The 1,153,433-nt window shown below is 40.3% G+C and overlaps 16 protein-coding genes across 34 annotated transcripts; 6 read left to right on the top strand and 10 right to left on the bottom strand.

Moving 5' to 3' along the window:
- Positions 1-6,269: 6,269 nt before the first annotated feature.
- Positions 6,270-99,139, top strand: ZMYM2 (zinc finger MYM-type containing 2). Of its 3 annotated transcripts, XM_066175834.1 has the most exons (26): positions 6,270-6,360; positions 23,810-23,869; positions 26,146-26,266; positions 27,380-27,881; positions 28,149-28,242; positions 32,484-32,769; positions 35,593-35,758; positions 36,572-36,784; positions 50,791-50,941; positions 51,704-51,819; positions 57,570-57,686; positions 58,263-58,413; positions 67,718-67,890; positions 73,941-74,106; positions 74,941-74,975; positions 78,151-78,280; positions 78,450-78,565; positions 79,297-79,468; positions 80,967-81,068; positions 83,019-83,113; positions 84,076-84,244; positions 85,165-85,316; positions 89,261-89,375; positions 90,478-90,729; positions 91,100-91,220; positions 93,869-99,138. In XM_066175834.1, the coding sequence occupies exons 4-26, from the start codon at positions 27,390-27,392 to the stop codon at positions 94,059-94,061; spliced, it is 3,777 nt and encodes a 1,258-aa protein (XP_066031931.1). In that variant the 5' UTR covers positions 6,270-6,360; positions 23,810-23,869; positions 26,146-26,266; positions 27,380-27,389; the 3' UTR covers positions 94,062-99,138. The 3 variants fall into 3 exon arrangements, with proteins under 3 accessions (XP_066031931.1, XP_066031930.1, XP_066031932.1); XM_066175833.1 differs by having other exon boundaries at positions 26,146-26,236; positions 27,383-28,242; positions 93,869-99,139; XM_066175835.1 differs by lacking the exons at positions 50,791-50,941; positions 51,704-51,819 and having other exon boundaries at positions 27,380-28,242.
- A 30,381-nt stretch (positions 99,140-129,520) lies between these two features.
- Positions 129,521-131,059, bottom strand: GJA3 (gap junction protein alpha 3). Its single transcript, XM_066177431.1, has one exon. It carries the CDS (start codon positions 131,057-131,059, stop codon positions 129,521-129,523), a length of 1,539 nt encoding a protein of 512 aa, XP_066033528.1.
- A 15,453-nt stretch (positions 131,060-146,512) lies between these two features.
- Positions 146,513-152,141, bottom strand: LOC136285108 (gap junction beta-2 protein-like). Its single transcript, XM_066175836.1, has 2 exons — positions 151,996-152,141; positions 146,513-149,783 (listed from the first exon to the last, which is right to left on the bottom strand). Exon 2 carries the CDS (start codon positions 149,759-149,761, stop codon positions 149,084-149,086), a length of 678 nt encoding a protein of 225 aa, XP_066031933.1. The 5' UTR covers positions 149,762-149,783; positions 151,996-152,141; the 3' UTR covers positions 146,513-149,083.
- Positions 152,142-171,938: 19,797 nt separating this feature from the next.
- On the bottom strand, positions 171,939-183,366 carry LOC136285109 (gap junction beta-6 protein). Of its 3 annotated transcripts, none has more exons than XM_066175839.1 (3): positions 183,244-183,366; positions 182,762-182,838; positions 171,939-173,754 (listed from the first exon to the last, which is right to left on the bottom strand). In XM_066175839.1, the coding sequence occupies exon 3, from the start codon at positions 173,730-173,732 to the stop codon at positions 172,941-172,943; it is 792 nt and encodes a 263-aa protein (XP_066031936.1). In that variant the 5' UTR covers positions 173,733-173,754; positions 182,762-182,838; positions 183,244-183,366; the 3' UTR covers positions 171,939-172,940. The 3 variants fall into 3 exon arrangements, with proteins under 3 accessions (XP_066031936.1, XP_066031935.1, XP_066031937.1); XM_066175838.1 differs by having other exon boundaries at positions 182,762-182,841; XM_066175840.1 differs by lacking the exons at positions 182,762-182,838; positions 183,244-183,366 and adding exons at positions 175,546-175,635; positions 176,889-177,001.
- A 28,021-nt stretch (positions 183,367-211,387) lies between these two features.
- On the bottom strand, positions 211,388-262,306 carry CRYL1 (crystallin lambda 1). Its single transcript, XM_066175841.1, has 8 exons — positions 262,206-262,306; positions 259,472-259,579; positions 252,338-252,464; positions 240,429-240,590; positions 236,276-236,470; positions 227,806-227,911; positions 215,660-215,766; positions 211,388-213,872 (listed from the first exon to the last, which is right to left on the bottom strand). The coding sequence occupies exons 1-8, from the start codon at positions 262,235-262,237 to the stop codon at positions 213,759-213,761; spliced, it is 951 nt and encodes a 316-aa protein (XP_066031938.1). The 5' UTR covers positions 262,238-262,306; the 3' UTR covers positions 211,388-213,758.
- Positions 262,307-267,701: 5,395 nt separating this feature from the next.
- IFT88 (intraflagellar transport 88) lies at positions 267,702-310,729 on the top strand. The gene is made up of 26 exons (XM_066175842.1): positions 267,702-267,940; positions 268,597-268,690; positions 269,668-269,730; positions 269,857-269,913; positions 270,756-270,809; positions 271,173-271,236; positions 271,313-271,382; positions 272,363-272,453; positions 273,527-273,631; positions 274,726-274,828; positions 275,484-275,598; positions 275,697-275,928; positions 277,455-277,525; positions 278,204-278,290; positions 280,814-280,913; positions 285,169-285,255; positions 285,855-286,041; positions 286,638-286,746; positions 288,094-288,244; positions 289,428-289,543; positions 292,390-292,442; positions 292,964-293,029; positions 294,725-294,831; positions 300,433-300,487; positions 308,968-309,063; positions 309,739-310,729. The coding sequence occupies exons 2-26, from the start codon at positions 268,601-268,603 to the stop codon at positions 309,858-309,860; spliced, it is 2,451 nt and encodes an 816-aa protein (XP_066031939.1). The 5' UTR covers positions 267,702-267,940; positions 268,597-268,600; the 3' UTR covers positions 309,861-310,729.
- A 6,766-nt stretch (positions 310,730-317,495) lies between these two features.
- On the top strand, positions 317,496-328,131 carry IL17D (interleukin 17D). Its single transcript, XM_066177432.1, has 3 exons — positions 317,496-317,719; positions 317,809-318,119; positions 326,155-328,131. The coding sequence occupies exons 1-3, from the start codon at positions 317,705-317,707 to the stop codon at positions 326,468-326,470; spliced, it is 642 nt and encodes a 213-aa protein (XP_066033529.1). The 5' UTR covers positions 317,496-317,704; the 3' UTR covers positions 326,471-328,131.
- Positions 328,132-328,518: 387 nt separating this feature from the next.
- On the bottom strand, positions 328,519-346,544 carry EEF1AKMT1 (EEF1A lysine methyltransferase 1). Of its 2 annotated transcripts, none has more exons than XM_066175844.1 (5): positions 343,763-346,544; positions 335,931-336,080; positions 334,956-335,038; positions 334,026-334,306; positions 328,519-332,832 (listed from the first exon to the last, which is right to left on the bottom strand). In XM_066175844.1, the coding sequence occupies exons 1-5, from the start codon at positions 343,790-343,792 to the stop codon at positions 332,705-332,707; spliced, it is 672 nt and encodes a 223-aa protein (XP_066031941.1). In that variant the 5' UTR covers positions 343,793-346,544; the 3' UTR covers positions 328,519-332,704. The 2 variants fall into 2 exon arrangements, with proteins under 2 accessions (XP_066031941.1, XP_066031944.1); XM_066175847.1 differs by lacking the exon at positions 343,763-346,544 and adding an exon at positions 340,182-340,229.
- Positions 346,545-346,645: 101 nt separating this feature from the next.
- On the bottom strand, positions 346,646-425,523 carry XPO4 (exportin 4). The gene is made up of 23 exons (XM_066175843.1): positions 425,443-425,523; positions 404,805-404,910; positions 401,103-401,244; positions 400,722-400,860; positions 388,736-388,852; positions 387,804-387,957; positions 378,506-378,618; positions 375,925-376,082; positions 375,486-375,660; positions 371,230-371,406; positions 369,224-369,366; positions 368,963-369,108; positions 367,473-367,650; positions 365,488-365,647; positions 363,708-363,877; positions 362,585-362,759; positions 361,202-361,495; positions 360,124-360,304; positions 358,542-358,660; positions 357,516-357,646; positions 356,626-356,743; positions 355,298-355,390; positions 346,646-352,147 (listed from the first exon to the last, which is right to left on the bottom strand). Exons 1-23 carry the CDS (start codon positions 425,521-425,523, stop codon positions 351,950-351,952), a joined length of 3,468 nt encoding a protein of 1,155 aa, XP_066031940.1. The 3' UTR covers positions 346,646-351,949.
- Positions 425,524-425,801: 278 nt separating this feature from the next.
- MRPL57 (mitochondrial ribosomal protein L57) lies at positions 425,802-546,769 on the top strand. Of its 5 annotated transcripts, none has more exons than XM_066175863.1 (3): positions 425,802-425,807; positions 545,252-545,277; positions 546,303-546,769. In XM_066175863.1, the coding sequence occupies exon 3, from the start codon at positions 546,308-546,310 to the stop codon at positions 546,617-546,619; it is 312 nt and encodes a 103-aa protein (XP_066031960.1). In that variant the 5' UTR covers positions 425,802-425,807; positions 545,252-545,277; positions 546,303-546,307; the 3' UTR covers positions 546,620-546,769. The 5 variants fall into 5 exon arrangements, with proteins under 5 accessions (XP_066031960.1, XP_066031959.1, XP_066031963.1 ...); XM_066175866.1 differs by lacking the exon at positions 425,802-425,807 and adding an exon at positions 546,112-546,213 and having other exon boundaries at positions 545,260-545,277; XM_066175862.1 differs by lacking the exon at positions 425,802-425,807 and having other exon boundaries at positions 545,211-545,277.
- Positions 450,094-498,471, bottom strand: LATS2 (large tumor suppressor kinase 2). 2 transcript variants are annotated; one of them, XM_066175848.1, is made up of 9 exons: positions 498,327-498,471; positions 497,196-497,258; positions 493,566-494,144; positions 462,305-462,437; positions 458,874-460,411; positions 455,579-456,161; positions 454,769-454,951; positions 453,450-453,556; positions 450,094-452,702 (listed from the first exon to the last, which is right to left on the bottom strand). In XM_066175848.1, the coding sequence occupies exons 3-9, from the start codon at positions 493,902-493,904 to the stop codon at positions 452,208-452,210; spliced, it is 3,378 nt and encodes a 1,125-aa protein (XP_066031945.1). In that variant the 5' UTR covers positions 493,905-494,144; positions 497,196-497,258; positions 498,327-498,471; the 3' UTR covers positions 450,094-452,207. The 2 variants fall into 2 exon arrangements, with proteins under 2 accessions (XP_066031945.1, XP_066031946.1); XM_066175849.1 differs by lacking the exon at positions 497,196-497,258.
- SAP18 (Sin3A associated protein 18) lies at positions 526,235-529,092 on the top strand. Its single transcript, XM_066175850.1, has 4 exons — positions 526,235-526,344; positions 526,552-526,661; positions 527,839-527,961; positions 528,613-529,092. The coding sequence occupies exons 1-4, from the start codon at positions 526,273-526,275 to the stop codon at positions 528,767-528,769; spliced, it is 462 nt and encodes a 153-aa protein (XP_066031947.1). The 5' UTR covers positions 526,235-526,272; the 3' UTR covers positions 528,770-529,092.
- Positions 535,936-545,077, bottom strand: SKA3 (spindle and kinetochore associated complex subunit 3). Of its 8 annotated transcripts, none has more exons than XM_066175852.1 (9): positions 544,892-545,077; positions 543,908-543,972; positions 542,926-543,091; positions 542,071-542,494; positions 540,364-540,467; positions 539,478-539,665; positions 539,065-539,280; positions 538,813-538,931; positions 535,936-536,421 (listed from the first exon to the last, which is right to left on the bottom strand). In XM_066175852.1, exons 1-8 carry the CDS (start codon positions 544,992-544,994, stop codon positions 538,851-538,853), a joined length of 1,347 nt encoding a protein of 448 aa, XP_066031949.1. In that variant the 5' UTR covers positions 544,995-545,077; the 3' UTR covers positions 535,936-536,421; positions 538,813-538,850. The 8 variants fall into 8 exon arrangements, with proteins under 8 accessions (XP_066031949.1, XP_066031950.1, XP_066031956.1 ...); XM_066175853.1 differs by lacking the exon at positions 535,936-536,421 and adding an exon at positions 536,470-537,996 and having other exon boundaries at positions 542,071-542,491; XM_066175859.1 differs by lacking the exon at positions 535,936-536,421 and adding an exon at positions 536,470-537,996 and having other exon boundaries at positions 539,478-539,662; positions 540,382-540,467.
- A 1,015-nt stretch (positions 546,770-547,784) lies between the features above and the next one.
- On the bottom strand, positions 547,785-596,083 carry ZDHHC20 (zinc finger DHHC-type palmitoyltransferase 20). 2 transcript variants are annotated; one of them, XM_066175860.1, is made up of 13 exons: positions 595,917-596,082; positions 578,203-578,229; positions 573,843-573,937; positions 569,701-569,821; positions 568,285-568,354; positions 567,152-567,184; positions 566,234-566,354; positions 559,840-559,972; positions 558,126-558,252; positions 556,786-556,875; positions 555,526-555,641; positions 555,050-555,127; positions 547,785-552,914 (listed from the first exon to the last, which is right to left on the bottom strand). In XM_066175860.1, the coding sequence occupies exons 1-12, from the start codon at positions 596,032-596,034 to the stop codon at positions 555,090-555,092; spliced, it is 1,089 nt and encodes a 362-aa protein (XP_066031957.1). In that variant the 5' UTR covers positions 596,035-596,082; the 3' UTR covers positions 547,785-552,914; positions 555,050-555,089. The 2 variants fall into 2 exon arrangements, with proteins under 2 accessions (XP_066031957.1, XP_066031958.1); XM_066175861.1 differs by lacking the exon at positions 555,050-555,127 and having other exon boundaries at positions 595,917-596,083.
- A 6,913-nt stretch (positions 596,084-602,996) lies between these two features.
- On the bottom strand, positions 602,997-739,455 carry MICU2 (mitochondrial calcium uptake 2). Its single transcript, XM_066175867.1, has 12 exons — positions 739,250-739,455; positions 664,584-664,731; positions 640,051-640,082; positions 639,863-639,938; positions 635,183-635,230; positions 631,199-631,281; positions 625,066-625,128; positions 616,379-616,476; positions 608,296-608,467; positions 607,903-608,011; positions 606,303-606,460; positions 602,997-606,019 (listed from the first exon to the last, which is right to left on the bottom strand). Exons 1-12 carry the CDS (start codon positions 739,451-739,453, stop codon positions 605,915-605,917), a joined length of 1,296 nt encoding a protein of 431 aa, XP_066031964.1. The 5' UTR covers positions 739,454-739,455; the 3' UTR covers positions 602,997-605,914.
- A 24,236-nt stretch (positions 739,456-763,691) lies between these two features.
- FGF9 (fibroblast growth factor 9) lies at positions 763,692-790,695 on the top strand. Its single transcript, XM_066175868.1, has 4 exons — positions 763,692-763,918; positions 764,646-764,909; positions 771,125-771,228; positions 789,597-790,695. The coding sequence occupies exons 1-4, from the start codon at positions 763,777-763,779 to the stop codon at positions 789,840-789,842; spliced, it is 756 nt and encodes a 251-aa protein (XP_066031965.1). The 5' UTR covers positions 763,692-763,776; the 3' UTR covers positions 789,843-790,695.
- Positions 790,696-1,153,433: the final 362,738 nt, after the last annotated feature.

Genomic DNA, 1,153,433 nt, shown 5'->3' on the forward strand with positions numbered 1-1,153,433 from the left:
CAGGATAAAAAAAGGAATATCATAAGCCAGATTTAATGGAAAGAAACAAAGGTGAAGGTACACAGAATTTCTTTCATTCAGCACTGTTGTTATACACCCCACCGGAGATTTTCAACCTCTTAAGTAGAAAGATCTTGTTTAGGAAACTAGAAAAGATTTAACTTACCAAATTCATACTTGATTAATACTTGTGATCAAATAGTTTTTGAGATCCACAAGTGAAAATCTAGAAAGAAATACGATTTAGAAAGAATAGGGCATTTTCTTTATATATAGGAATACATACACAGATGCTGCTCCAAAGATAGGTTATGGTAAGATGAGAAGCTAGGTTCATGCAACAACTCCCTCCTGCTGAAATGGAGTCATTCTCTCCTCCTTCAGGCTGCATACTCTTCTGTGCTATCTTTGTGGGGGCTTTGGTACCTGGCTGACATATAAGACACTTCAACTCACTAAGGTGGCAAAAAGCTATTCGCCTTTTTTTTTTTTTTTTACTTAATTGATTTAGTAGGTTGGAGAACAAATGTTATTAATGGTGGCAGGGCCCCAAAAATAGCTGAATGTCATAGCTGACAGCTTTCCTCAGCAAAATGTCACTAAACCAACATGAAATCATGCTATTTTAGACTTGGACTTACAGTTTGAGGACAGGACAGTATAGAAAAACTGGTTGTAGAAAATGATCTTAAAAGCTGATGTTGTGTAAATTGTATGGAAAGAAAACAAAAGCAGGTCTGTATCTAAATCCCTTGATTTCATAAGGCAAATTTTGGTAAATTATGATTTAGTTAATCAAGTCAACTGAATGGAGGAGCGCAGAAGTTTGAAATGAAAATTATTTGCTCTTTCTTAAAGGGGCAGGTGCTAAGACAGTTCATAAAAAGGATCATGAAGTAGAATGCTTTTGGGGAAAGAGGGACTGAGTAGCAGAAGAGTTTTGCTACACATTGAGAATCACACAGATAAGGTGATATTTTCCAGAGCAGAATGAAGGAAATGGCAGCAGGTAGTATCAAACTGGAGAGTATCAAAATGAATGGTGTCTTCTAGTAGATTTCTTTGGGAGTTATTCTTGAGATTGATCTTATTGTTTGGCAAAGAAGAGAAAATAGATTTATAACAGTGGCTGGTTATAACTAGGCAGCATCATCAACAGAGCTGCAGTGGGATGTCATATGGAAAAACAATGAATGACCTTGATGATTGAACTAATGGAAACAAAACAAACTGCTATAATACAAAATGCAAAGTCATGCACTGGGAAGCTAACAAAAAAAAAATTGCGGTTAATGGAGAACTTTCCCAGTAACTGAGTGGCAGAAAAGAACATAGGTACCAGTAGAATAAACGGTGGTTATCTAATGTACTTATGCAAAAAGGCAACTACACACCCAAGACTGTAATATTTCATGGAAATATTGATATACTATACAACCTAGTAATTTAGCCTAAAATGGATTATTATGGGAATTTGAACTCCCTTTCAGACAGAGGAGTTCAGACTGGGATGTGTAGCAATTAAGCCTAGTAGAATGACCAGTGGACTAGAGATGGGTTGAGCAAGAAGAGACTAAAAAATCTGTATTTAGTCTAGCAAAAGGAAGGCTGAGAGGGAATATGATGGCTATAAATATATCAGGGCTAAACACCAGAGACGGAGAAGAGCTTTTTAAGCCAAAGAATGAATATTGGCACAAAAACAAATGGATTCTTGAATAAATTTAGTCTGAAAATTAGAAGGAGGTTTCTAACCACCAACACAATGAAGTTCTGGAACAGATTTGCAACAGAAGTAGGGGGTAAACATATCAGGCTACCATTAAGATGGGGCTTGAAAAGTTTCTGCAAGGGATTATATGACACAGTTTCCTCTAATAGCAAGATAGTGGACTCAGTGACCTAGGAAATCTCTTTCAGTTTAAAGATCCTATCTTCTGTTTTTTAATACCATTTCTCCATTAAGACAAAAGATTAATCCAACTAAAATCCTCAAATGTTTAAAAATTAATAAAAATTACTTTGCAAGTAAAGATTATGTTGATCATTGTAAACCCTATTAAAATTATTTCAGAAGAACAATTGGGAGGTATTACATTATTATTCTTTCAGTATGGGAATGTCTTCTGTGGGGAAGTTGCCCAGATCAAAACACAAGTTGTTATTTACTGTTCAAAAACTTAAATACGGGAGGTGACATAAAGATCATTTGAAGGCATATTATATTACGCAATGAATGATAATCTTACAGGATAGGCTATATTGTCTCCTTATTTAGCCTTTAATAGATCACTTTTGGTGAAATAAACTGCAACTTGAACAGCTGAATGCAATCTGCTTATAGATACATACTGATTTATTTATAAACCTTACAAAATGTATCTATAGTTCAACAACCATAATGAAAACCACAGGTAACATCTTGTACAAAGCTTTTTTTTTTAATTATTTTTTTTTATTTTTTAAAAAATCAGTGGGTTCTGTTTTGTAGAGTACAAACACACAGATATGGTATCATGGAATCATAGATTGATTTGGGTTGGAAGGAGACCTTGAAGGCCATCTGGTCCCAACCTCCCTGCCATGGACAGGGACACTTTCCAGTGGACCAGGCTGCTCAAAGTCCCATTGAACCTGGCCTTGAACATGGCCAGAGGTGGGGCATCCACAGATTCCCTGGACAACATGTTCCAGAGGCTCACCACCCTCCTACTGAAGAGTTTTTTCCTAAGTATCTTTTCATTAAGAGCTTAGTCTACAAAGAAAAGCTGCTATGCCTGATGAAACTCAAAAATCAGAACACCGACAGAAGTCTTAGATAATAAAACCAAAATGATGTAGTTGTTACTGATCATAGGTGTTTTAAGATTCTGCTTTGTTTTGTTTGTTTTTGTGTTTTTAATTTCTTTTCCATCCACTAGCATTTCCCGAAGTTGTATTGAGCAAACACTAGTAGACCAGGATTCCGTTATGCCGTGACTATGAGAACACATGTTCCATCAACCTAGACAGTTTGTTCACATCTTTCTCCTTTGTGATGGCCAAGAGGGACTGAGGATAAGTAGATAAAGGAGTGAAATTAAGGACAGAAAAGAAAGAGAAATACTGGGGAAAAAATGGTAGGGGAATAAAGAAAAGTTGTTCCAAGTCTGGAACAAATGCTACTATTCTTTATTACAGATAAACAATGCTGGCAGCAGGAGGTAGCTTTAAACTGTGTCTATCCTGTTCATACAATACAATATGCATCACTTGAAGGTTGGCTTGGTAAGTGCTCTTAAGATTTCTGCTCAAACATAAACTTTACAAAATATATCAGATTACTCCTTCTCAGTTCAAATACAGTTGACTGCTTTTTGAGAAAATATTCCTCCGTGACAGAGAGAAGGATGTCACACTTTTTGTTAAGTTGATGAACAAACTGTTGGCTCAGCTTTGTTGAATTTATCTACTCCCAGAAGATATCTGACATTTTCTAGTAAGGTTACTGACATCAGGCCTGTCCATGAAAGCAGTGGTGTGCAGCCTATAAAATACGTATGTTTTAGTTCTCTGGTGTTCATGAAGAGATTTTGCAGCTTAGCATTTGAGCTAATGCTAACTCTTTCAAACCATAAAAAGAATTACTCTATATGAATTATTCTTAAAAGTAATCTGAATTATACGTGTTTCCAGAGGAAGAGGAATTTACATGGGTGCCTGAACTTTTTGTCCATTTTTCTGACATCAGCTGAAAAAAAAAAATCAGGAAAAATCATGATGCATTTAATTATTTTTGGCTATATTTCAACATACGAATTTAAAACTAAGGTCACATGTCTATAGGGGGACAACAGTTCTCTGGAGTTATAAACTTTAATTTATGGAGTTATAAACACATTTCATACTGTTCCAAAAGTGCAAGCAAAACCATTGAATTTTGTTTGAGCTGTATAATCTAAAAAATTAATGAAAATGTTCTATTGCTACATAATAGTCCTAGTAACACTGTTAGGTAATGTCTCTTGCTAGGGCAGTGGTAAGATGAAAAGTATTCTTTTCAAAGAATACTTTTAAAAGTATTAAAAAGTTACTTTTTAAATGACTACTCAGAGTGATAGGTTTCTCTTACTGTGTTCTTGGTTAGAAAAACACTACTTTTCTACCATCCATTGCTAGTGCTTAAGTCCTCTTGAATTTCTTTCTGAACTCCATGACAACTTAAATGCTTATGGATAAGCACTGTTGTAAAACAAAAGACATCTTCCTGAGACATACGACTAGGAACGTTGGCAAATATGTAATATGGAGGACAACTTAAAATGGCTTTGAGTTTTATCAACCTAGAAGATATTCCAGGCTAACGATGAAGACAGGAGCCAACTAACTTGATGGAGTGAATGGGATTCAATGTTGAAATTTCAGGAGCTTTCTGATTATGTAATTAGTGTGACACTGCAGATCAAATATCATTCAATTTATAGGGCAACTTTGAGACCTTCAAAATGGGTGATGAAGTATCTTCATGGCACTTTCCTTCTTGGCAGTGATTGTATTAGAGCTGTTTTGCCATCAGCTCGCATACTTTTTTGCAGGCATGAGCAAGCTGCTACCAGCCCTGAGGGAATTCTGTCCCTCCACACCAAGCAGCCTTTCCAAGCTTCATCTGATGAGTTGTATGTCTTGAAAAAAACCCTTAGAAACCAACCCCACATTAATTCCACTCAACAACATACACTAACAGTGCCAGATAAGCTTTTGGCTTGAGTTGTTGGCTGGAGCCTGAGTCCCTGGGTATTATCATTAGGAAGAAATCAGATGCATTGTTGTGACAAAGGACGATAGAAAATTTCGCGTCTCTTCCACACGTGAAAATTATTAAGCAAACACATCAAAAGTAGTGGAGAGAGCAGACATCCCTCCAATGACCCCTGCGCCGCCGTGAGGAAGGCTCTCCCTCAGGCTAATCCTGCGGGAGGCTCCAGCTCCCGACTGGAAATGGCGCCAGCCGCTGAAAACAGCTCCTTGCGCACACAAGAGGCTCTCTCTGCCCGGGGGACGCTGCTCCGCGTGGTTGACACGGATTGATCCCCGCCAGAGGACGCAGGGCGGGTATTGCGTGCGCTCTCTCTCTCCCTCTTCTGGGCAGAGAAGGATGGGTGGATGGGGCAAAGCGGGATCAGTGCGCCACAAGGGCGGCTGCGCTCCCCTGGTCCTCGAAGGAGCGGGCGCTGGTGCCATGGCCAGCGCGGGGGAAGGAGCCGCGCAAGGGAAGCGCGCATCCTCCATTTTGGCGAAGGGCGGGCGGAGAGTTGGCTCCCGGCGCCTGGCCGGAGCACTCGTCCCCACCCCGCGGGGCACCCGGCTCCTTTTCCCGCGGGGAAGCCGGACGGGGGCTCTTCAAATGGACGCCCCGCTGCGCCTCATGTTGGTTCCAATTGGTACCAAGCTCCCCGCAGCGGCTTCCGACAAAATGGAGGACGCCACCACCACTGCCACCACCACCAGCACCACCACCACCTCCTCCAGGAGCCATGTCGGCGGCTGATATGGCGCCCTCCCCCGCGGCGAGCGGGGGCAGCAAGGCGTCCTCGGCTGAGGAGGCGCTGCTCGGCGGGGCAGGCTGCGGGGACGCGGGCCAGGCGCCCTCCCTAGGAGACGTGAACTCTCTTTTCCCTCTGGGAACGCTCCCATTGCCCATGCTCTGTCCATCATGGGAATGGCCCCAGGTTCAAAGCCCGGGTGAGGGGAGGGAAGGAGCGGAGTGGGACCTCTCGGAGAAGCACTGCCAGCCCCTATGGCTCGGCGGCGGGCGACGGAGCGGGAGAGGCGAGCCCGCGCCCCACGGCCGGAGCGGCGGCGCCCGCAGGGACCGAGCGCACGGCCGGGACGGCCAGCGCACCCTGCCCGCGGCCGGCGGGGCGCAGCCGACTCGGCGGCACCGAGAACTTCTGCAACTTGCCGCTGTCAAAGAGCGGCACGGGGAGCGCCAGCGCAACCCTCGGGCACGGGTAACGAGCCGGTCGGTGGGCAGCTATCCGGGTTCTATCAAACCTGATGGATCAAAGTGGGAAGAACCCCAAGCATGGCCAGGAGGAAGATTGGCAGTTTATAGGGTCAACCGGCTGCGGGCGGCTCTGATGGATGGGCGGCGCACCCACTCGGCTAGCCCAGCGCCAGAGCCCGCCCTCTGGGAAAGCCAATGCCGGGACAGGGAGGCGGATCTCCCTGAGCTCCCTTGGCCCGGTTCCTCCTCCCCTTCGCCAGCAGCTGCGCTTCGCCCGGGACTGGACCGAGTTAGAGTTGAGGCGCCGGAGGAGTAGCGCAGAGTGCGTGCGTCCCCCGCGGGGGGGTCCGTGCCCGCAGGCCGTGGGGAGCCGGGTAAGGCGGGGGCGCGGGGCGCTGCGCCTCACCGGGGCGGGCTGGCGGGGGGCTGGCGGCGCTCAGCTGCCCCCAGGGCGGGGATGGGAGAGCAGCCGCCGTGCCTCCCAGCTACCCGGGCGAAGTACCCCGCGGTGCCGCTGCCGCGCCGCCACCTCTGGCTGCGGGGCTGCGAGCGGCACCGGGGGCAGTCCCGCGCATACCCATCGCGCCGCGGAGGGGGGCGGTGGGGGTAAATGGGGGCCGCCCGGAGGCAACCCCGAAGGGGGGGGGGGGGGCAGGGGCATTTGGGGGAAGGGCCGGGTCTGCTCTAGCGCCTCCTATTTTAACTCTCTCCCTCCCTTCCCCGCCGGGCCCTCGGCTGTTGTTCTGCCCCGGTGCCTCCCCCACCCACCGCCCTCGCCGCCCCCCCTCGGGTGCCTCCCTCCCCTTCTCTCCCCTTCCCTGCCCGGCGGTCCGCGGCTTCTGCCGCCGCCGCCGCTGCTCCCCTCCCGTATTGTTCGACTGGGTCCCTCTAATGGCGGACAGGAGGCGGTAGTGCTGCTGGCCGACTGCAGGGGGGCAAACCCGAGACCTGGGGCAACTGCTGGGCGGGTGGCGCGGGCGCTCTCCCGGCGCCGGGGCGCTGCCGCTGAGGGCCCCGCGGCCCCCCGGGCGCCTTTTCAGGGCTGATAGGGCAAGTTCGCAGGTAACACTCGCTGCTCCCCGCCGTGGGTGCCACCGCCGCCTCTGTCCCCCACACTCGGCGGTAGAAGCCCCGGGTGCGGCGGCGCCCGGGGAGGGCTACTTGTCTCTCCTTCCTCCAGCGGGCACAAGCGGCGTGGGTGTGCCGTGGGGGATTACCCCCACCGCCCCCGGGGAGGGCAGTGAATTTAATTGTTGGTTTATTTATTTATTTATTTGAAAGATTGGGATTAAAGGGAAGTGGTGAGTGATGCAGGCAGTACCTGCCCTGGCCAGGCGATGGAAACGCTCCTTGGGGGCGCTGCCCGATCCTCGCTGCCCCCGTTAACCCCGTGCCTTTTCCTTAGGCTCCAGCCCAGTTTGGTGCAGCCTTGGCAGCGACCAACAAGGAGAGGGAGCTCCATTGTGAGTGCTATTTGTGTATCTGTTTCTGCCTTCGCTAGACCTGCTTACAGCGGCCCTGAACCGTTCTCCCCGCCCCGTATTCTCCGGGGGCAGGGGTGGAATGAGGTCCCTCCAGGGCCGGGTGGGGAAATTCCTGGGTCCAGCAGCTGCTGCCCTGGGGCGAAGCCCCAGTAATGGCTGTGAGGCGGCTCCTCCTCAGGGTGGGCGCTGCTGCTGCAGACATCGCTCCTGCAATACCAACTCCGGCAGGCAGACGACGGGCTGCTGCTGCTGCTGCTCACGTTACCCGGCTCGGGAGGGAGGAGGAGGAGGGCATATTTCGGGTGCCCTCTAGAGTTCTGGAGCGTGCATGAAAATCCGTGACAAGACACCTTCAGCCATCTTGAATTTTTTTTTCTCCCCCCATTGCTCGAATGGTGTGTCCCGCGGGTTATCTCGAGGCTACGAAGAGGCATGGGAGGTTTAAAATCACCCGGCAATTTGCGATGGAGAAGTGCACTCCATCGTCTCTTTGTGCATTCAGACTTATTCTCTACACCTATAGATTTGTTTGGGTGGTTTTGTTGGGTTCCTTGGCTGGGCTCTGAGCCATCCGCTTTGCCCCTTCCCCAAAAAGCTGGAGGACACAGGGGAAACCCACACGTTCTCGAAAGCGAGCATTTTTGGTGTGTGGGATTTTGAGAGCAGATTTTGATCTCTGTTGGGTGCTAGGTTGGCTAAGGTGAGGCTTGTTGCCAATCCCTGTGGGTAGAGCTGGGATGTAACTTGATTAGATTCTGCCCTCGTTAATATTGGGGCTGTTTTTTAGCTGGGATGGATGGATCCCGAAATGGCCAGGCAGCGCAGCGGGGGAGCCGGTGAGGCTGCGGGGCACGGCAGAGGCCGGGGAGCCGCCGCGGCGGGCCGGGCGCGGTGCGCGGGCTGTGCCGCCAGAGGCGCCGGCGGGCGGCGCGGCCGCTCCGCTGGGAGCGTGCAGCCCGAGAACAAAACAAAAAGGCAGCGCCTGTCTTGCCTTCTGGGTGCCTCGCTTGGGTACAGCGCGAATTCAGGTGTTGCGGTCTTCTCCACCACTCGTATCTTGAAATCCCCCCCCCCCCCCCTTTTATTTTCGTCCCTTGCCGCTTTACGTGGTAGATTTTCCAGATTCGCAAAGCTTGCAACTTTCTTTGTCACTTTTTGGTGGCTTATATATACAAAGAATGAGTGCTTCGCTGCAGAACCTCACTGCTTAGGATGAGGACATCAGATCTGGATTTATTCTGAGCATCTAAAATTATGAACCACATCAAAGACTTGTAAGAGTTTGGATGGCATGTTATCATTAATAAAGTGGTCTGTTCCAACCCTTGACTTGCTTCAGCGGTTTAAAATTTTTAATAGTAATTTTTTAACTCTTAACGTATCTTGGATGCAAGGCTGCCATCTAATTTTACTTCTCATTCATTATGCATTCCTGTCTAACAGCTGTTCTGTTTTTTCTGAGGATCCTTAATGTCAAAAAAAGTTAATTCTAGAAGCCGTCAAGGCAAATAATGCTTTGGAAGGAGGGGACTGTTGTGTACTGGAGCTGGTTTGACAAAAATTATTGCAGCTTTGTGTGGTTGCATATGATGAGAATACTGCCAAGAACAGCCGTAGAGCTAAGATTCAGTAAACCTTACTAAGACTCAGTAAAGGTCTTGCACAAAAAACATCCTGGTAGGTGGCACATTGTCCTCCTCCAGCTGTGATGATGGTGGTGCAGCCTTCTTGTGGCATGTGATAGGACCATGCTGTTCTGGGAGGGAATGTATTTGGTGCTTAGTGCTGCAAGGTCATCTTAGGAACCAAACTCATCTGCCGTGTTATTAGGTGGTTAAACTAAGTAACTTGTTTTAATAGAAGACTGTCTTAATTAGAGCAATAAATTCAGGGTATTTTCTACTAAATTTACTTTATATTATTGTTATTAATCCTCTTAGACCTCAAATATATGATGGCATTCTACTGTTGCTTACCCTGTAATAACATGCTAAGAGGGATTTGCATCAGCAAGAATGTCAAAGTGGCAGTGAAAAAGTGAAAGCAAGTTCCTTTGTCTTTTGTAGAACTTGTTCAAGTATACAGAGGGATTTGGTACAAAGCTGGTACAATGTCTTTCAGATTTTTGCTGGGGTTCTTTGGGTTTTGGTTTTTTTGGTCCTGCAGTATCATGAATCGACTTGTGTTGTTTGAGAAATTTTCATTTTGGTTTTGAGGACTAAGGACAGAATGGCTGAAGTTCTGTCAGATTGTTTGACTTTGCACTCAACTGATAACGCCCTGCAACGAAAGCAGTATGGGGAGTTCTGTTAAGAACGTGTAGCAAGAATTGTTACTAATGGAAAATTCACTGTTCATGGAGAAGTATTTATTTTTTCCATCACAGTTAACAGTTAAATCAACTGATGTGTGGAAAGGGATTGAAATTTGGGTTCACAGGAGCTCAAAAGACTACTCATGTGTCCTATCTGAGAAGTCTGAGGTTATATTTGCCTTTTGAGGGCCTTAAAAGCCCCCTGTGTTGCAGTGGTTTTGTGTCCACTGAAACTGTGTTTATCTCCACAGCTCTTTTCAACTTCTTAACTTTGTTTCAGTGATTTAATCTTAGTACTTGAGTGTTCTTGTGCGGCTAACTAGGTTGCTTACTCATTAGAGTTCAGAGGAAGCTTAGCTTGTATTCCATATTTACAGGTTGCGTCTTGCCCTATGTACTGCTGGCAGATATGGCTGGCAGTAGATGCCCACTTGATGTATGAACGATTTAATCAATTTAGATGCTACTATTTACATTCTTCATTTTGGACCAAGATTTGCACGTTTGTCTGATAGCATTTTGTACTTCTAAGAGAAATTTTGGTAGAAGGAAGAAGTGTGAGACTTCTGGAATGCAGTTGGATGTTATGGCCTCTTCAGTTAGGACTTTCACTATATTGATTTTTATATCATGGTTTTCCAGCTGCACAGGGGATTCCAGCTCCTCCTGTTTGTTGCCCATGCTGTGTGTATTGGTGTAAATGCACTTCATTGGGACTGTTCATCCTGCCATCTATTTTGGGAGAGAAGTGCTGATTCATGTGTGACTGTTCTCAGGGGCTTCTGTGGTTTCTAATGCACGAACAAGCTTTGTGTCTTTGCTGTCATGCGAATCTCCATCCCTTACCCCCAGCTCAGATGGTTAAGCAGCGTTCTTTGCTGCTGTGGATGGCCTGGTTGAATACAATCCGGTGTGTGCCCAGGTGGCCAAGAAGGCCGATGGCATCCTGGCCTGGATCAGCCATGGTGTGGCCAGCAGGACCAGGGCAGTGACCGTCCCCCTGTACTGGGCACTGCTGAGGCCACACCTCAAATCCTGTGGTCAGTTCTGGGTCCCTCACTGCAAGAAAGACATTGAGGGGCTGGAGCGTGTCCAGAGAAGGGCAGCGGAGCTGGGGAAGGGTCTGGAGCACAAGTGCAGTGAGGAGCAGCTGAGGGAGCTGGGGGTGTTTGTCCAGGAGAAAAGAAGGCTCAGAGGGACCTCATCACTCTCTGTAATTGCCTGAAAGGAGGCTGTAGCCAGATGGGTGGGAGTTAGCCTCTTCTCCCAGGTAACAAGTGACAGAACAAAAGGGACTTAAGTTGCACCAGGGGAAGTTTAGATTGGATATTTGGGGAAATTTGTTCACTGGAAAGGTTGTCAAGAATAGAAGCATACTGCCCAGGAAAGTGGTGGAGTTGCCATGCTTGAAAGTAATTGAAAGATGTGTAGGTGTGAAACTTAGGGACATCATTTAGTGGTGAGTATGGTGGTGGACTGGTGATGGACATGGTTAATGGTTGGACTTAAGTGTGTTTTCAAACCTAAATGATTCTATTATTTCAATGCCAGTTACTTATACTTAAAAGATTTTGACAATTTACATCTTTTCTTTTCCATGCACTTCCAGAAATTGTCAAATCTGTATGTATTCTGTGAAACTCAGTGCCACTGGAGTTCAATAGGACACACACAGACGAAGAGTTTGATTACATGTATGTGTGTTATTATGAGAACATCAGCAGTTGCAATAGATGAGATCAGGGACAGTCCTTCATGGACAGCGTCCACAGAGGGTTTCTTGTGCCTTCACCTGAAGTATCTCATGGACTGGATATGTCAATGATGAAAGTTGTTTTCTTATTCCAGTTTGCTGTCAGAAGAACATTTTTTCAATCAGTTGTTATAATGTGGATTTTCTTAGTCCAACGTAAGTAAAATCTACAGAGATGGTTAATTTTTGTGTTCAAGTGGCAGTTTGCAGTGATAAGATTGCCACCAACGTATTTTTCATATTGCTCTTGATTTAGAGGACATTTGTCCTCGTGCTTAAATGCTTAATTTTTGTCCAGGTTTCCTAAATTTTTTGAGATTAGCTTTACTGTGACTTCTTTCTCTGCCCCTTTCTCACCATCAGCTGTTAGAGAATAATTTTACAGGGCTAGCAAGGGCTCACCACAGAGGTGGGGTGCAGAAGCCAGTGTTCAGTGATCTGAACAGAGTAGCTGCAATACCATTTTGAAAGGCTCAGGCTTGTCAGTGCTCTAGCCAGCTGTACTGAGTGTCACTAGCACAGGAGGATTTTGATGGGTTTGTTTGCTTTTTTAAGTTTGTTCGAGATGGGGCTGCTTAATGGTGTTTGTGTTGTGCAAAACTATGTGTTTGGGTCTCTAAAAGGTTTGTGAACTTTATTGTACAGCTTCTTTAACCCTTACAAGACAATCAGAATCCTTCAGTTAGCATCACTGCAGCTTCCAAAGGCTGTAATGCAATTTGTGTACCTAGTGCTGTACAGAAATCTGTTGAGGCATAGTCCCTGCACATCAGTTTTACCCCGACACATGCTGAGCAGGAGGTCATCTCAATTCCACCTTTCCCCCATGGAATAGTTGGTACGAAGCAGCCATGTATGCTTGGGCACAAGCTGCCGGTTGGGCACTGGTGGCCAACTTAGATACTTGTGGCTTAGATATTGGAACCAGAGTACTGATGTGACTTTTGCTGGGCCAGATCATTAGGAGAAATCAGTGGCATTATGGAAGAGGTTGTGTTTGTGTTGGTTTCTACATTTAGTTTCCTCTAATATTTTGCTGTGAAAGATGCCATTGTAGAAGACAGAGAATCATATACGAATTAGATGGGTTATGCCAAATTTTACTAATTGAAGGCTGCTTACAGCTCACAGTCGGTCCAAGAAACATGGATGTCTTTATTTTCCTCCTGCAGGTTTTTGTTGGAAGTGTATTGGCAACTTATCTTTAGGCTCTTCTGTGTAACGCAACTATACCTGTGCAATGCAACCATACTGAACATTAAAAGAAGTTATTTCATTTCAGTTAACTCATAGTGCAACTGTGCTCTTTTTTGCTTTTGGTTTTTGTTTTCCCCTCTCCTTGAAAATAACCTTGGTGAAAGTTTTTTCAAGAAAAGAAAAAACTTCTTTTTGGAGTTCCTTTTCCTTAGATCTGTGTAAGATCTTTCCAGCTTGGTATTTACTCCTAGTCATACATCAAATTTCTCCAGAAGTCATTTTGTTCATCTCATTCATAAACTCAGCTGCCATGCCTATGTGGATGACCTTCAAGTCTCTCTCTTCCAGACTTGATGCCCTCTAAACTAGCTAAGTCTGTGTGTGCTTTTGACTTGCCTTTATGGATGTCTGACCTTTAGCTGAGGCTACTATTGCAAAGGAAAACTCTGTGCTGTTGCTAGTAGACAGCAGTGTCATGAGATCTTTGGTTCAAGCCCATAATCTAGCTCTGGTTTTAGGCATGGCACACACTCCTCTAACAAAGACTCTAGATTTCTCCTGCGTAGTAAGTGGTGTCTTAACTGTTAATCAGCAATTAAGTATTTGTTATTTAGTTGTGTTAATAAATCACATGAGTACATCTCATAGTGTGCCTTTGATCTCGGTATCGTGTGGTAACAGTTTTTCTTAACAGCTGTGGTAAGAATGATCCTGTTGATCGGGGTTCAGAATCCTATACCAGAGTGCTTTCCTGCATGTCTCTTTTGATTGTCTGGTGGTCTTGCATTTTATAGTGGCAAAACCAAGAGGTTTTACTTACCTTTAATCTTATGCTGGCATTTAACTGTGAAGGGTACTATCTGTTTTTTGTTGTTAATGAGATTGTAAGTACTATTTAGAAAGTGACATCATGGGCAGTTGAACAATTTCCTTCATTCTACTCTGATGTGCTCCTCATGCTTGGAGAAGTTCTGCATGTGCACCCGTGCAAGGAAAGCCAGTTCATCTTGTTAATACAAAAGAAGCTGGCTTTAGGAAATAAAGCCTACTGAAAACAAACCCAAACCACTACCTTTCCTGTCACCCTGGGACTCAGACACACCATCCTTAGAACAAGAACTAATTGTAACCATTGTTTATGGTGGTGCTGTTTCCTTGTATTCTCATTTTTGTCTCTCTCCATCTGCTGCCCCTTATGTTTAGATTGTTTGCTCTTTGAACAGTTGTACTCTGTGTTTGCACGGTGGCTAGCATGGTGTGGGCTACAGCTTTGGCTCCTGTGAGTCTGTGATAACAGTTGTGACCTATGGGTGTGGTATTGGTGTCTTTTTTCTTTTTTAATGTGTGTGTGTGTGGAATGGGGAAGAAGACTTAGGGTTCTGTTATAACCTAGAATAATGTCACTTTGAGCAACAATTGATTGTTAATATACCAATCTATAAATGTTAAAGAATTATTAATACACTGGCAGAATTTACCAGACATCTTTTGAATTTATAACTACTGTTTGCATGTGTGCGTGTTTGGGATTTTGTTTATCATAATAGTAATTAGTAGTTTTGCTTGTAAGGGTGGTTATGTTTTTTGAAAAAAATTCATCCAGGAAATGATGTTTTGTTCTGGTAGGTGATGCCCTGTTAAGGAAGCCAAGTAGTATCTAGAGAGGCCAGGTAAGAAGTCCTTTGTAATCCAGGTAATAATAAAAAAAAAATCACAATTTAGAAATGAAGGAAAATGGAGAGCACAACAAATATGATTTGTTTTTTACCGGAAGCAAACGTTGGATATTTGCCATCATCACTGTGTTTGACCATTGTTATGTGTGCTTCTATCCGAACAATTAACAAACAGAAATACTGAAATGGTCTGACTAATACTGTGTATAGTGCAGTAATGACCTGAACTAAATTCAGCTTTTTTTAGTAATTTAAAAGAACTTTGAAGTTTGGAGAAGATACACTAGATTTATTTAAGAAGGAGTAGAAAACATACTTTCTATTAACAGACTTCAGAAACTCTGTGTATTCCTCAATTAAAAGAGAATAGATTAGGGTGGGACTTAATCCTGATCTAGGAGAGACTGTGCACTCAATAACATATTAGGTAATAGGATGTGCTCCCTCCATCTCCCTTTCCATCCCCAGTGTTAAAGGCTGAATTTCTGAGTGTCAGTTATTGCCTAAGCAGTACAAAATCAAACAGGGAACAGTGTGTAGCCTTTCAGCAGGTACAGTAACTAGGAGTTGGAGTAGCTTATTGAGGCATCACTTTTTTCTTTTTAGGCAAAAGTTTATGGAGGGTTTGAAAAACTCCCCTGCTAGGAAAGTTAATAGATTTTTTTGTTTGTTTAAGGCTCAGAATATACTTCCAGTTGCATACATGTGTTCAAAAGACAAAATACTGGCTTAAAAAAATACTACCTTGTATATTTTTCATGGGTTTAAATTTAATGTATATTTATTTAATGTGTATATTAATGTATATAGTGGCTGTATTACCATTTAAACCAGACTAACTTAGGTTTGTCATTGTTCTTTCCTGTTTGTACCAACATTAGCCTTTTCTGGCTTTTTTGACTGTTTTATGTTTTTAATTTTGGGAGTCAGTTTAGGTCCATGAATCGTCTCAATTCAAAATTGGGGATGAGGACCTATATAGGTGTATTTGTTCTTGTTTTTTTGTGTTTCAGCTTTCTACCATCTTAGCCCCCATGATGGACTGGCTGTTAGAATCCTTAAACAGCTAGAGAGAAGGGGGAAAGGAGTAGGAATTCAAAATCACAGTAGTCCTGTCTGGGACTGGATGTGGTTTGTAGTTGTGGAACTGTGGCCTTAACGAATACAGTATGGATCTTATTTAAAAATAAGACTACCTTATACATTTTGAACACAGTTGGATAACCTGGAGTCTTGATTGCATAATTGTAACTTGCAGCCAGCCAGCCAGTGCAGCTGTGAAAACCTATCATACTTACCTTGCTGACCAGATCTATTCTTGCCTTGGATCCCATTTCCTGTCAACCTTACCTCATATAGAACTTGAACTATTTTGTGGCTGTTTTTTTCTATTTGTTTTCTCCCACTTCCTTTTCTATCTCATTTTGTTTGTGGTGATAAGTTTTTCTTTCCTTTGTTATACTGTAGCTTCACTGTCTGTGTACTTGGTCTAAGTCTACATGGGTTTCCCTCCAACAAATAGCATGATATTAACTTACTCTTTTAAATTCATTTTCCTTTGTTCTGAGTTACTTGGTGCATTGAATACTAATCACTGCAAGAAAATTTTAAGAAGCTTGTCCATGCCAGGTCCAGAATACTAGGTTGTTAGCCAATATTTGATTATTTCTCAGGGATGAAAAATCTGGTTGAGGCTGGTAGCTGTGGTTAGTTATGCTAAAGGCAGAGAAAATGGTCTGTCTGTAAACTTGGTCATTTATAGACTTTGGCATGACAGTTTTCCTCTTTCTAAGCATATGCAAAAATAAAATATTTTAGATGCATTAGTCAAAAATATATGTGCAGTCAGGCACTGAGAAGTGGTGTGCCATTTGACATGGTGGTTACCAGTTACCCATGCAGAGCTACTTGTTCATAGGTTGTACATATATGAACATTTTTAATTATAAAAATTTAAAAATCTCAACCAGTTAAGAAGAAGCACTAATGAAGGATAATGTTAAAAGTCCGTATTGTTAGTTTGAAAATGTTTTCATTTCCAGAATGTTTGGTAATAGTACAATCTGGGCACTGAAAGGATAGAAGACAGCTTTGGCTAGTCCTGGTGAACAGCAGGTAGAACGTGAATAGTGCACCCTAGCAGGGTGAATGTAAACAGCAATACTGGATTGAAATAAGCAAGGTGGTAGCCAGCAGTGCGAGGAAAAGTGATTGTTCCACACTGTCTGATATGGGAGAACACATCTGCAGTGTTTAGTCTGGTTTTGGTTAGACTCCATCCTAATGATATTCTGGAGTACACCCGTTGTAAGACTGGAGCCCCGTTGTAAGTCTGGAGCGTTTGAACACAACAAAGAAGGAAAAGCTGAAAAAGAGGGGTGTATTCAGTCTAAAGAGAAGGCTGAAGGAACCGGTTACTGCCGTCTTCAACTACTTAATGGGAGAATACAGAGAAGACAAAGCCAATCTCTTCTCCAAGATACCTATTGGTAGAATGGCAGGTGATAGGCATAAGTAGCAACAGGGGAAACAATTGTGAAGAGCTCAGATAATCAAAAACTGGAAAGTTCTTGCTCTTGAGATTTCTTTCCTGTCTCTGGTTGCTTGTTCATGTTTGCTTGGTTTACATATGATTGGCTTCTAACTTGACAATTTCTTATAACTTGATGATTTTGAAAGATTGTGTGCTATTTGTGTATACTATTTTTTTTTAATGCCAGCAAAAGCTAAGGACTTGATAGATTTGAATTCTCTGTTAATCTTCATTGCTCCCTGTGGAGCAAGAGTAAGGCATGTTTTTGAAGTGTGTACTGTGACCCACTGACATCAATGCCCTGTGTTCTATTGCCCAGGCCTGACATTAAATAAATTTACTGTTCCCAGGTCTTTTTCTGATCTAGCCATTCAGTATTTGCTTTTCCTATTAAGTGTTGCATTTTTAAAAGTTAAGATCCATCAAATGACAACTTGGCCTCTTTTCATGTTGTATTAATCCCACTTCCTGTTTATTTTCAGGATTTTGCAAATCCTTTTCCTGTTTTCATATCTTTAGCATAGTGTTTCTCTACTGTTTCTATATTCCCTTTCCACTTAACCATCTTTCAAGTCTATTGCCGTGGTCTAGTGTTGCCTATTTTCTGGAAATAGATACACATTTGGATGTAAGTAATAGATAAGCATTTATTGAAGGCCCTTTGTTTCTTTGTCTTGTCTCACCTTTCTATTCCATTTATAATAAAGGACATCCTTAAGCATCATCTTGCTGTTTGAGTAGTAGATAAAATTTACTGTCTACTGCATTACACATAATGGCTTTTAAGGCTAGAAATGGTGCTGTGTTCTTGCTGCTCAGCGCCTTTCCAAGATTAAACTGCTATGAAATACATAGAAAAAGTGTGTGGATAAGGAGGAGAGACATGTCAGTATGGCTGCCCTGAAACAGTCTTGGTCAACATTATGATTTTGATTTGTCATGAATTCCTATGCCAAGTGCTGCTCATTCTTTGATGAGTAGTCTTGAGAATTACTGGTGCTTGTTTTGGATACCCCTTCATATAATTAAGTTTGAGGTTGGCTCTGTGTTTTGATTCTGTTTGTGCATGCAAGGAAGCATTTCTTTGCATTCATTGAATTGGAAGATTCAAGGAACAGACAGTGTTAAATAAAATTATTCAGATCTTCTTGGAAGCATCAGTTGGAAAACAGATGTCAGTATTCACATGTAACAATGGTGGCTACAGTTCAGTTAAGATGCTCAGAAGATACCAAAGTCTGCATGTTTTTGGTAAGCTTTAGCTGTGTGTAAATAGTTACTCTTGTGAATAAAACCAAAATTTCCTGACTTGGTTCAAAATATTTCACTAAGTAGATCTTGCTCTTCTACTGTTCTTAGTTGCTGTCTCTGCTGGATTACAGGTCTTTTCATATGCTTTTTTTTTTAAACTCTCTGAAATCTGTGTGACAAACACATTTTGAGTCTTACATAATGACTTTTAGTAAGTTAATTTCTTCAATCCATACAACTTCTTCCCAAATCAGAGAAAATAATTATATTTGAAGCAGCCCAAACCTACTGGAAAATAAATTCTTAAGTAGTGTCTCAAAACTGAAATAATGAGATATACCAGGCTTTTGTAATGATGGTATGCAGATAAACAGATAAATTAGATTTGTGAACCTAAACTTAGTATCCTGTTCCTGAAAGCTTTTATCCATGTTCTGAAACACCAGCGATATAAATACATTGATGGGTTTGTGTTAAATATTATTCAGACTATTAAATTAGTGTATATAGTAATTTAAGACCCTTGTTTTACTTTCATGTTGTGAATACTTGAGGTTAGCCCAAAATATGCAAGTATTCCTGTTGAACTCATTAACGTGATTTGTGTGTGAAACTGGCAGATGAATAGTTGAGTCACTGTGGCATTAATGTAATATCTGAGGCTTGCTTAAAGCCTTGCTTGCTTCAGATGCACTCCCCAGTGTGGCCAGTGGATATACATGTTGTAAAATTCAGTCTGACCCATTTTAATATAAGTCTGTCACTGCTTGCTGTGGGGTCAATGGGCCTGTGCATGTTGGGGTGTTTTATGTGGTGATTGCTTTCAGGGTAGAGCATTTCTGTCTCTGGCCATCAGCTTGTCATGGCTGTCCGGTCTGCTGAAATGATCTCTGTGCTGAAGTCCAGAGCTGTGGCACCAATCTTGGTAAGTTCAGGCACAGCTGTAGTGTTCTTGCACAGAAATTTTTTCATTTGGGGAGCTGATGTGGCTGGAAAGGATTCCAGCAGGAAAGTGTCTTTTGTCTGGTTTATGTGTGTGGTTGCAGAAACAGCTGTGCCACATGATAGCATAACAATGAGACTGTGGACCTGGTGACTAGGCAGACCTTCAGAAGTGTTAAAACTTTTGTTAGAGATGAAAAGTTAACAGTAGATCAGAGCTATAATGTATCCAAGGCATATCTGAACATAAAAAAAGCTGAGGCTGCTGACTGAATACCCCTCAGGAAGGATATAAGGAGGAAAAAAACCACAGACCAAAAGAGCTTATGTGGTTGCTGGTGGTTAGAGTTTTATGTGTGGTGACTCAGAAGGGCCCTGCAACTGCTTTGTCTCTAACTTGGAGTTCTGTTCACATAGGTAGTAGTCTCTCTATACACACTATATATCGTTCACTATGCCCAAATTGAGACTGCAGTAGTCAGGCAGACATGCAGATTTCGCTTAAAGCTGGTTTAAATTACAACTCTTTAAAAATGTTGGGCTACTTGTGTTTTGCTAGCACTTTTCACTTGTATGTGGGTATAGTTGGGTTACTAGTTTGCTTCACTTGCAGTAAAAAAGTGCTACTTTTAGGTGATTTTAACTGGAGTGGTTTTCTTTGTTTTTGGGGTGAACTGTGGCATACATTCAGCCAGCCACTGGGTTGATGGTTCATACCCCAAGAAAGCCGTGGTATGTGGGTTGCATCTGGTTGTGTAGGGAATGAGTGTTCCTGAGCTGTAGCAAGACATTAAGCTAAAGAGCTTCTTGATAGCTGCTCTGCAGATAGTCTTTACTGAGCTTGTGATCATCAGACTAAAAGGAAAGTCAAGTGATAACAAGTGATTTTCTGTAAAAAGAGTAGGAACTTTAGAAAGTAGCTGAATTAAGGAATTAAGTGATGTTATGGTCAAATTAATGAATGTCAGGGTCAGGAAGTGATCGTTAGTACTGAATAGCCTCACAGAACATCGGGACTGTTCGGATGGTCTCCAGCCAAAATGTTGGCACCCGTCCCTCAGCTGAAGTCAGCTTGAGAGCCATAGGCTGAAATTTAGATTCTTTGGGTGAATGGGTAGAGCTTCCATGAGGCTAGTGATATTTCTTTTGTACGTAAGGAGATTATTATTACTCCTAGGTTAGTGTCCTAGGGTGACTTTCTGATGCTTGTACCCCCAGTCATGTGTTCTGTGTGTGCTGTATATTGAGTTCTGTGCCTTGAAGATTGGTTCTGAGTGTGAAGCGGGGAAAAAAGTGTGCAGTTTGAGAAAACAGCCTTCACTCCTCTGCATTTTTTGCTCAGGACTCGTGTTGCTTGACTAAAGCACAGACAGCTGCAGGACAGAAATCTTTTTTGCTTTTAGTTAGTTTAGCTAGCTGAGGCAAAGAAGCTTCTTAGACTGTCTTTTTTCCTTTTTCATGAAACTGTTTAAACCTGCTCTGGACTGAAAAACCCAGAGGAGCACTGGGGAGCTGGAACCTGCAGCCCACTGGGGCCTGGACCTCTGGAGGGCAGATAAGAGACTGGCCAAGTCGAACTACTCCCACAGCAAGGACTTTGTCAATTTGCCATCTCACTTCAGAACGAGAGGTTTTATTGTTTCATATTATTCATATCTTTGAGATTGTGGGCACTTTGTTAAATAAATGTTTTTTTCCACTTTTCTCTGAAGAAGTTCTTTTCCCAGACTGGCTGTGGGGAGGGGCTGTTTGGGTCTGCTTCCTGGAGGGACCCTGTTTGGGGATTTTCTCCCAAATTTGCCCTAAACGAAGACAGGGTAATTGCTGTACTAGGCAAATAGATAATTGGGTAACTTGTTTGCAGCAAGGGTGTCTAGGAATAGAAGCTTTTCAGTTATAGCCTGGTTTTTCTGCAGGTGTATTCTAATTTTCAGGTGGCTGGCAAAGAATTTTGTAGATTTCCCTTTGAACCACTGTGTTTAAGTCATCAATGCATTTATTTCATGTTTGCCCAATCCCTGTTTGAACTGACTACGTTTCTAACCTCTGTAGCCTTCTACAGCAGTGGCTCTCTCAATTAAGAGAATCATGTTTTCATGCACGATAGATTATTAAAGCTTCTTAATTATTTAATTTTTCACCTTTTTGTTCTTGTAAGACACTGGGCAACTCTTATTATCTATGCGCTTTTTTTTTTTTTTTAATTCTTTCAGATTTAGGATCTTCCTTGAGTTGTTTTCCTTTCAATGAGAAGTGTTTTCCATGAGTATAAATTGTTCATGTAACTCATGTGTTTTTTCCCTTTCTCTGAAGGGTGAGTGGTCTGAACATCTCATGATAAGCAAGGTTGTGGTGAAGTATGGAGTTTTTTTGTAGTAACAAATGCACTGTTTTATTTGATTTTTTTTTTTCCTCTTTGGTTGTTGATGATTGAGTAGCTTTGATTTGGAAGAGTGAGAGAGTTGCAACTTGGATCTTAAATGATGTGTATTCTTTCTCCCTTCCATTATCTTGCATTTATCACTAGTGATTTTGCCTGCCACACTGCTTTACAATCAGTTTGTGTTTTCAGCTGCTGTGAATAAGTTTTTGTATGATTAGGAAGCACTCACTTTGGGAGTCACTATCTCTTTGGCTGACTTATATATGTTGATCTGTGTTATTTTATTTTGGAACCCCTGTGGTAACTTGTCTTTATTGTGATAACAGCAATTGACACATGATATTTTTCTCTTCAAATAATTACAAATCCCCCACAGAACCTCTTCTCAAAATCTTTGTTATAGATAATTTCCACAGCAGTCTTCACTGAGTGCAGTGTTTGAATGCCTTTTGGAAGACTTTGGTGGGATATACCAGTTTAATCAGGGTTGGTCAAATGTTTGAAGTATGTGAACCCTTCAAAAGATCTCGGCAGTAGTCCTGTGAGATATCACCTTTTCAATGTGAAATTTGTTCTCCCCTCCCCCACTTTTTTGTGTATTTATTCAGCTGTAGTTTCCATCATTTTATTTAGTGATAGAGATAAGACTGTAGTCTGAGTAATTATTCTTGCCTTCTGCTGAAGTAATTGGTTGCAGATACTGAAATAAAAAATTGCTGACTGCCTTTAGAAATCTTAAGTGACTGCCACATGGCCCTAGTGATTTGTTCTCAAATCCTCTTGTGTTAGCACTTTGATGGAACATTTTTCCTCTGACCTGACCCGTAGAAAGAGAGCTTAGATGTGATCTTCCCTGATGTTTTCCTTACTGAACGTCAGTGCAAAGAATTTATTCTGTGTTTTCTGGTTCAGGCTTCCTAGATAGTTTTTTACTTCAGGAAAATTTTACTGATTGTAAAATTGACAGGAGTTGGGATTTTAGACAAACTGTTGCTGTGACATAGGTCAGTAGCCTGTTTCTAACCAAAAGGTATATGAAATGTATATAAAACGTCCCCCCCAGTACAATTCCAGCACCTTTGTAGATAAGAGACTTCCTGATAGTAGTCTTTATGAGTCTTTGGAGTCGTTTTCGGCTGGTTGTATGTATATACAGTGAGTTTTTAAATGGCCTTCATGCTTTCAAGCTTTTTGTTCTAGCTGCTCCATTTCTTTTCCTCCTACCGAGGTTGTTCTTTCTGAAGCCAGATGTTGAAGTAATGAGGTTTTTTGTATTTTTATTTTTTTATTCCCCTGGGAATTTAAATATGCTTTTCTGGAGTGCTATCTGGCTAATTACATCTTGAACTGTGTTGTGTGGCTTGGAGTTAGACTAGGGTTTGCTTTTTCTTCATGGAGTTCTCTAGGTGGTTGAAGTTTGTTGTGTTGTAAAATTTTTTCCCATCATTTGGTGGTGGTCTGGTTTTGCTTTCTCCTCCTAGTTTGCACAACAGTAGTTAAAATCTTCAGTTATTACCCTGTAGTCTCATTCCCATTATCTCACCTGTGTTGTCACTGTTGAGTGGATGTGATTGATAGTATGCCATTAATGGGGTGTTTCTTCTGCTTGGGATGTGGAATTTAAATGTAGCCCAGTACCTCTTGAGGTAAATAATTCAGTTATGCTACTGTGCTTTTCTAGCAGAAAGTAGTATTCTTCTGCTGAGGCAAATAAGCCCCTTTCGTTTTGTTCCTATATTTGTGTCTTAGGTTACTGTCTCCTAAATTTTGTTTATCTGTTCACATTTGAGGATGTCTCAGTTATGCATTATCTCCAAAGTAGTATTTCAAGTTTTTTCTTTTTTGTTGTTGTTGGGCTTACAGCCTTTGTATGGAAGCATCTGTCCATGCTGGTCCTACTTTGGATGTCTGTTTCCAACGCCCCGTTTTGGTGGAACTATAGTTTTAGCCAGATTTCTGTGACTCTTTTTGATTTTTATGTTCTTGCTCCTAGTGTGCATAACTGTACTTTGATCTTTTGTCACATTCATTCCACATGTTATTAATGGCACTTGGTAAAGGCATTTAAATTCCAGTTTCTGCTTTTGTTAAAGCGGAATTGATTTTTTAGTTTTTGAGGTAGTCCTACACCTCACCTGGGTTTCTACAAAACCAGATTTATTTTGTGATAAATTTAACTCTTATCATTTATCAGTGGAGTTGACGCTGCAAGTATTACTTAGCTATCTTAAGAGATGTAGTAGTCATCCTTCTAAAGAAGTGTCTACATTTTGTCTCTTACTTCTTCCAGGAATTAAGCCTTGAACAAAGCAATGGGATCGTAATTTATTTCAGCGTGAAGACTTAATAGGTGAGTGAGTAGCATAAGTTAAGTGGGACACACAGGGCCTGATTCAGGAAGGGCTGTTCAGTATTGGTAGTACTTCTGTTTCCATCCAGCTGGGATTTTTGGTGTCTGTGTACCACCATAAAGCCTTGAGCTTGTTCTTCAGCAGTATTGAACATTGCATTTTCTGCAAACTAGGTCTCACAGTTTGTGGGTTTTTTTTTTTGTTGTTGTTGTTGTTGTTGGTTGAAATTTTTTGTTTGAGGTGAGTTGTATTATTATTATTATTATTATTAGGTGGTGTTGTTGTTGAGTTGGGGTTTGTTGTTAGTTGGTTGGGTTTTTTTCTGTTTCAGTTTGGTTTTCTCACCCCAAATCTCAGCAGTTCATTCAGTGATCAGTCTAATCAATCTCATGGGTTTCTACCAATTGTATTTCTATTGTAAAGCATCTTTTGCTTCACAGTTTTGAGGTGTGAGTTTTTTCCTACTTTTCCATTCTAAACCTATTTTTTTTGCTAAGGCACTTTTTTTTGGTCACTTTTCATGTAGAAATACTGACTGTGACATTGCCTACATGGCTTTTATTTATCCTAGCTGCTCCTACTTCTAGAAAACAAGCTACCTCATTTTGCGCATTTTATGGGTAATTTTGTTGTCGAGAGGTAGGAGCTATTTACAGGGAAATACATGCAGGTTATGCTTATTACTTTGCACTAGTAGTTAAACACAAGTTTTTCTTGTTTTTTTTTTAATACTTAATGGTACAGCTCATTAAAACCTAAGTGCTTTGTGGAAAAAGTAAATAGATTGAGGCAAAAAGATAAGTATTTTGAGTCTTAACTTTGCTACATGTTATGTGCATGTACTGTAATACAGCCCAAGTCTGTCTTTCTACTGAGGATTTGTGAAAAGGGGAATCAAAGTTTTTGAGTCAGGCCTGGGGTGTAGTCTTAGCTTAGTCTCATTTTTTCTCTGCTCGCATCTGTTCAAGTATATTTAAAACTTCATTAAAAGCTTTATGTGCTTGTGATGCTTTCGTTCTTGTAGAGAAAGAAAATACATAGAATAAACCTATGAAACTTTAAAAATTGAATTAATTCTTTTCAGCAAAATCTGAGATGCAGAAAAATCTAACTTTTTCAGCCCTAGAGGAAAAAGTAAAAGAGAATATTGGATTAAATTAATCTTCAGTGTAACTGACTGATTTCCAGGGAGGTACAAGCCAACTACATTGATAATACAATTTTTTTTTGTTAAGAAACCTTCTTTCATTCCAATTCAATGTTACTTTTATTGTGGTTCTAATGCTATTACATAATGGCATTTGACTCTAAGGCTAACATAGGAAAAAGGAATTAAAAGGTGGTTGCTTCTCTTCTAGGATTAATGTGGTTCACAGTTTACTGTTTGGTCCTTGTCCTGCCCTCCCTGCTCCTGCTCAGTTAATGGACAGCAGGCTTGAATAGTATAAATGCGTAGAAGAATATTTAAGCTTTATTTCTCAGGGCGTCTTTACTGTCTGGGGATTTTAAGGGCTGTCCTCAAACCGTAGATAACTACACGAGTTGATGATCTCTCTTAAAAATGCTGCCAAGTCTGGAAAACCTAATGGCTGTTATAAAACCTGAAGAATAAACAGATACTTGAACTTTAAACATTTTCAGTCTCTTGTGAGGGATCACACGTGTTAATACAGGCTCTGGATGCCTGAATCTGTGCTAAGTATCACTGCAGTGCATATATACAAGTGGAAAAGTATTAGCAGTGTAAGGTTTATATTGCATTGTAGGCCTGATTTTGTCCTGTAGTTTTCCTTTTATATTTTCGTTTTAGCGTAGTGTATTCTGCTACAGGCAGCAAGGAGGTTGATGTGATAAAAAAGAAGGAAATGTAGCTGCTAAGATTTTTTTTCCTCAATTGCTCAATTTACTTGAATTATTTATTTCCTTAATATTCTATTCCAGATATACTTCTTAATTCTACTGTTTGATTACTCAATTGCAGTTACGTATGTCTGTTTCTTACCAAACACGGCATATTTTTCCCCTCTGTAAAGCCTTCTGGAAGTGTGATGTGACAGAGCAGGAGATCTCAAACAATACTGTTACTACTTTATTCACAGCAGGGATTGAATAGATTCACATTCTCTCTTACTGTACGATCACAGTGCTGAAAGTCAGGTTTGAACTTAAACTGTAAATTTAGAAAAAGGTTGGTTTAAGAAACATAGCTGGCAGATGATGCTTGAGATGAGGAAATAGTTTTCAGTAGCTAATGCTTGTTTTAACCCTGTTTCAGACCACAGTACTTTTGTGAAAGGCAGCAAGTTGGTACAAGAGCAGTTTCCCCACAGGAAAGAAAATAAAAGTGCTTGGAGCAACTTATTAAGGTAAACAGATTGCAGTGGATTTCTGGATGGGTAAGTATAGATGAGCAGGATATTTCTGCTTCTTGTATTTACCTTCCTGTATGAAGATTTTACAGAAAAACACAGATAGCTACTTTGAACCTTCCACACAAACTCAGTGATGTCCCACATGAGCATATACTCAAGACGTACCCAAATTATAATTATGTCTGTATTTTTCTTGTAGAATTAGATCAGGATCGACCTAACTTACTGATCTTTAGTATGGATGTTTTTTAGAGCCATCTTAGGTCTTTTTGCTTTGATTATATCCAGGTTGACTTTTATAATTTTTAATTCGTGGTTGAATTGACAGTTACGAAGAACAGATTCCCCAAACTGAACAATTACTAAAAGCAAACAGATCTCTCCAGGCAAAGTAGCTGTTGGGAAGTAGCCTGAATAAACACTGCTTGCTCTTAAAAGAAATAAGACAAAGTCACTGAAAGTTGCAGGTGCATGAGGTAATAAGTTAGGACTTCAAATGAGCTGCCAGTCTGTAGTGGTTACAAAGGAGAGGTTGCTGTCCACTTTTTGTTGCTCAATAATGTATCTGTTCCTGTCATGTCTAAGGATTTCCCTAAATATCTTTTCCTTACTTCTTTGTTCCAGTCATCTTGTGGCTACCTAAGAAGCTCTGGCAGTGTGGGGTTGGGGGAGAATCAGTTGACTTTCGAAGTCGTTAATATTCCTAGTAGGGCCAAAATTTAATAGGAATTCAGTTTTTCTTTCTGTGTGCCTAACTCTTGATCTTGCTTTGCAGTCTAACAAAAGCAGTGTTAGAAGATCATTGTGGGGTGGGAAAGGGACTGAGAGATCAGGATCATGTAATAAATAGTACTGAAAATTCGGTTTCCTGTGTGTGTATGTATTGATAAAACATTGTGATGGGTAGTGATTGTATATTTTTTGCTAGTATGGGATTAGAAAGTAAACGGATGTTAAGACATTTAAAGAAGAGCATAGAAAAAACGTAATTTTCTTTCATGTTATCTCAGGAAAAAAATAAAGTAAAAGCTGGAATTATAAATTCTGTAGTTATTTTAAAGAACTGTTACTGAAAAGTTGTGTCTTACTCTGAAGTGGGATGTGGTTTTTTCTTGATTTATGTTTTTCTTCAAACAGCAGATCTGGAATGGACACGAGTCCTCTGGGAGGATTAGACTTGTCTGAACATACTCCTAGTCTGCTAGGGAATACCACCATGGCAGCAGGTCTTGCAAATGTAGGAAATACATTTGGAGGGCCACCAAGTTCTTTAGTTTCTAGACCTAATAAGTTCCAAAACTTGCCTATAGAAGATGATGATGATGTAGTTTTTATCGAACCTATACAACCTCCACAAAATTCTACGTCGCTGGTAGCAGACCAAAGGAACAGTGCATTTACGTCATCTAAAAATGAAGAACTTAAAGGAAATGATTGCAAAATGCTTCCTTCTCCAAAAGACTTAAATTCTCGAAAGGGGAGTATAAGTGAAACTATTATTATTGATGATGAAGAAGACATTGAAACAAATCAAGGGCAAGAGAAGAATGCTTCCAGTTTTAATGAACGAAGACTTCCAGAGTGTAAAAACAGAACCAACGAGATGGAATTCTCACCTTCCAGTTTTTCAAGAAGTAAGGTAAATTCAGGAATAGGTAATAGTGGTATTACCACAGAACCAGACTCTGAAATTCAGATTGCTAATGTTACTACATTAGAAAGAGGTGGTATGAGCTCTGTCAGTGGTGGTCATTTAGAAAATGATGCTGACGGGCGTGACATGAACCTAATGATTACACATGTAACGTCACTGCAGAATGCCGGCTTGGGAGATGTATCTAACGGACTGCAGTCAGATAATTTTGGTGTTAATTTGCAAACATACACCCCATCTTTGACTTCACAGACCAAGACTGGTGTAGGACCTTTCAATCCTGGTAGAATGAACGTGGCTGGAGATGTATTTCAAAATGGAGAATCTGTGACCCATCATAATCCGGGTAAGTTGCAATTTTGAATGTTTCCTTAAAGGCTGAAAGTAAATTGTGAAATAAATTGATTATAGAATTTTTGATTAAAGTGTTTTTGCCAATGGCACTGCTTAGTCTTTTAGCTTAATATGTATGAAAGATCTTGATTCCCTTCATGCCCATCACTACTTTATCTGTGGCTAGAATAAAATACACTCAGTGGCATAATACATTAGGAAACACGTCTTCACCAAAAGGATTATTAAGTGTTGGAACTAGCTGCCCAAGAAAGTGGTCTCCAACCCTGAAGATATTTAAAAGGGTTGTAGATGTGGCAGTCAGGGACATGGTTTAGTGGGAGTACTGGGTTAATTGTTGCATTTGATGATATTAGGCATCTTTTTCAACCTAAATGATTCTGTGGTTATGTATGTGGTTTGGAAGATTTCTTCTGGATCAGCGTTAGTCTGTTCTCTTTGAGTAGGTGCTTCTCTATATGAAGCAGTAGGTGCATAACAGAAACTTCTGTCCAACACATTCATTTACAGTCTGATGTCCCCAGTAAGCATTGGAGTGCCTATGATAGAATGATTTGGATTGGAAAGGGCATTTAAAGATCACCTCATCCAACCACCCTGTCGTGGCAGGGACAGTCGTCCACTGGATGAGGTTGCTCAAAGCCCCATCCAACCTGACCTGGAACACCCACAGCTGGAGCATCCTTAGCTTCTCTGGGTAACTTGTTCCTGTGTCTTGCCACTTTCATTGTAAAAGAATTATGCCTCATGTCCAATGTAAAGCTACCCTCTTTCAATTTAAAGGTACTGTCTCTTGTACTGTTACTGCATGTCTTGTTAACAAATCTCACTGCATCTTTTTCTGTAACCCCCCCTTTATATGTTGAAAGTCTGCAGTATGGTCTTCCCAGCCTTCTCTTCTGCAGGCAGAGCAATTCCCAACTCTCTTTGCTTTTCTTCACAGGAGAGCTGTTCAAGCCTTCGGTCACTTTTTGTAACCCTCTTCTGTGCCTGCTTTAACAGGCCCATATCTGTCTTGTACAGGGGACCTCAGAGTTAGATGCAGTATTCCAGGTGGGATCTCAGCAGAGAATATTGAGGATTGTCCTGAGTGACCTTGTACTTGGCCTTGTTGAGCTCTTGAGTTTTCCGTGGGCTCGTTTGTCCGGGCTGTCAAGGTCCCTGTGGATGGCATACTCTCCTCTTTGGCTTATCAATTGCACCACTCAGCTTGCTGTTACCAGTAAACTTGCTGAGGGTCTGCTTCCTCTCACTCTCTGTTTTGTTGAAAAAAACACTAAATAGCATGAGTCCCCAGTACAGACTCTTGAGGGACACAGCTTGTTGCTAGTTTCCACTTGGACGCTGAGCCATGAACTGTAATTTTTGGGATGCAGTCATCCAGTGAATTCCTTATCCATCAAATATATGTCTCCAGTTCAGCAGCAAGAACATTGTGGGGGGACATATCAAAGGTCTCGGGAGAGGTCCAGGTAGATGAAGTCTATGTTGGTGTGCTTTGGAGTGGAACTTGGGTTTTGTTTCTCTCAATGGAATCTAGTTTTTGTGCTTCAAAAATGCTCTAGAGAAAGAGCCAACACCTAGTAAATTGAGGATGCAGTTTTCTATTGCCCTGATCTGAACCAGGTAATTAATGCAAGCATATGTAGCTCTATGTGTTTCAGGAGCTGCTTACCTCTGTAAAATTTCACTACTGTCTTCCCCACCTGTGCCCCAAGTGGTACTGACACATTTTTTTTTCAGCTTTTTAAAAAAGCTTTAATTTTTGCAAGATGACTCTGCAAATAAATGGTATGAATGACAGGAAAGGATAATTTTATAGCACTTTGGAGCAGGAATGAGCAAGAAAGAAGGGGAGCAACCTGAAAAGGCATAACAGTAAGAAGTAGTTGAACACAAAGCTGTATAGTCTCATAAACTTGGCCATTAGAGAATTGCAGGTAGGAACCTGAAGGATGAAGACGTAAGGTAGTGAGGTATCAAAACTCACCAGGAATTACCTAAGGAAGTGTGATGCACCTCAGTTCAAGGACACGAAAACTGGATTTTACAGATCTTTTGTAGAGAACTTAAAGCAAAGGAGGTTACATGGCTGAGAAGTGAGATGAAATGGCATAATATAAAAGTGGGTATCTATGAAGCTGGGGTATGGAAAAAGTAAAAAAAAAAAGTCAAAATCTTCAGGTGTTCTTCTGGTATGTTTGTGGCAGGAGAAATGCAACAAAATATTGAGGGATGCTGTCTGAGGCCTTAAGAAAATAAGGAATAATTGAAATAACCTTACTGGGATATTATTACCTACCTTAATTATGTATTAGTCCTGCTGAAAGTTTCACACCCAAATAAGTAGCAAGCAAACTCAAGTTTTCATGAGTGGCAGTTAAATGCTGCTGGAATTACAAGCAGGTGTAGCTCTATTGCACATGCTGTGCATTCCTGATAAGAGAGGCAGTGTGCTTTCACTTGAAAGAGAAAAGAGTATCTCACGTGTTTTGAGATGTTGGGGTGTTACCAGGATATTACATATTTGAAGTAGTAGAAGTATAGAAAAGTTTGAAGAGGGCGCTTAAAGTTAATTTTAATTCTAGGCACTCTGATAGCTTCTTAGTTTGTCAGTAAGGATATTCATGCCTTCTAAGGTGAACATTTTCAATGCTTTAAAGAAAAATGTGTTTTGTTTTGTGTCCTTTTCCCTTCACCTCTTCATTCCAGGTCTTCTGTTTACTTTCAAGCACTACAACAGGTAAATTTCTAGCTTGTCTTGAGTAGTAGGATATCCTTCACAGCTAAAGTCACACCAGAAAGTTATCTTTTACCTGCTAAGGAATGTATGTTGTTTCTTGCACTAAAAGGTGTTCTTGGAACTTTGTCCCTAAATGGATTTTAAAGCTATGCATCAGAATATATTGTTAATAAAATCCTTTGGGGAAAGGAAGGAATGCAGAAAATAGGAGGAAAGGGTTCCTTCTATTTAATGAACGATTATGGACCAAAGTAACATTCCTTAAGAATAAGGTATGGGTGGTTGCTCATGTTGTAGTTTAATGTTTTTGTTATCTGAAGTCACAGAGTTTAAAATAATCTTTCTTACATTTGGGTATTAGTTGTAATAATACTTCAGAAATACTCTGAATCACTGCAGTAAGATATTCAAGGCTAGGTGAGTCCCAGGTGCTGTCACAGTATTTGGTATAACTGGCACACTATTGAAAATTTGTGCAGATGTTTTTTAAAAAGCAAAATTGGTTCTCTTAAGTTTTAATTCATGCTTAAGTAATGTATTACTAGTGGCAGCCTTCAGAAGGGAAACATTTCTAAATTCTGATGATAATCACTTTAAATAAAAGCTTAAATTCCAGAGAAAAGCCTAGAAATTACATTTTGTTGGGGGATTTCTTTTCCCCCCTAGACCTGTACCTTCTGCTCCAGATCAAGATATGGGGCATGAGATCTAACATATGATCTTCATAGATGTATTTCTTTCAGAAAAAATATTTTGCTCACATTCTTGTTATGCGAGTTACTCGTATAGCAGGTTATGCTACAGAAGGGCAAAGATTACTTTGTTCCATGGTAGATTATATTCCAAAAATACAGATAGAAAAGTAGTGGAGTCTGAAACATGGGGACATGGATCTGTGTACTGCCAGAACTTAACAAAATACTATTTTCTAGGTTCATTGATTTCTACTGAGGAAGACCTATCTCTCACAACTTTGCAAGTTCACTGCTATACAGTGTAGTTCTCTGGCTGCAGGCTGGACTGGGAACCAGTTCTAGTGTTTATCACCGAGACCGGACACATGGTGCTTGTTAAAGCTTTAGAACAAAATAACTCATAAAAATTTCAGATCTAAATTTGCAGAGTTTGTCTCAAACATTGGTTTAGGATTGCTGTGTTGTCTGTTGGTCTCTTTTTTAATTGCAGTTTTGTTTGTCTGAAGATAAGATTGCCAGCTTGCAAACTCAGTGCAAGTGAATTGAAGTCTGCAAAACCTATCACTAGATATAGGATGGGACCATCAAGAAATTCGTTCATGTTCTGAAGCTTTGTAGCAATGGAGAGTGGTACCATCAAACAGGATTTTTTACATTAAGCCTGAATTTAAAATATCTTTGTTCTGTGATCATTCCCACAGGAAAATAATTTTATGACCATACATCTGTGAAAACTGTTTTGTGCATACGTATGTCTCTTGATTTACTTCTATGTTTGGATTTTTTGTCTTGAAGATTCTTGGATATCCCAGTCAGCTTCCTTTCCTAGGAATCAGAAGCAGCCAGGTGTGGATTCCTTGTCACCTGTAGCATCACTTCCTAAGCAAATATTCCAGCCTTCTGCCCAGCAACAGCCTTCTAAGCAGGTTAAAGTCACATGTGCAAACTGCAAAAAGCCTTTACAAAAGGGACAGACTGCGTATCAGCGGAAAGGATCTGCTCACCTTTTCTGTTCCACTACCTGCCTCTCATCATTTTCACACAAGCCCACTCCAAAGAAACTTTGTGTCATGTGCAGAAAGTGAGTTTTGTATTTTGTTTTACTCTAGCACCTAAATCCGGTACTGCTTAAGATTCTTATGCATGCATGAGAGTTGCTCCATTAATGATAGAAAATCTGATTATAGAAGTGCTTTTTATAGTGTTGCTTTAGTGTTTGGAAATGTTGAATTCACTGTGTCTAACAAAATAATACTAGCTTTTGAATTCAGAGTAGGGGATATTGTTTTATTGAAAGCCAGCACACTAAAAATAAATGATTTTTTTTTAAGACAAGGTGTCCAAGTTGGGGCATACCTTGTGACAAGATATACTTCATTTATAAAGTCCTTTATGGAAAAGTGGACATTGTGTTGTGTGAGAGAGCACTCATTTTTATAGATGAAGATGTAAAATTAAGAGGCTCTAAAAGGATGAGAAAGTCGTACTTGCAAGAAGCTGGAAGAAACTTTGGAGTTCTTCCACTCTTGGTCATATAGGGATAGGAATAGCCTTAGGTTTTCCCCACAAGTGGGGCAACTGGCAGTTTTGTAGCTTAAGATACCTTAAGTGGGCAGTACAGAGGGAGTAAAAAGCATAGCTAGAAGTGGCTTATTCTAAATTACTGGTTAGGTTTGACTTGTAGTTTTTCATGATTTGCCAGACTTGAAATTGCCTAAGAGAAGTCTTCTGTAATTGTGTTCTTGTAATGTAAAGTGTGCAGACTGGCTTTACTGTCTCTTTCTTTCAGTGTATTGTTTACTGAGCTTTTTGCACTTTTTCATATTCTCAGTCTGGTACATGCTGCAGTGACCCTGGGTAAAGGTTGAATTTTTGCTGAACTACAGAAGGCTTGCAATAAAGACTGCCTTTGTTAGTGTGTGCTCCAGAGAGCGTGGTTTTTGCTCAATCACAGATTTAAACTAGTGGGAAAAGTCTTCTACATCACTGTCCAGTGTGCTGGATTAATGGCTAGTATTCAGATGCAAGCCTTTGGTCTTTTTTTTTTCCTTGGCACTCAGTAAAAATAAGCTATGGAAAACATTGATGTCCTGTAAATTCATACCTTGGTACCCTGAAAACCTAGAAAATTTAAGAGATTCTAGCTTTTCTAAAATAGGTTTAAAAGCTCAAATTCTTCCCTCTACAGGGCTAGTTAAAAGTAATCCTTGGTCTTTCTATTGGATTGTTATGTGTTTGTACAGTATTTTTTTTCTTAGACATAATCTGGTGACTACCATATTCAGCTAACTGCATGATCTATAAAGATGAAAATTAGACAAATCTTTCCTGACTGAAATCATGGCTAAATGCATGTTCCCTAGCCACTTTGGAGATACTTAGGCTGTGTGTTGCAAGAGGCTAGCAACAAAACTGCCCTAAATGAAGAGGCTTTATTTTTGAATGATGAGGAAAACACCTTATTTCTAGCTTTTAAGGTTAAAGAGAATCCTTGTGAAGTCACCTTTTGAGGGTTTTTGAGGTGCTGTTAGTCTTTGCTTTTCCACCACTATGATGTTTTTACTCAATCGCAGTAAATGGAAGATAGTATATGCACTTAATTGTTCCTCTGTGGCACTGTTCCTCTGTATAACCCAACAAGAAAACTCAAAATTCTTAGGCATTTTATTATAAATCCCTTTTTTTGCATTCCTCTGAGCTCTTCTTCAACTGCATAAATAGCAAGCTCCTCAGGGCAGGAGCTCTGCTGTTGTTTTGCAGAACAGGAATGATAGCACTCCCTGACACAAATCTTAGTAGTTCTCCAAAAGGTAAGCCAAACTCTGCTGACTTCCCTTGATGGAAGAAGGCAAGCTTGCAGGTGTTTGTAGCGGGGCTGGTACAAGTTTATTTTCAAAGTGTGTCTAGGAAAACATGCATTTTTCCTGTTTTCCCCATGGTTTTTACCCATCTTAAAGCTTACAGGTATGAGTGTGTGAGGCATGTGTTTTCAAGCTGGCGATCCATATGTGCCCAATCAATTTTTTTATATATTCGGCCCATTATAATTTCCCGTGTGTCAGTAATAGGTTTTAGATTTTTGTGGGTTTTTTTGCTTTGAAGGCAAAAGAGGAGGCTTTTATTTCTTCTTACTTCTTCTAATATATGGTGTGTATTAGGCTGGGACAGTGTGAGTTTGTTTGTTTAGAACAAGGTTTATTTGATTTCAGATTACTTTTATTGATGGTTGGGTTTCTGGTTTAAGGTGTTAAGTTGGCACAATTCCATGGGCAACTGCATAAAACTGCTCAGATGCTTTGGAACTTTTAAAGGAATGATGGAATTAACTTGTAAATTTTGAATAATAGAACTTCTAGGTACATTTGTGGTAGAGTTCTAAGCTTTTTGGTTGTTTATAAGTTTGAGAAATGACAAAACTATTTTCTCTCTTCCTCTCATCCTGTCCTGAGGTTAATACTGGAAATGGTGGAGGTACCTACATATGGTCCAATTTAGTGCTTTTTATTATAAATCTGAATTTTTTATATGAAACTTACATATGTCTTTTGTGTAAAAGAAAAAGCTATTATAAAATGGCTAGTTCAAATTTGCTGTGTTAGTTTTTGTATAAAATGAGTTTCCCATAACTGCATTTAATGCTGCATTAGTACTGCCTAGTTTTAGAATAATTTAATGGGAAAAAAAATAACTCAAAGCTAAAGGAAAAAAGGTTTTACACAGTAAAGACTTACTTAGAGTAGTTGTAAAAATATTACCAAACTTAGTATTCATCCTGTGATTAACAACTTCACATCAAAAAACTGTTTTGAAATGTAAGCCTGGAGAGGAAGAATGAATCTTATAATGTGTGAAGTGTTCTTGTATACATAAGTTTTTAAAAAAATATTATTATTTTTTATTTCAGAGATATAACAACAATGAAAGGTACCATTGTTGCTCAAGTAGATTCGAGTGAGTCTTTCCAGGAGTTTTGCAGTACATCATGTTTATCCTTCTATGAAGATAAACAGAATCCCTCAAAAGGAGCCTTGAATAAATCAAGATGCACAATCTGTGGTAAACTAACTGAGGTCTGGTTGACTGTTTTTTGTCTTTCTCAATAATGACATGTTAATAGGTTATATACTGAAATAAGAGAACTGAAAAGAAGAAAATGTAAAATCTTCGGTATTTTGAGATACTAAAACGTGCAGTCTTAATATTCACAAAGAGCAGCTGAAGGAAGAAAGTATTCTAAGAGGTTGATACTTGTTTCAGAAACTTGAAGTGCCTTTTGCTGATAATATGTTCTATGAGGCATAGAATCCCATAATTGTAACCTAGATCTCTCACATAAAAGAATTGGTGATGAAAAAATGTCAAGATCCACTGTATTGCCTATTTTTTTACTATTAGGTTTTTAAAGGTAATGCAGATGGTTTTAGAGAGTGTAGAATATGTGTAGTTTTAAATTCTCGTAAATTTATTTATTCTCGTGTATTTATTTTTGATGCCTTCTTGATTACTGAGCTCAGGCTACAGCTGGTTCAGGCTACTGCTTTACACAGCATATTGTCTGGCCAATCTTCATACGCCAGTTTCTTTACCTGTAGATTTATCATTTTATAAATTTGCATAAATTTCCACTCTACTCTCATATGCAGTTACCACATCCTTCCCTCTGATCTTTCCTTCCAGGCTAAAGGGTAGATGAGTTTAAGAATGTTTTCCTAGAGCTTTGGAGATAACAGAAACATTCCTTTCTGCTTGCATATTTCATGGTCATTTCAGATTTTTAAATAGTGAGATAGTTTTTTGAATGTGAGACTTCTGGTTGATCTGCTAGTTTCAGGCAACTTTGTGCTTGTCTAGTGATAGAATACTTTTTTATTTTTATTTTTTAGATTCGTCACGAAGTTAGCTTTAAAAATATGACTCATAAGCTGTGCAGTGACCATTGCTTCAATAGATACAGGATGGCAAATGGTTTAATAATGAATTGCTGTGAGCATTGTGGGGAGTATTTGCCCAGTAAAGGAGCTGGAAACAATGTCCTTACTATTGATGGTCAGCAGAAAAGATTCTGCTGTCAGAACTGCCTTGGTGAATACAAGCAGGTAACGACTTCTTTACCTATAAATTGAAATTAAATAAACATTAATAGTTCCTAAGTTTATGCTGTTACTAATAGCATGGGTTTACTTCTCCTAAGAACACATAAGTAACAAAAACTTCTAAAAATTGAAATAATGCCGGTGAGAAAAAACTATCTGGAATGGACCTTTTACTACTGTCTCTTTTTGATGTTGCTGTAATAGCGATACCTGTTCATTACTAATGAAAGTGTAATTGAAATTAAATTTTGTTCATTTCTATTTTTTCTGTTGGTTGTATCTGAAGTATAGTAATAGCAAGCACACCACACAGGCTTTACTGGTCCTTAAGTTATGGGGTGTTTTTAATATAAAAGCTCACTTGTATGCAGTTGAAACATTAAAAAATACGCAGAACATGCAGATTGGACATTGCTGTGAGAAGGCTCTAACTGGTGACAGTTTGGCTGTGTACTTGCACTGTGTCTCATCTCCATTGTACAGCACAGGATTCAAAATACTGTTACTTTCATCCTTCCATATGTTAAGTTTTATGCTTTCATTTTATTTACTTGGTTTGTTTTACGTTTATTTTTAAGACTGTTAAGATAGTAGTAATTGTATTTAAAAATACTTCCAAATCAAGAAACTTGATGTTAAAATCTTTTACGTTTTGCAGAGCCAGCTTAGTTCTGAACTGTTGCTAATGCTGGCTAAAAGGTTTAAATGTTAATCACAGGATTTATAGTATAATAGGATAGCTTTGAAATACTAAATATTTCAGGGGAGGATATATAATATGAGGATTTTGGGGAGTTCTGTTATTTGGGTTCTTTTGCTTGGTATGTTCTGCTCTGAGTTTATAGGGGTAGTGTTCTGACAGTGCTGTTTTACTAGCAAGAAATTTGTTTCTGATTTTGAGACGCACACTTGAATATGTGAGTGGCCCCAGCACTGCACATTGCTTGGGGCTCATTCTTCATCTCTTCCCATTTTTAAGAAACCAGTGGTCCAAGAGAAGAGGCATTACAGTGCTGTGTTGTAAAGTTCTTTAACGTACATCATGTGTGCTTGTATTTTCTCACTGGATGCTGAGCTCTGATGCTTCTGGGGATGACTGTTCTGTGTGTGAAGAGCAAAGCTGGAAACGTGCGTATGTAAACAGCCTAACTGGAAACGTAACATGAGCGTTATTTTTTTGCCACAGCTGTACCAAAAGGGACAGGATAGGTTTTCAAGCTACTAAAAATATAGGCATGCCCAGAAGCCATGAAAAGACTTGAAGAAGCGTTGAATACTGACTGTCTCTTGAAGAAGCAAAAGTGCAGGAGATTAACTTTGAAATGAGACATTCCCACACAACCAGTATAACTTACACTGCACATGGAATTGTGAAATGAACATGGAATTTTGAGGTTCAATGACAAAATTTGTACTTTAATCACAGAACATACTGTATTTGTTTACATATTGTTGTATTTTGTGTTTAGATATGTGTTTGAGAATGAGAAGAGTATGGGTAGCAAGTTGCGCGTTCTGGTTTAATTTGGGGAGGTGGAGCAGTTTGCAGTACCAAGAATCTTCACAAGTAGTGTCAAGTTGTTGCATTATTGTGAGAACCTTTAAAATTGAGACACATTGTTTTGGTTCATTCACTTCTAACAGCAGATTTTATGCAAGCAAGTTCTTAATTCCTTTATCAAAAGATGTGTTACTGTGCAACTATAATGGGCTGTGAGAAGCCTAATTTGAGTATTTGTGTGCATCTGTTTTGGAATAGTGTAATTCTTAACTGGTAGGTCTCAGATATTCATGGAGTGTAAGGAGTTCGGGGTATTATTAAGAGAAGCTCTTAAGGGAAAATGCTATGTGACCGACCAAGTACCTTTCTGTTACAGAGTAACGACACCAGCGGATAAGGAAAGGACTATAGATGTTGTTTATCTGGACTTTTGTAAAGCCTTTGGCATGATCCCCCACAATGTTCTTCTCTCCGAATTGGAAAGTGATGGATTCAACAGGTGGACTGTTAGGTTGGATGGTTGCATCTAGAGGGGTGGTGGTCAGTGATTCAGAGTCCCAATAAATGTTGCTGACAAGTGGTGTCCCTCAGGGGTCCATGTTTGGACAGGTGTTATTTCATGTCTTCATTAATTAATAGACAAAGGCACCAAGTGCATCCAGAGCAAGTTTGGAAATGACATCAAGATGATGGTGCACTGACTAACCTGAGCAATGGGATGCCATCCAGAGGGACTGGATAAGCCTAATGTGAGTGCATGGCTGAGATCAGCCATGTCAAAGGCTTCACAGAAGTCCAGATAAAGGACAAAGACTAAGTGCAGGGTGCTGCAGCTGTCTTGGGGCATCCCCCAGTGTCTGTACGCACCGGGAAATTAACAGATGGAGAGCAGCCCTGCTGGCAAGGACTTGGAGGTGCTGGTGGATGAGGCTGGACATGAGGTGTCAGTGTGCACTCACAGCCCAGAAAGCCAAACGTGTCCTGGGCTGCATCCAAAGCAGTGTGGGCAGCAGGGCCAGGGATGCCCCTCTGCTGAGACCCCACCTGCAGTGCTGCATCAGCTCTGGGCTCCCAGCACAGGGAGAACCTGTTGGAGTGGGTCCAGAGGAGGGACACTGAGATGATCAGAGGGCAGGAGAACCTCTCCTGTGAAGGAGAACTGAGGAAGTTGGGGTTCGGTGTGGAAAAGAGAAGGCTTCAGGGTGAACTAACTGTGAGCTTCCAGTAACTGAAGGGAGCTTACAGGAATGATGGGACAAGACTATTTACCAGTACGATAGTACTATTACTATTTAGTGGTGGGAGAAGGGGAAATGGGTTTAGATTTAAAGAGAGTAGGTTTAGATTAGATCTTAGGAAAAAAAAACTACTGTACAGGGTAGTGAGTCACTGGAACAGGTTTTTCAGGGGAGTTGTAGATGCCCTGTCCTTGAAAGTGTTCAAGGCCAGGTTGAACGGGGCCCTGGGCAGCCTGGACTCATGGAAGGTGTCTCTGACCATGGCAGAGGGGATTGGAACTAGGTGACCTTCCAATCCAGACCATTCTCTGAGTATATCAAAGTCAAGCTATAAAAGTGGAAGTTCTTCGAGTGTACGCTGTAGGTGTCCGAAGTTGCTTAGGACACAAATCATTGAGAATACTTAGTTGATAGAATATTTAGGTTTGTAGTTTATTTAGGTTTTTTAAGCTGAGTATGTTCAAGGAGTTCTAGTTTTTTAGAAAAGAAGTTTAGAAATAAAATGTCACTGACAACCCACTGGGCCACAGTTGGTAAATTATGGGTTTTGTTCAGTTGTAACAGTGTTTCCTTGAAAGTTACTAGATCTTGCTTTAAGGGAGAAGTGCTGAAGCAGAGATTTTTGGGGAGAGTCATTATTGCATACTGAAATAAACTTAATTAAAGAAATAATACAGAAAAAGTTAATGTCATTTGATTCCAGGATTGTGTTGTACAACTAATTATTGTGTGTCACCTAAGAGTTTTAGCAAATGTTTTCTTACAAACAGTTGTAAAATAAATAGGTCTTACTGGTATGAGCTTTGTATTAAGCAGTTTATGTTGTACATGTCATACAACTATCAATATTGCTATACATTTGTAGTAGTAATAAATGAAAACTCCGTATTACTTGTACGTATCTATATACTTAATCACAGTTTTAAAAAATAAATATTACACTGATTTGAACCCAATTTTTCAATAAGTCATCATGAACTTCTTTTTCTTATTTTTTTGGAATGAAAAAATTAAACTTGTGGGTAATAAAAATTACAGTGGCTCTCAGAGTGACAAGTAATTGGATTTCTGCAAGTAATCCATCTCCTGCAAAGTGTCTTTCCTCTGCTTCAGACTGTTCCTGGGAGTAAGAAGCAGTGTTGCTCCTGGGATAGAGAGAATACATTTTTTCTCAAATGTCATACGTCACCTTTCAAGGTGATGGATGCACTTAGCTTCCTATGTACCAGTTTTAGAACTTGCTTTAAAAATGACCATACATAATCTTTAATATTGCATTAAGTGTCTTGATTTTCTGCAAGGTCATTGTTGTTTTTTTTTCTTTCCTAAAACTTTAAGTTATTGCCAAGCTTAGGTGTCTTTTAGTATTAAAAAGTTATTAAATAGAAATAAATTTCTGAAATAATTAAAAATAACAAATAGGCATAACATAACTCATGCTCACTGTATATATATGCAAGAGCAAGTTAATTTCTCTATGACACAACAGTCATTTGTCAAGACAGCTGTGCAAGTCAAGCTTTTTAAAAAAGATAAAACTGATAAAATAGTTTCTCAAATAAGATGTGTGACAATTTAGATAAATTGTGAGAACAAAACTAATTGCAAGTGCTTAAATTTTTTAAAACCTGAAGATGATGATTACCGCTAGATTATGCACTCCAGCTGTTGCATTGACGTTCAAACTCTTCACATGTAGAGGGTCAAGAGGAACTTAAAGAATGACCCTAAACAGAATGCAAAAAAACCCAAACAAACCACACTAGAAGAGAATGAAATTAAATCTGAACAGGAGCTGAGTAAAATTGTTACTGTACAAACACTGAAATACCTTATTTCTTTGAGCAGATATTTTGTATAGTTAAAATGAAAATGTAAGCATTTAAAAAATCACTTTAGTGATCCATTGGAAAATTATTTGTGCAGTAAATTGGAAGTAACCTCAAATGTGCCTGTCATAAAGATGTTAACCACACGCAGCACATACCTAGATTTTTTCAGAATTTTTGTTTCTGCTACTATTGCATGTTTTCTGTGTCCACAAAATTAGTTAACTTCCTTTTCAAAGTACTTCCCATGTTTGTGTCTTGGTTTGCTGGATTTTGGTACAGGCTTGACAGCCTTGTTTTAAGAAGCAAGTGGAATATCCTGTGACTTTATGACTTAGCTTGTGTAACCAACCATACCTTTTAATTTTGAGCTTTTCCAACTAAGCTAAAGCAGCAACTGCGTCTGCTTCCTTGCCTGATCACTCCATGGTGTTCTTTATTCTACCAAGAAAGTATTTAATGCCTTGCTCGTTAAAAATGTTCCTTTTTTCACTTTGCTTCTATAACTAAAGTTCTTCTTAAAATGTGACCTGGGATTTACTTGCTTTAGGGGATTCTTGAGGTGATGATCTTCATCTACTGCCATAAAGGAAGTGGGGGGGGAAGGGGTGGTGGGAAAGGAGCTGTAGCTATTTCTTCATAGCCTTTTCGATAGCTCTGGACAGAAGTGATACTGAATGAATGCAAGCCAAACCAGCGTTTTTCTAGTTGGAGAGGATGCTTGCTGTGTCTTTTCATCGAATGGAAAAACTTTCAATACTGAATAAAAGTGCATTTAGTTACTTCTTGATTAGATGAAGACTTACTACTGAACATGCTTCAAGACTAACAAGGCTGTGCCATGTCCCTAAGCTATTCACTTACAAGCAATAGAAAAAAGCACCCTAGTCAGTTGTGTTTCCTTGTTCAGTTTCTGCTCTTTGCCAAGGAACTGCTTTTGTGAAACTCTTGAAACTCATTTGCTATTTTATCCTGTGCTGGGGTTTAAGAGCCTTCACTGTACACGATAATATGCATATCAGTTCTGCAGCTAGCAATTAATTGCTTACACAGACTTTGTACTTAGCCTCATAATATGTATTGTTATCTACTGGTTTAAATATCACCAAATGCTGTGATAGAATGTCCTGTCACTTGGCATTTCAGTGGAAGCATGTAGGGTTTTCAGCTTTGTCTTGTGTCTTGTCCCATGCAGGGTCTGGATTTTTTTCCGTGCTTCTTTGCTGTTAAGACAGGGTGTCCTTTTGGTCTTCCTTTTTATCCTTGATATTACAATGAACTACAAAATCTACCACTTGCCGCTGTTGTTACTGTTTTATAAACTCTCACTTCCGAGTTTCAAGAAAGAGTAAGTACTCTTGACAAAGTCAGTAATTGCTAGAGTTGAACAGCCCACTTACATTAAAATGTGGAAAATTACTGATTTTTTTCTTTTAAAGTTCTGGTCACTTTTCAAGAGAAGTTCTGTGGTTTCAGCCAGATCAAACTGTGGTTTAATAGTGGGGTTTCTTCCTTGTACACTAAACCACTTCTGTTTAGTTCAGGTAATACTCAGTTTGGTATTAAGTAATCTCTGGTAATACTGTTGTCTCATACTACGCACACTTCTGCAAATGGAGATAGCTAGATGTTTTTCATCCCATCTAACATGGTTAAAAGACAGAAATCTTTATTATACCTAGGTTAATAATTTCCTCTTTCTTCCTGCTTAGTGATATGGGGAGGTTTTTTGAGACCTCTTGGTGTTTATGACCCCAAGCTTCTTGCATCTCTGATGCAAATTGAGTCCTAGAAACTATCCTGTTCTACTTTTTCTATTACTGTTTTACTCCTGCTTTCTGGAACCATTTTTTTGGCCATTTCTTTTTCAAATGTCTGTCTCCCAACTGTAGAATTTGCTGCTCTTCGATAAAAACTATGTTACCAGATTCCTTAGACATCTGAATATAGTTCATCATAACTGTTCAGAATACTATTATGTAGATATTTTAGAGGATGAAATCAGATGGGTCCATCAGAAATGTTAAAATGGCTTTGTTGTTCTGAAGAAAACTAGTCATAGGGCAGTCAAGTGTGAGGTGTCAGTTGTGTGGGAGCACAGGAGGTTCTTGGAAAGAGGAAGCAAGGAGGTGGCATGACTAGGTGTCATAGTTATGATAGATGTAACCGCATCCATGCACTGGTGTACCTGGAGTAATTAACTGGGTGGGATTGAGGGCAGGAGAGAAAAGGCAGAACAGAAACAGCTGAAACATTCAGTTCATGTGGAAGTAACTTGCTTTTTGAGGCAGATGTTTTCAGCTCTGCTTTTCTCAGAGACAGGAAGACAAATGTCTTGAGAGTGGGAACAAAATGAGCAAAAAGACAGAATGCTGGCAGTTGGGAGATGCCAAGGAAAAGTACTGGACAAGTTATCAATTTAGCTGTTTGCAGACTTCAACTGATGGAATGTAGACATACATCACTTAGTGTTCAAGGCCCACAAAAGCAATTGCTTTATCTCTTGCTCTTAGGACTTGGGCAAATGCTTTTGTGGAAGAGTTTGCAGTTGTTATTCTTGGGGGAGAAATGATTTGGATGCAGTATTTTAAGAGAAATTAAATTATACAGGTTCTTCTTTCTTTGCTGTTACAGATTCTGCTAATACCTGGTTCTTTTCTTAGACATGCATGTTGCCTCTGGATCCATGAGACCATCCATTAAAATGAATTTGAAGTAGTTTAGCTGCTATTTTGTTGGTCACCTCACCTTTCTGAGGGATCTCTGTTACCATAGAATTCCATGTAGCAAGTGTATCTGCTTTTCTACTTATAGAAAATGTTTTCTTCTTTTCTGTTTGAACACAGGCGTACTATGTTTCTGTCCTGGAATTTCCTGGTGTTTGTCTTAATTCTAATCCAAACCTCTTATTCCATAAAGCTACCAGGGAGGTTTGCCTGGATTGAGAGGTATTTAACAGTCTGTTTTACCATGGAGTTTTAACTTCAAAGCATTTCCTTTAACTGGAAGCAGATCTTGGGGCTGCTGCATAGCACTGTAGCAATCAGCTGCTGTTGTGGTATTTTGTGTTGACTGGCCCTTGCATGGGAGAAGTTGTAGGAAGAATGCTCTCTTACACTGCTGGCATGTCCTTCATTATGCTCTCTTAGCCTTGTCAAGGCCTGTGAAGCAGATGATAATCCTTTCTTTTCAGTTAAGAATAAAAGTGTCTAGCACAGATGTCCAGATTCAAGGCAGTAATAGCTTTATTGAAGTACTGATGCAGTCAGGAGGTTGAAGAGCAGAGGCTTTTGTTAGTTTCAGTTGTGAACAGAAATGAGGCTTCTGATATGCCATGAAGTTATGGTATTGCTCTGACAATTATTTTCAAGTTTGATCTTTATTCTTTGCAGGGTACATGCAACAAGAGCTCTAGACTTCAGCTTACACGATCCTTTCAGTAACTTGTAATGAAAGGTCAAGATTCCTTCTAAAGTCGTAGTTGCTTATAGTGGCAAGAATAAAAATTCCTCAAAAACACTCTAAGTGAATTTTATTTCCAGGAATTAGTATTTATGTTGAAACAATTCCTTTAGTTCTGGAATATGTCACATTCAACTGCTTTGTCTTGCATTTTGATAGCTGCTTTCGTAGTTGCCTATTTGAGTTGAACACTGTCCTAGTGAAGAGATGGAATATTTGAAATATATCTAGAACTAGTGACTTGCAGGAGTTTTCATATCACATTTTTAATATCTGTTACCTGTCATGAGATCCCTATCATGAAACAGACCTTCTAGAATTAAGTCTCTAAGGATGTACAAAGAGTCATGAAAGAAGGAATGAGTTTAGAATTAAATATAATGAGAAGAATATTCAGGCTTTTTCATCCACCATAGACTTTGTGCTTTGGAAGAGGTTGGATTTGCAATATAATCTAGCCAAAATTAGGTCATCTCAATGCAGAATCTAGATGGAGTAGTGAAGGGGAGTTTTAGTCAGACTACTGTGCATCAAGCTTCCCCTCAGAGGGCCTTTATTCTCTTGGAATTTTTCTTCTGGATTAGCTTAGTTTATTTGTATTTGGTTATTGTTACAGTTCAGGAGGGCTCATGTAACAACGCTTAAAACTCGGAGTCGGTTCTTCGGAGGGTTTGTAGCAAAGTTTATTGAGAGACAGATTCTTCTTATACAGTGTTTGGTACAATAGATAGGACTGGTCCTTTAGGGCACCACCTTTTTGTAAACATCTCTACCAGTAAACAAGTTGGAAAAACACCAGATGTCAGGAGCGGGATAGCTACAAGATTGGTTTGGGTTCCTCATTATGATTTCCCAGGCCAGACTGAGAGAGTTCTGTTTTTGGCTTTCCCACAGGCTTCAAGCTTCTTGCCTGGAGCCAAAGAATCCATGTTCTGACCACTGTCAGTTCCCACACTTGGTAATCGATACAGTTTTCTTTACTAATTTGATTGTGTTTTAACTTCAATTTTACTTGAAATTACAGTCTTCAAATGTGCATATTTTTATAGGATGCTGTAGATGTAAATTGGCACTTGGGAAGAAAATGCTTGATACTTTGTCTTGCAGATTGGTTTTGTGTTCATTTCATCTTGGAAGGAAACTTGAAGCTGTAGCTAGTTGACTGTGCAGGTTTTGTCTAGAGGCATTTTTTTCTACTGTTGAAATACCATGGGGAGCACAAGATGAAGGTAATACTTGATCTGAAATGGAAGATAATTGCCAAGAAAACAGCTTTGGAGAAAAAGGCTTGGGTGTCCCGGTGGAGAAGCTGAACTCAGGTTAGGAGTGTGCCCTTGCAGCAAAGATGGCCAGCTGGGTCCTGGATTGTCTCATAAAATGTCTGACCTCTGGAGGTCATCTGGTGCACCCCCAGCTCAAACAGGGTCACCTGGAGCAGGTCCTCCAGGACTACATCTGTTTGAGGTTTTGAGTATCTCCAAGGATGCGGACTCCCTACCTTATGTGGGCAACCTGTTGCTATATAAGCAAGAGTACAGCCAGCAGGACAGGGGAGGTGATTCTTGTGCCCCACACTGTCCCCCATCCTTCTGCTCTTGAGACTGCACCTGGAGTACAATGGCCAGTTTTGGATTTGACAGAATGAAAGGTATTGTCATACTGATGGAAGTTCAGTGGAGAGCTACCAGTTTGCTGAGATGGCTGGAGTACCTGATGTAGTAGGACAGGTTCAGGAGAGGTTACTGTGTTCAACCCTGAGAACCCTACAGCGGGATGAGTTAGCTAATGGGAGGAGACTGAAGAAGACAAACTCTAAGAAGAGTAGAGCAGTGGAAGGAAAAAAGGCGAGAGACAACTTGAAAACAAGGGGAAACTTACGTAGATAAAGAAACAGGTGGTTTGGTTTTTGTTTTTTGTTGCTGTGTGTTGGTTGGTTGATCTTTTTTGTAGGTTTTGTTTTGGTTTTTTTCTCTCCTATAAGGATGGTGAAATCCTCCTGAAGGGTTTTGGAGTGCTTGTCCTTGGGGATGCTCAAATTTGACTGGACAAGATCCTTAGCAAACACCTCTGGACCTGCTTTGAGCAGGCGGCTGCACTTGACCTCAGGAGGTCTCCTCTAGTCCATATGATTCTGTGATTTTGTTCTTCTGAAACAAAGAAGGAAGCAGTGATTTTTAAAATAAAGACTCAAAATTCTGCATTTTGTGTTCCCTCTTAGTCACTAGTGAAGATTTTGGTATTTTGTTCTGGTTTTCCTCTGCCAGTGAAGATCTTTTTGTGTCCTGCCATGAAATATCAATAACATTGACACAGCTTTAATGTTTTCCTTGATTTTTTTTTTTTAAACACCCGCTTTTCCTTGAGGGTGGTTAAAAAATTAAATATGTACTGTAGTAAGAACCTGAGAAAGCTGTCATCACAGTTCTCAAGAGGGATTGAAACTCCTGCAGTGATGTCAGTGGGCGTACATGGAAGAGTAAGGCCAGGGCAGGAACTTAGGATATTTTCCTCTAAGCATTCTCTTAGCTTCTGACTCTTTAGAGGTCAGGGCATCCCTTGAACCTGATGCAATGTTCCTATATGCTATTACTGGCAAATCTCTTCCATTAGTGTTTGTTCAGTCTCCTTATGAATGCATGCAAACAGTGTTTCCACCCATGATTCTCTTTGGTAAGAGGTTCTGCTGACCTGGTGTTTGTTACATGAAGAGCTGTCTCCTGTTTATTTTCAAATTTCCGTTGATACTCATGTGATTTGGCGTAGTTGTTTATATTAGAAAATACACTGAGCAGTTGATCCATAGTGCCCTGCATAATACCATTTTTGGTTCTGTCATTATTTTCCCATTGTTTCCAGGCCAAAAATCCTTACCTCAGAAGAATGCTTTGACCCTCTCTATTACAGTAGCTCTCCTTTATTTTAGTGAATCTTCTGTGTGTTTATGGCAGCTAGAAGGGTACTTCGAGAGAAAGGATTCTCAAATGTTACTTTTTCCACGGAATGAAGTTAATACTGCAGGTTCTTAGAGATGAAGGAGATTATGTTGGGAAGATTTGAGAGTAGAAATATAAGTTAGCTGAGAAACTTGATAGTCTCATCTGGAAATTTCATGCTTATGAACAGAAAAGCACTCTTGGTTTGCATTATGGGTATTCAAAAACATTGGAACTATAGTGAGGCTCTCTGTTGGTGTTGTCAGTGGAGGAAGTTGTTGAGTTAGACCCTTAAAAATAAATTTTTGAGACACGTGTAAGAGTGATTGAATACTTCGAGGTATGCATTAGTCTTTTTTTAACAATACTGTGGTACTCCTTGAGGGTTTTTTTGAATGGTTTTATTATTTGAACTTGGAAGTTCAGGGAGTCCTGGAAAGAGTAATAAAAATTCAAGAAAAAATGTTTAGCGTGAGGGAGATGATGATTACAACATCTTAGGAGCAATACATTTAAGGAAGGTTTGGGCCTTCTAATTTTCTTTTTTTCTCCATGCCCTATCTTCTTCACTCATATAACAATATGTTTAAATTTCTAATAATGCAGAATTGCTCAAATATTCTTTTAAGTTGTTACTACAAGAATAACATGACGGCTTTGTTATTATAGTTTTGCTCCTACCCACAAAATCTTCTGCACTGTTGGCATGTTTTTTGGATATTCTTATTCTTTGTAGTCTTGATAAATTAGATCTAGGTTTGCTAGATTATTACTAGATAGGAATAAAAAATTTTCTTGCTTTAAAATTTGAAAGAGATGGGATGAAGTCAGTAAACAACTCCAGTATTTTGAAGATGTATGAAATTCAAAAGTGATTGACATGCTGTTGCACTGTTCTTGGTGTGCATGATCCTTTCTTGATATCACCTAAATGATGAGATATTTGAGATGCTGGTTAGCAAAAGCTATTTCAAGGAATTTTTGTTGAAACATACAGTTTGCTGACACAATGAATTTTTTTCCCTTTATGCCCTAATCCATTTACTATGAACTTATTTATTAAAACTTATACTTTTGTCATGCTGTTTCTTGAAGTCACTGTAGCCTCTGTTGAATTTCTCTTTTGGATATGGGACTTGTGAAAGTTTCATTTGCCTGTGCATTTTTTGCTGACTATATTGCTGAATGCTCTTCATAAAGTTGTTTGCCAGCATATTTGCATCAATGCTTCTAGATTTACATTTTGGTTTATTCTGGAGCTACCAAGGCTATTTGTGGAAGCTGATCTTTTTATGGTGGTTGTCTGTTAAGCACTTTCCAAGAAATCAAGTCCTTCTTAAATTGTAGCCTCCTGTATTACTAGTAACATAACCCAGAGTTTTCTGGATGCCCTGCTTTTGTTTCTTAGCCTGCCAAAGGAGATGAATGTGTAGCAGCAGAATAGCTCCAACTCACAGAACAACACACCCGATACATTTTGGTCTTGGTACTAAGTGCCAATTTTGTCAATATTGTGGCTGATTAGGAAGATAACCAAGTTGAAAAGATAATGGGTAACAAGTTTAAAGATAAATGGAAAAAAGTTAAAACAGTAAGGAAATAACCTAGAGTCCTGTTTTATACCCTCTCTAGGTAGGAGCTTGATATCTTGAAGGTTTCATCCAAAGGTTTCATCCAAACAGCTTGTAAAAATTGTGAAGTTGTGTGGAAATTTTGCTGGTGTCTGCAAGTTGCTACATCTGATTTGTGTCACAGGCGTGTGGATTTATATGTTTCTATGCGGATGCTCTTAGTTTAGGAAAGATGACGTTATAAACCCATAAATTTCATCTCTAGCTATCTGTAAGACTAGATTTAACTAGTTTTCAAATTTGAGTACTAAAAAATAGGAAGAGCAAAGATATCCTCTGAAGCTTCTCTCACTCTGAGTGAAGTGAAGCACTTACGAAATGTGCTTTGCCTTTCCTTCCCCTTTCCATCCTTGAAAATAGGAAACAGGAGAAAGGGCGCCAGAATAATTTCTTTAGAAGGGAAGAGATCTTAAGTGCCTAAGTGATGATTTTCTAATACTTAATAAGGCAGGAGTCTGTCTAGTAGGAGGCCCATCATTTTTGGTGAGGAATTTTCTCTATCACTGTCAAGACCACAATACTATTTCTATGGGCAGAGAAGGTGTCTAGATACTTTTTTCTGAAACTTGTTTTATCATGGCTTGAGATACTTGCCTGACATTGGCATATGTAATATATGTAGCACATCAGAATTACTGATTTTGGATGTTGACTATGTCATTGGTATTTCTGCTCTGTGCAGCTTTTTCTGCGCTTTTTATAGAACGTTTGTTCCATTCTGTGGAGAACTGTTGATGGACTGACTGCTCTGTTGAGAGATGTCAAAATCGAGTCTGTTATCAGGTTCATGGAGTCACAGTTCAGCATAGAAACTCTGCAGTGTGTTCCTCCTGCCTGAAGGATTGGAGATACAATTTTTTTCCCCCAAAGTTTATTTATTCTTCATAACTTCTTTGCTGTGCAGGTGACTGCACAATGGAACAGATTGCCCAGGGAAGTTTTGGAGTCTCCCTCACTGGAGATATTCATGAACCATCTGGGATGCAATCCTGTGCAATGTGCTCTAGGAAGAAGTAGAGGGAAATAGAGTTGCTTCAAACTCTTCAACTCAGCACAACTTGTTGCATACTCTTACCACAGTTCAGTTTGCAGACGGTGGGGTTTGAGATGGAATTGAGATGTTTTGGTCTGTTTGAGATTTTTGAAGGGGGCTGTGTGTATGTGTGTGTCTTTACACAGAAGGTTAGTTTTAGCTGGCTTTTCCCCAGGAGTAAAAGACCCTAGTTCAGCAACCGTAGTGCTAAAGGCTCTTGAGATGTCGATCAGGAGAGTTAATATAAGAAGGATCTGATGAGGGAGCAGATGACAGAAATAAAATTTCTCCTTTGTGTTTTTTTTTTTTTAAGACCATAATTTAAGTCAAAAGCCAAGCATAGTTTTAACTAACTCATTGTTTTGCTTTTTTTATGTTTTAGAAATGTGGCCAATTAACATCTTGTACTGGCTGCAGAGCTCAGTGCAGGTTTTTTGACATGACTCAGTGCATAGGACCTAATGGATATATGGAGCCATACTGCTCAACTGTATGCATGAACACACACAAATCAAAACATGCAAAATCACAAAGTAAGTGTAAAGGATGATGGGCTTTTATCGCTGCTAAGAGTAGACTTTTTTTAAAGTTTGAACACTGGGGGCGGGTGAGTTTGTTTTGCAGTTAGTCTATGCAGATGTGACTTTATAGTGTTTATCTTCATTAAAATAGAAAAACAAAAAAAAACCAAAACAAATCTTCTGTTGAACACCAGTAAACGGACCCATGAGGATTAATTTTCCTCACTGGCCTTTTTTTGTGATGTTGGAAAGACTTTTCAACTGTCTTAAGGCTTCCTGTGAAAAAAATGCTGAAGCGTAATGTGCTCCGATGTGTGCCAGGATGATAGTGCAGTTTTTTTGCATGTGAATTAATATTCTCTGAATTCTCATATGAATCCCACCCTGGATTTTTTTTTCCAGTCAGGCAGGAGATGGATAAGAAGAGAGGTAGTTATAATGCATATAGATACTCTCTAGGTAAAGTTTTTGATTTGGTAAATAATTCAAAACGTGTGTTCTTCAGTATGCAAAGCAGATCTCAACTTGAAGTTGAACATGCTCCAGTGAATTTTATGGAAGAAGGTCTTTTCATATTTAGTACTGATATTTAGTTGAAAGTATTTATCCAAACATCTGTAATTTCTTTTGTTTTGGGTGACTTGTAGAAGCTGACTGGGAAACAGACTAGTCTTAGTTTTCTACACTGAAAAACTAAAAAGGGCTCACCTATAATACTCCTTTTTTCCTGTTATTTTCTGTTTATTTTGTTTGTAAACTACGTTTTTCTTTTAGGTATGGAAATTATTTGCCACTTTTGTAAGCGAAACTCTTTACCTCAATATCAAGCCACAATGCCTGATGGAAAACTGTGCAACTTTTGCAGTTCCAGTTGTGTAGCTAAATTTCAGGTTAGCTGTTGTGTTAAATCTTTTCCTCCCTAAATATTTGTGTGCCTGTGTTTGTGTTAAGTATTTGAGTATTAAACTGACTTGTTTGTATATATATATATATATATACATGCTTGAGAGTTACAATTAACATAGCAGGTGCTCCTGGCTTATAACAATTTCTTTGGTCAAAGTGCTGTTTCATACGGATAACGCTGCTGTCTTAAACATTTGAAATTGGATAATAAAAACCAATTTGTGCTTTATATTGCTAGAAAACACAAAGCTGTATTGCTGCTCATCTTACTTTTACCATTTTAGCCTCTTCATGGATGTGAGCCTTGCTGTTTTGCATTGAAGATTAACAAATTTAGCCTCTTTTGTACCAAACACAATAACAAAATTCTCATGTTGAATTAGAACTAACAAAGGTCTGCCATGGAGAAAAGTGATTCCTTCTGAAATGAAAGGTTAGAGCCTCAGCCATTTCAATTGTGGACAAAACTAGCAGTTTAAATTGTGGCCAGAAGCTGGGGGGTTGCAAGGCTAAGGACATGCCCTCTGGATGAGGCTGCTCTGCTTGTTGAAAGTATCATATTTTCAGCATGAATTAAGGTTAAAGCTTAAGTGAAATGTGTTATAGCCATTAATCTCTTGGTGATCAAAGGATATCTTTAAAGAATATTTCAATTTTTGTATGTAAAAACATTTTTCCCAGATTCACAATGGATATTTGATAATTGCTTCCTCATGTGTTGTTGAAGAGTTACGCCCACACAGGGTTTTCCCATTTGTCATTGAACTTTGCTGTTTTCTATCAACTGGACAACTGGACTGGTCTTTTAATTGCTTCTTTAATATACTCTGGGTAGGACCTCTGTCATGCAGCCATGTTTCCATCATAACCAGTTTGGTAGGTGTCTGTCAGTGGAACTGATTAACAGAATACCTGTGTACTGTTAGTATGTAAGGACAGACCTGTAATACTTGCAAACTCGTTTAACATCTATTTTATTGTACATGATTTTACAATTAATTGCATCCCCAAGGGCTCTTGTAACAAATACAGCCAGGGAATGATGAATTCAACCTTGGCCTTCTTGGATTTGCACGAGTCAACATTAAGCAACATTATTGAATAGAACTGCCAGATCATTTAATGCTGCTTGTGGGTTTGTGGTCTTACTGAGTCCTTGTGCTCATGCTTCTATTGCAGTCTCAGTGCTGCACGTAGATCTCTTCTCAGTGTTGTAGTGGAGTTTAATTGAAGCAGCCTTGCAGTCTGTGAGTTCTCAGTAAAGACCAAGAATGCGTAGGTTGTCACTTGCTTACAAGTAGTTTGCTCAACAAGCTCTGTTGGATTTTAACTTTTGATACCGTTTGTATAGTCACTGTGTAGAAGAATAAAATGTATTCACCATAAGGCTAGAGTTGAATGTATGAGAACAGCTTCTTTGTTCTGTTCATTTAGTATTTAGGTGGAAAGGATGGTATACCACAATGTGAGCATTGGGCTGTAAGTGTTCCCTTGAGGCTTCTCTTGTACCTAAGTGACATGTAAGGTATTGAACCTAAATTTAAAAAATGGTCAATTTCCTACGGTGCTCCGTATTTTTATAGTATTAGTGTTTACTAATGGAGATAACTCTTGTTTTAATTTTCTAGCCTTTTATTCATCCCTTTTTCCTGCTGTGTCTGTTCTTCCTAGACTTCTTTCTTTAAGGGTTATCCTCAGAACAGAATAATTGCTATTTCAGGCCTGTGTTTCCTCCTTTCTGCAAGTATTTTAGGCCTTTTGGTTTAAAAATGTGTACGTTTGTTTCACAGAACTTCTAGATTGATTATAATTGTGTCTTCCAAGTAACCTTTTATTTCTAGCTAGTTGTTCTTTTAATGTATTGAAATACCGAAAAGATTCAGCTGAGCAACATGTTGTACAGTTTATGTCCATATCTACATTCTCCTTTGAGCAGCCAGTCTGTAAGAGCATTTGATCTTGTAAGAAAGAGAATGAAAGAGAGAGAACAGCCTGCTTTATGTGGTTTCTGTTTGGTAGTTGGTGGTAAAATGGTGGGACTGAGTCTTTTCTTCCACACTCTGTCTTGGAGGATGTTATTGCAGTGTTGAAGATGGAACTGTTTCCAAGGTGTACTGTTTAAAATCAATATCTATACTGATACTTTTAATGGGTCAGTTGAAGATCTTGCTGTTAAGGGAAAAATAAACTACTGATTATTTATTGTGAACACGGAGGCTGTAATACAAGTGTCTTCCTAAATTTAGCAGCTGTATAAGTGTCTGACAGTACAAGCAATCTTGCAAAACACAGATCGGTGCAAAAATTTGTGCTAAAGCTTTAATTGGTTTGGGTTTTGCTTCCAATTTTTGGATGTATCTGGAGAATTGTAGGACCAATTAAGAATTAAAAGTACAATGGTTTTTAGCAGGATACTCTCTCTGGTTATTCACTTATGCTGTTCTCTTTCACCATTGTGATGGTGCCTGGAGGTGTTCTTGGCTATATACATTACATCTCTTTCTTGTACACACGTGTGTGCACACAGACAAATACTCTTCTAAATTTGATAATAATAAAAATATTTAAGGCTTCCAAGCCCAGGCTGTAAGGTCTCTGTGTGCATGAGTGCAAGGGAAGTATTTGTTTCCTTCCCTGTTTAATTTAATGCCCTTGAGTTTGCTTGTGGAACGGTCCTAGTGAATGAGAGCATGTAGAAGGTTCCTCATAAGTGCTTCTCTCATGCGCGTTAAGAACAGTTTGATTCTTTCAAAGGTGGAGTTTGTTTGTTTTTTCTCAGCTGGAAAAAACAACTAGCCTTAGTCTGGCTGCCTACTAGCTCTTCCACATGTACACTTATGTACAGAAATGTTTCCACAATTGATTTCATGTTGCTGTGAGCAAGGGTAACCCTCTGTCACATATGCTGCCATGGCAGGGGCTGGCCAGAAGCTTGTACTGCTGTGGTGGTCTTCTCAGAAGATCCTGGGCTGTGCCTGCCTAGTGTTCATTATTAAACTGGCAACTTAGAGCAGTTCGAGCTGGTTGCATTGAAGGCTGAAAAGGGTTTACAATGGTTTGGTTGTTTTTTTTTTTTGCTTTGCTTACACTTCCCATGCTCTTGTTATTCAAGGCAGGCTCACAGAGGAACAAACATAGGTACATGACTTCAAAGATGTCTTTGATACAACACGGCATAGCTAAAACTTTGTGTTCAGGGTGACTGGTGAGGGATTTTAATGAATATATGATTTTTTTCTTTTATTATTCTTTGTGTGTAATTATGCTCCCAAATAATTCCTAAAGGTACTTTAAGTACCTTTTAAGTTAGAAGCAAAGCAAGATGGTGAAAATACTACATGCATGTCATCCTGAGTCAAAATATTATGCAGAAGCAGTTCTTAATTGTAAGCAGGATAATTGAAACTTTACAGAGACATACAAAATAATGTTGTGATTAACTTGGTTTAAAAACAGTCTTCTGCTTGGTTTAGAACTTTCAGTAATAGGAATTCAGTTCTTTACAGATTTTTCTGGAAAAATACTTAATTAACCAGAGGAGCTCACGATAAAAAACATTACTTTCGGGGTTTTTTTGGAAACAGTAATGCTTAATAGCTTAGATTTGTTTAATCTATAGTTACACATAAATTTCCTTTAAAACAATTTCTCATTTTAAATAATCTCAAACTTTGCTCTTCTCACTTCTCTAGCTTTTTGTTATTTTTTGATTACCAGTGCTCTCGACTTTGTGAGTCTCAATTTCTACCCCAGTAAACAGTAATGGAAAGAAATAAAAGAAGGTAACTGTGGCGTACTTCAGAAAACAATGAAAATTTACATTTTACTTTTAACTTATAGCCCTCACAATAAGTATTTGGGTCCCATATATAAAGGTAACTACAGATTTGAAAGATAAGAGTTACTTTTCATTTGATGACCACTTAGTATATTTCATCTTCATTCCTCCCTCTGTCTTCAGTGTTTCTGTACAAGTTGCCACATCTGCTAGTTCTTTACATCTCTGTTGTTCCTGAACTGGAGGTGCTGGGTATTTTTGATTACTTTTCATTTTCAATGAGAGCTTCTAGGGCTTCCATAAGCCACACAGCAGCATGTGTCTAGCATGGTGTTTGCACCGTGAAGACACCTGCAAAGGCAGAAGTGCACAGGTTGAACCTTCCAGTTAAAAATGCCTTTGTGGCTCTCATGTTTGTGCAAGTCTTCAGCTACTTAGAGCAGCCAAAGTGAAGCAAACCTTGCTCAGCCACAGGGACATTTGCTGGATATCATGGAAGAAATATGATGATATTGTATGTAGGCATCAGAAAAAAGTTGTTGTAGAAGTTTTTTATATAAGATGTTACAGGCCGGTGGGTCACTGAGGTACGGGTGTCATCTTTTTGCTGCCTGGAATTTAGTTCTCAGTTCCTGCCTGAACTGAGATTGTGATTTCCCAATCATAGGATTGAGATTTCCTCAATCCTGTGATTGGGAAATATGCATGACTACTTAATGTCTGCAAACTCTTGATACAGAATTAATGCAGCTGCATAAAATGATACTGTTTGCACTGCCAGCTAGCACTCAACAATACCAGCCCACATAGATCAGGGTTTATATCAGCAATAAGTCTCAACATAGTTTTTAATTTATTTTTTAGTGTAGGTGAACCCTTACTAGTATGAGAGTCTGAAGAAAGGTGTCCTGGAACAGAAATGTTCTGGATTTTCAGTGTTAAACAATGGAGAAGTAGTAACAAATCTGTCTGAAAAGAATTTGTATTTAAATATGTTTGTTTTGTTGCAAATAGTGTGGGAAAGTTTTTTGAGAAGACAGATGTAAGAAGTTGTCCTGGATTCTTCAAGTGTCTGTGATTACTACTTCAGATTTTTGTCTTGAGCATCACATCTGTAATACACCAATAGTTCTTGCTTAATTAGGGAATATGCAAAACCACTTTATTCTGTTGACACATATAAGGCATACTGAAAGATACAGGTGTTGTATAATAGAATTCTCTTACCTACTGATTGCCACAGAAATGCATTAAAGAAATTACTCAGTTACAGAATTAAATTCTCATATCTACATGTGCAATCTATAGTATTTTTCTCAGTTTTAAACTCCTGAATTGTTTAGGGGCTGGCTGTGTGAATAATTGCATCTTCCTGCCATGGGATTGAGTTTACTGTGGACTGTTAGCTAATTTTTTCTTAATCTGAGTAGATGTGAGGTTTCTCACTAAAAGCCTTTTACTTTGGTAGTTGTATTTTCAAGTGGTATACTTACATAAGGTGTTGATAATCTGCCTTGGTGAGGTTTGGCTTTGAAAATATATGTTTGTTGATCTTTCTCTCTGTCAGCAAAATAATGCAAGCTGAGAAGTATATCTGTCTGAAGATACATGTTTTGTGATAAACAAAAGTGTTCCATTTGGGGATACTTTTTGTTCATTTTTACAAAAAATGTGTTTACCCTTAAATAAAAGGCATAAGAAAGGTAAGGTAGAAAAAATAATTTAAAGTAACTATGGTGGAAGTAAGGGTAAAGGGTCAAAATTGAAAAACCTGAGATGGCAAGGGAAAAGGAATTAAAGTAAAGAACCAACCTGCTGTGCTTTTGCCAGAAATGCTCTTGCGTCTAAATAAACTCCTTAATTGTCAAACACTATAAACTTAATTGAAAAAAATCCATGTTTTAAAAGTAACTTATATTTTTTAGTGATATATGTGTATGTATTTATGTTTTTCAGACTCTCAGTGTTCAGTCTTCAACAAATGGTCAGTTCATCTCTCCCAGTGATATTCAATTGAAATGTAATTATTGCAAAAGTTCTTTCTGTTCAAAACCAGAAGTACTGGAATGGGAGGTAAGGGGGGATGTCGGTGTTACTCTTAAATGATAATGTGTTTTAAAGTTTAAACTTAGAACTTTAATACAGTTTTTCCAGCTATAAGGTATTGAAATTTCTTTTAAAAAGTTCAGTAAAATCTGCCAGGTTCTGTAGACTAAAATTTAATTTCAGTACGGATAAAAGCAGAAGTCTTTATTCATAAATAGTTTCTGTGGAATTTTAAAAGAATGTATTTTCTCAGATCAGCTGTAGGTCCAAAATCTGCTTTCATCTTCAGTTATTCTAGATATGATTGACCATTATTACACTTCCTTATGAACTGACAGAAGTATCAAAAGAGGATATGCTGAGATTGAGTGGCATGTTTTCTGTTCATTGTTTTCATGTGAAATTACGATTATTTGTAGCACTGTCAGCTTAATTGGGATCTGTAAATTTTTAGCATTAGAAGTCATAGTCTAATTATGTGTTCGCACTTCAGTTTACTTTGTAAGTTGTCTTAATGGCAACTATTATTTCAAGTTGCACTAGTTAGACCTTAAGATTTTATCCATTAACCTTATTCACGATGCTTTGCAACTTTGCATTTAGAACAAAGTGTATCAGTTCTGCAGCAGAGCATGTTCTGATGATTATAAGAAACTGCACTGCATAGTTACATACTGTGAATACTGTCAGGAAGAGAAAACGCTCCATGAAACAGTGAATTTCTCTGGTATCAAAAGACCCTTTTGCAGTGAAGGTATGTATGCATTTGTTTATTTGTACTGGTCATTGTTCTACTGCAATTGACTTACCTTGTTTTTTATATAATGTTAAAATTTAAGGTTAGCAAGAAGTCTCTTCATTACTATTATTGAAGTGATTGTACCTGTTGTTATTAGTGCAGGTATTTTTAAATTTATCAGAACTGCCTCTAGAGCTTTTCACCACTTAGTCCAGGTTAAAGTTAACACTGTGTGTGTATATAAATACATAAACATATGTATGCAAATTGCATATATACATATGCACAAAAAATTACACATTCTTTTTTTAAAGTGTATGCAGTAGTGCATGAACAACATTAACTGCACTGATGAACACCAAGCTTTCTCTTTGATTAGCATTTTCTAAATTAAGCACAACAGTAGAAGTTCTGTGTTGATTTAGATTGGTTACTTAAGCAATAACTTGAATGATGCCTGTTGCTGTGTGTTGATTACTGGCACTGCAATTTGCTTGAGTAATACTTGAATTTTCAAAAAGAAAACAACTGAAAGGGAACTCTATGGGCCTGGGATTCTTTTAAGTTGCATTGAAGCATGATTTTAATAGAAATAGCAAAATTGTTTTTTAACAAGGACTTATCCTTTCCACTTCTGGTGGGCTCTCCTTTGATACTGATATTTAATCATGATCTTAGAAGTTTACCTACCAGTTTGGATGACCTGTCATTCACAAATAATGCTGAATATTTTTTTCTTTAGTTATAGCAGCAACACTTCCAATGTCATTTGATAAGACCTGTGGAAGATATCTGCCTTCAGGCAGATTAAATAGTAGATATGAGAGTTTACTTGTAGGAGGATCCTTTTAAGCTAGTGAGGGTCTTGGAATGCAGGGCTGAAGGTAGTCTTCCTTCCATGCCATTCCCTTACAGCTCGGGATTCTGGAGTCTTTCATTTCTGAAGAATGGAGTGTGGTGTTCTAGACTGCTAATTGATAGCTAGAGATTAAAAAACAGACAAATTAGGACCCAACCTTACAGTGTATGCATTGCTCAGCAGCCTCTAGCTAGAAATTGTTTCTGTGAATGAAACAGTTCCACAGAATGCATTCAAACAAGAGCAAGATATTTTTCTGGAGATGAAAGTATTTGCTTCTATTACTGTGCATATTTATGATTCCCTCATTTTAAAGCCATGTGACTGTTGCAATTAAATGAGTTGGATTCATAATGCCAGCTACTTCTGTATGAGGAGGCTTGAAGTAAGTGAGGACTTTTGTTTCCTGTTGGAAAATCTGAGGAAGAAAGGAAATCAAATCAGTCTCTCCTGTGTAAATATAGATACTAAGGAGGGGGGGCAAATCTGTTGCCAAATGTCTTAGTGTGGGTCTTGAGTTTGCAGGTGCTGGACTGCCAACTCAGGAACAAATACTATGTTTATGAAGCGTGAATGTGCAAAATCTTACCGTAAAGACAAAGTTTATCAGCTTCCTGTGATGATCTGAACCACTGAGTAGTAGAGAGAGGATAGTCAAAAGCACCATTAAGTAGATCGTAACTTGAATAAGAACAGTGAATACCTGCCAGCTGTAGCTGAGGTCTGCTTTGTGATGCATGTGACAAAGAGCTGTGTTTGTCCCTGTTGCAAATAAGCCAATGACCTAGACAAATTCTAAAGGAACCCTAGACTATTTATTTTGTTGGAAAACCATCAGTTGTCATCGATGGCTGCAGAAATAGTGTAGTCCAAGGATTAGTAGTGCTTAAATCTGATGTGGGAAGGACAGGGCCAGGACTTTGGTGGACTTTTGGAGGCTAACAAATGGAAGTTCCATCATCAGATGTGGCAGATTTTTCTTTCCCCTTTTCCAGGCACCTAAACATCACCAGTTTGTCGTTAATTTCAAAGCCTTATTCCAGAAATATGTTTGTGAAATAACAAAACGAGTACAAGTACCAAATACTTGTTGGATGTGGAGGCCGTCCAGATTTTGATATTGCAGATTCTTCAAGGAACCTCACCAACACAGATTATTTTTTGAGCGTGCTGTTATTCTTCAGGAGAAGAAAATATATCATAGTTTGAGAAGGAATAGCCAGAGGTACTCAGTCACAAAAACGACTGGCATTTTTGGAAGAAACTGAGCTCTCAAGGGGAAATGTGGGGAATTTTCAGGGGAGTTTATAAAAGGCTCCTAGATAAAATCAGAAATTAAACACGTGTTGAAATTTCTGCAAGTATACTTGCTCACTCATCTTCTTGCAGACTGATGGGAAAGCACATGTAAGATCAGCCACAAATATCTCTCAACTGCTTACAGCTGCCCTGCTGGAGCACTGAAGATGTCGTCATTGCTCCCATTCTTCATACCTGGGGGTTTTTTTCCACACATGCATATACATACATATTTACACACAAGCCCCAGCACCCACATTAAAGTCTTTTGGGTTAGTATTTGTGTGTGGTTTTATTCCAGCTCTATTTTTTTATATATTTCTCCTGAGACTATAAACACATGTGCCGGAAGTAGCTGAAACCTCTATTACAATAAGGTGAGATTAGAACTGACCTAGATTTTGTGCTAAAGATGCTTATTTATTGTTTCGTGGAGTATAGGATGCTTTTTCTGTTCTTGTCCAAAAATTGAATGCCACGTGGAGCAGTAGCTGAAAGAGTTTAATCTGTTCTACTGCTGCTGAGGCTGGCCTGGTGTTTTGCCACTAGAATGCTGCATTCAAAAGTATCTGTATCTAAATTAAATAAGATATATGTTATGTATGCTAAAGTAAGAAGTAACTTGTGGATTTTCATGTTTGTGTAGTTACATGAGTGATAATTGAGGATAGGCTGTATAAGTTTTTAATCCTGAGGAAATCTTCAAGTTAACTGGATTTGGGGTACTTCGGGAGTGGGTGTTTTTTTTGGTTTTGTTAATGTACATTCCTTCTGAGAGTCTGGGAGAATGAATCAGTCTTTGGTAATCCAGCAATGAAACTATTTTATGATGAGTATCATCTTAATTTTATTTTATTTGTAGATTTATTTAATTCATCTTTCCAGTAGAGCTAAATTCTATGACTTAAACAACATAGGCTTAATAATTTTATAATGCAAATTTTAGTAACAGTGATGCATATCGGGTAGTCTTTTTCTAGGAAGGAGAAGGTCATTAGGCTGTTGGAGTAACTCAGTTATCTGATGCTTGGGAATTCTTTTCAAATGGTTAATGCAGATAAAAGACAGCTGTCACCCTGATTTCCTGCTAATAAATTTCTGGGAATTATGGTTTCTGCAAATGAAACTCAATGCAGACATTGAGTTTTCTCTGAAAAAGTGTCTGATGTTTCATCTAAGTAGAGATAACCACTTAAAATACTGTAGAATTGACAAATGGAAAAATAAATTTAGGGAATTAAGAAATTGTACCTTCCTCTAGGAAAGGTGTTTATTCAGTTAAAGCATTGTAGATTTTAGAGTGGGATTTTCCTGACCAGCACTGCACTGATGGGGACTGTTTGGTAAAGCATACTATTAAATGAGTAGTTGATTAGTTTTTAATTTACTTGAAAATACTACAGATAATGAGATAGCCTAAACACAGGCGTTAAGTTTTTTACAGGTGCTTACATACCAGTGTTTCACAATCAATTAGGATACTACCTCTTATTTATAGCAATTCCTGTTGTTATTAGAAACGGCAAAAAAATTATTTAAAAACTGATGTGCGATATTAAGTGTTTCTAAAACTTAAGAGTTGTTGAGATGCCGTGGTGGATGGGCCGAGGAGGAGTTGGTGAATTGGCTCTGCCATGCTGAGCTGCTGTGTCCCCCTAGACAAAGGGGGACATCAACCCTGCCATCAACCCTGCATGAATCTCTTAGCTCCTGATGTTTGATCTCATTATTTTTAAAGTGAGAGCTACAGAAAATGTTCAAACACAGCTTTTTTAATAGTTTATATTAGCAACTATCTTTTTGAGATGCACCGATACTGCTTTTAAAAATAAAATGTACAGAATTTGGGCTAGCATGCAGAAATCTCTGAAGACAGTAAGAAATCACCGCTTTACACTTTGGGGTTTGTGCTTCACAAAGCTGTTAGGTCCTTTTCTACAGCTCTTGATAGAGGCCTGCCCTGTGAAATAATGTGGTCTTGCTATGGTGCCTACTTTGGTTTTGCTCATGACCACTTCTTTTGGCAGTGTCCTTCTTGAGATATATTCTAACCTGAAATGTCAGTTTACTTGTCACTTGAATTTGAAGCCTTATTGAGTACCAAGGTGGGACATCCTGGCAAAAGGGGACAAGTGAAAAGCAGAACATGTCTTAAATACTGCAAAATGCATGATCCATAAAAATACTTGTTCACAATTGCAAGAGTCTTGTTGTTAATTCAGGAAGATACTCCTTTCCTACAAACTTGGTTAGTAGAAAAGTAGAAGTGAATGTTGAAGGTATTTAGAGGTGCCTGGGCTATTCTGAGACACTATGAACTCCTTTGACTGCTATAGACAGAGGTTAGAATGGGACGTTCCTGGCATCTCTTTGAGCCATGGCAGTTTTCTTCAGGGAACTCTGTTGGCACAGAGGGACTTGGTCATGGCCATGATTGTTCAGGCCATGTAATCTGATTAAGTAATCTGATTTTAAGTCTTTGAGCCACAGATGCCCATTCCAAACAAATTTTGTTACTGTAAAAGCTAAAATAATACTTTTTTGCTTATAAAAATGTGTTAAGGTAAAAGGGATAGCATATTTAATTCTGACAGGTCACTTAGGAGGTGTTTAACAGGCTCCCTTACTATAGAAGCACCAAGAGAAGGCTCTTGGTTATGCTGAAGGAAAAAAACGCACTCCCAGACAAACGTGCTGGAAGAGCTGGGCAGTTGCTTCTTGTGGTATTCCACTTGTGAAAGAGTCTCATTGTAGATGTAGTTTCCAGCTGGTGCTTCTTGGATGCATCTCTTCCAAAATTATTTGAAAATTATTTGACAGTTTTAGCTTGTTAACCTGGATTTTATAATTCTTACAGTGTTCTTGTAGTGGAGAAATGGAAAGATAGAACTATGCTATGGAAGAGATTGTTTATCTTCCTTTCCCTTTTTTGATGGAGAGCATTGATAGTGTTCAAGTAATATAATTTAAATTTTCTGTACATGTATTGAGTATTGAATTTTTTGTTTTTCTTTGTGGAGAGATAATTTGTAACATGGCAAAGAATATCGAGTGAAAACCTGTGCATTGTTCAACACCAGTGGTCCTTGTTAGATTTTGGTTCTTCAATGTTAATTCCACTGTTGTGTCTTTTAAAGAGGTTTGAGATAGTTCTTTGAGCAGAGGCAGCACTGACTGGTGCAGATAAGGGGTGATGCCATTTAATGTGCTGAGATTGTGAGCACAAGAAGAAGAAAGCTTATAAAGATCCTTCTTGTTAACGTGGAAGAATTATCAACCTGAAAAGATTTAAGAATAAGCAAAACATGAGTAACTGGATTGGAGTAGGAGGGAGGAGAATGGAAGCAAATAGTACCTAATATCAGGAAATAGTAGGATAAAGTGAGGGTGTATGAAGGTTGGATTGAATAATAATGAAAAGATTCTTAAGGTGAGGACAAGGAAGGAAGGGGTATACACAACTTCTCTTTACACAGGAGAGGGTAAGGTCTACTTTAACAGTAGTCCAAGCAGGACCCATAATTTGGATACATTGCGTCTGTTCTCCTAAAAATAATAATGTTTATTATGAATCCAGAGACAGCAGGTGATAGCTGTGTGGGTATGGAAGAGGTTTTGCATGCACATCAGTACAGAGGGAGATAGAGCAGAAAGGTCTGGATGAAACATAGCTCCAGAAAGCTTCCAAGACGTAGCTTGTGATGCTACAGGCCTGTTGTTACTCTTCTCTAGAACAGGTAATAGTTGAAGTTATTACAAGATGAGAGAACAGCATGTCTTGCACGTTACTTGAAAGACAAAGGTACTTTAGTAAGGACAGCCTTTCAGAGGTTAAAAACCAATTCTTTTAGGATGGAACTACTTTCTGTATGAGGCCCTGTGGTAAAAAGGGACTGGTGTTGAGGACTCAGGATTATTTCTGGTTCAGCATGCCTTTTTACACAGCTACTTGCAGATGTAGAAATGTACTGAACTTCTGTAATTCAGGTAGGTGCTCCTGGTAGAGTAAGACCATGTTCTTAGTAGCTCACTTGCACTGAGTCTGCAGTCAGTCAAGTGAAGCAGGTTTTCTGCCATGGGCAACTCTGCAGGGCTGAACCTCGTGATTCTTGGATCTGTAAAGAGAAAGGAATCTCTCCTGGAACTTTCCTGAGGTAGAGGTTTTGAGGAACTGCCTGGGTGTTGTCTTATCAGTAATCTTCTCTTGTATGTGTTCAGATCGTTTTCTTTCTACTATTTATGTGGGGAACCAAAATTCAGAGCTCTTAAGAGATAGGTTTTGTGTTGGGTTTTGCTTGGAAGCCAGAATGCTAATAGTGTAATAAAGGATATGTTGTCAGAATCTCACCTACTTGGTTTTTGTTTGCTTCAGGTTTTGAGTTCAAGATCCTTCTGGAAATGGTCCTTAGTGGTCTTTCTGAGACAGCCAGCTTGTGGGATGGTATTAGAACTTTATTAAAGACCATAATTAATGACTGGTGTAGCTTGAACCAAGTAACCTGTGCTTATAATTCCTTTCTAAGTAAGAGCTGTTTTCTCTCAGCCGCACTTCAAAGCAGTAGCGTTTTCCAGCTAATCACACTGTAACTTGTGGGTCTGATGTTGTAGTAGAAATCTTGAGGAACTTAGATTTTTCTGAGATTTTTTTGTTCAAAATGTTGGAACTGTCAGCTGTCTGTTTTAGGTAGTGTTAATACTCATGAACCCCACATCCCCAGGGGAGTTAGGCTTTGTGATTCTGCTTTACCAGTCTTCAGGGTTGTAAAAATCTACTGTCACCATCAAAAGTTTTGTAAAAATGTTTTTTTTATCTTCTGTAGTGACCTTCAGCAAGAAGCCCTGCAGTCAGTGATCTATAAAAACCCCCATGTGTTCCAGGCACTTAGGTCTTAAGGGCTGGAATTTTTGACTTTTTGTTTCCCCTTACTTAATGTTGACTGATCATTATTTTTATGAGTCACAGAGATGTGGGAGATGTTTGACTGTAGAGTGGAGAACTTTTTACTTTATAACCTTTTTTAAGAAAACAGCAGCATCGTCTTCTACTTTACTTCCTGTAGTTCAGCAGCCAAGAAAAATGTCAGTTTTGTCTATTCCTTTTTGTAAACTATTTAGCCAGGTGGACATAGGTTGCCTGGTTGGTAGTAGAGGAGTATTACTAGTCTATAGTTTTGAAAGGGTTATGAAGCATTGGGTGCTTTTCTAAGAGATAGCTGAAGAGGAGGTTACATTGTGGTGCTAAGGCATCTCTAGAATTTTTAAAAAGTGGAAAGAATATGATGCTCCATGCAATAATGAGAGATGCAGCCAGAAGGAAAAAAACACTGGCAAGAAATTTTGCTTTTAATTGGTATTTTTGACCAGTAGCTTGCACACACTGTTATCTTTAGGATTGTTATTTCCTTCAAAGCAGTGTATTTAAAGTCCAAATCAGTTGCACTGTAAGGATGGTTGCTGGATATGGCACTTTCCATCTGTGCAAGTAATCTTCTTTATTCTGTTGTTAAAGAACTTAAAAGAAAAAGCCCCCAAAAAAACCCAAAAAACAAAACAAACAAAAAACCCCCCCCAAAACCCACTTTAAGCCTACAGTGTCTTATTTGTACAATATTATATAAATGTCTTGTTTTGACATTACTAGCAAATTTAATTTGTTAGCAAAGCTTGTTGCATTGCAGGATAAAGTTTCTCAAGAACCTTTTGTTTTTGGAAGATTCAGTCTGCTGCATCTTCCATTTGCATTCTTTTGCTTTTAGTGATTTAAAAATAGTATCTCAGTTTCACACATATGAATTCTATCCTAATAAACAACAGCAGAAGTCACATAATTGAAATTACTGAATACATTATAGTGTTTTTATATTCTGTATGGCAGAGGAAGTACAGCATGTATGTTACATACTGAGTTTCATAAGGTGTCAGAAGTATAGAAGTCTGCATTTGTTAGATTATATCTGTGTCCTAACAGAGTGGACACTTGGAAGACTTGAATTCTGGTCTTTGGTGGTACTGTGATATTTGGTAGATCATAAAAGTAGGTGCAGTACCTTAGATTAAAGGTCTTTGTAAATGTTATCTTGTCCCTCCAGTGTTCGATATAGACAGTTATTCATCTCATCATTCTGTTCTCTCCTGTAAAAGTAGGACAATTACAGAGTTATACAGTATATGATTTAGGCTTCAGCTGAATAGGCGTGGGATTTGAGGTCATTTAAATGCAATATATTCTGAAAATAGCCTATATAATAGCTACAGTATTCATCTGTCTAATGCATTTAATATATTAGAATCTTTTCTGGTTTGCTTGAGGGAGGATCAGATTACGGAAGAATATAGCTGTCATTATGGCTACCTTGAAATTACAGACTGCATAGTAAATGAAAACAAAACCAAAAAACCCTCACGCTGAAACAAAACAAACAAAAAAAAACCTCCTAAACACAACTCACCAAAAACCCCCCCAAACACAAAACAACAACCGGCCAAAACAATCAACACCTCCACTCCACCCCAGTGTGGAAAAAATTTTAAAATATTAATTACCTACAGACTGTTCATAAATTTCATTTGTAATTTCCTGTCATTGCATAATTCTCACTACTGACCATTGCTTGCTTTACAGTTACATTTTTTAAGAAATCCTTCAGTTCTTAGGTCATCTTGTACATATTAGAGTTCTTCAATATGAATTAATTATCTTAAGTGGTTTGTTTTACTAATATAAATAAAGGTAGTAATAAAATGAAGTTTATCCATGAAGATAGGTATTTTCTGTAGTAGATAGTGTTGTCTGGATCTCTAGCATTTTTGAGGATGTGTAAGTGAGCAATGTAACTCCAAGTCAATGCTTTTGCATGGGTCTGTATTAAAAGAAAATTATGTGATTTTTTTCCTGACTGTTCATTCAGGGATTTGATAAACAAAGATTCAGCACAGGGTTTTGAAAAAGATGCAGGCATCACAGGAAACCATAGAGTTGTGTAGAGAAGATATTTGGGTAAAAATGTCTTGAAATAATAGCCTTACTGTGCAACCTGAATTTGTCTGAAGGCCCAGTTTTTAGCTGTTGCTGTATTCACTTAATTTTCGATATTTAACTCTTAACTGTGATATCTCTTTGTAAAAATTACTTTGTTCCTAATGTTTAAAATCTGTTTCCAGGCTGCAAGCTGCTATATAAACAAGACTTTGCAAGACGGTTAGGACTGAGATGTGTTACTTGTAATTACTGCTCACAGCTGTGCAAAAAGGGAGCAACTAAGGAACTTGATGGTGTAGTGAGAGATTTCTGCAGTGAAGAGTGCTGTAAAAAATTTCAGGACTGGTACTACAAGGCAAGTAACTCAGAATTTTTGACGAGAGCTCCACAGATAAAAAAACCAAAAACGCACATGTGAGGATATCTCAAGGACTGTGCAGCAAATATGGCTTACCTTCAGCGAAGCATTTGCTGTAGAATAAGCAAATGTATTAATTTCATAATTTGAGTTTTCGTAGAACTTAGAGCAGCATTTCTATCATCTGATTTTATTAATTCATTTGGCAAAGAAGTCTTGAGTTACAGAAAAAGAAAAAATTACTATATATATTTGTTACTTTACAATTCCAATTTTTTCTCAGTTAATACCACATTTTTCTTGTCAAAACTTCTTAAATGTGTATTCAGAATGTTAAAAACGCTGTTAGTAGCAACTGGATACCTTGAGTTCACTGACATTAGCAGAGTTTTTCTTGTTCCTGTTTTTGCCTCCTTTTTTGCCTTTTCCCTTCTCCCACAGTTTGAGCTGCAGAGGCTTTGATTGTTCAGTATTTCCCAGTGGAAAGGATGCCAAAGGAAAAAGCAAGACCAAATGGATTTCTAATAAAAGTTTAAATCAAACAGATGGCATCTATTTCTAAGTATCTGGAAGCTTAACTGCCTTGTGAAGCACAACCAGCAGAGACTTCACAATAAGAGGTTTTCTGTTTACATTTTTTGAAAGGAAAAGATGAAATTGGACTGGGTTTAACCTGCGATTAGTGCCATGGATAAAATACTTGATCTCTGGTGTGAACGCCCTGGAAAGCTACACTGATAATTTCAAAACAAGAACTACACTGTGGATGCAGTTGCAAAAAAGACAGTACAAAATTCATCACTATACCAAAACTCTGCACACACCCTGGAAGGCAGTAAAAAACTTGAAATGTTAGAGGGCTAGATACATGTCCTGTAATTCAAGATTACCTACCGTAAAAGAACTGAATAGGAAGACATATCTGATATTTTGGAATGTCTGATTCCAGAAATGTTACAGCCAAACTTTGTAAATTCTTTATTTTGAGCAATGTATGTAGGGTCCTGTTAGTCATTCCTGAAAGAAAACTATTCAAGACTACAATGTGTTTCTTTCGTCTCATATGAAAACAGGGTGACAAAGCTTGGCTGCAAAGTTCTTAACTGAAATATTAAGTTCATACAATAGTATTTAATCTGTCTATATGCCTTAAAACTCGGGGTGTGGGGTGAAATTTATCCCTGTGAAAAAAGTGCCTTCTGATAGAAAACTTGAATCTTTGATGTGCTTTAGAAATCTTTTGGTGATTCCGCAAAGCATATAGTCTGGAGGTGTGCATACCAAAGTACTTTCATGTACCTTAGCTTCTGTGGAAGCTTGTTCTGTGATTCAGCTTTGAGAACCACTTGAAAACTCAGACTTCAGCTTATGCTGATTCATGGGATGAGGTAATAACAGGCCCATGAAGTCTGCTTAAATGTTGTTGGTACTGTGTTGCAAGAATGTTAGATCTGGTGTTATACAAAGGCAATTTAAACAGATTGGCTGGTAATTAGTGACTTCTGATACTTTTGATCGTGTTGACATGTTACGTAATTTTACTTTCTGAATCTTACACTTGCTAGTGGAACTAGGGTTCCGTTATGAAGAACTGTTGGTAATTTTTTTCAAGTGCTTCTTAAAGCCATAATACAATTGAGTTTTGGTTTAAAAAGCTTGAGATTTATTACAGGGGAAAGACATGTAATAGGTTTTGGGGAAATGGTGTCTGTTGCTAAAATTCTCTTTTTTATTTCTTTACATCCTTTCTGGTAACTTCTCCCACTTCATGGAAGTCACTCCAGATACCTTAGATTTGGTAGTGCATTGTTAGCTCGTATTCTTACCTAGCCAAAATAGACAATGATCAAAACATAGGAAGGCAGAATGGCTAAGGACCATTCTCTGAATTTGTACTTCATTAGCTGTTCTGTCTGTTAGCTTCTTAAAAGAATAGTTACATATGTATGAGCTTTGTCTCATTTATGCAATGTTCAGTGTTATTTTTGGAGTTTGAGTGAATGTATACATAAAGAGAAATAAGTAGTAATAATCTAGTAATGTTTTAACACCATCATTGTGTTCATTAAACAAGTGTTTGTCTCCATCTTCTTTGTCTACTTTTTTTTATGGACACATCTTTCACATGTAGTATTACCTGGAAAACATTGTAACCTTTTAAAATAATCAACTATTACGGGAGCACTTCCCCGAATGCCAAAATTCTCTTCTCAGAAAGCCAAGAGCAGTTAGCAATGGTAGAAGAACAGCAGCTTATCTAGAAGTATTAACAGTTCATTAGACTTATGTAGATAAGAGTCCTTTCAACCTAATATGAGGTAGTGAAATATGAAAGAACAGTTCTAGTCCTGATCATCTGTTGGGCAACAGCTGCAGTTACCAGTTGGTGCCAAGTTGTGAGGAAATTTCTACTCTGTGGGTTCTATGCATCTCTGAGACGAGGCAAAATTTTGGGTGTCTTGAGGTTAGCTCTGTAAGTTTTTAGAGCTCCTCCTGTAAACTTGCTTGCAGTGATTTGGATGTAATCCAGGAAACGCCTGGAAATGTCGATATAAATCATTTAGTACCCTGATGTTTGATGATAGTTTCTATCGTTTGGTGTTAAATTAGAGCATTGAAATTACCTTGAAAAAGAGTATACAGTTCTGAGAACAGCACAGAAATCTGTTTCTTTAAATACACACTGAGAAACATTGATGACAGTACTGCAGGCTGAAGTGCACACAGGTCATACGAGGCTACAGTGGAGCATTGATTAGACTCAGCATGTGCAGTGATGACTCTGTATTCAGTGGGGGTCAGGTGTCTGCAGCACAGAGTAAGTAGGAGATAGGGAACTACAGTACAAGGGAAGGAAAAATTATTGTGGCTAGTGAGCTCAGCAATGATTGTCAGCAGTGGTAAAATTTGAAAGTGGAGCCAGCATTAATCAAAGTGGTAAAGACAGCAAGACAGCCTTGTGGAATTTCTCTTGTCGGAATTCAGCCATTCTCTAGCTAGACATCTCAAACTCCAGAAGGTACTGTTTCAGAGCAGTTGATCTCCTTTCTCTTATAATCACTCACTCTCTGGGAATATCTTTTGCTTTCTATTTGCTGCACTTGAAGCCGGAATAGACAGCTGAGATTAGGTCAAGTTAATAGTAGTCCAAACCGCTGGAGAACATTAGGAACAGGTGATGGAAGGATTAAAAATGTAAATAAATGCCCCACATATGAGAATTTTATTCTTTTAACCCAAATTCGGGGCAAATATTAGTGATTTATACTTATCACCGTGCCCATTTGAACATGTTGAAATGATGGGAAAAGAAATGCACCAAAAAGCAGTCGTGGGTGGCAAAGGACTTGTGCAGTGCAAGCACAGCAAGCGGAGATGGGATTTTCGGAACACAAAGATAAGCAGACTCGAATCAGCTATTTTGGAGATTCAGTTAACGTTTAGTGCCGGTATCCCAGGTTAAAACAAATGAAAATGGGGAAGGAAGGAAGGAAGGATCATAAAATGTCTCGAAAATCATTGATTTGTTTTCACTTCCAATAAAATTTGATGGTCAGGGAAGTGGGTGAGCAAGCAGTTAGCAGGGAGCTTCAGTACATGGAACAGTGTATAACATTGACTGGAAGTAGAAGTATGGAAATAGTAGAATTAAAGTATAGCAAATGTAGAGATAGGAAGTGAAGTGTCACTATAAAAGAATCCCAGGTTTCCTGAGGAATGGTAATTTCCATGCAGAAACAAACCAATTTTTTTTTTTTTTTAAACCTAAATAATTTAGTAGAAGCTCAGGAGAGACAACAATATAGTTATTCTAAAGCCTAAATGAAAAAGGAAACCGGGACAGGCTTGAGAATGCAGGAATGAGAGAATCACAGAATAGTTGGGTTGGAAGTGACCTTTAAAAGGCTGCCTAATCCCAACACCTCTGCAATGGGCAGGGACTTCTTCAATGAGATGAGGTTGCTTGGTGTCCCATCCAACTTGACATTAAAAGTTTCCCTGTCTATAACCTCTCTGGGCAACACGTTCCAGTGTTTCACCTTCATTCTAAAAAACTTTTATCTAAGTTGACCTTTCTTATATCTAATCTAAGTTGACCCTCCAATTTAAAACCATTTCTCCTTGTCCTGTCACAACAGGCCTTGCTGTAGGAAGGCTGTAGTTGCTGGATTTGACAAGATTTGATCCCTTTTTCTTTCTTTGAAGGAGAGAAAAATGAGCAGGAAGTGGTGCTTTGATAGTCAAGCAGCGTGCAGCAGGTCAGAATAGATGGGCTTTTCTGTACATGAGTCAGCTGTCATTCTTAATCAGTGTTAGGTGGGTTTGAGATTTAAATTTAGAGTGAATTACACTTTTTTTTTTCCCCCTACTGATATTTCAGTCTTTTGGTGGCTTTGGAATTTGCATTTGCCTTAAAGGTGTGAATTCACAGCTTTCCTGAACTGATTAAATCTACACTATTTTGGCAACACTCTACATCTTTTCTTCTTCCCCACTCCCTTCTAAGAATACAACTTACTTGCTCTTTTGTCCCACTGAGGTGATCTGCTAAAGGAACTGTGGATCAGCATCAGTGGAAAGTCCAATGGACAAATATAACAAAAATTGGGGGAGGATGGGGATAATGCAGTGCTGTAAGGTCTCTGACCTTGTGTGCCCTACAGGTGCATAAGCACTGCTGCTGCTACCTGCACAGAGGAGAGGGAAGAGAAATACCTGCTCTTCCAGGGCCACCTGCTGCTCAGTGTGAGGTGATCTTCAAGCTGCAGCTTTAATTGCTCCCAATTTAAAGCTGGATATACTGTTAGAAACAAGTCTTTCTATGCATCATCTTTAAATACTTGAAAATTACAAGAGAGAGCTTAAGTTCTTACACTGGCAGAGAATGGTGCCAGACTGTTCAAATACAGGGAAGAAACTAAACATTTTCCTATTTTTAAAATTTGAACTAATTGGCCTGTTCATATTTTTTTTGGAGTCACAAAAACTACAGTTGGACTTCATTTTGTTTTGTTTTGTTTTTTTTAGCCATCAGAGCCTTGTGCATAACTGCAGTGTTGTGTATGGTTTTATGTATTAATGTTTTATGTTGCATATATTATAACTTCCCTCTTCCTCTCCTGGTTATATTAATAGGTTGACTTACTTTGGATTCCTGAGCATTTTTAAAGTTTTTCATTTTTAAGACCTGCTTTAGGATGGAGGTTGCTAACAATATCAAGGCGAGCTGTAGTGCAAACAATTATTTGCTTACTTGAAGGTGTGAAATTGAGGCTGCCACTGTTCAGATAATAATTTATAGTGTGGCAGATAAAATGCAGTAGAATGTATTTTGGAGAAAAACATTGTCTGTCTTAGTGATGCCTCATGAAAATAACATGCAGGTTCATGAAAGATATATTATTTAAATGTTTAAGTTTCCAGGTTACATGAGAACTAAATTTTGGGGGAGTCCTGTTTTTTTGAGAGAAATTGTTGTTTATAAATCATAGAGAAACTTGGATGAACTAAAGAATTGGAATCTAAAATTGTTGCCAAACTACTAGAACCATGGAAATATAAAAAAAGGCTGATTTGATATTCCTAGAGAAGTGATACTTTTGGTGACTATTAAAAACTTTTTTAAACTTCTGATTCTTTTTTAAAACAAAAAGCACCTGCGAGTTTGGAGTGAGAAAAAATGACTTGTATTGTCCTCAGTTCAATAATGTCATTAGAAAGTCTGTCACTTTCTGCTGTTATTTTGCAGAATGCTTCAATGAAATTAATTTGAATTGATTCACAAAATTCTTTTTTTTGATGACTGTGTAGAAGAGAGCAATTTTTTTATTTATGTAGTGACAAATTAATAAAGCAGATTTATTCTGGATGCTAACCGTCAGCAAACAATTGAAAAAGAAGGTAGCTTAACTTTTGTACATAAACGAGACTTAACTGTATAGTGGTACTGAATCTTCAGTACTCCTAAAAGTGTAGCCTTTTAAAATGTAGAAATCATTTTTTCCCAAGGCCTACTTAAAAACGTGCCAATCTTCCTTTGCATTAAGGCTGTGCGGTGTGACTGCTGTAAGTCCCAAGGAGCCCTGAAAGAGAAGGTGCAGTGGCGCGGCGAGATGAAGCATTTCTGCGATCAGCACTGTTTGCTCCGCTTCTACTGCCAACAGAACGAGCCCAACCTGGCCACCCAGAAAGGACCCGAGAACCTGCACTATGGTAGGTGCTGCTTCAGGGCTGGAAGTGTCAAGCCAGATGCTTCTTTTAAATGAAAGATTGAAAGCTGCGTGAATTATTTATTTGTCATAACAAACCGCATAAGAGATTATCTTTTTCTGTGTTATCATCAGAGGCAGCATTGAGCTGTTCTGGGTTACGTGTAATTTTAGTGCTGTATCATCATGGGAACAGAAAATGTTTTCCTCTTTCGTTGTGCTCCACTTTGTCATTACTTGCTCTATGGAAACACCTCTCAAAATGCCTTTTGGTGACAGAGAACAGATGCACTAGGAATGAAAAAAAAATACATTAAATGGGATTAAAGGAAATAAGTGAAATGGAAATGAAAATACAATGAAAATATCTAGATAAGGGGAATACATTGCTTTTTTTTCCCTTTCTGTTGGCAATAGGTACCGTGTAATTTTGCTGATGGGCACTGAATATATGTTTGTGGTTTAAATGTCAGGCAAAGTTCAAATAAACCAGCTGTTAAATTAATGCAAGTATGGTAACTCAGCTTCTTTGTATAGCCATTTTCCTACTTGAACGTTTTGGTGTTTACTTTTCTGAAAGAGACTGTATTCACATCTGGCTAAAGCACTGATTTATCATTTGCCTTTGTGTAAGGCTCAATACTTTAGTGTTGAGGGAGATCAGAAGGGAGATGTCCATGAAGGATAAGTCTTGTGTGCAGTTCTCACCTGCAATATGGTACTAATGAGTTCTCTTGTTGTGATGTTATGTTGGTGTTATCTTGAGTTGCTTACTGAAATTTGCTTTGCTTTTGAAAAAGAGAAAACAAATTCTAAAAGTGTTTCCTTATACTTTTAGATCAGGGCTGTCAAACCCCCCGGACAAAAATAACAGTAAGTACATATATTTAACGCACTTATGTATCTAACTCTCTCTCTCTAAAACAGAATTAGATGTACTTAAAATGTGAGGTACCAGTGAATTAAGGGATGCTATTAAAAACCACAAATTAGTGTCTTTGAATGATCCTAAGCTAAATTTATGAAACTTTTTAGTCACTTTTGCATCTATAGGTGAAATAAAAATTTCAAATATTCATCCTTTCTTTTCAGTGTCTTCTGGGAAACTAAATCATCAACCATGGGTTTTACATCCATAGTGCATATAAATGTTGCTTAAAATTAATCACCAAGCCATGTGTCTTATCCACATGTTTAGACTGATTCGGCATATTTATTGAGTATAGAAAGGGAAGAGAATTTCACTGCTGGGATATTAAGGTGGTAGCTCAGCTTTAAAAAGCTGAAAATAAATCTTCAGTTCTTAAATTTTATCCTTCCCAAGAGTAGAATTCTCCAGGTGCTCAAGGTCTGATTGACTTGGTTGCAGAGTAGGGAAGCATAGCCTTTTGCAGAATCACTGTTGGGAAGGGTCGCGATCATCAGTGGAGCAGCAGCCTTCATTGTGAGTTTCAGTTTTTCTCAGCTTGTCAGAAGTACTGTTAATACTGTTTCTAGTTAGCTTAGTGTATTTTGTTTGAAACTGTAATGGTTTCATGTTTGCTGAATTCTGTTTGCCAGATTTAGTGCAGTGATTTGAGTGTTTACTCTTTTTGGGGTTTTTTTTGTAAGTTAGGATTAGGAGAGAAGCAAAAGCAGGTTTAAATCTTAAAGGTATAAAGATGCATTTTATTAACACGCATTAAAAGAAAAAAAATGAGAATTAAACTGAAACTTTTAAAACACTTTTTCTCCTCCCTGGCAGATGTTCACTTTCCCACTATGAACGGTATATGTTCCCAACAGAGAGACAAAACCTGTGATTTTTAGTTAGTTTCACTATTTGAAAGTAATCTTTCATCAGTTCTTTAGGAGAGGAGTCTCCCTTAGAATGTCTATGGAGTTTCTCCACTGACAACATAGAACAGTTCTCTTGTGGGTCTTAACTCTCACAAAATCAGCCGTCTGGGAAACCTGCTTTTGTGAAGCCCCTCCCATTAGCAGCTTTTCTAACACTGCATGTGGGTTATGTTTGTTTATTTTAGGGTACTGTTTAAGGATGCCTTTTTTAGTATAAAATAAATGTTCTCTTTTTCTATTTCTAAAAATCATCTTCATCCTAAGGAACAGAGGCTTCCCTTTTCTTTGGGAGCGAAAGACTTCACATCACTTTCTTTCTATCTTCCTCTGCTCAAAGTTTCCTATTAAATCTCAGTTATATCAGTCTACGACTCTAACTAGATTTCTGCATCCCCCTAGCAGCATTTATATGTTACAGGGAAAGTTAGTCTGGTTTTTATGGTTTTATAAGAGAAGTTCAGCAAAATGAGGCAATTCTTCACTTCTTTATCTTATTTAGGACTTAAGTCTCCCTTTTCACTGACTTGCGTCTCTTGCCATGTTTTCTCTACGCTCACTCTGTCCTTTTCCTCTCACTCAAGAGAAGGGGTTAGGAAGCTTAGGAAGCCTCCATACACAAGGAAAAAAGTACTATCATGCCTAGGCCTGCGGTGGTGGCATGATCTCTGCCTGGCTGCAGGGCTGTGGAAGTTTAAAGCTGTGCTGATGGGGGAGGCTCAGTAACTGCGGCCAAGACCTCAGTAGCCGGGCTGGTGGATGCCTTCACCCCTTCCACCCCTCCGTCTCATGGCGTGCTGCTCCTTGGGGCCTGGGGGATATCTCTTTTGGCCTGGCGGTGGTGGGGGGGTTGGGTAGGCTTTAAAGTTAGCTGGATTTTAAGCTGTAACCTCCCCTTGACCCCGCTGGCAGCTGAGGGGGCCCAGGGGCACGGCCAGGCCAGGGCCGGCCGTGTTACCTGTTCCAAGGCAGGTGGGAAAAGAGCAGTTTCCCGGAATCGTCTGATATTTGACCCTGTGTGTGCACAGAGATGTATAATTCCTCTATTGGCTATAGTAGCTATCACTTTCGAAACCAGTCACTAATTGATTTAACTATAACTTCCTGAAAAAATCACTTCCCCAATGTCAAACTACCACTGAAACTTAGTTTTGTTTTGATTTGTTTGTCACATGGAAGGTCTGAGAGACTTGCCTTTTAAATGCACATAGGCATTAAAGATAAATCTTAGATTTAAGGGAAAGTTTTTGATGACAACATAAATATATTTGTGAAAAACACAGAAAATTGCTTAGGTGACTAGAGACGTTAGACAAGCCTAGCTGTCATGTTCAAAACTTTCAGTATTTTATGTTTAATAATGTTAATTCAGTCCATAAATTTTTAAAGATTGTGTTAAAGCTGTGTGTGACACAGTATTTTTTAATGCATTTTAGGGAGTGTACACCTGTTAGAGCTGTTCTTGAGACTGAGCTTTCTTTCCATATCCAAAGGGACATATGGGGCTAGTCTTCCTACATATGACCAAATAGAACTGAGGGTTTTTTTCTCAAATCAGGTTCTAAAAGAGGTTCTAGGGTGCAAAAAACACATCTGGAACAAGAGGGGTTTTTACCTCTTGACTGTAAGGACATAGTTTGAACATTTTGGGATGTTCCCTGTTATTTGTTGTCACTGTTTTAGAGCCAGCAGGGGGAGCACGAAGTTTATACTTTAGGTACTAAAAAAGTGTTTAGAGAATTTCCATTCAGAAATGCCTTTTTTTTTTTTTAATGATTTTTGAACTATGGCATAACTCAAGAGGGTTAGATCTTGAGCTTAAAGTTTGTTTGTGCTGCTCATAATGAACTCTTTTTACAGCTAAAATTATTTTATATGTTATAAAATTGCTTAAATTATGCTTTTACTTAAACAAGAACATAAAATCTTCAGAGTACCTTCAATTAAAAAAAAAAAAAAGGAAATGAGCCAGATGTGCTAGCCCTGAGTAAAGTACAACTGCTGTTATGATCCTGGCAGTGGCAGCTTAATACTAGGAACGTAGAATAGCTTGCAGTTATAGAATAGTAGTTGGTGCTGTTGTGTTGTGCTTCTGTGAGCTTCCTGTTCACTATCTCATTTATAAAAAGTATCAGCTGATACATTAAGTCAAGAATTTTGTGTTGGAATATGTGTGGTGCAACAGCACCTTCTCTTATTTGCTTGTCTGCAGGGCTCAGCTCCACCACCTTCTCCAACACCTAATAGAGAAATGAAGAACAAGGCAGTTCTTTGCAAGCCTTTGACAATGACAAAAGCCACGTACTGTAAACCTCATATGCAGATGAAATCTTGTCAGACAGGTAACTCCTGAACTGTGCTAGAACTAATTTCTTCATTGCAGCTTTTTCCTAACTATTACTGTCTTTTAACATATTGCAAATATTCTGATTTTTTTTCCCACTAAATGGCAGGTGTAAATTTTATTTAAATACCTGGCAGTATTTTCCTTTTTCCTTTTTCTTTTAACAGAAAATGAGTGGAAAAAAGAGTATGTCCCAGTGCCTATTCCTGTACCAGTCTACGTTCCGGTGCCTATGAACATGTATAGTCAAAATGTTCCTGTTCCTACCGTGGTTCCAGTTCCTGTAAGTGAGACTTCAGCTTCATTTTAAAATTGGCATCCATTCACATGCATGTGTGGGACCACCTTGTGTTGCTGCTTGTTCTCCTTCTGGTGTATCTAAAGGATTGCAGGGTGCAGCAGGACTGTTTATTGAAAAAGCATTAGAATCTGACGGTGGCACTTGATTCCCGGGTTATTCTCTAGGACCTGTTTGCGTACTTCCAGTGTGAAAATCTTGTGCCACTTGAGCTTTTTAGGAACAGTTCTGAATGATGCGTCTGCTTTTGCTGAATATGCTGAATAAGCCTTTAACAGCAAGATTTGTTCTTGTAATAAGGAAGCTGAAAAGGTTGTATTGGGAAAGGATGGCAGAGTGTGGGATAAACAGTAGGAAAAAACAAGCCAGTAAAACAAGATGCTGATTTGTCCAAACTGTTAGTCCAGACAAATTGTTGTTAGTCTGAGGTTATAATCAGGTGGGCTTGAAGTTCCAAAGACCCTTCGGTTCTTTCTTTGACCAGCTATATTTTTTTTTTCCTGTGTCCTTTCCTGCTTTCCCTTTTGTTCATAGCTCCTTCATATTGGGTTTTTAACCTGTCAGCATTTTTTGTTAGCTCACACTAGACTGACTTGTTTCTAATTTGTATCAACTATCTCTTCCAGAAGAAGAGTATAGAATTTTTGTGTGGTTGTTGGTTGCTTTGTTGTGGCATTTTTTCTTTCCTAATTATCTCTGCCTCCCTGTCTGCACAGGTTCCAGTTCCAGTTTTTTTGCCCACTACTCTGGATAGCACTGAGAAAATCCTTGCAGCAATAGAAGAGCTGAGGGGAAAAGTGCCCTCAAATCCTCTGGAAGCTGAACTACTGAACCTGTCAGGGGTGGTGCCTGAACATATTGGAAAAGCTGAAGCTTCTGATGTGACCAGTGAGTTTCCTAATGAGTTTGGAGTGGTGGGGGATGTCTGTGACCAGAAGGATTGGGTTTGGTTTTTTATTTTAGGGAAAGTTTGAGTACAACAGTGCTGTCATTGAGGTTTTATATTAAGTTGCATTGTACTTTAAGGTCAGATGGCAACCAAGTACCACACAGCCACTTGCTTACTCCCCTCCCACCTGGTGGAAAAGAGATTTGGAAAAAAATGTAAACCTTGTGAGTCAAGAATACTTTAATAATTGTAACAAAATAAAATACAATACTAACTATACTGGCAAATACAATTAAAAGAGGGGAGAGAGGAATAAAACAGAAGAAAACTAAGTGATGCACTGTACACGTGCTCAGCACCCGCTGATCCATGCCCAGCCTGTCCCTGAGCAGCAGTTGGTGGTCCCCAGCCAACTTCCCCCAGTTATCTACTGAGCATTGTGGGGTGTGGGATACCCCTGTGCACACTTCAGCTCAACTGTTCTGAACATGCTCCCTCTCAGCTTCTTGTGTGCTCTGGCAAAGCATGGGAAACTGAGAAGTCCATGATTTAGAGTAAACACTACTGGGCAACAACCAACATATTATTCTCATAATAAAAATTTATATCTGAAGATCAAAAAGTCCCACATACTTTGTACTTTCAGTTTCTCAATGCCCGTGTCTCTTTACTCTTCTTTCCTGGCTCTGCTTGCCCAAATCTTCAAGTCTCTTCTGTATCTTTCCAGGAAAATTTGCCTTCACTCAGATGAAATTTTGAAGGTTTTTTTCCAAGGTCTTTCACCAGATATCTGAAAGGTTGTTGACAAATTACATAAACTTACACTTTGTGCCTCATTATACAGGAAGCCAGTGGAGCTGCAGTCCCGGGAGGCTTACTGTATTAAATCTATTGCCATTCTTCTACTAGAACTGCACTTTTCTGGTAGTACTGCAAGGTTGTCATTTTCAGTTTCTTGCTCTCTGTTGTGAAGCACAGCTAGCTAAATGAGCAGATGTATGGATCAGAGCTTGCTCACTTGCAGAGTACTGAATTTGGAGCAATCAGGGTTTGCCAGAAGCTGGAGATAGTTCAAGCTTTGTTTCTCCCTGCCTTCCTGCCTTATTGAGAAACAGATCCTAGAAAATTAGACTTGAAAGTCTGTTCTGTTATGACATGATCAGGTAGGAAAATAGATAGTTAGGTTTGTCAAAATCATTTGAGTTCTGGGATTGGTAGATATGATCTAGGTTCACCAGTATTTGATTTTTCTATATGTGTGCTTGCTGACTCACCTTCATGGAGAAGAACAATGGGCTAGCAAGTGTCTTTTATGTTTGAAGTAAGTCAGGTGGGAGAAGTAAATCTGAGCTCCCAAGAACAAGAAAATGTAGCATGGTAATGAGCAGAACAATCAGTTTTAGAACAACTCAGCTTCTAAAGTTACAGATCTGCACCATTTGGCTAATCCATGTGTTGGTTGAAATAATGAGATTTTCTTCCTTTTCTTTTAAACAGATGTGATAGTTGACTCAAATCTCCTAAACTCAGAGTCACGGACGAGCTTGCCTGATGTTCCGTATGAGCCAGACCTTGATATTGAAATAGATTTTCCAAGAGGTAATTCTTCTGTGATTTTAATAGATACTGTGACACTGTGGGCAGCTGTTGCACCTTGTTTAATCACCTTTCAGAGGAGCTTTATTTGATTGCAGGGTCCACCTGACTGACTGTTAGGCAAAACTTTGCCATGCCTTTGTAAGCTGGGGGACTTCTGAATTAGTTCTTCCATCTTTCTAAATAAAGTAATTGAAACAATGCAAAGAAAAGGGAAAGTTAACTATTTGCAAAGAACTTGGCTGCATCATTTATTTTGAACGTTGATTTAGGAGAGTTATTTTGAAGGCTCGAGGACTCAAATGGCATGTGTCATGTAAAACATAATGAATGTGTTCTTCAATCACCAGGTGTTTTCATGGTTTAGAGAAGAAATTACTAAAGGGTCAACTTCCCACTCAAGTTTGTTAGTAATTTGCAAGTTGGCGTGCTGCACATCACTTGTGTTACTTTTCAGTATCTTGGTAATGTCAGCCTCTGCATTTGAAATGGTAGCGTTATTTGAATTAGCAGGAAAAAACCTACTGCTTTGAGACCTTTCTTGAAAGAGACTCTTGGTGCTGTGTAGTACAGTTTCTACCACTCTACAGAATTCAGGGAACAGTGTCTGTTTCCTTACACCATACCCCAGTCAATCTAAGATCTAAGAAAGCTTCTGGCTGTAGTTACTGTCCCTCTTACCTAACTTCTCTTGGACACATGACTCTCATACCTCGCCTGGGCAGGTTCTGTATGAGCTGACAGGCTTCTTTTGTGCTGTGTTGTAGATGCCTGCAGTAGATGCCCAGTTTGCTCTGTGCCTAATTTAAAGACAAAGCCTGGGGCTTAGTCTGACCTTAATCTTGGGATGTTTATTAGTCAGATGCATACTAGGTTTTTAACCCTCTTCATAAGCGAAGCTGGGTACATGAGCTAGAAAAACCATAAAAGAAAAGAAGTAAGCAAGTTGGAGCAGTAAGTGGCAGCAGTCCATAAGAGCCATTGATTACACTGAAGTGCTTCTGAGATAAGACTCTTTGTGGTATCAGGAGGAGGACTGCTTCGGAGTCTGGGGCAGAGTTCTGAAATCTCTGCATGTAAGTGCTATTTCATCTGCACCCGTTGGAAAGCTGTCGTAAGAAATAAGGTGGTGAAATCAGGCTATCAGAAGAGCATTCAATTTTGAGTGAAAACATTCTTTGATGGCTAAATGAGGGATGAATCATCTTCAGTAAAGTAAATAAAGGTGGGGCTTGCAACAGTAAATCCATTCAAATGTTGTCTCATTCCTCAACATTGCCTGAAATAGAGTCCTCAATAGTACCCCTGAAATGTTAAATCAACAATATTTTGATGTATTGCCATACATTTGCTTATCAAACTTATCTGTAATATCCTTCATGAGCTAGACCTCCACTACTTGTATAGATACAGACTAAAACCAGTTTCACTGAAGGAGTTTGCCTTCTGATCTTAATGTTTTTAGCCAAGTGTAATGTGCTACAAGAAATAACAAAACATGAATAGAAAAAATCTAAATACATGAACAAAGCTGCATGTACTAAGTTAATTAGTATTTCTTCCAGCCATAACTGCTCATTCTCACCATACCTAAGAGTTTTTAATACCAAAGACAGCCTGGGCAGAAAACATTATGTAAGAGTCTACAACAAGGAATTCTGCCTTAGCAACTTAAGATAATACTTGAAACGTTGAGCATTGTGTCCTCTGAAACTTACTTAGAAATGAACTATTTGACAGCTTTGTCTCACAATTTGACAGCTTTGCCTTAGTTTGAATATAAAAACAGGTTTGTTTCTTTTGTGAACAAATTCCAGTGTTTGGTTGTATTTATTTGTGTGCCTTTGTGGACACCTTATGTTAAGGCACACTAATATCGTTAATTGGGGTTTTTTTCAAAGCAGTGTTATTTGAAAGACATTTCGAAATAAGTTTCTGTTAATGTATTTTCAGCAACTGAGGAGCTTGATACAGAAAATGAGTTTTTGTTACCTCCTGTTTTTGGTGAAGAATATGAGGAACAGCCAAGGCCTCGGTCCAAAAAGAAGGTAATTTTTTCATGCTATTAAAAATATCAAGAAAAGCACAAAATTTATGTAGGAAAAAATATGCAGTTGTTGTTTTTTTTTTTTCCTGTTAGTTCTCATGCTGATTTACAGCATATTATTGTCTACTCATACCTAATATCCTATCTTTATGCCATAAATTGATACATTTCAAGTAATAAAATCATTTCAGTGGTATGTCTGTTGCAGATGACTGTTGGATTTGATAGGAGTGTGATTTGTAAATTCTGGTCGTGTTTTTGCTTCACAGTGGCAGGACTATTGATGAAAGATGCCACTGTGTATATAAATACTGTATTCTTAGCAATGCTATTTTACCTTCTACTTTGAACAAAGGTGTCTTGGTTTAATTTGATAGTAAGATGGAAAAACATTAGCATTACCATGGTTTATAATGGGAGCTATAGCATTTCCTTTATAAAAGAGTTTAAAAATAAATTTTTAATTGCTTGTAATTTTCCCAGACTTTATTTTAGTCAACCTTAGTTTAGACATTGGTTACAAATTAACCATAGTCTTTTATTTCGCTGGACACTACCAAGAAATAGTTTCCTATGCCTGGCACAAAGCTGAAATGGTCTTGTTCCAATAACTGCAGTAGATGTTGCAGCTTTAAAAGAGACAGCCAACTTCTAGTAAAGCTTTGTAATATTAAGTAGGTCTTTCTAGTATCAAATCTGGAGTCTGAGCTTTCGCTGTTTTCCACAGGACATTATCCCCATATCCACTGCTGGCATGCTTTAATTTGGAGCCAGTGCTGGCTTTTCCATTGGTGGGTTCATTGGAGCCTGTGACACAGATTTGTCTCATCTTTAGCTCCCTATGCGTTAACACGATGAAATCCTTTGGGTGCCCTGAGGTTCAGCGTGCCCTTCCACCTGCAGTTGGCTGTGCCAGGTTCTGTGTCCCTGCTGGTGGCATTAACCTCTGTGTTCCCGTGGCAGGGCGTGAAGAGGAAAGCCGTGTCGGAGTACCAGTCGCACGATGACAGCTCGGAAAACTCCGAGTGCAGCTTCCCGTTCAAATACGCCTATGGGGTAAACGCGTGGAAGCACTGGGTAAAGTCTCGCTATTTAGACGAGGAGCTTCCAGAGTTAGAGGAGCTGAAGTCAAGTAAGTATTTCCAAAAATCTGGCATCCAGATTCTGACCTGGTAGGGAAAATTGCTGTACTTGTGTGATTCTCAGCTGGAATTTTTGTTAGAATTTTTCTCATGCCCTTAATGTTCCCAGCATGACTTTATTTTACCACAGCGGTGCCAAACTCTTTTTTTTTTTTTTTTTCCTATTTTTTTCTTATTTGGTTCAAAATGCTGAATCTCACACTTCTCCTGGAAGCTAGCACAGCTCCTTCTTGTCTGTTCTGATTTTCTGTGACCATTTTGATCTTTTGTTTGCATCCTATTTTTCCTCGTATTCTAACTCACTTCAGAGTTCACACCATTTCTGGGCTTTCAAATGGCAAGGGAGGGACATCCTCCTAGTCTTTGTCCTGTAACAAGATCTTCCTCTGAGGCTGGCATTACCTGCCTATGGAGCTCTGGCACAAGGTGGCCTTCGATCCCCAGGAGCCATGCTGCACTTTCTGCAGTTCTCCTCTCTGTACACATTTGTTCTGTGAGGGAAAAGGGGAATTGCTGCTACTCCTGCTGCTTTTCAGCTCCCACATGCATCTCAGCACCCTTCTGTTGTGCTCTTGGATCTTTGGAAACTGCCCTTCCCCCTCAAGGTGCCCCTCTACACCACTGGCTTCACATCAGCATCTTGGGCTGCTTCTGTGTCATCCTGAGCTGTGAATGACAGTAAATTTGTTAGCAGGTGTTACTGCATTTGGTTTAGACTTTACTGTGGGAGCCTTGATTGTTTTAATACAGACCTAACATTTTAACTGCTTAGTATATTTTAGTCTCATTCATTGGTTAATGGAGAGGACATCAAGCCAGTTTCCCACTTTCCAGTCAAAAAATACCCCATCCCACATTTGCTATGTGTCAATTCTGTTGTATAATGTAGCATTTCTTCTCTATTTTACAGTAAAGTCTGTGAAATTAAAGGAAGATCTATTATCACATACTTCAGCTGAGTTAAACTATGGGTTGACACATTTTGTCAATGAAATTCGAAGGCCTAATGGAGAGAACTATGCACCTGACAGCATCTATTATCTGTGTCTTGGAATTCAGGAGGTTAGTAGAGGCTGTAGAGATGGGAAATGGAGCTGCTGATTTGACTGTAACCCATTTCAGTAGAAGAGTGGAGATAACATGGATTTACTGGCTAGGAGCTACCCTTAATACATGGCTGTGATCAGGCTGCTATATAATCACATTGTAGAAAGCTGTCTGTGTAGGAAATGAGTTTGCAGACCCATCCTGAAAACTCAAACACAGATTGGTATATTGTAATGCTTTTAAGCTTCTTGCTGGGTTAAAGCAAGTAATTAACCCAGTCAAAAACTACATAGTCTTCTCAAATGCTGTGCTTCATTTTGTTTGCTAAAGATGTCCAGTGTAAAAACGGAATGAAACAAGGCATGATCTCTAAGCATTTTACTAATTCCTTAGCACATAGAGGAAGCAATCTAATTAAATATCTTTTGGGGAGGTTCTACTTTACTGAGTGCTGCAGACTGGACATGCAGGATAGAGTGCAGGAAACTCTGCTACATTGACTCTTACACAGAGTTAAGATAGGAAGGAGTCAGGTTAGATGTAATGTATGTGAAGGCAAAAATCTATCACTAGCTAACTAGAGAAGCTGTTTCACAGCGTATCTTTTAAGCAGGGAGAGCTGTCTTAATTTTTGCTACATAAGGCAAAACATAGGTAAAATAAGCAGTGTTCAGAGCTGAGAGCACAGAAAATTTCATTCAAGTTAAAAGGCAATAGAAGATGTGTATGATGTGGAAAGCAAGCTGCTCACAGGGTTTGCAGTTCTACTTAAACTCTTCCATACTTGAGGCAGTGGACTTGTATCAATTAACAAATTTTTTAATAGAAATATTTTAAAAATAAATAGTACAATAGTAATTTTCCTGTGTTGAAAGTATGCAAAAATGAAAAGTTAGTTGCTACCTTTGCCTCATCGTTGAAACTTGAGAAGCAAACATTGATTTTAGTCGGTGGCTTTTTAGTCAATATTGCTACAAGGCATGTTTCCAATTGAGCCAGCTTTCTGCTTCTGCACTTCCATGATACACTGTCTCTCTGTACCTTTCTGGTGAATTGAAAATACTCATGTTAAGCAGATAAACAGTACACAGAGGAAAGTATGTGTTTATAAAATGGAACTCAAATAATATTTTTAAAATCTTTCTCTTTTTACCTTTGACATAGTCTATTTTGTCAGTCATGAAAGCTAGTTATGTATAAAACACCTTTTTTTTCAGCTCATCAGAACCATAGTGTGTGTGGCAACCACAATTATCATGAGGCTTAAGACGCATACACAATGCTGGAACATTAGTGGAGCAACGTGTGGTCATTTTACTGTAATTTTACTGCTTATACTTAGTGTCCAGTATTTAATTCAGGGAATGTGAACAGCCCTGATGTGTTGGCTGGCCAGACTGGTAGGAAGATGCGCTGTGTTCTGATGAGTTTGCATTTCACAAAGGCAGACAGCAAGTGAGGGACAGAAACATGAGCTGTGAGGGGCTGCATCCATCATCTGTGTGCTACTGGAAAATATTTGGGGGTGTACCACCCTTCTGAAGAAACATGTTTAAGCAAGATAGTGGTATGCTAAATGCAATGTAGTTGTCACAATGTACAATAAAACTCCATGGCCTCATAGAACTTGCTTGGTCCTTTCCATCTGACAACCCCAACCCTGAAAGAGAATAAATTGTCTGCTACTGCATAGAAGGTGTTGGTTTTGTTGAACTTGGAAGGGGCTCAGAGGAGATGAAATTATGCCATTTAAAGTTGGGCCAAAGGTCATTAATATTTTGCTATCTTAGAGTAAGTTTCTCTTCAAAGGAAGAGAATGTAGGAACCATAGGCTAGTAAGAAAGTACATTACCTTTCCACTAGCATTACTGCACTCACTCATTGTGGCTAAATACACAGTTTGGAGCTTTTCCTCATGGATAGAATCTGGTTTGAGCCCAGGAGTCGTCAAGTCCTAAGTTGGTTGTTTTCTTGGTTTTTTTTATTTTGTAAAATAACTTTTTCCTATTGGTGAAGAACTGTAAAATCCATTCCAGGAAACTGGTCCCCGAGTCACATGGTGCAGTTTCTCTGTTCAGGTTCATTTGCAGGTGAAATTGTTCTGCCTTCAGACAGAAGTGGTTCAACAACGGTTTTGATAACTCTGAAGTAGTGATCCTGAAGAGTATCACACTTAGAAATAAAGGCTGCTGCATGATCAGACAGGCATCTAGTGGAGAGGGTTGATCTAGAGGGAGGTGTTAGCCTGTAGTGTTCCTTTGTTGCATCGTGGCCTTCGTTCTTTGTCACTAATTGGAATTATTGGGATTTGGTTTGGGGTTTTTTCCTTGTTTTTTGTATGCCTGGTAATGGGGTTGTTTGGGCAGGCTGATGGAGTTTGGCAGGTGTTTGTTTGAAGGCCAAACAAAATCGCTGTGGACAGCGATTCAGCCTGTTCTCTCCTCTGTTGTGGGATTCAGAGGCACATCCAGTTCCTTCCTGTGCGCTGCAGTTACAGTACTGCTCATCTCAGGTGGGAGTGGCTTGTGCTCATCCTGCCCCTGTAAGGTTTGTAGAGCAGCGGAGCACAGCCTTGTGGTTTGGGAGTGAAGGTTGGCAGGTTTGGGTGATAGGTTGGAGTCTGCCCTGCTACCCAACCTCATCATTCTGTAGACTGTGGTGCTGGTGGTCCGGAGAGATCCAGACTTCTACTGGGGATGCCAGGGTTTAGTCAGCACTTACTGTGAACCAGGAAGAAGTAGTATTTTTGGTTGAGTTCTCACAGGCATGTCTGTGGATTGGTTTTGAACCAGTTTTCAGTTGTCATTTTCACTGCCAGCGTTCAGTGTGAGTGTTCAACGCAAACCAGAGAAAAATACATGGGGGAAAAATGTGCCAGGGAATGGAGGGGTGAACGCCATGAGCTTTATAGTAAGCAGTATTATCTGGCTTAGAATTGCTTTGTAAAATCAAAACTGGTTTATGTAGAAACAAGCACACGTGGGGGAATATTGTGCTTTGAGGAATTAGTTAAACTTATCATATTAAAAGTTATCTAAATGAAAATTTTTCTGAAAACCTGTAGGAAGTGTGTTCATTCCTTTTCCCTTATTATAAAATTAAATGCAAAGATAAGGAAGGCAGGATGTACTGAACCGTGATCACCTATTATAAATAAGTGTTGTGTTTAATGTTATTTCTAGCCTGGGTACAGAAATAGATGCCATTTCCAGAAGCAAATGCATTTTTTGTCTGTCACTTCTATTACATTCGCTAACAGGCATGTTCTTGCAAGGATGATGCTGAAGTGGAAAGTTTAAGGAGCCAATCCTCCCTTTCTTAGAAATGTCTCTAGAGGGGATAATGTCAAATAGTAGTCCTCAGCCATTAATTCTTGGTAAAGGTTCAAAAGAATTTCTGTCTATAAGGTCAAGAGGGGTAAGATAATTAGATTGCAGAATAGGCCAGCGCCTTGCACTATCGTATCATCTTTCTTGCACTGCTGTGTATTATTACTACAAGTATATGGGTTTTGGTGGGGTTTTTTCCCTCCGCTTTTGTATTGAAGGTGGTCTTGTTACTGTCTGGAGTTCACATTTAAAAGGGTAGGCTCTTACTAAATGCGGGTTTGTTTGGGGTTTTTTTTGAAGGCTTAGGTGGAGGAAAAGGTAAATTAGCTGTTTGTGGTTTGTGGGTTTTTTAATGACTGTCTGTTCATTGATACAATGTTGCACACAGGAAATCTTAGGGAAAAATGTTAGTTGTAATTAAACTGTGATTCATATCCAGTTAGAAATTTACAACATGCAATTATATTGAAAGTAACTGTTACCTTTTAGGTACTGGAAAAGTGGCACAGCTTTATTTTTAGATACTGTTTTTCAGTTCAATTCTTGCGCAGTTACAAAAAAAAGAACCCTGTATCACGGGGGTTGTTCTAATCTGGAATTGTAAACACTGTGTCTCTCTCTTTTCTGTAGTATTTGTATAGAAGTAATCGAAAAGACAACATATTTATTGATCCAATCTACCAGACGTTTGAACAGGAATTAAATAAAATCCTTCGAAGCTGGCAACCAAGCATACTTCCAGATGGTAATTTTCTTTTGTATGTTTTTCATCTCTAAATAGTTATGTATTCTTAAGCATGCATATAAAGATATATATATGTATGTTATGTATTGCAGTAGTAGTTGATGAAGAATTACACAGCTGTCTTCTAATGTAAAAACTGTACCTGTTTTTATTTGTCTTGTTTCTGGGTAATCCAGGCTACAAGAGTTGTTTTTGCCACTGACATTAAAATTGACTATACATGTTTAGGAGAGAAAGTGAAAAAAAGCTCTTTGACCTGTAGTTTTTACCTGGGCTGAACTTATTTTTTACCCCATTTTTTTTCCCAGATGGAAGCAAGCAGGCAGGCACTGAACTATATGCAGATAGGGCTAACAAGTGATCTGTTTTAGAATTTCTCACCTGGATTAGGAGGACTCTTTGCTGGGAGTTTTCTGCTCAGAAGGATCAACTGTTCATGGAGAAAGCAAATTTTTCCCAGCAGACCAGTGCTGGTGCTGAACTGCAGAATCAACTGTTCTTCCATCTTTCTTACAATCCTCTCTTGAGTGAGGGTTTGTCCTTGCCAGACCCTTTGCTTTCTCTTCTCAATATTGGCTTCTCTCAGTGCAGCCCAGAGAGCCTCCATGTTGGGCCCTTCCTGTATCCCGTTATGGTCAAGGAGTGCTTTCCAAGTGAGATATCCATTAGTAATAATAATAAGGTACAATGTTTGGAGGCCTTAACCTGAGCAGAATAAAATGAATATGCCTTTTATGACTGAATTAAGGTTACTCCATTGAATATTAATTTCTATGAAACAGCATGAGAGAGCTGCCTGTCAACAATGCTGTTGTAACTTTGTAACTAAACAGTAATGTGTTCTCTCTGAATCAGCCTGTACTGATACTTTCCACTGACTCTCTCAGTGAGTGTCTTTAACAGGTGGGTTTGGGGAGTGTGGACATATAAAGAGATAAGTTTATCAGTGGCTTCTGTCATGGTAATTTTATTACATTTCACAGTTAAAAAAACTCGTAGGGTTTTTTGGTTGGTTGGTTGGTTGGTTGGTTGTTGTTGTTGTTTTACCTTGACACTTCATGGGTTAATCCATTTTATTTTCTCTCCTGTTCTTTTTTCCAAGGATCAATATTCTCTCGAGTTGAAGAAGATTACCTTTGGAGGATTAAGCAGCTAGGATCGCATTCACCTGTTGCTCTTTTGAATACTCTGTTCTACTTTAACACTAAATATTTTGGCCTGAAAACAGTGGAGCAGCACTTAAGACTTTCTTTTGGCACTGTTTTTAGACAGTGGAAGAAAAATCCTCTAACAATGGAAAGCAAAGCTTGTCTTCGATATCAAGTGTCTTCCCTGTGCCGAGCTGATAATGAAGGTAGTATGGCAGTTCAAAATCAGTATTGCAGGAGCATCTGCATGGCACTGCTGAGGGACATCTGGGCACCTGGCCAGGAGCCAGAGCTCTACCTTTGCATACAAACTCTAGCAGCTCTCAGCTCGCAGAACTCTAATTGGAGTGTGTGGTCCATGGGGACCATAGGGTCTCTGAGTTAATTTGAGTCCAGTGGTCTCCATGTGAATGCTGTGACTTTGCTGTGGCTGTGGGTGGCATTTCCAGTTTGCAGAATTGCACAGTTGTGGTGACAGCCTTGTGGTGCTTGGTGAGCTGCTTATGGGGAATTGTATTGAAAAATGTAAAATAACTTCAGATTATGGCTTAGAAGTTGTTGATTTTCTTCCTAAAGATAAAATTGCTACTGGAAAAAGAAAACATGAAGATGATGTGCCAGTATTTGAACAAATTGAAAACACATCTGATCCGGCTAGATGCCCTGTGAAAATGTTTGAGTGCTATCTGTCTAAAAGGTAAGTGTGATACAGGGTGATACAGACAGGGTGTGGAATAAACCAGGTCCAGAAAGGATCATGTTCTGATGCAACATGAAATGTGCTCAGACAAAGGGAATGGGTTGAAATCTTCTGAAAAATACCTGAATGAAAGTATTGAAATCTCCAGTTCTGTATCTGGACAAGATGTGCATAAAGTGTGGAAGCAGTGGAATATTCAGTGTTAATTGTCAAGGGCTCCATCTGGGAATGGCAATACAATTCAATTTTCTTACCTGGGAATATGAAGTATCGCTGCAGACAATTGCTAGCAAGGGATCTGGTGAGTTTTGCCACTGGAGGTTTTGTTTGTGATGTCCCCATCTCTTCACTAAGAACTGCATTAAGGCAATGGATTTGCTTCATTATAAGTTACCAGGCATCTGAAATGCAGATGCTTTTGAGGTACCGAATGTGGAAGCATGTTTAAAATATTTTGTAGTAGGAAAACTACTCCTACTGGTGGTAACTCAGTATTCAGAAATAGCTTGTTTTCTTCCAGTCTCCACAATTAATTGGGCAGGAAAGAAGGAAGTAGAAATTATTACATTAAAAAAAAAAAGCTTAGGCAACTCTTAAAAAAATAATTTACTAGCCAAGTGTTTTGGAAGCTTGAAAACAAGATTTCTTGGAAAGTACTTTTCCTTTATTGTAACAGCCATTCAGGTATCTGATTTTAATGTAGATTTTGTGTGATGCCAAGGAAAATGTGGGCAAGTGAAACCAAAGAAATAAAATCGCCTTGTATATACAACACAATAAATTTGGCATGAGACTCAATGTGTGTTATGAAACAGCATCTTAGTCTTAAAGGTGAAGAAAGAGCTCGCACACAGCATCAGCAGAACCATGAGCACGTGATGTTACAGAGAGAAACAAGTAAAGAGTAGCTTGTGGTCTGTTAATACAACCACCTGTTTTTCATAAACTCAGTTGATCCTGGTTGTTGCAGGGACATTTTGCCTTCACTTTCTCTACTGCCATGATTTGGAAAGGATTTGTTATTAAAAGGTCGAAATTGGATTTTTGGACTGAGTTACACAGTCACTGGGGGAGAGACCGTGTAGTTTTTTTTTTTTTTCTTTAGGAGGAACATCTCTTCTTTGGGGAAAAGTGTGCTCTTAAACCCATTTGGAGCATCAGTTAGGATTGGTTTCAAGCCATGCTGTCCTGCAGATGTTGGTCACCATTGTTAACTAAAGCAGCAGATTGTTTCTTCTTGTTCTGCTTCTAATTTTGTTGAAATAATTTTAGTGGAATACTTAACACTGTAAAAATATTTGTAAAATTTTAGGTAATGCCAGCTGTTTGAAATGTACTTGGCAACCAGCGGACAGCTGTAGCTGAAATTTCAGGATGCTTTCATTCACAGCTATGAAACGCTGTATTATTGTCTCGTTACAGTCTCAAACTGCACGTGAGGGATTTAGATTGGACATTAGGGAAGAATTTCTCCACAGAAAGGGTGATTAGACATGATTAGACATTGGAATGGGCTGCCTGTGGAGGTGGTAGCCTCGGGAGGTGTTTAAGGAAAGACTGGACTTGGCACTCAGTGCCATGGTCTGGTTGACATGGGAGTGTTGGGCCACAGATTGGACTTGATCCCGGAGGTCTCCTAATTGATTCTGTGATTCTGTGATTGATTGCTTCTATAAGAATACTGTTGTTTCAAGGAAGTAGGGAGGAGGTTAAAATACTTAAATTATTAGACTATTTTAAACAACCATATTATACTTCTTATCTGGCCCTTAATCTGATTTCCATGAGAGAAAAACAGTCCAACCACCACCCCAGCAGGTGAAGAGCAACACCTGAAAGCTTATCAAGCAATCTGGGAAAGTGAGCTGGTAAAAATCCTTATTTTTACTGAAGAAACATGAAATAGAGTTGGCTCCTGAAGGCTGCAATATTTGTGAAGGAGAGAGCTTTAGTGATCACTTGCTCATCTGGAATTAAAAATTCTCTTCTAAGACTTGCCTAAATGGATGAATTGCTAGAATTTCCTGTAAGGAGTCTTCTCTAGTGTCTTAGAGGATGTTTCTGAGCTGCATCTAACTCCTTAATATAGCGGGCAAGGAGTTAAGGGATTAAGATTTGTTACAACCAATCTTTTAAATAAAATAGGAGGAGGAGGGATTTTAGCTGCTTAGATTTCTGTGCATCTCAGAGCTACCATCCTTGACTTTTCAAGTCTATAGGCTCTACATTCAGAGGTAGCCACGTCAGCCAACAATTGTGTGAGCAATTATTGATTTAATTGGTGTTATAATTAGTGTTGGACCTCTTTGCAAATCATGAAAGGCACTTCCTGGTTTAGCAAGACCTGGATCTGCAGGTTTTTGAGGAGTCTGTGGTCTCTTGCATGCTTGCTGAGTCCCAGGCCTCTGGGACTCTGAGGATGTGGAACTGGCTGGGTTTGGGCCAGACCTGGCATGGCTCCTTCTATCAACAAGGCTGCATTTCTCCACATTATTCTTTTCACTTTGGTTGGTTTGGGTTTTTTTTTTTTTGTAACTTGCCTAGGTACAGTTAGAATTTTGTTTGTGCAAGATTTCGGAACTGCTGGCAAACTGTTTTGTCCTGTGAGGCTGTGTTTCTAACCCCCTGTGTTTTCCTCGTTGTAGCCCACAGAATCTGAATCAGAGGACAGACATGTTCTACCTGCAGCCGGAGTGCTCCGTGTCGGCGGAGAGTCCCATCTGGTACACTGCCACTTCTCTGGACCGCAACACTTTGGAAAATATGCTCGTACGGGTTCTTTTAGTAAAAGATATTTATGATAAAGACAATTATGAACTGGATGAAGACATAGATTGAAACAAACTTCCAAAAACTGTCAAGGAAAGAAACAGCATTAGATATAGTCATGCTGCTAGACCTTTACTATGGAAAACATTTCAAGTTTACCCTTTGTTTTATGAGTTTTGTAGCAGTGTGTACCCTCACCCGGGTATTACCATGTAAATAGTTCGTGAGTGGAAGTCTCCATTATTCTGCGTAGTGGTTTTAGGATACATAACAAACACATTTCAGATTCTTTTTTTATTATTTATTTGATTAGGTATGTTTGTAACTTTTTACATTGCAAAATATGAATGAGAATGTGCCATGTGTAATTTTTTTCCCCCTGTAGTAAAATACATCCATGTTGCACAACCCTGCTGTTGGAAGCTCCTTTGGAGGAGGCTCTTTTAATGGCTTCTTAAACCGGATGCTTGTGTATGGGTAGCACTACTAAAATTTAGAACTTGCTGTGTCTTTCAGAATTTTTAAATGAATTGTAAACTAATAGGTTTTTTACTTTTTAGTTACTGAAGCCTTATAAGGTTATGTAGAGAGATTCCATCTTATGTACCAAAAATAGACGAAAGAGAATGCTGTCAATATTGGTGTACTGTAATGTGAATCTATTCTGGTGAAAACATTTTTTTGTTGCCCTTATTAAAACCTTAGTGTCCTTTCGTTACTTGTGACTCTCTCTCAATTGCCCCTAAAATAAAATATATCTGTAAAAATAAATGAATATAAGCTTAGAGCATGTGGTCATCCAGACACGTATTTTGTAAAAAAGAAGACTAAAACCAAAAGCCCCTCAAAAAAAAAAAGGGAAAAGAAAAAGGAAAAAAAAGAGGTGTCTGATGACAATGCCGTATAATCCTTTTTTCATATTTACTTTTCCAATCATAAATGCCAGTACCTCATATTAATGTAAATTTCTCCTCTGTAGCCTTATAGAAGAGGGTTCTATGCCATATTACGTGAAGTAATATGGTATGCTAAATTTTTGACTTCTGTTTGTCCTTGCATTGCTGTATTTAAATACAGTCAATACTTGACTATGGGTGGGAAGATTCTTTTAACTAATGCCTCCATTCAAAAGCCATATGAGATGTGAAGTTGCAACGAGTCGAAAGATAATTTTTCTTGAAGAAAAATCCTTTCATTTTCTCTAAATCCTTTCCTTGTGCTTACTTTACTTAAGTAGTCTGATTTCCAGATACATGTTTAATTGCTCAAGTTTTGTTACTTGTTCTTATTTAACTGATGAAACCAATATGGTGGTTCAAGCAATGGTTTTGCTATTGTACTGAAAAAAATGTAGTAGAATATTCTACTATAAAGTACTCATAAGCTTAAATCTCTCCTAAATGGCATTAATTATCTGTTGAGAGGAATCATCTACTAAAGGAGAAATTTTCTATGTATATATATTACCACCTGAGGATTTATTTCTTGCAAGGGCTGCATGGCTTTTTCATTTTTCTTAGCTTAAAAGAATGCACATAAGGATACATCTTTCTATATAGATAAATAAAGCTTCAGTTGCTTTGTTTTGTTAAACAAGTTTATTTAAATTTCTGCTATTCTGGTGTGTCTGTGAGTATGTATTGATTTTAGATATATCGCTATTTCAAATGGAGATGGAAATGTACATGTTTAATTTTTCATTTCTTTTTGGTGGCATTACCCTTCCTGTGAAATCAAGAAATACAACACAGCACCAGTGAGTAGATCACCAACAGCAATGCACCTTTCCCTTTGTGGTGAATATTTAAAAACTTTGTTCATTAACACTTGTTTTTTTCAAACAGCAGCTATAGAATATGCCCATTATACATAAAAGGGATGAAATCAGGAATTGTAGTCATTGTTCTGTTCTGGTCTCTCCAGCTTTTTTAACTCCCAATTTAACCATAAGTTAAATTTACATATGGGGATCATTACTAATTTCGTGCAAAAAATGAAATTTGAAATATTTTGTTTGAACATAACTTTTAAGTATTTTGATAAATAGCAGTAAGGATCACTTGCAGCCCTTTCTCTATAGTTCAGACTTCAACGACTTCAGCAGAGGCTTCAATGGCTCCCTGATTATAAGAGTGTTAAATCATGAACATACTTTTGTAAAACTGCAAACCTTTAATGTGAAACTGAAAGTTAAGTGTATGTGTTGACTGTTTTGTCTTAAGCAAGAGTTTTAAATTCTTGATCTCAAAATCAGATTACAGCTGTTTCTTAAATCATAAGGTCAGTCTTCAGTATGGCATGTTGAACAATCTGTAGGCATTTTCAGCACCAGAAGGAAAGAATGCTTCTTAAATTTTATCAGAAACCACATTATTGTTGTAAATTCTTTCAATTTTTTACTCAAGATTCATCTGCCATCAGTAAAAATATCCAAGTTGGGTTTTGAAAGAAATATTTTTACATATAGATCCATGTTGGAAATACAAAGACAGTTGTCAAGAAAATAACTTATTCCAGAAGATGGAGCTATTCCATCATCAGCAATAATGTTTTTTGAGTGGTTCATGTGTTCAGATTGAACGTTGTAAACTGCAGAGATTGCAGTCAGGTCTGCATCATGGTTCAATGTATGCATTTATTCCTAAATTTGAATGGTGATGCAAAATGCAATAAAATACCTTAGTTCTGAAAAAATAAAGATATGCAATTTTATAATAATTAGGAGTTCAGGGCAAATCGGGTTGGGTTTTTTTTTTTTTTTCCTTTGGCAGAACTGTCAGTAGCTGGAGTCGAATAAGGTTGATGTCAAGGAATTATATGCTGTGCAGGACAAAATATGATCCTCTGTTCTACACAGACACACAGCATTCAGGTAGTGATGCGTCCAAGAAACCTGCCCTCTCTCTCCTTCTTAAGAGGGTGTGTGGTGGCACCCTGGCTGTTGAGGGCATCCCTGTGAGCTCTGGCAGAGATTACCTGAGAAATGTAGTGTGGGGACTACACCACTCTGTCCACACATAGCCGTGCACTCCAGTCCTGGTGGTTTTCTTAACTTCTCCAGTTATGCCAACATGTGCTCTGCATCTCCTTGCTGTCAGATCAAGTTTTGAACAATTCCCAGGTGAAGTTGTGGCCTTAAGACACTAAGAAAGTTAGACAGCAGCAGTAAGAAAATTACATAGAAAATATAGTTCAGTGTGAGAAACAGTGAAAAATTCATGCAATTTTAAGAAAATAAATTTACTTTGTTAGTCATCTTTTTCAGCTGTGACTGTGTTCAGTCAATGAGAATAATGCAGCTTTTTGTAATTAGGGAACTAAGCATCAATTACAACAGTTGATTTTTATTGAACAAAAGGTTGTGGTTGTGAAATAACTTCACTGTGTACAATATTAATTACCTTTAAAGTTCTCACAGTGGGACTCTACAGTGCAGGAAATTTGTTTTCTTAGTATCTATGACTCTGTCCCATGAGAGGCTGTATAAATTGGTGGGGAAAACAGGAGAGGTGGTCCATAAACATTGCAGTCTCACAAGGAGGTGGTGTGTGAGATGGAAGAGAAAAAGGCATGAGTAGTGGTAGGAGATCATCCCATACCCATTTTTGCTGACTTTTTTTTGTTATATCAGAGGATTTTTTCTGTTCCACTTTCCCATTTTGTCTGTTACCGTTAGGAACAGCAGTCAATATTTTAGTTTCCATTTTTTTTTTTACATCCACTTTTCAGTTCATTGCACTCATGTTGTGCATTATATAATACACATTATCTGCAGGACTGAGTGTGTTGTAGAGTAAGTGGAGTGGGAGGTTAGGTTACTGAGATGTAAGAGGGTGTTTGGCCATCATAGGTGAAACGAGTCTCTGGATTATAATGCCAAAGGTTGATGATGTTTTGGAAGCATTGACATTTGAAGTACCCTTTGTTTAGGGTTAGAACTAAACCACAGGGTTTGTGTATCTCATGAGGGTTGTGAGTGTGGCCTGCTGTCCCAGGGGCTGAGTTATGTGTGGCAATTTCCCATTTCTCAAGTGAGAAATAAAGCTTTCCTCTGACAGCTTTTGGATTTGAAGCGTTGAAACCCAGAAGCCTCGGCACATGAGCCACAGCACTTGGGACCACCATGTGATGGGGCATGTGCTTTGAAACTCAGGCTAGTGTTTGTGTCTAACACAGGGAAACAGGACAGAAAAGACTGACTGTGTCCACTCTGAACAACTAGCAGAGTTTAAAAGGGGCAGGTTTAATATGTACTTTCTGATGAGGCCTTCTGAGCTTCTGACACCTGTTACAACTTCCCACATAGCCTGGCTCAAAGCTTTTCACCCAGCAATTCCTGTACTCATGGTGGATGTGGAAGAGGTTTGTATTTAAAAGGGTTTAGTCTGGCGAGTTTTGTTTTCAGGAAATTGGTGTGTTGGTGTTTCCAAATACATATATCTGAAAAATTGTTTCCTCACCCAAGAACTGGTTATCTTTATGGAGTAAAGCTACTGATACAGCAGTCATGCATGACACATTTGCAAGTGCATAATTTGAGTAGGGAATGATGCAGTTAACTCTCTGTATTGTGTCCCAGGTACTGGTGAGGTACTGCAGCACTTCTACTGATTGTTTCATAACATGTTTTTCTATCTCCAGTGTGCTTCCCACTCCCGCCCCGCTTTATTTGTTGTTGTTTTTTTTTTTTTTTTTTGTTTTGTTTTGTTTTGCTTGGTGCGTGAAATTAAAAGAAGAAAATCTTCGAAGATAACAATTCTTGGAAAAATCCTTCAAGGACAGTATCAGCCATTTCCTCTGTTGCTGGCAGGAGGATGTGAAGAGGTGGCTGCTGGCAAGGAGCCATAAAGTAGCCCTCTTGTTTGTCATAGCTAGGAAGAGCTATGGCATGAGTGCCTGGACTCTGCTGCTCCCCTCATGAAGCATGGTTTTACCTGGGCAAACAAGTGTCAGTGCCAGTCCTGGAAACACTTCTGAGCAGAGCAATTTCTGCAGACACTCACAAAAAGCAAATAAAAAATGAGAAGATCAAACTCAGCTTTGGTTTCTTACTCAACTTCTTTGAATTCCAGCAATGTGAGTATGAATGAGACATGAACATGATCTGAGTTTTGCTTTCTCTGAAATGTGGCATTTCCTGGAGAGGTGGTGTGTGGCACTTGGTGAGGGCCATTTCTGACTGCCACCCTGTCTTGGGGCAGGGGACAGTGCTGCTGCTTTCCTTCCTGATGTGAGGGCTGAAAGCTTCCTAGAACTGTAGAAATGTTCAAAGCATTAGTGGGTTGTGTCATGTACAATGTGCTTAGGTACTTGAGAGTACCTACTCTATTTTGTTTTTATACAAAAATTCTGGTTCATAAAACATGAAACCTCTGTGTTCTTTTAGGCAAAGGAATGGGAACATCCTTGTCATCTGTGTAATTTAAACTGCTGGCATTTCATTTGTGCAAAATCATTGGAAGTGCTTTACCAGTTTAAAATACGAAAAATTATTTCTTCGTATGTTAGCTGAGTAAGTTGTGAAGATTGCTTCCAGTCATGAAGGTTATTTTGCTTACTACACATTATGCAAGGCAATATGTGTAGTATTTACATTTCTAGTCTTTAATTAGTATTTTTTAAAATACCCTTCTTGGAACTGAAGAGAGCTTTTCAGTTCAGGGTAAAGCTGTGTCACTAAGACAAAGGAAGGGGCTCACCATCATTGCAAAATCATCAGCCTTGGTACCTCTGGAAAAAACTAATTCCAAAAATCTTCCTTCCTCATTTAATCTTAAAATATTTTCTATTTGTCTGTTCTCCAGCCCTATATGTGACATCCACATTAGTATGTAGTAACTCTGTTGTGGTAATAAAAAGAATAAATGCAGGAAGATTTATAATCTGATTTCTGTTAACTTAAGAAATAAAGCTCTTTTTTTGTCCCTTTTTTCCCCCTCTGATGAATTCTGGCTGTATCAGTGACCAACAGGGATTAAAGGTGAAAGTTGTAAAACCTAAGAAATAAGAAAAGACAAGTTTGAAAGAGAACAGGAGGAAGAGCAGTCTTTGGTCCTAATGTCATCTGATGGAACTGAAAAGGCCTTTGAGTTCTCTACCAGTGTGTCCATTCAGTTCAGGTTGGTTGGAGGATAGGAGCCCAGGCACCTTTAGCAATGGACTTGTTCATCTACATGTTCCTGTATCTTGGACAGCTCCTCCTGAAGCAGTCATTTCTTGAGAACCTTCAGGCAGAAAGTATTCCTTTTAATAAAATTCCACTTCATCCCCAGAGGTGGTGTCCAATGTGTGTTTTGGCATGTTAAAAAAGTGTCCTCACCCTCAAGGGAGAACATTCTAATCTATCTTTGGTGTCTCGTCAAGATACAATGGTTTCTTCTTGAGTTTGAACTGGAGAGTCCCACAAAGTAAGGGGGGAGGAGGTTCAGAGTAACTCCTCACATCAACTGCATCTAGAACCACAGGCCAGTGGTGAGTTAAGTCTCAATATATTGCCAGAACAAGAGAGAATCCTGTGAAATACCATGGATTAGCTCAGTTGGTTAGAGAATGGTGCTAATAATACTGAGGTCGTGTTTGGTCTCTGTATGGGCCATTCACTTAAGAGCGGGACCCGATGATCCTTGTGGGTCCCTTCCAACTCAGAACAGTGTGTGATTCTGAAATTCCTTGGTGGCTCTGCAGTAAGTTTAACAAGGGACCAGATTTAGTGCTGCAGTTACTGAACTTACTAAGGACCTGAGCACAGCAAAGGTGTGAAAAGGATTTTCTGGGAGCAAGGCTGAACAATTTGGACTGGTTGAGCTCAGTAGGGAGGAAGTGAATAGGGATGTTAGAACCAACTGTTGAGCAAAAGAAATAAAAATCAACAAAGCAATGCCTCCTTCACAGTAGTTTGTTACTATGCAGAAATCGATTGGGATGGGATCTCAGAGAGGAGGAACACTGCTAAGTCTTCTGTATAAGGGTGGATGTGTTTTTGCATGAGAAATTGCACCATCACAGAAATACTGTAGAGATTTGTTGGGGTTTTTTTTAATGCAAGAAAGTGACACCTCTTGTTTGTTTGTTTGTTTGTTTGTTTGATTGCTTGTTCGTTTGTTTTAAGCAAGTATTCCTCCTTCTACTCCTTCAGCAGCATCCTGGGACAGATTTTTGCAGGGAAGGGAGAAGCAGGTGAGCAAAAAGACCTCGGGGAAACAAGATCATCTGTGAGTTATTTTGTGCCCTGCCTTCTCAAAGGCACAGTTGTTGCCAGCATAAGGAAGGAGGTTCTCGAGTTAAGGGGGAATTGTGTCTCGCTGCTGTCATCTTCTGAGATGAAGATTACCAGGAGGAAGAAGATTTCTCAGTGCTGTTGTCATTCTCACTGCCACCATGTACTAGAGATGCGCTAATGGGGGGTGCAGTTGGTCTGGGGGAGGAGGCTGGGGGCTGAGGTGCTGCTGCTGATGCCAGATGTGCCTATCCTGGAAAACACCAGCCCAGTTTAGTGTTTGCTCAGGTGTTTGGCTGCTCCTGTTGCTTCTCACTAGCAGAGTAATTCCCATGTCCTGCTGGAGATGTCCCAGTCGCAAGGAGTGAAGCAGTGGCAGTTGCACCGGTCATGCCTGAGAACTCCTGATCATGCCTCTGGCAGAACCCTGCAGCTCCCCTAACTGTGGTGGTCCTGGCAGACCCTAGGAGTGCATGGGAGGGACAGGGAATTTGGCATAAGCTGGCTTATTTGAATGCAGCTCTGGAAGCTCTGGTGCAACCTGTTTTTGTGTGATTCTCAACTTCCCAGGTGGAGTCAGGATTCAGCTTCCCAAACCGTATCTTTCAGAAAATGCAGGTACCAGGGAGAGTTCTAGGAAACCTTTAAGGGCTGGGATTGCCTTTTCTTTGAAGAGGTTTTGAAGATGAGCATTTATCATTTCTAGTTCATGACAGTCGCTGCTGAACTGTTGCTGGAGGAATCAATAGATCCAATCTTCTGTTTCAGGGAGGTAACCAAAACAAGAATGAAGGCCTTTGAAACAGCTTTACTGGCTCTGGAAATTGAGACCATGACTATAGCAAGTTCTGGTTTGGACTCTGTTACAAAGATCCTGTTGTTTCTCTGTCTTTGGTTAAGAAAGGTGAAGAATTGCCAGGGTCAAAGGGAGGACTTAACCCAGTATGCCCAGCAAGGTACCTGGTAATTGGGTCCAATTCAAGAAAACCCAAAGTTTTCATCAAGACAATATTTCAACTAGTGAGAAAAACCTTTTTCAGGTATAGCAGGGAGATCAGGCATGGAAAACCAATCTTTTCATGCATCATTTTCAGCCCATGAGAGGCTGGGTTTGCATCCATCTCTCAGGTCCTCAGCATAGGAAAGGCATGGACCTGTTGAAGCAAGTCCAGAGGTGAATTACAAAGATGCTCTGGGCTGAACCACTTCTCCTTTGAGGAAAAAGTCAGAGAGGAGAGCTGATGTTGTTCAGCCTGGAGAAGAGAAGGCTCTTAAGGAGAGCATAAGGGGGCTTATTAGAAAGATGGGGGGAAAAAAATTTTAGCAGGTCCTGTAGTGTTAGGACAAGGGTGATATTTTTCATTTAAGAGAGAGTAGATTCAGACTAGATATAGGGATGACATTTTTTACAATGAGGGTGGTGAAACACTGGAACAGGTTATCCAGAGAGGAGGTGGCTAGCTCACTGCTGAAAAGATTCAGTCAGGTTAGGTGGGGCTCTGAGCAACCAAACTATTCTATGATTATATGATTCTAAGCAGTTTGTCCCACTGGGATCACGATTGTTAGTGAATTCTGAGCACATATAACACACCTGAGACAAATCAACTTCTTTCTTTTGACAAAAATAGTATTTTCAAACTAAGCATTTTGTATAATAATTACATTTTCCCCCAATGCCAAACAGTATTTCTTAAATACAAAAAATGCTACCTGTCTTTTAGCCTGTTTAAGCTGTATCACCTGCTGCTGAGAGGTCCTGACCCAGTGATGGCTGCAGGAAAGGAGAGCAGTGACCATGACTCCCATGAGCTTTGTACACTGACCTGCAGGCATATTGTGGGGATTCTGTTTCACAGTTGCTGTAAGAATTAAATCAGATTTTTTCCCTGTAAAAGGGAACATTAACACTGCTTGCTCTATACTGCTGTAGTCTCTGCCAGGTTTGACTTCCATATGTCTTGAGTTAGAAGTTTGTCTGTCATCTTCACAGAAGAAACAATGTATGTCAGCAGGCAGGTGGCTTATATAATGCTACTTCATAACTTGTAGTAATTTTCATCCCAATTTTTAGTTGTTCAGTGTTCTGAGTGCTGTAAAAGAATCTCACTGGCAGTGCCAGCCAAATTAGCTGGTGATGCATGAGGGAAGGCAGAGCACAGTGCAGCCATGGCATGTTTCTTCTCACTGAGGCAAAAAAAGCATTAAAAGACAAATGATATATCAGAGCTTTTTGTAAAATATATGCTCTCCCAACAGAAGACAATGGTTTGAAGTTTTTTCCTTTCTCTTTTTTTGACAAATTTGGTGTTGCTGACAAGAGGAGAGCTTTTTTTCTGCCATTGTGTGAGGTGTCTGAGACGGTCACGTGGGCGCGTGCACAGCCAGTGCCCAACAAAGCCCACAGCGCATCCCTGACACCACATACAATGAAAGCTTGGTGTAACCACATTTTTGTTAACTCTCTGAAAACTCAGGAACATAGACAATGCAGGTCCCAGAGGGTTTCATATTAAAGTGAAATGAGATGCAATAATTATGTAGTGCTGTAGTGCTAACAAGCAAAAGATTTTAAGAAAAAAAAAATCCATTTCACTTAAGAATGATGGGGACAATAACTATCTAATTTCAACTCTGTTACTGTTCTGAACTTTATTTTCAGTGCTGCTGGTTTCCAGGCACATCAATGTACTATAATAAAGCAGGGCAAGACAAAGCCAGTGTTAAGCAGATAAATTGAAACAAAAATATATGATTAAAAAGCTGTCAGAGAGGGTGGGAATTTTACACGACACGTTTTTCTTTCTAATTTGACAGACAAGAGAGAAATGAAGTGAAGCAGCAGAGCACTGCAGGAGGCCTGCAGCCACCCCCAGCCACAGGGTGTGTGAGTACCTGGTGTGGAGGAGGACTGAACCAAGCAGCAATGATTTCATCACTGAATCCCTCAGCATGGAAGGAGAGGTGTTGGTAGACAAAGTCCACTTGGAGACCCCTGGGTGCATGAGGGTCGCTCCACCTAACGTGCACACCCAGCAGCCTAACAGACCAGGTTATATTCCTGAAACCAGGACATATTCTCTACATTTCTATTACATATTCATTACATTTCCTGAATACATCCGTGTATGCTAATTTTATCTGTGGACTTATTTGGATATGAGTAGGGGTCCCTTGAGGATCTTTGGTGGTTGTTTGGGAACATGCCATTCCCTAAGTTTCCTTTTCATGGTTCCAGATCTTCAAATGAATCTTTTTCTCCTAAAGAGTGTCTCAAATATGTGGTCAGGTCATGATGCGCTTTTCTTATCATGTTTTGCTTTGGCACACTATCTTTGTTTTCAAAACTAAGTCATCTGCCAGTACATATTAATCACTGATATAGGTAAATAAGGAAGCTCTACCTGGCACAGGACTTATTAGTCACAGAGGTAGGGAGTTAATACACAGCCACATTAATCTCTGGCATTTGTGCTAAACACATATGGTGCAAAAATAAGCATTAACCACGGATATAGGGATCAAACCCTCTTGTGCTAAAGTTAAAAGAGTTTTCCAACATCTTCCCCCACTGCTGCATAGAAAAAGAGAAATCTCCTTTTTAAAGAAATATAACTTGCTTGGTACCACTATCATGGAGGGTTGTTAGAGGATTATTTCTGTGTTGATGGTCATATCTCTTCTGGTTGTTGTCATAGCCCATATGAGCTTGAGTTTCCTGAGCTGGCCACACTGGCTTTCCTGTATGGCTGTGAGCAGACAAAATCAAAACCAGAAAACCAGAAAGTAACAAAATTCCCCTTAGTCACCTGTCTGCTACAGAATATGAGGAGGTTGGATAGTACAGTCAGTACCTCCCTGTAAGTGCTGGAAATGATCATTTAACTATTTAACTATTACTTTTGCTGAATAAATGCTGATTCAGTGGTAAAATAGCACAAGTGGGGGATGAATTCTGGAAGAAACAGCAGATCTTTGTTGTAACCTGCAAAAGGATTTGGGTTTGGTGGGCAGGTTCCTTTCCCATGGGAAGGGAACCTCTGATAGGTGCAGGAATGGACACGCTGATTCCCACACTGGATCCTATTCACGTTACCCTATGCATGCTCCATGGCCCAGGTGTGAGCAAAATGGGACAGCAGCTGACCAGCCAAAGGGACTGGATCTAGGTAGGAAGAGAGCTGAGATGAAAGAGGAGTGTGAAAACTATACAAAGGCAGCATATCATCAGCGATGCTGGAAGATTAGAAGAGATCCACTGTAAGGCAGTCCTGAAAAATGAAGTGTAGAAGATATAATGAAAAATATGTTAAACCATGTGAAAAAAAGTCCCTGGCAGGATAACAAAATGAGCAGAGAAGATTTTGTTTAAATTTGAAAACCTGAGCAATGTCCCCCGCGGGAGATGTAAAAACTTTGGAATGTCTCGTGTGGTTCTTCTGTTCAAGGGAGTTTGTACACAACATTTTTTAAGGGCTATGAGAGATTTGGGAAAGCCTGAGGCTACCTTGCTTTTGCCAAGTGAAAAAGAGGCCACTGGGACAGACTGCCTCTTCATCACGGAAGAAAACACAAGCAATTGAGAGAGGAGCAATAGGCCATGGAGTAGGGTTTTAAAATTAGGGAACTGAGGTCCCAATTCAGATTGATTAGGATTTTTTCCCTCAGGAAGGGGAAATGCCATCGGGTAGGCACTGGCCATCAGTGAGCACCTGAATTTCGGCAAAGCTGGAGAAAATTTGGTTCAGAAGATGAGCGAAATTGGCTGAGCCAGAAGTGTAGCTCAGAAAGGGGCAGATGGACACCCAGAAGCAGGGTATAAGGGCAGGGGGACATTTGCTGGCCCACCACTGTGCCATACCATGTACTCAGCCTTTCATTTGGACCTGTTGCTGTAAGGCTATTCTAAACATGCTAAATAAAAAAAAATCAAGACAAAATCCCCAGCCCCGAGGCACCAGGGAAACTGTGCCCACAGCACCCCACGCCACCCCCATCTCAAGCAGGTTTGCCATGGAGAGGTGGGTGGTAGACCCCATAACAAAGCAGTGTGGACACGACAAATTACGATAACTAAGTGAAAGTAGCAGAAAAGTAGAAATGTCCAAGCTAAACCTCAGGCTGAGGTCTCTTTTGAGCTGGGCTTCTTCATCATATTTCCATTTGGAAGCTCTTGGTGCAACACAAGGCAAACAGGCTGTGGCACCAATCCTGTGGGGTGAAGGTGAAACCCTCCTTCCCTGTCCCACAGCAGGGAGAGCTGCCTGCCCTGCAGTGCCAGCAGCAGCCTCCCTGCCCCTCCCCAGGAGCCCTTGGCACAGACCTGCCCATGGTTCAGCTCTAGCTAAACTGTTTTCTCAGCTTCAGGCAGCGCCTCACTACCTTTTATATTCACGTTGGTTTGATATGGAGATCTCTTTAAAGATAGCAAAAAGAAAAAGCTAAACCAAGAAAGATCTGGTTGAGTTGTTCAGATCACTCAATAAAGACATGAAAATATTTTCATGTTATCATCATACCTTCTGTAACAAAATTGACCCAACTGAAGGCATTTTTACTTTATTACATCTTGATTTGTTTCCTAATCAATGCTGCATTACCTATTACAAACCTAGACAGAAAGATCTAATCAGTAACCTTCAACCTTTTGATATTTATCCTCATCACACTTTACCGCTGTGCCAAGAAAAAAAATAAACACTACTAAACAGTGATAGTGCATAAAGCATGAAGCTGATACTGTATTAAATCAGGTTGTCTTCAGTGGTGTCCTGTAGAAAGAAGGTTCTTGCTCACTGGTTTAGCTGGTCACTATATTTTAAACACATCAGGACATTTTATTTGGAAGATGGAGATTTCTATCGAGCGGCATTGGCCAGACTCCAGATTTCTTCTATTCATTGAGAGCTATAACAGTACTGAACACATAGCTGTGAGTGTGAAAGCAATGTTCACCCCTGCATTTTTGTTTCTGTTCAGTCCTCTTGTCCTTTTAGACAGCATAATAGAAGTGCTGCAGTAAGCAGGGTCAAGTAGGATATGCCAGTGAGAAATGTTAAAATGAGACTATAGGCTGCGATTATGGGCTCTAATGTGTGATGAATCCTTTTTAATCACATGATATGAACTAATGTCACCATTTATTATAAAACAACAAAGTGTTCAGCTACAGGAGGAATAGAATGGATGACAACTGCATTTTTCAATGTTTTGTTTAAGCAAGTACAGTGTGATCTTTTTAGATAACTCGGAAAAACTGAAGTTAAAATAAGTGCAAGTATTTCCAGATGGTTTTGGTTAGAACAAGTGTCTTTTCAGGACATGAAGATTTATCCCCTGAAAAGGGGAAATGCAGTCAGTATCCACCTGCATCTCTGAGCTTATGTGAAAACTAAACTTGGTTATTATACTAAAAAAATTTTTTTGAAGTTCATTCGAGATGTGTTTTTTAAAATGTAAATACAAAAATTAACTGCAGTTCTGTTCTAAAATGATTTCTAGTGGTTATTTAAATATAATTTTCTTAAGTGATAGACTTTGTTTCATGCCAAAATGTCAGAGGAAAAGTCTGAAAATACTGTCAATTTTGACATAATCCTCAACTGTCCATCCAGCATTCTAGGTACATATATTACAAAATATTTCTGGTGTTCAAGACAGTCAAAAAGAATTGTACCTGAAGAGAACATGGTGAGGCATTCCAGGGTCTTATCATCACTCAGAAATCATGGTTACCAAAGTGGAGGCCGGTTTGCCCAGCCACCCAGATCTTTTGCTCCAGATCACAGAGCTGATTTACTGAATATATCCTGCTTTACGTGACTAATTCAGTTCATTTCTTACCTACTTTAATTCGTAGGACTAGGTCAGTAGTTCCTGGCAGAGGGTAGTGGGAGTATCAGTGGGAAGCACTCATTTAATTCAAATACCCAGCAGCCAGGTAAACTTCTTTGATAATGAAATTGGGGGCAGAATTTCTCTGGATGACCTTTCAAACTGTTTGGAAGTCCTGACTGGAAGCACAAAAGCATTACTATAATTTCCTCTGCTTTCTGCCACCCCAAACCACGTTGTCGTGCCTCCCGTCTGCACTGCACAGCCCAGCCCTGGGTCCTCAGCTTTCTGGAGCAGGAATCTGCGCTGCTCATCTCCTCACCCTGCTCCCTAATAATCAGAATTTAAGTAAATGTTGCTATAAAGCTACTGATTGTTCCCAAGACTGACCTCCCATGACCCTGTGTATCACTGGAACCTCAGCACCAGGACACTATTGGTTTCACAGGTTTAAAGTGCATTGATTAAGACAAAAAGTGACAAAAAAAATCTTTGTGACTTGTGCTATAAAATGGTCTTGTAAGAAATGATTTACAAGTATATAATCCAGGAGATCTAAATTTGGAAGAGGTGTACCATGGTGGAGTGTCTTATGGGGAACAACACTGCAGTGACAAAGTGCAAGAGTTTCTTCCATTTCCAGAGCTTCAGATTCATAAATAAAAACATGTCACCATTCCTGCACTAGCCCTTTCTTGCATGTGACTACATTTTTGGTTTTTGAAAGAAAGCTCTGCCTACTATTGTCTGGCTTTGTTGTTACAGGATCTTTGCTGATAGATGATATAAGCATTGTCAGAGATTGTTCTGTTTCACAGCCTTTCACAGAGTCACAGAAAGATTTGAAGTGACCTCCAGAGACCACCTGATTCAACCTCCTCCTCCAGCAGGGCCACCTAGAGCTGACTGCCAAAAACATGCCCAGATGACTGTTGAAAATCTCCACATGATGGGAACCTCATAAACGCTCTCAGCTGCCTGTGTCAGTGCTCAGACACCCTCACAGTAAAAAAATAAAGTGTTTCCCAACGTTTGGAGAAAACCTCCTGTGTTTCAATTTGTGTCTGTTGCCTCTTTTATCCCTGGGAAGACTCTGGCTCCATCTGCTTTGTACTTCCCCTTATGGTATTAATATATCTTGATAAAATCCCTCAGAGCCTTCTCCAGGCTGAGCAGTCCCAGCTTTCAGATGCTTCCATCCCTTCATCATCTTTGTGGCCCCTTGTTGCACTCTCTCTGGTAACTCCATGTCTCTCTTGTACTGGGCTGCCCAGCACTGGACTCAGCACTCCAGGTGTGGCCTCACCAGGACTGAGTGGAGGGAAAGGATCCCCTTCTGTCACCTGCTGACAGTGTGCTGCCCAATGCAGCCCAGGATAACATCAGGTTTCCTTGCTGAGAGGGTTCTCTGCTGGCTCATGTTTAACCTGGTGTCTACCAGCATCCCCAGGCCCTTTTCTCCCAAACTGCTTTCCAGCTATCTGGTCCCCAGCGTATGTTGGTACCTGGAGTTGTCTCTCCCCAGCCGCAGTACTTGGCACTGCTTCTTGTTGCACTTCATGAGGTTCTTGCTGGCCTATTTCTCCAGCCTGCCAAGGTTCCCCTGGATGGCAGAAAACCCAGTGGTTTATCAGCCACTTCTCCCAGTTTGGTGTAATCTGCAAACCTGAGAGTACACTGTGTCCACCATCTAGATCATTCAGGGAAATGTTAGGAAGATATGCCCTGCTGTTATTCTCTGGGTTCCACCGCTGGTCACACCACTAGTTATTTGCCTCCAACTAGATTTTCTCCCACTGGTCACCACCCTTTGGGTCCAGCCAGAGCAGTTCAGGCAATTTTCAATCCACCTCACTGTCTGCAGATCCAGACAGTGTTGGAAACCCTACTGAAGTCTAGGTAGGCAACATCCACTGCTCCGTGCCCCTCCTAAGAAGCCACTCATCTCATCATAGAAGTTTGTCAAATGATCAAGCACAACTTCCCCTTGAAGCTATGATCTTTCTGCTGCAGCAGACAAGGTGGGCAGACATCCTCAGAAAAAGTTTCTTTTTTCTTGCTTACATGTTTCTGCTGACTCTTGCTATTCCAAGCCTGTTGAAGAGCTATAAATAAACCAAATCAAACCAGAGTATAACTGGGTGTTCTGCAGCATTGTCTCACTTGTCAAGTGAAGCATAAGACTGACAAAGTAATTATGAGTAACACAGCTGCACCTCAGTGTCCTCTCACGTTCAATCTTTACAAATGCACATTTAAGAGAATTACAAAGTTGAGACTTTTCTAATATGAGAAATCAGGACAAAACAGGAGAGTGAAAAGGAAAGAAAAACGCAGTAATTCTGCAGTGAAAGACAGTGAATTACTCAGTTCAGGTTGGACAGGGAGCCAGCAGCAAAGCTGGAGCCTAAACCTGTGTCTGAGCCTTTCTCTAGTTCCACAACCATAAAATCATTCTTTTGTTGATTATATACGGAAATTTTCCCTCAAGTTCTTGCTGTCTTTTATGCTAACTAAAATCAAATACTTTTAAGAGTATATTTACAAAGTTTGCACCTAATTAACATTCATGTGTGCCAGAATTCACAGAGGAAATCATTATGTCAAGTTAGCACATGAAATCTCTGAAATCCAAGAGTACTACTATCTTCCCTAGAGACAGGAACATGTAGACAGGATGTCTGTGGTGAAACAGGAATTACAGAGAAGATGAACACGGACCTGGCTGCACATCAGAAAATCTGTAGCTCTGCAGCCAGGAAATAGGATTCACACACCAGCTATGTATTATTTGCCTTTTTCATACAGGCTTTTTCTTGATGGAGACCCCTTTCTACCATTATTTCATGAAAACCTGGCAAGAGCATGGGTATTCTGTGCTTGAGGGACAAGCCTGCAAAAAGCATGGGTGGAATGAAAAATGTGGCTGCTGATTGCTGTGCCCACAGTACTTTCTCTGCTTCATTGATTTCTGCCTCCTTTATAGTGATGACAGCAACAGGAGTTCAAAAGGTGGCTTCAGATCAGAAACATTTTCACACAACTGTGCCAGAAGGAAAGGGAAATTAAGGTCAACAAGAAAGGAATACTACTGTGTGTTACCAGAAATCACATCCACAGTTTCCCACATCCTGGAGTTACATGATTTACTTCTGAAGTAAAGACAATACTGCTAGAACATTGCAATACAGTGCCTCATCTAAATAGTCAACATGGATTTTTTTTTGTGTGTTTAAAAACACAAAATTGGAAAGGCCTAAAGGACCTAAAGGAAAGATCAGTCAAGGACAAAAATTAATTCCATGAATAACTCAAAGTCCATTTATAGTGGAAAAACAGTTAAAATACCTTCCTGGCAGCAGACATCCTGTGTATAGACCATAAAAAAAAAAAAAATTGTGGTGTTGATGTTTAAGTAAATCAGCCCATGCTAATTACCCTAATGATATTGTTTGCTTTGTCTCTAGCAGTTTTAGACATTTATTTTGAAACCTGCCTGAGGCCAATATAGTAGTCACAATAGTGTTAAATGATGTTTAGGTATGAAAATGATGAAATGGTACAACATCCTACTTTTTATCTCATTCGATTTTTTTTTTCTCCAAAAGTAAAGCTGAAAAAACCAGCTTCTTTTCAGGGCAGTAGCCACAATGTAACTTCCAAACCTCATGTGCTGGCTTCCAACTTGACATCTGTTCTGTCTTTATATATCTCTCATCACTGCATCTTTTCAGTGTCTTTGCATCTCTTGGTCTTTGCATTATTCAGCCTTGCATCCCTCAGCCTCTCCTGGTGTTCCAGTTTAACATCAGCTTATGGCTGCAGCACACCAGTCAGATCTGTGCAGCATCTACTAGTTTGATCTGGGACAAATCATCTCCAATCCCTTCTATATGGCACAGCATCAAAGGAAACATATTTTACCATCTCAATCCAATGCTAAAATAACTTCCCAACAAGATACTAAAACATTTCAGCTCTCTCTTTATGTTAATGATTTTCCCTCTAGTGCTCTGTCAAAGCTGAAAGTTGCTGTCTACTAGGAATAGCAATTTGATGATGCTGAAATCGTCTTCTTCCACAGACCAGAAGCCTCCTCTTCCCTCCCCACCAGTTCAGAGTACTTCCTCTCAAGTGCCAGCATAATGAAGGAGAATGAGTGAAGGACTGAGTGTTGCTGCACTTTCAGTGCTTGACCTCATCACTAGCACTGTCAACAAGTTGTTAACATCTGCATAGGATGGGGGAGATGAACAGCTGGGCACCATTTCTGTTGCTGCAGGCTAGACAGAGTCACCTCCCCAGCCCAGACGTGCCAGTCCCCCAGTGCCATCCTGTCCAAGACCTAGTTCTTGTCCAAGACTACTCCAAAGCACTTGCTCTCCACTTTCTGAGATCCTCCAAAAACAGATGACCATCTGCAATTGCTTTCTGAAACCAACCATAGAAAGATATTTCCCACTGAAAGATTCTGGGGCAGTGTTAACAGGATCTAAAGAATCAATTAAACATTAGAAAAATAGTTGTCTTGATCTTGAAATACATTTTCAGCAGTAACCTCCTGAGACATGACCAAAAGCTCCTTTTGCCTGTGTTAGTTGTCCCAGTTTCATGAAGCCATTGTGCTTGAATTTTATGCCAGACATAGGGATTCCTCAAAAATAAGACCTCCCTTCTTGACAGATCCCACCAAATGCAGTCTTTCAAAATATGAGAACTTTCTTGCTGTTTTCTGGTGCGTGAAACAACAGTTAACACAGATAACCAGTAACACACTGAGTTTCCTTCTCAGGATGGACAAAACAAGCCTGGAGGAGCAGAAGTTTGCCTCTCAGCTCCTTTTGCCATGTGGCACTGTCCCCCTCACCCACATTTTGATGCTTTCTTTGTTACATTGAACATCCATTGCTCATGACAGGTCTTCAAATTCTTCCTCAGTTTGGGTCTTGTCTCAAAAATTACCCTGGCTTATGTCTTAGGGACTTGTTGACACATAATTAATATGAAAGATGACTATGTTAATTGTCATAGAATGATATGGCACACTTCAAGATGTCTTTAGCTAGTTAGTGAGGCCATAGACACATGGCAGACATTTTTAGAGTTGTAGTAAGGGATAAAGTGATATACAGAATCAGCAGTGTTATGATTAGAAATAATTTTTTTTCATTGGCTATTTTCTGCAAGACTTGTATTTTGCCCATCATATTCAATTTGCTAAATCACATTTGCTTCATTTGAAATGCTGTTGTACGTTTGCGTATAAAGGAAAGCTTATACTAATTACCCTAGTCCATTCTTACAAGTTCAGCATCCTTTCTCATGACTGGAAAGTATCTCTGAACAACATGAAGCTTCTCATCTACAGATGTGAAAGCACTGCTTAAGGCAGATGGGTGTCATGGGTTCCTTTTGCAGAGGGGGTAAGGGAGGTACTGGGCAGTGACAGGACTTCCTCAGGGTTAGCCTGAAGGCATTGCTAAGAGAAGTGAGGCTTCGTAGCTGTTGGATTAACACTGAGCACAAAGCACTAAAATACTAGGGAATCATTTTGGAGGAAAGTCAATATAAAAGAAAGGTACTACACTTACTTCATAAGAAGGGCAGTGAGCACCAAAGCTTGCCTGCAGCATGTCTTGGCAGGAGGTCATTTCTAGAAAAGGTTAATCCAGCCAGAGCAGTAACCTTCAGAAACCTTGGGCTGACATACACCAGCAGTTTGTAACTCCTTGCCATAGGACGTGAACTCAGACATACACGGAAAAATGTTCAGTCAAGTCAACAATCAGTTGGATTTTTGATACTCAGAATGTGCTTTTCTGGCTTGGTGTCCTGTACTTTGCAGTCTTTTTTTTTAAACAGAGCAGCTGAGCTTGCAGGAGAAAGGGTCATGAGGCTGATTATGCTTCCTGGGCCCACTTCACTGTGTCACTCACGCCTATCTCTGAGCAGCAGTGATAACATAGCACTCCGTGCAGAAGGGAAAATAGCTGCTCAGTGAGCACTCTATGTTTTATATTTAACCCTTTAGCTCTCCTCTTTGGGGTTGTCCATGTTTGATGCACACATAAGGACAGCTGATAAATTGCACTTTCACAGTAATAGACAGAATTTAATTTCTTACAAGTGAAAATTAGACATTTTAGCCTGGAAAGCAGAGCTTGAAAAATTCAATTGACCACTAGTGGCCAAAAGACCATCCCACTAGCCAAATGCTGGATGGAGGGCTCTGTCTGCAACATCAAAGAGGAATAAAATCCTGGTGAGGAGAGCAGCTGGAACTCCCTGTAAGAAAAAGTTTTCATTCTTTTCCTGTAGATGAAAACAGTTAAATATTAGCAAGTTCCCTGTGCATATCACAGGCAGTAGTTTGGTATTTTTCTAGCACAAAATGTTTGCAAGTCAAGCATGGATGTATTCTGTAAGTCTGCCCCTTTTGGTCCACGGAGGTAGTAAGATTGCCACTGATCTGTTCCATGATGAGTGAAGGGGAAAACACAGGAAGACCCAGAGCACAGTTAGAAGAAAATCTGGCCAGAGACTCTGTGGAACAGGGGCTCAGTGCAATGGGGCTCCTAGTGCAGGCAGATAAGCATCCTGAAGTGAGCAGATTCCAGTGTATGGAAATGTGTCAACACTGTTGACTGCAGCAGAACACAGAGATGGCTCAGAGAATTAAATAAAATAACCTAAAGACCAGAACCAGAACAACAGCCAATTCAAGGACTTGGTGTTTAATGAAAGTTTTCATTCAATGAAGAAAAAAATATTTCTGAGCCATGAAGAAAGCAAAATATACTTTCAGTCTGCCATGTCTAGGTGCTACTAGCCAGTCTATCCGGAGAAAATATTTTGTTTTTACAGGCAAAATGCTCTGTTTGTCTTTGGAATCTCTCCCAGAAATAAACAGCTTCCTATGTCTGGATTTCTTCATCACGTGTATTTACCTGTGAGATACTTAATATGCATGGTCCAGCTTCATTTTTCATGACTGACCTTACAGAGTGTGATCCAAGCACCTTTCAAGTTTACACCTTTTAAGACAGTTATCTTTCAAACTATATTTTAAGTGTATTTCAAGAAATTGCCCATGAAATTCTGCTTAAAATTATGCTAAGGGAAGGATCACAGTAGCATTAAACTAAATCAATATGTAAGCACATTTACATAAGGGCTAGTGCTAGAAAAAGGCTGAGTAGCACCTGCTTCTGCATGAAACTGATGTCTCCGTTTTCTAAATCACTCATATTTTCCAATTGATGAGCAGATTTAAAGAAGGGATTTCAAGAAGCTGGAGATAATTTAGAAGCAGAAATTGACATTGATTTTCACCAGAAATGTTGAAGACTTACTAGCAATGTAAGCAGAGGTTAAGGAGAAAACAAGAAAACTTAAGAAAGAAAGAAGACACAATATTTCCAAAACAGGATGGCTCCTGAGGGGCTGAAGAGTGTAAGTGGGAAGGAACAACTTTGGGCTTTGGTCAGGAAGAGGGCATTAAAGGCAGCTTGATGTATGTGGTGAATTTGCAGTAAGGAAAGAAGACAGAGTAGAAGAAGGCAAGCGTGGGACAGAAAAAAAACCAATTACGGGTACAAATTCTGAACTGCAGTGATTGAACTTCAAGATGCAGAAAGGTGGGTGACAGACATCAAAGTAGAGAGCCAAAGGTTTTCATTTTTTTATAGGTTGGAGTGTGCTAAAGCTTGTTCTGTATGGGGAAAGAGCTTGGAGGACAGGCAAACAGCAGAAGAGAATGGGTTGAGAGGGAGCGAGGAAGAATAAGAAATTGGGAATGAGAGGACAGGATGTGCAAATGGAATTACTTGAAGGAGAGAGCCAAAAACAAAATGCATTTTTGATGGCTGTTGAGTAGAGGAAGAAGAAATATGAGCCGGATAATGGGGAAGTTGGGCTATATTCTGCAGGGACTGGTAAGATCCTTCATGAGAAAAAATAAATCTGATGGAAGGATAGTTTGAGAAGTGAGCCAAAAGACTTATGGAAAGGCGAGATGTTTATCTGGAAGAATGAGGAGGTACAAAGAGCATCACAGGGGAGTGTTGCAGCCGACAGTGACTTTTTAGAGATGAACTAGGTATTGCAGAGACAGCAGGAGAAGGTGGGGAAGAGATGGATGCATCACAAAATGGTGAGGATGAGTGTCAGGCAGAAAAGACAGGAATAGGAATGGCTATGGTGCTTACCAGCATACATAGAGAAATATGGGGATGTGGGACTAGCTCTGACCCGTTAAGGTGAAGGTAGAAGAGCATCAGGCAAGGGAAGAATTGTAAAGGGATGAGACTGCAGAGTATGGGTGGACAGGAAAGGGAGGAGAAAGAAGCAAAGAGTTACAACAAGAGTCAAGAAGAATAGCCTAGATAGGTTTCTAAAGAAGTCTGTCAGTGTGACATTTTCAGCTGTTCTTGTGAAGCCAGGACGCAGTGACCTCTGCCTCTGGAGGGACTGAGTGGACTGGGCACATCCATGGATGTGATGACATGATCCTCTAAGGGCTCCTCAGCAGCCTCACCTTCTGAGATTCTTCTCAGTCCAGCCCCAGCACTGGTTGCTTCTCTTAAATGAACCCTTCTTTAAGCTCTTAACACATGACACAATATCAAATTTTAGGAAAACCAAACCAGTAAAAGCCCTTCTACACTGTGGAAAGCAATACTGCAATTAAAACATTCCTTTGCAAATATAGAAATGAGGATCAATTTTACAACATGCGGTTTGGTTAAATTTTAAATTGATGAGTTAGGGGCCAAGACTGAGAAATAAGTTTCCTTTTTCGGAACATTGCATTTAATAATGAATTCTTCAGCAATTATATGGATCCCATAGCTATATCCGTGCTCCAGGGAGTGCCTACAAATTCCCTAACAAGGGGTGAGGTACTTTGTACCAACAAAGGTGGACTCCAGTCCTTATAGAAGTTGGTTCCAACCAATCTTCTACATCTTCCCTCTCTTCCTTAGTGGGGTCTTACTTTCTAATACTTAGCATGGTAGTTCAAACATCACCTTTTCACAATTCACCTCAGGCTTTTCACAAAGGCCTGATGTTGAGCAGAAAGTCTCTGCAGACAATACACCAACAATATACCAACCTCCAGCATCTGGCTCACAGGGCACCTCCAGTCTCATGGCACAGCGCCAGACACAACACATCAGTCTTTGCCCATGCTGTTCAGAACACATGTCCAGATCACTGCCAGTAGATTGTTCACTCCCTACAGTACAGCCTCCCTGCATTACAGCCTCCCCAGCAGATTGTTCACTCCCTGCAGTTCACTCCCTCCCTACTTCTGCTGGCATTTACCTGAGACCCATCATGGAGACAGTGCCTGCCCCCAGGCGTGAGCAGTAAGCAGTCCCTCAGCCACACTGCCCTCAGCGGCTGGTTGAAATGGGGACAGGATTTTACACCTCATTCCAGGACGCCAAGGAGTAAAGACACTAAGGAAAAAAGGTTTAGCAAAGCAAAGGCCACAGTGCTTATCACCCTGGGATCTTTTGCTCTCTTTACAGATCAAGGACACTGTGTTTGCACGATGGCCTCAGTGCCACCACAAGCACCCAGAACCAGCGCCAAGGCTAAAGGATCTCTTGCTTCCCAGGATCTCTGGACAGCCAGAGATCTCTTGGTTTCATTCCTTAATTGATTTCTAAATAACTAGCAATGGCAGTCACTAAAAGCAGCTCCCAAGCTTTATGGCATGTTGTATCTGTCCCTGTCAGTGGGGTCCTTTCCATTGAAGGGAATATTCCCAAAGTATTAATCCTCCTTAGTACACCCTGGTCAATGCCCAGCCAAGCTCTAAATACGTGGAACAATATTGTTGAGAACTCCCAAGAATCATCAGTACTTTAATTCCTGACTAAATTCCACACTGTCACAGTAGCCATGCAGGAGAAAATATGCCAAGGCGCCAATGTGCCAGAGGCTGGAATGCAGCTCAGTCCAAACATGTCAGTGCAGTGAGGCCATTAACCTGACTGCAAGCAGGGTTGCAAACTGCAAGAAAACATTGTCTGGCATTGCAAAGATGAGTCTAACCTTTGAGCAAGATGGTCTCAGGGTGCTGAAAAGTTAATAGTATTAAAAAAAAAAGTAGGCGTGAGCAAGTTGCTTGGACAGATCTGCTAGGCCACAGACACTGCGGGTGCAGCTCTAATCATACAAAAAACATCACAAACAGCAACTTTTAAAACTCTGAAAAAGCTAACTTCCTTTCTGTCTGCCATTGATAGTTGCCCTGAGATCCCTACTTATTTATAGACCACGCTGCTGTAGGAAACCCTATAAATATCCAAAGTGATAAGCACACCCTTATTATTCTTAGAGTAGACAACTGAGTAAAAATGGAACTCACCCCTGGCCTACTGGAACTTCTGCAGCCACATCCTCTGCCCCCACCCCATCAAGCTAAAAGCAGCATTGCCAGCCTGGGACTTGACCTCACCATCATAGTCAGCTCTTTGGTCATACCTCAGTCTCTGTATCTGACACGGTGACAGCTGGGTATCTGACCACCACACACAGTCAATGAACCCAAGAGGAGATGCAGAACATGCGACAGACAATGCAGGAAAATGGACAATGCACAGCATAGAAGATTACATTCTTCAAAGTGCAAAGGTTATTGCTAGGAACAGCACAAATAAGTCCAAATCTGACCCTAGCCATGACACAAAACATCTATAAAAACTCAGTCTTCCACAGGAGTATTTGCTGCCTAGTTCTTCTAGTATTTACTTCTGCAATGCTTTCACTGAACAAAAAAACAAACAAACAAAATTACACTTTTCTGGGCTCACTTGTTTTTGATCTCTTCTTGCTGCTGAAGTTTTTTAAAGGCCTATTTCAAATCTACCTGTGAATGGATGAGAAATCTAACCCTGTTCCAGCAGAGAGCTCACAGCATATTTCTCTGAGTGCTCAATGTCATGCTGCAGCTGCCCTAGGAATGATCATCTCAAGGAGGAAAATGAGGGCAAATTGCTTGATTTTATTTGGGCACCAGTGAGGTCACATCTGGAGCACTGTGTTCAGTTTCACAGCCCTCAGCTCAGGGGGAATGTGGAGAAACTGGAGAATGTGCAGCAAGGGTCAGTAAAGATGATCAGGGGCCTGAAGTCCCAAAAAGAGGTTGTAGGAGAGGGATTTATTTAATTTGGTGAAGGGAAGGCTAAGGGGGGATGCAATAGGAATGTAAAACTGGTTGTAAGGGAGCTACAAACACAAATAAAGCCCAACTCTTCTTAGTCAGGGCAGATGATGGTGTAAAAAGTGGCAAAAACATGAAGAAGCAAAAGGCATTTATGCAACTGTGACAGACAGTGATTGCCTAAAACATTCAGCCCATGTGTTCCTCTAGTGGAGTGTGAACAGACAACAATCTCCAAAAGCACCGTGTTCACTGCTGGCTGAGGGACTCAGCAGCTGTAGGAATCTCTGGTATCATAACCTTTATTACTGAAAACTATACAGAATTCAAGCCTGAAACCAGTGAAAAATTAATGTTACATTAGCTTGTTGAAAGCTGAATTAATACTTTCTGGATCTGATTTGGTTTACTCTTCACACTCTTTGACTACTTCTATTACTTATGAGGTCTCTTCCATAAAAGCATTTCAACCCCTTTTGAATTAAAGGAATAACTCAAAGGATTATACTCAAACAATTCAGAATTGGTGAAACTATTTCTTTCTCTCTATTTGTTATGATATTATTTTTAAGTGCACAAAAGAGTTAAGGCATAAACATCCCAGAATAAAAATCGTGTCTGACAGCTATAATGTCACTTTGTAGCTAGAGGGAACATTCCTGCTGTCACTAAAATACCGCGGATGTAGCCAATTGAACAAAAATGGCACTGTCTAAACAAACTCAGCACACAATGGTTAGTTCCTAACTTCAGAGGTTCAGCAGACCAACTGTGCTCCAGACAATGCTGAGTTAGTTTAAAGTGTAATACATTTAGTTGTGCATGCTTATATATGAGTTATTGTAAAGTTGCTTCAGGCTAAATTCATTTCTGCTGCAACACCACTGAAATGAATGTACTTACAACAGAGATTATTTTGGCCCATTATGTACTGAACTTGCAGATCTTTCTTTCTTTCTTTAAAAAAGAACTATTCTTTTTGCAATTCATCTTATTCACTGCAGTCATTTAAACACAAAGAAAGTCTCATCTGTGTTACCCCGGTGTGGTGGAGTTATACAGGATTTACGTTGTTGCAACTGAGAGAATTCTTTCAGCTGAAAATAAAGACAGCTGCCCAAATTACATGCAGATCACTGCACTTCTCCTATACACCCAAAAACTTGTAATGCACATTTCGGTGTCATGCATGACTTGCTACAGCAGCTGTAGGGAAAAGGAATTCCTGATATACAAAACTTTGTTAGAAAGTTAGGTCATAGCTTTAGCTATAAGAGATTTCAACATCTAAGCAAATATGTGTAAGCTTTTCCATTACTCATGGACAGCAAGCAGTCCACACTCTCTCTCCAACTTATGGGGCAGCAATGGAACTATTTTCCCATCTGGATCATCTACAGAGATGGCACTTCAGCATTCTGGGTATGAAAACTGGGTTTGAACTTAAGGGTGGAGGAATCAGATTCAAAATAACTAGGTGTCTTAAACAAAACTATAAATGTAATTACTGAGGCATTTTATGGTCTTATCTTACACAGGGAGACAAGAATTTCTTCCTAGCCTTAAGGAAGTTCTGAATCTGAATTAAGCCCCACAGCTTGAATCAGTCAGGAGCAATCGGTGCTGCCAGGCTGCTGGGAAGGATGATGCTGCTTGCTGCAAGGAGAATGGCATGGAGGCAGCCCAAAGGCAGGCACTTGCAGCTCCACCTCCAGCCACAGATATGCTGAGAAGAGGCTCCACTCCTGTAAACAATAAAGAGCAGAGATTTTAAAAATCCATCCTGAAAGTTAGACACAGAATTCTCATGTAGGCCACAGCATGAGGCTGGTGCAGACTGCATCCTTCTCCATGCTGCAAAATCCCAAAACAATGCAGTCACTAGTACAGCCCCATTCACAGACAGATGTAAATGCAGGCACTATTTTGTAGATCCCTGGACAAGAATTTTGCTCTCAAATTGGGCTGTACCACTTTAATTGATAACAGAGTTTAAAAGACTACAGGATGTAGAAAATCCAGAGAATCAGCCATGTGTGTTCCTGGTATCCCAGCCAGGCTGGCTTTGCTGCAGGTTTTTCTTTCATAATGAAGACAATTCTTTCCTCTCAGAGTATCCATAATCTAAACACAATGAGTTTGCTTGGGCAAAACCTCCCTAGCTGCTTACTTCTGCATTTTGTGCAGAATTTATATAGCAAACCCCACTACATAAGACGTGCAAAGCAAACAGTAGGTTCCTCTGTGGGGCAGGATAGTTCAACCATAATTATCCCTTAGTCTCTGCTCAGAAGACCACAACATTCCTTAAAGCCAAAATCTTTAGAAAGTTTAATCTTCTCAGACAGGGGAGTGAGGTATATGACAGTTGATAATTGTTTGCTCTTCCTTTTTAGTTTTCATTAAATTGAGTATGGACATGGAATCTATATTCTCACATGGAAAGTAAAGGTTTTATTTCACTTTACTCCATCAATTCACTGACTTTGGTGGATCCTGTGCAAACACAAGAAAAATGTATACCAATGAAAAACATTTTTTTTTTGAGAGTCTGAACTTGTGAAGCCCTTTCTCTTTAAAAACATATTGCCTGGAAACCATAGGAACTCTTTTAAAAACCCATGTCTCATGCTACTCAGAAATGCAAAGGTCAGGACATTTTAATATATTTTATTATATTTTCACAGGACAAATAAATAAGGAGGGTGAGGAACAGCAAGTATTTGATTTTTTTTTTCCCCTCAGGAGGCAACCTCTAAAATTACAGAGATCTGGCTGAAAAAAAAGGTTAGAGTTTGCTACATTAGTGATGCAAACATAGCCTGGGCAGTTCTTTGTGACCTTGATGTCAGTCTGCTCATTGCCACTGACCATGGCACCAGGAACTTCAACTACATCTGTAGCCACTGTCATAAGTGCTGAGGACCACCCTTAAAAGCAAGGTATGGCAAAAGCCCACACAAGGGACTTAAAATAGTTCTGACAGGCATTGCGCTACCACTAGTGACTGAAAGATACACAGACCACATCCTGCCCAAAAAAGAAAAGGAGGTAACTACCCACGAAGGACAGCATTTTGTTGCTATGTGCCATTAATCTCTCTTTAAAAATGAAAAAGCCTTGCACAATGAAGAACAGGCGGTGCAATCCAACTGCCCTACTAATGTATTAACAGTAATTAATGATACCTGTAATTCTGGCCTAATATCACATACCTGTACGTGCCAAAATGTGTACTTCCTCAAACAACCTGTTTTCCTGGACTACGACATTCTAAGAAAAAGTCTTCCTAGATCATCTTTATGAGAAGGCTCTCTTCAATTTTGTGAGTTTGGATAAGCATCTGCTTACTCTATTGTCTGCTGAAAATAGACACAAAGACAATTAGACTTGATGCACTTCTAGTTGCCAAAAGTGATCAAAATGTCAGACCTATTAAGATCTCGCTATCTGACATCTGTTTCGTTGAGAGGCAACATGTATTGCCCCCATTGCTTTCATTCCTTTTCCAGCTACGGTGTGGGGAGACACTGATGAGTTTAATTAAAGCCCATTCTTAGTGCAGTCACAGGGAAAATGCTCACTAAAGCCCAGCTGATTGTTCCTGTGCCAAAGCCCTGGGAACAGCAGCAGCAGTACAGGGGTATGTGGAATGCTCCTCACTTGGCCCTCAGCACAACTGTTCAGACATTTACTGCAGCAGGTTAGAGTTCCCCCCAGTGCACCTCCTTTCATTACTATCAGAATCTTCAGGGCGCTTTGACACAGCTGTGGATGAGGAGTGCACACCTTTCACGCTTTGTCCAGAAGCTCACATGAAGCTACCTCACTCAGTGTGGCAGCAAAAGGTACCCACACCATCATAAAGGCCTTCAGAGATCAAAAGTAGCAACATTTGTATCTCCTACTCCAGCCAGAAATTCTTTAGAGCTAGTGGGTGCAAGGTGACCGCAGTGTGCCTGCATCCCAAGGTCCATGACCAAGCTTTGTCTGCACTGCTGACACACTCAGCTCCCTTGGGAGAACTCTGTTCTTCAAGCGACAAAACTGTGGAATATGCGTTTAAATAGCAAGCTTGCTAGGTGTATTTGTAGCAAAATGCACTCTTGGTCAGAGGCAAGTGAGTTATCAGCTGGTTTTACCATGCCACGTTATGCACTTCCTTAGCTTATTACTGCTAAGCACAATCTTAACACTACGCATATTACACACCTGACAGCTCGCTTTACCCCTGCCCTGTCATCAGAGATAGTGAACAGTCTGGTTTACCATTTGGATACATCATGTAAAGCACAGACAGCACTGCCTGAGCACAAGGAAGCACCAAAAAATATGCTTGACTGTACTCCCATGAGACAGAAGCACCCAGTCCTACAGGGCAGAAACTATCTCGAACTGCCAGGTCCATATAAGTCCTGCAGATAAAGTTTTACAAAGCCTTCATACTTAACTGGAAGAGACACTTAGTCTTGCCCACATTGCTGCTTTCCTCAAGTAAAACTTCTCAGAAATCTGGCCCTGACCTCTTCATGGGACTATACAAAGCTTAGACTGACTTTAGTGCATTGTACATTTTCAGTGCAGAATTGAGTTATGCTTCTGCGTGCTATACTGTGAACATTCCTATAAGGGGCAAATCAGCAAATTTCAAAGGCAGTGGACATGCCACATCATCCCCAGTAAGGACACACTTTCCCTGCACTAAAATCCTTCTTGCATTTATAGGTAACAGTCTCATGGCAGAGCAGCTAGATGGATAAATCAAAGTTAGTGAGTCAGCACTGGGGGGAAAGGTGGGAGTCACTGCCAATGCCACACTGCACAAGATGAACAGGGACTCCTGTGTCAAAGCAGGAGCCAAGAGTGACACCTGGATTTGGTGGAAGGCAGAAGCAGACCTCCCACTGATGTCAAGGTAGTCAGCGCTTCACCTTCATGCATGCTCAAGTGAGTCTTGTTCCCATGTGTCCTCTGGACTGTGAACTTCCTTTGAAGCCACTTGGAGTTCTGCATGGAGACAGGTTTCAGCATCTAGTTTTTCAAGAGATGCAATTCAGTGAGCACTTCACATGATGAAGGGAAGCAGCAGTGTAAGTGAATAAGGGGAGGGAGCTAACTGTTCCCTCACATCAGTATTTTAACAGACCATCTACACAACCATGAAAATTCAATCTAGGATAGACAATGCTGTGGTACAAAAAGTTTATTTAGTCACAATTTTGTAAACATATGAGGTAAATTAACCTTTACATCAACTTGCTTCTTACAGAATTTAATATACAAGGCACTTCTCTGAAGACAGTACTTTTAACTGTTTGCTGGTTTTATTGTTACTACAAGTTCCTGACTGCCCAGAAAACTTGCTGTTTTTTATCAGATTCTGTCATGTAAAAGAAAAACATCCAGAAAGCAACAAGAAAGTTCTGAGCAAACTTTCTTATGCTTTAGAACCCTTTAACTGTGAGAAACAGTGGCAAGACAAATAGCAATGTACTCTCCACCTTAAAATATGCTCACACATCTTGCATAACTCTTCAAGAACTGAAAACTCTAGAATTAGATTGGCATCTTACAGCAAACTTAAAATGCAAATCTACAATTTCTTTATCACATCAGTGTTTTTAATTTATGCAAATAGTCCCATTGCCTTCAATGGTCTTATTTGCAAAAGTTAAAATAACTTGCATGAAATCGTATTTGCAGGCTCAGAACCATATTTTTTACCTAGAAAGCAAAACATTTATTTTTTGTAAAATCTTCTACAGTGTAACAGTGCAGTGTTTATTCACAAGTACTTTGCTTTGAATTTTAAACCAGGCTGTAAATTTAGCTCATAAAGGACATATGTCACAGCTAATTTTTGTCATTGAAGCTCTAAACACACAGGAAGGCATATGAACAATAGTGAACCTTAGTTTATTTGGCAATAATAGAGCTCATGATGAAAAATATTTTTTCCATGGTGTGCTCCCTACATATCCAAAGCCCATATTTTAATTATACAGAGAAAGCTGATACTATGCATCAGTGATCAGTTTAAATTTAATGGTACTGCCTTATGTCTGAAGAGTTTCTGTGTTATAGTAAGACATTTCTCTCATGTTTAACACATTAGTAGAGTCATTTTTTTGCTTCTTATACAAATGTAAACTTAGAAAACAGTTTATTTCATCCAAATGTACAACCTGAAATCAAAAACTGAATGTAAACTTCAGAAAATCAAAATTACAAGAGCACACTTCTCACAAGAAAAACCAAGGGGAAAAAAAAAAAAAAAAAAAAAAAGCCTGTTCAAATCCATGGTGTTAGTGTCTGTATAAAATAAAATGACCTGGGGGCTCAATACTCTGCTCCTGCAGACTGCTGTCACCCACATGAACTCAGCAGAATACAAGTTTGTAGCAGCTCAGGAGCTGGTCTCATGCCTAACCAAAAAAGGATCTAAATAGTGATCTGATTTTTAAAGCTTGCTTTTATCATTTTACTGATTCTACACTTATGTATTCATACCAGAAAATAATCTTAAGAGCTGCAAAATGTCAGACATTTAATTAGCTCTAAGTGCCTTGTTGAACAATAAATATACTGCAAAAAGAGTAGTACATCATACACCTGGTAACTTGTTCAAAGAGTATCTTTTTTCAGTTTTCTTTTCCACAGTTTACCTCAGCATATTTTTTTTAACTTCAAGTAGGAGAGAGAACAACTTTTCCCACAATTATTCAACTCAAAGAGCAAAACTTAGTGGGTTTTTTTTTTCAGTCTGCTTAATATCAGGCATGATTCTGTTATGACTTCTGCTTTTGTGATAACTTACCTACAGGTTTCACCTTAGCTGTGCACCTGAGGTCTTTCGGAACTGTGGCTTGAGCAGCCATATGACCGGGCTAAATCAGGGTATCACTTGCTACCAGCTCCCACGAAACTTTGTAATTAAGTGATGTGAAAGAGTTAACGACTTAGAAATTAGCAGAAAATTTTTGCCAATAGACTCTATTCTGCAAGTCAGTCATACTTTGTAGAATTGTGGAATTCTGCATAAAATTGGGCACTTGACTCACAGGATGCTGAATTCAGTGTTCATTCATGAGTAAAGATTAAAGTCCTCAAAATCAGCCACACCAGTAAGATTTTTCTTTCAACAAATCTGAATCCAGATGTGATGCAGCAACTACAAGCAGTTGTAAGCACTAAGGAGGAGTTCTGCCAAAACAGTTACCTGGGCTTAAATGAAGAAACAGTTACTGGACTCCAAATGAAACTGCAGGCAATGAAGAGGCTTGATGCTGCAGAGTTATGTGATGGAACTTAAGCTGATCTTAAAAGCGCAACCTGTGAGTTGTAGCTTTGCTTTCTCAGGCCAGGACTGCCTGGATGCAGAGGCTGCTCTCTCAGACTTCTCTTGGGGGTTGCAATAGAGTTACATTTCTCCCCCCGAGCTTCACCTAACAGGAAAAATCATCTTTTAGAGCTTTCCAGTAGTTACTCCGGCTGAAAATACTGTATATTCCACAAAAGCATCTGAACTTTCTGCAGGTCGAACCACACACATTCAATTGAAAAGGTCAGCCTAGGTCTCAGTTGATCCTAAGTTAAATCTATCTCTCTTACTATTTTTTATATACAATATGGATGCAATCCTGCAGGACACACTCTGTGAGGGTAGTACTGAAGTAAAGGCTGCAAGATGCAGAGCCCCATCAAACAACGTCAGTTTTGCTCTCAGGAAGTGATATAAAAAAGCACACATTCCAGGTGGTCTGGTTTATATAAAACACTCCAGAAAGACTTTGACTTCAGTCTTCAGAAGCATAGAACAAAGGAAAATGTAGCCCATAAACTCCAATGTACTAAAATACAGAGATGCATATATTGCGTTATTTCAGCAATGTAGTTAACTGGTATTTATCAAAACTTACAAAACTGCTACTATAGATGCTAGTAAATCTAAAAATCTTTAATCTTAGTCTCTGCTTTTGTTCACATCTAGGCAACTTCATCAACTTTAGTCTATGTTCAACATAGTTGCATGGATACAATAGAAAGCAGAACTTGGCTTTTAGTTTTCTTGCAGAAAGGGTTTTTATGGCTTATAACACAGAAAATCCATGAGAGCATGCCTGAAGCTGAATACCTAACAATAAATATCTTTATTGCACTACTATACATCGACTTTTAATGCAGTAGCTGCCCTTAAATCCATGGCAGCAGAAGGACTTCTCCTCACCTGGTTCAACACAAGCAGGACAAGGAAGTCATGAGACAACACGCCCAAAGGTTGCAGAACAGTGCTTCTGATCATGAGAAGCTCTTTGTGACTACTCAGAAAGCAGTAAAAATGTTTAATCTTGAGTGGTAGGAATAAATTTTGACTGTTGAATAAAATAAGCACAGTCAGGAAAACATACAACAGAAAAAATAACTGGTAATGTTAACTGCTTGCTACAGGTTGACTCTGCTTTGCCTGAGTAAGGACTGCACTGCCAGGCCAAACACGTTGAAGATGCAAAGGGCTATCCCAGTGTGTTTGATTGCTCTTTTCCAGTTACAGTACTTTCAATTAATAGCAGCAACAAGACTGACTCTAAGCTTTAGTTCTTTTGGATTTTGCTTAGAACAGAAGTTGGACCTAATTCTGAATTCCTTTTCTACCAAAACTCTCCTGAGCCTATTCAGGCATGCAGAATTCTAACATCTTGTTAAGGAGGGAATAAAGGACAGCCTGTTGAAAGGAAAGCTGCACCCTAGGAAAAAAAAAAAACCAAAACCCAACAGTACTTTCCTTCACCCATTTTTGAGGGACCCACACATTTTGCAAAAGTGGGATTTCAATGTCTTTTCTAAGGCTTAAAATCTAAATTTCTTCTGGCTCCCAAAACTTCATGTGAATGTTAGTCTTGCTTGAATAAGACCTGCAAGATCCACTCCCAAATCTTGCTCCTTGTTAAACTGAATGGAAATTCGGAAAGTGACTTCAGTTGGATCAGGATAGACCCTTAAGCCACCACATTGCCCAGATATTTTAGCCACCTTTTCTGCAATACAATATTATCTAAGTCTGTTTCCACTGACCTGAAGACGCTACAGATTGATGTCAAAGGGTACACAACAGGAAATAATGTTGCTTTGGGAATTTCAGCATTAGTCAGTTTCTCTCCTCTTACACTTTCTTGTAAGATCAAAGATCAAACTAAAATTATTAAGTACACAGTCACGTAACTTTAAACCTACAGATTATTCTCAAAATGTTCAAATACTTAAAAATAAGCACCCGAGTTTACTTCTAAAAAGCATTTTTCCAACAAACTTAAGCTGATATCTAATAGTCTAAAATGCAGAGCTGTACTTTATCCCAATTGTTTGTCCACGGGCAATGTATGGGGCCACAGTGTATTGAAATCATAATCCTTGCTTTCTGAAGAGAAATTGTTCTGTGTAATAATTTCCAAGGTGTGGTTTGAATTCCTGTCCTCCTGTAAGCAATTTTAGAAGTCAGCTAAAATTATAGTCAAACATGCTCAAACATATTTGCAGGCTAATAAACATGGTGTGATCATGGTTGGCAAACACTGGATAGAAGGTCAAACCGAACACTTCCTAACAGGTCAAGAGTTAAAAAAAAAAATATGGAAAGAAGAACCTCAAAACTCTATTCCAGGGGTTCCCTAAACTTTGCCTGGCCGAGGACCACATTGGTGACTTGCCATGAGCACGAAGGCTCCATTAAGTCCTGTAGCATGGAAGAAACTGAGTTACCTTTAATATGGCAAGTTGGTCCGTAGACACAGCAGGTGCCAACAGGCAGTAACACCACACTGTGTTTGCCATAGGGCTACGTAAGATTTAAGAGGAAGAAACTAAGTCATTGCATCTGCTCATGTAGAGCTTCTGGGAAAGAGCTGAAGTGAAGGCAAGGGCAGGAGAGAGATGACAGCCAGGTGCAAGGGCACCAGGGATATTAACACTGCTCTCGGATGACAGTCAGCCTCAGGGCACATGATCAGCTACCATCACCACCTGTTACCTGTGCAGGCCTCCCCTACGGCTGCCCTTGAGAGATCTGCCGTGAACATGAAGGAAAGTGGGACTGGTCCCCCGGCCCACGGGCTGCGCTTCGGTCACCCCTGACCTATTAGAAACTGTTGATCATTTTCCCCACTACAACTCACAGAGTGCAAAAACAGCAAGCGTCTAAGTTTGAAGCCCAGGCCTTTCTCACCCACGCCAGGCCTGGCCTCCCCGGGCAGCTCCCCTGCCCACTCCGCCTTCCAGCACCTGCTCCCCCGAGCAGGGGCCACCGCCTTACACGGCCAGGTCGTCTGACCGGGCTCTGCAGCTGCTCGACTTACTGGCCCTGCTCAAGCGCCGCGTGTCTACGAGCAGCGGGGGCTCGTGCATCTCCACCGTGGTGCAGGCGGCCGAGACGGGCCGTGCCCCCGACAGCTCCACCTCGCCCTCCACATCCCACTTGCTGCCGCTCGCCCCGCTCAGGCTGGTGCTGCTGCCGCTGTTGGCCACGGCGATGGGCAGCACAGCTGGGGGTGGGAGTAGCTGCTCCAGTGGCTCTTCCTGCTCAGGAAGGGGATGCCGGACGCTGCTGGGGGTAGAGGAACCCGCTGAGCTGGAGGAAACCTTCCCCTGGTGCTCAGCTGCCATGTTGACCCAGTTCTGCTCAGATGTCAGGGCACGGCTGCTGCTGTTGAAGTAGTTGATGACGGCTGGCGTGGGTGTGGGGATGGGGGTCGGGATGGTAACAGGAGTGGAGATGGGTGTGGGAGTCACAGCATGGTGCTTCTCCTCAGGAACTTGTGGAGCAGGAGGGTAGCTTGCCATGGATGTCGTGTTGGAGGGGGGCCGTGGTCTCGGAGCAGCCGTAGCGTAGTATGATGCCATGGTCACTGGGGCCAGCAGCGGTGTGACAGCACGGGTGTCAGGCAGAACAGGGGCCGGCGTGGCAGCCGTGACTACCACAGGGGGTGCTGGTGGCGGCAGGGAAACAGGTTTGGACTCCCCTGTTACCATAACTGGTGTCATTGTTGTGACAGGCATCTCCAGGATGTACTGGCTTGTCATGCCCTGCTTAAGCTTCTTCCACCCCAAGTGATATATCTCAAGCATGTTCAGCAGCAGGGAGACTGAGGCTACTACCAGCATGAAGATGATGAAGATGGTCTTCTCAGTGGGCCTCGAGATGAAGCAGTCCACAGTGTGTGGACAAGGTGAGCGGCTGCACTGGTAGACTGGCTTTAGCTCGAAGCCATATAGGAAGTACTGGCCCACAATGAAGCCCACCTCGAACAGTGTCTTGAATATGATATTGAAGACATAGGTACGGAGCAAGGCACCCCCCATTCGGATTCTACCACGTTCATCGCGGATTGGGAGCTTCTCTTTCCCCCTTTTGACAATAGGTTGATCTTTGACATTATTGCTGCCTCCTCCACCACCACTGCCAGATGCTGCTGCTACTGGGTAGTTGCCATCTTTGCTGCTTCCCTTCTTTTTCAGCTCCTCTTTCTCTTTCCTCTTCTCCTCCATGCGTACAATGTGCAGGACATGGCCCAGGTAGATGAGGGTAGGAGTGGAGACAAAAATGATCTGCAGCACCCAGAAGCGGATGTGAGAAATGGGGAAGGCTTTGTCATAGCAAACATTTTCGCAACCAGGTTGCTGAGTGTTGCATGTAAAGTCCGACTGCTCGTCTCCCCAGACCTCCTCAGCAGCAGCCCCCAGCACCAGGATCCTGAAGATAAACAGTACTGTCAGCCAAACTTTGCCAATAACCGTGGAGTGCTCCTGCGCATTCTCTAACAGTCTCCCCAGAAAGCTCCAGTCACCCATTGTTTCAGATTTCTAACCTACAACAAGAACATCAGAGCAATTAGAGCAATGTTAAAACATCTTATAATTACACAACGCTGGGGCAGAACAGATTGCTCTTCGACAAATGATATTTCTTAAGGGCACTTGCTTTTGCAGAATATTGCACACATACATTAAGAACTAGATAACCCTGGACCCACACAACCCAGGGCTTTGGTGAGCACAGAAAGGAGATGTTTAATGTTCTCACAGAGCCCATACAGGCTTAAGTGTGGCAAGCGGACACAGCTGGAAAGACGATTTGTAAGTTAGAATCTCTACAAGATTTAAATATTTTAAAAAGCATTATTTCTGTTTCCTCTGTCTGAGATGGTTCTAACTGCTCCTGCTTATATTCAGAAAAGAACAGGCAGAAATCAGATCAATTAAACAGAATAATCCTACTATTAATGCAACTGCACTGGTATTCAGAGTGTGATGCAAAGTTTGCCTAACTCTAATAATTGTACTGTTATCAGAACTTATTTACTCCAGTGATCAGGAAGTTGGTAATAGGGGTCTGCTATTTTCAAATTGTACAAACACAGAAAAAGTATTACTCAAAACCTATGGAATTTACTGTTGAGTTTTGGAATCTGTACAACTCAGCAAGCATGTTCTCAAAGCCTAATCATGTTCAAATTTGTTTATTTCCAAAAAAACCCAGACATTTTAGTAACTTGAAATATTGGGAAGAATGACAAATTCTGAGAGGAATGGTGAAAAAGTTTCTATGCCATTTGCCCTACTGTCCTGGCAGTTGGTGTTACTGAACCATACCTACTGTACATCATTAAAACAAAACAACAGCAAAAAAAACCCCAAACCAAACCAAACCAAAAAACCCAAACAACAACAACAACAACAACAAAAAACAACACCAAAACAACAAACTCAAGGCCATTTTCAGCAACTATATACAGAGATTTTCTTGGAAAAAAATAGAATTGCATCCTATGACCTTACTTCTGTGACAAACAACTGGCATATATTCTCAGAGGTTTCCACTAATTCAGGTATGATCCCCCCCCCCCCCCCCCCCATGTCCAGTTCTAGGCTGAGACACAATTGCTGATTTGGAAAGGCTTGAAGCGCAAGATTTTTTTAATCTCAAAATTCCTCACAAGCTTCCTCCAATTGAGAAACAAGAGAAAGCTCCTAGTATCACTTCCGTTATCCTTGGCCTGTTCCTAACTGGATTATATGTAAGAATATTGGAATATATGTAAGAAGTACATTTCATTGCCCTAATAAACTCACTTCTATACTTCATACGTCAACTTTCAACTAAAAAGAAAATAAAAAATTTTGCTTTCAGCTAACCTCAATACCTTCAGAAATACTTGTATCATAACTGTAATTCAGATTTAACAATTTGCATACCAAAAAAAACCACTATCAGAAAAGCGATTATCGTCTTGTTTAAAAATCTTAGAATATTTTCATATATAACTTAATTGCATCTTACTATGCATATACTTCTCATCCAAACACCTGGGTGTCTTACAATTCCCAAAGAGAAAAGGTGTTCATCACTACAGCTAGGAATTTACCACTGAAGAAGGGTACTATTCTCATCATTATATGAGTGTAATTTCCAGCAATTATGCCACTGTTTTTCCAAAAGAAGTATTTCCAAAGTCTGTCCTAAAGTTCTTTTAGGCTTTTAGTTAAGGCAACTAAAGAAATTAAATTTATTTAAGGTACTTTTTTATAACTTGATTTTACTGTGAGGAAATGAAATACCTATAACTGCAGAGTAGTGTGCTTTCACACAAAAAGAAGTAACACACCCATTTGTATTTTGCAGTTCTATAAATCCTGGTGTTTTAATTCATTTTTATCACATGAAGTTAATTTAACAACCTCCTCCCCCCCCTCAAAATACATCTTTGATATTTTTCAAAAACTCATTCCCTTTAATATAAGTGAATTCTTTTTCCAGCACAACATGAAAAACTACAATCGATGATACTAACAACGAAATACTGATTTTGTGTATGTATGTTCCCTGTCCTGAAACATTTTTTGAAATACATTCAGATTCTTTTTGAAGAATGTATTTTTTTCTCCTCTTAAGACAGTAGCCCAAAGCTGAATAAATTTTGCTTTAGTATTTTTATAGTCTTAATTTAATATATTTATATTACTTTAAAATTTAATGATCCATCTTAATTTTATAAGGCTTAAAATATTTTGGATGGTTAAGTAATTTTAATCTTGACAAATAATAATTTTTAAGGCAATAATGAATTAATTTTATACTTTTATACTTTTTTTTTTTAAGTCAAAATCACTCACACATATTAAGATATACCCCATTCAGTTCCAGCTTTGAACAGAACTAAATTGTTTGGGCATGTTCTCATTATGAGTGGGAAAATGTAGAAAAAGCAAAATAAATAATGTGATATTTGATGGATTAAAAAAGTTTAGCATAAACCCAGGTTCAGTATTTCTTCTCTCTGCTATTCTTTACGTGATTTTGTGCCTCTCAGTTTAATGCTCTCTGCCTCACTCTTTATTTTCCATCCACATCAAACAAAATAGGCAGCTCAGGTAATGAGCAGGTGATGATGTCTATAATGAAAACAGGACATTTTGTGCTTTTCTGAGGATTTATCTAGAGATTAAGAGAAGAACAATAACAATTTTTAGAACTTAAAGATGACAAATAATAAATCCATCTAACTTAACCATTCTCCAATCTCCAAAGAATTTTTTTTTCTTTTTACTATAGGTCAGCAATGCCCAGGCTGAGTTAATTCAGGACACCAAAGACATGTCACAATGCACTTCTCAGAGGATGCACACAAAAAAGCTATTTTTGTGCTTACATTACTTAAAATATTTATTTCTGTGTATTAGAGTGAGTGTGCAAATTCATCCTGCACACCAAGAGAGTGTTTAAACAGTGAGGAGATACTTCACAGCATCTTAACTGCACAGAGGTGAAAAATCTCAGTGTACGTCTCAGTATGAATTGCAGCAACTGTTGCGTTCACCACAAATGACCATTGTCCATAGTACATAAATACTGGAAGGACACAATTTCCAAGAGCAATGCAAAGTTACATATCTCCACTGGCTGGAGAGTTCCCAGAAATTCAGATCCTGTGTCTTTCTTCAATGCCAATACATTTCTTCAGTGAGCAATTCTTAAGGCCAACATAACTTATTCAAAAATCACACCAACAACTGCAGAGGGATGCCTTGACACAAGTCATTATTAAATTACATTAAACGAAAACAGAAGGTTCACAAAGCTCAGAGGATATTTTATTTTTCCCTATTGAGTTCAACAATATCTATGTCTAAATTTAAACAGTCACAACTCAATATTTTAGCTGAGAATAATCCCAAACTTGCTTTTGTAGTATTACATAAAATTCAACAGTATAGTATTACTTTCAGTGCTACAGAGACAGGCAACTGTTAAGACCTAATCTTCAATATGGATTGTGAAAGGAGACATTTTTTCTTTTTGTGCTTGGAAAAAAAATTCAGATTAAGAAATGAAACATCTTTATCTGCATTTCACGATGTCCACGAATATCCACAAGGGAATGACAGAGAATCTGTCTCAGAAAACAATCTAATTCAATGGTATGAAAAGCAAGGACTTCATGAACCTTTGTATCATTTAATAAGCACTGGGAGTCTTGTATTATTTGGTGTATTTTATTGTATTGTACTTCTTGTTTTAGAAAATCATTCCTTTGAGACCACAGCAAAAAATGGACATTCATAAAAATTGGCATGGAGTTTAAGAATCAATGTTGTGTTATTAATTACTAGTTTAGTAGATGCACAAACACACTTTACATGTTACAAAGAGAACAAGAAAGCGAGAATAAATTTTAGAAGCTGCAATGTCCTATCTATCCCTCTGCAGAAGAAGAAGAAGAATTATAATGTGACATCGACAAACTTTCCAGTTATTTTTAGTTCTGGTGATGAAGAGGTTCATGTGCACTATGTGCACACAGGTGTGCAAAATTTTACATTTTATTCTTTATAAATTTATTCAAACATGTACATATCTATGTATTTATATACACATATGCAGACAAATAAGTACACAGCTGTATTACATACATTACCAGATTATGACATTTGATGTATTTATGACTTCATTATACTGGTACATACAAAAAAAGTCCCATAACAAGTATTTAGAAACTTAACAGATATCCTTATCTGAATACAATTTCTTAAATTCAGCCCACATTTCCTTTAATTTCTCGTGACAGTCTAAAAACTTGGGATTTAGATTTTTTCTTCAAAATTATCTCTATTTAAAAAAGCAGTATGACAAAACCTGTTAAAACAACTTGCAATATTTGTTTTTACACCAAACAATCAGGCATCTCCACCACTATCAGGTTCTTAACTCTGCTAACTGCAGAAAATCTGCAGTGTGACCATGTAATTCCAGGCAAACTGGCATATGTGCAGGCACAGAATGAGCTACTAGAGTTTCCAGTTAAATTTAATGGCATTTGGCCATATGAAACACAATGGTGAGTGTTTCATAAATAACAATAGAGGTTTCACAGTCTATTTTATAAACTTGTTTAGATGAGGATTTGAAAAATACCTTTCTTCATGCTCCCAGTGTCATACTTTCAGACACACGTATCACCACTCTCATTGTATTCTGAACACTTGTTAAAAATTAATTCCTTAACTGATCTTGTTATTACCTTGAACTTACTTTACTACTATGGAGCCTCCTCCTTAAATCCCAGGCAAAACGTCTTTTGACTTCTTCTTGACTCCACTTGACCTCTGAGTGAAAGTTTGGCCTGAGCAAAGGAAAAGCGCGAGGAGTGCAGGGCTGAGCCCAGGAGGAGAGCTACACCCCACCTGTTAAACTCCTCTCTTCCCGGCTGGAACCCCAGCCCTGATTCACTAGCCGCAGGAGGAAAACGGGAACAAAAAGCAACCCCTTTTCTCCCCCAGAATACTCAAACGCCATCTTAGAGCTCTACATGGGAAGGAAAAAACAGTGACTTACCAGCAAAGCTGAGAGGTGTGAAGGGTGTGGAGCTACCGGGAGACTGCGGAACAGCCGTGGAGCATGAGGGCAACAGTCCTACATCCCGAGTGAGTGAAGCATGAATGAGACAGAGCTGTCAGGTGCCCACATACCAACAGCCACACAAATCTAAAAACTGCACCGTGAGGAGTGTCCCGCCCCCCGTCCCAGACATACAAAGGAAAGATGAGCCTTTCCAGCATTCAGAGACTTAAGACCCTTTTTCACTGCAGAGAAGCAGGGACTCCAGTGTTTGAGTATCTGTCTGAGCTACTCAGATACTTCAGGCAAGTTAAAGTCACTGCAAGGGAGACCCTTTCAAACTCCTTAAAATACACTTTTGTACTGTGGAAACAATTTAAATTTTTTTCTAGTTTAATTCTAAAATGTTCCAATAGGATTCTCTCATTTCCCTTTAAATAAAAGAGATAAATAACTTCAGCATCTCTGACTACTCAGTTCAATTCATTTTTCATATCTATGTCAGTGTTTTAAAAGACCTAACACACTACTGATTTCAAGTAGCATGGTAGGCTTTGTGTGATTTCTTCAGTGAACCAGCAATGAACCCAATTTTTTTTTTTTTTTTTTTTTTTTTTTTTTTTTTTTTTGCCTACAGGGGGGAAAAAAAAAGACGCGAATAACATTTTTGCTTATAACACTGGCAAATTTTTACTTCCTCAAGCAAGCTTCGTACCTTCCTAAGAGTACTTATTCATCTCAATACTTTGCAGCACTCGTGAGTCCTAAGTGAACATGCGAGAAACTGGCAAGTTTTGGTAACTCTCAGAACAAACATGTGAACAGAGTGAGGTGACAGTCTGGTCAACGGAGGGAGGCCACCCGGCCGTTTTCCCCACTATCAGCAGAAAGTGTTTGAATGGGCCAGATAACGCAGAGCTCACCTCAAGGAACCCCGGAACCATCCCGGGTAACGCTCGTGAGCTCCATCATTCTGTGCGGCACCACTTACAACGTTGAAAGAAATTCTGGCTCTGCTTTGTATTTAATACTTAACTTTACTCCAAGTACAGACTAGCTTGAAATCCGCAGCAACGTCACGTTAGTGGCAACTTTTAAGGAAGATATTACACGTCCCTACACAACCATCCTGGATACTAATACGCGTTGCTTTGTCCTCCACTGCATCTTCTGAGGTATTTGGTGAGATCTGGACACTTCTCCCTGCCACACCAGGCTCAGTTACTGTCCCATCTGCGAGCGCCGCCGCCTGCAGACGGTTCCCTCGGTGGGGCGGGAACAGAGGGACCCCCGTGCCAGGGTCCCTCAGGAAGGTACCCAGAGCAGTAGGGCCCCTGCCACGACTCCTCCTCAGTAGGACGAGCAGGCTCGGCCCCGCCCTGCCCTTCCCTAGCGCCCATCCCACGGCCGGGGGACACGGCGAGCGGGCAGAGGTCCCGGGCGGACTCCGGTCGTCCGCGCCGACTCCGAGCGCGCCCGCGGCCGCGTCCCCTGTGCCGACGGCACGGCGCGGCCCTGCCTGGAGCCCAGGGCGCTGCCCAGGGGCGCTCTACTTACGCTTGGCGGGAGGAAGGCTTTTTGAAGCAGCAAAGGCGCGACTCCTTCGGAAGAGCCCGGGCGGAGTTGGCGCACAGGTCGTTTAAGCGGGGGGAAGAGGCGCCCCCAAACTTGGCTGGGCTGTGGCCGGAGCGGCGGGGCGGGCCGGGGCGGGCGGCGCCGGGAGCCCAGCGCCGTGCCCTGCGCCCTGCCTGCTGCTGCCCGCGCTCCCTGGCCGCAGCCACCGGCACCCGGCCCTCCCTCTGCCCTCCCCTCCCCTCCCCGCCTCCCGCCGCGGCTTCACACGGGACGGGTCGGCAGCCCTTCTCCTCACCCGGGAGGCTCCAAGCGGATTGTCTCCCCGGATTTTAAAATGTTTGTCACTGTGCAGATGACCCATCCCACCTCCGCGGGATTTCCTGGGAAATAAAAGAGTTTCTTTCCCGCTGAGGACAGAAGCGTGAGAAACCCTTCCCCGCCCCGCCGGGCTCCGGCATCGCGCTCAGAGGGCGCCTCGCCCCGGCCGCCGAACGCGCGGCCCTCCGTCAGGTGTCGGAGATACCTGAGCAAAAAGGGGGAAAACACACCAAAACAACTGAACGCTGCTTCACCAAAACGAGGGTTTTCTCTCTGAGAGCAGATGAGCCTTGCAGGTGGTGCTTGTGTGTCTTGCATGAAGAGCCCCAAAGGGCTGCCAGCGCCTTTTTTCTTTACCTCAGACCCCTCTTCAGTCGGGATCAGCTATCAAGCTGTTGCGTGCAGAACTTTTGGAAAAAGAAAAAGGCCCTCAAAAAAGAGATCAGTTGTCAATGTTCTGAAAGTTATTATTTAAAAGTAGCTCTTGACATTTTCAGCATAAGTACTCAAAAATATTGCTATCACCTATATTTGGGTTAGGCTTTTGTGTGTTCTGTAGTGTTGCCCCAGGGAAAGGAAAACAGCCACACAGCCCGGGCAGCATCTAAAGCAGAGTGGGACGTGGTTCTGCTCAAAGGTCGAGGGAGGTGATTCTCCCCTGCTGTTCTGCTCTCATGAGACCCCTCCTGGAGTGCTGCATCCGGCTGAAGGGGCCCCCACCATAAGAAGGATGTGGATCTGATGGAGTGAGTCCAGAGGAGGGCCATGAAGATGATCAGGAGGCTGGAACACCTCTGCTATGAAGACAGGCTGAGAGAGTTGGGGCTGCTGAGCCTGGAGAAAAGGGTCTAAGGATACCATGCAGCAGCCTTCCAGTTCCTAAAGGAAAGAAAGAAAGCCAGAGGGGGACTAGTTACAAGGGTATGTAGTGACTGGACAAGGGGGAATGGCTCAAAACTGAAAAGGGGTAGATTTAGATTAGATTTTAGGAAGAAAATCTTTAGTGTGAGGGTGGTGAGTCATGGGAACAGGTTGCCCAGGAAAGTTGCAGATGCCCCATCCCCAGAAGTAAGGCCAGGTTGGATGGAGCTTTGAGCAACATGGTGTAGTAGAAGATGTCCCTGCCCTTAGCCAGGGGAGTTGGAACTAGATGATCTTTAAGGTTCCTTCCAACCCAAACTATCCTATGGTTCTATGAAAGAATGACTTAAAGTGGTAGGATGACTCAACAACTCTTCAGCAATAACATAGGAGTTTCTCTTGATAGCTACTCTACAAAGAGCTGGAAACAGAACCACACCAGTCATTCCCAAGGCTTTATTTAGTTTAAAAAAAATTCCGTAAAATTTTTGAGACAAATTTGTGTGTAGCAGAGAACTGTTGAAAATCTGAATCTGACCATGTCCATGTTCTTGTATTCTTGCACTGCTTGATTGGTCCCTATAAATATTTCAGCTGAAAGCACTAGAGAGGAAGATCTCTGTTGGCCCTAAGCACTAGAGGTGGCACAAGGACAAATGACTGATCAGAGATGGGTGATATATCTGAAACACAGTGCTGCCATGATTGTAAGTGGATTACAGGGTTGATCCTGGAGCACTGGGGCATGAGAGACTGTGTTAGGGTACATGATGGAATCCCAGCAGCTGCAGTAACTCCTAACATTAAAACTTTCCTCATGCAGTGAAATCTCTCAGCTCATAAGTTGTAATAGCATGAAGCACTGGGTGTTTCTCTGATGGCTTTTTCACTCTCTGGAAGTGTGAAGTGGTATTTCCCACTATCTGTACAAACAAGTCTTGACATCTTTTTTTTTTTTTTAAGAAAAATATTCTTACTCAGGAGGGCAGTGAGATTCTAGACCATCCTTTTAGTAGTGCCACAGAAGGTTTTTATGATAGAATCATTTACTTTTCAAACTAGGAGAAGCTGATGCAGTGCCTGCCTGTCATGGGACTACAGCGATCAGCTAACAATTTCCTTTCCAAGAATTCCCTTCAGGGTTCATACAAGAAGAGGTTTGGTCTGTCAGCAAAACCCTCTGGATCATTTGTAAAAAACGCGATAGGCAAGGATACAAAATCCATGGGGAAAACTTGAAGGAAGCAGTTTTACAACAGAAGAACAAATTATGTACTGGTGAAAGCCCAAGTATGAAAGCATGTTGAGGACATAAGACTTATTAGTTATATACTAGAACAGGAGGGTCTGTAGCCAAACAAGGGGTAAATAGAAAAAAGTAGGACTTGTCTCTCTGAGGAGTTTATTCAGAAAGAAGATAGGCTCAGATTTAGTTAATGGTGTTCAAAGGTGTCTCTTCATCTGGACTTTCTGACAGAAGAATTCCTTGGGAGAGCCGTCCTGCTGGTTTCCTCACTTATCTTTAAAGAAGCACAGCACTGCTAGTTCTCATTTTGTTTAAAGGGTTGGCACTAACGCTAGACAGCAACACACAAGGTGTGTTTAAATTTTTACATTAAAATGCACACTCACAATTTTTTCAGCCTTCCTTTAATTAACACAGAATCAGAGAATGTTTAAGGTTGGAAGGGGCCTCTGGACATCATCCAGTCCAACATCCTTGCCAAGGCAGGGTCACCTACAGCAGGCTACGCAGGAACGTGTCCAGCTGGGTTTTGAATGTCTCCAGAGAGGGATTAATTATCTCCTTTAGTACAGTCTTTTGTCTTCCATCCAAGCCTCCACACAGGTGACAACCCCTATTCCACATGTAGACAGACATTTAGCAGTACATGATTTGGCTGGCACAGAAACAAAGTGAATTCAGGAAGTGGGGAGACAGAGCAGTCAGGCAGGCATTTTTAAGATTAGATGAATCAGCTTTTCATGACAAGGTACATGGAAAGAAAATAAAAAATAGACACCAAGCTTTATGAAATGATAAAAAGATCTCGTAAGTTAAGGACATATTTCTTGATTGATCTTAGTCTGAACCTGAGCTGCTGCTCAACAAGAAAAATTTACTTTTTCAGATCTGTATTGATCTAAAACAGTGTTTTACTCCTTGCTTTTTCTAATTTAAACATATATTTTGATGTACAGAAGAGGATCACTCTTATGTAACTGTGCATCCAAGCATGGTCTGGTAGAAAGACCCTTAAACTGTGGTGCATGTCTTCAGTCATAAGCCATGCCAAAGTGACACATGGATCAGCAGTGCTGGCAGCAGTTTTGTCCACACAGTCAGCCATAAAAAAAGAGCTACAAATGCCTTCAGTTCAGCTCATTGTGGCACTGTACGGTATGTCAGTAAAGAGAATTGCGCTTGACATGCCACTGCCCTACAGAAGATGGCACTAAAGATATTTAAAATCTGGGAAAGGGCACTGCTACCTCCGGAGGCGCAGCTTGAAGTAAGGAGGTTTAAAATCTCTACTTGTTTTTCACATGGATGAATTGAAGGACTTTAGAATTAATTAAATGATAAATAACATGACAATAAAAAGACTGAAGTTGTTGTTTGATCTCATATTATATACTAATTTTTATTATTGCACCAGTGAGTGATTAGTGTTCTGTACAACGCTACTGCTAGGCACATCAGAGAAGGCAGCATAAGAACTGGTGTCAGGAAGTATTTCTAGTTTTGTAGGATCATGCTGTGAGTTCTAGTTTGTAGGAATGGAGGCACAGGAAGACTAAGTATCTCATCCTAGGTTATATGGTTCTGAGAATAGCACTGAGACTCTGGGCTGGTGTTTCACCCATCAGAACCAGCTTCCTCTGGTCCTTCCTGGTTCTTTCCTTTGGAAACATGGCAGATTTCCTAATATTACAACAAGAACAACAAAAACAACAACAACATAAACCTGAATGTTCTGGGATATGGAACAGCAAGATGCTTTCCATTCATCTTCATGAAATCAAAAGCTCCATGTAAGATATAGCAGAAGAAGAACTATAACTGTACAAGCCAGGCATCTGTTAGGAGGAAGAATCAGAAAGAGAGACACAAGTCATGCAGAATCCTAAAAGGAATTCTTCCTGCTATCATTCTGCCATGATGTGATGCTATGTTTTTTCTGACAATACAGATGAAAATATGAAATAAAAATATTGGTGTTTGAAACACATTGATTCCTGCCACAACAGGAAATCTGGCAGAAATCTGAGCTGAAGATAACAGATTTAAAATGCAGAGTTCAACTAGTTCACTGCTGAGTTAGTTAAATCAACTCATAGGAAAGTTGAGGAAAGATTGTGTTGGAACAAGGAAGAAGATAGCAAGTAGCTGAGAAGCAGGGCCAGCAGAGGGGAATAGGGAGCACAGAAGGATACAGGAGCAAAGGGAGATAAGGCAGTTAAGATTTTTGCCTCTTTAGTAGCAGTCACTCAGGAAAACACAGCCAGAGGCTGTGGTTTGAAATTGCAGCATGTGTAGCAGCAAATAAACTTCATGTTGCCATTCCCTCCACCCCTTCCACTCACTCCCTGCAGCTGTTCTTGCCCAACACTGTGGCCTGCTGCCCCACAGTCTTGTCAGTGTGGAAGTTCATATGGCCTCCCTGTAATGAAGATCAAGGAATTAATCCATCTGAAAAATAATCCAGCAAAGCAAAACATTGGTTTCTTCATCAGCTAAAACAGTGGGCCAGTCCAGTGCTAAGCACAGCTGTGCAAACAACTGTGCTGGCTCAGTGCAGGTCCTGGAGTTGGAAGCACCTTGTTGAATGAGGTGGGAGGGAGATTCAGACAGGATAAGAATGAGCAGGAAGGAATGACATCAGTATTAATGCCCTAAACTAGTATTGCCAGTGGGCAATTCATTGTGCCAAACCACAATCAAGGCTTCCAAACAAGGATGTTCTTTTTGTGTTCAGGATAAGGGCAAATACAGTATGTTTTACCAGGAATATACCTGAGTGTCATGCATGATGAATTTGTAAAGGCCTCAAATAATTACTGCCTCCCACAGAAAGGAACAGCAATAGGCATCTTGCTTTAAAATAGAAAAGACAGTATTATGTATAGGAAAATTCCTCGACAAAATTCAAATTGCTGCCCGATGTGATGGTCTGCCTTTGGAATTAAAGAAATCAGTAGCACTAAATGGCATGCTATTGGTGGGAAATAATGTCCTGGCTGCAGACCAGGCTTCAGTGAACTCCACCAGTGTTTGCACATATAGTGAAATGGGCAGCAAAACTGAACAGTGATCAAAACTCAACAGTGATCTGGGTTTCTGCCTTTCTCCTGTTTGGACGAATGCCTGTTTTGTGAGATGTACAATCAAGGCATAAGGAGCTTTTTACAAACTGCGCTGAGAAAAAAAAATCCATTACCAATTTCACTTACATTAATTGGAATTTTATTTACTCACAATACCACTTCATATACTTAGTTAGGTGGAACATACACATAGCACACCAATGACTTATTACAGTTGCTAAAAGCACAAAGGAACCATGTTGACAGAGTGTCCTAGACAAACCCTGCACTAGCAAATAGACTTTTGGGTGCTAACAAGACTGAAAACATAATTTCAAACATCCTGGTTTTGACAAACCTTGAGTGCATACCAGTATGATGTTTTTTTCAAGTCAATCATGTTATTGTGTAATGTTCCACGGATGATCTTCCACAAACTCCATCACTCCATCTCTTCTTTACAAAACTGTTCTTTGCTTCAGAACAGGTCTCCATCCGACAGTTTTGCAAGTGCTTCATGTTTCACAATAGAAGCACTTAGACCTTCCTATCTTCTAACACTGCTACGGTTAAACTATTTCAGTGACAAAAGATCTTACTAAATCCTAAACTTATCTTCCAATATACCTGCAGCTCCTCCCAGCTGCAGTTTATCCCATTTGGTGAATCCTAATGCTCTCACAATGAGTCATTAATAACTATTTTACTGCAATACACAAAAGCTTCCTTCATGACATAGGCAGAAATTATGCCTGACAAATCCATGTTGCAATGTCTCATTAAGTCTTCTATCCGATAACAGTGAGGGAATTATTTAGTCAGTGTTCAGCTCTGTCTCTGTGCATGTGTGTGTAAAGGAATAGACTGTTTTTTTAATCTGTGCTGGACAGATTGTGGAAGCTGTTTAAAGTGTATATTAAAGCCTCAGTCCTTGGAAAGGATGCAATACCTAGGGCAGGGACATGACAAACTGTAAGCAGACATTACACTAATGATGCAACATAAAATAGGTTTGAAATCCTTACCACAGAATAATTGTATTTTTTCTGGCGTCTGTTCCAATGAATTTAACAAACAGTGCTTGGTTAAACTGTTCTGATACCTGTGAATGTGACGCAGCTGTCACCTTTATCTTTCAACTGGGAAAGGTCAGGAACAATGAGAGTCAGGGTTGACTCTGTGTACCAGGACTGCCATTATATTTTCAAATGAAGTGAAAGAAATCTTGTGACAAAGGAAATATTGATAGTTGGATATCAAACAGAGAGCAAGTTTTCCAATCATCTCAAGAGAAGTGCAGCATTCCTCCTGCTAATGTGTGGATTGCTCAGAGGTGTGGGAGAAGTTTTTATATGTTGTCATAAAGATTGAATCTCCATAGAAAATTATCTGCAGAACAATTTAAAACCCTATTTCATCATCTCAACTTACACAGTTTTAAGCCTGCTACTGTCCTTCCCAGATAATGTGTCTAAATTGCTATAATTGCCAAAACAACACAAAATACACATCTTGCATGAGCAAATAACCTGCCCAGCACAGCTTGTCCATTGAAAAATGCCTTGTGCTTCAGACCACTGTGTCTGCACCACACACTACAGTATTCCTTTTCCTGGGGACTGTGCCAGGCTATGACCGAAGTGCTGGTTTGTAGCAGCACACAGAATATATGCTGCTGTTGAAAATATTCATCTACAACCTGCAGTCATTCATGGCTCAACTCTGCAAGTTCTCTCAGTTCACTGAAAACATACTTCCCTAAACTGTACATCACACTGATACTGTATCATTCCTTTACAACAAAGACTTATGCAAGCATCTGTCAACCTGGTGGTATTCTTGGAGAGGATGTTTTTAGTAGATGCCGAATTCAAATACAATGGATTTGACTATTCAAATACATAGAGCAGATAGATATGAAATAATCTCTGAGTTAGTGGCATTTCTGATTAAACTGTCAGAAAAAGGCAGAAGGTAAGTGCAATGTGACCAAATTTGACATTTAAATCTATGGTAGGATGGGGGCCCAACCATAGCAAGAGCAAGCATCTTCTCAGAGATGGAGAGTCCGATATGTAACTTATTTCCTCATCTGGACCTTCCAAATTAAAGATCAATGCATTTCCAAGCCTAGCTTATAGATTTTCTTTTGGTGGCTGGGAAATTTTGTGTAGAAAATAGCCAAGTCAAAGCTGAGCCAGCTTTATAGAAGAGAAATATAATCCGTAAGAGAAATTGACAATGACAAGCTAGGTTGGTCAGATGGGGACAAAAGTGTAGGTACCTTCTGAACTATCTTGAAAGTCATTACCATTAGTTTTGGCTCATTAAGCTTCAGATAGTTACCATTATTCTTGCCACTGTCTGCAAACAAGTTCAAATGACTGTATAGATAATAAGATGGTGAAAAATCAAATGACCCTGTAATTAACTGTCAGGGTAGTGGCTGTCCTGAATATCAGAACAGGTGAACAAAAATACAGTACAGTTCTTTGAGTGTGATTTTGTTGCGGGGTAAACCCCACCAGCCTAATATTCAGGTGAGGAAATTATAATTACAGAAAAAAAAAAAAAAAAAACCAAAAACGAACAGAATAATTTTCACAAAGTTTAGTTTCTACCAAAGTGCTCTTAGCTGTTCCTTACTAGTGTAGTAGACTTTTTGCAGAATAAAGCAACTTTTAACAGAGTTGCTGTTTTGAATTGAACCTCCATAGTTCAGGAGTGCACTTCTCTGTATGGACCATATAATTTCTTTTATATTTGTCCTATCAGATATAAAATAACTTAGCACATTGGCTTATAATAACTGTGAACAATCAAAGGATATTTTTAATTTTGTCTAAGAAAACCTTTCATAAAGGTGCTTCTATATCCAGAAATCATAAATACAGAAGATCTATACTTCTGATTCCCCTTTAAAACAGTCTTTTTCTCAAGGTAGTTAGGATTTTTTGTCTGGGTCCATGACTTACCAATGAAGTTTGCTTCCCCTCATTTCCTTACTCTTCTGACAAACATGTTTGTAGTTTTGGTTTCAAGGTTTTGGTTGGAAGTTTAACCTGATTTAGTCAATGGTGATTTTTCCTAGCAATTTCAGTCAAACAGTAATTTCAGCCAGTCCCATTCCTACACTTCCCAGTTCTGATACCACATTATTAGACACTTTACTTCCTGGCTACGCTGGACACAGAACAATGAGGAATCAGCCTCTTTTACAGTCATGACCTCAGATTTACTGCTTAAGTTTTCAACATGCTTTGCAATCTTTATTCTGAGGAAAGCCTAGGAACCAAGTACCAGAAATGCAGACAGTACTAGTGCATTTCAGGAAAGAACACACACAATTTCAATACAGCAATATATTTTAATCTGTATGAAATGTAGCACATGTAGAAATAGGTGCAATTCCCATGTTCCTATAAATTATCTGATTTTTTGTCACATACAAAGCAGCTATTCAATTGCCCGATGCTGCAGGTCTGGATCAAAGCCCCCTCTTGGCTACATCCAAACAATTTCCTCAGTTCTATCTTTTTTTCCTGTATGATAATCTGATTGCCAAACTGGTAGTTGAAGATAACTTCACAGTGTTAGTGTTAACAGTTTTGGTGTGTCTCATTCCAAGTTCCAGCTAAATTCAAAGGTCTAAATTCTTTCCCTTTGGAGCTGGTTAAGTTTGTCATTGACCTTTTCCAGCTGCAAGACTGTCTTAAGCAGCATATTTGATTTCAAATAGAGCACATACGTGACCTTCCACTATGAGCTCAGGAAACCTCAGGGTAACAGGCAGTATAACCAATGGTAACACCAACCTGCAGCTGAAGGCTAAAATCCTTACACTAGCCCTTGGGTATTTAGTATTGGTGCATACATTTTCCATGATGGTAAACAGATTTTCATTATACGCATTAGGTAACACACAGCACATACAAGTAACAGAGAAAACAGACACCACAAAAGTGCTTTAATTATAATTTCAGAAAAAAATCTTGTTACAAAAGAAATGTAGTACTAGAGCACTGGGACTAGCTTGCTCTCTTCGTACTTGTACATGGAACAATGCAGGAACTCTATCAAGCACAAACCCGATACGTGCCAAACTTGTGTTCTTTGGAGTTGAATTAAGGATGTTTTCACAGTCCAAGTTTTTCCAGTCCAGCTCATTATAAATGACCTTTTATCTTTTTTTTTTCATTATTCTGAGGATGGTGTTTTTATGATTTTCTTGCTTCCCTCTTAGATAACAGCTTTCCATCTGCAGTCAAGTTGTAACACTGGATGTAGCTCACAAGCAAGGGAAGACTGTTTATGCTCCACTTTCAGTGCACAGTGAAGGGTCATGGGTCTTAATTCACACAGCTTTGTTTACTCCAACAGTGAGAAATTTAAATGTGCAGTAAAAGATGAATGCAAATAGAGAAGCTGAGATAGTTCTCATTCATTTTGGGGAAAACCCAGTTATTAAAGCTAAGGAGGAGAAAGAGACAGCTTTCTAGCAGTGGGTTCAATGGGCAGGCACTTGGAAGATAAACTGTGTTGCCCTAAGTGCCATATGCTGCCCATTACATGCATAAAACATCTTTTGAGAGTACTTTGAGACGAGACCAGACTGATTCATATAGTACTTCAAGTAAGTAATACAGAATTTACAGCACAGCAGTGTAAACTTTAAGAAAAATATCAAGTTCCTCCTCATTTCTGATTGGGTCCCTGTGCTATTTTAGCTCTGCAAGCTGTTTGTTATTCCTGCTAGACCAACTCTAAAAAAAGGAATGGTGATTTAATCTCACAATGTGGAATGTCAGAGAGACTAGGAGTGGTCTGCTCAACTAATTTGAAAGGTACCTCAGATAGGGAGATGGTTTTATGAAGAAAAGCTGTGCAGGCTAGATAGAAAAAAAAAAGGAGCAATAGAAGGAGCACTGGATATCATGCTATAAGTTGAACCACTCCTTTTAGATAACGAACAGAACAAAAAAAGGCGCTTTTTTTCTTGGTTTTTATTGAAAAAAAAAAGTTTTAGAAGTATACAGCTGAGTGAGGAACAGTCAGGTGGTAAAACATCTCTTCATCAGATAAAGTCTACGGTACTGAGATTCTTCACAACATCCTGGGGGAGAACAAGAGAAGGAGGAAGACAGTTGCACTGCCTCCACCCTCCCAGAGGTGACAATCTTTTTTTTCATCTGATCAAGAGAATAAAAAATGAACTTCATTCCTCCCACTGCTATAGTCTCTGTGACTATGGGGAGGCAGCATTGACCTAATGGCATTGACAGGCAGTTGAGACTGGCCACCCCTAACCCTTAAGGAAAGGCAAGAAGATGAGGGGAAAAATAAAAACATGCTGGTGCCCAGCAAAGCTGATAGCATGCACTACCAGAGTATCTGTGTTCCTACAACATTTTCTTGCTCTCCAGATTACTTAGAGAGCACACCTAATATAAACACAATCACCTCCCTGGTCTTCTTCCTTCTCAAAACCTGTGATGTGCCCCAAAAAATCCTTTACCCCAACTTTTAATGAAAAACCTTTGATATTGTTTTGCCTCTGAGCCAACACAGTGTGTTTGTGATTCCTGAATCTCCTCTGGGCACTAGACCCTTCTCTGGTCCTTTCTACTCCCACTCTTTGAAGAGTTAACTGTCCCAACAATAGGATCCCAGAAATAGGCATCCTTGGAGAAGCTGGTTCCAGAAGGCTGCTCTCTCTAAGTGTGGATGCAGGAATACATAATTAGCTTATGATCTTTAAAACCTGCTTCAGCATTAGCTTCCCAGAGAGACTTACCAGTTTTAAAACACAAAAGAACATTCATTTTTTTATCCTTTTCCTTGTGTGTAAAAATATTGTTTTCTTATACCTAAGAAAGTTTAAGGGAAATGGGGAGCCAGTAAATCCTGAAACTGGGGACTTATTTCAAAACTGTTGTTTTCCTGGATTCTTTCATGCAAATTTTTATCACTAGGTAGCACAACTCAGCCAGATTCAACAGCATGCAGATCCCAGATACAGCAAGCATGAAAATAGTAAATGTGGTTTTCTCAGTGGGCCGAGACACAAAACAATCCACAGTGTTGGGGCAGGGCCAGTCGCTGCACTTCACCAGGCGGGGCATCTGGTAGCCGTCGTACATGTAATAGAACACATACATGAAGACGGCTTCAAAGACTATCCTGAAGAAGATGCTGCTGGTGTATGTCCACCACAAGGGGCCCCGAATGTGAATCTTTTCATTTTTTAGCTCTTCAATATCAATCTTCTCACCATTTCTGAACCGCCTTTTCTTCTCATGCCTGGTGTAAGCCACGTGCATGGCCACCAGCAGCGCAGGTGTGGAGACAAAGATCAGCTGCAGGGCCCAGAGTCTGATGTGAGAGATGGGGAAAAAGTGATCATAACAAACATTTTTGCAGCCAGGCTGGAGTGTGTTGCAGACAAAATCTTGTTGTTCATCTCCCCAGACCCTCTCTGCAGCCACAACCAGGATCATGATACGGAAGATGAAGAGGACTGTGAGCCATATCTTCCCGATACTGGTGGAGTGCTTATTTACACCTCCTAAAACAGCCTGCAGAGTTCCCCAGTCCATCTTCTTTTCTGTGTCCTTTTACCTGCAGGATGACACAATACACACAATGGTCACTTTTCAAACTACGAAAAGTCAACTCCAGACCTGTGAAAAAGAGAACTTCCCTAACAATCTCTCCAGAGGCATAGGCAAGTGTAAGTCACTTTCATTTATGTCACCCATATGTTTATGGATTCAAACAACTTATTAAACTCTCTCCTTTCATTAGTTTATGATGGGACAAGCATACCTCAGTGTTTTTCTCAACAAGGCCTTGGGCAGGAAATAAGTACATCTTAATACAGTTCCTCTGTACATCCTCTATGCTCTCCTTCCCTTTCTGTGGTTGACTCTGGTCAGCATTTTGCCTTTCAGTGTACTTCCCAAAGCAACAGAAATTACTATCACTGCATGAGTTAAGCCACATCTAAAAGTAGAGACTTCTCTAGCATTTTTTACAGGATTTCTTTGCCAACATCATAGCCCTAGAAGGCTGAGCTGCTTTCTTTGTCCTGGAGGTATTACTTGGCCTTCTTCAGCAGAAGTCCTTTCTCCACCCAGACACCTCCAGCAGGCCTCCAAGGCTTTCTGTTGCAGTTCAGACAAGGCCCTTAATCTCCAAAGTACAACGTTTGAATTTGCCAACACTGGTGAGAAGCCTCAAGCCAGCGCTGTCAAGGCTGCATGCTTCTATAGCACAAACCAGCAGGCAAAGGCAGATAGAGCAGAGCCTGCTCTTCCACATTCATTGCTATGTCATCCAAAAAAGCAGGCAAGCAGACTCATAGAGTTGAGAAGAAAAAGCCCTCAACTAAAGAGTTTCTGTTGATTTTCTAGATGCTATCACACTCCATCAGAATACAGAAAGTCAAACACCAGAGAAGTTGTATTTCAGCTTTCCTCGTACTCTTAAAAACTAAAATCCACTCTGCCCTTTCGAAAGTAAGTTTTGCTGAAGTTCAGACTTCAGTCTCTGGGCTCAGCTTTCACTGATTGCAGCCATTTGGAAACTATCACTGAAGTGGACAAAACACTTTGAAACCTGAGCTGGGAACTTGCATAGCTGGTCCATCATCTCTCATGGCTAGACTGGGAAGCCACACAGGCCATGGGTAAGAGCTCAATCTCCTCTTGGTGCTGGCAGTGTGCTGTGGGGGGAGCATGGTACCTTGCAAGCAACACTGGCCAAAGTTTACAAAAAAATATCTCTCATTCTCACACAGCAGAGTAGGAAAAAAAGAGAATTTTTTACCCTGGTGTAGCTACATCCCAACCAAAGGACAAACGTGCCCCAACAAATACCCTTGATACGAGGGCCTAGCTAGTACGGACAAGCCTGGAGGCAAGAGGGAGAGGTCAGATTTACTGTGAAGCGGAAAGGTGAAATTGGGTAAGGCAAAAAAAGAAAACAACTTTGAGAAGATGGCTGGAATTCCTGAGACTTCTCACGCTTTGCCTCTGCTGAAACTGGCACCATTTTATGCAACATTTTACACCGACCTACCCTGCAGGCTATGATGAGATAGCTGCATCATTCTGGTAAGAGTTTCCTCATGTCTGTTGCATAGTCACTAAAATGAAGTCAATGAAACCTTCACAAAAGGCTAATCAGAATAGAAGGAAAGTCCGGGAGGTACATATCGCTGAACTGAACAGCCTGGGTTCCAAGGACCGTCTCACACTGCAGTTCTGAAGCAAGGCTGCACGATTGGGGGGGGAACTTTTCTCCCTCTCATCTGCCACTATTTTAACACTGGAATTGGCTGTTGAGGAGCCAATCTACCCGAACGCCCAACTTGCCAACCAAGACACCATTATCGAAAACCACTCCAAATCCCCACTCTGGGGGTTAGTAGCAGTATCCCGGCTTCACCTTCCCTCCGCGCCGACCTTTATCCAGCCGAATTCCCGCGCGGCTGCGAGCCTTCAGCGGAGGGAAGCGGCAGGACTGCCGTCCCCTCCTGTCGGCGGGCACCGTCAGCAAACACCGGGTTTGGCTCGGAGGTCCGACGGCTCCTCTCGGGACAGGCCGCGCGGCCGGCCGCACTCACCGCCCCCGGGCCCGCTGCCCCGCAGGTCCCGGGGCTGGGGGCTCACAGCCTCGGCCCAAGCCCGGTTTGCCCGCCGGGACAGCCGCGACCCGAGCCCCACTCTGGCACACGGACCGCCACCCGCTCGGAGGGGCGCACAGCCTAATCCCAACCTGGATGCCGACCCCACCGGCGCGGCACGCGGGAGCCGCTCCGCACCCTCACCTGGCACGGCTGGGCAGGAACACGAGGAAGCCGCTCCGGACCCTCGGCTGGCACGGCTGGGCAGGACACGCGGGACGCGACAGGCGCCCCGCGCTGCTCCGCTCCCAGGTCCGCTGGCGCCTGTGGAGCGGGTGGCCGCAACCTCTCTGGCCCCAAGTTTTAAAGTCCCTCCCCAGTCACCTGCCGCCGCTTTTAAGCCGCCCGCTCCCGCCCCCCCCCCCCCCCCCCCCCGCCTGCCCCCGCCCGCTCCTCGCTCCTCCGGCCGCCCGCGGAGGCGGTGGCGGGAGCCCGGGACTGGGATGGGCTGTGCCGTGCCCGCGGGGCAGGAGCTGCTGCGAACGGAGCGGGACTGGGGACGGTGCCCCCCCACGGGACGTCCATGAGAACCGGGTCGGGCGGAGCGGACCCAGTACCCTGCAAATTCGGCCCGGCGCCGGGATTGATTCCCGAATGTTGGCAGAAAACATGTCCCGGAGGGAAAGCAGTCCCGCGGGATGCTCCGAAACTGCCCCCCAGCCGTGGCAGCCGGAGGAAATCGTCACCTTGAGAAAGTTCGGATAATAGTCAGATAAAATGCAGCTTCCATAGACTTTCTCAAGGGTGAGGCAGGGCTAGAGACTGAAACCTCAGAGACCTTCTTAGAAGGCCTGAGTTTGGAAGACAAGAAATAGGTAAACTAGCTAATGAATTGATAATAAAAAATTGATCTGGGTAGCCAGATGTAGGGATGACAAGGGCATCAGGCAAGTAAGGGCAGGATGAAGTAAGACGCTTGGCTTTCCTTTGAAAAGGAATTCCTCACTAGGGCGCACAGCCTTCATTTCACTGCTGCTGCGCAAAGCAAGTGGGGGTTAAGGTTGGTTTTGTGAGAGAAAGTAATCTAGCAGGAAGTATATAGAGTGACTCAAATCACAGTTACTTGCCATATGAAGATCTGTCACTAGCTGTTATTTGTCTGGCGATTGAGCTCTGTTGTTCACAATTAAAAAAAAAAAAAGTTTCTTTTTGTTATACTACTCTTTAAGCCCTATCTTTAAAGAGAGGTTTCCTGAACAAAGTCCAAGCCAGGCAGACATGAATTACTTGCATCAGCACTAGAAGCCCTTACCTTGGGCTTTGCTTGTAACATATGGAGTATACCCAGTGTTGCTCTCAGGCACAGGTTAGCCTCACGCAGTCCGCATTTCATCCAAAGCATCCAACCAAGTATGACTTCTATTAAATAATGCTTGATTACAACTTAGTAAAGTCTTGGCTTTTCAAAACACTGACAGAAAATCCTACCACAAATGAATACTGTGTTAAAAAGGATGTGTAGGAAAAAAATTTTTAAAAAATTGTCTGAGTATGTAAAGTACTGCTGAAAATGCTGTGTTTGTTACTGTATATTGAAGTAAAGCTCTGTATGTTAAACTTAGTACTGAGCCTGGTTTTGTGACATGTGTCTGGAAGTAGAAATGCATTCATCAGTAGGGACTTAAATAACATTTAAACTTGATGTAGTAATTTGTATAGATAAGGATTACTAGAAACTCAAACTTGTGTGTGTATCCGCAAAGTTACAAATTAATTCGGCTTTGCTCTCAGAGGTTTAGAAAATTAAGCTGGACTTCATAGAATATTCTGGGTTAGAATGGACCCACAAGGGTGCCCTGCACAGGACACCCCAAGAGTCACACCATATGCCTGAGTGCATTGTCCAAACACTTGAACTCTGTCAGGCTCAGTGCTGTAACCACTCCTCTGGGGAGCCTGTTCCAGTGCCCAACCACCCACTGGGTGAAAAACCTTTTCCTAGTATCCAACCTTAACCTCCCCTGATACAGCTCGAGGCCATTCCCTTGGGTTCTGTCACTGGTCATCAAAGGGGAGAGGTCAATGTCAGCTTCTCTGCTTCCTCTCATGAGGAAGCTGCAGACTGCAATGAGCTGAATACATCAAGTGACCTCAGCCACTCCTCATATGGCTTCCCCTCCAGGCCCTTCACCATCCTCATTGCCCGCCTTTGGACACTCTCCAGTTCAATGTCTTTCTTACATTGTGGCACCCAGAACTGCCCCCAGCACTGGAGGTGAGGCCGCCCCAGCTCAGAGCAAAGGGGACAATCCCTCCCTTGCCTGGCTGGGGATGCTGTCCCTGATGTCCCCCAGGACAGGGTTGGCTCTCCTGGCTGCCAGGGCACTGCTGCCTCATGTTCAACTAGCCACAGACCAGGATCCCCGTGTCCCTTTGTGCAGCACTGCTCTCCTGCATCTCATTCCCCAGGATGTCTGTATATCCAGGGTTGCCCCATCCCAGGTTCAGAATCCAGCACTTTCCCTTCTCAAACTTCATCTGGTTGGTGATTGCCAAGCCTCCCATTTGTCCAGTCTCTCTGCAGGGCCTCTCTGCCCTCAGGGGAGTCAATAGCTTCTCCCAATTTACTATAATTGGTGAACTTAGTATATCTTTGAGTCCTGCATCTAAGTCATTTATGAAGATGTTGAAGAGCACAGGGCAGAGGATGGAGCCCTGTGGGACCTCAGTAGTGACAGGTCACCAGTCTGATGTCACCCCATTCCCTGTAACCCTTTGTGCTCAACCCATGAGACAGTTGCTTTCCATGTTTGCATGATGTCTTTATCCATCAGTGTGCTGGACATTTTGCCCAGAAAGACTAATAATACTGTGAGAGTATTAAAAGCTTTACTGAAATCTAAGATCTTCAAATAATCTAAAAAGAAAGATCTTGAATAGTTAACTATGTGTTATGAAATGATACCGTGGTTTGATACATAGTAATTGTAAATGCTTGGAAGAAATTTGCAGCTGGTGTTGCTCAGTACTGCCACAGTGTTTTTCATTTACAACCAAACAAATTCTATGTTAAAGCTGAGTTCTACTTTTAGTTTCGTTGATTTTTCTTTGCTTGTTCATGTATGTAATGCTTTATTTGGGAAAGAGAGGGAAATTCCAGCAAGGAATTCTGACTGAGTATAAATCCAGGGTTGCAGGCTTGTTGCCTACACTTTTCTTAACACCTGTCTCATTGGCAGGAGGTGCAAGAGACAAGTTTTAACAACTCTGGAATCTACAAAAGTTCATCTGTAAGGAAGGGGTAGCATTGGGGTGAATGATACCTAGTGCTCACGTATATACAAAACATTTTTTCTTGTGGGTCATAAAGTAATGCGGAAATAAAAGCTTTATAAAAATAGGAAAATAAATACTGTTGTAACTTCCTCAACTCAGAAACAGGTTTTCGTTTATCTCAGGATAGCAGAAATCCTGGCATCATCTCCCGGTAATGCCCTATGGCTTTCCAAAGACTGTGTCTTCGTCTCTGCATTCAACAGCCCTTAGGCACCTCCAGAGGCTCTGTCTGGATCTATATTTTTAATATTTTTAATACCACTTGTTTTACTCTCTGCTTTGCCCAACTGTGTTTTGGTGTCAGCTCTATATGGCTTATATAAATATGTAATATTTATCCCATAAATAAATAAATATATGAATCCACATGATCCTGGAGTAATTAACTCAATATCTTAATCATGTGTGGTGAAAGAGAAAAAAAGTTTCATTTCCTGAAAACTTGCTCTTAGATTATTTCATGGGACATTCCTGAGTCCTCACCATTGGGAGTAATAGCTAATTGTCTTTTCCTGTTCATCTCCTGTGCATAAACTTCTGTCATATCCTCTCTCCATCCATTTTATTCTGCACTGAAAGGCCTAATTTGTTGAAGCTCCATGCAGGAGTTGTTATATATCTTTATTATTCTCATCACAACTTGTGATGTATATATTTTTTACAAGAGCAATCCAAGTGCCTGAACAGTTTTTAAAATCACAGAGCAAGGCTTCCTGTGGCATTCACCATGATTTTCTAGTAACTCCTATTTACTTGTTTTCATTTTTCAGATACATTAGCGCAATAAGTTGATCTTTTCACAGTCAGTCCAAGATTCTTTCCCAAGCATTGTTAGAAATTAGAAGAGTACTCCTGCGGTACATATATGCCTGTACACTTGAATAGGTGTATTTTGAACTAATTTTCACACTGTTTGCATCAGCAGATGCCCAGGTTCAGTTGCAATTTTATTATCTTTTCACACTGAATAAGACCTGCTATTCCTCACGGTCAGGTTTAGTTTTGACTACCACAAAGCACCTCTTTTATAATTCACAAAGATTTTGATTTTTGCTGATTCATATGTGTAGCAACCTCCTTATTCACCAGTTTTGCTTCAAATGAGGCTCTTTCAACACCTAGCAACTTACTCACTACTTGTCTTGCACAATTGTCATTAATCAACTGGAAATGAAGCTACAGACTCAGACCACACTTTGGAAATAGTTTTCATTTCTTTGAGGTTGGATTAAATCATCCTAAAACAACATGTTACACCTGGCATTTTTGCACTAACATCAGCAATAAAAGTGCCTTCCCAGTTCAACTCAGCATGTGTAACCAGTTTGCCTCTGCTGTTCAAACACTCAGTTTAGTCATTATACGACCAAAAATACCGTACTTGCTTAGCCCTTGAGCAAATAATTTTGTATCTTTCAATACCTTTACATGTATATTAGTGTCTGAAATAGGTACCCAGTAATTTTTATTATGTTCACTTTAATTGCCCTCCCAGCCTTTTAAAAATTAAGCCGTTTATTTTATAGAAAAGTGCCTGAAGTGCTGTTGGCAAGGTCTGGCTAATGCAACTACATGGTTGTAGGAGCTCAAATCCATAAAACCATATTGAATTCTTAAAGCTTACAGAGCCACCATGTTGGGTACAACTCTGCCTCCTCCCTCCCCACACAGAAGTAATGGGCTCATGTGTCATTTTCAAGGAACATTTTGTTGACAAAGAACAAACTTTTATTGTCTGACATAAATACTTTGTTACTCTGTCTCGTCTTTCAGCTTTTCTTACAGTAAAATGCCAATGTGATAAAAATACTGCTGGGGTTTATGCTGTAGGAGGAGGATGAGAGATTGAGAGAGTGCTCTGTGTGTGAAAGCAGCGCTCAGTGTGATGCAAGCGCTCAACTTGATGTAAGGGCTGCAGAGATGCTGGTTTATATCAATGTTGCTCCAGGTGACTCTCAGTTCTGTGTATCAATCCCATGATCATGACAGTCTCCGCCAGACAAAGCTTATGACCCCTGACAAAAGAAGGCAGCACAGAAGACATCAACTTTCTTTTATGTTTGCTGCCTAGTTCAGACAATTCAGGAGACTTCTGGAGAGGGACACAGCACCTGGTTTACTTCTCTGAGTAAGAGCGGTCTTCTAGAAGTTCCTCAAAATCATCTTCCAAATTTATTTCATAAAGCAGCGTGGGTTCTGACTTTTCTCTTGTCTGTGCAAGATAACAAGGAAGTTAAACAGGTTTCATCATTTCTCCATCTGTAAAAAAGACACTTTAACACAAAACTTAAGTGACACATTTTGAAGCGTCAATAGCTGCCCAATCCTTTGTTTCAACCCCCTGTGGCAACCAGGATTTTCTTTGTAGTAGCTGTTTGCCTTTCCTCCCTAATTAGTGTAGATAAGTATGCTTCCCTCAACTTCTCAGGTCTTTAGTTAGTCCGAGCCCTGCAGCTCCAGAGACATCTTCGCAGGGCCACACCACCTGTCTCCTCGGGGGCGCATCTGGCTGGCTCAGCTCCGCAGCCTCTGGCCCTGCTTGTGCACAAAGGTTCAAACCCCTTCACGGTTAAGGCAGAGTCGGTGGGTAGGACCCCTGTTTCCTACCTGTTGCAAAAAAAAAAAAAAAAAAAAAAAACAAACAAAAAAAACCCAACCAAACAAACAAAACAAAAGAAAAACCAAAAACCCCAAACAAACAAACAAAAAACAACCAAAAATTACACCCTTTCACAGACAGGGCCACAAATATGCACTGTAAAGCCAGGAACGGGCAGAGCAGGGTCTATAAAGGAGCTTTGTGATTTTCTTTACATCTGGGGAGGTGCTTTCCACTGTCTCTCAGAAATAATCTCTCCTCAAAGAAGAGGGGTGGAGGGCACGGCAAGACCTAGGGGCAGACTTTACCTTATGACCAATTCCCACCCTTTGCCATGCATATTCCATGTCTGTAAATGCACTATTAGAGTTCAGGCAAACTTCTCAGGTTTGCCAGGAACACTTTTAATCTTTGATGCTTATCTGAGGAGGTTTTGTCTTCTCTATCTCTTGGAGAACACAGAGAACAGAAGAAACACGCATTAATTTACTTGTTCACAGATAAGGGTGGGGAGAAGACTGTGAGAGATATCAGTGGCAAATACTCCAGGCTGGGGAGAGAAATGGCTAAAATCTGTGATGATGGAGCTTTTATGGACAGCCATAAAAGCTGTTAAATACAAAGGGTAGTGCCATTGAAGACTGAGGAGAGGCTGGATGCCAACAGTGGGAAAATATCTGACTCTGCACACCCCACAAAGAGAAGGTGAATATGTGGGTGGGAAGTGTTGTGATTAAAATTTCTGGTGTGAATTGTGGGACCCACTCACAGGAATTCAGGGGGGATGGTGGGGAAGCAGGCAATATCTGAGAAGGATGTATAATTCCTCCATGGAAATTAGATTGGATTCCCATCTTTTGCATTGTTTTAATTTAATTGGAATGAAGTACATTCTCTTGTTCCTTTTGTCAATATTCAAATCGTTGTCTACGTGACTGATCCAACAGTTTGCCAAGGTTTGAAATTCGTGTCCTGAATCAGAATAAAAACAAGATTAGGATGATTCAGTAACCACCGGTTGCACCTATGTATGCATCATATTAACCAAGTCATTCTTTGCATGCAAGTATATAATGGGAAACATTTCCTCTTGCTAAACTATTCAGAGATAAAGGAGTTGGACTGGGAGTTGAAAGGATTTGGGAAGGAAGAGTCATGAGGAACTAAAGAGATTCAGTTGAAATCTCATGCTCTCAACAAAATCAAGAAAAGCAGTGACTATTAAAAAGAGCTTTCCAGGCAGAAGCTACGTCAAGCCCACACCAACATGTTCCTCCAACGCTCAAAATCTGCTTTCATCAGCCATCTATATTCAGTGCAGGGGATTAAAAAAGAACACAGGGTGATAGAGTAAGATTGTTATGCTGATGAGGCAAAATCTGCAGCACCTGAAGAGCTCTTGGGCACCGAAGCACACAAAGCTGTGTGCAAAACTGGCACTGGTGCCTATGTGCAGAGGCAATATTAGGAGAGCTCCTGTCCTGACAAGAACCAAGCAGGCAGCTGCATGCTCAGGCTTGACTGCTGTTGGGCAATTTGGAGCTGTAAAGTTAACAGAAATTATGCAAGATTGTGAGGCTCTGCTTTGTACAGGAAAAAATAAAGGCAGCTGAAGTAGGCTTCAGGAAAACTTGTTTGGCCAAGGGCCACTAAGTGTGTAACAAAAAAGGATATAAATGCAGGTTATAGACCACCTTGTAGCTAAGAGGGAAATGTTACCAGCACAGTGGGGAGTGGTCAGCTTGCTGGAATGATTCTGCTGACCTGAAACAACCAGACACAAAATCAAACAGCAAAGTACACAAAAATGCTGTTGAGCTGAGGGCAGTTTCCTTTGTCAAAGGAAGGCAGGTCATACTTCTCTGGGGTTTAGGGGATGTGGGGCTGGACTACAGCAGGGCATTGATGCTTAGAAGGACTCCTCTCAGTTCTGTGATATAGCCAAGCTCCAGACTAGCAGCACAAGTCTCAAATAGTGTATTTGGTATGTAAAACCCTAGAAAAAAATGTGTTAAGCCAGAGAAAACATAAGATGCCTTGCTAACATTAAAAAGCAAACAAATAAACAACAAAAAATCCCAACAACTTTTTTACTAGAGTAATTATTCTGCAGCTGAATAAAATGTTCATGGGCCAGTGTGACCCTTCTCTTGCCAAAGTGTTTCTGGTTTGTTATGGTCCTTTCCTGCATTTTCTACAGGTGATAAACAAATGTTAGGTATAAATAGGAGAACTTCTGATTTTTGAGGCTGAGTAATGGTAAATGCTTTTAATTTATGACCCCTACTGATAAATAGGGATGACAGTTGGAAATAACAACGAGGGACTGAACCAGTATTTAATTAAAAGAGTCAATAATTTATGACAACACAAATTATTATGAATAGTTACAGGTGAAATGGTGGTTTTGTGTTCATCAGTTTCATAGCTCTTGTCTGTAAAAAGGTTGGAAAGGAATAAGGGTGTTGGCCCTTCCCCTGCTTTGTGCAATAAGAGGTGGAGAACACTTTGAACCTGACAGTATCCTTGGGGTACAAAGGCTGCTGATGAAGAAATCCCTGGAACTCTTGCCCCAGCAGTCTGAATTATTGGTCTATTTTAGGCTCTCCCTGACAACCTTAAAAACCTTAAATGTGTTCTTCCCAGTCCTGACTTTTCAAATACCCCCTTTTCTTTGCCCAAAGGACAGTGCCTTTTCAGCCCTGTCACTCTCCCCAGTCTTTTTGCCAGCAGCTGCCACAGGCTGGAAAAACTGAGAACTCGTCTCACTTCTGTGTTTGTTTTTTGTTGGGTACCAAGAAATCTCTGGTATGCAGAATAGTCCCATAAAGAAGAAAGGCCTTCCCCTGGATTTGACTGGGTGGTGGAAGGTGACTTTTAAGCTCTTGGAGGAGACTTGTACTGGCAGATCTGAAAACAAGGTTTGCTGCAAACTGCCAGGATGTTCCCTGAAAGATCTCAAGGATTTCTCTGCAGCTGCAGGTGCATTTGAACTACAAAGAACCAGGCAAAGGAACTTAGGTAGTTATTATGTCTACATGTAGACTGAATCACCTGGACTTGGAACAAGCCAAAGGGACCAGATCATTTAGGACTGGATCAGCAATTGTTGCTAAATTAATATGAGGAAAGAATCCTCGGTTTCTGTCTCTAGAGGGTGGTGGAGGCCCAGGAAGATAATGTTCCAGGTACCAGCGTCTCTCTTCCTTGCTTGTCATCATGCTGCTAACCACAAGAGTCCCAGCAGAGCCCACTGCAGAGATCTGTGGGAAGAGATCTTGTAGACATGGAAGGAACGGAGATATTATTCCAAGAAATTGCAAAAAGCCACACAGCATCTCCTCAGAAAAGTCACTGAGTTTATTCCTAAGAAATGTAAGCATTCAGGATTATAAAAACTCCAGGTAAACACAAGAAATATCCCTTTCAACCAGCACCCCAAAAGAAGGCAAACCAAATCCCTTTGGGTCAGGAGTGTTTCTAACTCTGCTCTTCATTTTATTCAAGTGCACCATAAAGGGATTTGCTTCAGGCAGGGAAAGGTGGAAATCCAACAAAACCACTGTCTTTTGCAATGTTTGCATTATCCATGTACTCTCAGTACTTAAAATCTGGGATGAAGTCAAGGGCTCCAGCTGAACATGTCCTTGTTGCTTCCTCGCATAATTCACTGGGTCAGTAGATAATTTCTTTTGCTAAGAAATAAATTTTTTGCCAGGTTGCTGCTCCTCATTTGAGATTCCTTCTCAGCACCATCACATGCCTGCTGCTACGTGGTTCCTGTTTGAACTGACATTTTTATGAGTAAATGGTGGGTGACAGAATAAACTGACCCCGGGGAAAAAAAAAATCTGTTCCTTTGTCATTTGACTACATAAAAGGGTAGCATTTTGAAAAAGAGGTTGGAATTGCTTGAGGCATGCTCAAAGGGAATTGCCCAAACCTCACCATGCCCAAACCCCACACGTTACCTGCATGCTGAGTTGTATTAGCTGTGGCTTCCTTATCAGAGCCCCTTATCTGTGCTAGGATACCCCTCCAAGAGATCCCCAGTATAACTCCTAACACTTTTGGCAGACCAATTCTGCCCCGTGCTGCTGTGTCTGATCTCAGCAGCAGCCACAGGCTTGCCATCTTTCTGCTGCACACACCTCAATTTCTCTCTTCTCTCCAACCTGTGTGTGCAGACCCTTCTCAGTCTGGCACCATGAAGGACTGGGATGTCTTTTGTGATCAAGGCAGCACGGAGGAACTGGGTGTTGGGCTGTATGGGCACATAGTTAAGTGTACAAATGCAAAAAGCAGGAACAAGTTGCTCCCCAAATATGCTGGGGTTTCAGAGAAAATGGACAGGATGGGAAGAGAGGTAAATTTCAGGTCTTGCTGACCCACAGCCTATGAGGTTCCAAACCAAAATGAGACCAGGAGGCATTCACAGTGGGGGTCACCTCTTGGGACTGGTGTGGAGAAGGAACATGGTGCTCCTGCTGGCATTTGGGCTGGCTGATGTCCTGAGTTGTGTAGGGAATGTTGTCTGGACACCAGAAAAAATGGGATTAAAACAACTTTACAGCAACTCTGTACGTGTTTAGTTTGTGGAAAAAGTGTAAAATAAATCAGGTCTAAACCACACCAGGTGTATTACTGCTAGATATTTTATCATTTATGAGCATCAGGCATGGATGCTGATAAATCACTTGCAGTAGTTTCTATTATTTCAAAAGAGATGGAATCTACTGGAAATTATTTGGATTGACAGCATTTATGTGAAGCCACAAGGAAATTCCATTCAAGATCAGAACATGCAGAGTTTTCAGTTCCTGCCAGGGATTGCAATTGATGTTGAGACACTTTATTTTCAAACTGCATCCCACAGCCCCAGGTGAGGTCATTCCTCCTTGTGTCAAGACATGTTGCATTGTTGTGCAGCCCACTGTACCTCCTGGGAACAGGTATTTTGCCTGTAAGTCAGCAAAATTCACATGCCTGTCTATGACTTCAGAGACATGAAATGAAAAACATAAGGGCATAAAAACCAAGATTGTTCATGCCCTTTTAACTATACATAGCTCCAGTTGGCCTGGTTAATTGTATTTGCATCTTGTTTTCTTTTTCTGTTGCACTCAGTACACATCCAGCACTACCCAATAATGCAACAACACTGCCTACTGATGGGAAAATCGCAACATGATCTCTAAAAATAGCTAAATTATTATTTTAGCTTTTGCTTATTTGACATGTGCTATGACAGAGTTGTGGCTTCAGGAATAAAACAGCTTGTGCTCCCTTTGAAATTCCAGAGAGCAAAGGAAGAGATGGGGAAAGTTGTCTAAATACTCTCCAATTAGACCTGCAAGTTGCTGGCCAGATTTCAGAAATCCACCACTTTCTGGAAAGCATTACATTCCTATACCACAGCCCAGGACAGCTAGTGAGGGCTTGTGAGCTGTGCCTGTGGTGGGGGAGGTGTTCTCACCTCTCTCCCCTGAGGTTAGATAGAGATGTGGGTTTGAACCCTGCAGTCTAAAGGAATCACTTCGGCAACATGTTTCAGTCCTCAGTGGTGTCCTCCACCCTCGGAAAATTATAGTTAAACCCCAAAATAACAAATATTCAGGCTTTTGTTGACAGTGTTGCTGGGCTTGGCTAGGGCTGGGAATTTGTTCAAGTTGGTTTTGCAGCACCGACAGCTTACTAAAATAAGATAATAACATAGCCAAGCTTTAGATTAATTGAATTATATATACCACAGGAATTTTCCAGGAATTTATCAAAATAAATATAAAATTAATTTAGTGAATCAAAAAAGCCTTTCTGATATAGAAAATGCTCAAGCAAGATCAGGTAGCCCTTATTCTTCAAGCATTCTTCAAGTCAAATACACCTCAAGTATGATCCAGGTGGATTTGATTCTGCTTCAGATTTGCAGATTGTGACATCTTATCTCTAATATTCAACTTTTTTCATTGGTTAGCAAGTGTGTAAAAAAGTAACATTTCTTCCCATCTTTCTAACAGATCCATCATGAAAAAATGTATTTTCTGGTGGATTTTAATCATGTTTAATAGCTGGTTATTCTTCAGTGGTCGATTGGATAACACCTCCCAGCTCTTTGGTTAATGACGCTGTAAAATACCAGAACTGTTAAAAAAGAAAAAAGATATAAAAGAAAGCTAGAGATAGCTTGCTGAGGAGTAAATTAAGCTGGTGAATTGTGTGTGAACCAGGTGATGTCACAAGGTCATTCGGGCCGAGGACACACAGCTGTTTGTACGGGTCCGTCCTCCAGAGGCTGTGAAGTATTCCCTTTGGTCGGTGATTAGCTGGTAGGATGTCTTTGACTGCCAAAACCTTTGACAGCTAATCAACGTTTCCCTACACAGTGCTAAAGGGGTTAGATAGGTTTTGGGATGAGATCCAAGAGACTATTTAGGTACTTGATAGGATTAAACAGATGTCAGACACCTACTCTGTTCAGAGCTCTAATAAAGGAAACCCCCATCCAACTGCCACCCAGCCCTCCAGGCATTTAAAGTCACTGGGTGGCTGCCACCATCACCTGTAAGTTCATCCACAGCTCCTCTCTGGTGTCACTGGAGGGGCTAGAGGGCTGGACAAGGGGTGTCTCCGTGTAACTCCATCTAAACCCATATAAATTCCATATCAACCCCACCTCGGTGCTGGGAAGAACAGGGGAAATCCCAGAGGGAGGAGGCGTGGGTGGCAGTTTGGCAAGTCAGTCTCTCCCTCCAGAGGAAGCCCCAGCATGACCGACTTTAATCTTTACAATAAGCAGTGGATAAACACAAAAATAAGCTTTGAATCAAGCTTATCCCTCTTGGCTGTGAGGAGGTAAAACTGAGTTATGAAGCAGTCCCCTTTCATCTCCAATTCCTGTGAAATAATACACAGTAAATGCAGTTCCAGGTTATCAGTTTCACGTGTCTGTGAACGAGTGAAGTTACCCTCGCTGTTGTTTTTCCTTACCAAGAAAAAGGAACGTGTTTCTGGTCTTCACTTCTCACCTCTGCTGGGTGTGAACGCACCTTCCAGCTCTGTGCCAGAAATCACGAGTGTCTTTGGGAGCAACCCCCTTAGGTCTCTCATCCCCAAGGACGGCTGAACCTGCCTCCCACCGCCGGCACAACTGGCTGATATAATTATCTATTTCATTAGCAATTTTTTCTTTACACATCTAAATATTTTTGGGTTTGCTTTTTTCTCTTTTTCTTTTTTCTTTTTCTTTTTCCTTTTCTTTTTCTTTTTCTTTTTCTTTTTCTTTTTCTTTTTCTTTTTCTTTTTCTTTTTCTTTTTCTTTTCTTCTTTCTCTTTTTCTTTTCTTCTCTCTCTCTCTCTCTCTTTCACCTCAAGGCACAGAGCAGAGCTGACTGAAGTGCCTGCCTAGACAGTTCTTGCTCCTGAAGCAGTTCAGGCCACTGGAAACCAGGGAGTTGGATGAGGAGTTAAAATCTTTCCTTGAAATTAATTTTATTTTTTACCTACCATAGTGTTACTGCTAAAAAGATCTTTCCCCAATGTGTCTTCTTTTCTGATCCAAATTAATTCTCTCTCATCATCTAATGATCTTCTCTTCTTTCAGTCTCTTCTGCTGAAAATATCCATTTAAACATAAATAATTATAAGGGGTGCCAAAATAAAACTTGAATCCTTAATCCAGCTTTTAAAACATTTGTTGGGAATCCTCCTTTTTGCTACACTTACTTTATGTCAATACAAACTATTATTGTCATTATACCTCCCCTTGGAACTGTGGGATCAGAGCTGGGTTCAGCCCCATTTGGACAGTTGTGGTGTGGGAGACACGAGTATTCTGACTCACTGCACAAGCCTTATCTGCTCTGGGAAACTTTGCAGGGACTGGTGAATTAGTTAAATTTTTACCAGATAAGAAACAAAAAACTGAGTGGGACAATTTTTTCTGACAGCCTCCTTTGGATGCTTTCAAACTTTTTTTATTATCCTCAACTGAACACACACCGTGTGCCTACCTGGGCAATATTTTAATTAAACTCAAGCCATCATCCCTAATAGGAAGATTAAATTTTCCCTCCTGTGTCACCCACATCTGGCTAAAAGCTGCAAGAGCCATTCCAGGTTCACTGTTGTGAACTTTAGCCCCAGGGACTTACAGGGAGTTTCGCCTGGGCCACAGGGTTCACCAGTTGCTTTTCTTTCCAAGTTTTTCACATATCCTAGGTGGCACCAAAGGATTCTTTCTCGAGGCCATTGTCATGCTTTATATGATGTCATCATTGTTTAATACTTGTCTAAATTTCCTGCATGTCCCAAAGACATCACTGAGATGGGTCACTAGCCTGAGAGGTGCATCATGTAAATTATAACAAGGGGATGGTGGCATAAAATACTGGAAGAAATTAGATTAGCCAGGACTCCACTGTGGTTTTGCTAACATAGAAAGGCTGCACCATGTTGCTCTGGGTTGTTAGGAGTGGAACCAGCTCTGCCTCTGGGTCTAAGGGAAGTCAAGTAGCCTGACTGCCATGGACTGAGAGTCCGGTTGGGTTGGGAGTCAGCAGGATGTAAAACCTTCCTGCTTTACTGATCTTGCTGTCCCAAGCTTCCCTGATTCATGGGCTCAGACACAAATAAATGGCTACCCAACATCCAAAACAGCAGGAAAAAAAAAGACTCTTGGATTTGTTAAGCCAGAACATTCTAGGGAGCTCCCCCCTCCTCCTCTAAGTAATAAAGTCTTTTCTGCAGCCACCACTAGAAACTGGAAATGTCTGAAATGGCTGTGACAGCATGACCACACATCAGTGTAGGCTCCTCAGCCTGCACAGTGCTGGGCACCAACACTGCTGGCAGTGGGTGGGCATGGCCTGAACCAGGAATTTGTATCCGATGTGGAGATCTGCTGCCAGGAGGTAATAGCTGCTGTGTGAAATGGGACCTGATGTTGCAAAAGGGGAGTGCAGAAAGCATCTGGGTGGTATTGCAGTGTCTTTAAGGAGTTACGCCCTTCCAAAGGGCCTGGCCCAAGCCTGCTTGGAATCAACAGGGATTTGCTGAGTGACAGTGAGGAGCTTCAGATCTGGCCCTGAAATATCTGCAAGCTTGCAGAAAGGGCCAATGTGATATTCACAGCACTGGTGGGTGTGGGGAGGCTGAAGTGAAATTCCAGCATTGATGGGTGTCCCAGCGGCCTGGGCAGGTGGTAGCCAGTGGTGACAAGGTGCAGGGAGCGGCATTCCTGTCCGTGCACCTCTTGCCAGGGAAGGAACAGGAAGGACTGGGGCCCTTGCTGGGACTTGATGGCTGAGTCAGGGACCTCTCCCTGTCTGTTCCTCCCACGCACCCACCTGTCCATGGCTCTGTGTGTCAGTCACGGTGTTGGGTGCTGCTTTCTGGAGAAGCCCACCCAAGCCACCCAGCTCTGTGTGCCTGCTGGAGAAGCAGTCGTACTCCAGGGGCGCAGGGACAAGCAGGTGGGAAACTGCAGAAGTGTTTTTCGCACCCCCACCCCATCTTTTTTGGTGAAGCAAAGATTTTCAGCTTCTCTGGAATTGAAAATGAGGCCATTCACCTTTACATGCCTAAGCTGAGAAATACAAGCCTGACAATACAGGGCTGTTCGGGGAAATGGGTGTACACCCTGCCTCTGGCAGGGGAAAGCCTGCTACACCAGTCACACTCTCGCTGCAGCCCGATGCCATGTCCCTACGAAGAAGTTTGCTGAGGTGGAGATGGTCTCTGCCCATGGGCCCACCTGAGGGGACAGCAGTGGCCAGTGTGGTGTAGGATCTCATGCGGACAGTCCCTCTGGCTTCAGAGTCCCTGCTCTCTGAGAGCACAGCTATGCTAAGGCACATATAGGACAGGGAGGTGATTCGAAACAGCCAGCACAGCTTCACCAAGGGCAAGTCCTGCCAAACCAACCCAGTGGCCTTCTGTGATGGGGTGACTACAGCAGCGGACAAGAGAAGGGCTACAGGTGTTATTTACCTGCATTTCTGTAAGGCCTTTGGCACACTCCACTCACAACATCCTTTTCTCTGAAATGGAGAGATGGATTTAATGGGTATGCTGTTCAGTAAATGAGGAATAGGTTGGGATGGTCATATCCAAAAAGGAGTGGTCAATGGTTGAATGTCCCAATAGAGATTGGTAAAAAGTGGTGTCCGTCATGGACCACCTCCATATTGGGACCAGACTGTTTAATATCCCCTTTCCTCTGCCATGGCAGGTGATTTAAAACCATATGACTTTTTTTTGAGCCATTGAGATTATCTCAGTTGGTTAGAGCATAGTGCTATTAACACCAAGGTGGTGTGTTTGATCCCCATATGTGCCATTCGCTTAAAAGTTGAACTTCATGGTCCCTGTGGGTGTCTTCCAACTCAGAATATTCTGTAATATCTCCACCAGTGATATCAGACATACACAGTGGGATCAAGTGCACTCTCACCAAGTTTTCAAATGACACACCTGAGGGACCTGGACTAGCTCAAGTGGGCCCATGGGAACCTCACTAGGTTCAACAAAGCCAAATGCAAGCTGCTGCACTTGGGCCAGGGCAACTCTAAGTATCAATAGGATGAAGGGATTGACAGCAGCCCTGCAGAGGACTTGGGGGTGCTGGTGGGTGAGAGGCTGGACATGAGCTGTCAGTGTGCACTCATGGCCCAGAAAGCCAAAGGTGTCTGGGCTGCATCCAGAGCAGTGTGGGCAGCAGGGCCAGGGAGAGGGTTCTGCCCCTCTGCTCTGCTCTGCTGAGACCCCACCTGCAGTGCTGCATGCAGCTCTGAAGTCTTCACAACAGCAAAGGTGTGGACCTGTTGGCTTGGGTCCAGATGAGGGCCACAAAAATGATCAGAGGAGTGGAAGGTCACTCCTGTGAAGATAGGCTGAGAGAATTAAGGTTGTTCAGCCTGGAGAAGGGAAGGTTCCAAGGGGACCTTTTTACAGCCTTTTAGTACTTAAAAGGGGCTTATGAGAAAGATGGTGATGAACTTTTTAGCAGGGCCTGTTACAATAGGACAAGGGTATTTGGTTTTAAACTAAAGGAGGGCAGATTCAGACTAGATACAAGGAAGACATTGTGAAACACGGGAACAGGTTGCTCAGAGAGATGGTTGATGCCCCATCACTAGAAAGATTCAGGGTCACATTGGATGGGACTCTGAGCAACCTGATCTAGATGAAGATACCCCTGCTCATTGCAAGGGGTTTGTACTAGATGACCTCTCAAGGTGTCTTCCAACCCAAACTATTCTATGATTCTATGAAATGGATTTATTTCAGCAGAACGGTAATACAGCTTTGGCTCAGTAAGGGAATACAGATAACAGTGGCAATAGAAGAACATACCAGGCAGCTAGGAGCAGAGATATGCCTCATGTTGGCTGTGGCAGTGCTTCCCAGCATGTTCTCACAGGGCAAGGGTAGGTGAGGCACTGGGCTGACACAACACACACCATGAAAAGGGCTGGGGAGCCAAAGTAACTCTAACGTGGCAGCAAAGAGCTCATGGCTGCAGCACCTGGTGCAGGGGAGGCAGCCTGACTGTGCAAAAGGAGGAGAGCAGGTTCAGATCATCCCACAGCTGGTCTCATTTGCTTTTAGATCTTTGGCGTGCAGGGTTGCAGAGACAGGCCTAGGTCAATGGAAAAACAGAGTCAAAGTTGCAACGGGGCTAGGCTGAGAGGAAGAGAGAAGGTTGGAGGAGGGTGTGCAGTGGAGCTGGAGTCAAGGGCCATGGTGCACAACAGGAACAGAGTCCGGCAGCCAGTGCTGCTGCACTTGGAGGCGGTCAGGGCTCCCGCCTATTTGAAAGGACAGCAAGAGAAGAAGGTGGGAGGGGATGCAGGGAATTTGCAGGAGAGCTTTTCCAGGGGCTCTGATTAATTGTTTGGCATCAAAACCAATTTAAGCAATCTCTGCCCCAGGCATAAAAAAAGAAAAACCACAGGGTGGGGAACTGCAGCAGGGAGGGGCAGAGACAATTGAACCAGCTGCCATCAGAGAAAACTGGCTGAACTACCATGGGAGGATGGTGGTGCCAGTACAGTACAAACCGGGCACCAGTAGGTCAGAAATTTTTTTAGAGGGCTGGGGAAACCCTCTCCTGGAGGGATGGCTGCAGGGCAGGAGCAAGGGCAAGTACAGAGAACACGGGGGCCAGCATACTTTGCAGCCAACCTCAGCTGGTTTGGGAAGGCACAGGAAGCTGGAAACAAAGAAAAGCATCTAGGCTTTTCCCTGCAGAAGGGGTTAACTGTGACCCTAATAGACACAGCTGCCTCCTCTGCTGAGACCACAAAATGCAGCAGGCGGGGGAAGCTGACTTGGAGAAACAAGTCACTAAAGCTGTCATTTTATCATGATGCCATCTACTAGGAATAAAGAGGGCACTGAAGCTGTCACGGACTTTACCTTGGCAGTAACAGAAGTTAGGGATATTTCAGAGGAGAGTGTTCATAATGAGGGTTGTACACAGAATGAGAAGAAATATTTCAGCCAAATGCATTAGCCACAACTGGTCTTGCCTGCTGGGATGATCAATAGCTTAGTGCTAGTGAAGCCTTGGATCAGCTCTGGCTCTTTGATTTACAGCTGCCCTTGGTGCAGATTGGACAGGGACTGGCACATTTGTTCCCAACCCATCTGGCTGCCAGGACACCACAGCAACAGGGCAGTGTTGCCAGCCTGCACCTTACCAGGTCCTGCTACCACGCAGGAAATGTCCAGCCAACCCAAACCCATTTACAGCACGGCCACACACAGAGTTGTGCTGGCCTACAAAGGACCGCAGACAACCAATTTCTTCATTGGAACTTTGCCCACTTACCCAGGATGAAAAGAGTCATGGAACTAATGTTCTAGAAAAAACTAACTGCTGGAATAGAACTTACTGTTTGAAAACTTCTGAGCAGGAAAAGAAAAACCACAGAGAAAGCTATCATCATATCCCCATTGGGATTTTGCAGGCCTGCATTTTATCATAGATAAGAAAAACTACCACCTCCTCCATTTGAGGAAAACATACCTCAAGGTGTTTTACAGGCTTATTGGCATTCAGCATAGGGCTATTTCAAATTGATCACTAAGGAGGTAAGACACAATCAAGCATAATTATTAACTAATCTCCATTCATATTCACAATATGGTATGTGATCCACAGATGTCCCAGATTAAAGTCAAGTCTCAAGTTGTTCCATGAAACACAGTCCTGGAAGAGAGGTAGCAGTATGCTACACCCTGAAACCACCATTCTGCTTGTGCCCCTGGGCAGACTGGGGGGTGATCCAGTGAGGTACAGCCTGAGCACCCACCTTCCTGACCCTAAGGGAACAGCTTCCTTAAATGTGCAGAGAGAATAATACACACTAATATACTATTATTGTGTAAACTTTTTCCTCAAGCTTGCTGGTAGACACATTCAGAAGACTAGCAGCAATTTCTTTTCACAACAGCTATTAAAAAAGAAAATGTGCTGTGAAGGCAGGAAAGATCAGGAGTTTGCTAGTGGAAGAGAATAGATGACAGGGCTCAGCTCAGGCCCTCATACAGGGACAGAGCTGACTCTAGGTATTTTCTCTCCCCTGTTGCTTGTGCCTGCTCCCTGTTAGGGTTTTACTAGCCACAAATTAAACCCACCCATCCAAGCCCTCTTACGGCAAGGACACACACACAGCTGTGCCAGCACCTGTAAGTAGTGTGATACAGTAGCATGAGGAAAAGGGCACTCTGCAATACCTGCTCCTAGGTATACCTGCTCTTTGTTCTGTGCCTTGGAAGAGAAGTTCCATTATACAAAAACAGTGAGGCTAATCCATTTGTAAAAGGATAACCAACAAACAAAAAAACCCCCAAAACTTAGCTCAGCCAGGGTCAGTGTATCCATCGTGGTGAGAAGTGGCCCAAAACAGGAAGCACACAGGACAATATAGCTGCTTTGCATTGCACCCACCTCTGACGTTCAGGTTCCCCTGCTTTCAAAGGCACACCCCTCCCACAGCCAAGTACTGCTCCCTGCACCCAGAGTTACCTGTGTATCTCCCTTAGACTATGGACAAGAGAATTAGGGCATCAGTGCCCTGGATGGGAATGAGGGGTGTCTAGGGGTTCTGTGCACTTTGGATGTAGATTCTCTACTTGAAAAAGTTTTTTGTAAGTTCCTACTTAAAACCTTGCCTAGCATTCACATATAGACTCTCACTTCACTAAGAACAGTTAAAGTGTTTGCCTTTTATTCAGAAGACTTGCTCCATTTCCAGTAATACTTTTCCATGTCCTCAAAACCAGACAGATTCTACTATCATAACAGCACCATCAGTCTACTACAAAAAAAGCAAACAAATCAAAACCAAAGAAGTTCCATGATGTGATACAGTATAAAGAAACAAGTACAGCTAATACATTAGAGAAAAAAACATCTACATAAACTTATGTAAGTTGCTATAAAACTGGCAGTATGCAATTAAGAGATTGGTAAGATTACCAGGTCTGCTAGACGTTTAAACAAGTCTACATAGGCTGTAACTATATTCTTGTGCTGTTTTTAGGAATGAGTTTGCACTCAGAATTTAGCTACCTCAACTGTCCACACTGGTGGGCTTTCATACAATTCCCCTACAGCCAGAAACGTGTATGCAAGCATCTCCAGCTACCTGCCCAGACTCAAGCAGCACTTGCAGAGCTGTGAAGATGTATGTAGCCTATTGCTTTCTCTTCCCTAGGAATATATTACAGGGCTCATCTGCATATGCCTGGTTAAGAAATAAAACACTCAGTTGCGTACTATAACACCTTAAGTAACATGGAATCTTAGATTTTAGAAAAATATTTTAATCATCTGTTCACAAATAAAAACTATCACTATTACAAAACATCTTGTAATACTAGAATACCTAGCTTGGAAAGAGTTTTGTTCTTATTGCTGTTGCATTTAGTTTTCAGGAGCTGTGTCAGCATGAAGGCAGCAGTGGGCTTCCCACTTGTCATAGTCAGCTTGTAAGGGTACTCACAGGAAAGTGTATCTTCCTATTTAATCCTCACACAATTTTCACATGTTTAGGCTGCCCTGACTTTTCCCAGACACGTACATACTCGACATCTGACACTACGCATCAAAATCTCACTCAACTTTGTTTCATACAACAAATTTCATTTGCAGCCTTTAAATAAAACATTCACTCCAAAAAGAGTGAACATCAGCATTGACACCACCTTAGCTACTTGAAAACCCTATAACTGTGTTCTGGCAGCTATCAGATATTAACTCGTTCATTTCATTTTGTTTGGTTTCTTCCTTATTCTCATGGTTGGGTTGCTGTTTCGAATTTCCAGCTTTTTTAGACCTTTTGAGGAAAAACTTTGTCAGTAAATAACACAATTCAGCCACATTTAAAAGAATGCAAATGCTGGACACAGCAATCATGAAAATAGTGAACACGGTCTTTTCAGTAGGTCGGGAGACAAAGCAGTCCACAGTGTTGGGGCAGGGCCAGGCATTACACTTCATTAAGCGAGGCATTCGGAACCCATCGTACATGAAATAAAACGCGTACATGAAGACAGCCTCAAAGATCAGTCTGAAGAAGATGCTGCTGGTGTACGTCCACCACAAGGAGCCCTCAATATGAAACCTCTGTCTCCTGATTTCTTCGATGTCCTTGAAATCACATTTCTGGTCTCCTTTTCTGAACTGCCTTTTCTTCTCGTGCCTCCTGTAAGCCACGTGCATGGCCACCAGCAGCGCAGGTGTGGAGACAAAGATCAGCTGCAGGGCCCAGAGTCTGATGTGAGAGATGGGGAAAAAGTGATCATAGCAAACATTTCTGCAGCCAGGCTGGAGTGTGTTGCAGACAAAGTCATCTTGTTCATCTCCCCAGACTTTCTCTGCAGCCACAACCAGGATCATGATACGGAAGATGAAGAGGACTGTGAGCCATATCTTCCCGATACTGGTGGAGTGCTTATTTACACCTCCCAAAATGGTATGCAGAGCTCCCCAATCCATTGTCTTGTTTCAATCCTCTGACCTATGACAAGACAAATAAACAAAACTAAGATTAATCAAGACAAAAAACAAATACCAGCAAGCGTGTGGTTGAAAATAAAGGCAATACCATAATTGTAGCACATCCACTGGCTCTGGTATCATTTTGTTGACACAGTGGGCTTGCCTACAACTAGTCATAAAGAATAACCTAATCACATATCAGCAGGTAATATTTCATACTGGATTACACACATGGCACCACATTCGTTTGACTCCTAGGTGTATTTGCCAATGGCACATTAAGTAAGAAAGATGGGAAAACCATAAACAAACTTCTAGTAGCTTGAAAACAGTTACAAAATAATAGAAGATATAAGAAGTAAGGTAGATGTTATGTTAAAAACCAACACGTTAGACAGAATTCCTATATAAATCAAGGTCCGTTGGTTTATCCTTATCTTTAGTGCAAATAACGATTTGAGTACATTACAGCAATAAAGACAGACCTTGAATAACTGCTGCTGATGCTCTGCACCTTTCATGAGAAGGTCTGGATAACCTGTGTTCATCAGTTTAAAAAGTGTGACTGCATTCTTAGTCAAAGCAAACTCCACACCTTGCTTGAAGCAATGAAGGTAAAATCTTGGGCATTATCCATCTCAAGCTAGACGTTTAAAATCAATGCTTAAGATTAATACCAAAATTGCTTTTCTTTCCACTAACTGCAAAAAGGGCCAAGGGTAACTGGATAAAGACTCCTTCACTGTGAATGCCTGTCAGGCTGGGTTTTTTTCCCCTCCTAACACAGACTTCATTAATCCTAGATTTGGGGAGAGATTTCAGAGGTTGGGAGAGTGCTATAGTCCACATTTGAAGAGTTCAGACAGGCCATCAGTAGCTCAGAGACTTTTTCAACAGAAGCATATAATTTCCAGCAGGTGAGTTTCAAAGTGCTATGCCTGTAATGAATTAAGGATTTCACCTTTTGCTCTCTTCAGGAACACCAGAACTGTCTGTTCCACAAACAGCTTTTCATGGAGACCATTCAGAGGCACTTCAGCACGTCTCCCCCCACCCCTCCACTTCCACCCCTCCACTTCAGATAGATTTACAAGAAGTTAGTCTGCAAGTTACTGTGTATTCAAGAAACTGGCATTTCTTATGCCTATCAGCCAGGACCCTCTAAGAGTGCTCACAGATCTCTTGGCTCTGAAATTGCTCATGAAGGCTTTTATTTCACAGCTTTGTTAATTTGTTTGTATCTCAGAGCCCTTATTTCTTTGGCATTTACAGCACAAGGCACCAATAAGCAAAATCAAAGTTGCTTTAAAGAGCAGCTACAGGCAAAAAGGTCATCATATAAATCACAAGATTTTCCTGACTGAGCTGGATCACACTGCATGGGGAAGAAAATTATGACACTATTTTTTAGTTGCCCTCCACATCACACTCCCATTCTGAGTAATGTCAAAAACCTTCCTGGTTTACAGTGAGTTGCGTATAATCAATGGGCCACACTGACTGAGTATCAAAGTACATAACAGCTCAGAGAAAATGAGGACACTTAATTGTTACACAACACAATGGTATCTTTTCCTTGATTTACTGGGATTTAAATATAGTCTCCCTTCATTAGTTCCATAAACTACATTTCCCTCAGATCCTGCAGGGTGACTGTGTGGGGTTATACTTCGGGAGGTGAAAACCAAGGCAAAGATCCGAGACCTCCTTCAAATCAGACAGAATTTTTCCTGCGCCTCCTTCAGGATGCACAATCTATATGGGCTATTTCTTTTGTATGTGACTGAAAACAGTCCTGAAACAGACTTACCTTGCCATCCTGCCAGGTTATTTTTTCCAAGAAGAAAGATCCTTTTTTCATTAGCATACAGTTACAGAGAGTCTGTGTAAGTTAACAACCCTATGAGGACACAGGAAAGACCCTGAATACCAGAGATCCTTACTGAAAATATCAGCTGGATTTTTAGCTGTTTTCACCCCTTTTTCTGTCATCTGATTGATGCAAATTCTTTCAGAATTTGCCTCAGCAATTATTGCATTGTTAAACAGAGGGACAGTTACAACTTTTTGGTGTTCTCTGTTACAATTACACACATATGGCAATTACAGTACTTATAAAATGACACTACAACTAAATAGTATGACTAGAAATACTTAGGAGCATTTGAAAATGAATCCTGTAGAAGACTGGCACCATGCAGACTGCTTTTACACACATTATCCACATATCCTGTAACTCCAGAGTCTTTACTTTCTTCTCAGTCATTCCTTCTTCTCACTGCCTGTCAACCATCTTAGAGTGAAAAGGCTGTGAAGTGAAACCTGGGTATCTGCTCCTCATAATTCCTGTTTCTTAGCTTCACATTTCACTGCACACTGATAGTACTGCCATTTTGTTATAACTTCACATGGATTTGTTTCCTCCTCCCTGTGCAGAAGGAGATTCAAAATACAAGCTCCCCAGTGTGCAGTTAGCTCAAGAAGCTCCCCTAGTCCTGTTTTCTCCTAAGGACACACCACAGTGCATCTCCTGCGACTTTGTGAAGATGCATTATAAAGCAGGCAACTCCTCCATAAGTTCTTCCCAGGTCTAGTATGTTTTGGTTGGTTTGGTCTTTTTAAACCTGATCCATTTCACCAATCTGCTTAACAGCACAGATCCACACATCATCTGAAAAGGACAACCTCATTTAAACAGAAAAAAACCCCAAACAAACAAACCCCCCCAAAACCCCCCAAACAAACACCAAAAAATCCAACCCAAAAAAACCACAAACAAACAAAAAACCCACCCACAAACAAACCCCAACAAAAAACCAACAAAAACCCCAGGCTGCAAATTGCAAAGCACGGGTAAGAATGAGCAGCCAGTGGGAAAGAGGGTTTGGCAAAGCTTTAATGCTGAAGATAATACACACTCTTCTTCTGACTTGCTCCATCTTCTCTGAGAGTATATTGTGCTTCTTAAGCCAAAAAACTGCTTCAATTCTAGCAAAGACATGTCTGGATCAAGAAAGAAGAAAAAGCCACCACACTTTGACGAGGCAGTCTTTTGCCCAGAGTCTCCTGGTGACATCTCCTGTCCTCTCCAAAAAAGCCTTTGCCCTTCAAACCTGCCCAAAAACACTCCTCCCTTCAACCCTTCCCACATACCTTACCAAATCTTCCAGTTATCTCTTCAGCTCCTCCTGCCACCATCCACTGCTCTTCCCACTGCTCACTGAGCAAGTCACCAACCTTTGCTCCTTGCTCACAGCCTTTCAGGCTTATTTTGATGTTGGTAGAGAGTCATATGACTACTAGATCACTCCAGTGTGCTACAGGCACTGATCAGACACCAGTGAAGTCTCACTATCTTCTCCCTGAAAGGTGGCACGTCTAAGATTGTAGTGCCATATCCAGGAAGCCTGAATTGGTCACAGTGTTTCCTACCAGCTGGCTTTAAACAGTTCTCAATGCAACTTGGAGGATCCAACGAAAGCAAATCAGACACCGCCAAAGCGTCCACCCCTCTCCAACAGACACAGTGATCCAAGCAGAATTTAAGTTAGCCAAGTACGGCCCTTCACACTATTAAAGCCACCAGTGCAGATCACTCCAGCTAAACACCCCATCAGGGCTATCTGTGCTGATGTGATGGCTCATTTACACTTTACTGACTCAAAAGCAAGAACCTTTATCACAGGTTCTTATATTTCTTCGAAATACTTGCTTTCGTTTTCACTAGCACATAAAATATTAACTGTCTTGCTGACCAAAGGAGAAGAAAGCAGGAAAATTACATCCTTTTAATGGGTTGGTAAGTACTATTTTTATAGAGCCAGTCCAGATACTATCTCTGTGAGCAAATCCTGCCAAATGCTTACAGAAACAATGGCATGTAGACAGCCAAGGACTTACCTAGTTTGCTGGTACAGAACACGACGAGAACACATTAAAGACATGAAAGTTTAGGTGAATTTTGGGGGAAAAAATATAAAGTAGGAATGAGGACAAGGATTGTTTATAAAGGAAGAAAGTGGGAAGAACAGAAGACAGCTGAAGTTATCGAGGTTGAGTACCTAAGCATTTAGAATAATTTCTAACAGGGGAGTGCATTAAGTGTTAAATTCTGCTTCACAAAAATTGCAAGTGGGCATGAAAACAAGCTTTTCCAAGCCTCCACATAGATATTTGTTCTACTACCAGCAGCACCTTCTGTTCAATTTCAACAATTAGAGGACCACTGTACAATATTGTTGTTAAAGTTAAAAACAATCATGAAAGATCACCATGCTTGACTGAAAAGTTAAGTTACAGGGGAAATAGTTCTGTATGATCACATAACACGGCCACATAAACAGGTGGTTCATTTGGGGGTTTTTTTGTTGTTGGTTTGTGGTTTTTTCCCACTAGTAAGCCAGACAGAAGCAAGAGAAGAACTACAGCTTAACTCCTTCTGTAGTTCCACAGCTTATGGGCAGTAATTTGAGCTCTGTGCTGGCATGGCTAGCCTGCCTTCTACTTTAAAGCTAGCTCCTGTAAGCCTACATTAAACCGCAACGACAGCACGGTGCATACACCCAGTGAAAATCCCTGCAATTCACAGCACCGAGGACAATCGTCACTGAGCTCCCCTGTTTACCAGTACAGCTGGCTTGTTAACAGACACCATTTTCCTTTGTTAAAGACTGTTATACTGGAAAATCATTACTCAGTGGCTAAATCCACAGCTGGAATACAGTGAAGGTGTAAAAACAACAGAAGGTACATCTCTATCGCATACATATATAGTGCTTGTGCTATAGAATATTATCAAGCAAAAAGAAAAGTAGTCATAAGCAAGTATTACAAGATCTGCTTATGCTACAGAAACATATAGGAGTCCCATTCATAATTTATGCATAAATTCAGACTAAGATTATACCCTTCTCACCTTCAATTGGGATACCTATTTATTTGCTGTACTCGATTTACACAGAAATTTAATGGATATTTGCAATGACTCCACTTCTATCAGAATTTTAGTGTACTAGGAGTTACCAGTTTGGTGTGACATTCCACCACTTTCAGCAGTGCCTCTGGATACTGATAAAAGATCAGCAGACTGCAAAGACAAAAGTCACTTTATGCCATGTGAGAATGTGTTAACCAAGATAATCTTTAGGCAAAAAAGCACTGGTCTCAAGTGTCTCTGCTTACCCCCCAAGCTGGGGACAAAGGTAACTCACATACCCGAGAGTAGCAGTTTAATGCAGAACTTTTGCCATGGAAAAGCTTCAGAACATCTAAACTAACAGATGCACAATCATTACCAAAATTATTTTAAGACCCAACCTAACACAAGAAATTCTGCTGCACGTTGAGGTCCAACATGCATGCAAACGTACTGCTGAGACAACTTCCCCTTCGGGTATTGATCTCAACAGCTGCATTGGAGCAGTGGCTCAGAGGGGGAGCTGACAATGAGCATGGAGGTGTCCTAGAGCTGCATAATGCTGGGTCATTACTCAGATCTGAAGAACACACTAGTCTGGGTTTCAGCAGTTTTGCATCTGCATGCCTCCACCCTGCCACCCTGGCATCTAGTTTACAGCAAGCACTTAATTTCCAGTGTGTAGATTTTGTTATTTCTATTGCTGAGTTAGTTTTGGTGCTGTACTACAAGACCAACAGCACTGCCAAGGATGAAGCAAAGAAGCTTCTAATAAATACAGATGAACATCTTCCAAAAGACAGCACCCTTTTATTTCACCAAGAAAGGCTGGTACACAGGCTACAGCCATCACTTGCCAACTTGCTCAGACTTCCTACCTAATTTGTCAGTCTGCCCCATGCCTCAGTTTCCCAGACATTAAACTAGAGATAACAAAAAGCTCATCATCTCACAGGGCTGTTCTCCTGTAATGCTCTACTGCAATTACAAGCTTCACAGGCTCAGTGGACCAAGACAGATAAGTAACAGTTCAAAGCTGGAAGTACAGTGCTTGAATTCAATCATCCAAGATATTCCTGACACCTGAAAAAGAATGCAGCTCCCCACATTGCTATTAGCTTTAATGCAGAGTTCAAAATGCAAGAAGACAAAGCTTTGAACTTAGACCTTGGCAACTAAAATACTTTAATAGGTAGCTTCCAGCTATTTTAATTTTGCAGCAGTATATTAAAAACTTCAAGGAGTTTTATGCAGCTGGAAGACTCTGGAATATCAACAACTCTTACTTCTTTCCTCAAAAGCTGAAGAAGATGAAAGGAGCAGCCTAACAATCACAAAAGCCTTTGTAAATCTCTCTAGTAGCTCTTAAACTTTGTTCTGAACACCTATCTTCAGATCAGTGGAAACTGGAGAGGAGAAGAGCCATGACAGAGGGATTACAGTATATCTGATTTGACACAAGAACAGGCAAAGACTAATCGGGAACAGGAAACCTCTGACAATTGCAGGTCTAAACACTACAAGCATTGTTCTTTCCTTCTACTCAAGTTTAGGAAAACAGGAGGCATTCTTTGCTCTAATTAATCCCAGCATGAAATCTAGAAAACCCCGACAGATTAGGACCCAATTTGTACGTAGTTAAATGTTATTAAAAAATTATGCTACGTAAATATCCAGAGCATTTGAGGGCTCAGTTTCTGCCCACAATGACACCCTCATGACTGTCCCATATTCATGCCCTCACATAAGTTTTAAGCCATTTTCCAAGATGCTTGGAAACATCCATACCTATTTCACCAGCCTGCAAGTGTACCCGGAGATTATTATCCTCCAGACCATCTGCACGCAAAATTCATTCCACTCATATAAAACAGGAAATCAGAGGTCACACTTGAAGGCATAAACAGACAGCATAAGTCCTATTAGAGTTTAGCCTGTCTCAGCCATTTTCCCCTGTAAACCTTTCTTTCAAAGTGTGCATAAAGCTTCTTTCTTTGGAAGAAAGCCGAATACCCGAGGACTATGCCTCCGCTGATACAAGTGTCCTATTTCCCGGATCTTAAAGAAAGTTTCAGAGATATTGTGCCCTGCTTCCAGTCATCAAAATAACTTTTTAGTTATGACTCTTTAATGTTACTTTTTCTTTTTTTAAAGCCTGTTACTTAATTCTTATTTTCATCCCGCTGCACCTAGGCAAATGTCTACAACCCCTTTACAAGTCTCTCCTTTTCCTCTAAAATTAACAAGCCACTGTCTTCTTTCACACACAGAACTCACACCCTTTAGGAAACACTAACATTTTACAATTGCACAGCAGCTTTTCCTTGAGCACGTATTTTGTTACTTCATTGATCAAGAGTAAAGTCAAAAGCAACATTTTCCTTTTTAAAACTCTATTACAGGAAGAAATGCAGGTGTGAGATAAGGAATAGAATTAGTTCCAACATTCTTTTATCAACTAATAGGAGATGTGCTTCTCTTTTTCCACATTCCTGCTGTTTTGACAGCATGTTATCTCACCCGATATCATCACTTCAAGCTTTTCCTTACACAAAGTGGTGTTTAGCCAGGCAAGAGTCACAGTTCTCCTTTCAGATACATCATCAGTTATCATTAAGAAACAAATAAAATCAGCAAGGAACAGAACAAGGGAAAACATCAAGAAAAGGAACAACCAGCTTCAACCTATGCTCCTATTTCACGCAGCGTCTGGGACCACGGATTTAACTGGAACTGTTCACAAGAATCAACTTGTAAAAGCATCCTCTTTACTCACAAGTACCCACCGAGGTTATGTAGTGATGGTTATGAACTTGTTATTTTTCCAGCTACTAAGATAGTCTGCTATACATTTTCCAATGCACAACTGCCTTTTTTTTTTTTTTTTTTTTTTTTTTTTTTTGCACAAAATAAGTAAGGCTGCCCAAATAATCTGCCTGGGTTGTGCATCAAGGGATGCTAAACAGCAACACTGTCAGAGGCCCAGCTTCAGCAAATTGAGAGAACTGGCCCTGTCAGGACAGAATCAATTTCTCCAGAGAAGTATGCTAATTCATGGGGGTTTACTGTTCCATTTTTAAGCTCTGAGATATGTAATCCTACCCATTATGAGACTGACAGTTCTGGAAACCATCTGAAGTCTCCTAGAAACCCTGACACATGCTCTACAGATGTAATCTCTCTGGAAATGTGCTGAAAAGTCCACCCGGAAATTTATATTGCAATGCCTAGTTGAAACACGGAGGTACCACCTTCTTCCAGGCTGAGGCGTGTCCCACCATTGCCCTGTTCTCTAAGACATATCTAACCCAACCACACACACATCCTTTTTCCTGCTGTCTTTTCTCTGGGGCTCTTCAAAGGATGTATCTGGCAAGAAGGGTTTCCAGGCTGAGCAGTGGAGGCCAAGAGATGTTAAAAATTACATAACTCTTTTAACAAAATTAAGGATGAAAATATATTTTATTCTGCTTTTGACTCAGTGTACACACATATGGCGTGGTGATCCCAAACCCAATCTGGACCCAACCCCCCACAGTATTTCATACAGGACACAGCCATTGATCATCGAAGTTATAAAAGGTGGGTTTAAAAGAGCATTCTTAAGACAAAAGGCCACTGCCTTCCTGCAATCCTCTGCCTGTCATCTCGAGTATTTCCAGATTACATGGTAAAAACTAATGGGGTACAAGACAAGGAAATAACTGCCTCTGTTGAGAGCAGGGGAGAGATTCTTCAACATGCGAGACTGTGAAAGTAACACCCAATCTAGGAAAGCCTGATGACGGAAAAGCCAGTCATGTCCAGAATATGCCCAGCTACTAGCTAGTGCTAGGAGCTAAGCAAGCACTCCTGCCCTTACTCCAGCACGAGCACGTCCTTCGTGTTTTATTTAAGACCGTAAGTACTCATTCTTTGTGCGATCTTATCCAGCCCCGATACTCAGAAATACATTTATTTCTGACTCACACCTCATTTCCTATTCCCCCTGTAATTCTAAGGAATGTTTCCAGTGTGTGATCAGACACTCACAGGACCTGTCAGTTTTACTGATGCAAGCTGTTTACCTTCCCGCAGCTCTCTTAACATCTGTAGGCGTGTCGCAAATTACCTGTAATTGCAGGAGCCTTGATTTCGCTTGGTGTCGGAGCTGGTCGTACGTACTTCACATAACGCGCTTACAGAGAGCTGCTGAGAGGCAAACAAAGATTTCGCTGTAAGTTAAACGCGCAACCAACAGAGACACGAGCATTCCCAACCAAAACTGCTGGCGGGGTTCGAGCACTCCCCGTGACGCCCAAGCCGGGGACGGGAAGCGGAGGGCGCCCGTGCCGAGCAGGGTAAGTCCTGCCGGGGCAGGGCAAATCCTGCCGGGGCACGGCAGGCAGCGCACACGGCGGCTCCGTGCCCGGCCCCGCTCCCTCCCCGGCGGGCAGCGCCACCAGAGCTCCCGGCTGCGCTGCCCCGGCCCCAGCCCCGCGCCGGAGCGCAACAAGTGCGGCCTCAGCTGTCCGGTGGGACCGGACCTGCCCTGCCCCGCCGCGCCCCTTCTCTCTCTCCCTCCCTTGCTCCCCTGCCCGCCGCGCCCCTCACCTGTCTCGGCGGCGCCCGCTGCTGAGGGGCGCTCACCCCGCCGGGAGCTCCCGGCGCCGCGGCCGGGCTGCGCCGATCAACGTGGCTCCGCGGGTGGCGGCGGAGCGGGCGGCCCCAGCCTGGCCTTCCCGGAGCTTTAAGGTCCCTCCCCGTTCACCTGCCGCCGCTTTTAACCCGCCCCTCGCCCGCCCCCGCCCGCGCCCCGCTCCTGGCGGGAAGCCGGGGCGGGGCCCGGCGCTCATCCCTGCCGCTGTGCCCCGCGGAGGGGGCTGCGGCCGGCGGGGCTGCCGAGGTGAGCGGGAAAGAGCCAAAGCAAAGGGTGGGAAGGGCTTGCGTCCACCCCGGGGCAGCTTCCCGCCGCGAAGGGGCTGGTTTGGGGTTGGAGAAAGAGACCCTGAGGGGAAGGGAGATGAGGGTAACAGCAGATCGGGGAGAGGGGGGGCTTTCAAGGGAAACGCGTATCTATTTGAGAAAACGGCCGTGTTTCCATCTTGAGGAATCCAGGTATTCAGAAGGGGCCTTGGGACAGAGAAAAAGCCAGGTCTTTTCTCCTGGAAATCATTGAAAGAGTTACTGGCCAAACACAGAGGGAAGAGCCAGTAGATTCTGGCTTTTTGAGGTTTGTTTTCCAAGTGCGATTGAAATGCTGCAGCAGTGCCCTGCAGACTCGCAAGCTTTCACGGAGCTGTGCATATTTGCCAGTGCAAAGACCTATTTTGGAAAGTTTTCTGTTTCCAAGGAATACAGTTGCTGAGGAAACAATTCACTTTAGGTTCAAAAATCCCTGCCCGAAACTGTGTACCCTGTCTTGCACGCAGCCACATCAAACTAAATAAGTGATCTGTAAACCTCTTAACTAAATTTCCAAAGAAAACGTAGACCACAACGGGACAAACAGAACATTTGCTCTGACTTGGATGAAAAACTCAAGTGTTTATGCGTGTTTGGAGTATAAGGACTCAAATGGTAAATGATTTCCAACGAAATTCAACTGCCTTGTCTTTCCACCCTCCAGAATACAAATAATCTCTTGGAAAATATTTAGCAAAAATCAGTTACTTAATTTTGATCTCACATTCAGGAAGAAGAGGTAGTAATTTCTAGCACAAACAATCTAATACTTGAAAGATAAGAAATCTTTCAAGAAAATTAAAAAAGGTGGTTTAAACATTAGCCTCTGTCTCTCTGCTGCTCATCTTTCCTCCCACCTTTTCTTACCCTTGCAGTTACATCCATGGAACCTGTCCATTAGGACCATAAGAAAATTTGTGTTGGAAGAGATCTGAGGAGGCTTGTAATCCAACCTATTGGTCAAAGCTCTAGGACCATTCATTAGTTACACCCCATCCAGGGGGAACCCAGGGAAATTGGCTCACTGCAGCAGCTGTAGGACCAGGCCCAGGGTATATGATGTGATGCTGAGCTAAACACGCAATAAATACCTGAGGGCTGAGTTCACCTGTGCTCGCTGACTTCTGTGGGCGTTGCGTGTTCAGGTGATGTTCAAGGTCCGTGTGTATGCCGTGTGTGAGGAAGGGAGGTGGCTCTGGGCCTGGCCATACATCTGCACTTTCCATAAGGGAAAGCCCCATCTCCTAATGGAAGAAAAGACTTAGAAGGGGCATCTGGAACTCACGTGTTGTTCTCTCTCCAGTCACCGTCCAGCTTGATTCAGTGACCTTGGAAAAGTGATATGTATCATTTTAAGGTGTGAAATACTTTAAACATTGGTTATGTTTAGCTGCAGCAAAGGATTTTAGGTTTTGTGCTGTTTTTTCAAGGCTGTGTTTGCCACCAAAAAGAGGTTTGGATTTTTTGGGGTTTTTTTTTGCAATAAGAGAAATATTTTGAAAACAAATCAAAAATTTAAGTCCCATGAGGAACATCTTGAGGGAGATGGGGGTGTTTATCCTGGAGAACAGGAGGCTCAGAGGAGACCTTATCACTCTCTACAACTGCCTGAAAGGAGAGTGTAGTGAGATGGGCCCTCTTCTCCCAGGCAGCCAATGACAGGAGAAGAGGACATAGCCTCAAGCTGCACCAGGGGATATTGAAGTTGGGCATCAGGAAGAATTTATTCACTGGAAGGGTGGCCAGACAGTGGAAGAGGCTGCCCAGGGTGGTGGTGGAGTCACCACCCCTGGAAATGTTGAAAAAAGAACTGGACATGGCACATAATGATATGGTTCAGTTGACATGGTGTTGGTCAAAGGTTGAACTCGATGATCTTGAAGGTCTTTTCCATGAAAAGCTACTGGAAACAAGATGCCATGGGTCTCGTTGCCTAAAAGCAGATAAGCCTAAAGGAGGTAAGCCATGGGCAGAGTGGGGAGCTCTCTGAGCTGCATTGTATCAGGTCTTCATTGCACTGCCTTCAGGAGTGTCACAGTTGGAAGCCAACACCTGGTGTTTCTCCCAAGGCAGAAGCACCCAGTTTTGACAGCAAAGAAAAGTCTTAAATGATATTCTGTGTTTTCAAAATTAAATAGTAGCAAACTATCTATTCCTTAGGTAGTGGGGAGCACCAGGTGAATGAGTGGCAGGGAGAAACAGTCCAGGTTCTCCTCTACTGGGTAATTTTTTCATTTCTCATCTGTTGAATGATATTTCTCTGACCCAGTAGTATCAGCACCCTCTTAGATTATAAATGATGAGTCAATGGACAATAAGAAAAAAAAGAATGTCAGTGGGACATATGTCAGTGCTGGAAATTAAAGGACTGGAAGTCCTACTCTTAATCACAGTGTTTTATCTTTTTTATGAGGGTAAAATGGCATATATTTAGTAATTGACCACTTAATAAACAAAGATAAATTGTACTTATTCCTGTACAGACAAGGAATCTTTTATTTAACTAGCATATAAAAATATAGTGTATTATTTAGCTAGCATATAAAAATAACTGTTATAAAACTGTGAAATGAATACATGTGAATTGTTTACTTTGAATTATGATAGCCCCTTCTCTTGCAGTGCACTACAATACATGTAAGTATGTTTTGTTTATTGACATGATTTTAAGGTAAAAAGTGAGAAGTAAGGGATGGATAAACATAACCCGCCTCCATTACTGATAAACGAAGAAAATTAAACTTACAGAGCTCAGAAATTTTATGTCGCTAGATACCTCACAAGATAATGCAGTTTGAAAATAAATATTTTTTGAAAACAGAGAGAGTTGTCACAACATCCTATTAACCAAAAGTAGCTTTAGATATAAAGCCCAAATTTAAGATAGGGTCAGCCTCTTTGATAGTGCATATCATAATAACAGTCACTTGACTGTCCTGTAGAGCATTTAAATTACGCTTTTTGAAATATTGGCATAGGTCAAGTTTTTCTTCTGAGCACTAATAAACCAGAGTCAGAAACGACTAGAACTGTTGACTGAAATTTTAACCTGAGTTTTATGTACTTCATTAGACTGAAGATTTGCACAAGACCAAGTCCAACTGCTCAGTCTTTCAATATTATTCAGAAGGGATAAAAGAGGAGAAAAAACCGTACCCCAGGAAGTTACTTTTCCATTTTTCCATGGCAGACGGCTGCTCAAACACTGTGATGCAGACTGGAAGCAAGAGGTTTTTCTTCTTGAAAATTTCTGGTTGATTTCCAAACCTTCACATCTCTAATTAGACTCTTTTTGCCTTCTGACTATTTAGCAGTTCAGAGCAGAGCAAAGAAAATTATGTCCAGTCCTTCAGTGTGAAAGTATTGTGCCAGTGTGTCTCAAAGTTCACGCTGTCCTGTGGCACATTTATTAGGGGACAACAGGGATACTCAGGGTACTGATAATATATACTAAGGCTTGGACCAAGCCCATCTTTGTTGTATGCTGCTCAGGAAGCTGTTCTTCTTCAGCTTTTATTTTCAGTTTAATTTACTGGGCAGCATTCCTACAGGGATAGTGTTAGCCCTGATTTACACATGCTGAGCAAATCCCAGGACCTCATCTAGCCAGAAAAAACACCCAAAGAGTCATTTCCTTTTCAGTATAATTACTTTAATGACAATGTGTATTACGATAAAGGTTGCCTGTGTAATATCCCTGTTTATTAACCATTGCAGCATGTCAAGCATTTGTACTGCCTTGAGAAGCAGTACATTTTTTCACCTGCAAGGGCCTTACAGGTGCCTGAGAGAGTGATTATGTTTGCACTTCTCTTAAATAATGGGCAGATGGCTGTTCCCTCATCTTTTTGACCTCAGGTTGTCCTCATCAATGGAACTTTCCCTTTTTTATTTTCAGTTTACTGATATGCATGAAAAGTCCCAAGAGAAACATACTGGCTACTTTCCTGCTAAGGTAACTTGGTGATCTTAGTGATGTCCCCTACTTGTGGAGATAGAAGAAGGAACAGGAGAGAACAGAAAAAAAAACCATCCCAAAAACTAAACCCAAAACCCCTCCCCATCCCAAACGATATGGGGAATCAACAAAAGGGGATGAAAATGGTTCTTAGCATTGCCGGTACATGACGAGCCTGACTCACATCAATCCAATATAATTTACACTTTTTAATGTCAAAATGGCCATGGGCAGCTGTTTTAGTACATAGCCGTGCTCTTCCAGGATGGCCTTGGAAAGTGTAGCTCTCCTGCGTGCTAGTTAGGACAGACTAACCCATTGTCAGGCACCCATCAAAGCCTCTCCATTTCTTAAGCTGACAGCTCTGGATATCCAGCATCAGCCTGATGTGACAGGCAGAGCTTTCTTCATCCTTAGGCAGCCCAATAATTTCTGCAACACTATTGCTAATTTGGAAGCTGACAGTTTCCATCTCCCCACCCCTTTGGTTTATTACAAGCATTTCATCAGACCGGCTGTAAACTGCCGTGTCCTTCTCTGCTCTGGGCAGAGGGGGACAAGCAAGGCTGTCAGCAGCGATGCTCTGTTGCTGTGGTGATGTTTCTCCTGGAGCAGGCGGCTGCAGCAAGTCCCCCACCCTAGTGGCACCTAGCCCAGGCTCTGGATGGACCCGTGGAGGCTTCCAGCTGATTTAATTGGTTCACTGTTCCCTGGTTTGATGTAATAAATTCATTGTTCCCCAGTTCAACTTAATTGAGTCATTGTTACCCGATTTAACTGACTGATTGCTGCCTGACTTGATTTAATTAATTGCTGCCTGACTTGCTGAATAAGCAAGCTCCTGCTGCCAGCTGCCAGCATGGCTCATGGCTGCTAATCCGTGCTGTCTACCTCAGCCCCTTGTCCTATGCCAACCTGCACTTCCGTTCTACTGCCAACCTGCTCTCTGTTCTACTCTAGCCACACGCTCTGTTATCTTCCTGCTTCCCTTTTCTATTCCTATAGCTTGCCCCCTACCCAAAGAGCTCCTCTCACTCACCCTCTAATTCTCCTTTCCATTCTCCTCTGCTTTTTCCAGTCTTTAGCCCTGTGACTACCTCCACTTTTCCTCCTGGAGTTCTCACCACTGTGTCTCACAGTAACCCTCCCTGCTTTGATTCCTCTAAAGCTGCTCTTGAGTTCCCCTGAAGGCTTTGCATTTCACTTGTTTCATGCATGACAGATTGCCCTTCCTACAGTGGGATTTTTTTGTATCCTATTCTGCCCAGGAATCCAGCACAGGCATCAGCACTTGTCCAATGCTCTCTTTCTTTCCTCTGTTTCCACTACTTACCTGTACTCATTTTTTTCCTCCTTTAAGGTATCATCCAGAAGCCCCTCCCTTGTGGCATGTTATCTAGCATCCTCTAGGCTCTTGGCTCTTTTTAATCCATTCCCTGCCTCAGATCCATTCACTCGCTTTGAGATTTCTGTGTCTGCTGTAAGGGTATCTTCCCTGATTGCTCCTTCTCTTTAGCCTGTTGTTTTCACCTAAGATGTTCTGATGGTGATTCAGGTTTCTTGCTGACTCTCCACTTTCTAGACCTTACTTCATTCCCCAATCTCCCCAGATCTCTTTCATTTATCTTTCTGTGTTTCACTGTCTCCATTCAGCAGAAACATGAGATATAGGTAGATCTTGTCCTCTTTTCTCTGCTGTTCTGCTCTACGTTCCATCTGATGTCAATTTGGGAGTAGGCACACACTTGTTCAAGCAGAGAATTATTGTTCTCCAAAGTAATTGTGTCAAAGTGTAAGTCTGAATTTTTATTAATGACCAGCATGAGCCCAGACTTCTCCAAGACCAGTTCAGTACATACAGGTGAGGTCAGCTTTGCCCAAGCTGCCAATCCACTATGCACATGTTGTGTGAGCAGATATCCCTCCTGGCTTTGCATTGTCCAGGCCTTGTTGGCCATGACGTTCTTCCTGTTCATCTGCACTCTCTCTATCCATTTTTCATTCTCATATGTTGGAAGAAGGTCCAGGAATGAGTGTTTGTCTCTCCAGTGCAAGCACCATCATTCAGTTGCCAGCTGACATCTGGCTTCTGTATTCTGGGAACAGAACACAGGGCGTGTTTGCCCTCCTTCCTCTGGCTCTCTCTTTTTCACTGGTGTGTCAATGTTTTCTTGAAGAGAGACTTTCACTGTCTACAAAGACACTCCTCTTCCCCCCCTCAAGTCTGTAGGGAACCTTCACTCACAGTATCACAGAATCATTTAGGTTGGAAAAGACCTCCAAGGTCATGTCCAACCTTTGACTAAACACCACTTTGTCAATTAACCATAGCACTATGTGCCATGTCCTGTTGTTTCTTGAATGCTCCCAGAGATGGTGACTCCACCACCTCCTTGGGCAGCCTGTTCCAGTGCCTGACCACCTTTTCAGTGAATAAACCTACACTGTGTGGCTGGGGGTCTTCCATGTCACTTGCAGTGAGTTAATCTGTCTCTGCCTTTTTTCATGCATGCAAAAGCCACTGTATTCCTAGGGCATTTTTGTTCAAACCCTTCTGGGTTTCATATGGCAGATTCCATTGATTTTAAATACCTAAAAACCTTGGAAGATGCTTTAGGAGAGCTCAGTCTTTGGGTTTTGGGGCTTGTTTTTTTGTTGGTGTGTGACACTGTTTTGCACTACAACGACACAGACCCCAGATTCAGAAGGTTGAAAATGACTCTTCTAGTTTTGGGATGTGTCTTCTTTATATACTATTTTACACAGGCCAGTCTGATTGGCGACAAAAAGACAGACCTCTTCAATCACATTGGTCAGACCAGAGGGACATCAAAAAGAAGTCTCTCCTAGGAAAAGGAATGAAAAACATAGTACAGTTACAAAAACACTTCTCTTGTTTACAGAAAATTCCTTGGGAAAAGAATTTCAGAAAACCAAAACATCTCAGGCATGAACCAGGGCTACAGGTGTGTTATGTGTTCTTTGGTGGGATTTTTTTTTATTTTTTAATTCAGTCACATTTCAGTTTATTTCTTTTTCATATAGTCTTCTAAAACTGAGTCCAGTTCTCTTAAGTTTCTCCCAGCATGGTAGGCAGTATAATCACCTTTTTTGTACCCTAGTTAATGCAACTCAGCCATATTTCTGCTGCTTGAACATACATTTTCTCCCCTCTATAGGCAATTCCCTTTGAATTCATCTTTGCATTTCCTCTCCTGTTGTTGGCTTCTGCCCATTTGCTGATTTACAGAGGCCATCAGACTTTGCAGATGATACTGATACTGGCAATCTCTTTCACATTACTCGGATATGAAGGTGTGACGCCCAGTCCTGTTCCCATGAAAGCTGGTGCCAAACCTCCCATAAAAAGTTATGAGAACAGGACTGGGCCTCAGAATCTTCATTCCATTCTGTGTGATGGCAATTAAAATAACATTGAAATTAGAAACAGAGTTAGTTGGTGCCAGACTCTTCTTGCTGTCTTCCATCTTCTGTGTTTAGTAAGACATTTTTCTGATAGTGATTGCATTCACAGAGCTGATATATACAAAATATTGATGCTCCAGGCTTTTCATAGTGTGGAGCACATGTTAAGAAAAATTGAGGACTGCCCTTCAATGTACAGCCTGCCTTTCCATTTGTAATTGCAAAGCTCCCATGACAAAACCAATGCTGTGTAGATGGTTAAACACTATTTGTGTCCTTTTACCTTTAATTGGTATGAAGCATTTTGTCTTTTTCTAAAATGTTAATGACTGTCTGAAGTTGTTCCCTTTTTCAGCCCTACCCTGCACTTCTGGTAATCCTGCCCCTTGGGAAAACATTGATATCAAGCACACTTCCTTCAGAAATGAAGTTGGATCTGTGCAAGTTGTTTCATCAGAACTTTCAATTGGCATCATTTCAGTGATATAATTATCAATATAGTGGTGTCAGTATGCTCTAATAAATACAAGAGATAAAACACCAAAAGTTTTACGAGATTAGTTATGCAAGTGGTTTTATCTCAAACTGAGAGATAAATACAAAATCAGATGTGTAGCCATTTTGATGCACTTGCATGCAGGGAAGAATTGCAGTGCATTGTGAGATGCTCATCATGATGCAGTCATGAAAGGCAGAACTGGTTATGCACTGGGAAGTAGCTGAGATCTCTTTTCTCCACGTTTGGAAATCTGAAGAATTTTCTGCCTTCCTCTGTTTTAATATCATAGTTCTCCTTCCTGTGCATTTCAAATTACAGAGCTGTGGTGAGGGACAGGATGTTTCTCTGGATTGTCCTGATGGGAGTCAGGATCACTGGATCAGCATGTGACTTGATCCCATGTCTCCAGAGCTGGGGGGGCTCCCCTCATGCTAAGCAGGTTCAGCAACAACAGTTCTCGCCAAGAACTTTCTTTTCTGCTAGAGCATCCTTCTGGCTTTCCTTCCTAATGTCTTTGCCATATGATTTTTATAAACACAGGACAACTTCTAACATGCCAATCCATAGTTAAGATTAGTACAGGGAGCTGAAAACTCCATATCCTACACACATAACCTTAGAGATACATGTTAACAAAAAAGGCCACCGTCCCTCCCATGCATGCTAAGAATACCATCAGCAAATGCCACCAAAGTATGTTCAAGAGCTGAAAATTCTCCAGATAAATCATGTTGGTAATTATGTTCTGTGACTCTGGGCAGGGGTGGTTGAATAGCCCTAATTTGGAAAGTATTTGTTAGACTCTTCTGAAAGAAGGTCAAGTTCCAAGAAGCAAGAGGGGCCTCACAAGGGCCATCTTGTAGAGGCCACATTTCAGGGGCTAGGTCGGGGGTTCTGCATAGGTCATAGAAAATTAATGAGTATGGATAACAGCAGAATTTGGACAAAGGAGTTTAACCATTTGTACCTGCTTCTATTTCAGAACTGGTAAGACACATGAATTTGGGAAAGAATATATAAATTCAAAACTATATAAATACACAAGTTGTCCATTTGCCTTATTGGCTCAGTCAGGCAGAGTAAAAATATAACTCTCTAGTTCAGCCACTTCACTGTCACAGGATCCAGATTCACCACTAGAAACGTAGTCATCCTCTAAGATTTGCTTTTTATTTTCTACTCCAACATTTTTTGCTAAAAAGTGTTTACAATGTTTTATGCAGCTGTGCAAAGAAAACAAACCACATTCTGCAGGACAGAGGCTCTGTAAATTAACCCTTAAATGGGAGCTTGAGAAGTGCCTACAGGATTCAGCCTTAGAAACACAATGTGTGTGGGAACTTAATAAATGCAGGGCAAGGGTCAAAATGAATTTGCTGCCAAGTTCTCAAATGACTTGTCTCCTTCAAATGTTTTGCTCTCTTCCATGATTGTTCAGAACCTGCATAAGTCTACAATGTCACTGCTTTCATATATTCTCTATGGTTTTTTATACACTTCAGCTGTGGAAGGCCATGGTTTCTATTGGGAAAAAGGATGATTATGATGAAAGTGTATTTATGGGCAATTGACTTTGCCCCATCACTTGGTAACTGCAGCTGCATGTTCACTTTCAGAGGTATAATTAGTTATAAGAAAATAGCTTCAAGTATTATTGGTTACATTGACATTTTCACTTTGTAAATGATCATGTCTTAGAAATGCTGTCATTTACCTTCCTCTTGGAAGTGTCACAACTAACGTCAATCTTCAGGGGTTCAGGTGTACATTTTCTTTGATGCCTCTGGGGCTGTGAGGGTCTGACATGGATGTTTCCATAAATCCACAAAATCATTTACGGGGACCATTGAATAAGCAGGTAACCTACCTACGTGTTTGCAGAAACAAGCCTTAATGAGTAAATGGCATCAATCTCAAGCCCATGTGATAGAAATACGTGGTGTCAGTGCTGTCCTCATGTGCCAAATATTCTTTAATATCTTTGGCCAGAGTGGAGAAATGGCTTCCTGCTGGTACAGAATGGAAACCTCAGCAGTAATTCACATTTTTCCTCATGACTTAAAGGAAACATTCTCCATTAATTTGCTGCTCAGTCCCAGACTTCCAAGTGGAAAAAGGAGTAGGCTCTCCCAGAGCTTCCCATGTCTCCCCAGACAGCTGGGCCAAGTATCCTGTGTTGTCTCTGTCTTAGGGAATGCTGGGCTTCCAAAACAGGGCAAGTACTTTTCCCTTACCGGCTATTTAAAAAAACTAATTCTCATTACCTTCCTCCTTACCTCCTTGCACCTTAGCAGTGAAATGAGAGAGCAGGAAAGAGCGTGCCTTGAAAGCATTTTGTTTAACTGTGATGAGGTCCGTGGAACTCCAGAGGGTGTCATGGCTCATACCCTCCGAAGTCCTCTTTCTCTGCTCTCACATATCCTGCTACTTTTCCCTTGGGGTGTGTCACTGCTTTTTGCACCTTCTAGGCCAAGAGCAAGATTTTTTTCCCTCTTCTCACAAGCATTTTGATTATCTAAGCAGTTCAGCAAGCAGTGGCAAAATAATAATGAGTTTCCATGAGTTACTCTGAATGGATTATGACTTTGATTTAATGATTTGCAACAATGGAGTGCAAGATTTTACTATGTCAGCTACTGGATTAGAGCAGGAGTCATTCCCAGCACGTGCCCACAGGAGAATCTCAAATGCGAAATGCTTTAATCACTCCTCATGCAAGCTGAGTAAACTGGACTCTGCAACATGAGCAGAAAGCTAGAGCATTTTCCTGCTCAAGCACCATTGTCCCTAGCCCCAGAACATGCCCAACTTTTGAAAGTATTAAGTTATAGAGACAGAGTGACTAAAGAAGGTCTTGACAAACCTCCCCTCTTTCTTTCAGGAGAGAATCACTTAGGCTGCCAGTCCCTGCAGAAAGAGGAGGAAGGGATCTTTCCAGCTTTCATCCCTCCTGTGGTAACTCTCAGTTCCCATCAATTGAAGCCACTGAGATAATCTTTCCTCTAGTGCCAGGATCCCCAGACGGGTAGGTCAAGGTAGTCAAGACACTTTTGACAGAAAAGTCCCAGTTCAAATCACAGCCTCTCTTTAATTTGGTCAGGTACAACTCATACCTCATGGCCTGTATGAGATCCTACCTGAAGGAGTAAGAAATATATCCTTTGCCCCACAGGACATCGTTACAGTAGTCTCATGGGGTATCCTCTATCCCCTGAAGCATGTGGGCTGCTGTGAGAGACATGGTGCTGAGATCAGCCAGCAACTATTAGCACCCTTCTGGCCTATCTGCTGAGCCCATTAGTATTACCTAAGAGTTTTCATTCAGCCATTGACTTTCAGTGGCCAGTGAGTGCCTCTCATCTAACTCCTGCTCAGCAGAATGGGATGGCCTCTGTTTAGCCAGTGTCTCCTGTCAGACACTGCAGTTAGGATTACACCCAGGGGCAGCCTATCCCATCAGAAACCACCCCAGGCCACAGTTGTCCCTAGGTAACCATGGGCTAACATGCCAACCTGATTCCCCTGTCCAGATGTCCATCCAGCCCTCTCCTCTCTTCTTCACCAGCCTGGCCAGGGAGACACCGGCTGAGTGGGCAGAGGTTGGGCAATGCAGGATGGTCACACCCACTGCTTTGCCTGGTTTGGCATGATGACGTTATTTTCTGGGGCAGCAGGAAGATCTGGGGAGCACCTGTGGTCCATGAGGGACGCAATCTCCAATTTTTTCTGCTGCTTTGGCTGCATGTCTGTGTCGTAATCTGCAATGTGGGGATTACCAAACTGACTCAGGTCATGGGAAGCCTTGTCCCATGACACTTAAAGGTCCCCACTGAGTCTGTGCTAGACAGGCTTACAGAACCTCTTTAGGTTACAGAACTTCTTTCTTCACTATGCAGCAAACCAGTTTTTCTCCTAAGGAAGGACTCTTCCCATTTATCCCAACCTTCTGCCAAGCGATGAATGGACTCCTGCTTACTTTGTCCTGACAGTCATCCCCTTTATTGTGTGCACTGGCTAACATCTCTGAAATTCTGATGCTCAGCAGTTTGGATGTTTTGGATGAGGTAACACAGCCTGGCTATGATCTCCTATGGCTGCCAACCTCCAGCCTTATGGGTGTCCTCCCACTTTGGGATTTTCCTGCCTTGCTGTGTAGAGCAAAGAAGGGGGGTCACCCTTTGGAAACTGTTCTTCCTTCCCTCACCACACGCAGCAAAATTGTTGTCCTTCCACCATGGTCAAGATTGTCCTGTGGCTGCAGGGGAGAAAAGATTTGCCTCTTAGCCATGAAACCAGATTTTCTTTGGTTGTAGATTATTCTCCACCTAGTGAAAACAGCCAGAAAAAATTATTTTGGACTATGGAGTTCAGCTTCTCTGCACGAGATTTTCAGCCACTCATCTTGACTAGGATTGGAGAGATAGGAGAGAGACCATCAACTGAATGGAATCACCGAAGTGCTCCTGACATAAAACACGAGATAAAATCCATATGAAAGCCAAGTGAAAGGCAGACACAAAGATATGTTATACTGTTCTCTGGTTGTCTATGTGGTCTTCTGCCATCAGGATAGAAAGACTAGAAAAAAGGGACAGGCAGGCATGAAATTGGATTGGCAACTGTCAACAGCATAACCAATATGGACTCTTAATAATGTGTAGAAGAGCTGACTCAGATTTTGATGCTGTCTTTTAATTTAGGATCGATGCCTGTGTAGATTACGTGGCCCATTTGCAGGAGGAGTTCTCATAGAATATAGATGTTAATAGAGCAGGACAATTATTTCTATTTTGTGCCGAGCCAAAAGCCACATTATGGATAAGTTTTAAATGCAAGCTTAACAAAATTATTCAAAATTATTCAAAATGCAGAAATGAGAACAGGAAGGTTGATTGGTATGTAAAGGATGATTCACATCTAACTCAGACTGCTTCCTTTTTTATGTGAATTGCCTTAAATTTAAAAAAGAAAATCCTCTAACAGTAGTTTTCAACCTGGGCAGCTGAAGGCTTCAGCTATCACAAAACCAGTGGTCTCCTGCACAGAAAGAATATGTAAATAGTCCCCACTGGGAATTTTGGAGGGCAAGATTTGCTGACACTTAGCAACATCCCTGTTTTGGTGTTTCCTCAGTCTCCCTGCAGAAGATGGGACTGCTGAAAGCAAGCTCTTTTCTGGGCTGTTTCCCTGTGCCACAGGGCTGATGCATTGCCCTGAGGTGCTCAGGATATGAGGGGGAAGCAGGGTGCTTATGAAGCCTTTTAACTCTTCGCAAGCATAAACATTTCTGCTTAACTTCCAGAATCCCTCTTCCCTCAAGGGAAACTGCTACTTGTTTCTCTTTTTCCGGTGGATGTGACAGCTGGCCTGTTATTACTGACACTCCCTTCCCATGGATGCATTTTTCTTGGTTTAAGAGACTTTGAATTTTTAAAAGGGAAACATGATACTTTTTTGTTAAAGTCTTCTGTATTTTATGTGAGCAGGGGAGTTCTCTGCATACATTTTATATCATCAGGACCTTTAACATGAGGGAGTTCTTCTTTACCTAGTACTTCATATACAACTCTGCTCTTTCTTCAGCCATGAAATAACCCCACCAATGAGAAAATAAAGGTCATTGCCTACCTATAAAACTAATAGTAAATCTGCAAAACCAGAGTACAAGGCAGAGCTAAGTAGCTGCTCTTTCCCTGTTTTTATGAGAGATGAGTCTTGCACATAAAATCCACTTCCCAGCGATAAGCAGGAAGCAGAGCTGGAAGGCACAGACATCCAGAGGATTTGGGGTTGTCAGGTATTTCTGTGATGTTTCCCAGTGTGGCCCATACCCTACCAGGACCATCCTTACCCAGCAGCCCAAGACCTGGCTGCTGTAACCTCTTGAGAGTCTCACCTCCAGGACAGACTCTGCCTTCTTCTGGGGTGCAGAGCCATGGCTGACATAGGCAGTTGCTGGCTCAGCAAAAGGATGGAAATTTGTGCCTCCAAAACCTATGCCACAAGCTATGCAGGAGCAGAAAATCTTTTCTCATCTTGATGGTTTACTACCTAGAGTCTTGCTCTGTCAAGTAGTGCCAAGACCTACCTTTCCACTTCTGCTGTTCCCTCAAGGACCCTATTTTATTTTCCTCTATTATATTAAAAAAAAAAAAAAATCCTGAAAACAGCCTTACTGAAGTGGATACAATCCAACTAAAGCCTAAGCTCTGAAAAGTCAGAAATTTCCCCCCATCTTTGAAGGCATTCAGGTCCTCCCTATGCTAAGCACTGGGGCTCTGAGTCCATCTCATCAGCACCTAGTAAAGCTCAGAGAGACCAGCTTTTTTTTCACGTTCCTCTATGGCTTTCTTGTGACACAGATCACCTCCCATGTATCAACCCCATTGGGAATGCAGGGGTCTTCCAAACGCTTTTGGGAATCACACATCCACTTGGCTTCCCTGCTCAGATTCCCAGCCTAACCCCAGAGAACAGGTGTTCCCTGGGACTTTTCCTTGGGGGACCCTGTGGCATGAGGCAGGAAGGAGTTTTGAAAAAGAAAACTTCACATGAGCTACTTATGTGTGACCTTGATCTGTCCTCTTTCCCCTTTCCAAAGTCAGGGTGGTACCTTAAGCTTGGCATTGGCTGGCTGGGGGCTGGTGGTGCCACTCAGCTTATACCCACAGGCTTCCAGACTGCTCTGGAGCACTCCAAGTTCTCATCCACAGCTCTTGTCCTGCAGGTCACAATCTCCCAAGGTAAAACCTTGGCACAGAGCACCCTGATCCCTGTGGGCCTGGTGGAAAGTTTGCACTAATTGAAAGAATAGTGGCACACATCAGACATACGCAGAGTGAGGAGGGAGCAAAGGAACTTACTGAAGAAAACAAATCCTAAGAAGTATGGGATACTAATTTTATGTAGCAATTCACACGTTACTTAGTGCTTAAGGGCAAAATTCATGCTGCCCAAGATACTTTCCTAAGTTTGCAATGCATGGCACTTGCAACAGAATAAATAGGTACATTTTAACACTTTTCATGTCCACAAAGATGTCTCTGTAACCCATACCACATCAGATATTCACAAGACAACAGCATGATATGGGATTACATTTTAGTGTTGTAAAGAAGATCCCAGAGGAGACCCATTCCTGCTCTCCCTCCCTGAGGGGTCCAGGCTGCCATTACAGCCACATTGAGCAAGAAGCAGGAGGAGATGTCCATTAACCCCTTAATTAAGTGCTGAGATGGCAGTCACACGTTAGGGTGTGTCCAGAAGAGCCAGATGAACAACTGCAAAGAGCAGGAATCCCATTTGAACCCCACAGGGCTGTGGACAGTACCTGTGGTAACAGCACTGAGTTTAGATGCAGCTTTCCATTTTTGGAACTTAAAGAAGCTGATGGCGATTAACCAGCTAAATCTGCCATCAGGAGGCAGAAATTTCTGTTTTGGAGCTTGGAGGAGGCAACCTGAGCGCCCTACCATCAAGCAGCTGTCAGCACAGGACAAGGAGACAGGCTTAAGGGCACCTTTGACACAAGACTGTTCTGGTTTTATCACAATTCATTTTCTTTGTTTCCCAGTTACAAGCAAAATGTGATTATATATTCTGCTGCTGTCTGTCCTGCCAGAGCTGTGTGCTGCAAGAGACCACAGTGGGGTTTATCCTACCTAATTTCCTTGCCAATGCTCACATGCAGAGATGGCAGTAGATGGTGATGATATACAAAGCTGTTGTTTTTAGCATCTTCTCCATAGCCTCCCACCAGGACACCAGGGGGACAAATGACATTGTCAGCCATCTCCAAAGAGTTTGGTTGAAGAACACAAGGTCACTGAGCTGTTCTGCCCAGTCATGGCTACGGGAATTGCCATGGTTGTTCTCTTATACAAGGACTGAAGGGTGCCAAGGCAGAGGTGTTCCCTGGCCCAATGGGTTGCTTTGGCAGGTGGATGGTGCTTGGGTTGGTCATCTCCACACAGGTGCCTCAACACATTAGCTAAGCAATCTGTACCCAGATCTCAGTCATCCCCTGTTGATCATAGCCAAGACAGCATCCCATAAGAGGAAACTCTGGGGAAAAAAAAATAATGGATGTACAGAAGAACAGTAGAAATGTAGAAACATTATTTGGAACTGGACTTTCAACATCCCTGGCTCATCACAATCCAAGTTCTCTTGAGATCCTCACCAACAACTTCTCTCAGCATTAGCAGGAGCTAAATGTGTGGGAATGAAAAAACCAAGTATCTCAAAAATCAAATTGCCTTGCAAACTAGAAGGCAAAGAATCTATTGCATGAGATAAATCTCCTTGTATAGAACTGCCAGTGTGAAAAAGTGAAACCAATTCATTTTCTAGCAAACATCAGTGCAAATTTCAAACAACACTGAGTTTTCACCTTTAGTTTTTTCCCCTTTATTCTTTCTTCCCCATTTCCCCATCTAAATTTCATTTTGGTAAATATTTCTCCCTGTTGCTCAGATAAGCGTATCTGATTGCAGAGATTTGAAGCATAACTGATGATGAAAGATGACCTGAGGGATATCGGAGTGCACACACCACAGGGGTGTGGACATAAACCCCTGAAATATGCTGGCAGTATGACCAGAGTTGTTCTACCTGTAGGTTAAGTCAAGATAAGAACTTGCCTGGTGGTTGCACACACAGGATTCGACAAAACCAATCCTTCATGCTTGTTAAAAATCCACCAGGACTGTTGGCTTGAGATGGGGCTGAGCATGGAGGTTGGGGGGTGAATGTGAGGTCTGAGCGTCCCGTGTCTTTTGACATGAAGTTATATGGTGACCCTCTATCCCGATGGTGCACTCCCAGCTGGGAGAGTGGGAACAGAGTGTTAGCCCAGCCAGGACCAGGGGGTTTGCCCCAGGTGGGCTTTTCAGCTCAGGGCTGGCACTGTTGGCAGCAGGTCCCCCTGCACCTGGCTCACAGCCACCTCTGCCTCTTCATGGCAGGCTTCAGTGTCACCCACAGCACAAGGTTGCTGCTGGGCGCTGGTGGCAGTGGGGGTGGTGGCTGCCCGGGGCAGCAGCCAGCCCTCTGGGGGTTACATAAAGGCAGCGGAACACGTCTGCTCCGGGCACAGGCAGTGAGGCATGCAGTGAGTGGATGACTAATGGCCCCACACTGGCCTATTTAGAGCTGGGGCAGCTTTGCTACCTGCTGCTCTCATGGGTCTCCACAGCACCGATGGGCAGGGGAGAAGGATGACCTCTTCCTGGAGTGGAGGGCAGGTGAAAAAGCCTCCTCTCACAAAAAGATGCTGAGCAGGGTTTGCCTATTCATATGTGAGGAGGTCTTAGATTTCACAAGAAAGACATAATCAGAAAATACTGCAGCATGCAACCCAGCACTTCTTGCACTTCTTCCTCAGCACCTTCATACAGAACCTGCTTAAAAATTATTTACAAATACCAAGCAAAGTTAAAGGCACAGCCATGCAATGCTGATCATGGATTTGCAGGATTTTATGAGTGTTGACTGATGATAGATACCGTCTTTGAAAAGTCAGGGCTTCTTGTGTCACCTGGAGAGTGTGAAGATCTCTGCAAACAGCACAGGCAAGCAGAAGAGGTCAAATCAAAACCAGCTCCCACACTGCATTATTAATCCTGCAGATTGTGTATAGTGGAAATTAAAAGTATTCTTAAGTAGCCAAGTGCTGTAACATAAAGAACTAATTAAAAAACCCTCCCAAACTATTTACAACAAATAAAAAGTGTTCTTGAAAGCTGGCATGATTTTTACCCCAGACCTCTGACTCTCAGATGCTGGCAATACTGGAGCAGTGCCAGGTGTGTGCACCTGCTTTCCCATCACATGGCTCCTCCAGCCTAGCCCAGGCAGGGTCTGTCCTGCCCCACCACAGCTGGAGTGTGGACAGGCCCTGATGGAGCGCATCTCTCCGTCAATATCTTGTGAGTTTGAGAGGCTCAGGTGTCAAAGTGAACTCCCAGTGGGAAGCCATGGCCGTAGACATGTTATTTTTAACAGTTGAAAGCTATTTAATGTTTAACCCCTCAGTTCATCTCTCCCTTCGGGTCTATACCTCTGGCATTAATGTAGCTATTGTTCAAGTGTTTAAACTTTCCTTGCTATAAATCAGCTCAAGAACTGTAAACATTCAGATTGTAGATCCATAATATCTCGCTCTCCATCACATGTTAAGATGTCATGGGACAACTGCTGAGTTTTTTCAGGCTTTTGGACCCATTTTTATGCTGAAATTCTTTATGGTGAGGCCATTGATTGGACTATGCAGCAGGACAGCAGCAGGCATCTCCTGCCAGCAGTGACACAGAGGACCGCAGGGCTCGTCCACCAGAGCAAAGGGGAGTGCTGCTCTAAATGGGGCCATGTTTGTGTCACAGCAGTGGATATGCACAGGGAGGAAAGATTTTTTCCTTACAAACCTGGGGCCAGGGCCTTGGCCATAGCTTGCAGCTGGCAGGGAACATGCAGCTTCTGGCTTAGGAAGAAAGAAGGGAGTGGACAGTGACTCACAGCCCAGCCCAGTCCTCCCTTCCTGCCAGCCACAAGTGCTGGGCAGCAGATTTCAGGGAGAAAGAGAAGGACAAAGCCACTCATCATCCACTCCTGTGTTCTCCACTGATTCACTCTTTGCTCATCTAGACAGGGCTGAAAATAGCAATGTGCAAAAGGAAGGGCAAGAGGTGCAGGCAGCCCAGGTGGGAGGTCTGAGCGTGCCATTTTGGATGGGATCACGACTGAGAATGGTGTGGGCTGCTCTGGCATGGCAGCAAATCAGTCTGAGGACTGGGAAAAGACATGCATTATCTTCACTCCTCTTAAAACAGAAGTGAGCATTGATATGGTATGATTTAATAGAGGCTGAAGATGTTTGCATGAATTAACTGGAATGTGGGGTTCTGGTCTGGACACAGTACTTGCAGACCTGGACAAAGTGAGAAGCATTCAAGGAACACAAGAATCAAGAGAATTATACACCAAGGGATTCAAAATGAAAAACATGGTTCATTTAGTCCAAGGAAAGAATATTAGGAGCAGAGAATGGAAACAATCCTCTAACACATAAAGCCTCGAGGAGATGATTGTTTTATATTATCTGTGTAGACAAAGATATGAAGAAATCAATTTTCCTTCTGCAACAAAGAGTGCTTTGACAACCTACTAGGGAACATTTCCAAGATGTACAAGGTGTGGAATCTGGGGAGAGGCTGGAGAATCCCTTTCCAGAAAGATTTTTCAGGAGTCCTTAGACAAACCTTGCTGTGATGTTCCCCTGCACTGAGTGCCTGTGGCAGGGGTCCGGCAGGGCTCCCTGGACACCAGGTGTCTCAGTAGAGAGGGAACCCAGCCATCCTGCCAGGTCTTCTCCTGGTTTACATTTCGTCGCCTCAAACGTGGCATTAAGTATTCTTGGCAGGAGTTGTGACTTGGCTTGAGCAAGCATTTGATAAGATTCATAAAGCTAAACACAGATTACTGCTCTATAAGAAAGTGTTGAACAGCAAATATGCCCCACTTTCTATGATGTAAACCATGTTAATTCTCTAAGCACAATTCATAGCACATCTGGAGCCAACTATTTCCATCTACTTATAAACAGTGTTAAGTGAGCTACTGTTTTAATTTTGCTGAGCCAGACAGAGATAATACCCCCAGGAAACAGTTGAAGTCTGTAAAAAGTAAAAATGACAGTATAGCTTGCTAAGTGATAATGATTTGCAAAACACAAATACTTTCACAAAGGAAGTGATTAATTCAGATCATTCTTAATATATCACTACTTATCACTATATAATCTTTTCAGCTGCAGCCCATTACATGCCTTTATCTCACAGCACACTCACTTTGTTTTACAACCAATCCTTTTAATCTGCCCTTTTTTTTCAAATTTACATCTTTAATTTACCCAGCTTTTTGCCTACTGTAGCCATCTTCACTCGACGGAATGACACCCATGGACCCATCACACACAGGATCAGAGATATTTGCACTTGGACACCAAAGAGAGGTTCAAAGAATGGTTCCAGTAGCAGTGTACTGTCCAACATGGGTGGCTGAGCAAATCTCCATTTGTCATCATCTGTGGAGGAGTTAGTGGTGCAGAGTCCATCTCCTGCAAACATAGCACCTATCTGTCATTTATTAATTCCTGCATGACAACATTCTGCCCTTTGCCTTAGCTGAAAACAATGGAGATTAGAGGCTGTTAATCTAAGGTGGAAGGACTAATGCTTGCAGGACAATGGAGAGTGTTGTCACTTATTTAATTATGTCTGCTATTCATACTGTTTTACATGCAGTGACCAAGGAACAGCATTCAGATCTTGCATGGGAATATCTCTCCCAGCCCCTAAGTGCCAAATTGCTGCTCATGGAAATGAGAAGCACAGGAGCTCCACAACTCCTTGAGTCCATTAGTACTTACCTCAGACAATGGCCTGAAGGTTTGCTAATTCTTGAAGAGCTGCAATCTTGTTGAAACCTTCATTTTGTTTTATGACAATGTTGTCGTTTTAGTGTCTGCGTGACGTTCACTCTGTAAAATGCTGCCACCTGAAGCAGATGCCTCTTGCACAGAATGACCATGACCAGCCCATGGCATCCCCAGCTCCCTGCTCAGCTGTGGGGGTTGACCGGCTCCTCCTTGCTCACTGCTGCCTTTAAAGTGATATGAATCCACTGACAGCAACTTTCACCAAGGCTGCTTTCAATACTGACTCCCATCAAATATCTAAGGAAGCACTGAGGTGACCTTCCATAAAATCAGGAAAGGACAGTAAAACCTGATAGTCGGTACCTATTTACACTCTCCTGATTTTGCACATTTTTTCTGATGCTCCAGCAGCCTTTTCTCACTAGTTTCATGTCCATGTTCTGTTTCCTTCTTCTATTCTATCATCTTCCACTGCCTGAGTGTTAACAGTGATTCATCCTTCCCTGGTTATTTCAACATGCCTGTGTCTTGACTTTATTTCCTATTTCCTTCACAGTTTCCCCTTTCTAAAAGTTGTGAGTGTCTGCTCTTGTGATTTCTTCATTACTTTATGCATTGGGGATGTCCCAGCAGCCCTGGCTTGCTCATACCCTTCTGAAAATTATCGTACTGTGTGTTGTTTGTGTAGCTTTACCATGTTTCCGAAATGCCCACCACCACTCTGTCTTGGATTGCTTCCTTGAATATTTGTCTTGTTGTTTACAGTAAGTTTGGGTTTGGATTTTTTTTGTGATTTTGTTTTGGTTTTTTTTTCTTCTTTGTACAATGACCTAAAATGCTCCCAAAATATCCCTTTGGAAACCACCTTCTCAGAGCTAGTGTCACCCTACCTTTTTTTTTCATCTTCCTCTTGGCCTCTTTTGATAAACTAATTTGTGGCTGCATGAGCATTGGGTGTATGCTTATATTAAGCATTAGGCCACGTTGTACATTTTAATTGTTTCTAATTTGCATGTTCATAGGGATCAAGGATCTCTGATTTGTACTGACTATATCTGCATCATCTCCAAGACATGTGTATCAATCCTTGCCTAAGAGAGCTCAAAGACCTCTGCAACTGCTTTAAATAACTTGTTCAGTTGCTTAACTTAAACTTACAAGGACTTCTTAAAAAAATCTAAGCTGTGGATCAAACTCTCTTGATTCTTGCATTTGCAGCTAGGGCAAGCTTTGTACAACCTTGTAAAATATTACTTAATCTATTTCATAAGCAGTGAGCCCAAGAGTGTAGATAAGTATGTGAAGATGGTCTCCATGCCCACAAAAATGAACAAAGCTCAAGACCAAGCAAAGAGTTAAAATAGCTGTCAGCCAAAATCATGGGTATCAGAAGGAGGAGATGTGGAAGGCTGAGCAGCAGGTGGTAAATCTCCTTGGTCTTGGGCTGACAGGGGATCCGGTCCCAGTCTTGATTTTTTAACTTGCCATGCTCGGGGCTGAGAGCATGGCTTGAGTAAGTGACCTCTGCTGAGGTGCCACCCTCATGTCAGGCTCCTGTGTAGCTCCTGCAGCCATTCCATTTGCCATCACCAATCCTCTTCCCCTGGGAGGGTGCATGACACCCAGAGCACTGCTGGCCTCCACCGAGGGAAAAATGGGAATGCAAAGATGCAGTTGAGCATTAAGTAGGCAACTGGAAAATGAGGGAGACTATAAGGGATGTCCAAACAGGCATGGATTAACAGAATAAGAAATATGGGGTAGTAGGGCGGGAACTGTATAAGGTACAAATTTAAAAAAAAAAAAATTAAAAAAAAAAAAAAAAAGGCAGAAAGCGAAAAGAAACTGAGTGGGCCAGGACCACTGCCTGTCTTCCTGGGCAGTGAAGGGAGATGCTGACACAGAACTGAGGATCCCCCAGTGCAGCCTCCCTTGGTCTGAGCTGTGCTCAGGGTGTTGTGTTGTCAGGCTGTGTTCAGCTCTCTGTTGCGCTGTATATGAGATTATTGCCAAAGGTGAAAATATACTGTCATAAAATTCTCCCCTAATAAATTTTCCTTCATTAAGTCAGCTTGCATTTTAATTGTGGAGACTACACATTCTCCACCCAGTTACTGTGGTTTCACCAGGTATGTAAACAGGGATTTTAGCCAAGGGTGGAATTGTGTGAACTGTAGCTGGTTCCAATCCAAACTTTCACAAAAGCAAAAGTATGCATTGGGCATTTCATAATTTCCACACAAAAGGAATAAAAAAAGAGGAAGAGCTGTTGCAGGTTTGCCATAAGAGCTTTCTCCAAGTAAAATTGTTGGATATACCACTAAAAACCGTGTGAAAGTAATAGTTAAAGTAACAAAAATATTAAGGTCTCCTTGCGAAAACCATGACTGGTTTTCCATGTCCATGGAAGGACAATATTGCCAAACAGGCCTGGAAACAAGCAGAAATGTATCCCACTGCTGGGGAATAGAAAGAAAGAATATGAAGTGACAGCTGGAGGGATTGAGGGCTCAGAAAAGCTACATCAGTGAGCACTGGTACATTCAACACACATAACCTGTGTGGGGTCTCTGCCTCACAGGGAGGATGTAAGGAGTTGAAAAGGCAACAGGCAGGAGCTAGGGGCTGGAAGGGCTGCCCTGTGAGGGTAAAAAAGGAATATAATGTCCCACATTACAGGGACTGTGCTGACCACAAGGGTCCTGCTTCTATTGCCCCGTGCCTTTCAGATCCAAACAAAAAATCCCTGTGGTCTAAAAAGGCCTTCTGTCAATAACTTTGTTTTAAAGCTCACAGAGCAGTTGATCACAAATGATCACAGCAAGCACCAAGTTGACAGATATATACTGAGTCAGACAAAAAAGGGAGCAGCTTCATCTTGGAACCTATCATGAGATTAAATTGGAGAAGTCAAACATTGCTGTCAACAGAGAGGATTAGGAAGAGGTTGTGTTTGGCACTCCTGCACCTGCAGCACACAGCACTGTCCTGGGAGGAATGTGAGTCAGAGGAGTTTTCAGTGGGCAGCTGGGCTGTGCCTGGGGAACTGCCATGGGAAAGACCAAAACACACCCTTGAGACACCAGCCATGATGAAACAGGGTCCAGATGGCCAGATTCAGAGTTTGGATCCAATCTACTGAGTGAAAATAATCAGTATTCACCACAAAGAGTTTGCTTGTAGAGGTTGGGAGGTTGGTACCACATCTGGGTAGCAGTTAATCCCCATGTGTAGCTTTGAAATTAAAGATAATCATCTCATCAGCTGAGAAATTATCAGAATAAAGGGTCACCAGAAGAGAGATGGATGGTGAATGGACAATTCAAAAAAAAGCTAAAAAAAAAAGGAAAAAGAAGTAATACAACAATGTATAGAATATACCCATATGGCTACATGAGGTTAGAAATCATGCAAAGGATCATAAATTTTAAAAAATGGCTGGTTTTGCTTCTATCAGAGAAACTTTTTGAGGAAATGCACACTAAAAGGATGAGAAGCAACCAGAGTAGCACTGCTCCAGTGCCACTACTGAAAATAAGCTCACTGACTGTTGCCAAAAGTAAGGGACAGGTGTGGTGTTAATGCTAAACAAACCGGTCTTCCCATGGTAGCTGGGTTTTATTCAGCTCTGGTCTTTGTGCTTTCCTGCTATAAACAAGGTGATCATGTGTTGTTCTAGAAGTGTCTCAACACTGCTTTAATTAGGCAGCTTACAAATTATCTGGTTTTTAAATTACTCATAAATCATGAGCATGGTCATGTTAAAGCCCTCATTGTAGGCTCTAACATCCAGTGGTGATCACCATTACCTTTTAACACAAATTTCAGAACCTTTGACACAACCAACAGAGGAAGGTCCTGCAACTACACACGTCTTGGTAAAAGAGCCCCCATGCTGCTGACAGATGAAATTTCCCTCATGGAAAGTTCTCCAGCTTTCCTCAGACTGAAGTAATGCCATCAGGTAGATGGCAGCTGGCTGTAACCCACATCAGCGAAAATCAGAAAAGCTGCAGCCGGGATCACAGAAAAGAGCACAGCACCAGGGCAGATGGATATCAACTATCACAGGTAAACTATCTTGGAAGGAAAAAAATTATTTTATCGGTGAGTAGTCATTAAAAATGGGAAATTAGCTTGGAAAATGGGTAAATGAGCGCTGTTTACATAGTGCAACAAACATGCACCTACCTCACTTTTACTGATGATTAAATATGTTTGCATTAATCCCTACCTACTGGTTTTCCCTTATGATAAACTATTAGGACACTAAGAACAGATTGAATCTGATTTTGTCATAATATAAATAATACCTGCATCTGCATAAGAAAAGTTGTATTCTCTATTTTTCTCTGCAGTTGTATCCTTATTTTTAATAGCTTTTGTTTTGTAAACAACACACTGGAGTAGAATGAGATGTCTCAGCAATTGGAGCTGTATTCAGACTTTTGTTATCACCCTTTACTATGCACTGATACAGATACTGATAGAGGGGAGATGATGTTTGTAGTTAACTTTTCTTTCTAAAGAAGGAAAATCAAAAGCAAATGGAAACATTTCTGGTTTGTAGAAGTACAAAATGTGACTTCATGCTACTCCATAAACTTCAGTACAACATGAACAACAGGCATTGCTCATTTAATGAAATCACCTGGCTATGCAATTTGCTGTCTCCAGTAGCCCGTGTGTTTGAAATGGCACAATTACATCTTTCCATTTCTGCACAGCTTTGAAATGGAATTGCTGAGTAATATCAGACAATCTGGTCATGGTTGCAAGGTGCTCTGGAATGTGGAAAACTACACACTTCTGTGACTGCTGCTTTTGTATTATACTGGCAATTCCAGAAATATGTTTTTAACTGCACAGAAATACTTTCTATATTACTACTAAGGACTTAGTATGCAGATTTCACCCCATTGAGTTGGGCTTATAAAAAAACCCAAAACAACAAGCTCCACATCAACTTCGCTTGCAGTAAAGCTGACTCATAAACAACAACCTCATTTTTTCAGTAACATCAGAGTCACAGTGAGGATTTTCCAGCCTCATTACTTTCTCCTTGGGCTGCCAAAAAATGCCTCCACTGTATTCCTTAGGAGCACTACCTGTTTAAGCAGGCCAAGAACAAGCAATCATGGCTTGATGTGGAAAGTAGGTACCGTTATGGTATTGGAAAAATTAGTGCAAGACCTGATGTTAAAGTTTAAATACATTGTGAATGGAAAGACGGGGTTTTATAGTGCTTTAAATTACAGAGCCTTTTTAATGTTTTCTATTGGAAAACATCTCCATTGTGAAGACACAGAGGTGTTGGACCCTTGTGGAGGCCTTGTGCAGTCTGTTAAAAATATAACAGTGTCACCATCTAGGCTTAAGCTAAACTGATCAAACTTCCAATTTAGAGCAAATTTACAGCTCTTGCTGTATGGAATTTTCTAAAAAAAGTAAGTTCAGCATAAAGCTTTCCTGTATCTACATGAAACTATGGATTCTTAAGTTAACTTTGCCATCTTAGACTATATTCTACCCATAGATAAAAGGAAACAATGGATGATTTCTGGATGCTTCTGCTTCTTACACATCTCTGCTTCTTGTGAAAACAGATGTAAAATCCAAGTAGCTGGAAGGAGTGTACCAAGCCGCATGTTAAAATGTCCATTTCACACCCACATTCAAGAAGAAATCTCATGCCCTCTGAGTGCTGTTTTATTCCAAGCATCTCTCCATTTAAATGTCTGGTGAAGAGCAATCCATCCTCACAACCCCATGGGGCATTTCTTTGAATATGTTAAGAAAATACATTATACTGCTCTGTGGAAAACTAGAACATTGCTATTTTCTTATGACCTCCCATTTATAATACAAGCAAGAGGTTGTGTAGCCTTTCTAGAGAAGGTTCTACCCAAAAAATGAACTGTAACAGATACCAGTCCATAGGTAACTTCCTGTAAGTGATGTGCTCTAAGCTGCACTCCTGCTTAGCTCTGAATAACATGCTGAAGGGAGGAATTCCTTTCTCTTTCTGAAATCACAGGAAAGAACAGAAAGAAACCCTTGTCTGTTGGCTTGGTACATACAAAGCCTTACAAATCAAATGTAAGTTTCCCCCTGGGGTCAGTTTTTGTCTTTCCACTCTGCAATAGCACCCACACGTGCATGCACTCACACACTCACACTGAAGCTTGAGGGAACAGAGCAGATGAGCAGGCAGCTAGAGCAAACATATTCATTTACACTTGTTTGCTCTAACTAGATCCAAATTAATTTGTGAAACACTCCCTTTGGGCCTGGTAGGATCCTGAAAGCAGAAGACCACTTGTTTTTCCTCCTGATATTTCCAGTAATTGTTAGGTTTCACATCTTCTGGTCTCCTCTTCTCACGGAGAGCTCCTGTCCTCTGTATCTTCATCCCTGCAAGGGCACTACAGTTACAGGTTCTCAAACACCTTTTTGTAACTCCATACTATGGCAATGCAATCCTGACATGGAACTATATGGGCACTGGCAGCAGATCTCATCTTTCAAGAAACTGAATCTGACAATGACGTCACTTTATCTCAAAATTATTTTTTTCTGGTTTCTACAAGCACCACAAGCACTTCTCCTGCTTCCCTAATGAAGCACAGTTCACTCTTTGCCTAAAAGACGGTATAGATGGGATAACACAGTCGAATACCATTCCAATTAATGCAATCAGAAAAATGCTCACATTTTAACTTTCAAACTTATCATGACCTAACAGAAGAACAGGGAAACAACTAAAGAACAGGGAAAGTAAATTAATATAGCTGCTTTGCAAGTTGTAAACTACTCCATTAGACTCAGAGATTTAGGAAACAGGTATTGGAGACTTCCCTCAGTGAAGAAATTGAGTATTTCCCTGCATCTGTCCTTTCTTCCTATTTCACACATCATAAATGGTTTCTTTTTAATGGCATTAAATCAAAGGCTTTGGTATGAACATATTGGACACTGCTTCCAATAAGCAGCAGTAACTTCCAGTAAAATACATGCAATAAGGAAAACAATAAACATCAAATTGGTGAAACAGAGAAAAACACACTGCAACAAAGATGGTCTTAGAAAATTCTATAGGTGTAACCTGAATAAAAATATACAGGATTTTAAAAAATGCAATTGTGTAAAAAAGAAACCAAAAGATAAATGATTCCAAAATATCTCATATTTTTACCATACAATAGTTACTTGAACATTTAACTACTGCTCATTCTGTTGACAATCAAGCAAAATAAATATTTGACTGTGTCTGGAGCAACATTTCTGATGCAAAATTATCCAGAATCAAATAAAACTTGAAATCAGGAAGTGCAAACCAGGAGGACGCTTAGGAGGTCTCTGCTGTAACCTCTTGCTCACAGCGAGTCAGCTCTGAGGTCAGACCATGCTGCTCAGGGCTTCATCCAGTGAGGATTTGAAAACCGCCAGGTTGGGAGACTACACCAGCTCTGTGGACAACATGTGCCTCTGCCTGCCTGATCCTCATAGGGTAAGAAGTGTCTCCTGGAGGCTGGAACTCCTATGCAAACGTCAGCTAAAATACACTTTTTGTCAAGAACCTTCCCCCTCCCCTTATAGCTGTAAACCTGTGTGGGAACTGATGCTCCGAGGTGAGATCTGCTGTAACCCTGTGGAGCAGCTTCTCACTGTTACAGAAGTGCTCTGGCTCTAAAACATCAATCACACTGGAGCACACAAATTAATATCTTCTTCATTAAAATATTTTATTAATAGGCAAATAATAAAGCAGCAAATATTTCATGGCATGATCGAGTTTTAAAAAATCTCAGAGTAAACAGAAGCACTGCAAGCTAATTAGTTATGACAATGTCTATGCCCACAAGAAAAACAGGTCAAATCTTGAAAGTAATCAGAACCTTCTACAGCCTTGTCTGAAATGCAAAACCATACACAAAATGAGGAAATCAACCTCATAATTAATTTACTATTGCTTAGTAAGGCCTCAGGAGTGAGGACTGACCTCTCAGATATCTAAATGTGGGTTGAGCCAGTCACTGTGGCAATAAAAAACAAGAGAAGAAACATGAAAATTTTAAGTCTGTATTGGGATAAAGTAATAATTTGAGCTTACAAATTTCCTGTTCACTCCACTGGTTATAAAGAAGCACAGGACAACCTCTGCACTATGCCTCCCATCCTATGTTTTACATCCAGAGATGTGTTCTTGGCCCATCACTTGTGTCGAGCCATACAAATTACCTTATGTCTCTTTTACTGTGACCTAAGCACAAATAAGTGGGTTTGGTATGTTCATGCAGACATTTCTGCTAAGCTCAAAATGGTAACTAGTAAAGTTACAGCTTTATTAAACAACAGCTTGTTTGTGTACTGCATCCTCTATAAACATATGAGAATTAGCAGAACAGCCTAAAACTTTTCTATCTGTACTGTGAAGCTACATGACCAGCCAGCACAAATTCAGAACTGCGTAACTCAAGCGGGGTGGGTGCAATGCACTGTTTCGAGTTATTCCTACTATCTGCATTAACAGTAATGCCCCAAGGTTCCAGCTATATTACAGAGTACAGATGTTCACAATAACACTTCGCAGTGGACCAAAACAGGCCACTGCAGCACCTGAGGTTGATCCTACTTCCAGGTGTATCCTGTGTTTTCCTATGTGGAAATGTATCTCCTGAGGGAAGGGCAGCAGTAAAGCATAACTGCTACATCTAAGCCACTGCATCTTTCCCTCTGTAGGGGACCAGAAGAGCAGATAATAGAATCATCAAATGGCTTGGGTTGGAAGGGACCTTAAAGATCATCTTGTTCCAACTCAGATATCTGGGTTCCTTCAGCTACAGCTGTTACATTCACTACAACTGAGTCCTAAAGAAGCAGATCTTGCTTCAACCAATGTATAAAACAGATGTGTCTGCAGAGAGGTGAACTGGTTTCCCAAGATCATTCAGAAGGTCATGGAGAAAGCCTGGACTGATGCACTACACCATAGAGTCTCCCAAACCAGCTACTAAATCCAGATTTCTTATTTCTCACAGACAAGTCATAAAATGGGGCACATACTTATGCAGCAATGCCAACAGCCAGCATTAAACATCAGTGAGCAAAGCCATGGGCTCTCAAATACATGGTTTTGAAAACCAAGTAGGTCTCTGGTAAGCCTTAGAGAACCAGGGGGAGGGGATGAAGGGGGAATTCTGCTCTATTTACTCACATTTAGATCACCGTACAGGTACAGAAGTGCCAAGGGGAGGGAAAGGAGGAGCAGATCTTTCCCCTACATTGTGAAACAGTAACAGATGTGAACTGAAGTGACCCTCAACTGCTGCTGAGGTCTCAGCTCACCCTGGGGTGAATCCACGCTTTGCTCAATACAACCTTCTCCTATCTGCAGTCACTGGTTTACAAATTAACCTCACTGTCACAGTGACTGGCGGGGGGAGGTCTTCTTTTCTCCAGTGACAAACAGCTGATGTTTGCCCATTTCAGATCCCTTTGTTAGCAAATATTGTTCAAGTGCTGAATTCCTAAGCAAGTTGAAAAATGCATTTTTAAAACATGATTCTGTTCCTGCATTGCACAATATTAATGTTGCTAAAGCTACTTAATGCTCACACATCTAATGCATTTGTGTAGTAATTTGATAAATTTTAACTGAACTTCTTAACAACTGTTTCTAGTCATTCATGAATTTGGCAAATTTGGACCAAATGTTTCATTGGTCTCCATGTTCATATATCATTGGTTGCCCATTCAGTCTCCTTTTCTGCATGACCAAAAATTTCCACTTTTTTATGAAGATCCGCTCTTCATTTGGTGTCTCCTGTTAGACAAGGTGCAGCTCAGTCAGATTTCATTTGTGTTTTCAGTTTGGCAAGACCGGTGAGACATTCATCTCTCCATTTTCTCCTGGCATCCAGCACTTTTGGAACAACTGGAATTTTTTCAGACAGTGCCTGGAAGAGAAAATTTAAGATGACTAAATTTCAAGTTCTGAGTGAAAAGTTCTTCACCAGCATTTTTTTTCTGCCTTCCCTGTGTCAGACCAAGTCACCATCTGCACAAACTATCATTTAGGCTATCACAAGAAATAGGTCACTAATTCTTTACATGAGTGATTGGAAAGGAACCAACCTGTAGGGGAATAAAAATGCTCCCACTTGGATAAGGTTATCCTGAATGTGGCAATGAAGATGACTACAGAAACAACAAAGCATCAGCCTCTTCCCTCATTTTGCTCCACACAGTCACTGTCTAGTCTCTTTGATGATAACCTTTTATTAAGCAGAAGGGAGACAACCTGGCCATTTATGTTGCTGAAAATGTGTTCTGAACCAGATCCCTGTGTGTGGTTCCCCATAAATGCAGCGAGGGATATCACGTTTTAAAACATTTTGTCTTAAGAATACCAGTTATAATAAAAATGACAGGGGAAGACACATGGCAAACTCTGGGGAAAAAAGTATTTCTGGTGCACAATCAAAGTTGTCTTAGAAGCGCCAAGGGAAAAAAAAAGTTGTTTTGAGAGTGCAGATAGAGACCACAAGGTCATCTTTGCCAAAACGGACCTGGAGGTCTTAGGCTTAAAAGGCAAGTGCTGAGAAACTGGGTAAAACCTGGACCTGCTACCAATTACTGGCAAGCTGCAGTCACTCCAGAAAAAAATCAGAGGGAGGGACAGAAGAGTAAGATAAGAAATGTTTAATAAATTACTCTAACAGAGCATCCCTGCAAGCCCATCTTTAGCACTGAAGACTGAAGACAATGAAGAGACACAGAAGCAGATGTTGAAGTGGAATCCAGCCTTCTATAAAGAAAGCCAAACTGTTTCATACCAATTAAAAGCTTCTGATTGTGAATGACTCCAAAATTATTACTGATCATTATTATAAGCAGTCTATGTTATTTAAGCATAAAAGAATCTCTTTCCTCAAAATGCGTTAACATATATAGGAACACAAAATGCTATCTTGCAGACAGGCTGCCTCTGTATTTGGAATTAATCTCTGACAGCTGATCAGAAATTACTCAACCCCTACACATGTTCTTTAGTTAATCATTAAAAAAAGGCACCTTTGAAAAGGCAGAGTTAGGAAATGACAATACTTCCCTTGATTCTTGTGGTCATTCAAATTGACTATGTAGTGAGTATAAACAAATTGTGGGCTTAGAAATGTTAATACATAAACTAGATCCCAATCCAGAAAACCACTTAAACACATTTTATCTATAAACATGCAAGTAACCTTACCAGACTGCTCACATGCTTATCTTAAACGTGTTTTTGCACACATTACAAACTGGAACTCTGGTTTGTAAAGTATAAAAAGAAGAAAAAAGGTTACAGGTTTATGCAGGAACATGGAGTAAGAGGAAGACACAGGATGAATATTCATGTAGGAAAGGAGGCTGAGCATAATATAAGAGGAGGGAAATGGTAAAGAACAGCATGGAGGATGAAATGTCAATAAAGCACAGCTGTTACCAGCTGACTCCTCTGTCTAGTAATAATGTTACAGGTAATAATGTGAATGCTAGGTCACTTTCCCATGGTGTATTGTCCAAGTGCTTTCAAAAGGGACTCACAGGCATGCTGTACTCATCACTTCCCTTCAAGTACACATTCACACAATAAATACAGACTACAGATACCTCCAGCAGTAAACTGAAATAGTACAAATGTTAAAATAAAAAAAACATTCCTTGTTCTTAATGTCACTGTTTTTATGAACTCTTTATTTACCTGATTGACTTTCTGCACAGTTTCACCTGAAAATTCTGGAACTGGCCCAAAGGTGTTCAGAACAAGTCTCATTCCTTCAGCATATCTTTCACAATAATTTGAAATACCTGAAAATAAGAGTGAAAAGGTACATTTCAACAGAAATTCCTAGTTAAAGTCAGTAACGCTCCCTGTGCTTAAGCATTGTCTTAAACCAGTGACACAAAAAATAGTCTGCTCTTATGATTGACACCTAATCATCATCAAGGAAAAACAGATTCCATCCACCCCATTTCCATTAAGGTTCATGGAAAAATTACTTAGGACACGGCTGTATTGCAAAACCGATGAATGTCACAGACCAGCAGGCAATGCTGTCTGAGGGTGTAGTGCATGACCACAAATATACCCGTGCTTTGTTGCTTGTGACCAGAAAGCTTCCCTGGCCAGGGTCCATGAGGAGAGTGCTCTCACTTCTCCTCCCAGTCAGTGTGTGTTGTATCTTGAAGCATTCCTGTCATTATATTTATTTATTGACCTGGAGTGTCTCAAGAACAACATGGCTCAGGGGGAAAGCGTCAAAGGCATGGAGACACAGGTGGCCTCCAGTAAAGGAAAAAGGCTAAAGGAGGAACAGATGGATCTTACAGATCAGTATCTTGCAACCCCTAACTGGGGTTAGAGCCAGGGATTTGGCTTTTATAACCCTCTCTGATGTTGAGCACTTCTGGGGGGAGACAGGATTCACCTGACAAAGCAGAGAAAAGGCATCTTTGCCAAAACCCTGGCCCATCTGGTGAGCAAAACTTTATATCAGGAGCAACTGAGGTGTGTGGGGATGGCTCACACAACTGGAGAGATATGCACTGCAGGAAAAGACAGGTAGGGGATGTGCTATCTCTGTAATGGGGCAACTCAGATCTGTGGAGCTATTCCATGGGAAGCGTGACTAGCTGAGTGGAGCCTGTGGACAGGCCAGTAAAGCACAGCATCCTCCAAGGGCAGGAACAGTCCATCCTGATATTCAGGAAGACAACTACATGTATCAAGAGATTTGCTTAGATGAGCTCCTGTGCAGCAAGGCGTCAATACAGCAGGTGGAAGCAGGGACAGGCTGTAAAGAAGAAATTAAAAAACAACACCTAGGTATGTAGGAATGGTGTCAGAAAAGCCAAAGATCAGCTCCAGTTGAAACTTGTAAGGATGTCAAGAACAACAAGAAGGACTTCTACTGTTTGTAATAGCCCTTATTGTTACTAGCATGCCCTTGCAAGTCTGCTTTCTACCGTACTTCAAACACTAAGTCAGTCAATGCACCAATGTCATCACGAGATCTTCAGATGACTGAAGGCAAATATTGCACCCATCTTCAAAAAAGGTCCAAAAAAATCTGGGATACTACAGGCCAATCAATCTCTCTCCTGTGCCTGAGAAAATAAAGGAGGAAGTCCTCTTGAAAGAAACTCCTGGACACAGGAATGAGAGTGTGATTGTGACAATCAGCACATAGTCTTCAATGGGTACACCATGGTGTAAATCATGTCTAACTGATCTTGTTGCCTTTGATGATTAAAAAATTGTGAAAAATAGGAAAGCAGTGGATATAATTTACCTCAGCTTTAAAAAGGCATTTGACATGGTCCTTCATTATATTCTTGTATCCAAGTTTGGACATTAGGGTCTGTCTGTTTGGACAACTAGATGGACAAAAAATGGGTTGGACATGTAGGCTCAGAGGTAATGGTTAATGGATTGCACTCCACCTGCAGGCCAGCAAAAACGGAGTATTGCAGGAACCTGTCCTGAGACCTGTACTGCTTAACAAAATATGTTCATAATGTTTGTGAATAGTATCAAATTGGGTAGGGGTGGGAGCTAGAGGGGTATGGACCAACTGGCACATTGAAGGGCAGGACTGCCCTTAGAAAGGTTGGAGGAATGTGCCAATATAAAACTTTAACTAGGACATACACAAGATCCTGCACCTCAGAAGGAAGAACTCCGTGCAACAACACAGGCTTGTGAACTCCAAGAACTCCTGGTAGTGGCAGGCAGCAAGCTGTACATGAACCAACAGTGTGCCCTGGCAGCAAAGAGGGCAAACAGCCTAGGCTGTGTTAACAGACTGAAATTAATTAACAGTAGACTGAAGGAAGTGATTAACACCCTTTACTCAGCACTCATTAGACTGCATCCAGAATATTGCATTCAGTTTGGGACTCCTAAGTGTAAAAAACCACTGACAAAACAGAGCAACTTCAGCAGAAGCCACCAAAACTGTGAGGCCTGGAACACTTGTCCTGTGAGGAGAGGCTGGGGGATCTGGGTTTGTTCAGCCTGCAAGAGAGATGGCTTTGAGGGAACCTACCAGCAGGTCCCCAGTGCTGCCACAGAGCCTGTGGGGAGATCAGTGAGCACACAGAGCCAAGCTCTTTATGGTTGTTGGACAGCAAAAGGGACAACAGGCAAAATTTTTTAGGAGGGGTTCAGACTGGACACTCAAGCACTGGCACAGGTTGCCCACAGAGGTTGTGCAGTTTCCACCTCTGGGGTTTTTCAAGACTGTATGAAACCATGTGAGCCTAATCTGACCTCAGGACTTTCACACAGGATCTGTGAAGCTCTTAAACACGTGGTCAGAGAACCTGAGAACCAACTAAATGGTAATAACAGGTAAAACGGCAGTCAAGTAGACCTTGGCTGAACTACAGAAAGACCCAGCTTCCATCAGCTCCAGTAGGAAGCTCTAAACAATTATTGTTGAGGCACTAGAGAGTATGAAATAATACATGCACCAAAAAGAGAAATCAGTCACTCAGCCAGACATACATATTTGGTAGACGTTTTAGTGCTATTAACTACCACATAATCAAGAAAGGATAAGGCAGCCTTTCCCAATCAGGACGTCAGGAACTACACCACAACAGTAAATGAGCACTGCTTATCTGGCAGTAAGCAAGCTGACAGTGATAAAATCACAGAATCACAGAATCACAGAATCAACTGGGTTGGAAAAGACTTCGAGATCGAGTCCAACCTATCCCACCTATGTGGATTATCCTGATGATCATCCCAGATCTGAGAAGTTCTGGACATCCACTAAAGGCTTCTGAGAACCATAAAGACTGAAGAATTTGCATATACTTATTTCTATTTTCATCAGCTAGTTATCAAAGCAAAGAGGAGAAACATGCAAAAGACAAAGGCAAGCAGTTACAGTTACCAACTCTTCCAGGAAGACTCAGGACGTTGTAGAGACTGTGAAGTATGAAGAAGAACTGCTCATGGTCTTACCAAACCACAAAATGCAGGAAATAAAAGCCTGACTATCACACAAAAGAATGCAAATCAGGTCAAGAGTCATTAACTGATCTCTTTCCTCAACAGGTCCCTGGAATGCAATACTGTATAATATCAATACCTTAGAAGTCACACCTGTCTAACCCTAAAATGGCTGTGGTTGGAATGAATGAATGGAAACCTCTGACTCCTGCCAACTATGTATCATAAACAACACCACTTAGACTGCTCAACACGCCTGAAATCGCTGAAGTACAGGGTTTCTGAAAGGCCTCTGAGGTCAGTAGGAGGATGGAGGACACTTGTTTCTGGGCCAAAGAAGAACTTTCAAAGGACAAAGCCTCAAGGAAGTATTATATTTACTTCAGACCTCTGAAGTCATGATGATCATCAGCTAAACAACTGAAAGGACAGAACAGGAGAATATGTCCATTGCACACGAGCAAGGTGGGGAGATTTGAGAGTATTCCACTCTTTTAAAAATGGACTAGAAATATTCTCCAGTATCTGATAGAAGGAGAAGGCTCTGAGAAAATCAGCAGGCTTATTAAATAGCTTGAACCTATATTTGGTGCCAAGAGTGTGACAATCAGCATTCAGTTAGTCTGTTTCCTTGTGTTATCTACCCATGGAGCATATGCATTCCTAGAATACAACCTGGCATGTTCTGGCTTTCCCCAACATAAGAAGGAATGCCAGCTAGTCATACAGGTATATTGGTTTTCTAATTATACAAAAAATCAGTATTTTGCTCAATTTTCTTGATTGACATACAGCCAGAAACCTCCAGATTGCCTACTGGGCTTCAGAACATCCCTGGCACGAAGTGAGATTCCGGAAGAGAAGCATTACTGTGGGATGTGGAACAGGCTGTGATATCATCCTATCTCTTCACTGGGGGAAGAAGCAGACACCACCATCCACTTCCATAAACACTCTGGAAAGGACCACTGGTTATCAGGGTTTTCTGACCATACCCTGCCATTAGCATAAGTGTTTGCCTATTACATTTTAACAGCTGGGCTCACAGACTTTGGCACCTGAAGCCAACCCAGACTGACCTACCAGGGGTATGCTATCCACGTGAGCGATCCTGGGAACCCAAGACAATGCTATACAAGACTCATGCACCAGCCACAGGACAAAGATAGTTACATGCAATTTGTTCATGTGAGCTTTGTCTTCTAACAGTGAGAAGGCTGAGCAAAAATGTTCCCACATCATGCAACATCACAGAATGTTCCCAGATGCAGAAGCAGAAATGACCGAGGCAGATTTATTCTGCCAGCAGCTGTTGCCAGTTGGACAATGACAAAATAAAAAAAGGCAACTCAGTCAAATATAGCAATTCAAGCAAATCCCCATGAGCAACTGGCAACAGAAGGAATGGTTAAAGTAGTATCAGTTACCAGTTATTCTGGTGTTTACCCAGCTGACACAGGTCTATGACACTTAGACCAAATAGTTTAGATTTGGTACTTTTCCAAAAGTCAACGGGAACCTTTCAAACATCTGGCAAGCTTGTGCAATAATACCATAGATCTGAGTAGTTTTGATTGTGGTAGTAATGAGAAGGTAGAATAGAAGACTGTACACCAGAAATCTTTTTCACAAGCCTCAAGCACATTAGTATCCTGGGAAAGCTGAATGCTTGGATATGGCTGAACCGTTCACCTGCTGAGTATGAACTCCTGAGCTGGACATGGCCTTTAAAGTTCACTCAGCCAGCTAGACCTGGAAATCAAGCTCCTACTGGCAGTTCACCTACTGCTTGAATGAATCACAACAATTTCTGGGTGGGTGTAGCTCATCAATGCAGCAGAGACGTGCCAAATGCAGACTGGGTAACACAACTCACCCACTGCGTGCAATGCATGAATGAAAAGAAGCCTTATGCAATGTCAGCAAAAGAAGAAAAAGCGAGAAAAAAGTTAGGGGTCTAGAGAAGAGTAGCAGCATTAGCACAGCTGATCACAACATTGTGGCTGACATGGTAACATGCAGGCCCATTTGCTGTATGCCAGCCAGCGGGTGGGCACTGCAAAATCTTTCAAGTCTCAAGTGAAGTCAATAGACCAAAAGTTAGAAAACAAACACGATCTCACTCAAGGTTTTAAAAAAATCAATAGTTCAAAATTAATAACCCAAGATGGTTCTCCCAGTGTGAAATGCAATTTTAATTTTCCAGTAGTCAGGATCAACTGATTGAATGCCTTCTTGAAGCTGAGGACTTGGGCAGTGGGGAATATTGCTGAAAAAATCACTTTGCTTTTTAACTGCAAACTCATAGCAAATATTTGACTCCAGACCTTTAGTCTTAGGAGTCCTTTGGTTCAAAGGTCAGGGCTATTGCAAAGGTGGATGAAAAAAGCATAGGGACAAGAAGGAGAACAAATGCAACAGAATCTCTTTAATCCTTGTTGATACTACCCAGGGAGCAGCTTAAGCTGGAAGGATTAGCATTGGCAAACAGTGTGAAACAGACAGGAGCACCTGGGAGACGGAAAAACAGCAAGATGGTAGATGGTATTGATAAAAACAACCATCTCTCTTTGCATGCCACTGCTGTGCCCATGCTGTGCCTCACTACCTCCAACTGGAGAGCAAGGATGACACGATGCATCTGGGACAGAAGAAGAGGATGATAGCTTCCTGTTTGTGTAGTTTGCTGGCTCCCTGTCTAAACCTTCACCCTTCTTGCACGCACTCACTTTGTCAATGTTGGAGGAAAGTGGCCATGGGAGGAAGCAGATGTTGCAGCAGGCAGCTGAGAACTATGACCACAAAAAGAACACTTCCAGGGAAGGTAGGAGTTTCCTGAATCTTCCCTCCACCACTTAGTCACAGCTGTGGCAGGGAGTGAAAGAAGAGGATGAGTTACAGAAAGTTCTAAGGGGGCAGTATATGCAGGATTATAGAGATGAAAAGGGGAATACTCTATCTTCCTTTAAAATTCCAAACTCTCTCAGCATTTCTGACTTCAACAGTCTAGTTACAAGAACATGTCACCACAAGCTAGACAAAGGCATTGATTCAAGGCTCTTCAGCTGCCCATATGTACCTAGGACACACAAGGCTCCAATAATGGACTAAGATGCTGCTTGTTCAGTTTCGATGAGAGTCCAGGCAGTTTCCAAAATGGCTAATGAACTGCCCCACAAGAATTTGTTCTAAAAACCACACTTACGGTTTGCAGATCCTTACCTGCAAACTTGCACTGGTGTGGTGCAAACATGGTTACTGCTGCAATGCCTCTAGTTGCATCACCAAGATGAACACAGTATTGATGAAGGAAAAGGAACTCAGGACAGATATTTAGTTTAGAAACATGCATAAAACGCTTCTCTGCTCTGAGAGAAGACACAAGTGAAGTTCATAAAGAGGACAATGACTGGAGTAGTAGGAAAAGAGAAGTGAAAACGTAACAGTATAAAATGTAGTATATTCATGCATTCTAGTTTGTAAGCATCTTAAAGGATCAGCTTCTTGTATGCTGTCTCATCCCTTTCTCTTCACAAGAAAGACAACAGGCATGAGGGCTGAAGAATACAAGCAGGCAAACTTGGTAAACCAGCCTGGCAAGGCACTGAGACACTTGTGAGAGAGAATGAGAGTCAGGAGCAAGTGTCACTGGCATGGACAGGGAACATACCAAAGAGAGGGTGCTCCACCATACTGAGTATTAACTTGATGACTTTCAACCTGATGGCAGCATATTAAGATACTGTAATGACTCAAAGAGAGAAGGCACGATGGTCAAGCCACTGCTGCAATAGCGTCAACGATTTGAAAAGACTGGGGTGGGGTTGACTTTAGCACATAAAATCTAAGAAGAGGCTGCAGTGAAAGATGAGTATGGATGACAACAGAAAAAAAAAGCATATTTTAACAGAAAAAAAAAGGAACATCATGGAGGAATCTGACATGGTTAGATTATGTTCAGAGAAACAAAAGTTCCAAACCTTTTTAATGGTAGAGGGATTACACTTCTGGACATTACAGCTCCAAGGGCAACTTTCTAAATGTAATCCTATCTTCATCAAGGGTGTGTCTGATCACAGATGCATGCTCTGAGTTAGGGTGTGAATTCACAGGATGTTTTGTACACTACATTAATTGCCATATGAATTCACTTATGGTTCTAGTCACACAAATACTTAGAACTACACTGAAACAGTGGTAGCATCCAAAAAAGTTTTATTCTCGTGCCTGTGTTACCATCTCAACAGCAATGCACAAGTATTTCTGCAGGCTTGCTGTAAGCTGGATCAAGGAATTAAACTGAGTCATTATGCACTGCTTGTGTTGTTAGATCAGTTTCAAATTTGGGATGAATTCCTCAGTCTGAGCCACTTGATGATCATACACATTCTTTCATTAATGCATCAAGATGTGTTCTTTGGGAACTATCTATAATGACTTGAGGAATAAACCGTGAAGAATTCCTATGCAAAGCCATGTGTTCCTTTCAGAAAGCAGAGGGAACTACTCTACACCTAAGAGCCCACAGAAGGAAACTGGTGCCCAGCACCCAGTATCCTGAAAAATTCACATCTTGACTTACTGCATATAAACTCTTTCATCCAGAAAAGCCCTGCAGCTCCACAGAGGCAAACAGCAGTTCTAGAAGGGCTATAAACTGCTTTCTTCAGCCTATTGGGAAGGGAATTGAATGCATGTAAGCATGTATGAAATATATGGTGGGTTTATGAAAATTTAAAGGGTTTGTATGATTAAATACCACTGTGATACTTCATCTCAGTAGTACCCTCTTACAAGTATCGTAATTGGGTTGAGGTATTTTATTATCCTAAAACATAACACATAGACTGGACAGAAAAGAAGGCAATCTTCCTGTTTTAGATGTTACTATCTTTGAGGTTCTCACACCTACTGACCAGCTTGCAATACAAAAACTGAACTGGGCTGAAGTTTGGTTTGCTCCCTGTACAGCAGCATTGAAGTGGCCATAGCAATGGAAATAATTTCTGCTCTTGAACCAGGCAGCATATCTGCTTGGAGTAATTCTCAGAAACCACACTTGGCTATGTCTTGCCCAACAAAACAAGAAAAATTTCCTCCCTTTGAACTATGATTTATGATTCTCCACTCTTTCCATAATTTGTACTTTTCGCACAGCACAATCATTCTGCTCCTATCATACAAAACTAATTCACCACGCAGGTGCTTCTAAGATGAGCAAGTACTCGCACGTTCTCTAAGAGAAACACCATTTTGATCATGAAGACCAATTTCTAGTTTACTGGATATTTGTACTTACTATATGGGGACCATACATCAGCCCCAATTTCCACAAAACTCCTACAGACACCTGTATGAATACCTCAGTGAGTGACAGGTAGAATGTAATCGTGGAATGGTGTTTATATAAATGTGGGAGAGAAAACAGCAACAAAGATCCTTCAACCTCCCCCCATCCAGCTCTTCTGCTATTATTGGCAATTTAGATCAAGTTCCAGTTATACCTCACTAAATAACCTATTAATAAAATAACTGATCTAAGCCAATTCTGAAATATGTATGAAGAATTTTGCTGCAAACCTGTAAAACACAGGATATGATAGTCTAGCCTCTGCTTCTACAGATGATTGCTTGCAAGGGCTTAAAAATAAGAAGAAATGAGATTTCTCAAGAAACAAGAGATTAGGAGATACAATCTCCCTGAGGCTGGACCATCTTCACTGTACTCATGGATTGCCCAGTACGTGTACAGGTGGGATGCTGTGTCTGCTAACACAATCCCACAACAGTAAACAGGCAGACTGATTGTAGTGAAGTCTACTGATCTTCCTTGTAGAAGACTTACCAGCATTTGTTGTGATGCTAGCATGTGAAATCATAAGAGGACAAACTCAAAATTTGAAACAGATACCAACATTAATTTTATTTGCTGAAATCAACAATCAACTTTATATTATTATGCAATTTGGCTATCCTTTTTTCCTCCCCAGAGCAGTTTCCTTCCTGTCTCTTGCAATTCAGTCCTCAAACTCTTGTTGTCTCTCCTCCTTTTAATGACTTGACACTGTCATTTTATTCCATGTTCAAGGCTATTGGCTCACTGCCATATAGCCAGCATTCCTAATATTTATGCATTGATTAAATGGTAACCTAAAGTGGCCTAGATAACAGCTTTGATAGGATCATTTATGAATATGGAGGAAAGGATGTAAGAACTAACTGAGGCAAAAAGTGACAGTAGCCCATAGGAAGTTCATGGGAGGATCTTGATGTATGCCTCCCACAGGGAAAGAAGAAACACTGATCTCAGAAAAAATAATTGGAATAAATTTATTCAAATCCAAACAACAGCACATCACCAAAACAAAACAAAGGGACTCTACCACAAATAAGACTATTTTCTCTCTCACATGCTTCCTTCTTTCTTCCTCACTGATTAACAAAAGAATTTAAGACTGTGGGCAACTAATATAGCTGTAAAAATAGGCAGCTGCTGTGAAGCTGGTAAAGCTGATAGGCAATGAAAAGGACAGAGGCAGTTTCTTGTATCTACCTCCACTTCCTTCCACTAATAAAAAAAAAAAAGACAGTATTAGTACAATGCATCAGAGAAGGCTGTCATAGAATCATAAAGTCATTTAGGTTGGAAAAGACTTCTAAAATCAAGTCCAACTGTTAACCCAGCACTGCCAAGTTCATCAGCATGTCCCTGACTGGCACATCTACATATCTTTCAATACTTCCAGGGATGGTGACACAACCACTTCCCTGGACAGCCTATTCCAATGCTTAACAACCCTTTCCATGAACAAATTTTCCCTAATATCCAATCTAAACCTTCCTTGGTACAACTTTAAGCCATTTCCTCTTGTTCTATCACTTGTTATCTAGGAGAAGAGACTGATCTCCACCTGGCTGCGCCCTCCTTTCAGGCAGTTACAGAGAGCAGTAAGGTCCCCCTGAGTCTCCTTTTCTCCAGGATAAACACCCTCAGCTCCCTCAGCTGCTCCTCACAGCACTTGTGCTCCAGACCCTTCCCCAGCTCCGTTGCCCTTCTCTGGACACGCTCCAGCCCCTCAATGTCTTTCTTGCAGGGAGGGGCCCAGAACTGACCACAGGATTTGAGGTGTGGCCTCAGCAGTGCCCAGTACAGGGGGACGGTCACTGTCCTGGTCCTGCTGGCCACACCATGGTTGATCCAGGCCAGGATGCCATCGGCCTTCTTGGCCACCTGGGCACACACTGGATCACGTTCAGCTGCTGCTGAGCAGCGCCCCCAGGTCCTTTTCCACCAGGCAGTGCCCAGCCACTGCCCCCAGCCTGTAGTGCTGCCTGGGGTTGTGACCCCAGTGCAGGACCTGGCACTTGGTCTTGTTGAACCTCATACAATTGGTCTTGACCCATCTATCCAGCCTGTCCAGATCTCTCTGCAGAGCCCTCCTGCCCTCCAGCAAATCAACACTCCCACCCAACTTGGTGTCATCCGCAAATTTACTAAGGGCACACTTGATCCCTTCATCCAGATCATCAATGAAGATATTAAACAGGACTGGGCCCAACACTAAACCCTGGGGGACACCACTAGTGACCAGCCCCCAGCTGAATGTAATTCCATTCCCCACCACTCTCTGGGCCCAGCCATCCAGACAGCCTTTTACCTACTGAGCAGCCAGTTTCTCCAGGAGAATGCTGTGGAAAATGGTGTCAAAAGGCTTAAGTAAAATCCAGGTAGACAATATATTTTTCCTCACCCACTAAGCAAATTGTCTTGCTTTAGAAGATGATCAGGTTAGTCAAGCAAATCCTTGGCAATGAAGAGGAGGTCCATATTATTCACATTATGTGAAGCAATACTGGGCGACCAGAAAGAAGATGGCACTGGCACGGAACCATGAACATACGCCATCACAGGTCCTGACATCAGCAACTTTGATTTAAACTATCTCTGATTCAGAGACAATGTATCTGCAAGTGCAGGAGTGAAGCAATACTTCTCCTAATCCAAGTTACTGAACCAGCCGACAAGGTGCTGTTGTGGAAGTGGTTCAGTGCACAAGTGTACTGCAGCATTGCCTAAAAGATCCAGCAGCACAGCAGGAGTCTACCATGTCAGGGACCATACAAAAGCAAAATAAAGACACAGCCCACAATATAAAGAGCTAGTATTTAGTTGATCTTTATTTTTTGAAGTTTTGTGTTTTGTTAAAGTCTTTGCTCAAACCTTTGTTACACTGATCCATAATTTTTATTTCATTTTAAGCAATCTACTCTTTATTTACCTAGGATTCACATATACTCTTCCAAAAGCATCTTAAAATCTGTATTAATTATGAAAGACAAAAGTCAAACTGTTACGTGACTGCCTTGTCAAGTCAGCTTTGTATGCACAGGATTTTGCTGGCAAAAGCAATTTTATTTCAGTCAGGATATAAGCTTAAAGCACAGCAGCTCCAGGGACATTTACACTGTAGCTTTGCTACAAATTCAGCAGCAGGCGGTACTCATCTATGGAAAGTGATTTTCTGTTGACACTGGATTATCAGCTAAACTTTTTCAATAGTTTTTTCACCTGAAACTCAGACAGTTCTGAACTATGGCTACAGCAATGTTATCAAAGTATGATGGGATGAGTTTTGGAAAAAATTCATTACATAGCTAGTGTTTTAATACTTTGTCATCTTTCATCTGATCATTTGTAACAGGATAATCAATATCCATTTCCTTCCATTGACCGCACGTTTTAAATAAGTTTTCCTTACCATTACCTTAAAAAAAGAGACAAGTCATAGTTGCAGCAATCCGAACCTGATTTGTTACATAACATTTCCAGAGTCTTGTGCAAGGCAAGCCTTCCCTTCATACGCATAACATTTTACACTACCTACCTTCTGCATTAAGATGCATGGTTTCCAGAGGTCCAATAAATGCGTATCGCATTCCCAATCCATCGGACATCACAAGGTCTAGATCAGTAGGAGACATTACTCCTTCCTAAGCAGCAAAAATACAACAGGAAGGAAGACTGGTCAATATTTGCTTTTAATGCAAAATTTCCCATTTTTTGTATATAATTAAAAATTTTGGGAAGTAATAAAAACTAAGGCTAGAAATAGCAGTTAAGATTGCAAAGAGAAAATACAACTGTTTTCCAGAAATGTCCATCTATTACGCAAGCCTTCGTATGTTCAGCATAAGCAGTCATTCATATCTCTAAGACTGTACTTCATAGTCCCAGAAACTGAGAATCAGAGAAGAAAGCAAGCATGACACTCTTAATAGCACATGGCCAAAACAGTTTATATCAAATCCAAGTACTATACCAACCCTTTTAAATACACGAATTTTGGCTAAGTGTTACATCTCCCTTCATATTCTCTTAGTTAGGGATTTTTGGGCAGGGTCCCAATTAGCAGAACGGCGGTTCACCAGCGGGAACTGCTCCTGAGGCCACCTGCAAAAAAGGCTGGGTCCAAACATGCAGGCAATGCAGTTGCCACTCCCTCCCACAAAACTCACCGAACATTCAACCTACTCAGCCTCAACCTGCCCAGGGTCCTTGAGTTCCTTGCCAGCCTCTCATCTCAAGAGCTGGCAGGATATGGAGCAAGCAAAATGAAGCCATTTCTCATGTTAAAAGTTGAGCGTTGCTATTCCACCCACATGTAGCACTTACAAGAAAGCCAATGCCTCCATCAGGTTGGGACAAGCACAGAAAGGCTTGTAAAAAAAATGATTCACAGTTCTTTACCTGAACAGATTTACTTTAGAAGAATACTATTTATTACATGAGGTTGTTTTTTACCTACTAGAAAGATTTAATGAAGACTTGTTTCATTAAACTAACCACTTTCATCAGATAAAGCTTGGTTTCCAGAACTCGTCGTCTTTATTCCCAGAGACATGAAAACATTTCCTTCTGGGTAGGAAGGTGGAAGAGATGCTGAACTGCTTCTAATTTATCTTTTCACCCTACTCTGAGGTGCTCGGCCTACTCAGTGCCTGTTCCTTAGCAAGCGCCTTTAAGCTTCAGAATACTCATACTCATAAACTCATCTGCATGGACAAAACCACATCATTTTCTGTTAAACTTCTCTCTTGCAGAGCCCTGTCTGAATGCCCCTTTGTATCACGCAGTCATGGGCTAGAGTTACGGGCACACAGGACAGCTCTTCTGGTCTGTAGCAGACATTGACATCTGAGCTAGACATCTAGACTCTCTTTATAATCACCAGGGAGAAAAAGGAAATCAGCATCCTAAAGCAGGCATCTAGAGTAGGTAAGATGAGTTCTGTCCTAAAAGGGCCTAATTCTCCTCACTTACTGAAAGATGAGTAAGAAGCTTAGATATCACTGTCTACATTTTCGATATCCCATCTTAAATGAGCTGAATCTCATCCACAGTGTCTTCCTGGGTCCATCATTTACATAATCTACTGCTACTTTAAAAGAAACTTAAAAGCTACAAATCAACATAACTTCTACAGCTGGCCACAGACATCAAGTTTCATCATCTCATGCTTAAACCGAGACTTTTATAAGACAACCTCAAGACTCAACCTGTTATAGGCATTGTTCCTACCAAAACCAAGCCTGTCTGAATCCCTGTTGCAGAATTCTACCTTGAAAAGGAAAAACTGACATGATTATTAAGATCAATGTATCATATACGGAACACTCCGAACAATTAGCCATAAAATGGCAGGGATAAGAAAGAATTATGTTTTTCAAATTAAAGGTAAAGTATAGACATAGTAAAATAACTCATTTAGAGGCAGATAGAAAAGTCTGCATAAAGACAGGACTAAACAAAAACCTCAGACAGAATTCAGACTACAGGCCAGCATCAGAGTAACTAACACAGGCACCATACATTCTGTGAAAGCTTTTTCCCCTGACATGGCAACACAACTTCTCTGAACAACATCAGCAAAGTCAACAAAAGTGTTCCTCTGCTGGGAGTGCTTCATCCAAACAATGAGTTGTGCTGGTAAAGCTGTGCTTGATGAGTGGTGCCCCCCTGCCCCCCTGGGTGACATGGATTTGTGGACAAAAGACTAACCACAAATTCCAGACAAGCATTTGAACCACAGCAGCAGTTAAAAACTGTAAACATAATGTTAAAAGATTTAACAGGCTCTTGAAGTACTTGAGAGTCATTGCAAATTAATTTCCAAATTAATAACTTACTTTCTTTGGATACCATAGTCCTCAGCTATTATACTGGTATTTGAAGACCAGGTGCCCTCAGAATCATGAGATGAGTGCTTTGCTCTTGGCCTTTTGACTATAGCTGCAATTTGATGTATACAGCTTCTAAAAGGCGAGAACTATTGCTACCAGAAGGAAACTATGACAGATCCCTTCAGTTGAGGGATAGAGTGTTCTACTCAGATGAGCTCAGCTTCTTCCTGTCAAAAACACCCTCCTAAAGAAAACCTTCTTACTTCTCTTAATGAATTAAGAACACATAAACGATAAACAAGTTAGATCTTCCTACCCTAGGGAATAACCCTACTCCCATTTATGATAAGGAGATCATAAGTTGGTGGGATGATTCACCAGGCTGCAAGTTCAGCAAGGTGTCTTCCACAAGGATTGGTGTTTATGCTAAGAACTAAACAAGAAAGTTACTATCCGGTTTCACTAAGTGTAGGTGTGAATTAATCTTCCCAAGGGGATTTTTCATCCCAGATTACCCTTCTGGTAAGCCTCTGCCTCCAGCACTTGTCAGAGGGAAGAGGAAATATGTTAAGAGTTCAGTAGAAGCTCCGACAGCTACAGAATTAAGATTTAAAATTAATTCCACCAAAATCCTCAGTGATCCCAATAGCCAGTCAAATTTCAAAATCTAGACTATCTCAAAATCCTCCACACTTCTTACAGCAACATTTATATACCACAATCTCATTTTCCTAGAAGTTTTAACCTCCAGTGATACCACAGGATTATCCTAATGAGGCTTTGGTACTTTATTAGTGCTTCTCCCTATGCAGGAACCCTTTTCACCTTTCCAGAAACCTGTGGTGGTTCTGCAGCCTCCAGCATTAGGCTCTGACCCAACCTGCTTGGTTTTAATCAGCAGTCTTTCTTTCCGTTTCTGGGTCACAACCACATCGCAACTTCTGTCACAGACTTGGTTTGTAATCATACCAAATGTAATGGCCAAAAAACATCACAATCTTTCTGATTCCACCAATTCATGTTCTCTTACTCACTCCAGTCTGTTACAGACTTATTTTGGACTTCACTGCCTCCTGGACCACATATTTTCTGTTTCCAAATATTCCACTTCATCCTCTGTATTCCCCAAATCCAGTATTCTTTTTCTCTTCTGACTGCCACTAATATATGCATTCTGTCTCAGCAGTACTTGTTACAACCTCCTCTTCACTATCACTTCAGTCAAGTCCCTTCCATCCACACCCTGATGAGATCTTTTTCCAGTCTTGTCATTTTAAGCATATAACTTTTCTCCTATATCCCTCTACATCTCTCAATTTCATAATGTTTAAACTTGTTGTCCTGCACACTTCACACCTCCTTGCTTTGCTGGCCTTTATCTTCCTTCTTCCATGGCATCCTCACTCACCTCACCCTGTAAAAAACACTTAGAATCAACACTATTTTTCTTCCTGTCCCTTTAAACATCCTTTTTATGATACTCCTCCTTTTATGGGACACTGTAATTAAATGTTTAATCCTAGACCTCATCCTCAATCATTTGGAAAAGTCCTCTGAATAACACTGTAATACAATTAATAGTAAGGAAGCTGGACTTTAAAAGTCTTCCCAGCGTTTAAAGTCTGCTAAGCTAGTCACTTGAGAAAGGAAAGGCAAGTAAATTAATGATTGAAGCCAATGCACCTGATTGCCACAAAACCAAGCTAAAATGGACATATAGCCAAACTATGACTTGATTTTCCAGAAGATTAACAAAAATTGAAAAGCTGCCCATTCTTCTCATGTTTTACAATGACTATAACATAAAAGAAAATCCACTTTTAAAGAAAAACAACCACATTAAGACAGTATTAAAATCTTGTACAGAGGTAAGTAGAGTACTTACACAATCCATCCTGTAACAGTTTTAACACATTCCTAAAAGCAGCTGAAACTCCTAAAGTATATCAAAGTTAAAAAACTGTCATGCTCCACTTGCTATCTCTGTTGCTGTATTTTATGACCTCCTTGCAAATTCCCTGTAATGCTTAGGAAAATATTGCAAAAAGATAAGATTTCACTCAGTGATCCACAGTTAAATGACAATCATAGCTACTCAGAGTAAGGGTTGAGACCTTTGGAGTGTTGATCAAACTGTTTGGTTGTTATTTTCTGGATTGTGTTAACCAAAATTTTACCTTCAGAACAAGATAAAAGTCAAGCTATTTAATTAATACCCTTTGCAACATAATCCTAAACTACTCTAAAACGTACTGGCACTGGTAAAAGTACAAAAGTAATTATGTCTACAGTGCAGTGTGCTTCCCAGGCAAAAAAAGGCAGTAGGCTTTTGTTCCAAGAGTTATGAACAAAATCAGACACACCAGTGACCACTGTCAATGGAGATGTGAGAAAGTAAATAAATGGTAACAGAGAATAACAGAGAAAGCAGTTTGAGGTATTTTTCCTGTTACTGGCTAAAGGTTATTCTAATGGTTCCAAATTGGTAATATAAAAATTTAGGAATGATAAGAGAGGAATAAGGATCTTCAACCTCAACATCTCACAGTACTTCTTTTACTCTCATCATTATCAGCTTTGCAACATTTCTACCAGAGCCCTAACAACTGAATACATAAATAAGAAACCTACATGAATGCCAGTCTCAGATAGCCTATGAGGTCCTGCAGAAAGTCCTCAGATACACCACCTTAAATGAGTTTTCTTTCTTCTACTTTCCTACCAATCGGATCTCAACTTGCAAGCCTAATAATTTATTACCACTTTACCACAATTCCCACTTCTTCAGTCCAGTCCTGTATTCACAGCACTTGTTTTGTGCCCAGCTGTACAATCCCTGCCTCCCTGTGTGTGCAGCTGGGAACTCCAGCACCTTTGGCAAAGACAAACTGTATCCCAATACTCAGGTTTCTCGTGGCTACTTTAATCTCTTTGGACTGAATTATGCTTCTCTCTGTGCTCTGGCATCCATGCCACATGCAATTTGAGCTCCATGTGGAGTCTTGAGCCTGCATCCAGTGTGCTGGCAGAGCCTTACCTCAGATTTCTGCCTGTGTTAAAGGTGTGTTTCCTACTCTTGGACCCACATGGCAGAAGTCAATGAGCCCCACACAACATTCAGCAAGCAGATATCTTTACCATATTTCTTTCTACACAGCTGCATCTTTACTTCCATGCTCTGTATCAGAACCCATCTGCCATCACGTGATCCCTCACCCATGTCTCATCCATCCCAACACAGTGCTGCTAAAGAAAAGAGACTAGTAGGTTATCTGTTTCCCAGATAGATTTGGGAACTCAAATATATTCTGTAAGCTACTCAGCCTATTTATTCTAAAGTTTTCAAGAAAAATGTTGTAAGTACAGCTGTACTGCATGTCTATGACTTTAACAGGACATTGGTAGTTCTACTGGAGAAACTTCAACTAGTTTCTTTATTGAAATAAGCTCAACTGACTGAAAAAAAAAGCAAACAAAAAACCCCAACAAAACAACCTAACAACCCACCAGTGTTTCTCAGAGTAATGAAAACATTTGTTCACAATCTTACCAAATGTGAGTAAAACTTGATTTTTAGGAGTCTCTCAAAGACTGAGAGCTGGGGAGACTGATGTTTTCAACAGTAAGAAGTGGAAAGTGACTTCACAATCAGAAGAATCAGGAACTATGTTTCTCCATTTGGAAAGTGCAGTACACCAAAAGACTTGCAATAAAAATTACTAAGTTGGCAGCACAACAGTAGAAACACACAAACTGCCCCAGGCCTGCAGTTCTCACCTATCTGCAGTGATTCTCCTCCCATCAAAGGCACTGCGCAGCCCAAAGTCACACAGCTGAAACTACACACCTTTGACAGCTGCTATTGTTCAGGCTTCTGGAATGGAAATACGGCCACCAAAGTTGGTACTGTTTAAATGTGTATTTGCCTGAAACGCAATAAAATTATACAAGAACAACTTGGAAACTTTGATTTACAACAAAATCAACTTTCTTTATCTGTCAATCCTTCAAGCACTATTTTATTACTATTTACATAACCACCACTGCCATAAAAGCATCCATACAACAGGTTCATACTAAAGGCTTGCCTCAACTCAGTACTTCCTTTCCAACAGCAGCCCATGAACTGTTCTTAAATTCCTTCCACAGCAAGACCAGAGAATGATACTTTCAGGAATATGTACTGTACTGCCTCAGCTCCCAGCAGTCCAGTCTTTGAGACTTTGAAGCTGGAGGGTGCTTCTGCACAATCCAACATGAAGGTGTCTAAATGGTTCCTGGATCCATTCAATTTTTTAGCATCCTAGGTTACTATGGCAGTGGCTTCCACTGTTGAGTTTATGCTCTCAGAGATGTGAAAGAATCCTGTTAAGATTTTTGAGGCATTACCTGAATGCCGGTGCTGACCAGGGGTGACTGACTGGTCCACAGTTTCCCAACAACTGTTTGTGTTGTTATAAAATAGGTAAGGTGTGCTAACTTCCATTTTTTTCAGTATTATGCTAGACAGCGTATAAAAAGGTGCTTAAATTAGTATTTAATCAACTTCACATTTCAGTTTTGTGATCTTCGGGTAAATTCAATTTCTCCTCCACAGTCTGCCATAGTTCATTTACCCTTTCCTCCTTCAAAAATCTTGTTCTTAGCACGACTTATTTTATATCAGATCTCTTCCTTTCAAGGCAAGGTTACACTGTGAGAACCTCTTTTAATAGTGAATGTTGCAGTTGAGCTAGCTTTTTCCTCACTAACTTAACCTTCCTTGCTCGCAATTTTTAGTAGTTGTTTTTACATTTTTATTCTCAAAGATATTTTTTCACCAGTGTACTTATGGTTTTGAAAATAATTTAGAGGCTAATTTGGATAGGGACAGACTCATCAGTGGTCCTCAGAAACAGGAAAAGGGGCAACAGGCACAAACTATAAACTCAGAAAGTAACATCTGAATAGGAAGAAAAAAATTCTTTATCTTGAGGGTGACAGAGAACTGGAGCAGGCTGCCCAATGAGAATGAATATTCTCCTCTGAAGTTATTCAAAACCTACCTAGACATGATTCTGTGCAACCTGCTGTAGTAGGAGGTTGGGCTAGATGATCTCCAGAGGTCCCTTCCAACCCAAACTATTCTGTGATTGTATGTTGCCTTTTCTATCCTGTGTTTTCCAGCATGACTACAGCTTTCTGAAGGTGTTTCTCTTATCATAAACTTGAGACTTTGTATTAAAAGTTTAACATTTTTAAAATTTAAATAAACATCTCTAGCAGTAGACCAGTTCCTTCCTCACAACACTGTTTAACTTACTGTTATTCACCACCTCCTTTATATTGTATTATGTTGCTAGTGAAAGCCAGCAACAGGTAAGCAGAATCAGTTCAGCAACTATGTTTAAACACTTCTTTGGTAAAAGAGTTGCTTTGTTTATAGCAATGTTACCTTAGTTTTAAGATCTTTACCTGTATTTGTGTGCATGGTTGTTTTAAACAACTTGAAAAATCAAAACACTCCACAACAAGAAAGTAAGTCCTATTAAAGCCTAGTCAAAACTCAAGAGAAGAGCAATAGACTCATAACTCAGCTCCTGCTGATGAAAGATCAGACTTTTCAGCAGAGAACAGCTAACTGTGGGAAAAGCTGAAGCCACACAAACAAATGATTCTCAGCTAGAAGTCTGAATGGGCAGGAGGAGGAGAAATCTGTCCTTACCTACAAGTATCAAGTAACAGTTAAATCTATGAGTGCAGTTCCTGAAAGGCCAAAGAGAAAACCATTTAAAATATCTTCATGACCACTGTACACTAGGCCAAGAACACGAGAAAAAAAACCCAAACAAACAGGAAATGATGAGAAGCCTACAAAAAGAAAAATTGGTATTTTGATTCCTGTGCTTTTAAAATTATTCTTTTGATTGCCCTGAAAATAACAGTATTCTGAAAAAAAGAAAGCAGGAAAAAGAATAATTTTTACCATCGCATATCACCTTGTTTTTGTCAGTCTTTGCTTTTTATAACTGACATCAGTTCTTGCTGGGCTTAATTTACATTGAAATATACATTTTATGTTCATAAGGGATAGCTGAACAAAGATTACACAAATTTAAAGGATGATTAAATATACAATCTTACTTATCACATCTACAGAACTGACCAGATACTGAAAAAAAATGATATACATACACCCACAAGTCTCCAAGCTTCACTTATCACTGCATACTGTAGTCGATTCAGAACAAACCCCTCAATTTCTCTGTTTAGTTTGACAGGAGACTGACCAATCTTCTTCATCAGGGCATATGTTCTCTCTGTCGTAGAAGGATCTGTTTCTGGATGAGGAACAATTTCAACCAACGGCACAAAGTAAGGTGGATTTACCTCAAGAAGAAACAGAAAAGAAGAACATCAGCCACCAACAGGACAAGTTAATATAAAGCATCTTTATAGCTGGCACTAGCTTGCATAACATCCAGTGAACACAGCAAGCCTGACATTCAGACCTTGGAAGACTTCACCAATCATTAATTCTAATTAAAAGAAATAATTAAACTTGCACTAAATCAAACTCTGTTTAACCCCAGCAAAATTCATGGAGCTACACCAGAGATGACAGCACTCAAACAGTACTAGAAGACTTTATTCTGACTTGAGGAACTGTTTGCTCAATATTCGGGTTGCTTGTTGTTGTAAGACATATGGTCACCACCTGTCTTTCCAAATTAAGCAAGGCATTTCCTTTTAAAGAATCAGGAACTTTATAACAAAAGTATTGCTAAACACCACCTGTAAGATGCAACACTTAACAGATAAGCAGGTACTGGCCCAAGCCTGTAAATATATGCTAAATACAGTAACAGATATCACATAAAACATACTTTGAAAATGTTGCAGAACAGGTTACCTTCAAACACTGTACTTAGAAAAAAATAAATTACCTCTCCCTGACTCTTCCCAAATGTAATTTCTCATCAAGTCAAGACCTTTGTGTTATGTATTTTTGAAGTGAAAACCAGAAAATCCTAAAGAACATCCTGGAAACAGCTAAAAGTTCTTCAGGTCATAGCATTACAGACAGCAATGCTACATGCATGCTCTTTCGAAAGTAGCAGTCCTTCAGCTGTATTCTTAAGGTGTTAAATTCAGCTCTCCCTCCAGTTCCAGGCAATAGAAAGAGCTAACATATAATAAATTACTACCAGGAATACCACTGACATTTAAAGGATGGTAATTAAATACTGATTCTTTCATCACGCGCCCTTATAGTCAACTTCTCTTAACTGTGCTCCTGTAAATGCAAGTATGGGGTTTAGTCACAGGAACATGCAAGCAGCCTTTCCTCCAAGCATGTTCCTTCTTCTCAGTATTTACATGGTTCCCTTTCCTGCGGGGTCTGACATTTGCTCTAACTACTGGCATAACACACTTCATTCCTTTTAGAGGGCCTTGTGTTCCAACACAGCCTCTCTCACATCAGTATCTTTGGCAGCGCCACCATCAACACTGAGAAGAACGGTGTGGTGGATGGACACCATCCAGTGGTGCCAGGCAATTGAGCAAGACCCAAAACAGACATTCTCTGAGGCTTTTCTAATCCTTAAGTATACCACAGGTTCCAATCAGAAAGAGGAGAATAAAGGTATTAAAAATTTCTTCAAAGATTAGTGCTGACAATAATCTTGTTGAAGCATTCCATTTCATGAACTTGGTGCACAGGGAACATATGGGTGTGTTCATGAGCACACTGAGGAGACACAGGAAGACAACTTTTCAGGAGTGAGATAATAGATATTGATAAAAACTGACAGTGATAGAACATAGATTAAATAGGGAATGGGGGAAAGTTTCTAAAAACGAGAAGTATTCCAGGGAACAGAAGGTCACCTTAGTCTAACAAAGTGACAGCTAAGAAAGGAGATGACAAAGGAAACACCGAAAATAATTAAGTTACACAAAACCTGTCAACAAACATAAATATTAATTTTAATGGACCAGTAATAAGATGGGAACAAAAATTAGAAGACACAAACAATTTCTAACAGGAGAAGTGGAGTTTAAAAAATAATCTGAGAGTGTTTCATGCAGGTTTTAAGTTATTTGATTGCAGGGCTTCCTGTACAACAGGGGACTTCACTCAACGGCACAGTCTCCTCTAGCTCCAGGTTTCTAGTTGTGTGACTTAGCAGACATACACAGTACATGAGAAAAAAACCACCCTGCAGCAGACCTCTACTGATCCACTGCTTGAAACTGCTTTCAGAGAACAGCTGTACCTGTTTTGTATTGTAACATAAGTATTGTGTGCATTTCTATCATACAGCTGTGCTGTGGGACTTTTTTTTTTTTTTTTAATTAATGAACCATGTTAAGCAAAGGGATGAGCTGCTTCTGCACTTTGGGCATTTCATTTCACCTCAACACCCTCACCACCCATGCCAGAGGCCCTACAAATTTAGCTTTTAATATTTCTGGTATATCAAATTCCACACTTGTTTTCAGTGTCTTGCAGAGCTGCTTGCTTCCTGCAACAACCAAATCCTACTATTTGAGTTCAAGATCTTAATAAAAATTAAAACAAAAAAAACACCCAAAGCAAACAATACTACAAAGCATGCATGTTTCCTGATGCAGATGCAGAAAGGCCCCTGGAAGAGTACACTGGTTTACAGCTTCTTTGGTAGACTCAGAACAGCTGAATAAAGCCGAGATTACAAAGAAAACAGTCTCATTTGGACTGCAAAGCCGTTCTGGAACAATTAGACATTTTAAGGTACCCCAGAGCATTCACTTTGACAAAATACGTATCTTTCAAACAGAAACATTGAAAACGTTTATGCAGAGACCGACTACCTTTCCAGATCTGATAAAAACTGGTTTCAGGAGTGGCTTCTAGGGAGAGTTCAGACTAAACAAAGTCAACAGGTACAGACCAACTTGGGAAAACATTAAGAAAGAGTACAGTAAAATCAAAGACTGACAACAGTCAGGCAGCCATGAACTAGTTAAAAAAAAAGAAATCGTATAGTTACTTAATATAGAAATGTTAAAGAGACATTATCTCTTCTCTTGCACTAGAGAAAATTACACCCCTGGAAATAAGAGATAAGGAACTATTGAATCTTAGACTGGAGAAAGGCTAGATCTAGGCACAGATACCTATTTTGAAATTTAACTTTTTTTAATAATTAAAAGGGATTGAAAACTTATTATACACAAACAAACCAAACCAAGCCTTTTGTTCCCCTTGTCACCCAGGCAACCCAAGGCACAATGGTGGTGGTGGAGAGGTGTCAGGAAGGCACTGGCCAAATGCTTTCACACTACAGCATTAGGCTACAGGTTGCTGTAGAGACTCTACAGCTACTACAGTAAAGTAGTGCTGTATTTCTGTATTCTTGAGCATGCCCAGGGAATTGACATTTACTTTTAAGCCTGAGGGATGCCCTGGAAAGACATCATGTAGTTACCAAACTGCAGAAACCAGGGCAGCACCTTTCTTCATGACAACAGTCCTCTTAACTGATCAGCTGACCACCAGACTAACATTGGGTTAACAAATTCATCAGCTTCTTGACTAGTGGAAAAGAGAAGCAGTAAGAATCCCAGTGATGATCAGGATAAAATGCTCTTCCATGCTGAGAGATGCGATAAACTGCTGTCTGGCAGTTCCAAACAGACCTTTACATAAGCTCACAAGTGCCTTTGACCATTTTGAGGTTCCGCTGCAACCTCTAGTCATTCCATTTTTGCATCACTGCCCTGTCCCAGTTGGTAATGAAGCATGCAAATTCAGCTCCAAGTCCAATTTGTTCCATGTCATCATTCCTTAATTCCTCTTTCAGGAATTAAGGAATACTGCTTCTGCATCACAGGTCTGAAAAAACTGGAGTCTAAATTTCCCATTTTTATCAAATGATAGCCTGACAAGCACATGCAGCTCTGTGTTTGGATTCTTACTGTTACCCAACAGAAGTTAAAAGAGGATAGTAGACAAGACTAACAATGACACAAGAACAAAGTAACAATGCTATGAGTTTGTACCCAAAACATAGAATTCCTACGTTCTGAAAGCCAATAGTTGAGAAACACACAATATGAGCACAACAGCTCACACAGAACATATCTTGAACCAACAGTATGCAACATCCTACATCCTCCCAATTTTGTAGATTAGTGCTGCTGCTCACAGAATAACCAAAATACAGCTTTTTGGAGAAGTTGGCCCTGCACACTAACAATGGGCACACAAGAGCCCCAAATACCCTCCTGACTCTTTCAGTCTGCAGGAAGGAGTTTGAGATGCAGTTTACAAAAAAAGGAAACATGCCATCATACTTACAGGATGTGACACGATGCACTGCTTGACATGTTTAAGGCCAGTGAACAATTTGCTGGGTAAGAGACAAGAGGTCGAACTGCTCAAGATAACATTGTCACCCACAATAAGATCCAGCTGACCAAAAATCTTCTTCTTAAGCTCCAGGTTCTCTGGAGTACATTCCTGGAATAAAACCAAAATCCAGTATTAGATGTCATGTAGTTCAACAGTATCTAGCCATACATCTCAAACTTCACTGATCTCATTCTAGACTGACACCTAGGAATTCAGCACAAACCATCTATTTTGATCAGCCTAGATACACCAGTGAGCCATTAACACAAAAATATCTTCCCACAGTTAAAGGATGGAAAGCCCAAGGGCTTGTGTACAGCAGAATGTGGACCACCACATCCTACATGAGATTTAACACAAAAGAAAATATTCTCCTTTATCTAAAATACAGACTTTAACTTACAGAGAGAGATAACACAATACAGAGGAATAAGACCTGGTTTCCACTTTTTAAAGAGAATCTCACATGATAGAAGTCTGTATTCTCTCTCAGACAAGATGGAAAGGAACAGGTGTATATCAAAAGAAGGCAAACTTACAATCTCCAGAACTATGGCAGGAGGTTCCAAGGTACAGGTCTGCAACCTGTGCTTAAACAATTCCTAGAGTTGAAATTAATGAAGACACTTAAAGCATTTCAAGTGTGAGGGTCACTGAAAAAGACTCATGAAGACCATCTGAAGTAGAATGAATGCTATTAAAACTTCTTCCAAAGCTACTGAGAACATTCAGCTCTACACTACTGTGTGAAATTTCACACGTGTGAGCCAAGAGCCACAACCTACAGTCACTAGATTTCCAAAGTTAGGTCCAGAAGATGCCTCAAGGGGAGTATGCAAAGATCTACTAGTCTGGGAGGAGAAGGACAGGAGATAATAACTACAGTGGATCCCACAAGCAACAGAAAAGTCTTCAGCCTACGAGAAGAAAATGGAGGAAGAAGACCAGCCTGTTTTTGAGGGTTTTTGGAAGAGTTTAAAAAAATCCAAACAGGATCCCAAAGTTTCAAAACCTCAGTCTTACCCTTAAAACACACAGAAAATACCTGCTCTTTTCCAACTCTAACCTTCTCTCACCTGTCAGTACTTCATTCTGTCCCTTCTGTTATGCTGAATTACACATGGCAGGATTAGAGGAAAAGGCTACACTTTCGACATAATCCAAAATTTACATTTAATATCTGTTGCTTCAGAACAGACTCTGTAGCAAGAATGCCCAGAGTCAGAGTTTTTAAATCAAAAAATGTGTTAAAAGTAATTTGAAGTCTTAAAAAATAACCTGCATGGAACAGTACTAAAGGTTCCAAGATGCAGAAGAGATAAACAGGGTCATTTAAGAACTCCAGATAGAGCCCAAAGTATTAGAGGGCCTTATCAAAACAAAATGATACTCTGCTCATAGTTCCAGAATCCCTGCTTGTTGGTTAAGTCTAAATAGTTTCTTTTAGTGAAGCCAAAGATGACGAGAACTCTGCAGATACTGTTCAAGCTAATAAAAGAGCTGCTCTGAATAGGTTTGTGAACTTGAAACTCTAAGCCTGCTCTCACATCAGATGATAATCAAAAAGGCAAACTCAAATCTGCTGGAAACTCAAACCTGCCATGGTTACGTAAGGTTTGTGAATGGACCATTTGCTTAGAGTTTCTTGTATAGTGTCACAATTGTATTCAGGTTGTTGGACGACTGCAATAAAGTTTCTGTTCTCAAGCATGCAATTATTTTCTCAGAGACACCAATTCCCTGAAGAACAGGGGGAAAATTAAGCTCTACACAATCCATTAAACAGGAACCTCATTTGCTGTCAGTTATGTAGCCTGGAGAGGTCTGAAGCTATTCTGTTTACCATGAGAAAGAGAAGATCAAACGGAGAGCAGATAAGATATGGGTTTAAAGCTACCACAGTTTCTCTCAAAGAATCAGTGCAAAAAGGTTAGCATGCACCACTATGCATTTTAAGTGACACTGTATATTTCTGTGCCCTTTTCTTAGGGAAGATCATACTTCTCATTTGCAGTGAACAGTACACCTTTATTCCAAGGCCTGGTCACCAGGCAGCTACAAATCTACAAATAGCTTCCAATTTAAACTTTATTAGACATCTCTTAAGAGCCTGATCAGAACATGACAGCTGTTAATTTTTAAAACCCATCTCCTGGAAGTGTTGTACTGAATTAAAGGCTTAGATGTAATAGGAATAACACTATTCAAATACATGTTCAGAGAACACACAGCAGCTACTTGAACCAGTTTATGAACTCTTAAAGAACTACACAAAGATAAACACATGCGAGACTCCCTCCCTAGCTAACTGATACACCCCATGGTGATTGAGGTCTAGTTGCCCCTAATTAAGAAGCTGCACTCCTATGACACAATCCCTGAAATACCACTACATGGAAAGCCAGTGAGTTTTATCTGTTTAAATCCAGTATTCTCTTGTGGTTTTGTATAGGCCTTTCTCACCATGCCACTCACCATCCGTGCTCCTACATGCATCCATGCTCATCTAAGTGCACAACTTCATTCTCCAATATTTAAATGCTGGCATATCCCCAGGTTCTCCCCATCCATTCTCAAATATGCATAGGTAGCAACTCCTCTGTAAATTCTAGAGAAACACTCCCCAAAACACTACCTTGCAAAATACCTTTTCCTTATACTATCAATGAGAATTGCTGCTGAACAATTTATTAGTACTGGGAGGCAAAAGAAACAAAATATGGCCTGAAGCAAAGCCCTGCAACACAGCAGTATGGTCCTAAAATAAGTAAGCATCCTACACAAGCAGTATAAGATGAAAGCCAGATATTTAAACTAGCATGCAGAAGGTCAAAGATTAGCAACCACTTAGCAATAAGCAAGCCACTTTCTGTAAAATCATCTGGAGATGCTGTCACAGGGAGCAGCATCAAGCCTTCCCAATAACAAGTATAGACTCTGATGGTAGCAACCATGAGGCATTAGGAATTGATGAATTAAGAAGTCTGAAAGCTACAGCTGCACAACAATGAATTCCTACCTCCTTACTAGATGCTGTCTGCTGCAAATTCAAAACATAAACAAACTGTTCCTTTGCCAATCTTAATATGAAGGTTTATGATAATATATACATTCCTCCAAGTAAAGATAGATCTGTCTTGAGCTCTCCTAGACCCATCTTCATTGCAGGAGTTTAACCCATACCACAGGATTCTTCCAAGTAGATTTTGGCCCAACAGGCCAAAGCTGTCCCTCCTAAATCTAGGGCTGTAATCCCAGTTTTTGTCTTCTCCTCTCAGGATCCTCAGCTTCACCATCTCATGGTCAGTATAGCCAAGACTTTTCCCTGACCTCTACATCTCCAATCAGTTCTTCATCGTTTGTGAGGTCCAGCACAACATGTCCTCTCTTCTAATTCTCAACCACCTGTGTTAAAGTTACCATGAATGCATTCCACAATCCTTCTGAATTCTTTGGGCTCTCCTGTGCTGTCCCTCCAGCAGATATTGATGTGGTTGAAGCCCCACCAGGTGGGGCATCCTGTGGACGGGATGCTTCTGAAGAAGGCTTTTTCTTCCTGATCAAGTGATCCGTAGCAGACGTCTACCACAAAGTCTCCCATATTGGTGGTCCTGCTAATCTTTATCCATAAGTTCCCAACTGACTCCTCAAACCAAGGGAAAGCAAGAAACACCCAATTCCCCTCCCACAGCTATTTCCCTCCTACAGCTTTTCATCTTTGTCTTGTACCACCTAACCCCCAAGAGTTGCATTTCACTGCCATGCCACAGCTGCTACAGCAAGGGCATCCTGTGCCCTTGCCCAGCCATAACTAAGCAAGAAAATTATTTTCCAGAGTTTTGCAACTTCCCCTTTCCCAGTAAATTCAGTAAGGTTTTAAGCAGCAGGTAAACTGCTTAGAAGCCATGACCCCCTTTGACTGCAACAAGAATGCTCCTCATCTTCTGCAGTTAAGTGAGGATCTCCAAACATGCCACAAGCCCCTGCTCTGTTTACACACATATAAAACTTACAGCATTTTAAGGAGCCTCAGCTTGTCAGTGCTGTGACTTAGCTGACATTTTTAAGGCACTCCTTTAGAACAGTTCCCAGAGTCAAGGGACAGCAATTCTCTCCTCTCACAGAACGAGGCCATAGCAGCAGCTTTCAAAGCACCAAACTATCCCGCAAGCAGGACCCAGACTGTCAGCACTCCTGCAACAGGAACCACATTATGTCCAGCTTTTTGTGGGAATATAAAGAACTTCACAAGATTAAGAGACAAAGAGTTCTGCATGTCAGAAAAGAAGCTTTTCTGAAAGCTTGGTGCCTAATACATTCCTACAAATACTTCCATTATCTTCTATAGTTATAATCCACTAGAAAAAGAACTTCACAGAAAAGACAGGCATAATTGCTTTACTTTCAATCTAACAAGTCACTTGAGAATGTTTTATTTCTAAAACAAAGCCTGAATAATATAAACCTACACAAAGCTTTGGTCTGTGGATTTTTATACACATAACCTGAATGCTGTTTAAGACAGACATTAGAAACATCTGAAAAGGAGGCCTGCAAATCTAATGAAATGAAATAGAGATTTGAAATCACTATTTATAGATAGCAACTGTACAGTCAAGTACAATTATTCCATAGAATTTTACCACATCTAAATAATATAATAAAGGATTCTTGTAAAAGTCTCTTTGAAAAAAGTACATATGTTGAAATAAGCTCTCTGCAAATTAAACCCTGCCATTTGACAACCAGTTCTGTTTCCCCCAACATCACTGGCAAAGCTAAGGTTACTCAAGTTACCAAAGCACAATTCCATCTATTTGCTCCATCTTGCATATAGACTGCTGTGTTTCAGTCACCATTTTATTGAATCTGCACCAAATTACATTTTAAGCAAAAGAGCATTTAGAATGCTCACTACTTTCATTAGTATTTCAGTCCTAATTATTCTAATTTTTATTTAGGCTTTTGTGCTGACATCGTGGTTTGTTCTGTTCCTGCAGGGTTTAAGGTGTGTATTTCCATTCTGAAAGAGTGAAGATGCACCTTTTATTAAGGAAACTTGAGCTTTTTTCTATTGTATTCCATGTCAGACACTAAAGTGCACTCTAATCAGTAAACAAGAGTCACACACATGAACCAGGGGAACTACCACCCGCAATTAAAAAACATGACATTTTGACTGGAGAGGCTGGGAGTTCAGCTAGTGAAACAAGCAGAGACATAAAATTTTATTTTTAATATCAAAACAAACTATTAAGTCGGAGTATCAATTTTGCTTCTGAAAATATTGTTAACCAATAGAACTTAGCTCAAATATCTGTTTTTTCATACATTGAATAGCTTTGATAATTTCACAAAATTTCAGAATCATTACATATTTCAAATGCAAATACGTGACTTCAAGTATTTTGGACTTTTCCATCATGCTCCCCTCAAAAATAGTTTTAGATGCATATTTTGAGGCACTTTAGAGATGGACAGTATATACATCTAACAGTATACCAAGACAATATTAAGACAAGGTGACAAAAATTCATTATTTCAAAGATGGTAAGGGGAAAACATATTTACTTCAGTCTCTTTTTGTTGTTGTAAAACCACATAAAAACCCTGAAACAGTTGGATGTGAGGCAGAAACCCAACCCAGTGGGATACACACAGGGGAACAGGAGCTGATCAGACTGTCTGCCCCTTTCCCACAGCAGATACTCATTCCACTAGTGGGTACACAACTTCCTCCCAGACGGTTTCAAGCTCATCGACAAAAACCAAATCATTAACAAAACTCTCATTTGCAACACAAGCCCCCTTAGGTGTAAACCAACTCTAGTTAGTCCAAAACAAGCCAGACAACCTTGGCAACCAAGACTTCTATTTTGAACCTGAACTACCTTACTAACTACTGCTATCCTGTAAGCCAAGGGTAAAAAGGCATAATAAGAGCAGCAGCTCCTTTAACTGAAAAGCAGACTGGCCATCTGTTAGGAATGGGAGGGCCACATTATCACCATGTGATACAATTATAAAAAATATAAATAAAGTACAGGCATGCAGGTTTCACATCCCAAGGCTTCAGTTCTAGACTTTCTATGGGTTATGTTTGCGCTGGAGCAAAATGCTAAACATGGGAGGAGAAGGAATCACACCACAAGAGAACTGTAAGAACAGGTTAACACATTTCTGACAGACAGTTGTCTAGGTATGAGTGATCCTGCCTGCCTTTGGTCTCATCACTAGATGAAGAAGCTTATTGTAAAAGCAGTCATAAAAGATCAAGTAAAGCACCAGCACTTTCAGGCTAATTTAATTTTAAAAAACATTTTCAGGCTATAAATCACTTTAGATCTAGAGTGATAATTCCTTATTTGTCTTGAAAATATGAGCTCATAGGAGCATGAAATCTGATGCTTCATAAATCACTACTTCTTGAGTGACATAAGAGACTGTTGACTGCACAATACTATGCAAGTAAACAACACTGAGGTGAAATCCAGCACTTGGATGGAAATATTTTGTACTTTCCTATGTTTCATAAACATACTCTGTTAAAGAATCTGACCAATAAAAATATCAAGTTACTGCCATTTTATACTGTTCTGAATAAATGACTGAATTACAAGTGTCCTTTCAACCTTCAGTAGAAAAACACCAGGATCTGCAGAGGTACTAGTTTTCAGAACTACATTTTCGAAAATAAGACTTGCAAATTTGGGAGGGTTTGAGGGGTTCTGTGAGGGGCTTTTTTGCTGGTTTTTTTTGTTTAAAACAAATACAGCAAATGAAGACAAGTTTGCTTCTTCTGTTAGTATCATGGCATGAAAAGACCCATCACTTTCCATGATGTTCATGTGTCCTACAAAACTTCCAAAAGACAGACAAGTTGATCACCCTGCTTCATCTAAAAAGATGAAGATCCTTTTTGTTCCCTAAGGAAAGGGCAATAAGATCTCAAACCAGCTGACCTCCTCCTTACATCTTCTCTCAAAGTACTAGATTTTCCCTGTTTTCCTCTACCCTGATCTCATCTACCCTGAAAAACAGAGAAGTGATCTAGGAAAGGCAATGGAAACACAATATCACCCAGAAAAGGGACCAGGGAGCAATCAAAGAGAACCTGAAGAGCGAGATTAATTGCCAGGCAGGATGACAGCTTTGGCAATTACAACCTCCTGAATCAGGGACCAAAACCATATTCAAGACTGTAATGGTAGATGACAGCAGCTGTTATATACACAGAATAGATGAGAAATAAATGTTGGAAAATTTGGAAGGACATAAGTCCATCCAGCAGCAGCACCACTGCAGTGACACAGGCAAGCTGTTTACCTAAACATCATCTTTCAGTTCAACTCAGACACTGACTTCATAAAATGTTTTACAGCAAGTCTTTAAAATCTAATCATCTCAATCTTTAAAATTAGAAAGAAATTTCTCAAAACTTCTACAAAGACAGCAAGTCAGGTCACAAGCCTAAAACCTGTTCCCTCAAAAGCCAAAACACAACTTTTGGTGCCTGAGGCCAGTGTTTAAGCTCTGTAGGGTAAAACCAGGCCTAAGGTTATATTTGCCCAGCTGAGAACAAACAGGCCCATGTTTGTCCATCCAGGGCTCAGTTCAGAAGAAGCCATGTTACTGCAATGCTTGCACACACTGCCTGCCAGCAGTTCTGTTTTTACAGAGGTCTGTGACTAACAGAGCCTCCAAAACAGTATGGCCTTCCAGCCTATGAGCTCAGGGTAGCTGAAGATATCTTCACCCACTGTCTGCAGACATTCCCTCATCCCCAGAAGTAAAAGGCCTCTTGAAAGCTGTCAGGAAAGTCAAACAAAAGCTACAAGTAGAAACTGGTAGACAGTCAACACCTAAATTTTATGACCAGATACACAAGATACCTGTTGTCAAAACTCCAAAGTCAGCGCTGGTTTGGCACCCTGAAGGCACCACCAGGCTTTTAACACTATTTTTTAAAAACATGTCTAACTGGAAAAGATGAAAGAGCCAGCAAGATCTGAAAGATACCAGGTTGAAAAATCTTTTAGTGTTGTTATCACCAGCTCAACAGTCTGTGCAGGTGTAATGGGGGGAGGAGGAGAGGGGGCAGAACATCCTCTCTTTTTAAAGGGGTGGGTAGGAAATGAAGATACTCTTCTAAGGCTTTTAGATCAGTCTGCTCTGTTCAATGCCACAGCACAACAGATGGGTTCAGAGATCACCTCTCAGTCACCTTTTGTGTCCGTCTTCAACCAGCCCAGCCGACCCTCACAACTCACCAAAACGCACAGCAGCTCAGGTGTCAAGAGTAAGATCTTAGCAATAGTCAGCCATCTTATCTTCCTCTGACACCTAGTAAACTTTATTGTTCAGTTAGTAAATTGTTGATTTTAAAACCTTTGGTTCTGTTTTACTACTGTTGTGGTAAGGGATCATACAAGTGCTGCACTGACTTCTGTTCAATTTGTATTATTTATGAACTAGACACAAATCCACTAAAGTCTGGTTTTAATATTCAAAGGAGTACTAACTTGTTCAATACACAATAATCACAAAAAGACAGAAGACAAAAGTCATCATATATTTATGCGGGAAAGCTAAGAACACAAAAGTAAGAAACATTTAAGTCACCCATGATAGTCCCATGCCAGAAATATTATAGTACAAAGATATCCATTAATTTATCTCCATGGAGTTTTCAGCTAATGGAAAAGTTATTTCAGAATTAAAGCTTTTAGTGATACAAAAACTTGCAGTGTACATTCACCTACATGCTATAGGTTATGCACTTATTCCAAGTACCACAGGAAAGTTCTGAGAAGAAAACTTGTGTGAATACTCAGCTTGAGAGCAAAACTTGGACTGATTTCCTTCTGAAGTCGATGTAAAGCACACTAATCAAGACAAGTTACTCCATGAAAATGTTCAGGAGAGAGAATATATAACCTTTTAAAAGGTTCAAGACATTACTGTTACAACTTTTCTTCTCAATCCAAATTATCTCTTGCACCTTTTCACCTTTTGTATCTTCACTGATATAACCTAGGAAGTTCCATTTTTTACTACTTTATCCCATCTGTTTTGAGTTATGTCCTATAGAAACTACACAGAAGGCAAATGTCTGAAGAATTTACTCATGAAGGGCAAACATCAAGAAGTTTTTTAAAGCTTTAAGTGGACTTATTCTACAAAGGCCAGATTTGAAAAGAAGTTAAGATTTAACCAACTGAAATCCAGGGTAAAGAAATGCAGGTCTCATGAAAATTTTGAAATAAGCTAATCAGTAGGTTATATCATTAAACATGAAAATTGAGTCATCTATATTCGACTAAGATTAATGCAACCAATATTTTAGTTTTTAAGTAACTGTAAGTCAGAACACTTGTGCTCATAAGTTACAATTAGTACATTTTGTCCTCCCACGTTCAAAGCTGCACTAAGCAGCATTTCTTAAATTTAATAGGGTTCAGTCATAAAGTAGTCCGCGCACTGCTGAAATAAGGCTGTGAGCCTAGGTTGTTTCATTCTATTCGACCACCCTCTTTCAAGAGAAAATTAAAGTCTATTTCAAATAAGTTGCCTGCTCACTTCCACTGTGCATTTGTTAACACTTTGAATCAAACTAAACTTTAATGCTATAGTTGGAGAGCTGATACAAATAGGGCCAACCATGTTTCACACATATGGCTTGTTATCCATGGGCATACCGCAGCTATTTTATTTTTATTGATATACTAAACAACTATATGTTTGGAGACATCAGGAGGGCTAAGGGAACACAAAACAGTGCCAGAAAGCTGGAGCATGATGTTGCTGTTAGGAGACTACCAACACAACACTGCTGTCTTCAGCTACCTGAAAGGAACACACAGGTTCTCTGAGGCGCAGGATGGTAGGACAGGAGGCAAGAGACTGAAGTTGCAAGAGACATCCAATTACATATTAGGGAAAAGTTGCACAAGGACAGTAATCAAACATTTTAACAAGTTACCCAAAGAGACCAGAAGTATTTATCCAAAACGCAACTGCACAAATTCTGTGCAAGTTGATGCGAGTTGGTCCTGCAATGGGTTGGGCCAGATGACTTCCACAGGTTCCTTCTAACAGAAAATTACTTTGATTTTGAAATGTTTGCCCAATGCACATTTTGTAAATGAACTGATAGTGGTGGAGAAGGACGCAGCCCTTGATTTAATCTGACGTGGCATGCCAAAGACCCTCTCTCATGGGACCAACAGCATACCAAAACTCAACATCCCTGCCAGAGCAACAAGACCCAAGAACTCCATCACAGCTTCAAAACAACATGGTAAAATAGAAGTCAGAATGCTAAAAAGATACAAAGTTCGCACTAAGAAGGATCAATCAGATCCTTACAGGTAGCATATGGAGACACTAAGGACACTATGGATATACCAGGTAGTAAGAAATGCTTGAAACAGCAAAAGAAAACAAGAACTACGAGAATACTGGAAACAAGAAGGCAGCCTTCACAAGCAGAAGGTAGAAAGAACAGTCAGTTCTTACACACTAGAATAGGCTGGCCAGTGCTGTTTTACAGATAGCCGTGCCCTTTGTTACATCCATTCACAAATTACCTGAAAGTTAGCTCATGAAATTTAAGCTGGCCATCATTGTAACAGCCACAAACATCTGCAGAAGGACTTTACAAGACACAGTGATTATACAATAAATTTGCAAATTAAACTCAGTAGAATTAGGTAATACATGCATGAACACAATAGTATGAACTAACAAGTTCTGAGCTCATTAGTGATGGAAGAGTAAGATACTGGGGATGACAATATATAGTGTCACGCTATGAAGAAAGGGAGTGAACACAAAACAGTGTACCACTGTAAAAATCTAGAGTACATTCACACCTTGACTTCTGTGTGAGGCTTCACCCTGCCTCCCATTCTGTCCTCCTTAATTCACCAAACTGGGAGGAATAAAAGGTGGTCTTTCAGTGGAATTATTATTAGGAAGTCTGGGCTCTTTCAGTTCAATTTGCTATTAGGGTTGTGTTGCAGCTGATCAGACTGGGAATTTGCAGCCTGGAACAGTGTAAGTTGTAAATTCAAGTGCAGCACAAATATATGTAGAGACAGCTAATGGTACAACACTGGAATAATACTGGGGAGCCATATAGGGTAGAAGATGCCAATCCTAATGAAAACTCATTTATACTTTATCCCAAAAATGGTCCCAGATTAGTCTATTTTCTTCATTTATGTCCAATCCAGTGAGCATATTAATAATTAAGCAGCCACAAACTATCAGGTCTAATAGTTCAGTCTGTTCCCCATTCCAATTTTACTTAGCAACACAGATTTCAAACGTATGTATCAACCCTGGTTTTAATACACCCTAACACTCTGGGACAGCTGTGTTTGGCTACAGCACTGCCTCACAGACAGAACAGTCACCCCATATGTCATATTCCCTGCCTTCATTAGGTACCTGGAGAGGAAATAATACATTTTAGACCCAGTTCTAGAATGTGTGGTGCTCCCTAAGAGATAATCTGTCCTCCAAAAATCTCCTGCCAACCTTCACTTCACATTCATACTTTTAACAGGTACAGTCATTATTATACATGCAGGTCAGCAATTCCCTCTCAGCTTAGCTGCCAGTCTCTCCTCCCATAACTCAGAATAAACTTGCGAGGACTCTAGTGTAGGAAATTCTGTAAAGAGGCATGATCTCCCACGTCAGGATACCAGGCTAGAAAGAACTTTAACAGGCATGACTATATCCTTGTAGGGTCAGGACGTTGAACTTTCCAGTGCCCACTAATGCACAGCACAGATTTTGATCACCTTTCTGAACTGTTTGCTAGGAGCTGGCAAATCTTTGCTTACCTGAATGAAAGTAGCACCCTCTACTGCTGCCTTCAGGTCTGTACAGACGCTAATGAGAGCCAACTGCTGGTCCGCACTCAAAGCTCCTTTCAGGACTCCCGCCTTCTCCATCTCTTTCATTTGTTTGCTGACAGAAACAACATAGAGTCATTTAAACACTTTATCATTGTTAACCCACCATCAATTTCTTTAAAAAACTTCTTAACAAACCATGTACTGTACTATTTGTCGTGCCACTGCACACATCTATATTCAAAAATATAAAAGTTAATTTCAGTTATTTCTCCTTCCTCCCCTATCTTATCAAAGGTTTTTCTTCTCTTCAAGCACAGACAGCTCCAAAATCTACACCTAGATGCAGGATTGTCATCACTTCAAATTTGTTTTAACTGGTGCACAACCAGCAAGAGGGTTTTTTTTTTTGCTCATATTTAATGGGAAGCAAGGTCCCTTTAATACACTTCATCTAGTTTTACTAACAGCTCTTTTGCTACAAAGCCTCACTGTAGGAACACCTCTTTACCAGTATAGAAATAAATAAATACATTCAATACAGGCAAGAGTCCTTCCTAAAAACCATGTCACTATATTTTGGGTTTTTTTAATGACTACAGAAAAAGTGTTGAAAAATTCAAAGAGTTACTAAGCTTGAAATGAATGCTCAAGTACACACCACGGCTGGGACAGGACCTGCCACTTCTCCAGAAAAGTTCCCTGCAGTTCGAAGCCCTCAAACATCCAGAACAAGCAAGCCATTTTTCAAAACCATTATAAGCCACTTAGAGGAACAATGGCCACAGAAGTCAGTTGGGATTAAACTGTCTGATCACAATGAACCTAAAGCTTTTTGATGTAGCCCTTATCATGGTTAAATTGGTTCAGTTTTCATCAGTTTCATCAGTACAGAATTCCTCTGAGCCTTTGGCTATTGTTGGGCAAAAACTGCTCATCCTCATGAAGACATGAGGAAATTGACCTGATGAACAGCAGTAATAAGAAAAAATCCTTTGTTCTTCCTACCAACTTAATTAAGGACACAGCAAATGGATGGCTGAAAAGCACAGACTTCTACTTCTTAAGCAATTTATGGCAAAGAATAGGAAACAGGGATCTTCAGCTCCCTTTTCCAAGGTCACAGCATGCTGGGCAGAAACTTCATCCAACACTTAGGTTTCTAGCACTAAAGGTGCCAGTGCTTCATCTGGAAAGAAACAGGTGCCCTAAGCCAGAGAATCCAAACTTCTGGCTCCCTCACACCTTACGAGGCAAGATGAATAATTCAAAACGTCTTTGATATCCATTCATTAGAAGTTCATTTCCCAAGTGCTCCTGCCCAAATCCAGGATACCCTCGCTCACATGCTTAAAAAAACCCCAAGCCAAACTAAAAACACACACAAAACAAAACAAAAGTTACATTTGAAGAGACCATATCAGAATTACTTCCTTCTTTGAAGAAGAGGGTGAAGTTCTTGTTCACTCTCATTGCAATACTACATTTGTCTCATCCTCCCAGGTTCTCCAAAATTACTGTACCTGAGTGGTGACTGAACAGTTCAACAAAGTTAGAGTAACAGACTAAGAGATCTAGCTTGTATTTTTCCTCCCCAAGCTCTTACAGAAGATTGCAGCACCCATCTCCTGTTTCATATCTTTCCTTCTCTGCCAGTGATAACCATGCCACATTTCTGCTTTTCTGTCATAAACAACTAACAATACACAGTGCACTCCAAATACCATTTCTAAGTAAACCTTCAAAACTACCATCTTCACCTTTGAAATCTGAGGCTGGATGGACTTTTTTTACTCCTTAACAAAAACCATTCTTTTTAGCATAACCAATCTTCATATTAGCCATGCATTTAAGTCAGTTAAAACATGGAGTAGGAAACGTGCATTATTTGAATTTTGACTTTCCCTCCTGGGAAATTTTCTTTCTTTGCACCTATTGCCATTCTGGTTGTTTTTTTCCACAAATTCTAGTCTTTCAAACACTAAGTCATCTTTATATTTCTACGGGGTATTAGATTGCTACAGCACTGTGGGAAACCAGTGTTCCCGGGGACTTACCATAGATTAAGGCATAAAGGTTTTTAGATACAGCAGTGCACCACTGACCTCTACTGGATAACTTTTTAATGAAGACAGCCTAAATTTTTAGGAGATCATCCCTAGGATGATCCCGGACTACGATCATTGCAGCCATGTCCATAGCTTCACTCTGTAGCTATATTGTGTGTGCTGCTCAGAGACTTTCACGCAATACCTGCAAGGTCTTTGAAGAACGAAGAAGTCACACCCATAAGAATATACTACGTCCTTTTTGAGCTTATGCTTCATCTACCTCTGGAGTTTTACTGTTGTACCTGTCTGCCCCTAAGCACTATTCTGAGAACTGGGCTAGTATTTGCTCCAGGATAAGGTATCCAACCTATGGGAACTATCCCAATCACATAAAATGCCTGGAATGCTTCTGGTTACAAATCCTACTCTAAAAGTCTTTACAGAAGGACCCTGAAAGCAATGCTAACACTTAACTCTTGTTCGTCTTGTTCACACCCCACCTGTCTCACTTTATCCACAGCCACTACTGGGAAGTTGTATTCAGCGCACACTGTTGCGATCACCAAATACTTCATAGAATAAAGACTGCTTAATCACAACCATATTGCCCACACTAACAGGAAGGGAAGGAAGAGAAGAAAACACCAGTCCTGCTCTTCACAAGTTCAGCCAATTGCTGTTGCCCAAAGACTAGAACTATTCACCAGTCAAAGCACTACCATCTAGTGCTGTCTGATAAATGATAGTAATTGGCACGGTGAAAACAAACCAACAAACCAAAACATCACCAGTCCCATATATTTAGCCTGACACAGAACAGACCAAGTAGGTTTTGTGTAGCCAAGCTTGAAAACTTTCAGGAAAGGAGATTTCACCGACTCCTGTTGCTCTGCGTACCAGGCAAATGTGAGCACCATCACTGCTCTCAAAACACAACTTTACTAATTACACAAATCATCCTTACTACAGTCATGTGTTCCAGCTGCCCAGGGGACTGGCTACGAAGCAGGAATGAGGTGAAAAGACAACATTTCCTTTTGGAGGTGTTTTCAACACAGTCAGACAGAGCAGTCAGACAGAACCTTTGTGAACGCCTATCAATATGTTCTCTAGTTAGTTCTTCAAGTGAAGCAGTTTTGCCAAGCTAGTCAATTGCACTTTTGGGCATGGTGGGTGGGCAGAGATAAAATCAAAAGGTAGAATCTAGCCTACGATTTAGCACAAGCTTGATGTGCCAGAATCAGGCACTCAATATTAAATTGTGTTCTGAAAAGAATCATCTCGTTGGAAGCTCTCCCCTCAAAGGAGATCTATAAAACTATAAAAGAAGATTTAAGCCAAGCTGCATTTTGCCCTTGATATACACAGTACCAATATGACAAAGCAAGACATAAGACAGACTGGAAGACTAAGCCAGTAAGCCTGGTAATTAATCAATCTTTATCAGCAGAAGAATTATGTCTAGAACAATAGTACAGTAACTACTTGGAAAAGTTTACATATTACAAGAATCATAAATTTATTTTTGGCAGAGGGCCATGCTCTAAAGCATTTCTGCATCCTATATTTTAGGACTACTTTCAGGAATAGGATACTACTTGCTTTTCTAATTCTCATTATTTCAAAGTTTAGCAATCTTGCATTCAAACCAGAGTCACACCAATGCAGAAGAAAACATGCTGGATATGAAAAATTACATTTTCCAAGGCAGGCTACTAGAGCATGTATTCAGTAGTAGGTCCAGTGTGGTATAAAGGTGTTCATTAGTTTGGTTTCTTCAGCAGAACAAAAGGTTGTTCCATTAGAGTAGACCCTGAGATGTTCTGAATTTATATAAAAGGCAATGAGTTATGGGTCAACAGACTAAATGGCAACAACATAAAACAATTAAGTATCACTTCTGCCATCAAAGAAGTATCATCTCCTTTCAAAAGTAAAGTGAGTGTTGCTTACTACTCAAATCCCAGTTTTATTTGGAAAAGGGAAACTACAAATAATCATCTGTACATTTCAGTTTCTCCCTAATAAGTAGTGCCTCCACACACTAGAAGTTTGTGATGATTAGAGTGGAATAAATATATTCCAATACTAAAACAAAATAAACCACAAAACCCCTAAGCCTAAAAGCTTCCCTAAAAGTATTTGCTATTTGGAGGGGAAAGGGAAAGCAAATTACATCGAGTTCAGAGAACCAGTCACCAGCTGGTTCTATCAGACAGACATTCCCTTGCTGCTCTCCTGCGAGCACACATTACCTGCTCAAGCTCCAACTCTTACAGAAGTACCACATCAGTAACTCATTGTGATTTACTGCAGGTTGTGTGCTATGAAATGAGCGCAAAGAAGTTTGACCATATTTTGATAGATACAATCATTAAAACAGTGGTTGAAGAAACCGTGTAGCTTGTATTCTTGTCACAATTGTTTTCATTAAACTAGGCTTTTAAACTAGTTACAATAGCCAAAACACACAAGTTAATAAGTTAAGAACATCTTATGTAAAAGGCAAAACCTGCCTTGAACTCAATTGAACGTGCCTTGAACTTATCATAACTTGGATGAAGGGGCAGGTGCCTCCCCAGCAAGTTCACTCATGACACCAAACTGGGAGGAGTGGCAAGTACCCCAGAGGTCTGTGGAGCCCTTCACAAGGACCTCAGCAGGTTGGAGAGATGGGCAGAGAGGAACCTTCTGAATTTCAGCAAGGGCAAATGAAGGGTTCTGCACCTGGGGAGGAATAACCCCAGCCACCAGCACAGGCTGGAGGCCATCCTGCTGGAGCAAGACCTGAGTGTCCTGGTGGAGAACAAGCTGTCCATGAGCCAGCAGTGCCCTTGTGGCCAAGAAGGCCACTGGGATCCTGGGGTGCATTAGGAAGAGCAGTGCCAGCAGGTTGAGGGAGGAGATCCTGCTCCTCTGCTCTGCCCTGGTGAGGCACATCTGGAGTGCTGTGTCCAGTTCTGGGCTCCTCAGTACATGGACAAAGACACAGAGCTCCTAGAGGGGGTACAGCAGAGGGTTATGAAGATGATTAAGGTGCCAGAGCACCTCTCCTACAAGCAAAGGCTGATGGAGTTTGGCCTGTTTAGCCTTGAGAAGAGACAACACAGGGGACCTCAACAATGTCTAGAAGCATCTGAAAGAGTGGTGTCAAGAAATGGATCCAGACTCTTCTCAGTAGTGCCCAGCAATAGGACAAGACACAACAGGCAGGAAGGAACAGGAAGGAAGAGCTTCTTTACTGTGAGGGTAACTAAACCTGGAACAGCTTGCCCAGAAAGATTGTAGGGTCTCTTTCATGAGCTATTCAAAAGCTGTCTGGATACAGGGAGCTTTAGAAAACCCTGCTTGAGCAGGGAAGTTGGACTAGATGGCCTCCAGAGCTCCCTTCCAACACTATCCATTCAGTGATTCTGTGAACTCCTACAGAACACATGCAGGAACACAACAGTACAGACCCACTGAAATAGCACTCTGTCCTATTACACATGACATTCTGTGCTTCATGTTTTCAAGCTGAAAACCTTGGAAGGCTAACATCTTCATCTTGCTGTCTGAAAAACAAAAAATTTGGGAGAAGTGCTGGCTTTAGTAATGAACACCACAAAACTGCCAGCTAATAATCCAGAACCTCATCGTGGCTACCACTATGACAGTAACTCTGAAAAAACCCAAAAGTTTGTGTCATCTAGGCAATGCAACAGAGATGTTTGGTCTAACATCTACCTGGAAAGAAAAAGAAGAGGGGATAGATTTTCCCATTCTTTTGTTATCAAGCCTTTTTTAGCAGATCTCACTAGACATCACACACTGTTTTAACTTCTGAATGCCAACAACTGATCTGCAAGGTGCTCCTGAAGTCACTCCTGTTTGCTTTAAGGCTTGTTACAGAAAGCAATTAGGATGCAACACATCACAACCTTTTTTAAGGGGCACCTTATACCCCATACGGCTGACACACAAGCTGACATTATGTCACTCCAAGGCATCATGAAGTGAGAGCTGATGCATGTAGGTTGATGCCAACTGTGAAGTCATCTGAAGTCCAGCATTGAATGCTGATACAGCAGCATAAGGTTGTGCACAGAACCACTTCATAAATGTACTTTCACCCAGGCAGATAAAAGCTGCTTTTTCATGCCCAGCAAGAAGAGGGTGCATAGGACCAAGCAGACATGTTCCTTCTAACACAAGAACTAGGGGTCAATTTTAGGTCACTTAGGTGCCAGGTTCAAAACAACACAAGGGAACGGCTCCTCACCCAGCGAGCAGTAAACCTGCAGAACACAAAGTCCTTTGGTAAGGAGGCCACAGAAGGATTTATATCAGTTCAAGGGAAGGTGAGAGAAATACTTGGAAGAAATCCAGTTAAGAGTGACTGAATAGGTAATTAACTTGTTGGCATTGACGGCTGGGGGAGGGGAGCAGACAGGCAAGACTTGAACTTGTAGCTCTTGTAGTAGCAAAAGCAGGAGGCTTTAGCCACAGTGCCATGGGCAACAGAAGATGGCTGGAGGCCTCCTGGACTCAACTCGTGTGAGTGATGTGACGTTCACACCCTCAAACTGGCACTCCTTCTCTATAGATGCTTCCTACTTCAACTATAACTGATCAGTGACACTAGCAACTTGTTCTCCTAGGATGGAAAAACACCAGTTTAAGAGTTTAAAAACCAGTTATAAAATGCTAGTAATTGTAGCAGGGCTTCTCAGCAATCCATCTTCACCTACCTCCACTTTGAAAGGGTCTTTGTGGCCTTTCTGTGTAAAAACTCTTACCTTCACATATTTTAAACATAGCCTATAAATAACCTAATGGTGGTAAACATTATTTTAAAAAGTTGAATTTAAACTTAAAATTTTGAATATTTTAAAAATTAAATTTCTCTTCAGAAGTGTCAGTGACACTTGGAAGCACAGGTCTTCAGATCTTAACATGTACTTCTAAGTTAAAGCCTTCTTCAAAACCTAAAATCTATGCTCCCAGGAATAACAAGATATGGATATTCATTCATAGTTACAAAAATCCCAGTTTCATTCCAACCCCAGTTATTTCAAGTCAGGTTACCTACCGAATATTTTCCAGTGCACTTGTTAGCTGCTGCTGTGCAATATCATAAAGTTTCACTTTGAAGCCTCCAGAAGCAAACACCATGGCCCAGCTGCGACCAATGAGTCCACTGGAAAAAAAAAAAAATCAGCCAATTAATAAAGCAGCATTTAATAGGGGGAAGGAGATCTTGAAAGTGTTGAAAAAAACCCAAACCAGAGCTTGGACTCTTCAATATTTGCTAAAAAGATCAGTTACATACTGATGAGAAACAAATCTCTCTAACAGAGAAATGCCTTTTGCTGGCTGTGTATAGCAGCTTCTCTAAAAGCTGAAACGAAAATAATGGGGAAGAAAAAACCCAAAGCATAACAGAAAAAGGAGAGCAGAATTCAAATAGGAGGAACTACTACTTTGGGATACTGGATTCAATCACCAACAGTTTTGTCAGCCACAATCTAAAACTGGAGTTGCTTAATGCATTTATAGTATAGAGATCTGTTTGGTTTGTAGACTGAAGACAGGCAGCAGTCCACTGATCCCAGAGTGCAGGATCCTGCTTCAGAGGTGATCAGAAAACCCAAAGCCCAGCTACTGAAGTCACAGGTCCTCAGCAATCCAGAAAGTACCACAAGCACATAAAAAGGCGAAAAAAATCTCAACAGAGCATGGGTGTGATACTATTTTTCCAGCTAGGCACCTCTAGCACTACCTTTATTTTTAGACAAAGCACTTAATCATGCTGCATACACACAGGAACAGCCTGCCTACATCTTTTGGTGAAATCATATTACTAAGCAATACACGGAGGAAATCTGTAGTAATTGACAATTTTATTATCTCTCTTAAAGCAATGCAGGTTTTAACTTCATTAGATATGTAGCAGGCAGGAGTCTTTTCAATTTGAAGCACCAAGGCACAGTGTCACAAGCTTAAGTAACCTGAAATCACAAAAAAAAATAGGAAAAAAAATCTATAACAGAGGCAAGATCAGAACTCCATATCCATGACTGTTACAGTGGGGGTTTTGATAATTACATGCATTTCCTCTCACTTCCAAGATCACTGTATTTGCAGCATTAAACTTTAGTGATCCCTGGCAACTGAAAAATCAAGGCCATTAGGGCATCAGTGAAAGATTAAAGGGGAGCAAAAGTCAGAGATAAAGTAATAGGGTATATGAGAAAAGAAGGAAGAAAAAACAGGAACACGCTCAGCCTTTAGTTTAACTATATATATTTTAAAAGGATCAAAACAGGAAGTTTCAGGAAAAAGCAGGAATCACTGGAAATAACTGGGACAAAAAAAAAAAGTGAAGTTTCGCATTTAGTGCTGTTAAGCAGACAGTAAAGTCTCACTCAAAACCTACCACTTAAAACTAAAAATAAACAACTTCTCTGTAGTAAGCCCGGAGTTCATCAATTCTGAGGCAAGCAACAGAACAAACTTACAGAATAGGCATGGTCAAGGTTTGTTCGCTACTGTAGCCTCCTGACTAACCAGTATTTATAAAACAAAAGCATTTGAATCACTTCAACCTGACATAAGTATATCTGAGCTACCAGTATCTTTAGAAAATGGCATAAGCTCTCTAAATTGCACTTTTAAATTAAATTTCCTTAAAACACACAAAAAAATTTCTTTCACTTTAATACAGGTTTTTAGGATTGTGGGTTTTTTCTTTTGAACCACAGAGCACACAAAGCAAGGTGATGGCAGGTATCAGGCCTGCACCATTACTGCATTGTACATGACAGCATCATTACAACCTGATGTTAGCACAGCTGACCCCAAGACAGTGCTTTTCGACACTTCAAGCGCTGTCATTTTGGGCCCAGTGATAGATAAAGTATTAACAACCAGATCTGCTCACACAACTTCTGCAGGTGCTACCAAAAGCTGCAGTAGTGCCACAGGAGCCACAGCAGGCAAGTTTCCGTGAGTGCCAGCACTGGGAGCCAGTTTGGTCAGTGTCCCATCTGAGGCTTCAAGGAGTCTTGCTAATAAGGTTTGCTGCACCCCACACTGGTAGCATCAAGGCACAGTGGTGCACAGGGGACTGTTACTATCTGGCAGGTATTTTCTCTCCCCTCCAGATTCATGTTCAAATAAAGAACTATAGGTTCAGCTCAATGAGAGGATGAAACAATGCATTTCCTCACAAGCCAGAAATATTGCGGACTTTTGTGGCAAGTCAGTATCACTTCAGGAGTGTCTAAGACTAACGTAGGAGTTCCCCGATATAGCTGACAAACAGGACGTTAAGTAGCGCTTGGATTTCTCCTCTCCTCTTGCACTTACGCACACACAAGGCATTGCAATGAAAAGGGACAGCAGCCTTTCGGACCTAAAGGGTGACTTATTTCGGTTAAGATGTCTATTTGCTGTTTGTTTTAAAGCAGCACAGAGCTGTCAGGGGCTTAAACAAAGAACACGCTAAGTAGAGCCAAGCAGGTGCATCCCCCCCACTCCCCGAGATCCAGCAGCAGCGCGCCCCCGCAGCGGGGCAAAACCCACCGCCCGCCCCGAGCCAGCACCTCGCTGACACATCCGACGGCTGCAGCAGCGGGGACAGCTGAGGCACGGCCGTACCCGGCACCGAGCCCCCAAACCCCCTCCCCGCAGGCCGGGCCGAGCCGGGACACGGCGCCCCAGCCCCTCCGCACGCCGCCGGCATCCGTCCTACAGGCTCCGCGCCGGGCCGGCACCTCCTCCCTGGGGCGCTGCCCCCGCCCGCGGGCGACGAGAGGCTTTACCTGCCGATGATGGCAACCTGCGAGGGCTCCATGGCTGCGGGGGCCGCGACCGGCAGATGCGGGATGGGCAGCGCGATCAACCACCTCTGCCCTGTGCGGGCCCGCCCCGCCCGCGGCTCCCGCCATGTCACGGCCGCCCATTGGCTCCGCGGCCGCCACCTCCCCGGGGGCCGAGCCTGCCCGGGGCCGGGGCGGGGCCGGGGCGGGGCCGGGGCGGGGCCCGGGCGGCTCCCACGGCCGCAGCCCCGGGTCCCGCCCCCGCCGCTTCCCGGGCACGGAGAGAAAACATTTTAAATGCTTAATTAATATCAAGGATTATGTTAATGTACTCTTAATATACCCAAGAAATACTTTTAAGCTTTATTGTGTTTCTGAAAAAAACCCAAAAGGTCGTAAAGTAATACATTTGATCCCAGAATAAAGGTTTGGTAGTTACTGATGGAGTTCAGTGAACCTTTGTTTGGCTATCATTTGAAATTTTGTTCAGCTTGTCATTTCTTCTACTCTACAAGAAAAAAAAAATAAAACCAACATAATAATTTGGTAAATCTGCCCTCTCACTGTCACTTTGATAATTCCAATCACATTCAAGAATAAGATGGAGAAGTCAAAATTATATATTCCTAAAGGCTTCATGAAGACTTCTCAACAGATAGCAGGTGGAAAACCAAATTAATTATCTCCCTGGCTTCCTGACCTTAACACCACCGATGTAACCTGAGACACACCAGTAGCTCAGAAGTGTTTGTGGAGCAAAATAGCAATGAACTGAGCCATGAGAAGATTTAAGGCAGTGGGACAGAAGAGTGTAGGGATGCTGTGCCATTTCTGCTGCTCAGGACTTACGTAGGCTGGTGTAGAAAGCAGCATTTTAAGGTTTTACCAATTTTCCTCCTTTGCACACTAATTCAAAATGGCATGACTTGGCACATATTCTAAACACAAAGACCTTTGTATAGCTAAAGCATAACTGAAGCAAACAATGCATATTTATTTCGTGAACTCAGGTTTTTACTTCTGAGGAAAAAAATTGTAAGTTCCTAGAACATAAAAGTAATGTCACCTGGGCTTGAGAAAAATGTCTTCAGAACAACTTTCCCATCACTTCCATTTAGAAGTACTTATTAGTTTTTTTAATATTCTTTGATCTCATGAGATGTGTATTTATACCTTACTTATCATCAGCAATAGACTAAGAGACAAAAGCCATTGCAGATCTACAAATGAATTCAGAGAATCAAAAGCCCCGTTCGGGCGTGTTACTGCAAAGGTTCGAGCGCTAATCACAGCTGTGATAAAATCAATTTCAGGGCCTTTTAGTTCTGGGGCTGAACAAAACAAGTCTATGGCAATGAAATCTGAACTGTATTATTATTGTTGTTGTTGTTATTGTTGTTGTTGATATTATTGTTATCCATTTATTATCCTTATTCGTATATTAGTGGCAAAGCCCCATAGCTCTGCATTACTTAATCAAAATTAGGGTCTGACCGCAGCCATATTCCCCAGCACCTGCAGTGATCAGACACACTACTATGTCCAAACTAGATGTAAAGAGGAGAGAGAAGTTTGCAAGAAGAAAGGAAAATATAGATAATTAAATTCTCAGAAGTGTAAGTCAAGGGAAGAAAATATGATTTAAAAAACAAATTACAAGTTTAATTTTTGTGTAGTAGCATAAGAATTTTAGGCCCAGTTCTTGCAGCCTGTACAAGTTAGGGACAGTGACTCTCCTCCCTCTTCTGCAACTCACATGGGAAGGACAGAACGTGCTGTAAGCCCAGAAACATCAAAAACCATAACCAACTAATAACTTGGTGAAAGCACTTGGGCTCCATTAGGGAATGAAAAGTAGAGCCTGTACTGGCAGCAGGAGAGGCCCAAGTGGAGCAAATATGCACTCACCAGCATATGTATTCTTTCTTCAAAGACAAATAGGCATAGAGGCAGATGTACCTTGTGTTGGGAGCTGCACAGTTGATCCCCCTATGTTTTTAGCCTCTTTCTAAGGAGTATGCTCCTCTGCTGCCTCATGGGCAGAGCTGAAATCTGCTACTGGCCACAGAGGGGTGGATTTACTGCAGGGAAGAAGCAGGATGGTAAAAAAGGGTTGTGTAATAAGCAAGGGGAAATAACTCTCACTAGTTCTAAGGCATGGGGACATGGAATATGAAGGGGATGTGAATTCCCCCTTGGAGAAAATAAAGGAATGTTATGCTTTTAAAATTCAGAGAGTTCTACCCTGAGCTTGTAGTGTGGAATAAAAACAGAGGCAGAGTTCACATTTGTTAAGTATTAGATCTGTTTAATACATCACTTGTTCACCAGAGCAACCAGAAAGTACATTTATTTGGTAATGGACTATGATCTGTTGCTACTACATTCCTAATGGTTCATGAAGTATAATGCCTTAGAAAGATATCTTTAATTAATAACTTTATTGCTGTTCTAACTAATGCTTTTCATACTGTGTTATAACTAGTGGTTATATTGAAATGATGTTACAATTAAAACTATATTTTAATTATTGTTAGTTTGTACTGTTAATTTGGGTGGTCTTTAAAAGTGCAGATGGCCTCATGAAAATACTACCAATGTTGTTAAAATGCTGATTCTCAAAGAAGCAATCTGAAGGAATGAGAAAGTAAATAGTAGTAAAGTAGATACTACTAAAGCACAGTTCAACAAAATTAGATAGAATTATATAGTTCAATAGTAAAAATACCTATTAAGAAGATAATTTTCATGTTGCAAATGCATTTTAAACCCAAACTACAACATATGGTACAACACAGAAAGTCACATGGTGTGATCCTTGGGATGTCCTGTGCAGGGCCAGGAGCTGGACTTTGATGATCCTTGTGGATCCCTTCCAATTCACATATTCTACGGTTTTATATACATTATTTTGTTTTCAAGCTGTATGCTGACTAGATGCATTAGTTCCCCAAGGAGGAGTTAAATTCAGCTTCACTGTTCGTGGCAGTCGAGCTTCTTGAATGGTTTCTGCATGACAGCAGGAAATCCCGAAGACCTGATCAGTCCAGAATTCAGTACTAGAAAATGACTTTTTTAAAGATTTCAGCAGGAGAATTACATTTTCAATCCAGAAAAACACCAATCAGTGTTTGATCAGATGAACAGTTCACCTGGCAGAGCAAGGGTAAGGTACACACTAACAGCGATTACAAAAGGTACACACTAACAGCAATTATAACAGGCAGACCATGGTCAGTAACCCCTGAACCCAAATCAGTAAGTCCTGGAACAGGACTCAGTTTGTCTGAGTCCTTACTTGCAAAGTTACCACTGGGAAAAGGCGGATACACCATGTATTGAAAGGCAACGAAATTCCTGTTTAAGAGTATAGCTTCATGGTCTCTTTAATCTGTTCTAAATTTTCACTGAATTCACTGGATCAGGTACTTGATGTCTTGAATAGTGACTGAAGGAAAACCTCATCAGATCAGCAGTTTGCTTCAGCTGCACAGATATGCAACTTGATGCCAGTCAGAGGACTGATGTGGAGCATTTAGCGACAGTTGTGGTTTAATTGAACTTAAAATGATCTGGACTTTAAAGCATACAATGCTACTTGGACTATGTACTAAATTTACTTTTTTTTTTCTTTTTTTTTCTTTTTTTTCCTTCTTTTTTTTTTTTTTTGCTATTTCACTCTCTAGATTGCCCTCTGGGTTTAGCCAGTAAAGACAATTACATCATCTTACACCATTACAGAGTTTCTTACTGTAGCATCATCTTGTTAGATGATGTCTTATGATCACAACCCATGAGTCCTTACTCATGGACAAGCCCTGTGTTGCCACAAAGGATCCTGAGATATTGAGGGTTTGTGTGAAATCTTCATGTATTAAGGTGTATTTACACTTCATAGCACCAGAAAAAACCCAACCCTGTCGGTTGACACAGCTTTTAGGAACATTAACAAAGTCATTGAGAGTCTCATATTCTTGTGAATATGTCAGAAGTAGCAGCTGGAATGCAAGGTCTCAGGACCTGGGCCAGGGCATGTTCCCAGTATGGTCAGAGTCCATACAGGCCAGGGGCCACTTAAGTCTGAGTGTCTACACCGAATTTTGGAGGGTAAGGATGTTTGACAATAAGAACATGGTCAGATCCCAGGGTTGCCTTGGCACCACCTCATTTATAAGTTAGATGCACTGCCTCCTTGACACAGTGCCTTTTTGCGCTAGATATTTGGGCTGAAATGTCAGAGTAGCACTTGGCACCAGTATGCCCAGCTCCCCAGTATGGACAAGCCAGAGATAGCAGAGCTAGGTCTCTTACCACACAAACTACCACAATTGCTCAGGAATATATTAATGCATTCTGAGGACAACGAGAAAAATCTAAAAACCATACGTTCAATTATATATGAGGAGTCACAGGCAGAGAAAGGGGGGCTATAAATCTATATATATTTCTTATGCTGAAGTTTATGATGAAGATTTCTTATGATGAATATGTGGCAAGTAATGCAGCTGAAAACTTTTCCCACCCTAAGTCTGTTATTCTGCCAACTGCTTGTACTCTAGAAAATTCAGGTATAAAGATTCTCATGTCCAAAGGTCTCAAGTCTCAAGTTTCTGCGTGAAAGTGGTTCATGCATGGAACGTGAACAGAATAATGCAGGAAGTGATAACGTTTTAATAATTCTTTATGTTATCTTTGTTTCTCTCGCTGGGAGCCAGAGTAGAAAGACCTTTCGCTCATATCCTCTGCACTTATCTCTTCACAAAGGACTTTGAGGCTGAAAGGTGAGCAGCAGAAGACCCTGACATTGCATAACGTGCACAAACCCTGACCGTAAAAAGGGTGTTCTTACTGTACTGTATATTGTCATTGCAGCTTTCTTATGTAATTGGGATAAGGCAATGGGCGTCACGATTGGTCTCATAAAATGTTTTCTCTCTCAAAGATACTGTAGGTGTGTTCAGAGATCCCGTCTCTATTCTGTTTTCCATTCAGGCAATAGGAAACTTTCTCCAGAGTAAAATGATTTGCCGTGGGCAAATCAGCTGACACTTGTCAGGGTTTCCAAAATACCAAGACAAAGTAGTAAAGATGGCAGGGAGAATCGTCTTTTTATAAGTCATTCGGGATTTTTTAAAATTTCGTTTCAGAGGTATGGCATATGGGAAACTTGAACAACTTCTACAACTTTTTTTTTTTTTTTTTTTTTTTTAAATAGAGCCTTTCAGTTTTGAGAACAGATTTCTCAGCTCATTGGAAGAAATGGTGACGTTTTGGATTGCGACTGGGTTGCACGTTCAGTTTACGGGAGCTTTGGCGCCGCTCGCCCTGCAGGGGCGAGGCGACGCCACGCGAGCCCCAGGGCCGAGCCCGCCCTCACGGCAGCCCCGCCCGCCCGGGGCCGCGGCTCCGGCAGCGCCCGGCCCCGCCCGCGGCTCGCCCCGCCCGGCCGGGCCGCGGTGCATGCGGGGAGCGCCGCCGTGTCCCGGGCAACGCCGCCCGGCCCCGAGCGCCGAGAGGGCCGCGGCCGCGGGCGAGCCGGGGGCGGGAGTCTCGCCCGTGCCCTGAGCCGGCCCCGCTCCGGGGCGCATCGCCGCGCCCCCGCTGAAGGAACCCGCGCCGGGAGCGGCTCGGCCGCGGAGCGCCGCGCACGGCGGGGAAGCGACGGGGAACATCATCCTGCCGCTGCCGCTGCCGAGGAGCCCTGCGCTGCGTCCTGGCTGAGGCTTGCTTGCAGAAGGGCATGTACTTCATGTTATCGATGAAAGCAAACGTTGCCTTCTTGAGGTTTTTATGAAAACAGGTAGCCAGGCAAAGTGAGACACTTTAGTGTCTGCCCTCCGTGAGGGAGAGGCCGCCAGGTGAACGCACCGTGTTAGACAGGGAAATACTGGTGGAGAAAGACTTTGGAACCGGGGCTTCTATAATGCTAGCTTTTGAAACCCGTTTTAATTGAAATGGCTTCATAACCGTAGCTATGTTGACGTTAGAATGCAGGAGGAAAGGGAAAGGAAAGGCTCAATGCAAGATGTAATGCCTTTCATTAGACTTTCTAGTATCACTATAGTTTGGGCTATAAAGACTAACTTCAGAAAATGAGTTGTCTTAAACTTGAGTTAGCTGACAGTGGAAAGATACTGTTCTAGAAGTAGTAATGTGGTTACTTGTTATTATTATTTAGTTTTAATGATAAATGTCTTTAAAACAATTTAAAATCATAATCATAACTGGTATAAGTATAAACAAACATATCGATCCATGAAATGGTGCCATTTAATATTCTTTATAAACAAGTCCTAGTTTTTTACATCTAATCAAACCAGTGTTTATATTTTGCACATTTAAATGTTTATATAAAACCACTGAGGTAACATTTGGCATGTTAAATGTTCCACAGAAAAATGATGCAAAATGTGCATCTGGCTTCTGAGAATAATGAAGATGACCTCTATTCTGGCTACAATGATTATAATCCTATGTTTGACACGGAGGTAAAATATTTGCTGTTTCCCACCTTTCCCATACATAGAATTTTAACTTAGAAGTACTAAGATATGAATTTATGGGTATAGTACCAGTTATGGGTATATACAAGTTTACGACTGCTTTGAAGTGAAATTTACTTTATTTAGCAAGAAACATTTGAAATTTCTCAGGGATCTTCATGAATAGTTAATTCTTAGATAGCTTTCTATTCCAGCTAAACATTTGTGCAGATCTCAGCAGATCTAAGATGCTGTAACTGGCAGAATTTTTGAAATACAAAATTATAATTATTTGTAGGCACATTTAATGTGTTATTTCCCAGGCTGTGTGCAGCAGCAAGTTTTTGGACAAAAGAGTCTCCTGAGTGGTCAGCACAGACTTCCTCCTGTGCTGCTGCTGGAGGAGCTCACAGTAGAACGGAATCCTGCATGTCTCTGTGCAGTTGGGTAGAGCATCTGCGATATCTTTAAGTAGTCCTGCAGACCACTTTTGGGTAGCTGCTGGTGTGGAGGAGTTGGGACAACAGTGATGTCATTTGGTCCAAACCCACTAGCAAGACTTGTCATCTTGTGTGAAATCCCAGAACCCAATTCATGGGAGTTGCTGCAGACCTGAGAGACATGAGGTGTTTTAATGTCTTGCATTGCAGTTGTTAATGTCAAAATTCAGAAACAGCATACACAGTGAGCATTTGAATGGAAAAAGAAATTTATGTTGTATTTTATGACTTTGGTTCTGTTTCCTCTGTGTTTTTAGAAAATAACCAGTTTTTACATTTCCTAATCTAAAATACCAAAAAAGATAGACAAATAAATAATATAATTGTAATTTATTGTCAGTAAATCCTGTTGTTCAGTTATCTTCAAGTATTTTGTGAAGAATTTTTGATTTTTTACCAATCTGCTTTTGTAGTCTGAAGGTTGTGGAATTGTGAGTTTGTGTACCGTGGTTTTAAAAGGGTTAATGCTTTTATCTTTTCTAGGATTTAGAAAATGATGTTGCTTTTCAACAGGCAGCAAGAACAAGTCATGGAAGAAGACCTCCTGTAAGTACCTTTTGAAGCATTTTGCATTAATGTAGATCTTACTATGTAGAAACACTATTAATTGACACATACAGGTTTTAATTGGAGGGGTTTTTTTTGTTTGGTTCTCTTTTTTTTCCTTCCCAGGTGACAGCCAAAATTCCTGGTACATCAAGTCCAAGACCTCTAGCTACTGGATTTGGGGCAGGTTTTTGTTCTGTTGTATCCTTCATGAAAATGTCATTTACAAAATATAAATGTGCCCTTTAATTCCACACACAAAGTGAACCCTTCTAAATTAAGAATTTCATTCCAGTGAAGCGCATCTATTCATTAGTTTTAATTCACAGTGTTGCATTTGGTTAAGGCATGGTTACTAGTTTTTCTTTTCTCCTTAACCTGAACCATGCTGGAAATCTTCTGTACTGCATAAGGCATTAGAGTCCAAGCTGTTAATTAGGTTCACTTGCAGGGGGAGCTGAAGAGGTTGTTATTTGGGCTTGGAAAAGCTTTCTGGAAGTTAAGGTGAAGTCAAGTCTTGAAAAATATGGGCCCTGAAACATCTCTAATTGAATCAGAAAAAGTTGGTTATGTTCTTTGGTATACTTAGATGTATTGGTTAAATAAATCTGCATGAAAGTATAGCTTAAGAGATTAATACAGTGACAGATTTCACCACCTCTGCACAGAATTTTACTGAAGTATTTTGTGTAAATTACTTGTTCAACTTCAAGGTAGCAATTTCAGTAATTTAATAATGGAAAATATGCTGCCTCAGATAATTTTCTATGTATTTCTTTTTAAAAGAGCTGACAGAAGTATCAAAACCATAAAAAGCCTTTACTGTGAATTTGTGCTAACTGAAGTGTTCAACGTGTTAAATCTGCCAGGCACTGGCAGCGTATTACATATGAGTAATATAAATGGGAACTTTGCTGTGAACTTATGTGAGAGCTCAACTTTTAAAATTTAGTGTTGAGAAGACCGTACATAGGCTTCTTATGCTTTGTGAATGACAATTTCAAACAACTTACTTATTTTTGTAGTCAAAGGCAACTTCAACTTCATCTATGGGAAGACCCATGACAGGAACTATACAGGTAAAAGTTCCAATATTTACATTTTATATTCATTTGGAACAATGAATTTTTCTGGTAAGTGTTAGATACAAGTGTTTAGAAGTTCATTGAATTAATACAAATGACTACGCTTTTAATTTGTCCTTTTTTGAACATAGTACTGTCAGAAAGCATGAGGGTAGTGATGTATGTTTTATTTGAGCACAGATTTGGAAGCAGTAACAGTGCAGTACTTTCTGACACTTGCTGACATGCAATGAGCAATTTTTCATTAAAATTATATATATAATATATAAAATTATATAAAATATGTAATTATGTCTGTATTGTCTACAACATACTTTTTAGTGAGATTATTTTAATATATCTTCTTCTTCATTTGAGGATGGGGTTTCTCGACCAATGACAGCAGTGCAAGCTGCAGGTTACACGAAAGCAGCTGTGAGAGGTATGGTTTGTAGAAATCACCAGCTGCCACAGGGAGATGTTATTTTACAGTTTTCAGTATTCTGTTAATTCTTCAGGTTCTTCATTTGATCCTCTTGGCCAGGCAAGAGGTCCTGCTTCACCTCTGGAAAAGAAAACTTCGGACAGGTTTGTTCAGTTCTGCATTACATCCTTTCAAAGCGTTAACAGCAACAGAAAACCAACCATGCCTAGAGTTTAAAAACATCCAGGCAGTTACAAAAATCTTGAGGGGCCAAACTCTGAACTTGGTGGAATGATGCCCCAAACATTTGTGCATGTGGTTGACTGACTTTCAGGAGCATCTGATTTCAGTGGTCTCTGGTTCTGACTAGCTCAGCAGCCTGCATGTAGCTGTTGCTGTACAAGTGCTGTGATACTTACACAGAATTGTGCAGGACCATGGAAGTGTGTGTGACAGGCAAGGAACACCATGATTCTTGCTGCTCTTTGGGAAGAACTTGGGGGAAGTTGCCTGCTCTTTCTCCCTGTTCACTCTGAGCTTAGCACTTGAGCTGAAACTTTCATGCTGGTGTGAATGTTGGGGAGTTCACTCAGAAAATCATTGAGCTTTCCAGTACCGAAGTTCTGTTCCCCAAATGTAGCTCTATAGGAATAGGGAGTCCTTCTGAAATGTTTGGGTATTTAGCAGCGGAAAAAGTTGAGAAGAACCACAACTTTTTGTTATAGTCTGCATTTGCAAGCAATGCTTTAAAGTTATGTATGCAAATAAAGGTTCAATTAATTGCTTTTAATGTGGTATTTCATTTCATTAGTGTTTGATATGAAATCTCATCTGTTGTTTTGTAGTGACTTCTCCTGAACAAATTTAGTTTGTGAAATTTGCCTGTTGGTACTCTTCTTGTAAGAGAATTTATGTTTTCTTAGGTCTCTGTTCTCAGATTAAGAGTGTGAATGTGATGTCTTTGGACAATCTTCTCTTGGCATAGTTTCACACAATACTTTCTGTGATGGGAAAACCAGTTAGTTGTGACATGCGATATGTCATTGTATTGTTTTATTGAGAATATAACACGTAAAAGCTTAGTGTTTGCAGTTACATTAGTTTAACTTTAGTGTTAATCCTTTTGTTGTTATTTTTATTTTAGTTTAGAAGAGAAGATGAAGCAGTTGGAAAAAAAAGTGAATGAGCTGGTTGAAGAAAGCTGTGTTGCCAATACCTGTGGAGACTTGAAATTGGTAGTTTTTCTGAATTTCACTTCATTTCTGCTGTAATTTATATAGATAGATGTTTCAAAATGACTTGCAGTCAAATGTTTAAAATTAGTAAAATAATTTTATTTCTAAATTTTTTATGACTCTTCTAGTCTACTGATAAGCTTGCTTTGCTAAAAAAAAGTAGGAGCTGTATTTCTGGCATTTATATTTTTTAAGATTTCAGTGTTAGAAAAGTTCCCTTCCCTGTGTCAATTGACCTCTTCAGATGGGTCTGATGAAATAGTTGTACTGGCACAGTTCTGTCCCAGGGTAGCTACCACTTAACAGTTCCTAGGTATGATTAAAGCTTCCCGTGGATAGAGAACTATTTTCAATAGTTTTCAGTTTGAATGTATTTGTTCTGTTATAGAGGATACTAGAGCATTGTTGTGCCACTGAGAAGTGGCTAATTAACTAATCTATTTTGTCAATTTTTCCTGAGCCTCTTGCATGTATGGTCAAGAATGCTCTTGATGTGAAAGGGTTGTTTTTTATGTAGGTTGTATCAGAGGACTCCAAGGGTCCTATAGGATGTTTGTTTTTGACAAGTCCAGCAGACTATCCATTTTCCTGCAAAAGTCATCAAAGTTGTGAACTCGTATGTAAAATAGCCAAGTAAGATTTGCCTTCTATCATAAGGACTAGGAATCACACTGTATCATGAAGTACTGCTTTCACCACTGGCTTCCAAATAGCCACCTTGAGTAGTAACCATTACTTTGTTAATCACTGCACCCTTGTGGAGGCACACAGGACTGCTGATGGCACTTGCTAGACCCAAAGCATTACTTCTACAAAGGATTTTGACACCAATCTGCAGAGAATTATAATTGGGTACATAATTACATAGCTAAGCAGACTTAGATAACTGTATGTTTGCTTATTGCTAATTAAAACCTTTTGCTGAGTCTGGTGCTTTTTTCTGCATTTTGTGCAGTCTGTAAACCAAAGAAAATAGACATGAGTATATTCTCTTCATACTTTTTTGAATGTGTTTTTATCATCTTGAGTCAGTAAGATTCAAGGCATTGTTAAATTCTAGTGTTTTGTTTAAGGCTCTGGAGAAAGCAAAAGAGGCTGGAAGACAGGAAAGAGAATTGTTGAGGCAACGTGAACAAATTGCTCCTCCAGAAAGCATCAACTTAGACCTCACTTACACAGTAAGTGCTTAGAAATCTTCAGTGGCTGAAATGTTGCTAAAAAACCTCCTGAGCAGAAATGTCAGTGCTTCCTGAAGTGTGTGTGTGTGTCTGTGTTGTAATGCTCCTGGCAGTGTACAGAGGAGATCCATTCGTGTTGTCAGGTCCATTCTCTTGCAATCTCAAATACCAGAGAAACCAGTCTACATTAAGTGGAGAAGAATTTCCATGGATATGTATTCCAGATATTTACTCACACTTAAGACCTGCATATCAAAGTATAGCAGATGCAGACCCTGTATTCCAGAAATAAATAGCCTAGCGAATGTAATATGCCAAGAGGAGAAAACAAAACAGGAAAGATCGGATGCTGCCTTTAAATTGAACCATAAAGTGACCATGAATGTGTTACATGAAATAGGGTATAGCAATATTCCTGAATCTTAAAGCAGGTATCTAGATTTACATTCTGGTTTTCAAATAGTAATTTTTTTTAAAGGGTACAGCATGCATAAAAATACTTGAGGGATATTTAAATTCATATTCCAGGTAGTGCTGTGGAGGCAATTATTAAAAATTAATATATTGAATTAGGCAGACCTGGTAATTTATTTTACTATGAAGGTTAGAGTAAAGCTGTGGAAAAAATGCAGAACTATTTTACCTGACACCAACAGAACTTCTGTTGTGAAACAGCAGTTTGGAAAAATTCTCCCCTTCTAAACTGAGTGACCACAGGTATTAGAACCATTTTCCAAATGTTGGGAGTCATTAATTGCATGCAGTTTCTGAGAATTTTCTTGTATGAATATTTTTTAATAACCTTTCATTATTGCATTGTGTTTACTTAGGTCTAAGGCCCATGTAGCATAACTTTGAATGCTAGTAGTTTATGTACAAAAATAAAAGAATTACCTAGAATAAGTAGCTTTTAAACTTGTTTCCTCTATATCAATTTGCAAGAACAAAGGAATATTAAAGATGGGAAGCTTAAAAGTGGTAAAGACAGTAGTTCCAAGGTGAAATTAACTTCAAATTATCTACTATGAATTCAAGTTGATTACTGTTTAGACAACAATATATTTCTTGTACCTGTAATTCCAATTTTTTAATAGGTTCTCCTCAATCTGGCCACTCAGTATGTTGCCAATGAAATGTATGCTGAAGCGCTGACTACTTACCAAGTTATAGTGAAGAATAAGATGTTCAGCAATGGAGGTAGGTTGTATTCCAAAGTGGATTTAAACTGGTAGTCAGGCATTCAAAGTGAGGACTGTATTTGCATGGTGCTAATTAATACTCAGAGAACTCACCCCTCGTGTCTGCCACTCCGAGTGGGTGACAGATACTCATAGTCTCTGACTTGGAGAGCCAAACTACATTAAATTATACTGACTCCTGAAGTCTTTTCTTTCTGCAGACTAAGCTAAACATAAAGACAAATACATAGTTTTCTCATGCCACACATGCTATGTGGTCTTCTCTAGTACTGATTTTTTCTCTTTTGACTTGGCCTTTCCCCCCGAGAGTTTCTTTTAGTATTTTTTGTATCTCTAAGACTCCTACAGTGTGTTTTTTTCAGAGAGTTTATTTGCAGCTGTCTTCCTGGAGAGCACTATAAGTAATCTCCATTTCATCCCTCAATTCAAAATCAAAATCAGAATACATCTTACATGGTAGTCTAGGTTTCATCACGACTTCATCTTCTCTCTTGTCTGCTCTTGTGTTAAATTCACAGAAGGCAGTTCTGTGCAGTGCTGCTTTAAAGGGACATTACTCTCCTATAATGAAGACATAGTTATTAAGGAGTTGTTCTACTCTGTCACTTCGAAACAGTTTTAAAATGTTGTAACTCATTGACTCCTTTTGATAGGTGTACTGAAGGTAAATATGGGAAATATATATTTGAAACAACGGAACTATTCCAAGGCTATCAAATTCTATCGAATGGCTCTCGACCAGATTACTAGTTCCCACAAACAGATGAGGTGAGTTTCTTCTAGGAGGCATGGTTATGAAATACAAATTTTGGATACAGTATGACTTAGTAGTTAAAAATCCAACCTAAAGCTGATTTCTTACTTAGGATAAAAATTATGGAAAATATTGGAGTTGCGTTTATTAAAACTGGCCAATACGTTGATGCCATTTCTTCATTTGAAGAAATCATGAGCATATCCCCAAACCTGAAGGCAGGCTTCAACCTGATCCTATGTTACTTTGCTATTGGAAGTGGTGAGCAAATGAAGAAAGCGTTCAAAAACCTCATTGAAGTTCCCTTGGACGTGGATTTTGAGGACAAATATGTTTCATTAAATGTAAGTCTTAAAAAAATAAACTGGCTTTTTATAGTAAATCAGGAGAAAGAGGGACAGCTACTGAATGCTTGGACTGTACTGAATATGGAAATTGATGTATATTTAAGTATCTGAAATAAGTTTTTTACCAGCATGCATTTAGTGTGGCAGTACTGCTCAGATGTGTAAAATAATGAGAGAACACTTAAATCTTTTTTTCCTCAAAAGATATGGTGTACATAAAACCCACACCACAAGATTGTCCTCGTAATGATTATGTTGAAATTCATTTGCACTTACTTACATAGCTCACTTACTCCTTTACCATCTTCAATTATATAAAATTTTAATAAAATATTTATAAGGTAAAATGAAGGGAGCTAAATAATGAGTGGGTTCATGCAAGTTTCCTCAAGTGAGTGCTAATAAAACCTGTAATATTGTAGTGTTACTTTACAGAGGAAAACTATAGTGACATTTACAGATGCTTATTTTAGTTTATTAGACTTTGTTGGAAACTGGACTTCCTTTGACTTTCCATGATGCTAAAAAGAGGAAGAAATAATAAACAGGTTTAGGGTCCCTCTTAGAAAAATCCTCTATAGAAAGATCAAGCCTTTTATCTTCTCCTAGCAGTCTTTTTTTAAGTGATGCAAATCTTTCAACCCTAAAGATTAAATATATAACTAATCTTCAAACTGTTTGCACGTTAAGAGTAGCTGTTGTTTCCTATTGTCATAGCATAAGGAAACAAAATTTAACATATGAGGCATATAGATATATTTATTGATATATATGTATATATTTTAATACATTTTATATAATTTCTTATATTAGAAATTATGTAAGAGTAAGGATCATTAAGCCTTTGAATTAATTGAGGACTGTTTCATATCATTCTTTGGAAGAAAGCCTTGAGATTGCACAAGTTATTTCTAAGGGTAGGCAAGCTATAGTTTTAACAGACATTCCAAGTTTTCTAATTTTTTATGAAGAGGTCAGAGAAAAGTTCATGCTTTCCTTCTGGTCTTTATTTTGCAAAAATCTATGATCTGTCCCCAATAAATGGGGAAAGGCTACCTAGCATACCCTGCATAACTTCTTTTAGAGCTAACAGAGATGTGTGATAGAAACCCTAATATGATCCTGCAAGTTATTGTAGTGAGGAGGTAGCACAAGTCCTCGTCTGCTGAATACCACAGTGGTTCAGCACATGCTTATTTTTGAGCATGAGAATATTCTCACTGTGATGTGCAGCCTTCCTGGTCTGATACACATGACATGAACTACATCTGTTAACAACCTTAGTGTGAGCTGTGACAACACACATGAGCAGAAAAACAGTACTGAAGTATTTGAAATGCCAAATTTCAGAGTATATGGTTAGAAAACTACTTTAATCTGAAGCTAGCTTTTTCAAATGTGGAAAGTAAGTGACAATATAGACTATATATTTGACATCAATTTATGTTTGCAGTCATATTGTCCATAAAATAATTAAAATATTTGTATGCTCATATAATTTTGAGTTGTTTTTGCTCCTCCAGGATGATCTACATACGAATCTACTGATTGAAGCCATTAAAATTGACAGTTTAAGCCAAATAGAACGTGAGAGGTAACATGGTGGATTCTGTTCTTTCTTGACTGTGGTGCCTTGAATTTTAGCTTCTGGAAGGATTATCAGTCTTGTCACCTGGCCACAGCTCTTGATATAAAAGTGTCCTCCCAATTCTTGGGAAGGAACATGCTCAGAAGAACCAGTTGGATCACTCAGTTTAGTGTACTGTCCTAGAGTATCTATCCCAAATGTTAAAGGGTACACTGCTTAAAACTTGCAGTGTTTTGAGTTTTTTTGTTTTTTTTTAAATAGAACTAGTGTGCAGTGAAAGGAAAACAGAAAAACTAAGACCCTAATCAAGGTACAGGTAAAGAGTGGTAACAGGGAACTGCTTACATTGACTTCTGAGATTTGTACTGAGTGCAGGAAGAAGCCAGAACACGTTTTGTTTTGTTTTCTATACATGTTTCTGAAATGGTGACATAGAATTGTATGCAAGTATGGAATGGTTTGGTTTGGAAGGGACTTTAGGGATGATCTGATTCCAGCCCCCTTGCCATGGGCAGGGACACCAGGTTGCTCAGAGCCCCATCCAACCTGGCCTTGAGCACTTCCAGGGATGGGGTATCCACAGCTTCTCTGGGCAGCCTGTTCCAGTGCCTCACCTCCCTAAGAGTGAAGGATTTCTTTCGTATTCTTGTGTTGAGTTTTTTGTGTTTTTTTTTTTTTCTTTAGAAAGTCCTTGGCAGAGGAATACATCATGACAGCTGCCAAGCTCATTGCACCAGCAATCGAGACATCTTTTGCAGTAGGCTATGACTGGTAAGAGTCAAGTGGGGCTTCTTTTATCCTAAACTCTGTCAACTCCTGTGCTGCCTATGAAACCAGTTCACAGATGGAAGGAGCCTGGGAAATGTGCTTCTCTGTGCATCTCAAACACAGTGACCAGGCTAGTCTTAGTTTGCCCCCTAAAAAAACAAAGCATTTGAGTGTGTTCTCTCTTAAAAAGTAATTTATCATTGAAAGGCAACTCTTAATTATACATTTTGCAGTGTTCTGAATTCACACAAAAAGTTCAATTGAATTTCAAACTTGAAAAGCTTTTAAAAGTGTCAGCAAACAAATGCTGTATGGAAGGCAGTGATTGCTAGTCTTTAAGGTTGAAGATGGCATAATGAAGACTTGGGGTGCTTAAGAAGTTTTGATCTCTCCATTGAGTCATTATATAAAACACTGGAAGCTAAATTTTAAGGAAGGTTTGTTTGAATTTCATTTATGAGCTTAATGTTTATAAATATAAATTTAATCTACCATTTCTTAAGACATTTATACAAGTGTACACAGTGATAGGCTGCTGACTCAGTTCATCATTTGGACTTTATTTTGCAATGTACAGCTTAGCTTTTGCCTTCTGTGGTATTTTCTACAGCAAAATACTCTTCTCTTTAAAACAAATTCAATTAGACACACTTCTTATAATGACAGTATAAAAAATTAATAACATAACTTTTCCAAAATTTATTTTTTAAGGGCTTACTTTGATATTTTTTGTAGCTTAATAGCGCTGAAAAATAATTTGCATGCAAATGAATGTCATGTATTGCAGGCACAACATTATTATATTGCACTAACATATATGTTAGTGTTTAGGTAATGAATAATGTTTGATGGGACTGTTCTTTACCCGGGGTTTATGACCTGTTAGGATTATTCTCAAATTTTGCAGGTCCTATAATTATAATTTGCTAGGAAACCTGTTTATACTAACAGGAAACAATCTCTCACACAGACATGTAATGTCTGCTAGAGTCCACAAGGTGGTGTTTGATGTTTTAATAATATTTTCAATCTTACAATTTTCTTACTTCTGCCGTTCTGAATTATCAGGACTTAAATAATATGTCTTGTGAAAAATTAGGTTGTTGTTTTCTGATTTGTTAGCATGAGCAAGTCAGATTTGTTTGCTCTGTGTCTTGTTTTTTGTTCAGAAAAACTTGAAAAGGTTAGAAGATACTCAGTTTTCTTAGTGCTATCCACAGAATACTTGTTATGGAGTAACACACTCTCACACCTGTTCTGGCTAATTGAACAGCTTTTGCTGAGATCTGTGGGATTGCTTTTTGTGTATCAGGACAGATTTACTCTTTGTTATTTTAAGCTGAGGTATTCAAGCCCAATGAAGAAGTTGAACTGGCAGCTTGAGCTTAGTTTTTCTAATTATAAACTTTAGTATCGGTCCTCTGTGTATTAAATGTACTTTCAATAAAATTCATTTTATTTAGAGAATATTCTTCAGAGTTGATGACTTCTTACTTAAAATGTGACATGATATTGGGAATACTCTGTCCTATTTCATAAAGAATAGTTGGATAGTTAGATTTCATTGCATTTTATGGTTAAAAGATGTTGAAACTAACAGTTGAAAAGGCTTTTTTTGGTGTTGCAAAGACATTAGTAATAAAAGAATAAATTACCAATTTTTATTACAGCTTTTCCTCTAACATAAATGGCATTTGTCTAATGACTGCCCACCTGCCAAACCAATTATAACAGCAGGCAGTTTGTTGAATTAAACTTGTGTTGGCAAAATAGCCAGCTATTAAAAGGAAAGAAGGTGGCTTTCCACCAGTTAAAAAAATAGTGGAAGGGATTAAGGAAGCATCCCACAAGTTGTTCATTTACTGTGCCTATTTTCCAAGTGTTTGAGAGAACAGGATATGCATACAATAAATAAAGTCTTCAAGTGATCAGGCGGCTGAAAGTAGATCACACCAAACCACGGAAGACAATGGCTGTGAGTGAGCATCTGAACTGTCTGCTGCCTTCTGTTCTCTGCTCTTTTTGCAGAAGACCCTAAGCCACAAATAACTGGAGGATGACCAGAAAGAGACTTATTATTATGACTTTATTATTATTATGATATAGCTCAGGGACATGGTCTGTAGTCTCTGGCTTTGTTCACTAATATTTTTTATAGGTTTGGTAATATATGCATCAGAAGATGAAATTTGAAAAACCACATTATAGAAATAAAAGAAAATGCTTGAAAAATTATTTTAGTCAGTTTTTGACATCCAGTATTGTTCTGTGATAGAAAATAAAGTGATATTTAGGCAGCTGACTGAAAAGAAACAAGAGTCAGCCGAGATACTGTAATTAAGGTAGGTTATAGGACTGAAATATTCTTACAAGTATTTTTAATCAGAATGTTCTTTGCCACTGTGAAGAAAGATTAGCTAAGAAAATTTCTCCTGCCAGAAGGCAAATTACCTGAAAAAACTACATAACTTGGAGGCGTTTGCACAGATGCATTTTGATTGTCTTAAGGCTTGCTTTCTGTTGTAGGTGTGTTGATGCAGTGAAAGCTTCCCACTATGTGGAGTTAGCCAATGATCTGGAAATAAATAAAGCCACTACTTACTTAAGGCAACAGAATTTTAACCAGGTATAGTAACTTTTCACATTAGTACTTTTTAATACTCTATTTGCAAAGATACCTTTGTTAGCCACAGCATGTTTTTTGGCAAGGGAAAGTGTAATTTATGCAAACAATAGTTATTTTGATGCTGATCAGTAAAAAAACTTTATAAAAACACTGCCAAGAGACAAGTTTTATCTAAATGAAATTTCTGCCATGAAGTTAGAGTGAATGCAGTGCATTTCAAAATCAAAACACCTAAGTGTAGTTTTCTTCACTGGGTGTCCAAGCTGTCATTGCAGTTCATGGGGAACTGAGGTCAGTACAGTCAATAGAGCTTGGAAAGCCTTTTGCTAATCAGCCTGGGGGTATTTTCATTAATATGAGCTGAACCTTTCTCTCGTTTATGTTGACTATAGTACCAGAATACATGCAGTTGCACCTGCTGTGTATAATTACTGTTTATGCTCTGGTATCCTTGCCATTCCCCATGTACTAGAGCATTCCCTAAAATATACTGTAAGTTGTCCTTATACTTTAGTTGACTCTTCTGTCATTCCATTACATACAAGGCTTGGTTTAGAATGTGAGTAGTTAGAAAAAAGCTTCATCTGAACAAAAACAAACTCAGGTATCTGACAGGGTTTGGTGGGTTTTCTTCTACCGTACACTGGCTGGTACATTCAGTGATAGGAATCCTTGATAAATAAGAAGTAATAGAGCAATCCCCAGTTGTGCATGAGTGGCAAGAATTACATACACAGCAAAATTAGAGCTGAAGCTGTGGATACCTGTCATCTTCTAAGGTCATTCACATTCCCATATCTTGAAGGGATGCACACAGGGCCATGTGTTTAACTTTGGCCTGCTTTTACTTCTCATTTCTAAGCTTTTCTGCTTTTCTGAGCAGCTCTTGCTCTTTCTGTCTGTCTTGTCCTCTTCTTCCCTATAGATACAGCAAGAGAGTTATCCTATATTATCCTGTATTATCCTGTGTGTCTGACTGTTGTGGTTTAACCCCAGCTGGCAACTAAGTTGCCACTCTCTCACTCCCTGCCCCACTGGGATGGGGATAGAATCAGAAGAGTGAATGGGGAAAAACTCATGGGCTAAGATAAAGGCAGTGTAATAGATAAAGGAAAAGCTGTGCATACAAGCAAAGTGACACCAAGGAATTCATTCACCATTTCCCATGGGCAGACAGGTGTGTTCAGCCATCCCCAGGAGAGCTGGGCTCCGCCATGCACAATGGTGACTTGGGGAGACAAACAGCATCACTCCAAACATCCTCTCTTCCTCCTTCTTCCCCCAGATTTCTGTGCTGGGCATGACACCTTTTGGTGTAGGACATCCCTTTGATCAGCTGGGGCCAGCTGTCATGGCTGTGTCCTGTCCCAATTCCTTGTGCACCTCCTGTCTACTCGCTGGTGGGGTGGGGGTGAGGAGCAGAAAAGGCCTTGGCTTTGTGAGAGCCCTGCTTTGCTAAAACTGTGTTACCAATGGTTCCCAGCACAAACCCAAAACAGAGCCCCAAAGTTTTTATTAAAAGAATTAACTATCCCAGCCAGAACCAGCACATTGAAATCTTTTCGGAGAGCAGGAAGCAGTTTGAGAGTTTGCAAAGTTTTGGGCAAATCTGGAACATTTACTGATGATAGCTTTGAAAGGGTGAGAATGTTACAGGTAGGTAAAAAGTCTTATGATCTCAGGAATTGATTGTTTCAATGGTATTTTTTTGTGATTTCCAGTTAGTGTTCAGTATAAGTTAAAAAACCTAAAATCAATTCCCACAGGTAAAATGAGATACAGAGATTATTGGTGATGTTTTGTGGAGTACTTCAATGGAGGAAGAGGGAAGTGTGTTGGAAGTTAGGAGTAAGGGGAGAAGAACCTTTTTATTTGGATTATGTGACAGAAGACCTTTGACCTGCACTGGAACCACTTAACAGTAGAGTAGGACTACAGAATGGTGATTGCAGAGAGCTTCTTTATATTTTTTTTGTTCTAATAAAACTGCAGCTGACATTTACATTCATCCTGTCTGTCTGTTGTTCATATACTTCTAACTCACCAACTGCTCAACACACCTTTGGCTGAATAACAGGAATGGAAACGTTTTGAAATACTCGGTTCCAAGGCTGAAGTTTTATTGTGTCTTTTTTTAATAAAAACAACAAACTAAAATAGATTTCTCCTGTTAGAACAATGGGCTTGAGTATGGGTTCATCATAATGAATATAATAGTTTAAAACAGTCCTTTCAAATAAAATGTAAAATAAAATTCGAGGGAAAATTACCATAATCTGTTTAGCTGTGTGTATAAAATATTTTGATTTTTTTTAATATCAAAGAAAAACTTCGAAAATCAATTTAAAAACAAAATTCTACAGGTTAACCATGCATCTTAACATCTCTGGCACACCCTGCTAGAGTCAAACAAACTGCTTTGAAGTTTAACTTCTGTAAGCAAATAATATAGATACACTGGAAGCAAGTAACAAAGAATAGTTTGGATAGTCTGTGCTTTGATTGTTGAACCTAAGTAATTGTTATTGTTGGGATTAAAAAGTTAGAAGTTCTTCTGAAATCTTTAAATGTAACTGATGATACTGTGCTGCTTTACAAGGACAAAAGGAATATTGCCTATGGATTTTCATCCTAGGGCTCATAATTGCTGAAATGGTTCAAGAGACCCACAAGATAATTTACCAGTAAATGAATTGAGTTCGGACTCATCTGAACTTTTTGTTATATGTTGAAAGGGCATTTCTGTCCAATCTTTATCATCCAAGGTCCCATTTAGCAGTAAAAGCAGAGGTAAATAAATCAGATAGAATTGGGAATGGCTTTTCAGAAAGTAACTTTGAACTGTAAAGCTCTAAATTCACCAAAAGTTAATTCCATGAAGAAGCAAATCTTTCCTTAAGAGTAGAGTACTTCAGATATAGTAACGTTTCATCTGGAAATATTTGGGATCATTCCCTTTTTGGAGAAAGTTACAAATAAATATGCATAAAAAGTTTAAAAGTATCATAGTTAATATTTGTACATTTCTGAGACCACAAAATCTAGAGCCTAACTTTTGAAATGCTTTTTTTGATTGAAATTGGTGTATTTTAAAAGAACCTTCTATTAAAAGAATATTAGGATTATAAATAGTTCATAGTTCTTGGGTGGAATGTAGTTGACTAAATCTCTGAACTACATATGGCTGTGTATGTTTTGTCATTTTTCTTATCATTAATACAGTTGTGGTTTTTGTGTAGAGTAGCTGTGTATGACAGACAATAAAGACTTCTCTTTATGTTTGTTTTGGCATTTGACATATAGTGCCATGCCTTTGCTTTGATATGTAAACAGCAGCTTAAAGATTTCATGGAAAGGAGGAAGTAAACTTTCGAATTGCTAATGTTGATGGTTTAATTGTGGTTGCCACATCTGTGTTGTAATAGATGATGGAACTGGGCTCACTGTGATATTCTAACAGTTTGTGTTGTTAGAATAAATATTTAGTATAAGGGAGACAGATTTATTTAATAATTTAGTCTGCAGTTACAAATGTTATTCCATAGCCAATGAAAAGAAAAAGCTGCCTTTTATATCAGAGGGATTTTTGTACTGTACTTGCTGTAAATATGCTCTTTTTTTTGTCTATAAGCATCTTTATTTTGAAGTTTTTGAAGTTCAGTTTTCATGTTAAAGTTTTAAAATAAATCTTCTGGCCTCAAGCTTCACATTTGAGTACTTCCTAAACTTAGACAATCGTCGTCATCTTATTATGCAAAACAAAGGCACATCAAAATCCAGTCCTACACCATGGTGTATATTTTTTTATATAGTATGTTATTTTTTGGCTTTTTAATAAGGGTTTTATGTCAATTCATTTGTGTTCTCTTAAAGAACTAGAAAAATAGGTATGAAAATTTTTATTAGTTGACTAGATTAAAAGCAAATCATCTACCATTGTGTTTTATATGTACAGAATTATCAGATACCTGTAGTTCACAGCAGCCTTATCTAATCTAAATTTTGGATAGGTAATAAATAGCCAATATTATTGAAATTTTGTGATGAAAATTAATATTGTATAAGTACAGATACACTTTTATGTGGACATGGTCACAAGCATATGCGTTGCAAGCTCTAGTAATTACTATATGTGTGACTATATGAATTGATAACTTCAGCTGTTTCTTACTGTGAGGTTTATCAATGCTTTCTGAAAGGATTTTGGAGTAAGTTCACTTCAATGTGAAGTAAGTTGTTCCCAAATTATTTCTAGGCACTGGAGACTTTGAAAATGTTTGAAAAAAAGGATAGCAGAGTAAAGAGTGCAGCTGCAACCAACCTTTCATTCCTTTATTATTTGGTAAGTGCTTCAACAAAACCAGTTAAGAACTGCAGTTTACGTAGCCACTTCTGTATTTTTGTAGCAATTTTTGTGTCTGCCTAAATAATCTCTGTAAACAAGAAGAAACTGCACCTTAGAGTAGTTGATCTGGAACACCAGTTGAAATTTGGATCAGGTCCCTTTGTATACTATTGATGGGAAGAAGAGTGAGATTGAGCCCCAGGCCACAGATACATGCCAGCCATTGGATTTAAAACATCAGCCCTGGGGACCCTGGCTGAACTTCAGGAACAAGTGAAATATGTAGCTCAGGTAGCTGTCTTTGTGTATGAAGTTTGAGGGTATGGATTTCTTTTTTTTTTTTTTTTAATAAATGCTGCTTTACTACAACAAAGAAAGCTTGCAGACTGGATGGGACAGAGTGGCAAGGCATGTCTCAAGTGTTACCTGAAACCTGAAAGAGATGATCTACCTTATGCAAATATACGAGATACATTTTAGGACTGAATAATGGGGTTGTTTTTCATCCTCAATCCCCTGAAATTCCTGTAAGAAGCCGCAGCTGCAAGAAAATTACCTGACAAATGACTAATACAATGTTTGTTTTGTTCATATAGGGGAATGAATTGGAACAAGCAACTAACTATGCAGATTTAGCTGTAAATTCAGATAGGTACAATCCAGCAGCTCTAACTAACAAAGGAAATACTGTTTTTGCAAATGGAGACTGTGAAAAAGCAGCTGAATTTTATAAGGAAGCTCTCAGGAATGATTCCTTATGCACTGAAGCACTTTATAATCTTGGTAAGTCACAGGTGCTATTGTCATTTAGCTTTTGACTGAAGGTAACACTAGTGTCTCTGAGAATCTCTCTTTGAAAGTTTTCTTATAGAAATATGTGTGAATTTTTATTACTTTATTGAGTAATTTATGTTATGGTAAGGTATTAACCTGTACTACCTGTCTGTTCTGCCAAAAAAATAATTCCCAGTGTTAACAACATCAATTAGTAATTGCAGATGAATGAGTTACTTTGAAGATTAAAAAATTCATACTATCTACTAAAAGGATACCAGTTTCAGCATTATTAAACTCTGAGAGTCATTCTCCTCTAAAAGCTTTGTATTTCCCTCATTCATCTTGTTCAAAAAATGAGATTACATAAGTTCTTGGTCTTTGGTTGGGTTCATGTTCCCTGTGTTTATCAGTCTGGTAGGTCATGCTGGCCCATAAGAATTCTGTGCGTAGCTCACACAAATAGAGAGTCCTTTAAAATCAAAGCAGGTACACTTGTCTCCAAGTACTGTGTTCCTATTTGGCTTTTCTTGGTTATTCTTTCAGTTAATATGCTGAAGTGATCTGTTTCTCATTATATTAATACTGTAACCTTTATATTTTAGGTTTAGCTTACAAGAAGTTAAACAGGATAGATGAAGCTTTGGATTGTTTTCTGAAACTCCATGCAATCCTTCCAAATAGTGCCCAAGTCCTTTACCAGCTGGCAAGCATGTATCTTTTTCTGGGTTATGATAAGGAATGGTGGTTTTAGTAAACTCATTTAATCCAAAATACGTGTTTCAATCATGTCAAGGTGATTTAGAAATTTACTATGGTGTCCTTTATAGTAAGAAAGATTTATTAGCTGGTATTTGTGAGAAAGATGAGACCAGAACTTAACCCTTATTGAAGATTTCCAGTGAAGCCAGTGAAGAACATTAAGACTGTTCACATTGCAGGGATTAGATTTACACTATGTATTAAATTGTGTCATGGAATATTTAAAATGCTGCTGGTTTTATTATGAAAATAATGTGGCAGATGTAAGCACAATTAAGTAAAATATTTAAGAAAACAATTATATCACTAATAAATGTGAAGTTCTGTTCGAAAGCTGTTTTCAGATTAGTTAGTGTATGTGTAAGAAAATAATTGTCTCCCAGCACTGCAAAAGCTCAGCAGATTGAAAAGCTGAGGGAAGAGATTGGCTTTGCACATCACCAGTGATATTCTAAACTATGAACTTCTTTAACAATGCTTCTGAGGATATCCAGACGGTAATAAAATCCTCCCCAAGGCAGAACAGATTTCAGTTGATGTACTACACTTTTAAGAATAGTGTAGGTAATAAAAATATATTCTGGTCAGTAAAATAAGTAACCTCCAAAAACCCAAAAGGGCTCTGATCTCTATTCCACGTACAGCCCCTTTACAGCAGCGTAAATGGCCCGACAGCTCCCAGTATCCATCTGGGGAAGAGCTGCTCTGCTCCAGTGCTGTGTAAAACTGCTTTCCACCAATTCTCAGAAGCTTCTTCTGTGTCAGGTGGGATGCAGCAGAAACTGAAAATACAGCTTGGGCAGTAGGTCCAGCCCAGAATAGTCTGGGCTGTGCTCCTTAGATATACAACAGAAAACCCCCCTGCCGGCAAAAAGCTGTTCTTGGGAATAGCAGTTTTACCTAATCACTTTAAAACAAAATGCTCTTAGTACAGAAACTAGCCAGGTTGTAAAGGCTGCAAATAAATGGCCTGGTTGTCACACTTCATTCTTGAAAATAAGGAAGTTGAAGTAAGATTAGTGTCAGAGAGAGAGAGAGGACAACTGAGCCCAAAGTTCTGTTGAGTCCAACGTGGTTCTAAGGTGAGAGCAGACAAAGTCTCTGAATACTTTTCTTCTTCTACCATAACCAAAATACTTTCTGATACAAATAAAATTATGAAAACAGTGTGGGAAAAAACCCATCATTGTATCTCCACTGGTGTAGTGTTCAGCATATGGATTGCATTAGGTAAAGTAGTAGGGATTCTGAGTAAATCAAACTACTACTGGCATCAGTCCTTGACTGGGGAAAACTCAGATACCAGATCATGGAAGATCCCAATCAAGCCATAGAGTGGCTGCTGCAGTTGATCAGTGTAGTACCAACTGATCCACATGTACTTTCAAAGCTAGGGAATTTATATGATACTGAAGGTGATAAATCCCAAGCTTTTCATTATTACTATGAGGTACTTGCTCTTCTATTGCTTTTTCAATGCACTTTGTCCTGAGTAAAGAAAATTTTGCCATAGATTCCTGTATCAAATTAACAATTGATTAATTTAAACGTTATAAAATGTTATCCAAAAAAGAGGATTAAAAAGAAATACTGGGGGAGAGTTAATGGAGTCTGATTTTTTTTAGTCAGATCCTAAGGAAGTACATAGGAAATGTGTAGGCTAAGGAAATGCATAGGCTGTGTTTCCATGTGGATATTGGCCTCAGACTTTCCATTATTTTTTAAATGTAGTCATTGTTTACACTGACCTGTAATAATGTTAATTTCAAATATAGCTTGGGAGAAAATAAAATCAGAATATAATAGAAGTCATTTTAGAGGTGTGTAATGTGACTGAGTTGATTGGGATGTAGATATGGAGATACATATATATTGTGTTTTGTTTATGTTTAGAAGTTTTTATATATTTTAACAGTATAGTTATACATTATGGATACACAGTTGCCTAAAGATAGGCAGCTTCTTTCATTTCAAACTAGCTGTACTACTGTTCATAGTTTGTAGAGATTCTTCTGTGTTAGAAACAAGAATAAGACAGGAAGTGTCTGGTGCAATCTGAGAGTTCTCTTTCTTTATTTGTGCAAAGTGACGATGACCAAAGGTTGTGTTGCAATCTGAATTACCAGTTGAGTTGTGCTTGATGATAATTTTGCTGGCTGTTTCAGAGAGAATTTCTAAAAAGCTGAAAATGTTATTCATGTAGTTATGTATAGAAAGGAATGCTTTGGGCTGAGTTTTCCAGCAGACTGATGTGAACGTGGAATTGTATGCTTATTAGTTAGCATTGTTTAATGTTTTAGGTAAGTTATTTGTACATAGATGTGATTTAAGTAAATGTTTGTGCTGTTGCAAGCTATTTAAAATAGTATTTCAAATAAGTCTAGGTGGAAAATATGACAGACTCATCTTGGGTAACTTCTAAAAAGCATTTTGCAATTAGAAAACTTGGCATGCTTCCCCCCCCCCCCCCCCCCCCCCGGATCACTTACTGTAGCACACTATTTCCATTCATTTATATTACACGTTTTGGGCATTTGGAGAATTAAACACTTGAGTAAGATATTCCAGAAGCAACATAAAGATGTTGTTTATCACTGAAGTTGTGTGGTTTTTCACCTTTCCTATTTTGTCAGTCCTACCGGTATTTCCCTTCCAACATTGAGGTCATTGAATGGCTTGGAGCGTACTACATTGACACCCAGTTCTGTGAAAAAGCCATTGAGTACTTTGAAAGGGCAGCACTTATCCTGTAAGTAGTTATTATTTTATGCCTACTCAGATTTCTGACTAGACATCCATCAGTATACCTAGAGATAAATCAGCTGTATAACTTTAATGCTATAAACTAACAGCAGGGTTAAGAATATTTGTGATATTTTTAATTTTCTCAATTTTTGTTCATTTACAGTGTGCTTTTGCTCTTAGTTTGTATTTTCTGTGTTAAATAAGATCCCCCATTAGGCCCAAGATAGTGTTAGGTATTAGAACCTATTTTTCTTTATTATCTGCCATTAAACACAACTATGAAGTGGAAAACAGTTCTCCAAAGCCACCAAGATTTCTTTCTCTGTGGCTTTATGTGAAATATTTCCTTTCTATTGTTTTCTTATACGGTGAGGATTTGGTGGTTTAGATAAGGGCATGTTTTAGCTGATCTTGCTGCATTTCCTCATTTCACATGACTTCTACTTCCATCAAATAAGGCATATAAGTAAGCAAAAATATGCAATGATGTACTACTAGTAGTCAGTGAAAATAAATTGACTAGCTAAAGTGATCCTGATAAAGATATTTGAATTATACTGAGTTCATTGAACAACTTGCTGAAATTGTTCTTTAGCAGAATATAATGAACTTAAGTAAGTATGTAGGCCATATGCTTTATTTTTGTTCAGAAAGGGACTTTACTAGAGAATGGTTTATAAATAAAATTTGGTCAAATTAATATTTGTAATCCAGAGTTCAAAGAGAATTCTAAAAAAACACACACACAGTCTTTTTATGTGGAAACAAATATTTATCTATAGGTTCATGAAGAGTTTCATGTTAATAGACAAGCTAAAATTCACTTCCAACAAGTGTGAATGTCTTTATTTTGTGTTTTGGGAAAACTATGATATATTAGATTAAGCAAAACTCTGTTATTGCTTCTCTTGTGATGATGTAAAATTCAGTGTTATTTTTGTTCTGTTAATCTGAATGACATGTATGTACAAGACAGCGCGTGAACAAAAAAATTGTACAGTATAATTCAAGGAAAGATGATACTGCAAATAGGTTGTAAAAAATTCAGTAAAAAATCCTAATTCTGGCTTTGACATGCTTAGGCTAGAGTAGACATTAATTACAGATGAGAAAATCTAAGGTTTAATTAAGGATTAAAATTGAAAAAAAAAATAGAGGAAAGTAGACTTCACTCAAATGGTGGTTTATTTATAAAGAAGTAGAGAAGTAGATTAGACAAAAATACAGAGGAGAGAGTTGACAGAAATCATAGTTCACAGGTGAATCAATATTCACAAATACTGGCCGCCTTAAAAAATCATATTTTAGTCAAGCTCTGAGATTGCATACGCTGGCATTCATGACCTTCTTAGAAAATTTGGAAAGAAACAGCTGAGAATAAAAAGAATTATTTCATAATCTTGTTTTGGCAAAGATTTAAAAATTTTGTGCTTCATGTCACACTCATTCCATGCATGAAGTATGTGGATTGTAAAGTACTTATGAAGAATTGGCATATTAAATTCTTCAGTATTACTTGTAATCTATCTGTAAAACAGAAAAGTTATTTTTTCTATAGCAGGAGATTTTTAATAGTAGATCTCAGAGCATAAATATTTTGCTGTTTATTTGATATTAAAAATAGAGACTAGATATGCTAATTGGTAAATAGGAATGTAAATACTAACTTTAAATAAAGTTGCATTTTAAAATTATATCCTTATTTTAACTGTGAACAGCATTTTTAAATATAAGTGCTTAGTGCACTCAGTGTTTTAATCACTGTTTTTAATCACAATTAAATTACATTCTAAGATTAAATGTTAGGCAATGAATTGGGAAACAGTTTTTCCCTATTTTGTGTTTCCTAGCATGCTCAATTAACTAATAAAATGCTCATTAATAAAAGGATTTAGTGCAGTTAGTACTTGCTGCTGACAATTTATTCTCTCTAGAGAACTGTGTAATAAATTCTATTATGGTATGTGTTTGGCTGCCTTTCTTTGCAAGAGACACATTCAGCTGAAACTAAAAAGGTGCAGCATTTGTATTTCATGAATTTGCTTGGCAACTACCAGGTGAACAGATTGCTTAAGAGTTAAAAGTGGCCTGTGCTATGATTAGAGAGAAAAACTGAAGGGGATAAGTACAAAATTATTCTGAAAACATTAACTTACAGTAGTTTTTCGATATGCTACTATTCAATTGTAAGCCACGTGTGCAAAGTGCTTTGGCTTATAGAGGATGCTTGCACTGTTACCGTGAAAATTTCCCAATTTTCACATGATCTTGATAAAAATGAGGAAAGAGTCCAACAGCTTTATTGTACATGCTCAAGCATCTCAAATATTTTCTCTGAGCATACTGTCACCATTATGTGCTAAAAAGAGAAGGACAGGCAGCAGCTAGGACATCAAGGCAATAGCACAGTGGGGGAGTCAGAGTTCAAAGCTGTAGGTAGGAATTGTGCTTTCTGGCAGGAATCCCTTGGGTATACCATCCCTAGTGGTGGGACCTCCTCAGAATACAGTTTAGCCATTTGTTCCTCTCCCATTGCATGGTTCTGTATCTCTGGCAAAGGTTAGTGGTTCACCTGTCAGATCTACTAACTGTGTCTGGGCACAGAATCGTGACCCCGAGAGAAACTCTAACATGGGACTGAAAATGAGTGACATGGAGTCCTGGAAACAGGTGCATGGTGCAGCAGCGAATTGTGTGCCAACCGAGCAGGCTGCATTCTTTCTAGAAAGGCAACATGCTAGGTGTAAAATTGATTAGTAGGTAAATAGTAGGTCTTTACCAGTGCTATGCAGATTATTTTGCTCATTCATTGTTTGGCAGTGTACATGATTTTGTTTTATTAACATGCAGGCCAACACAAGTGAAGTGGCAGCTGATGGTTGCCAGTTGCTACAGGAGAAGTGGTAAGTTCTGTAACTTTTTTATAATTGCTTGCAGGTTTGTGACTTTTTTTGTAATTCATTGGGATTGTTCAGCTCGGAGAATAATGAGAGGGTTTTATCGGAAAGATGGAGACAGACTGAGGTCTGCAGTTCCAGGTCATGGAGCAACGGTTTTAAACTGAAAAAGGGTAGACTTACACTGGGCATAAGGGAGAAATTATTTTTGTGAGCATGGTGAGAAACTGGAACAATGGTGTCTTAGAGGAAGGTCAAAAAAAAAAACGGGGGGGGCAAAAATCAGGAACCTCCTCCTCATTAATTCTGTTATTTACAGAGTAATTTGGACTGTTTTCAGATGCTCTTGATTTTTACTATCCATTAATAAAGAATGTTAAGTTTGGTCTTATCAAATTTGGTCTTACAATATTAAATCATTTACTCTAACTAAAAAGGTTAATTGACGTTAAAGTGTTCCAATTTCTCATCAAATATTCTTTTTTATGTTTGAATATGTGGATAGGAGGTGTTTGTTTTGTTTGCAGGCAACTACCAGAAAGCTCTGGAGAAATACAAAGTCATTCACAAAAAATTCCCAGAGAATGTTGAATGTAAGTTGTTTCATTCAGTGGTGTAACTATCAAAGGAAACTTTGTTACATTGAATAGGTGTGTTGGTAATCACATGATGCATTTTTTGTATGAAAATACTTCCATTAAGTAACATTTTTATTCATGCTAATAATGTGTGGGTTTTGTGACGACACTGACAGGTGATTTAAGAAATATGAGGGTAATGCTGAAGAAGAGCAATGAAAATAAACTTTAACTTAGTTGCATTGGATGAGTGCTTTCTCATACATACATCCTAGATTTTATAGCTGTGTTACTTATTTAATCTTTCCTATGAAAAATATATGTATTTGTACTTCTAGTTCCTGCTAGTTGAAACTCCTGCTGCAAATTTCTAGATATGAGAAAATTTTATTGCTGAGTTTCATGAAAGTCAGAGTTTCCAAAAAAAGGTAGAGGGTGAGATTTTTTTGCTGTTTTTTTTTCTATAGTTGGTCACCCAGTCTCTGGAAAATCTGTAGGGGTTTTCAAACTAAACTACGGGAAACACAACATTGAAGAGTAAGACATTCTGCAAAAATCAGTCACACCTGTACTCTAAATAAAAAAGCCCTGTAGAAAATAAGGGTTGTCAGTGGTTGTGTAAACATTCTCTTCCATCCCACACTGTGCCTCACAAATTCCAAAATACAAGGTTGTCGCCAACAAGTCTGTGCTTTCAGATGCGATGTGGGAAGAGCATTCGTTGTATTTCATTTTAAAATCGTATCTTTCTGCTTTTACAAATGTATTGCATTTCTAAAGAGGAATCACAGCTCTCTTGTACAAGTGAAATTCAGTACTGTAATTCCTCAAAGTTATAAGCAAAATACCTTGTTTGTGTTGGTCACACAGATTTCAGAGGGGCATTTAGTAATACATTTCTGAAAGTAGTTTGTACAAATTTCACAAATGGAGGCAGGAGTTAGGCAAGACAATTTAACTGATTTAAGTTTTCTACTGCTGAAACAATGGTTCTTTCCTCATCCCTCCCTGATCATGGGCTTCCTAAATCGGCAGAAAATTAACTTAGCACAAAATGAAATAATATGTTTGTGTAAGCAGTCTGGAGAGAATGGATCATGTCCTGCTTGTTTCTGCTTAAGTTCTTTGAAAGGAATGTTGACAAATACGTAGGATTACCAACAGTGTTTTTAGAGTTTGGTAGAGTGTCTCAGGACAATGTTTTTTAGGCATTCTTTTAGTTCAGTCATGGAGTTACAGTTGATTTTCATGTTAGCTTTGTTGGAGTTTTTTAATTCTACAAGTATTACTCTTTTAAAAATCAACTACAGCCAGAGGAAAAAAAACATTTTCATTCACTTGGCATTTGCACAATTGTTTTCAACAAATTCTCTTGATAGCAGCTCCTCAGTAATATCTTAGTATCATTTCTATGCTTTCCAGCTTCCAAAATATTTTGCAAATGTCAAGAGTTCTGAGCCAAATTAGTTATTATGCCTTTTGCCTTCCACATACACTGATGGTAGTTGTGCTGTTCATGGATACAGACACAGAGAAAATGTTGAATTACTTGTAAAACATCACAATTTGTATAATGATACTGGACTGGAGGTGCCTTATTTGCAGTTACTTGCACTGTTTGCCATTCTGCATGTCCAGTTCTGTCAGGGTGCCCCTGTAGCTTGACCTGCTTTTAGGTCTTTTTTTAACAGTGCTTTGCTTTCCAATTAGGTCTCCGATTTTTAGTCCGTCTGTGCACAGACATGGGGCTGAAAGAAGTCCAGGAATATATAACAAAGCTCAAGAAAGCGGAAAAATTAAAAGAAATTAGAGACCAGGTGAGTTTGTTTCTCTGTGTATTATACAGTATTGGTACAGATGTAGATGAAGCTAAAGTAATGTTTATGATATTTCAGGATAAAATGCATTGTTAACTTCTGGGTTTACAGAGGCTTATGTTTTGGGGGTTTGTGAGGTTTAGTTTTAAATTACTTATCAGTCTTACATCTGTCTGAATAGTTTCTGAGCACCAGCTTTTCTGTGATTTTTAAATACCAGTGAAAGATGGACTATGTGGACATGATGGGAATGCTGGAGCCACTTGCATAATTCAATGTCTGTGGAATGTCGTCTTTCCTACTTACTTGCCAGATTTTATTTAATACTTTAGTGTATTTATGAGCCAAGTAATAATGTAATTATAGGGAGAGATGGGAAGCCTAAGAATTTGTCCATGTAGAAGAACTCCTTTATAGTTATATATATATATATATTTGTGCTACAAAACTGCAGCATTGACCTATTATATAGGTAAACTATTTGTGTGAGTGCCAATTTTTAAAATAAAAAAAAATCCATGGAAAAGTAACAGGCTGTGAAAGGTATGAGATCATAACTTGTGTTCTGTTCAGAAGAGTGAGCTCACGTTTGTGTGTGTGTGCACTCATGCATTGTTTTCTTGCTATTCTGGTGATAAAATAAGATTTTAAATTAAAAACAGCTGCTTGTTTGAAAAGCATTATCCATCCTGTTGAGCTGCAAAGTATTCAAGCTTGCTTTGCCTATCCAGAGATTTGCCTCAAAGCTACGTAGTCACATTAGGATACATTAAGTCTTAACTAATTTACTCTGCTCTTAGTAACACTTACTGGTCCTTTTTGATGCCAGATGATGTGCACATGCATCCTTAGCTACTTCTGAGTATGTACATGACCACTAGGACACTTGGAAAATGAAACTCACAAGGCAAAATACTGACTGAAGGATTCCTGCTTTTTGCTACAACCATACTTTGAGGGGCTAGCTGAAGTGTACTGACTGGGTTTTTCAGTAAATGTAAAATTCAAAGCACTTCAGAAAATGGACAAAAGAAAGCAGTCCACAGCTGTAATGGGATTGATATTCCTCCATATCTCCTCATAATTGTATCAGTAAGCAAAAAAGATGACCAGGTATAATGTTCCTATTCTGCAGAACTCACAATCGAAAGATTCACTGAAGTGTGTTCAACAGGCTTTGCTTGGTTTCTAATCACTTCAGTGCCAGTGATACACATCGCTCTTGCAGTCACTTTCAATAACTCAGTGTTTTACTTGAGAAAGCTCACCAACAAAACCAGTTAAAACTGGATTATTCTGTAGTTGATTAGAGAGAGAGAGAGGTCCCTGGAGAAGGAAAGGCTATTTCCTTGCATGTAATTCTGGCCTTTTTTTTATGCTGAAGGCATTAATTATAGATGGCAAATGTCAAGGACTTTAAAGAAAACACCCTTTTTCTTTAAGAAAGTTGATATTTGAATACAATTTTAAAAACCCTAAAAATTGTAATTTCTCTTTTTGTTTATTTCATATGGGAGGCAAGAGCTTTCCCAAACACATTTCTGTACTTTCTGGTGAGGCTAAAGCTACTGATAGAATATTTAAAAGTTTAAATCCTCTAAGTAACTTAAGATTTTAGTAACAGAAAAATTATTAAATTAAAAAATTTAAATTATGGAGGTTTCTTTTATTCTGATTTCATTGTGTAAGGGAATTCATTAAGTCACACCTGAATGACAGAAGTATCAGTGGGATCCAACACAGACTTGTGACTGCACAAGTTACTGCACAGTTGGTTTAGACTGTTCAGGCTTTAACAGTAATCATAATTCAGCCATGAAGTGGGACCTGTCACAACACTAACCTTGCAAAGCAGGATCACAGAATGGTTTAGTTTGAAAGGAACATTTAAAGACTATCTAGTTACAACCCGCTGCCGTGGGCAGAGACACCTTCCACTATCAGGTTGCTCAAAGCCCCATCAAACCTGACTTTGAACATTTCCAGGGCTGAGCATCCACAGCTTCTCTGAGCAACCTGTTCAGTGCCCCACCATCCTCAATGTATTTTTTTCTCCTTCTCTACCCTTTCTCAGTTTAAAGCCATTACTCTTTGTCCTGTCCACCACAGGCCTTAGAAAAAAGTCTGTCCCCATCTTTCTTTTAAGACTACTTTAAGTATTGAAAAGGCCATAACAATATTTCCCCAGAGTGTTCTCCAGGCTGAACAACATCAGCCCTCTCAGCTTGTCTTCACTGGAGAAGTGCTTCAGCTCTCTTTTCATCTTCATGGCCCTCCTCTGGGCCCTCTCCAACAGGTCCATGTCCTTACACTAGATGCCTCAGAGCTGGACACACAGCTCTGGGGTCTCAGGAGAACAGAGTAGAGCAGATCTGTCTAGAAGAGAGAAGGTGTCTATGATGGCACTTCTAATTAGTCAAAGCTTTAAGGTAGATCTACTTAAGTATTTCCTCTAGTGTGTTACCCAGAAAAGAAAAAAAATTCAGCCTTTTGAGTAAGCCTGATTGTATTGTAATTTAAACTAACCCAATTTTCATTTAAGCAGATAAAATTAAATGTAGTAAGTTTAAAAAACCCCGGACAAACACTCCTGTTGCCTTTGTGCCCCCTAAAACCACCGCCAATAATAAAAATAAAACAGTTTCTTGTCAGTTCTGTCAACTTCATTCCTGCAGACAAGCCAGTGTTTCCAGCCTGAATAAGCTCTGAATGAGAGCAAAATTCTGCCCCTGTAGTTCCAAATACACTCTCTTCAGAACCTCTGAAGTCTGATGAGTTGCTTTCTGCTTCCTCTTGCAGTTCCCTGTCTTGGCAGGACATGTTCTCATATTCTTCTGGCTTTTTCCTTTGCCACACTCTGGAAACTTTCCAAGTTCCTCCCAAAGGAAAGGAACAACGTTTTTGCTCCCAAGGAACCCACTGACAGTTTTCTTAAAAATGAACACCGTTGTAGTTGATTAAGGAGCAAAGACTCTAAAAAGAGATGTTTCAGGACACTCTTTGATTCAGTATGCAGCTGTCCTGCATTACTAGTGGAGTATCTTTCTGTGACAGTCTCTACATCACTGCTGTCTTGCAAACAATAGCCCTGCAGTTCCTTCTTTTGCTATTGATGTTACATTTGGGTTCCCATCCTCTGGTTTGGGAAGGGCTTTTTTGTTTGTTTCTTGGTTGGGGGTGAGTGTATGTGTAATTTTTAGTCTTCTGTCTGCCATCTGGCTTTGGAAATTACTAGGGGATTTTTCCTAAGTTCCTTCTGTCATCCATGACCATACAGTCATAAACTATACTTTCTAGTTCTAAAATTACCAAATTTTAATATTTCACCACCTAAGTTTCCAATAGGAATACTGGTTTCAGTTAGCAGCACCAGATACAGTTCAATTCCTGCTCCCAATTTTAGCCTAGCCCTTGACTTCTCAACTGCACTCAGTAAAGACAAAATAGGTAGAATGCTAGTGTGGTATACCTGTGTTTCATGGTCTGCACACAGACTTTGTCTTCCTGTAGAAATTTATCAAAATTTTCTATTTTGGCATTGTTTTTCCAGAATAAGTATATTCACATGGAGTTTATACCAAAATAAATATTCTGGAGTATTTATTTCCCTCAGTTCTCAAATATGGACAAGTTGTTAAATACTTCCAGCCAAGAATCTGGGAACATCTGTGGAGTTCATTCCCTGTAGAAATTTTGTCCCTGCTTCTCACAGCATTTAATTTTGCTGCAACCTTCATATGTTGGAACGCTTGGGTTGGGGGGGGGGGGGGCATTGTTGGGAGGGGGGCTGGGGTTTTTCTTTTTGTTTGTTTGATGGGTTTTTTAATAGAATTTGTCTTCCTTTTGCATGTTTCACTCTAAAAAAGACAGGTAATAGTGTAAAAGTTCACAGAGGCTCCTTTGGCACTGCTGTGTACACACATTACTATTTATTTCCGTTAAGTGAGCTTAATGGCTGAGAGCGGGGCTGATGGGGTGTGGTGAGAAGCAGTGATGAGAGGTGCAAATGCTGGAGGGCCCTTACTGCCTTTGCCTTCAGGCATCCACATCTGGGCTAACCATCCTAAATGTCTTTTGCAGTCGTGGGAGAAATAGGAATTTTTAGGGTGGAAACCTATTTTGACTGTCTGCTTTTAGTGTGGGATTACTTACAAACTGCTCACTTGGAATTTTACAGGAGTTAATCATATGTTTAAGCCATAGTTCTTATGTTATATTTTGGGAGGAAAGTCCTAGGATGTAAATGCCAAGAGGGCACTATCACACAAGGACTGCTTCCCTTGGGCAGACAGAAGCTGAGCTTCTGCTGTCAGACTTGCTGTCAGTCATTCAACAGATGGAGATTCTGGATAGGCTTCCTGAAGGATTGATATATGCTACTTCACTGGGCTGTGAAACGGATATTTAATCCAAAAGTCAGAGAACATATTTTAGACTTGAGGATTTCCCAAAACAAATAAAAAAGTGTGAGAAATTCTGGTCCCAGACTGAATTGCTCCAAGACCAGTCCTGGTTTCACACTAGGCTCAATGCTTTCCTGTCTGACTCCTGTGGGTTTTGTTTTAAGAGTTCTTCCTTTTTCTGTTGGCATGAATCTTGAAAGTTCTTTCACTTCTTTGGTACCATTCCAACTTTGCCAGACTTCATGATATTTTTCTGGTGAAAAATGAGTGAAGAAGTTATAGTAATTGACCTGAAGACATGATGTGTGTTTTATTCAGATCCTGAATTCATATTTTGAAATAAGATGCAGAGATACTTTATTAATAGCTGAGTGCTTTAAACATCAAGTTTTTATACCTACCTATCAAAAAGTCCCTCACTGAGGTGTCTCTTCTTATCATTGACAAGATGTATGCATAAGAAATTTGGTGTTTTGCCAGAAGATCTAAGTCTGCCATGTTATACAAAGGTATTGCTTTGATAAACTGTTAAAGTTTTCAAATAACACTCAAAAAAACACAGCTGGGGGATGTTTATGGTACCTTCCCCTATGCAAGAGAGCTGACTGTTTAAACACAGCTTTTAAAGTATTTACCTTTACTTTTATCTTGCATTTAACACTCAACAGCAAATTAAATTTTGCTGTGAAATACAGTTCTGTGCCAAAAATTCAAAATCCAAGATCCATAGGGTGAATAGTTCTTTTTATAGATTCCCCCACTTTTCCCTTTTGAGTCTTTACAATAATAAAATGCTTGTGGGATTTACAAGATGTTAATAGAAGAGGCTACTTTGAACTCATGCAAAGAGGGTTGTGTTGCCTGTTTTTTCAGCTGTACTTCACAAAGGAACATCTGAACTATTTTTATGCACATTCCTTGTATAAAATTTATCTGAAGAAAAATACTTTATTGAGATACTCTATTTGAATTTCACAGAACTCTTGTTTTATATTAACATTGATTTAACCCTGATTTTAAGGACAATTCCGTGTGTTGAAAAACAAGCTTTAGTAGTTACAGTATAGTGAGTCTAGCTTAACATTCTTCTACTGTTTTATTAATAAGCTGAGTTGAATTTTCATTAATTATCTCTAATATATATTACTAAATGGGTTTTTTGTTCTGTTCTTTTCAAACCTTTTCCCATGTTCTGCAGCGCATTAAATCTGGCAGAGATGGCAGCGCACGTAGCCGCAAAGAAGGAAGTGCTGGTAAGTAGTCAAGGCCTCTGCCTAAATACCAGGTTTGACAGGATCCTGAAGAAAACAGATTTTCTGAAAGTGTTTGTAAAGCCTCCTTTCATCCTGAAACATACACAAATATGCACTGAGTAATATGTAAGTACTTCACAAATTTTGTGTCATACTTTTTGAGTTTCTCATTGCTGTATGAAATCACAACTGGTACAGTAGCATGGATTTGGTCTAACATTTCTGTTTTATATACAGATCTTAGTGTATTCCTAAAGACAAATTTCTGATTGTTTTCAGTACTGTGGACTTGAATGTTTTTATCCCATTAACTTAGTATTTGAACATTTTTAACTTTGGAATATTTACTATAAAGAATCATTTATTATAGCTAAACAGAACATATAAGCCACAGAAAATAAGAATTAATTGTTTCTTTATTTAACATGAAGGAAAGGGGATTTTGTGCCCACCATGTAATCTGCTGTGTTAGGTGTTTGTTAAAAATTCATCAGATTGTTCTGTGCAGCCAATTCTGTAATATGGATAGCACCCTTTACTGTCTTTGAGCTCATCCTTCCCCTTTTCTCTGTCTAGCAGAACTGAAGTTCTGGAGTCTTTCCTGGGAGAAAGCTTCCCCTCTGGCTACTCAGTCTCCCTGCTTCTCTAGATTACCAGTGTTGATTTCCATAAATTCAAAACTTTTGCAATACAAGTCAGGAAACTGCCCTGTTTTGTCTTTTCTGCACTAGGTAGTCTGCATATTGCAGAGCCAGTGATTTTTCACTCTCACTATTAAATCCATGAAATTAGTAATGTAAACCTAACAATCCCCCACTGCTGCTCTAAGGAAACTATCAGACTTCAGGCTACTTCAGCCACCTGGAAAAAAAAAATCTATATTTTGACCTAAAAAGGAAATGGTTTCTTTGTGTTCTGCTTTTGTTTTTTCTTGATATCAATGGGTCTCATTAGAAGATATCCCCTATAAATTCTTGCCTCTCTTCCCTTCCTTTTACAGATAAAAAAATTATGATTTTTTTTTCTTATTTGGTAATTTTATTTCTCCACCTACATAGCAGATATTTTACTACACTTACCAAATTCTAGAGGGTCATGAAAAGTCACGGCAATTACTAATGTAATCTGAAGATGACCTTAGAATGCTGTTACATTTATGAAGACTGCTTCCCTGGATTTTTTGAGGGTTAAGAGTGAGTGTTAGGTGCTTGAGAGATATCTCATTCCTTTTTCAGCTCAATAGTTTCACTAGAGAAACTTTTAAATAATTTCTTGATGTGTGAAAGAAACAACCATTCATCTAGAATTGAATTTTACCTGTTCTGGGCCTCAGGCCAAAATAATTCTTTATTTAAGTAACAGAGCAGGATGGAAGAGGATGGAGGGTTTCTGGGCTCTCCTTTGTTACATAAACCCTGTGATCAGGCAGCCAGCTGTAGGTGCCAACAAAACAGCAGTGTGAGACAGGATTGGTCCCTGTTCTCTGTCACAAAGTGGAATCCACTTTGGCATACAGCAAGTAGAAATGAAGAGCAGCATTGGTAGGAGGCAAAGGTATTTAGAGCTGTGCAAAACTTTGCATCAGGTGTGTAGGGAAATGGCACAAAGGGTCTCTTTTCTTCCAGCTCTGTTTTGTAATTATCCCCACCCTCATTAGTGAGAAAGGAGTATGCTTCAGGACGAAGAGAGTCGGTAATTTAGCAAAAGAAGATATATATAAGGCTCATGCTGAAAGGATACTAAGACAACATAAATCCCCCAAACTACCAATTTGTCAGTATTTCTTTTAAAGACAGAAGTATTGATGGAAAGTTATCTTCCTTCTTCTTTTTTGGTTTTTAAAAAAATAAGAAAGAGGATGAGAGGTTAAGAAGGATCAGCATTGACCTAGAATTTGCCCTATCAGTAATTCTTAGATTGTTGAGTTCAAGATATTATGTCAAATATATGAAAAAGTGGAAAAAAACAGAGTTTGGGAACAAGTTTGTATAAGAGCATGTTTGAGAAGTCCCCATTATACAAATTCAGTGCCGAAGATCCAGCCTTTCTGGAAATGACTTGGCAAACAAGCAGAGGTACAAAGAAGGTCCTGTACTGAGCCTGGAGTTAACTTCCTGCTGGGATTCTTAATTAAAAGTTGTGGTGAGCTGTACTACTCATATATATTTTTAGAATGAGTCAAAGGCGCTGGGCACATTTTAACTGGTAACGTTGGCTCTGGGGAGCCTTATCAGTGAAGAAACTGGACACTCACAGCATCAGATGTTAAGGACTGTGTTGTATTTTGTCCACATTGTACTGAGGATGACTATGAGAAACCTGAACACCCAAGCATTTTATTTTGTCCAGTTCTTGGCTTTGTTCACCTGGGTTATGAGCTGTAATTTGCAGTTTCATAAATTTCTGTGCATGGCCTGTGTGAAGACACATATGAAATATAAACATGGGTTATTTTATTTCATAATATTAGTATGCCTTTGATAAATTAATGTCTTCAAAAGGACAGGAAAAAAAAGAAAAACATTTGTATACATTTTAAAGTTAGTCTTTTCCAGTGGTGTTGCCAAGACTAAAAGGGATCATTTTCCTACACTGTATGAGGGATTTGCCATCATTACTGAACCCAGCGAAGCATGGAATCCTCCTTGGTTTAGTACTTACTAGCTAAAATGAAGTACTTACTAGCTTACTGAAGTCTTATGCATTCCAAATATTTTAGGTATGATGCCTGTTTTCTTTCTTTCCTCTTACCAGCTCACTGTCCCCATACTTGTTAGCATTCCTAAGAGATTTCTTTCCCCCATGTATTTTGTCCCTATATCGTTATTTATATTGAGTATTAACAATTCAGGTTTCCTTGCTTTAGGAAATATAATCTAGAATTGCTTTTAAAGAGGAAGCTAAGAAGAAAGAGAACTAAGCCAGCAAGGTTTGTACTTCATAGGGCATCCAGTACTTTGCCAATATAAATTAAAACAGAAGGTGTATGAGATGCACCAAAGCAGAGTTTCAGCAGTATGATTGGTGTGTGCATGAATGGTAGACAGAATGGAAACAGAGAGACCAAGAAAATTGACATCTAAATCAATGTCAGTTAAAGTCTGCTATTGTCTTTCGAGAAAGATAAGCATTAAATCTAAAATCCCTACCCAAAATTGAACTCATTTGTCACCCACTATAAAAAGTGAAATTTTCTTCTCCTTACAATTATCAGATTTATGGTGTTCAGTCTTACTTGGGTCATGTTGGAAGCACGTGACATTAAACAGTCCTGTTAAAATTATTATTTTTAATTTAAAAAATGAGAAAAAAAAAAAACCCAAACCCACAATAACCGCAAAACTTTGAAGGGAGCGAACAGTACAGCTGAGTTTAGGCAGTTCTCAGATATTTTCTTTCCAGTAATCTTTCCTTGTTTTCATACTCACTTTTTTGTGCCTTGCAGATATATGATTGTAACATCCAGAACTTAGCAGTTGGTGCACTGTGGTTTTTACTGCCATAAGGGATTTTTCCTGTTTAACAGCATAATGCCTTTCTATGTGTAGATAGTGCAAAGTATGACATTAAGGAGTCCATTCCCGTGGCAGTGTTTACTTGGTCTCTGGATTTGCCTAGCTCTCTGAATGGGGAGGTTTGTGCTGGATGAGAAGAGCCAAGCAGTCTCGGACAGGAGCCCAGAGAAGCAGTGTTGAATTCAGAACATGAAAGGCTGAGTACTTTGCATTCTCCTTGTTACCTAGTCCTGTCAGGATGAATTTGGAAAATAAACCACATGGGAATAATTTAGGTGTTTTTTCCCTTTTTCAATTCACTGGTGACTATGTCCGTTTGTCCATCCCCAAAGATTTCCTATATTCAAACACCCTTTACCATCCCAGAAGTATCTTCTTCTATATTATGGAAGTATATTTTAGATTTAGAGCTGTAGGCATCCCAGGTAATCCTGACTGTGATAAAGAGAAGAGATTTTCTTGTTGCCCTGCAGCCAGGACATGACAATCATTTATATTTGCTACGCTTTGTGTACTTGTTGATGCCTCATTAATTACAAGTCATTGTGGGATGGTTCCTTTGGCTGTGTGCAAAAATATAAAAAGGTTTTCTTAATTAATGGAGAAGGGAAAATCTGTTGAAATGAAGAGAAAGAACATCTTAATCTGTTTTCTGCTCTGAACTCCCCTAAAGAGTTAGCTGAACTGACGCACCACAAACAATTTTCATTCAACAAAATTTCAAATCAAAATGAACAGCAGCAAAGTTATAAATTGCATCTACTTCCCATGCTGTTTCACAGTTTTAATATATTATTCTGCCTTCTGCACTGAGCTTACTCTTCTCTTTGCCCAAACCAATGCCCATTCTTCTCCAAAGATGGTGTCTTCATCCCAAATACGAAAGATACAGAGCTGCACTTAAAACACATTCTGGATTTGGTGGACCATTAGCCCACTGTGCTCTTTGTTACATAAATATTTTACAGAGGAGGTAGATTACCACACAATCTTACCCTTTGATGTCTTTTCTTGATGAGTAAAATAGTACTGAAAATTCTAATTTACGTCCTTTGTGATTCTGGAGGAACTTCCAATGCGGTAGTCTCATCACTGTAATTGCAACTAGTTAGATTTGTCTAAAAAATAAATGGAAATACAGTGGATTTTTTTGGCTTGAAGTACACACATGTATCATATGACACAGGAATTACAGAAACACATTAAAAAATTGGGAATCCTTTTTGCTAGGTATCACTACTTAAAATAGGACTACTACAAAATAGGATTACTTTTGCAGTATGTTGCATTATTCATTGTTCTGCCATATAAAATTGGCCATTTTTTAAAATTAGGTTTTATATATTGATTCTTTTTTATTCCCACCCAAATTCTATGTGAAGGAATTCATTCAAATCGGATTTTGTAAGGCATTGAGAGTGAAACAATTCTAATAGAATAATTTAAACATCCTAAATATAATGATATGGCCATGACTTTTAAACAGATGAGAGGAAGGAATGCACTGTAAAAGATAGCAGCATGCAGAGTGTATTATTTATGTCTTTGTACGCATAGTCTTCAGTTAAGGCTGTTAAGCACAGGCTATGAGGGGAAGGTAATCTCAGCATGATAATCCAGATCTCAAGTATAATGATTTTACAGAGTAAATGTGTTTGTAAATCAGATTTTAAAAATATATTGACCAGCTCTGCTTAATTGGTTCCTGTTGTTTTTTCAACTGAAATCTGGAGCAGTCTTCCTGCGGTCGGTTCATGTGCAGGTGTCCACATTGTCACCCCAAAGTGAACACAGTGGGGATGGCCTCCATATGAACTACTATAAGTAATAATTTATTAAATAAAAGCCCAGTAAGTTAATAAATAAGGACTGGGTATTCATTGCAGTGAAGGTTTCATTAGATAGAGAGCAATGAAGTTCAGCACTGATCTTCCATTAGTTAAAAGCTGCTTTGAATTAGGAGCAGGTGTTTGTACAGTTAATTCAGTAATACAGAGAGAATTAATATGCAGATTCAGAAATATCTCCCTGTAGTCCTCTGATTGTGGGTGCAATCAGACAGATGTTAACACTCAAAGTTGTGCTCTTAGTAGAGAAAAACTACTAATAAAGTAGTTATTATAATACTAAAACTACAAATAAAGCTTTTCATCCAGAGTCACGCTGTTAGCTTTGTTTTCTTCTGTGCATTACTTCAGTGGAAATTAGTTTCATTCCCATAATTCAAAACGTATATAAATGTATATAAAATCTTTTTTCTAGGTGGGGTGAGAGCAGCAGGGAATGATGAGTAGAAATTGTAAAACTTGCCTCTCAAAAGTATGCATGTCTGTGACAAAATGCTTTAAAAACAGCTCCTCCCTTGAGGTTCTCTTCACTGTAGGACATCAAAATCCTGAAGTCTATATTGCAAGCTTATATTCCTTAACGTTGCCAAATTATGTGTGAATATATACTGAATAAAAACCTGTAGATGATTCTGCAAACAGAACTACAAAAAGTAATTTCAAGATGAGATTTAGACTTCTGGCAGATCATGTTATATGGTCAAGAGAATTTTTAATAGCTGCCATGTTGGCAGCCAAATCCTGTATCCCATGGCAAGAGTGTCAAGAAAAGCTTACCCCAAATGGCTCAACAGCTAGGACATTCCTTCTGAAAGCTGGAGCTGTGGGTTTGAACTCCCTCCGGTGAAAGAAAGCATTGAAGCCAGACCTCTTGCTTCCTGAGCTGCTGTCTGACATTTCCATGTAATGCAGAAGGTGTCAAGCACCTCTTACTTTCCTCTGGGTGCACTTTAAAATGAAAGGTGCTCCTCTTCCTCATCGTTAGGTATGCTCAGAGCATACTGCACTCCACAGAGATTTGATGTGGTTTTTCATATCAGCCTAATGTAAACGAAATGTGAAGGACTAACCAGAGGGGTTGTTAACCTTCCCTTCACTCTTGCTAGATAAAATGTTCATACAGAAGTAAGGTGAGCAGTGTTACTTTGCTGATCTACCTGAGAAAAAGTTTTCATTAGGTTACTTTTAAATGTACCTAGTAAAACTTAAGGATCCTAGAACATCTAAAGAAGCCTCTGTTTTCAGTTGTATTTTTTAAGGCAGTAAAATGTGCAGGTAACTAGTTGGTATTATGCTGATCCCACCCAGTTTGGGTTGTCTACCATCTTTTTCTTCCTTCTTTCACTTAATATAAAATCTTTCACCTTCTTCTGGTAGTATCACTAACACTCATGTGTTTTCCTCCTTCACAGCTGAAAACATTTGTTATGCCATTTTCCTCCTCTTTTATTTTCATTACATTTCATTCCTTTCTGGGACCAACCAATTAAATCTGTGGAGTTTCTTTGACTAGTTCAATCTTCCCCTTGTGTAGTCTGCTGTACTGTTCCTGTATTTGCATCTCTTTACTGCTCCTTACAGCTTTATTTATCCCCTTAAAAATTAATTGTTTTCCATTATGCAAGACCCTGCCTACTATCCTACTCTTTTTCTCAATGATTATTTGTATTTTCCTCGAAGTATTTTCATCCACAGCATCTTTGAAGCCCAGCTCTCACCTCCTTCTTGCACAGGCCTGTCCAGAGCCCACTGAAATCAAGGGAAGGCCCTTTTGTAATTTCACGGCCCTTTGGCTGAGCTCCTCTCCAGGGAAACACACTGTTTTCTCCCCGTTTCTTCAAATCCTTTAAGTATTCACTTCTTTCACGAAACCAGTGAGAACTGGTCCAAGGGAAGTGGATGTAAATTAAAATACATATTCCTTGCTTTGAAATTTCAACTGTAATTTGTGTCTTGTGAACTGATTAACTGTTTGACATGTGACTATGTATTAGATCTTTCTTGGAGCAGAGACATTGTCTTCCAGTTTAGGGCTGAGCAAACAGAAGTCTGTGGTAGTATTTATGGAGAGATAAAGGCTTGTCATCTTTGTAGAAGTTGGGGGGGTTGTTTTGGTTTTTTTTCTTTTAATCATAACAATATCTATTAAAATAACATTTGTAGTAAATAAGGCAATGGCAATGTGTTGCCAAGTCCAGACTTTGTAATTGATGTTTGCCTAATAAAACCCATTTTTCCTCCTTACAGAGGGAAGACTTTTAATATCCACATTGTTTGGTGTTGTAAATGAACATGTCTCTATTTGGCTGCACATCCTGCCTTGTAAACATACCAAGTCAAACTCAAAATGTTTTCTCGCAGGAGAAAAAATATTGCATAAAAATTTGTTGTAACAGATGAGATTGAAAGCTTGCCATGAATGTGAAAAAGAGATTCAGAGGTGAACAGAATATTTAAAGTGTCTGGAATACTGCTGTGGCAGGAGAATGTTAATCTGATGTTGTCTGGGCAGGAGGCAGCCCTTGGAGCCGACACATTCCTTGGGGCCCTGCTGCAAACTGAGCTGCCAGCAGAGTGTTTACAGCGAGGTGCAGGGCCAGCATGGTCTGTCCACATGAGCTGTGCCTGCCTGCCACGCAGACAGCACATGGCAAATACACTCTTCTAATTAAAAGCAAACTTAGTGTTGCATTTATCCTTGACAGTATTGAGCAGGTGGATCACATTGATGCATTAGTAAGCACACAAACATCGGAAATGTCCTGTGTACATTGTGACAGTGTTTATATTTGTCATGCTTATTTTAACTCCAAAATGTGACTGTAATTTATAAGCAACTGAAATGTCAGCATTCGAAGCAGAAATATTTTAATATGTTTACTCCAAAGTCATAAGGCTGTATATATTTTTTAAAAAACATTAACACACACGTGTGTGGACACAGTGTCCACTGTGTTTTAAAGACCACTATTACAAATGAGTACTGTGTCTGTCATGAAAAGATGGTTTCATTCAAGTCTAGTTTGACAGATAGTAGTAGCTGAATTGATGTTATTCTTGTATGGTGGTTTCACAGAACATAACAGCATGTTATTTGTTTTTTTTTTCTGTTCCCCAGATAGTGGTGGTACCAAAGGGGAAAGACTGAGTGCCAAACTAAAAGCTCTGCCTGCAACAAGTGAACCCTATGAAAGTAGCAGCAGTAAAGAAATAGGCAAGTGGACATGTTACACCTTTTTTACTTTCATGGTCCTCAGGGAGAGGAGAAATAAGGAGAGAGGAAAAAAAATAAATTGTTGGAATAGTATGTAAAATTAGATAATTGGGACAACATTTCCCCATGAAAATGAGGCTTTCACTTCCTTGTTCAGAGCTCACCATAAAGTAATTGCGAGAAGAAATGTGGCCCATGTTAATACTACTTTTGATATCTATCTGCTGTATCCTTTAAGTCAGTTCTTGCCATTCTGCAGTTATAGGTTCTACAATAAGACTGAATTTTCAAATGGGTTTAAAAACCCAAATCCATGTGGAATGTGGTACTTCCTAAAAAGCCATTCCTCAAACAAGCCATCAGTCTTGCTGTTCCTTGCACGTTTCCAAAGTCTTTTGCTCACTGTAGTATAATAAAAGAAATTTGTTTTTAAAAAATCCAAAAGGCTTCCATCAGTAGAGCTCAGAAACTTTGCTCTGGTGCCCTGCTTCAGTTCCTGAATGCAGTGTATTGTTCTCCTTCAGCCTTCATGTGCTCTTTCTGATCTGCATTTCAAAGACACAGATGTGTAGTGCTAAATCTTAATCTTGTGTTTGATTTTGTATGTTTAAAACCAGCTAAATTTAAAGCTAAAATAGTTTGTAACTGTTTCACATGTATTTATTTAAACCCTAGATGCCTCCTACGCAGATCCACTTGGCCCACAACCAGAAAGACCAAAAACAGCAGCAAGAAAAAGAATGGAGGAAGATGATTTTGCTGATGAAGAACTAGGAGAAGATCTGCTTCCAGAATAGCATATGGGCCACTCATCATTTTTTTAATCCTTGCAAAAGTTTTAGCTGAAAACCTTTTCATTTGTAATAATTTTGTAGTGAATTTTTATAAACTATTTGTGAAATACTTTGAACATGTGGTACCTTATGTTAAAAACATGGATTTGTAATTGCAGCGTCTTCTGTGATTCATTAAAAAAAATAATGGTGAGGTTATTTTACTTATGCATAAGATCTATACAAGTACTCACACATTGCAAGCATATCAAATGCATAAAGCTTTTGCTTTCAGAGATAAATACAATGATAATATGAAACAGAGAAGCCTCTAAAATTTTATCTTTCAGTGCAGAATATCTCGAAGCAATGCTTGTAAGGTTGAAAATCCCATATCCTTCATCCAAAGCCAGAATTTATTTAAGTCCTGTGAACTGACCTGAAAATGCTGGATATGGCCTTGGTTTTCCTTAAGGTCCCAATTCAGCAAATCGCTTTGCACTGATACCAAAGAAAGCATCTTAATTTTAGTCTATGCTTAAATGAGCTAGAACCATTTTGCAGTCTCTTGGCAAAATGTCCTTATTATTGGTTTTTTGTGGGGGTTTTTTTGAGTGGTCAGAGTTGTCAGGATTTCAGCCTAGTTTGTTCAGAATTACTAATTAGATAGCAGCTTTTGAGTCTTATGTTGGAGACTGGGGCACCGACCACGCAGTGGTAGTTTCCTACACCCTGAGCTGAGTATGGGCAGAGGTTGGTTACAGAAATCATCATTTTGCTTATGAACCGAACAGGTTGGATCTGAAGTTCCTGAGACATGTTACATTGCTGTAGTAGGAATCACTTTGGGGAGATGAAAAATATTAGTCAGGTGTTCAGAATTTCCTAATAAATACTTGCAAAACTAGTCCACTGAGGTGCCTTGTTTTTGGAACCCTGGCATGAGTTTGGTTTAATAGTTAGACTTCGGTTATTGCACTTTGAAATGCGAGAATTCAGACTTCTAAAATACTCAGTGCTCCTTCTCAGTGTTGGTGCTCAGTCTGTGTCCCAGTGACAGTGGAGAAGTCTCTTCGTATCTTCATAAAATTTTTTTTCAGGTTTTAAAAACACTGCCCAGTGTCATAGGATTTCTGCAAATGGTCAGAAGTGCCCTGTGGGGTTTATGAGTTCATTTGTGTGTAGCATGCTTCCCATGGGACTGGAGCAGCATTCCATCTGGGATTGCACTTCTTCTTCCTGATGGTCTGAGCAGAGCATGTTCAGTGCTGTTTATGGAACACCCTGAGGGGCTCACCAAAGAAGAAAGACACGGTAAGCTCTGGGCCCTGATCCTTCTAAGGGGTGGAAAAGAGCATGAGAAGGAAGTGCCTTATTCCTGCAAGTCTCTCTTGCCTGTTCCGCAGTTCTGCTGTATCTACTGCTCTGGTCATAGAATGACATGTTCCTGGATGTCATGGTAGTTCTTTCTGTCAGGCTTAGTCTTGGAAGATGGAGAGCACTGGGATGCAATGTGCCACGCAGGAGGGAGCATTTCAGCTACAGACTGCGGTGGCATGAGGTAACTGAGTTAATCACAGAAAGAGAAAATACATGGGACTATGGCAGCATAGATAAACCTGTGAAAGAAGTGCAGAAGAGAAGGCAGGTGAGATACTGCCATGGTCTTCTAACACAAAGACATTTGGGTAGACTCCTGTGGGTTGATCCTGGCTGCATGCCTGGCACCCATTGAAGCCAATCACTCCTCTCTGCAGCTGGCCATGGAGAGAAAATAAAACAAAGGGTTCATGCGTTGAGATTAGGACTGGGAGAGGTCACTCATAAAATACCACCACTGGCAAAACAGATTTAAGTTGGAGATTGATTTTATTGTTAATAAATCAGAGCAGGATAATAGGTAGTAAAATAAACCTTCAAAATGTCTCCCCTCCACCCTACATCTTCAAAACATCTTCCCTTCTTCCCAGCTCTACTTCCTCCCACAGTGGCTCAGGGAGACAGGGAATGGGGGTCATGATCAGTTCTGTGGCCGCCCCTGCTGCTCAGGGAGAGGAGTTGTTCCCCTGCTGTGCTGTGGTGTCTATCCCATGGGAGACAGTTCTCCCTTCAATGGGAGTCCATCTCATGAGCACGTCCCCCTCAAACTGCTGCAGCCTGGGTCACTCTTCCCCGGTCGCAGCCCTTCAAGGACAGGCAGCTGCAGCATGGCTTCTCTCCCCAGGGGCCTCCCACGGGTCACAGCCTCCTCTCAGACATCCACCTGCTCCAGTGTGGGCTCCTCCATGGGCTCCTGGTGGATCTCTGCACCCCTGTGGATCCCCAATGGGCTGCAGGGGTATAGCTGCTTCACCACAGTCCCCCACTACCAAAGTTTAGCCATGCAAACCCAATACAGCATCCAATCAAACATTGCAATCACATAGGCATGTCCATGATAAAGTGGCAGGAAGTACCAATAACTTGGGATACAGTTCACAACAGTCTGTAGAGACACTCCTGGGGACATCAGAGAGATTTTGATCAGCAGCAGTTTCTCGATTCAGTTTGCCCAGATGCATAACTGTACATTGGGTAAAATTCTGGGGATTACAAACAATTGTACTTTTGTTCCAGCCCAGCACAAACTCACAGGCAGTTCTGGAACATGTTGTTTCCTATGTACAGACTCCCAGGGACTTGTGGAACATGCTGTTTCCTATAGCATGAGGATCTGATTATATAATGCTTTGGGTTATGATGAATTTGCATGTTATTTTGCAAGCACAGTTGAGCTTGTTCTGAACTGACAGAAAGCCATGTGATCCAGCTCCAACACTGGAATAATGAGTCCTGCTGACAGTCAAAATGATGTAGCCCAGGTTCATCCACTTGAAAACCATGTTCACTATGGCTGCATCTCTCCTACAACTGCAATGTTGCCAAGGCAAGCGCAGAGCAGAGGAGGGGATGGGTACCCAGCTGTTCTGTAAGACACTAGCACAGTAGTGCACAGTAGCACAGTTTTGGACCATGACAATTCATCTCCCAGACAATTGCCTTGCATGATCCAAAGGTAAGCCTGGGCCAGGAACCATTCTCTGGAAGCAGTTTCAGTGCATCATCCTTCTTTTGTGTAAGATGTTCTGTATGAGGGAACACAAGACTCAAGGACTGGACTCAAGGCTGAAGAGTGATCCCTGATGGAAGACTGATACAACAGGAATCTGTTGAGAAAGAAGCTACATGCGCATCCTAAGCACTGTGTCACCATGCTGTTGGAATGCCTCAGGCTGTCACACAGGTGAACACACCCACGTCATTCAGGCAGCTCAACTCTCCAAGGAAATGTGGCCAGGCCAGTGGAGTGCTTGTTTCAAATAATTACCTGGGTTATATGGGATTATTGTGCTATGTTGATGGGATTTCCCTGACCCTGTCCTTGGTTGGCATTTAGCTGGGGTGCAGTGAATTGTGTTCCCTGCTGGATGCCCTTGGTCCTGCGACTGGTCTTGGAAACTACTGGAGTAGAAACCTGAATGAGCTAAATAATTCTATTTTCATCCAAGAAATTCAAGCAGAAACTTTTTGTCAGGCTTGGTTGCACAAAACTACATCTCCAGAAGCCACACACTGCAGATATGTGCTTCCAGCAGCATTTAAACCCCCATCTTGTGTTTATCATTCTGGAATTAGTAGATCAATCATTTAAGATTCCTGCTATTATATTAATTTATTATTTTATGTTAGAAGAGCAGCTGCATTAAACCTAGGAAAATGCTGACCCCCTCGAGAAACCGACTCACGAGGTATTTTACCTTCTATTGTCATGAAAAGATCTATTATACAATATTAAACAATCCTCAGTTGACCTCTTAGACTTGAGATCTTTCTCAGGATAGGAACTTCACACCAAGTTACCTTTCTCTTTACATGTATGAAAAACATCTCTTTGTAAGTAGCCAAATGTAAATGAATACTTGAGTAGTATTTTATTTATTTCTGAACAAGCCTAGCTCTACAGCATCAAAACATTCTTAATCACATATTTCATGTTCTTCTCTGAACATCCTCTGCTATAGATTACATGACTTATTACATCTAAAACAAAGCTATTCCAGAGTAAAATAGGAATTGAAAATTGTACAAATATATAGTTCATAGAATCATAGAATGGTTTGGGTTGCAAGAGACCTTAAAGATCATCCAGTTCCAACCCCCCTGTTGTAGGCAGAGACACCTTCCACTAGACCAGGTTGCTCAGAGCCCCATCCAAACTGGCCTTGAACACTTCCAGGGATGGGGCATCCAAAATTGCCAATAAATAGTTTTATATTAAAATTTTATGATAAAGGGCTGTTTATCTTGATTCCTTTGCAAGAGCAGTATGAGATCACAAGAAATTAATCTAATTTGCTACATTTTGATTTTTCTTGATGTCAAGGACACAGATGATCAACTTCATGGTAAAAAGGCTATATTAACCTGTTTGACAGCTCCTCAGTTTCCCCCTTGGCAAAATGAAGTCTTTTGAAGATTCTGCACTTCTCAAGAATTCACTTTTGCAATGTTAAATTGCCTAACAACTGTGAAATATGCTGAGATGCTGCTGCAGAAGATGCCACACCATGGACACTGCAAAGTGGCATTACAATGCTTACAACTGCAGGGAACATGAATGGGAACAGAAGAGTTTGGGTGACAGGTTATCTGCAAACCGAATGTGAGGGAGAAGGACATCTCCAAGGAGCAATTTAATTCTCTCTCTGAAGATTTATACCTGCTGGGGATGCCAGCTGAATGTCTGTTCCACCCAACAACATGCATTGTTCAATTTGAAGGTCTGTATGATGATTTTTAAAACTTTTTTCACATCATTATTTCAGATAGAGATAGGATCCCATTATTTCAGATAGAGATAGAATCACATTAAAGCTGTAGCAGGATGGGAATAAGCATTTGGAACATGCCAGTGTAGGGCAATTCTGCCATTTTTGTGACAAGTGTATTACTGTGGTATCATTAATATTTGTCACAATAATGTGATTTATTTATGTATGAACCACAGAATCTGAAACCAGCAGTTGTGTGCCAGAGCAACTATGGAAGATGACAACCCCAACCAGAAAATGACCTGATAACACTGTTCCTTGAGGATTAATATATCTGGGAAGGGCAATATTTTTACATTTGCTGTCAGGTTTTCACCATCATTCCAACAGTTCTGAAGCAATTTTCCAAATTATCATAATGGTCTGATGATAACATATTTGAAAAGGATTTTTTTTCTCCTGCTTATGACACATGTTTCTTCAGCTGTTTGTAACAATGTGAGGTTGAATACATCAACCTGGTGTGTCTTTTCTTAAACACGTTTCAGTGTTTAACATGGTATGAAATGCTCTCTGATAGAATCAGGTGCAGAAAATGTTTCTTCTTATTTATAGGAACTCACTAAATATGTCTGTCTCATTCTTGTGGAGCTTAGTTTTCTTTGGAACATCCTGGCTTTCTCATAGAAGGAATTTGTGGAACTGAACTCATTATCTGACACAGATGACTGTGGTGATAATCTGAGGAGAGAGGTAGATACTACTCCCAAATAAAAATATTGAATGACAATCTCCAGAAAGAGCATGAAGAATAATATGGAAAACTGAATGACATTGTTGTGAATTCATTGATTGAAATATCTTGTATTAGATCAAATTCAGGACAGATTTCACATGACTAAATATTTTTCAATATTTCATTTGCATAGCTGTTTTAAATCCCCCTCAGATTCTAAGAAAATTATAAACTAACACCAAGAACAAAGGTACTGGTTAGTAATTTCTTCAAGTCATGGAAGAATCTAAGTTGCCAAAGTACATTAGGGAATATTTCATGACTCAGATGTCTCTAGGGTAGACTATGCCACAAGAACTGGCATAGCACTCTTAGTTCCTCTCTAATGAAATCTCATTTGCTGCCCTTCTGTGGTTCTTATTATTTGAATCAATGTGATTTTTCATAAGACAATACAATGCAACTATTGTACAGAATTAGAAAATTGCCTAGATAAGACACCAAGCCTTAAATTAAATGGCAATATAATGCCTGGGCCATTGTTTTCTTTTCATCTGCTCTGATTTTTTGAGGCAGACCTCTCCCAGAAATGTCGATGCATATAAAGAAGTACATAAAACTCACATTTTGCAAAGCCAAGTGTGACATCCTCATCCTACTCAGAAATCTGAAAATTCTCAAGATGCTGGTTTGCCTTAGAAAGACTAATACAAAAAGACCTTTGGTGATAAATATTTGCCATGCTGCCACACATACCACTCAAAGGTGGTGAAGTAACACGAGGCCAGGTGCATGGTCAGGGGTTAGACTGGACGGGGCTAAATGGACACACACCTTGTCCCAGTCTTTCGCCTGAGGATATGACTGCAAAGGAGAGTTTGGAATTCTGTTAAACTGTCCTTCCTCAGAGTTGAAATCTGATTCAAATCCCACACAGTTAAAGGTCAAGATACTGCTAATAAGTGATACTGACCTGTGATGCATAAGGCACCAAAACCATTAAAAATCATAGTTAGGCTTAACTGTATGACTTTTCCAAAACCACAAAATCAAATCACTTCATTACATTATGAATGCCAGACCATTTTGCTTCAACTCCAGCCTGTTTGGTGACATTAATGTCGTGTATTTCTGTGGTACCAAGGTGGGGTTTCTCAGTCCTTGTATGATTTATGATCCCATTTTCCCTTATTCCTTACCAGTATTTTCGTATTTAACTATGCTTATCCTAAGTGACTCAAGAGCTGTTCAGGACTTAATCAGAGCACATGAAATACTTGATTCAAGTGGTGAATTCTAAGGTCTGTTTTTAATGCACACCATTTCAGTGGACCACATCTTTTAGGAACCCGACTACTATTTATATGCTTATTTTTGTGGGTTGTGCCAGAGACCATGAATATATTGCATCATGTGTTTTTAAAAGTACAGAATAGATGGAGAAATCATTAGAGGTAAGACCTCAACCTCCTTCAGGTATGCAAATTTCTCCTCTTCTCCAGCGGCTTCTCTTGCAGTCAGCAGAGTGACCCTGCCGTGAGTGTCTGCCCCAGGCCGCCTCGGCAGGAGGAACGGGAGGATCAGGCCTCACTGTCACCAGCCCCAGTCTTCATGCTGGATATCAACCACATGCCTGCTGGAGAAGCCACACAGCTGGGATGGAGAAACATGCCAGAGGTGCTACCTGGAGCCGGGCAAGTCGGAAATCCCAGCCTCCTACGAGGGACAGTGCCAATTGCCCTAAAGTGACTGGGAGAGTCCGAGCTAGAGCTGTCCCTTCCCCAGCTGTAAATCCCCACATTTTTTCACATCAGCCTTGACACTTCGGCTCCGACAGGGCCAAATCCCCCTGGCTCTGCCTCAGTCTCGAGCCCTGGCCCAGAGAGTGCCACTGGATGCCGAGTGTCCCGGCGGGGCTGGGGACAGCCCGGCTCCTGCCCGTGCCGCCGGAGCGGTGAGAGGGAGAGCGGGGCTCCCGACGGCACCCCCGGGCTTGCGGGGAGTAGCCGGGCGGGTGGCCGCGGCGGGTCCCCGGGGCGGGCCGGCGGCCGGCGGGGCCGGGATCTGGATCCGTCCGTGCCCGGAGTGTCCCAGGGCCGCGGGCAACTCTGGGATGCGGGACCGGCCCGCGCCGGGCGCCGAGCGCTCACCGCCTCCGTGAGCGCGGCCGAACATGTTCCTGGCAGGCGAGGCCAGGGGAGATGCAGTGAGGCGCGGGGCACTTTTCCAACAGCTCCTCCGCCGGGAGAGCCAGTGGCACGGCGCGGCGCCGCAGCCCGCCGCTCTCCCCGGCTCCCTGGAGGAGAAGCAGCCCGGTCGCCATGCAGCGAGGCAGGGTAAGGGGCTGCGGGCCGGGGGCTGCGGGGCGGTGGCGGGCGCGGTGTCCCCGGTGTCCCCATCCCGGCTGACGGCCGCGTCGTTGCAGGTGCGGGCGGCGCCGGCGGCGCTGCTGGCGCTGCTCTGCGCGGCGCTGCTCCCGCTCCGCCCGGAGGCCGCCAGGGCGCCCAAGCAGCGGCCGGCGCGGACCCGGAGCTGCGGCGAGCGGCCCGAGGAGCTGCTGGAGCAGCTGTACGGGCGGCTGGCGGCGGGCATGCTCAGCGCCTTCCACCACACCCTGCAGCCCGAGCCGCCGGGCCGCCAGCACAACGCCAGCTGCCCCGCCGGGGCACGGCCGCCCGCGGACAAGAGGGTCCGGCTCCCCGTCAACCTGCGCAGCGCATCGCCCTGGGCATACAGGTGACTCGGGCGCCGGGGGAAGGGGGGGCGGCCGCCGCAGGGAGCCGAGGCGGGAGCGCCGGGCTCCGCCGGCTTTGCCGCGCCCTGCCCGGGGCCGCTCGGGGGGCGAGGGGCGGCCGCGGCACCGGGCAGCAGCCGGCAGGAAAGGCGCTAAAGCACACGTCTAGGTAGACGATATAAGGTAATGATCTAGAAACAGCTTGTGTCAGGAGTATGTCTAATGGGCGAAAAGAGAAATGAATGAGGTGGAGCAAGCCGTGAGACGGAATCACACCCACCTCCACACCCACCCGGGAGCACCGACCACCCTCAAAAAGTCACTTGGGCAAATTGTCATATGCGACAATCAGAGGACCCTCAGCAAAGAGTGGTCACCAAAGAAGCACCTCTTGACTGCAGCAGCCACAGAGGGGCTCTCAGACGCTTTCCCCTAAATGTGCCTCCAGACGCTCCACTGTTTCTAGAATACATCAGGGTGCAGTCTGTGTTCCGGTCACCTGCCAAACAGTCCCAAGGGCTCGATGTCCCCTTGGCTGCGGGAGCGTAGGCAAGGAATGAGTACAGCAATACTCTCCACCTGTGTTTTCAACCTGTGTTTTGCAAACCTCCTTCCCTTGACGTGGAAACAGGGGCTGACAGACTATTTTTAGAGGGCATAAAAACAACTAAGTAAAGTTAATTTGTAAAGTGAGGCTGGTTAACACATGAAACAAGGGCCTGCACTTCTATAGGAAGCTCTGGAAAAGCTTGGAAACCACTGATCTAGCATGCTAAACCCAGTGCCTGATCACATTCTCAAAAGACTATGAAGTATTCTGGTGGTTTGAATAAGACTGAGTTCTGCTTACAGCTTTCTGTGAAGGACTGTAGACAACAGAAAGCTAAAATGTGCAATCTTCAAAGGATCTAACTTTCTTGCTACTTTTTATACATTATCCCTGTGTATACTTTGATGCAGTTCCTTGTGGATTCAGCAAACAGTTATCTCCTTGTTAGGCTCTCCAATAAATATTTATTTTATGGCATGGGGTTTGCTCGCTTTTAGTGTAAGAAGTAATCCTACTGAGAGAAAGATGGCTTATTTGCTCAGTAAGCCTTTCATAAGCGAAGTATTTTTAGCAATACATTTTCTCTAAGAAGACCTAGGATTTTTAAGCTACCTAAGAATGCACAAAGCAAATACCATGAACGAAACACCTACCATTGGGCTCAGGTATTTTTTACAGTGGTTTTACAAAACACTAGTGCTATCAGAAAACTATTTCTCTGGTTTGAGAACAGTGCCTTTTGTCCTTACATCTTGTTGGGCAGGTATTTATTTTCAGATGGAGCTCTGTACAGGCTTACTTCTTAATAGAGCTGCTTTTGGGGCTTGGCTTACAAAAGTAAATCCACTGTACTTTTCATCAAAGTGTTTTCAGACACTAACCACTGACATGCAAGTAATTCAATGACATCTCCAAGCTACAAATTTTAAAAGATAGTGGGGAAGAAGTATTACACCATTGAAGGCAAAATCTAAAATTATATTCAAAGGGAAAAACGTTTCTCTTGAGTAAAGAGGCCTGAGTACCCCGTCTAGTTAACAGATCTCATTTAAAGCTTTTTTTGTGACTGCATTTTTACTGTATCATTAGTGTGCAGTGAGACAGCAACAGATATCTCAAGATGTGTAATTAAAGTGTAAAATATAAGATTGCTATCGTGCATTAGCTATTACCACCTGCTATCTCATAGATTTTGAAGCTAGATGTGAAAATTTGTTTTGTTCTGTGGTCTTTAGCTGGGTATTCTGGAAACTCCTTAATCCCAATGGAGTCATTCCATATCTTTGAGAGGGACACACAGCTCTCCATTAAAGACTGCAAGTAAAGTCCCGTTATGCTTTGTCAGTGGTTAACCAATTTCACTTATACAATCCCAACACATTCTTCTCCATGGCTGGAGTGTTAATCTGAAAAGTTGCACATGGCTCTCTTCTGTATTACAGCACTTTCTTGACAAGCCTACTTTCATTTAATTCTTTTCCCTCATAAATTGCTCCCCTTCACAGATTCATTTCTGTCTCCTGAACTGCCTTCTGAATCACCAAAGTTGTTCTAGTGGTGAATGCTCATAAATTCACTGTAGGCAGACCCCTCTTGTATGCCCTGACAGGACACTGCTCAAAGGCTGAATTTGTCTACTTGAAATTTGCACCAAGATGCCTGTCCTGTTCCAGTGTCCCACAGACATCCTGCTCCCAGCTTCTTTTCTGCACCTACAGACTTACAGTGCAATTCATTTCTGCTCTATGCATAAAGGCTCTTTTTTCTTTTTGACATGCATTTTAAAGCCTAAGGTACCTCATGTTGTTTCTCTGTCTTCACTGGTGTTGCAGCAGTTCCCATTGTTACCAGCTGCAGATTTCATTAATATACTATTTATACTCCCTATTCCAGGTCATTAATAATAAAGATATTAAGTCTGGCTCTACTTACCTTCTCCTGAATATCTCCCCAGGCACCTGCTCCCAGCTGTTTAACGCTGCTGTTTGTAATTCTTCTGTTCACATGACTGTTCAGTCCAAGTCAACTGGAATTTTTTCATATCAGCATTTATGAGAAAGAATCAAATATATTACTTAGAGAACTGTGTGTAATGTTGGCTCTACTGCATCATCTGTATCCAAGCCTGTCATTCTGTTTAAGTGTGGAAGAATTAGGTTTGAATGGCTCAAAGCTCAGATAAACCTTGTGTGGCTTCTTTGCTTGTCTTTGTTCTGTGCTTACTGGTTTTTTTTCCATTACCTGGTCTTTTAATTTGGTTATGCAAAAATCAAGATTTACATAATTTTTTGCTTGCTGCAACCTAGAGATACAGGAGTCGTATACGGATTGCACCACAGATCCATCTGGTCCCTGACCCTGTTGCTAGCATCAACCAACACGTGGTATTTAAGGCAAAAGTTAGGGGAAAAATACTAGTTCATGTGTCTGATACTGAAATTCCATCCTGGTGGCCACAGGAGATCAGTATATAACTCAGGGCACAGAGTTTAATCACGTGAATCACTCTGCTCTGCAGAGCTATAAAGAGACAGCAGAGTTCCCTGAAGTCAGTTGAGCATGCTGGATTTGCTCAGCAGTTCAGGAAGCTGGGCTACAAATTACCCAGCTTTTTTGAAAAATAGAGCGAGCAGCAGCAGTTCTGCCATGAAATCATCAGGCTGACTGTGTGCCAGCTTGTGACATCTATCCAGGGGTTGCTTGTCCTTTTTAGCAGTATTACATGGACAGTCAATGAAATCCAGGAAGCCTTGCTTGTACAAGGAGGTTCTGGCATAGGCCACTTGGTTACTGCTGTGGTTCAGAGTTGCTTAACAAGAATTAATGATAGGGGTGGACCTGCAGACCCTGCTGACAGCACAGGACAGGTGCTCTTGTTAACATTTACAGAAGCCACAATCATGGGGAATCATTAGCAATGCAAGCACGGCTCCAGAGATGCACAGAAAAGTTGCTCATGGACAAGAGCCATTATAAAAAGGATTAATTTAAAATATCTGCCTAAACAATTGTGGGGGTCTGATCATAAAGCTCAGAGCAAATGCTGAAAAATCTGATCCTGCTGAAGTCAGCAGCATTTTTACAGGTAGTGCTGATTTGTGATTCCATTCATGGTGCTGCAGAGCACAGATGACATTCATTAATCAGCTGTATATCTCAGATCTATTTTTATTTTCCTATTATTTATTTCTTTCTATTTTTATGTCTTAAGGCTATAATAACAATCATAGCTAGTTTGCAAACACAATTTGACGTGAGTTTAGGAAAATTTCTTTATCTGTATTCAAGAAGTCATTCATATTTCTGAATTTCCAGATCATGTGTCTTTTTTTTTCTGTCTCTGGGGCCTAATCCTGCATCTACGAATGGTTAATTTACAAAGATGTAACTTTTGTTGCCAGTGTTGCTCTGATGGTGTTAGCCAAGTTAGCCGGTCCCTCTCTCAAACATTGCCCAGCTTGTTTTTTCTGTTTTTCAAAAATCAGTTTCAGTTTATAAGCATCCTTGGTTTAGTGCTCATTTACATCAAATCTTAATAAAAGTAATACAGGCAAGTCATTTTTCACTGGTAAAAGCCAAGCTTGTCTGCAGTGTGTTTGAACAAAGTCATACAGGAGGGCTTTCCTTCAAATAATACCCCAGCGATTTTCTAGAAGCTTATCCAAGGTATTTTCCAGGATTTATCATTACCATGCAGCACAGTGTGCATGTCCCAGAGATGCAGCCAAGGGAAAGAATAAAAGGGGGTGCAGAGCTGCCATCCTTTTGAGTTGAGCATGTTTGTACCACTCTTCAGAAAGCCAGTTAGCACTGGGCTATTTTTGTGCAAGCACTGTGCTACCTATAGTAGTGATAACTATGTTGCTGCCTGTATATAAAATAAACTAAACATAACATGAACAAAAGAACACCTGCTATAGAGAAATAAATGTCTTGGCAAGGGGGCAAAAAAGCTGTTAGCTCTTAATCCTGTAAGTATTTCAGAGTGTGAAGGAAGGGGATGATGATCTGCTTATTAGACTTTTGATAACATCCAGCTGTTAGCCCAGTGCTAGCAGTGATTTTTCTGAAGAGTCGGCTCCCTGCCCCAGCACAGCATCTGACCCTGTGGAATCAGAAGCTTGGAAATTATGAAGTGACAATATTATTAAAAATACTACATATAAAAGTAGCAGTACAGGAGAAGGCAGATTAAGTCTCTGCAAGAGTTTTACTTCTGACAGAAAGTTTTCTCTCGAGTTTCCAGGCTTAGTCCGTAAATGGCAGGAAGTTTGTTTTTCACTGGGAGCTCTCAAAGCACTCGTAGGGTCATAAGGAAAAGCAGCCGAGTCACACTTCATTAGCAGTTCCAGTTCAGCACAAACCTGCTTCTTGTTCCAGCAGATGGGAATAGAGCAGCCCAGCACGGCTCACTGCTCCTGTCACTTGTGACCCAGGAGTGCTGGCGAGGCAGACTTAGCTTTACACAGTGGTGACCTGAGTTCACAGGACAAGGGCAATCATGGAAGTGTCTGGGCTGTCTGCTTTGCAGCAGTGGCCACAGCGAGTGACACAAGGCTGCAGGGAACACTTAAATACCAGTGGAAAGTTGCACTTCTCTGGTTCTCCACCACTTTTCCCAGCTCCATCCATCTTTTGGGTGTAGGAAAGACATAGCAGGAACTTGGAGCATGTATTTTACCTGGTTAATCAACCAGATCAAAAATGTTTATCCTCTTCCAGAAGAAGATGTTAAAACATGACTTGCAGTGGTTGAAGTAAAGGAGAGGAATCCAACTACAGCAGCTGAGGCAGTGGTCATTCTCCGCACAACGTGATTATGCTCAGTTCATGCAAACAGAAGGAAGCAGGTCCAGCTGCATTTATTCAGCAAAATGCTGGATGTTACTGGTGTTTCTTAGTGGCTCTGACCCAAATAGGTCTGCGTTGCCTAGAAAGACACAGATGAGGTTTTATTTATATGGCTTTTCTGAACAGGTTTGAGCTGAAGATGCAGAACCTTATATGTGGCTCCAAATTTTAGTGACATTTGAGTTAAGGTATTAATTTCAGGAGGCATTACTTACTTAGAGGCTTCAGCCTTGAAGTTCTGGTCTGGATGTAAAACCACATCTATATTTTGAATCCATCATCAAGTTTGGATTCTCTCTGATTCCTTCCAGTCCTCACATGTACTGACATCGAACTTAGTATTATGAGAGATTTTTTCCCTTGGAAAGTAGAAAACCATGCCAACAACCACACCATCTTTCAAAAAACCCACCCCATTAAAATACCTGACTTTTTCCACGTGGGAATTTGGAGGAGAGAGATGGTTGTAGACCATGATTCCAGTGACAGCGTTCTCCTGTTATGAGTGAAACCTCTCATGTTTGCATGCAGAAGCATGTTCATGCTTTCCAGTAACATCATAAACCAGGCGCTAGAGATAATACAGTAGAGGAAATACCAGTCACTTGACACATGGTATGTTTAACAATCCACCACTGAAATTACTCACACCTTAGTTTGAAATGGGAATGTATCACAGTAGAAAGACCTGTGTTCCCCTTTCTTCCCTTCTGCTGGCTACCAGACATTTTATTTCACACTGGTGTGAGATCCTGTACCATGAAGGTATTTCCTGGGGAAAGTAAGTGAGTATAAATGGGACAGAGGAGCATTGCAAAAAAATACCTGCATCACAGATGTCTGGCTATAAGAGAACTGGTCAGATTTTTTTGTGAGGAAAACAAATTCTTTAAATTTTGTTTATTTATTTATACATATACATATACATATACATATACATATACATATACATATACATATACATATACATATACATATACATATACACATATATATACATATATACATATACATATATACATATACATATACATATACATATACATATATACATATATATATACATATATACATATACATATATATATATATATATATATATATATATATATATATATAAATACATAATGGTCATTATATATATACTAAAAAAGTCTCTTTTCCTTGATGACAGGGTAATCAAGTTTGTGTTTGGCAAAAGCTGGGATTCCAGATTTCCTTTAACCAGATAAACTGGCAATACTTCTGAAAAGGGCAGCTCCCTTCTGTTCCCTGCCTAAAGCGGCTTGTTCACTCTGGCTGGTGAAGAGCCCTGTGTACGTGTGGCAAGACAGCTGACAGACCAAACCCCAGCTTTTGATGGAGTTGCTCTTAAGTTGAATGAGTTCCTTGACCAGTCCTGAGACCAGAAAAACATCAGTGTCAACCCAGTGCTGGGTGTGAGAGGGAGAGCCAGGCTGTCTGTTCTCACAAGGACAGATTTTGTGGACCAGCAAAGACAGCAGTCACAGCTTGAGACAGACTTCGGGTTCTGCCTCTTCCAAACCTGAAACCTCTTTTCATCTCAGAGATAGCCTGAAGAGATAAAAGGTGGACACTTTGATAACCAAGGAAGTGCTGCCAATCCTGGGAAACACAATGCAGAAATTACTTTAAATCTATTAAGATTTAAGATCACTTTAAGATCTATTAAGAGATTCCACCTGGAGGACTGCATTCAGCTCTGGGACTACAACACAAGAAGGACGTGGACCTATTAGAGTGAGTCCAGAGGCCATGAAAATGCTCAAAGGGATGGAGAACCTCTCCTATAAAGACAGGCTGAGCCTCCCAGTGTCTAAAGGGGGCCTACAAAAGAGCTGGAGGACTCTTCACAAGGGCATGGAGCAATAGGACAAGGAATAATGGCTTTAAACTTCCAGTATCTGGGAAGAATTAAGAAGTGAGGGCGGTGAGACACTGGCACAGGTTGCCCAGAGAAGCTGTGGATGTCCCATCCCAGGAAGTTGCAGTTTATCTCAGTGTGGGCATGAAAATGTTACCCTTCTTTGGTTAGAGGAAGATACAGTAGACATGAATTAGAAAAAGCAATACAGAATTCTGCTTTCAAGGGGAAGGCACATTTATGACCCCAAGAATACTAGGGAGAAAAACCTATTGCAGAAATAAGAATACAATTCAATTCTATTTAAATTACTAAATTTTAAAACATCATGTCATGGCTTTAGCACTAATAATGTTAACAAGGATTTGTACCAGTTTTTGAAGAACTCAAGGCTGATAAAAAGTTTAGAAATGCCCAAGCGTCCTTTTTAATGTTCTGTTTACCCACTCGGTCCAAAATGCAAAACTCATTCTGTTTAAACCCTTGAATCTCACAATTCAGAAAGCCAGACACTTGATACTTCCACGTGCACTGTAGGACCTAATCAGTTCTGTAAGCTGTTCATGGTTTTTTCTTTACACTTTACAAACCAGAAGCCAGATAGCAACAGCTACAGCTATTTTTTCCTGTCAGAGACTACAAAAACACGATATAATTATTATAATGATATAATAATTATAATGATATATAGGATTATTTCATTCCAGATGGTTTTAGAGGTACTAACGAATCTTTATTTGCTTCCCTCTAGAATTTCCTACGATCCCACGAGGTACCCTAAGTACATTCCCGAAGCCTACTGCCTGTGCAAGGGCTGCCTGATGGGGATCTTCGGCGAGGAGAGCCTGCACTTCCGCAGCACCCCGGTGTTCATGCCCACCGTCATCCTGCGCCGCACGCCCGCCTGCGCCGGCGGCCGCTACGTCTACACCGAGGATTACATCACCATCCCCGTGGGCTGCACCTGCGTCCCCGAGCAGGAAAAGGAGGCGGAGAGCGTCAATTCCAGCCTAGATAAGCAAGAAGTGAAGTTGCTGGTGGGCCAGAACAAGCCCTCATCGGAGTGAAGAATGTATTAAAAGTCATGTTTCAGTACTGGCCTCACATCGTCGTCTCACCACCTCAGGAAACTGCACCGCAGCAGCAAACACACTCACGCGTCCTCTTTTTCTGCTTAGTTATTTCAGGTGTAAGATGGAAAGTCCAGTCACTCAGATCATCAGAGATGGCAATTCATTCTACTTCTTTAGCTCATGTAACTCATTTGCTTAGTTCATTATTGCAAACTCCAAAGTAGCCTTTGTTTTTCCTTAGAGAAGAACATTTTATCTTTGCTTATTCACAGTAAATTTTAGATGATGCAACTCTAAGACACGGTAGCTATTACTATAGCAAGCTACTGGTTGTAGATATTTTTAAGGAATCTCTTATATTCTACTTTTAAGTACCCTTATATAAAAAACGCATCCTTGCCATACATGTGACAAATCAGCAAAGGATAATCTCTCAGGCTGGGAGAGCCTCCCTTTATACTGCATAAACTTCAAGCTTTGCCTCTGAGCTGTTACCTCTTTGGCTAATTTATAAACTACAGCAAGGAAACCTTTGCTGAGTTGGAGTCATTCATGAAACAATATTCTATGTGCTTGCTGTTTTTAAACTTGCCAAATTGCTAAGGGTACAAACGTGTTGAGAAAAAACATAGTAGAATATTGTAAAAATGCAGCGGACTTTCTTGATGTGGACTAAGTCTAATTACACAGAAAATATCATTTAGAAAAAACACAGTTTGGGTCCCAAGAATTCTGTATTTGATTTCATCCATCACTGACTGCTTAACTTCCTTGTGATAAAACTTATGTTCCGTGCAGCTGAAAGGCCAAAACCTTTTTCATTTTAATAGAGGAGATTCCCCATTAAAAAGTAATTACTAAGGATTGGCTTCATGAGCTCAGGTGTGCTGTAGGTGAATAAGCAGGCTAGGTCTGAACTTCCAGATCCTACAAGAGGTCATTGAGTTGAGTCCCAGCCAACCCAAACTTGTTAAATCCAACTGATTTTTACAATTACTGTTACTCATTTCTCCTTATGCTAGATCACCTGCAAAAGCTGATGCTCTGCAGCCTTCCATCTGGGCAGCCTACTGCTAATGGAACTTGATGGCAGCCCCTCAGCAGACACCCTGCATACACAAAAACTTGCATTTCCAGAGCAAGAGACTGAAGTTGACCCTTGATTCAGCCTAGTGAATGAGAATCAGGAACGACCAGGCATGCCTTGCACAAACATAATTCTTCAGAGGGCCACAATCGCCAAAACGGACAAACCTCTGAATGCGCAGCAGAGAATCTCTTCTACAGCTGAAGGATCATGACTGCAATATCTTTACAGAATAAACATCAGATGCAGCAATCTATCTGCTACATCATGAATCTCGAAATTTGCCTTAATTCATAGCAGAGATAGCCCCTACACTACACAAACACACTCTTCTTTGGAGTGTTGGGTGAGAAATGGAAAGACTATGAACTAATCAGAATGAACGAGTTGAAGACAGAATGAAAGTCATATGACAACTCCATGTCTTGGTGCATAATTATTGACTGTGCTCTCTCTGACTCAGTCTAGCATAACAGTATTTTTACAGTGCAATCTGTGAAACTTCCTACAAAGCCTAAAATAACTTTAAGAACTCCAGAAATGAATAAAGATTCCCATCACAATGTCAGATTGAAGTTTGTAGCTGTGTTTTTTGTGCAGATGCTTTTCCTCAGTTCTCCTTGTCTCTAGGTCTGTGTTTCCTCAGATCATGATGCTTCTATCTCAAGGGAATCCTCAAAGGTGAGTTCAAAGATGGTCATAAAATGTTTATACTACTCAGAGAACAGCTAATTGCCTGGCTGCTGCCAGCAATTATAGGTAGTTACCTTTTCCCCAGAGGATGTAAATACTTGCAGCAGTTACAACCTCTTTTCCTTCCTCCTCATGTGGAGGAACTTCTCACCCTCTGAGGAGAGGGAAATGGTAATCAGAAGGGATCAAAAAGGAGGCTGACCCACAAAACTGGAGAAAACACTGCACTAGGTGATGTTTCAGTAGCCTGATGCCCTCCAGTTTCACCATTACACTGTGAGGTTTTTCTCCACATGTGCACTTAAGGCAGCGTGAAGTTGAACCTTCAGACTCCATAGCATGGAAAACAGTCTTCACTCCAACAGGAAATAAAATGACCCCAAACAACAACAGCAAAATGTCCAACCATGCAGCACTTAACATTTAATAACTACCCAGAGGGGCTAAGTCTGGCCAAACACTGCCCTCCAGCAGAACTCATTGTCTGCCCACACACTTTCGTTACACAAATTTATCTGCAACAAATTAGTTATTAGAGCACATGGATATATTTGCATGATGTGGAGAAAAAACAAACAACCCACTCTTTTTTATTGCAACTCTCTTATGCAATACAACTTTTTTTTTTTTTTAATTATTATTTTTTTAATTGCAACTCTTGTCCTCCAGATGTAAATTATGGAGTCATTTTGAGGTTTTCAAGTAACTAGAGCATGTTCAGGGAATTCCTGGGAGGTGCAACCTAAATCAGGTAAATGGAACATAATAAGTTTCTCCAATACAGGAAAGTAGATGCTTTAGCTTATAGAAAGCTTCAGAAACTGGATGACTGAATGTACTTGAGAACTGTAAAAGCTCCATGGATCAATAGAGCACTTGTGTTGGCGACCTCCTTCTTGTCACACCGCAACAAATGCAGAAATCTTCCCACAGTTCAGGCAACTTTATGTTATTTTATTCAGAAGCCCATTTTCCCTTCTTAATCCTCCTTTTCCTCTGTGACAGACGTTTTAGCTGTGCCAATTTGCTTCCTGATCCAGCTTTCCAGGTAGGTGTCTCTTAAAAGCTGTTTATGTTTTAGCATGAGCAACCGTTTGGTATTTTGTTAGTGAACAACTGTTTGTTAATACTTAACATCAAGAGCTATTAGCTACACAAACACTTGCTGGCCTTCAAAATATCCTTCCATATATCCTTTCTCTCCACATTACTCATGTGGGAAAGGTTGAGTGTTAAATGTAGTTTGCATTTGTTTGGAATTGGTTCTTTTTTAACGAGGTCATCCTATCATGGATTTATATCAGTTTCACTTCAAATGTGGTGTGACATTTTCCAGCTTCCAGCCCTCTGGTTACAGCTGCTGCAGCCTTGCCTTTAATTTGCATGGGGAAGGGAGTTCACTGGAGTTGCTTCAAGGCTTCACAAACTGTTGACAGAAGGCAGACGTGAAATGCCTCACTGAACCAACTCCAGGCCCAATAAATGCAAACAATTCAAAGCTAGAGCTATCTGGCAGCTGCAGCTGATTTGAGAAAATTTTTTGTTGTGCCAGGAAAATCTTTTCCTTCAACAAGGTTGTCCCTGGAATACATTAGGAGCCACAAAACACAGAACAATATCCTCAGTAAAGCGATTATTTTCTTGTCTGTAGTATCGCTTAAGATACTTTGGAAAATTCCTATCATTCAGGAAGGCTGAGGAAAGCCTGAGATTGGGTTTGCTTGCCAGTCATCACCTGAAGGTGTCTGTCTGAACAGGTGAAGATCTACAGCTACAGGTAAACATGGAATTGCATTGGGGGAACATGAACACGAAAGCAGCAGGAGGAAAAGGGAAAAAGGCTGTGATGTGCTCAGAAAGTATAAACATCCATTAATCTTGCTGGGATTAGGGAACAGCCATAACTGCCTGGGCTAGGGTAGTTAATAAGGCTGTAGCACATATGACTGTGCAATCATAAATGCTCCTGGAAGAGTAAGCATGGTGCTGACACTTCACCACAGTCTGTTCCAACAGAAAGTCCATCCGTGAGACACCATGAGGTAAAGTCAATCACTACTTGACACTGATACTTTTATTCACAATCCTGTTACGGGAGATGGTTTTACTGTCACACACTATTTCTTAAAATTACCACGCTGGCACAAAACAAAAATCCTCTATGGATTTTTGTGACTTCTACCTTTCTCAGAAGCAGCTACATCCTTGGAATCGAGTGTGACAAAAATAGTTTACCTCCCATCACTGATGAAGGCTGTAAATGCGACTAATCTAGCTCTGCTTGGGCAGCTGCCTCCACTCCCATGGCTTTTAAGAGGGAAGCTGGTGAACAACAGACTTCTGTGTTGAGAGCTGCATCTGCACAGATTTTCATGTACCCTCAGTTCCATAACTATGCATCTTCACAGTGCCCCTTTTCAAAGCGGTCTGACCTACAAGTGAGAAGCAGTAGTGATTTTCTTGGAAGTCAACCTCTTGGTAAGACTGAATAGTGCACTTTTATCTTTTTAAGAAATATCTCTGATGAAGTTAGCAAAGTTGACTTTTAACTCTGCTATGGAGAGCCCAATAATACACATTTACCAAAATGAAGCGAGCAAAGCAGCAAAACAGGTGAGGCTTCGATTTGAACAGCACATTCTAATTTGGGTGGGTGGCAGGGGAACAGTATCATCCCTTCTGGCAATCACACCTGTCCCACTTGAAGCCTCTGTGTAGGTAAAAACAAAGTTTCATGAGTTATTTCATTTTCTCCATCTGCTTGGTGTGCAAGACGCTGAGGTAATAAACCAGTTTAAAGTACAGATTAGTACCAACAGCTATGCAGTTACCACTCTGGTTTGCTTTATTTCCAAACTGGCCACATAAAAGTGATGGTGTAGCCTCCCAGAAACCAACTAAACCCAGCTGTATTTCACCTGTGGACAGTCATTTTCAGGGGAATTCTGGCTCAGCAGCAAGGATGGCCTCTGCTTTGAAAGGCAAGACTGTTTGGGCCCTGGGCTCACAGTGCAGAAAGGAGAGGCCTGTTCTCCCTGTGAGCGCTTCCCCTGCTGCACTTCCCTTGTTTTAACACCACCTGTGACCAGTCTGACAGAAACCAAGGCATGTGAAAGAGGAAGAAAACTGTTACCGTGGAACCCAGGAACACTACATGTAGGGAGGGAGCAGCAGGTAAAAAATGTGAGGAGGGAAAAGCCTTAGGGAGCAAACAGATCTCTTGGAAAAAGAGGAGGAGAGCTACAGAGGCTTGGGTAGGTATTTATGAACCACTGTTGTGTCCAGTTCAGACAGCACCATTCTCTGAGCACCTCTCTGAGAGAGGATTATAATCCATCTATATTATTCCTGCTCAGCTGTTTACTCCACCAGATGGGAAAATCTGCATCCAAACAGCAGAAACATGAGTATTATCACTGCCTTATAAAAAGTCTTGTCTGACAAGCTTAATTAGGTTTATTCCCACCACAAAATAGATTTAATACTTCATTTTACGTGATTAATTTTGTAGATCCAGCATTTCTGTTAACCTTTACACAGTATGGCATACAAAGACAAGTACTTTTGTAGAGTGATTTTAGACATTATAAAACTGTTGAGTGCCTTGAAATTTATGAACTAACTTCCACCTAAAAATACTTCAGTAGTGTAGTCAAAAGATTAATCAAAACTGGCTTTAAAATTCCCAGTTATCTAAATCTCTACTTATGCAAAGTTTTTCCAATTTATCATTTATTTTGACTGAAATATAGTCCAAACTAACATTTTTCCCTTGAAACAGTGGGAGTTCATCAATATGTTATTCCTCAGTAGCCTTGTAAGATTTAATGATTTTTAAGATGCTTCTATTCTACTCCTCTGCTGCTGTCTGTGGAATAGGAGAAAAAGATAAAACCAGGCAACTGGAACAAAACCATAACCATTCCTGTAACAATAAACCTGACGTATCTGTAGATCCTCTTTAGTTTGATATTGAAATTATTAAAAAGCAGGCACTATATTTAATCAGAGCCATTATGATTCAAGATTTAAGGGACATGACATGGGTCACATTGCTACAGAAGTATCAAGGTCTTTGGCAATGATGATTCTGATGCCTGCAAGGCAAACGCCTACGTGCTGTTATAAGCTAAAATCACTTCAAAGAGCTCACTGATGTGTCCTCAAATGGTAAAAGCTACCAGTTAAAACGAAAATCTAACAGAGAAGTTCCCATTATCCAGCACAGCACTTGCGCTGCTTGGTCTGCATTTACCTAATATGAAACACAGCAACCGCAAATGCTTACACCATTTAAAAAAGGCTCTCACACTGTGTTGGTTCCAGCTATCCCAGAAAACAGTACTCGGAGCCGAATATTTCAGCCCTGAGAAATGTGGTGTGACTGATAAAAACCAGAAAGAAGCTTGACTGAAGAAGTTGCAGATTTGTAGATGATCTGAGGAGGATCAGTCCAGTCCAGAAGCATAGTTCACGTAACATCGAAATTCATTGGCTAAATTTCGTGAGTGCTTTGGAATAAACGTGCACATCTTCACACCAAGATGCTTTGCTGCCTGCTCCTCCATGACTGCACCTGCAGCAAAAATAATTGCTATTCAGCAAGAAAAAACAGTAACAGAATCTTTGAACTTTTTTAATAGCTCCTCCCAAATGCATACATAGAGAGCCTGTTTTTTTTAAGGAAGGCAAGCTTAAAGCAGCTATACTCTCAGCCTTCCTTAAAGACAGAATCTGTTGGGAAACTTAAATCTAGAAGAACGGAAAACTTCCCAAGGAAATGAATGTCCAAGAAATTTCATGAAAATAAGTAGAGGGTATCAGTGCCCTTTTTACAGAAAGCAAACTTGAACTCAGTCTTCTTGTTACACTCCAAGAAAGTCAAATGGTAGGGAGCCATGGGAAATGCAAACAGATTACATGTACTCTTTCGCTTACATAAACCACGGTGTGATATTTGCAACCACACACTGAGAAATCACTGCTTTGAGCAGTGAACTGAAGGACCACCTATCCATCCCAGGGAAAAACTTCTGAGAACCACCCTTGTGTCAGACTGCCATGTGCACTAACCAAGGAGCAGGCTTTCTATGGCCACGTTATTTAAATTTTTCTTTATTTTGCCTGCTTGGTTTCCTTCCCCCAAATTGTACATACAGAGGGGTTTTGCCCTTTGCTTTTTGGAAAAGTTTCCTAGTTGTCTTCAGATAACAGTACAGTAATAACAATACAGTTTAAGAAAAGCCATGACTTGGGTAGACACACATCACTTCTCAAACCAGCAAGTGCATCTTCCTAAAGAAGGACCCACAAGTACAGATATCTAGTCACCTGGTTTCTGCTTCTATCACTGTTTTTTAATTCCTCCTGCTGTAATTCAGGGCCTAAGACATAAACAATAAGTTGCACCTGTGTTTGTCAATCTGAAATCATTCAGATTTCAATCACTGCAATTATACAGAGTGGCCCTTCTACAAGAGAAATTATATTTCTGGAATTTTGCTGGATGGTCTTATAATTCTTCAAAAATTCAGTAACATTCATAATGCCATAGGAAGAAAGTACTGACTTGAACCATTAAAACCAACTTGCCCTCTGTTTCAAATAAAGGTTGAACCCAAGTATTCAAATAAAAAGCTTAGGATACATATTCCTCCTTAAATTGATGTTAATTCAGCATTATTGAGTCAGCATTTGTCTCATGTAACTTTGTCATTACACAGACAGAAAAAGGTACTGAAGGGGACCCCATATTTTTATTAATTATACCTGTGCAAAGCAGAATCTTTCCTTTTGTAAGATATTTGATGGTCTCTGCAGTCTTTTGAAGACACTCTTCAGACAGATAGGGTGGATCTGCTATTACAATGTCAAAACTGTGTGGCAGGAGATTTTCAGGTAAGTCCAAAGGGTGGTTGTAATCATAGAAGATAAATTCTTCTCCATACACAGAAAACCTTCTGTCATACTCCAGTATACACACAGAAAAATCTTCACCATCCTGTTCTTTTAGTTTCTGGTACACACTTGGTGCACTAATGCATGCTATCCTGAAAAAACACACAGTAATTTAAAATTGTAATTTTAAAAGGCAAACAACAGCAACAAAACTCTACAGCAGTCCTCAGAGAGGCTTTGGGAAAACATTTTAAACATTAGTCCCAAAAATGTAAAGTATTCTTCCTCCATTCTAACAATTAATTACTTTAGTAACAAAGTCTTAAGTATGAAAGCCATTACCTGTTTAACCCCATGATACATAAAGACCTCAAGATTTACTACAGAGAAAGTGTTGCTTCAGAAAAGCAAGGAAGTACACTCAAAAACTGAAAAATTACTGTTTATAGAAGTAGGAAGAAAAACAAGTTTCTTCCATCTGTTCTAAAGAACCATAATATAAAAACTAAGAAAATAATAACTAAGCCAATAATATGCTCTGAAGCACTTTCTCAAAAAATTAAAAAGATTCATAGTAAAATTCTACAAGGTACAGCCTACAACATTCAATGAAATATCTAACAGGAAGAACAGTATGAAGTATTAACTAAATAATAACAAAGCAGTTCTGCAGTATATCAGTTGAACAAAACTGAAGCACAATGAGTAAGGAATTAAACTGCATGCTCTTGCCTACATATCAGAAACAAAATATTTGCAGAAAAGACATGTTAAATCTATAACACAATTACTAAAACCCACCTGCCACCTTTTCCAGCTGCCAGAATTGCTTCCTTAGCCAGGCACAATGCAGTTTCATCACTGTACCAAAACTGGCTCAGTTGCTGAGAAAGATAATGCACAATTACAAAAAATATCAAATCTTCTGGCTGTGCTATGCAGAGTGTGGTGAGTCATAACTGAAGAAAACTACAATCCATAGCAACGTCTCAGTTCACAGACTGTAAAGCTGGAAAGGTGACTGTTTTCCTGACAGCCTTCCCACTTCTGTAATCTAGTGATATGCAGCAGATACCTTACACCTTGTGTTTCCAAACCATGAACTGCAGCATCAGAAGACCAAGTAACCAAACCACTGACACGGTATTTCAAAGCCAATGTGCAGAGGCACATTATTTATGTGCTCTTAAACTGTTACTTCAGCAAACGAGGAAAAAAGGGACCTTGAAAAGTGACAGTATAGGAAGAAAGAAAAGGATAAAAAAAAAAAAATCAGAACGGATCAGAAAAAGGAAGACCAAAAAAACCCAACCCAGAGACAAATCAGAAATCACTCTGCCACAACGAAAAACAAGCAGCAAAACAGCCATCCACAAAAATAAAGAAATAAAACACACACAAAAAAATAAAGACGCGAAAAGAAAGATCACTTGGTCTTGTTACACTGTGTTTGTCTCAGACTCAGGGAAGAGTCTTTACTACTATCACATGCCAGGCTAGAGTTAAAATTTCCAGAAGGGACAGATGCTTCTGTTAGCAGCTTTATTATTCCCTCTCCACCTACTTTCAGTTTGTAACCCCCATGCACATGCAGAGCAAACAACTATACCCAGATTTAATACTAAAGCAAATCTCCCTACAGTGTTGCCATCCCTTAGTAGGGACATCTTGAGTGTTCCCCTCTTTAATTTCATTTCATTACCCAGCCACAAAAGAAACTCAGTCAGGGCTACTCCTCTGCCTGTGCTTCATTCACTGAAATTTATAGTTTCTTACCCAGTCTTCTTCTATTGAGCCAATGGAATATTGATTAAACCCTTGGGAGGTCTTCATGCCCTCTCTCTGCTGCTGTTCCAAATAGAACTCCTGGAGGGCAGCCAACGTATGGGATGAAAGCTGGGGAACGTCATCATCATCATCCATTTTCTTAGATGTCAACAAGAAAAAAGAAATTAATTAAATTAACCCTTTTCAGTGGTGAACGTTTTTCATAACAGCATAATCTTGTGAGGTAAAACAACTTCCACCAAGAACGCAGCTAACTAGGAAAACCTAACAAAAGAAAACTTATTCCCTCTACCTAAGTGCTCTTAAATCAGTGAGAGGCCAATTGGAAATAACAAGTCTCCACAGAGAATTCAGGAAGAGCAGCAACACTGCATCCTTTGTATACAACATGGATTTGGCTTGTGTTCTTACAGAGGAGTTGACATTACAGTTCTTGGTTTCCTGTGGATCTGGAAAACCCTATAGAAATGATTCCCTTCCTTCCTAGAAATTATGATAGCTATTGGTCATTCCTCCCCATGTTCAAAAGCCACACAATATTGACTCCAAATGAAATAAACCAGCGTTCTAGCTCAGCATCATCCGTTTGTAACTTCCATGCCATAAAAAGACAGACGGATGGAAGGACGGACGGACGGACGGACGGACGGACGGACGGAAGGAAGGAAGGAAGGAAGGAAGGAAGGAAGGAAGGAAGGAGTCAAGAAGCTCCAAGACGACACGGTCTGTACCAATGGAAAAGTACAGCCATTTTCAGGAAGCTCCTGAAGTGAGTTTTCCCCACAGCATCCCAGAGCCCTCTGACCCCAGGCAGCGCAGCAGCCTCTCCCAGGGAACGGCGCCACCTCGTGGGACCGAGATGCTGGGAAGGACTCAGCAAGTGAAAAGTCCTGGAGAAAACTGAGAAAGATTCTTCTCTCAAAACACCCATTCTCCCCGCACCCGGCCTGAGATCCAGCACACGAGCAAAGTCATTAACAGAGCCTGGAGTCAGGGATACGCCTGCATCACGCAGAAGCCACCGAGACCCGCCGGCCACCTGAACAGTCACTGAACGTTTTGAGTCGTTTCAAGGGGAGATGCTCAGGATTTTTCTTCTCCTCATTCCCTGCATTGCAAGGAGAGCTCCAGAACTGGGAATCTCCTCCTCTTCCACCCTTCCTTCTGCTCTAGCAGAGCTTTCAGGATGAAGTTTCCTAAAACAGCTTCTTCCTGCGTGCTGGAAAAATAGTGCCTTATCCTGGCAGTGTGAGATAACTCTGCCATTCCTTTGACATAGTACACACCTAAGGAAAGCTCTTATCTGCAAGACCTGGCTGTTCCAGGGTATCATTTATTGACTTGCTGGCTTCTCAGGCCAGGCTGGCCAAACAGGGAATTTTTCACAGCCCAAAGACCCACCTATGGCATTAGTCCCGCACAAGAGAATTCCAAAGTCAAGCTACCGAGTAAAACCAAAATCATTATTTTTCCCCTAGTTTTTCATTCAATAAAACACAAATGGTTTAAGAATATTTACATGATTAGATTACATATTATTTAAATATAATAAATATATTATTTAAATATATTTACGTATTATTTATTATACAAATGACTGTACATCCAGACAGACAACACAATTTCCAGCCACAATGCTTTAACAATACACAACATTATGACCCATTTTAGGTCCTATACAACAGTTTATTTTTGTTAGAACATGGTAGAAATCTACAATCCCTTCTTAGCTCACAACATTTTTTTAGTTAACTAAATGATACATACAGTAATCTGGTTTGCCATTACCCCCTAAACAAGAACCCAACTATGCTTTGACACTAAGAAACTGAAACAGGTGCAAAGTTTCAGTTTTTAAGTCAAAAGTTGAAAACTTTTGATTTTCTGTCTACTGAGCGCATACTGGCATTTGCAAGGACTAAATCCATGCCCACAAAATGAAACCTTCACAGATAAAGTTGCTGATGAAGAATTTGCCATTGTTTCAGAAGACAAAGGGCATACTGCCATAGACATCTTTTATCTATTAATAACTTTTTAGTTGATTTTCTTAATAAGCCTTCCTTTTGGTTTGTAAATTAAAGCCACAGGAACCAAGAATTAATTAACTGTGAGGTTTTGCAAGGAGAGGTAACTCAGAACATATGGTAGAAATATTACATAAGTCTATTACAAATGCCCCCAAAATTCAATAATTTTTCTGAATGCACATACTAACTCAGGTTATTAGCATGAAGACATTCCCGTCCTTAAGAACTACATCAGAAGACTCTTGAAGTGAGTTTATGTGTATAAGACTTGTAAATTCCTTCAAGGCAGACAGTTGTACTGTTTGAAATTCCACAATTATCCCTTTCAGAAAGTTCACTGCTCTCAAGTCCAGAAGCAACCTTGAAAGTTCTGCAGGAGGATGGGAAGAAGCACAGAAACCCACAGCCCCTCTGGCACTTCGGGAATCTTTACACTCTTAATTCCCAAGGCCCCTGAGGCTCCAGTTGACCAGTCCCTGCTTGCCCTTCACATGCAGACCATGCTCTGTCCTCACAGAAACTCTCTGAAAGCCACACGGGGGGGAGGGGGGGGGGGGAATCAGATCCCCAAGAACGGCTTAGGAACACTGCCTAAGGTTTAGAAAAGTAAGACTCATGGTGAAGTCAAAGTTCACCTAAAGGAAAACACCAGAAAAGGAGGTAAGCTCCCTCAGATAGAGTGAAACAGGAACAGGCAGGGCTGTGTTCACGGGATAAATTGGCAAATCTGAATGCTATTATGGTCCCTGTAGGGCCAGATCTACCCACAGAACAGGAAAACTGAGGTGACAAATTACACCGTGTGGCCTGCAGTGCAGCAGGTACGATGAAGGGGGTGGAGGTCCCTGCAGACTCCTTAGCCCCTTCTCCTGTGCATAGCTCAATCTCTCTCTTATTAGCTGATGCACTGTGCAGGCAAATGTCATCACTACAGAGTCAACGCTCTCCAAAGAAAACAAAAATTAAGAGAGATTGTCATGGGTAAACCAGGACAGAGATAAAAGCAGCACAGGAGACTGCAAGGCCTTGTCCACACAAGACTGTTGTACGTATTTAACAATAGTTTCTGGTGGTCATGTATGAAAAGCCTATTTCCGTATAGCTAAATTCTAGAACAGAGGGAAAAAATACTCAAAGTTAGAAGAATCACTATGAAAAAATTAACCGTCTTTGGTCCCCAGTACATTTATTTCACCTGCAGTTATGACCACGCGGAGAACAGGTGATAAGAAAACAGGAGGAAAGACCGCTAAAAGGCCATGGAATAGAAATACAACTGGAAAACCATGCTGCTCGTTGCTGGGAAGGAGGAAGAGGACACTGTTAGCCCTTTAGATCTTTTACCAAGAATATAAAAAGCACATGTGCAACTTCAGAAGAGATCTTACTCTAAGAGTAACCTTGATCAAAAGACAGAGAGCACGAAATTGAGTTAAATCTCGTTGTCTGTGTTTTTTCCAAGCTGCCCAAGTCAGTCTTCTGAGACAAGCAGTTCATCATCCATGGTGTTTGCAGCACACACCGAGAAAAGCTGGCCAGTGGTGTGACACCGTAATGAAAATCACCTGGAAGGGGCTGCAACCACCTGCCTGGAGGTAGAGAAGTTCTGATCTGATAGACGGGAAAGCCACTAAATGTCTGGACTTCTGCCCTGATACCTCAACAGCTGGAATTCCACAGTGTGTCAAAGTGACACAGAAAGTCCATAGAAGAGAAGCTCTCAAGAGGACTACCAAATACGCAGAAATTGCACTGGATTAGCAAAGTGAAGTCAGGAGGCCTGGTGGCTACTTGAAGCAAGAGGAAAATATGATTTGTCCCAGCTCCATTCCCATTCTTTTCAGTAAGCACGGCGGGGGGGCAGGCAGAGCTCGGGACCGCCGGTCCCCCCCACACGTGGCCGATAGGACACGGACGGTCCCCAGAGAAGGCCCTTTCCTGCTGTTCTCCCCCGCCGGTATCGCTTCCAGGACACCCTGCAGCCACACAGAACCCCCGGGGCGACACGGGGTGACTCCGGCCAGCCCGTCCGCTCCTCGGGGCGCAGCGGGCCCGGCCGGCGACGGGCCGGTGGCGGCCCTGTGGTGCGGAGGCGGCTCCGCGCCGCCCCTGCACGGGAGCTCCGGCGCCCCCATGGCGGTCACGGGCCGGCGCGCGTGGAGGCCCCAGGCCGCGCTCCCGCCCCGCGCGCGCCCCTCGCGCCACTCACCGCCCGCCGGCTCTCTCCGCGCGCGCGCCGCTCGCCTCAGGCCCCGCCCCCGCGCCGCGCGCGCGCCGCGCCGGCCTTGGGGCCGCGCGCCCCCTGCTGGGCGCGGCGGGAGGGGGCGGGGCCAGGCGGAGCTCCCGGCCCCGCCCCCTGCGGCCCCGCCCGCGCCGGCGGGTTCCGTGAGTGTTGGGTATCCCACAGGTACGGGAGTCTGAGCTGGGGGCGAGACAGCCACGGGCACCCGGCCTGTCAGACTAGGAGGGCACAGGCATCCCTCGAGTTAGGTGTCAAGTGCTCAAAAGCCACGAGCTTCTGCCTTGCACCGCAGCCCAGCGCCCCAAACTGTTTTTCTACATCTGGATCTCCTTTCCAGGCTTTCCATCTCTATTAAGCATTAGCAGGCTGGAATAAGCTCCCTTTCTTGCATACAAACGGAAGTCCAGCCGATTCTTAGATGCTTTCATAAGAGCAAGTTTTAAAATACCTTCCTTGCTTAACTTCATAAAATCGTAGACTGGTTTGGGTTGGAAGGAACCTTAAAGACCATCTAACTTCAACTCCACTGCCATGGGCAGGAACACCTGCGATCCCAGGTTGTTTCAAGGCCCATCCAACCTGACTTTGAACACTTTCAGGGATGATCCACAGCTTCACTGGGCAATCTGTTACAGTGCCTCACCTCTGCCACAGCAAAGAATTTCTTTCTACCATCTCATCTAAACCTACTTGCTTTCAGTTTGAAGCCATTCCTCCTTATCCTGTCAACTTTATACCCGTGTAAAAAGTTTCTTTCCATCGTTTGTGTAGGCTCCCTTCAGGTACTGGAAGACCACAATTAGGTCACCCCAAATCCTCCTCTTTTCTAGGCTGAACAACCCAAATTCTCTTAACCTTCCGTCATGTGAGAGGTATTCCCTGCCTCTAATCATCCTGATGTCCCTCCCAGATTTGCTCTGACGGGGCAATGTCCTTGCGCTGGGGATCCCAGAGCTGGAAGCAGTATTCCAGGGGTCTCACTAAAGCAAAAGGGAAGAAATTAATTCCCTGTATCTTTCCCTTTGGTCATAAAAACTCCCCATTTTCCTGTTTCTCATGTGTAGGCACAACATGCTTGTCTGGCACCTCTCATGATCTCACTGCCCCAAGACAAAAAGCTAACCCATTTTTCTCGTTCCTTCCTTATAAAGTCTGGTGTTTGTAAAAAACATGCGCATAGTGTTGTCTTTCTATCATTCAATGACTTGCCTATAAACCAACTCATAGGAAGTTGCCCATCACATGATTTAACCAAATAGCAGACTCTCCTCATGTCCTCCAGAGCAAGAAGTTGTATCAGCAGTGAGCTGAGTAAGAAACTGCTGTTTTACCTACAACCTGCTCAGTCTTCATCTGCCACATTTCACTGTGGCTGAACAGAAAGTCACAGGCTCAGCACTGGGCATTAATGAACAGAACTATTGCTTTGGAAGACAGAAATACGAAATTAATGGTAAAGTATTTTTGCAGCACAGTTTACATAAGCAGCAGACAATCAAATTTTCTTGCCACCACAGGATATGGGGATAGGACGATTTTTCTTCAGATCTCCATATTTTAACCTCCCTCATGTGGAAACAAGGCTTTTCATGACAGTAGAGAACTGTGGACCCTTTAATTTGGTTTAAAAGACTTCTTTGCAGCCTGGACCTGGCATTCAGTGCATCATTACCCACTTTGTCTTTGAAAGTTCTTGCCAAAAAAAGTCTTCATCCCAGCATGGAAGACTGTCACATATGGAGGGTATCCATATCTATTCAAGCTACCACCACTGCTGTTATTTAAAATGAACAAACCAACCCCTTTTCCCTGCGTTGCGCAAAGTGGAATTGTCTTGATATTAATACCTGCATAGCATTACTGAGTGCAGCAAGAAATGTGGTTTAGGTACTACAGTGAAGTGACACTTCAGTAATTCTCCAATTTCATGCATGTTTGTAAGGCATTTTACATGAAAAACATTCTGCACAGGGCTGATAATGAAAGTAGAAGTGAGACTGGGATGACACACACTCTCAGTCCAGATTTCCTAGAGCAGCAGACTGTCCCTTGGCAAGCGATTCCTCCTCACCAGAAAGGTTAGACAGATCACATAAGGACACATGGCTGTGTGGGGGCTTGGGGGTGGGCAGGGTGACATTATTTAGGTTATGATATCAGATACTACTTGGCAGCAAACACAGCTCAAGGCCTTGCTTGAATCCTGTTACAAGACAGTTCTAGAAGCAAAGCTTCAAAGGAGCTCAAGTGACCCTGTAGGAAGGAAAGAAAGAAGTTATCTCTTGCTGCAATTTCTTTGGATGTGAGGACAAATGAATGATGAGCACAGGAATACCTGCAAAGTGCACCCTGAAAGAAATTTCTTATTAATAATTGGGTTTTATTGTTCCCAAATATTTTTTGCAGACAGGTATTTCCAGTTATCTCCCCTGTCTTTTTACTGACAGACCCACATCACACAGCACTGATACTGGTGTCCTTGAGACAAACCTGATTACACTGATCACTGCCCCTTCATTAATGCATTTGCTAGATCAGAAACAGTGTTTAAAAACACAGTTCTACCCTGGAAAGCAATAGCAACTTGTTACTCACAAGGCTTTTCTGTTTTGGGGGTTGAGTTTTTATTTTTACTCTGTTGTATTTTTCTCTACTAACGAAATTTAGTTTTGTTCTCACTGTAGCACAAGCCATAGCCATATGAAAAAATATAATCAGCTTTAATTAATATGAAAATAGATTATTAAATTTTAATTCTACAATATTTCCTGTTGCCATTAAGTCTAAAAAACTTCTAATAACTTTTTTTCAAAAAAACCCAACAAAACAAACTTCAATGTGTTTAGGGCTGGCATACCAACTGCAGCTGATTTGGAAGGCAGCAAAGCACACAATGCTCTACAATCATACAAGGATTATTTCTAGTTAACGACAACATAATCCTACTTTGGATGATGGAAAATAGCAAAGTGGAAATATTCTACTTGGAAAACAACCTGCAACACCTCCTCTTTGTAAGCCAAGCTTGCTGCACTTTTACTTTCACTCCCAAGCTGTTCCCCCCACAGATGGAGAATCAAATGTGTGTTGTAGCCCTGTGGGGTAGCTGTGTGGGCCAGGTGCACCACAGCTTCCCAAGACCTTGTGGCACAATGGGAGGACAGACTGTCAGTCAGCCTCTGAAAAGCTTGCAGTCAGTCCTTGAATTCAAGTACAATAGTAAGCTTTCATCTTTAAGTAGTTCCAGGAGTCCCAACTCTTTGTCTATGGAGATAGAAATCTTGGAAACATGACAGTGATACAGGATCCCAGCGACTTCTTTCCATTTTGCCAGGCTTTGTGCACCCCTTGGAAGCGATTCAGGATCCACAGAGGGCTACAGTGACCACTAGTCACTTAATACCACCTAGTGGTACTGACATTTTAAAGACTTTACAAATATTTGAAAAAAAAAAACAAACCCACCCAACCCTTCAACAGAATTACCAGTATCTATACTTCTGTACATTTTCACATCCCCATAGATTTTACCATGGCTTCTGACTTACAGTTTTCTCAAAAAATGTCCCAAGATACATGGTAACATCCAACCTTCATGGCATTTTCTGGCCCCAAAGCCTTGTCATGGTTGTTTTTGCTTTTTCTCCCAAAAGATGTAAGCATTCTCTCATCACAAGAAGCAGGAAGGAAAATATATAAAATATATTTAGCAAAACCAGTAAAATTAAAGTGGAACAGAAAATGCAGTCAAGTAGCAAACATGTACAGCAGCAGATTTTACAGTTTTTTCCTACACATACCTCTGCACTTATTTCACACACACTCTTTAAGGAGAAGGAAGAAAATAGAAATCAGATAGTGAGTGTTATGAAAGAAAACATTTCTTTTCCTGAACAGTAAATAGGGTATATTACTGCTTCCTGCTTTTGAAACTCCAATTCAGACTATATATATACCTCTAAGAAAAAATAAGAGCAAGACACCCTTTTCTCTGTCCCTAAAGCAAAATTACACTGTCCTCCTTTTACAGACTATACTGGTATCTTAAATAGTTACACTTGCAGGATCTAGACATTATCTGGCCATCTTAATGGATGCAGGTAACAAACATTTTAACCAAGATAGAAAACAGGTATCCAATTTTTCCAGCTTTCCTGAGGCTGAGTGAATTGTTTAAATACATGTGCGCTTATCAAAATCCATGTTACAGTACATTTTAACAGTAGTTTGTTAAGAAATCATGAAAGTGCATAACAGCCTAAAAGCAGGCAAAAAGTACTTCAGAAGAACAGTCTTTCCTTAAAGTGGCAGAAGAATATAAGCCTTCCCCAAAGTAGTGTCGATCTTGTGTGAGGACATCAGTGATCTTCCTAGAGACTCCACAGTGTGGTGGTGGGCTTTTGGCTTTGGGGTTTTTTTGTGAGTTACAACAATCATTTCAATGAACAAAAGACCATTAGTAGTATTGGTGCAATTCCAAAACTAAAGCAAATGTCCTGACAGGTTATTAAACCAAGTTACCAGTGAGGCTTTCAAATGAATACTTGTCTTGGAACCTAGTGATGACTTTCATTCAGGGAACACCAAACACAGAGATGGGAAGCAGTTGGAATATGCCACAAATGTAAGCTGGAGCATCCAAAACAAGAAGTTAAAGGAAATCAAACATATTTGTCTTTACAACCATTAACAGTAGGCTAGACAGAGAGAGGAAGAAAAAGGGAAGAACATCACACCCACAGCTTTGCTTTACTCTAACTTGCAAAGGCAACAGCATGTCAGGAAAATCAAATCTGATACCATCTAATAGATGTTAAAGTGAAAACAGCTGTTCCACAAGATCCAGATATTGACAGCAGAAAAACTACTAATGAATTATGTATCCATTACAGTGGGTAGCTTCTTTGTTCTCTTTGGATATATAGATTTGTCTGGAATGTTTTCCAATATAGAGGAATTTATTATTTAATTAACAAAACTTACACTGATAGCATCACATTTCATTTCAGAATTCCAACACAGTACTTTCTCTTTCCCCCAACAAACTTGATAAAATGGCAGGCTTTTACTAATCCTTTTCAAGATGTCATGGGCTAACCATTACAAAATAACACTTGTATCCTGTAGATTGATCTATTTTTCTTTTTTCTAGATAAGATTGCGAAGTTATTATTTTCTTCTCCACCTCCTTCCCACGTCCAGTTCATGTATAACCTGCTCCTTGGTTGGCTGTCCAGACAAATTCCACTTAGAGAGGGCTGCGCTTTCCTACTTTTCTGCTTGTAAGACATGACAAATCACTGAAGGAAATAATCCACCACCAACTCCACCACTCACAACTGGAGCCAATATAAGTTTCAAAAAGGCAAAACTGATGGGGTTTGTGTATACTTAGACAAACAAGTGTGAATAAAGGCTTTGTACCCAAATTGTTCAAGTTTATTCCAGAACTCATATTTAATGTAAAGCAGAATAGTTCCATTTTCTACATGAAAGGCTCTTGGATATGCTGCTGTTAGTCTTACCAATTGCTTTCAGGAATTTCCTCAAAATTACCTTAAATGTTTCTGTCCTTCCCCAAAATATTCACTGAACTAAACCATGCTAATATAAATATGTAACTGCATAATCTTACTTTTTAAGCCAGTAAAATTCTAGTGATACATACAGCCAAGATATATAGCAAGCTGTCACCACCACAGTTGTTGTGTAGTTTTACTTTCAGGATTTGTGAAGCTTTTTTTTCCTTTTCTACTTGATGTGGGTGCATGGAAGTAAGGGGAGCAACAGAAAATAGCCATAGTTTATCTAAATGTAATTGTATTATGCCACATTAGGAACTGCTGCTTGTAACTGAATTTTTCTGATATCCATGAAGTAACATGCTGTTAGATGTTCCTTATATAGGAACAGACTATGATCTTGATGAACATTTCTGTGCCAGATACCATCATAAAAACTGTTTAGATTAAATACACACACACACACACACACACACAAATTAAAGACCCAGAGATCAGTATTCCTTTTGAGTAGACAAATGCCACCAGTAATATTGACCTGAAAAGTCACTGTTAAAACTTCCTTTGGGAGATGGGGGAAAAGATTAATCTGATTATATATTCACAGTAATTTCTGGCAATTGCAGTCAGTGTGAGATACTGCTGTTGCACCCCTAATTACACTTTTTTCTGTTGATGGACAAAATCATGCCTTAAGTCCTGATGTAAACTAAAGTTACTCCACCAACTTTTAACCTAATTACTGTGCATTCACTGTAGCCAAAGAGCAAAAGGTGTAGCCTAAGGTTTCATAATGTTGCTATTTATGTTTCCAGTGTAAGGAAGTATAACAAATGCTTTTTCAGGGATTCAACACAAGTGAGATTTTAGAAAAATATTAAACAAGAATACACACAAATCACACATGGCCAAAACAAAATAAAAAAAGTCTTTAGTGGAAAACAATTTTATCCTTTTCCTGCTTATGGACCGTAAAAATACACAAAGTGATCATTTCAAAACTGAAAATTCAGTCATGGTAAGGCTTGATTACACAGCCATTTCCCAAGTCTTATTGCAATAAACTGTGAAATACTTTTATGCAACTTCATATCTTCAACTGTACAGATAAAACAATACTTGAAATCAACTAGCACTTCAATCCCTGTGTTTTTAATATATAAATTCAACACAGTATTGACTGACACATTTAAAATATTTACACACTTGACCAGCAGCAGTACTAGCATTTATTGCCTTAAAACTGCATGTTCACTGCATGGAGGTTTCTTATTTTGCACAAAGAGAACAAATAATACAGTCGTTTTGTTGTTATCTTTTTCCCTAATTAAAAACTCCAGAATGGTTTTATGGGAGATTGAAATGTGTGGCAAATGCTGTTAGAGAGGTTTTTATCAGTTTCAAGTATCAAGCTGTAACAGATTGGAAAATTACATGGGTAGTAGTATCTGCCTCTTGAGGTTGGAAGGGCCTTCCAATTCAGTTTAAGAACAACTTCAAAGGACAGGAAAAGCAGGGTAGGGAATGGGAAGAAATGAAAAAGCAGAATCAATTTTAACTCACTGAAGAGAAGGGAAAGCCAGAGGTATGTTACTTCTCAGTTTCTGGGGCCCCAAGAAATCTCATACGAAAAAAAGAGTTCTGTAAGATAGCTGAGAGTTTGAGGCTCTAGAGGAAAACACGCTTCATTATTTGCTCCATGATCAGTGCTAGCAAACACTAATCTAATGTACTGAAAACAGAGCACAATCTACTCAAATGCAAATTTACAGGGGGCAGGGGAGCAGGGCTGGCTCTTTAAATTATAATTGTTATCATTAGGCTTTGGTTATACTTAGTGACTGGAACAGACACGGGAGAAATGAGTGGTGCTTGTTCCTTGCAGAAAAATGTAAAAAAACCAAAAGTAAACCAAAGAAAAAACCCTACCACCACAAGCAGCACTCGTCACAAGCAGAGGCACCAAAGCCTGAATAACCAGTAACTATCCTCTCCCTTAGATCAGAACTGAGGCACACTGGTGGGGAATCTCACCTTATATACGAGGAAGCCGCCATTTCAATCGGGTGTAATTGAAATAATGACAATTTACAGCAAGCATTACTGTAGTGCAGTAGATCAGTCCTGGGAAGACTGCACCACTGCTGCCTCTACTGGGCTTTACAATTATGAAAATCTTCTGTTTTCATTACAGTAAATCTTACACCTCACAAAACTAAAATTAAAGTATATAATATTTACATAGAATCTCAGATCCTCAATGCATTTTATAGGCATAAGCTAATCCTCACAACATCCCTGTGAGGTAGGTAGGTGTTAATGCTATTTTAACAACAAGACAGTTCTAGTGACTTGCCAATGGCCACAGAAGATCCTGTGGAAAAACATTACAAAATTAGAGGAGCCTGGCTCCTACTCCTGCGCTTATATTCATCAAGCTACTTCCATAAAAACCACCCCTTCTTATGTAATTACTTAACCAAGCCTGAAATTACTTGAAGTGTTTTACAAGCAAAATGCTGCAAATTTATATTTTGAATAGTTTTACAGATCACAAATTAGAATTAACTTTCCCATTTAAAGAACTAGATTTTAAATGGACAACTGACTGCTCTGAGCAAGCTTATCTTCTAGAACTACATGGCTTAAATATAAAGGGATTTGCCCAGGTAAACACTGGGGCTTTAGTGAGTTCTACTCACTATGAAAGAGATGACTCCAATTCAAACCCCTCTCTTTCAACTAGTAGGATTTGGACATGCTGAGAAAACAAGTTTCTCATTCCTGAGAAAAAAGGTGAGCCCTTTACCATTAAATAGTGAAACACAAACCTCTGGGCAAAAAGTAGCAGATTCTGGTGGTAATTCAGTGAAGCTAATTAAGGCATAAATGCACATGAAAGTGGAAGTTTCATGCATCCAGTCCACTTCTTCCTGTCCCTATGTATCTGTGCTTTCAACAAGGTTTTGAATTTTATGATTGAACTTGATGGTCATGCTTGTCAGCGCTGAAAACTACAGGTTGAACAAAATTATCATGCCAGCATTAGAATTAACTATTACAATGGGGAAGGAGCTGGCAAAATGGAAAAGAAGCCAGTCTCAGAATGAAAACACTGGTCCAATAATCTGTTTCAGCAAGAAAAGTCTACACAAATATATTTGTTACAATTATATCGTGCAGCATTTATAACTTGGTTTGAATTTCCTTTTTTCTTCCTTCAAAAAACAGGTGCATTTTTAGAACCACTATTCACTTTCCACCGTGAATAGAAAATCAATGCAATGATGCTATAAAACATTGAGAATACTTATGTGGAGTCAGCTCTCAGTGTTCACTACAAACAGTCTGAGTCTTTCCTGTGGACCTCAGTGTGCTTTCACATCCCAATTTACAGCAACTGGATGTGTAGAAGATCACAGAAGATTCTTTTTTTCTATTTTTTTTGTAGGGATACTGAAGTCAAATAGCTCAGGTAGAAGCAGTCACCAAGCCAGCAGGAATATGAATGAACAGGACTTATTTCCAGAAGCCTTTGCAACCATTTCATGGATGTCACTAAGCAGAGACATCTTAGCATTGCTCTAAAAGAAACATAAAATGTCATGGAAAGATCCATGTTGAATATATGAGAATGAGAGGAAAACTAAAAAAACAGGAAAGTGTAACATCAAGCAGGAAATTACAAAAAACCCCAAACCCTTACTAGGACAGTTTTCCTTTAACATATAATAGTATTTTTAAATTAAGGGCAAAGGAAATTTTCAAACCACCTTTAAAACTAGTCTTTGAAAGTGGGTGTTCATACATTAGCTAAAGTCTGATACTCAGAAATGCTGTGTCTCTGCTTATTACAACACAATGGGCCTGACAAGAAAAAGAATAGGTATGCACATTACTTTTCCCAGAATACAAACTCAATTTGTGCTCCTGTTCATCACAATATGCAAGAGGAATTCAAAACTTTAAAATTAATAAATATTTTTAAATAGTACACCAGCTTTAGGATTAATAAAACAATAGTGACAGAGCTAGTTATAAAAAAAAGGATGACTGAGTGTATCAGTTACTCTGTCAGACCCAAAACATGGAATATTTGCTATGATCTCTTTGAAGATTTCAGTCCAGATACCTGACATTGAGCACATCATAACCAATCAGCAGCTCCTACTGCCGCTGATGTTCCCAGGCTTCAATGCCCTTCATCTGAAAAAAATGAGTTTTCAGAACTTCGGCCCCATCCAATGTACAAACTCAGAAAAACTCCAGAAGCAGTTTCGAAAACAGCAAACCCCAATTTAAAAATAAAAACTCAGCCATCACAACAGTTTGAAACAGAATGATCTGCCAGGATCATTGGATTTTGTGCAAGTGCACAGTCAAGAAAACCTTTAAAGAAAAGCATTAGAGTTTCAAGAAAAAATTGAGAGCAATACCCCTGTTCTAAAATACTATGCAAGTTATATTAGAAATAAAGTACTATCTGGGAAGGTACACTATTATCTAATAAGTTTTATGGTCACTTTGTAATGTGTAAATATGCCCTTGCCCAGTTTTCCTATCAATTCAAAGAGAAAAGTATAATAAAGAGATGGCATTTTTGACCTTGTGGATCCATGCGTGAGACACTTGCGGATTTAACTTAAAAAAAAAAAAAAAAGCGCCTTAGATCACTTACAGCACAGTATTAGAGATTTGTGTCTGTTGTGAGATTCTGGCTATTGTGACTAATTTTGAGATGAACAGCTGAAGAATGGCACAGAATTGCAAACATGAAGCTATAAATAGCCATATAAAGGTGTACACCAGACTTTTTATATAAATTGTAAAAACACATGGGAAATATTTAACAGCATAATCTAGCAGAGATCTTAAACTGAAGGGCCCACTTCTGCCTCTGTGTATTTCCACAAAAATAACTTTACTAGACATGCAGCATTTGTGCTTGCTTCAGTTTCCTCTGGCTCATGACAGAAGACAAAGCAGGCCTTGCTTTCATATTCATGCGCTCCTCTCCCTTGTTGGTTCTATATACTCAGGGCACTATATTCTGCTATGATAAAGTGCTGATATAAAAAACCAAGCAAGAGCAGAGCAGCTGGGAGAGCTCTGCAGAAGTGGGACTGGATTCAGCAAAAACAAAAATCTCCTACAGCACAGATTTCCCAATTACCCTTCCCCAAAGCAGTCAGACATGCTTGAGTAAAAGGGCTTGATGCCCCTGTGCTAGCATAATTGTTTTAGCTAATGCCCCAACTTTACAAAGTTTGCCAGTAATTAACACCTTTTGGGTTGTTATTGCTTAAGCAAACAGTTCAGTGAAGAAATACATTGCAGTTGCATGCAACCCAGGTGAGAATCAAAACAGATACTGAAAGTAAAATTACACATGAACCTTGCATTAGACATTCATTCCAAAACAACACATCAACATGAAGGGCTGCAACAGGTACATAGCAGCTCAGTGCCAACATCCCAAACCAACTCTCAAGAGTCAAATCTTGCCTTAAATTTCTTACCTAAAGTATATGAGCTTTTTTTTCTTTTAAATTAAGGCAATGAAATGGCTACAGTTCCTAAAGTTCATTTTAGGGGAACAAAAATATACACCTTTCTTTTTTTTTCCTCTGAACTTTAGGCAGCAGAACATAATGCAAAAGCCTGCATTGCATTAAATCTGCAATGTCAGGCTGATGTAGCAAAACAGAACTATGTTAAAATACCATTTGGTTTTTCTTCCCCACTGGAACACAAACTCAAACTTTAAGAGAGGAAAAATAGAGCTTAAAATCAGCTAAACTGTTTAGAGTTTTATATGTATCTGCATCACACTCTAACATGATTTTGGGTAGAAAAGAAATCTGTACGTTTATATGACCACTCATATTCTAAACCAGTGCAGGGGGAAAGGCACTGCATTTATTTCATTGTGCCTATATCTCTTTGCTCATAAATGGAAAAAAATTCAATTCAGATTTTCTGTTCATTCTCTTTCACACCCAAGTATGACAGATTGCAGCTAACACATAATAGCAGAAGCTGATTCAAAGTTGACCTCTCCTATTCCATGGTGTTACGTTCAAACTTCCAGGCTCTCTAGAATCTGAGATGGCTGCAAAGAACCCAGAGACAGGTACAAGATTTAGTCAGCATTCAGCATTTCTCAGTGCATTTTGCAGAAAGGGTCTAAATTAGGCATAAGAGTTTTGTTGTTTATTTTACACAGAGAAGTCCACCAACATTTGCCATAAATTCTTCTAAACTCTTTAAGAAGGCCATCTTCTGCTTACGGTCCAGTGTAGGAGGAGTGCTGCTTGCAGTAAGCTTGTTGAAGGCATCTGCTAACCGCTGGTAAATAACTGGATCTTGTTGAGTTGATAGCAATGTTTCAACTAACTCTGAATATTCAGCCTGTTAAACAAACATAAAAAAAACAGAGATATACAATATATACAACTTCTCTCATCAGGAAAAGATCCAGAATAAAAGCTGCGACAGAAAACCACCAGTACCCGTTCACCTGTCCTCACAGCCTATCACTTACCTCTAAACCAGATAAAATCCTTCATCCAAGATGGTATTTTAGTAAAGCTAAAGAAACCTTCAAATCAAGGTACAATGCTTTGCAGCACAGAGTAAGATGAGATTTTTAAGGCAAAGGGCCTTCTGGTTCTTCCTTAGCACAGGCTTATTCCTGCAAACTGGACTGCTTTTTCTTGATGCCTGTCCCATGTTCCATACCAATCACCTCCTCCCACAGGTTCTCCATTTTCTAGGGTTCCTTCCCTGGGAGAGAGCTTAGATTCCTTTCTAAGAGTTTCCTACTTACTCTCATGCTTATTTAGACAGAAACAAAAGACAAATAAACATGTCAAACACGACTAGAAAGACACTGCCAAGGGGCACACACCTGAAGCAAGTCCAAAGGGACTGAGCTCTGGGGGCACAGATGAAGGACACAGGAGTCAGAATGGCAGTTCTCTGCATTTTGCCCATGAGGGGTTGGGTGAGGGCAGACACAACAAGAATTGGCCACCTGTGGGTGGTATCACAGGGTCCTTTTCTCTTACATGTTCACAAGTCTCTCTTTGATGGATAAGGGCTGCTAACAAAAGACAGGATCTATAGGACAAAGTGGCTTAGCATCACCTTTGCCAAAGGCTTGCCAACCTGGCAGGAAGGGGTTTAAAGGGCATGTCGAAGGATGGTGGTGACAACTTGTAGATAAGTAAAGAGACAGAGACCAAGAGTATTAAGAACACAAAGAAGTGTGATAGCTTTAAAAGTGCTCCTCAGAAAAGATGAAACAGGCTGAAAGGAGGCCAACCTGAAATGCCTGTGTAGAAGTATGTTCACCTTGGAAAGAGAACGAGCTAGAGCTCCATGTGCAGGTTCAGGGCTGCAACATAACTGCAGGCACTGATATGTGGTGGGACAGGTGGCATGACTCGAGTGTTCCAAGGGACAGGTGGAAGCTTGTTAGAGCTCTTCAGGACAGAAGATGACAGAAGATTGACACTTCTGTGAAAAGGCAGCTCAAATTAAAGATGGTTTTCTACAGACTGAGCAGCAATCTAGTTGAGTGCTTACGGATCATGATCAGAGAAGAAGCAGTAAAGATGACATCATCTTTTGGGGTGAGATCTCATTACAAATCCCCAGAACAGGGCTTTTAGTCATCTTAAAGCAACTTGAGGAAGTTTCCAGATCAGACGTACAAGAGATTATCTCCCTGACATTTGCTCACACACCAGATGGGCTACCCAGGGGTGTGACTTTGCGTCTGCTATTCACAGCTAGTAAGAACTGGTCAGGGATATGGTAATTACTGCCAGCCTTTCAGTCATCATTAGAGGAGTTAAGGATTCCCAGGAAAGTGAGGAAAGAGGGCAGCCTGGGAATCAGTGAACTTGGACATCGTGAGAGCAGCTGTCACCTTCTTCAGGACTGGTGGGTGGAATCCTGTGGGAGTGAGCTCTGAAAACAAAAACAGGTCTAGAGAGCTGACAGGTCTTTAAGGACAACCTCTTCCAAGCAAAAGAAAGGTCTGTCCAGATACAGAGGAAAACAATGAGGACACTGATTCAGCTAAGCAAGGATTTAATGACTGAACTCCAGCACAGGGCAACACATGCAGGAAACAGAAGCGGGAACAGCTAGAAAGGAGGAAAGCAGAAACAATAAAAACAATCTGTACAAGAACAGCAACAGAAAAATGAAGTTCAGCTAAAGCTCAGTTTAGCAAAGGCCATCAAAAACAACAAAAGTAGCTTTTACCAGTACTTTAAGAGTAAAAGAAGGAACAGGGAAAATGTGGGTTCTACTGCTGAATGGAATAGATAATTTAATAACAGTAGACAAGAGGTAAGGATAAAACAATCAATGCTTTCTTTTGCCTTGGTCTTCACTGACAAGTTTTTCCAGACCTTTGTGACTGGAGACAGGGTTCAAGGAGGAGACGAACTATGCATAGTAAAGAGGATCAGCCCAGGGATCTCTTTAGAAATGTTGATGCAAGCAAGCTCATAAGACCTGACAGAATCTATCCAAGGGTTCAGAAAGCTGCCTCATGTCATTCATTACTGGCTGTTGTCTATCATCTTCGAATGACTAAGAAAATCATAAAACAAGTACTCCTGGAAGTTATTTCTGGGCATGTGAAAGTCAAAGGACCTGAGGAAATGGCCTGAAATTGTGCCAGGGGAAGTTTATGTTGAGTATTAGGAAAAGGTTCTTCACCCAGAGGGTGGTTGGGCACTGGAACAGGCTCCCCAGGGAAGTGGTCACAGCACCAGCCTGACAGAGTTCAAGTAGTATTTGGACAATGCACTCAGACACATGGTGGGACTCTTGGGGTTGGTCCTGTGCAAGGCCAGGAGCTGGACTCAATGATCCTCCTGGGTCTCTTTCAACTCAGCATAGTCTGTGATTCTGAGAACAGCTAGTGTGGATTTACCCAGGGTACATCATGCTTTACCAACCCGTCTTCTTTGACAAAATGACTTACATCTATGGCTAAGACGAATGCAGAGGATGCCTAAGGTAAGGTGGTCTTTAGCAGCTGTGTACTGCACCCTTGCAACCAAGCCTGGATTTTATTGTTAAATGGGTGAACTACTACATGTGTAAAAACACACCTGTACCATCAGCCTATAAAGGATTGAGGCTAATTGCTCATGTTCCACCTGGAAACTGGTTCCAAATGGCACTGAGAGCTCTCATCTGGACCTTACCTGTTAAATATTTTAGTCAGTGACCTGGAGAAGGAGGGGAAATACACTGTTCTCAAGTCTGGGGATGAAACCAAACTGGGGAGTACAGCCAGTGTATCCAAGGGCATGACTGACATTTAGAGACACCTATCCAGGCCGGAGCAATGAGCTGACTGGAGAGTCATGAAACTTAGCAAGGACAAATGCAAAGACCTGCAGCTGAAACAGGCAGACCTCCTGAGAATGCCCTCTTTCAACCCAAATGATTCCATGATTTATCAGGTGCACAAGAAATAACCACTCTCCTTTAACAAATGACTTCTTTTCAGGGTGTGTCTGAATGCCATACCTGATGCAAACACACTAATGTGTAGAATGCTTCACCTGCTGCAGTTGTCATTTCTGTATTGTGCTTCTGAAGTACCAGCATATCAAAAACCATCTGAAATCACAAAACAGAAGTAGTAGTGTAAGTGTAAACTTAACTTTCTACTTTATCAGCATTTGCTGCTGAAGCTCATCTTCACTTCTGATAATAACAATGAACATGTATTACAACATCCAAGGTTGCTGTCTGCTTTGTTGTCCCCTTTTTTTTTTATTTTTGAATTTAGGTACCAGAAATTTAGAAGCCAAGTTCTTTTAGGACTCGAGTCTTGGTTTAACAGCATAAATTCACATCTCAAAGCACTGGAACCTGTTGTGGCCCTGTATCAACTGTTCTTCAGAGAAACATGACATCACTTGTATTTTTCTCCAAAACCTGCAGATATGCCAGAGAAATAATGCAAAAAGCCTTTCCTCTTCGAGAATAAAATACAGAACTTTTCCTCAAGTTTTGGAGACTCCTATAGCTCACAGAAAGTCAAACAGGGAACAGATTAGTAAAGTGCAATATTATAATTTTAAGTGGAAATTCAGAAATAAGGAATGAAACTATGTTAATTTAGAAGATACATAAAGACAAAATTATGCAAGTTTCTTTCTCTCAGCTTGTCTGATGGAAGCATTTAATGAGCAATCCTCAGAAATCCCAATGTCAGTTTGGTAAGAAAAGATGTCTTAAGTAAAACTGAAGCCTATACAAAACCAGAAGACAAGCACACAGATTCCACAATTCCTTTGTTGCCAGTTAGTGGGAACCTGCTTGCTACCAGGACACTCCAATATTCATTGAAGTGGATGATCCTAGAAGTACTGAATGTGATATTGAATTAAGAAAATGCGTAATTCATTAGATACATTGAATAAATGACAGCATTTTGTTTCTAGTTCCCGGCTCTGCTCTTTTTCATGCCTTTTCTTTTAGTACTCTACCCAGCCTCCAGTTCACAGAATTCTGGAAGCCTTCTGTTCACAGCTTCACCAGTAACTGCTAAAGCTGTCAATCTCAAGTGCAGAGCATGGATATAATAATTACACTCTGAGAGGCTCAGGTCTTTTGTTTACTGGCAATAATGGATTAGTTCCCTCTACATCTCCATCATCTTTTGTACTCTAGTTTCATATCTTCAGTTCTTCATGCCCTCAAAGCTGCCACTTTTTTTTTTTTTTTTAAGGTAACAGGCTGTTTCTTACTATATGTGTTATCCTGATTAATCTGGATATGATCACTGTTTGGCCTCTGGAGGCTACCTTTATGCAAAAAACCAAAGTAACAAGAAACAGATGCCTTACCTTAAGAAAGTGCCTCGTTGCTAGAAAAAGGGTTGAATCCGTTTCTTGTGCTTTTGCACACTGCTCTGCTAATGGTGTTACAGCCTCCAGACAGAGCTGGCAAACCTCTGAGCTCATTCTGATAATGCGTGTTAAAGAATTCAAGTCAGATTTCAATTAAATTGTGATCAAACTACCCAGCTGGGACACTAGAAAAATATCTGAAATGCTTGTATGTTTCAAGATTTCTTTTCACTACAAAGTTGCTAATTAAAAAAAATCAAATTAAAAAAACGCTAGAAAAAGGGAGGGAAAAAAGGATTCCAACTCCATTACCATCTTTTATTAGCTACCATGCCCTAAGGTAACATAACCCTCTCTGACATAACATTTTCAGAAAGACTCCCTTATGGTCAAGCTCATCTGTTTCTGACACGTGCCACAGATTAGTGAAAATGGTACTCCCATTATGAGAGGGAGAGCCCATTGGCACCCTGACAGGAAATGCTCTGGAGCCAGCCCAATAGAACAGCAGCAATGTTTTGTATTACCAGCTGAGAGACTAATTCAGGAATGGCTTTGGGATACCAGCTGAAGGCTTATGAAGTTACACACTCTGAAATGAAGTAATGGAGGAGGCAGGAATGGCTGCCAGAAAAAACTTACATGCTAAGCTACTTAAAGGCTGCACCCAAGCACCACAAGTCAGAGGCAATTCAGCTATGTTGGAATCTCAATGGACACTACAGTGAAACTCTCAATCCCCAGAGAGCAGAGTAAGAGTCAATTACCAATATATAATTATACATGCATTTGATAGATATTGATTTAAAAAAGGGCATTTTTAACAGGTCCTTATAAAAGCAACTTAGATTTTTTTAAAAAACATTCCCAAGCTCTATAAAGGATACGATGACATCCCTAACTCCAGTGAGTACATTAGGCTCTTAAAGAGGTCCTCTGGAAGTTGTGGAATTTTCTCAGGGAATATCTCACATATGAAAGTGATTAATTTGTAATATTGATTACACAGGGATGGAAACTGTCAAAAGAAAAACATGGTATTTTTAGACTCAATCACATAACTGTTTTGGCATAATTTTCAACTATACAAAGAGACAGGACTGATGATTTGCACTGAAATAAAGAATTTTAGTAGGAAACTTCAGTCATTACAATGGCTACAAACACTGTGGTACAATAAAAGAAGATTACTAAAGATAAACAGTAGATAGTGGCAGTCTGGTATCTGCTCTATACAAACTACAGGAGTTTTATTTCAGACACAGACAAATCTAGTCCTGTGTGGTAAAAGCCTCAAGAGCAATTGGAGCACAGTGGCGGGGCTCCCAGGGTACATCCCTCGCCTTGGTTTGATCTACAATGGACGCAGCCCTCGTGCTCAGCATGCGCTACCAGATGAGAAGGCACGTGCAGAGGGCACAGCTGAGACACCCTCCAGAAGTGCTCCCCTGCTTCAAACTAAAACATGAACACAGTGCAACAATGAAATGCTGCTGTCCCATTGTTTTGTATTTTACTGTTCTACTGACAAGCTTCTGATGCCTTTGATCGACAGCCGTCTGTTTTGTGGAAATAAATAGTTACTTTTAACTCATATCGCTATTTATGCCTCTTGTCATTTTTCTGGCACTATCAGAAAAAGGACTCTGTGAGCCACATTTCAGGTTTGGCTGTTGATCTGCACAGACTTGCTTTTAGAAGAAAAGTTTTGTTTAGGACCTTCAGACATACATTTTTCTCAGCCGACAGTATTTCTTTTCAAAGTGCATTTAGAACTATGGAACAGTTATTTACATTTATGAAATCTAGAAAATTCAGCTTATGGAGGTGGAATACATACAGGAACAAATTGTGGGAATTCATTACTATAAAGCTTTCATATTCTAGCAGCTCCGTGTAAAAAATATACTTACCTTCAGCAGATCTTGTGACATTAGAGGCAGAACTAGATTAACCCCATATAAGACAACATCTGCTGCTGATACAGATCTATTTGTAACTTGCCCAGGCTCATGCCCTCTAAATACTTCATCTGCAGAAAAGAAAAAGATTTTGCATAAAAGGAAGATTAAACATATTGAAGGAACAGTCCCATTTCTTTATAATACAGACATTTTTAAAAATAGGACTAGTCCCCTCTCTCCAAACAAAACCATAAGGCTCTGTATTAAAATAGAAACTTAGTGAGTGGAGACTGTCACATCACTCTATATTTATATTCATTAGGACTAAGCATTTCATAATCACTTGTACCAGATGGCATGCTAAACCAGAACACTTCAGATACTGAGGGCTCCCTTCCATTACAGAACATTGCATTGTTTCTAGTGATAGCTGCCTCATGCCTGCACACAAACAGATAGTGAGTAAAACATTACTGCCTTTTTATGCTTTTTTAATATATGTTATATATTTACATATGCTTTAATATCTTTTATGAACAGAAGGAGAAAAAAATGGGAGAGCTAACAGAGAAGGTTCTGCAGTTTGGATGTTGTTAAGTTTTCTCCAGTTACAGGTTAAGGCCTACAATTCCCATCAACTGGCAGTGATCTCACTTTTATAATCCCTGCATGGAGTCAGCAGCAGTACATAGAAAACTTGCAATAGATTTGATCTCTGGGCATTGCTTTGTTTCATGGTAAATGTTTTCCATGCAACTAACATCCAGATCTCGAAGCAAATACTTTACAAAGCACTGGGTTGTCCATTCAATGGACAAAGTCTAAATCTGGTTCTGTACTTGCATGGTGCATGTATGATAAAAAAATAAAATTATGTCCTGCATTTCAGAGTACAAGGTTCTCTCTTTCAAGACGTACCTCAGAAAAGCAATGAATATCAAAACACGCTTGGTGTCAAACTGAATCTGCCTGGGTTGTTATCTGGGCAAAGTTTTTAGAACCATGGTGAGATATGAACCATGCAAATGTGTTTTGGCTTATTCAAAAGCAATGCACCACAGTTAACTGCCAGAACACACTCAGGACAACTGCAGTTTTAAGTGGCAAACACATGTAAGAAAGTAACAGGCTGGGATACAAGAAGGAAACCTTAACTACAGCCACAAACCATACAGCATGTTCTGTAAAAGAGGAATACAGAAGGTGGAATTTTAATGACTCAACATTTCACAGAAGTTGAATCCTGTACTAAGAAGACAACCCATCTGCTATCTTGCACTACTTTACTACTCCAACTTCTCAATGTGCTTTTTGTTATAAAACTGCTGGTACAACATATTCAGACTTGCAATATTCAGATTTCAAGCTGTTTCATACATCCATAATTTATTTTATGACAGCAATAATAATTTCAGATGTCAGAATACTGTGAAAGGTTCTTCTTTGCTACTTTAAATAACAATTTCCATATCCTGACCCAGACAAGCCTAAACTTCAGCTTTCACTTGACATGGACTAAACACAAGCCCCAAAATGGTTCTTACAGTTTAGAAAACAACATGTGGTTCATCAATTACCAATTCCTTAATACCTGTATCACTGAAATCTATGAATTCTTTTGATAGAAGATTAGTGAGAAGCTCCATAATAAGAAGGAGATCCTGGTACTGGTCTTCTTCTGCTGTAACATCTATCCGTTGTCGACCTAGATTATTCTTGGAATACACCTGGAGCAGAGTTAGGCAGGCCTCATACAAGTTCATGGCTTTGGCCTATAAAACAATGTTATGTAATAAGAAAACTTCCATATACTAAAAGTGAAACGCTTTGTTTTAAGATGGCATTACTTGGTAGATGATACTTCAAGATTTTAATTTCAGTGTATGATCACTTCTGTACCAACTGTACACAAAATCATCAAGGAAACAGCCACCTTAGACAATAAGAACACTTATACACACACATTGATGTGATACCGACTGAAAGAGCAAAACATTACTATTCTTGATTCCTCAGTCTTAACAAAAATCCAGACAAGCATGATTTGGGACAGACTGACACATCTCACTAATCTCACAAACCAGATTACCAACAAAATCCCCTGGGGACACACTTTACTTCTAGAAGTTTGGAGCCACAATACAATATTTGTGCATACTCAGTTTGGAATCAACAGCAACTCTTCCAGATGCAAAAACAAAATTAACCAACAGTGCAAAGATACAAGTGCACTGCACAAACTCAAAATTTTAACTGTTAACTTCTTGGGATCTATTAATGCCTTGTCTAGAACTAAGTCAATGTCTCCATGGTGTGTATTTGCCACAGAGAACACTGCTGCAATTCTAGACTTCAGAGAAGTTCAATATTGTTATAAAAAAGTACTCAACGTAGTCTGTCCTCTTCTGTCACCCATGCATGGAGTTAGACTAGTGATGAACTGTGGTTAAATTTATTGGGGGGGAAAAACCAAAACAGTCTAAATGTGCTGCTTTTAATCTTTGCAAGTGTATGTTTTAAAACAAAGAAATTCCTTAGCAGATGTGTCCACATAGTCTTTCTTTCTCTCTATAAAAATCACTTTAATTTTGCTTAAGGAATACACATATACACACATGCACATGTATATGCACATTCTGACCCCTCCTTCCCTTTCTGGTTGTATTTACCTCTCCAAGGTAGCAAATTTGTTTATGTGCAACTTCAACAAAGACTTCTATTATGAGATTAACAGTCTCTGGTGTGTTTTTGTATACTTCCATTAATCCAATGCAATTATTAAGGAAGTCCATTAGGAAATTGAAGAGAATTGCTACGTTATCAATCTGGGTAGCCTCAGCAATGCCGCAGAGTGCTTCTAATGTGGCAGTGATTTCCTGCTTCACTTCCTCCTCCTGACAGATCTGCTGGAAGTTTTCTTGGTTTATCACATTCAAGAATCGCTGCTGAAGTGGCTGAAGAACCTTGAAATTTTTCAGAAAAGTCACATTAAGAGAAGCATACTATTACATGAAATGTGAAGTTTAAATAATTTAGCAAACTCATTGCTTTTAGCATGGCAGTACAAGAATCATTCACTTCCAGTTTCCAATGGCTCAGTTATATCATTATCTGTCACATTAATGCAAGCAGAAGTGGTAGTGAGTAGTGCTTCTCATTGTCCATCATGGCCTGCAGGCAGCTGTCAAAATGAGCACCTCCATAAATATTTTAGATAATTTTGTAATGTTTAAACAAATGACAATGACTTTCTCTGGCTCAAAGCATTTGATTCCCTTCGGATTCAGCATTAGGGGAAAAGCTTACAGCTTATGAATGAAACCATTAAGATTAGTTTATCTTTGCCACATTATGATTCTCAATAGCGAAATCACTTTTGTCATCATCTGTATTTGGAAACAATTTAGAAACTTCCACAAAAACAGTTATTTTTTTCTCCAATTATTTCCACTGCATTACAGTCTTACCTAAAACCACTAATTTTCTAGCTCTGCCAATAAAAGCACATTTTCCTCAGGAGGTCGATGCTTTACAAAGTCACATGGTGCTAGCTGATGCCAGTTCAGCTACTTTCTAGCATCAACATTTCTAGTATTAAATATCTGAGCTTTAATGGCACCAGGGCACAAAGAGCTGGTCAAGACTCTACATTATGTTCCATATTAGCTTTTTACTTACTGTCATTATCATTAAGTGATAACAGAATAATTCATAACACCATAAAATTAAAATGAAAGGAAAAAATGTCCCAGTGCAAGGGAAATTTTTAATTTTCTATAATAGTGTCTTTCAAACATATTGGTCTACTGTCTGCTTCACAAATCCCCCAGCTAATTATTAGTGGTTTCTCTTTGGGTTCAGATATTTTAGATACAATTTTGATACAACAGATACAAGTAATGTCCACCATGGAGAGAATAACTTAAAAAATCATCAGTATTAAATATCAAAATATGTTATACAAATTGATTTTTGTGTCACTAATAAAATTTCTTAAAGTAACTTGTATTGCTTGCTTATGTGGAGGTAATAGAAGTATCAAAATAGCTTACCTCTGTCCAGTACTGTTGCTTTGTTTCTGTATCCATATGAGCAAAACCTCCTAGAACTAAAGCTTTCATTAGTGTTCTCTGCACAGAGCTAGACAAATAGTGAAGAGGAGGGCTTCGCCTTGCAAACTGTTTGGCTAAATTCCACCAGTTTTCACACTGAATAACTAAGTTTGCCCTAAAAGGGGGGAAAAAAAATTCATTAAAGACTTCACAAACTGTATGAACAGAGCACATCAGGTTTCTAGCAGTTGCTGGAAGTTTTTTGTTGCTATATTTTTTAAAAAATTCCTTTATTCTGAGGCTAAATTACCTTTTGATTTTCATCTTACTAATGCCTCAGCTCTCAGATTTCTAAAGTATATACTCTGAAAATAGATCAATTTATACAGAAGAAAAGCAGGAAAGTGCTTTAGTTTTACACACATACACAAGAGTTAATGGACATATTGCATGGATTAAAAGCTTAGTCTCATTATGTCATAATAAAATAAGCAATTTATTCCAAAAGTTATTCCTGTGGGGTTTAATTTTTTTTAAAAGTCCTCAAGCATTTAAAATCCTCATACTTCAGAACAGTCTTTCAGTAGACTGTGAATGCATGATTGCATGTATAATTGCATGTCAATTGACAGAAATAAAGCATTCAAGAACTTCCTGCTTCACAGTTTGCAATATCAAAGAAAACTTATTGAGATTTGACTGAATCCACAAAATCCTGTATTTAAAAAAAAAAAAATAGGTTTACAAAACATATTTCATACTGGCTTAGCCAGTATCTGAACTCCTAATCAGCAAAAATTAACAGCAGCACAAAAATCCTTACAATAAGAGTGGAGACCAGGAGAGTTTTCCTTTCTCACTGTTTTAAGAGTGAGATACAAAAGTAGGGAAGGAGAGTGCACTTCTAAACAATAATAAAAATTAGGTGATGTTTGTCAAATACAGGTCTCACTCCTCAGCTTGTCAGACAATTTTGTGGTGTCTTTTTCAGTTACAGTGTTACTAAAGTAATTTGACTTAGAGAGACATGAATATGAAGCACCCTATATCTGGATTACTGTGGCCAAAAAACTTTAAAGGAAGCAAAAGAAACTTTTTGACTTCCAGAGGTATAGCAACTTACCGCTCTCTCCTTTCCACTAATGTTACTAGCAGTTGTACAGTATCATTTGCAAGGTCCTGCTCTGAACTCCACACTGCCAGGTTACTGATCACTTTTTCTAAAAGGTAACCCACAATCCACTGGGAACCCTCTGTATCAGCACCAAATGCTGTACTAAATGGCAGACTTATCTATAAGAAAAGCATTAAAATGAGTGAGTTTTACAGCAGCCAGAACCCAAAAGTGTATGGCAATCATTGTCAGCAAATTCTTTTCAGGCTGTCACTTCTTTCCTACTTAAATTACACAAATGTTACATAGACAAAGGCAAAGAATACCTGTAATAGAAAAATCTTTGCCAAATTTATCTTGTGATTTTAAGCACAACATCTAAAACAAAGAAAAGTTTCAACCTCGTTACAAAAAGGGTTTGAGTATGACTAGTTTTTAAGGCCAATGAAAGTTCAAAAGCTTTAATAATTAAAAGAAAGATCCCAAAATCACCTCCCAAAATGTTTCCATAAATTTAAGACATAATTCCTCAAAATTCAGTGGCAAAAATTATTAGAAATAAACCTAGTTCTTGATCTATACAGAAACTTGTAAAAATTAATTTTCTCAATTTTTCTGCATCTGCTCTCTGCAGATGGTTCCTTCAATCTACACATTTCTTAGGAAACATGCCACACTCTGCTCCTGGCACATTAAAATATGCTTCCTTGAAATTGCCTGTTCTCCTACCTTTAAAGGAAAGTTTTTCAAGAGTGAAACCAAAAACTTTGTAGCAATTGTGCAGGGGCTTCCTGTCAGCACACCACTTATGCTTCCACCTTTCAGAACTCATGATATATACATGACTGAGCATAAGGTTTAAATAGAGGCTTCAATCACTTTCACATGTCAACACAAATTAAAGTGTGCATTTCCTAGACAATCTGTTTTGTTTCTTCACATTGTTTTTCACATGGATCTCCTTCTAACATGATCTCCAATTCTTGCCCAACTGGTACCTTTATGAATCCTTAGCTGTGCTATATGTATGAGCTGAATCATATGACTCCAAATATTTGCAAGTCTGTGTGATGCTTATTATTGTTAAGGAGAGGCCTCCTGAAGTGTTAGTATTCTTAGTTGCTTCAATAGTGGAAATAAAGGGGAGGAGGAAGAGACTTCTCAAAAATTAGAGCTAACAGGACCTCCTCAGCATGGGTGGCCTATGTGAGCTGGCTGGATTACAGTTAGTTCGATAAGTGAAGTCAGGATCAAGTTCTAATCACAATTAGTGCTGTCCAAGCACGGTAAGAAGTTGCCCTTTAGAAAGAACACACTGTTGAAATTATGATATATACAATGAGAATGAGGAGAGAAAGTAGCATGACATTAGCTAATGTATACTACCTTGCGATGGTGTTAAATATCTAACTCAGAATCATGATCTAGAACAGTAATTGTGTTAGAGATGAAATGTAAAATCTGATGGTCAGTCATGATTTATAACAACACTGCAGTCAGTGAGTTTCACTCACTATGCAGCCCAGGAGCACTATATTATTCTGATATGGCAATGGCTACCAAAAAAAAATATCACATTTACAGCAAAATGTGCAAGAGTCCCCTAAAAACTTACATTTCTAATTAGCAAATGAAAATGAACTTTCAAACAAATTCCAAAATAAATCACAACCCATATAACATTCAAAATACTTCAGCACTGGACTTTTAAATAGCTACACTGACATTTACATTCACAGGATAATATTGCTAATACTCACAAATAAATTCATAAAAGTTATATCCTTACCTGATCATACAACTTTTCATCTACTAGGAGGTAAGTCTTTGCCCAGCGCTTGAGGAACCATACAATATCTTTGCCCATCTGGGGGCTCAGGAGGTGTGTGAGATTTGCCCTTATTGCTCTAGATTCTACTTCTGACACTCTTAAAATAGCAGATAACAACCTGCAGATTTAAAATGCAATGAGGATGCTGAGAGTGGTTTCTGGAGAAGCAATGCAACTACCAAAGCCACTTTCATTTTTCACAAAATATGACAGAAGGATCAGGATAATACAAAGCACTTCCACTCTAATCAAGTAAAAAGCACCTGAATTTAATGTTTTTGAAATGCAAGATGTGAGAGAGAGAGAGAGAGAGAGAGAGAGAGAGAGAGAGAGAGAGAGAGAGAGAGAGAGAGAGAATAGAGAAAATACCCTCCAAAAAGTAAAAATTACGCTTTAAAAGATAAAATTTAACAGTAATTTTGACATCAAAATTACTGGAACAAAGAATCTCCACAAGCGTCATGACAAATGGACTACTTGGGAGTGCATGAAAAGTTGTTTTCAAAAACTGCTTTTCCCTTCATTGCACCATAAAGTTTAGTGACCAAATGGGTTCTAATTGTGCAGTGTGACACATACAAAAAAACAAACACAGGAATGACCAGTTATTTTTCTCTTGTTCATTACTGCTGGGAAATAGTCTGAATTAGTAAATCACAAGGTGATTGCATTAATACAAACAGTCCATATAACTGCATTAAATACTAGCTTTTGTAGTACGTAAACTGAATTTCGTAAGAATGTGATTTACACAAGAAATTTAGGGGCTGACAGAGGCCTATTTCTTGAAGACGTTTCAGAGTTATTGCCAAAGAGCCTCAAATCTCTCCTTATTTTGATCTGCTTTTATTCCTGCCACTGAGACACTGCATGAAGAAATCCTCTTGGTGGCCACTTCTTGAAGCATCCAATAGTATAAGTGAGCAGTATTCAACCTTCTGAACACTAGGCACATACATCATTGCTAATGAAGGTCCATTTTTTCTACCTTCTTCGCAGGAGAAAACATTTAAAGAACACAACCACTAATCAACTAATAATGTCACCAGAGTGGGATAAAATCTTCTGAAGCATGAGGATTCAAATTGAGACCTTTGTGAACATCAGCCTTCTCGCAAAAAGAGAAGGGAAATCTCTCCTGCTTCTTTTATAGGTTGACAGTGATGTGTGGATGTGGAATACACAAGACCAAGAGTAAGACAGACTTAATTAGCATAGCTAGTCTGGTGACTAGGATGCCATGGCAAGGACAAACAGAACTTTGAGTTTATGAGAAGATGGGATTAAACCTGCTTAAGGGAAAAGATTCAATCAACCCCCTACGATAAAGATGTTGTAAAATGCATAAGTTGCTTGTATGATCTTTTAACCTAATTATTGTAGAAGAAATTATTAACCTTACTGAAATGGTATATAAGTTCTTGGAAAACCTGAGTAAAATCGAATTCTGATCATGAATCAGTCTTCCCGTCTCTCCATCAATCGCCGATATGTGTACATAACTGACAATTCCTCACGCTCTGAGAATCAATTCTGCTGCTACTGCCAAGTTTGGGCAGTAACCCATATTCAAAGTAGAAAAGCTCACTGATGTTATGGAAAGCATTTGCTTAAGCTGTATACGTGCTGAATGAATGTTAAAGTATATATCATCTAAAGATTTTGATCTGTCAACTTTTTTTACTTCAGTAGTTTTAAGCATTTTCTGTAAAAATTTGATCAAAGATGAGTTTTCGGCAGAAATATAAAAAACATTTCTGTGTGTTTCCAAGTCTTTGGCTCATGATGTCTGTTAAGACTATCAGGTCAGTCTTTCCTTTTTTGATGTTCAGTGTTTATATGTTGCTTGCTTTTCACATTCACAGAAGTCTACTCACATCCTAGGTCTTTTTTTTCTCTGACAAAGCACTTAAGACACTTAATAATACAAGATGCATCCTTACCTAATTACAGAATCAGTTCTGTTGTACCCTGGGATGGAAGAGGCCTTTTCTCCTGGAGATCCCAGAATCTGAAGTGTTGTATTGATGTCAACCTCAGCTGAATGTTTAATGGAATATTCCATTACTTCCGGAGGTATTAGCGGAGTCTCTCCCTGAGTATCATTAGCCAAGAGGTAGCCTTACATTAAAAAAGAAAGAGTGATCACAACGTTCTACCCTAGGTTAACTTATGGCTTTCTGATTAAAGAATCCATAGGCTTAACTGCAGATATCACACCAGAATGAAATGTTTATACAGACCTTAACTAACACTGCTTAAATTAACACAAGTTAATTACAATCCTTGAAGCCATTCAGTAGGAAAAAACCTAAAGTGACAAGAAACCAAGACTGGAAAAAGAAACTGGGAATTTAAAAACCAATAAAAAAAGACAAGTTTTGCTTCATGTTCAAGTGCTACAGTCAATTTATCTACTTGGGGGAGGGACAAGACAACAGTTTTGTTGTTGTTGTCATTTTTTTCTTCTTCTGTTATGTGATAGAAAAGCCTTGTTTTGCAGCTTCCCTGCTGAGTCCATATCATTTGGGACTTGTTTTGCTAACATCTCAAATCAAGTCTTTCAGACCTTAAGTACATGTGCTGTAACACAGTCTTCCTCGCCTAGCAAGTGCAGATTAGAAGAAGTATGGGTTTTCCTACAATACTCTGGTATCTAGACAACATTAATTCCAGTTTTAGTTGTAGTTTTCAATATCTGATCTCCTAACCATCTGTGAGCTACAAACTCCATCTCAGTGTTACAAATATATTAGAAACACATTCATGTCAACATCTGAGAGCAACTAAAACACCAGATCTTCAAAAAAGTCCCACAAATATTTTATACATTATACATTTCTCCAAGCAGAGTACAGACTTTGTTCTTACTAGGTTCGCAAACTTAAGTAAAATACCGCCATATAAAAATCAAACCTAAAAAGGCCTTAAATTCAAGAGGCTCTAAATTTAGAGCAAAAAGGCTCTGAATTCCCTGAAACATAACTTAACAGAAGGTCACAGATCAGCAGCACTGAGGTGGTCTAGAACTTACATGATTCTCTGTCACCATTACCCTGATCTCATGTTGGTTCCCTTACTAAATCATGTGCACCCAGACAACACCACTACTACCATGAACAGACTAATTTCTTGAATACGTTGACTGATAACACAACTCAAAAATATCTATAACAAAATTAGTTGCAGGAATTTTCAACAGACATTGATGAAACCTTTACACGAGACGATCATTACAGATAATATTCCTGTTACTCAAGGCAGATGATAGTAAGACAAGGACTTTGCAAGTCCTGTATGTAAGATGAAATCATTGTAAGGGATAAAATGTATAGTCAATCAAGAGTAGCTGATATACAGGGATTTTTTTCCTGAGGTGTTTCAGTTGCAATAAGACTATCAGAACAAATACAATTTAAAGCTGTACACAAACCTGTGACTAAAATAAGCCAATGAATATCCTCATACAGGTCATCAAGCACTTTATTGTCAATTGAACCTGATGCTGGTGAGGCAAGTAACTGCTGCTGATGCCTTTGCAACTGTCCATGGAGCCTTGTCACTCGGTCTTCTAACAAACTGTGGACAAATAACAAAGTAGCTTCACTGTTTTTAAACTGGTTTGGCAAAGTTAGGCTTTTCTTATGTGACAACTTGATTGATGTGCCTTCATGACCTTTTTTTTTGTACTTACCTTGTGAGAAGAGGTATGCAGTGTTCTGCAGCAATCCTCCCCAGCATGCCTACACTGGCCAACTGGTCACAGAACTGGTCTCTGTCATCTTCCTGCAGCTCACTTATTTCTTCTTCTTCCCGAGAGGCCACACCATTGGCAGTCTTTGGTTATTTCAACAAAATTAGAAGCAACCAGTTAGGGTCATTATCACCACAATTTTCTGCATTATTTTGGCTCTTTCTTGCAAAGTAATTTGCATGTATGGACAACAGACTTGTACTAAATTAGACACAAGAGTTAAACAGAGTCAACATGGGTTCATATTGTTTTAAAATCAGCATTTCACAAATTCACTACCAAAATGCCACATTCAGTTCATCTGCTAATATTTAGATAGTTCTCAGTTGTCTGAGATCTTACATAAATCACATAATAGGCAGTATTTTTCATGATGAATTGAATGTTAGCCCTTTCATTAAAAGTTTTCCCTAACTTCCTGTTTGAGGGGAAATTGAAGTTTAAAAAGTACTACAATATTTTAAAAAAGTACATTGAAAGTAAATGCTATAAACTCAGAAAACAGCAGACTAATAATCTTGATGATCTCAGTTTTATTTCTTGCTGATGCAGGAGTTGCACTGTTCAATTTCTCAAAGCTTATCTTGGTTGCATTATAAAACTATTTAAATGATAATCAGATCTTATTCCTTGAAGAGATGAACCATGATGTGCAGAAACCAAGAATAAATATTAAAAGTGTTCCTTTCTTATCTCTTAATCATAAAATTTATGCAAGTAACTAAGTAAAATACAAGAGGCGGAGAAAGCTATCAGTCTGCTTTGTTTCTAAAGAGGCCCTGGGAAACTGAATCCACACACAAGTCCTTATGCAAAGTGCTTTTAACTCATCTTTTCTTTATGTAACCTAGCAAATCATTCTCTTTTGGCAACTTCAAAGTTGCAGCTGTTTACTGAAGGGTGAGCCTCTGCTCTTAAAGCAGAGACTGAAAGTTCCTGTTACTGCTTTGATATAGAACAAGAAGCATTCTAAAATGCCAGCTGTGGCTTTTAAAGGTTACCCATGGGATAAATGACTTATCTCACAGAATGACATGAATCAACCTGTGTACGTAAGTTATGTCAAGACCGCCTGATATGAATTCAAAGCTCTCTTGTGAAATATTTCTCTCAGTTTTGGCACTGTTTTTACCATCTGTTACATATTGAGATAGCAGAATTATGTTTTACATAGTGCTTTTCAGGATGAGGTACCTCTTGAGATCTTTGCACAGCATCAAATTAAAGGGAGATTTTATACAGTCATTGAATTGAAACTATGCAATAACTAATTTATCCAACACCTACATCCAACTTTCTGTATCAGAATCTATTTTAGAAAGATCCAGATTCCTGGCAAATAGACTAATCATCTTTCTTTCTCAAAGGCTCAAGAGATACTTGATGTACTTTTACATTTTCTCTAGACAGTCAACAGTTCAAAAACTCAACTGGGAATTTATCTGATCCAAAAGGACCACATGACATTCCAAGTTTCTTCTACTTTGAGCACAGTCTACACTTTTTCAGATGTTTATGCACGTCAGTTATATTTTGAAGAAAGTGCATGGGAGGCAACAATCATAAAAAAGGCCCCCAATTTCACTGTGAATTTTAACTAGAACTCTAATCCAGAAGGAAGGCCAACATTTTAGTCACTGTATCTGTGGAAAGAACAAGATACATATTGATTTGAGTTACAAGTTTACTTTTCTCTCTCTCTCTCTTTTTTTTTTTTTTTTTTAAGTGATTTCCAGCTTCGCATTCTTTTGGTTCCTCTCCAGAATGAGAGAAATGGACTGGGAAATCACAACTGAGTAACAAGTTCAGCTTTTTTTTTTTTCATTTCCAAAGTCACAAATAGAAATTCTATACTAGCTGCCTTGAGCTATGTAATATACACAAACCAAAAGACATGGGCTAGTTACTGTATGTTATCATTCAAAACTACTACAATGAAGGCTTACCAAATTCCTTGTGCCATCGGGAGCAGCTAGATGGCACTGAATGTAGGAATTAAAGACTTGAACAGCATGTTGGGTAAAGAAACCTTTATGGAAATGTTTGTCATCTTGGACCAAAGTAAGCCAGGATTCCAGCAACTTATCATATGCCTCCATATATACCATGTCATCTTTGTCAAGCTGTAAGAAATGAAAAAAAAAATCTTATTACTAAACTAAACCAGAGAAACATATTTATCATTGTTTTACAGATGTTCTTCTACTGTTGAAACAAACAAAAAAAAAAGGGATCTAAGGATGGCTAAGAAAATATAAGAATGAACTGAAGCAATGCATTGAAAAGGTCACTGCAGCTTTCATGCCTGCCAGGCTTTAAAAACCTGTCAATGTGTTTAGCTATTTCTCTTCATCTGATATTGCATACAGATTTCTAAGTATTCCACTACCTCTGAAATAAAGAGAAAAAACCAATGATTCTAGAGGAAATAACTGCAAAATTGCAAGTGTTCAAGAAACCTTATTACAGGTAGCCAGTTTTGACGATGAATCACAACTTCTCATTCTATGAGCAAATCAAAATGCAATGAATTAGAACAGAATAAGCCCGCAGCTATAATTACGTAGTGCATTTCAACTGATGCTTCTTGTTTTTAATTATTCATGTGCTTCTATATAGTATATAAGTTGCAAAAGGAAATAACTTCTCTGAAAAACAAAGTCCTGAGTTGCAGGCAAACTAAAGAATCCAAACAGCAAAGTGGCCATTTCTTTTAAAAAGTATTTTTAATGTAACTATCAACTTTTTTTGTTTTGATGCAAAAATTGAACATTTGTAAGTAGCTCCAACTTCAAAAAACTTCCACATGACTGTGCAGATAAACAGCCTACTAAAATGCTGTCTTCTCAGGTTTTAACCAACAGGATGGCTCACAGAACTTATTCTGAGACAGCAGAGGTTAGTAAAATGGTTCAATGATGAAATAAAGAGATATTAAGGCCTTAATCATGCTCCAGACACAAGAATTCCTGACTTCCAGTGAAGTTACAAACACGGTTGGATGAACAGGCAAGGAAAAGAAAACACTGGCTGGATGACTGATTAAGAGGAAAAACTGATATCACATTGGAAGCATTCCAAGATAGCTTCACAGTATCCTTTTGTAACAGCAAAGCTGTCCTATTTCCAGAAGTTAAAATATGGGACATACTGATGCAATTGTGAAAACAAAACCTGAAGACAAGAGAGGCAAAACTGTATTCAACACTATGGTAAGTCAAATTTAGGAAGGACATCACAGCATGTCTTTTTAAAACTTGTCTTAAGTTTTCACTTGACACATGAATTTATAGAGTCATTCAGTCCTGAAATATTTTGACATGTATGTAATATATTTACATCTATAACTTATATATATGACTTTTAATAATTTTTAATAATTGAGAGCATAAGCAAATAAACAGACATGTCTTTATAAACAACAAAATACCCTTAAATATAGCAAATCTATTTATTTGAAAAGGTAATTAAGAAGTTAATGCCATAAAGAAAAATTATTTTACCACTTGGAGATATTCTCATAAGCAATCTAGGACTAATAAGTGCCTCCATAAAATAAATGCCCAAAGAGTAGAAAGATTTTATCCATACTGAACCAATCTGGTCCCAAAGAAACCCTACTAAAACATCCCAATCCTTCTTTCAGATTAGCTACTGCTGGGCTACCAAAGATTTCACACAGGCAAATGCCATGCTGAAGACTGGGAGCCGAATAATACTGATGGATCAAAACTCAGATCTTCAGAAGAAGCAAGATAAACCCAGTACATTTAAAAGATGGTTAATTCCTCTTAATTTCCTCTGTGGGAAACAAAAGCAATTTGGTCCTTCTTCCTTCCTAGTTTGCTGACCCTTTGAAAAAAAAAAAACCACTTTGAAAGTTTGTCAGGCAGCAACAAGCTGCAAAGAGCTGGAAGCCCAGCAGATCGGACCAAATTGAAAATGATCTCTGCTATCACATGATATTGAAAAAAATACCATGAAGGAGGAAGAGTACATTAATAATAGTTTTGAGAAAAATAAGCCTTTGATATAATTTTTATTGGGTCTTTTCATTCAACATCCTGTTCATACTCTTCACTAATTCAGGTGGACTATTTGATTCTACTTCGGCATAAGCATTAAGTGTTGAGCAAGGCAGAGCACAGCTGTGGAGGAGCATCCTCTCTCACACCCAGTGCCATTAAGGGAAGAGATGGTCCACTCTGCCCCATAAACTAACCCTCAGCACTGATGAAGCTTACTGCCCTCCCTCCACCAATGTAGCTGGTTGAGGCAAATGTTTCAGCTTCCTTCAGCCAATCTCCCCAGCCCAAACTAGCAGGTTAATGTGAAACAGCATTCGAACATAATGCTTGGATTGTGGGGGCTTCCCTGTGGTTGAAAATCAGTACTAGATGCTTTGAAGTGGTTTGCAGGGTTTGATTCAGGATCTCCATATTTTGACAGTTTTCATAGCAGGTCTTCAGCTAAGTAGATTCCGTGTGCCTGATGGGGTTTCTGACATGTTCATATGGTATGTTCTGCTGGCATATGAACTAGCAGAAATATGGGGAAAACAGTTTTACCAACCAGCAAAGCTTAAGGAGTACACCTGCCCGCATTCTGCTGCACTTCATACTTCTGAAAAGCTCCAGGAATATTACCTGAAGATTCTAATCAGCCCAACATACATGGAATTTTATCTGTCAGAAAGCTCTTAACTACAGACAACACATGAGCTCACAGAAAGTATCACTGCATGCATTCTAAAAGAAATGTGGGGAACACATTAGCCATAGCCAGGACATTCCTAAGCCAAAAGATTGTTTTCAGGGATGCAAAGTATTACTTCTATAGGCACAGCACATGGTATCATTGCACCAGACAGTGGTACAAGCTAGTGTAAGCTCCTGCTGAGAGATTGTTTTAAATGGCATAATGTTGAGCACTCTTTTCATTAAACGTGACTGTGTATTCCAGTTCTCAAGTAACAAGATGCTGAGGAAACAACATCCCTTTAGTTCCTTTGAATTTAAATGATAGCTGCCTATGGTTTTGATGAATCTTATAAAGGCTTCAGAAGCATTTCTAAATGTATTGGTGAATGCTGGAATATGTACTCAATATTCTACCAGAAAATCTCAAAAGCACACAAATTTTGACCAATGAAGTTTGGAAATGAGCTTTATTTTAGTTTCTAAATTTAAACACCAATCTTTTGATTAAGACATAAAAAAAAGAAAAGTTTAATTGAGCACTGGGCTAAATCTAATGCATTTTAACCTTGCAGAGAAGATGATCAAATATTCTGCAGTGAATGCTAGTTAATACACCTGTGCTTTCTGGTAAAGAAACACATCCATCAGCTTTGTAACCAAATAATTCTGTAATTATTTTCAAACTCACTCTGTCCCTACACCGAATTGTCAAAACAAATAAAATCATCCTTTCTCATGATAGTGGGAAAATATTGGTTAGCATCCTGATAGCCCAATTTTAAATCTCTAGACACTGCACATAAATAGCTGAAATGCAAGATTGTTTGCCTTAATTCTTGCATAATTTTCCTTAAACTATGTGTCCTTGGTAGCTTTTATTTTTAATGCAACTTTTAGAAGCAGAACACTTGGGCTATGCCAGCTGCCCTTTAACGTTACAGGCAAAGTTTGAATGAAAAAAAATCCTCTTAGTTCCTGTGCTAGATTTGTATGCACAATTACCATTTGAACTGTGTCAGCAACGAAGGTATGATCTGAACAGCTTAGATGTATGATGTTAACAACAGATCTTAACGGCTACACTCACTTAAAACAAACTCCTGACTCAGAACTCTAGGCAGCAGTTAAGTTTTAGTCTGTCCATATGTTCATGTAGTCATTTTAAACTTTCAGGACTGCAGCTTGTTCATTATCTACAACAGCAAGTCAGCAATACTTTAAGACTTTAATATTTTCAATTAATCGTTAAACTTCACTTAAAAAAATTAAGATGCACTTTAAATCAAAACGAAGTCTGAAAGACGCATGCAGTGTGTAATTATGTTCATTACATTGCATGAAATAAAAAGAAAATCCTCTCGTGTGTGATTTCAGAAACGTCTGGGACAAAGCTACTGACTTCACAACAGTTATTAACAAAATAGCCAAATTCTCATGTCACTTATGCTTATCACAAATAGAAGTGAAAAAGGCTACCCACTTTTTTGAGAGCAGCTACTTACCACTTCTTCCAAGGCAGCACTTCTTCCAAAAGAACAGGTGAGGTGTGCGAGGCAGTTAACAAATGAAGAGAAAAGTTCATTTGGAATGGCCGTTAAAATATTGCGAGGAAATACAGTTATCAGATTGCTGATAATACTGGAAATTCCCACTGCTTCAGAGTCTTCTATTTCAATTCTATAGATAGAAATAGCAGGTTTTTGCCATTAAGAAAATTGCTAAAAGGGAATTGGTTCTGTTGATACATTTTCAATCAATAAGTCTATTTCATAAGGAGCACCACCTACTTTAAGCTGCCCTTTTACAATTTAAGCAATCCAACAGTCAGCACAAATTATATCCAGAAATAAGCAAGCCATACCACGTCTCCACACAGATATGCTACAGTCCAAACTAAAGATTAAAAGATGCCATCTAAATTTAGAGAGCAGGCATACGTACCCATTGATAGTATTCAGTAATCCCTCAATGAAGTGTGCCAGGTAATCAACTTGTGAACCTTCATCAGGAAAGACTGGCCCGTGCAAAGATGCCAGCTGTGCCAGGCACTGTAATGAATCTTGGGCCATATCTGTATCTTCTCTGATTTTTCGATGTACCTTTCAGGAAGTGAGGTAGTTAATAATACATGAAAACAGGGTGTTCTTACAACAGTCACATGGCTCTCAATCCAAAAGAGCACACACCAAAAAAAGCTTACTATAACTTCCACTCAGTCTGAAACACAAGAGTTTCTGCAACTCCCTAAACCATGGCAAACATCAAGACAGTGACTCAGCTCACACAATCTCAAGCCTTAAATTAACTCACTGAAACTAACATTTAGTTAAGGCTCACCTACATGTTGAAAATTGAACTGTCTATTGAATGTTATGTCTTAAAGAGAGAAACAGATGCCAGCCAGTCAGACATGCTGCTCCTTCTAAAAACAGCAATAATGACAGTCATCTCTATTATGCTAACTATGCCTAGGCTATAGAGTCTTGCTAAAGTTAGTCAACAAGTTCAATCAAGATTATATAGATGCTTCTTTAGCAGAGGTAAACACTGAAGACATATACAAAAATGAATGCATCACTTCCTTGGCAACACCCTTATATTATACAAGGCCAATAGTAATCTTCCTGCATTTGTGCAAACTGTTATGTCATTATTTCTCTTGATGAGATTTTCTAGATTTGAATCTAGAATGAATTTGAATTTGAATCTATGTTCAGTAAACATATTTTCATACTTATTTTCATCAGTCAAGTACAGATTTAAAAAAATTTTTAGGCTCGTACCTATTTTTTCACAGAAGATTTATTGAGTAAACAAACAAACATAGAGTAGCTTTCTCACCCAGAAGTGAAATTTAGCTAAATTATTTCAGCAATATTATACCAAAAAGCACAGTTAAAACACTAACCATTTTTCTGTGGTGTTACAGTTGCAAGTACACCCAACTCATACCTAGTTGGATTAGCTGCACGGTTAATCCCTGAAAGATCAAACTAGCAGGAGAAACAAACCCTGTAACAGAAATACGCCTCCTAATATACGTCCCACATGAGGCTGAGATTAGAAACGAAGGCTCTCACTCTAATGCAGCAGTCCTGCCAACATTTGCAAGGTTATTAAAATTTCTCAGATCAGATAAATGAATAAAAATTACTACCATTTACTTACATTACTTCAAACAGCAAACTACTACTGCAAGCCTCAACCACTGCAAATCAGGAATCTAAAACCAGAATTGACAGCATGCTGCCCTGGCTAGCATTCATTCAAAAATAATAAAATACAGGCGAGCATTGGTTACTAGTAAGTAAAATGCAAATATATTTAAACAAATCTGCATATTATTAAAAATATTTTTTTATCACAAATAAGTTATTTTAAACCAATCAAGGAAACAGATATGCAACTCTGACAACTTCATACTATTAAATGAAGAAGGGTTAACATGTAAGCCAAAAAGTTATTTGCATGTGGAGGTTCACAGCTGACAGCAGCAACTGTCTGGATAGTCTAGACAGCTGTTCAGATTGTGTGTAGCTGCTGAGAGTTCTGCCACTGATTTTTTTTCACCTTTTCAAAACTGCTGGATAAACTTGGAGTAAAAAAAAAAAATTTAAACTTCTTGAAAATCCTATCAAGTAAGGACATGTATCCAAACACATACTGTCAAGCAGCACCAGAGAGTTACATTTACATTGTCTTATAACAACTTCATCCAAGTTTTGAGCATATTTCTCTGCTTCGCAAGAATGAAAAAAAGCCTGAGAATGCTGAGTTCTCAGATCCCAAGAGACGTAACCTAAGTTAAATTGCATAGCAAATGAATTTATAAGCCAATATATGTTGCTGCTGTAGTAAGTCCTAGCTGAGCGATGATTACAAATTTCTCCCAACAGTTGTAGAAACAAAACAAAACAAGTCCTATCCATTTTTAACACAGAGGGGTTTTTAAGTTACAGAAATTGAGTACTGCATTCCCCGCTCCCAACACTTCTTCCTTATCCCTTCTACCTTATTCTACTTTAATTTTTGTGGATTTCCTTTGTGCTGAGGAAAGAGATGCAGAATTCTGTACGCTGAAAGTAGCTAGAAAACTACAACTACATTACTTATTTTCAGCTGTTCTGTCGAGCAAATGCTTTATAATCAGTGAAAACACACTGCTTGTTTGATCTTTTCTGAGAGCCACTACACCTTATCTGAAAGATTCACTACTCTACTACTGCTCATCGTGCTTGCTTTTGTCTGATGAGTACATGTCCCGAATTATTAAACATATAAAAGTTGAGATAACTATAAACCTTTTTCTGTAGCTAGTGATCATCAATTTAAAGCAATTAAAAGGCAAAATATAAATTCAGCACCCTAGGAAAAAGACAGTAATTCTGTCCGCTTCGATAAGCAAGCTGAAGTGAACAGGATCAGTCCTACCTGATGTAAGAGTCCGACAATACAGTTTTAGAACGGGAAGGAGCTGCTTTCCCTGTGGTCTGGACTATGAAAGTTGAAGAAAGAAACTTACTGTAAAGAAAAGCTCCATAACTCTGCTGTCCAGGAGGGTCTCGCGCCAGGATTCTGTTGGCTTTAGCATCACATTTTGTGAGGATTCAAACATAGCTATATAATGTCTGCCCAGTTATCTGGTGTCAAGGTCAACAATAACATTCCTGCTTGGCTTTAAAAAAATCCTAGATACAACAGGATCCATTCACAAAGAATGTAATGGAAACAAACTTTAAGCCTCTTCACATACACAGCATAATTCATGCATGAGGCCAAGGAATAAAAGGTATTAAGTATTGAAAAAAAGAATGCTCCAGGAATGTTAGATAACAGTTTGATCATAATTATGAGACATACCATAGCGATATGATCACTTTGATAACCAGGGTGTCTAATGTGACACAGCGAGAAGGGAAAAAAGCAACCGCAATTAACAGGTGTTAAAATTTATGCAAAATAGGAAATAATTTTCTAAAAAATTTTCCTGGCAGCTTTTAAAAAGGCCTTACCATAGCTAAAGATAGCTCATTGAAATCTATATCCTATTTTTCTAAATAGCCAGATATGTGTCACAGAATGCAGACATGTTAGCCCTGCCTTAATCTACATTTTCTAATCACACTGAGAAGAACAAAAGCACAAGTCAGCACAAGGCATCATCGCATTCAACACGTTTGTAAGAGACGCTCATGAAAAATGCGCACGCTGTAAAGACACAATTTTGCTGCACTCATTTCAGCTCTCACCATGTATTTTGGCATAACTCAACTTACAAAATTCTGCAAATGTTCTAGTACAGAAAAAACAGAGACATAAGCAAAAACATTTAAACAAGTTCAATTATTTGTCAGTCTGATCACACAACACTATCAATCAAAAATTTTTGGAAGTACTTCCCTTTGTAACCCCACCCATTTCAAGTAGTAGTTGCTAAGTTAAAGTAGTTTTACTAATGTTTTATTTGTCTTACTTAAACCCTACATTATCCTCTTTGATCCCTTTCTAACCCAACCGTCAGAGTAAGTAACTGCATGTTCAGCTGCACATAATTTACTTACTGGTAATGAACGGCATTACCTTTTGTAGTGTAAGTAATCCAGGACTATAAAATGCGTATAAGAAACTATTTCTATGTCTAGAATAAAATAAATTTTACAATGGCATCGTTCAAAACAGTGGATCCCTCAACTTATGATGGGTTTTGTTTAAGGGAACAATATTTAAAACAATCAAGAATTTACTACGAAAAACTGTGTCACAAAGCAGGATGCACAATTTCAGTTTGTTTATACTTGTCTTCTGAGTTCCACCACAAAACAAAATTCCTAATGACACTGTGCAAAACCACATTCCCAAAAAAGGGACTTTTTCCACAGTACAGTACCAAGTGGACCTTCACCAGTGGTATGTGTCCAGGACTGTTGTCAGCATGTTATACTGCATAAGAACAATATCAGGGGTTTTCACATTAGTGCAAAATAAAAGCAGTTTCACAATTTTCAAGATTATCAATGTGTGTCGCACTATACCAGATCTGCATTTTTTCAGATGGGGAAAAACTAGAAGTCACAGAATTCTCTACTTTAGTTCCATCTGAAACACTGATATAATTTAATTGGTCAAATATGCTTTGGTTCTACCCATTTAAAAAAAAAAAAGAAAAATGTGCATGAAATTATCACATGCAAGCATTCTTTATCAAGAGTAATATTCTAAATTAAAACTAACTTTATCTGGCAAATTAAGTTATGCCTTTTTTCCCTTCTATTTAGAATGTTTTAGTCGAAATGGTATTTTAAAATTGCTTACTGACAAGAATGTTCTTTGCTGCGACTCTCCAATAAGCTATTGACTTGGACATATTATCAGAAGATAATCATAAACACATCACCAATCTGTGAAAAATTTACTCTTTGTTAGGTTGAGTCTACAGAGGGGACCAGCTACAAAATGCTTTTCACATGAAATGAAAGAAGCACTAGTTTGCTGACACTATTTTAACACGACTCACTATTTAGCAGCCTTACCCTGTTATTTTTAGTCTTGTTTCTCACGCTAACAGACTGATGACACAGCTGACAATAGGAGATTTGTGGGTAAAATATCCGTTTGCTGAAAATTACAAATTACGACTCCACCTATCATGGACATCTTGCAGCCATTTTCCAGCGTGTAGTACATGTATGCAGGCATTAGCAGAAACTGACTGTGGAGATGCTTACTGCCACAAAATACTCCAGCTTATGTTGTGCTACAGTTTGGTCTTAGTAACAGCAGTCTAGTTATGGCAAACCTGAAAAAAATGGCACTAAATTACCTCGTACAAAGGTGAACACAGGACAACTGCATTCTTCATCATCCAAAATTAATTTGCCAAGACTTACAAAGAAACAAAGTACAGAATGAGCAAAACAGTTGTTTTTGTTTTGTTGTTTTGGGTTTTTTTTTCTAAGCATTAAAGCTTATGATTTAGACTTACAATAAGATAAATGATCAGCATAGATTAGTCTGCTATGACATCCTGGAGAGTTTGGGGGTTTTTTTGTTACCAGAATGAAAAACAATTATAAACCACTTCTGGTAATAATACAAATGTATCTCACATTCCCAGGTCTACTGAGGAATGATCAACTTTTAACAAAATTCACTTTGAATGATATGGAAATCCATGTCAACATTTCACTCATTTTGCAAGACTTAAGGTACTGATTCCTCCTGATACTTGAATCTTCCGCATGAATCAGGTTATTCAGTGATTGTGAACCAAACTCTATTAAAAATCATAAGAACATAATTAGATGCCTTAATATATGATAAGGTCCATAAGCTGGCTATTACTGCCTAGAGAGGAAGATGAGAAGACCATAATGTTAAAAGAGATTTTCTTTCATCTTTGACTCAATTTATGCATATAGACATTAGCTCTACGCTTGGTTTTGTTTCATGAGTTCGAGAAATAAGAGGAGTTTTTTCAAAGTTATAAATTTTGTATTTTAAAACTAGTTTAGAAAAAATACTTTGAGGTTTTATGTGCTTCTTGGAGCACAAAAATAAAAACCCAACAAATGTGTAGTTTTCCTCTCACTCACAGCCTCTGTCCGAGGAAGGGACTGAAGATGAATATCAAAATATTTCATATCCAAAAGCAGTCAGTAGGGATTAGAATATTTTACTTCAATACTTCAACAAATTCCAGATTCTGAGAATGAATCCCACAATCTTTTTCCCAAAAGGGGCAAGGCTTGTTCTTCCACAAAACAGTAAGTCTGGAACTCAAAAGTCAAAGCTGAGATTTCTTCTACTACAAAGTAGTATTTGTAAGTTTGTGCACAGAAGTGAAATTTCCCTCCATCTCAGAAATGGAGGGAAAACTCCTGGAGTGTTAAGGTCTGAGTATCTTTCTCTAAAGTTATTTTAATCACTTTACTTTTGTTGTTTGAAATATTTCTGGACTTTGTGCCAGCCATAACTTGCCTTTTAAAAATAAAAAAAACTGCATTAGAAAGGTACCTGCCCTCCAGTGTTATGTCAAATACTGGTTTTATCCGGATTTTTAAGACCTCCTCTGGCTTTTTAGCTAGTGAGCCAAGCACATGGGACGAGTCTAAGAAGCAACTGCCTAAAACTGCTGCAGAGGCTTGCTGCCCCCTACGGAGAAATCCTTCACAGACCTTTCCACACCTCACACTCCCGGCAAATATATCCAGCAACCAGGACAAGGAGCATATGCTTTAATAGTATTAAACACAAGTATGCTTAACAGTCACGAGAATGAAACAATACTTTGTGTTAGAGACACTGGACTCAGATTGCAGGAACAGGAGTAGGAAGTGCAGGAACACCCAACCTAATTTTAAACCTGGCCAATTCCAGAGCCATGCCAGTTCCAAGGCTCATGACCACCCATGTGGATTCTGCAGTTCTTGGTACATTCTGCTGCTATAGTTATGAGCTTATGATATGCAAGCTGATCACTTCCAGCCTAACTGGCACTTAAAGCACCCATGCACAAGTGGCTGCCACACAGATGTGGCTCAGCAGTCACACCTTTCCACCACACACCAGCTGCCACCCAGGGTGCTGTAACCATCACTGCAAAACTGGAAACTTAAAAACCACTGGGGCAAGAAAGTTGAACATCAGCTCCCCTTGACAAAAAGGGTCATTCCTGGTCTCTTTTCTGATATTAATGATGTTAAGATGTTCCTACATTGTGAATTGATTACAGAATTCATTCAAGAAAAGTGAAATGATGAAAGATTAATTGTTAAAAAGTTCAATATCAATACAAATTTGTTTAGTGCAGTTATGACAGAATTCATGGGATCTTCCAATCTTCTTGGGTTTGCCCAAAGTTGTTAGAAAGGACTGACAAGAAAACACAGTATCCTAAATAATTTCTAAACATCGGGGATTTCCAGGCCATGTCAGTTTTCACCTAAAAAAGAGTGGTAGGTGATTAAATCTGATAAAAGTAAAATGCAGCTCTCTTAAACAGAGCTGTGTCAGTTACACTGAATTTTGCTCTATATCCCAAACAACAGACAGGATAGTGTCCCAATGCTTCATTTTTCAGGTAAGAACAGACTGCTTCAGTAAATTCAGGATAATTCCAGGCTGCTAACAAACAGAAGGCCTATGGAAAGCAGCTGAAGAAATCTATATTGTCGCTCCTTGGTAGAGGTAGAATTATTTCTGTAGCTGTGCAACAAATCAAACCAGGGGCCAAAACCTGCTAAAAAAAAAACAACCATCACATTTTTAGCCAGGTGGTTCCCTACTCAGCATCATGCTCATGGCAGGTTATAAGGCAGGATGCTCTTTCAGCAGCAATGCCAACCTGGACCATTCCTCAAAACCAACCTTGAGTTTTCTGTGTGGTTTTCATGCACTTCCATTATGCACAACAGATGCTACCAGTCTGGGTTGGACTGAGTTCAAATCTTAAAAGTCTGCAGAACTGTATGGTTCACAGAACCTCCCAGACAGGTGTCTCATTCTGGCTTGAGGTTTAAAAGATGTTTTCAAAACAGAGATATGAAGAGCTTTCTTCCTTTAACTGTGTGGCCAAGGAACACAAAAATGTTCAGATCAGACAAAAGCTTCAGTCAGTTAATACAACTGCCACGGCATCAACAATTCCAATGGAACAGCAATGATATATATTAGTAGAGTTCAAACACTTGGTCTTCATAACCTGTTTTTTAAATCCCCTATTCTACATTCACTTGAAAATTTGCCAGCTTGCCTCTGAGCAAGTACAGGCACTAAAACCAAAACAAGAACTAAAGATCAAATATCTCTTTACTCATGTACTGTAATCCATATATTGAAGAATAAGGGATAAGTACCTCTATGACAGCTCCTAATGACAGATAATAGACACCTTTCTGTAGATGGGAGACAGCTGCACACAATTCTTATGTTCTGTTAAAGAACTTTTACATTTGAGGACGTTCAGCCAAAGTGCATTAGAATATGGCTGCCAGGAACAGAAAAAATCCCAAGGTCAACGAGAGAAACATCTCAAAGTAAAATGATAGAAATTGTAATTACATCCTGACTTCACAGGATGTGTATGTCCATGCCAAGGTGTATTAAAACCCAACAACATTCAGCTTCTTAATTGGAGACTCGCAATGTATTAAAAGTCAGATTCTTGAAGGAACTTTTGTAAAGGAGAGGGCTGTACTTTTTAGTACTGATCAACTGAACTTCCTTAATTGGTTGAAACATTCATTTAAGAAAACTTAAAACTAGTTCCATCTGAGTAAATAACATTTAACAACACTGTAACAGCACTGAAAAAAGAAACTGTGCAGAAGCCAACATGGCAAGAGATATTATCTCTGAAGCCTCCACAAACACCGGGTAAACTAATATCTCAAGGTGGCAGATAAAAATAACAATAGATGATTGCTGGAAAATGAAATGGGAGAAACTGGACATGACTGAAAGGAGGCCTCCTAGGTCATTGTGCTGTGTCCCTCCAACTGCAGCCACAACTAAAAATACTGAGTTCCAATCTGAAATTAAGTAGGTTCCAGAGTTTCTTCCTTTGTTACTCCAACGACATGAGTATTCCAGAATGCATCTTTCATGGTAGCAATTGACAATGCAGACTTACTACAACTTTTCTTACAATTGGTGGCAATGCTGTCCAAAACTGCATTTAACAGTGCAACACTTATAAAGTTGTCCTATAACAGCACAGAACTCTGGAGAAGTGGTATGTTTTGATTCAATTCTAACAACCTGGGGATTTGAATAACGTGCCACTTTGCAGTAGCCACCATACAGTTAATGCACATGTATGCTACTTCCCGTTTTTGGAGATACAAGAATCTTGCTAAATATTACATAAATATACTTCAGATTACTGTGCTGCTGCAGGGAATACTGAGAATCAATACTATCTTGCCAGGGGAAATACCAACTAAAGGAAAAAAGATATATCTGGGAATACAATGGATCATTTTACTCCATGCTTCAAGTATTAAATTTATGCCCATTGCTGTCAAGATTTGGAAAGAGGACACCAAAAGGACTCTAACCAATCAATCAACACAGCAATTCTTACACTCTTATGTAATATGCTATCTATTTAGAAACTACAGCCAAGCTAAGTTTGACTGCCCATGAGCTAACAATCAACAGTTAAAGAGGTCATCTTAAGGAAAAGAGATATATATCACAATACAATCAACACGGCACTGTAAACCCCAAGAGTTACTGAATCTTTGGCAGCTAAGACCAACTTTTCTCAAGGGTGACTGAAGATGTTCCAACTTCTGTGAAAACAGGTTGATACATAAATAATGTAATTCTTACAGCAAAATGAAACATCCAATGGTAGAAAACAAAAAGATGGTATCAGGTGGATCAGAAATAACAAAAATATTTGAAATGGATCCATTAAGAGCACTTAGGTCCATCTAATCTCCAGAAATGGCCAGAACTTGTTTAACAGCTGTAGTATCTAAAGTAGGCCAAATAGCAGAAAATATGATTAACCTTAAGCAGTAGTATGGCTTGCTTTGGCATTTCTAGTAACATTTATTTACTAGCACCTAAATCACTTCCTATTATATAGATATACAAAGGAAAGCTCGAATTCCAAGGCTCGATATGTTGCACATGTCTCTCTGTCTCTCTATCTGGCTCCACCAGTGCAAGCCTTAACCAAGGACAAAGAGCTCATGAAGAACTACAGCCCTCACTTTTGAACTGTACCAAGATCCTAGACACACCAACAGGTTAGAAGTGATTAAGAGCAGTGTTGCAGAGAAGGAGGTGGGGGTGATGGTTGATGAAAATCTCAACACGAGCCAACAATGTGCACTCACAGCCTAGAAAGACAACTGCATCCTGGGCTGCATCAAAACGTTGGAGAAGGAGATTTCTCCCTCTACTCCGCTCCTGTGAGACCCCACTTGGAGTACTGACTACAGTTCTGGTGTCCCCAACACAAGAAGGACATGGAATTGATGGAGTAAGTCCAGAGGAGGCCACGTAGTTGACTGAAGAGTGGAGCACCTGCCCTACAAAGACAGGCTGAGAAGGTTGGGGCTGCTGAGCCCGCAGAGGAGAAGATTGTGCGGAGACCTAATAGCAACCTTCCAGCGTCTGAATGGGGCCTACAGGGAAGCTGGAGAGGGATTCCTTCTCAGGAACTGCAGTGATAGGACAAGGAGTAATGGGCACAGACAGAGAGGAAATTAAGGTAAAAAAGTAGGAAGAAATTACTTCCTGTGAGGATCGTGAGGCACTGGAACACGTTGACCTAGAAGCTGTGGATGCCCTAACTCTGGAAGCGTTCAAAGCTGGGTTGGATGGGGCTCTGAGCAGCCTGGTCTAGGGGAAGGTGTCCCTGTCCATGGCAGAGGGGTTGGAAATGGACGATCTTTAAGGTCCTTTCCAACCCCTCAACATTCTGTGATTCTGTATTTAGGACTACATCGGAAGTTTGTGCAGAGACAGACTAAAATTCAGAGGGAACCACCACTGCACAATACAAGAGCATTTCCTTCCTATTTGAAATCCCAAATCCACTTCCAAAGACTTTTATAAGGTGCAATAATTTGACTAGAGTCTCCATTTTATAGGCACAAGCGCAAAGTTCCTCTCTGAACCCCTGCCAAATCACTTCAGGGATGAATGGAAGTGGGATATTTACTTTTAATCCATGGAACCTTTCTTAAAGCCAATTTAACTGGCATTCTGCTTTACAGATGTGAATCAAGGAATATCCAGTTTCAAATAAATTTATTTTTGCTGCCTGCTGCATAATGAACAGACCAAAAGAAAACAAAAGCACACAGGTATCAACTTCTGACCGTCACACCAGGAAAGCAAATAAAATCCTTCACAGTGAATTTAAGAGCAACATCAAGATTCCTGCAGCATGTATAACTTGGTAGCAATTTCAGAAGTTTTAAGAAAAAACTTTATAAACCAGCTTTAAAATTTGGGTCTTGGAAAGTTTGCTGAGTTTCTTAAAGGCAGTCTGGCTATTAGAACAGGTACTATAATGATTTACTACACATGCTGTCTAAAACCTCTATTAAATACAGAGTGTGATTGAGTATTTCTACAATATTTTTCTAGCCTCTTCTTTGGACTGTACATTTTAATATATTTTTTTCTTCTCTCCTTCACCAAGAGCCTTTATCTTTCTGATTCCCATTTCCTCCTCTACTTTCCAACTTCACTTTCTCTGGACTAATGATCAGATATCACAAAAATATCAAAATGGAAGCAACGGCATCTGTGTAAAATGAAGTTGACATTTCTTTTCTCAGCTATCAAACACTTCTTTTCAGGCTGAAGAGATTCTGCGTTCCAGTATATACCATATTCTTTTATGGGGAGTTGGTTCATCTGCATGCATATTCCTACATGATGGGGCATTTGCCTGTCTCTACCTCTCCTCTGAGGGAGAAAACTAGGACAGATCAGATCTCTGCATAAAAATTGAACAGGGCTCAGACTCTTCACCATATGGTTCTACACTGAAGTAGCATATTGCACATTTTCTGTTCCCTGCATCAACCAGACATAAACCTGTAAAAGGTGGGTGCTCTGTATGCTTTCTCTTTTATGTAAAATACTTTTAAAGACCAACAGCAGCTTCTGTATGTAAGCATCTCTTAGCAAGCACGGTGGAGACAAAAAGCACTAATGGAAGAAAACATAAATCAAGGACTAAACACAAAGCTTGTAAGTTTTATCTTTTACTCTCCTTGCAAAGACTTTACTCCTCACCCAAGAGGTGACTCAAGTCAAGGGAAACAAAGGGCCTGACATGAAAAGGATATAATTTGGAGGAAGGAAGTTCCAGCTTAAGACCTGATTGGCTAGTGCAAGATAACGCTGAAACACTGAAGACATCTGAGCATTGAGGTTTTCACGTCTGCTGAATTCCTGAAGTACCTCTACTGTGAGCATGAAGATCTGCCGCAGATCGTCCTCCTACAGTCAGGATGAACACAATGCATTATCTCAGTCATTAATGAAATGCTGATCAACAAGAAATACTTTTCCAAAGAGAAGAAAATTTCCAGTTTCACCCTATTTTCATTAAAATACTGGAAATACTCTGAAATTGCCAGTGAGAACCCCCCCTTTAGTCAAAATTAATTGATTACATTTGCAAAGAGTATGAAAAAAATCCTCACATAAATCGTAGTTGTTAAAAGATAAAAAACCAATACGTTTTTAATAAGTGGTGGAGAAAAGAGTTGGCCTTTGGCATGAAAAAAAGTTGGTAAGTTGTTCCACAACAGTCAGTTTAAAGCAATGCCTTCACATAAACATTTCTGACTGGCCAAACAATACATCTGAGACAACCAGACTACACCATCTGCAATAATATTTTTAAATACATACATAGCTCTCCTTGGCTTTAAACCAAAGCTATATTTAAGACTATCATTGTTCCACAGAGTATTCGTTTTGTTTGCAATTGGTAGCCAAGGAATTAAAGAGTCCAATGGCATAAAGATCTGTAGTTCCACATTCATAAAATGGGCACAAAGGGATCGCACCTTTTTGATGCAAGTTTTTAAAAAATACATTACCAATTTTCCTGGAGTAGCCAGCATCTGCATTTATTTGCAGTATTTGCCCTACTAAATGCTTTTAGGCACACAGTGTACCTGACTGCACCTGGCACAACGAAGTATTTTTGCTTCTCAAGGTTTAAATTTTAGAAAGAGAGGTAGCATATATCAGTACAGAACTGGTTTACCTGAAATATACGTTTACAGTTGCCATGGAACTCCATGCTTAGTCCAATGTTGCTGGTTTTACTTGAACTTGAGAACTCGCTCAACAACGCCGTTAGAATGGAACAGGCCAAAGTTTGCTATAAAAAAATAAGGGGGAATAATATAAATAAAAGATGTTCAATAATGCAATAGCACCTACAATGTTCTTTATTTCTTTATTAGCATTTTAATACAACTACTACTTCAGTTCCTTCTAACACAAACTAGAACAAGTCAAGCTTTCAGGAAAATACATCCTTGGATGAACCATTTCTGGAATCATCAGGGCTGCATCCTTAGAAAAGAAATTTGAGCAATATAAAATTTGGCATCTGTGATTATCATTACAAATAAAACCAACTTATTGCAAACCATTTCCTAGCCTTGCCATCTGCTTTGTCTCTCTGTGCATAGGGCTTTACAGGTATTAGTTTCAGGGAAGATTCCCTGTCCACTTATTTCTATTGATCTAATAGTTCAGGTCACTCTGAAGTTTGTTTTCCCCCTTCTTTGCATTTGCTACACTTACCATGTTGGTATTTGATCACGATGAACTTTACAGCACCAAAAGTGATACAAGTTGGTCAAAAACAACACCTGCAATAACACTATCTACTACATCTTTTCCCTCTCTCCCCATCAAAAAAACCAAACCAAACCAAACAACAAACAAACAAAACCACCAACCCCCCTCCCAAAACCAATAGGAGAAGAATTCACAGAAAGCTCCGATACTTGAAAGGTCTTGGATACCTCCCTCCAAAGCACCACATCCACAAGCTTCAAAAATAACCCTTAAAACTGCCCTATTAAAATTATGTCTCTGAAGTGATATAAAAATTGGTGAGAAAAAGGCATGTTAATTTTAGAGAGACAGATTCATGAAGACTAAAGGTTTAAGTATCTTTTGCATTCTCAAAATTTAAGATAAGGTAAATTAAATGCTTATCTAAAACACTACTAAAAAGCCAACTTTCTATATGAAACACATGGCTCCAGCATTTATTGCTGTTTTTGAAATATAAAAAAGAGCTTTTTTTTCCTGATGCCAAAGTCCAGAAACCACCAACACCAGTTTAAATATCTTTTAACTGATCCTTGCACACAAAGGGGACCAAGTATTGCACAGTGGAGATGCAAGTAGTACTTCAGACATGTGCTGTATACTACTGTGACAAGCACAATAGAAAGTGTATACTGCTGAAATGAAAAGACTTTTTGTTAAAGAGATGTTCTTTACAAAAAGCTCCAAAATTACTGGCTATCCTCCCAGACTGTTTGGAGCCAAGGTGCCAGGGATGGACAGAGGGATAGGAATTGTTAAAGGGTCATGCATGCCAGCAAGTGTCCAGGGGTTAAACAGAAATATGCACACTACCTCTGAACACCCGAAAGATTAAAGTGGAGATGATACTATTTATGCAAGCTCATACAACAGCTGAGACCAGTGCCATCCACCCACCAACTGCAACATCTTTGTTCAGAAATGCCTCTGAAGTCAGTACCTTGACCCCCCCAGACAACTAGTTATCTTAGTCACTAAACACTAAATTAACATTCTTACTTGCTAAAATGTTCCAGACAGATCGAACATAGTGGCTTTGTGAACACAGGTTTTCTCTTCCACTATGCAATAAAGCTGCATAAGTACAGCTGCCGAGCATATTGCCGATCAGTTGCTAAGTAAAAGCTTTCCCATTTTAAAGAAATTATTTATTTCAAGTGGACTATTTCTCATTTACAGTCAGCTCTGTCAAACAACACATATGACTAAAGAAGCATTTAGACAGTGAAAACCAGCATCACAATTTAAACTACTCCAGTAAAAGTGCAACTTTGTCACTTCTATACTAGAAGTATTTCTAATTAGCTCCAACATTTCAGTATTTTATTACCAAATCTCTGTGCAAGGTATTCACATAATAAGTATTTTTTTCAGTTAGAGAAAATATAGATTTGATCTAATATTAAAAAACCCCAAACAGTATAGACTAGTACTGAGTATTAAATACAACACTGAAAGTTCCATATGAAAAGAATTAACCTGGGTAAAAAAAAAAACCAAATGAACAAAAAACCCCCAAAAAACCTAAGAAAAACCCCTCAAATCTGAAAATCGGACTTTAGAATAATGTTTCAGATCAGAATACGTATAAAGTTCTCACATGACTCTCCAAATAGTTTAAAAATACAAGTTTTTATTTGATGCTTGAATTACTGACTCACTCGCATTTTTCATCTTGAAGCAGCCACAGTGCTAGGACATCACGAGCTGCAATTACAAATCTGTACACTTGGATGCTCTGTAACATACCCTGATTACCAAGTGGCATCAGTGGCTCCAATAGTACAACAACCAGGCTAAAACTAAACTGCTTCTGCTTTAGCATGCTAAGATCTTGACACCAAGCCACCAACCACCCAGACCACCACAGGACAAGCAGGGAAGCAAAGCAGACTACCCAGCATTTGCAGTTGGTTGCCAATTACTGGAAAATCAATCACCAAGTACAAATGGGCAGGAGTAACAGGAAAAAAAGTTTGTTGCCACTGTAATTACAAATACTTGATATTAGCTGTAATACTGCCTTCCTTTTCCTCCAGTTTGTTCATATTTCTCTTTGCAGAGTAATGTCTTACTGGCATGGTAAAAGTGAGCTACAGATTTTGTGTGCTTTTCTCCTGATTTCAGGAGAAATTTTAAAGGAAGGTTAAATTTTATGACTGATGGTAAAGACATCTCTTTGAAAGTGGAAAGAGCAATGGGTACAGGTAGGCTGACTGAATGTGCTAAGAACCCACTAAAGCAGCTTGAGCAGTGACATATCCCCCTGATTTCAATGAGAGCTAGTTCAGATAGTTCTGGGACATCAGTAACCGTTTCAAGCATGACAGAAGAAAAATGATGTTACTAGATTTACACACCTTATTCCATCCAGCAAATACCAGGGCACACTGCATCCCTCTGCTCTACTCCACTCCCTCCTACTGAATTCCCAGCATCCCATCAACTTCCTTAACTTGGTATTTCAATACATGGGGTGCAAATCCTGCCCCATTCCCTCACCACCCCAAGGGCCTCATGTGCAATATTCGCACATCCATACGCTTCTTCGGCCATCTGCACCTATGCTTACACCTTGCATCCATAAGGAATTGTAAGCACTCCCCTATATCCAGGTCACCAGGCCAGGAGAAGACCAAAGAGGAGATACTGGCCAGGAATTTAAAATTTACTGCCACAACAGGCTGAGGTGAGATGGCTCAAGACTGGTTTCCTAGAAGGCAGGTGCCAGCCCCCATGAGTTTAGCTTTCAGACAAGAGCAGAGGAACAGATCAAGACTGTAACCTGTCCTTGCAATGTCAAGTATTTGCACAGAGCTTTGCCAATCCACCACTGCTTCCCAGAACGGCCATAAGGCTATAGGAATTTATACAGACTGCTGTGCATAGCAGTAAGATGGCCATTTTTGTAAGTATTAACTAATTATTAGCTTAGAAGAATAATTGCCCTGCCATCTATTAAACTTTCCTGAATACACAATAATATTTCAGAAACTCTGGAATCAAGCTTAAGTAAATTTTACTAAAAATAGAACTTGATTTTCATAAAGTAATTTTACTGAAAGATAACTAGTAATATTTTGAATTACATTTTTTTAATATACAGATACGTTTGGTGTGAAGACACTAAGTACCTCAACATAAACATTATCAGAGGAAAGATTTCAAAAATCTGAAAACCAACAATTTCAGAGAAACCAATACCAGTGTGCTATGTGAACCAAAATTTCTTCCTCTTACATATAAGAAAATTGAATGCACCTAATACATACAAAATTCTAGGGTGGAGGGTTCTGGGGGTTTTTGTGCTTTGCTTTGGGGTTTGGGGTTTTTTTTTTTGTTGTTTGTTTTTTTTTTTTTTTTTTGGCTAGTTTGGTTGGTTTTTTGTTGTTGTTTTTGGTGTGGTTTTGGTTGGTTGGTTTGTTCAATTGTTTCCTGGTGGGGATTTTTTGGCTCTTCTTGAAAGGTTTTTAAGGTTTTTGCAACACTGCAGGAGAGATTAACAATGCAAGTTAGTAATACCACACTGTAATAAGCAGAAAATGCACGTGACCCTGGGCATCATATTAAAAGCCAGATCTGAATGTCTATTGTGCAGCAATGCCATTAACTTCATACCAGTAAGAGTACACCTCTGAACCTAGTTTGACTCACTCCGTAGCAATTTCACTAGTTCTGTCACAAGTACATACCCAAACAATAAGCCCATCTAACAAAATAAAATCCTTCTCTTGTTGAGACAGAGGATTGCCTCTGAGAATAGCTTGGCACTCACCCCAGTTAGCTTTATTACCAGGAATAAACTTTATGAAAGATCGCTATACATAAAATAGACTCTCAGCTGCTCAAACAGAAGATCAATGGGACTTGTGATAAGAGATTAACTTGGCAATCAGACACCCAGCAGTAACATCGTTTTAGTGGTTTTCTTTTTAAATGACTTTAAAAAACACAGACACTACAGAAAGACCGTGTGTCATTTTAACAGTAAACAACATTAATGTATCATTCATAAAACTCAGACACAAAAGGTAAATACAACTTATTCCTCCAAATGGAATGTCCCCTATAAAAGAAGATAAAGCCGTAATGTTTGAAGGGATTTCACACTTGTGCCTGGGCTGTCCATGGAATAAATGAAGTGCTTCATTTGAGGGTAGTTAGGTTACAAAGCATCTGAAAGGAAGAAGAGTTCAAATACAGCCTAGGAAAAAATGGACATGTGGTACACCAGCTCTGCAGCAATAAAGCAAACAGACAAAGCAGAATGAACTCCAATACCAAAATTGTTTCCTTGTTTTGAATTCAGAGCAGAGATACAGTCAGATTGTCAGAGGTTTGATTAAAGAATTCATTTTACTACAAAACCTAAACTATCATGCAGTGCCTTCTGCAAGTATCATTTATACCTACAGAAAAAGCAGTAAGCATATTTAAAAGAATGAAGGTCTTGCCTGAATAGAGTAAAAATCATAACATCTACCCTATTACATTAGATCACTGCCAGCCTGAATATTTATTTAGAGGACTTTTTGCTTCCACATGTATAATGTAAACTCTGTTACTGGAACCAAAGGGAAGCCACGTGAAGATTTAATAGTATCCCTAAACTATCTAAATTTAACTTGCACAAGAGCAGAAAAAAATCAAAGAGTAAATGTATCAGAAACAGAATTTGCTGTGTTGCTCCTAGGTGATAGAATTCTGTAATGAGAATGTATCAAAAGCAGTTCTACTAAATAAGTTGTTTAAAGCAAGGCTTTCTTTATAAAGGCAATAATAGACTTCTTCTCTAATTTCCTTGAATAAGCACAGCTGTTTTTGCTAACATTTTCAGAGTATCTAAATCTCCAGAACATAAGCTGCAACTCCAGATTGAAAGGTTAACAGGATGACCAGAGGGTCAAAAGAAACATCTTTATGTACACAGAATAACTGGGGCCACTCCAACTTTTCAACTTCAGAGTATTGCAAGGTGGGTGGAGGACCCAGTGGCTGAAGTAGTGATTCCCAACCAAAGAAAACCAGAACATATTCTGAAAAAATGTAAGCAAGCACCAGGAAGGACCCACTGATTTTTGTCTGTTCCTTCCAAAATGAGCCAACTGGTGGAAAAAAGCTATAGAGCAGGGATAGAATGATAGGAATAGGACCCACAGCTGCAGTTCTGTGCTGTCAGCAGTAAGGGACTGGCTGGGCAGCACACTCCTTTCCTCTCATTCCCTTTCTGCCACTGTGCAAAGACATGAGCAGTACCAGGTTAACACATCAGAGCTACAGCAGCACAACAGGTGACACCTTGCTTCCCTTCCTTCGGGGGAACCAGCCAAACCAAGGAAAACCCTTAGGGGTGAGCTGTGAAAGAGAAAATCACTTCCCTTGTGAGTCACCATGGGCCAGAGGAAGATGATCTTGTGGCATGTGAAGCATGCAGGCTTTGGACAAAGAGAGAAGGGAAGTAGCAGCCTCTCTTAATAATGGGAGAGGTCCAGGCAGAGTTTGCTGGAGCACAGGGTATAATACATGCTTTTCTTTATTTCTCTGGAGACAGGCAAAGCTGTGAAGAAGAAATCAGGAGGAAAAAGAAGTAATGACATAAAAGAGGTTGAAAGCCTGAAAACCATTTTATAAAGGTAACATATCCTTCTCCAGGTTCTGTCTGAATGCCACCAGTTGGATCTTCACTCCTACCACAGCTGCATGAACAAATACAGGACTTTCAAATAACTCAAAATAATGAATAGTTAGACTAGCCATACAGCTCACCATCAGCATCACGCAGCTTTAAATATACACCATCCCAACAAGTGCTCTTTGGTGGGTAGGTGTCCTCCCTCCCCACACTTTTCCCAGTACTCATTCCTGGTCTTTCTTGCCTGCCATCCTGCCAGCTATGTCAAATGAGCTGCATTACACGGCTGTGCTCCACAGCAGATCTGCCCAAAGGAAAAAGTGAGAGGTTGTGAGAGAGAAAGGGCTGTTTCTAAGCAGACTAACACAAAGATCCAGGATATGACTGAACACATTTATTCTGAAGGGCGGTACCTTTGAGAGGAAGAAAGACTAAACACCAAGCAGCTAAGGTCAACAAATGTCTTAAAGAGGCTTTTCCCCTCAAGCCTGTTTATTTGTGTGACACCACTGTAATAAAAAAAAAAAAAAAAAAAAAAAACAACAAAAACATGGTGTAACACATGGAAAGGCATAATTTCTTCTTTCCCAGTGAGTCTGTGAGGTCACAGGTGAGGGACTCCACAGATGCAAATCTCATGAGAAGACAAGACTGAGGAAAGAAAGGGTTTGGCATGCCATACATAAAACAGGGGATGCACATCTCACCATTTGGAACACATCTCCTCACTTCCCAGCCCTTTCTTTGAAACTATGGCTCTAGTGTAAGTGTAACTGGGGAGTTATCAACTTCTAATAGTTATTAAACAACTAAGCTGGAGATTTGCTTTACTGCATCTCTGGCAAAGCCAGCTCCCTTTCAACAGAAAAATCTGAAAACTGCAAAAAAATCCTGATTAATTCAACTACTAAAAAACCACTTACATTTTAAAGTTCTCTTACCATTTCTATCACTGAGTTTTAATCTCACATATGGAGTAGTTTCTGGATTCCTAAAATTCCCAAACCAATCTTCAACACTAACTTAGGCCTTTATAGAGAACTTATCAGCTTAAATATCCTGGTTCACCCTCTGTTTTTTATACTCAACATGTCTCAAGGGCAATGAGGTACACAGAACAAGGTAACAACTTTATGAGACCAGAAGACACAACTTGGGGCAGATAATGCATATGTTTTAGTCAAAATGTGAAAGTCAGGAGAGCCTCTCCAACTCCTTCCCTACCACATGAAACAGTAACAGCTAGACAGGTTTCCAGAAGTAAAATTCCCTTTAAAGAACAGAAACAAAAACTGTAAATGTTAAATAAATATAACTAGTTATCCAGGCAGCCATTATAATGAATAGATTAACCTCAATGAAGATGAATGCCTAGAGTTTTGCTTATTAATATTTCCCACTGCTCACATGAAATCCATTCACAGCACATCCCTCAGAAGCTTTAGGTAATCTGAAGCAGCTGGATCTTCCCTCTAGCTCAACTAGGAACATTGGGAACCAGAAAAACAGATTTACAAATTTTCCAAAAGAAGGAACTGCTAGGATTCCAGAGCTTTTCCAGTGAGTCTTGAAAAAAAAAATGTAGGCTTCAGATATGGAGCTTTATATTAAAAATACATTCTACTATATGCACTGCAGGTTTTAAAAAACAGCTTCTATTGCTTCCCAGTCCCATGTCAAGTCTATAGCAGCTGGACCCCTCTGCATCTGCCTACACATATACTAGAAGAAATCAATGTGTGATCCCTATCTTGGTCTGGCTTTAAACAAAATCTATCTGATTGTGTTCACATGGAGATCAGATCCTCCTCCTGGGAGTCAGTCACTTAGCTGCCAGGATTCCTGTCCTTCTGGCAGGGATGAAGGACAAATGAAATCCTTCAGCTGTGCAAAAGCAGAATATTTTAACACAAGAAAACGCCAAGAAATTGAAGGCATTTATAGTTGAGAAAAACTTGGCCCACACAATTCTCCAAAATCTTGAAACTGGTGATAGAAAACATGTATTTAGAATTTTAAGATTGGCTCATGATACTGTGTCTGCTGCCAGAAGCTCTGTCCCCCAGAGAGATGAAGATTTTGAAAAGAGATCCTGAAATTGCTCAGAGGAAGATTACAGATTCTCCTTCACAAGTAGAGGGATGGCTTGTATCGATAATACAGGAGGAGCCAGGAAAAGCAAAACCAAGAGCTAATCTTCATCCTCCTAGAGGATTACTACCTAAACTCAGTTATAAATAAATAGGCAGCCCGACTAAAAGTTCGCTTTTCCTTCTCAGACAAGGTTTCTTCTGCGTTTCATAAAACACCAAATGGCAGAGAACCAGTAGCAGAAGCCAATACGCCAGTTCTAAACCTGGCTCTAACCACGCATCCTTCCCATCCCTGAAGTATTAACTCTCCTTAGTGTCCCGTTATTTCCTTAACACGTACACTGTGTTCCACTATTAAAAGATTACTCAATACTAAAGCCATTTTATTACTCTCGTTGCAATTCCTCTCATCTTCCTTCCAACCTCCTTATTTTTTCATTCTCAACAGTTCATCCATCAGTGTTGCTCACATGTCAATTTCCCACTACATACCTTCAAGTCCTAGACGCCTCTGAAGATCTTTTTAACTAGTACTCGAAAAATTGAGGCACTAAGCACATGAAATCCTGCAAAAGGGCACACACAACAGACACTACCAACTACATTCACTGCCCTCCTTATTACCCCAACTTTCAAGACTTGATCCGGACAAGATATTACTCAAAAGTCCCAAAGATTTCGTAGAGCAGGACTGTCTGATGATCACAAAGTTAGTACAGACATCTGACAGAAACTGGGTGGAGGGTTCCAGGGAATGGAAAAGGTTAAGCACCTACGTGATTCTTGTAAGGTAAAGATCTATCAAGAAGCTTCACAGCCAACAGGGAGAGAAAAGTAAGCAAGAAGCAGACAAGAGAACGCTTTGCTTATTTAAAATGGACTTTCTCTCAATTACAAACTGCTGTAGAAAGCCAATCCCTCAGAATACTCTGAGTTGGAAGAGACCCACAAGGATCATGTCCAACTCTTAAGCGAATGGCCCATATGGGGATCCAACCCACAACCTTGGTGTTATTAGTACCATGCTCTAACCAATTATCAGCAGCTAAGAGCTGCAGATAGCTCTTGTTTGAGAGCTTTAAACATTTTTAAATATGAAGTGATCTGCTGCTGACTTCATGTATAAAGAACCTCAGGCAGGACAACACAAATGGGTGGGCAGAAGGTCAGAACAGAAAGCTGAGGAAGATACAGAAAGGACAAAGAGACTGGAAAAAGAATTAGAAGTCACGAAGGTATGATAGACTTCTGCAACTGGAGCTTACAAGGAGGCAAGAGTGTGTATCACACCATGGGAAAGATGGTCAAAAAAGTGGAATGATTCCACCCACAGGGAAGCACAGAGGACTGGAAAACACCTGCTGATCTCTTTCAATACCTACATCCTAGCCTCTCCCCTGATTTGAATGGAGGCCTGTATTTACAACTAACTAATTTAAATGAATCTCCAGAAACACCTGTGACAGTGCATGGCACTGTCCTGAGAGCAAATCTTGGATCTTGAAAGCACCACTCCCTTCAGGATGTGGGCTTCACAAAATACCCTGGAGCACCCTTAGCTGAGACTCCCCAAGTTGCAGCAAGGCAAGTGCACCACTGGGGTCCCACAGGCATGGCTGAATGCTACAGGGACAGTAGTGAAGAAATAAAACCAACCAGCTATATTTGAAAAGAGAACTAAAATAATAAATAATTCATTGTATGAATTATTTCACGCAACTTTTCAAAGTTGTTACATATTTATATAAAAGGCATGCCCTAACTCCCTCCAGAAAGCATTTTTGGCAGGTACCATGCCAAAACACCATTTTATTACTGCTTATTATTGCACATGCCAGTCCTGGGTGCCAGTACCAGAGTTTTTCCTGCAGCTAAGTCTCAGAAGATTACAAGAACATTTTCGTGAATGAGAACTGGTTTACAATATAAAGTGTCATACATACATGGGAGCATGTGCTTACAACCAGTTTGCCAAAGACTAACAATCATATACCATGCCACACAGAAAAGATGTTTCAGCAGCATCACATCTTTTTTTTGCTAGTAAGTCTTATTAGAACACCAGAATAGAAAGCATCCCTATATATCCTAGACGTTTTCAATACCATTCTTAAAACTTGAGAAAAACTATGGAGAAATTTACACTTGTGAAGAGGGGGAAATATAGGGAAAATGAAATAAAGGAGAGTGAAAAACTGAGCTCAATTTGGAAGCAAGCTGAACTTGGAGAAGAGCACCCCTTCCCCCAGCCAGAACTTCTCTGCAACGTGCTCTGCCCTGCAGCATGCCCAGGATGCTATGCCTGGAGCAGGCAGTTTTAGCCTGCTGCATGCTGTGGTCAGTGCAGTGTGTCTGTGGACAGTGCATGCACAGAATACAACTGCACAAGCTGAACTATGCATTACTTAGTTAAAAGTTTCTATTTACACCACTTTTGTATCTTTATGCAAACATCCTACAAACTACACGAGCATACATAGTGTCATGCATAAAATTTGAAAACCTCAGCGGTAACTCTGTTTTAATAACCAGACTATGTTTCCTGGAAAAAAGCATTAACTCAGTTCTTCTTAACAAATACCCATTTTTATCCAAATTAGGCAGAATCAAAAGGCTAAAACGGTTTCCTTAAGGTAAATAACTGCGAAATTAGGTTTTACAAGACTAAATGAAATTTCCATACCCTGGAGCAATATTACTTGTTGCTCAGAGGTGACATGCTATTTTTAGGACCATGACTTGAGCTGGATTACTTCTAGTACATTTTGATTGAATTTTCAGCGTTAAACTTTTGCCACTCCCATCTATCTAGTACAACTGCTGCTCTAAACACTCAGCAGTGTCATGAGCCAGTTCTCTCAAAGCTTTTTTTTGAGAAAAGCTTCAGTTAAAGTTTCAGCATGGAATCCATATACTCTTTGATTTTCATTTGGTAGGAGAAAAAATCACCTCTCTTTAAGCTCTAGTTACATGCCTCTATTATGACCTATTCTAAACTTATCCCCTGGCATAGCAAACGGAATATCACTAAATGCATAGATAGATATTGGACACCTTGTTTCCACTTTGAGCTCAGTATCGGAGGTAACACTTACCCCTAGTAGTATGACATTAAATCAAGTTTTGTATTTCCATTCCATGTTTTACTTCCTCACACCCCTTTCTCTCCACCTACTTGTCTCCCAAAGAACAGCAGAGGCCTATCTCCTGCTCACAGCCTATTTTGACAGCTGAGCTGCAGCAGAGTGCAGCATTGCACAGATGGAAGGGGAACAGAGTGTGCAATGAAATGGAAAATCTGTTTTAGATCTTACTATTACATTAAAGAAAACCAGAGAAAAAAAGAAAACAGACAAATAATAATTTAAAAAAACCCCAAAACACACACAAAAAACCCCCCCAAAACAAACCACCAACCCACAACTATGGCACTTAGAGCAGCCATTCAGAAAAACATTCCTTAAAAATACAGTCTCCGTGCATACCAAAGAACTACACATACTACCCTTAGCCCCAAAACATTAAAAAAATCTCCAATTTGCTAAATGAGTGAAGAGTTACTAACTTAATGACTAATTAGATAAGCAAAGTATAAAATATTTTACAGCCACTAAGTACATAACATAAGCTGCTGATACAGATTGCTTAACCTTCGAAGAAAAGCACGACGCACTTACCACAGTGGGGTTACCGCTGCTGATCAGCTGGCTGACTTCATGAAAAATGCTTTTGCAGTCGATTGATTTGTCTAATGATCCCCGTTTCACTATCACCGCTACTGCTAATAAAATCTGCTCCCGAACGTACTTTTGAAGGCTGTAAACAACATTGCACAAAGGTATTTGCAGGTAATTCTGGACATCAATGCTCAATAGAATTTTAAACACATTTCTTTTTCAAATGTTTTGTGTGAATTCGTAAGGGAAAGCTGACAGAAGTTAACTAAGACTAGAAGACAAATTATTCTTAAAATGATCTTGCACCGCTACCCAGGGAAAATGATAATCCAGACTTTATGCAGAATCCTACATGTTCAGGGGTGTGTTTTCTGTACTTACTTAGGCCTTTGTAAGACATAGGTTAGAAGGAATGTTCGCAGTGACTCAATGCTAGCTTTTTCCAAGAGAATCCACTCTCTTACAACTGCTTCCATTATCGCTGTAGCAGCTTGAAAAAGGACATAGTCCACTTTACTAGTTTCTGTGGGGAAAAAACCAAAGGCAGCTTGAGTATTAGAAGACATGTGTTCAACTTGAATGTGTTTCCAACAAAAAAAAGCAATTTACTATCATTTATTATTACACAGAATACTGTTGCTATGAAAACAGAGAAGGAAATTACAACTCAAAAGGGGGAGAAGTAACCAATAACCCAATTACCAAATTGTCCAGTATTATTCAAGTCAATGACCTAGGAGCAAACTTGTCTGCACTAGGAGGCTGGTTCAAATAACAGGAATAAAAATGCTAACACAACAGAGGGATAAAATAAACAAGATGACAGATTTAGTTTCAACACATTCATTAATAAAAGTTATTAATTTTACAGGCATGTCAAAGTTGGATATTTCTGTGATTGCCTTTGAAACCAATAGTGCATAAAAGTATATGCATTTCATGGGTAATAAAAAAGAAGCAAATCCACTTACACCTAAAGATAACATTTATGCTTAATTATCCACGCAAAAATTTTACACTGTGGTGTATTTAAAGTGTTCTACATAATTTTCAAGTTTCCAGATTTATTTTCAGTTAATCAAAAATGTAAATTCTGACCACAGTGTAGGAATCATTTGCCATTATTATCTGAATATGGGACTACTATGTATATAGATGCACTAAGGAAAGTATAAAAGTATATTACAGAGAAAAGTAACAGTTTGGGTGACTAAAAAGTAGAGAAACAGTTTGGTGACCACACCTAAAGAGTTTGGGTGACTACAATTTAAAGAGAAATCCCAGAATAGTAATAAAATTTCCATGATGCTAGAAAGCTACAAAGACATTTTTATTGTTATTCCTTTGCTTTTAAAATTTTTGACTTGGAAATAGCAGGTAATATTTCAGAAGTCAGTTTCAAAACATTCAGAGCTCTGCAGAAAGAACTTTCAGAAATGGTGTAGCCACAGGGTGACAAAAGCATAAAATATGAAATGATGAAATAAAATTCACAAACAAGAAGCAGAGTTTGAGTTATAGTGGTTGACCTGCCAGGACTAGAAAAACCGTGTTTGTTTGAAAAACCTCAGTCATGAGATTAAGGGCTTTAAATTGCTACAAAACAAACTTTCTTCCCCCAGTTACATACACACAAATTTATTATATAAATTCCTTTTATATGCAAGTTCTATATCAAAGATAGCAGCTAATATGCTAAAATATTTTAAAGTAATTTAATCAGGCTCCAAATCTAAACCCACACAGGTAAACATGCTTAAATCAAAATAAACCACATTTAAATCTACTTAGCTTAATTTGGAAAACTAAGTAACTGCTTAAGTAAAAGATTAATGTGTATGTCTAACACATATTAAAAAAAATTGAATTATTCCTGCATGGGAATTTTAATTCTGGCACTTGTTACCTTGGGTCTTCAGCTTTTCTAACTGTGCAAAGCTCAAACACACACACACACAAAAAGGGAATGTAATTAAAAAAGGACAGAGTTTCCCCTCTGCGCCAAGTCCCGCAGCCACACAACTGCCATTGCTGACAGCACAGAGCTGCAGCCCCAGCCTGAGCCTGTAATCACCCAGAGCAGCACAGGAACTCTCTAAAGAAAGGAAGGACAAGTTTTGTCAGTGCACTGAACAGTTATAAGCTTAGAGCAGAATGCAGAGCCTTGTGCTTCCTGGGTTCAATTCCAGGTTTCTAAAGAACAACATAGTAGTGGCTGTTCCCATTTTCCATATGCTCACCTTCTCCATTACTCTCCCTGTGTTATTCACACCCTCTTCTTTCCACAAATGACATCCTTATTATCTCTATCTCCATTCCAGTTCCTGTCTTTACCATTTTTTTCCTGTTTCTTTTTAAAGCCATCTACTTGGTCCTCTGGTTCCAGCCCATCCTTGCTGCACACATCCCTTCAGTACACTTCAACCCTTTCATTCTTCATCATGAACAGCTTGTTTCCCTTCCCTGGCTCCTGATATCACAAACCCCACCTCTTCTTCCTCAGCTCCCAAATCTTAACTACCTGTTCTTTCTGACCAGACTGTACAGATACTTGCTGTGGAAGCACAAAGATTTGAAAAAGTCTCTGCGTTACAGGTCTCAGCATCATAACAGCCTACATTCCCATGGAAAACCTGCTCCAGGTAGAAACATGCTGGCTTCTCAATGGTGGTAGCATATGAACAGCTTAAGGATGTAACATTTCTAGACATCCAAAAGGTATTAAAATCAGAGTCAAATTCCTCCCAGCCAGCCACATTTAGGATTACATTAAATTTCATTATTAATTTCTGACTGACGCTGAATGTATCACCTAGATCCAAACTCTGCAAAGCTACTTAAGGACAGTTTTGCCAACTTAATTTTCTCTAAAAATCAATGTGAAAAAAAGAAGCATCAATTTTGCTGACCCATCAAGCAAAAAGTGTGATTGCAGTCTTCCAAACCAGATGAAATACTACTACAATATAGTAAACCCAGAAGAAACTCATTTGTAGAGAAAAATTTTTGTTGCAGAGTGGCTGCAGGAAAGGAAACACATCCTAGTCTATATATGACAGTATAACATAGGAGTAGCTCTGCAATACTGACATCATAATATTCATGAATTGTAAGTCTCCAATCCAGCAAATTTAGAAATAACTGTTAATTCATTCTGTAGTACTTTTTTAAGTACAAAAATAATATTTTCAACATAATTCCAAAATTTCTTTGTTCATTCTGGCAAATTCTTTAAAAAGAAAAGTTGATTTGTGTGGTTTTGGCATGTGTTCTTCTGTGTAAACTTTGAGGTTTCCCCCGTCAGGTCTCAGAGTCAGTTTTCACTGAAATTCCCCCTAACCTGTCCCCAGCACTCACATCTGGTCAATACCACAGGGCCAAGCAGCAATCTTCTATCTTTACTGCTCCTGTAATTCTTGGATTTAGCTGCCAAACTCTGATAAGTCTCTATAGCACCTGTAAAAACATTTATCTTTTATAACTTGCTACACAACCACATTTAGAGCATTTCCATTAAAATCAAAGAAATTTCTGATGAAGGATGGTATCTGCCTCTTTCCTTTCTCCACAGGTATAACCACACAAAATTTCAAATCAATACTGTCTTGCTTTTACCAGGTGGACAGAAGCTTTTCTAGCTTTTTCCTCTTTTCCTCCAGCTGGGCTGTAAACAGCAACTAAGTTGTTCAAGAGGAAATAAACACTCATTTCAGCACCCATGCAAAATCGGGTAGAAGTGCAGCAAATTGCATTGTTGGCTGATTTATTGGGAAGCAAGCACAAAGCCAAGCAACCATACTACTGGCAGCTGCACAAGCTGCACAGATTAGACAGTATTATAATAATCATGTTGCAGAGGAAATCTATTAAATCAGTTCAGGAACTTAGCTGCATGATGTTACACCTTACAGCTTTGAAACTGAGAGAAATAAAACAAAAAAGGACAGTAATGGGCTTCACCCTCCAACAGAAAGTACCCCTCATTAAAATCAAAACTGATGGTCACAGTCTCAGCTGCAAAAGAACTGCACAGTTCCAGTTATAAAAGAATGTACATTCCTAACTTCATTTATTGAAACTTACCCAAAATATGTTTGCAAACAGCAAATGGTGATTTTGATTTCCTAAACGATAAGAATATGTGCTCAGCATGTTGGCGTTGTTCATTGTTGACCATGGAAGGTGGTGCCTGAAAGAAAAAAAAAAAAGCTATTGAAGCACTGATCAAAAATATACTAAGAGCAATGTCATGAACTTATAAATGTTTGCCTTGTTAAACACCAAAATCAAGTATCTCTTGGCAAAACTGCTTGCTCTCAGGCATTCTCTCTTCTTATACACCACTCTGTATTTACACTGCATGCACACAGGTGTGAATATTGAGATATCAGGCAGAGAGTGAATAACTTAGTTTCATAATGATGTTTCTAAAGAAAGTTAGAAGTCAGATCTAAATTCAAACCAATCCTTTTTCTACTCAGACCAAAAGTACCACTGTACATCACTAAAAGCTGATAAGCATGCTCAAGTCCTGGAAGCAAAGCACCATTTTTTCTTTAGTTCTGCATTTGTTTTAAAATATTTAGCTGTGTAATAAATTCAGGGGATTTAAAAATTACTACAGATATGGTCTAAAATAAAGTATTACCAGGAACATACTACCCTCTAGTGTTTAATATTAAATTTGACATCCTAAGGACGGGGTGTGATTGAAGGGACAAGTAAGCCCATTTGGGAATGGCTGTGGTGGTTTCCCAGCTTACAGCCATCCCTATATACACCCACCACGTTACATCCTGGGCTGCTCTCCTCTTGAAAGCCAGCTCCAGGGTTGTTTCTACCTGAAAATGAACTAAAGGCAAAGCATGAAACCATGCAATAACCTGAACCCCTGTGAGGTGCCTATGGAGCACAGAGGAGCTACCTGCACTGCAGCCTCACCTCACTGAGCAACCCCAACACCCCCCACAGCCCTACAAGGCAAAATCAGCCATGCAGAAAGTATCAGCAGCTCACAGCACCACACTGCTCTCCACTTCTGCCACTAATATTCTCTGACTTCTGCTATTTGGGATTTATCTGAACACGCACACGGCACAAGATACTCTTGCAGGGGATTAATACCGCAAACAGGGTAAGCAAAACTGATGCTAACCTTTGAGAAAGAAGCATGCACACATGTAGGAAGATCACATCCAAACTGCAGAGCAGGATCAAGGTGACAGTGCAGGTTATTGAACTTCAGCTGAACTTCCAAACTCCATACTCCAGCCCTGTCCCTAGCAGTCTGAGAAGAACATGTGTGCCACCTATCTTTCAGTCATGATTTATATCCAATGCTTTGGGAATAAAAGCATCAAGACCTTAGCATCAAGACCAACACTTTTAACATAAGTGAAATATTTTCCAGTAACTAAATCACAAGAAATCTGATTTAACAGACGTTTCTGTGATGTACCCTCAGCTCTCCTGCATGCAGTAGGAGCTGTTCCTAATGGGAACAGCTGTTCATGTTTTCTGCAGTGTGAAGAACTGTCCTCCTCTGCATGGACTCAAGCTACATTCACTGCAATAGAACCAGCTGTACAGAATGCCAAAAAAATATTTGGAGCAGGTTATCAGACATGCAGGAATGACCTACACAGCAACAGCTTAATGCACTTCAGTCAGAGCTGTGGCAAATAAACCAAGCCAACTGAAAAAAAAGGCAGTTGCCACTTTCCTTCCCCTCCCCCCCCCATGGGCAAGCATTTGTGCAAATGCACAGAGAACCAGACTAGGAGAGTGATTACCAAAAATCATCCCAGATTTTTTCATCTGGATCAGTTCCCCAGTCTGGTTCACCATAACCCAACACAAAAGCCTAAATCAGCACAGCATAGGACATATTGGGTGGTGACAGGGTGCTTTTTTTCAGCACCAGTTATCATTTAACATGCATTTAATCTACAGCCTCTGTTGCTGCGCAATGCCTGGGAATAGTTTTAAGTCTCAAGAAACCTACAGCTCTGCGCAACAGTATTTCACAAGAATTAAGAATCAAGTTTCTTGAGACAAGTGACTTATTTTGGTAACTTCCAGTTACCAAAAGAAGAGGTCCGACACCTTTTTTGGTCCCACCTGCATGGTCTTGTTACCTTTCTGCATGATACTTTCCATCAACTAGTCCACAAAAGAAAAGAGGATAGAGGGGAAATCCAGGGGCAAGGGGAGTGAACATTTGTCACTCTAATAAGTATCAAAAAGCCAGACCAGAGCCAGAGCAATGATGGGGAGAAAAGGAATGGAGTGACATTTCCCTTTCAACACTACTGACCTTGCAACTCACAGCTCTGCAGTCTCATGAAGCCTCACTAATTATAGCCATGTTAGAATGAATCCTTTGGGTGTGACAAAGCATAACTTTTTGCAAGTACAGAGTCCTTTATATTCACATCCTTAGAGCAAGAGGACCAAATCAGGGCTACCTGATCCAAAACTAATTTTGCGTTAACACATTATATTTAAGTTTGCCATACAGAGATTCTACCTATTTTCACTGTTTCGTTATCCTTAAGAGCACTTTTAGGGATATCAGCTGCAAACTATGGCAGTACTAAAAAAAAACAACAGAGAAGTTTTATGGGAAATAACTATTTTATGCTTATAATAACTGGAAAGTAGATCTCTTGCTTTATATTATATTAGCTCTTCTACTTCTCTTAAGTCCAGTTACAGAAGCCCTTTGACACTTTGGAAAGGCATATGGCACATCATATTCCTGTATTAATTTTTAAAATGACAATAACATATTAATACATCACAAACTTTGACTCTCAAAACTGTCCAGAGCAGACAAGTGCAACAGTTAAGGTTTGAATTGTACTGTAAAACCACCAGAGGGAGCTTAAAGCTCACAATCTACTGCCTTCACTGCATTCAGACAATATTTGTCTGTACAATGAAAGTCCAGCTAGCTTTTGCTTCAAAGAAAAAGCCAGCATATACACATTCCGTGCAAATTTCACATTATAAGAACACTGGCTTAGTGAGCTCAAGAGCCCTGTACCCTGGTGCCCAGCACCTCCTTGGCACAATAGGGTTAGAAACATACCCAAAGTATTCATCATGTTTGGAAGACCCCCTAGAACACACATGCCCATTCACTGTGTTCTAATTGTCTCCTTCAAACTCTGCCCTACTATCCAACTTACAAGGAATTAGAACACAGTAAGGTAACGAGCAAGTTCTTTTGACATATTGAAACCATTTACAGCTATATCACTTTTCTTTCTGTACTGTCTGGCATTACCTCTAACCATCTATTCTCTCATCCTACAAGTTACCTATAAAAACTTCTCCAGGACAAGGATCATCTTTCTGATTTTAGCATAACAAGCCACTGCCCCATAAGAGGAGACTTCCTATATGACACAATATTATGAATAAAATTACAACCTTTCAACTACCAAAGTTGTCTGGATACAGAAAAGGACCAGAAGCAGCAGTGGCCACAAATAGGATCCAGCAGGACTACTGTTTCAAATAGCAGCTGCCCACTCAAAGGAAAGGGAAACTGAAAAAAGACAAGACTAGAAACACTGTAGCAGAGTAGCACTAACACTAGCAAGACCACTAAACTTACCTGAAAGCCTGGACAACTCCTAAGAAAGTAAAGTAACTGCAGAAGATTGGAGACCAACTGTCGTGGAAAGTACACACAGGAAACATCTGTTGACGTACATGAGGAAAGAATAAGGGCTTTGGGATTTTATTTTCAATAGGAGTAGTTAGATGTATACAGAGGAACTGAACCTACACATACGTATTCAGAAACACCTGCTTTATCCAAGCATTTCCTACCTCAGTAACATACCTTTTAAACATAGAATGTAATTATGACTGACTCGCCAGGATGGAAAGTGCCAAGAAGTCAAAGTAATAGATAAAAACAACAGATACAAATAGATACAAAGAAAGCAAAGAGGTTGCAAAACAAAATGTTCATTAAGACTGAAGTTGAAGTCACCATGTATTTGCCTCTAACTGGCTGAAGAAGTAACACCACATACACATTTGAAGTCTGCTTTTTTAGCTCCTTCTCTTATCTGAAAACACCTTTTGCTTAAAAAAAAAAAAAAGCATCAAATTCCACCTCCCCAAATGAGTCTATTCAGGCAGTTTCATATAAATTATCACAGATATACAAAATACAACTTTTTTTGATCATATGTTAGAAGTTATATTATTTTCCTAATGGTTTTAGGCCACAGAATAGAATTGAAGAATCACATAATAGTTGGAGGGGACCTTTAAAGGCCATCTAGTCCAACCCCCCACCATGGGCAGAGATACTTTCACTTTCCCCCCAACCAGGGTGCTCAGTGCCCCAACCAATTTGCTTGAACATTTCCAGAAACGGGGCATCCACAACTTCTTTGGGCAACCTGTGCCAGTGCTTCACCACCCTCACTGTAAAAAAATTTCTATCTTCTTACAAGGCCAATAAAAAAAAGACCAAATTGGCTTCTGACTATGAATCTCGACCTCTTCAATGCCTTCAACACCTTGTTGAAGTTGATTGTTTAGTAGTTTCTTCTAATATCAATGCAGGTTCCAGAGAATATTACTTATTGCTTATTTAAGCCATTGATAGTATCCTAAAATTAACAACTTCTACCATTCAAGTGACAACATTATTGTTATTAAAATCAATAATGGAGTAGATTTTTATTTAAATATTTAGCTAACCAGCTTGCATTGGTACTTCTGCATCATAATTTTGCTAAGAAAATCCTGGCCATGATCAAATATAAACGTAACTAAGGATGATGGGGTGAGTAGCATTCATTCCTAGCAAGGAAAAAACTTGCTAAGACAAATTTTGATTTTTCCCTTTTGCCATGGCAAGACAGCACTGAATACAAACAAAGTCAGCATCTTCCTACAATTACACTGGGGGAAATCTGCAAATTAGCATGTCACAAAGAACAGTCACCGCACTCCTCCAGACTTTGTTGCTTGGGAGAATACAGAGAGTACACTGCAGTGTTTTAAGCTGACATCCACAGTATTCCCACCTACAAAAAAGGTCCCCTATGAACAGCACAGCCTAAACATTAGCAGGATTATGGAAAGGCAAACATGCCTACTAAGAGAATTTTCTTGGTTAAAACAAACAAACAAAAAAAGAGTAACAAATTGCTTGTACCTGCTAATACCAAAGCCAAGTAGGAGCCCTTCTTGCCAAAGGCAATGTTCATGTCTGCAAGAGAAGTACCTTACAAACTTGACAAGGGCAGAAAAAAAGATCTGATACTTCTACTGCAGGGGGACTACACAAAATTCACCACAAACTCTCCAAACTGACCTTCCCAGTATGTAGGGGAATTATCCCTTCCTTGTAGTCAAAAGGTACAGTAAAACTGTTCCCAAGCTCTGGTCTGTGGGCCACTCTTGGCTGATGAAAACCCAAGACATTCTTGCCCTTCAGAATGGTGTCTAGACTCTGTGCAGCAGAGAGCCTGGAAACCCAACAGGGAAGAGCTTAGGAAACAGATCTCTGTCAGTATACAAGGATAAGCAAAAGCCACCACAGATGGCAATGGCACTGCTGGGTCTGGACTTTGCTGACAGCCACCATCAGGCAAGACACGCTCAGAGAAGCAGGGAATAAAGGAAGTCCAGATGGCTTGCCAACACGTCCCAGCAGGCAGGGAAGCCAAGGAACCGTGAGGCATATGCAAAGGAGAAAGATCATGAGTGAACTTGAGAAGCACATGCAGGGGAACACCATGTGATGGTGAAAACATAGCTGAGGAGTACAGGCAAAAATAGAAGGAGAAAGAGAAAAAAAGGAAGAAAATAACACAAGGGCACATACTGCATTTAGGAGAGCTAAATATATTACTCCACCCATGTAAGCAATTGTTACAGCTGCAACATAACTAAATAATCAAAACTCATTCAATTTTAAATTAGTGTTCCTCTACTAAGATGACCAAAACCCACTAAAACCAGATTTCTGTTAATACCTTGAAATAATTACTCCCCAAAACAGTGCTGCTGTATAAGCAATTTATACAAAAGAATCAGACTTTCAGGATAAGGAGATTTCCAAGTTTAACTCTACTGAAGTCATATCAAGCAGCATGCCCTAAGACTGAATTCCCTGACCTCTATGGAGTCAAGCCATAACAAGTTTCCATTCCAGTTTTAGCAGTAACACTTTTCAAGTGTTTCAAATAAGCTTTTTTTCCTACCATATATCACAGCACACTCTAAAATTGTCACTTGTCTTATTAAAGTAGCTAATCAAAGAGATTAAATATAGAGGTCAGGCACAGAGAACTGGACAATTAGCCACACTTCTGTTCTTAGATATTCACCCCACCTCTCTAGCAGACACTGATACCTAATGATGCAAGGCTGTTTTGTCCTCTCATGAAGCAGATGCCACAAGCGAACAATTCAGACTAGATGAAGATCCTCAGCTCTGCAACTGCTTTACAAGTAGATCAGACGTTCCAGCCTTGGGCACAAGACCAGAAGGAATTTAGACAACTGGTATCAAGAGCAGCTTCTGCTGCTGTTCCAGTCAGATCTGTCATGACATGACTGCCCAGCTTTGAGCAATAGCTAGTACAGAAAACTCAGCCAGCACAAAAGACATCTCCAATTACGGTCCAATGACTTCCTTTACACTTAGTTTTTTGAACAATCATTTAAATTACAGCACTAGCTCATCCTCCAATTTAAAAGATATTCAAGATTATTTGTAAAGATTGGTAAGAAAGATGTAATAAAAAACTTCCAACCAGACCTGCACTAGAGACAACATGGTGGAGATTTAAGGCTTTCTGAACAAAAACTTCCTTTGATTAAAAAAAAAAAAATCTCCAAATGTAATTATGACTTGAATTACTTAAACCCCAGAGTCCCCAGTATTTTTCAGCATATATTTGGAACAAATGTGTGACTGCTGGAAGAATTACCTCCTACACACCTACTCACATCTGGCTTTCATGCAGAAACTTAACAATAGCGGAAAAAAGACTATTTTCTTCTTATCAACTTCTGCTTCATATTTTGAAGCTGAAATACATTATTACGTCTTTTGCAAGTAAAAAAATAGGAGGCAAATCGTGGTTTGTAATAAGAGCTATTCTCAGTTTAGTAATGTTCTTGTATAAGATACTATATATATATACATCAATTGACTAAGGAGCCAAAGTAAATCATTACCATCAATAACAAAACATTTTCTGAGATAAGCCTTCTCTGCAAGGCAAGCAACAAACACTACTGAGCTTTTACTTCTCTGCTAACAATCTGATCCACAAATATAGACTATTACAGGCTCTCCACAGAAATTACCCTTCATTTATGCACACAACACAGCTAAATCTGAGAAATATCCCAGAATGGATATTTAGCCTACAGTAGTCTGGCTGTGGACAGTGAGAAGATGAATGCTGACATGAGGCTACTGTTCTAACACTGTTCTAACATTTCAAAGCACAAATGAGGTCTGACCAGCAGTTTTGTTTGGCAAAATAACTTTTCTAAAACATCTGATTGACTGATGGCAGTGGGAAAATCCACATGGTCCCTTGAAGTCTGCAAGATCCAACAAAGAAACAAGAAGTCAATCAATGCATGCCAGAGAAAGCTCCATGAAGACAAAGTGTTACTCACTATGTAAGAGAAGGACAAAGATAAGAAAAACACTGTAACTACACAGAACAGTTACAGAAAACCTCATTGTTCCAAATCCAAACCTTTTCAAAGCATTTAATGTTAAATAAAATCAACTCACTTTGACTTCAGTAAAAATGGCACATCACTACTGCAGTAGCACAGGAACCCTAAAAATATGTTACTAAAGGATACAAAAAATCAAAGTGCCCTTATAACAGCTGCACTCACAGTAGCTTAAGTCCTTCTGTTTCCTTTCATTGTGTAAAGGCAAAATCTTCCTATTAAGAGATGGGAGATTTAGCAGAAAATAACCCCCCATGCATTCTAGCTACTCCTCAGGTATTATCACAGGGCTGCTGGTGGCTGGCCTTAAATTCTGAGTGATAGCAAATTTGGCAACACCATGGTCCTCTGACCATCTCCTAGAGCTGGAGTGAGCTTGGCCTCCTTATCCTGAAGTAAGAAAGGGAAGAGTTGGTGGAAATGAACCAAACTTCTTCAGCTCCCACCAAGCTGCTTCTCTTTCCCCACAAGGAGGCATGGAAGATACACAGGTTACAGGTGGAAAGGAGTCTCAGCATCAACACACGCCACAAAACTCTTGCAGGGTGGACTATCCCCATGACAGGTCCTGGTTCTCCAGCAAGAGATAGGATCCTAGCCTATCCACAACCTCTGAAACCTTGATTGTAACTTGATCATAAGATTCAAGAAGCTCACCTCTGTATTGCTCATTTCTGTGCCTATAAGACAGCACAGACACTACCTAAAAAAATGTGCCAGGACAGTGACAGTGAATTTCAACACAAAGTTTGACGTAAAGAAAGAACCATTGTGATCCCTCTTCTACTAGACAGGAGATGATAATAATACTGGTAATGGCAATACTCATTTTCCAAAGTTCATAACTTCAGATGTACATAATATATGACCCATTTATCAGGCTGACTATACATCAAATACAGTCAGCATCTGCTCTCCTTCTGCAAAATAAAGTTTCATACTGTGTGTGAAATAGGTCTTATACTACCTATTTTTTCCTATTGTCCAGTATCAAATTATACTTGCTGAAAGAACAGCTATAACCACCCATTGCTGTAAGGGTGGCATTACTTTTACTTGCATGTAGCCTTCTACAGTAAGCACGTGCAGTGGAGTGAGACATCACAGACATCAAGTCAAAAGCCATCACTACATGAAATATTTAAACTGAGATAGTGATAAATTTTGATTTCTGAGCGTTTTAAGCTTTGACTCCTATCAGAAAGGCATTTCCTCCCACCAAGCTAATGAAGAAAGGCAGGCACACAGGGCAGCCAGTTCTCCTGCCAAAATTCAGACTTTAGCACTTCCTCCACCATCAATCTTGTTAAAATGTCAAAACCATTTTGTGCTATCATAGTTATTTAGGAAGAGTTGATTAAAAGCAAGATAAGGAAGTTTTTAAAGTTTATCTAAATTTGATTTGGAAAACTCCTTTGGTTTATTGTACTTTCAAAATGGCATGGCCTAAAAGGCCTACCTTTATTAATGGCTCTCAACTGTTAGGGCATTAATGAAAACTTACAGACACAAGTCAAACACACACGAAGTACAATATCTGAATCACGTAAGAAAACAGGTAAGATACAGACAGATACAAGGTACAAACAAGAGATCAAGGTTTAGCAAAAAAGAGGAGCAGAATAGAGACCAGAGCAGGAAGTTCATAACCTGCATTAGCTGGAAGAGAAGAAAGCCAAGAGAAATTGTGAAACTGAAATTCATTTTGTGAAGAGAATAATATCTTTCACTCAAACCCAGGAAAAATTATGAACTTTCACTGAACACACTTCAAAAAAGGTCCTTCCCCAGTTCGCCGATACTGGGAAACAGCAAAAATCCATCTAGAATTGTACATACTTGAGACAGTAAGATATCTTCTACTTTTACCTTGTTTCATCACTTTGTTCCACACTTGCAAATACAGTCTGAACCATGATACTGAAGAAGCTACGCGTCTGTATTCATCCTCTGATATACAGGAGAGCTGACACACAACACATATTTTGAGAAAACCTCTTCTAAACATGAGTTTCATGACAAAGTTGGGGGGTTTTAATTCCATACAGAAACATCTTAGGATTTCATTTAGAAGATGCAATTTTTAGGACTCCCTTAAAGTGTGTGCCTGAGTTCACTCTAAGAAACCTGCACAAATTAACCAAGTCTCAAGTTCTGAACAGTTACAGGGCTCCAAAAATTCAGGCCCCACTGAAAAATTATCATGAAGAAATATGGTCATAATCATATATTTTATTCTCAACACTATTAGAGGTAATATTACTGTAAAATGAACAGGAGACTAGCTCCAGAAACAATACTGTCATTTCTCTTGATATTAGAATTTAATATTTATATATTCCCCACTAAACAATTCATTATCCTGAAGCAACCCAATATATGTTCCTAATCCCACTTAAAACAACCCCACAAAATAAAGGGTTTGCAGCTTACCCTCCCCTAATTCTCTCAGGAAGAAGCACATTTGTTTTTGTGCTTGGGCTTTGGTGGCTGTTGTTGACAGGTGAGGAAAGCACTATTCATACTCTAGTCACCAGAGAGGAGTGTGCCTGTTTTGTAAACTTATTTTGCCTGTTTTGTAAACTTATTTGCACATTTCCTCAATAACAATGCAAGATGTAGCCATCTGGGAAGCTACCAAGACTATGGTTCAAAGAGAAGTCAAACAGCAGCAACATTATTAGCAAAATAAACAGTAGAAGCTGGTGGCCCAAGAGATGAAAAAGCTAAACTAAATGTGAACAGTTAAGGCCTTGATGAAAAAAGAAAACAAAAATGAAAACAAAATGATGATGCAGAAAAAATGCAGAGCTCTCTTTGCACTTAAGATCAGTGAAGGTTAATGTAATGCTTTTCAGCCATAGTTTCAACAACACACAATTCAGCTTTAAGGTACCCAGTATCAAACCAGCAGCTAGCTGCACAGGGGGAAATATTCCTTCTCCCTCCACACGGCTGCAGTCCTGTGCAACACAGACACAGGTTTGCACTTGGGGATCTCCAGTTCCTGTATACACATACACACAGAGATGCTGTGCAGACATCCTCATGAAATCTACCAGTGACAAATGTGCAAAATGTGGCTTTTAGGTGAGGGGCGTAATGTAAGAGGAAACCAACTGAGCTGTAAGGTGAAACCCAGAGCAGGCAGGGTCTGCCAGCACCAACAGCAACTGTGTAAAGTCATGGCAAGAAAAGCAAGCAGCTGACTTAAGGGACCATGTGAATGCCAGGACCACCAATACAAGACCAAGCTGTGGCAGATCAGTTTTGGGGAAGTTCATAACAAACCCCTGAAAACCACCTCTTTGCAGAACCAAATGAAATAATCAAAAGAAGAGCCTTTGCTGCTTGCCCAAGGTAAAGAAGTGACACATGTAGATACTAGACCAGAGAGGATGACACTTAACCCCACATCACCAGCTTGGATCCCTTCCACCTGTCCCCAGACAGGCAGTGCACAGAGATATGACTTCTCTTGTGCTGCCACAAGACACAAGTGGAAGTTCTGCTGTAACTCATCAAGGAGCCAAAGTGGTTTGTGCTTGTACAATTGTTTCTCCTGCTGATTAGCTCTGATACTGTTTGCACACCATCACTAATGCCACAATTAATGCTAGTTGGAACATTGTTTCACAGTAATAAAGGAAGGTATAACTGAGTGTTGGTTGTCATCCAATTGCACTACTGATCTTCGTGCAAACCAATGCTTCAGTCCCAGAGCCACAGATGCTCTGTGGCACAGGTCAATGCACCAGCCTCTGGAGTACACACAGCTACTGGATTTTCACACTCCACGTTAATGATGCTGCAACACATTTTTTGAATTCTGCATACTGCCCCTGCCCTCCTTCACACACTGTTGGAGCAAAAACCTATGCAGTCAGGATATTGACTTGTGATATGAAAGTGTAAAATTCAAGGTCCTTCCAAAGCAGCCTGAAGAAGTGATAGAACATGGCTCAATCATTTCCTTGTGTCTAAAAACTACCCATTTCTGAAAAACTTGAAATACAAAGTTGAGGAATATACCACTCACTCCAATGCAATAGCACATACCTTTTCTGCAGCTCTTCAAATGAACAGATTTTAAAACACATTTGTGAAGGATGCTGGGAGTATTTTCCATCACTACGACAGGATCCTAGTCTAAGTTGACAGTAAGGAAGAGGGGCTGCCTCTCCAGAACTCCAAGGCTGTGGTGCTTTGGAGATCTTCCATTCCTTCCAGCCATGTTAATTCCTCTCTGCTCCTAGACACACACTATTATCCTGTGCTAGCTTTGGCAACTGGCAAGTCCTTCTGACAGCCAGCCCAGCACACTAACCTAGCAGATAATCAATCCAGCAAAAAGACAAGTAATGCTTTTCCTCTGCCATTCAGTGTTAGGCTGGTTTATGCTCCTGTGAAAATATAGTCTATGTCACACTTACAAGGCTGGGACTGCAGATGTTCTTCACCCTAGCCAAGGCTTTTGAAATCCCAGGGAACGCCATTATAAACTGTAAAATTCCATGGCAAAACACCTTTCTGCACTTCATTGATTTCACAGCCACAGATTAATTATACAAAGCCTTCAAGAGACCCTGGCATAAGGCATATTTTCAACACTACCACAGCTGTGCCTCTAGCATTTTGCACAGCTGCACATAACACAGCTGGCCTGAGTGAGACAAAGAATGAAACTCAATTTCAGCACAAATCATGATATACCTTTAGCCCTTCTTCATATTCACTTTTGTAGTTCTGTAAATTTTGAATTTAGTAGGCACCACTAAACCAACTTCTCTGACTTACAAAGTAACAAAAACAAAAACCATTATTCACTTGCTCCTACTTTAACTTAAATAACTTTATATGTATTTTTCTACTAAAAAAAAATATCAGTCTTGATTTGAAAAGAAAGAGAAATGTATATACTACTTCCAAAGTGGTTTAACATCATTTGACCAAATTTCTTCCAGGAGTATAGGCAAACTCTCTCATCTCAGTCAAGGTAGTAGAATTGTCTCTAGTGCAACACAGTGAAAATTACATTAATTAAAAGACTCTTTTCTCCCTGAATTCACTACCCAAACTAGTTCATTATACAACCACTCAGGTGGGTGTACTATTATCCTATGTTCTGGCAGAGCCAAAGACAGCACCATACAGCAGCCACTCACTGTTATGCCTCTGAAGTAGGAAAGTTTGGGGGTTTTCTCTTTGGGAGACAGGAAAGAGGAAGAAGAGGGACTATTTAAAGTATATCCTCCTGTTAGTTTACCTTCATTCCCTAAAATCCCTATCTTAACAACTACTCCCTGTTCAAGAAGATGTTTTGGACTTCAAAGTCCAAAGAACCAATGTCTCCTAGAGCTTGGATCTGACACCTTTCCTTGTACGCCACATCTCCCAGCATATATGTGGGTTTATGCCACTCATACACCCCACTACACATCAAAATTGCAGAGACTTTATGTACACCTAATTCAGACAGACTTTTTAGAATCAAAACACTGTCAGAAACGGATGAAAAGGAATATTTTACTTATCTGCTTGTGACAGGATCAGCTCAACTTAATAATCAAGAGGATTTCTTCCACCTCTCCATAGGGAAAGCTGTTAATTAACTAATGAACACAGATTAGCATAACAACGATAAGACTCTTAGGAAGCAGGTTAAAGGGAAAACAGCAGTGGGTAGTACCTGAAGAAGAATAATCCAGATGGAGTTATGAACTAATGAAGCTCCCCAGTAGATGAATGCAGAAGCAAGGATACAGTACTTACATCGATTACTCAGAACAAAATATAGAAATATGCCAATGCAATGGTCACAAGTCATATAGGTGTGAAACATATTCATTCAAAAAGACAAATACTCCCTCTGTGAAACAGTCAGGAGAAATAAACCCTAGGCATGCATAATCCCATTTCACTAGATTTTCATTTCATCAAACATGATGTTTTACTTTTCAAAGATATCAGAATCTCTATCAGTTCTCACTTCTCTAATCTCAGCTCTTCACTTTAGCACAGATAAGCTCCATGCACATTTGTTCTTGACTCCCAGATAGGAGTTTCACTAGCATGGTGCACACTGCATGTACTTATCTCCCAGGCTGTAATCTGAACTGTGTGCCTGTAAAATGCACCAACTATACCAGCTCTTAAGCAAAAGAAGAAAAAACTATACACATATACGATAGACTCTTAAGTTACTCGGTACTGCTCCAAAAAAAAGATCTGGACAGCACGGGTATGGTTCTCTGAAGACACCACCTTGCTGCTCTGAAGCAATAAAGAAAGGTACAATGTTAAGTACTCTTAGGAAAGGAATACAGAAGAATATCAAAAATTTACAACCATCTAAAATCCTACATCGCAGAATTCTGGTCAGTTCATTCAAAAGCAGTATCAAAAATCTAAAAAAAATTACAGAGGGATGATTTGATGTATGGTGGAATATCCCATATGAAAAAATTACAAAACCCTTCAGTTTAGCTGAGAGATAACTGGAGGATGCAATATGATAGAGAATTCTAAAAATCACAAAGGATACTGTAGAAGAAAAATCAGAACACTTTATAGTTATTTCTCATAATTTAAGAACTAATTAAATTATCAAACAGCAGCCTTCACTCAAAGAACTATATTGGTTTTTTTCCAAAAACACTTGTAAACCCCATTACATTCAGACAAGTGTGTAATATATATATATATATATTAAATAATATATTAAAAAACTAAAAGAAAAAAAAAAAGCATTCCAAAAACAACTGGACACATCTATGGGAGAAAAACAATGATAACACACCTCAAGCTTTTGAAATTGCTAATTCAAATAACGTAAAGTGTCCACTAGTGGATCATCCTCACTTTTCAGACCTCTTTAAATCAGCAGCTTGAGGTGGCCACTGGAAAAAAAAATCTGAGCAGAAGTTTTGTCTATTCTAGCCATAATACAGCACACATCCTGCGTGTTTTATGGGTGACAACTTGGAGGACTTTAACAAATCTTCTCAGCATTGGAATGATTCATTTGTCTGATTACTTCCAACAGGCAACCTGCCATAACAAAAGCAGAGCGAGTCCATCTTTCCCTTTCACCCTTACTATAAGCCTGCTTCACAGTCTGAAAAATTGCCTCACAATGAAGACATATTGCAACAAGAAACTGAACTTCCTTGTGGAATAAGGATTGCCACGGCCTTTGTGGTGAACAGACTGGCTGCTTATGTCAAGATGTGAGACAGTGGAGAAATGATGAAGCTGATTGAGCAAAACCACAAGCCAGGCCGCTTGCTTATCTTGCACCTGGGCTTGAGCAAGGCTCAGTACAGAATGGTGCCTGGGCTGAAGCAGAGGCCCCACGGCCCAGTGTGGTCTCAGTGAAGAGCAGCAGAGCACCCACATCTCTGTGCCAGCCCTAAGCCTCACTGCCCCTCCACTGTGCACAACAAGCCTTGGTTTGGATCTGTTCCTTGAGGAGACAATGATGGGAGTAAAGACCTGGTGAAGGTCTGATGGCCACCACTGATGCCTCAGCAGTGTGGAGGAGCACACAGAAGTACCACAGGTCTGTGCAGTCTTTTTTTAGCCACAAGACAGGTAGCTTGGCTTGATGAAGGTAACCAAAGACCCTCATTAACCTCTTGTTTATATATCAAAAACCACACCTACCAATATGAAAATAAGAAAACAGATGTCCCCCCACCCCACACCTATGATGGCAGCAACAGGCAGCCAATGATTTTTAACTACAGTCATTCATCCATTTGTCCAAGAAGTATAAAATTGATACTTGAAATCCTCCTCTATGGAAGCACTAGAATACAACCCTACTCTACAGACAAGTCAATGGGCTTGCTCCTCTCCCCAAAGCAGGGACAACTCTGTGGTAAGATTTGTGTCTCTGACTGCATTGGAACTTACCTGGCAGCACTTGTACACAGAGTTATGCACTTACATTTTGTAGGTCTAGTGCAGTTATCAGCAATCTAACAAGAACTATAATCTGCTGCTTCAATAAAACAGACTATTCATGACTCCACAACCATGAAAGTTCTTATTCAACGTGACCAGACTTTAGTGCCTAACTGGTTATAAATGAGAAATTAAGCCTATCTGCACCCAGCCCCTCTGATCTCTGAGGACTAGCTAGAAGGCAAGGGGGTTTACTTCCTAACAATTTCATACACAGGCCTTATCTCCAAGAAAGGTATGACAACAAGAGCCAACCATACAAACTGTCATGGTTGATGGGAAAAACAATCTGATCTTACTAATGTGCTCCTGTATGCTCTTATTCTGTAAGCTTATTTGAACATCTGAAGGTGAAGTTTGTAGGACTACTGTCAGAATACTCAACTTGAGCCTGAAATCACCCTCAGAATAGCAGGATACATCACAAAGTGGTACCCTGAGAAGGTGGTGATGTGAGAATCCACATTACCCCCCCCCGCCCCAACATCCACCCTTCGAAACAGACCACAGTCAAAACAGAACACTTACAAACTTTTAAATAATGGGATTCTTCTGCAAAATCCTTTGCTCAGATGTTCTTTGAGCTTTCTAAGAGCCACACCACATAGAATAGCCTAACAGGGACCTCTGGACCTACTTTGCTCAAGCCCCTGCCCAAAAAAGAACTCGTTTTAAAGTTAGATCAGGTCGTTCAGGGTCTTGTTCAGTCAAGTATTAAACATCTCCAATGATGGGAGATCCCATAGCCTCCCTACACAGTCTCCTCCACCGTCTTCACCAATCACACTTACTGTGATTTTTTTTTTTTGTCTTCTCTCCAGCTGGAATGCACCCTTCTGAAACTTGTAAGCTCCTCTCTTTTCAGTGTGCAGCTCTACGTGAAGTCTGGCATTTCTAATATCAGGATTTCATAATATCAAGAGAGTCTGAGTTAACAAGTAAATTGTAAAGTGAAGGTATATTATACACTTGAGCCAACCTGACAGCACACCACTAGCAGGGGCAGACCAGCTCTGTACGTGTCCAACAATCTAATTTCAGTGCCCCTGTGCTAGCTCTGCAACCTAAATGCCTGCACAGATAGCCAATACATCTTGCTAACCTGACAGAAATCCATTCCCTTGTTTAATTCCTATGTCATCTCAGCAATATTAATATCTTCTGCACAGGGTCACAAAGGAGAAAGAGGAGCTGCAGGTAAGAAGAGAGCACCTCTTTTTGGAGGGAGGTGGGGTGAACAAGCAATAACCTGTGAATTTACATTTAGGTGTCAGAGAATATCATATGCTACAAAATTTCAACCTGCTTTAATAAACTCTCAGCAATAACCAGACAGTGTTAGGCATGTTTCCTACTTCATCCTCTCACTTCTGGGATGAAATTTACACTTTTTTCCCTTAATAATACAACCAATGTCTTCTCTAATCCATGAAGACAGCTATTAAAACAGTGCTTAACTAGTACTAATTATATTTGGCAATAATTACCATCTGAGCTAAACAGAACATAATAGATAGGAGATACATGGTCAGGGGACACCATGCCAGTAGGAAATGGAGGAGGAGTAAATTAATTCAGTTCACACAGATGTTGGTTTATGGTCTTCACCAACCTAAAGTCACACAGGCCAAAGGTGGATACCAACCTGTGGCACTGAGAAACTTCACAGAAAAGCACTAATGGGGGTCTTACTTCAGGTAAACACCATGTGGCTTTACTAGAAATGAATTACGTACCAAATTTTTATACAGCAAATACTTTTACACACACTAAAGAAAATTGTCACAGCACCAGCCTTCAAAATCATATTTGGCAGCTAATGACAACATAAATTTCATCTTTTATAACAATTCAATGATTTATACCAAATTCCAACCCTTTCTCAAATTAAGCCTTTTGAATGTGAGCTACCTAGAACCTGCTGAAAGGCATTACTGGTAACAAAGGAAAGCATTTCCATGCAGCTGGAGGAGAGCTTGATGAGAGAAAAGACTGAATGTTTCCAGTTTCCAAACATGGCATGCCATGGTTTGCAAGGTCCATGAAGATCAGTAGTTTAGGAGATCAGGACTTGGGCATACTTCATCTGATATCTAAAAAGTAATTTTCCAAAGGCAAACTCAACTAACCCAAAGCAATGAAAAAAAAATTATGAAAATACTTATCAAAGATTTAGAGAGCTCACAGTAATCCATGCTTATCCTCAAGGAAAGTTAATTAAACACATTCAGGTTTTTTTATTAACACGCCATTATTCTCCTCAAGGCTCAGTATTTCAATTTGAAATCAAGACAAGTATCAAGTAAACCACCACTGCTCCCTGCTCTGTGTTTTGAAATGCTGAAACATCTTTGATGCATCCTTAGCCTGTATTTTGCAAGGATTGCCGCTGTCTCAGCTGGGACAGACTGTCACAAGAAAACCTTGCTGAATCCCTCCACAGCTCTCTGCCCAGTCAAAACCTTTTGCCATCTACTGTCAGACTATTCACAGCTCTGCCCTTTCCCATTGCTTCAGGTATGGCTCCACTGCGAGGTGCTGACCTTGATTCCGTGACCTCAACACCAGCACCAGGTTCATCACCCTTCACCCCACAAGTCCTCAGATTTTTACATAAATACCTTTCTAAGTGATCCCAGCAGTTTGCTTGATCAGTTCACCCCTCCCATCTGCCATGCAGAGATAACTTCCTGCCCTCATCCCCAAGCAGACCTTTAACCAAACAGTGCAGCCCTCTGGCTAAATGAAATTCAGACCATCTCTGTCCAGGTGCACTCCTAAAACACAATCAGGGCCCTCTTCTCGAACAGTTGCTAGTGAGACAGAACAGGAGCAGAGCTCACAACTCTTTCAGTCTCTGGGGTCTCACGTCCACCTTTGTGAAGCACGTGCTGAGCTGCACTCCTCTCCTGCATCCCTCCAAAGAGTCAATGATTTCTGAGAAGGAACACAGGGCAATAACCCTAAACAGTTCTCACAGCTCTCCCACAGGCAAAAGCCTGCCTAAAGCCTGATTCTGGGTTCTCACCCTCATGGATAGCTTTAATGAATATCTCTATTTCATGCAGCTTCCTCGGTAAGAGCCATCTAACTAGTTCTTCTCAGTTTAGTGTTGTCTGTGAAAGTTCCAAAATCAGCTGTGGAAAAAAAAATAAGAAAAAGCTAAATACCACAAGAAGTCAGGTTTCATACTGTCAGAGGCTGTAGGGAGGAAGGTAGAAATTCAACAAGGATCCTAACATCCATGTGCTTGCAGAACCAAGACATATTTTTACCAGCAAGTTCAGCAACTACTCTTCAACAGAAGCACAAACACTACCATAAGAAGCCTGCACCTTTTCACTCTATGAAGGTTTTTATTTAATTCAACTCCACAGTAAGTTGCTTTTCCCTAGCAGGGCTTTGCTAGGGAAACAATGCCCACACAAATTACTTTTAGCCTTCAAGCACGGATGCAAGACTTTGGAGATGCCACTGCACATACTATCGGTTTGATACTGAAAACTACTTAACCACCATGCTTCATTCCACACACGTGTTCTATTACACAGTAATACTTACTACTGGGTTTCCATACATAGTCAAACTCTCCTAGTAACTACTGCATTTGTGTTATTTTTAAAACACAGCTACACAGACCTTACCAGAACATCTAACAATCTACACAGGCACGTTTTGTAAAGCATATACAAATCAAAAGCAGCTTAAAGCCTGAAACCCATCACTGGGGGCATACTCTGTGAAGTATTTTTCTAAAAGGACTAGTGCTTGCTGCCAAGCTATTTACCTTTACTGTCCTGCCTGAAAACAGTCAGTGTTTTTCAGGCTTTGACCTGACAAGGAGTAACATTCATATTCTGATGGGACACCCACGAGTAAAGCTGATCACTTCTCACTTTACAGTCAGGCTACTTCAGAGAGACATTAAAACACGATCATTCAGGCTCTGGCCATTGAGTAATTATTGATACCAGAAAACCTTTGCTACTATTTCTTTGGCTCTTTTGAAATCTCATTAATAGCAACTCCTTACAAACTTTACTTCTATCAGAACCAGTTTTTGGTAAGATAAATTATGTGGGGAAGGCTTTCAGCTAGACATGTACAGAAGATCTGCAATAAAGACCCGTAAACGATACCAGGCAACACAGAGCTTTTCATTCAAACAAGTCTTTTACAAGGATGCAAACCGGGGATATTTTAATACCAATGGTCCCTACCGGTATCCAGCTCCTTTGCCTTTCTGATCTTTGCCATATGGGCTTTCTTTTATACGCAGTTATGAAAACAGGATAGCACACAGTCAGCAGGGACAGTTAATTGATAATTAAACAGATCAAGTGCGAAGCACCACTAACGGCTTAGCTTCAAAGCGGCAGCACCGTGAGCCTCTGGTTCCTTGGTGCCCCTCCGCTTAAAGGAAAACTCTGGAACCGGATCGCGCCACTCCCGAGGCCGCTCCACGCCGCCCAGGGTGCCCCGCTGTCCCCGCCGGGCTGGGGACGGGCGCGACCTGCCGCCGCTCCTCCCGCCGCGGGAGGTGCCCGGGGCCGCGGGCCCGGGAGAGAGGAAGGGAGAGTTGCCCACTGGCAACTTCGGCGAGGGTCTGGGCGGCGGACGGTGGCGGTGCCGGTGCGGGGGCTCGGGGACGGACACGCCGCAGCCGGGGCGGGCAGCGCGGGGCGCGGGCAGCCGGCAGAGCCTGCCCGGGGCGACGGGGAGCGGGCGGCACATGGAGGAGCGGCGCGGCGTGGCCGGCCCCGGCTGCGGGGCCACAGCGACGAGCCGGCGCGGCGGCGGAGGGACAAGAAGGGAAGGACGGAGCCCGGCCGAAAGGGGAGCGGGACGGGGCGGCGGAGGCGGCGCGCCCCGGCGGGCTGCGCCCCGAGCCCCGCGCCCGAGGGGCGAGGGCAGCGGGAACGGAAGCGGGGAGGGGAGAGGGGTCCGGCGCGGGCGCCCCTTCGGGGGAGAGGCGCCGCTCCGGGCGCGGCGGTGCCGCCGCCCGCCTCACCATGAGCACTTTGGCCGCGTTCTCCAGCTGGGCGATCACCTCGGGGGCGCCCCCCACCGCCGCGGCCGCCGCCGCCATCATGGTCTCTCTTCAATGACGCGCCATGCGCTGCATTCTGGGGCGAGGCGGCCGCGCGGCCAATCCCGGCCCGGCCCGGCCCCGCCGCGGAAGCGAAGCGGCGGCGCCGCCGCAGCCCCGCGAGCGCCGGGCGGGGACAGCGCCCGCCCCGCGCGCCTCCCCCCGCCCGCCCGGCCCGGCCCGGCCCGGCCCCTCAGGCCCGGCCCCTCCCGGCCGCCTCCGGGGCGGGACCGGCCCGGCCCGCAGCACGCGCCGGGACCCCCGAGCCGCGGGGCGGGGCCGCCGCCAGCCCCAGGTCTTCGCACTGCCTGGCCCGCGGTTTGTTAGGGGTGGAAGGGCCTCTGGAGATCATCCGGTCCAACCTCCTGCCAAGCCAGGGTCACCTAGAGCAGGTTGGACAGGAACGCATCCGAGTGGGTTTGGAATGCCTCCGGAGAGGAAGGCTCCACAACCACCCTGGGCAGCCGGTTCCAGTTCTCTGCCACCCTCCACCAAAACTAGTTCTTCCTCGTGTTGAGGTGGAACCAGTTGTGTTCAAGTGTGACCATTGCTTCTCGTCCCGTCGCTGGGCACCACTGAAAAGAGCCTGGCACCGTCCTCTTGGCACCCTCCCTGGAGACTTCCATGCATTTCCTTGTGCTTCCCAACGAGCTCAGGTGCCAGCGCGGCCGCAGGCGCTGGTTGCTGGCAGTCCCTAGTGCATTGCAGCGCTTGCAGGTCTGTGGTGGGATGAGAAGCTGAGTTTATAAAATATAGCTTAGAAAGTGGTGAGGAGGGCAGAGGGCGGTCAGCATCTTTACAAATAAACTGGTTGACAGCAGACAAAAAACCAAACTGACTAAAAACCAAACCAGAAAAAAAAAAAATCAACAAAACAACAAACCCACACCAAAGGAACAAACAAAAAAACCCAACTATCCAACAGTGTTTAAAATTGTGCTAAAATGCCCTTTCCCCCACATAAATCCACCTGGAGCTCCTTTCATGTGATTGGTTGTGAGTCACAAGGTAGTGTCAGCTCTGAAAGATATGCTGAAGTGAACGCTGTTGTACACCTATAAGAGCAAAAGGACTCTCAGATTATGCCTTCACTGGCATTTCATCTTGGTTATAGCATTGGCCTTTTAAACAAATTGGATGGTTTCCACTTCGGTTTGCACACTGGAGCAGACTTGGAGCGTTGATACCTTCAGATGAAGCCGAAATGGAAGATCTGCTGTTGACAAGGAGTGTTCAGCGTGTAGATCCAGGCCAGATCCCCTTCAGAGCACGTCCCTCACAATGCAGAGCTCTGAGCGCCATCAGTTGTTGTGTTCCCCTGAACCCACTGGACCTCTCTGCTCTTAACGGAGTCAGGTGTTTCCAGCCATAGTTCTCTCAGCCTTGGGCAGGCATTAGCTGACCTCAAGTGCTGAATTTACGCAAGGTTTGGAATTTATCTGCTAACGGAGCTGGCTGATAGCAGTGTTGAATGCCTGTTGACTGTTCACATGATCTGAGTGTCAATGGACAATGTTTCCATGCAGATGATACAATGTAATAGCCAAAGGTGGAAGAAGGAGTCAAGGAAATTACTGACAGCAAGAAATCCATCTTTCCTATTCCAAAGAAAAATGCAAGAATTTTTCTCCTAATAAATGACAGCTTTCAATGCTGAAGAGGGCATGGCAGTGCTTATTACTGGACAAGTTTAAAAGCAGCAATGGAACCATGTAAATTATTGCTTTTGGGGTTTACCTAGGAGGTAGAACTAGAACATGCACTTCAGAGTAACGTTCAAAGCCAAAGAATGTGGGGAGATCAGCAGGGCTGCGCTGAATGGAGGGATCAATATACAGAAATTTGGAACAACAGTCAGAGATGGAGCAGTTCAAAGGTAGTGAGAGTGTGACAGCACGCTCAAGTCCTGGAGTGTGTTTATTGGGCAAACAATGCAACGTACAATGAGTTTCACTCTAAAGAACAGACATCAGAGCTAAAGACTTAGAAGTTTGTGTACAGAGAGGTTAAATGTCAAAAAAATCCCTGAGAGGTATGAAAACCCCCCTATTGTAAAGAATTCTGTGTTCAGTAAAAGACTATTTCAGTTGAGTATTTCTGTACTTGTAATCTGTATTCAAAATCGGATTCTTCAACAACTTTTTCAGCATGCTCAAAGGTCCTTCATTCTCCTGTGGACTTGTGTGTTTAGCAACACACTTGAATAGCCATGACAGCAATAGACATAGAATAGTATTTTTCAGGTTGGGAGGACTTGAGATGTCTCTACACACACCTTCTGTTTCTTCAGCCTTCTGATCATGTTGCTTAGGGCTTTGTTCAGCAGGGTCTTGAAAACCTCCAAGAATGGAGAGTGCACAACTCTCTGGGCAACTGTGTCAGTGCTTGATTGGTGTCATAATGACCTCTTTTTCCCCCTTAAATCAGAGTGTCCACATGTGTCTGTAACTTCCCATCCTGCTGCTGTGCACCTCAGTAGAGAGTGTTGCTGTATTTTCTTGATAATCTCAGGTACTGGAAGAAAATTCTTAGGTTCCTTTTCAAGCCTTCTGACTGAATGCAGTTCCCTCAGCCTTTCTTCACAGGGCATGTGCTCCCACACTAACTTGACTGCCCCTCAGCTGTGCGCACTGCAATTTGTCAGCTTCTTTCTGGTAGTGCAGGCCCCAGAGTGCAATGTGGTTTTTCAGATGTGATGTAACAAGTGCTGAGTAACGAGGACTCGTACTTCTTTTGATCTATTGGCTGCATGCCTGTAAAAACAACCTAATATGTCTCTATAAAGGTAACCTTGCTCACTGCTGTGGTATTCTGCTCACTTATGTTTAACGTGGTTCATGTCAGGCCAAGTAAAGTGCATGGCTGGGCCTTAACTGCCCTGATACCCTCACCTGGGACTTCAGCATGTGCAGTGCTGTAGGTTTGCCTGTGCCAAGCCTGGTCTCCTCTCATCGTGGCTCATCAGTTGTCCTTCCTCAATGGTCCTGTGTAACATATAGCCTTGTCTCCAACCCTTTCTCCTGCACGGATCTTTACTCTGACTCTGTCTTCTACTGTTTCTGGCTTCTCTTTCTGTCTGGGCTCTGGACATGACTCATTATCTTGCCTTGTCTTGGACTCTCAATAAGACCTGCCACCACTCCAGCCCCACCCAAATCCTATGGAACTGCACCCTGATTGATGAGAGCACTGCCCTGCCTGTCTTGTCGTCAACCTCAGCTTATTCATCCTCATGGAGTGGCCCTGCTGTCCTTGCCACAGTCCACCAGGACCTCCAGATCACTACTTCGGTCAGACTTCAGTCTATACTGCTGTGGTGGTTATTCCATTTTAGGTGAGGTATGACACCACAGGATCCATCTGCCAGTTTCCTGAATAGGGGTGGTGGCTTGATCAAACCTTCTGCCCTGAAGTTGTCTGTATGTTGTCTGTATGGGCACACTCTAGCATGCTCATTAAATCCACTCCTCTTTCACAAGTGGTATGATTTGTGCAGACAAAACCATGCATTTTACCATATCATCATCAGGTATATCTTGTCCTCATTTTGAGTGGGTGGACTGAGTGGAGTAATCTTCAGTAAAAATTACATGTTCAAGTAGTCACATTTTCTCTCAGCTATATTACAATCTTAATGTTCTCTTGGCTAGAAAAGCTGATTGTTCATTTATCTTGTCAGAGTGAATGTTGAAGCTGTTTCTGCTGTTGGCTAAAAAAGATGTATCACATTGTTCCTTCATGCTTTCCTCTTTTGTGGTGCTAATCCTCTTAAAATAGTTCAAAGTTTTGGACTCATTGCCAGAAAGAATGTTGTTGGTAGTGGAGCCTGGGCTTCCTGCTTTAGCAGTCCTTCTCTACCTTGTTTTCTCCCACAGCTGAAACCAGCCAACTACTGCCAGTTTGGCCTAAAGATTAAAATGTTAAGGAAAATGAAACAACATTTGGTTGTTCAAACCAGTCAAGAATTTGGGTTTGTTTTGAATGTGTTAATCAGTCCTATGCACACACACAACAAAACTAGCAAAGATCTGCTATGGTCAGGAGCATCTGACAAAGTCTAGTGCAAGGACATAGAAGTGATTGAGCAGTGAGTTAGATGAGGTAAGGAAATCACAGTCAGTAGGGAAGTGGATTACTAGCACAAAAGCGCAATGACAATTGCAAGCATGCAAGTGGGAAGCTTGGTAAGGAAATAATCTTTCATCACTGGCTACGTAGAAGCTTTAGAAACCATCCTCTCCTATCAGGATATACGTCTTGTCCTATTTTCTGTGCTTCTTTTCCTAAGATGTTCCTAAGGTTGATTTCCAACAGCGTTCAAGAGATCTCTTCCTACATATCCTGCATTTTTTTTCTCAGTAGACTCATTTCTCTGGCCAGAATATCCAGTTTTCTCCCCTTTCCCAGGATTGTTTTTCCTAACACCTAGCTTGACTGAATGGATTTCTGCAACAACTCCTGCAATATATTCTGTAAATAAATTGCAAATAAGTTCTGCAATAAATTCCTGCAATACTTCTAGATTTATCGCTGTCTTTTCATCAGCACCTAGAAGAAGTCTGTTCAGAGTACTGGTTCCAGTACTCGCTATTCCACTTGTGGTAGTCTGTGATGCTCATCTCCAGTGACACAGAAGATCTCCCACCAGACACTTCAAAACAATTCAGATTAATTCCTTCAGACAACCTGGCTAGAATTCCATACAAATGGCCCCAGGCAAGTTACCTGGGCACAGTAAGCCATGATTTCCCTCTGGAGGAAAAGCTTCTACCCAAATCACTGGAAGCAAGTTTGATAGCACTGCCTAGTGCTGTTTGTCTCTTGCTAAACAACAGTAAGCAGCACTGCAAAGCTGGATTACATTCATTCAAGTAATTACACTACATTCAAGTAATTACATTACATTCAAGTAATTAATTTTAAGTTCTCAGTTTTGTTAAGAATGAAGTTTGACAAGGAATGCAATGTGTCATAGATGAGTTTAACTGGGAAGAGGCAAAATATTAGGTATTTATGTGAGCAACCTCCACATTGCAAGGCTGGGTCCTACTGGAAGCAAGATTCCAACCAACTATTAACCATATGACACAGGAAAAGATACAGGGGCTAAGAATGAGGTTATAGAGAATTGGTGTGTAGTGTAATCGTGTGTGAGCAGAACTTGTGACATTGTCAGAGCAGTGAACAGCCACAGTGGCCAGGAGCAGCCACAGCACACACCAAGCATCAGTTGAGCTGCCACAACAGCAGCCTGCAGAAGGGAAATTCAGGAGAATGTCAGACACACAAATAACTGAGTCACACCCAATATTTGGTAAACTAATATTCTGCCCTAGAACTGAGGCACACACCTTGCACTTAAACTGACTTTTCACAAGCAAGTCCTTGCATTGGAATAGATTGACACTGGATGGCAAAATGTCAGTAGGGTTAAAAAAATGTAGGCTAGGTGGGCAGTTCCACTAGATACAGACTTTTGGCATCTTGTGATACTCATTCCTGTATTTGAAGCTGTAACAGTAAGAGCTTAAGCATTGTTTAAAGCAAGTGAGTGCATTAATTGTTTTACAGGAAGCCTGCTGTATTTGGGTTTGTATCTGCTTACGTTCTGTTTCTTCCTGATTCCACTTGTCTGGCAACGATCGTGTCGGGGTTAGCACGGCAGTGTGCCGAGAAAGGGGGAGCCCAATGGAACAGTCACTAAGTTTAGCTATTTTGACCTTCAGAGTTATCTTTAGGATTTATGACTGGTTGATCAGAATATGATGCTTATGATTCACACTTGGAAGTTTATCAGTGATAGCTTACACTAAGTATTTGGAAAATATGTATGCTTTCTTCCACACAGACTCTGTGCTGCCTCTGCCATGGACTTCGGGAGTACTTGGGAACACTTTCCTAGTATACTAGATGGTAGGATGATAGCTTAAGCTAGCCTGTTTCAACTTGTCTGTAACAAACACTTAAAAATCTTCATGCAGCAGGTATCTATGTTGAAGGACACAAATGCCAGCTCAGCCAGCCAGCTTACTGCCTCTTTCATCTCAAGGCTGTTGTCAAGGCAAACTTACCAACCCAAAAGGGATCAATGCAGCACCAGTGTATTTTAGGCTACTGTCTCTAGACAGTAAGTGTTTCATGTAAGTGTCATTCACTTAAGATTGAGTCATTTGTGATTAGCATAGGCTAGAGTACTGATGCTTTAGTCTCACCTCTGAAACGGTTCTGTTTTGACCCTGCTCTATAGATGTCTGCAAAGGGCTTCCTACTCCTATTAGTTTATTCCTAAGGTCATCTGCTTAGGAGGTGACTTCTCTTTCCTTTCAGTTACTTACGCATCACAGCCAGATTGTCACTGATCCTGCATAACAAGCAAGGACCTACATGGAAATCATCAGCAACACCCTTAGGTAAGATTTACCACCTTAGTACTAAGGGATTCCTGGGCTCAGTTTGGATGTGAGTGTCTCCCTGTGTGTTGTAGAGGTACAAAACAGTGGAGTCTGGAGAAGCTGACAGCTGATATCTGTGGCAGTTCACAAAAGGTCCCAATGAACCCTTTAACACAAACACACACACACATGTGCACACCCATAGGCTTGTTTTACTTGTCTTTGGAAATGCTTCCATACTACTTTGGAGGTTTTCTCTTAAGGACATCTGACACAAACTTTTGCTCAAAAATTTTCCTCCTGGATGCAGAAATACCATGAAGTACTCACAAGCTGGTTCATCATCTAGCCATTTCCTATTTTGAAGGCAGTCCATGGAAAGCAAGATAACTGCTCAGCTGATCAATCCTCTGTACAGTCACCGTAAGTGTGCCATGTAATGAAATCAATTGCAATAGAGAAAGCAAGGTCCAGTAATTAGCTGTACATAGGCTATCTGAAGGTGGCTGACTTATGAAGTTGCAGCAGAAATATGTAACAAGACTCATTAATTTCTCTTTAATTTTGTCCCATATACAGAAGGGGCAAGCAGTAGAAATACCTGCTGACAGATTCTCCAGTAGCTGAAGGTCCATGGGCGGAACGATCATTGCATAGAACCATTTTACTGCTTCAGTTTGGGTCTGTAGTTTGCACCAGCTCCCTGAAAAGCTCATCCTAAGAATGAGGAGATTTTTCAGCTTTGGCAGTTCCAGAATAAACTTGGATTTTCAAAGAATTTCTTTCTTCCCTTGAGTTGTAGGGATGGAACATGGCAGTGTACCTAAGAAAGAGATTCCTGGGTGACAAGTTCATATGAGCTGTGTCCATCACTCTTACCTGCCATGTTTGCTGTGGGGATTATTACTGGCACCCTGGTTTTGAACCACTGAAAATCTTACCTGGATTTTGCATGTCCCCACTGCCTCCTGCAGCACATCACAGCACTGCACTGTTAGAAATGAACTATTCTTGTTAGCCCCACGTGGATTTGACTGTTTTATTGAAAAAATTAGTATTATTTTTCATGGTGTGTTGTGACACTAGAAAGATCCTTTAGCAGGTCCAACTATACCAGATAGTCCAAACATTTGGCAGCCTTATCACAGATTAGTATTAGATTAGTATCCATGTGGATAGTTGTTATGACCACAATTATGACAGCCTAACAAAGTCAAACAGGAAAAAAAAAAAGGTCTATCAGCTGTGAGGGGAAGCTTACTGCCCAATAATCATGTAATTCTTATAAATCTGATAGTGATACATCAGAAGTGATAAGACTTCTGAATTTAAGCCACTCGCTTTGCAGAGTCACGCGCAGCCATGCACAAGATGATAGTGTCTAAGGTGAGTTAATTTTCTTGTCCTCACATCTCTTGTTGAACACCTGTTCCAGAGTTTGACTCGAAGAGTTGTAAATCCTTCTCACTTCCAGCTTATTTACTTTCACTGTATTTGCTGGCACATGATAGATATTATTCTTTATTCCAATTAGATTCTCTTCCTTGCTTCCTCATGTTTACCCTAGGTATATTTAGAATATTATGTTGCCCTTATTGTTCATTTTGTGAGTTCATATAGAATTAGAAGAGATTTTCCCCATAAATAAGTTCCTTTCCATAAATAATGCTTCTTCTACCCTGACATGTATTGATATTTCTCAAAAAATGACCACCAGAATGGTGATACTCCACATGACATTTTACAAGGGCATTGCTTTTTCTGTAGCTGTTGGAAATGCATAGAACAAGATGATAAAATTGTCTCCACTAGTTTCACATTTGTATCATTTTAGTGGCTTAGGCATCCCCCAATCAGCTGATGCACACATGCACATAGGAATACACATATGTCAGGAATTTTAGAGGGCTAATCCCAGAAATCATACAGTAAAAAACTTCATGGCATTTTTATTATTCTATGTATCACCATTTAGTTTTCCCTTTTACAGTGCTGTTAGTAATCTTTTACTGAATGTGCCTGAATAATATTTGCAGATTTCATTAGCGTGCTCCACTTTTCGTTCTCAAGCCATTTATAAAAGTATTAAAATTGGATCTATTTATAGGCTCTCCAGTCCTCAACATGTCCCTTTGCAATGCAGTCTGTATGGCAGAAATACCATCTCTGTTCTTCAGCAGCAGCCCCTCAGGGACTTCACCATGGATTTTCTTAGTACTAGAATCAACTCTGCATAGGGCAATTAATTTAGACAATTATAAGGAAATTCCTAATCCTTATCATAAATAAGGAACAGGAATTCTCCATCTTGCAGGTGGACCTGGAGGTCTCAGGGAGCTCTATACAAATTTTAGATTATATCCTCATGCCATGTATGTGCCCACCTCTTACTTATTTAGCCAGCCCTTCCTAGCAGGAGTTCTAGAAAGGCCCAGCCAGTCCCTCTTTCAGCAGTTGAGATCCCTGACCTTGCTTCATCTTCTCTGTTTTGAGGTTTGACATGGTAGCAAATGTGTACCTTGGTGGCCAACCCTGTAACCTTAGCTGAAGAAAGTGGTCAGCAAATCCTTTCGCTGCCACTCAATTTCTTGTATGAGCATAGGAGAACTAGGGGATAATTATTTGAAGGTGCTTTTCCTATTTAAGTTTCCCTTTGGTCCCCAGACGTGGTGTTCTTGGAGGCTGATGGACAGGTCTTTCAGCTTGTCCCTTTTTTTCAAGGAGGGGTTCAGCAAGATCACAGTTTTTCCCATAGATAGCTCACCTTAGTTAAGAGTTTCTGCCTGGAAGTGGCCAGAGAAGTTTAGGTGACTGCTGCTGCTTGCTTACCAATTATGTGCCCAGTTTTAATCTGTCAAGCTGGGGTTCCCTGACTGCACTGCTGAGACACTGGATCTACTGCATGGCAGCTGTAAGCTGCCACTGACAGGAGAGGTGTCAGTGGATTGATCTTCATGGCTCTAGATGATCCTCTAGACAATCCTCTCAATCCTATTTTCCTTCCAATACAATGCATTCTAGTTCTCTCTTTGATAATTTCTATTCTAGTAAGTTTAAGCATCTCTAGTTTAACTAATAATTTCTGTGTGACAATGGAGCAACTGCTTTTGAACTCCAGAAAATTTAATCTGGAATAAAATAACGGTTTGACTCAGTAGTTTTTTGTTTCTGTAAAACAAATGAATAGCTATGCAGGCTTTCCCATTCTGGATCAGACTTTATACAGATCTAATGACACTCTTGTCTTGTACAGAAAGCATATTAGTTAAACTTTTTTGTGTCCTCTTTTTAAGTATCAATTCAACAAATTTGTCAGACACACATAAAAGGTTTAGTGACCTATGCATTTCCACACAGAGTTATTTCATAATGCAAGAACAATCGTGGCCAGCCCCTTAACCCTTTCGCACTGCAGCTGATTTAGGAGATGGATTCACATAATGGCTGGGGTTGAAGACAAGGACTTTGAGCAATATGGGTATGAATATTTTATGAGCCAATGCACTGTCAGAATGTGCTTCAACTCCTTGAAGCCATCACAGCTTTCTCGTGTCACGGCTTCCCAGTCTTCTTTCTCAGTTAGTAGAATATTAAAGGAATGCATAGTAAAAAGGATTTCAACAATGATTTCATTATCAGTTGTCCATGTGTAATGTTGTCAGTGAAGTTACATTCACATGATTATGCAGATAAATTCAGGTGAAGTTGCCTTTGTTTCTTCAGATAAAGGTTTTGATTTATTTAATCACACAGCAGTTTTATTTTGTAATTACATTTGCATTGACTAGAAAAGCAAATACATAATAATCTGGTTAGCCATAAAGAAATTGAAATATTACATTATGATATAAATATTGTATCTCATAGATAAGCAGCCTTGACTTGTCAAAGGCATATCTGTAGTAAAAAGATGAAATTTCCTGGGAACATAGCTTCCCAAACTAGGTCTCTTAAGATTGCCATTGCTTGCAAATATTTTTGTGAATAAAGGAGAACATAATGTTGAATTGATGAAACAAATCTTTTTTTCTTGATGAGCTCCTGGTCTCATAGATGCAAAACCTTGAGACCTATTCCCGGTGTAATTCCCACAGAAGCCTGTGCACAAGGAAGGATTAGAGGCGAAAGCTGATGCCCTGAAATCAGTGTGTGATCTGTTCCAAAAGAAAAACAGAAACATGGAGACTGATGACTCATGACTAATGGTTTTTCCTGCAGTGACTGAGCTACTTTCAGTAGGATTACACTGACATTTTTCAGCAAGAGTAACACTTCTGGCAGTCCCCACCCTGCCCACCACTGCCACTATCATTCCATGCCCTGCACTTCCCTGTGCTCCTCCTGTGCTGGCATGACTGTCTGTGTCACCATGTGCTGAAGTGGTTCAGAAAATCAATCCAGCTAAAATTAGCAGCCAGTGTTTCACTGGGTTGTTTTTTGGCCTAAGGTCTCTGCTCCCAGTGTACTGACTAGTGGCTCAGTTATGCCAGCACAGCCAAGGGGACATGGCAGGGGCAGTGGGAAGCAGCAAATCCAACAGGCAACATTTGGATCCTTCCATTGCCTCCAACACTGCTCTGGCACAACAATTTGTGAGGCTACACACTGACCCTTGCTTGGCAGCTTTCCTAACAAAAAAAAGATAAAACAAACCAAACCAAAGTCATCCCAGCAGGTTTATTTTTCAGCAAGATTAATTCCCTAATCTGGAAGGTCCCATCCATGGCCACAAAAACCCCCGTCCCAGGAAGAGAATGACATGGGTCTGAAAAGTCATTGGAAAGAGTGAGCACTTATTCAGATAGTGCAGTTCCTGAATGTCACATTACAGCTTTGGGAGCTCAGCATTCGTATTAGTAGCCTAGTCGGCCCCCAAAACAATACCCATTGAGGAAAGGACAATAACAATCTTATAATAGAGATATATTTTATATATTACATATTTTAAACATTTGCTTCCTAAATTCAATGGGTTTGACAGAATCACTCTTACTCCTCAGGGGTTGAATTGGGTTTGGCTTGGGGATTTGGGGGACATTGGTAGCATACTTCATTATGAATTTACTGTACGAAAAAATCAAGTTTAAAGCCAGCTTAAACTAAAAAAAGCCCCAAGAATGAACAACCAAAGTCAAATTTAAATATTGTGAGTGATTGTCCTTTACAACCAAAAACTGTAGATAAGGATCCTGCTTTGGTGAATGGAAGGTAGCAATCCTAATTTATAATCAGTATCTACACATGATTTCTACATGCTGTGACAGTTTACCTTAAAACTTAAAATTTCACAAGCAAATTGATAATGTATTGATAATTTGCCATCAGGAAAATATTCCCAATTAGGAGTTTAATGGAAGAAGACAAGATCATTTGTTGCATTACTCATCTTCATAAGCAGAAGTTCTCCCAGTGGAAATCACCTGCTTCACGTTTTTCTTAGCTGGAGTGTCTGCCAGCACATTTTTCAGTAATTCTACATAATCTGTCACTTGAAAATGAGCATCAGAGTAAACAGTCTTGCCTAAATGACTAGAGCAACTGAGATAAACAATTCTATTAGCCTCGAGGAGAGCAGTATTGATGATTTACTCAGAGGATGGTTTTCCTCAGACTCTAATTGTTGAACGGACCAGAGGGGCCGAGTTTTCAGGGTGTCACAGTAAAATGCAGTGAAACAAGACAATTCTAAAGCTTGGAAACGACATTTTGTGTGCAGAAATACCGACTGAAAATTGCCCTTTACCTTGTCTTAGAAAAATGGTGTCATCCAAATGAACTTTTGATACAGACAAAGGAGGAACAAATGCCACATGTGTAACAAGGTTTCATGCTGGGTTAGATTTGCTCAGTTTATGTCAGGCATTCAAAGAACTTTTGCATTGAACAAGACGCTGAAGGAAGTTTCTGTTGGTCTGTTGGGACAGTAAGTGTGACAGGAGTCAGGTTAAAACTGTTTTTACTCTTTCTATGGCTGCTGTTTTGAATCTCTCCATCTTTAAATCTGTTAGTACAGAATTTGTTTGCTACCATCAGTATAACTGTTAGCAACTGCATTTAGAAATAACCCATCCAGAATAATTTAAGTAAGATATGCATTAGTGCTCATATGTTGGAAAATGGGAAGAAACACAACAACAGGCAGGTCTGTGGGATCCAACAAAGGGACATTACAACAGGTCAAACTAAGTAATGTCCCCTGTCCTGTTCCTTTGCTAGCTGTAGTTATGACATCAGGATGTGTCTGAAAAATAAAACAAACAAAGAAAGTAGAAAAGTAAGAGCATTGTTTTGGACTGGATGAACTCTGAAGCGGAAGGCCAAGGTGATTAAGGCAAATAATCTACGGGACTGTGTTTATTAGCCAGGAAATGGTCATTACTAAATTGTCAGGAAATGCGCTGGAGGCTGATGTACCAACTCCAACACAGCTGTATGTATCAGTCATATTCTCTCAGAGTTGTTGAAATAATGGAATAATCTGCATTAACTTTTGTTGGGAACCAAGCAATTTCATTTCTTTTCAGCCTCTCTTGCAACTGCATCCATGTTTATTTAGAAGGGGTGAACCTGGTTTCTCTGTTGTAAATATTTTGGTGAGGATGTTGCCCATGAAACAGGACTGGCCACCGCTGTCACAGAGAGGGTTTGGACAGATGGCAGCTGCACTGTGTCATGATGTGAAATGGCAAGAGCAAGCAGGAGAGGCTTGAGGAGCACCCGAGAGATCCCTTCAACATATGCCATTGCTGGAGGCAGCTTCTTAAGAAATGCCACAACACTGTTTGGAGGGAAGCAGGGTCCCAGAGGCACCCACCTTCTCTCTATTTCATGAAGCAGTTTTGGCAAAACTCTCCCTTTCTGTGCTGGGAGCAGCCATGTGGCTTCCCAGCTGATCAACATCATCCTCGACTGGAGAAATCTCTCCTGGAAACCACAGCACTGTTCAGCCTCCATGACCTGTTTAAGTCAGGACTGTATCCAGACACTGCTAGTAAACTTCTCCATGGACTACCTGAGGCTGCCTAAGAGAACACCAGCTGCCTACATTAGGATCCAAATCCTCCTTTCCTCATATCTTCTTTCCCAGTAAGACATTGTTGGACTCATTCCAGGGGTGCTGTATATTTGCAATGGAGGCAGAACAGCTGGTCTAGCACAACTAAAGGCAAAAGAAAAGTTATCTCCTCTGTCCAGCTTGAGCAGTGGTCCTCTGCACACTCCTCCTCACCTGATGCAGTTGAAGTTCTCCCCGTCATCAATCTGTTCTTTTACATAATCACAGATGGAAAGGTTGTTAGATGGGGACAATGACCCCTAAACTGAGATCCAGACTGGAAAAGAGCAGGGTAAGTCTGGCCCATCAAACAATAGTAGTCCCCAGAGTAACATAATGATTCATCCAGTTTCTCTGGCATGAAGAGATGACCTTTCTGTGTGCTGCTTTTTTTTTTTCTTTTTTTCTTTTTTTTCCTTGCACTGGAACTACTCTTCAGATATTTTGCTGTCACTTGTTATTTGAAGCAGAGTTGACCTTATAGCCAACTCTGTGAATAGATACCTTTTTGAAAACTGAGTATTAAAAAATTAAGATAGGTAACTGCCCCTTGTTAGACACTGATATTAATTAAGCCTGCAGTGAGAACAATATACAAGTAATACATAATGTAGTTCGAGTTCAAGGCTTCGTTAGTATAAAGCAAGATATTACGGTGAAATTAAACTCTTCTTATTGGGTTTCATATTTGAAAAAATTTCAGAAGGCCATCAGTTTGATGCTGGCTACAACATGGTGTAACTTTGTTGTAAGCTCCTTGTGAGTTATCTTGGCTTTGCTTCAAAGAACACTGAATGTGTGTACATGTCTGCACTTTGGCAAAAATATGCAGCAATGGAGCATCTCCATTACATTTTCCAAAGCTATTGAGGTCTGGCAGCACTCTGGTCACTTCCTTGACTTGCTGTAAAAGTAGTCTGCTGTGCTCTGCTCTGGTGTGAAGATGATGACCTGACTGTGGTAGCCTGTGTTTAGCAGATTTGTTAGTCTTGTTTTAGCATATCTGTGGAATTGTCTTAACTATGGCACTTATTTTAAAAAGCATTCTTGGACACCATTTTTAAAACTGCTGGGGAACTACATTTTAAACAAGAGAAGTTTCTAAAACCTACCTCAAAAAGAAAAAATCCATTTTTCTTTGCAGCCTGGGTCACCCTGTGACTGGGGCCAGAATGTCACTTGTCCCTGTTATCAAGCCCTTGCCCAGTATGTGCCTACTGGAAAATGTCATCTTCACTTTTGGGCCCCTAAAATACCATCAGTAATGCAGAAAGTTTGGGGGTGGCTCAAGTTATTTAACTTAAGGGCATCTCCTGATGGATTTTTTAATATGACAACATGAGTGCCTTACCACGAGATGGCCTTTACCAACCACAGCTTTGGCTTCCATCTCCCACAGCATCTGGGGATTATTATTATCACTGTATTTTATTCCACAAAACGGTTTTCCAATGTAGCAAGCCTGTGGGATGTGATTACTGTTGGGCTCCACAGTTACTAAACAATAAGTCCTCCTCTCTGTCCAGTTCACAAGGGTGTAGACACCATGAACATAAATTTTTGCACAGTCAACTTGGTTGTAGTTATGTGAAAGCCAAATAACACCTAAAGGGATCACATTTAGAATGAGATTTCAACATAGAATCAGCAGGTCCCTCAAAGCTAGTGACTGTAGCATTCTGTGAGAAGACAGTCCAGCAGCAGGGATAAGCTCCATGCAGGATACTCATGCTGAGAAATTAAATTAAATTTCCAGAACATTTTTTCCTGTCCTTGGCTGCTGATGTGGGAACATTTAGATCAGCAGTTATTAAGGTTAGCACTTAATCTAGTGAGTTCATGGGGTGCTCTCAGCTCTCATTAGCATCAGCAGATGCTGAGGACATCCAGACCTCAGTCCTAAAAATCACCAAGAGTAGATCAACAAAAGACATCAGTGCCTGAACTTGTGGTGTCACCTCAAAGTACACAGCCAGGTCCCATAAATAATTCTTAGGGTGAGCTGGACATCTTCTTAGAAGCTTATAATAAATGCAACCCTTTGTTGAAGGAACCACCAGAGACAACCAATTTTGGTCTAGAGAGAAAACACAACACCTGTGTGACCTATTTGCCACCTCTGACCAGAGCTCTGCATCTGTTTGTGGGCAAGAGACACCCAAGCCCCAGCTTTCTCACCTGTGACCAAACAGGAGGCTGCTTTTGCTTCAGCAGAGTCAGTGGCCTCATGGCTGGAGGTAGGAGACAGCTCAGGACCTTGGACCTCAGATCTCCTGGAGCCAAAAGTTTCTCTCACCCCTCTTGTGACAGTCCATTTCATCAGAGCACTGGCTCTCATATAGTGGAAGCTCTATTAACTTCACATGTTAAAGATGTTTTATTTTGTATAAACAACAGTATCAAGCTAGAGAGGGACCAAGTCTCCCCAGTTAACAAGGCACTCCTTTAAAAGATGAATATATGCACTTACCAAAAAATCTCTTGCAGAAAACTCATACAAAATTATACAAGTTAAACAGTAGCATCTACCTTCAGGTAAGGAATAAAGAAACAGAAAAATAGCGTTCTGATGCAGGAACTTCACCATACACCACACTCCAGTACCCCAAGGAGATACAATTAGCCACCCTTTCCCATAGAGATACCAGAACATACATAACAAGATACTCTGTCCTGGTCAGGTAAAGCACTCCCTTGTCTACAGTGAGAATCTTGTTTTCTGCCAATCTGGCATCAGCTTGAAGAAGGATCCTCAGCAACCTGTAAGGAGTGGAGCAAGTTTTGGTGTTTGAGCATCTTTGCACCATGAATTCAGAGACTCCATGGGATTTGGACTTGGGATGGGGGGGACAGTTTGTGGTGGCTGTGCAGCCACCAGAGAGTTGCCAGAGCTGTCTAAAGGGAGGAGAGGGAACTAAGAAATCAAATGTTTGTAAACACCTTTTAGGAATTGTGTTTCAGCTTCTTTCATATATTTGACATGTGATACATTCATTTTTCAAGCCACTGCTCCAGAGTCTGTTAGGGAGAGGGAAGGGAAGGGAAGGTAATCCTAGTGACAAACCTTTGCATCCCCTCTGCTTAGCCTCAGTGCTACAAGTGAAGCCGAAGGCAAGGGCAGGCTGGAAGGATCACAGAACAACACGTTTTCTGAACTTGCACCTCCCTTATTTCACTTTTTGTCCACTGAAAGGAAGAGTGGCAGAGGAAAGAAAGCATGCACCCAGGCACAGGCATTTTGCCCCAAAATCTCCACTGATTCTATACTGGTCACCTCTTGCTTCTTCTCACTGATCAGCTGTAGCTGCCTGTGCAAACATTTAAAGGGAAATGCTTCACCTTTGACTCATATCCCAGGATTTAAAAATAAACTAGAAGCTGATTTGCAAAGGCACAGGTGTTCTTTAATGCCTTTTCCCTGAGCTTCAAACATCCTTTCCTGCCTCTACATTTCTACTGCTTTTGTCTCGGGACATTTACCAGTATTTTCTCTGACAGATTCTGGTTATCCCCCTTGTGGCCACTTAACTGCTTTTACTCACTTTAAAAATAAATACAAACACTAGAGGAAAGAATCTTAATAGAGGCACAATATGCTCATGTTAATATAAGTACATATTAACTCTGGGTTTCCCAGCACAAGAGAAAACCATCTGAAAATCAGGCCACAGAGACTGGATAAATCCACATTATTCTCCTTGGTATTCTGCAAGCAATTAAAACTCATTTAAAACTCAGCCTGCAATCTGAGTTTGTGATCCACAGTGTCCTGCAGCACAGAGTTATTCAGTGCCCACAGGAACTGTAGAAGAACAGAGAGACAAAGAAACTACCACTGATGGCATAAATCCTTCATAGGAAATCCACCGTTGATTGTAAAGTACAAACAGCATGTGGAATTTGGGCTATTCAAGGATATTATGCTGTGTACAGAACCATTCCACCACTGTGCTCCTGACGCAGAGTTAATTCCGTGTCTGTTGGTGGTAGAGCATCCCGACAGAGATAAGCAGTAATTATCCTACCCAAAAGAGGGCAGCAGTTAAACTTGTACGGCACAGTTCTTGTTATTTTCAGAAATGGTTTTTTTGCAATGACAAATGTTGTTTCAAGTAGCTCAATGACTGGGAATTGTGCCAGAGCCTGACAGTAGAAGCTGTTATTTTATTGATATTTCTCAAAAGAAAGTCAAGCCTGATTATGCATGTTGACACTCAGAAAATGCAAAGTAACATTTAAATTCATAATAAAGGGATGAGGATGCTTTCTGTAAAAGTGAGGATATTAATCATTTAATTTAAGTCAGTCATTGAGCTGCAAAGTGAATTTCAATGTATCAAAAAAGAGCAGACAGAACCAGAGATCTGCAATCTGTTTCAGAAAGTTTCCTCCCTGCCCCCTGAGCTCCAGCTGCTGTCGCTGGGGTTGTCCAGTTGCTGTCTGCGCCACACCATGACTTGTTCTTACCACAAAGTGACTCCTAAGCCCACTGAATAGCACTGTTTTCTTCTTCTTGCTACTTACAGCAATGCTTCATGGTTAAAACTTTTCCCAACTGCTACTCGGCTGCTAGAAAAGAGTTTTTCTTCCAGACAAACTACTTCCCATCTTATTAATTGCTTCCATTTTTTTTTTTCTTCCCTGCTGCTGAGGCTTCCACATTCTGGCCAGCAGAGCCTCCAGAAGCCCCTTGCCATCCTTGGCCCAGAGTCCTGAGGCTGGAAGGGGTCCTGCAGGTCCAACCTCCTGTGCTGAACTCAGAGCAGGCAGCATAAGGTCATCTCAAGGTGTCTTACAGGAACCAAAGCAGGAATGTGCTGGAAGCAATTTACTCTGCTTTGGGAAAACCACATATTAAATCAGCTGATTCTTGAGCCAGCTGTTATAAAACCCTCCAAGCTATTGCCACACTGAGCAATTAGAATTTTTGCAGCTTGCCACCAGGTTTCTCACTCTGTGAAGGAGATCTTGAAGTGGGCTGAATTTAATAGAAACCAACACAAGAGAAAAGCACTGCAGAGAGAGACGCTGCTGTCACGGCTGCTCAGCAGGCTGCCTCCAGTCGCCTCCAACCTGCTTGAGGTTCTTCATTTTGCTGTGACTTTGAGTTACAGGCTTCAAGGTCGTGATTGTATTAACTATCAGGGCCAAGTGCAAGGCTGCTAGGAATATGAAATTGGCTTTGGCTAGGGCGCGTGGCTTTGGCTAAGGCAGGGGTTGGTCTTGATTGCTATGTGGAATTTGGGTTCGGTCAAAGAACACCAGGAGGCCCCTCCATCAAACAGCACCAGTTTATGGGGACATGAAATATGGAGGCACCCCAGAATATTTTTTCCTGTGGGCATCACATAGGGCCACTCTTAGCCTGGTACCTGTGAGGCACCTGATGTTCCACACTTAGCTGTGACAGTAGAGACGTAGGCTTGGCTAGCACCCTGGGTGGCTCCACGACCCTCAGATGTGTCCTTCTGTAGCCGCAAGATGACTAATCTTGCCATGGGCCATGACAATCTGTGCTGCTTAGCTACTCACTGGCTCTGTCAGGCTGTCCCAACTAGTGGGGACAGAAAAACATCCCTAGGGGATTGGACATTAGTCCACCAGTGCCACTAGTATGGGCACAAATGCTTGAGTACCACTTGGCTTTAGGAGTGGTCACTGCTCACTGCTCCATTTCTGCCACAGCAGGGGTAACAATTCCTGCTCTTGCACCACGCTCACTCCTGCTTGTCTGCTCTGGGCCTCGGGTTAAAGGCCTTAAACCTGCCAGCCCTGAAATGCTTCCACATCACTACACCTTGTCATCTACACTCCTCATTACCTTCCACTGGGAAAGCTGCCAAGCACATCTGGGCCATGGTTCATTTTGAAAACAGCAATAACAAGACATTCCTGCATTGCTGCAAACATGCAGCCGCTTGGGACACCAATTCCAGCCACCACTGTTCCCCCGACTTAACCATAATAGAAAAGAATAACTCCGAATCAGCAAACCACAGCATTTCAACAAACTAAAGCAAACTGTGTGCACAGCAGTGTCAGTGCCTCAGCTACAAGCCGGGGTAAAAAACCTTCCCTTGTCCCGCTCTGGCACTTCACAAAGTGACGCTTCCCAGCAATCGGCTCAGCATGGGAATGTGTGGAGCAGGCCCAGCAGCTTGGCCAGGCCCCCACTAAGGCTGAGGGTGCTGCTCTGTGTGCTCCTGCTCTGTCCCCAGCGTGTGACACCCTCCACCTACGGCACTGCAGACACTGGCTTGGACCATCACATCCGCAGAGCCCCTCCTGCTGTGATTCCCATTCCCAGCCCTGGCTGGAATATGGATTAAACTTCAGAAGAGGGCAAGAAGATTGATAATATCAGAGCTACATGTGGGATGAGGCTGTCAATTAGGTTCATTTTTATTTCAGATATTAGTTGGATTTGTTTGACCTCTTTTGTTATTTTTAGAGCTAGTTTAAGTTGGCAGGTCCTGCTATGTGGGAAATTGAATGTTAAAACAATCCTTCAGGCCTAAATTGGAATGCACAGTTGGAAATTTCCACGAAATTGTATTTCCAAAATCTGTTCTGGAAACTTCAAAATGACATAGTCATTGCAGTTCATTTTAATGTTTGGAATTCTGAATATAGTGTGTTAAATATAAAATATAAGCCGTTGGCCTTTTTTATTACATTTTTTTGGTTTGATTTCTTTGGAAACAAAATATTTTTACCATGTTTTAGAAATATGACTGTAAATGCACTGGTAAGTTCTCCCAAAATATTTCCATTTTGTCGAACCAATATTTTTCCTATGTGAAGCATTTTCTTTGGGGAAAGAAAACCCACTATGGATTTGAATTCACCTCCTTCTGCCCAGGGATTTGGTCTTCAGCAACACAAATAGATTTCCCTGAGGGAAACAGCCTGTCCCCAGCCAAACCCTGGGAACTGAAAGACAACTTTCTTCTGGGAGATACTTTTATTTAGATAATTGCCCCAGAATTAAGCATTTGGGGGGCAGAGCACTGACATGTGTCAGTGTGACAGTCCCTCTGCATAGCAGGGACAAGGCACACGTTGAGAAGATGGTTATAGAAAAGGTATTATTACTCCCCCTGGTGACATACCATGGGTGTCCCACCAGATTTGCAGCAGATCACCATCATTCCTATCAGTGGTCTAACGTTTTTCTGGTACTTCTGCCTGTGAATAGGTGCCTGATCTGTGGCAGTCACCTCACTGATCTATGGCTGTGTGGGTGCACATTTTCTGAAATGGGCTCCTTTCAGGTGAGACTTGTGTTCTGGCCAAGCACAGCTGTGCCCAGTGGTGGGCAAAGGCTGGGGAACAGCCAGGGTGGTCTGTGCCCCAACACCGCAACAGCTTCAGAATACTTCATGCAGCCCTTTAGCCATACTCTCTTTCAGGATCTTTTGGCTGGGCACCGTCTGACCATGCATTCCTACAGCTATGGTACAACACTCAATGGTGATATGAGGCTTCTGTGCAGGGCCACAATGCCAAGGAGAACAACCACAAAACCCCCACAGACAGGCCCCCAAGGGCTTGGAGACCCGCAGATCTGGTTGATGACAGCCATCTTCTGTTCCACTCAGCCTCAGGCCCTTGTGCTGGGGGAGGATGTGTCATCTCTGGAGGCTTTTCCTGGACAAAAGCCTGGCTGGCCGGTCCCAGTATGGGCTGCAGCCCATGGTGAGTCAGAGGTTCGAGAGCAGACCTCCAGAAGTCTCTGCCAACTGTGGCATTTCTGTGTTTCTATTGTCTGCTCATCCCTGGCCCCAGCCAAAGCAGATCCAGCTGTAAAGCCAGCCTTGATACCTACTGCTCTTCCTGCCAGTCCCTGGTTGGCTTGGGTATCTGCAGTCTTCCTGGTTTCCACCAGTGTGGAAATTGAATTCCTCCTATAAAAATACCTTCCTTTTGTTGGAGTTGTCACAACATCAGGGTAAATCACACTCTACAAAGGCGCTTTTGAGGCTGAATTTTGACCTTTCTTACCTGTTAGATTTCATGCCTAGAAAACCAAATCAAAAAACCTCTTACCAATCCTCCAATATTGAGGCAAACCCAAACACATAAATAGCTGCAGAACGTACCTGTGAAGTATTGGACAACTGAGCCTTTCATAAGAATGTGCCAATGCACACTTTTGTCCTTGTGCCAAGGTCCCAGTAGCAAAGTTAGACACATAAAAGGTAAATGTGTGCTCCCTCCTTTCCTTTTTGCTGGCTGTACTATTGAGCACGATCAGGTCTCTTTTTAGTGAAATTAACTTTGAAATTGGCATCAGACCAGTAAAAGCCACAGGCAGTTGCTGAGCTGAGCTTACTGCTGCTATTGAGGCCAAGAATGACCAATGCTATGGAAAGCAGCTGTCAAGAAGACACAGTAATGCATCAGAGCATGAGGCCACCACGAGAGGCTGAGGAGAGGCTGCCCTCAGGAGCAGTGATTTCATTTTCAGACTTTGCATTACTAAAGATAACCCACTTTAGTGGGTTAACTTTGCCATATTACTGGGTGACTTGCAGATCCTTCTCCTCCCTAGTTCAGTTTCCCCTCCGGCCACAGAAACCTATCAGAGCTCCCTTTGGAAAGGAGCAGAATTGTGCAGTCAACTGTTGACCGAAAAAAGGAAAGAAACCTCACCCATAGCTGCCCAACAGCATAAAAGCAGGAGAAAAAAAAAAGCACTATAACTTATGACAAGCGTATTTCTGGGACAGTTGATGTGGCCTTCATAGGAACAGCCTGGAGTTTAGGGGAAAAGCTTTCCATCTGTGGCTACGCTTTGTGGCACATGATGAGCTCCTTTGTGGCACTTGGCTGGGCAAACCAGCAGCATCGGGGTGAGCTGTTGCTCTGCTTTGCCCTAAAGCAGCCCAGGGACAGAGGTGGTGTGGGAGTGAGGGAGCAATGCAGCCTCCCTTCCCTGTACAGCAATACCCAAAGCTGCAGGCCTGGCTCACTGTGAGGACATGTGCAGGCTCCCTCCGGTCCAGCAGGACTCCCTGGGAAGGCTGCTGTGCTCCCAAGGGCAAGACCAACAGGACATGCCAAGAATGTTCTCCTCAACATGTGCACCCCCCTGGGGTAACCACTGCATGCTACAGCAAGGCTGAACCATCTTTAAAGTCTTTTTCCTGTCTGCCACTCACAGCCTAACAGGATCAGCTATCTCCCTCGACCCACTTGTACACTCAATTTCCCCGCTTCTTACAACAGCTAAGTACCTGGGGCTTTCTTGGGTCATGGGGATGAGATGTGGTCTGCCTTATCTCTATTTTTTGAGCCCCACTGAAGTCTGAAAAACACTTAAGATCACCCAAGGCCTGCTTCATAAAGCCCTATTTTCTTTACACATTAAAAAATAATAGATGCTGTCACAGGCATTTTTCATCTCACAGCCCTGAAGTAAAGACACTTTCAAAACCACGAGAGCTCAAAGTCAGTGCATCCATCAGTCTATTCAAATTTCTGTTGTCCATGTCACCAGGCTCCAGTTTCTTCTGCAAGGCTGGAGCTAGTGTTGCATTTTGCAGAAGGCGACCCCAGCTTCATGGATCAGATCCTCAGTTTCGGTAAGATGGAACCCAGGACTCCAATTTTACCAAAAGCTGCCCACTGTTCATTCACTGCTCACAACAGAAACATGAAGTAGGCACAGTTTCCATGTTCTTTGCTGCAGCAGATTTCTCTGCCAGGAAAAACATTTTTACACTTTTTTTTTTTTGGGGGGGGGTGGGGTGTGTGTGTTTTAATGGTTGCTATTTCTACATTATCTATTCCTAAGATTATTTCCTGTGGGAAAGATGTATTATTTTTAATTCCAGTAATAAATTTAGTAACAGTTGCCATTTTCTGCCAATGTTTCTGCATTTTGGGATAGTACCAAATTATATGTTCTAAATTCCTCTTCTCATTGCAGTTTCTCTAGGAAATCTTTTAAGGCAGTTATTTCATACCTCAAAAATTACAGGGAAAAGAATTTTCTTGTGCTCGTGAGACCAATTTTCCATCCAGTTCCAGGCTATCGCCTGTTTCCTGCATAGCCTCATTCTTCCATTTCCATTTAAAAGTCAAATGCTTCTCTCCCTTTTAGCTTTCATGTTGTTCAAGCTCGGCACATGGTTATAACTTCCACTGCCAGTTCTTTTGCATCCAACTAGGAATAATTTGCTTCTCAAGCATTGTTGGTGCTGCTTAGCAAATCTGGCCCCACTGAAGAGCACAGGTATGAAAGGTTTGCAGAGGCTCCTTTCTGTTCCTGGCAGCCCTCTGAGTTTTTAGTTATCTGGGTTTGGGGTGTGGGGTTGGTTTGTGGTTTTTTGTTTGTTTGTTTTTGGTTTGGTTTTTTTTTTTTTTTTGAGGAAGAGATATTTTAATACCATCCCTGAGTTTTTATAACCTCTGAAAAGAAGATATTTGATTTTAAAGGAAGTTCAGCAGAAACAAGAACTAGAGCTAGGCTCAGGATGTGACACAAGGTTTACCTGTCCAAATTTCATAAAGTATACTCCCAAGTTTTTGTTTACCTCTGAAATGTCTGCAAAGGACAAGAGGCTTTTACAGACAGTGCATGATAAACTTGAAAGATCAGTTTTTCAAATCAGTTCTTCTTTAGGTGAAAGGGGAGTTGGCTTATGTTCCCTGCAGCACAGATTGTAAATCAGTAATGGTGGAAGCACCTGTTTCCTTCTGGGCTGGTTTCTCTTGTTTTGCTTAGTTGCATAGATTCTGTATGTGCAGGTGAATTATCTGTGTTTTAGAAATGAATCAGAGGCAACAGCCAGAGGGGGCAAGCCAAGGTTGTGGCTGCCCTGGCAGCACCACCACTGCACAGAGAGTGACTGTGTTCAGTTTTATCTATTCCATTCCATATCTATTCCATCCACTGAACTAGTGACTCCAAACTGAGTTTTACCTAGAATCCTGCTCCTTAGGCCTGTCCTAAGGGCCGTGAGGACAGAAGAAATCGTCTGAAGGTACCTGGCTGGAGATTCCACATCAAATGCTGCAGGAGAGATGAGATTTTCATCTTATGTTTGCAGCTCAACCCCATCAATAACATTACAAAAAGAAACCCATTAAAACTTCTGCCTCAAAGGAGGATTGAATAACACATAACACACTGTAGATTCTGATTCAGATTTTTAATAAATTCTGCCAGTAGAAGCTTTCAAAGGCAATGATATATCAATAAATAACAGTTAAATTGAGTTCCTGAGAAAGAACCTACCACATGAAAGAATGTCAGATAGATGTAAATAACAAAAAAATGGCATTACTATATAAAAAAGCAGTAATACTGAATCTTACATGAACTGTCACAACACAAGCACTGCATACCTCAGAACATTCCTTTCATACAAATGTAAACAAATACACAATCATTTTTGTTTAGTTTAGGCTGATGAATTCATATGTTGTTGCTTAGATATCTAAACAATGGATAGGATAGGATATGCTAAAACATTAAGGAATAATACGTGGAATAATATACGGAAAAAATAACGAAGCTCCAGATTTAAAAATAAAATAATGCAAAAACACATTAAAGGAGTGTTTTCCTCAAATGTTATTAGGTCAATCACTTTAAATAGGACTGTTACACTAATCTGAATTATGGATTTTTGTGTGTGTTTACTTATTTAGTTATATATAATATATATGCAAATATGTATGGCTTAATTATCTTTAGTATTCTGATAACATCTTGAATAATTTTCACTTATACGTACAAGAAAAATGCATATTTTAACATAGTTAAGAACTGATATTTTAAAGTATGCCTATAATTTGACAGAAATGAAGGCCTATTGTGCTCCATCACAGCAACATTTTAACCTCTAGACAATGGGACAGAATGACCTGCCAACAATGCCAACATTTTCCAATGTCAGTGCCTAAAACACTAGGGTCCTAAATGGATACACAGCCTGTTACATGTGGGGTCTGATGTCTGGAAAGCCACGTACCTCCAGGTTCCATGGGCGTCCGTGGAGCTGCAGGCACCCATTGCTGCGTTATGAGACCCCCGTGTTGGGAGACGCTCCGGTCTGGACGCTGTGCTGCCTCTGCCAGCTGGAGCCACAGCCTCTGTGCTGCTCCTGCCTGAGCCAGCCCCATCCAAGTTATCCCCACAAACCTGCTCCTTTGCAATGTTCTGGATGCTGATACTTGGTGGGGAAACGTGCGTGCCTGTGACGTGTGCTTCCTGAAACCATCTATTACATCAGACCACAACAGCACTACTCAGGTACAACCCTTGCAATCTGTTTTACAAAACTAATATTGGATACAATCATAAGAGGAAACCATCCACACAATACATTATCAACACGCGGTTTAAAATGGTCTAATTTTAGACGCTTAGAAAAATGAATCCACAGGACCTGCCTGCGAATGGCAAGAAAAGGCCATTTCAAATAGAAAAACACTGCTCATGCAACATTCTTCACACACGAGACAATGAAATCACACCCAAGTTGCCACTTGCTCACACTTTCTATTACACTCCAATAAGCAGAAGGAAATAAAGCAGCTTTAAGGTTATGTCACAATTTTGAAATGTGGAAAATACATACAATAAACAAAAATCACGGTGTAAATACAATGGCATCAGTAAATTTAGAAAATTAGAGCGGTTTTATTTTTTTCATTTTTTCTTTTTTTTTTCTCTTTCTTACATTATTGCACAGAGACCTTTCAACACATGTTCTTCAGCTTTATGCATCTTCCTAAATGTGAAGTAAGTGCTATGGATAAAATAAAAATGTATAAAAGAAGAACAGCAGCATGATTTGTCAAAGTTAATCCCTATAATTTAGTAGGAAAAAAACCCTGCTATAAACAAAATATAAGTGCTCTTTATTCATTTAAAAAATAACGCTGACAGTTGCAGAAGTCTGTAAGTGTTAATCTGAGTAACGGGGGTGCTGACCTCAAATAAAAATAGGCCTAGAAATGAAAGACTGCTGGCCTTGCAGATTTTGGTGAAGACCAGGATTTCAAGTGTAATTATCAACAAAGTTATTTACAGTAGAACTGACCTGAACTTTCAAGAGTGCCATCTTTAGGACCTGGCCCTGCAAGCTTCTTTTACTCCCCAGTATGTCTCCAGCCTCAGCTGAATATACGCCTGAACAAATGCTGCAGGATCAGCTCCTAAAGGATCAGTTAAAGGCTCTATTGGATTTGAGATTAGTCTTATCTGGAGTACTCTATACAATAATTTACACATATACAGGCTGACAAGCTCCAGTCTGATCCACCACACCTTTGTCTTCTACATCTGACTTCTCAGACTGGCAAACTTCCAGTCCAGAAGGTTTGGGATACCTGAACGGATACCCGTTGTCATCAAAGAATCTTCGGAAAGTAAACTCATAGAAAGCGTGCTCTGTGTGTTTGCTGTTGGAAGAGGCTAGTGGATCCCAGGTCCTGGTGCTGTCACCACTAGCATCATTCCAAGGACTTTCTTCTTCAACTGGATCAAAATTTGAAGTGTCCATTGGATGGCTGATCTTTGGAACATAGGGAGCTGGCTGCCTACGGATATCGGTAGAGAAGTCCATAGAGTGAAAGAAAGAATGGGCTTTAATATCATCTGCTCCATTTCTTCCAAGCCTGTCCTCAGCAGCACAGCAGAGCTTTGTGATCAGATCAGTTGCCTCAGGGCTCAGCTTGATCTGTGAGGGAATGTGCAGTGTGCTTTCCCAATTTATCACCTGCAGGTAACAAAGGTATTAAGGAACTTCTGATCTGGGAACAGAACTCTTCCAATGGCCAACATGAACTGTACAGGAGTGCACACATAACAAGTCATCTCACAGTCTGCATAGGTCACAGCTTCGGGAACCCAATTACTAGATTGCATTTCCTACTAGTAATTACTCTAATGAACCAGAAAAACACTGTTGGCTAGCACACAAAAGGAACAATTCCATTTTTCAAAAAGGCAAATTACTTCCTCAACGTTCCTGTAGTCAGATTTGAGAACATACTCAATTTACACACAATTTTGTGGAACGACTTCAAGGAATTACTTCTCTTTGTCTCCAAAATGTAAACTAGGAGAAGTGGTCACGAGACAGATCCTTTCTAATAAAGAAATATCGTTGCTCAATTTTGAAACACTTATATTGCCAACTACAATTGTTACTGGCATATCAGGTACTAATAGGCACCCTAAGGAATTTAAATGGATGAACTTGTGCTTGAGAAATCACAACTCTGCTCAGAAGACTCATAAAACTAGTACCTATCTCTGCAGCTGGACAAGTCAGTTCTAGTCTGATATTCAGTGTCTTCATTTACTGGCGAAGGATATGTGCTTGCACAGAACTATTTAAAATCAGGCTTTTGTAACCATCACTCCTTTCTCTAGCAAAAGAAAGGGGAGTAGGTCTGCTCATTGAAGAGAAGGGAAGGGTTAAAATTTTGCTACCACAGACTGGAACTTTGCTTCAACTTACCTTTAGCTGGGTTTCTGTGGGTGTAGGAGCCAGGAAAGGAGGCTGTCCCACTAACATCTCAAAGAGGATCACACCAACACTCCACCAGTCACAGAGCTGAGTGTATCCTGAAAGGCAGGTTAAAAGGTTGACCTCCACTAGCCAAGGAGAATGTGTTAAAGAGCTACTCGCAATTAAGTGTTAAAACATACAGCACAAACTTCTGCCTTTTCTGACAAAAGGTTTGTGACTTCTGCTTGCTGACCTAAATTCTCCCGCTGTTAGTAAAGATCTAATCCTGTTGTCCTTGAACCTTTCTGAATAAATTCTCAACAAAAGTGAAACATGAAACTGTCACTAGTAAGAAGGAAGGAGGTTTTTTTTGTGCCCAGTCCCACAGCTACGCAGACAAATTGAACCTCAAAGAATAACAAAAATATTTAGCAACTGATGTCCACCCTAGGTTCAGTGGAGGTGGTGACTCCATGACTTTGAAAAGCTGCTGAAAGATTTACTCTGGCTCTACAGACAGAAGAAAGCTACCAACGACTTCCTGAGCAAGTTTCAAGCAAAGGAACAACTTTAATCACTTAATTGCTGTGACAAGAACAATAAGGTAAATGTTTAAGATCTGAAAAAAAAAAAAAAAGATTTAAACACATTTCAATAGAATTTGTGTCATCAGATGATGTAGGATCCAATGTGAAATCTCTGTTAGAGAAGATCAGGCTTAGGATCTAGCTTGCAGATAACTCTGAACACCTAATCTCTTTATTACAGTGACCATGTCAGCTCTGCATGGAATAGTCACCAAGTACTGTCCAAATTCCTCAAGCTAAGCTTTTGAATGCAGGGTGTCCGGAGTAAATTGTGGAAAGCTTTCTGTTGGATTCCACAGGTTCTGCTGGGAATGTGGAGGACGCATTTCCACAAGTTTACATTGTCCATGCTTAAGTGGCCCATCTGAATCCGTGATCCAGAATTATCAGCTGGCTACCCACTGGTCTGTGTACACTTGGTAGCCATCAGAGTTGTAGTCCATGAGCACAGATAATCTGCTTTATACTTGAAAAGTATCACTGCTAAACACATTTATCAAGCACATTTATCCAACACATTTATTAGCCTCACTCAAAGGCCTCAGAGTGTGGACATTACACACACAAAGTATGGCCACCCCCAGTGTCAGTGAACTGATGCTAAACACTGGAGCATGAGGAGTTCTCCTTAATCTCAGCTAAGTGTTTGTGGCCTTCAGAATGACAATCTTCCAAAGCAGCAAACTTATTCAAGGAAAAAAAAATAAAAGTGAAACAGGAGAAAAATACAAGTTTACCTACCTTTACGAAGCAGGACTTCGGGAGCAATGTAATTAGGGGTTCCAACCAATGAGTGGGCCAGACATCTCTGGTGCTGCTTCTTAGCTCTTTGTTCCAATGTCTTCAGCCTATCTCCACATCGACAGTTGGACACATCATCCCAAAGATCACTGGGCTCCATGCTGTCTTGTCTGATATGGCTCCCTTTCAAATGGGAGAGAAGGTTCACACTCATGGTCATAAAACTCAACACACAAAGAGAGAAGTATTTACCCAGGTCCAGAGCCACCTCCTACTCTCAGTGAAAAACTGCATTTAAACTTTAAACCCAAGGTATTTTTTAATGCCCTCCCATTCACAACTGGTTTTCCATACAAAATGTCCAACAAAACATCTCTGTCTCAGCACAAGGAAGTATAGTTCCATACGGAGGACAGAGAACTGCGGAATATACTTAAGTTAGCTACACCAATTGTTTATGACCTTTTTGCCAACAGACACCAGTACTCAATAGCACATGCAGGAGACATACGGACTACTCCAAATCTGTGATTAAAACATTTCACCACCAAAAGAGACCCTCCAAACAAGTATAAACTGAAAAACTGCTGCTGCTGCAGTGGACAGCCACATTACTGACAGGGTTTTGAACAGTATTGGAAGCAAAAGGACTGGACACAAGCTAATTGAGTGAGTCAGAGAGAGACAGACACATTAGATTGCTGCTGACTGTTTGTCCAGTTTCCTGATCTAGTGTTTCTGTCAAGAAGTAGGTGCTTGTCTCAAAACAAGTAACACAGTACCATCCTAGAAAAAGGGTAAAAATATTACCTTTCTGATAGTATTTTGAATTGTGAGTCCACCTGAATCCAGTACACAGTCCAAAGTCAGTCAGTTTGATATGGCCATCGAGGTCTATCAGAATGTTGTCAGGCTTGATGTCTCGATGAATAAATCCCATTTTGTGTACACTCTCTATGGCCAACGTGAGCTCTGCAATATAAAATCTAGCCAGACGCTCTGGGAAGACCTCCATCCGAATCAGCAGGCTCATCATATCCCCACCAGGGATGTAGTCCATCACAAAGTACAAATTGTCTTTATCTTGGAAGGAATAATAGAGTTTAACCACCCACTCATTGTCTGCCTCAGCAAGTATGTCCCTCTCTGCTTTGACGTGAGCCACCTGATTCCGGTTCAGCACATCCTTCTTTCGCAGAGTCTTCATGGCATACAGGGCATGGGTGTCCACTTTGCAGGCCAGGCATACTTCTCCAAATGCACCAATACCCAGAGTCTTGATTTTCACAAACATAGATTTGTCCATTTTGGCCCTTTTAAGTCTGTTGTAGTTGGACTCCTTCTGGTAGAGAATTTTCCTCATTTGTTCCTGTTCTGCTTCACAGAGGCCTGCCTTTACAAAGGAAAGCAAACCACAAGAGCTAGTACTGTTACATTCATAGCAAGAGAAAAATAAATGAGCATTCCCAAAACACATTTCTCAGAAAAATTAACCAAGAACCAGAAACTATGTATTCATGAGGGACATAATCTCTTGTCTGTCAGTTGAGGTATTTCTGAAAAAAGGGGCAAGCCCACTGTGCCTAAACCTGTTGCCTGGATTTGCAGTATCCGAGACTGGTATGCCTGTCTGTTTTGGCTGAACAAGAAGGCATGGAGCAATATTGTCAGAGAGGGGAATACAACATAACAAACCTGACCATGAGATTTGGTTTACACCTTTCAAATGTGCACTTTGCCACTGCACTCCACTATATGTATGTGCACTTAAGCCCAGCTTAATTGAAACTGAAACTTAACCTATGTGCGGCAGTTCACTTTGCTCATGAATGGTTCCCCAGTGCAACTCACATTAACAGTTCCTACCTTGGGTAATGTTTGTTTGGTTTTGTGTTGTAATTAAAAAGCTGGTTTTGACCTACACATTCCCAAATGCCTTGGAACCTTCTTTAGAAACTGTGTTTCTTCCTCTGCCATTTACAGCCTCCACTCCCAAGGTTTTTAGATCTCCTGAGCATCTGTTCTATACACTTCTCTTTTCCCCCCTCCCAAAATATGTACATAAAATCCTCAGGCTGGTCTCTCCTCAGCCACTGCAGCCCAAACCCTGGTGCTATTTCCCTCCTAAATGCAGTATTTTCCCTCTGCACCCAAACTGTAGAACAGCTGGCTTGTCCACCTCCTGTCTCCAGAGAGCCTCCCAGTAACATTTCACAGGGCTGTGGGGAGAAACCTCCTGGAAAAGAGAGAAACAGCAGGATCCAACCAGATTTTCTTCACCTTTCAAGACAGAGCCTGCAGAATGCCAACTCTGCCAACTTCGATGTCTGGCCCTGTGCTGAGAGCCACTGGTGGCCTCCGCCAGCAGAAACCCCTAGGCTGAACCCCAGGCTCCTCTGACAACACACTTCCTGCAGCACGCTCTTTTCCTTCTGCACACCCCAGTCCCAAAATCCTGAATTAACTGCCATCAATTGAACTACTTTTGAGAGAAAGATCAGTGCCTGGTGAGAAGGGGCCATTGGGAGGGTGGAGGGGGCTGACACAGCCTCCTGATCAGCAGGCTAGAAACTCAAGCATACACCCACAGGGCTGCTGCTTAGGTTGATTTAATTTCACATCTGTAGTCTAGGTATCTAAAGATGAATGTGGGCAGCCAGACTATGCAATGAGATCCCCATGGTATAAAAATTAAATCTGTATGAATAAAGGATGGGGGAAGTCTACAGAAACTTGCAGAACAGGTAGGATGAAGTTTCAGACTGAAGTAAACAACCAAATCAAAACAAGAAATACTGTTTTTGAAATGAAAGATAACTACATCAATCTATAATAAAGGAAATGTTTATTTTTTAGGGTAAAATAATGAGTGTGCTCTGTTCTTGCTAATTCTAGAATAACGCAGTATTAAGACAGCCAAAAGTCTCCTGCATGTGTATTTTCAGTCAGTGATAAGATTTCTAGGGGAAGGAGTTGTTTTTGTTTATAGCTGAATTATCTCTGAATGAGGGAAAGCTGAAGAGTCAGAAGAGAATAACTAGCACAATTAGATGCTGTTATACCTCTCCAGAGATCATTCCCTATCTCAGGAAAATATTCACTAAACTCAAGCAACACAATACAACCTGTACTTGCAGTGAGGACAAACTATTAACTGTCAGTAAAATGCCAATGTTTCAAGAGATTTTCCAAGAATATTCTTTTAATTCTAACCTCAACAAACAAACTCCTGAGTTTTGTGGTGCAATGTGAGTGTCGAATCAATTGACTCTGGAAACTGACTGTGCTAGGGAAGATTGGGTAGTTAATTATTTCCCATTATGCATTAATAACAGCTTTCCTTAGAGCTTATCCTTCAGTGCAAAAGCAGACTAGTCATATTCCAGTCATGCCTGGGAAGAAAAAAAAAAACCCTCTTCCTCTTCCACAAGTAAGAATTAGAAACAGAACTGCCAGACCAACCATCAGAGCTTGGCAGCTTTGTTTTAAGCAGCACTATCAGAGTACTTGGATTCGAGAACTACAGTTAGGCATGAAAGAAGTTCTATCACCCAAAATGCATCACCCTGAGACCTGCCCCTAGAACAAATTCTGGCAGAGGCCCCAAGATCACTTCAAGATGGTCCAATATGGTTACCTGCATGACATTATTACTTCCATGTGTTCAACAGACAACTTTCAGTCACATATTACACAGTCATCTGAAAATATGGCACAGTGACTGCCAAGCTGAACCATGGCTGTAGTGAATGAGCAGCAAACATGGAACAGCAAGGAAGAACTAGAGCAAAGAGTTTTGCAAGAGCTGCCGAAGTATTGCCAGAATTATCTCAGCCTCAAGCCTGCCTTCTAAGTTCTTACCTATAATATGGGTAAATTTTACTTTTCTGATATGAAGAAGTATCATTTCACATCTCAGGCCTTTCAAACAGCCTCCCAGACCTGCATCCACACTTCTAAGTGGATACAGTCTGGTATAGGGAGGTGTCTCATACCTACTAATTCAGTGGACTCTGCCTTTACAATTTTTTTTTTTTTACAAATTAAAAATAGCAATAATCAATTTGACCCTATTAGATATAAATATAAAAAAAACAAGAATTACTTTTGCCATTTCTTGCTCCAGTTGTAACCTTCTGTTAATTTTCTGCTGGTAGGTCTTTATGACGTTCTCTACATGTTGCTCCATGTAGAACTTGAAGGCAAAAGGTGAGTAGCTCTTTATTCGGGATTCTCGCTTTTCCTCATCTTTGCCATTTTTTCGCACAGGCACCGGAGACGTCTGAATCTGCTTTTTGTCTTTGCTTGGTTTTTCAGCTTTAGTGTTCTTGCTGCTTTTATCATTTCGCTCACTGCTCTCCTCAGCCTTGTTGCTTGTTGAACTGGGGACCACGCGCAGAGTCTGCTCCACGCCCATGCACAAGCAGTTGATATCAAACTGCTCAGAGGTGCCAGGAAGTAACAAATGCTTGGGATAGGGTGGGGGGGGACACCGCAGCTCCTGGTTACCATAATCCACATCCAGCTGATAGGCATTAGCTGCTCCAGGCGGTGGCACATGCTGCTCCATGATCTCCAAGCCATCCACAGCCGGTGCCTGTGCAGGCAACCACCCAGGATGGGAAGGTCCCACTGCAGTCTGAGGCTCTGGCCTCATCACTCGCATGCTCTTCACTGGCTGGAGGATATGAGCAGACGTGACTGCTGTGATTGTGTTTGGAGACGTAATGGAAGGATCGGGTTTTCCTGGAGGAACCTGTCTCATAGACACTGTCACTTGTGGCTGTTGCTGGTGGTTGTTGAAGGAGTTTGTTCTGCTCGGCACAGCGGCATCAGGTCTGAAGGATACATGTTGCCGTGGAGATGTTTCTATTCCTGGGTTTTGTAAAGAATCTCTGCGGGATGCTGTTGCTGCCTGCCACTGCTGAACTTGAGGATTATTCATGTCATAGAGGTCCATGTTTAGGCTATTTCTAGATGGAGTTAATAGATTTTGTGGTGGACTGTCTGAAAAATCATTAGCAAAGGCTGGACCTCTGGAAATCACATGCATTTGATGAGAAGAAGGACTTGTCTGTTTGTGATGAGAATGTGAGATATACAGGCTTGCTGGTGCCTGCTGAAATGCATGACCAGTATTGTTCTGAACAACTGCCCCTTTATTTGGGAGATTGGCATATCCCCCCTCCTGCTGCATCTTGTTTTGGAAGGATGGACTCCGCTGAACACCATATCCCATAGGTTCCCCCTGCACCATCATGTGCTGCCTGCTGTAATGTTGGCTGTTGCAGCCATGGGATGCCTGCAGCTGCAAGGCCTGGCTGCTGTGATTAGCCACTGGATAATTAATCACAGACGACTCCATATTTGCAGGGTATGTTTTCTGCTGATGGCTCGCGGGTGTGCTGTGAGTGCCTACTCCAGAGGGTCGCTGTACAGGACCAGTCATAGCTGAAGACTGAGAAGTAGAGATTAAATAGTCCATGTATGGCCTTGGAACCTCAGTAAGCATATTTGCACCTTCTGCTCCAAAGCCTGTCCCTTCATAGGCTGCATTACTGATCTGATGGTAGGACGGAAAAGATTCATTTGATCCTTCAAAGCTTGGCCTGCGGGTTACATTATTTGGCACAATACCCTTTCCTTTATAAAAAGAACACAGAAGAATGTTAGGAAACAATTCAGATGAACCAATTACTTTGTACTTCTCATCCATCATGTACTTCTCATACACACACACACACACACACATGCACACTGCTCTGGGAGTATGTGTTATAAAAACACTTTTCAAAATCTAAATTAAGCACTCTGAATATTTAAAGTTACAGATGCCAAGTATTCCTACTGATAACAAGCTCCTGGCTCACAATAATGTTCATGCCAGGAATCATCAGGGAGTCCTATCAAATCATGAAAATAGAAGCACAAATTCCCTAACTATGAACTCATCAGACAACCCGTTTCTTAAAGCTGGACCAGTATTAGCAGTCATTGCTCTCAGACAGAAGTAGCTACAGAGCAAAGTGTTAGGTACAAAAATGGGAGGAAAAAAGCTCCTGGAAGACCTTTCTATGTAACTTAAAGTCAACATTGCTACAAACTATTAGGCCATCACACAGTCCATCTTCTGCACAGTGAGCCACCTTGCTCACACTGGTTTTCTGTTTACATCTCTCTCTTCCATCCTTCTCAAAAATCCCTTTCCTTCTTCATTTAAACAAAGTCATCATACAGTTTGCCCTGTATTCCTTCCAACGTGTCAGACCCCCTCATACTACTCATCTTCCAACTCTTGGGAAGGAAAATCTTTCAAGGTGTCAACATATTAATCTTAGCTTGAAGAATGTGCAGAGACAAGATAGCAGCATTCCTAGAGCAGAACTGTTAACGGCACTTTTCATCAGTTCTTTGATCTGAAGACAAATTGCAGGTGTATAAAGCACTGGCTGTGCTAAAAGACAAGGGGAGACTGTGCTGTTTTTGTTTCCCTTCTGGTTCTTTAGCTCTCACTAATCACAGGACTTGGACCATTTATGCCTAAACTATTTCCTTTTAAAATCCTGACTTCACAAAGCCTGTAATAGTCATACTGAACTAACAGGCTTGAACAATGCATTACAAGCTTTTAGCAGTACAGCACATCCCAGCTGGGCCAGATGCAGCACACCTGAGCACAGCTGCTGACTCCTCACCTTGACACACAAGCCCTGCTGCCTACAGACACACAGGGACATGCAGGGCAGTAAGACAGGCTTATGCACACTCTGCACACTGAGGGTGTGCACCACACTAAATGACACCTTCACGAAGAATGCAATGTTTTGAAATGGAATCAGGTTGGACAAATAATCAGAGATCTTTAAAGTGAAATCTATGACTGGCAGCTTTCTCCTGTGATAACACGAGGCCAGCATTACTGAGGCTATTCTTACAACAACACTCCTGACAGCTCATCTGGTGGGACACAGTGAGATGCACTGATGAGGCTGTGGCAATCCTAAGCATCCTAAGAAGTGGCTACTCTGGCCTGAAAGTGGGAGGCAGCCATAAGACCCATTTGTCATCTCTGTCAGCAGGATTCATGCTAAGCCTAGGAGCAAGCTGACTTTGTTTCCCTTAACAGAGGCCACGAAAAGTAGCAGCAATAACCGTCCTTCTTTGGCACACATAATTCAGCTGGGCAAATAATCTTGATGTCAAGGGAGATACGATATCCACCTCCTAGATTTGTATAGCAGTAAGTCTGTTCTCCAATGGGGGAATATTTGGATTTGAACAACAGATTTCTGTTTAAGAAGGTGGACCATTGAATGTGTACAGAGACAACTTTTTGGAAGCAGGTGACCTGTATTGAGGTTCCAGCCCAGTTGGCCTTGCAAGGCCAGATTCACTTCACTGTCTCCTGGAAGACTGCTTTGGAACGCTGCTGTCCAACACTTCTCCCCAGTGACGACCCTACTTTAAAAACTAGCTTTTTACAAGAAAGAACACACTTAAAACAAACAAACAAACAAACAAGAAAATCATGCTCACCTGGTGAGGTTTGCTTAATTACACGTACTATCTGTTCATTTCTAGGATCCAAGTAGCTCATCTTACTGATGTACTCCAGGGCTGCCTCAATACTTCTGCTCCCTGTCTGCTTCAGTGCTCGGACAGCCATCTCCTGTACAAAGCAAACAAGAATTGAAGCAAGTTGTGACAAAACCCAAGCACTGGACTGCAAGCTGGAAAGCAGTAAGTGTCCTCACATTAATAGGAACATTTTAAACACCAGATCACAGCTGCCTGAAGCCAAATGGACTCGTATTTTGAAAGCATTTGCATGCCTTACACAACTCAAAAATTTTAAGAAGAAAATAACAAAACATACAACCCACCCAGAACCTGGCCATTAAAGAAGCCTCAAATTAAAATGTGTACTTCAAGAGCCCTTAAAACAATTTTTGAATCAGGTATGGAAAAGGCAGCATCATTTCACAATGGATGAAATGAAAATTTAGCTGTTAGCATTTGAGAGCATGTCTCTTAGTCACTCCTGAACACATTAAAAACTTTACCCTTTCACAAATACCACAAAGAAGCTAATCAGGCAGGGGTTGATTACTGCTCACTAGAGTCAATAGGGAAGAGAAACTGCTGTTTTCAGAACACCTGGGACATCATCCACTATTTGTTTGGAAAATGACTGGGCATCCCAAACTGAAAGTTACACTGTCAGTCTTTTTGGCTGCATTTTATTGAGCATGTGTCCATCACTGAGAAGTTAATATGGGTGCCAGACATGCAGACTGAAAACTAAAACTGGGGCAAATATGAATGCTCCAGCTAAACTTCACAATCACGGTTAACAACTCCTGCTCTAGAGCTCCTTGCAGTTGTTTGTACTTTTACTTATAGCTCAGGTATATTAAACACCTTTCAATGACTCTAGCACTGCATGGTTGCAAAGCAAAATTCTCAAAATTGCTCATGAGGCTGCATGGTCTTGTCTGAAATGATGGAGAAACTGAAATCCAGAGCTTTGATGTTGAATTTAATTCACAGAACTTCCCCCCTCAAAAAGTTGGATACCTACCCAAAAGTAGCTGCTGAGGACCTTTCTATAATCACATCCAAAAGGTAATTCATAGAACAGATACGAGGAGAAAAACCTTAGTGACATATGATTAGAGAACTAACTTGAACTGAACTCCCAGCTCCTAGATGGTGAAGCTGAATGAAATGAATGCCACCACCAAGGATTTGCCTGCAAACGTCAGTATCCCATTCCCTTACCACTTTACTGCTATTTTTAGGGGAATTCTGTCATCGCAAGCTGCCCACCGAGCGCTGAATCAGATGGAGGTTGTGCCTCCCTGGCCTGGCTGCCTGGTTGCAGATGTGGCAGCTGGGTTGGCACCGGTGCATGGCTCTCCCACGGGGCAGTTCTGGACAATGGCTGGCAGTCGCGAGCTCCAGCTGGAGCAAAGGGCAGCTTTACTGCACTAGACGGCAACTGCACGTCAAATACCCGCTAACTGTTTACTTAGCAAGGGAGGCCCATCTCAGATGACACCAACTCACACTTAGCACAGAGCCACATGCTGGCACTTGGCATCTTGTTTTGCTTAACTCAGACCCCTCCTACTCCCCCCAAAACGGCACCAGTTTCTTCATTAGTCAGAGGTTTTGCTTGTGGAATAGCTATAGCAAGCTGAATATTTTTCATACAATTTATGACTCATAATTCATAGAAAGGCAGGAGTTGGTTTTACATTTCCTATAGCTGAAATTCTTCACTGGCATCAACACATTACTAAGAGCAATTTGAAATCAACAGAAAAATATTATGTATGAAGGAAAGAATTTCCCACAATGTTTCCTCCTCTTTCTTTTTTTCTTCTTGTGGATACATTTCTAAAGTATTAGCAAATTCACATTCTATTGCTCACCATTCTCATCATCCAGGGACTCCGGGCTTTCCAGCCCTGTTCCACATGGCTGCTAACATACTCTGTCCCATTTACAGCAGTTGGATCTAGCCTTAGGTCACAAGTCTTGGTTTCCTAAATTGAATGTTCTCTATAAGCATATTTGGGCTGGTTTGAATGTTGGATAACGACTGTATTAATGATCAATAAAACAGTCCACATGGTCCATTCCTCCCTCTCTTATCTGTGCTGGCTGTATACAATTCAAAGGGGCTAAAATAGAAGAAATTTTTATCACCAGCATAGTGATAGCATCTCTGAAAGCATACTGTAATGCTCTCCTTGCTGCTGGCCTTTGTCCTCCTCTGCATCGTTTTTCCTATTGCCACTGTCTGTGCCCACAGCTCTCTTCTCTCTGGCAGTCACCTGAAAAGAGCTCCATTACTTCCAGCACCTTTTCCTTAGGGACAGAAGACAAGCTGATGTGTGGCTGAGGATCACAGAGAGTGAGCTCTGCCCGAGGTGGCTGCTGGCTCCTGAGGCATGGTGGCCTTCTCCTTCCTATGGGCAACACAGGGATGAGCTCTGCCGAGCACGGGAGCGTGGCAGGCATGAGGCAACAAAGGGCTGGCCTCCAGGAGCCTGCTGAAGGGGAAGTTGGCTCCCTGGGCAGCTGGGGCTGGGGCCTGGGCTGTACTTGCCAGAAATCAGTATTAAGGACTGTTTTGAAGTTGAGGAAGAAGGGCAGAAGATGGGTTAAACCATTACACTCGTTGGAGAGCAGAGGTTAAAGTGAGATGGAGGGTGTTTGAGAGAAGCAGCAGAATGGCTCAAAAAGGAGGGAAATCAATGCCAAAATCTTGCAAATCAATACATAGACAGCAGAAGGGCTGAGGAAACGAGGACAGACCCTGGCCGAGGATAAATGTGTCCAGCTACAGTGACACGGATGGAGCTGCCTTGATTTTACACCACTGGAAGGGAAGCACACTTTAGAAAGAGAAGGGAAAAAAGGGAACCAGAAATAAGCCAGGGGAAAAAAAAAGCCACTTGGAGCTTTTTTGGAGCCAACACCAAAACACTCAAGTAGGCACAAGATCAAATCCAGCTCCCACTGAGGTCAACAAAGATTTCCATTAACTGCAAGGTACACTGCATCGGGCCCTCTGCTTTAGATTGTTTCCTTTTCACGAGGCCAAGAGCTGTCAGCTGCAGTATGGGTTGAGAAACTTGGCTGCTGGCTGTGCTCTGCTGCCCCACAGCAGCTGCCAGGCCCACAGAGAAACACCAGCCACTGGCAGTGTGCACAGAAACCACAAGAGAACAGAGCACTCCCAGCCCCAGCTCATTCTCTGTATTCCCTTTGGAGGATCCAAACATCTCCCTGTGCAGGGCTTTTATGCACCTTTTTGCTCCCAGACATCACTAAGTGTTGATGAAAAAATTAACCAGGAAAAGAAAAGGTGAAGAGCTACAGGGGGAAAAGTGTGCATTTACAATTAACTCTAACAACGCTGTAATTAATGTAACAGCTGCAACATTAAAACGAGGTTTCAGTGGTCAGCTATGGCTCTGGACAGATCTAATGGAAAACCAAAGTCAGGCCATGAACCACAAAACAGACTGAGGAAACTGCAGGATCCCAAATTTGTGGACTCAAATAGAAAAATGGGGAAGGTGGAGTTTCCCAGTTAATTCCTGCAGTGGGCTACCTAAACCCGACCGCTGCATGGTCCACACGCTCTCTGTCATTTCCCCACTCTTGCACTGGTAGATGGCAGCTTTCCAACAGATTTCAAGATTTTGCTATAAGGAAGGCCACCTTTGAGCTCAGATGCTCAGTAGGAAAAATCCCTGTTTGATGGTAAACAGATATTTGGATGTGTGCATATAAAGAGTTCATCTCACTCTGTGCTCTGCAAGCAGCGTGAAAGGCTTTCCCCATTTTACCCTCCCGCCTGGCTGCACTCCACCAGCACTGGCAGAGGCTTGCGTTCTTGCTGTACTACAGGGTTGTCCAGCAACATTTTTCATTCAGAAAGCTCCTCGTTGCCAAGAAGTATTTATCATCCAAGTGAAGATTGCACAAGAGGTTACAATAAGTAAGACTTTTTCCCAAGAACATTGTGTCTGAAGGAAACAATAGGTCCTCCAAAATTTGGCAAGGGTAATTAATTGCTAACAACAACAAAAATTAATTACATGCTTTCCATTCACTAAGAAGGATGGGTGACAGATGCAGGAAACAGATACAGGTTCCCTGCAGAAGGGAAAAAAATAAAGCTCATGCCAAAAGACATGATCCAGCATTGATTACAAGCCCTTCTGTGATAGCCCCCCATTGCAGGATTTTTCATTCATGATTTTAAGCATGCAAAACCCAAGCAGTTCAGGAAACAATGTGTACAATGTACTCTATCAGAACTGTTGCAGCCCCACAGAACAGAGAAACCTATTTTGCAATATTCTCTCTCTGTAATTATTCTCTAGTTGGACACTTCATCCAATTTTGCACTCCACTTTTGTTTTGCCTGTTTTCAGGTTGCTAATATCAGGGCTAAATTTTGCACATAAATTCCCATGCCGACCATAACCTTGATTAAAATATTCTAGCTACATAATTAAGATATTATCCTGAGCAACATCAGTGCTTTTCAGTTTCAGCGCATCAAAAACACAGAAGGAAATTAGCAGAGGCAGAAACCTACTGAGTGCTGCAGCATCACTTAGTCCATTCTGAAACCATGTGATCCATTCAGAAACTAATGGATATCTACCCCATGATTAGTTAAGGGTTTTCTGCCCCCACTGCTCCTTTTACAAGCTCCTCCGAAGCTATCCTGCTTAGGTAGTAATAAACCTCCCTCTCAGCCTAAATTACGCCGGGTCAGTTTATTGCCTCTGATTTTAGTTTTGTCTTTTCACAGCAGTTCTGCTGTTACCTACACAGTGAGCCCCCTTGATCCTAAGAGATTCTCACAGCTTGGCCTCCATGGCTGAACTTGTTTTCTTTTGTTAAATGGGATTTTTGTTCCCTTTATTGGCACGGTAGCCCATCTCTGTATCAAGGAAGATCAGACTGGGACATGAATTTGATAAGACCTGCACACACCATTCTTGATGACAACAGTGGTGGAAAAGTCATCCTTGTGGTGAAGTCACTCGGGGCTTTAATCCTGGTTTTTAGTCCTTGCTTACAGCATTTCTACCTTTTGTGGTCCTGAATTATTTTCCATTCTGCTACCACTCCAGTTCTGAAGGTCATCCATTCTTTTGGCTGGATGCTCTAGCTCTGCTTTGCACTGACTGTGCATTCCCACCTCACACTGTCAGAGTGCTTCCTTCCTCTTCCCCCCCCTCATACCAGGCTTACCAGGGTTAAAGTATGCAGAGGAGACACACTGTAGTACATAAAACTGGGCAGACAGAAAAAGAGTATAGACACAGGACAAAACGTAAGACTCACTAAATTAAATCACATCAACATATGAAAAAAATACATGACTGTAAATTAGGAATGGGGAATAGGTAAGGAACAATTTTACCCAGACGGTTTTCATATACATTTTCAAGCGATATTTGCACAACTAACAAAGGAAGTATGTGCAAAAAACAGAGGGAGGATTTTTTAAATGATACAGTGCTCTAGTAAATGTCCTATCAGAAGAAAAACAAATAAAAATAAATCTAATGTGACAGTCATTGCTATGCCACTACTCATTCTGTTTGCCTTCCAATACTTTTTGTCTTTATTTAGCCTGTCACCTATAGAAGATTGATGTATTTACTACTCTCTTTGTACAGCATTCAGTACAATGGGGTCCTGTTATTGCTGTGTTTATGGCAGCATGATAACTTATTATTAATAAGTAAGGTAATTAAATCCAGGCCAAAATATGCAACTTGGAGCGCTAGGCAAAAAGATGTTGGAGGGTTGAAGTGTCAATTCTACTGGGTCCCAGCAAAGAAATCCTTGTATCAAGATCACCACAAGCCAACTCTGAAATAAATAAATTTCCTTAATCCTCAGAACCAGAGAATATGGCACATTCCACTGCATCACTAAAGTTGCAAAAGACCTCCAAGATCATTGAATCCAACTTTTGACTGAACATCACCATGTCAACTAGACCCACAGATGGTGACTCTGCCACCTCCCTGGGCAGTCCACTCCAAAGCTTAATCACCCCTTCTGTGAATAAATTCTTCCTGATGTCTAACTAATATTCCTTCCATAGCTATATTTGCTATTGCTATGGAAGGAATGAGACAAAATAAACCAAAAGTAACCAGATCATCTGGTTACGTTTTTTCCACATACAAAACCCCTTTTGGTGAAGGAAGTGTTTCTATCTTTTGGGATTTAAAAAAACTCTGGATGGTTAAAAATCAAACAAATGCATTAGAAAAGTGATAACAATATTTGAAATCTAACACTTTTTCGTATTTTAGTAGCCCTAGAGTTAATACAAAGTTCTTTCACAAGTATCATAGAAAAGACTTTTCTACTGTTTTTTCCCAGCTGCTTCTCCTTAAGTTGATGAGTAATCAAAACTGTTTAAGTTCTTCCAAGAGAAGAAAAAAAGTTCTATATAGATTTAGCAGCAGGGTACTTATGAAGAACAGCTACTATAACACCTTCACCAACTTATAAAGGGTAAGAGAGAAAAAAAACCGGAGTTGAGAACAGTGACTGAAAATATGACATAACTTCTTGTCAGGTAACACAAAAGGTACCAGTTACATCAAAATACTTTATAACACTATGCAACTTTATGCAACTAGCAGCATAGAACTTCTTTTATTTTTTCCCCTGATACTTTTTTGTTCTTTTAACTAAGCCTGTATAGTCCATTCCCCCACCACAGCTCATTGCAAGACACACTGTGTTTGGCCATGGGTGTTTCACGGGGGACAGCCCCCATTTTATACAACAGTCCTTCTGTTCCATGAGTTTCTCAAATATGGCTCTTCCCCTGAAAAGGAGATATGAACTTCAGGCTATAAGCCAATCCACGGTCCCGAAGTTAAGACATCTGGAAACAAACCAAGCATGGCTGCTCAACATATTTCCAAACAAATGCCTGTAAAATGAAGAAAGTATTTATAACAAGGCATCTCCAGACAAAGAGAGCATATGTAAACACTTCAAGAAGTTCTGATGAACTATTCAAGAGATGCATTCTGGTTAAAGAGAAAACACACATGCATTGCAATGCCCATTTTCAAATCCAATCAGAAAATTTCATCAGACAACTCCTGTTGATGTCCCAGAGAGTGCATATGTACTGACACACATTCAGAGATTACATAATGTGTGCACATCTGTGTAGATTACTTCCCTTAAATTAATTTCAAGTGAGTCCCCTAAAAACAATATGTAAAAATTAAGACGACTCTTATTTGTGTCACCAGTCAGATGAAACAAGTAATTTAATTATATTTACATACACATTTACTGTACCACTTCTGGAAGCACATCTGGCACTCTGGAAAGGATTTGGAAAGGGGGAGGCCGAAGGGAAGGGCTTTTGGAAAGGGGAAGGCTGAAGGAAGCTGGAAGAGGTCCTGCTCCAGGCAACAAAGCGGCACTCAGCACAAAGCTCAAGTGCCATGAAAGAACAAACAGGCAAGGAAAGAGAGACCACAACATTAAGAACAATAATAAACTGAGTGAAAACAACTAGGAGCCACCACAAATACCACTTTTCTTCTTTTTTCTTTCTTTCAAGTAGTCTGGAAAGGAAATACAGACCTGAGCTGCTCTCTTCCAGCCAGGACACAGGCATGAAAGGAAGGGGAGCAGGGTGCAGAGAGCTTTATCATGGAGGCAACTTAATCGATAGACCTGAGGAGCAGTGACAAATAACCTATTCTCCCTGTCCACACCAGCCTTGGAAAAAGCATATCTGTGTCTGAAATGGTGATGGCACAAGTCTTGTTTCTCCAGATATTCGGTGAAGGGAGTGATGCCTACCTCAAAGGCTCTAGTGACCCTTTCTGAAGGCACCTGCTTGCTCCCCCAGCTTTTCAAAGAGCACACACTCCTGCAATCATACTTGGCCAACAGTAAAAGGCAATAGTAGTAGTTCCCCTTGTACAGAAAATTCCCCTTCTGGAAAACACACTGCTTCAGATCCCACATCAGCAGAGAGTTGTAAGGAGCAAGCACACAGCGCTCCATTTTGAACATGTAGTACTTGGGGACTATCTATATTCCAAAATTCACAGGAGTCAGGTTTACATTAATCATACAATAAAGGAGGGGGAGGAAATGTACTTGTACATCTACAGTGCTCGAATTATCTCCTAAGTGCACAAAATCCTTCTACTGTGATGGCACCCCAAAGCCTTCTGCACTGTGCAGAGCTCCACACAGACACTAGAGAAGAATCCTATTCTGAAAAAGATTTCCAATTTTAAACAGAACAAACAATCGTATATACAGCCATAACTGTTCCTCATTACTCTTTAAGTATGCTCATTGGAGAGCTATTTAAACTATTTAGAGTTCAAGTCTAACCAAATGACCCACATCGGGTCCATCAACAGACAGAAAGTTGGACAAATTTCTCCGAATCTTTCCTTAGCACTGGAGCAGCAACAATATTATGTGTTAATTCTGAAACCTTACAGTGAGGCAAATCATGTCAAAAGCAGCATTTACAAAATACTGCACTGGCAGGTTTACATTACAGAGCAGCATGGGAGAGCTTTGCTTACTTCATGCGTGAGTGAATGCACATGCACACACGTGCAACTGTGTACATAACTCCTTTTCAAAGATCCTATTTTACTTCCCTGAAATCTTCTCACTTTGGTTACAGAAACAGGGAACTTCCTAGCCTCTGGACACAGTCTGTAGCAGTTCCAGCCTGGGTTCCAGTTGACTTCTGTCTGGCAGCCACTGTAGTGACCTGTATTATGTCACACAGTGCTTCAGCCACATGCCTTGCGTTAATCAGTGCGGCTGAAGAGCTTCTCCTGATCCCACAAGGCAAGGCACAGCACTATTCATCCATACCTTTAGTATTGCAAAGGTAAGGTAACATCCTACAATAGCTTTTGAACCCTGAGGAAAAGGAAACAGAGGGCAAATAGTAAACAAATTCAAGTATAAGCTCATGAGTTGTCTCAAACCAAGCATTACTATCATCTTCCTATAATGTTCACTGAAACCCTTTTCCAGGTTCCTGTTCACTTTTCTAATAACTAGAGGTGTGATCACACATAACATTCCCTTTTCATATCAATCCCAACACTGAGCAAACTCTGAGGCTTACAACTATAACTCAAAGAACAGGAGTTACCTATCTGGTACGCTAAAGCAAATCCTTTCTACATGGTACAGAAGTCCAAGCCAGTGTAGAGTATTTTACTAAGCCTTTGGATTTTAATTCATGTCACTAAAGTATTGAATGCCACGCCTCCCATCTCCCTGTTTTCTACTTTCTTCATCCTAACAGTAAAGAAGTGGAGTTGATGTAAAGGGAAGCAAACAACCCTTTCAGCAGCAGCACTGAGCAGCAGAGTTTGCCAAACGTGAATAGCAGACAATATCAGGTGTTCCAGCCTTTATAACTAGAAGGAAGGTATGCACAGGGCAAGAATCTTCAATTTCTTGGTTCAAAAAACCCAGTCGCCATTTGGTTTGCAACTTTCCTCTGGATTGGCATGATTTACATCCAGAAAGCAACAATGAGTCCAGAAACTCAATTTAAAGACAGAATTCAGCTTGAAAAGGCAAGAACGGTAACCACACAGGAAGTGTTTTGTTATCACTTCTTCATAAAGCACAGTGAAGTAATTAGCAGAGCAGGAAAGGTGCTATGCACATCACCAATGCAATCAGAAAGTTCTCCCACTCAAGAGAATGGGTAGACTTCAGCCAGACTAATTCCTCCACTTTTGCCCTTGTCTGACTCAGCCTAATGAAACATGCAAATTCGGCCAACAGTGCTAATATTAATGCAAGTATTAATCTGAGGATATTAATAACACTGCAGCACCCAGCAAAGAACCTATACAAGTTCCTGGAAAAAAAAAAACAAACCATCATAGCAAGCTGCCTTCAGGAGTTTATTGATTCCACTGGAACCTCACAAACTCTCAACACATATAAAACACAGCAAAGAGTCTTGCTCAGAAGGCATCTTCAAAGTTGAGGTAGAACTGAGCCCAGCCTCAAGGAAAGGTCCAGCACACAGCAGAACAACACTGTTGTTTCCAAAAAGGTGCTCCAGGACATCTTCACTGCCAGTTGTGAGCCAGGATCCTCATGTATGAAATCCAGCCATGAATAAGAAATGAACCTCCCACTCTGCATTCTGGGAGTCCAAATGAGGGTCCCTACACTCAAGGTGTACAATCTTAAAACATAAAAACCTAAACCCCACCTATTCCTGATACAATGCATCTTAAACCACTAAATACATTAAGATTACAAATTCCTGCAAAAGCAGCACCTTGCTGTGCAAAGGCCAGCTGTCGTTTAAATCTACTCTTGAAATTGAGTTCCCTCATGTTCTTTCTCTCAGGTGGGCTATTCTGTGGTATTACTATTTACACTTATTAGCAACCAGGGCATATTTGCTGCAAGATCAGCAGGCCATCCATGCCCTCCTCTAGACCTTCTTTTCACATCCTGAGCTGTGAGAATTGATAGCATGACCCCTTCATACTAGCACACATATCTCCCCCCACCCCTACTTTTTTTTTGTTTGTTTGGGGTTTTTTTGTTTTTGCCAGAGACAGCAGTTTCTTACTCTATCAGGGTGAGTAAATCAAGCTGGATAGAATAGCAGTTCAGTGAAGGTTTCATGATGAGCTTATTCCTCTTCATTAGCAGCAAGTGATGCGTTTGCTAATTTTATTGCTCACACGCTAGCAAAAAACGCATTTGGCTGGCACTACATTTACAATAATGCTATTTGTGTAGCAAAGCATTTCTTTTCAGTGGCCACAGATACCAAGCTGAGGGCTTCCCACTGCTCTTCCTTCTACTAAAAAGATATATATATATTGAGTCATGTAGAAAACAGGATTTTCACAGATATTTGCAGACTTTAAAAATTATTTCTTAGACAAATTGGATACGAGGAACTTGTAAACCTCGTATTTAGATGCAGCAAGATGAGTTACGAAGTTTGCTGTCCAGGAATAGAGTCCCAAAGCATAGAAAAGAATTGTATCAAAGACTGGAAGAGTTTTTTTGTGCTGCCAGAGACAGCTGTTACCCACAAAGTTACATGGTGCTGCAAATCTGCAGTGCATTAGTACTGTTTATTGCATTCCTCCATATTCAACTCTACAAATTGAATTTTGCACCTATTCCTGTTAACAGTGCCTCTGTCATCTTTACTGAGCAACCAACTGAAGGCATTACAAATTTACTTCATAAGATTTTAACATTTAAAGAGTGACAGACCTCTACCTGCTTTTTCTTGTAACATTATATGGTGCTTTGTTCGGTTTTAAACCATTAGAACCTTAAAGTGTTGTTTTAAAACCTCCAAGGCAAGGAAAATTCAAGTGAAGACAGCAAAATTAAGCTGCCCATTTATATTCAAGGTCAAGTACTAACAATTTTTCAAACAAGGTTCCAGTCTATTCCTGATATGGCCTTTGGAAGTTTACGAGAGTTCGGTTCCTCTAATTTTTCTTTGGGGAGTACTTTAAAAGAACTTATAAAACCTCCAGGATATCTAGCTGGAATGCATTACCAGTGAACTGTTCTCTCCTTTGAGGATTTGTACCACAATGGGACCCCAACTGACATCAAGCAGTAATGCAGAGTGCAAAATAAAGAATATATGAGAGAAATACAGCTCTACTGTGCGACAAATGAAGGTTACTTTCAGCCTCTCAGTGGAACACAGCACACCTCACGTGACTGAAGAAACACCTGGGTTTTATCTTGAGATAAGATTTCTAATATTTTTCCATAGAGACACACACACAGAGAATGCAAGCGCTATGCAAGGCAACTTGCCATATTTAATGCTCAGAGTATGAAGAGGCAGAACTTCTACATAAAATACTATTTTAAAAAAATTTATTGGCATTTTGAATTTTATGAGTTAATTGTAATGCTGTCTTTCTTTGCCCCCTCCAAATTGTCATTCCAAAATATAGAAAGGCATTCATTCAGCTTTTAACATTTTAAAATCAATACGCTCAATCTTGTAATCCAATATACAGTGCAGCACTAGGGATCTCATTAGACATTTTCCAGAAATCTCCATGTAGCTCTTGACTAAGTTTCATTAACTCTATCAAATACATATATATAACTACAGCTCCAAAAGTAAAAAACTGCTATACAGCACTGACTGGCATTTAATGATTTTCAAGGCTACAAAAATATCTCTTTGTACTAAATGCTTTATACGACTCAAAGTCACCACAGCTTTCTGCAATTGCAAGATAAAACTCTCAAATCTACCAGTGCTAGAGGCAAAAAAAAAAGAAAAAGAGAAAGAAAAAAAAAGCCTCAGCTGGGTAAAATATCTTAAGGTCCAGCTTTTTACATGTAAAGCAGCCGCAGCAAAATTATTCACATTCTTAGCACATAGCTGACCAGGACAAGATTCCACAGAGAGGTAAACAATTCCCCCAAGAGAGCAGCTGCATCTTCTTCAGATCAGGAACTACCGGGGGAGGGAGAAATGCCCATTGAGGTCCCCAAAACTGATGAGAAGTATGAAGAAAAGACTACTTCTGCTCTGTGATAATGCTTCACTCCACTGCTCCTTTACTGTGCTCCATGAGAATGGAGAAGTGAATAAATAAGTAAACAAATAAATAAACGTAAAATAAATTGAAGCCAGTTATCAACACATGCTTAAATTAGTGTCCTAGAGGAACACTGTAAGCAGGAATCCAAGCCCAGTTCAACACAGAGAGTAGGGGATAAATATTAGATAGTGTTGAACTGAAACAACTAAGTCACTCAGCTTTACTTTCATTGTGCAATTATTTTCAAAAGTATACATGAAAGTATAAAACTATTTCTTTCTAGGTTTTCACGTTATCTCTGAAACTGTCCTTTTTTAAATTGTTTTTCCCCCTTAAGAGGATCTTTATTCAGTTCACCTCAATGTTACTTCTGATGGCTACCAGCCAAATGGCACACTTCAACAGTCAAGACACACAGTCCTGAAGAAGCATCTTTCTCACTCCACTCCATTTACATGCAAAAGCTGTGAGATGTATTTTTGGGTGTTGTAAGAAAAGAAATCCCCTGGGAAGATTCTCCTCAATGCCATCCTTAACATTAGTATCATCTCACAAACCTGCCACAAGCCATCAGTGAAATCAGCACAGCAACGTAGAAAACAACCACATCAATACTTCTAACATTCATAACTTACTATTCACATATCTGCTCCAGCTGCAAGTGTGTTGGCAGAAAACTATTTCTGTCTTGTCCCTGGCTGCCTGTCACTTCTCCCTGTGCTGGAGGTATTGCCTGCTTCTCTCTTTCCTGACCACACTTGCCACCAGAACCAGCTGGGTTAGCACAGACCTGTGATTCAGCTGTTGAAGCATTTTGCCCCAAGATGGCTAGGGTTAACTCCAGCAGCAGCTCAGCTGGGGCAGGAAGACCTCGGTGAGAGGAGGAGTAAGATAACACAGCATGGAGCAGATGGCCCTCTCTGGAGCACAGCTGGAAGGAGGAGAGCATGTGAATGCAAGGCTGAGCTTTCTCTTGGTATTTCCTCTGATGGTGGTTGACAGCCAAGGCAGCTGCCACCACTCTCAACTTCTCTGCTGCTTTCTGTGTCTTCCCTCTGTCGTACCCCTCAACTGTGCTCGCGTCCCTCCCATCATCCCCCAAAAATTATTTTTATCCTGGATCACCTCTCTGATCAGTCACTGCTCAGCTTCACAAACAGAGTGCTGGCACAGCTTGCAAGAATGAACTGGGGAGAAACAAGAGCGAAGACGGGCGGCTCTGGCAGCAACAACAAAAGCTGCTCTCCTGTAGCTCCAGCCCAGGAGTCTCCTCTACTTCCTTCACACCAGCCTACAGACTTCCCAGGTGAAGGGAATATGCTTGTGATCGCTCAGAACATAAGGTTTTTCTTTTTCTTTTTTTGGCCTCGGCATTAAGAAAAATTTTAATTGCTGTATTTTGTATGTTGGTATCATATTAAGTTCAACAAGCTAATCCCTCCTTTACTTATGCAGTTATCACCCAATATTTCAAGGCAAAACTAGGACATTTTTCAGAAATACAGTTGATCATTTAAAAAGATATAGCCAAAGGGAAACAGTCTTACACGACAGGCTATAAATCAACATGTTAGACGAGTAATTTTAAACCACAGGAGAAGTAAAAAAAACCCCTCACTGTATCAAGCCAATAAAAACCCTCTAACACTCTAGAATATATTGGACCTATTCCACAACAACTGTATTTCTTATGAAAATACAGTATTTTGAACTCTAGAGAAGTCTGAACCTGATTAAACTGAAACAAAGGAGAGGGAGGAAAGAAGAGTGGAGGACATGATTCTACTCATCCTTCCTTCACAACTGAAGTCTGAGGAGGGAGTTTGAGAAGGTTCAAACAGATACACTCTCTTGAATAAGTCACTTAGTGTTGGCACATTTGCTTAGTAGTTCTCAGTAATGCTGGCAGGGGATCAGTATTCCTCACCTCTCTCATTCCAGCCTTTAATCAAACTTCTAGGAGACACTTATTCTCCAATGCTTTCAACCTATATAATTTGATAGGCGAACTGCCAATTGTTTTTCACGCTTCATTATTACTATTAAGTTCAGTACATGGCCAGTATCATTTTGGTAAATGCTCACTGATGACACAAATCTGGGGGGAGTGGCCAATACCGCAGAGGGCTGTGGAGCCCTTCACAAGGACCTTGACAGGTTGGAGAAATGGGCAGAGAGGAACTGTCTGGAATTCAACAAACGCAAATGCAGAGTTCTGCACCTGGGGAGGAATAACCCCAGCCACCAGCACAGGGTGGGGGAGACCTGCTGGAAAGCAGCTCTGTGGAGAGGGACCTGAGGGTCCTGGGGGACAACAAGCTGTCATTGAGCCAGCAGCGCCCTCGTGGCCAAGATGCCAGAGGGATCGTGGGATGCATTAGGAAGAGAAGTGCCAGCAGGTCAGGGAAGGTGATCCTGCTCCTCTGCTCTGCCCTGGTGAGGCACATCTGGAGTGCTGTGTCCAGGTCTGGGCTCCTCAGTACACGGACAAAGACACAGAGCTGGAGGGAGTACAGCAGAGGGTTATGAAGATGATTAAGGTGCCAGAGCATCTGTCCTGAGTAGAGACTGAGGGAGATGGGCTGCTCGGCCTTGAGAAGGGAAAACAGAGAGGACCTCAACAATGTATACAAATGTATAAAGGGAGGGTGTCAAGAGGATGGATCCAGGCTCTTCTCAGTGGTGCCAAGCAGTGGGACAACAGGCAACAGGCAGAAAGGGATGCACAGAAGTCCCACTTAAACATAAGGTGGAACTACTTTACTCTGCAGGTGACCAAGCATGGGAACAGATTGCCCAGAGAAGTTGTGGAGTCTCCCTCACTGGAGATATTCAAGAGCCATCTGGACAAAAATCCTGTGCCATGTGCTCTAGGATGGCCCTGCTTGAGCAGGGAAGTTGAACCGGATGACCCACTGTGGTCTCATCAAACCTGACCCATTCTTAAAACCGTCATTTTAACAGCCCAGGTTCAGTTGCACAAATACTATTTAAAGACAGCAGTGTTTCATCTAAGATCTTTAAGGGTGCAAAATATTAAGAAACAAAAAGAAACAAGTGATCACTTTTCTTCCTTGAGCAAACATATTCTTAAAATTGAGGCCTACAGCAAAACCACACTGAGCAATATTCTCCTTAAGTATTTCAGAAGCAGAATGAAAGCTGGCCCATGCTTTAATGGAGTAACACTAATAGCAACAAGCACAACACTACACGGCATAGGAGGGAGAATTCATAAGACTGATTTCCAGAAACTAAGACTCAACAATGTGCAGCAGTGCACAGGTGATTTCTGCATGAAGTAAAGTTCAACAAAGCTGCCAAAGGTAAGGACATATGCCTGGTTAGGCAATCACGTTTCAGCTTCCTAAACTTGCCCTAAGAGAACTGGGTGGAGACAGTCCTCTGACTGACTGCTAACCTGCAAGCATGTTGCCAAGTACTGTTAAACATGTCCCTGCATCATACCACACTGCAGGTTCATGGAAAGAGCTGTGTTTGTATTCTTCAAGCATGCCAAGTACAAAACAAAGCTAAGCCTCCATGGTGATGATACATGGAGACAGTCCCCTGTATTTTGATGATCAGGTTCATTCATTCTACACTGAGAGGTCATCTTGGAGTAGTTTCTACAGCTCCAGAGAAACGGTCTTTCCTCACTTCCACTTACTGGGGCTTCCAGCTGTCTGCACACTGCCCTGGACAGTGCTGTGAGATGCAGAATCACAGATGCAGAGACTCCTGAAAAGCAGTGTTCAAGCAGTGCTTCCAAGCTCAACATCTGCTTCCTGTAACAGGCATTGTAACTGTCTATTCCTCTTCTCCAAGGCATCCATCAGCATTTAGAATTGTTGGCATTATGGCTAATTACTTTTAATCAAGCTCTCCAGTGTCTGCCATCACCTTCAGAGACTAAGCACAGAGGTCAATGACAGGCAGGCTTAGAAGTATGTGCATACACACACACACACACACACACACACACACACACACACACACACACAAAACTATGTGTGAAAACCTGAATTCAGGCATGTTTTTCTACAAATGAAATGTGCAGGATTTATGTTTCAAAACATGCAATAGCTGAGATTGTTGGAACTATCCGAAGTACTGTCTTGCAAAAGAAAACAGTAATACAGCCATAGTAGTTCCATATGTAGCCCATTACTTGAGTGACTATAATAATTCTTGTATATCAATTTTAATAGTCAGTTTTCAACTTGAAGCTTTTCTCTGCAAAAGTTTACAGCCAGGAAACTAGAACAAAAGTACCCTAAACCGTAATAATCTGACAGCCTAAATTTTAAATAGGATCTATGTGCTAAAAGCCAAATGAGCTTTCAACGGGTATTACAATGCTTCCATCTAAGCAAACTCTACACCAAGTGACCTAGCATTCTTTCCAACCCGAAGCATAAGGACTAGGACATCCCACCAGCTGACTACTCATTGAGTCCTACCCTGAATATTTAGCCATTTTTTCAGTACAACCTCAAGGTCTCCTCTTGTAGAACGTTAAATAAGCAGACAGTAAGAATGACAGAGATCTCTATGCAAACAATAAAACCACTGAACATCATTATCCTTTCATCTTTTCTGCATTGCAGCCTTCTTACATCTCTACCCTAGAAAAATCAATCCAGCTTGTAACGTCTTCTGGGTAGAGAACTGAGTTTATACAACAATGTTGCACCAAACAGCTTTACTTCAATGTCAGGGTGAAATGGTGGCTTTTTATTTGATTATCACTGCAATGTGAATGTGAAATCCAAAGTGAATAGTAAAACTCTTGTTGGCCATTTACACTGGTAATACCATCCCTATCACACCGAGGTTTTCTCAGTCTCTAACATGCAGGTCATAAACCAAAGATCTTGTTCTGCTAGGAAAGGTGTGATCATTTTTTTTTTATAACGTCATTACAAATGCTTGGAAAATTCTGTGAACACTGACATCATAATTTAGAGAAGAAAAAGGGAAAATATCAGGTATGCTACAAGTTACAGGAATATCTTGGCTGGTTATTATAACTGGTTATTCAGTCCATGCAATCTGAAATTCAAGCTTCCAATATTAAAGAAAATTGAACATACTTCCATTTAAGGTCAAAATCTGTGCCAAACCCTAAGTCTAAGTAAATGGACTTAGCATGTGTGTGTACTGGTGAAACAGGAGGACTCTTTTATTGCTCAAAAGAAGCAGCAAAACTCTGGCCTGATGAAATCACTGGGAATTTTACAGATGATTCCAGTGAGGGCAGAAATTCAGCTCACGAATCTTCATATTCTAACATGACGGGGCTGGTGATATGATCCCAGTCTATATGCACAGTTGATCTGAAATCCCAAACACACTGCTCTTCTTTCACACAACTTCCACATCTCACCGCACTCTGCACAGCGGTGCTCAGACAACACATGGGCTTGAGCAGATTCTGGAGGCAAAAACTTCACTCTTTCTCTTCTGACCCAAGCAACCAAGGTGGACCCTCTGTTGTTCAGGTAGGGTCTGAGGAAGGAGGACACTATTACTTCATAGCTGATGAAATTAAAAGGCCTTCCCATCCCCCTGCAGCACTTCCTGCAATGCTCCATACACTAAAAGTCATATAATACTACAAGCTGGATCACAGCTCAGTGCATTCCACTGCACTTTGTCACGCTTCCCTGACCGATACTATGCCAAAAATTACTAGCTTTAAGAGTTCTCTGGTGAATAAAAGAGCTTTTGCAACTCTGAAACAGAGCTGAGTTTTTAATTCATGTTAAATCTACTTTTCTGTTCTGAAGGAACATTTTTAATGCTGCCTGTAATTCCCCTTCTGTGCTTTTTTTTTACTTCTGTAGTGACTTTTGTGAAGCTAAAGGAAAATTCAAGCTGACTAATTTTAAAAGCCTTAAAGAGACCTCTAAAACACGCCTGAAGGAAGTAAAAATATGACCTAGCAAAATACAAAGATGAAAAAGATCCACATCACATTCATATAAGTCTAGGAACACATGGCAGTAAGATTCTCAAGAAGGCTACCATAGACAACAAAATCCAAAATACAGTAGCCAACTGAGCACAATCTTGGAACGATACAAGACTGTTCAAGACTGCAAATGTCTTCTACCCAGACACTCTTGTGTCCTCTACCCAGACACTCTTGCAGTATAGAACTGTGCCTTAAGAACCTTTCCTTTGTAATCTTTTATGCAAAACTCAAGTCTACAATTACCGAAAGAACCTGATTATGAGAAAAACATACACAAGCACTTAACAGAGTAAAATACTCATTATGGCAATGCTTGACTCCTCTCCAGAGCAGAATACCAGCATGATGCATGTGCACCCAAAAAAGGGATCCCACCTCCCTCCAAGGCAGTTAGCTTTGCCCAGCAGCTCAAGAACTGTTGCCGGCTCCAGCCCATTTTTGGAACACCGGGTTTCACTATCCAACCCCATCTCCAGGCTGACCTGGAAACATGCCTGCCCTGATTTCTCCTTGCATATGGAAATAATAAAGCTATTTTTACATGAAAAGCAAACCCTTTATTTTCTCAAAAACAAGAACAACCATTGCAACAAGCACAGAAGCCAGGCTTTTGGAATAGAGGAGGGTGTTACCTGAAAATACAAAAAGCAATTAAGCCTTGTGAGCAGAACATGTGGGCAGAATGGGGGGTTAAGCATGAGTTTAGACAGCAAGCAAACAAAAAACTGAAGAGAGGGTGGGAAGGAGGAATGCAAGGTAAACTGGAGCTCTTAAACTCAGTAAGCTGAGAAGGTGGGCAAAGCACTTCTGCAGTGATGCCAGCTAGAGCCAGCAGTAGGCACGCACTGGGGGAACTCTGGTGGGAGCCCCACACTGCTCTCCCTGTTGTGCAGGGAACAGTTCAGGCTCAAGCTGCTGCTTCTTCCACCCTGCAGAGTGGAAGAGAAGGGCTTTCCCAATACCCTGAGCATGATCTCAAGCCAGATACTCCAGTTAAAACAACCAGTTTGCTATTAACGGTTGAGCTCAGCACTACCGCCTTTGAGCCCCAACTGCCCCTGCCCCCCAAGTAAATACCAAATATCATCCTCTCTGTTCACACACCCAGTTCCTGCTTTTTAGCAAGAGCTTCATCCTTGTTATGCTTCCCAATGGCCATCATCATTGTCAGATATCACTCGCCTGTCAGAGTTTAAACCTCAACAACAATACTTCCTCTATCCATTAGCTGCCATGATCTGGCAAATGAGTCAAAAAGAAAAAAAAAAAAAAAAACAAAAACAAAACACCTCTTCTCAGACTGGGAAACCAGAAAACTACTATGGGAATGTGGCAAAACCAATCAGCTCTCTGTTTAGTGGCAAGAGTTTAACCAAATTCATGGGCTCAATAGTTCGTGTGCAAGGAGGGTTCCACTAGTTTGACTCAGGGCTTTGTCTAATGCTAGACAATGGTCCTGCTTCCCTAAGTTAATGGGAGAGAGGAAGAGAAGGAAGTTATAAGCACGGCAGAAACTAAGCTAACTGGCCTGTCCCAGGTAGATGTAGATGCTGTGCTGATGCTATGGCTGCTGCTGTTGGGCCTGTTTAGGGCAGGGTGAAGACTGAGTTCATACCCCACTACACAGTGGTGAGCTTGGGAGCACGAAACCTCCTGCTCAAAGCAAGAAGTGGTTCTTTGCAAAAAAACAAGAAATGCTGCTAAGCATGTAGCACTGCTATTTGCCCAAAATAGTGCTCCTGGAGGTGCTGAACACATAGCAGGACACTCTGACCTTCCCAGGAATCTGGGAGAAGGCAGCTCTGCCTCCAAAGCAGAGCTGTGTCCCAGACTCTCTCTCCTGAGCAGTGGCGTTCCAGGTTCAGGGGCCAACAGATTCCCCCTGGCAGCAAATCTGAGAGCCCATTTCTGCCTGAGTGAGGAGCGGGGTCTGCAACAGCAAGTTCTCAACCTCCACCAGTTTCTAACACTTACAAATCATAGTGAAGTTCCTGGAAAAAAATCTGTTGCAAATGATGTTACAGCACCAAAGTAACACTGAAAAAACCCCTTTTTTTTAGTTACTTTCATGTGGTTAAGAGCCCTGAAGGTTCACTTCTCAGCAAACAGAGATGAGGCGCGGGGGGAGGCACACCAACGCAAATGAAAATTCTTGTGGTTTGCTTTCGAATTTGCTGGCACTTCCCAGTGAGGTCCTCTTGTAGGATGGGGGAGCTGGCTCACCACGTGTCCTGGCTGACACATGACTTTCACCCACTTGTAGATTCCTAGGCTCTAAGTCTTAAATTTGCACTGCTGAACATTGCACCAATAACTTCTCTCCGCTGTTTGCATGACCACAACACCACACATTCCATAGGTTTGTCATAAAACACCTTCCAAAAAGCACTCAATGGACATAGTGCTTGCATTAAAAAAACATAATAAAATTATTTTCTAAACAGGAGGGATGGCCAATGTGTAAGAAATGATCACAGGAAGGAGATGCAAGCGAGTTTCCAACATGGCAACTGCTGAAGCATCTGGAAGAAACAGAAAAATTCCACCCTGCCCCAGCACACAGCCAGCAGGTTGCTACCATGTCTGGGCACCACAGATCACACAGGCAATCAGGGGATCACTTAAAATACAGGGATCATTTGAAATAGAATCAAGTGCTGGACAACCAGAAAAAACAGGCTCCACCAAGATGTAATGCATATCGTTTGGAGCACTCATTTAGAGCCAGAACAAAAATAGCCCAACGTGGAGTGAATTTATCTTGATTCAAAGGTCTCTGTCTTTTGACCATAACTTTTTTATATTTTTAATTGGTACAACCAGAATTTATTTTTTTTTTGGTAAACAAGGATACCCCACACAAATTAGTATTTCAAAGGTTCCAATTATGTTGATTGAATTGGATTTTATGCACCTTTATCAGGCTGATGTCTGGCTGGATGGTGGAATGAGTACAGCAACTGTGGCAATGCTGGAAGAAAAACATGAATGGGACAGGTGGCTGCTTTAAGCACAACCTATGAAGCCCTGACACTGAATGGAAGAAAAGATGCAGAAATGAAAACATACAGGGTGTGCTGGCAAAGTCACATTACAGTTGCATCGATAATTCTTTAACATGTCACATCAAAGTTTTTTATATAAAAGGCTAAAGTCTATAAAAGAGTTATTCCTCAGTAGTTTGCAATTATATTAAAAAAATCAACTCGTTTCGGGTATTCAGAGGCACATAGAGAAAGGCCTGTAGGAGGTATTGAATATTAGTCATTCAAACCAATGGAGCAGAAGAAGCAATGCAATAGGACAACAGGGAAAGAAAGGAGGGCATAGACTTGAATAGCCTGGAAGATAAGAACTGATACAGTGGGAGAACAAAACAAAAGGGTAGGAATGAAGCTGCAGATCAGCAACAGTGATCTCTGAGTCTCTGCTGACATTTTCTTTTGTTTTGAAATAACCCACATCCAACAGATTCAAATAGTGGATAAAATCATAGCCATATAAAGACTTTTGCAGGAGTAATTTTACACTGCTAGTTCTCCTTTTAAAGTCAGTCTCTTTAAAGGGCATAAACTTAACCATATTATCACTCAGTAGCAGTACTCTTCTTTCTAGCATTTTATGCATGTGAGGTGTAAGACCCTGCATCTTTGCATACTCTGGATTAAATGAGCAATTTACAAATCTTGTATTAGAGTAATGAAGGATATAGAAAAGGAGGATAATGAAGGGCATAGGAAAGAGTTGCAAAATGCTTGGTCATTCAAGCGGTATACATTTAAATCTCCCCATTTTCCCAATTTCCACTGAGTTTGTATTTCTCTAAGTGCATAAGTGACTCTGTGTGTCACAGTGAGTTTCACACACACACACACACACACACAGATAACAATTAAAGACAAAGCAGCAGCACAGAACAGAGTTATTTTCACAGACCGTCCTTGCCACGGCCATTACCTGATTCACAAAGTTACAGGTACATAGTGTTCTTTGGCCTCAGCCTTCTGAAAATTAACTGCCCTAGAAATAATTTCTTTAAAGTATTTTCATATCCTCTCTCGTTCTTTTCATCCTTTGCCTCCCTAGGGAAATATTTTTAATTACTTGGATTCACTCAAAATGAAGAGCACAAGTTTCTCATCAGGAAAAACCCATCTCTTGCACTGCAGGGAAGCAGACCATGGCCTCAAACATTAGAAATTGAAATTAGAAATATTGTTTCCTTAGACTGAAAAAGAAATCTTCAATGCAGTACCAAATCCTGCGGATTAAGTTCTTCACAAACACCTGGTACTGTGCAGACACTGCAGTCATCCCAATATATATATGCACATATGCATTGCTCATATGAAACCAAATTTCTGCGTGTCAATTTCTTGTGAACTGCCAGTGACTGCCCAGCTGGCAGGACAAGACCATTAGGAACAAACCAGTTCTGCTCTGCGGCAGCCGTAGCTGGGAGACTCCATGAAGATCAGAGCTGACAGGACTGCCTCAACAGAAGCTGCCCAGTAACATAAAGTCCAAAATATTTCCATCAGCAACAGTATTTTGGGTGATGTGCAGCAGATGTGTAGAGCAGGCAGACAGCAAGAGTTTGACTAGCTGACTTTCATCAAGCTTTTATTAAAGCATCTTCTGGAGATGGGAAATTGGGATCCCTCTCGAACCTGGGAGACTATGAGACTGCTACTGCCATGGTAAGACCACAGACCACGATGCTACAGCAACTTCAGACTCCAATTCGGTAATCAGAGGCATGGTAAATTTAATTTTATTTTTTTTCCAAAAAGCAAGGGAATTATAAAAACTTAGAAATAAGGGCCAGCATTTCCCACTCTAAGCCTCAGCTCCAAGGAACATAAAAATGACAGATCTAATATACACTCACAATTAGGTTATGAACATAAGCAGGAGTGAAAGAAGCTAGACACATTTCAGGTGCTGTACACATAACCTACATAAGTTTAAAGCCTAAGCTAACACAAATATTTGTCGTTTTAAGCAGACACTGATCATATGTCTGTCCCTGCTTGATTTTACTAGTGCAAATTACATTTGTTCCAGCAGTACTTGATCGTGGAACATCTACCCTAGAGTAGCTATAGCCACAGGCAGCTTGTAATCCAGACATAGTACTTTCTGAGGTCAAAGAAAGGAAAACCTGGGTCTAACCAGCTGTTTCTAAAGAGTGATTCAAGGCAATGGTGGAGAATTAATGGACATACCCACTACATGGGAAAAACAGCAGTTGGCACCACCAAGTAAAAAGATTTGAAGGGCTCTTTCACATCTCTCCTCATCTATTTCACACATCTCTGCACACAAGCATTTGCAAGTCATAGAGACAGGTAGCACCCAAGGAGCAAAGAGTGCAAGTACTGGAGCCTGATTTATGGAATATTAGGGGGACATGTGGACAACGCACATGGGACACGGACATTCTATAGGAGTCGCCACCACAAGCAGCTGCTGAGCAGAATTTGAATGCTGGGTCCATGGGAGCACCAACAAGCTGTGGTCTGCTCGAGATGGGGGTACAGCAAGAAAAAAAGAGGAAAAATGAATGTAATTGTATGTTATGTATACTTGCCCATGCTTCAGGAAAAAGAAAACTAATTTAAAAAAAAATCACTCCACAGAAGTATGGCACATACCTGCATATCACATGAGTAGCAATGAATTTTTAATTTTCATTGTACTGGTATTCAATTAGCAGCTTTAACATAAGCTTCTAATTAGTTTAGTAACTACTAAGAAACATCCCTCAGTTGAATTGAGTTCTAAATGTACTCCGTGACCTACCCCTAAAGACTGTAGCATGTAAAAGTCTTGTATCAAGTCCTTCTGCTGAAATCTAAGTTTAAAAGTGTCATTCAATTTCTTTAAGAAAGAAAAGAACAACCACAGACAAGCAAGAAATACCCCACATCCCCTTCCCAATGCAGAGATGCTATTTTTCAGTATAAAATATAAAATCACATTGGTTCCCCTCAGATACAAGCTGAAAGAACAGCAAAGATTTAGGCTGAAAACAACATAAAAAATGCAAAAGGAACAGTTACACCCTACTACTATTGTGATATCAGCTTCCTGTTAGAATAATAATGGCAATCTTCACTTTTGGTCACAAGGGCTTTTTATTCACACACTGAAGTAAACGCTTATGCACATTTTTTAGTGACTGTGAAGAAGTCATTTCCTTTCTCAGAAAAAAAAAAAAACCATAAAAATCCATAGCTCAAAATTCTACTAGCAATTAAATTTTAATAAATACAATTTAAGTATCCGGTGCAAGTTAATCCTGTAGCCTGTTATAGCAAGTTACAATTTTATATTTTTTATTAACTCCTGAGCTTCTAGAATGGTTATCTGATATGAGGAATAGAAAAGTTTAAGATAACTCAAGATTTACACTTATTTACAGTTGAAGCCTTGCATCTGATTTCTGTCCTGTCATTTCAAACATAATCCTACTACCAAGACGTAATTTATTCTATAGTTTGATGAAGAAGAAAAAAAGACTAACAAGAATTAAGGGCAGAGTTTAAAATACTCTTGTTCAGTGCAATATTACTGCCCAGCTGCCAGATCTTGTCATGAGAAGGAGAACATGCAATCATTTACAACTGTTAATAAATATTTCCAGCACCACAAAAACTCAAGGGAAAATACTTTTCTTCCTTCTGCAGGATAAGCATATTCCAAGCCATGCTCACACAGAACAATACCAAGAGCACCTTCACAACTACACTGTGGGAGTTGTGTCATGACACAGAGAATCTGAGTGTGCTCACTAAGCCAGGATCATTAAGAAGTGGCAGAAACATAGGAAGATTGGAGACTAGAAAGGGCTTAGGAGAGAAAGGTGTCAGAAGCTATCAGCTGAAGAGCAATCTCCACCTCTTGCTTTCAGCCCCTGGAAAGCTATGACTCACTTTTTCTTCTGAAGCAAGTAAGAACTGAAATTACTTAAGTTGCTAACCTCAGGCAAATTAGTGGGAAAACACATTCTTTGATGGAAGAACACTGCATTATGCTGGAACTCTCTCAGAAAGACTGAAACCAAAAAGGGAGGTTAGAAAGAAAAAAGTGCAGGAAAAGGTAATGAAACAAGCCCTCAATACATCTGGTAATGAGGAGGCAGAGTGAACAACTTACCTTCAAATGATGGATGCAAATGGAACACCCAAGAGACTGTTGGCCTGAATTATCAGATCTATTTCAGTTGCTAAAATAAAACCTTTCTCCTGCATTCAGCAGAGAGTGCCCTCATTTGAACATCCCTTTTTTCCTCCCTGTAACCCAAAACACTCGTACAAGCAGCACAGCTTGTAATGACTTGCACCACATTCGCTCAGCTGGTCAGAGCATGGTGCTAAACACCAAGGGCACAGGTTAGATCCCCGCATGGGTTATTCACTTAAGGGTTGGACTTGATGATCCTTGTGGATTCCTTCCAATTCAGAATATTCTGTGATCCTCACCTTTAATGTATGTCCCACAGAACAACCCAGGCAATCTTATAACAGCTCATTCTGCACTCATCTTTTATTAACCAAACAATCTGGACTGAAAACATCCAGAAGATGACTAAGATGTTCACCCTGGGCAGGAAAACTCCTAACACAGGTAAAGTTTACTCAATCAAACACAAAATTTTGTAACAGGACAGGCCAATGTTATGGAAAGAATTTTCTTATTTGCTATTACAAAATTTTCTGTCCTTCACCTTGAAGGCAAGCTGTCTTTTTAGACTCTTAACAAATACATCACAACCGATATTTTACTACAGCAAAACTTCAGCAAGTCTGTTACCAAGACAAAACTCTACACTGTATCTGCCTCCTGTCTTCACTCCAACAATATGGTGGAAAGTCCTACTGCTCAGTAACACACTCTTTGATGGCACATGGACCATGGGTGGACAAGCATGACCTATACAGAACAGGAAGAATAGAATACTAGTTCTACATTCTAAATGCAAAAAAGGACTTTTTTGCCCAAGCTCTATTTGGCAGAACAGAATTTTCCTCACTTAAAAGAATTGCAAATATTTGTTCAAATTCAGAGAAATACTTTATTCCTCATTCTCAAAACCTGAAACCAATCAGCATTCCCAAACCAGGGTAGAATCTTTGCCAAATGGTTCAATAAAAAGAAGGTAAACCATGATGTAGAGATTGAAAGAATCTTGGAATGCAAGGAGGAATTTAAAGAAAAAAAAGGCAACAAAAAACCCCACCCCACTTCTACAAACTGAATCTCATTAATTCAGCATAACACTGATGACAAGGCAGTCAACTTGAAATTCTTACACACATTACACCATTACACAGACACCATTCCATTTCCTTGAATGACACTACCATTAATAACCAATGGACAGATCTTCCCCTTCAAAATATCCTGATATTGGCACAGGGGGTACATGTTTTACTCTAGATGTTTATAAAAGCCTCTGGAGAAAATGAAGCATAAGAACTTCCCCACTTCACATATTCATAGTTGTACAGCAGGATAGCACGTTACCAGCAGTATGTAGCCTGCAAAAAATCCTAGAACATGATTTTTTCTTAAAAATAGCTGCCCAAACAAACCGTGTCTAGAAATCTTCACCCAGAAAAGGCACCCTTTGCTCAAAAGCAAGTTTGCTTGAGGGAAAGCAATAAAAACCCCCACAAAAGTGACAAGTGTGTAACGTTCCACAGTTCACCTAGAACTGCTGCAGCCCACTCGAAATCACAATGTCCGCGGCTGTTTATGCTCTAAGGAAGTACAGTAAGTACAGTACAGCCCATTCAGGTTGTTGGAACGCCGCTGATCATACACTCAATTGCATCTATTCATTAGAGGCACTCAGTTCACAACAGCAGCTGCATTTACCACCGCACCCCAAACACCACCCAGCTGCCTCAGGTGATTCCAGCGGTTTACCAGCCCACAGGACAGACGCTCCACACTCTTGTCCCCTTACAGTGACTGCAAGTTAGGCTTCCAAGCCCAAGGACTTTTATTTACTAAAGAATGGCATATTAGGTGTGCTTTCGGCTTCAAGCTTTTACAACGAAAAAGGTCTGGTCTTTCGCAGTCATGTTCTGTGAGTTTCAAAACTATTTCGGCTGCACTAATTAATTTTGATTTAAACTCACTAAATAATTACTGTTGAAAAGATGACTTAAGCAAACAACAGACGAGTTGCTCCATTTGTTTCAGAAAAACAATGACTAATTACGCGTGTTATTTTGTTTTTCATCTCTTATAGAAAAGAAAAAGTAATCTTGGTTTCTTTCAGGTCAACAGTGAAGTCCCCATTAAGTTTAGGGGACCCGATTTCACTATAAAACCATAAATTACACAATGGCTGAAAAAGAAACCTTTCTGGAAGAAAATAGGTAATTTAAAAGAATACTGGCAGCTTCCTAACCAATTAAAAAAAAAAAAAGTCTGTTTTCACATGTAACACCTATGATGACTGTAGCGGAAAGACATGAGAATTTGATATTTACTTTACGAATTACACTGCATTTCATATACTTGTTAAGTCTACCAAATGGTTTATAATGAACTTCCTGGCTGTGTGGAACTTTCGTAGCACAAAAGTAAAGTAGTAAAATGTTATGCTTCCTTTTTATTTAATAAAACCAATTCCAATTTCATCTTAAAACTTAAGAGTCACTTTAGGCAGAACAGGGAGCTACAAACCCCAATAAGCAACATCTCTTGTAGGAAGTGAAATGGTTGTTGTTAAAATCTATCCATGCTACAGATCTGAGAGATGAGTGGAGCTGGTAAGAGTATTAAATAGAAGTGTCCTTTCCCTAGGTTCTAGAATTCTTTGCCTTTTCAATTGTCACTACTTCCCTTCACCCTTCCAGAAATCCTCACTGTGGCCTAATAAACAGATTGAAGAAGAATCCTGATCCTGGCATGCTGTCCACCACAACATTTCCCACAAGGTTACTGTTACTTTTCCGTGTTCCATCTAGAACACCAAAAAGCATCAGCCCAAATCCAGCTGGAAAACAGAGTTCCCACAAGCTCAAACTGAGTGTTACAGCCCTCGACTCCTTCCTCACAGCTTCCTAGAATGATCACCGTTAGAGCTTCTTATGACAAACTGCCAGATGCTTCAGGATGCTTGCAGCTGCTGAACAGCTGGTTTGTGTACCATGAAGCACATGGTAAGAGGGGTAAGATTGGTATTCTGCAGACTTGCTCTAGTGGAAGGCTCAAGTAGAACATGAGCTGCTCCTGGACTGAAATCCGTAACCTCAACAGGGCTGCTCCTGGATTTTGAAAGGCGAAGGTTGGGTGTGGGCTTCAATGCCCATTTACCAACCCCACATGAGCACTGGGTTCAGAGGTAAACAAAAACATCCCCAAAGAAACTGAAGCTGCCTTCTCTGTTGAATCAGAGATCTGTTAGCTGCCTACAGGACAACAGAAGATGTCCACGTGGTAGGCACTTAAAGGCTTTGATGCACAAGCAGGGACAGGGTAGGGTATGTCACTGATTTACAACATGATATTAAACAGTTCAGCATCTGATTCAAAACAGCTCAGGCACCAGGGGGAAAAGAAGAATTTAGAGGTAGTAATCAGGTCTGCCACCCTACACCATCCCATCTCCAAGGTCAGATACCATTGACATCATCTCAAGAAGCTCCAATCATTCACAACCTTTCAGGACAGTGAATCTTCATGTGGACTCACATCTTCCAGAATCTTCTTCTGGACTCACACTAGGAAGCTCAGCATTTTTATCCACAGGATTCCAGTCCTGAAGCCTCTACTTGGACTCTAGCCAAATATGATCCTGGTTAAGCCTAGACCTGAGTGCCAAACACACCTAAAGAATAGGCTCAATAATGCCATTGCCAGGCAACAAGTCAGAGCTAGGGACAAACAACAAATGGGGGGATGGAAAGATCATGGCAAATAAGGAGGGGCAAAAAAAAGTCCAACTGAAAATCTGAGCAAAATTTAGGGAGCAAAAATCTCCACGTCAGAGTCAGAACTGGGTTCAATGCTCTAGAAGCAGCAATACCACTGTATGAACACTGGAGTCAAAATAGCTGAATATTTTTTAAAAAATGGCACATATACTTCATTACACTGCTTTGAATACAAGACAATTTAACAGGTGTTCAGGTATTTCCGTTTTATACATTGACTTAACTTTACTGTGCTGCAGTGTGCTCAAAGTACTTTCCAAGATTTCAATCCAGTGAGCCAAGTTCTATGTGTGAACGATTTGTCCCTGTAACCTACCAAATGTGCATTTCCAATTCAGAATCCAGCTGTGCTCATTTAACCTTGGCTCATTTGCACAGGGAGTGTTCCCATCCTAAACAGCCAGGGAAATTCAGAGGTTAGAGTTCTAAAAAACACTGTTTTTATGGTGTACTAGAGATCAGAGAAAATCCTTGGTTCCTCCAGGTAAATAATTCAGTACAGCATCTTGGTTCACAGGACAAGCAAGTGTTTAGTTGCTCTGCAGCACTTCTTATTAGATATGCAATCTAGTCTAGCTCTGATTATCTTGTATAGCATAAACTCTTTGGCATAGAAACAGCACTAATTAATATTTATATAGCTCCAGGGAAATGCATACTGCTATACTGTTTATAATAGTGCTTGATGTTAGTTTTGTTATACAGAATCAGAATATAGTCTAGGAGAGTCAAGAGACTCGCATTCTGCCGTGACTGAACGGGAGCTAAGTCTTGAAATCCAGGAGATGCCACTGGAAGTACTTTGGGTTTAAATCTCTCTAATTTGTATCAAGGACTATAAAAGGAAATGTTTCAGCTTGTGAACAACTGTTATTCAATCACACAGGAAAAAGTGTTTCTACAACACTCAGAATCTGAACCCAAACCAGCATTTTTTCTCTAAAAAGCAAAATTTTGAACTACTCCTGGACAGAGGTGAAAGTTGACATCAACACTGGAAGCACAAGCAAGATGAATGCAGCTCAACACAAAGACTGCGTTCTGCACCATGTGAAAGGTGTTTGCATTAAGATTATACTCTAGCATCAATCCCAGGGTGACAAAAAAAGCATCTCTACATCAAGTCTCTGAATTGAGCAGTGCTACCACCTCGTAATAGAAGCAGAGAAAGCAAAGAAGAAAAGGTGTGGACAGAATCACTGCAGTCAGCTGAATGTCCATCCAAGCCCTCCTGCTTCTGGCCAACAGCAAATGAGATTCTTCAAATACCAGATATTGTGTCTATAATTTCTTACAGTGAGCTGGGCTTAGATGTGCTAGACAAAATTCCACCCTATTACTCACAACTAAGGCTTGTTACTAAGCATTGCAGGGAAAATTAAGAAACAAAAAAGAAAAGAGGAGAAAACTAAGATTAAAAAAAAAAAAAAAGACAAGCTACCCTGTTCAGTCTCATATATCAAGTGGGGAAATCATAGAAGAATCCTAGAGGACACCATGACTGTTTTTAACATAAATGAACCCCACATTAGGCACATCTGTCCCCAGTAAGTCCATTTACTCTGCTGCTCATACAGCAACACAACTGCCAGAAGAACCAGTGCATTTCCATGTCTTTGACAGCCACCATCAAAATCCTTTCCTCAGCCCAGAGTATAAAGTTGTTTTGACAGCAGTGCAAATCCCCCCTCCCAGCTCACACGTACCTGATCACAACCTGCATTCACCAGTTCCTGGAGCATTTGCCTGTTGACTTCCACAGCTGCTGGGGTGCTTGATTCATTAGCAAAGGGCAGCAGAGAATATCTGATTTCTCGCAGAGCTTTCTGATATGGCCCAAACTTAGGTGTTTGTCTCATCTGCTGCTGCCTTGCAGCATCCTTCCCTAATAAAATCTTAGGGTCCAGAGAAGTTTCACTGCCTGCTCCAATGGGCAGTCCCTGACCTGAAGATTTGGATGGCTGCTTTAAACCTTCTCGAATCTCTTGCAACCTTTGTCTGCTGTTTCCAGAATATGCTGTAGCAGGAAAAGTCTTTGGCCTCATTGTTGATCCAGTTTTCTCTGAGCATAAATACAGCTTTATTCTTTGTTCCTTTTAAATTATTTCAAAAACTTGATGTCACTTGATGGTATCAATTTATTGTAAACATAATCCTTCAAAGAGAAGAAGAAAAGGCAAAATTCTCAAGAGATTTCTGCCAATGTTTTACTTCAGCTCACAATCTTCACATTTCCTATGGGAAATGAAAATCTGTGGAATCATCATTTTGCAGACTGACAGTGTCTGAAACAAAAGAAAAATAGAGAGTACATTCAATTAAGTTGACATTGTAAATGCCTCTGTAAGGGACAGCATGACAATTAATCATGTGAAAATGAATCAGTTTAACCTCTTAAGCTGTCACAGTTGGATACCCTTTAATGATTTTCACTCCACCTGTTTGCAACAGGATTTTTGAAGGCTTTCTCAACAGAACCAATAAATAACTCACTTCTAAGTTCAGTTTTCAAAATAAATTAAAATAAAACTCCTAAAAACTAAGGCTTAAAGAAACTAATTTAAGAATTTTACAGTACCTAATTGTGGCAAGTTTCCTACCCAATTGCATAACTGAATTCTGGACAAGCCTATCCTATTTCATAATTAGGGAAGAGTATGCTCATGAAATGTTTTTCCCCCACTTAAGGTTTTGTTTGTTTTACACTAGCTGAGAACAGTTTCAGTTTTTATGAAAAAGATTTATAATGGAAATATTGATGACTCTAACCATAGTAACTTCTAGTATTTCAATAACAAACCGAATAACAGAAAGAACGTGCCTTTCCACGTGAATAACTTAGCAAAGCCTGAAGGTAAGTTCTCACCAGAAGTGGAAGGAAGAAGGGAGGAAAAAAAAAAAAAAAAAGAGGAATATGATATTTCATTAGCTGTGCCCTATAGAAAAGAAAGGGAAAAGAGAGGTAAATGGAGCTCCACAGTAAAAGCAGAAGATGAAGAACTAAATCATACAGCATCCCAACACAGAAAAAGAAGAGTTTGAGACAGCTTTATGCTCCCTGCTGTCAGCTCTTCTGACATGCAGCGGAGAACACCATGCAGCACAGCTGAGCTACTGTACAACTTGTGATCCCCATGCAGCACAAAGCTACAACAAGAATCCTACCTTAACTAAATCTTTATGCGTCACGATAATACAAACATGAAATAATGGTGTACTTGGAACATGATTAGAAAGACAGCCTAATCAGAAATGCAACATAGCCACTTGATGCTGGTTATGCAAGTTGGCTTCTTCTGCTGCCATTTGCACTTGAAAAGTGACTTCTGAATGGTGCTCCAGCCACCTTGCTGGTAAGGGAAGAATTTCATTCAGTTGTTTTCAAATTGCAAATACAGAGGATGGTAACACACTGTATATTTCTCACCAGCACTCAGAAGTTAATTGGATTTTTTTTAAAGGTGCTTCACTCAGAAGTTAATTGGATTTTTTTAAGGTGCTTCACTTTTGATCATAGGACATTTATCACTGAAAGAGGTTTCTCTGGGAAGTATTGTTCTTTATTTTCCCATACTCATACTAAAGACTCTTTTTGTTGTGATAGCTGTAGCACTTCCCAGAAAATCAACCATTTCCATGCATTTGCCATCACTTCTCACTGCAAAGCAAACAGCTAACTGCTGTGAAGCCCAACAAAACCAGTACACATTCACCTCTGAAGCCCACCACCACATCCTCATCAGGACAGAGTCCACTTCAAGCTTTCCTCTACAGCCAAGGTCTAAAATGCAACAGTGCAGACAGACCCCAGACTCTTCTGTGATGGTTCTGAAATGCAGGAGCACAGATCAATCACTTGAGATTAACTCAAGTCAACCTTTTTTTGTTAGGATTTAAATGCTCCATTAACTAAAAACACCTATAATGTGTTTGAGGTCTTGAGCTACTCCATTCAGAGCTCTCCATGAATACCCTGCAACACTAACTCACAGAGGAGTGACAATGATGTTTGCCAATGGTTTTAAGGGAAGTGCTAAATCTGTTCATCCAGATTTTGATGTTTCCACATCAAAATTTCCAGCTATCGGTCAGTAACAGATCAAGTTTTCATTGTCCCAGGTGAAGACAAAAGCAACTGCAGGATCTCAAGACCAGATTTTTTTCTACTTGGACAGAATATAGCAAAAGGTAATGCATAGACTTGGTAAAGAAAAAAACCAAAACACAATAGTATTGCAGCCTTCTTTGGATTACATCATAACTAGCTAGTGCTTAGAAGATACAGAGCAATTAATTGGTCTATAATTGCCTTTCTTTTCCTGACAGCAGCAGGCACCATATGGCTTGGTTGTTCTTCCTTTTCAGTCCCTGTGCCAATCCTCAGGCCTGGGACGCACTGGGAAAGCTTGCAAGCCCCCCACCTTTTTGCAGCAAAAGACTGCTTTCCCACTTCCACACATGCTTCACATAAAGAACTTCTGTGACCTTTAGCCTAAGCTCGAGTCTAATAATGCTGGGTCAAGCCAGCTGGCAACTTCCTCAGCTTACATTTACAACACTGCTTAAGCCAGAAAGAAATGTTGGTCGTTTTGACAGTATGGATGAGAGCAGCAACAGCAGTAAGTACTGGAGCTAACTGCAAACCTGTTTCATATTTTACAGGGTTTTTTAACTAAATATGTGAGACAAGCCAAAAAAAAAAAAAAAAAAAGAAAAGGAACAGTAAGTATTACAAGGAAAGACAAGCAGCTGGCTTTCTTTGTATCTTCCTGTGATTCTCATTTTTCAGATAAAAAATTAAATGGTTAAAAGATATACATACATATCTTTTATATGTATGTATAAAGATATGTAGTTCGTCTCATTCTGTCTAAGCATTTCTAACTGTACATCTGGATTTGGATAACTTCAAATCCTTCTAATCTGCACCCTGCCTGCAGCATGAATGTATCAATAGCTTTCCTGCCATCAGAAAAAAATATTTTTGAGTTGTTAGCCATTCTGACAAAACAATCTTAAGGTCTTTTCCAAAATGTTACATATTCTGTACTAATTAGAAGATTGTACATTATCCTGAAGACACAACACTTCAAGCAGGTGCAGCACTATTTTAATTACATCAAGTTAAACAATTTTTGAATAACTGATTGTTTCATTTGAAATATACCAACAGCTCATCTGTCAACAACCAAACAATGACACCCTGAAACTATATGCTGATGTCTGTTGTCCCAGCAGCACTATCTATTCACTCTCCTGTTTCTTCATTCACTAACAGGCTGCGTGTGCTAGTGGCTCTGTGGAGCCGGGACACAAGGCAAGAAACTAAAACTCACCCGAGCCGGTGAGCTGCTTCCCTGTAACTGCGCAGGCACTGGAGCGAGCTGAACTTCAAATCACTGCAGTATAGGAAGGAGTAAAGTTTTAAGAAACTACTACAACTTCTTTCCCTTTCTCAATTTATAGGTATTGCTTTGGGGGCTTTTTGGGAACACAAATTCAAGGAAGCAGGGGCTGCTCACTTTGTGCTGGAGGGCTGTGATGCGGGGGGAAGCGTTTCAGGAATTTGATGATGATACAAACGGTGCTTCTCTTTGTAAGTGTAAGTGAAGAAAACTGGAAAGGGGATTTTCCCTAAAACGATTCCGCCTCTCCTCCTGCTAACAGAACTGTCCAAAAGTGACTCTGTGCCCGTGTCCCACTGCCAGCCACAAGCACCGGCCCAACGCAGGGCTGTGGGAAAACAGCTCACCCTCCCCTTCCACAGCAGCCCGGCAGCGACCGACCGCAAAGCCCGGACACTCCAAACGAGCCCCTTTTGCGTCATTTGCGCGAGTGCCTTTCCCGGGGAAAGGGGTATTTCAACACGCACTTCGCTCACGAGGCAGCGGAGAGGGTGGCGAGCTGCCGGGTTTTGGCAGTGACCTTCAGCTGACTGGGAGCAGCGGGGCCCCCGCCGCGGGCAGACGGGACCCCGCGGGCTCCGCATGCCCCCGGCCGGCTCCCCGGGGCCCTCGCTCCCCGCAACACCCGCCCTGCAGGCTCTGCCCCGGCGGGTCGCCCCCAGCCCCGTGCCGCCGGGAGCCCCTTGCTCCCCCACTCCTTTCGTGGGCAGAAAGCTCCCAAAATAAACTCCGGCCATTTATTAGCACCTCCGGCCAGCTGGGGCAGAGGCCTCGGACAGGCGGACCCCGACCCCGCTCCGCCGGGGCTGGGCCGGGCTGCGCTGTCACACGAGTGTCCGGAAAATGTCGGAGGGCGCGGGCAGGGCGCCCAGGCTGCCCCCACGGGGGGACTCGCACACGGGACGCTCGCTCCCGCTTCGAGGACCGACCCATCTCCGCTCCCCTGCACCCCCCGCTTCCCCGCAGGACTTTCCCTTCCGCGGAGAGCAGTTTTGGGGGAGGGGGAGCGCTCCCCCCCGGGGCTGAGGGGGAGCCCGCGCCCCCCGCACCCGCTCCGCTCACCTCCCCGGGGCGCCCGGCGCCGCCGCTCGCCCTCCGGGGCTCGGCACGGCGCGGCTCAGCGGCGGCGGCGGCCGCGGCGGCGCGGGCCGCTCTCCATCTTCCCCCTTGGCCGTCCCGGGCGCCGAGTGCGGGGCGCAGTCGGGACATTCGCTACATTGTTGGCATTCCATTCGCACCACGTGACCCCGCGGCGCCCGCGTCATTCCACTCCCCTCCCGGCGCATTCCAGCGGGGGGAGGGGCTTCCAGGGCGGGAAGGGCCGGGAAGGGCTGGCGCACCCTTGGGGACCGAGGTGGCGGGGGTCGCCTGCCCTGCGGCCGCCGGCCCCCTCGGGGCGCTCGGCCGGGGGTTTACGGGCACTGAGAAGTGACACCTTTTCCCCTCACAAAACCCACTCCGCGTCACAGCAACTCTTCGCTGGGTTCTGGCGGGAGAGGGGTGGCACTGCCTCCGCTTTTTGAGGGGAAATGGGCTGGGGTAGAATCACGGAATGGCTTGGCCTGGAAGGGACCTTCTAGTTTCAACCCCCTGCTCATGGAGGGCATCTTCCACTAAACCAGGTTCCTTAGAGCCCATCCAAGCTGGCCTCGGACACTTCAGGGAAGAGGCATCCACAGCTCCTCTGGGCAAAATAAGTGGCTTGGAAGTGCTCTTCCACTCACCCCATGCTCCAAACTCATTTAAGTTGAAACGTCTGTGCTGATAATCATTATTCCTACCAGTATCCATTCCATGCTGGACTAACCAGGCACACAAAGTGGCAGCACTATCAAAGCCTACTTGGGGCTTCCTTTTGGTTTCTGGTTTGCTTGGGCTTTTTTTGAGGGGGATTACTTGTTTTTCATGTTGTTTTGTAATGCTGAGGAGACGAGGGAGCTATGAGGTATCAGAGGACAGACGGGGAATTCACATCTGGAACAAAAATGCAGAACCAAGCTGCAAAGAATATTTGGATGCAAGGTTCATATTTGACCTTATTATGGATGGAGATACCTGGAACCAGAATCATAGACTCACCAAGACTGGAAAAGATCTCTGTGATTGAGTCCAACCATTAACCCAGTACCGAGGCGTTCACCGCAAAATCACATCCTCAAATGCCACGTCCATGTGCCTTTTGAACACTTCCAGGAGTCGTGACCTCACCACTTCCCTGGAGAGCCTGTTCCAATGCCCAAACACCCTTTCAGAGAAGATTTTTTTCCTAAGATGCAATCTTAGGAAAAACCTCCCCTGGCACTACTTGAGGCCATTTCCTCTTGTCCTGCTGCTTGTTACCTGGGAGAAGAGACAGACCCCCATCTCACTAAACCTCCTTTCAGGTAGTTTTAGAGAGTGATAAGGTACCCCTATGAACCTGTTTTTCATGAAAGCAGGAATAATACGATTTCAGATATCTCTCTGGTCTTCAATAAACACAATTCACAATGAGAAATAATCCCCACGCTCCCAAATGCAGTAATGTTTAGATCTGAGAGGCTGACTCTGACCCCTCAGCATGACAGATACAAAGTCATAACCAGGGGATATTAATACAGAGTAAAAACCATAAGAAAGTAAGCTTTCTTATATATAGGCATATATCTTTAGATCATTAATATGGAAGAAGCTGCAGTCCTGAAATCCTTCAAATTTCTTAAAATCCTATTGCACAGCTGAGAGGTGCTCATTGGAGGGTCGCTGTGTTTGGCAGGGAAAATGTCAGTCTTGCAAACTGTTAAGACACGTTTAATCATGCGACGAGCCCCAGTGTCTTCCACTGGACTGCAAGCACGTATAAAGAGAAGTCTGTGCATAACAGTCTTTCCAGGATGGGAGCTATATTTACAGCCTTTTCCAAGCCAGGGAGATTATTTTTGTAAGTAATATAGTCATGGGCAGTCCTATCTCAGGATATTTCTCTGAGCTTGCTTAGCATACATTGTTTTTTCAATGTCTTCCATGCAAAATTGTCAATAGTGCCTATACATGAATACTGCTTATTAAAAAATAGTGCTTATAAAAGTGCTGGTTTGGGAGGAGAATAGAGGGCTGCATTACATGAGAAAAATGCAGCCTGGTGCATAGAAATTGTTTAGCGTCTCATATGAAGGCAGTCAGTTACTGCATACAAATTGGTGTCAGAATTTCAACAGTGTCATTGACTGGAATATGTTGTAGGGCAGGGTGGGGGGCAAAGAGGAAGCCTGTCACTCTGGAAAGCCAAAGATAAGGAAATCTATTAGGTTCAGACCAGATTCCAGTGTTGGCAGAACATTGCAGGAAAATGTGGGTCGTTTTGCAATCCTCAAATACCTGCAAAACTGAAGTAAATTTTAAATGATATGACAGATGCAGCATGGCTTCATTTTCTGAATTACTGCTGTGCTTATCCGATGAAGCATAGCAACATGATTGCCCAAACCAGACATTGCTCAATGGCTTGAGACCTTTTCCCAACAAAGTTTAGGCTGGTTTAAAGGAACAGCATCAAGATAAAAATTGCTTACTCTGTGCTATAATACTCTTTTGTAACATTTTCTTGTTAACCACTTTCTTAAACCTAGGTAGAACAGATCTTTTAATTTACTTTTCTCCTTTGGAATTGTTTGTTTTCCTATTGCATTCTGATCCATCTGGGAATGAGACTCAGCTGCATTATCTTGCTTCCTGGTTCCAGCCAGCTGCACTTTCTGTATTTCATGCATTTGCACAGAGTTCCTGGGATAGAATTCCCACCAGCAGAGCAGCAAGTACAGATGAGATGGGTTGCATCCATCCTCTAGAAAGTTCCCATATTCAACTGGTGCACCACAGATGTAGATGCTCTGTAGACTGTTTCTGCTTTTACCCTTTTAGAAACCCAAACTAATGGAAATCGTGTTCCTCAGAAATACTAGAGAAATTGAAATCAGCTAGGTTGATACAACCACTTGGTTAAAACATGATTTGATCTTTGTAGGGTTTTTGGAGATTACTGTGAAAGTTGTCTCTTTGGAAATTACTGTTAAGTCTTTCTTCCCAGCTATCTTCTCCCCAGTAAGGCATCTCCAGAAGGAAAGATGCTCCATAAAAAGAACAATACAATTTGGGCTGTGAGGAGCAGCAGATCTGTTCCCAGACTAGACTATGAGAAATTAATCGGCCATGAGTAAGGGTCATTGTGTTTATGCATGGCTCTGCTTCAGTGAGTGATGCTGCTGGGTCTGTGGTGATTACAGCACTCACCTGCTGACTTGCCTGAGCAGCTGTCTTGCCGTGTGGGTAAGTGGGAAGGACCACAGATCCACTATTTCACATTCTTTCTCCTTCCACCCACCTGCAACAACGAGGGAGGTGGGAGCCCTGTGCAACTCCATCCTGACATGTGATGCTGTGTGTTGCCTCATCCCCTCCTTGCACTCTTGTTTCACTGTTTGCTGGGCCACAGTGTCTCTTTCTAAATGATTGTATTTGGAACCAATTACAAAATCCTGCTGCTAAAAGTACTCCTAACAACCAAATAATTATGGTGTGCGTGGATGAACTTTTTCTTTACGTAGTACTAATCACCAATAAAAACTTAAACCCATTCAGAAGACTTGAAAAAGAAAAGCAAAGGCGGAGGAATATCATCAGCAGTGCCTAGTTCTCTGCTAGCTTTTTTCAAAAAGAGGAGCATGCAAATATGAAATAATAGTGAACATGTGAACGTGTGTATGAGCATACATACACAAGGAATTTGGCTGACAGTGTCATCCTCTTTAGAATAACAGTGACATATTTAGAACAAACCAGTGTAATGTAACATGAACGATGCGCAAGGAAAAAGGACTTTACAATGTCACTGAAATGTTCTTGTTTCAACACATTGATTTTCTTTGCATAGTGATACTGGGGCATCATTCTTCCCAAATCACCAATGCAAAACCCGCTTGAAGCAGCAGTTCTGAGTTCTCCAGCACAGTACTGACAATACAACTTATATGTGAATATAATATACATGTTTAACCCTGATGCAAAATTGAATTTTTGGTGGTCAAAGTCAGGATCAGTGCTTCAGTAATTAAGTACATGAAAAAAATAAACTCTAACCAAATTCTAAGTATGTTTTAGCTCTGCTTTTTTTTTTCCTTAGAAGTATGCCTATGGGTTCCACCACAGCATTCTTTTGGAGTGGCAAAGATGCAGTGAATGTGAGACCTGGTATTTCAGAAATTTATTTTATTTCAGCACAAAGTAGTGAAATAGGACTAATCTACCCAGGAAATTGCCTCAGCTTGCACACAGACTGGTAAACTGGGTAAGGCATTCTGGATGCTCAGACTGCCTTTACAGGACTCACAGGTTCAAAAAGTTCAAAACTCTGAATTTCACAAGGACCCACGTTCCTATGTACTCTGCTCCCAGCCCCAGACTTCGTATCAATCATTGACTGAAGCTGGAGCCCAGCAGAGCCCAAGAAGACTGTAGGAATGTCGGGACTTCATGTGGAATTTCACCAGTGTGAGCCAGTTGTGCTGTCCATTTGGAACTGAATTGCCAAATCAGTTGCACCCTCCATTTGGAAATTAATTGTTGAAGTGTTCAAGTCCCTGCAATCAGCGCTTGATGGCATCACTTTGTTCAGATGCAATGCAGATTGCTTTTGAACAACGCAACCACCCAATCCAGAAATTTTAGAAGTTTGTAGGCAGTGCCCTTCTGACCCTGAAGAAAAAGAGAAGGGTAACGCAGGACATGTGAAGCCCTGGTAACAGGTCTGGGCATCCAGCAACCATCAATCTAGCCTGCAATTATCTTTTCATCGAAAGGCTGGCACAGCAGCATCTCCCAGCATAACAATATCCCCACCACAGCTTTGTCCTTCCTGCCACATGCTCTGAATGATTCACATCCCAGACAGAAGGAAAAGGTGTGGGAGGAACACATGGGTATTCAAAGCCCTTGGCTTGCTGCAGAAAATGAGGGACTTTGGAACTGGTGAGGACAAGGGTAGTTTCCCAAAATGTGTATATGGGGGAAAAAAGAAAGGAAGGAGTTGTGAGGAACCCCTATCCTGAGGGAACAAACAAGGCACTTTTGAATTCCCAGAGCAACGGGTATGGAGGCAAGGATTTGGGACTAGGAAACTCCTAAAGGAGCACAGCATGCAAAAGCAGCACCAGAGCGCAAGGGGAGGAATGAGCCTCATGTGAAGCCTGTGGAGTGCCCCATGCCCCATGCACACACACACCCCCCAGCGAAATGGCATTTTGCAACTGTAAGAGAACATGGAAAGCTTCAGAAGGCTGACACACCACTGAAAGTTTTGTGTTGATCTGGGTGAAGGGGTGGTATCCAGGTCTGTAGAGCCAAAGATAACATAGACCAGCTTTTTTCCACTCCCTGACCCTTTTGGGACTGACAGCAAGCTGTTTCACTTCTCTACCTGAACTTCCCTGCCTGTAAGGAAAGAGGGGGAATTCCCATGTTTTGGAAAGCTTAAGAAATCTCTGGATGAATAGCTCTTTCTGTGACCTATCATTCTGTTAAATTGATGTCTCAAAGCCCAGCATCAGAATTCTGCATTAATTTAAAAGAAAGCTGTGCTCATTTCTCTGATGATTTACTGTACCTATTTAGAAGGTCTGATATTAAAGCCCTGTGCAGCTCTATCCATGAGTAACTCATACACAGGGAAAGATCTAAGTCTTGTTTAAAGATCTGATCCTGTTAGATTAAGACCCTGGAATATGAGACAAAAATTACTCATGTGACAGACGGCAATTTACTCATATGAAGCCTAAAATAGCAGTGAAGGAAACTTTACTGAAAATGGGTATTTTCAGTTAGTTACTTGCTTGCAATTAATGCCTGGTCACTAAAGCTAAATGTCACATTCCCCAAAAGCAGCACTAGGAAGGCACCTTCTAGACGCCTCACCAGAGAAATCTGATGGATAATTGTCAAGAGGGAGACAAAATGTAGTAGTCACAGCTCGCATTCTCAGGGTTAGTTAGGAACCCGTGTCCATTTGCTTGCAAACCAGACTGAGTCACAAGCATTTTACCACAATTACTCCTAACCCTTCCCAGAGCAAAAAACCAAAACCATTTCAGGAAGCCCTAAGGTGTACAATTTTTAGAAATGTATCAAAATCCTTCTTGTCCTAAGAAAGGACAAATAGGTATGGCTAGAGAGAATAAATATGTGAACAAAGGAGTTCAGCAGTGAGGGCTGGCAGTCCAGTACCCTTGGAAGATAACACTAGATGGATTATAACCATCTCGCCTTACAAACATAGAAATGGTTCTCCCAGCTAAAGGCTTGAACGGAGTCACAAGTTAGCACATTTAATAGGCTGCCTTATCAAAACCCCTACAAGGAAAAGTGAGAAAAGGACAAAGAAGCATCAGATTAGATATCAGTTGAACACATTTTGGGTTCCGAGCATGATATGTGGTTTGGACTACATGTGGGTCTCAGAGGAAACCATTCCTCTTCTGAGATGTTGCTGGATCTGACAGAGTCTGTAAAAGGAGGGAAATGTAACAGGAAGATTATCAAAAAATAGTGACCATCTTAATGAGTCTTGGATCAGATCTTTGAACAAGACTTGGATCTTTCCCTGTAAGCCTTGTTATTATGACTAAGTCAGCTCTAAAGGGAAAAAAATAACAGTAATGAATTTCAACTGAATCAATGCTGAGAGAAACTGGACATGGAACAGAGTAAAGGAAGGAATGGAACAGAAAAAGCAGCAGTGGCATATGTTAAGAAGCACTATTAATGTGCATTCAAAGACAATTAAAATAATAGTACAGATGGGTAAGGAAGTACATGGACAAGAAAAAGACATAGAACAGAAGAAGGGAACTAGACATATTGCAGGGTGACATCAGTAATGCACAAGGAAAAAGGAGTGAGTCGATATAAAACATGGAAGTTGAACTGTAAGAGATTGAACTAAGAGTATTCAAATACTCCAAATACACTGAATAAGACTTCAGTGTAAACAGGCAAACAGAGGTAGGTGTCAGGTACAGAAGTAGAAAAAACTTATTTCTACTTCTAATTTTGAAAAGTCAGCTTATGCATCAAAGAGTGAGAGGAGTAGGTGACTGAAGTAACCATAAATTAAAAAGGAAACAGAAATAAGACCATGCTGATGCAAGGCAATTGCATGTGTGGAACAGCTACTAAACGAGAACATTCCAGGGAGGCATAGGGAAAATACCTGTTAATCTTGCTATATGTGATGGTGCATCAGAAGGCTGCAATTGCTACCAAAAAACCCCCAAACCCATAATAACGGACCACCTCTTCAGAGCAGAGATTACATCTCTGCAGATAAGATGGACAGAGGAGTTGAAGAGAGAAGCAAGGCTAGGCTGCATGAACATTCACAAGGAACACAGCAATTCAGCAGCAAAGCCAGGACCAGGATCCTCATCTACCAAATAATGATCAACAACTAGATCATACTGTCACTAAAAAAGAAACGAAATTACAAAAGGATGCAAAACACCAGGAGTCAGGGAGGGTGTCCAATTTCTTGGTTCCAGGTTATTGCCCAGATACAAAGCTCTAAGGCAAACCTGTAAGGCTTAGGTCTTGCCCTAGTTACTCTGCAGAAATTCAGATCCTCGCTGCTTAGCCTCTCTTTGACACAGTAATTTTCCAGTGGTGCTGTAAGCATATTGCTTCATCTCATTTTCCTAAGTAAACGGGCTTTTCACAGTGCCTGTGCCAATGGAACTGGCCTTACATCGGCAGACCTGCCACATCTGCATGACGGCGCAGAGCTGCCCGGTGGTGCTGCTGGCTCATGGCATCTCCTGGGCTCGGCACAGTGGGGTTGCAGAACTCTCCTGTTCAAGGTCTGCCCTCAGAAGTGGCAGGCTCTCCGAGCTCCTGCTGAGCCCAGCACCGAGCCACCACATTTCTTGTGCTGAAAGAGAGGGCCTGAGAGCTGAGCCGTTGTGTGGTGCAGTTGTGAGGGGCAGGGCTCCAGTGGAAGCCTCCGCTGTTTGGATTGCCTGCAGGAAGGAAGTGGGATAACATACAACTTGGCAAGGCATCTCAAAGCAGCATAAGAAGTTCCAGTCAACAAACCTCGCATATTTTCCTGGGGGAGAAAGAACGATACTGAGTAGAGGAAAAACTACAGTCACACCTCTGTGTACTCTGGGAGTCAAAATCCTGTGTGCTTTGCACTTGTTTACACAGCTTTATCAGCAAAGAAGGATACCAAAAAACGGAGAGAAGTATTTGCTATTGTCTGTGAGGTGAGTGACTTGCACAAATAAAATAACTTGGCCTGACCCATTGGTATAATCACAAGCGAGATGGAAAGATGGGGATTAAGTGTCACACAGCCTTGGCAATAGAAACATGAAACTGCACGTGGGACTTGTCATCCAGATGTGCCATACATCCATATAAAAGAGAAAGTTTTATTGAAATTGGGTTCAGGATCACAGCCCCTAAAAAGTTGGGGAAAATTCTGAGAGGACCCCTGTGTAGGTCTATTGGGTATGCATGGCAAGGTTTTGGTAGTGGGGGACTGAGAAGCTTCCAGAAGCTTCCAGAAGCTTCCCCCATGTCCAACAGAGCCAATGCCAGCTAGCTCCAAGATGGACCCACCCACTGCTGGCCAAGGCTGAGCCCATCAGGGATATTGGTAATGCCTCTGGGATAACAGACTTAAAACAAGGTGGAAAAAAGCTGCACAACAGCAGCCAGGGAGAGTGAGAAAACATGAGAGCAACAATACTACAGACACACAGTTCAGTGAAGCAGGGGCAGGAGCTGCTCCAGGCACCGGAACTGAGATTCCCCTGTGGCCTCTGGTGCAGACCATGGTGAGGCAGCTGTGCCCCTGGAAAGGACCAGAGATCCACCTGAAGCCATGGAAAAGCCCAGACCAGAGCAGGGGGAATGCCTGAAGGAGGCTGTGACCCCATGGAAAGCCCATGCTGGAGCAGGCTCCTGGCAGGACTGGTCAATCTGTGGAGAGAGGAGCCCATGCTGGAGTAGGTTTGCTGACAGGACTTGTGACACCATGGGGGACCCATGTTGGAGAAGTCAGTGAAGAGATGCAGCCCGTGGGAAGGGCTGACATTGAAAAAGTTCATGGAGAGTTGTCTCCTGTGGGAGGGACCCCACGCTGGAGCAGGGGAGGAGTGTGACAAGCCTCCTACTGAGGAGGAAGAAGCAGCAGCAACACATGTGATGAACTGACTGCAGCCCCCATTCCTTGTCCCCCTGAACCACTGTGGGGGAAGAGGTACAGAATTCAGGAGTGAATTCAGGATCGGAGGGGTGGGAGAAAGGTATTTTAAGAATTAGTTTTTATTTCTTATTATACTACTCTGATTTGATTGATAATAAATTAATTTTCCCCATTTGAGTCTGTTTTGTCCATGACTGTAATTGGTGAGTCCTTTGTCTCCTTGTCCTTAACTCAACCCGTGAGCTTTTTGTTGTATTTTCTTTCCCCTGTCCAGATGAGAAGGGGAGCAACAAAAGCAGCTTTGGTGGGCACCAGGCATCCAGTCAGGGTCAATCCACCACAATAGGAGACTGAAAAGTCCTCAGCTCTCCATAATGCTTTACTAGAGTATCATCACAGAATAATATACATGAAAACAACACAGAAACTGAAAGAGTTTCCCCTCCAAAAATGCTTCATTGCATGTTCCTGTTTGATGACTATCATTATCACCGCGTGTCTCCTAGTCTTCCACACAGTCTTACAACCCACATCTATTTTGAATTAACTTCCCACACCAGCCACTGCTTTTAGCTCGCTTCAGGAATACAAAGTTCCACGTCTGAAAAGCATCACAGCAGTCCTAAACATGCTTTCAATTTTCTTGCTACTTTCTTTCAGACTCTGCTCTACCTTACCTTTACATACTCTGCTAGAGCTCATAAAAACTCCAAGATTAAAGAAGAAAGGCTCTGAAAGTTAGGGGGTAGCTTTTATTCATCATCAGTCAGTAAACTGTAGGTTGGATAATATGTGATTTGCAAATAATTAAAATACAGATTTTGGTTATAATGAATCTGTAACTGAAATGAGTAAAGTTTTCTTTAAGTCTTGGAATGTGATAAACACATGAATAGGAATACTGTTATACTGTTAATCAAAATGAATAGAAACACAGAAGTCACAACCAATTGTTTTAAAGTAGCATCTCATGACAGCATGCAGAACAACTCAAGTGGCCCTTGCTTTTCTATCCCCATGATTACAAATCATAGAATCATAGAAGGGACCTTAGAGATCGCCTAATTCCAACCCCCTGCCATTGAGATAGGGACACCTTCCACTAGACCACGTTGCTCCAAGCCTCATCCAACCTGGCCTCTAATCCTTCCAGGGATGGAATATCTACAGCTTCTCTGAGCAACCTGTGGCAGTGCCTCACCACTCTCACAGGGAAGAATTTCTTCCTAATATCTAATATAAACTTGTCCTCTGTCAGTTTAAAGCTACTCCCCATTGTCCTGTCATTACATGCCTTTGTAAAAAGTCTCTCCAGCTCTCATTTGGCCCCATTCAGGTACTGGAAGCCTGCTCTAAGGTCTCTCCAGAGCCTTCTCTTCTCCAGGCTGAACAATCCCAACTTTCACAAGCTGTCTTCATAGGAGAGATGCTACAGCACTCTGATCATCTTCTTCATGGTCCTCCAATAGACCCACTCCGTTGTTACATTGGGGAGCCCAGAGCTGGATGCAGCACTGCAGGTGGGGTCTCAAAACAGCTGAGCAGAGGGGCAGAATCCCCTCTCTCACCCTGCTGCCCAAGCTGCTTTGGATGCAGCGTAGGACACAGTTAGCCTTTTGGGCTATGAGAGCACATTGCCAAAACACACCCAGCTGCTTGTCCTAACCAGCTCCCCCTAAGTCCTTCTGCTCAATGCTGCTCTCAATCCACTCTCCATCCAGCCTGTATTTGGGCTTGGGATTGCCCTGACCCAGGTGCAGGACCTTTACACTTGGCCTTTTTGAATTTCATGCAGTTCACATGAGCTCTTCTCTCAAGCCTGTCGAGGTTTCTCTGGATAACATCTCTTCCCTCCAGCATGTCAATCACACTACACAACTTGGTGTCACTGGCAGACTCGCTGAGGGTGCACTCTATGCCACATCAGTGACAAAGCTGTTAAACAGCATCAGTCACCAATCCCTGAGGAGTGCCACTTGTCATTTGTCTCCCTTTGGACATCAAGCTGTTGACCACAACCCTTTGAGTGTGACTATCCAGCCAATTCCCAATCCATTAAATTGTCCACCCATCAAATCCATGTCTTTCCATTTTAGAAATGAGGATGTCATATGGGACAATGTCCGGTGTCTTGCACAAGTCTAGGTAGATTATGTCTGTTGCTCTTCCTTTATCCACTACAGTTGTAACCCTGTTGTAGAAGGCCACCAAATTTGTCAGGCATGATTTGCCCTTAGTGAAAAGAAGTCATGTTAGCTGCCACCAGGCACCTCATTTTCCATGTGCCTTAGCATAGTTCCAGGAGGATCTGCTCTGTGATCTTGTTAGGCATAGAGATGAGACTGACATGCCTGTAGTTCCCTGGGTCTTCCTTTTTTCCCTTTTTAAACGTGTTCTCTGTGCTCTGGCCGTCATTTTTTCAAGTTCTTCAAGTACTGCAATTAATGCAGTTTCTCACCATACTCCTTTGTACTCCCTTTAGACTAACAAGAGCAGTGTAATTGCTCTTCTCTCTATTTTCCATTTCTCAAAGGTTCACATATAAGTCCAGAAGCTCAAATGTTCTCTGCAATGCCAAGCCCTTGATGCATATGGAGCAAAGGGCAGGCTTTGGCTAGGACATGAATTTCAATGTACACCAGGTCTGTTTAGCCATTCTCTGTGTACACAGTGATATGGGTGTGCAAATTTGGAAATTACTTTTTAAGCCTTGTGCAATGTTGTGAAATGCAAGCAAAGACTGTGTTCGGATGCAACAAGTGTTTTCTTGGCCCCTTTGGAATTTCAGTTACTGCTGCTCCTCATGACTATTTGAAACATCATGCTGAATCCTCATCTCGACACATCCTCGTCTGCCCAGAGTGGGTGACACAAGATGTGTAGTTGGAGATTTTTGTCAGGTGGCCCCTGGAGCATTGCACAGCTGATCGTTCCGTGCTCCTCCCCTGACTGCACCTGATCATTTCTGCCTGCACCTTTCTAGAGGGTAAATGACCTTCTATTCTGTCCATGACTATCCAGTTTTAAATCCCTGGGGCTTTTAAAATTATTTCTCCTGAAGCTCTTGCTACTGTTATATATTTTGCCTCAAACTGATTTTGTTTGATATAAAAGTATCAGTTCTCTCAAGTCTGATTTCTGTACTTCTCCTATTTTTTTCTTGGTTCAGGGAAGGTTTTTTTTTAGCTTCTTTTCTTTTGTTTCACATCACTGATCTTTCATGAAAGGCCTAATCTAAAGCATTTAATTTCTGTCTCAGTACTTTCTTCTTGAAGTGGTCCTTGCTTTTCTATCACCATGACTACAGTTCTTCTCTATGCTCTGGCCACTACCTGTTTTAGCTACTGTAATTCACTGACAGTTCTCTTTCAGGTTTTCTGTATTCCCTTTAGTCTAACCAAAAATTTGTTAATCTACCTTCTCCTCCCCTACACTTGAAGGATCCCATCTCATTTCTTATTCTTGCCATTGGCTCCCTGCCTCCTCACTCTTCGGAGGTTTTTCTCTTCTTTGCCCCTGTTCCCTCTCTTGCTTCCTGAGTGCCTCCTGATACTCTCCTGCCACAGTACCTCTTGTCTTCTTCCAGCCTCTGTTTTGTAGCCTGCCTTTGTTTTGGAAACTGCGTGAGTTGAGGTAATGACAGTTTTACTGGGAGAACTCATGCACAGCACCCTTGACTCCTGAAGGTCATTTGTGAGGTCCATGGCAGATTAGGAAAGAAATCACAGTGTTTCTGTGTGACATCCAGTCATTCAGCCCAGGAGCTCCCTTCTCCGTTCAGATCTGCTTGCCCTGGTGGTTCTTCATCTCTGCAGGATCCATTTTTCCCTGGAGACAACTGCCTTGTGTTTTTTCTTGATCACGTTTGACTCTGAATTCTTTGGAAACGACTTAAATATTTTTGTACTTGTGAAGAACCCAGTTCACCTTTATAGTGCCACATAAATGTTTTCCTCATCCTAATTATAGTAGCCAGTAGCTCAGACATGCTGCACTGTACTTGGGGAGGAAGCAGACAGATTTCTGTGCATTGCACAGAGGAAATTGACAGACTCTGTTTGCTCGCTAATTGAATGAAACATTTCACTGACTTTAGCTTGAGCAATATAAAACTGCCTTGAATAGCCTAAATGTGCCTCTGTTAAGATTTCAGATAAGATCTCCTGCCAGAACTGTGATGCTGCCTTGGTAACAGCGATGGCCAGGGTAAAGTGTTGGCTCTGAAGCACGGGAATAGAAAGCATGACCCTATCTGTTCCCTCATCTTCTGGAATCTAAAGGACAAATATTCTTAGAAAACTGTGTTTCAAAGGATGAAAAATCTTCATTGTTTTTCTGGATTTATTGTTGTAACAGGTTCAGAGACCCTTGGTCCTCCTTTCACTAAATTAGCACAGCACTGACTGGAGGAATGGCTGCTTCTGTCCTGAACTGGGAGAGTTCCCATGGGACCACAGTGTGTTAATCCCACATAACACCCAACTGTCTCTTTGACTGTCTTTTCCCAGAATTATGCAACTGGGAAAAATATGAATCATCCTTGGTCCACACAATTTTATAGCCAGTCACACCAGAACCAGAGTCAATGAGTGAATATCAAGTACATTTATTCAGGTTGTACTTTAACAATTTACCATAAAGATGAAAAGTGTCAAAATTATCTGTACTGACATCAGGTCTTTGACCATTGCCTGTCTATTCAGGTGCCCAGAGAGGCTGTGAAGCCTCCCTAAGTGGGGATTTGCGAAATCTGACTGGACATGGTCCTGAGAAACCTGCTCTAGGTGAGCCTGCTGGAGTAGAGGTTTGCACTAGATCACATCAAGGGGTCCCTTCCAACCCCAGGTATTCTGCTACTCAGTGAGCTAAGCTCTTCCAGGTTTGTATCACCTACAGTCTGGATGTTCCTTCCAGGCAGCAAAGAGAACTCCTGCACGGGACGCAAAGCCCTTTGTCTGAAATCAGACAAAGGGCTGGGGGAGGAGAGGCCCCATTCATCCTGTGAAGAAAGTTTAGCTGGAGAATTGTTCTTTTCCTAACCTTATTCTCCTTATTCACATTTTTTATGAGTAACGCTTGGGAACCTAGAGTACAACAGGCTGAATTTATTCATAGTCTGAGCATTATGAAAGCACCCTCTGAGGCTGTTTCCTCTCCTGCTGCCACACCATTGAAGGCAGCCCTGACCTTCAAGGGACCACCCTCTTCAGGAATGGAGGGTTATTCAGACTGCATCCTGTTTAAGAACCACACGCCCCTCCTGAGTACCGGCTCACCGCTGGAACTCGCCATCTGTTTCAGTGTTCCCTCTGTGGAACAGCCCTCCTGAAGTGACCAGTTGTGAGAGTGTGACCCATTCTTCCTGGTGCTGGGTCAGAACTGAGCTGCCTCTGGGTGTATGCAGCTAAAGCAAGACTGATCCCACAAACCTGCAGGTAGAGGTGTCAGCAATTTGGCTGGCATCAGCAGGAAAACACACCCTTGTGATATAGCCTTGCATATCATTTAACCTCAGCTGAATACATGTAGGAAACTGTGATCTGGCTCCCTCAATTCTTATTCAAGATAAGCCCTTTGAAGTCCTTGTATTCTGCAGGCAGGGCCAGCTTGGCATTTTTGCCAAGTCGGTGAAACATTTTGACTTCAACTGCTTTCCTCTTCCCCAAAACAACAACTGGCTCTTGTTCTGCTTATTTTAACCCTGAAAAAAAACTTCATCCCATTTCCGTCTCGCTCTGCATTACTATGAGGGAACACCATTGCTGCCACTGCTACTCTCATGCATGAATACACAGACTCATTCCATACAAATCTCCCTTTTCTCAGCGCCCAGCCCCAAATGACTGCACTGGGTTTCACACTGATTCCAGCAAGATGCTGGAGAAGGAGAGAGCAAGTTGCAGAGCAGAGAGTAGACTGTGCTTGCCATTCCTCATGCTGCAGAGAGTCCAACTAGTAGATTCTTACAGGAAATAAGGCTGTGAAGGATCTAGTTCTAGTTCAGACTTCAGTATGGCATATACTTATCTAGTCTTAAAAATTCCGGTGCAAAGATTGCTCACATTTCTCTTTGGGAGCTTGGTCCAGTGTTTCATGATGTGTTGGAGGCTCTAACTTGGGGCTACCCTCTGTCCAGATTTGTTAGATATTTTCTTTTTCTGCCCAGAAAATTTGCTGCACAGATGTTTGAGGATTGTCTGTACTGCAGCTTGGATAGGAAGGCTACACATGTGGAAAACCTGGACATATCCCCAGGACCTGTGCTGACCTATTGTACAATCTGTGTACAGGAAACCAGACCAGGAAGCACTGATCTTATTCTATGAATGGGATGTGGTTGCATGGTGAATACACAGTATATTCAGTGCCCCAAAAGTGTGGGATTTACTATATATAAGCAACATATCTGATTGAAGAATAAGAGAGCAGTACTGGATTCACTGCATTGGCACTGCAGAGCATGATAGAAGCGAGAAACCTACTGAAACTGGGATCCTGAAGACACATAACAACGACTGTGTGATGCCGAGGTTATTAGACACCAATACTTCTGCAGAATCTTGAGTTCTGCTTTGAGTTGCACTTATCCTTTGTGGCCTGGCCCAATCCTCCTAGGTCTCTACCTTCTCATTCTTCCCCAATTATTTCTTTTCCCCCATATTAGGTTCAGTAAGTACCAGATATATTTTGAGAGGACACCCTGAACAGAAGCACTGCAGCCCTGAGCTGGCTGCAGGACATGACAGAGTCACACTTACCTTAATCATCTAGAGGTGCTGCAGCCCCTGCATGCACTGCAGGTGAGGGGTGGCAGAGCACTGGGGTGAAGAGCAGGGGGACATCAAAAGGTACTGGGCAGCAGTACTTCCCTTCTTGTCTTCCACCACTCCTCACTGTCATGCTTTTATACTGACACAGCTCTTTGCATGACCACAGGACGACCTAGAAAAAGGGAAATTCCACACTAAATAATGTTTTGGGTTTTGCTTGGGTTGTTTTTACTTCAGCCAACAAGCAATTGTACTAGTCTCACTGAAGCTGCCACTTAACTGTCTCTGAGCAGAGGAGTGCAGCAGGGCCAAATGTCCCTTAGACCAGGGCTGTGTAGAAGATCACAATGAGGTGCAACAGCAGCAGTGCCTGTCCAGCTTCTTCATTCCCCCTCTGCCGTGTCCCCTTACTCTTGTCATCTCCTCCACTGACACTTGGGTATATTGTGCAGTGCCACGGGTGGTTGCTTGGTGAACTAGCCCAGGTAACCAATCCAGCTGCAAAAGCATCCATTAGAATAAAACTAAAAGGGACCATTTTCAGTACCACTGCTTCCTCAGTGGAGTACGCTGTGGAGAGGAGCAACGAGGGCATGGCTTGGTTCACCCTGTGCTCCTGCCTGAGAAGTGCCCCCATGACCCTCAGCCTTTGCTGTGTGAAACAATAGCCTGAACATAGGCACTTTCCTCTCACCTAAACTAACTGTATTCTCATATTTCTTTTCTCAGCACAATCTTCCATTCTGAAGGGAAGGGTGGTAATTTTTTGTGAAAATTCACATTGTTTTGTTAGCAAATAGACTCATGTTTGACACAACATCCGCCATGTCTGCCAGATCGGCAGGGGTTTTCTTTCTCTGCTCTGGCTTTTTTCCTCCTTGTTTTATTTTTCCCTTCCAGTACTCTCTTAATTTAGACTGGACCCTCATGTAACAGCAAGTCAGCGACTTGCTTGGGGCAAAACAATTTGTACACTAGATTTATTGTCTTCCTGCTTGGATGTCCATCTTGTAATGTCTTCCACATCCAAGCCCATCCAAGTTTCTTTCTCTCTTTTTTCCTCTGTACTTTGAGCTTAGTGTTTTGAAGGAAGTTGATCAAACTGAGCATTCTTGTGAATTTAAGCTTGGTTGCCAAGAATGTAAGTGATTCATCCCCCTGTAAGGAAAAGTGCTGGCAATAAAACATTCCCCATTCCCCCTTTTTTACATGCAAAATACTGTTACTGCTCAAAACAGTGGATCTTTTTACTTAGAACAAAGTGTTACCCTATTAATTGCACAACAACTAGAATTCTTAAAATACCTTTAAGCTCTATTCTTAGAAGGAAATATTGCCAGCAGAGGCCTTGAAAGTGATGAGATGTAAATTACAAGCACTAGTAAAGCACAATGAAACGGTACCTTGCCTCATATCCTTCACATTGTTATCTTCCCCTCAGCAGGACCAAATTCCAGCAGTTTTTCCTTTACACTTTGTGTTGTGGATATTTTAAGAACCCTTCAGGGAAATACAAAATCATTTCAGGGGAGAAATGTGTTATTTCCTTGCATGAGCACAGTGCAGAAACTGAATTAGGCATGAAGTGAGAGGAGTTTAACATCCCAGTTTGTTCCCTATGGCAGTGCTGGTTTGGCTGGACAGACGCACACCTTGGCTCAAATGCCCCAGGGACTTGCCATGGCCACATTCCCTGTCAAGGACACCCTGCCTGAACCATGCCTGTCTCATTCCTCTTCTGCTACAGCACTACAGCTAGAGAAGGTTTTCACAAGTTCATCAAATATTGAGCCTGGTGCATTTCATACTCCTCCCCCAGAATTCAGAGGGCTTTGTTTATAATTTGGCAGCAAAAGAAAAGGTGGTTTGGGATTAGGTATGCATTGTTACAGTCAGGAAAGCAAGATTCATCTTTTCTGGAAGTCTTTTAAAAGCCATGACATTAGCAAAAGACTGCATTGCTATTTGTCACAGTTTTGGCTTTGCTCCTGGCTGGGCCAGGAAATGGTGTGCACAAAGTATAATTCCCACATTTCAGCAATGCCCCTGCAGCCTTGCTCCAACAGTGACACACAAGTAAGGCCATTAACAGTTGCACCTGATGTTTTTTCAATCTTGTCAAGGACCAGCTGCTTTCAACTACTTTTTCCCATCTATTATCTGTGCCAGCTAGCCACTGATGATGCCACTCACAATCCTGGTGGCTGGGATGATGAGATTGCTGTCCCAGCAAGAAGCCAAGACTCATTCAGGCAGCCTGAAGAAACTGTGAACTCTCCTGCAGCTGAGCTGTCAGCATGTGCAGAGCTAATGGAGTTGTATAACTCACAGCCCACAAGAGAGCAGGAGGAGGATGAACTTTGGAGCACTCAGGAGCAGGTGCACAGCCCATTCTTGGTGATCTTCCACCACTAACACCACCAAAAATTACCAGCCTAAGCCAAGACGCTCAAAGAACGTGAGATGAAAAAGCATTCACCAAAATCCAGGCATCCCTAAGTGCAAATGCAGTAGGAACTTCTCTGTGACTGACCAAAAAAGTCATCTGCCATCTAAACATAAAATGAAAAATGTGTAATGCCTCTGCTGGCCAATTCATTTGCATTGGCTGGCCACAGCTCAAAGAACGACTACAGCCTCTTAGCACAAATACAAAAATCTTCCCACTCCGTTTGCAGCCCAAGATGGATGGACGCTCATGAGTCTCTCATTCTGACTGGTCTTCATGGTTTCTAATCAGAAACCAATTAATAACTTTGACAGTGTATCATTTCATCTTTGGCCATGGCTAAAATCCTTTCTGAATTTCATTCATGTGACTGTTTGAAGAATGTTTGAGCAGCAGCTCCATATTTTTTTGTGTGAAGTCAGACCCAAGTCTGAAAGAAGCAGCCAGACTACTGAACTTCAACATTTTAAGATCTAGCCCATACAGAAAAATCTGTGTGCAAGAATTTAGCAATAACTGTGCCCTGTGCTCTTAATATTTCACTTTGAAATTTTCACACCTGTATGCTTAGTAATTGCTCACCTCTAACAGGCAGGATAATCTATCCATGTCTCTGGGGACAGAATTAGTATACTTTTTGTATTTGAGAGTTTTAATTCCTTTCATATAATGGGGGTTTCTTTTTCCAGTATTTGTGGTTTTTTGAATTTGAAAAATCTGAGATCTCTTTTTAAAGGTAACTCTGAGTTATTATCACTCTTTATCTTTTGGAGCTCTGAATACCTGCATTAAATTAGTGTATCAGCTGGTAATTATTATGCCTTTACATTCCTTAAGCCCAAATAAAACAGAGCTTATTTTATCTTGCTTCACACTGAAGAAATCTAATCTAAGGAGTGTAGAAGTGCCATTTCTCCTGCTCTTCTATGCCCTGAAGTTTTATAGAAATGATTCTGAATTATTCTTAGCTTTGTAACAGGGATAACAAAACATAGAGCTAACTGTAAAGAAGTGTTAACCCAAGATTTTTTTTCCCTATCCACTTCTTTTGAAATAGTTTCTTTCCTCCTCCTTTCTTCATTTGCAAGAATTTTCCCTTTAGCAAGTCTGTGAGGCACTTATTTATTTTTTGGAGTGCTGCACTTTCTTACACAACTTGTGAACACAAACAAAAAGTGCTGCTCACAGCAATCTGAAATGTCACAGTGTGTCATGTTGTCACATAACTTGTCACATCGTACAGCCCGTCATTTGACAGCACCAGGTTATGGACAGATGTCATCTTCTGACTCCAACTGAACCACTGCAAGAAGGATGCCTTTTATCACCATCTCCTCTGGCCCACAGATGTGCCAGCACATCTGCTTGTGGACCCTTCCTCACCCAATCCAGGCAAGAGCAGCAGCATTTCTGTAAACTCTTTAAGTATGAAGCCTTTGCTAAGCTGTTTCATTGCAACAACATCTATATGGAGAGCTCATCATGACCAGATCTGCCAAGAGAGCCGGTAGGGAAGGAACAGCAGGAAATGTAAAAGCAGTGATTTCTTCTGCCAGCACCCTGGGCACTGTGTGCACTTCTTCCTATGCCCTTACTGTCAGTCATCTACAACACCAGTGGGCCTTCATTGCTCTGCAGCAAGACTTCCTACATTTGCAATTTCCCCAGCACCTCCTGCCACGTGCAAAATGGAATATAATACAGCTGATAACCATTGTCAGCACCATGTAGAGAGGTTATTCTTTCTTGGTCTAAAGAATAGGCATGCACAAATTCTCCAGGAACTTTTGAAGTTACTGCGTGCAGGAGACAAAGCGATTCTGCCTTGCATTGTGCCTCAGCACATTCTGTTTTACTGGCACTATTCCTGCCACTACCATTAGGATTATTTCAGTGTTTCCACCAAGCACTATGTCTCTGAGGAGCTTATGGCAACAAAGCTGTCAGGATTCATTGTGGACTCAGTCATCACACATTGTAAACTCCCAGTGATGGACAGTTCTCTACTTCTAAAAAGATTGTAAGAGTTAATTGATATTGCAAGTTAATTGATATTCAGTAAAGAGTTTGGTTTAATAATGAATTATTCAAAATGTTGCGGATAATTCATCCCAGCCAGAACATTTTCGTCATAAGTGGCTATTCAGAAAAAAAAAAACCCGCAAAAGAAACCAAGAAGAGAAAAAGAATTATGTTTTCTGACCTTCTTGTTGAGCCACAAAAGAGATTTCTGCAAGGCAGCTGAGCTGTCTCAGGGTGCTGTGGCTTTGCTTTGTGCTTGGCAAGGCTGGCCACTTGGAACTACTTAGTTTGGAGAAAAGTTTTGCTTGACTCTTTATGATGATGCTTCTGGAGGCAGGACACACGAAATGACTTGCACAACATCATCCTCTCTTATGAAGCATGCGCACTGCCCTCATAAACCTTTGGCAGAGCTCTGTGAGCCCCAGAAAGAAGCCAGAAAAAACGTGCCTCTTACTGGGGCTGCCCAGAGAGGATTTACTTGTCAACAGTTCCCTCATCATTGCAGAATCAGTGCGAAATGCCACAGACACAGGAGGTTCTTTCTGTCAAGGTCCGACATACTGGGGCAGAAAACAGAGGGGGAAATACCTGTTCTTGGCATGCTGTATGCATCTTTATCCATTTACTATTTTCAATAGGAACAGTGTGTGCCACAGACTGGAAACTTCTAGGAGAATGGCAAGATGAAGAGAAGAGTAGCCAGGGAGCTGCATAAAATGCTTAAAATATGTGGATATTGGTACACTCAGTTGGAGTTTTCTTCTTCAGGAGAGAAAGCTTAAGTACTTTAATATGATTCTTCCATGGGAAGGGAAAATAACAAATATTTGGGGGAAGATACTGTAATAACTATCAACCTAATCTGTTAACACTTACTCATGGAAATGTTCCCACCAAACCATGAACAGGAATGTGTCGATCTGATGGAGACACTCACCCCCTTCTCAGATTTTTGTGTTGTGTTCAAGGATAGGATCACATTAATCCAGGAAGCAGGCAGGGAAGGGATTTGTCTGCACAGGAAATGTGGAAGACAATATTAAGGACATCTCTTCCAGCTGCTGATGTTGCGAGGGAACACGTTGACTTTGCCTTGCAGGGCACTGGGAAGACAGTGCTGTTGCCTCGGAGCAGCCAGCGCAGGGCAGAGGGTCAGGCAGCCTCTGTGTCCCCAGGGAAAATCGGTTCTCTCAGGCGGCAACAGCAACTGGGGAAAGCACCAGCAATGAAAGTAACCTCCACACTGGCTTGGCTTCTCACCACTGCTTCCAGTAGTGGAGGTAACCCAGTGAAGGAAAACCAGCAAACACATTTCCCAGGGAGCGCAGGCAGGGACCCATGCTGCTGACCCAACTATCTGCAGTGAATTACAGGCTGACCAGCTTCCAGTGTTGGTTGTCCTCTCTATAAAACACATCTCATACACAATTTTAAAAATTTCCACTTATTGAAATGCCAACCCATTTGTTCCCCCCTCACAGCGTATGAACGTTTTTGTACTGAGGTAATTTCAGACAAACAGTAGGGGGGAAATCAGGAATCTATGGTGGAGTATTACCCAAGTTATAAAAGCAGTTTATTACTCTATTGTGTGTCTAAAATTTCTGAAATATTGTAGCAGATGTATTTTATGGAGAAATGACAACACGTTTTAACGAAATCCAGGTGTAGCTTTTGGCAACATTTCTTCTGTAATTTTATATTTTGTAACCAAGTCTCCAATTCCACCAGGAAAAATCAATAGAATATTTAGCACACCTCACCATCTCACCTTCACGGGAATTTGTATAAAGAAGAAAACATCTCTATGCGACAGACCAGGAGTTACTTTTTCTTTACTTGAAACGGAAGTGTGAAACCTTCCGGGGGTCCGAGCCCGGACGATTGGATCCCTTTGGGTTTCCTTGGGACTCGAACCCAACAGAGAGAGAGGCAAGCTCAATCCAGTTGCTCTGAAAAGGAACTTTAATAATCTGAAAGCAACGAACAAGAAGGTGTACACTGTAACAAGAACTAACCGGAGCAAGCAGAGACAAGGGGCAAAAAGCAAGGGGCAGGGTCAGACAGAGGTATTTATATAACTTGGTGTGGGGAGGAGTTAGGGCAGGGTTAGGGCAGGGTCCGAAGGAAGGGTCCAATACAGGAGATATAATTAAAGAATATTAAAATTTCTGCACCAAAAGATAACCTATAGTAACAGAGGAAACTCAGAACGTTCTAGCAATAATCTACATAACAGAACACAGGAATTATGGGACTGAGCCTTTTGCCTACTAGGCCTAAAAAGAGGTTTCCCAGGGCCTCAGGCCAAGGACTTCTTCCTCTCCTGGGAAACCACCCTCTACAGAAGTCTGTTGTCCTTTGCTGACAACTACAAGCTCCAGTTTGTTCTCAACTCCTCCAGGTGAAATTCAAGCGGTCATTACAAATTTTTGGTGGATCTGTCTTGCATAAGCTATACTCTCTAGCTGATACAAATTGTGAGCAGTTTTGCACTGAATCAGCCTGAAGTGCTGTGGCTCTCCAGCTCCCTCCTCACGCTGCTCAGGGGATACAGGCAGGGCCACATCCTGCATCCTTTATTGCTGCCCACTGTGGGGAGCAGCACCCTAAGGAAACAAGATGGATCCCCACTGTTCCCGGCTCCTGTGTTCAGGCCTGTGGCAGAGCTCAGGAGCAGTGTGGACATCCTTTTGAATCCCTCACATGTCCAGGTGTCTAATATTAGTCTCAACTGACTTCAGATAAATCACAGGGTTTTTTTTTTTTTTTTTTTTTTTTTTTTTTTTTTTTTTTTTTTGTTTTTTTTTTTTTTTTTTTTTTTTTTTTAATATTACTGTTCAATCCAGTGCATTTGCTTTATGAGAATATTTCTAACAGGAGTAAGCATATCTGACAAATTTTATTTCTTCCTCAAAAGTGTGGATGCTGCAGGTTTCTGACAAACTGCTGTTAGTGTCAAAAACGAACAGAAGTAAAAGAAATGTCAAAGATAATGCTTATCTGTCTAATACATTATTCTTTGAGTATTTTTTTCTGAAACTGAAAAAAAAAGCATCCTGAGGATACTCTTTTAGGAAACACCTGATGTGGAATAGTTCCAACAGAATGGCAGAATTATAACATTTGGCAACATCACAAACCACTTTCGACTTTAATCAAGGTCTCACACTGGCAGGTATGAGGCAGCCTGTTTACAAGGCACAGCAGTGGCTCTGCCTGGCTGCCTGTGTGCCTGGAGCCAGCACAAGCCTGCACAGTCTGACCGGTGCTACTGTCACATTAGCAGTCAAACCATTTTGCAATATTGTAGAACAGTAAATCACCTTCAAAGCATTTTTATTTACTTTTGGTCCTTCTGATGACTTTGCAGAAAAAAAACCAAAAGAAGAGAAAAACATATAGGTAATTTATATACAAGTACAGGTTCCTCCCAGGCAGCTAAGTCTTGACGTTTCTGAATCAGGATGCTGCCTCAGGGGTCTCTGTAGGCTTTACACATCCAGTGCCAGAGTCCTTTTCTCCATCCCAGCCCCACCAGTCTGTCCTGCACCCACTTATTCACCTGCTGCTTCGCAGGCAGGTTGAATAGGACCACAGAAGCCCAAGAGTTATGGTGCATTTTGTGAGCCCAAATCATCTAAATTCAAAACAGGGAACAGAAACTGAAGCTTACATGAAAACAGTGTAATTGTGTAGCACCACTACAGGCTTCTTGACATTCACACTAACTTTAGTATAAAACACAGGAAATAAAAATGCTCCAGTGAAATCTACTGCACACAGAGCATTTTGAACATAAAAACACACCCACGACATCACCGTGACACAAAATGTAGGAAATACCAGTGATTGTATTTGCAGAGAAGTTGTGCTTGTGTTCTTTCTCCACCAGTTAAAGGTGGTTTGCAGTAGAAGCTCCATCAAATTTGAGACTTTGCTTTCACAACTGACTGTAAAGATGTTTGAAAGTTGATTGTGTTGCTGCCAGAATAGGGTAGTTGAACTGTCCACAATCAAGATAAAGACCAAGTCCTCTATCAAACAGGCTTTATGGGATACACATACAACCAAGAAAAATGAAGGGGATGTATGTAGTCCTGGCTAGAAAGGACTCTGAAACACAGCCATAGGCCAGAAGTCCTGGGAGCCTTGGGAACCTGGAAGCAATACGATGCTGAGGCTAATTCAGCTTCCTTGAGCTTAGATTCGATACACTCATGGGTCTGAAATGTTTGGAGTTCCTTATTCTGGTCATGATATAATTTTTCTAGGTTCCTCCACGGTTGATACTCCAGGCTCAGCTACGCTGTTACTTTCTGTATCTTCCCAAGGACATTTGTTATTTGCTACAATCCTTCCATCCTGCCTAGAAAGTTTTGTTACCCCATACCAATTGCTCCTTTTGTTTCTCCCTTTCAGACACAAGTTACTCACAGTAAGTGTTTTGAAGGCCAGTGGGCTCCTGGACCCACAGTGCTCCTCTCTAAAGGGCTGTGGCAGCTTTGCCCAGTCCCATATCCTAATGGCACACACTCACCATCTCATTCATTCCTGTCCTAGATGCGCCAACAAACAATTCACAGTTTGCTACTTAAATAACCACTTCCTTAAGAACATATGTTAACAATATACCTAAAGGGAAAATTCACACTTCCAAACCACTTGTCTCCTGCTCTACAGGCATTCACAGCTGGAAAAGTTCGAGTCATATTTTGGGCCTTCACAAGACCAAAGTCTGGAGACTTGCTCCTACGCACAGTCTTACTGTGCCTCACTGCCTCAGCGAGGATCTTTCATTTCCCTTACAGCGTTCCCTTACAGCGTACCCTACGTGTGTGTACATATATATATATATATGTATATATATATATATATATACATATATATATATATATACACGCACACACCTGTTTGCAGGTACAGCCATTTTTTGCACAGCACACAGCATTCCTGAACAGGCCAAGGAGACCTCTCACTCCCCAAAACCTAAGAAAATGTGAAGGGAGTGTAAAGCAAACAACCATCCCGCTACCACTGAAGGGACACGCGCTACTGTAGTCCTATTCTCTCCCTCCGCCTCCCAGCTGCTCCTGGATAGGCACTTCCCACCACTCCCCTTGCACCAGGTCTAGTAGTCGTGGAATCAGTTCAGAAAGTGTCAAGTGAAATTAACTGACAGAGAACCAGCCCCCACTAGATAGTTTCCTCTGAAACTGGGGAACTTCTCTTACTTTTGGAAGCATCTCATGAGAGTCATGCCTGGCAGAAAGGAGGGAAAACCCGGCACGTGACTAAGCAATGGGAGCTAAATCCCCCTCCTCTGGCAAAAGCAAGCAGTTGGACCAGCTCCAGTACACGAGAGACCTCAGCCTAAACCTGTGGGAATGCAGTTTATGGTGTCATGCCTTGTTTAACCAGACAGCCCCATCCCGAGTAAAACCCGCAGCCTGCGGCCACAGCACCCCGTTTTCATTTCCAAATAATTTTCAACCTTTGCTTCCAAACACATGACATAAGAATCTAAGATTTTAGGCTGAAAATAAATTGTGTTGATACAGTTAATGCATAATAAATTAATTAATGATTTAATTTACTTAAATTTCAGGCCCACTCATTTTTCACATAAATAATGTAGTCCAAAAGCTCTACCAGAAAGAACTACTCAGATTCGTAACAGAATCGTGCTTTATTTGTTACAGCTGTTCCCTTACAATACTTGACATGAATTCCTTTGGTTCAGAAATGGTAGTTCACACAGTGACCCCAAAGTGTGTATTGTCATGGCAGATATAATTAATTTTAGCAGAGTGATAAACTGAATTGTTGCCTGGGAAATCAAAATCCAGAAATGGTGGCAAGGCTGACTCATTGCCTATGGTAACAAAATGATGATATGCTGTAACTTAATGTAGATTAAAACCTGCACAACACTATCCGGACTACTACAAAAGGAACTTAATAAAAACTGAGGGTCAACTGTAGCAGGTTGCTGGTTCTCTCATCTTGTATTTGGTGAGCCATAAATCAACATTTTAAATCAAATACTGTTGGTTATATTCGAGTGAAATGCAAGAGCTTTTTTTTTTTTTCAGTAGTATGGAGTCATAACCCTTTTTGTTCTTTATGATATACACAGAAACATAATATGTGAATATATTTTAATAATATTTATCTCCCTTTATATTTTAATAATATTTTTCTCCCCTAAGTATTTTTTCAATAAATAATACCTTTGAAACGTGCATCTACAGTGTTGGGAAGAGTGAAATCAAACCACATCACCCTTAGAGCACAGGTACTTCAACACTTCCAACAAGCACCCGCTCTTTGCATGGTGCAGATCTTAGAATACTTGATTCTGGTGCTGGACTTAGACTCGGGCCAGCAGCCCCAAGGCACCCTGAGCCCCCTCACTGCACAACGGGGACCCTGAGACAGCTCCGGGGGCACGCAGGGCTGTTCTCTGCGGCAAGCACCAACAGAGAACGGCGTGAGGAGTGCAGGTACACCGCAATAATGTAGCGTCAGATACGGCTTAACGGGGTACCCAGGGGATGGGAGGAAGGATGTGTGGTATGAGGGCAGGCGGAGGGAGCTGGGACTGCTCACAGGGACGGCTCAGTGTGTGAGCAAAGACTGACAGCCGGGCTTCTCAGCGATGCCCCGCCACAGAACCAGAGGTAAAGGGTACAAACTGACACAAGGAACGAACTATTTATTTTTTTTTTTTTTTTTTTTTTTTTTAACTGCAAAGGCGACTGAGCACTGGAGCAGGTTGCCCAGAGATCTCCATCCTTGGTCATACTCAGAATCCACGCAGCCCTTCCTGATCCTGCCTTGAGCAGGGTTTGGAAAGGGCAGCCTCCTCCAGGGCTCCCTTCCAGCCTCAGCAAACCTTTGAGTCCCTGATAACGTGATTATTTTGCACCTGCAAGCACGCTTCTGTTGAATTTTACAGAGAAACTTTATTTTGTTTTACTCTCAAAATGAGAAATAAATTCAGAGGAAATAATCCAAGTGTAAATTCTGGGAAAACAACTGAGCCTCTCTCCCGCCACCGCTTTGAGTAACAAGCAACTCTCGGCATTTAAAAAAAAAGCTATCAGAAAAACACGTATTTTGTATTCTTTTATAGATATTATATATTCCTGCTTCTTTTATAGATATTATATATTCCTGCTTATTTTGTAAAACACAACCATAGACTCAAATTTAACCTAATAAAAGACTCCACTCGTGGGGAAAAAAAAAAAAAACCAAACCAAAAAAATCACGTAAAGGGGAAATGTATCCATTTGACCTTTCCCTGAATGTAATATTAAGGGAAACTGGATTCTAAGTAGATTTCCCGCCAGGTTCTTTGGCCCTGCAGCCGCTCGTCAGCCTTTCCCGACATGAGCCCCGCGGCGCCCTGAGGGAAGGGCGGTGCCTCAGGCCTGGGGGAGGAGCCCGCGGGGCCGCCCCCGTCCCTGCTCTCGCGAGATGGGCGGCGCGCGGCGCGACATCCGGGAGCGGCGCGGCAAGATGGCGGTGGAGTCACGGGTGACGCAGGAGGAGATCAAGAAGGAGCCGGAGAAGCCGATCGACCGCGAGAAGGTGTCCAGAGTGCGGGGTGCTGGTGCCGCGCCGCTTCGCCGGCCGCTCCAGGGCGGATGGAGGGAGGTGGGGGGAGTGGTGAACGTCTGGTAACGACGTGAGGCCTCCGGCGGGGGGGGGGGGGGGGGCGTGGCGAACGGGCCCCCATCGTAATCCCCACCCTTGCGGCTCCTCGCCCCCATCCCCATCCTCATTCTCTCCCCGCAGACGTGCCCGCTGCTACTTCGTGTCTTCACCACCAACAATGGGCGGCACCACCGCATGGACGAGTTCTCCCGCGGCAACGTGCCCTCCAGCGAGCTGCAGATCTACACCTGGTGAGTGACGCCTCCTCTACCCCTGGCCACAGGGAGTTGTGCAGGCTCCGATCGGAGCAGGACACGCGGGGTGTGGAGCGGGTCTGGCTGCGCCCTGGCAGCTGAGAGGGGACGTCTCTGGAAGCGCGGCTTTGCGCAGCCATGAGCGCTCAGCCACTGAGGCTTAGTGCGGCTGAAGTGCCCAGCTACTGCTGCAGGTAATCGGTGCCTTGTGTTGTGACCATAGTTGTCACAACACATCGACTCAACGCGGACGTTCTCTTTTAGTGTGTATATTTTGTTCCAACATCCCCGTTTATCCAGTAGAAGTAGTTTTCCCAGAAGGCTTGAAAGGTTGTGTGAATGGTTTGTTGGTTTAACTCAGATCCTTCTGAGAGTGGAGTAATGAGTTTTCTTTTTGCATGGTGAGGTAGCAGTGCTTTAACAGAGAGCTGCTTTTTATCACTGTCAGATTTATTTTGGAGGAGTGTCTTAGTCTGCATTGCAAACCTGTTAGGTTTTGTTTGTAGTATTTTGAAGAATGCCTTTGAAAAGGATTCTGCTGCTTTTTAAACCCTCCATGATGTTTGCCAGAGTTGTAACTCATACGATGTGTAGTTGAATAAATCCATTTTTGTGGCTATTAAAGCATGCAGTTCTAATTTACTTCTAAGTGGGATTTATGGACTCTGTCCAGGCCGTTGGTAGTGTCTGAGTTGTTTCCCATCTGCAGAAGTCAGAATGGGCATTGTCTGTCAACACATTGCTCCTTGGTTGCCTGAAGCTCAGACTGAGTGCACAGTCTATACAATTAGAGACACTTTGCTTGTGATGACTGAGTACTTTTGTCCTTGAAATTCTAGACATGAGCTTTAGCCCTGCTGTGATTGAATGCTGGGCAAAGGAGTGCTGCCTGCCAGGGCAGAAACAGAAAGCTATTATATTTTTCTGCTTTTCTTACATTTCCACTAATAGTTAGTAAGCTTGTTTTAATACAGATAGCATGTTGCGTATGTGCAGTAAGTGGTGAATTCTCCCAGGTGTTACAGTCAATAACCGTGGACTTAGAGGATGCCAAGGCAAAGAAATCTATGGTTAAGATGTAATAATATTTTGGTTCCATTTTAAACGTTTTGGGAAGCTTTTTTTACTGTTCCTTTGAGAGTGTGAAGCATGTTGGTTTGTTTGTTTAATCTAGGATGGATGCAACTCTGAAAGAGCTGACCAGCTTAGTGAAGGAAGTTTACCCAGAAGCACGGAAGAAGGGCACACATTTCAACTTCGCAATTGTTTTTACAGATCTCAAGAGGCCTGGCTATAGGTAAATAGTATTTATTCTCTGAGTTAATAGAATACTTTGGGCACCAGAACAGTAAATTATTCTTCATTTACACCGATTTAAAGTTCAGAACCCACATACCAAACTCCTGACGTTCTGTATGATGATCACTACAACCTCTTAGTGACCATCCCTGTCAATGTGTTCCCAAAACTGTGAACCTGTGTGCTTGAGGGTTTGTTTGCTGCTTTGGCACCTGGAACATTGCCCTCCAACCTGAGGTAATGCTTTGGTCCTGGTAGGTCTTGCACCTGAGTTACAGCTGTAATCTTGTTGCAGGTGTTTCTCTTTCAGAATGGCATGAGCTAATTTTGGTCAGCATCCAGTGGATGTGACCTGCTTTGGGATCTGGTGGGGTCTTGTGCTTTGTCTGTATGGCAGGGAGTTCTCACTAGTATTTAACATAGTAGGGTAGAATGCTCCTCTCTGCTGTCAGAAAGAGCATTTGCTGTAGTTTTTCTTGGTGCACCCAGGACTGCAGAGAAAAACCCCAGGGGTTTGAGTGCACAGCCACATGTGTGCAGTGCAGGGAGTGGCATGGGAAGGGAGTCACGAGCCGATGCAGTTCCTGTTTTGGACATCTGGAGGGATTGGCCCCTGATAACTAACTTGCCTTTGCTCTGCGCCTCACAGGGTGAAGGAGATCGGCAGCACCATGTCGGGCAGGAAGGGCACAGATGATTCCATGACGTTGCAGTCGCAGAAATTCCAGATAGGAGATTACTTGGATATAGCCATTACTCCTCCCAATCGTGCACCACCCCCATCGAGCCGCATGAGACCTTACTAAAGTCTTGCTTCTCTTTGTATGATGATGTATTCTGTTTACTCCTACTTGCTGTTCTAAAGCAGGCTTATTTTTTTGCTTTTGTTGCTAAGCACCTGAAGACAAAGCTGAGCATTGTAGAAGAAAGTTAACTCTTATTAAACATGAACTTTTAGTAAGTTTAGGAAAAACCCCTTCAGCAGCACCATCATCCTATCCCTGATTGTTATAGTTTGAATAGTAAGTTAGTGTGTCCAGTGTTCTAAAGGCTTCCATGACAAATGACCAGGAGGATTACAAGTGTTCTGTAGTTCTGTCTGCTTTGGAATAAAAATGGATGTTATTAATTTTTTGACTGTTCAGTGGTGTATCAATGCTCGAGGCTGCTCTGTGTTAGAAGTCACTAATGGTGCTGGGGGTTGTGGAGGGTGTTTAGCAGTCAGCTTCTAGAATCTGAAAATGGAGGAAGGGGTAGCTCGGGAATCTCAGTTGTCCATGGGGCAAGTGGGAGGCTGGCGTGTGTGGTGTTGCCTGGTACCTTAAGGAGTGGGATGAAGAAGGGGTGATGCTGTGTCACCGACTTAGTTTGGTGCTTGCCAGCCTGACTCCCTCTGTCACTGCAGGGGGAGATGCTGAGATGTGCTGGTGCCTCTGATCTTCCAGCAGGATCCAGCTGTCCTTGGCTGACTGGGAGCATCCAGCTGGTCCAGGCAGGACCAGGTGCTTGGTTTCTGCATCGGGAGCCCCTGTGTGCTCAGAGCAAGGCAAGGGCAGGAGTAGAAGCAGTAACTGCTCATTAGGATCGCCACCTTCCTTACCTAAGGCCTGAGCAGAGACTAGGACTGAAGTAAATGTTCCTGTCTGCTGAGGACAAGTGTGCTTTGTGCCATGAGCTGGGATCTGTACAGGTTTTGGTTTTTTCCCCCCTCAGGAGTCCCTCGGTTCAGTATAGACTGAGGGAGTTCTGCCCATGGCTTAATCCTCTTCTGCCCCCCTTCTCTGTGTACCAAGTTAGGGAGTTGCAATTTCAGCTTTCATGAATGTCTATCATTTGCAGAATCACCTACCTCTGAGTCACTTCCCTAAGACTGAAAAGTGCTCCCCACCTTTTTTTAAAAAGCTCCAGAAAAGACACTTAAAAATGCTCCTTATAAAGGACTGAGCCTGGAAGTGGCAGTGGAGCTGATTTATTGTTGCCAGAGTAGGCATGGGTGGGATGTTTTTTTGTGGTGCAGTCACCTCTGGTGTGAGGCAGTGGTGCTCCAAGTGCTGCTGTTGCAAACCCACATGTTGGAACAGCTCAGGCATTTGTGTTACCAGGGATAGGCTTGCTCAGGTTGGGGACACCTGTCAGACCTGGACAGACAGAAAAGCAGAGACTACTCTAAGTGGTCTCACCGATTTCCCCAGGGCATCATCTGTCCTGCAAAATGAGTGAGTAACCAGCATAGAATTACAGAATTGCACAGCTGCCACCAAAGGGAAGGACAAACCTGCCACTAGTACACAGGAATATGGGCATCTCCTCAGTTTCGTGTTCTGGTTTTTTCTTTAGTTGCATTTAAGGATAATTCTTAAATACAGTCGCTATAAGAGGCAACTGAGCCTGTGTCTGTGACTCAGTTGCCCTGGGAGGTGACTTTGCTGCTGGAATGGGAGACATGGCCAGGGAATGCTGGTGCCTGCCCCACTGGCAGAGAAAAGGAGCCGCTACTGGCTTTATATGTGGTAGCCCAAGAAGCAAAATGACCAGGAAATGAACGTGCAGAACTGCCTTCAGTAACAAATACTTCATTCAGCTTGTTTAATTGAGGAATTTGCCTTCCCTTGACTGCCATGAATGTACAAATCCCAGCTGATCTCCTCCCCAGCTGTTTCAGGATAAACATCTCCTGGGATCTCTTGCCCTCAAGTCACACAGAAAGGTAATGTGGAAGTGAAGAGGTTATTACTACAGGAAAAGACACAAGAGAAGAATGTAGTCCAGGTTAGGAGTTTCCTATAGCAATATCTATCAGCTGGCAATCCAAGCTGATGGCAGCAGCTGTGGAAGCAGGCAGCACCAGGATGCAACCATCCAGATGTGGTAAGAGGTGGAAGTCAAAGCTGTCACCAGCTGAACTCCTAGTGCACAGGAGGAAATTCAATCACCGTAACGTGGTTGTGTTTGTCTCTGAAAGCTATTACGAAAGTTGAGGAGGAATGCTAGTCCCTAAAAAGAGCAAAATCTGTAGAGCACTGTGGCTTGGGGAAATTAAAACATGGTCATCAACACTGAACAATCCTGTATGCTCAGGAAGTGGTGTAGACAACACTGCATCCAGATTTGTCAATCCACAGGATTTGCTTTGTAGGCAGCAATTTGATGAGGAATTTTTGGATGAGGTGTTTTCCTTTTTCTTTTTTGGATCCTTAAAGGCCTAAGAGACACAACTCTTACGTATCTACAGTGTCAATAACAACCACTCCTCCAAAACTTTTTATCTCCCAGCTGACTAAGGCAAAGAACTGGGATGACAGCTCTCTAGAAAAGGTTTCCTGACTTTGACACTTCTCAGAGGAAATCCCTCCCCTGCCCAGCAGCCCAGACAGCTCTGGCCTCCTGCCCATGCCCTGCCAGGGATACCACACCTAACCCCACCTCCCTTGGTGGTGTCTCTCCAGGCCTCCCCTTTCTTCCTGCCCTTTCTCATTTTTCTCTGCCTCCAACCAGTGACAAACATCCAGATCACTCCCGCAGGTCTCCAGCCTGTTCCCTGGCCTCTGGCTGCAGCAGCCAGCCCGGTGAGCTGGGCTCCCTGGCAGGGCCAGAAGTATTCCACATCCTGCCTGTGGGGTGCAGCACAGTCCAACAGACCCAGCTACAGAACCAAGGTAACTTCCCCTAATTTCTTTTTTACCCTCAGTAGCACCTGCTGGAGGCTGCCCTGGTCCCATAGATGGGGCTTCTACCTCTTTCTGTGTCCCCTCTGGTGTGTCTTTCCTGCCTGTCTGGGTTTGACTTGTCATGAAGCATGTCTTGTGCTTCCCCAAACAAACTTGACTCAGTTGTAATTTTCCCCCCTTATTTTATGCATCTAAGCCATTGCCTTTTTTTTTTTTCAATCTAATAAACAGAAAAGAAGGTATAATGAAAATGCATTTTTTTTCTCACCAAGAACCCCTGCACCATTACCTTGTTACACCTTACATAAATATTGCTGCCACTGTAAATGATTAGCCAGGCTTTCAGTTAACAGGGGGAGGAAAAAAGATTATTTTCCACATGCTCAGGCCTTAAATCACCCGCATACACGTGTGTACGTCCACAAACAGAGACTACAGCATCAGAAAGCCAGCTCCTTTCTGCAGCGGCAGCACAAGCCTGATGCAAGTTCTGCAACACTTTTGAGAGAGGTCCTGGTGTGGGGCTTAATTCCCTCCTTAGTTTAAAGAGTGAGGACAATTCACACACTTTTTCAATAACCTGGGCAGCACCACACATAGTCCTTGCTCTGTGTTTGCCCTCTGACTGGAGCAGTTGTGGAGACTTAAATTTTACTTTACAGTTCTGGTCAAAAGCAGAAACAGCTGCAATGCAGCAGGAACATATTAGGCATTATCAGCAAGTTCTCAGTTTTGCAATGGACAACATGGAAAAATGAGGAGGTCTGTGAAATCCTACTGTGTCGGAGCAGGTGAATGATGACAGCTAGGGTAGTGTTCAGAGAACAGCACCATCAGTAATTTAACAGCTAAAGTTCGACCTGGCAAAACCAAAGCAATCCAAGTATCTGCTGTTGTCTAAGCCCTCAGGTCTGGACTTTGTGCTACTCAGATGGGTTAAAAAAAACCCAAACAAACACAAGAATATCAGTTCCCTGTGAGGAATGTGGCTTGCAAAACATCCATGTGGTGTTGTGCACCTGGTCACAGACACCTGTCAGTGGTGAGGAGGTGCCTGGCTGGCATACTGGGGCAAGGCCCGAACTCCTAAGGGCTGGGTTCAGAGGGGCTGGGGTGTTTGGGACCCTCCCTGGGGTATTTCCAGTCTCACAGAACCGAGAGGCTTAAATAGAGACAACCTGACCCAAAAACTCAATTGACCTTCTCAGCACTCAGCAAGAAAACCCAGTGCAAAAGACAGCTTCAAGGGCTCCTTTGGGTGAGCTCCTCCAAGAGCTGGCTGAGCTGTCAATTCCCCAAGCCATGATTCAGGCAAAAACCAGGCAGCGTTTTCAGACTTAAAAAGATTTGGGGGTCTTTAACAGGGGCCTGAAACTGCACCTGCCCCAGGCTTTAGAGGACAGGAGGGGAAACCACAACAGTGGTTTCAGGGAGGGCATTTGAAGAAGAGCACCAGGCACACAAGAGCCCCTGACCCCCAAGTGCCTGCTCCACTGGGGCTGTGTAAGAGTCCAGTTGGGGTCTGCTGGCAAAACCTGCCCCATTCTTGCTGCCTTTGCCTTAACAACTGCTCTGGAGAGCAGGAGGCTTATGCTAAAATAGGAGAAGGGAAGCACGTGCTTGTAGAAGTACTCAAGGTTTGAAATGGGTCCCACCTGGTCCCACCAGGAACAAACCACACCACTCTGCACCTGTGGATAGGGCCCTCTTCCAAGTGTCAGGTTGGTGCTAGCAGCTCTGATCTCTCCAGCCCAGTTCATGCACAATCACCCAAGCAGCTGTCCCAGGGAGGGGGGATGGGGAGTTTGTGAGGAGTGTTGGCTGCTGTGGTGAAGAGGAGGAATTTCTTCAGCTGCTACTGAAGTGATTATGGAGGAACAGCCTTAGGCAACCATACCAAAGCAGCCAGACAGACAGGATAGGATTCATCCAGCCAGGGAAAGAGGACATGGTGGCTCCCACGCCCATCCTTTCCCGTCTCATGCCTCAACAACCCCCAATGCCTTTGCAGGCAGTGATGTGGGTCAGTGCAACAATTTAATCCTGGGAAACAGCTCCTGGTGGTTGGGCAAGCAGGAATGGATTTCCCTGCAGCCACAACAGCAATGATGCAACTGACAACCTATGGCGTGAGACCTGCAGCTGGGGGAGAAAAGATGGGAACATGCAGAATGCCCTAGATTGGTTTATAACAATTTCATAAGCAATCATTAGAGAATGTAACCCCAGGGCTTTAAACCAGGAATACATTATGCCAAAAATTATGGAAGTATCTGAACACCTTCCTGCTGGGTATTCTGCAAACTATGGTTTGCTTGGCCTCTCCCTAGGATAAATGCCTGTGTGACAGTGCATCTTATTCCATGGACTATTTCCCATGCAGACACATTTGTGCTACTTTTTTTTTTTAACTCTCCAACTCGAATTAGGCAAGACAAATTCAAAGAAATTCCTGGATCTGGTCAGCTCCCTACTGTGATGTCAACTGCCCCTTTGTAAAAGTAGGTATTAGTGTAAGAACAGGATAAAGTTTTACATTTAAGTTGATAGAGGCAGCATCAGCCTGGCAGAAAATTGTGCTCCTTTGGACTAACACACACCTGATTCCATAGTGTAGCCTGGAATATTGTCCTTGCTCCTTATAAATGCCACAATATATGTATTATTGTTCCATGGGGAAACAACCAGGTACTCCCAAAACAGAAGACACATCCAACACCAGCTACAGCTGTTAATGGAGCACGTGCAACCACCATGAGTGGTGGAACATTTGAATAGTGACAACTGGGAACAAAGCAAATACAACATGTTACAGGAAATTTAAAGCATCCATGGTGCTTTAAAAAAACAAGGAAGCTTGGACTCCAAATATTGCTCCAATGGTTAAAAAAAAAAAAAAATCAATAAAAGCACAATGGGAGGCATGAGAAGTAATGCCTGTCAATTATCCCTTTGCCAACCATCTGGGAAGTTTCATTTCACTGAGACCTATAATTGTGTTCAACCTCAGGCAAAGTATTTCCCAGATAAGAAAGCACTCACCACCTTATTAAGGGGCTTCCTGAGCAGAACAATTGAGATGCTCCTTTGACAACAAATGGGATTAGGGAAAGGAGCTTCTGTTAGCTCACATATTTGATATATTTAAAAAAAAAATTAAGAACCACAGCAAATTAAGGAAAAGTAAAAGCTATGCTTTTTTGGTTACTTCCCAGATGTTTTTAAATACTGAAAAGCAATTTTGTGCTGGGTTCAATCTCAGAATCTTTTCTGAGAGCAGGCACTGCTAGGAGATGTGATCCCTTTCTCACCCGTCCCTTACATCTAATCCAGCACTCAAATGAGCAAAAGCTGAACTTGAGATTACTGTTGGGAAAGACAAACTAGAAGAAAAAAATAATTAGCCTTTCAGTGTCTTGGCAAATGAAGAAATCCATTGTAAAACCATACAACCCCTAGATTCTGTGCAAGGAAATTGGTGAAAGAGCCTCTCGTGGAAGCAGCCCTCAGTTAAACTAAATAAAGCAGAACACAGAACTGTACGCTGGCAGTTTTGCTTGTTTTCAGGTGATGACTGTCTCTTACAGAACCACTGTATTTGATACTTATGTAGCTACTGGTTAGCCAAACTGCACTTCCTGACAGGCCACTGCTGTTAAAGAGATTCACCCCACAACAAACCAACTTGTAAAATTCAAGTTCTTTTGTATCATTCCCACTTTAACATGTTATTGACTTTAGAGTGCAGCTGAATGAGCCTTTCTCCAGCAGCAACACTGACTCAAGAGGAGTTTTACCCACCTCCAGGCCCATGGCCACAAGCTTGGTTGTTCCAGTAGATCAGACAGCCACACAGCCACCTGTCCCACTCCACATCCTACAGCAGGTTGCACAGGATTGCATCCAGGTGGGTTTTGAATATCTCCAGGGAAGGAGACTCCACTGCCTCTCTCAGCAGTGTTCCAGTGCTTACACTTTCACTTCTGTCATCTCCCCCCCTTCACTCCAATTACTCAAACTACTACTGTTTAGGACATCCTGAAACCTAACAAAATTTCAAAGGAGAAGACAGCAAACTAAAACTAGCTTTTGTTTTGCTGCCATGATTTTATCTACATCAGAGCAATGCTTTGCCTATAAAGAAGAATACAAATACAAGCAACAATATTATCCATATTAGAGTAATATTGCAGGCAAGAAAAGCAAAACTAACATATACAACTTCATTTCTTGATTCCAAAAACCCTCATCCCTGTATCATGTCACAACAGCTTGAGTAGACCAGAACATTTTAAGGTTTCAATTGTCATTACTGAAGATAATTATTAGTTAATAATTCGTAGCAGAAAATATTAATAGGCAAGCAAAATTATGAAAATGCCTTGCAGTGAGAACCCCAGCACTGCAAGGTACAGCTCCACAGTTCCCTAATGGAGGAAAGCACAGTGGAGTGCTGAGCTGTTCTCAAGTTTAGGGAAAAGACTTCTCTAAGCCCTTTTGTGAATTTCATTAGTTGAAGGCAGGGGGAATACAGCAAGGTCTGGGACAGTAGTGCTGCTTGTTCCATTTCACATTAAAAGGGTATCTCTGGCTTGCTTCAGGGCAAGAAAGAGAATGCAGGCTTTGAAATCCCTCCTGTTTAGTGCTGGTAAATCTGTCTGGTTGAAACCCTCTTGCTCTGCTGCAAGAACACTTCCTACCTTTCCAATGCCATGAAATTCCAGAAGCAGCATTCACCCCACCAGGTTTTATTCTATGAAGAGGCTGGAAGCAGGTGTGGCCTTCACTCTCTGAAGAGGATGGGTAGAATAAATAAATGTTCTTCTGGCAGACACCAAGCATTTGAGACAGATTTATTTAGTATTCAAAAGTCTTAATTAAGCTCACAGACTGACACATTAATACACACATACTTTCAAACAGAAACTAGCATTTTCAATGACAACAGGCTTGGGTCAGAACTAGTAGAAAATCACCTTCTCCAATTAATTTGATGTAGGCTTATCCTGGAAAATTACTGTAATAGCAGGAAAAAGGCACCTTTACTTGTTAAGTTTCAACCAGGAAAAGTCTAAGCAAATGAAGAAATACTTGTGGGCATCTTTAGATGTTTGCATAACCTAAGGACTTAAAAAAAATACAGAGCTGAGTTCAGAAAAACATCCACTTATCCCCATCTCCTGGGACAGTCTCTCCCTTCTCGTGTGTTGCATGTCTGCCATCATATAAATGACAGAATTTCAGTCATCAACTGGAAGACAAATTGCAAGAACAGTCCTGGAGTCACTTAGAGGAATAGCTGACACTGGAAACAGCAAATTTGCTCCCAACAAGGAAACAGAGCCGGGTTTTCCAGTGGGAAACAGTAAAAATGCTGGTAGAAAAAAAATCCTAATTACTATGACTACCAAGAGTGCCAAACAGCTCTGAGAACTTCAGCTTGGTCAGCTACTACAGGCTTGTAACACCAGCACTGAAGAGAATACACATGGCAGCAGCAGGAGAGAAGCAATCACCTACAGGCCTGCCAGCAAATTCTTCCAAGCCGCTGAAGATACACACAACCAGTAACAATCTCACATTTTCAAATGATTCACAGTAGAGCCAGTGTCACCTTCTAGGGCTACAAAGAAATCAGATGCATAGCACCTGATACTATGTTGATGTATAAAGAAAGAAGCTGCATGGGAAATCCTGCCTGGCAGAGAGGAAAGAGTCACTCCCCTGCAGCAATGTGTCAGATACATCTTAGAATGTGTCAGATACATCTTAGCATTCCAGAATGGACTAAAAGCAGAGAAGTGCTTTAAACAGTAAAGCAGGAGTTACTCTTTAATTACAAAAAAATTTACTTGTTTCTGTTGAAGATACCAAAAGCTGTTGAAGTACCAGACTTCAGCCTCAGCCCTGAAACTATGCAGTTACCCGAACAGCCAGAAATATCCACTTTTTAAAGCAATATACTGGACCTTCCTTTTATTACAACCTAACTGCACTCTCTACAGCCTATTGCACATGCAATCCTACACAACAAACAACTGAAGTACCACCCTGTACATGGATCTCCATTCCTCTTGGAAGTGCAATATATTTAAGACCCCTCAATACATTTTGCCAATAATGTCAATAGAAAATTAAGCACATGCTGTTAGTTCCAATAAGTTTCCCCACATCATGGATAAAGAATTTTATCTGTTTTTCTCCATTAAAAAAGCCTTTTCTTGGTATGGCTCTTTCTTCCCACCAGCATTTCCTTTTGCTTTTTGAACTTGTTATGATTGGTGATAAGATCCATGAATGTGAAAGTTTCAACATGGTCTTCAGTTTGATTTCAGATGTTTGTTTTGAAAACTCCGCGATATCCTCTGAAAACACACCCAGATGTGTTCATGAGCTTATTTAAATGGTATTTTGAATTAGCAAAAGACAGAAATACTGATAACTTGTCTTTTTTACCTCAACAACAAAAAATGAAGGGTCAGCTAAAGTGAGATTACTCAAATAGATTCCAACTCCCAAGCACAGTAAGATACCAACTTTTATCAGTCTCTCCCTGGGTTGTTGTTCCTCACATGTTCCTTGTACCTCCTATTTAAATAATCTCTACAGACTCTAAGTTTAACAGATAATCAACAAGCATAATATATATTACATTGAATAATGAATCATCTTTTACTTCATGAAAGCTTCTTTATATTCAAATTGATGGTGTTCTTTATAAAACTATAATTCAATTGTTCTAAGATTACTCATACTTATTGTGGCTTTTCATTTACAGAATTTTGTCTTTACCAAAACAAGTGTGAAATCAGTTCTCACTTAGATACTTTTCACCAAATTCTTTTATTTTATTGCCTAAATTTACTCAGAAAGCACTCACTGGTGCTTTGATTGCCACAAAGCAAAGCCTACCTAGAGAAAAATCTACAGTAAAATTCTGCCTTTTTTTTTTTTTTTTTTTTAAATTTGGGAGGATCCAAACACACCACTAGCCATAATACTTGTTCTTTACAAACAGATAGCCACATACCACGACAAACCCCAGTTATTTAGTCACAGAAACAAGAGCTGTTTTGATAGTTGAAGAGCAACCAACTACATAAATTTCTAAGTGCATTAAAGAGTCTTTGCACCTCCTACAAATTTAATTACTTGACCAAATTTGTAAAATGCAATCATACCAGTTCTCTTTGTTGCAGTAATCAGTGGAATCACTTTCCTATCTTGTAGTATTTCCTGCCTTGGTCTCCATTTCCTTGGCTTTAGAAGAATCCACCTTATGACTATATTGAGAAAGCATCTATAGGAAACATTAAACAGGAATAAAAAGAATTATCTAAGAACTCAAAACAGATGGATTACAGATAGAACTAGGCCCTTTTAATTCTAGTATTTTGAGAATAAAGTTAGGAAAAAAAAGCATATTAGCTAACCTTTAGAACATTATCTGGTATCCTTGTTATTTCTGGAGGTGGAGGAGTACTGAGTAACTGGTCATAGTCTTCCAGTTTGGGAGGGGAAGGATCCCCACAATGTTTAAGGTACTCATCAGAGCTTGAAGCAAAAGGAATTCTTTCTTTTTTGTATGGTATATCTTTCGCATCATTCTTTGTCACTGACATGATCATCCCCCCTGGTGTTACCTGCTGCTGCAAAAGAAGTAATAAATGCCTTCAGTTAATTTACTTTTGTTAGGTATTTAGTAAATGTTCTTACAGAATTACTATTAGAAAGAACTTTTACAGTGACATAAGAAAAAATAGTATTGGAAAAGAATCCCAAATCGACATTTTAAAACCTGCTTATGGCAAAGCGTGTGAAAATGTACATAATCGCTATTTACTACCTTAGCTTCTGCTTTTAGCCATCTTGTTTGAAAATCTGGACACTGTGGTGTTGCTGTATGACTGGGAAGAGGCAGTTCCTTTGTCTCTGGTGACCTTGGTAATACTGTATTATTTGTTTTGGAAGGGACAGTCACATCAGGAGTACAGAACACAAAAACCATGGGAGAAGCCATCCAGTCAGCTGCTGCTACCAGGGGTGAGCAAAATAAAATTAAAAATATGTATATACACACACACATATATAACTATTACAGTTCCAGTTTCATTTTCTAAACACATGTATCCTTTTAGCTGATATTTTGCTTGATCCATCCAAATTACAATATTCCTTAAAAGCAGCAAATGCAAAGGAGTCCTTCATGTCCCACTACTGAATATAACTAAAGCCCAACTTAAATCAGCATTGCTTTACCTTCTCATTTACCCAATTGTCACTATGTTTGTCCCAAGACTTTTAAAATAACCTACTTCTTCTCTCAAAGAAGTTTTAGCACTACTCTTGAGTCTTAAATTACTGTCTTGCTAGCCCCTTCCTTTCCTGTCTTTAAACAGATCCAATGGGTATTCTGAGGAAAAAAAAAAAAAGGCTAAGTTGGCAAAACAGTATTTTTATTTCAACTATGGATAAGCTGCAGTTACAAAATGATTAATTCCTCTGTACAATTCCAATTGGATGTGAGTACAAAAATGAGGAAAATTTTATAGGGAGTAAGAAACTTTCCCATGGAAGCCATCAACATTTTTTAGACATCACTACTCATACAATGACTTGCCCTGAGTCACCCATATTTAACCAGAAACACAATTTAAGTTAACCATGTATTTACAATGCATTTACACATGTAAAATGCATATGTATATTATTTTCACAGATTTTTAACTTACCATTCTCATTTCTCTTACTTGATTTTGATGCGGGAGTAACCATGATTTCCTTGATTGCCATTTCTGGCAAATTCCCTCCATTATTGTCTCCTTGCTTAACCAACCTGAAAACCAAATCCCCAGTTAGCTCTCAAGTATTATGAAGAAGTCACAATTAAAGGAATATTGCCAACTTAATCACTTTTCTAGTATTCATTCATGAATATGCAAGTAAAAAAATTAGTTTTCTCAAATATGAACTTTTAATAGATTTTTTCATTTGTAATTTTACTGCAATTTGTGGTATGCAAATGTTTGGTCCAGCCACAAATGATCAAACACACTGAGATTTCAATCTAAGGCATTCAGAAAAAAAACAAACCCAAACCAGGTGTCCAGAGTAGGACCAGATGCCACAGATGATCAATTCTGTGTTAGGGGTTTTATTTTGAACAGCCTGTTGCCTATGAAATTATATAGAACAAGAGGAAATCTTTTCTGCTTTTAAACTAACAAGGGTCTTGTGAACACGAAAATATTTTTAATTGAATTTTAAAGTTTAAATAAGATTGTTTATCTTAATCAAATACTACAGAGCTTTAACTTTAGTGGTTACATAACTATTTAAAAGGAAAAATCCCAATATTATTTTAAAAGAAAATTTAGGGAGTTCAAAGTGACAAGCTATTTAATATCTATTCCATAACACTGGAAACAGAGTTTTAAAAATTACTTGTTCATATCCAAGATATTCTAGTGATAAAATGGCATATGCAGTCAAGAAACAATAGCAGGCAAAAAGTGGAAGCTTACCTAATCTACACAAAAATTTGTGTCTTTAAAGACAATTATTTTAAATGTTTAAAAAGTAATCTTAACTATCATAGCCAGAATTGTCTACAAAATGTCCAAGCTGAAAAAAAGCCCCCCAAAAACAGTATAGGCTGTCTATTTTACTTAGATTAACATACCTCAAACTTTGAGTTAAATAAAAAAATAACTTTTCAAGTCAGTTTTGTCTTCGAAGTCTTAGATATAGTTGAAATTATATGGTTTTTAGTTTTTACAGTGAGTAGAACCAGTAGAATTTTTAAAGTGGTTTTCATGCATATGATACTTGTTTTCCAAACAATTTCTCTAATTTCTCTATCAAACATTTAGGAACTGTCAGCATTTGAAATGGAACATATTGCTAATACTAACTATAAAAACATGACCTGTTAACTACACACATGACCCCACTGCTGCAATTATTTTTTTTTATTATTAGAGTAGTGAAAATCCAGAGAAATATTTTCAACAGAAGACTGGAGCAAAAGGAATAAACTGTAAGGTGGGGCTTATGTTAGAGACAACAGAATGCTTTCCAAACTGTTTTCTGTTTATATTAATAAAGCTTCTGCAACCTTTACACTGGCAGTGTAATATCTACGGCAGACAAGCCCAGGCCCAAACCTTTGGTTAAGGAAAACAACAGACCACATTGTGTTTTTCTCTTTGTAAATACATTGTACGTGGAAGATTCTTGCGGTGCAGTCAAGGCAAGGAGCACATCCAGATGTATGTCATGTCAGCATCTCGCACTGCAATGGGTATGTGAAAAGATTGTAGGGAGTTAAATAACACAGGACCTGAGAGGTAACTATCACCTACCTGAAGACAAAGAGAAGGGCAGTGCGAAAACACAGAAAATTCAGTAGAGAAACAATCTGTCCTCCAGTAACTTACTTTTTGATTGTCTGAGAAGTTTTCTGAATAAGTGACATTGTATAATCTTCGTTCATGCACATGGTGTGTTCGCTAATGCCAAAGTGCTCAAGTTTTGGCGTTACGCACTCATAGTCATCCATCTTGAGGCGACACTTGGGCGTTTTGGGCAGGGCCCGGGGCGTTGGCAGTTTCAGCGGGGTCTCGTTCTTTGCCCATTGCCGGCCCGCGCTCGGCGTGCGCTGCACCCTCAGCGCGCTCCAGGGCCTGGGGAAGGCGTACTGGGAAAGGCCAAAGTCACCGAGCTGCGGGTTTCGCAGCGGGTCTCGGGGCAGCCCTGCCTGCTCTGCAGAACCAGACAGGTGAGGGACAGCATTGGCCTTTTCTTCATCTGATTTATTCTGGACAGACGCTGCCGATTCACTGTTAACTTCTTCCTCCTCTTCTTTTTAAGAAAAGAAATGAATAAAAAAATTTTGTCAGAAGTTTCTGTTGTAAGAATTTATAAAATAAATTGGGATATGTCCCCAGTATTCAAATTTTTTCACTTGTTGAAAAAAGTAGATTCCTTCTTTCACTTTAAAGTACTGAGCCTAAAGGCATGCCAGAAGATCTAATTCCAAGTGTTATATGTTTTGGTTTATTCTAACAGCACCAATCACAACAAAATCTTTTACCCTCTGGATATAATTTTAAAGCAAATAACATGGATGTACTTGATTTCCTAATTAATAGAAATACACACATAGTTAAAGAGAAACATTTTATAAAAATGATATATATATTTATATATTTAAAAATTATAAAAATAATTTATAAAAATCACTTATAAAATTGATACTTTTTTTCACATACTGTACTGACAAGAAATATTACCTGTAGAGTCTTTGACCTGTCGTTTGTAGCCATATTTCTGGAACAGCTCTCTTATTTTTTCAAGATCTGCTGCATTTCTTTGCATCAAGATTTCACTTGACTTCATAAACTCATGAATTGCTTTTTTTTCGGAGCAACTCTTACCAAGACTGGCATTAACATCATCCTTTGGGGACAGAGAGGGGAACATAGAAATACTGGTTTTCAAATTATCATATGGTAGTTGTTTACACATGAAGCATTTTGGGAGTAAGTATTCAACAGAAATTCAGATGAAGATAAGCAGTGAATTCAGGTATTTTCTTTACACCTACAGAATACCAGGAATATATAGGACATAAGTGTATGGAAACTTACAAAAGTAACTGTAGTGACAGTTCACAATATAACTACTTTCTGGTAACCTTCCCAAGAAAATTATATGCTTTTACTCCAGAAAAATATGAGATAACAGCAATTAGTTTGGACTCTTACTCCGTATGTACAAAGAATTAGTGCAGTGCAGAAGGTAAACCTCACTTTAATATCACTCAATTATTTCTATATTGCCCATTTTTTCTACTTCTGTAGAAGAAATAGACAACATTTTCCACAAGTTTAACTGAATAGCTACTGGAACTTCTGTGAAGATTGATTTTGCTCTAAAGGCTGGCCATGGAAAACAAGCAAGTTTATATTTTTTGTTGGGATCTGCTGTTCCTGAATTGTTCTCCTTACACCTTGGCCCAGCTACAACTTCGACAATAGTGACTGCAAGCTAAGAAATATTGCTAAACCTACTTTGGGTCATCCACAAGTTTTTGAGCATTACCCCAATATCCATGGCCATTATGAGGACTTAGATATGAGTGAGTAAAAATGAGGGTTATAACTGCAGACTAACAAAGTTGAATTGTGGCTTAATGATCAAAGCAGAACCATAAGTTTATGGAATGTGCACACACATGTAATTTTTTAAGAAGGAAGCAAGTTAAGGTGTTACCTTCTGAGCCTTGATTTTGCACTGGAGGTCATGCAAGACTGCTAGTGGAGATTCATCTTCATAGTCTGCAAGATGCATGTTCACATAAAAGAGTTTAGAAAGTAAAAGAGGTGTCATAGTGTGTTAGCATAAAAGTAACATTCTACATGGAATGCGATTTCCTGTATTAGCAGACGAGGGGCTGGACATGAGCTGTCAGTGTGCACTCACAGCCCAGAAAGCCAAACGTGTCCTGGGCTGCATCCAGAGCAGCGTGGGCAGCAGGGCCAGGGGGGGGATTCTGCCCCTCTGCTCTGCTCTGCTGAGACCCCACCTGCAGTGCTGCATCAGCTCTGGGCTCCCAGCACAGGGAGAACCTGTTGGAGTGGGTCCAGAAGAGAGACACCAGGATGATCAGAGGGATGCAGCTCTGCTCCTGTGAGGAAAGGCTGAGAGAATTGAGATTGTTCAGCCTGGGAGAGGCTAATACAGGATGAACTAATTGCAGCCTTCCAGTACCTGAAGGGAACTCCCAAGAAAGATGAAGAGGGACTTTTTTTCACTGGAAACCAAGGTTAATTCAAACAGTGCAAAAGAGGGCGCCTGCTACGTGACAAAACATAGCACAGAAATAAACACAAATAGAAGCCTGAGCTATCTGTCCAGAGAGAGAACATGCCCTGAAAATGTTTTCCTATATCGATCCACGGAAAGAAGGAGAAGCAAGGATGGGAAGTGATTCCCATTTTATCCCAGTCATCCTCTTTTCTCCGTGATCAAAACTCAGCCACACAGGAGCTCAGAGAGACAACGAGACGAGAAGGAGCCCAAACAATTCCCAGCCGAGCAACTCCCAGGCTGACCTCTGGGCCCGCCAAAGGCGCTCCCAGGGGAGCACAGGGGGACAGTGGCAGGCGAGGACGCAAATCGATCAAGGAGCCCGGAGGAACAGCCGCGAGGCCTCCGGGCCCAGGCGTGCCGCCCATGGCCGCGGGCTGCTCTTACCCACGTCCTCCCGGCGCATGGCCCGCTCCAGCTGCTTCACCTCCTTCTCCACCGTCAGGGCCAGCTCTCGCAGCTTGCCGAAGAAAGCCCCGGTGACGTCCATGGCTCGGAGCGGGGGAAGCGGAACGCGGAGACAGCGGGACCGAGGCAGCGCTGAGTGAAACCGAACCGAACCGGGCCGGGCCGGGCCGAACCGAACGGAGCCGAACGGGGCCGGGCGGCGCGCGCCGCTGAGGATCTTCAAACCGCCGCCAGCGCGAGCCCCATTGGCGCGGCCGGGCCCCGCCCGCCGCCGCCTCTCGCGAGAGCCGCGCCCCCCGCCCGCCCGCCCGCCGGCCGCCATCTTGGCTCCCGCGAGGGGCCGCCGCCGCCGCCGGAGCTGCCCGGTGAGTGGGGCCGGGAGGGGAACTCGGGGCTGGGGCAGCGGTGCCCCCGCGGATCCCCGCGGCTTCGCTTCTGAGTCGGGGTAGAGAGCGGAATGCTGGCGTGCAGCTGCACTGTGGGAACGGGGTGGGTTGGCTTCTGTTAGTGCTGGTTTGTGCCGCGGTAGAAGTGCTTGGTCGCGGCACCAAGGCTGACGCAGCTCATTAAGGGTTTGGACAACTCTCTCAGGCACATCGTGTGGCTCTTGGGGTTGCCGTGTGCAGGGCCAATTGGACTCGATCCTTGTGGGTCCCTTCCTACTCCGCGTATTCTGTGATTCTCTAAAGCTGAAGAAATCCCGTGTAATGCGAACCCTGGGCATTCGCGGGTTTGGGGCTAATGAGCAGGTTAAAGAAGAGCGCTCGCGTAAAGTCTAAACGTCATTCGGCCTTTCCTGCCCCTTACACAGCGTGTTGTGTCAGAGTCTGTCGGTGCTTTCCGCTTACGCCACTTGGTCTAATTCAGGATATTGTTTTTCTCCACCAGCCAGATTTCCCTCGGTCAGGCTACAAGACTAGGTAATTACATACGAATAAGCTTACGGAGAGACTGTAGTTCAAAACCTAATGCTGAGGAAAGGCCAGTTTTGGATCGAGAAGACAGAGCTGCAAATACTGTGTTTTGACAACACAGCTGTTGGAAGAAGGCATGAGCAAAGTGAACCCTTCTTTCTTGAGTGTCTGTGACTGGATTGTCATTAAATAATTCGTGGAGGATATGCTTTAAGTGCAGTGTGAGGATAAGTGAGTAAATTCTTAAGCTACATAGATTTCAGTTCCCTTTTTCTGATTCTTAAGTTTCCAGTGTATCTGGCCTTGTGCTGCCTGCTGTGTTCGATGGTTTGGGAGCACCAGGTTCTGAGCTTGAACCTTCAAGCCAGCCCGCTGAAAGGCAGTGGAGTGAGTGCAGAGCTTTTAATCCTTCTTGTCAAAGCTTTACTTTTGTCCCTAAGGTAACGGATATTTTATATTTCTGTTTGTGTTTTAAGGCAAAATGTTTTTAACAACAGTATTACTGCGGAACAGAATTCCTGGGAAACAATGGATTGGGAAGTACAGGCAGCCAAGACCGGTTACCATTTCAATGAAGCAAGCAATGCTCCGAAGGCTGGAAATTGAAGCAGAGAATGAATATTGGCTCAGCCAACCTTATCTGACAAAGGAGCAGGAGTACAAACACAACGCAGAAGAGAGACGTGCCAAGTGGGAAGCTTTCAAACGCCTGAAACAAGCCAAGTTTCCTGAGCACAGATACATCAGCGATCATTTAAACCACTTAAATGTGTCAAAGAAGTGGACATGTTGAATAAGACAGCATATTTATATTTGGCACACATCATGCACTACCCTGGGATCTGCTCTCATACCTCTAATGGTAATTCACTGTAATTAGGGTGGGTGACACTTTGCTGTGGTGTATAAAATACTACATTAAAATTAGTCCTTTGGAACAGCATATGTTTTCTTATTATTGCTTTGTTAGAGAAGTTCTTTGTGTGGCTCTCTACCATCTGCCCACCCTCTGTTCTTCAGGGCTTAAACAGCAAGTTACCGGGTGCAGTGGTGGTGATTTATAGATAACCTAGTTTATGGTTTCAGTGATTGCCTTCTGAAAGCCTGGAGAACACTGCTGCTGTGTTGAAAGGGCTCCTCTGCTGGCACTGGCCACATGGCTTGGGCTGGTCACTCTCCCTTCCTCAGGGATTGGTCTGTGCACACCAGTACTTCAGACAGACTATGACACTTGCCATCAGGCATGCAAGGACCAAGGGGAACTAGAACTGAAGAGGCAGGGGGATGAGGCTGGAATTAATGGAATATTATAAAATGTTCCACTTAAAAAAAACCCCCAAACTTTCTGGAAATAAGTGTTGATTTTAACTGTCATTGTCATGTCACTGTCAGCTTGGGTGTTACAGCTCTCCTACACAGATTGTTCCTGATCTAAAAGGAACAAGGCTGATTCCTGTTTGAACAGTTGACTTCTAAGTCAGGCTTAGTGTCCTGAAGGAATAAGAGTTAGCCACACGTCAGGCTTTGTATTTCCCCACAAGACTCAGTGACCTGGAAGATGTGTCAAGAGTGAGTCTAATCTGAGGTTTGTTGCAGCTGGAGTGTAAAAACCAGAGCAATGGTGCAGTGTTTCCCAGGTAGGCAGTTTTTCTCACTGATCTAATACATAAATGCTACAGCTGAGCACTTTTCAGATTCTTTCACAGACTTTTATTAAGTTGATGTTGCACTCACTGATGAATTCAAGTGTCAAGTCCATTGATATCACTTTGGAAAAGAGATTTAAAATGGTACTTGTTAATTAAACATGAATTATACTTCAGAGAAGTATGAACAGGTCTGAACACTGATGTACAAAATCTTGAATGCACTTTCATTGGTTATAAATGGCTTAAGAGAACTTTATGAAAAAGTATACATACGGGGAAATTGCAAATACAATTAAAACATGAAGGAACTTTTAGCAAAGCAACGTGATTTTGTATTTAATTCGTTTATAAAAGCCCGTTTCCAAAAGTTACTTCAAGTATTAAACTATAAATGGCAACGTTTTCTCTGTGCATAGGATGAGTCCTATCTGTAACATACAAAAAAATACAATAAGTGCGTCATTATTACGGGTATCTTTTACACGTCATCCCAAACTTAAATACAGCTCATTACAAGTTTAGGCAGCACAACAGTAAAAATAACTTTGTGGAAGTAGAACAGCTGGGACATTGTGATTAGTGCAAATGTTGATGACCCTTGCTGGCAAATACAAAAGGAACTGCAGAGGTAACCCAAGAATGCTTCATTCATCTAAGTTAAAAACAGAACAGACTTAACAGCAGGAATGCTGCCTCCTTCTGGGATAGCTTCATGATTGTAAATCATCATTCAGGAAGATTTAAGTTTCCCACAATAAAGCTGATAACAGGATAAGGGACAGGAGGAATCAGAGAGGACCATGCTAAGTGTCTTAAGTGGTCAGCTAAGCAGTGTAAATGGAGGGGAATCAGCATGTCACCCCCAATGCTTTGGTGACAAAGTCATACAAATACTTCATCTCTGACACATCTGCTTGACTACTGAGCATGAGCTCTCTGTTCCTTACCCTACAGGGGGTAGGAAGAAAGATGAGGAAACCTCTCCAAACCAAAGAAAGCAATCCTGTAAACATTATCAGACTTCACTACCTAATGGAAACAAATTCAAGTAATGGCTTCAGAAAACAAATGGCCAAACACCAGTTTTAATCCGCATTAAAACAAACTACAACTCGTAGCTTCATGACGTTTCATGACAGTTACATAATTAAGAAAAATGTGTATAAAAAGCTCTATATACAAAATAAATTGATAGAAATGAGTGTAACAAATGTATTCAGTACTAAATCACTTTATGTGCAGCTGCTCTTTGGTGCCATTTAGGGATAGAAGAGCCTCTGAAGTTGCACACATTGCTGTTTTTTAGGTACTGCAAAAAGAGGGGTTTGTGAGCTAAAAGTAACTGCTAACCTCTCTAAATGCACACCCAAATCCCCCAGTCAGACACAATTTTCGAGGGTGTCTTTGGAGAACATACATTATGAAGCTCAAAGCTGTCTTGGTTCTGTTGTTACTTTTAGTAAAAATCTGGTCAGTCAGTGCTCCAGATCCAGGCAGATTTGGTCAATCGATGTCGGAACTGGTGCATCTTGGTGAGTCTGCCAGACATTAATACTGCTGCAGGTGCTGCAGTTTCCCTCATCTTGGGGCTCTGCTCAGCTACAACTGGACCATACTTCAGTTAGATCACGAGGTCTTTGTGTGCATACTCAGTGGTACTGAAATTCATCCAAACCCAAAATATCATTAATAAAGAAGAACCACACAAGACCAAAGGAAAGAAACAGTACCTGAAAACTGTAAGTATTCAGCACTCTGGAGAACAGGACCAGTCTGTAAGAACAGCATACCAAAAGTAGTTTGGTACTTGCAAATTCCACATGCAAGAGGCAGCTTTAACAAAAAGGTTACCGTGATTTCTACTCAAATCACTAAAAATAGAAATGCCTAAACTTCCTCTAAAGTAATCCTCTGATTATTTAAAATGGAGGGTTTTAATCACATCCGACTTGTATCAATACAATCTCAAAATAATACTGTAGGAAGTCAATTAATGACAGAAACCCACTTCTCTTCCTGCCCTCCTCCCATAATGCACCTTTGGTAGGCACAGCAATGATGTGTGTGTTGTACACTCTGCGAGTAAAAAAAACCCCACAGTATTGTGTAGTTTTAAGTAATTTCTATTTATGGATTTTTTTCCTGCCTCATATTCACAGGTACAGTTTTATTTCAAGACATTTCAGAAAAATGGAGGATGAATCACACTGAAATCCTCCCCTACATCAGGCTTCTGTCCTCACACTGGGAATTTAAAGCCATTTTTTTGATTTTTTGAGTGTATGTAGATTTTTTTAAAAGAGAAAAGCAATATGAAACACAAAAGCAGTTGTTAATTGTAGCCAATGTCAACTATCCTACAATAACTACTATGTATGGCTAGTAGTAGTCATTACTTTAATGGATCTAAAAGCTTAAGAGCTGCTATTTTTAATGACAACATAGGTATTTTTCAAGACTCCCTGACACAGAGTAGGTTAAAGCACAAAACCAGCATGTACAACATGGCCCAACACCCTGAAACAGTTGTTTCCTCAAGATCCAGCCCCCTTCTGATTTCCTGACCATGGGCCAAAAGTACCCCCTTCGTGCAGCCCTTGCCTCTGCTGGCAGGGACACGTACAAGAGCCATCCTGCTCCCTCAGGACTTCCTGACACAGCAAAGCACAGGGAGTGCTCAGGACAGAATCCAAAGGCAGAGGAGGTCATCCTGCTGCCTTAGCCATGATACCTCCCCAAAAGCCCAGGCCTGCCAGGAAAACCTAGCCCCTCCATCCCACTCAGCATGCCCTTCAGCAGTACAATTGTCTCAGAGAACTTAATTCCTTTAAATCAGTCTGAGGTTTCTCTTAGTCCCCAGTTCCCCAGGGGAAAAAAAATAAAAGGGGTTTGGGGTGGTGAATGTGGGAGAATCATTTTTCAATCATTTTACTATGTTTCGTATTTGTCAAAGTGACTTTCAGTAATGCCTGCTTTTACACCAACAGTAACTCTGGCCTTGGGATTATCCTAAACCACTGCTCTCCTCACCTCAAATATGAAGAAAAATCTAGGACAAAATATTCCTGTGCCCTGCATGTCACAATGGTCAGTTCTTCATGAAAAGCCACAAAAATGTCCATCAGATTTACAAAGAAGTGCTTTCAGAAGAGCAGCACTCACTACAAAATGCACACGGAGAGAGCCCAGTCTGTTTACTTGTAGGCTTTCCTGTAGATTCACTGTCCTGACTAACGAAATCAAACAAGTTCTGATGTTGGCCTACAGGATACATACATTCATGGGGGGTGGTATATGAAGCACTTTGGGGAGTGGGTGGGGGGAGCAGAGACCATATTGCTGAGTCAGTGATACTGAGGATTCTGACACACATTTTGCTTAGTGTCTGTGCGTGGACATGTTATTTCAGGCATAATACATGGATGCAGTAAAAGCCAGATGATATCCCAGGCCCTCCATGACAGTTCCACCAGTGTTTGGGGCTGCAAATTTTGGTACATGCAGTCTTCCTGCTCTGTTATCTTCCCCAAGAAATCTTGCTGGTGCAACACTGCTGAGAGCTTATGTTAAGATGGGCATTTCTTACTAAACATTTGAGAAGAAAAAGCTAAACCTTTTCAGATCAATGTATAGCAAATGTTTTTGTAAGTTTCGGAATTAGCAAATGCAAAATTTCTTGTACAAAGTTTGAAGAAACATTCTGCAACTTTTATAAAAACATGCAAGTTTGGACCATTGCTTCTGTCTCAAGAACATCCAACAGTGAAATCATGTTCATAGGTTCTCAAAGAGTTCTTGTTCCAGAAGATTAATATTTAATAAAAATTTATTATATCCAAAGACAAAAAATACTTATTTTAAACCTTACAGTATACTTGATACCTTATTATTTCCATCATAAACATATTTAACTCAAGTAGCAATCAGTCTGGGAGACAAACCAAACAGGTTCTTTTGGACTAGATCACCAATTTGACTACCTTCAGTCTGTATCAAAAGGGCTCATGACTATTTGTAATCAGCATCAGCTGAACATCAGAAAAGTTACAGACAGAAAAATAGTATTTGTCACTTTTTCCAGGTGCAAAATTCCAATACCACCCAAAGATGTGTTAGCAGTCTTCTCTGTAGAGGAGTGAGGAGAAAAAAACCCCATGTTGTTTGCTGTAGGTCTTGAGCTAAGGATGGGATGGACTTGATTCCTCGCACAGGAAACACATTTTGCCTTTTGTGAACAGTACATTGCTGCACAAAACCATCAGTCTAGCAATTTCAGCATCACTTAAACTGGACTTAAAAGTGGGAGACTAAAGGATGCAATTTTTCAGTGTGCTAACACAGATCTATGATCCAACACTAATCTTGTCTTAAGTACCTGATACTTGTATTTTAGAACCAGTAAAACCTTGTGCCTTTATTAAAAGGATAAAACAAAAGTATAAAACAGTATTTATAAACCATGAAGAGTCCCATGGAAAAAACAGTACTCTGCTGGTTCTGTTTTCTAGCAACACACAACTGCAATACGATTTTTCTCAGGGGTACTTTACCATTTTGTTGCTGCCTTACACAGAACACAGCAAACAGTAACAGAAAATATAAGAACAGTGAATTCCTTTTTGCACTGCCTTTTCCTTGTCTAGTGACTGACAATTGCTGGAAAGTAATAATCCATGTTTTCTTTAACTAAAATCCAAGTTTTCTTCTCTGAGCTCTGTCCTTGGTATGGTTAAATAAATCAAGTTACAATGATGAGGAAGCTCAATCCTATAGCAAAAAAGCAACACCCAAGTTAAAGGCTTTTATGTTGTTGGCATTGCCTTGCTCCAAAGCACAGCTAGTAGAAGGAACCCTCAGTCCCAAAAGACTTGGAGAGCTGTGATCATGGGTTGGTTAATAGGAAGAGAGGAGAAGACATCATCCAGTCCCTTCCCCATCACCTGGCATCTGAACTATGTATACTCCCACTTCAGACTGGCTGACCATGCTTCTAGGCTGACTTTTTTTTTTTTCCCCTTCCTTTTCCTTTTTTCTTTCCTTCTGTACTCTGGAGACCTGCTATGGAAGTGACTTCTGCAGTGCCTAAGGTATGAAGTTTGCCCGTGAGGAGGTAGGAGTCTCTGCAATCTACCCCCACCACTGCAGCATAAAAGAAATGCATAGTTCCCACTCTGGACCTTGTGTATCCAAGCAGGGCACTTCTGGATGTGGCCCTTTGGTAGCAGTATGTAATTCAGTGTTGCATAAATGCACATTAAGAATCTTAAGGCATCTGTCTTAACTTCCCTGCTCTGCAATAGTGCTTACAAGAATCCATTGTACTGTGCAGAAACTTGAATTTCTTGTCTCTTCCTAAAATGTTCATGTTCCATTTCTTACTGCTCAGCTTCTTCCAAACAAAATTAAGAAATATTCAAGCTCAAAATGTGTTGCAGAAACCTGGTGAAACAAAGAAAGGTAATTAATGGAATTATCCAATTAGCTTTGAAAAGAACACATCATAGTGCATTACACAAATGCACCTGGGTAATATGATTTACAGACTTCTGATTAAGGTAAGTAGTTAAGGCAACTTCAACTCAGAAATAGCCTTCTGGGAGGTGTGGGGTTTTGTTTCACACTTCTTATGTTTTAGAAGTTTATCAGTGCTAAGAACATCAATCCGTCACCACTGGTCTGCATCTAAAGTATCCTGGATCCCTGAGTGGCAATTCACTAAATTGATAGTTGTGAGGACACAAATGGTATTTGCCTATGTGAGGCCGTGGGACTGGCCTCCTTATGCAAATCAAGCTCTGTACACTAGAATAAGCCATGACTTTGCTTCTGCTGTGTTACAGGCCCAAATTTTAAAAACATAACTAACTACTGGCTTTTTACAGCGTATTATGGAAGTGCATTGAACCGATTCTGGATCTCACAGCTACTGTATAGTTGTTTAGAAATGCAGGGCTGGAATTAACCATCTTGGCCTAAACTGTGATCAAATCCAACCGAACTCAGAATGGTTCAAACACTGTGTTACTGAGTTAATTTAAGGTAATACATACCCAAATGCTTTTGCATTGGGTGCAATTATGCACTTTTATTTATAGAACTTTTAAAACTAGTGTAGTTTGGGCAAGTGCAACACAAAGTACAAATTCTTTATTAAATCTGGCCTCACTTTAGGAAGAGAGAGAAGATAGAAAAGAAATTAAATCTCAAACTATTACCAATTAATTGTCTAGCTTAAGACAGTCATCTATGCTCCCTCTCTAGGTCAGTGGAAAGAAAGATTAAGACCTTTCTATAATACCGTATCAAAGGCTGCTGGGATGAGCTGCCCTCAGAAACTTCTATTCTGCTTCATGAGGAACAGAAAAGCCTTTGTAACCTATTTAGATCAGATTAGGTTTTATATAGCTGGAGGCTGAAAGGAACTCCTTACTCAGGATATTCTTTTGCACATTTATATAGCATTAAGAAAAGTTGGAAAGGGGAAACTTACCATTGGTGAGTTCTCATGGTTGAGTAGGTTTTTCAGAAGTCCTAACTAACTAGTCTTATCTTGGTTTTGTATGAGTTTACACTGAGCAGTCTGACCAATATCAGCCCAAGCATCACAACATCACCCACAAAGACCTTTTAGAAAGATTTTTTTTTTCCTTGAAAACAAACCGACCCCCTGCCAAAACTATAATTTTAGTTCAGAAGGCTCCTTAAAAATAAAAGGAAAGGGAAAAAAAGTAATCCTAAAATTACCGAGCTTACCAAATTCAAATGTAGTGTTTTAGTTCTGATAAAAAACTGAATTACTTGCAAAAACATCCCCCCCATCAAAAAACCCAAAACAACAACAACAACAACAAAAGAGGCAGGGGGTAATGGCTCAGCTCTAGCTTCTACAGCTGTTAGTTGACCAAATAAGACTTGTTTCTCTTTCAGACAGAAAAACTTAGTGGGAGCTTATAAGCTCACCAAAGTTGAAAGTCAATATAAAAGAAGTCTAATTTAGTAATTGGAAATACACCAAGAGAAATTTCATATATGCCTCAGCACTCACTGTATTTCCTAAATGCAAAGTGCACACAGGGCACTTTAATACAAAAAACATTCCAGAAGATCACTATCAATTCCAAATGTGACTGAGCAGTCTGTATGCAGAGACCTGTATTCACTTACTGACCTTATGGAGCTTCCTAAAGAGCAGAACATGGCCCACCAATATATGATTAAGAAAAAGACATTTAAGAAGCTCTTCCTCAAGACAGTGTTTCATCTCAGAATTGCGCTTAGCATCAGATTCTTTTCCCAGGTCAGGTAATAAATCCAGCACTACCCATTTCAATCTAAATTACAGGATTAATCCGACTCATCCCAGGCCTAGCCAGCCCATGTTTCCTGCACTACAGCATTACTCCCATTCTTGGCTTGGCTTCTCAACAGCCATTCTGAATTTTGTTTAGACTTTGCTATTACTCATCCAACATCAGATGACTCCTCTGCATTCCATGACTAGTTGATTTTTGTCTTTGAGATGTCAACTTTATTCATACATGTACAGAAATGGCAATCAATTATGTTAGTCTTACCTGTTTCTCATTGAGATGGTTGGTTAGTAATTAGCTGAGATCAGCTTTCCAATGAAACTATAATATGCTTTTTTGCACCTAGAATGTGAAAGAATCTTAATTATGTGTTTTTGCAGATTTGCATAACAAATAGCAGAGATTTCAAACCAGAAAGCACATTGACCATGCCTACTTTAGAAAAATATTTTCCTCCCCCTAACCAAACACAGAAGATCCCAAATCTCAGAACTGAAGTGCAAAAGGAGAATTATCTATCCATCTACCATCCACTACCTTAACACAATAGCTAATTTTGAAGGAGAACATGGGATGCAAGTTAACCTCAATTTCTAAATATCCTGACTTGATTCTATGGAACACATTTTCTTCTGTATCACTCCAGCCAATTCCTAAGGACTTTCTAAGTGCCAAAAAAAACCACCCCAAACCAAAACAAAAAGAACCATGGAAAACTGAACAACAAACAAAACCACTACCTGATTTCACATTTTCCTCTTCAGGGCCAGTTTCTACCCACTGACAATCACCGGACAGCAACCGATTTTGTGATTCACTGAGTGGTCGAGTAGGAAAGGACTGATTGGCTACAGAGCTGAAAAGTAAGCAAAGTCAACAGGAATTCTGTAATACCAGTAGCTGCTTCAGACACTTTTACAATACTGAAGTTACTTAAAAGCGAAGCTAACAACAAAAAACCCTACGGTGCCAACTGGAAATGGCTGCCTGCCCCCAACTCTAATTCCTCTACAGGCTTATTCCAGTCATCAGTCTAAAATAAACCTCTACCTGACACAGTCCACTCACTTCTAATGGAAAAAACCCATGGGTTGATACATAAGAAATGGCACCCTGACAATAACATTGCCACACAGCTAAAAAGAAAACCTACGCAGTTCCATCTGGAAGAGCAACCAAATGCCATCTTATCCCATGCAAATGCCAGGGCCTTCTTCTGAACAATCTTCTGAATGTAAAAGGATACTTTGCACAAGGGTCCTGTTCTTGTGTAAATTCCACAGGTTATGTTGCACTGGAAGCAACTTCTCTGTACTGCCTTTGAATCCTCTACTGTCTGGTAACTCAGGTGACTGCTGTTGGCAATAACCTTCAGCTTAAAAATTCACCAAACTCTGTAGAAGACTTCTGAAGTGACAATTGTAAACACCCCCAGAAACTGCACACAGAGACTCTTGTCTCTTTGAAAACACATTGAAGATACAAAACATGCAAATTTGGGAGGGATAAAAAGTAATGAGCTAAAACCCCCAGCATGAGAGATCTCCTTCTCTTGCAAAGTGTCTCAGCATTACTTGTTTAAGCATGCTCGAGGAGATGAAACACAAATAATACCTTGCTTTCACAAAAAAACCCAAAAAACACCCAAGACAAACAAATAAACAAAACTTTTTTTTTTCCATGGACAATTACTCAGTCTTCCCTAGGACTGTTTTGATTGTTAAGGGCCAGTAAGCTCTCTTACTTTCTGTATTACTGTATTATCTCTGTATTACTCATTATCTCTTATTTCTGTATTAGAGCCTTATCCTCTGTTACAACAAAACCAAGACACAGTCAAGTTTTCAGTCTTAATCCATTCTATCCTTCACTGAAGACTTACAAACTCACTCTGAAGATGACAAGAAGCAGAAAGAATTCAAAAACTAACTTTGAAACCATTTTTTTCTCCAGATAAGTAGTAAATAGTACAAAATCAGTATTTTAAGTGCTATAGTTACCTTTTGGCAGGTTCATTTTGGCTTGAGACTGCAAGTTGCTCTGGATCCATAATCACCAAACGAGTTGGGAAATTACATCCATCACCCAAACTAAATGAGAAACAAAGACTCAAATCACTATGGGTAGCTGACTTAAATGAACTGATCAAGGACCCGTGAAAGAGGCAAAGGCTACAGGCTCGAGTCAATTAGCTGAGCTGAACTCCAGTTCAGCTAAACTGAAGTGCTGAACTCCAGACTCTAGCAAGGCATTTCTACCATTAAATCAGATGATCAGTTAATTAAATCTTGAAGCTCAATTGGTTCCCACCCTATCACTGAGTATGGACTGCTGTGCACAGCACAAGTCTGTGGATTTCAGAAACAGTAGATGTATTTCAGTAGCCCATATCTTCTCCCAAACCTGCATGCACACATGGTAAGGCTCTCTGGCATTGACAACCTCAGAAGCTGTATCATAAATAACATTCTGGTGGCCATACTTTCCCCGTCACCCCTAATTTTGAAATTAGCTAAGCCCTCCTTTAAAGTTTATCAGGATAAAATGTGGTAGCAAAACAGATCGAGCCATCTACAGTGGAGTTTCTGTCTTTAATCATATCGTAGTTGAGCAAACAGCTGAGTCAACTTATACTTCTGCTGTTTGATACCAGACCTCAGCTTTACAAACAGCAACATTTTTACCTGATACACAGCCCCCCAAGAGCAGTGTTGAAACACAGTTCCTACTTCATTCTGCCAAAATCTGGTAGTGGTGGAAGTGGTCAGCATGTCAGTCCTGCTTCATCAAGCTTGTCTGGAAGCCCCTAACGCTGGCGGAGCTGACATTTTAAATCCAGCATTTTTCATCATATCAGATTATTTTCCGCCTCTGTTCTTTATTTATGTGCACTTTCTTAGATGGCTTTTGATTCCTAAAGTGTAATCTACAGCAAAAGGAAAACTGTCAAGTTTTTCCAGGGGCAAGAGAGGGTGTTTGTGAACTGATGTTGTTGTGATGCAGCTGTTTAATCTCTCTGAGTTGCTGATTTCTGCACTATAATCACTGAGACTACCACCAAAAGGTGTACAATACAAGTGTATTTTGCAATACACTTCTCAAAGCTTTTGAAACTTCTGCATTTAAAAGGCTCTTGTAAACAAGCTCCCTGTCTTTGAATGAAAACTCTGTATGGAGTTTGATTGTTTTCTCTTGCATATATTCCCTGCACCAACATTTATTGTACTGGATATACAAGTTGGCTTTTCAGCTTTGTTTTATTTTTTTAGTAGAAAGAGAAGCAAGGTGGAAGTCATGGAATCAATTCATTCCCTAATTCATTACTATTCAGACTGAATACCTGGTAAAGATAGGGAGTAACCAATACTTCTTTTCATCTCCAAAAACCTCTCTTAGATTTTTGCTGCATCCAAGAGAAAAGCCATTTTTATCAGGACCGTTTCGAAATGTGGGTGCACGAAATGTTTCTGTAAAATAAAAACATGCAATTCCTTAAACCAGGAAGAAGTCAGGGAACATGAAGAAACAAACTAAAACTTCTCTGCTGTGGAACCAGTTTTGGGAAAGGTAACATGATCTTGATGTATATTATGGGGAAAAAAAGATCTCAAGTAATCAGAGAAAAAAAAATCACAGGGTTAGTGAAAAATACGAAAATCAGGTAAGCTGAACAGTCACTTTGTCAACTTTCTTTCTTTACATTTAACAAAGTCTGAGACAAAGCTAAGTACCATCAGCATGCCAAAGATAACCACACACATCCCTTATTCCAGCCCTTATTCCTTGGTGACTTGCTCTCTCTTCAGCCTTCTTTGAGCAGAAGACTTTCCCTTATAGGAGTAATTCACCATAAGCACTGCTGAACCTAAGCCCATACAGAACAGGTTTTTCCACATCTGCCAAATTAGGAAGCTGAATTAAGAGCATCCCGTGCTATCAGAGGAAGATGAAATGTATTACATTAGAAACAGATACACCATGAACTATAGCAAACCACCACCATTTTCCTACTCAGTCCAGTTATACCCTTGGCCAAGAACTGAGAGGACTCATTGCTCTCCCTCCATACCAATATCTTGTCTTTTTACAACCACAATCCAGAAAGCAGATAAAGTACTGTGGTGCAAATTATGACCACTGACTTTTGGGTAAGGAATATGCTGAAGTTTTCTTCAAAGCTAAAAAGAAACTGTGAACAGTCCTTACCAGTAGACCCATCAAAAGAAAAGGAATTCAAATAACTCTCCTGTCAACCAATCAAAAAATTCTAGCAAAACATTTCTAGCTGAAAATTATTTTACTTTGAATCAACCCACTTATTTTTGAGGTTAGAATTTTAAATTTCAATGAAAGATATAAGATTTTGACTTACTCAGTTGTAGAAATACTCATCAGTCCCTGTACCCCCACACACTGCAAAAAACACTCTCAAGTGTTTTCTAGCAAGAACTTCAAGTATTTTAATTAAATGCATATAGCTTGGTTATGCTGATCAATGCCATTTAAAATGTTTAGACATAAAATTATGGGAATCTCTTGTTATCTAGGAAATGTGCATCAGTATTTTGATTTTTATTGCACTTTTACAAGCCACTTCCTAACAATAAGGTCAGTTGTCTTTCACAGGACTTAAGAATACTCGTATGTATCTAGTTCAAAATGCAGTACATGTTGATGTACAGCAGAACCTCTGACTTGGTAGGGGCTACTCAGCTACTCAAAGTATTAGAACAACAGAGTGGCAAGTAGCAACTGGGTTACATACTTCAGACTAAAAACACAACAAAATGCATGGTTCCTCAGAGGTCTCAAAAATACAAACATAAGAAATGAACAGTCATCATTAATATGAATGCTTGGCTCCAGCAGAGGATGCCCCACAGGCTTCATTTGCCCATTTGTTTCACCTTTAATTACTTCCACCAAATATGCTTTTTATTGCATAGTATTGAAAAAAATAATTTTTATGTGATGACAGATCATGTAGACCTCACATTCTCACTGAATTATCATTTTTCTGGATGAGGAAAAGTTCCATATCCCAATGAACTGACCTATAGTTGATCTGTTTTTGCCAACCAGCCAGCAGTGGTAGCTGAAGAGTGACAGGATGCTGATGAAGAACATGGCTGCCACAAAGAAAAGGAATAGTACGTGGAACTTTGCATGGGTATCTGGCAATTCATTCTGGGGAGAAAGAGAGAAAGAGATTAATATGTTAACACTTCCTAGCAACTAAGGCAGTATTGTTGCTGAACACTTCCTGCCACACCCAGACTGCTATAGGTCTTTCACCTCAGTTTTCACCACGAAAGAAAAGCAGCTGCCCAGCTTTCCTTTTATGTCATGTTAAACTGGAAAACAACAGCATTTCAATCTCATGGGTACCCCTTCCCCCATGTTTAGTACTGTGAATGCACATGTTCATCCATGGTTTTCAAATGCACAGTAGGGGGGACAAGGCAAACCATTTTCTATACCTGAAGATGTTAACTGTGCAGCCACAGCCAAAGAGACATGGGGAAAATATGACCAAAGTCACTTCCTCTGAAGAGGAAAGAAAGTGCAATTCCTGCCACAAGGTAGTAAAACTGAAACTAATTCTCAACTGGCATAATGAACGTAAAAGGGAAATGGTTGTCATGAACAAGTCCTCAACCAGACACGGGACAGATCTTCAATTTTTGATGACCTCTAATGTTTAAGCAACAACCAGCATGTACCTAGCAAAACAAATATGCCACGTCTGACCAAGTAGAAGTGAATCACCAGAAAGCTATGTGAAAAACAACGATTTCAATATAACAACCATAAAGAAACCAACCCCCACCCATATCAGACTGTCAATTCCAACCTGAACTATTTTTAGACTTCCACTTTCAAAAGGCCAATGGGATTTGTAAGAATACTATTCCAGCTCTATATCCTCAAATTCACAGCACTTTAAAGCAGTTGACCTTTAACAACATTATGAAAGCAGAGAGGCTATTTTTACTCAGCTATTTACTTAGCATTACTGCCATTACTTTTTCCATTAGTGCATTCAGTACACCCATTTATCTAAGGCTTCCTTTTTTAAGCTAAAACACATTTCAATTAAGATCGAGTGCACATAGGTATATCCATTTCCCTGTACACAGCTTATATTTATAGGCAACAGATTACTAATCTCCTTCCTTCTGTGATGATGTAAACACCTGCCATGAATGACTGGACTAGAAAAATTGTAGTAGGAACAATATTTAAATAATGACAGCAACATTGGATTTTACCTTTGGACAATTCTCTGCAGCTTTCCTGTGGCAAAGCTTTGTGCAAAGAAAGACAATTTATTAAACACTAGTATTAGGTTAAGACAGAGTGTTTGAAAACAGCACAGGCTTTGTTAAGAACAAAGTGGTTGGTGTGCAGATGTGCTCTTGGATGTGCCAATTTCCAAAGCACATCAGCATTTTTAGGTCCTGTTCTCCAAGAAAACAGAGAAGTACGCAAGAGCCCAGTACCAACTTCCAAGGCATGAAATTTTCTACTGAAGCACAGAAGTATTGGAATTCAGATCGTGACTGAATTTTCAAGTGGTTGCTCAGCTTGGACAGTCTGACTATACCAATTTCCTTCTTTGCTAGTTGCTTCCATCACAAGAAAGGTTCATGTGAATATTCTGTATGATGAAACCATTCACAAAGGTCTGAAAAGCTCAGAATACTCCCGAGGTATAAAGTAATGGTTTATTAATTACAAAATCTTTCTGACTTCAGAACATATCCATTACCATTAGATGTAGTTTCAGCCAAACCCATAAAAATAAATTGCCATTCTTTGCACAATTTTCTTCATTTAAAAAAGACCAGATAACAAATCAGTTCAGTTTTTCTTCTTCCTAATTTCCTCCAATATAGAGCAGTTTGTAGGATGTATCTTTAGTACAACACCTGAAATTGAACCAGTGCTTGAGAAAACAAAGGAAGAAACAGGAAAGTGGGGTTCAAATTAGCTTTTAAATTTCAAACTTTATACCTAAAGAGTGGTTATCTTGGCTAATATGCTAGCACTTAAATAATCTGTTGTAGGCAAGATGTATGGCTTTTAAATTACAATAATATGTGCAAAAAGCTTAGGGAAAGCCCAAGCAACTACATTAGAATCAGGCAGATGTACGCAGCATTTTCAAAAGGGCTGGCTGCCATTAGATAATTCTACAGTAAGCAAATGACAAGCAGAGTCCAGCTCTCTAAACTGCTATTTAAGGTCACCTTCCTTTTTACTGGCCATTTTATTACTTACTTACTGACAATTTGTGCAACCATCCCTCTTCCACCTGCAGTGGGTGTATGTTGTGTTTTGTGATCCACCGAAATCCAGCCTAGCAAAATACTCCAGTTGCTGCTTATTCCTGAGCTTCCTGTTGAAGCTCTTTCTACCTCAGAGCACACTGCAGTGCTCCCCACCTGCCCAACTGATTTTTTCCACCTTGAATTCCTATGCCTCTTTTGAAATTACATATTTAAACAAAATAATTCTCTACAAGGAATTCTCAGGAGTTTATTCTGATGCTGAAGAGCAGCAGCAGCTTAGTCTTTGTGTTTTCTGTAGGTCAGAAAATCTGAATTTATTTCACTTGCATCTCCCTAAAGCAGCAGCTCTACAACCTGGAGGACTTTTTGAATTACGCATGATTAATCTGCATGATCCCCAGGGAGCATTTACCTCTTCTGGCTACCCAGTTTCAGCCACTGGTTGTAACTTCTTGAATGACAGTTGCAGAACTGAAGCATCTCTTTACTGGAGAGAAGCATGCAGTCTTTGAGTGTGTATAACAAGCTTATTCACAGTGGTGTTCCAGCAGCAGTCCACATGCCCCCCGCATGTGAAAAGAGAGTGAAACTGCAGACACTGGCTATTTAAGACCATTATGCTCAGCAGCAGCCCGGAAGCAGAGACTTGCAGGTAAGAGAGCTGCAGAGTTTACAAAAGGAAGCAATTTGCACAACACAATCTGGACTTCTTAGCACACAATAGGCTGAAGCCAGTCACTACTCAAGAGTTCCCTACAAACTCCTTCACAAACAGAGTCATTTGACTGGTATCAGGTCATAAAACCCCTCAAAAAAAAAAAAAAATTCTGTCTGAGCTTGATTTGTTCCTCATTTTTCAGTAGATAGGTCTAGTCTAATCTTTGAAAAAACTCAGGTCTACATCCTTAGAATAGGCAAGAGGAATGAGTTCAAACTAATGATGTAGAACCACTCCTTTTTTTTTACCCCCCGATTGTTAATAAAACCAAAGTTTTCCAGAAGCACGTGCCATCCACCCAGGTTATGTATCACATCCTTTATTTAGCTACACTCAGGACTGAAAATTAATTTGGAGGCAGTGAAAGACACTGAAAATGACTGGAAAACATAATGGTTCCAAGGAGGTGGCAGTGCAGCAAGAATAAGAGTGGACACAAATATAAACTGGGAAGCACCACCATGCACTGTGTAAACAGGGCATCAAGCACTGGGTGTCCAGCCAGTGCTGATGTTTGTGTCAAATACATTTAGTTAAACTGACATTTTATCTTTAACAACTTCTGAGAAAGAAATAAAAATGTCATGAGTAGAGAAAAAGCAGTTATGGGTATAAATAATCAGCTACATTCCCTTGATCTACAAACCAGATTTTAACATCAGCATCAGGGTGTGGTAAATATTTCCAGCCAGTGTAGTTGTTCCACTATTGCATGCACAGAATCAAGGCCTTTCTTCAGCACTTCTGCATAGAGATGAAACGTGCTGTGTAAAAGTCTTGCACGTTAAAGTGAGAAACACAAAGGCTTTCTTCAACAGAAGAATTTGGTAGGTGTGCATGTCTCACAATGTTTCCAAGTTTCTGCGTAGGAGCATCATGTCTCTATGCAAGCATTATCAACAGTGCAAAACAATGGATTGCTACATTTGTGTAGTTAGCACATACACCTCCACAACCTCATTACAAGTTCTTCCCCCAGGCTACATTCCCCAAGAAGCGGTCCATACTTCTTTCCAACATTGAATATATCCAGCAGTTTGTTGCACAGTCTCTGAAAAACATCTGTGAGGAAGCAAAAAATAAGCACTACTTTCTGAAGTTGTACTGTAACACTTCCTATAGTCGAGTTTTGGGGGGGGGAAAAACAACATTGATTTGCTCAGTTTTAGAGCATGGTGCTAATAACACCAAGCTTGTGGGTTTTTAATCCCCATATGGGCCGTTTACGGAAGAGTTGGACTTGATGATCCTTGAGGGTCCCTTCCAACTCAAAATATTCAGTGGTTCTGCACATCTAGACAGCCTCAACAGAAAAGTCCAAACAGCAATCTGTCTGATGCTGTCGCAGACAAAGCTGAGCATTAGCAATATACTGAAGCAGTCTACAGACAGCACATGTCAGCAGCATTCTGCTTCGGTTTGCATACAAATGTAGAGAGAACCTTCCTTGCCTAGAAGCTAATGCACAAGAGACATACAAAAATTTGCAAGCCTACAAGATTATGGAGCTGCCACCTCTTTCTGGAAATGTACTTTAATAAACCAGTTTTAAGATCAGAAGAGTTTTAGCTTTGTGAAGTGGGTGACTTAATATGAGTAAAGTGAGTCAGAGATCCATTCCACTGATAAGACCAGGGAATTGCCAGATTCTGTCTTGGAAGTATCCGGAATTGAAAGCAAGTACACAACTATGTTGTCAATTGTTACATTTCAGAAGTAGCCCATTCTTGCAGGAAACATTTTTAACAACTGAATCAATTAAAAAAAAATAATCCCTCTTAAATTTACTTCCTCTGCTCAAGAGGCCACTTCAACATTGTGTCCGATGAGCTTTGGAAGTCCTGCTACAAATGCTGGCATTAAACGTTTGTTCATTGTAGTCAGTTGTCCTGTGGCCTTTTTTGTTGCACTAATGATTATAAAGTAAGATAACAAAGCAAATGCTTTTTGTCTTTTTTCTGCTCAAGCACTGACTGGTAAATATGTAAGAGTGCATCTACAGTTTCCTTAGAAATTGCGTACAAAGCACTGGAAAGCAGCCAGGCAGATGTTTGGAAATGGCACATTCACAGATTGAAAATTTAACTATTTACAGCCAAGCAAGACTGAACAGCAGAATCAGACCATTTAATTTGAAATATCTTTTAAGACCCAGCTACGACTGATAAGCACATTCATGGCTTTCATCTCACAGTACTGACAGCTCAATTCCCACATGGCTACTTGCTCTCCCCAGTGACAGGCTGCTATACAGAACTGACAGGTTAAGAGAAACACAGTACTTTGGCAGATCAGACCCACAAGTTTAGATGAAAACAAACTTTTTTGCACCATATATCTTTCCTAATACCAACTGTCTCAAAGTACAGCTATTATGAATACATGATCAAGCTTCTCTTACCGTGACATAGCAGCAACCATTTGCTCCAATATAGCAAATATCAGTATCTACTGCTGCAGATAGTTACTAATTTTCCCAGTTCCTCTGACAGCAGCCAGCATCTAAGAAATATGTGGTGTTATTTACCCAAAGATGTGATTGAGACCCTTCCACTTGTGGTAATTTTTCACATGCTCATTAATGGAAACAGATTAGGGGAATTCTGCCACTAACACTTCTGTCTAGAGATAAGAAGGCACACTACAAGTTTCTGTAGATGAAAGGGAACAACTACAGAAGGCACTCTGTTCAGCTTGGAATGTGGCTGGAACAAAACTGATAGGAACAATTTAACACTGACATACAAAGATTGTTCCCTTCACATAAATGTTAATAAACATATTAAGACACATGTATGTGTGTTACCTGTTTGACAACTGGTAACAGTTTCAAGGAAAATGTATAGCATTCACACTGTACATATCTTAGCATTCTACTCATACCAGATCATAAAAGCCACTAATATGAAGTTCAGACATGCCTATGCAGGGACTCCAAATTGGAGCTCAGACAATTCCCAACAAAATGATTTGCCTTATCTGGCAGCAGGTTATCCACAGACAAGTCTGGGAAGATACAAAATTGTTATTTATATTTCCAATTGTCAGTATTTTGTATATATATATATATATATATACACACACACACTCTTCTGTAATTGTTTGATATGGCCAGTTCTCTCTTTACCTACAAATCTGTATCCCACAGTCTCATAAAAACCCAAGCTGCGCCACTCAGTTTTGATGGAGCAGAGAAATTGCACAATGTCCTCATCAAAACTCCTTCCCTCCATTACTTGTCTTGGGCAGTGTAATACATTTAATTCATCAAAATTCATAAGGTTCTTCTGCTTCAGTCACTTTGATTGATGTCATTAATGACAGTGAACCACAGAACGGGGTAAATGGTGAGTGACAACATGCTGATGCAGCCTCCAATAACACATGCAGGATTAAACAAATGAACAACAACCAAAAAAAAGCCTTAGAACTTACTGTCCAAAACTTTATGAAGTACTGCAAGACTGTAGCAGCAACAAACAAACAGTACAGTAAGGAATACATTAAAAACAGGAGGAAGAATTTGTAGTTAGAAAATCCCACACAATTATTCACCCTAGAAGGAGGGGAAAGAGAAAAAGGTTACTAAGGTATACAAAAAATAAAACAAACAAAAACCCCACAATACATTCAGCTTTTGCAGAGCAAAATGTGTATGATGTCAGTGATATGTCCAAAACACTCTGGCACTACTGTTTCAGAAACATGTTAAGGCACTATTTTGAAGAAAATTTCCCAGGCTGAATGTCCTGGGCCTCTAAGATAAATTTTGCCCCCCATGATTCTGTAGGACAGGACATGAGCAGTGTTACAATACAGACAGTCCGTACAGGAAGCAATTCCCACTGCAAACTAACCGCAGCCACCACAGAAAGTAACATGAACCTGCCATCAATTTCAGTGGATGCTGCTTTGGTTACAAAACCACCCAAGTCAACTACTGGCTGGAATGTTTTTCAGAGTAACAGCAAATAATATTTTTACTGACTACCAGTGAATAAAAACTGCAGAAGAGTCTGTCTGAGTGGGTCATACATATCACCGAGAATCAAGAAATGACTCTCCCATTGCAGTGGGTATCTCCTCTCCTCCTAACACCAATAGAGTGAACAAAGGAAAGAAAAGCCTTTGCTCACAGCTCTTGTTAATGCCAAGGTTTCTCTATACAAGGAGAAACTGCACAGTTTGGATGACTGCAATTACAACTCTACACTCCAACACACATTAGGAACAAGATTTATTCCCACATGTTAAAGAACTTCTGTCAGAATCAAGGTTTACTTCAGTAATGCATTTTTGAAGAAGCATTTAATTAATCACTCTTATACTGATTTTTTTAAAAAATAAACTTACCATGGACAGTGGTGGTCCATTTTTAATACACACCTGAAAGAGAGAATTCCCAGCAATTTAAGACAAAAATTGCATTTGCTTTCTAAGACACATAACTCTAACTTCTACAGTTTTGGGTGTTGTTTTTTATTGATTGATTTTTTTCAAGTATTTTGCCCTGCTGTATCTTTTTCAAGCCCTTCTTGATCATACCAATTCTCTATATTAGAGTAGCTGTTCTTTCACCCAAAAGGGCCAATTGAGATTCAGAAGAGTTATGAGGAGAGTTTCTTAAATTAGCATGGGGAACATTACTGAGCAACACCATGTTCCAGTTCATTAAGGCACACTAGTTTTATGTGCATGCAGAGAAAACAAATCCAAAGGATCATTCAGGGTTGTGTGGATAAGGTGTGTCAGCCTGGCATTCATTTCAACTAAGTCTACCTTAGGGCTGTTTTTGCTACCATTTTGTTTGCTGTTTGCCTTTTTTTTTTTTTTTTTTTTTAAAGCTAATGGAGGAAAAGAGCAGCACAAAGGGCAATTTGAATAGTTCACATGCCATTTTAATCCAGTTTTAATGTAAAGACAGATACTTGACATTTCAGACACATTCATTGTATTTGCTAACAAATTTGATTTTAGCCAAAAGATGTATATTAGGTTCTTCAGTTAACAAGATTTCCTCAAGCTTAGCCTACTGAATTCTCATGCATAGCCTCAGCCTTCAGTGCCTGTGCAGACTCCTCTGATGATTCACAACGAAAATAGGGAATAGCAATGATGTTTTGGAAATGTTAAAGGCATGGGATTCTGCTGTCAATTTTTGAAATAAACATTATTGGCAGAACACCTCTGTTTCAAAGCTACAGAAACAAGATACAACAAAACAGCTTTTGCTGGTGCTGGTATCTCAGACTTACCTTTCTTTACTTTCAACCTGTGATTTTTTACTTTTCAATTAATTTATTTTTTAATACAGGCTTTGTTTTACAAAGCTACAAGCAGGTTTCCTAAAAAGTTCTGCCAGTTTAGACAATAGGGCTGCACCACAACACTGCACCAACAGAAGGAACTGACCCACTGGAGACATGAACACACTGAAGTGATGATTGCAGGAAAGAAAATCTGTAATTCCAGATTCAGACACTTACACGTCACATGCAGAACAGTGGTGGCAGCGGTCAGGTTTGATCAGCTGGCATCGATCACAGTATCTGATTGCTGTATTTAAGTGCAAGGGTCAGGTCAGTAGAACTCATTTGATTTTATGAAAGCTTTCCCCCTTAACATGAACTGAATATTAGAAGAGCTTCCTGCCCTCCCCTGCCACACCTATTCTCACAGACTGTCACACGCCTAATCTCATATGATACGTAGTCCTGATATTTTTAAGAAATGGACCATATTAAAGTATTCAAAAGAATCTATTGCTACTCTACTGAGTCCATTTTCATTTATTCTTTGACTCCCAAGTCTTCCCATCCTTCATCCTCTGGCACTGATCCCCCTTTCACCTCTGCACAGGGTACTAAGGCATCTCATTGTGAAACTACATTCTTTCAGCAAGTCAGCCTTGTGCACTGGCTTTCTCTACCCGCTTCACCAAACAAGGATCTAGCAGACTGTTCAGTAAATCACTTCTTCTTCATCATTCCCAGATAATTTTAAACAAACCTTTGGGTTTTTCTCAATGGAAATAAGACACCAGCACATGCAGTTTGAAAATAGGAGGAGAGCCAACACCTAAAGCTAAACAGAACTGATAAGAGCTGGCAACAACTTCCTAGACCACTCCTAGAATTTAAGACTGGAATTCTCTTAAATGGAGGCTTGTATTCAAAAGAGCCAGGTGTCCTTAGACTTTATTTGGAAAAGTCACAGTAAACTTTGGCAATGGTTATTCTGAGAAGTTTATGTTTTTGGAAACTCTACAGCATTGCTAGTTTTAAGCAAGAGAAAAAGATATATACACATATAAAAGCCATAGATTTTTAAAGAATATACATATGCATAAGAAAGCACTTTCACAGATCATTCATCTATAAATTGGAATAAAATGCCTACATATATTAAAAGTAAATCCAGAAACAGTCCATAACTAGATTTGTACTAAATTACAGATGGGAATGAAATAACAGTTATTTGTTAGATCTTAAGTACGTTTCTCCTCATGCTGAACCAAAACAGCTCAAAAAGAAAAGTTTAAATGGCAATAAAAGTGATCATAAAATTGAGGAACATGTTTGAATTTCCTTATTTCAAGCTATCTTAGCTATATTTCTTTGCTGTGTTTATTTTTAATTGCCACAGCTGGAGATAACTGTCATCTCTCTTCTTGCTAGAATATTTTTTTTTTAAATTTCAAGTAGTGCCTTTATGTTGAGAACCCCAGAAAAAAGGACTGCTGTTTCTCTCAGGGGGATTAAACACCAGCACAAACAAATAACAAAACATCATGGCATTTGCAATATCTGCTTAACATATTGTTCATTCAATGGCAACAGATGAATAAACAGCAACTTAAGGAGCATAGAATTATCTTTATATATTATCTTTATTTATCTCACCTCTCGATGCTGTTGTTGTATAGATAGGCAAGTCTTTAGCAGCTCTTCTCAAAATCTCCTGCTGGGATTCTGGTCTCTCTTCTTTTTCATATTGTTCTTTATCAGCTTTTGACAAGCAGAACTAGGAGAGATGGAGAAAATGGATAGGAGGGAAGAGATTAATTATTACTTTGTTTTCCAAGGAAAAGACCCTTTGGGTGCCCCCAGCCACTGATCCAAAAGCACCACGTAAATTAAAAAAAGAAAGCCACAGGAATTACAGGAGATCCTTAGAACTCCTAAGTTTCTGGATGTCTTCCAGATGTATTTAATTTCTGGATGCATTATCAAGAAAATAATCTTTATCTCTGTTCCATTATCTATAGTATTTTGTCTTCAATACAAGGGAACACAGAGACTCAGGGTGAGCTTTAAAGTGCAAACTTTTAATTCCTGACAAGCATAAATTAAGTAAACTATGAGCAAGAGGAAGGTGCAGCAGTCCTTTGCTGCTACAAGGCACTGAAGTTCTCTTATTCCACTTCCTCTCTAACATAGAGAGGGGTACAAACCAGATGGGGGGAAGAAAAGACAGGCGGGGGGTGTGGTGGGCTTCACAGTTCCAGCACAGAAGCTGGAAGAGTTTAATTGGAATTTTAACTTAGGAGTAGTCAACTCTAGTCTCAAAACTCTTAAATTGTATTGAAAGCAACTTCAGCAAAGCCTGTACAGTTTGAGAGTGTGCCACAATTCTGAGTAAAGCCTGACAAGCATTCCTGTTGAAACCTCACTGAAATGTAAGGTTTTACCAGAAAAACCTGGAGAGCTTTTACTCATTTGTGAAACACTTCGTTTGGGATCTGCTGAAACAGTATTTACCAGTAAGCCCCACAAAACCCAGCATGCTGATAAGGCCCTGTGCAGCAGGGGCTGAAATGACTATTTTCTTTGGTATTTTTCTGTTAAAAAGCACTTCTAAACTCTGAGCTTCCTGCATGGACTACAAGAACCCTCTTTATGAGCACACATAGACAAAGCATTCATGGTAGAGAGTGGAAAATGCTATGTGTGCAGCTGGAACAAAAACTGGCTTAGTGTGGTTTAGTATGATCGTATTTTCCTACCAAAAACATGTGCATGATTAGTTCACATGGATTTTCCTCCCATCCTGTACTTAATACTCTTTTGGATTACAGTCAGTTGGCAAGCAACAATGAAGACTCCACTTAACGGCAAGGAGGAAGCAGTAAGACACTGCTGCAATTTCTCTGTGCTATTTCCTAACCCAGAATGCAAGCACGATGCCTCACAGCTCACAGAATCTAGTTAAGCCTCCTGTCACACATAGTATCATCCCAGTTACTGAGCCTACCCACCCTTCAAGAGTGAAACATGAAACATGTTTAATAATACCCTTTAAAATAACTAGACACTAGAATTAATCTATGCAAAGGGTGAAATTAAAGTTTAACACTTCAGCCATCACCAAGACTTTGACCTCATTATTCAAATTTAATCACACAGATACTTATTCAAGCATGAAAACTGGAGACGCTCACATGGAAAGTTTAAGACAGATGTGAAGCATCATTCCAGCAAACAGTGGGGCAGTACATCTTAATCCCTACTACCCTTGGGAGTCTGCTAGGTGACCCAGGACTCTGTGACCTGCAATCAAGCAGAGGTTGCAAGAAACATGAGTACTCCCTCTAGATGACATTTCAAGACACACCATTAGTGCACAGAAAAGGAACCCAGTAACAAGATTTAAAATTTTTAAATTTGTCCACGTAACATCATAGTATTACTCAAAAAATCCTGGATAGGATTTTGGTTTTCCAAAAAGCTACGTTTCTCTTCTAATTTCAGAACTTAATAGGGCTATGAGACCACAGTCTCTCAGGACAATAGCAGGATATGTTCAAAGACATCAAAAGTTGTCTATTACCACACAGCAAACAGAATTTCCAGCGAGGTTCCAGCAGTTCTTATTGAAAACAGAAAGAATCCCTTCATTTCCTTCCTCTTTCTGGATCTTGTATAACGCTGATTGTTCTTCTTAGGACAAATGTACAGGGATTACACCAAGACAGCAGCTGGCAGAATCTTTTTTTTAGTTCAACAGTAAGATCACAGGATGCTATTTGTTTTGCAAGAATGGCCAATTTGAATTACTAAAAATATATACATTTACACTCTCACACAATAGAGAGATTCTGAAGTCATTTTTGTTTTTACGTATAACCAGCATAAATTACTCACTAGTACATGAACAGAAGGGATTTGCCCAGAAACAGGAAAAGTGGTGCTGGGTTTTTAATTTGGTTGGTTTTTGCTTTTTAAAAAATTTTTAAGTGTTTTTTGTTGTCCTGGTAAGAGAGGGGTTTTTGTCCTTTTTTTTTTTTTATTTTTTCATTTAAAGCTAGCTGTAGAAGAAAATTTTATTAAATCTGATCCATCTCCACAGTTAATATACAAAAAATTCATTACATGCCATATGCCCAAGCCATCCCTTTCATTTGCTGAATACAAAAAAGCCTGCTACATCATCACTGTACCTACAGGAAAAGTACTGTCAGAAAAAGTTTGCTATTAATGAAGAATTCAAACAGACTGTGAAAGTTACTAGGCATTAACATTAAGAGCAGCTCTAGTTCATACAGCTTTATAAAACCTAAAATAACACTATTTCAACCACATTTTAACTAGTTAACCTGCTTAACTTTACAATTTTCCTGCAAAGCCATCCCAGAAAAAGCAAAACCAAATGACCCTGAAGCCAAGTCCCTTTGAATTTTAAGGTCTAGCAATTCATAGAATCATTTAGGTTGGAAACATCTAAGGTCATCAAGCCCAGCCATAAACCCAGCAATGCCAAGTCCACCACTAAACCACATCCCCAAATGCCACATCTATACGTTCTAAAACCTCCAGGGATAGGGATACAATCACTTCTCTGGGCAGCCTGTTCTGTTGCTTTTGACAATTTCTTCTTCTTTCAGTGAAGAAATTTTTCCTAATATCCAATCTAGACCTCCCCAGGTGCAACTTGAGTCTATTTCCTCTAGTCCTATCACTTGTTACCTGGGAGAAGAGGCCAACTCCCACCTGGCTGTACCTTCCTTTCAGGCAGTTACAGAGTGATGAGGTTTCCCCCTGAGCCTCATTTTCTCCAGGATAAACACCCCCAGCTCCCTTAGCTGCTCCTTACAGCACTTGTGCCCCAGACCCTTCAACAGCTACATTTAGACTTTCTGCTTAGCTAAACAGCAGGATAGTGTTTAGCTTTTTACACTTTATATTCTATAGCTTTAACATACAGATCTCTAAGCAGTAATTAAGCACTACAGAACAGTGTTTGCTTTTTCTTTAAAGCATGGGAAAAACTCGTCTCAAGAGTGTTTAAGATTGACATTAGATTAGCACTGAATGTCAGCTTTGCTGAAAACAGAATAAAAATTCAACCTCCTCAGAGCAACCAACACGTCAAACAGTTTAGGCACTTTAAAAGCTTGTAAAAACAAGGAAGAGAAGTGCAGTATTTTAAATTTAGTGACCATATTTAATCCTTATGTACACACACATTAGAGAAAATGGAAAACAAGGTAATCCATCTCAGGCTTATTGGAATTAATATGTTTCTTTTTCAAAACAAAACTTCTTACAGTCATCATGCATTCTTCTGCTATTGTATAAAGCCTCTTTATGTAGTCCCGTGTCAGTGTTCCTAAACCTTAACCCTTGACTAATGAGTGGGTTCAGTCCTCCAGGTCGTAAGTACACAATGCATCACTACCCTTTGTTACTCAAACAACTTTAAAAACTGCCTAAAAAGGAAACATAAAAATGTTGTCACTGTATTTCATTTTTCAGTTTTAAAAATTTCAGGTTTCAAGCTACTTCATAGCATAGCACTGTACAAGACTGCCAAACTGGTGATGATTTAAACACACATTTTGTATAAGGAAATGTCATGACACAAAGCATATGGTATTTTAAGACTAACTTGATCATTTTCATTCATGATACATCGTCATGCTGTTCTATTTTAGACAATGAGAAGGGAAAGGTGAATCATGCAGTACTGCAAACAAATTTCATCACTGAAAACAGTTCAGCTATTTATAAAAAAGGCACTGACATTTTCCTAACATTATATTTACCTCATTAGAGGGGGTTGCAGGAGATGTGAAAATTGTCTTCCCATAGGACCATACAAACATGACGAATGACAGATGAAAAACTACAAGGTAGACAACTGCAATAAAATACAAATAAGAATTTGGTGAATATAGCTGAAAAGAACAAGAAATAAAGCCCCTGATCATCTTTGAGGAGGGCTAAACAACCACACTTGGCACTCTAGGACTGTTCACTTAAAAAAAACCAGAACACCCACCTTAACTCCCCAAATGTGATGGCTGCTCTTCCTCAAGGAAACAATATTTTTATTATATGTTCACAATATGACCTTGAAAGCTTCTAGGGATGGATCATCCACAACTTCTCTGGGCAACCTTTGCTGCTGCCTTGCCACTCCCACAATAAAGAATTTCTTTCTAATACCTAATTTAAACCTGCCCTCTTTCAGTTTGAAGTCATTCTCCCCTTGTCCTATCACTCCATGTCCCTGTAACATGTCCTTCCCCAGGACAGGACCCAGCCTCGCTTCTGGCATGTAAGTGACTGATCTTTTTGGATGAAGATGACGCCGTAATTCTGTTCACAAATCACAAAGTAATAGATTACTTACTGACCTACATAATTCAATTCAGTTTCTGCTTCTAGTAGAAACAGCACAGTACTGTGCCATTACAGAAGGCACTGGCCATCAATGACAGTTAAAATCCCCAAACAGGTTAGGAGAGTACTGTACTCCAGTCATGCCACATGTGAGTTAAAGATTTTCTTACTATCTTCTTTCAAATCATCTGAGAAGTACAAGGTGGAAAAGTCCTATTGCAGTCACAGTGGCAATAAAATGTAGCTGGCTTTAGGAGGGAGTTCAATAAATTTTCTAATGAGTCTGCATGGTACTGCTGTCTTAAAGACCAGAAATCCAGACCTTATGACCCAGGAAGCTCCTTCCAATCTTGTTTCCTCTCCTGGTTTCCTTTATCACTCGTCAAGAGGAAACAGATCAGTTGTGCCAGAACAGCAAGTCTTAGAGAAGTCATATTAAATATTTATATTATCGTCATTTATATTACCTTCAGTTGCAGTTAAGCAGGAAATTTGACCTACTTTTCTGTACAGAGTCCTTTAAGAATCTGTACAATGTACTTCATGGATGGCAAAAAAGGCTCAAAACTCTGGGAACCTCCAATAGCTCAGAAAATGCTTGTGCAGAGCCATAGAAGACATGGCTTTATCATCTTTCAGGATTTTCACTGCTTATTGCAATGAAAACAAACAAACTGCATTTGAGCTTTCATCAAAGAATTCTTCTTTTTACCTTTGCCTCTGATTCCTCCAACCTTACAGGCAGACTTGGCAAATTTTCAGCTGTGGAGCTGACTCAAAATGCCAGAAACAAAACCCTTTTCTAAAGCCATCCTAAATCTGTCTCCTGATAGGAAAGAACTTGTGTATTACTGTAGTGGGTAATGCATTATTTGAAGTTTTCTGTTATTGAAAACATACTCTACATTCAAACACAATGTGGTTAAGCAATTAAAGCATGAGAAAATAGTTTGGAAGAGAGGAGAAAAGGACATAAAACTGGAGTGAAATCAGTGGCACAGATCAGAACTTTGGTGGAGAAGAGGGTGAGAGAAATTGAATAGAAGGAAAGAGGAAATGAGATACAGGGGAGGGCAAGGCACAGCAAAACTAACTTACACAGTAAACAGTTCTACTCAGTCCATAAAAATCATGCCAGAATTCAGATCCTTTTAAAGGATTATTTTCAGTGCACACACACTGTGTCAATGAGCAGAACCATAAAGCTTTGTCACAGGCTGTAAATGCCCCTAAACCACACAGAATGACAGGGACCATGGCCGGCTGCATCAAGGGTACAGAGCTGTGCCAGTGCTACCAGTATTTGTTAGATAGAGGCAGCTATTAAAGTGCTTTTCATGTAACTGAGATCTTGCAATCTGTCACCATCATTAAAAGCCAAGGGCCAGTACTCAGTAGCCAGTGATGGGCACCACTCAGGGAAAGATCCTGCAATTGGCAGTCCATACTGGCTTCACTCTGCATGAATTCTTGCTTCTTTTCCTGCTCCCATGCTGCCATTCCTACTGTGATTACACATAACTGTCCTTTCAGTGCTCCCCAGGAAATGAGAGGGAGGGAAGATACCATTTTAGCTTTACTTTACAGTCCATCTACCCACCACTTTGGGTATCAGTAGCTCTACAGACTATTCCCTGAAGCATCCTGCATCTGTTTTCAGTACAAATGTAGACCGGATTAATTTCTAGTCAGCTCATTTTCTTGTAATTACAAGCTAGATGGAAAATACAACAAAAACCTCAAACCCCAGAATCTGCCAGTTTAGCCAGACTCAGAGACACAAGGAACTCCTGGCTAAATTAAGGCAATTCAGGATTCTTGGTGCCATGCTGCAACCAAGTGAAGTCAGTTCTCTTTAAAGGCATTGATGCATACTATACCAAATTTATGGCCTCAGGAAGACAGTGTCTTAAGAGGTGCTCTCAGAATTCTCCTAAAATATGCTAAGCCCTCCTAAGATCTGCCCTTAACATTCTTTTCTGAATCATTCTTAATACTACTTCCAAGACAGAATCAGATTACAGAGAGGCAATAATACATAACTTATTGTAACTTACATAAGTAGTATATTATACTTTTAACAGAGATTCAGAGTTGACTGTATTCCCCTATCCTAATGGATATAAAACTAGACAAGAATATAAAATAACAAAGAAAAAAAATGAGCCTTAACAGGGTGAAGAAATCACCACTAATTTAATCCAAACTTGCCATTATATTCAAATCATTTTACTGTAGCACTTCTCACACTGAAATATGGAGCAAAATACACTTGTTAAGATGCACCTTATTGATTTACACAATGTTTCTGGCACTTTGGTCTTTCAACTCTTCTGATGTTGATTCCTGGCTATCGCGAGCTAACTTGTAAGAACTTTAGAAAACTCATGCCAGCTTTCTTTTCAAATGAAAAAAGACTCCACATGTCATTTTTAAAATCAACTTTCATGGTGGATAAATTCATGCCTATGACATGAATCAGACTGGGAGGTGCAAGCAGCATGCAGGTGACAGCTATTAAGAGCCTAACAGGTTCCAGTGATACTGTCACTCTCATTAATTAACCTCCTTCCTCCTAAGCATTTTCCTCCTCTGGTAGATTTGGAAGAACCTGTTTCAGCCAGATAGGCACTGCATTTGAAATAAAGATCTCACTTTGTAACACAAACACTGCTCTGCCAGACTTCCTTAACTGATACATGGATCTTGCCTTTCCATGGCAAGAAGAAATTAGAAAGCAAAACTTATTCATCTACAGGTCAACAGCAAGTACAGCAGCAGCTTGCAGAGTTGCATGAAGTCAAGGTAAAGCCCAGCTGAAAAATGGGATGAAAAAATCTGGTGCAACACAAGTTCGCATCTTGTTTGGCTTACAGTTTATTTTGAAGATTTTCCTACTCTTTCAGCTCTCCATTAGAAATTGAAAAATGACAAATTCCATCAAGATTCCTTCTTTTTACAGTGTTCTGGTAGATGTTCACCAGGAAGAAAACTGCCAGATTAGCTGCCAGTCCTGTGCATTTTTGCAAAATATTTAAGAGATGAGAGCTTTTACCAGTCTGAAACAGCCCTTTGTGGATAGTTAAAGTGCAAATGTGCTTAATTTACCACTCATGTTCCCCCATAAACCGGAATGAATTCCCAAAAAATATACCAGCAACAATATGCTAAAATTATTTTTGGTTAGTTTGTATCTCTGTCACTGTGTACTACTACCCACTGTGGCATACACTTGCTAAAGCCAATATAAAGACTAAAATTTCTCAAAACAAGGCCTCAAACACTTGGCCTAGAAAATTAAAATTATAATGTGTAGCCACTTTTGAAATGATTGTGTTTTGCACAATTCTAACTACTCCTTAAGAATGGAGTTCTGAGGATTTTGGTAAGATGTCTGGAAAATATTAAGCAGTACAACAATAATTTATCCTCTTCCAGAAGTCTTTCAGATCACAGGCCTAAACAGAAAATGGAATTGTGGATGTGCCGCAGTTCCTTCTCTCTTCTCCTTTTTCTGTTCTTAGTAGGTACCCATTTAAAAATAAACGCAAACTTAAATCATAGTTACATTACTTGCATTAGTCACAGTTCTTGTCATCATCCTAACTTTGTGCTATTAGAAACAAAACAGACTCAACTGTACAATATTTATCTTGTTTCTTAGCACTAATCTACTCACTACACAGAGCTCACACATAAAGGAATACATTTAAACTGTGTCCCTTAGGATCTGCATGCAAAGCAGCTATTCACATCTTCATAAAAACTTTAAAATATTACCTTTTTCGGCAGTTGAAGAAATAGTAACTGGAAGAGAAAGAAAAAAAAAGTTAGGTAAATCTGTACAGAATTAAATAATTGGCTAAAGGTGAGACAAACAAGGTAGTTGACTTGTTCCAAAGCATACTTCAGGTGTTATCAGAGCCTCTCTATCCAACACTGGGTTGAATCAGGAGTCAATATTCCTCCTGCCAGCCCTTGATGCTTGTAGAGTTACTGGAAGAGCTGAAGGGATGCAGTTCCCTGGGCTAATGAAGCGGGAACACTCCACAGACAATAATTAGACAGAATTTATGCATATTCCCCTTCCTGTATGCACCTAACTCATTTTTCTGACTCAACAGCTAGGCCAACAGGTGTACCACTGGAAAGCATAAAGTTCTTACAGAAATCCCTGTGAAACTGTTACATGTAACCTACTTCCTTAATTCCCCCCACCCCCACTTCTTTCTTCCTGTCACATACTATTTTTTGCCTTTTTTTCCCCCCGACCTGAATTCTTCAGGCATAGTTAAAATCTCTCCACCTCCTTATCTCCTATAGCCTCATCTCCTTTTATGCCAACAGCAAATGCCATTGTTCAAATCTACCTTGTATACTGCCTGACTAGTACATCTTTCTGCCCTCAGGCTTCTCCAAAACCTTCACACTCAGTTTATCAGCTCAGGGATGATGCTGAGCAGAGAGCTGCTGTACTTGTTGGCTGCTGTGTTTATATCACTTCCCTTGCTGGATCTTTTCCTTGGACACTGAATTACTGAAACTCAAAGAGGAAAGAATTCTTCCTGACTCCATCTTACACAGTAAATGTAAGCTTCTGGTCACCTGCATGAGCAAAATCTTAACAGAGCACACAATGCTCCTGAAGTTTACCTCACCACACATTGCTTCCCCTCTCCCAGCTCTGACATTTCTACTGTCATTAACCTGTGCAACCATTCAAAAGAGCTTTTTCCAGAGGCACATGAGACTCTTAAATCTGCAGGGCTTGAGTGTGCCCGGCAGACTTCCTTCTTAAGGGCTGCTTTGTTACAGAGGTGGCATTTGTCACTTATCTGTAGATACCTACAGGGAAAGGGTCTACAGCTGTATTATGCACCTGTGCCTCTTTTTATGGGCAACGAGACATAATGAGATGATATCTCAATGTACAGATGACCTCTTTTTGTCAGACGTGTTTTAGAGTGTTTTCCTTTTTTCTTGCTCCCCTCCCTTTCCATTAAACATCCACCCTCTGTCTGTATACAGAAGCCACTGCAAAGTTAATGGAAAAGGTTCTGGTTCCTTCCACCTAAAGGAGGAAGAAATTACCATTTGGAATAGAACAATGTTGGCTTCAAACTCAAAGAGGTCAATCCTAAAGAACAGCTTCATTTCACATTAGTTATGCATACTTGCACAGCCCGCTCCCATGTTTCTGCCTGAAACTCCACTGCATGCTTCAGAAGGCAAATTTTTTTAAAGCAAACCCTGTGAGTGTTTTGGCTTAAAATTTTACTAATGTGTTATTTACCCACTTAAAATGTTTTCAAAAATGCAAGGCAAAGATAAAAATTATTGAAAAAGTGAAAAGTAAAATAAGATTGCAGAGTATGTTTGTTTAACTTTAAAAAGTACCAGAAGTACTTTAGATTTAGCTTTCTTTGGCTCCCCATATCTTAAGTAAACACCTTTGCATACATTCATTCATAAACATGTATTTCCTTGGACAAGAAATATAAAAAAGTTCTTAATTATCCTCTGTTGGCAGTGGGAGAACATAGTTATGTATAAAACTTCAGGAAATCTTTTTGGAAATAATTCTGTTGAAGTACTTCTTAATCTGTAGCCTCATTTCTGCCCTCAGCACAAAACAGAGCTGTGAGCCAAATTTGATGTTTTAAGACTCAAAATAATGAACAGATTTTACAAGCAAAAACAAGGAAAAAGAAAAGATAGTATTTTATCACATGTGGGACTTCATCAAAAAGATCCCTAAATAACCTTCAAAAAATTAATTAAGTTTCACAGTACCAGAAGATAATTTCTCTTTCATACATTGGTCCCTTAGGTTAGAATGCAGTTATTAGACTGTGTAGAACAATTTTCATTGAAGAAACTCCTGCAATTTGAGGTAAAAGCCAACATGGAAATTCTTGTGATTTTCATCCTGTCCTGGCATCCTCAGAAGAAATAAAAGATGTCCTGTTCTCTCCTGTCTCATGCAAGTTAAATGTTACCGTTTCTATCCTTTTCACTGTTCTAATGCCCATTGTCAAGTAGATAAAATGAACAGCAGCCCTACTAGTCCAAATTCACTCAGCAGAAGGCACATGAACAGTTTTACAGGATCGTAATACTACAAAGCAAAGCCTTTCTTCACATAAGTTAACAGTCAATCTTTACGTAAAAAAGGACTTTAAAGTATTTGCTAGGCAGGGCGTCTAACAAGAACCTGTGTATTCTAGCAAGAAATCAATTCTTGCTTTTGAACTCTGCATGAGGGGCAAAAACCTCACAGAACATGACATTGCTATTGTGGGTCCCATCCCTGGCCTGCAGTTACAAGTTTGCTCCCTATCACTTTTCTCCTCTACTACTTCTGATGCTTAGATATGGCCGCCAGCTTCTGCTGAATTAGCACCATTTTCATTTCAAACATTTTTGAAACATGGCTTCTTGTTTGGGGCATGGGATGGGGGGAAAATCCCAAGGCAGCACTGCCTTTTTGCTTATTGATTTTTTTTTAAACAAAATAAATGCTTATGATTTATATGTTAACCTCAGGATGCAACAGCACTGTACACTAGACAGATGTGTCAGCAAAACTTAGTGCCTTAAGCCCTGCAATCAACACAAACCGTCCATGAATCAGAAACACAAGTGGTGTAAAACAGCTGCTCTTTTCAGGATTTTAAAATATATTGCCGTATCAGTCTATTGCTCTGTGACAAAAGGAAAAAATATTCTTTGGATTTGTTCCTCAGTATTAAGTTCCTGGTTTTGTGAGAAGACTTATAAAGTTCTAGAAGGATATTGCCAGGGAAGGATAAAACACAACCAGACAGTGAAAGTTGCAGTTTACTTCCATGCAAAGAGCTCAGAAGCAGGCACTTGCATACTTAGGCACATGGAGTTTTTCACTGTAGCCTCAGAATTTCAAAGGATGAAACCTCTCAGTGCTGCAGCAGCAGGGGAGTTGAACAAAGTGAACAAGCGCTGTCTGACTGCAGTGCAGAGCTTTACCTCTACTACCTCAGGGCTTCCAAAATCAGACTGAAGAAGAAGTGCAGCAAACCTGCTTGTAAAGAGAAGCAGACAGGCCTACACTGAACTTCATACTGCTGCAGCTTGCCCAGGGATGTACAGGTGCAACACACTGTCAGCTGGTCCATTGAACAGCTTATACACTGGACCTCCCAACGTTTTGGGGCCCCAAAGGATGAAGCATACAATTTGAAATATGTGGGATGACTTTCTACAGAATACTACCTCCAAAATACACCATATAGCCTTTATTAGGCTGGATTCAAATGTACTTTATAACTCTATCCACTTAGGGACAAGCAGAAATTGAACCTTTGACTTTCACAGAGGAAAAAGTTGTCTCAGTTTTGATTTAGACACCTAGCATCACCCCTGGCAACAAAGAGTCTTTTTCCTTTATGACCCCCAGTTGTTAGTTACACTTTCCTAGACACTGTTCTGCACACTGTTGTCTGTTATCTTTCATCTCACCTATGTCACAAGGATGAAAGAGGCAGAAGCCTACAGTTTTATCACAGGAAATAATCCTGCGGACACAGGGACATCATTCACCGTATAACAAATGAAACTGGGGAGAAATGTCACTTGTTGGAAGCTTTCCTCTTGGGAGTGTGAACTGATAGAAATGTCAACTTCAGAAAGCTTTGGAGTGTTTTTTAAACTGCTTCAAGGAAACGTCTCAGAATATCTCATCTCTGAAAGAAAAATATGTTAGGGAGCTGGTTTGCTTTTAGTCTCAGGCTTATTTTCAGTGTTGCTATGAAGTGATCAAGCATCTTCTGACTCACTCAGTAATTGGAAAAACCCAAATCTCTCTTTTCTGAGGCAAAGAGGTGCTATGATCTCCCAAGACCTTGCAAGAGGCATGCTCAAAGACAAGACATTTGCCTTCAAGCTTGGAATAAACTGTCCCCCCCCTACCCCCCCATCACATCTTCCTACTTCCCTAAAAGGCATGTTCCAACCATAGCTAGATATGCTCCTTGCAGAGGAAGAAATGTAACTCTAACTAATATAGAAGTACAGCAAAGGACAAGAACTGATCTCGTTACTGAAGTGCTGTGCTTATTTCCCCATCCACGCCCACGATGGCCCTTAGCAGGAGTCACACTTCGGTTATTCCAGCCTTTCCACAAATTTCAAAGTAACATTCACATTTTGGCTGACATTCCTTAAGGGTGGGAAGAAATGATAAAAGTGCAATCGCATCCCTTCACCAGATGCACAGCCTTAACTTTTCTCAGCTTTTAATAAAAAGGGTATAAATAAATAAACATATATGTGTGTATATATATATATATATATATATATATACACCTATACATACACACCTATACACACACACTTGTATATTTCCAGAAGTTACCAGTACTGAAATTCAACAGAAACCCCCCACAGGCACTGCCCTGTCTGCAAAGGCAAGCACCACTGACATCATCTCAGTGTTTAATTTGTTCAGAAAATGGCATTTTAGAGAAAGTGTAACTTAGGCTTATGCTTACATAATTTCCATTTGCAAATGCGGACCTTAATCACTCCCAAGAAGCTGACAGAAACACTCTTTACTGATACAAGCACGACAATGGGTAATTTTCCTTGAGCAAATACTCATTTGGCTTCTCTTACAGGGCAACAACAAAACACAAAGACCTCAGCACTTCTCCACCGTTCTATAAAAGCCTTTATTCTGTGACCTTCCCAGACTAAGATATTTCTTATTTCCCAACTGGCAGGCACTCACTAGGTCCTCTCCTCCCTGAACAGCCAGGAGTTTAGAAAAATGACTCAAGGTGACTGAGTTGACAGCATCATGTAGCCAAAAGCCAACACAGGAAGATGCTGCCAGGTCCCTGCTAAAAGGCTGTGGGGCTCCAGGAATTACACACTCAATTGCCACCATGAATGTTCTTTGCAGAAATTTGAGCCATATGAGCTCAGAATTGTTTTATCTTCATACGGTTCTAGACTGATGTATTTCAACTTCACATATCCAGGAATAAGACACAGGTTTCTCTGCTCCCAGTGCAGTGCCAGGGGATTCAGAAAGCAACATTTTACAGAATGGTGCTGCAGAGATGTGGCTCCACAGGCCTTTGCGCTGAGGCAGCACGGAGAGTCACACTGGCACACCATGTGCCTCAGCAGCAGCAGCAGCACTGCCTGGGGCTGGTCTGCAGCACGGCTGCACCATCAGCCAGGTCTGGACTCGAGGCTTGTCTCAGAAGTGTGGCCTGTGGTGGACAACTCTGGCTGCCAGGGTGTATAAAGTTACCCCTCTTAACCATCCGCCCACTTCCCTGTGGCAGACAGAGCAAAAGCGAGCACTCGCCTTCTCAGACACGTGGGGTCATGTCTGAGCCACCAATGAAGTTGGCAGCGACTACACTGCAAGTGCGTGTGTCCACAAACAGCGGGGCATTGCAGGGGAAGGGGAATGGCAGCGAGTGGCCTCTCACTGTCCCGGCTCATAGCCAGTCATGAGAGGGGCAAGAAATGCTGTCAGGGCCACCGATGCCTTAGAGCACCTGAGCCAGAGCCCAAACTGCTCACACAGCCTGTGCTCAGCTAGAGCACTCCAGAGAGTGGCCTTGTGACCTCAAGTGATCACAGGATGATGCCTTCAAAGGCACTGCAGGTGCCTTCTAACACACAGTGCAAGTGTGTTAGAAATCTGGGGTGGGGAGACAGGAGGAAGAAAATGCAGCCAGGGAAGAGACACTGGTACATAGGGGGATGCTCTGCTTTATGATCACATTTCCTATGCTCATGATTGCCATGCCCATTGCTACAGGATTCAAAGCAGCATTATCCCAGGGCCAAGCAAAATGAATTAATATTTCAAACAAGGCAGTTCAAGCTGCACTGCAGAATGTTTCTGTTACTTGTTACCAGCTATCATTGTGATTTATGGTCTAAGCAATGTGAAAATGATTCTTTCACTAGAACAAGTAACTTAGAGCAGCCAGAGGCTTGCAGCCCAGAAAATACTCTCTTATCACAATAATGAAGCAGCTTTTTATTTACCCAAGGTCTTTTCAGCCTCAATGCAGAGAGTATATGCATAAATACAAACAGTCTACAGCAGAAATTAGCATAAGCAATGCAAGATACTTTTTGGGTACCGAGTTACATTTAGCAATGAGTTTAGCTATGACAACTGGGAAGATTTCTGCCATGTATTGTGGGAACAGTAAATTCTGTGGTACCACTTCCACAGTTCAAAAACATAGCCCCAAAGGCAGCTGACTTCTGGAACCCACAAAATCCTACAGATGGCTCCTTACCTCTGCAGCTACAAAATATTCTTGAAAGTTATACCAAAGGTCTCCTAATGGTCTTCTCAGCAAGGGTGCCTGCACTTTTTAAATGACTTCAAAACCAAGAGTTACACTTGGTCAGCATGCAGAAGTGTTGCCAGGTCAGCCTCAGTCCCACACTTGCATCCACACTGACTATAGTGTATTAAGAGATGTATCAGCCCAAATAACTAAAGGATTTTTCTAAATAAGAAGTTAGCATTTAGCTCTAGCAATGCTAGAGCTGTCCCTGAAAAGCCCTATTCCCCAAGAAGCACTGCTCACTTTCAATTTACCGTAATTGCTCAAAAACCCCATAATGTAACTTGATTTCCTTCAGCTATTTAATGACACTGCTCATTCTATTTGCATTTTGATGGATTTTAAACCCTAGAATTACTTCTACACATTTTCTTCAGCTGGTTACTCATACTACTGGACTTCATTCTTTAACAAAAATTCTGTTTTATCATAACAGTAACAGCTTTATTGCTTAGTAGCATGGAAGAGCTGTGCATAAATCGTTTCCAATATTGCCTTTAAGCTATCAGACAGAGCCTAAAGAAAGTCTGATTTCTTCTTGAAAGACAAAGAGCTCTTACTTGCATCAGTCAGTGAGCTGTGCTCTCTCTGGCACATCAGGGAATAGGATAAAACGGAATGGACAGAAAGATACGGAAACTCAGAAGCATCTGAGTGGAGTTAGCTAATGTCCACACTACTAATTAATTACATTTACATTTGAAGGAGAGGTATTTATCCTCAGGCTGGCCAGATCAAGCTCATAGTAATGCTACACTCAAGTATCTGTACATGTGAAAATGCTTTTTGTGTTAGGAATAACTCCAGTAGTTCTGTAGCTGTACGAGGACACTTGCAAGAGACAGGAGTGACAAACAGGAGAATCATCTGGTGTTGACCAACACTGTGCTGTACAGAGCTGTCTTACACACACTGCACAAGATCAGGTGTTCTGCAGGTAATACCAGAAACTGACAGTATATGTAAAATAAAAACATACCTTTTCATAACAGTATTTTTCAAGTAATTAACAATTTACCAATTCTTTTTCATAAAAAGAACCCTAATTTGCAGTTTGTGACTGCCCAACAATACTTGCCTTGAATATAAAGGTCACTTAAAGCTGACTGTCTTATGCCTCAGGACATTAGTAGTAAATATATTTACTTCTACACCAGACAGATGAAAATAAGCAACAGTCTTTATTTATCCATTCCACACAGCTGTGAGATACGATGGCAGGGGAACAGAGGTGCCAGTTCATGGAGAACAAAAATTTCAGACACAGCTGCTGTGACCTGCAGACCTGAACCCTCAGCCAGCAGCGAGAACGATGAGCAGCTGGCACGGACCTTCTTCATGTTTGGCTTCAGACTCTTCCAAAATCAATTGTTTCCTTGCCTAATTACTGGCCCAGCTTGCAGCAAGTGTTTCCCCAAACGTGAGGATAAAATCTATTTGCAAAACTCTGTGGGCAAAGATCTCCTTGTAAATCTCCTTACAAAGTATTAGGCACTCTGTTTTCTGAGGGGAGGATTTTGCTGTCACTAAGTTCACTGAGTAATGGAAGAAATCAAACTGCCCAGCAAGTTGACCTCCTCTCACGCATTACATCACTGGATTCCCTAAACGAAGTTTTAAGTTTGCAATGTTGGTCAGGTTTGACTGGTATTTGCCACTTGAGGTTAAATATGGAACTACCTATGGTAAGAGCTGATTTTCAGCCAGCAATACATTGACAAGAGAGCAGCCAGTAATGTAATAACCTACACGAATTCCTATCAAGATATTAATAAGCCAAGCTCCTGGACTCAGCCCTTCAAGGAAGTTTTGTATTGAAAAACATGTCATTTAAAAACAAGTTGTGGGAGAGTCGTGATGGGGAACTCCTGTCTTCAACAAGCTGGACTTGTAAAAACTAATAAATATTTAGTATTTTTTTTTTTAATTACAAAAATATTTATGGAATAAACAAAGGTTTAAAGACTTCTCATGGTGATTAAGGGAAACTGTTCATATATGCCTTATCAAGTTGCTTGATAACAAATGCTGCCATCTTTTGATGCTGGAAGCTTTACTGCTTGTTCTTTTTGTAAACAAAATGTTACACATTAAACCTTACTTCGACTGAAACATCCTGAGACAATGCTTGGCTGTAGCTAAATCTACACCCTCTAGATTCTTTGCAAAAAAGGAAGAAATAACAGCAACTCCCCAGGGACATAAAAAAAGATCCAGGTGCTGCAGAGGGAAAAAAACACTGGTAATAAAAGGACAGGAAATTTTGGATAGAAGACAAGGTCAGAAGGACACCATTTTGTTGCACAAGGTCTCACTTAAGTACCAGATTACTGAGGAGTATGAAAAAAGTGACAGCACAAAGACTGTACAAGCCACTGCAAAGGGATTTTTGGATACTCCAGAACATCCAGACTAAATCTTTGATTGTAGCCCAGAGATAACAGAGAGGCAAGCACACAAAAGAGCAGAGCCTATCATCCAAGAGCTCTCATTCAGTAACTATTGCTTTCAGCAAATAAACAAAACCAAAAAAATCCTCAGAGCTCACCTGCCTGCTGACAGTTCACCACACTTTCTTGGAAAGCATAAACTCAGGACTGGAGGAACATTAACTGAAATACTGTAAATCCTAATGCAGTGCGTACCAAGGGGAGAACTGTGCTGCGCCCCAGAGATGCATTAGGGCCCCCAGGGCAAAACCCTGGATGTAACACAGCAGGGCTGGCACGCTGCCTCATAAGAACCAAGCAGGGCTTGATGCATGCATGGCTCCTACTAAGGGAATTAACTTCTTCTTAGGTAACTGTAACACAGTTGCAAGAACATCCTTGGCTGCAGGTGAAGTACTTGAGTGGGGCATTCTGGTGGGAACTAATGTTTGTGATGCACAAGAAACGGCTGCTGCCGGTTTAACACAAAAGTCAGTGACCACAGTGAGCTGTAGGAAGTTAGATTAGGAGAGTGATTGCTTCTAAACTCCTACAACTAGGTGTGAGTTGGCCCAGACCCTTAAACCCGTTGTTGCCTGAGAGGATACACAGAAGCATCATCTGGGATGGGACCAGGGTGTGCATCTGCTTGTCTAAAGACTCCAGAGCAGGCCTGCAGCAAGAGGAGAGCACTGCCACGTGGTAGGGGACGACCTCAAATCCCGAGGCACGGAAGAGCAGCTCCTGAGGCCTCCCTGCATGTGCCTAAAAGCTCTCCCAGACCATCGCTGCTGCTCACCAACAGATCCCTGCTTCCACTCTTAACTAGGCAATAGGGTTCTGCAGGTGTGGGAAGTAGTGAGAAACATAGCATATTTACGGCTTGGAGGATGTTAACAGAAAATAGGCACACAAAAGAGGAAAAATAACTGAATCTAGTACTCAATGGTCTTTAAGCTTTCCATTGTCAAAATTTAGAATTTGTCTAAATTATGAATTATTACAGAAGCTCTCGCCTACTCTCTGCACCACTTGCTGTTTTAGCTTTATCTCAGCAGGCATCTACCATGGAACACAGCCATAATATCTCTGTATGCAATTACAAAGCTGAAGTCAAACTTTTAAAAAAGACAATTATTTAAACCCCTCAACATGCAACTTAAGAAGCAGCAGATTAAAACAGATAAAAATACACACACACAAAACATCCCCACTAAAATCCCATTGCATTCTTTTCCAGATACTGTAAAAAAACCCACTTGAGTGTTAGTCACATAGGACTTATCAGAATATAAACCAAACTCTGCTTCAAGTTTTGGGCACCTTTCAGCAATGTTCAGGGTAAATCTGCAGGTGACAAACCAACAGATGTGAAAAGCTTCAATCAATCACAGATTGATATGAATATGTGGAAATACACGTCCTTTCTCTCTTTTTTTTAATCCAAACTTGACAAAGCTAAAAGCAATGACTACTTGTCATGAAGAATGGTACAGTAACAGGTTCTCTGCATTCACACCCATGACAAGGCAGTAGATGAGGCATTTTACATAAGTTTTAAGTCTACCACACACAACTGCAAATCAGCTTATACAATAACTATCTATCAGTTCAGGTCTCTTCAAACAAATAATGTCTGTTTCTTTCAAGGCTACTTAAATTTAATCTAAACTTTGCTTCATTCTCACTGCACTGGCAGACTGCCTAATTCTAGATGAATTACTTCAAGCTCTAAATTTTTGTCACAAAAAGGTTTAAAAAAAGGAATAAAACTGCACAACCCCAAATAGCTATCTCTGTGCTCAGCACTTCACAAGAGATGTATAAAAATCCCCCACTCTGGAGACAAACACACATCGAGATGCATAAGTGAAATATCACAAATCAAAGAATGTTGATTTGAAACCCTCTCTCTGTAGATCATATGATTAAAATGGTTCCATGCTTCACTTTTAAGACAATGCTTCACCATCTATAGCACCAGAGAGACTGCTGCAGAAACTGCAAAGGCAAAGCATGCTGCTCCTGTGATCCACTTGTCTTTGACAATCTCACAAGACAATTTTAAGAGTCGAAAGAAAAGATGAAAAATGAACGAATGAGCCATTTGGTCTTTAGGGACAAAAGGAAAAGCAGAGGCTTGAAATGCTGCAGAGGGGAACTTGACTTCTAGCACAGATAAGGGAAGACAGTCAAAGATTAGGAATCCCATTGAAGATTGTGGAGAGGAAGGAAAGCAGAAGAGTGGGGAAAAATCTGGCTTGTTTGTTTCTTGATGGAGAGGAGTTAAGGACACCCAACAGAAAACAGTTCAGTGACAGCAGAAGGAGGTAATATTGGGTAAATGGCTAAAAGAACAAATGAATTTTTTGCAATATCATTATCCTTTTCATACCTGATTCATACCTTGGTGGAGATACAGCTTACACACACAAAAAGAGAAGTGGTCTGTGCTTACTTCCCAAATGTTTCTGTTACATTTTATACATTCTAATGAGAAAAAAATGGGTATACATCCTGTTACAGGAAAATTATGCACCAGCTGGAAGAAGTTAATGACTGAGATCAAAACTCCATAAAAGCTGTTTCAGGAACCTACAGTTTGTAACACTTGTAAGGAAAGTACATGTTAAACCAGCATAAACTCTTACAGTTGTAGGAAAGTGATGTACTGAATGGGTAAAAAACGAATGGCATGAACCCTCAGCATCTACAGACACAATTTTAGGCAGACAATTAAAAGCTATCTTACTCCCATTTTCCATCACAGTCTTAAGTTCCAAGAGTAAAAGCAGGTCCAGTGCCATCCAAGTATTTCAACTATCACAGGTACATGAGAACTCACCTCTGACACTCATTGTTTAACCCTGTAAATTCTTTGATTATGAAAAGCAAATTACATTAACTCATAAAAATATGAACCAGTAGAGAACAAAGTTTTTATTATTGAAATTTCAACAGACAGAAGAACCTGAAGTTCACTGTATGTAGAGGGTCAATTACCTCAAAGTAACATATGAAACGTATGCTAAAAATTCCAGTCCTTTTATCCATAGCATCTTGTTGGAAAATATAGACTCATAAGTGATGAAGGAACATAAAACCCCTGATTAAAAATGAAAGTGACATTTAGATCACTGTTCTACCTTTAGAGGCATACAGAAATCTCCTACTGCTGTAAACAGAGAAAAACTTGAGACAAGTAATTTTCCATAATACTAAATACTCATGCTATCCAAGCCCTTTCAAAGCAAGATGAAAAGCTTTACAGTCCACATCTAAAAGGCAATCAGGAAGCACTTGCAGCAATGAGTGATCATGGCTACAAGAAAGTAAAATCATAGGAAGAGTTCCTGCTTTAGCTCAGACACTTACGCAGCCCCTTGCTTTCCCTAAGCCCCTTCTCTTCCCTCCTCCCAAACCATCCTGCCCATGGAGCAGTTTCAGACAAGTGCTGAGGCTCAGGGTAGGTCTCACACAACATATGTGCCTCACGCTAAGTTTCATCCAAGCTGGTGGACAGTTGAGGAGACAAGCCCAAACTCCCTGCTAGCACAGAGCTGCTCTGAGACCAGCTGCTCATTTTCTGCCCAGTCCCCTGAGCGAGCTCAGCAACACCAAACTGGCCACTGCACCACACTTCTTGTTGACCAAATGGTAACCAGGGATCAAGGAAAGATGCCAGCTACTGCAGAGCTGTCAGGAACGCTTTAGCAGATGCAGGGGCTGGGGTGGGCACTGCAGATAGAGGGCTGGGAGGAAGGGATGGAGTCCTTCTGATGACAGAAGAGCAGACACAAGATAACTCCTCAAGGAACCAGGCTGTTGCACTTGGAACAATTTTTCTCATTAGAGGACTGCCAAGAGAGCAGATTGCATTTTCATATAAAAGGCACATGTCCACCTGTCCCTGTAAACGAGTATGACCAATACAGTGCAAGGCACCATAGAAGACAATCTTTCTCTTCAGTTGAGCATTTAGCTTTCCAAAAATCTGTATCCAGTCTGAAGCACCTCAACAGGAATTCTAATAATTTATAGTAACAGAAAAAGTTCTCATTTAAGATTATAATATGCATGCTTATGCTGAGAGATTACAACAAAATTACGTGTATGCAGAGTGGTTCAATTCCCGTATTTTTAAATTCATGAGAGGCATGTAAACACAGTTAACTGACTAATGATCGAACCTGTTTAATTTGCTTTCCTTTTCTTGCCAGATAACCCTCTTTTCCTACGGGAATGCCTTTTATATGTTTAACATGCAAATGTTGTACCCTCAGTGCTGATACTTCAGCTTTTTCTGTAGTTTGAAATCAGAACTGCTGTTGGTATCACCTTGCCATTGCTTGAGAGATATTGCATTAGCATTTTCAGTAGAGATTTCTTTTGGAGGAGGCAGATGGAATTACCTTCTCCCTGTTTATGCAACAGACCCTTCAGATAGGAGTGTTACCACAGACCACACCATGCGCTTCTCATAAGGGCCCTGCTTTGGGGAAATCAGAGCTAGCTCCCTACTGACAAGACACTGCAGTCTCCGGGAACAGCAAGGAGTATAATTTGTACTGCTAAGACCAAGTTATGCATTCTAAATGACAAACTGCTTTGTTTGCCAGGATTTTAGACACCCTAGACACTATACTGTATGATAAAAAGCAAACTTTCTGCAACTAGATGCTATGAAAAGAATACACAACTAGTTACTCCTATAGCTTTCAAAATCACAGTTTTCCATACTTTGCAGACCCTGAAGCATGAAAACACTCATTCATTCACAAGCCCACTAAATATGTAAAACAAGTCATGATCCTGAAAACTCTTGGCTCAGGAGAAGAGTCAGGACTGTGGCTTTCAGAAAATGTAGTCTTCAGTACAGTAGTAAAAAGCTAACCTGATCAGGCTTTTTAGTTGCTTTTTACTCTTTAATAACTTTAGTTAGGAGCTGCGGACAACTCAAAGTTAACTTCCTCCTCTTTCTCTCAGTGCAAGACTGCACTACCAAAGTCTGCAAGATTTTTAGCAAAAGGATTGCCTGTAGGAAATGAGCTGACTTCACCCACCAACTGTGACTGCATGTGACAAAACCGTGTCTTGTGACCATCCTCTAACCAGTCTGCACTACAGCCCACCACGTACAGAAATGTTTGGGACAGATAACAAGATCCAAGTCAGCCACAAACGAAAGCGAACCACGAGAGAAGCGCTTCCCTCTTTCCGAGCATCTGAGGGATGTGGTCAGCAAACACAATCGGTCCAATTCAGCAGCAGCACAATATAAGCCATTGTTTACAAAAGCAATGTTAAAAAGCAAAACATGTTTTGATAACATGAAGGAACACATGAAATGGTTTTAAACCAACAAAAAGCTATTCTACAACATCCTTTATGCATTGCTAGGTGTTTTCTTGCAAACAGAGCTCTGGGCAAGTTATGTGTGAAAAGAAGAAATAATCTAGTCTGAAAGTGTTCATTCAGATTTTTCTACTGCAAGACACTTAAAAAAGCCCTCTGAAGGAGACCTCACCTTGAGTCTTTTGCAGTTTCTTCAGCTACACATGTTCACTGAATTTTTACACTATGCTGACATTCCTTCAACTTACACACATCTGGCTGTTTTCACCTTTCCAATTAGCTTAATAGCTAATTTACTTGATGGATCACAATTACACAGCAGTAGTGGTCTAAACAAGCCAGTGTTCAACATCTTCAGAGAGACAGAACAATCCTGGCAGTTCCTATGGGAGGAAAACAATAGACAAGCTCATGAGTCTCCTTTCATCCTATCCACACCAGTCCTCCTCGGTGTTCACAGCCAGTGTATAAGTATTATAATTTAGGGTTATAGAAGAGGCATAACCCAGTAAATACATACTAGGAGTGAATTACAGGGAAGCCTGCGTCCATCAGACACCAAAAGACATTGAGCAATGTGTGAGCACCCCAGCAGAGGAGGGTGGGGCAAGCAGCACGGAGAAGCAAAACTGAAAGGAAAAGGGGTGAGGTGAGGAAAGAAGCAGCCCCAACTTTACCATCTTCTGCTTTATGATACTACACTAAGCCTGGCTTCCCACTTGATCTACTAACTGAATATACGTTCAGCCTTTAATAAATGACCAAGGACTACAAAGGAAAAACAACCAAACCAGGAAGAAGTAATAACTGGGGGAAAAAAAGGTTCCCTCTTCCTGTTTCCTTGTTAGCATCACATCTCAACAGCTAGTGATTTTTTTTAAAGAATAAACTTTGAAAAAACACTGGTGTCTGTGGGGTTTCCATTTCTCTTTTACCCAGTATTTAATTGAAATTTTCTACTGTGTCTCCTCTTTTCTAAAGCTTCCCTTCCTCCATCTCTGTTTCCTCTAGGAGGCCCACATCAGCCTCTCAACAAAGCCACAAGCCCTGCTTCTGCACCCGCCCCATGTGAACACCAGCAAAGGCCAGCCTGGCCTCCTCCAGCAGCTGTGTGCCGGAGGCACATCCTTGCTCCTCTTCATAGGACACAGTGCTGGCATTCCCAAAACAAACAAAACACAGGGAACACCAGCAGAAGGAAAATATACCTGCCAAGATAAACAGAAAATCCTGTATTTTGCTATAAAGCCTCTCAATCCTGGTTTGAACTCAACCGCAGAGTAAAAACAAGCCAAGAAAAAAAAAAAGACACACCACTAGAAAGACCCAAACACAAAATGCCTTTTCTCCTCCTTGGTGAGATGACTTTTTCTCAAGAGTGTGAACAAAATTCAACCGATTAAAAACAAACAAACAACAAAAAACAAAAGCCTCCAAACTCAGAACAGAAAAAACTCACAAGACAAATAAAATCCTTGGTCATCAAGGATGATTTAGACAAGTAACACCTGAAAATCCAGTGACAGCAACAGAAGTCAGTAAATGCCTTGCTTATTAAATGAAGCTTTTTCTTAAAAGCCTGTATGTGCAGACATTAATAGAGCTGATTCGTGAGCAAAAAGTGCTATTCTTCTAGAAACCAGATTTAGATATGCAAAAGCTCTTGCATTAACAGGAGCCAATACCCTCAATAATTTTCACACAAACGAAACCTTAATGAACTCAGAAGAATTCTTTGCAGCTTCTCTATGTCCACGATAGAGAAATCATCCACCAGCACTTAGTGATCAAGACAGAAAGCTGGGACTCAGAGCTTGAGGCTCTGTTCCCAACTCAAGCAGAGACCACCTGTGCGACCCTTGGCAAGTCTCTTAATCCCTGAGGTTTTGTTCTTTGTTTAAGAATAGCCCTAATCTGCTTTTTGTCATACCAATTAGACTGCAGTGGGTACAGAAAACTTGGAAAATGTGAGTCTATAAGCTCACACAGCCCCTTTCAGGACTACTGCTACAGCTACCCATGTGCCAGACCTCCAGGAGACTGACTCAGATTTGTTTTCAAATGTTTACAGTTTTAAGCATGATTTCCCAGAAAACCTATTTATTCACATAGACAACTGAACAACAGTAATTTGGCAAGTTTGGATACACTGACATATTTGCAACTATATCATGTCAACATTTCACGTAGTACCTCAACAAGCATTATTTTACAGCTGTGTCTCAACTATTTAAAGTTCAAGTAACATTTTTGCCAGTGGTTCATGTTCCGGTCCAGATCTCCAAATACAAAAGGCTGTGAAATAACATCAGCGTACAGAAAAGTTATCCAAATTACGAAGTCATCACAGAAAAAACCGAACTGATAATTGCTAATAGAAGGCTGTCTATACCAGTTTACCCAGATATAAAGTACATGCAAACATTTTTTTTTTTTCTAGCTAGGGATATCAAAGCATGTAGTTGACACAAATAACAAGTAGTACCAGGACCTACAGATACTAGACAGACCCATATATAGCTTAAAATAGTTCTTAGTACTTTCCAGGTTCTTCATTTCAGCTTCCTTACTTAAACACGCCAAATGCTCAATAACCCATTCCTTAGTCTTCCTATGCTGCTTCCAAGTTCCAGCAAGTCTGATGAACACTGCACATCCCAGCTCCCCTCATTCACCCTGCCGAGAGAAAGCCAGCAGCCTCCTGAACCGAACTTTCCTCCTGGAGACAGCAAAGGGTAAATATCACCCTGACCGACATCGGCCGCAAGTCAGATTTATGTAAAGACGAATCCTCGTCCAGAAAGCCTGGATACGGCCTGACAAAGCCCCGTAAGCCCTAAATCCTTTCCCCAGCCCGCTTAAGTTGGATGTTTCCAGCCTCGTAATGCTTCAACAGCACCGGGCTTCTGAATGAAACGGAGGGAGGGGAACCTCCTATACACCCCTAAGGAATTATTTGATACATCAGATGGATGAACAACAGTAAAACAGAGGGAGAACTCCTCACGAGGAGACACGAGGGGCTGAGCCCTCGAGAAGTCCCTGTCCCCAGACGAAGCACCCTGGGCCTCCCTTCCTCTCCTCCGAACCCGCTCCCCGCGTCTCCACAGGCGGCTCCGGGCCGGGACCCCGCCGCCATGAGGCACCTGAAGACGGGAGGACAACAGGTAAACCCGACCCGGAGGGAGGGAGGGAGCGCCCGAGGCAGGGTCTCCTTCCGCCGCCCGAGCGACAGCCTGAGGCGGGGCAGGGAGAAGCGAGCCCGCCGGGACGCGGGGAGGAGGGGGCCGGCGGAGGGTCCTGCCCGCCCGGCCGGCAGCGCCCGCGACCCTCCCGGTGCACTCACACACACACAGCTCCACCACGTAGGCGTAGTAGGACCAGGCCACGACCAGGGCGATGAAGGCCACGGGCACCCAGGCCAGCACCTTCTGGCAGCACTTCAGGACGTGGGACGGCGCCATCTTCCCTGCCGGGCACCGCGGCAGCGCCGGCGCTGCGACGGGCGGGCGGCGGCTGCAGCTCCGGCCGCCGCTGCGGAGCCGGCCCCGGGCGGGCCCTGGGCGGGCCGCAGTGGGCGGGAGAGGGGCGGCCCCAGAGCCCGCCACCGCCTCCTTCTCGGGGCGCCGGAACGCCTCCCTGGATCGCAGGGTGGTTAGGGATGGAAAGGACCTCTGCCGATCATCCGGTCCAACCCCGTTCGCCAAAGCACGGTCACCTCGAGCAGGTGATACAGGAACGCGTCCGGGTGGGTTTGGAATCTTTCCAGAGAGGGAGACTCTATAATCTGCTTGGGCAGCCTGTTCCAGTGCTCTGCCCACCCTCTAAGGAAAGTTCATCCTCATGTTGAGGTGAAACTTCTCGTGTTTTAGTTTATGGCCATTGCTCCTGGTCCTGTCATTGGGCACCACCGAAAAGAGGCTGGCACCATCCCCTTGGCACCTGCCTTGGAGATATTTATATGCATATGTATATTTATATGCATTTATATGATTGACGAGATTTCCACTCAGTCTTCTCCTCTCTAGACTAAACACACCAGCTCCTTGGAGTCTCTCCTCATAAGAGTGATGCTCCAGATCCTTAATCATCCTTGTGGTCCTCCCCTGGACCCTCTCTAGTTGCAACTCGTCTTTCTCGTACTGAGGAGCCCAGAACGGGACACAGCTCTCCACATGTGGCCTCAGTGGGGCTGACTCGTGGAGGAGGATCCTTTCCCTCCACCTGCTGGCCACATTCTTCCCCATGCATCCTTCGCCGTGCACCTCGGGGCCCGCCGCCCTCCGGTTCCCTCTGTTCGCACCGGCGGGGCCGTCTCGGGGCCGGATCCTCCTCCAGCCACTAAAACTGGTCTTAAACCTCCAGGCTTTGCTCTTTTCCGCGGTCCTGGCAGGGAAGGAAGGCGATGGCACAGCTCCGGGAGCTTGTCCTCGGGCGCTGCCGGGCTGCTGCCTGCCCTTGCTCACCGAGCACCTACACCGTTCAAACAGCCCGGGCGCCGCAAAGGGAACTCGTAAATGACTCACTGCGCTTTGTTTGATCGGCTCTTTCCTGGACGGCGGTGAGCGCCGGACAGCTGCGGCCACACCGCCACCTCGGGCGGGCACCGCCGCCGGCGCTGCCTTGCGGGACTCAGCCTCCAGAGCGCCTGAAATCTTTAGCCTTACTCTGGCTTTGCTGTGGGTGGGATGCCGGGGCCGGAACGGCCCGCGCCATGGCAAAAATCCCCATCTCCCTGCCGAGCCAGAGGGTGCCCGCGCCAGGAGCGCGTCTCCGGCGCCCAGGCGGCTCCCGCGGCGCTCCGGCGCCACCTGGCGGCGGCGAGAGCGGCCGCCCGAGCCGAGGGAAACGGAACAGACACCACCCGTAGGGAACAGACAGCATCCACAGGGAACAGACAGCATCACATCATAGGGAACAGACAGAATCTATAGGGAACAGACAGAATCCATAGGGAACAGACAGCGTCCCATCCATAGGGAACAGACAGCATCCACAGGGAACAGACAGCATCCACAGGGTGAGGCTGGAACAGCTCAGAAGAGTGCCCTGAAAGGCTTGGACAACAACAGGACTGGGGGGCTGGTGCCCTGTAGTCCCTGTGAGCCCCTGGAGTTAGTGCAGTGGGCAGCGGCAGTGAGATTGCCTTGGCAGGACAGGGGACAGCCTGTTCACAGAATCACAGAATTCATCGAGGTTGGAAGAGACCTTCAACATAACAACTGTCAACCCAGCACCACCATAATCATGTAAGCCCCATCCCTGGAAGAGTTCAAGGCCAGACTGGATGGGGCCATGAGCAACCTGGTCTAGTGGAAGGTGTCCCTGCCCATGGCAAAGGGGTTGGAACTAAATGATGTTTCAGTCCCCTTCCAACCCAAACCACTATGTGATGCTCTGAATAGCTAACAGGGAGGGGACACTCTGGCCAAATGCCCAAGACACAGCCTCTGTATGTGTGGGAATGTGCATGTGGTGCTCATCTCCGTATCAGAGCAGAGAAATGAAGCAGCAACCTGAGGTCCTGATGCACAGAGTAACTATAGAGCAGGGAGATCTACCCAGGGATCATGGAAAGATGAAGATCAGTCTGAGATGAACTCTGGGTATGGGCATGCTTGTACATGCTGTGTATGGGAGCAGGATCAGGACAGCAGGGAAGGGGATTGCAAGATTGTATGCAGTAATGCAAGGGCTGAAAAAGAAAGGGACTGCAGGAGAGGGAGAGAGCTGGTATAAGAACTTGGTGTGGCCCATTCCTAACAGAGTGCTGTATGGCAAGGGAGGAGTGCCTGATTACACGGACAGCATCTTGGTTATGGGGTCTAGTCACTCTGACAAGAAGTGCTGACAAGGATGGAGCAGTTTGGATTTAAAGTGAAGTAGGACAGTCTTGGTCTGATGTGCTGGTTAGCACATCAGGGATATAGTTAAAGTATTCTAGTTCCTCTAACCTTCATTGATTGTGGCACCTGGGGACATGCTTGAGTGGTGAAGGTGGCAGTGCTGGGTTAGCAATTGGATTTGATGGACTTAAAGGTCTTTTCCAACCTTAATGATTCCCTGATTTTGTTTTTTAAGGGTGTCAAAACATGCCACAACCACTGCCATGTGCTTTACCTCAAGGTCTCATGGGACTGTTAACACTTGGCCTCAAGACAATGGGAGAAGATTAACATTCTTAGTGTCAAAATATTTGTTAATAATGCTTTTAGAAGTACCTGATTTTACCTTAGCTTGATACTTCTATGTGCTTTCAATAATTTAATTGCTGTGTTAGTTTCTTAGTAGTGTATTCAGTGAAGAGACACTGTTCTTCCAAGCCTTCAGGAATCAAAGGAGAAGGGACCTGGGAAGAAAAGTTCCAAACAACTTTTACCCAGCACGTGAGTGTGTAGCTGGTTGTTACTGTGCATTGACCATCCTCTTGGCTGTGCTTCCACCAGCTTTCCTGACAAAATCCCATGCCCCTTCACAATAAGCACAATTCCTAACATGAAGAGTAAGGAGCACAACCATGAATAAAAAGGCTTAGCCATGTTGGATCCTCTCATATCTTCCCTAGCATAGTGAACTTAGCAAACAGTTCACTATACTAGGGAAGATGTGAGGGGATCCAACATGATCTTCTCTATCCCAGTCTTCCCTGTTGATGCTGACTCGAGTTTCACCCACAGAGCTATCAGTGGAGCCCCGTGTGTGTTGACATTCCCTCCTTTCAGCAGGTCCATATGGAGCTGCAGGAACAGCCACCGCGTGTGGTTTGGATGGAGTCTGAGGCTGGCAAAGCTGTGACATGGCCGGTATTTCAGTTCTGGGTCAGACAGATGCCTTGGGTAGGGTGGAAGGCCAGTGGCTGCAGCATAAACTTTGGACAGGACAAACTATTTTTGACCAGCTACTATCCAGCAACTTTTCCATGCAGTGTTTCCATAATGACAGGAACCAAAGTGAGACTGAATTAAACAAGGACAACACCAAGGTTGTGAGGGGGCAGAGAGGAACAATTTATCCCCAGACAGTGCCCCCCACTGAGGAGTTCTGCTCCACAAGAAGCCCCTTGGCACAGCTGGCAGGAACTATCATCTTCCACTTCTGAAAGCCACCTGGGATGTCTCTACAAGGACTCCTTGAGAATAAATCAGCTCCTTGAATAGAAGCCAAGCAGGATAGAAGGAAGCTCTGCTAGGAATTGCTGAGCACCTGTTTGGCTTCAAATGGCTGCAGCGCAGCTTGTGCAAACTTTGCTGCCTCATTTGTGGGGAGGGACAAGAAATGACATTTGGAGCAGACTCTGGGAAGCTGAAGAGCAACTCAGAATGCCATGTTGTGGGAATAGCTGCTCACCACACTCTCACTGGATCCCATGACAATCAAATATTGAGAAAAAAAAAAAAGGCATCTCCTGTACATTTTCACATCACACCTCCACTTCTGGCCGCCCACCTGCTTTAGCCACATTAAAAAACGTGTAAGAGAAGTTAAAACATTTCCCTTTGCAGCCTCAGCACCAATTAGGGCCTGTTGCAGTCTTCCAGATGTTTGTTGGTCCCAGAGCAAGGTACTGCAAACACTCCTGTTACTCAGAATTTCTCTTTACTATTTAGAGCTTACAATTTACAACAATTTAATCTCCATTTTGCTTCTGTGTTTTTTCCCTCTCAAAGTAGCTCATCTTAAATGCCAGGAACATGCAATCCCCAGGCAGAAGCAACCCAACCTCTTAGATGGAGACTGACTCAAAATCATAACTTGTCACATTTATTCCTTATAATATGAGACAAATCAATTTTTGGAGGCTTTGCATTCCTGATGTACACACCAACTACCAGTGATTAGTAGCCCTTGGATCAAATTTATAAATTGTGAGGATGCATTTTTGGTCAAACATCATTTAAAGAACCCTAATCTCAGCCATATTGATTTAGTCCTTGCTTACCTAGGATCCTTTTGTTCAGTGATATTCATACTTCCTAAATTTTTAGTTTATTCTAATAGCTTTCTGTTTCTTCTAGTAGCATTGTTTAACTTTAGGACTTATCATGTAATTAGTCTCCTTTCTAAAGGTTAGCGGCAAAGCATCATATTTTGGTATCCTTTCTTTTCAATAGTGAATGTAATCTTCTATGCTGTGACTCATCTGCCATTGCTCTAGGAATTACCTTCTGTACATTATTTAAGTGATCTACACTATGTTTTCAGTAATGTTTGCTCAGTCCAACAGTATCAGTTTCAAAGTAGATTAAAACACAGTAAGAGGCCACATAGTTTAAAACAAAAAAATCTGTATCCCGAAAAAGAAGAAAATTTTAAAACACTTCATTGAAAAGTCTTAAATGAAAACAACTGGTTTTCTTTGGGGTGATTTAGAGCTACCAGTTGCTCCATGGGCTAACATTAAAATGGACAAATTTTCCCCTAAAGCAGTGGATCTGAGGCATAGTGTTGTGGTAGAACACCTCTGTAGAACATCCTTCCTCCAGGAAAGTGCTTGTGGCATTCACAAAGTACAGGTTTAGTCCAGTGAGCCTCATCTTCTCTGCTCCCTTTGCAGTCCACGGAGAAAGGCCAAGCCCTCCAACACTGTTTTAGAGCAGTGAGCTTGCATCTGAAATCCCATGAGACAAATTCTCACATATTCCTCTGAATTACCTATGGAGTATTCCTCCTCTCCACTTTTCAAATCTGTGTGTCTGAAATCTGGCAAACATAAACCCAGCCATAAACAGTGTTCAGCAGGGTGTTGTGGCCATTCTCCCTCAGCCTGATGCCGTCCATGTTATTTCCACCACTCGGTCAGCCTGGAAAGGCAGGCCAGCGTTCAGCCAGAGGCAGAAGAGAAGCATATAATCATTTAAAAACACTTCCAAGATCATCAAGTCCAGCCATTAACCCAGCACTGCCAGGTCTACCACCACAAAACCATGTTTCCCAGTGACACATCTACACATCTTTTCTACACCTCCAGGGATGGTGACACAACTGCCTCCCTAGGCAGCCTATTCCAGCGCTTGACAACCCTTTATTTGAAGTATTTTTCCCTAGTATCCAATCTAAACTCACAAGGGGCACACAGGTGAGGAAAAACATGGCCTTTCACTTCACAGGGCGCAAGGTTTCGTGGCTTAGCCCATGCAGGTGGCAGCAGTGCTGAGCAGGCTCCCTGCGATGTCAGTGTGCACCAGCAGCAGCCAGGCTGCAAGCAGAGCTCTGAGCTAGGGCACTCCAACTAATGAACTGGAAACATAATTAACTAAGCCAACACCAGCCTAATGGGAAATCTGTCTCCACATATGTTGTATGATTTTCTTTTTTATTATTGAATCAACTTGGAATTGTTTAATAAACAAAGTCAACAGGAAACATTCAAATAAATGAGTGAAGAGACACGTATTTTTTTTTTTGCTGATTAATTTTGTGTGTGCTCAAGTCTCTCATGTTTTCTGTTCTGCAAAGGGCTTTAGGCTTCTTGTTGGGTGACATCTTCAGCTTCGGTAAGAGGAGCTTCTGTGGCCAGCTGGGCACTTGAAGAGGGTGTCTACATCTGCCACATTCATCTTCACATTTCCCTTGTGACCAACTGCATTACAGGAGCTGTTTGTTGGGGCAACTTGGATCTCACTAATAATGACCACAAGACCATTTGGGCATGTATTTTCTGTTTAGAATGACTGCAGGGTTTTTTCTGTATTGGAGTAGTTTCCTGACCCAGTTGTGACTATTTTTTAGGAAAAATTAAAACTGAAGGCATGAGGCATGCTTGCCCTCTCCTGTGAGAACTCTGGCATGAGAAGAAAACTGTATTTTTAAATTTTGAGGTACACTTATCAATCATTTTCTATGTTTTAGTCAAAGTATGGTCAATACACCTGAATTTTATACTTCCTCTAAGCAACAGGGTTGTTCCCATTCCTGCCCTTTATTGGGCAATGATCCTTTCTTTGTTCTATGCACTGAACATGTGAAGTGCCACAACACCACAGTCCATGGCCTGGTTGTTTGTCTCCTATGCAGAACATGTACTCCTCATTGTTGCCTGTTTTGTTAAAATGTGCCAACTTGGTTTGAATCCAGAGGGACTTCTGCTTTTAGAAATAGGCTTGTACAAACTGAGACACCAGAATTAATTTCTAGAAACAACCAATGAGTTTCTGTTACTTCTAAGATATTGCACTGCATTTTTGCCTTTGCTTCCTCTGGAAATGAAGAATAAATGGCTCTTAGACATCATCTTAAAGTAAACAAACACAGAAATGTAAAAAGTGTTATTATGGGAATATAACTAAAATTCTGTAAAGGAGTTATATGCTGTAAGTGACTGCACTTGCTTTTGTGTATGCTTTTGATATGTTATATCAATTTTTGAGACTTCTGCAATGTCCAATGTGTTCATCTTTATTCCATGTAAAATTCAGATGCAATGTGGTAGATTTTTAAAAAATCAATTTTATTAAGTTTTCCATACATTTCTGTTCAGAGGAAGAGTTCCTAATTTTAAAACAAGTCACAATTAATATGTTTAGATTGGTAGCTAGCACAAACCTTAACCAAATTGTGTTGAGTAATGCTCAGAGACAAGCTGCAAATACCATAAAGTGACTAAAAGGAACTAAACATCAAACACTTAAAATAGAATGAATTTCTGAAAAACAGGTTTATCTAAATACATATATATCTCTTTCAATCTCATGTAGTAAAAATGAGGAATTATTTTAAGACTGTTTTATAAAGCATCTTAGTTGACAAATAACAATAAACTTACAAATTAAACATAGAGTCTGATTCTTCAAGCCTGATGGACAAGTCAGGCCTTTAAAGGAGTTCCTTCCTGGCTGCACTTTCAGGATAACTTCTGAAAATGATTCATAACTCTATTTTAATTTCCAATCAATTTTTTTTTTACTATAGACACAAAAATTCATATAAAACCCAAGAATATCTCTTTGCTTTTCCTCTGAACTTAACACTAAAGCTTTTGCTGAAAAATAGAGCTTGAAATCCCTGAAAGCAGATACTGCTGATTGCACACACCCAGACATAAATGAACACTGAGAAATTAAACTTCCAGATACACTAAAGCTAAATGAGTTGAGTTTTCTAAAAGAAAACCAAAGAGCTTGTAAGAAGGAAGTAATTAGTAAACAAAAGAAACCACAAAAGCAATAAAAAACATCATAAACCTATTAACTTCACACTGAATAAAATGTTAGGGAATAATTTCCACTCCAAAGTAAAAACGATTTGCCAAAATATGAACAGCAACAATTAAAAGGCAGCTTTGCATTAAAGCCAGAGCTGGCACAAAGCGTATTTTGGGAGAACACATATACACTTTTGTGTCATGGAAGTTTTTTCTCAATAGTGTCATTTTTTTTATAATTCAGTGAAGTGCAGCTGGCTGTGGTACTGCGGTGCCAGTCCCACTGCCCCACCTTTGCTCCCACCACAATTTCCAAACACACAAAGTAAACCAGCCACCTGCTCTCCTGCTTACACAGCACTGCATGAGCTCAGTGTGAGGGCAGGAGGTTGAGGCATTTACTGCATTTGGATTCTTTCCACATGGTAATTTCACTTGGATTTTTTCCTGCGGGAAAGTGGATTCTTGATGGTCACTGGTACCTGATCTTCCAGACAGTCTCAGGACTTCGCCACAGGCATGGTCTTGTTCTGGGTGCATGTCCATGACAGGACTACAAGCATTTTCTCTTTAACACTTTGGATTAATGCTCCAATCTGAGGTCACGAGGGAAGAGTTGCTTTGCTGGTCTCTCACAGTGCCCTAGGAGAGATCACTATGCCAAGGCTTGGGCATTAGGACTTGTCCTCAGCATAAATGTGACAGCTACCAGCACATCAAACACATTCTCAGTATTCCTCAGGCAGGACCTTTAGGGTTTCCTAATGCATTCTCTCCTGTCCCTGCACCGAGTGAGAGCTGCCCCAATGTCTTATCTATCATGGAAATTTCCCCTCTTCTCACAAAACCCAAAGAAATGACAATTAAGCACCACATGTTGAGCTTATTTACATCTTTGAGGCAAACACGGCTGATGTCATACAGAAAACGGATGGATACTACCTCACTGAGTGGTGAGATTTCTTCGTTATTTTTCTTGAGACATTTCCCTAATCCATGTTTTGAGTCTATTATCTTTGTTACCACAAACCTGTCCTAAAAGGTTAAGCTTTCAAGCCAGCCAAGACAAGTCAGACAACTGAAAGGGGGAAAGAGGAAGAACCTTGTCAGCTCTACAGAGAAGTCTATCTCCTATATAACATGGCCAACCAGGAAGAGTGATCTGGACCTGATTATTGGCTTCTGGGATTGTAAAAAAGACAAAACATGTAACGTGCACACCTGTGTACACAGAGATGCACCTTATGTTATTGCTAAAAAATGTTCATCTGTAATTTCTAAGTGTTAGTCTAGATTTGTTCCTCCTTTTAAGTGTTTAAGATCTTAGGTCTAACTTTGCATTTGGAGTAATAAATATTTGTATTTGTTTTTTTATTGGACATATTACCTCAACAATGGTGTATTATAACCTTGAACTCCTGAGATACTTCAGGTTTCCCTGTCACAACCTTTAGTACGATAAAACAACTACCTGTTACGCATTCATCTTCTGCAACACAATTAAAGCAGAATAGTCATGAGTCAAATTGTAGCTATCACTGTGTTTGATAGAATGAGGATTTTTTCTTCTCATTTATACTATGTGGAAGAGGTCTGAGACACTCAATGCACACTCATTAACCAATGTACAACTTTTAAACCCTGCATCAAGCCTATCAGTCTTGTATTTCCAGTTTAATATTAACACCATGAAGGCAGACAAACCAGACATCCACACAGGAACTGGTGGAATCAAGCACCAGGAACCAGCACATGAGCAGATCCCCATAACGAGGTGTGAATTTTCCTTTAAGATTTAGGATAACTTGGTTTAAAATGTCTGCTGCATAAGGAGAGTTGCTGTGTTAGTGGCTGAGATGATGTCCACACCTTTAACAGGAGATGATACTGCTGTGATGTTCCTGCCTGGGGCCATTTTTCAATCCTGTTTGTGCTGTATCCCACAGTGCAGGGTCAGACTCCACAGAGCAGTAAACACTATACCCCAGAACAAGAGTACTTCTGTTTGGAGGTCAAAAGTGATACCAGTTCTGTAAACCAAGCTGATTGCACTGGAACGATTATAAAACTATTGTATTAGAGTCTGAGTTAATTAAACTTTTACTATAGCTAAAAAAGAGCGTTTTTGATTTAGTTATTATGTAAACAGGACAGAAAAACTCCCCTAAAGAAAAACCACTTAAGCAAAAGAAAAATGGACTGCTTTAAAAAGGACTTTTCCCAGTTTGCTTCCACAGTTCTTTGACTTCTTTTATGCTTTCTTTTTTCACACACTTCCAGAAACCTTGAATGCCCTGCTGGTGCGGTACCTGTTAACAAAATTAAAGTGTGTTTAGCATTTACACAAAAAAGACTCCTATTCCCAGACTGTGTAAAGACAATATATAATGTTGTGCTGCTGCTTCCATAGTTCACACGTGTAATAACAAGTTCTTAGTGGCAGCACTCCTCCGATTCATAAGTGGTAAGTACTACCCAGCTTAAAATATGTATCTTTTTCTATTCATTAACTCCACCTGTGTTTCTACAAGCATTTACAAGAGTTGTAGCAAACATCTGTGCTATTTACAAACAATTAAGTTAGCTTGTTACCCTCAAACCTCGATGAATTCGGTTCCTCAGGACTCCAAGAAACTCGCTGTGGCTGAGGCAGTCATCTCCATCTAGATCAAAAATCTTGAAGATGGTATCCAAAACATTATCTGACAGATCCTGTCCTGTTGCCACCTTCACTGCTCTCTTGAACTCAGCTAATAAAGACATAATATTACATCACAAGTGACTGAACTTGCAAAGAAAATGGAAAACTTGTAAATAGCAGGATTCTGTCCAATTTACAATGGCTTGTCGGCATCCTTACTGAGAATTTGGGATGTGTAAACTAGTAAACTATTAGGAGGTCTCAGTTCAAGAGTTCTTGAGCTTGCTTCCTCTTTTGTAACACTATCTTTATTATAATATCATATATTATAAATAATATAATATAATATAGACAAAGAATACAGGAGAGAATTACACATATAGGCATGTAACAACCATGAATTACCTCAGCAGCTGACTGTTTTCGATTATAGTGGGGTTCAGTGCATAAACAGAGTAGTAATAAAAGTCACAAATTGTAAATCCTTCAGTTTTCTTTGGTTCAAATCCCATCCAAACATTCATCTTTCAAGAATATGTATTTCTCTTTCAGTCTTCTCACATCTCTCATCTTTTTACATGTGAGCCCATCAAATATTAATTTCAATGAATGTTAATACCTCCTCACATTTCCTTAGGAACGTTTATGTTGCTATTTTGAAATCACTTATGAGACTTGTCCTTCAAGAGTAACAACTAAGTAACAACCTCAGGATTAAAACAAAAAGCATTTGTATGTCCGTAAAACTTTCGATGCATTGCTCATCCTTCTCCTACATGGGAAGGAAGCAACTCCCCTCCTTGAAATCTGTTTTAAACACCACTTTACAACATTTTTTCTTTTTGATAGACATAATTGCATAACACATCCTCCTCAGCACAGGGAGGACATGGAGTGAGTCCAGAGGAGAGCCACAAAAATTACGTGATAATTTTTGGGATGGAGCACCTTTTCAGTGAAGAAAGGCTACAGGAGTTTGGGTTGTTCAGCTTGGAGAAGAGATACATCAGGGAAGACTTTATTGTGGACTTTCACTATACCAAGGGGGCTTATGAGAAAGAGAGTTTTACCAAGGCCTGTAGTGACAGGACAGGCAAAATGCTTTCAAAGTGAAAAAGGGTAGATTTAGACTGGACATAAGGAAGAAACAGTACAAAGCTGTGGCTGTCCCATCATTGAAAGTGTTCAAGGTCTGGTTGGGTGGGGATTTGAGCAACCTGATCCAGTGACAGAGATCCCTGCCTATAAGGCACAGGGTTTGGAAAAATGACCTTTAAAGGTCCCTTCCAACACAAACCATTTTATGATTATGCTTTAGTCTGCTGTGATTAATCCACACATGAGAGCACATTAGAACTTTTAAATGAAAACATTTTGGAAACTTTATATTACTATTTTTTCATGAAATAGAACTAAGTCCAAACACAGAGCAGTGTAATATTTTTGGACTTCACTGTGGTACTTTGGGATAACTCATTTACATTAATTCCATAATTAAAACGATTTTTTTTTCCTTTAAAAAAACCCATACAAAAGGTGTACAGCACTTACCCCGCTTAACAGGACGATTTGCTACAGTAAACATCTGCATAGCAATAGAAAAGTCTTCCAGATTATTTGTAAACTTGCAGAAAGTCTTGAATTCTTCCAAACTGATGTTCTAGAGTATCACAGAATTCAGAGGATATATAATGAATATACATTCAAATCCCAATTATTCTATGTCATTAAATCTGGTGGGATTTAGTGTTTAGATGTGACTGCCTACTCATTGTTGGCATTTGTATTTCTCAGCTGGCCAATTATCATTGCTGTTACTTGCATAAAATTCAAGGGCCGCAATAACTCATTTGGCAACTGGTTACCTCACTAGATAACCACATTCAAATGAAAACCTGTGCACACAAAGGAGGAAACAGAACAAAGCATACTTTGGGTACCAACCTCTCCTGCTTCGATTCTGTCTTTCACATTCTGCCAGTAAATTTCATTGTTTTCCTCATCAGTGAAGTAGAGCAACCATGCCGCAAAGTCTTCTTTTCTCATGACGCTCAAACCCTTTGAAAACTTTATGAATTCCATTTCTTGGACTTCTGTTTGCAGATTTTCCATGAATCTAAGTGTAAAGAGATAATATCCAGCACTTGATACTTGCACCCCTGTATCACCACTACCACCTTAGCTACTGAGTGCAGCAGACACCGGCTCTGAGCCACAGAGACTTCTGTTGTTTAAAATCCCCCCGCTGGTTTAATTTTCCTGGCGCTCGCGGGTGTTTCCAGGGCTGCATTTCCACAAGGACACCAGCAGGACGCGCTCTCGGCTCGCACAGGCAGCTGCTGCCGGCAGAACTTAGGGACACATTGGACATCTCAGTATTACTCGTGTTTAAAAATGCGCAGATAAGGAGATAAAAGAATCGGTAAGGCAGCAGCATACTGAATGAACGAATGAATGAAAAAGGACATGGCAACTGAAGGTCTGACATATGATTTATGAGGTTTCATATTAATAAGAGAGGAATGACAAGACTGCAAAGTGCCTAAAAAGATGAGGCCGTAATAATCGCAAAGGTGAAAGAGGAAACTTGAAATCGTTGTTCTGGGAGAAGATGACTGAAAGTAACAAAGATTGTAGCTACACACATAGGTTTGGCGAATCAGTGCTGTCCTCACTAGAGGACAGATTAGAGAGGATTACAATTGACTTGCATAGAGTTCAGAAGAGTACAGAAAATGTTGCAGGGGTTTGGGAAGGTAAGAAGAGAGCTGTCTGAAAAAGGAAAGAGTCAGCATCAAGGTTTTTAGGAGACACACATTCTTTTGGGAAAGGAAGAAAAAAGTATTACAAGAAGCAAGTAATAACCTGCAGGTACAGGGCTGTAATCATGAGTTGTAGTTTCAAGTTTCCCCAGTTTGGTCTACACGGCTAGTATTAATTTTGAAAAAGTTAACACAGACAATATGGTGTGATGTGCCCCCAGAAATGGGACAATCCAAAAACAAGTGATGATTTTTAAATAAAGACTAAAACCAGTGGTGCTTGTCAGAATCCCTTCCATATTTCTGAAGAACCCTGCTTTATTGAGCTGCAGAAATTATTGACAGGAGGGAATGAAATACTCCTATATTGGGACAAAGCAATTAGTTGGAGAAGAGGACAGCTAAGGGTCTGTGTAGCCAATATCAGCAGAGGCTCATTTGCTCATCAGTGTTTGCCTGGCCTCACTGGGTTTGAATTCTTTCCCTTGAAATTACAGCATTTGAGTTCACACAGCTATCTTTAGTTCTTTAATGAGATCACTTGGACAATTAGTAGCTTGAAGCTCTGTGAAGTCTATAAGGGGTTAGCTAAAGACTGCTGTTGCAGCATAAGCTCTCTCTTGTATTTTTCCCCTGAACAGGCAGAGCTGCACATGCAAGTAAAGGGCCAACAAATGCTTCACAGCTCAGGACATGCAGGTAATGAAAGCCTGATAGTGGAGGCGAATTTAAGTTTCAGGCTAGGGCTGAATTAGGGTAATACTGAGGAGGGGTACAAAATGCTATCACATTTTATATGTGCCTTTTTCTGGTCTAGTAAAGGGGATTCTACAGTATAGCCAAACACTAAGATGTTCCTCCGCAGTCCACCTTAAGACCTGACACACTTTCAGTTCCCTGGGCTCACCCTCTCAGAAGTAGATGAAGGACCAAAGGATGAGGTAGTGCAACAGTGTGACTGGGCAGCCCTTCGTCTTGCAGAGCGGCGAGAGCTGCCTTGCACAGCTTGCAAACCACTCTTCTGTTTTCAGGCCCAGCTCCTGTCTTCGTAACTCACAAAGAGATTGCTGCCTCTGGCCAGCACCACAGTCAGCGTGTGCCAGGGACACCGGCTCCATGGGCCGGCACAAACAGCCCTGCTGCACCCACAGCCCCCAAGAGTCCCCCCAGGTCTTGGGAAGGGAGGTCGAGGTGCAGAGGGAGAGAACAGCATGGACCTGGCATGCAGACCAGGCATGGAGTCAGCCCAGCAGAGACTGAGTCGGGCCACTTGGCTGCATTTTGAGAGTGGCCATCACAGGCAGGGAGGAGATGGTATCTGGGATGTGTGGTTTGTAATTGGCTGGAAGACACAACCAAGAGCCTACAGAACAATTTCTTTGACTGTAGTTTCCGACTCATGTAATGTCTGGTTTGGAGGAAAAGTTGCCGAAAATGAGGTCACTTCCAGAAATATGCCTAAAACTTGGATGCAGGGAAATGAGACAACATGTGTTTTATTTTCTTAGATTTTTATCTGTGAAAGGTGGACATATTTTGCAACAGACTTAAGGTCTTGAGACTTGAGCTGTTTATCTTGGGGAGCAAGCTCTCAGTCATTTGCTTTACTGGTTGCTAGCCACAGGCATAGAAACAGATTCTTCCACCTTTTCTGAATATTGCATTTCCTTAAGCAGACAAGCCTTGGTGACCTGCCCTCTAGCCACACCCAACAAAGGCAGGAAAGCTGAAAGATCAATCATTCCCACATGATGAGGAAGGAGCCCACCAAGCTGCACATATCAGCCTGCTGAAAGGGACAGCAAAGCCAGAGTAGACAGTGAAGGGTTTGGCTGCTGCATTTTCAGTGTGTTCTTGCTTCTTCACCCTCTTCTAAGTGAAGTTCATTTCAACTTGTAGGCTTACTCCTGGCAAGCCAGAGTGGGAAGATTTCCTGCCATATCAAATCCTACTTGGAGCAGTAGCTGAAATGTGCAATTTAAAATTTATGTGATAATTTCCCATATTACAAAAACTAAAATACTATGAATCATCACATCAGCATTCTAGGTCACTCTTATTCCCAGATGTGAGAGTTAAAAATCCTAATGAGGTTTTTTTAAAGTGAAAGTTATTAAAAGTTATTAAAAATAACTTTCTGGTTAGGAAGTAAAACTTGATACATAAATGTCGGGATACCACTAGGGATACTTGCTTTTCTATCTTCTGGATCACAGTGCAAGGAGTTTCAGCTGTGAAATCCTCAAAATGTATCCAGATATTAGGACAAACAAGCACAGGAATGAAATTCCCGCTCTCCCAAAGTCAGTGGGATCTTGGCTGGGGACTTTGTAGGGAGTCAGAATTCAAGTACAGGAACAGGATTCTGTTCTGCGATACACACACAGACAATCCTCAGCTCTACAATTAAAAAATTATTACACTGGGAGTGCTCTTTATGCTAATAGTGGGTTGAAAAAAAGAAAGCTCTAAGTTTCCAAGCAACAAAAAGGAGAGGTAACCCATAAATTTTTAAGATGGGGAAAAGCTAGGAACAGAGAGCACTTTCTTTAAGACAGCCCACTTTATCCACACTCTCTAAAACACCCACGTTGAAGGCCAATGGCCAAATTTGTTATCATGTTACAACAGCATCCAGAAACCTTATCAGGATTTATCCCTCATTCCGTAATGGGCTCTACTAAAGAACGAGGGAGTCTCCCAAGAATTTTGGCAACTCAGCTTTAATAGTGTTAATCCACCACAAATAGAAGTGAAAATGTAATAAAAGAGGGGAGACCTCAGGAATGCAGCTATCCCCCCTCCAAGTGGAGAAGTGCTAGCATTGTATTCTTTATGGCACACAAAGAAGCAGATTGAAAAACTAAAGGAAATGTTTGGGAAAGATTTTTTTTTCCACCTCTTGACCTGAACTGTCTGTGCAGAGCTTTAACACTCTTAACACAGAACTGACCAGTTCTTGTCGCACTGATTTATAGGAAGGGAATCTGACAACAAAGATAGTGGTGGATATAACACCCCAGCATTTGTACCATGCTTTGGCTCCTCTTTGGACACTCAAGTCCTTCTGAAGAACTGATAACACTCTCTGCACCAAAGGACTGTGGCAAACCAGCTGCATGTTGCCTTTTTGTAATCTAACTTTCAAACCAAAATATAGAAAATCTAATAAAGGCTTGACCATTAACCTTTAGAGAACATTCAGATCTATGCTCGTAAATTCAGATTTGCAAGCATTAAGACAGTTAATCAATCTCACCACTTTCAGAATTGCAGGCAAAACCTTCTTTGATTTACTGTCCTTAGCATTTCAAACAAAACAACTCACTTTCATTTTTAAGCACTCTGTAGAAACTAACTGAGCTACTCTTTTGCTAAGTTCACAGGAAAGGAAGAAAAATATTTTTCTCAAGCTCTTCACTAAGTATTTGGGAAATATTCAGACTGAGTTATGACAGGAATATGATGAAGCCAGATTTTGTTGCTGTTCCCTCCTTCCTCACTGCCTGATCTTATCTGTAACTGATGTAATCTCTATGTATTATGGCTCTCTCTATAAGCACACACACAGATAAAAGAGTAGGGAACAGAGACAAGTAAGGAGGCAATCATACTCTATTCCTGCAAAGCAATTCCAAATCCCCAGATGAAAATCACTGAAAATGTACAAGCTGTCATCACAGCAGAAGCACAGCCTGCTGGCTGATGATGATACCTGAAAGAGATTCTACATCCATGCACTGGTGCACACACACACACACACCCCCCAGCCTCCCCAAAATGCCAGCACCAGCAGTGGGGTCCAGCCTGAATCATTCTGGTTTCTTAATGAAAGGTTACAAATAAATTGTATCAAGGAATTCAAAATACTGAAGGAAAGAAACAGGATAGGCAGGGAAAAGGCATGATGTGTGTATGGTTATACAATTTGTCGCTTTCAATCTAAAGCAGAAATTAAAGAAGAACCATAGTTAAAAATATTTCTGGTACAAAATTCTATTACCTGATGAAGAGTTTGGAAGCAAGAAATTAGGTAAGAAAATGACATAATCTGGACCGAAAGGTTAATATTCCTCATATAATTAAAAGATGCCCATTGTTTAACCATACTGGGAAGTACTTTTTTGTAAGACATCCCAGAAAAAAATACAAGAATCAGAGAGTTTTTGAATATCCTTTCCATACTCTCTGTGCTTTCTTTTTTCCTTCAAGGAGAATGTGAGAGATTTAAGCTTGCTTGGGGACAGATTACAGAAAAAATCCCAGCAGTCGTAAACTGTTTAGGGAGTGAAATACTGTCTTCTCTTTTATTTGGGATTAGACATACTTAAACAAGATCAGTCAGGGAGTTTTTTCAGGGGAAAGAAAACCCCAGTGTCTGTCAGGAAAAAATATTTCCTATACCTAGAAAATGGAACAGTTTTCTACTCAGAATAAAAGATAGTACATTTGATATAGTTGGAAATTAAAGCACAAATTAAACTTTTTTTGGAAGGAAAACACCAAAAATTATTTCTGTATTAAAAAACAGGCGAAATCCATACAAAAGAACAAAAAAAGCCTTGAATTCTTGGGACATTCTCTAAAACATGACCTGGTATTAGAAGATGACATTATTTTTGAGGTGTAAAATTGAGTGGTGTCATTTGAAACAGAAACTTGCTCAGATCTTCTGAGAAGAAAGACTGCTTCCCATATTAAACCTACCCTTTTTGTTACATGATTTACGGTTTACTGTATATTCTTCTGTATTTTCTTAAAATGTTACAGGAGAATACTGTTCCAGCTATATTTGACTAAGAGGCCACACCTTTAGCAGTGACATACATTAACATACTTCAGAAATTTGTTTTTCCTAAAATTTGCCAGGGAAACCTTTGCTTTTGAAATTCTAAATTCTTATTAATAATTACTTATGTTAAGGACAATACAACTAATAAGAACTCATCTAGCAGTCTGGAGGTGAACATGTGTTCCCTTAAGAAGCCTGAAGATCTCCGGAAGTGCCTTTACATTTGAAGAAAACACTGCCTGAGGATTGCCTGTGTGTGTATCAATACCTGTGATCTCCCAAGAAGCAAGCTCCAGCTGGAGACAGATGCCTGACCATTTTCCCTCTCAATTCTCTGCATGCCCCCTGTGTTCAGGGCAGTAGGCAAAGAGGCACAAGAACTGGTTTACATCAGCTTCACATTGCCCCAAGAGATGTAGACAGTTTTCATTTACTTTGTGCCATCTTTGTGCAAAGAAAGGAGAAGAGGGCAAATTAATTGCCCTGGTATATCGACTCTGGCTGTCTGACATTCTTAAAATGTTTGTACTGTGGGCTAAAAGGCTTGGACAATGCTGGTGTACATGTAGATACAGATGGCTGCACACTTACAAAAGGATTTTTTAATGCCAGATAAACTGAAAAGGGGAAGCATGAGGAAAATATAAGTAAGTAATGAGATGGGAACAGTGGTCTCAGCTTTCAGAATTCCCATGTAAGTACAGTGAAATTTTGAAATGAAAACATTCCTGTAATTTTTTTTTTTGGGGGGGGGATTAGTTTTATATTTTTTGTGGGTTTTTTTTTTTCTTTTGGGTTTGTTTTTTTTTTTTTGTTTTTTTTTTTTTTAGTTTTAAGGACCCTGAGTATCTGTGTATTTAACTAATGTGACAAGTTTTAGTGTGTCCTAATCAAACATAATCACCTCTACTTTCTACTAGGTACTACACTGATCAATGGAAAAGCTTTCTAGGCAAGAACTTGGAAAACGATAAAAGCATTTACCATCATTATTTTCTGCTTTTGACAATGATCTATGTCTGTACAGCTCATCAGTCATCTCTTGTAAAAACAGTGTGACACTTTGATCAAACAGCCAACAATAGCTTCCTGCAGAAGGTAAAGTGTTATAAGAGGCCATCAGATAGAAATCACATTTTCCCTGAACAATAGGAACCCAGAAATGATGTGCTTGATTTACTTGCAAATAAAATCATGTGAAAGGTGATATCCTCAGAGAGGTTAAAAAGACAGCAATCCTTTTATTCACCTTTCTGCGTGTTAAACAAACTCCACTGTCACGTTACAGCTGAGATGGAGTGTCTACGCAGTGATAAAGAGGCACATTCCAGCCCTACGAAACATAACTGCCACTGTTGAAAAATTACCTGCATTAAACCTTACACTTATCCCACAAATTTTAAGAGCAAGATGTGGGAGTTTGATTTTGATTACAGGCCTCTATCTGTGTGGCAGGCAAAGGTCTTTAACCTATGTGTTCTGAATGTACAAGGTACATAGTTTCATCAATGTCATGCCTCATTGGGTCAATGTAGGATTTTATCTAAAACCTGAGGCTTTTCAGTTTACACTGTATATGCAAACACAACCTTTTACTGGTGCTCTCTGCCTTTTGTTTCATTGAGAGGATCTATGGTATTTATAGAAAAGGGAGTTGGAGACATCTTAAACTTATTTTACTCACTTAGAATCCCATTGAGCTGAGGTCTTCAAAAGGGAAAGGTTGTTTATTTGAAGACTGGTATGTACCAGAGCCACTGAAGCCAAACACTTTTTAGTCTACTGATTGCAAAAACATTCATTTTTAAGAGGGCTGCCACACATTCTCCACTTCTGAATACAAACTGAAGCAAAACACATTACTCCACTTTATTTTTGCAGTCTGTAAATGACTGATTATTTTGGTAGAAAAGGTAATACTGATGTAGATAATCTCCTCTTGATGCCATGCTACAATATGTGTGTCAAGATTCAAACAGGCACCTGCATAGTCCCATTGCAAAAGTAGTTCAAAGGGTAGAGGAAAAGGCACTGGGAAAGTTTCAACAGAAGCTGGAATTTGAAGCAAGTGGAGAAGTTGCCTGTAGCTTACCATGACAGCCATAATGGGAAAGGAGGTATCTCAGCTCAGAAAATATTTTTTACTTGATTAGAAGTCACTTTTTTTGTTATTAGGTCACAAAAAATACTAGTGAATCATACTGTTTTAAGGTATCCCACCACACAGCTGCCAAGAATGGGAGTCTCAACCCTCCTGGCCCACTGCTGCAAGGAGTTATCACAGAGCTCAGCTCCTGCAGACAGCAGACTCCAGGAGCTAAACGGGGAATTCAATCATGCAACATCAGGAATAATCTCCATTGCCTAATTTTCTAAATCAGCTCAGTGTGTTGTCAGATAAATGTCAGAGTTGGGGTAAAGCACAGAGGGTAGGAACAAGACTGGCTCCTGGCTTGCCTAGCTGAAAAAATACCTGAAAAACTCGGAAAAGCGAAGTTTTTCCTTTCCTTGTTTTCCAAAGAAATGTACCAGCAACACGGTATTAACACCACAGCTGTCCAGATCTGTTTCCTATAAAACAAAAAAACTACATTTGTTGTGCACTGCATGATCATTAATATTCACCATGAATCTAAAAATATTTATTTGAGCTAGAATTTCCCAGGAGATACTTGAAATTTAATTACTGCTCCCAAAGCTATCACACAAGATCTCAGAGTTGAAAAACTATTCCACATTAATTGCTAACAGTGTATTGTAAGTTCTGCTTCTAAATACTATGTATGAAAGATAAGAACAATTTTCAACCACCATCAGTGCAATTTATTATATTTATTATTAAAGTGGAGAAGGTTGCAAGTTAAATCTTTAAGAACCTTTTTTCTTAGGTGAATAGAAGACTTAAATGAAGTTATTATCCGTAAGGAAGTTTTTAGTTAGGTATTTCTAACATGTTACAGCCATTTAAAAACATTCATGATAGTCTAAGAAATGAAGCTGGAAAAATACCAACACTGACAATGCTCTATTACAATATGGTCTTATAAGGCTTCTTGGAAATTTTCAGGCTTAGTGACTTTTCTATAAATATTTTTAAAATCTGAAGAAGAAGTTTCTGCAGAGAAGAGATACACACTATTTTAGCTCAATTTTTAACAAGTCTAAACCCACACATAATGCTGGATTTCTGCTCTGTTCTTCTTTCAGCACCAGCATACTGGCATTTCTTTGAACACAACAAAACACTAAGCAACATGAAGAGAGAATTTTTTTAGAAGTCTGTAGGGATTTCAGCAAATTATTCTTATGACATCTAAATAGCCTCTGTGTCTTTTATCTGGTTGAAGAGGTAAGATGAAAGACAAGAGTCTATTCATAAGATTTAATACTAATGGTTACTTAGCTTTCAGCATCATCAATAACAAGTCCCATTAGTCCCCCATGTTTCATGCTTACTGCATACATGACATAGTTATTTGATAGTAAAAGCAGTACCATTCCTCATTTCTATAACAAGTTACAGTTCACCAAATGCCAGTGATATGAGTTATTTATGAGTGAACCTAGAAAAAAACACTTTTCAAGCCATATGCAAACTGTACTTACTGAACTTTTATCATTTAATTGCAGGCAAAGAATATTTAAATACCCATAAGATCCATCCTTCTGAAGTTTAAACAGTTCAGATTACTGTGAAGACTGATGCATAAACATTGCTATATGCTTTTTTGAAAGCCAAAAGTCAAACATTCATGTAAGCTTACTTGAAATTCAAACCCAAACTATTTATATCAGAATGCAAAGTTTTCTAAAAAGAAACAGAGGAGAATCCACATATCCCTCACTGCAGCTAGATTGTAATCTGCTTTTCGTGGGTTTTGCTTACATTTTTAAAGGAGACTTGAAAAATGCAAAGAATAAATTTGCTAATGTAATTTTAAAAACTAAATTCATGATTACACAATTTAATGCTTCCAATTTAATTACTCCATATTATAATCAGTGCTGTACTGAAAACAAACTGAAAAATGAGGTTTAAAATAATCTTTTCAAAACTAAGTCTGTGACAGCAAAAGTTTTTTTCTTCTATTAATGTTCCTCTCATTACAAGCTAGAAGAAGGCATACAAACAATACCTACCTCATCTTATCTAAGATGACAAATCCTATCCTAGGATTTATAACAAATATGCACCTACTTGCTGGCTACCTTCTTTATCAGTTGAAATTCCACAGTGAAACTGGCACATGTCCAAACACTATGTTAGAGCTAAATATATTTTAAAACCACAAAACAGTGCTTTTCTTTAAAGCATAAAATGCAACAGGAGACCACAGAGACTACACCTTAAGGGTAAAATTTCAAAAAATTGCTTTTCCTAGAGTTAATGCTATTAAATTAAAGTACATGTTAGTTCATAATTCCTTTTTGTCCACAGAATCATTAGGAGCTTTTGCTGCTGATATGTATAAATTAGTACCGACATGACAAATCCTTGTTAAAAGATAATGAGAATTCTATTAATATTTCCAACACCTCACCCTCATGAGCTTGGGTAAAAGAATAACTTACACTTGGAATGTCTCTCTTGGCAATTAGAATGAAATGGTAACCCAATCCCAGGCTGTAAAGCAGACCAGACTGGTAGATTTGACTCACTATCTAAACTGAGTGAAAGTTTGCAATCTGGTGTATCTGGCTGCTTCAGGCCCTGGGACAGTGCACCATAGAACCCTTTTGAGCTGTGCATTTTACAGAAAGCTGAGGCACAGAGTGGAAAAAGGATCCCAGTGGTCTGAGTTTCACCTTGGTACAAGCACAGAATGGGGCAGGGACATGTATCACAACTGGGGAACTCAGACACGTTCCAGGGTACATTGGTTCAGACAAAGAATCCCAAAGACCACACAATCTGATGCCACACAAGTCTGTGAACTAATGAATATGTGTGTACATATTACAAACACAGCCTAATTTTCCTAGAGTAATGTTAACGCCTCCTACACTTTGCAAAAGTATCATGAACTGCTGAATTATGCAATTATTCCTTTTTAAGCAAGATCAGATAAAACAAGTTATTTCCTTATTACATTACACAGGCTGTTAACATAAGAGGCCTGATGCTGCGAACACTGAGTCATGGGCAAAGACCTACCTAATCCTGTAGCTCCCCACTGAGCTTTAGACATTTAGGACCTGATACTGCAGCAAGTACCAACAAGTGCCACTGAGAAGAAACTTATCACACACTGAGATGGGATTTTCAAAATAATGTACCTAACTGATTTTCAAAACTCATCTGAAATGTTAATAGACTTACTGTCTCTAGATTCTTACCACCTTTCCTTGCAGAACTTGCCTGAGGCATGACTGGAAAGCATTCATCGTTATTAAAATCTGCAATTCGTTTCTTGTTCTCTTGCTTGCCTCCTGAGAGATGGCATTTGCTGTGCAACATCTTATTTCACCAGAAATTGTAAAAATAATCCTTATTTTAGATTGAATATTTTTTTTTTTAGTTAAGACAGAAGGAGAGTGAGTAGATGGATGAATGGGCAGAGAAGTGAGGCTGGGCAAGGAGGACAATACCTTAGTTTCTGTCTGCTAGTGATGTCCCATATCTTTCCAATGGTAAGACTAAATCTTTGCAGATTTTTTTGAGTCCACTTCTCAGAAATCCTCTTTGTTTTTAAGCTGCTAGCTCAGTCAACTCACTGTGCCAGGCTTCTATCCTAGCCTAGTTTCACACACTGCTAAAGATGATTCAAGCTTTCTGTCACTTTGAGAGTCTCCTAGATGCAGGGATATTTCCTATGACTGAGTTCTGGTAAGAACATTTAAAGGATGTGTCCATTACGAAATTAATCCTAACAGTTACAGTCAATCAAAAGAACTGTAAGCAGGCCAGTTAGTTGGACTGGGGGATCCAGATCTCCAAAAGCAGTCCTTTGTGGCAAAGCCCAGACAGTCTCAAGTGGGCCCCAGAATGAAACTATTTATTTTATGATGAATCAACTTTCATCCTAATGTAAATCCATACTGAAGATTTTTCATGTTTTGTAATGCACGTTCTTACTACGCAGGATTCAAAAATACCTCAGGTCTGATGGAGAAGGGCTGAAATGTACACAGGTGATTCTACAGAGGATATAATAGACAGTATTTGAGAAGTCTGTCAGAACATCTTCTAAACAATAAGCAGCATCCCGTAACACCCACAATTCCTCTTACTGGGAGGATCAGTTGTTTTCTTAATGACAACTAATGCCATGGAATGACTCTGCTGTACATTTAGGTTCTTTAGTAATGAAAAACATGTAACTTCACAGACATCCTCAGGTTTCAGTGCATCACCCACAATTCTGCATCAGTTCATAAGTAGGGACAGAATAAAAATGGTTTCCAGCCAAGGGGGCTAAAACTAATCTGGGAGTAGATGCTGTAGGAGATACTTTAAGCCCCAGACAGAAACAGGTTGAAGCTTGTCTTGTTGCAAGCACGTTGACTGTGCCAAGCAGTCGGGGAATGGCACTGGTGTGCTGCAAAGCCCGAGGCTGCCTGACCCATGCCCTGCTGGCAGCCCAGGAAAGCGGCTCCTATACACAACTTGGGGACAGCTCCTCACAAGAACTCAGGCCCTGCCTCTCTGTTGTGGCATACTTTAAAAACTCAACTTTGCACCAAAAGAAGAGATTCCATTACGAGGACACCCCTTGGGAAGTGTGGTGTGCTATGAAGCCCCCACTCTTTTGATCAGGGCAGACTTGGCCTCGGAGGCCGAGCACATCCATACTCAGCACGCGCAAACACTCTTGCTCTTGGTGCTGAAAATGGCTCAGGTCACCACCCCCCCAGCCACCCGCTGCTCAAATATGTTTCTTTCTCTCTCTTGAGGTTGCAATGTCATCAGATCATATGGAAAAAAAAAAAAAATTTCTTGTCCATGAGGTAAAAAATGACTCAGCACTTTTTTGTAGCTTCATATTTGGTGTCAGACAGTTTGGTTCTTTAGGGGGTTTACTGGTCTAGAGAGCTTTCTTTAAAGCACAACATCACACTGCTCCTTGGTTTAAAGTATCTGAAAGCTTTTCAACAGAATTCAATGTGAAATTGCTGACACAAAACATACATATTTACGTTGGAAAAGATAGGTAAGAAAACAGGTGCATTCCATCTGAACTGAGAGGTTACAAGATTAACGACAGACTCTTTGGGGAGGGATATTAAATTTAGTCTTGGACTAGATTCTTGTAAAATTTGACGTGTTGCACCCCTGTTACAGAGTACTGTTCCACTAGAAGAGCATAGCTCCCAAACACCACCTTCCTTCAGTTTTAGGTAGTCTTTAGTTATACTGAGCTGTGCAGACTTAGAAGCACTGGATAGAAAACTTTAAATCATTTAGAGATTCTAGGGAGCAGATGGGCAAATTATGATGAGCTGCACAGTTCCTGTGGTTGAGGAGATGCATCACAACTCTGAATTGTCTGGAAGTCCAAGAGTAAAACCTTGTCTTGACCAGGTAAGCAGAGAGGAATGTGCAAATGACTAATGTCATTTACTTCTTTTAAAACCATAGGGGACAAAAAGGGGAAGTAGACAGGCTAAAACAACTTAAACTCAAATAATAGGAAATTGTTCATGTGTGAGTCTAAAAATACACTGCATTTAGTCAGACTCAATTTCAGTTCAGAAGTTTTCTGTTTAAAAGAGATGAGTAGCTGTGTCCCCAACTACTAGTTAAATGTTAAAAAAAATCCCCCATCATACTTTTCACACTTTGTATGAAAATGCATTCACTGGGGAATCCAGAAGCATATCTTTAATCATTTGGAAATGAGACAATGCACATATTTCACAACACTAATTGAATTTCAGGAACAAATACAGAACACTCTGTATTGTCATTCCTTTTCTAACTGTAGCTAAAAGTAATTTAAAAGTTTATCCATTACATAAAGCATTTTAAATGAGAGGTATTGAAAGTAATTGATAATTCATTAATCTAAATTGAAGGGCCTGAGAGCAAAGTCCCTGATCTAGACAACTGGTCTGTCCAGTAGATATTTGCCACCATTAGCACTGTTTTCACAGTCAGAACACTAAAACACCTTAAACCTGAGTATCCTTTTAAGGAACTCAGGGCAGTAACACAAAAGCAACAGGTGCTGTTCACTGGGTAACACCTTTTCAAAATAAACCAAATCTTCTAGTTCATGCATTTTCCTACTATAATCTAGATCACTTCCAGGCAGGCAGTTTGGTTCTCCTCTTCCATGAACCATGGTCACATGTTCAGCTGGATGTTCCATATGAAGAACAGTTCTGCCAGGAAGCCAGATGGAGCACTTCCTCTGGCCTGTGGCGAGGGTGTCTGAGCTGAGGCAGTCACTGCCTCTGTTGACTTCTGCACCATTTTCTCCAGTCTGATTAGAAAGAACCAGGTTCCAGTGTTTTAAGTCTGCCTGCAGATCTCCTTCACCGTGTTCACCTCTGCTACGAAGCTGCTGGATTGCCTGCTCTGCAAAATTCAGCATGGAGCTTCCCAAAGGACGGAGCCAGTTAAGGCTGGGTAGATTGTTTTGCTTTTCTTCCAGCATCAATTATAATATTGAAAAATAAAAGCCCTCAATCGAAATTTATGTATCTGGATAACCAATTCCACTGTAATCCCATTCAAGGGCCACTACTAAGTGGTGAAAGTTTGAATTTTAGGTGTGTAAGTCAAAGTGTCTGTAAAAAGGCAGAGATACAAGCACCCTGGGAGAACAGCAAACTGATTTTTCTTTTCCTTATATAGTAACTCGATGAGTATTAAACGGTATCACCATAAAGTAAATAACTGACTGGGACCTTTGTCTACACACTGTACAGGGAACACACCTGGATATACCTGCTGGTTAAACAAAGCTGCAGACTACCACTTAAACTGTATTTTCCTAGGTTGGTGACATGTGCCATCTGGTATCAGAGACTGGGTTTACTCTGAGAAAACAGCAAACTCATATGCAAATTGAGGAAAAGGCGTGGAAATAAAGAACCATTCCAAACACCAGAATTCTGATGCAGTACCTCAACTTTCAAAAAAACATACTCAACTTAAACCCCATATTTTTATGCTTCATCTGTTTTGCTTAAAGGCAATACTATGACTGCCATAATTATAAAAAATAAAGGGTAAAAACATATCCAACAACTATACAGTCAGATTCACTGCTTACAAAGATGATCAATTTCTTTAGTGAGCAACTGAGACAGGAAGGAAAATAAAAATTCAGAGAAATGTCATAATTGGGATTTTGCCAAGTAGAAATATAGAAACCAGAATAATTTCAAATTAGGTATATTCCCCAAGGCTATTTAATTATTCTTTCATACTAGAATTCCATTTATAATCTAAGAAAATGTATTAAATAACATCTTCTGGTTACAATAACTTCATATTTTTCTCAATGGAGAACTTGAAAACAAATTTTGAAGCAAGAAAAAAACAAAATAGAGACATTCCGGCTCAGGTATTTAATTAGCTCACAATAAGCTTATGTGTTTATAACTAATCTGTCCAACTGTATCAAAATTTCTCTGGAAATTTTATACTATAGCTGTGCATTCATGCAGAATAAAGATCCTTTTTCTTTCACTGTCATGGTAGTTAAGTCTCAATTGAAATAGTTTTTGAGGAGCAGACAACCCTAATAATCCCAGCTATTTTAATCTGGTGACTGATGAAAAGATTCAGAAAGGAGATGGTTGTTTGTCAATCAAACAATTTTTAACTGAACTTTGAATATACACTGAGGGAGGAAAACTTTTGTGAATCAGAAGTTTAAGAGTGTTAGCAATACCCACTTTCACACTTCCATTTTTTTCCTCATGCCTGTGAAAAAGTAAAGAACATGAGCAACTCTTTGTAGAAACTGCTGATGCATGATTTACAAAGCACAGCCCTGTATAAATTCCTTATTGAATACTTCCAACATAAGCAGCCGCTGCCTCATGCCCACTGTAAACTGAAAATTTACAGCTGAAAGGAAGTTGCTGATGTAAGCAGCATCTTTTAGAAATAGATGGAGACAATCCAGCTGTACTTCCCTTCTTCGGAATCATAGAATAATTTAGATTGGAGAAGATCCCTAAGATTATTGAGTCCAACCATTAACCCAGCACTTCCAAGTCCAGCACTAAACCATGTCTCTATGTACCACATCCACATGTGTTTTGAACACTTTCATGGATGGTGATTCCACCATCTCCCTGGGCAGACTTTTCCAGTGCTTGACCACTTTCAATGAAAATTTTTTTCCTAATATCCAATCTAAACCTCCCCTGGTGCAACTTGAGGCCTTTTTCACTTGTCCCATCAGTTGTTGTACATGGTTCATCAGCTTCTTTAAGTGTTTTCAGTCTGCTCAGGATTCCCCCTCTCTGTTTTCAGTCACCCAGGCTAGAGAATATTTTGTCTCTGTGCTGACTACAGACTCAAGAAGAGAATCCACCTGAGAAGAAGGGAGGTTGCAGGTGGCTGGATTCAGGGGAAAACAGAAGAGAGCAGGAATTTACCTGTCCCTTTCATTGATGAGATATATTTACCATTTGCTAGTGGTCCGTAAAAGTGTGAAACTTTTTCCTGGCTGGATAATCATACTCCAGGATTGTTTCTTCTGGTCTGAATCCATGCTGTCTCTTTCTGGAAGTGGACTTACCTAAAGTAATCCTTGACTTTGTCACCTCAGTGACAATAACCACACTTCAAACCAACTCAGAATAAGCTGAAATCACTGCAACAGCAGCACTTAGGTAAGCTTAAGCTATCGATTTCCATTTGGAAAGCTTTCTATTCTCATATGGCAATACGGAGTTCTTTCTGAGATTTTCATAAACAGAAGAGAGTTACTTTGAAAGAGAGGCTCATGGAAACCAACCAGCCAAGTGACTACACAGTCATGAAACACACTGATTGCACCCATTTCATCAGAAGGCTCAGAAATGACAAACATTTTTCTTCCCCAGTGAGAAAACAGTTGACAAATCATGCCCTTTACTTTAATCAAAGCACTAATACTTAGGCTTATATACTTATCTAAAAACTCTGAAAAAATAATAAAGTTCATGGGAAACACAACAATGTTTTCATAAAGAATATGTATCTCTATTTCATACCCGAAGCACAGTTTCGTCTCCAGCAGTTTTCAAGTCATCTTCCTTCCCAATTATTCTCTGTAGCTGTATTTGTTGGAACACGAGAAAAGAAAAGGAAAATTACAAATTTGATCTTATAAGAGTCTTCTTTTTCTGAACTTTGATTTAATTGCACCTTTTCTTAATTATACATTTCTGCAAGGTTCTCTAGTCATGACAAAATATTTGCATACTCGATGATATTTTGTTATTCAGACACATTTTTTCCTAGGACTGTCTTATCTACTGTGGTTAATATAACCAAACATGAATCTAGCTCTTGCAGCCCAGTGCTTCCTCTATTTTTAGAGGAGATTTTCTTGCACCAGAAGCTTAGTTTTCACTTCAGAAGATTTTGAAAGTCTGGGGTACAACATCAAGGTTCATTCCAGAAATAAAAATTATCCTGATTTTCATGCTGTCCTTCTAGATAGTTTTATATAGTTCTGTTATAAATCTGGTTTTCTGGACATGAAAAACATACCTGTTCAAATGAGTATCATGCAACTAACAATGAAGAATAATTTAATTAAATAAGAAAACATTTTTTTTTCAGAACTGGCACTAGGCAGAATGTGGTTTGAGGTTTCCCCTCTACCCCCGGAAAAAATTAATCTTGAATGCATTAGCTAAGAAGATTTTTAGAATTACTGAAATGACTCACATTTAAAAACATAAATTCCACTGTCCCAAATAAAGCTTTAAGGTAATATAAACAGTGCATTAATTTGCAGTACAAGTATATCAGAGCTGCAAGGTTTCTTTGACTGTATTTCAGCTTCAGAGATGAACACTGCCACAAGAATGAGTGATTTAATATAGCCCAAAGTACACGTACCTTTCAGACATTTGCATGAATCCTCAAAAGGACAGCAGAAATGAAAGAACAAGGGACTTAATACATTTCAGGTAGAGATATAGAATTACACTGATCACTCTGGATTTGGAGACTTTAAAAGATGTTTTTAAAGCTCAAGGATTTCAAAACTGCTGGTTTCCTTCTCAGACATTTCTGAGTGATTCCTCAACCTGCTCATTAAAACTGGCAAAAAATTCATTACCAAATTTCCACAGTCATTATTCTGGGGAGTTTTTAAATCTCTTTTTTTTAAAATTTTTTTTTTTAATTTTAATTTTTTTTTTGTTCTTCAAAGAACCAGTATGGGCTTGTAAATAGTAAGAAAAACATGTTATTTATTTGTGTTGCCAAAGGTCATCCCTTGACCTTCAAATTTTGAGTAATTCACCTGGTTCTGGGTTTGTTTGGGTTTCTTAATCCTCATTTTTTAGTTTCCAAGGATGCTTACTTTCTATTACTAGTTTTAAATTGCATGTCTTGAGAGTATTTACCAAAAGAAATGCTGTAAACCAAGGCAATTAAACACCACTTTTTCCTCTAAATTATCTTAATTTTTGATCATTTACAAAACAAATGACTAGTACAGTAAAAGCATTATGAATTTCTTCATAGCAAAATAGCATTATAGAGCTCTGGATAAAACCACAACTGCTTGTCCTTACTCTCACTGAGATATCACATTTTTTCTTACCTGAAAAATCAATCATTTGATCACACAAAAGGAATAAAACTGCAAATACTTTCCAAACAGGAGAAAAAAAGACTTTTTTCTCTTTTGGATTTTATTTCTAAAGGACTCTTAAATAAATCTGCAGAGTAGATTGCAGTAGCAGAGGCTACTCTAGAGCACAGACACACAGTATAATTATTTTCACATGTATTCTGAAAGATTTCACTTATTGTTTTCTTACACTGTATGTAAATTCTTAGAGTGCTTGAAACTATTTCCAGGATTTTGTTGATTTTTTTCCAGTACAGTGCAGCAACTGCTCACAGAGGGAGAAGAATTCTGCCCGCAAGAAATGGACTCCTCCATGTAACATTTATTTGTATTTCATATTTATATCTGCTCACCACTCATGACACCAATGGCTAATTCAAAGATAATGAGACCTATTATGCATAAGTGAAGGCTCTACTAAAGACAGAAGCAATCTGTTCGGAACAAGCCTTTCTGGCAGAAAGAGCATGTTAGTCTTTTAAAAGAAAAAAAGGGTGTATTTGCATCTTCCAGTTGCTTGAGAGGGATCAGTGCTTGTGGATGCTCTAAGACTACAGAACTGCTGTGCGCCACAGCTGCTTGATGTTGGGTGCTGGCTCATTTAGCCCTAGATGAAGCTCTACAAGTATTTTGCGGTATCTGCTCTCCAGCAGAAGTGTGTAAGACAGTCTACTCAGAAAGTCTAAGTCATATATCTCTTGCATGTGCCATCAGAGCTACTCTGCCTTTATTCCCAATAGTTTTGAACTGTCATTAATTTTACTTAGACATCTTTAATCAGGACAGATTTAGAGAGTTAGGGAAATTCCTTACTTGCTGGGGATTTTGGGAACTTTCGTAGCCTTATTCTTGGTGGGAGGTCTCAGGTTAATGTGCAGGGGTTATTATGTGTCTGGAAATCCCCCTCACCAAGTCTCAAGTGAATGTCTTGGAAGTGCAGAGTTCACAGAAGGATCTTACTGTCCTCACAGAGATGCAGATAACATGGCTCTGAGAAATGATTCTGCACTCTGGCAGGGGCTGATTACAGGGTGGCAACTAGCATCTGTGAACGTGCCCTTTCTGCCTCGTCTTCTTCACCCTGGAGTTGCAGGGCAAAGCAACAAAACCTTCTTGGCCCTAATACTGAAATGTCTCTTGTATTGTGACTGTTTACCACTGAAACGTGGATGAAGCAGAATTACACAGGCTTCAACACAAAGAAATAGGGAGGAGAGAGAACAAGAGTATCCCTGTGAAGGGAGAGACTTTTACTGGAAATGAGGAAAATGTGCACTGAAATGGAAAGGCTACGGAGGACAAGATAAACTCCCTTGTTGAAAACATGAGATTGCATTCAAGATCTCCTTTCCTGAACAACCATTTTTGTTAGCAGAGAACATTGGTAAATTCTGCATGTCACACTTCTCAAGTGCCTCATCCATACAGGTTTGAACAGCCTATATCCCATCACATAATGCAGGCACTGAAGACTGGGGATGCAGTTTCTGCTTGTCACCTGTCTCCCTTTCCTGAATGACCTGCTTGACACATCTGGTGCCTGTTCACCCAGGAATGTGCGAGAATTGAAATATACACAATTGAAAGAATGATGGACATTTTGCAAACCAAAAGGCAAGTTCTTACCTCAAAGGCTCTACAGTCTAGATCAGCAGTCAGACCCTACAGTCAGACAACACAGACATACATAAATGTCTGATCTGTAGATAACAATGGGAAGTGGGGAGCACTTCCCCAAGGGTGACAAAGCAAGAGAATGCACCAATGAAATTTCTCCTCCCACTGTGCCCTGCCTACAGACACTGCCTTCTGATTACTGCTTCTTCACTAGTCTTTTCCACTGCATTTTCCTTACATACATTTCCTGATGCTATTGTCAAATACAGTGTGGAAATCACTATAGAATAGTTCAGATATATTTTCCTAGGATGCCAACTGGGATGAGACAAATGATAAATTAGCCACACTAAATTTACTGATTTATTAGCTATCTAGGAACTTTCTATGATGCATACAGAACTACAATATACAGATTAAAACACACACTTATTTCCACATTCTTACAAAATTTTATTTTTAAACCTAATTTATAAAGTATTGCTTGAAAATAGTCTCCTCTGTAAATGTTAAGAAAATAGTCATGAGAGAAAACTTATCCTCTAACTTGCATCCTGAGGGACTTCTTTGAACTTAATGATTATTGTGAGTTGACAGAGTAATTTATATGGGTTTTTTTTATTACCACTCTATGTTATTTTATCAATACAGCTCAAAAAGGAAATGCAAAGTAACAATCTATCTAACTAAAATAATTTTCATTTAACTTGATTGCCTCTACAGAAATCAAATTATTTTTAATGATTTATATAATGTTTTCACCTCTACATTTGATGACTTTTTGTTGTTTATACTGGCTGATTCAATTAGAATTACCTGAAATGGGTAACGATATTAAATATATAACATATTGCACATCTCCCCGGGAGAGCAGTGTTGTGTTTCTATAAGAATCTCTCTATTTGCTTAACTGACAGTAAAGCACTGCTAATGGGGCATTTTGGTGCAGAGGCACTACAAGCTGAACATATTCACTTGTCTTCATGGAGTTACTGTCTCTTGTAACATATTGTTTTGCAGTTGAATAATACAGCCATAACAGACTTATTTTGGTAATCAGGGCATTGCTAGTCTGATAACAATTCACTATTATTGCACCTGGTTTAGTAGGTTAAAAATATAGGCTTTACTAGAATTTGATTTCTTATTAATCAGCAGAATAATTAACACTTTAACAGAACAAATCCTTCAAAATGAAAAGATCTTATGTAGCAACAAATGGCTGTAGGGCTGTGCTGCTTTTGGCTGAGGCAATTTCTTTCACTGGGGATAGTGCGGGACTGTGTTTTAGATTTCTGCTGAGCAGAGTGCTGATAATATAGAGATGTTTTTGTTATTGCTGGGCAGGGCTTACACAAAGTGAGGCCTTTTCTGCTTTTGTACTGCCACGCTGGGGAGGGGGCTCAGGGTGCTGGGGAGGTTGGGAGGGGACACAGCCAGGACAGGTGACCCCAACTGACCAAAGGGATATTCCGGACCACCTGACATCATGCTCTGTGTATAAAGTGGGGGGAAGAAGGAAGAGGAGGACATTTGCAGTGATGGCTTTTGTCTTCCCAAGTTGCCATTACACATGGTGGGTCTCTGCTCTCTTGGGAATGGCTGAATATCTCCCTGCCCATGGGAAGCAGTGAATTAATTCCTTGTTTTGCTTTGCTTGTGTGCATGGCTTTTGCTTTGCCTATTAACCTGTCTATATCTCAATCCACGAGTTTTCCATCTCCTACCCTTCTGATTCTCTCCCTGATCCACCTGATGGGGGAAAGAACAAGCAGCTGCCGAAGGCTTGGTTGCTGGTTGGAGTTACACCCCAATAAGGGTATCTATAGGTTCAGTTAGGGGCTTCTGGGAACATTGTCCTGGAAAATCATCTAATTTCAAGTATTATTTTCAAATAGTACTACTAAGTCTAGAAGTATTTTTGCAGCATTTTAAAATAGATTTAAAGTATGACTCATAAACTGTAATCTTGCTAAGAGACAATTCACTGAAAAAAAGATGATCAGTGCAAAACACGTGAACAGCTATTTTATCATTAAGTCAGAGTTTAAGGCTATGATATTCACCTAAATAAATTTTTGCTAATTTCTCTATCAACTGGTACACTTCTCTATCAAAAGGTACATTTTAAAAAGTTTTAGGTTTTAAGGTTCTCTAGAGATGTGAGTTCATGATCAGCTTAAATGTCACCCTAGCAACAGAAAATAATTTGAGTTGTAATAGGCATGTCCGCATCTTATAAAATGGTCTCTCCACTTACCTCTAATACAAATTAAGGATCTGAAATAAGTTGAGAGTTTCCATTAAAAATTATGATTGTCAATTCTGCATTCAACTTTTGACAAGAAGTACTTAGTTAGTCTCCTCTTAAATATTTGGAAGTTGAATAGGCTATATAATTAAGCCTACTCTTCTTAAAAACATCAGAGCAAGATTTTCTTAGTTTTTAAAGTATCTACTTCTCTCCCCCATCGTTTAGATATATTATGAGAAAAAACCTGCTCTTTCTCTTCAAAGTGTGAATTGATAAAATCCTTTCTGCAGCAGCAAGCAAAATTAATAGAGATCAAAAGAGGATGGTGAACTAAAGAAACTATTCAACATATTTAGAAAACAAAAGACTCTTCCAGATGATTATTTAAATTAGCTCATGGGATTAAGGGATATACACTAACTCCTACCTTCCTTGTAGCAGATATTTACTGACAATTCTGCTGTAGGATTTATAAATTATGATAAGTACTTCTATCAAAATACTTCAATATGTACTCCTTTCATATAAAATAGTTTAGTAAGCATGTGATCATAGACTGGACTGAAAAATAGGCTCAATGATTTTAATGAATCTTCATTGAGCAAATATAACCCATGTATCTATTTAAATGCTTTAAAATTAAAATGTATGTCAATACACCTACCTTAAAGAATTCTTTCTTTTCAACTTGTTCATTTCCATCTGCATCCAACATTTTAAAGGCAATCTGAAGTCCAGTCTGGGGTTCTGCAACAAATCGCAAAAGAACTTTACTGAAAACATCAGACACTTACACTAGAAGTCAGATACCAAATGTAAAATGAGTACCTCTGGTTCAGTTCTCCATTGTTACGTACATGCATGGTATTTCCAGTGAACCATACACACCTCTTCCAATACAAGCAAACTGTTTAAACACCTTTTTACTATCATTTCAAGGGATAATTAATGCAATGGCAAAGTAAGAAATGCCAGCAGTGCCTAAGTACAAGTCATGAATGTCCACCTGACTCCAATGAAAATACTGTATCTCTTACTGGCCAAGTCTTAAGATATCCTCAAAGGATGTCTCTATCAACCCATGTCACTTGTGCAGTCTAACTCTGCCTTGTTTATAAGAGCTTCTTTTCAGGTGAGAAGAGTGGAAAACTCTTTCTGGCCGTTTTTGACAAAAGCACGTTCAGTGTGACTCCCATCAAGATGATTTTTTTCAGGAATTCTACACAATTTTACCCTGCGTTTCCTTCACTGAGTGGACATTTCTTTTCAGCCTAAAAATGTAATGAGTTTTGAATCTTGAAGATGCTATAAAAGCACGGTGTGCTTCAAGCTCCTTTCCCACAATTTCCTGATCTTACTTGGCTTACAGGAGGTGGCCTTGATCGTTAGCAAGCCCACAGAGGAGCAGCACGCTGCTGCTATGTAGCTACAGCTCACTGCAGTAGCAAGCCCTTATCCCAGTAATCTCTGGAGCAGGTGAATTAATGCCACAACCCAGTCATGTCAGGCATTAATATGAAAGTCATGGACTTATTGTCTCTGGAATATACTGATGCTTCCAAGAACAATGCTGGAGTCATGAGGGCAGCAAAGCAGTATCTCTAAAAAACTCTAATGCCTTCAGAGTTCTGCTTCTGGAAACATATTCTTCTAGTTGCATTCTGTAAAAATTTAAGCCTTGCTTTTTTTTTTTTTTTAGAGAACCTTTCTGCAAAGGGAACAAGTTGAAGAAATATCCCATTCCTTTTAAGTCATAACAAGATGGTTAAAGAAAGTACTACTTTTACATTTTAGAAATAACTACATCTTCAGCAGTCAACTAATATTCTATGTGAAGCAATCTTGTGATGCAGGGATATTTTATAAATATCATTGCAATCTGCACAGCACAGCTGCCCCCAGCAACGGGGTTGATTTAAAACTCAAAATTGGCTTCCTTTCCATGGAAATGCCACATACTAAATTTGTGTTACTAGTACAAAAGCAAGAAAAGGCTATCCAATAACATATTTAGAGAATAAAAGTAATTGATGTATTTACTAGCAATTCATACCATCTGTGTTCCAATTTTCAGATATGAGAGCTGTTAGTGAAAATATAGACCTAAAGCTGCTTATGCTGTTCAGAGATGACATACTTATCTGATATGATGTAACCCCAAAAGTATGTGTTCGTAAAATAAGCACAGTTCAAAGACTAACCACAGATATATTTGTATTTAATTAGAATCAGGCAAAATTCCAAAATCTGAACAGAAGAGCTTCATCTTGGCTGTGAATGCAGGTTAGACCTAGGTGCTTCCTCTCCTAATATTCCTGTGTTGACCAAGCTGTCAACTTGTGTGACTGGGGAATTGAAACAAAGCTCTAAGTAATGGTGACAACTTCAGTTCCTGGGGTTCTTCGCCAGGCAGGGCTCCATTAACCTATTGCTAGAAATGAAATTCAATACAGCACTGGAAGAAAAGAGATAGCGATGACACAAGGCACACAGAGAAGAGAAAAAAATGGTTATGGGGGAAAAATAAAACCTTTGTCTGTCACAAAATTACATTTTCAAGTTCAGTGTTTTTACAGACTCTGATTTTGCATGACAGGTAGCATGGGGTGGTCAGCAATGTCCTGAAACCAGGAGTCTGATGACTCTTCTTCTGTTTCCCTATTGCTCAGATGGTGACTTGGAAGTAATTTAAATATTGATGCCTGCTTTAAGAAATCTCACATTAATTCTCACCAGTGAGAGAGACACTCTAGTTACTCTGTGTAACTCAGGGCTGACTGTCAGGGGATACTTGTTAGGCAAAGATAAGAGACACTAACACTTGTTGACATTTGCTTTCAAACTGATCAGCATGATAACCCTCTGTGTAACCAAAGCAGCAACAATACCACTGCATTTTTATCCTGCATCAAAAGATGCCTTTGTTTTTGTGGTTCAACACATTCCTACATAAATTCTGTGAAAAATAATGTTACTTGATTGCCTGGAGAAGTGGAACAACTTGCTCTGATACTGCTTCAATTTTCTAATTGTTTCAGCCAATAATTCAGCATGAATTTACTTTCAGCTGCCATAAATTTCTAAAGAAATAGAATCTTTGGCACCTATTTCTGCAACTTTAAGGGATTCTTCTGAAGCTATAATTTGGCTGTCATGGTTTTACTTTTTTAACATAAGTTCATTTTTTTTGAGTTGCAACAAGTATTTTAAAATCATTATCCTACCTGGGCCAAACTCCTGTCTCTGTTTTAAAAGCCTTGAACAAATGGTATAACTCATGTTGAAGCAGTGTGTGGCATGGGACAGTCAGCACTGCTGAAGCAGTGTATTTGTATGTTAAAGCTTAATGCAGATCTATATATGTAATTTAATACTGTGTACTAGCTGAAGTTGCCAAAGACATTATCCACCTTTCAAGCTGTGCAATAGGAACTAATGCAGTTCTGCTGAGAAATGAAGTAAGCTGCAGAAGGGCCACTTGAATTGTGCAGGAGGTGCGTAATGATGGAAGGCTGGACATACTCTCTCCACTCTCTGGAGACCAACATTACTTGTTCATACTACACCATGAGAGGGTGAATTTCCAGAGCAAGGAAGATTTGTCAATTTATTTAAGGCCCAGCCAAGGACCTTGCAGCCATGGGAGTGATGAGGGTCACATGAGAGTCATGCCTCTACTGGCAGGAAAGAAGCGACTGCTTCCTTCTTTCCCCAAGCACTGATACAATAAATCTATTATGCCCGGCTTTGTCTCTTGCTGAAAATGTTAGACCTGTATAAGTCAGTCAAACAAGACTGCATGTGGACTATTCCATGGACATGCATATGGACTACTCCACTACTGTTCTAGGGGTCTCATCATAATGCTCATTGACACATCTCAAGTCTCGGTATTTTTAAGCATCACCTACACATCAGAACAAAATAAGGGGGTGGCAAGCATGGCACAAAGTAAGTACCAGACAATCCCAAATGACTTCCATGCATAAAACCAAAAAATGCCTGTTGCTTGTAGATAAAGCAAGTACCAAACAAAAGTTGTTTTAAAAAAAAGTGTCTGAGAGAAAAAGGAAGGAAGCAAAGGAGGGGAGCAGAAATTCATGTACTATACTTGAAGGAAATAAAGTCAAAAGGAATAGAAGATAAAGGACCTAAAAGTCAGACAAAAAGTCGCTGAGGAATTCTGCTGTTTATGTATTGCATCCATTGCAAATCTGAACACAATAAAAACGGGCAACGACCTTGGAGACACTACAACAGTTTTTCACATCCCTACATTGCTAATGTCTCATTGGCCAAAATGACTAAAATTACTATCCAGAAGAAAAATTATTTATCTTCCTGTCCAGTTCTTTTTCCCCTTATAATCTGGTTCTGTAACCAACATCTCCCGCCTCTCAAAGGATTTCAAAAGACTTTTCTGATCCCATGGTACAGGGAGTACCATGATTTTTGAAGTATTGCTATGGGCCAATGATGACACTGACGTCCACTTACATTAATGCATTGTCACTCAATATACAATAGCTTTTTATGTTTTACAATAATGCAGAAATTTAGAAACTAAAAAATATCAGAAGATAAGTTATTGGTAAATTGTTAGTAGCTGAGTATTTGTGCCTATGTATTTTAAATATATGATACTTACTTGTAAGGATTGTCAGCAAAAACAGATACTCTGCATAAGATATCAACCCTGAAAAAAAAGTTTAAAAATTACTTGTGGAAAACCCCCAAAACTTACAGTGAAATTTGAATGATTAAATCTTACAAATATAAAAAAAGCAGTTTGACATTGTACTAAATACGTGTATTAAAGTAAGCCAAGATTCTGTTTAATAAATTTTTCACTTCTGTTTTTAGTACTACGAAGGTAAAATTCCCTAACCCAAGACTCATCAATGTTCCTGTCTAACCAAGAAAGTAAGGTTTATTTGGTATTAACAAAAGGCCTACACTAAATCTTTGATTCTCACTGAAAACATTCAATGTTTATATAAAAGGCAAATAAATTAAATGTGCTTTGTCACATTTAGTACCTGGGAGGAGAACTACTCTAACATTACCCTGAAGGATCAAAGTCCTCCATCCTTTGGCAGGCTTGCAAAAGGCGGAGAATAGCTTCCCTCTAATTCTCAAGGGAACATGGCAACACGAAAAGCTGCCAAGCTGCTAGATTGTGCTGATAGTACTGCTGGGCCCTGTGCCAAGAGGAGCCTTCCTTTTTTTTTTTTTTTTTAATAGGAACATGTCCTTTCTACAAGGTGAAAGTATTTTCCCCCCTTTTGAAGGAAAATTCCAGTGTTTTCTTTTGAAATACCGCCTTAAGTGAAAAGGCTGAACAAACACAAAGATGTGATAGCGTCAAAATAGAGTGTGCAAGCTAAAGATAGAGAGTGCAGAATGAGGGTGGTTAAACAGGAGAATCTGAACCATCTGCCCTGCAATAATGTTTGGGGAAAAAAATGTAAAGGGCTTTTTTATAAATCACTTTTCAAAATAGCTGAGCTACTTTTAACTTGTGAGCTAAACATTGTATAATGCTGAAGCTGCTTAAAATAATGAAGTTCAAACATGCCTATCTGTGCAAAGATAAACTATTTTTGTAATTTATATTTAGTTAATTGATAGATAAGGAACGCACTTAAGCTTCAGTGATAAACAATTAACTTCTGATAAACTACTATGCAGAAGCAACAGCATTTGTATTTGACCTCAGATAGTGACTTAACACTTCCAAGCACCAGAGCTCAGAAATATTAAATGCCTAAATGCAAGAGTCTGAAAATCTGAGAACAAGTCTAAGCTTAAGGGAGGTCTAATGCTGATCCTGTTGCCAAGACACTCTGGTTCCATATCTCAGCTTTCCTCTCCACCAAAATAGGACTATTTACCCTATTATCCTACATGAACTGTGTAAATCAGCACAGTAGTACAATCATACAATACACTGTGGAAATAGAAAATACTTTCATCTCAAAGGCTTAGCCTTGCTTCCAAGTTTTAGCATTTCTGTCACTGCAAGAATGCAAATCATTATTTTCATTGCTGTAAAACCTGGAATTGTATTCTTACATGAAACATCTAGATTTTCTACAAGTTTGAAATGGAATAAACAGAGAAAGAACTCCTGTCCCAAGTTTTTAGCTTATATGCCTAAGACAAGATTAAAAAAAAAAAAAGGATAGAAACAAAGAGGCGGTGAAAAGAATTCAAGCAAATAGTGTGGTAAGTAGCGATGAAGATTGCTAATTTTGGTTTGTGTGTGACACAGCAAAAGAATGTTTAAGGGAAGAATATAAAGGAAGACAAGGAGGCAACTTCTCAGGTCTGAATAGAAAACACCTCCCAGTCAAGGACTGCAGTGGTGTCAGCACAAAGATCCCTGACTGAAAATGTAACCACCAAGCAATGAAGGATGGCATTACTGGGCAAGGAGGAGTGGGAGTCTGCCCCTGCCTTGAGATGTTCTGCACAAGGATAGTCTAAGGAAGACCTGGAAGCTGAAGTGGTTTTTGTTAAGTAAAACAGAACAAGGAGAGCCCAGTGCAGGGGTACAAAATAAGAGATGAGAGACTTCAAGAAGTTGTGAAAGAAAAACATGTTTATCAAAGGATTTTTGAAAGCGTATTAACATAGCAGATTATGGTTGTAAAAGTCTGACAAAAATAAAGTTGTAATAACTGACAGACAGAATACTGAGCCCCTGGAGAGCTAGCTTTATAGCTGGACAGGGATCATTATACCTTATAAAATTTTGCAGAAAGAATCTGCAAAATTTTTACAGAGATAGTAAGATGTGAAGAAAAGATCAATTTAAAGACAACACCCTGCTGATTGGCTCAAGGGAGAAGTACCTGAATTGAAGAGGGCTGGAAAGAGGAGCCTTGTAAGAAATGGCAGGAGTAAGATACAGACTCTGTTTTCATGATCTTACTGTAATCTAATGGAAAAGTCGCTTTAGTGAAATTGGTAAAAAAGTAAACAGAATAAAAATATGTAGAAATACTCTGGATTGTTCTTAAAAACCAGTCTAAATGCTTTAAAGAAAATTCACAGCCTGTCTGATATTTTCTGGAAGACTGATTGTACAAAAATAATTTATGGTAAGATTTTTAAATTTAATTTAATTTCTCCATTCAAAAACTTATTTTAATTTTACTGTCCTTTTACTACACGCAGTGAGTGGCAACTTACCTTGTCCATAAAGTAAATGAGATATTTTGGTAATTTTCTTTTTTTATTCTACAATAATCATTACAAAGGTACTCAAATTAAAAGATGTAATGCAGCAGACTTAAAAAACCCAAAATAAAACAACCCACTGAAAATTAAATTCATATTCAAGTAAAATTTAAAAGCTAAAATCTTCACACACTGTTGAATGACTCAGCATACTTGCAGCCAAAAATGTGAAGTTTGCATTGGTAAAATACTGTCATTTTCTAAAGCTAAAGGAATCTTCCCTAACTGTCCCTAGAAATATCTGTCCTCAAACTTACTAGCAAATGCTGACAGTACAATATTCTTGTTGCAGAATAAATCATAAGTATACCTACAAAATATGACACAAATTTTAAAACTGCCCACTAGAAGGCAGAATCCACTAGCATTACAAACTGACTTATGGCAGTTTTCCCTCTCCTTGACATTTAAATAACAATTGAAGGTAGTTAAAATAACCTCAGCTAAACAGTTGGACAGGGGTAGATTCATTATTCTGGTACTTGTAAAAGCATAAATATTTTCATTTTTAAACTGCGATAGTAATGCATCTCAAAGCAAAAGCATCAAAGTCACTAAACAGGCATCATAACCAAAAATTGTAAAAACCCTAAGTGTTGTGGGGACATATGGATGACTGCACTAAATGTTTCTGCATCATCTCAGACTCCTACCTGACCCTTGAAGGACAGAGATTGGAACACACACAGTGCTAGGCAAGGGCAGATCTCTGCCAGAATGCAGAAGGTGCCAACTCTGAGCATATCACTGAGCCCACTTTCTGCCAAGCACTCAGCTGGGAGAGGTGCAGTAAGAGGAGGCTGCACTGATTTGCTGTTTTCAGTTTCTCTTTGTGGATTCCTGGTTTTCCCAGGCAGCATGCTCTGGGGATTTGCAGTGTCCATCATTAGAAAAAGAAAGGCTCTAAAAAAGCAGGTAAAGAGAGAGAATATCCAAAAATTCATGACTGAGAATACTTTAAGCCAAATCCTGGGAAAGCATGTGCTGATTGGAAAAGGCAGGGAATGACTGTTAAGTACAAAACCCAGCCTTTCCTAGGATAGGAAAGAACTGTTAATTTGTTCAGAGATGTTTCAGGGCTTTTGGGGTATGCTGAGGCTTTCAGGAGCAGACTGACAAGCAAGGCTGGAGACCCTTGCAGGTCTGCACAAGGATGCAAGAAATGAACTGCAGGCTGTGAGGCTGAAGGGTAGGTGAAATACTGCAGGCTGAGATCGAGGGCTGCTCTCTTGGCAGAAGCTTCCAGCAGTGTCTGAGGATCTGCTGTGCATGGAGAGAGCATGGCTCATGCCTGCCAAGGAACTGCAGCAGTGCAACAGCAGCAGCTTTATTTTTCAGAAACATCCACAGGATAAGGGATCCGGGCTGAACTGTACAATACAGAAAGTTTGTGAATAGGCGCTGTCGGTCTTTCTCATTAGTTTGGGAATTTTGGTCTTTGTTACTGTGAAATGGTTAATTGCTCATCTATTTGATTTTCTTGATCCTCTTGTTTGTTTTCTCTCTTCAATTAATTTATGTTAATGAGATGTTTATTTGGTGTTCTTTAATCCCCTGTTGTCACACTAACAATATCCCAGCTCTTAGTTTTCTCTTTATGTAGTCCAATGTAAAGTGCAAATGCTGGGTGAAAAGAAAACAAAGCACATCAACGCTGTGAAGGGTCACAGAGCTCCTGAGGAGGGAGAAATAAGTTCAACTGCTCTTGGAATCAGGGATACACTTAATGTAACTAGGTATAAATTTTATTTTTATTTTTAGTTTCCATGCATTTAACTTACATAGAGGAACAGTCAGGTTATTAATAAAAAGTCTTAAAGTGTTCAACTCATCCCTTTAGCCCTTTTCTCTTCCAAGTAGGCTTTTCAGTTTCTTTCATGTCTCCTCCTGCACCTCGGAAGGCTTTCAATTCCCAGCCTCTTTACTCTCTCTTGCATAACTGAGAGATTTGCCAAGGAGGCAACTACTGGCTAGATGGGGATGAAGTAAAATCCATGAAAAGTCTTTAAAAATACATTCAATTCATACCATATAATGAGATGAAAAGAAAGATGTATTTTCCAGTATCAGAAGTGCTCATTACCTTTATCACCAAGCTCTCTAAAAAAGGTCGGTCCTGGTTTAGCTTTGGCAACATACAGCAATGCAGCATCTACCTCCTTTAAAGACACAAACACAAAAATATAAAGCCAGTTTTTTAAGAGACTTAATCACTTCAGTAACAGAAAGAATGCAAGTTCTTTTGAAGAAGGAAAGGAACATTTTGCTTACCTTTTTTGTCAGTTTCTTGGCTGAGGCTTTGCCTATAATAAAAAAAAATCATCATCATTCAATAACAAACTGACTTTGAACTTTGATCAGGTTCTGTGGCATTTCTTCAGATTTTTATGGGAAAATGCTAAGTAATATGAAACAGAATATTTTGCAACAGACAGTTTGTTTCGAATTCCCATAAAGATCATAAAAAGGACAAGATTTAAAAATAATATAAGCAGTCTGTTCAAAAGTTCTCTCAGCCTAGATTAAACTACAGCCCACTTTCATATCGATGACCAACTTATTAGTATGACTTTGCATACTGCGAGCTATAAATGTCACACAGATTCCAAAGCAAGACTATACAGCAAGAGACAGCTGTAGTATTTACAAAGGGATTTCTATGCTCACATAATAGTTCTTGAAGTGCAGGTCGAGTATGTGAAAGCTAAGAAATACTTAAAAAAAAAGAAAAAATAATGAAAATGATGATGCTTCTATTAAACAGAAGTAAATTGAACAACTCTGCTTTCTGAAAGAGCATCAGACGAAAATTATGCAAACTCCTAAGTGTTTCTTAGCAGGTTCAAGTGTATACACTCAAATAGGGGAGCCACTTGGCAGTATGGGTAATGTTCCTGTGTAAATCACATGTTTGAGGAGCTGCAATGTATCAAGAGTGGAACATTCCAGCTGGTTAGGCAGAGATCACAGAAACCCTATGGTCATGGATCTGCAGAAGCTATGCATGTCCCTTGTCAGTCTATCTCCACAGCATCTATCAGTCTATCTCCTCATACAGTTCTCCAAACCCTACTGTCCTTCACTCTTACCACAGTCAGCCCATCACGCTCTTCCTTCATCATCATTTCCTCTGGATCTCAGCCAGTCATTCCCTCCGATTTATTCACACTGAGTAAGCACAAACAGAGCCACTTGGACGTGCTCTGTGGACTGGTGGCCCTGAGTGCAGCAGCCTGCTTTGCTTCATGCTCAGTCTCCAAGGCTACTTTGCTGCTTCAGGCATTTTGCATCCAAAGGGTCACCAGCAGACCACTATCTGGAAATGGACATGATGGAGGCAGCCTGGTGAGCAGTTGTCAACAAAGATTTACCAAGCATTTTCACAGGCCCATAATTTGGCCAAACGGAGGTGCTTTGTCAGTAAAATAGCGAATTTCCATAGTGCTGGCAAATGACACGCCCAGCTGCAAGGGATCTCCACTGGCAACTTTTTGGCTTGGAACATCTCAACCAGCAATAGCTCGTTTTTCAGCACGGGCAAACCAGTACCCTCTGGCCTCTGCTCCCTGAACCAGCAGTAACAGTTTTGCTGATAAATTCCTCTCCCCACATCCCCTCCCCCAAATCAGCCTAAGGCAGACACCTGGCACATAACATTTCAACACAAATGTTTAAGTTTGACAAAAGTTATAAGCAACTAAAATTAGGGTTTTAATACTGGAGTGTTGAGTGACCCCAGCAACAGGTGTTGCCCAGTACCACCTGTTACTGTGGATGAATACATTTTTGTGCAATGCCTATACATACATCTACACCCATATATACACACATATATAAAGCTCCATAGGTAGATACCCTTTAAGTAAAACAATGCATGAAATCCTCTGCATTGCCTCATTTGAGACAAAAGAATTCAGACTAATAACGGACTGGAAGAAGCAGCAATAGCTACATCCAGTAAAGCTGAGTCCTGAGCAGTGTGATGTAACACCACAGTTACATCTAACACCAGTCCCTGCTGCAGAGTATTTTCATGAATGGCTGTTTAGCAAATTAAGTGATTTAGATCCCAGCTTTGAAATGTCACGGCTTCTCTACAGCATGTTTCGATGTGAAACTCAACTTCAGCCGTTTTTCTGGCCCTGGCAGACCCACCTAGAGACCAGCCTTACCGAAAGGAATGAGTCAGGTCTGCATGTAGGTCTGCAAAAAGCAGTAACTGAAAGAAGAAAGGGAAAACCACCCTGCAATGTTTTTCACTGTACATGCTCCTTGTACCTCCTGTCTGCACCGAAGCCAGCCATATACCCTTACTTGGTTAACAGCAACTCCATTCATTTAATTCTCCTGGTACCAAGAACATCACATCTGAATTGGCACCTGCTACCACAGCAGTGTACTGGGGAGTTGCCTTTTGCCAGCATCCAGGAGGATGGTGAAGGGAGACAAGCTGAACTCTGCGAACTGGAACAGCAAAGGCATGGATAAGTGATGCAAAGTAAGGAGAAAGCACTGGGAGCTACAGCTGAGACAATAGTTGGCCAAGTTTGCAAGGCTGTACACTTGACTGAGTCTGTGTTTCTCTTCTTTGTGTTGCATTCAGCACAACAACACTGAAACTCTTCAGCTACATGGTTTTGGGGAACAACATATCTTCACTGAGAACTACTATATCGTGTTAAAAATGAGAAAGGGAAGGGAAGTCTGTTGTAGATGTATGGACTCTTTTCACCAGCCAGCAGTCACAACTGCAACTGCTCAGAGCTCACAGAAATCGCTGTGGCAACCATCAACATCTGCCCTCTTGCATCCAGCCACAGTCACCCTCCAGAGGTATTTAAGATGCTGACGTGTTGGCTCTTTCAGACGTGAAAAGACAGTAACAATGATACAGAGATGCTCATGCTACCCTTGCATAGGTGAAAGGACTGGGAGAGGAAAAGAAGTCTTTACTGAGTGGCAGAAGAGGGAGAGAAGAGTCATAATCACCCCAGGATGTGGTGAGAGGCAGCACCAGGTGTGTCAGAATTGGTCCTTGCAGCGACTGGATGAGAGGCAGCTGCTACAGTAAGACAGGAAAAAAGGCAGGAGGGAAAGGGCAGATTGAGAGAGCAACAAAGAGATTTCTACTTTTCAAAGCAGTAAACACAGCAAAGTAATACACATGGAGTCTCTTAACGGTGCTCTTCTCACATGGGCAGGTGTCAGTAGGCATGTGTACTGGAGGATAGGAAATTTTTAGAAAAAGCACCCTGACACTAGGGACAGTAGTGGTATCTTTCATACTGGGATTTGTGTAAGATATTAGAATACAATCTTATAATAATATCGTCACTTAAACTCCAACAATTATTTTAATGTTTTCTAAGAATTACACCCAGTTATATTTTATTGGTATAAAATCATGTGTGAAGACTCAAATCTCTGTTTTCACTAGGAAACATACTTCTTGAATGCTACTTTAGCTCTTAGTGCTTATTTTCTCAATTTATTTACTTCCTAACAGTGAGATCCCTTTAAACACCAACAAGGGAAGCTCTATTAATATCAAATGTGCAGCCCTCTGAGGAATCAGGTCTTTTAAGACCTTGTCTAAAATAATTATGAGAAGGTTAACACCTCTCTGCAGAAGAAGTACTGCAAAGGTTTGAACAGTTTTGTTAACCAGTTTGTACGCTGAAGTAAAGAAGTGACTCTTTCTTCCTACGAATTAACTACTGGTGCTATCATGCCTCACATGACTACAAATATATGAGGATCTAAGTCTCTCTCTTAGGACTACAGACAATAGATATCATTATTAGGGACTATTTAATCTAATAAGTAAAATATCCATACAGTTCATTTTCCTTTAGTTTTATTCTTTTACCTTAATAGATTCTTATTTGGAAAATTATTGACACAGTTCGTAGTAGTTAATCTTACTTTGATATGAAAAAAAGAAGCTTGGAAATTTTATTGTTTTGAATTTGAATAAATGAGAACAACTTTTCTTTTTTCTTTTTTTTTTTTTCCCTACAGACCTGCCACAACCATGACGGAATGCTAGCTCAAAGGACAGTGAGTGATTTCAAGGGTGCCTACATATTTTACAGATGCAATAATCTAATTTTCACCACCTACAGCATATCCATGAAACAATGAGGTACAGAGGCACTTTTCATGGACAAAAAGACATCTGAGCTTTTTAAGTTGTATGAATACCGAGTCTACTTACAAACACACAAGTTCTGTGCCGTTAGCCAAGGAAGTTAGTTGACAACTGTAATTAAGAAAACACTGCCAAGAGAAGCTCCATCAGTCTTAATTTGCCCTCGGCAAACCTGGGTATTTTGTCACTTGTGTTTCTTACAATAGAAGTGTTTCCATCATCTATCATTTTTTTACACTAAGACGTAGAATGGACCTGACATCAATGTAAGGATTAGTTAGGAAAGGGCTGAATTAAACAAGGCTGAACTTGCACCCACAGTAACACCCTATTACACCTATAGAGCTAAGAAATGGCTTAGATCTGACAAAAGATGTTTAGATTCAAAGAATGAGCAAAGTCATGAAGATCAACAACTCTAACAACAATAATCAAAGGACAAACAAAAGTAGTTACTACTATTTGCAAGAAAACATAATTTTACATGTCTGCAAGATTGCTTTATTTTTGTAATATGGAAATTTAAATTAAATTTTGAATCAATCTTCCACTTTTAATCAGCCTGAAATTCAAATGGGAACAGTATAAAATATGCATCTTTTCCTAGAAGAGCAAACTCCTGTCCTTTTTATCAGTAAAGTCACTAAGATGGTTTGACCCAAATCTTTTTTTAGCTCCATTTCAAACAGACAAAATTACAAACAAGAATAATAGAAAAATTGACCTCCCACCTTTTTAATTTTGGATGGCATTCATTGCTATCTTTGCTGAATACTGGCAGGTTCTAGGTCATACTGAGGTACTATAAAACAATTTGGTTTTTTATGGAAAAGTAGGATGAGAATAGCATTAAGTATATTCACAATTGAAACAAACTCTCATTCTGCAAAATGATGAGGGAAACAAACCTTTTAAACTGGGTGGGATTTCAGCACAGTCCTAATCTGAGGATCAGGCATTTTAAAAACCACACCCACTGTACGCAGCTCATACTGTGGCCTTTACAGCAGAGCCCACCCTGCAGCCTTGCCTGCCATGGGAACAAGAATTTGTATTTCTTCCTTATAACTGGCTGCCAGCTTTCATGCAAGCTGAACTCTGAGAATCCTGCACCAGCGAGTTGGGTTAGATAAGAATTGTGTGTGCTGATTTCCTTGGGGAGATGCTGCTTAAATTTCTGTTTAAATTAGCCTGAAATAGATAGACTTTTGAAATTCAATAGCTTGTACTTCATTCTCAGCCCTCTTAGATAATTTTAATGATACTGGACAAATATGTTATATTAACAAAGTGTGCCTTTTTAACCTACCTTATATTCATCCTCATTCTTTAAAGCTCTTCTATGCATTTATGAAGTACTTACTGCTAATGAACACAATAAAGGACAAAAATTCAAGCTAGTAATTAGTTCTTTAAGGCCTCCTTTTGAAATACTGGTGATATTGGAGATAAATTAAGGATAGCAAAAATTTAAGGCTTTTTGAAAGCATGACAAACCAAGTGGTCAGATTGCTATGCTACCTCCTGGCAAACCAATATCTGAATAATAAATGAGCATGCAATTTAAACGAATTAAGAATCTACTCCAGCTAGAAAGCTTTTACTGAACTACTGCATTGCTCCATTGAAAGATAATTGATAAAAGTCATTTCAATCACATGAATTAGTAAATTGAACCACCTGAATTGAATTCAAGTATGCCCAGTGGAAAAGGCAATTTGCAATAATAGAAGCTTCTGCTATGCTTTACAAAACAAGCTTTGCATCTGTCCTTCTATATTTAAAGCAATCACTCCTCTTAGGAAACAAGAAATACAGAGTGCTGGGATGGGGCCAGCACTGGCAAATCTCCATTTCAGAAGAGCAGTTGCATCAGAGCAAGTCAATACCAGGAGGTTTCTCAGTGAGTCAGGCAGCCCGGGGTAAAAAGGGTGGGATGCTGATGCAGGGAGGAAACATCAAAGGATGGATGACACAGTCTTTAAGGAAACTGAAACAGACAAAAGAATTAAGATAAGCTATTTTTCAAAACCACTTAAAGAGATCCTGGCACAGAGTCACCAAGAGTTCCAAAATAACCAAAAGCAGCAGGATAAAAGTAGATGCTGTGGTGCCCATTACAGTGCTTGCAAACAGCTCAGTCCTCAATGGGACTGTAGCAGGAGTCTGTGGGGATGGCAAGGAGAGCAGGGCAACTGCTTCTCCTTAGATATTACCCAGGGAAAGTGACACACTCCAGATCCGCTCTCTTTCTAATAACATTGGATAGGCAAGGAAAAGCTGAGAATACGTTCAAACTTCCAAGCTCACCACAACACTTGTACTGCAAGGACATATAGGATACAGAAAGTCACTTCTCCCAAACAACTGGAGCAGTCTCACAGGCCTGTAAGGGCAGCCCTGCAAATGGAGCACTTGAAGCTAGCTAAGACTTCACGTGAAACACACAAGCAGCAAGAAGCCAAGCAGAGTGCACAATTGCAGCTGAGCATTTCCCCAGCAGGAGAGGCTGCCAGTCCTCTGGGCAGGCTGAGCTCAGCACTGGAGGGAACATCCAGAAAAAAAAAAAGTGTCACGTGAAATGCAAGTCCTCAAACTCCCAAATAAGCGCCTCATGCTTGGTTCCTCTGGCTTCATTTAGATATCTAAAAATCAGGTGCCTAAATCTGAGTTAGTGATCTCTGTGGTGCTTTGCTGTAACTATGATGGTTGATAGTGAAGGCATACACAGAAAAAGGTTTATAATTAACTTTGAAATCTGTTGCTCCTATTTCAGATCTGAAGAAGAGCTCATATGCCCAAAAGCTTGTCTAATTTTTCCAACTTAGACCGACTGGTCAAAGAAAAGATCTTATCTCTTTCTGCAAACTTCATCCTGACTAATGACCCTAGGCTCCCTTTATAGTCAAGGGAGAGAAACAGACAGAGAAAGAACAATTTGTTCCAGGTTGAGACAGGTGTCCAATCCAGGTCTTGCACTTATCTGTTTCCTTCTTTTAAAGAAATTACTTCCTCTGACCTGACATTCAGTTTTCTATACGTAAGCTGAGCAGGTGAGTCCTTCTGCATGCAGCAGATAACTCACACTGTGACTGTTTTCTGTATTTGTTACATCTGTAATCTGTTTTTTCCAACCCCCTATCTAGCAGCCCAATGTTAGCAGTGCTAAGGGCATGTATTCTCTGTTTTAATAGGAACTTAATCAGATGCAAGGACAAAGTTTACTACAGTTCAAGAGATGGAATGGCTGCATAATTGCAGCAATAAAGTCTTATAAATGACAACTAAGACTACCTGGAAAGAGCTGTATCCATAATACATGTTTCTGAAACCGGAAGGGTGGAGAACAATTCCTGCAACTTACAGAGAACACTATGCAGTTCAGACTTTTGGGATAGGCGGCATTTTCTGACTCTGCACAAAACCATGGACCTTCCCACAAAAAAAACAGGCAAGCAGAGCCACAACCCCCAAAAACTCCTGTTACAATGTTTGAGATTGTAGTCAGTCTTATCTAGCAAAGAGAACAGTATAAACTAGACTACGCCTTCAAGAAGACTCAATTAATGAACTTTGATCCAACTCTGAAATAAAGAAGGTATAATTTGAGTAGCATCACTCTCTTTAAGGCATCATCTCCTATGTTAATAAAACCTAGTTTTTAAATACTACAGTGTCAGAGCACATGCTAGGTTAGGATACTAACATTAGACAAAAGTCAACTATTATAACAGCCTCCTAGCACTAGAGGTTTAATTCTGTTCCTCTCCTAGGCAGTGTTAGAAGTCATGATCCCTGGCCTAAGGGTTCTGCAATCTACTTTACGGCTGGAGAAGATTATTATAGAAGAACAAATAAAGGGGGGTAAGGATAACAACAATGAAATGACACAGTACAAAATCTGACTGCATACACTACTTGAGCAAATTGCGCCTCAATTATAAGCAGAGATTAATTTGGATTCAGAATGAAAATATGTGCAAATCATGCCACAATCAAAATGAAGGAAAAAGGTCAACGTTTTAACAAAGCCAGAAACTGATTATTATCTCACTATGCAAAACGTGATTTAAGCTTATGTGCCCAGTATAAAGACCCCCTTTACCACAGTAGCAACCATTCCTTTTGTCTCATTGACCTACTTCCTTTACAATATATATTCTGAAGATCTTCCCTGTCATGACAAACTGTTACTTTTCACGTGCATCTTACAAAACGCAACCCCCCCCCCCCCACCCTAAACCAGTTAAAGATTAAGCACAAGAATATTAGAGATTGCTTATTACAAATTGGGTTGTCTTGCTGGCAAACATAACTGAGGTGCCAGGTGAAGAATTAATCCATTGAGCGGGAATTTATCATTAGGATAAAGCTACCTTACTAACCCTGGAATAAGACAAAAGAGGACATGTGAGAGAGGACCATCTTTTCTACCTTTTTGCTCTGATCTGCAAATAATTTCAAACTGTGTCAAATTATATGAAGTAACTGTATGGTTTATTACTGTTTGATATGTACTGTATATTCCAACATGACAGAATTATAGATAATAATGCCAGAAATAACCACGTGGGTCAACCACTTTGTCCTATTGCTCCCAACAGACCTTGGCTCACGCATTATCTCATCAGTTTAGGTGCACACAAATACATGTTCACACATTTGAAAGATAGTATAAATACTAAAATTAGTTTGGAAAATGGCCTCAAGTTACATAAGGAGAGGTTTAGACTGGAAAACTTTTTTTTTACTGAAAGAGTCATCAAGCATTGGAACAGGCTGCCCAGGGAATTTGTGGAGGCACCATCCCTGGAGGTACTTAAAAGACATGTGAATGTGTTGCTTAGGGACATGGTTTAGTGGTGGACTCTGCAGGGTTCGGTTGGATTTGATGATTTTGAAAATCTTTTTTAGCCTTAATGTTTCTATGATTCCATGATTTGGCTTCCAAAGACAATAGAATCACTAAGGTTGGAAAAGACCTCAAAGATCATTGAGTCCAGTCGTTAATGCAGCACTGCCAGGTCCACCAGTAAACCATGTCCCCAAGTGCCACATCCACAAGTCTTTGGATGACTTTCAGTGATGGTGATTTCACTGCTTTTCTGAGCAGCCCGTTACAATATCTGACCACCTATTTGCAGAAGAATTATTCCCTGGTACCCAGCCTTAGTTGCTTCCTTGTTGCAACCTGAGGCCACTTCCTCTGGTTATGTCACTTTCTATCTGAGAGAACAGGCCGACTCCCACCTGGCTACAGCCTCCTTTCAGGCAGTTACAGAGAGTCATGAGGTCCTCTTGAGCCTCCTTTTCTCCACGCTAAACACCCCCAGCTCCCTCAGCTGCTCCTCACAGCACTTGTGCTCCAGACCCTTCCCCAGCTCTGTTGTCCTTCTCCAGACACGCTCCAGCCCCTCAATGTCTTTCTTGCAGGGAGGGACCCAGAACTGACCACAGGATTTGAGGTGTGGCCTCAGCAGTGCCCAGTACAGGGGGATGGTCACTGCCCTGGTCCTGCTGGCCACACCATGGCTGATCCAGGCCAGGATGCCATCGGCCTTCTTGGCCACCTGGCACACACTGGATCATGTTCAGCTGCTGCCGACCAGCACGCTCAGGTCCTTTTCCACCAGGCAGCTTTGCAGCCACTGCCCCCAGCCTGCAGTGCTGCCTAGAGTTGTTGTGACCCCAGTGCAGGACCTGGCACTTGGCCTTGTTGAACCTCATACAATTGGCCCTGGCCCTTTGACCCAGCATGTCCGGATCCCTCTGCAGAGCCTTTCTTCCCTCCAGCAGATCAACACTTTTGGTGTTGTCAGCAAACTGAGAGTGCACTTGATCCACTCATCCAGATCGTCAATAAAGACATTAAACGAGGCTGGCCCAAATACAGAGCCCTGGGGAACACCATTTTGTGACCAGCCCCCAGCTGGATGTAACTCTATTCCTTACCACACCCAAGGCTTGGCCATCCAGACAGTTTACTACCCAGTGAACAGTGCACCCACCCAAGCCATGAGCAGCCAGCTTCTCCAGGACAGTGCTGAGGGAAAGTGTCAAAGGCTTTTCCAAAGTCTAGGTAGACAACATCCATACCCTTTCCCTCATCCACCAGGCAGGTCAAAAATTGGTGAAATTAATTCACCTCCTTTGTTTATGAAATAGTTTGCTTCTTAAACTTATTCATCCAAGCATAAACTTCAGGATACTGTTATTCCTAGTGTAACAGAAAGAAAAAATCTAATGTCTTGAAGTAATTTAAAATTTTAAAATTAAAACTGAAAATATTAAGTGAAAAAATGTATTTATTAATGGTCTCAGCATGAAAAATGCAGTGGGTACTGTAATTCTCTTCAGATACAGGACATTTATCATGCCTGTGTCCAAGCAGTAAATAGCTGACATATCAGTGTGTCTAGGCAATTTAAATTACTGCAGTGGGTAAGCAACCAGGAGCATTGACATATCACATAAATTGCATGGGTTCTCAAGAGTACTGTAAATATAAATAGCTACTTAGATCCAGTTTATGTAGTAGCTCACTGTTTTTTACTGCTTTTCCTGTTTCACCCTATCACATATCAAAATTATTTACACCATCATTAATGCTTTCTCCTTTGTTATGTTTTGTATTTTTTTTGAAGATTTACTTCCACTACAGCAACATGCAGTAAAAGGTCTTAGAAATATTGCCAAAAATATTCAAAGAGGTGACAGCTGGTTGGAAAAGTAAAATGGAATTTTACTAGAAATATCAGTTTGGGAAACTGTCATTCATCATATTATAGCACTCCCTTGTCAGACCTTTAGAAGAAAAAAAAAGAAAAAAGAGAAAAAGAGGTGGCTAATGTTTTTCTGTACTGTTATTGTAAAATCTGGAAATCTCAACAGCAGGATGTCTGATTTCTACTGCTGTACTATTCTAATGATGGTGGTAACCATGTTTCATTCTCCTAGTGTCTTGTCTTTCCATCAAATGTCTAGTAATTGAGACCTTCAGGGCTGCCCTACATCCTCCACAGAACACATGGTTTAGAACATCTTAACTTTCTTATTTCCTTCCCAGTGGTAACAGTCTAGGGAATATATCACAAACAGCACTTTTTTGGTGATTGTGAAAGGTGGTCTCAGGAGTTTCTGAGAAGCTTGTGGGAAAACCCATGAAGTGGGGTTTCCCCATGGTTAAGGGAAATTACCTAACTCACAGAATAGGTGAAGTTGGAATGGAGCTCGGGAGGTTATTGTACTAACTAGAATGTCCTTATCTTCTCATGATGACAACAGGAAAAACCTCAAAGCAAGGTCAGCCAGGATCTGTTGCCCAAAACCATGTCCAGTTGGATTTAGCATATGCTTGCAGACATTCGTTTCTAGAAGGGGTATAAATACAAGACCATCTCTCTAAATTAATACAGTCTAATACAGCTTAATACAGACCAATCTTTCTCAAAAGAATTTCATTTATGTGCATTTGTAACATACACTAACACCAAACACATGCAATAGTTGGTAGGTTTCACATGCAGCTTTTGGCTTCTGCCCCCTTGCTTATACTAAGGGCAACAGCACTCTTACACAGTTGAAGGCTGTAGTCTGGCTTCAATTCTCACTGACAACCTACAATATAGCATTTTTGCCTTATTTGTTGAGGCTTGAGAGTACTAAGCACTGGATTTAACAGTGAATTGGGCATTTTACTGAAAGGAAACAATTCTATATTGGTAATTTCATTAATGTGAAATGTGTTTAAGCTCAAGGCCTGGGACATTTTGTCTTACTGTCCAGAGCACAATAAACACCAAAAATTCAAACCCTTATTATGCTTCTCTTCCAGAACAAAAGCCCCATTCATGAACATGCAATTTACAGTGAAACGCTGTCTGAGGGTGTTGCTTTTGAGTTTAGAGAACAATTACTTTGTAAATTATAACCAATATGGATTCTGTTTAGGAATGAAAGGATTAAGTGAACACCCACTAGATGGTGTTCAATTACTGCATGGGGTGACTGGGCTAGTTACACCTCCTATTCACCTCTGCAGCAGACTTTTCTTGAAGAAACAAATGTATTTGTATTAGAGGACAAAAAGGGGATGAAATAATTCTCTTAACTAAAAATTTGGAAAGGCTTTCGTAAATTATTTACCATCTGTGTTGAATGTCAGTTAGAGAAACTTCTAAAAGATATGACAAATATAAGCAAAAGAAAGCACACAAGGTTGTTTTGGATCCACTTCCTACTAGTCCACAGTTTTACACCAAAAACCTTGTATTTTTGTAACTGATGATATTATCCATCTATTCATCACATTCCCAAATCCTGCTGACATCATCCATTGGAAGATAATGGTTCATAAACACTAACCAAAGAAACACGTCCATTTTGCAATTAGTTTTATTAAAAGGATAAACTGAATAATTGGATGCCTACTCTAGCAGAACCTTTTTTCTTTTTTAGCAAAAGCTTAATAATTGCAACTAATCCCCACTAATGTTCATGAAACAGCTTAAGGAAGGAGAGGAAAAAACCAGAAAATAATAAAACTGCTATTTTAAGGGAAGAGACTTTTGGCATAGGCGCAGTATTGTAGCACTTCAGATGTTTTAGATTCCTGGGGATGACAAGGATGATAGCGATAAAGAGAATTGCTATTTGGAGCTGAATTTAGATAATATTGTCATTGCAGAATTTCCAGAAGGAACCTTTTCCTTTATAAGGCTCTGAAATGCAACCTCACATGAAAATTTTAGAAAGGCCATTTTACTGCAGATGACACCCCAGTGATGACATAACTTCTTCCAACTGCTGTTATGGAAAGATTAAGACATGCTAATAAGCATGTTTAGGAATTTTCATAAGGAGACACTGTCTACTGCTTTGAGCATTTACTGATCCTACACCGACCTACTTCACTATTTCCATAGCTCTCCAGGTTCCAGCATTACTGCAATCTCTATTTTTTCTTTCCTTCTTCCTTCTCTTGTTTAATTGGAGTTCCTTTCAGTGGCTGACTTGCTTTCCTTCAGTTGGTCCACATCACTCTCACCTTTATCTTTAAATTAGCCTGGAGTTTCTTTCCACTTCTCAGATTAGCTCATTCTGTTACTAGCACACAGAGAAGCTCTAAGAAAACCAGTAACGGCCCCTGCTGAGTCTGACTTGTTTATACATCATTAACATCTGCCACATAGCAATTAACAGATGTTTGGAAAGCTTTCCTACAGCAGGGGCTCCAAGGCTATGTAAATGATAACAGGATGCTCCTGTTTTTTAAGCTATGAAATGTTTAACCTATTTTTGCCATGCAAAAAGCTCAGTGAAGAGATTTTGTTAGGTTTTATTAGTCTCTCAAAACAGCAGAGTGAAGACAGTTACATGAAACTAATTTGAAACATTGCCTTTATTTAGCAGACAAGATGGTAATGGAAAGAGGAGTAGGATTATGAAAAGACTGAGAACTCCCCTAAGACTGGAAAGAACTGAAGTTAAGAGAAATCATACAAGAGCTTAAAAACAGGTGTTAATCATACCTTACTGCACTGGACAAAAGAGCTTGGTCAATTTGCAACTTAGAAAAAAATTAATGCTGCTAATAGTATGTTCAAAAATTATTAACGTGATGTTCATCATCTTTCTACAGTAGTAGAAACAAAAAGTCTTGTGCACCAACTAGAGCACCTCCTCTACACTGAATAATGAACTTTGCAGACTGAATAAGAGAAGAAAAGATAAGCCACCACTTGACCCTTTGACTTCAAACTCCTCACATGATAAAGAAAAAAAATTGTCAGAAAGAAAAAAAACTGGACGAAGAAGATCACAAGTTTCTTTCAAAAAATAAGTTGTTCTTTTCGAGAATTTTCTGATTTCCTCAGAAAAAACTTTTCTCCCCCCCAAATTCAAATAATCTGATGAAGCAAACCTCTGAAACACATTTGGCTTTACCCTGGCTTTGATTTTACAGTCAGATTTTTTTAAGAATTCTGATCATATTAAGCACCAGAGGAAACATTGTAATAGGTCAAGACAGAAATAGAACATAAATACTTATTCAGTAAATATAATTAAGAAGGCAAATCCAAATGCAGAAGTACACTTTACATCAAAATTCCCACTCATGTCTCATTTAACTTGCGGCAGCCTTCAGTATACTGGGCTTCTGTGTCCACCACTTCCAATTATCCTTGTGTTGTCTCCTTTCTGCCATTCTCAGCTTCTCTGACAAAACTAATTTCTCCTCCAAGAGCAACTGTGGACTGAAAAAATGAACATTTTTTTCTTTTCTCTGAGCAAAGGGAAAGGAAAACCTGGGGGCATCAAGCTTCCTAAGCACATGATCTCCTAAAGAGGATGTTCTTGGCCAGATCTCTCTTTTTCTGTTCTAATCACAATACAATGATTATGCCAAAAATTTCCACACCTAAGGATGCAGAAAATAATTTGCTCTACCCCAGTATTCTCAGCTTGGCAGACACATGGAGTACAAATGAGGACCAAAGCACCTTAGGTCCTGTTCTGCACGCAGTGACTGTGAGTGGAGCACAGGCTACACACATTCCAGCATTTTGCTTAAGTGAGCATTGCTTTGAACCGTTTTTCTCCTTAACTAAAGCTGCAGTCTGACATTCAGAAATTTCAGCAACAGTCTTAATTTAAGAAGTTCCTGACTTCCATCCTTGTTCCAACCCTTAGACCACAGTGATTGCTAGTGGATTGTGCTGTGAGGCAGGGAACGATGCTGGCTTTACACAGATAAATCAGACTCAGAAAAGCATGGAATAAAGATACCTACATGAAGCTGTGGAATGGATGGCCTCACCCAGACAGAGGAGATAAAAATAAACTCAGGTTTGCTAACCTAACAGGACCAATGCTGAGTGGTAGCCTTATTATCTATAAAGCATCACAGAGCTAAGGTTCAAAAGAAGGAAATCCATTATTTTAGGAAATGGGAAATGTTAGCATAAGATCAAGAGGGTTTATTCAGACACTGACTATTTTAGGGTGGATTTCAGCAGAGTGTTTAAGCAACAGAGATATTGTGTCACCGTTTTTCAATATAACCAGTGGTTAAAAATGATTTAAAATTGAGTATGAAAAATTGTATGAAGTCTATATTTTAGGTTTGTTTTATTTTTCAACTGCTGAAATAGGAGTTGACTTATAGAACACATATGATAAATTTTGAAACACTTAGCTATGAAATGTTAAAGACAAGTACTACGCCATGAAGTATTCCCCTAATAGAGGATACAAATCCATAAAAACACATTATGAGATATTACATGTTAATTTAGATGAGCAGTGGCAATAAATATGAGTGTTCTTACAGTGGTTTGACTAAGCAGATATCCTTTCTCCTCCTTACAGAAATACTGGACATAAAGAAAAACAACTGTCTTCTTGAAATGAGCACTTACTTTAGCTGCAGAGGAAAGAGATTGAAACGACAAGTCAATCAAATTTTAAATGGGCTTCTTATAATTCTCACAGTTGGTACAAATGAAAAGCAAACAATGGACGCTTTCTTCTAGTGGAAGTGTAGAGTAATTTATGTTGCCCAATGTACTTTTAAAATGACCATACTGGTTTAAAATACTGTCTCACTTTTACAGCAATAGAGACTGCCTTTACCACCATATACCTGGCAAAAAATGCTTCTCCTTAGCCAATTCAAAGAAAGCCAGGGAAGCAGATGAAATTTTTGAGCATTAGATTTTATAGTTTCTCCCAAGAAACTGACAATGAAACAGAAGGAAGCTCTCACATTCTGTGTCACCAATAAATCCACAGAAAAGAAATAAATGCTATTGTCGGGGTGTGGGTGCATATCCCTTCCCCATTAGAAACAAAAATGAAAAAGAACCCCAAATATTTGTAGAGGAACAGAAAAGGAGAAAAGTCCTCTGCTTTCTGGAACTGGCAGGTTCTCTAGTGGGATACGTGAGTTACTACACGCTGGCCAACACCGATGCAGCAGCGAGATTTCACTGTCTCGGCAGCTCCAGAAGTATCGGAGGCATTGGCACAAAGGACATGCATTCAAGACTTGAAAAGAAGGCTGGCGCCTGGGAGATGAGCTGCATCATTCTGAAGACTTCAAACATCAGTCCTGAAAGACAACTGGAATAAACTGAGTAACATCAAAAGGTGGCTGTCTTGGCCATGTCTTCTATTTAAATTCCATGCAAGGAGCCCATTTTAAAATTTTTATTAAGCCAAGTATGATTGCAGCTCTTGGCGAACAAAGTCCCTAGACACTGGCATTTTATGTATACTGATCTGCTGAAAAAAGCTGCTAGAAAAACCAAGAATGCCCAGGTAGGATGGATTTGGACCTACTAATAACGCTGAGCTACTTTTTGTCTGGTAACAACCAAGGCAGGATTTGTTTAAAAAATATAGTGGTTTTTTGTTAGCTGTGTCTGTAAAATCCTTTCACCTTCAGGTTTTTCCAGGTCTGAGAGGAAAAATATTTTTAAAAACTGTAGCCAGCAGAATGACCAGGTGCTTGCCAGCAATCTGGATGATGGTGTGAGAACCTGAGCTCTCAGAGGGACTGGAAAACACTGGATGATTGATTGGACTACTAAGAACTGTCTCTTGCCTACATTCTCCTCTGCAGTAACAAAGCTGGTAACCCAAGGGAGGGCACTGCCATATAAGCAGGTGGCTCTAACAAGAGGAACCTGTGTGTTTTACACATGGAAAAAGTCTTCGAACTCAGTATTTGCTTTTGTTTCACAGCAGATGAGGAAGGCTACTGAGCACAATCGGTGCTATAACCCACTGCAGGTGCAAGGCTGGGGAGTGAAAAACAGAGCATAACCTGGCCAGTTTCTCCCTTAAGGAATCAGTGCCAGTGTTTTCCAAACAGGGAGCAATGGAACTTGCCAAAGGTGCCCCTGGAAATGCCAGCTGTTTGGCAAGTAAGGATAGCTCCTCTCACCTACCAAGGCAGGCTGCACACCATGCCTGCTGCTACTGCCTAGAAGCAAAGTGATTGATGCTCTGTGGTTCTACCCTATGCATTAAAAAAAAAACCTCCTAATGTAACACTTCTTATGAGAATAAGCAGGGGAAAAAAGCAGCAATCTCTATCAAGGCTCCTCAAAAAAGGATAAATCATATGACTAATACAATAAAAATTCAGCACTGGCTTCAGGAAAAGCACGGAATCACCAGTACCAAAAGAGTTACAAACAACTGAAAATATGAGGCTAGAATGCATGCTAGATTTTGGCAGGAGCCTGACCTGAACTCCTGGCACCTGCCATCATCCACCAGTGGTCTGCAGATCCTCATCAGTTCTTAAGTAACTGAATGCAAGCCAAGGAATTTTAAAACCAGATTGTACTTCTTAGGTATAAACCAATACCTGTCAGTGTTGAGGACATACTTTGCAAGAAATTAAAACACACTTAAGAGTGAAAAAATTCAATGAATCTGATTTTCACACTACATCTGTTAAGACTTAATTGTCAATTAAGCAGGATGTTTCAGAACTGATTAAGTTCCACTGAATTATTAAAAAACAAAAAACTGAAGTAATCTGTCAAAAAGTATTCAGAACCTGTGGGAGAACAAATCACAGAGATATTTTCTGTGGTATGTTGACAGTATGCTATAAAAGTAGTTGAAGCAGTGTGTGGTATTCTAAAAAAAAAAAAAAAAAAAAGTCTTTAAAGATAGGAAAAATATTCAGAGACCAAGAATGATTGTATGAGCTCTTGAAATGTGCCCATATCTATAAAAAAAGTGACTTCTCTGATAGGTATTTTAAATATCACATTAGCATGTCACAAAACTGGAATACTTGACTAAAGCAGAAACTGTTGCAAGACTTCTGAAATTCTAAGGCAGACAATGTTTATACAACAAGCAGACTCCTGTTATTAATAACCAGATCTTTCCATTACTTGCACTACAAGTATTCTGTACGCGCACAATGTATTTTCATTTGTTTCAGGGAATCTGTTTTCCATTCAAATGCCATTAAATAGCCAATAACTTTCACACTTTAAATAACCAAATCCTTCAAGATGTGCATTGAGACCACTTGCCTCTTGCTCACAACTCTGCTGAAGCCTGATCACTTTTATTATTGGTACTATTTTTGTGCTGATTTTTTAAAAATTGTTTTCATTCATTGAGAAGCTGTAATTTATCTTCTCATTGAACTGTTTCTCAGAAAGCTAAATAGCTAGTAATGTATTTTCAAAAAATCTTGCTCAAGTTTTTACCTAACCAGTAAGCACTGCAGTCAATTGAGATAAGAACTCTCAATCTGCATCACTCTTCAGCCAGTCATCAATGCCACAAAGGGAAAAAATAGGAATCAATCACAACAGAGACACGAGCTCAGTATAACCTTACTGTTGCCTCACACAGACATACCTGCAAACATACAAATGTAATTAATACAATGTCAGCATAAATGTAAGGATTGAAAACATGGCTGAAGGCATGGAAATAGAACTGAAGGGAACAAAAAGATGTATTTTCCCTGTGCAATGATAGGCTAAAACATGCTCCTTTGTAACTGATTATGTTCCATGGTTCCCTTTCCTCCTGCTCTCCCATCTGACCGTGCACACTTCCTTGCTGCTGCATCTGCAGGGCTACAGTGCCGGAAGGCAGCACTCACCTAACACCACTGCTCTCAGCTCTGCTCCCCTTCAGCTGTTTTTCGGACTCTCAACCAAATACAATATTTTTCTGAAAAATGGGAGCAAACAAATAAGTTGGTGCAGAGGCCAGCGGTTAATACACCAAAAAAAGAAGCCTGACCAGCAGAGCAGATTTGAATCTGCAGGAGGGAACACTGCATTTCTCCTCAAGAATCCCATCTTTGATTCTGTTGAGTAGTACCTTGTGATGCAACCATTATGAAAGTCCACTACTGTTTATTTTGAGTTCACAACAAAACACATGTCCAAACATAAATACACATTATCATGACCTTAGGAATTTGTGCCATATTTCTAAACAAAGAACTATTTATGGTCAAATTAGCTTTTAGATAAACACACAGCCTATGTATGTTAGTTATCAGAGTGAACATCTAATCGATGAGGACAAAAGAAAAAACAAAAAACTCCCTTATTTAGCTTATTTAATAACCAACAATTGGCTGAGGCACAACATTATTTATGTGCAACACCAATTTTAATATTCTACTTGGATGCTTAAGGGAAAGTAAGTTACTTTGAAGACTTTGACAGGGTTGTGGTAGGATTTCCTAATGCTTTTTGGGTGATGAAGGATATCTGAGGATGAAAAATCCACAATAGAAGACATTTTCAGCAATCAATGTTTATCTCAGCTTTTGATTTCCGTTCCTTAACAGGAACAGTATTTTCCTTTACTCACAACCCCACTTTAAGAAATGAGTAAACAATGATGACTAAGAAGCATTGGCTAGAAATGGCTGATTTTGTTTCATTTTCTAAAATTCAGAAGAGATTAATCTAATGATCTTAAACCATCATGTTACTTCTTTTGATTTATCTTCACTTTAGCACCGGGCAAGGGGTCATTTTTGTCATGCATACCCAGCTTGCAGAGTTCTCTACTGTGTTTGGAGGATTTGAGCAACAATGATATATCTGCACTAAAAAACCACTAAATGCAGAGATAGAGAGAAAACAATTTCTTTGTTAACACATTAGAAATTTGACAGCATTCAGTTCCCAGCTGTATCAATGGCTCCCCATACAACACTTCAATCCCCACTTCCCATATGAAGCTTCTCCAGTTAGACGAGTTTCAATCTTATTCTTTGACTCTGAATCCTAGATTTTAGATCTGACACTGACGTATGACTCACATCAGTCTGATTAGTTACAGTGTATGAAATTCAGGTCAAAATGAAGACACTGAAGTATAGGCACCTGAACTCCCGCCAAAGGCAAAAAACTCAAGACCCAAAAATAAAAAGACTGACTCAGCTCATTCTGAAGTGCTCATCTACTGACTGGTCCGTCTTGGCTCTCCCAACACCACTGACTGCACCATCACTGACCTCAACTAATGACAATAGAGAACTCAATTTTTTAGCCACCACAGCCTTGCACCGTGTCCTCTCCTCAGATCCCCTCACAGCCATGACCAGGCTGATGCTGTGACAGGAAGCAACACATCATATCAAGCCTGCAAACAAACCACAACTTTGTGCCAACTGTGTTCCCACAAAAAGCTTAACCAACTTGAACAACTTCTCCAAGGAAACTTACAACACACTAATCCTCACTGACAGGTAGGTCTCCGCCATGGAAATATTGCCTCCGGTACCCTGGTACTGTAGAACATAGGAAAATCTCTTTTACCACAACTGAATGAATGAAGATGCCACAACACCTTAAATCTGGACTGAGTAGGTACAGAAGAATCAAGATCTTTATTAGGCAAGTGTCAACTGTTACCAGTCAAGGTAATGACGTTTGTCTTCTACCTGGAAGAGAAACAGAATAATCTTCCCCAGAAAAAAAAATGAACATAAGCACAGTTCAGATTCAATGCATTGCAAAATCTTAATTTACTGAAGGACTCTTGCAATCCTTTTCAAAAATTAATAGACATTTTTTTTATATGTTCTTCAAGAGCACATCAGAGATGGCAATTCCATGGAGCTCTAACACAGCATTAGTTTCTAATCTGCAATATGAGCCTAAGTGTGCACAACTGTTTTAGACACAAATTTTACATAAAGGGTCTCTCGAAAATGCCCCTGCATTGCAATGAAAATTCAGCGTAAATCAGCAGAATTTTATCCTGCCCATACCTGTGGTCTGAAAAGTGCTAGAATTTCTGATGCAACAGTTTGTATTATCTGTATTAGATATTACTAGACATTGTTAAGTATTTTTACATCACAATAAGAACAGTAACAGAGAACAATTTATCACAAAACTATCACTGCATCAGGTATGATGATTTACATGCACATCCCACAGATTACCCAAAACTTGGCTGGTTTTGCAATGGTTTGCCATACATCCCTGTGGTAACATAGTTTTAACACAAGATTACATGGCATATAGCCATGAATCCAAAATCCCCAATGTGCATTTAGTGTAATAAATTTAGTTCTACTAACTGGTAAAAAAAAATGCTGTCATATTAGTTTTGCACTGGCACAAATGCTGTGCCACACTGCCACATCTCATTTACTGTTCACCACTGTTTATAAAGAGGTGGCTGCTTCCTTTCATAAAATTACCAACAGCAATAGAACTAGGCACATATTTACAGAGTAACTTGGTGTGAAGCACTGCCTCCAAAAGCAAGCAAATTTTTTTGGACGGTGTCTTTATTCCTTTATAGAGCTTTTTTTCTTTGTCAATATGTAGAACAAAAAGTCTGTCAGGAAACTCTGCATTTGTTATCAGCTCATTTTCCTTACTTGGCAATACTGTAAATATTTTTCTTCATTATCACCCTGACAGTAAATAACTTTGAAGGTGTGATTTAATTAACAGGAATGCAAATATTTCACAACTTTTGCCTACTTTAAAGAAAATGAGTAACAGAGAAACCCAAGCACCAGGAAACCAATGACCAGAGGTAGTGAACTAAGGTCCACCAGGCAGGGTTCAAGATCACTTTAGGCTGGATGACAGCTGATATATTTGCAGTGCAGTTCATCTGTTTTCTTATCTGCTAAACTGTTCCATAATAAATCATAATTTATTGCATCTTTTGCAACCTTGTCAAAGGGCACACCTAAGATTTTTGCTTCAGTAATAAATTCCACCCACCTGTGTACAGGAATTCACTTGACAATCTGCACATAGCTAAAATACTTTGGTATTTTTTAATGCTATCACCAACAACTCGTCTGGTTTACACAATACCACATTTACTTCCTACTAAATTTGACTATGCTCAAAAACTAACAGGAGATTTCGAAGTAATTCTCCAGTCACAACCCACCCATGAGCAAAAAACCCATGAACAAACAACCCTAAGGCTGGCTGGCAAAAGTCTCCTATTTTCAATTCATAAGTGTTTCTCATCCCTCTTTTCGCTTGCCTTTTTCTTTGTGGGAGTGTTTATCTCTGCATAGGGACAGATCAATGTCAGCAATATTTCTAGATGTACACAACTAAACTGCTCATGAGGATGGTCACATGTTTCTGCATATTCTCTGTAAAAAGTACAGCAAAACCAAAACTTCAGAACAGCCCTAAGTCTTCCATATTACTATAAACAGCATCCAACTGGAAAACACCAAGCAAATATTTATGAAGATGGATTGTTACTGCCAGGGTGCTTCAGATTTTGCTGAGAGGTTTGGGTTTTTCACTTACTGGCAATTAACCAAGAATAGGTAGAGAATAACCAAATCATTACAGCTTGAAGTTCAGCATTGTAAGACTCGCCACTTGTATGCAAGATCACACGTTAAAATTGCATCTAAATATGCAGTAAGTGAAGGGCTTTCTAAGATAAGTGGTGTCATACCTTTTCCTTTCTAAAGGCACTGTTCAGGATGAAAGAGAATTATTTCATTATATAAGTGGAAAGCTGCCAAAATAATTGCTGCTTTGCTATTAAGTTCACTATCTTGACCTACTCTGAATATACCAGGACAGACACTTGAGATAGGTCTGTTTATTTTCCTCGTATGAAACTCTTCTAAACACAATGAATAAAACTACTGCCTTTAAAATACTTCAAGTGCCATATTTCTCTGCTATCAAATTCTGTGTCTGCTTGCAGCCACAAAAAAATGTAAAATTCCAAGCAAGAGAAATCAAGAGAATTGCTTACCACTGTGTTTATGCTACTGGCCAAAGAATCCATACCAAAGACAGTTAAAAAAATATTTAGGAACATTAAATTCAAGTGTCAACATTTTTCTATTTATGATGCTACTGCTGCAAGCCTGACCTCAATTTGAAATGCTAAATATGCATAAGGGCAAAGTTTTTTTTCTTGTCATTATTTATTAGTTTCTGTTTAATGCTATTTCCTACTCATATTAGCAAAACAACTGAAATTAACTTGCCTGCATTACAAACAAACATCACTACATACCACTTCATTAAAAATCAGCATGTGTACTGTTATACTTGGAGTAACCAATTAATATGTATGAATGGCTAGGACTGAAAAACATTTACTTGTCTAACCTTGTCTTCAGAGACAACTGTCTGAAAACCACACCTTCAAAACTAAAAGTTTCTGTATTCACTGTCCTTCAGGCTGAAAAACTCAAAATAACTTCCCCTTTAGGTTTTTAACTTAATGACTTAAGTTTTGAAGGGGAACAAAGTCTAACACCCATACATTAAAAAATAGTATTTTAAAAATCTCCATGACTTTCAAGGTCATAAAGTCCTTCTAAGGATTTATATTCTGTGAAATATTAGAAGCTCTGTGTCAGCAGTGATTTAATGTATCCTTATCACCTATAGATTTTTGGCAGATACCGGAAAACTTTTTTTTATTACAGATACTTGTGTCCTATTCTTGGAACACTTGCAGCTCTTTTAAACTGCACTCTGCCCTCGGTTTGACAGGCTTGAATCAAAGTGTATTCTGGCCTCCTTCTTCCTCCCTGTCTCTCAAACCCTTCCAGAGCACCTTGAATTTCCTTCTGGTTTTGCATTTCAATACTCCCAAGTCACTACAGCATTTGCTGGTAGGTGGGCAGGGCATCCCAGCCTTTGAATGGCTTTTGCTAGACAGCATGCTCTCCTGGTCAGCATGTGCAGATTGCAGCAAACAACTACGAAAGTTGGGATTTCTGCCTCTTTCCCTCAGCAGATGAAGTAACAGAGTATTTGTCTTCTAAGTGACAATCCTCTCTGGAAACTGGAAAACTTAACCTTTCAAAAGCAAAAAAACCCAACCAACCAACCAACCAACCAATCAAAAACAAACAAAAAAACCCCAAAACAAACAAACAAACAAAAAACCTTGGGAAAATTGCAAAACCCAATTTTTCTGAGGAAAAAAGCATATATCATTAAAAAAAATACTGTATCATTGAAATAACAGAAGAAGATACTAAGACAAAAGAAGCTTAAGGAATGGGGTAGAATTAATGAAGCCAGAAAACCTGCAGGAAAAGGCAACAACCTATGCACTTTTTATTTGTGTGCTGTTCCTATCTTCTCCTCAGATAGCACACTTCTTGAAAAGACACTTGTGATTTTGGTTTGTTCTTAACTAGATTATGTAAAAATCAAAGAAGATTTAAAACCAAAAATGTAGAACAGAACTCTGGGCTCTGTTATCAACTCACTCCCATCACTGCTTCCTCTAAGAAAAAAGGTGTCACAGAATTACTCACTGGTGAAGTGGATAGAAGATAACAGGACCAGGACTGGTATGAACATTATTACAATACCCTCATTCTATTTTCTGTGGCATGTAAGCAATTGAGGAACTACACACTGATCAGACATGTAAATTATGCAGAGATGTCATCAGCAAGTCACCAGTTTCTAAATCACCAGCCTCACTTCACTTGTGTAAAGGGTAGCAGTGTCTGTAAGAATCCATATGGGCAACATTTAAAAATTGGCTTCTGCTGATTTATGTAACATAAAGAATCTTATCCCAGTGGTTTGCAAATGACATCTCTAAGGGGACCAGCAAGTTTCTTTTCCTTCACAAATACAAGGACAAGAAAACAACTTACGTTCAACTTGATCAAACATTACTGAGAACAAGAAATCTCTTGGTGTCATGTAATATTCTCCTTCATATTCCAATGATGCAAAATGCATGAAGCGGTGCTTTCGAAGACACAGCCTTTCATCCACATCTGCATGAATGACATCTTCCTTCTGGAAAAGAAAAAAGGTCCACCAGATTTGTAGATGAAAGATGTCATTAGAAAAGATCCTATATCCAATCTCGATCAAACTCAGTATTTTGTGGGTAGCCACAACAAAAAGCTACCAGCAATTAAAGTTCTATGGCACAGTCTTAAAGAATGACATGCTCATATGATAGTCCAAGTATTTTTTGGCTTACTGAGAGCATGCTTTAACAACACCGGTGAGCCAAAGTACTGGCTGGACATCACCAAAGGCTGCTCCTGCTTCCCACTCCCCTGCTCTTGGCTATGTGGTCCTGCAGCGCCTTGTTTGCCAGCTCTGCCACTTGTTGGGCTCTTGCTGAGTCAAATTCAGATTGCTAACTCAACAAAAAACCTAAACCCATCAAACAGTAAATAGTATTTCTCCAGGTTAGTGGCGGGCTCAGCAAAGGCTGAATGTGCTGTCTATCCATGCAAACGACCCATTCCTGAAGTTAATTATCAAACTGTGGAGCAACTCCTAAAATGGGAGAATAACGATGTTCTAATTAAAGTATGGGCCTATCTTTCAGGGAAGTCAGGAAAATGGGAAAAACAATGAAAACATCAACAAAAGAGTCAGGGATAATACCAACAAACCCAAAGATTCAACTAGTCAAGCAAACAAAAAATGTCCAACTTCACCTTCTCCTCAGAAACATTGAGAGACTCAGGATCAAAACCATACGAGTTGACAATACTCTGATGAGTAGCACCGACACTTACGGCAGCAAAAGAGGACAGAGACCCAGCGAAACAGAGATATTTACACTTTAGGATTTCAGAGATGGTAACTGACAACAGGAAAATGAGAAACTCTAAAATTCAGAACACACAATGTGTGTATTTGAACATTGATCATGGAACAATTACCATCATATATCATATGTTACTGTATTTCTAAATAGAAGGCTTCAACTTGCCATTTAATCCCATGCCTTGTACCTCTGTGTTAGCATTAAAGACTTGTTAAAATATTTCACTGAATGATAGGCTACAAGCAACTGTTATAGGCAATTTTAGTTTTCCCTTGGAGCATGTTTGCTCGCCTTAAACCTCAGGTTTCAACGAAGGGTAGGAGGCAACCAACAACAAGAAAAAACCCCAAATACTCCTAATTTAGATTTAAAACAGTCATATTCGGATATGCAAGGAAAATATGGGCTACCTCTAAGTATTTGAAGCCAAGACTTGCTTTGGTTTAGACAGAACTGCTTTAATCTTTTTACAGTATAGAGCTCTATCATGGCCTACAACCCAAGTGCACTGCTGCTGTTCAGACCTGTGTGCACCGGAAAATACTGCTTAAAAACCAATCCAGTGTAGCAACAAATGTAGCTTTATACGTTTTAAAACTTTAGGGGACAAGTGCCTCTATAATTGCTTAGTTAACAAGACTCAACAAACGCTCCAAATCTCAAATTAGTATTTCATGGTTGCTGGGTATTAACATGGTGCATTCTTATTAAAATAACATCCTTCTCACAGTAACATAAGCAATTTTTCCCCAATGGCGATTAAAAAAAAACCAAAGGGAAAATGTTTTCACAGCTGTCCTTTAACCAAAATTATGTAATGAAAGATTTATGCAATCTTTCTGCATAAATACAAAATAAAAAAAGTTTAGACAAGAAGTAAAAAGCAAATTCTACAACATGTTCAAACCAACTGGATTTTCAAGTTTAAATCTTGCAGCATCGATCTGAATTCCGTCTAAAGCTAAATTTATTACTGATAACAGAAAACTGAATTCCAGCAATCCACAATTTTAACTGAAATACATAGGTACACCATATAAGAAAAATATTAAGCTGTTTAGAGAGTGTCCAAAGGATGGGAACAAAGACGGAGAAGGGCCTTGAGGAAAAGTTGTGTGTGGAGTGGCTGAGGTCACTTGGCTTAGGTGTGTTCAGCCTGGAGAAGAGGAGACTGAGTGGAAACCACACTGCAGTCTGCAACTTCCTCATGAGGGGAAGAGGAGGGGCAGGCACTGATCTCTTCTCTGTGGTGACAGTGACAGGACCTGAGGGAAAGGCCTGAAGCTGTGCCAGGGGAGGTTTAGGTCGGATATTAGGAAAAGGTTCTTCACCCAGAGGGTGGCTGGGCACTGGAACAGGCTCCCCAAGGAAGTGGTCACTGCACCAGGCTGGCAGAGTTCAAGGAGCATTTGGATAATGCTCTCAGGCACGTGGTGTGACTCTTGGGGTGTGCAGGGCCAGGAGTTAGACTCGATGATCCTGATGGGTCCCTTCAAACTCAGCATATTCTGTGATTCTGTATTCACATATTCATTTATTAACTATGAAGAGTGCCTTGTATTTGGAAAGGAACCTATTCCCATCAGAATTACAATAACATGTGATTATGGACTCATCAAATCCCTTTCTATTTGTGAAACTGGCATCCCTGATTTGCAAAACAGCCTTGGCTAGGTTCTCATGAATGTCAGCTTCACGACTAGCACAGATGAGGACGAAACTGGATGAAATAAATCAGCTGTGCCATCTCCTACTTTTTTCCCTAAGTTTTGCAAAATTCCTGACATCCTGTCACTATTAAAGAAATTCATCATCTGCAAAGAACACCCTTCAGGACATGAGCACAAGCTCAGCTAGAGCAGCTACTACCTCATTTAAAAGCTGTATCCCTCCCTCTCATTCACTATTATTTCTTCACCAGTACATACATATCTCTCCAAGTCTTCAATAAGCAGGGATGCCAGACCCACTAAAGACAGCTGGGTAAGGGATGGAAATTTCCAGGAAGAAGTAGAAAGCTCTTGTTTTTTGAAAAAAAAATCCTTATAGGCGTAACTCCCATTTGTTCTTAGGAGAGATAAATGTTTGAATAACTATTCTAATCATTATTCCAGGTGCCTAATGAAAGATTAAACAAAAAATGTTTTCAAGCAAAGGCTGATTCAATCACTTAAAACTAAGATTGATCTTCTTTTGAAGTATCAATCTAAAGAGTGCAGAGGGGAGCAAGCTCTCTCTCCACAGCTCAGTATCCTTCCCACTTCAATTAAATCCTGACTAATTTCCAAGTAGTTTTTCCTGAGTCATCCAATGAGTCCTTCAGATAAAAAAGATTTGACATTCCTGACGTTTTTAAAAACACTGCGAAAGCTCATTTTGCTCATAAAAATGCATGTATTGGTCAAAAAGCAGTTTTCCTCCTAAATCCTATTCCACAAAATGAGCTTTAAATAACGACAGATATACTGTAAGAAATAATTATGTATTTAAGGCTGAACCTCAGATATTAAGGTATCTGTCACCTCACACCTCAGCAGTTTCCCACAGTGCAAACTCAAGGGAAGCTGGATACAAAAATTCAAATTTCAGAGGCACAGTGGGTGAGAAGAATCTGTTACTATTACCACAAGATTCTTGTAAGCATAGTTTAAAATAACTCTGGGACTGACTTGGGCTTATTTCTGCCTCTAACAGTGCCATATAGAAGAAATCAAACCACAAAGAACTATGTGGCATTAATGGTAAGGCTTGGGCTGAAATTCCACTCTCAGCTTGTTCTTCTGGGTGTGGGTCCAGCTGGGGCTTCAAACACCGGGTGCTCCCACGTGCTCCATAGCACCCTCACAACCAAGAGAACTGAGAATGAAATTTCAGCTTTACCCTGGAATTTAGCTGCCTTTGTGGTTTTACGTCAAGCCTCCAGTGCCAATTTCAGAATGTGCATGGTAAAGCTATGACAGCTGAAAGTAAATTGGAATTGAATGACACGAAAAGGGCTCCAGGAGGATGCTGTGCAGTTGACATGGCAATGGATCAGGAGCTGACCAGCCATTGGCATCTACAAGCATTACCAAAGACTGTGGTTTCCTTCCCGGCTTCCTGCACTGAGAAATGCCTAACAGCAACAACACTACTTCACACCGTTAACTTTCATGGTGAAATAATTAATCTGTATATCAGTCAGTCTCCTAAATTTTAGATGCTATTAAAGAATTCATGATGTTCATGGTGTTTAATTTTTGGCTTTGGTGCTTTTTTTTTTTGGCATGAAAAATAGCAAGCTTAAGTCAAAGAAACCCCGTATGTTTACTGCAGCTTTGAATTTATTTGTTTTTAATTAAATAAAAATGAAGGGTTACATAAATAAAACTTTGATAACCAACCCTTAGCTGTGTTTTTAGTAACACTGCTGATCACTGTGATGCGATTTTTGGTAACACTAATCCTGTCTCCATTAAAGATCCAAGTCATTCTTAAGTACAAACTCTATATATGCTGCTGCTTATAAGAGAGAAATTATTTTAAAATATCATATGCACTTATCTCTCCCTTCGATTTAAAATTATGTCTTCCCCTTTCATTAATTTTACTTTTATCCCTTTGCTCAGAATTTGGTGTTTTAACATGCCTGTGCCTTTCAAGTTTTCTATCTTAATCTTTTCTGCTTATGAAATAGAATACACTTTCCAGTTAATTTTTTCCAACATAACTTTTCTTTCTTTACTCCTTTCCATACAAGCTACTTATTTTGTCTCTTTTTATCCTTTCATTGCCTTTCTTTCTTCTATTATCTACATACCTTCCTTCCTTTTTCCTTGGGAAAAAATAAAATTAAGATATTTTAAACATTCCCCCCCCCTCCCCATCTGAAAAGAGGATCAATACTTTTTTCTTCTTCTTCTAATCTGAAAGAATTAACTTGTAACACTCATTTTACCAGCTACAAGAATAACTAAACCAATGCATGGGATGTAATTAAAATCCAGTTGGTGCCAGCTGGATCTCCGGGAGCCTCAGGTTTGGATCCATTAATTCACACTCGATCTACAGAAGGATTTAGCAACTCTGTATCACATTTCTGTACCACCGATGAAAACGTTGCAGTTAACTAGTGTCACTATTGTATCTCAATTTAACCCAATCAATTTTGAAATGATCAAAATAACAGAAAACATAACTCGACCTCCAACTCTGCTGCACATGTTAACATATCCAGCACACATGCTGAATGCACAGAGGAATAATGTTCGGAGCTGAATGTTTCAAAGTTTCATATGATGCAAAAATTGACAGATGAAAAAGAGTTTTGACAAGAAATTAATTTGACAGAAATACGTGACTTACAGAAAGCTCAAGATCATAATATTTAAGAAAGCTTGCATAAGTACGTGCAAAAGTAGATTGTACTTTTACAATAAAGAATGTGAGCCGTGTCTTGATCAAATGCACCAGTTACCAAAACGAACACCAAGTTAAAGAAATAAGATCAGAACCAAAATGTTCTGATGATGTGAATTGATCTGTATTACTGTTTTCAGCATTATGTTTTCTGAGCTTGCAAATCAAACTGCTAGTCTGGACACAAAGTAAGCTGGGGGGAGGTGGCAAGCACAGAACTCATACAGAGAACATATTTCTCTGGAAATCAATTTGAAGTATTTGAGTGACTACATTAAACAACTGCATTACAAAAAGCTCTAACAGTCTTGCAATCCCTAAATATGAAAAGGACAAGAGATTAAAAATACCTTCTCAGGAGCTACTTCTGAGACAGAGAACAGACTGCTAAAAGAAGGACAAGAGAAGAATGAGAATGCAAAAGTCTCATGTCTAGCTGCTCTTAATGGTTGAATATAAACATTTGAAAATTAAATGAAGCCCTTTCTGCGAACTAACAGGTGCCACTCCCCTCCTTTCTTTCAAATAGCTGCTCAGACAGTTCTGCTGTGCTGGTACTAATTAGTGACGGTTATGTTTGAAGCAGCAGCTGAGGAGTTTATTTGCATCTAAACCCCTGCCGTTTTTGGTTTTAATTTTTCTCTCCTTCCCTTTGCATTTCACTGAGTTCAGACTAAATTGTGCACACAGAGCAGATCTACTGTTACGAGCACCCATACCAAATGGAGAATTAACTCAAACATGAGGATAACAGAGAAAACAGTCTCAGTTTATAAGGGTTTTTAATTTCAGCATTTAATTCTAGAATTTCTGCCTTACCAGAGCTTATTTTTAAACATAAGCTTGAAACAAAGGAGGAAACTAACACATTCCCCCTAACAGAATATAAGAAAGGCAGATAAGGTACCCAAGCTCTAACAAGCCAGGGAACCAGTTAATTAATTTAACAAACCATACATTTTCACCTCTACTTGCAAGTTATCACACCAGCCTACTTACACATTCCCCTACTGAGGCTGACACACCACTCAAACACACTGGCGCAGAAGTATTAAATACATACAGAGTGGTAGGGGGACCACATTGATGCCTCAAAGACAACATACTCAGGAAACGTGTCCATACAACTTTCTGGGAGAGCTCATTACATGTATTTGACAGTCAGTAGACTTGGGTGAAAAATGTGTTATAAGTACTTCTCACTGATCTTTCTCAGTCATATTCACATTGAAGTGCAGTTAAAATGTGAAGACACAAATACATTTATCTTTAAAAGTAAAAGGAGCTAGATATTTTTGAAAGATACTATGTGTGAATGTGTAAACAATACACTGTGCTTAACTAATGTGCCTTTAAAAGCATAGAATCATAGAACAGATTGAGTGGGAAGGGACCTTATAACCATCTTGTTCCAATCCCTGGCCATGGGCAGGGACACCTCCCACTAGACCAGGTTGCTCTAAGCCTTATCCAGCCCAGCCATGAACACTTCCAGGGAAGAAACATCCACAACTTCTCTGGACAACCTGTGCCACTGCTTCAACACCCTCACAGTAAAGAATTTCCTCCTAATAACTAATCTAAACCTGCCTTCCTTCATCTTAGAACCATCACCTTTTGTCACATGCCCTTGTAAAAAGTCCCTCTTCAGCCACTTCATAGGAAAGGTGCTCCAGTGCTTCCATCATCTTTGTACCCCTCCATTGGAGTCACTCCAGCAGGTCCATGTCCTTCTTACATTGGGAGGCCCCAGAGCTGGATGCAACTCCCCACATGGGGGTCTCACGAGAGAGTGGAGGGGCAGAAATCCTTGACCTGCTGATCAAGCTTGTTTTGAAATGCCATAATGTTTTTATTTTATCTCCTCCTTCTCAATTCAAATGATGTATGGAATATCTCTCCACACACCTTCTCAGGAGGAGCTGGCAAAGCCTCTAAGCCATCTGATTTGGCTTACCCTGAGCTTGCAGATCTTGAGGATTTTCAAACTGATAGGACTTCACCTTGTAAGTGTACTTTTGCTGCAGAAGGAAACCATATGCCCTTTCAAATAACTGCTCACTTCGACTGGGTAGCTCAGATAGAGGCTCTACTTCATCTGTTCTTAACTACATCAAGAGATAATCCATTTATTACCTGAGATTCAGTTTTAACTGCACACCCTTGAAAATGGGACTATATATCCCTGAGTTTGAGAAGTGCAGCTTCAAACTGTGGGAACTTCTGCAGTCCAACTCCATGCCAGCTGCATGGTGCCACATATTTACCTGACGATTTATAGCTTTAAAAGATTTTTACTGCCATAGCGCTTGGTCCTGCAACAATTGTACAGACAGGGAAAAAAGTTAACTGCTTTAATAGCAGGTGGTTGAATGCTAGACAACTTTTGTTCTGAACAAGACAAATTCTGGACTCAGTGCTCATACAGAAGAATTTAAAGGAGTAAATCTTCAATGCTGGGCGTAGTGACTTAAGCAGAAGAACCCAAGGGAAGGCATGTTTAAACCCTAGACTGGGAGAAGATGACTAAGAGAGGAGGCAACATTCCAATAGGTAAACTAAACAGCACAGATTCAAGTTTAAAGAGATGAAACTCTGAGGATAAGGGAGCTAGGTTTGATGCAGCAGTCAGTCGAGTTACATAGTAAAAAGCAAAATGTTTACATTTTCAAGGTTTGGGTGTTTTTTTTTTTTTTGGTATTTAAACAAATGTATTGTGTTAGCATGTAATGGTGGTGCATATTTAAATAGATCCATGTTCATGTGTGAATAAAAGGGACTAGAAACAAGATGGCTACTCTAATCTGTGTAGTGGCTGAGCATGAAGTGGTAAATACAAAGGAATGAGAATTAAGATGGTAGGAAGTTCAGTGATAATTAGAGGAAAAAAGGGAACAGAAACATACCAGGATTTGTCTCACAAGCTTTTTAAAACAACTCCAAACTGCCTCTGACAATGGTTACATACACTTTCAAGAGTTCTGTATACCCTAGGTTTGCAACAATGTGCCAAAAGTATTCCTTCAAAGTCATTATGCCAGCATGATATTTTACAGACAGTGTATGTGCCTCAAGGGAAACACTGTGAAGGAAACTGCCTCTCTGTCATCAGAGAACACAGTCACTTGTGTGTTTTCAAAACACATATCAGAATATCCATCTTGTTTAAGCACTATTCTTAACAGATTTGCACACCCAAAATGTTTTAAACAGTGGCTGATGGCATGGTGCCTCCAACAAAAGTAGATGTAGAAGAGCCTTGGATTGCAGTATCACTCCCTGAAACATGCTGTGTGCCAAATACAATTGCTCAAATCCCGTTAATTTTTAACCTATGTACTTGGTACTTGCTCTGCCAGGGAGTTTTCAACATGACACTGAGACAGCATTACAAGAAATACACCCAGCGCTGCAGCAGCCGACGAGGCTACCACAGCACTGATCAAAACCAACCATGCACCAGCAGAACCTGTGGATTTAAAACCACATCTCTACCAAAGATAAGCTCCCTGCAAGTGGAAATACCCTGTGACTTCAACCTCCTGGGCTAAGAACTGTGTTTCTGTATAGAAGAGTAAACAGAACTCAAACCAAACCAAACAAGATGTACATAAGGCCTAAAAATGCTTATATGACACTACTGAAGAATGACAAAGAAAATTAGAATCCTAAATATCCAACTATCATATATGCTAGCTGACACCAGTTTCTGTAAATGAGTGCTTCTATTTAGTCAGTCTGCGGAGACTTTAAACTTTTAAACTTGTAGCTGTTATGAATTTGTCCAAATTTCAGTGTTTCCCTTTTGGGAGGCTCTGACATTAAGAAAACTCTGTGTAAAAACCTGATGATTCTTGGAAGAAAGTTCTGCTGGCTCAGCTGAGACAGGAGCCCTTAATTTATTCTTCATGCAAAGCACGATCTACAGGGTTGTGCTTTAAGCCCTTGTTTTAATCTACACATATATTTAACAGTGTTACAAGTCACTGTACATTACACCAGTGAACATACCAGTTGCACACAGTCTTAGGATGGCTTTCTACCTACAAGCCACATGAAACCCAGTAAATACGGTAAGGGAATTATGAGTTTTACAGTTTGCAGTTTGTTGGGCTTTTAAAAATAAAAAACAAGCAAAAAACACCCCAACCCCCAATAAAATCAAAACACAACAAAATAGAAGAGGCCACTGTAACTACACAAGCATTTGTTATAAATATTCTGAAATTTAGAAAAAGAAAAAAATCACTGTCTAAAATAAAGAACACCCCAAATAGTAGGCAATACTAAAAACATATGATTCCCTAAAGAAAAAAATATCTAAGAATCCTAGATGTGGCAGATTGCTGGAAAGCCAGGAAAACTGTGTTCAGAAAGTGTCATTATTTCCTTCTGTGATAATGTGAACATTACAGAGCTAATCACATTACTCTTTCCCCCAGAAGCTTGAAAACTTCCTGAAGTATGTGAGGGGGCAGTTAAGTTTTCTAAGCTTTTCTTCAGCCCTTTTATAACAAACCTTTCAAGATAAAGACATGCACAAATTGAAGGGGAAAAAAAAAAAAAAAAAGACAGATCCATACACTCCAGGTTCTTTCGCATAAATAACTAAGTTGAAAACAAAAGGAATCCCTAACTGAAAGTCACAATATACTTTTTACTTTACAAGAATTCTATCAGGTTTTAACCCTCATTATTAGCTATGTTATTCCAAGATATTTTCTCAGTTCTCGGAGAGTCTGGTACTTAAAAAGGTGCCGTAAGAGAAGGGGAGTTAACTGATTAGGTTGCCATAGAAAAGACTACCACCACCAACCCTCCTAAAGCATTCAACTGCAGCTGGGAAGTGTGAAATTCTTCACTTTATTTCAGTGAACTAACACGACTAGATAAAACTTCCTGAGTAGCAAATTAATCAGGGAATAACAACTTGTAAAGAAAAGAAAATAGAACATCTTTAAAGCTTTTCTTCTTTTTTTCCTTCCCCCACCTTTATTTATTAAACATTTAGTCACACAAATGAAAAATGGCTAACAACTTAGGCTCTTTGGAAGAGTGGTCAGAGTTATGCTCAGAGGATTTAGCAGGTCCCAGGAGGTACCAAAACAAATACCCATATGTCCTGTAAGATTAATACAACAATAACAACAAAGTCATTGCAACCACAAGAAATGTTTATACAGCAATTAAGTTGTAAAATTATATTTATTTCTCCATAAAGCTGCTGACTTCCCTTCTAAACAAATGATTTGTTTTCTGTAGGAGTCACTAATCTTGTGACGATGTTACATTTAAAACCTGAATGTCTTAAAATACACTATATCTTCCAATGGCCAGGCATATTTTTCATAGACTTGCTTATTTTTCTAAACTTTCTACCTATGTAAAATTTCTCTTCTACAGCGTTTCAATTTTACACAGAGATTATGTATGGAAAGACTGGATGAAGAGACACAGCTGAAACAGTTCCGCTGTGCCACTTGTTCAGAAAAACAGAAACCACAGTGAAAGTTTTATCTAAATTCTCGTGTTCCCATTGACTAATGAAATATTTTCATCAACATTAGTTTGTAAAAAATTCGCAATAAATTCAAAATATTTGAAAAAATAATTCAGAAATTTAGAATTTCCCCCATTCAAAAGCACATATTTACTTTGAACTAAGCACACATTATTTAATCAAAGAATTTGTCTAATAATTGAAGTTTTCTATAAGTTGCAAAACGCATCACACACAAAACTGGCAAGGATAATCTTCAAAGTTCCAGCACACTGCTGTGTAGATCAGAATGTTTAAAATCAGTTTGTGACAGCCCCTAACAGAAAATCCATAGAAAACTGAGCAGACGAGATATAGTTAAGGGCACCAGAAGAAGGTAACAGGAGTTTGAATTCATTAAATTAATTAAATTTACACACACACTGTATTTGCAAAGAGGGCTTACTACCTTTAAACTGGACATCAAGGAGGTGATTGTTCAGAATATTAGATTTACATCAGAGAAATTCTGAAGGTCACTTTTCCATTTAGAATTTTCAAGAGTTATCCTAAAAGTTGAATTCAGTATCAAACTCTGTGAATAGAGTAACACTGACAAATATTTATTTTAATTGGAGCTATTAGAGAGTGTAAAAACCAGTGTATTCCTGATAACAGGAGAGTTGTATTGACCCTTCATTTTTTACCAGTGTTTATAAATTCCATTCTGTAATTTTCTACTTTTCTTCTATAATGAAAGTTCAAGTATGTTTTCTCAATCCTCCCTTCAAAGCCCATCACTGCTGCACCTTCAGTGAGACCGCAAGGTCACAACCAGAACCAACATTTTCTTCTCTGCAGAATCTGAATCTAGGAAAACCCTGTACCTAGTAGGTCATCCACTTCTCTGTGCTACATTCCTCTGTACCAGAGATAAAGTTGTTTTCAGCCATCCTGGCTGTACCTTAAACAGCTTTTGCAGAGGTTGTAGTACCATTTAAGCAAGTCATCAAGCATGTGCTGATTTTCTTTTTCAAGACCTCCGTAGTTATCAGTGATGCTTCATTTATCAAATCTGTCATATTCTTGGAAGTAGACTGTGCTATTAGCACACACCTTACATTTCCCTGGGAGGTCCAAAACTCTATCTGATGCAATTCTCTCTTCTCCTCTTACAAGTTTTTAAGATTATCTTTATCTCAGACTTCTCTAGTGAAACAGTTTGACTGTGACATTTAATTCCAGAAGGATGAAATTATGTAAAATCCAGACTGAGTCAAATTAATGCTATCTTTCTCCAAACTCTTTTCTCTCAACAAAAAAAATGACTTGTCAGACATCTTAAGACCTCAAGTATGTGTACATTTTTTCAAGACAGACTGTCTATTTGTAAATGTTTACAATAGTAACCAAAAGTAATGCATACTAGTTTTCTCCTGCTCTACTGAAGAAGGTTCCCTAGCCATCAGAATAATTTAAGGTTTGAAAGCACAAAGGGAAGACTTAATTTCTAGCAGGTACTAATCATCAACCACAAACCCCAGGTTCATTCTGGGGGTAGCACGGAAGGCAGTGGAGAGATGGGTAGAAAGCAGTTACAGGGTGGTTCTCACCGTGCTTAGGAAAAACCTTGTTCATTTTGAAAGACAATGAAAGAAGAACGTATGCTTCCTAGGTCTCCACTGCATCTAGGGCACAAGCTCCGTCAAGCTCAAACTCTCCTTTGCCATCATGTCCATTCAGGCACGCAGCCTTTGGGGAACCCTGCAGTGAAAAACGGGGCCCCAGGGCACCCCTCACTGCAGACATATTCTTTTAAGGCAATTACACTGATACCCTGCTTCTAACTGCAGAAAAAGTGCCTTAGCAACCCTTTGCCCAAGCCTCCATAGCTTTGACTTGACAGTCAATTTTGTGACCTGTTAGTAGATACACAGAATTCAAAAGCACACCTATTCAGAAAAACAAATAAACGCACACATATGCTGTAAGACTTAAGCTCATGTTCAGAACTGAACTCATGCATGTGTCTAGTGCTATCTTGAAAGTATTTAGAAAACATTTAAGGTTGAATTAGGTCACAGATGATCTCAGAAAAAAGGAGGAATGACTGTGCCAGGTCAGACCAAAGGTCCACCTCATCCAACATGCGTTCTCTTTCCTTATGGTCTGTGGCTGCAATGTAAGAGCACCTCAGTGAGCTGGACATAGCATTTAAAATTCAGTTGCAGTGTGTATGCATCAATTCAAGCACTGGTCAGAAGCAAATGCTTAGCAAGGAATAAAAATATTCTCTCAGTACTAATTTATTTTGAGCTCAGGGACATCCTGAGCTGGATGTGGTTTCTACATATTTAACAATCCCTGGCTATGTAAGTGCCCTTGGCACTTACCCAGCATCTCAAGTCCACGCAAACTTCTAGTGTTTTATTGACTTTTGGCATGGAGTTTCACACATCTATTGCCTATTCTGAAGAACAGCACAATGGATAAAATAGACCCTGGGAATATTAAGGTCATGTCAAATTGTATGCTAGTTTTGTGACTGAGGCAAACTTAAATATATTTGATTATTTCTTTCTCTAGTGTAAGCGTTTAACACACTTCAGTCTCACAGTAGAGGTGAAAAAAATATCTTAACTACAGTTTCCATATCAGTTCATAAACTGCATTAAATAATAAGATGATATCACCACAATCTTTTTCATTAATGACTTATCCAGGGATATAAAACGTTACTTCCAGGAGAAAATTCTATGTCTTATTTTTACTAACCAGCCCTTTAAAAATTCTTTTACAGGCCACTTCTTAAGTCCTTTCTTATCCATTTTAATAAACATTACTTAATAGCTCTGCACACTGCCAAAATCCATTATCTTAAGCTGTAAATTGATAGCTGGAAAAAAATGCTTTAACTTCAGGCTGAATATAAGCATTGTGCCTGCTTTATATTTTGTTTTCTGCAAAACTGCAGCTGCACATTTCAAATCAAACTATACATAGTTTTACTCAAAACTGATCTAGTTTCTCACACTTCATTGATCTCATCAATCCAGCTGGAATAGTTTCATTATTGCCAAACTGTTTTTAAAGTAACATCTGAAGCTCTTCAGACCTAGGTCTAATGATTATGCAGCATGTCACTCTTTAGCACGTAGAAACAATCTGAAATGATGTTATCAAAAGCGGGTCAAAAGCAACATGGTTGAAAATGAGACCCTTTTTATTTAATTAGTAAAGATGAACATTTTAAAATACATCTTTGGGATTATTTTTTTTCCAGAATTCAAGTACTAATTGGGAGGGGTGTTAATAACTGAATACATTTCTGGTATCTAAACTGCAGAGATTCCACTGACTTCAGAGTGACTTCAAGCTCTGCAGTGAGGTGACTCTGACGATGGAAACAAAGAGGGAAGTAAAACTGAAAGTAATAGGTATGTCTATAAGCCATGATCTATGAGGAAAAACTGGAGATGCAGATATCAAGGCTGCTATTTTATTTTGAAGTCCTTCAAGTCCTGCTTCTGAATGCTGACAAGAGCCACCTAAATCTGTCTTGCAATAGGCAAAAACCTGTGCCTGTCCTGTGTCACTCCACCCCAGCTGAGTGAAGAGGCACTGTCACACCCCAGCCATTAGAGCAGCATCCAGTCAGATTTATGGTAACACATAGATCGTCCCAGGATCTCTTCTGACACATACCCCCACACTGCTTCTGATTATTCTGGTGGTCAGGAAGTCACTGGGAGCTGACAGAAAAGGGTCAGCTGCCCTTCACACAAAAATGATACTATCAAATGCTCAGCAACTGGCTTTGACGAGAAGCAACTTTCCAACTTGCACTAATTTGTCATTCAGAGTTAACAGCAGAAGCAATAGTGCCATTCACACTGGCTTCATTTTGTTGTCTACAGGCTTCCTAACTCCCCTTTGGAGCTCCTGTACTCCCTTGGTAACGTATATGTAATGCATATGGAATTCGGGTGCCTGCCTCAGAGGTAGCCCGTTGCAGTCTCATGAATATCTACCCAAAAAAGTAAAATCACAACTGGGCTCTGTTGCATACCTCCTCAGAAGTCCTGAGAGAGAAATGGCCCCAGCACAGCAACTACAAAGTCTACAGGTGAATTGTCCCCGTTGTCGCAACTATGTGACAACAGAGAAAAACCAGTTGGGACCAAATAACTCCAAAATTTTCAAAGCAGGGTATCAAAAGGAAAAGGTTTCCTGAAGAAGTTGGCAATTTACACCAAGTTTGATAAATTGCTTTCTCAAACTTCAGTCCAGTGACCCACTGCATTTGGTTTAGATCCAAAGATGCAGACAGCTAATTTTCTCCATAGATCTGAAGTCCATGGAGTTATCTCTCATTTATTCTCATGCTGTCTTACTGCTCTGGCAGCAGCTAGCTAGACATTAAGAGCTAAGCATCCCACCCGGCCAAGTGCTGAATCCTGAAAAAAGGGAGTTTTATTACTTAAAATAGTTTAATTGCTTTAGCGTATTTTTCATCTTAACTATCATTTTGCCACTTACATAAACTCTAAATGCCATATTCTTTAATATCCTTTGCCTTTCTCTCTCCATTTTTTTTTTTTTAAATGGAAGAACCAGGATTGACAAAACAGCAAATGCTCGAAAACATTTCCAAACCTGTGACAAACTGTGTATATGCATCATTACCCTGACATGGCACTGCAGAAGCAATAGACAGGCAGCCTTATATTCTAGTTGCAGGTCTCTGAAATATAGAAAAGTGCTGGCAGAATGAACATTCTTAAGACACAACATGAAGAATATGGGTGCTCCCTAATGTACTTAAAACTAGTCTTAGCAGACAAAAAAAAGCATAATTCATAGATGAAACTATGTGCCCTCCTCATTAGAAGCTGTAATAAGTCTGAAAACTACAATCATTCCTGTTGCAAACGTTTAAGAGAGGTGGGAAGGGAAACAGCTTAATCTGCCTGCCTTCAAATTTTATCTCATTTGTCATTCCCTTTAATTCTTTTTACAAAGTCTATAGAAGTGATGTATATTTTGTATTCCAACACACTTTCTGAAATAATAATTTATTCCAGATCCTTACCATTTTTTATTACCGTTCTATTTCCTCATTTTTAAGATTACTCCCAATTTTCAATCTTGGACAAAGAGAAGGATATATATATATATCTGTTTTCCTAGATCATCTTCCCTAATCTTTACACATAAAATATTTATCTCTGTTACTGATTTTCACTTTTTCCCAGACATTATATTTCTGTGTGGCACGTTGACCAATACTCTATACAGTATTCCAGATGGAGCCTAACACTCCTGTAATCGTATCGCCTCTTATTTTGTATTTTATCCCTCTGATACAACCTAGTAACTTACTTTCTTGCAGCTGTGCATAAGCCCCATGGTTTCAATGATTTTTCCACAATAACCTTCAAATCCTTTTCCTAGTCAGTGTGCTGAATGATTGTTCCATTGCAGCACATACTGTTTCCTTTGGTTTCTTGCTCCCAGACTAATTATTTTACATTTTTCCACAGTGAACCACGTTTGCCAGCTGCTGGCCCAGTCACCTAAACAGTTCTAAATCCTTTTATATCTGATTGTATCGTTCCTAATTCACTGCTCTGAATTTTACTACAAAAAGGGTGGTGGGGAGGATAAATCTCTGCACACAAATATACATTAGTTATATGGGGGCCATATGCATGTGATCAGTATAATTAATCATATGGTTTTGTAATCTATCAGGCAGCTTTGCCCACCTCACTTGCATTTTTCCAATAATCCATCTCTGCTGGGACTACTTCAATCACTCCACACTTCTGAGCACCTTCATACAGCTGCAATAAAAAAACCCAAACAAACCTGCCACAAAACTCCCTTTTACTTTCCCAAATGTAATCCTGCCACTTCAAATCACACTTACCTGAAGTTCAATATTGAACTATGAATAGCCAGCAATATTCCGTCTAGGATCTGGGACAGGCTGATGGCTTCTTTCTGTGAACCCTTGAAGATGGAGGTGAGAACCAGGTCCACCAAACATTCACAAATTCTACCTACCTAAGGATGCAGCCAACAGCTGTTTCCAGATTCTATTTGCAAGAAAACTACCAGAGCTTCAAACAACAGCACTGTGTTTCGCAAGACAATTTTTAGTAATATTTCAAATATTTTCATTTTCCTTCCTAATTACTGATGCAATATTAAAGGAGTCTCTGCTCATCTCATGCCAACGGCAAATCAAGGACATTGACCACTCAGTGTGCATATGAGGGGAGGGCAGGCAAATCATGTAAGTTGCTACCACTCATACAGCCTGGTCTTTACGTACAGTTGCTTCTTCTTTAAAGGAAGTCCTAAATTGCCACTTCCTTGTGGATTTTTAAACTCTGGAAGCTTGCTGCAGAGTTTTTCACTGCATTAATGCAACAAATATTTCCATTTCCAAGCTCAGGGAGTCACATAGTTTAAATGATACCCTACTACCTTCTCCCTCAATGGGCAACCTACTGAACTCATCTAGTAGCTGAAGGCCTCCAGCATCACTATATAATCATGCTTTTCTTTCATTGTAAAAGAACAAAGTTGAAGGATTTGCTCCTCTTCAGACTACCAAGTCAGAAAACAGCACTGGCTAACACTGCTACAGCACTGGCTACTCTCTGGGCTATCAGCTCCGAGAAAGCTTTAACACAACTTGCATCTTTCCATGATTTCTTTCATCCAATCCTTATTCTCTGCCTTTAATTCCTCTTCCATAAAACAATATCACTGTTGAGACTATCAGAGACATGTTTTAAAGAATCATAAATTGTATGTTTGCAATGGCATTCCTGTGGCATTACAAGAAAATTACTTTAAAAGAATACTAGTCAAACCTAAAACAAGACGCAAACTTGTACTGATTTTCTGACAAAAATGGTGTGGGACATGAATTAGCTTTGAAGACTGCATGTAGTGGAGCATCAGCATTTGGCAACATGCTAATTCTACCTACACTACAGAAATGCTGGAGAATAATCACCAATTCCCAAATTACATGTGCTCTGCTTTTTATTTATAATGATTTGAAATGGCAGACGTACTAAAGCAGACCAAAATAAAATGACTACAAGGTTTTAGTTTAATATTACTTCTAGCTTCCGCTAGGAATCCACTAAGGCTTCAGAATCTTACTCTAAATCTTGCCAATTGTCTGATATTTGATGAAGCAGTTTTCTGCCGCATTTTTATTAATTTCAGGAAGGTTTTGGTTAGTAAATTTTTTCGTTGTTTGTTTGTTTTTTTTGACACAAGAAAACATGAACCAACACTTTAATGTTTTATTAGAAACCACTAAGTATAAGTTATCCTCAAACAGAGGAAGATCAACCAATGAGCAGAGCTGTGCATTGACTCATTGACTTCCCCTTTACATTCTCTGTTCACAAACTGCAAAGACCATTTCCTCTGGCAGGGCCACTGAAGTGTGACACTGGTGCCACTTTTTAAAATACTTGGGGTATTAAATAAAGTGCAAGAATTTCCCAAAAGGAGTTGAAAGTCATACTGAGGCAAAAGTCACACTAGTGAAAGATAAATAAAAATTCATTTCTCAGAAGATGAAGTATAAGGAAAGGAGATAGAGTCACTAATTTCTGGCCACTGTAGCAAACAAAAAGAAATGAGTTTATCTGAAATTAGCTTAAATTTCCCTTTGAATGTCAAACAACAGTTAAGCAAGGTCACCTCAGATGATGGACAGACCATCAGCTCAAAGCCCACAGAGTATTGTTCACTGCTCACCGTCCATGTGCTTGTGACAAATTCCCAGATCAGAATAAAGAGTAAGAACTCAGTTATCCCTGATGATTCCTGGCTGCAGGAGAGAATGATGGGTGTCCTACTCCTCATAGTATTTGGACATCTGAAACTTGATTTATCCTCTGACAAATCTATGTCTGCCGTAACTCCTTCCTAACCAAGTGTTGTAAGAAATGACGCACAGCATGGAAGTTGGCACTAATAATAATAATATTAATACATAAGCTATGGCCCACATTAATAACTCCAACTGCCCGGGAAAGGCAGGAAATCTTTGTTGATGAAAATGAAAATACCAAGCATTATCACTTTCTTACCATAACCCAGGAAAAAGAATAGACAAAAGCTAATACCCAAACCATAGCAACCACAGCAGTTGTAGCTCTGCAGACAGAGAAGAAAATGGGAATGCTTATTCCAACTTGCTTCCGGCATTAAAAACTAGTTTTGTTATTCTTTATAGAAGTGTAAGAATACATCCTAGAAACAAGCAGTACTCAGTTTTAGATAAATTTGGTCAAAATCCAAAGGATTTATATCAAGAACTAATACTGTCCTCTACCTTTCTAATTCCAAAATTATAAGAAACACTAAAAAACCCTATATGAACTCCTACTTCCATTATCCAGAGAAAAAGATTTTTGATTTTTCTGAATTTTTCTTTTACTTTTTTGAAGGACATACACATGCTATATTTTCCAAAAGTCTAAATATATAAAACCTATATGTTGACCACTATGGTTATTTTGGTTAAAATTAAATACTAGGTCATTCTTTCTTTTGTAGTTCAGATGCTTGATTATTAATATAACCTATGGCTCTGACTAGAAGGCTGCCTTAATTTTCACTATTTGACACAACTAGTCTGGAACTCAGTGTAAATACAACTCTATAATGGCAATCAGCTGTGACTCCAAGCAACGTGCAGGATGACTGAATGTTCCATTTCTGACTGCATTGCTGGAAGAGTGAACATGACCCATCACACCACTGCAGAAACACACCTCAGCAGAACACGTGGATGATGACTGTCCTTCCAAACATGGAGATGTGAGTGGACTAACACAGCTGCAGCCTGCTATTGCACACAAAAGCACAGCACCCTGCTGAGCATCCCCAGGGATCTGGGCAATGAAAGGGAGAGAGACACTGACAGATGTGTGGTGCCACTGCACTCTGTCTCATGGGACATACCCTGTCTTAGCTGCAGGAGAATCCATGCACACTGCAAGACACCAGCCCCCAGCCATTTTGTAACTAGGAACAAAGGATCTGTACAGACTTCAAGCTTCATGCGTGACTGACTTAAGGGATTTTTTTGGTTATTGGGCAAGAGCACTCCAAGGGTATCTGCAAATGCAGTGACAATATTTTGCTCTTACACCTATGTCAATATCAAAAAAGATGCACTTACAGGTTATTTGGTAAGGGAATCAAGTGCTTTAAATAGGATGCAGCTGAAAGCAAGAAAACTGGCTTTGAAACACCTCACTTGCCAGAACACTAAGGTAGCTTCTACCAAGCCCCTAAAAGTACACCCAACTTCATCAGAGCATTGAACCACACTCAGTGGAGAGCACATATTAGAATGTACCATAATCACTATTGTGAATAACATATATTACTTTTTAACTTGCCTCAGACAATGACAATGCACTTTCAAAATTCAGACTCTGACACAAAGCACGCTTTCCTCCAAGGTCCCAAGAGACAAAGATAAGACTGACATGCTCATTGTCTTTAAATTCCTTTCTGTAGCCAGAAATGGGTGAAAAACTGAACAGGAACTCCTTCTGTGTCTAGCATAATACGTTGCAAGCACACCTCTGTCTTAAAAACCTCCACATAGTGCAAAAAACTTCACATAGAACCAAATGAGAACAGTTACAGTAGATCATGGAAGCGGCGGGGGAAGGGAGGGAGAGGAGATATCTCCATATATCTCCATTCCACCTTCTGAAGCATTTTTAGCAGAAAGAGAAAAAGAAGAAAAATTAAACAGTGGATAACAATAGAAAAATTAGAAACATTAACAAATAGGATTGGAAGGGACCTCCAAGACCTCTGCTTATCTTCTTCATGAGCTACTAGGTGCATCTGAAGAAAACACGGACAACGGGGTGAGTTTACACGTGTTCAAAGCACAATTATCTTGTCTGATCAAGCCTCGGGCTCCCGGGGACTCCATAACGAAAAATCATCTGAGTCATTATTGGACTTGCACTCTCCCTAGTTCCTTTGATCAGCAAGCACATACTTATCACCCACACTTACATGCTCAGCATTCAGCACTTCATTTAAATGACTAAAAGAGACCAACCATTCTTGGAGGCATATGCTTTCAGAAAATCTAGAAAAAATGAAAGATAAGCACAGCACTACTTATGTTTATATTTGGATACTTTCTTCACAGTCACAGAAGACACAAAAGAATTGCACAGAGTTTCTGCATTACCTATGGAAAAAATGCTGACTCTTCAGCTGAAAAGACAGAGATGGTATTATACCACATCTTTTGCAATAAATTACTACGAAAAATGCAATAAACATTTCACAATTTGAACACATTAACACACCATGACACGGTAGCTTTCAAACTTCATTTAAAAGAACCTTATCTGGAGGAGTAAACAATACTTTACAAACTCTAACAGCACTGGAACTTGAAAATAAATCTCAGATAACCTTCACAAGAGGTGATTTAAGAAGCGACGGGGGTAAAGGAAACATGCTGAGAAGGAAAGAATGATCAGCTACCAGAAGTAGTGTCAGGACATTTTCAGAAAGAGATGTGCTACGAGCCCCTCTGCATAAACAGACAACTTACAGCAATGCTAGGGAGGGAGACATTTTAACACAAAATGATAAGCTCTATATTCTCAATTTGTTGGCATCAAGGTAGAACATTTAAATGTTTGAATCAACTCAATATAATACTGAAGAGCCCAACATGACACATGTAGACCATTTGGACCATCTGAAGTGTGTAGCCAAAGCTTTTTTCACACTGGCAGCAACAATCCACCAACAAGTCAGGGTAAGTAGAGGTGTGTGAGCTTGTAGTTCTGAATTTGAAGTGTGGGATGCTGCTGGATGGAGTAACAAGCCCCTCCTGCTGATGTCCACACAGCAGTGCAAAGACAGAGACGACTCCTAAATCCACTAGCACATGAGTTTTGGGAACCTTTCCTGTAGTGAAGTACATATTTTAGATGATGCTGGCAGGTCATTACTTGAATATTTTCATGCAGCCAAAAGGAAAGCAAACATTTCTCATACATTGCAACGAAAAATTTCACTCCGTGATAGGAAAAGTAACAGCAGACCGTTTGTGATAGATACAACTTCAGGAATGAGTGTTGAGAATGTGAAAACCGATTTTGCTGAGTTTTACCACCAGTAGTTTGAGAACAGACATAAAATAAGTCAGACACTGGAGAGATTCTGCTACAATCCCAGTTACATATTATGTTTATCTAAGAACAGTTACTTCATTAAATTGTTATGCAACCAAAGCAAAACCCCATGAATTTTATGCTAGCAAAGAGTTAAGTCTTCAAATACAAAACTGAAAATGCAGTAACAATGCAGAAAGTCTGAAATAAGCAAGCACAGTCTGGAAGTAAATTTGAAGCTAATCCCTTCTCTGAGCATCTGTTAGCTAGAAGAGCTGAGATCCTGGCTCAAAAGGTGGTCCACTCTGGAATGCCAAGAAGATCAAAGTCCCTTTTGTCCCAATTACACCTGATGGCTATCATGATGCTATACTGTGTGCAAGCAAAACTTCAAAGCAGTCTTAAGGGCTCTTACCATTTTTTTTTCCCCTAATAAATTTAACAAAACTCATTGTGTTAGCTAGTTTAGATTACCTCTGGACTTCTCTGAGAATACAAATGAAACAGCTTCATGTTACACATTATCTGCATGATCCTTTACAATGCCCAGACTCTGCAGTATGCTGATTTTTTTCTCTATCCATCTCCCTGCTTAGGAAATGAAGGGAACTGTCCTGTCATCTTCTCCAAGAAGGGTTTCTCTGTGATGTTTTCTAAAACTTTACCACAACTTTCCTATTAGAGAAAACCTTATGTGTGTAATATTTTGAATTATTACACACATAATATTTTGAAATCCAACACAAGTTGCTATTTTTTTAAACAGGGCACATACATCCAAAGTGTCTCAGTTTTCCTTTTTAGTTGCAAACATTCAAGCTAAGAGAAAGTCAATAGTTATTTTCTGGATAGGCCAAGTGAACAAGTTGAAGTGTAAAGAACTGAACTTCTACTTACTAGCTGATTTTAATTTTTTAATACTAGCTGATTTTAATTTTTTAACACGAAAACAAGAATGTATTCCATCTCACCACAATAATCTTATAGGTATGTTCAAAACTACGTTCAAACTGGAACAGGTGTTTTATTTACGAGTAGAAAATAGCTAGAGAGAGGAGAAAATTTGAGAGGGAGGGGATGAAATCCTGGAAAAAAAGTAAAATGAGAAGAAAAAAGTGCATGCTAAACATAAGTGTATAGCTTAATCAGCACTAGAGAAGCATATTGCATGGATTTTACAAACATAACTAGATGGACTGATAATATGACATCAGACAAATGATATTCAGTATAACAATTTACTTATCTACCATTTATCACAAAATCATTTGGGAAAACTTTTTTGAATATTGAAGTGTTTCTGTTGCTAAAAAGATTCAAGATTTGTGGCTTCCTTGTGAAACATTGCTCCATTCAACTTCAAGGGAAAGCTTAAGCTGAACCCAGGTAAGGTTGGTTCACTGCTGTTTATCCTAAACGATCTGAAATTTCCAGTAGTTCCGAGTGGCAAGTAATTTATATTAACTATGGAAAAGGTGTTGCATCTTTTTTTTGACCAGCTATAAAAACAGGAAGGTAGTGTCTTTGGATACTAAAACCAGTACCTTTCACTCAAGAGAAAAGAAAATAATGTTATAAACATCTACTATATTGAATATAGAATATTTTATATATCTTATATGTTAAATATAATGAAAAATGAAAATCCATTTTTCCAGATTAATTGAGTTTCCTTTACTAGCAGCTACAGTATAAAAAAGCCAGCATGTTTTACCAGCTTCTAAGGGCCCAGTAACCAACTGTGAATTACTATCCAAATGACTGTATAGTGTGGCTAATTAAAATTTGAATGATTTAAGAAAACCCTTATCAAACCAGCATAATACTGTGCCTGAAGAATACAGGTAGGCAAGCATGAGTGAAGAACAATACCTGTTTTTCAAACACACTACAAAAGGAAATTTGACAGGCAGAATAAAGACCTAGCTTGGAAAATTAAAAAAAAAAAAAAAAATCAAATCAGAAGTCAGACTTACGTGCCTGAGAGACACCACTGTGCTCCAAGCAATTAATATCCTTTCCTCTCTTCCTGGCAAATAATTTTCTACCCGGGAACTGTTAGCACTGTTTTCACACACTATCATTACTTAGAAGAATAATGTGAACATTATGCTTTAGCAGGATAAAAACGTAACTAAACTACAAAACCTGGCAATTAAATCAACTGCATAAGTGATATATTCTTTGGTAAAGCAGAGACCAATATTTTGCTGCTCATCAACAGTAAAGGAAATTTCCACACTGATGAATCACTTCACAACTTCAATACTGAAAGCTGCCTTTCTGAATGTCTGATAGGAGGTATTTAATTTAAATATTGAAGTGCAAAGTTGGCACTGCATTAACTTGAAAAAGAGAATATGTCAACGTTAATGATACTGTACACTTCAAGAAATTGAAAATCTCTAAGAATTGGGACAAAATACACCTCACCACAGCAGAAGCTACAATTATTTTGTAATTTGACATTTCAGAACAGCAGCCTGTAAAAAGTGGATGGAAACTTTCTACGAACACAGTGTGTCATTTAAAATGAACCAAAATGGGACACCAGTTAAAGTCTACATCCATAAGTAGATTTGTGATTTAGCTCATCTTAGCAGGGGTCATCTAAAGACCAGAAGTCAACTGTGCAAGCCCACACAACTTGTTCTCAAAAGACAAATTTCAGGCAAAAGCCACAGATCTGTCTTTATAACTCACTCAAATTGCTAATGGGATATTACAGCTTTCCTTATTTTTAGTACCCTAAAGCAACACAGTTACTTGAGTTACATGGTAAGATACAAACATAAAGATCCCTCTGCTAAGAGTAATTTTTAATACCTCAAAGCACATTTTCAACCACAGACACTTTATTTCTGCACAGAGGGAATGAAACTGCAGGTGACAGATCACCTACCTCCCTTTCCTCAAAGCACTGTTCTTCAGTACAGACATCAACTAGGGAACAAATTGAAACCACAACATTTCTTTTTAGGACTATGAAGGTGTCCAAGACTTCTTTCTCTGGCTAAGACAAGGACAACCGATTTTAATCTACAACACAAAATATCTAAAATGTATGTTATAAAAGCCTTTTACTTATACTAACATCTGTGTCTGTATCATGTTTTATTTTAAAATAAAATTGTGTCAGCGAAGCCCTTTGATCCTTCTGTTATTAAAACTTTTGGGCCGCTGCCTTGCATACATTTCAAGCATGTTATGACTACCATGCTATTTAACTACGCTGGGATTATATGGGAATTATTAGAGGAAGTTTGATCTTTAAAGAAAAAGCGAATACTCCATCACCTTTGTAGAACTGATTTTCAAGAATCATGTGGATTTCTTTCCTTTAGACAATTTTCAACATATTGATCGTGACAGATTCACAGTAATGATCTGGCAAAACTAACTTTTATTAAAGTCAGATAAGACTGAGCTGCAGTGAAAATTGCATTGTAGACTTTTGTCCAATATTAAACTAAAAATTATGATGCATGACCAGAAGGAGTATCAACATAAAAATCTGTAAAATGAAATATATTTTAGCTTACAGTTATAATTACACTAGAAAACAGTCCTTTTTTTTTTGTTTTGTTTGGGTTTTTTTTTGTAGCAGATACAACACACTATTTAAAGTACTATTTATTGTGATTTTACAGTATGTGGATGGTTCAATCACTGCTCCCAGGTTGCAAAAATCAGTGGAAGGGACATGAACACTATTTATTTATTTCACCTTTAAGACAAAGTTCAGCTAATTGTCATCTGTAACCAAACAAAGGAAACAAGAACTAAAAAAAAAAAAAAAAAAAAAAGACAACTATATTTAAATTTACCAGTAACAAAACTCTTCAAAAACAACTTCTTGTATACTACAGTCCAGTTTATGAGGGATTGGTTTAACATATTTTTTTTTGCAACCATTGCAACCAACTTACTCCATCCATTGCATTAACATAGTGTAAGAATGATGGGATTATGTAAAAGGAAACCTTGGCCCCAGCTAGAGATTAAGTGGTCAAGTCACACTCTTTCTATCCTGCCACCTTGAAAAATATTTCAAAGCCATTGTAAATCCATGCTAGGGTTTTAAATATAGAGAGCTTTCAAAACCCATCTGTAAAAGAAACCATGCTAGAAATAAGCTGGCCAGCCATTTTAAAAATTTCTGTGATTAATTATCTTTAGACACTCACAAAAAGTTTAAGAAAAACTCTATCAGCTATTTACAAAATGATTTTAACAAAAAATCAGTATTTAACCAAAAACCATAAGTACAAATCCAATTTGATAGATAAAAAAAGTTAAATATCAGTTAACAATGTTCACCTGTTCTGACCTTATCAGTACTTATATGTTTATTAGAAATTACTTCATGGCTGAAAGTACAGTAGCAGAATCAGTGCCTGTAATTTTTTTTCAATACTGATTAATTGGAAAGCAAGCCAAGAAGTATAAAAAGCCCTGCAACTTAACCCAGTCATCCCTGAACGAAGAGGAAACAAAAGGTAGATCCTTAAGTTATCCACAAGAGAATTATGCTGAAGATACTTCAAAAAAGAATAGAGTATGTGCTAATGGAAAATACATGGCAGCTTATTAACAATTTTTTCTTTGTTATTTCAGATTTTAATAAAAGGAACTGCTAGGCAGCTTACCTCCAGTAAGGTTCAGAAAATAAGAGCTATTTTATGGTTTCTACTGCAATAATACATGAATGCAACTCATGGATGGGAATCACCTAAAACTTACTACCAAGCAGTTCTCCTCTTCTATAATCAAATCTCTCAAAGCCAGTTTTGACACACCCTAAGGCACAGAAATCAGGAGTCCAAAGATTAACAACTGAGTTTCTTCAAAGCACAGACCAGAACAAGGATGCAACACTACACTTCTTGGTGGATCACCTCAAGAATGTCTTTCTAGCTAACTGCAGTAGCAGAATTACCCCGGAACCAGACACACAAAAATTACTCTCTCCAGCATCTGAATCAAACCTAAAAACTTCCTCATTGATTTCTATGGCAAAGAGAGCCATCTCCTCCCTTCAACAAACCACCCCTTGATACAGTCCTGCTCTAAGGTCAGCTCCGTAGGAACTGCAACAGACATGCAAAATACATCACCTTGCCAGCACAAGCAAAGAGCCCACAGGTCAACACACTTAACTACATAAACCCAGCAACTCTAGCACTTCTGCCCTCAGTAGAGCCACTCATCACACCCTAATCAGCCTAAGGATAAGCTTTGCCCAAGAGAAATACTCCCAGCAGGAAAAGATCTTCTCTTCCAAGAGGACACAGATACTGCACAGTAACTTCCTGCAGTACCAAAATGAAAAAGTGGACAAAACACAGCTAATATCATCACCTAATGTACCTCTAAGTACCTACTATCATAGTCAAAATAATATTTAGTAATAAAAACGGTAAAATCCTCCTCTGATAGTTACGTACTTGTCAACAGAAAAACTGATTGTCAATTGTATTAACCATGTGAGATGAAAACACCGCTGTAATGAAGAATCTGTATCTCTGGCACAGAAAATGTTCCACTGTTCATGAGAGGAAAGCAAGCCTAAGGATAAAGAAATCAATCCACTATCAGGGTGAAAAAACAAGATTGTGAATTGTGCTAAATGTTTCGTCCAGTGTCATCTTCTCAATTCTACAGTGATTTCTTAAAAAAACCAACCCAACCACCTACCACAGTTAATTCAAGCTTTGTCTTCAGTTTCTAGAATCTTTCTAGTATCTTGATTAGTCATATTTCTACTCACTACGTTTTATACTGCAGCAAAAATGCTGTATTGAACATTATGGCCTCAAAATCAAGGACTTAGAAAACTGCCCTAATTATAAGTACTAGTCCAGTCATAACTTAGCCTTCCTTCTTAGATGTAAGATGCAGTGATATGATTCTAAGGTGCCCATACCTTCCATACCTTCACTGAACAGTTTCAGAAAAATCCAGCTAAGGCTGACTCCAGGCAGAGAGAGTTTCAGAGTGAGCAATTACATTGTTACACTTGCGAACAACCAGAAACCGGCTTGTAAAGAGGAAGGTTGAGTAACTTTATCTAGCAGCAAAGTCACTGGAGCTACCTGGAAGCTGTAAGCATCTGTGACTTTGGAAGCCCTTTATTTTTAAAGATGCCCCATAGAAGTGGCAGAGCACATCTGTTGCAGCAACACTTAAAAGTAGGCATGTATGTGTAAATAAGTACCTGTGTGCATGGAGACACATAAATGTCACCTGTCCTCTTTGAGCTAAGTATTTATCTGCAAAAAATGTCAGGTACTTTACTACACTCTATCAGAATGCCAGAGTTTAACCATGGAGGCCCCATACCACATCCCATTGCTTTTTCTGTTGGGAGTGATATAAACTAAAATTATTAAAACACCAGTAAATAGTTACTACCAGATGATAATACAGCACTTCCACAAACTAACATGCTTCAGCAAAACACAGTTTAGGGAGGCAAACATTTCTTTATAGTGGAGAGGTTCAAACATTATGGGGAATATTTCAGGATGTGTTAAGAGTTGTTCACAAGGACTCAACCTCTAATGTCTGCCAATACACAACCTAAGTGGTTGTAACCATCTCCTCCACAAATCCCTGAAGAGCACTTTAATAATGATCTAAAAGTCCATATAATACTGCCTGTCTTAGCTACCTTACTCAATTAGTAGATAGTACAAGTATTGCTAACAGTGGCTTTATGAAATAACTTTGAGGGTTTATGACAAAACAAAGATCAGTGAAGATCATGCCTTTCAGAAATTTTTGCTTGTCCTTGTTGTTCCTCTTGCTGCTTCTCGGACTGCTGCTGTGTACACACACAGACATATGGCTGTTTCAGAAACATCAGTGATAAAGAGGCAGTTTCAAACTGACATTTTTTCACCAAGCACAGTGTGTCTGCTTGGTCCAGCAAATACATTTATTTGTAAAAAGCAGTATGCTGCAAATAAGCATGACTTCTACTCCTGGCTCTGAGGGGAGTGTCTCTTCTGGGAGACCAAAAGCCATCTGCAGTCACTCTAGTTTTGACAAGTGAAGGCTACACCATGAAAGGGTGTCCAAAATACCTCTTTTGTGGTGTACACAATACGCAATGGCTCACCACTGCCACAGGGTGTCACAAGTTTAATAAAGTTTAACAGAATTCAAAACGTTGCAAGGGAGGATGCAGGGAGAGTCCAATTACAGCTTAACAGAGGCTATTACCGTGCTTAATAGCATCAGCAGCTGGGAAATTTGTTATAAATTTTAATGATCAACAGCAGCTACAAGCAGGACTGAGGGCAGTGAAATGACTACATTTCACAATAGCTATCCACCTGAATCAGTTACTTCTAATTAAAATATTCCAAATGTCTTACTCCAAACTCAACTTTTGTTAAGTCTAGAAATTGTTACAATTAAAACCAGTAAGAAATCCTTCTTCAGAATAACCACAATTTCTTACTTTCAGAGGTCAAAAGTAAACGAATAACTCATGCATTCCTCAAATTATTAATACTTTTGACGGCTATGTTACTTCTGCAAAGGGATCATCATTGCTTTTAACACTGGTCCTTGGAACAGATACATTTCAATTAGCAATACGGAAGCAAGAAAGTATCAGGGGGAGGATGGTGGGAGGAGAAGGAAGAGATGAAATGTACTCAACTGGGTGAATTTTAACTATTGGAAGAACACACCCCACACACCCAGTTTGGGATTTTCATATATATGCGTGTGTGTACACACACTGTACTCCATGTGTACTGCATTTTAAGTATGTACACAGACACAGAGAGAGCAGAAACATTCAATACAGGGTATCATTTTATCACTTTTTTATTTAAAGGAATAGTATGATTACATTTAAAATTATTACGGTTTTTCAAGTTTCTTGTGAATGTGCTCTCAACTCTATGACAAACCTTCACCACATTTTTCCAAGCAATTCAGCAGACTGTTTGCTTACATCGAGCTTCACCAACTACTCTAACGCTTGGTGAAATCACAGCTCCCTACATTTAAAGTATTTAAATGTCAAAGAGGCTGAAAATGGATTTTAAATTCTTCTATTTTCACTCATTAACTTATTTTGTACTTAGCTTTGTAAACATTGATGTTTGATGATGACATTTCAGTTGAGAAGTCTTGAGGACAGCAGTTTATAAGAATACCACACGCTTCGCCAGGATTGCAGTTCTACTTTTTAATACTGCAAAGGCAGCCTATTGCCACACAATGTGAAGAGAACATAAGAACTTAAAGCCAAACACCTTTGACCCTGCATCTCCAACCTAACAGACTGGTTTTTACTAGACTCAGAATACAGGTACTCAGTAGATCATGGCAGATCAGAACATTTAAACACATGCAAAATTTGTTTAAGTCTCTTTCCATTTGACAAAACACTTAAATCTGTGCTCAGCCCTACAGACACACTTATGCTCACTTAATTTAACCAGAATTTAAGCAGACTGGGATTAAGCATAATTTGAAGATCTCTTTTCCAAAAAAGCCTTTTAGCATGCTTTCTTAGCTGAGTTGCTTTACTACATTTGAAAATTAAGTATAAATATGATGTGTTGTGTATACACAGAGATTGTTCTCTCTCAATGACATAGCACAGATAAATTCCTAGGCCATTTTTGCATTTTCCCCATATTCTGCATTCCAAAGTTAGATCAGGGAGCATGGTTTCCTGATTTGGCTTTCTGCTGTTTTATATTTGATCTTCAAAGTGGCTGTAGAACATTTAAATTTTGTCCCACCTGCCTTATCCCATTTTTTGCTAGCCAGTCTCTGCTAAATTTTTCTCTTCTGTAAACCAGGTGAAGCTAGTATAATTCAGAAAATTCAGATGAAGTCAGTGGATTTATCCTGATTATAGATCTGAGAACCTATTTAATTTTTATTAATGTATTAAAAAATTACAAGCCTGGCTGATTTTGAAGTAGTGATCTGAGACTACTAAGCACCAGTCTTAAAGCTACAACATACTCATTTGGACAAGCAGCAATGCTTTTCTTTTAAAATATATATACACATACACATACATAGGTACACACTATTAAGAGAAGACAGAAAAATAATCCTGATTTTCTTAAAAATTGAACACATGGTAAACTGACTGAGGATTTTTAAATAAATACTGTAAGCCAGTATTTAAGGAAAGAGTTTTTACTTACATATTCTACAATTACATTAATGAATTACCATTCTGAATTATAAACCTGTTTCTCATTAATGTCAAAAATATGTAAGTAAGAATTTCAAGATTTTTCACAGCTGCAAGCCATAGGCTTTTGTCACTCTATGACAGCTTTCTCCTGATGAGGCAAGCTATTTTACTCTGCGAAGTTACAACTAAATCCCCTTCCTTTCGTGCTGTTTCGAACAAGCCGGTGCTGTGATCACACTTGTGTCACTAAGCTTTTCCTATAAAACACATGATGGTTTTCTTTCTTCTCTCTGGTGGTTTTTTGTGTTTGTTTGCTTGTTCGTTTTGTTTTGTTTTGTTTAAAACAGATTTCAGACAAGTACTGCACATTCCTGGAACAAGAAAAACACTTGTTACCATGCAGTAAAACACTTCTATCCTTCACTATCCTAAGACTAAGAAAGGTAACATAATGGAAAACTCCATGAATGCCCAGAAATGTACCAAAGCTATGTGCAACACACACAGACTTCATATCTCTAATGTCAGAAATGCTGAATCACTGGTTTTTGTTTCAGGTCTCCAGGGTGGTCAAAAAATCCTGACATGAAAATGCTGTAACAAAAGCTGTTTGCAGCATGGTCAGATTACAATAAATTCCCTCCTCCCTAACAATAAATTATCTCTTCCTCCAAATCATAACCTTAATCCAAATATTGGACTGACAGCTTCCACAAAGAAGGAAGAACAGATACACAACAATGAATTTCTAATCTCCTAAGGAAGCACAGTTACACCACTGAAGAAGGCCAAAAATAGAAAGTCAGGCCATCAAGGTATCACCAGAGGCGGTGATTGTTCACATTTACAGTGATTTTCCACAGATTCTGTAAAGACCTGAAGTTACTGGAACATTAGCAATGGCCTATTAGAAATATCTGAGTAAGAAAGGATCTAGTGACTTGCACGGTCAATGTAAACGCATCATTTGGAGAAACTTATTTTACTTCAGATTTACACTTCCTAGAGAGAGCTTATCTTCTATGTTTCTAATTTTTTCTCAACTTTAGGGCTGTAATTTTTCATGCTTGTTGAAAAGCTTCTACAATTTGAACCACCTACAGGCAGACATCAGAAGGGATATACTGGACTTTTATTCCTTCCTTCGCTGACAACTGCCACTTTTCCATGATGAGGAGAATGCAATTATATTATCATCATTTTATAATTAGCATTATGGTATCTAAAGCTTTTAATAATCAAGCTGATACAGGAATGCTCACAGAAAGGACCTCAACAGCACATGAGAAACAGTAATATGATCATAAGTTCTACTTCAAATCAGAAGAAAAGCTTTGGCATTCACTTAAAAGGAAAGCATAATAAATCAAAAAAACGTCCCATTACTCCATTAGTTCATCTAAACAAAAGATGTGAAATTAAGAATGTGTATTAACTGTTCTTTTGAATTCAACATTTACTTCAAACTGGAACAACATCCATGAAATGGCACAAACAATGCAATAATTGTTTACATGATATTTGTAATAGAGAAAGCCAAGGTATTAACAGTCTTTTATGACAGTAAAGATTTCATGAAGTTCCTCTCAAGAACTATTTTTAAAAATAAAAAGCATAAATAAGAAAACCCTCACAAATAAAACACTGAAGAGATTTCAGCTTCCCACTCCAAAACATTCTTGCTGTTGAGTCAGACAGCATTTTATAGGGAAGATACAGAGCTTCTCTTTGAGGAAAAAAGGAAAGAATGCCAATAATTAGCCACCCAGGAGGCATTTGTTTCACAATATTTTTGTTACTCCATGGCTTCCATTGTGATAGGATTTGTGAAGACTTACAAGCAGCCTTGGAATATAGCTTCTAATTCAACAATGCTGGCTTGCCATAAGTAAGCCTCATTTGTTTGTCAGAAATCATCAAGATCGTTATGTTTTGCTTGATGCTTTCAATGGGCAAAGAAAAGCTAGGATTTTATTTGCAGTACAATCCAAGAATTTGAGCTAAAACCAGCAATTATATAATGCTGTTCTCACTTTCATTTAAAGGGACAAATTTGTTATAGTTTTAAAAAGCAGAATAGAATACTTACACCTGATTTAAAACTTGCAGATACAAGTAACTGAGTAAAATGAGAATTCTGAAAGCTGATTTTTAAAAGACCTAAATATATAAGCCCAGATGTAAAAAGGTCATAAGAATTCACCAGGATTCTATCCAAAGACACTACGAAATGTAAATAATGGAATTACAGAATAATTGGAATTACAGAATAGTTGAAATTACAGAGATGAACAGAGGTGCTTTCTTTCTGAAACAATGAAAAACATTTTCTCATAACGAAAACAAGTAAAAGATGCTCTGAAAAGACTATTATCGGTACATTTTCACAGTGTCTAGAATTATAACCTGGAAACAAAACACTGACATCAAAGCATGAGAAAGCCAAGTGAGAGCCTACTGGAAAAATCACAGAGCAGTTTTCATACAAAAGTTTATGCTTCTAGGACAGGGCAGGATTTTAATTTAAACAAAGAAAACCTAACGTGCTTCTTAATCATCTCAACAGGAAAGGCAGAGACAGAGCAGGTAAGACAACCACACCAATCTATCCATAATTAGGTGTTTCCTCCACGGAATGCATATTACTGGGACAATGCACAACAGCCATGGGAAGCTTCCTGTCTTACCTTACTTCAGTATATGAATGTTTGAAATAAATCACATTGTGGTTTTCCAAAATTTCATTTCAAATCTTTAATTTTATTAAAACAGTTTAAAACTGCAACATATTTTAGAAGAATCCTTCACATAACCTGAAATTCTCCATTGTACCTTCTAGATAGTTTCAACTTAGCTGCTTATCTACTCCAGAACAAGTATTTTGACTTTTAAAAAAATTAGTACACTCAAGAGAAACCAAACTATACATTAACTGTAAAACTTCATAGCTAGAACTTTACCAGGATCAAATGCGTCCTTACTCAAATCAACTTTTATTGCACTTTCTTTACTACTTATTCTGCAATGCAAATACACAACTATAATTACAAAAAATGCAGTAAAAAGAAAAAAAATTTGAATTTTATTAGTATACATTTGATTTTACTCATCAAATCAGCAACTCTCTGAAGCAACAGAAATAGATTACTGCTGAGTCACAATTGGTAAGTAAGCCACATTTCTTCAGCTCCTGCCAGTCCCCTAAGTACACACCTTGTGTTCTTGGGCCGGAAACAATTAAGGCTTCCCTGGCAAAGAATAACTTCATTCCTTCCACTGGTCAAGGGACTGCAGTAGTCTGCATCTAACTGATATGATGCTTTAAACTGGTCTGATTTAGAGCAGTCATTATCTTTTGGAGGGAACTGATTCACTACAACTGCAGCCACTGGCCTAACCATACTCGCAAAGTTCTAGTAAGAACAAAAGTCATTATTTGAAGCAAAAGTGCTTTAGAGAACATAAATATTCTGTCATTTCCAGATGAAAACACCCCCATCTCAAATAAAGATGTTATTACACTTTAAACAAACAAAGGGCTTTGACATCCATCAAATTAATGACACAAAAAACCACACTAACAAAAAGAGGCAAAGAATTTCAGAATTAGTACAGGCTCTGAGAGAGAGCAAGTAGAAAGAAAATTTCTCCTATCTATAAATTTAACATAATTGCAGTTAAATATCTGAAAAAAAGGATAACTTATTGCACTATTCTAGTTCTAGTCTACATATACTTCTTGTAACCATTATAAAAAAAATCTTTGTAAACACGCATCTAGATTAGTGTCACAATTATTAAAAATGAAAATTAAGTCGAAGCAAAGCCACAATTCTGCACACAGGAATTCCAATTCTTCCTTCACCTCAAGGCATCTTCCCAGTTATTAACAAGTAGCAGCACCTCAACAGAGTCAGAGGACAAGGGAAATAATCAGTTTTAATATAACATTACTATTAACATAGTAACATTACTATCATACTATGTATAAACCAATTTAGGAAGAAACTATACAAAAATTTCACGGCTGTCAAACACTTCAGATTTACAGGGTAGTGTTTCTTCCAAACACCATAAATCTTATTAAAGCATACTTCTCAATTTCTACTCCACACTCTCTATTCAGAATTGACTATGCTTTAATTTGAAATGGCTCCACTCAAAAACACGAAAAAAGTTCTGGTTTACATACTGGAATTAAAAAGAAATTCCACAAGCTCGTTCATCTCAGACTAAAAACTCAGAAAAAAGAATTTTCAGATTTTTTCCCCATGATTTTAGAGAATTGACAGGCAAATCAAATTCTCTACAGCAAGACTACTTGGAAGTCCCAAATCAATTATTAACCATTCCTCCAAAACACTCCTTACTGAGTTGAAGAATTGCAGAGGTATGGTGTCTGGCTCGGAAGTCACACTCTGCACTTCTGTCCTGCCAATCACACCATCTCGGCACAAAGGTGGTAGCTGGCACAACTGGAAGGGTCATGCCTTCGCTCAACCCCAGAGGAGGTCCAGGAACTGTGTGCCTCATAGTCCCACCTCTGTTGGGTGGTGTGGGAGATGGTACAGGTGAAAACTGAACCTGGCTTAGAATAGTCAGAGAGAGCAAGAACCTCCATTCTGACAGATCTGGAGAGCTGAGAGTCATGAAAGAAGTTTATAATTAACTGAGGGGAAAGGGTAAGCAAAAGAGGAAAGCAAATAAACATCAGAAACACAGAGGGAAATACCGAGCTTAAGCAAGGGTATAATTTTATGGCTACAGACTGTGGGCTTAAGAAAACATCAGCTGTCATCTGGTTAGGAGTGAAAACTGCCAGTGGGACTGAAATTGTGATAATTTTCAACTAGCACCAGCACTTCCAGAATAGCAGTGATTATGACCAGATATCTGGGCCCAAGAAACAGATTTAAATCAGTCTGTTCAGGAAAGCTTAACTCCCATCGTTAGGTGGAGAAAAGACAATGCACTGAGGCATTTGGAGCATGGCTCTACCACTTAGGAGAGAAGTACAGGTCACATCTTTTCATTTCATTGCAATTAGAAAATGCCACTTAAAAGCTATACATAAAATTCAAAGGTGGACCTCAATGGTGTGGAAAGGAAGGAAATAAAAAGTTTTTAAGTAACTGATCAGTATGAACCACACTTAGAGAACCTTCCCAGAGATCAGCATTTCCTCACTTCTGAGACTCTAAGAGAAATATTCACTCATGTGCCACTAATAATGTAAAATTTACTTGAAAACAAAAACCAAATAATGATCAGCACATATTTAAGAGACAGAGTGGTTCTACAGATAAGGTAGAAGAATGTGCACCTCTGGCACTTGTTGAACATACACAGTATGCAAGGATTTCTAATTTTTTCCTGAAGTTTTAAGGCTGCACAAATCCTATGATGCTGGAACCTGTCTATAGGCATCTACTTTTGTAACTACTAAATCACAGGACTGTTACTCAATTTCTATCAGAAGTTCTGCTCTCCTCACAGCCCACAGGGGTTTGAAATTCTACAGAATTGCACTAATTCAGAGAAAAGATGAAGTTACTTCGGTAGCATCTTATTCCTATACTGTGACTTTGCACTTACATCTTCTGAAGATATTTTAAAGTACTGGCAGCATGGGCAGAACTTGAAACGCTCTTTGAGGATTTGCACTTGTAAAATTTTATTTAAATAATATCCCATGTAGGCGTTCAGAAATTTTAGCCAAGCTTTTTAGCTAACCAAAATGTGACCTCTGAAATGAAACACTTACATAACTGGTTTTATAACAATGAGATTATTCCTTTAATAGCAGAAGAAAGTACAGACTTGCCAAATCCTTTTCCCTAATATAGCCATAGCAGTTCTAGAGCAAGGCGTGACATCAGTAGGAAGAGAGGCATTGAACAGGTCAGGAGTGACACTGGAGTGGGAGGAGGGAATCCCTCAGCCTTGAATTAGCACAGACCCCCAGGAAGGGAATTTGTAGCCCCGCCAGCCCAAACAGAGAGGAAATGTCTGAGTCATCAGAGAGCCCTCCCATGAGGAGTTTGTCCTTGAGGGCAGAATTAATGAAAAAGACTTCATGAACTCAAAAGACAATTAGAAAAGAAGTGGTAGATTTCTGCAGTGCAGGACAAGCAAATGCCCCTTCAGAATTCAAAAGGTCATCCACACGAGGCAGAGGGCCACCTCACTCCACCAGTAAACATGGAACCAAGCTGCAGCATTTACAGAAATCATTTGAGAATTTCTGAATGTCAGACTCAACTTTCAAATTAAAAAGGAGACGAAAATCAAAAGGAAAGATTTATTTAGGTCAAGATAAAAAGGAGTATCATACTAGTTTTTTCATTTTGTTTCACACATTTTGATGTACAAGAGAACTACAAGCTTCACCAGGTGGCTTTGCAGTGCAGGAGCAGCCAATTCTTGGACTGCATTTCATGGACTCACAACATTAGACATATAATGCAGCTCAGTGAAAGGTGCTCCGTGACGGTACTTCACATCCCATCAAATGAGAGCTGTGAACTCCACATCAGAGATCAAAACCACACACCACTATCAAACCTTGCAGGAATTTCAAAAAGACACAGAGAATGCAGCATGTCTAAAAACACTGTAATTATTTCTAAATTGGAAAGTTTAAAGCCTGATACCTGTACAGAAATATAGCCTTTAGTAAAATCTGTTGTTTTCTTGCTGAATCAAGACTTTTTCTGTTTCAACACAGAAGGCTGAAGGAAAGATTTGTTATAAATTTTCACAGTACATGGCAGCAAGAGATGATTGTAAAAGAGGTTTCAGCACTGAAAATTTGATGTCTTGTGTAGAGATACCATAAAACAAAGACAGGAATCAATTAAATTAAATTATTTAATTAACAGCAATTTGTTCTACAACAGTTTAAAATATGGATGAGACAACCAGCTGCTAAACAGAACAACTCATTAAATAATTTAATTGGATTAATTATTTTCTAGTTTTGATGTAATTTACTTGTATGACACATAAGTCTGTGATTTACACTCAAGGTAGAAATTTTGCCGTTTGGTTCCATTTTTTTCTAAAATTATTACTTTGTTTCTAGCTGGAAGTGTTTTATAAAAACACTCAGCTTGTGAATATCTTCAAGTCCTAGGAAAAGCAAGCTGGCTATAGTGCTCCCAGAAGGGGATCAGTATGTACAGTGCCATCAAATACTCACTGAAAAAAAGTCCTAGGGAGGTTTTAAGTGGGATGTGCTCATACTGCAATTCTATATACAGGGACAAGAAAACATAAGACAACCTCTCATTCATGCAGGACAAATAACGCGCCAAAAGCACAAATTACGCCTAATTACAGGGTATAACTCTGTCATCTTTCTTTCTATAACCTAGCCATTTACACACTTTGATTTTTACTTCCATTTGGGTTTATTAACATCAAAGCTTTGTCATCACTTATCTGTTTCTACAGACTTTTTTACCTGAGGCAATAAATAAAAACTTCTTTGCATTTCAGCTTTTCGGATGCAAGGAAGGTTTAGTCTACATTGTTCTTACGATGTTTCACGCTTATTAAACTTTTGTATGTTGTTATAAAGTTTATTGCCCTTGGCATACCAATCTTAAATGTACTATAATTAAACTGACTCTCATTGCACATAAATGCATTAGCACTATCCCATGATAAATTTTATTCTTACTGTTAAGGCTTTTTTTCATGTAATTACACTGTCTTGCATAAAAGTGTAACACATAATTTAGTCTAATGCATTGTTTAGCTTTTTGGCAAACATAAAATGGCAATAAATTTTTAATTAAGCTATATGGGACTTCTTCTCTATAGAGATTGCAGTAAAAAAACCCTGCATAGATGACCATCCTTGAAGTAATGGAGAAAGTAAAGTCTGTCTAAAAGGTTAAAATATTCTGGACAGTCAAGCTGAAGAGATACCTCTCAAATTCAAATCTGAGAAAGATGAGGGACAGACGAAAGCTGTGATTATACAAACATAAATACATTGTTTAAAACTCATTTGAAGGTAATAACTGCTAGAATTCAAATTCCCGCTCAAGCATTAAAGGGATATTTCAATACAAATGTCTCTTGAATCAGATATATTATATTTGAATCAACAGAAGTGTTCATCACTTTCACCATCCAATATGAATAAGATCTCTACAGTCTAGAACAGTCTTTTAATGTTCTTTTTACTCCTCCTCCCTCTCCCCATTACAATGAAGAAAAGTCTTCCTCACTTTTCTTCTCCAAGGCGAATTCAAGGAGGGTGTTGTGTAAATGTAACTGCTGATGTTATCTCACTTCAACTTATATACTTCTGTTCTGGGCAGTCATTCAACCAGAAACCTCTAGAAAAATACAGGTTAAAGAAACATTTTTTTTTTTAAAATAATTTCCACCTTACTCTCAAAAGTGGGAAAATCTATAGCTATGCATCTTTAACAAGCTTTTCAAAGTCTAGAAATGACAAAATGCAATCATGCAATCTACTTAATTATTTTATTAAATGCAATTCAAAAAGGTTTCTCTAATATCTCCTTTGAGTTCTTCTTGATGGAGTTTCGACTGCTGTTACTTATCAAACGCCACCATCAACACAAGCAACCGTTTCTTTATTTCTTCTGCAACAGCAGAACACCATACTCTTCTCTTCTTCATTGTCTTTCCTTCCACAGGCTAAACAAATGAAGCATCCTCTAAGAGATTCCTCCTATCTTCTGATCACCTGTGATGCCTCTGTTCAGCCTCAAAGTGGTTCAAGTTTTCCTTGCAACATCTCTCCCCAAAAAGAAAACAGTGTTCCAGCAGAGACTTCAATAAAAGTTTAACTTCGCTTATTTCATTGGCTGCACTTCTACCTGTACATCCCAGTGGCAGGATTATGTCTTGATACAGTCTAGTGCTAACAAATGAAAAATCCTATCAAATCCTTTTCTGAAGGACTGCTGTGATTCATGGGTGAGTGTCACATCTTCTCATCCTCACTGGTTTTCACCGACTCATGCCAAATTATTTTTCCAGTTTTGCGAAATCTTTCTGAAATATGGTCTTGCTCTCCAGTCTTTCTCGAGTTTTGTGTCATCTGAAGAGTGACTCCAGCTACCATTAAGTACATCAGGTAAAAAAACAGAAAGAGAACCAGACTCCAGGTAGGTCTGTAGAAAACTCCTGCTCAATATACCTTTTCATTTCGAGAGCAATCCATTGACAATAATCAACAGAACTACTATTGCAATCAATTTTTTACTTACTGTACACTAATTTCTCCTAGATCGCATTTTTCTGCATTATTTATAAAAATATTACAAAAGACAGACCTATGAAGGCCTTTAAATGAAATAAAAATATCTAACAGCTACTGCTTTGTTTCTATTGACAGGTTCAACTGTTTTATCATACAGAAAAATTAAACTAATTTAAGATTATTTATTCTTGGTAAGCCCATGCTAGCAATTTTTCATCTCTTCATTATCTCGCACATAAATAAAAACAGTTTAACTTTTTTTTTTTAAGACATCAGTATTAGGATAGCTGAACCCTCCCTCCTTGACTCCTCTCCCCTCTTTGACAACTGGTACATTTATCCTTCCCAGTCCTCCAGTATTTAATCCACCCTGCACCATATTTCAGAGATAAGGCTGCTATAAGATAGCTTAGGAGGCGATCTGTTAATGCAAATAGCAAACGTTGGCAGCACTGTCCCCAGACGAGTTAGAGGATATAGTTTTACCCTCCCTTCTTATATTTCCTACGTAGGCACCAATTGGAAAAAAAAACTCAAGAAAGGCAACCTGGAAGACACAACTTTTCCGAGAAGCAGTCTATTTGCCTCCATACCCTCAAGAAAACCACTGTAAAAATACTGCATCAATTTGAAGTCATCTAAACTCAGAAATCTCCTTGTATTTTTATCATGTGTCTCACCTGCATCTATATTATTAGTGATCTTTTTCACTTAAGTATCTTCTGGAAATCATAAACTGGTGAGGTAAATCCAACAGGATTACAACCACCTGCACCACCTTTTCCACTTCAGTTCCAGCACCAGCAGCCTACAATCACGTAGCAGGGGCATTCCCATACACACAACTCTGGCAGGAGTGTATCAATATCTGAACTTTACTTCCACTTGGAATGTGTTAACACAGAGAGAAACCTTCTGCCTTTTCTATTCTGTCTTATCTGTCTTATCCTTTCCTAATCTAAAATTGAGACAAAACCTTTCATTTCCATTTTAATCAACTGTTTAAATTCAGCACTATAAATATTGAACACCATCCTTTTCATTACCTTCAGATTGTAGGGTCTTTAATACTTTCCATAAAGCTTAATTTATTTCTAGCATGTCTCACTACTCCCTTTCACCTTTATATACTCAAGCTCCTGCTATAGTCTTCTGTTTTTTGAGGTGCTTATTTTCCCCTTATGTCTGGAGTTATAGAATAGTTCCAGTTGGAGGGGATCTTTTAAGGGTCACCTCCTAGCCCAACTCCCCTGCCATGAGCAGGAACATCTTTACATCAGGTAGCCCAGAGCCCCATCCAACCTGACTTTGATTGAATGTTTCCAGAGATGGGCCATCTTCAGACCTCTCTGGGCAACCTGTTTCAGTGTTTCACCACTCTCATTGTAAATAACTTCTTATATATAAAATAATTCAAACATTGTCCAGTTCAAAACCATACTCCCTTGTCCTGTTGCTACAGGCCCTGATAAAAATGTTTGTTCCCAATACTCTTACGAGCCTCTGAAAGGCTCTCTCAGCTTTCCTGGAAGTTTCTCTTTTTAGTTTGGTGTTGAAACTCCAGTTATTTTCTATGCTTAATAACTGAACTCCTGTGCTTTTAAATCACTGTTATTTAATTTTTCAAAGTTTGTGCTTGAATTTGTAACTAAATCAAAACAAAACTCTTAGGTATTTTAAAATGTTATTATTGTTTTACATTTAAATTTGTTTTTACATATATACACCATTAGTCAAGCCTCTACAACATCCTCGCTGAAGAAGATTTAGTCTACAAGTAGCATGTTCCTTTGAAGGCACACAGCTATGCTGTGAAAAAACACGACTGCTGCTACACCCAGGAACACACAGGCTTTGCCACTATTATTAGCATTTGTTTGTTGGTTAATAATTGAGGAGATAATTCTATGATTAGTCAGTTTTGCATGAAGCTGGATGGTGAATGCTCACACAGTTTGGCTGCAGGGAGAGCAGCAGCTCTTTATGATGGTGAAAAAAATAATAAAGGTGGACACATTTTCATCAAACTTGGCAGAGAAGAGAAACTCTGTCCATAAAGTAAATCTCACCTACTTACCGCTTTCTGCCATTTGTGACCTACTCTCATATCTTCCTTCACAGCCATATTCTCATTTGATTAACTTTTCCCTCCATGGTAAAAATACCAGGCAAAGGAACTTCTACATCATTATTTCAATATTTGAACTTCTTCCTTGCTCTTAGTTTATATTAGACCTTCTGTCCCAGAATCCAGAAGCAATGTTTCTCAGGCATTTAGCTGGGATAAAGCAGTGTCATCTTTTTTCAGCTGCTTTCCAGTAACTGAAGAGCCCCAAATGTCCATCACCATCCCCAAGAACTTCCTGATCATGTTGCATCTTGACCTTCCTTCTCTAAGATGTAGCACAGAAAGTCACCAGAACATCAACACCTAGCTCCAACCATTGTCCACAACTTGCACTAACTTGCTTCATCACTTCAGCAGAAAACTGGCAATGCCACCTGTTGCCACAAAAGGCAACTCAGAGACTTCCACCCCACACACACAGCATAATGCTTTTCTTTCAGCCTGCATCCACATAGGATCCTCATTCTGCAAAAATCCTATCCCTCTCGGATTATAAATTTTAGATCTGTTAACTTCTTCGTGTTGCACATTGAAAATTTATTGGCCAGAGATGACATTTTGATTCAGGGCTTATTAGAGTCATTTTGCTAAATATTATAAATTTAATACTTCTGTCAGTGGGAATTAAACAAGAAAAATCCTAGAGTATAGTTACCATGTTGTCTTCCCACATGAGCTCATGACACCACAAATACTTAAACTTAATTCTGGAATTTGTTAAGAAAAAACAAACAAGGCAGCAGATAAGGTTCAAAGATGAGCTACAATAATGATTCAATCTTATGAAACACATCTAGAGCTGAATCTATTTCTTCCATCTAAGAAGAACAGAAAGCAATTTATTTTAGTGCTATTCTTACCTAGAAAAATATTAAACTTTCTTTGCTTTGACATGTATAATCTACAGTCCTAACAAGATTAAACAACAAGAAGATGCAAGTTTCAGATATGGGTGGGAGCATAAACAACCACAGTAAAGTGGTGAACTGATGATATCTGTAAGAAAAGCAATGAAGATGGCTTTCTTAAGTCATACAACAAGCCAGCAAAAAAACAACTAAGTGTTTAAGATGGAAATATACACCTTGCTCTTTCATGCCTTGTAAAAACTATTTAAGACAGGTAGCACTGGAAAAGACTATCACTGCAACTGGTTGAAGTACTAAAATTCCTATAAATCTAAAGGCTAATGCACACTATCTGCCCAGGGTTGGGAGCCAGAAACATCCAGCTTTGTGCACATGAACCCCTGCCACACATGCCCACACACAGCTGGAACCACACCAGACAGCTCCCTTAAGCCATGAACTACCTTACCTGGAATCATGCCTCTCTTCCTCTCACATACAGTTCCCAAGGGAGTTTTTTTGTGATAAAAATCACAGTTACATTATTTTTGAGGACTTAAATACAGTCAGATACTCTGTGTCTTTGTGTGTACATGCACAAACACACAAAGACCTATATATTAACGGGTGTACTCAGCGTCCTATTAACTGGATAATAATGGCACTGGTATAAACAACTTATGAAGTACATAGTATTAAATACTTTTTGTGCATTTTTTTCTCAATATTCTTGAAAATTAGAAAAACTGATCCTTAAAAGTATATACCTGCTTTCTAATTGTCCTTGAAACAGAGCAGTAAAACTTCATTAGAAATAAAAACTCTAGAATACAGTTCGGAAACTTTAGAGGTCATGTTGATACTATGTCTTTATAACATTTGGCAAAACATCATTAGACTTTCAAGTGGTTCTATATATATTGCTTTGGCAAACATAAACAGACGAACTGCATAGTTTTTTTAAGGAAACCAGCAATTCCTTACTCTTAGACAACCTGTGTTTCAGAGTATTTCAAACTTAGAGCAGCTACATATCTACAAGCACTATCAAACACACAAACCCACAGAAACCACTAACCTGCTTATAGATCTGCTTATAGAATTTATCTGTACTGTCTTCTCCACTTCACTGTAGGACCAGGCAACTGTGAGAGACCTGCAAATCAATGGCTCAGACAATCAACCATTCCCAAAAGCAGCGGGTGCTTTGCTGACAGTGCCCAAAGTACCAGCCCAGGTGCAGAAAGGGTGCACACCCACCACTGGAAGCTATATTATTGCATTTCTATAGATAACAAAACCCAAACAGCTACCTTTTAAAATGTGCCAAGTACCTTATTCCACCTTAATGCTCTAAAGCTTGCAGGTAAACATTTGTTATTGAACCTCCTGAGAATTTTGTTGTTTCTCCCTCCAAGCACCCAGAGTAAACCTAAAAACCTTCCCCTACAGCCACCAAGGGGGCTGGGCCACAAGAACAACACTCTTGTGATTTCAACTGCTACAAAACTGCTATAACCTTACATCCTAAACCAGATTTACATGGAATTCTCCTCAAAGATACAGACACTAAAAAGAGTAAACGCACAAGAAAAGACATTACTTTTGTTGAGTCATTTGTTCTCAGCTGATGAGGGTCTGAGAAATATCCACAGGTAGAATGACAGACTAAATGTAGTTAAGCATAAAATATTAAATGAAAACACGAAGATGTTCTACCTTCTTTGATTTCTAACAATGGGAGTGCACCTCCCCTTAAACTTATCCACTCTAATTTGATTAAACCATTGTCGTTGTTGAGAGAGAACCGCTGAAGCACAGAATTAACAACAGCAGTTTCAGTTTCCAAAAGCTATAAAGAATGGCGGTAAATCAGACAGTATTAGAAAGGGAAGACAACTGGAAAAAATAGAAGTAATTCAGAATCAAAATATGCCAAAAAATGAGGACAGATCTTCAGAAATGTTAGGACAGTTTCAGAGGGAAATTAAATGAGAAAATTAATTAATTAGACATCTAAAGTAATGCAAGTAATAGGAATAAGTGAGCACTAAGATTCTATACAGATAGCAAACTAGCAGAGAAATGTGTGAACGTGAATACACTTTTTTTTTCCATAAAAATTTTACACAGAAGCTCAAAATGATAAATAGAAACCACAACTACAACAAAATGTTGCAAGACACAAGAAAGACATCAGAAAAAGAGAATTAGGTGGGTGACAGCCATGGTTAAAAAATCTGACAATAGATGTAAATGTCTGACATTTCCCAGGTCATAACACTTACCAGCAATTAAGGTTCAGCCAGGCTGTTAGGCTCAGAGAGTTCTGGCAAAAAATGATAGACGGCAGTAAGGACAAGGGAGTTTGAGACTCAAAATTTTTAATGCTCCTACAAGGCAGAGCTAATTGCACATTGAGGGGGAAAAAAAAAAAGGTTTTTAATAGCTGAAATTCAATGTATATAAGTTGAATGTAAATTAATGAAAGAGGATGGATGCATAAAACCAGAAAGAAATACATAAAAATTAGCAAAGATGATTTGGGGTTTTTAAACATAAATGGTTACAAAATGGGAACAAGGGGAAATCCTAGCGGCAGAATATCACTTTCAACATGAAAGAACATTAATTTCTGGATAGAGAAAATTGCTTACAGAAACTTACAGAGAAAGAACACTTATTCAACAACATAAATGTCTCACTGACATAAGAACTGGCAGCCATTACCAACATAAGAACATTATATCCAACAGAGAAAGCTCAAATTCTACGACACTCTTAAGAACATATTATCTAAAGTGCAGCACAGTCTGACAGACTAAATCACTGTGCTCACTGCAGTGTGCTCACTGCTGTTCCTTTTTCTAAGGATCCCTCAGAGGCAGTAAGGCAGCAAATCCTGGGCCACATATGCTTTCTAAATAGGATTAGAGTTTATAATACATCCTTGTTCACCTGACAACACAGGAATGATATTTTTTGCTACCCTTATACATGCAGATGTGTTAGCAAGGCTTCAGCTTAGCTGAGAAAGCTTACTGTTCAGGTTTGGTTCAGCTGACTTTAACATAGGACTGTGCAAAATGTGCTGGTCTGCAGGTAACTGCAATCCTTCCTGGCTTTTAAATCTACCAAATTAAACAATTATTTGAGCATTTCTGTTGAAATTGCAACAGAAATTAAGCACAATACTTACGCTCATAGAACCTACCAGATTGCTGATTAGGTAAAGCCTAACTTAAACCTATTATTGCCTGCTTTTAAAAAGGTAACATGTTGGCTATTGCACTTTTGATATTTATGGCTGGATCCAGAATCGGCAACTGCCGCCTGCAGCTCACAGATGGACAAAGGAACTTTTAAACCACATAAAGAAAGAGAAAAGAAGTTTTTCAGCACAGCACACAGTACTCCCTGACTCCAATGCAGCTGTTTCTTCATTTGATAAATGCAATTAAAGACAATTCAGACTTTCCCCAGGTTTACCTTCTGCTGAAAGTTTTCAGTGGGACCAAACAGTCATGCTGTGGTGATAAACATGCTACTGGCCCTGGGCCACTGCCAGTTAAAGCACCACTTCTGCATCTCTTGATTAGTCTGCAATTTTGGGATCACAATGCGGACCAACCTCAAGAAATCCGTAATTTTCTCTAGGCTGTTTAAAGAACAGGTTACCCTTATATAGTGAAAGCAATTTGGATTACTTCTTGCTCTAAAAGAACTACTGAAGACAGGATGAAGAAATGACTAAGCACATCATTATGTTCATCCAACCTGGATGGAATAAGTATTTTCTCAAACAAAAAGGAATACTGCACAAATATCTGTTGCTGCATATGTCTGGAATCAGATGCAATAGATTTCTGCAAGATATCTGTATTGACAATTACATTATTTATTACAAATAGGATTCATTAGGAAAGATAACATTCTTGTTAAAAAGAAGCTTTTATTTAACTTTATACCTGTTAATGATACACTTGAGATACTTTGCACTGTATTCAACTGCAAACAACAGAATTTGAATAAAATATTACAGTCCATTTCTAGCTTCCATTTTGACTTCTACCTTAAACATAAAAAAGATACAGCTGTCTTGGACACCAAATGCTCAAAACCAAAAGGAGATGGTTCAGGACATAACCAGCTGTTAGATGCTGTCATTTTATGCTGGAGACACTAAAATTTTTTGCATTCAAGTGAAATCTGGAAATGTTCACTGAAAAGAAAAAAACCAAACAACAACCTGAAAGCCAGTAAATCCTGAGTAAAAGACAGCTCTTTCTTAGGCTGTCCAACCTCAAATGGCAAGCAGACTACAAAAAGTGCCATATACACTTGCTCAGTTCCTCAGTTCTTCCTTGACTGAACCAGGATGGCTGTTCTCATGTTTTTTTCTGAGAAAAGAATCACTTCTCAATTGTGAAATCAGAAATATGAGGGAGTTCAGTTAGCAGAGCACAAACTACAAAACCTAGAGCTACATGAGTCACTTTCTTAAAATTATTGACAAATAAAATGTCTTACAGAGAATTTCTGGTGATATAATTTTCTTATGGCAAGCAAGAAACCCATCTTTTTTTTTCCAAATTCAGTAAATGAGGGCTACAATTTTGTACAACTATCATCAGACAGCTTCCTCAGGAGGCTCAGTCATACAGTACTGAATTCCAGCTGAAAAAATATATTTGAGGATAACAGAGGAAATAACACTACCTGTACAAGTTAAGAGAGTTCAGAAAACAGCAAGTTTCACTAACAGTCTGAATATAGTTTCTATATTAAATGAAAGCCTAAACTGTGATTTTCCACAACAAATAAAGGTAGGGCTTCTGTGTATTTGACGTCTCCAAGTTACTTACTGAGATCTAATGATATTTTCCATCTCTCAAGTTATGCTTACACTTCTGCAAGTCTGGAAGTGCCTGAAAGGAATTGTTTTCACCTATACATATTTTCTGTTAAGACTGTTTTCACATCTGTATTCATAACACTTTATAAATCTGTTTTCTGAATAGCTGGAATATTAACACTGAAATAATGACTACCTGTGGATTCCATAATCCTAAAGGTTATTACTTTGCATCAAGACAGATAAGCTGCAAAAACCAAACCCCAAAACCACAGAGCCAGATACAGTCCAACAACACTGCCAGACTGTACATCATGAACAACATTCTTAGGCAAGTTCCGTGGAATGCAATCTAATGCATCTAATTGGAACAGAAACAGCCTGAAACATTCCTAACTTTTTCCAGCACCCATTCCTTTTATTTACTAAAAACAGTATTAAAAGAATGCTAGAGTTACCTCGTCAATCAGTTCAAAGTTAGAGGCCAAAAATGCAACATTAATTCAAGAGCCCTAAAATCCTACTCCGCACCTTCTTCTTCTTAAGAAACTTCACCAAACTTCTTTTTAAATCCATCTAGATCCTCTTCATTTCAATTCATACCCATTGTGTCTTGTCATCTCCACCATTCACCAGTGCGAAGCATCTGGCTCTGTCTTCTTGATGATGTCCTCCCGGATGGATGCTAGCAGGTCCCCTCAAAACTGCTCCCTCTCCAGGTTTAACAAGCGCAGACACCACAATCTTTCTCACTCAGCAAGTGTTTCAGGCCACAACCACCTTGGTGGCTTTCTGCTGAACTCAGTCCAGTTTGTCAATATTTTTCTTGTACTTGGGAGTCTAAGACTGGAAGTATCTTGGACGACATATGCCTAAAAAACACCAAGTTAAGAGGGATAATCCTTTTACTTCCCTCAATATACTACTGATACAACCCAGGATACTTTGCTCTTGGCAGCCAGGGCGCACTGCCAACTAATGTTCAGGATGCTGTACAGCAAAACCCTTTGATTCTTTTCCATAGAACTCTCCTCAAGATAGTATTGCTGCAAGGAATTCTTCCGTTGTAGATGTAGAACTTTGCATTTTTAGGATTTCATGAGGTTCTTGTTGTCCCATTTCTCTAGTCTATCTAGCTCTCTCCAAACAGCAGATCTGTTTCTATCAACCGATCCTCTTCAATTTGGTGTTGCCTGCAAACATGCCAAGTGAACCCTGCCCCCTCGTCTGGTTCACTAGTAAAACTATTAAAAGGACTGGTCCCAGGACAGAGCCCTACACTCCACTTTCACTGGCCTCATTGACCATTACCCTCTGAGGCTGCTCCTTTCTTTAACTCATCTTGTCCACCCATCCAGACCATGGAGGCAAGAATATTGTGAGAGACAGTGCTGAAGGCCTCACAAACTTTTGAAGTAAATAGCTCCCACTGTTCTTCCCTTATCCACAGAAAAGCCAACAGGCCTGAACCCACAGTATTCTCCAAGCACAGAATTAAGAGCAGTGCTGTAAATCATGTGAACAAGAGTTAACGTAACAGTACTTACTAATGAAAACTGCAGAAATTTTTGAAAGCAGAAAAGCAACTACTCAGAAACCAAAATGTCTCACTTTTAGACAGATAAATACAACACAACTGTGAGAACTGTAGCATTTTAGACAGGAAAATTATTCCTTCTGTAAGCTGTCACAAAAATTAGAAACCTCTTTTGATGCAGGAGCACACAGTTCACAATGCCAGTTACACTCTGAATCAAAGAGCCACTAATCGTAACTGTAATACACTCGTATTAAACCTGCTTGCAATAACGTTTCTTATAAAGCTAAATTTCACCAAAGTAAGCTACATAAAAATGGAGAGGCTGTTTAAAAGAAGAGTCTCAAAATGTAAATGCTTGCGTGTGAGAGGGATCATCCATCAAAACCAACAAAATGGTTAAACACACACCACTTATTAAAAACAAGCAAGCAAAAACAACAAAAAAAGCTCTGGAAAAAGCAGCTTGATTAAAAACAACATTACAGAATGTTATTTTAGGTAGAAAGTCGTCTTTTTAAAAACAGATGTTGCTCCTTAACAACGAAAACAGGATGGGGGAGGATTTCCCATAAGTGTTAGCCAGTTAACCAGAAAGTGTAAAAAAGGAGAGAAAAATAAGTTTTAAAATCAACTTTCTAATAATTTTCTTAATTCACAATTAAAACAAATTGTTCCAAGAACAAACATGAAGATAAGAAAGAATCAGTAAGGCAAATATGTAATCAAAACATGAAAGGAGAGCTCAAACAAAAGTTGATTTTTTTTCTCCCTGATGCTCACTATAGAAGAGCAGATGGAATTTACCACAACAGTCTTTCTCCAGAGGGCTAGAAGAGAGTCAGCCTTTTATGCAATCAGCATAAGTTAATCTAGATAAAACCATTAACAAGTCATCAAGATCAGACAGTATTCACCCATCATTTCCAGACAAAGTAAAATATTGCACAGTTGATCTAACAACTGTGGTGTGAAATTTATTCCCTAAAAGTGCTCTACAAGATTGCAATGATACTCAAATAGTGTACCATTTAAATAAAAAAATAGCTCTCTGGGAGCAGACAGGGAAGTTTGGTACAGATAAGTGAGGCCTGAACCAAAGAAAACAATTTAAACTGTAGCCAAACCAGCAAGACTAAGCTTTATATGGATAAATCATGGGAAAACCCAGCAGCTTTTGTAGTGGGAAGTCATTACTACTAGCATCAGCTGAAGAATTGATAAGCAGCTGCGTGTGATTTTGGTATCAGGACATATCTGAATTTTCAAGAAGTTTCGACAAGCTACCCAACAAAAGGTAAGAAACTTCCCAAACAAACTGTGCTAACACAAAAGGGAAGATCCTAACAGAATTAACTTGTTAAAACAATTACAAGCCAGAGTGAAAATAAAGCTTTTTTTCATATGAGAGATTTTGCCAGCAGAGCTCCTAGAGCCAGCGTGATTCAGCTCACCTAAGGTCTAGAAGGTCTAGAAAGCCAGGGGGGGAAAAAAAAAAAAAGTCAAAAGGCTCACTACACAAAATTATGTGGCATAACCAAAAATAAACCTGATCAAAAGGAATAAATGACTGAAGGATAAAATTCCATATCAATTAAAAAGAAAGCACATAGAAAAATTAATTATACCTTTTGAATTAATAATATGATATAATTAATTAATTAATTTTATTGAATTAATGGAATTAATTAATTCTATTCATCATAGAATAGAATCATAGAATCACTGATTGGAAAAAACCTCCAAGATCATCAACTCCAACCTTTGACCAAATACCACCATGTCCACTAAACCAACCATATCATGAAGTGCCACTTCTACTTGTTTTTTTAACACTTCCAGGGACAGTGAATTCACTACTTTCCTGGACAGCCTCTACAATTCTTCACCAAACTTTCAGTGAATAAATTTTTCCTAATATAAAACCTGACTTCTCTTGGTGCAACTTGAGGCCATCTCCCTTTGTTTTACCTATTGTTTTTTATGTGGAAGAAGATCTCCATGAATGAAAAAAATGAAGAATGTTTCTTTTCAAGATACTAACAACAAAGTTTAATGCACAACAGGCTTTAAACACAGGGGACTGTTAGGCAGGACCATCTTCTAATACAGATAACCTAAAAAACATAATTTGAATACTGATATTTAATAAAGATATACAAGAAAAAAATTACAATTCTAATGAAACAGCATCATGAGGCAGCCAAGTAACTGCAAGAAATTAAGTGTATTTGTACACTTCTGCTCAAAGGCAAGTCTTTCACATTTTCTACTGCTTATATATTAATACATCTGAAAAACAGTTCTTGCAGCTGGTATGTCAACATCTCTATTGCTACACAGCAAGGTACCAGTCTCTTGCAAAGTCAGACTTCTAGCAAATAGTTGTCAGCAAGTCTATGCACGACTCAAGTCAAATTACAAATAGTAAAGGAACAGGTTTTTGAACTCAATGCCAGCAAAATATCACGTATCTAATCCATGAAAGAATTACAGACTTTAAGTCTGCTATTATTTTACTGTCCATACCACTTCCTTTTCGGTCTGCTCCACAGCACTGTTTAAACTTACTAATCAATAGTACTTACCATTGCTACCATACCAATAAATGTTCCTGCATTTATACAACAGGAAATCTTTATATTTTTTAACTATCTGTGTATAATATTACATCAGCAAAATTTATAAATACCTAACAATGTTACTAGTAAAATAAATATGCATTTAGTAACAAGCAATTTGTTTAAGTCCCCTGAAATCTCCACACCTAACTTTTATAGTTACTTATCAAATGCAGGTCTTTCTTGTCAATAAGAAAAATTTGAATGACTGGAACTGCTTCCTAAGAGAAAAACGAAGAAAAAGCCACTACATTAAAAAAATCCAGTAGAAGAAACCCAACTGACACACCACACAAACACTAACTCATCCTCCACTCAAGTTCCAGAACACAAGTAGAAGCCCCCTTTAATTTTCTATGCCCATCATAAGAAAGATCTTGCTGACCCCCAAGCACACACAGCACAACATACCACGACAGCATCAATGCTTCTGCTTGTTTTCTGGAATGATATGCTAAACCAATTTTGGCCAGCTTTCTGACAGACCAGTTAAAAGCACTGCAATTTTACTCATAGTTAAAATAAAAGCACCTAAATATTAATCTTCATTTAAATGACGTAAGCTATCAAAAGCTTAAGAAAAAAGAAAGAAAAGAAAGAAAAAAGAAAGAAAAGAAAAGAAAAAGAAAATCTACACAGTTACTGAAAGGTACTGAAAGAGGAACGAGCTACAACAAAAACAATCTTTTAATAAATGAATTATTACAAAGAAAATAGTTCCCTGTCTTCTAACACAGTAAGAGCAGATATTTATTACAAAGCACTTCACAGATTCCAGTTAATTCACTGAGTGTTGCTAGGAGAGTGAAGCAGAACAAGTGATTGTAAAAATAACAGGTCTGGGGATTTTTAAATACACACAAACCTGATAAGAACCCTATGCTTTGATGCATAATTTTAGAGGTGATGTGAGGAAAGCCTGCAATTATTAGTGAATTCATGTGAAAAACTAGGAAACAGAATTTGACAGTCTGGTCTAAAAAATGAATCAATTACTAAGATGAAAATCCAGATCAAGAAGAACCAAGACTGCTGTGTTAATCCTTCCTGGGCATCACATTACTCACAGATTCCACATTCTATATATTTAAATATGGATTTAAAGTAAAGAATGATCACAGGCAGAAGATCTGACACTGAAGATTAATGGTAAGTAATGAAGACTATGTGAATGGTCTGTGAATGGCCCAGCATAACATAGGATTAGCATGTCAGAGAACAGTATCTTCTCTCACAACTGCTACATGCCATCATGTCACATAACAAAGCTAATAAAATGCTACTCATCATCAAGTCTTATCCTTTTTAAGACGCAGGCATCAAGTACGGACGCATATGGACACAGTAATTCAACAAAAGTAAGAAGTTTAAGCTTATTCCTGAAGTAAAAACACACATGATATACTAAAAACTCACCCATTTTTTTAGAAGCAAGACTATATATAAAAGATTTTTAAAAAATCCCTTGTCATTTAATACATTTATACATAGAAACTAAAAATATTCTACAAATGAAGTAACTACAAATGATCAGTATATCTTTAGGGCTGGGAAAGAGGCATCCCAAACAAACACTCAAGACTCTGCCATACCCAAAATATTCATGCCTCATAACCAAAGCATCTCATTCAGACAGAGCACAAAACTCGCTTCTCTGATGAAACACCACTGTGTGACAGCTCCTACTACTCAATGTTGGCCATTACTGGGTCATAGTTTTGTTTCCTCTTTGATTAGAAGAAAGTACAGAAAGGAAGGCAATTAGCTGGGCTGAGCAACAACCAGAGCAATTTACTGATTAAATACAGATTCTTATGGTTTCTACCTGGGTTTTAGATAAAATAGTCATTTTGATTACAATCTGTATGTATGATAGCGTTAGAAAGCGTTATTTAAATAAAACATTGCCTAGCTCTTTCACTGTAGTGTTGCTATTTGATATCTCTTAACTTTATAGGTCACATGTCAACTTAGCAATAACATATTAAATCCATTTTTCTTCAAGAAATCTTCAATCAAGTTTTTCTAAGCTATTATTTTTTCCACTTCAAAATATTTAACACCAGAGATCAGAAGCTTTGGAACGCCACTCCCAAAACAGCTAACAATGTCCATTTCTAATAATGATTCGAAAGACCTGAAAGGAACTTCCTAAAAATAATGATGAATTTGGAGGAATACCAAACAAGTTTGGTACAATGTGCCTTCTCATAACATGTGTTGTGCTTCTAGTTTTTTCTCAGATACCAATGTTATTGACCCAGTTCAATTCAAACATCAATGAAGTGTGCCAACCAAGATGCAATCATGAAATATATTGTGTCTCAGTTAAAGAGCTTTTTTCCACCCTTGAGGAACTGGTTTTGGCACAAAACTGAATTCAAAAGCCCATCCAAAAGCCTATCACTCTCTCCTTCCTCTTCTCTCCACCAATACATGCTATAAAGGATTTATTTCTTGTAAAAGAAAGCAAATATAATAAAAAAAAAATTCAGAGGTTTTAAAATAGGCAATACCGTATGAGATTTTTTGAGTGTCTAGAGTATCTGCTTAGTTAATACAAGATTGATTTCAATGAAGTGTCAAGTCTAATGGAGCATACAAAGAAATTAGAGAACTTTTTTTCCATATCCTGTTCATGAAATAGAATCAATTTAGCATTTTAATAAGAGAAAACCTTTAAAGAGACCTTTAATAGTTGATATAAGGCAATGCAATTTACAGCCCTTGAAATTTTATTAATTAATTATTCTAAACCTGGTAATTACCCTCATGGTTAATGTTATGTCTAAATATTAATTCCTTGAAAGAAAATGGCTTCAAGCTAGTCATTAAAGCTTCTACTGAGTGAAGTCCAAGCTATCTTTAACACACTAGCTTAAAAGCCCTAATGAATTACAGAAGGCAACTAAACAGAATGTATGTAATTACTTTCAGTGTCAACAGAAAATAATCCTTAAAAAATAACATTCCTTTCCAAATTATATCGTGTGTCTTTTCATTACTTATATTTAACATTTTGAACCTATCTACTGAGACATATGTGCTCATTATTTGTTACAACATAAAAGAAGTTTGCAGTTCAGGGATCTGTATATTTATTTTACTATGTAAATCACATAATGCTACATAATTCTGGTTGGTACAGCAGTATCTGTACAAGTTAGGTGCAAGAACTTTTAAAATGCTGATTGCTTTACTTAGTGGTGCATGGACACCTTGTTGAAATATATTTGAAGTATATACATTGGCTCTTTAAGCTAAACTACTTACTGCAGAAAGAAAACAATTCCATTGTTTTTAACTGATTTTTCATAGATATTTTTTAGTTTCAAAATAGGATACAACTCTCCATTCTTCCTCAAACAGATGCTTGTCTAATTCAAAATGCACCAAGAGAGACTGGAAGTTCAAAGTGGGAATAAGGTGGCTGAGAATGCTCTTTAGAAGCAAGAGGAAGACGACATAAAAGCAAACTGGAAGGAAGAATTAGAAAATTCTTACCTGGGAAGACAGAATCACAGAATAAGCTGAAATGGAAAGGACCCACATGAATCATCATACCCAGCTCCTGGCCCTGCACAGCACCATCACCAGGAGTCACACCATGTGCCTGAGAGGGTTGTCCAACAGTGGGTCAGAAGTACCAGTGGGCCAGATTCCCATGCTACTCTACATGAGAGCATCAACATAATATGTGGATATTTATTTTCTTATCTTTATTTTGATAGGATTATGAGTGAACAGATAACACAGTTGAGAAACAGATGATAACCTATTTCTCAGTGTTACAATATTCGTTTAATGTAAACACTACTGCCTTTGGTTCAGCTTCATATTAATTTCTTTTTAAACACCCAACACACTAAATGCTTGGGAAAGCTTGGTAAAGTTTACTAAATAAGGACAGATACACAGCTTAGATGAAGTAGTTCAACAATTTACAATTTAAAAAAAATGCCTCTTTTTCGACTGTTGGCACAACAGACTATTTTAAGGCCTATCTGATACCATTTCGCACTACTGCTGCTCAGTTACATCTAGTTGTTCTGAAAGACTCTTTGTCTTCTCTAGTGCTTATGGCTCCCCATATTTAACACAGACTATCTTAATATCAGTTCTCCTAAATGTGTGAAACATGAACAGGGCTGGAAAAGGGCTCTAACCAAGAAACATACTGTTCTTCAAATATTATATCTAAAAGAAGTCTTTCCAGTGTGAGGATGAGGAGCTATAAAGATCACCAGGGTGTAAGCTGGCAGCAGCTGTGAATGACTATTTAGGTCCCACACATAAATAGCGTTGTTCCAGAACCACAGAGAATGTTAAATGACAGCATCAAATTAAACACAAGTTTTTTGGACCTTGGCTTCTGTTTAAGAAAGGCTGTGGGAGCGGAGGACAGACATCAGAGGACTACGTTCCCAGTGCTAGAGAAGGAAAGTGTCACCCCTTCCTTTATTCTTTCCACTGTCCAGTATTTCTAGTTCATTGCGTCTACAATTATAAACAATATTATGTAGCACTCAAAGTAGGAAGATTTTCTAAGAAGGCAGGAGAGGTGAAAGGCAGATCAGTTTAATTTAACAAGCTTAACTTATTAGAGTACATCTTTGAATAAGGATTAATTGCTATCAACACATCAGAAAAACAAGCTATTTTTAAAATAGATTTTGGTCACTAAGCTTTTAAAAAGTGAATATAAATACTCATGCTGGAAATGCAGGTCATTTTATATTTTCAAGGCATGGTACCTCAATAATGTGAAGGTCACAGTTACCTTAGGCATAATGATATCCTTAGATAATGTCAACTCAGCTTGACACAAAATATCAGAAAGGTCTTGGTTACAAAAGAACTTTTCAGTAACAGTGAAAAGTAATCATACCTGGTAGCATGAAAAGTTGAAATGAAAAGCTGTAACATTATAAATATTTATATTTTGTTAGAGGCTTTCATAACATACCTTTTTTATAAAGAGGTTGCACACAACCAAACACACAAAGCTACAGCCTATACTTTCAGACTCTCTCTGGTCACTCCATTAAACAAATGGCCAAATAATCCCCAAAGACAACCTAGAAGGAACTAACTTCACAACATGGTGTATGCCTGCCATCGAGAGATCCGATCACAGGAAGGAGAAGGAGGCCAACCCTGCAAACATTTCTGAGTGTCTTTAAAGTTTATACTTCAGGACACATAACACAAAGTTTTATGGTTAATTCATCTTGCTTTTAACTGGCCAAGAAAAGGTGGAAAGGGTAGAAAACTAGGTTGGTGGAGAAAACGGGAATGATAAGTCTCAAAGGCTGGAGGATGTAAACTCCCATCATGGACACCATTAGGGTGTGAGTTTTACTGCGGTGCATCATTACTTGTTGAAATATACAGGTGCCTTGCACTCACGGATAATGCCTTTTTCCTTCGGTTCTTCCCCTTTGTGTTCAGGAAAACGCATCATACAGTTTCCCCCCTAGTGTCACTATAAAGTAGCCAACAGCTTTCAGTATCAGAGTAAGTTGTTAACATGACAGAAAGGTTAAAAGGCAATCCCACCACCACTTAATTTTGCAACTAATCCCAGTAGTGCTTATAAAATATTGATTAAAAAGCCATCTTCTTAAGATAACTTGCTTACAACCAGAAACTGAGAGCAGAGACAAGACCCAATACCCCATTCAAAGTAACAGGAAGATGAAAGATGGTGCCTGCACAGGAGATTCAAATGGAGCTCCCCACCCATGACCAAGCCTTTGGAATACAAACACTGCCCTGAACTGAAAAAGTAACTACCAACAAGTTGCACTGGTAATGAAATGACCTCTACTGAGAGCCTGGTCCCTGGCAGAGTGGACCACAGGGAAGATGAATTAGGCAGAGGGCTCAGCACACTCAGGGACTGCTCTTAATGCCCTGGAATGTACCTCAGCAGAATGCCCGTGTCCGGCACCACCGGCTGGAATCCAGGCAGATCCATTACCTTCCCTTTATACAACAGCTTACCACATGCCTCTCTGACACCAGAGATATGCCTTTCCTCCTCCTCTTTATTTTTAACTTTAGTATCCTTAACACAACTAAGATGCATACTTCAGGCTATACCATCAAGGAGAATTTTAAACCCAGTTTTTCATTTGGTAAATTATTGTGCTATCTTCCCAATGCTAGTCTGTTTTAAAAACAGCAAATTAAACCAACAATTCAGTTCACACAGATGTTTACATTAGTTACACTGAATTGTCTGTACTTTAAATACCAAGTTATCTGCATATCCTCTAAATATCCCTAAAAACAATTCTTTTTGACTTAAAAGTAATTATTTTGACTGACTCAGAAAAAAAAAATAGTCCTTCTCAAGAAGTTCTAAGTAAACAGAGGATAGTGAAAAGATAATGATGCATTTCCTTTCAAAACTGCTCTGCTTTTTCTTCAGTTGTGGGTATTTGCTGTACTCAGTTGTACCCAAATCTGGTTGAGAAATAGTGTACCTTTGAAATTCTGTGTCTCTCTTTTACTCTGGCCCCCAAAGAATAGTATTTCTATCCCAGACTAACAGTACCTCAAGAACCTAAACATTTTTACATGGGGGGAAAAAAAGACGACTCTCCAGAAAGTGCTTTTTTTTTTTTTTTCCCCTAATGAATCAGCACACACAGTAAATTGGTTGATAAAGTGCTTATCTGATCTGAAAGACGCAGACTGAATTTTGTGTTTTGCTGTATCCAGATCATGGATTTGAGACTAAATAGTTCATATCCCAACTTTCAGACTCTCCTTATTTTGAAAAATTACTTCTCCTCTTGATTCCTGTTGTATGCAGTAGAAATCTTCCTAATAGTGTCAAAACGAATATACTCCTACTTTGCAGACTACAACCACCTGTTCTGTATTCAATGGGAAAAAACTAATTGAGAAAAAAACCTTCTGCCCATTCTGCAGCAAACTTACTACTACAGAAGAGTCTGAGGCTTTCTGTACCAAAATGCAGATGTCCAGGACTTACTAGCACAGTTATTATGCTGAGGTGCAACCTTGTTGCTTTTAACAAGGCAACTAAAACTCCACACCAAGCCTGGCAGTATGAACACAGCGCTTCATTCCTAGGCTAATAACGAGAAGAATTAGAAAAAAACCGAATCGCAACACTACCCTCCCACACCACAGAAAAACCCAAAAAACCCCAAACCAACAAACAAAAAACCCCCAGAAAACAAAAAACGAGGGGAGCTTTTATTCCCAGAGCAAAATCTCAATTCATAGATTCATAGCTCAGGTATCATAAGCTTATATAGCTGTTTATATATCATAAGTTTATATATCATGTTTATATATCATAAGCTGTTTTGCTGCAGTACATGAGAATCCTGTTATTAACAATTATCTCACCACACAAGACACTATAAAAACAACCAACAAAAAGACAATCTAAGTTTATATTACTAAACTATTTCCACGTAACAAAAATTCCCTCTCACTTTTTTTTTTTCCCCCAAACTTAAGATCTTCTCAAGCTGCTTCTGCATGGAAAGTGATTCTCTCCCCCTTTCTCTCTGAAGGTCACCAGCCCTCAACAAAGCATGAAAATATGTAATTTGAAGCAAACCCATCCTATTAGGAAAGGAGTCAGATATTAAATGGATAGCCGACTAGGAATTCCACAAGATTACAGCAGTTGTCAATTTCATAGCCTTTCTTCCATTACTACAGGCTTGTTTTTCACAATTAAGTAGTGTACCTTGGCACTTCAGTGAAGTTTCTCCCCTTGAGATGTAACAAATGCCACCAAAGAATTCATCAAGGCTCTTCCTACACTTGACTCTTAAGTCAAAATTCTAAAGTAAAGTGTATTTACACATCAATTCTTCCATTTAGTTTCATCACAAATACCAGCAAAGCATTTGATATCAATGAAGTATTAAAGGGCATCATTAAAAACAGCCCTGCAGAGAAGGACTTGAGGTATGGTTGATGAAAAACTCAACATGAGCTGTCGGTGTGCATTTGCATCCCAAGGAGCCAACTGCATCCTGCATCCAAAGCAGCACGGCCAGAACGATGAGGGAGGGGAGTCTGACCCTCTGCACTGCTCTGGTGAGACCAGCACAGTAATGGTGCTCCCAACACAAGGACATGGACTTGATGAAGTCCAGAGGAGGCCATGTAGTTGACTGGAGAGTGGAGCACCTGCCCTACAAAGACAGGCTGAGGAGGTTGGGGCTGCTGAGCCCGCAGAAGAGAAGGTTGTGGGGAGACCTTGTAGCAACCTTCCAGTGTCTGAAGGGGGCCTACAGGGAAGCTGGAGAGGGATTCCTTCTCAGGAACTGCAGTGATACGACAAGGAGTAATGGGCACAGACAGAGAGGAAATTTAGGCTGGATACTAGTTAGAAATTCTTTTCTGCGAGAATGGTGAGATACTGGAACTCAGAACAGCCCAGAGAAGCTGCGGATGCCCCAACCCTGGAAGCATTCAAGGCCAGGCTGGATAAGGCCTGAAGCAGCCTGGTCTAGGGGGAAGTGTCGCCGCCCATGGCAAGGAGACTGGGACTAGATGATCTTTAAGGTCCCTTCTAACCCTTAATGTTCTACAATTCTGTGAAAATCACATAATTGTTCACAATGCTGAGAAAGTATTTAATTTTTTCATTTAAACGCTTCTAGCCCTTACAATTCAGAAGTTTCAAGCCTGGAGGTTCAAAACCAATAAAAAGAATCCACATGACCTTAAATAAAAACATTACATTTTCATCCAGTTCAATTTTAAGGCTTGATTTATGATTTCTGAACACTTATGACAACTAAATCACCCTACCATGAAGTTCCACTTACTCTCTCGTCAAAGCACTGTTTTACCATTGCTGTGGTACGCAAATTGCTTATGAATATATATAACAGCATTATCATTTCTTTTAATGTCAGACATTTCATGGATACCTATTTTATGAATAACAGAATTATACTATTTTATATATTTATTGAATAAAATAATATTTTTGAGGCAACTGTAACAACACAGGGTGCTTTCCTCAGTGCCTTATGCATACATCAGTTCCAAAAATACAGTAGAGAAGCCCCTAGAGAAAAGATCCACTTTCTCATTCCCTCCTTCCTCTATTATAAAAGTATTATATTAAATATGAATATTGCAGGACCAATATTATAAAGGAATAAAAGAAATTTTTACTGGAAAAGCAGAACTGCTTTTATGAACTGTCTATAGGAGAAGTTTTACACATTCAGCAAAATACCTCAATATAAAAAATTATTCAACTGATGCATAGGCATGCTATGAGTAGTGTTGCTAGCATGTTACTTTCAAATTCTTATGAAAATTGTTAATGGTCTCTGCTCTTTGCAAATTCTGGCCTGAATGACCAATACACTGTACACAATTAAAAGTGCATTTTTTACTGTCTCACGGCTATGTCAACATAACCTGATCACCATCTGTAACTCATCATCTGTCTATTCAGAGTTTACCAACAGAAGAGACATGTTCTACAGCTTGGTGTGGTCATCAAAAGCTTGTGCAATCTTCCCAGTTACAGAACCTGCTCAAATAAAGGATGTTGGGTCCATGAACTTTGTTTCACCAAACGCACTCACAGGGACACACTCAGTGGGCCAGAAACATCCCACGAGCACGCAATGATGGGAAACTTACAATCCCCAGGTCTGATGCGAAAGGATAACAGCCCCGTCGTGACCTCCAGAATGGCAAGGAACATGGTATGCATGGTTTTATACACTTTGAAGAACTGCAAGCAGCTTTTAAATCCACTTACAGTGGTCTTGTCAGATCAGCTGGGCATTTCCGATGGCCAGAACCAGATGTACGTAACACGAATTCATTGAGGCGATACGCAGTCACACACGCCCTACTGAATTGTATGGAAGGGTCTCATTCCATCCTATTAATACCACATCCAGAATTTAATCCCCACAACAGCCTGGCCCAGAGCCACTGTGTCTGCTTTCCATTACTCATCACCTTCTAACTCTGCATTCTAAACTGAGCCCAGATCAGTCCATTTGCTTCAGCAATGGAAGTGGTCCTGCTTGCTACTGACAGAGCAGCCCCTCACATGGAGTCTGCTGCTCCTGAAAGTTATGGAGGGAGAGTGACCTTACCCACAGGCTAGAGGGAATGATGAAGGAATAAAGATGCCCCATTACTCCCACAACTACAGTCTCACGAATCCTACCCACAAAGGACTCAGCCATGTCTCCCAGGATAATCACTCCTTGTTTGCTGTCAGTACCGGTATTCTACAATACTGGAAGTGGTACCTCCTACCACTGCCAGGGAGAATGAGTGTAGACTGCAAGAAAAAAATCCACCTGTACTGGAACACCATACAGTCCTTTAAAAGTTTTACATCGAGGAATCTGACTATGATTCCATGATTTCTGACAATGCATCTCGATTGCGTTGCTGTCTTTTCAAGAAGCAGTACTGCCGAGGGTCTCGGCACTGCAGATTATAAAGTGAGGCACCCATGAAGAACATCCAGTAAACAAATGGTGTATTATCAGTGCAAGTGCACTATTTTTCACAGGGCTGTCCAGTATTTATTGCCGTACAAAATCTGCTCAATTAACACATCCAACACTTCTGCTGCACCTAAATATTTCGATTTTTCTTTATTTTTTTTCATTTTTGAGGCTGAAGAAAAACAAGAACACAAATCTTAAAATTAAAGAATAGCAATGCAACACCATTTGGCAATATGACACTGCCAGTTTCCCAAATTTAACAGGAGTTGGGAAGAAAGTATGTCAGCAATTTCCCAATGTATTTTTCTGGAAGATTAAGCAGGAACATTACATACAATTGGTATATTCAGAAAAAACACGGTGTTCTAGGAAAAGTAATTTTATACCCTTTACACTGTTTATCATTCATGACTGTTCTCCAGCTAAATTAAAATCTAAAGTTTTAATGGATTTTTTTTTAAAATCCAGAAACAGACTTGCTTTAGTTTTTGCCATTTTTGTTTTCCATGTTGAGTCCTTTCCATAGGTCACAGTCTAAATGCTGCTACTTATGACTTTTTAGATCTTTAGTACTCTTTTTCAAAGAGTACCAGAAAGAGCTCAAAAAGACAAGCACAAATTTCTTCACAGAAGTGCTTAACTACAGCTCTCTGTGAAAAAATTAACAATTGGGTTTTTTCCCAGAATGAGAAATACTTCAACAGTAACATACATACAATAACAATCAAGCTATAAAAACAAACTCCAGCACTGATATAATCCAGAAATTAATTTAATTGGAATGACAAATTACAATACACATTTTAATTGTATATGACAAAATAAAGCATGTTTCACTATTACAAATTAATCCCAACATGTTTCAAGATTCTGTTGAGAAGTCTCCATATGGAAATGTCTGGCTACATCTAATTCAAATAAAAAGAGTTCACACAGCTTAAAAAATTCTCACTTAAGTAAAGAAAAAATAGCAGCATGCACTGCAGCTAGTCTGGTGGAAGGTTAGAAGAAAATAATGGCAGACAAAACAAGTCAAAGTGCAGAAAAAGCATCTACACATTGCAGAGCTGTGGTGAAAAACATCCCATTTTGCTTTGCTTGCGTGTGCAGCTTTTGCTTTACCTGTTACATCGACTGTATTCTCACCTACAAGATTTCTCCTCTTTATTCTTCTGATTCTCTACCCCAAGGAGAAAGGGAATGAGAGGCTCTGAGATGTGTAGTTGCCAACCAGGGTTAAACCACAACAAAAAGTAGAAAAGCTTCTCTTAAGTGAAGATGGATCTCATGAAAAACATCTAAGAACCACAGCACTAAGCCTGAATGAGTTCAAGAACTGTTTGGATGGTACTTTCAGGCACATGGTGTCACTCCTGGGGATGGTCCTGTGCAGGGCCAGGAGCTGGATCTGATGATCCCCTCAGGGTCCCTTTCAACTGATCTTATTCTGTGATACTGTAATGTGAACAACTAAACCAACCATCAGTTCTCCCCATTTGTTCTATACTGAGCAGTACAGATTCAAAATTAATGCTCTGCATTATATAAAATAATCTAAATTGATCTGGGAAATGTTGGTTTTAAACTGATGCGCGTTGCGTATTGTGCTTTTCATCTTTTGGAGATTACAATGTTTATTCCTGCTGTATTGCATCTTCAGCAGAAGTCTATAATTGTTTACTTATTCCCAACCACAGCAGTGATTCTACTGTATACCCTGATGCCTAAGACCATCAAGGGTATTCTTCAGTAAAAAAGGTGCCAGATGTTTTATCCATCAGCTTTACTGCATTTCCAAGTAAGAACCTGAGGGGAGTCATTAGAGTGTAATGAGCAAGGGAAAACATTTCATTGTGACAATCCTAGGCTACTGAGACCACTGTCTCTATGCACTGAAACAATACAAGGGTATAAAGTAAAAAGCATTTTCTTTGTCTCCATGCCAAGTATAATTTTGATTTTGCATTGCCAATAAAAACACCAAATTACTAAGCAAGTCCACAGTTGCTTCAAAAACAAGCCTGGAGAGAACTGGTACAGAAGCTGCACTATATCTCCAATTATTCTGTCAGCTACACTATTAAGGTTGGTTATCTTCTAATTTTTGAAGTTTTATAAAAGGAGAAGCAGACTGCCAGATGATGTGGTCAATATGTAACCATTAAGATTTTTCTCTATTGAAAAATAAAGTTCATTTTGGCAAATTTGTGAGATCATAAAATAAAATTAGAAAGTCCATTTCACCACAGTGAGCAATACAGCATGACAGAACTTTGTGCTTTTCTCCTTGGCAAGATCTCTCACATCAGCAAGCCCATGCAGTGAAGTTCAAAGCCCAGCCTGACCTGGAAGCACACAGACATCTGCCTCTTACAGGGCCACCAGAAGAAGTTTTCGGTAGAACTTTAGGCAGATTTCGTCCTTTAAATTCTGAGCATACCTGGCCATTTAGACCAGAAACTTTCGAAACGAATCCCATAATTTCGCTATTAGCACATTCTTATATTTATTTTTTATTATTGTATTCACGCAGTCTATATTTTAAGTATATTTTATACATATGCATACATATACTTACTAATATATATAAAGCATAAATTTACATTACATATATATATATACATAGCTTTATATGCAGCTTGGTATATGTGGTTTTAATATTACAGCATTATTTGTTAATAGATTATTGTAATATGGCAGTATCACCAATAAAAGGCACTATCAAAGAAAATGCCTACTTTTAAAAGAAAGTAAAGAAAAAAAGTATTCGGAAACACTGATTTTCTTAATTTCATGTAACCTTTGCATTTGTGCTAGAGTTTGTGCAGTTTTCGGAGGCAGATGAGGGAGTTTCTCTGATGATTTGGCAATGGAGCAGGGAAGGTATCAGTACCAATAATATTTATTAGCTACATCTGCTGTAAGTGCTTTTTATAGACTACATGAGTGCGAGACAGTCATTCCTGAAATTCCTCCCACCCTAAAGGGGACACAAACCTTGAGGAACTACTTGAAATGACGTCTGGTGTTTAAAGCTGACAACACTCTCTTCTCTTGTCTTTCAGCTGTATGTGTAATAAAAAGCTCAGTGAGTAGCAGCAAGGAGCTATAGCCTACTACACATGTTCTGAATGAGCATTTCACATAGTTTCATCTGTCATTTATCTTGGATGATTACTTAAACTAGATTCTGAGTAATTTTTTCTTTCTGGCTAGATTATGTTTCCAAAACGCTGAGCCACTTGCCAGGAATAACCATACTCAATCAGCCACAATATTACACAAAAGTAAGGGTAATACAGAGCTCACATGCTAACCCAGCAAAGGCATTTGGAAAACAGTGCAAAACAGCAGCAATGGGAGAACAGTTGCTACTGCTTGTAGAACAGAGCACTTTTTTTTTTTTTAAGGGTAATTATCAATAAGCTCAAAGTTTCTTGGAAAAAGAAGAGGCTAACAGAGCTTCCATCTAAGAAACCAAATAAAAAAGAAACTTTGTAGCATCTATGTTGAAACCATCTACTGTATTTACTGGGGAAAAAGTATCACCAGTAAATAAATGCTAGTTTCTTCTTGAGGTTCTTTGTTAAAAAACAGAACACTATTTTGTACAATTCTTTCTAATCAATCTATTTTTTGTTTTCAGGCAAGCTATTTTCTCATCTGTTTATGCTTGTCCATTAACATAAACAGCCAAAGACTCTCAAGCACCAACTTTTTACTACATTCGCTAAAAGCACAAAACCATGCAGCTTAACTCACCTCATCTGTCCACATGTATCAAAGGGCCTAGAAGGAATGTTAGTTAGATTTTATTTAATCACTGAAGTCATATAGCAAGAGTGAATTCAAGGAAAAGGTGACAGATCAGATGGAAACGAGTTAAATTTTAACCTTGACCTCTAAGATTACATTTGACATCATGTTGTTTTAGTATCAATGAAGACACCTGCACAAAGAATCTCTGTGCACAAAGAGAAGGGAATAAATGTAAATATTTTCAAAGTCAGGAACTTAAGGATAAAAATATTTCATGTTCAAAAAGCTGAAAAGGATATCATATATTTAAAGTTGTAAAACAAATGCACATACATAAGTAATATTTAAGGGTATAATTAATTATAACATCATGGTCCTAGAGATTCCACACCCTCTACAGCACATTCTATATTAGGCACATAACATGACAATGTATGTATGTCACTAATGCTGAGAATGATGTTTGTGATATATTTAATATCCCAGTTATTGATTTAGACTGATGGATATCTGATACATACAGTATTTCCATAACACAGTGAAATACAGAATTAAACAAGAGGTAGCTAAGGTTACCCTCATTGGCTGCACAAAAAACCAGTTTTAGAAATCCTGAAGCATATTTAAGAAAAAGAAAAAAGACTGGAATAGGCTGAGCTAGCAATCTAATTGCAGGGGAGATGCATATTTATCAGTGCTTAAGAAATGGAGGAATGCTGTTTAAAAATGTTTTGAGCACACACTATTTTCAGAATATTTTGAGACTAGTACCCAAAAGTCATTCATTGAAGATGAATTAGGAGGCAACAATGTTACAAGTCATTTAAACTCAGAACCAAACCAATCCTAGTACTTCAGTCTACCACTAGATACACAGTAGAAGAAAAAAAAATTGGAATATATTCACATGATATACCTGAGTTAGAAGGCACATGCATAAATTATGTTAAACTGTCTCTTTCATTGCCATAGACTACAGGCATCTGAACCAGTTAATAAAAAAATGACTACCCATTTCCTGTTCAGTAACAGGCAGTATTGAATGCATTGTACCTATTGAATTGACTGCCTTGTCATGCTCTATGACAACTTTTTTTTTGGTAATATTTATTGAGAGAGTAAATATAGCAGTAAAGATACAGTGGAAAATAAACCATAAAGCTGGCAGAGGGATGGATGCTATCATGTGCCAACAAGAGCACTGCCTGCAGCTTATCACAGCTGAATAAGGAGCCTCTCCAGTGCTGGGCACTGCTGGAAAGGAACACCAGGGGTTCAGAGCATCTTGAATCCAACTGGAGAACAATAACCAGCAGCAAGGTAAGATGCAAAAAGACAGGGGAACATTTTGAGAAAGCTGTCCCTTCCTTTAGGGAAGCGGTAAAGCAGGAGATTTAAAAACCCAAAGAAATAAACAAACAATCCTTGCTTAAAGATGCTCCAACCCACAAAAGCAATGGTAGTTTTCATTATCTTTACATGGCATCGTTTTACTACATAGATTTCAAGAATTAATAATGTAACCATGTGGTCAGGTTCACACAAACTGAATTCCACTGTGAGGCTTCTCTGAGGAGAAGCTGCTCTGCGAGCCATCACTGAGCAGCTTGTTTGATGTGGATTACAAACATTTGCATTTAGTTTCAAAAGCATGTTAGAATTATGATGCAGACTTATTTTATGCATGCTTAATTTTATGCAGACTTATGCATTCTTAATTTTACTTGGTGAGCACCCCAGTAATCATCTACGTACATCTGCATTCTCAATTATCTCTAACAGAATAAAGATTGGAGGATAAACACTTCAAAATATTACCAAGGAGAATAGAACCTATCCTGGGATTTTTGCTCCAACAAAAGCAGGCAACCTTTTTCTTTTGATGACAGAGTAAATACAAGAATCTTCTTGTATGTTTCATAGATTAGACTGCACATATCCTTTCTGGTTTTATTTTAGAACCACATTCCCCCCTCCAGGCGATTCTATACAGCATTACAAATCCATATGCAATTTTATCCCAGGTTCTATATTTACCAAGACACCTCATCTTAACAGCAATATTTGTTCCTCAGCGTAAACCAGGCAAAGATACCCTCGCAAAAATTCCCATTCTAACACGATTCATCGGCGTCTCACAATTCAAAGCACTAACGTGTAACTTCATAGGAATCATCATTAATGTATAAAAAATACACTATTTTTTTCTGTTTGGTGACTGAATTCAAACTCCACACATATATATTTATCTGGCCAAAAATCCTTCACATGCACTTATTATGCATAGCTTCCTAAATTACACTATTTTAAAAAAATCATAAATACAGTGAGTGCAAAACTGTGGCCTACAAGCAGTGTAAGCATAACTTAAGTCACAGTGTGATCCTGGTTACTAAGGATGTGTAAAAAAAACAATTAAAATCCCAGAGCTATGCACTTCTTCCTTCCACTGCTCTGTAGAAATTAGTTCAAATGATTTAAACAAAATGCTGTTTTGACCTGCATGCAACTGATTAGAATTGTTTTGGAAGCACACGTAGTTTACACATTTTTGCCAGAAATTACCAATCAAGCAAATATACACTAGACAGGCAACATGCTTGTAGCAGGTATTATTTTGAAAATTTTCTATTGATCTGGGTTGGAAATTCTACCTGAGGAAAAGAAAAACATGCATAAAATATTGGAACTTGCCTAAACCAACTACATTTAAGCACTCAATCTCTTTGGAGACACAGAACATGTCTCCAAGTGTCACCAAAAACAAAGGTAGGATTACAAAACTTATAAAATCTTTTTTATCACCTTCCAAGTCTGGGAGTCTGAAGGCTTTTACTAAAGCCATGACAAACTTAAGTTTTATTTAATATATGTGCTCCCCCTAGGTTATCCTATGAGTTGTGGTACTGAGTTCTGCATAGCCCTGGGATTTGTTTATATCCTATTTTGCCTTTCCACAGAACCAAGGGAATGCACCCTGAAAAACCAGTGTTTGGAGAATCTTTTACTGTATTCTGGTTTCTTTAAACAGTGTAAGGCAATAGTTCCAAAATAAATTTTTTTGGTGAGAACACATTTATACCTGGAAAACAAATCTGAGCTCTAGTTTTAATCACTCAAAAGTTTTTTACTCCTAGTTTGTCAGAATAACAGTTTTCATATTGTGACACACAAAGTCGCCGCTCCCATGTGTGTGACATGGGGGTCACCACTCCAATGTAGTGTGACATACAAAGCCACCATCCCCATCTTTGCTACTCTTAAGAATCACTGACACTCAAAATATGATGAAACATTCAACGCAGTTTCAAGTAAAATAAAAAAATTATTACAGTCCAAAATAGAATTGTTTCAATAAATGTGTTTTAAATAAAATTAGAATTTCAGACACTTAAAAATATTTTACAAATGATCACAAATTGTTTGTTTGCTGTTATAAGCACTAACTTAATAGTTTCAGTATGATCAAATACAACATGTATTTTTGAGATCTCCAGGACACAAATTGCATCACCTCTGATCTGGAATAACTGAAGAAGATTGCTGGTGCAAGACAGCAGTAGTAGAAGTAAGATAAAGAGGATCAATTAGACTACAATCATGTAACAGAAAGTATTAACAAGAATGAAACCCAAAAAATGCTGTCAGTAAGTTATGTTTTCCTCTTTACCTCAGGTAAGCAGTATCAAATATTTAAGAACCGGCTAATGCTCCCACAACCCTGAAAAGAGAATGCTGAAACACAGTAATGTTTATCAGCAGACAAGACTTTGCACATATAAAGGTTCATATATGTGCTAGTAACAACTTCAGTCAGTCTAATTTAGAAAACAGTAACTTAGACTCGGCACAAATTGCGACGCTGCAGGGATCACAACTTTTCAAGGGCAAATCAAATTATATTCTCTCTGAAGCCAGTGACATAAACATGGCCATAAAAAACTCAGCAGGGGCAGGATATACTACCTCTGGCAGCCTGCTGCTTCTCAGAATTTTCTTATCATTTGCAGTTTGCATGCATCCAAGATCGAACCTGCAGCCCGTTGGAAAGTTCCTAATTTAGTTGCAGTGGGCCATGTTAGTATTGCCAACTGCATGCTCTGAGAGAATACAGGCACAAGAGACAAGACTCCAAGTCTGATCAAGGTTACAAACCATATACCATTGAGCCATTTGAATTCCACTACTAAAAAAAAAGGCAGCCTGTATAATATCAATGCAGTGTGCAGCTCAGTGTGAACATTTTTGACGCGGCTGTGTTGGTTAGGATAATAGAAGAAACACTTTTAGTGAATTAAACAGAAATCCCCATTCTGAGTTGGACTGGTACAACAAAAGCCCTTACCCCCTTCCCTTCTTTTTTTTTCTCCTCTTGATACAAGCTAATCAGCTCATTTTATTAAAAAATGAAAATTGATCTAGTTTTCTCCAACAAAGGCTATTGTCTGGTTTGGGTATTGTCAGTGTAGCTTCACTGGTAAATAACAAGTGTAGATAGAACCAAAACTTGGTATCTATAAAGAAAAAGTTTCAAGAATATTGTGTGTATTTTGCTATAATAATCTTTGTAGACAGAGTTTACAATCAACACTAAGGACTTACTCCAACATATATTAGATACACGTTTCTAAACAGTAGGTCAGCAAATGAAGATAGAAAATGAAAACAACTTCATAAGTCATGAAAGATCACATGTTAGGTGTCATTACATTAATTAACACATTGCATTATTACATTATTATTACATTAAATATAGAATGTTTTATTACTGAGATGTTAACCACTTAATGTACATTGTAAGAACAGGTAAGCGGCAGTGAAAATGGTAACCTGGACCAAAATTAAAAAAAAATACCTGAACTGAAAACTCATTGTCAGAATAAAAAAATTAAATTAAAACACAGTAACCAAACATATGCCTCTACAAAATAGAACAGAAACTATCCAAACAACCCACAAAAAGAAAACAGATTATCTGACCCTGCAAGACCTTTGGTTCTGCAAAGACTCACACACAGGCTGGATTTCATTTAATCTGTGCAGAAGTCAGAAGTGCCCCTAACCAACATGAGCAGGATTAAACCCACTCAGCAAGAAGAAAGGACAGGAATTAAAAACAGATCTATGAAACTACGTGCCAAAAGTATCAGTTTTTGATTTTAGAACATTCAAAAGCTTTAGAAGAAAGAAAAAAACTAAGTACTAAATTTATAGAACTTTACCTTTGACAGGCTGTTTGCCAGCTTCACTAGAAATTGTATGTCTGAAATTTCCTAGAACAAGGAAAAACTGAAAAATGTCTCAGACTAGTTTTAGTGAGAAAAACGGAAAATCTAAATAGAGTTATCAACTACTTAACCTAAACAATCAGGAAGTATTTACAGTGAAGTCTTTGTGCAATGAAGTTACTAATGATAACTTCGGACGACAATGAAAATTACTCAGTGGCTCGAATTATGCTTACAACAGAGTCATACACAGACATGACACTAGTCTTAATGACAGAACTTTTTAAGCATAATGTAATGCTGCTGAAAAGCATAATATCTTATTGTATTGGTTCTTTACAGCATGAAGATACATTGCCACCAATGTCAGCTTCACTTTGTCAAATATTTTAAATAATTATGCAATTTTGTAGCAATTCAACAGTCAAGACTATATTACCAAGGCAAATTGGGAAGCACTGTAGCATAATCTCACTGCATTTTCAAGAGCAGCCAGTAAGCCTTGTTGATGACACTAGTATAAACATTTCCACTACATATTCCTTTATAACCAAGATAATGAAAATTATGGTTTAATTTCCAATACCTGCCTTAACCTGTAATATTTCACCTACCATGCTGCCAACATTCCCACTACACAGCAACTACAGCAGGAACAAACAGTTCAATATTGTTTGTCAGCACAAGCTCAAGCAAGGCTGGTTATTATGATTAGTTACAATGAAAAGGAATAATAACAGAAAATAGGTTTATCCACTATGAGAATGTATAAAGAATTTTCATTTCTCAGGATTTCACAAATCTCTGAGCTGAGAAAAAGATGGCTTCAAAACATGTAATAAATGTGACTACTTGTAACGTTGTTTCACTTTGGACTATTTTCTATCAATTAGAAGCCACAAGTAGCAGCTAAACTGCTTAAAAGACTTGCAGAGTGCCTCTTTGGCTCTATCACTGCTGCGGATAGCTTTCACAATCCACTTGCAGCACTGTGGTCTGCATGGTCATTCCTCAGGTAGTTTTAAAAAGCTCAGTACACTACCTCCAGTAATATGAAGTGCAATACATATAGTGAATTAGCTTTTCTAACAATCATTTTACTGGAAAACTGAAAGGTTCAAATTGAATAAACATTTGAAGAGTCCAGCAATTTACCATCTCCAAAACCAAATCAGTTAAACAAGTCCTAGACTTTTGGACTAATTCTCCTGAGAATTATTGAAAGTGTCTCATAGGACTGTCCATGCATTACATGGAAGCTACTCCATGAGAACACATCAGCACCAGAATGAGACCCCTTCACTCAATATCCTTTAAAAGTGATTACTTCCCACATTTAACACTTTATATATATATATATATACCTACATACATATCTTCTTAAGCAAGGGTTCCACGCATAAATGATATTGGTCTCAATGACAAGACTTTTAAAATAAAATGCAATGCTGCTTTAAAACTTCACATAATTAAACATAATAGCAACAAGGAAATAAGTTTTCAGTAGGATATCTGCTGAGTAATGGATGCTTTCCTCACTAGGAGATGGATACAGAAAAGTTTAACATGTGCTGTCTAAGGAACCAGGACTACTAGATAATCTATTTAGAAAAATGCTTATCTAATAAATAAAAAATGAGTTTTTTAAGAAGATGTAGCTTAGAGATTTTCCACAATGAAGACCACAGTATTAAAAAAAAAGTATTAGAAAGTAATTCTTTGTTCTTGACTCAGGAATAAAGGTTGTCCTCAAGAATAAAGGCTGTCTTCAAGAATGAAGACGGTTATTTATCTGCTTGTAGTTCAGCCTGTTTAATCACTGGTAAGAGATTAGACATCAAAGCATACAAAGTGCTGAATGCATCCAAAAATTCTTAGATATAAGCAGATGAATGGCACTGCAAGCATAGACTGACCTCTTCCCCCATCACACCTAAAACCTCTGGCCTACAAAGCATTTAGGTCTTCCAGCTTTGAAGTAACAAACCAACTCTAATTGACAGTAACTTCTTATCTGCAGGAAGAACAGGAAACAGCTCACTGCCTCCATGAAAAGGATAAAGCTGGGAAACAATGTACAAAGATTATTTTATAAACAATAACGATCTGTCCTTAAGCACCCTTTTGAGTGTGCCCTGATGCTCCAAGGCAACACACATTTTAGCATCCAAGGCACACATTTTGGACATAGTAAGAGGAAATCACTCTGTGTGATGCATTTCAGACACACTATGAACTACAAAAGTACTACTTCCATGAAATATATATATTTTTTAAGAGACAAAAGTGTGCATGGCCTGTCTAGCAGCACCTGACGTGCAGACCGGGCTTCGTGTAAGTTTCCCCTGAAAGTTACCAGCAAAACGGGGAGTTCACTACAGACCGTGTGTCTGCGCAAACCACACAGGTCCATCATTTCGCACGACCAGGGCTGTCCAGGGGAGAGGGGCAGCGCTCCGTGCTAAGGCAAACCCTGGCTTCTCCCGCTGCGGAGAACGGCTGAGTCCCCGCCGGCGAGGCGAGGCGAGGCTGCTCAGGCCAAGTGACACGCTGCTGATGCCAAGGGGGCCGGGGACGCGCACTACCTGCCAGACCACCGGGGCCAGGAGGGCTCCCGCAGCCAAGGCCCATCCCACGACGGGGTCTGAGCACCGCGGCCCCCGACCCGTCCCCGGGCGCCGACAGCCGCCCCCGCGCCCCGGTTCCCCGCGCCCGCCCAGCCCTGCCCGCCGCCGGGAGCGGGGATGCTGCCGCCTTACCTGAGCCAGGACCGTGGGGAACACGCGCGGCCGCCCGCCGTAACACGCCGCCAGGCAGCCTCCCCCGACCAGAGCGGCGGCGGCGGCGGCGGCCCCCCATGCGGGCGGGCGGCGCTGGCTGCGCGGGGGCCGCATCCCGGCGAGCCGCCCCCGCAGCGGGGCTCGGGCGACCGCCGCCGCGGCCGCCCTCCACGCCGCCGACATCTTCCCGGAAAGCGCCGCGGCGGCCGCGCATGCGCAGCGCCGGGCCCGAGGCCGCGGGGCGGCGACGGCTCCGGCCCGGTCCCGCCGGGATCGCGCTGGCCCCGCTCCGCCGGCGGGAGCGACGCCGCCCGCGCGACCGCAGGGGACGGAGCTGGCAGAGAGGTAACCTGGAAGGAGGGTGTAGCCAGGCGGGGGTTGGCCTCTTCTTCCAGGCAAGAAACGACAAGACGAGAGGATATAGTCTCAAGCTGCGCCAGGGGAGGTTTAGGTTGGGCATTAGGAGGAATTTCTTCGCAGCAAGAGTGGTTAGACATTGGAATGGCCTGCCCAGGGAGGTGGTGGAGTCAGCGTCCCTGGACGTGTTTAAGGAAAGACTAGACGTGGCACTCATTACCATGGTCTGACTGACATGACAGTGTTGGACCACAAGTTGGATTCGATGATCCCAGAAGTCTTTACCAACCTAACTGATGCCCTGTTTCTGTAGCGCAGGCGGCGTGCACCCGCTCCCTCCGTCCCGGGCCGGGGAGCGCCCCAGGTGAGAGCCGGCGGCAGAGCTCCTCCCAGGCCGGGAGACAGGCGGGTTCCTGCTGGGGAGGGAAGGACAGGGCAGGGCAGGGCCAGGTGTTGGGTGAGTCAGGGGAGGGGGCATGGAAGGCCTGGCCTGTGCGGTAGAGAGTGAAAAGTGGCGACATTTGCAGCGGTCCTGCGGCCCCAGGAGTGCCCCGTGTGTGTCACGGAGCTCAGGTTCACTTCGTTCCCTGATATGACTCTTCTCCCAGAGCTGACTCCCACTGCTGAGTGCATGAGGAGCAATGCGTCATGAGCTGGGTTCGAGGCCCTGCGGGGTACTGAGCAAGGCAAGTTAGGTGAGCAAGGGAAGGTGAGGTGAGCAAAGGAAGGTTAGGTGAGCAAGGCAGGGTTAGGTGAGCAAGGCTGGTTGGTGAACTTCCACAAGTGGGGCTAACCCAGTGCTCATGATATCCTAGGCATTGATGGTCCTTATGGATGGGTTGCTCAGTGTGAGATGCAGATCAGAAACAGCAAAAGCATGAGCAAGTTTAGAATATCCTTTTCAAGGACAGAGTTGAATTTCTCATGAAATACAGATGACAGAAGATGAGTTTACAGAAATTGTCATGGCAGAGGTGTTAACCGAGAAGCACAACAGAATTACTTGGTTGACAGTAACATTTGTGCCAAAAGACTACTACTTACTGTGAATGCTTCAGAGTGCTTTTTTTTCCCTCATTGCCATAGTTTTAACAGAGCTCTCTAGGTCTTGGTTGGTTACACTCAAACATTAGTTAGTTGATCACATTCAAAAATTGGGCCATCTGGGAAGTCATTACATAAGGTCATGTGAAGTAAAGCAGAGAGTAAATTAAATGTCATTTGTATTTTGGCAGTACCAGTATCCATGTTACGAGATTCGTTCACCTAGTGACTCCATGTGCATGTGGAGAAAGACTGCTGAGAGAGCAGCTGCATGCAATTTTCTGTTACTTTGGTCTTTGGTTGAGGGCCTTCAGAAAGTACTCAGTCTGTTTTAGCAAACTGTATCTTCCACCTCTTTCTGATATGACAATACTGTGTTATCAGCATTACAAATGTTCTGGTACAGGCTCCGAAACGTGGAAATGCTTTTTTGCCCTCTATTCACTGACAAAAAGTGGTTATCCATCAGTACCACCAAAGTAATTTTAGTTCACTCTACTTCCCTGACCTGAATTCAGAGTCATGGATTCAGTTTCATAGAGCGTAATTCCAGTCATTTAACTAATGGCATCTCAGAATTTGTCCAGATTTCTTTTACCATGTGTTGTTCACTGGGTGTCATTCTGTGAAGTGTTTGAGACATCTTCAGGAATTTCAGGGCCCAAGTCCTTGGCAGGGTGTAAACCCTTCAAAAACACCTTCTCTGGGGAACACAAATGACTGCTCATTGCAAAATCACCCAGGACTGCTACACGCAGGGTGAATGGTTTCCATTGCTACATGCTAATGTACATTGCAAAAGCTTTTTCCTATTCTCAGAGACCTAGGAACTAGCTCATATGGGAAATGCCTTTTTAATCCCAATATAAAACATAAGAGTGAAATGTGTCAATTGTTATACTCAAACACACTGCAAAATCCCACTTCTTCTGTAAAACTTGCAGGAAATTCCTATTGCCTATTTCTGTTTCCCTCAGACAGACAAAATATTTTCCGTCCCAATCTTATAGTTTGACACATAGTATTTGTGCAAACACCTTAAAAGTACTTTACTTTCAGTGTAAGCCAATAGCAAGCACTTCATGATTGCTGGCAACATCTTAGAAACATCTTGTAAAGGATGGCTGAGAGATTTGATTTCTGAATGCCAGATCCCTTGATGTTGAACACACGATCACAGCACAGGCGAGGAGGTTTAATTCGTGGTTCTGACGGGCATTCTCAGTTTTTCTTTAAGTAAAAACAAATAAGTAGGTCGTTTGTCTTTCCTCAGATGACATTCCTGCCTGGAACAGATACAGCTGCAGTGTGAATGGAGAGCTATCCTCATATGGCTGCAGGCACGCAATGCTGATGGGCGAGTTAAGTGTCCTTAGCCACCCCTTCTCTCTCTGCAGTAAATTCGCCTCCAGAGCACAGGGTCCCGGAATACAAAGCTGCTGCTACTGCGCTAGTGCTGCTCACAGCTGTGCTGCTGTCACTTTGCTGGTGCAGCTGTGAGTGCTGGAACACACGCCTGACACAGCTAGAGAACTCTTGGTGAGTCAGACATAGTCCTGTTGCACCCCATGCAGTATCACTGCAGGGTGGTTTATGGGAGAAGGCAAAGATCTCTGTGGCCTGTAGAAATGATGCTGACAGTCTGATAAATAGAATATAAGTTTCACCAGAGAAATTGAGTTATGTGGTGACAAATGTCATCAGCTATTATATGCTGCAGCACTAAAATGTTACCTCCCTTTGCCATCCTGCTCAGTTTGCTCTTCCTTCCTCTAGTAAGCACAAATCGTTAAATTTAGCAAGATGTCATACCTGCTTTTTTAAAAAATGCTTTCTGTGTGGTGAGATCAGACTTTGTACTAGAGGTGTTTGCATTTCAAAAAGCAAATGAAAATACTAATAAAATGTTTTCTAAAATGTTTGAAATGTAATTTTTCTTTAAGATTTCGGTGTCCCACTGAGTAGTTACATAACAATGCCTAAATGCAGTCTTGTCTTAGTCTTTCATTAGGTATTATGTATATAATGTAAAGTCACATCAAAAGACAAAAACATACTGCCATGAAACAAAAACTCTGTGAGTCCTGTCATCCTTAGGAAATCATGTTTGGCAGAAACTTATTTAAGTTTCATTACAAAGTTAAAAAAAAAAGCCATGTAAACATTCATCTCCTCATGCCTGAAGGTCCACTTCCACGTCTCAGTGTCTTTTAAGAGTGTTAGGCCAAGTTCCAAGAGGGATTCACTCTCTACTAGATCTCCAATCCCCTCAAGAGCATTAGGCTTAGTGCCAGCGTTCATTTACTCTTGGAAGGGCTTAAATTAACTCCTGTTACATTCTGTCTAAACCCTTTCTTACAGAGTAAGAGTTGAGAGCTGGATTCAGTCATTTAGTGTGAAGGCCACCCATCATGCTTGTCTGTCTTCTAGGACTTCAAATGCTGCATAAACTGGATTGGGGAAGGCAGTGATCAGCTGTGTAAGTTGAGGGGGGAAGCTGGCAAGCCATCTTTTGTATACATGTCCCCATTTCACAAGAAGTAGTGTGGGGGTTGGTCTGACTAATTTAACATAAGTACATATGACAGTAAGCTCCAACCAAATGTGAGATTTTAGTAGGCTGTGCAGTGTGCTAACAGTATTTTGATACTTTCCTGGCAGAGCTGTACAGGCCAGCTAATCGAAAGGCAACAAATACATCACTGCTTGGTTTTGTAAGTCAAGAACTGGACTGTAAAATTATATTCTGTACATGTTAGACAGAAGATTGAAATGGAGGGTCTCACAAAGCCAGACCTTCTTTAGCCGCTTCAAACTTACATGGTCTCTTAAGAATATCACTTCTGTTTTATTTTAGCAAACATCAGAATAATCTGTTTGCCTATGATTACAAGGCAAACACTCTGAAGCAGGTAAGGATGTAAGCACAGAGAAGACAAGCTTTCCAAAAAATGATAACACAAAATGTTCTTAGCACACTTAGAAAAGTACAGGGTAATTGGACAGAGCTGGACAGTCATTAAAGTTGACCAGCCAATACCTTGGTCTCTATCCAGAGGCTCAAAGGTCCTGTACTAAGGTCGTCATGGTGAAGGATAGAAGTCGACTTCAGGGATTTCCAAAGCTGCTTTATATGACTGTTATTCATAGAATAGTTAGAACCTTTCAAGGTCATTTAGTCTACCTTTCTCCAATGGCAGAAACATCTTCAGCTAGGTCACGTTGCTCAGAGCCCTGTTCAACCTTGACCATTTTCATAATTTCTAACCATCCCTCCTCCACAAGAAAAAAACCAAACCAAAGCAAACAACAAATAGAGGAGAGATTAGTTTCAAGGAATCTGAATTACCTTCCTCCGATAATCTTTCCTTCCTACGAAGAATCTTTTAAGCTATTAGTTTACAAAGAGTACAGTTGTTTTGTATGCATTGGAGATGATGGAAATGGAACTAATTATAGTCAACATTCATCCATTAGTAAAACTGAAAATAAACGTGAGCATTTTGTGGCTAGATGACACTATTCAGCTCATAAATAAGAGTTCACAGCAATCTTTGCAGTTAGGAGCTACACTATAAATATAGCTTATCTTCAAATATTTTCAACTTGCTAAAGTTACTTGAAAGCTTATCATGATAGAGTCCATTTAAAAGGAAAAGAATTAAAAATTATCTAAGATATGTGTCTCCAAATACCTCTCATAGCATTCATTTATACTGACCTTTCTAACACACTGTCTTCCCACACTCTTTGTATGTAGTTAGCTGAAAAACATTGCTGGTGTATGTAACAAGTTCCCTCAAACTTCAGAATTACTTTTTAAAGGTTAAATTGAAAATCAGAGAAAAAAGTTGAAAGCAAAATTCTTACTTTAAAAAAATAATTTGAGAATGGAAGATAACAGTTATGGAATTGGAAAGATTTTAAAATACGGTTTCTAAGTTGGTAGTGACTTTTTTGTGATAGATATTTGATTTATTACAGAAATGGTACACAGACTGTTTAAACACTAATGTGAATACAAAAGGCAGACCAAAACTGATACTCTTTGGTGAAGGATTTTTTAAATTTGAAAAGTATTTTTGCTATTGTAAAAGTAAACTTTAAATTTGAAAAGTATATTTGCTATTGCTTTCCAAGTAAGGCTATAGATCTCAATTTTGTGACAAGTTTCATATATAATGCCTAATTTTAAGCATTTTGAAAAATTCTGTGGTCTGAAGGAAGACTACTTCGACTGCATAAAATTAACTGTATACATAAATCTTTGAAGACTGGGGACTTTCTTGCTATTAGATGAGAAGTGTAGTTCAAATGCTGTTTTATCTTTTAATGATAAGATACCATGGCACTTTTGCAACAATAATAGAGGCCCCCTAAAAATGTTTTAAGTAATGGAATTACATTATGTGTTTTAACAGTTATATTTTCCTCATCTTTCCAGCTGAATAAGTTAGCTTTCATTTTTCTTCCCTTGCAAACATTCTTCTGCAGTGCTGGTAGCATTGATTGAAAAGAGACCTATATCTAAGTGAAATCCTATTATTTTGACCTTTAATCTGTATTTTTATATACATACAAATATATGCACATGTATACATGTATTTTACCTATAACATATTAATCATAGGATTTCCTCAAATCTTATTACCAGTGCTTCCTATGTAAATATAGAATTGTGTTGCTGGGACCTTGCTGTATTTCAGGGAGTGTTTCTTCTTTTCTTTCATTCTCTGAAATCAGTGTGAACATTACAATCAATTTTAATTATACCAGTATTTCACCCTGAGTTTTATAGGAAGAGTTGGCAGCAATAACTATAGTTAAGATTGCCTAAGACTTTCTGCTGTATAGATTCTGTACTTTAAAAGAGAGAGGGATAGAAATTGTACATAAGAGTACAATAAAACATGTCAAGATTAGCAAAGTTAATTTTATCTGTGTTACTTGAAAAACCAGAAGGATTTATTAGGGACTCTGACTTTATATTTTTAAATGCAATGTGACTGAGACTGATATAATTTAAAATAATTATTATTATGTGGTTCAAAAAATACTATAAAGATGGCAAGGCATTACTTCACAGTATTACCAAAGAAACAATTATAGAATTATCAGTATTGTAACCTGTAAAATATTTTTTAAATATATGTTTTCTGGAAATGTTGAAGTAGAAGCAGCATTGTATATTTATTTCTTGTTTCTTTTCCCAGACCGCAGTCTAAAGCAACTATTAATAACATGTTGCACTGCTACTGTGATTTATTAATGAAAGTTACTTTAATTATCACATCCTTAATACTACTGAAGATGGTGAAGTATATATAATTATTTCTGTGAAAAAGAAAGGAATAATAAAACTCTAAATTGCTGTTTTCTGTAATGTATTCCATTATTTCAAATAGTGTTTTCTTCTTTTTCTGAGAATACTATTTATGAGCTGTGATTGCACCTATTTTTGTATAAGCACCTATTTTTGTATAAGCAGGGGGAAGGCATGATTATTTTCCATATATGTGTTGTTTAGTATTATCTAACCTAATAGAATGAGTGTGTGGTAGACATACTGCTTCACTATAAAAGATTCTGTAATCCTTTCATAAAAAAGTTGGAAGTCCTAATGAGAAATTCATTGTAGTCAGCAGAATCTCTTTCCATAGGTGTCTGCATTTGGCACTTGCAGAGCTGAAAAACAGCTTTACTATTTGCGTGTATATTGTGGACAGTCTTGGTGTATTTGCTGGTGAGGGATCCTCAGTCTGTAGCTGCATCAAAAGGGACTGTTGGATCCACTCACAAAGGCACAGTAAAAATGGCACTGGTAAAAATCCCTGACAAAAGCTATGGATAAAGTTGACAGTCCCCATTTGGCACTAGTCAGGCAGGAGCTGTTTTGCTGAGCACACCCAGAGAGGTTTTCCAAGCCATTACATAACCTTTTTCTAGAGAAGTGAAAGGTCTTGGGGGAACTTGAGGGAGTTGTTATTCTGGAATATCTGAGTTGCATATGTCCAAGAAGGCATAAGCTATACCAAGAGCAAAAAGTTGAGATACACAGACTGTCTCATGTTCACAAGGCTTAGGGAATCTCCTGTTCACATGGCATTTATATTGTTTATGGGTCTCATGTTCCAGCAGCTTCGGTGTGGACTCTCTGTGGCTGGTCTGTAATGGAGAGGTTTAGTTGAAGTTGTCCAGAGGATCCACAGCAAATCAGCTGTAACCTAATTTCAGAGGAACAGAGGAGACTGGTGGGACTAAAGCATGCACAAGGAGGTTTATGTAAAAGGGCAGAGGTGTGTAAGACATGGGTAAGGTTCATCCCATGTCTACATATAGGTGTCTGTATCTGAATTTATCACCTTATGCTCTTCTTAATGGGGTAAGTATTCATCTCTGGCATGATTTGTCTCATCCCAAGATAAATGTTCAAGTGGCTCAGTTGAATCTCAAGCAAAGAAATACCCCTATCAGTCTTTCTGACTCTAAGGGGAACAGAGATAATTTTTGTGCAGCTGTAAATGTCGACACTGTAAACTGCTTTTCTGTACTGTGTCTAGTTGCTGCAGACATTCTTGGAAAGAGACTTGCAGATCTGAATATCAAACTTGCTGGGCCCATATGCTGTCAGAGTTGGCAACAAAGGAGATAGACAGAGTTTGATTGTGGGGTGCCACCCTGATGACAGATGAAAGCAGGGATGTTTTATTTCAAGGTATAACTGAGGGAAGAATGTTGCATGGGAGAAGCTGTGATATCCTCACTTCCTCCCTGTGTACTAACTTGTCACTAGGCTTATGAACATCTGTATTTGGGAGCACTGGCATTTATGTCTTTTTTGTATCTTGACTTACGTGAAAAATATGTATATCCTCTGTCAGTTCAGACATTACTGCTGTCATCTGCTGCAGTGAGAGTTTGGAGAGAGCTCACAAAGGTAGATTATCCGGTGTTCCAGAGGATACCTGTCTACTTGCTTGTAGTAGTTGAAGGCATTTAGGAGTGCTCAGCCTACCATGCTAGATTCTCCTGAGTTTGGGTGGGTGGGGTTCTCTGAGAAGGGAGGGGGTGACTGATGACAGCAGGCTATTTATTGTTGTCCACAGCAGCAAGAGAAACTGCCATTTTCACCCAGAGGATCTTAGGTCAGTCAGGAGCCTCCCACTCCATAAGCCCCGAGAAGTTCCAGGAAGCTGATGCCAGTGAAGCACTGAGGATCAGAAGTCTGTGGGTAACCTGCTGGAAACCAGGGACTATCCATGGTGTGACCTAACCCCAAATCTGCCCATGACAGTGGTCTGTCAGTGCTGATAACATCTCAGCACCCAAAGAGCCCACTGCTCTTGTCAGACCTGGATGGACAAAGTGAAAGGCAAGTTTGAGGAATAAGTATTGAATTAATTTATTGAATAAATTGTAGGCTACCGGTGTTTGTTACAGATTAAGTAGGATCTAAATGACTTAACACCCATGGAATCCCTTTTGTTTTCTTCTCCTTTTAGTGTACTCTCCTACGCAATCTCTTTTTTATATAATCTCTGTTTTATTATATGTAATGCTGGTATATTCAGCAGCTAGGTTTACTCGCTGATTGCCAGAAACTCAACTGGCCCCGGTAGTTGGGATGGTACCAGAATCCCTGCAGGGAGAGCAACAAGGGACACTGCTGCTCTGAAAGGTCAGGGTACCTTATCAAGAACTAGGTATTACAGCATCCGTGGAGGGTCACTAGAGGTTGATTACCTTCTTTTTTTGTACCACGGAACACATTAGGCTGGAATGACTTGTCTAAGATCTTAAAACAAGGCAGTGACAGAGCTGGAAATAATCCCTGAGGCAGGCACTATTTTTTTGTAACAAATTTTCTGCAAATATTGCTTTATTTGGACAGTTTTTGGTTGATTATTGCAAATTTAAAATAAAATAAAAATTTATGCATTACCAAGCTTTTGGATCCACATCTGATTTTAAATCCAAGGATGTCTGTCAGACTGATGCTACTACTCATCACTTTCTTATATCCACTTTACACGTAGTTTTTAAATTTTCGTAGCTATAACTCCACTGATTCTAATTTGTTGTAACTTACATTCTGAAGAGATAGGACTACAGTTCAATAAAAGCAAGTAACAAGAAGGTGTAAGAAAAAATGTCTAAAGCATGGTGGGAGCCACTACCATTAACTTTGTGCCTTATTCAGTGCACCTCATTCTAATTCCTTTGTATATAATGATACAAATTTAGAATTCCTTATATTCCCTAAGACTGAGACAAGCTCTAAGATCTTAAGATGCTTGAAGTAACTAGCAAAACTATTCCAGACTTCAGTCCAGAACTTATCTTTTGTACTTCTACATATACTTGGTGGCCTAAAACTTAGTCTGCCTTATTCATCATCTTCATCCCCTACCCTTAGAAACTGCTTAGCCAGAACAAATAGTGAATGTTCTACCAAAGTGGGTTTAGACATTAAAGTCATCTGTCCTGCCTTCTCCTGTGCATCCCAGAGTTACAGTAGTGGTACTGTACAAAACACAACTCTATTGTCATGGAGGTAATAAATAATACTGTGTGTTAGGCTTGTGAATACAAAGTGAGGGTTTATACTGTCCTCTGACAAATCACAGAATGGTAAGATGTTTACACACAAAAGATGTCTCGTTTCTCCATACGTGATCTTGCATCGGCAGTTATGAAAGTAAATATTACTGCTGTGGTTTTACACAAAAAGAGAAATTCTGCAAGAGCAAATTTAATGGAATTTTGACCAGTTTGTAGTCTTTAGAATCTGCCACATTTTCCCCACCACTCAAATGATTTAAAATTATAAGTAGTTTTGCAAAGCTGTTAGCATTATTTTCTCAGCTCAACCAAAGTTTTTGCAAGACTTATTATCTATGATGAATCACATCTTTTATTCATATAGTTATAAATGCATTAAAGTTGTCAGGTATAATTTGCTGCTTTTTCTCCTTTAGTTTCAGCATGGTTTCTGAAAAGAAGCTAATTTAGTAACTAGGGAATCTAAGTTATAATCAAATTTATTATATTTACCAGACTTGAATTTCAGATGGGATAACATTAAAAATGTGCTGGAAGAGGAAAGAGCAGAATTGCCGGTGGATATTGAATTAGCAGCCTGAAAAAATATCTAAGAATGTGATTCAGAGTGTTATGATGATGAGAGGAGGAAGAGGAATTCTGTTTGTCTTTATCTGTAGCTTTTATGTGTCGCAAACTGAAATGAAGGTCAGAACCCCAGGCCAAAGCTTCAATTCAGGGGAAAGAATGTTCTCTTCTTAAATTTTTCAGGAACTTACTGTGTGCCTTTATAACAAAGCACTGCAACTCTGCCTACAAATCTCTAAATTTCTGTTAGAAAGGACATGCTGCTGTTTATGTGCAGGTATGAGCACTTGCCACTGTACATGACGTACCAGACGTAATCCTGTGAGTTCTGCATCCACTGAATTTTAGAATTTCTGCTGAATTCTGGGTGAGATTTATGCATGGAAGGCTTCTGGATCAAGGTTTCATGTCAGGAAGTGCTGAATAAACGGCCTGTTCAAAACCAATCCAACAGAAACTCAAAAAATGAAGTCTTTTCCTTTTCCTGAAGCTCATGTTAGTCTCCTCTGAGTCTTGGTTCCCCAACCCTCTTAACCAAGTTTGTGGCACAGATTGTGTTTTATTTATCAATACATGTTAAGACAGCCTGTTATTTTGGATTACTTCAGTTGTGTTTGTGTTGTGGATATTTTTAATTCCCAAAGGTGCTGTCCTTTGTGTACGCAATTTAAACAGGAGCAGAGTTGTTGTTTTTCCCAGGGACTTCTACAGACTTTCAGATATTTAAAATCTGAAGTTACGTTTCTTTTTGGTTCATCGTCTGTAAAGACTGCTGGCTGTTTTAAAACCAGCAAAAGAGTTAAACAAGGATAAAAAAAAAAGTGTTCCAGAGAACCAATATATCAGAGTATTCCCCTCCTGAAGGTACTTTGCCACTTAGAAATCACTGAGAATAATGGTCACACAAATACAAAGAAAGACAATTTTGAAAAATGACTGAAATTTGCTTAATATTGAAAAGCTTAATTAAAGGAAGAGCTTGAAGTTTGAGCATTTCTAGTGACCACTTTGTGCAAAGGGGATTGTCTCTTTGTGGATGTGGTACATCATTGACAGGACACAGTAAGTCAGCTGTTCATCTGGCTCTGCCATACCTCTAACCCTCCACATCTGGGAATGCTCATGTCATGAGTGAGAGGAGGAGAATATTAGCCCCTGGCATTTCAGAAGATGTCTGTGCCACAATGCAGAGCTCTTGGTGCTGAAGGTTATTTTGACAAAGAGGTTATGGCACAGGGGCCATAGCTGGTATGAAGATACAGGGTCTCACTCTGGAATTCTATATTCTTTTAGTCTCTGTTTTACAGACATAGTTCTTTGAGGAGTCTCATAGTTTGAGGATGACAAATTGAATTTAAAAAGTTGAAGAGGATCTTGTTGTTACAGCAGAAGAACTAAATGAACTTTCAGTAGAAAGGTAGGAACACAATGAAATGTCATAGTACCTGCTGCAAAGTCTCTGGGTATTATTCTTCAGAGCAAAATGCTAGAATTTTGTATTAAATGCACTGTGATTCAGAGCCTGAGGACACAGTAAATGAGTAAGTATTTCTTGCTTTAGTCATCAAACAGTCACATTAAAGCATGACTAAGAAGAAAGGCAAGGCAGCAGTGAAATGTGGAGCTGATGAGATAGCTCCATACTGAGAGCAGAGCTGCAGATGAGATCCAAGATGATTGAACTGAGTTGATTGCACCTTGCTCAAAACGTAAAGAAGCAGGGAAGGAAGGGTAAGAACCTTTCAATAATTAAAGCAATCAGAGGGAGAAAACAAACCCCAGAAGACTAGACGTAAAAACAGCTCACATGACGCCGTAATCTCAGAGCTTATGCTGTCAGCAAAAAGATTGGATGAGTTTCTGCAGACTCAACAGTAATTGCCACACAGCAGCAGTCAGTACTATTGAAATGCTGGAACTGATGGGAACCAGCTAGGCTGTCGTGACTGGGAACAGACGTCCTCCGAAGAGCATGAGACAGCATTCTGCAGCGTGAGAAATCCTTGCCTGTCAGTCTAAACTGGTGGGTTGTTTGGTGGACTGGAACCTGTATCTCTCATGAGATAGGAATTTTGCCTTTTTCTTCTTTAGTGTCTGTAGATACCCAGTTTGGTTCTCAGTGAAGATGGAACAGTCTTCTTTTTTGTAAATGCAGCTGAATGGATATTAATTTTTAGCAGTTACATGTATTCTAAGTATCAGCATTAGGAGGAGCAAGGGTGCCTGCATTTGTGAATATATTCAAGAAGGACTACAATGTCAGGAACTTTTCCTCTCCAGCTTAGCGTGAATTAATATTTTGCAATGTTCTGGGCATAACTGACATTGAGTTGAGCTGTTTATATTCCCCCTTGGAGAAAGACTGCTTAAGCTCCTGCAGTTCTATACCATCAAGCAGTTGAAACTGGAACCACTTGTGTGAATCTTGCATCAGGAGGTTTTAGTTTGCTGCTGAATATTTTTGACCATTGGGCAGAAGTAGGATTTGCATTTGCACAGCCTCACAAAGGTGGCTGAAATCTTGAGGGTCAAAGCAGTCACAGTTAGCCCTAAGTCCCTGAACACAGTAGCTGCAAGCTGTATGCCTGTGCTGCCCACCTAAAAAGTGTAGGGGAGGAGTCAGACTACTCTGTGTTTAATGGGGAAAGGAGTAAAGACTGTGATCTCTGTTCTTAAATGCTGTTTAAAGTAAAAACTATATATATTTTACCTTCTACTCGGGAATAACTTATCTAAGGACTACTCTTGAAAGGAATTGCTGGAAAGGCCAGTTACAGGCATAATTTAGTACTGAACTTTGAATGTTCTTCGTCTCATGCTGTACATTGCATGCTGTCATGTTGCCTGCACTAGCTTTTCTTCTCAGTTTCCTTAAGAATCATATGAATAAAAAGGTACCATGAATTAAAAAGTACTATGCTTATTAGCCTTCTTGGCAGCTAATCTCTGTTCTCCATAACCTGGCAGGATTTACCCCTGTGACTACCCAAATACTCTAAAGCAAAGATCATAGCTGTATATCCATGAAATAGGAAATCTGTAGTGATTACTCTGGGTTGAAATAATTTTCAGAAGGGCTGAGGAGTTATGAAGTGGTGTAAAGTGAGTATTTTAAATTTTCATATGAAAAAAGTGCCACAAATTAATGGAAGCGTGATCTCACTACAAAAGATGTAGTGATGAGGCCAGGAATTTTAAACAGTGGGAGCTTAACCTCAGGCACTGAAATCATCCTTACCTAGGGCATACATAATTAAATAGTTAAATACATTGAGGAGTCACAACAACCCCATGCAACACTATACACTTGGGGCAGAGTGCCTGGAAAGCTGCCTGGTGGAAAAGGATCTGGGGGTGCTGGTCAGCAGCAGCTGGACATGATCTAGTGTGTGCCCAGGCGGCCAAGAAGGCCGATGGCATCCTGGCCTGGATCAGCCATGGTGTGGCCAGCAGGACCAGGGCAGTGACCGTCCACCTGTACTGGGCACTGCTGAGGCCACACCTCAAATCCTGTGTTCAGTTCTGGGCCCCTTCCTGCAAGAAAGACATTGAGGGGCTGAAGCGTGTCCAGAGAAGGGCAACGGAGCTGGGGAAGGGTCTGGAGCACAAGTGCAGTGAGGAGCAGCTGGGGTTTTTTCACCTGGAGAAAAGGAGGCTCAGGGAGAACCTTATCCCTCCCTACAACTGCCTGAAAGGAGGCTGTAGCCAGCTGGGCTGTGGCCTCTTCTGCCAGGTAATAAGTGACAGGATGAAAGACAGTGTCCTCAAGTTGTTCTGGAGTAGGTTTAGACTCGATATTAGGAAAAATTTCCTCTTGGAAAGGGTTGTCAATCATTGAAACAGGCTGCCCCGGGAAGTTGTGGAGTCATCATCCCTGGAGGTATTTAAAAGTCACGTAGATGTGACGCTTAGGGACATGGTTTAGTGGCGGTGGACATGGCAGTGCTGGGTTAATGGTTGGATCCTAGGGTTCTTTCCCAGTCTAAACAATTCTAGGATTCTGTGAAGAGGTCTTAATGAACCTAATTTTCTCCAATTCTGCAGTTTATTTACTAAGCACTCATGTAAGACATCTTCAGAGGTTTTGAGTGTAATTGGCCAAAAAGAGACACCAATGAACAGTTCTGGGAATCTAAGCCTTTCAGTCTTAATTTAGGTTCTATTTTTTGAATATTTGCTCTTTTAAATACATAGTTTAAAGTCATTTCAGTAATGACAGTTTTTTGAGTCTCTGTTCTTGAAGAGAGACTCCACTTGTAAAACATCGTTATTAAAAGGCTGACTTTTCTCAAAGCGTATTACCAGTATAGTTATTTTTTGAGTGTGACATTTGTGTGTGTTATGAACAAGTGTTTGACATCACTTAAAAAAGCACTTAAAATTGCTTAAAAGTCCTACAGATTTATTTTTACCTTTCAGAAATGTTAAGAAATAATCTTCATTCTCACTGTTCACAGACAACTCTAATGCCTCAACTTTTGAGTGCCATTGAAGTAGTTTCAAAGTGAATTTGAAGTTTCATAGACTCTGCACTACATAGCTTTTGCTTAAACCCAAGGAAAATTAAAAAGATGATAACCCCTAATATTTGCTCTTGTCTAAATACTGTGCAAAGATGCTTTAAATGACTTGACAAAAAATTATGAAAGCAGCATATGACCTAAATTATAAATAAAATATAAGGACTACTGGACCAAAATCTGCATGCGGCAATAACTTAATGACAATCAAGTCTACAGAGAAGACTATTCAAGAGCATTTACTAAGCCCTCAGTCCTCACATTTTTAGTTGTGAGTCGCACCTGGACTGCAGTGTTTCCAGAAATTCACTGTGTGACTCTGTAAATGTTTAAGCAGTTCTTGGATCTTTGACTCATCTCCCTGTGCTTCGTGTACCTGGGTTTTGCTTTCATCTGTCCTGTGGTGACTATCACAGCTTCCTAATTATGTAAGCTGTGACTGAGAATGGCCCACAAATTCTGAGTTTTTGCAGTGATGAACTATAGAAGATTTTTTAATCTGAGGGAATTAAAGACTCCAATTTGCTTGTTTTGCATTTGTATCAATTGTCAAAGCTCCAGCAATGGAGTGGTGCTGCAGTAGCTTACCTAAGGTGGGAGTTTGCTCCTTTTATTTTTGAAGAGCAGGGTTTGCAGTGTCATCATCATCACTCCACTGGAAGACACAACCAGAGAACATCTAATCTAGAGAAGGGAGCAAGCTTATAAGCTTGGTATATCAGAACTCTCCTTTGCAGCCCCTAGCAGGGCAGCAGAACCAGGTTCCCACATACAGAGCTAGAACACTCAGATGATTACAGGAATATGAGGTATGAATTCCAGAAAGTTCAAGCAAATTCTTTCTGCTTGTTCATATCAAGATTTATACAAATAGCATAACATGAGGCTTGGCAAGATAATTTTCCTTCAGTTTTGCCATGAGTTACTTCACAAGCCTGTGCCCCATTAAAAAAAAAAGGATACTTAATACTAGATGTCTGCCTGATGTCTCAACATTTGCATGCTGAGTTCTCTTGGCTGCAGTGCTACTGCAGTAAAGGCAAGGTAGTCACAGCCAATTTGTCTGTATCTGCAGAAGTGAGTTCTCAATGCTTAGCTGTGCAATAAAGTCATTCCCTGAGAATCCCTGACAGTAATTGTCATTCTCCTCCTCAAACCTAGAGCAATATTTAAAGCAGAGGAAGCACAGGAACCTCCCAAACAGTTTATTTCCCTGTTGCCTGTCAGTGATTTCACTGCAATGCCTAGAAAAAGCAAAGTAGTTCAGGCGGCATCTATTTCTGGCATGAAATCCTAGTTGTGGATTCCCAGTGCTGATGTGTTTTTCAGACCCTCTGATGAATTTCTAAGCACTCTTGGAATAACAGCTTCTGGGAGTGGACTGAAATTCCTATGGCAGATTTCAGGTTTGCAGACTTTGATGAAATCTAAACAACAGGGTGGGAAAGCTGTTTTTTGTCAAGAGCAGCTATGAAGGCAGAGAATTAAATTCTTGTTAGTAGAGAGCTTTTCATCTCCTTGACAATTTTTTCTGAGAAATGAAGGGTAGGATGTGGAAGCCAATATAAATTTTGAGGAGTGGGGGCAAAGGAATGGAGACTTTTTTCTGTTCTGCTCCTCCGCAGGGAGGAGATATTCCAGCTAGGGATAAATATGCAGCCTGGTACTCAGAAGTGTGTTGGTGACCCTCATAAAACCAGTGCCTTGAGATCCAGAGAGAGGCAGGGAGAGTCAGATTGAGGGCCATGTAAAAGCTCAGAATCACTGTTGTTTATTTTTCCTTCTCTGGAAAGCCTGAATTCATTTACTTTAAACATAGAAGAGAGAGGTATTACCATTAACTCCCTGTCTAACAGCAAACATGGGTTGTAGCTGTTCATGGCTCTCTGGAGTAGAAAAACTCCTTATCTGAGATACCTTGTATACACATCACAAGCATTTCCAATTCTTCACCAGCAAATAAGACACTATATAAAATATTTCTGGTATCTCACAACAGCATATGAAAAGATTATGCTGATGGCAGTTTGTACGGTGGGGTCCCTTCTCTTCCCGTGTCACCTTTTGCCCAGTTCCTTTATAAACTTACTCAGGCTGGGCAAACAGAAATGGCTTAAACAGAAGATGGCAGTCCTCTGTGGGGAATGGCTTAGTAATCTTGTCATCACTTTGCTCCCCACAGCTACTGACTTCTCCAGAACTTCTCCCCCTTTCCTCCCTGGACAAGAGGGAAGGGTCTCCAGTCTTGCTGTCAAAGCAATAAGTTCAGGAGAAACAAGCAAGATACTAGTCAGAGATACTTTTGTCTCCGCCAACCAAAAGGAAAACATTAGTACATATCCAGGATAGTTATTTAAAGCAAATAGTTATATTATTTTCTGTTCCTTCACATTGCTGAATCAGAGTGCAGTTACATACTGTTGAGTTATTGGTGAAATAGCAACAGAATGATTAAGAAAATCATCAGGCAAAACCACGCAAAATATGTTATTTATCAACAAAGTAATTGGATAGCATTTAAGCAAATGAAACAGACACAGGCATGCAAAGGATTATAATAACTGTAGCAGAGAGTGGTGGTTTCCAAGTGACTGCATTCCAAGTGACCCAACTATACTCACTACCAGCAAACAGCAGACTTTCTCATCACTACTACCCTACCTCAAGAAATCACAAGAGGGGTCACCCCAGAGGTATCAGTGATTCCCCAAAACTGGGAAATTATAAGTGAGAGTAGGAAAACTTTAGAGAGGAAGAAAATAAATTCTGAGTTCTGCTAGATGGCTAACAAGCTATATTTCATGAAAAGGATAACTTTTAAGCCTGTTGTGGTTCAGTGGTTACAACAGCAGTCAGAGTAAAAATGCAATATATAATACTGAAAATAATTTTTAAATTGGGGAGGGAAAAAAAGTATAAAAATTTATTTGCAAAATGAGAAAAGTGATATAGTCAAGCTGAAGTCTGCAAGAAGGAAGTCAGTCACTGCCAGTTTCAAAAGACACACGAATTTTCTAAAACATTTGTAAAGCAAGAATTCCTAGTGATAATGTAAGAACTTTTGTTAGATAGAGATAGTACAGTTAAAATAATGTAGGAAAGAACTACATTTTTATTGATTTGGAACCAGGAAGGAAGGAGGTGAGGGACATGGTGATACTGAAATATTTTCTAAACCATTAGCAGAAAAGGAGAACTCTTAGTAAACACAGGCTAGACAACTTAAAGAACTGAAATTATGATGTGTCAGAACACTCCACATGAGCACGGATGTCCTTCCTTTCCCAAACACGGCCTCCAGCACCACTTCCACCCCATTCAGCTGCGGACTGATGCAGAGCTGCCTCCAGGTCTCTGCGTGGCCCGTACCCGGCACTCCCTTGTCCTCAGCGACTGCTCCCTTCTTCAGCAAGCAGCGGGCAGACGATGCTTGCCCAGCAACTGGGGTGCACAGCCCCGTGCTCCCCTTTGGCTCCCCACCTGTAGCTGTGGTCGCAGCTACGGGGTCATGGTCAGCCACCAAACGGGCTGAAGGAATCGCAAAGACGAATGGTGTCTCTGGCTGCCCCATTATGGTCTTGCTCTTGGCGCTGCTGGTTGGCACCGTGGTGCTGGGTCGCTCTCCCCGCAGCTGGCTGAGCGGTGCTGGCGGCATCCTGGACAGGCGCTCTGCTCGGAGCGCTGCTCCTGCCGCGCTGCCCAGCCAGGCTGCCCGGCTCCCGCAGCACGGCCCGGCCCCAGGGCACGGCCCCGGCCCGTCCGCCCGCGCCGTCGGCGCCGTGCGGCGGGGCTGGCCCGGGGCGGGAGCCGGGCTCCGGCAGAGCGGGTCGCGGGCTCCGGCCTGGCACGGCGGCGCTGGCCGGGGGCACGGCGGGGCCGCCCCGCTGGCTTCGCCCGCTAGAGGGCAAGAGAGCCCCGCACAAGCGCGGCTGCCCCTGCCTCGCAGCCCCCGGCCCGCCGCGCCCGGCCCCGCCTGCCCCGGCCCGGGGGGAGCAGCCCCGGGGGGCCGCTGCAGGCCCGGGCTCAGGGCCATCCCGCGTGAAATGTCCTGGGTGGCCACGGTGCCGTGCAGGGAGAGGTAATCCCTTCCATCGGGAAAGCTCTCAAGGCCTTTGGCCGTTCCAGAAAGCGGGCATAGAGCCATCGTGGAGCTGGCACGGACCTAATCCGTCGGGGGGACGGCCCACCGGGCTGCTGCTGTGCCTGCCGCAGAGCTCATGGAGCGGTAAGTGGGGCACGCACTCGGCGCCTGCCGAGCTGGGCAGGTGCCGAGAGGCACCTTCTCCCTGCCCGGCAAGGTGGCAAGGACCTGGCTGTTGGCTGCAGCTCCAGTCTAGCGCTGGTAAGTAGCATCCGGCTGATGGTCAGGCTACGTGCCTTGGTTGGTGTGCAAAGGCCGCGTCACCTTTCAGGCAGTGAACTATCTACAGAGGAAGGATATCAGCCGAAGGAAGAGCCTCCGGGATGCCCTGAAGCCTCCTGGCAAACCCTACCGAGACCGCAGCTACAACTGAGTACCGACAGTGTGGGAGCATGAAGAAGGCAGAAACCTCTGTTGAGGCACCACCACGTGTGCTTGGGCAGGGAAGGCACACGAAGCAAAGCACTGGCTGTGGCAAAGAGGTTCTCACAACGAGCAGTTCTGTGAGCCTTGCCACTCAAATTGCTTGCCATGTGGAGGCCTCTGTGGTCACCTGTACACATGGCAACCCAGATTTCCTCCCTTTTTCTCCTTTCAATCAGCGGCGAATTGGCTCTTGAGCTGGAGGGACTTGCAATGTAGTGGACAATCAATTCATTACTAAAATCAGCAGAAACAAGCCATGTGCAAATAAACACATCACAGAAATTTCAAACATATTTGGCAGCTTTCAAACTTAACATCACCCTATCTACCTTCAAGTATCACCAACAAGGACATGCATTCAAAAAGACTGTATTGACACCTGTGTCAATGCACTTGACTTTATCTAACTGGTAATAGCAGTATTACTTTTGTGCTCAAACATGGACCCTAATAACTCCCTCCCTAGGATGATCACAAAGATCATATTCTGCCAGTATTCATTTATGTGAATTCACTGATTCCTGTTCACTGCAAAATACCATAATACCATGAAGAATCAATATCAGATATCCCACAGTTGCTGTGTGACACTGGTGTTCTCTTGGAATTTTCCATCTAAACTGCATGTTTTACACTACTCTAGTGTGAAAATTTGATGAACAGGGAACACGCCCTTTCCTGCTGAATTCTGGAATTCTTATAGGAAACTTTTTGGTCATAAATACTGCTATTTTTTCTACAGTCTCTAAAGTGAGAAAGCTAATACATTCCTCTAGTTTAAATTTTCTAAATTTGTAGACATTTTTTCCTTAATCCAGTTAACCTGAATCACATGGCTTTTTGGTTTGTTTTGTTTTCACAAATGTTTTCTTTATTTCCAGTCAATCTAATGTTAGATAATCATGACTTTCAGTCATTTTTCATTGCTGAGATCACATGAGTTTTCTTTGGAGTGTTAATTTGTGTAACTGTATTAATAGTTTAGTGCCCTCACCAGCCATTCTGGGGAAATGCTCAATCACATGTATGAGGCAGCAGGTGGGATCCATGCAGTCCTATCTAGATCTCTGTCATGTAGAAGTCTACATCTAACATAGGCTCCCTCCATACACGAAGAAGAATTAAACATCTTTAGCACATGAGTCATGTCATCCTAAAGTAGATTCTTAGAATAGGTCAGATGATTTGTGCCCTAAAATTGTTCCTATTTCTCTATGTTAAAGAACAAATCATTTATATCTTGATGTCTCAATTCTAGCAGCCTAAAGTGAGATGAGATTAATGAATAGTCTTATATCCAGGTTTATGTCATGCTTTGAAATACCCTAAAAACTCTTATTTGTCAAGAAAACTGAAAATAGCATTACTTTTTATATTATTCTCCATTTATATGTTAAAAAATAGAAGCTTTTAAAAGTTTTCTGCCTCAAGACATTTTAGTAAAAATGACAAATGCCATGTGTTTCATGGGAAAGTCATAACACCTCTCTTTTTAATAACTGAGTCTTTCAGTTCTCTATCTGCTAGGCTGGGAAATAAATGAGTTAGATACATTAAAGGTCCAGAATAAGAACCTGATCTTGGTGAAATGATACAATATGGGGGGAGTTAAAACAAAACAAAAACAAACAACCAAAAAAACCCTGTTTTGCCAGGCTGAATTATTTTTTAAATGACACTCAAAAATGATACGTGAAAAGATCTTTTAAAACTAAACTAGTTGGCAGAGTACAGGTGAAACAGTTTTCTTTTAGAAGTGTCATAATACCTAAAATCTGACAGAGGTGTCACATTAGTGTGGTACATGTGAGGAGAATGTGTGCCAGGAACTCCTCAAGAAATGCAGGATCCTTCTGACCAGTTCTGCTCTCAGGAGTTAAAATCCTGCATAAAGCTGATGAGTAAGCTCTTGATGACTCACTGTGGCAGATGCAGTCTTTAATTCCAGGAGGGTTTAAGGGAAGTGGGTGTGAATCTCGAGTAGAGGGGAGCTAGGGATGTTCCTGCCTCAGTGTCTTGGGGATAAAAGTGTAGGTTTCTAATACAGTCCCAGCTATCAGCAGTGCCGAACTTCTGTAAGGGGTAAGTTTGACATTACACATCACACACAGATTTTATGTGAAGCAAGGTTGGAACACCACCTACTCACAGATGGGTATAATTTTGGGGATGTCCTGCATAATTCATATGTGGCTTTGATACTTATGAGTAATTCAGACATCAAAGCCTCAACTTAGATAACACTTTTAAAACACTAAACTTCCTATAGCAAATAACCTGTGGGCTTTCATTTAAATCCGTTAAAAAAAAAAAAGGCAACTATACCAATACTTTCTTCTTTACCTTCAGATATTTTTTATAAGGTAAGCTGGTGTGAAGTACAAGATGGAAAATACTGAAGCCTGAAGTAGAGAAAAAAATCCATATAATACTGTTCACTGGGACTAGAAATGTAAATTTAAAGCACTAGAAAGGAGCTGGGAACCTCTTTCCTGAGAGCACACCAGATACCAGGCCCTTATGGTCACTCAGCATATTTCCCTCTACTTTACCAGTGGCACAAACCTTCATTTTTCCACAGTCCAATTTTTTAACAAGCAATTTTATGTTTTCTTCCAAGTTAGCCATTATGCATGGAAAAATCTCCCCATTAATAACCGTAAAGCTCCTTTATTGTTCTCCTTCAAATCTGCTTAAAACTTCCTTCTGACACCAAACACTTGTCACTGGCTGGGCCTGTTGCTTTTTATTCTCAAGGCTGTTTTTCCCTTATCCTTCCCCCATGGGTTTGTACTATACACCTGTTGTCTTTCATCATGGGTTAAGATCATAAGCTCTTTGGGCATAGACCATCTCTCTTATTACATGTGTCTACAGTATCCGACACAATGGAGCTGTGAGCCCTGAATGGGGCCTCTGGGTACTGCCATGATCCACTTGATAAAGAATGATGATTTTTGACATGGTGAGTTCTGCAGTTTTTCCCAAGTCATTCTGCAGTTGTTCACGCTGATATAACCAGTGTGTGAGAGCAGTGTCCTTAAATAAAAAAAAAAAAAAAAAGGGTAAATGCTTCCAAACTATTTGCCAGAGAGCAAAGACTTTACTACTTTGGTGTTGGGGTGTTTTGTTTTGGTTTTTTTTGTTGTTTTTTTTTTTTTTTTTTTTTTTTTCCTCCTTTTCCTGCATAAATGCATGGGCTGACATGCAGCAACTGTTTCTTTTGTGGATCTACAGAACTAGAGTGATGTGACTCTGCTCTGAAGCTTCTGCATCCTGTCCTTCAAATTGCAAGAAGGACTGATGGAGTCAAATAAAAGAGGGGTTGGCTCATGCGCTACTGGCGTGAGTCAGTTCCCTAAAGGTCCGTGTGGATTCAGGACACAGCTTTTCCCTGCTGCAGTTTCCCCGCTAGATATGGAAACTAGTCCCTCTCCCTCCTCTCGTGTTTAGTCACATTGGCAAGTGGGGGGATGCAGGAAAGCTGCACCAGTCAGATCTGGGCTGCTGGCTTTTGTGATGGGGAAGGCAAGGAGAGCCATCCCCTCCACCGCATGCCCATCGGGCAGGAGGACGTGCAGAGTCGATTATTTTTAATTAACCCCCTTGCAAAATTCTCCTTCTCTAGAGTTCTCTTTCCAGGCTGCACCAATGACCTTCCCGGACCCCGCTACCTCAGCGGTGCACATCATCATTCACACCATGCAATCTCTTCCCCCAGCCCCCAAGATATTATGTTTCTCCTCCTTTTCTCCCTGCCTCTCTCTCTCCCCCCACCATTCCCAAAAGAGCCTGTCTTTCGGTTTTGTGCTCAATTCAAGGCGCTGCCGGAGCGTCCTCTCCCTCGTGCAAGGCTCCGCATCGTGCCCAGTCCTTGAGCTCTGCTCAAGAACACTTTTGCAAATGCAGGAGACCCTCTGTCCCTTTGCTGATTCACACAGCTATTTTCGAAGGGCAAACCCACAATAACACCAATTCTGGGCATCATAAGAAGAAACAGAAACCCTCTCTCCGTTCGCCGAGTCTCTCCCGACAGTTTTAAATAACTTCATTTGGGGGGCGGGGGGGAGGGGGGGCGGGAGGGGTTGGGGGCAAAGAGAACATGTACTTCGCACCGCACCCCTATCTTCCCCCTTACCACCTCCTGCTCGCTTCTCCCTTCCCTCCACCGCGCTCTTACAAACTGGGGCCGAGCGAGGAGCCTCGGGCGGCCCGCGGGGCGTCCCGGGCGGCGGCGCTACCCGCACCGGCAGCGGCATCCCCGACACTGCCCCCGGCAGCGCAGGGCAGAGCGGGAGGGCTGCGGACTGCCGGGGCCGGGGAGCCAGAGTGGAGAAGGCAAAAACTGCGGCGTGGGCGATAACGACCCCCACCAACCCGCCCCAGCTCCCGAACTTCCCGCGCCCCGCCTGTTTGCCCGCCGGAGCTGAGTTTGAACCCCGCTTGGGACAGCGGCAGCCCGGTTACCTGCGGCGGACCGGGCCGGGGCCGGGCTGCGGAGCGGTGCGGGGCGGGCTCGCCTCCGCCTCCCCTGCGGCGGGGCCGGGCCCCGGGCCGAGCTCGGGCTGGGCGGGCAGGGCTCTGCCCGCCCCGCTCCCCCCGCCAATGTCAGGGGGGACTCGGGCTATGCGGGCATCTCCTGAGGAGCCCGCTTCCCGCAGCGGGCGGGCGCGGTATATTTAGCATCGCGTAGCTTTATTCCTCCCCCAAAGTTTCGCCCACTTATTTATTTATTTGCCGGCGAGCGCCGCGCTGCCGCAGAGCAGCAAGAGCCGCTCCGCGCCGTGCCGAGCGCTGGAAGCGGCTCGGTATTGCAGCAGGTAGGGCTGAGCGCTAGGACCTCGGAGAATCCTTCCAGCAGCAATCAGGACTACCTTAAACCCAGCCCAATGCCTCTTCCTGCGCCACTCTGCGTGCTGGATGGAGATCCACAGTCAAGAGCTGCAGCTCAGTGCTGGAGTACAACATTTCACAGGGAGCCCTGCAGAAGCAACACCTGTTTCGAGCCAGCCAAGAAAGACACAAGCACTTGTATGTTGCTGCTTTGCTTGTGGATCGTCAATAATCCTAAACCAGTGGACATCTGCTGAGCCTCCTGAGAATTCTGGATAATAGATTTGGACGTCAAAAGTTTTTTTTTTTCCTTTTTCTTTTTTCCTTTTTTAAAATTTTTTTTGGATTTATCTCAGCCAACAACGTGAGATTTCCCCCCTCCCCCTTTGCAGGATTCATGCTGATGTATGCAGTCTGTTATAGAGTAAAAACAGCGCATGCCTTTCTGGAGTCAGAATCCATAAATCCTGACGTAGCCTGTGCATCTTAAAAAAAAAAAAAATCCCTATAACGCCTAGGTATTTAAGTTGCTATGGTCATTCTTATCTTAAACCAAATGGAGAAACTACGGATTTTTTTCTTTATTACAGTTGGATGGGCTGAAGACCGTATTGCTTGCTAAGAGCTGGGGATATATGCATTTATATAGATATACACATCTATATGTTTATAAATATGTCAGTGTGTGAGTATAAAGTGGTGGTTTCTTAGACTAACTGGTTTGACCTTGAACCTGTACCAGTCAAAACAGAATATTACTTTTATTTATGCATTTAATGGATTGAAGAAAGAACATTTTCTCTGTAACTGCGCTAGGGAGGGGAGAGGAGTGGAATATACCTAATCTTATATCTCCTGGGTTTGGCACCATCATTATTGTTTATTCTCATTCTCTAAAAGCAGAATCTTCTGATGGCTCCCTTAGGTGAAGTTGGGAACTATTTCGGTGTGCAGGATGCAGTACCCTTTGGGAATGTGCCCGTTTTGCCGGTGGATAGTCCGGTTTTGTTAAGTGACCACCTGGGTCAGTCTGAGGCAGGTGGGCTACCCAGGGGGCCTGCGGTCACGGACTTGGACCATTTAAAGGGGATCCTCAGGCGGAGGCAGCTATACTGCAGGACTGGATTTCATTTAGAAATCTTCCCCAATGGTACTATCCAGGGAACCAGGCAAGACCACAGCAGATTTGGTAGGTATTATCCTTAACCCTTTAGTGGTCATGTGATGAAATAATGGGGCAGAACTGCGGGCGGAGGGACGGTGGGGGGTGCGAGGCGGGCGGGAAGGGGGGTTTGTGTTGATGGCTGATCCGCCGAGGGGAGAAATGAATGTGTCCGGGGGTGCAGATGTACACGAGCGGCAGCACCGCGGCGGAGCAGGAGCCCTCACCGAAGTCGCCGGGTGTTCGGTAGCGATGTTTGCATAGCCCCAAGTTCTGCTTAAGAGCAGACGCGTACTGGGAGGTGGTGGTGGCGGTGGTGGAATTTTTGCTCGGGACGTTTCTGCTGAATGATTTGATTTCGCGAGTTTAAAGGGTTTTTAATCATTAACCACCACAATTTAAAATTCACCGAGTTTCCTGGAGGGAGTGGCTCTCGTCCTATACGCAAATTGACGAGGGCTTTTCTTTCGTTTTCTCTGCCGATTACCTGCCCTAGTAACTGCCCGAATTGCACACCCTGCCTGCTTCGCTGCTCGGCGAGGATTTACCGGCAGCGCATGCCGACCCGCAGCCGGGCTCTGCGCCCGCCCGAGCCCGCAGCCGTGCGGCAGCGCCGGTGACAGGCGCCCCGGGAAAGAGGGAGCGCAGGTGGGGTCCGGAGCCAGCCGGGAATCCTGCGCCAAAACCTGCCTTTCTCGAGCTGTGTGGCGTGTCAGGCTGGCAGCGAATTTGAAAAGAGCGTTCCCTGGGTTTCCTTTCCAGGGGACGCTATTTGTGACTCAGCAGCGAGGGCTGGAGGGCTGCTGGCCCCGGCCGCTCCGGAGAGCCTGTGCATGCACACACGCACACATGCACATGCACACGCGAGTCCAATGGGCCTGGAGCTTCTCGGCTGCTAGGGAGACTGTTAAAGGCCCGGCAGATTGAATGTATGAAAGTGACTAAAACAGCCTGGCTGAGCTGATTCTTTGGGGTGTTTTTTTTTGTGGTTTTTTTTTTTTTTTTTTTTTTTTTTTTTTTTTTAAAGGAGGGGTGCGGAAAATATGCCAGGTTAGCTCGCCACGCTCCCAGCTGTTGGAAGGAGTTAACTTGTGAGTGAACCAACCTGACAGCACTTAAATTCGGTCGTAAAAACCAAGTCCTGTGTTGATTTTTTTTCTCTCTTTGTATTTTAATGCCAGATGTTGAATGATGTCTAAGCTGTATTTTATTGCTTTGTGAAGCTATTTAGATAATGCCGGTGTTGTAGGAGATGATCTCCAAAGGGCTCATGAGGGAAGCGGAGAGGGAGGGACGGGGGAGGAGAGGACTGAGGCTCTCGCGTGGTCGCAGGTTCATCCTCCATCCCCCTCCATCCGCTGCTCCCTGACACTCTCACGCTGCTTACAGGCTCTTCCTCCCTCCCACGCCGCCCGCCCGGGGTCTACGGGGCTGGTAGCAGGGTGGGGGTAGCGTCGCGGCTCTCCCGGGGGCGCAACATCCAGGCTTGCTGGCGAGAAAAAGTGCGGAAAGTGTTTAAGGCAGACGCGCAGTGAGGGGAATGGGGCGGGCGGGTGGGTGTGGGGTGTGTTGCAGCTAGGCGTTTTCCTTGGCACGGGCGGACGCCGCGCGTAGCTGCTGAGCCACCGTCGCAGGTTCCCCTTGCCCGCTGCGGTGCGGGAGCAGGGCGGCGGGGGCGGCGCGGAGCGGGGCCGCAGCAGGTGTAGGGCGCTGCGCGCACCGGCAGCCGGGGCGGCGGGGGGCCGGCGGCCCACGGGGCCCCGCCGCCCCCGGAGGAGGGCCGCCAGCTGTTCCCTTCGCGAGGCGGCGGTGACCACATTATTCGTGGCATCTATTTTTAAAAATGGCTTTCCAGCCGCAGTTGTAGGAAGCTGACAATTCCGAGGGGCAGTTCTTCCACCTCTTGCAGCGCCTTAGCTTTAAATAGATTGATTTTTTTGGCGGGGGGGGCGGGGTGGGGGGTGGTCCTTGTCGGTTTGATCTCCCTCTTCCCCCCACCAGGACGCGTCTCGGTGATAACTCTTCTCCCCACGCAGCGCGCCGGTGATGCTCGCTCCGGGGTTGGGAAGACCGGGCACGGCAAACCTGTGGGATGCCTTGGGGCTTCCGGCTTCTTTGAGGGAGGGAAGGGGATCTCGGTACTTTTGCATCGGTGCCGTGACATTGCCGTTGTGTTTGCCGGAAGGTCACAGAATAGCTGATGCTATTTGAGTTTCGGTGATTGTAAAGTCTTCTGATGATCCTGGGGAGGTCTGCATCCCAACTCGGGAGCTGCCCTGCGGAGAGCGGGCTCACATGGTCTCCTGCGAGCGTGTGCGGGAAACCTGGTGCGCGTGTGTGGATGCGGGGGTACGCGTCAGAAGGAAGTTTTTCTCCAGGAATAAGGAGGACAAAGAGAAAACCCCGGGGGTTGCGCGTAAACTCCTCTCTGAGCTCTGCCCTGTGGGAATCCCCCTCCCCGCACACACCTCTGGAGAGACATCAGATAAGAGTAATTCTTTTGTGATGCTATGTTGGATGTGTGCCTATTGCGTACAATAAACCGAGCCATATTGTGTGTCTATACTCGCCCGGTTCTGGGAGCCCTGGCATTTCGCAATTCCTGCAGCAAGATGTCCATCTCTAAAAGAAAAGCTCCCCGGGAGAACCCGGCTGGGTCCCCCGCGTAATGTGATCTCAGGTGATCAAAGCCTTATCTCTCCCGGGTCACAAAAGAATTTTTTTTTTTTTTGATGCAGTCTCCTTTAGTGTAGGGCATTGGCTAGACAGTGGAGTCATTGTAAATTCAGGAACTCTGTAACAACGGAGAGGCGTGCCTCTGTGCGTCAGCACAAGTACTGCATGCACAGCATTAAAAAAATAGGAGCATGCAGGAAAAGGATAAAAAAAAAAGCTTGTCAGCAGGTGACCTCCGCTCCCCGGGACCTGCTGCTACAAGGAACCGCTGCGTTCATCATCTGCGGGAGCCGCGCAGCCGCCCGCCCTCCCGCCTCCCCGGCCCGCCCTGCCCGCTCCGGCGCTGGGCTGGCGGGGCGGGCTCAGCGCCGGGAGAGCGCGGGGGCGGCTCCGGCCAGGGGTCCCTGCGGCTGCCCGCCCCTCTGCTGCTGGATGCGGGTGGGCGGGCCGGCCCCCCGCCCCGTGCTGTCTCTGGGGAGAGCCGGCAGACCGGGGCGGGGCGGGGGGAAGGTGATGCGTGCGGGGAAGGCTCTGGCCCCCGGGACTGGGCATCGTGGGCCAGGTTTTAGGGGGAGGGAAAGGCGCCGAGCAGGCCCGACAGTCTCCTCCGCTACTGAGCGTTGCAGAGGGGAGGGGATGGGGGGGCGGGCAAGGGCGCTGTGAAAGCCTGAAACTGAAGCAGGGCCCCGCTGCCTGGGGGTGCTGCGTCTGTCTGCGCTCCCGTCTTTTAATTGGCATCCTGTGGGGGAGCGGGCGGGGTGGTGACAGCTGCGACAGGCGGGGCGCATCCCGGCGGAGCGCTGAGCCCCGCGTGGCCCCGGCAGCCCCGCACCGCAGCCTCGGCCGGCGGGCGGGAGGCCGAGAGGGAGGCGCCGGGGGAGGGGGGCGCCGGGGAAGCCCCCTTCCCTCGCTCCATCCCTGGGCTGACCTCCCGGCGCCTTCTTAGCCACGAAGGGCTCCGCTTCCCTCGCCCCGCTGCTCTCCGCTAAACTGCTCCAATCAATTGATACAAAGAAAGCCAACGTGTAGCTAGAGGCAAAAATGGGCAAAGGACAAACCGGCGACAACGTAAAACTGTGCAGTTGCAGAGGTGTTCGTTGCCTAAAAAGCAAGGAAAATGCTTCTGTAGCCCTGGTCTTCAGCAGTGCTAAGATAGATGAAAGTTGAAAGTGAACAGCACACCTCCTCTCACCTGTGAGTGTGTCAGGAGAGCAGGACCAGCATTTATGCCAGGCTGGTGTCCTGCACCATTCAGCATGGTCTGAGTTGGATCCTGTAGAATAAAGTTTGTGAAGGGCGGATGTGGACATGTAAGGAATAAATAGCTTCCTTGAAACTTTCTTTCTATCCTTGTGAAGGAATGGGTCTTTGCATTGAAGTAGTTTCATTAAAGAAAATGCTCAGTGAGAAGAGATTCAGCACCACATGTACTGAGTTATTTTCTCTCTACTTCCCTTTCACATTTTTAGCTATAAATAGGGCCCTAGCTTTCAAAGTTTGGAGTTGCCCTGATTTTCATTTGATACAGCCTCATTTTGAAGAGGATTATCTATTTTAATATCTAGTTCAGGTCCTAGGTACTATCTGTATATTATAGAAACTATACAGTGAAAATATGCACAGAACAGTGGGACAAATGTAATCCTTAAACTGACAAGACTTCTGTAAGACTGTATGCTTGGTCCCAGATAATCTCTTGAAGGACTTAATATGGCACATAAAACTTGCTGTGAGTAGACTTTTGAGTGTTTCAAATGAAGAAGTCTCTGTTCTGATCTCAAATATGTGGATGCTCTTTGCCAAGTACCTTCAATTAATTTTCTGCACTTAAGATAGGATGTGACAGTGCCTTTTTTGTTCTTTTGATGCACTAAGCAGCATGCATCCAAGTATTTGAAATGATGACAGAAATTAAAGGCTACATTTTAACTGATATGAAAAATGCCAGACTCACTAACTTAGCTATAGTAGTGTCTAATATACACTTAACATAAGATTTAACCTCAGTTAAAATTTCTTGGTAACATGTATCAAGTAATTTAATATTTTGGTAAAAGCTTTAGAGAAAAAAAACCTTACTAAGAAATCTGAAAGTATTGCATGTCCAGATATAATGGGAATCTTAAAATTGTTTCAATGGATCAATTGTATCTGGGACATTACATATACCAGATAAACAGCGTGCTGCCACTTTATATTACTTAAATAATTACAAAATTGCAAAATATTTCTCTCCAGTATTTTTTATTTGAGCATGTGTAGAGAATAATTTAAAATGCCCAGGTCTTTTGATAACCCAAAAAAGGGTTATCAAAACAATAATACTGATGGTGTTTGTAGTGCTGAATAATATATAAGGTAATGATCAATACTCCCTTATTGGGAGTACTTTTCATCTTTACATTAGCTTGTCTATAAATTTTCCCTGTTGGCTTCAACTTGTGCTATATTAGATCTATGTGATTCATGCCTGCTATTGATTAGTGCGCAACTATTTTATGGGAGATGCCAAATTAATTGTTAAAAAAAAGCCACGAAAGTGCTTTTTTATTGGCCACACGAGGCTCAACACACAATATACTGCTATTTCATTATTTCATGTACATATAATTTCCAATAAGCTTTAAAAAGTAGTTATGCAGTGTGCTTAAACATGAGAAACCACATACTGAAAATGCTACTCTGTGCAGGACACAGTTTATTTTGTGACTGAGAAAGTAGCGTAACACAGCAGCATGCTTCTGAATGTTGCTGGATAACTTCCTGTGAGATCATTACAGTCTTAGACAAGCACTCCCAAGTAGGAAGAAATTTCCATTTTTCTGCAAGGTATTCTTATTTCTAAGTGAACAAACGTCTGTGTAAGCTTGCTGTTATGTGCATGGGAAAACTTAATCATGTACTCACTATTACACTTAGGTGTAGGATGTTTTAATGTCTGAATTTTAGATGAGTAAATAATAACACATCAGAGAGAATGGTTGCTATCTAAACAGAAATGCATGACACTGGACTATACTAAGGATTTTCATTTTCCAAGCCTCTGGAAGATCATACTGTGAGTAAATCTTTCCCTGTATTCCTGATTCATTGATGTCTGAAAGGAGACCTTTTTGTTTCCATGTGCAACATTGCTTTATTTCACAATTTTGATTAAAATGTATTTTTTCAGAATTTATTTTGCAAGACAAGTTTCATAGGTTCCTCAATTCTGCTAATTTTGGCAATCTAAAAACTTTTTTTTTTCTCTGAATGTATTATCTGTTGTGCAAATCAGTATAACTGAGCTTAAGATATGTGTTTAGGAATGATGAGAAAGATTGAGAGAAATCTTTTAATTTGATACATTAATGCTGTCTGCAATCCTTCATTCTAACAAAGACCCAAACTAGTTGAAGTATTGTATGTTAATTTTGTCCTCATCTTCTTCCAAACAACTCAGAAAATGGGGGAAATAGCCTTGAAAATAGGTGCTTGACACTCAGGGATAAGTTATATCTGGGGGAAAAAAAAATCTTTCAATGGAAACAATATGTACATTGTTTGTTTTTTCCTTCATTTCATAGGTATACTGGAATTTATCAGTATAGCAGTGGGCTTGGTCAGCATCCGAGGAGTCGACAGTGGACTTTACCTTGGAATGAATGAGAAAGGGGAACTGTATGGCTCGGTGAGTTCCTGCTAGCCTTGGGCAGTTATGGTCCTTGCATTCTGTGGGGGAAATACTTGCTAGCTCCTACAAGCTCCCATTGCACTGTCTGTGCTGTATGAGCACTCTGAATACCTTGCAATCTAATTCAAAACAAGACCCTGTGGGTGACATGATGAATGTGGGAGAGGGAAAAGGTGACAATATCAGGAATGAGTAATAATGCAGATGAATGGCAATTTAGATACAAACAATAGAGACTGATGGCCAGAGGTGGTCACCGAAGGCTAAGGGATGTACTATGAGATTTGTAAATGTCTCCTGTCAGTAGAAACCTAAATCAAGATAAGGTGGATTCCTTTTGTGTGTAGGCAGGGAGTTTTCTAGGAACTGACAAAATAAAGTAGAGGGGGAGGGAAAGCATGGCATATGTAGATGAGAGAATGAGAAACAGGAGTATGACAGAAGTTATAAAAAGTATAGGAATGAGGGCAAGAGGCTTGGTGGTCTTGTCCTGAAAGTTTCGCTGGTGCTCCCTGAGGGATGGCAGCAGGAGTGAGTAACAGGTGTGAGGGAGGAGTAAAACTTGGTATTTCAGATGTGGGAGTTTGCCAGCCTACCTGCAGCTGATGGATGACTCTTCCTGGCAACATGGGCTGTCTTCCAGCAGAGCAGAGGGAGAGAGAGTGTGTGTCGGTATGACATGGCTCTTACCTAGGAGTATTTGAGGCATTTGATGTACGATGGGCCTCATACCCTGGGTAGATTGTAGGCATGTTCATCTGAAATTTTCAAGATAACTCCCCAGATGGTAGAATGCAACCTCTTCTAGCAGTAAAATATCAACCTCCACAGCTTACAAGGACTAGAGAAGCAGTTGTACTTGAGGAAGAGAGTGGCACGATTGAAGGGTAAGCAAATATCTGAATTGAAGTGAAACTGTACATTCACAGGGGTTCATTAGAAGCAGAGGAGAATGATACAGTGGTCCATTGATAGTGTAAATGTTGCAGAGAAACACTCAAAAAGAAGTTAAAGTGATAGAGAAGGGCTTGAATGTAGCTGAAGATACCTGTGTCACAGGGGAGTAGCAGTAACAGGGAAAAAATGTCAGTGAGAGTAGGAGAAAATACGAGAAGACAGTGGTGAGTGGACAGGTGAAAACAGAAAGGGTAGGAGGGAAGATCAGCTTCCATGCATAGTATCCATGTAGGAGTGTGAGCAAGTGAAACGAGGGAAGACCAGCAGAAGTGTTTCCATAAGGATGTCCAGGTACACTGGTCTCTTTCTGGTGAAATTTTGTGTGAAAGAGATGAAGAGGATTATCTTCTGAGCAAAGAGCAAGCTAGGTGAGGAAACTGGAAGATACAGGTAATGACAGCATATGTGGGAGGCAGAAAAAGAAGTGGTAAAATGAGGGGCAAGGGGATGGAGGATGAATGGACATGGGAGAAGGGAAGATGCAGAGTTGGTGAGGGCCAGTGAGTGGGAAAGGCCAGAGAAAAGGGATATAGCATAAAGGTCAATATGGTGGATGTAAAGCTTGGAAGGATGGAGAGGGAGTGAGAAAAGGAATGGATGCAATGACAGATGTAAACCAGTTGCCTGTGAGGAGTAAGTTGTCCTAAGTCACAATCCTTGTGCAGCTGATGAATGTGATAAAGAACTAGCAAAGTATATGAGTATGTCAGGTTGAGTTAGGCAGCAAAAAGGCAGAACAACAACAGTAATATGAATCAGTAATGTTGATAATCATCAGTAAGAGTAGTCGTTTAAACATATAAACATAGTGAATCATTTACTCTGCATTTCAGATATTCTGAGACAGGAAATGTGGTCATTGATAGAGCTTAAATGCATAGACTCGGGAAAGCAAAAGTTACATCACTTTCCTGTGCAATTTATGTTTTGTATTTGCAATACATTTGACTGTCAGAGTGAATTACGCAAGACATTCTTTGCTGAAGAAATATGCACAAGAAATTCTTTGTAAATTAGTAAGCTCACTGCATTTATAAAATAGTTGTTCCATGAACAGCAGTTCTAAAGGAGCCTGGCTTTCCTAAGGAGTTGTCTCACAGTAGAAGATGTGGGTCTCTCTGACATTCTGTCCTTGCCGTAGCACAAATTCCTCAGCCTTTTGTGTTTCTTGTATGGAGAAAGAGACAGTATTAGCTGTCCATGCTCACCAGACTGTCAGTTTGCAGGGATTACATAGCTCACCACTCCCAACTGGGACGTGTAAATGATTTCTCTTCTTTACTCTGCCTCTGATCAGTTGCAAAACTGATAGGAACTTAATTTTATTGAAGACCTTTGCCTCCTGATTGAAACTGGTTGACAAGCTAAGGAAGGAGAGACAAGCAGGCAAATGGATGTACAGTATAATTGGATAACCTCTTTTTCCTAAGAAATGACACTAAAAATATGAAGCCATTCATAATGGAGAACTGGCAATCTCTGAGGCTAGAATGCAAAGTTCAGGTTAAAATCTGATGGATGACATGGCTTATTGTCAGCCTCCAGAGATGAGACATACTAAAGAGTGATGGTAATTGAATTACATTACTTCCAATGAAATATAACCTCTAATGGCTACTCAGTGTGATGATGCTTTAAAGCCTTGTCAACACTAGCAATCCTAGTGCCTATATTTCAGCAACTGTCAGCTCTCTTAGAAACACTGAGATAAGAAGGCCTCAGAGCAGATTTTTGTGTAGAATTGGCTGGACATTTTTAAGTGACAGTGTTTTGCTTTTGGTTTTGGTCAAAAAATGCAAATAATTGAAAACTAAGTCCTCTGATGGGAACAAATGTTGCAGCTTGCACCAGAAGCAAGGCACAGAATTATCTTTCTTGCAAAGTAGAAGATCAGGTTAAATGAGATTAGTTTTGAGACTGATATGTGGTAGACTGTGAAAAACTAAAATAATTTTTTCACCTGCATTAAGCAGAGCAATCTCTTTAGCTGAGCTTTTCTGTAGCACCTCTAAGTTGTCCTTGTGCTGCTGTGCTGTGAGGTGTATCCCTCTGTCTTGGTTTCTTCCCTAAGGGCTGTGAATAGCATCAGCTTTGTCATGGAGCAGGTACACTTCTGATACTGTGACTGTGTTTCCTGAGATGGGAAACCCACACACAACTGAGTAGCAGCCTAAGAAATACTTGGTCCTGCTTTACACCAGTGTTGTGGATCTAAGTAGGTGCTTGGATTCACAGCTTGTGAGGCATTCAGTACTTGACACTATCAGAATAGATGCCCAGTGTCTGACACTATCATATTTATTTTCTGGTTGCTGCATGAAAAATACATTAGGCATGAACCAAATCAGTGACCTTAAAGGCTTCTATCCTTCTATATTTGTGTTTGAAACGTTTGACACAGGAAGATTTTCCCGGCATAATTGTGTTGCCACTGGAGGTGGGACATATGGCAAAGCAGAGCAGTCAGGGTGGGTGATTGCTGTCAGTTTTCATGAAAAGGCAACAGTAAAGGCAGTTTCAGCATATCTTGATCCAGGCATGTTCCTCTTGGCCTTCTCAAAGTTCTGCTTTCCTCACAGATTAGCTGCCTGACAAACTCTTCCCACCTCCCCACTCTCACACGGGGCAGTTCCTGCTGCATTTTCTGGTCAGAAGAGCACAATGCTTCTCATGCTGCTTTCAGGCAGATGTGTAACATAATGTGGGTATTCTCAAGTTCCTCCTCATGCCATGGTTTTAGCCAGGGAAAGCTGAAAATACATTGACACGGTGCTGCCGAGAAACCAGTGGCAGCTACCTAACAATGACTTGGAGACTGGTTAGTGACAGCAGCTTTCCCTCCTGTCTCATCTGTCCCTGCTTTCCCTTTCCCTTGCCTTTCCCTGGCAGCCTGCAGCCATGACTCATCATGTTTCACAGCAGCTACTGTGCTTGTCACTGGAAAGGAGGAGAAATGCAAACTACAGATAGGACCCAAAGGGTGTTAAGACAAGACATGGAGACCTTTTCCTTCCCAAGTGCCAAACAGCTCTTGCCAACATGTCTGTCAAGAACATTAGCAAACATGTCTTAGCTGTGTTCCTCGGGGCTATGCCATGGAGGGAGGGAGGTATTTCTGATCAGTTCCACAACCTTCATGCTTTTGTAGGCTGTCCCCATTGCCATGCTGCCCTTGGGAATATTAACAGCTGCCATCCATGAGGCAAGCTGTGATTTGTCCCCATACCATGGGGTGCCCATCATTCCCACTGCAGGCTGTCCTCTGAGGGAGTTCTGTGCTATCTCAAGCACAGACCAAGCAGGAACATGGGACACCCTTGCCTCAGCTGCTCTGGTTGTCCCGAGCTTTTCTGCAGTAGAGAGCTGTGCTGGGTTCAACTGCTGGTATCCCCACCTCAGTGATCTCCAACAGACGTGTACCTGCCCCATTCCTCTTCTCAGACTGGATATAAAGAAAAAATTTTTTAGTGGTGGGTGTGGTGAGGCACAGGAATAGGTTGCCAAGAGACGCTGTAGATGCCCCATTGCTAAAAACATTCAAAGTCAGGTTGGACCAGGCTCTGACCAACCTGATGTAGTTGAAGATGCATATTGCAGGGGGCTTGGACTAAATGAGATTTAAAGGTCCTTTTCAACCCAAACCATTCTGTGAAATGCTGGTGCCTCCACTGGTCCTTGTGACCTTGGTGGGTGGCAAAAGACAGCTCAGGCTGGGTGCTCATGAGGAATATTGGTAGTTGGAAGGTCTGGAGCTACCAAGAAAGTTGTGCGGGTGGGGAGAGGAAGGCAGGAGTGGAGATGGTAGAGTTGTTGAGGAAGGGGGAAAGAGTGCTTGGGAGGGGTGCTCAGGAGATTATACAGAGAGAGGCTTCATTTACTCACAGAGCAGCTGGGACAGAGCTGAAGAGCCCAGATCAGGAGTCAGGGAGGGAAGCTCCACACCTCTGGGTTGCAGACTTGAGAGGGTGTGTGCTGCAAGGTGAGATGTAGGAGCGCTTTTAACAGGGTCATAAATGCTGTCCTTCAAAAAGTGAACTGAAAGCTTGATCTGGAGGACTAAACTTGCCTTTTGCTCCTAAAACACTGGCAAGAAAGTGGAGGAGGGGAGAGCAAGAGAGAGAGAGAGAGAGTACTGTCCTTGAAGAAACATGTTTTCCCACTAAGCATGCAGGGAGGTGACGATATGCCTCTTTATTGTCCCAGCAGGGCTGCACCTGCAGTGTTTTATGCTTTTGTTTGGGTCCCCACAGTCCTGGAAGGGCTATGAAGCTACAAAGACTGGTGAACAGAAGTTTTTCTGACAAAAAAGGGACAATTTGTCATAGTTTACTGAAAATTGCTTGGTATAAGCAAGGATTTATTTGGCTGCATTCTAAAAATATCTTCTATGTTCCTGGGCAAATAAAGGAAGGGAATTGTTCAGCCCTTCAAATGGTAGGTCAAGGTGCACGGAAACAACATGAAGAAAAAAGCAGGTTGAAAGTGCATGTTGTTAACAGCATTTGGGCCAAGTATATAATTACTACAGGTATCTAAGAACTGGATAAATAAATAAATTGCCCTCCAGTACCATCACACTTTCCTTTTAAATACCTCTGTTCTGAAATGAACAGAGGTATCTATATCTTTCAGATTGATTTTTTAAAATAATAATCTGGATTATCTGTTCTCAGTGTCTAGATACCACAGTTGAGGTGAGCCTGGAAACAGGACAGTTTCAGTGCACAATTTTTGGAAGGAGAATTAAAAGCAATTTCCTTGAGTGAAGGCAGGGACTTCTTGGCTGAGAGTGGTTCAGATCCCAGGAGGGATAATGGTTGCGGCACCTGGTTTAACGCCCTTCTGCCTGTGTTATTATTATTATTTACAATAATAAAATGCCTTCTGGTAAATGCTATAAATGGAGAGACAGAGGGAGGTTCCTATGGCAGCTGGCTTGCAAGGAGTGATCAGGCTTTCTGCATGAGCAGCTTTGCTCAGGAAAACCTGGCACTCCCATGATCAAAACCCCAATGGTGTCTTTTATTGACGGCAGCAACTCGTGTCTCCCTGGGTGAATCTGTTTTAAGCAGGAGACTGCAAGAAGCTGGCCTGTAGTTAATTTGATGGGCAAACTCTGAAGAGGCCCAGTTCAGAAAGGTGATTGTGGCTCTGTACGTGAGGGAGACTTTGTCAGAGATGCAGAAATCCTATGGAAATGATATCCCAGCAAGGGTGAAACTCTGTGTAAGGATTTGAAGATGGTGAGCGCTTGGCAGAGGGTCTGCAGAGAATGGGAAAAGGGCAGGTTGCAGAAAAGATTGTGTCTTAGAGATGTAGAAGCATGGGGATAAAATGAAAATTGCTGCAATAGAGCTAATTTGGGCCCTGAAATGTGTACAACAACTTTTATAAGGTGAGAAGTTTTTAAGCTGTATACCTGGAAAGGGAACAGAAGTCTTTACCAACACAGTGTATTCAGGAGTGTAAATTCAACACAGTCTGAATGCAGATGCTAACTGGGCTACTAGCCCTGTTTCTGAAAAACTCTTTTGGGTGGTAACATGGGTCTGGGGAGCTCCCTGTTGTGAACAAAGGGAGCAGGGGCAGCCAGTACTGCTGCTGAAAGAAGTGGCTATTTTCCCTCCAGCCATCCCCCCCCTCCCTTTTGCTGGCACAAGTGTTTCTTTGCTGCCTGGGGAATTGAACCAGGAAACTGGAAAACGAATCTGGCCAAGCAAAAGGGCTTCAGCCACAGTGGTTCTCTCCCAGGTCACTGGAAGGTGCAGCACAAAGGTGGGAGCAAGCCCTGTGTGAGGGAGTATTTTCTTCCCTTTGAGGCAATGCAGGTGTTTTCCAGCCTCGAGTGTGTGTGTACCTTGAGCTGTGGGGTTTGTGTTCGGCTGGAGGGCTATCATTCTGGCTTGGGATATGCTTGGGATGTTAGGAACATCCTTTTAAAGGAAAGAGTAGAAGAGGACCTGGAAGTACATGCATGATGAATTTACTGAAACAGGATAAATATTTTCAGGCAAGCATAGTATTTTATTTTTGGTAGGAATATATTTTTCTAGAAATGGATAATTGTGCTAATCTGCAGGGCTGTCTTAGGTATGACACACAGAAGAGAGTGCTTTTTACAGTGGGTAAAATGAGTGTTAGTAGAAGACTTGTATGATAGATGGTGAAAACTCTAAAGAGAAGGCAACAATGGGGAGTGCTGAAAGGTATTAGACAGGAGTGAAGCTATTAGTGGAGTTTTTATTAATTGATCCCTGGACTGGTTTTATTCCCTGGTTTTATTAGGGACATTAAACATCTCATCATAAAGAGGTAGTGGTGTGTTACTGAAGTTTTTTTGCAAAGCTGGGAGATATTTCCAGCACAGGAGGCAACCTCACAGAAAGGCCTTGATCACCTAAAATGTTTACATGTGAGGTTCAGGGAGAGCTCTGTCAGTGCCACTCCATACAACACTAGGAGGATCCAGTCCAAGTGCAAAATGCAGTTGGTCACTGTGTTAAAGAAGATGAATTGGAGCCAAAACAGGTGCAGAAAGGGCATACTGGGATGATCAGAGGGATGAAAAGACTATCAAATGATAGAGCCTAAAGATTAATCTAAAGATTTACTTAGCCTGCAGAATGAAAACTGAGGGGGTATGCTTTTGCTCTCTGTAAATACTTTGAGGTGTAACACCAGGGAGGAAAAAAAGTCCATGAGTACCAGAATAAATTGGTTTGAATGGGCCTCAAGAAAGCTTAGTTTGCATAATGAGGAAGATTGAGGCTGTGAGGAAATGGGATTTTGAGCTGGCCAGAGGGATTTTTGCAGGGAGGTGGAGATGAGACATAAATGCTTTCTCTGCACTGTACAGTATGAAACAGCTTTATGACTGTGGATATTTCCTTTGTGGAGGGTACAGGTCTGAGAAAAGTCCATATACTTGAGTTACCTCATCTACTTCACCCTTGCAGATAACTCCCCTTAGAATCTGGCTGGGCAGTTTTGCTGAAAATTGTTAAATGGTGTTCCCCACAAGTACCAGTGTGTGGAAAGAGGCAAAAACTGCAACCTGCTCAGCAACTTACGAAGGACTCTTTTGGAAAAAAAAAAATCTTTTGAGATGAGGATACTGGTGTAGGAAAAATTGATAGGTCAATTCACTTGACACAGGTAATGTGGGAGAAAGCTTTGTGAGAAACTGCAATTATTGTGGTTGTTTTTAATTATGGCTTCAGTATTTTTTAAATCAGTATTTCATAGACCATAACACTGTCACCAAAGTGGGACGCTCACTAGTACTGTTCTGTGAGACAGATACCACACTTTTCCTCAAGTCTACAGTCTCCCTCAGAGGACTTAATTTCAAATGCTTGCTAGGTCTGAAGATAATTATTTTTGTGGGAGAAAACCCTCAGTGATCTCCTTGCCTTGGTCTGCAATTCTATGTTGATCTTGGATTTTCAGTACATGCCTGGGACAGGAAAGTATGAGTAACTTCTATATAAATTATGTGTGTGTATGTTTATATATCTGTATATATATACACACACGTTTATGTATATATATATATATATATATATATATATATATATATATAAAGCTAAGCTTTAGTAAATTAGGGTCCTACTCAAACCTTAGTTTAATGATTTGCTTTCTCCTAACTAAGGGTGTCTGAAATTTTGTATTCTTATGAAAACAGGAGACTAGAGGTGCTGCTTGAGGAGGCAGCCAATGTGACCTTGCAGGAAAGCCCTTCCAGAAAGGGCAGTTCTGATTCCCTGCTAGTGCTGCCTGCTTCTGCTTTCTTCCATGCTCCAACACTGGCACTCATCTGACCTGTCAGGAGATCAGTTTAGGGATATAAAGCCACAGAAAGATGTTCAGCTTCCCGATCTGGCTTGCTGCCTGTTTGGACAAGCACTGGGGCTCAGTTGGAGTGTGGGATGGTTGAAGGGTTGAACATCATGCTTTCAACCGTAGGGAGTTGATAAAGTGGCATAACTGCATTGCCAGCCCAAATCGTACCAGCAAGCAGGAGTGGGACATTTTCAGATTCTTTTCTTTGCAGTTGTGTAGCTCCCTGTCACTGGAGTTGGCTGTGTAGCGATACAGAGGTGTGAAAAGGTTCAGTGTCTGCGGTTGATCTGAGAATCCTGTGTTGAAGTGACATGCTAAAAGCATCAGCAGCAGTGACACACTGTGATGTGCTTGGGGATTATTCACTGCATCAGATAAAGATCTGATGTGCTCTGTTTCTGATTCAGGAGCCAGTGGGATGTGAACGTGGTACTCTCTCCCACTTTGCCATTCATCTTTTTCAAAGACAGAGTGGAAAAAGTCTGCCCTGTGGGGACTTCATTAGGGATTTTGACTAGGTTGAGATTTGCTTTACAGTTTGTATGTACTTAGGCTAATTTGGTGATGTGCAGTAATGCGGTTCATTTGTGTTTCATTCAAAAAGCTTAAGAAATAAAGCTTGTTACAGTGCAAATCCATATTTTCTCTTTCTATGAAGCCTTTTGTTTCTTATTCATTCCTTTTATACTGGCAGATATCCTCAGCTACTTTTGATTTGAAGATAAGATTTTATATTTGTGTTCCACAGGCTGCTGCTGAGGTAAAACTTGTATTCTAGTGTGGATGCTGCATACTTTTGAGGTCTGGCCCGGGCTGTGCATCTTTAATCTGCTAAACTTTGCTCTTCAAATTTAACACAATTATAGAGGCAATTGTGATGCAAGAAAATTTCGACTTTATTCTATTATGGTTGAAATACCATTGCCTTCAATGGAATCAGGATTGGACCTGCTCCTGTAAAACCACCAATTAGTTTTATGGTTATGTCAGCAGATCCCAATCAAGATAAGAGCTGTATTGTATTCATCATTTTAAAAACCTAAATCTAGACAGGGCTCCTGCCTATGAGAGTCTGCAATCTAGAGGCAGTCTTTTAGCATGTAATCTTACTTTTTCACAACAAGGGGGATTTTGTCCCAGTGATGCCTTTGTTAGGACATCATATAGTGTATAATCTGAACTCAGAACAGGAAAGTTGCTGGAGAAGTCTCCAGAAAAAACTTTTGATTCATTTTAGGATATACAAATGTTGTAAAGTTTAAACAAAATGGCAATATTCTTTTTTTGAAAACTTTAAAAGTCTGATTTCTTTGGAAGATCCATGTTTGCAGGTACCTGGGAGACCAACAACTTGGTCTTTGAGCTCTTCAGTCACTAGTTCTGTTGAAGTTGTTACTACATCTCTTTTGGGTTTTTTCAGACAGAAAGACAACTTCTTTCGTCAAAGCTGAAACTAACTGCATGACAGAAGTTTTACCCATTGAAAGACAGGCCCACTGGTGTGCATGTGAGGAGTAGGGGTCTCATGAAGCAGAGCCACCTGACTTCCGCCAGTGTCTCCCAAAGGCTCAGTCAGCCGTATCACTGACAACATGAGTCATGGCACAGCAACACCAAAGATCTGTGGATTTTCTGAGAGATATTAAGAAAATACTCTTTAATCAACTCAGAAAGCGAGATACTGAAATTGTGTAACTAAATCCATGACTTTGTGGTGGGATTGCCCCTGGGACAAGGAATGGGGGAAGCGTACAGAAAGTCATCCCTGGAGAGACTGTTTATGAGAAGTGTCTGCCTAGGGAGGGGGCACTGCTGTCTGAAAAGGGAAGCATGCCATCTTTTCTTCAGCAGCAACGATTTGAAATGCTGCTTTCCTTCCTGTCCAAAAAAGGTAGGAAATGAAAAGGCCTCACTTTAAAACAATTTAAACTGAATAAGCAATTGAGGCCTGCTAGGTAAGATCATAGTGTGCCAATGCTTTGCTGTAGTGCCCACCAAAGCACATAGTTTTTAAAATTTCTTTTTGAAACTTGTTGGTTTTCAAGATCCCAGTGGATATGTGGCATTTCAGTTAGGATCTTTCCAAAATGTGATAGCTTGTGATGCTGTGTTTTTTTGATGACCCTCGTCCAGAATGACAATGTGATCAGTAATGTCCTTGTCCTCTGGGCTAATACTTAGCTGGTAGCTTTGCGTAGAATTAATAGCAAAATATAGAGACAGGCTTTTGTTCATCAGTTCTTGACCAAATCATCTTGCTGAAAGAATGAAACATGAATTGCTTTTATAATGTACATTTATATCACTGCATTTGTATAATAATTATTTGGTCCCTGTGGTAAAGTGTTTCATGAAGGGTCCTGAGCATTCTGCTCTTTTTATGGTGGCACCTGGTAACTGAGAGATGAGGTGCTTCTTTAATGGTGGATAAATCCATTTTGTGGGATACTCACTGAATGTAGAGGCTCATGCCGATTAAGTACTTTTTATCCCTCACTTTACAATGTTTTTCAGCATGTGAGTTCAGCTCACTTAAGCAGCACTTTCTGCTGAATGAGGTCTATCTTTCCTTTAAGCCTGTTCTGTGCTTAGAGAACCACAAAACAAGGCAAAAAAATACTGACAAAACACTTTGTTCCATCCTGGTTGGATTTAAGGAAAGCATGTTTTATTTAAAAATCTCTGTCTGGTTAAAACCTTAACTGGTATTCAGGCTAAAGAGTGTGTGCAGCTGTAGGGTGGCAGCCCTGCTTTGACATACAGGTTGTCTTTTGATAGAAGAGAATTTGTGGAGTGGGGATCTGTGGGAGGTCAAGTTACAGCTTTCAGTAAATCTGAGCGTGCCTGAAATGGTTCTTTTAATGTCTTAAAATATTTGTTGCCTTTTTATCATTGCAAGGCTGATCCATGTTCTGTTTAAGCTGATGCGAACCCTTCTTCCATCTTCTTTAAAAATTGGCTCTGGCCCCTGTATCAGATTGCATACCACCTTGCTTTCTGATTCCTGGAAGGGTTCAGCCAAGCGTTATGAATTAGATGCTTAGATAACATTGATGACTGCAGTTCTTTATTGTGCCAAGGGAATAAAAAATAAAATAGAGGTCAGAAATGTGACTAGTAAACGACACAGTGTGGGCCTGGTCCTGCTGGTGTGGAAGGGAGGGGAGCAGACCTGCTTGTTTATTTGTTTTCTAAGAGTCGACTTTGTCCTGGTCCTGTTCCATTGTGGTGTGGAGAAGGAAGCTCGTCACCTTCCAGAGAAAAGACACTGTGACAGCTTCTGTAGCCTGAGATCTGTCCCCGGAGTTTTGTCAAGACTTCCAACAGCATCATGAGCAGATCTTGGGTGTTTAAGTGAAAATGACTTTTCATCTCATGCGCTTGGCTGAGCAGATATAAACCGAGCCTTTATGAACTTGAAGCATGGCTGTTGATGGGCAGCCTATCCTCAGACACAGTGGGGTTGCTCGTCTCATAATGATTTCATGTCCAGAGAGGGCATGCTTAGAGCTTGACAGATGCCGTGAACTTGAAACCTCAAAAGAGAGGATATCAGTAAAGCAAGAGCTGAGGAGTTGGCAGTGGCAAGAATGGATGGAGGCCTAACTGGCATTTCATCCTCCTTCAGCTCACGTCAGAAGAGCTCTGTAAACAGCCCTGGGGTAGCAGAGTGCTCTATGGCAGCCTGGTCTCTCCAGAGAAGTTTCTTGACAGTGTGGAGAGCAAGGGAGTGGGAGAAGAGTGGCAACAGGACAAAGGGGTGAAGGACTGAAATCCCTCCAGCACTGACGGTGTCCTGGGATTTTACTGTTGGTACTGGAGTCTGCTTACTTTGTTCAGGAAGCGCTGCTTTTCTGCTGTCTGCGTCAGGGCGTGGAAGTACCACAGTGTCTGCATCTATGTAGGTATTGTGGCTTTTGGCAATCATGATCCCAAGGAGTTCTGCTGGGTCTTGCGATCTTTGCAAGTTTTTTGTATGAAAGATGCTAGTCTTTAAGCACCATCATAACTGCTGCATGGCAGCATCACAGAACAGTCACACTTGATTTTTATTTTGTAAGTGGGGACTGGTGTATAATAAAAACTTAATAAAAATTAACTAAGAGGTTTAGGGGAAGAAAGTAAGATGGATACTGGATGTACTCTGTGAGAGTACAAAGTGACCTCAGGTAGGGAGAATGCAGTTGCCTAACTGTGGTTTTGCCAGGGACACCTTGCCTAATTTCCCTCATCTTACTTAACGTGCCATGAAATATGAAATGTGTATGAGTGGCAGCATTGGTGCCTGACTGTTTGCTTGTCTCTCCTCTGGCCCTGAAGGGTTTCCTGCTGTCCATCTAAAAGGCTTTTGGAGAACTACTGACACAAACACAGAAACCAGTCAGCTAGGACTCTTGGCAGATTTTTTTTCCCCCTTTTTTTTCACGTTTTGTCAAATTATCAAACAAAGCATTCTGAAAAGAGGCTGCTTGTAGAAATCCATCAAAGAAAGCTCTGTGGCACTCACCAAGTCTGACACAGCGTGCAGGGCTTGACTCACACTGTGGTCTAATTTGGAAAAGAAAGTGGTACTGCTTGGACACTCGTATTTGGCTTCTCATTGCGGCTGGAGGTGGCTCACACAGTCAGAAACTAACAGGCTTAGCATGAGAGTACAGAAAATACCACAGCAAATGCTAAATGAGACCTTTATTTATGACAGCTCTGGATGAGTGTTAATTATTAGCTGAACATAGTATGTTCCAGAGGCTGTTTGCATTACAGCATGGGAAGGGCCAATGGCATGTAAAATGTGTGTGTTGGTAGGCAGAACAGCAAAGCAAACGACTTCAGAGGAGAATAGGGCTTTTCTTTGTTTCCCTTCACTACATATGCAGTTTTTAGTAATGCCATGTAGCCAAAATGAGGGATTTGCATGAAATTACTCAGGAGATTATATACATTAACATGACTTTTATTAAGATGAGGTGGATTAACAAGGTGTTAGTGTGCAGCAGGTATATAGGAAGTGTTGACTACATCAGATATATTTCTTGTTAAAAGTTGTTTGGAGTTCTGGATTAAGTGTTTTCGTTTCTCTACTGAATCAATGTAGCAGTTTGGAAAAGGGAAAACTATACATGACACAGAACAGAATAGTTTACTTGGCATGAAAGGTACTTACTGTGATTTTAGGAATGATGGTCTGAAGAGGCTTTCTTTTATCAGGTTACAAAATTGGAGTTTTAGCTCCATAGGGTTATTTAAAAGAAAGAAAGAAAGAAAGAAAGAAAGAAAGAAAGAAAGAAAGAAAGAAAGAAAGAAAGAAAGAGTTTTATATAGGACTCTGTACTATTCTTTCAACTACCAAGCCACACAAATGTCTTACATTCTTTAGAATCACAAAACCATTCTCTGAGCAGTGTATACGTGTTTTACATGTTTCTACTTATTTACAATTAATAACTTCATGTGGATAGCTATTTTAAAACACGCTAGCAGAACTTTCATTGTGATGCCTGTAACCATGCACTTTATTAATTTAGAATCTGACTTTCAATCAATCTACCTGGAAATAGGGCAACATAATTATTTTCTTCTTCTGTTAGGTGGTGGAGAATGTAGAAAGGGAAAGGTGTCCTGGGCTTGCTAACACTGACCAGCCATTAGCAGTTTTCTGAATTAAATCTTTCTCAGCGTTTTGTCTTTGTGATATATTCAGCTTTGTACAATTCAATTATTTGAACATTCTGAGTTAAATAACAGGTTAAAAATCCAAACAAGTGAAGTGTGGAAATGTAGCAAAATGAAAACCAATCCCTTTGTAGTTGAATACTCCATGAACAGTCTTCACAGAAAACACGTGGAATGTGGTGCAACATCTGATTTATATAATTTTGAGGTCACCTCCTTATTTGGCCCTGAATTAAATGATCTGAGCAAGGCAGGCAGCCTCCCCTTTCACAGGAATGCAGGTTACTTTCCATAGCTGTTCCAGTTGGGTATGTTTGGTATTTGTGTCAGCTTTCGACAAAGATGTCCAGCAACTTTAAGTATGGTGCAAGGAAATATTTGCACTGGAAAATTGATAGAGAAGTCAGTTGCTGGAATAAAAGTATGCAAAAAATGGCTGTATTGTAGGGCTAAATCTTTCTCTTCAAATGGGCTTAGAGGGACTTTCTAAAAGTCATAGCCAGAGGGAGAAATGTGGTCAGGAAACACCATATCCTCTCCATACTGGGAGAGTTGGTTTTCAGCAAGACTTTCCCTTCTTAACATGGTGAGAGAAGAGGGTGGTGTTGGCAGGATGGACCAGCCTCACCTCTGTGTTATGCTCATTTCGGGCTGGAATAACAACATGGATAGTTAGAATGTGAGCATAAGGTATTAATGTTATGTAGGGCTGAGGTGGTACATGGTTTAGGGATAGGCTCAGCAGTGTTAGGTTAATGGTTGAACTCAATGATCTTAAAGGTCTTTTCCAAGCCAAAGGATTCTGTGATTCTACATAAATTACTATCCTGATGGATGTTGATTTCTGTCTCTCTTGGTATTAGATGAGATGTTATTGTAAGAATCTCACAGGGCATGGGGAAAAGGATATTATGGGATTTTAGTGTCCCACATTGCTTACAGGATCTGAAGTCACCAACACTGTTTTACTCCAAAGGTGTCTGACCACAACCATAATTTCTAGGTCTCCTAGAAGGAAAAAGATTTGACTGTATAAAGAAATTATTTAATTTCTTTTAAAGGGTGATTTTTATTATCCCTACCTATATGATCCCACAACCTGATTGCTCTGTCATGTTCATGTTGAAGTATTTGCCTCATGTTTGTACATGAATTGCTGAGAATTTTGAAGAAGGACAAAAGAGATGTAGCTGTGTTGTAAGTGAATAGAAAGTTAAAATAGGATAAGCTTGTAAGATGAAGATTGAATTTGTGAGCTTGAAATCCATTTAACTCATCCAGAGTTAAACCCCCTGATTCAGGGTCTGCTAGTTACGTGTACCACAGCACTGTCATGATCCATCAAACCTGCCAGACAAAGAGAGGCTATTTTAAAGTTTCTCCTTCAGGGCATGGGGAAGTACTGTTCTTGCAAAGATAGAAATTTATGATGATGCTAAAAAAAATGCAGATGGAGTGAATAATTAATGAATTCACGACAGGACTGAAATATCTTCCTAAAATGCTGCTATTTTTAGCAGGGAGTTCTTCTGCAGTGCTTGTCATGTGATCCTATTGCCTTCTGAGAGCAGGGAAAAAATTTGAATTAGTTTCTCTTTCCCCATGGACTTACATAAGCCCAGTATATAATACCCCTTAGCATCTGATTCTGCCTTAAAACAAACACAGATGATTTTAAACCTCATGCAAAATAAAACAATAATGAAATCTATACTTAAAGATAATATTCTCTGCAGCTGAATACCTTTTGAAGTAGTTTGTACTTCTGAGGCTGTGTGAGGGGAATACTGCAATGGGTGTAACTGGCAGCTGCTGCTGGTCCGGTGATGCTCAATGCGGCTGCAGTTTCAAGCTGGCAAAAGGACATGGAGGCAATTGTCAATAGGAGGTTGCAGGGTATGGCCCACAGATAAGGGTTTAATGTGAACAGGTTTGTGCTTCTTTTGCCTATAACCAGTGTAGACTATTGCTGTGTTTGAATTACTTTGAGCTAAAACTAAAAAATGTCATAGTCAGAAATGAGTCTAAAAAAAGTTGTCACATCCACAAAGGGATACAGTCACTGTGATAGTGAATTTTCAGATGTTGAAAATGGAAACCCAGGTCCTGTCTGGGATTTTTCCTTCCTGAGTGGTAATGAGGTACCCAGTGCCCATTAAAGGGGAAGTCAGGAGCAGTTTCCTTGCTGCCTTTCTTGCCTACTGGAGTTGCCACAATTTTAATTTAGAAGAACCCTCCAAATCCTAAAGCTTTAGATGTTTGGGAGGGCCTAAGGAGGACTCTGTCTTTGCAGCTCAATACCCAGTTTGTACAGGTGCAGAGGGGTGTTGGCTTCCTTTCCCCATTTGCATGGGGTTTGTTTCCACCACATGGGATAGTTCCTGGGTGGCTTCTGTAAGGGGTTTAGAGCTCCTTGGACCTGGCTTGTCCCCAGCCCTGGTGGGCTGCCCTGGGAGCAGAGTGCTTGCCACACAAAGCAGCTGTGAAATATCTGGGCCGAAGCACATTGGTTTGGGAAAGGATTGTGAGTTGAGTCTCAAGCAGCAGAGGTGGCCCCAAAGGCACCTGCAGCTGCAGTGAAGGTGCAGGCTTCGGTGATGGTAGACCTTGGGAAGCTCCTGGGTTAAGTCATGGAAGGTGGTTTCTTCGGGGTGCTTGAGCTGTGGCTCCTTAGTTGTGTACAGGCACAAGTTTATGGCTTAGGTGCCATACATAATCTGCTGCATCTGGGCCTTGGTCTCCATTCTCCTTTCTCTGTGCTCCTATCTAAAAGGATTGTTTTAAGGTTTAACGTCTGTAAAATACATGCATTGTATGGAGCTTTGTAACAATTAGAAACTGATCCTCAGCTGGAAGCTGGGTGTGGTTGATGTGAGTGCTATTGAAATGAGAACTTCTAACGAAAAAATACGTTGAACTAACACTATTTCTTTTCTTGTGCCTGGTGAAAAGACTTATTTCAGGCTTATTTTTCCCAGCTTTCCATAGCCCTCCCATGCTACAGCTCACCATCTTTTTTCCCAGTGTTCTTGCTCGGTAATTTGTGTGAGTTCTTCCTAAAATGAATCTGGTTATCTATCAGGTGGTTGCATTTTAAGCACTCTAAAAATCAATTTTTTAAAAGCAATTTTAAGCAATCTTAAGGATGTAGATGGCAACACACTGACTGAAGAAGTGGGTCAACTGGAAGGAGTTGGATTCTGTGGTGTCAGAATGATATGATGAATGGTTGATCCTCAGTGGATCCTGTCCTCAGTAGGATGGGATACAAGGACAACCCTTATAATGCAAACCTGGAGGGCTTTTCCTTGCCTACTTCATCTCAGCACACAGGGTTCATGCTCCTGTTTGAAGCTCTATTGGGTTGTGGCTTCGTGATACAAATAATAAATCAAACCAAGGGTAGCAAATAGCACGTTCTTTAATGGAATGCATCAAGCTCTCCATGCATTGAAATGACATAGAGATTTTAAGACTGTAAATTTTATTACAGTCCTGCAAACTGGTTCAAGTTTCCTTCATTTATATCTATATGAATGCCTACACTAACCATTGAAACAATTAGTTATAGAAGTCCAGTCAGGTCTTGTGAGCTGCTTGGGAACTCTCAGAAATAAAAAGTATCTGTTTTCATCTTTGTTATTGCTGTATTGATTTGAGCAATGAGGCTTTGAGAGTAATTTTTTGTTTCACATGGGGCTATCCAGCCTTCTGACTACCTCCTGAAACACCCAGCAAAACAGCTTTACATAGCTAAAACCAGGAGTACTGGAATAGTTTATTCTGTTGTTTAGTGAGGAGATACCAGTTTCAAGCCATTAAACTAGTAATTCTTTAAATAGTAGCTTATTTTAGTGGCTGTCAACTTACTGCTTTTTCTTTTCTTTCCACAGGAAAAATTAACCCAGGAGTGTGTATTCAGAGAGCAATTTGAAGAAAACTGGTATAACACATATTCATCAAATCTATATAAACATGTGGACACTGGAAGACGATACTACGTTGCGTTAAATAAAGATGGGACTCCAAGAGAAGGGACTAGGACTAAACGGCATCAAAAATTTACACATTTTTTACCTAGACCAGTGGACCCTGAGAAAGTACCAGAACTATATAAGGATATTTTAAGCCAAAGTTGACAAAGACAATTCCTTCACTTGAGCCCTTAAAAAGTAACCACTATAAAGGTTTCATGCGGTGGGTTCTTATTGATTAGCTGTGTCATCACATCAGCTCCACTGTTGCCAAACTTTGTCGCATGCATAATGTATGATGGAGGCTTGGATGGAACATGCTGATTTTGTTCTGCACTTAAAGGTTTGTCCTCCTGGAGGAGAGCCTATGCCCACTCGCTTGATTTAGTACGAGAGGGAGCGCGAGAGAGTGAGTGCGAGAGAGAGAGAGAGAAAGGGAGAGGATGAATGGGAGTGAGAGCGAGAGAGAGAGAGGAGCCGAGGGGAGGAGGAGGGTGAGGAGGAGGAGGAGGAGGAGGAAGGCCTGATGCATGCTGGGGAATAGACACGCTTTTAAATTTTTGATCAGTTGTACTTCGTCATATATCAGCATAGCTGCCATACTTCGATTCATCAGGATTTTTGGCTGGTGGCCTGCTCAAGTGTACGCTGCATTTACAAAGGCATGGAGGGTGCAGTCTTACTTAAACAAGAGACTTTTCAGTTAATCGCTCTCTGGGTCTCGCCCCACTGAGTTTAAAGCAAAGACCTCTTAGTAAAAAAAATAAAAATAAAAAGTTAAATTTATTTATAGAAATTCCAAAGGCAACATTTTATTTATTTTATATATTTATTTATTATATAGAGTTTATTTTTAATGAAATATGTACAGGCCAGATAGGCATTTTGGAAGCTTTAGGCTCTGTAAGCATTGAAATGGCAAAGGCCACTATGAACCTGTGGTAAATTCATGCAAGTAAATATAAAGGTGCATGGATAAAAAAAGAAAAGCCAACAATAAAAAGGTAATAATAATAAATTCTAGTGACCCTCATGTACTAAAGGCGACAATCTCTTTTGTGCCCATATTATTGTACAAGTATGCACACCACTCATGACACTGAGTCCTCACTCTTCTGACTGCTTGTTTCATAGCTTACCCCAGAGGATTAAAGAGAAAACTGGGTCTTCAACTTTTTTTTATGTGTCTGTAATATTTCCTCTCTGATAAAGTGACTTCTTACATCATTGTAAATTTCACAGCTGTGGAAAATGTAGGGGTTGGAATATATTCTACTTGTTAAAACCTATTGCAGATTATACCAAAGCTAAATGATAAATATGCTATTTTTTTTCCTAAAGAGAATGCCAGAAACAACATAAGTAATACCAACAACAATTATACTAATTTTAAGATTCCACAAAAAACACATGAATATTTCAGAGGGCAAGAACCAGGTTAACAGGATCACTCTTGTAAACATGTTTATTTGTGCACTTGACTATCTACTATGAAATGATACAAGTTCCATAGGGGTCATTGTAATACCTTTTATGGAAAATTGCTTTCAGTGTGAACTGTCATAATACATGATATTAGCACCCTTCCTAAAGTAAAACTTGCAAAATGGAACTAATAAATCTCTATCAATAATGACAATGAGGGGGACAGTATTAGACTTATTTTTATTGTTTTCCTAAAGTATGTTCAAATATTCATGAGCCCTAAGTGAGGAAACAGTATGCAATATTTAAGGGTATATGGCATTTTATGATAAGCACACAAACACATTGATTTGCAGTTACCCTTTGGAAATTAGCCCTCAGGAAGAGGCATTTTTTCCCTAATACTCTGAAGAAAAGGAAAAAAAAAAAAGAGAAAAAACCCATGTTAATATCCATGTGACAAATGCATTTTGTAGTTGTTTCATCCCTTAGGATTTGAATCCAGTGCCATTAAGTTGAGTGTCGCCTTCACCATCGGATATGTTGGAGCAGGGTTGGTCCTGGTACCCTGGCTGTCTGCGTATGGATGGGGGCTCCTTTGGAGGAGTGATGTAAAAGGTTGCAGCCTAGCTGTAATTAAGAAATTTTTGCTCTAAAGCACTCTTGTCCATCTGGAGTGACCTCTGGCTTGGTTTCCTGGACAAACATTCCCTTTCCGTCCTGAGGCAGGTAGGAGGAGCCATGTCTCAGCCGGCGATATCAGTAACCTCAAACACAACATGGCGTCCTGTTGTAATTGTTTATGAATGATGGAGATACGTGAGTTACATTAGTCTATTTGTAGGATACTTGTCCAGGGACTGTTATTGCCTGGGAATTTACAGCCTTCAGCTGCAGCCCACGTTTGTCTCCCGCCCTTTGGGGCTGCCGATAGTTGGGCTGCTGTGGGTCAGTCGGGTGCTGGATCATTCGTGTGGGCAATGCAAAGATTGTAGAAGGAAAGGCACTTCTGGGCAAGACTAGGGCTCATTGCTCTGTGTTAAATGGATCAACCCCACCATGGGGAAGGGAGCTTGCAACTCTCTGCTGTTTCAGTAAATCTGACATACACCAGGAAATTATTTGCAAAGGTTAAAATGACTCTGAGTCGAGGCCGCAATACTAGGCCACAGTTAAAGTCTTCATGTTAAATTGACTTGGATTTTTAGTCATAGGCTAATCATTACTACTAGTTAACATGTTTTATTTAATTTATTTTTTTTTGTATTTTTCTAAAGAAAGGATTAAACTTAAGAAAAATGTTATGAGTTTATGGCAGTCCTTCTAAATAAACTGTAACCGATTTACTCGAATAACCGATAATGGTGTGTAAATACTGACTTTATGTAAATATAGAAACATGTAATTTAACTTAGGCATTATTGCAAGACTGGAAGGCCCAGGAGCTGGCAGTTTGCCACTCCCTGCAGGTTCACTGGGTCAAATTTGGCCTGTTTCGGGTAGTGAACAACAGATTCTGTTCAGTCCCTCTTGTAAAATGATCTATTTCTGTTTGTTTTCTGGTGGGAGGTGCGCAAAGCCATTGTCACCTGGGTGGTGCTCAGCTCCTTTGCCAAGGTGTGAGGGGGTACGGATGCCCTCCTGCTCCTTATGTGGTCCTGCTAAAACAGGGCTGCAGTGAGCTGACACAGCAAAGCAGGGAGGCTTGCGGTGCCTCTCCTCCTGTGCTGTGGACAAACAGAAGTCTTCACTTTCTAGTGCTGTCCATCTGGTACCTTTCTGGAGCACTAAAATTGACCTGAAGAAAAATCTGAGGGAAAAAGAAAAGGGCAATTGGTGTTATTTACTTGATATTCTGTAATGGTGTGTAAATACATACAGAATTCTGTAATTTGTATAAATATATTGCTATAGAATTTTGAAAATTGGTATTATTTGCTTGATGTCCCTTCAGAGCATTTTCTTATGACTGTGCACATGTGTAATAATGGGATGGCAAAGACATGTCCTTGCTTATTCCTAGAAGGAGTATGAGAATATTCCAGGAAGACAAAAATCATCAATGTTTTCTTTGCCTTTTTCCTAACTTGGAAAAAAGCAGGGAGATGTCTTTTTGGCAAAAAATGTATCAGCATTTTACCAGAAGCAGATCTGTCTGGGCAAGCAGTATGGACCAAGAGATGATGGAGATCCAGACCAGTGTTATGATATGGGTTGGTGTAGAGCTGCATTTGGTGATGTGTAAGGCAGCACTCCCAAACGTAAGTGGGGTGAATGAAACCTGGCAGAACCGGGCAGTGCAGAGTGGAAAGAGAAAAATCCTAGGAAAATTGCCTTAAGTTTCTACCAATCAGTGCAGGACTCAAACTGGATGGAAAAAAAAGAGGGTGTCTGTCAAAAATGACAGGGTATAAAATGTGGAGGCTGGAGATGAGACTCTGGAATAAAAAAATTCAAACATTTCTGTTGTTCCCCTGAAAATAAGATAAATGGGAGTTTAATAAATATGGAAATAGGAGGGAGCTGAAAAGATGCTTCTGAGGCAGTTTCTTTGTATACAGAAAATTGCAGGAGGTAAGATACTTCTGCAGCATGTATTTCACAGTCCCTAGCTTACGCTCTGCTCTGCCTCTTGTACCAAGTAAAGAAGTGACTGTAAGGTTCAGCTCTGTTACTCACAATTATGGGTGCAGAAATGCATGGGCTGTGAGCCATGCCGAATACCTTTTAGTGTGAACTCCTGTCCTACCCAGTGATTTCTCACAAGGTCCCCATGAAGTACACTAGCAAACCTCAAGATGTGACCAGGCTCCTTACAATTGCAGTTTGTTTTACAGAAATTGAGAGGTCCTAGTTTCTTTGAAATGTTCATGAAAATCTTGGAAACTCAGCCCTCTACTCTTGTAGCTGTGTATGTGCAGGCAGCCATATTGGTAGGTAAACTAGGGAAAGAAGTAATCAAGCATGATTATTATCAATATTTCATTCCACACGGCCCATTGTTTACTGACCTGAGAATAAAATCAAAAGACTTCTGTTTTCCAGAATTTTATCTCTGTTCTTAAACTATTAGAGCTCTCTGTGAGTTGTTCACAAGTGAGTTCCTTCCTGCCTTTTTGTTATCTTTCACCTTTCTGTAACACTACAAGGTGGTTTTCCCATCTGGCCCCCAAGCAAGTACCAGTAGTAAAACCTCATCTCCTCTTGTCAAGAAGCTGGAACAGCCTGCCCTAGTGTTTGTTGCTGAACACTTTGGCATTGAAGTATGCAGGTCATGGATAATTGTCATTTTAAATCTAGGTCTCAAAATATTTATCCATCAAGGATAAGAAAGAAAATTAGTGATTAGAAACAAGAAATGTTATTGCAAAGGTGTCTTGCCAGGTCAGATGCCAGAAGTTTGAAAGCAGTTCTGGAAATTTTAAGTGAGAACCAAGTTCCACCTGCAAAGTAATTTATAAACTCCAGTCTTTTTTCTTTTTTTCACTCATGGTTTTCTATCTTTAATAGCTTGTGTGTGTGTTTTTTTTCTACCCAATGATATTGAAAATTATGCTTTTATTTTTTTCATTCACGATTTCTGAAATCTGGCTGCCTTTGTATCATTTTTCAGAGTTACTCTGGTCTGAACCCCGGGGCAGGAAAATTGCCATGTGATTCTGGGTTAGTACAGAGGATCACATGTACTGCAAAGATGCTGCTCTTGTGCTCAGTGTAGCTGTTACAGTCCATAGGATGACCTTTTCTTACCCTATCTATTACATGAAGGCCAACAACATTAATTGTACTTTAATACTTTGTATGTTGTTTTTATCATGGGAGAAATCTTTCCAAATGATCCTCAAGTCATCCCAACTTTAATAAACCCGCTATCTGTTGCTTGAACACCCTCTCACAAATATCCTGTGACGGAGAGCTGTGTATAAAATAAATTGTAGCTCTATATTGTTTAGTGATGCAAAAAGGATTTCACTTCATAGCAAAAAAACCCCAACAAAACAACACAAAGCAAACAAACCCAAAAAACCCAAACCTCTTTTTCTTTAGGTTGAGGGAAATTATTTTTATGTGGACTACTCACAAGTAGCAACTACATTCTGGTCAAAAGAATTCTAAAATTAGACTGAACTGTCAAAATGTTTCTCACATTTCTGTTTTCTTGAGAAATCACAGGCCATCAAATTATGGTGATATGCAAAATATGCCCTGTAGATATTTTTTCCGTGTCCAGAGGGTCTGGATTTATGTATATCTTACTGTTGGAGGCAGTCAGTCTAGGTGAAAAGAGCATTTCTGTAATGTTGGAACTCATTCATTTTATTGACAACCTCCCCCCTTACTAAAGCAAAGAGTAGCTTTAGTTAAAATTATTATTGTTATTTCTACCCTTGTTGAGAGAGTAGATGTAAACATTGAAACAGTGTCTTGAAATACTCCCTCACAGCTGTGCTCTTGAATGCATACTTCTTTCTTTTATATTTCTTATGTAGTATGATTTCTATTGCTTTTTAGAAATCTTTGTGCTTGTTATCAATGTCCACACGCTGAAGTAGTTGCAGACAAATTATGTGTCTCTGACTTAAGCTTAAGCTAATTTCCTTTTTCTGCATCTCTATTGTTTTGGCAGGTGAGGCAGTAACTTCTCAAGTAGGACTCTCATTTTTCCTTTTCTCTTCTTCCTTCCACAATCCATCTTTTTTTTTCTTGGACTGTAGATATTTACAAAAACCTTCACAAAGAACCTGCATGGTAGGTCCACCTTATCTTCATTCCAGCAAAGCAGAAGACTTGCTGGTAAACAGTTCTCTATGCATTTTCATCTTTGGTACATTGTTTGGTTTGATTCCAGATGAAATCAGTGCTTGCATCTTCCTGTTCAGGGCGGTTTGTGTCTTTACCTCACTGTGTCCATAGTATGATCATTAGAAGGGTGTTCAATATATGATGTCAGGTTTTTTGGATATGGTGTATCCATTCCATTTCTCCTTTCACTAAGTGTTCTGTGCAAGCATTTGTTTATTATCTGTTAATATCATTTAACATCTAAAGTACATTATAGACATCACCTTATTAACTTGAAATATCTTGATTAGCCACTTTGTATTACTTCATGTTGGCAACTCATTGAATTATAAGGACTTGACATGCATGTTAAAGTTGCTCAATTGGGTTGTCAATCCCTTTTGTTATAAGACCTGAACTGTTCTCTGAAGACTGAAAGTTGGGTACATGTCCCCAGCTCCATTAAGGTTTTTTTCCTCACTGGCTCCAGTCCACCCCACTGTCCTTCAGAGGAAAGCAGTTCTTTTGGCCTCTGCAACGTGCGTGAGAATCACTCCCAAATGGCCAGCAGTATTATGTGCCCTCCTGTATTAGCTCTCTCCCTTCTAATAAAACCCCCACTCTTCCAGTATTTTTTCAGCTGCTTCTTCCTATCACCTTAATCTTCCTAGGATAATTTTGTGGTATTTGGGTATTGAGGCCAATATTATCAATGAAACCTGTATTTTGTAATTGTGATTTTGATCTCATTTCCAATCAAGTCAGTCTTTACCCTTTAAAAATTTTGGAAGAAACAGTGAAGGAAAACTGAACGTTATCCTTTTTCTCAAGTGGGTTTGAAGGAGGCTAATGTGAACTTGCTCATGCTAAGATCCCTCTCAATAGATTCCTAAACTCCTAGCTGTCTTTCTGGGATTCTTTAATGTCCCATTATTTTCCAATTGATATTATCTGTCATCTTGGCAAAAGCTTTTGTCAATGTCAATGAGGTTGATGTTCAGTGAACTCCATGAATGCTCGGCCAAGGGGATGGTGTTACACGCTGCCACAGTCACTGACATTTACTGTTGCTTGAGATCAGCCTGCTCTCTTCCAAGTGGAATGTCCCTGGCTTGTTCCAAGCTCTGAAACATTGTGGCTGCCAGGCTGCTGCTTGGTACAGAAAGGAAGCTGTTGTCTTTTGGTTTATTGTACTGCACAAGCAGTTCCCTCAGTAAGAGACTGCCTTCCTTGTTCCAGGACCACATGAAGGAGTTCATGCTTGACTTCAGTAGAATTTGCACCTCTTATCTTTCCCACCTCAGCCCATATTCCATGCAGCTAATTAATGTTTCTATTTTTATGGCCTTATTATCTATCTGAAAAGTGCACTGTTGGTGTATGCCAGGAGGCTGTTCCAAGCAGACTGGTGTTTTCCTTCTGGACTGTCTATGAGCTGGTACATACACACAGGTACTCTGCTAGAAGCATCTTTGCTCTTCTGTAGCAGCATCATGGAAAACAAGCAGAGTTCTGATCTCAGTTGTCAATAACTATCTTTGCTATATAAATTTGGTGGCTGTGACATCTTAAACTGCCCCACTCCCCTCCCAAAACTAGATGAACAACAGGCTTGACAGTGCATGTGAATCTGTTTATTTCCACTTCCTCTCCTATATTGCTTAAATAAACAATTAAAAATCAGCCAAGATACTCCTGAATTGAAATTTTGGAGTCAAACCTGCATTACTTGTAGCCATATTTTCAGTTGTGATAACAGGTAAGTGTTCCATGGCTCATGAAGCTGAGCATCAATTTCTTTTTTAATGGAAAAAAAAAGTGATTTGTTCACAGAAGCGTAGTCTTGGAGACCATATTCAGCTGTTACATGGGTATATGAGGCCTCTAATGCACAGTAGAAGTGCTTACATCCCCACTTCCTGCAGATGCCCCTTAAACCTCCCCTCAGCTGCTGCTACCCAGCTCCAGGGTTAACTTCCACCGAGGTAAAGTGGTCACTCAGACAGGCTGAGGAACCTGTCTGCACTGCAGAGAAAGTCTCTCTGAAACAGGGAAGCCATGCCCTGTGGGGAGGAAGGAGCGTCAGCAAAGAGACATGTTGAAAATAGGGTTCATTTAAGCAGGGGGACAAGGAAGCTCCTGGGTTTTCCAGGGAGAAATTAGCAGTGTCTGAAAATGTAATGAAACAGAAATACAAATATTTCTGTTTCTCCTCCCTTTGTCTGTGTGTTACCCCTTTTCCCCCGAGCACACTCTCTCCACTTTCCGGCTAACTGATGCTTCTTAGCAACTTTAGATGACCATGTGTTGCATACCTTTAATAAGAGATCCATATCAAGGGTTAGTTCCATAATGTAAGTGGTGCTAAAAGGATTCAGTCCAGAGAAGAGGGTCTGGTTTGGGGCTGGGCATATTCTGAGGACTGGAACAGCCTCACTTTTGCCATGAGTGAGTGCTGCAGAGCCTGGTCTGCCAAGGTGTGTGCCGGGCTGTGGTGCTAATAACAAAGGTGTCTGCTGAGCAAGGGCCATGTCTGGCACCAGGAGATGTCTGTGTTCCTTCTTTGCAAAATTCCCAGTTGACCATAGGCGGCTACTTAAGAGATAGGCAATTTGTTCCTAACTGGTCTTCACATAAGTGAGTTTAAGGCTAAGCCCTGGCTTGGAGGAAATAAAAAACTGCATGATCAGTACAACTGACACAGGGTTAATAGTGAGAAGAGGTAGGATAGCCTTGAAGTTTTCCTCTCTTCCACAGTTCTCATCACAGACAAGAGTCAGTAAGTTTTCTAGAGGTGTTCCTCTTACTAACGTCATGCTCATTCACTGCTTTGTCTCCCATAACCAGTTAGGAAGTATCATTGGAGCTATAGCCTTCCGTAGAAACAAATAGGATGAAAATAGCATTATGAAACAATATTATGAACACTGTAGAATGTTAAAATGACAAGGAAATAAGATATGCTTACTTCTTGATTGGCCTGAACCAAAAGTCAAACATCTCAAGTGAGATGACTTGGTAACCTTGGGCTTTTTCCACCACTGCTGCTGCTTGGACTTGCTGCTTGTCTCTGTGGGCAGCAGCAGGCAGGGTGCACAGTGCCTGATGGGGGAATCCCCCTGCCCTTGATTCCCCTCCTGGGGAGTTGGGAGTAAGGGCTGGTCCAGGAGGGATGTAGTGGCTCACTGATTCAGAGGAGCAAGGAAGGACCAGCCCTCCCAGCCTCAGTGCACACGAACAGTAGCACTGGTGGGCAGGATCAAAGTCATTCCAATGCTGGCATCAATCCCTGACCTCTCTCTCAGCAAAAGCTCCCTGAATTTCAGAATTAACATCTGGATTAAAAAAAGGATTTTCTCCTAGAGGTATTATTTGATCAAGATAAAAGGGAAAACTTTTATCTTAGTGTTATTTTTTCAGGCAAGCTATCAGGCAAGTCCACAGATCAACGAGTTTTTTTCTTTGTATTTTACACTTCCAAAAACCAATGGCAATTCTTCCCTCCTTGAGGTCACTGATTCTGGGAAGACATGCATGGTAGAGTGTTATAGAGCAATTCAGGAAATTAAGCTGCACAAAGCTTATCATTGGAAGGGAACTAGAACAGTAATAGAGTAGCCAATACTTGAATACATGTTGTAATTTTTGGACACAAAAAACCCAGCTGTCTTGCTTCTGAAGTCTCTAAGTCATTGGAAGAAGACTTAAACAACAACCAATAAAATGAATAGCTACTTGGTAGTGAACAGAAGCAGAAGAATGGTGGTGGCTCTGCCACTTGGACCCTCTCACTTCAGCTCACTAAACAGCTATTTATTTACACAGCCTTGGAAGCCCACTGGCTTCCCCTTGACTTATTTTCTGTTCCTATTTTGACTCAGGTCTCATCATTGCTGTTCTTTAGGCAGCAGTAGGATCTTTGTCATGCCCTTGCAGGTCATTTGTTGTGAATATCTTGGTAATTCTCTAGGTTAGACCTTCTCTATTTCATGCTTCCCTCTTGAACTCTGTGTGGTGCAAAACTGGGCACAGTGTTTCCTATTTTTTACACACTGCAGACTCGCCTCATCACCTTTATCAAAAATAAAGGGACTCCAATGAGCAAAGTTCCTTTCATACCATGAGATGCAATTATTAAACCCTCATCCTCTTCCTTGTCCCTGCTTTAAAGTATTGTAGCATCATGTCCAATTATTTAAGCACATCAAAAGGAAGAGAAGGTCTGCTGGTAGTACTTAGTTTACAGGACTAAATCCCTGCATTTGCTGCAGTGTGTTGCAGCAGAGTGTATTCTTGGCTCTTTCAGAAGAAAGTGACCTTCAGAAGGAAAATCATCTCTCTGAAAGCAAAAACTCATTTTGTATGTTAATTATTCTGCAGCTAGCAGGCTTGGTTTTAATTTATGTTCATGACAACACTTATTTGAGAAGAAGCAGTTGAAAAAGAGTCCATACTTACTGTGGAAACTGTACCAGGGGAATATTAGGGGAATTTTTCCTATTTTGTTTCATATGCCTTGGCTTTACTGAAGTTTTTGAGCTGCCAGTTTGGACTGACCTGTCTGAATTGCATGAAAAGGTGGCTAAAAAGCAAAGTACAGAGAAATAGGCCAAGGTATAATTTCCCTTCATGTGACTTCTACTGCTTTAGTGCTACAGAAACTCGCTCACTTCACTTTGCAGGCAGTGGGGAGGCAGTAGCTGTGAGCCTGGGCCTGTGGCACTGAGGTGGGCAGTGCTGAAGCCCAACAAGGTGGTCAAGGCTGCTGCTCTCAGAGTCAGAGGCACAGCCAATAGCTTCTTTTTGCCACCAAAAGATACCTACCTAGGCTGATGATTTGGTCCCAAAAGTCAAACATTACAACAGCTGCCAGGGATAACACTGGGTCTTGTCTAATGTGCCAGCTTTGATTTTCTTTGCTGCTGCAGTGAATAAGCAATAGCAGAGCTCCTGACCCCAAGAAAGATGAGCAGCATGAGTCAGGATTCAGCTAAGCAAATTCCCTGTGGCTAGGGTAGTTGCCATTCTGTAAACTCATCTTCCTCTTCTGCTGGGACAGAAAAGAGGGCAAATTAAGGAAACTGTACAGTTCTGTTGCTATAGACACTGTGTTCTTTCAGCATTTGTCATCCTTCCTGACGTGATTTTTCTTTTCTCTATTTCCTGGTGTCCTAATTAAGACAGATAAAGGTACACAATGGGCAGCACTGCTCTTGGCAGCTTATCGAGAAACCTGAGCAAGCTCAGACACTGTTTAATTTTGTTGATTAGGTATGGCTGGGACTGCCAAAATTGTCTGTCTCAGACTGCAGCGACCACCAGACCAGGCTTTAGCAAATAAAATACCACAAATACGTTCTGAAAAATGTGAACATAATACCCATGAAGGACTATTAATGTGTACAGAAAGTATGCAGGCTGCAAATACACCTTCATCCTGACCTTCAACATTCCTCTTAGTTTAGTCCTAATGGAGATGGCCAATTATGGTTTTATGATATAGATTACGGGTAAGCGCCTGTTGCTGTTTGTGCCAATCAGAGTCTTGTTGTTGGCTTCAGCGAGGTCTGAGTTTCTCTTCTTCTGTATCTAAAGAGAGGGAAGCTATACAAGTTACTCTACAAGCTACTTTATTTAGAAATATACACGAAGAACATCGTTATTTCAAAGTGGCGTGTATTCTTTGAACTTGACACACTATATCCAAAACCACCAAATGCAGATGTAAAAAAGCCCCAATGGAATACTTCTAAGGATATTGTGTAAAAACTAGGATTATTTCTCACTGGATTTTTTAATATTTTAAACCCTCTGAATGAAAAGATGCCATCGCAGAGGCATAGGAGTTCTCACTTGCTGTCAGTGGAAGAGCAACAGTACTCAAAATCTTCAGTGAGAAAACTTCAGCTCAGCTAGACAGTCCAAGAGGAAAGTCCTGTCTAAAAAATACATTTTGGATATGTAAAATTTAGAAAATATTTAAGTTAGACATTTTCTGTAAGACAAGACTGAGCCAATGGAAGGTCATGTGTGCAAGTTTCGTTTTTCATATTCTTCCATGAGGGGATCACAAGATGGGGAAACTCAAAAGGGGATATTGCAAGCCACAAGGAGGTTTAAAAGACGAAGTCACACAACATTGTATTGTTTTGTTATTTTTGTTATGGCAGACTAGAAAGAGCTAATTTGTGAGTACTGTCTGATGTGACATTACTTTAAAACTGAAGGAAACAGGAGGTGGCATTTCCTCCTCACAGGCTGAACAGTTATGTTAAGGTGGAAATCTTCTGAATGTGGCTGCAGTGTACCTGATGTGTCCTACTTTGATGTGATTTCAGTTGCAAAAAAACAAAATGCAGGGAGCTGATACTTGCATGTCTGTAGTGTGAGTTACATGAAGGGCTCAGTGCTACAAAGAGTTCATTCCTGCCAGCTCCATATGGAGTCTGTTTTTTCATATTTTCCACTTGACAGTATCTTCTTATTGTTAGTATAGATACTAAAGGTATCTTTATAGATACTAAAGGTATTTCCTTCATGGGATCTTTAGGTTTTACCCCTGTTCACCTACAGCCTCCAGCTAGATGGACAGAAAGATGGACATCTGGCAACAACCCCATATGAGTGATCCTGCATCCAAAGCTATGCTTACAACACTGAGATACCCCCCAGGGGAAGAGCAGCACTATTGCTCGCCTGAATCTATTCACCCCTAACTTCTTTGACCTTTCCAGTGCAAATGAGCATTTGTCCCCAAACCACCGGTAAGGCTTTTGCTTTCAGGAGAAGTAGCTGCAGGTCGCTGTTTCTAAGAACACCACACTTGCAAATTCCTAGAACACTTTTGCTCTGTGTAAGTAAGCTGGGAACATTGTTTTGCTAGACAGAGTATGCGAATGACCACCCGGTGCCCATTTACTCAAGTCTTCTGGAATGTGAATAGATTTGCAGCACGGGGCTGAGTACTTCTGTTTGTTAACTTAGTGGAAACCACTTGGCATGGGAACATGTTCGAATCGTGATGCAGGCTTTTGAAATTCATACTGGCAGGGGATCCAGCTGAAAAGAGCTGTGAAACCAAACTTGTTGTTTTCAGGCTAGTTCACTAGAAAAGATTCTAGAAAGTCAGTGCTGCATGTTTTCATTTCTGCTCTGAGAAAACTGATCCTGAAATTACCTGTCCTGGTGTACCAAAATATTTCTAGCCCAGTCAGGTCATGAAATGCTGAGCCATGAAATGTAGAAGATACCTAATTAATCGAAGTAACTTCTTAACATATTTGCCATGTTACATTGTTTCAAATGTCAACAATTCCCTGGAATTTAGAGATGAATATTCAGAAATGTTTCTTTTCCCTCCAAACCCATGTGGCTTCACCGAGACCCTGCTGCCGGGAGAACCTGTCTATGCAAATGGTCATTGAAGTGCAGGCATGGTCAGAACTTTCATATTCATGGTAACCTGTGTTTTTAAGTTCAGGCGGCATAGAGACACAAAACAGGACAATTAGGAACATTTGTAATTACAGTTTTGTGAACTGTCAATTTTTGTAAGGCTAAAATTCAACACCAAGTAAAATCTACTTTCATGTATTACCTTCCTTTGTTAAGAGCGTACACTTTAAAGTAGGACTATTCTCAGCTCACTTAATACTCTCAGCTCCAATTCTCAGTTTAACCCAGTTTTAGCTGCCACAGCAGGTACTGGAGCTGATGATTGATCATGATGCTTCTAGTGCTCAGAGTGTAGCTTTGAAAATTTATAAAGACCTGAAGGAGGAGAAAGTATGATGATGCTGGAGCAGCATGAGGGTAAAATCTATCAGTTCATGAACTGCTGTCTAAAGAGAATGCATTTCACCCCCTTAAGGAAAGTGATTTGATTTTGTATTAGCATACTTAACATGGAGATCTTCAGAGTTTCCCAAGACTTGAGATTTTGCTTTAAATTTCAAATAATAGTACATGAAGTTATGTAAACTTCTAGGTAATCAGTAGAATTTTATATGTGAGCTTAAGTATTATGAACCACAGTCTTTGAGAAAGCTGGTTTTTTTTTATGAAATGTAGCTACAAAGAACTTCTAAAGATGGACTTTTAATTTTTTTTAACTAGATCTAAAAATAACTTCCTACGGAACTGAATTGATTTTATTATAATTTAAAAAGGAAAGGGAAGTCCAGAGCAGCGATGGTGAGCTGGTGGGGCTGGCCAGTTGAGAAACTAAAGGGTACAGAACTTGGAGTAAGAAAAATATCTGCTCCTCCGTTTTTCTCACTGTCTAACTCTTTACCTGCAAGAGACATGGAAGAAGGGACCTGTTAATCTGCAGGGTGTCCTGTACCAAACATTGGTTAAGACTGAAGAAGGCTATCTTCAGTGCTGAATGAACTGAGTGGGGTGATAAGGATAGGATACTATGAATATGTTCTATCTCACTTTTCTCCAGAAACGGGTTTCAGGAAAAAATTTTGGGAGAGCCTTTATGGCCAAGCATATCAGAAGCTATTGCATTGGCTTACAGACATTTTTAAAGAAGTGTTTCTAAGCAGCTGCATAAAGGAGCAGAGCAACAAATTGTATTGAGAGGGCAAGAGGTAGGAGTCCCTTGGCCACTGGTGTCAGCTGTGAGTTTGGACAACCCTGTGGATAAAAGTAGCTCAGCTGAACAACATCTGTGTTGCTGCTGCTCTTCTTTGGACATGTTTTACCCTATCTCCCCAGCACCCTTTCATAAATAATTACAGAGAGGAAACTAAGATGAATATGTGCTTCTGCAGGCTCAGCTCAGTATGGTGTTATACATCATTGCCTTCTTGCTTATGTGCTGAACTGTCAGTGTAAGCAGTAGGCTGTTTTTATATTTAGAAAGTAAGGTATTAGCTGAGTGGCAGTTTGTCTGGCACGTGGTTTCCTATCTTTCTTTGTCCAGCTTTGTGCAATTTAATTTTAGAGGCAGCATTTTCCACCTTCAAAAGAACATCTTGGCAATGCTTTCTTCAATTCCCATTTGTTAGAGGTTATTATGGAAGAAAAGGTCCCTGCTCATTGTGCACAGCTTGCCTAGTGCAAGCTTCTTTCATTGCCTTAAAAATGTCAGATTGACTCCAGGGGAGCTGACACAGCATTGGGCTGTACCCAGCCATGGTAACGCTGTCCCCATTGCCATCAATACTGAGGTACTGAGAACTTCATTACAGTTCCAGCAAAGACAGAGAGGTGAGCAGTAAAATACAGAGAATATTTTTTGAACTTTTAATTTTTTTTTAAACGTTGCTCCTGGTGAATATAATTCAAGCTTAATGTGAGATTGAAGTAGCTTTTGCTTTACAGATTGCCGAAACACTGGGAGCTTTAAAGAAGCTCGACATCTCAGTTGGACTGGTGGGAAGGAGCTTTCCAGGAAGCCTGTGTGGGCAAACCTGTGTGGTGGTAGCTGCCTGTATGAGACAAAGAATGGAGCAGAGTTAGTGGGGAAGGGGCCAGGGTCTGTGGGTGAGTGGGGAAGCCTTTGAGAGAGTAGGGTAAGACACAATTTGGGGGGCCTCGGCGGGTTGGAATATCACTGAGTCAGTGAGCAAAGAAACCATCTCCTGAAGTTTGAATCCTGCTGGGATTCAAGGGCAGGAGTACCTTATGTAAAGTCTCTAAACAAACAGGACTGCAGCAAAAAATATAAGAAATTCTTGTTCGTGTCATTTTCTTCCCAGTGGAGACAACTTGTAGGACACTGAAATTTGGTTACTTACTCAAGTTACAAAAAGTCTGGATATTAAGGAACAGTGGAGGGAAAGGGGATATTAATAGACAGCAAACTATTTAGAAATGTGGTGTGAAGCAGAAATAATTGGTGAAACTACAGAAGAGGAAGGGGGATTTTTTTTCCAGTAACTGTTAACTGTAAATATTGTTGAAAATTATTCCTCTGTCTTTGGTACACAGAGGAGAATTGAGACCAAACTAGGCACACAAAGTATTTCAGTGAGGCAATTTTGAAACCGGAGATACAATTATTGGAAGACATTTGTAAGTTTGAAACAAGACGTGGTGTCCAACCTTCAATCACAGCATGTTCATTTCCAAAATTAACTATGTGGCCTGACACATTGAGACCTGAGCTGTTGCTGTCATCACCGAGAACAATGGGGTTTCTGAAAATTGTCACATTTGTGCGGGTGCAGGTCCTTAGGATGGACACCTCAAAACAGCTCCACCTGCTGTGCTGGGCATTGTGGAGAAGGCAGCAGTGGGATCTGCACTCTGCCAGACTAGGATGGGCTTCCTCATGCAGCAGCCAAGCACAGCAAAGCTGCAGTGCAGCACGGAGAAGTCTGCACCACTCAGGGGGAGGCAAACACAGGCAACATTGCAACTGTGGGTAAACTGCCTGGCTAACACTCAAGATGCCTGGCACCTATCTCATTTTTGCCCTGTGTGGGGCACTTTTGCCCCACAGTGTGGGGAGTTACAATACTGTCCTCCCAATGTGCTGAGTGTGCTGAGTGTGCCATGTGGGATGAGATGCTGCGGGCCAGGCTGGGCTGCGAGAGCTTCCCAGAAAGGTGGTAGCTGACAGCAGGCAGCTCTGCCAAATGTTTTTTCTCAGCCTTTAATAAAACTGTGAGATTCCTTTTACAGCTGTGCAGTCCTGGAGAAGCTGGAGGCTTGCATGGATTTACACGATGGCAGAGTTTGTCCCTGGGTGCATAGGAGGGGGAAACTGTTAGCATTCTTGTACAAAGAATATGACCAGAGACAGCTGGCAACCTATTTCTGGTACTCACCACTTCAGTTTCTCAGATGACATGTGAGAGCACCTACCAGCATTTAATTCTCATTAGTACATTCTCAACAATTTTTGTAGTTTGCATGATGTGTGAATTCTGAGCCTCTTTCCCTTCGTTACGCATTAGGGGGAAAATCGTCATGGGAGACACACATCCAACTGTTTTCTCCAGCCTTGTGATTCCCACTGCTGTGTGCTTTGGTGTGTATGCAGCCATCACTGCTTTTAATAGACAGTGTAAGATTACTCCACCCTCCCCTTCCTTTGTTTCTCTGCTGTAAAGATAAAGAGATGAGGAATGAGCCAAAACTGTCACAACATGCAAAGAATTTGTGTCAGCAGTCAATAAACTAAAAAATCTTGAACAGTGTGATTTAAAGTAATATAATAAGGGATGCATGGAGTTTGATCCAGGGTCAAAAATAGGAAGGAGGTGGCTCTTGTTGTCTGCTTCAGGCTATGTCAGGCTTTAAACTGAGGTACAATTCAGTCTGCTTCAGGCAGGTACCTCCAGGACATGATTGAGGTGAGGCAGAGACCCTTTCTGGAAGACAGCCTTGCTTTGGAGAAAAGGATGAAGTCAGCAGTCTCTGCCAGATTTCTGAGGATAAGGAGGGGAGGAGAGACTGGGCTAAGTGATGGTATCCCTGGTGGTTTCTACCTTCAGTGAGATGGAGGAAGTCAGCTCATCCTGGTAATGAAAGGTCATGTAATTGTACTGGGGAGGAAGAGATGGAAAGTCCCCCAGATCGAGGGGGAGGATAATATTCAGGTGGGTGGTGAACAACTTTGAGCTGGATGGAGGCAGATATCTGAAAAGGGACTGAGTGTACAACCGGTGCATGAAGGCTACCTGGCTTTCAGAATGAATACTTTTATTCTCCTGCTTCTGCTGTTCTTTGTGAGGACTGTGTTTTCTCTGCTTCTGCTTATTTCACTTTATGCTTTTGCTTTAGGCTTTCCTTAAAGTCAGCTTTAATATTGGAAAGGAAAGAGGAAGAATTGATTTTGATTCAAATGTGAGCTTGTGAGCAAAAGAGAACTTGAACAAATCTGTTAAATCCCCAGACCCAGATAGATATTCCAATTTTTTCAGCAGTTTCTTACACTGAGACTGCCTTGAGGCTGAAGTCCTCACATCTTGGGAACAAATAGGACAGTATCAATGTTCATTTCACCTTGAAGATGGACCCCTGGTAGCATGACCCTTCATAAGATAAAGATAATGTGTTTCTATCAAACAGAACAGTGACTTTCTTCTTAGAGAATGGTGAATATTTTTGGTCTCTGACTAAAAGAAGAAAGGAAATGAGCTTTTTCTTACAGCAAAGAAGCAGTAGGGGAATGGTTGGTACAAAAATGGATGCAAAAACGTAAAAAGTTACACGTGGCAAGAAGAAAAGCAAGCCGCCCTTGTGTCTATCTAGTTTTCCTCCTACTTCCAGCCTCCAAGGTCAATCATCACTGCAACAGAGGCATGGCCTATGCTGTAGGGGTGGAAGATGTTTTTGGACCTTTTTGAGCAAGAATGTGCCCTTTGCAGCAGCTTCAGGTGTCCTGGATCTGTCCACCTTTGCCACCAGCAAATCTGCGAGCACCAAATGGTAGCTGAGGACTTTGGGCCTGTGTGGAGGGATCCTTCCCCACTGCACACTTGCTGCCTGGAGCTGGTGCTTGTGTCTCCTCTGGCATCCATTGTGGATTTCTCAGGCTGCTGACTAAGTGTCCTGTCTCACAGACCTGCTTTCCTCACCTGCTCCTGGACTCTTCTAGGTTTGGGGGAAATTCCCAGGCTCAAAAACAGCACTGCAAAACTATTTACACCGAGACTAAAAGGTGCTAGCTTCCTCTTGCCCGATTTTTCAGTGAATAGAGAGACAGTGAACCACACCTCCTCTAACAGGTAGATGAGCAGTACTCATCCAGGTGCTGATGATTTTGGGGTGCAGTGCCCCCAGCAGCACAGCACCGGCTGCCTGGGACTTCCTGGAGGAGCTCTGCAGGGAGACAGACTGCTGCTGTTTGTCTCTTCCTGGGATGACTGTGGGACGAGTGATGAGAGGTGTGTTGGGATGGCCAGGCAGGATGTGGGCAGAAGCAAGGGGACCAAGGCAGGAAATTGGAAGCTGCTGCTCCTGCAGCAGCAGGACTGTGGCACCACTCAGTGCTGGCAGGAGCCAAACTAGAGAGTGGGCACAGAGAGCACCAGAGCCTCATTCTCAGAGACTTGCTCTGATCTGTCCTCGGGTCTGGGTTACACACTGTAGTGGGCTTTTGTCAGAGCTTTCCACAGAGCAGGATAACAATGTCTGTTTCTGGCCACTACAAGACTGGTGAGTGGCTTGGGAAACAGCTATGGTGGGGGCCAGGGCAAAGCTATCAGAGACATTCCAGGAGTAGCATTGGGACGTATTGCTACATGACACCCGATCCAGCCCCCTCGGAGGGCTTTGTGCACAGCTGGACTCTCTGCAGAGGCTCTCCCCCCACCCCACTGACTCTCAGCCCTTTGGCAGTGCCTTTGCTGGGAACCCCTGTGAGCTGCACAGAGGGAAAAAGCAGGCTCAAATTCCTCCTGCTGGAGAAGGAAACCTGAGGAAAGACCATACATGGAGGTCAGCGTTGCTTGCATGACCAGGCTCTGGGATGCATCTCTGATTTGCTTACACCTGATGCTGTGTTTCAGCTGCAGACTGCAGATGACCTCTGTAAGATGTGTATCTTATGCTGGTTGGGAGTCTAAACACATACATACAGTTATTTTCACACAGTCTCCGTTGAGATGCAAACTGAGTTCAGTTTCTGAGCTGAGAGGGTACAGGATGGGCAATTCCAGCTTCTGAATGAGGAGAGAAGGGCTGTGTGCTCTCCGAAACCTTGGTGCCAAACTTGTGGAGGAGGGTGCAGAAGATCTGCTGCTTAGAGGTTTTGAAGTTATTCTGAGGGAAAATAAAAGCCAGGAAGCATACAGTAGGAGTAATCCCAAACCAGAAGGGAGGTGAACTGCCTAACCCCAACAGGTGCTTTCTTTCCCGCTTTCATGGACGCAGGGTGGTTGTGTGCTTGGAGCAACAGTAATTAAAACTCTCAGGACAAGTTAGGAAAACAACCACTGGGTTTAATAACCACTGTGTGGGGGACACATTAAACCCCCCACCAAAGCTTCCCATGGGGCCGTGGCAGGGGTGCCAGCCCTTGACCGATGCCTGCTTTGGTGGCAGGGACTGGTTGTTCCAATGATGCCTCAGACCTCTTCTACACTCTTGAAACAGCCTAGAGTCTTTAAACCTGTCCCATCAGTTGTGCCCCTCAACTGAAACAGTACCACAACCCCCAGCCCAGCAGGGTTACTTTCCTGTGAATAAATATTCCATCTTTCACACAGCAAGTAGGAATCCTGTTTTCGAACAACTCGCAGGCTTGAGTAAAACTAAAATTTGAAAGGGAAAAGCACATAATTAGTTTAAAGTTTTCTAAAGATGCCAAACAATATTGCAGGACCAACCCAACCCTACCCCTGTTTGAACTCTGTAAACTGCTCCCCCACCATTCTACCTTCTATCCTGTGTCCTGCAACCTGCTCCATATCTAATCTCACCATATTGCACAAGGTGTTTTCTAACATCCAAAGTATCTTTTAGTGTTCTGAATGCTCTTATCAACATCTTGGTGTAAGCAGTAAGCCTGACTAGGCAAACAAACATTTTTTTCACATTAAGCTTCACTTAATAACTGACCAAAAATTCACCGTCTCCAATTAATAAAACGCTGAGCTGGAACCCTCTCAGGCTTTTTGAGTGCACCTTCTGAATATTTACATCTGGAAAGTACACAGTGTTTACAAGAACTCATGTTTATTTATCCATGAACACTGCGACAGAAAAGCTTCTTTATGACTAGCTGTACATTTTCCTTTGCCAGTTTATTGACCTTTTGCAATGCATGGCTAGTTGTTTGGTAAAAACGATAGTATTGATCTTAACCTGCCATGTGTAATACATCTTGGTAACTTGCCACTGCAAAGAAAATATTTTGAGTGCCAGAAAGCCCCCCATGTCACTGGGAAAAGCGTTTGAATCCAGTGCAGCTCAGTAGTAAGCAAATACCACTATCTGATGACACTTGCTAAGTGGCTGTAGGAAAATGAGTCCATGCCGGGAGCTCACTTGCTAACACATCCCCAGCGATCCTGCTAGCACTTTCAAGCTCTTCTAATTGTTTTTATCCTTGGGCCAATGAGACCATGCAGCTGGGTGCTCTGCTGCTCAGGTGGCCCTGCCAGGTGCAGCCAGTGCAGGGCTGACTGGGACACAAGTGTGCAACTTCTGCCTCTTCCCTGGTTAAGGGGGCAGTTTTGAATCCCCTCCCTGCCTAGTCTGGCATTTTCTCTGAACTAAGCATGTTTGCCCAAGAGAACTTCCGCAGAAAAACTCCTTTATTTTTTTCTGTACATCTTCCCTGCCAGCATCCTGACCTTCAGCAGTTGCCTGCAGGTTCTCCTCAAGAAAGGTCATTTCAGCAGTCCTCACAGAGCTGCGCAGAGGCCAGCGGGCACCGATGTGGGGATGCTGCTGTCTGCCAAGGACTGCTGTGTGCAGAGCTGGACTTCCACGAAATATATCTGGCTGTGCCAGGTGCTGCTGGTTTTCCAGCTCTCCAAGTACCTGGCTAAGCAAAGCTGAACTGCTCAGAAATGAGGGAAGACAGAAGAGACAGAGGAACTTTGCACATGGGCAGACTGTAGATGTTGACTGACCCCCTCTCCTCAAATTGCAGGGGCAAAGAGTCTTTAATTTAGTCCTTTTTATGAATTGAGTTACCTCCAAGTTTGAGTTAATTAAAGGAGGTGTCATGCAACATTTTTTTCCTTACAGAGGAAGCTGTTTATGTGTGCAGGAAGAGATTTGAGATAAATACCTGAATTTCTGTTTCATTATTATACAGTTTCACATTAGAGTAGCACAGAAACTGAATCTGGTTTTCTGTGATTCCAAGGGCCCTAAGCCCAAACTGTGGAGTCATAACCATTGTTCTCCGGTCCAAGGAATAACTGGACCTTGCAGGTTAGAGTGGCTGGAGGAGACAGGGCTGGAAAGTGGTATTTCAGATGTCTGCATACGAAGGGCTCACTGTGCCGCTGGTGGTAGCTTCAAGTCCAAGATAAGACCTGAGGATGGGAAATCTGTGCATGAAGGCCCTGGGCACTGGGTTCACACGGGTAATTAACCAGTGGAAGAACTTCATTTGTAGGCTTTAAATCAAGACTAGAAACCTTAAAACACTACCTATGGTCTCCTTAGGAAGATTTTGCTTTTAACTGAGGAACAATCAGGGTAAATTCTGTGGTGAGCTTTGTGCAGGGACTCCAAGTAGATGTCCAGTGGCGAGGTTGCTCTGGCATGGTCTGGGAGTGCTATACATTGACCTGAGATAATACCTGAGCCCGACTTCACCTCTCCCTCTGGCAGTCTCCTGGCCTCGATGAAAGGAAAGAGTGCAAAAAAGCAGAAGCCGCAGTGAGTTCTGGAAAAGCAGTGAGGAGGTAGAGGCATCTTGGGAACCTGGCTAGGCTTTATGCTGAGTCTCCTCCCTCGGTTTGTGCAGTCAGCACAAACTTAACCCTGAATTGCCAAGGACAGGGCCTTTACATGAGGGTAGAGAGCAGGTGTCAATAAGCTACTGCAGGAGCCATAGGATATATATATCGTCAAGCCAGCAGTGGAGAAAGGTAAGGCAGGCACAGTTCTCTGTAGCCTGTTTTCCCCCAAAATTTCCCTATAGCTGATAAAATAATACCTTTTTTTTTTTTTCGAAAGCTCTAAGGTCCATGTGTATTCTCTGTCTGCTCCTAATTACTCAAAATCTAATTTTGGTGAGCCCTGGACTTGAGCCCTCTGGGGATGTGCAGAGCCTGGGAGTAGGTGTTCATCCAACAAGGATGATCACAACAGTCCAATCTGACTTTTAAACCACGTAAAACCTCCAAAGTGCAAAGCAACCTAAAAAGTTCACTGGGAGTTGATGGCATTCAGTACCTCCCAGGTCTGGGCTGTCAAAGAGTGATTTTAATAGCACATTAAGTATGAGATGCTGGAACGTGATTAAGACCTAACACAAGGAAGTAGCTTTTAATTAACCAGTTCCACATGCTATGTATGAAAAGTAACAGCCATTTAAATTTATTAGAATTAAGTTGCATGTCAAAACTCTTTCAATGTTGAGTTTGACTGCTTTAATTTAAAATGAGCATTTCTACACTTGGGTGACACAAAAGAAAATTTGCTTAAGTTTGATTTTTGTACTACAAAAAAGGATTTAACAGCTTAGAATACATGCTTTACTTCACACCACAGAACTCATGAAAATTGGATTAGTTATACTGCTTTCAACAATACTACTGGCATAAACCATTAACAATTTAGACTCACAGAGTTTGTTTTGCTTAATTTATTTCCAAAAAGTAATTTTTACTGTAGAATGCTAAATTAACATGTGAGCAAATATTTATATTTATATTTATATTTATATTTATATTTATATTTATATTTATATTTATATTTATATTTATATTTATATTTATATTTATATTTATATTTATATTTATATTTATATTTATATTTATATTTATATTTATATTTATATTTATATTGTGAGTTTCAGCTGGTGAAACCCACTAGAATGGCATTAACTGTGTTAAGAGTTTGAAATTCCAGAGAGTTTCATCAAATCAATCCTATGAAACCAGAAATTTGAAGAGGTAGTTTGGTTTGATTTTGCTGAAGTTTTTTAGCTAACATGAATTATAGCATTGCTGCAATAAGAACTAGAGAGGTGAAGTCCCACTTAAATGCATCCTCACAGTTCTGTTGTTTCCCAATTCTCCCTAGCATTGGCATGTCATTTTACTAGGCAAGAAGATACCTTTCAATGTTCTTACAGTGTCATAGTGCTCTGCTGCTACCTCTGAAGGACTGGAGTTGGCTACAGAATCAGACGATGGAATGTGCATATTTTGAAGTCCTGTTCACAAATTCGATCACAATCTGTGGTTTCATACATTTTTCAGCAGTTTTTAACTGTTGCACAAGAGCTCATTTGGAATTTGTATTTAAAAATAAAATACCCCAGAATGCAGCTGTATAGAGGGAGAAGGGAGTAGGCAGGTCTGGAGGGGACCTCTAAGGTCACTAAATCCAGTCTCTGCTACTGCAAGTAACCACATCACAGAGTCCCCTTCAAAAGCAATTCATAGGCCTTCAGAAAGCCTTCTCCACCATGCAGAACCTTTGGTATTGAGTGCAGTCTAACTGTACAGCACATACATTCTTGATTAAAAGGAGAGGGAGAAAAAAATTTAAGTCTGTGCTGATTGAAGTTAATATTTACTGAATAGTGGAAACCGTCATTCCACCCACTAAAACGTGATTAGTCAGAGCTTGCTCTGTTGCCCAGTTCAGCCAGACAGGAACTGCTTTGCAGGCTCATGTTGTGTACAGATCACCAGCCACCATCCCTGGAGTGTAGCTGTGCTGCCCACACGCCCGGGGTAGGAGGTTTTGGTTCAGCCTCCTGTCTGCTGCTGCTCTATCGCCTGTCCCCCCACACTCCCAAGCCACCACAAGGACTATAAACATCATCAAGCAAATAAATACTGTCATTTTTTAGGCTGGGGTTCTGAAGCTTTTGATTTAGAGTTTTCAAGCTTTTCTTCAGTCTTCATGTCTGCATTTATGAATGTGATGGCGCAAACTCCACTTTGTAAACTCTACTCTGTGTGTCAGGAGGAAAAGCTTATCACAAGGAGGCCAGAGAAGCCTACAGGCTTCCTGGTATACAAGGCAGCTCCCTGTGGGCAGAATGGTTCTTGCATATGATTTTTCTCACAGTGTTTTGTATCCCCATGTCAGTATGGACTTCAAGATAAATTTTGCTTGTCTGTCCCTGTTGCTGTATTTGGTGGCCCTTGTGCGCTACTCTGCATGGCGGTCACAGGAGGCTGCTTTGACTGATGCCTTGTTTTCTGAAAGGCAAGCTGCCTTTCTGCAGATCCAGTTCCCTACCTTTAATGTATGGTCTGATGATCACTTGTTTGAATGCTGAACACTTCATGCTTCCCTAACTCCTGCTCCTTCCCGGGCACTCTTCCAGAGCCCCACAGCCAGGCTGCTGCAGATGCTGCCTGGTCCCTTGCTGTTCTCACAAGCAGAGGTCCCCCTATTAGTGAAGTGGTTCACTGAGATCTGAGGTTCCCACCTCCAGCAAAACAAGATCTTCAGAATTAGTGTGAGCTTTAGCAATTTCATTTTCTACTCTAGGAATCACGTTCTAAAACCTCTTGTGCCCGTATCTTTTACATCCATGCAGGCCTATCAGTGCTACCCGGCACATTCCACGCAGCCACCCCTTGGCTCTCCCTGCACTCCCTTCCACTGCTGGTGGTCAGGCCTCTTTGCCATGCCAGCTGTCTGGATTAATTGCACTCTCTCTCTTTCCATCTCACCAATTCCCCATCTGTTTTTCTGCTATAGCTTAAATCTGTTTTACTCTGATCCAGAAATACTGACTTCTACAGGAGCCTCTGCAAACAGGCTGTTCCTGGGACCAGGTCCCTCCCTCTCTCCCACTGATCTCCCACTCCCAGATGATGTTAGCCTGAGGGGCTTATTGCTTCAATATCGAAATTCTCCTTGTCAAGATCTGGATCCTGAAAAATTGCAGGAACCGTGGTCTTAATCTCTAAGAGTGCACACATAGCTGTATTTTTTTGGCGCCTAATTATTTAGTTGAATTCAAGATTGCACTCAGGGTGTGTCTGGAGAACATGCAGAACATGTAGCACATAGCAGGGTTGAACCTTTCTATCCTAAACTGTTCTATTGGCACGCTACAATGCACAGAATAGCCAAGCACATAGGGAGCATTGATCCTCTCATTTAATTTAAAAGACATTTTATTCGCCCTAGCAGTTATTTAACGCCATTATCTATTTATTCAATTTAGTTAACTTAATGCACCACGACTTAGACAACACACTTGGACTGGAGACAGAGACCATCACGTTAATTGAAACTGCAACACGGTTCAGTTATTATGTAGTCATGAGAACTTAATTGTGTGATCAGAAACCGTTATTTACTGCTGGTGACTCTTTTGTATCCCAAACACTGGCATTGATTGTAAACCAGAAGGCCAAAAATTACACGTACGAACAATCTTCACAGCCTCATCTGTCTTCTGGATCTTGAGAAGCAGTAACACAGAACACCCTGTTCACCAAACATTTCTCAAGACCAAGTCAGCCTTTTTTATCCACGGGTGAAGTGATTAAGTGGGGTATTTACGAACAGTTTGGTTGTGTACTTTCCAAATGTGTACTTCAAAGTGTCTGTGTCTTCATGGTGCTGTGATAGATAAAACAGGTACGCACAAGATCCCTCTACTCTCACAAACCTGAATGCAAGGGACAGAGTACATACATTGCAATTACAGGATAAGCAGAGAGACATTAATGTAAACTGTTACTGAAGAATGTGCATTTGGGCAATTGAGTCTCCCTTTTTATGTGCGGGAGCTAAGCAGAGAAAAGGATCAAGGCAGGCTTGCAGGTGAGCACAGAAATCAGCAAAGTAGAAAAGTGGTATCTGGGAATTATCTAAAACACCGAATCCATAAAAAAAATTACTGTACCCATTTTTTTTTAATAGGTTGATAAATGGAATGAGGTAGATTACACCAGCAAGGAAATCAGTATCTTTGGTGAAGATTTAAAAATTTATAGAAAAGGGACCAAATGGTAATCATCACTTGATGTAAACCAAAGGAAAAAGCTGAGCTTCAGGGGCTACCATTAAGCCTGCTTTTCAGGTTTGATCTTGCGAAGCACTGTATGTCTTCAGCTCCCACTTCAGTCAAAAGAAGTTGAATGTCTTTTGCAAAAAGTGGAGCCAGCAGGCTTAGGTGATTCATTGTATTCAAAATACTGAAGGTGATTTTGTGACACCAGAAGAAAGTTCTAGAAAGATCTGGAAGGAATACCAAAATCCTGTTAGAGAAAAATAGCAAGTTGTGACATTGGAGCAATGAGACCCTCAAAGGGGCTAGAAGGGAGAGGGTGAGTTACCAGACACCTGGGTAATTAAGGGTTCATAGGAATACCAGTGTGAGGGCAGGAAAGGGGCAGATTTGTGAAACCAGTCCCCAGTGCTTTGCATTATTCCCTGTGCTCCCTGATTGTATCTAGTTTTATGTTTGACTATCACCCCAGACTTAAGCTTGCATGAACAGAAGGAAAGCAAAAATTTGCAGTGATGTGCTCATGGAGGGACGCAGAGGAAAAGGGGTGCAAGGGCTTGCTGGGCTGCGTGGAGCCTTCCAGACTTGGCTCCTCTCTGTGCCAGCTTTACCTGTCCTCTGCCTTTTGTCATGGTCTTGAGACAAGGCACAACTGCCTTTCGCTGAGGTACCTGATCCAGCTGTGTACCCTCTCTCCAAGTTCCCCCACTACACCCCCTATCAGGACTGACATCCCATCCTAGGCATAACACCTCAGGCTTTTATGTGCTCTTTTGCCAGCCCTGAGGGCCCAGACAACTTCTCTCCTGCTCAGTGTGAAGGTTTTACCTCAGGTGGAAGGTAGACGAGCTCTGCTCAGCTGCTCTTACCATGGTGTCTGATGCAGGGCTGATCTTGGCTTTTAAGTAGCTTTCCTTCATTCTTCTTTGGCATAAAAAAGCTCCTGCCATTATAAAGTTACTTTTCCCCTGTGAGGCACTGCTAGAAAGACTGAAGGGTGACAAGAGACTTTTTATCTCCCAGCTGTGTTGGACTGGCTGGATTCGACTGCCCCAGCTGCAGGTGCTTCCTTTCTGTGTCCCCTCCCTCTTCAGTCCCCTCAGCCCAGCCAGCCTCTGCTCTTGCAGCTTCTTGGAGGAAAAGACAAGGAAAGTGGAAGGTTTACAGAAGAACACTGGGTTCAGCCCAGGAAAAACGTAAGGCTGAGATTTCTGCTGCTGTCCGTGGTCACTGAAGAGTCATGCTGGGAGTCCCTGGAGCTTTTCATGGCTGGGGGGCAAAACATCTTTGCTCTCTCATACCCACGCAGTTCCTACCCACCTGAGGCTCCTCAAATCTCCTAAGTGTCCAGCAGATCCAAGCTGAATCCAAGGAAGCTGGACTCAAAAGTGCCAGGTTTGGGACATGGGAAGCATGAAGGCCAGTTGGCTGGCACCAGGCTGCTCATTGTCAATGAGTTCTGTCTTTCTCCAAGATTTATTGACTTGAGCAGAGCTCTGGGCTGACCATATTATTCTGGAGGAGTCTGTGCCACTTTCTGACAGGCTCTGCTTTTATTATCTGCCCATTCTACCTCCCAGAACTGAGCTTGAGGCTTGAGTATATATTTAGAAAATAAGAAGCTTAGGACCAGCAAGTGTTTCTGCATCCAGTTTGCAGCTGACAGTTCTTGTTTCAAGAGCTGTATGCCGTACAGCTTCAGATCTCTGCAAGAGCCCTTTAGCTATCCTGCCTGCACTGTGAAAAGAATTACACTATTTTACAGTTGCTGCAGCATGAAATGGCATGGAGAAACTGTCCACAGAGGAAGAGGCAAGGATATGTATGTGTGCCTGTAAGGTAGGTAGATATATCTGCGAAGAAAGGAAAATGAAGAATGCGAAGCAAAGCCATACCTGGAATCCATTCATTGGGCTATCTGCAAAAGTACTTAACAGGGCCTCCTTTGGGTTAATTCTTTCACAGGTCGCCAGAGAAAATTACAGTCTGGTTATTTTTTTCTCATTAATCTCTCTGCAGCAATCACCACCTTCTTCTTCATAATCTTTAGATTAAGGCATGTATTAATTATGTATACATCTCTATCCATGTATGTGGACATTTTGAAAAGCAAATAAAATAAGGTCTTGTTCTCAGTAGAGTGTGTTAATTTAGCACAGGCAGAGGCAAAACAGGCAAAAAATTCTGATGAAGAAGCAGCAATGGAGAAGAAACTAAGACAGGAGGTACTTGCAGAGGAGGTTGTTTTTCAAGAAGAAAAGCAATGGCATTCAGTGGCTAGGGTGGGCTGTTCTGCTAGGAAATGGAGCTTGAAAAAAATGACCAAGACAGGGGTGTTTGGAAGTTGGTGTTGGTGGCAGGGTGTGATTCAGAAGAAGCAAAGTCCTGAGCAATGGCAACAGAGGTCATATTGGGACATGATTGGGTTGTCCAGGATCTCTGGTGTGACTGAGACAAGAAACATGTTGAAGAAAAAAATATCTAGGTGGGGAGAAAATGAAAAATTTCCAGTTGTTTTTCAGTGTTCCAAATCTCTCTCTGCCTTTTCTATTTATCAGCTGAAGGCCATGGTGATCTGACCATGGGACAGCTTAAAACTCATTTCAGGTAACTGAAAGAATAACAGCCTCACAGATGCAGGAGGATGGGCTGTCCTCCATGTGTCACTGTTCACAGCTTGTGCTGTGGAAGAAGTCAAAGTTCAGTCTTTACTCCTGGATTGTTGCTGCGTTTCCCATGAGCTGTACATTGAAGGGTATGGCCTTTGATCCTGGACTTTGCTGCTACCTCTCTCCTACTTCCTGAGCTGGTGTTTCCCACTGGAGCAGATGTTCAGCCGGAGGAGATAGGCATATCGCATGAATGTGTCTCGTTTCTGCTCATCTCATCTGCATTTGCGTGTAGTTCATGATGCTCACCAAGAGATACAGGCAGCTCAAAATGCACATTATTTTTAGAACCAAGAAACCACTCCTCCAAACTTCCTTCTTAGTTTGGGACAGTTGGAGGGCTTTTGCATTGTCTCAGAGTTAGTATAAGCAGCTTCCCTGCCCCCTCTGCTGAAATGCAGCCTACAGCTCCTTCCTCCTTTGCCTCTCATGACCTGCAGCCATTTAAAACTGCCCAAGTAGACCTGTCAGAAAATTTGCTGCCACTATGAATGCATCTGGAGGATAATGGGGACCTGAGGACACCCACCTCAGGAGGGTCTGTGTGCCCCCAGCTAGCACAGTCTCTCATGGGAATGGTTGTTTGTGACTTTTGGGTGACTGGTCAAAGAGACATTTGCACTGCAGTATGAAAAGAAAACTACCTGAGATTGGATATCTTTGCTGAGAAATGATCTTATCCTGTGAAGATCTGAGATTTAAAAAAAGTTCCAGTTTGACATAGCGTCAAGATATATTGCTGCTTTTCTTGGGAAAAACACAAAAAAGAGCTCTCCTGGATCTCATAGCTGTCACTGGACTCACTCATGAGGTGGAAAACTCATGTTCAGACTTCTGATCTAGACTGAGCCAAACCCTTTTATTTCCTGCTAACTGGATGCTTTGAATACCAACATGTTGCAAGGGCTCTTTCCCTTTCTATGTCCCTAGATTTCATCAAGTCCTTCAGAGCCCATTCCTGAGTAAATTTTAATCAGAACAGGTAAGTTTCTGTGAAAAATGGTGATTTTCTTGAATCACTGCTTTCCAGTAAAGATTTGCTCAGCTGAAAAATTCTCTACCAAATCTGTGGGTAAGCACTTGAGAAGACCTACCTTTACACACCTGCACCACTGTCTGGTCCATCCCTTGTAAGAGAATACTGCTGGCCCTTTCTCCAAAGATTTCTCACATTTACAAACATGTATTTATTAGTTCCTTGCTAGCTTTTCCTACCAACCCTTGCCCTGCCTGTGCAGTTCCCATGGTACAAGTATCCTGTAAAAAGTTCAGCTGTTGTGTCATGCTCGCACCGAGCTTGAAGTCTGTCCGTGCAGACCTGCACACCCTGGCACGCCCTTCCTTATAAAAGGGTCTGTTAAATGTAAGACATGAGATTCAGGGTCTCTTACACAGTTTTATTTGCATCTATATTAAAGCAGCTTGCTGAGGCTTCTTAGAAAAGGTTCACAATACTTTTCAAATAATTTGCCACTCAAAGTAAATGTTTTGCCCTAAAGACAACTTTTCTTGCTCCTCCATCTCTGTCTCTTCTCCCTCCTCTCTAAATACAAAATGAAACTGAAACAAATGGCACCAACAAAAATAATAACATGAAAAATCTTTGATGATTTCCTGGAATAACACCACACAACCTCTACATTTCACTGGAATGGCCTGGGGGAAGGCTAGGGTGCACTCTAGCTTAATTGAGTTTTCTTCTGTAGATGTTTTCTGAGAAATGACATTATTTTGCACAGCTGAAGTCAACCTCTCTTCCTGCATTTCTCAGGGCCACTTCTCCACTTGCGTGACACCAGTGCTCCTCTGTTATGCATAAGAAGGCTGCTGCACAAGTGATGGATGAGTCAGTCAAGAAAATAAGAGATGTCCTGACCTCAGTTAACTGCTGTAAATATTTTTTCATGATTAAAAAAAAAATTGATTTTTATACATCTTGATGTGAATATGAAGTCAGTTGTCCCATGAACAGGTTTGAATTTAGCAGTTTACTAGGTAAGTTGGCTATGCACTTTAGTTTTTAATTATCTTTTTACCCTACAGTTCTTTAACCAAAGATACTTTCCATAGCAGCTTTCTATGTCACGTTCCTGGTAATACCCAGTGACTTAAAGGAACACATACCTATGCACAAATCATGGGGCGTGTGGGCTTGACATTGTTTTAAAGGTCATTGCTATTTACCACCAAACATACTTTCCTGCTTATTTAATAACGGCATTTTTGGACAACAACATGTAAAATGTTTCCATGTCATAGTCAACAAACAGCTTTTCTAATTAAAAAGGTGAGGAAGGTTTATATTTGGGGGAGAAGGGAAATAATGGCTACAAGACACAGCTGCTGATATTTGGATACCACTTGGTGAGTGTAACATAATACTAACTACTCAGACATAAATCCCGTGCACTCAGCAATCTGCTAGGCAACTGCCTGCCTCATGTCCATATTTTAATTTTTCTTGGAAGTGTGTGCACACTGGGAACATGGTCATTTAACAGCTGGATTATGGCACTGATGTTTTTTGAATTCTTGCAATTTATCGCCTGTTTAATGGCAATTCACATGCTTTCCTGGTGAGCACTGTCCCATCATTTCTTCACCACTTCTAGTTGTCCCTGTTTGGTTTATATGTGTGAGAATGGGCCTGGATCCAGTAAAATATTTAAGCATGTGCTTAACTCTGAGTACCTGATAAAGGAGAGGGCTTGGGAAGTACTGACACAAACACTCCTCTAAGTGCCTGTCAGTTATGTCTGAGAGCTCTTCCACCAAACTGGCTGCACAGAGGAGAGGGAGAACTGATGCTGTGATAGACAAAGCCTCTCACAAGAAGAACACAAGCAGGAGAAAAAAAGAACAAAAGAAGCTCAAGCAGGAGGTAGCACATCCCTGGGTCAGCAGTTAGCCATGCACTGGAAGTGCTGAGCACTGACCCTGCCACAATACCCACTGTAAATGCTGGTGTCCATGTTTCTCACAACTGGAGACAAAACCTCCTAAGTGATCCCTGCCCATTCAAGGAGAAAGTGTCTCCTATGCATGTGAGATGCCTCCCAGCACTGTGTCAGTAGTGAATCTCATTTATGGGCTCTTCCTTTCTGTGCTGAAGGCATCCTCGGCACTGCCGCACAGAGATGTTTCCCAAAACCAGGCCTTGAAAATCTCCACTCCTTGTCTTCCTTGGGTCTGCAGCTTCCTTGACCTGCATAACCCACTGCACCTCCATGAGCCTGTTCTCTGCCCATCTCATCCCCATCCACAGAACATCTCCTGTATGGCACTACAGCAGGTGCCTCAGCAGCAACCAGGCAGAAGAAATACCACACATTTTCTTTGTGCAGTTTATCATGAAATAATCGTTAAATTTGTAATTTGCTTTGTGATTTGTTATCACTAGTTTTTAAATGCCTGTTGTATTAATTTGTTTCTCCCAGTGTTATTGATGGAGTCCAGTCAATAAAACTGTGAAATGATTTTTCTCTCACTGTAACTGTGTCAGTACTCCCACTTTAAATAAATCATGGTTAAATGCTGGAGAAACCTATTAAAAGAAAACAAACATCTATGTCAGGCCTCATCCACTTTTCCTGGTTCAAGAGTAGCTGACTCCTTTCACTCAGTTGGGCAATTTAAGTTGATTAGTCACTTTTCCATTGAAAATTTGTAATTGTAATGTGTTAAGAACATCCGATAAATGTCACCTGTGAAGTTTTTCCCTGTTTGCAGATCTTCACTGATTTTCTCTCTGTTTTATGCAGTTTGAATTAGTATTTGAACTAGCGAGAGAAAAATGCTTTAAAAGAAAAGAAAGAGAATACTTTCCACATTAACTCTTTCTATGTTTTTTGTGGTCTTTTAATACAGCAAAACTGGACAATTCATATAAGACATGCGAAGAGTTGTATATTAAAACTGCAATTTTACATGTGAAGAAATGTTGTTTGACAATGATTACACAGATTTTCCTTCCAACAATTAATTTAAACCATGATTAATTGCATTTAATATATTCCAGTGATTTAATAAAGTATGACTTTAATTTCAGTATCCATCAAAACTTAAAATGTTTAATATAGAAGAGCTCCTTTAATCCCACCAAAGAAAATCACTGGGGCAAACTCTTTGCCAGGAGTACAGATACTCTCAAAAAACCATCTTTGAAACACTGTTGGAAATTTTGTCCTCAACCACTCTGAGTTATAATCATGTGAGCTGAATTCTGTTTATTTTCATAACTGAACTATCATGGGCCTAAATATGGTGAATTTTAGAACAAGATTTTTTTTAGCTATCACTGATTATTTTTTAAACTTGGGGACAGTTTCCAAGAAGATGAATACTCTTTGAAAACCTTTCTTTTTTTCTCAGTATTTTGAGGTGTTCTGTGACCTGATGCTTTTTTTCTACATTTTAAGCGACTTCTTTTCCCAGCTGCTGCAATGAGCAGGGATAATGCTGGCCCTGTATACTCGGGATTTTTCTCCCCAGTGTACTGCAATGCTATGTAAAGTTTCCCAAGTAGCTCTGTAGAGCTTTGTAAACATATTTGTCATCAGTAAAATAATTGAAAGGTGCTATATAAAACTAACCTCAAGTACATAAGGTGCATGTGTGTATTACCAGGGGTCACATCATGTTATTGCAACCAAATTTCCACACTCGTCTTTGTTATGGCTGTTTTTCTTTTGCTTTTCCCTCACAGTAATCAGCCTACCTTCACTCAGAGATTTTTGTATTACATAGATTGCCATCTTTTGGGGCAAGAATCTTGCAGGCATTTAAAGCAGTGTGAACAAGCATTTGAGGTTATATATATCATAAATAATGTAATTATAATGCAGAGAATTCGTAAAACTCAAGCTATCTGAAGGTTTTGTCAGGCCAGTGTTTAATTTAGAAAAAAGGTTTTAATAAAAATTCCACATGCGGGGCTGGAGATCCCAGGTTATGAATAAGAAGATTTGGGGTTCTCAGAAGAATAACCAATAAAAAACATAGTATGTCAATGGTGTTTCCTTTTCCAAACTTGGACAATCATGTTAGGATAGATGCAAATGATTTTCTCATGCTCTAATTCTGATAAAAGTCATTACTGCAGCAGACTGGGTGTGTTTTCTCCTTTTTCAGGGGTAAGACTGCGCAAACAAAAAGCAGTATTTTTTCCATAGAATCTTTTGGTGCAGCTCTCAGGCCAGTCCTACTGAGGGTGAGGCACTGTCTGAAGAATGGCTCTGCAGTCCTTTCATTGGTGTCATATTAATAAAAAACAACCAAAAACCCCAAACCCGCCCAGCTAACCAAAAACACAACCCACAAATCCAGCCACAAACCCCAAACAGACAGCTTTGAATTTGTTCCAAAACTAATGTTCTGCCCAAATTTGCTGTGCTGTTTTGGGACAAAGTAACAAAATGCACTTTATCTGTTCCACAGCCAGCACTTCAGGGAGCTGTCCCACACTTTCTGGGGCAGACTTGGCTTTCTGACCTCCAGGTAACCAGGGGAACTCAGCTACATGGGGCGTGAAATTCAGAGCGAGACAGGTTTGGGAGGCACGTGCACATCTTCCCTGTTTTCCAGCAAGCTGGCTAGCTGCTGCCACTCTTTGAGCTGAGAGGTTTCTCACAGGCAGTAATGGCAGTGTTGCTGTTGGTGCAGGGCTGAGGACAGGGCCCCTTGTGCCTTTGGACTGAGGTCACTCAAGGGGGTGGTCACATGCGTGCAGTCTGATCTCTGGAGGGGGATTAGGACACACATCTGCAGAAGCACCTGAGCTCCACCCATCTAACTGACACCTGGATCCTGTTTTTACCAACAAATACATAGCTTTAGAGAAAGGTGGGTGGAGAGGGCAAGAAAAGCATGTTCGCAAAGTTGTGTAAGCTCACTCTGCGCACAGCGTGATAGTTGCAATATCAATTATGCTCCCCAGCTTCCAAGAAACAGCTGACCACAAGGATGAAACTTGTGTGGGAGGAAGAGGGAGCATGCTTGGCAGCTGGCCTCAGACGCAGGAGCTGCTGCAACAGGAGGACAGGTTAGTAACAAAGTGGACTGACTTGGAGCACAGTGTAAGATTTCCCAGTTTCAGCCTCAGTTCCTTCCATGATAATTACTCTCAGAGGGGAAAAAAGGGAGGGGACAATGGGGAGATTTTGCTCCCTGCTCAACTTTCACGTTTATAATGTATTCAGTTGCAACAAAGATGGGGATAGAACTGTTTTCTCCTATAGGTCTGGGAGGCTTATAGTTGAGGCTTGTATTTTCTCTGGTATTAAACTAACATGAGTATGTAGTCCTAGATACCTGTACTCTCAAAGGATATTGAGGTGAGAGCTACAGTAACTCTGGGAAAAAGGGAAGAATATTCCCCTTTTTTCTGGATGTATTTTAGGATTATCTGAAAATAATAGTAATATTTAAAAATAGTGTACTCTTATGGTTTTACAAAGAGAAAACATTAAACTTGGGGTACCTTGGAAAAAGCAATATGTTAAACAGAGTTTTATGGCTGTTTAAAGATGTTTATGAGTTTAAAGACTGATTTTTCTTTTCCTTGGGCCTTTACACGCTGCTGATATAGAAAGAACAGTCATCAGTCATTTTTAGCTGCTGCTTTCATAAGTAGGAACCAATAAAACATTTTAGGTTGGACACATACATGTTATGTTTAGAACAACCACCCACTATCTACCATATGCTGTCACACTCTTCACAGAATGAAAAAGACTGAGTTTCCCCACTTATTTTTAAGGTGTTTTCTCTTTAATACCTTCCTTCACGCACTTAATTTATTTTAAAATTTACAAATGACAGACACTATTTCTTTTTTAAAGTAGACTGAAATGCAGGAAGTCTGTGTTTCATGGTTATGGTATTGTAATGCTTTCAGCTTTATATTTCCTACTTCATGAACAAAATTTGCTGAAATGGACCAAGCTCTACAACTAAATTGAAAATCTAGTACAAGCTACCTCATTATAGCATGTGAATGAGCTACAGAGTACCCAAGTGTCTGGGGTCCAATCCAACAAACCACTTTGGAGGCACGCAAAGAGTCTTGGATAAAAAAAAGAGAAACTATTGTGCAAGGCTGCAAATGTTTGCAGAACACATTGTAGGTATTTTTCAAGATTGGGCCAAAATGCTCATGACTTCACAAAATTGATAGTTACTGAAATAATATGAGATTCTTTATGTCATGATCTTATCTACGGGTTATTTTGTAAGAGCTAATACTTTCCATAAAGCCAAAACAATATTAAGGTCTATTAAAGAGCAGTAAACGGCCCAAAACTCAGGCTGTGCATAGTTTCATGTCTGGTGTGGGAGGGAGGGCTGAAATGCCTGTAAATCATGCTCCTCATGCTCCCCCATGAGCAGGGACCCTGCTGGGTCTATCCAGCAGGGATTTAAATGCCAGCATGGAACACACAGGGGGTGCACTGTGAAAATGCAAAGGTAAACTAAGTTTAAAATTGACACACAGTCTTGGCACGTGTGGCAGGTTAGGATTCCTGGGTGGCACATGGTGGAGGAGGCCAGACCACACATGTCCTGGTGCTAACATGGTCTCTGGGAGTTTCGTAAACCTTCCTTCCTGAGTCTAAGAGGACAGTTAGCCATGCACGTTTTCGCTGAATTCCATCAATGCGCAGAATACTTTTGAGATGAGATGGACTTTCCCCTCTCCCAGATACCTTCTGCATTTCTAACCTGCCTTATTCAAACCTACCTGGTAAGCCTGAGGTACCCCCAGGCTGTGGGGAGACTGCCTGGTAACTGGGACAGTTTTCCAGTTTTATTCTCCGCCACTGTCTTTTTCTACTTATCTTATGCTCTTGCACTTTTGTCTTTGAGTATTTTGAGACCTTGTTCATATACATGAGCAGAACAATACAGATTTAACCCATGTCCTCAGAAAGGGGGATAAACCACAGACTAATTTACAGCTGCTTGCTGCTGTCGGGTCAAGGTGGAGGAGGTGATGCGGCTTCAGCTGATGGAGAAAGCAGTCATACCCTGCACATGCAAGTCACTGTTTTTTGAAACAGTACTAGCCTCATGGAAAGTGTTATTTATTGCTAAGCTTTCACAAAGGTTACTGTAATTATAGACCCATTAGGCAGCAGGGTCTATGGGGCAGGGTCTGTATCGACCCTGAGAAGCAACTAACGCCCTCTGAGATAATCTAAGCAATGCCACCCAGCTTCATCACACTGTCCAGTGAGTCTACATCATGCTCCCATGCTCACTGAATCGGCTAGATATATAAAGAGAGTAATCTGAAGAGCAATAGCTGGGCAGTAAATCAGGCAGCAGGGAAGAGACTGCATTGCCTAGTTCTAAAATGGGATTTCTGTGAGGTGGTGGTTTTGGAAGAACCTTTTAATTGAAAGGCTGTATTTACTGGACCAGGTCAGCTCAGAGAGAAGTTTTTACTGGTGCAGTGCTTTCTTTGTGAATGAGTAGTTGGGATCATACTTGTGATCTGCCATCCTTCAGGCTCTGGAAATACAAGCCCTAACATATTGGCAAAGGACACCATTTACCAGTACAGCACATTTACTCCTCCTCACGTGTACTACTCTAATAGTAGTACACCCATAATCACAAAAGACCTTTTCCACATCTATTCTCCAACAGTTCACCACCCTTACCTGGCCTAGATGCCTCCTAATTTGCCTCCCTTCCCCTGTTGCCTACCAAAGGGGGTATAAAACTGCTTGCCGTGGAGGAATCATGCTGGTCACACACGTTATAACTGTAACCATATTTTGGTAATCTTTGGTTTTTCTTCCTTCATCAACTAAATTGTTTATCAGTGTCACTAATTGCCTCATGTAAAACTGGGTTAAACACGGTGAGACAAGGACCAAATAATTTCTGGTTTTCATGTAAAGCTTAATCCTGACACCTCTTAAAAACCCACGAGATTACCCACCGTTCTTTTGCAGAAGAAGATCATTACAACTTCCAAAACACTGGTAAAGGATGGAAAGTGAAGGATGAAGTGCCTTCAGTGTAATCCAATATGGCTCTTCTGGTTCTAGGAGTAAATAGAGCTTCCTTTCCTTAGCTCAGAGATGCTGGAACCCATGGCTCCTTTACTAACAGCTACTTGGAAACCAGCAGAGCCTCAGGATCCAGTGTTTCAAAAGTACCTAATCATGTATTTCCACCTTGCAACCTACCCATTAATATTTAAAGAAGCCCCTAGCAATGCATTTTAAAGAGCAGCTGTGTCAAACTGTCATGGTGTCAATTCCTTTGCTGAATTTGCTCTATATTCAAGTGGAGCACATCAGTGCTGTATGTGAATTCTAAATCAGCATTAAGCAGTGGCTCATTCCTAGTGTAACAATTGCTCTTTACAGGCCTTCTGCAAGGTATGTATCCTGGTTTTGCTACTGTCACAGGCCATTTCTGGGAGAAGTGGCATTCAGGAGGTGGCCAGAATGGAGTCTCACCTGTGAATACCTTGAAAATCACCATACATTTTGTGGAGTCTGAGGTGAACACTATCCCTGCGAAATCAGAGCAGGCAACTTTCACCTGTACAGTTTCTGTTGTGATCACTGTCCTTAACCATTAGAACATTCCTACGTGAAAGCCACAGAGCCCTGCAAAGGGCCTTAGAACCAACCTTGAGTGCGGAACACCTGGCAAATAACTACACAAGCTGTGTGCATGCATGTGGAGGCTGGGAATTGTATCCTTATCACGTAGGTGAGGAAATGGGGAAAAATCTAGGTTGATAAATGAAAATAAGAGAGAACATGAGGACAAAGATTTATGGAGAATAGATGTTCCAGCTCCAGGCATAATGCATATTTGTTCTAAAGCAACAAATCCACGGAGTAATTAGAAAATGTAAAGCACAGTATAAATGCTAAGGGATATTTGTCCTGATGATTTATACTTATATAATATTTCCCTGCAATTAAATTTACAGCCGTTTAGCTGTACCTATATTTTTGATCTGTTAGTTTTGTAAGAGTAATGCACTCAGTCCCATTAAGGAGAAATGAGCCAGATAAGGAAACTCCTGGATGGGATTGTGGACAGGCAATTCTGAAGCCTTGTGCTTTATTCTCACAGGATTTACAGGCAAGTGGGAATATCGAGGGGGAGAAAAAAAATCTGGCATTGTTGCAAGAATAGTTTGGAGCTCATCAGACAATCTATGCATATTTTCACAAATATTTGGAGGGGGGATGGGGCGGAGAGAGAAAAGTACATAATTTAGACCTGCAAAGAGGCATGTTTAACTTGCACTCTACTCTGACCACTTACATGGAACTTTACTCCCCTCCACTCTCTAAACACAGATAATTGCCATGGCAACCACTGTATTTCAAGACTCTTACACATATACTCGCACCTTTCTTAAAGAAACACAGAGCACAACAATGTGGGATCGACACAGTAAATCATTGGGCTGTTTTTTATTTGTTGGTACCAACTGTCAGGATTTAGGGAAGAGCTGAAGGCTTTCAACCCCTATCAGTTTCAGGCCAAAACCAGAAGATGTTTAGACAGACACTTTGACATCTTTACTCAAAGTTGGATGTTGTTTGGTAACTCTGGGCAAAGGAATGACCGATGATCTCTCTGGGTGCAGGGTGAGAAGATTCCTGAGTTAGGGAAGGAGATTAAGAGCCTAATACTGAAAACCAATGAGCCACCTTTAGAACTAGACAGTAATTTAGCAGAGCAAGGACCTGTGACACCCAAGAACTCCTTGGTAACACAGTAACTTTCAACATTGCCAGACTCGGAGGGTAAATGTGCTGGATGATTGTCATTAGCTCCATTGCTACTTTCAAGCTTTATTCCAGCAGCCCTACAGAAGTACAGACCCAGCCTCTTAAGTGCTCTGCAAACATAGGGCAGGAAAACCCCTCTGCCTCCAGAGCTAACAACACAGCCTGCTCAGAGAAGCACCCCAGCCTGTCACGCCTGGGTGTGCAAAGGGCAGGGAGCGGGAGAGGTGCTGGGGTGTGAGGCAGGTGCAGAGCCAGCGTGTCAGCACCAACCCTGTCCTTGCCCTCTGCTGCCTCTCCCCAAGGGTTTCCTTGTTTACTTCAAGTGTCTGACATGGGTCCAGGAAAGTGGCACCTGAAGGAAGGTGCCAGGCCTTTGCCCAGAGGGCAGAATCCAATGTGCAGATGTGCAGGTATAAACATTGCTTGTTGTTTTCCCCCGGTTATTGTTGATTAGCAAATCAGGGAGTAAGAAAAAAGGATTAGTGTTTTGTTTGGGAGTGGAACATGCTTTATGTTTTGGTGGTGGTTCCTTTTTTTTTTTTTTTTTTTGGTGTGTGTGTGGGTGTGTGTGTGTTAATGATCTTAATCCCAGTGTTTGCAATTTGGACTTCTACCTCAGCTGGTTCTCATGTACTTTATGAAACCTTACGAGATGGCATTATGAAGATGCGAACTTTCAAGGAAGGTCTGAAATATTTGAAAGAAGCAGTATCTAAAAGAAGCTTGCATGGTTAAAGTGCAATTAAGCCCTGAATTCTGAAGTATCCCTATAACTCAAAATAGCACCCCTTCTCCCCCTGTTTCAAAAAAATTCTCTGTCTGGGAGTAGGGATATTAATTTGCCTAGATGACATGCTGATTGTGGCTTTTATTTGGAGATTCTTTCCTTCCACCTCTGAAGTACAGCTCATCCCCCTTTGGCCTTTGGTATTTGTAATAAATTTCAGGAGTTTGCTCTGAACTGGAAGTCTTCACAGCAATTTCAGCCTGTTAAACCATTTATATTTAGTTTCCACAGAAAGATATTTGCACAAAATTATAAAACTTTTTCCCTCTTTCCATGGAGATTGTGATCATATGGGAATTCTGCTGACACAAGTGTTCCCTTTTTTTGTAGTTCTGGAGAACTCTGCTTAATTTAAGCACATCCATCAACATCTAAGTGCTGGTCATGTTAAACAGGAGAAGGAATTAAGGGTCCTCCTTTCAAACATTCCCTGGAATCTGGTCATTCACAGGTGATAGTGTAAAACAGGATTACCTTGAACAAGCAAAAACTTTGTACCTCATTCTCTGAAAACTGATGCTAAATTTTTCCATTTCAGCTGCCTCACAGCCTTTCACGAAAGAGGGAAGATCAGAGATAGTTCATTAAAAACCAAAGTACAGAAAGATTTGCCTTCTTTATTTACTTATTTATTTATATATACTGGAATTTAGACCTTGTTTTTTTGTTAGAGAACTCGACAGAAGTCTTCCATGATTGTCATTATTGAAATGACATCACAAGTGTGTGTTGGAGCATGTGAAGTCAGTTTTGGAAGACACTACAATCTTCATAGTGTAGTGAGAGTTATCCCTTAAGGGGACACGTCATCAGGATATGAATTTTGTTTCTTTCAAAGAAAAGGAAAGCAGTATTTGTATTTTCTGGTGGGCGTTTATCCTGCTGTGACCCAGTTGGGTGGCTGTACCAAAGAACAATGCTAACACAGGGAGGCCAACTCCCTGCTCTTCCTGCACTGCCGACAAGGAGGAGAAACGGGCTGCACTGGAGACGTTGGTGCCAGCTTTGCTTGGGATGGAGCTTCCTGTAGAGATTTTCAGCTAAGCAGACCTCTCCAGCAGCTGATTGATTTTGTGCATCTTTTCAAATCAAGCCTGAATTTGGCTTGTAAGAGTAAAAGATGGTGCTGGAATTTGAAAGCCAGAATACCCATCTAGAGGTTGCTGCACCCCAGCAAATGGTACCAAGTGCTGCTGCTTCCCTGCAGTGCCATCTGCTCTTCCCCTTCCAGAAGGACAACCTTGGGGCTCTCTATCCCTCCTCTATCTTGCCACCACTCCTTGCAGACTTACAGGAACCTAATTTGTTCTTGAAACTCCTCCAGGTTTGGCTGAAGTTTGTCAGTGGCCTCAGGGGTTATCAGGGGGACTGACACTGCAATAATATATGCTTGATTTTCTAAAAAAATCTAGAATAAATTGCAGTTTTTTTACTGTTGAAGTCAAGCATTAGGTCTTGCTGTCCACCAGTTTTAACTGGTTGGCAGACTTTTTATGGGTCAGCCATTCCAGGCAGGCATGATGGCACATGGGCACCCTCAGGAAGAACATTGGAGCCACCACTGCAAATACATTGTCTGTTTTCTGGGAATTTTTCGTCACACTGGGGTCTTCAAAAGGGCTCTGATATATACCTAGAAGGAAGGCTTTGTCCTTGGTTTTATATCTCAGCTTGCATTAGCAAAGACAAAGTATAGGAAGTAAGAGATTCTGTCCCAGTCCTTTGGCTGAAGGACGGTTCTGTGGTTAGAGCTTGGGAAGGGTGTGATCATGAACAAATTTTCTAATTCCCCCTTTAAATCTTTCAGAAAATCATGAGAGGTTGAAAGGATACATGCATCTGATTATTCTTGATGTGACATATTAGATGCCACTTCTAAGAAGAGGCAAAATCTAAGTGGCTGTGCAGATATATACCATGGAAATGTAAGTATCTTATTCCTATTTATGAAACAGTAACGGTACATGTGCTCTACAGGCAAGGATAAAACTCAGAGGCTGAACTTCTTTTGATTTTATGCTAGGCTAGGTCACAGGCTTGCAAAATAATGCAGAAACATAGAGTATTTGAGAAACATATGTGCAGAAACATAGAGTATTTGAGAAACATACGTGCTGATGCACAATTCATAATAATGGCATAACCTTATACCAAGAAGAACAGTTTTATTTGAAGTTCTGTCATTTACTCTGCAGGGTATTTTCAAAGATTTATGCTTATTGTCATGGACAATATGTCTGTTTAGAGTGTGTTAAGCAGTATTTTTCAGAACAATTTAGTACCGATACTTAAATTCAGACAGAATCTTAGCCAAGTTGTGTCTAGCAGAGAGACAAAGACAGATAATGGCAAAACAAAGATGACTTTAGCAAACTGACAAACACTGTGGTTTGCCAGCCACTGACAAACACGAACAGGCCAGTCTAGGACAATTTTGTATACACAGTGTTTTACTTTGGGAAGGTGTATGCTATAAATATACTTCAAGTACCATGAAGTCATGAAGTTTTCTATAATATTGAATGACTATCTCTAAAGAGCTGGTAAAGCACAGATGTGATTAAACAATGAGTGGAAATCTAGCAAGGTTTAAATGTAGCTCCACAGGGCTGAATAAAGTCGTTCAATGTCATTTCTTTCTTTGCTAGTCTCCTTTGGCACTGGTCTTCATCTTAAAACCTGCTAGAACTTTTTAACTACATCTGTACTCATGGCTATGATAATGCATATTTTTATTTTCAGACTTCATCAAGTCAATTTGTATATTTAGTTCCTGGCAAAAAGGTCAGACTGTGTTAATTAGCCTCTGTTCCTGTCCTGGATTTACCTCACCCATTTTCCACACATCTGAGGTGTTCACACCCTCAGTACTCAAAGATGGGGAAAAGATGAGAGAAACTTCCAGAAGCCAGAGCTTTAGATTTGTATCAGACATTACTATAGGCTGAGATTAACGGCTGTCTGGATTTCTTTTCAGCATGTATAAAAGAGTCTCAGATGACTTGTTCATACTGAAATACTTAACTTTTAGATGCCTAATCTAGGGTCGAGGAAGCTTTCCTTGTGACAGTATATAATAGCCCAAGCATGATCTCCCAGGATTTTAGCAATAGCACCGATACTTTCCTAACTGTTAGAAATGGCCCTTGGTAGGTTTTATACTTGCATTACCTTTGTCAGAGTTGCATTATGTTGGCAACAGATCCTGTGGATAGTTAGCACATTCAGGGTGTGCTCCTCACATTTTGAATGGATGTGCTCCTAGTTTATTGCATAAATCTGTCTTATAAATCCTTAGGTACAGAGCATACCATTTGATACCATTAAATATGATCCCATTTCAATTGCTTCACTCCTTAAGGTCATCTAGTTCTTCCTGTTTGGTCAGATTCTCCTCCCTAATAAGAATGCTTTCCAAATTTCTGTTATCAGAAAATTTCTTTAGCAAGCCAACATTTTTTGTGGCAAGGTACTTCCCCACTTGCTAGTTGTATTTAGTTGATTCCTGGTACACCTTACAATTCTTGTATTAATTCCCACTTAGTCCAGATTAATTTTACAAAGAAAGATTGTATCTCCCACTTTTTTTTTTAATTTTATCTCTCAGAACAAGAGTTCTTTTGAGTCTGGTATAGTACTTTAGGTAACCTTTTATCCCATCTTCTATTTATCTCCATGTCTTTAATTATTCCTATCATACATTTTGTTTTCAAGTTGTACATGGTTTCGAATTCAAACCATCAGGTTCCAAAGGTTGAGATTCCTTTTTTCTTCACATTGAGAACTAGACTTTTCACTTTCTTGGACTTTTTGTTAGGAAGGATTTACCAGAATTCCATGCCGTGTATTCATTCTTATGTTCCAGTTTTCTCAGCAAAATGAAAATAATAGCAGAAGACATATTTTCAGGTTCTCTAATATGCCTGCTGCTAGGGGAATAACAACAGATGTTTTCAGTGCACAAAACTTTGTCCTTTGTAGGTGTCACCAGTTTGAGGACCACATGCATATTCATGTTTCACCATGAGGCAGATCTTCACTGAAACAAAGACACAATAATCACGTAGATCTGGGAAATATATCAGTTATTTAGAGGTTTAGCAACTCTCCAGTCAGTGCATAGCCAACTACTTAATTCTCTCTTTTTTGCTATAGAAACAAATTTTTTGGTCATTCACTTTCATTCTCTTTGCCAGGTCAAACTCAACTTGCATGTTGACAATCTCCTGTTACTCTGAAAACTTTTGTGTTTCTGTTCCTCCTTTTCCTCTTGCTCCCAGTATCCTTCTAATGTATTTTTCTTGCTGGGATATGTATTTTCTTGCTGAAGAGTCCTCCCCTTTGCTGCTTCATTTATGAATAATCCAAATATTTTTGATGACCACACACACATCCTCTTTGGTGTAGTTAGTTTTGAGGAACTCACTTCCTCAAAATCCTTGTGATGACTACAGTCTCCACCAGCAGACAAAGTGCCTCCTCACAGGGGTAGATACCCAGATTGGAATTTAGCATTTCTGCCATTTGTCACCTCCGTCACTGGGGTCCCTTCCATCCTCCAGTTTCACCCAAATGTGAGATCTGGTGGGTTGTATGCTGAAGGCCTCACTAGTCCTTTAGGACCAACACCAACATTCCTTATGCTTCCTTATTAACAATATACCTGAACAGCCCAGATGACCCTTTGCTCCTGTTGGGCTGATCATCCCTCCCCAACCATTGCCTGCTCAGAGACACCTCCTCCAAGCAGTGGCCTCATTGTGTCTCAGGCTCTTTTTCTGTATGTTACTTCCCTCTGTCTGTGGCTTGGGACCTATCTCGAGTAAGTCTGCCCACCCTATGCCTGTGCAGCTATCTATCCACACACCAGCTTTCCCTGAGGGCATCCTTTAGACACAACCTGAAAGCAGCTGGAACATTTATTTAAAGCTTTATAGGCTGATGAGTTGTGGAGTTTGTCATTCTCCCCTCCTACTCTGTCACACGAGTTGTTGACCTGCTTTCAAGCTCCCTTTGTATGAAACACAGAATTACCTCATGATTTCTGCTCTCCAAGCTAATTTCTATGAAAAGCTTCTCTACAGGCTTAAAACATGATCAGCTGTGGCTCATAGGATGACTCTGATGAAGAAATCCTTCCATTGTTCACTTGAGAGGATTCCTCCAGGTGATGAGAAAGCCCACATTGCACTAACTTCAGCTTCACAGCACATTTCTGCCATTCTTTCTCTTTACAATAATAGGAGAGCTGCCTTATGTCACACCCTGGTCCCTGTGTGTCCAACCATTAACCCAGCACTGCCAAGCCCACCACTAAACCCTGCCCCGAAGTGCCACATCTACGTGCCTTTGAAAACATGCAGGCATGATGACCCCACAGCTTCCTTGGGCAGCCTGCTTCAGTGCTTGACAACACTTTCAGTGAAGAAATTTTTCTTCCTACCCAATCTAAACCTCTCTCTGACATGGCAGTCAGAGAACAAGACTAGCTTTCAGGTGATGTGAGTTCTGGTCCCTGCTCTACCTCAACAACTTTTTTGTGTCTTATTTTCCCCATCTGTAAGGAAGCCTAAGGATACCAAACTCATTGTTAAGCACATTGAGATGGAAATGCTGTTCATCCAGAAGTCTTTGTGCTTTTCCTTTGGAACTAAGCTCTGAATCCTCAGGTCTGGTGTAATAGTGTGCAAGAGGTGTTACTGTGTCAGAGAGATGAGGGTACTGCTTCACAGGGGAGGATGGACACCCTACCCAAAATGAAGGGTTCAGTTTCTCACATCCACCTTGCTCTTCACCATCCATTCCTGACTTTCACCTTCTGCTGTCCCTGCCTCCTGTCAGACTCCTTATCGATTTGCCAAACCAACACCCCAAGGTGGACTCTAGGGAACAGGGCTGACAGTGAGGAGAGGAGGTGGGGGGATAAACAACCTCTCAGACATTTTACTATTCTGGCTTTGTGCTAAGTGCATCATGATGAAAGCATGAAAGCCTCAGATTCAGTCCTAGTAAAGCTTTATTTTGTTTTCAAAGTTTTCAATGTTTCTGTCTCATTATTAGTGAACATTTGAACATCAGTGATACGGTGTCTGTCAAAACATAATAACTTCAAGCTGTACTGATATATACATTATATTCCAAGGTCCATAATGTAATTTCTGTGAACAGTTACACAAAGAGTTCCTCAAAGCTGTAGTTCCTGTTCATTATAAAAGAATATGGAAAAGTTTATTTATTATTACTTCAGATTTTCTGATTTACAGGTGTTTGTTTGTGTTTAGTATTGCAAATCCAGATGGTTTTCAGTAGATATTGGTGTAGTCAGAACGATTATGACATCAGTGAAAAATGAAGGAATTGTGTAAAGGAGTAAAATTAGTTTGTACTTTCTATGTGTGCTGTGTTTCAATTAACATGAATTAAACTCAAATGCTTTGGAAACAGTTGGAAGAAATGCTCCTTTGTGAAAAATCAATATCTGCGTTTTATCTGTGGTATCCTAGCTATTCCTCTGGGCTGTCAGGGCCTCCCACCAAAAAAACTTCCAAGTGAGATAAATGTCAGATGGTAAATAGGTTTTATTAGACCTTGGGTATTTAACATGCAAGAAAAATATTTCAGTAGAGTTAAATAAAATAGAACTCTCCTAGGGCTTCTTCACACAAGAACCGGTCATAATGCTGTGAACTGACTTCACTGAAGGATGGAAAAAATGGAGAATCTTGGCTGTGAAAGGCATTCCTTATTTACACAGTTATATCCAACAGCAGCAAAATGAACACAGAAGGATATAGGCTAGGTAAACTACTTTCTGCACTAAAGACATTATTATTTTTTTTTTTTTTACTACTGTACTTTTTCAATATAAAAGACTTACCCCAAGGTGTAATTTCTTTAAAGTAATGAACATGCATTGAAATTCATCCTTCATCTTCTAACCAGTATCCCATTATGGTTACCAGATCTAAATATAGCTCCTGCCTACAGTCATGGAACATAGTAATTTTACAGGTTTTTATATATTTTCATTCTACTTTTCCAATTTGTTTCACCCTTTTCAGGCTTCTGACACCCACATTGTCAGACATGAAGCTTTGCACACATTTTTTCTGTGAAAATAATAAGTGAGGTAAAATCCAGAAAAGTTACAGTTCACATTTAGTAAACTGCACAGATGTCAGATCTTTTTCTGGCATCTATAAGTTCACCATTTTGTGGTCTGGAAGCTTAATTAGTATGTGTACATTTATTACTTTGTATACAGGTGGTTTTTTTTTTGTTTTTTTTTTTTTTTTTTTTTTTTTTTTTTTACTTTTATCCAGTACATGGTATACAATTAGGATTTTCATAAATCTGCAAAATTTTGAGGCAAGGTTTATACAGCTATATAGCTGTACATTAGCTCAACATCACTGATTGTTTGGAAATCTTAGCAGTAAAGTGAATCTTCTGAAAACTTAGCTGATAAGACTTCAAAAAGTTGGAAAGATTTTCAATCTGGTAAAAAAAATTCCAGAAATTTAGTATATCAAGGGTACAAGGTAACTTGTTTAAAGTGAGATCTGTCTGCCTCTGTTATCATTACTGTTTCCTGAGAGACAGTTTATGGAAGGTGGTTTTATGATACATTCCTGAAACACCTCCAGATTTCAAATATGCAATATAAACCGCCTTATGAAAACTGCATTACTTGCCCTTGATTTATAAATAGTACCACACCTACTTGGGCTGTGCAAAATTTTTAAGTCCTAATGTATTCAGTTAGTAATAAAAACAAAGCTTAACACAGAAAGATTTGCTAAAGAACCAGATAATGAAGGGACAGGAAACCACCTTCTAGATTAAAGTGTGCTGCCTATTCCGAAGGTAATGGATGGAAGAACTTAGCACATTAGCAAGAATGGTTGGAGAAAACCCAAGAAAAATTTCTCTTACCAAGGCATGTTGTGAACTGTTCCTTTAAAATCTTGTGCCTGAAAGGTAAAGATATTTGCAGTGTTCAACAGTATCAATGGTTTATTAGCAACAAATGAAATAGTTTCAATAAAGAATGGTCCTCTTTGATTCAGGTAATCACAAATATTTTTGCATATGCAACCTGAATTGTGGAACCCTGGGACTACCTTCTACAGCTCAGGAGATTTTTCAGTCATTGGTCTGCAATTGGTCACAAATAATATCACACAAGGCTTTCCAGGACAATCCACTAACCATGTAGTATCTGGCAATCCTCCCAAAATGTCAGTCTAACTTGGATCATAGAGAAAAAAAGACTGTTTTTTCAAAGATGCACTTGTTCTCTTTCCTGGACCTATTATTTTCTAATTCTGCTCACTTGAACTCCTTGCTTTCATGTTTGAACTCTTGGTATTTTTCATTCCATGCATGACATGCTGGTCCTTTTTTGAATCCACTGAAATGTTAGTCTAAAAATGCCTTGAACATCTTTATGAGAGTCCCAAGATGCTCAGCAAGTTAGAGGCAGTTGTGCTGAGACAGCCTCAAGAGGTGCAGGTTTGACATGCAGTTCTTTTTCTTTTACTTGCCTCTTTAGAAATCCAAGTCTGTAATGCACATGTGTTGTTATAAAGGTATTGTGTTTCATTGCCTTATTTTCCACCTGCACCTTCTTAGAAATCCCACTTGAATCAGACCAGTGAACACAGACCAAGGGTTTTGATGGGAGCCGTCAAAAGGACAACTTTTCATCTCTTGCAGATTGTCTGATCTGCTTTCACTGTATAAATACTGTTGAACATCTGACCCTACCACACACTCTGCCAGTCAGCACACCTTCATTCCTGACATTAGCCTTCTCCTCCTTTGGAACAATGCACTTGTTTCCCTGATCTTGTTCAACTCTGCTAAATGTATGGAATTAAGTTTGCTGTAGAAACATAAATGAAAATATAAATAAGTGAAAAAAGATTCAGCTTCACAGTGCCTTCACAGGACTCTATGTATCCTCCTGGGTGTGCCTGCATTGCTCTCAGAGTGCTCCAAAAGTAGGCTAAAATCTTAAGTTTCTCTGTAAATATTTGATTGTATTTCACTCTTCTTCATCACAACAGTGCTACTGAGTACAGATTGAAAAGGACCCAAAGATGTCTGTGACTGAAATGTGACAAAATCAAAGCAAGTCCACCCTGCCCAGGCAGATCAAGTACTGCTAAAGGGGATAGGTCTCACCTGAGGGTAGCTGTCTGAAAGCTGGATGTCTGAGCCAAGTCAGTGCTCTAGGATCTGCTTAGAGACAATGGAAAAAGATAGGCACTGCCCAGTTCTTCACATCTAATTTAGGCTGTGGTTCCCTGAGAGGCAATGAATGTTATTACAGCTTATTGTTGCTGAAAATGTAAGGTCCCTCCTTCCTCCACCCTCCTCTATAACTCCTGGTCATCTTCTAGCTGTTTACTTTGTGCTGGCTCCTCAGGTCCTTCTGTGAACCAGCCACCCTGGTGGAAAGTAATTCAACTAAAACAAGGGAAGGGGGAGGAGTCTGAAGAGAGCCTTTTTTTTGGTGGACATGAGATGTTGCACCAGGTCAGCTGACATGAAATTGTTGCCTGAAGCTTCTGCTGGGCTCAGAAATGGGATCACCTCTGGAAGCAGAGAGGGTTTTGATGACAAAGAGAATATCGGGACTAATTTTTGAGTGTTCAGCTTTGCGTGGTTAGGCTTTGGAATAAGTTGCTCTGGGAGGTGGGTTTACCATCTCTGGAAGTGCTCAAGATATCTCTGTATGTGGCATCTGGGGATATGTTTCAGGGATGATTATGGTGGTGCTGGATTAACCACTGGACTAGATCATCTTGAAGATCTCTTCCAACCTTGATGATTCTGTGATTCTTGGGTACTGTTTTGCCTGTTTTCAGTCTCCAGATGACCTTCAAATCTTTGAAGAATGGGATGAAATTCTCCTGCAGAAGTTAATTGGTTTTGATGTAATGTAATGGCAGGGTAATCACAGATAAGTTTGGCTAAGGAGTTGGTCTCAGTCCGAGCTCTGAAGCCCAAGTCCATCTCCTGCCCATGCTGAGTGGGTGTATGTCTGTGCTCAAATGTGAATTTTAGGCCAGATCAGGGGCCTGCTGCTCCTTGCAAGGATCCAAGGCAGGTCTGCTCTGTATAGTTCTGTGCTTTCCAAAAAGTGACTTTATAATGGGCTGTCCTCATTACCTGTGAGTTAGGAGAAATGCACTGTCCTGTAGGTTGGGATTTGAGAAGTGGAAAATATACCTCCTAAATGAGTAAAAAATATTTGCCATCTGAACCAGAAGACATCACAGCACTGTGTCACCATAGGCAAGCGGACTGAAAGAGAGAGATGATTGAGTCAAAGACTGTAGAGGTGATTGAGAGAGATGATTGAGTCAAAGATTGTATTTATGAAGAGGGAACTTTAAAGTCCAGGTCTATTTTTAGTATGACTTAAGGATTAAGGAATGCCTGCTTCTTGGCAGCTAATACAGGTGAGCCCAAAATTCAGAGAGGGTGCTCCATGGTGCTGCAGTCCTTGCTGAAAGTAAAGATGGGATCTTCCTAGTGGAGTCCAGTGTTCTCTGACCAGCTTCTTTTAAATATTCCACACATGGAGGGAAATACGCTTTATATCAAATTAGCTATTTTTATGTTACACAGGACTTCTGTTTGAGTAGAATGATAAAAAATATTCTGAAAACACAATATTGCAATTGCAATACAAAGTTCAGTCACAGTACCAATGTGATTCCCATCACAGGTCTCTATAATAGGCTCACTGTACTAGCTGTGTTGGGGAAAGTTGAACATAAGGAAAAAAGTCCTCCATTGAAATGGTGGGCAGTCCCTGGAAGAGAGTTTAAGGAGTGTCTGGACAGTACTCTTAATCACATGGTTTAGTTTTTGGTAGTTCTGTGAGGAGCAGGGAATTGGGGTTGATGATTTTTATAGATCCCTTTCAACTTGACGTATTCTATTATTATGTGACTCTGTGACTCACTGTCATGACTCTGGACATCCCCGGTTTCTAGGAAGGGGTGACTGTGTTGTTAGTTGTTTAGTTTTTATACTCTGTATCGGGCTGACTCCCCTCATAATTATCTGGATAACTCCCCTCATAATGATCTGGATAACTCAGGAAGACATTTACACCACAGGTTGATCCACTCAGCTGCTGATAGTTATTTATTGAAGACAAAGATCCCCTTTGGCCCCCTTTTGTGTTGAGATAAAGTCAACTGCTTTGGGTTGCCCTCTGAGCTTCATGGGCACATTGCCCTTGCCCGTCTCCTCTGAACTTTATTCCACTGTAGGGATTTATTGGTCAGTCACATCCACTAGCTCTCAAACATACCCTCGGTTAAAAAAAAAAAAAAAAAAAAAAAGAATCAAAACCCCCAAAAATCTTGTGTACTGAATCCATTTTTGAACACAGCCACCTGAATTCCTCAGGCTGCCCTCTCGGCCTGAGAATACCTGCCACCAAAGAGCAGGTGCAGCTGTGGTTCTGCTCTCTTCTCCTTGCCATGAGAGCTGTTTTCTTGCTTCCTCCTGGTTATGGACCCCGATTTGCGTTCACTCCCAAATGCAGGGGATTTTTGGGGGCAGCTAGGTGGCACATCCAACTAGGCGGGATCCATATCAGCTAACACTTTAGCAGATTAGAAAACTGAGTTGTGGCGCCCAAGTACGTGCCCCTGGCCTTTTTCAGTTACTGGTGACAGGGCCCTTACAGGCTCACAAAAATATTTAGGTGCACTGAGAATGAGTGAAAAATATGTTGCTGAATATCTTCAGACATATCTGAGCTTGGGGCACTTCTTATTCCCAACTGCAACCTGATCCCATGCTGAGATGAGCCCTACATGGAGCTTTTTCCCATTATCCTTGAATATTGTTTTTTCACAGAAAAGAACATGTGCGAGTGCCTCAGAGACAAAGGGCTCTGTGCTCCAGCAGGTCCAGGCAACCAGGAGATGGACTGGCACAGGGCACAGCCACAATGTCAGCTAAATTGGGTTTCTGCCTGCATAGATTGGGATTTTAGAAATGTTTGAATGAACACAAGAAAATGGAATGAAATAATGTAAGCCATTTAATATCTGTTAAATTTTTTTTTTACTTTTAAAAAGTAGAAAATGTGTTCTTCTACCATTCACAAGTCATCTCATTTTGAATGAAGATCTATCAAAATAAAAAACCACACCGAACAATAAATCTCTGAGAATGGCATCATGTGGATGATGTTTATTTCATTACAGACAGAATAATTTTTCTCCTTTATTCCCCACTGTATGTTGTAAACTCTATAAGAATGCTAAATAAAAAGTGAAGGATTTTTGTTTGACAGCATGCCCAATAACCCCTTTTCAGATTACGTAAAAGGATGGCAATAGGGCTAACTGAAGCTACTTTGCCGTTTTCTATCATGATTCTCTTGTTAGAAGTGGAAGTGCAACATCACAGCAACATTTCCTTTTCATATTACTGTCATATAAAGACAATATGCTAGAAAAAAAATGTTAATGGTGTAATTTTAACACCAACACCATCTTTGTGTACTGTAGAAATATGGTGCCTGTCTCTTCACACTCACTTGTAATGTGTATAGGCGAAAGGAGAGCTCATTTTTTTAGGTTTACGAATAGAAAAAATTAGAGTTATTACACATGAGGACATGCCCAGTATTATTTTATAGTCTTGAAGGGGGTCCCTGTGCCCATATATATTAAAGTGTGCACCTGCCTTCAATAAGCTGACATCAGAATATGCAACCAAACTGTATGCCAAATTTGCCTTGTAAAACAAGTGTAAAAAGAGCAGACTTTTTTTGCTCAGAAAAAAAAAAAAAGAAAACAAGTAAGTATTATTAAATGAAAAGCAATTTTAGTTGAGATTTGGAGAAGAAAGTGTTTGAGTGAGGCCAATGGAACTATGGAATCCAAACCCCAATAACCAGAATTGTAAAGGACATTTTAAATTTCTCTTTTTGGAAGAGCACAGCAAATGTTTTGAGACAGCTCAGCTTGTCGCAGGCTTTTGTGCAGATCCTTTCAGATTTTCAAATATGTCTTCTCTGCTTGAGTGGCTGACCATGTTTGCTTAGACCATGTTTGTGAGGAGGACTGTGCCCACCAAGCCCCTGCTTTTAAGGGCTGCCTTTTGGGCTGCTCCGCCTTGCTTCTTTGCAGGGACCAGAGACACAGGGAGCCCGAGGTCTAAGAATGGTCAACAAGATTGTCATTACAAAAGGAACCACATCATCTTGTTCGCTGCTTACCTTTTAATGTCATAATCTTCATTACTGCAACTGAGAGGATAATTTGGTCTCACATGAAGATGTAGAAGGGATCTTCAAATAAATGAAGCAGTAACACTGAATTCTGGCTGAAGCAAAGCACTGGTGGCTGCCCAGCAGACTTTGATGCACCACAGGCCATTTTATTTCTTGCTTGGATGCTGTCAGCCACCCTACCTAGAGTTGCATGTAGCAAACCAGCAAAGGCCATAATCCTCCCACAGAGAGCAGTGCAGGCTGTGTGCAGGAGCTGAGCAGAGCCAAAGTGTCCCTGATATGAGTTATCCATGGGAGGTGGAAGGAAAAATCCCAAAGTAGTTGCAAGCTATAGGGGGTTACACTGATGCCTTAGGATTTTAGCTTTTATATTTTTCAAATCGTGTACTGCTTTAGGGTATAACTCTAAACTCCATTTAGAGTTTTAGTTACTATCTTCACATTTTGGTCAGACAAAACAATTCCTCTGGGCCTGAAACTCAAGGACACCCTACTGCTTCAGGCTGGATGCTGCTTTTAATTACAAATCGAGAGAATATTCATGGTGACTCTGATTTAAGGAATTTATGAAGCCACCTCTGCCTGCTGCTACCTCCCCCCTTGGTATAAGTGGGAGGAAGGCTGAGAGTGGGATAATCAGAGTATGAGCCCAGAAGAGCTGTGCTCCAGACTGCCTGACCCTCCACTTGCACAAGCTCCAGTAGAAAGTAGAGGAGTGCTTCAGTACTCTTCAGTTTGTCAGGAGAGGTGGACAGTCCATATCCCAGGGCCTTTGAGGTTCACTGAAGAATGTGGTTTGCTGGAGTAAGTAGTGTGTCTTTGGATTACTTCACAAGTCTTTCTTCATCCTTTTGTGATTTTACTTACAGACATCTGATCTAATTTTTGTCTCCTGTTTGCTCTACAGAAGAGTTAAATGCTACTTTTGAAAGGTTCTGTCTTCCAACTTGTCTGACCATTATGTACAGAAAAGGATCTGTGCCTTTTAGAACTCAGCACCCTCAAAATGAGTTCCTGTTACAAGACTATCCAGAGCATATTTTGATACAGATTCTGCTCTTTCTGAAACCTGTGAAATGATTATAAAAAGAAGGAAAATGATTCTAATTTTTTCATTAAAGAAAATAACCTAACACTTGGGTGGTTTAAACCTGTGTGGCAGTTCAGTTTGTGGTGCGTTTTTTGGATGGTTTAAACCTGGTTTTATGTTTAAAGATCCCAGTTTCACCTGGAGCAGTTTTGGAATGACAGGTGCCTTGGAGCTCTGTGGCAATGGAGAGTGAATTCTCACAGGAGGAAGAGCACTGGGGATCTGCAGGTGAAGGGTCATGCTGACTCTTTTCAATCAGCCAGCAACCAGCAGGGACTACCTGTGCAAGTGGTAGGCTGCAGGGTGGTGTGGCTCCAAATCTGGAAAGCTGCCCCCCAGGTCCACGTGGTAAGTCATGGCTTATAGTCTGTATACAGAAACACGGTGTACCTTAATCCTGACTCCAGCTCTCACTGCAGCCTTGGGTAAGTAAACTGCATGGGCCAAGGGAGGAAATGATTCAAAAGCACTGCCTTTGCTCTGCTGGAGTCTGTGTTCAACCTCTGAGGCTTGCTGAGCCTTATGGCATCTGCCTCAGTTCCTCTGTCCATAGAAAGAGTTAAATTTATGAACTGGGGTAACTCCTGTAAGAAATGTAACGTGCATGATGAGTGCTGTTAGAGCAAGTTTCCCTCAGATGAGTTTTCTCTTGGTTTTAGCCAGTCAAACTTACTTCAGTATGCTTTTTTGCTTACTTGCTAGAGGAACTGAAGAAATGTGTACTTTCTTGGGCAGGTGCAGTGTAAGCTCTGTCAAGAATAACTGCACAACATCATGCAGTGGGAATTACACAAACACCTTCCAGTGGAAAAGTAAAATTGCAGTAAAACTCTGCCATCAGTAGCTGTAGTATCCTAATGCAGCAGGAGAGTAGCAGGGCAGTGGTATGGCAAGCAAGAGACACAGAATTATTTTGTATGTCAGGCAGAAAAGTTGCAAAGAAATAAAAAAACCTGCAGGCTTTAAAAAGGATCTGATTTTTTTCCTCTGTATTGTTTTACTTGCTTGCAAATGGTCTTTTCCATTGTAAAGCATGTTTCAGAGAATAGTGGCCAGACTCCAGGTTCTAAAACTGATTATATCAGCTCTTCAAAGCTGCCAGATCAGAAAAATAAAGGTATACATAAAAGGTTCATTTCAGCCAGAGCTTATTCATTATTTTCAAAGCAAAGGAACTTTTTTTCCCTCCTACAAAAAATTCTCTTTCATTAAAATGTTTATGCTGTGGTGTGTATATGAGGGGCTGTCCTTTGAACATAGTTCTTGTGGCCTACAGCATAGAAGAATTAAACTGGCATTTAACCAGTAGATTAAATGTGGGCAGGACCCCTCTATAATGTGGTAGATAAGCAGGTGGATGCAAGATAGAAATTAATATCTGTCTGCTATAAGAATAACAAGAGAGTAATATTTCCCTACAAGAGTTCACTGAAGACTTTAGAAAGATAACAAATGACATAAGCCTTATCCCCTCCTTTATCTCTGCTTTCCCCAAATGAATGTTGTACTTCATGTAGAAGGAACACAATATTTCGTATCTGAACATCTGAAATAACCTTGCAAATCAGTTATTTAGAAGAGATTAAATGTTGCCTCTCTCTCTCCCAATGTGTATTTTGAACAAATGGAAAATAAGAATGCAAATAATTACTACATGTGAGTAATTGTAAACAGCAAATTTTAATAGCACTATCACCAGCAATAATGAATTAATTGTAGTGCCTGGGGATTTCTCTCAGGAGCCTGATAGCAAGTGTGTGAACAAAGAGAAGGCAGCTTCACCCCAGAGAACTCATTGCATGTTGGGCAGGAATGGAGCTGATGGACAAACACAAGCAAGAAGGTGAGAGGGAAACAGGACAGCAGCGAGTGCTGACCGTGGAGCCACCAACCACTCTCATGGCACATCAGACAATCAGTCTGCCTTTCTTTGGGAAGCCTGAGGACCTGACAGTTGCTCCCAAACCCTGCAGGGGATGCTTTGGATTCCATACTTTGTTTTTCAGACTTCTTTTGGAAAGGGTTGAAAAAGCCAGAAGAGACATTACTCTGCCATGAACAAGGGAGTCCATAACATTGTCTACATCATACACAGATGTACTAGAGGAAAAAGTGCCAAGAAATGGGCCAATTAACAGTTGGATGAGATCAAGTACTCAGAGATAAAGCAGAAGATACAAATTCCATGCTAATGGCTACTGTCAAACCCTCATACAAAATCCCAGGAATGAGGTGGTAGTAGATGTCAGCAAATCAGGTAGTCCGTTCACTTGCTCAAAGTCAGCACTAATTCATCTAATTTTTTCCTGCTGATACTTTTTCCACAAGTTGAGTAATTTCAGTGATAGGATAATGCAACCTTTCAAAGTAGTCTTTTGTAGCTATTAATGATCTGTAACATAAGACTTTTTTTCAGAATTTCCTGTGTGAAAATTTATGATGTGACATGTTCTCCCTCAGAAAAACCAGCACAAATTCTTCCACTTTTGGGGACAGATCTCCAATCACAATCTAACCAAAAGCTCATATTTTCATTGAAAAGTGGTTGCCCAAACTGGACATAGACTCCTCTTGGCCTTTCCATTGCCAAGAAGTGTGGGAGAATGACTCCAGATGCCTTAGAGTGACCCCTTCGGCCAGTATGAGGTTTGGGATTTGGTAGAAACTCAGTGTGATGGCTTGTGCACTGTTTTTAATTTCTCATAACCATCTTTCATTCTCTATTTACACTTACATAATTTTTTTGCAATCTGTATTGTGTTTCTGAAAAAATCATTCTGGACTATGGTCTCATCCCTAGTTGAGTTTCTGACTTTTCACAACTGTTGTTACCACCAGCTAATTCAGATACAAAAGATACATATTAATATATCAATGTATCTCTTTGTTGTCTGTGTATATATATATATATATATATATATATATATATATATATATATATATATATATATACAGCCATGTGTGTTTACTCAATCACACAAGTAATTCAGGAAGATATATAATAATACCAGGCACCTTTTTTCTGACAGTAAACCACCAAAAATTGGTCTGTGTCTGGTTCTGCATCTGGTTTTGAACTACAACATGTACAAAAGTTCTGAGCTTGCTTATGAGAATATCATAATAAGCAGTGTCAAAAACTTTACCAAGGTCAAACTATATGTTAACAAATATTAAGCTACATGATATTTACTATTTGTCTTTCCCCATGGTCTTTCCCTCACCTACAAAACAGGTTTGCCAGTTCTTGCAGGAATCTAGATCAGTTTTGCAGAATTGGAAGTTTCCAAATACAATTCTGCTACGATGTTCTCTTTTTCAAAAACCTTTTTCTTTCTTTGATGTATTTTAAGGAAATTTTTTGTTCCATTACTGTAAAGGGACTTTAAAGTCTGGCCTATTATTGCCCAGATTCCTCTTTACACCTGTTTGAAAAATCTCATCTCATTTGAAAAAAGCATCTCATTTGTCCTTTTCCAGTCTCCTGCTATGCCACCAGTTTTGTAAATCTTTCCAAAGATAATTGATAATGTTTCACAATTTGTATGAACCAATTTTCCGGGCATGTCTTGGTAACTTTCACAGGGCCCATTGATTTACAAGTTACCTGAATGCTTTTCATTCTTTATTTTAATTTTTTTTTTAAAATTTTGTTTTTGTGGTTGTGCTGGTTGCCATTTTATGACAAAAATCAACCAGGCATGAAACACTTGGCCTCCTTGGTATCATCTGTTGAATGTTTTCCTTCTCTGATGAACCATCTCTTCCAAGTTCTTCCTCTCATGTTAATCATGTTATTATATCCTTGTATAACGTAACATGTTAATGTTACGTTATACAAGGATATAATGTAATATCCTGTTGTTTTAAAATTTTTCCTAGATTTTGCATTCAAATATATCAAACACATATTTCTGCAAACCACAAACCTACCCATATCTTTATGAGATGTGGTATGTTCATAGATTCTCATCTGTAATTACCATTGCTTCATCTATACCTGTTTCAGATGGTTCCAAGGGCAAATTGTCCTTCTGACATAACTGAGGTGATTGCTGAAGCTTTGGGTTATGGTGCAACTTGGGGTGTGCTGGGCCTTCGGGAACCGTAAGTTCTTTTGCTGGATTTAGACAATCATTGCTTCATCCTTCTATGTAACGTCTGTCTTTGCTAAAACCACATCCTCTGGTTGTTGCTCATATTGCAGCTAAACATGGATTTGGTGCCACTCGCACTTTCCTGCTTAGGAATAATTTTTAACATCTTTCCTCAGAATATTTTTCTTTCTGCTACTGGAAGATCACTGAGCCCATACTTTTCTTCTTTGTGCATTTGCTTTCCCTTACACTTTTCTGGGTTATCTGTCAGACTGATGAAGTACAGTGTGTGCTCCCTCCCTTGCTGTCTGTGTGCTGCTTTCTGATGAGGTGTCCCAGCACTGCTGCAGTGACCTGCAATGACAACTCGTCTCACTGGGAGAGACCTGACATTTCAAAATTCCTGGCACTCTTGGCCTTGGTCATTGCAAAGACTCATCTAGGTGTCTTGGATTATTTCTTGATGACCTACTTATATTGCAAATATTACATTATTTGCAATTAAAAATGTCGCTCTGTGTATTTGAAGGCTGCTACTTCAGCACACCTTGGTTCATTATATAAACCTCTGGGAAATACAAATTCTGTGTGTCCGAGAGTCAGCAGGTGAGTTTTGAAATCACATTAGGGTCACCTGATATGAGAATCCTTGGCTCTGGAATGAGATTTATGAACTAAATAAAATATTGTAGAAATCTTTCCAACATTTAATACAGTAAGAGAGACCTGGATAACATTCCTTAGCATTTATGTCCTCTGAGTATATGTAACTTAGTGGGCCTTCCTCAAATTAAAGCAGAAGTGTTAGGCATAGCATTAGTTTTCTTCATAATGCATGAAAGACTTGGTGTGGTGCAAGCTGTCAACTCTGCTGTGTGGCATCCTGGGCAACAAACTGAGGCAGCAAAATGTTACACAAAGAGGTGCAAGAGAAACAGGGAGGTGGGAAGTGAAGAGTGGGAGGGTAAGAGTTTGTCCTAGAAAATCTATTTTTTTTTTCCCTTTTTAAAGACTTATGTACAATATCCATGTCCACCAGCAGCATGGAAACAGTGAGCAAGCAAGGCAAAGGTTTCTACTGGGGTGAGGAAATACTGCATTTATTGGGAAAAGAAAGCATAAAATTTTCCAATTTGCCTTTAAAGCAAAAATCTGTCTATAAACTATGAAAGGTACAGCTCACCAGATGTTTTGTAACAATTGGTTATGTATTTAAAAGTAAGCTACTGTTTTAGTCTTGGAAAGAAGAAATCAAATGACTTCTGATTGTTTCTGATATGCAACAGCATCAACATATGTTTTCAATGAATAGGAAATAATGGGCTCTGCAGTTTTACAGAAATTGTTACTTTGTTGCAACTTTCAAAGACATTTGTTGCCCTGTTCACGAAATATTTGTATTTCTCCTTATGTCAAAGGCACAGTATTCAGCCTTTGTCTTGCTTTCCCCATTCAACAGGATTTACATGGGCTAAGTGAAAGGGGAATTTGTCCTCTTGTGGCTTTTCTGCTATTTTTTTCACTTGACCCAAAAGCTAAAAAGTAGCATTGAATTAAGCAAATCCTGTGAAAAGTTCTGTATAAAGAAAGCACTGCAGACCACCTACAGTGTGACACTTAGTGAGATGAAAGGATATTAACTTAGGAGTGCCTTGTGCTTTCAACAGAAATCTTGTTCCTTGTATTACAAACAAAGATAACTAACATAATTTAATTACACCCTAATAGTGGTTGAAATGTATATGTCTTTTGGCATAATGCAATTTTTGTTTAGAAAATAAAGTATCTGCACATAGCCTACAATTTTGCAGGAATTCCCTCCTGTGGGAAAAATGTTACCAAGGGGCTGTTGTCTTATGCATATTTGCACATACTATTTATGTTAACAAGCCTGGGACTTTTTTCTCTTTTGAATTGAAATGAGGTTCAAGGGGTAAATTTATTCCTTTCTACTTTTTTTTTAAGACTCTCAGTATCACAGTGTCATGGCTACTCAGTTCCAATAATATGTTTGTGGCTTCTAACATTCAAATGACAATGAATTGCAAGAAAAAGAGCCATTAAAATTATTTTTTCCTTTAAAATATTTTAAAAATACATTAAAGCTTAAAAAAAAAAATCAGGAAATATTCCAGCTAAAGGCAAGAGTGAGATTAACGGTATCCCTTTAATCTTTGCAGAGTCTCAAACATTTACTTTTACCACAGCATTAGCTCTACATGGATATATTTACATGAAACTGGAATGTATGAAAACCAGTTAAAGAATGTCACACAAATGCAATGAAATATTTCCTGGCAGCTCCTAACTAAAGTTTTTATGCTAAATCTACTGGGCTGCACTGGGGTGACTGAAACCAGTTTGTTGAATATTGCTCTGTGTTTCCTATTTTTATATAACAAACAATAGCTGGGGTTTTTTTTTTTATTTTTTTTTTATTTTTTTTTTTCTTTTTCTTTTTTTTCCCTTCCCCTGAAGAGAGACTTAGTAAAAGCACTTTTGGACAGGTAAATATTTACATTTTTGTACCTAAGGGATTTTACCAGTTGAAATAAATTATAAATCAACAAAAAATTTTTCTCTGTAGAAATATTAATTTTTATGCAAAGATTTGAAAAATAATAATGTGCTTTCTTTAAGAGTTTTTAAACATGTTAAAGATAGATTTATCATTGATGATCCTAATGCCAACACCAGTCACCCGTCTCATAGTAACATTACACATTTTGTTTAATCGCTTGTTACAAACTTTGGACTTTGGAATTGATTTTCTCAGCTGAAGATCCCATTGTGGAAAAATCCTGTAGGCTTAAGTAAGTGGTAATCACCTCTACATACTTGTAAAAATAATTCTAGAATGTTGTCATCTTCGTATAATATTAAACTCTTAAAAATTATCATACCAGGAATGTTTCCCTATTACTATAGTTTCTGGATTTCAGGTGTTCTAAAGTCTTAAAAGTTACACAAGTATGTTTAGGGCTAGGAAGGAATGTTCTCTTTGGCATTTTGCTTCATAGCTACTTAAAGTAAGATTAATTGTACCTGCCTGTGATGTGTTTGCTGCTGCCTCCCTCCAGGCTGTGGCTGATGGGTTAGGTACACGGCAGAACAGGACATTTACTCAGGACACGATTAAATGGAGTTCCTAGGCCGCCAGCAGAAACTCATTAAATTCCTCTACTATCCCATCACATTAAATTAATATACTGTGGGATTTCCCTGAGTCAGAGTTCACAATTTGCTCTTAGATATCTTGCATATCCAGGTTTGCATACTGTACCACATGACACCTTGGGATTTAACAAAGGGCAATGTCTCTTGGTGTCTCAGCTTTCAGGGACTACCTGCACTTGAGAGGGGAAGAGAGAGCAACTCAGGACTCTGTAAAACAACTGGTCTAGCACCAGCAATTTTTTTTTTTTTGGCATAAATTTGGTTTTGCTGAGCAGTTCATACAGTATGCAATGTTTTGTTTATAGCTTTGAAAATTAGCCTACACTTAGTGTTCACTGCAGAGCAGACAACCACTTAGATTTTAGACTTTTGGTGCCTTATCTCACATAAACACCCTTTTCTTGTGGTTCTTACAAAAAAAATTGAATAAAAAAGACGCTGGGCTATGAATGGTGGAAATCCAGAGTCTGGAAATTGGTTGGGAATGGAGCTCACATATCTCTTGTAAATTTTAGGAGTTTCAAATAAAATTTATTTCTACTTCAAAATAATTTATGAGCTGATTCTGTTTTCCAATTAGTTATTAATGGCTCGTGATAACAGACTGTTTACACATTATTTGCTACCTGGCACTAATGTTTCCAGCATTGGGCAGCTGAGTTTTGATTATCCATATCAACAGACTCTCTTCTGCGGCCAAAAAGGACAACCTCCTGCTCCTGTGCTGGGAGCTGCCAATGAACTGATTAGGAGTGGGTGTATTCCCTTACCCTGGACAGAAAGTGCATGTCATGTCATGTCATGTCATGTCATGTCATGTCATGTCATGTCATGTCATGTCATGTCATGTCATGTCATGTCATGTCATGTCATGTCATGTCATGTCATGTCATGGTGTCCTTCTTCACTGCAGAAGTTCAAAGAGGTTGGAGCTTATACATCTCTGGGAATTGAGCTATACTCTCACAAGAACATTTTCTTTTCCTGGTGACTGCAGACAATTAATTAAGGTTTTACACATAATTCTACTACTATGTGTTTCAGTGGTTTTTATTTTTGTTTTTGCATCAACATGATAATGTTCACCTTGTGATCTACTGTAGGCTGCAGATATTCTTCTGAGGAACCTTTGTCTAAACTGCCTTTGCTCATCAGGCTCTCACACTTGAGGGATTTGCTATTGGTCCTAAACTTTATAATTTCGTACCTTTTGGAACCTTGCATTCTATTTTTTAAAGATCGCCTTTCCCTAGTATTCCAGGTATTTTTGAATGCTTACATTTTAACAGGCATGCAGCCTCTGTCAGCTGGAGATCACCTGCAACCTCAAACACACATTATCCTGAGTTGCCCACATCTCTCATGGCAATATCAAAGAGTACCAGACCTTGCTTTAGGATGTTCTTCTATTTTGGTAAATCAGTATTGAAAACTGCTTTCAGAGGAAAGAATTTCCTATAAAATTTGCAACATTTTCTGGTAGCTTCCTCTGGCATTTTCCCAGGTTTTTGTGATCCTCCCCTGAAGTAGCTGCAAAACCTTGCCAGTGGCACCTGTGAGTGGCAACTGCTTCTTCCCTGCCATGAGCTTTGTCACTCTTTCACAACTTATGGAATACTGGGACTAAACACAGGTAGCCACACTTTTCCAAAGCTTGGTGTTGACTCTAGCTAATGCATTGGTGGCCTCCAGCAAGAGCTGGGTAATCTTTAATTACTCAAAAAGCCCCTAGACAGGGAAATCGGGAAGGCTGATGTTGAAATCCTTCCAAATTACTAGGATAAGTTTGTATCTGGCACCATGTGGGTGCTGTGGGCAGCCCACTACACAAACCTGCATGAATGCAGGCCATTTGTATTGGTGGCTATACCTAATTTTAGCTTCAAAAAACAAACAGCCTATCTGTGGTTTTGTACAAAAATTGTACTGGAATTCAATTATGAATGCCTGCTCAGAGCTGTTTAAATCAGAAGCTGCTGTTTTTTAGAGATACAAAAATGGAGTTGAATGTTAGGGTCTGTAAAAGGCAACCCCCCCAGTTTACACTTACTTGAAAGAATAACAAAACAAAAATCCCAGGGAGACTAGTGAGGAGATGAAGTTAAAATGAGTCTTTAACAATCTTCTAACTGGTGTAATCACTTATTGTATCTGCAACAGCTTCTTATTGTAATAATCATACTTGTATAATTTCTTTTTTTTGTTCTGTGGTGGAACACCATATTGCAGTGTAAGTGGACTCTTCTACAGTTATCTGTATCTCTGTGTGCTGATAGCTGCACTTTTGGGCTGAAAATTATCTGCCTGATTTCAGCCCTAAACTTTTTTTTTTTTTAAATTTCAATATGATTTATATGTGAATTCTGCTAACAAGGAAGAAAAAAGAACCCTTTTATGCTGTGAAAGGATTGGTCTTTTTTCAGAATTGTCAAGTAGTCAGAAATACCAGTCAAGTCAACAGGAGCTGCAGGTTCTGCACACTTCAAATCAAGCTATTCCTTTTCCTGTCTTCATGTGTGTAACCAAAATGACAACATTACAAGCTGAAACATTCCTCGTAACTAGTCTCTGAGGAGGATTAGTCTGAAGGCTGGTTTTCTGACTGAATGAGATGATTGTGGTGTTGAACAATTGAATTTCACTCCCACGTATTTGCTGGCACTGTGTAGGCTGCAAGGCAAGCTCAGGCCCCTGAGCTGGGGGTGTGTGCACGTGCACCCTCCTCTTCTGAGCACTCAGGGCTGCAGTTTTCCTGAGGAAAGTGTTTTGGCCAATGCCTCTTCACACCTGCAGGCTTGAAGTAGCTGCTCTCACTTTATGATTGAATGCCCATTTCACACCCCCACACCTATTTCCCTACTGTAACACTGAGCTGGGAGAAGGGATCTGGCTGTCTGGTGCTAACAACTAATGACACTGATGCAGCAGTGCTTGTGTAGGGGGATCAGCCAAACCTGAAGAACCTACTTCACTGTGCTTCTCTGGGTTGTCAACACTGTTTTGGCCACCCTGAGCACAGGCAGGTGCTCAGTAGTTTGGCACATCACTGAACTCTCACAGGGCCCTTGTTTGTGCCTACATCATGGCCTAGCCTTTAGGTGGGCCCTTTGGCACGTCCTCTTTGTTGCTCAAAGTACAATGGTGCCTGCAAGATCTTGGCACTGCATGTAGAAAGGGCTGACCGCTGCATAGATGGATCTGCTGCTGAACAAAACAGGCAGAAGACAGAAGAGAACAAAGCAGAGCTAACTCAGGTGCAGTGGCTCTTGCAGTGTGTGTGTGAGCTGCAGGGCACCCAGATGCTAATGGAAGACCACAGACCACCTTGTGCTCACCCCTCCTCTGTGAACCTCCTGATGGGTTATCTATGCCATGTCTAGAAACTGAAGCACAGGGAAATTGTGTGATTTATCTGATGTCACAGAAGATGCCTGTGGCAAAGTCAGGATCTGAATCCATCTCTTCTAATCTCAGGTTGATCGTATCTCCAAATCTTTCTTTTGCTTTCAGTGTATTTGGTGTTTCCCATGCATCATTCCACATCATGGGACAAATGCTGTACAGATAGAGTCATCCAAATCTTGTTTATGGCTAGCTGGTCATTTTAGCCATTTGGTCTGGGAAGGGTTACAGTAGTCTAGTGATCATCTTTTTATTACCTCAGTTTATCCACTTCTGCACTTGTTCTCACAGGGAAGAAATGAAATGTTGGGAGGTGCAGGGCTATACAGCTAAATCATAACACCAGACACCCTCAGGGACATATCTTAAGGATGTATGTCCCTGAGGTCACATGTCTTAAGGAGACATATCTACCTTAAGGAGATGTACTTGCAATAGAAGCAACAAGCCTTGTCCAGTTGCATTTTTCTAAAATTTCTTCTGTTAACAAGAAGCTCCACTGAAATTAGTGAGGATTTTTCATAAATGCTGAGAGACAGACTGTCTTCTTTATAATGTGATTCATGCTCTGAGTCAGCCTGTGCATCTCCAAATGGCCATGGCTGACCTCCCTTGTCACACCACGAGATCAACACAATACCTGACCTCAGAAGAGGTGAAGCCAAGTGGAGAAAAGAACAACCAGAAGCTATTTATATCAAATGAGGAAACACGTGCGACGCCATATGAGGCAGCTTATATGTAAAGCCTTTCAAGTCTTCCACTCCAGGGTACTTAGACTGATGATTATGAACATGGTAAACATGAAGTGCTATTTTGTGTTCCCAGCCTGAAAAATGACAGCCCTTCTGCGATTATAAAATGTTATTGCCACTAAAAGGACTTCTTGTTTTGCAATTTAGTTCTTCAAAACAAACACATTAGAGAAATCTTTGGTTTGCTGTGTGGTAGGTGAGTCAATGTTATCACCAAATCTGAATAAACAAATGTTTATTTTTAGATATTAAAAATGTAGCATAATAGAAAGAGTGTTTTGCAGACATGTTTTAGTTTATTCTCATTTTGCAGTACAATCAGTTTTACTTAATATATCTTTATAATTTCTTTTTTTTCTGTGTGGCCTAACACAAAAATCAGAACAAAATTTTAAGAATATTCCCAGAGTCTGGTTATCCCCTAAATGTTTGAACAATGACTTTTAGCTTCTTTATTGTTTTGGGTGGCTTCACCAGTTCTTGTTTAGGTAACACTGTGAATGCACATTTGTGGGTTCCAGTTTGACTTACTGGAGTGCAAATAATTAGCAGCTATCTCAACAACAAAATTTATGAAGTCATAACAGAGCAGAGCACAGCTGAAGAGAAACCTAGTTTAAAGGAGTTCTGGATTTTTCCAGCAGGCTTCCAAACTAGGGGTGGCAACTATGTAGATGTTTTTATTGCCACCATTCTGCAGTCCTCATGTGACTGTAAGGTGCCTTTTTCACCTTCTCAAGGCTGACAAAGAGTAATATCATCAACATTTAATCTTACTAATGTATTAGGTGACTGCAGAATCACCTTCTTCCACACAAAGATAAAAATAGTACTTCCTTTCCCTTGGGCGAAAAAATGTGTTTTTTCTTGCCATGTTTTGCAATTCTAATGTCTTTTACTGCTTTCTTTTGTTTCAGGAGCTGTGAATATGCATTGCCTACTTTCCATCTTCTATTGTAGTGACTGAAGTGTCAGATCATACTACATGAAATGGATGAAATTTAACCCTCTTCAAAAAGTGCAAAGGAAGCAGGTTAGAACAGGATCCTAAAATCCATGAGGAGTGAGTGGAAGTGTTTTAGATAGTGGGAGAGTACATATAAAGGAAAGGAAAATGTTAAGCAAAAAATATTACAGATATATCCTGAGTTTAGGATTGTTTTTATAAATATTTACTATAAATTATAACACTAATCATCATATCTGAGCCCTTCTGCTGGTACAAATTGTCTGTCTGCTGCTGTAATGAAGCAGTGTTTAGATGTGTTGATTTTTAGTGGCATCTACTTTCTTACTGGGTTTTGTGTGATGGCAGGAATAAGTACAAACTTAGGAGAAAGAAAAGAGAGACTTAGTTTGAAACAAAATGAGGTTTTATACTGCCTGCTCCGTGCTGGAGCTAGACAAAACACTCTAAAGAAAAAACAGCTACTGGATTCTATTTTGCCAAATTCAAGACGTGCTTTGTCTTGCACCTGGAAAAGGCAGACAATTAGAAAGACATTAAGAATGTGGGACTGAAGAATGATGAGGAAACCTCGAAAGTGACCAGTATTAATGTATGTCCAGACACCAAATGCCAAGAGCAGAGCTGAGCAGAATGTATCCAAACCTATGTGAACATGGCATGATCCTCTACCCAAGGAGCTTAACTATGGCTGTTGCTGAGCCTTCTGGTTGTGGCAGCCTTTAGAAACTCATTCCAGAATATAATGAAAAAATAATCTGGGAAGGAACCCCATTTCTTGGAGATTTCTGCAGTTTTACCTTTGTTTTTTTCATGTGCATGGATTCATATTTTTCCTTAATTTCTTCTGAAGTACTTATACATGACACCTTCACATATTTCCCATATAAACCACTTCTAAAGGTGGAAATTTTTAAGTAAGTCATACACAGGATATATTTGATAGATCAATTTCATACCACAAAAATGGCTGCCTTTAGATCACATTAGGAAATTTGATTTTTTTTTTTTTACATTTATATGTCTAGTGAGTATAGCCTGGTCATCCTGGGGAAATGCAGCCAGTCCAGCCAAGCCCATCTGCACAGAGCAGCATCACAGCACACATACTTCTGCCTTTATGTGTGGACAATTCAGCTTGCTGCTCATCTGAACTATCAATAAAATACACTTCAGGTGGCAAAATCCCAGGGTCAGATCAACCATAAAAGGTACAAAGCAAATGTCACTTCATGCGTGCATCAGCCATGCTGTGCTCCATACAGGTAATCTCACAGAATGCTGTGTTTCAGACAGAGCCTTACGCTTAAATGGATGTTCAAGGTTTCATGACAGGAATGCAAACACCCTGCTAAGTCTGAAAGCCAGTGTATTTCTCAGGTGGTAGGACTGCAATTTAAAACTCTTATTTCTTCATTCGTGACAACCTTGCTGATCTGCACATGATGGATGGTTCTGAGATGTGTTCCAATGAGATTCATAGGAAGAATGAACTCCTGTGGCTCTTTGAATAACATGCAGTCAAAAGAGTTGTAGTACAATATTAGTTATCTAATATATACAGTGTGAAGAGTTCATTTCAGGAAGCTTTAAAAAGCACGTTATACAGAAGATCTATTGTTGAAAAGTTGCTAAGAGGTTTCATGGTGCAGGCAGAAGATATAGTTACAAAATGTAAATAAAAGATACTTAATAAAATGGCAAAGGAACTCTGTGAATGAAATTCCTCCTGTGTAGCAGCCCATTCAAGGTTTACGACCACTCAAGTTCCTCCTAAACCCCCAGCAGAGAATTTCAGTCTTTGAGATTTCATCTAGATTTTGCTGACATGCAAAGACATGTCCTGGATGGAATCTGAAGACCAGAGGAATGAAAAGAGACACTTCAAGTGCACAGAGCAGCTTTTAAAAATGCCTTTTTCATCCACTCCCCTTGGCTAGCTTGATTGAACGGTTTAAAATTGCTTATTTTGTTAACATGCCTAGTTGCTACTGCCTGGCCATGCACTGCTAGGTGGTGGTTTTTTTTTTTTTTTTTTTTTTTTTTTTTTTTTTTTTTTTTTTTTTTTTTTTTTCCCCCGAGAAATTGAGCCTTCTGAACCAGAGAAACCAATGAAAAAAACTTTAAATCTTTGCCCTGCTGGGGCCCTTTTCAAGAGTTCACCTATTTGCTTATGTCACTTTTGTTTGTTTTGCAGTAAATTCAGTGCTGGGGTAGTCCCTTCAGCAACTTGTATGTTTTGCCACTATCTGAAGTGGTGCTTAGCCAAGATCTCTTAGGGGAAGGCAAAGCACAGAACATTTTTTAATTCCATTAGCAATTTTATCGGTAAAACGATTTTAAAAAGAGTGCCTTGCTTAGCTGCAGAAAAAAAAATACATTTTTGAACCTTAGCGAGGAATAGTATCAATACTTTGCCATGTACACTGCTGCTAAGAAAAAGAAATAATTGTAAAAGCCTAATTATTTCAGCCCTTTGACTTAATAGACTAACTTGCCCTTAGTTTCTAGGAGACAAAATGAAAAGAAGCAAAAACTGAACAAGGAACTTGAGATTTTATTTACCAGCTTGTCTTACTCTTTCACTGCTTCAAAACAGAATAAAATAAAACTGCAAACAAAGAACTAAATTCTCACTCGGGGAGAGACTGCTCCCCATGGCCAGGTACTTTATCACCAGGGCTGGACAACAAAAGTCCCAGGCTCACTCTGGCCCCGGGCTGGCAGCAGCCAGAGATGTTGTCACCACAGAGGGGGTCTCACTTCCCTTCTCTCCCTCCTACCCTGAAAACTGCTGTGCGAGACCCTCCCTGGAGTGTGGTGAAACCCCTGAACAGCTTCCTCGTAACCTGCTCATAAACTCAGCCCACACACAGCACAACCAAGCCACTTCCATGGGGTTCTCCACAGTGGTCAGATTTATTTGATCATATGGGTGTCATATAGACTATTAATAGCCAGGATGAACAAAATACAGAAAAAATGGAGCTTGGGGTATTGCCCTGAATATGAAATTGAGTAAATATTATGATTCCAGCAGTACTTGGGTTCAACACTCAGACAGTCTTTGCCAAATTACATGCGCTCCTTCATGTCCTAGCCCTGTGGCATTTGTTTCTCTGCCCTTTCTCATGAGTGAATAAAAACAGAGAGAACAACCTTCCAGGACGAAAAAACCTCAAGAAAATAAGTATAACTTGAGATATTCTTGCAAGGAAGCGAGACCATTCCAGGAATATAAAATCTGTCTTGCCCTTTCTGTAGTGACATGCCAAAGGCTGTGTCTACACAGCTCGGTGGCTGAGTTCCCTCTCGAGAGGAGTCCTGGCATGCCTGGTAGGATGTCTACGCACATGGCAATGGCCAGGCACCCAGGCTGAGCTGGAAGCCTGTAAATGAGAGCTGAAAGGTGGCAAAGATAAAAAACAGATTCACAAACTACTTCTCAGCCACAACTTACTCTGAGATTAATGGGAGTTCATTTCAGGGCAAAGACAAACAAGCTGGCTGAAAAAAACAGGAATGTGAGCTTCTCCTGTCCAGGGATGGATGGGTTTCATCTTGACAGACCTTAGCTGTATAAAAGTCAGAGGTCTCTCTTGAAATTGTTGTCTTCAATCTCTGCAAAAAGAACAGTGAACAGACACTTCCAGAAGGTGGTTAGTCCCATTCCATCCTATCCTATCCAAGATTTGTTACCCCACAGCAGAGCTTGTCTCCCTCTATTGTCTCTGGGGAGGGTCTAGAGACTAAGTCCCTAGCTCCTGTATCCTCAGTCTTTTTTTCACTTGTGCTTCATTGTGGGTGAGTTTAGGGGTGACTAGCAGGTCTGTTATGGCACTGCTGTGGTCTAAGGACTATGGTGTGCTGTCCTTTCAGACACCTATGGTTTGAATGCTATGTATATGTTAATCCTGCAGTGAGCTGGTGTTTGGCAGGGACTGAAAAGAGAGTATTCAGTCTACAGCTTTTATAATTGCACCAGAGCTGAGAGTTCATCTGCAAACTTACTGGAATGCTCTTACACAGAAAAAAATAATCTGACTTCATGCTCACCAGATGTACCTCGATGGCAGGGCTGATTTTGCAAAAGGAGTTGTAAAGTCCAATTTAAAGATCAGTTTGTTTGGACTGGAATATTGTTTAAGAATCAGATGGCTGTCAAGTCAGTGACAAGTCAGTCTCTGTTTTAATAGAGATTTTATGGATATGACATGCATGAAAACAGGCTCAGCTGACCTTCTCTTTCAAAAATTTGTTGGCTGTATGCTCCTTCTACTAAAGGTCAGGAGTAAACTCAGCAACTCAGATAATATTGATGAAGGTGTTAAAGTTACTCTGATGTACATTTTTCATAAAAATAGCCTAAAAAGGGAACATGGATTTACAAATTGCCTCAAGATCATTTCAAGCATGGTTCAATAGGCAGATGCTTCTGCTGCCACACTGGTCTATAATGCCATGATATCTTCTTAATAATGTAGGTACAATGTGCTCTGGCTGGTACACAGTGGTCAGGATACCCCAGAAGAAATGGAACTAGAGCAGCTGGAGGCTGTCTGAAGACCACACAAATCAGGGAGGTGGGATCCATTTACTCTAGCGTTTGGTGTCAAAATCTGCAAATCTGGTTTAAGCTAGATGTCTGGCCTGTTCTATAACCAGTGCAAAGATGGAGGACCCTCTGGAGTTGAGCCAGCTTAGTCATTTAGGCTGGGGAGGGATGAACCTTGTCACTTGTGCCTGGGCCACACATTTGGATGATGCCTAAGCTTTAGATGGCTGACAGAAATATTCCCACCAAGATGAAAGAGAATTGATTCTGGGCCAGACACTCAGATGTTTTACCTGCAAGTAAAAAAAGTGAGTGTAATCAGTGATACGAGTGGTCACCAGGATGGTAACAGGGTGCCAAGACAACTTCCAGTTGGAGAAATCATGGTTTTCTCCTTTGAGCAGTGTACATTAGCTGAAGGGTTAAGAGTTTAAATCTTGGCAGAGACAAGGATAGAGGGTTTTTCATGAGGTTTAGGGACATGGAAAGGGCAGATTACCCCATTGTCACCTTTTGCCTACTCCCTTTAACAACCGCTGACATGAAGTGGAATTTTTCTGAAGATGAGGATTAATGTAATGGCTGCTTTTATTCCTCAGTGGGTTTTTTTTGATGAAATGTGATCACTCTTCTCCACATTCCTATTCCTCACCTGCTCTGGGAAGCTAACACAATTATTTAAAAACAAAAGCAGTCCAGGCCAAAAATCTCAGACTTTATCTCACTTGAACTCTCACCAATATTTCCCTTTTTAAATGCAGTTAATTCCTTTACAGTCTGATCACTGTGAAAACTAACTACTAGCTCCAAATTTCTTCAACAAAGGATTTCTAAACGCTTTCATTGCTGTATTTATTTATAGATATGCATTGCCCAAGACAATATAAATAATATGTAAGATGTTTCTTGTTCTGGACCCACAAAGATAGCAAAATTAAAATGTTACAGTACCTCAGTATCTTTGGAGGATTAATGTCATGATGTTATTGAGGACATTGACAGAAATTCTAACCAAGAATGGATAGGCTGACCTAAGGCCTGGATCTCAGTTCTGCAGTTCTGGTCAGAGTAAGGTGATGTCAGTGTCTTCCAACATATGCACCCAGGTGTCCTTTGACAGGGTGGCTTGTACAGCTTAGGAAACATTGAGAAATGTTCCTAAAAGTTTGTATATTCCTAAAAGATTGTATATTACAGAAGTCTTTCATAGTTCCTGCACAGGCTCTCATCTAACTTTTTATTTTCCTTTCTGTTTGCAGAAGCTTTTTTGTTGTTTTTTTGCTTAAAGATGATTTTGAAAGGTATCAGTTGCCTCAAAAATGTCATTAAGGCCCAGAGCTGTAATGTAAACACCAGATAAAGACGAAGGAATTAGTTTTCCTTAATATTTTGGTCAGAGGGCTCTCACTTGAGTGGCTAGAATCAGTGGCTTTAACATTTAAGAATGATTGTAATTTGGAAGTGCATTGCCGAGCAAGATCTGAAATTAGGAATCCACATTTTTCACAAGCTATAGAGTTTTATAGTTTTGAGGACTGTAATGTCTTGCTTATAGTTGTTTCTTTTCCCATCCATTTTATTCAGAAATTCAAAGCAAAGAAAAAATAGAAAATATCTGTGTCAAGAGCAGATGCAACTCACTGTATTAAATGTTGAAAAGCCTCTTAATATCTAAATAAAAATACATGTCTAATTCATTCCCTTTAACTGCATAAATACCCACACATTTTTTAATCACGTGAAACATATATTTTCCTAACTGTTACAATTAAAAAATGCAAGAAAAATACGTAGGAACATTGTTAACATGAGAATTCGGTGTTATCTGATTTAGCAAGTCAATTAACCAGATCAAGGCCAGAAGACCTTATGCTTCTTTTGCTTGACTCCTGCTGAGCTGAATATGACTTTTGCTATCCAGAGATCAAGTAACTACACTGTTAATTGTACTAGAGGTACACAAAGGGCATTAGAGGGAAACATTATCTGACAGGAAAATCAGAGAAGCCATAGGATGGAAACAACTGCCAGCATTTATACAGGATAATAGCCTGTCATGCAAATGAGAGTGGCAGCTAGGAGGAAGTTTCAGTTCTGTCCAAACATTTTATTTTTATAGTGCTGTAATAATAAGCCAGCACAAGGATGACTGTGGTTTAAAACTGAGTTAGAATGAGGCATTAAGTCAGGCCAAGAATGCACCAAAGTACATCTCCGGAGCCTGTTCACAGCAGCAGCTGCTTGGTGTGTGCTGGAGAATTCCCAGCCTTATCTGCGATCACAGTTAGGGATCGAAGCATCCTTTTTACCTCACATTTGTATCATTCTGCTTTTAGTGCCGGGCAGCAGCATCAGAAACACCTGAACCCCCCCATTACATGAGAGCATGAAAAGCAAAGCACATATGGGGTCCAGTGGCAGAAGGAATGAAGCCAGTGCTCACATTTAGTGATGGACTCAGTTTTCCTCCTGCTTTATTGTAGAAAGTCTTCTGTTCTGCAAGAAATATGAAGGCAGAGAACCTGGGGAAAGGCAGGGAGGAGAAAAATTTAAAAGAAAAAAATTAAGTCGGATTGAAGAAACTGCACATGTAGTATTGGAAGGGGTTCTGGAGCTGCAGTGTTCCCCTGGGTGCTGATTGCATGCCAGAATTGCTTTGATAGCCACATTTACAGCAGGAGAGGAATAGCTGAAATGAGGTGATGGAGGCTGAAGAGGTAGAACTTGTGGTCTTTTGAGATTGGGGAGGAGATGCAGCTTCATGGGAACAGAGATATAGGAAGTATAGTTAGTGGCAAAAACCACACTTGTTATTATAAATATCCCCTGTAGCACTCAAACCCATGACTACTCAACTGGGAGATTTTACCCAGTATAAATAGATTTTGCCCCCTCCTTTCCTTACAGCATCTTAGGTGAGATGGTGTAACCTGTGAAAAGTTTCCTTTAAAATCTCAGTGTATTGGGCTCTGGCCAGCCTGCTCTCCCTCAAAGGGAGCTGCTTCACTGGTGTCAGGCTGGTGGGTGTGCCGTGGAGCAGAATCTGACCTTTTGACCTTCATGTATTCCAGAAATAATTTGGGAAATGTGGAAGTTTTTCTTAGCCTTCAGCTCTGCGGTGGTTTGTAATCAAAGCCAATACATAGCAGTAACAAAAGGAAGCTGTCACATTGATAACTCTGCACTGAATGCAAGTGTAAATGCTCTCCATCCACAAACAGCTACTTTTTGGTGCCATTCATCTTCTGAATGCATGCTCGGATTTTACTTTGGCTCTTTTGTAGATGTTTGTTTTCGCAATTTGGACAGGTGAAACCAGCAAGTATGCAATTTGTGTAAACTAAGTGGTCTGTTAAGTGAAAAAAGCTTTAAAGTATACTGGCTGCAGCTCTGATTTCCACTCCAGCAACTCCAGCACAAGGACAGGACATGTGGATGAGTTCTTTATTTTGAAAGCAAGTTCTTTTAGAACGACAGAGTGATTTTGGAAAGGTGTGGATATATATGAATTATGAGATTTCTAAAAAAGTCCTACAAATAAAAAAACAACCCAATGACCCAAAACCTCAGAGGTTAAAAAAAAAAAAAAAAGTAACCTGTGAGTGAACTTAAAGGCTGTTATATTACTTTTTTTTTTTTTTTTTTAAAGTAAGCTGACAATCTGTGTTTCAAAATGAAGACTGTTCCATGGAAGAGATCTATGGTTGGACTATTTTGCTATGTCTTAGTATTAAAAAACAACCCATCTGAAAATTTTCCCACTAGATATCCTGATGAAAACCAGAGTAGTGGCATAGGTCCAAAGGAATTAATGGAGATATATCAATTTGTACCTACTGCAGGTTTAACTCTTGATTTGTATCCAAGAGCTTCAGCTCTTAGGAATACAACTAAACACTCTGATTTTCTCTGTGGTATGACTTAGCAATGGATGCTGTAAAATACCTCTAAATTGAGAAAACTAACAAAGAACATGTAGGGGAGAACTGAAGACAAGAAGAAAGGTCTAAGTGGGCTCTACATTTATCACTGGGCAATCCCACGCAGCTGAGAGCTGAATTTTCTTTGCTCAGGTATCTCCACAGCTCCCTCTGTTGTGGGAAAGGAGCTGTGTGGCACCACCAGTGGCAGCAGTGATGGCTGTACTGGGCAGGTCACCAGCTCAGGAGAAGGTGTTTTGTCCTCTGGTCTTCTGGATCAAAGGCAGTGAGCTCAGCTCTAATGCAATAGATAGTAGAGTGGCCTGCATATTTTTGCCTGCGAAAAAGTAACAGATATTTTAAAAGTATGGGCCAAATAAGCTAATATCATCCCACACAGGATTTCTAAGAAATTCTAGCAATTTTAGAGGCAAAAATAATATTAATTGGAGGCTTACCAGCTAAAGTAAACCCAGTTCCTGGGCGGGAAAAGACTTGGTGATATGGACAGAATGGGAAACGGGTAAAATAACAACTGCAAAAAAAGAGTAAATTTGTCCTGCTGCCTTCCATCTAATGTACTACTTCATACATCGACCCTTACAAGAATAACTTTAAACCAGTTATTTCTCTACTAGTGGGCCAATAAAGTGGCCTGGAAAGAGGTAAGACTTCTATTTTGTAATAACTTTTATTTTACCAGAAGGTGAGGCAAATTTTGAAGAGATGAAGGGCCAAATTTGATTCAGTTGTCTTTACATTATGAACAAGATTTTTGTGCAGAGTTTCATACTCTCCCACGTTTTAAAGGTCATTGTGAGACCTCTGTGGAAATAACCGTAGACTGGGGGCTGGATGGGGTGAAGGAAAATAAAGTCCCACTTCACAACATGGTTTTCAAAGACCAAAGCAGCAATTTATCTCATGCATCTATGACCATGTCATGACCATGGACTGGTCTAATAGGAAAAATGCTTGAAATGTCAGTAACTGAAATTTGTTAAAAAATGCAGAAATTGCTTAGTTTCTGTATTGGGTATAAAATAGCATGAATAGTTTCAAGAAGCTCGCTCTGAATCTGGTGTTAATCCAGCAGGAACTAATTTTTGTCTCAAGTATGAAAAGGAAAAAATGATCAAATAGCTGCCCAAGTTAGCTTAATACAGCCACACTTCCATTTACTAGCAGTTCAATGGTATTATGCTCATCTTTGTACATTCTTTATGTTGGATGTTGATTTATTTTGCTTCCTATTTTGTTGACCTCTGTAAGGTCATCCAGAACCATTCACATGAACCTAAAATATGACATGATATTTATTTACTGTCAGTTATTTCTTTGCCAAAATAGAAAATGGCTGTAGCCTTAAAATAGATCCTTGCATTATTCCCCATGGTCTATTCAAACTCAATGATGGAGCCATTAATAATGCCAAATTAAAATGCATATGACTGATAAAATTTAACACATACCACAGAAGTTGAGAAATATTCGGAGCCTGTAGTTTTTAATGACAAAACAAACCAATAAATCATATCAAATGATTCATATAAACATGTAATAAGAGCATCTATTTACTTGCCCAAACCTTGAGAAAATGAGTTTGTTAGTTTGAGCAGTGCAGTAGTTGCTGAGTGCTTTCCGCTGCCTTCAGATTTTGATGTATTAACCAGATTCACTGGAAATGAATTGGATGTTGTAAACTTGTCTTTTGGATTTTGATTTCCTTTGGTCCCCCAGGCTGCTTGCAAGGATATTGTGATCATTAAATATGGCTATTTCTGTAGACATTTAAGAGAAACTCAGTTCGCCTGGTACTCCTGGTTGTTGGAAAGGAACTCTTTGCCATCCAGCTGTCAGTTCTCGTGTAGTGACTGCCTGCTTTGTCACAGCCAAAGCCTGGTACAAAACCCACTCTTGAGCACAGGTGTTGCCTGTAACATGTAGACATAGTAAACATGTTCTCTCTCTCCCATATGGCTTCAGTCCTGATATACCACTGGAGCTTTGACAGAAGTAATGAACTTCTGCTCCATCATAACAATGGACAAGAGAGAAAAACAAGGGTACAGGCCTGCTTTATTTAGGTACATATTTTAGCCAGAACTTTGTGTGCAGTGAAAGAACTGAGGGAAAAATCTCTTTGCTTCATCTGTTAGCGGCAGAGAGAACCACAGCTATAGAGAGAACTGAGAACTTCATATAAATTCACCACTCCAAAATTGTGTGGGGATACTTTGGGAGTCACTGTAAACTGGTACAAAGCAGAAATCCAACAGATTTTAGAAATTAAATAGTATTTGTTTAGAAAAGGACACCTGCACTGTAGAAAAGAATGCTGAATACTTTCTTAAGAGGGTCTTGGAGACTGTCTTCTCTTTCCTTAGGAACCTCTGCTACTAAAAATTGCCTTTCATAGGTAGCAAGTGTCAAACAAGATGTAACATCTTGGTGTTTTTTAGCCTCTGGCAGTTACTGCATCAGACTTGATGAGGCTGATGTAATTCCCACAAAGCCCTTGCTTCTGCCTGACCATACCATGTTTTCCCTGGGCAGGGCCACAGCTGCTGCTGAAGTGGCTGTAGGATGCTATCCATGAAAATGAATCTCACAACCTATATGGTAGAGAAGAAGGGATGGTTTGAGGATGCTGTCAGGATTCATACTGATGGGTGAGGCAGAGGACACCAGACTACTAGCAAAGCTGAGCTGAGCATTTGATTTTGTTATCATTTATGTGGGCACACTGTTGCTGTAGTCTTCAAAGCTGTGGTCTCCTTTACAATGTAGACGGAGATGCCTTTTCATCGCAGATAGAGAAGGCATATATTAGTTTTAATAACTGGAAGTGTAGGCCAAAGTAAGTGGTGTTTGCTAGCTGGGGATTGTCTCTTAAATCCCTTTGGTAATTGTGGTACTGATGATACTTCATGAAAGATGAATTATATATGTCTTTAAAATGTCAATTTTATCATGTCCAGTAGCATAGAAAGACTTGTATTTCTTGAGGATATGAACAGCAGCTTACTCCCACAAAAGAAATTACTGGGATCCTCTGAATTGTCCTGTGTTGAAGAATACATGAAGGACTGTGGGACAGGAGGAAGTGCAGCTGGCTCTGTTGGACTACTCCTACTTCTTCTTCTCTTTTTTTTTTTTTTTTTTTTTTTTTTTTTTTTTTTCCTTGCCTATTTTTGTTGGATTTTATTCTTGACAACATCCCTGAAGTATTTATGACCAAAATTCTTTGCACATGATTACTAACTCTTGAAAAGCATCTTTTTCTCAAGAGATCGTTAGATGGCTGGCATGGTTGACCACAAAGGCAAGGCAGAAATTTCATTCAGAAATCAAAGAAAAAAGCCATGAAAGAGAAGGCTAAAAGGAAAGGGAAAATGGAGTTTGAATATGCCTTACATCGGCCTATTGAGTTCATATTTTATTTGTACTGGGTAACATGAGGAACAGTACTGAACACTGCAGTGAAGCTCCAGGGAGCTTTTTAATTCTTTCCTTGCATCCCAGAATTGATTGTTTTCTGAATTCAGGTACCACAGGACTCTGAGTAGCTTCTAGCTTTTTACCATGTCTTCCTTCGTTTTCACATTAGTGACTCTCTTATTCCCAGACCCAGAAAAGTCAAATGAGTCTCATTCCCTAGTGCATGAACTGACAACTAAACTGCCCCAAATTTTAGCCTGCATGAATAGCAGGAGCTGATTCTGTCTCCTGCCATGTGCCACTGTGTTCTTATTTACCTACGAATGAACTGATTTTGCTGGAGAGACATGATTTTATGAAATCTTAAAATTTACAGGCTGAAGGAACAAGAGGCTCTGTCCTGGAGTCCCACTTCTTAGCCTGTGTTTTCACTGTTCAGCCTCCCAACTTCTCCTAAACAAACTGATTTCTTTCACAGATGTGCACCAGGCAAGACCTATTGATTGGCCTCACTGCTTTTCTTTCTAGAATTATACTTTCTTCCTCACTTTCATACTCCAACCAAAAAGGCATGGATGCCTTGCATTAAGCTTTTGGAGATTAGGGTTAGAGAAAGGGAGTCACTCTTGAAATCTTGTTGTATCATGTTATTTTGAATGAAAGAACAATGAGAATTTGGCCACTGCAGTATGTCTCCCTGTGCTGGAATGAGAAGAGGCTTCATAACTGTAGTTCTGAATGACTAACGCAGAGGGAGGCTAGCAAGTATGGACTTGATGGCAGGCATCATCAAAGACTTGTTGACTTTCTTTACCCTCACTCTGTCACCTGCACAAGGTTAAAGAGAAAATCTGTTAAATCACTCTGTCATGACTTGAGACAACCATGTAGTAGCAGTTGCCCTGAAAGGCAAAGTCAGAGACTCTGGATGTCAATACGAATGGCCAGAGCTATCTCCTTTACGGACTGGTGGGGTCCTGAAGAACACTGGGCACTGCTTGCAAGAGATACAGAGTCAGGTTCTAATCTCATTTGAATCCAAGTAACTTCATTGAATTTGTGTTGTTTATATTTGATTTACACCAATTGAAGACCTAAGTAGAGGTGTCTGAAGCTGCTTATTTCTACAATATAAATTCAACAAATTCAAACTCATCTGGAACAGTCAATGTCTATTGTCAGCTATTCAGTTTGCATTGTCAGAAATTTTTGCCTTTTTACTGGAACAGGAACCCCCCAAAACCTTTGTGTTGGCTAGAAACTGTAACATTAAACCCCGGATCAAATACCCAGGACTTATGTTAGTTCTGTACAAGTCTTTATAGCGGTCCCTGGTGAGTTTAACTAAAGTTAGTAAGTGCTGAAGTCTGTCTAGTGACTCTCTGTGCACTGTAAACGACTTCTGCCTGGCAGATGTACTCCATGGAGTTGAAGATGAAGGAGAGTTTAAAAAAGGCAGCTGGGCATTAACTGGGGAGTCAGTGTAACATGGACTCAGCTGGTCAAGAGCAGAGAAGTTTCTAGCCTAAACATACTGTTTACTTATTTTTTTATCTTTTCCAGATTAAAGACAGGGTAGAAAATGAGTAAGCCCCCTTAATGATAGGATATATGCAGAACAAATAATGTCTCCCAAACAGTGTGCTTCTATTTATAGAGAACTGAGGATCTAGAAAACCATGGAGTAAATCTGTTTTTCTGAGGCCTCTCTGTACTCTACACTACAACCTAATTTGTACAATAAAAACCAAACATGAGGTGGTACTCTCCTGGCAGAGCAGACTTGCTGTGTCTTTGTGTCTTACCTTTTGTATTGCAGATCTAATGGTTATTTTACTCTCCAATATAAGTTAAGATCACTATTGTTGCGGCTTTCAAGTTATTAACATGTAGCAAAACACGGAAGGAAATTAATTTATGTTCAGTTTATGCATATAACTAAGTTATATGCAACGAAAATTTTACAAGTACTGCATAAAATATGCTGAGAGTAATTTATAAAAATAATAACTGGATTTCTTTATTTTATGAAGTGGTGATTTGAACTTGAGGGCTAAATTTTGTCATCAATTCTCACAGAATTTAATTTTCTCCAATTTAGGCTGGTGTAACTAAGCAGAATTTGCTAAGTATGTTTAAAATAGAGACAGAAATTACTCATAACCAAGGCACTTCTTCACTACTATTCACATTTGTTCCCTTAGCACTGTTGTTGCTGTTGTTTTTTTTCTATGGCAGCAAATAAACAAATTAACATAAATATTATTTGGTAGGTTGTTCTATTTAAAGGTGTTGAGACCATGGAGAGAAAAAACATGAATGATGAAAGCTACAAGAAGATCCACCTCCTGCAGACTTTGTGTCTCTGTGATTTAAGCAACCACTCTAAATTATTCTCAAGGTTTCCAGACCAATTTTGTTCAACCTTTAGTTAAAGATCACTTCTAGCAGGCAACCAGTTTTATTAATCGCTTGGGTGGTCATATAAGCCAGTGTGCTCTGTACACATATGTCTTGTAATAACTCTACAGTAACTATAAAACTGCTGCACGTTTTATTATATGATGACATATAGGGAGGAGGGAAGACGTTATAGCTGTAGGTGAAGCATATTTCTTGTAGCCTGGAGTAGTGAATGAAACTGATACTCAGGATTTAGAAAGAAAACCCCATCACTAGAGAAAAAATTACAGGGTGATGCTGCTTTTCTTTCCCACCAGTGTTTCTGCAGGGAGATCTGCAGTGCAGCCTGCAATTCCAGTCCACAAGGGCTAAAAATAGGTGCCCAGCACTTGCTGGTTGCAGCACTTCACATCACACAAGCATGAGGGTCCTGAGGGACTGTGGTGAGGCCCCCCATGATCAGCAAGCTGCACTAAGAGGCTGGCACTCTTGAAGGAAAAAAAATTACCTTGTTTGTGAATTTCCGGAGCGAGGATGATCCTCCAGGCACCCCTTCGCCTTTCTGCTGCCCCCAGTGAGGATGGGGACCTGGGGGGCATCCAGGGTGGGCACAGGGGTATTGGGGTGCTGTGTGTGTCTGCACCTCCCTCCAGCCATGCCTGCCCTGGGGCTGGTACTGCTGCCCAGGGAGCAAATTGTTGGGTGCATTCAGTGCAGCTGGCCCTCGCCTGATGTCAACCTGCGTGTACTGGCTATAGATGGGTGAAGTAAAAACAGCCCCTGCTTTCCTGTTTACGCACTCAGGCTTCCTCTGAGAAGTTCTTGAATAAAAACAGCTGGGCTTGACAAAATAGCCTTTCTATTTATTGCGTTGGGAGCAAGCATAGTGATGATGGTGGAAAGGGGCTGGGTTGACCTAAATCGCCTGCTCGGCGGCTGTGGGTGGTGTGACACCGGGTGGCTTCGCCCAAGGGGGCTGCTCGTGGCCTGGTTGGTGTGCTAGGCCCTGGGTCCAGGGGCAGCCCATGCGTACCACACTCCACCACACTTACAATCCCTTTTGTGAGTGACCAGGAAAGAGAAAAAGTTCATTTTAGTGGCTTTGTGGCATCCCAGGCTCCTTCGTTTTACCCTGATGAATTCTTTCTTCCAGTCCTTCCCAGTTAGGCTGTTAAAACTGGACTTTGGGTATTTTCCAAGAGCAGTAAAGGAGATGTATTTTCAAATATGACTAGTGAAGCATTTCTATAGATAGGAAGATGTTAGGTCCTGTGTCTTAATAGTCTTTGGGGTAGTGGCTGTGACAACTGCTGTTCCTTAGTTCACTGTGAGAAACAGGACCTAAATTATTCTTAGAGACATGGACACAGGATAAGTGCATTTGGAAGGGACCTTGGAAGTCATCCAGGCAAAACTTCTGCTCAATTCAGGGCTAACAAGGATATGAGGAAATGGAATGAAGCTGTGTCAAGGGAAGTTCAGTTTGAATATTAGGAAGAGGTTCTTCACACAGAGGGTAGTCAGGCACTGGAACAGGCTCCCTGGGGAAGCAGTCATAATACCAAGACTATCAGAGTACAGAGTGTCTGGACAGTGCTCTTAATCAGATGGTTTACTTTTAGGTAGTTCTGAGAAGAAGAGGAAATTAGACTGGATAATCCTTATGGGTCCCTTCCCACTTGAGGTATTCTATGATTCAATGATTCAATTCTAACTTAAAGCTAGACCTGATTGCTTGAGTCCAGATTTATCTTAAGTACCTCAAAGGATGGAGATGCCACCAGCATCTCTGAGCCCCTGTCCCAGTTTTGCATCACCCTCACCAGACCTGGTCAGTCTTTCCCTTGTTGCAGCCTTTTACTGCTGCTTCTTGTCCCTTCTTGTGTTCCTCTGAGAAGACTGTGAGTCTTCTCTGCAATCTCCGACTATGTAGTTCAAGACAACAATTAGAACCCTCCATAGCCTTCTCCAGGTTGAACGACTCACCTCACCAAATATCAGCTGCTCCAGTCTCCAGACCTCCGCTGGAGACATTACTAGCTGGACAAAATCTCTCTCATAAATGAGCTCAGTCAAATTACTCAGTTAAATGAGCTCAGTACTCCACACAGAGACACAAAAGTGCCAAATAGAGTAACCTCTTCCTTTAGTCTTCTTGCTACCACCTTGCTGATGCAGCCAATGCATGGTTAGTCTTTGAAAGATGCACTGATTGTTCATATTTAACTTGTTGTCCAAGACCAGCACAGCACTTCCTTGCAGAGCTGCTGTCCTCTGTCTGTTCTCCTGCACCAGGTCAGTGTTGACCCTAGCACTTATCTCTGAGATACATTGCTCTTTAATGTCACTCCTTCAAAGTGTTGACTGTTGCTCCCTAAGCCTAGCAAGTTCTTCACCCATCTTGGAATTTGCCCAGGGTCCATGTCTGCCCAGTTTGTCTCCAGGGGTGGTGCCATGAGGGACTGCGTCAACAGCCCTGCTGATGTTGAGGCAAATTACATGCACTGCTTTTTTACCCCACAAAACCAGTCCTCCTATTGCAGAGGGCAGGTGGGTCGGCCAGGCAGTTTGTCATTGGTAAATTTATGCTGGTTTCTCCCAGCCACATTCCCCTCCTCCCTAAAAATGACTCCTGTGAGGATTTCTCTGTAACCTTTACCAGAACCAGGGTAAATTCTGACCATTCTTCATTACTCCATCTCCTTGATTTTTTTAAGTTATTTTTGATTGACTGTATTATTCCTCATGTATGGGAATTCTTGACTTCTAGTAGTCTGGACTAAGATGTAAATATGAGGCCTAAACTTAAGGAATCCATCAACTATTCCTTAGAGTTATCCACATTCCCTAAAAACTAATGTTTCTAATTTTTGGGTGATTGGCAAGATACAACTACACATAGAAGACAGATAACTTTCCATGTCTTTATTTACCAGGGACAGGATAGCATCATACAAATAGAAAAAAACTGAAAAAATAATAAAATAGGTCAAAATTAGTAAATATACCTGAAAATCAGAATAAAGTTGCAATTCCATACATCCCAAATGAGGTGTCTAACTATGAAAGCACTTAAATGTGTTTTCAAGTTTAAGCATTTATACAGCACAGCTAATTTAAAATTAAAGATTTTGATGGCATTTTGATGGGATTTAAACTAAAAATGTGTGTCTAATTTTATAAATCAGTCTCTCACCTGTGAGACAGCCAAAAACCCCAAACTCTACCATTTGAACAGGAACAATACTACTGAAAGAGCCTAGTAATAGGTCACTGTTAGTGTGTATAAGCCAAGCAGCAAAAGGCCAAAACTTGCTCATTCACCAGAAGTCAGGCGATCTGTTCAAGGAAACAAACTTTTTGCTATATGTGGATTGAGGAAAAAAGAGGAAAAAGGTTCACCTGCCTCTTCTGTTTTAGGTTAAATGGTGAATTTTTTTTCTGCAGTGCTGCCAGTTTTGACAATTTAATTTCAAATGTGTAAAATGTGGCACTGGTCATGGTGTCTCTACATGATCAGATGGCCATCCAATGGGCCAAAATGAATTGCACAGTTGAATCAAATAAATGAAAAAGTGAGAAACATTTCTATGGTAAAAAAGTATCCTTTTTTATTCCATCTCATTGCTGGATTTCATTGTTCAATTGCTGTTGTTCCAGGCATCAGCCATTTGGCTTACACACATGTCTGGCCCACATTCCTGCAAGAGGTCTGCATTTACTACGGTGAGAGAGTCCATCAAAGAAAAAGAGAGACATGTGAAGAGAAGATTCTTGGAAATTTGATGACTGGAAAAATGATAGTTCTTGCCAAGGATTTTTCTGAAGACTGGAAAAAACAACAGGACTGGGACCAGCTATCTGTGGGGTAAGGGAACTTTTAGCGTTGACGTCTTCCATTCCTCAGAAAGACACAAATTCCAACCCATTAATCTCTGGTGGGGTCAGCAAGGTCTCCTGCTGTTCATAGTGCATCGGCAGTCAAAAATATTCTCAAAACATTTCAATAGGATTTGAGAGCTCTATCCAAAACATTTTTAAAAATGTCATCTGACAAATAATATTTTTAGCACAGCCTGATACTTATTAAAAGCTTAAGAAGCTGAACAAGGTATCATGAGTTAAGAGTTTACAAAAAGCTGAAAATCTAGTTGTAACAAACAAAGCCACTGACATTGCAACTAAATCTTACAGGGTATTTATTAGCAAAAATGACAATAACTTTATATATCTAGACAGTGTGTGACAACAGGCACTGGTTTAAGGAAAATTTATTTTGAGCTATGGTAAGAAGAGGTTTCTCAACACCTTGGCCTCCTTGTTTCATGTATAAAATTTCACCTCTCTGCTGGTAAGGAACAGCTTTTGTCCGACTGTCCATAAGAAAAAGAAGACAGAGGCCTTGCTCAGGTGATTGAGCCCTACAATGGCAAAGATGGATGATTTCTCTTCTGTGCCTGAGAGGAGGAACTTTAAGGAACACTGCTGGTCTCATGGTTCAAATGGTATGAATTAGGCTATCTAAATCATCAATAACATGGACTACTGTTGCCACTTAGACTGTTGAACTTTCAGAATAGTTTTTAAGTTTCTCCCAGTAGTTGCAAGGTTTGGATATTTTCAGTGAGGTTTTCATGCATTCACAGCATTCCTAGTATTTTAGGAGTGGCAGTAGCTTCTGATGAAAGTGTGTCAGTTGGCACAACTGGGACCTGTCAGCCTCAAGTAACACAGTGCCGTCACCAGGATGCTCTCTATCATTAATACCACAGTGCAGGTGATAATAAGATTTTCCCATAGGCTCTGTCAGTTTAGCAAATGTTTATTCACACTAAAACATTTTTTACTGGCGGAGAGCTCAATTTTCAGACTAATCTCAATTTTCTATTATTTTTAGCAAGTTTTGAGTAATTGTTTTCTGAGAACCACAATTATTCCTTTAAAAAGGTCATATATGTAGGACTCCAACAGAACACAAGATATCCTGAGACAGGAGGACAGAAGGTCCCTGCTAATCTTTTCCTGTAATTTTCTTGATCCTACAGTGCCTTGTACTGCTGAGGAAATGAGACAGTGAGCCAAAACCAACTCCCCAGGGAGTTGCCAAAAAGATGCTTTGTCCCTGAACTGTGAAGATGATTTTTTAAATTTGTTGCTCCTGTTTAAGAAATGATCCACAGGCTTGTTGGGCCTTCTCTATTTGGTGTAATGATCACAAAATGAACAAATCAGACATGCACAGTAAGGGGAAGACAGTCGTGTATGATTACTGTTTGTACCATTTCAGGAATAGCTCTAGCCTCCCAATGCTTGTCTTGTAGGGTTTGGGTGGACGCTGCAGTGCAGAAAGCAGTGATGAACATCTGAAGACACAGAAATACAGATTTTCACATTTCCAGAATGGCTGGTATTGGGTGGGATCTCTGGACATCACCTAGTCTGATTCCTCTGCTCAGAACAGCGTCACAGGAGGCTGTTCAGGACTGCATCCACTTGGGTTTTGAATATTTCCAAAACACTGGATACTGCTGAAAAGAGCCTGGCTCCATCTTCTTCACCTCCGCTCCCACTGATAAGCTCCACCAAGCTTTTTCTTTCCTAGGCTAAACAATCCCAGCTCTACCATGCTCTCCTTGTGTGGCAGATGCTCCTGTGCCTTAATCATCTCTGTGGTCCTTCCCTGGAGTCACTTCAGTATCCAAGAGACTCTTTTGTGCTGGGAGCCCAGGCTTGCTTCCAACATTCCTGCTGAGTCTCACCCATGCTGAGGGAAGGGAGAGGGTGGCCTCCCTCAGACTGCTGACAACGTTTTCCTAATGCAAAGCAAGATGCTGCTGGCTTCAAGGACACATTGCTGGCTCATGTTCAACTCAGTGCCACTGGGGTGCCCAGATCTTTTTCTACAAAGCTGCGCTCCAGATGGTCAGACTCCACTTGTATTAGGGCCAGGACTTGTGATTTCTCGTTGTTGAACTTCATGATACTCCTGTTGGTGCACTCCTCCACCCTGCACGATACCTCTAAATGGCAGAATGTCATGCTCATGTGATGCATCAGCCACTCCTCTCAGTTTAGTACTGTGTGAAAACTTACAGAATGTGCATTGTGTCTCGTGATCCAGGTCATAAATGAAGACACTAAACCCTCTGGGGCTCAGTACCAACCCCTGAGGTGCACCACTAGTGACTAGCCTCCATCTGAACTTCATGCCACCGATCACAAATGTTTGAGCATGGCAGTTCAGCCAGTTTTCCACCCATCTCGCTATCCACTCATCTACCCAGTGTTTCACTTCGTCAATGAAGATGTTATGTGAGACAGTGTTGAAACACTCAGTAGAATCAAGATTAAAAACCTTGACTTCTTTCCCCTGATCCACCAAGCCAGTCATTTCATCATACAAGGCTTTCAGGTTGGTCAGGCATGTTTTCCCCTTTGTAAGTCCATGCTTCTAATCATTATTTTGTCCTTCATGTTTGTAAATGGCTTCCAGAAGGATTTGATCCCTCACCTTCCCAGGGACTGAGGTGAGGCTGGCTGGGCTATGGTATCACAGATCTCCTTGCCCTTCTTGAAGATGGGAGTGACATGAGCTCTCTTCAGCTGTCAGGATCTTCTGCTGATTGTCATGACCTTTCAAAGACAATTGAGATTGACCTTCTAGTGATGTTGGCCAGGTGTCTCTGCACTTGTGTGTTTCCCCTATCAAGTCTCATGTTCTTGTTTATACTAATCTCATCCTTGTCTACTGTGGATAAGTCTTCCTTGCTCCAGATTGTCCTTCTGGTCTCCTGGCCTGGAATTGCATAAGGCTGCTCTAATTGGTAAAGATCAAGGGGGATAAGTCACTGGGAACTTCCAGGTCCTTTCTCTCCAGGTCTCCCACCCCCTTCAGCAGCAGGGCCGCATTTTTCCATGTTTTCTTTTAGCTGCTCATACACCCCTAGAAGCCCTTTTAGTCACCATTTATGTCTCACTTGAAGTTTAATTTCTCATTTTCTTTTGCTCCCAAAACCCTGTTCATGCACATGCAGACAGTGTCTCTGTAATCTTGAGTCACCTGCCACTGCTTCCATCTCCTGTACACTTATGCACAGTGACAATTTATGTCTCCACCCCTCCGTTCTCCTTCCCTGCTGCTTGGCAGGCAGACAGCTAGGCCACTGCCAGAATTGCTCAAAGATGTAAATGGTTTGGCTGTCGTAGAAGGCACTTATCTTTAGGTGACTACCCCACACTGCAGCAGCAGAAGTTGCAGCCAGCAATTGAGTTTTGAGATCTTGACTGAAATGCCTGCAGTTCCCATCAGTGACTAAGCACTGGATTTTGTTTTCACTAGCTCAAAGTCAGAATCTCAATTACCGTGTAAAGTGCTGTGCTCTTTTCCCATGCTGATGACTTGATATCCAGATTTAAGCCCCAAATGCATTTTCAGAACTTGGCAGGTATAATAAGGCAGTGGAGACAGCTTTAACTGTGGCAAAGATATTGAACAAAGCTGGCATGTGGAGTACAGGAAGCACATGAATATTTCAAAGGCAATACTAATGCTGTTGCTGGTCACTGTCTTTTGGTACATCTTTGTTAAATTTTGAATAGCCTGTGATTTTGCTGCCAGTGAAGTCTTGTCTTAATAAAGCAAAAGGAACACATGCTATATTGGCACTGTTCTTGTGTTGGGGAGTGTCAGCTTTTCCCTCCACCGGTTTCTTTCAGAAGTTGATTGTCAGAACAGCAGTTATGATATTATCCATCTATTACTGCACTTCTTGACTCTGTTTTCCTTCCTAACAAGGCCATTTTTGTGAGTATTTCCATAATGCCATACAACACCTAACCCATCTGACTCCAAAGAAGGGAACATAACAACAGACCGGTTAATACCTTCTATCATATTACTCTGTGAAAAAATGCCATTTAAATGCAGGCTAAGAGGCCTCAGACACAAAACGGGCCAACCAGATATGGGCAAGCCAGTAGAGAAAAGAAACAGAATCACAGAACCACGGAATCACAGAATAATTTGGGTTGGAAGGGACCTTTGAAACTCAACTAGTCCAACTTCCCTGCAACAAGCAGGGACACCTTCAACTAGATCAGGTATGATAAGCAGGACAGTCAAGGCATAGGCTTCATATTCATGTCTGTATCTCGTGACTTGCCTGAGTACTGTGACAAGCTCGGCCGCTGTAGGTAGGGACAGAAGAGCTGACTCTCGGGTGTTCCCCGTGTTTCTGACCATCTGGTTGCTGAAGCGCCTTCTGGGCCAGCAAGATCTGCAGCTTCTGCTGCCACTTCAATTGCTGCCATCTAGTGTCACCTTGTGGGAGGACAAACAGCAAAGGTTGTGCCTGTTCTCATTGTGACGAGATCAGGGAAGATGCTCTCCTTTTGCCTTCAGAATCAAATTGACTTGAAAATGTGATTTCAGCCATGGGACAGGCTAGCCTCACACAACTTTTATCTTTATTTTACCTGCCATCTCGAGGCTAGAGCAGTTATCCAGGAACCTTGAGCCACAGACACTCTTTTCTGCTAAAAGTGATTTGAACCATCATCATGTATTTCCCATGAAAGTGCCTTCAATAGTAGCATAAGCCCTTTCTGCTTCTAACCCATTTCTTGTTCTGCCATATATGATCACCTTCTTGCCACTTCTGGGATGCCCCCAGAGTGGCTTGGATTTGCTGTCTTGGTTCTGTGTTGTGCTAGTAATTTGGATCATTACTAAAGTGAGTCTTGTTACAAACTTCCTGAGGTGGGCAGGATTTCTGGTGTCCTCTCTCTCCTGCAGTACTCCAAAACTGGGACAGGATCAATCTACTTCTTGGAGTATTGATAGGGCAATTGATTTTATCAGCCTGGGTATGTAGTTACCAACAACATGCAGGAGTGTATTATAATGAAAGGGTTTCTGAAACAACCAGTTGAGATTCTGCATGTGGTCTAATTATCTTAAGAAACAGTCTGCTCATTTGATAGCATTTTTTTTCCCCATTAGAATGTGATTTTCAAAAATGTTATTTTTTCCTCATCACAATATCCTAACTGATTAAGAACATCCACTTACAGGGAAAATTTGAAGGGTTTTGGTAATGGATACAGCGGGGTTTTAGGGTAGAGTCATAGGTCCTCAGGCTTTGTCTGGAATTTTTTAGGAACAGGGATCCTGTGTGTGCAGTAAATACATCTATATGTGTATTGTCTAGGGTATTAGCAGAACTATTCAAGTGCAAGTAAATATGGGAATGTTATGTTGAAAATCTCAGTTATTTCTAATTGATGAAAATACCCTGGTGTTTATACAAACCTACACAGTGACTCACAATGAAATGAAGTCAGCAAAATACCAGACGTTTTTACATCCAAAACAGAGACAAGTGCCATATGTTCATAAAATACTTTTCTCCTTAGTAAATGTTTATGAAGAAAATGAATGGATAATTTCCAAAAAGAGAGACTTGTGTAATACTATTTTCAGATAACAGAAGTATTTTTCATTTAAGATTTTTTTCCTTTTCATTTGCTTATTTTCATTGCAATTAAGATGACACACAGAGGTATCTACTATAGCACTTGTAGATGTAATTTTATTGTGGTCCCTGACTACCAATGCAGCAAAAAATACAGGAAAACATTTTTCCCTGCAAAGCAGAAACCCCTGACTGTTACTGATTGATGGCCCAGGATCTACTGCCCATGGTCAGACAGAATTGAACCTAGTGGGTGTTGAGCCTGGTGGAACCCGATGTGAAAGACACTTTTCACCTCAAAGCTTAGTCTTGGGAGACAGCGAGTTCAACAGCAACTGAGCCCTCTAAGGACATGGGAAGAGTTACTCCTTCTCCCTCAGTTATGGGGAATTAGGTAGAAGCAAATTTAGTTTTAATCCTGACCTGATACTAAATATTCTCTTATTGAGCATTAATCAGAGTTATAACTTTTCTTTAATTGCTTATGGATATTTCAGTAGGGAGGATACTAAGCTACTGATCAATGTTGCAAGTATCAGCAGATAGACTCAAGCAGCTTCTACAGGTAAGTAGCAAGTGTTTGCTTTCTTTTACAGTATAAGGACAAGGAATCATTACATGAAACTAGTAGGGGCAGTTTCAAAGCAAACAAAAGGACAAGGTTTCATTGAGAAAGAGAGTTAAGCTGTGGAATTCCGTGATGAAAAATACCATGGCTGTTAAAGGTTTACATGGGTGCAAACACAACTGAGCACATGCATTGGAGTAAAAGGTCTACCAAAAGCTGTTAAAGGGATAGATACATTCCCAGCTAGGGAAATCCCAAGTCTTGTTTTCAAGTCTATGCCTTGTTTTCATACTCTTCCCATTACATCAGTTCCTGGAGCTTAGCAATAGGCTGGATTGACCTGTGGTGTGAATGAATATCTATTCTTAGTGTAGCTACATGTTTGAACTTCGTCTTCCTGCCAATAAAGATGGCAAAAAGCAGCTCATATTCAGTTCTGAGCAATCCTCAGTAGCCTGTAGGGGATTCCAGGTACCAGGAGAGTTGCAGAATATAAAGAATACAATTTGGTGTGCAATATAAGTGCATTATGATAGCCACCACGGGAAATAAAAGAAATGAGGACAAGCAGCATTTTTATTTAATCTATATGGGAGAAGAATTATTCATTTGACTGAGTTGCAGATCCTTATAATCTGGAATAATACACTGCCTGTTTTTGTAGGCAAAAAGAAAGTCACAGAAGAAACTCACATAGACATGTGGATTCATCCAGATTCTTTGCTGGAGTTGAGAAAGAATTTTACTCGGTTCCTAGATTCAAGAAAAGCTATTGTAGCTAATCATACTATTAACATTTTATTTTGCATTGAGGGTACTCAAGCAACCACTAAGCTTATTTGTTTTCTTTGACTTGGCTATATTTTTGACATCTGCAATATGATGTTCTTCCTGTGTCACTGTTCACTTGGGCCAATATAAAGCATCCTCAGTTATTTCCTAATATTTGAAGAATTGTGTGTGAGGATAAGGGATGGGTTTGCCACCCTTTTGTGTTGTACTGGAGAATTTGATATCCTGTGGCCTGTATACAACATCACGTCTAATATTCAGAGTTCCTTGCTTAGATCATAATGGGGTAGGAAGTGTACCTTCTAGGTTGCCCTACACAAATTGTTTGATAATTTATTGTGGTCTCAGTGGTAGTTCTGGAAATCACAACCCATGTTTTGTTTGCAAGGAGGTTTTTCTTAATCAGATGTGGAGGTATACAATCTACCTGGAGCTTTGTGTCACAAACTTAAGGGACCATGTCTACAACCCACAGATCTTTCAGGTTTTTATTCCTTTCGTAAATTTGTAAGCTGAAAGCTGGTTTCCATGTTTGTGAGACACAGGAAAAGACAATGTTTATCAAGACCCTTTTGTTATCTAGCGCTGATGATAAGGCATTTATCCCTGGCTGACATTCTCTCTACAATCCACTATCTTGATGCCTTTATATGAATCCAGCATTCAACAACAGAGTGCTGGCATTTGCATTTCCAGGTGTCAAACTATATACAATGATCCACAGAATTTACTGGTCAAGACCTAGGTCTGTTCTGGAGCAGTTTTTGAGGCTACTGTGTTGGTTCTTCAAGTGCAGAGATTCTTTAGCTCTTAGAATTTCACAAAGTTGTGCATCTACTGAGCTGCTGGCAGGACAGCCCTAGCAGGATGCTGGTCCTTGCTGCTGGGTGAGGCTCTCCATCCCAGTGTCTGCTTCAGACTTCCATTCTCTGATGACCACAATCCTCTTTGAAATCAACATGTAGCCTTGTTCAGTGTGCACTGCAGGGAGCAAGGGCTATTCTCTCTTCTTCCTGTTTTCCTTTTGGTTGGTCTTTTCTAAGGTATTTACATAAATTTTTAATTCATATATTCCCATAATGCAGAGTAGGTCAGTATTGCAAGCTTTGAATTTCCCTTATTTAACTTATAGCTGCTTTTTTCAAAGCTAATGAAATGGTTTCTGGTATCCTTTTAGCATGTACACCTTTTCAAAGCTTGATTTTAATAAAAGTAAATTTTTTATTGTAGTTTTTGCCATTTTTCATGCTGGTAGTTCCGTTGTTATTGTCTTTTAACCATACTGTACATGTTGACCTGGGACTGTATGTGTGTATCTTTTGCTATTCTTGTAGGTTGCTCTGAATGTCAAGCATTATCTTAATTTCCTATGTTTGCCATCATGGCCAATTCCACATACAGTTTGTTTCTTTGTTTTCTTGTTTGTTTGTTTTGTGGGCTCAGTGAGAGAAAGAACTGCTGTTTCAGCATGTCACAGCACATAAACCACTCTTCAGCAGGTGCTGCTGCACAGGCTCCTACCCCGTGGAGAACAGAAAGTAACCCAAGAGTGTTCACCCTGCGCAGCCAAAAGCAGCTTTCCTCTGCATGCCCCGTGGCACAGCAGCTGCTCAGCCAGTGATGGGTGGGCTGGGTATGCTCTCTTGCAGAACCTCCAGAAAATGGGACCACTCCAAAGCAATTTCTTAAGCTGTCTACTGACTCATTTTGTCTCCTCTCTGGTCAGAACAGGCAATAATATCTGTCATCAAAGTGGCTCCTAACCTGGGCTTCATTTCAAGCCCAATGGAAATAGGACAAACCAGGCTGAGGAAAAAAACCTGTGCCCTCTCCCAGGTTGCAGCAGTAACCACCACCCACATTTAACATGGGAGAGAGAGCTGTTCTATCCCAGGATAACCCCATGGTACCCACAGCACTCACCTACAGCTCCTCCTGCTCCATCTGCATCCCACCTAAGTGTGTTGGTGAGGACCATGTCCAGCTCATTACAAACTGGGGTCCCCTGGGCCTGCCAGGCCCGGGGGCTGGCCTCCCTCCATACATTTGTGCAATCTTCATATACATTCAGGTCGTCATAATCTTGTGGTAAAAGCAAATGGATGGAGAAAAAGAGGAGCTGTTTTCACATGGGTTCTGAAAACTCTGAATTCACTGTGTACTACCTGAATAGAAAGGCCACAAGCCACTAAAAGGAATATGAGAAAGGAAAAGAGTCCCCTGACTTGTTTTCAATTTGGTATCTGCCTTCCTGCCTTTTTTTTATGGGAATATGTGGTGCTGTGGGTTGGGAAATAAACAGATTTAGCTGGAAGCAACAGATCTGCTTCTCTGGTCTCACAGCACAGCAACACTTGAATAAACACGAAATGTCCCTGGGAAGAGCCGTCCTGAAGCTACTGCCAAGTGACAGACGGGTGAGTGGAAAGGTTGCAACGAGGGAGTCAAACAGAAGGGCACGTTCATTAATGCAGAATACAAGGAGAGAGCAGGGAGAACCAGTCCCTGAGGAGGCACAAGGAAGACTTGATACTTTCTCAGCAATGAAGTACTGACACTGGGAAATATGGCACCATGCTAACAGGATTTTTTTTAAGGTTTGTTTTTTTTATTTTTTTTCCACGGTTAGAGAAATTTTCCAAAAGCTTGGTAGAGGAGGGAATGTTCACAGCTTTGGCAGGACTGTATATAATTATATAATATTATTATAGAGCTATATAATGATATAATATTATCATATAATATTATCATATCATACTTTCCTTGTATGTTGTACTGAAAGGAGGGGAATTTTAAAAGCCTACTACATTACTACATCCTTTCTACATGTCTTGTTCTTGCCTTAGAGATGAGGTAGGAGACACCTCACCCAGGTATGTCGTACAGCGTGAGGTCATTTTGGTCACAATTGTTGCTAATTCCCATAATTAATTAGTAAAATAATTTCAAGCCTTAGTCTCACACTAGAAGGAAACTGGAGGGAGGGTATGCCAAGTAACTGAAAGTGAGTCTGGTTAATTTCACAGAGACCGGGGGTGAGGCCAGATCCTGTGTAGCAGGTAGTGTTCTCAAAACAAGTGAGAAAGCTTTTAAGGCAAGAGCATGTGAAATAGAATGAGATTTCTTTTCACTTCCATTGCAAATTTTATATACATCTAATCAGTGTCATACTGCAGTTCTTTGCTCTGAAAAGCAAGATGTCCTTATGTTGCAGGTCCAAGTCCTGCACAGCAGTTGCATGCTTGGCAAAATGAAGGTACTATAAGACTCTCTGTGTTTTAGAGATCTTTCCAGGTCTTGGAAAGCCCATTATTTTAAATGCAAGCAAACCCAGATGGCCTGGATGTGTCACCAGTCAGCATGGGCTCTGAAACAACTCGTTTCGTTTCTGAGTAGAGTACTTTGCGTCTTCCTTTCCTTCACTGTGTACCTCCTCCTGTCACTAGCCCCATCATCTGACCTTCATCTGGGGGCTTCTAAAGGAATCAACAGGATGCAACCATGTTTCTGTTCCCATGGTGTCTGCTCAGGGTGGTGTTTCTCCACTTGATGCTTTGGAGGCTTCTCCCTGTTCCAATTTTTTTTATATGTTTTAAATAGGCTGAAGAAGATCTCATCACAAGTTAACAGCAGAATTCCCTGTTGACTTTTACAGGATATGCAAGGGGTGAAGGCAGAAGCTGGAACCTCTGTGGTCAAGAGGTGGCTTTAGTCCTGTTCAGTTTATCTACACTAATTTGGAAAAATCTGTGAATTTATGACAAAGCTCTGATTTTTTGCTTCTGGAGGTTAAGCATTTGATACCTCTGAGGATACTGAATGACCAATATATGCAATTTTCTGACATCTGCTTGCCCTTACATTTTTTTCTCAAATACAAATCTACTGTCTTACTATATATAGATATCCTACTGGAATCTTGCAACAGATAGGTGTCTATGAGCTGGAAAACAAGGAAGAAAATTTTGCTCAAAGAGAATAGCATTAAAAAGACAATCTACTTTTTCAGTAGTTCATGGCCATACCCAGAAAGTTTTCTTCAACCCAAAAGGTGCCCCTGATTGCACAGTGCATTATGAATCTTCTGCATTACTGAAGGTCATTTTCTAAGACACAACATTAAATAAATAAAGTGGCTCATTGAGAGAGAAGATGGATGTGACCTGCAAGCACTAAAGAATCTCGGTAGACCTCTGCTGATTTTACTGAACTTGTGGGGATAGTTTGGAAATAGTTTTACCCATGCTGCTATTTAACATAAGAAAAGATTCATATCTGCAAAATGCTTAGGGAGTTGCACTGAGTCATGTACAGAAGGGAACTCTCAATACAAGATGTCCAAAGCTAAAGTCTTACACAACAGACATGCAAGTGCAAGGGTGGGTTATGAGGCAAGTGTTGCTGCTAGCATGAAAACATAGTATGTTGCAATAGCAGGAACTTCCAAAAAATTTCATCTCCTAACAAAAAGTAATTTTTTATGATGCAAACAGCTGATAAATCTTAGACAACATTAATCTAGAACTAAAGATGTACGGCGAGGAATTAGACACAGTTCCCTGTGCAAATGGATCAAACCCCACAGCATTAGCATGGAGATGGGCAGATGGGCACAACACTGACTTGAGAGAATTCCAGAGGAGGGGTATGAAATCATGCAAACTTCCAGGTCTTTGCTTCTAAATAAAATACGAAGAATTGCTCACCAAGGAAAGATAGCCATTATGTTGAAAATTTTAGCAGCAATTGGATTGTTTGCAGTCATGGAGATCACGTAGAGCTAGAAGATATATTATTCTACCCATTTGGGACACTTTACTTAGATACACATTATTTAAACCTTTCAGGTGTTGAGAACACTGAGAAAAGTTACTTTTAGAGAAAAGTAATACGAGGCCTTGAAAACTTGAGAATGTCCAGGAAAGACACGTTCCCTATAGTAGCATGTTCCCTAAAATGCTTTTTAAAAGCTTATTTTAAACCCTCCAATCCTAGCGAAGATTTATTTGCACATCTGGAATTAGGTACTTAGGCATTTTCTTAAGAAGTATGTAACTCCTTCTCATCCTCTCTACCAGTCCTGTGATGATTTCCATCCAGATGTAGGTAAGGAGCTTGGCTTGGGCCTCTGAACTTTTTGCCACTGAACATAGGAAACCAGACAACTGCAAAATTATCTAACTGTCCCATTAAAAACACTTATATGTCCATCTGATGCCTGAACTTCCTCCGTGAAATGCTTCTGGTGAAACACCAGGAGCTTGATCCCTTTCGAGAAGGACTGGCAATTAAAAGGTTTCATTCCACCCCAAACCCTCGTTCTGTAGTAAGAGCAGATCTTTCTAGCTGAAGGAAATTCCTTTGCTCATAGCTGGGGAGTTGACTGCCTCATTCAGATCAAAATACCAAATACTTTCCTGGACTTTCTGCATCACCTTGTTAGGTACTTGAGTTCTATGAGCAGGTTACATAAAAAGCCTTGGAGTCCAGGGTGAATCGAACTCCAAAACTACTTGATTTCATGCCCTTTGATTCCCTTGAGATGGGTTGTGCTGGCAGGGCAGTTACCGTCTGCTTCAAGACTGTTGGCTGCAGAAATATCGTTCAGAAGGAGACTGGATTTCCTTGAGCTCATCCTACTTTGTAACTACAGAGAGGCATGTGGGTATGAGTTCTGATGACAGATTGTAGCTCTAAGCATGCTAAGCATAACTTTAGGTAAAAAAAAAAAAAAGTCTTCAAGGGATATTCTGCAAACATAGCAAGAAATCTAATTTCATTTCATTTCATTTCATTTCATTTCACTTTTTCTTCCAAGACATGCCTTGCTCAAAAGGAATATTGAGAGGAAAGGAACAGCCTGGCAGAGCAACCACTTCTGCAATGCTTAGATCAGAATTCTGGCAAGATGTTTGAACAGAAGTCTCTTGTGGTAATATACATTTTATGCTGCCTGGCACACTGTTCCTCTTTGTTGGGCAAAATATTCAAAAAAAAGCAAAGGCCATATTTGTCTGACAGCACTTTTGTGAAGCAGCCCATCTTAAGCTAACAACCTTGCTAGGGCCTGGTCAAAAGCCTGCAGAAGTCAGTGATGGGCTTTAGCCCCTTGCAGAGACTTGCTGCCATGGCCAGCTCTGTGCTGGAAGGGTGCAGCTCCCTGCTCATGTGTGCACCTGCTGCATCCTGGCCGGTGGCTGCACACAGAAATCCACTTACTCCTGTTTACTGCCTTGCCGTGGGACAAGCTCTAACAGGTCTTCAACACTAACTGGCTTTTCATGGCCAGAGTTCAAACACACAAAATGAAGCATACCCCATGTATTCAGGCTCTTTCTACTCTTTAATCAACATCTTTCTTTTCTCCTCTGTCTAATTTTACCCTTTTTGATTTACTGTGTGAAACAATTACACATTTTTGCTTTCTCTAGTGTACAGAGATACACTTCCTCTAATTACAGCCCCCCAATATCCTAAGAAGGATTCTATGTAATTTTTTCCGTGACTGTAACCATTCTTTAGCTTGGAAATGGAACTTCAGCTGTGACCTTACATGTGGACTACTCCTAATATTAGGGGTCTAGTCTTCTTTACAGTGTGACCACTTTTCTAGTAAAAAGGGGGTTTAGAAGAAAGGGAAATTATACCCTGATGAAGGATTGCCAATTTTCACACTATTATTACGAGTCTCACAGTATTTTTCTTAAGTCTTAACTCCTTAAGGCAGGTGCTTCAGTGAAGGTCTCAGCTTTCTTGCTTTTCCCCCTTTTCATTTTTTTTCCTTTTTCCTTTAATTTCAAGGGAATATTTCTAGCTCCTAAATTTATAAAGATAATCTTTAAAATTTCTACCTGATTTACCTGATCTACCAGAATCAAGAGGCAAAGAAAAGCAGTAGAGAAAATTAATTAAAAACCAAGATTTTCTAACCAAGCTTATGGACTAGTCCCAAACTTACGGACTAGTCCCATTTCCAGAATAAATTCTTGATCATATCAAGAGACAAAGTAGTCTACCAAGCTTCTAAAGACAAAAAATTGTTGTGAGTTTATTGACTGTTATTAGCACATGTAACTATTTTAATATCCTTCATCTCATTCCTTTACTAAGTTCTCAGGATGATGACCATGGCTAGATCACTGTGTTGACACTGGAATAAAAATTATGTGTGGATCTTGGTAACACTACCTGTCCTTAAGGTTTCCTAACATTCTGTATTTTAAGATCCTGGTTTTTTGTTGCATATAATTTGACAGATTAACTTTTCAGACTGTAATTACTCAGGTGTTTTCCTGGGATAGATGGAACCTTTTTCTGAGTAAAGTTTTAACTTAAGTGTTTCTCTTCTTCCTAGAACAGGTTGAGGGCAAAGAGGTCGTTTGAAAAGAGTTTGCATGAAAAAGTTGAATGGTTTCACTGACAATTGCTGTCATTTGCCTGATTTGCACCAAAGGCCAGGGCATTGTCAGGAAACAGGCACTGTTTCCAGAGGTGGGCCTTGTTCTGTCTCTGAGGAACTCTCTTCAAATCTGGCCTGGTTTGGAGCCCACACAAATCTCAGGGTCACAGATGTTTGCCTAACCTTTGGTTAAAAACCTCTGCTGCTATTCTGCAGCCTCTGAAAGTATATTGTTCTAGTACTTCACTCTTATTAGAGAGGCTTTCCTAATGATCTATCTAGAATCTTCCTTGCTGTAAAGTAAGCTAAATTCTTCTTGTACAATAATGAGTGGACATAAAGAACAACTGATCACTGTCCTCCTCAGAACAACCTTTTATGTATTGTAAGACTGTTATCATCTTACCCTATTCAGTCGTCTCATTTCTAGACTAAACAAACCCCATTCCTTTCACCTTTTCTCATAGTTCAGTTTTCTAAACCTCTTATCATTCTCATTGCTCCCCCTTTGGCTGCTTTCCAGAATATCTGCATGTGCTCCAAAATGGACACAGGTGCAGTAATGTAATGTTGAGTAAGAACTACTCCTGCATCATATACAACATTCCTTCCAGTATCACACAGAATTAAAAGATATTTTATTTTTTATCAGCATCAGTTTATAAATGCATATTTGATTTGTCCTGCACTGTGACCTTCCTCTTGGTGTTGTTGCCTGCTCCTTGACTCCTAATTTTACTAGCATTTTACTTCTCCTTCCTAAGTATAGGGCAAGACATTTATCTTCAGCAATTTCATTTGGTTAATTTTAGACAATGCCTCCAATTTATCAAGTTTCAGTTCTAATCCTTACCTCTTAAAAGCTTTCAGCTCCCTTCAGGTTGACATTGTCTGCAAATTCTATACATTTTCTCTCTCTTTCATCATCCAAATCATTTACAAAAAAATCAGATAGACTAAACATTGCAGAACCTGGTTGGGCCACACTTGAAATCCTTTCCCAGCAGAATATCAAGTAGTAAAATTACTTTCTACGCATCCTTGGTGGGTGTGTGACCTCATGTCATGCTCCTGTTGAGCTCCTTTTCACGCTCCTCTTTTCAGTAGCAGCAAGAATATCAAAAGCAGAGAGCAGGAGGCAAAATTCCTGGCCCAGGAATCCACCTGTCTGCTGCTGCTGCTGGGGTTGTGCAGTGAAGACCCCCAGGAAGAGAAGTGGCAGCTCTTGTGGGTACGTGGGGGGAAGCAATGGAAGTACAGAAGACCAGGGAGCAGAGAAAACCTGTGAGAGGCAGAAAGGCTGGTCTGGAGCCATGGAACACTTTAGTGTCTGTGCAGATGCTCCAGGGATCAGGACCCACCCATCTGCCCTGGCAAGCACACCTGCAAACTGCCACAGAAGAGAACAGATCCTTGAGGCTGCTGCTGTTAGCTCAGCATCAGGGGTCAAAGAGGTCCTGGAGCTGGAGTCTCAGGCTGCTGTTATGCATTTAGGACTGGGAAGCTGGAGAGGTTATTGCACAGTAAAAAATGTTTAAAAATATATAAACACAAAAAAATCTGTGAATGTTGCAAAGACAAATATTCAGTACTCATAAATCACGGAAATGAAGACTGCTGATGGAGATTTAATTTTTCCCTTTTTGGATATACTTTGCAATAATTTATAATAGCTAGATTTTCCAGTAGACTGGACTACTAGGACTACTAGGACTACTTCCTAGGACTCAAGGAAAATGGTATCAAGGAGCAAGTGTCCATGTAATGCTACTGTTTGTCTTCATAATTCAGCATGTTTCAACACTCTGTATTTGCCACACAGTAGGGGTTCATGTAATACAGGAGAACAGTGGATTGCACTTAACTTTATAAAATTATTTTAAAGTATTCTTATCAAGTTAAATACAATTGTGACAAAACCAAGATGATAAGGAAAAAAAAAAGGAATAATCTGGCAAATGATATTCAAAGACTGCAGAGTCTGTGCATTTTTATTAATAGATTAAAATGGTTCTGCTGGAAGAGGCTGGTTACAGGGAAAAGTGGAAAATTTTTATGATGAAAGTTGATCAAACAGTAATGGAGAGAAATCACCATTCTTGACTGATACAGGACATCTCTTACAAGCATCACCTGTCAGGCCAACCAGATGATGGACTTGTGGTCATTATTCAACAGTCCAAGCTCCTGGAAGATAAAAAGAAATATGCAGATACTGTGAACCAGGTGGACTAGGATTACAGGTAGGCATGAAATAATAGAATTTTTCATGTTTTTTAATATGAAAACATCCCATTTCTAGCAGGGGTTGATTTTTTTTCTCACTGTGTAAATAATTCTGAAAAATTTATGCTCATCTTTAGGAGACGTCTATTGATCATTTAGTCTACTGGTCCTTCTGACACTGGACCTTCCTTGGATCAAGAAAAACCTAAAGACCATGGAATTGCTGCTCTTCTGGCTTTAGGGATTTTCTTATTTTTTTCATGATGTGCAAATTAATTGTTCATCAACCAGTATCAAGGACACAGTTTTGCAACCTACAGAGACTTTTTAAGCATTATAGTATACCTGATGTCCTCTTAGTAATGACATAGATCCACTCTAGGCGGAGGTATGGACATTGGCACGATATCATGATTTACAGAAGCTTTGAAACAGGTCCAGTGCTTAAACAAACTTTTGCAGTTAAGCAGGCTTTGAGATTGGATCAATTTACACTGCTTTTATGCTGTTTACTTCACTGAAACTTTTAATGGCAGTGTTACTAACAGACATATTATGCAAAGCTACTGCACCCCTCAGATTCATATTAGATGTTGTCCAATTTACTGAAAGCAAGAACTGATTCTGAATAAATTTTAGGCACACAATGAAGCAGTTATCCTGAAGTTTACTGTCTGAATTCTCTCCCAGGTCAATGGAAAGAGTTGAAAAGCCTGCAGAATTTCCAGGCAGAGGCAGACATATTTGCCCTCTGGAAGCATTCACAAACACATACTTCTCTCCACTGACTATAAGGGAAATCTGGCACTTTCTTTTGGGGCAAAGGTCACTTATACACCTAAAGTTTAGGTACAAGTTAGTAGGTGTTGTACACAGCATATATTTGGTTTCTGCTTTGCAAACAAGAGAGAGGCCCTGTGTGCTCTAACACATGCCATGCATTGGAGAAAATCTAAGGGCAGTGGGCCTTAATCTCATTTTAGCCAGGTGTTAGCCTGGGGTAACTTGTTAATGACAGTGGAATCTTGCCAACTTTGCACCTGTGCAGTGAGAACAAAAGTAAGTCCATTAATGATGCATTTAGAGCTGGCTGGAGAACAGCAGTTCCACTTCATGATAACTTTGAACGTTGCAGAATTGATACTTTTCCTATATTGGAATGAAAACAAAACTTTCCAAGCACTTTTTCAGAATGCATTTGAATGGAAAAATACATTTTTGGATCAAAACTCCATCACATTTCTGTCTGCACTCTCTTTCTCTTTTCCCCTAATCTTAGAAACCTGCTTCTCTCCCCCAAGTCAACATGGTCACTTTTCCATAAAGCCTGTCAGCCTCAGCAGAGAATATTGGTTTGGCAAGAATCTTAAGGAAAAGAAATTTCCAGACACAGCTGTGAGTTCATTCCATGAAAAGATATAACAATTAGAGAGCAGAGAATAGACAAGAGAAAAGAGTTACCAAAACAAAAGATTCACTTAAATCCTTTCCTGAGGTTTGAGAAAACTTCTATAACTTTGTGCGGTTTTTTTTGTTTTGTTTTGTTTTTTGATTTTCATTTCCATTGGCTTGTCCACTTGTGACTTGCAGCTGAGACTACAAGCAGTAGTGCCAAAACTGGAAATACCATACATTGTATTGTTCTGGCCATATGGTATGTTGGTTCATGTAGTTGGTACCCTCTTGAGGAAAGAAGCTGGTTCCCATCAAATTTCCAGCTGAGGCCAGGCTGGGTCACCCAGTATTTCAGTGTTGCCACCACAACCTAAAGATGACAGAGTATGACCCTCTGCAAGGCAAGGAGAAATTTGAGGTTATTTCTCAGATTTTTGAATGTCCATAAAAGTAACTGGTCACACACCAACTGTGTGCATCTCACATTGGGTGCTGAATAACTTTCAGGCATGGTACTCTGGATAGTTACTCTAGGTTGCTCTGTTACTGAATATGAACAAATCAATCCTTTATTCCCTTTTGCCCAGAAGAAGACGCCAGAAAATTGTACAAGCTCTGAAAGTCTTAATTCAGCCTCTTAAATTGCTGCTCTGTACTTTTCATGTCAGAAGTATTTTCCAAAAGTGCATGTGTCACCTAATGTGTTACTTTTTTTAGAAACAAACAAATATTTCCTGGAGATTGCTGAATGTCAGTTATTTTAAACACTGTATTTACCCCTGTTTGAGTTCTGCTCCAGCAGATAGAAAAGAAAGTTCTTATAACCACTGTTAAGTGCAGCTACCATGGTCCATTAAATATGGTCAAATTTTGTTATCATTCTTCCTCTTATCCTGCCTCCCTCTATTTTTTTCCACTTAAATAGATTGGATATTCAGAGCATCTCATGCATGTTGGAGGAATTTCTTGATGTTGGCAACAAGCTGATGTAGTGGCAATCCCCCACCAACAGTGCAGCAGAGAAGAGAAGATTTTGGACTTGCCATCTTTACAGAATATTTCTGCCAACTCAGGCAGTATCAAAAAAGAACACATTAGAGACAGAAAAATAACCAGGGATGCACTAATTCTCTGTAGGCAACTGAGATAATTACTAATAATGCAAACTAGCAATTACACAAAATCAAAACCTAAATTAACAAGTGAGGTATGTGAGCTACAAATAGATATTCACTGATCCTTGTTCTTACAAATCCATCAGCCCACAGGAAACTTTGTAAAGCAGGAGCCTCTTTCCTCTCCTACATGAGCCTCTGGGAGCACATGGATCCCACTGTACTTATAATTTTTACAGAACAGCAGGTTAAGCTGAGGATCTTGGCTGTGCCTTGAAGAGGCTCAATGAACTTAGGCCAAGTCATCCAAGAGTCAGCTGGTGAAGGATAAAGATTTGAATCAAAACGTCATCCCTGTGGCATAATGAGAGAAACATTCATAGCACAAAACCTTTTCTAGGCAGGAGAGAAAAGCAGACCTCTCAGAAATCTGCTGGAGGCTGTCATAAGGTTCACCTTTGATATTAGGGATTATGGCAAATCGCGTTCTTGTTCCTGCATTGGGTTTGTTTTCTGACCTTGTCTGCTTCATATATACCAAAGACTGGACTCTAAGTACAGATATCTGTTTCTGCTACTGAGCTGGTCACACTTCTAGTCAATAGAGAGAGTGGTCAATGGAATCTTAAGACAAAATTCGTGTATAAGTACTTAATACAAGGTAGGATGACTTGTGTCCTTAAAATGCATCCTTTTCTTCACAGCCTAGTACAAGAACCTTGGCTTACTATCTCCCAAGTAAATACCTATGTTGTAAGCCTGAACTTAGGTTACATAAATTCCACCTAAAATAACATTCACCTTAGAAAATAAAAAGCCAAGCAGTCAAACAAAAATTTGAGCAGAGCATCATGACAGAAAGAGACTTCTCCCACCAGACAGTTTCTTTCTGGGAAGACAAAGAGAATGTACCATACACAAGAGTATTAATTTGCTTTGACTAACATATAATTAGGAAGTGAACAGATGCACTCCAGGTGCAAGGCAGTATAAGAGCCTCTATGAGATCAGCATACAGTAGAGGTACAGTGAAGTTGGTTTAAGGAGGGAGTGGGTTGCACACAATTACATTGTTGAAAGCCTTGATACATACAGTAACTCTTTAATGATAGTGGTTGAAGAAGAATATTTAGAAATACAAGACAATGGGGAAAATGCATCACACTTCTAAAAAAGAAATCCAGACAAATCTTTGTATTATTTTAAAAGTGAATGCATGACCTAGTGTCCTGATTTCAGCTGGGATAGAGTTAATTTTCTTAGTAGCTGGCACAGTGCTGTGTTTTGGGTTTAGTATGAGAATAATGTTGATAACACTCTGATGTTGTAGCTGTTGCTAAGTAGTGCTTACTCTAAATCAAGGACATTTCAGTTTGCCAGGGAGCAGGTGCACAAGAAAATGGGAAGGAACATGTTCAGGACAGCTGACTCAAACTGGCCAAAGAACCATACCATAGAACACCATGTTCAATATGTGAACGGAGGTGAATCACCTGTGAGGGGCCAATTGCTGCTTGGGAACAGGCTGGGGACTGGCCAGTGGGTGCAAGTAGTTATGTTGTGCATTACTTGTCTTTCTGGGGTCTTATTTCTCTCTCTTTCCTCTTTTAATTATAGTTGTTATTGTTACTATTATTTTGTAGTTGATATTTCTGTTTTTGCTCCAATTATTAAACCGTTCTTACCACAACCTACGAGTTTTACTCCTTTTTCCAATTCTTATTCCTGCTATGGGGAGCAGGAGTGAGTGAGAGGCAGCTTGATGCTTAGTTTCTGGATTAAACCATGACGTACAGTAATTGAAAGCTGAGCCATAGAAATATTTTGTATCCATACAGTTGGGACATTTAACTATTAAAATCAGAGCAAACACCTTCTGTTGCTGGGATAAACTACATCTCCAAGGCTCTTCTTGCTGCTGCATCTCAAGGCAGTTCCTTCTTTTACTTCCACCTTTTGAATCCAAAAATCCCGCAGGCTGTGCCCATGCACCCTCTAGCCTTGTCCCCTGAGCTGGTTGTCCACAGCCTGCCAGGGCCCCTGCTCTGCAGCTCCCTCTTCTTTGGGGTAAAACCTCCTTCTGGAAATACCTCCTGGAGAAGACTGTTTTGAGTCTGGTGGGGGGCATATCTGTGAAAGCTTTCCAAAGCTCTCTTTTTATGATGTCTCATGGTTCAGTCAATATATATTGTAGCCTGTGGTTTAACTAAACCTTTCTGCCTTTAAGATTGATAATTTGAAATCTCCCATTATCTTTCTGATTGACGTGGTTGAGGCAGGGTGACTCTTAAGCTATTTTTGGAGCAAAGGCTGTTCTTTGAAATGTCTGTTCTGAGTCAGAAGTTTTCTCCAGCCTGGGTTTTAAGTGGCCTGTAAGTATCCAGTTAAAACCTATCAGAGCCCACAGAGCTTCTGGCCCGTGTTTCAAACTAAATAATGAATTTAAATTAAACTTAAATAATGAATTTAAATTAATGCTTCTTGTATCAGGGCTTTAGTTGATAGGATTTTTTTCAATAAGCTGGTATAACATTTCTTTCTAGTTGATGTACTGATGTCAAAGTGCCAGAATGGTTATGTTGCCAGCCTCTAACTTCAGATCTTTCTGCTCCTCACTGATCTGGGATAGCAGCCACTGTCTTGATTTTACACAAAGTGTTTGATCCTCCATGCATGTAAATAAAAGTCAAAGTTTCCATTCACTTCTGTTGTGCAGGAGTACTTCCACACTATACTGACAGTTCCTGTGGCTTGACACTGAAGCACTAAATTAAGAAACATGCACTTTTATCTCCAAATATCAGACTTTTTTTCATTTTAAAATACCTAAAAAAGCAAGTACCATCATTTGCAGCTTAAAAAGAAGGGAAATAATTTTTACCTTACTGTTACAAACAAACATTCTGTTTTCTGCAAATTCATCTACAGAGCTTTGTTCTAAACATGAGAGAGAAAATGGCTTTTCTCTAGCCTTATGGTTTCATATAATGGTAATTATATACATGAAAATTGGTTTTCCTTCAGCAGTATTTCCATCAACAATAAATATATTGCTATGCACCATATCCTCTCTATATTTTGTCTTCACTTACAGTCTTTAATATGATCACCACTGATAAAGAAGTGTATGATATTTCTAAAATGAAATGTGAGGGTGCACAATGAACATAGAATTTGGTCAAACAGCTCAGATAGGAAGATAGACAAATTCAAAATAGTGGTCAGACAGTATTTGGAGTCTAAGAAAATGTGAGGCAAAGAACACGCTCCTAAGAAAATGTTGGAATAATTCAGCAAACCCTATGGCAGATACTCCATTAATGAAAGCCTTTAACTGAGATATATTACAAAGAAGAAACTCATGGTCCAATATGGGAATTATTTCATGGTCTGTGTTTTTATTCAGGATATTGCTCCATTAAATGATTAGAATGGTCCCTTTTTGCATTAAAATCTGTTATCTAGCAGTAACATTGGTCAGGACTCTGAAATCCTGTTATATTTTTTTTAAATTACACAAAGATACAGGATTCTTAATTATTTCAGATTTCAGTCTCTTAGAGTGGCTTGGATCCACTAGTAAATTCAGTCAGAAGAAGTGTTTTGATATGATTGAGAGCTGGGGAATAAGGAGGGCAGGTGATACCTGCAGGAAGATTATATCCTGACAGCCTGCCACCCTGGCTAGGATTTCTGGGCCAGAGTGATGATCAAACTGAAAATGAGCTCTAGTGTGGTGTGGTGTGGGTTTTCCTTACATGAACAATAACGTGAAGATTGAGTAAGAAAGACAAGATGAATTTACTTCTCTGCATGTTAAATAATTATCTGCTGCTAATTGCACAGTGTGTTCCACCTTGGCATGTCCACATTCAAAAAAGTGAGACTGCAGAGGCTGGAGCAAAGAGTGACAGGGAAAAGGACCTGCTGGTGAGAGACTGGAAGCCAAAGCATTTGCCAAAATAGCCACTGTGAGACACCCCAATGGTAGTGCGCTAGGACCCTCAAAGAGGGGAAATACTGTCTGCTTTTTTGATGGAAAGGAGATGAGGGCTCTCAGCTGGACACTGACCAAAACCAAAATAAGTGGGTTTATAACTGGTTGTTTTTCTGAAAGATAAACATTAGTCAAGACAATAATCTCAACAGAGGGGTAGCTGATAGAAGACCAAATGAAATGTTAATATGTTTAGAGGAGTTAATAGTCTTCTTAATCAGATTTTTGGATGAAAGCAACCGAATCAGGGACAGTATTATTAGAATACAGACCTAATCCATGCCACTATTCTCTCAGCTACAAAGGGGAACTTTCCAAGGAATAATATTTAAATCCTGAGCCCTGAATTTCTGCATGACCTGGGGCTTTTGTGTACCTGGTTGACGGGGAAGATTTTGAATCTAAAAAATGACCGACTTGAATTTCAGTGAGAGTTCACTGCAGTGAACATTCAGTGGGAGATCTGTGATGAAATTGTGTAATGTAGATACATGGAATCCAGAGATATCTTTAATCTGAAAGGTCACTGTGTCAGAGTTATTGCTTATACATATCATGGGTTAGAATGCTATGAATGACATCAAAACAAAACCCAAAGACAAATTCATACATATCAAATTTCCGGGAAGCTGGGCATTTGGGTAAATTGGGACATAGATAAAACCATTTATGGCTTTAAGTATTTAACACCTGTTTGAGGAACTTGTCAGTCCAAAGCTACTATTTCTCATTAAAAATTTTATAGGAACAGTGTAATTTTGTACAGTTCAAACTTCTTCACATCCACCTCTAGCTCATAGGACAGGAGTCCTTGCTGGTTCCATTATCCTATGTTTCTCACACTAAGGAATTGGTGAACTCTGTGAACCTGATAACAATCCAGTTCTAGTCATTCAAAACTTACATCAGCATATGTAAGCAGGCTCAGTACTTTCTTTGCTTTGATATTACATCATATTCTCATTTTTTCTCCAGGGACTAATGATTATAACTCATGGTCACTCAGAAGCATGTATCCAGTCAGTATGGATATTGAAGTTAAATCTTGTTAGAACTTTTACTTAATTCCATTCTGTTTGTATTAATTTAGTCTATTTTCACTTTTAATCCTCTATTTGGAAGTACAGTTAAGGAGGTGTTATGGAAAAATAATTTTCTTGGTGCATTCATTAGTCTTTTTAACTTGATGTCTTGCTGAAGAGCTGCATTAAAAACTTCCACTCAACAGATTTTGGGTTTGCTTTAAATAAAGAGATAATTGAATTGGCAAGAGATGCCATTCACAGCTCTCTGGATTCACATAGACATCTACTGTGGGTTGCAGTAGTACTGTGGGTTGTAGTCATAGATCTGATGAGACTCAGCCTTCAGGACTGCTCTCTGGTATAGTACATAGGAGGAAACACTATCTTGTGGAAGTAGTTAAAGGAGGAAGGAATGAACATTGTCAATGTCCATTGTCCAAAATCCAACACTGATACTTCTTCAATAGGTCCATGAGTTGGTGGAAATGGAAGCAGTCTGGTGACACCTCCGAAGAGTCTCTTGCCACATTTTCTGCAGAGCAGGGTGGTTGGGGAGCTGTTAGATCTGCTCTGTCAGCTATGAGGTATCATGGCATAGGAGTCTTCAGTGCAGGGGAGAGCCTGCAGTCCAATTGTCCGGAGGGTAAAAAACGTCTATTTACATTTTTTTTTCTAGGTAGGAAGGAAATGAATTATATCCTCATAAGTGTGACTTGGGGAAGGAAATTAATAAGATCCATGCAAGAGGCTTTTCTTGAAGGAGTCAGTAAAGGAAGTCCAGTGCCAGCCATGGAAGATGCTATTTAGAAACTGAAACAGACAAAACCCAGGTTGGGTAAAGTTTACGACATCAGCATCTGTCATCTGAAAACTGTACAGATCCAGTGTTGGATACCATGATCTTTTATCAATTATAGCTTTGGGCAGCACAATGGGACTTTTCTAATTCTTGAGCTCCTGAATGGTGCTCATTAAAAGAGAAAAAAGCAGCTGAATTTCAGAAAAGTTTTACTGATTGTGTCAAAATGTTAGGGTCCAGAGGGTGCTGTCAGCTCTATGACTCCTACCCAGCCACCCTCAAAGCTTCCTCCACCTGCCCACAACACAGGACCCTATGTCAGCCCCCTGGCTTCCCCTCATCTGCCCTCCCCCTGGGCATGGATGGAATGGTTGGACAGGCTCTGGGGAACGCCCAGCTCTCACAAGCCTCAGGGAGTCCCTGGTCCCCATGGTGCCCTGGAGCAGAGGATTCTCCTTATGATCCTGGGAGCCAACTTCTTTCATAGTAATCCATCAGCGAGGCATAGGTAATGAGTGATTGCATACCTTGGCCTCACGTCAACGGAGATTTACATGAGCAAGAGTACCTAGTCTGGAGCAGAAATGATATGTTGAGACTGATCTTAATTCAAACTTGTAAATCACAGATCATAAACTATAATGAGACTTCACTTTAAGTAAGGACAAGAAGAAAATCTGTGTCCAAAACACCTTGTATACAGTGCAGACTTGGCCATCAGACACGACGATGACTTAATGTTGGTCTTTATGGAGTCAACCTTTTGCAAAAAGCCAAATTGACTGGACATTTCTTATTCTTTTTTTAAAAATATATTTTGTAGTAAAAGAAACTACCTTGATTTAGACTGCTTGTTGTACATGGAAGAATCTGCTGATACCTATTTTTGAATTTTTCAATAAAATGCAGCAGCTGAAGTAAGATTTTCTGACCTTTTATTTTGAGAGAAATGAACAGAGTATGTTAACTTATCTCTTACTTTTGATAACCTATTACAAACTGAGTAGGATTTGTGAGAAACTGATGCTGAATTTCTGTGGATATGGCCCTTCCATATGGTCGGAAACTTCTGAACATAAGGAAAATTCTTTTCTCTGGCCAGAAAGGTTGAATGGAAAAATTCAATTATTGTTTGATATGGAAAGAGAAGGTGAGTCATACTCATTTCTTCCATGGTGAACAGCATGGACTTTCTGCATCCAAAGACACAGAAGTAATTACTGCTAGAGAAAATGGGAAGAGACTGACCAGCACTGTGGGGAGGTTAAGGGTTCAATGTGATGCAGCAAATGCCCTGGTGTCCTTTTGATATGGTACTAAAAGTTTTTCCACTGAATAATTTCTTTAGTCATATTTTGAATAAGTTTGATAACGGCACATCTTACTGTCTGTAGGAGGCAGTTTGATTGAAAAAGGAGGGCAGCACTGTCACACAGAGATTGCTTTCCAACAGTTAATGCTCATCTGCTTGCATATAGCTTAATGTAGTTGAAAGTTAAGTAAGAGAAACCTCACGGATCTTTTGGGATCTTGTAGCCAGTTTATTATTTTTTAGGAAAACTAGAAAGCCTCCAAGGCTGTGTATGTACACAGAGGTGTATGAGCCATTTGTTCTGTACCAAAGTAGTTCTGGATCCTGAGGCCACGGGGAAAGAAGAAAAGGCACTCAGGATTGCACCTGGATGCTGTTCTTCTTTCCGTGTTTGGATCTTGGAACACATGCCCTGTGAAAAGAGGACGGGGCAACTGAGTGTGCTCACCTTCAGGCTTCAGAGGGACCTGACAGTGGCTGCCAGTGCCTATGGGAAGGTCATTGTGGGTAAAAAGCTGAGATCTTCACCAGAATGCACAGAGGAGAAGGGGCAGATTTCTGGAACTGAAATTAGATTAAAAGGTGAAGGGGGCAGGGGGTAGAGGCAAGGGATGGGAAATACATCACCTCATCTTTGGAGGCTTGCAGGCAAAGCCCTGAGCAGCCTGATCTGAATTCAGTCTTGATCCTGCTTTGAACAGGAGGTTGAACTAGAGATCTTCTCAAATCTCCTCCAACCTCAACGAGTCTCTGTCTTCTCTGGATAATAAAAAGCAGTGTAGCATGACCTCTTAACATTACAAAACATGATATGCTCTTTGCAAAATCTGATGTATCATTATCATTAAATCAATTATGACTAATTTTACCACTTATTATATGTATAAAAAAGAATATACTATTTTCTTCTTGACTCTAGTCATCTTGCTCTTTTAAAATCATATTTTGATCTTAGTCATAACATTATCTGACTCATCTTAAAATAAATTATTTACATAATCTTCCCATGGTCTCTGTGTTGAGGTTTTTTTCCCTGCAAATAGTTTAATAACGTTTGATCATTGTGTGACAATTATGTCTTTTCTGAATGAAAATTCTCCTTTTAATAAAATCAGGTAAGGAGATTATCTTCATGGGCCCAGCAAGGACTTTGCTCTGCAGAGTGTGCAAGTCCTCTTAAGTGGTGTGAGGTGATAGGGTAGATTTCCTTGGAAGAGCACAAGCTGCAAAAGGTTTGTATTCTAGGACATGAAAATTCAAAGATGGAGAAGAACACTTTCTGCCAAGGCAGCAACAGGATTTACTTCCTAACGCTGTCAGATATGTTCCTGTCAAAGAAAAAGCCATTTCCTCCTGAAATCTTTATTTCTGAACACTTTCTTTTGTTTTAATATGACCTGGAACTAGAAAGGAAAAGAATTTTCTTTGATTTTGTCATTTTTTGCCTTGATCCTCTACCAGTATTTATTATTTGCTTACATATTATCTACAGCAACATAAAGAAATAATTATAGAGAAGACAAATAAAATGGTTCTGTAAATTTGCCACTTCTAATTTCTTTTTTTATACTATGATCTCTTCTTTAATCCTCATAGTGCTAATCTAGACCTCTCATTTTCCTCACATAACATCAAAGAATAACTTAGGTTTCTCTTTGAGGAATAAATGTAAAAGCATTTATTATATCTTCCAGCATACATCAAGTTACTCAAATACAGAAAATTATTCAAATTTCATTTCAGTGCCATTAAACAAATATTTTTCAAGCTTATTTAAACAACTTAGACTCATGAGAGTTAATGTTCCATTTCATTTGTCCTTCTTTTCTTTAATGAGCTAATATTGCTCCTCAGATGACATTTTTGAGTGCCTGAAGGACTTTCTGGGTGACTCAGGCCAGGAGATACTGCTGCAGGGTGTTTGGATGGGAGGTGTCTCAGGAGAATCCTGTCCTTGGGGCCATCCTAATGATTCCCTGCTAGAAGATTCTCTCTGTGATTTTTACGGTGGAGTAGTGTTGCTGGAGAGAGGCTTTGTGTCTGAGCAGGTCCGTGGCACTGAGAGGAGGGTGCAAATATCCAGGTATTTCAGTATGGTGCTCTCTATACTGAGCCCTCTGCCTTCTCTCATGGGTGAGGCTGAATTTGGATTTCTGGTTCTGCGACAGCAATAGGAGAGATCAAAAAGGGCTGTATGTTCTAGAGAGGGCACCTTGCAGCACTCTTGGCTGTGTCTTTTAATGCTTTGCTTTGCATGTGTACCACATATGTGAATAAACACTTAGATGTTGGACAGACTTGTTTACAATGCATTTACTAAGTATTTTCAAGGTACCCACAAGTCACATGAGTGCAAGAAAGAGGATTTCACTACTTGCCCATCGTAAGGAATTATTACACCTTTTTTTGGTCTTCAGACTAGGTACAAGATTTCAGCTAGCCAGGAATAGAGCTTAACTGTTATTTAATAGGCTCAGGAGCAGTTAAAGATCAAACCAGAAAGACCTTCTGGTTCCCTGCCAAAGTAATAGTACCATATTACCAAAGTAATAGTACCATGGACTTTCTATGCATAAAGCATTTCTTTTAGAATCTCACACAAATTCAATCAAAAAAAGGGAATATTATCCCTCTAAATTCAAGAAAAACATTTGCATGTATTGAAACTGTAGCAGGTTCCCTTCTATAAAGGTAAAATCAAGGTTTTGCTTTACTTTTCATTAATGGTTAGGTAGTTCCTCTGATTTGGAGTTGTCCGACTCGGCATTAAATAGGGAGAAATGTCTTTCCACAGTGAAAGTGGGACATTAACTGCAGTGACCTGCCCAAATTCCAGTTTGAATAATTGCACACTCTTAAATAAAATGCCCTTTGACATTTCTGTTAAGGATAAGTGTTTTTTTATCCCAACTGATCTTGAAATGAGGAATACTGATAAAAAAAAAAGTCTTTTCATTTCTTGTGAGAGCTAGCTGCATTACATGGATGGGCAAATCTAATCTGGGCTATTATTGTGCCACCACATGTAGAAAGGCTGAGGATCCACTGCAAATGAGTGGCAAAACTTCATTACATTTCCTAAGTACAGGATTCCACTTATCATTCCTGGGCCTGGTTCTGTCATCAACCTCACATAGCATCTTGTGTAAGTTACTTCACTACTTCATAGAAAAGATTTATCCCCTCCTCTAAATTAATGTAACTTAAAAACTGACCACAATTTTAAGTACAAATAATAAGCACCATATAAGGTCTCTATTTTGATATAGTTATTATGAACAAGGCAAATAAAAGTCTCTTTTGTTTAAGGTTTCCCATTACAGGACTCCATTTTTCAGTTACTTGCATCAAATGACCTGAGCACACTTATGTTTTCCATGAAGGGTAGGGACTTCAGCCTCAGGTCTTTTGGAAATTTTACCACAAAAGGTGTGCATTTTTCTTCCTGTCTGTAAAGAGGTCCCCAGATCTGGCTGAATTATGTGCTTCTTGAAACCTTAGTTCTTATTTGCTCAGCAGTGACCTGGCAGAAGTTGGCACCTAGGTTTCCGAAGATACCATCTGCACTGGGCATCCTCTGTCCCAAGGCCATAGGAGATGAACATAACTTTCCCTGGAATTTCTCCTCCTGTTACCATGTACGGTTATGGCACAGCATCTAATAGCAGGGTCTAATATCCTCTGCTCCTGCTGTTTTTCCTTCTGGTGCCCTAGCAATGAAGAGATGGAGGCAACCTGAGGGGAATGGGAAGGATGCAAAATCAAGGAACACAGGATGAGGGAAAATCTGCTCAGAGCGACTTACTCAGCATCACAGGAGAATTCAGCGGTATGCTCAAGCATAAAATTTGCTTTTCCTAGAACAGCATTGTGGTTGCCAGATATGCTATGTAACATGGGATTTCCTGAATTATAGCCTCAAATTCCATGCCCTCTATTAAAATATAGAGGTGATTGATTTCCCTGTATATTCCAGAACTAGTCTTTGTAAAATCTCATAATCTTCTACTAACTTTGATCTCCATCTTCTCTGTGGGTGTTTTTGTGTTTCATTCCTCACATTGTGTGGGTAAACCCACTTCTGAGGGTTATAACAGGAGGTAACAAAACCCACACGTTCACATGTAGGATTTATGCCACTGCTAAAGTGAGATATGCTTGGCTGACCTCAGGATGGACTGCAAATGGACTTTCAGAAAAATGGGTTTTTGGTAAGGAAGGAGGAGAGTAAGGCTGAGAACAAGCTGAAATACCAGTTTTTGTTCTGGATCTGAAAGTGTTGAATGGTTGGAGTAAAAGGCTTTTTGGTGGTAACCCCGACCCCAGTACAGGGAGCAGGTGTGATAAAGGGGTCACAATGATGTCTCATGCCGGATAAATGGTTTTGAGACCATTAGAGTTTCTTGAAACCAGGTAGATCCCTCTGAACAGTCCAATCTGGATGGATTCACACTATTCACAGGGTTTCTGGAGAGTAAACTTTGTGATCAGCTCCATTTTTGTTGATCTTCACCTTTTTTTGTAATATGGTTGATATTCTGGGAGGTTTACAAGATCCCTGTCCCACCCTGGAGCCCATCTGAGTGCCTCCACTTCGCTGACATTCAGTGTTATTCAGTATGTGAACTGAAGCCACAGTGAAAGCCATCAAGAGCTTGTGGATATGAACAACCCTGAATTCATCTTTCTTGTGTATGTGCTGACACTTCACAGGCCCCAAACTTTGATTTCCAGGGAAGAGCAGGCTCTGTGTGCCTGGCTAACACACAGTTGGCCTCAGCAGACCACACTATCTGTTGACAAAGTCTGCCTTGAAGGTGCCTTGCCTATCTCCCCAAGTTCACTCACTCCTGCCACCTCCTGCAGATGAAGCTGGAGGTTGCTGGAAAGAGCTAGATCCTCTGCTGCCTTGATTGCCTGATGTTGTGGGTCACCTTCCCCCTTGCCTGTCTCTGGTGGCAGCAATGCCAAAGCACTGTGAAATTTTGTTTTAAACAGCTTGGTTGTCCTGGTCTTCCTCAGCATCCTTTCCCCTGCGGCACCAGGTCTCCAGGCACAGCGCCTCTGCGCTGTGACTGTGGCTGCTGAAGATTGCCTGTGCTTGCTAGAGTTCCTCTCCCTATGCCCCCTTCCAGCACTCTCATTAGGAATGTGCATAATTCTGTGCTTGCAATTAGTATATGCTGTTTGAGGCCTAATTATACTGTATGTTCTGGTTTATCAAAAGCTGCTCATCTGTTGTGTGAAAAACAGTTTAGGAATCTCAGGCTGCCTTCTGCAGGAGTCCTCCTCCTTTGAAGTGGGAAGATCAGAGTCACGGCTGGGTCAGCCCAGCAGGAGTTCTGCCTCCGCTCAGGGTGCCGGGTGTCGGCAGCAGAGCAGGATGGGCTCCTGCTGTGCAAACGTGGCTGGAGAGCTTCACATCCCACAGTGCGGCCCAGAGACAGCCATAATCCCCTGCTGAGCCCTGGGAGCAAGGCATGTCACAGCTAGCTGCATTCCCTCCCTCTTCCTTTCCTCTCCTCTCTTCTTACAGTTACATTTTCTTCTTGCTCTTAAGCATTTTCTTTCAGTAGTGACACCAGCTACCTTCTTCTTTTTTAAGAACAATTGATATTCACGCGACCCTGGAAAAATGTATTTTCTGCATAGGCCACAGGTCAGTATTTTCAATGGAAATCATAGTGTGTAGTATCACAAGTTATTTTAAATCTAATGAGAAATGCAAGAAATCCTGCAGTGAAATGAAGCTGACCTTGGTGACCGTGACTGTATCTCAGCATTGCATTTATCAGTGCAGTGTAAAACATGTAGAAGCCTGGTCTTAGATAGGGAGGCAAAAATATTTATTCTACCTAATATTTTATAGAGAATTGGGAGTAAATAGCTTTTGCAACCGCCAGCCCCAGTATCTATTATTTTGACTGAAGGAATATATTTTAAAAAAGAGTTGAACCTGTGTAATAATAAGAGGTAGAAGAAATATTATCAGCATGTGTTACAGGATAAACTGAACCAAAGATATCCTGACACCATACTTTATTGCATTCCATGTTCGAATATATTATTAAGAGTTTTTGGGTGTAGAGGTAGAATATCTGGGATTTATCCAGTGTTATCCAGCAAGAATCAAAACAGGATGCTCTCACTCATTTGGAAAAGCTAGCACTTGCAGGCATTAATAACATAAATGATAGTGTGTCCAGGGCAATCATCACATTGCTGGTTTTGGACAGTATCTCTTCCGTTCAACAAATTAAAATCTCTTCTCTTTACAAATGGGGCACCTCCTCTACACTAATCATTTGTGGTTAGCAGGACTTGGGCTACCCGGAGCAGCATACAGTAGTAGTAAATTTGCCAAATGCACTGGGTCGCTGACTGAGAAAAGATCTATTGGTGATGCAAGCTAACCTCATGGCACTGAGAGATGTAGTGCATCAGCCGGTCCTAGGAAAAGAATGATGTGATGTGGAACTTAATCTTTTGGGTGTGTTAACAACTCAAGACTGTGTCTAGAGAGTGACAGGACAGGAGTGAATGCCATCCTGTGTCTCCCATGGAGGAACCAAACAGAAAATTTGCAGATAAAATGAAGAAAATGTAGGTGTGTATCAGCACCTGCCAGCAGCAAGATGCTGCAGAGACTTGCTGCACACAGCACTTGTCACAGGACATCCAGACGCACTCCGTCCTGGAGACCTGAAGGAGGTGCATGGTGACATCAGATAAATGTGACACCATGCTAACAGATCATGTTAGTAGCATGTTGTTTGCAGGGCTTAGGTGAACTCTTCTGTTTTCTGGAAAAAAAAAGGAAAAAGCTTCACATGGTTTGTAATGTAGAGTCTGCTCATGCCTACAGAAAGCTGCATGTGTCACATGCTGAGGATTTAAAGAGTATATATAATATGTAATATTAACCCATATATTTTTATATGCATGTATATGCCTGCACTTATATAAAATATATCTTACGAAGAATCAGATATATGTGTGGCAGCAGGAGCTATGCACATTCCCTAAGTACTCCCCACAACCAGAATCTGAAGAAAAAAGGACAAAGACTGGTTACTGCAGAAGCCTGAAGAAAGAGAAAAAGGTTCCTGACCTGAAAGTTAGATGATGTTGTTTGTCCATTTTAAAATATGCTTGTGAGCCGCACTAGGCAAGGTTTCAAAACACACACACCACTGCTTCAATTCTGTCATTCAGTCATACTGAGCTTGCAAAGCAAAATACAAAAGTGATGTCAGAATCATGATGTGGAAGTTTTGTTTTGGAGAAAATCAGACAACCCCAGAGGATACCTGCAACAAATTCAGTTCCGCAAGCACACAATATGCTCGGACTTTGGGAAAACTGCCTGACAGATTTTCAGTAAGTCCTAGACTTGAAACACATATCAAGGTACTTATTTTTAGTGTCAGCAACAGGCAGTATGTCCATAGCAGGATATTTTGGCATCTGATCTGATAGATTCACTTATATAATTGAAATAATATCTTGGCTTTTTCTACTCTTGGCTTCCTTTTGGGGAAAAAACCCTGAAAAGATGAGGACTATGAATCATAAAAAAATTTGAAATTTTTGTGTTATGTATTATCACTTGGCTTTTTTTTTACCAAATAATTTTAGAGAACCATATTATGTTCCTGCCAGAAGATTTAAATGTTCTCTGAAGTTAGTGATTCAGCAATGTGAAAGATTGTTTTGATGCTAACTCATTAGGGAAGATAAAGTCAACATGCACATTGATTTCAAAATCCTCTCTTGAAATATATAGAGCTGACTGTTTATTATCTTTGAATCTGCAGGGATTGGCACAAATTTGTTTAACTCCTTAGAACTGGATATAGAGAATTTGAAAGGAAGCCTTATTTACAGATATTGGCTTTAGTCCACATTCTGCATCATGTGCAGCTGTCTTCTGGGTCAAAGTGATTATAGGAAAGGAGGTAGATCATGCACAACTTTTCATACGCAATTACCCTTCACTAACATTACAGGAACAAACTGGGGTTAGCAAAAATTCTTATTAGGCTTTATAAGGTCTAGAAATCTTCATTACCCCCTTTTTCATACCAGCTTGGTTTTTACACTCAAACCTAATCAATTCATGACAGTAAGCATGTATTAAGATGGTTTATCACAAGGAGACAAATTGCTTTCCATGTTATGGAATATGACTTTTTGAAACCACGTCACTTGCAGTAAACCACCACTACAAATTGTTTGTTGAGAATCAGATTTCTTCTGGAGAAGTATAGCTGTGCCTCAAATAAATCAGTTCTTGGTGTCTGTGGTAGCTTAAAATAAGTGAAAAAGTGTATGGGAGAGTAATTGACTGTGAATTCAAGGAGAAACAAGAAGTCGGAAGTCAAAAAGTTTCCAGAGAGACCAGACATCATGTGAAGGTGAAGGAGAAGAAGAATGGGGATGGTGACTATGCTGAACTGACCTGGGCAAAGGGACCTGAAGGGTCCTTCCAACTTGCTGGGTACAGTGAACAACCACAGTCCCATTCATAAGCTCTGGAAATTCCACCACAATACTATTTCCCTAGTATGTAATTAAAATAAGATCTTTCTTAGACTGAGAGTTATAGCCATAGAAAAACACACATGAGGCTTTTATGCTTTCTTTTTCTTTTGTTTACATGTGTCTGACTGAATAACAAGATGAATAATGCAGCTCTGAGCTTCTTCAGGTCCCAGTTATATTTCATGCATAACATTAACAAATATGAACGATCATAATTAGAAGAAGTCATGATGCATTGGTGACATTTGCATTACTCCACTTTTCATCATCTGCTGTGCCAGGGAACCTTCAGAGTCTGGTGCTGGCCACTGTGTGCAAAGGCTGTCTCTGTCTGGTCTAAAAGGTCACACTCCTGAGTCTAAAATATGCCTCAATGCCCTGTGAAAAGTGTTTTGGCTGAGTTTTCCACTTGATTTTGCAGCTGTGCTGTCCTGGCACACAGCTAAGTGAGTGGCTTGTGGCTGTGGCTGATTAATCCTGAATGGACAGGAGGAGCAGTGAATTTCCTGCTGCCACCATGGGAGAGAACCATGGTCACCACAATGACCCTCCTTTGTGTTGGACCCCAGTGTTAGATTATATTCTGTTCATTTTTGAAATGTCACTACTAGAAGATTTGAGAGCTGCTTTATAAAGTGTTGTATTTAACCCCTGCTTTGTTTTAAGGTGTGTCAATGTCATACTGATCTGTCAGGCTGGAGAACTGAGGGACCATTTTCAGTTTACTGCAAGCCACTGGAAATACTTTTAGGTTTGTAACCACAGCAAAACCCTTCTATTTCAGATATGGTCAAATATAAATTCACTGGCAACAGAAAGCTGGCTTGTTTGACATCAAGAATATTTCCCCTCTGAGGTAATATAAAATGCTTTGAGGTACTTTTCTTGAAACCTTGACATTTGCTTTATTCTCTATGATTTTATGGAGGGTTTGTGTGCTCCTAAAGTGCACAGAGAATTTAAAGCTACAGCTTTATGAAAAAGTGAGGTTCAGTGGTTAGCACATTAAGTAAGAATCAGGGGACAACAGGATAGCTCCCACAACACTGGAGTAATCTATCTCTATCACTGTTCCTTATTTTCTGCTTTAGTCAACGTGGCTGTATCAGCGGTTAGCTTTTCATTGTTCTTGCACACCCAAGCCAAGCATGATAGCAATTGTGACTATTTTTGTGATTTTAAAAAACATTACCTTTTTGATTAATTTATTTTTAAATTATGCAAAGTTTCAGGTTTTGCAGGTTTAATAGCAATGAGAATTGCTGAGTAAGTCTCAGTCTTGAATGAAGGTCAAGAAAGCACTCATTATCCTTAAATCTTTCTGTGTGGACTCGACCTACAATTTTGCAAAATGTGTTTTTGGTATGTTTCTTTTTATAATTTTCTTTTCTTACTGTGACAACAATAAAGTTGCAATTCTTATGGGGTTATATTCATATTCTCTCTGGTAATGGCTGGACCATGGTGACAATATTGGGAGCTTAATGCCTTGGAAGATCTCACTGTGAGAACACTGGTCCCCTTCCAAAACTGACTTAAAGAGGTTTTAGGTTACACAGACTACGTACGCATGATTTCTCTGTATATTTATGAACAAACGAGCAGTTAAGGGCTGGTTTTATAAATAGTGCATGTTAAACACACTACCAAAGACTTATTGGATATAAAATCACCCTTGCAAAAAATTGGTATCTTTTTCAGAAGAGTCAGCCAAGTGCCCAAAGTGACTCGGCAAATGAGAATATGTTTTGCAGGTATGTCAGCTCTGAGTTGGTCCGAAACAATAACAGATACTCAAAAATCTGTGGATGAATTGTTAGTCATAAGAACATATCAAAGCATTCGGCTTTGCAATGATACAGTCATGTTTCCTTCTCTCTGGGGCTATGGAGGCTGTGCAGTGAAATAAGATACAGATGTGGAAGTCAGACCTTCCTCATCTTCAACATGATCAGCTGACTTCATGCATGACCTTTAGGCTGAAGCTACAAAAGGGCCATTCAGCATTAGAAGTTGAGATGTGAACAATCCAGAGAATTTTTGGACAATTTTCTGGGCAGTTAAGTCCACAATCTGCCTAGGAACAATTATAGCTCATCCATGTGCCGTGCTGTGTTTCCCTTGTGAACACCACTCCTTAGGCACACCTCTGATGCTGGGAGAAGAAACTGGGGCTGGGGTTTAACCTCACCTTCCTTTTCCCAGTAAAACTCTGGAACCCTGTGGTCTCTTCTACATCTCACTGCCCTAATGTCAGTTTTAGAAAACCACACTGTTTCCTGCTGCTCTGAATGAGTGACCTGGGATCCCTGGAACTGTTCACTAGCTGCATCCTCTACTTCCTATGTCTTGAGACTTGAACACTTCATTGTGCCACTCCCCTACCTTCTTTGTTCTCTCACCTCTTGCACATTCATTCCCAGATTCTTTCCATTCCCAGATTTTATCAGGACCTGGAACGATCCAAGTCAGGGTTAACAAGAAACTATTTCTGTGGGCAATAGGAAAATTAGTGGTCAACTACTAGCTTCAGTGTTTCAAGTGTTTGATGCAGGATAACAGCTTATGTGTTTTGAGAGTGGGAGGGCACAGGGAATTGTATTACTTCCTCCTGTCTTGAATGTGGTTAGACTAAATCACAGGGTGTAGAGAATGAAATGCCAGCTGTGCTGCAGTACTGCACAATGGAAACAGCATCCACAGCTGCAGTCCTTGGTTTTGGTGACAATGTGAGCAATATTGAGACAAGCAGATTTTGACTTGTTTTTCTAAGAATAGCCCTGCCCTGCTGATGTACTCTTGGACACAGCACTATTTCCAGAGAACTGAATTTGAACAAGAAAGTCCAGTCAAAGCTAAAATGCTCTTGGATAGGTCAGATCCCAAAAGACCTGGTTATTTAAAGATTGACCTTTACAGTTTCAGATCAGAGTCTGCACTATATTTCAGTGACACTTATGTAAAACTCTTTCTCCTGGATCTCTGCCTCATTAGTTATACTCAGTTTTACTGTTAAAAAATTGGAATTTTGATATAAATGAAGAGGACTAAAAAAGGGAAAATTAAAAGGGCTAATATGGAGGTACTACCAGTGTCTTACTAAGGAGAGAGAAAAAAAAGGTTTTCTTCACTGATACAGAAAGTTTTGACATATGATTCCAGCCCTCTGGAAAGGACCAGCCTGGCATTTAAAAACCACACAGCTTTGCATCACATACTACAGGTGATTTTCACTTTCTGACAAAGAAGGCAGCAAAGCAGCACCCCACAAAGAATGCAAAAGTGCTGTTGTCCAGTTGATTCATATTTAGTGAGCTGCAGTACCACAGTTGCCCATTGTGTAATGTCTGTGGCAGAACGATTTACAGAAATGGCTTCAGCAAACAACTTTGAGACAGGTTATAGGCTGAACATCAGCCGTTCTGGATAGTATAACACTTCTGGATTGTGTAACACGCCTCTCTGAGAGAATCTCAGGAAACTCTTATACTTCAGGTATCTGGGAATGTACTTCATCTTTTTTTTTTTTTTCTTTATTCTAGGACTGAAGTTTCTGTTTATTTTCAGTTTAAGTTAACTGAAATTTTATCCTGCTAGTAGGAATGACACAGTTATTTATAAATAACATTAAAATTTGGAAGGCCAGAGGTGGATGGTTGATATTTGAAAGCCTGTTCTTCTTAACGGGATGTGCATTGAAATATTTGATCGAATTCTTGAGCCATCCTTCTGGACTTTCACTGTCTCTAAAAGCTATGCCAGTAATTGTCCCAAGACAAGGTAAACCAGGAAAATACAGACCCTTCCCCCGGCTGTTAGTGTGCTGCTTGCAAATCTGGGGGAAGATCCAGCCATGCAGGATCTCCCATGAGGGAAGGCAGATGCAACAACCAGTGCATAGTGTACTGCCAGAAATTAGGATTAAGGGAGCTGGAGAACAGGGAGTGTTGTTGGTCTTGTAGACACTGCAGTTCTGTGCTTGTCCTTTGCCCCTGCAGGAGCAAGATCGGATAGATTTTGAATTACTGAATCAACAGTGTACTCCTGGTGAGTGTTTGTCCAGTCGATTTCTCTGTGGGATGTTGACACAAAGGTGAGGAGGGCGAGTGCCATGGTTGAGATGACACATATACACTGGTATTTACTTTTTGTGTTGGAAAAGTCAGTGCAAAATTTTGTCACAAAATGTAATAGATTATGACTGTTGAATACAATGTAGGGAGAAATTTAAGCTATATTTTTAGCACCTCCACTTTCACTAAAGCACTAATTTTTTTCAGTGCAGTTGCACATATTTACCCACTGCTATGATCCAATGTACACATTTACATGGGTACCTCTGCTTCACTGGTTTAAGTGCAGTGCCTCTCAGCTCTCCCTCTCTACCTAGATCAATGAAGGGCAAATACAAATCTTCTGAGAGTATGAATGTCCTGCAAAATCATTTTGTTTCAATTAACAACACCTCTTTCATTATCTGAGGTGTGGCTGATAAGCTGTCTGTCTGGTTTGTCTTGCTTCATGCGGGAGTCACGACTAGTTGACTAAAACAATTTACAAGAAAAAATTCCTAAGCTGCTCTTTCCAGTCCTCATGCTTCCCTGCCCTCCTTCCAAATTGGGGAATTCTTTATTTCACAACAAAACCCCTTAAAAGTTGGTTTTTGTTTTTGTCTGAGATTCGTTCAGGCTTTTGATTCATTTCCAGACCCAGGTCATGAATTCATGCTTGCCCCTTATAGTTTGGGACAACAGCAACAGCTAGAGGCACCCTCCAAGGGTTGAACCTCATCTGTGCAAACACACTACTTGAAGCCGTACAGAGGCTACTGTATTCCACCAGTCTGGGTGGAATAATGTTTGTGTGCACGTTGCAGATGAGGAGAGGTCATCCATGGTGCCTGCAGAGAGCTGAGCCCTTGCCTCTAAATGTTACTCCTGTGCCTACAGAGAGAAATACTGTTACTGGGATTATGTATGCTCCTTTGTAATCTACAGAAAGTGTCTGAGCCTCTTCTGGGACCTTGCTCCCATTCTCTACTCTGATAAATCTTGGCTTTTGGGGTTTTTTGATTTTTTTTAAAATTGGATTAGAGCCAGTAAGCTAGGTAGCTGAACAGCCAGAGAGCTGCTTGTCAGCCTCTGATTTTACAGCAAGGATTTTGCAGGAGGCTGCTGATGCAGTGACCTCTGAGTGTGAGGTGAGGGCCGTGAAACCTGCTGGGATCCTGCTGAAGGACTGGCTCCTTCTGTACTGTGCAGGGAAAAAGAAGCTTGGCACAATGGTATCTCTACTGCTGGTAGTGAGCAACCCTGCAGCAAAGCAATCACTCTTCCCTACCATGGTTTTTGTGGCCAAAATAACTAGTTGGTCACTGTAAATCAGACCCTGAGTGAGCATTATCATATATGCAGTGCAGAAAATGGGAAGATCAGGGATTTTCAGCAAAACAGAGAATAAATCAAATTGACAGTATGGATATTTTTACCAACGCTATTACTCTCCCTGAAGAGGAACTATGTAAGCCCAATTAAATGTTTTACAGACCAAGATTAAACCAGCTTCATTGTGGAGGCAGCGATAAGGGAAGGCTATTAGCAGCACTTTGTCCATCTGCTAATTACTTTCTTGTATTTGGAAACATCTCCTTATTTTCCTTTGATAAGCCTGAATCTCATCAGAATTTTTACTCAAAAGTAGGAGACCCTCATGCCAAAACTGCCAGTGGCTCATGGAGGCTGCAAAACCTACTTTCTCTTTATGAGGCAGGCCAGGGATAAAAACCAAGCCTATCACACCCTGGGAGGGTGCTCTAGCCAGAAGCCTCTGAATCAAGCAATCTCTCTGAAAAATGATTTCTTCTTAAAGTTCAAAAACGCCTATGCAGAAATCTTGTGTTGAACATGGCAAGATAGTAAGGAAAATGTTGGTTATAGCAAATCATTTTTTCCAAAAGATTCATGGAAAAATTCCTGAGCTGCTTTATATTAGGTATTAAGCCCACTCTGGTCAGAGGTGCAGCTTTACCAACAAAAGAAGTAATATCCACAAAATGTTGTCTGTAGTCTGTTGGACTAGTGACAGTATGCAAAACATTACTGGAGGCCCTGGCAAAAGAACAGGCACAATTTATTGGCTATGCTACTCAGGGTAGTGCAAGATGAATAGAAATGATGAACTAGTGAGTAGGTTACTGGGTTGCAATGCGACAGGGCAGGGCTCAGGTCCTGACTTAACTTAGGACTTTTTTGCTACTTCAAGGAAGATGCTGAAATCTTCCCCCTGTTATAGTTCCCCATCCTGGAAGAAGGATAATAATAATTTCTTACATCCACAGGGATACAGGCAAGGTAAATGATGACTACAAAGCCTTGAGATACTGCAGGAGGGTGGGTCTAGACACAGAAAGACTCAATCCTGTATCTTTCAGTTAAGGAAAGAGAATGCAGAAAATATTTTCTAAAGACACATTGCAAAGTTATTTTCCCCTCTCCCAAATGTGGCATGTAGAGATATTTCAATTTTTTTTCCGTCCTTGATTCCTTTTCAAGTACATTCTTTCCTTCCCTTGTAGGCAGAGACATATGTATAGCCAAGTGGATGATGTCTAAGGCCTACAATATTCCTGTATTGCTTCAGCTCTGTTTTGATGGTTTTCTGACACTGAAATAATCAGAAGTTTTATATTTGATTTCATAGTGCAATTTCTGAGAATTTAATATTTCACTTTGACCCTCCAGATCCTTCAAAACAGCTTACAAAATCTGCATGGTGTGGGAGGGAGTATTTCTGGCAATCTTTGTCTTTCCAGGAGTCATTTTGTGTGAAGTTATTTTGATGGATTTGCTATCACATTAGTAAAAGATTTTCTCTGCTAAAAATTTACACATTTGTTTTTATGTAGGAAAGCAAACAAAAATCACTCATTTCTAGAAGATAAACATTTTACTCAAAAACTTTGAGAGTGTAGTTTCCTTTGAAACTCATTTTAAAGAAATAGATGAGGCTAAATGCAGGCAAAATAGATCCAGTTGTATAAGGTCAGGCACTTCTGGAGCATGAAACATTTCCCATGACAGAGGGCATTGCACTATAAAGGTATCCTTTGCGCATGTTTGACTGTAGAAGAAACCTGAATAACTTATTTAGGCTAGTTACCTGGTTTTGGCTAGGCAAAGCTGGGCAAAGAATCCATATAATTGCCATCAATAAGTATGCATTTTAAATCATTGCATGACCTTCTCCAAGTGTTTACACATAGATTAAAATAGGCTTTCCAAAAGTCAGGCACCTAAAATGCTGAGCATTTTTGGAACTGTAGGACTTCTTACATACAGGACTTAGGTATTTTCTGGGGAAGAGATTTGCCTCTGGCTTTATTTGGGTAGCTGTGCTGCTGATGTGGTCTGGCCTCAATACTGCGTGTCACACAGACCTCCCTGCCCCATGCCACCTTTTTGGGTAAGAAAGCCCCATGACAAATTATCAATAGCATTCAAACTAATCTTTTAGGTGAAGCCTTGTGATGTGTTTTTTATTATTATTTTATTTCGCAAGGACCAGTTACTCTTTGCCTCCCCTGCCTCAATACTTGCAAAGCCTGAGAGAGGGTTCTGTGTTGGCCCCACTCAGAGGTTGTGTTGCTTCCTCCATGCAATGCAGGATTTGTCCCTCCTGTGCTGCACTAATCGGTGCACTATTTACACTGGCACATGGGGGTGGCTGAGCTACTTCTTTGCCCCTCTTGGTTCTCCTGGGAATGAATGCAGATTTGAGCTGGGGAGTCCCACCAGTTTTTGGGGTTTTTTTTGCAGTGGAAGTGGGGCGGCATTTCAGGAGCTGGCAGTATCTTGTCCCTTCCTTCCCCAAAAACACCTTTGTGTTTGTTTGGGTGGTGAACAGGCTTCAAGGCTTACACAAATATGTCACTATCTCTCAGGGCCAGACCCCAACAAGACTTCCTAATGGCACCTTCTAAAGTCTCGAGTAGAAATTAGAGTCATGGGAATAGAAGACTGCACAGGATGGTGAGTTTTGCTGCTTTTAGAGATAAGATTTTAACTGATAGACATAATAGGGCAAAAACACAGTATTCTGTTCGCCTTGTTCAATTCAGTATTTGTAAGGCTCCAGTCACCATGGCATCTAGGCATGAAAGATACCTTATGTCAGCAGGATATGCATCAAAGGAGTCCTTTTCTAATGGATAAACCTGATATCAAAGAACTGAAGAAACTGAACCAAAATTTACAGGTGTCCTTTGCTTTGATCATTAATTAAAATGTGACTTATACTCACAGTGTCCCTATTAGAGGACTTGACACAACAAAGCTTCTGAGGTACCTGACTATTTCTTGTAATGCTGTGAAAGACAGGTGTTCATTCCTGGGAAAGCTTTGAAGCTAAAAATAAAATAAAACAAAATTAAAATTAAAGGATATTTCTAGGTACATAGTAATCATCTTAATACTTATATTTGAGGGGGTTTTGTGTGTGTGTTAAATACTGACAGAACTCCTGGCTGGAAAGGAATGCAGACAATGAGGTAAAGTAAAGCCTTGTATGTCATTTGAGATCAATTGTCAGAGAATTTGTCTCAGCCGTGTCATTATCAGATTAATAGTTGAGTTCCAATTTCAGCTGGAGTTATTTGGATAACAGGAATCAAAAGGAAAGTTTTTGCAAACAATTTGCCTTACAGCAAAATAAAAGTATTAGAGATAGGATTTTTTGTGATTTTCGCCACACCCCTTGAAATTCTATGCAGACTAGATTGCTTCGTAGGCAGATCATGATAGCCAACCCCAGCACCCTGGATTATTTCAGCCTGGAGGTGTAAGATGGATCAGGGCATTTCATTTCCCTAGCATTTAGCCCAGACACAAGAAACCCAGTCTATCAGTGCTTATGGGCTGTATGGCAGCCAAATATGTTGATGATCCAAAATAGCTAGATTAGGTTATAGATTTGAAGATCATAGAATATCCTGAGTTGGAAGGGACCTGCAAGGACCACTGAAGTCTATCTAACTCCTGATATCTTCTTACAACAGGCCATTTGGCAAGTGAGCATTCCTGCAGTTTTTCTCTGCTTTTCTCTCCATTGTGAATTTAAAACAAAATCCTCTAGCTTTGGCATTTTCTTTTGTCTTCTATTCACTTTTCTTTCCATCTCTTCATCTTTCTCTCTTACTCATCTTTCAAAGGCTCACAACTTCATATTTATCTCTCATGTGGAATAACATTAATCATTCTTGGGGTTGAATCAGCTTTTACACACTGGGAATGGAAAGTGCCAAAAGAATCCAGCTATCCAACCCAAATAGTTAACAACTTCCTTAGCACTAAACACATTTTTTCTTCCTCTCTCCTGCTGTGAATCTATGAGTTTCACTAGCATTTCATAAATATATTCTACTATGCGAATGATTGTTGTGCCACCTGCTCTTTTATAACACATTGGGGTGGGGGGATCCAAAATGCAGAAATTTCATTTGCAAGAGCATTGGATCTTTGAGGTGCGTCACATTGTGCTGTAACCCCGAGGCAGTAGTAGTTACCTGCGAATGCAGTGTGGCTTTCAGTGCCATGACCAAATATTCACCCTTGGTGACCATTGGTGTCCATCCCCAAATTCATGGTTTTCCAAAATGAGCAAGGCTTTAGAAAAGAGGATCTTCCACCTGTCAGTCCCCCCATAATCTGCAGGTACTGTGAATGCTAACAACAACTTGTTACACCCTCTCAGCTCCCAGTGTAGAATAACTGAATAATTTCTGCAGCTCTGGAGAGATGCTTTTGACTCTGTACTGAAATGGGTACAGTGGCAGTGTGGGAGAAGACAGCACCATATCAGGTCTGGTTTGTTCCAGCTTAGATAAGAACCTCCTGGTTTTCATTGCTTCCATTCAGTGGGACTTCTGTCCCCATTTGGTTCAAATCCTGCTATAACAAATGCCATCTGAAAATTTGGCTGTCTCATAGTATACAATGTAAAATTAAACCAAAGTTTTAAGGACTAACCTTAGAGTTTTCCTCTATGTGATTCCTTTTACAATTTTAGGATCACTAGGTGGATTTGTGAAATTCAGGACTTCTATGAAACACCCTATGCTGAAAAAGATGACAATCTATGAGCAGACTCAGTAAAAGACTAGCAAAGCAAATTGCAGGTGTTTCTGGCAAGGTTTCTGTAAGAAGGGTGATACTAGGAAGTCCTTTGTCACTACGAGTGCCATCTCTCTTGTTGCACACCCTTTAGAAAAGCCCATATTAAAGCCACAGAGGTGGAGCATTCTTCCTGGAGAGTTGACAGCCTCATTATTTTTCAGAGACTTCTTCAGGGTTCAGGTTTAGCAGAATAAGTGACTTCTAGAATATGAAGACAATCTTCCCACCCCCAAACCCTTTTTCTTTCTTGATGTAAAAGGACACAACAGTTTCTGATATCAACTTTTAATATCAACTGTCAGTTTTCAATTGATTCTTGCCCTTGATGTTGTACCTACAGGTAATGGCTAATTGGTGGATGTATATATTAATTCTAGACTACATTTAAAAAATAGGTTTAGAAAGAACTATTGACATTTTTAGCTGTAGCATATTTTCACCACATGTGTTATGCCCATTCACAGATACTGTGTTCTGACTCCATTTTTAGTTACCAGCTTACCTTATTCTTTACCAGTAAGTACCCATGAGGAATATTTCTGTGAAATACAAAAAGCTTGCAAATATACTTAAAACAATCAATTAGTTACGTGAATGGCACAAAGAGCGAATCAACAGTTGTCCAGAGCATCAGACTACTGCAAACAAAACTTTTTATCCTTTCCAGAGAGTCTGCTTGATTTCTCTTATCATGAACATCTGCACTCTTCAATGCTGATCACATGCCTTTAAAGAAATGTAAATCAACTCCATATTCCTATATATTAAGTTCTAAACATGGACTGTAAAATTTTACTGTCTCCAGCAGAGTTGCAGTATCACCCTGTTTACTAATGACGTAAGAGTCTGGTATTTGAAGAAAGGGAAAACATAGACAGTATCATCCCCATTACTCATCCCAAGACTTGTAAAGAGAAGACAGTCACTTCCTGTTTACACAGCTATTGCTGTGAGATTGTTCCATGCCTTTTAGTTTCTACTTTATTTTGGTAATCTTCATTGAAAAGGATTTGACAGGGAAAAATCCTTAAAAGAAATTATTTTGATATTACATTGTAAGGAAAATATAATTCTGCCATTGAAAGGAACTAAATGAAAGAAAACCTAAGAATGTCAAGGACAGATGCAGCCTTAGTTATCAGGTGGAAAATGGAGGGGCAAAACTCCCTATGCTCTGGTGGTCTTTGACTGCAATGTTCATGAACTTCTGGGACTGGCTGTTACAGCTGTGGCTTATTTCAGTGTTGGCTGTTCTGTGAAATATTGATCATTCTGAAGGTCTGTGTCCGTAAACTTCCAAGAAGCCATTAACCAATAAAGATATGTGTTTCATGTCGGAATCATCACTGGTTTTTTGTGTGTATTACTGATGACTTGATCTGTCTTTTCTTGGCGGGTACTGAGAGAACGGCTGAGTCTAACTTACACATTCCTCTTCCAAGAATCGTAAGAGAGAGAAAGTCTGAACAAGAAAGCTGAGAAAGTAAATTTCATGTCTGATTGAGAGTAAATGCATCCCTAAATTTGCAGATTTGGCCAGGGAAATAACTTGAGATGGATTGTTTATTTAATGAAGAGTTAAAGAAATGGCCTTTATTTAGACATGGTAAATTTGTTGATAGTGGCCAAGGCTTGTTGGAAGAATAAAAAAGAAAAAAAAATTGAGGCGTTTAGGTGAAATTCAGTCTTGAACTGAGCACCTGTCACATCTGTGAGGCATAGGATCTGCCTGTACAGGAGCAGCAGAACAGATTCATACACCATAAATACATCTAATGTGCACATGCTTTTTCTGCACAACTGCTACAAGCATGACTTTCAGAGGTGGCATTGTGAAATCTTCAGTCATTCAAAGCCCTGCGTAAGTGTATTTGCACCATCCAGAATTAGTGTGGTACAACAACTAAAACCACATAAAAGTGAAATTTAAAGGACCCTGAAGTATCAACCAAAGGCCTTTAGGCTTGAGTATGAACCACAAGGATCATACACTTACTTGTACATAGATCTTTTACTATATGTTTCATTTGAGCATTTTACTGTTTTTCAGACAATTATGATTCTGTGGATTACATTTCATAAGCAAATGTGGACATAGTGCCCTGTGTCTTTCCTGTCACCTTCCAGATATTCATCTTGAAACAACCTTGATACATCAATCCAAAGTGTTATTTCTGGATCCTTGGTAATCAAAGAGTAGATGTTTGGATGTTTATGATATTTTAACTATAATTTTTCCCAATTCTTTCATAAATTTCTAGAAAAAGTGCTTGCTTTTATAACTGTCATGGAATCATTTGCACAACACTTCTGGCATTTTTCTTCTGGACATATATGTGTTGAATAGAATAATGTTGGTAAAATTACCACTGCTGCGAGCAACAGACTTTTTTCCCCCAGAATTTCCTTTGTGTAATGACCAACCAAAATTCAGTTTCATCAAAGGTTATAATGAAAAAGTTATAGGTAAATTACTTGGCTGGCAAAAATCACTACTTCTTCACAAATCAAGGCCCAGTATCTTTTCTGACCTTTCTTGGCAAGACTAAGCATCTGATTTCTATACAGGAGTAACTGAATGATATTCTATGGTTTGAATTATAGAGGTAGATTAGATGATCTAATGTTTTAACTCTAACCTCTGTATCTCAGAGATGGGGATAAGTCATGTGAGTCAGGCTACTTCTGCATAAGGGTATTTAACCACAACATTGTGGGGTTTTATGGTGCTAGGCCTTCTCTGAGGAACTCTTGCATTATTCCACTGCTCTGCAAAGCCAGTTTTTCTTTTTAGATACTCCGTTGAGTGGAACTGCTGGGAAGTTTGCAGCTGATTCTGATAATAGCTGTTAGGGACTTTTTTGTATCGTTTGTAAACTGCAAAGCATAATAATTTCTGAAAGCAGTTAAGACTGTGGTAACTGAGAATATGAACATGTTCTTGGATTACTGCTATGCTTCTTCAGTTTGAAGCTGTCTGTCAAAGACTGCAGAGAACATGAAAATGTGATCAACCAGAACCATAAACAAAAATCCCTGCCCAACAACCACATGGAAAAAAAGCCAACCGGAGTCTGGATTACCACAACTGTCAACAAGATTTCCATTCAGAAATCCTCTCTTTGGCTTGTCTTCTAATACTTTGCTAATGGAAAGAATGCTCTTAAAGAAGACAAACTCCTCTATATAGTTGCTTTTGATCACATACCAAATGGAGTTTCAACAGAAGAAAATGAATAAACATCTGGAGGAATTTGCAAACAATTACAGCATGGTTTTTCTGCCTCTCCCTCTTTTTGCCTATCTTAAAACAAGTGTACATGGACATGCATAACTTTTTCAAATTTGTTTAATATTTAAATATCATCCATTGACATTTTGCAGTCGTGGAATTTTTCAATCCATGTTGCAAATTTTCTACAGAGATTCAAAACTACACAGCCAGATTGTGTTGCTTCATTCTGACCTGTCAAATCGACACTGAGTTTTCTTATAACATCTTTTGCAGGAGAAGTTGCTGCAGTAGCAATAGTCGCAGGAAGAGGTGACAGGACATGCATCTGGTTTATGAGGGCTCTATTTGGGGTATTTGCAGACAGGATTACTAAGTGCTTTCTCAACACATAGCTTTAGAGATACCACTTTAGAGATACTGCAAGGAAAGCTCTTAAATTTTATTCAGTGTACTAAATGATACTGAAGCTTCAGTTGCTGAGATGCTGGCTTTGAACTTCCAAAGTGACATCTGTGGCCCTGGAACAACAAAAACAGATTCAGATTCACAATTCCAGTGTTTGAATAGTTCACCTTGATCTGGTGAAGAACAAGAAATAAATCTATAAAGTAAGAAAAGAAACCCGTATGCATAAAACGCATAAAAACCTGTTCCAAAACGGAGAGTGTTATTGATTATCTAGTTCAAAGCACAGGTGCTTTTGTTAATGGCATGTTATGACAGCTGGAACATGCTTCTTTTATTTAGTAGGTAAAATGAATCACTGACTCTCTCATTACCCTGGTCTGTCTATAAATTCAAGGATGTGAAATAGTGTTGCTATGACTGTGCTCTGACTGTGGCCTGATAAATCCTGTGTTGTCTCTCTTTTGTAGTTGTTTGTACATAGAAAATTGCTGCGAAATCAGTCACCTCCATTTACGTGCAACATAACACTTGTGGTTTTATGTAACAGCTGCTGTTTGAAAAATACTGGTATGTGGACAACAAGGTTCATAACCTGCAATGGAAATGTGAGGCTCTCTGGAAGTTTTTATTCACTGACCCAGCAATAAACTAGTGACAGTTTCTACAATGGATTTTTTCAGTTCTGGAAATGCAGCTTGAAAAATGGGCCAGATTCTGCAATTGCTCTCTGTGAGGAGCATGCAGTTGCATGCTAATAATCCAGATCAAGGATATGAATCTGATAAATTTTTTCTACAGTAGCTTCAGGAATGATTTTAAATGACTCATCCTAGTACTGACACTGGAAATGGCCTTCTCTGCACTGATTTTAAATAATGATCTCCCCTGATGCTCAGTGCCTAGCCTGCCCACAGAAACATCAGTCATTTGGAGACTGCTGCAATTCTCAGTCCACTAAAATTGTGATGAAAGACTTCCTTTTCTTCAAGAATCTCTTTGCCAGGAGCAAATAGCTATGGCAGGCAGATAATGGGAAAAGTACCTCCCAAGAGCAAAATGAAGTTTTATTTAATATTCCCTAAGATAAACACTGTATTAAAATCCTAGTATGAGAAAATTTCTCCAAACAGTTGTTAAGATAGAGATACATAGCAGCCACTTCTGCCACATCACCCCAAATGCAAAAAACCCCTTGAGGAATACATCACTCTATTTCCTTGTCACCCACAAATGCTGGAAAGGTCATGCATTTCTAATGTTAGTCTATCTCTCGACACTGGGAATTCATTTTCTCTACTGTAATTGTGGATTTTTTTGGGAGTCGTGAGTTTTGCTGAACTATTGCCAGAATGAACATTGATACCAGGTGACTACTTTGGCAGAATTCAGTATCACACCTACAGATAAAGCGTAAAATTACATGTGTCATGCCCAAGCACCACAAATTACTCTGACCTTCAGCTCGAATAACATGATAACTCCTGCTTTGAGACTTCAGACAATGCAACTTTGGCAAAAGGCAACCTTTTCATAGCCAAGAACCTCAAACTTCATGTCTTTTACTGCACCAAAGGGGTTGACTTCTAAAGAAAATATATTGCCAAACTGAATCTACCTTTGGTCTTTAAAATAAAATGTATAATCCTGGGCAAGCACAGTGATAAACAGTCTTTGACTGGTTTGGAAGGAACCACAATGGGCTGCAGTGCTGACCGCTGGAGTCTCAGATATGAAGGTGGTGGAGATTAAAGCACATGAGCCTTCATGATGAGAGAAGCAGCTGGTCAGGAATGACAGTCATCTCCTCTGAGAATTCTGAGTCTTGCTGAAATGTGTAAAGTGTCCATACTTCATGCTTATTGCCTGAAGGCTGTTGAGAATTTGAGAAAAGCAGAGGTCATGGCTTGTGGTACTGCACAGGCACGAGGGAGGAGGGTGAGGACTACTGGGACCCTGAAGGCCACTACTGCTGTCCGAAAGACACTGACACTTTGTGGGCTGGTGAGAGCTTTCTTGGCATATTCCCAGATTAACCATTCACATTCAGCCAGTTATAAAACAAATTTGTGACTTGAATTCCATACCTTAGTTTCTCTGTTCACTAGCACATTTTGAAATTTTGAATCCTTCAAATGTATGGCTGATCTAATTAACCTCAAACAAAAAGGGTGACTAATTAGCAATTAAAATTTGAATTTGAAAGTGAGAGTGGATTAAGAAGATTGTAATTTTTTCTTGGAGGATCGGGTCAAAAGTACCATACCAGTTCTGCCACTTAGAGTGAGGTGACTGGTCCCAAAGGACTACACTTGTAAACAGTCTCTTAAAACATGACTGCAATGCTTCCTCAAAAACTTTTGCATGAGGAAGTTCTTAAGGGTGTAGAGAACAATGTCTTTTTTCATACAGAAATGCAGGAGTTTGAACTGAGGAATGGATTAGACTGCAGAGAACTGTCAGCAGGGATCAGATGAAAATTTACATGTTATTAAGATCAAAAGAGTAATTTCCTAAAGTTTTTATTTTAATCCATTTTCAGGCAAAGACAATAAGGTTATTCAGGACTTTCTGTTTCAACTAGTTTAGTGGGATAATAGCCTTGCATCTGGATTTATTTTAAAATTTATGGACTAAATAGTAATTATTAATTGTAGACATAATAGTTATTATGTCACCTTCTATCTTAATATCAGTTTTATTTTAATTTTTTAAGCTTTTTTGCATTTGTTGACAAAAAAATGGGTAAGAAAAGTACTGGCAATTCTAAAATAAGTGACTGCTTAGCATATCATTGCTAATATGGAACTGGCCTATTAATGACGTTCATCTTTAAGGACAAAGATAATCATCTTTTTAGCTTGCAAATTCCTTATTAGCGTGCAGATAGTGTTACTATAAATTCAAGCTGCATATCATAAGCCACACATTTTTAGCTGTTAGAATTCATTCTCTGAATATTTAGTAAGATGATGAAGGGATGAGTGGCGACTCCCCAGCTGGACACAATTCCAGCTTAAGCAAGATGATAAACTTCAAATTTGAAGATGGAACTTATGGATTCTGGCCAGAACAAAATAGCATTTCTCCAGTGGAATTCCAATTCAAATTCTATTCTGGAAAGAAATTATTCTAACAAGGTTCCTCATCCTTCTAGGGGCTCCTGGGAAAGAAAAAAATAATGGAGAAGCCAAGTGTGTGGTCTTTTGAAATTTCAGAGTAATTTGTAAAAAAAGACAGCATGGGCAGCTTTTAGGAAAAGAAACAGAAAAAATTGCTGCAAGTTGACAAGAAATATTTGCTGCCCCTAAGCTCTTATAACAGCACCCATGACCCTGCAACTAGAATTATTTTTCCAAGCAATATGTCTAAAAATAATGGCCCTTATACCCTTGTGCAGAGTTTTGAAGTGGTACTTAATTTCACATATTTTTAAGGAAAAAAATAAACATAAGAATAATTAATTAATTCTGTTGGGATACATCAGTCTTGATGTTTACATTTTGAGATCTTTTTAGACTCTTACATTGTCTTTACCCTTGAAAGAACTGAACGACTTACCTTTTGTTTTTTCACTTAGCTCATATAATGGCATTCATGTCTTGGGGAGGGCTTTTGATATATAGGTCCTCACATGCAGCAATTCTAACTTAAGGCTAAGCAATTTCAGCCTGTGAGGCCACACTGTATTTTCCTGAAGGTATGACAATTACATGGGGTCCAGCAGGAGTGTGTGTGATTGCAGTCCATACAAATCTATGGAAGTGCAAAAATCTTCAAAACACCCGGTGTGTTTTGTGTGTCAGTATCTCTTTTAAAGTCCTTGTATTAAACATTCTGAGGAACAACCATATCTCAGTGTAGACTCAGGTCAAGTTTCATGCCAGATCCAGGCACCTCGTGTTAGTCACACAACTGTCCTGCAACCTTTCCCAGCCCGTGGAGTCAGAGGTGTTTTTATGCATCCAGAAAAGGATGCCTTTCTCTCTCTGCTGACTCCATGGGCAGCCTGGTGTACTTACACTCCTAATTCATGCACCTTACTTTGTTCTCTATAGCTAAGTGGGGTTGAATTCTGGCCCCAGCACATACTTCCAATTTGTCTCCAATTGTAGACTTTTACCTTCTTTTGATACTGACTGTCTTACATACTGAGCCTCTCAGGCATGTGAGCCTGACAGAAGAACAAAGCAGGAGCCTAAGGAGCATTTAGTTCAAAGGAAGTCAGAGGGCTTGCTAAACATTGCTGGAAGTAGGATGCAGTGTTTTAATTCCATGAATTACTGGTAATTTGAAAAATTTTCCCCACAGAGATCAGTGGGAAGACTCTGAGATAGCTTTTAGCCACATGAAAGGACCCGCTTTTCAGACGGGTTACTTTGGGAAGGAAATTCAGAATAATCAACAATTTGCATTGTTAAATTAAAATTGATGGCCTTCTTTTACAGTTTTGCTTTTGAAAGACCTCTAAATTAACATGGTTGATAGCATGCTTTCTTCTTGTGCACTACACTTCTGTACCTGGAGCTGCAGGATATGCCAGTGAAGGAATGCAGGAAATAGAATTGTTACAGGTGAATTGTTTTAACATGAAGGTAAACACCACATCGTCCTTTTAAAGGACTGTTATTTTATCCCTTGGCTGCCATTATTTACTGTGGGTCCAATTTTTCTCATTCAAGATGAAAACTTAGCAAGATCAGCTTGCTTCTATACAACCAATTAGAACACTTTAAAACAGCTTCCCAGAGAAGCTCTTATGCAGTGATTGCCACAGAACATCTTTCCTAAGGTCACAGGAAATTGAAAACCACTACTACAGCACTCCATTTTGGAACAGAGTTTGGTTATTGAAGCTGGGTTGGGTTATTCTTGGTCTAGAAGGACCTCAGCAAGATGCAGAACTGTCAGTCACCATGGTTGTGACTTGTGTGAAGGGCACAGTGTCTTCACATCCAAAGGCCTCTTGGGAAAAATACACTTTTCTAGTTCTCTGGAGAGAGATGAGCTGCACACTGCATGCTCTAGATGGAAGTATGAAGCAGTCCATGATGCAATATTTTGGCAAAAGTTTCCAAGTATACAAGAAACCCATGAGAAAAATCAGGCATCGCTTTCATTTATGGAAATGCTTTTGTTTCATGGAAGCCCTGGAGAAAGCCGAAGTGTGCTGTATGACAATCTCCATTCACTTGCAAAATCTACATGTCCTCCACAAGACTGAGGCATGAATAAATCTAGAGAACTGTTCTTGGAAACCATCACCTATAGTAGTAATGTTTTAAGACTTGTGGGGACACATTCAATTAAGGCTTCATATAGTTTCCATACCAAGGAAATCCCCACAAAACTGAATAAATAATAGTGGGGAAAATGTTTCCAGCCTATATTAACTTATAGAATGGCTCCTTTACACTCCTTTAGAGATGTAAAGGGACTTAAAAAAATTTTAAATGAACTGTTAATGGAGGACATAGAGGACATTAGCACAGATGAAAATCAGCTTCATGAATATTGGGGAGTTACACTATTGACTGGATTACTTGGCTTCAGAAATTCAAAGAAAGGTTATGAATCCAATTCCAACTTTGAAACGTATTTACCCTTTTCTGCTTTACTTTTTATTTCATCCTTTCTTCTCAGCCATGACTTGAGATTTTCTGTTCTGTGGCTCAGCTTCAGATGAAGGAAAGGGAGAATGAATGGTTTTATGGCAGGCAATGCCCCAGTGTAGTAGTTGGATACCTGCCAAGACCTGTGATGTGGGTTCAGGCTGTGAATTCCAATCCACTCATTGCCTGAAAGAACACTTGAACTTCTTGACCAAGAGGTCAATACCCCATTTTTTTTGGGACCAAATTCGGTGCTATCTTAATGAATCGAAACAGTCTAATAAATCAGTCTCTTCTGGAGGCTTATGAAGGATTTCTTTTCTCAATCTGAAATATCAGGGATTTAGGTATCTTGTTTCCACCCATCTCATCAGGAGAAGGACTTCTGAACTTGTTTGAGGATTTAGGTTCTCTGAGAGATGCAATGATATTATAGCTCAGTCTAGACAAAGTTCCTATGACTGAAGAAGTACACAAGGCAGGACTGAGGTGAGAAGTCAAGGGGCACTGGGGGTAGGGATTTGAGGCAGGAGTGCAACGCAGTCAGGGAGTTTCTTAAGAAAGGCCTCAGCAGTTAGTGAAAACTAATTTGGGAAGTGCCAGAGCACTTAGGCTGAGTTTAAATATTGAAGATTGGACTTTCTACAGTAATCCTGCAAATCTCTCCTCCAGATTTGTGTGGAGTGTACAAATTGTCTCTTTTCTGGAAACAGGATTCTCCCTCATCCCTAAAGCTTAGTTAAGATTCTGGACACAAGACTCTGGATGCAACACATACCTCCACTAGGTCCTTCAGGCTATCTAGGAATTTATTATTCAGTTACAAAGGGATTAATAGGATCTCTGAGGCTTAGGACTTGATATCTGAGTTCAGTGAAGTTGCCCATTTCTAAGCATCAGAGGAAACTTCCAGTAGGCAAGCTCTGAGTCCTGAGGGAGGAAAAAAAATCTTGAAAACTCAGGTGACGACAGCCTGAAAAGCCTCTGGGGAAAGAAAGAAAGAATTTTGCCATTCAGCAAGCATAGAAACCAATTTCTGTGGTTGTCAGAAAAAACTGGAAAATTCACAGAGCTACAAGAGCACAGTTAGGGAATATATGCAGGGCTCATGTATAGAGCAAAACAAATAGATGTAATGGCATAAAAAGATTATGACTTGTGTTACACAGCCTTTGAATACTTAACTCTATGAACTGCCAAAATATAGGGGGAGGCAGGAATAGGTGCCAGTGTCAGAGTTTGGGAACTCTATTACTCATTTGCCAATGAGAAAGAGAAAGGCATCCATGAATGAAGCAGAAGGAAGGAGTTTCTACTTACACTCAGGTGTAATGTCTTTTTCATCCTGGGATGAATAGCAACATATTCCTGGTCTCTGTACCCTTTAAATGTGTGCTTGGGTTGGGTTTTAATATTACATTTCTAAGTTAAGGGTCAATGATATTGAAAGACCAGTAGTGCTGGCATACTGGAATAAGCGATTATTGCTAATACCAAAAATGTGGAATAATTTGCCTTTTAACTACCATGCCAGCAGTACCTCATTGGAACTGAGATTCCTCTGCAGCCTGTGATGCAGCCCATGGTGAAGAAACTGTGCCCCTGTGACCCATCGAGATCCACAGGGATGCAGAGATCCAGCTGCAGTCCATGGAACTGCCTGTGCTGGAGCAGGTGGATGCCTGGGGGAGGCTATGTTCCCATGGGAGACCTGTGGAGAGAGGAGTCCTTGCTTCCCGACTGCAACAGCCTGTCCTTGAAGAACTTCACCCTGTGGAAGAGTGACCCAGGCTGCACCACTTTGCAGAGGACTGTTGCTCGTGAGATGCAGCTGCACTAGAGAAGTTTGTGGAGAACTGTTTCCTGTGCGAGGGTCCCCATGGTGCAGCAGGGGAACAACTCCTCTTCCTGAGCAGCAGGAGAAACCTCAGGTAATAAACTCACCATAACCCCCATTCCCTGCCTCCTTGCCCTGCAGCAATACAAGGAAGAGCTTGGAAGGAGGGAGGGTTAAGGGGACAGTGTTTTTAAGGGTCTTATTTTACTTCTCATTATCCTGATCTCATTTTTTTAGTAATAAATTTACTTCATATTTGCTTCATACTTCATAAATTTACTTCATACAAGTCAAGCTTGTTTGCCCTTGATGGCATTTGATGAGTGACCTCTCCAGCTCCTTATCTCAACTCATGAACCCTTTGCTAAGTTTTTTCTTCTCTGTCCAGCTACAGAGGGGAGTGAGTAAGTGGCTTTGGTGGGCGCCTGGCATCTGGTCTGGGTCAACCCACTACAGAGCTGCTGCTGCTTTCACTTTTCTACATTCCCTAAAAAATCACAATTAATTTTTGGCATAATATCAGTTAATCATTTTATGACAATTTGACTTCTCGATCTAGTAGGCATCCCATGTGGAGCTTGCCCATGCAGATTGTAAACTATTAACACACAAATAATTTCTAGAATCAAGATGTGGAACCAGCACTGAAACCTTGTCATTGGCTGTTTAACTTCTGAAGGAGAAGAAGAAGAAGAAGAAGAAGAAGAAGAAGAAGAAGAAGAAGAAGAAGAAGAAAGAAGAAGAAGAAGAAGAAGAAGAAGAAGAAGAAGAAGAAGAAGAAGAAGAAAAAGAAGAAGAAGAATAAGAAAAAGAAAAAGAAAAAGAAGAAAAAAGAAAAAGAAGAAAAAGAAGAAAAAGAAAAAGAAGAAAAAGAAGAAAAAGAAGAAAAAGAAAAAGGAGAAGAAAGAAGAAAAAGAAAAAGAAGAAGAAGAAGAAAAAGAAGAAAAAGAAAAAGAAAAAGGAGAAGAAAGAAGAAAAAGAAAAAGAAGTAGAAGAAGAAAAAAAAGAAAAAGAAAAAGAAAAAGAAAAAGAAAAAGAAAAAGAAAAAGAAAAAGAAAAAGAAAAAGAAAAAGAAAAAGAAAAAGAAAAAGAAAAAGAAAAAGAAAAAGAAAAAGAAAAAGAAAAAGAAAAAGAAAAAGAAAAAGAAAAAGAAAAAGAAAAAGAAAAAAAAAAAGAGGTGCTGGAGAGACCGCTTAGGAGCTAAGGCTGTAACTACAACTTGGGAAGTAGCACTTATCCTTTCTGTGCCTGTGGTGCTGCTAACAGGTCTGAAGGGATTGACCCACCTGCTCACTCCTCTACAAATACATGTAAATGCTGGTATCAGTTATGGAACATATACATCTTCCACTCTGGGGTGAAGTCCTTTGTGGACTTCTACTCACTTAGTAGCAAATAATATTAATACATTAAGTAAGGAGATGCCAGAGGAGCCTCTTCCTACAAAAAGGCTTGGAAGGGTGTTTGTTCTTTACTAAAGAACGTCAGTCTGAATCTTCACAGGAAGGCCTGGAAGTTCATCCAGGCTTTCATCTAAGCCCTAAGAGAGGCCAGTGGGCAAAAGAGACCCTCTTCTCAGAAAAAGGAAAATAAGTCTTCTAAACTTCATTTATTATCTTGGGTTGAATGAGCCAGGATTTGTTTGGTTTTAGTGGTGTTTTTTAGTGTCTTTGTTGTTGTTTTGGTACGTTTATTTTTTTCTTCAATTAGAAAAAATTAAGTATTATAGCTTATTTTGGGTGAATCTAAGGGGGTTTTCCCTCTCTCTAGCAGCCAAACTGACAATCTCTCCCAACCAGTTATTTAGCCAGAACACTCCTACAATCATGATTTATTCATAACAAACATTTGAAGTAGTTTAAAAACAGAGAACAGAAGATTAAAGAGAAAGCCATCCTTACTGTAGTTGATGAAACCAAGGTAGCTAACTCCCAGCTAAAGCCTGACACAGATCTACAAGTCGATGAAGACCTAGGAAGCTTGTAAGACTTTACCTGACACACTGAAAGTGGTCAGTGCTGAAGGATGCTCAGAGTGCAGGTCCTTCAGGGAGCTACAGCTGCAAAAATCCTCCAGGAAAATGAAAGAAGTGAATTAGTTATATTTATAAAAAAGAAAGAAGGAACCCAACCATCACCACCAAGAATATATTTTGTTATAAAAGAACTGCCATCATCCAGACCCTGTCCATCATCCTTATAAAACATGCAATGCTGATGCATTTTTCACTTCACTTCTCAGTCTCAGAGAGCCAATATGAAATAAAAAAATCCTGATGGTTTGTTTGATTCAAGGAAAGTCTTTGTACTGAATTAAAAATGCAGTAAAGGCTAATTGGAGTTGATGTATCTCCCACTAGATTAATTTTGAATCAAGTACTATATTATATTGACATTTTGTTAGTGATCAAGATGTTCTCCAAACTGAAAGTGTTTCCAAGGGAATAATTACAGCTTGGAGGAAAGAACAAAAGATTGAAGGTGTAAAGGATTAAAACTATATAAAAATATAAGAGTAATTTTCTTTTGCTTTATAGAATCTAGAGAGGAACAAGCAGAAGACTTAGTTACTTACTTATAAGTCAAAGAATTACTTAGACTTGTCTAAGTAATAGAGGACCTTTGAAAATATTTTGAAGGATCCTGTGATCATTAGATATGTCTGGCAGAAAATTCAGTTCAAGGAAGTTGTATAATTTGGAATGTCTCATGCCTTATATTAGAGAAAGGTGTACATTTCTTAATATTTTCATAAATGAGAAAAAGGTCCAGGGCAGCACAAAATCAATGTGATCAGCACAGGCTCTCACTGTGTTCCCAGTCTTGTTCTGTCTTCACTACTTTCAATGCTGCTTTGTCAGGAGAAATCTTTGAATTTGAAGACAAAGTTTCTCCTAGCCCTGAGAGATTGTAATCAAATCAGTGTTTATGGTATTGGTTTTTTTCATTGTTTTGAACAATGAACTGTTCTTTATGAGCCCACTTTTCTTGGCATGGACCTGAACTGTTAACTGTTGATGGCTGAGATGCTTCATGGGAGCTGTGCTACTTCTGCCAGGTACCCCCAAAGGGACCGTGGTAGCCTTCTTTTCTCTCTAAACACAGTAGCTGCCTCCTTCCTCTCATGTGTCCACTTGCATTCACAAATTTGTTTTTTTCAAGCTCAGACCAGGGAAGTTGGTATACACAAAACAATAGAATGACTTATTTTAAGCAGTGTCACTGTGTGCCTGTCCTTTCCAAGATTTTGATTTCCTGTGTGAAAATTTCAGATTTTATGACATGTGAGTATAAATGTCAGTCTTCTTCCTACACACAGACAAAGCCAGACCTCACATCAGAAAGTGAGCTTATTTAATCTTGTTTGTTTTGGGCTGGAGGGGGGCACAGAAATGTGCCAGCTGCTTGTCAGAGAGCTGGAGGGAGGAGACCTGTGTGTGTCAAAGAGAAGTAACCCCTGGCAAAGCCTGGAGGAAAACGGCAAGGACTGTGAAAATGGCCCTTTATCAAAAAGGGTGACAGGAATCTGAGGGCACCTGGTTGACACCTGGAAGCCAGAGGTACATGGCTTCTACTGTGTCTTTATGGCAAAATACAGTTAAACTGCAGTGGGACTTAGGCCTTTTCTGGGCATCCAGGAAAGCCCCCAGATTTAGAACTCGCATTGTTTTTTTTTAAAAGAAAAAGAAAGAAAATAAAAAAAGCTAGCCTCAGATTCCCAGTCAGATTACTCTGCTGCTAACAAGCAGCAAAACCACAGCAATGGACACACCAGGTTTCTCTAACCCTTTGCTGTTGGTATGGAAACTATTTGCTCTTGGGAACATATTGTCTCTTGTTTTTGCCAGTGGATACCTCAATGGTACATTTAACCTGATGAAATTTTGACTACCTTCTCTTTGGGTAATTCCACAATATACTCATGGGCAGTTGGCAATGCATTTATTTGCAGTGTGTGAGGGATGCCTATGCTGGATCACAAACTCATGCTGCAACATAGTAGTTGGCCAACAATGGTGGAAATTTTGGCTACCATGGAACTGGGACATGTTTCCAACCCAACACAGCCAAAAAAGAAAGGGTACCTATCCTACCACTAATTTTCAGAGTCTTTCAGCCTCATCATTATTGAAACAATGAGTAAAATAGTAATGAACCATGAACATATTAATACCTGTTAAACAATCTGTCAGTTTCAGAAAGATGTTTATCTGCAACTAGGTAATCAGGTGTTATCTAAGAAGATGTAGAAATTTAAAAAATAGATAAAGAACATCAAAACTTATGGAAGCATTGAATATTCACTTCTTTTCCCATTTTTTGCTAGAATAATCTGTTTCGTAGCCATGCAAACCAACTGATAATTAGCAACCTTGAACAAAATGTCCCCATTCATAAATCAAAATTATTCACCACAAATATTAATTGCAAATTTAGCTTTTTTTTTCTTGTTCATGAATATATTTTCCATGCATAAATATTCATTGAATAGTTTATGAAAACTGATTTTAGTCTGTGGGTTGCTTGTAAGATGTTATTATATCTGTGTAGTTTCTACTTGTGCATCACATTTAGTCAATAATTCACACAGGTATCATCTTTTCTCCCTGGAAATAAGATTATTTGCTTTAAAAACAAAATAATATGGAAAAAAGTATAGGGATAATTGCAGTGTTGGCATCATTTACAGGAAAAAATCACATGCGCTAAAATTTGAGTAAAGTATGAAGATTTGTGATTATCATGACAAATACCCACAGCTGTGTGGGGATTTATAAGCATAATATGTTATAAAAGCAGAAATAGCAGGAAACTCTGCTTATTTCTTCTATTCACAAAAGTATTCTTGAATCACAGCATTATTGTAAATGCCCTTTCTCACAATGATACAATTTCCTGTTTTAATCTCTGAGCATCAATTGTAACTGTTTGTCAGCTTCCAAAAATTGTGAGACAAGATAATATCTTAGCTTTATGTTCTCTTGAATAGATACTGCAGTCTGTCCTTTCTCTGTCCTCCATCCAGAGCATCTCTTTTACTGAGGAAAATGAGACAAGCTGCTCTTTCAATTTTTGTAGCTGAGAGCCATTCCCCCATCAACTCTGCACCTTTTAACCCTCGTGATGTGATGTTGATGGAGCTGCCACTTAAAAACAAATTCTGTTTGGCCATCAGGGAGCTTCCTGCAGTGATGGAGATGACAGGGTCCTTTTCAGGACGTTGCTTTTGAATCTGCTGTTGGGGGGGAAACCCTTGTTGTCTGATATCTAACAGCATTTGGGTTCAAATGTGAAATCCCTGGGCTCATTCTGGATTCCTCATGTATAGGAGGCACAGCCACCAGAGTGCTTGGGAGGGAGCAAAATCAAGGGAAGGAAACTCTTGCTTGGCATGAAGCCTTATTTACCCAGTCTTGTGGAACAAACAAGCAAACAAAAAAAACCCTGTCCAAAACAAGCCCCACTGTGTAACCCACTGTTTGCACTCAGAGTTTAGAATATCTCTTGTCTTTGAATTCACTGATTTGGAGTCAGAAGCTATAGAAATGCCCTTGGATAGTGACTCTTTAATACACTAATCATTCTTACTAGACTTGCTACGATACAGGACTTAATGCTGCTTATTTAACAATCTTCTTTTTCTAGCACAATGGCCCTCTGAACAGGTGGAGGGGATTTTATCCAGCACATCTTTGGTTGTTAGCCAGCACATTCTTGCTCTTTCAGACGTGAAAATATTTACATAATAGTAATATGAAATAACATCTTTCGCTTTATATAAAATTTGTAAAATGGCACACTAACAGCTTATCATATACTCATTTCCAGCAAAAAATTAGCACATAAAAACACACGTCCACCTTACACTCGCTGCCCCAAGCTAACACCAACATTTTAATGTTAACTCTTTGTCCCTGGGAGTCAATTTTTCCCAGCACAGCACCTAAGTGCAAAATGCATTAGCGCAAATGTCTGAACTCCAAACCCATCTGGCATTAGGAACTATAAAATGTTGCCATACTTGTCTACAGTAGATTTTAACAGACTTTCTGGACAATATCATTTAAAAAACATTGTTGTGCAATGGAATTAATTAGCACAAGTAACATGTACAACATAAATTTTTATTGTTTCTTATATGCCATAAAATTTCCAAGACAGAAGCATCTGGTAAAACCATACCGTCTGACTGGGCATGGCATTAGGAAGGCCTAGATGGGAGCAGATGGAAAGTCTGAGGTTGAAATAAGAACAGATGGGAAGTCTGAAGGTGAAATTTGAACTTAGGTATTTCAAAGTTCACATGGCTGAACATAAAGTCCCATTAAATGCGCTCAGATGAAGAGTTAAACTGATGGGCTCCACTGTGCCTTCCCTCCTTTTGTATTTCCAGTGTCACTTAGCTGTCAATAATGTTTGTGGCAGTAGTTAAAAAAGCACTTTCCTTAACTCTGCCTGCTTGTTTCAAACCCGAGTTTTTGTTATCCACTCTATACCTGGGATTTTAGGAAGGTGTCATCGCTATAAACATGAAAAAGCATTTTAGGGTTTCATACAGAGCTGGTGGCTCTCCCCTGTAATTTCCTTCGCCCTCGTTTAGGCAATTGGGCAGGCACAGAAAGCCGGGCTGGCGGGGAGGCAGCAGCACGCAGCCAATGCCGACGGGAGGGCGGACCCGTGGGGCTACTGCAGATAGCAGAGCCTCGCCCATGGCTGGTGTCAGCGACAGAAAGCCCAGATCCTGCTAGCCTACCTCTGTGCAGTTGGCTCATTTTAATTGGTGCAGCTCCTTGGAAATACTTTCCCTCCTACTGTTTTTCCAGCAGAACAGGTCTGTTGCAGTTTTAACAGGGAAATATCATCCAAAATTGTGGGAACAAATATGATTGCTACCTATAGTTAGAGGCAAATCCACAGAGGAGAAAAAAACTCTGGACCCATTCCTTGATGCTTGTTGGAGAGTTTTTTTCACACCTTGTCGGGAATCTGGTGAAGGACTTTTGTTTTAGAGTGAATTTTTGTCAGTTCAATGGGGTTTTATGGAGACTGAATTCATACAAAGTCCTATGCGTGGATGATATTAGCAAATGTGGTGAGCTGAAAAATATAGGCCTGGTATTCCTACTAAATCATCATACTTTTTAATGAAATTGTTGCTTTTAAAACCTTTGAATCCCTGATACGTGATTGTCAGCAGAGATAAATTTTTCCAGCTCCCACAGACATACAAAATTCCCAGTTAACAGCCCAGCATTGGTTGTAAAACACAAATACTGTACCTGGCTCTTGTTCTAAAGTCAAGGCAGAGAGAGAAACTTTTCAAGTTTAAATAAATTACTCCTTTCAGATGTTGAAAAAAGAATGACAGTTGACCTACTATTTCTGACATATTGCTGTAATTTTTTAAACATTTACCATAGCAGGGTATATCAGTTCTAGGACTTGATGGGTCATTTGGAAAGTGCCAAGAATGGACACCCTTTTACAGTTCAGCAAGTTCCCAGGTCAATTCTCTCATGCACGTGGCCAGCTGGGTATTTGGGAAGGGCATTGTTGCCAAGCCAGGTGGGGCACCTGAGTCATATTTGTGGTAGGTTTCCAAAGCCTAGGAATTATGTCTTTCTTCAGGCTTACAAAACTCTTCGCCATCCTTGTCAAGTCAGTCACTCTGCTGCCATGTCATGTCACCTGGGTCTTGAGGATCATCATATTCTAAAATTCTGACAAGATTTTGTGAAATGGTCTGAACAATGACAGACTTTCACATGTTCCTACTGTACTTGAGGAAGTGCATTTCCTGTGATTAATGGTTTCTCTTCGTGCTCTGCACAATGCTTTTTAAGATTTTTCTTTCCCTGCTGTAAGCCAAATCAAAGAATGTTTCCAGTTTCTCAGGCTCTATTTACCTTCTCTCTCATTAGTGGAGGCTCTCTCTCCTTGCTTTCTGATGATTGTGCACATACTTAAAGCCTTCTGACTATTTTCAGCTGCTACTACTGTGTTCCAAAAATCTGACACAGCGGAACGCATCACCTCGCTGCCGGCGTGCAGCAGGCACTTCCCTTGGATTTCTGCCCAAGTTGCATTTGCAGTCCAGTGGGGGAACCAGGTAGAACTGTGACTCCAAGGGTTTTGTAGGGACTCGTTGAGCTTGACATGTGTACCCTGCTTCCTGACCCCATCCCTATAGCTGCTTCAGAGTTTCAAAGGCTACAGGAGCCTGGCAGAGTGAGGGCAGGGAAGAGAAGGCAGCTTGTGTGTGCTGGGCTGAACAAACAGACAGCAGACTGGGCAGCTGATGTAGCCTTCTAGCTGTACACCATGGAGCACCAGAGAATAATGTGCTGTAACTCCTTGCCTAATTCTCAGCTCTTCAGTACTATTCAGTCTACCAGATTGTAATCTTACTTTTTTTTCCACTCTAACTTTTCTCTGATGACAATGCAATGTATTTTTAGGAGAATTCAAGTGTAAGACACTAAGGTTATACTACCTCACATAAGGGTTGCCTTGTAAATACAGCATTCTGTTTTCATGGACACTGGCGTGGGTGGTTCATAAAATATTGTGAACAGTTTGTTTTGTAGTGAAATAGCAGAGTAAATTATTTTCAGGTTGTACTTGCAGCTCCACTGAGTTCTTTTAGGTGATGTTTGGAAGCCATGACTGGGGAAGGCAGCTCCTGCCTTGCTTTCTTGCTAAAATTTTGTGAAAAAATGATCTTATTGAAGAAAAAGTGTAAAATGTACTGACTGAACACTGGAAAGTGAAAGAGTATTTGAGGTAGAGCAACACCTTTTGCTGGAATGAAGCAACTGCATTTATTGCCTACCGCCTGTGTATCTTTTTACTGCTGTGAAGTAAAGAGATGCAGCATTTCATTTCAGGTAGGATCTGCAGGTACACTGCCCTGCTCAGACTGGGGGATGGGGAGCCCCCGACCGTGGTGTGGTACTGCAGCAGAAGCAGGTGCCACGGTAGGGTGAGGGGTGGTGTGGAGAGATGTTGCTGCTGTAGACACCCCTTCCATGAATCCATGCCTCTCTGTGACTTCTTTCCAGTGTTCCATGGGTGTAAATCACTGATTTGCATGAGATGTCCTCAATTCAGACACACGAATGTGTGCTGATGTATAGGAGTTCTGTGGTGGGTCTCAGGGTGTTTGAAAGGCAAAGGAATAAAATAGATACATAAGAATGCATTTACACTGACAAAAATGATCCCTACTTCTTTCCTCGGGTGGTTTAGGGGCTATGGCTGAAGATGTACAGCTTGGTAAAAATCCAAGCAAACCACACTAATTCTTGTGTCGTTCTTGCTTATTTTTGTCAGTTTCAGCTTTCAATTCCTTTCTGAACTCCCTGTAGTTATCTATGGCTCATTTATTTGCACTCAGTAACTACCTAGGGTTGTGAAAGAGCTCAGATGAGAGTCTGCTGTCAGAGTTGGTGAAGGCAGGACTTCATCCACAGCATCCACTGACAATTATTGTCAGAAGCATTGTCTTTGCTGTAATCCGGGTTTTCAATTCTGTTTTTCTCTTTTAAGATGGTGACTGATTTGATAAATAATTTACAGAAATGACTGGCATTTTGTTCACAGTGAGTTTCCTGTCGTGATGCTCTACATTTTTTAAAATTCCTTAGCCTTATAAATGTAAGAAGCACTCAGTGTGCCTCTCACACTATGTTTGCTCAGGTACTCCAAGCACAGATGAGCTGGGTGCAGTAAGACTGGACAGGTGTAGATATGCCTTTGTGTTGGCAGTCTTAGTGCTCTACTTTTCAATTATTTCTCAAAGCACAAGGTGGGCAAGAGACAGATACAGAGAATCCAATTAGATTTCTTGGGGTCCTTCCCATCCTATTCTTTGTAACCATTTTTCTCTCCAGTGCTTCAGGGCTTCTGGTCATATCTCTATCCACTTTCAACACCAGGTTCTCAGTGTGTAGCAGTGTGACATGATTTTAAACAGTGCAAAATGAATGCTACGCTTCCACTTAGAATGCATGCTTCACGTAAATGTTATTTCCAATTACTACTACGTAGTAATCAAAATACAACATAACATAGTTATATATGTTCTTTTACTAACATATTAAAAGTGTGATAATTAAGAATAATTAATCTGAAATACTTCAGAATTCATATTGTTGAGAGTGCAACAGGTCAAGTACTTGTTAATAAAATGGCTGTTCTGAACAAAACTGCACAAACCCAGGACCTCCGCTGTTTAGGAGAAAAAAAAGCTTTTAAAGCAGTAGCAGTCAAATTTGTAATGAAGAGGAGAAGATGAGAGTACGAGTGCATGAGTGCTTCAGTGTTGATATCAGGCAGCTGGTGGATTCTTTGGAAGATGACCAGTAAACTCTGACATTACTCTAAGTAGCATCTCAAGAATTGATCCAAGAACTATTCAGAAGACTCCTGTGGCATGATTACACTTCAGTTGAACTCTTTTTTCCTGTTTTGACTATTTTAAAAATTTCAGTGTAACCACTATATTTTCTGTGAGGTAGATCTCTTACATATGCTGGCTTGGCCCGTTTTGGCTGGTTTTTTTTCATGGTCAACCTTGGTTTTCAGACCCTCCTTTCTGTTCTTTCCTGACACAATCTGGATTTGAGAATTTGCAGTATGTATCATTAATGTCCATTTAATTCAGCTCTGTCTGACTTGTCTTCACAGGTGTTTTCACAGGGGCAGTTGTTGGGAAGAAAAAAACAAAGCCAGTAAAGTGTAGTGCAAGTATACCGAGCAGATGTGCCCTCTCAAGGGGAGGAAATCTTTCCTTTTTTTTTTTTTTTTTTTGCATCTAGTTTTTAATGACAACCACAAATACTAAATATGTTTGTTTTAAGATTCAAATGTCCACATAAGTTTATCTATTTCTGGTGAAAAGAAAAGTAAAAGTATAGGTATTTCAAAGAAATTTAAAAATTCAAAACCATTGGTACACACTGGTTCCATGCAGCAGTGGAGCAGTCCCTTGAGTCAGCCTTTGGGGTGCAGATACTGCTTCCTCCTGTACAACAAATACACTGAAGCAAAATGATTAGATATTGCCTCGCTGAATATTTTATGCATTAGGCTGCTTGTGGTTTATGAGATTTAGGACTAGAAGGAACAGCTAGAAATCTGGTCTTATCTCCTGTTTATTTAAACCAGTTGGCCATTGCTTGAACCATGTCTGTTCCTTGACCAAAGACAAATGATTTTTCAGTTTAAAATATATGGACAGCTGTGCTTGAAGAAATGGAAATTTCAGGCAGTGCAGTGCCTACTGTCTTACCACAGAGTCTTAGGGACAGAGGACAGAGACAAGAAAACTAAAATCCAATCCTACTCTGTGACAACTTTCCAAATAACAGCCATGTGCAGCAAGGTCAAATGTGCAAAGCAGCAATGTGCAGTGAGGCAACATCTTTTAGTAGCAGTTAGGAGACTTATTCTTCTGCTCTGTACTAAAACATATTTTCTTTCAGTAGATCCCAGTTCACTGAACAAATGTGTTGCTCTAAATAAGTGTCCCCGTTCTGTTATATTATTGCATTAATCTGTAGGTGAGCAACAAATTTGTTCTTGTTGCTTCTAATTAATATAATAACATCAACCAGTGCTGGTCATCTGACAAAGGACTGTTTTATTCATGGGACATGGTAACAATCCTTAAATAATCCCTCCAGTAACACTGCCTTTCCCCAATTTTTCTCAATCAGTGCTCAAGAGCTGTTATTTGGCCATTTCTTAGATCCATTAAGTAAGTGTCCCAGAGATGGACAGTGCTATTTTTAATCAGAACATTATGTTTCATTGCTTTGAATGACTAACAATATTCCCAAATAAATCACTTTTTAAAACAACCTTTGCTGTCTGAATTTATAGCCTGAAAAACTATGACCTGTTTAGGTTTTTGCTTGTTTTATAGCAGTTACTGAATTGACATCAGTTAATTCTGAAGCACTACTTTGCCTGAATGGAACATTAAACTTGTCAAACTGTTGTTATCCAGTTGTCTGCTTGTCTATTGAATTTTTTTTTCAAACTAAGTATCTTCCTAAGTATCTTTGATACACTTTAATCACCAGCAGGTTCATTAAAAATGTGCATCACTGGCACAAATATCACCTTGGGAAGTTAATAAGCATAATTTCTTTAAAATATTTCTCTTTCAGTTAATGTAGTTCAGAGCTTCCTTTAGATTTTTGGAAGTAGCCATTCTGAAGCATCACATCTAACTGGTTTCTTTGGGACTGTCCTTTGTTTGGGTATGTTGAATGCAATGAGGTCATGATCATTGGTTCCTAGGCAACAACCAACTTCTACTCCAGTGATTAATTCATCTTTATCCATCATATGAAGTCAAAGGCAAAGTAACCTTATCTGTCAGAAACTCATGCTCCATAACTTTTAGAAAACCTATGACATTTCATTGGTGTGCAACTTTGAGGACATCTTCCAAATGGAAGTTGCTCTCTGTAACATCCATATGTTTCTCATTCATTTTTTATTGCAGACATTCACATTATTTTTGTCAAGTAAATAAGCTAATATTAATCTGTTTACTTTGAAACATATTGTGGATTCCGTATTTAGTGACATACTGATACATACACTTGCAAGTGTGAACTGTATAACTGGACAGAGAAGAAAAATTTTGTGAGGTATTTTGCATTTTTATAGCACCTTCATCTTACCATCCTAAATGGCCTCTAAAAAATGAATTAATGCACTATTGCTAGAAATTTATGCCAGTCACTGCAGTTTCTTTCCTCAGTGAAGTATTGAGCCTGATAAAATGTTATTAGCTTGGTTTCTTGTAAGTAGAGAAATGGAAGGGCAAAGTGGTTAAGTTCAGCATTTGAAACGTGGGCATCTCATCCATATTTAGGTACCTCTGTGGCCTGATTTTCAGAGTTGCTGAGCGCCAGCATGATCCCATTAGAGTAACTTATCAAGGTCATGCAAAAATCCTGTACCAGGAATAGTCTTGACTCCGTGCCCTGTATGTTAATGATTTGTAAATCCAAAATTGAGAGATCAACTTCTTTATGGATAAGGCAAAAAAGTCCAGAGTTTTTCATGAAAAGAAGAAATGGGCCACATCCCCTCACTTCCAGTTTCATCAGATCTAAACAATTTCATCTCCATCAGTTGTAATGAGCTCAGAGCCGTATTATGCTGTTCTGCAGTTCCCCAAACTAGCATTGGTCAAAACACAGAATATCTGTTTTAAAAAGCTTTTCAAAGCTGCTGCCTCTTCTCTTGATGGAGTTCTTCATCTGTGTGCTGCTCACCCTGCTCCCTGAGCAGGCAGGAGTAGTTGTATCCTGGTCCCTCCGGTGAATGGTTGTGGAGGACCCACAGGCAGCTGTTTGACATGGTGGCTGAGACAGATTTCAATGCAGTAGTGTGAAGATGGGGAATAAATGCAAATTTCTGTAGCAGAGAGTAGAGAAAAGGAATGGCAGGAGGCAAAGAAGAATGATGGTGAGTTAGTTGTTCAGCCCAAGATGAAAATTCTGTGACTCAGCCCCATGGAGACTGTTATCTCATAGCTGCATGCCATAGTGGTGTTACTTTATAGAGCTGGAGACTGATGGGAATAGAGGCATTAAAAGCCTTAGCCACCAGCTGGGCAGGGAATTCAGATGCTGCCAGAGTAGGATTGTTGAAATGAAATAGTTATGTTTAGAATGAGTTCACTGGAACATGACCCTGTCTGCACAGGATTTCCTTCTTTCTTTGCTATTAATTTTTGGTAAGTGGCAGGCAAGTTCTGGGTCGGATTCCTGATATGAAAGAAAAGAAGCAGAGTGAAATAAAAATTTTGGAAGAGCGATTAAACAGGAAACAGGACTTAAGATATGGCATCACTTCCTGCCATTTACCTCCTCCCCTGCTTTACCTCTCACCTTCATCAGAGTGCAGGGACTGGGGAAGGAAAGTCTGATGGGAGCAAGGGACAATACTGTCTTTACAAGTATTGAGTAGTCTGGCTCAGTATATCCTGTCTGGTGCAGGGTCTTAACTGCTTACCTTTCTTTCACCATCACCTTTAATTAAGCTCCCTTAAGGATCATCACGAGCATGGGAGCTTGGATTTTTTGTTCTCTGCTCTTTTTTATACTGAACTGACACACTAGCCAGATTTTCCACAGCGCGCAACTCCCTTTTGTATCAGATTTTCCACCAGATGAAAGTGTGGGGAAGAAAAAGGGTGGATGTGATTTTGATACAGTTTTTTTTGCTTTTTAAAGCTGAAGAACTTTACATTATGCCCATTCCCGCTTTGATAATAAAGGAGTTGGGATTGTACCTTTGTTTTAAAGCCTGCTAGGTGAGTATTTCCTCCTGTGGCTCCCACAGCTCCACTTTCATGACAGCAGATTGATTTAGTGGGGAGCTGTTCTCCTGGTGCTGCAGGGAGGTGTGCAGCACTCGTGGCATCCTCTTCTTCCCAGAGGAGCTCCCAATAGCCCCATGTACTGTGGACCACACCCCTCTGCAGTGCCAGGTGGGACATGTTGATGCATTAGCTCCCAAGGAATAGATGTCTCAGGCTTCACTTCCAGCCCACAGTAAGCACAGAGTGTGTTTTTGCTGTATAGAGTAGCTAATGAGTAATAGAGTAGCTAGTTTGACAATGGACGTCAAGACAGCTCTGCACAGTAATCAATTCCGTGGAAGTCCTTTACCCTGGTGTTGTGGCCACCCCAGGACATGTACAGCAAAGGGTGTCGTGCTGAAACACAGTGCACAAAATCTCTGTCACAGCTGCAAAATAAACCAGACTCTGGTGAGATTTTGCCTCACTCTGGTCTTTTCACACTTGGGGATTCTTGTGAAAGTGAAAAAACATGTTTTCCATAGCAGGGAGCAGGGGCCCATTGCCAAAATACAGTCTGCTCAGAACATTTCAGATGCTCTAAAGTAGCTAAACCACCCACACAGAGCTGGTAGAGGGGACTTAGGGATCCATGGGAGATCCACACCCGTCTAAAGCCACAGCTGAAGATCATGCCAGATACTCTGCAACATCTGAAATGGCATGAGAAGCCTATGTTGAGGCAGTTTAATTCTTCCCTGGGAGTTCACAGTAGCTGGAGATTGCAGAATCGAGCTGGGCTGGCATGACAAGCGCTGTCATTCATGTGTTTTGTTTTGCATGTATGTGTGTGGCAAAAGCTAGTCGGAGAGGTGCAGAAATGACCTTTAGCGACACCCACCTGGCCCTTCCCAGCTTTGACTTGCGCATTGATTTTACTCTGTAATATGTCCAAATTCAGCTTTTATGAAGAAACTAAGATTTTCCAGATGAGTATTACTAGAGATTACCTACGAGCAGTCATAATTAGCTGCAGCAATTGCATTCCCTCCGGTGTTGGAAGAGGGGTAATCCCAAGGTGCTCTTGGCTGGCTGCTGCATGGAACCTATTTTAAGGCTCTTCTGTGGTGGGGGAAGGCATGAGCTCAGGCGAGGGGGATGAAAGAGTGCTACAGTCACAGGACAATTGCCCTGCACAGGTTGAATGAGTCAAAGCTTCCTGTCTACCTTTCCTGATCCCTCTCTGCCAACACAATTTAATGGACTGAAAAAAAACACCTCAAAAAACCCACAAAGAAGTGAAACTTGTAACTGGCTATAAATGTGGGACATGTGGAAATTTCCTGGATTTCCCACTGCTGAATTTTGCTGATTTATTAGACCAACAGTCCAGGAAGACTTTTCAAGGTTTTGTGTATTTACTAGAACTAAGATTCCAATTTTTGGAGGTTCAGTAAATGCTAAACAGTTAGCACAATTGAAAGGAAAATATTACAAAAATAGTCAAAACAAAAACTGCTCTAAAAGGATAATACCAGCAGGGAAAATGTTTGCTTGCTCTCTCTGTAAACAAGTTGGAAAGATTATTTATTGACATGAAAACAGTTTATAAATGGTTAGGCTGGGATAGAACTTGAGCACAAGACTTTTAATCAACATTATGTTTTGCTTCCAATTTCCCTGAGACTACACAGGGTCCTAAGAAGAAATGACATTAGGAACAGAAAGAAAGCAGGAACCATTTTGCAGCCTTCACTGTTTGTCTAGGTTCCACACTGTGATCACCCCAAAACCTTCATTTAGAAGGAAAATAAGAAGGAAACGGGAAAAATAGTGAATTTCTTTTGACATCTTGTTAAAAAATGACAATATGGGTGCAAGTGACATGGCTTGGGCTTGCTAATTACAACTGCTTTCTGAGGCAAAACATACAGACAAGACAGATACTGAATTCTCTGTTTCCATCAGCTTGAGACCTCTGCACTTTCCCAGGTCTTTCTAGCTTGGGTTCTGTACAGTAGGAAAGTTTCCTGCCAAAAACTTTATCTGAGTTGACATATTCCCATGAAAAGACTTCAGTGTTGGTCCATAAACACTTTCTCACGAAGTAAATAAATAAAATTCCACACTAGCTCTTCACTGTGTGGTTCCTTGCTAAATATCAGACCAGATAGGCAAATAATTTTGACAGCATTTTCGGACACAGGAGCTGTCCTAGAGAAAATACTCCATTGTGTCCTCAAGTAGAGCTACTGGAGAAGAGATTGTCAAACTTCTATACTGTACCAGAGCAAGTAATCCTCACAGAAAGAAAACACATCTTTTTCTGCTGCTGGTGAGGTCATCCCATGAGGCAGCATGGTTTATGATAGCCCTTGATCTTTTTATCTTGACTGGTAGTTTGCAGATCCTTTAATTACGCACAAGTAGCACATTTTTTTGGTGAGATCTGTGAGCTGGAGGGCTGACTAATGCAAGATGTTAGCCTCAGTTTTCGTGAACCTTTTAAAAACAATTTCAAATTTAGGTAAATAGCTCAGAAACACCCATTGTTTTATGCAGGTGAGACAACCCCTAGTTCATAACCTGAGCTCTTTGAATGTTTTTCCCAGGAAAAAAAAGATTTTTTCCCCTTTTCCAGGGCTGTTATTCCCAGGCAGGAGATGACTGGGAGTCATGGGAGTTTTCCTTTTTGTGGATTTGCTTTTGCTGGCAGGGTGGAGAAAGGTTGAGTACTGGATAAAGATAATTTCAGGGAAGATACTGTACCAAAACTTTATTGTAGAAATGCCTTTTGCATGTATTATGACCCCTATGCTGTATGTAGCAGAACACACACAAAAATGTTGTCATTCACCACTTAATATGTTTTTGAAAACTTCAATTTCTGCCATGTTAAAGCATCTTGAATTTTCTGTGGCAGGAATCTCCACCATACACTGTACTATTCAATTCATTAAGAAATGGTAACAAAAGCCGGGAGAATAGCAGAAAGATGATGCAAAATAATCTGTTAAAAATTAATCTTGTATAGTAAAAACACAAATGAGCAATACAATTAAATCCTATTTAGAAAAACATCAGATAAATATCACCCAAAATCTAGTAAGCAAATTGAAGATAAATACTTAGAAAGAAATTATGTTCAGCCAGAGAAGTTTAAACCAAATGCATTAGTTTTCAAAGCAGCCAGAAGATTTCTAGCTCTTGCCTGCATTTGCATTCTGATCTAGAATATTGCCTGTGTTGCTTCAATTAGAAACCTGAGATGTTACGGTGATATATGCAATAAAATTCCATTTCTAGCTGTGTATTCTAAACCCAAATGCATTAATTAAAGAAAATGAAGGGTTTGTCAAGCAGAAAGCCAGTGCTGGCCTGTAGAGGTTCCTGTCCCCCAGCTGTTAGTCAGGGTCTGTCATTTCAGATGTGGTAACAGAGCGAGATCCATTGCTGCACTGCGTCGAAAAACAAGGTCACTTGATGGTGACTCACATGAACCCATGTTACTTTGCTTCACAATGGGTAACAGCACACGCACAGTGAGCTACTGTGTCTCAGCTGACAGTCTGGAGCATCCAGCTGGATTGTGCCCCTTGTGTCCTGTCACAGCCTGGGAGGCTAGGTCACAGCATGATTTATCTCCATAAACTCCACAGAGTATCATTCTAGGCACATAATCTGGAAAGACATGTCTCCAGATCAGAGAGTCATGAGAAAAGAGCCACATAATAAAAGGCTTGGTTTATTTATAGATAGAGCAATTATCAACAGTATAAAATTATGACTAGGGAAAGATACACATGTGAATATTTAAAAGAGGCAAATATTAATAAACAAGTAGACTGTTTTCCACAGTGCAGATAGACACTGGTAGGAGTGGAGGGGACTGCATCCTGGAAAAGAGTTTTTATTTCTTGATTATTGCATAAATTGCAAGCAAACGGCTCCCAGTCAATGACAGAGACCCAGCTGTGCTTGATATGATCCCACATGTGGCCTGTGGCAAGTAACTCAGGTTTTTGCATCTCTGACTCAGAACTTATTTATTTTGTGGGGGGCTGTTATGAAACTCAATTAACACTTCCAAAGCTTTTGGATGGCAGCTTAAAGCATAAGTGAGAGGTATTATATAATGGGATGAAATTAAGGACAGTGAAGTCTGATTATCAAGGAAAAGAAAACCCAACAATGTAACCTGTTAGACTGGGGAATAGTGCCATAGGAGAAGAAGTGGACGACTCATTGCTTCACTCAATTAATTGTGGGTTGGATGTGGCACCAGCAAATATAATGTAGGGCACAACCCTCTAGTAGGAGAGATATGGTACACATGACCTTATTTCTGTGATCTTGTGCTTGGCTGTATAAGCAGCTAAGATTATATGAGCTCATATAAACTTTACATCATTTCTCATGTGTTTCTCATGTGTTTAAGGACTCTCAAAACATTGTTGTGGTCTGTGCCCAATTGATGAATACTTAATATACTAAAGTACTGGAGATCATTAGCATTCCTGAGGTTGTCTGGCATGCTTTGTTTATGCAGTGTGGAAATGGGAAATATTTCTTTCAGCCTTTATGAGATATTGGCAGTGTCACCTCTCATAACCATCAGCCTACCAATTATTTGACAAAATATGCTGATTATTGAAATTGCAGTGTTAATAAGCATCAGTGCCAGAATATTATTAGGAACTAGAGCCTGTGCCACATGGAGGACACAGACCATGTAGTGGGTGCTGTGCAATGGGTTGGCTCTCTCCTCATTTCCCTAAATCACAGAATTTGTGGACTGACCTGTCCTTGTTAGCTTCCATATCTTTTATGACTAGTTATCAATACAAATTTTTATTTCCCCCTGAAACAGCTTATTTATCTACTTATGCCATTGATAGAAACTGGGCATGGATTGCTAGGTTTTAAGAGGATTGCAGAGAGGAGGAAAACTGAATTGTTTTCTGGGAGGCAACTCACAAGCCTATGCTCCAGTCACATCCAGCCTCCCTTGATTAAGTTTCTTTGTTAGGAGCCCGCTCCTCTTCCTTGTTTAAGCCATGAACAGCAACAGGCACTCCTTGAGAATGATTTAGATTTTCAGCATCTCTGTGAAAGGATCTTATCTTCACTGAACAAAAAAACCCCTCTGCAACACATCATTTGCTGATATACTTGTGTGTACCTTGAGCTGGACTGTGTCCAATGCCTTAAGTTTTAGCTTTCATGTTATCCAGATTCTGTACTGCATTGGTATATAACTCAACTTCACATAAAGTGTTAGCAAGTTCTCTTCACAGGGTAGTTAGACAAAACAATCCTTTTCCAGCCCAAGAACCAAGGACACCATTGCAGCTTCAGGCCCCAAAATTACAAACAACTGTGAATTGAGAAGAACAAACTGGGAGGATGGGACTTCATAACCTGAAGCTGTGATTGGACAATTAACTCAAATATGTAAATGGACCGAAACCTTAAAAAAAGTGAAAACTCGTGACCAGTGGTCCATTTTGGGTCCATCTTGGGCAGAGCCATGACTAGGCTCTTGTACTGCCCAAAGTGTATCCTTTGAAGGTGTTTTAATAAATACCTACTTTATTCCTTTAACTCTGTCTGGTCTCTGTTCCAGGTCAGCCTCTCTAGGCCTCATGTCCATTTACAGATATTTGAGAAAACTGTCTCTGAAGACATATCCTGGCAGATGCGCTTAAAGAAATAATTCTGTCACAAGGTTTGAGTGACCCTGACACGCATTTGCCACACTCTGCTCAGCTCCAGGATATCTGAGTCTATGGCAGCTATACACAATGCACAAAACCTAATCTGATGCTGTTGTGCTTGACCAGGTGTATCAATATAATTGAAACCTTCTGGACTCGTATATTGATATCCATTTGTACATCTACTACTTTGTTCCCTAATGATTTCCATTGCTTTAAAAATGTTTCTTGCAGTAACTACAGTCACAACATAATGGGGTCTGTTCCATTTGCAGACGCCAACTCACTTGCCCTCTGTTTGTTGCCACAGCTGTCTTTGCAAACTGGTCTACCTCCTTATTTCCTGCTTGAGGGGTTTCACCATAGGGAGGGATGATCCTCACCAACAATTGAGAAGAACTTTGTGGTCCCCCTGCACACAGGAGTTCCCTCCCCATGGCACATTGCAGCCAGTCCAAGGCCACAGAGCAGCCAGATCCCTGATGTGGCCAGCCTGAGACCAGCCTGTAGCAACCAGCCAAACATGACAATGCTGCTGTTGATGTATGTTTGTTCTGGTAATCTCATGGTGATGTGATGACATTAAGTTGAACAAACAAAGCAGTGGCTAATTGACTCATCAGTAAACATTCAGCTAAACAGAATTAAATGGAGAGAAAACTCAGTGAAATGATTTAATAGGAAGCTCCCGATGACAGGGTTTTATTAATTATATCTTCACACAATGAGAGACTGGAAAACTTTCAAAAGGTTGTTGGAAAGAACCATCTAAGTTTCAGGAGTGGTTGGTATTTTCTGCTTCTTTTTTTTTCTCCGAAAGGTAACGTAAGTTGCTTTGAATGAGAATTTTTAATATTTTTTCATTTATAAGCTGCAAAATAAAATATACATTCTGTAACAAGCAGGATGCCGGAAGCACACACCTTACACACTCCCCTCCATTAACATAAATTATCATTTCTAAACTAACCAAAATAAAAGCCAATCTTCATGTAAATCAACAGAATTTTAATAGATAGTTTGCAACTTCTAGTCAGTATTTCAGTGAAAAGAAGGCTAAAAAACCCAGAATTTTATTCAAGGCAGTTCCTCTTTTCAACATTAGCTCTATACAGAGGTGGAAATTTGGCATAAAAGGCCACCTCTTTCTTCTTGAGGCTGTTTGAATATAGCACTTCTCACATAAAATTTCTGAGAGGACTTTGTGATAACCCTACAGATGTAATTGTTACAGAACATGTCTTGACGAACCATTTCTACCCTGTGGTAAGCCTTAAAAACGTTATTACTGTGACGTTTCTTTTAAATCCAACTTTGTTGAAACAAGTGTTAAAGTTCAGAATGAAAACTTCCAATAGAAAGGGACCCGTATCAGTTTAAAAGTGGTAAATCTCCAATTTGACAGCCTCAGCTGCTACTTCAATGTTCCTGTCCCCAACTGTTGCGGTGTGTTTAACAATGGTTTAGTCTAAATTACCCCCTGCCCAACTAACCCTTTTGGTTTTTCCCTGGTGATGGGTGTGCCAATCATTCTGTGCCCCTGTCCAGAAACCTGAAAGATTCTGGGTGGGAGGGGCTGAGGTGAATGGCAAAGCCTTTAGTGTCTCCACCCTGTATTGTGTGTAAGATGTCCTGTGGATTGTCTTCTAGTCTTGGTCACTCCCTCCTTACCTGGTATTGGTTATGGTTCCCCCTTGCCCCTTTCCACATTCCCCATACAAAAGCTGAAACTGGAACCCCAGGAGTCACTCTGGATGTGGCCCTGTGGGAGCAATAAACACCTAGCTCCAACCCACATGAGAGTCATTCTTTCTTCTTCCACGCCCTATGCTTCAGCCTGAGGTTCAGACCCACGGAACCTAAAGGATACAAAATTATACATTGAATGCGGACGGGTGAGTGAACAAGCCGGTAAACGACTCCAGACACCACCATACCCAACAGCACCCTACCAGTTTATGAGCAGCTGTGTTAGCACTGCACATTTTTCAATGGCATTTGTTGTGAGAGGTCTCTGCTTCCCTCAGCAGTGCGAGCCTGTGGTGATCACACACCTCTCGAAACAGCTACAGAGGTGTTTTGTCAGAACTGGGTATGGCAACACTGAGCAGCACCTACTCATGCTCCTGGTTATTTCTGCTAGACTAATTCCTGTCCACTTGCTGGAAGACAGCTGTAGCCCCGTCCAAAATTCAACTTCTTTCTCCCAGAGAGCAGTGTACAATTATGCCATCTGCAGATTATTTTCCTCTTGACACTTGCCTATATGCCGAGGATCAAGGATTTCCACTGGCCTGTTTGTGGGAGAGCAAACCCAGGAACAATTTTATCCTCTCTCAGCATAGCTATAACAACCCTCTGTGCATAGCATGGTTACCTATGGCAGCGTTCTTTGATTTTACCTGCCTTCTCCCTTCACATCCAGGCTCCTGTTCTACATTAGTAGTTCTTTTTTCACATCTCCAAGTTCATCTCCCTCTCATTTCCAAATATAGAGGTTTTAATGCATGAATCAGCTAGCTTCCTCTCCTTAAATTTGTATTTTCCTTACTGCTGCCTCCTCCTGATCTCCCACAACTCCCAGTCAAACCACTGTGGCTGACAAAATCCTTTGCATTACTCTGACCTCAACCCCCTCTCCCCTGAACCTCTGACAGGTTCAGGGAAGCTAGAAGCTTCAGGGAAGCCAGAGTTTCTTCAGCATCGGTGTTAACAAGTTTCTTGCTAGGGGATTCTTTCACTCTGCCGTTACCTGAGAGCACCTTCTCTTCCCTCCTTACAAAGAATGCCCCATGACAATCCTATACTCTTTGCATAGTCAGCCAGGAAATTTTTGCAAATAAAAATCTGTTCTGGCACAACTGTATTTCTCTTCTCATGGTGTGGGGGACTTTTTAAGGTTTACAGCTCTTTCTGGCTAGGATCTGTAGTCAGAATCTATATTGAATGTACCAAGATGTTTATGGCATTATTATGCAGGAGAAGCAGATATAATATGTATAATATGTGGAGGATAAATTTCCAGTTGTGGTGATACACAATATGTGGGCTAGTTCCTTAACCTTTGCTACAAAATAATTCCTCCTTCTTAGAGGTCCAAACAATTAACATCACCTGGCTAAACCTTCACAAGAATTACTTGCATTATTTTAATCAGAGCAATAACCTTATTCCATTAAATCATGATAAAAATAATTACCACCTATAAAATGTTTCTAATGCTTTTGTTCGGGGTACCTTCTGGTGGCTCTACATCAAGCCAAATAAGATCCTTCAGGTGTGCTAAAAACACAGGAGTCCAAATTACTCAGAAATCTGCAGTGTATGTGGAGCTTGTGACTTTTAAGTTTAGCTCAGGGGCTACTGAAGATCTTCAGTAAAAGAAGAAAAGACAGTGCTGCTGCTCCGTCTGCTGTTGAATGCCCATAATACTCACAACTTTTGATTACTATTACTGATACCAGTAATGAGCACTGACTTCTGCTTTTCCCTTTCTTGCTATTGTTAATACATCCTCGCAAACAGCACATATATTTGATTGGTCTGATGGTTTCTATATGTGATCCAGGATTTATGGAAGTCAGCAGAAAATATTTTTCACACTGCTTTCTCTGGAAGGAACTATCTCAATTTAGATGAGTTAGGTAAGCCTGCTTGGTAGAGAGCAAATGATGCTCTGATTGATACCCTCAGCAGGAAAAGGTGATAGTCAATAGATTTAAAAAGTTAAAATGCCTTTGACTAAGGTGAGTGAAATATCAAGATGTCCTAGGAAACAGAGTAGCCTCAGACCTTGGTGCTTAGGTTACTGCCATTCTGCGCATGAATAGGAAATACTTTATTCCTTACATTCCTTCAGTAATGTCACCATTGTATGAGGAAAGCACATAGATGTAAATACCAGGGCCTTTACATAAATAGGTGAGGAAACTGGATGAACAGACTATCATTTTGAGCTCTTCTACTAAAGAAAATAACTTAGGAGTTAGGTGATTCATAGATTTCTAAGCTGGATTGGAACAATGTATAAGTTTTACGAATTATTTCAGCTGACAGCTGCTGAAAAAAAATCTATTAGTTTAGTTTGTCTCACACTAGAAAGTTCAATTGCTTTAGCTGATTGCTGGGTTGGTGAAGGACAGCAGGCAGGTTAATCAGAACATATAGGCACAGTAGGGATAAACCTTGTGCTAAATTTAGTAAGGCATTCTCCTAGATTGCATGAGCAACAGTAGGTCTAACTACTTTCTACATTGGGATCAATCATCACGATGAATTTACAGGACTCTCAAGGGCATTTGATTCAACTGATGCTGTCATGGCTAAATACCAATTTTTCTATTGCCAGGTAACCCTGATTTTCTGGTTTTCTTAGTCAAGAACCACAAAATGTTAGTAAAAAAAATAAACATACGCAACATACATACATACATGTATTTGTCAAAAATGGATTGGGAAGGAGCAAAAAAAATCTGTCTGAAGACTATTGAAATATGGTGATTCAATCAAGACTTTGTTTTGCATTTCCTTATTTTTACATGGGGTTGGATCAAATAAGGAAAGAATATAAATGCTTTATTCAGAAGTGCAGGACAAAAGACTAGGTAGGTCTGTATAATTAAATACAAATGCACAAATAAAATAACAGTGGAAAATTGCTTCTGACCTTTAAATGGGCACAGGGGGAATTAACATTGGTGGGAGTTAATGGGCTTTAACGTTATTAAGTGTCTTATTAACTGATTGAAGAGCTTACTGGCAAACTGACTAGTTGTCCAATTAGGTGTACAGAGAAAAAGAAATCCATCAGCCCTTAACCCTTCTAGTAAGAAAAAGAGGGTAATACTTTCGCTTCCACATTGGGAAAATATTTAAGGTGTTATGGAAGGCTAACATTCTATAACAAAGCCTAGGTTTGTATACCCCTGGAAGTATTTGCATGAGATCTGTGATAACTTCTTCCAGGTGAGTCTCAAACTGGGGAAGAAAGGGCTTGAGATGTTGGATCCCACTTGAGTTCCTTCAAATACAGTGTCCTGCTGTATATCCCTATCAAGTGCCCTTAAGAAAAAGATTTCCTTCACGACCACAAGGTGAGACTCTAAGTAGTGGCCTTACCCCCTTTACAGTTGCAGCTTTTTAATAAATGGGTTATGCTGTCCATTCCTCCATTTCTGGTAACAGTTGTGACTTTGTATGCTCCACAGATCCGTTAAGCTTTTTGCTGGCATTACCATTTCCATCATTCTTTTCAGCCTCGAATTATGGGCCACATAGCTCTGTTTGCTGACTTGGGATTACATGGTCAAAGCAGACCAAATTCAACTTTTTAATCAGAATTAACTGTGATGTCATGCACTGTGCTTCTTTGCTATGGGGTGCTGTGAAAAATCTCAGCCGTTGCTAATTTTTGTTCAACTTATAAAATGTTAGCTTGTGACATTTAATGTCATTCTGGCTGGCACTGGAAGCAGTGAATGCCAAATATCTTGGATAAATGAAATAACAATTTCAGACAGGAAAAAAATGACTTTGGAAAATTCTAGCCGAAATTCATTGTCATTAATCCTTCATTTTCAGCACTTGTCAAAGATGAGTAATCTAGTAACTAAATTGTTTTCCTAGAAAACACTTTTGCAACTGTCTTATCAAGGCCTATATTGAAAGGAACAAAACCAATGCAAGTCTTGAAAATCTGTATTTCAAGGCTGATTTTTGTTTTGTCTGCTAAACAGCTGCCACTGAAAACACAAGAAGAGAGGAGCAGTCGTTCCATAGGTAGTGCATGTGTCTTGGAGTGTATGCCAAATTTCAGTCTTCCATCTACCATCCATTGATTCTTCACTCAAAACTCTGGGAAGCTGAAACAGAGCTTCTGCCCCTGCCACTTCCTAGGATATACATTATGTTCCTTGCATAGCAACTTTCTCTGTGTTTTCCAGCCTCTAACTGAAGGCTCAGACCAGATATTAGGATGAAATTCTTTACTATGAGTCAGGGTGGTATGGCACTGGAACAAGTTTCCCAGGGATACTGTGGACTCCCTATCCCTGGAGGTGTTCAAGGCCAGGTTGGATGGGGCTTTGAGCAGCCTGGTCTAGTGGAAGATGTCCCTGCCCATGGCAGGGGGCTTTGAGCTAGATAATGATGAAGGTTCCTTCCAAGCCTAACCACTGTATGATTCCATGATTCCATGATTCTATCTGAAGGTTCTTTCATACCTGTGCTGTGCAAGGGTAGATTCTTCCCATAAAGAAAGTAAAGCATCCCAGAAAGTTTTTACATGCAGAGTTAGTGTCCTCTGTATGTGAATCAGCACAAGGAATTGCATTAGTTGAAATCTGGTGGTGGTTTTACCTGTTCACATAGATCTAAAATGACTACTCCTGTTTTGCTGAGTCTTAGAATAAATAGCAAGTATAATGTTTTAAATGAATGCATCCTACAAAAAACACTAGTCAAACTATGAAGAAACAGACCAGAATATGGGCCTTTGTCCAGTGTTTTGACTATCACTAAGAATAACGTTTGATTAATAATTTTGCTTCTGTCAGTCTCTGTTTCTTGGGTTTGAAGAGAGAAACGCATGTGTGTGACAGATATTCATCGTGTATTTTTAAATTTACAGCAGGTTTATTTGAATATGGCGCTGTGAGTTTGCAGTTTCCCTTTGTAGAACCAAGAGAAAATATGGTGCCGTTCTCTGACAGGGCACTTTGTTACCTGTGGAAATTTGCAGTGTGAATTAATTAGTATATTGCAAATCTTGAAGATGTCCTTTTTATAGGGGTATAAACCCTGTGATAGTACAAGCATAAGGAGATGGTACTGATTTACAGCATTCTAGCTAAAGATAGGAAAGTTTTAGCTTTGTTTTGAGATGAAATATGAAATGTAAAGCTCACTTGAGACCACAGCCTTTAAAATACTTAAAATCAGTCAGCTGGGGAATTAACTTATTCTCAATAGGAGTTAACATAAGCTATTTCAAAGCTCAGTGTTTACATAGGTCACAGAAGTTGAAAACAGCTGGAGACATACTTCATGCACTATTGCTATCTATGTAAGTAATGGAATTTTATAAGTGCAATGTACAGTAAATAGCCTACTGAAGGAAAAATACAAGAAACATGAATAGCAGTAACTTGTTAACTACAGTAGGTTAACTCTTATTGTGATAAGGCTGACAGCCTTATTAATTAATGACCACGATTTAGACCAGGTGCCCAAGATTTCTTTTAGTGGCAGTTTATACTGGGGTGTAACAAATGCTGATTAAGAAAATACTACTTACTCTAGAAGTTAACTGGGTGCCAGATATGCATTTAGGGCCCTATTCTTCAAGTTGCTCAGTGTTCCCTCTGAGGCAGTCATCAACAGGAGGAATATTGGACGCCTTCTTGAAGGTCTGACTGTATGCTGAGGGCACTCAGCCTTTGATCTTTTTTAGTTCACAAGAAGCCAGAGGCACAAAGTGCTATAAATGCTTACTGGACTCAATTTTGTAGTATTATTTATGCACAGAATTTGGAGTTTTATAGTTTGGATTCCTTGTTAAACTGTTTGGGACTAATGGTACTTCCCAGCTGACATATTGTCCAGCCCTCTGGACTCCCCTAACATTTGTCAAGTAACTGAAAAACCTTTCTATTTCAAAATGCCCCGAGTTTCAGATGTGGCTGCGTACTCTCTCATGTCCATTCAAAGTTGGGTCACTGCTAAACCACTCTGGAAAGCCTGAAATCTCTCAGAACCAGTTTACGATCAAACAGAGATTGTTTCCTTTGCTGAGTTGACATTTCACAGTCCGAGGAATTGGGAGATACTGTTACAGTCCTCACCCCTTTTCATCATTCCTAGTCATTATTTCATCCTTCCCAGAACATAGCTCTTGTTCTTCCATCTGAATGTCTGTATCATTTTTATAGAGCTCAAGCAGAAGTTGTCTGGGACACTGGATGTTAAACTTTGAGTCATCTGAGGGAAAATTTGTCCTTTTCTGGATGTTCAGCAGGTGGAGCATCCTGACGGAGAAGTCTGTATAAATAAATTAGAAATAGCAAATGATGTGGTCCCTTCAAAAACGTAATCCAGAAAAATTATGGATCCCTTAGGAGGGAGTTGGAAATTTTTTACTTACAAGTAGTTTCAGGATATGTTTAGTCACCATAACTTGAAACTGCTTTTCACTTTATTGCTGGTGTGAAAGAAGAGACTAATATGCAGTCAAGGTCATGCTTTGGGCCAAAAAGCAGCAGAAGGTAAGTATACCAACCCCAGTGGAGCATCTCCTCTCCTCTGCAATAGCTGCCTGAGATTTTCAGACAGGAAACAAGCCATTTCACTGAAGCTTGAGCTACGTGCCTTGAAACTTGCTTCCTATACTGCAACTAACACTCACTCATCTTCTCTACCCATAGTGTGTGTCTATGTTTTGGGGCTGCTAAGAAGGCTACTGCATTGTTGAAGCTGCCACCTGCAGCTCTCAAACTGTACTCTGAAAAGGTAGGCAATTCTGGGTTGCAGGTAACTCTGGCTTTTTTGTAAACACAGAAAAAAAATAGTCATCCTCTTGACAAAACTGACTTGTGCTTGATTTCTAAGTTAATGGTAGAACAGGTCTCCAGAAGGAAATGTCTGGTGTCCTGTAAAAAAAAAAAAGGCTAAAGAAGAAAAGCATTTGAAAGCCTCCATGGAAAGATCTGACCTGCCTGAATACGGCATCTAAGCTTAGGATTCAATTTGTCTATTTTCTAGGGTGAGTGCATTATTTAAGGGAAGGTATCTTTCTTGGTTCAAGTTAGACTGCTTAAACCCAAAAGATGGTTCATAAGTCATGCAGATACTGTTTAAAAAAAATCAAAAGTAATTTTGACTCATTCTCTGAAATGCTCCAATGATCTGCATGTCTCAATATCATGTTTTCATCTCAGTTCCTTGCAGAGTTATATGATTACTGCCTTCAATCAGTGAGGGTCAAAGTCTAACATAAGGAAACAGGAAACAATTTCAAGAGTTTTGCTCTTTTAAGTCACCTGGAGTGTGGATGCACATGATCAGTAGTCTCAAAGACCTGCAGCTGTAGTAGCAAGTATCCCTTTCACTCAGCTGATCTGGGCATTGATTATACAAACAAATTTTCACCAATAAGCTCTACAGCACCCACATTTTGAAAATGTCAAGAGGCAAAACAAAAGCATATGGTCTCCTGATTTCCTAAAATCTACTATAAAGAACAGAGATCCATTAAATACACCACATGCCTCAAAACATCTCAGTGGTGTGTTGCTTCTGAGCCTGTTTAGCACTTGCATTGGTGTGTAATACTGTAGGGCTTACTGCAGATTAGAATGAGGCAATGTGTTTCCAGTTTGAAAAGAGTGTTAACAATTAAAAAAGTGCCAATCAAAGCAAAAAGATGAAACATTACACAGCTATTAAGAATATTATTCAGTCCTTTTAAATGATTGCCAATTTAGATAGTTCTCTTGCTAAATCATTCTTTTAACCTATTGTACTGAATGCCAGTTTTCAAGAACAAGACAGTCCACAAGCTTAGCTCATTAATGAAGACACAACCTGGTAGGTAATTTTATAATTAAAATGGGTATTTTGAATACTAGGTTGACTTTTGCTACATATCCAAATCTCAGTTGAGTAAGAGGCTTTATGCAAAAGAATTTTAAAGCTGAATTGTAAGGGAAGAGATTGAAAGGGAGGCACGGTTGAGCATTTTGACTGTTCTGAGCAGAACAGCCTTAAAATGCTCTGTTTATTGACACAGTGGAGAAAGGTTTGTGTAGGGCTAATGTTAGAATCACTTAGGATGGTAATTCTTTCTGCAAAGCATCTGCATAAATTAGAAAAAGCTGCCAGATTTCCATCTGTTAGCAATACAACTTCAGTCACAAAGACAACTGTCGTGACAACCACACTGAGTTAGTCTTTCAAATAAAACCTGTTAAAAGCTACTGCCCTCCAGCCTCCACCCACTGCAGTTAACAGCATTAAATAGCACTCTAACTGGTATTTATTTTCTTAGGCATTCCTCACTTGTGCAGCTGCTGGCACACTGGCCTTTGATTTTAAATAACCTCAACAGGATAACAGTTCAGAGTCTCTGAGGGTCATGATGTATGTGAAGTGCTTGTCTGAAAGAAACATCCAACCTGAACTTTCTTCGGCTGATGTTACTGGATTCTGTATACTTGTCTCTCACCTATTTGCATGGTCTCATGTCTGGGAACTGTGATGGTTCAGATTATTTCTTCCAGATGCTGCAAGCACAAAGAGGCCACTGAGGCTGTTTTGGACAACAGGTCTAGGTTTAAAGGTGGTGGGAAATCACCTTTAGGGCCTTTCTACCCTCCCCATCCAAGCTCCTCTTGCAATTTTTGATGAGCTTGGGTGGCACAGCAAGTTCAGGCTAGTTTCAGCTCATCCATGAAATCTGTGCTGACAACAATATCAAAGCTATTAGAAAATTCATTTGTGGAAAGTCTCTTATTCAACAGTCTATTTTTGCTCAGGCATTTCAGTGTCTCAGTGTAGCACATATAACGCTTACTGACCTTTGGAGGAATAGGCTTAATGTTTCTAAAGCCCTCATTGAAACATGGATATACAAACGAAAACACTTTCTTGTAAGAGTAGAATAATTTTTGTACTGTTTTGGATCTGTTGCCCTCATGTGGACTGGGCTGCTCTCAGTGACAGACCATTGGTGGGGCCAGGGATGCTGGAATCCTTCCCTCATCCATGGGGGGAATGTCTGTCCTTCTGCCAAGCCTTGTTCCCACTGCAGTTGTCTCTATCGCTGGTTATCCCTGGTACATGTACTACATACTCACACTGGATACACAGCCAGGATAGTAGAGGGGGGTAAAAATGATTCTCAAATATTTGTAACTTGTGGTTTAAAAACAGACAAGAAATTTCCTGGAGGAAAAAAGCAGTTCAGGGCCTGCTAATGAGTGTAATAAAAACTTGATGTTGTCTCCTGGATGTTTAAATGTGGCCATTGGAAAGGGTCTTCACATGAACAATGCAGAATACAAACAAAAAATGTAAAGTGGTAATGTTTTTAGTTATCAATGTAAGCAGAATTTCAATAAATAACATTTCATTTAGTTTTGTGCATAAACTTTAAATTTAGTTGTGTACATCCTTATGGAAGGAGAAAATTGTCACAAGGTTTCTTCCTCTGGGCTTCATCTTATGTTTTATTTTGTAGTGGAAGTATTCCTGATATTTTAGTGTGATCACATAGAAGCCAAAGGGCATCAGACACCTAAATATCAGATGTCATTTATTTTTAATTAAAAGGACCTTTTCTAAAGGAAAAAAGAGCAAAGTTCCCCACATCTTGTGGTTAGATCACCTGAAAAGACTGAGATATAGAGTTTCTGATCTCCTTCAGCAGAGGATACAAAGAAAAAGACAGTTCTCATGTCTGTTGGAAAGCTGTGTAGTAGCTCTTTATGAATTTAACTTTTCTTGTCTAACAAATACTTACTACCTGAGCACCATATGGAACATTGTGTTAGGCTCAGTGTGCATCCTTTCAGGTTCCTATTTGTTTTACTTCTGATTTTGTGTCAGTTAAAACAAACTCACCTTCCTTGTCTTGTCCCTGTTCCCCACTTGTGTTTTTGCATTGGCATCTGCATGGGGGGGAAACAAACAGCTTAGCTCAGGGCAGGGAGGGCACTCCTTGGAAGAAGTGCGATGGAGGGGGAGGTTATCTACACTGCTGCACGCTGTGGGTGCTCAGAATTGCATGTGGGTGAGCCATGTGCTGGTGGTGGAACGGTGCCAGGCAGAGGTATGAGAAGAAACCATCACCAACACTCCCTGCAAACTCAGTGCAGAAACAAGGCAAGGTTTTATTGGCACTATGAGGCACAACAAATCTGTTCAATGAAGAGAGAAGACGCTGTTTAACAGTGGGGTGCTAGGACAGAGTAACAGTAATATCCTGGGTTCAAAACTAACCTCACTGCCCTCTGGCTGGCTCAGGTGTGCTGAAAGCTAGTCAATAATGACACAGCACCTTCAAAGCATTTACAGTGTTGGCCAATTAAAATTCCTTCCCCTGCACTTTTATTCATGTTTGTTAAGGGTTAGATCAGGCTTTCAACTTCAAGCAAGGAGCTGTGGGAGGCTGGCTGGTGTAATGCTCCTTCCAGCACATCCCTCTTATGTGGGAGGCATGATGATAATCAGCTGTGGCTCTTTCCAGGACACAGCCTGTGAAGGTGATGCTGCAGCCGTGCAGCAGCTGAGGTGGCAGGCAGCCCCCATCCCAAGGTCTGTTCTTGTTGGGCTGCTGGTTGGCTTCCTGCAATACCACTTGCATCCTTATCTGCCTGCACCCAGGATTATCCTGGAGCCAGGCAGAGTGTGAGGGTGAAGGAACAAGTTTTGGCTGGAGGGACATCATGTCCAAGGAATGGGGCACAGACTGAACCCTTTGCCCTTAGTTCCTCTCTCCCTACTGAGTTAGCCGGAGTTGTCTGGCCCAGAGGAAGGTCAACCACTGGCAAAAGGCATTTGCTGCTGGCGTGCTTCTCCTGCATGACTTGGAGGCTTCAGCAAAGGCTCCTATGGCATCTTCAGTGGCAACTCCGTGATCTACTGCTCCAAAATTAGCCACAACAATGTCTTGTGGTATTAAAAATAATCTCTGGAGTTTCCTCTAAGCAATTTCAGCCAGAGGTGACAGCAAAATTTGGGCTGCCTTATGCAATTGCACTATCTACTGAAACAGTAACAGCTAATGTCACCACCCTCTAACAGCATTTGCCCGATCCGTAAACAGATAAAACAGAGGCTGCTGGTGATGTAACTTTGTTGATCGTAAGATTAGAGATCCTGCTGGTCTTTGTTTGGGCCCTTTAAAGAAAATCATAGAGCTTAAATAAAGAATTTCCAGCGATTTTATTATTAGTGTGTAATATGTTTACTTACTCCTGATTAAACAAGTTAACTTGGTGGAAAAAAAAAAAAACAACCAAAACCAAAAAGCATGCTTTCACCATCTCTGGAAGGGACAATCAAACTAGGGAAGATTTCCAGCACACTTCAGTTACACAGAAAATGTGACTATACCAGTGTAGCAGCCAGCTGAAAAAGGATCATGATTCTGGAACAGAATTCATGTGCTTTTGAGTGTAAGCCCTGAATTCTCCCTGCAGTGCAACAGGAGACTGTGCAAGAGGCTCTTAGTCTTTGTGCAGGGAGCCATTAACAGCAGGGATGTGATTTTACTGTGTGATGGGAGGAGGTGTATTCCCTTGGGTTAGGATCCAAAACACACCAGGTAGTCACCTTCTGCTTCAAGGAAACCTTTCACTTTAGAATAAATGTTCAAACATGGGAGTCTGAATATAATTATTTACATTAAATTCGCATGTTTTTTCCTGATTTTTTTTTCTCCTTACTGGAGATGCGTGTATGTTCCAAAGCCAAGCCCTGAAGGCCTCTTTCTGTCCAAACTCTCCAGGAGTGTTTAAGCAGGGACTTTGTGGCTCATAAGTAGCTTTTTCTTCCTGGTAGCTCATTTTCCAGAGAGGTCAGGTAATGATTATATAATTTGCTACTTTGGGCTGCATCTTTTAAAGTCACAGCTCAAAGTGAAGATTATCTTATTTTCAATGATGTACTTATGTACACTGATGTCAAAAGCAAGATTTTGAAGACTTCTGTGAAGTTCAGTTTCAATTTTCAAGGTTTTTCTTAAGAATACTGCCATGTTCTCAGAGAAAAAGCCAAAAAACCAGTGGATCTAGTTACAAACATAGTTCTAAAGCAAATTGTCAGGCAGCCTCATTGCTGGGACAGTCCAGAGCCAAAGGAAACACAGCTTCTTGTGTCTTTCAACTGTAGATGCCAGGCCCTTCACACTGCTATACTGCTTTGGAATAGTGTAAATATCCACCTCCAAGCAACAGGCTGGTGTCTGCATCCTCAGACAGTGCAAGAATGGCAGCTGTGCTGTGTATCCAGCATTTCATTGAGGGCAGTGTAAGGCTTCCGCAGTTTTCTTCTAATCAAATAACTAGAGTACAGGGACAGTGAGCTGGTGTACCATGGAGCAAAATTTGTGTTGACTGTGTTTGGAAGCTGGAATAGGTGCTCTTGTCCTGCAGCACTGCCATATCCACCCAACACCCAGGCCAAGTCCATGACCAGAAAAACATCAGGGTTCTGAGATGCATAAGAAAATCAAGATGAAAGCTTTTCTTGTGTCTTTGCTCTTGAAAAAGGTGCTATCTCAACTGATGCTGCCTTCTCTTTATGTGTAGCTCTGTATATTTACCTGTCCTGCTTTGGTATCTCTGCACAAGGGCTGAAACATAAATGAAAGGAGATCAGTGACACTTTGGCAGGCGTGACTTCATGTAGACTGAAACAGAAAACTAGTGCCATGATCCTTGTGGTATGTTGCATGTCTCCACTGTCTTAGAAGAAGGACATTATGAAAAACCCTTTTGTGACCTCAGTGGAGGGATTCCACTTGGAATATTACATGAAAACATTTCTTCATGGGATGCAAAGGCAGCTGTCTGGTGCAAGCAGTGCCTGACTGAAGTGGAGCAAGCAAAGATGCTCCCTCCACTGACTTAGGAAGACCTTTATACCTGTTCTGCTTGTAATGATAGTGATATCTGTTCAGTTCTCTGCTTGTTACAAGGCAGTTTTAAGAAGACCTCTGTTGAAGATTCCTTTATGCTGTAAGAATTAATCATTGAGATAATATGAAGCTATATATTCAAATTGTACACTGAGTTAAGATAAGCAATGTGCAGGCTGAATATGACTTGATTCCATTCTGTGGGGATTTAAAACTAAGCTTTGCCTGCTGGGAAAAAAAGGTGTCCCACCATGCCTTAGAAAACCCCAAAGAGTTGGCTGCTCTGTGGTAGCTGCTTGGACTGGCCTCATTTCACTGCAGGCTCAATGATGCTTATCTCTTCCTCAGTATTCATTAATGCACATAGTAAGGTGTTTCTAGGGATAAGACTGATGCTGTCCTAATGGGCTGCAGAGACACATTGGTGTTTTCTGGCCTGGGATTCTGCCCTTACATTTGTCAAAACTGTGAAGGGATCCTATGGATTAATAATTCCAGATGGCAATGCTATGGTACTGAGTAAAAACCAGACATTTCAATCCAAAAACCATCAGTCATCCTAAATACGCAGATCTGCTTCGCATGTTTTGTCAGTCTTCAAAGCATTTCAAAGAATCTTGAACAATTTTTTCTTGTTTTCGTAAAAAATGTTGGTGCAGATTTTCCTCTCCCCCAATATTAAAGCCAAAATTTAAACGTTTTAACCATTTCATAATTCTACAAATTTTTTCATTTTTTTCATTTTTTTTTCTTTTTTTCTTTTTTTTTTTTTTTTGTTTAGGAGTTATGTCTTTTATAGTTTTCTATTTTCATTTGGTATTTTTCTTTGAAAAAATTAGTTCTAGTATAAAAAATGTTGAAAAGATTTTTTATGACTACAAAACTTTAGAGGAAAAAATAGTTACAATTATTGTACACTTTGCTATAAAAGTTTTTCCTTAAGCAAAATATTTTTTAGCTTCAAGTTCCTGTGCAATGGGAATTGCTTCTGCACTGAATACTATTTTTCAGCAGAAAAATGTTCTTCCCATACCTTACTTCCCAGACATATCCTGAAGGGGAAAATAAAGAATTTTTTTCTCTGTACTGCTGGTATTGGAGTTGGGAGCCAAGCCCACATTCATAGCAGGCAAACTGTTATTTGTTCCCTTTAGAACATATCAACTGTAAATGTTTATAAAGTGCAACACAGATATAAGTGGAATGGAATAGGCAAAAGAAGCATTGTTGAGGAATTATTTGGCCAGTGTAAACCTAAGAACTATGAAAGTTTGCTTACAACCTCAGCAGAAAGGTGGAAAGGTAACATACATCTCACCTGATGCTATGCATAATTCGTTCCCTAAAAGTCTTTTGTAACTGAAGGGCAATGAACTTCATATCTTTAGGATCCCTAATTGAGGACCTTAGTGCAAGCACCTTAATGAAGTATTCATTACACTTTAAGAGACATTGTTTCAGTAGAGAGTTATCTTTTGGAAATGCCATTTTTTCCCCATCCAAAATAGCTAATTTAGAAAAAAATATTTGGATTTCTGATGAGGAAATTTGGGAATAGACAAGTAGTGAAACCTCATGAGTACCTTAAGGAGACAAAAATTAAAGTATAAGAGAATATTAAAAGTTAGAAAGACCAAAGGTTTTTCTTCCAAACTGTGCTGTGTATTTTCTGAAGGCTCAACACTGTTTGTAAATCCTAAATTCCCATCTTGAGATTGTGGCTGCTCCACATGAGGGAAGATTAAATTTAATAAATGTTTTCCAGTGTGATAAATAAAGAAAGATTGGGGATTTTGTACAGAGTATTGTACAAGAAAAGTGCTAAGGTTTTGTGCTTTGTTGACATTAAACCTTGCTTATCTGATAATGAAAATGGCAGCTGGAAAAATTCTAGTCTATTACTGTGCTCACAGTGGATTGGTGCTACAACAACCTTGTCATATCCAGGGCCACTGTTAAGAACCTTTATCTTATTTTAGGAAGGTCATATGTCAGGGATCAGTAAACACTAACCATGGCAATATACACTTTTTTTTTTTCTCTTTTCCCTCTCTAATTTTTTTTTTTTTTAATATAGAAGAGGATTATAAAACATAATTTCAGTCATCCTTCCCCTCAGTCATTAAATGAACTGAGGCAATGTGAGCATGCACGTACACACACAAAGGTTGGAGCCTGAAAGCACATCATCTGAACTTCATGGCACACAAGAGCATTATTCTGCTTTTTTGGGCAGCTGTCGATAAGTGCTGTCTCTGGACTTCAGTGCTTTGACTGTTCTCAGAACAGCTCCTTCTTCTGTGATGTAAACTTATCTGGATCTCCAGCTGGAGCCTGTATTTGTAGCTCCTCACTGTGCTTCAGTCCTCAGTGCCTGGGTGGTCAAGCTTCATGTCTGCCAGCACACAAGTACTGTGAGCAGTGGGTTGGAGGGTTGCAAAGTGCAGCTCCAGGGTCCTTTGCCCAGTTCAGCTACATACTTACATAACCTCATAAACAGAAATCATACCATGGGGCCCGCAAAGAGCTGCTTGCATTTTATGTGCCTTGGGAGTCCCTAGCCACAGACTGCAGTATTCTGTGGGAACCAGATCTGCACAGAGACTAATGTGACAACACACTACCAGGGGCATGTAGCTGTATGAACCTACCCTCAGTCATTTGAACCAAACTCAGTGAACTGAAACGGCCACCTTCCTGGTTTCACTGATTTGTATTCATCTGTCTTTGCAAAACAGACACATCTACACCTGTTTTTAACATTGTGTTGGGTATTTTGATAAGGTTTTTTGGCATAGAAGAAAAGGTATTAAGGACTCTGTGTAATTTTGTTAGAATTATGCATCAATTATCCTGTGAATGTGACTTTTCATCTTCAAAGAATTTTGCAAACATTTCTTCACCAGCAGTGATGTAATTTTAATCACTCTAGCAGATGTTGTTTTGCTGGACTGTGATACCATGCCTCTGTATCCAGCAACCTGTGCAGCCAGAAACAGCGGTGCAAGACGTAGCAAGCATGTAGCCTCCTGATTTAGGTTTGATGGATGTTACTAAAAGTGAAGACAATCTGGAAAGGGATGTATCTGTGTTTTGGGAACAGAAGAATTGTTCAAACCCCAACTTCTAAGCTAGAAGATGAATCCCTGAAGGAATCAAGGAAACCACATGTTATTGAGACACTAAAGTAAACATATGTGCAAACAAATGCACGAAAGTGTGATGATGAGTTAAAGCCTCTAATGTGATGAAATGGATACAATATTTATTGGTTAGAAAATACTTAGCTTTATGTTGAAAATTTAGTGTCAGAGTCCAGAGAGAAATTGAAGCTATTAGATTAATTTCTAGTATTTTTCAAAACATTTTACAATAGAAAAAAAATCTCAATTTCTCCCCTCATAATCTGTCCCTATTTACCTATAAACTGGCATTACAAAAGTTGGTGAAATAAAACCAAGGGATTAGTTTCAATTAACAAAAGACTAAGTAAGCCTCCTGAGAAAGCTTTAGCTATGATAAATCCCAGCCCAATGAACTAAAAAACATCCCCACTCATTCAGGGTAACACTTTTGTGCACAAATGCACACTCACACACAACAACTAAAACAAAGTCCTTGGTGAAATACATTCCCTAAGGTGACCTGAAAGTGTTTAAACAGCATTTTGAACCACAGAAATGCTTACTTGAAGTAATATTTCCTTTGTAATTTGTGTCAGTGCTATCACTAAAAACAAGAGGGAAAACAGAAATGAATTATTGCACTATAATTTCTTCCCCATAGTCCTATTTGCCAAAACTGCATGTAGTATATGCTGTAAATTCTGATATGTGATTATAGGCCTAGGGAAAAAAATCTCCCCAAAAGCATATGACAGGAATATTTACTAACTCCATTTAACAGTCATACCTAATAGCTTACACGAGGAAGAAATCTTGTATGAGAATGGATTGCTAAATGATACTTTATAATGAAGTGTGTGAATGAGTGTTTATACATTTTTACCTAAAATAATAATGGTGATAAGAAACCTCCACAGAGTGCTGGGCTGCACTGGCTGCTCCAAGCTGAGCTCTGGCCTGGACCTGCCGATCCCAAGGAGCGGGTTGGAGGATGTGCTACATCCCAGCACAACTGGCTGCCCCTGCTGCCTTGGGAGGTGCTTTGCTGCTTCAGCCTTTCCAGAGCCTCTCCCATTGCTTCTCTTGGTGGGACAGGGACTGACCCCTGGGGCTGTGGTGGAATCCTAGGCCACCCCAACCCTTCCATACAGCCTCGTACTGTGGGCAGTGTCCCTTGTTGTCTCCCTTGGAAAAGGCTTGTTCATCAGCATCTTGCCCTGGAGGCCTTTCCCTGGCTCTGGGATGCCCCTGCAGTCCTATTCCCATTCCTGCCTTCTCTTGTAGCCAGGTGCAAGTACAGAATCCTTCACACACCCTCCACCCTTTAAATCCTTTTTATTTACAGGGCATGGACAGAGAGAGGTTTCTCTTCAGCAGGCATGGAGCCCCCTTGCCCTGTTCCTGCCACATGGGTCCATGCTCCAGCGTGTCCATGCTCCAGCGTGGTCCTCCCTCTCGCTCGCTGGAGGACTTTGCTGTACAGCCTGGGTAGCTGCCACGGTAGGGGACACCCCTGCCACTCCCTCCTGCTGCCTCTGCCCCACACAGCTGTGCTGGAAACTTCAGAGCAGAATGAGCCCTTTCTCCCAGTCGTCTTACCATGGTGCGTACTTTGTCCTGTTAATGTCAGTGGGGCCAAACAGACCAATTCTGACCTCGGTCAAGCAGATATTGAGGACCTGAGGACAGAGAACATTGCTTTTGACCATCATTCACTTTTGACCATCATTCATTCTTATTTAAGTTAAAACCTAAAAAAATCTTTTATCTAGATGCAATAGACAATGACTATGTGATAAAGTTCAAAAAACTGAGTTCCAGTTACAACACTGGAGAATATCCATGTACTTTTTTTGACAAAAATAAGCCACTACATGTACTCTAGAACAGCTGTCATGTTACTTTTTCCCTTCACAGAAAACTCCAATCCTTAGCATATAAGAGAGAAAAACTGAGGTTACTCCAATAGTACTGATTGTTCTTATGATTTCAAAATGAAGTTCATGTTTTTTTAAATTGAAGGAGTTTGAAAGCTCATACTTTTTGCAGAAGTCTATGGCATATACATAGTTTTTTTGCTCTGTGATCTGAGACATCATCTTAAAGCCTGATCTCCAAGAAAATCATGGTTCAGATGCCCTTCACAGCAGTGTCTCCGGCAATACTGAATCCTTTTCACTGAGAGCTATTTTAATTTTACTTTCATTGTCTCCACTGGAACTGGAAATCCACTATAAATGGGATGTGAATCTAGGCACATGAAAGAATGAAAAAGGAACGTCTGTGGAGGAGCTTCCTCTGGACCTTCAGTGATATTGTGCTTTAAAATAATATAATCAAATTTGATAGCAAACAAAAGCTCACAGTAACGTCCAATGCAGTTTGGATCTCAGTTAAAAGCCATCCCTGAACTGAAGAAAGATAGCTAAAGGACATCTAGGTAAAAGTGAAATCCCTGAACTCTGAATATTCATTGAATTCACAGGAGAGAAGACTGAAGGTCATCTGGGAAAGCAGAAAAAGTTTAACTGTCATTATAGGTGCTGAATGTTGAACATCTTGCTTATGTCAAATAGGACACAGTTTTACAAAATAAGTACGCATATAGAGTTCTAAAATGCAAAAGAGAAAAATAGCAAAAGAGATGAAAGGGTCTAAAAGCATTCCTACTTTGAGATGTGCAAACACTTTCTTCTTTACTGGAGTTTCCAAATGGCTTAGTCCCAGAGTCAAACAGACATAAAGTCTTTGATTTTTCTCTTTGGTAAATCAGAGAGAGAAAATAATCAATCTGGGACTTGATCAAGGCTTCCAGTCTTGTAGGCAAGTGCCCTGACAACTAAGTTGTGGTAGTTGGTAAGTGGATTCTTCTATTTCTTGTTTTGACCAGAAATATGTTCTTGGCTTTCAGACACTTCTTTTGTCTGTATGCTCTGACAGATACGGTCAGATTCAAGCAACATAACAAATTATTAACAAATCTAATATATTTTGAGTTTTGCAGCAGAATAAGACAAGACATTTAAGCAAGTTGCCTTATTTCACCTTTAGTGCCCTTCAAAATTCAAACCAAATCTGGTATTTTCCCCAGTTCAGCTAATAAAAGATAATGTCTTACATCATGCAGGTCTGACTCTGCTACATTCAATCACTACTGGGACAATATGTTGAAAAGTAGAAGATTTGTTATATCTGTTATAGGCCAAAAATATTTAATGAAAAATTCCTAAACAGAATTTTAGCTGAAATCATTGCTGGAACAAAGGTGAAAAGAAAGTCTGTGGCAAGATCTTGAGGTCATATATCAAGACTATGGGATAGATGGTACAGTATCTAAGAGGAATATGGAAGAGAGGCTTAAGGCAGTTACAAGATAGTTCTAGGACAACAAAAGATGGATTAAAAAATAAAATTGAAGAAAGGAGAGACCTACACCTTTGGAATGGAGGAAGAAGATGAAGGAAAAGCTGTAAACAACTCTTTCTTGGTGATAGGAGAGCCTGCTAGTTTTCTGATAGTGTTTAATTTTATGCAAAGAGAGGAGATACTCGTCAGCCTCTGAAAAACTAAGTGCAATGTTCTTACCTTGAATGGTTCAAAGTCATGTGAAGCGTGATGTACTAAGCAGTGAAACTTGTGATTCCTGAAGTTCATATCTTCCTATATTGGTTGGTACTTGTGGGTCGAAACAATCAGCATACAAAGATGATTAACAAACCTGTAGCAGTTAAGAGCTCTTCTCACTTCTGGTCATCAGGCTATGGTAGTTCTCCCTCTGAAACGGAAACCTCCAAATCAGGCTTGAGTAGTTGAAGACTATATTTTGTAGCATGTGGATTCAAAAGTGTTTACAGGGAAGCGTGTAGGAATAGTATTCCATACAAATAATGTCTGTGATTAAGATGGAAGGTGAATAGATCACAGCAAGATACAAAGGTTAATTTAGGGGTGAATGTTTCAGCTTATGCATATCAAAGCATTGATGTATGAGTCACTGGCATGGAATGAATAATTTCTTGCATCAGAGTAATACAATGTTCTTGCTTACTGCTTTTCAAATCTATGAATAATGCCAAATGAAATTATTCTTCTTTATATCAGTCATTTTCTGTGTTTGCTGCATAATGAACATATAGATGGATGTCCTCAATATGCCAAATATGAGAGTCAGGGAGAGGGAGAGGAAGAAAAAAAGAAAGAAAAGAAAGGAAAAGAAAGGAAAAGAAAGGAAAAGAAAAGAAAAGAAAGGAAAGGAAAAGAAAAGAAAAGAAAGAAAAGAAAAGAAAAGAAAAGAAAAGAAAAGAAAAGAAAAGAAAAGAAAAGAAAAGAAAAGAAAAGAAAAGAAAAGAAAAGAAAAGAAAAGAAAAGAAAAGAAAAGAAAAGAAAAGAAAAGAAAAGAAAAGAAAAGAAAAGAAAAGAAAAGAAAAGAAAAGAAGAAATTAAAGAAAGAAAAAAAATCACCCCCTCCTCCAAGATGCGGTAACAGTATTGTTAGACCACTTTCCGATAAAGCTATGCACAGAATCAGCATAAAGCTTTTTATTTCATACACTTTTTTTGGAACTGGTGTCTGAGAGGTCACTGGCCAGGTGTTTAACTATTCTTGCTTAGAATAGAAGCCCATTATTCATTTTTATGTTAATAGTAACTGGGAGATGAGGAGTGGTAAAAATATACTCAGTTCTTAAATTAACACCTTATGACAACTTGAATTAAAACACAGTGTGAGTGTATTACGTTTCACTCTGAATCCACATGGTTGGATACAGCAGGTATTGGACCAGCAGGAAACACTGCTTGTCATATTTGTGGGAACTCTCAAATTAGCTATGACACAGAACAGCGTTTTGATCTTGACCATGTTCTACTAATTATTTAATCTTTGACAACATAGAAACATGTTTCAGCACATAACCTAAGAAAGAGCACAGTATAGGTTTTCTTCCAAAGCCTGTAAAAGCCAAGAAAGCAACCCCACACTTCTCTTAAATCCCTCTTTTCACCCTCTCTTCATTAAAGCTGGATATGAGCCATAACTTCAAATGAAAATGGACAGAAAACTTTCCTCTTAGCCTAGAATTCATTGCATCCAATTTCAGGTATCTATGAGAAAGGTGTGTAACCCTGATTTGTTCTTCTTTATTCTGCTTATAGTCAATGGGATGAAACTAACGATTTTAGATAATTTTAGACATTTACCTTAGAATGAAGCAAATAGTGCTGTAGAGCTGCTTTTTTTGGTCCACTGGCTTGGGAGACCAGTTTGGATGTAAGAACATCTGGTAAGAGAAATCTCACCTAAGGTATCTAAGAAAGACCAGATGTATCACACCTCAGAAAAGCCTAATTCTTTCCATGGACTAAGAGCATGCGTGGGGTTAAATAAGATGAATTCCAGCCTTGTTGTCTTCTATAAATTTGGCAGAATCTGTGTCTGTGTCTGGCCAGAGAACAATGGTTACATTTTACTTACAAGTAAAGTAGAAACACTCTTTGAAATTCTGGAATTTGTGAGAATCTTACCCAGAACAGTAGGCTTCTGCCTAAAGCATCTGCTGAAGAGCCTTTGGGGGAAAGCCAAGCTCTTGTCTGGTTTGATCCACAGTGAAAAATCAAGGCTACTTAATGTAGGTGAGTGCCCTAACAAATGGGTTTGTGTCTGCTTTTGGACCTGTTTCACTTAATATCATTGGATCAAGAAGAAAGGATCTGAATCAAGGCTGAGTTGTATCTTCTGCATGGGCCTCTTGCGGAAAAATATTTTCACTGCAGTATCAGGTCATCTCTCTCTTGTCTCATTTAGTACAGAAAATCTCTTTACAGAGTTTTGTTAAAACAGACACAACACCACAAAATTATTGGGTATTGAGAATTGTCACTTTCTAATGGAAAAAGCTTGATGCCGGAAGGTCCTGGACAAGTCATAATTAATTTCCCTTACTCTCCCTTTTTTATTTATTTTTCATTAAAATTTTGTGATCAAGCCTAATGTAAGCGAACAGAATGGATTTGTTTGTTTATTGTTTATATCAACATAATTTTCCACAAGGATCATTCTGGTCTGACTGCTTTATACTCTATAGTAAAAAGGATCTCAATGCTTGTGGAATTCTTTGGCAATCAACACAAACTCTTCAGTAGCAGCTGATGGCTTCAAACACACTTTCCTCCCACTTGATGAATGTACTCAAAAAGGGAAAAGTAGGCGCCACCTTCTCTTCTCATCTAGTAGCTCATGCATGTTCCAGGGTGTTCTACAGCCTTCAGGGTGTGACTCTAAATTTTGGCCACTTTGGGAAGAGTTCTCATTTTCCTTCCCTCTCTGTGTTGGCGGACACATTCCTCTCAGACCCTGCAGACCAAACACATCATATAGACAACACAGGTCCTCCTGGTTCCTGCCTCAACCTTTCCTCTGGGTTTGTGCTTCAGATAGGTGGGGCTTTCCTGGGAAAAGGTCTTAAAATTACCAGCTGGTTCTAGAGAGAAGACTCTTTGCTTACTTTTAATAGAAGGTTTTCCCAGCAGCGATGGAAACCAGTACTGGGAAGGCAAGTTTCTCTTACAAGAAGTGACATAAATAAGGAAGAAACACACTTATAACTGGAGAAGTGGGCTTAGACAAAACTCATGAAGTTCAATAAGGGCAGGTGCAAATTCTTCTAGTGTGGTATGGAACAGTCCCATGCAACAGGACAGGCTGGGGAGAAGGCAACTCTGAAAAGAGAACAAAGAGTCCTGGTGGATGACTTGAACCAGTGAGAGCAGAATCTCCAAACTGAGGCAAGAGAACATTCATTGTTCCATACTTCTGACACTACATCTGAAGGCATATTCTGAACTCCCCAAGACAAGACTAAGCCCAAGGTACTGGGATGAGTCCAGTCTATCACCTGGGCTTACTGAGATTGATTAGCTGCTAAGTCCTTGATGTACAAGGACTGCCTGAGAAACCTTGATTTGCTCAGCCTGAAGGACAGAAGGCAAAGCCAGATCTTAATGCTGTTTTCTCTTGGGGTTGCTCAACAAAAGCATGAGAAGGGATACATACACAAAGTGCAAACCAAGAAAATCTTTATTGGATATCAGGAAATAAATTTCACCACGTGGGTTGTGTAATACTGGTGCAAATTGCCTAGAGATGCTGTGAAAACTCCCTCCCTGGAGATAATCAAAATTTGAAAGAAAAAAGCCATGAGCAAACTCATTTCACAGTATAAAACATCAACTGACCTGCTAAGGTCTCTTGAATCCATTTTATGAAGAAGGTCTTTAATGGAGATATTAGGAACCTAATTTTTGGAATTATTAGACTCACATCTACTTATTAAAATGTTGTTTATATCATGTTGGTTGAGCTAGAGGAAAGGCAGATAAGGAGGTAATGTAAATTTCTTAAATTTCTACTTGTCATTCTCATGTTCAGAAATGGTCTCTTACAAAAAAGAACTTTCATTTTGGGATCCTCTAGTGTATTCATCCAAAATTTTTCAGTATTTACTATTCACAGTTATCACCTAGACATTAAAATTTCCCAATAAATAAAAGATTTGTATGATATAAACTCATCTTTTATAGATAGAAGAGAAGGAAAAAGTCTCCTATTTTGGACACAAAATGAGTTTTATTTGCTGTGAGCACTTCTGGTAACGAAAGGCGACGTGACCATGACAAAAGAGAAAGAGACTGTGCAAGATGAGGTTCAACCAATTTTTCTCAGAATCCTGGTTCTGAAGATTCTGCAGAGCAAGGTGCAACCCTGAGAGATGAGGAAGTGCCACTGTGTAGAAATCAAATTCATTTTGACTTAGAAGGCTTAAGGCAGTATAGAGAAATGCATGCTAAAGGCTCAGTGTAGTGCACTTATCTTTTGTTATTAATTTTCTGTTTCCTTTGAGACACCCACATGAAAGTTGCACAGCTGGTTCCTCTTGGTGTTATTTACTGCATTTGCACATTGAATAATTTGCTTTTTTCCGTGACATCTTTCATTTATCTCAAACATCAGTTTCTGTGCTATTCCAGAAAAAACTTCTCTTTTACATGAGTGCTGAAGAATTTACCTTTTCAAAGAGAACACTTATGGTGAAATTCATGTTTAGTTATTCTAGCAAACCATTTTCCTTTTTCCCACTTTCTAACCAGGAAATCAGAAAAAGTACCTGGCAAAAGAGTCACTGAATGACTTGAAGACTGTGGTAAAATATCCTGGCATTTTGCTGCCATGTTGTCAAGAGTAACTTAGACCTTAGAATCAATACAAATTGAGTATTTATTTGATACTTGATTATTTACTCCCTGCTCTGTTTATCCTATGGATCCAATGGAGACTGTTTCACTAGGATAGACTTGTGAAAGGAAAAGAGAATGTGATTGTTAAAAAAGAGAAAAATCTTCAACTGTATTAGGAATCCTTCAAAACAGCCAGATCGTGTCTGTGAGGATATGCATTAAATAAATCTATAGAAAACAAATGGAAACAGAGGCCTCTCTGCATCCTTCTGCATGTGCTCAGCATGCTGACAAAGCCCTTATGTGAAAACCAGCAAGGACCTATGAAAGAATCAAAAACTTTGAATCTAATGCACTGAGAAAAAACTGGCTTTGTAAGGCTTTCTTACTCCTTCTGAATCAATTTAGAGCCTATGAAAGATGCTGAACTGACAGACCAAATTCCTTTCTTAATACACAAAACAGGTGCAGTAAATGGTGATTTCTGAGCTTTCCCCACTTTACCAGTGCATTTCAGCCTTGGTTGAGGGGGACCACCTTCAGGCAGAGAGGAGAGTTCATCTTCCAAGCCTGTGCGTTTTTTCTCCCCTGTGTTGACTGCCAACAAAGACACCAATTAGTGCATAGCCCCAGCATTTGAAGCAAATGAAAGCAGAGACAACAGAATAAAGGGAGAGATGTGTTTGCTCCTGGAATTCCATTTTGACATTTACTTTGGATTTTAGCAAGGCCTACAATCATTTGCATTATTTTAAGGAAAAAAACCCACCCAGTCTCATTACCATTGGATATGATGATGGGGGAAATGGGCTGGAAAAATCCTGGATCTTTGCTGTGCCTTATTCTGGAATTACAAAGACTAGGGCAAATTCTTTACTGCTGTGCCATTCAGCTATTATGTTTAACAATCTAATTAGAAAGGCTATGTTGCTTTTCCCCATTATAAAAGCAAAGACAGTGCACACAAGCAAAACCAATTAGACAGCTGTAGTTTACAGAGCTGGCTTGCCTCAAGGCTGGTTTCTAATGAACCCCCAGTAGATGGTTCCTATCCAGAAACAAGACAGAAGGAACACAGTGACAGTGTGCTATCTTCCCTGTAATCAGGCGCTAATGTCTGCTCTGGACCACAGAGCTGACACTTGACCATTTCTTCCTGCAGCCATGGTGGCCACCAGCACCAGCACTGTGACACCAACCTGGCTGATAATGCATGTCCCTTACACAGCTCAAAGTCATGCTAACAGGTGGCAATAAATCTAAAATGTTCCTCTCAGTTTTATGATTGCTGCTTTCTGCTCACCAGGGACTTGTTTTAACTGAAAGCAGACACAAAGCTGTACAATAACCTGCATACTTGCCGTGCTTTTGTTTTTCAGCATGTATGGCTCAAATTAAGGCAGACTGTATTGAGTAGATTGCTCACTCTAAGTTAGTCATCTGTTTAGTGTTTCCACAAGGCAGTTGTGGTTGTTCACAAGTCTATTAATTAAAAAGAAAATGATTAAGGAAACTACTCAGTGGGTTGATGAACCATTCAACCACTTCAAAACTAAGTAAAGCATTAAAACAACCCCCTCCTCCCACATTCCTTTTCTTGAATAGCCTGATAACAGGTATTTGTTTGAACTGAACTTTATATGCCTTGTGAAAACACAAGCTCTTGTCATCACTGCATTTAAATGGGTTTTAAGTACAAGAAACTAAGTAGCACTATCTGAGATAGAATGGATGGGACTGTGTCAGCATTCCCATTAAAAATACCCCTATATTCACTGGGTTATGAGTCAGTTATAAAAAATCACTCCAGGATAAAATTTTGCATTTTTGACAGTAATACTTGGGTTGGAGAAAGCAAACATGGGGCTTGCAGAGAAGTCTGTATAAATTAATTTCCATTCAAAATTACAAGTACATGCACAGCTACATACTCATATATTTTTTCAGCTGTAGAGTTGCACTTATCACCTTACAGAGTTGCTATACTTATCACCTCAAGTATAATTTTCTCCCTCATTATTTTGAATTTCTCTGTTTGGGAGAAATAAGTGCAGAAGTCATTCCCATCCACTATTTTCACCCAGTGTTTGTCTCCTCTGCCCTTGTTTCAGTAGAGTGTAAAGGGGTTGAGGGGGTTTAAACAAGATGAGAAAAAAAGGAAAAAATAGAAGTATAAGGGAGTAAAGAATAAAAGTCTGAATTTCTGTGGTATTCATATAATCTTAAATAAGCCATTGAAAGTTAAAACTAAGCAAAAGGGAGTTTGAAATATGTTTTAGTCACAACACTACTGTTGAAAACTTGACTTTTTGAATCCATTTTTTTAAAAGTCCATATTTTACAATGAGGTAGAAAAAAATTTCTGACTAGCTGTCATTGTTTGAATGTTTTCAAAATGAAACAATGAGAAACTTGAACATAAAAGCCTGAGCTGGGGGAAGAATAGCAAAAATAGCAACCAAAAGGGTAAAAAACCTTTGTTTGTAGTTCTCTCAATTTGTATCTTCAGTTGTTTCTTTTTAAAGAAATTACTTTCAAGGATGGTCAAATAGAGTAAATATCTAGTTATAAGCTTTATTAAATTCTGCCCACACTGGCAAAGGTAGCTTAAAGTAACCCTGTGCATGAAGGCAAACACAAAAGAAGGGGTTACCTAGGCTACTGTATATTTACAAGTACTTGCCAATAATATCTCCAAATGTAGCTCAAAGCCCAACCAAACAAAATAGATAATGAATGCTTGTAAGGATTAGGAAAAGTGCCAAAGATAGCAGATCAAGGAATTGTTCTTCATGGGAAAAAAATGTAGGATCAAATTTCTAGAACTAAAGCTAGTATGAATTCTTTATGCTGAGGCAATTTAGTTCTCCAGAGAATGAAAGAGCTTTGGTGGCTGGGTGAGATGGAAAGTCAGCTTTTAAAGACCTCTTATGTTTGCAATGGTCAGCTATTGTTTGGAGTAAAATTAGGTCAATTATTGTTGGTTCAAAAAGAGGCAAAAATTATGTCTGGATTAATTCCAAAACTTTTTCCCTCCCTGTTTTGTACTATGCAAATAACACAAAAGATGTATTTTCCCACTGACTGGCAGCCCATTGCTATATGTCTTCACAAACCATGATAGTGGCATCTCCCTGTTGCCAGCCCTAGATTAAAGGAGTTCACTGCAGCTGATTTTTAAGTTTAACCTACATATAGTGGACAGGATATCTCTCTTGAGAAAGAAGTCTATGAGCTGTTTATAGCACAATTGGTCTATATGTGTGCTCAGGTTCCAAGACCCCCACACCAGGATGGGAATCAGAATTTGTGTTGAGACCCAGAAAAACTAAGTCAAGGTGAGAACAAATAGGGAAAATAGGCGTCTACTTAATGACCTGCTTCAAAACATGTTTTTTAGATTGTTTTGTGTATTGATTATTCTTTTCATGGGTTTTGTTATTTTAGCACCTTGATCATCTGGATTATCTTGCTGTTGAATAAAATTTTACCTATCTCTTAAGACAGCTTTGCATCTTTGTGCAGAGTAACAAATTCGGAAATGCTGGGCAAAAGTCACACTAAAATCAGGAAAGCAATCAATCTCTGCAAGCATGCAATCGTGTTTACACACCCTTCACATGTGACTAAGGATAAAATTGTGACCCCATCCTGTGCTTGTGCAGAAAGGTTTAGTACATATCCACACCCACTTCTAGTAGATCGTCCTTGCAGAGGAGTGTAAGTGTAGAGGAATCCTTGACTAAATCAGACTGAAGAACCATTTTGTCTGTTACTCAATCTGATACAACCAGAAATAGATGCTACAAAGAATGACAGAAAAACCCTGCAGGAGGCAAAGGCAGAATAATCTGCCACCACAGAGATCTCCTGATCCTATTCACTAATTGTGAGAGACTAGTTTAAGCCCTGAAGCACTAGGTTTAATATCTCTTCCAAAAGTTTTATTTTCTTTAATTATGATAACTCTGGATATCCATGATATTGATATAATATCCAATCTCTTGATGAATCTGGTGAAGCTTTTGGTCTCAACAACTTCCTTTGGCAATGAGTTCCACAATTTAATTACACGTAATATAAAAAGGTATTTCCTTTTATCAGTTTTGACTTGCCCACCTTTTAATTTCAGTGAATACCTTGTTGTTTTTCCTTCCAGAGCCAGAGTGGAAGCCCCTGATCTGCTTTCCCTGTGCAGTTTTATGTGTTAACATTAATCTGTAAAATGTTTTCATTTGCCTCTCATTCCTTCTTGTATGAGGGGAAAATTCTCTGTCTTTCCAATTTCTCTTCACAAGACCACATTTCCACTTCTGTTGTTTTCCTGTGATCTCTCACCAAGTCTATCATACTGCTTTATGGGACACAGTGTCTGGTGCTGCAAGAAGTATCTGCAGTATGCTCTGTCCTTTATATATGCAAAGGCATTATGATGCTCACTGTTCTGTTTCCATCCTCTCCTCCATGCCTCTGCAGCACCTGAACGCTGTTGGATTGTTTTTTGGGGGGGGGGGGGATCATAAGCTCTTAGTATGCTGTCTGCCGTGGTGCCTACATTTCCCTGTTGAACTGAGCCATTATATAGACTTTAATTGTAAGATTAATATCACTTTTATTTTCTGAAGTGCTTTACTTCGCGTATGTCAGTGATACTTGCAGCTAATTTAGAGCTATCTGCTCCTGACTGACTGAGGTGATTTTGGATGGGGTCCAGTCACCACAAGTAAGGTGCTTAACTTAAGGATGAACTCTAGGCCGTTGGTGAGACAGCTCCGCCCAGATGTGAACCCTGCTGATGAAGAGAAGAAAGTGATGTGAATGCCTCTGAAGCAAGACCCTGAAAGTGAGACAACTCTGCCCCGTGCTTAAATTTAGTTGTGAATTTGGATTCTGCCTTTCTGTATATTTTGGCAGGTTACTGTTTGCTCTTCATTACTGCTCTTCCACAAATATCAAAAGTGAGCCTTAGACTAAGATTTGGCTTCATGTTACCTGCAGCCTTGGGCGTTAAAAAAAAAAAAAAAGCTAGAAACCTATGAGCAGAAACCTTGAAATTATAAAGAATTCCACAGGTATTTAATACACAAATTTGCTATATGGAAACTCTAGAGGCAGAGATAGGTGGAATGCTACCCCAGAGAGCAGTGGCAGGAAGTGTGCGTTTTCTTCACTCTGTGCTTGTCATGGAACACTTCACTGTGTGCCTTGCAAGGATGAAAAACAAAGGATGATAATCTGCCACTGGCCAGGAGAGTTTATTCTCTGATAGCATCTGCTGTTGGAAGTCAGAATCACAACCCCATTTGTCCCACTTGTTCTATGACTCCAAAGAATTTTCCAAGTGCAAGGAACTCAGTCTAACGAAGCCAAGAAGAAAAAATAAGAAGGGCAAGAAAACAGGATTATTAAGGAAGATAAGAAGAGTTAAAAGGGATGTGTTTACAAAGCCATAGGAAGTGCACATTTTTGGTGGGTCATCATTAATTTTTTCAGGGAAGGATGAAAGAACCATCCTACTGAGCTGAATGCCATAAGTAGACCCTGCTCCTTCTTTAACCATGTACCTAGCTATCCTAGTTTCTGATAGTATTTTTATAATTAAAACTTTTTATTGTATAGGAAACTACTAAACAAAGTACCAGCTTACTGTTACCATTGCCTTAAATATAATTAGTTATTCCATCTATACTATTTTATTTTGATCCTAAGGATGTATTCTCAACCATTTTTTCCCCTAAAGCCTTACATAGGTAAACAGAACTGTAAAGCAACAGTAAAAAATCAGTGCCTTGGAACATAAAAAAAACCAGCTGGTGGTGTGGAAATGTCTTGGGTGGCCTAAGATGTGGCCAGCTGTGATTTTGGGCTTGTCTGAAAAAATCTGGGAAGTTATGATGAACCTGTTTCTGGACAGATCTGGTGAGACTGCCTTTTCATTTTCTTTATGCCACTGGCACATGAATATCAGCATCTGTAATTGGAACCATTGCACAACATTTTGAGTGAAATTCTGAACCATAACCTTTGGAAGCAGATGGCTTTCATCATGTTCACCATGTCATATTGCAGTAGTGAGTATGCCTGCCTATGCAGTATACTAAATTAGAAAATATTGTTTACTCATTTACTGGTTTAGTAATAATCAGGAAAATGATGAAGAGGAAAGGAGATGTATCTCTGTTGAAAATGTATTTGATTCTGGTCACTAGAGAATACTTTTATAGTTTTTTGATGATATGTTACCTCCAATTTACTTCCACTTGTATCACTTCACTTGACTTTTGAATATGTAGGTGCTGTCTTCCATTTTATACACACATATGCCCAAGCAGACAGGTTGTTGCTTTAAAATGTCAGCTCCATGAAGCATCACTTGAAAAATCCTCATGAATTTAACTAAGTTGGAGAAATTTGTGAAAAAATATAAGGTCAAAAGAGCCCAATATGACAGATCCTTGTTTGCCTGCTTCAGAATGCTTCAAAGGACTTACTTATTTGCTTACCACCAAGGCCAAGAATATGTGTCAAAACTGCTTAAGATAGGGATCAGTTTTAATAAATAAGACCTCAGACCTTCCAAGGTGTTTAGGTCTGGGAACACTTACAGTACATCTGTTATTATTTTGGTTCAGCTGAGTTTATTGCTTTAATCAGCAACATTTCAAGAGAGCTGGTATAAAAAAATTAGAAATACTAACTTGTTTTCCATGTTTACATTTCTGCCATTATGTAACTTTCTCATGGGTAAAGATGTACCTTGAGTTGAGACAAAGAAACTCCAGAAGGCAGATAAGAGTCAGTAAGTCCTTGTCCATGAGCTTATGGATCTCCTACAAGCATTCAGTTGGGAAAGCTAAAAGAAAGTTTAGAGGATTATAGAACAATCCAAGAGCCACAGCCTATTCAGCTAACTGGATATAACCTATCATGATGGCTTGATCATAGTTAGTTATGTACCCAAATTGTGAAAAACAAATCTGATGTCAGCAATTCAGGGTAACATCCACACAGTATGAATCAGGTGGTAAAAAGTGAAACATAACTCAATTTAACATTCCCACAGGAAAAAAATCTTTCCTATGAATGGTGTGGAAACAAGGCAGCCTGAAAGTTATGTGCCATTGCATGGGAGCACATTCACAAATTTTTTCCTCACAAAGAATACACTTATTGATTATTTTCTCTCACCACTAAAACTGTGAATAGGGAGTTTGGAGTGAATGTACTTTTCTCGGTTTCTAACACTTGATTGCTGCTGTGGTTATAGCTCTAAATAGAGTGTTTTCTTAAAAGAGAAACTGTAGTAAGAATTTCAGTGTATTAAAGATACCTAACTAATCAGTCAATCATCCTGGAGGCTCAGAGTCACAGAAAAGAGTTTCATCCATTCTGCTACTCATGGAATTGCCTTTTTTAAAGAAATAGAGTCTAACTCCAGTGCAAGAATGACAAATGAAAGTAGTCACAAAAATGGGAAGGCACATGCCATCTTTTACGGAGAAAATCAGGGTGGATGAACACAGAAGCATTTTGTGACCATAATATCTCCAAGCAATAGGCAAACCTGGGCTTTCCTGTTTGTTCATGAACAAATGTACAGGTTATAATCCTTTGCATAGTGACTTCAGTATTTTCTAAGGCTTTTTGGCCTCTAGTGGTCAATTTACAACATGCTGAACTGCAGAGTATCTTGTTGGATAAACTGGGATTACTTATTATTTTAAAACATTATTATTATTATTATTATTGTTGTTGTTGTTGTTGTTGTTGTTGTTGTTGTTGTTGCTATGTCCTCTCCATTTACCCCCTCTTAGAAAAACCAGACCAAAGAGTGATAAAGACTGAAGTTTATAGTATCCATGTAACTAGCTGGTCCATTGAGATGGTTTAGTGTTGTGATGACAGTTAAGTAAAAGATTTCCTTTATTCCTCGTGCCACTGTTAAGTATGTTCAGGATTGGTTTTTCTACCATGTGTAGTCCTATCTAGTTTTTTACTTATTTGTCAAAATGCATCAGTGAACTGTGGGGATGCTTTTGGTTTATGGAAGAGAGGAGTTCAATGGGACTGCCTGAGGTTACCAGATAATTATGGTGTGTTAAGCCTGGTGGCTGTCTGTCTTATTCCCTAAGGGTGTTATGAAAAAGTAAACATTTTATGATATTGATACACTTTAATAGTTCATCTCCTTGGTAGAATGGACATAAGACTGCAAGTCTCATCAGTGTTGGAATGAATTTCTCACGTCCTCAATGTTCGGTCTAGTAACTACCTGTGTGAACTCATCACTACTATGTGGGAATGGATGTCAAAATATTCTTAAGATTTGCCTACGAGTGCATGAAAATTGTTAAGAGCCTGCCAGGCTGGGCAAGAAATCCTGTTGGAAAAGGAATTTTTTTTCTCTGGGCAATAGGGCAAAGGTTGATCAACCCTTGGTTGCATTAGTTCTTCTCTTGATGGATTATGCACACAGCCAGAAGACTCAGTTAAAAAAATGCATGCCAAAAATAAGAATAAAAATTGAAAGAGACAGGAAGGGCCTGGGGTTCTGGTGAAGATTGTAAGGAAGGAAAGCAAAAAAGGTTGTGGACACGTAGTGTATGTAATGGGTCTAGAAAAAGGATGGCACAGCTGGGAACTTCATTTCTTCCTGCCAATTCGTAGCTGCTATCATAGCACTTTTGTGCTACTGACAGGAGTGATAATTTAAAGCAAACAACTTATGTTGGAAGATCAGATCAGCACGTCACTAGTTTGGGAGTGGCACATTGCAAATTTGGCCTGAAACTCCCTTTTCACGTTTCCTGTGTTGTGTAATATGCTTTGTAGTCCCAGCCAAAGATCTAGGGTGCTACATGTATGCCATCAAGAAACCATACTGATTCATATCAGGATTCATGAATGCAGACATATTTTATATATATATATGTTCCCTATAAATGATTCAATCATATACTTCCTTTTAGTTGTGCAATGCTGCTCTCACAGCTTTCTCCCAATTCTGTGCTCATTTGTAACATGTTTGCTAGCACCTATATTGAACACTCTGTTTGAAAAGTGCAGTGCAAAATCAACAAGACTCTTGACTGGAATGAAGTTTTGGTGGTGCAAGTGCAGATCAGAAGGTAGTAAGTATGGGAGAGTGGTACTCAATGTATCTTCTCTGCTTTTATTTCTATTGCAGCGATGTCAAGGCAAGGTGGTTTTGGCTCTTTAGTTTTGGCACATGTAGAGGGATACTCCTTGGGTTGCTGATGTTATTTTTTTACTGTATTACACATATAACCTCCCTTTCCTTCTATTCTAGTTGGAACAGTTGTACATATTACAAAGGTAAAGGAAAAAACTCCTATAAGACCAAAGACTGGTGAAGAGAGATTCTGCAAGAGATGCTTCTCATCATTGCAGTGTCTATGAACTATTAAATTGCTATAAAGTTATTGCTAATTTGACTTCCTCTACAGAAACCAGCCGTGCTAACCTTTGAAAATTTCAAGGAGGTCTTGAATAGGTTCAACTTGCAATAATTGAGATGAAAGCAATAGGCTAATTGATCTTATTTAAAAAAAGTGAAACAGAAATTAATTAAAATGTAAACAATGGTCTGTATTGTTACTGACAACTTCAGAAAAAAGAATCTTAGAAATTCTTTGTGTAATGTTTTTTACCTGACTGCCCTTGGAGGAGAGAGTGGTTTTGCAGCAGATCACATTACCCAACGAACCTTTCTTTGACTTTTAAATGAAATACATTCTTCACATCTTCCAGTGCAGTGCAGCTGGACAAACTGGACCTAGTCAAAAGCTGTCAGAACCCTGTTTACTAGGGAGGTACCTGCTACCAGGAGGTTGCTGGACATGAAACACTGAGGAGAGTGGCTGGAGCCCTTGAAGCAACCAGCATGTGGTGTGCCTGAGAGCACTGGGAAGAGAGATGACCTGGAAAGTCAGAAGGCAGAAAAAAATGTCAGTCCGTGAGAAGTGATTAACAGCTCGTCCAGTTCATGCCAAGGACAGAGGGTTCTCTCAAGCATTCTTGTGCAGTCCTGGCTGTCAGCTGAAACATGCTGAGGAACAGGAGCAATCCGGTGTATGGGCCTGGTCCAGAACTAGCTTGGCTGAGCAAAAAGATTCTGGAGGTTAGGACTGGGCCTCCATTAAAGGGGCTTTGTGTTTTTGTGTTTTTCTGGGTTGATCTCGTTATTCCTGTTCTTCATTTAAAAAAAAAAAAAAAAAAAAAAAAAGCAGCGCCAAATAGGTGTGGCAAAAAAAATTCTGGAATTTATAAGCCTGAGGGGGGAAAAGAATCTTGCCAAGTTATCTTCCTACCTCACCACTGAATTATTACATAAATATGTGTCTTCTAATTTAGTATAAGCTCCAAATACCTATGAATCCAACAAAAGTCAAATTTAAACAAAAAACTTAGAGTAGTGAAAATAACATATGACCAGTCATGAGACTGACAATAGATTTTATATTTGGCTCCTTCCTTTGCGGTAGCAAAGTAAGCTAACTCAGATTAGCAGGGTATGTTACACATATTACCTGAAATGGTTTTCTGGCCTATATCAAAACCTGTGAGGGAAAAACTGCGAGTGACTCTTGCTGTTGTTCACGTAGAAAAGTGGGTTTTTCAGTAAAGACATAAATGGATTCATGGAAAGGTTTAATTCCCCAGTGTCTTACTAATGATGATGTTTTGAAACTGCAAGTAAGAAATCAGCCTTAGGGACTTTCTACAGCAAAAACATGTCATTATATGCAAGAAAGGGTATGTTCTCATAGACTATTTTTTCTCTGCTACACATTCTGACATCACTTGTTTACATTCTATTGTTTCAAGGTATGTGCAAAGATTAATTAATAATCATAAAGAAATATTTTCTTCAAAGCACCATCATCACTTTTCAGATTAATCTACTGCACAGTAATGAAACCAAGGAATAGATAATTTCAGTGACTTCTTAAACTAAGCTGTAATTCCCAGGATTGAGTCTCTGGCTATGTGGTTGCAAATGACATTTCGGTCTCAGTCTAACCTGTAACACCCAACAAAGTGATACTGACTCAACTATAATTTAGAGAGACACAACAGACATGAAAACCCACTCACTCCTAGATGCTGAGGGACTATAGTAAGCATAGCTATTGTGTAAGTAAACGCTAAAACATGGCCAGCTTTCTACCGATGTTGTAAAACCCAGATCATGATTCAGTCCTGTTGCACCTGTAGCTCTTTTGTTTGCATCCCTGGAGAAATTGCAGTGACCAGTTGTTAACACAGGTCCCAGGAAGAGGTTTTATTTGGACACAAGGGTAAGGAAAAAAGGACAAGATTTCTTGTCCAGATGGCTTTGGCCATAATGTCCCAGGCTGAAAGCCAGCCATGATTTGGTCTTGGGACAACACAAGTGCCAAGACTGGTGGAGAGGAAGCAGGATAGAGCTCAGCCTAACCATCTATAGCTAAGTGACTATGCAGCACAAACTACAGCTACAAGAAAAGGTGATGCAGGTTTGCAAATGGTGCTTCTCACAATTACCTTAAGCCTGACCTCTTTTGCAAAGAACATCAGTGAAGGAGGAAAAGTGCACATGCTTGAGATTTAAACGCGTGGGGCCTAAAAGTTTTGCAGAGCATGTTAGAAAGTAAAAGAACATTTTTTCTATTCACTGTGGGGAAGATGAAAAAAATTCACATGTATGATATCTCCTAGAATTGATTTTATGTGCATGGTCAGGCTAAACTCAGAGAAAAAAATGAGGCAAAAATGGTTTATATTGGCTGTTATTTTAACTCCTCCAATCCTCTCAAAATGATTTTCTTCAAGTGAATTCATCTAAGTTCTCCAGAAATGCTAGTAATTATAGTAGCCATATGTGTGAATTCTGCTAAGGGAATCACATTTTAACCCTGTTTTTTTTTGATGATTGACCAGGGCAAGTAGGTAAAACAACATATACACACCAATATCATAAATTATCTATACATAAATGTAATGCGTACTCTTCAACAGGGTTTTTGACACCTATAATGTGTGATGTGACAGAGTGTGCCCTCAACAAATTCACACATGGTGAAACTGGGGAGAGTTGGGTTCCTCTTCAGAGGGATCCCGGCATGCTGGAGAAATAGACATGAGAAGAACATCATGAGTTCATTAAAAAAAAAAAAAAAAAAAGCAACAATTAAGGATGGGGGCCAGCTGCTCAGTTTTGCAGAAAAGGACCTGGATGTCCTGATGGACAATAAATTCAATGAGCCCTTGCAGCATTGAAATCCAGCAACAACCTGAGCAGCATAAGTAAAAACATAGCCAGAGGGCTGAGTGACTGGGAACGTTTGAGATGCCATTTGGAGTGTCTGAGTTTTCCAGGACAAGAAAGCCTACAGCTAAATGGAGAGAGTCCATTGGATGTCAATTCAATGGGAGGAGGCTGTAGAAAGGACATCCAGTTTGTGGCCGTAGAAAAAGTGTTTGTTCAGCCTTCAGAAGTGAAGGCAAAAGGGAGGCCTCTTCAATTACCTGTAGACATGTAGCTGGGACTTTCTTGGAGTTTCACAGTGAGAGAATGAGGCACAACAAACATGAGTTACAACACGAGAAATTCCTGTTGGATATTAACAAAATATCACCATGATGGTGGTCAAACATTGCCCGGACTGTGAACCCTCCCATTTTTGACAATGTTCAGGATTCAACTGGACAGCTCTGCAACCTGATCTATTCAACTCTTATTTAGAGAAAGGACCTGGATCAGACATCCTCTGGATTTGTCTTCCGATCTGAATTATTTTGTGATGTATGATTCTGTGATTTTTACACAGCATTACACAGATTAGTTAGAATGGAATTAAGATGGAAAAGTCACTCCTGGAACACAAAAATTAAAGACTTGTGGTACATAACTTATACTCAGTAGAGCTATACTAAGCTCACTTCTATGTAAATTAGTTTACAAAGGCAGCCTTTAATAATAATAATAGTGATAATGTCATTTACACAAGATATCGTGTATATCTATTCTTGTTTCAATTCTGAGTGAACTCCTGTGATTAGCTAGAAAACTGAAATAATATTTGATAAAGAGAAGCACAACTCAGCTCTCTTGCAGGAGTTAGCTGATCACTGCAAAACAAGGTTTTCTTAATCTTAACTGTCAAAATCTATTTCTCCAAAACAATTTATTTCTCATCTCATTTCAGCAGCAGAGTTTGTGTTTGGTAAACTTTTCTTTCACTGAAATCCAGACCCCTGTTTGCGATAGCAAATTAAAAACCACTTGCAAGTACACATTCTTTTAGAAAGAATGTGCTGTTTATATTTGCACACAGAGCTTAGCACTACAGGGTTCAGGATGTGAGCAGTACCTTTGCTGTGTTTCAAGTGATAACCTGATTAACAGAGAAAGGAGAAGCGAATGGAAAATTTTATAAAATATCAGTAAGCTATACCATTTTCTTTGTCTTCAGCTGACCTGACAACAATCAGTGATCAATCCTGGGTGAGTGAGCTGTGTTACTGTAATTTCTATAGGTAATAAAGAGAATGAAAATTAGTTATGTGGATTGGAATTATGGTGTTGACCTTATCAAGTGTAAAAGTAAGGCTGCTGGGCAGAGGCTTTGGCTTTAGACCATATACCTGATCCAGATTATTCCAACCTTTTAAAATGGGCTTTTATTCTCATGTAGAGATGCTTTCCTGAAAGCCTTCTGGCTCTGGTCTAGAAAGAATCAAAAATGAAACACACAAGAGAAAGTAATGTCCTGAACCCTCCAAAGTATCAGATGAAGTCTAGTTTCAGAAGAGATTAAAAGACAGATGAATTTTTCATGTATGGATGATCTAGTCACCAGATGGAGATTGCATATTTCTTGGGTGAATCTAAAGGAATGCTTCCTAAGTGTAAATTGCATATTGAATATAACACCAGGCCCTGAGTAGGATGTGTTATAGATATATAAAAGGAATGCAATATATCTTGGAAATATAAGGCCAAGACACACTCTCTCAATGATTCAATCATGTGCAAAGCCCTAGGTGAAAACCAAACAATTGGGAAGCATTAATATGTCTGGCACCACAGTTGTTAACACGTAAGTTGGGAGCCAGACAAGGATTTCTTTGTTGCAGATACACAAGTAGTTACTCTGCTTCTCTATTCTTGCCTTTATTCCAGCTCTTGTCCTGTCATTGCCAAAAGTATTCCCTGTCTGTTCTGCCATCCCTGTTCATAAAGAAGCCATGTGAAGGAGGACGCCTGCTTTTCAAGGTTCTGTGATGATTTTGATGACTTGTCAATTCTGCTTCACACAGAAAACGTGTATATATCCTTGTCAAACACCAGGCTTTGTGTGCATTCAATCTATTTTTAATTTTTATGTCAGATTCAAATCCCAATGAGTGTTTCAAGGCATTTTTATATTTGGCTAGTTTTATTTGCCTATATGCAAAGACCTCATTATGGTCCAGGCCAAATTTGAATCCAGGGAAGCAATTTAGTGATGGGCAGTCTTGTAGAGCACCTCATGAGATCACCACTTACATGACCAGAAAATCTAGAAGCTGGCAAAGAGATGACAAAGAGAAGTTTGAAACAGGACATGGAAGGACACTGTGTTGAGAGAAGTATTATGATTGGAGAGTTACTTAGCAATCAAGCTGGCAGAGCAGGGTGAATTTGGAGAGGAAGGCACCTTGATTTTAAGAAATGCCATATCAGATCAGATAGTAATTGAAGAGTGAGATGTAGGCAAGGAGTGGGTGTAGATGTCCATTTTGTCCCCATCTGTATGGTGTTTCTCCACGAAAGAATGCTTTGTATCTGGTACTCCTTGGAGTTTAGGTGTCTGCTCCATACATCTGCAAATATAAAGCATTGCCTCAACTTTGGGGCCCTGGCATGGTTGGGAAATAAAGTTGCCACTTCATTGAGAAGGTGGCAATGAAAGATCAGAAAAGAAGAGAGGTCCAAGAAATCAGGCAGAAGACAGCACATCATCCTGTTTTGGTAAATCCAATACTCTCAGTGTTCAGCATAGAAAGCCTAGCCTCCATGCCTGATTGGTACTTGGGTACTGAAGCAGGGAAATGTGAAAATAATAAAAAACCCAAAAAGGCCTTTTAGAGTTGTGTGTGTGTGGAGCCAAAATTGCACTGTCATATGGCAAAACTGTCAGTTCCATATGATCTGGAGCCACAGAGGTAGTTTTAGGTGAAAAGTGCTGGAGTCCCGCTGGTCACGCTGCCAAAACTACTCCTGCCTGCATGGATATCGAATTTTATTTGGAATGACAAATAGATTAGGAAAGATCCGCTTTTGCACTAGTCAGTACAGTGAAGGACACATGGAAATCACACTGGAAGAGAAAGTGAGGAAAAAGACATACTCTTGGGAACAGAAGTCAACGTGTCTAAGAAGATGATGATAAAGAAGGAGGCATTGTGATGCCCTCTTACCATCTCAATTACCTGAATTAATAGGGACACAAAAAAGATCCTAAAGAATAGATGGTGAATTTTTCATTATTACTAGGAAAGGAGTCAGTGGGTAAATGTTGATAGCTGAGAGTTAGACTAGATGTGGTGATTGAGAAACTCAGTGCCTACTCTTCCCAAAAGACATTAGAGTGGTTGCAAGCAGAGGATGTCAGCACTATGATGAAGGAAAGAAGGCAAAGAAATGTGAGAGTTGCTGTTAAGCTCACAGTAGCTGCCACTGGACAGAAAATGCTCTCCGAAGAGGTGTGATTCAGCTTCTGGGGAAAGTCCTGTGAAAAGACACTGAATTTTCCTCCAGGCTATAGCTTTGGGTTATCCAGCTGCTCTGTGATGGAACCTGAGCCAGCCAGGGAACAATGTGCAGCAGCTGGAAATAAGAAGCAATTGTGTGTAAAGGGTCTGTGTTTCTCAATTCAGACAGGGACACCACAGTGTCAGGATGCTCTGCAGATAAAAGCATTTATTCTACAGCCACCTAAATGAGACAGAAATAGGGATCTGATCGGAGCTTTTCCTCCAGGATATCTGTACTGAAAAATTATCTGAAAGGAGATTTCTGCAATGCGTTTGGGAATGGACCTGTACACATTCCTAAAGCAGAAATTCTTATTGCCACAGTATGTGAATCTCTCGGTATATATCAGGTTTTTTTCAGGTTAGGGACTTCCCTGTTATTTTCATAGTGAATAAAGCAAAATGAATTATAAGGATAGTAAGAGTTAAATCACATTAAAATCTGAATTCACATGCCTTGCTCAAACTCTTCCTACAGCTTTAACTTTCTGGAGCTAGCTGGCTATCCCATGCCAGTCAGACACTTTCCAGCATGAGTCACTATGGTTTCCAAATTTTTCTTTCCCAAATAAAAATGAAAAATTCCAAATGTCTTACATTTTTTTTCTATAGAAAAATGGGACAGACCATCAAGTGCATATAGTGGAAGAATTGTTTTCTATTTCCTTTTACATCCCTAGTCTAGACAAGAGGTACTATGATGAACCTTGCCTTTGCTGCCAATACCAACAGCACTTAGTGGTCTTGTTACCTCACGCCTGGCTAATTCCCAAGGACAGTCATAGCTAACGAGTAGCCCTTTCAATGGCCATTCCAGCAATTCATTTGGGCTACCCTTTCAAACAGCATGGAGAATTCTTGAGAGAGAAGGTCTTTTGTACCGGGCAATGTTTGACTCACTGCGTTTAAACGAGAAGGGCAGTCGGGTTGTAAAGATTCATAAAAATGAGAGCATTGTGCACGGGAAAGGAGATTGGTATGTTTGATCCCAGCTGTTATTGATTTACCTTTTCCACATGATAACATTCATTAGGCAGGGTAAGTAAAGGCTGGGGGTGTTCCATTTCAATTATCTATGGTTAAAATACAGACATTACACAGGGTGGAGTGTCAGTCTAGTTTCAGTGGGCTGAAGTGTGGAAACATTTTCCTACCAAGTCATTACATAGGATGACATGACTTTTTGAATCCTTTCCTGTCTCCTCCCCATCCGCCCCACCCCTTTTTATGTTTTTATGTCTTTTTCATTGTTTTTGAATATTTGTGTTTCTAGTCAAGGGAGCTATTTCACCCTTGAAATTTCCTGATACCTTCACTGCTGCTGTTGCTCTCTTGTCATGTGTGAAGCACAACAGTGCTGGTGAGACACCGGTCTCCCTGCCTGACACCTGGCTCATATCAGTGTCCCAAAAGTACCACAGATTTATTAAAGCAGCCTCCTGTACATAGGAGGTGACTCTGCTGTGAGACGAGGTTGGACCAGGGGATCTCCAGCGATGCCTTCCCACCTCAGTCCTTGGACTGCAAAGGAACCAATCTCCTTCCCCACAGTGTAGTCACAGTATAAGGCTCTTGCACCACATTGCTCCAGAGAACTAAGTATGTTCAAAATACATTTCTATTATTTTAAAGGAAAACTAAGAGCAGCAACAACAACAGCAGCAACAACAACAACAAAAGGACAAAACATAGTATCTCCTCGGGAGTAATTTCTTTCTCACTATTGGCTTCAGAGGAGGCTACAGTGACTTACTCAGGCTTAGGTATGTAAACAGGAGTTTCCAGAGCTAAGCGAGATGAATACTGCCCCAAATATTTCGATTTTTCAATTGAATGAATGGATGTCTCTCCAAAGATTCTTTCCTTCCATTGAATAATGTTTTTAAAACATTAAGAAGTTCCCATAACAAAACTCAAGCACTTTACATTAGATATATCTGTTTAAAACACATTTTCTTTTTGCTTAGCTCTTTGCCAAAATGCCAGAATTCATAATTTGCTTGCACATACCTGCAGGCATATTTGTGAATAGACAATATTAACTTTAGCTTCCTTTATTTTAAGTCTTGCTGAGTGTCCACAGCTCCTGTTAGTCTGTGTTGAAGGCAGGAATAGAACTGCAATAGAACATGGTTTCACCAACTTCAAAAGTGTTTGAATACTTGAAAATGTTGACTTTTTATGTCCATCACATATCCAAAGTATTTTGATATCTTTATAAGGTGGGGATGACCTTAGCTCTTGACATCAGCTTAAAAACTTGAATAGAAATGCATTTCATTGAACCTGTGGAAAACAAGCTCTGTGTGCTGCATGATGTGGCTGGCATATGAAAGTGATAAAATAATAGTGGATCGTAAAACATTACAAGCAATGACTTATACTTTGACTTGTACTTGAAGCTGCAGGTACTGAAAGCACAATGTTTTCTTGATTGTTTTGCCAGATAGAGAAATGGAAAAGCTTATAATAAGGATTTGCACTAATAAAACCTCCCAATCTTATCTGAATGTACTTTATGAAAAAAGCAACATGCTTTCCTTGTCTGGACATGAGGCAGGAGCTCACAGCCATTCCATGGCAGGCTCCTTTTCTTATGCATTTGCTCTGGTAACTTCTTTTCTCCTTGATCTTGTCACTGTGGTAGAGAACTTGTGGCACCAAATTCTTCCTCAGTTGTGATTCTAATTCATTAGGCAGAGCCAGGCAACAACAACCTGTCTATAACAAAAAGATTTAAATGATGTGCACAGGCATGGAGGGGATATTCCAGATATCTTTTCAGTGAGCAAGCACATAATATATTTGCTCTTTAAGATAGCCTTTCTGTTCACAGCATCCTACAAGGTTCAAAAAGCTTTTGAACAGGGAGAGACATTCTCTGAGTCATCTCAGGCCATAGAATCTGGATATTTCTGGGTCAGGTACATGCAGCTACTGTCTAAGTCAGAGGTTTTATTTAATAGACTTAAAATAGGTGACTGTTGCAATCCCAGGCACATTATAATAATGTTGGCTATTGTGCACCTGATTTCTAGTAAATTTTTTTTAACTTTTATAAATCTTATTTCTTTATGGCATTTTCTGCTTGACTGAGACTCTCATGACGAGAGATGCCTTCATGGGAGAATAGTTTAAATACAAATAGCATCATCTCTTTAAAGGTCTGTGGGGACTGATCTTCAAAAAATGTAATGTATTCTGGAAGATATTTTAAATTCTTTTTTATAAAAAAATTATAGGAGAAAGGTAATGGTATGATGTTTATTATTTGCCATGTAGTGGCAACTATACCATGTACCATCATGAAATATGTCCAACTGATGAGGAAAATTAGATTATTGGAAGAAATGGTTAAAGTAAGAGTCATTTAATTGATGAAAACAAGCATTTATAGAAGATGGTAAGGGTTTTGTTTGAGGAACCTACACTATTAGGAGAAACAATTAAATATTTAGTACTTTTATTGGTGATACATGGCACATGCATCGTTTGGCACTGACAGTGAGCAGATTTGAGCAGGGCTGGACATGTTCAGGTCTTGATGTTTTTCCTTAGAAACCTTAGCTCTGTGTTTGTGTCTGAGCTTGGGTGCCAGAGCTTCTTGGGGAGAGCATCAAGGAGAAAATTTTGCAATCCTGTTGCCAATGAAGATTTTTGACCTTGCTACCTAAAAAGCAGGACAAGCCTGGGATGGTGAATAGCTGGAGACATGTCCCTGCTCCACCCCAATGAGGTAAGAGAGTTTTCCAATGGCTTGGACTGGTAGATTGGAAAGATGACTTGTTCTTTTGTGTATTTGTTTTCCAAAAGGGCCAATCCTTTGCCAGCCTTGTCCTTGTCCTTTAGACCTCGGGTGTTTTTAACTCACATACTGAATTGTTTTCATCTGTGCTGGGCAAGGCTTTTGCCATGCAGCTTGGAAATGATGGTAACTGAGTGGTACATACAGGTTTTGCAACCAGGTGAGTCTCCTGCACTCAGCTGCTTTGTGAGGTGAAACAGCTTCAGTGTGCCCAGTGCTTTGTCTGCAGTGCATGGCAGAGTCAGGGAGGGTTATTTTTTGGCTGGGGAGCTATTTTTTTTTGTTGAACCTTTGTCACATATGTTTTGCAATTGCCTTTCTGGCCTTCCTTCCCCTTTCCCAGTATGTACTTCAGTGTAAGTCTTGGCACATCCTGACAATGTGCCGGTGCTTATTACTCATGAGCATATTGTCTCACTTTTGATTGAATGTCAGCACTTCTTTGATCACGTTCCTTATGCCTGAATTAATTAGGGCAGGAGTGACACACTCCTCCAAGGGCCTTGGCTGGCCTTTAGCCCTGTATCTTTGCAAGGAGATTTATCATGCAATTGAACAGGCGTTAAGTCATGAGGAACTGGGAGAATGCAGTGAGAGGAGATCAAGATCTTACTGCTCCTGTGAGCAGAGCCCTTCCTATCAGACTACATCAGGGATATATTTGTGCCTGGTTTACTTAAAGTATGTCTTAGTTTTTCCCCTTTGGGCCATGCAAAGGGAATATTTTGTCTCTGTTCTCTGCTGTACTGGCTACTGGTTTTGTTTTTGAGTGTTTTGCTTGCTCTATCCAGATTTTCTCTTGCTCTGTGTTTATTTTTACTGTCCAGCAAAGACCAGACCATGCACAAGCTCCAGCAGTTCTCCTGATGTGTGGAATCAGATTTCAGGCTTGTGTCATGCCTCATTCCTTTATTGTGGAGCATAAAGTTACAGGGAGAAACAGAAGAAAAACGACTGGATGGGACCAGGCCTTTCCCTTTCTACAGTAATTTTTATCTGCTCCTATTTATTCTCCCCCTTTAGGTACTTCCAGTGTAGGTTTAAAATGAGCATTCTTGAAAATTTTGTATTGGATCAGGGAAAACTACCTGTTATGAAAAGCTGTCAATGTAAATTACTTCTCACTAGCATTGCTGTATGTTGAATTTAGTTCAGACAGCAAACTTGTATATATGTCTAGTATCAATTTATTAAACAGTGGGTTCCTCAGCATGGCTTTTTGGTGGCTTTTTTTACATAAGCAACTGGGTTTGAAGTGGTTATTTTTCTGAAATTTCTGCTTTTTTTCTTTACCATGTGTTTTCTGTAATTCTGTGGTTTAAAGAATTTTACAAATCAAACCTAGCCTTTCCTTGTTTCAGATTTCTGTAGTGGTGAAGAAAAAACATGCGTGTATGAATATGCTGGTGCATGCCTGTCCATAGGCAGGGTTATGGCAGAGATGGTGGGTGAAGCAACTCTTATGGTCCTTTGGGTCTGTCACTGGTACATAAAAGTAGACAGTGTTTTCATACTCAGGTGAGCTTGCTTCTTCCCATTGCATGGTTCCTCTGAACTGGGAACATCCAGGAAAGGGTTTCACATGTCCTGGCCATCCAATACTTCTAGAAAAATACTTATTTTTTTGTTTTCCTGGTAATAAAGCCAGGCAGTGGGAAAAAGGCAGTCATAGTCCTAATTCATGATCAAAAATAATAATGCAAAGTATTAGCCAAAATCAACACCAGAGTAAGTCTGGTGAAGAAAACTTGTTGAAAATCTGCTCTGGGTAAAATATTGTAATGAGTCTCTTTCTCTAAAATTTTCTTTTGTTAAATTTGTTAAGATATTTGTAAAATTTTTTTCAGTTATAGAAGGTTAGTGTCAAATTACTGCAGAATTGGGACATTCCTGACTCCAGACATTCTTTTCTGCCCTTCATCTCCATCATCTCTAACTTCATGTCACAATCACAGAAATTGCCAGAACCTGACTTCTCTTTCCTCTTCATCTCTGCAAATACCTGTTCATGCCTTAGTCAGTTTAGATCTCATTTCTCCAAATGCCTGCTCCTGTGTTCTTCCTACTGTGCTCTTCTTTCTTTCTAATCATGTTCTCCAATGAAGTAAGCTGAACAATGGGAAGAAAGCAAAAAAGAAGAAATAAAGTCCAGGCTTGTGTCCTGTATAAATCAATAAAACTTCAGTGACCCCATTTTTGTCACTAGAATGATGTTGATTTTACACCAGTCTAGAAAGTCTGTCCTGGCATATACTATAATTCTTCGTCGCCACGTGGAAGCCTTTCCTATTTCCTATTAGCAATTTTTTAAAAAAATTTTGATCATATCTATAAGTGAAGGATGACTTCACTATGTATTCACCTAGAAACAGATATAGTACCATATGGAAGGAAAAAAAATCTACTGCTTATTACTTCTAAATTGTTTGTTTTCTCCTGCTTGAACAGTTTTAATAGTGACCCAGAGCTAGCTGACTACTGCTTATAAATAACTAATAGCTAGTATTCTGTGTGCATGATGAAAATAGATTTGTACAAATTATGGGACAATTAAATATGGCAAATTCTCAAAATTAAGTAGATGCTTGCCAGTGTTTCACTGACAAAAAAACCCCAAAAAAACAAAAAAACCAAAAAAACCCACCAAACAGCTGATCCCTTCAGATACTTTATTCACAATGACTGTTTTTTTCCAGTTCTCTCAGAGAAAGCGTGACTGCTAAAAAAGGGTTTAGCTTTCTTCTAGACCAGCTGCCTGTGCCACTATCCAGCTCTTCTATTTCAAATTTCTTTCCTTTTTTGTTTCATTTTGTTCTGTTGATCTCTCTATTCAGGCATTCCACTTGCATCTATCCTCTTCCTATCTCCTCTTCATTTACTCAGGCTGAAGTTTTTTGAAGTAGTGATGTCTTGGAATTTTAATGAGGAGATGGATAGCATTGACATTTGCCCCATGTCAGCTAACATAGAATACCTGAGGTATGAAGGCACCTCTGGAGATCGTCTAGTCCAAGCCATTTGCTCAGAGCAGAGTCAACTAAAATGTATATTTGGATGTATTTTCCTGGAGTGGGTTAGTGTCTTTCTGCACCAGTTTGACTGCAGAAAAACCTTTTGCTGCTCAGCAAGCCTGTGTGTTTATGCACAGCACCACAGGCTGCCATGTAGACATGACCAAAGACTGTAGGTGTTGGATAGACACTCATGTTGCAAGCCCCTGTGTCCCCTTCTGCCTTTTGAATGCTCTTCCATAATGATCAGTATGTGTCCACTCCATAATAGTATCCTATGCGTATTAGGAAATGTTCATTGGCTGCATGTATTTCAACAATACATTTAGGAATTCACATGGTATAGTGATATTCCGGGAGCAGCCTATTTAAGAGAGTCAAGTTCTGCTCTATTTTTGAAACTGCAATTCAATGCATAGTTAATTTCTGGCCCAGCTGATACCACTTATTTATCTCACTTCCGGAATTAAAGGCACAAACAAGTAATAGGATTCTAAATGTCATTATTTTGCACATGAGCTTGAGTAGCGATGCAAAATATAGAAAGTAGAAGAAAAGATTCATACAACTGTGTTTTCCTGCATAATGTGCATTGGATAATTTCAGCTGTCTTGGGCTGTGTTACTTCTGGATCTTCTGGAGAGTATACTAAGCAAGATCATTAAAAACAAAGCATATGCTGGAAAAAAATAAGCAAAACAAAATGAAATCCCCAATGTTATTTTTATTTCATATCACCACTAAAGAGAAAAGAGTACTAAAGTAGAATAATCTGGAAATATGCCTAGACTGGCAGGTTTGGCATCTAGTATATCTCATACTTCAGTGATAGTAAATGAACAAATCTCAAATCTCAGATCTTGATAAAAATGATACATTTTTCTAGGAATTCTCTTGAAAGACACCCCTTGAAAGCTGGTAGAATATGATAAAGTCACTGGATATCCTTAATAAGCATAATTGGTTCTTAGATTAGGATGGATGGAAGTACAAAATGTATCTAGATTTGAGAGTACAGCCCTTTTTCCATTACTTTTTCATTTAATATGTAGAGAAAGAACAGTCTCTTGCCCCTGGAGATAATTTGACTGTGTCACTGATGTTTAGGATCACTTGCCCAATTTCTTTTAAAGAATTATCAACTGTCTTTGTGCTGCATTACTGCACCACTCTGTGTTATCCTGTATTAGTGAATAGGTGGTATGCTTTCTGTCCAAATGTGCTTTCTGTAAGAGAAATATTGTGTACAGAGGTGGCTGAACTGGTTGTACCTTTGGCTTAGTAAGAAGTGGAAATGATAACTAGAGTCAAGTTTTCTTTCCATTGTCACCATCCTCTTCAGTTGCCATTGGCTATAAACTGATCAAAGATAGTAATTTCCACCTTGGCATTTATTTTAAGTTTCTTTTCCTGCTTCAAGTTAGAGTCACTCAAAAAGTGATTTCAGGGATGTCTTAGTGTTTGCTTAGTGAAGGTAAAATATTATACAAACTTTTCATTAGGTATGTCTACCATGATCTAAGTTTTGGCCAAATCGTTTTATCTGTGAAGCTTTGAAAGTGAGATTAACAATGAAGGACTATTGCTATCCTTGAGAAAATCAGCAAAACCTTAATTTTTTAGAGTCTTGAAGAAACCCCATTTCCATGGTCAACCCAAATAGCTCTGAGGGCTCCATGCACATCAAGTGTGGGCCAGGCAGAAACTGCAGCCTCTGTGTGGGGCTGCCCCTGGGACAAATTATTGTGCCTTCCAGGGGACAAGAGGGTAAACTCAGAACCTGTCTTGTCCTCTCAGCAATCTTCTGGCTATAGCTCCAAAACTTAGAGGAAGGAGAAAATATGGATGTTTCAGGGACAGCCTGGCTGGGAGGAAGGGAATTGGTGATGGAACAGTGACAAGAGGTGAGTTAGAACCAGGGGGAAAAAAAAAAGGTAAAAGCAGAAAAGATGACATGAGGAACAGGGAAAACTGGGACAGGTTGAGGAGAGGATAAGGGTTGGAGCAGGCTGGGAAGATGGTAATGAGGCACAGAACAAAGAGCTTGAAACAAGAAAGGGCTGCTCTTTCTAGAGCAGGTGCCTTGAAAATATTTACCACCCTGTTTAAAGGGAAGGCTCAGTGTTCATGCTCATGCACCTGGCTGGGCTGTAAACATGATGCTCATGATGCCCCTCTTCCAGGTTATTGATGAAGTTGTTAAACAGTATAGGTCCAGGGGTTGTTCCCTGCATTAATTCACTTCTGCCAGTCTACAAGTTGAGTACAACTCACTAATCACTACGTGCTGCACCCAATTATTAAGTGATGTTTTTTAAAAAAAGCCTTGTCATCCATTACAAGCCTCAACTGCATTTGAGGTTTAGCTTTCCTGCAACCATCAAGTTCTATGTTTACTTGCTGGATTGGAAGTATTTTTATGACTGTTATATCTTAATTTTTGTGAAGCTCCTTTAAAGAGCATTGTGCCTCTCGTTCAGGCTTTCAGTATCTACAGCAACTGCAGTAGTCATCAAGACAGAAAGGCGAAAAAATAAAAAAGTACATGGTAACTGTATGTCCTTTAATGTAAATGTAATTTCAAAGAGGAATCACATAGCGCCAAATCAATCTAGATAAAATATACAATCCAATGATTTGCAGGTTTAACGAACACTTCTGATTTTTTTTTTTTCAGGAGGAGTGGTGGTTTAATTTTAGCTTGAATTTATTATACAGCCTCTTCAAATTTGAAACCAGCGATTTCCTGACCTCTCATCTGCTCTGCCTCTGATCATGGGACACACACCTGCAGATCTTCTAGTCACAGTTTCTGTAACCTATTTTCTTCTCTTTTTAGTAACACATGCATAAACCACAGAACTAAACATTTCCTACTCTTACACCTGGGAAAAAGGAAGAAATGCTACATCCAGAAGTATGGTCACATTTTTTTTTTCCACTGGTCAGAAAAAGCATTGAAGGAAGAATGATCTGGAAGATCACAATTGCCATAAGCATTAGGAACTTTACTTTAGCATTTTTATGAGAATAGTCCCAATTTGGGGATTCCTGTCCTCATATCTGACCTTTTCTAAGATTTTCATGTGTTAATTCTCATAGCAGCCCTTTCAAGTAATTATGCACTTGTTATCCTCATTTCACAAACAGTGAACTGCAGTCATTATTTTGAACTGCTTAATTTTATGCTGAAGGTGGATTTAGATGCCTTTATTGGGAAAAACTCACCAGCCTGATTACCTTTGGTAGCAACCCAATGCCGTCTGCTCCACAGAGTTCCTCCATAGGACCCGTGGGTGCTGTCACTGGCTCCCTTCAGTGCCCACTGTGTCCATCAGCAGTGCAGGGATAGACAGACATGTCCTGGACATAGACATCTGCCAAGGGACTGCATCCCAGGGAGACCTTCTGAGCACACCAGAGGCATTCAGAAGAGGATGAGGTTGATTTGAAGGGCAGCAGCTGTGTCCCCTTTCACCCAGGGTGACAGCAGGAGAAGCTGTGGAGGGAGGACACGGCTAGCATAGGGGTGTGTGCTAGCTCAGAAATGAGGGCAGCAGTGCAGCAGTGTGATGCCTGACCTAAGCTTCAATCTTTTTTTCTAGCAAACAGCTTCCTTCTGGGCAGTTACCTGTTTAGCAAAGGCAACCCCTTTTGCTGCATTTTGTACTTGAGTGCTCCAAATGAAGGTAAGAGGGCAGAGGTTCTTGCAGGAGCAGTGGGGCTCCCAAGGTGCCACATGCATAGCCAGAGTTCTGTTAGGGACACAGCCAAGCTTGGAAGTGCAAGGCAAACTGCTCAAGCACCGCTTGCTGTTTTGAATGCTGCATGTCCAGCAGTTCTGATAATCTTGAATTAGCCCCCATCAGCCTAAGGGAGATGAGGAGAAAAAAATCCTAGAATGGGAATCACAGGGAAAGGTCAACAAGTGAAGTTTTGGATGTCCCATCCATGGAAGTGTACAAGGCCAGGCTGGATTGGACTATGAACATCTAGTCTAGTGAAAGGTGTCTCCCAAGGAAGGGATGTTGGAGCTAGATGATCTCTAAGGTTCCTTCCAATCCAAACCATTCCAAGATTCTGTGGCAATACAGGGCATGCAAAATATCTTGGTAAAATCAAGGAATTGATTTATATACAAGTGTGTACATACACCCATGCACATGTAAACGTTTGTGCCTGTATTTAGTGATATTATGAATATGTAAATATAAACAGTGGCACACCAAAATGTCTGCTAATTTTATTTGACATATTTATATTGATTCAATTTGAATAATTGGACTATTTTTATGATTGTATGTCACAGTCAAAAGAAGTTCAACAGCTGATTTTTTGTTTATTCATAACTTAGTGTCAAAATACAGATTATTTTATCTCTTCTTTTTCTGAAAACATGGGGTTAAGCTATTTGAATCCTGGATTTTCAAGCTTGGGAAAGTGACCTTGTAATATTCAGAAACAGTTTTTCACATCAGTTTATTTGGAACTTTTCTTTGACTAGAATTGGGGAATGACAATTATAAAATACCTTATGAAGACTAGCTTATTGCTATTTACTCAGTAATCAGATGAATTCTTCAGTTTCTGCTTTAAATAACCACTTTTCAAAGAATAAAAATTGCATCCTTTTTTTTTTTTTAAACCAGACTTGGTATTTGCTCAAAAATCAGTCAGTGAACTAATATTTTCTAGTGCCAATCCTTTTCTGTATTTTTGCCTAGCTAGCCTCATTTTCACAGCTTTTATGTTCTCCACTTCTCTTGCCAGACTTTGAGAGCTGTGAGCTAGTTTTTTTGTTTGTTTTGCTTTGATAGCCTTGACACTAAAATTCAAGATTTCCAGACATTCCTTGCCCACTGCCAAAGGGTTAAAGAAGAGCATTGGCTTGTTTGGTAGGTTTTTCCGTGCTTTTATGGCTCTGCAAAAGGCAACATCCAAAGCAGTAAAAACAAAAGGCACTGAAATGCAGATTTACTATGTTTTTTCCACCTTCGTCATTGTATGAGATTTGCCTTTACACCCATTTTACTGTGGGAGTAGCACAATGAATAGTGCTCTTTAAAAGGAATCTGTCACTGGCCAGTATGGTGTTGATGATGGTCATGAACACCTTGTGTAAGCCTCTCTTCCTGTTACTATGTGATCTCTTCTTTAAAGAAAGGTATGACTTTTGGGCATCACAGAATTTTGCAGTGAATATCAACTGTTCTTTTTTTTCCAGAGTTTTTTTTTTTTTTTTTTTTTTTTTCCTATGATGTTACGACTTCTGAATTCTCATCTTTTTAAATGGTATTTGTGGGCCATTTTCATACATGCCTGTCTGATGCCCATTCTATTCTATGGAGTTGCAGGCATCAGGTGCCAAGGGTTGTCAGGTGGAGAGCTGAGAGGACGAAAGAGGATGACAAACTTACAGAATGCATTGGCATAGTTATTTGCAGTGTCATATTCAATCAAAACTAACATTTATAACTCATCTCATTCATGTCAGTCTCAACCATGGTGTAGAAGACCAAGAATAAACATGTCAGCTTGAGATAGAAACTCATGGCAGCCTTCCAGACAGATTGTTTTCTAATCTTCAGGTTGCAAATTAAAATTTTCTTTGGTTAATGTGGCTAAACTTGCCTACTGCTGCATTTGCAGACAGGGGAAACAAACCAGACAAATGAGAATATACTGAGAATTGGATTTTGAAATGACACAAAGTACCTTTCCTGCCAGTAAAAAAATAGTGCTCGTTTGAACTGATACACCTTTCTCATTGTAATCTCAGCCTGGTGCAAGATAGCTGTTTCTGAACTGGGATATATATTTCATAGGCATTAAGGAGAAGGGAGAACATTTTATTGAGTCTGTGAAACTGACTACTGCCAAAGCCAAAACCCCCGATCATTTGGTCTCTCTAATTCCCTTTTTCTCTCTGAAAAAGAAGGGTCCTTGTTTTTTTCTTAATTGCATCTATTTTGCTGACACTCCCAGTTTCTCCAGTATAGAAACAAAGTAATAATAACCAATGCCAGGAATAATTATTCAGTGTCCCCAGCAGGTATGAATGCCATGTTGTCAACATGCAAACATCAGGGAAGTGACTGACTAGTGAGATGAAAAGGAGTAACAGAAGCAGCTGGGCTAGTAATTATCTCTCCAACTAGAGCACACTGCACACTAAACTAGCTGCTAAACTAGGTCTCCTCATGCTAAGTATTGCTGAATGGAATTCCTCTGGAATGGCACTTTTTAGGATTACATGCTACTTTAGGAGCTTGTCTTTGTGCTTTCCCACATGCCTGAGATGACCACAGTGCACTGCCACTCTGGTCCCGGGCAGGCCGGCAGTGCCGAGACATCATCATCCCTGTGCTAGGATGACCAGAACAAGTGTCTGGGCACTACTGAAAATAGAAACAAGCCTACAGTTTTTGCTTTTAAGGACCTGGGTGGGAGCAATGATACATTAACAGATGTTCTATCCTATTCACATATTTTCCATATGACAGACCCTCTGACAAGCAGCTGTCGAGTAAGAGAGGGAAAACAGTGTTAGCATCTATGCCTTGGATTGGTTTCTTATCTTTTCAGCTCAGGCATACTTGTGTTTCAAGCCCCACTGATTTTAAAATTGACTCTCACACAACACTGCAAGTGTCTACCTACACAGCTCAAATGTGATTATTATTAAGCTGCATCAGAATTTATGTTCAGCTCTCAAATATAACCTCCATAAGACAGGCTTTTTCTCGTCTTACTCAGTCCCATCATGACTTTGCATCTGAGTAAGGGGTGTAGAATTTTGCCTCATCATAATAGTTTATTCAAAATAATGCCTTCCAAAACCAGCTATTGCCTACATTATCTCAGTCTCCAGTGGCCACAAATCCACAACTTGATAGCACTGACTTTGTCAGTGATATGCTGATAATTATGCCAGCCAAGAACCTGGTCTACATATATGTAAATGAAAGTCAGTGTTGGTTCCCCTAATTATTGACATATTGATGTTCATGGTCTCAAGCAGGTAGTTACCTTCCTGGGATGACAACAAATTTTGTGTCCCCTGCTCTCAGAATTCAATTTGAGAAAATAATGTTTTAATCTACATTATTTTGCTCTCTTGTTTGAATCTCAAGATTCAGAATTAATCTGACTTAATATTTGTACAAATTACCCATGGTAGTAATTTTTCATTCTTATGAGGCCCCTCTGATATTGTTAAAATTAATGACAAATGGTAATCCTTTCAATTTTCATCCCTCTTTGGGAAATGAGTCAATGACTATATAATGTCATCTTATTATGGTTCCCTAGTAACTTTTAGTTTAATTGGTGATGGTTACATTCGTTGAGAGAATTCTGCCTATGTTCGGCTCCCTTCTCACAGGGTAAATTTCCCCAGTCCAGTAACTCTGAGCAACACTAAGAGACACGTCTCAGCTGCCAGGCAATGTGGAAATGCTCAAATTCAAATGTCAACCATATATCAGTTGCTATGACCTCTTCTGAACACTTTCATCCTAGTTCCTTTTGAAGTAGACTTGACCTATCTTTCCTTCTTTCTGTACCCTGTTGTATACTGAATTCTCTCTCCAGGAGTGACCAGTGATGCTGCAAGCATCAATCCTGGAGTAACAGACTACCAGATCTTTGCACTGCAGAGTAGATTGCCCTATAGTACTAATATTAAAAAAAAACTGCGATGTAAAGACCACTACAAATATTCCCACTCCAGGCTAACAGGTACTGTTCAGAAGTTGCTTATTTGATCACAGATCCAGCCGAGCTGTTGGTTCAGTAGAGATGATGTGTTTAATGCAGAGGGTGCTTAGAAGGACACTTGAAGTGCTGAGGTCTTAAAGCTGACATCTTTCAAGTATGTTTTAATGTGATGACTAGAGGAAGTAGAGTGTGACAAGGAAGTGATGAGAACTTAGGAGTATCTAGTGTTATTCCGATTTTTAAAAAATATATATTTTTTTAATACTTTATGGAGGCATTAAATAATCACCAGTTATTAAGAGGCTTCACAGACTTGAGAATGGACCTAACCTGGAAGAGGGAATCAGTATGATGATGAAATTTTTTGTAGAATCATAGGACACGATGAGCCGGATAGATTTCACAAGGATCACCAGATCCAACTCTTGGCCCCTATACAGGACAATCACAAGAATCACACCAAGGGCCTGAGAGGATAGTCCAAATGCTTCTTGAACTCTCACAGGCTTGGTGCTCTGACCGCCTCCTCAGGACCCCGCTCCAGTGCTCAACCTCCCCTTTTCCTAATATTCAGCCTAAACCACCCCTGACTTAGCTTCAGGCCATTTCCTCAGGTCCTGTCACAAGTTATCAGAGTGAAGAGTTCATTGTCTGCCCCTCTGCTTCCCCTTGTGGGAATGTTGTAACTGCAATGAGGCCTCACCTCAGTCTTCTCCAGGCTGAATACACCAATGACCTCAGCCACTCCTCATATGGTTTCCCCTCCAGACCCTTCCTTCCCCTCCAGACCCTTCACCATTCTTGTTGCCCTCTTTTGGACACTCTCCAACAGCTTAATGTCTTATATTGTGGCACCCAAAACTGTCCCCAGCACTGGCGGTGAGGCAGCCCCAGCTCAGAGCAGAGCAGGACAATCCCCTCCCTTGCCCGGCTGGCTGGCGATGCTGTTCCTGATGCCCCCCAGGGCAGAGTTGGCCCTCCTGGCTGCCGGGGCACTGCTGACTCATACTCAGCATTAGTTGGAAATAACATTCAAGCTTTTTGGCTTTCTTGGATCAATATTGTGTTGTCAAAAAGGAATTAAGCTTTATGTAGAGGGACCATGGCAAGATTTAATAGGGTAAAATTTCCAATGATTTCCTCCTGCATGTTGTAATGCTGGTGCTATGAAATGGCTCTCAGTCCTTTATTGAGAAGATTATGCTTTGGGAAGACCATAACATGCATCAAATGATCACCTTGGGTAGAAAAAATAAAAAGAAGAAAATAAATTCATGTGTTTCAGTGGTTTTCCTTCATGGCATTCCTTGGAGGAGGCACTTTGGGGAAAATACGGGTTTCAGTTCTTTCTGTAATCTTTCAATGAATAGGAAAACTGAAAAAGATTGGCTATATTTCCAACTTTTGTTGTTTTCTAAACTACATGACACTTGCATTAGAGAAGCTGTATACCAGACTGAGAACTTTTTAACAGCTATCCTAACCTGTGGGTGATGCCAGAGGAGCAAAATGTTTTAGCCCCTTAGCCATTTTAATATGGGCCTCTGTCATTTCTGCATTAGAAAAGCCTTGTGTTTTCGTCATTAGAGCTATGCTGCAAATGAACTAAGTATGCAATTGCTAAGAAAAAGTCAAACCACTGAAAAAGAAACCGCTTCAACATGTTGTTTTGCTCTAATTCACTGTAAGGGCTCTTAGAAGAACAAGAAAGCTACTTTGACAGTGCCAAAAGGACCCATCACACAACAATCCTGTGCCTTCAGAAAAAAAAGATTAAAACTAGAGAATTATTCCTAGTTTTAGCTTGAGGTAGTTTGATTTTACAGTACATAACTTTTATTTCTTTAAAGACTCGTGGAAGGTCAATACTTTCATTTGAATGGTTTTCATGATGGAGATTAAACTCTATAAAAAGATTTATTATGTAGGATTGTAGGATCCCCTTCGTGATGAGGAATTTATTGCCAGTGAAGCTGATAGAAACTGTAAGTGGAAAAAGTTTTCCTTTTGCTTTGTAGATTCTGTAGATTCTGACCAAGGTGTTAGGCTCAATGCTGCTGTCTTTGCTGAAGTAAAGCTTCTCTTTAGGAGCACATATTGAAACTAAGAGGTTTTATATGTGTGAAAATTTAGCAGTCTTCTGGTTTATCTTATCATGTAAGACCACTTTTCATTAACTGTGAGCAGAAAGTGACCTTAGGTAAGATTTTAGTGTCAAATGTTCCATGTGGTGCACTTTGTTTGGTGTGTGTGAACTTTAAAGTGTTCACATCACTGCTTTGAAGCTTCTTTGTCATTGTCATTATAGCAAAAACTGTTGTAATGAGTTTATATAAAAAAGTACAAATACAAAGCACAAAAACTGTACTGAGTATTTTCATCTTAGTTTGGGAAGGTACTTCATTATGAGCTTAACTAGGATCACAGATTCACATACTTTACTGAGTAGGACCAAGTAAAAGGCAATTCATTATCATCAAGCTTCACCTGCATGAAGGACTCTCTATTGCTGGCAGGTTTGTCTTTTATCATAAACACTGTTTCATGGACAATACAAAGCTGAGTGCTGTTTGCCTAATGTAATCAATCTGCACAAACACCTTTACTTAAAGTGATTATTGGCATGAAAACAACAGAGGAAACTGTTTTTACTCCTATTCTTTACTCCTATTCAATTTCAATAAGGAAATGGTTTTTGCCCCTACTCTTTTTATCCTTGTATTTCTTCTGACAAATGAACATCTCAGCATCTCAGCAGAAACCCTACACACTGTTGCCATCTAGTCCTTGAATTTTTCTGTGAGATAGAGACCTCTTTGTGGGAACATCTGTGGTCAAAATCTACTTCATCTCCACTTCTAGAGATTATTTCTCCTTCTTCAAAGGAGAAATTTTTCTCCCTAGCCTCTTCCTCAGCAACACAATCAGATATTTCAGCATTTGGCACAGCTGAGAGGCCAAGGAGGGTGGAAATTCCAGACGTTAAGGAAAAGGGTGGGAACAGCCATAATTTCCTTGTTGGGGTCTTTTTTGTTTTTTTTCTTGTTATGTTTATGAAATCAGAAAACCTGTAATCTTATTATGTGACAGTAGGATTTTTCAAAGCTGCAGTGCTACCTAAACATGCATTTGTTAGCATACTGACATAAAAATAAATGAGTGTTCAGAACAAGTCTGGCAAGTTAAAGAGCTCATTCTGCTTGGTCTGTGCATTTTTTAACAATAATGCATTTTATTTATTTTAAACATATTAAAACCATATTTTTGAATTAATGATGTTATTTGCAACAGATTCTGAAATTCTTAAGAATGTGTCATAATTTTAGATAAGCAGGCCAACTAAGTATCTTGGATTTCTTCATTCCCTACCACCCATCCTGGAGCTTCAAGCTGGCTGAGTTTGTACTTACCATTACATCCCCAAAAGACATCTGGCCTCGATTGCCTTGCATTCATCATGGGAACTTTTCACACTGTACAGTACTGTTAGACAGAATTATTAAACTCTTGATTTTTGAACTTTTTGAATCTTCACTTCCTTTCCCACAATTATCTTTGTGAAGCATTTCCGATCACATTGGTAAAAGAGACTTAAATTTGTGCTTTTGGTATTATTTGCAGACTTGCTTTTCCACATGGATATAGTGTGGCTGGTTGAACGTGTTGAATGAATGAATGTTCCACCAATAAACACCTTTGTTCAGCCACCAGCTCCTTAAGCAGAAAGAGAGGCTATAATTTTGCCTTTCAGGACAGGGACAAGCACCTTTAAAACAGAACATATATAAAACCACATTTGAAGCTAACTATACTGTTGACTGAAGAGTTTTGTCTTTTGATGGATGCAAATCACATTCACAGATTAAAGTAATTTTCTGTGGCCTAAAGGGAAGTTTCTGGATCCAGTCATTAAATTTTTGGTTAAGCATTTTCATATGTGGAAAAAACCTTTTTTGTTCAAAAAAATGTAAATTTTTAACACAGTCCTTGAGAAACACTTCTCATTATGTCTGGGATTTTTACATTGGCTGCAGACAAGTGATGATATGAACTTTAAAAATGCAGAGATCAGCAGAAATTATTTCACTGTGTAACACCTAGAAAAATTTTCACAGTAAGCTTTTGGAGGCCTCAGATCAACAACATTTTTGTTTGCATCCTAGCCCTGCCATTGAAAGTGTACAGGGAAACAACTTCTACTCTGTAAGTGATGAACCAAGCAATCCACCTTCCAAGGTGCAAAGCGTTACAGCTTATGAAACCTTGTCAGATGTTCCCTAAATTTCAGCATTTTACAAGCTACTACCTCAACCTGGAATAAATTAGTAGGAAATTGCTGTTTACCAAGTGCTAAAAATGTTGCAGTTAATAGCTGTGTTAATACCCAGTGGTTGTGACAGAAGTAATTAGGTTATCTTTTGTCTATCATTTTCTATGCTGCTTTCAGCAGAAGAGAAATAACTTAGAAATACCTACAAGCTAAACACATCACCTTGTAAATACTATTTTAAAAACATTAACTTGTTTCAAAAATATGAACACTTACTGATGTGTTAGAGGGAAAGAAAAAAACCACTTGAATTCGATTTGATTTAGGAAAAACAAATTTTGAACAGCTTTCTTTAACTAAATGCTAATTAGTAACATTTGTTAAAAAAGTAATATTTCCTTAGAATGTCCCATTCACCTAATTTTGAGAACTAATTAAAAGATTTTGCAGATACATATCCAGTCTGCTTGTTTTTTTCTGACATACTGACATGAAGTTCATCAAGAGAAAACCTACCTTGCAGATAGGTGACATATCCTTGCAGCTGAATACCCTTTAATGTGCTTTTATTCCTCTGAGAACATTTTTCTGGGACTTAGGAGTATGTAAAAATAGTACTGTTTTAGGAAACATCACACAGGAGAAAAAGCAGTGCCCTAGATAGACACTTTTTCATGCACAGGCACTGCATCATGAAGTCTTATTGGTCCAATAAAACGTATTTTCTCCTAAATTCTCCCAAGCTACTTTGCAGATTTGTCACAGCCTGTAAAAACACCTGGTCAACTGCATTTTTCCCTTTAGCTACATTCTCTGTGCCTTCATGAACTTGTCCATGTTTCTCATTTGTGACTGATCTTGTCTTTCTGGCATGTGTTTTCTCTCCTCTTTCCCACTGACTGTGGACTTTGGCATTAGTGAAAGAGTAGAGTGTTTTTCCTTGTTTTCTTGCAAATTGCTGATGGGGGAATATCAAATGCTTGACTACAGTTTGGATTCTGGTTTGCACGTGAAATAACTCCAGAAGTAAGAGACATACAGAATGGGTGTTTGTAAGAGCTGAATCAACCCAAAATGTCTACAGGAGTCACATAGCTTATATGCTGCATAGATAAAAATGCCTGTGTTTCAAGAGAAATCAGGAAACTTTTGTACTTGAAAGGGCTATAAAGTATAACCATTTCTTTAACGTATCAGAATTTTTCTGCCTAATTGGATTAGGATCAACTTAATTAAAAGATGCCTGAATCATTTAAGTTTTCTGTGATACAAAGTGAGCTGAAACAAAAACACCAGCGATAATATTCATGGTTTGTATTAAGGGTTTGCATCTGTAGTTAAATTGAAACAGATGCTTTTCAATACAAGCCATTGTTTTTTACTTGAATGTGACAATATGTTTTGATGTTTTCTCCTTAATTATAAAATCATGTAATGAAGTCCCTTTAGTATGTGTGTGGCAAATTGCCAAAACCTCTGTTTTTCCAAAAGTCTTTGTTAAAATTTCTCATGGTACCTTAGTTAAGATTGTTCATCTCAATCAGATGGTTACCCTTTTGGATTACAGGAGGTCCATTTGGGTATTCTGGAGAGCTCTCAGCAGGACTGGAAACTTAAGAATGCATCACTTAGGTTTCCCTAACATTGGCCAAGACCAGGCTTTCCTGAACATAAAGACTCATGGTGGAACTTCTCAAGAATATCTCCTGTTTAAGTATGTCTTTATTATTTCCAGTGATCAGTATGGAAGTATTTGGTGTTGTGCTAGAACAATTGAAGTCAAGTGATAAGGATGACATTTCATGAACCCTCCTAACCTGGTGACCAGGAAGATGTTTTTCACTGAATGCAGAGGTCTGAAATCAGAAAAGATTTCATCACCCAACAGAAAGCGTGAGCGACTAGGAAAAATACCCATGTCTGCTTATTAATTATAAGTAAGTTTGTGGTGTTTGGTAGCAGTGATGAAGATATGAAAGCTAGAAATGGAAAATTGCAGGTAACTTCAAGTTTCCTGACAACAGATATAACAATAACAATGATAAAAAAACAAAACAAAACTATTGCCAAAAATGATGTTTCATTTCTTCAGTATAAATATGAAGTACATGTGGATATGGATGGACTGAAGAAATAAAAAGATCTGAAATGCTGTCCAAAGATCTAAATCCTTTCAGCTTTCAGAGATTTGTCTCTGAAATAGATAACAAACATTTGTTGAAGAATCATGGGTTAATTAAACTTTGAGGAAACTGGACACAATTTTCATAATTCTGGAGCTCAGTTAGGAGCTTCAAGGTAGCGCATGAGCAAAGAAGCCCTCCAAATTACACAGGGTTGTACTGTGAGGCACAGTTGATTAGCATGAAATCAGCTAGAAAGCCAAGGATACAGACAGGTCATACACTATTCCTGGCCTTGGGCAGATAAGGAACTTCTACAGCAGCATAATGATGTTGTCTATTTTGGTTTTTCTCTTCTTAAACTCTGAGGGCTTTTGACTGCTAATGAGAACTGATCTGATGTTTTCATGAGCCATCTATGATAACCTCAATACCTTTCTTTTTAATTGTAATAACTATTACTTTTTAGATATGTTTCACTTTATACTTTCTACACTAAATTTCACCTGCCATTTGTTCTTGCTGAGTCAGATATTTTCCCCAATTATCCAGAGCCTTTGTCCTTAATTATCCTGAATAATTTAGAAAACTCGATGAACTTTTCTCTGATAAATTGACTGCTTATCTACTTTTGGATTGCCTGAATGATAAGGATCTTTTTTTTCATGGTTTTTGGAGCCCACTTTCCTTTCTCTGAATCCTGCTTGAAAGAGTTAGGCTTGAGGTGATCAAGCAGCTGCAAAAAGGTTAATACTTTAAATGAGTTCTTGAGTATATGGGAAATATCATCTGTACTGTAGATTTACAATTTTTCACTCTGATTTCCTTCAGGTCATCCACTTTATGTTGGTGTTATAGATCCTTATGAAAGTTTGCTAGGAGAAATTCTTTGTATAGTTTTTGTTTCATTTGGAATAGCTACTTTTACTGTTTTCAGTGTGACCATTAAGAGTTGAGTGTATGTTTCGATAAAGGTATCCCTTATTCTGCTCCCAGAGAGATAGCTTTTTTCTAAAAATTTCACCTGATTTTTATTCACAAACATGCTAATGACATCTCAGCATCAGATTTGTCAAAGAACCACATGTAAAAACCTAGATTACTGAAAAAGAAGTTATTGCTCAAGTGTTTCTTACACCAAATTAATGCTGAGTTTTTGCATGGGTGAAAACTAGGAACAGCTGAAAGTGGCCCCATAGTACTTTTTTCTCCAGTGCAGTGATTCCACTTGGGAGGAGAATTAGGACCTAAAAAGCAGAGAGTGATGGCTCCCTGCCAGTGGCTGGGCAGGAGGTATGAAATAGAAACTTGGACCTATTGGCAGAGCTATTGAACAGGATAGAGAATCTTGGAGCAGGTGCAGCAGGTGGGTGGGAGAGAGGGACAGCGTGCCAATGTCAGTCCTGGGAGCAAACTGAGCTGAGAGCAGTGGTGTTTTATGGGAGACTTTGAAAGTCATGAAGTGACTTTCTTGTCATGAAGTGAGAGCAGCATGGGAGCTTCTTACTCTTTTTTAAAGTGAAATTGTTTGCCCATACCATGAACCAAACAATCATAATTCATACCACGAATCAAACAAGATCACAGCAATCTTTAACACTTCGCAGTGGTTTGTGCACCACACACAGCCATTTCACATAGGAACAGATCAGGCTTTTCCTGACTGGCAGCTATGCAAACCCACCACATCCTGGAGGTCAAATGGGGCCCTTCCTCCCTCAAACACCTTCACCACTGGTGAGGCTGGGGTTTGGTGGTACATCAGAGTAACCCCTGTGCTCCCTGCACACTTGCAGTGAGAGCCCCAGTGCCTGCTTGGGCTAGGAGGAAAAGCATCAGGCATCACTACTCTGACTCAAAGCTGTGTTGCCTGTGGACTAAACAGGCAGATGCATTCCGGGGAATGAATTTGAATTCACTTCCAGACTGGAGTCAGGCTCCTCGATCTCTGCATATCCCCAGAGACCAAGAGTGAATGAGAACCTGGCATGGACGTCTGTGTTGGTGGCAGCAGGGAAGACAAGGTTTCACAGTCCCAGAGGGCCTTTCTATCCCCACAGCAAGCAGAACTATCTCATCTGCTGCAATATGTCCCTGGGATGCAGTAAATCTTAGTTCTAATTTCATCTGCTGCTGATTTGACTGGCACATCCGGAGCAGACTCTCCATCTCAACTGTCTTCCCACTCAGCACAAACCTGTTCTAGGCCTTCTTTTAAAGATTGTTTAGCAAATTGGCAAATCAACATTTGTAAAGCATTCTGAAGATGGGAAATGGACCTTCCACCTGACAAGCTTCTGCTGTTCCTGACTTGTTTCCATACCACATGTTTTTCACGACTCTGATATTCCTCTGCAATGTCACATTTCCCCCTGTATAACAGAGGTAGATTTTTGGGTTTCTGTTCTTGAGTTTGCCACTGATATCTTGTGGTCATGGATAAAACTGCTCTGCACTTTGTCATTGTGTATAGTGGTTATAAAAAGCATCTAGCCAGCTAACAGGAAATGTGAAATGGAGGGACCTGACGAAAACTTCGGCTTGTTTTCATGGACTCATGTGAAAGGCAGATAAAAACATGCCAAGTAAACAAAGTTTTACTGCTGTTATTGTTTAGTTTGATATTTACTGTTTAATGTAATGGAAAAATATCATGATATGATAGAGGACAGCTCTAGCAAAGAAAATCTCCCTCGGTCCTTTTGGTCTCACATACCAGATAATTAGCATACAGCATACTTGATATGTCTGGCAAAACAAAAAAGAAAAAGTGAGGAAAAATGTGCAAATGTGCATTCTGCAATTCTATTTTCACCAGGCACTGGCCAATAAATTATGTCTAGACTTTGTCCCTCAACCACTATGCAGAAGGTCTGGACTGAACCACCTATAATAAATTAATTGTGGTGAGAAAAAAAAATCACAGTGGGAAAAGAAGCAGGGTCTTCGTTTCAGCTTCCCATATAACTTCTCTGCCAATAAACAGCTTTACTATGATAGCTCAGCCAACAGGCACTCTTTTGAAAACTTGTACTGAAGCCCAGACTTTCTTACAATATCACAGTTCACTGACTTGCCAAATAGTTTCTGTGTAGATAGCACATCTGTATCTGGATCCATCCCAGTATTTTCTTATACAGCTAGACTCCATCTGAAGTATTTTACATAAAACCCTCTGTAACCTCTTCTTGTTTCGAGCTTTGAAATCAGAAGAATGATGAAATATTTAATTATCTGTGTGTCCTGCCAAAGCTCTTTCATTACTTACCTATAGCTGTCTGTGCGAAGAGGAGGAAAAAAAAAGAAGACATTTTCTGAAAACAGAACTGTGTCTGGGAGGTCTGTTTTTGGAAAAATAGTCAGCTCCATTTCTCTGTTGAGGTATTACAATCCTGTGTCTTCTGCACCAGAGGGGAGACAAAAGATGTGATACACCTCAGCTGAGCTGCAAGTGGGCTGGGCATGAGCCAGCTCCCATGTGGCCCTTGCATGGCATAGAAACTGATAGATAAAAGGACCCACAAATTTTAGAGTCTGGCAATTTGCACCTGCCAAGTATATGCCCACATACTTGTGGCCACAAAATGAGTTATACATGTGAACCTCAATATATGCCACTTCTATTCTGTGATTTATATTCCCGACGAGGTAGTCAGAGAGGCAAACATGCTCAGGTTTCAGCAATGAAGTGCAGAATTTCTGACTAGAACCTGCTCCTTTACAAGTGCATCCCATTGCACAGTTTTATTTCAGTAAGATGAGAGAGTCTGGGTCAGAAGCAGGAGAAAATAAAATATACAGCAGCTACTTTATAACCCACTCAGGGTTTACGTGACTCTTTGCTTTTACAATTTAATTGCATTCACTCTTATCCTAAATACATCATTCCTGTACCTGTGAGTCCAACCTGCCGCTGTGGCATGTGGAGTGATGGAGCAGGTTGCCATCCTGCAAAAGGACTTTATGACACAGAACCTGTTTAAGGAAAGCTTCACTATTAGCTCTTTAGTAATAGACACAAAGGTAGTAGCCAAAGGAAATGAAAACAAAACAGTGGACTTTCCACCTGTCTAACTTACCTAGAGCCCTTCAGTCACACCATGTTTGTCAGGCTGAAACTGAGATGTGCCAAAGATTTTCTGCTCCTCCCTTGTTTCTCCCAAGCAACAGCTCACTCTCTGGAAGCACTCTTATGAAATGTTGCTAGCATATTTTGTTCTTCTGTCCTTGGATAGCTGCAGGTCCTTGATTGCTCTCAGACAGCGCCAGAGATGGAACCATCATCAAAGCTATCAGTTCTGGCTAAACCTCTTAAAGATTTGTAAGTATTAGGGTTTTTTCCAGGCTGATGCTTGGTGAGTTAGGCCAGTGTAGTCATACAAAAAACATCTCTGTAAACAGGCTAGCACACAACATTAGTAGATTGTTGCATGACAATGCCAAGTCTTTTATAAATACCCTTTGAAAATAGCATTAGGGCAGTGTATGAGACTTGAAGTTTGCTTATTTAGTCTTTCATAAGCCAGGGAAAAACAAAGTTGAGGTATGGTGATTGAACATAAAACCTTTAGTGTGCTATTTGGTGTATTGTGTCTTCAATGGGACTTTAATTACCATCAACATACTATTTCTCAAAGAATACCTCCCTACTTTCCCTGTGAGCATGATTATTCCAATTCGCAGAATTTTGTAGTGCTTTTCATCATTTCATGTTATTTTTTTCGTCTGAATATATAATTATTTTTTTTCCCTTTTTTAGAGACATATAAACATTCACACCCCCCCAACATTTTCATAGCTGTACCTTAAAGCTCTTTTCCAGACTAAATTATATACATCTCCCTCTAAGCAATATGTGAAATAGGACTTTTGATTTTTATTTAAGACTTAATCCTGTTGAAGTTCATAGCACTTATGTAGTTGAGGTTAGTGATTTGGAATTATATTCTCAGGAACCAAACTGTCTCAGCAGGTCAAGGAGATTGCACTGTTAATTTTTCAGATCTGTTGAAAATCCATGCAGATGCATTACGTATTTTTAAACAGTGATTTTGGGTTTTTTATATGAGTTATCAGTACTTTAATATTTTAACAGAAGTGGAAATGAAAATTACTTAAACACCTGTGGGAATAAAAATCATGGAGGGGATAGGATCCTGTAATACAGAAAGCCATAGTTCATCAGCAACCAGGTTAATGCTGCAGTATATGAATATATCTACTGTTACATGAATATATCTACTGTATCACACAGTTCATTTCAGTGGGGCTTCTTGATGAGCAGTGTTCTCACCAGGGGATTTGAGGATGACAGTGTTTGGTGGACCACGGGTGAACTGAAGGCCTGAGAGGACCTCTAAGCTGCCAGTCTCTGTGTGGGATGGCTGGAAGACAAATAATAATGACAACTGATGTGATTAGAACTGCCCTGAGAAACTCTACAAGTGCGCAGGGAGGAAAGACTTGGTGGGAGTCTCTGTAATGTCCTGTAGATCCAGGTAATTTCATCATTGCCATTTATTTTGTCCTTTTAAACATACAGTTCATGGGGTGACCATAGGCTCACCTCTTTGGGTGCAAACAGGATACTTTGGGAGGAATAAGAAGGGGAAAGACAGGGAAAGCTGATCCGGAAGCAACAGGAAAAAAAGACTCCTAGGAGAAGGAAACCTGAAAGAAAAAATGTGGAGGCTGCTGGGTACTGAGTAAAGTGTTAGATGATCAGAGAAGTACTTTTCAGATGTCTGTCAAAGGCTTGGACAAACTTGCACCTGGCTTCTGTGGTACTTTGGATGTATTGTAACCTCCTGTGTACAAACATATGAAGCACAGGATGAAGCGGAATCTGAGAAGCCCTGGGAAATTCCTGAAGTACTCTTACAATTAAAGTGAGTGTCTCAGAAAAAAGGAAGAGTAATTTACATTGAAATATTCTAGTTGAATATTTCAACATTTTCATACCTACTTTAACTATTTGCTTTCATTCCCCTTCCCATTTCCCCAGAGCTGTGCTGTTTAATTTTTCATCCAAATCTGGGACACAAGTGTGTGTGAAATACTGACATCTTCATTTGAACTTCCAGGGTTTGCTTTTCTATCAGAACCTCTTGAAGAGGAGAATAAAGAAAATCATTTGGGATGATCTGTGAACCAGTGTGCCAACAGGTACAATAAGAAACCCGAACAGAGCTGTGCACATAGAAAAACATATGAAATAAATCAGTGCAAGTTAAGAGGACTTGCCCACCCATCTTTTCTTTGCTGGAATGAATCGTGCGTAAGTTTCCACTAGATCATGCTTTGATTGTCAAGATTGATTAAATATTCTCTGCTTTCAACTCTGAGGAGATGCTTTTAATAATTTTTAAATATTTTATCGGAGCACTATGTGTGCTGGCTTCCATTAGCAATGAAATCTGTCCAGTGAGATTTGGATTTGACTGAAAGCATGAATTTTGCTTTTCTTCAGTTACTCTTTTCTTGTGTGCCAGACAGATGAGTGCTTAGTGGCAGAAGGACACTAGAAACAAAACAATCCCCCAAATTATATCTCCAGCCAGGTCACCAAATTTGAATGAATGTTATAATAGATGTTTAAGGCCCATGTGAATGCTTTGACTGTTATTACCCATTCAATTGCATCTGAGTTATGATTTTAAACAACTTTTCATAAACCTAGTCAGTGTGCTTTACAAATGCCTGTCTAAAAAGCCATTCAGATTATGCCAAAATACGTGGGTGACTGGGTGCAGTGTCGGCATTGCACACATGTGTAAGCTTATCCCTTCTTGGGTGTCTTCAGGTACCTGCAAATGAAGAGGGCACTTGAGGATAAATATACCTGTTCTGGCCTTCCAAAAGCCATAGCTGCCCCACTCCTGCCAGGTTCTTCTTGTCTTGCCTATGCATTCTCAGGATCTCCCTTTGGCCCAATTGTATATTATTCCTTACTGGTCCTGACACACCAAGATTTTTTGGCAAATGCCATCCACCCCCCACTATCTATTAAAATTTTTTCTTGATTGACTTACTTTAAAGACACCTGCTAACTTCACCTGTATTTGAAGGACAGAAATTTTCTACCAGAAGCAGTTTTTCATCTGGTAATTTTGAGAACTGCTGTTTTAGTGGGAAAATCTTTGCTTTACTATCATGTGGCCACTCTACCACCTCGAGCTAGCTGGCATACTAATACCTACTTACTATGGAGGCAACTACTTACCTTCTAGCTGATGATCACCCCCAGTTAGCTCAGATTTTAAGGAACTAGTCAGTTTAAAGCAGGTAATTGTTATCCTCAAATGACCCATGACAGGTTGAAGTATCTCAGTGGGGAGAAAAGAAACAGCAAAAATAAGAGACATAACAGATATGTTGCTGATCCAGGTGCTACACACAACTTTGAAATGGAAATGAAGACGAGTTGAGAAAAGCAAAAATTGTGTTTTATTTAAATTAACATGCAAAAAAGGGCTGAGGAATCTGAGAGCATTTGGAAAGGAATGAAAGGACTTTTTACCAGAGCTAGAACAACTCATTTTAATGAATTAAAGATTCGGGTTAAATTGTAACAGACAAAACAAATAGTTAGGGCATTAAATAATCATCACCTGGCCTGTTAGCAGATTTAGAAACCTTCTGACCTTGGAGAAGTCAAGGTAATCTAATTTGTTGTAGTTTGTTTTTTTTTCTTTTAAATCAATAATCCACTTTTCCTCTTTTGAAATTACACATTTAAATAAAGTACTGAAAACAATTAATTACCCTTTGAAGAGACGGGTGGATAAAATTCCCTTTTTACAGTTCAAATCTGCAATCATTTTCTTTCATGATTCCTTCAACATGTTTCAGTGCTTGCTGAAAGTCTGAACAATTTGGAAGACTTTTGTGTACCAGAAAGGTGGTGTTTTCTTGGATTTATGTAATCACAGGTTTTCAACTGCTTTAATGCCATTAACTAACATTTCCAAGTGTTTGGTGTGTGGAAAGATCAATGGCTTTACTAATCTAAATGTATTACTCCCCTCATCCTTCCCTATTTCGAATCTGGTTTCTGTTTAAAGCTCTCCATAACCTCAGCCTTATTCTAGGTTAAATGTTATATTAATCAAGCTGTGGATAAAGGCCACACATATGACTGAAGCTGTGTTTATTAGCTTTAGTGAAGCCTTTGATTTGGTCACACATTCTTTGCTCTTAACAAAGCCTCAGAATAATACAATATGGAGTTTATGTCAATCCCTAAATTGGTTATCATCATTTTTAAGCAATAATGAAAAACAAACTATGCTCACTATAGTGGCATATGAGCTGATTTTAAACTCTGTGGTGCAGGTGTTATTGATGGTATTCTCCTTCTAGTGCCCTTGTTTTCTTTGGAAATGTCATATTTAATATGCGTGAATAAATAAAATATCTGCTTTCATAAAGAACTTTTTTTTTAAATCCTCCCTTTAATCATAAAGTAGACTTTATTTGTACTTTCCAGCTCATGCAAGATGTGTTCTGAGGAGAGGAAAATGGGAGATGTTCAAGTATTTAATTGCTTCATGGTGTTACGAAGAGCTGTTTTGAGGCTGTGTGCAGCTCCAGCCCTTCTGTGGCTGGCAGAATTTCTAACTGCAGGGCTGTCCTGTGGAAAACATTATTGGCTTGATTCTGCTCTTTGATGTGCTGGGTATAATCCCCTCCCAGGATTAAGCAAATGGTGTAAACTCTGTCTGGGCCTCTTAGGGAGAAGGACACCCTTCCAGGCTATGGGTGACACCAACATGCTGAAAGTGAGGATATTTATATTCTAAGAACAGCCTGGCTGTCAGTACCTGCGCTTGTGCTGGTAGAATAGGGAGCAGAAGAAGCAAATATTTTACCCTCTTTAGTGCATCCATATAACAACTGACTATTGTGCATATTTATATACCAACGTAGTAAGGAAGTGTTAAAAACCTTTGTTATATGTGTAAAGAATATGGTCACCAGAGCTCAAGGAAGGGCTGTGCCCCCCCACAGAGACAGTGGGTGGAAAGGTTAGCCGTCATCCCCATCATGGACAAATTAATATTGTACCTGGATGGCAAGTTTCAGGACTTTGTTATGACTTGATCTCCACGTCCATTTTCTACTTACATGGACAATAATTTCTCAAAATTCAGGGAGACCCAAAGGTGAACATAATTCTCCCTTTGAATAGTCAATCCTTGCAATGTATAGCCACTTATGTGGTCTCTGAGGCAGTGACTTGGTCCATGACAACAAGCACACTTAATTTAGAATATAGTATTCTAAATTGCTGAAGCCTTTTTAAAAATCTTTCCTTCTCCTTCCAAGACTCATTGACTGGGTGCTAAAGGTGGAAAAAAAATTCCAGTTGTAAACAGAGTGCAGTTTCTAACAGGAGGAGATTTAACATCTGAAACTGGCACTGAGAGATGTGATGCAGTCATTGGCACAGGGACACTTCATGCCTCAGCACCCGTTGGCACACAGGATGATTCTGTGACAAAGGTAAAAAAACTTTCTTCCTCCTCTGTTAGAATTCTTCATTATGAGCTCTTGGATTATCTTGGAGATGGGGACTGGCTTATGCAGGAGGCTGGGAATACTGGAATTAAATCCTTTCACCTTTTAGAATAGGTGGTTTGTCACATTCTTGAGTCTTGTTTTCCTGTTATATTGTTGCAATTAACTAAGTCTTAAGGCAGCTCTTGTAAGGTTATTGTTTTCATTGATGTCTGCTGTAGTTCACTTTGTAGATCACTTTGAGAACTGGCTTCTGCTTTGATGCATTATATGCACTTTTTAAGCCTCAAGCAAATTATTTTCTTAAAAGCAAGGGAGAGAATTTTTCAAATTACCAGTTTTCAAATATTTTCTGAGAAGAAAGTCTGCATCAGTGCTCAATACAGCTAATCTCTGCAAAAGGAAATAGCTTCCATGCAGCCACTATATTTGATCAAGCTCCAGAAATGCCTAGGAAAGAAAGTCATATCATACAGTCTCACAGCACTGCAGTTGTGACATTCCATTATTAGTGACTTAAGGAAGAGCCATTAATGCACCGACAGTCATAAGATGTAGTGGTTCCTGCTAAGCACCTTCACGACTTTGTTTTACTTGGGTGAATGGCATAAGAAATTGACAAAATCATGGTGTAAATATTACAAAATTCCCACCAGAGAAAAAGGCACTGAAAACAGGTGCAGATTTGAGAGGCATCCTGGAGATGTGCGAAGTCCCACCTGAAAACTTTTGCGTTTAGCAAAGTGGAGCGGGGCTGCTATTAAACAGACAAGGAAGAGAGTTAACAGGAGTGAACACTGGATTTTTGTAGATTTTAGCTTCTTTGCAAGACCATTTGCATAGGTCATTATGGCATGATTTCTGAAGTAGTCTGGAGGAACTTTGTGTAAAGTTTGTAAGGTCACTTGCAGACAGCAACATCAAAACTTTTAAGGGCTAGGATATCCCTCTTCTCTCACTGTCCATCATATTCAGTGGAATAAGAACAGCAGGACTAGGTCAGGGTTAAGGTTGACTGCCAAATTTCAAAGCTTTCAAAACCTCTTTATTTCATAACTGCAACATTGTAATAACACTTCTTTAAATTAGCTGATATGTATTTACTAACTTAATCTTAGTACAATGCAGGGACTTAAGGGTCTGGGAAAATTGCACAGCTTTGATCTCTATAAACCCCCTATTAGCACAGGTACCGATACAATTATCTGCAGGGTCACTCTACATATTTACAGGCTAGCAGTCTAATCAACAGATCAAACTACCTAATTTATCATCATGTGATCTGTTTCTAATTAGTTTACTCCAGTTAATGGTTTCTTAAAACTGCCTTTTTTGACTTTTTTTGTGTTTTTTTTTTTTTTTTCCTCAGAAACACATAAACCGCTTGAAATAACTTCTCAACATTGGCTAAACATATTATTTATTTTCTGGCATGTTTCCAGTTTTATACATTACACAGAATTCATTTACTTCATGAAATAGGTAATTTCTTTGCTCTCAAAGATGGAAGGCACAGAACAATGTTGGGGTGATGGTAGGGACTGACAAAAACCTTTTTAACACATTCACTTCACTGTCCTGGTCCATGGAGTCTAACATCTACAATTTTGAAATAAGTCTAAATACAGCTAGTTTCATTTCCTTCCAGGAAGGCATAATCATGAGATTTGCTGAATGACTGGTACTCCGTGAACAAATGTCCAGTTAGACTTAAAAGTACAGGTTGTTCTACTAGTGTGGATTGGAAAAAAAGGAAATGTCAATAGTTTTGAGTGCCAGTCATAAATTGCTGGTCTTAATTAAAACGTAATAAAGTTTTTAATTTGATCAAAGCATGTAGCACCTATTTTAAGCCTACTGTTTTGTAAGGAAGATTTATACCCTTTGCTTTCTTCCCAGTATATCTGGTAATTGCATCTGCTTATTAGTAGATTTGCTATTAGAAATACACCACTCCTGATGGTCTGTGGGCCAGGATTTAGTGTTATTAGGCTTGACCTGGTTTGATTCCCTGTCAAAGAAAACTCTTCAGCCTCAAGCATTTCATAAAATGCTATGACCAATGTGCCAGGAGGAGTGAAGTGGAATTTAACCAGATTGATATACTGGTGTGGAGGGCCTGTACAGAGCATGAAACTACCAGTCTTTGGGGAAAAAAAAAATAAATAGTTAAACTCATAAAGAATGGCTGTGTCAGAAACTCATAGCATAAACTTTCATCAAAGACTTAAGTGTGAATAAGTTGTCATATTAGTTTCTGCAAAGCAAGCATTCACTTCTGAGGGAGACTACACATGGACACAAGCCAGGGCTGAAAATCCTGCTTTACTTTTGCCCAAATGAAGTGAAGCCCAAGTTTTGGGTACCATCAGCTCAGCACGACCTCATTGTTTCCAGGTGTCATGCTAGGTTTTTTACTGGAAACTTTTCTTTTTCGGCAAGGTTCGAAAGGGAAGGTACTATCTGAAACAAAGTCATGGTTAGCACATTGAGTGTGGCAGGGGAAGATATACAGGCACAATCTGTACCTTCAGCTTTTCTGTGTAAAATGTGGGTGTCCCAGCTTAAATAATAAGACATCTGTGTGACAAAAGTTTATCATGAAACTTCCCATAACTTTTATAGAATGAGGCGAAAAATAGGGCAAGAAAAGGTTAGAAATGGGGGAAAGAAATAATTTGAAGAAGAAGAAGGTTAAAAAACTGCAACTAAGAAAAGGGAGAGGAAAAACACTGTTATGTCTCTTCTAAATGTTGGTGACTCAGGCACCGAGACAAACTCCTGCCCTTCGATGTCTGAGCCTCACCAGGAGCACAATTTCCTAGTCTCACAGGTTTCCTGTTAGATCCTGAGAAGGTAGGGAAAAAAAAAAAAAGAAAAAAGGAGAGAGAGAGATAGAGACCCTTCTTCCCTATTTTCTCCAGATTTGAAAAATAATAATTCCCTATGAATGCCCTTTTCTCTCTATAGTGACATCTTTAGTGTCTTGTCTATAATGACATCTATATTGTTAACAGAAACGAGGACTCTGAAATGCAAACTTCTGTGATAAGTGCACTGTTCACATCCTGTTGTTGCCTGTTTAGCCATCAAAGTTGGCTTTCATATATTATGTTTTTTTCCACTGTAAGGAGAAGTTCCTATTAAGCTAATTATTGCTCCCAAGCTCAAGAAAATCTCTCAATTTTTTGACAACCTTTTTGCAGCGCTTCTTCGTTTCCATGGAGAAATTTTGTGCTAAGATGGGTTTTGTTAGCAGTTGGCACCTCTAATTATAGCTAAGTGGATACTCCTGAAAGTGAAAAAAAAGTTGCTTTAACCACATTTTAATGTTATATCCAGTCTTGCCCTTTCTGGAAGCACCTGGTATACCCGCTATGTGTTGGTGTTGTGCTGTTTTGAGATAGGGCCTCATTTATAATGAGTTAGACTGAAAATAGATGGGATTATGACAAATTCCTTTATATTCAAAACAGGCTTATTCCCTGACTTCTGTGCTTTTTTTTTTCTTCTTTTTTTTTTTTACTTGCCAAAGTGGGAAATGCATGTGTTCTTTTAGGAAAGCCAAGAAATAACCACAGTGTGATATCTGTTGCTATATGTAAAGTCATTGAAGGTAGATCAATTTTATCCCAGTAGTAATGGATACGATCTTTTTCAACAGAGTGAAAGGATATGGCTGTGATGATGACAAATGTGAATCTCTGCCATAATAGAGTGACTTCTGACTTTTTAACACTTGAAGTTTTGCTACTATTGTTTCCTTGCTGTTTGCTTGTAGCCCAGTGTGGATATGTTAAGGGCTCTCGAGGAGTTTGTTCAACTGTTTAAACTGTTAAATACTTCATGATTCTGTGGTTCCATTAAGAGTCATAAGGCTCTTACAGTCACTACTAAAGAATACTGTAGAACAAATATTATGTCATATTGGCGAATATGATACCTTTTGACCCCTGCCAATACTGTAGTTTTATCTGTCCCATTGCTTCATGAGCAAGGCTCATGCAGATGTTGTCATCCATACCTGCATGCTGAAGATTATCCTAGACTTCAATTCTAACTTTTTGAATAATAAATAGGCATATTTTTAGCTTTTACCTGCAGTAAGGTAGCAGATACCTGCAAATCACAAAAGAAAATAGAATTTCAGTTTTCAAATATAAGAGATATCACGTGGTGTGTGGAAAACAAATGTCATGATAGGCACTGAGCATAAGTGCCAGAATTTGGATGAGAAAATGCTAGCATGAATTTCATAGGGTGAATAATAAGTTCTTTCCAGAGTATCCAGGACCAAGAATGATGAAGACTTACAGAAATGGGTAATATTTTTATTTTACATTTTTTATCCTTCTTTGGAGTGGAAGAAGTCCTAGTATCATGAGGACACACAGAAAAATAAATCTCTTCCAGTAAGTAACTGGAATTGTTTAATTTGTCACCTTAAGGAAGTGGGAACGAAAAGAAAGAATGATCTCAAAAATATTTGAATTACATATATATCTTAAATGAGTTCTGAGGAATAATAAATTCACAGCCTGGAACTAGAACCATCTCTATTTTTCACAGTGTTTGGGTTTTCCTTGAAGGATGCAGAACTCCTATTTGCACTGTCTTGGAAGCTGTTTTGGTGGTTTCAAATCTTTACATAGAGACAGTTTTGAATCACATGCTGTAGCATATGTCTAGCCCAGCTGTTCTCTCTGTACTTATATGGTCCCATCACTATAAATCTCTGAGTGGATCAAAAGTACCATCATGCAGTACCCATGGTTGGAGAAGCATTTGGTGTCCACCATTAATTATGTGGGTAAATTAGAGATGAATGTTATGAAGTGTTTCGTCTCAAATTAAGCAAAATGCCTCTGACTGCTTGAAATTGTCCCTCTACTGAGTCCCAACCAAGTGCACCTTCTTCATTACACCTTTTTACAGGAAGCAGAGAGTTCCTGTGTTTTTTAAAATTAACACGTATGGGCAGTCCTCATGTGACATTGATGTCTTCAAAGATTAAAAAAAAAATTGCAGTTAAAATCCTCAGTGCTATGCAGCTGTATGGTGTACAGCCCTGGGAAGGATGAGCAGTTCCAGAAAAGGAGACTGAAAGCAATTATCTCTGAATCTTTTATCTGCCTTTTACACTGTTAGTACCCCAGTGAGCCGTCTCTACTTATATGTTTCCCTAACCCACAACAGTTTCTAGATCTAAAGTTTGACACAAATACCAGATCCAGCAGATATTTTTGCCTTTTTTATACACTGTGCTATTTTAAATGGGGAGGGAAATAAAAGCAGGAACTGTTTTGATCAAAGGATTTTTCTCTGACATAGCAAGGCATAATAATGTATCTTCACAAATACCTCAGCTTTCAAATGCAAGAAGTCATTCTCACATTTATACCATAGAAGGTGCTACCGGGATATTCCAGATTCCCTTCATTCCCAAGAGATCTGCTAATCTCAGAAAAATGAGGGAGGCTGTTTGGTTGGCCCGAGATTTCACAAAACTGTGATGCACTTGGGGATTTTCAGGACCCAGCACCCAGGCACAGAGCTGCAGGCTCCTCTTGCACCTGAGTGTACCACCAGCTGGACTCAGAGGAAGATCCCAGGCTGAATGAATTAGTATAAAACCACTTCTTAACAGCCACAAACTTTAAACAGCTTCCCCAGCCCTGTCACCCATTTGAATTTACTATTGGTATTAAGATACATGAAATAACCTTGTTTTATATACATAGCAGACAGACAGATCAGATGGGTGGTGTCACCCAGGCAGTGTAATGGGAGACCATATCACCCATGGGATGCTGGGCAGAGACAGAGGGAAAACTGTATGTGCTCCTTGGATCTGGCTTGTGGGAGCTGCCACTCCAAAACATAACATTTTATCGGAAAATCAAACTCCAAAAACATGATCTGGTGGAGCTTTTACAATGCCTTACACAATCCAGATTGCACATCCCCTCCAAAATAAACAATCAGTCAAGCCTTGGAGAAGTGGGGTGGTATTCAGGACAAGTGGGCTGTCCCAGCTGGGCATCCTGGCTCAGTGGATGAGTACAAGATCATTATTTTATATCCTTAGGCAGTCCACTGGGGTAAATGCTGCCAAAAAAGACAAGTTTTGAGATCTAGTGATGTGGTCCTTTGTAGTGGAGTGTGTTATACTGCCTTATCAAATATTTGTAACACATGGTCTAGAACTCTGTTCCTTGACAAATGGCTTAACTATGGTGAAGATGTCCTGCATATTTCCCTGATGAAAACATTCTTTTCAGAAATTCAGCCTGCAAATACCAATTAATATCAGAAAAATCTATAGCAAATAATGGAAATAATTGAAAGATATACAATCAAGATATATGGATGACTGGAATAACTGCTCCAGGGAGGGAGTTTCAGGAATGAGAGGTTGTTGCTCTCTCTTCAGGAATGAGAGCAGCTCATTCATGCTATTTGAGGACTTTTTTGAGCACTCTGGAGCTGTACTAACAGACATTCATAATATTGTCATCAATAAAGACTTAGAGAGTAGGCTCCTGTTCCTCATTCTAGCTACTAAGGTTGGCTCTAATTGGACTGTGTCTAGAATGTCACAGTACCTCCCAGAGCCAGAGGCGCTCTAGCCATGTTCCCTGAAGGAAAGGCTGGAGGACTGTGCTGGGACAGTATAAATAATAGAAAGGCTCCAGGAGATAATAGCTCTAATGCACCACCTTATGACCAACTGCAGTGATCAGCGTGGCTGAATAGCTTTGGATGGGCCAGTGAGAATGTCTAAATGATCTAACATGCACCTGATTTGGAGGGACAGGAAACACTTTGTAGTGAATAAAAAAAATCTGTCGTTTTGGTCATTGATGTTTATCCTCAGAAGTTACCTCTTAGAGTCAGATACATCTAAAAGCAGAGAGGATCCTCATCACATGTGCCATCTCCAGGCCTCCAATGCCTCAAATTTATTTGGACACCATCAGTGTGGAGAGGGAAGCACACTGGCAGCAGTGTCTTCTAGCTTTCTGTCAGGCTCATGCAGGCAGAGATGTTCCTTGTGGTTTGCCAGGTCCTTTGTCAGGGATGCAGCTGCTAAGAAGAGGCTTTTCCTTTCAACAGGAAGTGAAAAGGCAACCTGAAAAATCTTGTCTTCCTTTTTGGAGGTAGCATTTAGGACATGAGTTGTCCACATTTCACAGGTTTAGAAGCCCAACATGCATCTGTACATCTCTGTAGCGCAACTCATCCTCCAGTTACTCAAGTGAATTTTCCTCAGCACTTACACCTGCGAGACTCCCACTCAAATATTTGTGTGCAAAGCTAATCTGCACAGTCAGGACATGAGCAGTGTGATTCACTTTCAGATGTAAGAAAACAGTTCTTGGAAAGGATTACTGTACACAGCAGCTCTGGGAAGGGGTTTTGTAGGAGTCCAAAGTCTCCTTTGCTGACTTCTGTGCTAAGGAAGGCAATGTTATGGCAAGACTAAGCTCTTTTTCTCTGAAAGAATAGCAACTGTTAAGTAGAACAGACATGAAGCACAAAAAAACCCCAGGAATTCCAGTAACCATGCTGAGCCAGATTTTAGAGGTTACATCTAATACATCAACATACCGTTCTTTCTTATGTTAATGAAATATCAGTCAATAACTTGTGTAGAACAAATCCTCTCATATGTGTAAGCATGTAGCTGTAGGTCACCAGGGTAGCCCAAAGCTCTAAAAGCAAAAGATCTTCAGCAAGGATAAGTCAGCTTAGCTGCATTACAACATTTCCAGTAGGCATCACATGAAAATCTGGCTGTATAGCTGAGGATTGTGTTAATGTGCCAGTGCTGCAGTTTTCTAAGCTGTTTCTTTTCTGTCATGTGGTGACTCTCATTACCTCTATGCAGTTCTTGCCTCACAAATTAAGCTGGTGTGGTTTCCAGTTTGGATCTAGATCTGTGAAGCCCAGAGGAGGGGCATTCCTCTGGGACTGGGCTAATACTGCCTTCTCTAGTATGAATAGTCTTTGTATCTATTTTGAACTTTATTTTCTGGTGGTTTTGAAATGACATTAACTGCTGTATTCTTTAAGCAGTGCTGAAAAATAAAAAACATTTAATTTCCAAGGATTTACTCTTTCTGAAAACTGAACAAAAAATTACACTGTATGAGGCAAAGGGAACAGAGTGAATAAACCAAAAAACCCACACACCATCAAAATATCAACAGTGACTCATAAGGCTTACAAATTGCTACCTACGGATTCCAGGTGTCTGAAATAAATTATTTAAACTCAGCATAAACCAAACATTGTGATAGAGGTCAAATTCTTAATTTTGCGGCTCACAGTGACATTTAACAAATGCAAATACACAAAACCAGATTTTTTACATTATTATTAAAGCAAAATTCGTATTTAGTATTCTGTTTTGTATTTTAAACCATGTTGAAGCTATGAGGAAGGTTTTCTTACCTGACTCCTCAGAAAACAATATGTTCAAATGTAACCTAGTCCCAAGAAACACAAGATTGTTAGATAGCTAAATCCAGTGTATCTGCAACCCCATTTGGGAATGTGATTTGGAAAACAGACTCAAATGATAGTAGATTCACTCAAATGAATCTACTATCTACGGCCAATCACTAATAATTTTTCTATAGGTAACTGAGTTATCACAATAGCCTAAATAAAGATGTTCTTCCCCAGAGCAGATGATCAGCTGGGCACTGGATCGTCTCCCCAGAGGTTTCCATAGCTGAAATAAACAAATATACAGGCTTTGCATAGTTTTGGAAACCACATCAAATTCGAGTATCCAATATTTATAGCTAGGTGTCAAAAATAAAAAGGGCTATATACATTCAGTCTCAGTTTGTCTGTCACTTCCAATATTTTTTGACTTAAGATTTTGGTCAAAGTTTTCCAAAATTTTTTTTCTATGTCATGGTCACTGTTTCTTTGAAAGTTTTTATAGTATTTTTCTACTTCATCTCTTCTGTCTTTATGAACCACAGAAGTTTTCCAAGTCTCGTGTTTTTCTTTTAATACAGCCTCAATACCTGCTTGTCTTGTCTCCTTTTTTTGTAAAGTAAGTGAGAGGTAACTGGCTCTGTTTAAAATGGAGTGTGTGCAAATGCCAGGTGTAATAGTGCTCCATTATCTCTGACTGGGAATGATACGACAGGACTCTCCCATATATACCCTAAATGAAGTTACAACTTGGTAAATGGTATTCTGATAATCATTCTGCCTTCATGTTGCAGATTTCTTCTACCCTGAGAAGTCCAGTGGTGTAACACATTAATGATAACAGCTAGAACTCATAAGTATCCTGGGGAAAATTGTCCAGATAGTACCTGCTGGAATTTAGGCTTAGTAGTCCAAGAACTGGAGAGAAGGGAACAGGAGGCCACTGCTGTGAAAAGCTGAGGTAACTCAGGTGTGGCCACTCTTTATGAATGTATTGTGGGTTTCAGTGCAAGAAATTGCATATGAAAGGATAGAAGTGAGGATGGAATGGGAAGCAATTTTGCTAGTACATATGTGTGCTCTGCACACTCTGAACACTGCAAAGGGTTGCTCCTTCCTTGCCAGTGCCAGTACTTTGACCTTTGACTAGTGACAGTGTACATCTTTGGAAAAATCTGAAATTTCAGAGGAGGTGAAGAGAGTTGGTGGTACCTAATTGAAATAATTTGCCCCAAAATTACTCTGTATGTCTGCTCTGTGCATATGTGTATGTATGAATGCATTTGGCTTCACTTTGTGATTATTATTCTTGTGTTTGATGATGATACAAATTCAAATCTAGGTTTTAGAAAAACTGGGATGACACTGTACATCTAAATATAGATGAGGAGTAGCTGTGCAAGTTGTTAGGTTTATGTAGGATGTAGTGGAGGTGATGTGAGACAGATTTCTGTGCTGAGAAGGAATATCTCACTTCCTGAGGCACCAAGATTAGGAAGTCGCTGTGTGTGTGCAGGGAACAGCCAGGAGGACACGGAGTGTTTGGAAGAGAAATGAAGCTGTCCAAAAGCTGACATCTTTGACAGAGCAGCTGGGGAGAATGGGAACATGCCAACAGACCTGTGGAGCACTGCAGGACCCTGACTGAAAAAAAAGGAGAAAGTGAAACTTAAAAGAAGTGATAGAGGGGAAATTACTGAATTTGCAATTATTGTGTTAAGAAGACTTTCCGTGTGGTAAGTACATGAAATGAGTAGGGGTCATTTCACTTCAGAGTGGTGAAGAGCTCTCAGATGAGCAATAAGCCTGTAATGAACAGTTTTTCAAGACGCCGCACTTTTGGGAGAAGTTCTTAAAACCCTTGCCAGTTCATTCTCTCCAAGGTAGATTTCAATTTGTGAGAGCTACTGAGTGTTCCACATGGCACAGCTCTGTTCCTTATTTAACTTCTGCCTAGAAGTGGCCACAAGTCTTTAACCTGGCAGGTGTGGATATAATTTTTTTCCTGGTTTGGCTATCCGTTCTTCCAATGCTGTTAGTTCAGTGGAAATCCTTCCTTAGCTAGTTTGGAAAGATGACTCAAATCCTCATAGCTTCAGATCAGCACCAAAATCTGAACTGGACCCTGTGCCAATGGGGCAAGGTCATGAGATGATCCCAAAGCAGCCCTCAGAATTAGAATACCCTCAGAATACCTACCCTGAAGACGTAGAAAATACTCTGTTATTTGTGTTCACTTCAAATTATGTAAGAGTAACAAGAGTAACATTATGCTGGTCTTTCACATCAGTGCTCTCTACCTTCAACTCCTTTTTTCCACTTGAACTGAAAACCTTTCCCAAGGATAAGACTGGAGTTTACAAGAGACTGCTAGATGCCAGTCCTACAAATATCTTTGCACATGGTTAGCTACATGCACAGGGGTGGTCTTGCTGATGTCAAGTTAAGCACATTCCTAAGTGTTTAGAAGACTCAGCCTTACATCTGACATCCAAGTAAACAGACAATCATCTTAAATTCTCCAGGAAGTTCTGATCAAAAAGGATGTTTTATTAAAAACAAACAAAATCTTTCAATGTATCTAAATTCAACAGAAAAATAGCTTTTAAATTAAAGTTATATTCGTAACTTTAAACTTTTAATTAGTGAAATCCCTTTTTATACACTGAAGCTTAAAACTTCTCTTATATTTTAATATCTAAATGTCACTTTATGAATTATGAAAGGTCAAATACATCTCCATTAAACAGAGTTTGCTCTATTGATACACCAGCTAAGCATCAGTCACTCACTCACCTTCTTTTTAATTAAACTGATTCTCCTGTGTTCCAGGATTTGCAGATAAAAAATTATCTCTGTAGTTATGAATTCAGCATTGTTATGACACCCACAAGTAACAATTTGAAAGACAGTCTATTATATTTGCACAACTTCTTCTATCCAGTGATCTCAAGCCAAATTGTAAAACTCACACGAGCATCCTTAAGCCAGAGAAGCATTTTTGGCCATGTGAAAGGGGTGGGTATGGCGTGAAGGGGACAGGGGGTGCTGCACCATGTGCTCGTGGATCAAGTTCTCCAAATCTAAAGGGCATTGTTTGGTTTCAAGCTTCTTGGGTGAGGCAGGAATCCAAGAGGACTCTGAGCAGTAACAGATCCTGCCACTCACAGACAGAAAGAACAGTGACTATTTTGTGGTCTCAGGTGTCCTCAGACCTGGGAGGGGGCACAGTAGCAATAGTCTGTGCTTCAAAGGCATGACAGGCTGAACAAATGCTAGGTAGCATTCTTTGATGGTAACAATTTAGTTGATAAATTTAGACATTACGCTCTTTTTTTCATTTTTGTAAATTTTCTGTAAAGTAACTGACTTTTCCAAATCTTTAGATACTGCAGTAGCATTGTTTTTTGGCCTGGGGGCTAATGGAAAAATGGCTTTTCTGAATATTCACTATGGGTTGATCACTGCTTGTGCCACATGGTCGGCCAACTTAATGGTGTGGTCTTTCTGTTTCCTGGTTGCACACTTCAAGCTTTATGAGCAGGAATAATCTTTTTGTTCTTTCTTTGTGAGTTATTCATGAACACACAAAATTGTTCAATGAACATACAGAGTTAAAAAAAAAAAAGTATTTAAGTGGCTTTTGAGGGTCTTCGTGATATTGTTATGCTTGAAAATATTTATTTGGTCCAGTGCCTTTGCATCCCAGGGCAACTAGAAAATAAAGTCTTTCATCTTCCAGATTGCTGGGATGAATGAGTTTGCACATACCCATAAAGCAAGATTTTGTTCATTAGACATTTTGTGGATGTTGTATTTTGCCAGGCCTAAACCATCAATTTCCACCAAAGTTATTCAGTTTAAAATAACATCTGTTTTGGTTTTGCCAAATAACCAAAAAAAAAAAAAACCAAACCAAAACCAGCTCAGAAGAGACTCAGTAGCTACATGAAAGAACATAGGATATTTTTTGAACTACAATTAGATTTTTCCTTCTATCTTACTGTAGAATGAATGTGTGTATATAGAAAAGGCATCTGATCTGCCTCAGCAGAAAAGACAAGTCTTTCTTATCAGCCATGAAGTTTCAAAACACTTTCAGAGATCTTTTTAAAAGCAATAGGTAATACTCTATATATTTTTTTATAAATATATGCTGAGGTTACCAGCTAACTTACACGGTAGATGGAATATAGGACACATGACCTTGACTTTGAAAATCTACAGCTTTCTTCCTCTTTGACTGGAAAACCACCTTCATTCAGTCAAAGAAATATGTAATCACATTATCTGGTTTGACATGCCAAGCAAGAGCCCCTCTGGCAATGGTATCACTGTCTAACAGGCAGCACCAACACATATGCAGTGTCTTAACAGAGTCCAATCGAATTTAGAAGGGAATAAGGAAGGTCAAATATCCTGTCTCTCTGCCTTCCGGCTTAAATCTTTACCATAAAGGCAATGATCTGTGGAAACCATTTTTCACAGCTGGAAAAGAAAACTCACTGATTCACGTCTCTTGGACGCCTGAGGAGTGATTCTAAACCTAAGGCTACACTTAGCTTATGCACCTTGCTTTGTATTACTGCCTTGAAAGAAAATCACAGAATAGTCTCAGTTGGAAGGATCCTCTCTTCAGAGAATGGGCTGTACAGGGATCAAGTCCTTGACCTTGGCATTATTAGTGCCGCTCTCCAATAAACTGAGCTAATACATGATCATAGCATGTCAACAGTTTTCTGGAATTTTAAAATCAGTCCTTTTTCAAGAGGATTTACATTATTAAAACTCTATTAACCTATCTACACTATAATTAGATTAAATTTAACTAGCACAACTTCAGGTGAAAATAAAATCCTTATGGACAAGTTTTAGGAAACCCTAGAGCACAAAAGCTGGATAATTGACTAAGGAAAAAAATGGTGATTTTGTATCCGTATTTTAAATGCTAAAAATGTTGTAATGAATGTGTGCAAAAAATCATAGGTCCCTTTTAGGGTCTTATTTTATGTGATCCTGAGTACTGATGAGCAGTGCGGCCTCATTTTGACAAGGGGCATTTAGGGTAAGAGGGGAGGTAATGCCTGAACAGTGTTACAGAGGCCTTTGCTCATATCACTGGAAAAACCACATCTGAGTCAACGCAAGTGCCCCAGGAAAACATCTTGCCTCTTTCTGTGGCTACCTTGCTCTAGGTCAGGCTGTCAGAACTGGTGGTATGGCTCCTAAACACTCTTTTTCATTTCCAGAATAGCTGTCTCCAAGCATAATCATGTTCAATACCTTAAAATGAAAAAGAAATGCCTTTTCAACTTCTTACTTAGTTTCCAGAAGTCTCAAACCAGACCTTTCCTAAACAACTCTAGAACAATAGCTCCAACTGTAGCTCCAACCTCTGCACACTCCCTTGAAGCCTGTAGCCCAGATGATCCAAATCTGCCAGTCTTGTCATGCCCCTATCTCCTCTGCTTGCTGCTCACCTCTGACCTGCTCCAGCTCATGTTCAGACCTTTCAGTGGTGAGCTCTGTTCTCACACGCCCAGGCAGTAGTGATTGCTTTGCTCCATCCTAACAGACATGCCATGAGCAAGACAAAGAGACTTCCTCAGCAGTCCTCTGTCTGCTTGAGGGTTTACCTGGCCACAAGATGAGGCCATATAGTGTGGTGCTCCCTTTCCTGCTAACATGAGGGACAAAAGAGGCAAGCTGTTTGCTTGGGCTGCCAATCTGGCCTGCAGGAGTCCAGCATAACTCTGGTGTTGCTGTGGGGATGTAGCAGCCTTCAAGGTGGTCTTTGCCTCACTGTCTTTATTTTGGCTTTAGATTGTAAGTCGGTAGAGATTACATGCCCACTTTATCTTCCTTTGAGTGCCCCCTCATGCCTGAATTTCCAGGGTACCATCCAAGCGTCCTTTTCCCATGCCAGACCTCAGCACTATGTAAGTGCCAGGCCTGCCGAGGCCTTAGCAGCAGCAGCAGCAGTCAGGGTGCAGGTGTTGAGCTATGTTAAGAACTGGCAAAGCAGCTTCTTCTCACATTTTAGCACAAGGTTACAGTTTAGGGTGTTTGAACTCTGCAGGTTTGTAGGAAAACTTATTGGCAAGGTGACCTACACTTAAAAGAAAACCTCAAATCCTTTTCCTCTTTCTCCTAGTACATCCCTGTTGCACCATTTATCTATGCAGAAAGCCATGACACCGTCAGTGTTGCTGCTTAGTTCTGCCAGTGCTTCACCAGGCACCGAGTCAGATTCATCCACCTCCTGCACTCTAGGAGCTTCTGGCCTAGCAACTACTAATGCTGAAAAACACAGTTTGCCCTTTGGTGCATTTGCTTCACCCACGTTAGCAGTACCTGAGAAATGATTCCCAGACTGACGAGTGGTGACAGCAGCTCAGCGGGGCCTGTGGGGCTGGGGGGCCTTGTGGTGCTGGCTGGACGCCTGCACGACCACCATCTGCCCACTACACAGGAGAGACATGGGGCCAGTCGCCACGGGGGAACCGGCTGCCAAGAGTACTTTATTTCTCCTCTGAAAAAGGTGACGTGCCTTCCCACAACTGGCAATGGGCCTCGACAGAGCTGCTTACTGGCAGGACGTGGTCCTCTGGGGATGCCATGTGCCAGCCCCAAGCACCATGCCTGGTCTGTGTAGGGGAAAAGGAGGTCCCTTTTCCAGGCAGTGTTTGGCAGGGCTTGCCAGTGGGAATGAAGGAGGGCCCGGGGCAGATGTGGAGGCGATTGGCAGAGTAAACCTTGGGAAGAAATGGTCTGGGTCTATGTATGGGGGGGTGTCTGCCTGCTGAGAGAAGGGTGGGATACATCAGGGTGCCCGGGGACGTGGGGAGCATCTCTGTGCTAGCATGGACACAGAACTATGGGGACATGCAGACTCCCCTAGCAAGGTGGATATGGGCTCGTCCTTTCTGCTGCGGAAATGAGTCATCTTCCTTTCCTTTGATGATCTGATTAGGCCTGTGAAATATAGAAGGAAACAAAAATGCTGTGTGAAAAAAGTGAATTATAACAGCTAAAGATTCCTACTAATTGGAAATATTTAAATGTCCTGGTTAACAGCATATTTTTTGATGTGGGCCTTGGGAACAGGACACACATATCACAGAGGTTCTCCTCAACACGGTTGTGTCTCCCCTTATCTCTTGCAGTAAATAGCAGAGGCTAAAATGAAAAAATCCTTTTCAGTGTTCTTCAAAATGCTACAATCCCTGGAGAAATGATTCTGAAGGATCAACTAATGAGTGCTGTCAAATGCTGAGCTGCTCTTCCTTGATCTAGTGGTAAATCACTCACTTTGCTGGCAGGTTCAGACATGCCTCAGTTCAAAACAGCCTCACAGATCTGATGGTGCCTCAGCTGAAGGGCACATTCTGCCTCTGCTGTTGCTGCTGTACCACAGGTGAAATGTTTGCTAAAGACTTCTCCTCTGAGTATTTACAGAGTAATCAGGTGAGAAAGACTTCCTTTCCACTAGTAAATCTTATGATCCTGCTTGGAGTAATATTTCCTAGGTGTTTCTGCTCAAATAGTAACAGAACATTACAGATCCTGTGCAACAGCAAAGGAGAGCAAGACAGACATGGTGTAAACAAGGCTGAAATATTTAATATTTGGTTCTGCCTAACTTTATTGAGAAGACAGGAGCTCAGGTAAAATAAGGGAAGAGAACATGCTAAAGAGTAGATAGATGTATTCAGACTGTCAAGACCTGATAAACAATCCTGTGTAATCTCTCAACTATTGGTGAGTCTTCACGGTAACATGAAAAGACGCAAATATGGTTCTTCTGAAAAAACCAGGAAGCTATAATCAATCCTTTATAGGAGCTCCTGGAAATGTACTGAATTAGTTTATTAAATAAACAATAAATGGGTTGCAAGACAATCCTAAAGAGTTAAAATAGCCCACCAAAGCATGCAAAAAGTACACTGTGTGAAATCAGTCTTAATTCCTTCTCTGAGAGCATTTGATTTAGAGAATAAGAGAAAAGCAGTATATGGGACGTCTCTCTGATTTAGACAGACTTATCCCATACAGGTCTCCTGCAAAACAGAGGAAATAAACCTAGAGTTGTGAACCTAAACTGATTGAACACCTGTTTGAAATGCTCATTGCAAAAACTTCAGAGGCTTTCAAAGGCATAAGTAGTTTGCTGGTTAGGTGTAGCTCCACATGTAGTCTTTCAGGAGTGGGAGGTGGAGAGCATTTCTTGCTAAAGTCTTGGCTTTTCAGTTTAAAAAAGAACTTGATACATTTGCTGAAGACATTATAAGCAGTTTGTAGTACATGATTAGAATTTAAAGTGACCTTAATAAATTAGGTGGATGATCCCAAATCAGTGAGATGAAACGTAAAAGGCCATGGAGCAGCCACACAATAGGAAAGGACAATGGATGTCATATGGGGTGAGTCAGAAATGTGAAGGTGATGCAGAAACCGAAAATCATATTCTGGGAAGCACTATCAGGCTGCTGTGAGGAAGATGCAAGATGCAGCTTTTCTGCCCAGTGAGGCTTTGGTGGGTACTTGGGATCTGTCCTAGCAGCCAAGACAACGTAAACTGGAGGAATGACATTTTGGGAATGTCTTAGGTAAATTGAAAAGAAACTGGAAGAGTTCAACAGGAAGAGCAGAAGGTATGGCCTATAAAGTTGAGGAAGATTTGTCATCTGTCTTTTAATAAGGCTATATATTCATCTTTATGACTGTTTGCAGCATTTGGTGAACTCTGCCTGGTTTAAAGTAATGCATATTCAGATTTTTGTTTTTCATGCATCAAATTTCCAAGAATGTAAAGGAAAAAAAACCACATAACATTAGTTATCAGAATTGGAGAAATAAAGTTTTTTTGTTTCTTGTTTGTTTATTGTTTTTATTTGTTGTTGTTCTGTTTGTTTTTTGTTTGTTTGGGGGTTTATTTGCTTTGTTTGGTTGGGATTTTTGTTTTGTGGGTGAGTTTTTCTTTGTTTGTTTGTTTGTTTCTTTCTTCATTTATTTTTGTTTTCCCAGATACCCATTGAGGAAGGTGCCATGCCCAAACTGCTGAGTGAAAGTCAACCTCTCTCCAAATTGCACCATTTTCCATTCATAAATTCATTGCCTTCCTGCTTTTCTGGGTGACAATGATGTCAACTGGTGTTTAGTAAATCAAAATAAAACTATGACATAATGCCTATAATTTAATCATAAAGAAATGTGAAATATTAATGATTTTGTGTTTCTAATAAAATCTCAGAAACATCAAATGTATTTAAATTCATTTCAGACATTTTGAATCTGTGAAATTTGGAAGGGTTTAATTTTTCTTTTCCTAAAGTGATTTGTAATGAGAATTGCTAAATTTCAAGAGTGCCTAATTTAGTCTCTGATGTCTTTTGGAAGTCTTATCATATTTTGAATTGATTTAATAAAGTCTTTATTTGGAAGTACACACTTACAGAAATATCTCAGTTGAAAAGAATAAAAAAGTTTGGGGAATCTTTCAGAAGTCAGTAGTTGCATGTCATGGGATTTAACATAATGCCCCTGCTAATAGGCAATCCAAGTCAGAAATTGCCTTCTGGAAATGCAAATGTCCAAAAAAGCAATTACTGGACACTTAAAGCAGGTATCACTTCTCTTTCCCATGGTAAGATACTTCTATGGCTAGAGTCTTTACCTGCACAGCATATTTTAATTTCTCATTTCTTATTCTGAATTTTTAAAAAATTAATTGTGAGCTTAACTTGTAAACTTCTGTCCATTCAATCTTCATTCTCCATTGTCAGCATAAAGATAAATATTATTCATTCTGAGTGTATGTAAAAATATTTCACCTTTTTCAAAATGCCCTGAGAAAAGAAGAGAAGAACTGAAATATGAACAGGAGTGTTGTCTCCAGAGTGAATTTGTGTTACACTTTTCCTAGGTCATGATATCTTTCTGGACATATCTGACAGGGAAAAGCTGCATTCAGCAGTAGAAGACATGCCTGCCCTATGATGTGGCAAGTCAGGATCAGTACGCTATCTGCTGTGAGGAATCGATATAAAATTTGAAGAAATCTTTTAAAAAAAATAATCCAAAGTACACTTTGTATTTTTTCTCTGTTCCATGTGTTGAAATCTAGCAACTAGATTTTGGGAGAATAAGTGTGGGAAATTTCAGTGCAATAAAGACTCCTTTTGAGTTTCTTGCAAACATTCCCTTGTATTAACTAACATATATGCTGAAAAACTTTGATCCAGATAAGCATATCTATTGAAGTCCACAGATGTGTTTTTGACTGGGGAGATAAGAGTAGAAAAAAAGCAGGCCATTCAAAAATTTAAGTTAATTGTAGCTATTTGTCAAATCAAAGTGCAAAAACTTCCTTGGTCATTCAGGCATGATCAATTTTATTTATATATATACACCTATATTTATATGTATGTATCCCCATGTATGCACTTAAGTAATGTTCACATTAGCAGATCTTCCCAGCTTAGTACAGTAACAAATTTTCTATGATAAAAATCATATTTCTCTTCCTGGGTGAATATCTAGAAGGAAGAAAATCAGGGAGGAAAACTGGAGGGAGGAATGCAGGGAAAAATGGAAGGTAGAAAGTGTTGAAGCTTTTTCATTGCACAGCTTTACATCTACAGTTTCTGGTTCCTCTTCTGGGCAACAGCAGGGGAATGAAAAAATGGAGGGAAATAAAAGGTGATAAAATAGTCAACTGTTATGTTATCATATTCCAGAAGTGCTCAGGGGCAAATAGGAAATAGGTTACACCCAGATCATATGTAACTATACAAGATAGGGAATGTTTCCATGAGGAAACACTGGTTTTCAAGCTAATGGAAGTGAAACATTTTTGAACATCCTGTACTGAGGTAAACTAGCACATCTCAGCCGAAAGCAGTGAGGATGTGGCCCACATTCCCTATTATTCTTTAGGATTTATAGTATGCTAATAAAATAAATAATTTGACAGGCATATCATGTTTTGGGCATGTGGGACAGGGAAAAGAAGTTGGTTCATTTTTCCATTTGTATCCAAGACCAATGTTGAGCAGCTAACCGGTCTCAAAGTTGTCATTTATGTCTCAAAAAGATGTAGATATGCATTTTACTTGCATTTTTATGGCTACTGTGGTGAATACAATAACCCGAATAATTGGCCTTTGTATTTGGACTTAACTACAGAAACTCAAAATACCTGTAAATTGAAGCAAACAATTAGTTCTGGGAGCATGGAGCCAAGACAACCTGATATCCTGGGTTATCATGTCAGAGAGACAGCAGCCATCCTACTGCATGTGCAAAGGCTGTGTTTATGGGCTGAGCTACACAGAATGATGTTATTCCTACTCCCACATCCTGATGACACACAGCATGGACCAGTCAATTGCTCCACATCCTTCCCCAGAAAGGGAGCCAGACTGTGAGAGGTGGGTGAGTCCCACCAAGTCCCACAACAGGATGGGCAAAGATCAGTACCCCAGCTTGAACAGGTTTGGTCCAGCAAGAGGATTTGGGTGTGTCTGTAGTAACTTGTCTAGAGACTTTCATATGCTTGAAATACAAATGCAAGGAAAAAGAATTCTTGTTCTAGTCCCCAAGATTTGCAATACATGAATGTCAGTACTATAGCAGAAAAATGGAGAGAAAATTTCAAACTTGCTGTAGTACTGGAAGTGTCTGTGTCTCTGCAGGAAACAAATGAAGAGAAGATAGGAATTAATTTGTTTGTTAAGAATAGATCTAGGGGTGCATTTTCATCAGGAAGTCACAGTTCTAATATAACTACAGGTACATAGAAGATAATGTCTAATCAGAAGAAATTCTCAAGGAAAATTCTGCACTTCAGAAAGGTGCCTGGAGATGGGCAACTTCAAAACACCATTTTTCGATTGTACTCCTCTGGTTTGCAGAAGTTACCTGCTAGAGATACTGGTTTCTGTCTAAATCATGCAATTGCTGAAAATTCTGAAGATGGGGATTAGCTGCATTTGGAGAATCCCTGTCACTGATAACATCATTCTGCCTAAAACTTATACAGGAATTTACAGTACAAACAGGAGATTATATTATTTCTTTGGGTAATGTTTCAGATAACATCTGGTCCTCAGAAGAAGAGAAACACTGTGTTCTATGTACAGTCTAGGCTACACAGTCTTCTCAGTGGATATGCAGACAAAGCTTCAGAAAGGTAACTCTGTTGTGCAAATAATTTAAAAAACTTTGGCTTTAGAAGTGTCTTGAATATGGCAAAATCCTTCATCTGAAGTGGGTCACTGAAAGAGCCAACTGACCGGATGGAATTTTGGATCTGTTTGTCAGATACTGGTGGAGATCATGCTATACAAACACAGGTTGTGTATTTCAGTAGAATTATGTTTAAAGTGCAAAGCAGTTTAACACACAGGTACCCTGAATTTAACAGTTTTTTTTCCACATTCCACTAGGTGACATCTGGGAAGTGACAGTGCTGGCATTTGGAGATTAAGTGAAGATACAGGTGCATTAACCTCTTTAAACAGAAATTAATAATAATGATATTCTGCCCTGGCAGTTTACTGCTAGGTGGAAGGCAGAAGTGCAACAGGAATTCTTTCACAAAAACCCTGATAATAATTTATAACTGAAGTGGAAATTCCAATGAAAAGTGTGAAAAAAGTGCAGAAAAATAATGTGAAACAAAAGTGAAGATGATAGAAGATACTTCCATGAAACAAAATGAGAATTCTGAGAATGGGGATAGGAATAAAATGGAAACTAACAGCCTGGGAAACATACCAAGCTGCACTACTTTTGGTAAAGGAATTCCTATCATCCCAGGATATAAAAAACATGGCTTAAGAGGGTCTCTCTCATAGTCTCCACACAAGAACTATTTTCATTGGGAATTTTCATTTTGGCAACAGCAGTCTGCTGAAAGTACAAGGATTTGCCTTGGGAGTCCACAGGCTCCTCTGCCTGACAGACTGACAGCTCCAAAGAGGAGGATGGGGTTGTGTTTATAATGGGACATAGCGGAATGCAGCTCTATCCAAAAATGTTATGGATTTACATACATTTAATATCCACATTCCATTAAGTAACATCTAAAACCCAGGGAGAGACTTTACTTAAAAAGAAAAGAGACACTGGATGATTCAGAGACTTAGTAATGGAATACAGAGCCATTCACCTCTAGGTCAACTGTCTGAGTTCAGCTGGAGTTATTATTGACCAAACATTTATACTAACTGCAGGCTGTGTGAAATATCAATGGCTTTATGGCTCTGCTAGATATATTATTTGTTCATGTCTGAGGTGTCCATATGGCAAAAATCACCTCAGACTCCCTTTATAGTCAGGGAAAACCAGGTACTTTTAAGGCATAAATCATCTGGAGGATGTCGTCTTTAGGATGAGATTAATTGCACCCTAGAAGTATCTATTTCTCTCTGTTGACTACAAAAAGAGCACAGGGTGACTTGCTTCTATGTAGATGTTTATACTGCAGGAGTCTAAATTTGGATAAGATGAATACCATACTAAGTGATTCCTCTCTAGTCACCCAGAGGGCTGCGGTAGGTCTGCAACTGAGTGTGGGTATCATAGATCCACTTGCAGAGAAATGCTAGCTCACATCTGCCTTTGGCCACCTGAATCTCACCTTTATTATGTCTCAGTGTTCTCTGGCAAATAATCAGCAGCCTCTCTTACTCCTTATGGAAGAGATGAACCAACCTAGGGGAAGGTGCATCTTGATATTAACAATGCTCTTTTCCCTAGAACTTGTCAGCAAAATCTGTTAGTGATAGTGTGGGTGGTCTCCAGAAAGGCAGTAGGCTGGGACATGTGTCTTTCCCTGTGCTTAAGAACCTGTGTACAGTCAGGGGCTCTCTGATGCCCTACCAAACTTTCCTGCCTGGAAAATGTCAAAATACATAAAGTTGGCACTTCCAGTTTTAATCTGTGAATGGGTAAATTACTTCCTCTTGCATCTTTTTTACAAGCCTTTGTTAAGTGACTGAAATAAGAGCAGATTGTGCAAGACTCTGCCAAGAGATTTAATAATATTAGTACTAAATAATAACATTAGCTTCATTCTCAAGGAAGTGCTTGCAGTTAAGACAGGCAGGTTATGACAGCATGCAGAACATGACTTGTGTGTCTTAGTCATCCTTCTCTGCTCCTGAAACATTGGCTCTGTTTAGGTGATAACGAAACCAGAAGAAAACCTTCTGAAGGTAAGGTGTACGTTTATTTGTTTTAGTATCTTTGATGCTATATTGACTGCTATATGATCCATACTGGGTTGTGAGATGTTGAACACAGCCTGATCCTGAAAGTCCTGGTTCATGCCTGGCAGATGTTTCTTCAGTAATACCAGTGATGCCTTTTACATAGCAAAGTGTTTGTCCTCTTCTCTTTGCATCAGCTGGTATGTGCAGAAAATTGGACAAACAGCTTTTGACATCTGCTCAATCATTAAACAACTTTTATTAAGATTGCTACAAAAGACGGACCAGGTGTGCCTTTGTGTTGGATGGAAAATGACTTCTAGGTGTAAAGTAAGACATCTCTCCAGTTTTGAGATATTTTGTCCCTCCCATGAATAATTTAAACTGTGGTGCATTGAAGCATATGCAGCTTCTCAAGTAATTTTGAAAATACTGGTAGATCTTTGTATTCCAGAGCAGAGATCCTGTTTATGTTAACAGCATTGCTTGCCTGCTGTAAGATCTTTCTGTTCTGTCACATTCATCTTTCATCTGTCTTAAAGCCTATAAGAATGAGTTGAAATGATGGAAGCAAGTACCCCTTCACCCAGCTGAATTGATATGATTTACTAATTACAGATCTCTGTCTCTTTCTCTACCTCAAGAAAATATGATAAATGCTTTTGCAGTCAGGGCAACACTGTTAGAGCTGTAGAGACCATACCTAGCAGTCTTCCAACCAAAACCTTTGGGCACTGTGGTTCTGTCACATTTATTAGATGGTAATGTGAATCATACAATACGGCCAGAGAAATGAAGTCAGAGGAATATATATACAAAAATACCAAATTTGGCTTTAGCCAAGGGTATAACTCTTGGTCTTTTGACTACATTGCTTGAGCAGCCCCTGGGTCTTTCCCTCACCTACTGTGGCCTCAGTGCAGCTGTCATGGCATGGCTCCACTCAGGCTGCTTGACGGTGTAGTTGAAGACATTGTCCAAATCTGGTGCAATTTCAGTGGCTATTTCTGTGCTACCCAAATCCCAGCTGGCTGTCCAGTGTATAAGGCTAGTGTTCAATATGTGCTCTTGCAGTGTGGATTTTGTTTTAAGTAAATAGGTAAGAGTCCATACTGTGCTCAGTTCAGTCTTACAGCTTTGCTACTGCAATTCTAGAGTACTACGCTTGTATATTGCACACATACAACAAGATATCTACTACATCATATTTAAAGTTAAGTGACATTATATTATCTTATCTTGAGCTTTTCATAGTGGCGACACTTGTTACTTAAGTTTAGCTGATAAAACTGCCATCTTAATTTAAGCTGCTATAGGTGGAGACACAAAGGTTGTTTTAGACTATTGGTTCCAGGATATACTTATAGGGACAGCATTTAGGGTACATGAAAGGGTTCATACTTTGGCTATTGCGTGAGTTTAGACCACCAGTCCAGGCTAAAGCTTTAAGGTGGCTAATGTAGTTTAGATGACTCCATACGTAACCTCTAATGAGGCAAGTCTTCCAATGAGCTGAAGAAGAACATAAAACTCTCAACTCAGTCTCTTGAGGAGAGCAACAATAAATATGGTGAGAAAAATAGATGCAAAACAAACACATCTTGTGAGTCAAGCTAAATGCTTTCCTTTTCCAATAAAAACAAAATGATGAGGTAGTGAAGCTATATTTGGTGGTGACTTTAGTAAAACATCTGTCAGAATTTCTCATAGCAGAAATTGTACTCTGCTAAAAGTTCTATTGAAAGGTCTTCATTAAAGTAACTGATAAACAGTAATGCTTTGTATTGTAAAGGAGTCTATGGAATCAGGGAGTGAAGAAACCGTTAAGAACATTAAACAATGAGATTCAGTTTAAGTCAGGCTCTGAGTGTATCTCAGCACAAGCTGTCATATTTTGACACATATATTTCTTGATTTCCTGATTTCCTTTCTACACCCTGGCCCATCCCAGCCCCTGCCTAGTACCTGTTTTTTAAAAATAAGTACAATGCTATTATGTTAGCTAGATAGGTGTTGGGAGTAAACTCTATCAGAGCTCCTGTGTCCTGTGTCCTGTAGCAACAGATTTCATCAAAGAAGATGTATGGATTGGAAGACATTTCTAAAGGAGTGAAACAATCAGGAGGATGAAGAGAATGAGTGCTGAGATAGAATGGGAATTTTATTCTATAATGGATTCTATAATGACTGAAATCCATTATAGTAAATGCTAGATTGAGATCAAGCAGATCATTGTAAATACTTTCTATTCTGTGAAACCTTGAAACAAGATTCAAATTATTAAGAATGATGGTAAGAAAGATGAAGATTACTTTTAGTATCTGTACTTCAGTTTACTTTTTTTTTTTTTTTTTAATGATTGCTCCTTTATTGATTTCCTTTTGCTTTACTAGCATGGCAAATCTAAGTCTTCTGGTCCAAATGGCGTATATCCATTTACCATCAATACTGTTCCAACTCCAGGCTTCCTGACACCACTTTAATGTGAATTCCAGACATTAGCACAGCACTGCAACATTGATCTGACTGATGCATATTAATACACAATGTGAACAAACACAGATGTTGACCAATCCTTTCTTTAAACTCCTCAAATATTTTTCTTGTCAAGATAAAATATTGAAATGTAAAGTGTATTTTCCAGAAGAGCAGGTACATTTAGTAAAACCACCATTTATTTTAAAAATAATTCTTAAAATCCTGTTTGGGAAAGTAGTTAGGCACATACTTAAGTTATGCTGACTGAAATTTAAAGCCATACCACCACGTCTAGCAGAGCTCTTTCTTGCTAAATACCTATACACTTGAAACAGTTAACCCCAATACACTGAGACCCTGTGGTCTTTAAGAATTTTGTCTCAGTGTACAGCTATGTTCTTTATTCCCTTGACCTCTTGCTACTCTTCTTGGTCTCAAGCTTCCTGTCTTCTCCTCCTTCCCAGATATGGGGATGTACAATTCAGCTGTTCTAAGTCAATAGGAGAAGTGGTATCTGACCTTTCCTTTAATTTCAGCTCTCAGCAACTTCAGCATGAACTCTTCCAAGATGTGAGTGGAATTAGTCCTACCTTTCTCTGAAAATATTCACATCTCTTTGCCTCCCAATACACAAAAGTATTCCTTCATCAGTATTGTCTTTTTGACTAACAGCAAAGTTGTCAAAGTAATCATTTAGTTTTACCTGACCTGGTGGACCCGCATAACGAGATATTCAGCATATAATGGACATCATATAGCACTGTTAAAAGACACAGTGTCTTTATAATGGTAACCAAATAAGATGTAGGGATGTTGTTCAAACAATCACCTATTTTTTTAATAAAGCCTGAAATCAAAACTCACATGGAGTAACACCACATGTACCAACTGTGGGCATTTTTCATGTCTATATTACACTGTAAATTTAATGGGACATAAACTTCAAATATACAATATGAATGCATTTTAAAAGTGCTTTATATATGCTAATTATTAGATCTCCATTGGACTAAGCAACACTTCACAGACCTGATCTTGCATAATTTTTTTACAGGTATATGAAAGTCTATTTGGTCACACAGGTGGGATCAGAGGTTATCCGGCAATATGGGGAGGAGGGTAACAAGCATAGAGAATGCAACTTTGGCCATTATTGTTTGTTACAGAGGACTACACTGGTTTTACAAGTAGTGTAAAAATAGAATTACTATTTAAAGTGAAATATTTACTGTCTGAATTTTGACTCAGAAAATTAAACTTAATTTAATCAGTGCCTCTGGCACTTCCAGGAAAATATTCATAGAATCATAGAATGATTTGGGTTGGAAGGGACCTTTGAAGGTCATCTAATCCAAAACCCCTGCAATGTGCAGGGACATCTTCAACCAGATCAGGTTGCTCAGAATCCCATCCAAACTTTTGTAAAACTTCTTCAAGGGATGTTCCTCTATATGATCAAGATTTTTTTTTTATGTTCCTGCATGAACCATGCACTTTTGTCACACCTCATTAGTATAGCAATTCTGGTCAGAGAGTAAATAAGAGCTATAACACCACATAGCCAGAAAAAGTTAGAATTTCCTCAGTATATGACTACTTGTGACTACATGTTTTGCGAATAGCTCCACAAACAAAATTCCCATTTGCTTTCAATGATATAGGGGTTTTATTCAACATTTTCAGCATACAGCCATTGGTTTCCTTTTTCATTACTGGTTGTTTCTAATGAGGAGGTAGGTTACTGTACAAAGCTACCTGTGTGGTCTCTCAAGGTACTAAGCACTATTTTTTCTCATCCTTTGCTGATGAAAAGTCTTTCAACATTTCTGATAATTTGAGGAAATGTTCTTCCCTACACTTTGTGCACTTATGTAAAATCTCCATTTTATTTTTTTTTCCATCAAGTTGATTGCACAAATTCTTCAAGTTGAGCTTTTTATCTTCAGTTTCCATCTCTTGTTTATACTGTACTTAATAAAAATCTGTCAGAGCCCCAAACATTTAATTGTGCAATGGTTCTAGGGAGGAACTGTAGAGGTGGTCTGATTTAGTTTTGGACTGCCTCTTCCAGAGGCCTGTGCATTAGGTATACCTAGGTGTATACATAAGCCATACTTTGCATGTTTTCTGGTTGTAACTGGAACACTGCTTCTCAAGAGATGTTGAGAGAAGCAAGTAATGGAAGAAATTGTGTTAGAGCCTTGGACTGCTCTAACACAAGATGCAGGAAACACTTGCTTTTTTGATCAAAATGAATATCTGGCCAGTCATTTCTCTGTATTTATTAGAGGTGGGAGAACCCACTCAGGATAAATACATGTAAAGTGAGAGATAGCTTAAAATACATCATTATGTAGGTAGAGAAGGAGGTTCCTGAGGGATGGATAGTCAGTGGAGGAAGACATGACTGCAAGAACAAGAGGAAAGATGATGGTCCAGAGAGCATTTCTGGAAGACACTGAGACCAGACTAGAGAGTAGCCATGTATGAGGATTGCAGCAGAACTGGGGTAGATTTGGATATAGCAATAGGTGTTTCTGAAGAAAACTAACAAGTCAAAGCTAGTCATGAAAAGCAGACTGAGTAGAACGACCATGAGCATGGATCGAGTCACAGATTTTCTTGGTAAACAAAGAGTAGCAAATACAGCATGTAAGGGTGGGTTACTGAGACCCCCTTGGTAATGAATGGATGGCTGAAGTCATCAGAGTGGTGAGTGAGATTAGACATGAACACAAAATGGAAAAGTAGAGGGAAGAATACTGAAAAGAACAAAGGATGAAGAAACACCCCAAATGTTAAAAATTACAAATGGAGGTCATAAACTGCATTTAATTGACCTCTGCCTCTGAAGGGTAGTGCTATACCACAGCAGTCAGAGGGAAGTCAGAAGGAATGAGATGAGAGGACCTACTCAGATGCTTTGGAGATTGCTATTCTGCATGGGAATGTACAAAGAAAGGCAAAGGAAGTAATGGGCAAAATACTGTAGCACAAATGGGATTGTGCTATTTCACTGTAGCCAAACTTTGCAGCAGTGTAAGGGAAAGGACATGTAAGAATGGAATGAAATTGTCCAAACAAGAATTTTTGCAAGTTCACAGGATATTTTCAGACTGTAAGCCCTGGGCTAAAAATTTTGGCAAAAGGGAATGTATTGTAATTCTGACTTTTCTTAAATTAATGAAGAGGAAGATATGATATATCTTGTAGTACGTAGATCCTGGATTAAGCTATTGTTTATTTTCAGTTGTTCCACCTCAAGATTATTTATCTAGTTATCTATATTGTTTATCTATTATCTTATTTCCTCAGGGTTGTCTACTTTAAATTCAGCTGTTAATAGGACTCGTTGCTCTGAGTGATCAGAAAAGCTAGTAGGCAAGTCACACTCAGAATAATTTACATAGCCATAGCTGAAAATTAACTTTAGGAAAACTAGGACCTATTTATAGTGAAATTCACACTCTTTCAAACTTCTGCTTTCACATTTTAGTTTCCTAAGTCATGATACAACTACAGTTTATGACTTTGGTCTGTACAGTGAGAAGTAGCAATACTGTGCCCATTCACTGCAGTCTGGTGACACCACAGTACAACACACCAGGACGCACTATCTAGGTCCTGCTTATCAAACACTAAGGCTGAGAGAGGCCAGGGATGGATGCACAAAACATCTTCTGTTCTCCACAACCAGGTGCCACAGGTCACCCCTTAACCCTACACACTGGCACTGGCCATAAAGCAGCAACTGAACATAAGTTTATTCTAAGAAAGTCCTAAAAAAAATATTGCCTTTTAAAATTCCAAATTCAATATAAAATTAATGTGAATTGCAAGAGGATAAAAAGTTATTGGTGGTGGGGGTTGCAATTTTTGGAAGTTGTAAAAACTGGGATGTTGGTTTTAGAAAGAGGGAGAGAGATTCCCACAATAGAAACATGGTGTTTAACTCAGTCAATGAGAGAAGATAAAAACCTCTCAAAGGAAACATGCAAATAAAGAAAACTCCTCCAAATCATTAAGGTTTCACAGACAGAAAAAGGATAGTTGATCAGAAGTGACAGTGACAAGAATGAAATATTTTCATATTCTGTATTTGAGAACTTGGTAGGGTTGCTGTTGTTTGCAGCATGTATGCATACCAGGGAACAGGCCCTGCAAGCAGTAGCAGCACATACCTACATGTGCTGTCCTTGTTCTTTGAGGCAATCTAAGTCACAGAAGGTGGCATGAAATGGACCTAGGTGCTCCCTGCATGCTCTTGTCAGAGATATCTGGGGAGTTACAACGGGTCCCCAGGGCAAATACTTCCTATGACCTCTGGGAACGTCCCTGAGGAATCCACCTTTGGAAATAGTCTCTTAGTGGGAACAATTCATCATTGTTGCCAGCTCAGGACGGTGCCTAACCACACTTTCCAGATCACAGTCAATAACATGTAGACAACCTTCATCAGCCAAGGAGATACACTGGAGAGAAACACATGCAAACAAACAGACTTAAATTTCTTTAGAATACAAAAATACTACATAGACAGGTTTAGCATCTTAGATGGCTATCAAGCAAGAGCTAATTCTTTCACCAAATCAGCTAAATAAAGACTTCAGTATGTGCAGTGTTGATGATTCAGTGAGAGACTTTGAAGTCTGTCACCAACTTTCAATCCTGAGAAGTCTGTTTCTGTCCATGTCACTGCCACCCACATGTGTCTAAGCGTCTGTCTCTGTCTGTGGTTTTGCTTTAAATTGTCAGTTTCCTCATAGCAATCAATGCATCATCGTCCGGACTCTGCAGTGAACAGCATGGAGAGATATGAATAGCCTTTCCCTGGGGAGCTGTACACTGTTGCTGAAGGGAGCAGGGGCATCTGGATCCTTGCACTGTAAGTAGCCCTATATATGGAAAGGGATTTTCAGGAGAGGAAACTAAATTACAGAACCAATACACAAGGCATTTGGGCTGTGTTTCTGTCTTCAGTCAGCTGCATTTCAGCTTTGCTCCACCGTAGAGAAAAGCCTGAGCATGCCAGTAGGAATATTAACTGATCATGTTCATCAGTAACTAAAATTATGTTCTCTGTCACCTTTTTCTCACAGACCTTCAGGAAAGGCAAATATACTTACATCCATTTTGCAGTAAAAATGACAGAGCTTTTTATTTTGGTTTTTACATACAGCATCTTCCAGTACTTTTAAAGATAAAATAATATTTGTGTGAAGCATAAAATAAACATACTCAATTAGTTCCAGCTGATATATCAAGTACTATTTTAACTCTCAAGAGACCTGAGAAACATTTATGAAGACAACAATACATTGAATGCTAATGTGCAGATATGATACCAGCTCATATTTATCTCGTCACAAGATACAGTTTTATTTATCATTTTGTTGTAATTTCAATTTGCTAGGGCCATGAAATACTATCTGCATTGGAAATCTTATCCTATTGCACATGATAAAGTTAATGAAGTCACAAACTCATTTAGGACGGTGCAAAAAGCCACCCTTTACCTTGACTGAGTGTGTGAAATCCAAATACACTTCCAGAATACTGAGTAGGAAACACAGGGTGGTTTTTAGGCCAACTAATGTCATTGTTTCATTGGCATATGTATTTCAGTTACCTGATGAACTTAAGTTTAAGCAATTGATTCTGCAAACAGTTTTGCCCTCTTCAGGCTTTCAAGGGCCTGTGTCTTTCTCTGCATGGGTAGGACTGGGAGTCCAGAACACAAGTGTGATTGAAGTGTTGAGACTGGTGCTATTCTTCACTCAGCATAACGAGTGCTCTCACAGTAACATACAGAATGGAAGCTCCAGGACAGCAGATGACAATGTTGGTCTCAATGGGGAGCCTGGTACTACAAAAAACTCATATGAGTGCGTCTCTGAGATTTGGCTCAGACAGATGGGCGATAAAAAAGCCCTCAGAAATTCAGGGTGATTTATTCTTCATATTCCATTCTATTGCAGGACCTAATGTTTGTTGAATTCTCAGTCTGCCCAGATGTTTTCCTGGCTGTTGCTGGCAGGAAACTTATCAGAGTATCAACTCATCAGCATAAAACTCTCTGCCCTTGAGGCATTTCAATTCACTCACAAGCAACAGAAAACTATGGACAAAGGCAGGTAGCCCTTCACTTGTGAAGGTTATAAAAGTAAGATCCTTTATTTAGAGATCATAGAAACAATAGTCACCTAAATGTAAAGGTAAGATTCATGTCACCAGTGTAGCTGGATAACACAAAAAGATAAGTCTTTCTGTAAAGAAAATTGCTCCATTTTAATACTTTTTCACTGGGTTTAAAAAAAAAATTAGCTCCTTATAAATGTAAGAACATGCAAGCATTGAGGTAATGGAATAAATTAGTTTTAGATGCTACTGCAGTATTATGTAAAAGGTCACCTTTTATTACAGCAAAAACTGGAGAAGGCAACCTAACTCCTTAATGAAAATGTAAAAATACCCCTCAAGGTCTAAGACACTGTCCTACATGAAATATTTTTGTTTTCTTTTGGACATTCATGATTAGGGACATCAGGATATGAGTGAGATTTTTGTTTCATAAGTGCCCATCTGCTCCTGCCACTTACTGGCTTTGCTGTGTGTGCACTCTCATAAAAAAGCTTACATTAAGCCCCTGTGGAAGCTATTTATACATTGTTACTTGGCTAAGAATCATGTTCTGTCTTGGTTTTCTTACTCCAAATCCACCTCAGGTTTCCTACAAACAGGCTCAGTGACTTGGAAAAGCAAGCAAGCATTGGCATACTTCTTATCCTTTGAAAGGCAATGTGTTCAGTTATTCGTAGTCAAACTTGTGTTAAGGTGTTGCTTAACCATTGCTCTTTTTAAAGCAATTTGTAGTGTACAGCAAATGATGGTGTCACTAGCAGAAAACACCAGAACAGGGAGTCTTCAGAAAAGTCAGGGGTCTGTGTATGGGTGCTGGTGGGTGTCACCAGCGGCCTCGCTCCTGGGCAGAGCAGTCCCATAAGCTGAGATGGTATGAGCTATTGATTCAGCACATTTTCACACAAATTTTGGGGTTGGTGGGTGAAACATTAGCCATTAGACTCAGCATGAATGATTTCTATGGAGAGAAACAGAGGAGGTTAATGCAAAATGCAACTTAAGAGAGGATATTCCCTACTTATGGCAGTGTCTCCACATTCACCTATGTGCCCCAGCTGCTTTGCCTGAGGCCCATGGTGGCAAATGATGGTTGCATGGCAGCTTAAATTCCTCTTCGATGGTGCTGTCATGGACTCCAGGTGTCAGAGGCTGCTCACATGATGACATCTCTGGCGGTGTGGACCAGTTCATGGCTTCTGAATGTCATGGTTTTAACACTTCCTGACCAGATTTGGCTGAGGGAGTTCAACCTCGTCCTCATATTCATTCTAGGATGCATCCACAGAGTGATGCAAAGTAGACAGATGCTCCAAAGTACATAATGACATCACAGTAACCACTACAGGAATGAAAGTTTATTGACTAGTTTGCTAGTCCTTAAGCTTTAGATCCCTGATGGAGCACTCACTACAAGTTCGAATGCTCCGTGTAGCCAAAGGAGTGTGCTTAGTGCCTAAGGCAGCTGCCTCAGGTAATAGCTCTGCAAGTAAAACTCATAGAACCCTTCTTTAATGGAAATTTTTCAATGTTTCCTGAAGACCCTTCCACATAATGAGTCAATAATGCCCATTCCCACTCTAGTTATTGTTGGACAAAAGTTGTCCTTAGAGCCCTCAGAGATGTGTATTTCCACTTTAAAATATAATATTAGCGCATTAAAAGACTGAAAAATGTGTAGTCATTGCAAAACATATGTTTTACTGTTGAGTGACATCTCCTTTTACCTGTAAGGAAAAGTCATTCAAAGAAAAAGTAAATCTGATGCCTATCTGGAAAGACAGTATCTCAGTTAGTTACAAATCTACAGATTATCAACATTAAAATACCCCAACAAACAAAATATGGTTTCTTTAAGTTCCCTGAGCTGTATAGGATGCAAGTACTTGGAAAGATCATAGTCCAAGATCAATCTTGGAAAGATCAATCTCTCTAAGTCAATGCTCATCAAATATCTCCTATTTGTGAGAATGTTCAGGTACTGTGGGATAAAGCAGAGTCTGAGATAATAATCAAGAGAGTGAATATAATACAGATGGTGACAGAATGTCTCTCAGTCAGATTCTTCCCATATAGCCAGAATGGAGAACTAGGGAAGTCCACAGTGTTCTGCTTGCCATGGGCCTACTTCTCAGTTTTTTGCCACAGAATGATTGAAGGAAAACTGTTTTGAACATGTGCCTGGTGCTTTGCAAGCCAGAGACTGACTGTGGAAGTGGCAATGAGCCAGCTTCTCTAGTTCAATATCACATGCAAACTCACCTGTAATTGGAAACCTGTAAATTCCACTTTATAATTGTATTTATTTATTTATTCTCTCATAAATGTTCCTTATTCTCTTTTTTTTTTTTTTTTTTTTTTTTTCCTCCCTGAGATAGCTTTCAGGGGAAGTCATAGTGTTGAATACATTTTGCCCCAAAATCACCTTGTCCAAAAGTGTTTGCAATCTTTTGCACGACACTCAGTTTAAGCAGCCCTTACGTAAGGGCAGATAAATTTTCAGTGTTCATGTAGCAGCTAGCAAGGATGGACACTTCACCACCTCTCTGGGAAACCTGTGTCTCTGCCTGACTCTCCTCATGATGAACACTTTTCTCCTTAAATTCCAGATGAAACTCTCATGTTTCAATTTATGTCTGCAATGTCTCTTCTTCCCACCATGCACTATTGTCAAGAACCTGTCTCCATCACCCTGATAACCTCTCTAGACACTGGGAAGATGCTTTTCTGCTAAAGCCATCTCTGCTCTAGGTTGAACAACCCCTCCCCTCCCCTCCCCTCCCCTCCCCTCGAAGAGGGAGTAGGGAGGAAATGGTTGGTCCATACTATGGGACCATTGTGCTGTTGAGGTCTCTCCTTGTTTTGCCCTGATGCAGAAGAGAGTAAGCTGTGCTTATAGATTAATGGCATGGCAAAAATTACATTTTTAACCAACAAACAACTTGAAGTAGAACTTCACAAGGTAGAAGACCTACACTATAGTAACCTGTACAAAAGAGCTAGAGGGAGATTTACAGTCACTTCATGCTTCTGTAAAATTATTTTAATAAACCTGGAAGTTTATCAAGCATTTAGGAAAGTTAGAAAAAAAGAAACAAAAAAAAACCCCAAAAAACCCCAAAACCAAACCCCAAAAAAACAAACCCCAAAAACCCAAAAAAAACAGTTCAGTGCAACAAAGCTGTTCTGCTACAGCTAAAAATACATTTTTTTAAATGAATGCTGCATTTTTTAAATTAAGAAATTGGACAAAGTCCTACAGAACCCTGTTTCAGGTTTGGCATTAAGCCTCCAAAAATACTATTATGGTCAGTCTCTGCTACTGAAACATTTATTATGGCTGGAAGTAGGCAGACTTGGTCAATATGAAAGATGCTTCTAATCTCCTTCGCTCTTGATGAGTATGTTTTTCACCATGTTCCAATTCAGTAGTCTGTCTCACTGCAGAACAAGCTCCCCACCCCCACCCCATCAGATTTTATTACTTAACTCACAGATTTGTATGAAAGCTATTTTTGTTCCTAGCAGGGTGCAAGGAATTTTTTTTTTTTTTGATAATTACTATGCTGGTGTTGCTTGTCTGCATTTTATTTGGGATATGTTTAAATTTATAAGTTTATAAAAGTGAGTTTTCACTTTGATCATTAAATGGTATGAAAATTGGTGAAGTAAGACCACAAAAAAAAAAAAAGAAAAGAAAAAGAAAAAAAGGCAACATAAACATCTGATATTGTTGGAAAAAAATGTCTTCAGAGAAGTAAAAGAATATCTTATAATTATTTCCTCTATGGGACTGGAGACTGAAATAGATCCTATAACCTCTTGTCATTATTTAGACAAGGTTCTAATTACTGTGTGCCATGTTGATCTATTATGTACTCTGGCAGAGCTTGTAGCTCATATTAAGAAGTCTAGCTTTCCTTAATTGAAGAGAAGTACCTTAGGCTTAAAGAGTTAGCTGCTGCTTCATGAATGAAACCTTGTATAGGCATTTACTGCATACTTCATACCTTATTGCCTTGCCCCAAAGAAATAAGTCAACTCACATTTTGTTTGAGATGTTGCTGGGTCAGTGGATATACCTCTAGGTTTTGAGAAACAGACACAGATTAAGCAAAGATATACTATCTCCTCTAATATTCCTGAAAGTTTTCTACTTGTTTACAACACACAAAAAAATGTCTGCAAATTCAAGTCTGTTTTTTTTCCCCTTGTGCTGTTTTCTGCTTTTTTTTTTTTTTTGAGGGTAAGAAGAGGAACTAACTACATATATGCCTACTGTTGCTCTAATGACTTTCCATATTCTGGTCCTTTATAAATCTACTTATACTGCAAGATATTTGGAGCAGGAAGTTATGATAAATTTAAACAGAGCACTTCATAAAGACACTGCTTCTTGAGGGAACAGCTGGGCATTGCTGCAATTATAATACAAAGAATATTCATGCACTGTCATTAATTAAAATAAAAAGAAGTAACTACTGCAGTTCAAAACTTGCTTTAATACATCTTGCAGAATTACCCTCTTAAAACTATTGGAAAAAAAAGTATTGAGAAAGGTAATGACACATTTAATATGAAAAAATACATACACTGATCTTTCTAATTACTGTAATTAATGGAATTCTCTCTCCTCTAGCCTCTGTCTTTGCATGTGTGTGAAGTAAGACTCATTTTTCAAAGCATAAATTTACCACATCTTAGCATCTGTTTCTGTAGCAACGGCTAAAAGCACAACTCCAACATAAACCCAGTGTACACAAACCAAAGTGTTTACTTTAGAAGGATGTTTGCTAATCCTTATGAGAATATAGAGAGAATATAAAAACCATCATGTATTATAAAGCTCTGACATGGAGAGCACCACCTACTCTTTAAAAACTGAATTGCTCTTGATTCTGAATGATCTTTGTGAAAGCACAGTAATTAATAACATGGCACCTGTGTCTGTGTCTGAGTGAAAGGTAACTTCTCTGAGATGTGTTTTGAGTGCCAAAAAAGGTGCATATAAACTCAGATGTTTATTTTTTTTCTTTTCAACTTTCAGGCTCATGCAGCACATTATTTTGATTAGTCAGGTCATGTGGTTGAGGGTAATTTTTGAGTTCGATCTTTCCAGCTTCACTTTTCCAATTAAAGCAGGCCCATTTAAATTGCCTTTATAACTATTTCAAAGTTTTGTGAATGGGTGCACACATGCACATGAACACAGGTCCACATATACTCCTCCATGGCTTCAGGAGCTCTTGGATAGCTAATACCACTGAGCTTCCCATACTCTTAATCTTTAATATCAAAGTTTCCTCAGGAACCTCCATAAATAATTGTTGAAATTTCATGTATTAACTGATACACAATAATTTTTACAAGCCTTTGTGGTCAAATTTCTATTTCATTCTTGAATCCAGCATGTCAGACTTTTCTGAAGAGAATGAAAAATGTTTGTCCAACTTTAGCAAAGCTGATCAAGTCATCAATGTGTAAGAACAGGCAATTTCAAATCATCCTTTCTTCCTTTTGTGAGATGAGATGGAAAGAGTTACTGAACAGCCTTGTGTTTTTCAAACAGGAAAAGAAGAAAGGACCTAAAAAAATCTCTAAGTAACAGTGCAGGAGGGCATGGTGTTGACTTGTTATGCTTCTAAGCAATGTAATTTAATGCATGAGGAAGACGCCCTTAGTCTGGTGGTGACCATCAATATTTCTGACACAAATACAGGCTTCACAACAAAACAGTTTGGTCCCAATTTTAGATTAGAAAAATATTAGGAAATAAAAGAATGGGCTTAACAATTACATGGCATCTAGAATCTTACATCAGAAATAGAAATAACCCAGATTCATAAATAGTTTTCAGGAACATCAGTCAATCAAATAAGGGTGCTACTGAAAAAAGATCTAAATATCTTAGTCACAACAAAGATGACTATTTTCAGAGAGGGCTCTACACATTCTGTTTGCAGCTGCAGCCCAGCCCTAAAAAGAGAGGTCAGCTGGGTTTGGAGGGAGTCCAGCATGAGGATCTGAACAAGCTCTGCAGCCTAACCCTCCAGCTGAATATGAGCAGCTCAAGTCAGATCAGGATTTTAGTCCACAGTAGACATCAGGAGAGCTTTGAGGTATCTCGGCTGTACATCTGAGCCATAAATCAATTTCCATTTGGGTCAGCAGAGCAAAGACATATGTTGTTTGTTTTCTTGCTGCCACTCTTCAGAGCACTTCCAAAGAAGGGATGGGGAGTAATGCTTAAGATTTAAATGGTATAAAAAGCAACATTTTAAATCAGATGAGTTGTATAAACTATTACTTAAAGGACTCTTAGGTGTATCCAGTATCTTGTGAACACAGGTACTACAGCATGAGAAGTGGGGGGCTGAGAATCAGGGGGCCAATTCCTTACCTGGTACAAAATAGTATGCATACACTGACCTGCTGTGTTTCAGATCCACTGAGGAGTTGAATGGTAGTGTCAGAGATTACTTAAAAAAGAAGAAAAAACCCACAGAATTATAGAATCTATGATTTAAAATCTTAAATTTTGATGGTGATGGACACACAGCCTCATGGAAGCACTTACTGCTCAGGTGGACTGATCTTTTCAGCTGATATGAACAGAGCAGATGTTTCCCACATGGAAACTATGATAACCCAATGATGAGGTTTTCCCACGGACAGCAAATGCAGAATGCTACAAGCTCTTTCCTGCAGTGCAGTGAGGATAACAATAACACGTGGGATACTGAAATTATTTGATTTTAATACGGAAGTGAGACACACAGTATTTAAAGGGAGAAGAAGATTAAGTAAAGGGTCATACTATCAAGAGAAATGGTAAATTTTCCCTCTCCCAGTGTTTTCAAACTGAGCTGAAAACCTAGGTAGCTGTTGGAGTTTCTGCAAATGCATCTGAAATACCATGGTGTATGATCTAATGATGTAAATCCTTCTGGCTGTCATCTCAATGGGGTGTGAGTCTCCAGACAGGGCAGTGGGGACCAGCTTCCAGAAGTACACAACACAAGGAACATGGCAGAAGGTTATAGGCAGCTTCTGCTATAAATAGAGACACAGCCACCCTCAGTAAAAAGAGAATCTGAGGATCTAGGGAGTTGGGGATTTGCTGAAGAACTTATTTCTTCTACAGTTTTTAGAGTGAGAAACAGCTGAATGGAGGGTCATTTCCTCTTACTGTTTGAATGACAATGTGTCATACTTCTTTGAGCCCTTTACATTTCACTTTGTTTATGAAGGTGAACAGTTATGTCCCAGGTGGGTTTGCTGTGTGAAGAAATGTCTTTGTCTCAATCTAAGCACATCTTTTACACTCAGTTAAGAAAAAACCCCAAAACAAAACAAAAAACCAAAAAACCCAACAAAAACACCACCACCACCGCCACCACCACCACCAAAAAACATAAAACATGCTCTACTTTCTTTAATTCCTTGGAGATTCAGTGGACTTTCAAAGAACTTATTGCATCTTTCTTCACCTGGAAAAACATTTGCTATTGTGAAGTAGATGTCTTCTCCCTGAAGAATGATTTCTCATTGCACAATAGGAATGGAGCACTTCTGTGGACCTGGGTGGCACATTATCACAGAGATACTCTGATTCCCACGTGTGCCAGAAACTATTTTTATCAGGATGATTTGTGGCTCTTACCTTTGCATAAAGACAGGTCGGCTGATGCATTTTGATGAATGATTTGTTAACTACATATCTGTGCACCTTTTTCTATTTCTGTCTTCTTGGAGGAATTACCTCTGATCTTTCCATTATACATACATCCTACAGATGTTCTTGAACTGCCACAGGCAAAGCTCTTACCCACAGATCTGTATAATTTTATAATTTGAAGGAGTGATGGGCATGCTTCTGCTGCATCCCATGGCATTTGTGGAAGAATTCAGTTTCCCTGAGGCTAAGGAATGACCCGTGGTTCCCTGCTGGAAGAACTTGCGGTTTGATCACAGATTTAGGGTGGTTTAGTATAGCTGAGATCTCTGGTATGTAGGAAATACTGGAGAAGATATAGCTGCCATCCAAAAAAGAGTCATATAAAGGGGGACTCAAATCTAGGAATGGATCAGAGAGGAGGAGATTTGCATGACAGTATTAATGTGAAGTTCATAAACTCCTAACTGGGTTCTTAACACTGACTTTCCAAAGAGTTATTCATTCAGACAAACACTCTATCTTAAACAAAGCCTGGAGACAGTCAGACACTGAACGTGGAGATATGTACTTCTGAAAATGTAACTTTTTCCTAGAAAATGATCTACTTAACAGATCTTCTGAAAACAAGGAAGACAGGAAGAGGGTCACTGAAGAAGCAACGAGTATGGTTATTGTCAAGGTAAAATATGTGTTAAATATTTGTTTCTGGACAAGCCAAGTGACCTTTGCTTGCTGGCAATTTTCTTCAGCAGAAACTTAAACTGTGTTTTAAATAGCAAATTAGATTGCCCCCCAAGGATGACAGAACTCATCTTCCTATCTGAACTGCTGTTACTTAGCACAGCAAGTTGAAACATTTTAAAAACAATAATAAATGACCTAGTTTTTAAAAAAGAATGTTTTTTGTGGAGTTGTTCTGAATGTATTTGCAAAATGTCTGTTGAATTTATAAGTCATAATGCTTTAATCCAGGGTGTTTTAAACATTCATGCTGCAAAATGCTATGAACATTGATAACATGAGTAGGGGAAAGTGAGGTTATTCCTTTATCTTCATAAAATCAATAAAATGGATGAAATAAGAGCTAAATCAAAACACACTACTACTGGACATGTCTGTACTCAATGCAGACGGTCTCAAAAACTCAGGTCTGTTTCTTCTGACGGGCACAATAATACTACACAGTTTTGGAAATCTAGTTCAATGCAGAAGACATAGAGGGCTTTGAAGATTATGCATTCCCATGGCTTCCTCTTCTCAGGTGTCATTGATGTCCTTACTTCTTTAAGTTTCATATGATCTTAGGAACATGACTTTTAACATATCTGCCTGTTCATCCTGTTTAGTTCTCTAGCCCTGATGGTTTCTGTGTGAAAGGTCTGATGCTCAACTTACCTCCACACACTTCAGAAGTGCCAGTTCATTTGCCCCAGGCTAAAGAAAATCTGATAGCCAAAGCTTGGTATGGGTGGGAGGGAAGGACTGGTGGCATTTCACAAAGCTGTTCTTGATGACTTCAGAATGGCACAGGCTATATATAGCTCTTAACACACCTGACTCATGGCAACAGTCTTCATCTCAGTGACTAGGAGTCTACAGGGCTGGATAGGATCCACCCAAGGGTACTGAGGGAGCTGGCAGAAGAGCTTCAAATATTCACTAGCAGCTGTGGCTAATCAGCAAATGCAGTGCCCGTCTAGGTGAAGAGCCAGAATGAGGATCCAGGGAGCTACAGGCCTGTTACCCTCACCTTAGTGCCAGGGCAGGTCATGGAGCAAATCATCTTCAATGCCATCATGTGGCACGTGCAGGACAACCAAGGGATCAGGCCCAGCCAGGAGGAGGTTGTGAAGGGTGGGTCCTGCTTGACCAACCTGATCTCCTGTGACAAGGTGACAAGCTCAGTGGATATTGGAAAAGTCATGCATGCTGTTTGTTAGGACTATTGTAAAGCCTTTGACATGTTCTCCCACAGGGGCGTCATGGAGAAACTTTCTACTCATTGCTTGGGTGAGTGTACTCTTTACTCACTAAAACACTGTCTGGATGTCTGGGCACAGAGAGTGGTGGGGATTGGAGTTACATCCAGCTGGGGGCTTGTCACTACTGATGTTGTCCAGGGCTCAGCATTTGGGCCAGCCCTGAGTTATACCTTCATCAATGATCTGGACAAGGGGATTGAGTGCATCCTCAGTGAGATTGCTAATGACACAAAGTTGGGTGGGAATGTTGATCAGCTGGAGGGAAGCTGGAAGGCTATGCAGAGGAAGCTGGACATGTGTGTGTGTGAGATGAGCTGTGGATCTCAGGAGCACAGAAGAGAGGGAGGCTGATTCCTGAGTTTGGTACTTCAAGTAATTGTAGTGTTGTTACTTTCTCCTATAACTCCTGAGGCAGAGAGATGGTTGGAGAAACCACAAAGATAACCTCTAAAATTATTCTGAGTGATCTTCTATACAGTTATGAATGAAACTAATTTCAGGCAAGGGAAAAGCATAATCTTCAAAGTTCCGCATCACTTCTGGGCAAGAGAGGAATGAATTTAAATGACAATATTATAGCCTAAGTAGATGACTCTGCTTTCAGCTATTTTTCTCTTAACTTTCATCTACAACTCAGATAAAACCAGGTCTCATTTGGAAATTCTCTACAGATGTTTGCCAAACATAGCTCGTATTTTCACAACAGATAATGTTTTGTCCAGTTAGCAAAAAATAAATTGATCCCTGCTTCTGCAAGTGTCTGTATCTTGCAGGGAATGCCTTGCTTCTTTTGTCTATCATTCAGCCATAGTTCATTGGAAACAGATGGACTTCGGATTTATTTATCCCCTTTCAACTGAAGACTTTTAATCATTCTGGACATATTAACTATGTCTGAGGCAATTAGTCTGATAGAGGGTTTTCTCAATTTGGTTTTCCTGGACATGGAAAATGTAAGAGACTCCTCAAAAGCCCAAACCATGTCTGGTCTTGACTACAATGGACATTTCCAGTGATGGATGGTCACTTGTTGAAACCATCCCAAGTAAGTGAGTAGCACTGATTTAAATCATGATGCAATAATACATTTTAGTCTGCTTTTTAAGCTAAATACAGTTAGGGAGATGTTCAAAACTGTAGCTTGACAAGGGTGAGGCCGCTGCAGCTCCATGACCTTGAGTCCAACCTGTCATGAGCCTGAGCCTATTATTTGCAGTGGGCATTTGCACACAGAGCACACTTACAAACCACAAGCGTATGTACATGCAGGGTTGGCCAAGCAGATCACAGACAGACACTCAGAGGACTCTCATGAACACAAGCAGTGCCGCTGGCCTCATCTTCCTCCCCTCTCTTACTGATCAGAGAGAAAGTCTCTTAGAGGGAAAATTCATACACATGTATGCACAGTGTAGATCCCTGCAGCAGCTGGACTCAGACACATGCGTTGGCCTGTAGCTGTCCCTGGATACCAGGCTTCCCAGAAGCTGACAACTGGACATATGAGATTCTGGTGGTATGGTTACACTCAATTTGCTGGTAAAGACCTCCTTGTACACACCAGCACACATACATTTGAATAGACCACCAAATCGCACAGTGGTTTCAGCATGTCTGAGACATCCTGGACCCACCAGCAGCCACCTCCTCCAGGTTTCCCACTCCCAAACACACAGCTCTCTGGCCCCCAGGTCCCCTTACCTACTTGACAGCTCATAGCACTTGATTTTCACTGGCATCCACAGGGTGCTCCTATGCACACCTGCAGTTGCCCCAGGTGCGGTACCATGAATACAAGAGTTTTTGACCCCTGGTCCCAGGCCTGTAGCTGAACTCAGACCCTCATTGCACACACATGCACAGAGAAAAGACAGTTCCTCACCCAGGAAGGTGTAGGAAGGAATTGAATAGGATAAACTATGCTCAAGAGATACAGGGCATGGCCAGCCACGTGTACTGACCAGCAAACTAATTACCCACAACAAGCTTTTTAAATACACTTAGGCCTTTTTTCCCCCATAAACTTGGCCATCCGCAAAATTGCCTTGATTCTCTCTCCTGCCTTTGTTTTCTTCCCTAACCATCTTATAATGAATCATCTACAGCCCCAAAACCCTTTGCCTGCATCCCATAATAACTTTCACAAATACATAGGCAGTGACCCTCCTCAGACCCTCCCTGCTCCAGAGATCCATTCTGGAGTTTTCCCTTGCCAGTGGGGCTAAGGGTCCCCCAGGACAGCCCTGGGAGCAGCTGGGTTGGTGCTCATGACCCTGACAGGGATGTTTGGCCTACCCTGATTGCTATCCTTCCCTGTGCTTATTTGTGTGTCTGGAGATGACATTTGTGCAGGCAAGGGAACAATTTCCACTAGTATAAATCACCTGTTTGCACCAATGCTAGTGGGTTTGCACTAAACCCGCTGTATTAACAGGCTTGAAAATGTTTGGCTAGATGCTCTGCTTGTGCCATAATTCTACTGGCATCAAAGAAGAATTGGCAATTGTCCCTAGCAGGTATAACCATGTTATTGAGCCTGGGAATATACCCCAGCCAGTATTCCGTTAAGTTTCCCTTCTCTGAGTCACCAAACATTAACAGATGCAAGTTTTGTTTTATTCTTTCTGATACTGGAGTGATAGGGGAGGAAAAAATCCTTTTTGAGGTTACATGAGAAGGAAACAAAGAAGTTCATGTACTTTTGTTTCTATGTTTTGCTGCTCTCTTCTCTTTGGTTCATTTTATGACAGGAAAGTGATATCGAAAGACACAGAAATGCAGGGTGAGAATGAGACAGAAAGCACTTATACAAGAGAGCCTTGAATATTTCAGATGTTACATTGAATCCTTGCTTGTTTTTCAAGTTTCTCTTTGTGTGCTTTAACAAAGCTCCCTTGAGCTTATGATATCAGTTCAATTTCAAAAACAATTGCTAAAAGGAGAGTAGTTTCTTTCCCCAAGATTTCCCTTATTTTCCTAGACAAACTCATCCATTTTGCAATGTTCTGTTTGTAGAGACACTTTCCTGGTGTCAGAAACTCAAATGACTTCTAAGTTAGTTTTATAAAAGTAAATATTTAACAGACACATGACTGCACCTTGGAACTGTGGAGGAACATATTTTAACATCTTACCCATTCACAATGATGTTTTTGTCTGCTCAGGTGGTGAACACATGTGCTGTCTTCCTAATTTCATTGCATACATAACAACAGTTATGAATTAAGATAAAACAATAGTGACAGCTAACATGTTCGTTTTTGTGATGTAGAATAATTTTTTGCAAGTTTGTTGAAATCTACTTGCAAAAGTTAGAAGGTTTTTAGCCACCCAAGGCTCCTTGAGCTGTTGCTGTAGCAAGAGAATGGCTGCAGTAGTTTGAGAATTTCTGTGTGTGAATTTTCCTCTTCTACTCTTTTAATGTCAGTGATAAACAGCTCCACAGCTGCAGCGAGACCAGAGCCTTGTTGTTTGTATTCAAATAAATATGGGTTGGATGATATCAGGATTGTGTGCATACATATTTCTCACTCTCAAAATTCTCTCACTCTCCAAATAATTCTCTCACTCTCCAAATCACACTTACTCGTTCACAGATATTAGATTAAATAAAGGAACATTATCAAACCACATATGAACATCCAGTTTGCACAGTTGGTATAGGAAAACCATGTCCAAAAAGACTCAGAGAAGTAGAAGAGTCTATCAATCACCCAGGAACCTAATCTTAGAAGCTGAGATAAGCCATGCATAGCTACTGACTGTGCTATGGTATACTACCTAACAGGCTGCCCCCTGGAAAATCAAAAATAGTTTATATTTAAAGACAAAAAAAATTATTAGTCAAAATCTACAGCAATCCCACACACAGATGTGGGAAGAAGATGAGATTTTTTTTCTCATCTATCCATAAACTTGTAAAAAGATACTTAAGCAATTTTCCCCCATACCTTTCTTTGCAATTTCAGCACAATGTGATTGAAGCATAATTGGAGCCAGATGGCAAACACTACTGCTTTTAATGGCAAACTAGTCAAAGAAAATCTTCATGAAAACTTTTCTTCAGCTTCATCCTAGCTTTACATTTTCTAAGAAATGTACAGTTTCTAAAAGAGAGAAACAGTAATTTTGTTGAAAATGTTTCAACTTTTGCTCATCATTGTTTGATTTTTTTTCCCAAGGGTCTCTAGGGTATGAAAAGCAGTGTTTTCCTTGATGGAGCATAGGAGGTCTGTGCTATCTGTTGGGCATCAGGATAGCAAAACCTTGAAGTCACAGAGACCATTAGCCTGCTGTAGCGTCCCTGATGGGGAGAGAGGCCTCAGACCCATGGCCAATGCTCATAGAATATCTAAGGCTGGAATGCACCTCCGTAGGGCATCTAGTTATCTAGATGAGAAGATGACCTATATGTTTTCTTGTTCTCCCTGCTGTGCTGATGGCACTGCTTGTGGGCAGTGAAGCGCACTCAGGTCGAGGAAAGCTGAGAATGGACCAACTGATACCTCCACAACACTTTTAGCTTCCCCTCTAAAATGTACCTGCATCAATTCTTCCTGCTTGAGAGAAGGATGTGCAGAAAATGCTTCTTCCTTTTCTGATTCCTTGGCTTTTCATTGGGATGGGGAACTTGCACAATAAAGGGGTCACATGTTTGTCATATCTTCCCATGTAACAGTGTCAGTTTTGGAGAAGCCCTGGAAGGAGGAGAAAGATACAAAACCTTTCATTCTTCCTTTGGTTGTTTAATCTCAGTAAAATTTACTAACTGCTCAGCCCTTTTCCCTTCCCCACATCTCAGGAACTTCTCCTCACTGTTATTTTTCTGAAAACTGTGGGAATTCCCATTTTCTCCCTATTCAGACGGAACAAATTCTGTAAGTGCAAATAGCCCTGAGGAAGGTATACACCAGGTAGTTTGTAAGTTCTCTTTAACTTACTAAATGGTGGATCCCCATTTCACTCTTGCAAGTAAACAAGTGAGGAATGACATCAGAAGGCGAAGCCTTGATCTCCTTGCTCACAGCTTAATTAGTGAACCCAATTTCAGGTTAATTTAGGCACTCTGGTTTTGAGCTCTGTTGGATATCTGAATGTAGCTCAAGATAATTGTGTGCTGAGGTGCTTTGTAGACTGGCAATATGCCCTGAGTAGTGTTTTGTGTCAATCAGGGGCAAGGAGCCGTACTTTGTGGGCCAACAGAGAAATGGGCCAGGATATATTTTAATGGTGAGCAATCCCAAATAGGATCCCAAATAGCTTGGATGAGAAAGTTCTTGTATCAGCTGCAGGAACTGTCAAAATTTTTTCCTAGGTTCTGACCCCTTGGACTTAAATAAAAATAAATGAGGAATGAGTAAGACAAATAAAGGAAAAAAATGTAAGAAATAGCAAATGTTTGGGGATATAATCAACCAAAAACCAAACAAACCCCCATGTGACATCCCCAAATATGCCTGCCAAACATGTGATTTACATCTTCTGCAAGAGGATTTAAAAGAAATGTCTAATAACATATTTGATTCTCTTAACCCTCTCCCCTTTTGTTACCTCTGTCCATGACATTTAAGAGCACAGCTGGAGCCCCCCAAGCTAACTGAAGTCATATGATGCTTTGAGGGCAGCCAAACATCCCAGCAGCAGTAAGAGGCTGTCAGGCTCAGCAACCTTAAAAGATAGCAAAGTGCTCTTTTAAAAGAGAGGGAAACAGAAAGATGAGGCAGAGAAATTGGATTGGGGGGTTAGGAGGTTGGGGATACAGACTATTTGATAAAATTTTTCATGTCAATAAAAATATTCTTTTTAATTAAGTATTACATGTTTTTATTTTTCTTTTCTTCTATTCTAATGGAGGAGTCATACTGAACTATTTGTGGTATGTGAAGCATTGGAAAAATAAACCTGAATAGAAGAGAGGCACAGATGTTTTCTATGTTCAATTACTTTTTTAAAAAAACATTCTTGGTTACCACCCTTTGCTGCAGTGAGACAGCTTTGTGGGCCACGTACTGAATGTGTCCTCCTGTGCTTTTTGGGGTTTGTGTGAGTCAGTAGGTGCTGCTAAATCTCGGGAAGAGTGGGATGATCTGCTCAGGACTTGCTCCTGAAGCAGACATTCTCTGCTACCAGGCTGTCAGCAAAAGGCTCCCCTCACTATTCCTGCTAGAAGAAAGTCCATGTGGGACAAGCATGGCTGTATTAGGCCTTACACTGATGCCGCAATCAGCACCACTTTTTCTTTCTTGCTGGGGACTAATTTAGAGGTTGGCAACAACAGTTAAAATTCCATGAAAAACAGATGAAAAATATTAGGAATTACTGCTGAATACTTGGGCAAAATGCAGCCTAAGAGGTAAGAGGTCAGGGATGCTGTTCCTTGGTTTGAGTCCATGTGGCTGTAACTCCAGTCAAAACTGGCAGCAGAGAGGCAAATAAAGTCAGCTGTGGAGAGAGGCTCCTGTCCCTTACATTGTTGAGACACTGTGATGAGGAATGTAAGATTTTCACAGCTGTTAAGTTCTCTATGGCACTGTATAACTTCAGAACGAAGAAAAATTTTTTTTCTGGGGTGTGGGTTTTTTACACCAAAACCATCACATAATCATTATGGAAATATAAAAATTATCTTGAACCTTAAGCTTCAGAAAGGAAATTATGCCTTGTAGAGGAAAAAGGTAAATATGAGAAACTTCTTTATTCTTCATTCATCATACAGTGATAGAATGATGGAATGATTTCGGAGCTTAAAGGCCATCAAGTTCCAACCCCATTGCCATAGGCAGGACTGGTATCCACAAGATCAGGTTGCCAGGAGCCCCATTCAGCCTGGCCTTGAGATTTCACAACTGTATCTTTATTTCAAGGCAGCACAGGAGGGACAAGAGGGCTGTGTGTTTCCTCTCGAGCTATTTTATCTGAGCTGCATAGTCAGTCTGACCAGAACAGCTTTCACTCCAACCAGAATGGCACCATGCACTTTGTTGGCTTTTGGCATCAGTATGAGAAAACTTGGCAGTCATCTCTGTCACTCCGGTACAACAATTTGATTATAGACACGATTTTGAGATTATTGGGAATAAGAAGCATTATTTACTTTAATGTCAAGATGATCTACATGAGGGACATCTCCTCTGCAGTCTACAGATCTATAATCACACAAATATATTACACATTAAGCCAGAAAAAGATACACGTAGAGAGCCTTGTGCTAGGGTCTTTCAGAGAAAGATGAAAGGAGCTCCTGAGAAAAAAATCAGCCCTCCATTTTAGTTATTTCAGTAGCAAAATCCACTACCATGACCCATGCATCACTTACATTTATTTGGTGGTGACCAGATCATCACAAAATTATAATTTTATCTCATGTTATGTTATGTTATGTCATGTCATGTTATGTTATGTTATGTTATGCTATGCTATGCTATGCTATGCTATGCTATGCTATGTTATGTTATGTTATGTTATGTTATGTTATGTTATGTTATGTTATGTTATGTTATGTTATGTTTGTTATATTGGAGATACTGGTTGAATATAATCACAGATAGACTGATTTTGCAGTGTCTTTCAATTGCTAGATCACTCACTTTGCCACCCTGTATGATGGACAATGTAGTACCCACACAGAACAGGAGATGCACAGAGGCCAAGGATGCCTTTTTATAGAGGACTTAGAAATATAAAATTTTGATTTAATTTTGATTTTGTGAAAAACAATGATAATTCTTCACGTACATAATCTCTTCTGGTATTTTCTTAGATGAATGTATTGATTGTGACATAAAGCAACTAAAACCAATGAAACAAAACATTAAATTTGAAATTTAAGTTCAATACTGTTAGAAAAAATTGTATCAGAAATTCCTAGAGAAATAAAAGATATTAAACTAGATTACAGGAAAATAAAGCACAAAGATAGTTTTTGCTGCCAGTGCTGGATATTGTGATTAGACATTCTGATAGCTCTGTCAAAATTTCTCTAGAAAGGTCTGAGGAAACTTTTTCTACATTGTAATGGAATGCACACATGAACCATCTCTCACACATCCCATACAACCTGGATGGATCTTGTTTTACATCCCTGTAATTTTACATTAACCTGCAGCTTTTGGAATATCTTTGCCTAGGAATACTCTCCCCAGATCTGCCACAAACTTTTTGAAACCCAGAAATCATCTTTTGGTTATATCTGTAGCAATGACTAAAAGGGGGGAGCACCACAGGTGATCTGCTGTAAAGCAGTCAACACTTCAGCTTCAAGTATGCTTAAATTAAACTTTCATGGTCTACTCCTTTGAGAAGTTCATACCATAGAAAAGAATTTTGCAAATTACTATGTTCCCTTGGTTTCCAGCTTAGGAGCCACTGTTCCTTACTCTATACAGATACCATCAGCTCTAACAGGAGAGAATAGGTCGTTTAGGGAAATATTAAAGTTATTTGCTTACTCTGTGCATAGATGACAGAATGAGCGAGATAAATGAGAAATTCAGAGCCCTACAGCAGTCAGGAAAGGGCTTGAACTTTCTTTAAATACCAGCAGTTTGGAAGTCTGGTCAATTGATCCTGGATAAAAAGAATGTTGTTGGTATCTCAGTAAGCTGGTTAATGTGAATTAGACTAAAGTGTTTCAGAGGTAATGGGAAAAATTCAGTTAGCCAAAAAATGCATTAAGAAAATATGCCTTAAAAAATGTAACTTTGCAGAGCTGTCAGCATGAGGAGGGTGTGTGTCATGCCAAATGGAACTACAACATCTTCCTGACAACTTTCAGGTTCCATTAGCAACTGAGAATGCCTGTGAATTCAAGTGTTATATCCATTAGTGAGCATTGCATGCTCATCTTTTTAAACTGAATCCCTGTTCATCTCACAGACTATCTTTGTTTTTCTTAGAATGACACCAGGAAAAATTTGCAACCAAACTTTACTACTGAATTTGGTCTTCTTTTGCATCTACGGTAAAAGACATGCATGGATGCAATTATTCTCTTAAGAAAAAAACCCCAGCTAACCCACATAATAATTTGGACCCAAGATGTACTTTGGCACCAGGTTATGCTGAAATAGCATTCGGGGTCACAGATGCTCTCCTCTCTCTCCTCCTGCCTGCTGTATTTCACACCAGAACGGTGTATAAATGCAACCTTTGCATTCAGGGAAGGAAATATAGAAACTGTGCCCTCCTTACTTCCCTACAGAGTGAGATCTCAAAATGTTTTAAGTGCTGAAATTCAAAATTTCTGGCTCTTGAGTACCTGAGTCTAAAATATCAGCCTGGACTTCACTCCTCGACTCATCCCCTGGAAGTTCAGCTAGTTTGTCAAATGAGAAGTCCTAAGATTTGATGCCTAAGCACTCTCAATATTCACGAAGCTAGAGGAAAAAGAATTATGAGGGAAAATGATACTGTAATGCAATAGGCATTCAGGCAGACAGATAAGCTTAGGGTCTGTACTCAGAATCAAACTTCTCTTTTTTATCCAGTTGCTACTTAATAAAATAAATGGGAGATGGAAGGTGCCCTATTGTATAATTTATGTCACTCTTTTTGGAAGACTAGCTTTGAACCCCCAGGCCAAGAGGAATTCTGATCTCAATCTCTCTCTCCCTGCATGATTGCTCTAGCCATTACCTATGATGCAAAGACCACAGCAATGCTGTGATGAACTGTGAGTGTCTGACATGTCTTGCACTGAATTTATTGCTTTGGGGTGATGCTAGGCACGCTCTGAGCAAGGCTTCCAGGTATGGCTGGCCAAGGAAGCTGTACACTTAGGATGCTGTGTACGTTTCAGGTGGCTTCAAAGAGAGGGCTGTTTGGATGTTCAGCTCAGCAGGAACATCTCAATTAGTACAGAACTTATTGAATGAAAACTGAAAACAAAACCCGGTCTCATTCTACACCTCTACTACATAGGACATTCCCTTACATCTCCTTTTTGGTAGCCAGTATGATGTCCTCATAATCCTGACATATAATTATTTAGCTCATCATGCCTGCCAATATATAAAAGTTGTGTTGTAGCTCACTGATTCTTTCATGCCAGAAACCTGAGGGGAAGTGTTTCATGTTCTGGGACATGAAGATGGAAATCCTGCTGACATGGTGCTGAAGGACTGTAAAAGGCAGAGGACTGGGCCAGTGTCACGCATACTGCTTCTGGAGCGGCTGCTGGACTGAACTGTCCCCACCTGGGCATGGGATTTGTATTGGAGGGAAATAGTTCACTCTGCAAGACAGTGCAGGAGGACACTGTTTCTTATGTAGTGCATGTGCACCAGGAAAAATGCAACAAAACATGAGAAACAGAGCTATTTCTCAGGCTTAAAATAGACTGGTGGTAGTGCCCTTACACAGGGGCACTTAATTACTTTCTTCTACTCCTGCAGTGGAGGGGCCAGGAGTGGATGGTGGGAGGCAGAACCAGGTCATCCTCTCCTTCCACACTAATCCTCTGTACAGGAGAGAGGCTCTGCTATGACAAGTTAAAATGAGCACTTATCCCTGCAGAGCCTTAGGAGGAATTCTCTGAGGGCAATTTAAGAATGAGCTTAGCTAGTACACAAGAGGCACCTTTCCAGAGCAGTTCTGGGCTCCAGCTGATACATGCTATAGTTGGATAGCAGAAACATATTCTTTTCATGCTCTTTCCACCCAGCTGTCCCAGGACTCCAGAGATGTGTAAGTACTTGTCATCCTTTCTTTTTTCCTTCCATGTTTTGTTTGCATTGACTGAAACCTGCAATGGTTAATTTAGTTGCATTCCCTTCAGCACAACAACATGGGAATCTATTGAAAAGGTTGACTTCCTTAATTGCAGAAATAGGGGGTCTGGAGGTGTGGAACTGTATCTTTCAGCAACAGAAATACATTGTGCAAGGCAAAGTCAACTCCAAGAATGTCAATTGATGTATTATGCTCCTCAGTTGCTGATTTTTAAGCAGAACAAAAAAAATGCATTTCTGTAGAGGTTGTTCCAAAGACAAATGTCTTTTCCAAACAGTTTTATTTGTACAAAGAAATATTTTATGTAATAACACAAAGTTCACCTGCTACATTATATGGAGTCATCTTTAGAAGCCAACCCACAAAAAAAATCTGCACCTAATTTGTTGATCCATAACTACATCAAAACTCTGAGAAAGAAACATGATTAAGCATCATATTTAAAAAGACAAGCAGTGTAGTACAAATTACAGTGTACCACATCAAAGGAAACCCAGGAACACAAAATCCATGAACAGCTTGAAGAAGTTATTTAGAACAGGAGCATAACAAGGATCTGAGGCCCCATTTTGGGAAATTTCAGTCTACCCTGATAGATGGTTTTCAGGTGGGCAGCAAGACCATACAGAGTAGAATATTATACTTGATAAGCACCAGCCATGGAACCAAAGAATTACACTGAAGTCTTTATGGGTCCAGAGCTGGCATCCCTTGAAGCATTGCCTGGCCACTCACTGCTTGCACAGGCTGCTCCAAGAAAAATTGGAGAGAAGAACTCAGAGCTAGTGGGTCTCACCAACAAAATGTGAAAAGGCCTCAGAATGTCTTGAAATGGAGCAGTAGCTATTATAGCATTAATATACTTGTGCAGTTTACTTTGAAGGCTCCTCTATCCTGTTTGGGTTGTTGCTGCAGTGGCTGAGGTGTGCCTGGCTGTACAGTAGTCCCTCATTCTCTGCAGGAGCCAGGTTCCAGATCAGCAGCCTCAGAGCTGGGGGTCACCAAGGCTCTTCCTGCCCCACAGACATGCTCTCCACAGTCAGTGGGCCATTAAGGCTTTCTGCCACAGCCGCTGCCTTTCAGAAATCTGTCCTCTGTCACATGAGCATTTTGTTCTTAAATCCACATCACACACATCAGCAAAAATTTCCTTCCCATGCCAAGCACAAATAAAGGAGAGAATAAACTGGAAATCAGATGTATTAATGAACATAGAAAGTTGTCAACAGTGTTAATGATGAGGGAAGATAATTTTTAGGCTGACAGTTTGTACACCCATGTTGAGCACCTGTATTTTTTTATCTCCCTCCAAGCTCAGATCAGTCTCTTTCAGTGTGCCTCAAATACCTGAGACATGCCAGACTGCCATGGACCACAGGGAAATGTTGTGGGGTTTCCAAGGGTCTGGAAGAATCAGCAGTTTATTTTTTAAAATTAATTAAACCTCTGAATCATGAGAAAAAAATCATCTACTTATAGTTTCCTTGCAATAAGATTTTCCTTATCTGTGTATCATGCTTCCAAAACACTGAATGTCTAATATTAAGATAAATATGTTGCTACATGTTTAGAGGATAAGAAAAAGAAACTCTCCTTTTTGATAGCAATTTCACTCCTTTATAGTGAAAAATATGGTAAAATAGATTTCCCATAAAAATAACAAGTAGGAAAATCAAGAAAATTAAGTACTAGGTTTTTAAATTTAAAAAATTATAATGCTTTAAAATAAACAGTACAGATATGACAATAAACCTTTTATTTATTTTCTTTTCAAAAGGATTGTATCTTATTATCTGGATGATTGTAGGATAGAGTTTTCTCTTTAGTGGTCCAGCTAGGCTGAGAAAGTGAGAGATACTCTTCCTCTTTATCAGGACTTCACCAAAAAGATGTAAGATGTGTGCTCATATGTGAGTTAAAAAAAAAAGAAGGGTCAAGTTTTACTTATTTATTTTAAATTGCCAGTTCCTTGGGATTTTGATGTGTATTTTAAATGATGTCTATTAAGTAAGTTCATAACTGTACTCTGAATACATGGTGGTCATGAAACATCCTTTGAGCTGCTTGTGTTGACACAGCACCATGCTGGAGTTTTGAGCCACCACTTAGTATAGAACACTACTGAAATGCCCCCTCTCTTTTCACAACCCCGTGCTTTCTTAGCTCTTTATTAATAATCATATTTTGTACTGTTTGAGAGCTTTAATTAATTAATTTAACAGGTAGGACTCTAGATGCCACTCTAAACCAAGTTTCCTTAATATGGAAAATCTGGAAGAAAAAATTAAAGAATGAAAAAGAATAAAGATTACTTATTTGATTGAACTCTTTATCTGGATGACTTCAAATACTTTGACATCTATCTATATTTTTATTTGGCAAATGAATCAAGAATAATTAAATAGGAATGGTAACATCTGTCACCAATCAATTGACTTGCAGTAAAACTAAAATGGTATTTCTTTCCCCTGAAATCCACTTTTTTTCATCTGATGCCATTCATTGAGATCAGATGCATTTCACTTTAGTTGTGTCAGATCTTGGAATTACATAAGTAATAAAGTCCTGAAGGCCAATGGAATGCGTAACAATATAATCAGCAGCAAAATCTTTATTTAATGTGTGGCATTTTAACATTCTAAAATGTGATAATTTTTAAACTTCTTTGTTCTCTTTTGCCAGGTTCTATGGCTGCTAAGAGTTTTAAACTTGTGCCATTTCATCTTAGCTGATGATGCTTTTTTTTGGGTGGTTTTTTTGTTTTTGTTTTTGGTTTTTTTTGTTTTTTTTTTCTGACTTTGGAAATTATTATATAAGACAAGTGAAGAAGAAAAGTGAGGCAGTATAAATGAATAAAACAGTCTAAACTGTGCTTAGTAAATGTTAAACAGAGCCAACGACTTCTTAAACTTGATAGTCTCTTAATCATTTGCAGTGAACACAGAAAGAAGTTTTCTTGTTTCAAAAGCTACCATGGTATTCAATAGCAACAATTTTATTGCTGGGATTACTTGAACTCTAGCACTTTTTAAATGAAAACGTTAGTTTGCAAGAAGAGAAAAATTCTAGGTCAGTTCAACAAATTTCAGTTCTACTCACTCAAGTAGATGACAGATACAGCTTTTTATACTGTTCCTTTTTCATAAGGTAGTTTGGTATGGAAGGGACCTTTAAATATCACATAATCCAGCCCCCTGCAGTGAGCAGGGGCATCTTCAACTACATTAGGTTGCTCAGAGCCACTTCCAATCTGACCTTGGATGTTTGCATGGAAGGGGCATTCACCACCTCTCCAGGCAACCTGTTCCAGTGTTTCACCACCCTCATTACAAGAATCTTCTTCCTTACATCTAATCTAAATGCATGTTTTTCTAGTTTGAAACTATTGCATCTTGTCCTATCACAAGAGGCCCTGCCAAAAAGTCTGTAGGCACTGGAAGTCTGCAACAAGATCTGCTTTGGGCCTTTTCCTCTCCAGTATGAATGCCAAGTCTCTCAGGCACGTCTCTCCACATGCCTGTCTTCACAGGAGATGTGCTCCTGCCTTCTGATTAATTTTGTGGCTCCATCTCAACCCAATCCTACACTTTATATTTCTAACATTAAACCCAAAGCTACACTAAGCTAGTGTCAAGGGTATGGTGCTAAGGATATGACAGGAGAGGGAGGAAGTATACAGGTAAAGAGGATCCCCTGTCAAAAGGCTGTGACACAGGGACAGGACCCCAAATATGACAAAAACCTTTAGAAACCAGTGCTTCCCTAGGGAAGCCAGATGGGGTTTGTAGGCAGATGAACTTAAGTAGAAAGGATTACCACACACATTGAGACTCTGGAAGAAAATGTCTCAAGTTGGATACATCCCACATAACTCTGAGTAGTTAGGAGCGAAGGGCTACCACTAACTGGCACTGCCTCTGCCCTTGCCTTTCCAATGACCTGGTCACGGCTCTGTTAAAAGAGATGGAACCCTTGACAGTGGTTTTAAATAAGGAGGACAAATGATGGCAGTGGCTTAAGCAGTAGCCTGATCCTAGAAGAGGACTTTGCTGATGGTTCTCATAGCTCTTGGGATCATTAATTTCTCGTAAATTGTGAGTTGGCACATTATACAGAGCAAGGAAGAAAAGATAGCAAAAAAGGCAGAGAAAACACACAGGCAGAGAAAATGACACATCTGACACTAAGGAGGACACAGCTTTGGGCAGGACCAGTAAGGGTGCAGTATTTTTTCCTGATGAAAACCCCTTAGAATAGCCCACAATCAAAATGTGGAAGGAGTTTCCCCTGAGCCACACATGTGAGTGCAGAGAGGCACATTGGAGGTAACTGCACATGACCTGTGCAGCTCATTCCCCTACCATTTTGCTTATGTGAGAATATTCCCTCACATGTACACACAGCCATCCCTAGGAAAGGCACCCAGCTGTTCTACCACCTGGGCTTTTCTACACATTGATTATTCTTTTGCCTTCAGAACAACCTGAACCTGTCCTTTGCTCTTTCAGACTTTTCTGTCTTATCTTGGGGCCTGATGGTTATTCCTGTTTGTCCACTGCTTTCATTCCACCTATCTTTGCAGACCCAGAAAAAACTGGCAGTAGTGTTGCATACAGAAAAGCTACAAGGATTTTCAAGCTCATCAAATGTGATTAACCTTAATTCAGCAGTTGTTTTATTGAAACAAGGTCCAGTACTTAAAACTGTAGCAACTTTACCAGATGAACAATTTTAACAGACCTCCATAAACCTGAATTTTTATCACCTTCCCAATAGATTTAACATACTTTTTGTCTGAGGGAAAAACAGGTATCAGGACATCTCAGTTAATGAAGTGAGTCTTTTTCAGACTGGAAAAATACATTATTTGCTATATTTCAACATTCTCTAAGTCGACTTCTTGCCTTTCTCTGGCTGAAATGCATTAGCTAGCTCACACATGAAAGGAAAGGACAGTCCTTCAGGATAAACTGGGGAGCAGAGGACTGAGTAATACAATGCATTTTGGAAAAAAAAAAAAAGGAAGTTCAGACTCTGGGTTTCTCCATGGAATCAAAATAAATTTTGGAATTTTCAGATATCTTTAAGGCAGCCTGTAAGATTCAGAAAGGATGGAGGCTTTATCTGAGAGCAGAGGAGATGGAAGTGGTTCTTCAAACCTAGGAAGCCACTAAGAATTGCAAGACTAGAGAGCAGGAGTGTAGAAAAGGGTGTGATGGGGAACAAGTCTACCTCATCCAGTGCAGAACTCTGAGCTAACTCAATTTAAAGAGATGCTGTGTTTTAGTTTAAGTGTTTGTGTTCTAATAAAATCTTGCTTTAGAAACTGGAAACCTTCCAATATTGCTTGGTGCACTCACTCTCCAGAAATGGTGGGGCAATTCTACCCCCGAGTCCTGGCCAGCTTGAGGCCCTGCTGCAAATATATGCAGAGGTTTGAGGGGGACAATATGGCAGAACTAGTAGCAACACCAGCAAGATGAAAAGAAATCAGATCTGAAGACTGGAGCTACACAGGACTTTGGAGATTGAGGGCTACTCTCTATGCTGAGTCTCCAATATTTCTTTTTCACTCAGCTATTTTTTACTGCCAGATTTTGAGAATATTCTGTTTTTCAGAGGTTTCTCTATGCATTACAAGCAAGACATAGATATTTCTATACCCAGAAACCTCAGATCCATTTGATGTGCATGCACAGAGAAATTTTACCACATGGTGGTGAAGCATCCATTAGAGCTGTTCAGTTTCCAGAAAAAGCTGGGTGGACTTACAGCACATGCATGTATCAGTGACACAGCACTTCCATATTATTTGCAGTGCTTCCAAAAAGCACTGGATCTACAGCACATACTCTGCAATACAGATTTGCACATGTACAGCCAGTTGGACTTGTCCAGAGATATTGAACTTCCTGAGCATTTGCAGACCACGAGGAAAGCATTTGCTGCTGCTCCCCTTGGATTTTCAGTGCATACATAATGTGGTGCATGTGTTCATATTTTTGTGTGGGAACACCTGGGCAGAACTATGAGGGGAATAAACAAGTGTTCAAGGCAGTGTAAAATTAATGAAGGAATATCCTGCTAGGTGAATCAGAAGAAAAAGGTTGTGACAACTGGCAGTTTGGTGGGTGTAGGACAGTTAACTGTGACAGTGGCAATGCTCAGCACTGTGTGGGGTCTCCTTGGAAGTACTCAGGAATTTTAGTGCCATGGGGAAGGAAAGAAAAGGCTTCAATGACATTCTGCAGGAACAACAGATCCATCAGAGGTTCAGGTGAACACAGAGGGAAAAACAAAAGCTACAGGAGAAATTCTTATATTCTTAGCTCAGTATACTGATGGACTACAGCATGGGACGTTTTAGCACACTGGTTTTTCTGGGGGTCTTCAGAGGGTCTTACTTTTGTTTTGCTTGTATTTAGGAAATAGCAAGAGAAGTTGTTGCTATTTCCTAAATACTAGCAATAGTGCATTATTTGCAACCATACGTGCAAGCAGCAGGTTTCCTAGGGTGCTGCTGTGGGACACACTGGGAGCCATGGAAAACACATACAAATGCATGTGAAACTGCAGAGAGACCACTGGAGAGACTCCAAGCACTTTTCAGACTCCTGGAGGCACAGAAAACGCATTTCAGTCTGCACCACAATCAAATTCACTCTTGATGGCATAGGCAGGTGAGCAGTTCCAGAGTATCACAGAATCACAGAATATTCTGAGTTGGAAAGGACCCACAAGGATCATCGACTCCAGCTCTTAAACTTATGTGCAAAGCAGATTAAAAGATCAGTTTAATAATTTTTATGAAAAGTAGTCGCTGCATATGGCAAAGTAATTTTCAAGTCTCAACCACTCATTTTTTAGTATCCTGAAGGGAATTAGACCAATAGGACTAATTGCCTAACAAATTGCCTTTGTAGACCAAAGCCTTTTTAAAATGCTATAAGACCAGAAAAGTTTTATTTTCTTGCTCTTCTATAACCAAAGATGTCCAAATTAATATTTTTTTAAAACTTTGGCATTATAAGTGCATTTCAGGCCAAGCTTTTCTTTACCAAGTCATAGCTGTAAGCTAATTCTGATGTCCAAGTTAAAAAAAGTCCCTGAAAACAGCAACTTCTAATGGAAAAAAAGTTTTGGTGAGGTAAATGTGCCACTATAATAGCAGAAAATATCTGTTTTTTCTATATGCTGAGCCTCACTGCAATCTTTCTGTGAGGAATTTATATTTCTAGAATAGAATTTCCCAGTGGAACGTTTATTCTTTATAGTATTGATGAATTAACTGCCCCCATTTTCTTCAGATAGGAAATTTTTATTGAGTGCCTGATATTCTGAGCAATCCTTTAAATACTGCACATCAAGTATTGATCACTTTGATGTCTTATTTCTAGTAAAAGGTAATAGCAATTATGTTAAAATTTGACTAAGCTTCTTTTTAGCATTTCTTCCAAAAAAGCTTCCCTACCTAGCAGAGCACACACGTTCCCCAGTCTTGGCATTCTGCTCCTCAGCTGTCGTCATTCTATCTGAAGCATTTACTTTGAAATGCCTGCCAAGTATTTTTGCCCCGGTACCACAATAACAGTGCAGCAATGTGGGAGTGATTCAGCTCTGTGCGTTTACAATGAGAGCAGAGAAACAGGCTCAGGGAAGTGGTCTGTGAGCTGGGTTCTCCTAGTGATATCCAAATCCTAAGCAGATCTGCTAAACCTCGTTAAAGGTCATGCTTACATTTTTCTAAGTTACTGTTGCTTCTGATAAACAAGACAGCTTGGATGTGAGTTGTTTGGTTTTTCTTGTCCACTTAACTTTCAGAAATTAAACTCAAAATAAGTACATTTCAGATAGAACAGCATTGGGCTATGTCTTCATTAGTGCTAATCTGCAGAGCTCCCCTGGGAACAGAGGAGCTCCCCCGATTCACAGCAGCTGGCTCCGTGGTCCTTTCTGTAGGTACTTATATCTTGCAGAGTTGCTGAGGGTGTTTGGGCAGTGCATGACCTGTCCACGTGCTCTCCCTAGGAGAATGGGAAGCACACCACAAGATCTGCTGTTAAACTTTAACACTGAGGTAAAGGGAGCATTTTGCAACAGTCAAGATCCCCAGGCTTCAGCTCGTTCTGATCCTAGCTTGCCTTGTAAATCTTTCTTGCCCCACTTCAATGGAGATAAGAGGGATTGTATGCTTGAGGTTCACTTGAGAGAGACCACCCAAGTCATAGCTCATTTCACTTTTCCTGACCTCCTCTGATATGCCCATCAAAGCAGCAATTAAAATTTGTGTAGAGCAAATGTGTTCCATCAACCTGCTTTTCATCTGGCTCTACAAATACTTGAGACCTGAGTAAGCAGCTGAAAATCTTAAAAACAAGAATGAGTAAATGTAAAGACGGATTTTTCCCCCCACTGTTCTGGAGCAGGATGATCTGTTTACCTTTCCAAAAGAGCTGTCAGTAGAGTGGTCATCAAGAAATATGATTTCACAAGTGGTGCACTCCTAGGAAAACAAGTACATGTAGAAACTTGTTCCTTCTATTTTCAAGATTATTTTCCTTTGCTATTTGTGTTCGGCAGCAGACTTTCTTTTTTAGTTCCAGTGCAGCCTTTTAATAGATGCGTAGTAGCCTGCTTTACTAGGTGGGACTGAACCTGCAAACATTTTACTCACCTCTTTTGCTGCAGTTGTACAAGCACATAGGTCAGGAAAGTCAAGTAAGTGAATAAAAGAAGCACCATAATACATTCAGTTCAGTTCATTCATGTGCTGCTACATGTATAAACAACAGAAATTCTGCTGTACCCTTTAAAGAGTCTCCTGCGTTATCCTCCCATGAACTTGATGCTACTGGTATCTTTTCGTCATCAGGCTAGTATACTAGCTCCAATGGACAGTTTACAAAAAAAACCTGAGGAAGTGTTTTTTAGGGGACCTAAAATTTACTCTTGATGAGGGTGTTGTGTTGCAGTTGGAATATGTGGACATACTCCACCCAGCAGGAGCCAATTGCTCCATTCGGAGCACTCCAGAGCCAGGACTGCCAAATGTCACCAGGGAGGAGGTTGTGCAGATGGTGAGCAGCTGGGGCTCAGGAGAGTGTGCTGTCCATAACCTCTTCCCTTCAGCCCCAACCATTGTCTCTGCCTACAAGACAACACGCATAAATACTCATTCTTCCTCAGACACAGCATGTGGGGCTGTGATATGCAGTGCAATTTCTTACGTGGGCTTTCTGAAGTTTGGTTCTAAATATATTTGCCCTTTCCTGTAGATTTGGGCCTTGTAGTCTTGTACAACACATACACCCATACAGAGAAATGCAACAGGAACCTCTTGCTCCCGCAATGTTTTGGGCTTTGCACACCCACACAGGGCCTTTATTTAGATTGGTCTGTAATCTTTGGGTATGGGATGTGCTTACTAAATCATCTTGATGTCTAGGAGATGTACACTGGAGGAAATCCAAACACAACTGCCCTGTTCCCTGGAGCTGGACAGAGCCATGCCCACATGTACCAGGAACTTGTGCTGGTCTGTGTCAGGGGTGCATACAATTCTCCTCATAACACCATGGTCTCCTACGCCGTTTGCCAAGAAAGACATCTATGAAGAGCATGAATAAAGTTGTGTGCCTTTTGTGATCATTGTGTGGAGGAAAGGAATGAAAAGTCTTTGGACATTTCCCTGTTTCATGAGCACTCACAGAGGTGACATCTGTAAAGAGCCCTTAGCACGCACACAGCCCAGCCCCACTGGAGTCAGGTGAACTGCACTCCCTTTCATGTGGACCAGTCCCTTAAAGGTGGTGCAGACCTGAATGCCTCTGTATCTCTGTATCTGCCTGTAAGTGAGCATATATGTGTGTTAATCATATGATCACAGCAACACAAAGTTGCCTCTGCTGATATGCTCTGACCAGTGTGGAGGTGGACACCAGTCACACTTGCAGCAGAAGGAGCTGCTGTCTAATACACTGCAGGCATTGGATGGTCTTATTTTTCTCTCTGGGAATTTGACTGCTCTCATGTTAGTGTTTGGTATCTTCTGGGAGGCTAGCAAAGTCAAACAGTTACTTGATTTATCTCTTTTCATTCTCTCCAAGTGAAAAAGAAATGAGGAAAATTGTTTCAAAGGTACTCAGGTGGAAATCAGAGACACATCAGAACAAACAGGAGGCAGGAGAATGAATAATCTGTGCAGATGTTTGCTGAGAAAAGCTGGGCTCCTGTGCTCCACAATTGTTTTTGCAGGTGAGATCTTTCCCTTCTAAAGCTGAGGAAGTCTAAAGTCTGGATGGGTTTAAAAGACACAGATCAGCCTTTGAATTCTATTGCTATTATCATGGAATCGTTTTACATAATTGACACCTTTTACATAAAAAAAATTATTTGGAAGATATTTTGTTTATACTGTAGCTAAAACCTACCTGAGTTGTCTAGTTCCATTGAGCCATACAGTATATTCTTCAATGCATAGTTCTCTTGCATTTCAGCATTTGTTATGAAAACCAAAATTCTTACTCTGAGTTATTTATGCTGGCAGTGCTTCAAAGGAAGCAACTGCTATACTTCATGCCAATCTCTGGAGCAGAGGGGAAGAACGCCTCTCCTAAGATCATTTATATCTTGTTAACCTTTCGATGCAGCTTTGTCTGAACACATTTTTTCCCTTTAGTGCATACCTGCAATGACAGGAACTTGTTTGATAAGACACTGATATAAGAAGTTATATATTCTTGTTTAGTGAAAATAAATATACCCGTGAATCCAGACACCTTTTATTTTCTTTTTCACATGTTGACAAAACAAATACAAGAATTTCCAAGATGTAGAAATACAACATCCTACTCCTTGCATGGAAGGGCGGCCATTACGCTGTGTTGTTACAAGAGCCAAAAATGAAGGGCTCATCCTCTAAACAGTGCAAAGTGAGCATTATCCAAAAGGGACACTTTATTCTGGTGAGGGTAGAGCCAAATCTGCTAATTTTCCATCAATAACTCCTCCAGTTATTTCCCAGAAATTTTACCATACGCACGCGCAGGTCTTCCACTCTGGGTTATGCCTTGACTTGTAGTATAATCAAGACATTCACAAGACCAGGTAAATTATTGCCATCACTCTCACTTATCTGCTCTTTTAATTGCTTCCAGAAAAGGTTCAGGACTTACTGTTTGTTTTGCAGAAGGAAAGCATCAGACATGGCTCTGTGGGAGCCAAAATGCTGGAACCACGACCATGCTATGGTGTGGAGAAGGGTGTGCCCTGCTGAACAGGGACTTCTCCTGGCAGTAGGGGAGGCTGAGCTACTGCACCAAGCTCATCCATGCTTCCCTTGCCCTCTGCCAAGGAAAATCAAAGCGTGGCAAGATGCTGCCAGTGATGATATGAAAATGGAAACCATGCTCATAAGTATGGGGAGATGTTTATGTAATCACTGTACTGCATGGTGTCGTGACATTACAGCAGTCCAGGTCTGAAGGGCACATTTATTTTCCAGTTACTGAAAATGGAAGATGGTGCACCATAAGGAGCAGTTCACTAAATACCATGTTAAGTGGAAAATAAATCTGAGATGTAGTGCTCAGAAAAGCTCCAGATTACAATAGTTGTGTAATGACTCTCTTGCAACACATCTAATTTTGTTCAGGTAAGATCAAGCCAGTTACCTGTCCAGGATTTCTTCCTGGAACAGATATATGTTTATATCTTAAGACAGAGATTTGGTATCATTTCCCTGAAACTAAGCAGAAATACAGCACAAACCATTTTCCCCCCAGTTTTTAGTATAGAAAGATTGTGTTTAAGTTAGTAACCAATGCCATGGGACAAGCCCCTGTTGAGCCTGGTCTTGAGAGTACTCTATATTTCTTCTAAGGTGACTCACTTCAGAATGGTGTTAATCTGATCCCATAGACCCAAGAGCAACTGCACTGTGTCAGGCAGGCCAAAATGCAGTAAATAGGAGTGACTGGGAGTTCTACTTTGAAAGAACCTTTCTGATCTGAATTAAAATTCCATTGCCCTGTAGTTTTAGCATAGGTATAACCCAGATCTGCTACATTTCCTTCCTCTGCCTCTGACCAAAGTACACCAGATTCTTCAGAGGAACAAATATTCATCTAACAGCAACTGCAATACACTTTATTTGGAAGGCATTCGTGGGTCATCACAGAAGTCACTCAACAAGGATGTCAGAAGTACTATTGTGTGTTGTGAGAAATTGCTTCTTCTGCAGAAATAGAAATAGAAAAAGTACTAACAGAGAAAACCAGAAGAAATATCTGAAGTGTGAAAACAAATTATTCAGAGCTCCTGTCTCTGTCATTTGCAGTTTGTTGAACATGAATAGATGCAATTTCTGCAAATCTGGTACAACAGCAAGTGATGAAGATTTAGAATGTATACATACCTGTAATATGTACACAATAAAAGAGCATAATAAAAGATAATAAAATATAATTAAACACCCCGATGGTTACACAAATAAGGTCTTTCTGTTATCATATGTTTTGAGTTACTTTTTCATTTATGTTTTTTTTTCTTACTTGTGTGTTCTCTTAAATGTCCCCGACTTATTTTCCTTCATCAACTTCATCCTTCTTTTGCTTGGCAGAGATTGTTGTTTATCCAGCTTACCATTGGGGGCATTAAAATTACTTGTTTATTTTTTTACATAAACAGAGTAAGTGCTGCCAGCACAATTCTTGGTAAAGTGCTAGGCTTAGCCTCATTCTGTACAGTAGCCAAACAGGGTACATTGTTAGTACTCTGTGAACAATGGGTATTATTGTTATATTAACTTGGTTTCATTTCTTGGGGGAGAAGAGAAAGATTGGTGGCTTTGGTCAGAGATAAACTAAAGATTAGGCACATGCCCAATCTGGATTTCGCTGAGAGCAGCTGAATCACTCCAGTTAACATCACTGGGAATAGGGTTAAGCTGTTAGGATTACATCTGTTTCACCAGCTGTAGTCATCCATATGTTAAATTTCTAACCTCACCCTTAGGCTCTCCACGTCAGTGGAGAGAAGCTGTAACCTCCTGAAGGGCCATTGATCCATCCAAAGGTGGACTGGAAGTGTGTGATAAATTGGCCTCCTTTGCTGACTGTGTCATTCTGCTTTCAAGATTGTTAATGCTCCAACTCCTTTTACTGGAGTGTCTTGAGCTATGAATATCCCACAGTGGAGTTTTGAACACAGATTCTGCTACAGCTTGGGCAGCATTCTCAAAGCCCACAGATGAGCAACACTGGCTGTGTTAATGCAGGGAAGCACTGGGGAGAAATACCTGAGCTCTGAGTGGATGACTTAACTCTGGAGCTGGGTTTAGCACACGTTGTGTCTGACTTAATTAGCCTGAAATTTTCAGTTCTAATCACCATACCCCTTAGTATCAGTATTGCTCACAGGCTTGAGGACTATTGTTTCCATGCAGTTTTTCCTCAGTGGCTGAAAGCTTCATGCAGAGGTTTCACACCTAATTTTCTTTCTGTAACAGCTGCAAAATTCACCCTCAAATACAGCACCTGAATGGTGGAGTCTTTCAAGGACAAGTTTCTCTTCATCTGGAGGATTTACTACATGACGTTCACATATCTTAAGTGCTGAGGTGAATTGAAGTATCTCTGGAAGGACATACCCTCCTCTGGCCTGTGCTGAAAATACTTTTTTTCTGTTGGATTTCTCTGCTAACTAGGAGAAATTCTGATGTATTAGAGACTATTGTTATGGGCTTTCTGTTTTCTGCCACTGTTAAAAGCAGAATTGGTGTGCAATCACTGAATTTAATGTATTCAATACTTTTAAGGAAGCCTCAGATTATCTGCCATGTGTGCATTTCTGGAAGGATGAGAACTGAGAACAGATGCACTGACAATCAGTTCTATCTGAACTAACAGCTAGGTATGGAGGCTTGGACAGCAGCAAAATGGATCTTGATGCCCTCATCCCAATATTAACTGCAAACTCTTGTACTGGTGCCCTTAGCAGATCTTTCTGGGTCACCTTCACTGATGTGGCAGACCGAAGACAGGTTTTCATGGACAGGAATGCAAGGAGCACAGCAGATAAGCAGGGCTGTACCAAGTTGTACCAGCTCAGACACAGTGTGGTTTATTTAAGCTTTGAAGAAGTCAAGCTAAGAGCAGCTCAAAAAAATTGTAATTTTAAAGTGAATTTACATCACCAGAAGTCTGGAGCAGCTTTTTTCAAACATAGCTGAAAATCAGTGTAGCTCTGACAATAGACAACATATGAGTGAGGAAACTGCAGCTTGCAGGAGATCATGACCTTTCTGCCAGAGACAAGGGGACAACTGATATCTAGAGCAAGAAAAAATGTCTCTGGGGTTAACAAGAAAAAAAAAATCTGAAAGCATTCCAAAAAACATTTCACCAAAGAAAGTCCAAGTGTTAGTGACACATGTTAATGTTGTTGCTAAATGCTTGACTGGCAGGTAGTCAGATGCTTGTGAGTTGAGTGTGGCTTAAGAGCTTACTTGAAAGCAAATAGAAGCTTGAAATGAGGCAACTCCAGTTCCCTGTTCTGGGAGAAACATGGGAACTGCTGTGAGCTGTGAAGTCACATCTGTTTAACCCAATGTCTGTCTTCAGCAGTGGCCAGTGTGCAGATGCTTCGGAAAAGAAAAGAAATAAGACATGTATGGAGCATTCATTTCCCTCCTATAATCCCCAGATCCTGGCAGTCAACAGTTTAGGGGCTTCCTAATGCCAGACACTGCATCTGGACCATTATTTTTACTAGTCACCAGTGTACCTATATTCCATAAATTTGACTAATCTATTTTTGTATCCATTTATACTTTTGGCCTCTGCAGTATCCTATGGCAACGGACCCTTGGTCTGTATTATGCTGTGTGTTAGAAAGAAGTCTCTTTTTTCTGTTTTGAACCTGGTTCTCAGTAATTTTGCTAGGTGTCCCAGTTCCTGCACAGTTAAAAATAGTGAATGACTGTCCCTTGCTTGCACTCCTAAGGCTGCCTCGTTTTAGAGATCAGAGATCTGCAGTTTCCTTTAATGAAGCAGAAAATGCTTATTGTCCAAAAACTGGTCTGTGTCCCTGTTGCCCCCTCTTTTATACACTGCTTCAATCAGGGTCACCCTACAGGAATTAAAATAAGAGTATATCGTGTTGTACTACTTCTCATATATTCAGCCCCTTTATAAACTCAGTTTTGTGGACTGTGTTCGCGTATGCCTGAAAAGAAAACAAATTGTTGCAAAAAACAGTACAATTATCTCTCGTGTTTCTTGTTCCTCTTACAAGAGCTGATAAGGTTTGTTCCCAGTGCAGTGGATAGACTCATAGGAACATTTAGTTTGGAAAAGGTCCTTAAGATCCTTCAGTCCAACCATAAACGTAACAGTGTTAAGCCCGCCACTAAATCATGTCCCTGAGTGCCTTATCTACATATCTTTTAAATACCACCAGGAATAGTCACTCCTTCACTTTCCTGGGCAGCCTGTTCCAATGGCAACTCTTCCAGTGAAGAAATGCTCCCTAAAATCTAAATCATGCAACTTGAAGCATTTTCCTTTTGTCCTGTCCTTTGTTACTGGAGACAAAGGAAGGAGTGAAATGGTTCTTGTTTCAGGATATCTGGAACTGTCATTACAGTCTCTGCAGGAATGCAGGGACCACCTGCAGCTGGGCTTCCCGTTTCCCCACCAGTTTTGGGGCCACCACCACAGTGGTCATTGTGGTGGGGAAGCTGGAGAAGAGCACAGTTGATTGGACTGCACAAACCTGATTGTTCAGAGCCATCGTGGGAGGAGGGTGTGAAGGATCTTCCAAAAGGATCAGTTCTTCCCCTCTTCTTGTCTCAGTCTGCAGAGAGCCTTTTCACTGCCCAGTGAGGGAAGGGTGAGGGACAAGCCCTGGCTTCAGAGTCAAGTTACAGTTAGATGAGAAGCAATGCTGTTTTCTATGGCCTCCTTTTGCAAGTATTGTTACAGCTGCTACCTTGTGCTTTTTGCCTGTGAGAAGTTCTTGCCGTCCCCACAGCACTTCCCACTCTGCAGTGGGGAACTCCTCTGAAGAGCAGACTTCCCTGAGCATCTCAGCCCTGTGAAGAGAAAACCAGACAATTTCCAGGCAATTCTTGATTTATGAGCACTTAACCAGCTGAGGTGATTAGCCCAAAATGTTGACCTGAAGCCACCAGTGGGAGGCAGCTCCATTGCTGTTATAATTGGGCTTTCTTCATACCCTCAGATCAGTATCTGATTTATCACCACAACAGTTCTGCTCTAAAGTATTGAGCCTAAATGTTCTTCTGCTTCCCTGGTGGAGAAATCACAAGGACATATAGGTTTAGAGCCAAGTTTTCAGAGGCAGATTCCAACTGTTTTCATCTCTTTTAGCCCTATAGGTTTTGGGTGCATTACAATTGAAAAGGGTATAGGCTCCAAAATAAGGAAGGCTGCTTCATTAAGCACAGAAAATCTACATGCCGGCTGATGGACCAGATCCCTCTCCCACTAATATTCCCCTCTGCAGCCACTGGACACTATTCACTGTCCAAGAGTGTTGGATATCAAAAGCAAATATCTGCATAATAATCTGTAAAGGAGAAAAGCATGGTAACAACCTACAGTAAATGCTCTGGTGGCCAGGGTCACAGGGAAAAGTTGGTCTGGCTTTGGTGCATTAAACCCCAATTAGGCTGCTGAGGTTTAAACATGCATGTACAAGTGTTTTGCTGAATCAGGGCCACACTGCATAAAAATGAAATTTCTTACTCTGAATTTTGAATGTACACATACTTTGGCACCAGAAAGGGAGCATGCAAAGAGTTAGAGGCACAAATCTGCAGGGTACATCCAGGCCCTTGTGAAATACAGCCCTGGATTTTGGCAGCTGACTTTGGCTTCATAGCCAGACAGTGAAGAAAAATATATTCAAATTTCTATAGTAAATATATCTAGCAGACCTTAACTTCAGCAGTGAGTCTGTTACCAGTTGCATTCAAAAAATTGCATTTTTAACCTCTTATGTTATTTACTGTCATTTAAAACCTTTTCTGCTCTGTTAAAAAAGGTGTGTTAGTATGAGCTGCAGGAGAACTTGCTCTTGAAGTGACAATATTTTCGTTTTAATCCTCCATTTCTTTGAACGTTTGTACATTCTTCCTCATCTCTAAAAAGGAACTAACCTTCATATTTAGCGGCACTGAATTTGAAACAAAAAACAAATGTGTTGCACGTGAAAATCAAGCCTGTATAACTGTGAAGGATCTTTTTGATGGTCACTTCACTGTAGCTGGGCAGGTCACTGCTTAACTGCAGAGCAGTCGTAGTCCTCAGAAGAACTGCTTTACCTCTGTTTATACTGCAATAACTTAATGAAGTAAAATTGGACCAGTGCCATAACATTTAAGGAATTATGTTTTGAAGCCTCCTTCACACCAATGTAATTTGCTGTGACAAGTGGCACATGTCTTAGAAACACATTCAGAGATAAATCATTGAAATGGCCAGCTGTAACTGCACTGCAGCCACGCACTGAGGATGCCATGCCAACATTCACTGGATTCCCCACCTGCTATGGGAGATAGATATGACAGAAGGTAAACGGCCAACAGAGGAAGCATTTTGGAGGTTTGCATTCAGCTGCATCTCTGTGGCTAAAGACCTTGTGTTCATACTTTTCTTACCAGATAAACATTGGAGACATTTCTCCCACATTGTGGCCAGTCACTTCTGGGTAGTGGAAAGTGGTGCAGTTTTCACTGTGACTGGAAAGAGACTAGGAATACCCTTCACTAACATACTTGATTGTGAATGTCCCATTTGGTTCAAAGCTGCTTCCATGGCACATTTCCTGCTCAATGAACAGCAAATGTTGACCAAGGGCATTAGCCTGTCAGCTCCCAAACCATCAGTGGTACATTACTGTGCTCTTTTACTATTGCCTTCCTTTTGTGTAGCCAAATTTTAAGGGCACGGTTGCCTGCAGGAAGATATTCTACATCCAAGTGCTGCTGTTGTCACGGTTTTAAGTCCCTCACAGCTTTCATTCACAGTCTGGTTTTGGTTGTGAGGCCCTCCTTGTTGCAGAAAGTACATGTAACACTGAGGACCTGCTCAGCTGCTGATCACAGCTGGGCTGGGACCCAAAATTGGAAGCTATTTGCAAAATGAGAAAGTTTGGGAAAGCTAGTGGCACCATGAATTATTCCAGGTTTAGACAAATTTCCTCCAAACTCACAAACATCATGTTGGATCACTAATTAGCATGGGTAGAAATTTTCTGGAGAGAGTGAGGTTCTGACTTTTTTTCTCTTGCTGATTTCTTCCCTTGAGATGTATAACTTGAGAATTTTTTTACGTCCTGCAGATTTGGAGCTATGAAAATCTAACAAAAACCTACAGTTTTGTAGTTTTTTGCTCCTGCACTGTTGACAAACAAGGGGAAAAAATAGCATTAGAAAAGGCCCCAACTGATTTTGTGAGGGCTCACATTTGTGCATTAAATCACTGCCTGACCTCTGGGGCTGCCTGCTGACCATCATCTAGGAAGTCAGCATCGAAAAACACAAATGTTCAGATTACAAATACAACCACCACAGTCTTGGAAACCACTCTTATTCCTTTTGTCCTGGCAATTAAATGCATAGAGGCAGAAATAAGTCTTTAAATACAGTTTCATAGGCTAAGGCTTACTTATGGTACTCACTTTTCTAAGAATTCAGAATGGGATTTCTGGGGACCTCTATTGTACCTTTCTACCCACAAAAGCCTTGGTATAGTAAACTGAATCCCACTCTGCAGTACACCATAACTTAAAGGATGGCTCAAAACAAACAGCAGTAGATCAATTTACATGCCTGAATACTACTGAAATTGCAAGGCCTTTGTTCTCAAGTGTGGTTTTTTTTGGTTGGGTTTTTTTTGTTTTTTTTTTTTTTTTTTAAATTCTAAAGAAACAAACCTTTTTAGGATAATATTTTAAGGAAATGCTTTAAGTCATTTTACTTGTCTCATCCACTGACTTGTATTTTTTTCTTTTAAAAATTGAACTGTGACTAAATTACAAACAATCCCCATTCTTCAATTCCTGTAAACACACCTTTTTAGTCCAATACATGCTATGAAGAAAGTGGAGGAGGAGGGGGAATTTTGCTTAAATTCCTGGGTAGGTTGCAGGTGCATTTGTTTGTATTAAGAGAAATGTCTAACAGAATCCTCCTTTGTGACACATTATAGCAACTTTTCAATTTTCTCTCATTAGCTTGTGGTACTTCCTCCTCAATAAGGTACTATTGTGCTGCCTCTAACCTGATCTGGGGAACACTATGGAGCTGTCAACTCATCAACCCAAGAAAATGGATAGTTAATCTTTTCAGGGGACTTGTTTCATTTCCTGTAGCTCATGTAAAACCCAAATATTTAGCTACTACAAACAGTGAGTTCTTCACCTGGATTTCACTGATAAAGCAATGAAGATTATTACTTTTGAATTTTTTCTCCTTTTCTTTTCTTCAGTTTGAAAATTAATGCCTCTGGGTGAATGGAGCCTCATTTTTAAAGTCACAACTTAGCACTTTATTAAGATGGCATACAATTACATTTTCTGAGGTTTTTAGTTTGCATTGGGTTTAAAAATTCACCTCTTATTATCTCTGGTGCTCTCAGATTTTTGGTTCTCACCCCTTGATAGGATGCACAGAGAGCATTAGACTGCTCAGTTTTTCATGGGTCTAATCATAGGGATGGATGATGCTTCATGCAGGATCAGCCTTCCACAACTTCAAACATTGGGATGCTTTTTCAAGGTCAAAATCCCGCTGTCAAAAAGGCTCCATCACCATCGCTTATTCTCTGGACGTGCTTCAAGATTGTCTTTTGTGCTTTGGTATCACCTTCCTGGTGATCCTATCCTAGTTGAGAAAAGATAGACTGTGATGAGTAAGAAGAAAATGAGGCATTCTGTGTCCTTTATCAGAGTCTAGCCTTTCTAGTCAGAGCCTTTGGGATGTTCACTGCCTTTGCACCTTGACGGCGACCCACTGAAACCTGCAGACTCATGATGGCATGCACAGAGGGGACACAGAAAGAAAGGGATCCAGAGAAGCAAAGAGCTGGTGACATTCATTGCAGTGTCTAAAGATGAGTCCTGAAGGAATGCTGAGAACTGCCCTCTTCATGGATTAAAACAACAAAAGTTACATGCCTAAGAAAGAAGAAAGGAAGACCCTAAACTGCAGAGAAACACTTTAGTCTGTTGGTTTACCCAGTGGAACAAGGACAGATTCCCCCTCAGAGATGCTGGAAAGCAGAGGCAGAGGCAAAATCAGAGGTTGTCTCTGAAAAGGCACTGTTGCCTGTAAAAAAAAAAAAAAAAAAAAAGGCAGAAAAAAAAGCACAAGGAATTCTTAGAAGATGAGGCATGAAATCAAGCTGCAGTCTTATGTGGTGCCAGTGACAATGGAGGCTTCACCTGTGGACTAGAGAGCACAAGTAGACTGTGTTTTTAAAAAGTTGCACTAGAGTAGAAATTCCTGAAATTTCTAAGTGGCAGAGGTATACCTTCGTGCATTCATGTTATACCTCAGTACACATCTCTGATTTCTAGGCTACTGCTCTGAAAAGTGGGTTATTGTTCAGGAATCTACTGTGGAAAAGAGGACAATAATGGATGGAAAAGAAGCAGGAAAGAGAGAAGTTAAGAAAAAAACAGTAGAGAAAGTAGGATAAAATTTAAAGGAGTAACTATGCGGTAATAAAACAGATTTACCCCAGGTGAAGAAAGAATTTTTTTTCCCTTCAGAGTGACTATCACTCTAGAACATAACCTACACATTATCAAAAAGAACAACAAGCTCCCAAGGTTTGGGCTGTAAATTAGCATTGGAACAATCTGGTAAGAGTGGGCTGGGTTCCTTCTGAGCTCACTGTGACAGTCCTCCCATGCTATAATATATTAATATAGTCATGATAGCCTGAAGATATAACTGTGATGGTACAAAACTTGATGTGCCCCCAGTGAGCTCTTAATCCTCCTGTTTCACGGTGTTCTCACTGCTCAAAAACAGTGCAGTTTACTGTACAAAAAAAAACACAAAAAACCAAAAAACCAAACAACAACAACAAAAAAACAACCCAGCACATTAATTTTACAATGCTGAATACCAAAGGAGCCATGATAGCTAACATTTATATTTTGTATGAAAAAAATTTCCAGTAACAAATATTATTACAACAAACACCAAAGGAACTCAGAATTGCTAAGTTATTTATGCATTGAATTTTGGAACACCCCATAATCCTTCCTTATGTATCAGTTCAGAAACAGTGAAATCTCCTTTATCACAACCAGCTGACCCAATTTCAGCTGTTCTTTGAAAATAAAACCACATGTTTTTTGAGTTACTTCACTTGGAGATCCATTTAGTCCCTCTCCTCCAATAGCTTCTGTTGCCAAAACTTGCAGTTCTATGAAACAGCAGTAGAGGCTGCAAAGCCTGACTGAAACCTGCCTTCCAGTTTCATCTCAGTGTCTCAAGCAAACACCCCAACAAGGCACATCTTCTGGAGTTTTGTCTGTTTTTCTATACACAATTGCAGAGTTTTTCCCCGGATGACTGATCTATTGGAGCAGAACACATGGTATGTCAAAATAATTTACCCTTCCCTTCTGGAATGCTTAACTTTTTGGGGGGAATTGTCCTACCTTCAGAATGGCTTGTCCCACAAGTGTTGGATGTGTTTTGTTTTGTTAGCCTCAATAAAAAGAGATTGTGTTTGGGCAGGTTGTATTTAATATAAGCATCCACAAAAAAAAAAGGCCAAAAAATGAAAAACAAACAAAACAAAAACAAAACCAAACAAAACCAAACCAACCCCCCCCCCCCCCAAAAAAAAAAAAAACAACAAAAAAACCCACCAAAAAGATAAAAAGAGAAACAAAAAGAAAAAAAGTTAGTTTTACTGACTCCAGGCTTTGTTGCAGCAATGACTAAGCTGACTAAGAGGTAGGAGGACATGGTTCTGCAGGTAGAAGAAAGGCTACTGACCCAGGAAGTCTAAAAAGCTGTGGGAGGGAGGATGAGGTGGGAAGCAGTGAGGGAAGAGGGCAGTAAGGCTGCCTGACCATAGGCAGGGAGGAAGGTGAGGAGGCTTAGCACAAAGTACTGTTGCTTCAGGTCAGTTCTCTTGGTGTGTAAGAGTAGAGCGCATACAGCATATAGGGACAGGGAACACCATCACTTCTACCCCTCATAACCTGCTCAACATCTGCAGGAGGTCATGAGGTGAACTGGGCAGTCAGTGCAGACTGAAGCAGTGAGCCGAAGCTCCACTGGTCACTCTTCTCCATCACTCACTACCAAGATGATGCAGACCTTGCCAGCAAGTACAGGGGAAATCACCTGATAGCAAATGGGCTACAATTGCCTGAGACTGAGGCAGCGCAGAAATGAAGTTTGAGGGGAAAGAAAAACATAAAGAAAACTTGGTGAAAGCATGTTTCCTTTTCTGTCAATAACACTGGAACAACTTGGGTTTCCGTACAGGTGTTAAGCTCTTTTAATGCAGCACTTATACTGTTTAAATCTCTGCTTTGTGGGAAGACCTCATCCCAGCTTGCTGAATGCAGAGACTTCAGACATTTGAACCTTATTTGATGGGCTGCATCAACAGTCAGGAAGATACTGATGTTAAGGCAAGTCCAGGCACACCTCCTCTGGGCAATCCAGTCCGGCACCAGCATGTCAGCTCAGCCCTCCTGCTTCTCACACAATTTCAAATCAAAGCAACCAGAGTATCATGCCTTTCTTGTCAATGAACACTGTGGTCTCAGTCATGCTTGACAGAACCTGCAGAGGACGAGCTGCAGCAGCCAGACTGACAGAGCAGCCTCATGCCTGTGCAGGGAAGGGAGATCAGTGAGTGACTTTGGTTCAACATTCCAACTTCAGCCCATCAAGCCTTTCCTGGCTTCCCAGCTCATGGCTCTGGCTTACCCCACTGCAGCAGCCCTGCAGCATTTCTTACTCAGAAGCTGAGGATGCTGAGGTTTTATGAGAAAGGCAGAGGGAAGGAGGAAAAGAGACACCCCTGGAAGATCATGAGACCCCTGGAAACTGCCAGACTCTAGAAAGGGTATTTTGCAGGTCTAGTATTTTGGCAGATGTCACAAGGTACGGTTTGGGTGTTTCTCTAACGATGTAACTGTACAGCAGCTCACCCCCTTCATGGGGATGTTGGAGGCGTAGCAGAAGATCATATCAATGACCTTGTTTGACCTCTTTGTACCTTTCCACAGTCCCTCTATCTGTGATGCCATGGCATAACGTCCTTTAAAACAAGCTGCTTGCACGATACAAGAAAACCTGATGCAGTACTTGCTGTTTGCTTTTTCTGCCTTTAGCTTAAGACCATCTGCATGGTATTTGGAAGTCCCAAGAGATCTGTCTCCTCTGCTGCAGAGATGTCAATGTGATTACAAAGAGACTTGCGAGGTGGAGAATAAGAGAAAATGAATTGTCCTTATATGGCACCTTGGGACAGAATGATGCTGAAAGCTGTGCACCTTCAACTATTCTCCTGGCAGTGGTTCAATGATATGATAAATTTAGTTTAAAGATGACTGGGAATTCTGAAGCTAAGCATTCTTTATCCGGAAAAAGCAATTCATCAATACAGAAGCAATGTATGGGAAACATCTGTGGTATTCAAGAGCAGAGAAAATGTTTTATACTTTTTTAATGATCTAAACATTAAATTTTGACATTTTAAAGGAAAAAAAAATCCATTCTTATGTTTGGAGAAGCACATTGTTTGAAAATATCACCTTTAGTGATAACTATGCATACTGTTTGTTAAATGGTCTACAAAATTTTGAAATATTGTAAAATTACTGAAGAAAAAACAAGAAATAGAAATGGTTTATAAAGTTTCTTTGAGTAGTCTTTGCAAAGTTGCAGTTCATGCATGAATTTTTTCATGATCATGATTGTTCTTCCCACAGTGAAAGGAACTGTGAATGAAAAACTCAGACATCCATATGTGAAGAAACCATTTCCCACTATCTTTGAGAATGTCTGGGAAACATAAGGAAACCACTGACAATTAGTGGCCACGTAAAATAGCTTGCTCTTCCGCTTTATAATCATAAAATGCATTCATCTGGCAGCACTAGTTTTGAAGGGACTGGCTTAATGGATCCACGTGTGGCAGATGTTACATTTTCTACAGTAACTGCAAATTCATTCTGGGAACTGGCAGCACTGTCCCAGACAATGCATGTGAGCATGCAATCCATTTTCATAGAGATGCCTGTTAAAGAAAAGGAACACGACTGCAAAAATAACCAAAGAAACAAACCAGCCACCTCCTTCTCACTGCAACAGGCAATGCCACACCTGCCTTCTACTGTCAACGCTTCCTACTCAGCGTTCTTCCTTTTCTGGGTTCAAAAGCAGTAGTTTATTAGCCAGCTCCAAATAAAATTAAAAAAATCTCCAATTTAGTTTTTCAGGAAACTAAAGCACTGGGCAGACTAACATGTATTTTCAACAAGAGCTTCATGCTTATAGTTTCTCTTGGTTTAAGCTGGCAATGTGTTGTGGTATAGCAGTAATCTCAGCACCTTTTACACTGTCATGCCAGGGTTTCATATCAAATGTTCATGGTCAACTACAAGGTTGACCAACAGCAGTATGGACAGTTTCTGGACACCTGCATTTCCCTGTCCTCGCTTTGTCTCTTACATTCCAGGTAAATACTTGCTTGCTCTTTGGACTCTGAATACTAGTGCTTTTCAGATTGTGCTCCATACCTGTGTGAAATAAATTGTACATTTTTAATTTCCTCTCGCCTTTGTAAGTTCCACCACAGCAGTGAGATTTGACTGCAAATGTGCATCTTTTCTGGCTTCCTGGTTTAGTTTTACTGCATTAACCAGGTGATATCCTGGAAGGATTCCTACTGAGTGTTTGACAAGGTGATGTTTTGTTTCACCTGCTGGGCTCTGGCCAGTGGGCCCAGCAGGGCTCAGACTCACACTGACTCAGCATTTGCAGTTTGTACTCACCTACTGTGGGAAAAATTAAGGTGGATGGAATCTAAGGGCTTCAGAATAAATTGTTCAGTAAAATGGTAATAAAAGCATGCATTAACCTTCTTGGCTTAAAACTTATTTAAAATTTGTTTCTTTGTATTTTTTTTACTCTTTTGAGATCATGTTCATAATAGTTGCTGACAAGTGCTCCCTTCCTGTTTTCCAGTACTGTACTTCAGGTTCCTGGGAAGTAAGGGATTGTCTCTTGTGGCCTTGTGAAAGTTAAGTCTTTCAGATTTAATTATATACTTTAAATGATAATTATGAGGTAGTGATCGAATCCCACTGTCCTGTGACTGTTATGGGGGCATTGTGACCTACAAAATTTCTGATTCATGCACTGTGTGTTCTCCTCTACCTCAACACCCAAAGCCATATGCCATAGGATTTTTTTACGGAATATGTGCAAATAAATGGGATGGGGCTTCAGAGATAAAAGTGCAGAAAACATCAGAAAGGAAGATAATCTGAAGAGATTAATGTGGAAGATGAGAAGAAGGAAACCAAAGTGGCTATACTACACTGAAACTAAGAGGAGCCTTGGGCAGACCCAATTGCAATGTAAATCATCTCTTTCCATAACAGTCCCAAGCCACCACTTTTGTTTTTCTGCTTGAAACCTGTAAGCGTGAAGCACTTTGAGAGCTGCAGTTTAGGGTCACTTGTACATGCGAAATGGATGGTGTGGCAGAGCCTGACTGTCAAAATTGAGAATAATTCATTAATTGTGACCCACTCATTTTATGTGTGTTCAAGATGTGAATTCCCAAAGGGCCTTGACTGTAAGAAAGCAGGCTCTGAATTTTTCCAAATAATTTTTTGCATGGCCTATTATGGAAGAATATTGACCATCAGATATGAATCTAAACTGAAGACAGAAGCAGTGCAAGCTATAGGTGCTTCCAAAACCACAGATTTCAGATGGTGCCTAAATGAATCATGAAATGTGGGGTGCAGAGATTACCAGAAACTTCACTGCTGTTTCTTTCTACATTGATCAAATAAGAAAGGAAAAGTGCTGATTTCTGGAATAAAAAGGATGTTGCAGAATTTACTCTGCCTGAGGGATATAATGATGGATCAAGAGAGGAAGAGGATGTAAATACAGTCGCTGTGTGTGAGTGTGTTTTTGCCTGAATGAGCTGGAGGAGGCGGGGTGGGGGGGGGGGGCTGAGGGACTGATTCAGTTCTGCTAGGCTGGTGGAGGGTTTCCTTGTCTGATACTGTCTGACTATAACTAACAAAGCCTCTTGCTTTGATCTTGTGACAGTGGAAATCCATCTAATGCTGCTGTTTTGAAAGCTTGTGGGTTCCTTTTATTATTTCATTACCTATGCTGAGTAAAAGAAACAATGTGGTTTGTTTTAAATTAATGGCTGTCCATTCATTACTGCAGCAACTCAGAGTATTTTCTTCTGGCGGCTCCCTGTAAGGTCAGCCCCTGACTATTCAAGTTTTGTGGGTTTCACTCAACTTCTGAGACACGGAGCTAGAAGGAATGTCCTCCTGCAACCACACTGTAAATAACTTTCATGGTGGTGGCCAGTCTGAGGTGAATGGGCAGGAGGTCTCGGTAAGAGCCATGCCGTTAAACCAGCCCCTGAGTCACCTCCAGATCGAGCCCAGCAGCCAAGTCCCAGCCCCCAGGAGCACAAGGCACCGAGAGCAGGGGTTGATCTCCCTGGGACACTATAACAAACAGAGACACAGAGGGGAAATAAATCTCTTATGGCTTTACTCCCACATTATCTATACTACCCCACACTATTTTTGCCCTTAACCTTCTTTACATCCTCCAACTCTTTCATCAGATATTTGAGGTACTCCTCTTTCCCGTCTTACATTATTTTTTCCACTTATTGGAGCAGGGGGGATTTTTGCTTCCTGTTTTTTCCTTTGTTTTTCATTTGAGCTTGACATTACTGTCACAAAATATGTATTTTAAAATAATATAAATGGAATATAATTGATTTGGTGTCTTTCATGAATGATAAATCATTGAAAATAAATATGAATTTGAGGAATATCTTTAACTGACAGCATTATATTTCCCACAGTATTAATATATTTTGTTTGTATCATTGCACCAGTTGAACTAAAGTTCAACTCATGTGCAGAAAGTTGTGCTGCAAAAAAGCAGGTTTCTGACTCCTGGGAAATTTTCTTGAAAAAATTAAAAATGTTTGGTTGAAATTGTAACTAGACCCCTTTTTCTTGTCTTCTCTCCTTCTCTGCCTCTGTTCTATGCTCTTGCAGCTTTCCTGTGCCAGGGTTCTCTGGACCCAGTGAAAGCCTTGGGGTCCCCCTGGATGTCTGGTTCATTCTGAAGAGGCAGGAGATGAGGGCTGGAGACCCAGACACAGATTTTCAATTGCACAAGAGAGAGTCCTGAATTTCGGGATTACCAAATCTTCATGGACAGATCTAGGTGTGGGACCCCAACCCTGACCCTGTTATTGTGTTATCACTTAGCAGCCTGAAGATATTTGCCAAATGAAGAGAGGTACCCTCCTTTTCCCATCATGTCCATATATCTTGCACCCTGAGTGGTGTGGGATGGTGAGAATGGCCTGGAGCTGCATAGGACTGTACTCCTGGATGCAGGAGGAGAGAGATGTGAGGTTATTAGGGGAGCTGAACTGAGTTGTGGTAACTTCAGAGATCACCAGGTGTCCACAAAACCCTGGTCAAGCCTGGTTGCTCAGAATTCTGTCTGTGAGAAGTGCTCTCACTGACAGATGGTAGTGCTTCTAGGAAAAAACTAAATGTCACCAGTGTTACTGGGACTGCCAAATTACTTTTTCTAAGGATCATGGAAACCAGCTCTACAATCTCTATAATCAGAATACAGCATATAGCAAATGCAGTGGATTTGGATAATGGGGTAAAAAAGGAATAATAAATTGCTTCCTCCTCCCCAGACTATCTTCCAGTCTCTGTCCTGAATAAAGAAATGGAATAATTCACTGATAGAAAAGAAAGCCCAACTCTATCCATTAAGAAAAGATGAGCAACTCTCCTACATCCTCAGGAAAAGTCTCTGACACACACAGTAGTAATGCTGTACAGGTCTGCAGCTCAGTGGGAATAAAGAAAGTGAGGTTGGTACATCTGGGGAAAACCTTTTCCTACATACACTTGCTGGATGAGTGTTGGGATTGCAGACATGTGAGTTCTTCTGCAAGTGTAAAAGGTGCTGAAACTCAATGTCTGGCTCTTGCCAGCTTTCCTTCATTTTCTTTTTGGCTTCAGTTTTAGCCTCTTCATGTTAACTCCCTGCCTAGTATTTGCACTTCATGTTTTCCTGTTTACTGGGAGCACCAAAAGCCACATCTCAGCAGAAGTGGAGGGTATGCAGAGATTCAGATATGCACATGGAGCTTTCTTAAGTGTATTACCGAGATACACTTTTCCTCATTTTCCAAATGCTTATGGAGAAATTTACATTTTACATTTTTCTTTTTCCTACATGATCAGCAAGGTCATTCTGTACTTTTGTGCAAGAGCCTGGAAGTTGAGGAGAACCCCTGGACAGAGCACCAGGACGCTTCACAGAGCACACAGCCGAAGCATCTCTGGGTGTTGGAGAATAAAGCATCTGAAGTTTGGGATGAAAATAAAAGTGTCATAAAGTGTTACTGCTGAGAAGGCAGGCTCGGCCAGGTTTTTAAAAACTTCCCATATCTTCCCTGCCTTTTGACAGCTTCTCAGATAACTCACATGGTAAGGCAGACGTATTGCTGCACCAAGCACCAGGTGGAAAAAATCAAAGTAACAGTCTGTTGCAAGCCTCTTGTTAGCATGGCAAGTTTCATATTGACACCTGGCGTGCAGACACCCCGGCCTCCACACGCACGCACCCAAGCCTAGCTTTTAGAGAGCTTTTCGGCTCCTGGCCACTGCCTCTGTGCTCCAGGATCATTCCTGTCTGTAATCATTTCATTTCATCCTACAGTGAAAAAACAGGGAGTACAAGAGACTTTTTTTTTTTAAATGCCAGGGTCATTGGCTATTTTTCCTGTCTAAAGTAGTTAGTGGGAAACAGTGCATTGAAGGTTTACTCACAAAGGTCTGAGTTGGGCTGATCAGCAATTATTCCTGAGCGAAGCAGGATCCAGCAGCAGGATGTGTGTGAGTGGCCACTCACCAGGATGTGCTTGTGGCTCACACTTTGGCTGAATGAGCACTCGTGCATCCTTCCGGAGCAAGAGGGGATGCCCTGAAAGCAGGACCAAGGCTGGAGTCCTGCCTGGTTCAAAGAGCAGCTGGTGATGCAACTTCATTCAGCATATTAACACAGCTTTTCCCTCCTGAATATTTTTATTTGTCAGAAGAGCAGACTTGGGCTCCATCATTGCAAAAATAAGGCTTTGATGCATTGTGTCTTTTTGCCAGATATTTAACAGTAATCCAAATAAATGACTTGGTTCAGAAGTTCACAGAACATGAGTCAAAACTCCTATTTTAAGAGAAAAAAAATTCTTGGGATTTCATTTCTGCCATAATTCCTGAGCTGCCAAGCTAGGGTATCTCATTTTTAGGTATTTTAAAAACCTGATTTGGTTAAAAAAGCTGAAGCCATTGTCCTAAACAGCTGACAGGTTCCCACCAGCCCTCCCCGTGCCAGCTGGCTCATGTATTCACAGAGTGTCTTGGCAAATGGTCAAATACAACACACATTTTAAGCAGCTGGATTAACCTAGAGATTCTTACCAGAACCTTTTCATCTGCTTTTCAGAGGCAGACCACTGCCATTTAATTATACTTTAACTGAATGAAAAAACAAGTCAATACCTAATTAATTTGGGTTACAGAAGAATGGCAATGCAGAGCCCTGGATTCTGGAACACAGCATTTAAAGGACAGCCTTGCTAATTTTAGCTACATTTGGATTTTGTTTGTTATCCTTCCCTTCCCTTCCCTTCCCTTCCCTTCCCTTCCCTTCCCTTCCCTTCCCTTCCCTTCCCTTCCCTTCCCTTCCCTTCCCTTCCCTTCCCTTCCCTTCCCTTCCCTTCCCTTCCCTTCCCTTCCCTTCCCTTCCCTTCCCTTCCCTTCCCTTCCCTTCCCTTCCCTTCCCTTCCCTTCCCTTCCCTTCCCTTCCCTTCCCTTCCCTTCCCTTCCCTTCCCTTCCCTTCCCTCATGGGGAGCAAAAACCAAAGACACCAGTATCACGCTGGATAAGTTCTGTTATAAAAGAAAACCTGCTGTTTTACCTGCTGCAGAGATGCCTGTTAAAGAGTGCTGGTGTTCTTGAATTTTTTACATTATTTAGAAAGCTGTTTGCTTTTATTTTTTTTTATCTCTGAGTATAATCAAAACAGCAGTAGTCTTACTAAAAATTTCACAGTCCACATCATGATAGTGTTTGCAGTGTTTTAGATGAGGACCAAATGTTCTTCCCAAACCTATTAACAGTGGTATCCAGATGTTGGAACCAATTTGGAGGACAGCTCTACTCGTGTATCCTAACAGTTAGGTATAGAACACTTCCTTACTTATTAGAGGCAACATCACCCATCAAAACTTTGCTGTCACCAAAAAGAAGCTCACAGAGGCAAACAGCCTGAATCTTTTTGTGAGACCTGGGTGTCACACTTCCCATCCATATCACTTCCTTCCCCAGTACAAGAGCCAAATATTCCTGATCCTATATAATATTTAAGACATTGAAGTGTAAAGAATTTATAAAAAGACTTTATTTGCCATGTTTGTTAATATAGACCAGATGAATGATGTAACAATTCATCATATTGCATCAGAACAGATCATCCTGTTTTGTAGTGATTTGCATCCAAACTCACAGCTGAAGGTAGTCTTGATTATCATTGGCAGCTGTGCCTTATCTGTTGATATTATTCAAATGTCATGAGATAAATAATGAATTCTTTAATCTTTTAACGTTTGCTGTCTCAACTATGCGAAACAGACAAAGCCAAATAGACAAATTATGTCTCCTAAAATGGATGAGAAAGCAAACTCATGCAAATGAAGTATTTTTTTACCTAATGACTTTACATTTGTCCCCATATCACTCAAAATATGAGGATATGTACTATTAATGTAATGGCCAATTGTGCTCTGGCTTACTCACAGTCTTCACATTTTTCCAGTGAGCCTGCATCCAAATTGAAACATCCTTAGATACGGCAAATTTTTGTGACTGAAAATATCTCCCACCACATGTTTTTTTGAGATAAAGCGTTTCATTTACCCACTACCTGAATTGGAAAACAAGACTTAAGAAAATGAATCAGTAATAAAAAAACTTATCAGAGGGAAAGGGATCTAAAGCCTAATTCATTTTGGGACAAAATCTCCTAGCAGAGAAAGTTTTGTGTAGGGGTATTAACACAGTTTATGCCACGTGTTGGGTCTTTACTCCCACTGTCTTAAAAGGGAGGATTCTCATGCAGGTAGAAATTGGGGTAGGAACCAAGATATTGGATGAAATTCTCTGAAATATCTTTGGGATTCTGACTAAGTGCTATGGTGTTTGGGTTGACGCCTGATGCAGCATCCGTTCCATGATGTAAAGCTGTGTCTTTGCATTCCTTGCAAAGGTCCTAAATGATTTCTGATTATCAGAAGTGACAGAAACCAGAAAGAAGGCTGAAATTACCTTTTCTTGGTGTTCACAACATGCATCTCAGAAGGAGGAACAAGACAAGGATTTTTGAAGGGTGTGCACAAAGTTTGGGGGTGGATATCTGTGCATTGGAGCACATGTGAAGGAGGAGAAAGGTAGACAAGCAGAATGTCCTAGGAAGGGTAGCAGAGGTGTCATGGCACACAAGGGAGAGGGATGGCATTGCAGTGGAAGGTGTTTTTGATGAATCTCATATAGCTGATGTGAGAGTTAGTTATGAGACTAGCTCCCAGCTCTCCTAAACCTGATGGAAGAGCCTCCAGTTCTCTTGAGGTAAAGCCCTTTCTCTGGTTCACTGTGATATACAGTCAAAGCACAGGCTAAGTCATAAGAAGGTTTCTTGTTTAACTTGTAATAATGCAGTCTTCTGTGAAAATGATGTGAAGAAAATATAAACAACATAAACAGATTTTGAAGGCTTCAAAGTGGTAGCAAGCCAAGAACTTTGGGTTCTGATTCTACAGTGAGCCTCACTTTGCTCTTTCATACATGTACAGTTGTAGCACTGGTAGAAGGCTTCAGAGCATGCTGATATTTGTAGAATGTCAGCTCTTCAGTGAGAGGCATGATGTGTTCATTTGTTCAAATGACAGGGTAGTTTCAATGTTGATGATGGGACATGAAGCACTTGGAAAAACTCAGACCAGGGATACACTGATGTTGCTGACTCTTAAATAAAGTAGGGTCAGGCTTTCTGAAAAATCTTTGCCTGCACACCTCAGCTGTAGCATGAGGGAGACCAGACCACCCTCTAGTGGGATGAAACTGCATTTCAGCATGAGACGTGTTACTGCTTTAGCTATGAAACCATATTTCTGTTTCCTTTTACCTTGGAGATTTTTTCAGATGAATGGCAAGATCAGATATTTATCTGTGCATGCAGTGTGGGAGGGCTCCTATCCTAAAGGCTCTGCAAACTTCCCCTGCTGAACGGGTTTCTGAGTCAGATGGTGAGACTTGGTGTCCTGATAAGGAAAAAAAAGGATCTTCCTATCCTACGTCTTTGGTTCCGAAACATTTAAACAAATGTATCTGTTTCTTCTGTTCTGTTCATTACAACATCAGGTCTAACTGACACATGCAAAGTAATAGTAAGGAATTGCTAGACTATGGGGGGAAGGAATCAGATTCAGAAGGGAAAATCTGTAAGAGGCTGGGAGCTGAGCAGCTGAAGAACACGGAAAAGGTTTTCTTACTTCAAATTGGTCACATGAGAAAACAGATTGTGAAAAAATATTTCAACAACTGAGTTTAGAGGAAAAAAAACCATGAATTATTTATTTCACAATTATTATTTGGTACAGTCAGAGCTTCCTCATTTAAGAAAAATGCATGGTAAAGCTCCAGTTGACACACCTTGGAAAATTCCTCTGCCCAGACACGAGAGCAGCCATGGGTCCCAGCATCAGGCACACCTAGAGCACCAGCTCATGCAGGAGCAGAAGAGGCACACAGCACCACAAAGGTGAGCACAAGGTGCTATGTCCTCCCCAGAGGCACACATCAAAGCTGCCAGGTGGCATTTGAGGGCCACGTTTCAGCCACAGATGGCTGGCAAGGTCAGGCTTTGGCACATGGGGTCTGGGAGCAGACGAAAGTGGTGAGGTGCAGCGGCAGCTTTGCTCCAGGAGAAAAGGAAGGTCTGCTGTGGAGAGGTGCTCACTGTAGTTTCCACTTCAGTCAGCCGGGACTTGCTGCTCTCCTGCTTGTAAATCTTCTCGTAGGCCCTAAGCTTTCAAAAAAAGAGACTGTGTTTTTGTCTGCATATGGAAAATATCAGGTTTGTTTTCAACAGTGTTGCAGCCTGAAGAAATTGAAGTATTATGTATAATAGTAAACATATGTTGTCCCCGCCTCTTGCCCATGGTGTTTCCCGGTTGAGGATCAGGCTCCTGAAAACTGATGTCCCTTACCACTGCCCTCCCTTTACTCCAGTATTTCAAGCCCTGATTCAACCAAGGTACCTGAAAAACATTGGCTAACTAATATGGCTATGTGATGAGTGGCTCAGGCACTCAGACTTATTTCATGTCTATGAAATCAAAGAAAAAAAAATAATGGTTCTGTGTTTCTCTCACCTTTGGTCTGATTCTTGACTTATCACTTCTACTGCTGTAGCTCCGAGAGGCTGAAGACTAAAATCCTCACGGCTAGAGCTGGTCTGTGCTAGCTGCTCTTCACATGTTCATACACGCGCACACACACACAAACACTCTGGGCACAGAGGAGACTGAGATCTGCATAGGGCAACCAGTAAAACAGTTTAATTTTAATAGCTCCTGTGATGTGGTCTTTTCTAGCCTCAGTTTGAACAGTCCATTATCAACCCACCGCCCCCATCCTCCCTCCAAAAGTATATAGTTCTGTTTTAAATCATGACTTAGAGAAAAGGATTTGTCATGATACAAAATAAGCTTTTTTGTTAAGCTTGCTGCCTTGCATTTCTTAGAGAAATGAAAATACTTGTAGATAAATCTTACATTGTGGTGACAAGTACTTGAAAAATTACAAGTACCTTCACTGGTATTATCTGTATTATGACAACAAAGCATTGAGTCACAGAGATATAATTTCTGTTTTGTTGCATGGTTAAGAAGGCTTAGGGCTTGAGGTTATTTTCAGAATTTTTTACACTTGCCGTCGAAAAATTTCCAGACAGACAAGCTTGAAAAGCAAAAAATGCTTTTCCTCGATTGCCTTTCACTGGTGACTTAAAACTAGCTCATGGATCTGTGAAGTCTGCAGACCACAAACAGAAGATGGCTATGCTACTGGGTGATATCCTTCTTTTAGTTGACTGAGCTCAAGTGATTAAAGCTTCAGATAAGTTTGGTTAGTCCTTCAAGCTTCCAGAGGTAATGAAAAGTGAATTTTAACACACAGTTTCTTCAGTAAATTATATTGAGGTTGACTGTGGAATGAGGCAGACTGCAGGAGCTAAGGCAGAGCCTCCCACGGCAGTCACTGGACAGCCCCCTCCACAGTGCTGGGGGCAGTTCAACCATCTCCCGCCAGTCACAAATAGCCACAGAAGGGCAGAGACCCAAAGAGGACTGGAGTACCAGAGCTAATATCTTTCCCACAGTTACAATGGTGAAGTGTAAGGGAACTGATTTCTGTCACCAAAAGGAAGGCACTGTGCTGTGTCATTTTGTACATGATCCCTCTCTCTCACTGAGAAAAAAACATTTTCTGTTTGAGTTACCAGTGGCACTTCCAGTCATATCTGAGCATCCCTAGGAGGTCTCATGTCTAATCATTTACTGGATGTGTCTTGACTTCTGTCTAAAACATCTCAGCAGCTCCCAGTCAGAGGCGGTATGACTGAAGGTCTCACTCACTGAAATGTAGCGTAAATCATGCTGGGAATTAATTAAGCCTCTTAAAATTTGCCTGGGCAGTTGTAGTTGCGAAGCGGGTAAAAATTGCTCTATGGCTTCCTGTAGCAGCACCTGTGTGACAGAAGCAGAAACAGCCTGTGAACCCAATGCAAACAGTGTCCTGGCTAACAAATGCAGGCATGCCCAGAAGTAGACAGGGTCCTCACAAACATGCCTGCATGAGAAATGCTGGGCATGGATGGAGCCTTGATTGCTCTGCTACAGCACAGGTCACTCCCATGTAAAGGGGATTGGTGTTTTCTGCTTCCTTGGAGAGGTCAAATCACTCCTAAAAAAATCACTTTTAAATTATAGGAATTCTCAGTAATCAGAGAGGAAAGATCAATACATTCCTGCCCAGAGAAACACAAATTACTCATCTGGAGCTCCAGGAGGAGTTTCCAGGAAGGACCAATTTCTCCTGAGACCCACCCGACTTTCTGCCAGGGCTGTCAGTGCTAGAAGCAATGTGCAGATGGCAGGCAGAGAGTGTGCAGGTAGTTTGTTTGGTCTGGTTTTCACAAACTGAATAAATTTTGTGGTAAATAAACTCTTTGTGGTTTTTCAAGACTCAGCATATGTCATGGGCTTCTTCCAGGTTAATTTTTCCTGTTTTGCTGCTGCAGAGTTCTGAGGTATTTAGGAATTTATTGCACGATTTATTCTTATCCTATACACCTGGGCCATTTTTTTTCCTCTGTTTTTCTTTCTTCTCCTTTGTTCCATTTCAGGTTTTCCAAAGCTTTTTCTATACAGTTCTCCCCACTTCCCTGTTTTCTTGAACCCCTCATAGCACTGACATTCCCTTAAGAGACCAGGAACCTTTCTGCTTTTTTCTCCTGTGCAATTGAGTTATTTAAATGTAAATTTTGCATAGCCTAGATATTCTACCATTTACTTTATTCTCCCTCAGTCTTTTTCTCTTTCTTTGGCTGGGCACTGGTCTGGGAAAACTGAAGCATGATATTTGGCAGCACAAAGATGGCAGAAGAAAATCAGGGAGGGGGTATGTAGATAAGTGGTAAGTAGTTAACTTTGTGGCTGGGTGTCTTCCCCCTTTTTTCCTTTTGTTTTTGTTTTTTATTTTCCATGGACTAAAAGTGTTTGATTCGTTGGCACCTTCAAGCCTTCCTTGGAGATTTTTAATTGCTTGAGCAGTAAGTTAGAAGTCTATGAGTGAAGACAGGCTCAACAAGGTAACAACTGAATGAATTCCCATTCTATCCATAGGTCTTTATCACATCCCTCTTAAATTCATCTGTTTTTCTGGCTGGAAAGTCATATCCCTCTCAATTGTTTGTGTCTAGAAGCTGTTCAATATCTCTCTTCTAAACCAAATTCTTCAATTTATTTAAACCAAAATGAAACATGCCAGTTCTCTCTCTCTCTCTCTCTCTCTCAAAAAAAAAAAAAAAAAAAAAAAAAAAAAAAAAAAAAAAAAAAAAAAAAAAAAAAGTTTTTCAGCTTGATTTCAAAAGGCAACTATGTTTAGCAGGGAGTTTGTCATTTTTCTGTCTGTCTGTTGCTCACCTGAGACCCTGCCTGTACAAGCCTGTTTGAAATCAGACTGTTTTCAGTTCCACTCGGACACACAGAGAAGTGTCTGATGTGCTAGATTTCTACGAATTCAATGAAAATTGTCATCTGGTTTGAAAAGAGACACTCAGATTAGTGGTGTCTGTGTAGGAAAGAAGGCATTAGGCAGTTTCTGGCATGCAGCACTGTGAACATCCTCACGGTCACCAGCTACACACCCATGTAATTTTGGTTGGAGAATCTGAATTTGTATCTCTAAGCCTGTCTCTGCACAAACTGCCTCTGTCTTGAAGAGGATGTGAGAAGAGCTTGGGGGATCTCTCTGGGACTATCTGCAGTGCAAGGTGAAGCTCTAAGTGAGATGATAGTGGAATATGTTCAGAAAAGGGCAGAATAAGCAGTATAACAGCATTAGTATGTCTTTCCAGCAGGGTAATGAGTCTTTGGCTGTTCAAAGAGAGCTTGGTGTTCTATCTGGAATACAGAATTGTTCTGTACTTGTCAAGTGCTCTGCAATGGCAGTCTTTTCTTATCTGACAAATATTAAAACAAACCTAAGTTGTTAATGACAATGTTTTAAAATTTTGGCTCTTCATGAGAAATATTCTGTCCCAATGAGTGCTATAGGGACATCAGTGGAAGCTCCCTGAATGGGACCTATATAATTCATCTTAGGAAGACCTTGCAGGATCTCCTTGTGAGGAGAGGAGGAGAAAAAAAAAAATCAATGTTTTCTAGTTGGGCCAAGTTACTTAATGAGCCATATAATAAACTTGGTACTGTTACCATCAAACTGTTTTGTTTTACAAAGTCATTTTTACATTACTCTGAGGCCTTGATATTGTTTCAGATGGTGTTGAGAAAAACCTGGAAACCCTTTACAGGTGTGTGCTGTATGTGTGTGCTTGCCTTGCAGTGAACTGATTCTACAGGCTACAAGACCATGATCTGAAATTCACTCTAGTTTTTTTCTGACACATTTTAGCTAAGGACAGTGACTAGTGTGTATAAAGCTATATAAAACTATCAGCAAATTTGGAAGAACTATTGCTTTATAGGTTAAAAAAAACCCAAAAAAAACCAAAACAAAACAAAACAAAAAAAAAACAAAAAACAACAAAACAAAAAAACCACACTGATGATCAAATTCCATCACTTTGTTACCACACTGAGTAGCCCTTTTTTTGTAAAGCAACTTTCACTTGAGTGATTCCTGTGCCATATCTACAGTAGGCCAAGTGTCTGAGCCTTAGTTTGGTTGTATTCTGGGACCATGCTAGCCTTGGTGGCTTCATCTATCTGTATAACTTTTTTTCTTTGAAAGGTTGGAGAGGCAGGAAGGCAGAGCCAGTGTACTCCAGCAGTTTTTATTTTTAGCAAACAGTGTGGTTCAGCAGGAAAGAAACTGCAGAGAAAACCAGATGGGCTGAAGACCCAGTATTTACACTCCCTGTATTTCATGGAGGTATTTCATACTAGCTCTAATCTGGTCCCAGTGCTGGAATACACTAGCGTGTGGATTTGCATCAGGTGCCCTCCTGGATTACATTACTCTATTCCATTTGAGGAATAGAGAGGCAATTCCATTTGTGTGTCCCCCATTCCTTTGGCTCCTAGGTGCCTTAAATGGGACAATGGGGAGATTCAGCCCAGAAGCAGCCTTTTTAGTTGTATTGTAATGCTAATGGAGGTGCACCTTAAAAGGACTGTTCAGGATAAGCGGTGCTTAGGGTGATGGTCTGTGATGCATAATACATCTATCCCTTCCTACAGCTGCTTAGAACTGTTCTCTACTGCTAATACCCAGAAATGATGGCCAAAGCAGGGAATCAGATGAGATGAGTGTGTTCCAAGAATACATAAAAGCACAGTGGTCTCTGCATTTTTCTGAGCTAGCCAAAGTGTTAAAGGGTTTGTTCCTTCAACGAAAGCTGGAACAGGAACTTTGCTGCTCTGCTTCCCACTAGGAGAGAGCATCCAAGGTCAAGAAATTGCAGCTGTATCTTCTCAACATACATCTGAAACCTGTTCTGAGGACACAGAAAATGAAGACTCTAATCTACCTCAGACTGAATGAATCTTTCTTTTCTGTCTCCATCTATATCCTTAATTTGGAGTGAAGCATGGCACCTTGTCGTGGGAGCAATCACAGCTCAAGTAAAATTTTGTGAAAATTTTACTCTCAGAAAAAAAATTCTTATAATTGCTTGTTTTCCTTCATGCCATGATCCTTTCTCCAAATGAACACTATTAGGCAAGAACTCTCTCAAATGTAAGTAAAATGATATTTTCTCTCTCTTCCACATTGTCTGTTTTTTAGCTCATTCGATTTTTACTTAATAGGTTTATAAAACCTCTCCCCAGTCTCTATCAACATAACTAACACAATCTCATCTATTTTCCTGATTCATAAACATATATGATGACAGAGACCTTTGAGCTACCTTCTGTTTAAGGTTTGAAAATTCGATACTTATCTTTCTCTTTTTTGATTCCTACACAGTTTTTGGTCCATCATAACACAGGCTCTTCTTCACCTGAACCCTCTCCAGTAGCAGTTACTGTAAAGAGAAGGGCTCACCTGCTGATTTGGCAGAGTCATCACGATGGCCATGCAACCATTGTGTGGCTCAGAAGGGTCCCCAGCTCCCGAGGTTTGTGGCTCCTCCCTCTTGTGCATGTTCAGTATCCTGCCTGGAATTCTTTAGAAAAAAAATACATCTCACAGTTGCAAGAACATTTTCAAGAAATGTCATTCTGGCAAATTACCTCCTTTCATTTTCTTTAAACCCAGAACAAAAGAGGGTCTAGAAAAGCCAGATTTTCTGAGACCCGAGAAGTGTCCACTTTCATTCAGAAATCTCTTGCTAACAACCTTTTTTAAAATTTTTCAACACATTCACCTTTCTCTGGTTTTTTTTTTGTTTTTTTTTTTTTTTTTTTTTTTTTTTTACTTTTTTAAAAAACATTCAGAACATTTTAAAATCTTGAATTTTCCTTGCAGAAATGACACAGGTACAGTCTGCATGTTATTTAGTGTTCTACATTAGTGATCATTTCAAACAATTCTTTTTTTTCTTTTAGGACAGAAGAACTCTTCTCTCAAAGCTGGACACACCAACATCATTTTTAAGGTAAAGAGCAAGGAAATTTTGCTGGGTTATTCAAATTCCATGTAACCAGCTAAAATGTTAGATGCTGATGACAATGACATATCCATGGGGTAAAAAAGATTAGCTAATAATATAACCTACATCAGATTACCTCTTAGTCATTAGCTTCACAGAAGATATTAAAAACCTGCCATTTGTCATTGCCATTTCTTATTTCAATCTTTTTCAAACAATTCCATATCAAGCAAATGACAAATGCTACATAAAGACCTAGTCAACCCCACTTATATTCTCAATGGCCCTTTTCAGATGTCTTTCCCTCCTTTTTCACTATACAAAGAATTTGCCCCCTCTCACTGAAAGTCAAGGTGGAGGAATATTCTCCTTAGTAATATTAAGCATGCATCATTCCTCAGCCCATAGAATGAGGCTAATTAAATGTGTCTGGCCATCTGTTTTTAAAACAACAAAAGAGGAAAACAGAACAGAAACAAACCCCCACATTTTTAGTAAAATCCTCAGTAACTTTTGGATAATAAAAAATATAGGAATAATATAGGGGTCCAGAACCACCTATTTATTCTAATTCCCTGACCAAGATGTCAAAAAAATGACAAGCTAAAAGGGACCACAGCCAGGCAGAGTTTCATACATTTAAAAGTCACCAACATGAAAGTATATTAACAGATATCTGTTTCTGAATGAGGATCTATTTAACCCAATCTCCAGCAAAGGCCATCAATACCTACCCAGGGAAGAGTAAGGGCAAAGCAAATGTATGCGGTACATCCCAAAGTGCTCTCCAATCCCTGCCTATCTTCAGAACAGGAATATTCAGGAAAATCCTGAGCTTGATGTGGCTTTTATGTTTAGCAATCCTCAACAAAATTCGATTCTGATACTAGTCCATTTTCTTCCTGATTCCATGTTAACATTTTGCATCTGCAACCTCCATTAGCAAGGTGCACCACAGATTCCCCTTCTAAGATTCCTTTGGCAAATGTCAGACCAGCAGAAATTCTGATGGCTGCTGAGACTGGCAGATTGAATAGGTTTGGCGGCAGATTGGAATGATATCTAATCCTCAGACTGGGAAAGATTCTAAACAATCAGCTAACTCTGCCCTCTTTTGCACTACTGCAAGCTCATAGGAACTATATCTGGGAGCAAAACGAGGTGCCCCAGCCTTTTCTTCTTTTTTTATTCCTGGGACAGAATGTCGCTGCTGTTGTCAAGCATAGAGGTGTCACTTCCCAGTGCCAATCGATGCCACTGGTGATAGCTGTAAATGCTCTAGAAGGTGATGTGTGTGCACACAGATAACAGAGTCTAGGCTGAGACGACTCACCAGCCTCTGCAGCTGGGTGATGAACTAGGCAAAAATTCTTTGATGCTTGTTGTGACCTACACATCGCTGCCTCATGCTGCTCACCACTGCAGTGTCCTTTATCTTAATGGTTATTACAGTGTATGGACATTTGAACTGCACTGAACTATGCATCCTTGGGGGAAAAAAAGAAAAAAAAGGTGAGAGTAGAAACCTAGTTGCATTGTTCAATCTGCCTCCCTGCAAAGGGAGCTCTGTTCCCTGCAGCAAATGTGATCATACTCACTGTTTTAAATGCCTCAAGTAATTGTGCATTCATATTTCCCTTACAAGACTTTTCAACGCTTCCAAGTAGCTCAAGCTTTTCCAGGCATTCTGTCTAAATATTCCCTTCTTAATCTCATCTCATTACCTCCTAAGTAATTGTATTCTGTCCTTGGGGTCTATTCACTTTGCACATTTACAGACTGCTACCCAGTTCCCCTGAGTGTAAGCCTCACTCTGAGGCAAATGACACATTTTTACATTTGAAATCCTTCCTTCAAACTCTCCACAATAACTTCTGTAATCTCTCACACTAAGGCGGTCTATACAGACAGATGAGAAGATACATTTCTGGCTTCAGAGGCTTGCAACCGATTCCGCCTTCTTCACCCCTTTTTTGAGCTCTTGTCCCACACATATTCACGTGAATGTTCCTTTGAACTCAATTACTCTTTAAATGCCTTGAGTTTGTGAGGCAGGGATCAATACACAAAGTAGAAACCAAAAGGAAATGGAGAGCAAAATACAGTGGAGGGAAAAAAATCTCCAAAACTCAAAAGGCCTGTAGTCTGTTGTTAAGGGAGATTTTTCAAGTCTTTCATAGCCTGTGTCTGGTTTCCATTTTTCAGATGCAATAAGTTAAAAGTATTCTTTTTCCTTTTTTGTATTTCCACTTTATAGAACAAACCCTGATAATTCTTCTTCATTCATTGCCTTTTTTTCATCCAATTCTGAAAATAGTTCTTCTCCTTTCTTCTCTCACCTAAGATTGTCTGTGACATGCTTACGTGATTTTAAGTGATTTATCTTTCTGGTCTTATTTTCATCTTCCCTGAATGGCTTCCAGCTCACTGTAAATTATTTGATAGTATGGCAAAATGCTTGCCATTTCCCTGGCTTTCTAGCAAGTGTTTTGCTGGACATGAAATATGGACATACTAGAAAGGGATGTCCTATGGTTATGGTGTTCATCCAGCTCCCTACAGGCTTGAGAGCAGGGTTGTCTTTGCAGGAATGCGGTCAGGGATGTTTCTTTCTGCCTCAATCCAGAAAGGGCTGGATTGCGTTGCACGGCTGCTGGCTGGTCAGTGTGGCTGATAATTCTGGGACTAGCTCTGCTTTCCAGACACTGCTCAGAACCCATCACTTCAGAGAGGTGAAGACTAAGCCCAAACACTTGGAGCTCACCATGGACTTAATGAAGTGTTAGGGAATTCTCTCTCTCACCTTGCTGGGCTATGCTTCTGCTTGCCTAGAGAGGACTGCTTAAAAATTATCTTGATTATAACTAGACATTGCAGAAGTGCTTGAGATGGATCAAAATATTTGGACGATTGAAAGGATTTTAATATAGGCGTAGAATATAAGGCATATATTTTGCTATTCATATCCAATTTTACACTTTTAAAGTGCTTGAATATCTGGAAATATCATGTGGATATGATTTAGCAGCCCTGTTTTCCTATCTTTCTTGGGCAGAGAAAAGAAGAGCAAAAGAAAATGATGTGCATCCCTTAAGAGTGCAATTTCTCTCCTTATGGTAAACATTAATTGCATTCAAAGTGAATGTCACATAACAGTTCTCTATTTTGTTTTGAATGTTGCTGGCCACCCACTCAAGTAATGCCAAAGGATAACTTCATTTAAATAGTTTACATGTGCCAGTGCAGTCCAGCTAAAACATGTGTGGTTGCAGAAGTTTTTGTGGAGAAAACATGGGGCCAACTAAACCTGAAGGCATTTTAGGTTGGTTTGGGTCTCAGGTGCTGTGGACTAGTGACCGCTGCTGTACATTACTGTAATAGTAATGTAACTTCACAAGATGAAGATCCTGCTGATTTCCAGCCTGGGGTCACTTGCCAGCTTGACAGGGATGTCGCGGGGAAGTCTGGCTCCAACGTTGTTCCTGTTGCCTGTGGTGGAGACGCGGAGTCTGTGAGCAGCAGTGTGAGATGCTTTCAGTCTCAGAAGGAGTATGCTGTAATGACTGCCTTGCCGGTGCCCATTTTCAGCCTCGTCTGCAGCTCAGCTTGGTGCCTGCACACGGCAATATCAGTAGCAGGGACTGCCCGGGGCTGCAGGAGCGGAGCGCGGGTTGAGATCTGCACAAGCCCATTGCGTGACGACCCCGCGCAGCCCCAGGCCCGCCTGGGAGGAGGCAGCGTGGCGAGGGGAGCTCCCCGGAGCACCTGGGGCTTCTTCTGGAAGTAATGGAAGCAGAAACGCCGCTGGCACTTGGGGAAGCAGCTCCCCCAGACCCAGTGGGGCTACGCTATTTTACATCAGTTGAGGATTTAATCTTGTGCTTGAAGTACGTCTTTAAGCTGAATGAGAACAGCGCTGCTAAATGCCTTCCTGTTTAAATGATGAACTCGGTGGCTGAAAGAATATAAAATATTTATGATACGGAAGAAGCAAACGCAGTTGCTAAAATGAAGCACAGTTGAAATAAGGATACAGAGGGAATCTGAGTCTTCCTCTCTTTCTTTTGCCTAAGCCCAGCCTTACTTGCCCTGACATGATGGGGTAACTCCACTGCTTCACTTTGATTTATACCAGTGTAACTGCCATCAAAACTGAGCCCTTTTCTTCAACTGCTTAACAACCAGAGTTTTTCAACTCTGATAAAATAAATGATGAATAAGGAGATTGGGAAATTCCTCTCCACAAGTTCTTGCCCAACCTAGATTGTTACAGGGCCCTTTGGGCACCAGCAACTGTCTCCTTGACATGCCCCTAGCTATGTCCATGGTTTTTTACATCAGGCCTCTCCAGCGGGTAAGTGGAGGCTTTTGCTCTGTCCTGTAGCCTCCTGGTGTCAGCCCTGTTGTCAGATGCTCTAGCAAACAGTGTGAATACTTCTGAGTATGTGCCTTTGTGAAATCCACCCTCCCCATCTAACTTAAAAACAGTCTAAAAAGCCCCCAAATACACCCAAACTCATACAACTCTGTGGGATAATGAGGATAGTGAGGCAGCTGTCTGCACAGCAGGGTGTTGGTCAGGATGTGCCATGTCACCTGCATCACCAGAAGTGAAGGATATTCTCTGTGCTCGTAATTACAGCTACCACTAAGCCACAGAAGTCAATCATTTTACAGTTTGCCATTACTGTTTCATATTTCCATGCCTTAAGGCATTTTAAAAGCTCTGCCTAGCTCTCCTGGCTTCTGTTGAAAGCAGAAAGCATTGGACTGGCCATGTACTGTGAAAACATATCAGACCATGCTCTCCAGTCTATTTTAGTGAAGCCTTTGATTCACAGTGGCAGGGAGCTTCAAATTGTATCATGTGCAGCTTTACTTTCAAAGCCTTTATTTTTAGTTAATTTAAAAAATGTATTATTTATACTTTTTTAATATAAATCAAATATAAAGCAAACTGAATAAATTGTTTTTCAGGCCCACAAAACCATCTTTCTTCTCTCTTTACTATTTAATGGGACTGTTAACAGTGAAAGACTATGACAATGACTAAACCAGACAGCTGCAATATAAAGAATTCTTACAAGTTTTCCAAGGTTTCTGATAGGAATTCCCTAGGAAAGAATTCTGTTTTGAATCTCCTTTGAGGAATAGACCAATTTATACAAAAGTATCATTGTTGAAACACTGTTCTTCTTTATATATATATATATATATATATATATATATATATATATATATATATATATAAATCCATATTTCTGCATGCCAGTGGATGTATGTCTGCATCTCAGTGGCATGGTATGACTCAGGGAAAGACTACAGAAAGAAAATAAAGTTTTATGTAGGGATGCCCACACAGCCTCTACTCTTGAAAACCATGCATAGTGACAGCACAGGAAGATGCCAAGGGTTTCCACACCTGGGAGATGTGCATTTGAGCCCAGGGACCATCCTCACTGGTGTGTGCACACTGGTGTGTGCTTTGCCATGTTTTGTGGAGTGAACTTGCAATCCAAATAGTGAGTAAGTGTGCACACAAAAGTGTGTGTTTGTGCAACCAAAACTGTCCTGGATTAGCTGTAAAGGGGGGATTAGAAATCTGCAGGTGTTTGCTGATGTTTTGTGTTTAGTATTGCAATTTGTCTGCTGTATCACTGATATAGATCCTGAAGTAATTCAGTCGTTGCCAGTTAATTATGCATAGTTTACAAAGAAATAAAGTACTTTGGTTCTGATTTAGCGTAAACCACATGAGCTGAGCATTTTTTTCATGTGGCAGGTGCACATTTTGTGTAATTTTGGGCAGAAAATACCTTGCTCTTTTCTAATTACACTTATTCATATAACATGAGAAGAGAACTATTCACAAATGTAGGGCAAAACATATTTTACATCCTTTTTCACTGCCTTACTATACACTATCATTTTGACAAATGGAATAAAATGGATACACACTTTCCCTGAGGTTTTTTGAATCAGTTACGGCATTAAAAATTCTATCATTGACACCACCATTGTTCTGCTGGTACAAACCATGTTTACCAGATAAGCCAATACCTGGAAATTTAAGACAATGAAGACACAGACTTACACAGATGATTTGCTGTCATCCAGACCCTCTGTCCCTGATAGCAGAGCTCAGGCTTTACCCAATCCAACCACTACAAGGAGTTAATTGCAAAAGTAAGTGAGTGACAAATGGGGAGATATAACCACATGCCACAATAACAGGAAACTGTGCCATGCAGATATTTTGTTGCTTGAAGAGTGAGACATTTGTGATGAATCATTTAGTCTTCATTTTCCACATCCATTTCCACACACTGCTTACCTGGTCTATTTAAAGCATTCTTTGAAGCGGATGAGAACCTGGTTTTGATAAAAGCCTAGTTTTAATTCAACAAGAAGTATAATGTGTATAGGTAGTATGTCACATACTTTGCACCTTTTAATATAACTTTTAAAGCTCTTCAAAAAGAAAATTCTTTGCTCAGTTTGGTCTACATCTCATCAAACAGCTATCAATTGAAATCTAATGGATGGATGAGTCTATCATCTTAAAAAAAAAAAACGCCTAGGCAGATTTTGAACTTGTATCTGCATTTGTTGTTATTGTTGATGTGTTTTTATTTTACCTTTTGTGAGCAAAGACATCTGCAAAAGAGATGGTCCTAAGCTGGGCATCTGGATCTCTCAGGTTGGAGGTGGGTATGAGGTAATTTGTGAGAGGACAAAAAAAAATCCTTTTTGAGCAATAGTTTTCTAAGATGTAGGAAATTATGCTTAGAGATAAGAAAATGATGTTCCTGGTGGAAGAGTTACAGAGCCAAAAAATATCTGCAGCATATTTGTAACAAAAGTAGAAAAGTATGTGAATAATGAGGAAGCAAAGTCTTCTGACAAAATTATTTGATACAGTCAAATCTAAAGTTCATTTCAAAGGTCCATCAGAATGTCATAATCGTAACAGATTTAATAACAAAATGGAAGATGGAGCTAAAGGTCAGTGTATGCAAACTAAAGCTCATAGGCCGGAAAATATTTAATTATAAATATGTAGTGATAGGGTATAAATTATGTCTACCAAGGAGAAATTTATTGAAGTCCCTGTGGTTGTTTCCCAAAAAACCCACTAGCTCAGTGATCAGTGATGGGGGAAGGGTGGGGGGGGGGCAGGGTGACAGGGTTAGGGTGGCAGAAATGTACATCAGAGTGTTAGAAATTACTAAGAAAGGAACTGATAAATAGAAAAAAAAATGTTATGCTATCATGTTGATCTCTGATGTACTCTTCACTCTAGTCACTGCACAGAGGGGTATAGGACAACTGAAAAAGATTAAGGAAAGTGTCACAAGCATGCTAATACCTGTGGAGTTGCTTCCAGGCAATGAAAAACTTTTGGGAAAAAAAAAAATCAGAGAAAGTGCCTCTGTACTTGGAAAAGGAAAGAAGAAGGCTACGAGAGAGAAATATAAAATTAACTAATTTGGAGGACATGGAAAAAATGGAAATATTATCCTTTTTTTAATTTGAGCTTTAGAGGCATTCTGTAAAAATTGAATCACAGAATCACTGAATTAATTAGGTTGGAAAATACCTCTGAGATCATCAAGTTCAACATATGACTGGACATCAGCATGCCAAGACCAGAGCACTGAGTGTCACAGCCAGTCTTTCCTTAAACACCTCCAGGGACAGCGATTCCAATACCTGAAGGTAAGTTTTAAATTGAAAAAATATATTTTTTTGCCATCAGATGGTGTCAAGGAAAAATGTACACATGGATTCAAAAGGAATTCTTTAGATTATTCAGAAATAAATCTCTTGATAGCCATTAACTGTAACACTTCGAATGCAATCTTAATGCAGAAAAGTTCTCAACCATCAACATCCAGAAGCTGGGAAGGATCACCATGTACTTGCTGTGTGTCTTTTAGTATCTCATTTTTTGAACTCTGGGAAAGACTAGAAAGACAGAAAAATATGCATAGCTTTAAGAAAAGATCGCATTGAATTATGTTCCTACATTTATTGTACTTCCTTGGCAGCAAAGTGGGAGCTGAAAGGATGGAAAATTCCTTTTAAGATGCAGGTGTTTGAAGAGATTCTTTGGGCCAAGTTTGACCTCAGGGATTCTTTCAGTCTTATCATGGTCCAGATGTCAGGGGGATGAGGGTGTCTCCCCCCTCACTTCTAGTGCTGCAGATCATCCCTAAGTAAGTATTATCTCTGAAGTTTCAGAGCCATTGGTGACTTAAAAGCACAAACCCATTGACAACTAAGTGTGACTTGGTGATTTACCACCTGCATGTCATGCTCAGATATCTGTTGCAACAAGTCTGCTGCCGCTGACACAAAGTGAAATCTCTAAAGAACTGCTTTCTTCCACAAAAATTTCAGTTTCATTTCTTCTGTCAATAAGCACCAAAAGCAGCTAATCCCCACCCCACAATACCACGTGCTTGCCCATGGCTTTGTTGCATATCCCACATAAATTGATAACAGTTTCCTTATTGTAGACAAAACATCTACAATTATCTCATTTGTCCTAGCAACAAAAATAATGATGTATATTCAACCTGTCATACAAAATGGTCTGAAAATTCTTTACAGACATTAAAAAAACAAAAAAACCCCCCAAAAACCCAAAAACCAAAAACAAAACAAAACAAAAAAAACACACAAAAAATCTCAAACCAAACCAAACCAAACAAAAAAAAAAAAAAAAAACACTAAAAAACCACAACCATCCAGAAAGGCTGTATGAAAAGACAAAAGAAAACAAATAGGTCTTCCTTGGTTTTTCAGCTGGAATTTCAAAGCATACCACACTTCTTTCCAAACCACATTTTTATTCTTTTCAAAGTATTTGGAAGACCCAAAATGACATGTTTCTTCTGGATGTGATAGTGCTTTTACAAGGATTTACTTGCTATCATTTTTTCTTTTGCCTGATCTTTTAAGGTTTGGAAATTCACCCTACTTACCCTACACTCAATTCTAAGGAAAACCTAATATAATAAAAAATTGTAAGAGCCTGGAGTACTCAGTCACATATTTAGAAGGTTTTTAATGCCAACTTTTTTCTGATACTGTATTTTTTAAAAGTTTTGGTGCACAGATGGTAGTGATATACACTGTCTTTGTGAAATCAAGTATATAAATTCATTTATCAATACAGAATATCAATACAGGTGCAGAAATACAGAATATGAGTATGGAAAATCTGCTTATTTCACCATAACTTTAGACTGCTGTAATTTTAAAGTTTTTTCCCCTTAGAGGAGTTCATGAGATCATTAAGGCTGGCTGTATTTCAAGTAATTGTTACCTTACTCTCTATTTGCTTGTGGCTTTATGCACATCCTATGGCAAGGACCATTTATGCATGTCCTATAGCAAGGATTGCTGGGGAGCTGCAGTGTTTCAAAGATCTGCTGTTAGTGGCATGGAGCAGAGCCAAATATGTGCCTGTCTCTGTTCTGCATCACCATTCCTTACCCCTGATATTTCCATACATCACCTGGAAAGAGGTCCTGCCAAAAGCTGTGGCCAGGGCAATGGGGAGAGGTGGGCAGGAGCCTTCCCAGGCTCTGTTCACCTACACAGGCTAAGACTCAGCGCCCTTTTCCTGAACTGGAGAGTGCTTTCTTTCTTGTTCAAACATTTTTTATTCTGTCTTGTCATTTGCAGCTGCATTACACATTCCTATTTACCTTCATTGCATTCCTCTCCTGTTCTAGAAAATCCTCTTTTTCTGCATCTGAGAAAAAAAAACAAAACAAAACAAAACAAAACAAAATTCATTGTTTTGAAAAAAGTCCTTAGATAATTTAAAAATACTGAGATAAAATATTTTAAACCAATTCAAGACTTTTTGCTTTTCCTTTCCATCCAGAACTGGTTGTTGAGTTTGCTCAAAATTAGAAATACCTTTGGTCTTCTCCAACAGCCAGTGTTTGCTGTATTTACTGTGGAAAAATCCCATGCTAATCTCACTCTTAGCACTGATTATGCATGGCATGAAAGGTGGCTTCTTAAAATGGAAATACACTTCACTTTCCTAAAATACTGGTAGAAATGGAATAGTTTAAAAATCTAATCTCTTCTCACTTTAGCCTGGTAAATGTCCCAGTGTCTTCAGAGGCCTCTGAACTAAAGCCTTGCATATTTCTTTCCTTTTGCTGTGAGTATTTCAAATGAAAAGGTAAAATTGATTCCAGTATGGAACAGATTGTGTGTCTTGTATCTAAACCACATATTTTCAGTATGTTTAATGGAAGTATTTCTTATACAAATGAATTGTCTTGATTTTTGAGCCACTACCTACTCAAAAAGAAAAAAAAAATCAAATCAAGAAAGTTTAAGAAAAATACAATTTTGCATTTTTCAATTAACAGTGAAAATGTGTACTGCTGTAAAAATTTATTCCATGTCCTCCATTTCATACAATAACATTCAGATATGTTAATTCAGAACTAACTCAGAAAACAGAAGGTAAAAATTTTATGTTGTAAGTGTTGTAAACAGACAGTCAGGAATGGGAGAAGGTAGTTTAAACAAAACAAATTTCTCATAAAATATACCTATGGGAACATAAGTATCTTAGGCTGTTGTTGGAAAAACTGAGTTGCAAACTCATAAATATTTTCAGCTTTGATAGGAAGCCAAAACTTTTTTATGCAGGAACGTCCATGCAATGTGGTAACTGAAGATCAAACACTTCATCTCTTTAACAGATGCCTTCCAACTTGGAATATTCTATGATTCTGTGATCTTGTATAGTCTGGTCTCACCAGCTAGACTGCATCATCCCATGATTTGAAATAATTTTGTTTTCTTATTCCCTGTCAGCAAAGGATTATAAATGCTTTCTAATATTAATTTTAAGTAATCAGATAACAGACAGAGTGGAATCAATATGATGCATGTGAAATTCTAATTGAATTATTGTTTTTATTATTTAAATCTGAGGTTTCTGTTAGCCATAATCCAAAATCTAGTCAAGATAAAAAGACTTTTCAACTGTCTTTTTTTTGCATCACAGTTCTGGCAAAATTATACCGTTGCTTCAAGCTATTAATTCGGCTTTTCACAGTATTTTGTCATTCTAGCAATGTATGATATCTTGTTCAGTTCTTTACCCGCACCAGAGAAAAAGTAAAAGAAAGCCCCAAAATCCAGAAAACATGGAAAATTTAATTAAGTATTTATGTGAGAATTGATTCATTTAGAGGTGAATGGATCATGACCTGAAATTTCATGAAAAAGAAATTTGCAGAAGAAAATAAATCAAATCATTATAAACAAGGAGTGTATTTTTAGCAGTAAAATGAACTGAACATTGGAAGAATTTACTTTCAAAAGGGATTCTGTCTTTTGAAGTCTTTATTTCATAGAATCCTAGAATGGTTTGGGTCAGAGGATACCTTAGTGATTATTTCTTTCCAACCCCACTGCCATGGGCAGATACCTTCCACTTGATTAAATCAAGGTTGTTTAAATCCCCAACCAACCTGGCCTTAAACACTGCCAGGGATGGAGCACCCATAGCTTCTCTAGGCAACCAATGGCAGTGGCTCACCACCCTCACAGGGAAGAATTTCTTCCTATTATCTAATCTAAATCTTCCAGTTTGAAGCTTCTCCCCTTGTCCTGTCATTAAATGCCTACATGAAAAGTCCCTCTCCCACTTTCTTATAACCCCCTTCAGGTACTGGAAAGCTGCTCTAAGGTTTCCCCAGTCTTCTCTTTGCCAAGGTTGAACAACCCCAGCTCTCTCAGCCTGTCTTCATAGTAACCCTCCTTTGGACTGGTTCTAAAAGGTCCATCTTTTTCTTTTGTTGAGAGCCCCAGAGCTGGATGCAGCACTGCCAGCCGTCTCAGGATTCACAGATGCACCTCCTCAGGCCCCATGGACTTGGTCACCTTGAGGTTCCTTCGATGTCCTTGAACACGACCTTTTCCCACAGCAGGTGGTTCTCCATTCTCCCAATAACTGCCTTTGTCTTCTGAGGCTTGGGTGGTGTGTGGCTGGAGCACCTGTCAGTGAAGACCAAGGGAAAAAAATTGTTGAGTACCTCAACTTTCTTTGTATCCCAGGTAATCAGGTCTCCTATTTCCTTTTGGAGGGGCCCTATGTTTTCCCTACCCTTATCAGCAGTGTACCTATAGAAGATTTTCTCTTTCCCCTTGGTGTCTCTGGCCAGACTGAATTCTGTCAGGGCACTAACTTTCCCAACTGATCCTTGAATGCTCAGACAATTTCTCTGTATTCCTCCCAAGCTACCTGTCCTTATTTCCACCTTCTGTAGGTTTTCTCTTGGTGTCTGTGCTTTTCCAGGGTCTTGCTCCTTTTTCATCTTTGCAGATCTCCTGGAGATTTTCCTCGACTTCCTCTTGGTTGGGATGCATTGCTCCCAAGCTTGGATAACACAGTGAGGGTCTGTGTTATGAGAGGATATGACTAGGTGAGGACAGAGTGGGGAGGGCTGTGAGGAAGAGGAGGAATGACTGGGATGATCCTGCATACACTTGATTTACTCGTGAGGCATAATACCAATGAGCATTCAGTACCAGTGATGCTGCCTCCCAAATTATACAGATTTTTCTTTTTTTTTTGAGGGTAGAAAAAAGATTTGAGGAAAAGAGATCAACTCAGATCATGAGCACTGGAAAGGTTGGGAACAGTCCAGATTTCAAAGAGATGCTTAACTGCATTCTTCAAATATCTCAGTGAAACCCAGTTACACATGACAGAGAAATGGTATACTCATTGTCCTGGGATCATTTCTAACTGGAATTCGGCCAGACCTTTTTAAGCAGAAAGGCGGGCAGGGGCACAGTCCTGTCATTAAATGTCCTTGTCATTTTATCTTCATTCCTCTGATTCATTGCAGATGGTGCTTTGGAAAATGTTTTAGTGCCTTTCTCGCTTCAATTACCATCAGTTCACACTCAGTTCATAATGGCAGAATAATTGAGCAGAGGACTGGTTCACAATCCTTGTGGATCTTTTTGACATTGACTTGTGGTTCCTCTAGTTCTTTATCTCGCAGCAGATTTTTACTTAGAAAATTAAATCTGAAAATGCTTGAAGGTTTGAAAAAAGTACAATGACTGATTACTTTGGTAACTTTATTTCAACATTAGATTAATTTTTATGGATTAAAATGACATGTCCTAAGCAAAAAAAAATTATAGTAACTATGAGATGTATGACTCAATATGAAGTCAGTACAGTATAATTCACAAATCTTTTTTAATAGCAAAGTCAAGTTAATAAAACACAATAACAGTGTCCCAATACCATTATAACAGTGCCATTAGACAAACTCTAGGTGCATAAATTACAGTGAATAGTAAAGCAAACCAAGCATTTATTGCTTGTGATTCCTTGTCTGTCATTTATTGATTAATTTATTATTGATATATTAATACAAATATTAGAGAGGTTTCTGGTTTTGTAAGTATTGTAATTGTAATTAAACAATGATTAGAGAATTAAAGAATGATGATCTTTATAATACTTTGCAGACATGGGGGTGGTATGCAGCTGGTGTGATTCTACTGTGTAATGTAGTTCACTGACCATGATAAAATATTAGATTAGCTATGCCAATAAATTTAAGTGTTCATAATAATTTAAAATTAAGTAAGAAAAAAGGTGTTATCAAGACATTTTCACTAGCATTGTACTTGCTTTTCTATGATAATATTTCTAAATAGACACCAAAATGTTGGTTTCTACAGGGAATTGGAAATGGTAATTGCACAGTATGGTGATCTGGCAGCCTGTCTAGAAAAAAATCAAGAGAGAAATAATTATGCAAGACTTCAGAGCTACAGTGTCACAACCTGAATTAATTCCTGATTCTGGCAGACATTTATTTGCCAGCTTAAGGAAATAACAACCTTTTTTTCTTTGTTTAGTTTGAAATAATCTACATGGTTGGATTTGTTATCTCCATATGTTTGCAAACACTAATATTATTCCTCCTAAAAGTAAGCAAGAAAAATCATTAAAACATTCCAGACCAATCATCAATAAAGAGAAATGTTCAAACACAGTCTATGTTTTTTTGAAGATGGTTCAGGTAAGCTTTTCCTAAACTTTGCTACACAGATTTGTGATTGGATACCTAGATGCCTTTTTCTGTGTTACACATGCTCTTGAGAGCAGAATGAGATGGCGTGGTTTATTAGGTGCTTGATTCTCACAACAGCAAGAAATTCACTTACCATTTTTCCTGCTCTTTTTCTCACTGCCCTTTGGCAAAAAAACCTCGGTATAGTTGGAGAAACAGGACTTTTTCTTACTTGGGTTATGCAATCCTTTTAGGACTGAACAGACTGTTCTGACAACATTTGCATTGGCAGTGGACAGAAAGAGAGCTCTTCTGACCAAGAAATAGTTTGAATACCATCTATTCATGGTGTTCTCTTTGTCTTCAGTGTCACAGACAAGACAACCAGCCTTGCCTGAACCCTCCTATGCATGCCCTGCTTTGACTGGGGAGAACATGGGCTGTGTCTTCTGTTCCTCTTGAGTCTCTGTCTGATCCACAGGCCCAGCAGTGGTATCATGCTAAGAAGATGCTGTTCTCACACCCTGAAGGGTCTTTCCAACATTACATGTTTCCTTTGGTGTCCTCACCCAACCAAAAGGAGCCTGATGGAGTCCTGACCTCAGGCTGTGCCACAAGAGCTCTGGCATTATCACAGTCCTGCAGGACAGAGGGGCCTTTTGCTTGCCCCATTGAGGTGACACCAGCCAAGTTTAGCAGGTGTTGAGTACTGTGGCACTGAAAGGCACAGCTTCCTGGCACCACTGACCAACAGTTAAATCCACTTTTTGCATTTGGCTTTATTACGTTTGTGAATGTAGGAACAATCATTCAGCCACATCATGAGAAAACACCTAAAGCATTCAGGCTCTCGTTCTGCTTTCTTTGCATCACTTCCATTTCCTCTCATGGCACCCATTCTTGCACAGACGCTTTCCCCCTAATCCTTTAAAGCCACTTCTAGGGTGCTTTTCCATACTCTCTCCATTTTCTCAGTCCCTGTAGTATTTCACACCCCAAGGGTTTTGTAGAGAATTCAACTTTGCCCCTGAGTTTTCTTGATTTGCTTTTACTCCTGAGGAATTTGGCATAGGTCTGTAATCCTCTCTGGGTACAAGAAACAGAAATATTCTTCCCAGATAAGAGACAGAACATCAGCTGCAATCATGTAACCCCATTGCTTAATATTTTCACCTGGTTTTAGATATCTCATATCTTGTAGTATAAGCTGCTCTCAAACCCATGGAGATTTTTTGCATGAAACAATCAGATTTCAAACTGAGTTTCTTTTCTGCAGCATTCACTACATCATCAGGCTCCTCGTTGTCTGGACTGCAAGTTGGATGAGACCGTATTTCTTTTCTTTTTTTATTTTTCATTTCCCTGCCTCATACTTATGCCTAAAAATTCTCCAGGGGCAGAAAGCATCTACAAGACTTTAACGAGTAGAGTAGTCTTGGATGGAGCAAATATTTCCTAACCAAATGTTTAAGTGTTTGACCTAATGCTCAAAATTAGGTAGAGAATTGTGTAGAAAAAATGTGTTTCTATAAACTAAAAGTATTGCAGTCTCATTCCCTTTGAATGCAGGGAGAACATCAAGAGGGGTTCATCAGAGGAAAAGGCCTTTTTTTTACCATGGTCATACTGTATTTTTTATGTTAATTCCATTTGTTCCAAAATTTATTTTCACAAGAAATCTGTTAGATATTTCAATTCTGTATTTATCTGAGCTTAATGTTTACCAATAGATTGTTGTCCTCATCTTGCTCATGCTTTTAACTATTGCTTGCATACTATCTTTTTGTTCCATATGTCTTTTACTTAAAGTGTCTATTATTATAACTTGAGGCAAGCTGGGTTTTTTTCCCCTTTAACTGTATAATATGGATATACATATATATATATATATAATTACTCCTAATCTACATGAATAACTTTTAAAAAATTATCTCAGGGACAATTTTGAATGTCTTTTTTTGAGTTTTTAACAAAAGAAAATAAATATATGTAGTGAAACAGTGCTACACCCTTTACCAAAAGGTAAACATGCAAAGGGACTGTGTGTTGAATGTGTAAAGCACTACTGTGAAGGAATCAATACCAAAGAAATATTCATATTCTCCATGCAGTGATACCACCTGTGCCACTGAGAACGCCACAGAAAATATGGTGATTCGGTTACTGGCCCAGTCCATGGATTTTCAAAAGAATAATTTAACTCATGTGAATGTTCTCAGAGCAGTTCCTTGTACAACACACCTGCCTAAAGTTGTTCCTATGCAGAAATGCTTGAGTGATTAAACCCGCAGTTTTTCATGAGCTATTCATAGAAAAAACTCCTAGCTGAAATGTGAGGTTTAAACATTTTGCTGGTCTTTGAAGGAACCCAAATTCTTCTAAAAGTTCCTTGGCCTATGTATAGAATTACCTATAGGAAAAAAAAGAAGAAGGTGGTAGACACATTATGCACAGATTTTTCAGAAAGAGTATTCCATTGACATATAGAGAATGTACTGGCTAAGCCTTCTCATACACTGAGAAAAAAATGTTTCCCTGTGACTTTTTGTATTTATTATCATCTTCACTTTGGGTGCCCAAGTTATTTTTTAATACTTCTCCAATTTGCTTCTTTTCAAAGGTGGGGGAAGGATGGAATGAAGGAGATTACTTTTGATATTTATATTATTTTTACTGCACATATGATTATGTCAAGCTGTAAATTCCTTGCTAAATTTTTTAAATCCCTCTGATGTCTGACAAGGAGTTGGAAAAATATAAATGTTAAATTTTATGGGTTTTTTCCGTGTTACTATAGTCTGCAGTTCTATTATAAACTGTCATCTGTAATATAATCAAAGGAAAATTGGTAGGAAACCTTATTGTAGTCCAAGGAACATTCCTTTTTACATTAATTCACTGACTTTAATGGGATTTAGACTGTCTGGCTCAATGTGGAACTTTTAGAAAACTTCAGGAAATATTGAGTCAGAAAAGAACTGGCTTGTTTATGGGATGTCCCCAAAACTTACCTTGATTTACAGTGCTATATAATGTCAAAAAGTTGCTTCCCCATTGAGTCAGAGCCTTTCAATCATTGAAAATGTGTCTATTTCATCCCTAGTGACGTACTTGTACCTTTCTCATTGTTGACTGACACCATTTTCAGTTTCTAGCTGAAAAAACTTGTAGCAAATTAAGAATTGTAAGGGGTTGCTTGGCCTCCTCCTTTATCTTTGCTTTCTTGTCCCTGGTTGGTTTCTGGACACAGCTTGCTATTCGCATTTGTACTGACAGCAGCCCGAGGGAGTGCTTGCCCTGGGCCAGGCAAGATGGGACGGTTTGAATACAGAATAAAGCTGTTGTCTTTGCCCCTGGGAACATGCTGGTTTTTAGCTGGAAAGGAGTACCTTACCCAATAGCTGTGCCCTGTTCTGGCAAGACTGACCTCTGTCTTCCCTGTCTGGATGGTGCGGGACATCAGGACTTGCTTTTCCCAGATTTGAACTGGGATTTGAACTTCTGCCAAGGGCCCAAACCCAACCAGACCATGGACTTCATATCTGAAGAAGGTGCTTGCTCCTGATCTCACTGTGAGCCAATACATGGCTATCCATACAAAAAGCAGAGATATTGGAGCTGGCTGAGTTTTAAGGACTCTTCCAACCCAAATGGTGATTCCAGGACATAGCAAGGTGTTCCAGGAACTACTGTCTTGAATGTACAGGTGTCATTATGGATAAAAACAAAGACTTTTTAAAAAGGGAAGAGTAGAGAGGAAATCTGGGTTCTGCCTTACCCATATGAATGACCTGAACATTCCTCTTGCTTGCAAGCTAGTCCAGATTGAAAATGCAGCATTATGAAGACATGCTAGAAGGATCTGCTCAGGGGTTTTGGGGAGGTGGGTCCAGACCTGGGGCAGTGTCCTAGTTACAGGGCGTTCAAGTCAGCAGTGGGTGCTTTGCTTATGATCCATATGTTCCATATCTGATGGGGCAAGTGAGATCAGTGAGATGTAGATCACAGAATTACAGAATGAGAGAAGTTGGAAGGCAGCTTGTAAGGTCAACTAATCCAATCCCCCTGCTCAAGCAGGGTCAGCTACAGCCAGTTGCCAGGACCATGTCCAGATGGATTTGGAGTATCTCCTAGAACAGAGACCCCACAATCTCTTTGGGAAACCTACTCCATTGCCTGATCACCCTCGCAGGAAAATTGTCTCCTGGGAGAGAGAGAGAGACAGACAGAATCTCCCATGTTTAAGTTTGTGCCCATAGCCCCTTCTCTCATCACTGGGTCCCATTGACAAGGGCTTGGCTCCCTCATCTTCTTTCCCTCCCTTCAGGTATTTACATACACTGATAAAATCCACCTGAGTATCTCTTCTCTAGGCTGGAAAGTTCTAGCTCTTGCATCCTTTTTGGCTATGAAAGATCCTCCCAGTCCCTGTATCAACTTTGTGATTCTTCACTGGATTTTCTCTGGGAAATCCCATTCCCATTAGGTCCCCAGACTTTCAGCCATAGGGACAGAAACATGACTTCATGGACTGTTCACCTTCTGAACGGGCCTGAATTTCTCATACATACATACATGTCACGAAGAGAAATCCTGAAGTCTGTCTGGCTGAAACTTCTGTGGGTTTTCAAAGGTACTGGAAGTCTCTCTCCAGTTTCAGGAAACTTTGGTTATTTTAGGCTGATGGGATTGTTCCCTTTTACTTTTGCCCACCCAGTGCCAGGGACCTACATTTCAGTGAGCTGTTGCTAAAGCACCTAGAGAATTAGACTTGGTGGGCTGTGTTTCATGCAAAGTAAGAAACAATAGATAACAGATACCAGCCCACAGAGGAGAAGCAGAAGGCAAAGAGATAATATTGGTCTGCCGGTTTGGTCTGCCAGTATAGAAGTTCTTTCATGTCTGGGTCACTCCCTGAAACTTAGACAGGTACAGTAGTAGCTGGAGAACAATATTATCAGATGCTGTGTTTGTTGCTTTCAGAGGTCAGCAAAATCCTGACCCTTAAAATGTTTCTCCATAAAATGAGCTCTGCATTTACAATTGCTGTAGTAGTGCAATGAGACTGAGGTTTTACAGAGTCACTCTGGTTTCCAACAAAAAAAATTCTTTAAAAATCCACTTATTAGCTTAAAGCTTGTAAACATGGATATTTAAGACAGCAGCACTTTTAAAACTTACTTACTTTTTAAACTTATTTACTTTTTAAATTTATTATCAATGGGATTGAAACTTCATACCATATTTATTTATTAGCATAGTTAAAGCTTGTAAACATGGATATTTAAGACAGCAGCACTTTTAAAACTTACTTACTTTTTAAACTTATTTACTTTTTAAATTTATTATCAGTGGGATTGAAACTTCATACCATATTTATTTATTAGCATAGTTAGCCAGTCCCCCCAAAACTCATATGTATTTTTCTATTAGCTTTTCCTATGTATTTTATCTCTCAAGATTTTCTTTTCTGGAACTTTGAATTATTGCATTTCCATTTTTCTTTTAAGTAAACATCCTTTGCTTTTCTATTAACACTAGACTTGCAGTCTCATTCCCACTAATTTATTCCATTGCTTCCTTAATTTTTTTAGTTCTCCTACAGCAGCTAGTTTCCTAAAGATTTCCATACACAAGTAGTGTATTGATTATAAAAATACAGTTTATACAATCAATCCCATGAATAAATTATTTACATAAAAATATAAAGTATTTATATAGAATATCATTTATGTAAAATATGAATGTTTTATAAATGTATGAAATACATGTATAATATGTATATATGGATGATATAAATAAAGATAACTATACATTACATACATATAATGTTCTAAATTAATTTCCTTACCATTTTTCCTGAGGTCAACTGCATTGTAGCTAAGCATAAAATTATAGTCCCCTTTAAGCCTACTTTTTGGTCTTTCCCTTAATGTCCAACTAGGCTCTTTGCAATATAATTTGCTGCAGTAAAACTGTTGGAGTAGGTCTGGGTTTCTACTCTCATTTTCTCCTGCTCTTTGCCTGGCCTTCTAGACGGCCAGCAGATGCTGCCAGCTGGGGTGTGCTCTCTGGAAGATTGCTGTTGAACAGCAGCGTAGACTGAAAGGAGTGGTGTGAAAGGAGGCACACTTGCACCCCAGGTGTGATGGCTCTCAGGGAAACTCAGTGCTTACTTCCTTGATCCCCTGCATGCCATGCCAGCTGAATGGCCTTGGGTCTCCATGACAAAATGAGGTGCCAAGAATAGGAAAGGTGTGATTCTTTTGCTACTTACCCTGTCTCTGGATGTTGGATAAAGCCATTCGGTCAGGATTCATCCCACCCATCTGTAGCTGTTTGTACAGTGGAAGAGCTGCACCTCAGCAGGTCAGAGGAGAAGTAGAGGCTCAGTCACAAGGCAGCAGCATCTATAGGTAGCAAGGGCATCCTGCCTGGCCTCTGGCAGCTGGGGAAAGACTCCACATCTCCTGTGGGCCCAGTGTCATAACTACCAGTACCATACAGATGTCCTGGATACCTCAGGGCATTTAATGTGGAACTAGGTACATAAATCCCTTCAGATTCCTTTATGGCATAATTTCAAGATAGAACCTAGAATAGCTTGGGAGTATTATCTCCTAGAAATGCTGCTGTCTTCTCTTTTTCCTCCACAGGAGTCTCAACATGGGAATGTCAACAGTGTTCACTTTTCCCTGAGCTCCTGAGGCCATTTTCAGCAGAAGGGGTGAAGACCTGCTAGGGCTCCTCACAGCTGGCACGTATACACCCAGCAGTGGTGGAGACTCACCCCCTCCAAATCAGCAGGCAGAGGCCAGACAAGACTCCTGAGGGCACCTGGGGTGGCAATAGATGCTGATAATAAGGCAAATAAATCCTGCTGCCAGCTGCTTTTGGTCTCTAGGCTGCTGTCACTTGATGTCCACTGCCTGTAATGGGAACTTGGGCATTTAGCTCATGTGAAGAAACCAAATTGTGTTTTAAACTAGACCTAAATCCTGTTATAAATGATTAAGGGCCAACCCAAAATCAAAGAATTTATTTATCAATTTCCAAGATCAATTTTGAAATGCCACGGTAAATCAGGACAATATCGATCGAATGCTGGGTGGACAGTGGAACAGCAGCAAGGGTGCCTTCCAATCTTGCCCACAAATTCTGGGTCTCAGTGTATGGTTTTTATACAGTTTTTCTGCCCAGGGGCAATGTCCATTGAAAAGTCTGAATATTCATGTATTCCTTTATTTCCAAGTGGGATTTGAAAGGATTTCTTGGTGGAATGAAGACATCCCAAAAATCCTCCCAAATCTTCACTTTGGGGTGCTGATTCAATCATCTTCCAGATCCTCCACCAAGATTGATATCAGATTCTTGAGTAAATGTGAAGTGTGGTCCACCCTTGATGAATGGCCCATCTCCAGACTAGCTTTACCGTTTCTGTTGCAAATTTTGTGGTTTTCACAGCTGAACAATGGACTTTAGAATTTGTAGATGCCCTCAAGTTGCTTCAGAGAATCCAAGTTTTAGTGACAATGTATAACTTTACCATGTACAATATTTTATACACAAATTTATACACTGCATCTATTACAATCCCATTTCTAAATTTATCTCAGGTGAGATAAACTGACTTAGAATTCAGGGTTAGCTTCTAGCAGTCTGCTTTTTTCTTTTGCTTTGCTTTTCTCTTTTTCTTGCCACAGCTGGAACCATAGCCACAAGCACAGTGTTAGGGAGACAGGGGTGATGCTTGCTGCTCCTCATCTGGTGTGCAACAGGGCAAGCGAGAGAGGTTACTGAGCTGTCACCCCTACCAAATCACAGAAAACATGCTGTGCCATGTAAATGTACTTAAGATATGACAAAACATTGTCCTGTGTTACTCCACCTCACTTGCAATACACATTATGACTTGTTATTCATGTGTCCTTTTCAGAGACACAGGCTTTAAAAGAATTGTTGGAGCAGAGTTCCCAAGAGGTATTTTCAGGTACTGGTTCTGTAACTGTTCAAAGTGGGTCCATTGTTGTGGTGTATTTTGGGTTTTGCCAAGTTATGCATGCTTTTGTTTCTTGCTTTAAAATGGTTCCTCCCTGTACCCCCATGTTAAGCCCTTTGGTCTTTCCCAAGTTAGAAGTCCTGTCCATCACTCTGCAGCCCCACCCTGAGAACTGAAAAGTTCTAGTGAGACTGTAGAGTGATTCGGCAGGTTCTCAGTTCCCCCACTCCCCTTTTTATGCATCTAATTGTCCTACTGATGGTCGTTTTGTCCTGGGTCACTCCCTGCCCCTTCCAGATTGGTCCCAAGCTGTACCCTTCCCCTGTCCCCACCCCGGTACTTAAGGTGAGAACAGAGGGGAAAGGGGGCTTTTTTTGTGGGTTTCCAGTCTGGTGAATAAACCCCTGTTCAAATCCACAAAGGGTCCGCTCTTCATTCCTCTCCATTGCCACGCTCCTGCCCAAGGCAAAGACCCACTGGATCACAAGGTATCTCAACCTACTGAACTATATCTTAATGCGAGCTCGGTGCAAGAGCTAGCTGGAGAATGGGACACGAGTTCCCCGAAGGCAGCACTGAACCACCACAGTCCATATTATTCCTCTTGTAAACTTTTTGTAACAAGGGAGAAGAGTGACCCACTCCAGTTCCACGTTCCCTTTCCATCAGCTCTACCATATCAATAAGAAGATGTGGTATAGCACTGCCAGCAACATCTGCAGAAAAAAAAAATTGCAACAACTCACACTTCATGAAATATTACATCGGAAAAGAAAATGTGTTCCAAACCACCTTGAGGTTCTGGACTTAATTCATCATTAAGCATGAGAGACATGGGTGCTGCAGTCTCCTGCATTGTTTCCATCATGGAAAGCCTTCAATTTTGCAGCCTCACAGCACTGAAAACCACACAACTAGACATCAGTGTGTATATTCTAGTTTGTCCATTTACTAAGTATTCATCACCTACTAAATCAAACAAACTAAAACAAAATAAAACAGAGGGCACTAATTTTATAGTGGGCTGATAACCAAAGACATTCCATGCCTCTGATTCCCTCTCTGCAAATGGCTCAGCACAAGCAGGTTTTACCACTCGTATCAATCAAACCATAGGATCAACACCTGAGCTGGGAAAGGTAATTATGCTGGTTGCGCTGTAACTGTTACCTTTCGTGCTAGTAGTTTGAATCATAGGAACTGAGACAAAGGTACAAACCCCAATTTTTTAAAAAAGCTCTGAGATGACCCAATTACATCCCAGACCACTGGGAAGAAAGAAATGAAAGAAAAGAATTGGGCACTTCAGTTTTAGCCAAGCCTACTAGACAGTATAATTTTTCTCACGGTGTCACAGAATAGTCCTTTAAAGAATATGGCAACTCTCTGTGACATTACAATATCAAGAAATCCTAAAAAATGCCCATTGCTTGGACAACAAATGATGGAGGGAGAAATTGGAGAATGGGAACAAGTGCAGAAACAAAACATCCACAGGTACAGGGCACAAATCGGTGGTTGGCACTCTATCTGAGGTGGCTGCTCCTGGGGACACCGTCCTGCGCAGAGTAGATGTGAGCAGATCCACAGAAATGGTTCAGAGGGCCATGATCTGGTCCTTACTGTGGGGTGACATGAGGGCTTGTGTAGAACCTGAGTTTCTTACAGCTCAGGCTCTCCCTGGCTGAGAAAAGCTTTAGCTGACCTTTGTTCTCAACAGATTGCAAAAGCTTCTCCTTTTTCATCTCTCCATGGCATTTTATACTCTGGTCCACTTTTAGTTCTTTACAAACCTCTCTGCTTGTAAATGGAAAACTACCTGCCAAAAAGCCACATTTCTGTAACCTCTGATTTATAATAACCCCTCTTCAATCAGGCACACTAGCAATGGAACATTACTGGCACTCAGAAACCGGAGATTCAAATTTTCTAAGTTATTTATCACTTAGCGTTATAACTGCAGTGGGTGTGTTTTTTGAACTGTTCCTCTCATTGAAACATTTAATGCAGTGAATAATCTCCTCTAAAGAGACTGGAGCATCGTGGCAGTTATTTGACAACTGAGGGGCTGTAGCAACATTCAAAGCATATGTTAAGCCTTGCTCTTCAATTAGTATAGCAAATGGCAGCTCAAAATTTAACATGAGTTTAGTGCTTAGTCTGGGGATTGACTGGGAAAATATGGTTTGGAAATGTCCACAGATAGAACGAATATAAGGAAATTCCAAAAAAACAAGAAGCAGATGGTGTCCAGAGAGGTCTGGATTTTTCTGCTGTAATAAAAGATGGACAGTTCCCTTGACCACATGGTAGCCATTGGATATGAAAATTCTGGATTTTTCTAATTGAATTACTGGCAAAGAATTACTCAAAGACCTGGGAATTTAAGACACACTATCCAACCCCTAGTTCCTCTCCTTTCCTTGCAGTCATTCATGTGAGAAACAGCATGTCTGCAATTCCACTGGGTTCTATAAAACCTCTATTCTCTCAGGCATAATAGGAATGAACTGTTTTCATTATTACTAGAGCACTGTTCAGATGTGATTGTAATAAATTCATACAAAAATACAGCTCATTATGTGAAGTGCCTACCAAAAGGTAACTACATACATTTAAATCCAGATGGGATTCAATTTGAAAACTTCTTCGAGTATCAGTAATATTTTTAAATTTCACCCTCCATTATTTCTTCAATAAGTCTCTTTTAAAAACATTTGCTAAAATAAAAACATGCCTTTTTTTGTTCTAGCATTGTTTCCTGAAAATCATAGAATCACAGAATCATAGAACATCCTGAGTTGGAAGAGACTCATCCGTATCATAAAGTTCAACTCCTGGCTCTCTGAAGGACACTCAAAGGATCACACCATGTGCCTGAGAGCATTGTCCAAACATTTCTTGAACTCTGCCAGGCTGGTGCTGTGACCACTTCTCTGGGGAGCCTGTTCCAGTGCCCACCCACCCTCTGGGTGAAGAACCTTTTCTAATATCCAGCCTAAACCTCCCCTAATGCAACTTCAGACCATTCCCTTTGGTCCTTGTCACTGGTCACCACAGGGAAGAGATCAGTTCCTGCCCCTCCTCTTTCCCTCATGAGGAAGCTGCAGACGGCAATGAGGTCTCCCCTCAGTGTCCTCTTCTCTAGGCTGAACAAGACAAGTGACCTCAGCTGCTCCTCTTAAGGAATCAAATTTTTGAAATCAAGTTTTTAAATAATTCAGAATATCTTTCCTACCTGTTTATTCCCATTGCAATGGATGGAACTCATATATTTGAAGGACTACCTTATCTGAGTAAGGCTGGCAGATATCAGAAAATAAATGGTTTCTGGACTACTAGCTTAAATGTGCAGAGTCAGTTCAAAAAGGCCTTTCTGCCAAGCTATAAATTCTCAGACATTTTTGTCTATGTTTGAAAAGCTGACATACTCTTCAGCCCTGTGTCTCAAATGCAGTGCAATAATTTCTATAGGTTTAAAGAATAAATTTTATTGATGAAACATAGTAATTAATCATGCCTCTTTGGTAGTTGTAAATGTAGTTGTCACTCCTGTCAGTGAGCAAGGGGACATTCATAGCTTTAGCTGCAGAACAATAGAAACCTGAAAATGACTGTGCTTATTGTCTGTGAAACAATGAAAAACTGTGGTAGGTACATTTTACAGTCGTGTCATAAAACCTATCTGAGTAAGAACACATGCTTTTTTGATCATTAGGATTTTTCCAACTGGATGAGCCAAACTGCCCAATACTGTAGAATTTTCTTTGATTTCTATAATGAATCACTAAAGCAATCCCACAAGGCTATCCAGTGTAATAAAAGATTAACTATTTCCTAGTACAGAGTTATGTTTATGGAGATGTGCCAGTACATTCTCTAATTCAGTCTAGCAGAAATGTAGCTCTGGCTTTAGAGTAGATATTTACTCTAATTCCAGCTCTTCCTTTCGTGACATGAAGTCCTGTGTAGTTGCAACTTCTATTAGGTTTCCATGCATCACTGCATCTCATGAGACAAGCAAAAATTATATTGAGACACCAAAAACTGAAACCTGCTGGTCCCACTTAGAATTTTGCCACAGATGTAAAATAAGTACATTTTGAAGCAATATATGAAATCTTGTTTATTGCAAGCAAAAATAAAAATATCCTTCCTTACATACATATTCATTTTGTCTTTAGAAATAAATCCATTCTCGTGAAACCACAGAATCCTACAGAGCCATTTACAAAATACTTTTTACTTACAGTTTGGGAGGAAAAATTTCTCTATATTTGAAGAGTGAATTTTAATACTTCATGGATTTATCCATTCTACAGCGAGGCAGCTAAGCTTCCCAAATAACTGTGTGGTTCAATGACTATTCTGAGTACATTATTTTGAGTTTTCCATCTCAAAAGTGACTTGTCTGATGAGAACAATGTTTCCTGTAAGAAGGAGATAACATGCTACCTGTGGCTTTACAAATCAGGAGAGGAAAATGAAGAGACATGTATGGCGGTTGTCAGAGTAGGAGTGTGGTTTCTTCTTGGTTTTTTTGCTTGCTGTGTTTAAGTTATGACATACATTTAATGAATTACCACAGAGGGGAAAGAATTAGTGTTAATGATGCAAATGAATACAGTTTTCTTGATAGAACTAGAAGATAAGACATGTTAGCTTAAAATGCACTGACAGAGGTTTGACACATTTTGCTCTCTGTTTGCCAGGAATTCTGTGCACCAGCTACAGTACAGCAGTCTAAATGCACATGGCAGCTTCCATGTATGTTTGTTCCCAATAGACTCCTGAATCAGCTGAAGGAATCATGCATATTTGATTAACTAAGATGTGCTACTGCTAAAATGCATTAAGAAAATATCTTTGTGACTTAGTCCAGCAAAATCTGATGGTTTTAGATGTGAGTTCCATTCCCATCAGTGACATTATTTTTCAAGATGATCTTTGGAGATCCCTTCCACCCAAACTATTTTTTGATTCTATTATACATTCATTTTTCATTTGAAGTATTAATATTGACTTAGTAACGTGCATAAGAAGAGTAGCTGATTTATCATTCAGTCCAGTTTCTCTATTTATATCTACCTCCAGGTTCTATTTCTGAATGGTCCTTTCAACCTCTGTGAAAACTTACATCTTTCTTCTAAAATTTGAGAACCAGATGTGAACATGGCCCTTAGTTTGTGTTTGGCTTGTGTATTTCTAAAATTTCTGTGAAGTGAATATGTGGGTTTTAATTGAGAGTTAGCTGGATATTTTCTTAAATTCCAGGATCTGAATGAATGGGAAATTGTGATTAGTCTATATTCACCAAACAGCTGTTAGTCTGACTGATACAAATACCCTGTGGAAGCTGGGGTTGATGTTGGGATTTTTTTTTTTTTTTGTCCTGCTTAATATAAAATAAAAGGAGATTTGAGGTGAGCATCTTTGTAAACCAAAAGAAGTATTACTTCTCAGGAAACCAGAACTGAAAATGAAAAAAGCATTCTGCTCTAAAAATGACAGGGTAATCAAGACCTTATATTGATCTTCTATTTTTTCTGTTAAAAGATAAATTTTCAGGGATCAAGTGCTGTCAAAAGCCAAAATAAACAAGGAATTTTTTTGCCATTTTGCCTGCAGAATCATAGTTAAAAAATACATATTAGGAAAGAATAGTTGAAGCCTCAGTGTTGATACATGGTCTTTATTTCATTTTTTGAGAGCAAAATTGGCTAAGATTCACTAGATTTAGGGTCAGCCTTTTATTTTGTGTCAATATTCCTTGGAGAAATAGCAATTCAGTTGGTGGCTTTAGTGCTGCTCTACCTCTGCCTGTTCATACTCACCCCATGAGACCACACCAAACCCAGAGACGTCTGGTTCCTGTGGCACAGCAAAGCAGCCTTGGGCAGGAGGTTGTTAGGGCAGGGAGTTTCCCTTAAATTTCACGGGAAGTATCCATGAGTGCTAAACGCACAAACAAGTCATAGGAAAGAGAGACCTGCCACAGGGAAATACTTCTCCAGGCAGGTCTTTGTGCCAAACTTGTATGTGGAGGAGTGTCCCTCCTTCAAATGGGACAGTTTTAAAAAAACCTTAAAAAGGTACTATCAGAATTTGGGCCAAACTTCAGATGCAAAAAGAAAATAATCTTGAGGTAGCCCTACTCATTGCAAATGGAACTTATCACTGAAATGAAGTGTGTACCTTCATCAAGTAAAAGCAATGGAATATATTTGGCAATTATTTGACATTCTTTTTCATGGGCTCAGTTTTAATGAAATGTGATCTGTCAGTAGTATCTAAGTGAAGCAAGAGCTGAGGTGTGCTGAGGAATGTCTTCACACAGTCATTTATACTGGAGATAATGCTCAAGAAAAAGAAAAAGAGTGCAAAACAAAAGAGATTCTGTTGTGCTGACTTTACTGGGAAAGCAATTAGATTGACTGAGCGTTTTTAGAAACATAACCCTGATTGCTACTGTATGTGTTGTTGCAGAATTATTTTCACATGTTAATAATTCATTTTTTCCACAATGGTATTACTGATTGTCTGGAAGCACATAATTGATTCATTAAATTGTGTAGTTCCCTACAGTTTGACCTCTATTGACGTCTCTGAATTTGTGGTAGGCTATTTTAAAAGAGCAGAAGCATATCACAGCCAGCAGCCTTACACCAATATAAATATTTTCTACTGTGCTAATGCTCAGAATTCACTTTCTGGCAGCTGACCAAGAATTTTGCATAGGAATGCACTGAGCTGGAGACCCCTATGTAATAAATTTTATCTGACACACTCAAACATCCACTTTTATTACCATGTCTGATTTTCCCATGCTCATACAATTTAAAGCTACAGCTTCTCCCTTTCTCTTCTTTGAAGAAAGAGTAATATTTTCAAACAGAATGTCACAGGGGTACATTACCATGAGCACTTTCATCTGTGGAAGCCTTATACAAAGGAATGTATACTACATGTTCAAAAAAGCACATTCTCTCACCAATCCCACCATCTTTCCACAAAAGCTCCCCAAACAACCCAGCAAGGGGAAGCATATCTCTGTGACATTTTTACTGTTTATGGGCTGCAAATTTTTTTTTGCATTGGAGAATATTTGAGTCCTAGTCCTGATGTTCTCTAATTTATACATGAACTGCAATGAATTCTGCAATATTTCAGGGGATTTCTCCCCTTTAGGATGCATTGTCCATGGTCTAATGGCTGAGGATATGTATCTAAAATAAAAACACTCTGGAAGATTCCCATAGCACTGCTACGGTGAATTAGCAGCACCAGGGAACCTGTGACAGCACTCAGCTGATGCAGGGGGTCCCAATATTTGGAAACTGAACTGATATGAATCTTCTGCTGGAGTCTTCTGTGGAAATCAAGAAATGTCCCAGACAAGATTTTTAATGCAGTGATTAAATTGTTCCCTGTTCCTGTGCTTATCAGTAATTTTCAGCCCTACCTAATGTTCAAAAAGCTGCTCTAATTATATATCTTACCAAAAAAAAAAAAAAAAGGCACACAGGAAAAGGTACCTCAGTAAAATGTTTTTTCCACTCAATAACTATTTTCTTCCTGAGACAACTGGAAAGTCTTCTGAAGTCAAGGGCACCCTGTACCAACTCCAAAGAATATTGAGTTATTATCTCTCTATGATTCTAACTTACAGCAAATCAAAAAATTCTGCCCTGAGCTTTTGAAAATGAAATTTAATATGCTATTCTAACTTTAGGGTTTTTTACCCCTCACCAAAGAAATGAGTACTGCTCTTTTTAGATTGTCCATCATGATAACTGTAGTAAAAGTAAAATAACAGGAAACAGGAGTTTTATTTTCTTAATTATTTCACCCAATGATTTTCCCCCAAAATACAATTTTAAATTGAAATTCAGTGGCAAGATAAAATCCCCAAAAGTCACCCATGCCATTAAAAACATGCCTAAAGGAGCTCTTTTAAACAAGAATAAAGGAGGATTTTAGCTAACTTCATGTACTGTCTTTCAAATACAACATTCATACGCTCACAATTTTGGTGCAAAACCAGTGTAAGTGGGTATGCCTTAAAAATCGATGTATTTGTCATTGGCTCAAAGTATCAGCACAGTAGGATATCTGGAAACAATTTCTGCAGATTACAGTATCCTTGCAAGTGGAGCCTGAAATACAATGTGAACAAACCCATGACGGTGTACCCAAAAAGCCCTTTTTAAATTTCATTTTTTAAATTTCACCATGATGTGAGACTAGTAGGTTCTCTATAAAGCAGCTAACCTGAATTGACTACAAGCAGCTGAATTAGCCAGAAACACAGAGAAAAACCTCCTAAAAGCCCTAACAGAGAGAATTATGTGCTGTCTAAACCATGGTCCTGAAAGGACACACAAAGGTGTCGTGACTATTTCCACCGAAGTCAGCAGGACAGCTGAAGTGGGGCACAGGCATGGCAGGATTGTCCTCCAGCACCAACTTGCAGAATGCCCTACAGCTTTGGGGCAGGCTGTGCAAGACCTGAAGGTTTTCAGTGGGACAGGAGCATGGCTGTGGGCTGATGTCCTGCCCTAGGCAGCAGCCTGGGAAAGGTGGTGCCTCTGACACCGGCCCCGCTCTACCTACGCTCCCTCCCCTGAGCAGCTGGCTACCATCTTGGGGAGTCTTATCTGCTGTGACTTGTCAAGCCAAAATATTTGTTTAAAAAAGGATCAAATATTCATAGCTCATTTATGCATTCTTTTAAAAGGAGAAATGAGGCTTGTCACGGTAGATAAATGCCAAAGTATGTGTGAGGAAAGTACATGCGAGGAAGAGAAAGGAAGAGAAGGGAAGAGAAAGGAAGGGGGAGAAAGAGCACTTTTTTAACCTGTAGTATTTATAGTTTTCTGCGTTGTCTTCTTTCTCTTGCTCTGTGTTTTGGTGCTGAGAGTTCAATAGCTATAACCATGCAATCCAGAGCAGCCCTGCTAACCCAGTCTTGCCACTGATGTTGTTGGTTTGTATTTTGTTAATTTTGTTGATTTTTAGAAGTGGTTCAGGCAAGTTATTTCCTTCCAAGAAACCCCTAAACTAACACCAAATAAGCTTGTCAGTCAACACTTTTATATAAAAGCCAATGTGGAGCACAAAACGAGGATTTCATTAAGTAGGGCTTTGTTGACAGATGGGTGATTTTCTATATGAGAAGAGTCACAAGACAGATTTCCATTGGTTCTGGGTGAATAGAGAGACATTATAATTTTCCTCCCTCATTTCTGCAACAGCAGTCCAAATATCTGACTTTTCTGAATGCAAAAAGTTGCTTTCTGCTCACCCCAACATCTCCATTCATCTTTGATCTCCACAGCTTTTAGTTTGGAGAGAGAAAAAAAAAACAAAAAAAAAACCCAAAAAAAAAACCAAAAAAAAACCAGTTCAGGATCATTAAGAAACTTTTTAGGGCTCTTATTCCAAATCTCTTCCTGAGAGCAATTAAGTCAGAGTCCCTTTGCTCTGCTGCTGCAATGAGCACAAATATAAAATCCTTAGAAATATGTGCATGCAAAAATCAATTTTGACCTAGCTGTAACCACATGTTAATTTTTAAAAGAAAAAATACTGTATTTTCTCCTTAGCAGGCCCTTTTAATCATATTTTAGACAAATATATTCATGGGAAAAATGTTCCTGAACCTCTCTTACATGTCTCTCTTTTCTTTTCAGAAGAGATGAAATCCAGTATGAAATCACAAAGGCCTGAAACAATGCATCTGGTGAAACAGGAATCCACAGCATGATCAATGTACATTTTGTTTCTCAAAGTATGGGCATTATTAGTGCTGAGATATCACAAGCTGCCAAGACTGTGAATGTTCCCTCAGAGATCTTAAACAAAAAACACACAAGAAATCTAATTTTACAAAAATTTAACAAAAAATCAGAATGGCAGTTTAATGTTCCAGATGTTAGACACATTGAACCAAAGAACAGATGCAAGACAACAGGCTTTTCTGACTCTACTATGTCATTGTGCAATACAAGCTTAATTTACTCAAAAATTTGCCATTGATATCTGTTTGTGCTGGGTATCTGCATCAGGCTGAAAATTGGGACGGGATTTGAATTCTGCAAAGCCTTTTCTGAAATAAGGCTAAAGAAAGGCATACATTTTCAGCAGAAAGTGATCCTGGGGTATTTTCTTCTTGTTTTTTCATTTGGTTATTTGGGATTTTCTTCCAAGTCTGTGCTTAGAAGAAAATACTTAACTTTTGGCAAGTAGTGCAACCCACCCTCATTTTCCTGATGAAAATAAATCACCTTGCATCTGCCCAGCACAGACACAGATCTTGGTAATAAGACTCTCTGCACAATCTGTAGAGGTCTGAGTAAAAAATTTTTTGTGGTTGCTATGAATGCCCAGGAAATGTATTTGCAGTTCCAAAGTAGAAAGTCCACAGTCTTGTCTCACAGCCGGGGTTACTTGGAGATGGTTTCTTTTCCTGGAACTGCTACATTGGGTTAAGCCAAGGAGGTGGGAACTGGGATGGGGAAATTCTAGGGCATCTTCATTGTTTTTTTAGAGGAAATGGCTGGGAAAAGTAAGGCTAGGTAGCAGTTAAAATGGGAGATGCAGTCTTCTAAGGGGCATGGCCAAGGCAAAGGAGCCAAGGCATCTGTGATTCCCCCAGATCCATAGGGCAGACAAAAGGTCCAGAGGCAGAAATCAGGATACAAAAAAAAATGTTCAAGCAGGTGGTATCAGAAAAAAACCCCACAAAACCATGTTAAAAAACATTTTTGGGAGTTTAGGTAGGAGTTTTCCTCCCTTATTTAAAAAGATGAGAAGCAACGCAGCCAAGAAAACAATGAGGCTGGTCCCCAGATGAACTGTTCTGCCAGGCTCCTGCTCATTTAGGAAGTGGTCCACTGCTGGGCTTGAAGTCCAGATAGTGATGGCATGCTGTCACTTAAGCTTCAAGTGTGTGGGAAGGACCCCAGAGTGAGGACACTCCCCCCCCCCCCCCCCCGAAATCTGTCCTCACCATGTTCACTGACAGCAGCAGAGAAGTTGTGTTCCATCCTCTGTACAAACCAGCGGCTCCACAGGGTAACACTGAAATTCATTATTTAATTATAGACTGTGTCAAAATGTATAGACACAAAGAGAGCAGTTAGTACGAACACCACCGTTAGCACTTCCCAGCTCTGAAATACTTGTCTTTAATACTTTAAAAACATCCTTATCAGTTGGATAATTGGTTTTGGTAGTGAAACATTGCTTTGTGCCTGAAACAGGTGTGTGCTGATGGGACCTACCTGAATAACTTGCAGTCTCTCTGAAGGGCCAAAGCAAGCCGGGAAGGCAACAGAAACCCAGAAAGATTAGCTGCCTTTCTCAGTGGCATATAGCTAGCTGAGCTAGCTAGCTGGTATCTCTGGGAATGGTATCTCTGTCTCCCAAGTCTCAGCTCATGGCCTAATCCTGGAGCTTGATCACTGCTCATCACTTGCAAAATGTGCTGCATCTCTGCTCCTCAGGCATGGGTTGCTGGTGTCTCAGCACAACCAAACACAAACTCATGTCAATGAGTATGCGTTTGGTATGCGGTTTTTTTCTTTTAAATCGTATCCATTTTTTTGAAGACGCAGTCCCTTCAAAACCTGAAAGTTTTACTCAATTTCAGTTGAAATCAACAGGATTACTTTGAAAGTTCAAAGCTAAAAATATGCCTATTTTCCCTTAATGCACTCAGTCTGTTCACAGACTTAAAATAAAGCAGAGGAGCAAGTGGTGGGGAAATGAATTGAGACTACATTCCATAGAAACAAAGTCCAAGAGCCCTTGTTTGGAACTGAATCACAACTTGTGGTCATCTGCTGTTTCTGTGCAAAAATTACTGTGAACTGACTTTCATAAGTTGAGGAACTCCTCCACTCCAAAAGCTGGGAGGTATTTGTGTTTTCTCAGGGAATGGGAAAAGTATAGAGGCTAAAGGTATAGGATGGCTCTAAAAGCAAGAGCAGAAATCACTGTGTGCATTCTAAATTAATAGACGTAGAGCTGAAGACCTGAAACAGCTGGAATATTTTATTTGGAGATTTTGTTTTAAAGGAACAAACTATGCTTGATTTTTTATTTATTTCAAATAACTAGACTGCAAATACACAAGCAACTTTGCTGTAACTGGTGTTCCTACAGGATCCCCAGCTCAGAGTTTGTGTCTGGCAGGAGGAAGCAGGAGCCTGGCTCTGCCCTTGCCACCTTGCAAGCAGCCAGCAAGACACTCCTTCCCTCTGTTTGCCCCTTTTGCTTATTTGTCTTTTGAGCAGGAGCTGGCACACAGAGCTCTCTGCAACCAGTGCATTGGAAGCAGACTTATAATAGCAATAAAAAAGAATGGTAAAGCTCCTATTGTGTAGCATGTCAAATATGTCACATGTATCTGACACAAGAGCTGTGAAGATGGAAGGACCCTGGGACTTCTACCCACATCCTAAAGCAGTCAAGCTGTCTGCATTTATATCAGACTCTCTAGGCATTTTTGCTTTTAAAGGTTCCATGACATAGCATTGTTTCTTCTCTGCTTGAGAAGGGTGGGCTGTGGATGCCAGAAATTCCACTTCTGTATTTAGCCTTTTCAGTGCCAAATACACAGAATCTTCTTTTCCAGTGATTATGCTATTGACTTGTTTGACAAAACAATGAAAACTTTCTATTGCAAAGGCTTTTGTCAGCAACTGTTGGTCCTGTCAAAAATTTGCATACTTGTCATATTTTTTGTAATATTTTCAAATTTCATATTAATTTGTGATATGGCAAATTGTTCACCAGATGTGAAGGAACTTTGAGGAATTATGCTGTTATTATTGTTGTTGTTATTAATCATGACCATGAGTAAAATGAAGAAAACTGGACTTCTGTTTTACTTCAGTGGAGAATTTGGAAAGACAGTGTCATAATTCATTCCAGTTAGATCAATCACCCCTTTCCTATCTCTGCTATTCAGCTTATTAGGCAGTGGTTTTGGTTCACATAAAATATTTCAGGGCCAGATTGAATCTTAGCTTCACAGCTGTTTTCCTAAAATGTGCAAATATTTGATGTATCTCAGGTGTACATTGAGGAACCATCAATCTTTCCATTGCCTGTCTGATGGCTCTGCCTTTTTCAGTCTGCTGACCCACCTCCACTGCCCTGGCTTCAGTACACGTAGGTGGAAGTGGGGAGGGTCTGTGCAGGGTAAAACTGATGGAACATGAACACCTCCTCTCTAGTTTCTTTTTTAAATGTGTTGCCAAACAGGACATCTCTACGTACAGAAATATTCTGGCATAATTTAGTTAAACTGGACTCAAGGCTACCAATATTGCTATTACGCATATCATGTGCCTTCCTTGACAGTTTCTTGAGTCCCTAAATTAAAAAATGAGATGCTATAAGAAGGGAAGGAGGCAAGTAGTGGGAGGAAAATATAACAGTAAAGGCATACATTTTTGGTAGTTTACATGAGACAAAACAGAAATTTAATCCATAAAAGAACCAGCATTTCAGTTACCATGAGATTTAATGAGGTTTTCTTCAAATTTTTTTTCCCAGACACTTCCTCCGGCAGCTCCAGAGACACAGTGGTTCCTTTGGCAGCTCTGCAGTGAGCTGTGTCCTGCTGTGGCATGGTTTTCCACAGGGTCCACTCTGTCAGATACCTTTGATGCTCAGTGAGACATTTCACGTTTTACATCCCGAGAAGCCAGTAAGCAACTTGTCTCTTATCAAACTGAGAAGCTCACTGAATATTCATCTGCTGATGCAGAAGTAACCTAAATGCGTTCTTGGTCCTTGTGTGAAGGAGGCACCAATTACCACTGTTCTTGAAAGGTTTGCTTTTGATGCCTCATTTTCTTTTAACATGGTAGGAGATAGGAATAATGCTGATTTTACTGGTGTCACTGGACAGGTTTTCCATTCAATATAAAAAAAATACCCGGAACCTAGACCGCACTGAGGCAAAGAAATGCTTTATCATACAAGGAGGAATTGCAGATTTGGTCTCATATCTGGCACATACTCTGGAATCCCTCAATTGAAAAATTATACTTAAGCAGTATAATGTAAATGGATACCCAGCAACACCTTACTGGTTAGATAAGTGAGACCTAAGCTAAGTGAGGCCAAAGCCATGGCAGGCCAGATCAACCAGAGAGGTGGATCAAAAGAAATAACATCAGCAGTCATAGCTGACACCAGTGATGACATTTCCCTAATTAAGCCACTAACATGAGTTCTGCAAGGGTGCAACAGGGGTGCTAGTTCTTTGCATTTGGACATGTAGTTTTCCAACTACTACCTGGATGGTGTTTAAAACAGTTGTTGTCGTCTTCAGAAGTGTCTTTTCCATAAAAATACATGCATATCCCAATTAGAGCTTCTTAGACAACAAGACAGAACAAGATACTCCTTGGTGTAGACTGAAAACCCTGTACTGCTGATTCGGCTGACTGAGGGTAGGAGATATCCAGACTTGCCAACACAAAACCTTGAAATAGAAAAGTGCAGAGGCTTCAGACTCCTGGCCTGTCAGACTGTGCCCAAGTGGGCTTTCTGTGCAGTGTTGGTGAACCACTTTCTCCCTGCAGTGGCAGCTGTTGGATGGCTTATGTCCAGGCTTCATCCCAGATGCCTGTGAATTGAAACCTGGGAGACTTGTCTCACTCCTTCCCCTCACCCTGTGCATCAGGTCTGACATTTCCACCAGACATGGTGCACATTGGTCTCTGTGTGTGTCTCTTAGTCAAGGATGGTTTGTGGGGGAGTTGGTTCCTCATCTTCTGCTGGGAGAAAAACGTCCAGGGGCAACATTATACCGTGATAAGTTTGTGCATCCTTTCAAAATATAAGTTTATGGATTACTTTCAAGCTTGGTAGGTTTACTCGGCCAAAGGGTTAGTAATCTGTCTATGAGCAACACCATGTCAAGGGAAAATTTATGACAAACCTTTTTCAGTACCAATACTTCCAAGTTTTTAGGCATTGAAAAGTCAAAAGGAAGAAGAGGAAAGATCCAAAAATGTACTTCTGTTCCAGATTGTTTTCTGGGTGGTGTCTGCAGGGCCCATCTTTGAGCAAAGTGCTGAGCTGAAATTCCCGGTGACAGCCTCTGTACAGACATCAAAGAGCAGGCTGGGCTGTGATTGCCCTGCCTTAGTGCACAGCCGTGAGGCTTTTGAGCTGGGACACTGTGCTCTGGAAAAAAACAAACCAACAGTTCTCTTATGTATTTCAAGCAGCTAGTAGATCAAAAGCATTTTGCTTTCTGAGCTTGCCCTCAAGTATACTCTGACCAATTTTGTTTTTACAGAAAGCTTCTCAGAAATCCTACTTGATTACAGTCTCAGACTAGCCTATTAGAAGTACTGTTTGAAATCAGAACTCTGACAATAAAAAGGAACAATATGTTATTTTGTAAGGAAAAATTTCTGGAGTGCGATGTGATTTGCTTACCTTCTTTGTTCTTTCGTATGATATTAGTTTGTTATTATATGTTGACAGAGTGAAAGCTAAGGAATTTATCTTCAAACACAAGCGTTATTTTCTTAGAACCCATTTCCAAGAGCCTAGTAAATTTGGTAAATTACTGTAATTATTTTTTTCATCCCCTTGTTCATAATGGGAAATACAAGTGTGCACCTTAATTACAAAGGGATTCATCCACTGCACAATTTGAGCAAATATCCCATCTGTTTTTCCCCCCTCAGATGTAGACATTTCAGGTTTAAGCCAATTAAACAGACAGAAAATTGTGCCTATTGCAGAGTGCATTGATTACAGTGTGCCTGAGACAGTGGGAAGTTTCACTGGTGTGATGGTTCCCACAAATTATCTATTCCCAGGAAAATGAAAATTCATGATTTTTAATTCTTTCCTTTGGACTAATGCATTTGCTTCTGAAGAAATGAA

Source organism: Chamaea fasciata, unplaced genomic scaffold (genome assembly GCF_029207755.1).
Source record: "Chamaea fasciata isolate MVZ Bird 193981 ecotype frontalis unplaced genomic scaffold, bChaFas1.0.hap1 SCAF_2, whole genome shotgun sequence".
Taxonomy (NCBI): domain Eukaryota; kingdom Metazoa; phylum Chordata; class Aves; order Passeriformes; family Sylviidae; genus Chamaea; species Chamaea fasciata.

Coding starts and splice junctions, on each gene's coding strand:
- ZMYM2 (XM_066175833.1), top strand. CDS start 27,390: ATGGACACGAGTCCTCTGGGAGGATTAGACTTGTCTGAACATACTCCT. Junction 67,891..73,940: donor TTCAGGACTGGTACTACAAG/GCAAGTAACTCA, acceptor CTTTGCATTAAG/GCTGTGCGGTGTGACTGCTG. Junction 78,566..79,296: donor CTACCGTGGTTCCAGTTCCT/GTAAGTGAGACT, acceptor CTGTCTGCACAG/GTTCCAGTTCCAGTTTTTTT.
- XPO4 (XM_066175843.1), bottom strand. CDS start 425,523: ATGATGGCGGCGGCGGCCGCGGCGGTGGGGGGCGCCCCCGAGGTGATC. Junction 375,661..375,924: donor TTACTGAATACTATCAATGG/GTACGTATGCCT, acceptor TTCTATCTATAG/AATTGAAATAGAAGACTCTG. Junction 363,878..365,487: donor ATGAAAAGTTGTATGATCAG/GTAAGGATATAA, acceptor CTTTTCTTATAG/ATAAGTCTGCCATTTAGTAC.
- FGF9 (XM_066175868.1), top strand. CDS start 763,777: ATGCCTCTTCCTGCGCCACTCTGCGTGCTGGATGGAGATCCACAGTCA. Junction 764,910..771,124: donor GCAAGACCACAGCAGATTTG/GTAGGTATTATC, acceptor TTCATTTCATAG/GTATACTGGAATTTATCAGT. Junction 771,229..789,596: donor AAGGGGAACTGTATGGCTCG/GTGAGTTCCTGC, acceptor TTCTTTCCACAG/GAAAAATTAACCCAGGAGTG.
- IL17D (XM_066177432.1), top strand. Junction 318,120..326,154: donor GCATCGCCCTGGGCATACAG/GTGACTCGGGCG, acceptor GCTTCCCTCTAG/AATTTCCTACGATCCCACGA.
- GJA3 (XM_066177431.1), bottom strand. CDS start 131,059: ATGGGTGACTGGAGCTTTCTGGGGAGACTGTTAGAGAATGCGCAGGAG.
- ZDHHC20 (XM_066175860.1), bottom strand. CDS start 596,034: ATGGCGCCGTCCCACGTCCTGAAGTGCTGCCAGAAGGTGCTGGCCTGG. Junction 569,822..573,842: donor CTGCAACCCCCTCTAATGAG/GTAAATATAATG, acceptor CATCTCTCCTAG/TTCTGCTTGTCAAAAGCTGA. Junction 555,128..555,525: donor AGAGGAAAATGTGAAATCAG/GTAGTGGTTTTG, acceptor TTCACATTCTAG/GTGCAAAAAAGCATATTATA.
- CRYL1 (XM_066175841.1), bottom strand. CDS start 262,237: ATGGAGCCCTCGCAGGTTGCCATCATCGGCAG. Junction 240,591..252,337: donor AGGGTGCTACTTTCATTCAG/GTAAGCAAAGAT, acceptor GTTTTATTCCAG/GAATGTACTCCAGAGAACCT. Junction 236,471..240,428: donor AGTGCATCGTGTCACATCCT/GTAAGTATGATG, acceptor TTTCTTCTTGAG/GTAAATCCACCTTACTTTGT.
- IFT88 (XM_066175842.1), top strand. CDS start 268,601: ATGATGCAAAATGTGCATCTGGCTTCTGAGAATAATGAAGATGACCTC. Junction 273,632..274,725: donor ACTTAGACCTCACTTACACA/GTAAGTGCTTAG, acceptor ATTTTTTAATAG/GTTCTCCTCAATCTGGCCAC. Junction 277,526..278,203: donor AGCCAAATAGAACGTGAGAG/GTAACATGGTGG, acceptor TTTTTTCTTTAG/AAAGTCCTTGGCAGAGGAAT.
- MICU2 (XM_066175867.1), bottom strand. CDS start 739,453: ATGTCGGCGGCGTGGAGGGCGGCCGCGGCGGCGGTCGCCCGAGCCCCG. Junction 640,083..664,583: donor AATGTTTGATCAAGTTGAAC/GTAAGTTGTTTT, acceptor TTTTTATTATAG/GCAAAGCCTCAGCCAAGAAA. Junction 616,477..625,065: donor GAGACGAAACTGTGCTTCGG/GTATGAAATAGA, acceptor TTTGTTTTATAG/GAAACAGATCTGGACAGCTG.
- EEF1AKMT1 (XM_066175844.1), bottom strand. CDS start 343,792: ATGTATCTTGGGACATTTTTTGAGAAAACT. Junction 335,039..335,930: donor GCTCAATAGAAGAAGACTGG/GTAAGAAACTAT, acceptor TATCTTTCTCAG/CAACTGAGCCAGTTTTGGTA. Junction 334,307..334,955: donor GCAGCTGGAAAAGGTGGCAG/GTGGGTTTTAGT, acceptor GTGTTTTTTCAG/GATAGCATGCATTAGTGCAC.
- SKA3 (XM_066175852.1), bottom strand. CDS start 544,994: ATGGACGTCACCGGGGCTTTCTTCGGCAAGCTGCGAGAGCTGGCCCTG. Junction 540,468..542,070: donor ACTTCTCAGACAATCAAAAA/GTAAGTTACTGG, acceptor TTTGGTTTTCAG/GTTGGTTAAGCAAGGAGACA. Junction 539,666..540,363: donor AAGTAAGAGAAATGAGAATG/GTAAGTTAAAAA, acceptor CACCCCTGGTAG/CAGCAGCTGACTGGATGGCT.
- LOC136285109 (XM_066175839.1), bottom strand. CDS start 173,732: ATGGATTGGGGAGCTCTGCATACCATTTTGGGAGGTGTAAATAAGCAC.
- SAP18 (XM_066175850.1), top strand. CDS start 526,273: ATGGCGGTGGAGTCACGGGTGACGCAGGAGGAGATCAAGAAGGAGCCG. Junction 526,662..527,838: donor GAGCTGCAGATCTACACCTG/GTGAGTGACGCC, acceptor TGTTTAATCTAG/GATGGATGCAACTCTGAAAG. Junction 527,962..528,612: donor CTCAAGAGGCCTGGCTATAG/GTAAATAGTATT, acceptor TGCGCCTCACAG/GGTGAAGGAGATCGGCAGCA.
- MRPL57 (XM_066175863.1), top strand. CDS start 546,308: ATGTTTTTAACAACAGTATTACTGCGGAACAGAATTCCTGGGAAACAA.
- LOC136285108 (XM_066175836.1), bottom strand. CDS start 149,761: ATGGACTGGGGAACTCTGCAGGCTGTTTTAGGAGGTGTAAATAAGCAC.
- LATS2 (XM_066175849.1), bottom strand. CDS start 493,904: ATGAGGCCAAAGACTTTTCCTGCTACAGCATATTCTGGAAACAGCAGA. Junction 460,412..462,304: donor AATTAAGCAAACCTCACCAG/GTGAGCATGATT, acceptor CTTTTTATAAAG/GAAAGGGTATTGTGCCAAAT. Junction 453,557..454,768: donor CGAAGTCCTGCTTCGTAAAG/GTAGGTAAACTT, acceptor CCTGCCTTTCAG/GATACACTCAGCTCTGTGAC.